Source organism: Macaca nemestrina, chromosome X (assembly GCF_043159975.1).
Source record: "Macaca nemestrina isolate mMacNem1 chromosome X, mMacNem.hap1, whole genome shotgun sequence".
Classification (NCBI taxonomy): domain Eukaryota; kingdom Metazoa; phylum Chordata; class Mammalia; order Primates; family Cercopithecidae; genus Macaca; species Macaca nemestrina.
Window position 1 is genome coordinate 149183584 of NC_092145.1, and position 871097 is coordinate 150054680.

The 871097-nt window shown below is 38.9% G+C and overlaps 3 protein-coding genes, 3 long non-coding RNA genes and 1 pseudogene across 13 annotated transcripts; 3 read left to right on the forward strand and 4 right to left on the reverse strand.

Moving 5' to 3' along the window:
• The first annotated feature begins 306 nt into the window (after window positions 1–306).
• Window positions 307–542821, forward strand: LOC105478119 (Rho GTPase activating protein 6). 7 transcript variants are annotated; one of them, XM_011735126.3, is made up of 13 exons: window positions 307–1410; window positions 420098–420257; window positions 479442–479513; window positions 488846–489102; window positions 491395–491590; window positions 495745–495800; window positions 498326–498476; window positions 499525–499673; window positions 508085–508264; window positions 520963–521060; window positions 536191–536459; window positions 538107–538187; window positions 540672–542821. In XM_011735126.3, the coding sequence occupies exons 1-13, from the start codon at window positions 823–825 to the stop codon at window positions 541346–541348; spliced, it is 2934 nt and encodes a 977-aa protein (XP_011733428.1). In that variant the 5' UTR covers window positions 307–822; the 3' UTR covers window positions 541349–542821. The 7 variants fall into 7 exon arrangements, 6 of the variants coding, with proteins under 6 accessions (XP_011733428.1, XP_070944789.1, XP_070944790.1 ...); XM_071088688.1 differs by lacking the exon at window positions 307–1410 and adding an exon at window positions 244023–248030 and having other exon boundaries at window positions 540672–542816; XM_071088689.1 differs by lacking the exon at window positions 307–1410 and adding an exon at window positions 314065–317654 and having other exon boundaries at window positions 540672–542815.
• LOC105478249 (aspartate aminotransferase, mitochondrial pseudogene) lies at window positions 328543–337814 on the forward strand (annotated as a pseudogene).
• On the reverse strand, window positions 370126–377530 carry LOC105478116 (amelogenin X-linked). Its single transcript, XM_024791609.2, has 6 exons — window positions 377444–377530; window positions 376036–376101; window positions 374062–374109; window positions 372614–372655; window positions 371918–372343; window positions 370126–370280 (listed from the first exon to the last, which is right to left on the reverse strand). Exons 2-6 carry the CDS (start codon window positions 376087–376089, stop codon window positions 370275–370277), a joined length of 576 nt encoding a protein of 191 aa, XP_024647377.1. The 5' UTR covers window positions 376090–376101; window positions 377444–377530; the 3' UTR covers window positions 370126–370274.
• Window positions 396786–405373, reverse strand: LOC112425990 (uncharacterized). The gene is made up of 5 exons (XR_011618240.1): window positions 405322–405373; window positions 402006–402141; window positions 401389–401508; window positions 400351–400443; window positions 396786–396869 (listed from the first exon to the last, which is right to left on the reverse strand). It is a non-coding gene; the product is annotated as an uncharacterized lncRNA (long non-coding RNA).
• Window positions 435727–454399, reverse strand: LOC105478118 (uncharacterized). The gene is made up of 4 exons (XR_985167.3): window positions 454324–454399; window positions 453554–453615; window positions 452015–452116; window positions 435727–435810 (listed from the first exon to the last, which is right to left on the reverse strand). It is a non-coding gene; the product is annotated as an uncharacterized lncRNA (long non-coding RNA).
• Window positions 542822–556834: 14013 nt separating the features above from the next.
• Window positions 556835–568569, reverse strand: LOC105478114 (holocytochrome c synthase). Of its 2 annotated transcripts, none has more exons than XM_011735117.2 (7): window positions 568418–568569; window positions 567733–567874; window positions 564931–565082; window positions 562481–562629; window positions 561287–561406; window positions 558930–559016; window positions 556835–558311 (listed from the first exon to the last, which is right to left on the reverse strand). In XM_011735117.2, exons 2-7 carry the CDS (start codon window positions 567830–567832, stop codon window positions 558113–558115), a joined length of 807 nt encoding a protein of 268 aa, XP_011733419.1. In that variant the 5' UTR covers window positions 567833–567874; window positions 568418–568569; the 3' UTR covers window positions 556835–558112. The 2 variants fall into 2 exon arrangements, with proteins under 2 accessions (XP_011733419.1, XP_011733417.1); XM_011735115.2 differs by having other exon boundaries at window positions 568360–568555.
• Window positions 568570–568691: 122 nt separating this feature from the next.
• On the forward strand, window positions 568692–577021 carry LOC139360857 (uncharacterized). Its single transcript, XR_011618406.1, has 3 exons — window positions 568692–568753; window positions 573230–573319; window positions 576960–577021. It is a non-coding gene; the product is annotated as an uncharacterized lncRNA (long non-coding RNA).
• The last annotated feature ends 294076 nt before the right edge of the window (window positions 577022–871097 follow it).

Genomic DNA, 871097 nt, shown 5'->3' on the forward strand with positions numbered 1-871097 from the left:
GGCCTTTGGGCTCTCTCCTGAGCTCCCTCCTCCACGGAGAGCGCTGAGCGCAGCCGGGAATTATCTCCCACCGTGGGCACGAAGCCTTTGGAGGTCCCGGGCGCAGCACGCTCGGTGTCCCCACACCGCAGCAAGACAGAGACCCCGCGAGAACCTTGAGCTTTGAAACCACCCTTGAGCCTCTCCAGTCGGAAGAGTGGGAGCAGCTGCCCAGCTGAGGCCAGGCGCGCAACCTCGGGCGCCGGAGCAGGAGAGAGTGCAGGAGGCGCAGCACAGGCGCCCGACTCAGGAGCAGGAGGAAGTTCTAGCGGCGCCGGGAGCGCGGTGGACGCGCCCTGGGCTCACGCCTAGGCGGCCTCCTCCCTGGCCCTCAGGACTGTCCTCGGGCCGCAAGGAGGAGCTTGCTGGAGTTTTAGAAGCCATCCAGAGCCAGCGAGCAGGAGCGCTGCGTCTCCTGCCTCAGCTGGGAAGGGGGAGTGGCGCTGGCAGGCTGGAACTGGGAACCCAGCGAGCGCCTGACCTTCCTCCTCCTCTTCCTGACCCTCTTCGCGTCTTAGGCTCCGGAGGAAGGTTCTAGCGGCTGCAGGAGGTCCCCAGACCCATTTTCCTAGAAGGCTGGTGATGGATCTGCTGCTCCTGCCGCCGACGGGGCACTTGGAGCGCACCGGCGGCGCGTGAGCTGGGCTTTGCTCTCCACCGTCCTGGGCAAACCCGGGCCAGCCCCGCCTGGCACCTTTGCCCGAGTCCCTTTCCGTCCCGACCCAAAGCCACCAGCGTCCAGGGAGGGAAGAGGAGGTGGTCCTCAGGTGCAGCCCCGCCGAGATGTCGGCGCAGAGCCTGCTCCACAGCGTCTTCTCTTGTTCCTCGCCCGCTTCAAGTAGTGCGGCCTCGGCCAAGGGCTTCTCCAAGAGGAAACTGCGCCAGACCCGCAGCCTGGACCCGGCCTTGATCGGCGGCTGCGGGAGTGGCGAGGCGGGCGCGGAGGGCAGTGCGCGGGGAGCCACGGCGGGCCGCCTCTACACCCCATCACTCCCATCCGAGGGTCTCGGCTCTCGCTTGGCGTCCTCTCCCCGGGGTCCGCCCCCTAGGGCCACCCGGCTACCGCCTCCTGGACCGCTTTGCTCATCCTTCTCCACACCCAGCACCCCTCAGGAGAAGTCACCATCCGGCAGCTTTCACTTTGACTATGAGGTTCCCCTGGGTCGCGGCGGCCTCAAGAAGAGCATGGCCTGGGACCTGCCTTCTGTCCTGGTCGGGCCAACCAGTAGCCGAAGCGCTTCGAGTATCCTCTGTTCCTCCGGGGGAGGCCCCAATGGCATCTTCACTTCTCCTAGGAGGTGGCTCCAGCAGAGGAAGTTCCAGTCCCCACCCGACAGTCACGGGCACCCCTACGTCGTGTGGAAATCTGAGGTAGGGACCAGCGCTGCGTGTCCCACGGCCCAAGGCGGAGTCCCCCCCAGGCAGTTCCAGGGGACCGCCTTTAATTCCATTACATTTACAGAGCGAGGCACTCACTAAAGGGTTTCCGTGGTGTGGGTTTTCCTCTTCTGCTTGCTAAATGGTGCCTGGAAATGGGACGTCCATAGTGGCCACCCGCGTGTGTGTCTTGCAGGACTTGTTGGCTCTACTTTGGAGCAGTCATGGGAGCTGGAGAAAGAGATGGTGTTTTGGTTTTCTGTTTGTGCTGCAGGCAATTTCAAAGGGTCACCTTATCCCTTCACCCAATGTTAATATTTTTCCCAACTCAAATGATCTGTTGCTAAGCTGTTTGTAACGATTGGATGAAATATATTTTGAAATATGTCTGCCATCTTGTTCTATAGATAATTCAGAAACATTATTTTGGAAGGCGTCATTGACTGTATGAGTGTGTGTGTGTTTACGTGGCAAGGGGGAAAAGCATTATCTAGCTTTCACCTTTTCTTTCCCTAAAGGGGCAATTTCAGAAATCTATGGTACTGAGTATTAGTTTAACCTAGGAGAAGAAGAAAATCTCTGTGTAGGGGTGTGAGAGATCATGGAAATATGCTGATGCCTAAATTCCATTTAGAACAATTAGTAGTTTAGTGAAGAATCAACAATACATAGGGGACTCAGAGGGAGCTATCTGATACCCTTAAAATGTTTGCTGTCCAGTTAAGAAGAATAGTGAGTTGACCTATTGGGAAACTGTCACTGATGGGCACTTGGAAAATAACACACTTTCAAAGAATACATAGTAATTGTTTTAAAAATGAACAGCCCCTATCCCCTTCAGTCCACAAACTCTATAGGATTGCCTTGGATCTATTTCCATAAGGGAAGGGAGATTCCATCAGTTATAATTTAATATTTTAAAGTACAGTTAGCATTACAGAAATGAAATGAAATACCATGTAATTGCTGGAGATGTAGGCTAAATACACAACCAAGAAAAACTGTTTGAAAATAGCATCTGAGATCATACTCAGCTGTGTTAATGTGAGATAAGTGTTAGACTTTGGCTTTAATAGACTGACTTAGAAAAATAAGCATCATTTATCAGAATTATTATCATCACGTATTATTAATGTTGTGTCAAAGTAACTGAGGCTGTTAGGTGTTGGGGGTATAAATTTCAAAAAACAAATATTGCTAAGTCTTCTGCCCATTTTCTTGAGAAAGATAGGCAGTAGAAAGGAAAGTCGAGGCAGAGGGCAAGATGTTACCTCCAAACTAGGGAACTCAAGATTAGAAAGCATCAAAATTTGAAATGTTGAATTTCTCTTGGTCTTTAAGAGGGGCTGGATTCTCATTGTATTTCAGGAGCACACATTATCAGATTAATCTGTACGAGTTGAGAGAAAGAAAAACAAAAGCAAGCCAGCATTTTTGGATTAGCTAGCCACTAACATTCGTGCTTAAAACTAATTGCATCATTAAGAACGTTTCTGCTTTTCTTAGCAACCATATACATACTTGGAATATAGTATACAGATGCTGCTCATTACTGTTATAACCAAAAGGCATTTGGCTGTAGATGATTTCGCTTGTTGCAAATTATCTTCTTATGTATTAGCATCTCATAATCAATGGACAAGGATCTGAACTGCAGCGATACTGGGTGGCTTCTATTCCACACAGTGGGCAGTCTGCACAAAACTCATCTACCATGATTTTCACCTTTTCGTGGTGATTAAAACTAAGGATGTAGCCATGTAGCAAAAGGCCAACATTTTCTCATAGAATATATATGTGTGTATGTGTGTGTGTGTGTGTGTTTCGGAAATTCCTTTATGCTTGAGGCGGACATGGAGTGATTAGATAGAACTCTAGCATGTAGATCCAACCCTGGTTTTGTTTAATAAAGGCCAAGATGTCCTAACATAACCCCTGGATCTCTAATTTAATGGATTACCTTTCAAAGGTTTAACGCCCTGGAACCCTCTCAAAAAACAAGAAAATACATCCTATTGGGCACTGCCTGTCCTTTTCACTTGCAGGCAGGCTGGGTCTTTGGTTCTTAAAGGAGAATCTTTACTAATGACATCAAAACGTCAGCCAATGAGCATCTTGCAAGGCTGCTTAGAGGCCCTGGAATAACTGGTTCATATAGATTTGGTTCTTGAATTTTTCTGGTTGCTCTGGCTCAGGGTTTCTCAGCCTTGGCACTATTGACATTTGAAGCTGAATGATTCTTTGCTACAGAGCTGTCCTGGGTATTGCAGGGTATTTAGCAGCATCCCTGTCCTCTTCCCACTAGATATGAGTAGCGTTCCTCCAGACCAGTGTGACAACAATGTTTCTAGACACTGCTGAATATCCTCTAGGGATCAAAATCACCCTAGTTGAGAACTGCTGCATTAGTGAGGTTGAACATAGTACCCCATGCTGGCCATCAAGAGCGTGCCCACAGAAGTGTTTACAGCTGGCCTAAAGTTTGCTTGGGGCCTTTGTTTGATTCCAAAACCACGAGGATCCCTCTGGAGTCATGTACCCCTTACAGTTTGTTCAAATTTTCTATTTCTCTTCCATTGAATCCATATGAAATCCTAAGAATTCACCTTCAGGTTTAGCCATTGATGGATCTCATCCATTTCCACTTTGTTCTTTCAAGATATTGTCTGCTTTTAACCTAAATTGTCCATACAACAGCCCCTGCTCCCAAGACTCTCACAAATGCCTGCAGCTTTGTTACTTGTGCTCATTCAAAGCTTACAAATGACCATTTTATGGCCTAAACCTGGGAAGTGTTAGGCAAAGTCAGCTACGATCTCGTTAGTATTTCCTCACTATGTGTTTCAGGATTGCTTTAACAAAATCCGATTCCTGGACATGCTGGGTAGATCATCTATTGAATAGAAACATGGAAGAGACAAAGGGTAAATGGTACGTGGTAACACAGTTGGAACATGTTTCTCAACTTGTGTTTTTAGCAGCCAAGCTCTGCCCCGACTCTGATCACAGGAAAAGCAATAAACTCTCATTTCAATCCTGAGCTTCTCCTAATTCTTGCAGATCAGAGCTGGGATTATGTCCATAGTTTGCCAACTTTTGCCAACTTTTGCAACCCATAATTAAAATGATTTCTATATGTCACTGGCATCCATACTTTTCCTCACTCATGGCGCAAGCATTTCTTGAGCATAAGCATTTCTGTAGGTACTAGGAATGCAGAGAGGCTAAAGAGCTCACAGTCTAATGAGGGGATAGGTGAGTTAACTGATAGGTACAGTACAAGAGATCAGTACAATGAGGGAACAGAGAGGGGAGGGTGTGCTTTGGGGGGCCGTGGAAGACTTCACTCTGCAGAGAACATTTAAACTTGATCTTCAAAGATGACTGCCATTTCTAAGGAGAAGAAGGAAAGTGATGCCTTGATGAGGCAGAAAAGAGTGGACAGGCAAAGGCACAGAGGTGTTGGTGATGCTACAGCTCCCAACAAAGAAGACTTAGAGGGCCCTAAGTGCAATAATTTGTTTGGAGGAGCAGGTTAGGGCACCTGCAGTTTGATATATGTAGCAACCACATGGCTTTTCATGTAATAAAAGCCTGACCTAACAAAGTCAGAAATCAGTCCTGTTGAAATACTTTTTTGAGATAGTCTTGACCTGTCGCCCAGGCTAGAGTTCAGTGGCACAATCTCGGCTCAATGCAACCTCCCATGTTCAAGCGATTCTCCTGCCTCAGCCTCCCCAGGAGCTGGGACTACAGGCATGTACCAGTAGAGAATTGGTTTCACCATGTTGGCCAGGCTGGTCTTGAACTCCTGGCCTCCATCCATCTGCCCGCCTCACCCTCCCAAAGTGCTAGGATTATAGGCATGAGCCACCATACCCAGCCTCTATTGGGAGGGTAATTATGGGTATGGATAAAAATGAGAGACTGGTCAAAGCATATTACTCTCCAAGGAGCCCCTGGGCATCACAACTGCAGAGAGTGAAGGCATATCGAGTGTTGCCCAAGTGAAGTTTGGTGTGCCTGGAGCAGAGGATGTATCTTGCTGTGTGCAGGATAATAGTGTTCAACAGGTAGGATAGTGGTAATTACGAAGCGTCTCACTGTGCTCATCTCAGGAGTTTGAACTCTATATTGTGTAGAGCAGTGATTCTTAACCTGGAGGTGACTTTGTCCCCAGGGGACATTTGGCAATGTCTGAAGACATTTTAGGATGTCACAGCTGGAAGTGGTGGTGTATTAATTGCCTATCACTGCTGTGATGACCACAAACTTAGTGGCTTAAAGCAACACAGGTTTGTTGTCTTACAGTTCTGGACCTCAGAAATCCCAACAGGTTTCACTCGGCTAACTTCAAGGTGTTGGCCTGACTGTATTCCTTCTGAAGGCTCTAGGATCTGTTGTGGTTTCTTTTCCAGTGGCCCCCTTCCTTCATTTTCAAAGCTAGCCAAGTCACATCTCATCGACTCTTCTTGTGTGGTCATTTCTCGCTCACTGTTTTCAGGACTCTTGTGATTACATTGGGCTCACCTGGATAATCCAGGCTACTCTCATTATTTTAAGGTCAGCTGATTAGTGACCTTTATTCCACCTGAAACCTTAATTCCCCTTTGCTATGATGTATTCACATGTTTTGGGGATTGGGGCGTGGGCATTTTGGTGGTATATTATTCTGCCTTCCACAGGGGAGTTCCTACTGGCATCTAGTAGGAGGCCAGGGGTGCTTTTAAATACCCTACAGTGCACAGCCCCACAAGGAATAATCATCTGGCAGTCAATGTTAGGAGTGTCTAGACTGAGAAACCCTGCTGTAGAGAGTGGGAGAAATTGGTGATTTTTAAGCATGAGGGCGTAACATGATCAGATGTGTTTTAGAGGTAAACTGGTGTCTGGGGGAGCATGGGTTAGAAGCATGAAACAAGTGGAGGACAGATCCTCAGAGGAGGTGGGCATGGGGAAGTCATGCCAAGCATCCTATAAACAATTGGGAGCTGGCATATAAACGTAATACTTTTATATTTCCCACTTCTCCATTTTAGCAAATTTTTTCTTGCACTGTTGAACTCCTTGAAAGCAGAACTCTTACTTACCTTTGAATTCTTAAAATCTGGCCCCTGTACTCTGGGGGTTTTAGAGAGATCATCATAAAGACCAGTGGTTCTCAACCAGGAGAAAGTTTGCACCACAGTGTAAATTTGGCAATGCCTGGCAGCATTTTTTATTGCCAGAACTGGGGCAGCAGTGTGCTACTGGCATCTAGTGGGTATAGGCCAAGGGTACTGGTAAACATCCCACAACACACACAACAGCCCCCACACACAAATACTTATCATGCATAAAATGTCAATAGTGCTGAGGTTGAGACGCTCTGTATACAAGAAACTGAATTCTAGGTTTTGCTTTTCAGTACCATTTTCTCTCATGCTTGTGGCTTTACTCTGTCATTTTCTTCTTCTTACCTAGTATATGTCAACCAAGGCTTTGAAATTCAAGACAAATGACTTTCAATAGGTATTGAGCATATGAAAAAAATATGGGATGTCTAAATATATCTACAGGGAAGAAGTGAATGGTAAATATATAATGATGGAAACTGGAATTAAATTTTAAAATGCAGCAGAGAGAAATATTGTATTTAAAAGTAGAGGCTCACTCATGTCACCAAAGAGAAAGTAATTAGAATAAGACAGCTTCAAAAAGAAATTGACAAAAAGTGTTTTACAAGGATTTGTGTCTGAAATCAGTATAATACCTTAAGGTTTTTTAAGTTAGGAAAAAGAGTTATTCAACTTTTATACATACACACTCTCAGGCTATCTCTCTGCTACAATTCCTTCTGAAGGCAATTTTTAATTTTAATGGAGAATACTGTGAAGATAGCTTCTCAGATGACTTAGAATTGAGTTTTCACCAACATTTTGAGATTTGAGGGTTGGAAAGAGCAAAGTTTAGACTCAGAAAGAACCTTGGGTAGCATCTAGCTCCAAACTGCTTACTTTACAGTTGAAGAGAGGGACTGTAAAGCTTAAGCCACTCAAACTCAGGCAAAGAGCCAAGGGTAGAACCACCCTGAAATCCTTCTTGACTCTCTATATAAACTGCCAAGCTTCTGGAAAAAGTAAGCGACCCCGACTACTTTTATTCTCTGAGCACCTTAAACATTGGCAATCACTTTTTATCCAGATTACTTACTGAAACCATTATCTCAAAGTTCTCTAAGTTCCAAGAATCTTCTTAGACCCCTTTGGCTAGACTTCTGAGCAAAACTGAGAGCACCATCTCCTCTCCCTGCTCCTCCTATCCCCATCACACACAGAGAATCTTAGTTTCCTCCTTACCTTTCTTCCTACTCCTCTGTCTCTGGGATTGTCTTTGATCAACCCTACAGTTCTGTGTTTTTCCTTCAGGTCATTGTCCCTTGATTGTCTCATTCACTTTTGTGACCTCAACCATCATCCCTCTGGGGGAGACTCCTCACTCGGTGCCTAGCTGGAATCTTGTAGTTGAGCTCCCAATATATATTTTCTGATTTCTTCCTAGATATCTGCTCATGGATGTCCAATGGACTCAAATTCTACATGTCTGAAACAGAACAAGTCAGCTCCCATTTCCTCTGAACATGTTTCATTTTATGTATTCCTTATTTTGGTTGGTATCGCTGTTCTTCCGCTTGCCTAGGTTTACCAGGTCAGAATGCCTTTACTCCTCTCCCTTTTTTTGTTTCCTCCTTTACTTCCATAAGTTTTCAAATCCTGTAGTGTGTGCTTCCCATTTGCTCCATTCTAGAAGGGATTTGAAGTGGAATGTGTCTGAGTTCTTACATCTCTCTCCAGCTGTTCATTCACAATGTTACTGCCTAGCTTGGGTCCTCATTTGCTGTGACCCTCTTCTTGGTCACCCTGCCTTCAGTTTCTCCCTGTTGGCATATTGGCCTTATCCTCAAAAGACACAATTGTAATCATGTCAACCCCTGATTGAAAACCTTTGATGGGTCTCAGAGTGTACAGAATAAAATCCAAACTACTTAGCTAGTCATTTCAATGCCTTTTACAACATCATCTCAGCCTGCCTTCTCCCAGGAACTCTAGTCCAGCAAAGCCAAGCTGGTCACTCACACAGATAGTCATCAAATATTTATAGCATGCCAGCTATGCAATGGACACTAGGAATGTATGTGGAGCAAATAGGTATGACTCTGCAAGGTGCTCCCAGTTTATGAAAGCAATAACTTCAAATCACTCTCTACAGTTTTTCAGAGTGTTACGGCATTTTGATGAGAGGACTGTGGTAGACAGAACAATGTCCCCCAAAGATGTTCATGTCCTAATCTCTAGAACCTGTGAATATGCCACTTTACATGGCAAAAGAGGATTTTGCAGATTCGAGATTATCATGGATTGTCTGGGTGGGGCCAGTGTAATCACAAGGATCCTTATAAGAGGGAGGAAGGTCAGAGTCAGATAAGGAGATGTGAGGATGAAAGTAGGCAGAGAGAGAGAAAGAGGGAGAGAGGAAGAGAGGGAGGGGTAGGGTGATGAGAGAGATTTTGAAGATGCTACACTTCTGGCTTTGAAGATGGAGGAAGCAGCCACAGCCCTTGGCTGTAGCAGCCCCCAGAAGCTGGAAAATGCAAAGAAATGCATTCTTAGAACCTTCAGGAAGAAAATAGCTCTACTGACATCTGGATCCTAGCTCAGTGAGACTTCTGACCTTGAGGACTGTAAGAGAATATGTCTGTTGTTTTATGCTACAAAATTTGTGGTAATTTCGAGCAGTGATAGGAAACTGATACAAGGACTAAACAGGTCTGGGATGTCTCAACTGAAATCACTGGATGAGGAGGCATTTGCCAAACGAAAAGAAAGGGCACAGTGCTCCTGCGAGAAGGAATGGCCTGTACTGAAAAGGGAATGTAGCATGCTTCAAGAATTTAGAGAAATCCAACTAGAATGGATTATGGGAGGGGGAAGATGGTGAAGAATAAGTCTCGCTGGACTTTGGCCTTAATGATATAGATTTTACCATTTAATGTAAAGATTCCCCACATAGATTTTGTTTCCTTCCTTCTCACTTTACTTTTGATAACTTGGTCCCATATCTACCTGAGAAGGCTCCATTTGTACTTTATGGCTCAGTCAGGTGCCTCCAAATAAATGAGCTTGACTCTAGTACATGTCATGACGTTCCAGATTTGCAGAAACAGAAGCTCATGTTTTCATAGTGAGATTCACATTCTTCCAATATGGTGCTTGAATAAGAGAAAGTGTGTTTCATATCAAAATCTAGTCAACGACTGAGTGAGTCTGCATGCAGATAGCAGTTCTCCCAGATTCCCAGAGGTATGCCTTTGGGGCGTGACATCTTGTTCTAAAATTTACTGCATCCTCTCTGAGCTATTACTTAGATAAAGAGAGTGAGACTGTGATTGCAACTATGTTATGACATGGCAGAAAAACCCTTGGAATGTAATGTGAAAAAATGAAATTAGTTGTGTTATCTGGTAAAGAACGATATTTTCACTAGCTATTAGGGAAACGTGAATCAAAACCACAATGAGATATCATTTATACCCTCTAAGATGACCATAATAAAAGATAGATAATAACAAGTGTTGACAAGATGTGGAAAAATCGGAACTCTCATACACTGCTGGTGAGAATGTAACATGACGCAGCAGCTTTGGAAAACAGTTTGGCAATTCCTCAAAAAGTAAAACAGTTACTTCAGAGCTCAGCAATTCTACTTCTGGGTATATACCTAAGAGAAATGAAGATGTATGTCCACATCAAAACATGTATATGAATGTTATAGCAGCATTATTCATAATAGCCAAATGGTAGAAACAATTAAATATTCATCAATGGGTAGATAAATGGTTAAACAAAATGTGATTAATGAAAAATTACTCAACAATAAAAAGGAATGAAGTACTGATGAATGTTATGCCTTGGATGAATTTTGAAAACATTATGCTAAATGAAAGAAGCTAGTCACAAAGGTCCACATATTGTATAATTCTATTTATATGAAATGTCTAGAGTAGGCAAATCCATAGAGACAAAAAGATTACTCATTGTCAGAGGCTGGTAGGGAGGGATGTGGAGTGACACCTAATGGGTAAAGGCTTCTTAGGGTAATGAAAATGTTCTGGAATTAGATACAGGTGATGGTTGCACAATCTTGTGAATTATATGGTCTGTGAATTTTACCTAAAAAATGATATTTATAACTTTCAGAAAATATATTGTTGCCACATCTTTTTTCAATAAAACATAAATATAAATGTAGAAGAGCAGTTATATAGTCAGTGGAAGCTTCATGTATTCAACATGAAACGAGGGAGGTAGTAACGACTTTGGGAGATTCAATGGAGGAGTCAGCAGCCAGCCGTGGGATTTTCTGAGATTGGTTACTGTGGAAATTCTATGTCCTGATTATTACACTTTGAAAGCAAGCACAGAGAAGCTATTAAAAGATTGCTTTTTCATAAAAGGCAGAGATTTTAAAAACTACTTACAATCTTGAAAAATTGCCTGACCTTATCTCACCTGAATTATTAAAAAGCCAAAGATTTTCAGGAGCCATTAGAAGTAACAGCAATTCTAGAAACCACCTGTTGAATGATACGCTGATGGATCCAAGAGGAGAATGCTGAGCCTAAGATGCTGTCCACATCTTTGGAGAAATTGGAAGTGAATTGAATTATGTGGCTTGATGGACCAAGAAAATAACATGTTTTCATTTCTCTAGAAGTGGACAGCTCATGGAAACAGGTGAATTAATACCACCTATAGGAGCTGAGGTGTCAATAAGCATTGGATCAATTCTCAGCTTATATTACTGATAACTTCATCTCTCAGGGGTTTGAGAAACAATTGGGAAGCTGGTACTTTGAGGCCCAGATGTAGATGGAGTAGGGGAAAGAGAAGCCTTTGGCAACAATAGCCATGCTGCCTCAGCATTTAATATAACAAGGGCTTTGCTATAGCTAGTAATTTTGTCCAGGGAAATCCTTGACTGGGCCACCAGACTTTCTGAGCAAAGTATAATTCTGATCAAATTGGAACCTCCAGGTGATTTCTTGCTCACTTATTTCAGTCAAATAATTATTGATGGGTGATGATGATATGATGATGATAGACAAAATAATTTTGTATTTGTAGAATGCACACCAGTTTAGTGTTCTTTTTTTTTTTTTTTTTTTTTTTTTTTTTTTTTTTTTTTTTTTTTTTGAGACGGAGTCTCGCTCTGCCGCCCAGGCTGGAGTGCAGTGGCCGGATCTCAGCTCACTGCAAGCTCCACCTCCCGGGTTCCCGCCATTCTCCTGCCTCAGCCTCCCGAGTAGCTGGGACTACAGGCGCCCGCCACCGCGGCCGGCTAGTTTTTTTTTGTATTTTTTTAGTAGAGACGGGGTTTCACCGTGTTAGCCAGGATGGTCTCGATCTCCCGACCTCGTGATCCGCCCGTCTCGGCCTCCCAAAGTGCTGGGATTACAGGCTTGAGCCACCGCGCCCGGCCTAGTGTTCTTAGAACAACTCTGTGGGGTGATAGTATCAACCTTCATTTTATGGATGAGGACACTGAGACTCAGATTCAGAGGTAGGCAGATTTAGCTGCAGAGAAAATGAAGTGAATCGGTTCAGCTAGACTCTGAACCACACTGCCTAAGTTTAAATCCCAGCTCTGTTCTGTGACATTAAACAAATTATTAAGCCCCTTTTGTGCCTCGGTTTCTTCATCTATTAAATGGGGATGATGAAAGTGCCTACCTCAAAGAGTTTTCGTGAGGATTTCATGTCATAATTACCTGGAAAGTGCCCAGCACATAGGAAGTACTAAAAGATGCATAGGAGTGCAAGGCTAAATAACATTAGAGATGTGGTCACACAACTAGGAAGCAACAGAGGTAGGACTTAAGCTAAAGAATTAATTTAGTCGAAAATACTTATTGTGCACCTACTATGTGCCAGAAACTTTGGTCTTTCCACCATGGCAGCCAAAGAGGGCGTAAGTGATCAACAACTCAGTGAGTAAGCCCAGCTGCATCAGACAACAGCAGAAGGCAAGTGGAACTTTATTCTGCAAGCTGTTAAATAAGGTATAGTTTTCATGGTAGGCATTGGAGTGACAGCCCAGGCGTTTTGGCCTAGTGACTTGGAACACAGGAATGTGTCAGACTTGTATTGTGGATTTGGCGTAACCCAAGACATGCCAACAGGCCAAGGGGCTGCCTTCATTCAAGTACATGGTAACTTCATTGCATGTAGACACTATTTTAGTAGAATATTTAGAATGTTAGAAACGGTAAAGTTCCCAGTCGAGTCCTGTTCTTTAACTGCCAAATGGCAGTGTGCTTCTCATTTCAAGCCAGGTGTGTTTTTATTTCCGCGTACTACGGTAATTACCTGAGACCAAGTTGACTGCTTTTCAAGGCCCATCTCATCAACATATTTCCAGGGTAAAAAGGCAGCAGCACTAAGTTAAGACAATCCTATCTACAATCAGATTCTCTTTTTGCTCAAAATCTAAACGTAACCTCCATTAGCATTTCTAGACTGATTTTAGCATTCTATGAGCAAACAGAATATTAGGAAGAAAAAATCCTTGAAGGTCTTCTATTCCAAACATCCATGTCATGCTTAAATCCCATCCACGACACCCCTAGTCTATGCCTAGCTATCACCCACAAACAGAGACCTTCATGGTTCTGCTTTTAGATTATAATGGACATAGAAATTCTCCATGGAACTGTGTTCACAACCAGTCTCCCTGAAACTTTCATCATGTTACAGACAAATTCTGCCTCTCTGGTTTTACAGAAAATCACCGATACTGCATTATTATTGTTGCTCAGGAAGTACGGGTTGACTTTCTTTCTGAGAATCAACACAAAAGTTTGGGTCATATTTTCTTTCTGGCAGATAAGAATTGTGAATATATCCAACTACAACTGGAAAATATTTTAAACTAAAGTTAAACTATTGCCCCCAAAGACATTTTGCAAACCACTTATAGAAACTAGGTTTAGGCAGGGAATCCTTTCCCCATTGCTTGTTTTTGTTGGGTTGGTTGAAGGATTCCCTATTCAGTAAATAGTGCTGGGATAACTGGCTAGCCATATGCAGAAGATTGCAACTGGACCCTTTCCTTTCGCCATATACAAAAATTAACTCAAGATGGATTAAAGACTTAAATGTAAAACCAAAAACTATAAAAACTTTGGAGGACAACTGAGGCAATACCATTCAGGACATAGGCATGGGCAAATATTTCATGACAAATACAAAACCAATGGCAACAAAAGCAAAAATTGACAAATAGGATCTAATTAAGCTAATGAGCTTCTGTACAGCAAAAGAAACTATCAACAGAGTAAACAGCCTATAGAATAGGAGAAAATTTTTGCTTTCTATGCATCTGACAAAGGTCTAATATCCAGCATCTATAAGGAACCTAAACACATTTACAAGATAAAAAACCAATGCTGTTAAAAAGTGGGCAAAGGATATGAACAGACACTTTTCAAAAGAAGGCATAAATGCGGCCAACAATCCTATGAAACAAAGCTCAACATCACTGATGATTAGAGAAACGCAAATCAAAACCACAATGAGATACCATCTCATACTAGTCAGAATGGCTACTATTAAAAAAAAAAACAAAACAAAACCAGATGCTGGCGAGGTTGTGGAGAAAAAGGAATGCTTATACACTGCTGGTGGGAGTGAAAATTAGTTTAACCACTGTGGAAGACAGTGGGGTGATTCAAAAACCTAAAGACAGAACTACCACTCAACCCCAGCAATCCCATTACTGGGTATATACCCAAATGAATATGTCTTTCTATTATAAAGATACATGCACATGCCTGTTCATTGCAGCACCATTCACAATAGCAAAGACATGCAATCAACCTAAACGACTGTCAATGATAGACTGGATTAAGAAAATCTGGTACATATACACCATGGAATACTATGCAGCCGTAAAAGAGAATGAGATAATGTCCTTTGCAGGAACATGGATAGAGCTGGAGACCATTATCCTTAGCAAACTAACGCAGGAACAGAAAACCAAATACCACCATGTTCTCATAAGTGGGAGCTAAATGATGGGAACTCATGGACACAAAGAAGGGAACAACAAACACTGGGGCCTACCAGAGGTCAGCGGATGGGAGGTGGGAGGGGATCGGGAAAAATAACTAGTAATGAGTACTAGGATTAATACCTGGGTGATTATTAATCTGTATAGCTAAACCCCCATGATACAAGTTTACCTATGTAACAAACTTGTACATGTACCCCTAAACCTAAAATAAAAGTTAAGAAACCTAGCATTAGTACTCACGGTCTCTAGATTCCTGCTGCTGATGCAAAGAGTCAGGTTTCTTCATTTCATGATTTATAAGAGAGCTCAAAGACAAGTACAGCTTTTATATCATATCAGAGTGTTACTCTAGGTATTTCAGCAAGTCCTCAAGGAGGGGTGTTGAATCTGGCTTCTAATATTTTAATATATTGTCAATAAATTATATTGTCAATGCATCAAAATACTGAGAAAGTAAACATGAAAAGTGATATGAAGATTATCCACAGGCTTGAAGGTCACAAAGTGTGATATGAATCCCACACCAGCTCCAGACACTCCAAGGCATGAGCTCAGCAAATATATTGTTGTTCTGCTGCAATGGCAATATTTTAATCTTCTAATTTATGATTGAATTGTAAATATATTACTTTTTCTCATGTAGCTGAAAGTGTATGGTGAAAGATAGGTATAGTGTTATGGAAGTGATCAAATATTTAGGTTTTTGTTCAGGGTTCTTTGGCTGAAATTAGTTATTCAGAGTTACAAGTTTAAAAAATGTGAAATAGTTCATTTTCTTTGAGATATTCTGTTTTGGTACTCCCTGGGGAGAGCCAGATGCAGGAGAGTCAGTGGATCTTGATTGTCTAGTTTGCCTTTCCTCATCAAGAAATAGCCTTTTTTACAGAAAATGTTTAAAATCCTGCTGTGTGTTTTACTCTCCTTATGAGGTTATCATTTCTAATTTATATAAAGATATGGTAGATGTTGCTTATATAAACGTTCATTGACTGAATCTACCCAATCTAAAAATAATTTTTTAAAAAAAGTTCATTGAATAAGAAAGTTGAATGGTTGGGCCAGGTGCAGTGACTCACACCTATAATCCCCTCGAAAGCAGGCTGAGGCAGGAAGATCACTTGAGGCTAGAAGTTTGAGACCAGCCTGGGCAACATAGATAGACTCCATATCTATGAAGGAATTTAAAAAATTAACCAGGTTTGGTGATAGGTGCTTATAGTCCCAGCTACTTGGGAGGCTGAGGCAAGAGGATTGCTTAGGCCCCGGAGTTCAAGGTTGCAGTGAACCATGTCATGCCATTGCACTCCAGCCTGGGCAACAGAGTGAGACTCTGTCTTAGAAAAAAAAAAAAAGGTTGAATGGTCAAGAAGAAAATTAACAATATATTTGCAAAGATTCCTTCCAATTAATTAATTAAATGTTTCTATGCACTATTTTTACAATGCAGAAAGTTGATTTTTTCTTTTTAAAAAGACTTCTTACAGAGTTTTAGATCACAATCTGTTGGTATAATTTCTCTCTCTGTCTATATGTACATACATATAACTTTTAACTGCTTTATAATAAAAAATGAAAGGTTGGTTATTACCATATATAATTGGAGCAATGTGGATACATTATTTTTATGAAAATACAAGTTTTAAAAACTTTGTGAAGAAAAGATAAGAGTGGAAAAAGCTCTTAGTCTGAGTTTTCCCAAAGGCAGGACCGGGGTGAAAGCAGTTTATTTGGGAGGTAATCTCAGGAAGGAGTAGTGAAGAAAAGGGAATAATGAAATGGGGAAGGAGGGGAAGTAAAGTTGTATCATGGAAGTTTTAACTGGAAAAAGGGATGATTCAAGTTCCACCAGGACTGCTGGAAAGTGTGTAGACTGTCTCTCAAGATGATCTACCCATGTTTTAGTTCTCTATTGCTGCATAACAAACCACCCCCAAACTTAGTGGCATGATTCTGTGGATCAGAAATTAGATCACAGCTCAGCTGGGTAGTTCTTTGGCTCTGCATGGCATTGGCTGGGCTCGCTCACTTGGCTGCTTCCAGCTGGTGTCTGGGATGCCTGGAAAGTTCAAGGTATCTTCATTTACAAGTGTGGTGCCTCAGTGATCCTCCCTGTGGTCCTTGTCTCTCCAACTGACTAGTTTGGGCTTCTTCACTGCATGTTGGTCTCATGGTATTTGATCAGAGTGAGTCACAGGGCCAGCCCAGATTCTAGGGCAAGGGAAAAAGAGTCTACCCCTTGATGGAAGAAGTGACAAAGAATTTGTTGTCTTCTTTAATCTGCCACGAGCTAAAGGATGGGAAGCTGGAGAATGTCTCTGTTGGTTTCCGTCTTCTATTTTTTAAGATTGTTTCTGGGGTTTTAACTACCTCGTGCTTCTTACATATGATGAGGTGTGCACTAGAGATGAATCACTAGGAGCACACAACGTCAGTCCAAGCTTGCACAGAACTGCCCAGCACAGTTGTAGCAGAACTCAAAAACTTTAGCACAGGCTCCTGGGAAGTAGCATTTAGAATCAGTCACCCACAATCTTAGCTACTCAAAAACATAACTGAAGGACAATATGATCTTAAGCCTAGGATCAAATCTCAGTACCTCTGTTTATTAGGTGTGAATTTCAGTTTTCTCAATTGTTTAATTTAAGGGGAATATAACAGTATGTACTTTGTAGGAGATTGTGAAATGAATTGGCTGAGGGTACACATGCTATAAGAGGTCATGTAGAAGTGTTTATTGTTTATTACTTTAATTCGTTCTCAAATGTTGTCATAGGAAGGTGTACATCAATTTTACAGTCCTTCGGGGGGGAAGAGGAAAGGCAACAATACTACGGTAAATGTAAGCAGCAATTGTAAGATGCAATTTTAGGTTTTTTAAACTGTAGGGAAAATACGTAGTAGTTGAAGAATTATGATACAGTGTAGTTTATCCTCTACATTCATGGAAACTAAGAAACAAACTTTGGCAACAGGTTTATTACTGGGGTAATCTTGGTAATATTTTTAACTAATACTTTAAAAAAACTTATAATTGATACATAACAGTTGTGCATATTTATGGGGTACAGTGTGATATTTCAATGCATGTATACATTGTAGAATGATCAAATCAGGGTAATTACTGTGTCTACCACTGTAGACATTTATTATTTGTGGAGATAACGTTCTATACCTTCTAGCTATCTTAAAGTGTACACTTTAATGTTATTAGCTATAGTTACCTTACTGTACAATAGAACATCAGAACTTATTTTTCCTGTCTAACTGTAACTTTTGAAATACTTTTAACTGAAATATAGAACTTACTTGGATTTTTATCAGTTTTTCCACTAATGTCCTTTTCCTGCTCCAGGACCTGACTGATGCAGAATCTCACATTACATCAGGCTGGCAAGGGTTCTTATTCTCCTTTATTTATTTATTTTTTAAATCTGTCTTTATTTATTTTTCATGAGCTTGCTAGTTTTGAAAAGTATTGGTCAGGTATTTTGTAGAATGTCCCTCAATTTCAGTTTGTCTGATTTTGCATGATTAGAATGGGATACTGGGAAGAATACGCAAAACATCATTTGAACACCAAGTGTCACTGTTTATCTATATTAGTAAAATACAATGTTTCTATTATTGGTGATGCTTTTCACCCAATTAGCCCACATTCTCCTGTCCTGTCTGCCTGGTAGCATGGCCATATGCTTGTTGATAAGATGCAATACTGAAGGCTGTGCTGAGGGACTGAAGAAAGCCACCTTTTAACAAGTGACCTCATTAGCAACTAACTGACTTCATTGGCCCTTCAGCTGGATTCTCTTTTTCTGTAATTTGGATTTGCCTGCCCTTTTTTTTCCATTACATGGGAAGCTCTCTGGCAGGCTATTGCTTTGTCTGTCCTTATTGCCGCCCTGGGGCATCAATAGCATGTCTTTGGGTGCTGCATTTGTTAATGTGGGAGGCTGGGAGAAATCCAAGATGAAAATACTCCTTGTCATTCCCCTCTCAGAAGGGGGAGGAAGAGCTAAGCTTTGAGTACATATTCATTTACATCAGCAGCATTCTTCTGTGCTCATTGGTTGCTTACATCTCTCTTATTAACAGTGCTAGAATAAACACACAATTCTACCAAAATATTAGCAGTGTGTGCTGTTTTCCTTCACTTGCCAGGGTTGTTTTATAATAAATACCATTGGAAAAAAATACCACTGGCAAGCATCCTCAGCAATTACGTTAACGTCTCTAGAGAACAAAGTATGGTATTGGAAGGTGCTTTGCAAAGAGGAGCAGAATGTGTCTGGTTTATACTGCATTCCTTGAATGTACTGATCTTGTTACCTATGAGTTTGATTTTTAAATAAATATTTCTCTTGATTGACAAAAATTGATTCCATTATTTTGTACAATATTCACTAATTAAATTTATTTTGGAAGACAAATATAACAAAGATTCTTTTAAAATGAAGTGACACTAAAACAGATGTTCATAATGTGCTTTCGTGGTAGGAATTTGTAGATTAAATCAGATATTCATGTTTGTCAAAATGTTTTAGTCAAATGGAAGAAATGAGTTTTCTCAGCAATTTTGTTTGTTTGGCTTATGTCATGTCTTAGTTTATTTCAACTATAATTTCTATCCTTTAGAGGTAAAAATTGTTATTTCTCTTCCCAGTTGAACCCTAGTTCCATATTTCTATTTGCAAACAAAATGTTTCTACTTGTTGACTCTACCATCACTTCAAACTCTAAATGTTTAAAATAATTACCAACCCTTTCCCCCAACGAAGGAAAAGTAAATACATGAATATACAAACCACAACCAATTCTTTCTCTAAACCTTCCTGTTTTCTTCTGTGATAACGATTTTTGTAACCTTGGAATCTTGAACACATTTCTTATTGTTCCTCAGCATTTATATTGTGTATTCAAATGACCCCCCCAAGACTTGTCTCTTTTTCTAGGCAATGTTCCTATTTAGCCTTTTCTCCCTGTTTCGCCGGGCACGGCCCTTGTCTCTCATGCTGGGTGATATGGTTTGGCTCTGTGTCTCCATTTACATCTCATCTTGATTTGTAATCCCCACGTGTCAAGGGAGGGAGAGACCTGTAATCCCCATGTATCCAGCGAGAGAGGTGATTGGATCATGGGGGTGATTTCCCCCATGCTGCTGTCATGTTAATGAGTGAGTTTTCAAGAGACCTGATGGTTTTATAAGTGTGTGGAAGTTCCTCCTTCGCTTTTCTCTTTCCTGCCACCATGTGAAGAAGGTCCTTGCTTCCCTTTGCCTTCCACCATGATTGTTAGTTTCCTGAGGCCTCCCCAGCCATGTGGAACTGTGAGTCAAACCTCTTTCCTTTAAAAATTAACCAGTCTCGGGTATTTTTTTATAGCAGTGTGAAAACGGTCTAATACACTGAACCTTCTAACTACTGTCCTGGGTGATGGGTTAACCTTGTTTTAATCCATGCTTTCCTCTTCCTTATGCATTAATAATATAATTTAATAATAATTAACATCATCATTTAATTTCCTGTTATGAAGTCCCTGTTACAATCAAGACAAAATATCATCTGTCATACAGACCCTTCCTACAGTCATCAGCCCCTTGCCCATCCTTTTCCAGTAGAAGACCTACTGGAACAAAGAAGTCTTCTTTATTCCTACTCCTCTCCTCCTCTTTCCTAATTCCAAGCTGCTTCTTTGCACTCTTCAACAACCTTATTCAAATTTCGCAGTCATCTCTTTGGCTCTAAAAGCCAATGAGGGAGAGCACCCAAGTATTTTATTTGAAAAGTTTAGAGACAAATAAAATAAGTATGTTTGTCTAATTTCTGAGACAATGACTTAAAACAGTTTTCCATGTAAACTATGATAGCATCTTCGGGGTTGGGCAATCATGAATTGCTGAGAACCTTGGTAGCCACTTCATATTGTTGAATTATAGTTTCTCTTTTTTAGAAATGAAGTAACATTTCCCCCAGAAACTACTGTGGATGAGATGTCTGGAGTATTGAGTAGTCCATATTAATATAAGGGATAGCAAAAAAAAAATGTTTTTTTTTCTTTTGGAGTATAATTCTATGGATTTTAATACATGCATAAATTTGTGTAGCCACTGCCCCAATCAGAATACAGAACAGTTTCAGTGTCCCCAAAAAGCTATCTTGAATGATTGCTTTATCATTTCTAACCTGCCCCTACTGGCGAACACTGATCTGTTCTCCATCACTATAGTCTTGTCTGTTTAAGAATTTCATAGAAATGGAATTGTACAGCATTTAACCTTTTGAGACTGGATTCTTTTGCTCAGTATAATGTCTTTGTGATTCATCCAGCTTGTTGCATTATCAATAGTTTGTTCTTTTTTATTCTTTTTTATTGCTGAGTAGTAAGTTCCATGATATGGATGTCCAAGTTTGTTTTTCCATTCACCTGTCAAAGTAAATTTGGCTTGTTTCCAGTTTGAGGGCAATTAGTATGGCTATAAATGTTTATTTACAAGTTTTCATGTTGATATGAGTTTCAGTTTCTCTAGAGTAAATTCCAGAAGTAGGATTGCTGTTTCATATAGTGAGTGTATGGTTAACTTTATGAGAAACTATCAAACTATTTTTCAGGGTAGTTGTACCATTTTCATTCCCATCAACAATATATGAGAGTTTCAGTTGTTCTGCATCCTTACCAGCACTTGGTATTGTTAGTAGTTTCTATTTTTTCACTTTAATAGGTGGTATCTTTAATGAGTGGTATTTTGTCATGGTTCTGCTTGATTTCCCTAACAGTTGATGATGCTGACCATATTTTAATGTACTGATAGGCCATCCTTATATCCTCTTTGGTGAAGGGTCTGTTCAAGACCTTTGCCCATTTTTAAAAATCAGGTAGATTTAATTTTTGTAAGAAAATTCTTCCTAGATTTTTCTAGGTAACAGCATAATGAAGGCATCCATTTTCTAGCAAGGGTGGCTAGAAGCAGAAGTTTCTAGCTTTTACAGGCAGCAGTGGCAGCAAAGTTGAGTTTCTGATGAGAGTGGCATCCATCTGGTGACAGTGTGGTTGTAGTAAAGTTTAGGTTTGGGAGGAAACATAAATTATAGCATATGGAGCTTGAAGAGGGCCAAATTCAGTTAAATTGCCAGGTCAGCTCCATTATGTGTTTTTGAAAATTTTTCTGGTAAGCTTGGTCCTGGGCCCCTCCGTGATCCCATTAGCTGCCCAATATCCTCACAACTCCATTTTTCATTAGGTGGAGTTAACTTCTAAGAACCTAAAGTACAACATTGAATTACCTACTGCACCAGTTATCTATGGCCATGATAAAGTTGTATAACAGACAACCACAACACTTGGTTTCCTGCAACAATGAATAATTAATTTTGCACATGGGTCTGTAGTTTTGTGTAGTCTGGTTGATGTGGAAAGAGTGTGGTGGATCTCTATTGGGTTTGCTCATGCATATGCGGTCAGCTATCATGTTGTTGGGGATAATTCATGCTGATCCCTATGGTCTCATTCTCCAGCAGGCTAGCTCAGATTTATACTCATGGTGGAAGCAGAGTTGTAAGAGAGGAAGAAGATGCTCCAAGCCTCTTGAGGCATAGGCTGAAAACTATGAACTATCACTTCTGCTATCTTCTATTGGTCAGGCTACAAGGCCAGCCCAAATTCAAGGCATGGGGACATAGACTCCATCTATTAATGGAAATTTCTTTCACAATGTAAGGGGTTGATTCTGTAATCAATCTCCTTTATGTGTAAATGGTTTGGAATTTTGAAATGAGTGTAGTATAAAAAGAGAACCCAGAAAAATACATCAAAATATTATAATATCTCTGAATGAATTTAAATCCTCTTTTGCATTTTTGTACTTTGTTTTTCTACAATAAATAGATATTGCTTGGTGTAAGTTAAACAATAGTTGTAAAAAATTTATAAAGTGTGTTGGAAACAAAGAAGGAGGGAGTGATTAATTCTGTCTGTGAGAAAGGTGTTAACATTTCTTCCCAAATTGCAAGAATTGTAAATAGTAGTCCTTCAGGGAGTAAACTTGTCCAGAATTATTTTTGGCATAAAATGTTAAATACACTATTTGTAGATGGGAACCTCTGGCTTTTACCAAACCTTTGGAGGTTTTAGACTTATTTTTTACAATAGCTGTGTGCTAAGAAGAATGACTGTAGAAGGGGAGACAAGGCTCTGGTGTTATCCCCTTAAATTTGGAAGACTGGAATCATGCAGGGGAAAGGGCTCTATAGTATGGACTTTTGTGTGTGTTTGATGTTGAGTAGACAGCTTGGTGGTGGATCTATGGATGGGGCAATGGCTATAGAAAACAGCTTTTCTTCCTCAGTGCCTTCTGACAAATCTCAAATGAGTTCTTCACAAAAACAAAAGCAGGGAAATGCTACAGGAGAACCCATATTAAGTAGATTTCAGTTATAGACATTATTTCCTTTATTTTTTTTTAAAAAACATCTTTATTGAGATTTAATTCACCTAACATATAGTTCACCCATTTAATTTTAGAACATTTTTATCACCCCCAGGAAGAAACCTTGTGCCCATTAAGCAGTCACTCTCCACTGTTTCTTGCCCCCAGTTTCCGTCTAATCTACTTTCTATCTCTGTGGATCTGCCAGTTGTGGATATTTCATATAAATGGAATTATACAATATGTGACCTTTTGTGCCTAATTTATTTTACTTAGCAAGATGTTTTCAAGATTCATCCATGTTCATGTTATAGTATGTATCAGAACTTCATTCCTTTGTATGACTGAATTATATTCCATTGTGTGGATAGACCACATCTTGTTGATCCATTCATGAGTTGATGGATAGTTAGGTTTTTTCCACTTTTTGGTTATTATGAATAATACTGCCGTGAACGTTCTTGTGCAATTCTTTGTGTAGATACATGTTTTCAGTTCTCTTGGGTATATATGTAGCATTGGAATTTCTGAGTACAGTGAGGCTTAAACAAATGTATTGCTTAGGTGTGTTTGGCAAATATGATAGTTGATTTTGCTGGGAATGTTTTTTTTTTTTGGCCTAAACACCGTGTGAATATAGGACATGTTATGAGTAATCATTCTAGGAGAGTTCCTCAAAAGTAGATCTATAGATACGTTTAAGTGATGGCACCCAAGTTGGAATAGGTCCCCAGCATCTGTAGCTAAGTATTTTTGAAGTGATTGTGCAAATTCTGTGGCTTGTTTCCAAGTTGTACTACATCTATTAAAAATTAAATCTTATAGTAAATATTAAATATATGATGTATTACATATACTTGGTATCAACATGCATTCGAAGGTGAATTGAAAAAGAGAAAATGGATCTGTACCTATGGACTGCGAAAAAGTAAAAGAAAGGGTAAAATTGGTCTGTCAAGCAATGTAGAAAAACTCTGGATGTTTGTTATTTTTTAAAATGGTATTTTTTTTTTCCACGGGGAGAAGACACATGATGAGAAAAGAAGAGAAAGCAAGTAATGATGAGATGATTGATAATTAAATGCAGCTGAGCGGAAACAACGTGGCCATGCTTAGAATTTGCTTTAGTACTTTCTATGCTTCCTTCCTGGGAGGCTGTTAAAACTCTTCAGCATAAGAGCATTTAAACAAAGAGAATATTGCCTTTTTTCCTTCTACTGCATCTATTCAAACATGTAGAATGTATGCCTTGGTGAAATGCTCCAAAAATAGCTTGTGAAAATATTTATAATGCATGTACCAGAATTTTTCATATAATTTAAATACATGCTTTTAAAATTTGTATTCCTCTCTGAAATTTTGCAGTATCTATATGACCAAATTTATTGCATCATCTGCTAACTTGACCAAGCTGTTAATGTGTGATGTGACCTTCCTCAGGTTGAAAGTGATGGTTTAGCATATCACAAGGAAAAGGTTATCCTTAAATGTTAAGACTTTGAGATAGTTGCCACAGTTGTCAATATGCCAAGTCCCAGGCTACTTGCTGCTCATACTGAAGGACAAGATAAATGTCTTTGGAAAACATTTTCTCCCATTTGGGCCATCTTTTTGGAACCAGAAATTGCTCCGCTTCTATGCAAGGGAATAGATTTTTACTCTCTCCATTCCCTGTATCATTTTGGCAAGTCTTGTTACTGTTAATTCAGGGGGACTGCCAATTTGAAGGATGTGGTGAATGTCAAAGTAAGAGGCCATATTTGCCCCATGTTTCTCCTGAGGCAGAATGTAATTTTTATGTTGTGATCCTTTGTGAAACCAGATAACTAAGGACCACTGGTTCCAAAGACAAGTCTTCTCCCTATATTTTTCCCATTTACTAGTCCAGAAAAAAAATGGGTTGATCAATCTCTCTGCCAGCAAGTATTTGTTAAACACCCATGCCCCGTCACTTACACAGGCTTGTGGTGTAAAACTGCCTTAACCTTCATACAGCTTACCGTTCTAGGTAGGTAGGACACAGGGAAATTTACAGAATAACACATCAGTATTAAACTGGGATAAAACTATATGAGGATGCCTGCCAATTCCACATATATTTAGATAAGGGAGAATTTGGGATGATTGAGAGTGAACAAAGAAGACCTCACAGATGGGGGTACTTTGAGCTGCCTCTGGAGGTAGACAGAACAGAACGTCAATATATGAAGTGGACACCCTTCTGGGTGTTTGAGGTTGGGGAAGAAACAAACAATGCCTCCAGGAGAGAAGCAGCCTAAACAGCAACTCCAAGGAAGATGGGTGTGAAATTCACTGTGAGTGTGAAATTACGACAGGAGTCCCAGTTATAGGATAAAGCAGCAAAACCAGAAAGCAAGTGTTTAGACATTTGAGCAAACCTCTTATTTTCTTATCTGTGTTTGCCCCATCACATAATTTACAATAGAAAGTTATTTAAGGCGAGGCAGCACTGTTCTTCGTCAGACTTGCATTTATATTTTCAATTTTGAAAACACTATGACTTTTGGAAGCAAAGAAACAGAGTTAGGCTGAACACCCAACTCCAGTGTAGAATTTTTCTTCAACTCACTGAACAAATGAGTATTTTGGGGTTTTTGTAATGCTCGGATGGGAAGCAAAATGCAGACAAAAACCTAGAAAACAATGCAGATGCCAAGTTGATGTGTTCTTGAGCAATGGACATGGAATCAACAAATAGCCTGATGAGACAGCAGTGAGGGTGAAGTAGGGAGTGGAATATTCATGTCTGCTTTCCCAGGGCACTGCTCTTACATCTCCTTTACATTTTATTAGATTTTAAACTAAGGAATCAGAAGCTGATAAAAAAAATTACTATAAGAGAACACAGTGAATAAAGGAGTGGCGAGAGGATTCGTTCCTCTATTAACATCAGCAGTCATCTAAACATGTACTTTTTTTCTGGCACAAAATCATAGCTGTAGCATGACCTTCTTGCTTACTAAAGATCACTTAAAATTTTTAATAAAAAATGGCTTAAAGTTAAAAGGAGGCTTTTGAAATATTAAGTATGGCTCTGATCTACTTTTAAAAATCCAATGGTTAAGACCAGGGGCACGGGGGTTAGAAGTTAGTGGGGGATCAGGAGGGGATTGGTGATTATCTTTCTCTCTCTCCCTCTCTCTTTCTCCATGTCTCTGTCTCTTTCAATCTCTCTTTTTCTTTCAGTCTCTCTCAATCCCCCATCTCTCTCTTAATTTATCTCTCTTTCTTTTTCTCTCACAGATATACACTCTAAATTATATAACAAAAATGAAGTCCCATGATAATTTGTTGCTAAACCACAGTGCAGCTGTCTAATCAAGAAGGTATGTTTTTTTTTGTGGCACATATGCACCATGGAATACTCTGCAGCCATAAACAAGGATGAGTTCATGTCCTTTGCAGGGACATGGATGCAGCTGGAAACCATCATTCTCAGCAAACTATCACAAGGACAGAAAACCAAACACTGCATGTTCTCACTCATAGGTGGGAATTGAACAATGAGATCACTTGGACACAGGGCAGGGAACATCACACATCGGGGCCTGTTGGAGGGTGGGAGGCTGGGGAAGGGGGATAGCATTAGGAGAAATACCTAATGCAAATGATGAGTTGATGGGTGCAGCACACCAACATGGCACATGTATACCTATGTAAGAAACCTGCACATTGTGCACATGTACCCTAGAACTTAAAGTACAATAAAAAAAAGAAAAGGCATAATTGTAAAATAATTTATACTCTTTTCATAATCTGCCCCAATGTCCCTTTTTTCAGACTTATTTTTTCCCTTGTTTCAGACTTATGTTTTTTCTCCCTTCCATTCCTACTGTCTTGTCACTTTCTTACCCTTTCACATTCCTTAGACTCTGGATTTCCATTCCTGATTTTTGGCAGTCAGAAATCCCTTCAAATGAGAGTGTCAATCCATGCTTCCTGTAGTCTCCAATTTTCAGATTAGCTAAATTATAAACTTTCTGATTTACAAGTGTGGCGTTCCTCCGCAGCCTAATGTTTATCTAAAAATGGTGTTCATTATCCATTAGGTCTTATTCACTCTAATTTATAAATTTAGTAGTTTGACCACTTTTAGTAGTGAATACACTTATTTAAAAATCCTTTTTATTTTTAATTTTTGTGGATACATAGTAGGTATATATATTTGTGGGGTACATAAGATGTTTTGACATGACTTTGTATTTAATAGTCTTGGGCTATATATAATTTTTCTTTTATCTGCTAGAAATTACTATCTTCTTCCTTTGGGTTGGGGATTAAAACTTGCGTTTAATATTGAGGGGTGGTAATAATTTGGCCCTGTTCTCTCTGTATGCTTGTTGACTCCTTAGGATTATTTTTGCAACTGAAAACAAGTAGAGATTTTAATAGGGGGTATAGAATGAATTTTAGATGACAGTAATCACTAAAAGTATCTCAACAGTTCAAATTCGTTGTGTATCATGTGAACAACTCATCTAAATACCTGAAGTTTGGTTATTTGCACATAGAACCTGAACACTATTTCAAGCTTCAGGTTTTAATGTGTACTGACTTGTAAACAACTTTCAAAAATTTAAGGCAGGCAAATTCACCTCAGGCCACTGAATTTTCATTGCTTCTGTGTATATTTTTCAGTGTTACTCTTATTCTTTTTTGAATTTGTCATTTTCTTCAGTCCAACTGAAAATGTTAGTCAGAATTTATTTTACATTAGAGTATATATTCCTAGATGCTAGATACCTGAGAACAACCTTTTCTATCCACTTTTGTTTCTTCTGGTGATACCTATTTACATTTTGCTTTCAAAAGGTGTCCAACCACTGGATGCCACGCTTGTGTTATTAGCTATCTCTATCTGCCTAAGCCTCTGGTTTGCTTCCTCATGGGAATTAAAAATAAGATTTCTCTTGATTTCATTGAAAAATTGTCATTCTTTCAGCTTTGACCATATTGTTTTGATAAAAACAACTGTTTTGTATTATTGAACATCTTTCTCATTTTTCTTTCTCCATAAGGAGAAATTCATCACTATTTATTACCTGAGCATTTGTAAAACCAATTTCAGAGAATTTCAAAAGAGTCATTTTAATTTAAGTCACCTAGTTACTGGTAATTAAGAAGACTTAAAAATGCCAAAAAAAAATCAACATTACAGCTAACAAATTCAGAGTACAGGATAAAATCAATTAGTGAAAAATCCAATTAGGTTTGGGAAGAAGCTGAACAGAATTTTATTTAGGCCCAGTAAAATATCTTTGAGCTTTTCACATGGACCCATTTGAGTTCATTAGTTAAAGCTTATTAAGCATTTAAATAAAAATAATTACTGGCCTGGGCAACATAGGGAGACCCCATCGCTACAAAAAATAAAAAATTCAGCTGGGCATGGTGGTGCACACCTGCAGTCCCAAACCTTTAGGAGCCCGGGAGACAGAGTGAGACTCTGTCTCACATAAAAAAAAAAAATATTGCCAAGCACATAGCTTAAACCACTCGATCCGTAAGTAAATATACACATAGCAGAATGCTTTTCAGTGAACATTTATCAAGTGCTCCTTATTTGTTTTACTAATATTAACTTATTTGATCCTCACAACTCTGAGTCAGGCACCACTATAAATGCTATTTTACAGAAAATAGGCAAAAAGCAACTTACTGAGAGCAGCACAGCTAGCACACGGCTGGAAGCTGGAGATAGGCATGCCCTTGACTGATATGTAATAGACACCCCCATTTCAAACAAAAAGCCACATCCACTCACTAAATTCCAAAGGAGGCATCAATTCCTTCATTATAGATCAGAAAAATGAAAATGCATCCTGTCTAGTGAATGGTTCAAGGTTGTGCAGCTTGTCAATACTGTGATTTAGAACTCAAATGCTAGTCTGTCCAGCCGCCTTCCAATTCCACATTTCCTATGAGGAATAAGCACACAAAGCAGGTGCTCTGTAAATATAGGTTGGTTGAACTCCAACAGGCTACATGCAATATGAGAGGGTGATGGAATGTCAGTGAATTGGGAACAGTGGGTATAGTGGGGTGATGCTAAGAATGACCCATCATGGCAGGTCACAGGAGGTCTCCCAGTGGCTCAGCCCTTGCGAAGAAGGTATAGAGAAGTAATGGGGGAGGTAGAGAGAAACAAAAGGCAAGTTTAAGGAGATGCTACTCATAGGCAAGTTTATGACTGTTTCTGCACAGGCATTCATGGCACTGGGACAGGGAGGGTGTATTGCCACACAACCAATACTATAAGGGAAAAGATAAAACAAAAACCAAGGCATGTTTTTCCAGGTAGCCATAGCTGGCACCAGCAGCATTTAGACAATTGCATATGTTTTAGGTTGTGTTCTCCACAAAGCAGACAGAGTCAAGGGTTTGAGTGCTAGTGATTTATAAGGAAGAGCTTTAGAAAGAAGCCACAATAGTAGTGGAATAGGAAGGGGAAGAAGCCAAGCAAGGGTGTAGTTTTGGGTGGAGTCCCAGGGTCAGCCTAGATCCCACGGGGTGCTTGGGAGGGTAAATTATACCTCAGAGTTGGTTCCACCATGAGTCAAAGGCTCTGGGCATTGATACTCACACACCAGTCAATGGCTCAGTGTCTCAGGCACTTCTGGCATGCGTGAGCTGGCTTGAGCACCAAGGGGACAGGTGCCAGTCACTAGCAGCAAAGCCCACAAAAGCCAAGGGATGGGCAAACAAAGTTAGTAAAAGAGATCTTAGAAGATGTGGTGGCTACCAGCAGTGCCCATTACAGCATGTTTTAAACTACATATGGCAGTGCGTCCACTTAAATACATGTATTTGTGAGAACTGGAAATGTCTAATTTGGCAGTTCTAATTTCCTCAGTTCCTGCTGGGTCTTAATGTACCAGACAGAAGTAGAAATTATATTAAGTTCTTTACACTGTAACCATTCATGCAGAATCTGTGGGAGTTAGGTCAATTAAAACTGCAATTTGCTAAAGGAAAATAAAGAATAGAACAAATAATTCCAGGTCTCTAACTTAGAGGGTTAGTGTTCAAATCAAATTGGAGCTTTGCAAATGTTAATAGTTAAGCTATGGTTAGGGTATTTCAATTCTCTACCCATAAAGGTAGGTTTTAATAGTCACATAAATGGCAACCCCAAAGGCTTTCTACCAGCAGGATGGCAAGTCGTTATGTATTATTGGGAAATGAAGTATATTTAATACCTTTCCAATTGTCATCACTCTGAAACACACTTCAACAATTGATTAAGCTGAAACCAGCAGAAAATTATTTCCCCTTACTTTTGTTTTCTTTTTTTTTTTTTAATTTATTTATTATTATTATACTTTAAGTTGTAGGGTACATGTGCATAACGTGCAGGTTTGTTACATATGTATACTTGTGCCATGTTGCTGTGCTGCACCCATCAACTCGTCATTTACATCAGGTATAACTCCCAATGCAATCCCTCCCCCCTACCCCCTCCCCACGATAGGCTCCGGTGTGTGATGTTCCCCTTCCTGAGTCCGAGTGATCTCATTGTTCAGTTCCCACCTATGAGTGAGAACATGTGGTGTTTGGTTTTCTGTTCTTGTGATAGTTTGCTAAGAATGATGGATTCCAGCTGCATCCAAGTCCCTACAAAGGACTCAAACTCATCCTTTTTGATGGCTGCATAGTATTCCATGGTGTATATGTGCCACATTTTCTTAATCCAGTCTGTCACTGATGGACATTTGGGTTGATTCCAAGTCTTTGCTATTGTGAATAGTGCTGCAGTAAACATACGTGTGCATGTGTCTTTATAGCAGCATAATTTATAATCCTTTGGGTATATACCCAGTAATGGGATGGCTGGGTCATATGGTACATCTAGTTCTAGATCCTTGAGGAATCGCCATACTGTTTTCCATAATGGTTGAACTAGTTTACAATCCCACCAACAGTGTAAAAGTGTTCCTATTTCTCCACATCCTCTCCAGCACCTGTTGTTTCCTTTTTAATGATTGCCATTCTAACTGGTGTGAGATGGTATCTCATTGTGGTTTTGATTTGCATTTCTCTGATGGCCAGTGATGATGAGCATTTTTTCATGTGTCTGTTGGCTGTATGAATGTCTTCTTTTGAGAAATGTCTGTTCATATCCTTTGCCCACTTTTTGATGGGGTTGTTTGTTTTTTTCTTGTAAATTTGTTTGAGTTCTTTGTAGGTTCTGGATATTAGCCCTTTGTCAGATGAGTAGATTGCAACAATTTTCTCCCATTCTGTAGGTTGCCTGTTCACTCTGATGGTAGTTTCTTTTGCTGTGCAGAAGCTCTTTAGTTTAATGAGATCCCATTTGTCAATTTTGGCTTTTGCTGCCGTTGCTTTTGCTATTTTAGACATGAAGTCTTTGCCCATGCCTATGTCCTGAATGGTACTACCTAGGTTTTCCTCTAGGATTTTTATGGTATTAGGTCTAACATTTAAGTCTCTAATCCATCTTGAATTAATTTTCATATAAGGAGTAAGGAAAGGATCCAGTTTCAGCTTTCAACTTATGGCTAGCCAATTTTCCCAGCACCATTTATTAAATAGGGAATCCTTTCCCCATTTCTTGTTTCTCTCAGGTTTGTCAAAGATCAGATGGCTGTAGATGTGTGGTATTATTTCTGAGGCCTCTGTTCTGTTCCATTGGTCTATATCTCTGTTTTGGTACCAGTACCATGCTGTTTTGGTTACTGTAGCCTTGTAGTATAGTTTGAAGTCAGGTAGCGTGATGCCTCCAGCTTTGTTCTTTTGACTTAGGATTGTCTTGGAGATGCGGGCTCTTTTGTGGTTCCATATGAACTTTAAAGCAGTTTTTTCCAATTCTGTGAAGAAACTCAATGGTAGCTTGATGGGGATGGCATTGAATCTATAAATTACCTTGGGCAGTATGGCCATTTTCACGATATTGATTCTTCCTATCCGTGAGCATGGTATGTTCTTTCATTTGTTTGTGTCCTCTTTTATTTCACTGAGCAGTGGTTTGTAGTTCTCCTTGAAGAGGTCCTTTACATCCCTTGTAAGTTGGATTCCTAGGTATTTGATTCTCTTTGAAGCAATTGTGAATGGAAGTTCATTCCTGATTTGGCTCTCTGTTTGTCTGTTACTGGTGTATAAGAATGCTTGTGATTTTTGCACATTAATTTTGTATCCTGAGACTTTGCTGAAGTTGCTTATCAGCTTAAGGAGATTTTGGGCTGAGACAATGGGGTTTTCTAAATATACAATCATGTCATCTGCAAACAGGGACAATTTGACTTCTTCTTTTCCTAACTGAATACCCTTGATTTCTTTCTCTTGCCTGATTGCCCTAGCCAGAACTTCCACCACTATGTTGAATAGGAGTGGTGAGAGAGGGCATCCCTGTCTTGTGCCAGTTTTCAAAGGGAATTTTTCCAGTTTTTGCCCATTCAGTATGATATTGGCTGTGGGTTTGTCATAAATAGCTCTTATGATTTTGAGGTACGTTCCATCAATACCGAATTTATTGAGCGTTTCTAGCATGAAGGGCTGTTGAATTTTGTCAAAAGCCTTTTCTGCATCAATTGAGATAATCATGTGGTTCTTGTCTTTGGTTCTGTTTATATGCTGGATTATGTTTATTGATTTGCGAATGTTGAACCAGCCTTGCATCCCAGGGATGAAGCCCACTTGATCATGGTGGATAAGCTTTTTGATGTGTTGCTGAATCCGGTTTGCCAGTATTTTATTGAGGATTTTTGCATCGATGTTCATCAGGGATATTGGTCTAAAATTCTCTTTTTTTGTTGTGTCTCTGCCAGGCTTTGGTATCAGGATGATGTTGGCCTCATAAAATGAGTTAGGGAGGATTCCCTCTTTTTCTATTGATTGGAATAGTTTCAGAAGGAATGGTACCAACTCCTCCTTGTACCTCTGGTAGAATTCAGCTGTGAATCCATCTGGTCCTGGACTTTTTTTGGTTGGTAGGCTATTAATTGTTGCCTCAATTTCAGAGCCTGCTATTGGTCTATTCAGGGATTCAACTTCTTCCTGGTTTAGTCTTGGAAGAGTGTAAGTGTCCAGGAAATTATTCATTTCTTCTAGATTTTCCAGTTTATTTGCGTAGAGGTGTTTATAGTATTCTCTGATGGTAGTTTGTATTTCTGTGGGGTCGGTGGTGATATCCCCTTTATCATTTTTAATTGCGTCGATTTGATTCTTCTCTCTTTTCTTCTTTATTAGTCTGGCTAGTGGGCTGTCAATTTTGTTGATCATTTCAAAAAACCAACTCCTGGATTCATTGATTTTTTGGAGGGTTTTTTGTGTCTCTATCTCCTTCAGTTCTGCTCTGATCTTAGTTATTTCTTGCCTTCTGCTAGCTTTCGAATGTGTTTGCTCTTGCTTCTCTAGTTCTTTTAATTGCGATGTTAGAGTGTCAATTTTAGATCTTTCCTGCTTTCTCTTGTGGGCATTTAGTGCTATAAATTTCCCTCTACACACTGCTTTAAATGTGTCCCAGAGATTCTGGTATGTTGTATCTTTGTTCTCATTGGTTTCAAAGAACATCTTTATTTCTGCCTTCATTTCGTTATGTACCCAGTAGTCATTCAGGAGCAGGTTGTTCAGTTTCCATGTAGTTGAGCGGTTTTGATTGAGTTTCTTAGTCCTGAGTTCTAGTTTGATTGCACTGTGGTCTGAGAGACAGTTTGTTATAATTTCTGTTCTTGTACATTTGCTGAGGAGTGCTTTACTTCCAATTACGTGGTCAATTTTGGAGTAAGTACGATGTGGTGCTGAGAAGAATGTATATTCTGTTGATTTGGGGTGGAGACTTCTATAGATGTCTATTAGGTCTGCTTGCTGCAGAGATGAGTTCAATTCCTGGATATCCTTGTTAACTTTCTGTCTCGTTGATCTGTCTAATGTTGACAGTGGAGTGTTGAAGTCTCCCATTATTATTGTATGGGAGTCTAAGTCTCTTTGTAAGTCTCTAAGGACTTGCTTGATGAATCTGGGTGCTCCTGTATTGGGTGCATATATATTTAGGATAGTTAGCTCTTCCTGTTGAATTGATCCCTTTACCATTATGTAATGGCCTTCTTTGTCTCTTTTGATCTTTGATGGTTTAAAGTCTGTTTTATCAGAGACTAGTATTGCAACCCCCGCTTTTTTTTGTTCTCCATTTGCTTGGTAAATCTTCCTCCATCCCTTTATTTTGAGCCTATGTATGTCTCTGCGTGTGAGATGGGTCTCCTGAATACAGCAGACTGATGGGTCTTGACTCTTTATCCAGTTTGCCAGTCTGTGTCTTTTAATTGGAGCATTTAGTCCATTTACATTTAAGGTTAATATTGTCATGTGTGAACTTGATCCTGCCATTATGATATTAACTGGTTATTTTGCTCGTTAGTTGATGCAGTTTCTTCCTAGCCTAAATGGTCTTTACATTTTGGCATGTTTTTGCAATGGCTGGTACCGGTTGTTCCTTTCCATGTTTAGTGCTTCCTTCAGGGTCTCTTGTAAGGCAGGCCTAGTGGTGACAAAATCTCTAAGCATTTGCTTATCTGTAAAGGATTTTATTTCTCCTTCACTTATGAAACTTAGTTTGGCTGGATATGAAATTCTGGGTTGAAAATTCTTTTCTTTAAGAATGTTGAATATTGGCCCCCACTCTCTTCTGGCTTGGAGAGTTTCTGCCGAGAGATCTGCTGTTAGTCTGATGGGCTTCCCTTTGTGGGTAACCGGACCTTTCTCTCTGGCTGCCCTTAAGATTTTTTCCTTCATTTCAACTTTGGTGAATCTGGCAATTATGTGTCTTGGAGTTGCTCTTCTCGTGGAGTATCTTTGTGGCGTTCTCTGTATTTCCTGGATTTGAACGTTGGCCTGCCCTACTAGGTTGGGGAAGTTCTCCTGGATGATATCCTGAAGAGTGTTTTCCAACTTGGTTCCATTTTCCCCCTCACTTTCAGGCACCCCAATCAGACGTAGATTTGGTCTTTTTACATAATCCCATACTTCTTGCAGGCTTTGTTCATTTCTTTTTCTTCTTTTTTCTTTTGGTTTCTCTTCTCGCTTCATTTCATTCATTTGATCCTCAATCGCAGATACTCTTTCTTCCAGTTGATCGAGTCGGTTACTGAAGCTTGTGCATTTGTCACGTATTTCTCGTGTCATGGTTTTCATCTCTTTCATTTCGTTTAGGACCTTCTCTGCATTAATTACTCTAGCCATCAATTCTTCCACTTTTTTTTCAAGATTTTTAGTTTCTTTGCACTGGGTACGTAATTCCTCCTTTAGCTCTGAGAAATTTGATGGACTGAAGCCTTCTTCTCTCATCTCGTCAAAGTCATTCTCCGTCCAGCTTTGATCCGTTGCTGGCGATGAGCTGCGCTCCTTTGCCGGGGGAGATGCGCTCTTATTTTTTGAATTTCCAGCTTTTCTGCCCTGCTTTTTCCCCATCTTTGTGGTTTTATCTGCCTCTGGTCTTTGATGATGGTGATGTACTGATGGGGTTTTGGTGTAGGTGTCCTTCCTGTTTGATAGTTTTCCTTCTAACAGTCAGGACCCTCAGCTGTAGGTCTGTTGGAGATTGCTTGAGGTCCACTCCAGACCCTGTTTGCCTGGGTATCAGCAGCAGAGGCTGCAGAAGATAGAATATTTCTGAACAGCGAGTGTAGCTGTCTGATTCTTGCTTTGGAAGCTTCCTCTCAGGGGTGTACTCCACCCTGTGAGGTGTGGGGTGTCAGACTGCCCCTAGTGGGGGATGTCTCCCAGTTAGGCTACTCAGGGGTCAGGGACCCACTTGAGCAGGGAGTCTGTCCCTTCTCAGATCTCAACCTCCATGTTGGGAGATCCACTGCTCTCTTCAAAGCTGTCAGACAGAGTCGTTTGCGTCTGCAGAGGTGTCTGCTGCGTTTGTTTAGTTTACTGTGCCCTGTCCCCAGAGGTGGAGTCTACAGAGACAGGCAGGTTTCCTTGAGCTGCTGTGAGCTCCACCCAGTTCGAGCTTCCCAGCAGCTTTGTTTACCTACTTAAGCCTCAGCAATGGCGGGCGCCCCTCCCCCAGCCTCGCTGCTGCCTTGCCGGTAGATCACAGACTGCTGTGCTAGCAATGAGGGAGGCTCCGTGGGTGTGGGACCCTCCCGGCCAGGTGTGGGATATGATCTCCTGGTGTGCCTGTTTGCTTAAAGCGCAGTATTGGGGTGGGAGTTACCCGATTTTCCAGGTGTTGTGTGTCTCAGTTCCCCTGGCTAGGAAAAGGGACTCCCTTCCCCCTTGCTCTTCCCAGGTGAGGCAATGCCTTGCCCTGCTTCAGCTCTCGCTGGTCGGGCTGCAGCAGCTGACCAGCACCGATCGTCCGGCACTCCCCAGTGAGATGAACCCAGTACCTCAGTTGAAAATGCAGAAATCACCGGTCTTCTGTGTTGCTCGCGCTGGGAGTTGGAGACTGGAGCTGCTCCTATTCGGCCATCTTGCTCCGCCCCCCTTGTTTTCTTAATCTAATGTCTTTGCTAGAAAATGTAGATATTGGCTAATCTGTGTCTGGCAGCAAATACCTGCATGTTTTAAGTATTCACAAATTTCACTAATAGAGTAGCTTGACAATAGTTCTTCATTTCTAGGTAAAATATAAAATGTATTTCTTAACTGTTATTGTCAGATTAGAACATTTACATCATATTTAAGGCAAATATTCCTGAGTCATTAAAGCACTCTAGCCGGGTATTTAAAAACCACATGATGTAGACCAAGGGTCAGTAAACTATGGCCCATGGGCCCAATTCAGCCTTTCATACATGCATTTTTGTACATCCTGTGAGCAAAGAATGGTTTTTATGTTTTTTAACGGTGGAAAAAATCAAAACAATATTTTATGACATGAAAATGACATGAAATTCAAATTTCAAGGTCCAAATAAAGCTTTATTGGAACATAGCTACACCCATTTATTTACATATTGTCTGTGGCCGATTTGGTGCTTTTATAGCAGATTTGAGTAGGTGTGACAGAGACTGGGTGGCTCTCAAAGCCTAAAATAATTTTTATTTGATCCTTTACAGAAAATGTTTGCTGCTCCCTGCCCTAGACTTCTGTGCCTCCCTTTGCCCATAGTTTGTGATCTCTTAAAATAACATTAGAACACTTGGAACTTGGAGAATCATGCTATGGAGACACTGGAAATGAAGTTCATTTAACTTTTTTTTTTTTTTTTTTTTGAGATGGAGTTTTGCTCTTGTTGCTCAGGCTGGAGTGCAATGGCATGATCTTGGCTCACTGTAACCTCCGCTCCCCGGGTTCAAGCGATTCTCCTGCCTCAGCCTCCCAAGTAACTGAAATTACAGGCACCTGCCACCACACCTGGCTAATTTTTTGTATTTTTAGTAAAGATGAGGTTTCACCATGTTGGGCAGGCTGGTCTTGAACTCCAGACCTCAGGTGATCCACCCACCTCGGCCTCCCAAAGTGCTTGGATTACAGGCTTGAGCCACTGCACCCAGCGCATTTTACCTTTTTGAGGGAAGAGTTGATTATCTTGATGAGCATTTTACTTAAAGACATATGGCTACAACACAGACATTGCACAATATCTTTTATCTATGCATATTTGAAGTGACTGTAGATTTCCAGGGGCCTGAATTATCTGATCTATTATCTCTGTTCTGTTTACATGAGTGACATGTCCTTTGGCATAGAGACAATCATCAACTCTCTTGAATTTACCTTGTCCCAGCATTTTAAAAAAACAGTGCCTAGCTAGGCAGCCCAGCAGCCGCTTTCATTGTTATTCCATTCCATCCTCTCAATAACCCTACAAATAAATTTTATTTTTCAATTTTAGAGATGAGGAAATGGGACAAAAAAGGTGATGCTATTCACATCAACATTGCATACCTAATCAAAGGTCGCTTCAGGATCCACACTTTGATTCATCTAACTTCAAAGCTTTGCTCAGAGTATTGTCTTATTGCTAGTCAAAGGAAGAATGTCATTAACATTGGTCAGAAATCTTCTCCTAAATCATTGATTATTCTCTACCCCAACTCATTCTCCACCTGTCCAGGTAACTATATGCATTCATCTGCTTTTCTATCTGTCCATGCATCCATCCATCCTTTCATTCGTCATTAACTCAAACGTGAAATGTTTATTGAGTACATGCCAGCCGTTTTGCTAACTGCACTAGGCAGTAGACATACATTTGTGAACAGAAGAGACATGGTCCCTGCCCTCATAGTGTCTTTTTTACTTGGCAGAGCTGCACGGAGGATGGATTTTATTTGTCCACAGATTTGTAGGGCCCAGGCATCTATATCATAAGTGGAGTTTGATGTCTATATGTTTCATAATCTGCCCTTTTGGATATCATTTGACTTGGAACTCTTGGATGTCTTGCTTTTACAAGTAGTCTAAATAGTGTATTGGAGAGGTTATAATCAGATTTTTTAACTGAAGCGTGAAAAATATATGACATTGCATCTTTTCTTTTTAAGTGAATATAATGTTTTACATAAACATTTCCCTCAGAGATACCACATGCCAAATTCTACTAACAACTCTGTATCTATCTATCTATCATGTATATATATTTGGTAATACATTTTTGTTGATACTATCCCAAAAGCTTTCCACCCATTGCTTGTCACTGAGAGAACAGAAACTGGCAGGAGGTAATTAATAGACTTGACTGGTAGGGTGAACACACACACACACACACACACACACACACACACACTAGTTGGGGGAGCTTTGATTCTTTTCAAAGGTCTTTGCTGGTGAGACTTGAAAGTGCCATATGCCTGCTGGGAGAAGTTTTGTTTTGGTAATAGTTACTGGTTAGGCTTTGGAAATTTTTCTTTTGGAAATCTGGCCGGTTCTCAAAAATTGCCTTTAAGAATTGTATTTTGTAAGTTAAGAGCAGAAGCTATTATTAGCTGTGTGTTTGTGGTTGAAACATGAGGTCAGGTTTGGCAGGGAACTCTTAAGGGTGTGTGAATGCGAGCCTCAGCCCAGCCATCTTGTGGCCACTCAGTGCCTTGGGGAGCGGCTTATTCCTGAGTACAGAAGCAATGCCTTTGTCTTACAATTCGTGGGAGTATGTGCTTTAATAATGGAATGCTTCCTTTGGGATTTAGGAGTGACTTGTAGTAAATTTTTATTAAGGATTCAATGTCCTATTGAGAATATATATATGAATATATACAATTATATTCATAATTGCTTTTTTAGATCAGGGATCATTTTTTTTTATTTATCATTTTATTCCATGTTCCAAGTACAGTGCTTGGCATACATTATAAATATCAATATTTGTTGAATGAATGAATGCATAAATGAGTGAGTGAAAAATGACCACAAAGAGCACATGTAGAAAGATTAAGGACATATGTTAAATTGAAGAATAGAAGTTGGTAGTCAGAGAACATTTGTAGGTCAAGCACTTCCAAGTGATGGCAGATATTTAAGATGGGGTGACCACACTCATGAATTGCAACATTGGAATAAATACAGAATTCTCTGGACCTGAGAAAACTGTGGAACTGTGAGGTAATAGTATGCTCTGATGTTGAAGCCACTAAAGGTAATGGCAGAAGAAGGTGGTGGAGATGGAGGAAAGTTGGCAGGTTCCCTCCTTTCCTAGCTGTCTCTTGTAATGAACTAAATACTTTTGTATAGATGTATAAAGGTAGAAGATCTGCAAGCCTTGAGTTCTAGCTCGTGTATACACACACACATAAACACACACACACACGTATCTGAAGCTTGGAGATGATCATGTGACAGTAATAATAATTAAACACTTACTGTAAGCAGATGACCAAAATAGCTGGGTTTGGATGTTATGGAATGATTAGTACACATAATTATTTTCTGCTAATAACAAGACAGGAAGTATTTATACCCAACTGAAATATTTAAACAGGGAGAAAACAATTCTGGTTTTGCCAAACGTTTATTATATCCATTTTGCGGAAAAGACTCCATACTAGGGAAGAGGAGTTGATCTGTTCATTGCTTACTTGCTTTCATGTAGCAGATTTTTAGCGACACTTAGATGGTGAGCTCTGGAGGAAATGGCTATCATTATTCTAGTTCACAGCAGTACCTAAAATTGTGAATGGTTAGAATCTCTTCATGCTCTGGTGACCCAACTAGCTGTAGAGTATCACAGAAAGAAACATTGTCTTGCTACCATTTGCATGTATTCAAAATATCAGAGAATATAGCTGTTTTAAAAGAAAGCTTTGTAAAAAGAAACTAGTAAGCTTTCTAAGAAGTCCTTTAAATCCTCAACATTACACAATAATACAATTCCCTCTTTACGGATTCACTTATACCTTTACTGAATCAGAAGATGATGTTGGGGGAAAAGTTGCTTTTCAAATGTAACCATAATAGAATTTTCCCTGTAGCTTTCAAATAATTGTCTGTGAAATCACTTTGTGATGTTTATTTCAGAAGCCATGACAGCACAATCATAAATATTTTCCCCTATGTCAACCATTTTAGATGATAGACAGATCTATCTAGTACATTTTGTTTTCTTCTAAAATCTCAAATACTACCCAAGTCAGCTCTTTTTAAAGCTGTGGCCTAATAAACAATTGGATATTGAATTGCTTTATTGCAAATAAAATGCCTCATCTTTGTTTCAACTTTTTCTCAAATTACCAGTGACATTCAGTACACTTTTATATTACATTGTTAATGAAAGTTTACCTGTGGGTCTAAAAATAGAGACAAAAGGCAGTGAATTGACTGGAAAACTAACCATTAGGGATATTAATTTTTTGGAAACAGTAGTTTTATTCTGAATAGTGTACACTACCTGCAGGCTTGAAGGTTGCATATACCACAGTGTCTGAACTCCATAGTGGAAATGATGTCTACAATAGCAATCATCACTTAATGAGAAATTACTACTTATTACACCAGGTACTGAGTGAGTTAGATTAGTAATTGCATTTTATCTCTCATTAATCTCATGTAAATAATGTTAATTCTCCACTTTACAGATGAGGAAACTGACGACTAGTGATTAGATAAGATGCTCAAAATCACACAACAAGGGCAAAGCCAAGACTTGAAGCCAGATGTGTGTTCCTAATCACTTTGACCTAATTACTGGGAGAAGCATAATAATAAAGACAATTTATTGTGACCTGTATATTATGTATTAATGACTAACAGCATTTTTGCATGTTCAGAAAAATCTGTGTAAGTGCTATTATTTGATAGGTATTATTCTGCAACATATTTTCTTTACTCAGCATAGTTCTAATTATCCATTTTGTTATATAGTATTCCATTGTATGAGTATAATATCAATTATTTTATCTCTTTTCCTATTGAACAGTATTCTTCAAAATTTTCTTGGCTATTCTTCAACACCTCTTCATTTACATAAGTTTTATTGTATGCTTATCAAGTTCCTGATTAATCATGTTGGCATATTTTGTGGAATTGTTTTGCATTTGTATATTAATTTAGCAAAATTGGCATATATATGATATTGAGCCTTCTTGTCATGAAATGGTATATCTCTGCATTTACTAAAGTAATATTGTATGTTATTAGTAATATTTTAAAACTTTTTCAACATGCCCTGTATGAATTTTCTTGCATGTATTCCTAGGAACCTTAGGGTTATCATTGATTTTTTTTTTTTGTATGGTGTATTTACTTTCTAATTTGTTATTACTCTTATGTGACAAGGGTATTGATTGAGTGTTGATCTTGATTAAACAATCTTGCTGAATTCTCTAACTTGTTCTAATAGTTTTTCTATGAATTTCTGAGATTTTCTTTGGAATATCATATTTTTACCAGTATGGGCTGTTTTATCTCTTTCTTTCTAGTTCTTAGACATCTTAACTCCTTTATTTTTGTTTTGTTTTATTTACATTGATTGTGGCCTTCAGAAAAGTTTGGAGGGAAAGTGGTGATCTAACATCTTATCTTAGATTTTTAAAATAATGTCTATCAAGTTAAAAATTGGGAGTTCTTTAATTTTTGTGGAGCGTTTTAATAATAATGAATAATGAATTTTATGGATTTTTTGGTAAATACAATGAGATGCAGATAACAGGTTTTCATCTTTAAGTTACTAATGTGGTGTATTCATTTTTAGATTTTCTTTTCCATTGAACCATCCTTGCATTCCTGATGTACATTATATGATGCATTAAGAAATACCTGCTATATTTTCTTCCAGACTTTAACATCTATGTTCATTGTCAGGTAGATCTCATATTTTAATTTTTTATACAATCCTTATCAAATTAGTACGAAGAACATTTTAGCTTCTTTCAGAGAATTGGGTAATTTTTTTTCCCATTTTCTGAAATAGTTTGTAGAAATCATAAAACCCTCTGAGCCTGGATATCATTTTCAAGCAGACTTCAAATTGACAATTGAATTTCTCTGATGGTTATTTATTTGTTCTGGTTTTATGTTTTCTCTTGAGTAGTTTTTATAATTTATGTGTTTCTTGAAAATTATCCATTTTACCCAAGTTTCAAAATTTACTGTATTACATTCATATTATTCTGATTTAAGATTTTATTGTATTTTTATTTTTTAAATTCTTAATATTGTGTATATGTATATTTTATTTTGGCATATCTGACCTATAGGTTGCCATTTTACTAGTTTGTCAGTAAAAAACTAGCTTTTGGTTTTACGTATATTTGATTACATATTGTTTTGTATTTCATCAATTTCTGCTTTTCTCTTATTCTGTTTTTTCATGGTATTTAATTTTACTTATTTGTGAAAATGTGTTGAGAATGTATTACAGACCAGGCACAGTTTAGAGATTTGGCATACGCTTAGTACAAAATTTCAGTAGCTGTTAGAAACTTAATGACTCTTTTGTAATTTTTTTCATTTTTCATTTTCATGGATACGTCACAGTTGTATATATTTATGGAGTACATGTGATATTTTGTTACAAGCATAAAATGTGTAATGATCAAATTTGGGTAATTGGGATATCCATCACCTCAAACATTTATCATTTATTTGTGTTGGGAACATTTCAAATCTTCTCTCTTACCTATTTTGAAATTTATAACAAATTACTATTAACTATATTTGTCCTATTGTGCTACAGAATACCTGATCTTATTCTTTCTATCTATTTTTGTACTTATTAGCCGAGCCCTGTTCATTCCTCCCCACTACCCTTCCCAGCCTGTAGTAACCACCATTCTATTCACTATCTCCATGAGATACTGATACTTTTTAGCTCCCACATATGAGTGAGAATGTGAAGTATTTGTCTTTCTGTACTTGACTTACTTCACTAACATAATGTCCTCCAGTTATATCTGTATTGCTTCAAATGACAAGATTTCAATCATTTCTATGATTGAATGATATTCCATTACACACGCACACACGTAAACATATATACATATACACAGACACACACACACACACACTCTCCACATTTTCTTTATCTATCAGTCCATTGATGGATACGATATTATGACTACTGTGAATAGTGCTGTAAAAAACATGGGAATGCAGATATCTCTTTGACAGAATTGCTGAATCATATGGTGTTACAGTTCTATTTTTAGTTTTTTTGAGGAGCCTTCATATTGCTTTCCATAATGGCCATACTAATTTACATTAGCACCAACCAGTATACTAGCATTGCCCTTTCTCCACATTCCTACCAGCATTTGTTATTTTCTGTCTTTTGGATATAAGCCATTTTAATTCAGGTGATACGATATCATATTGTGGTTTTGATTTGCATTTCCCTAATGATTAGTGATGTTGAGTATTTTTTCATATACCTGTTGGCCAATTTTATGTATCCTTTTGAGAAATTCAGATCTTTTGCCCATTTAAAAATTGGATTATTATTATATTTGCTATTGAGTTGTTTGAGTTCCTTATATATTCAGGTTGTTAACTTCTTGTCAGATAAATAGTTGACAAATATTTTCTTCCATTCTGTATGTTTTCTCTCTACTTTCTTGATTGTCTCCTTTCCACTGCAGAAGCTTTTTAGCTTGATGTAATCTGATTTGTCAATTTTTGCTTTGGTTGCCTGTGTTTTTGAGGTCTTACTCAAGAAATCTTCGCCCAGACCAGTGTCCTGAAGCATTTGACCTGATGTTTTCTTCTAGTAGTTTCATACTTTCGGGTCATAGGTTTAAGTCTTTAATTCATTTTGATTTTATTTTTGCATATGATGAGAAATAGGGGTCTAGTTTCATTCTTCTGCATATGGATATTGAGTTTTCCTAGCACCATTTGTTGAAAAGACTGTCCTTTCCCCATTGCATGTTTTTGTGCCTTTGTGTAAAGTGAGTAGGCTATAAAGTGTGGGTTTATTTCAGGGCTCTCTATTTTGTTCCATTGGTCTATGTCTATTTTTATGCCAGTACCATGCTTTTTGTTTGCTATAGCTTTGCAGTATATTTTGATATCAAGTAGTGTGATGCCTCTAGATTTATACTTTTTGGTCAGGATTGCTTTGGCTATTCTGTTTTCTTTTGTGATTGCATACAAATTTTAGAATTTCCTATTTCTGTGAAGAATGTCAGTGGTATTTTGACAGGGATTGCATTGAATCTGTGAATTGCTTTGAGTAAGATGGACATTTTTACAATATTATTGCAATTTATTAACATAGGATATCTTTCCAACATTTTATGTCCTCTTCAATTTTTTAAGATCAGAGTTTCATGGTTTTTATTGCACAGATCTTTTACTTTCTTGGTTAAGTTTATTCCTAGGTATTTTTGGATAGCTATTATAAATAGCTTTCTTGATTTCTTTTTTGAGATTGTTTGCTGTTGGCATCTAGAAATGCTACTGATTTTTGTATGTGGATTTTGTATACTACAACTTTACTGAATCTGTTTATCAACGCTAACATTTTCCTGGCAGAGTCTTTAGGATTTTTTTAATAGTCTTTAGGTTTTTCTAAATACACGATTATATTGTCTGCAAACAAGGACAATTGGACTTATTCCTTTCCAATACAGATGTCCTTTATTTATTTTCCTCGTCTCATTGCTCTGGCTAGGACATCCAGCACTATGTCAAAGAAAAGTGCTGAAAGTGGGCATCCTTCTTTTTCCAGATCTCATCTTTTGCAATTTTATCAGCAAACAGTAAAGGTAACATAGAACATGGTTCTTTGACTTATAAATATTAACATTTTACTTAGGTTGTTGATAATTACATTTTTGTTCCATGGTCTTTATTAAATATATACTACTAAAAACTTGGCATAGAGCCATTGGAAAAATACAAAATGTTTTCTTGGAAACAGCAACATTTCTAATCCATATACATATTTCCAGGTAAATATTTTATACTTGTGACTACTAGATCATTTATGCTAAATAGTACAGCTTAAAGATACCATAATGATAACCTTTTAGATTAACCAACATCTTTGATCTAGGATCAAGGAAATTTGATTTCTCTCAATCCCTTATTTTTCATATTGAACAGTTGAAGTAATCAGTCATTTTTGTGACACAGCAGCATCCAGGTTACAATAGTTCTCCTGTTTTTTATGGTTCTAGACACTTCTCCTACCTATCTTCCCCCAACCCTCTGGTTTGATAACTATTTCTCTGAAGAGTCTTTCTGTTTCTTTGGTACATTTTTTTCCATGTATAATTGATTTATTCTGGTCATTTAAAATTCCTATTAAATTTTCTAAATGCTTTTCCTTGCCCAAATTTATTTTTCATCTCGTTACTTGAAAGTATAATTTTCTCTCATAGTGAAATTAAAAGCAATATATTAAAGTGGGAAGTATGAGGTAAAATATTAAAACAACCAAACTCAAGGGCATTTGGCATTTCTGAGAGTGAAGCAGCTTAAATACCACAGCATTGTCACTTGTTTTTCATTGATGAGAAACACAAAATTGTTTCCTTTGTCCCATGCCTTTCCCTTGAATTCACTTATCTTTTTGCTGAAATGAATCCTTTCATAGTTCTTTTAATGAGTGCCTGTGGTTGTTAAACAGTCTTAATGTTTTATATTTTGTAATATCATCATTTTATCTTCAACATTGCATGATGGTTTCTCTGGGAGTAAAATTTTATATTGGCAGTTATTTTTCCTCATCACTTTAAAAGGCATTGCTTCAGGTTCTTCTACCATTTGTTGTGATGATCAGAAATCTTCTGTATATGTGATAGTAACTTCTTTACAGATCAAACTATCTTTTGTCTCTGCTAAATTTTAAGATTGATATTTTGAAGTTTGACTAAAATGTGTCTAGGTGTAGGACTTACTTATATTTATGTTTCTGAATACTCATAGGGTACTTTCAACTGAGGATTCTCATTTTTTTCTGATTCTGGAAAACTCTTGGATATTAATGTTCAAATACAATTCTTCATTTAAAAAAATCTCTAAGCATAGGTTCTGAATTTTAAGTAGGCCTTTGAAGCTAGAGGCTCTCAAACCATCTGCCCTGATTCTTAAATGCTCCTTTACTAGTTTTGATTACTTTTTCTCTTTTTGCTAGCTTCTGGGTAAATTTTTTGGTATCAAAATCTAATTCACTAAAACACTTTCCAACTGCCTCAAATCTAAAGCTTATCCTATCCTTTGAATTTTTCATTTTAAAACACTAATTTTTAAAAAATATTAGTTTATTTTTATATTCACCTGTTCTTATCTCCTTTCTGCCTGATTTTGTGTCATAATTTGTTTGATTTTTATACATGTGATTTCATCTATCTTCCTGAATAATTTAAACATCTTTGTTTTGAAGTCTTTGTCAAGCTATTTTATAAAATTAATTTCACCACAGTAAACTCATTCTGGATATTGATATGTTGGCTGTTTTCTTCAGTGTTACATTTATTCACATGTTTTGGAATTTTGATTCACAGGCTAATTTTGAGTGAATTTTTTGTTTGTGTTTTTCTGTCTCTTGCTCTCTGTTCATGTATGTTCATTCCCTCTCACTCAGTTTCTCTCTCTGTATGAGCTTCTTTTTGTGGCTGGTATTTTTCAGTTGATGTCCACCAGGGCTCCCAGGAAAAAACCACATTTTAGGTGATGGTTTGGAGCTCCTGCCCTGTAGTAAAATAATGCAAAGCCAGTCTCCAGGCCAGTAGCAGCTTGTTTCAGATCTTTGTCTAGACAGAGGCTGTGTTGATGTCTCTTAAATCTGTAGGTTTTTAGCTTCATATAAACCAGGTTTTCTCAGTAGGGTACTGTTGACATTTTGGACCAGATGATTCTTTGTTGTGTAGAGCTGTCCTTTGCATTGTAGAATGTTTAGCAACATCCCTAGCCTCTACTCACTAAACGCAAGTAGTGCCAACTTCCCTCCAGTTATGACAACCAAAAATGTCTCCAGACATTGGCCAAATGTCCTCTGGGGAACAAAGTCACCGACTCCCCCTTGATAACCAATGGTAAAACCTCTAAACCCTGGAGTCAATTGGCAATGTCTGATTTTATCTTCCTTTATCAAGGAAAGGGTGCCAAATCCAGTCCAGCTTTAAGCCTAAAGCCTGGCTTCAGCCTTTCATAGTAAGTAGAGGACTTTTCATCTCCCATTGGAAAGAAATTTCTCTGTCTCACTGCCTGATTTGGGGCTCAGCACCCATCAGGCTGTGGCTTCAATCACACTCACTATTACTGGTCCCTGAGGATGTATATCTTAATTTATATTCTGGCATTTTCTTTTCAGTATTCTTTTGTTATATTTCACTTATCACAACTGCATGTTTCAGGCAGTGGGGACACCATATAGCATGAACTTAAAATTCTTTCTTAACCAGAAGTCATAGAAGAAAGTTTTTCAAAAAATGTTTGTGTTTTTTTAATTGCACGTCTTGATAGTTCAACATTTTAGATGCCTTATTACCTTACTGCCCTGACTTGATTATGCTTTTGCTGCTGCTTTGTGATTACCAAAAGTCTCCATAAACCTGCTTTATTTGTAGTCAAATTCTATATTTGGAGTATTGATCAGACTAATAAAAATTAGATACTTTTGAATGATTTCTACAGACATCTCTATGACTTTGTGTATGACCTCATCAGAATTGAGCACAGGCATTGCATTTGGGAAAGTAAGACAATTAGGAGGTTGTCCTACAAAGTCAGAGCAAAGGAAGACTGTAGTTAGTTATAACACAGAGGGACAGTGAAGACTGTGAGGGAGAGGAGGGCAGCAGGAGGCTTAGACCTTGCTGGAAAATCCTCAGGAATGAAGTGAAATGTAGCCAAGTTGGAACCTACCCCAGCCCTTTCCCTCCATGTTGAAGTTAGTTAAATCAATTCCAGTGCCTATTTATAGTTAAGCCTTGGTTTTGATTAATGATGTTGGAGAGAGATAGGAAAGTGGGGAGGAGGACTGTTAGGAGGAAGGGAGGAGGCAAAGCTGCTGAGACTGATATGCTCATCTGTTGTTTGAATCCTACTCTTTGTCACACACAGATTTCTGGCCAAATATGATAAAAAATTATTTTTATTAGAGGGCAGTAATCCATGTCAACATTTTCACTGTATGCCAAGTGAAGAAATCAAATACCTAAACACTGAATTAACCATATGATAAATCATGGTTCCCTTTTTCATTGAGTCATCCAGCATGCATCGTCATGGACACAACCTAAGATTTAAATGTCTTTAGAAGTTATGCTTTTATACGTTAACAAAAATGAAATTATTAAAACAAACCCGCATTAATGGTTAAGCATAGATTGCTTTTGAGCTGCTAAGAGCTTTACAGACACACAACTGGTCCAACATTTAATATTGTCTGGAGAAAAACAAGATTTGAGAGTCCTAAGGACTTGCTTAAAGGTGCACAATATCTTGGTTGCAGAGCAGGGACTAGATCCCTTGTCTTCCCTCTAATCCAAAGATCTTGTTACTTCTGCCCAAAAGATAATCAATTTTAATTTTGGTAGCTAGCCATAAATACTTTTCTGGTTGACTTATTCTCTGCTTTTAACGTTGGAAATAGATTAAAGTTTATAGTTCTCATAAATTAGCTTCAGTTACTAAGGAGATTAGTGTATTATTAATCCCTCCTATTTTTTAAAAAAAACTTTTACTAAAACCCACTTTCCTTGAAAAGTGATATTTTCTAAAGATTTAACTCTCCAGTTATGCACTCAAACACAGAGGATTGTGAATAGGGATTGTCTGCATTAAAAAAGAAACCTTTTCTTTCCTGGTAATCATGAATTTAAATATTATAGACAGGTAGAGGGACACACAGTGACTATGCTCCTACTTCCACTTAGGTGGTTATGTAGAATGTCTTTTCCTTGATATATGTAATTGTTGTTTACTCACAGTAATTTTATTTTATGTCAGAATCGCAACAGCATGGGTTGTGTGATGACTACCCATTTGTTTATCTACAGGAAAATGGTACTGTGTATGAAGCAAGTTCATTATATAGGACAACTGAATTTTTATTTCAAAATTTTATCTTATTTTTCTCTTTAGTGATTTCTCTTTGTGACCCCATGCATATTGTGCAGATTAATTAATCATGCATAAGCTCGGTACAATCTACAATGATTCACTGGGTAAAGTAGTTTTAGGAAATGCATTGTATTATAAATGTGGAGATGGGATAGACACCTAGAATATATCAGCTATCAGTGAATGTCCTTAATCATAGTCATATAGATTTCTGCTTACTAAAATGGAGTCATATATTTTGGTAGGATCCTTCACTTTGAAGGAAAGCTGATGTGCGATGTAATCTATCTGTGTATGTGTATAAAGCTGTATTAATTTCCTGTTGCTGCTGTTAGAAATTACTACAAACTTAGTGGCTTAGAAAAGCACAAATTTATTATCTTACAGTTCTGGAAGTTAGATGTCTGAAATGGATTTCACTGGGCTAAAGCTAAGGTGTTTGCAGTACTTTGTTTATTCTGGAGGGTCTAGGGAAGAAGTTGTTCCACTGTCTATTCCAGCTTCTATTTTAAAATCTGCCTGCATTCCTTAGTTTGTGGCCCCTTCCTCCATTTTCAAAGCCAGCAGTATACCTTCTTCTATTTTCTCTCTGACAATGCTTCTGTTACCACATTTCCTTCTTGCTCTCCTGCCTTCCTCTTTCCCTTATAAAGACTCTTGTGATTATTGTGAAGCCCTAAGGAGTTAAAAGAAAATTGGAAAATGGGCTTACCTGGCAGGAACAGAAATAGGTAAGGGGTGCAAATGTTTTGAGAAACGGAGTCAACCACAGAAGGCTCACTGGCACCCATAGCATCCTGTTACAAGCACTCAGCTCATGGCCCACCTGCATTCAAGCATTCTGTCTGCAAGCATTCAGCTCAAGCAGCATGACCTTATAAAACTCCCCTTCCAGCTCCTGACTGCAGATAGCAGACAGCCTTCTTTCTGCTGTCTTGCAATGTATCTCCCCTTTTCCTCTAAATAAATCTGCCTTTCTAAACTCATTACTATCTTGGTAAATTCCTTTACCACCCATGCACTGGCTTCAGATAGTCATTAACCATGACAATTATATTGAGCCTACCTAGATAATCCAGGATTATCCCTCATCTCAAGGTCCTTAACTTAATCACATTTTCAGAGTCCCTTTTGCCATGTAAAGTAACACAATCAAAAGTTCAGTGGAAATCTTTGGCAGGAGGTTATTTTGCCTATCACAAAGGTATATGAAATTGGGAGACTATTTTGAAATAGCCTGTACTCGTGCAACTTTGCATGATGAATATGACACATATTATTTATGTATTTTCTATAGCAGCAATCTCTATAGGACCAATGGTCAATGTAAGCTACAAATGCAAGCCACATCTGGAAATTCAAATTTTCTAGTAGCCATATTTAAAACATAGGTGAAATTCATGTTAATTATATATTTTATTCAGTAGATCCAGAATATTATATCAACATGTAGTCAATATAAAAATATCAATGAGATATTGATATGCTTTATTTTATAATGTCTTCAAAACCTGGAATGTATTTTAAACCTACAGCATATCTCCATATGGATTAGACACATTTCATGTGCTCAATAGCTGCATGTGGCTCATGGGTCTTACTTTGGGAAGCACAACTCTGTAGCCAAGGTTTTTATAGCTCCACACCCATTTAAGAGTTATATTGTCTACTCAAAGAAATGTGATATGATGGCTAAGACATTGAATAAGACCAGGGTTTCTCAACACTGACAGTACTGACATTCTAGATCAGGTAGTTTTCGGTTGTGGGAAGCTGTCCTTTGTATTGTGGGATGTTTAGCAATATCTCTGGCCTCTACCACTAGATTCTAGGAGCAAACCTCCAGTTGTGACAACCAAAAAAGTCTCCAAATATTGCCAAATGTCCCCTGGGTGGCAAAATTGTGCCTAGCTGAGAACTACTAGGCTAAACATAGAAAGTGTGTTAGTCTGTTTTGTGTTGCTATGAAGGAATGCCTGAGACTTGGTAGTTTATTAAGAAAAGAGGTTGGCTGGGCGTAGTGACTCACACCTGTAATCCTAGCACTTTGCGAGGCTGAGGTAGGCAGATCACTTGAGGTCAGGAGTTCGAAACTAGCCTGGCCAACATGACGAAAACCCGTCTGTACTAAAAATACAAAAAAATTAGCTGGGCATGGTGGTAGGTACCTGCAATCCCAGCTACTTGGGAGGCTGAGGCAGAAGAATTGCTTGAACTGGGAGGTAGAGGTTGCAATGAGCTGAGATCATGCCATTGCACTTCAGCCTGGGCAACAGAACAAGACTCCATCTCAAGAAAAAAAGAAAAATAAAAGAGGTTTATTTGGCTCATGGTTCTGCAGGCTGTGCAAGAAGCATGGCACTCGCATCTGCTTGGTTACTGGCAAGGGCTTTTGTGCTGTGCCAAAACATTTTGGAGAGGGTCAAACGGGGAATCAGTCACTTGGGAAGGGGGACCAAACCCGGGGTGTACTAGTTATAACAACCCATTCTTGCCAGAACTAATCCATTCCCTTGAAAACTAATCTGCTGTCACTAGAGTGAAACAGCACCAAGCCATTCATGAGGAATCTGCCCCCATGTCCCAAGCACCTCTCCCTAGGCTTCGCCTCCAACACTGCTTCACTGTGGGCCAAATTTCAACATGAGATTTGGCGGGGATGAATAAACTATCCAAGCCATAGCAAAAGGGTTGGGTTTGAATTCTGTTCTCCATACATTACTGTGACCTTGAAAGAGGAACCACTTTAAATTGTTAACATAGTTTCGTCCTCTTTAAAATGCGAAAAGTATTATCTAGGCTGCTTGAGCCTCAAAAGAGACAGTGTAGATAAAACAGCTCTGTAAACTGTAGATACTCTGTAAGATAAACTCAGCATTGTTTTTATTTATTTATGTTCAGCACTTGAATGTAAATACAGCTATTTCAGTACTGATGTATTTTCTCATAATATTTAACTTATTTTTAATGCCCTATTTATAACAATTGGACTACAGTGTAGACAAGATGTTTTATTTTCCTGTCTGCGGGTGCTCATGGGAGTACAGAAATAAGTAGAAATGGATCTTTTCAATGGGTTGATCAAATTTGAAATAACTGGGAGTTGTTCTGTGGCCTTCTCAGCTCTCACAGGGTACACCTGCCTAAGGAAGTTGCAGAGATATTCTGTAAATTACTTTGACCCAACAATTATTGAACACCCATTCCTGTTAGGAATAGTGCTGGGTCCTGGGAGTAGAAAAAAGAATGAGACAAGGTTCTATCCCTCAGAGTGCTTGCAAGACTAGTAGGAGAAAAGGCATAGACATTAATGGAAAGTATTTGGATGGAAGTGGTACTTGGAAAAGAGTCAGGAGAATGCAAAGAGGAGGTTGCAAAACAATGTTTACGGGAAGGTCAGAGAAAGGCCTGAGAAAGATACAGAATGAAAAAGTGCGTGGACTGGTTTGACATTTTGGGAAATGGAGCATAGCATGAAGGAAAGAGAGAGAAAAGGAGAACATATGAACCCACCTCCCTAAGAAAGGTGGGTCCCCTTTTGCAAAGGCCAATTCTTGGGAGAAGGAGTAAGCTAGGAGTTCTTAGCAACTGGGAATGGGTCCACCAGCAGTAAGAGTCTGTGGCAGCACCACAGCATCCACTACAGGCTCTAACGTGTCTCTACCTTTTTTTTTTTTTTTTTTTTCATTATTGCCCCCCCAAGGAAGCTTTTTAAAACATTTTTTCTCAATGTTCCCAGCCCCCACCCATGAAATTTAAATAGCACAGATATCCTATTTATCTACTTGTGTCATGTATTTCTGTGCTTTATACATAAAAATAATATGCTTTTTTCACCTCTCCCGATAATTGATTTTCACCCCCTTGGTGGTGATATTGCCTAGTTGAGAATACATGTGCTACACTTGTCACTCATGAGTTGTGTTCTTGGCTTTGGTTCCCTTGACTCAAAAAGGTTTTAATAATCATTCTGTGTTTCAGGGTGATATGGTTTAGCTCTGTGTCTACACTGAAATCTCATGTTGAATTGTTAATTTCCAATGTTGGAGGAGGGGCCTGGTGGAAAGCGATTGGATCGTTGGGGTGGATTTCCCCCTTGCTGTTCTCGTGATAGTGAGTGAGTTCTCATGAGATCTGGTTGTTTGAAAGTGTGTAGCAGTTCCCCCCTTGGTTCTCTTTCTCCTGCTCTAGCCATGTAGGACGTGCCTCTTCCTCTTCACCTTCCTCCATGATTGTAAGTTTCCTGAGGCCTCCCCAGCCTTGCTCCCTGTACAGCCTGTGGAACTGTGAGCTAATTAAACCTCTTTTCTCTATAAATTACCCAGTCTCAGGTAGTTCTTTATAGCAACGTGAGAATGGACTAATACAAAGGGGCTACACTAAAACAATCTCTTTCTCAACATTTGGAGGAGAAAGCTGAAGAAAGAGTTTCTGAGAGGTATGGGGGTATGATCCTGCTTGTGTGCCACATGTCTGCCCAGAAGGCCCTTGAGGATAGAGTTGGGGTGGAGGTGGCTAGGTGGGCCATGGAAAAAGTCCTATTTACTGAATTTGCCATATAGAGAAGTGGGTGGTGCCCGCACAGGGACCATATGTGCCAGTGGTCTGGGAGCCCTGGATGTGGTGCCATGATGGTCTGCAGACCAAAACCCTTCCTGGTTCCTGCCAAGGGTTCTTGGCCTCATCTGGGGTTATTAGGCAAAGGCCCAGCTAAAAGTAATGTAGAAACTTGTTTTCTGTTTTGCTGTTTTTCTTGGTACATGTAACTCTTCCAGGAACCTGTGGACAGGGTACAGAGGGTAAATACAGTCAGGATTTAGCCCAAAGCTATCAAACAGCACCAACCATTGACTCTTCCTAAGAGTGTGATTCCATTTTCTCTTTTTCAAAGAATGACAGCCTGGTCACTAACTACATTGCCAGAAGAATGATGGGATTGATGCTCAAAAGAGTTATATTTGAATTATAGACAGGGAATGCCAAGGAAGAAATGCTGTGAGAAACCTCCACATTTGTCCTTTATCATTTACTCTTTAAAAAGCTCTGTCAGAGCTTCCCAGAACCTTCTATATTAGATAGGGCTCTGGTCGATAGTGATCTAAGCTGATTGAACTAGCTAAAGGACATTTTGTGAAAGTGTGTAGGAATGTCTGTGGGTCTCAAAAGCAGGGATGGAGCCAGATCTCAGAAAAGGCTGAAACCTAAAGTTAGAATTATATATGCATTATTCCAGAATCTCTGATTGCTATGTATTTGCTTTATTCATCTTTCTCTGTTCACTGTCCTCAGATTCTCAGTTTCCATGGTGGCCAAAAGGTAGCCTATCTTCAGAGGTTATACCAAATGAGCCCTGCTCCTCACAGAGCCTGCTAACAGTTCTTCAGCCTTGCAGTCTCAATTCCCAGATGCAAGAGTGTGATCAACCCTGCTTGGGTCAGGTTAATGCTTGAGTTTGGTCACACATAATGGAACAAATATGGTTGCTGTAGGCCAACCTTTGGAATAGGGATGCAGTGAGTAGATTAGTAGATGGAAGGTCCCAGAGAAAATAATATTGTATTGTTGGCTTCTGAAGCTATCTGCTACAGGCAGTGATCACTGATTTTTTCAGCCAGAATAAACCATTCAATTTCAATAAATTATGGGCATTTTAGAGAATGGAAACTTTAGTGTTTAAACAATGTTCTTTCCTTTTTCTAAGTTTACAGCTAGTAGGCTCAGTTGGTTGGTATGTAAACAAGGAGTGATAAGAGAGAATGTAGAAGGACTAGCTGGATCATAGTGCCACTTACTGAAAGAACACTGAAGAACACTGAAAGAACACTGGAGTTGCATCACTATGGATGCTGAGTTATTGTAGACCTCTCCTCTATGACAAGTGTTATTTCTTCCCATCTTAGCCAGTTCAGGCTGCCATATAACAAATGTCTTTGACTAGGTGGCTTATAAACAATAGAAATTTATTTATTATGGTTCTGGAGGCTGGAAGTCCAAGATCAGGGTGTCAGCATGGTTAGGATCTGGTGAGGGTCTACTTCCTGGTTCATAGATGGACAACTGTCTTCTTGCTGTGCCTTCACATGGCAGAAGGGGCAAATGAACTATCTAGGGCCTTCCAAAGGCTCCACCTCAAAATAGCACCACATCGGGGACTGGGTTTTAACATGTGAATTTAAGGGGTACACAAACATTCCATTTATAGTATCTCCCATCCCAAGTAACAGCTGTTTAGATCAGAAGTGGATACCTGACCCAAATGACAACCTGGTTTTTCTCTTCTGAAATTTAGAATTGAGATTGGAAGACCTTAGTCAGTTTGGACATCTACAATGTACCAGAAGCTAGCAGTTGGGTGTACAGTATTTAACAAGAGAGAAGTTGTTGCTCACATAAAACATGCATTTCAGCTTTATATTCAGCTATGTGCAGGCAAACAGACACGTGGAATTATGATGATTTTCACTTCCTCCTGAAGTCAACTGTACATGTGGCCCTTCCAGGTCTGTGAGATTGAGATCACATTATCAGTGGTCACACTAGGAAGATTAAGCTAATTTGAGGTGAATTTTTATTACTTACAACCAAGAATGTATGTGTATCTCTGTATATGAAATGTTTTTGATAATTTATTTGGTTGGTTGATTAGTCTCCATGTTTTTCAAAAGAGGGTAAGTTCTTTGAGGCCTTTATTTTTTTCTTGTACTTTTCTGTCCACAGGGTGTACCACCCACTATGCTTGGCATATTATAGTCACTCAGTTGTCACTGCGTGTCGTCTGGTGCCCCTGAGCACTCAGTGATATGAAGTGAGAGAAAGAATGGTTATAACTTGGGGGAACTCCAAGGAAACTTGATGGAGTGAGTAGCCTTGAAGGATGAAAAACTTCTAAGTGGAAGTGGAAGGGCAAGAAGCGAGAAGGGCTATTGTAAAGAGGGGATTTACTGCTTGTTGGTTTAAATTGAAAAAATTCATTGTGCACTTCCTTTGGAACGTTTTTTAAGAGGATTTTTTCTCAGCTGCGGAGTGAATATTAGACAGGGACATATAAATTATTAAATCTTCACTAGATCCCAACTAGTGATTCATTCCTTGGAAAGATAAGCTTTAGCAACTACATCTTTTGCCCTAATGGGAGTAATCCTATTTGTTCCTCGTCATGCACTAAGTCAAGGGGAAAGAATGCTGGATAACTTTTTCTCATTGTTGTGTTCAGAAATGTAGTTACACTCCGTTTTAACAAGCACATTATGCCCTAGCTTCTTGCGGGTTTTCTTAAAGGTGTGTTTCATTCCCTACAAGGTCTTCTATTTTCTTGTAAAGTGTCTTTTATTATGGGTTCTTAGTAATTATTCCCTTCAATAGTTAGAAAAGTTATCTTTTAGAGCCCTAGCTGTAGAGCTCTTTCCTCTTTATGCTAAGATGGATTATATGAAAACAATCTGATTAAAACTAATGCATATTTAGAATTAAAACACAAAAAGTTGCACACAAATGTTTATAGTAGCAATACCCATACTAGTCAAATAATAGAAACAACTCAAGTGTCTGTTGACTCGTGAATGGATTAATAAAATATGGTACATCCATAAAATGCAATATAATATGGCAATAAAAATGAAGTACTGGTATATACTACAACATAGATGAACTTTGAAAACATTATACTAAGTGAAAGAAGCCAGACACAAAAGACCACATATTCTATGGTCCCATTTATATGAAATGTCTAGGACAGGCAAATCCATAAAGATAGAAAGTAGGTTATTGGTTGTCAGGGCCTGGGGAGAGGTTGGAGGAGGGGATGGGGCATGACTGCTAATGAACATAGATGGGATTTCTTTGTGTGGCGAAGAAATATTCTAAAATTAAGTGTGACTATGGTGGCACAACCCCGTGAATATACTAAAAACCTCGGAATTTTATCATATGTATCATATGTGAATTATATCATATGTAAATTACACCTTCATAAATCTGTTTACAAAATAAAAGACATTTCTGTGTGTGTATGTATGTTTGTTTCTGTGTGCATATATTTACATATATTTATGATGCTTCAGATTTTGGCAACTGCAGCGAGCATCATTACCATGGGCACTTCCTCCATATGACCACTGGAGGAATTTAGAGTGCATATAACAATCCAGGGCTCTGCCATTGGCTGTGTGAATTTGGATGGGTCATTTCATCTTTCTCAACCTCAGTTCCTCACCTGAAAAATGGGGATAAGAAGCCACCTTTGCACACTCCCTGTAAGAATTAAATGAAATGGTATATGTGAGGTGGGGTGACTCACTCATTAGGCACAGCAGGCACAGTACCTGGGGCTTATAGTACTTCAGGGGCCCATGAGAATGTTTTAACTTCTTTGAAACACAGAAGAAAGAAAGATGTCCTTTTAGGTCCAATAAAAAGTTTTAATGTATAATACTAATTTATTTGTCTTTACACCAATGTGGTCAAATAACATATTTTGTAATTTTTTTTTTCTGGAGGAAGAGACCCATGAAACAAAGTACCTCAGGCCCATGGAAGGCATCATGGGCAGTTGAACGTGGGAGCTCAATGACACAGGCTGGGTTTATCTTATTGCTCTGCAAATTCAACAAAAACCTCCTCTAAAATCATACCAACAATTTAGCAACAGTGCAAGCAAAAATCATACCAGCAATTTAGCAACAGTGCAAGCAGTCTGTGTTGAGCAGCTCACCTGCACACACCTGGAGGCATACACCTAGAGGAGAGGAGGAACACTGGGTTGGCCAGCCTGGGTTACTGGCAGTTTCTTCCGTTTAGTAGTGCCCAGCCTCCTCTTCTAGGGCATCTTTGCCACCATTGCTCCCATTTGTTGCATCCCTGTTATGGACCAGACACTTCATATTCCTTATCTCCGATCCTCACAATCTCCTGTAAAGGTGAGTAGTGTCCTGAATGTAGCAGATGCTGTTGATGCCCTTTCCACTTTTCTTCTGCCTGATATTCCCTGCAGCTTTACAGTGTGCAGTTTTTGGTATGCTGATAGGTTGCCACTGCAAGGTCCTGCCATTGTCTTCTTTGCCATAGCTGCCTCTCCTCCTCCTTTTCCTTCTTAAAGTCTGCCTGAGGGCTTCCTCTGGCATCCCAGGAGCTTGCTTCATTGTATATAGAGGCAACCTGAAAGTGTCAAGGGGGGTTGACACCTCAGAGAACAGTCAAGTAATAGTGGATAGAAGTAAGTAGAAAAATGCCATAGCCCCCTCCCATCTAGTGAGTGATTCTAAGCTGTGTTCCTTGTGGTTTCTCAGAGAGTGCTTGACAAGATTGAGCCCCACCTGTCCATAGCAGGAACCTGCTCATCTACGTACTTTTAAACTTTTTTTCTTCTTTTCACATTTCACTTCCTCCCTTGGGCCTCTTGAGATCACTTCCTACATAAACTCCCTGCATCCCCATACTTCTCCAGGGTCTTCTCTTGGTGGAACCCAAATTTAAGATAATGAGTTTGTAAATGTAAAAACTAAGGCTAGGGAGAAGTTGGGGAACTTGTCCCAGGACCACTGCCCCTAAGCAATGGAGTCAGGTTTGCAACCTACATCTATCTAGTCGCAGGGCATTCTGTCGTTCAACCATTGCAGTAACTACTATTGCAAGCCAGGAGTTGCTTTTTTAATTATGATGGAATCTGCCATTCCTGGTGCCCCATAGGTGGTTAGCCATGCCTTAGGTGGGTGTATTAGTCCGTTTTCACACTGCTGATAAAGACATATCCAAGAATGGGAAGAAAAATAGGTTTAATTGGACTTACATTTCTACATAGCTGGGGAGGCCTCAGAATCATGGCGGGAAATGAAAGGCACTTCCTACACGGCAGCAGCAAGAGAAAATGAGGAAGATGCAAAAGCAGAACCCCCTGATAAAACCATCAGATCTCGTGAGACTTATTCGCTACCACGAGAACAGTATGGGGGAAACCACCTCCATGATTCAGATTATCTCCCATGGGTTCCCTCCCACAACACGTGGGAATTATGGGAGTACAATTCAAGATGAGATTTGGGTGGGGGCACAGAGCCAAACCATATCAATGGGCAGAGACCACACAGCTGAAGGGACACAGAGTCATGATGTCTCATAGCCAGACTTGTCCAGCTTCAAAGTCTGGGTTTCTTCTCCAAAAGCCTCATGCTTCATGGTGGTTATGATGATAACATTGATGATGGTGACAGATTTGGTTGTCAAAGTTTACTAGGCACCAATTTTGAGCCTGGGAATGTGCAGTGTACCATAACCATGTCCTCAGATTTAATAATCCAATTTTGCAGAAAAAAATTTTTATATTTTGAACACTAAAATGTACCAGAATCACCATTTTCTCACTGATACTATTGTTCTGTTACTTAAATTTATTTGTACTTGAAGGAAAAGTATCATTTCAGTCACTGTGCTCATACAATCCTGCCATGTTTGCCAGGTTACCTTAGGGTTACTTACTCTAGAGTTGTAGCTGTGAATTATCACTTTGTAAAACTGAAATATATTTATGCAATGGTGGTAAATGGGAGATTAATGAAAACCAGGCTTTATCTATTTTTGTCAAGTAAGGACAAAACCTTCTTAAATAATAATCTGCTGTATCCACAAGATATAATTGCATACAGATTGCAGACTTAATTCTTAAATCAGTGTTTTTGAAGAATATACCCAAAGAAGAACCAAATGTGATTATTTCCCTTTACTTTTCATTGAAGACTATAGTATCAGATGTGTTGTTAGGCTTTTGCACTGGTTCACTCAAAACTTGAAAGAAGCCAGAGGATGATAAGTTATTTGTTGCCCCAGCTTTTTGGCTACAATCAAACATAAATTTAAGTAGACTGTAAAGTCACTGTTACAAGCTATACTTTTATAAATGGCCTAACTTAACAGTAACCAAGCCAACAATAAATTGATCACATTCCTTCATGGCTATTTTAAAAATACATATTTACAAAGGAAGATGGAGATTTTAGACGCTGAACATAACCTCAGATTCTCAGTTACTTTGCCTATAATTCTGTTAGCTTCATGAATTTTTCTTCTGAGTAACTCAAACATCATCTAACCCATCTCTGAACACTAAATAATGGTGGAAATACCTTCTCAGCTTGCTTTTTATTAGGGAAAGAAGTATGGAATCAACTATTGTGCTGTAATCATCACCAGGGATCTGTCCTTTTATATCCATTCTTTTCTGGATCTGGCCTTTTCGGGGTACTTCAGAAACAAAATCCTGCCTCTAGAGAAGCTCCATCATTTGTACATTGTCACTGTTCAACATCTCTTTGGACCTCTGTTGATATCATTGCTTGAGATGACAGACTATGATAAGAGAAACAAGGTTTTCTATAAGGCAGCATTGACTGCAGGAAGAGGTGAGAATTGTAAGTTGTCATAATGCAAAGGGCAAAAAGTATAGTCTGCCAGGAATATGTTCATACAGATTATTATATACACTTACTGTCTGTAACAGCTAAGCATTCAAAGATTACAATGAAGATGTTTCCAATATTTTTTAATGGGAACTATGAATTAGTTCATGAGTTGGCAACTGTAAGAACAAAATCCTACTTCATCAAATTAATACTGACTGAGGCAGAAGGATTTGAGCATCTTATGAGAAATTCAAAGAATGAAACAAATAAGAAACAGACTGGAGAGAATGAAGTATTGAATGAAGTGGTTTTGCAACGTGGAATTTGTAATCACTACATTTTGAGCAACATTTATGTTTTGCTAAGTGGTCTTCCTAATGTATTTAAGCTGTTAAATTACTCCTCATATATAGGTTTCATTCGAAAGTGAAAGTGGTACCTAAATTAAACAATGACTAAACTTTCTATTGGGTCCAGATGAAGTTTTAAGATTTTAAAGAGTAAAACTGAGCCTCAAGAGACATAAAAGTAATTTGAGAAATGGTATCCTCACACTAATAAGATGCTCCCACTGTACTTTCCCCTATGTGTTCCCTGGACTATGTCTAAGGGAGATCCTGGTCATTGATTTCATTTTCACTCTAATGATGTGACCTCATCAGGATCTATTCATTCACTCTCACAGGCTTCATTGATCCTGTTTGCTGCAAGGATTGCTAAGACCCTTGGATCTGCATGGACAAACCTTGCCTTCAGAGAGATCATAAAGCATGTACATGCTATCAATAAGTGGAAACTACAACAAGAGTGCCTTCTTGGGGTTCTCAGAAGTGAATAACATAGCAAAGAGTTTAATAAAAATGCAAGACAACCTTTGGAGAACCATTACAAAGAATTCTAAGTGTAGCAGCTCTATCCTGGCAAATGTTTATTAATTCCCTCAGTTCATTTGTATAACTTCGATAAAGCTAAGCCACTTCCTATACAGTCCAAGTGGGTGTCACATTCAAATCAACACAAATTCAATAAACTAAATCTTTGTTGCTATCTTCTTTATGATGAAATTAAATTGCGTAACACAGAGAAAATCATCCTGAAAATCTTCAACAATCTAAACTCCCAAATCCAAATCCTATTCATCACAGAGAACTGCCTTTGCATAATTTCTGTCCTTCCTGCTCTCCTCTTCCCACCCTTCCTTTTCCATTCCCCACTCAGCTTCCTCTCTCACAGCACTCCATGCCCCACAACTTAATTTCTGGATCTATTCTTTTCTTCCTGATATGGGGTTGCTCTTGGCTCTCATATAGCTCATACTGTCTTCTCTGGGCTTTTTTTCAGTTCATGTTTCTACCCATTACCCAGATCATACAAATAAAGGCCAGACCCTGTACTCTCAATAAAAAAAAAAGACTCCATCTTTTTTGGGGGCTGATGGGAGGCTGTGAATATTCAATTGTCATTATTAGGATTTTCCTCTGTCACATCAGCTTCATGGAGTATTTCTGGGAGAAATAGTCTTATATTTCTCAGCCCTCCTGGGATATCTAGATTAGAGGAAAATCTCTTTAAATTCAAAATTACAATGAGACATTTAAAAGAAAGTGTCAGGCACCCAAATGCCTGCCTACTTGCCTTCCTCACATGGCAGTAGAGTCTGAACAGTGTCCTTATTATTTGGGGGACTATCTGGAGAACTCTTGTATAAGTAACACAGACTAGTTAGCTGCCATGCCCACCGCCACTCCCCCTGTTCTTCTCCTGCCCCATCTCCGAAGCCACTTGGTGAAGCTTCACCCAAACACCTGCCCTATAGCAGAATACCAGTGTATCTATCACCAGGCACTCCAAAATTCCCAATCCTCTGTATGCCAGCTTGCTGCTGGCTTCCATGTAGAAGTGAGGAAGAGTGGACACCTCCCCAGCTCTTAGGCTTTGTCATTTTGACCTGAAGCTTGGGTACTGAGTCTCCCATGGAAATCTGAGAGCCTTAACCAGAGAACTCAAACCCAAACTTAGGGACCAAATGGAGAACATTGAGTCCATTCTCCCCCTGTCCCTTGTGCACAACCACCAACTCTCATCTCCTCCCTCTGTTACCTAGCATGGCTTCCCAAACAGATCAGTAGATACCAACTGTAGTGGATGCTGTGAGGCTCCATCCAGGCCTCTCTTCAGGGACAGCTCATTCAATCCTGGCTTCTGGGAATGGTGTGTACTGAAGGCTCACAGCTGTCCCCTGACCAGAGTTGTCCTTGGCCCCAGGGAACTGGCTGTCCAAAGATTACTCTTCTTCTGAAAGGGCAATCCATTGCCATTGACTGGCTGATTTAGGGATATGAAGGTCTAGCTTCCTTGACTCTGAAGGGTCACCACAGCTCCAGAGCTCCTTGTTGGGTCAGCTGAGGCCTCCTCTGCAATTGTATTGCAAGCCAACTCTTCTTTCTGCCTGATTCTTCCTTGCTCACTGCCTCATAGGTTTAGAGGATTTTCTAATAAACCTTCTGCATGCAACTCCCTGGCTCAGTCTTTTTCTAGAGAACCTAATCTAAGACCCCACAAATACTTTTATTTGGAGAGGGTGGGGACTTGGGAGAGGCCCCAGATAGGCTAGGTTTGAGCCCAGTTACACAATAAATAGCAGCTATTTATGCATGAAGTATGTAGATTTCATGTGGACACTGAGAATTTCTAGATGTCTGCAGAATTCAGCCTCCAAATTCACTCATGAAACTTGAGCCACTTTGTGACTTATATGGCAGTTTCCCACTGTTGATAAACTCAGTGACTAAATCACTTATGTCTATCTTCTACACAAAACTATTCATCAAAATGTGTTTAGGGCACTTGATCTGGGCCCTTTTTGGGTCATAATGATGGGATTCTTGTACAGTGTGATAACTTGGTTGTGTTTTTAGTGCTTCATTCTCTCTAAGGCAGTATGATTTTCCAGTGCACTAGAGTGGGTTGAGTATATTTTTGCACCAATAATTGGTGTTGGGGACCATATGACTTGCTTTAGCCAATGGAATGCTAGTAGCTATGATGCAAGTGGAGGTTTTACATATGCTTCCTTGGTTAGGCTTGTCCTTTGGTCTCCCAGTATTGCTGTGATTAGAGCATGCTCCAGGTACTTACTACTCTTTCATCCTGGGCTTCATGAAACAGATGAGCCTGAGCCAAACCAAGCTGACTGCAGTCTGAAACAGAGACACTGAATAGGATTGGATGAGACTTGTTACTGTTGGACACAGAACAGTAACTCATCAGTTTGGTTTAACATTTTTGATAGTTTCACCCATAAGATATTGTGAATTTTTCATTTCCATTTTGATGTATTATACTCTTTTATCTTGTTAAATCAGAGACATTATGCATACAGACCATAAAAGTGCACCTTTAAGAAATTGTGTTCTTTATATGTAAACCTAGGTCTTCTCTATACACAATCCTGTTTTCTTCTTTAAGTATAAATTGCATTATTTTTCTTGATAAATTGTATTCTAACATATAATCTCATCCCTCTTTCCTCACTATATGGATAAAGCAAAAGCTTCCTGTTAGTAAATCACAAGTAATATCTAATATCAGAGTCACAGAAACCACAGACCCTTTGATGTCTCAAAACTGATGTATTTAAAGCATCCCCCTCTACACATACATATACACAAATGAGGTCTGTAAACATTGCACATACATACCTACCCATGCATTTGTAAGTCAAAGCAGCAATTGACTGAGGGTAAAACACTTTCTACAGCATTATTTTGCACTTTGTTTTATGTGAAAAGCAAAACAGTTTTCACTTTGAAGCTCTGTTAATTTTTTAAAAAATTATAAAAACAGGACTGAAATGCTCACATCTGTAGATCCCCTTCATCAGGGTAGCATTTGCTATTTCCCAGGATATAAATTACACTCTCAGTGGATTAAGTGGCCTGAAAACCAAGTTAGGAATTTCACAATTTTTGCTCAGGGCTTAAATGCTGCTTGAGAGCCACTACCAGTGGGATGGAATGAGCAACCTTAGTGCTAGTTTCCAGGGCAGAAATTCCACTCTGCTTTTCAGAGCGAAGATCGTGTTCATGGCCCTTTCTGGAGCACATAACCTCAATCAGTGCCATGCTGATGAAAATGTGTATCACAATCTCTGTGACTTAAGAATAATCATAAAGTCAGGTGGGCCAGTTTAGTGGTTTTCAGTCTTTCGGGATTTTCTACTGTCCTGTCACTCAGACACATCTGGTGTTTTGGGCAAAGCATGAGTCCATAAGCACTCAAATGAGTTGAGCTCACCTCCTCAGTGGGGATCCTACTGCTAATGCTTGCATGTAAGTGCCCTGATTTCCAGTGTCCTCCAGTGTCAATTAGGGATAATGGTAATTGACCACATAGAGGTTTAGTAAAGAACTTCAGCATGGGTCTGGCAGATAAGCACACCAGAGGTTGTGGACAGTTGGCAGTGCCACATTAGCACCCCTTTCCTCGACTGGACAATACCCACCGTGTGAATTGGGATGGGAAGCATATCCCTACCTCCTTCTGCAAGAGGTTGAGGGGGGAAAATAATCCCTCTCCCATGCCCCGGTGGGCAGAGCAAGGGCTCATAACATAGACTCAACCAATCAGTTATTTGTTCCTGAACTTGTAGCCTGGAGGTAAGTGGCAGGGTAGTGTGGCCACTGGGTCCCATGACAGTGGCACTGCACAGGCACTGAGAAAGTGTCAGGTATCCACTAGAGACACCTATGTAGCCTCCCTAGATTCCTGTGCATTTTCCAAGCCTGAATCTTGAGAAAATGCTAATATTCTTCCAATATATTGCAATGTAACCCTTTGCTTTTTAAGTTAGATTTAAATTTCTGTTACTTGCAACCAAGAATCCTAGCAGATACCCAGACAAATGTTTTGTTTGATAAACTTTAAAGCATTTTACTGATGGGAGGTGTTGCTTTTTTTATTAAGATATGTCATGATCTAAAGAACAAATTATATATATTTATGAAGCATCAAAATAAGACTTAAAAAAGTATCAGTTACATTTTACTATCTAGTGGTAGAGAATATTTGTGCTGTCTACAGTTACAATATAAATATCCCTAGTTCTTTTCTCATCCTTAACTCTTGAACTCACTTCATTTTTGCTAAGCAACCCCCTCTCACCTCCATACACACAGCACCACTCTGACTAGTAAAACTGCACTGTAATTCTAGGTTCTTTCAGGCTTTGTCTCACTTTTTTTTGTACTTGCCATTTATTCTTAGCTTCTTTTAAGTGTTTTCTTTGCCGTGGTCGTCCTTCAGATGTTGGAGTCGCTCAGAGTTCTGTTCTTAATGTCCATGCTCTCCCTGGGCATCTTCTCAGGCGCTGTGGTTACTGCCAACATGGTTGTGCTATAAGCTTCAAGAAGGAAAGGACTTCTTAATTCATATTCACCACTTCATGTCTCTAGAAATTGACATATTGGCCGGCACATAGTAGACATTTTAAAAAAATCTCTGTTGAATCAGTTTTATCTTATATTGGGTGCTATGAAATATTTGTCTTCAGCACAGACTGCTTCTAGGTTCCTTACCAGTAATGTCCATAGCATGCTTTTATTTCAATACCCCATAGGCCTCAAACTAAACATGTTAAAAACTAACTCGTGATGCTCACTCTGAGGCATAAATAATGGTCTGTCCCTCTGTGTCCCTGGTACCATGAATGGTGCAGCCATCTGGTGTCTGGAGGCAGACATCTGAGAATCTCCTCCTTTCTGTGATTCTTTACCCTCCCACCATTCACCACATCCTCTTGATTCCATCCCCTCTCTCCAGCTCTACCTCCTCTCCCTGCCACCAGGCAGGCGCCACTGCTCTTTTGGATAAGTTCACCAGCCTCCCACCTAATAGGCCTCCCTTCATGATGGCTCCCTTCCCATACACTGCTGCTGTCCCTCTCCCACACCCCTCTCCCAAGCCCTACTAGCTCCTACTAGTCCTTAGGACTTATCCCAATCAGTCACTTGGAACTGCTTGCTGGTACCCTCTTTCCTGGTTTGTGCTTCTTTGTGCTTAACATTCACTGTTCCCGTATGGTCTGACTGTTGACTTCCATCTACCAGCCCATGCCACTCTATGGACATGCCTCTGTGGATGCTGCAGCCTTTCTAGCCTCTGCACGGCACAGGCTGGAAGTGCCAAGCAGTCACATCTGCCGGGATCAACCCTTAGCATATGTCCAGTGTGTTTCCTTAGCTTTGCTATAAAATCTCTGAGACATGTTCCACCCAGGCTCGCAAAGGTCCCCAGCAGAACTGAACCCCAGTGGCCCACAGTGGGAAGCTGTGCTACTGGCTTTCTTCCCTTGCCAATCTCACTTCACACTCCCCTACTGGTGTTTCCTGGGAACATCAGCAAAATAAACTCCATACACTCACATGCTTGCCCACTGGGCTCAATCCTGCCAGAACACTTTGGGAGATAGTATGGAACACCTCTCAGAGTTATCCCAACTGGGGACCAGGGAGGTTGATGTATTTGCCCACCAACACTTCATTTGTCATTGGTAAGGGCTTCTTCCAAGGACATTAACTTTCTGGTATTTCCATTTAGCCCTGAACAGGAGGTCTTGCTCCTTCAGTCAGAAGAAAAGCCCTCAGGCAGAGATTTACAGGTGTTCCCAGTAGGCAGGCTTCAGCAAGCAGAGGTAGAGGTCAAGGGTGGGGCATCAATAATATCTGTTTCACAAGTTTAAATTTTATAAAAGACTTTGTTATTCTGCTGCAATGCTGAGATTTTCCCTATTAGTTTCTGGGCTTGGAGCTTATGAAATAGAACGCAAGAGTGTTTCTTCCCCCACATTCAACACTGAAAGCATCTGGTCCTTGACAGTCTGGTTAATCTGGTGTGTTACCATCCAGATATACTCTGGGATTCTTGTATAGTCAAAATTACAACTGTACTTCTGGATACTGTTTTACTTTGGCTTACTTTGGATTCCCAGGAATTCATGTATGGGCAGCATGCTGCGCCTGTATTCTGGTCAAATGGCTTTTGAGAGTGGTGCATGGTATCTTGGCTATCACTGCAGAGCCAGCCACCTATGAGAGTTTCCAGAAAAAAGAGCTTCCCTAGAACATAGGGTATTATATCACTGAAAGCCCAGACTTATTACAAATTGACATCTCTGTTCCGTTTACTCTCTGCATTCTTTATTTTGCACAAGTAGAAACATTTGTTTTGAAACCACACATTTCATTGTACTGCTGTGTTTCCTTTTTGTGTATGTTCTTAAGGTATACAACTTTATGATTTGATATACATATGCATTGTGAAATAATCACTACAGTCAAGTTTATGATCATATCCGCACCTCACATAGTTACCGGTTTGAGTGTGTATGGTAAGAACACTTAGGATCTATCCCCTTAGCAAATTTCAAGTATACACTATTGTTACCTGTAGTCACCATGCTATCCGCCAGAGCCCCAGAATTTATTAATCTGGCATAACTGAAACTTGTACTTCTTGAGCAACATCTCTCCATTCCCCTGTTACTGCAGCCCCTGAAAACTACCATTCTACTATCTGCCTCTATGAGTTCAACTATTTTAGATTCCACATATAAGTGATATTATGTAGTGTTTGTCTTATTTCATTTACCATAATGTCCAAAAACACATGGAGATTCTTCAAAGATTTGAAAATAGATTTTTGAGTATTGTTACTGTAAAGAAATTATAAGTGTTTAAAATGATGGATATAAAACTACCCCAATTTGATCATTATACTATGTATACATGCACTAAAACATCACATTGTGCCTCATAAATATGTACAATTATTATGGAGCAATTACAAATTTAAAAAATAAAAAATAGAACTATCATGTGACCCAGAGATTCCACTTCTAGATATTTACCCAAAGGAATTAAAATCAGGATCTCAGAGAGATACCTGCACTCCCGTGTTCCTTGCAGTATTATTCACAATAGCCAAGACATAGAAACAACCTTAATTCCCACAGATAGATGAAGGGATCAAGAAGATGAGGTACACACACACGGTTTATTACTCAGCCTGAAAATAAATAGCTTTCTTTTTCTTTTCTTTTCTTTTCTTTTTTTTTTTTTTTTTTTTTTTTTTTGAGACAAGGTCTCGCTCTGTTGCCCAGGCTGGAGTACAGTGTCATGATCACGACTTACTGCAACCTTGACCCCCCAGGCTCAAGCAGTTCTCCCATCTCAGCCTCCCAAGTATCTGGAAACACATCCATGCCCCACTATGCTGGGCTAATTTAAAAATGTTTCTGTAGAGATGGGGGTCTTACCATGTTACCCAGACTGGTCTCAAACTCCTGTGTTCAAGCAATCCTCCCACCTCAGCCTCCCAGAGTGCTGGGATTACAGATGTGAACCACCATGCCTGGCCATGGCTGTGTTTCTTAAATGGAAACTATGGATTTAGAATATAAAAATGTGGTACATATACATCGTGGAATACTGTGCAGCCATAAAAAGAATGAAGTCATGTCCTTTGCAGCAACATGGATGGAGCTAGAGGCCATAATTCTAAGTGAATTAACACAGGAACAGAAAACTAAACACTGCATGTTTTCACTTAGAAGTTGAAGCTAAATATTGAGCACATATGGATATAAACGTGGAAAGAATAGACACTGTGGACTACTAGAGTGGGGAGGAAAGGAGGGGGTATGGATTGAAAAACTACCTGTTGGGTACTTTGCTCACTGCCTGGGCACAATATACCCACATAGCAAGCCTGCTGTATGTACCACCATATCTAAAATAAAAGTTGAAATTAAAAAAAATAATAATAAAAGTATGTATCTGTTTTAAAGAAAGTGGCACTGTAAGCTGGTGTTCTTTGTAGGTTTTTGTCAACTTAAGGGTCAGTGTATAAAACAGCTGAATTTATCATCTCCCCATCCCCTCTCATCCTCTTCCAGAGTTTCCATCCCTGTGAAGGACACCAGGTCCACTGATTGCTGAAGCCAGGTACTTGAATGTCAGTTTTTACCCTTCTGTCGTCCTGTGTCCCCACCCTACATCCAATCAGTTATCAAGTGGTATGTCTTCCATTTTCTAAACATCTCTCCAGTTTCCCTCTCTCCAGTGTGCCATGTGAGATCACACCACGACCTGTGACAGTCATAGGACTGGACTCTCTGCCTCCAATTTGACCCACCAACAATGCACTCTCTCCTTTTGTTATTTGAGTGATTTTTTGAAAATAAATATCTAACATCTACTTCCCTGCAAAAATGTTTTGATGGTTCCGCATTGCTCTTAGAATCAAGTCTAAACTCTGAATTCACTTCTCTACTTTTTCATCCTTAGCCCCAACTCTATGCTCTCCTCAATTTTTTTTTGCAAACAAAACACACTTCTTGAATATGCCTCATGGTCCCTCACTTGTAAGTCCTTACTCACGCTCTTCTCTCTGCCTGGAACATTATTGCTTAGTCTTGATTGCTTGTGTTTCTCAAAAGCCAAGTTCAAGCCCTGACCTGCTGTCAGTTTCTGAGTAAAAATGTTGATTTTGGCTTTGCTTTTTATGTTAACAGTGATAAACTCTATAATTCCTTACAGCTTACAGAATGATATTTGCTTCTCCCATGGGGATTCAAAGTAATTTTTAATGCAACATATTTGACAAGGAAAAAAGGGCAGATTCAATACTCGACTATCACTACCAACAAAAAAAGGCGGTAGAACAGATGCTAATCAGCTATATTAAATTGGCCATAAACTTCACTCCTACTGAAATATTTCTCAGTGGTCACAGATAAGATGTAGACTTAGTTAACAAGGATTTTCCTAGCTGTGCTGTATTTTTTTTTAAAGCTATTAACATTTTTGGCTTTGAACTTTCCTTTTTCTCTTTAGGTTGCCAGGAATTGGCAGACCATTTTGTCTAATTATAACAGTACTTGGACCTTATGATAAATTCACAGAAAACCACTATTTTGGAAATGGATGCTTAAAAATGCAGCAACAAAAATGCATGCAATTGAAATTAATCACAAATATTTCTGAGTAAATGTTATGCTTAAAGCCCTGTGTTAAGCCTGTGAAAAACACAGATAAGCTTATAATTTAAATCAAAGGGTATGGGGTGACCAACTGTCCCAGTTTGCCTGGGACTCAGTGGGGGAAGGAGTCCTGAGAAATTGAATTTTCAATGAGAAAAAACAAAAGGTCCCAAGAAAACTGGTACGAGTTGATCACCCTAGCTACATATCAAAATAATAGCATGAGTTGTTTTATGAAAAGTGCCACACATTAGTTTTAACAAAAAATAATTTATTACATGCTTGGATCAGGTGGGCAAAGAAGAGATATCAAGACACTCACAAGCCAGGAAAATAGCTATGATCAAAGACAATGTGCTTTGAAACCTTTGAGTATCAAAGATAAGTGTGAGTCATGAGACGAGAGAATTTAGAAGAGGCCAAATTTGAACACCTTTCAAATTCCAAGCCTGGGGGCCAAACCTTGTTCTCTAAGGACTTGGGTGCTAATTTTGGAGAATTTGGGGCAAGTTGGACCAAAAATTACAATATTATAAAAGCAATTTTTATGGGGGAGTAGTCTAAGTTCTTTTTTATTTTTAACATACTTTAAGTTCTGGGGTACATGTACAGAACGTGCAGTTTTGTTACATAGGTATACATGTGCCATGGTGGTTTGCTGCACCTATCAACCCGTCACCTACATTAGGTATTTCTCCTAATGTTATCCCTCCCCTACTTCCCCATACACCGACAGGCCTTGGTGTGTAATGTTCCCCTCCCTATGTCCATGTGTTCTCATTGTTCAACTCACACTTATGAGTGAGAATATGCGATGTTTGGTTTTCTGTTATTGTGATAGTTTGCTGAGAATGACGGTTTCCAGCTTCATCCATGTCCCTGCAAAGGACATGAGCTCATCCTTTTTTATGGCTGCATAGTATTCCATGGGGTATATGTGCCACATTTTCTTTATCCAGTCTATTATTGATGGACATTTGGGTTGGTTTCAAGTCTTTGCTATTGTGAATAGTGCCACAATAAACATATGTGTGCATGTGTCTTTATAGTAGAATGATTTATAATCCTTTGGGTATATACCCTGTAATGGGATTGTTGGGTCAAATGGTATTTCTAGTTCTAGATCCTTGAGGAATTGCCACACTGTCTTCCACAATGGTTGAACTAATTTACATTCCCACCAACAGTGTAAAAGTGTCCCTATTCCTCCACATCCTTTCCAGCATCTGTTGTTTCCTGACTTTTTAATGATCGCCATTCTAACTGGTGTGAGATGGTATATCATTGTGGTTTTGATTTGCATTTCTCTAATGACCATCGATGATGAGCATTTTTTCATGTCTGTTGGCTGCATAAATGTCTTCTTTTGAGAAGTGTCTGTTCATATCCTTTGCTCACTTTTTGATGTTTTGTTTTTCCCTTATAAAATTGTTTAAGTTCTTTGTAGATCCTGGATATTAGCCCTTTGTCAGATGGATAGATTGGAAAAGTTTTCTCCCATTCTCTAGGTTGCCTGTTCACTCTGATGATATTTTCTTTTGCCATGCAGATGCTCTTTAGTTTAATTAGATCCCATTTGTCAATTTTGGCTTTTGTTGCCATTGCTTTTCGTGTTTTTAGACATGAAGTCTTTGCCCATGCCTATGTCCTGATGGTATTGCCCAGGTTTTCTTCTAGGATTTCTATGGTCCTAGGTCTTACGTTTAAGTATTCGATCTATCTTGAGTTGTTTTTTGTATAAGGTGTAAGGAAGGGGTCCAGTTTCAGTTTTCGGCATATGGCTAGCCAGTTTTCCCAACACCATTTATTAAACAGGGAATCTTTTTTTTTTTTTTTTGATCCTTCTCTTTTTTTTGAGACAGAGTCTCACCCTGTCACCCAGGCTGGAGTGCAATGGCACGATCTTGACTCACTGCAACCTCTGCCTCTCGTGTTCAAGTGATTCTCCTGTCTCAGCCTCCCGAGTAGCTGGGATTACAGGCGTACGCCACCACGCCCGGCTAATTTTTTGTACCTTTAGTAGAGATGGGGTTTTACCATGTTGGCCAGGCTGGTCTCAAACTCCTGACCTCGTGATCTGCCCGCTTTGGCCTCCCAAAGTGTTGGGATTACAGGCGTGAGCCACTGCGCCCAACTGATCATTCATTTTTAAGAGAATGAAGAAATCTCCAGAAAGTTGTGTTTAACAAGAAGACTGCATCATCTCAGGCTTTGTTTTCTATTGTGTAAACAAGAGCAAGTGTTCAGAACCTTGTGCTTCTTAAACAACTAGCAACATGACAAGCAATATTGAAAATTACAAGTGTGCCTTATTTTATATAAAACTGCTTTGCGAAATACAGATTTTTATGTATGAAGCAATTAGAACAGTATCCCCAACCTTTTTGGCACCAGGAATTGGTTTCATGGAAGACAATTTTTTCATAGGTGGTGTGTGGTGGGGTGATTTCAAGATGAAACTGTTCCTCAAATCATCAGGCATTAGATTCTCATAAGAGTATGAAACTTAGATCCCTTGAGTGTGCAGTTCAGAATAGAGTCCATGGTCCTATGAGAATCTAATGCCACTGATCTGACAGAGGGCAGAGCTCAGGTGGTAATGTTCACTCACGCAATGCTCACCTCCTGCTGTTGAGGCCTGGTTCCTAACAGGCCATGTACCAGTACCGGTCTGTGGTGGGGGAGTTGACGACCCCTGAATTAGGTTATTTATTGCATGAGGAAGGTATTTTTCTTTTCTAAATTCTATAGCATTTTAAAATCGTGTTAAATATATTTAAAATAGTATTTAATATATAATGTAAGCATTGATTTACTTAGCTGTGACTTCTCTGCTGAACTGAGACCTGTAGGATCAATAGCAGAGTGATGAAAAATTGGAGGAATTGTATTCCAGGTAAGGGAAATACATACAAAGGCCTTGAGGCAAAGGGAGCATGCCAAATTTTAGAAAGTAAAGGAAGCTCTGGGTGACTAAGAGCATAGAGAGTAGGGTGGGGCTGAGAGAAATAAAGCTGAAGGGGGAATGGGACTGGGATATCATGAAGGGCATGTCAAATTAGTTAAGGACTTCCAATTTCCTCACTATTTACAGGGGGCTTTGAAGGGTTTTAAACAGGGAACCGTATGTCAAGGCCAGAGCCAACTTCATCAGCATGTGAATGAACGCCCATTGTTTAGAGAGGCCCCATGCTTGATTTAATGCTGTTTCCACCATTTTGGAATTTTAAATTTTTTGACCAAGTGGCTCTGCATTTTTATTTTGCGCTGGGCCCTGCCAGTTACCTAGCTGACCCTGGCCAAGGCTCTAGGTCATTGGGTATAGTGAATTAATACCTTCTGAGAGGACCATGTTTTTCTCCTCACTGTTTTTTTTTTCTTTTCTTTTAAATCGACCTTATTTTTAGAGCAGTTTTCAGTTCACAGCAAAAATTGAGATGAAGGTACAGAGTTCCCATACATCCCCTGTCCACCCACTGCAACAGCTTTTCCCACTATCCAGAGGTTTGCACCAAAGTGATACCTTTGTTACAATTGGTAAACCTACATTGACATATCTTTATCACCCAAAGTCTATAGTTCACGTTAGGGTTCACTCTTGGTGTTGTACATTCTGTGAATTTGGAGAAATGTATAACACATGTATCCACCATTATAGTATCATACAGAATAGTTTCATTACCCTAAAAATCCTCTATACTCCACCTGCTCATCCTCCGTAAAGTCTGGCAACCAATGATCTTTTACTGTCATTATAGTTTGGTCTTTTCCAGAATGTTATAGAACTAGAATCATACGGTATGTAGTCTACTTGGATAGGCTTCTTTTCACTGCTTTTTCCCCTGCTAGTTTCAGATAATTCTGCCAGCCACTCTATGAGAGCCAAAGGTCACATTTCCACTTCTCTTGGAATAATCACGAGAATAGGAGGTTTTGCAGGAGCAATTGACTTTAGAGGATTAGAGGACAAATAAACACTGAAGTGTTATTCTTCAGGATTTTTGTATTTCTAGAATAGTTCAAAGTACATACAGAGTTGACCGATCTTTTCAACTGACTGGTCATTTGTTGCAAATTCCAAAGAAATAAACTGTTTAGGAAACAACTAACTGATGAGATACATTCAATATCCTTTCTTTGATTCCAGACACTAAAGTTATTTTGCATGTCCAAATTTTGTACTCAGAGACATTACTTCTGGGGTCTGTCTAGAATTAAAGGTGCAAATATGCTCTAATAGAATGCTGCCAGGTAGTGAGGGTCATCTTCTGGCAAGAAATTCACCAGAGGCTCTTCAGACCTTGCTTTTCCCAAATGCAGCCCCCACCACCAACAGTTTCCTCTGAGCTAACAAACAACTCCTTGTCTTCTGTGACATTTTGGATTTTAATTCTCATTTCTTCAAAGAAAAGGTCAAGCACATCTTCTCTTTTGGGCTTTTCTAAAATTTTATATACTGTCTCAGAAGTAGTGTTCAACCTTTATTATTATGTACATGTGGATTATATCACTAGTATATACTAAATATATTAGAGATATAACCACTAATACTATAATACCATATAATGATATAGTACTATATTTTTGTATATATTATATACCAGGAATATACTTTTATCCCTATTTTGTCTTCTCCTGCTTATATAATGAAAACATGCTTGTTGAAGATGCTGCCAGAGCTTCATCTGTATTCTCATGCCTCCTTGTACCATTTATCGTGCACATCAGTTCCTGGGTACTTTCACTCCCAATAGCCAAGTACTTGTATCTCTTTCTTGGAGGATCAACCTTAGGCTGTGGCACACAAAGAACCACAAGTTTCTGTGAATTTACCATTCCAGGCAGGGGTGGAGGTAGGGGTGTCAGCCAATGGCTGATTGGTGTTGTGTGTTTTATGTTTGTATGGGTGGTATTATAAATACTCCAGCTTCCTGAGCAGATGACTTTGAGTGGGACCCACACTGTCTCATCAACTTCCCCTTCCCCCATCTTCCTCCTCTGCAGGATGGAGCCATAGTTAACCCTCTCAGGCTCTTTGTCTGATGTCACATGTTTACTCACCATTCTTACCTACTTAGTCTCCCTTTCTCATGCTCCTGTTTTTTCCTGGGACTACTTCTTATGAATCACTTTTACACAGTTCTTCATCTCAGGACTACTTTTGGGGAACGTAGTGTAAGAATTTGTTGAGGTAGAAAAGTTGCAAATCATTGTGAAGTGTAAAAAAAGAACAGGAAATGAATCATACTATTTCCCTACCCTCCAAGAAACCTGCTGTCAGTCTTTTTCTATGAATTTTTAGAAACTTTATTGAGATATACTTTGCATATTATTTATTCTTTCAAGTATACATTTCAATGATATATGTAGTAAATTTGCTAATGATTCATTTTCATCATCCCAAGAAGACCCATCATGCCCATGTAAATGACATTAATCTTCACTTTCCTCCACCCCAGCCCCTGGCAACTGCCAATACACTTTATGCCTCTATGGATTTGCCCATTATGGTCAATTTGTATAAATGGTATCATAAAATATGTGATCTTTTGTATGTGCCTTAATTTAGCACCCGTGTTGTAGTATGTATCAGTTCTTCATTTCTTTTTATGGCTAGTATTTCATTGTATGGATTGAGCACCTTTTGCTTGTCTGTTCATTCCTTGATGTACATTTGGGTTGTTTCTACTTTTTGGAATATTATTAATAATTGATTAATAGAGGCTTTTAATTAATAATTATATAATTAATAAATAATTACATAATTTAATTAAATAATTAAAAATTAAAAGCTTTTAAACATATTTTACATTTAAGGCTGTTGTTAAAAAGTAATCCTGTATTCTATTGTTTGTCTGTAATTCTATTATCAGTATCTGTATGTGGGATAACAATATACATTTACTGGGCTGGAATTTTTTTTTTTTTGAGACGAGTCTCACTCTGTCACCCAGAATGCAGTGCAGTGGTGCAATCTCGGCTCACTGCAACCTCCACCTTCCTGGTTCAAGTGATTCTCCTGCCTCAGCCTCCCGAGCAGCTGGGACTACAGACGCATGCCACCACGCCTGGCTAATTTTTGTATTTTTGGTAAAGACGAGGTTTCACCATCTTGGCTAGGATTACAGGGGTGAGCAACTGAGCCTGGCCCCCTCAATCTTTTAAATCAAATGATTCTTCTTTTCTTTTCTTTTCTTCTCTTTTCTTTCCTTTCCTTTCCTTTCTTTCTCTCCTTTCTCTCTTTTCTCTCCTTTCTCTCCTTCCTTCCTTCCTTCCCTCCTTCCTTCCCTCCTTCCCTCCTTCCCTCCTTCCCTCCTTCCTTCCTTCCCTCCTTCCCTCCCTCTTTCCTTCCCTTCCTTCCTTTGTTTTTTTGTTTTTGTTTTTGTTTTTTTTTTTTTTTTTGAGATGGAGTCTCACTCTGTCACCCAGGCTGGAGTGCATTGGTGCGATCTCAGCTCACTGCAACCTCTGCCTCCTGGGTTCAAGTGATTCTTATGTCTCAGTCTTCCAAGTGGCTGGGACTACAGGCGTGCGCCACCATGCCTGGCTAATTTTTGTGTTTTTAGTAGAGATGGGGTTTCACCTTGTTCGCCAGGCTGGTCTTGAATACTAACCTCAAGTGATTCAGCCACCTTGGTCTTCCAAAGTGCTGGGATTACAGGTGTGAGCCACTGCGCTCAGCTGATTCCATTTTCTTTAAGTTATTTGTATTCATTCATTTATTATTTTTTGTTTAATAATTCAACAATTTTTAAAAGTATTATGCCAGGCATTGTGTTTGATACTGGAAATACATGGTTATGTTTTTGAAACCAAATTTCAAGGCATGATTTGACAACTGCATATGTATTATTGGAGATGATAAAACAGAGCTTTGGAAATCAAGATTGGCGAGAAATGATTTAGATTAAAAAGGGAGATATAAAGAATTATAGTAATTAACCTCTGGGACACTACCTTTGTAGAGTTATGATCTAAATCTTTCTCAAATCTGAATGGATTTTAAAAATCTCCACATACACGCCATTGCTGTGTATTTTTAAGATATCAGATTCCGATTCAGGACCATAGAAATCTCAGAACACAGAGAGTCAGTATAAGCTGTGTTTTCCCTTATTCTCCCACTCTTCACCCTGCCCTTCTCATAATCACTTCTGTCTCAAGTTTTCTGTTTCTTCAACTATAGGGCTGGTACTTAAAGGCATGCCTCATTAGTCTTAACTGTTTCTTTCTCATCAAAGGCTGTATAGTTGCCTTGTAGATTCCAATGGGAGCGTGAGTGAGTTTGTCTCATTGCTGAACTTCAGGGTTCTCATAAGCTAGCGATAAGGTAACAGTTCACACAGATGAAGGGGGACTGGGGAAGTGTGGGTAGAAGTTTTTGCAATGAGGTAAATTTTCTTCTGCAAGGCTCGTAATGAGACATCACCACATGAGTGGGCTGGTCTGGATTTTGTCACTCTCCTGTATCAGCCTTTCCCCTCCAAACCAGCCTATCAGGCTCCCTATTAGATAATTTTGTTTGGACTCAGCATTTCAGCAGATAGTAACTAAACACCTTCTTTCCTTCACTCAGAAAAGTGCCCTGTTTTTATAGAAAACAAGAAGAGCTTGCTGAAATCCTTCTCAGAGGCAAGTTCTCCAAGCGAGTATATTTTTCTCAGGCTTTTTATAGTTTAATCTACTTACAAACATCCAGAAGCATAGTATGTCTCTTTCCATGCAGTCTTCTGCTTGATATCCATGCATGAGAAACTGCAAAAAAAAAAAAAAAAAAAAAAAAAAAAAAAAAAAAAGGTTATATTTGAGTTATACAAGTTCTTCATTATTTAAAAGTGTAGTAGAACAAGCCAGTATAAATTCCAGCACAGGTTGGTGCGGTGGCTCATGCCTGTAATCCCAGCACTTTGGGAGGCCGAGGCGGGAGGATTACTTGAGGTCAGGAGTTACAGACCAGCCTGGCCAAGATGGTGAAACCCCATCTCCACTAAAAACACAAAAATTAGCCGGGCGTGGTGGCATGCGCCTGTAGTCCCAGCTACTCAGGAGGCTGAGGCAGGAGAACCACTTGAACCCAGAAGGCAGAGGTTGCAGTGAGCCGAGATCACACCACTGCACTCCAGCCCGGGTGACAGAGCAAGACTCATCTCAAAAACAAAAACAAAAAATTCCAGCGGAGGAGACAAATGTATCTTGTTATCCCACATACAGATACTGACAATAGAATTACAGACAAACAACAGAATACAGGATTACTTTTTAACAATACCGTTTTTGGAGATATAATCCACATAGCATAAAATTCACCCTTTTAAAGCATGCAATTCAGGGGATTTGAGTATATTCACGAGGTTGTGCAACTATCGTCATTATCTAATTTTAGAATATTTTCATTATCTCAAAAAGAAATCCTGTGTCCTTTAGCAGCCACCCCTCATTCCATTCTCCTCAGCCCTAAGAAACCAAAAATCTACTTTTTATCTCTATGGATTGGTCTGTTCTGGACATTTCATAGAAATGCAGTCATACAATATGTGGTCTTTTGTGACTGACTTCTTTCATTTAAAATGGTGTTTTCAAGATTTATTCATGTTGTAGCATGTATCAGTAGTTAATTTCCTTTTGTTGCTGAATAATTTATTGTATGGATAGATCACATTTTGTTTATTCATTTATCAGGTGATCGATAGTTGGGTTGTTTCTACCTTTGTGAATAATGCTGCTATGAACATTTATGTATAAGTTTTTGGGTAGGCAGATGTTTTCAGTTATCTTGGGTATATATCTAGGAATGGAATTGCTGGATCATGCAGTAATATTATGCTTCTAAGCTTTGGAGGAATTGGCAAACCATTTTGCAAAGCCGCCACACCCTCCTAAACTGACAGCAATCATGGGAGGTGATGATTATCTACATTTGTAGACCAGAAAGTGGTGGCCCAGAGAGCTTAAAAAAGTTGCCAAAGTCAATAATATAAACCTATATTACTTTTCAAAATGTTGGATCACCCCTGAAATGAAGCCCTCTCAGATTTCTTTAAGAATGTCCAGTGACAGAGATGGAAGCCAGGAGCTTGGGACCTGAGTAATGGATGTGTCTGCCTCAAACTCTGAACATCTCAAGGGCAATTCCATAAATGGCAAACATATCTGTAAAAAGCATATTTCTCTTTTTAACAGAAAATGTTAATTCTTATTAAAATGAACACATATCACTGTGTTCAGGGAGAAAGCAGAGGGGTTAAATATATAGAAAACATCATGCCACTGAAACCATCATACTCTAAGAATTTATTCTATTGTAAAGTTAACTCTTCTCCCTTTGCTTTCTTTATGTGAAGGTGAAGAATCCTATGGCCCATAGATTTTTACAGTGTTCTCCATCTTGCAGCACATTAAGGAGTTAATTCCTTTCAGGAAATCCATTTCTGCTGAAAGGCTCACTTTTCCAGACCCTGAACAGCATATGTGACCTGCAGTGGTTATTCCTAGCAAACTTCTTCCCAGGGCTGACCCAATGGGAGCAGCATAGCTCAGTCTTTTCGTGAAGAGAGAAAAACATCTCAGATTCTTTTCCTGTTTTAAATTATTGGGAACTGATGGCTCAGAACTATACCAGTTACCCTTATAACTAACTGCGTGATCATCTTCCATCCTTCTATACCAGTCTCGCTAGTCTTTCTTGCTGGCTGTAGTTCTTGGAACTCTTTAATCAGTCTTGACTTAGGGTCTTCTTTCAGATTGCTCTCTATGTCTGTGATTATCTCCCAAATTCTTATATAGAAAGAATCTTTTTCTTCCTTGGCATGCAATGGATTCCTCATATGTATTACCAAACACATTGCTTTAAAATTTATATAGATACCTAAAAATAGTAACAGCCATCTATGACAAACTCACAGCTGACTTCATACTAAATGGGCAAAAGTTGAAAGCATTCCTCTTGAAAACCAGCACAAGACAAGGATGCCCTCTCTCACCACTCCTATTCAACATAGTATTGCAAGTCCTAGCCAGAGCAATCAGTCAAGAGAAAGAAATAAAGGGGATCCAAATATAGAGAGAGGAAGTCCAACTATCCCTGTTTGTAGACAGCATGATCCTATATCTGGAAAACCCCATAGTCCCAGCCCCAAAGCTCCTTACTCTGATAAACAATGTCAGCAAAGTCTCAGGATACAAAATCAACACATAAAAATCACTAGCATTCCTATACACCAACAACAGTCAAGTCAAGAACCAAGTCAGTAACGAACTCCCATTCACAATTGCCACAAAAAGAATAAAATACATAGGAATACAGTGAACTAGGGAGGTGAAAGATCTCTGCAAGAAGAACTGTAAACCATTGATCCAATAAATCAGAGATGATACAAACAAATGTAAAAACATTCTATGCTCATGAGTAAGAAGAATCAATATCGTGAAAATGGCCATACTACCCAAGCAATTTATAGAGTCAGTGCTATTCCTATCAAACTACCAATGACATTCTTCACAGACCAGAAAAAAACTGTTTTAACATTCATATGGAGCCAAAAAAAAAAGCCTGAATAGCCGAGAAAATCCTAAGCAAAAAGAACAAAACTGGAGGCATCACATTAACCAACTTCAAACTATACTATGGGGCTACAGTAACTAAAACAGCATGGTACTGGTACAAAAACAGACACATAGACCAATGGGACAGAATAGAAAGCCCAGAAATAAGACTGCACACCTACAACCATCTGATCTTTGACAAACCTGACAAAAACAAGCAATGGGGAAAGGACTCCCTATTCAATAAATGGTGGTGGGATAACTGGCTAGCCATATGCAGAAGATTGAAACTGTACCCCTTCCTATCACCATATACAAAAATCAACTCAAGATGAATGGAAGACATAGATGTAAAACTTAAAACTGTAAAAGTCCTGGAAGACAACCTAGGCAATACCATTCTGGACGTAGGAATGGGCAAATATTTCATGACAAAGACACCAAAAGCAATCACAACAAAAGCAAAAATTGACAAATGGGATCTAATTAAACTAAAGAGCTTCTGCACAGCAAAAGAAGCTATCAACAGAGTAAACAGACAACCTGCAGAATGGGTGACATGGTTTGGATCTGTGACCCTGCCCAAATCTCATGTTGAGTTTTAATCCCCAGTGTTGGATGTGGCGCCTGCTGGGAGGTGATTGGATCATGGGGGCAGTTTCTCATGGTTTACCATGACCTCCCTTGGAGCTGTCATCATAATAGTGAGTTCTCACACAATCTGGATGTATAAAAGTGTGTAGTATCTTCTTCCCACTTCCTCTTGCTCTCGACATATAGGCTCTGACAATATAGGCAGAAGGCTTTCCCCTTCATCTTCTGCCATGATTATAGGTTCCCTGAGGCCTCCTCAGCCATGCTTCCTGTACAGTCTGTGGAAGTGTGAGCCAATTAAGCCTGTTTTCTTCATAAATTACCCAGTCTCAGGTATTTCTTTATAGAAATATGGGAATGGACTAATACAATGGGAAAAAATATTTGCAAACTATACATTTGACAAAGGTCTAATATCCAACATCTATAAGGAACTTAAATTTCCAAGAAAAAGAACAAAACACCATTAAAAAGTGGACAAAGGACATGAACAGAAACCTTTCAAAAGAAGACATACATGTGGTCAACAAGCATATGAAGAAAAAGCTCAACATCACTGATCTTTAGAGAAATGCAAATCAAAACCACAATTAGATACCATCTCACACCAGTTAGAATGGCTATTACTAAAATGTCAAAAAATAACAAGCACTGTCGAGGTTGTAGAGAAAAAGAAACACTTATACGCTGCTGGTGGGAATGTACATTAGTTCAACCACTGCAGAAAACATGGCACTTCCTCAAAGACATAAAAACAGAACTACCATTTGATGTAGCAATCCCAGTACTGGATGTATACCCAAAGGAATATAAATCGTTTTATTATAAAGACACATAGAAGCATAAGTTCATTGCAGCACTATGCACAATAGCAAAGATGTGGAATCAACCTAAATGACCATAAATTATAGACTGGATAAAGAAAATGTGATACATATACACCATGGAATACTATGTGGCCATAAAAGAGAAGGAGATCTTTGCAGGAACGTGGATGGAGCTGGAGGCCATTATCCTTAGCAAACTAATGCAGGAGCAGAAAACCAAATACCATGTGTTCTCACTTACAAATGGAAGCTAAATGATGAGAACACATGGACACATAGAGGGGAACAACAGGCACTGGAGCCTTTCTGAGGGTGGAGGGTGGAGCATGGAGGGTGGGGCTTGTTGTACAACAAGCCTCCATAACACTAATTTCCCTATGTAATGAACTTGCACATGTATCCTTAACTTAAAAATTAAAAAAGAAAATGTTTGTTGAGTTTTATGCTGTTACACATCTGCAGTTATTATAGTCATAACACTTTAGAGCTGCACAGACTCAAACGATCAGCACTGCCAAATAGTTTTGACAGCAAAATTATCTGAATAGATAAGAGACTCAGGTGGGATTTTGCTCAATAAATGGGTTGTTTATATTCTTTGAAATAGTATGGCAATTCATAATACTCCAACACATGACTGCCTGTGGGCAGACCCTCCTGTTCAAGGTACTGTGTGGGGTATCACAGAATGCTGTCCAGGAAGATATCATTGGGGCCTTCTACTCTTGAAGGGGTTGATAAACACTTGAGAGCATGAGGATAAATACCAAAGGGATTAGGTGTGCTTTGGGCTCTGAAGCTGGCCACATCAGAAAAATATCACTTACTTGGCAAATTGGATCTGAGTAATCAAAGAGAATAATTCAGTATCTCTCCCCCATAGACTTTTAGTGGCTGATGTTAGTTTTCATCTGATGATAATTATTGATCACAGTAATCCTCACAACTAATAGTTTTTTCACTTCTGTAACTGTCTTATATAGATCTGGTACATTTCTTGTTAATTTTATTCTTTAGTAGTTTACAGATTTATTTTTTGTTTGTTTCTTGGTTGTGTTTGCTTATCTGGGTGAAATATATTTTTCCTCTATGTTCTCAATTTGGTTATTTATGACTCATAGGAAATCGATTAACTTGTAAGTTGGTCTTGTATCTAGTGACATTATTGCTTTCATATTAGTTCCAATAAACTTTAAATTGACAAGTTGGATTTGTAGACAGAAAGTCATTTATTTGTTAATAATAACACTTTGGCATAGTCCTTTTCCATATTTAAGGCTCTTAAAAAATCTTTTCGCCGGGCGCGGTGGCTCAAGCCTGTAATCCCAGCACTTTGGGAGGCCGAGACGGGCGGATCACAAGGTCAGGAGATCGAGACCATCCTGTCGAACCCGGTGAAACCCCGTCTCTACTAAAAAATACAAAAAACTAGCCGGGCGAGGTGGCGGGCGCCTGTAGTCCCAGCTACTCGGGAGGCTGAGGCAGGAGAATGGCGTGAACCCGGGAGGCGGAGCTTGCAGTGAGCTGAGATCCGGCCACTGCACTCCAGCCTGGGTGACAGAGCAAGACCCCATCTCAAAAAAAAAAAAAAAAAAAAAAAAAAATCTTCTTTTCTTACATATTGCTGAAGACTTCTGGTACAATATCAAATTTAGGCATCTTTGCCTTGCTCCTGAGTTTAATGAGACCACTTTTTAACTTAAGCAAGATAAATCAGTTTCTTTCCATCTTGACTTATTGATAGTTATATTTTTATTTCAACCTGGAAAGCCTGTGAAATTTTGTAAAATATATCTTAGCATTACTTGAGATGATCATGTTTTTTTCCTCCATCTTTAATATAAATACATAGAGAATTCCATTAATAGTTTTCCTAAAGTTGAACCTTCTTGAATTCCTGGGATAAAGCCTGGTTGATCATGATTTATTGTTGTGGAGTTCTTTATTTGCTTAGCTTTGTAATCATTCTCCATTAAGAAACACTTATTGGCTAAGTAAACCAAAATATCTAATGAACCATGAAGTTTGAAATTATAGCAAGGAATACAAATAGACTAGTTGGCTATGCTGTTCCCTTTTAAAAATAATTTCATTCCATGCTGACATGAGCAATAGGATTTGATCGTAACAGAGAGATGACTTCTTGGCTGTGTGGGCCATATTTTTCCTGATAAAATATCTAGTGTGTAATACCGAACAGCCCTTATGGCTTATTTTGTGTGTTTAAACAATCTAGTCCAGTTCTCCTAAGTGACAACAAGCATCACTTATTGTCAAAACTCTTTTCTGAGCCTGCAGAAATTACTACAACTGTGGGATGTACTTGATTTCAATGTACTACATTAATGTTTGCCCAGTAATTTCTAGTTGCAGAGGCTATAGCTTGTTCTTCCACCAGTCATCCTGGAGAGCAGTTAGTAAGGTGTAGCAGTTGAGAGTGTGAACTAGCTGGTTTCACTTCACAGCTCTGCCATTAACTGGCTGTGAAAACCTTAAATTCCTCAGTTTTATTATTTTAAAAATGGGATTATTTAAGGTACCTTTGAGCTATTGTGAATATTTAATGAGTAAATATAAAGACTTAAAATGTACTCAGTGCATAGTAAGTGTTACATATGTGCTAGCTATGATTTATTTTTTGTTTCAATGTAATTTTTTCCTTTTTTTAATTTAAAATTTTTCTAGCTTTATTGAGGTATAATTCACAAATATTGCATATGTATATATATTGTATAAAATGTGATGTTTTGACACATGTATACACTCTGAAATGATTATTACAATCAAACTAATTATCATGTCTATTACTTCACAGTTATATTTAATATTAATATTTAAGATTATTCTCTTAGCAATTTTCAAGTATACAATACATTATTAACTACAAGCTGTGACTTTAAATAATCAAATTAGAATGATCAATTTGCCAGGAGTTTTTGTTACAGATAATGAGAGTCCTATGATCACACATGAAAAATTTGCTTTTTTTTCCTTATATGTAACCCATGGAAACATACCCCTTGTGGAATTTGACTAGTCCTTTACTCATTCAAGGAATTTCTGAAAATAGGCAGATTTGTTTGACTAATGTTTTTCCAATAAAAAAAAAAGGGCTGGCTGTTTTTCTCACAATATTTTACATTTTGAAAAATTCAAATAGATGAAATTGAAGCTGATTATGAGAATCTGTCTACTGATACAAGGGCAAATCATTAAACATTGGCCAACCATAGTAAATAGCAATGGAAGGGTGTTTTACACCTCTCATTGCTCTAGAGGAGGCTCTTCTATCACCTCTGTGTTGACCAGTTCACAGTTAGCAAAAGTATCTTGTAGGGGGACTCCAAAGACAGCGAGATTGTGTGCAGCTTCTGCTCCCAGAGTCCCTGGGTCAAATCTGAGCTTTGCTACTGGTCATCAGCCAGTTGACCTTGGGTGTGTTTCTAGTGCTCCAGTTTCCTCGTTTGTAAAATGGTGATAATAATAATAATTATCTCGCAGGACTGTGGGGAGAATTACAAGAGAAAACACCTGTGTAGGACCAACATAGGACCCTGCACATACGAAGTGCTCAGTAAGTAATGTGTCATTTAGTACAAAGCATTTGTTATTTGGAAGTTTATTTTTGTTGTTCTAAGGTGTAAGTCATCATATCTCCGGCTAGGCAGTATGCCATACATGAAAGTTTGGGAGAGTGGGGTTCATTTAAAAAAAAAATTCAGTGTTTTTAGTGTAGTCACCGATATGTGCAACCATCACCACAGTCAATTTTAGAACATTCTGATGACCCCCAAAAGGAATCTCATACCCAATAACTCTCATTTCCCTTTTTCCCTGTCCACCTAGCTGGCCCTAAGCAACCACTAATCTACTTTCTGTCTCTATAGATGTGCCTATTCTGGACGTTTCACACAAATTAAATTGTACTATGTTTAGTCTTTTGTGACTGGCTTCTTTCATGTAGCTTAAAGTTTTCAAGGTTTATCCATGTTGTAGCAAGTACCAGTACTTCATTTCTTTGCGTGGCAGGGTATGGATAGACCACACTTTGTTTATCCATGTATTAATTGATGGACATTTGAGTTGTTTCTACCTTTTGGCTATAGGGAATAATGCTGCAGTGAACACTCATGTACACATTTTTGTATGGATGTATGTTTTTATTTTTCTTAAGTATATGTCTAAAAGTGGAATCGTTAGGTTATATTCCATTTGAGGAACTATCAGATTGTTTTCCAAAGCTGCTGCACCATTTTACATCCCTACCAGCAGTGTATGTTTGAAGGTTCCAATTTCTCCACACTTTCACCAATACTTCTTATTATGCTTTTGTTTATAGCCATCCTAGTAGCTATGAAGTGATATTTCATTGTGATTTTAATTTGCATATCCCTGATAACTAGTGATGTAGACCATCTTTTTATGTGTTTACTGGCCATTTGTACATCTTCTTTGGGAAAATATCTATTCAAATCTATTGCCCATTTTTTAATTGGGTTGTATTTTCAATTATTAAGTTGTAACACTGGTAATTTTTATTGAGCTATTAATCGCTGTTCACACTTGACCTTGCACACAAATCCCTGGGGACTTGGTTAAAATGCAGACTCTGCTTCACTTAGGTCCCTTTTTAAGATGCTTCATGATTGGCTTTTTATGTATTACTCAGAAAAGCCATTTGAAGAGAGAAACACAAAACCTACATTTTATTTATTCTTTCCTATATTCACTTCCACAAATGGAAGTATTAGAGAAATGAAAAATATAATATATTCTATTTTAAAGAGAGCTAACATTATATTAGTGTCTGAAAATAAAGATATAGTTAGAATAATTTAACTTTTTTCTTGAATACTTGTATTATAATTTAAAGCATTTAGAAGCAGTATTTGCCAAGTGACTAGATTTACTTTCCTTTTTTAAAATAGTTTTGTCTACAGATGTAGCTGTAAGTTTGGACTTTCTAGTACTTATTTATTATCTTTTGCCTTTAAAAAACAGTTTGAGGCACAGTCTCCTTCTAATGAAAGATTATTCATCATCCTCTTTGGTCATGCTTCGTTGGGAGGCACTTGCATTGATGTAGGACAGGAAGAAAGGGGAGTGACCCTGGCTGAACCAGCCAGATTTGTAGAATTAGTGGCCAACACGTGTCTCATAGATTTATGTGCCTACAGTCTTGGCAGCATCCCAATATAAAGGTATATTATTTCCAGGGACTTAATTCCCCTCACAATGTGAAGGAGCAATGAAAAGCACAAATTTGGAAAAGAAACTGCAAATGAAAAAATCAATGTAATGAAATCAATTGTGAACACTAGAGTTTGTTCAAATTAGTTTTTTGTTTGTTTAGTTTTGGTAGCTATCCTTATAGATACCTCACCTACCCTATAGGACATATGATTTCACTTTCAAGGGGATTTTCTGGCCTTTAATGAGTCATAGCAGTAGTTAAGACTGGTTGCAGGGGCTGGTGGTATAATTTGGAGGCGCTTCCTGTTCTGTTGTGACATTAAAATGGAAAATATGAGCCCAGAAAATGATTTCTCTAGGGATGCACATACATGGTTATAGCTCATTATGGACCTGTCAACATCTTCTCCTCTGCCCTTCCTTGGGGGAGATTTTGTCTCCTGACGCAGTTTTGAATGAGAGTTTAACAAGTACTGAGTCTCGTACCTTTTACAGTAAAATATTTGCCCAGATGAAGTCATCTCCTTCGGAATTTGAAATTTCCCTCTAAAAATATGGCTAAACCCAAAAGCTATAAAGAATCATAATAATTCATTTAGAGATACCTTTTTGGCAACTGGAACCACTAGAAATTTTCTGGAGTATAGATTTCGGTAAGTTAGGCAGGCTAAAGAGCTCTGCCTCCAGATAAGTGGCCCTTAGGGAATTTTCCATATCTGAAGGTAAGAAGGACTATGGGAAATCGGTTTATTGATAGAGTTAGTTAATCAAGATGTTATTTCTGGCACGTTTTAATAATTAACATTTATTATACACACATTGATAAAGTTAGAAAATATCTACTCTGAAATAATGGGACTGTAATTTTTAAAATTTAACTTAAATAATAAAGTTATAATTTGTAACATTATGCTACAGTAATACTATAGTATCACCATGCAGATAACACTATGAGGCTGATTTGTTATCTTCTCTTTACTTCTTAGCTCAGAAGGCAAGTAGAGATGTTTCATAATCTGTCGTTAAAATCATTTTCTTTTCCTCACTGGGCCCATGATTGTCCAAATGTTTCTCTAAAGAAAGTCCCCTTGAATAAAAGTGGCTTTTTAAAATTATTATTATTATACTTTAAGTTCTAGGGTACATGTACACAACGTACAGGTTTGTTACATATGTATGCATGTGCCATGTTGGTTTGCTGCACCCATTAATTTGTCGTTTGCATTAGGTATTTTTCCTAATGCTATCCCTCCCCCTTCCCCCCACCCCACGACAGGCCCTGGTTTGTGATGTTTCCTGCCCTGTGTCCAAGTGTTCTTATTGTTCAATTCCCATCTATGAGTGAGAACATGCATTGTTTGGTTTTCTGCCCTTGTGACAGTTTGCTCAGAATTATGGTTTCCAGCTTCATCCATGTCCCTACAAAGGACATGAACTCGTCCTTTTTTATGGCTGCATAGTGTTCCATGGTGTATATGTGCCACAGTTTCTCAATCCAGTCTATCATTGATGGACATTTGGGTTGGTTCCAAGTCTTTCCTATTGTGAATAGTGCTGCAATAAACATACGTGTGCATATGTCTTTATAGCAGCATGATTTATAATCCTTTGGGTATATACCCAGTAATGGGATCACCGGATTAAATACTATTTCTAGTTCTAGATCCTTGAGGACTTGCCACACTGTCTTCCACAATGGTTGAACTGGTTTATACTCCCACCAACAGTGTAAAAGTGTTCCTATTTCTCTACATCCTCTCCAGCACCTGTTGTTTCCTGACTTTTTAATGATTGCCATTCTAACTGGTGTGAGATGGTATCTCATTGTGGTTTTGATTTGCATTTCCCTGATGGCGAGTGATGATGAGCATTTTTTCATGTGTCTGTTGGCTGAATAAAAGTCTTCTTTTGAAAAGTGTCTGTTCATATCCTTTGCCCAAAAAGTGGCTTTTTTTTTTTTTTTAACATGACAGCAAAAGAGATCCTCCATGTGCAGAGTGGAAGTGATAACCCTTCATTGGTGAGATAATATCCCATTATTTAGATGGGGGAATCTTCACATTGTTATACATGGAACTTAGAGTATAGAGGGTGGGGGATGCCTATGCCTGGCTGCAGGGGCCCTGGGACCTCATCTCTTCTGAATGCAGCAGTGCTGCCTTTACATCTTTTCCACTCTAGACCTCCATTTTAAGCCACTGCATAAAGAGTATAAAAATACCTTCTTTTCTTTCCTTTCTTCCCCCTTCCTTCCTTTTCTTCCTTCCTTTTTTCCTTCAAAATTTAAGTAGTACACTCATGCATACTGGAGAGTATGCTAGGTATGAGGATAGAAGTGGTCCCTCAAAACGATGACTATGATGTGGCCCCTGAGACAGTCATAGGCTGGGGACCAGAAAGGAGGCAATATAGGTATAGGCAGAAAGATTATGAGTTTCATTTTGGCTGTGTTGAGTTTTAAGAACTGGGAGCATGTGTCCAGCTACTGGTACAGTGCCTAACACATAGTAGCCTGAGACACTGAAGGGAAGCCACCATCAGTGCTCTTCTTTGGTCATCAGACCTTGGGTAATCCTCCTCCCCCCCACCCACCACCACCACCATTCTGGGCCTCTAGTTGCTCTTCTGAAAAAAGATGTCATTGGATTAGATGACCTAGAAGTTTCTTCCTTCACAAGAAGCTGTTGGTACCCTCTATATATTTCCTAGACATACACCCGATGGCAAGTACCTGGTTAAAACACCTGCAGCTCTCTTTCTAGTACTCTCTTTCTGGTCATGGGAACATACTCTGCCATGACAGGACAGGTTTCAGAAGTGACCGAGAGTTAATGATCCTAGGGGCAGCCCTCAACTGGTGATGGATGAGGAGTTAGTGGGTTATTCTAGGTTAACTCTTTCAGGGTAACTCTGAAGCATATCCACTCTGTTTCGCAGAGTCTCCCTGCAGGGCTGAGTCCCAGTTTCCCTCGATGATAACTGTATTGTTAACTCATGTTTTATTGACTTCTTTCCCTTTCCTACCTCACTTCCTCTCACTCCCCTACCACTGTTTCCTGGTGTTACCTCCTGTGGTCAGCAGAATAAATACCCTGAGAGATGTTCACATCCTAATCCTGGGACTTGTGAATCTGCTCTCTTAGATGGCCAAAGAGACTTTGCAGATGCAGATTAAATTAAGGATCCTGAGATGGGGAGATTGCCCTAGGTTATTTGGGTGTGCCCACTGTAATCACAAGGGCTCTCATAGGTGAAGGAGGGAGGCAAGGGAGTCAGATTCAGAGAAGGAAGTGTGATGACAACCATAGAGTTAGAGAGAAATTGGAAGATGGTACACTGCTGGCTTTGAAGAAGGAGGAAGGTGCCACAAGCCCAGAATTGCAGGTGGCTTCTAGAAGCTGGACAATGACAAAAAAAGGAGGGCGGAGGGATCCTCCCCAAGAGTCTCCAGAAGGAATGCACTCTGCCAACATCTTGGTTTGAGCCCAGTGAGATCCATTTTGGACTTCTGACCTCCAGAACTGAAAGAAAATAGATGTTTGTTCATTTAAACCACTAAATTTGCAGTAATTTGTTACAGCAGTGACACGAAATTAATACCCCTCCTAAATAAACGATTTGTTCAGGAATTGTTGCTTCAGCATCTGCTTCTGGGAGAACCCAAATTAAGACACTTCCCAATCTGATATTGTATGCTTATTTTTACCTTAGTTAAAATATCAGTGTTTTTCAGTTGTTCAATAACAATTAGTTATTGTGCCCTTTTATATGCTTGATGTTTCTGTAATGCAAGTCACAAAGATGAAATTAACTCAGGCCTTCCCTGCATGGAGCTTACATTCTAACAGTGGAAATAGAAAATGCCACAAAAATGTAGCATGTGTCTTGTACTATTGAGCACTTTTTTCTTTACTAGTCAAATAACTGTAAGTATTTATAATGCATCTAATGTGAACCTTGAGCAAAGCATCAAGTATATAAATATATGCCATACACAATGGTGTATAAAATAATATAGTCACTGCCAACAAGAAAACACATTCTCAAATCTAATTTTTAATAAAGTGACAATAAAAGAGGCCAATCTTATTTTGTCAGTAGAAGAAAAGGAAGAAGGACAAGGAGTTCTCAGTGTAAACAATGTAGGGATCCCATTTTAGGGAAACTGAAACACTGATTTCACCTTCTAGATTCCCATAAAAAGCATGGAAAGTTTATTTTGTTCCCAAGGAAATTCACTGTTGTTTAGCTTCTGAACCATCAGCACATTAAACAACGATAATTTACTGCAGCATTTTAGCTGTGAAATATACGGAAAGAAAGTTGAAGTCAGATTCGCAAGATATGAGTTCGAATCCTGAATCTGTCACTTCACAAAATCATGAGCTCTCAGGCAGTAATTTAACTGTTCTGAACTGCATCTGTTAAATAACAACAGTTATGGGTGGAGGTCAGCACACGCTAATGTCCCAAGGTCTTTCTCTGTTTTATATGGTTGGGCATGTAGTAGAGTAAGCTTTTTTAACACTTTAACCTGAAATTCTGGAATCCTTGTTGCTTTCATTTCTGCTTTCAAAATGGCCAAATTCTCTCCCATCTCTCCCCCACCCACTTTCCTTTTAATCCCTTGTCAGACACAGTCAAGAGTAGCCAACATATGCTAACATTTTAATTCTAAAGGTGCTGGCTTTGAAGGCATGTGGTCGCCCTTCCAGGTTATCACAGGTAAAAGTTGTAGCAAGTTTTTTTTTTTTTTTTTTTTTTTTTTTTTCTGTCACCTGTCTTTCTAACCTCTGGTATCTAGTTCCTCTTTGTCTGTACCTGAAGACTAAGCCAGTTCTAAATTCATTATTAGGTCTTGGTTATGTCAGTACCTCACTTTAAGGTTCAAATATCTCAAGTAGGGTAGTCCTGTTGCTGCATCAAAAATCTAATTGCTGGAAAAAACAAACTGAACATTTTTGCTACTTTACACAAATTTAGTTTTTGTTTGCGTTGGAATTAGGCATTTGGAGGGCAGGCTTCCACGTGGGCATTCAAGGCTTCTTCTGTCTTGCGGCACCCCCATGTTCAATCTGTGTGCTCCATGGAATGGCATGAGAAAATGGCAGATCCCATGAGCCTGACATCACTCCTGCCTTTGACCAGAACTCTGGTCATTCCATTGACCATTACTTGATCACGTGGCTCCATCCTAGCTACAAGGGAGGTGAGGAAATGTGAACACTGGCTTAGCACAATCCCTTAGTCATCAGCAAGCCATCTCCGTCCTCTTGTGCTTACTTCAAAATGTTGCTATGTGGGTGAAAAATGCAAAATTGATCTGAGAGTTCCTTTTAGAGTAAAACATATGGTACAGATGAGAGGATGAGAGGGATTGTTTTTTTCAAAGAAACCTCATTACCCATTATGATTTGGTTATCCTGATAGTGCAAATAGTTCAGCACCTAATAGGTTAATCAATTTAATGGACTTGAGCCCTAATCAACAGGTGTTAACATTGGTTTTTGGGAAAATGCCTGTTTCCTTGCTGGCTGTTGACAGCAGGTCTATCTCAGCTTTGAGAGGCTGTCAGCATTTCTTGTCTCATGGTACCTCAGTCTTGAAAGCCAGCAGTGGTATGTCAGATTCTTGTTATGCTTCCAATCTCTTTGATTTCTTCCTTTTTAATTTTTTATTTTTGAGACAGGGCCTCTGTCTCCTAGGCTGGAGTACAGTGATGCAATCATGGCTCACTGCAGCCTCAACCTCAGAGGCTCAAGTGATCCTCCCATCTAAGCCTCCAGAGTAGCTGGGACCACAGGCACGCAGCACTATACTCAGCTAATTATTATTATTATTATTATTATTATTATTATTTTTAATATACAAGGTCTCCCTAAGTTTCCCAAGCTGGTCTTAAGCTCTGGGGTCAAACTATCCTCCTGTGTTGGCCTTCTAAAATGCTGAGGTTACAAGTTTACACCTGAAAAGCCACCATGCCCAACCTTTGACTTCTTCCTTTTAAAGGGCTAATGTGATTAGAGCAGGCCCACCCAGATAATCTCCACATGTGAGGGTAAGTGATTTGGGACCTTAGTTACATTTTCAAAATCCCTTCGTAGCAGTACCTAGATTAGTATTTAATTTAGTAACCATGGGATGGGAATCTTGGGAGGCTATCCTTAGAATTCTACCTACTATAGTTAAGTGAGTTGCCTGAATTCATATGACTAGAGAGTAGTGAGTGAAGCAAGGATTTAAACCCCAGCCTATCTGGCATCAGAGTCTGTGCCTTTTCTACCTATCAGGTGACCCCTCTATGAAAATCAGTGGTGGACAATCCCAAAAGAATTTTCTAGAAGGAAAGCCCAACCCTAATTCTTAACCTAGAGGAATGTCTTAGTTCATTTGTGCTGCTATAGCAAAATACCACAGACTGAGTAATTTATAAAGAACAGAATTTTATTTCTCACTGTTCTAGAGGCTGGGAAGTCCAAGATCAAGACCCCAGCCGTGTAATTTTCTGGTGAGGGCTGCTGTCTGCATAAAAATGATGCTGTCTGCATCCTCCAGAGGGGAAGAATGCTATGTCCTCACATGGCGGAAGGGACAGGAGGGCAAAAGGGGGCCTAAGCTGGTTACCTCTGGCCCTTTTACAAGGCACAAATACACTTAATTAGAGCTGAGCCCTCATGATTTAACCATTTCTCCAAAAGGCCCCTACCTCCCAATACCACCACAATAGGGATTAACTTTCATCATAATTTTTGGAGGGGACAAAAATATTCAAATGTTAGTAAGATATATAACTCAAATAATAGTTACATTTAAAATTGTAGATTTAGTGTTTAAAAATTAGGCACCAAAGTAATACTGGATCTTTTAAAATGCCACCACCAAAGAGATAGTATGATGGTGGGCTATGTAGACAGATCTGGATAAAGTCTAAGGACCACCACTTACTTGCCCTGATTCCCCATGCTTCAGCTTCTGTACCATAAGTGGGGGATAATAATAATGGTATCTTCTGGTTGTGTTGAGAGATTGAAATTGTAACACTTATCATAGTTCTTAGGACACTGTAAGCACTCAATAATTTCTAACCACCACCATTACTATCATTATCATCATCATCATCATCATCATCTTATTATTGTTATCACCAACCTTCAGCCTAGATGGTTGATACCTATTAAACATATTATCAAATATTTATAATTTCGTATCAATAGCATATAAAATAAATCATGTTCATTCTTCAAATGAACAGAAAAACTATCATCCCATGATCTCATTTTTAACTTGCATTTGCTTCTGAAATCTCAGCTGTAGATTAGTAAGTGTAATACTTAGTAATTTTTTGATCTGATGTTTTCTCTGCCTTTCCTGTAATTTAGAGTTTGTAAACTTGATTCTAATTCTGTCAATGACTTCAATAGATATAAATTTAATGTCATAGCTCATGAGACTTAGTGTCACTTTCAAAACCATCCTCTCAACCTGCCCTTCTCCTTATGCCTCTTGATCCAAGACCCATTATTCTAAGGTTTCTAACATGTTTCTTTTTACTTATGCTCCTGACTTGAGCTTGCTGTAAACAAGAAATTTATTTTTAGATCTTTTTGCTCTGCATTTTACTCAGAGCCTTTCTCTTTTTGCATTTTCACAACATTCCTAGGCTTCTGCTCAGCCAACATTTTAAATATGACAAAAATAAATGCCATGGAGGGAAGACTCTGTGGCAGCAACAGAAATGCCTGTTGAGTCCTCTGTGGAATGAAGCCTAGACCCCTGGGTGGTTTAAGCAGAAATTTGAGCGAAGAAATGTGAAGGACAGAGGTGTCAAAAGGAATATTCAAGAGTGTTTATAAACAGTATATGCTACAGAAGGTGCAGGGCTACTGAGACCTCAGTTAGGATGGGGGGTGTGGTTAGGAGAGGCCACTGTGGTGTAGACATCCACCCATCCCAATTTCCATAGAAGTCAGCGATGGAAATGCACAGTGGTCCAATAATGTTCCCATTGGTGCTAGAGTCAGAGCTTTGGTTTTTATCACCTTACATGGATTTTACACATTATTAAGACATAAGCTAGAGGAGAGGAATTTCTTATTAACAAAACCTGAAATCCTGCTAGCACTGATACCTTCCCCCAACACCTGCACTAACCACCCATGACATCCTCTACAGATTAGTGTGCCTCCTTTGATTTACATGTTAACCTTTTAGCATCCATACGATTCTCCTTATTTAAAACAGGGCTTCTCAACTGTGACACCATTGACATTTGGGGCCAGACAATTCTTTGTGGTGGGGGCTGTCCTGTGCATTGTGGGATATTTAGTGGCATCTCTGACTTCTACCCACTAGATGTCAGAAACCCCTCCCCAAGTTGCTACAACCAGAAATGTCTCTAGACACTGCCACATGCCTCCTAGGGGTCACGATTGTCTGCACTTAAGAACGACTAGTGTAGAACCCCCTCTTTCTTCTGCTCTACTTGTCCTTCCTTGTTTTCCTTTATAACTCTGCTCAAAGCTCACCTGTACAAAACAATTCATTAATTAATCCCACCTAGCTCTGAGCTTTTTCTTTTTTTTCTTTTTTTTCTTTTTTTATTTTTTATTATTATTATACTTTAAGTTCTAGGGTACATGTGCATAATGTGCAGGTTTGTTACATATGTATACTTGTGCCATGTTGCTGTGCTGCACCCATCAACTCATCAGCACCCATCAACTCATCATTTACATCAGGTATAACTCCCAATGCAATCCCTCCCCCCTCCCCCCTCCCCATGATAGGCCCCGGTGTGTGATGTTCCCCTTCCCGAGTCCAAGTGATCTCATTGTTCAATTCCCACCTATGAGTGAGAACATGCGGTGTTTGGTTTTCTGTTCTTGTGATAGTTTGCTAAGAATGATGGTTTCCAGCTGCATCCATGTCCCTACAAAGGACACAAACTCATCCTTTTTTATGGCTGCATAGTATTCCATGGTGTATATGTGCCACATTTTCTTAATCCAGTCTGTCACTGATGGACATTTGGGTTGATTCCAAGTCTTTGCTCTGAGCTTTTTCATCACTAAGTACCTTCTGTCCTGCTGGGCCTAGACATAGATTTTACCAATTATGTTTTTGACATAGCCTCCATTTGTAATAAATCAGTTTTTGTTACTCCTGTATGAAAGAAAAGAACAAGTTAATGACTTCATTTTAAAACATATCTCTGAAGTTCCTGCTAGCATATTCTGCATAAAATGGCCTCAGTAAAACTTTGATTTTGTGAGCAGAACTACAATTTTTTTTTTTTTTTGAGACAATGTCTCACTCTGTCACCTAGGCTGGAGTGCAGTGGCACAATCTCAGCTCACTGCAACCTCTACCCTTAGTGTTCAAGAGAGTCTCGTGTCTTGGCCTCCCGAGTAGCTGGGATACAGGTACTCGCCATCACAGCCGGCTAATTTTTGTATTTTTACTACAGACGGGGTTTTGCCATGTTGGCCAGGCTGGTTTCGAACTCCTGACCTCAAGTGATTTGCCCGCTGCTGGGATTACAGGCATGAGCCACTGCGCTTGGCCAGAACTACAATTTTCTATTACTACCAGTTGCATTGCTTGATTTTTATTTATTTAGCAATTTTGTCATTACTGAATTGCTTCAGGATTGAAGAGAATGAATCTTTAGAATCTCTATTGAAATAAGGAATTAAAGAATTGTGATTTCTTTTATTCTGCTGAGAACTTCCAATATACTCATTTGGTGATGAATACATTTTTAAAGTGAATATTCCCAACATACTTTGGACCACTGTAGCTTTCAGCTATATGGCATGTACCTGGATATGCTGACGCCACACTATTTTTTATTGTAGATTCAGCAGTTATTTTGTGTGCAGTTGATAGAATTTTTTTTCCCACGTCCTCCCTGGGACTTAAATTTGTAATACTCTCAGTGTTTTCTCATGTCCCCTTAGCATTTACTCTATGCATGGAAGGCTGCTTATTGGGAACACCTAAAACTCTGCCACCTGAGGGTGTTTTTTTCCTAACAATGAGAATTGGCTGGGTGTTAATGGCCATGAAAGCAATTCTCCCAGCATGGTGACTCATGACACCTGTAATCCCAGCACTTTGGGAGGCTGAGGCAGAATTGCTTGGACCCAGGAGCTTGAGACCAGCCTGGGCAACATGGCTAGACCCTTTCTCTACAATAACAATAATAACAACACAACAACAACAACAACAATAATAATCTGGGTGTGGTGGTATATGCCTGTAGCCCTAGCTACTCAGGAGGCTGAGAAGGGAGGATCACTTGAGTCCAGGAATTCAAGGCTACAGTGAGTCATGATTGCAGCACTGCACTCCAGACTCCAGCCTGGGCCACAGAGCAAGACCCTGTCAAAAAAAGAGAAAGAGAAGAAAACAAGCAGCTGGATGAATGGGGATTTGGCAAATAGCTGCCCCAGCTTCCTAGTCTCCCAGTTAGGACAACTGTGAGGCATATTCTTTTTTTTTTTTTTTTTTTGAGGCGGAGTCTTGCTCTGTCTCCCAGGCTGGAGTGCAGTGGCGCAATCTCAGCTCACTGCAAGCTTCACCTCCTAGGTTCATACCATTCTCCTGCCTCAGCCTCCCAAGTAGCTGGGACTACAGGCGCCCGCCACCACGCCCGGCTAATTTTTTTTTTTTTTTTTTTTGTATTTTTAGTAGAGACGGGGTCTCTGAGGCATATTCTATACTGTCTCTCAGTATTACCTAGTAGGATTGATCAAATTGCTCACAGAAGTAACTTGTGTGATAACACACCTCTGTTGGTTTCTTTCCCTTCTCTGTCTCACCTTCCAAATAAACTACTTACAGTCAACTCCTTGTTTCTGACTCTACTTGTGGGAGAACCCAAACCAAGAATCCATGTTATAAACATGATGATTCAACATGTTTAGAGAAATCTTGAACTAATTCACAAAGGCTTGTTCATGAAATGCTGTTGATCAGTGTTGTCACCAAATGTTCTAAGGTCTACATTCTGGGTGGGCCAGACTGCATCAGGGATTGCTGTGCACTGTTGTGTATGTCTGCAATGATGTGGGTATTGTTATTTTTATTGGGTTTGTTGTGAGTAGAGCTTTTGGAAATTATGTTTTCCCACAAGTTCCACAAATGTTTTCACATTTTAGAAATTGTTTGAGCATGCTCTAAGCCATAACTTTGAAAGTTAAGCAGTTTGGCTGGTGATATTATTTTTAAAGAAACAAAAGTCTTGTTTTGTTTTCATTTTTGGCTTTTGTTATGCTTTGCAATCCTTTTTTGCTCTCATGGCCTTAACTTACTTTGTCTTGTACATGGTTTTGCATAATACTCATGGAGATATTTCATAGACATTTTTGTATGGATATGATTGCAATAAATTTTTTACTGGTAATACTTCACATTCTAAAGCTCTTATATGTATATTTCATTTAATTCTCACAAACCCCCTAAACAATAGGATTATAATCTCAATTTAATGATAAAGAAAACCAAGTTCCAGAAGAGTTTAAGTGAATTTCTGTTCAGCACTTTTGTTTTGTCATGAATTAACATAAACATTTTATTCATGTGATCAGCAATTCTGCAAAGGCAACAGAGTGAGAATGTAATCTCCAAGGGAAGCAGAGTGTGTATTAGCAAGGATGTAGGGTAGGGGAACTTGGGGATGAATGGATACAGACCTCAGCAATCGTCCTAAGTCTGGTCTTCTTTTAGATTTGTTAATTCGCCACATTCTCATGTAATGGAAAGAGTAAACATTCTCTATATGCTAACATTCTTTTACAAAATGAACACCAGTGAACCAGACATGAAAGCAGCATTTTCCCAGTGCTTTCTCACCTTCCAGGAAACCTCCTTCACTATTGCTGTCAGCCTCTGGTGGATTATCAGCGCCAGGAACACTATAGTCCATATTTTCTGCATCACCAACCAGGACACCACGAGTACCATGTGTTGGTTTACACAGAGTCTTTATCATACTTGCGCTAAATTCGTATCTGGGATGAAGAGGAAGTGCATCACTATCTCAAATGTGAACACTGAATTTTGAAGTCAGCTCTAAAGCTAATAGATGCTGTTTCTTCCAGGAGCTAGAATATTGCCTTTGATAGCCAGCTCTGAATAGGTCCCCCCTTGACAATTGCCATCCCTTATATTGGACTCAGTCTGATTTCTTGAACCTTTGCTTGTTATCTGCTGTTGGTACCTGAGCTGCTTCTATGGAGGCCAGTTAACCCCCTTTGGCCCTTCCACCAACAGTGCACCTGAGTTATGACTGAGCCATTCTGTGCTGGCACGGATTCAGTTGGGAAAACAGAAAACCTATAGATATTTCAAGAATAAAGATTTATTACAGGAGTGAGAGGCTTACTAAAGAATTGAAAAGGACTTCAACTAGCATTCAAGAAATTAGGACGATAATAACAGCAGGCAAACACTATTGATGGTCTCAGATACATACTGTACCTGGAAGCATCTAGCAACACCTCCCATTGGCCATTGGCCCAGGCCTATTCATCTGCCTGCCATCACCATATTGAACTTTGGCTTCTCTTAGGCCTGTGAATGTATCTCATTTGTGTGACCTCACCCTGAACTGTATGGCAAGGAGTCTGGAAAATGTAATTCCCAAGCTTCTAGCTGCTGGGATCCAGAGAATAACATAAAGGAAAGAATATAGTTCTGAGTAGCCTACTGATAGTTCAGGCCATATTGTGTTTCTGGGGATTTTCTGAAACTGATCTGTGAGCCTGGGGTGCCCAAAGAAGAGGATGTTGTTCCTCCAAAACTGAAAGTGCTGAGAAAAACATTTCTGATCTGGGGCAGGGTAATAGAATCAGGGAGAAATAGCAACTGGAGATGTGATGACCCTCAAAATTAAGATTCAGTGATAGTTGTTGATGTGAAATAGGAAAAGACTGGTACCTATGCTTCACACAGAGCTACCAGGAAAATTGGGCAACTCCCTAACCATATCCTTACTCTACATAGTAGAATAGTACTCTGAGATTTCCCTGCTTTCTGGTAAAATATGTTGTGCACTTTAATCAGCTGGCTGAGTGTCTTCTCTACTCCTGTATGCCAAGGTCAGAGTCTTTGGATAAGTTTTCTCCTTCAGAGACAAACCTTGGAAAAAGTCTCCAGGAGGCAATGAAATTTGTCCAGGAGGTTATCCTTGCACAGGTGCTCCATCCAACCAGTCCTGTAGGACATGAGACCTGGCCAGGAGTGTTAGAACAACTTTTGGGGTTGTTTTTAGTGGCATATTCTACTTGTCATCGGATTCATAACATTTGCTTCCAGAAACCCATGCTTTTGGCCTAGATACAAGACTTAAAGGCTGAGGAATCCATGAAATTGACCTAATGCTGTATAAAAATGTTACTACATGTTAGAAGTCATAAAGTCTGGTTTATTCCTCATAGAATGCTAGCAGTCAGTTTTCTTTTCATCATGATGTGAAATAGTCTTTGCATATTCATTATTAGGTTTTATAAAGAAATTTTACTGTATTTAGGTGAATTATTATTAAATATCAAATAATGATATTTTTTTTCCTCTCAAGAATATATTATAAAACCAGAACTCTGTAAAAAAAAAAAATGTTCTCTTGGATAAGTCAAATAAAAAGTACTATACCCGAGCACTTATGGGCCCTTAATTTAACCAAACTGAGATACTAACTTCAAATTTCCTTAATACTTTATTAATACTTTCAATCATTTTTTAAGGAAATGTGTATGGAAGTTGTAATCAATAGTGTTCTGAAAGTTTTAAAAAATTCTAGTTGAAAAATACTTCACAGATACTATACCTAATATTGAAATTTTGTTTCTTTTATAATGATTAACATGCAAAGAGAAAGGCATAATACCCTCCAGTTAATTCATTGGAAGTTGAATTATTTAACCTGTATATATTGGAAATCTCCCTAGTTGCACTGAATGCTGATTTATCTATTCTTGCTATCTATCATTTTATTGTCTTTCATTGGAATAAAGGCACTTTTTAGAGCTTATGTGAATTTTTTTGTTGACAATGATAAGCTAACAAGTCAACAAAATGTTTTATAAATGAGTAGTTTTAGAGGCTGCCTCTCTTTGTGACCTTTAACACGCGATGCTTTAGAGCTCTGGACTCAAAAATGCAACAAGTCAAAACTAAGAATACTCGGAGACATGTTACTGAAAATAAGGCCTGCAAGAAATTATTTTAAGTTAACCAACAGTAACTTATCAAAGAGTATTATGTTTCACATTGCAGGAGAAACTAAGAATACCAGTATTTGTTCCAGAATTTAACTTCACTTCGATTTTAAATATAAACATAAGTGTGAATTTCTGCCAGTTCCTTCTAGACTTAGGTTGTGATGTGAAATTAGGAACTTGATTGTAGCTGCAATAAAGTTCTTAATTGTTATGAATGATGAATGTTTGCAAAGTTTCCAATCTTTGCAGAGATGTCCTATTCTGGCTCACAGGAGTATCTTTCTAATTAGTAGGTGGATATGTACTCACATGCATGTGCACACATGTGAGGGAGAAATACTTTTCTCAGTTAATGTGCCTCTGATTATATACATCTTGTGAGATTTCATACAGTTGAAAATTAGCTAGAAAGGACAATAATACTGAGTTTTCTTCATAACACATTTCCATAATGCCTGCTCCATTACTTTTGTTACTTATATATTTGAACTTCTTTATTGTTATTAAATTGGATTATCTTATGATTTTTTAATAAGTGGGTATTCCAACTCTTGGCTCACAAAATTACAGTTGGTAAATAATTTCTTCAAGGATTTTAATATTGATAAATTACTTATTTCAAATGAATTCACTTAATATCATTTTTATTTTCTTATGAATTTTCTAATAAAAACATATTTTTCCTTTCTTCCTCTCTTTTTTTAACTCAATGTCTTTTTAAAAAATGACATTAATATGTGGTTATAATTATGCATTTTTCCAGGTGCTCAATAGCCCTTATGTCTCTTTTAAAAATAACTTGTATTTATTGTGGGTTTTCTCCCCAAAGCAGAAGTTAGTCCAATACACATGGCATAGAAATTTCACAATTAGGCAATTAAACTAAAAATATAACAGCTGACATGTGGTCAGAGTAATAAAGTTCCAAAATTAGAAGGTGAATCAAATTAACATAAAGGCATTATTAACTTTTTCTAGGAGGCGTGAGTTTGCAAAAATCTTGGGTAATTTGATTTGCTTATTCTCAAAATAGCCAGTGAACCTTGAGTGACATTGCATTTCAAAGGTGGGAGCCAGAGGGAAGGTCACTGTTAGTGCTGGAGTGGCAAAGAGGAGATTTAACTTTGAAATCATCTAGGGTAATGCCTGCTACTCTATTTTGAGATTTTTAGCTAGATGGTATGAATTTTTTTTTTTTTTTGGTGGGAATCAGAAAGTTAAATAATTCCTGAATTTGGAACTTAAGGTGGTTTTTAAAACTTCTCCTTGTTTTATAGTTTTCTCTGTTGTTTATGTCTTCCTAACATTCAAATAATAAAGTTATTTTCATTTTTGAAAGAAACAAATCCAAATAATAATCTCATTGTGTGAGATTGTTGACTCTAAGCGTTGTGTTTCCTTAATATACCAATTACATGCTAATAGACTTTTTAAAAATTCTATACAGGAACATTTTAAGATTGTCTGAATGAATGAGCATGCCATTTCCATTACAAGCTGCTAGATTGCAGTTTCACAGACCACTGATGTGGATCTGAGGGCAGTTCCCCAAATTAATATGGTAGATCCACTGTTTTGAAAGACAGTTTTCATTTTTTATAACTTCTGGCATGTTCTTAAAAAGAATTAACACACACACCTTTTAAGTAGTTCCCCCAGTGTGGCAGCTATTCATTTTGTTGTCATCCTTGGTATTCAGGTCTGGCCTAGTCCCTTCATAACGTATTACCCCTGTTGCTTTTGCTTTCTTGCCCTTCCTATGAGCTCCTGCTCTCTTTTCTGGTGCTTAGGTGGGGCAGCACTTTTCTTGTTGCTTATAGATAGAGTCAGCCCTGCCTCTGGCCCCTCCCAAAGGACATGCTGTATCACCTGCCCCAGCAGCTTCAGTGGTAGGCCCACAGTGCTTCCATTTTGTGATTGTTGCCACTAGCCTCCATCTGAATTTGTTTCACTGCCTTAGCCATGTGTGGACATCCAGATGTTGCATCCTTGGTGTTCATGTGGAACAACCAATGCTTCCTGATACCAAGGAAGCCAGGACTTTCTGCAGCTTCCCTTCTTTGACATGAAAAAAGGAGGTGGATAGGGAAACTTGAAATCACTAGTCCATTTTTGTCCAGAGCTGGTAGAAAATTTGGGTTTTCCAGATATAACTTTATTTCCTTTGGGGTCATAGCCAAACTTGATTTTCTTTAATGCATCAATTTTCAAAACGTGTTATTTTTATATACTTATTAATGTTGAATAGTTCGTGTATACATATGGATAAAAAATTTGAATGGTCTTAAACAATATGCGCTTTTATTAAAGGTCTCATTCTCATCTCTAGTCCTGAGTCTACCATTTTACTTACCCAGAGACAAGTGATACCAATGTCTTGCATACATTTCCATTCTTCCTGTGTTATTGTATGCATTTATAAGCATGCACATTTCTGAATCTATCTCTATGTATACCACTTTTGTACAAATTATACTACACAATTTTTACACAATTTCCTGTACTTAACATACCTTGGAGATAGTTTTATATCTCTGGGTGTACATATGCTTCCTTTGTTTTAGCTTTTATTTTTAAGGGTTTTATAGTATTCCATTATATGGAGGTTAATTATAAAATAGTGATCCCTTAATTTGTTTAACCTGTACTCTACTGATGGATATTTCTGTTGCCTAGGATCTTTGCTTTGGATCAAGGGCTGGCAAACATCTGTAAAGGATAAATAGTAAATATTTTAGACTTTGCAGGCCATGTGGTCTCTGTTGAAACTGCTTCACTCTGTATTACCAGAACAGCCATAGACTATACGTGGCTAAGTTCCAATTAAACTTTGTTTATAAAAACAGGCTGTAGTCCAGGTGTGGCCCCCGCCCTAGATGTTCAGTTTTGAGAGACTGTCATAGCACCTAGCACTGTGACTGGCCTGCAGAAAGTGTTTAACAAATAGCTGTTATTTGAGTGATGAGTAATTTGTCTGGAAATTTGTCATTAGAATAAGGAGAATGCTAAACAGTAAAAGATTTGAAAAATACACTTGTATCAAAAAAGAGGTATGGAAAATAGAAAATGCATGACTTTAAGAGCATTTGACTTCCTTGCATTTCAAAAAATTGTTTAAGATGACGTTTTGACCTCTTTTCAAAGTGTAGTAAACAGGAATAAGAAAATGATATAATGGAGGAAGGATTATCTACCTCTTTGTAGCACAACTACCCTTTGAAATTTTGCTTCCTGCCCCATGGGCCATCAGTATGACTAGTAAACTCAGATTCACCCACAAAACAGGGTATGGTAACATAGCTCATGGTTATTAAAGTCATTTGGTTTTGCATGATGAGTGGATTTTCTTGAAAATGCATGTCATCCTTATGATACCCACATACAAATGTCCTACATAGGCTTTTCCCTCCTTCTGGGATTCTAGAGAACACATGAAAGTACTTCCCTTTTCATTAAACACTAAAGTTGATGCTTTTAAATTCTTTGACGTTCGATATTAAGAATGAGTAAACTAAGGCCTGCAGGGCAAATTCAACCTGCTGCTTATTTTTGGAAATAAAGTTTTATGGGAGCACAGTCATATGCATTTGTTTACACATTACCTATGGCTTCCTTCATGTTACAACAGACAACTTGAGTAACTGAAATAGAGAATGTAGAACTCATGATAATGAACATTTACTGACTCTTTATGGAAGAAAAAGCTTGCTAACCTGTCTTTTTGATTGCACTATTTTTCCCCCAACTTTGAGAATTGGGTGCTCTTTTCTCTGAAGTTGTAGGGGATCTATTATTATTTTTTTAGGATGGAGAACTTGCAATCAGCATGTTTCTTGTCTTTTAAAGAACAGGCATGGTTGTTTGGTTGATTTATCATTTTAATATAGTGAATTCTTACTTTTTTATTATTTTTTTTTGAGATGGAGTCTCGTTCTGTCGCTCAGGCTGGAGTGCAGTGGCACGATCTTGGCTCACTGCAAGCTCTGCCTCCCATGTTCACGCCATTCTCCTGCCTCAGCCTCCTGAGTAGCTGGGACTACAGGCGCCTGCCACCACACCTGGCTAATTTTTTGTATTTTTAGTAGTGATGGGGTTTCACCGTGTTAGCCAGAATGGTCTTGATCTCCTGACCTCGTGATCTGCCCACCTTGGCCTCCTAAAGTGCTGGGATTACAGGCGTGAGCCACTGCGTCTGGCCCTCCTGCTTTGTTGAGCAGACAGTTATTAAACTGTCTCTTAAATAGTTATTAAACCTCTTATGTTCACGCCTGGGAATACAAAGGCAAATTATATTGATTTCCTGTTTGGGAAAAAACTTGGGGGCCAATAGTTGACATAGATACATAAATCAGTGATTGTAAGGGTAACAGAGGTGTAAAGGAACTGTTATGGGAGGAGGAGCCCTCCATGTTATCCCAGAGGACAACAAAGGCTTGCTAGTGCAGAAAGGTGACATTTTGAAGGATAACAAGGAATTGGACAAACAAGGAAGAAGAACACATTCCAGGCAGGCAGAAAGTACACTAAGCATGTACAAAGATGCTGGATCTTAAACAGCTTTAAACAGCTTGAAGTAGTGGAAGAAGCAGTGACAGAAAAAGAAACGGGCCTCATCATGAAAGCCCAAGTGCATAGATGATGTAAGAGGTGAAAGTAGCATTACTTCTCCCTTCCATATCACCACCAGCCACCAGGGGGCCATCACCTAGCGATTGCTGGAACATGAAGGACTCTGATGTTCTGGAGGAGCTGTTGCCATCTCTGTTCCCTTTAAAGGAAGGGCTAATGCAGATCTGTCACTATAGCTGAAAAATAGCTGTGGACAGGGTAGACAAGTGCACAAGCAGAAGCGGAACAAAAGTTCCCAATAAATTCTCAAAGCAGTTAACTGTAGTAGAGGGAATTTACGTGACTTAGCCATAGAATTCTCCACAAGGGGAGCTGCTTTATGCCACTGCGGAAAATTTCTCCTTTGTTTGTTTTTTTATTTTTTTTTTAAAGACGGAATCTTGCTCTCGTCGCCCAGGCTGGAGTGCAATGGCATGATCTCGGCTCACTGCAACCTCTGCCTCCCAGGTTCAAGCAATTCTCCTGCCTCAGCCTCTCAAGTAGCTGGGATTACAGGCCCCACCACCACTCCCAGCTAATTTTTGTATTTTTAGTAGAGATGGGGTTTCACCATATTGGCCAGGCTGGTCTCGAACTCCTGACCTCGTGATCCACCCACCAGGGCCTACCAAAGTGCTGGGATTACAGGGGTGAGCCACCGCACCTGACAAAATTTCTCCTTTTTAAACTGTAGCTACAGCTCTTTATCTTAGTGCAACTAAAGTTGATAAAGTCATCATGATCCTCTGCAGCCTAGTTCAAGTTAAAACCAAGAGAGAAGAAAACAAAAGCAAATTAAGCCCATTCCTTTGCCAAGAAGTGTTACTTGATTTTTATTTGCATCCTGAATGTTCCTTGGAAAAGAACATGACGTTTGGCAATGTCTAAATGCCTGTTGACAATCCTCCGACATCATTTTCTGTTTCCATTGCCTCACTCAGCACGAGGGCTCTCATAAGTTTTCCAGTCAACGATGAAGCCCAGATGTTATGGATAAGCCACAGACTTTGGGGGGAAAGTAAGCAAACACCAATAATAAATAATGCCTTGAGGACATACTACGGCTCTCCTCTAAGTATCACGATGGTCAGGCTTCATCGTTTCCCAAGCAGATTGCTTGGATTTTAATTTTGGCAGCAAAAAACACGGAGCATATGGGGTTGTAAATGGTAGCTCTGTCCCAATAATTCCAGATGATAGGCCCATTCCAGCTTGCTTTAACTTAGAGATTTGAGCATGCATTGTGGTAGGTCTACTCACCTTATCTGTCTAGAATGATTCACAGAGGCCACTCCCGGGCTGAGTTATTTCTCATACATACATATAATTGGAGGCCACATTAGCCTGCAGTATAACTTTGGAATTAAGATTTGCTCAAAACCGAGGCTGAGTTTGATTAATAGGTTGTAAGTTAGAAACTTCCTTTCTTGTGTTCTGATCCCAAATTCCCACTTTATATTGTGGCACTTATAAAATTTTCCTAGCTAGGATGACTCGATGGTACCTAATGGAAGAATGGTTTATGGATGAAGTTCTTTGTGCTTACAGGGTTTTTTCCTGATAACTAACACTGGGATGAATTGCAAGGCCCATCTTTGCAAAAGGCAGTTTCTTTTCTTATTTTTAGAGGATTATTCCTGAAATGATTTTGTTCATGTTTTGGCTCATGTAATATCTCTATTCGTTTTTTTCATGGAATTTTTTCTTTTGGTCTTTTTTTCATAATTTTTTTTTTTTTTGCCTTTCAGAAAACAAAAATAAAACAAAACAAAAAAACCCCAGAAACAAATGGTTAAAATTCAAGGGATTGTTGTAGCTCTGAGGGTAATACTTGCAGCCTGTTGGTGTCATTTTTACCCGTACAAGCTCTTAGTATTTTATTTCTGTTGCAGCATTGCGGTTGCTATCTTTCTCATCATGAGTAATCTAGCATTCATGCCACATTCTATTCATAGCTGTCATACTGTCTCTGACAGGGTGTTTTCAAAACTTTGATCTGCTTCCAGAAAAGACTTTTACATTGGTGATAGGATTTATGGGGAAACTTTCAACTGAATAACAGGTATTACCTTATTGGAAAGAGCAAAGCATCACACCTGAATATCTCCTTTTTCTTCTTCCTCTCCTCTTCTTCCTCTTCATTTTTATATTATCGAAGCTCAATTTTTAGTAACTTTATGTTTCCTTTTTATTACAGTATCTTTGTACTCTTCAATAGCAGTGTCCAAGGGGTAGAAATTTGATTGTTGTTTTGGGGGTAGAAGCAGGAAAAAACTACATATTTCAATGAAGGTTTATCTGACTCTGAGCAAGTTATTGGGGTACAGACATGGATAAGACATAGTCTCTGTCCTTGGAAATTTCAGAACCTAGTAGGGAGACAGTTACATAAACAGAAAATTTTAATATAACATAGGAAGGAATGAACAGGATATTCTAGAAATATCAAAGGCTCTGAAAGTAGGTGATTTCTATTTTTAAAGAAGTAGTTGAGGTTCTGAAATTAAATTCCTGAAAATAAGGGCCACCCTAGAACCATACCATAACAAAATTAGCTACAGTTAGTTATGCTAATAGTAACCTCTTTCCTGTCCTGAGGAACTCCTTTTCTTTAGTCCACAAAGAGCCTCACCTTCATGGGAGATCCAAAACAAGAAACTGTAAGTCTGGTTTTGACTACTGGTCTTTTAAAGAAACTTTGTAATCCACAAAGAATGGGTCCATTGCAGGAAGTTGTCCAACTGGATGTTAACTAGTCAGATAGCAGCCTTGCTGTGGTATGGCATAAGTTGGCCAATTCACACTGGCACATAGCCTGGCCTCTTGGGTCTTCCTTGTAACTCAAATCACTTTGCAAGCCCTGGTAGCTTCACAAAAGTCAGATGTATCCTTAACTCTCACCCAATGCACTCATCTATCCTGGAAAGAAAAAGGTGTTGGATCTTGGCCCACTACTCAGGAAAGTGTATTGACCACCGGTTGTATAGTTAAGTAACAGCATTTTGAGGAGGATGATAATGATAGTGATGATGGTGATGATGATGATAATGGCATTGATGGTGCTGCTGGTGCTGGTGTGCTTAATGATAAGGATATATGATGATAATAATAGCGTAGGAACTATACCTTATTCTTTTATACCTAGTATTTGGTGCAGAGTAGGAATTTCAGAAAGTTTGTTGTGGATGGAGTGAGCAGTTAGAGTTTCCCACTTAAAACCTGATGCAGAGCATGCCATCCCACTTATTCAGCACCCTCCAGTGGACTTCCATTTCATCAGCATCACCCTGTATTATTTCTTTTGTTGACCTATGTATTCTGGCTCTCCTCTGATGTTACTCTGGCCTCATTTCTTATCACTCCCCAGAGACTGGTTTCTTTGTTTTTCTTCAAACACATGCACATTCCCATCTGGAGGTCTCTGCATATACTCTTCCCTCTGCCTGGAATGCTTTCCCCCAAATATCAATGTGGCTCATTTTTTGTTGTTGTCGTTTTTGAGACGGAGTGTGCTCTGTTGCCCAGGCTGGAGTGCAGTGGCATGATCTTGGCTCACTGCAACCTCTGCCTCCCAGGTTCAAGTGATTCTCCCACCTCAGCCTCCTCAGTAACTGGGGGCCCACCACCACTCCTGGCTAATTGTTTTGTATTTTTAGTAGAATAGGGGTTTCACCATGTTGGCCGGCTAGTCTCAAACTCCTGAATTTAAGTGATCTTCCCACCTTGGCCTCCCAAAGTGCTGGGATTACAGGTGTGAGCCATGATGCCTGGCCCCAATGTGGCTCACTTTTTAGTTTTCTCAGTTCTCTCCTTAAATGTCCCCTTCTCAGAGAGGTCTCCCCCTGACCACTGTGCACCCCTCTCTCCCTCCCATGTCCCTTTATCCAGCTTTATTTTTCTTTGCAATATTTACATATTAAATATTATTTGTGTATTTGTGGCCTATCTCTGCTCACTCCATCTCGACTGAACCTAAGCTACATGAGGACTAACTCCTTTGTTTTCGTCATAGGCATTTCCCCAGAACCTAGAACAATGCATGGCATATAGGCATACCTTTGTAAATATTGTTGAATTAATTTGAAATGAGTTAATGAATTGCTTATACCACCAGAAGACACATTTCATGAACTGGCATATATTTCAAGTATCTTTCTAGGTTTGTCTTTCTTTTTTTTTTTTTTTGAGACGGAGTCTCGCTCTGTCGCCCAGGCTGAAGTGCAGTGGCCGGATCTCAGCTCACTGCGAGCTCCGCCTCCCGGTTTTACGCCATTCTCCTGTCTCAGCCTCCGGAGTAGCTGGGACTACAGGCGCCCGCCACCTCTCCCGCCTAGGTTTTTGTATTTTTTAGTAGAGACGGGGTTTCACCGTGTTAGCCAGGGTTTGTCTTTCTTATCACCCTCTTGGTTGTATGAGCCCCTTCAGAACAGAGATCCTATCAGATGTGTTTTGTTGTCCCAAATGGAGCCCAGCACAAACCCATTCACACAGTAGTTGTTCAGTAAATGCTTATTCATTGGTAGATTGTCTCAAAGGTGCCCACTTAGGAGTATTGCTTTTCTTTTTTGCTCTGCTTCCCCACATTTTTCAGTCGCCTTGTTTTCCTTCCTGTGTTTTGACACGTTATCAAACTGTATTTTTTCACTGTAGACATCTATGGGAGGGAGAGATTATACAAAAGTATTTATATTTCCACTCTCAAATACATGTGGTGGATTCAGGTTTAATTTTATATTCATACCACTGCACCAAAGACCAACTACCAAGAAAGCTGTAAAAGCCAGAGAATATGTTTTCTATTCTTGATGAAATACAGGTTCTGTAGGATAAACCAAATTTCTAACTTCAAAAGATTTAATAGGATGATTTTTTTTTAATTGACACATAGTATTTGTTCATATTTAGGAGGTATATGTGATATTTTGTTACATGCATAGAGTGAGCAATGATTTAGTCAAGGTATTTAGGGTATCCATCACCTCAAGCATTTATGATCTCTCTGTGTTGGGAACATTTCAAATCTTCTAGCAATTTGGAAATATACAATACATTGTGGTTAACTATGGTCACCGTACTCTGCTATCGAACCTTAGAACTTATTCTTTCTATCTAACTGTATGTTTGCACACATTAATCAACCTCTCTTCATCTCACCCCCAACCCCACCCTTCCTAGGCTCTGGTTACTATTATTCTACTCTCTACCTCCATAAAATACACTTTCTAAGCTCCCACATGTGAGTGAGAACATGTGGTATTTCTCTTTCTGTGTGCGACATATTTCACTTAACACAGTGACTTCCAGTTCTATCTATGTTTCTGCAAATGATGGGATTTTCATTTTTTTTTTATGGTGGAATGGTATTCCATTGTGTATATTACATACAGCACATTTTCTCTATCCATTCATTGAACAAGGTGATTCTTAAAAGCAACTTCTAGCTGATTACATTTAGGCAATTACATTTAAACATTTGCCGTGGCTTTTAGCATTTTAGTAGCTTTTGAATATAGTACATTCTGCCTACTCAATGCCCTTGAAATGTCTTTCTGAAGTAGTTAAAATTTAAGTTGGTATTCACACTGGACTCTGTATCACTGCCTCTCTTACCCAAAGGAGTTTGGCTAGTTACTTGCTAGTTGAAACCAGCTTGGTATAAGCTGACATATTTTTCAAGAAATAGTTGTGCAATACATGTTGATATTCTTTGTTCTTCCTTTCCTTATTCATCCATTTGGCTCCTTTCTTCTTTCCCTGACTCTGTTCCCTCACCCTTGACTTTTTGGAAGCCATTATCTGCTTTAGTAAACTTAATGGTGAATTGCCTCAAGAGTAAAAATGCTCTGCTTTTCAAATTAGAAAGGACTATTTCCTTTGGGTATATCCCCAGTAGTGGGATGGCTGGGTCAAATGGTATTTCTAGTTCTAGATCCTTCAGGAATTGCCACACTGTTTTCCACAATGGTTGAACTAGTTTACAGTCCCACCAACAGTGTAAAAGTGTTCCTATTTCTCCACATCCTCTCCAGCACCTGTTGTTTCCTGATTTTTTAATGATTGCCATTCTAACTGGTGTGAGATGGTATCTCATTGTGGTTTTGATTTGCATTTCTCTGATGGAGAGTGATGATGAGCATTTTTTCATGTGTCTGTTGACTGTATGAATGTCTTCTTTTGAGAAGTGTCTGTTTATATCCTTTGCCCACTTTTTGATGGGGTTGTTTGCTTTTTTCTTGTAAATTTGATTGAGTTCTTTATAGGTTCTGGATATTAGCCCTTTGTCAGATGAGTAGATTGCAAAAATGTTCTCCCATTCTGTAGGTTGCCTGTTCACTCTGATGGTAGCTGGTAGTTTCTTTTGCTGTGCAGAAGCTCTTTAGTTTAATTAGATCCCATTTGTCAATTTTGGCTTTTGTTGCCATTGCTTTTGGTGTTTTAGACATGAAGTCCTTGTCCATGCCTATGTCCTGAATGGTATTACCTAGGTTTTCTTCTAGGGTTTTTATGGTTTTAGGCCTAACATTTAAGTCTCTAATCCATCTTGAATTAATTTTCGCATAAGGAGTAAGGAAAGGATCCAGTTTCAGCTTTCTACTTATGGCTAGCCAATTTTCCCAGCACCATTTATTAAATAGGGAATCCTTTCCCCATTTCTTGTTTTTGTCAGATTTGTCAAAGATCAGATGGCTGTAGATGTGTGGTATTATTTCTGAGGCCTCTGTTCTGTTCCATTGGTCTATATCTCTGTTTTGGTACCAGTATCATGCTGTTTTGGTTACTGTAGCCTTGTAGTATAGTTTAACACACACGTATGTTTATTGTGGCACTATTCACATTAGCAAAGACTTGGAATCAACCCAAATGTCCATCAGTGACAGACTGGATTAAGAAAATGTGGCACATATACACCATGGAATACTATGCAGCCATAAAAAAAGGATGAGTTCGTGTCCTTTGTAGGGACATGGATGCAGCTGGAAACCATCATTCTCAGCAAACTATCGCAAGAACAGAAAACCAAACACCGCATGTTCTCACTCATAGGTGGGAATTGAGCAATGAGATCACTTGGACACAGGAAGGGGATCATCACACACTGGGTCCTGTTGTAGGGGGAGAAGGGATAGCATTAGGAGATATACCTAATGTAAATGATGAGTTAATGGGTGCAGCACACCAACATGGCACATGTATACATATGTAACAAACTGCATGTTGTGCACATGTCCCATAGAACTTAAAGTATTAAAAAAAAAAAAAAGATTATGCGACCCTCTGCCTCTGTGCATTTGGCTAAAAATATATATTTATCCGTATGGGTTGAATATATGTTATTTCTTAGGTAAGAAAAATAAAACATAAAATCTTTGACATATGAAAAAAAAGAAGAAAAAAAAAAAGAAAGGACTATTTCCTGTATTCTTGGGGATCTCATTCTGTCATAGCTCTTCTTTAAAAAGTTCTGGCCAGGTGCAAGCACTCATGCCTGTAATCCCAGCACTTTGGAAGGCCGAGGCAGGCAGATTGCTTGAGTCCAGAAGTTTGAGACAAGCGTGGGCAACATGGTGAGATCTCCTCTCTACAAAAAATACAAAAATTAGCTGGGCATGGTGGTGCATGCCTGCAGTCCCGGCTGCTCAGGAGGCTGAGGTAAGAGGATTGCTTGAGCCCAGGAGGTTGAGGCTACAGTGAGACATGATTGCACCACTGCATTCCAGTCTGGTGATAGAGTGACACCCTGTCTCAAAAAAAAAAAAAAAAAAAAGTTCCAAGCAATGATTTTGTTTATTTGTTCAAGATTGAATTTTCTACCTATTTAAGCCTGATTTATCACAAATAAAGCACTTTCTCACAAAATATATTCTCAATTAATTGTTGTTTTCATTAGTAGCACTGTCCTAATTTTATAACAGATAAACTTCCCCGGTCTTATTTTTAATGTCTTGACATATGTATACATTTTGGAATGACTAAATCAAGCTAATTAACATATGCATTACCTCACATACTTATCTTTCTTTGTGGTAAGAACACTTAATATCTACTCTCTTAGCTATTTTCAAGTATACAATACATTGTTATTAACTGTGGTCACCATGTTGTACCATAGAGCTCTTGAACTTACTCCTGCTAACTGAAATTTTGTATCCTTTGACCAACATCTTCCAATCCTCCCTCTCCATCCCCAGCCCCTATCAACCACCATTCTACTCTCTGCTTCTATGAGTTCGCCTTTTTTAGATTTCACATATAAATTGATATCATGTGGCATTTCTCTTTCTGTGCCTGGTTTGTTTCACTAACCATAATGAATTCCAGGTTCATCTGCATTGTTGCAAATGGTAGGATTTCTTTCTTTTTTAAGGCTGAGCAGTATGCCATTGTTTATATATAGCATATTTTTTTTATCAGTTCATCCACTGATGGAACTTTAGGTTGATTCCATATCTTAGCTCTTGTGAATACTACCACAGTGAACATGGGAGTGCAGATATTTCTTTGACATACTGATTTCATTTCCTTTGGATATATACTCAGTAGTGGGATTGCTGGATTATATGGTAGTTCTGTTTCTAATTTATTGAGGAACTCTCATACTGTTTTCCATATTGGCTGTTCAAAGTTACATTCTCACCAACAATGTACAAGGGTTCCTTTGTCTCCACATCCTCTCCAGCACTTCTTATGTTTCATATTTTTGATAACCATTCTAACAGGTATGAGGTGATATCTCATTGTAGTTTTGATTTGCATTTCTCTGATGATTAGTTATATTGAGTATATTTTTCATATATTGAAAAAATATTGGCCATTTGATGTCTTCTTTTGAGAAATGCCAATTCAGGTATTTTGCCCATGTTTTAAATGGGTTATTTTCTTACTGTTGAGTTGTTTTAGTTGCTTATACCTTTTCCAGGTTTTAATTTCATCTATGCTATCTTCTCTTACAGCTCATTGTATTAGTTTGCTAAGGCTGCTGTAATGAAGTGGCGCAAATGGAGTGGCTTAAACAACAGAAATGTATTGATCCACAGTTCTGGAGGTTAGAAGTCTTACATCAAGGTGTCAGCAAGGTTGGTTCCTTCTGAAGGCTGTGAGGGAGAATCTATTCTAAGTCTCTCTCCTAGTTTTAATGGTTTGCCGGCAATCTTTGGCATCATTTAGCTTGTAGATGCATCACCCTAATCTCTACCTTCATCTTCACATGGCATTCTTTCTATGTGCATATCTCTCTGTCTGTCCAAACTTCCCTATTTCACAAGGACAACCAGACATATTGGATTAGGACCCACTCTAATGACATCATTTTAGCTTGATTACTTCTGTTTATTCCCTATCTCCACATAAGGTCACATTTTGAAGTAGTAGGAGTAAAAACTCCAACATATCTTTCTTTGGAGACACAATTCATCCCATAACACTCATCTTCTGAAATGTGAAACTCCAGAGTTAGTGAAACCAACAAAAGTATTCATTGCAGCATTATTAACATGGGTTAATATTGGACTCTCTGGTTTATCAAATGTTTAACTTTGACTCTTTAGATATAGTAAAACTTTAACTGAGTAGGATGAGAGGTTCTAACAGATGGAATTTTCTAATTTGCTGGCAGTTAGCCTGTAGATGACTATGCAAGATGTCAGCTCTGGTTCCTTCAGTAGAATATACGTAATAGAAATTTTGATGATTAACAATCCTTCTGCCGGGCACGGTGGCACAAGCCTGTAATCCCAGCACTTTGGGAGGCCGAGACGGGTGGATCACGAGGTCAGGAGATCGAGACCATCCTGGCTAACACGGTGAAACCCCGTCTCTACTAAGAAATACAAAAAACTAGCCGGGCAAGGTGGTGGGTGCCTGTATCCCAGCTACTTGGGAGGCTGAGGCCAGAGAATGGCGTGAACCCGGGAGGCGGAGCTTGCAGTGAGATCCGACCACTGCACTTCAGCCTGGGCGACAGAGCGAGACTCCGTCTCAAAAAAAAAAAAAAATCCTTCTATTTAGTATTCATCCTGACTTTGGACTCTTCATTTCATTTCATAAGCCTGCCTGCCCATTATGGCAAAGTCAAGACACTGTGATGTTGTCCATGACATTTATCTTGGTCCCAAGTCATCCTTGTGTTGTCTATGACTTTTATCTCAGTCCTTTCTTCCTTGTTCTAACCCCTCCTCTAGCTCCTAAATCTTGCTTCTCTCCCCTACTTTTGTACATTTGTATTTGTTCTCTCAATTTTTTTTGCTCAATGCCACCTAAAGAATTTATCTTAGATATGCTCTACTGGCTGTCCCTGATTGAAATCAAATTGTTGGATGGGCCATCCTAACTAGTCCTTTTGACATCAGTCACCACTGCCAATGAGTCCACTCACCAGCACAGACTAGGCCCCCTTAGTTTCTCCACAAAGTGGAGAATTTGACAAGATAATATACTGTCCTCTCATGATATGTATTGTGTGATGCCCTCTTAAGAGACTTTCCAAGTGGCTAGTCTCTACCTCATCTTACTACATTAACATGCAGTTATTCCAATGATCTTCCTAATGTGTAATTCTGAAAAGCAATTTGCATTCAAAATCCTAGGCCCCTCCATCTATTGCCCATTCAATGAATGCATTCTTCAGACTGACATCTTACCTTCACATACCTACCTACTAGAGCTCCAAACAAGTAGTTCTCAGTCTTGGTCGCACATTGAATCATCTCAGGAGATTTAGAAACTAAAGATGCATGGGCCACACCCAAGATAATCTGATTTAATTGGTCTGGAGTGTGGTCTATGCATCAGGATTTTTAAAAGTTCCAATATTCAGTCAGGGTTGAGAACTACTTATTTAGAGCAACATGTCTCCAATCTTAATGTGTGCAGTAATTGTCTTGATGAAATACAGATTCTCATTCAGCAGGTCTGGGGCCAGCCACGGTTCTGTATTTTTAATAACCAGTGATGTTTTTGGTCCACACTTTGTATAACAGGGTGATGAATGGAGGTCTGTCAGGTCCAGGACCACATTTTTCTCATCTTTCTGTCTCCAAAGTATAGTGTAGAAGCTCTTAGCAAATGTTTGAAATCAAATTAAATTACAACCTTTCCCCAACTTTCCAACCTTTTTTTCTGCATATTGAAGGCCATATAAGCTTAGGCTTATCTCTTTTTGAAGCCTATCCCTAGCCACAACCAGATGGCTAATGTTTTTTACTCATTCATTCAACCAACATTTTCTAAGTGCCCTTTATGGCCTGTTACCAAGCATTCTATAGATAATAAAATGTAATTTCCGCCTCAAGTTTGCATGCCCAAACAGGACATCCTCTAGGTGTGTGCTTCACAGATTACCAGTGCTACACAACCAGGTGTTTTGTTGTAATATGCTTTACCTTTATAAAATACAAAGCTCAACACTTGGGTGTCTCTGCAATGTCAAGTTGCTATAAATGTTTCTAAACAGTGCTCTCAAATTCTCTCCTCGTGAAATAGCAGTAAGCAATTTTCAGATCACATTGGTTCATGGACCACACTTTGAGTACTGCTGTTTCAAGGCCTTTCCAGACAAAGTGGAGTCTGTAGACTAGCAGCATCACAGCATCCTTGAAAGCTTCTGAGAAATGCAGAAGCTTGGAGCTCATCACAGGCCTACTGAATCAGAATCTGCATTTCTATGTGATTTGTGTGCGCATTACAGACTGAGAAGCACAGCTCCAGGGCAGTGGCTCTCAACCTTGGCTGCATATTAGATTCACCCCTGGGGCTTCTAAAAATTCTGCTTCCCTTCTTTTGAGAATTGTCTATACAGATCCTATTTGTTTTTGTTGCTATTGAGTTGAGTTCTTTTTATATCCTGGATGTTAGTCCTTCATTGGATGAATAGTTTTCAAGTATTTTATCCCATTCTACATAGTGTCTTTTCACTCTGTTGATTGTTTCCTTTGCTGTGAAGAAGCTTTTTAGTTTAATATAGTTCCCTTAGCCTATTTTTGTTTTTGTTGTCTCTGTTTTTGACGTCTTAGTCATACAAATTTTATGGAATTACTTAAGTCTAATAGAATTAGCTGAAAGTAGTTTCCAAATGTGCATCTCTACCCCTTGTTTTGCAACCTTCTGAAAACCAGACAATACTCTGATGGAATTTGGGAAAGAAGATATATAAGGTTAGGCCTAATGTCTTAATGTCCTGAAGACCTTCCCTGTGTTTTCTTCTAGTAGTTTTATGGTTTTGGATCTTATGTTTAACTATTCAATGCATTTTGAGTTTATTTTTGTGTATAGTGATGAATAGGGGTCTAGTTTTATTCTTCTACATATGTAGTACATATACACAATAAAATACTTTTCAGCCAGCCAGGCATGGTGGCTCATGTCTGTAATCCTAGCACTTTGGGAGGCCGAGGCGGGTGGATCACCTGAGGTCAGAAGTTTGAGACCAGCCTGGTTAACATCGTGAAACCCCGTCTTCACTAAAAATATAAAAACTAGCTGGGTGTGGTGGTGCATGCCTGTAATCCCAGCTACTTGGGAGGCTGAGACAGGAGAATCACTTGAATCTGGGAGGCAGAGGTTGCAGTGGGCCGAGATCACGTCACTGCACTACAGCCTAGAGTGAGACTCTATCTCAAAAAAAAAAAAAAAAAAAAAAAAGAAAAAAAGAAAAAAAAGAAAAAGAAAAGAAATACTTTTCAGCCATAAGAAAGTGAAATTCTGTCTTTCTTGGCAATATGGATGAGCCTGGTGGGCATTATGTTAAGCAAGATAAGTCAGGCACAGCAAGGTAAATACTGGATGTTCTCACTCAGATGTGGCAGCTAAAAAAAATTTGAGCCAAAGGAAGTGAAGAGTAGAATTGTGGGTATTAGAGGTAGAGAAGGTCAGAAGGGAGGGGAGGATGGGGAGAGATTGGTTAATGAATACAAACTTACATCTAGGTAGGAGGAATTAGTTCTGGTGTTCTGTAGCACTGTAGGGTGAATATGGTTGACTATAACTTATTGTATATATCAGAAAACTAGGAGAGAGGGTTTTGAATGCTCACAACACAAATGATAAATGTTTGAGGCAATAGATATGCTAATTACCTTGATTTGATCATTATACATTGTATATATTATAAAAATATTCTGTATCCCATAAATATGTAGAATTATTACATGTCAACTAAACATAAAAGGAAAAATAATTCTGCTGCACAAGATATGTCCCAATGAATTAAACTAAAAATCTCTGGGGGTGGCCCCCAGTCATCAATATTTTTTTTTACAGCTTCCCAGGTGACTCTAGCATGCAGCCCAGAGTGGGAACCAGCACTAAGCTAGCCCAGTGTCCATAAAGTCCCAGAAAGTGGCCAGCCATTGCTCTAACCTTCAAATCAGCTCGGGTTCTCAGATGCTCATTTATTACTCCATTCCCTTCACTTAGGAAACTCAGGACCACAGCTAAGGTATTCCTTTGTGGGTATTTAAAGAGGACTGCTTAGATCAGTGGTTCCTCACCTTTTGTTGCACAGCAGTTCCTGAAAATGAATGGGTGCATCTTTAAAGTGCAATTGCAGGGCCTTTGTCTTTTTTATTGAGGTGGAGCAATTATTGTGACCCTGTTCTGTTCAGTAAGACATAAAGAAAATATGCTGGGTGACTTTCTCCCTGATAAAAAGAGGAACACAGAAATAGAAATATTATTAGAAACAGAATTAGAAATAGATAGAGATCCACTCTCATAACTGCTCAACTGGACTTTTTAGTGTCTCAATTTCTACTCGTGTAAGCTCAGATTTCTCAGTGGGCCAACTGGCAAATCCCAGAGGAGGGACTAGAGAACAGACCTCATTTGGAAATACTCTACTATCTTATTTCAAATGTGGGCCACGGACCAGCAACATCAGCACCATCTAGGAGATCATTAGAAATGCAGAATCTCAGGCCTCAACCAGATCTGTGACATCAACAATGTGCCCAAGTGATTGCTATGCACATTCAAATTTAAGAAGTGGTGGTCTGTAAGAGGCAGAATATTTCTTTTCTCAAACTACTTTTCAATTCCTCTGTTTTCCTTCTGCTGTCATGGAAGATGAGCTTGCCACAAAGGAAGCTATGAAGAATCGAGCACATTCTTCCCTTGGAAATTCAAACACCTATTTCCATACTGCAGTGGAAGTGTTGTGACATATTCTATTGGAAAACCACTACCTACATGCCATCATATGGAGCCATAAACTATTTTTAGGTTTTCTGGACAGGCCAAAGATTCTGCTGCCCAAATGACTCCAAAGAACGTGAAGCTGATGTGTCTCAGATTTTCTTGTAACTCTTGCATTTCTAAAAATATCTTGGGTGTTTGATGTTGAGTTCAGCCCTGTTTTACTAACAAACGAAACCTTTGTATTTACTGTGTCTCATTTGCTGGGTTATTTTCTCCCTTTTTATTTCCAATGACAAGTCATGTTTCCTGATACTGATTTATCAGAGAAGTAGAACGAGAAATTGATTCAATATGCATAATATTTTATTGAATGACCATCTCCATCTAAAATTTTTCTTGGAGTTTGAAGTGGGGAGGAACGTTGGATGTAGACCTGGAAAAGAGAAGGTGTGGTGGAAGTTCAAGTTTCCTCATTTTTGTTAGAGGAGTTTGAAACCTGCCAGCAAGTGTTTAACAAATAAGAAAGCAGCCACTTGAGATAGTCTATTGAGATAGAAAGAGTGATTGCAAAATCCAAACAGCAACACATGGTCCTTCAAAGAAAAAAATGACATGGGCAGGAATTACTTAAGTCTAATAGAATTAGCTGAAAGTAGTTTCCAAATGTGCATCTTTACCCCTTGCTTTACAACCTTCTGAAAACCAGACAACACTCTGATAGAATTTGGGAAAGAAGATATGTGAGTTTAGAGTTAATATTTTCCTAGTCTTTATTATTATATTTTATAGGAATTTCATAATATAGATGTTAAAGATTCTTACTACCATAATTAAATTCTGCCCAGTATGATGATCAAAAGAAAGACATTTGTGTAACAGCTAGCAGTCATTTATTGCAAAGCCAATAAGTGCCAGGCATTAGGGCTATAGATATAAATAATGTCTCAGCATAAAAGGTAAATATATATTTATGTGCCAAGTATATATATCTATATATATTTCTCTCTCTCTCTCTCTCTCTATATATATATATATATGTGTGTGTGTGTGTTTTATATATATTTTTCGGGAGTTCACAGAAAACAATGAAATAATCCTTAAATCATAGTTCATTTCTTAATTTTCCCAGTAGGAGAAGGCTCACTTTTCATGTTTTTCTTTATTATTTTGAAGGCAGGACTTCAAAAAGGAATAAAAACAGAAGGTCAATTGCAGGGCAAATCACAGCGCTCCATTCTTGCATATCCAGATGGGCGTCACCCTCGTTTACCTTCCTAAGTTGGAAGTCTTTACATCCTTTCACAAAAACATGATCCATAATTATTTTGTTCCAGTTCACTTTTTTAAACTGGTAGAAAGCATGCTGTTAATGTGATAGTAAGAACTTACTCTGTGAATAATAAAATTATTAACATTTCAAGCCTGCATTTTGGGGAGTTACCTTGAGCCCACATTGTGCCACTCTTAAACACATCAGCTCATGCAGTCTTTGGGGCAGCTCCCTGAACTAACTCTCTTATTGTCATTGTAGAGATGTTGAGGTTAAGGTTTAGGGTATACTTTTCTCCAAATCTTGGCTATAAATAAAGGATAGAGCGAGGATGTCTGCCTGACTTCTATGCTTAAGCTTCTAAATGTTGCCTTGCACACTGTCTGTTTTGTGATCTGAGAGTCGTAGTTTATCTGCTATTTTGAAGCACAAATTAGTTTTTTTAAGAAAACCTGATAGCTTTATCTGAGATGATTAGCTCCTACTATGCAAAACTTTGAAGGGAATAAACCATGCAGCTACCTGAATGTATTTTAGATTTCAAGGTTATTGAAAGTACTAGAGATGTACTTCAATCTAATGTTTGCAAATAAGAAGCACAATATCTCCTTGAAGTCAAGGTTTTTGAAAGGCGTTATTACTTGGTGAATTAAACATTGGTTTGCCAAATAGGTTTTTTCTTATTCTGGAGAATTATGTAATAGAATCGTGGGTCTTTTGTACTTGCCAAGAATCACTTCTTGTCCCATGTAGAACACTCCTGACTCCCTGCCCCCCATCATTGTATAGCTGAAAAAATCAGAGAAGGAAAGGCATATGCCCCAGGTCACACAACTTGCTGGTGTCTGAAATGAGTGAAACCTGAGAGGTTGTCTAGTCCACTCTGCAGTGGATCTCCAGCTGAATGTTAAGCATAATTATGAACTATCTACATATTTTTTGTAGGGAGTTTCAGAGTGATGAGATCATTTCTTCAAAGGTTTTATTTGTTTGAGATAATGTTTTAATTTCTGCCAAATAGCATTGGCCCTATTGGAAGACTTGCATTATGTAAGTCTAGCATAAAATATTCATCATATCCTTCATTTGCTAAAATGTTTGATCTTCTTACCACTGCATCAAAACAGGCTGGGTTCTGAAAGGCTGATGGAGAATCAATTTATTCACAAGAAAGAAATCACACGATTCAAGTGACCCAAGATATCAGTGTGAAATTAAATTCCACCAGAGAACTGATGATACTGAGATTGACCCTTGCTTGAAACAAATAAACAAGATGAACCATGAAGTGAACCTCATTCCAAACATGGCATTAACAAACATAAATGAAGACCTAAAAAGTGACTTGTTTTGGGTGCCAGTTTTTTCAACCTCAGAACTGAAGTGGTTGTGAAGCCAATTTCAAAATGACAAGCATAACCCAAATTTTAGGGTTTATTGGAAATTTGATTATGTTCTTAAGGTCACTCCGATTTTTGGCATGGTTTAAACATTTGCCTCTCTGCCCTACATATGATAAATCTGTGGCTTTTGGCTAAAGTCTGGCCTGTGGAACTTTACCCATATGTGGATCTCAAGCTTTCAAACATATTGCATTCTTTTAAATAAACATTGGGCCACTAGGCATCTGCTGTTAATGTAGATCTTGTAGCCATGCATTATTTTTTATCATTTCATTTATTGTTTCTCTTCATCTCTTACTCAGCATTATCCATTACATGGACAACACACCTTTCACATGTTCTGTGTTTCGCTTTGCGTGCGTCATGATTATCCCAAGTGCCTAAAACAATTGACCAGCTCTAGATACAAGAAAGGGGCTGTAGGGAGCCTTAAGAGTGAAGGTACCTTGTAAATAATCAAAAATTGAATTACACTTGATATGGCTTTAGCATTAAGTCAATTTCCTTGTGCACTTGTGCTTACAAAATTGGGTAATCAATCTATAACAAGTATCTGTTCTTAATGCATTGCTCTGTTCCTCAGAAAATCTTGACTTTAACAAAATATTTCAAAAATTGAGCAAATTAACAAAATAAGCACTAGAATATAAAACTCCTTCTGTCCCTCTTTCTACACACACATACATACACATTTGCAATTGTTTACAAGGTTTCTGGGCTATGCACATAGCTTGCTGTTTAGGAATATAGGCTTTAGATTCAGACAGTCTCAGGTCCAAACTCAGCTTTGTCTAGTGGCAGTGTCACTTGTTGCCACTGGCAGGTTCCCATCCTCATGAAAGCAACCAAGAGGGGAGGATAATACTTACCTTTTGGAGTTTTTATGGTCTCAGCTAATTTCAGCAAAATACCTTTGCATTGTCTAAACTGGGGTCTCTGAACTTCAGCACTATTGATATTAGGAACTGGATAATTCTTTGTGGTGGTGGCTGTTGCATGCATTGAAGATGTTTAGCAGCACCCATGGCCTCCAACCGCTAGATGCCGGTAGCATGCTCCTCACCTCTGAATTGTGACAACTAAAAATGTCCCACGACATTGCCGAATGTCCCCTGTGGGGCAAAATTGCCCCTGGTTGAGAACTACTGTTCTAAAATTATACAAAATAACCTCCTTTTGCTAAAGCAAAATAACCATTAGACATTCTAAGACTCAGAAGAGAAGGAAACTTGAATCAAGCCACTAAGGACATTTGAACTGAGAGGTTACATAGAACAGAAGCTGTAAGGAGACCCCAAGGGTCCCCCATCTATATTTCCTGCTCTCCTAAAGTTCCATTAGTATCTACAGTAAATCAACATTTTTTTGTAAAATCCCCTGGCTCCATTTCTCAAATCATTGCTTCATCTCTCATTTGTGAAAGCTATTGTTTTTGATTACTCTCAAATATGATATTTTTTTTCCTTCCCAAAGGAGACCCTTCCCACTCTGCATCCTAAAGTATCTGTGTGTTGACTCATGGTCAGTAAGGTGGTTGCTATGTAGACTAATGTGCGCTAGCTGATCTTTTGGTTTGCTCTCCTGGCCTATTTGTCAAGCTTGGAGGGTTTTCTAACTTTGCAACTTGGACTCACAGACTCCTAGCCTCAAAGAAATATTTTCACACTAGCCTTAAGTTCACATCCAAGATGTGACAGATTGTATGTTCTTGGGGTGAAAGTGAGAGGGAAGGGGAATAAATAAACCCATTTTTGGAAGTACAGTCAGCACTTAGGCCCTTCCATCATGCCTTTCTGAAGGCATTGCCCCAAACTCAGACTTGAAGTTGAGCAGACTGCTTGAATTAGGGGTTTGGGGCAGGGGCATGGGCATGATCTACCCATAAACCATAGATGGTTTCTTTCATCCTTGCATTCTCCCTCTTCTGACTCTATTGACCACTCCTTCTCCCCACCAATTCTCTCTTTTGATTTTCTCGGCACAGAAAATCTTTTTTATTTCTTTTTATTGAGATGGTGTCTCGCTTTATCGCCCAGGCTGGAGTGCAGTGGCACAATCTCGGCTCACTGCCAACCTCTGCCGCCTGAGTTCAAGCGATTCTCCTGCCTCAGCCTCCTGAGTAGCTGTTATTACAGGTGCCTGCCACCACACCTGGCTAATTGTTTTGTATTTTTAGTAGAGATGGGGTTTCGCCATGTTGGCCAGGCTGTTTTTGAACTCCTGACCTCAGGTAATCTGCCTGCCTCAGCTGGCCTCCCAAAGTGCTGGGATTACAGGCGTGAGCCACTGCACCCAGCCAGAAATCTTAAGATTTAATTGTCTTCCAGTGAATGAGCTGAGAGAAATAGGATTCATTTAAGCAGAGTTGTCTTCTCCCTTTGGGAGTGAGAAAAAAAAAAAGTACAGATTTGCCTAACCATTATTTACAGCTCTAGAAAACCAAATGCACAGTCTAAATCTAAGCAAGGAAAAACACAAACACAACCTTAGAAGATAGAAATCATTCACAAAAAGCTCTGCGTTTGTATTCCAGTATGTGATGTCATATGCTTTCAGTCCAGTTCTACTGACATTTTGAAAACCAAACACTTATACAGTGTTTGCAGTGATTTTAAAAATATTAACCAATGTTATCCTCGTATCAATCCTATGTAGTTGGTATTATTACTATTATTATTATTATCCCCATTTCACAGATAAAGAAAGTGAGGCATAGAGAGGTTAAGTTGCCTAAGGTATGCAGCTAGTAGTGGTGGCTCTAGGATTTCAAATTTATTGAGCAATTAGTAGATGTGCTAAGTCATGGGCAACAAAGACAAATAAAAAGCCAGCAGTTTTGTGGGGAAGACCTCTGAATGGTTAATCCTGTGATGGAGTGGTGAGTGTTACGTTAACTGCTGGATTAATTAAGCCTTTTTAATTTCTGTATTTCTGATCATTTGATATCCAGAGCCTTGCTGATCCTGAAGGGACTGCTCCTCCCCTGGGAGAGCTAGCTAATTCCTAGGGATAGTAAACAACTCACTTGGAATTATACCTTTCCTATGTGGACCAACCAATCCAGAGCCCATACCCCAACCACCTCATTTATTGGGCTCTCACAGGGCTCTGAAACTCTGGGCCACTATTTCCTTGCCCTAATCACCCCAGGCCAGGTACCACACACTAGAGATGGCCTCTACACCCCAGAGTCCAGTTAAATTATTCAAGCTAGCCAATCCTAAGCCTGCTAGCCCTGCCTCACCCATTCCTTTCCACACAAACCACAATAAAGGCTCTTGCCCATGTTTTCTCCTTGCTCCCTCTTTCTCCTGACCAGCCCTGGTGCTTCCCCATGTGGCCCTATGTGATGTGACATGCCTCTCCTCTTGGGAACTGTGAATAACAAGCTGTTTTTTCAAAGGCAATTGTCTACTGATCTGTTAGCCTCACTATACCTGAATAATAACAAAACTTACATTTAGAAACATTTGCATGCCTGTGGAGCCCCATGCAGGCACTCAGGAGACAAGTACAGCTGGACGCTGTTTTCAAGCTGCTCATAGCTGTGCTGCGCTGTGCCACAAAATGCAATTCTTCTGCCGTGGTTGGTGCACAACAGCTGTTTGGCTCCCCACTGTCCTGGTTTATGCAAGTGTAACAGATGACTTCCACGCTGTTCTTAAATTACAGCCCAGAGAAATCAGTTAGTTTAAATAGTCTCACTTATGGACTACTTCCAGCACCCTATGATTGCTTTGTCCCTTCTTTATTTGAAGGTTCACCATGCTCTTCTTTACGGAAGTATACTGTGTTCTTCTATAGAATTTTCTGTGTATTCTCTCAAGCCTTCTTGGTGCCACTAAGCCATCTTCAACAATGAAAGCCACTGGTGGCTGCTGGGTAGGATTTGGTTACTTTTGGAGATCCCAAAGAGGGATCTAAGACTCTCTCAAGCTGGGGGGACATCCAAATGACTAGCTATTTGGCCAAGGAAATACAGTTATCTGTCATATGGGTAATTTTGCTTGTGGAACTCTGCTCTCTACCCCAAAGGTGACCATTTGCTATGATTATTGAAAAGAGGATTTTAGAACTGGGTGAACAAATGAAATTTGAGGTCTCTTATAGCATAGGACCCCTTCCTCCTCCTATTAGCTGCTCTGTAAAGTTGAAGTATTACTCCTCATGGTAACTTTTCATATTTAAACCTTTTCAGTATTGCACTTGCACTTGTTGAGTTGTTGTGGGTTTTTTTTGTTTTCGTTTTTGTTTTTGTTTTTTTGAGACAGAGTTTTGCTCTGTCATCCAGGCTAGAGTGCAGTGGCACCATCTCGGCTCACTGCAACCTCCACCTTCCGAGTTCAAACGATTCTCCTGCCTCAGACTCCTGAGTAGCTGGGATTACAGGTGCCTGCCACCATGCCCAGCTAATTTTTGTATTTTTAGTAGAGATGGGGTTTCACCATATTGGCCAGGCTGATCTTGAACTCCTGACCTCATGATGCACCCACCTCAGCCTCCCAAAGTGCTGGGATTACAGGCGTGAGCCACCGTACCCAGCCCGAGGTTTTTGTTTTTGTTTTTGTTTTTTCATTTTTTGTCTCTAGATAACCAATGAGATTAAGGGCTTATTAATCTCCTCTGGCTAGTTATCTCCATTAAGCTTACTGATTCTCATTCTAAACAGGTTCAAAAGCGCTGTTTACAGACTTAACTAAAGGCTAAGTGGCTGGTGATTTGGAGGTCTGTATTTCTTTGCCAGAGTGAGGATAAAGTCACATTCCTTTTTCTATCCCCAGCCCCTCCTAAAACAGTGGAAGGCCATGGTTAGGCACTCCACTAACATTTATTGAATGTGGGTATTTTCTGATGTTGGATCGCTTAGGCTAGTTCAGAAGTGGGAGCTGTGGTCTGGGTCTCTGAAACATCTCCTGAGAGGGTGAGAAAAAGCTGTTTACTCTCGAGTGTCTGAATTTATGCCCACGTGGATGGTTAGGGGGTCTGTCATTTGTTCAGCAGGGTAGGCAACTCTGCAGAATGCTATGGAAATTACCTTTCTTGGAATTCATGGAACAATTTTAAGTTGAAATCATAGTAATTAAACAAAGCTGTTATGGGGATGGTGCCAAGAAAGTTCAGTCATATTCCGAAGTCCTCTAAATTTGCATGCGAAGGGTGATGTGTTAATTGTCTCAGTGGCTCATTTCTCAGACAGTTGAATGATAAATTGATAGACCTGTAGCAGTGGTTCTCAACCAAGAAAGATTTTGCATTGTCTGGAGATATTTTTTATTGTCACAACTTGGGGAATGTTACTAACACCTAGTGGGTAGAGGCCAGGGATGCTGCTAAACATTTTAAAAGGCACACAGTGGGCCAGGTGCAGTGGCTCATGCCTGTAATCACATAACTTTGGGAGGCCAAGGCGGGTGGATTGCTTGAGGCCAGGAGTTCCAGACCAGCCTGGCCAATATGGAGAAACCCTATCTCTACTAAAAAATACAAAAAAAAAATTAGCCACGCATGGTGGCAGACACCTGTGATCCCAGCTACTTGGGTGGCTGAGACATGAAAATCCCTTGAACCCAGGAGACGGAGGTTGCAGTGAATTGAGATTACGCCACTGCAGCTGCACTCCAGCCTGGGTGACAGAAAAAGACTGTCTCAAAAAAAAAAAAAAAAAAAACACCCAGTGCTCCCCACAATAAAATGTTTTCTGGCCCCAAATGTCAATAGTGCCAAGGCTGAGAAATCTTGATCTTTATTAATCTAACATCTGGATTAGTTTCAATTAATCTGTGCTGAAAAAACAAGTGTTCAGAATATTAAATGGAGAAAATGATTATTTAAAAATGAAGTACCTTAATATTTTTAAAATTAGAAGCATTTAGATATTCAGTATTTGGTTATTATTGTACACATTCTAGGAGTTAATTCTTTATCAAATTGAGAAAAAATTATAAAAATATTGAGTTCTTCCTGAAATCTGCATAAAGAAAAGAGCCATTCTGGGTCTTCTCTGTGGGTAATTGAATTTTGGGGGTACAGCTTGTGTTAGTTACTCTTCTCCTAAAGATACATTTTATTGACAGGTGCTCAGATATAAACGGGTAGGAAAAGCAAAGAAAATATAATTCAAGATCTTAAAGTCCCTTTTTATTACCAGATTTCACTGGATGTGGGCACATGAAACATGAGACCATGATCTTCTGATAGTTTCAGATGTCTCAGATTAGAAGATGAAAATGGCTGATTGTTTTTCTCAAATGATCTCTAAGATCAATGAGCCAGTCCAATGTACATATTCAATATTTTAAAAGATCAAAAGTTGCTGTTATCATGATATAGTTGATTTTTGTCTTGTTTGTATACTTTGGGCCATAGAAAAGCTATAAGAGACAACTCTCTGTATCTTTTAGAAATGAGCATATATTTACAAGGTGAAAAGCCCTTTTATGTCACAAAGGATACTAGAATGTTTATCAATTTCTGGGCCTTTAAAGTGATGTCTTTAGTCCTGCAGTTTTCAAAGTATGGTCTGAGGAACTATTTGGGTTTTTTTATTCCCAGGAGTTCCTTGAGGTCAAAACTATTTTAATAATAATATGAAGATATTATTTGTGTTTTTTAATTCTCATTCTCTCAAGAGTGTGCAGTAAGAGTTTTTCAGAGACCACATCATGTGCGATGAATATCATGCTGATAGCTAATAGAATGTGTTCTTGTGTTTTAAAACTTTCTCAGTTTTAATTCCTAATTCAATAAATAGCAATAGATAAAACTCACATAAACACAAGCTTTTGGAGCTTCCAATAATTTACAAGCATAATGGGGTCCTGAGACCAGAAAGTTATGAGAACTACTGCTTTAGTGATTGACAGAGAAAATGAATCAAGTTGAACAAAAGTTCAGGACTTGGAATATTTCAAATACCATGGCTAATAACATAAGCCAGCATCATCTTTTATTGCTTTGTAGATATCAGAGATGCAAAAAACCCTTGGATTCTGTGCCAGAGCTTAAAAGAACTAGAAGCAATTGTTTCTGAGTTCTTGTTTCAAATCCAGTGTCTAATTTGGAGTTTTGTAATCTCTGCACCACTGACATTTTGGGCAGGGTAATTCTTTGTTGAAAGGAGCTGTCCTGTGCATTGTAGAATGTTTAGCAAAAACCTTGGTCTCTGCCCACTTGATAACAGTAGGAACCTCAGTTGTGACAACTAAAAATGTCTCAAGACATTGCCACATTTTCCCTGGCTGGCAAATCACCCAGTTGAGAACCACTATCTCTTAAGGCAAATTATCTGTTATTGCAACAGGACATTTCTGCTTCCCTCTCATTGTTTAGAATTTATTCACTTAACCATTCCTAATTGTAAACAGGCTGGGTTATCTAATATTTGTTGTAGATGGGTATATGCCAGCTAAAATTGGATGTTGTATTACTGTGACAGAAGAAGAGAACAAGTATTGGGGGACAGCTCCCAGTTTTCATCGTGTGTGGAAAGAGAATCTATGCTTGAAATATTTGTGATGGTGATAGCATATTCTATCAACTCTAGGAAAACAAGTCACTGGATTTTACTGAAGTATTTAGGTATAAAAAATTGAAGGCCTTTCCGTGAAAAAGTTCTAATTGGTAATTTCATTTTATTCAAACTCCTATTATGTTATTATTTGAGAGAGTTCAAGCATACCTTTTATCCTTGGTAAATATTACACAGTAAAAAATTCAAATATCAGAGACAATACAAAAATAATTGTACAGGCTCTTTGCTTTCTTTAGTTACGTTTTTGTCCAGAAATATGTTTTTTGTGCATATTTTCATACCACAAGTTAAATTATTTTTCAACTTTCATTAAGGTTTTATCATCTCTCTTGATGGTGATTATTCACAAAGAAACAAAATATTTATCTATTAAACAAAGTGTGATTTGCGTGAGGTTCTCCCAGAAGTAGCACCTGAGTCAAGGATTCACATTCAAGGAGTTTATTTGGGGAATAAAAGTAGAGGAGTGGACATTTGAGACAGAGAAGGAAGGAATCCAATAACGGGTGTGCTATTGAGCACATTTCCACTTTAGGAGATGGGCTGAAATCCCATTAGGGAACCCTATAAGCCAGTATAGAACATAACTCAGAGTTATCCCACCCAATGGACAAGGACACTGAAGTATTTATCCTCCAACTCTCATATGCTGTTGGCTCAGGGCTACATCCAGGGGCATTAGCTCCCTGGCACTTCTGGCTTTCCTTTTGTTCCCTCATCAAGAGAAAGCTCATAGGCAGAGAGCTGCTTATGTGTGAAGCTGGATGTCATGGAATGTCCTGAAGCAGCAAGTGCTGAGAGGACATGACGGTACCGACAGCATCTATTCCACCCTCTACACTGGTTGGTTGGCTTGGCTCACTCACCAGCCTCTGCCCCACCAGCCTTGCTCTATGTTATGTTGTGGGCTTACTGAGGTCAGATAGGCAAAGGAAAATGGGTTGAAGCAGGACCTCAAAAGGATGCTGACAAAAATCCTTGCATGATGAATAAACGGTGAATGAACTTCATCAACTTGATGGTCAGGAAAACATAAACATTAACAAAAATATGAAGTTAGTTTTCAGGAGCCATAGCAATACAGTTTTAAATTCCAACCCGAAGGATATCTGCAGAGCAACAATGGGAAATGGAACTTTTTGCTGTTGTTTGCCTTGAACATATCACAGATTCCTCTTCTCTAGGATGTTAATTAGGGCCATCTTTGGATCGTACTTACTGTCAGATGTAAGCCAGACCACTGTTAATGAGAGACTGGAATGCAGCCCCAGAATCAGTGTTTGCTTCAACCCAGATGGGCATGGGGATGAGAGATGCTGGGTGGTTGTAGAATATGGGGAAACAATATGGTGACTTAAAGAAGGGCAGAGGCCCTTAAAACTTCCTTTTATAGTACATCAAAGCTGTTGATCATTGAGGAGAAAAAGCTTAAGGTGGGCTACTGGGACCTGCTGCTTTCAGCAAGAAGGCTCATTATTTTGAGGATAAATAAAACAAATAGCCTCATGTAAGGACCAACCACTCTTCAGCAGATGTCGGTTGAGTCCATATGGCTTGCAGAACATCACATTAAAGTTTGCTGACTCATTCCATACAAGATTCAAGCAATTTTCCCAAGGAGACAATATGGCTGTCTCCATATAAATGGGAATAATTCTAGAAGGTAAATGTTAGTCAGCACAGAGAAGGATTTGATGAAGAGATAGAGACTTCTATGGGCAATGGGGGTAGACATATCACAGATATATGGGAAGCAGGGTGGCAAAATGCAAGTGTGTTTTAAGTCAACAAAGGTAGCAGTGGCCATGGTGGAGGAACTGGAGAGAGGGGCCACTTGTTGATAATTTATTCCTACCAGCCCTTATTGCAATAAAAAGGAAGTATGTAATACCATATGTGGTTAAAAATATGAAACTAATAAGATAAAGGAGGATGACGGTGAAATAGGGGGGAAGAAAATAAGATGATGTCAGTATATAAAAATGCACGCTATGAGATACTGTCTCTGCACTGTTCAGTATAGTAGCCCTTAACCCCATGGAGCTGTTGAGCCCTTGTAAAGTGCTGAGTCCACATTGAGATGTGCTGTTAGGGTTAGGTATGCACACTGAATTTCAAAGACTAATATGAAAAAATGTAAACTATATCATTGATAATTTTTATGTAGGTTACATGTTAAAATTATACCTTGGCTATACTGGGTTAAATAGAATATAGTTTAAAATTAGTTTCACCCGTTTCTTTTCCCTTTTTAAATGTTGCTACTAGAAAGTTATAAATTACATAGTGGCTCTCATTTGTGGTTCACATTATATTTCTGTTGGACAGGGCTGTTTGCTACCATGTCCTGTACCAGTGGTTCTCAAAGTGGGATGATTTTTGCCCCCGAGAAGACAGTTGATAGTGTCTGAAAGCATTTTTGGTTGCCACTGCTGGAGGGGAGGGATGCTTCTAGAAGCCTTCTAGAGGCCCTCTAGTAGAGGCCAGGGATGCTGTCAAACATTCAGTGATGTGCAGGAAAGCCTCCGCCATAAAGTTTTATCCAAATGTCAATATTTCCAAGGCTGAGAAACCGCACTTTACACCACAGATATAGGGTACTGAGAGCCCAATATGGAGGTACAGTATCAACCTAAGTGTGAGGGTGTAAGCATCTTCTCTAGAGTGTAGACAGTGGAACCCATAATAACACCCTTCACTGCTCAACTGCATGTCAACAGGCAGTACAGCAAGCACCTGATATTGATGTTATTTTATTTAATTCCCATGAGAGCACTATTGAGGTGGGCAGCATCTCCATTTTGAATCTAAGTCAGCTGATTTCAGCTTATGGGCTTTATCATCCACAGAGATAAGAACTGTAACTGCTTCAAGTTCAAGTCTCTTGAGTCCATTTATTTCTTCCCATTGTAGGGACCCGCTACCCTAGATAAGGCCACCTAACTAGTCTCTAGTCTTGACCACTTCAGTCCTCCAGTTCTTTCTCCATGTCACAGTGTTCTTTCCAAAAATCCAAAACCTTTTGATATTTCTATAATTACTCTCAGGATGTAGCCTGCATTCTTTATCACAGTCTAGAAACTATTATTTGGATTCAACACATTGTTGTCAAGGATGCACAATGTATTTTGGACTAAATATGGTAAGAATCACAAAATGACTGCAAGATGATGCACGTTAATGGCTGTCACTAATAGAAATGCATCTTGAAGACAGGATTGGTGACTTTTCTCTCTGTAAACAAAGACTTTTAGGGCAGTATTTTGCTTATGTGGGACCCGTGACCATTTAGGTAAAACGTGTTTATGCAATTTAAATGATTATCAAACAAACAGTTAAGTGTATTGAAATGAGAAGATTTTAATTTGGAAATTTGATAGGAAGATACATGTTGTTTGTTTTACTTTAAATCTACAAATAATCAATTCTTTGGAGGGAGAGATTCTGATTTGTATCTTTTTCTGTGTCTCCAGCAATAACGAGTATACAGTAGGTTTTGATAGTTCCACCTTAATTAAGTTACAAACTTTGTGATGATCCTGAAATGTATATTTTGAATAAGGGATCTTAAGTGCCACCTAGTGGCAATGAGGGGACATATTACACATTGCATTACAAAATGTATTAATTTTGAAAGTATAAAGGATCTTAAGTGCCACCTAGTGGGAGTAAAGGATTATATTACACAATATACTACAAAGTAGAGCCATTTTGAAAATGTAAAAGGTCTTAAGTGCCACCTAGTGGAAATGAGGGGATATATTACACTTATTTTAAAATATGTTACTGAAAAGTTGTCCCCTTCTCAGTGGTAGCCCCAGTATGACTTAAATGCTATGAATACAAAGCACAAAAATAGTATCTCCTTAAAATCATGCATTCTCATCTTCTTTATTCAGTTTACCTGTCGCACTGCCCTCTGGACATCTAAATTTTTAATAAAAAATTTTTTGTATTAGTTGAAACAGATAAATCCTCAAATCTGAGTGAAATTTTAAAACTGAAAGTTTATTTCTCTCTTATGTAAGAGTCCAATGAGGATATTTGGTGCACAGCCTTCCTTGTAGTGATTTGGGGATCCATGCTCCTCCCATCTTGTAGTTCAGTGAGACTTTAGGGCAGGGATCAGCAAACTGTTTCTGTTAATGGCCAGATGGCAAATATTTTAGGCTTTGTGGACTTTCTGGTCTGTGTCAAAACTACTCAGCTTTGCCTTTGTAGCATGAAAGCAGCTGTACACAATATGTAAATGAACGAATGTGGCTGTATTCCAATAAAACTTTATCTTTGGATGCTGAGATTGGAATTTCATATGTTTTTCATGAAATAGTCTTCTTTTATATTTTTCTTCAACCTTAGAAATGTAAAATACATGATTAGCCCACAGGCAGTGCAAAACCAGTTTGTTAACACTTGCCCTAAGGCTTCGGAATCCTTACTTGCAGGGGAGAAAGGATCTTGCATGGGAAGTTTTTTTCTAGGCCAGCCTGGAATCAGTCAAGCACCATCCCATTGGCCAGAACTCAGTCACATGATCACAGACAGGCTGGAGAAGGAATAGGTTTTGGTGAATACATAGCAGTGTACCCACAATCTCTAACACAGTCCACCCTGTTACTTTAAAAATATTATTTTGTTATTCATTCATTTATTCTTTATCAGTTGATGCCATTTCTTAGCCAAGTTCCCTTGGTATTTATCATTATACACACATGTTCCTGAACATATCCACTTTAAGACCTTGTCTTTAAACTCAATACATACATATAAAGGGATTATGATGAACATAAGAAATGGCATCAATTAATAATGAATGAATGGAATTGTATTTTTAAAGAAATACCGTGAACTATATGAGAGATTGTGGCTACACTGCTGTGTGTTCAACAAATCTTTCTCTAACCTCCACCCACATGGTTAAAAACAAAGGAGCCTTCAAACCCCGGCTCAGTGTAGCACCAATGCCTTGATGGCATCTTTGGAGCAGAGCTCCTCAAATGAGAATGTGCATGCCATTGTCTGATAAATATTACCAGCACAATGGGGCCTGCGCTTCAGAATTTTTAATATTGATTATGCTGATGTTGCTGGACTGTGGAACACACTTTGAGTTGTAAGAGTAAGTGTACTGAGCTAATAAGAGAAACCATGTTTCTTCATCTCTGTAATCACCAATAGTTTTGACTGTAATACCTGGGAACCCAGGCAGCTGTGTGGATTTTGGGGAAAATGAGGATATAAAAGGAATGTGAACTGAAGCTCAAAGCTTGGGATAGCTATGGATTATAATAAATTTTAAAGCAACAACTTGCAAACAAATGGGTATTATGTATCTAATGCAGTTCAGGTTTTAAAAATAAATCTTACAGAAAAAAAGGAACCCCTTGTCATTAATCTAGGTTGACAAACATGAATGAAAAGTGTATCTAGGAAAGAAAGGAAACAGAGAGATGGGGAAGAGGGGTAAGGTGGTTGGGTGGGTGGAGGAATGTCTTAGATTGACTAGAGAAATGGGTTTGCTTCATGTGATTTTTTCATATTGCCAGTAGAGGGCAGCCAGTCCCCACTCTAAAAACAATGTAAATTTTTATATTTGCATCTACCATTTTCAGAAAGTATTGTGGTATGCAGTGATTTTTTTAAAAAAACTTACTTCTGCTGTCCATTCTATTAACCATAATTGTAAGCTCAATGTATTTGAAGGGCATTAAACTAAGAGTCGAACATCTGAATTTGGAAGGTCCTTTTTCCTAGATCTTAGCAATTCTGTGTCTGCAGGCAAGTTGATGAACATCCTAGATTTCTTTATCTGTAAATTAGATGCAGTAAGACTAGATCTGCCTCCTGAAAGGATGGCAGATAATTAATGCCATCCTTTGTGAAAGCCCTGTATGAATACATTAATTAATTCATCTAGCCATTCACTTGTTGTCACACATTTAAGCATTAATGTGTTGCCGTGCTGGATGTCGAAATACAAAATGACCATCACACAGATTCTGCCTTCAAACAACCCATTGCTAACTGAAGAAAAATAGGATGATTCTGCTATAATTGAACTGCAAAGTGACAGTCTAATAAGGCTTGGTATGAGCACCCTCTACTGACAACCCTGACCTGCTGTCCTTTTCTCCCAGTACTTGGCACTTCACTTATTCCATTCCAATTACACAGGCCTCCCCCAGCTGTTCCTCAGACTCAACAAGTTCTCTATGTTTTGGGGAATTTGAATTTCAGTTTCTTGCCTAAAGTGTTTTTCCCTTAGTTATCCACATGGCTCATGCTCAAGGATTTTTAAAAAAAGATCTCTGCTCCCTTGTATAATTCTTACAGAGGCCACTCAGCGTACATTATCTAAAATAGCACCTCAGCTACTCTCTATTTCACCCTCTCTCAATCTGAAAATTAAGACGTCATTCCCTAAGGCATCCATTGTATGCAATGAATTAACTTCTCTCTCGTATGTATCAAGAATGGTAATAGCTGTGCATCATCCTTGGGAAAATTGAGAATGTAGTCTGTCAAAGCACTTTTGGTGTTCTGTGGTTTAGATGAAGATAACAAGTTGAGTCCATGTTTTACTTTGCTTCATAACAATTTTCACTTACCAAACGCAATATTATGAATATATTTAATTTGTTTTTCTCTCCTTTCTCTCCATTAGAACACAAATTCTAGAAGGTAGGAACCACGGTTTGTTCAATGTTGTATCTCAAGCACCTACCCTACCATGTGCCATTTCCAGCTTGGCATATTATAGGGTAGGCAATATGCTTTTGTTGGATGGATGAGTGTGTGAATGATGAATGAATGAATGAATGTTGAGAATGCACTCGAGGTAACTCTTGATCTGGGTCTTGTAAGATCAGCAGAATTTTCCTTGGTAGATGGGGATGGGAAAGGTATTCAGACACAGTATGGTTTAATGCCACGGTCATGTAAACTTGAGAGTGCCATATCCAGGTAAGGCAGTGGCTTTCTGAAGTGGCAAATCCATACCTATTGTAGCTTTTCTGATTTTTATCCTTCTTTGGAGAGTATCATATACTGCATATACATTGTATTATCCACAATACATTTTTGACAGAAATAAGTTGTATTCCTGAGCAGACACCTCCACTTGTTGATGGCCTGTGTACTAAGGAAAATACAGATTTTAACATTAGCCTAAATACCACATAATTAGAAGTTCAATCTACTGGGGAAAATATTATTAAATTTTCATACTCCATATATTACTTTGACTTATCAGAGTTATTCTTATTAATAAAAGAACAAGATATCAATTTACTCACTGATTAAAATAATCATATTCCATTTCAAGAGCCTATATTTTCGATAGTGAAATGCATGTTTAATGATCATTAGATCCATGCTACTCAAAGTATGGTCCCCGGACCAGTGCCAGTTCTTAGATAGTCCTTGCAGGTCTATAAGGATATAAGCAAATCAAGCGAGAGTAATTTTATATCTATTGAATCTAATTTTTAAAATTGGGTTTGTGTTTCGTGTGCTTCCCTCCACCCCTTTTTAGTGATTTATTTCATTTTTATTACATTTTACAAAAGTATCATTATGCAATGGATTGGAAGCAAGCAAACCTTGTCTTTCAATACAGGTCATTTGAGAAACACTGCTCTAGAGCATGATTTGTACATTGCCTTTAGTTCCACAAAGCCTGAACTATAGGGAACACTGAGAATTTACCTTGGAATCGAACTGACCTCAAACCAGGTTACAGTGCCTGTTAATAGTGCTGATAACTGGCATTTATCAAGCACTTACTATGTTCCAGACATTACGCTAAAGACTCGAGAGATTTCCCTTGCAACAAGGGACTGAGAAAAGTAAAAGTAGATAGGGTGAGAGGGAGATTGTGTGTGTGACATCAGAAGCACACACAGATGTTTCTGGCTCTATCCAACTTCTTTCAGGGATAGAAAGTCTAGAATGACAACCACTCCACTGATAGTTACACTGATTTGAACATTGATTTTCTTTTATTTCTGGGTTGGTTTTAGTAATGTTTTGGTAATATAAACCATTAAGCTTACACATGGGTACAGGAAAGGCTGAGTTTCAGGTTGTTTGTTTATGCATGCATGGATGCCTTGGAGATCTGGTAGAGAACCCAAAAGCTTAATAGCGGCCTTTGCTTAAGGAAACCTGGCCTACTTGAACCAGGGGCAAAGCTGTTAGTGTCCAGAATCTGGGCCCTGTTGCATAAAGATCTTGTTGTAATGGGTTCAATTCTAGGAGAGCTGGGGAAATATGTTTTTTAGAAGCCTTGAAATTCACAGCCTCATTGTCCATTGCGGTCTTTTCAAAGCATTCAAAGAGTCTGCGTTGATAACAGTCTATGGATTAAAAGAACAGGCAACCTTTGCTATAGTTTCCTGCATTTGGAAACCCTGTGGACCCTGCTAGGCAACCTTTTGGTGAAAGGCAGGCAGTGAAATGCAAGAATTGGTAGAATCTACAGAGCATCTGGGCTAAATCAGAAGTGTGCCAGAATAACAGGGGAATATATAATATATGCCCTTGATAAGCTGGACTTCACTAGCAGGGCTTCATCTCCCTCTGTGCTGAAAGGATAGCAAATATTTTATCTAAACGTGCCACAGAAAGGCACCATAGGTACTGTCTATTGGTAGAATAAATAGTTCAATCAATAGCTCAGTGTAGTTTAAGTTGAATTTAATAAGACTTTGGAAGCAGATGGACTAAAAGAAACACACAGAATTTGGGGCCCTTGTTCTGTAGCGATTGCTCATAAAGGAATTTGAATCTTTAGACTAGGTTTCCTAAAAGGAATCCAGCCATACTTATTGAAATTAATGGAATTTATAAAAACTGAACTGAAATTTGTATTCACAAGTTCTTAAGCCTTTTGACCACCTCTGTGGTTAGGCATATTCAGCTAATGTAACTCATTGTCAGATTTAGCAAATCACTCAGTTACATTTGAATTTCAGAAAAACAAATATTTTTAAAGTACATTCCATGTGATATTTGGTATTTATAAGTAGATCCTGTGCAATGCTTTGAAAAGACCACAATGCACAATAAGGTTGAAAATTCCAAGGTTTCTAAAATCATATTTTCCCCAACCCATCTAGAACCATGCAATATTTGGGACATATTTATACTAAAAATATTCATTTATTATCTGAAAGTCAAATTTAACTGAGTGACCTGTGTTCTGTCTGGCAATCCTAATCTAGTGTCATTGATGTGGGAACAGTGTCAAGATGTGGGAACAGATAAAAAAGATGCAGCAGACAATTGGTTAATCATTTTTTCTTTTCTTTTCTTTTTATTTTTTGAGATGGAATCTCACTCTGTTGCCCAGGCTGGCGTGCAGTGGCATGATCTTGGCTCACTGCAACCTCCGCCTCCTGGGTTCAAGTGATTCTGCTGCCTCAGCCTTCCGAGTTGCTGGTACTATAAGCATGTGCCACCACGCCTGGCTAATTTTTGTATTTTTAGTAGAGACAAGGTTTCGCCATGTTGCCCAGGCTGGTCTCCAACTCCTGACCTCAAGTGATCCACCCACCTCAGGCTCCCAAAGTGTTGGGATTACAAGTGTGAGCCACCATGCCTGGCAACAATTGGTTAATTCATAGTTGAAATCTTTATACATATATATATCTCACTTAAATTTTACAACACTCATAGAAGAAGGACATATTAAAAAGCTTGTTTTACAGATGTGGAAACTCAGGCTTGGAGAAGTTAAGTCATTTGTCTAGGGTCAAACAGCTACTTGAGTCAAAGAGGTAAGATTCAAGATCAAGTTTAACTTTGGAGCCTAGACTCTTAAACACGTCAGTGTAGTCTTAAGTGACATTTATTAATACTTTGGAAGCAGATGGACTAAAAGACACACACACACACACACACACACACTCCTCATATTAGCAAAGCATCATTAGGACTAATTCTCCTTTAGTGTTTTCCAACCATTTTATCAAAGTTTTCAGACTTTTAAATTATGGACACCTCTCCTCCATTTTAACCTCTCATGGTTAGAATTACTAAGCATGGTAATTTTAGTTGTCTAATAAAATATAATGACAGAAATTAGCAAATTAATTTGTCCATCAAAATGTATTCATATGTAATTTTCACAATACAAGTAGCATCTAACAGCATATGAAAGACAGTAAAAGATATCTTCAGATAAATTATTTATTCTTATTCTAGAAATGATGTTGAGTGTGCAAATAGATTGGAGGATTCCCTTATATAACTTGAGGCTCTCCCACTCCCACCTCAAAGCAGTCATGTCCCACAAGTTGGGAATCTATATATTAGAGAAATTAAATCTTAGAGATAGACCCAAGATGAATGAGCTTCCTTTCCCTGAAGGTAGAAATAAACCCAAAGGAAAACAGACTACTGAAGCTGGGGAGAAATGCAAGGTGCAGGGGAGTGGTGGGTCAGTGATTTAATTCTCAACCACAGTAGATGATTCTGGTGCCCTGCCCACTTCAACCTGAAGGCTTTATACTACAAACATTGGCAACTTTTGACTTGATGACTTTCTCTGCCACCTCTCCCTACTCATGTTCAGCTGACAGTAGGAGAGCAGGGAAGTCTGGAAGTGGTTACACCTATAAAGCAACTCTTAACCAACTTCCTTGCCTTTTGAGTGGGATGACTCAGAGTGAAACTTTACCCAGTCTCCCAGAGGCCCCCAGAAGGACTAAGTCCCAGGTGCCCACGGTAGTCACCAGCTCATTAATGCATTTGAATTGGTCACCTTCCCTTCCTTGTTTCACTTTCATCGTTTTCCAGAGCTTCCTGGGATCTCTTCCCAATTAAACTGCTTGCATGCAAATTCTCATCTCACCCTCTGCTTCTGGGAGAGCTCAATATTAAGAAATGGATTAAGGAATTTTATATTTTTGAACCCTGACATTGGTATCAATACCAGAAAAGATTATATCTCAGTTACTTTTCTGATCCTCAGTGCCTTGAGAATTAGTCCAGCCTTTTGAAAATAAGCAGGTTGGTGAGCCTGGTTAATATCAGTTCTCAACAGAGGAGCCCATGTAGTTACTAACAACATGAGTAAATAGAGCCTGACGTAAATTAATTATGCTTACGTAGATTTTTTTGCTCTGTAAATTTTGGTCACTATAAATAAAGAATTGATAGGTTTTTGTATACAGTACATGCTGAATAACTGCTGTCCTTCAGTGCTTCCCTCCTAGCATCTTTATTTGGGCATTTTCTTTGAACTGAACTATAAAATATAAATTAGATCATTTTATTGAATGAGAAAGTTGTACAATGATAAAGCAGAACAATGTATTCAATCAGTCTTATGCAAGGCACTATGAGGTAGTAAAAGCAGAATTTAAATGGGAGTTGGGAGCCTCATTTCTGTATGGCATGTAACACCTCTGGGTCTTATTTTCCTTATGAATTGAATGAGCTCTAACAATCCATTCACCAACAAGTGTCTGTGATCTTTTGCACCAGTAAAAGTCCCAGTGTCAACTGCAGAGTTGAAAAGGATTGTAGATTATGGGCAGACTTCAACATCTCAAGATTTCCTGCTCAACCACCCCTGGAAAGAGATCATGCATGCAGTATTGTGAATACCTCTGAAGATGAGTAAGATGAGTATATGGTTAGATAGGCTCTTCAGGGGACACTTGACAATGTCTGGAGACATTTTTTGTTGCCAACAACCAGAGTCAGGAAAGATGCTAGTGGCATTAGTAGGTAGGGATGCCTCTAAACATCTTATAATGCACGGGTCCCCAATCCTCTGGTCATGGACCAGTACTGGTACATGGCCTGTTTAGGAATCAGGCTGTACAGCAGGAAATGAGCGGTGGACATGTTAGTGAAACTTCATCTGTATTTACAGCAGCTCCCCGTCACTTGCATTACCGCCTGAGTTCTGCCTCTTGTCAAATCAGCAGCAGCATTAGATTCTCATAGGAGTATGAATCCTATTGTGAACTGTGCATGCAAGGGAGCTAGGTGGCACATGCCTTATGAGGCTCTCATACCTGATGATCTGTCACTGTCTCCCATCATCCCCAGATGGGACCATCTACAAGGTCAGGGCTCCTACTGATTCTGCATTATGGTGAGTCGTATAATTATTTTATTATATATTGCAATGGAATAATAGAAATAAGGTACACAATAAATGTAATGTGCTTGAATCATCCAGAAACCATCCCCCTCCCCTCCAGTCCTTGGAAAAAATTGTCTTCTATGAAACAGGTCCCTGGTGCCAAGAAGGTTGGGGACCACTGCTATAGTGCACAGGACGGTCCCCCAACGACCAAGAATTATCCAGTCCCAAATGTCATTGGTGCTAAGGTTAGGATAAGGCAACAAATAGACCAAAACATCCGATGGTTGAAAACAATAGAAATTTAATTTTTGCATCCATAACAATCTAGGGTAGTTCAAGCTAGACCAGGGTGGGGTTGTGGGGGTGGGCAGGGGAGTGGGCAGGTAGACACAGCTCTGCTCTATGAGAAGGTATCAACTGATGGCATGATTGTCACTATCAGTATATTGTTTCCACAGCTACACCAGGTTCCCTTCATTTCAGTCAGTTGAAATAGGGAAATGGTGTGGAGGAACATGTATAGGAGGTTTATATGGGTAAAATCTGCCAATAACACGCACGTCTTCCTCTCATGTTCCATTGACTAGAAATCAGTCAATGCAAGGCAGGCTAGGAAATACAGTATGGACTAATCCATTACTCAGAAAGAGGAGGAAAGAATATTTTGTCAACTAGTTAGCAATCTCTGCCCTAATGTGCAATTACATCACTTTTTTATTATAATAATAAGAACGATAGTAACTTCAGTTTTTGATTACCTGTATTTTATGAATTTGTATATATTTTGCACATGTTAACTCACTTAATTTTCCCAGTAGCCTAATAGGCTACATTCTGTTGTTAGCTCCATTTTACATTTTAGGAAACCAAGGCATGAATGGTTAAATAATTTTTCTAAAATACACAATAAGTGTCAGAGCCTGCTTATAAACCCAGACTGTCTGATGCTAAAACCTAAGTTCTACCCACCATTCCTGTTTTCTCCTTGAGTACCGTGGTTGTTATTTCTTCTATTGAACCCAGATCTGCCTTTCCACACCCTCCCCCCAACACTTGCTGGTTCTACTTTTGTTACTGGGGAGAAACAGGACAATCTTACTTAGACTTTTCAATATAGACAACTAGAGGCATGGGTGGAAATCAAGGTAATGGACATGGGGGCTGGAAAGAAACAGACAGATGTAAGAGATGCAGACTCCATAGGAGAATTCAATGGCCTAGAATTTTTTTCTAAGGTAACTGGAATTCTCTAACAAAGAAAATTGATTCTCTAACTGTTAAAGAAAATTGGGTCAGGCACAATCGCTCGTGCCTGTAATTCTAGCACTTTGGGAGGCCAAGCCAGGAAAATTGCTTGAAGCCAGGAGCTTGAGACCAGCCTGGGCAACATAGCAAGACCCCATCTCCATGAAAAACAATTGAAAATAATAGCCAAGTGTGGTGGTGTGCACTTGTAGTCACAGCTACTCGGGAGGTTGAGGCAGGAAGATCATGTAAGCCCAGGAATTCAAGGCTGCAGTGAGCTATAATCATACCACTGCACTCCAGCCTGGGTGATAGACCAAGACCCTGTCAAGGAAAAGAAAAGAAAATTGAAGACAGGAGGACAAACTGATTTTGGTTGTGGATAAGTGAATGGGTAAGGAAGATACTGATAATTTCAGGTTTTAAAATGTTAGGTTAAGGTATTTGGGGCTGGGATATTTGCATGATTATTTTATTTTGTTTATAATTTTTAAAAATTTTTATTTTAAGTTCCGGGGTACATGTGCAGTATGTGCAGGTTTGTTACATAGGTAAATGTGTGCCATGGTGGTTTGCTGCACCTATCAACCCATCATCTAGATATGAAGCCCAGGATGCATTAATTATTTATCCTGAGGCTCCGTCTCCCCCAACCCCACCCCTGACAGGCCCTAGTGTGTGTTGTTCCCCTCCCTGTGTCCATGTGTTCTCATTGTTCAGCTCCTACTTATAAGTGAGAACATACAGTATTTGGTTTTCTGTTTCTGCGTTAGTTTGCTGAGGATAATGACTTCCAGCTCCAGTTCCATCCATGTCCCTGCAAAGGACATGATCCATTTATCACAAACCTACAGCCAATATCATACTGCTTGAAGATTTTAAACCAAACTCATAGGATTAAAGTACAGGAGAGAGATGAGAGCTAGAGATAACCATTTTAACATTATCTTGATAGACATGACAGTTGAACCTATGGAAGTGGAAAGGATTCATGATAGAGAACAGTGTGCATGAGAAAATAAGATTAAAAGCAGAAATTGGTAATGCCAATTGTTTTATTGGCCCTGATTCCTCACCTACCATTGCATCCATACCCTTGTAGAATTTGAAGTTCTATGCACAAAAGGGGGAGAGTATATAATACCCTGCCCCCTGATGTTTAGTTCTTTGACTTGCTCTGGCCAATAGATAAGGCAGTAGTGACAGTTTGTCAGTTCCTAGCCTAAGCTTAAGATGTTTTGCATCTGTCTGTCTGTTATCGTGAGCCTATGCCAATAAGGACATGCCTGGGCTAACCAGCTTGTCTTAGGTAAAGGATGAATGACATGTGAAGCAGAGCCCAGCCTACATTAGCCAACCTCAGCCTACCTAGACACTCATGAGCTACATCAATGCCTCTTGTCTTATTGTTATGGGCCTCTGAGATTTCATTATTCTTGTGATTATTATTGTTATGCAACATGGATTTTGAGTTCTGGAGAGAGGCCTGCAGATAGACGTAGAAGATTATTTTCCAAGAAATGGTAGCGGAAGCTGTGAAAGCAAATAGGGGCCTTGATGGAGAATACAACCTGAGAATGCCTACATTTACAGTTCTGGAGGAAGTGTGAAGAAGATGACAGAGAAAGAGGCTGGAGTCTAGAAGGAGAAGACAAGGATAGCATAGCCTTGGGACTTGGAAAATCTCTGCACAATCATATATTTACCATTTACTAGCAATGTGACCTTGAGCAAAATACGTTTTAAAAACACACAAAATACGTTTCAAGAGAAAAATCAATAAAAGTGAAACATTAAACTCCCAAGGCCTCAGTTTTTTCGTCTGCAAAATGGAGGAATGAGGAACTATGTTGAGTGTTGCTACAACGAATAAGTAAACTTATCAGGGTATGTGTTAAATCTAATAGAATGCTCAGTAAATGTTAGCTATTTTCTAAGAAACTCAATAGTTATTATAGCTAAAATATTGCATACATACTTGGCGAGATATTGAAAATATCTTTTTAGGAGAAAAAGGATGCATCTCAGAAAAATAAAATGAAACCAAAGGCTGGGGAGAGGGAGGAATTGGGAGTTGTTGTTTAATGGGAATAGAGTTTCAGTTTAGGAAGATGAAAAAGTTCTGGAGATAGACGATGATGATGGTTGCACAACAATGTGAAAGTACTTAATGCTACTGAACTGTACACTTAAAAATGGTTAAAATGGCAAATTTTATATTATGTATATGTTACCACAAGAAAATAAATAAAAGAGAAAGAAAACATTTGAAAGGAAACTTACAAAATATAACTTGACAAAAATACTTAGTAGACTAACTTTTTGACTGACAAGTATTAGATCAGAGATATAGCAAGTGCTCAATAGCGGTTTTTGTAAATAAAAACATGGTTGCAGAGAGAGTTCCCCCAGAAACAAGGTTAGGAATAGTCATGTTAGATTGATAGGAGACCTTGATGGCCTATGTCTACTCATAGACAATTAACTTTAATAGGAAAATTGTTGATTTTCATTGGAGATTTCACGTTTGGGGGTGAAACACCCCTCGGGGGTGGTCTGGCAATGCAAAGGTTCATGGGGGCTTTTGACTCCATTTCAGTAATTTAGTCTTCATTTTTTGTTTTAGAAATACCAATAACATTTCATAAATCATGTGAGGTTTTGAGATAAAGCTCAACTAAATTTTAGAGAATGTTTTGTGCAAATTGTTTTCTGCTTCTGAAAAGGACAGATTTCTTTCATTACTAATTTGTATGAATCATTTTGTAATAAACAAGATGATTTTGTGCCCACGACAATGACACATCTAGTTCTTTTAATAAAAAATATGTTTTAGAAGAAAAATAAATAAAAGTGAAACATTAAGGAGGCAGATGTCCAAAAACATATTTTAAATGGTATGAATTTCCATGGCAAGTGCAGAAATTTGTCCAAGATTTTTGAGGGAAAGATTTGGTTGTTAAAAAACGGGGAGGTAGTTATGTGCTCCAGTAAGTATATAATGTATAGCTGCTACTCAAACTGATAATTTTGATGAAACCAAAATAATGTTCCCTAACGTGACACTGTGATTGACACAGAGCCTAGGGAATGATTCCATCAGGACGCAACTTTTCCTTCTTGATAAATGTATTAGGAAAATGTTTAGGAATGATTTTACAAACTTATGTGTACCTTAGTGACTTACATACTGACATTTTACTTTCCAAGAAAGTTCTTCCTTCTGCATGAAACACATATCCTGTTTTTAAGGAAATTATACTAGGACTGGGAAAAGTCAACAGAGAGCAATGTAAGACAATCTATCTTGGATGGCATGGCTACCAACATTCTACTTCACGTCCATGACAGACATTACTAATTGATCGCAACATACTGTTGCTGAGCCTGTATACAACGTCACTTTTTCAATGTTGTGCTCCAAGCAGCCATTGTCAGTTATGGTTTTTCTGTGAGATGGAACCCATTGTTCATCCCGTATTAGACAATATGGCTATGAGAATTTACGGATAGGAGAAACCAGTGAGGATGGAATTGAAAGCCTCATGGGAATGGATAGTAGGATCAAACACACAGAAGTAGAAATGTGTGAATGAGTGTGTGTGTGTGTGTGCAATGTATAGACAAAGGTGAAGAGGGCAATATTAGGGAGATTCAGTTGATTTGTTGTACAGTAATTATCAAGAACCTTGGAAAGTAAAAGTGGGTCAAATCAAGAAGATATTGAAAATCACATAGAGGACTTTAGATTTCCAATTATAGAAATAGAGAATTGTTTGATAACTAGACGAGTGAAACCTGTGCATACCAAATAGATGAGAAATGGGATATAGTAGGCATAAGAGGCCATTGGGTCTCAAGTGGAGGCAATTTGTCTTCCCAGGGGACATTTGGCAACATCTGAAGAGATTTTGGTTGTCATAGCTGGCAGGGTCGGGGGCCAGGGGGGCTGGTGGCATGCGGTTCTACTGATGCCATGGCCAGGAATACTGCTGAACATCCTATGTTCAGGATAGGATATCCTGATAGGATATTCCCCCACGACAATGAATTATCCAGGCCAAAATATCATTAGTGCTAAATCGAGCAATTCTGCTATAGGCTAATTGCTGTAATCTCTAACCCCAAATCTCAGTGATTTAATGCAACAAAATCCATCTTGCTCACGAAAAGACCAAAGCAAGTATTTTAGGTGAGGTAGAAATTCTGGGAGTTCTCCTTCAAGAAGTCATTCAGGAATTCAGGCACTTTCCATTATGTAAAACCACTATTTTTTTTCTTTTTTCTTTTTCTTTTCTTTTTTTTTTTTTTTTTTTTTGAGACAGGGTTTCACTCCTGTCACCCAGGCTAGAGTACAATGGCACAATCTTAGCTCACTGCAACCTCCACTTCCTGGGCTCAAGCGATTCTCCTGCTTCAGCCTCCCGAGCAGCTGGGACTATAGGCATGTGCCACCACGCCTGGCTAATTTTTGTATTTTTAGTAGAGATGGGGTTTTGCCATGTTGCCCAGGCTGGTCTTGAACTCCTGAGCTCAAGTGATCCGCCCTTCTTGGCCTCCCAAAATGCTGGGATTATGGGCATAAGCCATGATGCCTGGCCTAAGCCACTGTCTTTAATATGTAGTACCAAGGTAGACATGGAAGGGGAAGGAGAGTGTGTTCCTAGAGAAGTCATCCTTGCTCTTACCTGCCTTGGACCAGAAGTGACCTATCAATCCACTCACATTCCTTTGGAAAGAATTTGTCACATGGTTCCACCTAGATGCAAGGTACCTAGGAAATGTGGTTTATTTCTGTGCCCAAGGAGAAAAAGAACTGGGTCTCATACGTTTCAGTTTCTCCCACACTGGGAGAGACTGGACAAAGAACTCAGCTAGAAAACCATTACAGATTCAGTGCCAAGTTGTAAGCACCTGGGCAAGTGGTGGCATGAGGACAGAGGGCTTAGCAAGAGACTCCATTTAACCGGTAAAACAGTGCAAGTGTCCAAAGTAAGTCAACAATGGCAAGTCTGGGATGTTATGTCTTCTCACTAAACTATAATCTCTGTAAACGTGGTTTTGAGTCTTACTGCTCTTTGAAGTCTCAACTTGCTTGGGCACAGGTTTATGGCCCACAGTCCATGCAAGAAAGTATGGATATATAGAAAAAAAGTAGGAAATAACAAAATCTTGTGGGTTTTTTTGTTGGTGGTGGTTCGTTTTTGCTGGGGGTTCCTGGAGGAGAGAATGATTACTTAAGATTTTGAACATGATGAGTTTTCAGTAATGGTAGACTATTCTAAGAGCTGGGCCCTAAGCCATTAGATAAGAGGGCAGCATTGCAGATGTAGTTTTGGAGGCAATCATCAGTTGAGTGGATTTCACTGCTATATCCCCGGAGTCCATTTCAGAGCCTGACACAGGATATATAGTTAATAACATTTTGTTAAATCCATAGATCAACAGGTATTTGACTAACATATATAAGGAAAAGGATACTTTTCCCTTTCATTAAAATGAAAATAAACCTGATGCTTATATATCTTTGTTTCAGTTAGCTATTGATGTGTAACAAACCCTCCCAAACCTCAGAGGCTTCAAACAATAGACATTGATTATTTGCCATGTATTTATGAATCAGCCAGATGATCTTTCTGGTCTTGGCTGGGCTTTCTTATGCATGTGTAATCAGCTGTAGGTCATGGAGAAGGCTCTGCTGATCTTGGGTACCTCTTTCATATGTTTGGAAGTCAGTAGGTCTAGGGTGGTCATGCCTGAGAAAACTGGGTTCTTTTCCATATCGTTTCTAATCTTCCATCAGATTCTCCTGGTTTTTCTTATGGTGTGGCAAGGATCTGTGAGAGAAAGTGGAAACACTCAAGATCTCTTAAGGTCTAGGCTCAAAACTGAGGTGCCATCTCTTATGCCACCATCTGTTAACTAAAGCAACACACGAGGCCTGCTCAGATTCATAGGTGTAGAAATAGACCCAACTCTTGATGAGAGTAGGTGCAAAGTCATATTTCAAAGGTGGTATATATGGAGACACTATTAATAGGCTCCGTCAGTAAGATAAACTCACCACAGTCTGGGAGGAGGTTGCTACATAGTATGGAAAGAGAGAACACTAAGCTTGATTTATTCACTTCTGAGCATCCTGATCTCCATGGTAATTAATGAGATTTCTAGAATAATTTCCAGGTTGTGTTTTTATTACTCTTGATCAGTGAAGAATTTGAAAGGCCTAAGGTTTACCCTGCATTTTAAAAGTAAATAGCCATCACACAAAACTAATTTCCTTATAGGTTAAATCCTGACTCAACTTGCCCCAAATGTATCCTACCCATTTTCATGTCATGGCACATAAAGAAAACACGTGGTGACTCACGCCTATAATCTCAGCACTTTGGGAGGCCGAGGCGGATGGATCACGAGGTCAGGAGATCAAGACCATCCTGGCTAACACAGTGAAACCCCGTCTCTACTAAAAATACAAAAACATTAGCCGGGCGTGATGGCGGGTACCTGTAGTCCCAGCTACTCTGGAGGCTGAGGCAGGAGAATGGTGTGAACCTGGGAGGCGGAGCTTGCAGTGAGCCAAGATCCAGCTACTGCACTCCAGCCTGGGTGACAGAGCACGACTCCATCTCAAAAAAAAAAAAAAATTTCATAATTTTTTGATTTTTGTGGCACACTAGAGTAAAAGGACAAGGCTGCTTGTGATTGGCGGGGGCGAGGGGTGGGGCAGGTAGTCTTAGAGGTTCTGGCTTCCCCAGGTCTGGTTCACCTGGCTGGTTCAAGGGATAAGTTGATTACCACCTCCACACACCTGTAACCCACCAGCCGAGTAAGCCGGGTAGGATGTTCTGCATGGACCAAGATATCAATGGGTCCAGGAAATCCTATGACTTAGTTGCAGGATCAGGCAAAGAAGCCAGGTCTCTAGACCTTCAGTCCCATGCCTTTATGGAAATATGTTGTCTTCAGAGATACGTCTTTAATCAGCACATGTTTCTCAGTTATCTTCTGTTAGCCTTGAAATGTGCAAGACACCTGAGGGGAATGTATACACTGTACAAGGCATGGCCACTGTCCTCCCAGGGGTTCGGAAAGAAACTCTCGTACACCCATTTTGATTTCCTCTCTGGGTGCAGTATCAATCAGTATCAAGTCTAATGCAAGGTAAGCATTTCTTCTGGAGTTGCCAGCATTGCAAAAATGTCTCCTTCCTCTATTTTAATCACTGTATTTGGATGCAAAATAATCCATCATAGCATGGGAAATATAATCAATTTACTCAAGAATCCCTCGCAATATGATACAATAGGAGGTTTGTATAACCTATTCAGGAACCAGTAGATTCTCTGATTCTTCTACATTTGTGTTATTTTAATTATGCTCATTTCCTGTAATACAATTACTAATAATTATTTACCGCTCTATTGTGGGGGAAAATCACTTACATATTGCTGCATAGTAAACCACTTCAAAACTTGGTGGCTTCAAGGAGAATCAAAAAGCTCTTTCTGGAAAGAACTAGATAGTAAATATTTTCAGGTTTGCAGGTCATATGTTCTTTGTCCTGACTACTCAACTCTACTATTGTAGGGCTAAAGCAGCCATAAGCAATACATAAATAAGAATGGCTGTGTTTTAATAAAACTTTATGTATAGATACTGTGATTTGAATTTCATAAAATTTTTTAGATGCCACAAAATCATCTTCTGGTGTGTTTTCTACCCTTTAAAAATGTAAGATCCACGAATGGTTTGCTGATAGAAGCTTGATTTGGCTCGAAGGCCTTAATTTTCCATCTCCTGGCTTAAACCGGCCATCATTATCACTGAGTAGTCTTCAGATTGGTTGGGAGTATACAATGCAAGCTTGGGCCATGTGACTCTGATTCAGGTTCTAGATCCACGTGACCTTGGATTCTTACTGAAATGGGAATAACTTTTATCCTTGTGTATTCATTCTGGGACCCAGGCTGGGTTGCAGCAGCTTTTTTCATGGCTATGACATGGAAAAGAGTACAAGCTCAACCATCCAAGTACATCTGTGGCCTCAAGCTGGCTACCATGTCATTGGCCATTCCATACTATTGCATGGCCAAATCCAAAATCAGCAGGCAGGGAAATATCCTCTTTAGTGATAGCAACTACATAGGGTATGAATTCAGGGAGCCATGAAGAATTGGGGCCACTAGAGCCGCCTATCACACTCACCTTCCCCTTTCTTTATTGAAAAATATAATGATCTTATTTTTCCTCCAACTTTCTTCTAGACAGAAAAGAAGGGCATATGTAATCTATTTTAGATTCTTTCTGGAGGGAATAACTTCCTATGAGTACCTCTCTTAGTCATCTGCAGGAAAATGCTGTTTATAATTTTGCCCTGATCTGATATCTATCATACAGGAAAGTACCCATTACGTATCTTTGGATATTCCACAGCTTGATCTGATACACCAAAGGTCAACTGAGTGTTTTCCTTGAGAGAATTTTGAACCACCAACTGCTATCTGTGAATATTCTTTGGCATCTAAAGGTATCCCTGTTACCCTAGAGGTCCTCTCATTCTGAACACAGGGAGGTGAGAGGAGTTATTCCTGGAAGTGGAGCCTATGAAACCACTGGACCTTTTCCTGACAATGGCTATACCCACATTACTGAGCGAGGACTGTTTAACGTAGCTTTTCTTGCCTTTAGCCACATTCCTTCCCCTCACCATTTGTTGATGCAACTTTTAACATAGGACAAAGCATCTTATGTTTTTCTAACCTTCACTTTCTGGATTTTCTTTTTCTAATAACCTTCTGGATTTTAGACTTATGATTTCAAATTCCTGAATAGAACATTTCTCAAAACAAAAACCACTTTTTAAAAATATGTACCCTGAATTTAAAAAGTAATAAATTAGTGAACAGAATGTAGCAAAATATCAGGGAGGACTGAGAATGTGAAGGTCCACCTGATAGGCTAGGAGGGTCACTTAGTTTGGCAGAGCCTCAGTGTTTGCATGTGAAAAGAAAAGTCACTCCCAACTTGGATATAATTTGATTCTGAGGTTCCATAAAATGCATATCATCAGAATTCTGTATAGAATTTGAGATACAACTTAAAGAAGACATCTCTATCCTCTGTATATAGGCTGTATATTGGGACCAAAACATTATTTTTCATCTCCCTAGCTATCCCCCTTCTTTTCTACTTCCATCCTTTCCTGGACCTAGGTACAGAAATCTCAAATTTTATTTCATTTAGCTGAATAATATTAGTCGTGGAGATGCTCTTAAATATATGATGAATGGCAAATAAACAATTTGGGGGACTTTCCCCAGTATGATGAACTCTGTTAACTGTCATTGTAGGAATGAGATATTTTGATCAAAAGATCTTCCCATGGGATTATGATCAACACTGTAAGTAGATCAATCACTTGTTTGCAGAGGTTTAGAATCAATAGCATAACTTAGCACCCAAACTCAGATGGGTGTAACTTGAAGTTTTCCTTAATGATTCCAATATCAAGGTTGTGACTATGTTGATGAGGGATGGTAAATAAAGAAACCTAAATGATAAAATGCCAATACCGTATAGATTGCATGTGTGATGTGGGGTGTGTGTGTGTGTGTGTGTGTGTGTAATAATATGAGTTGGCTAAGGCATGAGGCACATTTTGGGATTTCATCAGCATTTGAAGTAGTGAAGAGGCAAGGAAGCTGAGATTCTAAAGGGGTCAGGGCTGAGGAAATGATGGCCGAAGAGATATCTTAGACTCCAGAGACTATGCCAAGCATAGGAGGCATACAGTGGAAGACTGGAGAGGTGAGCATATTGCAGAAGGACTCCAGTCCCTGGGTAGGTTCAAAGGCAGCTAGAGTCAGTCCTTGGGAGCAATGAAATTGTCAGGCTAGCAATACCCCAGCCAAGTTGACTGGCATGCGGCTTAGAAGGAAATGGAGAGACGGACTTAGTGGCATGGAGTTAGGAGTTGGGGTTACAGTCGGGGTCAGGGAAAGCCTGCATCTCTGAAGCTACAGCCATTTCTTTTCTCCCTAGGGTTGCCAGGTAAAATACAGGATGCTCAGCTGAATTTGAATTTCAGATAAATAATGAATAATATTGCCAATATGAATCTGTCCCAAGTGTAGCATGGGACATACTTACGTTAAAACTTAGCCAGGTGATGTGGCTCACTCCTATAATCCCAGCTACTTGGGAGGCTGAGGTGGGAGGATCACTTGAGCCCAGGAGTTCAAGGCTGCAGTGAGCTATGATCGCACCACTGTATCATAGCAACAGAGCAAGAATCCGACTCTTAAAAAAATACTTGTTTTTTATGTAAAATTCTAATTTAGCTGGATGTCCTGTACCTTATTTACTAAATCTGGCAACCATACCTACCCACATCCATGCTAGGTGAACACCCCGTACTTTTCTCTCCTTGTACCTTTCCATTATTTGGGTGATTTCTTCATTTAACAATTGTCTCCCTCTTGAGAAACCAAGCTCCATGAGGGTGTTTTGACTTTCAACAAATTTTGTGCAAAAACATAGGTGGGGCTCAGGAAATGTGTTAAATGAGTGCATACTACTTTATTAGCAGTGGGACTACTTTACAAGTACTACTAGAAGTCTCTCTGAGGCTGCTGGTCAAAGTTCTACTCTATAATAAGGGCTTTAGGATTTTTTCAGTAGAGGCAGCTGCAAGGAGCTGGGGGCAAAGTGGCCCAGACAGGAATGACAGTCCCCTAACTTTATCATTCTCATATTTAAATACAGGTGTCTGCCTGGGAGCACGATTGCCTCTGTTGAAACCCATGGCCCTAGATGGAAAATCAGATGACTTGCCCTGTCGTTAATTGGTACAATGGCTTTAGGAAGGTCCCTTAACCTTTGTAAGCCTTAGTTTCTCTCTACAAAATAGAAGTGGATCTCCTGACTCATGGGTACTCATAGGGATTGAGAACTCATGACGTGAAAGTGTGTATTGGAAAAATTATGGTGTTTTTTTTAAAAAAGATACAAATGTACATTTTATTCCACAGAAACAGTAGAGACCCCTGAGATAAATTTCCCTGTCACCTGAGCAAATATCCCTTGTTTTAAAGACGTGGAGACTGAGATGTGGAATCTTTCTTATTCAAGCACACCCTCAGTCACTGTTTAAAAGCTGTGCTGCCATGTCCATCCCAAGTGCCACTGGAAGGTCACATCCTGGAGATTGTAGGGAAAGGAGTCCCCCTGCAAAGAGCTGATAACTACCCTTATTTCTGAAGGGTCACAGAGTCACAAACCTCTAGATATTAGGAATTACTCTCCCCTTTAGAATGAGGCTTTTATGACTCAACTTTCTCTACTGAATAATCAGTAGGGATTCAAGAGTATATTAATAGATCAGGCTCAATTAAACAAACATTTTTGGAGTTCTACAAGGCTCTGTGCTTAGGGAAAACAGTAGCGAAAACAAAGATGATTAAGACACTGTGTACTATGAAAAAATGCTCACCATCACTGGTCATTAGAGAAATGCAAATCAAAACCACAATGAGATACCATCTCACGCCAGTTAGAAGGGCGATCATTAAAAACTCAGGAAACAACAGATGCTGGAGAGGATGTGGAGAAATAGGGACACTTTTACACTGTTGGTGGGAGCATAAATTAGTTCAACTATTGTGGAAGACAGTGTGGCGATTCCTCAAGGATCTAGAACTAGAAATACTATTTGACCCAGCAATCCTATTACTGGGTATATACCCAAAGGATTATAAATCATTCTGCTATAAAGACACATGCACACGTATGTTTATTGCGGCACTATTCACAATAGCAAAGACTTGGAACCAACCCAAATGCCCATCAATGATAGACTGAATAAAGGAAATGTGGCACATATACCCCATGGAATACTATGCAGCCATGAAAAAGGATGAGTTCATGTCCTTTGCAGGGACATGGATGAAGCTGGAATCCATCATTCTCAGCAAACTATCGCAAGAACAGAAAACCAAACACCACATGTTCTCACTCATGAGTGGGAGTTGAACAGTGAGAACACATGAACATAGGGAGGGGAACATCACATACCAGGGCCTCTCAGGGGGTGGGAGGCTAGGGGAGGCATAACATTAGGTGAAATACCTAATATAGGTGATGGGTTGTTGGGTGCAGCAAACCACCGTGGTACATGTATACCTATGTAACAAAACTGCACGTTGTGCACATGTACCCTAGAACTTAAAGTATATATAAAAAAGGACAATATGTACTAGATTAGGAGGAAAAAGCCCCTACTCAGATAATGCTAATCAAAGAGCAAGGAAAGGCTGAAGAGAAGAAGCAAATGCTTCTGACTGAGAGTTGGGGAGAATCATGGGAGACTTCAGAGAGGAGGGTCTTGTAGGTTGCATAGAATTGATGTAATCCCTGTTCAAGCTCTTCTGTGTTCTTTTTTTTAACCTTTATTTTAGGTTCAGGGTACATGTGCAGGTTTGCTATATAGGTAAACTTGTGTCATAGCAGTTTGTTATACAGATTATTCCATCACCCAGGTAATAAGCATAATACCTGCTAGTTATTTTTTTCTGCTCCTGTACCCTCCATCCTCAAGTAGGCCCCAATGTCTGTTCTCTTCTTTGTCTCCATGAGTTCTCATCATTTGGCTGTCACTTATAAGTGAAAACATGTGGTATTTGGTTTTCTGTTCCTGCATTAGTTTGCTAAGGAAAATGGCCTCCAGCTTCATCCATGTCCCGGCAAAGGACACGACCTTGTTCTTTTTGTGTCTGCATAGTATTCCATGGTGTATATGTACCACACTTTCTTTATCCAGTATGTCATGGATGGGCATTTAGGTTGATTCCATGTCTTTATTGTTGTGACTAGTGCTGCAGTGAACATTCACGTGCATGTGTCTTTATGGTAGAATGATTTATATTCCTCTGGGTATATACCCAGTAATGGGATTGCTGGGTTGAATGTTGGTTGTGTTTTTAGCTCTTGGAGGAATTGCCACACTGCTGTCCACAATGGTTGAACTAATTTGCACTCCTGCCAATAGTGTATAAGCATTCCTTTTTCTCCACAACCTCACCAGCATCTTGTTATTTTTTGACTTTTTAATAGTAGCCATTCTGACTGATGTGAGATGGTATCTCATTGTGGTTTTGATTTGCAATTCTCTAATGATCAGTGATATTGAAGCTCTTCTGTGTTGTAACACTCAATAATAGTATGAAACCTCAAGTTCACGAATATGTGCCATTTATATGTTTGACTAACCCAAGTATAAAACAAGGGGAGCACAACCTGCCTAGGCTGCCACAGAGAGCCAAACGGGAGCTCATAGGTGAAAGGATAATGCACTACACTGGTGGGAGGTGGGTCTTATTTACTGGCTTGTCACCTGCCTAGTTTGGAGTCTGTTGCTCCTTCCCTCATTATGTTGGTCTTTACAGGGAAAATTTCAGGGAAGCTCCCAAGTTTGTTCAAGAAAAGCCACCCAGACTTCTCAGTCATTTTTTTACTTTGAAAAAAACAAATCCAATCTTCTTCCAGATGTTATCATTTACCAGGGCTAGGGAGGAGAAGTACAAAAAGGAACACATGCTAACTTTTGGGTTTACTCTTCCCATTAAAACTTCTCCAATGTGGCATTGAAATGTCTGTCTAGCATTGTTGGTGGCTGTTAACCATTTTTTTTCATTTTATCCCCATGTGTTTACCTCCAGGAAAGGCATGAAACCACCATTGTCCATTCCCTGACTTTAACTGTGTGTCTCTTCAGTCTCAGTCTTCTGGCTCAGTAAGCCAGTGGGTGTGTATGTGTTTTCCTCATTCAGCTAAAGACCTGCTTATTTGCACTTAATGTGGGTAAAGAGATAGTTGGGGTTTTAATCAATAATTTTCATCGCATCCTCTTTAATAGCTTCTTGGTGAGCAAGTTTAGATATGAGGGCTTAAAAGGGTTCTACAATATTTATTTTTATAGTTAAGACACTGATTCTTAACGAGGGGTAATTTTATCCACCAGAGGACATTTGGCAAGATCTGAAGACATTTTTGACTGTCACAACCGGGGAGTGGTGGTGGTGACACTGCTGGCACCTGGTGGGAGGAGGTCAGGGATATTGCTAAACATGTTACAATGTGCAGCACAGTCTGACAACAAAAAATTGTCTAGTCTAGAATGTCAATAGTACAGAGGTAGAAAAACCTTAATTTAAGATATGTACTCTACCTGCTTTCCAAGGAAGCTTAACAAATTAAACATTATAACAAAAAGTAATTACAAATAAAAATAGAACTGAAACAGAATAGAAGGAGCAGAAGCAAGGATTTCACTGGAGTACTGAAATGACTTAATCATTAGGGTTGAACATTTGATTGAGTTCTGTATTTCCTAACAAATGAGTAAAAAAGAAACAGTTTTTGGGTCGCCCCCCCAAAAAAAATTGATACATAAATTCATCATCCAAGACCACTTTTTTTTCCTGCCATTGATTTTAAAGAGAAATGTATCTTGTAGGGCATTATATGTGGGATATTAAGGAAATAGACAATTTTTTAACCATGGCTTTGCAAAAGACACAGATGCGTGTATGCGTGTGTTTGTGTGTGTGTGTCTGTATATGTGTGTGTGTGTGTGCAAATGGATATTTCTGGTCTAAAGTCTCTACTAAAACAGTAGCAGAGGGTATAACATTAGGTTTTGTGAGATGAAATGCATTTCTTTGAGTTGCAGAACTAATACATTCTGGGTATTGTCTTTGCTTGTGATCAAATGAATAAGGAGTCATGTCTCTGAAGATCCAAGAGGGAGAGAAAGAACATTTCCATCGAACTTTGGGAATCTCTCCCTGGATTATCAAATGACTGCAATGAGTCTTTGGCAAGGGCTAAAGAGTAATCAGTTCACAGTAGCATTTTCCAGTGATCATCCAAAGTGCTTGAAATCATTTGATAGTGTTTTTTCTTAGTCTGCTTTGGATCAGTCTATTTGTTAGGCTTTGGGGACAAAAAGATTATTAAAATGTAGTCCCTGTTTTCAGGTAGCAGGAGTCTAACCCTGGCAAGAACATATATAAATAATCATGAATTAATACACACAGTAGAGGAATGTGCAGTGTGCCATGGGAACCCAATGGAGGAAGCGAAATTTCACTGAGGAAACAGGATTTGAACTGTGTGAGCTGTTGAAGTCTTCACAAGTTTTATTTGTAAATATGGCTGATCCTTGAACAATGAGGGGTTAGGGGTTCCTACCCTCTGTGCAATAGAAAATCTGCATATGGCTGGGAGCAGTTGCTCACACCTGTAATCCCAGCACTTTGGGAGGCAGAGGTGGGTGGATCGCTTGAGGTCAGGAGTTCAAGACCAGCCTGGCCAATATGGTGAAACACTGTCTCTACTAAAAATACAAAAATTAGCCAGACTTGGTGGTGCATGTCTGTAATCCCAGCTACTTGGGAGGCTGAGGCAAGAGAATTGCTTGCAACCGGGAGGTGGAGTTTGCAGTGAGTCAAGATTGCATCACTGCACTCCAGCCTGGGTGACAGAGCAAGACTCCATCTGAAAAGAAAAGAAAACCTGCATATAACTTCTGACTCCCCAAAAACTTAACTACTAGTAGCCTACTGTTGACCAGAGGCCTTACAGATAACATAAACGGTTGATTAACATGAATTTTGTATATTATATGAATTATACCCTGTATTCTTCCAATAAAGTAAGCTAGAGAAAAGAAAATGTTATTAAGAAAATTATAAGACAAAATACATTTAGTATTCATTAAGTAGAAGCAGATCATCATAAAGGTTATCATCCTCATGTCTTCCTGTTGAGTGGGCTGAGGAAAAGGAGGTCAAGGAGGGCTTGGTCTTGCTGTCTCAGAGGTGGCAGAGGCAGGAGAAAATCAGCATATAAATTGACTTGCATATTTCAAATGCACGTTGTTAGAGTCAAGTGTATTTTATTTATTGATGTATGAAATGGATGCAGAAAAGTATGCAAATCATAATACACACCTCACTTTGTTTTCACAAAGTGGACTCACCCATGTGACTACCATCAGATCAAGAAATAGAGCATCATGAGAAATAGAACTCCAGAAACTTCTCAGGCCTCCTTTTCCAGGCATGATCTGCCCCTGTCTGCCAAAGGTAACCATTATCCCAACTTGTAACTCCATAGGTTAGTTTTGTATTTTATACAAATGTAATCACATGTTATATATTATTTTGTGTCTGGCTTTAACATTTTTGTGACGTTTATCTAGGTTGTCACATGTAGTTGTAATTAATGTACTTTTCATTGCCATGTAGTATTGCATTGTATAAATATACAACAATTTATTCTGTTGATGAACATATGAGTTATTTCCAGGTTTTGGCTGTTGCAAGTCATGCATTGTTGTACACGTTTTTAAATAAACACACTTGTGTATTGCATGTGTCTATACCCGTAAATGAAATTGCTGAGGCTTCATTTGTATATAAGCACACACACATGTGCACACATACACAGTTGATCTTTCAACAACACAAGTTTGAACTGTGTGGGTCCACTTATATGTAGATTTTCTTCTGCCTCTGCCACCCTAGAGACAGCAAAACCCTTCCCTCCTCTTCCTGCTCCTTCTCTACCTACTCAACATGAAGATGATGAGGATGAAGAACTTTATGACTATCCACTCCTACTTAATGAATAGTAAATATATTTTCTCTTCCTTATGATTTTCTTAACAATATTACTTTTTTCTAGCCTACTTTATTGTAAGAATACAGTATATAATACATGATATACAAAATAAGTGTTAATCAACTGTTTATGCTATTGATAAGGCTTCTGGTCAACAGCAGGCCATTAAAAGTAAAGTTTTGGGGGAGTCCAAAAGTTATACACAGATTTTGGACTGCATGGGAGTTTGACACCCCTACTCCTCTCATGTTGTTCAAATGTCAATTGTAATTTAGTTTTAGTTTTCCAACCTGCTTGTACAAATTTACATTCTAACCAACAATGTATTAGAGCAGTAACTGGCAAACTATGGCTAGAAGACCTGTTTTGTTTTGTAAGATCACAGCTCACTGTAGCCTCAAACTCCTGGGCTCAAGTGATCTTCCCACCTCAGCCTCCCAAGTGGCTAGGACTACTGGTGTGCACTATCACACCCAGGTAATTCTGTAACTTTTTGTAGAGTCGGGATCTTGCTATGAGAGAAGGGTGGTCTCAATTTCCTGGACTGAAGCAATCCTCCGTTCTCAGCTTCCCAGAGTGCTGGGATTACAGGCGTGAGTCACTGTGCCAGCTTGTAAGCAAAATTTTATTGGAACACAATCTCAGTTTTTTTTTTTTTTAATATATTGTCTATGTCAGTTTTCCTGTGGCAAGGGCAGAGTTGAGTAGTTGTGAAAGCAACTGTGTGGCCCACAAAGCCAAACATATTTACTATCTGACCCTTTACAGAACCAATTTGCCAACCTCTATATTAGAGTTTTGAGGGTTTCAAAACCTTGCCAACAACCACGCTGTTGACTGTTTCATGCCAGCTCTTCTAGTTTGTGTTCTGGTGGGTGTTTCATGAATCATGTTATGGCATTAATGTCCATGATCTTATTGAAATCTTCATATACATTATAAATAGAGCTTACAAGAAAGAGTTGTCATTATGGTTAAATGCTGAGCTCAACTTGAGATTCTATAACCTTCCCTCCCAAAAGACTTGATTTATTTTGTATGATTTTTCTAAATGGTATACTAGTAATTTCATTTTGAAAAAAAAAAAGGTTTCTCTTTGCTTTTTTTTTTTTTTTTTTTCCCCCACAGAGTCTGGCTCTGTTGCCTGGGTTGGAGTGCAGTGGTGCCATCTTGGCTCACTGCAACATTCACCTCCCAGGTTCAAGCAATTCTCCTGCCTCAGCCTTCTGAGTAGCTGGGATTACAGGCATGCATCACCATGCCTCGGTAATTTTTGTATTTTTAGTGGAGACAGGGTTTCACCATGTTGGCCAGACTGGTCTTGAACTCCTGACCTCAAGTGATCCTCCCACCTCGGCCTCACAAAATGCTGGGATTATAGGCATGAGCCACCATGCCCGGCCTTCTCTTTGCTTCTGAAACTTAAGTTGTGGGACTTAATGAAAAGTTATTAAAATGTACTTTGGAAAAGGGTATTTTATTCTCAGTGGAGTACAGCATAGTAGGCAAGTCAGTAAGGAGAGGGAACCCCCATGAATGAAGCAGGTAGATGACCAAGTGACTTGGGAAGTACCTTCCAAAGAAAGGAAGGGTCCATGAATATTTATTGATAGAATAAAATCAAGAAAAAGTGGTTCAGGTGGCTCAATACCCTTTCAAGTACTTTCATTTTATAAAATCACAGAAAAGTTTCTACATGTGACTAAACAATTTTCTCCCTTCTTCAGATATCCTCCTATTCTAAAGACTCTGTTAGAAAATAGTATTACTCTTTCAGTAAGAAAATTAAGCAAATATTTTAAAAAACCCATAAGACCTAGGTATCTGAATCAGTCTTTGAGAAGAAAGCTGATGTGCACACTCATTAAACTGCAGAATATGGCTCAGTAGGTCTTTCTGCCTCAAGATTGTTTCCAGCTGAAGTCACACTTGGCAAATCTGGATGCCTCAGAATGTAAAGATGGCCCTTGTCCAGGGGCAGACCTCCATGCCACTTCTTCCTCTTCCCATTTGCATCCAGCAGTGCCTGGGAGAGGCAGGATCAGAGTCCCTTCAGGCAGTAAGGATGAAATAGATGAAAAATGAGAACATTAACACTGGGAATCAGAGGTCAGGGAACCTAGAGCCCAAGATAGCAAAAAGATGTGAGAAAACAGTCATTATATAAACACCTAAAAGTCAGAGAAACCTTTGCTCTTTGGAGAGGAATTACTGCAAGAAAACTATTCAGAGGATCTTTAAGTCTTGGAGGCCCCAGAGGGGCATGGAGAGGGAGAATGAGGAGACACCATTTTGTTTAAGAAAGCAAAGGAGTGGAGACTACTATTTTGAAGATAAACAAATTAATAGAAAAAAAGTCCTATGGTGTGTTTAGAAAGGGAGAGAAAACTGCTTGCCTGAAGTCGAGAAAACATTTTCATAAATGTAAACTTCACAAATATCTTCACATCAAGCATATGACTGACTAAAGATGAATGACTCCCAATTCCGCAATAAACATTAGGGTGCATCTACACACAAAAGTCAGCTTGACTGAATGTATTAGAAGGAGAAAAGGTCAAGTCAATGAAACAACCAGTTCTTACAGTGCCAAGTACCTGATTTGCCTGCGTGTTTTAGTTTTCACTTGTTTTGGCATTCTTAGACATAGCCAGAAAATATTACAACAGAAATATCTCATTCCAGGATGTTATTTTAGTTACTGGGACAGGGAAGGGGAGAAGTGCTTTTCTAGATATAACTTAGTTGATAGGTACCCTGGTTCTTAAAATCTGTAATGGAAGTTACCAGAGACCCTGACCAAATACAGCATAGCATGTTCATGCCAAAATGCCTCCTCATAAATATGTACAATTATTATATGTCAAATAAGCAAAAGAAAAAAATGAAATAAAATGCTTCCAGATACTGCTCTTTTACCAAATGGTTTCAAAACCTGGACAGGATTATTGAGGTCACCTCTTCTACCTATGTATAATTGTTTTATTTCTTTATTATTATTATTATTATTATACTTTAAGTTCTAGGGTACATGTGCATAACGTGCAGGTTTGTTACATATGTATACTTGTGCCATGTTGCTGTGCTGTACCCATCAACTCGTTAGCACCCAACAACTCGTCATTTACATCAGGTATAACTCCCAATGCAATCCCTCCCCCCTCCTCCTTCCCCATGATAGGCCCCGGTGTGTGATGTCCCCCTTCCCGAGTCCAAGTGATCTCATTGTTCAGTTCCCACCTATGAGTGAGAACATGCGGTGTTTAGTTTTCTGTTCTTGTGATAGTTTGCTAAGAATGATGGTTTCCAGCTGCATCCATGTCCCTACAAAGGACACAAACTCATCCTTTTTGATGGCTGCATAGTATTCCATGGTGTATATGTGCCACATTTTCTAATTTTATTTCAACAACAACAAAAAAGTATTTGAGAATTGGGACATTATTTTGTCTTTTTAAAAATTTCCCCTAGCCCACAGATGCTTCGATATAATCAAACTTTGGTTTACTTTTTACTATTTACTCCGTGAGGTAAATGTTACCCCACTTTGATTAAAATGAGACCAAAGTTCAGGGAGCTGAAATAAGTAGCCTAAAATCTTATGGTAGGGAGTGCACAGACAGGTTTTCCTACGCTGACACCCCCACTGGACTGAGCACATAGTGGGTCCTTTATCAATGTCTTTTGAAGGAGTGACTGATTCAATGTACAGATAGTGAGAGTGGAATGAGGTGGAGCTGAGTTTGTGATATAGATCTCCTTCTTTAGTCGTCTGGCAACAGGCATAGATAAATTTTTGGAGTTAACGAAAGTGAAAGAAAATGAGGATGTGTCTGAAGTTCTCATTCATTGCATGTAAACATGAAAGCCTATAAATTGTACCACCTCTATGGAGAGCAATATAGTGGTGTCTATTAAAGTGGAAGATTCCAGGCTCTTGAATCATCAGCTTCACTTCCAAATACATACTCTAGGGAAATTCTTATATACATGCATGAGACTGTTCATTGCAACATTATTTGTGATGGGAAAAAATCGGAAAGAACATACCCTTATGAGAATAGATAAATTAATTATGGGATAATAGTTCAGTAAAAGTAAGTGAAATGGGCCAATATGTGTCAACATGGATAAATCTCAAATTTTGACAAAATATAATTTATATATTGAAATTCAGTCAAATTCAAGGTTACAGCAACAATAATGATATGCTGTCTTATATTCTAGTATCCTTTTCTGATTGCAAGATAAAGAGGTTGCAGCCAATTGTGCACAACTTTGGGGATAATTCCCTCATGGAAGAATGTCATGCCTGTGAGCATCATTGTTTTGTGTGTTAAAGTGAAAACAAAAAAGAAGGTTGAGAACCATTACTCTAGAGTTTTGTTGTTCAAGTAGTGATCAATTAGGAAGAAAAATTTTCTTGAACTCTGTCTTAGCTCAGGCTGCTATAACAAAATACCACAGACTGGGTGGCTTAAACAATGGGAATTTATTTCTCACAGTTCTGGAGACTGGGAAATTAAAGATCAAGGTGCTGACAGATTCAGTTCCTGGTGAGGCCTCTTTACCTGGATTGCAAATGGTCACTTTCTCATTGTGTCCTCACATGGCAGAGAGAGAGACAGAGAAAGAGGGGTGGGGAGGGCTGGCACACTCTGGTCTATCTTTCTCTTCTTATAAGTGTACTAATCCCATCATGGGGTCCCACCTTCACGACCTCATCTGGACCTAATTACCTTCCAAAGACCTTGCCTTCACATCCCATCACATTGGGGGTTAGGGCTTCAACATACGAATTTTTGGGTGATATATGCAGTCCATAACTGATTCCCAGTGTTGACTTACTCTAATTTTACTGATATAGAGCTATAGTTATTTATGTAAGACTATGAATAAACTTCTTATGTTCAGAAATCTTATCTATATAATCCAACTAAGTTATTAGTATCACACAAACATGGCTGGATGTATTACATTAGAAATTTATGTTTCTGACGATCTTACTTAAAATACAGGCTTTGTAGCATTCAGTAAATTCACTTTGATGGCCCTCAGGAAACCACAAAATTAAGTCCTCCTCCTCCAGAGCAGTTGAAGCCAAAGCAGAAGAAAGAAGATCTGGTGATCACTAAACCAATAAAAGATGTATCCATAGCAGAGAAAATAAACAGAATTTCAAATATGGGCCCCAAAAGAAAGTCACCAAAATAGTCACCACAACTTGCAGGGCTGATGTGTGATACAGCTTCCTACTAAGCAGCTCTTTGGTGCTACAAAATAAGAGGCAGGAGGATTTATATATTTTATGGATAATGATTTTCTGGGATGTTCCTCTACTGCATTGAAACCACCTACTGCTAATCTATTAATCAAAACAAATATTTTATATGTAACAATCAGTAAGTTTCACAGTAGCAATATTAATTTAATTTGACAGATGATTTGGCTTTGTTAAAATCCAGCAATGGATGTATGGTTAAAAAAAATGAATACTTGGGTCCAACTCTATGCTTTTATTTCAATAACACAAATGTAGAAAATGTCTGTTTGCATAAGGATGCTTTAAAATGTTACAAATAAGCACAATAATTCTTTTTTTGTAGTTAAAAATAATCAGAATACATTTAACTGAAATATATCACTCTCAAATGTCAACTGTAATGAGGAACACTTGATAATTTTGTGAATACCCCTCATTTATTTGAATATAAAGATAACACATAGCTTTTTAAAGAATCTTATAATAGCAGATATATAAGATAATAAATTTGGTAATAAGCAGTAGCTCATTTTTGTGCTAATAAAATATTACAAGCACAAAAAGATAGGATAGACACAAGAAATCTCCCTGTGTATCAGCTAGGCTACTTTTGGCTGCACTAACAGAGTACATGATTGAAAGTTGCTTAAATAGTAAGAACTTTTATCTCACATAACCATTGCATTAGTTATTACTGTGTAACAAATTATCACTAACTTAGTGGCTTAAGATAATGCATATTTATTATCTCACAGTTTCTGTGGGTCAGTTTAGCTGATTTCTTTGCTTCAGGAGTTATATGAGGCTGCAGTTAAGGTGGCAGCCTGAGCTGGGGTCTTATCTGAAGGCTCAACTGGTGAAGGAAGGCCCTATTTACCTGCTCACTCTGGTTGTTTGCAGAATCTCCTTGAAGGTTGTTTGACCAATGGCCTCACCTTCTCATTGGCAGTTGATTGGAGGCCACCCTCCTCCACTCCTTGCCTCATGGGTCTCTCAAACATGGCAGCTTACTTTATGAATGCATGCAAGTCAAGAAGGCAACAGCAGAATCAGCTATCAAGACAAAAGTTACAATTCTGGCAGTGACGTCCCATCACCCTTGCCATATTCTATTTGTTAGAAGGTGCTGTGGAGTCTATTTGTTACAGTACCTTTGCGATATTTGGGTAGACCAGCTCACACTCAAAGGGAAGAGATTGGGTAAGGGAATAAATACCAGGAAGGGAAAGAGGGGAATCCTTAGGACCACCCTTAGAGTCAGCATGCCACAGACATAAACTTGGAGCATGGTTCCAGGATTAGCTCAGGGACTCAGTGACTACAATTACCTAGATACGGTTCATCTCTCTTCCCTGGCTCAGAGATGTCTCTCTCCATGTAGATAGGCCAAATTACAATATGCCAAACTACAATTCTATTATATACAAGAAATAAAGAACAAATTTTGGTGGATAGCAACCTAATCATCTACTTCATACTTTCTCTCTTAACATAAATAGGACTACAGTATACAATCACATTTCCTTACCTTCAACATTGTCCATGTTAGGACATATAAATATTCCTTTTTCCACAACTATATTAACTATATTATTCTTGACTCTTATGAGGCTCCCCCATCAGGTTTATCAAGTTGGTCTTTTGAGTGCTTCTGTCTGTTTAGCTCTTCATTAAATGCTCAGTATATATACGACTTGGTCAGTAGATAGCAGTGCTTTTTGAATGGCTCACTAGGGTTTTCTTTTTAAGCCATTCTTTTCTAGTATAGAAATTTGCATTCTGATATAGAATGTTTGGTTTCTAATTATTTAAAACCATATATTAAAGAATTGTTGATTTGTTCTGTTTATTATTGCACTGTTAAATAACAAGGGACATTAAAATGATACACTGCAAATTGCATTCTGTTTTCCAAGTCTAGAGACAAACTTGAATTCCCCCAAAGTCTGTTCTGGCTTGCTTTTACACTGTTGACATTCCTCAGAAGAGGCAAGAATAGGCAAAGAATTATGTATGCCCATTTCAATTCCAACCTCTTGACTGCTTCATTCTCACCCCTCACTATTCGCATTAGGCATTACAATTCCAACATTACATATTCTTTTTGAAAAATGGTTTTTATCTGATGTTTCAATGGTGGTATACTATGATTGGGTCTTATTGTCCACAGTGAAGTCAAATTCGTGTTTAAGTAAAATGATTCTAGCATGGTTTCCTTCCACCTCCCACCCATTATTTGAAAAGTGACAAGAAAATGTATAAAACTGGTAATAATTGAGGCATTTCTAGGCTTGGGCCTTCCAAAGACTGTGAATAGCCATAAACTGGTAAATAGAAGGAGACCTGGAAACCAGTTGCATTCTGAAATCACAGCACCATCTGGGACACCATTTTCCTAATTGTATTAGTTTTCTATTGCTGCATAACAAATTGCCACAAACTTAGAGGCTTCCCATACACATTTATTATCTCGCAGTTTCCATAGGTCAGGAGTCCAGGCACAGCTTAACTGGGTCCTCTGCTCAGGGTCCCACAAGGCTGCAATCAATGTGTCACCTGAGCTGCATTTCTCTCTGGGGCTTCAGTTCAACTTCCAACTCATGTGGTTGTTAGCAGAATTCATTTCTTTGTGGTTGTAAAATCAAGGTCCCTGTTTTCTTGCTGACTGTTGGCTGGGGGCTACTCTCAGCTTTTGGAGTCCACCCTCATTCCTTGCCTCATGTCCCTTTCCCAGACCTCTCAACATGGCAGCTCACTTCCTCAAAGTCAGCAAGGGAGAGTCTCTTAGCCCAGCTTGCTAAGATGGAGTCTTATATAATGGAATATAATTATGGGAGTGGTATCATATCACTTTTGCTATATTCAGTTGGTACAAAGTAAGTCACAGGTTCTGCCCACACTCAAGGGGAAGGGATTGTACAAGGGTGTGATTCACTGGAGGGGGGTCACCCTAGGATATGTCTGCCACGCGTATTTCTGGTTTAACTCACTACCTTGTTTCCATTTCACCTTCAGTGCCCTTCTGATGCCTGTCTGGTGCCTGGTTTCAAATTCCTACCTGTCTGGTCCTCACATTCTCATGGCTCTCACATACTTCCTGATTACCTTTTACCTTACATTTCCAACACCTTCACAGAATGCATCCTGCTACCTGTCTCTATGGCCGCCTTTTCTCTATGGTCGAGTACCAATTCCTTGGCTCTGCTAGCCCTCTCATTTTAGTGTTCAAGCGCAGGATGGGTAAATGAAACTGATGCTGTTATGTTGAATACCTCCTCCTCCTCCTGGCTTTTGTACTCATCTCAGTGGTGTGATCATTCTTCAAGTCACCCTAAGTCAAAACCATACAGTTATTCATATCTTGGACTTCTCTAAACCAGGGGTTGGCAAATTATGGCCTGTGAGCCAAATTTGATCCACATGCCTGTTATTGTAAATAAAGTTTTATTGGTGCAAAGCCATACCTATATGTTTAAGTATGGTTTATGCCTGCTTTTGCACTACAATGGCAGAGTTGAGTTGTTGCTACAGAAACTGGCCTAAAAGCTGAAAATATTTAATATCTGGCTTTTTGCAGAAAGCATTTGCCAACCTGTGCTCTAAACTAAAGAAGACAAAGATTGTTTCTTTTGCATTTAAAATTCCAATAGTGTTCTTTCCTTACCTTCTCTTCCTTCTGCCATCATTCACCTTGGTTAGCGCTTTTGTTATCATACACCTGAATTGACTCAGCCATCTCCTAATTGGACCTCAGCAGCTATTCAGAGCTTCTGTTCTTTGAAGCCCTTGGTTCATTGCTGTTGTTTGAGCATCTGAAGATCTTCCTTGTCTAGTTCTAAATTATTTCTCTTTATTTTTCTATGCTTTTAACAGAAACTCACCTTCCCTGGGTGGGCTGAGAGCAAACACTGGCTCAAAGACTTTACCCAGTTTTGCATGTATGATTCATTAGGAACTTCTCATAAACTATCTGGATTTAATAGTTATGTCTTACCCTACATAAGCCCTAGATCCCCTATAGATTATTATAAAATCATTGCACACAAGAATTATGTCATACATGTTACATCTGATAAAATGCTTAACGTTGGGTTGAGCTGGACAGACAGGTATAGAAGGTATAGACCAGCGGTCCCCAACCTTTTTGGCACCAGGAACCTGTTTTGTGGAAGACAATTTTCCCACAGACCAGGGTTGTGGGGGGGATGGTTTCAGGATGGAACTGTTCCACCTCAGATCATCAGGCACTAGTTAGATTCTCATAAGGAGTGTGCAGCCTAGATCCCTCGCATACACAGTTAACAATAGGGTTTGCACTCCTTTGAGAATATCATGCAGCCGCTGATCTGACAGGAGGTAGAGCTCAGTTGGTGATGCTCATGGGTCTGCTGCTCACCTCCTGCTGTGTGGCCCGGTTCCTAACCGTAACAGTACCAGGCCATGGACTGGTACTGGTCCACAGCCAGGGGTTGGGTACCCTTGGTATAGACTGTTGATAGGTCTCTGTGACAAGCTGCTTTACTATTTAAAAATGAAATAGAGCTTTGTTTCATTTTATGTCATTTTTAATGGCAGTGATTAAAGATACTTTAAATAAATTTAAACTTACAAAAAGGTTGAAGTAATGGTATAAGGAACTTTTTCTCTAAATCATTTGAGAGTAAGTTTCCAACATGATGCCCTATCCCTCCTAATAATTTATTTTGTAATTCCTACAAAAAAATAACCAAAATACTACCATCAAAATCAGTAAATGAGCATGGTACCTGATAGCCATTTAGTCCCCATGCTCTAACAAGTTTAACTAATTGTCTAAGTAATCTCCTTTGTATCAAAAAGATCTAGTCCAGGATCATGAGTTGTACTTGGTTGTCATATCTCTTTACTCTCTTTATATTTAGAACAGTTCTTCAGCATTTTTTGACTTGCATGACCTTGGCTTTTTGAAGAGTACTGGAGAGCTGCTTTATAGAACGTAAAATTGTATTTGATGATTCATTATAATTAACTTCAAGTTATATGTTTTTGATATGAATATCACATTTGAGGAGGTATAAATATCCTATTCATCATCAAACTTTCACTTACTAGTTTTAGTGGTGTTTCTTGGCTAAATTAATTATTACTGTGATAGTTGACATTTGATGATTTTCGATTTCCATCACTCCTATAATTATTATTTGGCATTCCATTACAGGGAAAATAATTCTTCTCTTCCTATTTTTTCATTTATATCACCATAGATTCATTGATTCCTATGCTATTCGGTGGATTATAATCCATTACTTTCATTTATTTTGATGCTCAAAGGGTCCCACATTTAGCAGTGGGGTAAGGTTGCCTGATAAGATGTAGAACACCCAGTTAAATATGCATCTCAGATAAACAATAATTGTTTTAGTAAAATATGTCCAAAATATTGCATATACATGTTTAATATTGCATGGACATACTTAAATTATTGGTTGTTTAACTGAAATTCAAGTTTAAGTGGGCATCTTCTATTTTTATTTGCTGAATCTAAAGCCCTGCAGTGGGAGGCCCTTCATTCTGTGTTCTTTCGATATGTCCCCATCATTCTTTGAATACTTCTTTGATTTCTGGCCCAACAAAATGCTGTAGCCTCACCTGGTACCTTTCTTGCTCCAGCTCTCAAGTAAGCCACTTCCCCAAAGAAACCTGGGTCTGTTTATTCTAAAATGGTATTTAGAAACCAAGATCTGTACACAGAGTATACTCATTACTATAGAATGTCACAACTCTTAAGACATTCTCAGTGGAGAGATCCAGGGCAATGCATGTATTAATCTATTTACAAATATACATATATTTACATATATCTACATATGCATTTACTTCTATATCACTATGTATTGAAAAATCATGACTTCACACCAATGCTTCTATTTCCAATCTAGTACCACATGAACATTGCTCATTTTCCTTTTCTACTTCTTTAACAGTGAGAAATTTGGTCCTCCCACGCTCCATACAACCATAATTGATCAATTACCCCCATGTGTACCCAATCTCCCATTGCCACCACCAGCCTCCACACCCCCACACGGATGCTTTGCTCACCTTTCTTGGGCTCTGACACCACACCCTGTGCTTCCTCTCACTGCCTCAGTCTCCAAAATCCCATGCCAAGCCACTGCCAGTACCACTTCCCCCAATGTGACACATGGGCACCTTATTCACGTGATTCAGGTTTCACCATCCCATGCCAGGGCAGCATCATCATTCCCCTATGTGGATGCCCTCCTCATGCCACTTGGGCTTGACCCCCAGCAACAGACCACCTTGAGCGAATGCCCTCCTCATCATACTTGATACATTGTGCTGGGTCACCACTCCTGTCCCACCTGATGCAGATACCTGTCCTGCAAGGCCTGACATCATGGGTCTTGGATTAATTGTTCAGGAAAGGAAGGAGGGAAAGGAGGAAGATATTTCTCACCATGTAACAGTATAACTTATTTATTATTTTTTATAATTGATTTATGTTTTCATTCTCTGTTTTTCCCTCAACCTGGCTCATTCACTGGCAGATTACCTTATTACCAGAACAATGCTTACTTTATCATAAGCACTCAAAGATTACCCATTGAATGAAAAAGTGAGTTAATTAATGAACAAATGAATATGTAGAGAGCTAAAGTTTCTACACATCCAAAAAATAAGTTTTAATTCTCCTAAAAATTTCTTTTCTCTTGGCCCGTGAACTTACTTAACATCTGATGTAGGATTCACCCATGGTAACCCAATGATTGTTTGGGGTTTCCTACCTGACCTAGCATGACATCTGGGCAAGTTTATTTTCAGGTCACTATAACCCAGACTTTTCTTGCAAGAGTATGGTCAAAACATCATTTTTCCTTATTAGGAGGTGGCTTGTGTGTTTGTGCTGGGCTCACATTTCATGCCTCCCAGGCTTCTCCTGCTCTCATCCCCTGTGCAGACTTAATCATATGCCTACCAGTGATTTCTGTATACTGAGATCAAAATCAGCTTCTGTTTCTTATGCTATCAAATAAAATATCTGCTCAGTAAAACTGCTTCTACATATAAAAGAAAGAATCAGGGACCAGCTCTTCAATTGTTGTGAATGAGTTGGAGAGAAAAGGCAGTAAGGCACCCACCCATAGGTCCCCAGAGGTCAGGAAGCAATGGTCAGTGTTTTCCTCCTCTCACCAGCTAGCTAAATTCTTGTGGGAAAAATCCCTTCCTCACGAACCTGCAAATTGAAGAGATGTAGCAACTGGGCTCACTGATCCCACCCACTCCCATCCTGCCCCAAGTCATCACAGGGAGAATGAGCAGTGTGTGTATGAATGGGTATGGCATATACAATTATATTTTCATTTAGCATTTATTAGAGCTGATTCAAAAAATCACATGAAACTATTATAAATTGCTGAACAGTTTAAAAGTTTATTTTACTTATGTGTGTGGAAGAGAGACAGAAGTAGATGGGAACTTTAAAAATAATGTTTATTGCATGACTAAGAACTTGGGGACTGAGAAGGGAGACTAACATTATGTAAGCTCAGAATATTTTTGGAAGTTAAATGGCATTTCCTACAATTTTACTTCCAATGCTGATCAACTCTCTGAAAACACCTTGTGCCTTGCATACCTTTTGGAAGCTTACTTCCCCCTCCCTCTTCTCTTCTAATACTCTTTCCTTGATAAATCCTCATTCATCCTGGAAGACTAGGCATTAAAAATATTTTCTCTATGAAACTTGCAGTGGCTCTCAAGTGAGTTCATTAGAACAGTGGTCATGCATTAAAACTACGTATTTACACTTTGTCTCCACCATTGGCTGTAAACTTCTAGACAGGGGAATGTTACATTTCATTTTGTTTTCTTTTACTTATGTTAAGGATCTCAAATATACATAAGTGGGTAATTACACTGGCTAGCTCATGACACCTGAGTGATGTGTTATGTTATGTTTTGTTTTTTTCCATTCTCAGTGAATGTCTTCAGTGGCATTTAGCACAAGAGTGGCTAAGAGTGGGGCTAAGGACTTAGGCACACCTGGTCTGAATCCCTGCTCACCCACTTAACTGTGTGACTTGGGGCAACTTATATAACTTTTTGAGCTTCTGTTTTCTCAAATATAAAGTAAGAAAAATAAAAGCCCCTATTTAATAGTTTTTCTTTTTTATTTTTGAGTGTTAAATGTAATATTGCAAACTAAATGCTAAACGTGATTTCTATGACAGGAAGCAGCCAGTAAATTTTAGCTTTTTAATTTTTTAATGGAGTGGGGCGCAACAGATACTTGATGAATGATACATCCATGAAGCTTTTTGGAATCCCAATTATGTATTCAATTAGTTTTATTTCTTTCCTTTTTCTGTTTTATTTTTATTTTATTTATTTATTTATTTTTTTCTTTTCCAACTTTTATTTTAGGTTCAGGAGGTACACGTGCAGGTTTGTTACCTGGGAAAATTGTGTGTCACAGTTGTTTTGTATACAGATTATTTCATCATCCAAGTAGAGAGCATAGTATCCAATAGGTAGTTTTTTGACCCTCACCCTCCTCCCACCCTCCACCCTCTACCCTCAAGTAGTCCCTGGTGTCTATTGTTCCCTTCTTTGTGTTCATGGGTACTCAATGTTTAGCTCTCACTTAAAGAGAGAACATGCTATATTTTTCTGTTCTTGCATTAATTTGCTTAGCAATATGGCCTCCAGCTGCATCCATGTTGCAGCAAAGAACATGATTTCATTCTTCTCTATGGCTGTGCAGTACTCCATGGTATACATGTACCACACTTTTCCCATCCAGTTCACTGTTGATAGGCACCTAGGTTGATTCCATGTCTTTGCCATTATGAACAGTGTGGCAATGAACATTCTACCTTATGGTAGAATGATTTATATTCCTTTGGGTATATACTCAGTAATGGGATTGCTGGGTCAAATAATTAAAACTTCTGTTTTAAGTTCTTCAAGAAATCTCCAAACTGCTCTCCATGGTGACTGAACCAATTCACATTCCCATCAGCAGTGCACAACTGCTTCCCTCTCTCTGCAATCTCACCAGTATCAGTTATATTTTGACATTTTTTTTGCTTCAAGACATGTTCAATTTTTTCATTTTTTAATAATTGCCATTCTGACTGGTGTGAGATGGTATCACACTGCAGTTTTGATTGGCATTTCTCCAATAATTAATGATGTTGAGCATCCCTTCATATGCTTGCTGGACAATTGTATGTCTTCTTTTGAGAAGTATCTCTTCATGTCCTTTGTCTACTTTTTAATGGGGTTGCTTGTTTTTTGCTTGTTAATTTGCTGAAGTTCTTTATATATTCTGAATATTAGACCTTTGTTGGATGCATAGCTTGCAAACATTTTTTCCATTCTGTGGGTTGTTTACTCTGTTGAGTTTCTTTTGCTGTGTAGAAGCGGGCCTTGGCAAAGATTTCATGACAAAGACTCCAGAAGCAATTGCAACAAAAGCAAAAATTGACAAATGGGATCTAATTTCTGTTTTATTTTCTTCCTCTTCTTTTCCTTTTCTTCTTCTTCTCTTCTTCCTCCTCCTCCTCTGCCTCCTTCTTCTTTTTTCTTCTTTTTTTCCCTTTTTTCTCTTCCTTCCCCTCTGCTCTTATTTTTCTTCCTCTTCATCTTCCTCCTCATCCTCCTCTTCCTCTTCTTTTTCTTCCTCTTCTTCATGCTCATCTTCCTTCTCTTTTTCTTCTTCCTCCTCCTATTCTCCTTCCTCTTCTTCCTCCTCCTCCTCCTTTTTTCCTCCTTCTCCTTCTACTTCTTCTTCTCTAAAATTCTTCTCTCTCTCCTTTCTTTCCCCTTTCCCCTCCCCTGCCCTCCTCTCTTTTTTGGACATCTCTGAGCACAGCTGCTGCACATACCAGGGCAAAGCTGCATCAGATGCCAAAGTCTTTTCAAGGGAAGCCAGTTTTCAAGCTCGGGTACACTGACTTTTAGGATACAACCCAAATACTATTGAATAACAAAACATTAAGCTTCTTTGCAGATAAGCCTGGAATACCTTATTCTCTAGGTTTTAAAATTTAAGAGAAGTGGAACCAGGCACTTTACAATTTGAAATGTTATATCAAATTATTCTCATAGCAGCCCTGCATAACAGGAATTATTATTCCCACTTTACAGATAAGAGAGTTGAAGACGGTGTCACTATAAGAATTAACAATATTATAGGAACAGTCTCTCGGCTCTGTCTCCCTCCCTGCTGGCTTTAATTTCTTCTACTACATATGTCTTTCTCCCTATAGTCATAAAAGATAATCACAATCCAACAGAGACATCCATCCCTACAGCTCATGATCCCAAAGGAAGTGAGACTATTTCTATTACAGCATCCAATTTATTAACCAGTTTCATGGGAGGGCTATGATTGCCCTTCATCTCAGGATATTTTCATTGGTAAGCAGAAGAGTAATTAGCAGTGGCTTAAGTGAAAAGAAAAGAAAAAAACATTTGATTATCTCACAGAGCTAGAGGTTTGGAGGTAGGGGGCTCATGGGTTGAGTCAGTGACTCAGTGATAGCGGGAGCTGAGCAGTGTCTTGTGACCCTCTTGAGTTCATGCTCATGGTTGCAGATGCTTGTTGCAGCTGCAAGCATCACTTCTTCACCTCAGCACCATAGGGAGGAAGAAAGGATAGAAAAGAGGTCATTCCTCTGATAACACTCTTATTTTGAGGGGTAGAAGATCTCTAAAATCCCCAGTGGACTTCTCTTTATATCCCATTGGCCAGAAGTGGGGCACATGTCCACTCCAAGACCAATTATTGGCAAGAAACGATGGGGTTAACATGAGTGGTTTAGAGAAATCATGGCTTGGCCTCTGAGGCTAAGTGAAGGGACAGTTTTTCCTGAAATCAAAGGTTCCTGCCTCTTGAACACATTGCAGGTTCTGTGTGCATGGCAGGAGAGGGTGTGTGTACAGATGGTTGTTGGTAAGGCAGTGGTCAATATCTGCTGTAGCCCATTTTGGGTCATATGTCTATCACATGTCTATCCTTCAGATCTGCTGAGGACAGCATGATGAGTTCTGCCTTCGACTGTGTTCCCCTGGTGCAGTCTCTAAGACTAGGACTAACAGCAAAAGGATTGGTGAGGAAATACTCTTGGGAAAAAATGGTAGAGGAAGCGGGATGAAGAAGGGAGGGAGGCTCCACAGGGTTCAAGGTCTCATAAAATTCACCCCCCCCCCAGAGGATAACTTAAGTGCAACTCCACAGAGAAGTACTGGGGACAGTGTAGACCCCACTCAGTGCTGTGTTCCCCATCAGGATTACACCACCAACACTGTGGGGAGGGGATATAAATTTCCGGGCACTCCTGGTTCTTCACATGTGCAGGCAAAGGAGATCCTGGAAGTCTGTGTGTGGTTCTCTAACCAGGAGACACACGGCTGGCTGTTTGGAGTAAGAGCCCATTAGAACCACTAAGCATAACACTGGGGACATGGAGGGGATATGAGCTGAGCCCCAAGGACATTTGCCACAGGGTCCATGAGAGTCAAGACCCGCATCAACTCTGCACCCCAGAGCTACAGTGTCGGTGGGCATTGCTTGATGGTTGCCAAGTGAACCAGGACAATATGAGCACAAGGAAGGTGGCCCCCTATGGAAAGAAAAATGCTGAGAGGTCAACATCTCAGGACACCCACTCATCTGCCCTCTGCACATTCCCCAAACTCATTAGAGTGCCTCCAGGAGAGGTCTTACATGAGAACGGGAATGTTGGCTGCCCAGGTACTGTGTGGAATCTGCTGGATTCTCTTTATCTCCAGCTGCTGGGAGTATACCAGCTGTCAGTAATGACTTCTAGTGCCATTCCTCTTTTCCCCCATTTAGGCTCCTCTTACTTTTTAGCTGAGAGTAGAGTTTCTCCACCCCAAGTACTATTGACATTTGAGGCTGGATTATTCCTCATTGTGGGGGACTGTCCTGTGCACTGTAGAATATTTAGTAGCATCTCTGGCCCCTCTCTACTTCAAGCCAATTCCACCAGCATTCCCCCACCACAGTTGTGACAGATATCCTCCAGACCTTGTTAAAACCACTCCTGGTGGAGAACCACTGGCTTAGAACACTGGGCTCCTGCAACTGTGGCTTCCAGGTTTCACCTGCTAAATTGGGGAAAATGCCCTCTAAGCTGTGGAACTCTATGAACTTCATGGGAGTTTGTCAGAGTTAGTGTGACTTATGCTTAGTGAGTTAATTTGTCACTTGTCTCTTGTTTCCTCTGTGCTAAGGGGGTAAAGAATACTGGACCTGTATTCAGAATTTCCTCTCCCTTCTCGCATTTACCTGCCATTAGTGAGCTGAGACTTTCTTTCCTTAGAATTAGGATTGCCAGATTAAGCCAATAAAAATACAGGGCATCCAGTTAAATTGGAATCTCAGAAAACAAATCGCATTTTAGTATAAGTATATCCTGTGCAATATTTGGAATATACTTATACTACAAAAGTATGTGTTCTTTATCCAAAACCAGGTTTAACTGGGTGTCTTGTAGTTTATTTGGCTACTGTACTTGGCATGCATTCTTTCTCTAAGGACTCCACTAGGAAATGCCTGCCATTACTGTATTCTGGTTCACTCATCATATCCTTCGATCACGGAGTCACCACTCTGCCTGTTGATTAGCTTGTACTTCACTCACCGTGGCACCACAACTTGGGCTGTTTTGATCTCAGCACTTTCAGCATTGTTGCTACTTTCCATAATGCCCTGTCCCTTCTTTCAACCTTTGTGTCTTTCTGCAAATTCATTATATGGAGTTGGATTAAGGCCTGCAGCAATTATGTGTGGGTGTGCCTGCATGTGAAAAAAAAATTACTCTTAGCTTCCCTAAGAGAAGCTCATGGGATTCGAATCATTGAGTAATACAACCACAGAGGATCCTGGGGAAGGAATTCTCCAGCATTCCACAGTAGCCCCTATTCTGAAAGCCTCCAGTTAGTATCACCATGAAAATATTAGAGGGAGAGGAAAAAACATCCTCTGTAAATAATAGCACTCCAGGGGAGATCCTAGTAGTTTGCATTTTTAAGACAAGCTGCAGTTAACCTTTCATATATTGTACATATTTTAGGATGATTTTTTCTAAAAGACTTTTATTATTAATGCTATCATTGCCTAAAAGATCAGCTGATTCATGAGTTATTTGAATAAAACAAAGTAAAAAATAAGGGAAATAAATGTTGCTTGTCATCTTCCTTACATTCATTGTGGCAGAGAAGGCAGTGATGAGCTCTTGCTAGATAAGAGAACTACAGCAGAGGTGCAGGATGCAGCATCATGGGAACCAGAATTCATGTGAGAGACTCGATAACTCTGGTGACTGTTTATTTAGTGACCCAGGGGAAATTTGGCTTGAGTTATACTGTGTGTATTGTTGAGTTCTTTTTGTGTGTATTGGTTATTTCAACTAAAAAATATTGGGGGAGAAAAAGCAGCTAATATGCTAAAACTGTAATGATTACTTTTCATTTTAGAAAAATGGCTTTACTGAAATATAATTCACTTATACAATTCACGCATTTGAACCGCACAATTAAATGGCTTTTAGTATGTTTACAGAGGTGTACCACCATAACCACAATCAATTAGAGCATTTTTATCACATCACAAAGAAACTCCACACCCATTAGCCAGCCATCACTCCCTATTTCTCCCACTCCATACCCACTCATCCTCAGCCCCTGGCAACCACTAATCTACTTGATGTCTCTGTGGATTTGCCTATTCTGCGTATATCATATAAATGGAATTATACAGTATGTGATATTTTTTGATTTCTGGCTTTTTTCATTTAGCATAATGTTTTTAAGGCTCATCCATGTTGTAGCATATATCTACACTTTATTGTTTTTGTTGCCGAATAACATATCATTGTATATACAACATTTTACATTCATCAATTGAAAGTCATTTGTGTTTTCAGTTTTGGGCTATTATGAATACTGCTGCTATGAACATTCACACACAAGTTTTTGTGTGGATAGGCAAGGACGGGCAGGGAAACAAACTAGAGAAAGAACAAACTGCAGAAATCCAAGTGAGAACAGTTAAGAGCTCAGCTGTAGTACGTTTCCCTTTCCTTTCCTTCATTATTACCCTGACTTAATCCTTGCCCAGCCTTCCTTTCGTTTTCACAGTATTCTGCTCCCACCGTAGCGTGTGTATTTCAAGGTAAGACTTTTTGTGGAGTCAAATTGAAGGGGAATCACCTGGTCAGATTTGCAAATATAAAGGCACAGTGGTATATAGATTCTCCCTCCACGGTATACCCCCGACCCCCAGTGAATTTAAGAACCAAATAAAATATATAGATTGGTTCTTGATTAAGAGCAGCGGGACCAAGGTTCACTTTTAGTCTCAAGGTCCACGAGAGATGAGCTTTTGTAGCATCATCTGGGACTGGCAACATCATTGGCAGGACCCAGTACAAAATAAAACATGAGGCTCCTTTTGAAAAAAATTATTAGAATTTCAAGATGGTAAGAGATGAGCCTTAAACCAAGTGCAGAGCCCTTCTGAGTATGGGGCTGTGTGCACAGGTTGTGAACCCATGAAGCCAGCCCTGAGAAGAGTTCTAAGTTTGAAAATATCTAGATTCTATCTGCCGTAGAGTACTAGCCTATAATCAGAATGTCACATTTGCAGATATTTCCTAAGCAGCTGAATGTACACCATGACCTATTGATCAGAGGGATGCTACCCTCCAGAAATGAGTATGTTACCAGGTGCCTCCAACATTAAATCTCTTTGGAGCTATGTTCTGATGAGCTGAACCAGGATGTTGCCATTGCTGGTTGTACAGTCATACCGCTTCACATTTCATGATAGCAACAATAAAACACCATGAAAGATGTGTTGCTTCTTGTGCAGCAGGCACTGTTTGTCTTATGACCTGTGAGAAACCTTCCAAGACACAGCCCTTCAAACTCAGGACCCTGTAAGTCAGATTAACTGTGACCACAGACTACATGAGTTGTTATGAGTAACTCTGGGAGAAAGCTGCCTTTCGTTAAAGTGGGGACCGAGTGGATTCAAATGCATTTTAGGACATCTGTCATGGCCAGATTGCCATTTCAATAGCCCCATTGCCTGCCTGGAGGTTTTGCATGCATGAGTATTTCTGCTAGGAAACAGAAAATGTTTGGATTCTCAATTCAGAATTCCTTCTGTGAGTTCAAAGAGTTTGGGCTTACACTGCTCAGCAGTCTCCTGGTTTTGTTTCTTTGTGCTCTCATGAAACTAGAGCTCTGTGTCACTTTGCTCTAGGAAGAATTTTATTGTTAGTGAAGAATATTCTTGATAGTTAGCATCTGTGAAATCTCTATGAAAATGAGAAATTAAGTACAAATGAACACAGGCTCTTATGAATTCTCAACCCCCCAATCTTTCTGGCTTCAAATTTTATTTTTATGTTTTTTTCATGTTTTGTAAGGTACAATTTATATATAGTAAAATGCAGCAATATTAAAGTATACATCTTGAAGAAATTTGAGAAATGCACATGGCTATTACCCAGATTAAGACATAAAACATCTCCATCATCCCAGGAAGTTTCCTTATGCCTCTTCCAGTTACTTCCCCTGCTCAGAGGCATCCGAATTTCTATCCACATAGATTAGTGCTGCCTGTTTTTGAAATCCGTATGAATGAAATAATACTGTATGAGTTAATGTGTCTTTCACTGTACACAATGCTTTTGAGACTAAGTTGTTGTGGGCATCATTAGTTTGTTCCTTTATTGCCAGGTAGTTTTCCATTGTATGAACACACCACAATTTGTTTACTCTCCTGTTGATAGATATTTGGGGAGTTTCAGCCTTTGGCTACTACAAATAAAGCTTCTGTGAACATTATTTTGCAAGCCTTTTTGGGGACATACATACTAATTTCTCTTGGATATAAAGCTAGGAGTGGAATTGCTGGGTCATCGAGAAGCTGTTTATTTAACCTTAACTGCCAAAGAAGTTTTCCATAATGTACAGGAATTCTAATTATTTCATATCTTTGCCAACACTTGGTCTTGCAGTGTTTATAATTTTAGTCATACTGAAGGGTATGCAATTATATCTTTTTTTTAAAAAAAATCACTTTTATTGAAGTATGATTAGCATACAATAAAATATGCCATCTTAAGTGTGTAGGTTGATTAAGTTTGGCAGGTATATATATCCATGCAACCACCACATCAAGATATCAAATATTTCCATCACCATAAAAGAACCTCTTCATGCCCCTTCCCAGTCAGTGCCTGGTACCAGGCAACCACTGATCTATTTTCTGACCCTACAGATTGGTTTTGTTTGTCTAGAATTTCTTAGCATTGGAATTATATTGTATGTGTATTTTCTAGTCTAGCTTCTTTATCTCAACATATTTTTGAGATTCATGCATGTCCTTGTGTATTTCAGTAGTTTATTTCTTTTTATTGTTGACTCATATTCCATTGTACAGACATATCACAATATGTTTACTTGTTCATCTGTGGATGAATATTTGAGTTGTTTTCTGTTTTGTGCTATTATGAAAACAGCTGCAATAAGCATCTGTGGACAGTTCTTTTGGGGACATATATTTTCCTTTCTCTTGAGTAAATACCTAGAAGTAAAATGGCCAGGATATATGGTAAGCGTATGTTTAACTTTATAAGAAATTACCCTATAGTTCTCTAAAGGGTTGTCACATTTTATGCTTCCATCAGCAAGGCATAAGAGTTCCAATTGTTCCATATTCTTGCCAATATTTGTCATTCATGTGGTAATCATACAGTATATTTTTAAATTCTAGCATGTTTAGTGGTATCTCATGTTTTAATTCACATTTTCTTGACGAATAGTGCTGATAAATATGATATCTTATGTGCTTATCAGCCATTTATTATCTTATTTTGTTAAGTTTCCAAATCTTTTACCAGCTTGAAAAATCATATCTTTTTTTATCATATTTAAAGTTCTCATAACTGAAAAATTGTCAATTTTTGAGTTGTAAGATCTCTATACACTCTGGAAACAAATCATTTATCTGATACAAGTATCGTGGATATTTTTTCCTAGTCTATGTCTTGCCTTTTCACTTTTTAATGATATCTTTCAAAGAGCATGAATTTTAAATTTTGATGGAGTCCAATTTTTAATATTTTCATCTGTTCTTGTTGGGTTTTTCTTGTATCTTAAGAAATCTTTGTATACCACAAGATTGCAGAGGTTTTCTTCTGTATTATCTTGAAAACATTTTATAGTTTTAGTAATTACATTTAGGTCTATGATTCATTTTGAATTCATTTTTATGTATGGTGTGAGGTAGAGGGACAATTTAATTTTTTAAGAAAACATTGCTACGCCATCATTTTTTGAAATTCTCTCCTTTCCCCATTAAATTACTTTTGACACCTTTGTTGAAATCAGTGACTGTATTATGAGTCTGTGTTGTGGATTCTCTGTTCTGTCCCATTGTTCTGTATGTCTTTATGCAAATATCACCCTGTCTTTCACTGTACACAATGTCTTGATTTTTGTAGCTTTATAGTAAATCTTGAAACCAGATACTATAAGTCCTATAATTTGGTTCTTCTTATTCAAAATGTGTTGGCTAATCTGGGTTCTTTGTATTTCAATACAATTTATAATGTTTTTCAATTTCTGCAAGAACTGATGATGGGATTTTGATTGAGATTACACTGAAATTATAGTTTGATTTATTTGTCTTTTTTCTTTACTCAGTAATATTTTAAAATTTTCAGTTCTTACATTGTTGTATATATTTGGCTAAATTTATTCCTGAGTGGTTTGCGTGCTTTGATTAAATTATAAGTTGTATTGTTTTTCTGGTTTCATCTTCCAATCCTTCATTGATTACAAATAGAAATTCAGTTGGTTTTGGATATAAACTTTGCATCCTGAGGCCATGCTCAATCTACTTATAGCTCTAGTGGCTTTTTAAAGTAGATTTATAGATTTTCTTCTTACATAATTAATACATGATTGTCTTTTCTGGGGAAAAAAACTTAGTGTTTCTCCTTTGTTTTCAATGTGTATGTCCTTCATATCTTTTGATTGCCTTGTAACACTGTCTCAGATATCTTATTCAGTCTCTCTCTGGCTTGAATATGCATCTCCTTTCTGAGCACCTTTTCATATTTATTGAACATTTGAGTATTTTGAGAATTTCCCATTCATGTCTTTTTTCCCATTCCTATTGTTTTGTTTATTTGCATTATTTATTTGTAGGAATTTTAAAAATCTCAATACTTAAGTCCTTTGTTAGACATGTGTTTTTAAAATTTTCTCCTAGTCTGTGGTGCTTTTTTTTTTTTTTTTTTACTTCAGCAATGGTGTATTTTCATGAGCAAGACTTGTTTTTTTTTTTTTTTTTAATTTGATGAAGTGTATCAAATTTTATATTCTAGGAAATGTTTTCCTACCTCAAAGTCGAAAAGATATTCTCCTGTGGTTTTTTTTGTTATCTAAAATATTTTGTGTGTGTGTGTGCACATGTGTATATTTATATTATTATACTTTAAATTCTAGGGTACATGTGCACAACGTGCAGGTTTGTTACATATGTATACATGTACCATGTTGGTGTGCTGCACCCATTAACTCGTCATTTACATTAGGTATATCTCCTAATGCTATCCCTCCCCCCTCCCCCCACCCCATGTCAGGCCCCAGTGTGTGATGTTCCACTTCATGTGTCCAAGTGTTCTCATTGTTCAATTCCCACCTATTAGTAAGAACATGTGGTGTTTGGTTTTCTGTTCTTGTGATAGTTTGCTGAGAATGATGGTTTCCAGCTGCATCCATGTCCCTACAAAGGACACGAACTCATCCTTTTTTATGGCTGCATAGTATTCCATGGTGTATATGTGCCACATTTTCTTAATCCAGTCTGTCACTGATGGACATTTGGGTTGATTCCAAGTCTTTGCTATTGTGAATAGTGCTGCAATAAACATATGTGTGCATGTGTCTTTAGAGCAGCATAATTTATAATCCTTTGGGTATCTCCCCAGTAATGGGATGGCTGGGTCAAATGGTATTTCTAGTTCTAGATCCTTGAGGAATCGCCACACTGTTTTCCACAGTGGTTGAACTAGTTTACAGTCCCACCAACAGTGTAAAAGTGTTCCTATTTCTCCACATCCTCTCCAGCACCTGTTGTTTCCTGACTTTTTAATGATTGTCATTCTAACTGGTGTGAGATGGTATCTCATTGTGGTTTTGATTTGCATTTCTCTGATGGCCAGTGATGATGAGCATTTTTTCATGTGTCTGTTGGCTGTATGAATGTCTTCTTTTGAGAAGTGTCTGTTCATATCCTTTGTCCACTTTTTGATGGGGTTGTTTTTTTCTTGTAAATTTGTTTAATTCTTTGAAGATTCTGGATATTAGCACTTTGTCAGATGAGTAGGTTGCAAAAATGTTCTCCAATTCTGTAGGTTGCCTGTTCACTCTGATGGTAGTTTCTTTTGCTGTGCAGAAGCTCAAGCTTTTAAGTTTTTAGATCAATGATTATTTTCTTGAAAGCTCTGTGTGTGTGTGTGTGTGTGTGTGTGTGTGTGTGTAGTTTCTTTAATATTACACTCAAATGCTTTTTACCATTTTAATGGGTAACTTTGGCAAAGAGAAAATTATATAATATATAATGCTGATAATTGGATTGAGAAAGAAATACTCAAGCTATGCTGCTGGAGGTACAAATGCATACAACTTTTTTTGGCATGGGTAGGGAAAAATTCAGTAATAAGAATCAAAAGCTGTAGGAACCAAAAGCCTTTAAGATGATAATTCCTGAAAGTCTGTAGGTTCACATCAAAACATTTATCCTACAGAAATAATCCTGGGTGTGTGCTAAAATTTAGTTTCAATGATGTGTTATCACAGTATTTTTTAAAAATAGGGCAAAGGAAGAATGGAAACAGTCTATAATAGTGGATTGACTAAATGATCATATAGCACTATTATGGAATGCTGTTAAACCACTGAAGATAATACTGTAGAATATTCAATGCCTGTCTTTGTCTGTTTTGTGTTGTGATAAAGGAATATATGATGCTATGTAATTTACAAAGAAAAGAGGTTTATTTAGTACATGGTTCTTCAGGCTATAAAAGTACTATGGTACCAGCATCTGCTTGACTTCTGGTAAGGGCTTCTGTGCTGTGTCAAAACATGGCAGAGAAGGTCAAAAAGGAAATGGGCACATGCAAAGAGGGACCAAACACGGGGGTATCCTGGATTTATAACAACTCATTTTTGGGAGACATAATTCATTCCCTTGAGAACTAATTCCATTTCACAAGAGCTAGAACTCACTACTACAAAAATGGCACCAAGTCATTCATGAGGGATCTGCCCCTATGACTCAAACATCTCCCACTAAGCCCCACCTCCCAACACCACCACACTGGGGATCAGATATCAACATGAGATTTAGTGAGGGCAAACAAACTGTATCCAAACCATAGCAATGCCATAGAATGCCACACTTTAAAATGAAAGGCAAATTATTATTGCCATTTGTTCACTGCTTTATGCTTTTAATTTGCCCTTTGATTGCGTATTTTTTTAAATTTATTTATTATTATTATACTTTAAGTTGTAGGGTACATGTGCATAACGTGCAGGTTTGTTACATATGTATACTTGTGCCATGTTGCTGTGCTGCACCCATCAACTCGTCATTTACATCAGGTATAACTCCCAATGCAATCCCTCCCCCCTCCCCCCTCCCCCCTCCCCCCTCCCCCCTCCCCCCTCCCCCCTCCCCCCTCCCCCCTCCCCCTTCCCCCTCCCCCCTCCCCCTTCCCCCCTCCCCCCTCCCCCCTCCCCCCTCCCCCCCCCTCCCCATGATAGGCCCCGGTGTGTGATGTTCCCCTTCCTCAGTCCGAGTGATCTCATTGTTCAGTTCCCACCTATGAGTGAGAACATGCGGTGTTTGGTTTTCTGTTCTTGTGATAGTTTGCTAAGAATGATGGATTCCAGCTGCATCCAAGTCCCTACAAAGGACTCAAACTCATCCTTTTTTATGGCTGCATAGTATTCCATGGTGTATATGTGCCACATTTTCTTAATCCAATCTGTCACTGATGGACATTTGGGTTGATTCCAAGTCTTTGCTATTGTGAATAGTGCTGCAATAAACATACGTGTGCATGTATCTTTATAGCAGCAAAATTTATAATCCTTTGGGTATATACCCAGTAATGGGATGGCTGGGTCATATGGTACATCTAGTTCTAGATCCTTGAGGAATCGCCATACTGTTTTCCATAATGGTTGAACTAGTTTACAATCCCACCAACAGTGTAAAAGTGTTCCTATTTCTCCACATCCTCTCCAGCACCTGTTGTTTCCTGACTTTTTAATGATTGCCATTCTAACTGGTGTGAGATGGTATCTCATTGTGGTTTTGATTTGCATTTCTCTGATGGCCAGTGATGATGAGCATTTTTTCATGTGTCTGTTGGCTGTATGAATGTCTTCTTTTGAGAAATGTCTGTTCATATCCTTTGCCCACTTTTTGATGGGGTTGTTTGTTTTTTTCTTGTAAATTTGTTTGAGTTCTTTGTAGGTTCTGGATATTAGTCCTTTGTCAGATGAGTAGATTGCAAAAATGTTCTCCCATTCTGTAGGTTGCCTGTTCACTCTAATGGTAGTTTCTTTTGCTGTGCAGAAGCTCTTTAGTTTAATGAGATCCCATTTGTCAATTTTGGCTTTTGCTGCCGTTGCTTTTGGTGTTTTAGACATGAAGTCTTTGCCCATGCCTATGTCCTGAATGGTACTACCTAGGTTTTCCTCTAGGATTTTTATGGTATTAGGTCTAACATTTAAGTCTCTAATCCATCTTGAATTAATTTTCGTATAAGGAGTAAGGAAAGGATCCAGTTTCAGCTTTCTACTTATGGCTAGCCAATTTTCCCAGCACCATTTATTAAATAGGGAATCCTTTCCCCATTTCTTGTTTCTCTCAGGTTTGTCAAAGATCAGATGGCTGTAGATGTGTGGTATTATTTCTGAGGACTCTGTTCTGTTCCATTGGTCTATATCTCTGTTTTGGTACCAGTACCATGCTGTTTTGGTTACTGTAGCCTTGTAGTATAGTTTGAAGTCAGGTAGCGTGATGCCTCCAGCTTTGTTCTTTTGACTTAGGATTGCCTTGGAGATGTGGGCTCTTTTTTGGTTCCATATGAACTTTAAAGCAGTTTTTTCCAATTCTGTGAAGAAACTCATTGGTAGCTTGATGGGGATGGCATTGAATCTATAAATTACCTTGGGCAGGATGGCCATTTTCACGATATTGATTCTTCCAATCCATGAGCATGGTATGTTCTTTCATTTGTTTGTGTCCTCTTTTATTTCACTGAGCAGTGGTTTGTAGTTCTCCTTGAAGAGGTCCTTTACATCCCTTGTAAGTTGGATTCCTAGGTATTTGATTCTCTTTGAAGCAATTGTGAATGGAAGTTCATTCCTGATTTGGCTCTCTGTTTGTCTGTTACTGGTGTATAAGGATGCTTGTGATTTTTGCACATTAATTTTGTATCCTGAGACTTTGCTGAAGTTGCTTATCAGCTTAAGGAGATTTTGGGCTGAGACAATGGGGTTTTCTAAATATACAATCATGTCATCTGCAAACAGGGACAATTTGACTTCTTCTTTTCCTAACTGAATACCCTTGATTTCTTTCTCTTGCCTAATTGCCCTAGCCAGAACTTCCAACACTATGTTGAATAGGAGTGGTGAGAGAGGGCATCCCTGTCTTGTGCCAGTTTTCAAAGGGAATTTTTCCAGTTTTTGCCCATTCAGTATGATATTGGCTGTGGGTTTGTCATAAATAGCTCTTATTATTTTGAGGTACGTTCCATCAATGCCGAATTTATTGAGCGTTTTTAGCATGAAGGGCTGTTGAATTTTGTCAAAAGCCTTTTCTGCATCAATTGAGATAATCATGTGGTTCTTGTCTTTGGTTCTGTTTATATGCTGGATTATGTTTATTGATTTGCGAATGTTGAACCAGCCTTGCATCCCAGGGATGAAGCCCACTTGATCATGGTGGATAAGCTTTTTGATGTGTTGCTGAATCCGGTTTGCCAGTATTTTATTGAGGATTTTTGCATCGATGTTCATCAGGGATATTGGTCTAAAATTCTCTTTTTTTGTTGTGTCTCTGCCAGGCTTTGGTATCAGGATGATGTTGGCCTCATAAAATGAGTTAGGGAGGATTCCCTCTTTTTCTATTGATTGGAATAGTTTCAGAAGGAATGGTACCAACTCCTCCTTGTACCTCTGGTAGAATTCAGCTGTGAATCCATCTGGTCCTGGACTTTTTTTGGTTGGTAGGCTATTAATTATTGCCTCAATTTCAGAGCCTGCTATTGGTCTATTCAGGGATTCAACTTCTTCCTGGTTTAGTCTTGGAAGAGTGTGAGTGTCCAGGAAATTATCCATTTCTTCTAGATTTTCCAGTTTATTTGCGTAGAGGTGTTTATAGTATTCTCTGATGGTAGTTTGTATTTCTGTGGGGTCGGTGGTGATATCCCCTTTATCATTTTTAATTGCGTCGATTTGATTCTTCTCTCTTTTCTTCTTTATTAGTCTGGCTAGTGGTCTGTCAATTTTGTTGATCTTTTCAAAAAACCAACTCCTGGATTCATTGATGTTTTGGAGAGTTTTTTGTGTCTCTATCTCCTTCAGTTCTGCTCTGATCTTAGTTATTTCTAGCCTTCTGCTAGCTTTCGAATGTGTTTGCTCTTGCTTCTCTAGTTCTTTTAATTGCGATGTTAGAGTGTCAATTTTAGATCTTTCCTGCTTTCTCTTGTGGGCATTTAGTGCTATAAATTTCCCTCTACACACTGCTTTAAATGTGTCCCAGAGATTCTGGTATGTTGTATCTTTGTTCTCATTGGTTTCAAAGAACATCTTTATTTCTGCCTTCATTTCGTTATGTACCCAGTAGTCATTCAGGAGCAGGTTGTTCAGTTTCCATGTAGTTGAGCGGTTTTGATTGAGTTTCTTAGTCCTGAGTTCTAGTTTGATTGCACTGTGGTCTGAGAGACAGTTTGTTATAATTTCTGTTCTTGTACATTTGCTGAGGAGTGCTTTACTTCCAATTACGTGGTCAATTTTGGAGTAAGTACGATGTGGTGCTGAGAAGAATGTATATTCTGTTGATTTGGGGTGGAGAGTTCTATAGATGTCTATTAGGTCTGCTTGCTGCAGAGATGAGTTCAATTCCTGGATATCCTTGTTAACTTTCTGTCTCGTTGATCTGTCTAATGTTGACAGTGGAGTGTTGAAGTCTCCCATTATTATTGTATGGGAGTCTAAGTCTCTTTGTAAGTCTCTAAGGACTTGTTTTATGAATCTGGGTGCTCCTGTATTGGGTGCATATATATTTAGGATAGTTAGCTCTTCCTGTTGAATTGATCCCTTTACCATTATGTAATGGCCTTCTTTGTCTCTTTTGATCTTTGATGGTTTAAAGTCTGTTTTATCAGAGACTAGTATTGCAACCCCCGCTTTATTTTGTTCTCCATTTGCTTGGTAAATCTTCCTCCATCCCTTTATTTTGAGCCTATGTATGTCTCTGCGTGTGAGATGGGTCTCCTGAATACAGCAGACTGATGGGTCTTGACTCTTTATCCAGTTTGCCAGTCTGTGTCTTTTAATTGGAGCATTTAGTCCATTTACATTTAAGGTTAAGATTGTTATGTGTGAACTTGATCCTGCCATTATGATATTAACTGGTTATTTTGCTCGTTAGTTGATGCAGTTTCTTCCTAGCCTCGATGGTCTTTACATTTTGGCATGTTTTTGCAATGGCTGGTACCGGTTGTTCCTTTCCATGTTTAGTGCTTCCTTCAGGGTCTCTTGTAAGGCAGGCCTAGTGGTGACAAAATCTCTAAGCATTTGCTTATCTGTAAAGGATTTTATTTCTCCTTCACTTATGAAACTTAGTTTGGCTGGATATGAAATTCTGGGTTGAAAATTCTTTTCTTTAAGAATGTTGAATATTGGCCCCCACTCTCTTCTGGCTTGTAGAGTTTCTGCTGAGAGATCTGCTGTTAGTCTGATGGGCTTCCCTTTGTGGGTAACCCGACCTTTCTCTCTGGCTGCCCTTAAGATTTTTTCCTTCATTTCAACTTTGGTGAATCTGGCAATTATGTGTCTTGGAGTTGCTCTTCTCGAGGAGTATCTTTGTGGCGTTCTCTGTATTTCCTGGATTTGAATGTTGGCCTGCCCTACTAGGTTGGGGAAGTTCTCCTGGATGATATCCTGAAGAGTGTTTTCCAACTTGGTTCCATTTTCCCCCTCACTTTCAGGCACCCCAATCAGACGTAGATTTGGTCTTTTTACATAATCCCATACTTCTTGCAGGCTTTGTTCATTTCTTTTTCTTCTTTTTTCTTTTGGTTTCTCTTCTCGCTTCATTTCATTCATTTGATCCTCAATCGCAGATACTCTTTCTTCCAGTTGATCGAGTCGGTTATTGAAGCTTGTGCATTTGTCACGTATTTCTCGTGTCATGGTTTTCATCTCTTTCATTTCGTTTAGGACCTTCTCTGCATTAATTACTCTAGCCATCAATTCTTCCACTTTATTTTCAAGATTTTTAGTTTCTTTGCACTGGGTACGTAATTCCTCCTTTAGCTCTGAGAAATTTGATGGACTGAAGCCTTCTTCTCTCATCTCGTCAAAGTCATTCTCCGTCCAGCTTTGATCCGTTGCTGGCGATGAGCTGCGCTCCTTTGCCGGGGGAGATGCGCTCTTATTTTTTGAATTTCCAGCTTTTCTGCCCTGCTTTTTCCCCATCTTTGTGGTTTTATCTGCCTCTGGTCTTTGATGATGGTGATGTACTGATGGGGTTTTGGTGTAGGTGTCCTTCCTGTTTGATAGTTTTCCTTCTAACAGTCAGGACCCTCAGCTGTAGGTCTGTTGGAGATTGCTTGAGGTCCACTCCAGACCCTGTTTGCCTGGGTATCAGCAGCAGAGGCTGCAGAAGATAGAATATTTCTGAACAGCGAGTGTACCTGTCTGATTCTTGCTTTGGAAGCTTCCTCTCAGGGGTGTACTCCTCCCTGTGAGGTGTGGGGTGTCAGACTGCCCCTAGTGGGGGATGTCTCCCAGTTAGGCTACTCAGGGGTCAGGGACCCACTTGAGCAGGGAGTCTGTCCCTTCTCAGATCTCAACCTCCGTGTTGGGAGATCCACTGCTCTCTTCAAAGCTGTCAGACAGAGTCGTTTGCGTCTGCAGAGGTGTCTGCTGCGTTTGTTTAGTTTACTGTGCCCTGTCCCCAGAGGTGGAGTCTACAGAGACAGGCAGGTTTCCTTGAGCTGCTGTGAGCTCCACCCAGTTCGAGCTTCCCAGCAGCTTTGTTTACCTACTTAAGCCTCAGCAATGGTGGGCGCCCCTCCCGCAGCCTCGCTGCTGCCTTGCCGGTAGATCACAGACTGCTGTGCTAGCAATGAGGGAGGCTCCGTGGGTGTGGGACCCTCCCGGCCAGGTGTGGGATATGATCTCCTGGTGTGCCTGTTTGCTTAAAGCGCAGTATTGGGATGGGAGTTACCCGATTTTCCAGGTGTTGTGTGTCTCAGTTCCCCTGGCTAGGAAAAGGGACTCCCTTCCCCCTTGCGCTTCCCAGGTGAGGCAATGCCTCGCCCTGCTTCAGCTCTCGCTGGTGGGGCTGCAGCAGCTGACCAGCACTGATCGTCCGGCACTCCCCAGTGAGATGAACCCAGTACCTCAGTTGAAAATGCAGAAATCACCGGTCTTCTGTGTCGCTCGCGCTGGGAGTTGGAGACTGGAGCTGCTCCTATTCGGCCATCTTGCTTGATTGCGTATTTTTATTCTTCTGTATGACTAAGAAAAAAAGCTTTTTGTCCCCTGCCCAAGAGTTGAAAGCATGCCAGAGAAGTGCCACCATCCAAAACATTTCTCTTGCTGTCTAGCATTCTATCTTCTGAGTTACAATGCCTTGGTCCACTTATAATTTGGTGAGATTTATACATCCATTTAAATTTTCGTTAGGTGAATATGGAGGTGGATATAAACAAGAAGCATTGATTAGATCTAGAAAAGGTGGTATGTGGAACCAAAGGAGCACCAATAGACAAGTCTAGAGACAGACTTGGGGATGAAACTGTTGTGTACTCCCTGGAATGTTGTTGACTCAGGTGTGGTGTGGTGTGAGGGTGACACCTTTAGAAGACTGTCCAGGTCTCTTTGGAGTAGTGTGTGCTTGTCAAGTTAACAGCTTGTGGGAAAGGGTAATCTGAACATGCAAAGGCTCAATCAACCTTTACTGAGGCTTCCTCAGCCATGGAACTCAGGCTTCAGAGCCCAGAGGATGCATATTGAGTTTCACTTTGCAAAGAACCCAGCATTAGAGCCTGGACCCCAGGAGCTTGGGTCTAGTGGAACAGTTGAGCAGCCAAAAGGAGTGTTGAGAAAGCAGCTTTCACAGGGCATATGTGTACAATATCAACTGAATTCAGAAGGTCAAGCTGCTGGAGTTCTTCATCTGATTAACCTTCATCATTCAAATATTCTGTGCTACAGCTTTTCAACAGGAAATTCACATGTACTTAAAATGTACTTTTTTTTGGCCCTAACTGTCTAAATGTGCATTGTGTTAGTTTCCTAGGGCTGCCAAAACAAATGACTACAAACTGGGTGGTTTAAAACAAGGGAAATGTATTCTCTGTCAGTTCTGGAGGCCAGAAGTCCAAAATCAAAGTGTCAGCAGGGCCATGCTCCCTCTGAAGGTGCTAGGGGAGATTCCTTCCTTGCCTCTTCCTAGTTTCCAGTGGCTCCTGGCAGTCCTTGATGCTCCTTAGCATGCAGTTACATGACTCCAGTCTCTGCCTCCACTGTCACATGGACTTCTTTCCTGTGTGTTCTTGTGTCTGTATGTGTCCCCTCCTCTTTTTGTAAGGACATCCTTACAAATTTAGTGCCCACCAGAATCCAATGTGACCATCTTAACTAATCACATCTGCAAATATCCCATTTCTAAATAAGGTCACATGCACAGGTAACAGGGGGTTAGGACTTGACCATATCTTTTTGGGGGACAGAATTCAACCCATGGTTTCAGTGACTGTTTATCCCTTTTGGGGTTACCATGTTGTACTGTACATTCCTCTTTCTTGCATTTTTGACCCCTGTATGTACCATGTCTTTTGTTCATAAGATGACTCTGAGAAAACACCTAGGCTCTTCTCTGGAATTCATGATGAAGATCATTCTTGGGTTTCTATATTCATAGAAACAGAATGTTCAGCTTTAGCTCCCAAGAGACTTGAAGTGCTGGCAATGTTTGGAGGGAAACCGGATGTGAGAAAATGGTAGGGAGGCTAAGGGAAGATGAGGTTTCTGGCCATGGAGCTGACTAGGGCAGTGGTCAGGGGTGACCTATTAGAAGATGAGGGTACAGAATGGGGCCAAGAATTAGAGATTGAGGCCAAACAGGTATACAGCAAATCTGGCCTAGTTGGAGGCAGGGGTGGATTTCCAGCAGAATATAGACAATGGGACCCATCTTGGCAGACACCTAAAGGGGAAGGGGAACCTGTTGTCCATGTCCAGTCTATTAGCAAGGCCTCTTAGCTCCACATCACCATATGACAGATCTGTTCAGTGACTTCCATTTCCTTCACTGAAACCCTATTTCTGCTCCCACCATCTTTCTCCTAGACTACCAATTTCCCCTTCTATTCTGGCTACCTCAAATTGTTCTCCAAAGAGCAACTGAATCGTCTTTTCAAGCGTAAACGCTAAGTTGCTGTATGATCTGGCCCCTGCTCACTCATTTTGTGTCATCACACCTCAGTCACTCTGTTTTTTTTATGTTCCTTTTACCCACCAAGCTCCTTACCACCTCAGGAACTTTTCACTCACTGTTCCCACTGCCTAGAACTCTCTGCCCTCATATATAAATGCCTGATTTTTGGCCTTCTCCCCTTGAAACAACCTTCTGTGACCTTCTACTCTAAAGTGGTGCCTCTCCATCTCTATCCATCATCCAATTTTATTTTCTTCATATTACTTACCACTATGTGAAATTATTGAATTCATTTATTTCAGTGGTTCTTAACATGGAGTGATTTTGTCTCCCCGGGGCAAATTTGGCAATCTGGAGATTTTTTTTTAATTTATTTATTATTATTATTATACTTTAAGTTCTAGGGTACATGTGCATAACGTGCAGGTTTGTTACATATGTATACTTGTGCCATGTTGCTGTGCTGCACCCATCAACTCGTCATTTACATCAGGTATAACTCCCAATGCTATCCCTCCCCCCTCCCCCCTCCCCATGATAGGCCCCGGTGTGTGATGTCCCCCTTCCTGAGTCCAAGTGATCTCATTGTTCAGTTCCCACCTATGAGTGAGAACATGCGGTGTTTGGTTTTCTGTTCTTGTGATAGTTTGCTAAGAATGATGGTTTCCAGCTGCATCCATGTCCCTACAAAGGACATGAACTCATCCTTTTTTATGGCTGCATAGTATTCCATGGTGTATATGTGCCACATTTTCTTAATCCAATCTGTCACTGATGGACATTTGGGTTGATTCCAAGTCTTTGCTATTGTGAATAGTGCCACAATAAACATACGTGTGCATGTGTCTTTATAGCAGCATGATTTATAATCCTTTGGGTATATACCCAGTAATGGGATGGCTGGGTCATATGGTACATCTAGTTCTAGATCCTTGAGGAATCGCCATACTGTTTTCCATAATGGTTGAACTAGTTTACAATCCCACCAACAGTGTAAAAGTGTTCCTATTTCTCCACATCCTCTCCAGCACCTGTTGTTTCCTGACTTTTTAATGATTGCCATTCTAACTGGTGTGAGATGGTATCTCATTGTGGTTTTGATTTGCATTTCTCTGATGGCCAGTGATGATGAGACTTCATGTCTAAAACACCAAAAGCAATGGCAGCAAAAGCCAAAATTGACAAATGGGATCTAATTAAACTAAAAAGCTTCTGTACAGCAAAAGAAACTACCATCAGAGTGAACAGGCAACCTACAGAATGGGAGACAATTTTTGCAATTTACTCATCTGACAAAGGGCTAATATCCAGAACCTACAAAGAACTCAAACAAATTTACAAGAAAAAAACAAACAACCCCATCAAAAAGTGGGCAAAGAATATGAACAGACATTTCTCAAAAGAAGACATTCATACAGCCAACAGACACATGAGATGTTTTTGTTCTTACAACTGGGGTGGAGGGTGCTACTGGCATCTAGTGGGTGGAGACCAGGGATGCTGCTAACATCCTACAGTGCACAGAACCACCCTCACAACAGGGAATCATTCTTCCCCCAGTGTCCATAGTGCCAAGGTGGAGAAACCTATTTATTTGTTGCTTTTGTATTCTCTAATCTGTGCTTAATCCTTTTTGAATGTATATCCCAAGAAAGCAGGGAAGCAAACTGGTATGTGTCTTGTTTGTTGCTCATTCTCTCCCCCAGAACAATGCCCTGGTCAGAGTTGGTGATCAAAAAATAATTGATGGATGAATGAATGAGTTAATGACTGAATGAATGGCCTCAAGTCCTGAATCTGTCCTTTCCTAGCTTTTTGAGCCTGGGGACATGTTTTTAAATGAATTAAGCCATTGTTGACCTGGTTCAGCCTCAGTTTGAGGTAGGCCCTGTATCCCTGGGTCTCAGGATTAGACTATTACATTGTCCTTCCCCCCAGGATGATTCCCTGCATCCCCCAGGGGTACAGAGATTTTTTTATTATCTTTTTCAGATTACAGAAAGAATTTTAAAAATGTATTACTTTAGACAAGTCTGGTATTTTTATGAAATTAATTATTTCCATCCAGCAATAGGATATGATTCATTTACTTGGGTCTTCTTTAGTAACATTTAGCAAATTTTATAATTTATTCGCACACAAACACATACACGTATAGTTAATGCACATTTCTGAATAAAGGGATTTTCATTTTTCCTATTGTTGTGGTCCAAAAGTAGACTATTGAGTTTTAAACATATTTTTGCTATATTTAAACAATTCTAATTAAATCCTTTATTGGTTATAAAAATAATAGTAATATATTCCCAAGTTTACAATTTCCATTTTTAATTTTCTTTGATCAAGTGATTTTTTAAGAAGAATGTTGTTGTTTCTTTTTTATTTTTAACTTTCAAGTGTGAGAGGCTTTTGTTATTGTTGTTTGATTATTTTACAATTGTCCCTTTATAATTACTACCTTCTTTTTAAATTGAAGATGAGTTGGTCTTTATATTTTAGAATAATTTTAGATTTACAGAAAAGTTGCAAAGATTGTCAGATAATCCCTGTATACCCTGTATCCAGTTTCCATTACTTCTAATGTTATCATTTTACTTTACTGTTCTCTCATCCTCTTTTTTATGCTTGTGGTGGGCCAAACCTTTCAGAGACTAAGCTACTAAGAGATATATTTTAAATTTAATATGAATAGAGAAACCTATATATGCAAACAAGAAGGAAAGTTGTCTAGGAAGGAGGTAGAAGTAAAGCCACATTGCTGTTTCCAGGATTGCAAGGCCCAGCGCAAAATGAGAATGCAGAGCCCCTTGTTCAAGAAATATTAAGAATGTCAAGATGGCAGCAGCAGAGCATTTAACTCAGCACAGAGTCCTTTGTACTGCGAAGCCCTGAGCCACTGCCTGGTTTCATGCCTGTGAAGCTACCCTTGCTGTTCCTACAGTTGAAATAAATATTTCAGCTTCTTCCATGATACAAATACCTCAGTAAGTTAAGGGAAAGTGTCCTGCACGACCAAGCTAAATCTACTCATATTTGAGTTTTTCTAGAACACTCAAAGTCACAAGATTTGCAGCTCGCCTGCCTTCTAAATCTAAGTTCAAAAGGCTTTGAGTTGAGGACAATAGTATTAGCTATCCTGAAATGGCAGTGAAGCTAATTCTAAAATAACATCCACATTAGCTCACACAGGCTGATATTTTCTTTGCTGAAGATCAGGCAAATGGAGTGTTTGTTTTGAGTGCCTTCCAATAATACTTACAAGTAGCCAAGAATGCTTGTGCTCTTGGAAACTGTACCTATGCCCAGAGGCTCTTGGTGAACATATTTTTTTAACCAGGTTTACTCATTTAACTTGTCCAAATGGGGCACTTTCACAAGGGAACCCATCAGTCAGTCATTTCTGATGAAATACCAAAAGGACCTGTGAGGAAATGAAACATGAGAGGTCTTGGTAAACTGATATTTTGAAAGTATCTGGGAAATACATTGCTGGAAATTAGTTTAGCTTCATCATTTATTTATCAATGTTCAACAGCATTATATCTTGAAATCTGAGGGTACAATGTCCACTTACAGTATTTGGTTAACTGTGCTAGCCAGATAGCAACATAGTTACAACTTACAACATATACACCACATGTGCTACATAATTCCAGTTAGGCCCATCTTCCCTTCTGTGTCCCTTCTGCACCCATGTTCTATTCATCATGGTGTAAAAAAGGTATCCTGGATCTGAGGCTGCTTCCTCCTGTTTATACAACATAGCACTGACTCCACTATGGAACCGAATCCCGTTAGATAGAACAGATGTACCCACCTGTCTCTCCTGCCTCTTTTGACTCACAAGTGTGCCCCTCTAATTTCTGGGAATTAACTCCCACTGAGAGCAAATGGACAGGTGACCTATGAGAATGACATTGGCATAGGCTTTTCTTCTGCTATTATTCCCTTCTTTGTATGTAGGCATTGTGTGCAATTAGTATGAAAATCTAATACTTTACATCCTCCCACCCTTGGACCTTGGACCTTAGTTCCTGGGGTGCAAAGAGGTAATTGTCACTTATAATTTTGGGCTGTACTTTAGTGGATTAGAGTTGTTAGAAGTCTCCAAGAGATTTCAAGTAAAAGAATCCTCAGGAGACTATGTCAGCATTCTGTGGGCATATATGCATGCACACATCTATGTAGGTATGCATACATTTGAGTATAGTATGGTACTTTTATTTTTAAAAAATCAAATTTGTTTAAAACAGTACAGAATAAGTCAGTTCAAAGAGCAAAATAGAAAAGCAACTAATTAAGTTTCTAGAATTAGAAATAGAATTGCCTTAAAGATTGCTTTGAATCATTTACTTTTAATAACATCATCACATTTGTTTTCTAAGAAAGGCCTAATTTATGTGCAGATTATCTTCCTAGAATGCTGACATAGTTTCTTAAAAAGCATTATCATATTCTAAAAGACGTAATTTTCATTGTGTCTTAGCCAGGTCAGGCTGCTCTAACAAATACCATAGACTGGGTGGTTTGAACAGTAAACATCTATTTCTCACAGTTCTGGAGGCTGGGAAATCCAAGATCAGGGTGCTGGCAGATTCCGTGTCTAGTGAGGACCTTCTTCCTGATTTGCAGATGCCTGCTTTCACTCATGTCATCATGATCATCTCTCTCATGTTTCTTCTACATTAGTGTCTTTATAAGACATGAATTCCTTCAGTGAAGGCTTCACCCTCATACCTTATTACCTCCCAAAGGTTCCACCTTCAAATATTGTCACATTACATATTAGGCCTTCAATATATCCACTTTGAAGGGATACAAACTTTCATTGCGTAGTACCTTGATATAACTATATTTTTGTGGCTTTCCCTTTTTGTCATTTAGAAATTACCACTTAGAATCAATTCTATGTTTGGGATTTTATTGGGAGAAATTTTCTCAAACTGCAAAGCAAAAAACAGATTAGAAAATGTTTTCTAGAAGTCATTTCAGATATTTTAAGTACTTCTACTACTAAACAGATACCACTTGACTAATATTTTTGCCAACAATGTCCATCTCAGATAAATGTTCTTTACATTTTAAAAATATTTCTTTTCATTAACTATTGAGAAGATTCAAAATAAAATTTGTGGTTAAGAAAAGAAGGAAGTGATGGCTAGAACACTAGAAGGTAGCAGGATTTGAGGTACAGAGGTGGAAGAGAAAAAGCCAATGAAAGAGAGAAGGCAGAAGACTTTAGAAAGATTACTGCGAAATGAAGGGGCAGGGGCTGAGCTGCATTCAGCATAATTTCTTCAAATGTGTCCTTAAGATTACTGATTCAGCTATGCTTAATCTACCTTTGAAACTGTTCACTGAGTTTCATTTTTGTTTCTATTTATTATTATACATAATTTCTTCAAATGTATCCTCCAGGTTACTGATTCAGCTATGCTTAATCTACCTTTGAAATTGTTCATTGAGTTTCATCTTTGTTTCCATTTATTATTATACATAATTTCTTCAAATGTATCTTCCAGGTTACTGATTCAGCTATGCTTAATCTACCTTTGAAACTGTTCATTGAGTTTCATCTTTGTTTCCATTTATTATTATACTGAAACATATATACACAAAAGTATACAAATTATAAATGTACAGCTTCATGAATTTGCACCAAGTAATAACAGTCATATAACTAGCACCCTGATCAAGAAATAGAACATCATTGGAATCCTACAAACCTCCCTTGTGCCCAATCATGATCTTCAACCCAACATCTCTGAAGGTTACTAATATTCTGACCTCTACCACCATCAATTAGCTTTGGCTATCTATCTGTCTGTCTGTCTGTCTGTCTGTGTATTTATTTATTTTTTTATTTGAGATAGAGTCTTGCTCTGTTGTCCAGGCTGGAGTGCAGTGGCACAATCTCAGCATACTGCAACCTCTGCCTCTCGGGCTCAAGCGATTCTCCTGCCTCAGCCTCCCGAGTAGCTGGGACTACAGGTGCATGCCACCAAGTCTGGCTAATTTTTGTATTTTTAATAGAGATGGGGTTTTGCCATGTTGGCCAAGCCGGTCTCAAATTCCTGGGTTCAAGTGATTCACCCATCTTGGCCTCCCAAATTGCTTGGATTACAGGCATGAGCCACTGTGTCTCACCAGTTTTGGCCATTTTTGTATTTTATATAAATGGAAATCTACAGTGTACCCTTTTATGTCTGATTCTTTGCTTATCGTTATATTTGTGAGTTTCAATCTCAGTGTTGCATTCATCTGTAGTCCATTGCTCCTTGTTGCTTTGTGGCATTTCATTCTGTGTATATACCACAGTATATCCATTGTACTGTGATTTGTGTTGAGTTGTTTTCACCTGCAAAGTTTGAGGTAGGAAATTTTCCTGCCTTTGATTGGAGAGAGGACTGTTCTCCCTTATCATTGAGATACATCCTTTTTAGAGACCCAAAGTGTTTTTTTGTTTTGTTTTTGTTTTGAGACAGGGTCTTGCTCTGTTGCCCACGCTGGAGTGCAGTGAGCCATGATTGTGGTGAGTACCACCACATCCAGCTAATTTTTAAATATTTTGTAGAAATGGGGTCTCCCTATGTTGCCCAGGCTGGCCTCGAACTCCTGGGCTCAAGCAATCCTGCTGCCTAGGCTTCCCAAAGTGTTGGGGTTAGACACATGAGCCACCATGCCTGGCAGAGTCCCAGCTTTATGGGAAGGACTGTCCCATTCAACATGTTACCATGGGCAAACCTAGAATTTGCATTTTGTCCCCTGAATCTTGTTAGGTCAGGAAAACAAAATTCAGATTCACCAGGTTCAACAAATGATTTCAAGACAAACACTGGCTGTAGGGCTGCAACGTTCTTTCTGATTATTTTGAGACATAACTCTTTCTTACTTTTTTGTCCACTCATGCATATTTTAAATAGAGCTTTAAAATACGTTATCCAACATCCCTAGTTGTTTTCTGTGGAAGGCTAGTGTGGGTATTCATTCTACCTTACTGCAAGAAACATATATAGACATGTACTTTTAAAATGCCCCTTGTGTTTGGGTGTGGTGGCTCATGCCTGTAATATCAGAACTGTGGGAGGTTGTGGCAGGAGGATCGCTTGAGGCCAGGGGTTCAAGATCAGTGTGGGCAACATAGAGAGACCTCGTCTCTACAAGAAACAAAAAATTAGCCTGGCGTAGTGGTATGTGCCCATAGTCCCAGCTACTCAGGAGGCTGAGGTGGGAGGACAGCTTGAGTCCAGGAGTTTGAGGTTACAATGAGCTATAATTGTGCCACTGCACTCCAGCCTGGATGACAGAACAAGACTTTGTCTCTATAGAGAGAAACAAAAAGGTCCCTGAATTTGTGAAACCAATGTGTCTATTATAAAATTTAAAACAAGTAAAGTATGATAATTGTTTTTTTCATATTCTTTCTCAACCTATATAAGGATACCAAAGAGGTTATAATTTTTTACTGAAGTTTTCCTCTTCTGGTTTTGTTGGTGGAGAGTAAATAGTTTATTTCAAAGACTTAGACTTGTGTCATTTTAATATTTCCCTCACAAATCATTTTGAGTGATTCATGCATAAAATATTTTTTAGGAGCTCCTTTTTACATTGTTTTGCGGTAAGCCTTTATGGGTTTCCAGAGATGATAGTACAGGAGCCAGGAGTGAAAGGAAATGTGTACTATACAAAGAGAAATATGATCATTGACGTTCAAGAGGCCCAGAAAAAGTGCTCTGGAAGTTCAAGGGAGAAGCTTACTTCCTTTTGAGTGGATCAGGAAAGTCTCTGTGTAGGAAGAGACATCTGAACTGGGCCTTGGAAGATGGGCAGGGTTAACTATTCTCGTGGAGGAGGAGGAGGAGGCGGAGGAGGAGGAGACATACTCGTCGCATGAGTTCAGGTAGGAAAATATAGTTGAGTTTGTCTGGAAGGACGCATTCATAGATTTAGAACTGTGCTATCCAACATGGTAGCCACTGACTACCATGTGGCTCTTGAGCACCTGACATATGGGTCATGTGACTGATGAATTCATTTTAATTTAATATAATTGCAACGAAGTGAAATTTAAACTTTTTAAAAAGTGATGCTGTGTTCAGTTTTTGGAAAAGTTTTAAGTACATTTGGAATAACTTGGGTATGTGAATCTATTCTTTCTATCATATATTTTATGAAGTCTAATTCCAGATCAAGTATTTCTAATGAAAATCCACTGTCCACATTGAGATGTGCTGTAACAATGTAAAATATCCTATTAATAATTATTTATTTACATCAATTCCATGTTGAAATACTATTTGGGATATTTGGGTTAAATGAGATATGTAGTTAAAAATCAGTTTCACCTACTTATTTTTACATTTTTTATCTGACTACTGAAACATTTTAAACTGCATGTATGTCTTGCATGACATTTCTATTGGACAATGCTACTCTACAGAGAAAGTTGAAGCATAAAATGAGAGTGTCTTGGGAACTTTAGCACGTTACTTATCTTCTCTGAGCCTGTTTCCTTATCTCCTATGGTTTTTGCTTCATACAAGTATTGAGAGGGCAAAATTTAGAGTTGCACGCAAAGCCCATGTTAACACAGTAACAACTGGGTCAATAATTGGGTATCATTATTCTTTTATTTAAAGGGATAAAAAGGTAGACAAGTAAGTTCTGTAGAAAAGGGAAGGGACAGTGAAAATATCTGATTTATAAAGTATGTAATGGCATGGGCAGTTATAAGGATCACAGACCTGATGATCAATGAGTAATGAGTGATGCCTGGCGACTTGGCAAACAAGATTAAGAAAGCTGAAAGATAACAGGTGAGCCGTGAGGGATGAAGGTGGTGCGGTCAGAAGATTGTTCTACACTTGGAAGCCAGTTCTGACTTTGCTGTAGATAGATGGGGAAGCTAGCTCACTTACTCTGTCTCTTTGTAGCATTTGAAGGATGACATGGCCAGACCAGATGGCCACCCAGATTACTTTAGGGCCAGGTATTTAACTTGATGGAAGAAATGGAAGACAAATTTTTCATAAATATTGGCGTTTCTCCATACATGAAGCTCATTATAGTTAAAGAAACAGAAGCATTTTATCTAAAGGTAGGTCTAAGGAACTTGTGATGATGTATTGAAGAAAATGAGCAATGAAAACAAAGAGGAATAAAGTCTTGAAAGAAGAGAGATTGGCATATTCTTTAGCTTTGCAGTTGAACTTGCTTGGCAATTACTGGAGATAAGGAAAAGAAGAAGGTTTTGGCCAAGGTTTGTTAATCTTTATAAACAGGCAGGAACATCCTGTGCCTTTTCCCCTCTGATTACAGTTTATGAATATTTGTTTGAGTGTTAGAATACTTTTTTCTTTGCCTTTTGATACATCCTTGTGTGTACTCCTTGTTTATCTGTGACTTAGTTTCAGTTTTCATGTCTATGTGCTTCAGAAAGTCAGAAGAATTAATCACATGAGCTTAAAATGCTGATCAAGAAAAGCTCAGCAAGATACATTGTATTGAATGCAGTGATTTCTTTTAAAATAAAATAGTAAATAATTTCTGCTTACCTGGAGGTAAGGCAATAGCTCTGTATAGATTCCTCTTTTGGAGAAACTTCCACTGTGGTTTATATTCAGCCACAAAGAGGTCATGCTTCTTGTATTATATCTCAAGGTGGAATTCATTTTGCATTTAAACAATGTGTAGATGAGGATGAGGTTTAGCTGCATCTATCCAAAAACTCAAAATAACCATAGCTGAAAAAGATAGGAAGTTATTATTTTCTGATTTTCATGAGACTAGAATAGTGACTTCACATTTACTTGGGACCCAGGTTTCTTCAAGCTCCCTCCTCCATCTTCCTAGCACATGTCTTTCTTCTGAAGGGCATTTCATGATTTAAGATCGCTGTTGCTATGGCAGCCAACTATGAAGCAGTTGACTTATAATTGAAGGCCATGTTGTATTTAAAGAATGTATGACTTCGAATACTAAATGCAGTTCATAGTTTAGCTTAGTCAGGTGCTGTCTGTGGGAAGCATGCAAAGACAGACACCGACTGAACAGTCAGTTGTGATGACTTTAAAGGAATCATATTTTCTAAGTTATGTGCATACCCAGGGGGACATACTCATGAGTGGAATGTAGCATGTAATCAAATATTTGAATTACAGGCTGGGTTCAGTGGCTCACACCTGTAATTCCAGCACTTTGAGAGGCCAATGCAAGGGGACTGCTTGAGTCCAGGAGTTCATGACACCAGCCTGGGTAAGATAATGAGACCCCATCTCTACAAAAAATCAAAAAATAAACCAGGTATAGTGGTTAGTGTCTGTAGCCCCAGCTACTTGGAAGGCTGAGGCAGGAGGATCACTTGAGCCCAGGAGTTTGAGGCTACAGTGAGCCATGATCGTGCCACTGCACTCCAGCCTTGGCGACAGAGTGAGACCCTGTATCAACAAACAAACAAAAGAACAACAGTAACAACAGCAACACAGTAGTTGAATTATGTTTTTTTCACAGGCATTCTCCCATTTTTCCCTCCATCCTCCTTCTCCACACGCCCCACCCATGCCTTTTCCAAAACACCCATAGTTGAATTCAAGGTAGGTATATTTGCATGTTATGTAACTTCACTGTATAGTGAGGTCTCCCTACTCCTCCAACACCACCTTCCACTCTGCTCAGGCGATCTGTGGATCCTGCAGTTCTGTACTGGACGCAGAAAGAGAGAAATCCACCAATGCTAATGGGAGACACGTAAAAGGAATCATAAAGTAAAAAGATGGATACCTAGATTTCTGGCTGGGACAGACTGCATTTCTTAGCCATGGGGCAGACTGCAAGAGGAGAGATACAAGAATACTCTCAAGTACTTTCAGGGTCTCGCCACTACCGTTTAAAAGCTGTTTCAATCAGCCATGCAGTTAGTAGAAATGCCTGTGACAGTCTAGCAAAGCGCTGGCAGAGGTCCAGTTTTTGCTGACACAGTGTCTTTTTAGCTTTCGTGGTGTCACCATAGGTATTTGAGTTTAAAAGTTGGGAGCAAATGCATCATACAGTGCTTACCACACAACATTACAAATTTGAATCCCATGCAGGTAAAGCCTTTATATTAGATTTGAGGGATGAAATGGCTGCTTTCTAAGATTTAGGGAATCAGAATGTCATCCCAAATCTCATTATAAAAATCAAATTAATCGATTTGGAATGAATTGTCAAACACAGCACGATGGTAATGTTTTCTTTCTTGATTGAGTCATTAAACTACAAAATCGCTGCTATGTTTCTATTCTGTTATTCCTTAACCACAGCTGAAATAAATTTGGAAAGTGTTTTCAGTTGGGATGGAGGAAACACAAGGATGCCATTACTACACTGTACAAACAATGCAAAGGTCGCTTTCCCACATCATCCCAAGGCTTGCTGTTAATCTGGGACAAACACAGTTAGATATTTTTGATGGAGAGGGCATTGTTGTGGGTGGAGGAGAGATGAGGCAGTTCCCTTTGACCCAGCTGTGACTCAGTTCAGGTCACAACTTGTGGCCTTAAATCTCAAAGAGAATTAGATGTGTATGATTTTACAAGTTGGACTTTCATTTATTGAACCTATTTCTAAAGCACAAGAAGGAAATGTGCAGCCTACCACGCATTAAAAGGCCAGTAGACACTCTTACTATCTGTATCCCCTGGTTCCTTTTGTGTCTCATAAATAAAATATTTCTACAAAAATATGGAAAATATCATCACTCTAAATTAGGAAAGCAGCCTTGCTTTAATTTCTTCTTTGCAAGTTGGCAGCTGGGTAAAAGAAAATATTTTGACTTCCAGAGATGCTATTGTCCCTCCTCAAGCCTCCCTCCTAGCCCTGGGCTGCAGGCAGTCTGCAGGGTGTTCTTTCTGGCCAGTCACTGGTCAGATCTGATATGTGTCTTCTTGGGAGAGGCTCCTGTTTCTCAGCCAGCGGAGGCTGCAGTGGGGAAGATTTGCTGCCTGCAGGAAGTCTAAAGTCCAGTCACATCTTTCAGCTCCATCCTTAGCCTACAAGATAGGAATGTGGTTTCCTTGATAATGTTCTGCTGAACTGTCTTGTACACAAGATAATTTGTTTGCTTCATCATCCCTGAACTATGTTTCCAAAGCTTCGTTGTGATGGTTAAGAAGCAGTCTGTACCTTGGAGAGGCCTGGGGAATGAAATTCAGAGAGACAAGTATGTCAACCCCACCACCTCATTCATGTATTCATTCAGTAAACAAAGTGTCTGCGGTTCTACTGAGTGTCCAGCAAGTGTGTTAGGCACTTGGGGGATAGGGGGGATAGAAGTGACAAACACAGATAACTCCCACTTTTGTGTGGCTATGAGTCTAAGAGGTGACCCAGACAGCACTTTCTGTCTCTCTCACTCTTTTGCCTTTGCTCACTCTGTGTGATCTTGCCCCTCCCTATTTCTCCAACGATTTCTTCTATAACTCTTGTCCTTAGTCATCATACAGCTGTCACACTGAGCTTCTTACTCTTTCATGAACATGTCAGTCATTCCTTCCCCACAGCCTGTATACTGGCTCTTCTCTGTATATTAAAAGATTTCCACAGGGTGGGCTCCTTCTTTTTGTTTGTCTCTTCCCAACCAGCTTGAGTTAGGTGAGATCACTTGACTGGTTTTGCAGCATGGACTGTGAATGGAAGTAGCACGTATTACTTTCTGGCCAAGAAAGTAAATGACCCTCCAGCTCTGTCTAAGCAATCTGTTAAGATAGTGGCATCTCAGTTTGGAGGACCCTCACTCAGCTGGAGTCCATTAGTAACTACAAGAAGTAGAGCCCCCTAAAACCCACAGCATCACTGAAAAATATGTTTCCATTGCATTAAGCCAGTGAGGCTCCGTGGTTAATTTGTTACCCCAGCATAACCTTACCTGACTAATAAATAAGCTCATTTGAGTGGAGTAGAAACCATTATTATTCTCATTTTACAAATGAGGAAATGACACACAGAAGTAATAATCTACCCATAGTCACACAGCTAGTAAACAGTAGAACTGGGATTTGAACCCAGATAGTCTAGCTCCTAGGACTGTGGTAAACTGCACAACAATGCGGGAGGTGGCACTTAGATATAATTAGGTCCAACCAAGGGAAGTATGGTGGAAAATTCCAGCCTGGGGAAGCTACTCTGGAGTGGTACACACAGCAGGATCTCAATAAATGTTAAATGAATGAGTGGATCTTTTTAAGGAGCAGTATATTCAATTTTTGTGGCTGCATAACAAAGTACCACCTAGTGGCTTAAAATAGCACACATCCGTTATCTCACAATTTCTGTGGGTCAGGAGGCCAGGAACACCTAACTGGATCCTGCACTCAGGATCATACAGGGTCATATGACCCTAAGTGGAGGTATCAGCCAGAGCTGCTGTCTCGTCTTCAGCTCAGGATCCTCTTCCAAGCTCATATTGATGGCAAAATCTAGCTCCTTGCCATTGCAGAAATAAGATACCTTCTTCTTGCCAGCTGTCAGCCAGGGGTTGCACTGTGCTCTTAGAGGCCCCTTGAAGTTCCTTGCCATGTGACCATCTCACAAGCCCTCTCACAACCTGGCAACTTACTTCTCAAAGGCCAGCAGGAGCATCTCTCTCCCGTAGGCTACTATGGAGTCTTACACAATGTAATATAATCATAGGAGCAACATCCCATCACCTTTGCCATATAAGGTAACCTAATCAAGGGGCAGACTGTTCCATTATATTCCCAGGTCCTTCCTACACTCACATGAGAAGGGATTATACCAGGAATATATACCAGGGGATGGGAATCTTGCAGGCCATCTTGGAATTCTGCCTGTCAAAAACAGTGAACAAGGATAAACTGTAACACTTTTTTTTAACACTAATTTGTTGGCTACTCACTATTAAATGTACAACCTAGTGCTGAAGTCTGTGAATGGTCACATATTAAATAGACCATATAAGTCACACCTCAAGGAAAAATAAGGGAGTTAAGACAAAATCACACTTGGCCCATTAATTAGAATCTTGAGTAATTAAAGACAGATGTTCTGTAGGGTAATTAGGGTGAATGAAACTGGTGATTTCAGTATATGCAAGCTAATCTTTCCGGAACCCCTTTTCAAAGTTCATTTTATTGAGCAATAGTTTATGTTTAATAAACTGCATCCATTTTGAGTGTACAAATGGATGAATTTTGATAATTGTTGTGAAATGACCACCACAAAACAATAGCAAAACATTTCCATCACCCCAAAAATATATCTGATGCCCCTTCATAGTCCAGACACTTCTCTGCAACCCCAACTCCCACCAGGTAGCCTTTCCAGCACTGCTTTAACTGTCCTTTTAATTAAATAAAGTCATTATGGTATAGTGTTTTGGCACTCAATACTTGAGTCAGAATGTGCTGTTTGGATCTTCCCTTCCCTACTTTCTTGCTGTGTGACCTTAAGCAATTTACTAATTTCTGTCTGCTTCAGTTTTATCTCAAAAGTGGGATAGTGCTTCTCTCAAAGATAGTCATATCTCAAGGAATTCCTATGAGAATTGATTTAGTTGATAGATGAGAAATCTAAGTAGTTCTTGGCACATCATGAGCACTAAATAAACTTTTACCATGTTTTTTATTGTTATTGTCAATATTGTTCAGTTCAATTAAAAAGCTACTATAAAGATGGCTAGTAGAAGTTAATGTTCATTAAAATATATTTATGTCTTTTCCTGGAGCACTCTTCCCCCAGATGTAAGTACTCCAACTCCCTCCTCTTCTTTGAATATTTTCTCTAATCTCAAACTCTGATTGAAGCCTACCCTGACCACATCATCTAATACTGCAAGCTTCCTCACCCCACCCCATCCCACTCCCTCTTTCCTGATGTTTCCCTACCCTGCTGTACTTTTTACTTCTCCTTAGAATTTATCACCATTAACATCCTAAATAATTTACTTGTATATTATATTTACTTTTTATTGTGTATCTCTCCTTGTTAGAATGTAAGCTCCATGAGGACAGAAATCTCTGCCCGTTTTGTTTGCTGATGTACCCCGGGATCTTAGAACAATGCCTAGCACATGAGCAGCACTCAGGAAATACATGCTAAATGGAAGAAATTGGAACCTGTGGCATAAGCTTTATTTATATTATCACATATAACTCTTACAACAGAACCATGAGATGTAGATATTATCACTACCTTTGGATAAATGAAGAAAATAAATCTTAGAGAGATGTAGTAGCTTGTCAGAAGATACACAGTTTAGTTGGTGCTACTCCAACACATACTCTTTTTGGCTGTAGTATACCATATGCAGAAGCTTGGAGGAACCCTAGGGTGGATGTGATGAGTCAGGCATTGTTGCCCAGCTCTAGTAACCCACAAGCAATTTGTATGTTTATATGCAGTGGATTTTAGATCCACTGGCTTATGCCAAGCCAATTCCTTATTCCTGCCCTGCTGCTTTTCAAAGTACTGGAGTGGCAAGAGGCTGAGGCATATTTTTGAAGAATGAGTTCATTCCCTGGCCCACAGCCTTACTAAAGGCTTCAGTAAATCTATTGAATCTATTGCAGGAGGTTCAGCTGCATCAAGTTTAGGATTATCTTGCTTTAATACAGCTAAGACTACAGAATAATGAAGATTTGGACCATCATGTAACTCTGAATCAGGGATCATCTTAATACAGGAAAGATCTTTAAAGTATGACTTCCTTCCATTTTTTAGGCCATGTCTACACATCACAAAGTAAAGATGTCAGTTATGGACACTAACTGATATGGGTTTATTTCTTTGCTCTATCTGTCTTGTTACGGATTTTTCAAAACTAGACCCTGGGACCAGGAATTGAGTTCAGGTAGTTTATTCAGGAGGTAATTGCAGGAACACAGTGAGAAAGTAAGGAGGTAAGACATGGAAAGGAGGAAAGCTAGTAGAAGCTATGTTAAGGAGTTGGTTACTACTGTGGGAAAGTGGGGCTCAATGCGGCTGAGGGCCTGTGTAGATCACAATTTAGAAATGTCCCAGTGATAGGTGATGATGCAAGGGTATATATGCCATCATCTGTAACCTTTTCTGGGCCCTTACCACCCCTGCACTTCCAGCCTGCCCAGTGCAGGTGACCTAGTAGACTCCCATTGCCAGAGATTGCCCTGAAGAAGTTTGAATTTAGGGGTGCTGTCTGCAGCTGATCTCTGTTGAAAGACAGTTCTCCATGTGTCGCTGGCATTTCTACCATCTTGTGAACAGAGGAACTCACACTTTTGGAATATCTTTTCAAAAATATTTGTTTAGTGAACAGTCTCAAGAGAGATAGAGGTCATGTCTCCCTCTAGAGAGAAGGGCAAGTTTGTTTTCTGTCCCTAAGGAAGAGAATGTCTTCCTTAGGGACAAAGGTTAGGCAAACTTACCACCCATCACAAAAGATTTAGGTTCTCTAAGCTCAGGGATGATGTCTTGTAATGCAGTCTATAATGTGAGCAGGTGTCACCTGACTCCCTTAAGTCACCTTGTAGGGACTGGGGCTTGGAGGGACTGGAGCAAATGGTGATGCTCTGGCTATTACTATTGCTGTGAATAATATATTGTCCTTGGTCCTGGACTCAGGTGTCTCATGTCTTCTAACAGCATCCATGAAACTGGCAGAATGACTCATTCACTTGAAAGTAGAGTAAAATTTCAGACCTATCACAGTTTTTGGGGACCTCCATGGTGGATCTAGGGGATATGGACAGGGTTCCAGCTGTGACTACCAAATGCTATGCTTCTCTCTATTGATAGCAGTATTAACAGGGTAGTACAAAATCTCTATTATGTCCAGCATGTTTGATTGAGCCTCAGACCTAAGCACTGTGTTCATCTGAGTAGACCAAACCCCTTTTAAGGATAAAAATATTAGGGGCAAAACCTATGAGTGTGTAAAAATATATTGCCTATTGAATTCTCACTGTATATTTCACTTTTTCAAGGCAAGACACATTTTCTATTTTGTAATATTTGGAATAGAATAGATTCACTGATTAGTGAACATTGTAATTATTCTTTTTTGAATTAATTATGTTGAAAACATTAGAAAATTGCTAGGATTGTCTTTTGTAATGGAGGTTTTATGTTGTTTCCATTTTCGAGGAGTTCTGTCATGTACTGTGATATACAGAGAAGAGTTGTCTTCTGCTGGGCCCAAGGAGGCATCAGTGGGCTTGCCCCACCCCCACCCCTTGCCACTGGTTAGGTTGGGTAATTGAAGTTCTTTATTCTATGAGGCCAGGTCTGTCATATATCAAAATTTCACCAATATAATCTGGATCTGTAGCTAAATTCTGTTCCATTTCAAAGTTTTCTTTGTCTATTCTTCCACCCTTGTCACATTCTCTTAATGACATTGAGCAGGGCAGGTCTCTCTACCTGTTTTTTATTTTCCTCAAAGAAAGTCTGGGATACTTTGACACTTTCCTTAGCAACTTCAATGGAAAATAATTAGTTTGGATTTTGATTGAAATTGTAAAAAAATCTGTTAAAAATTGGGAAGAATTAACATCATTATTGATATTTTGTCTTCATATTCATGAACACATTATTTCTCTCGATTTACCTTAATGGCTTACAATAGTTAAAATGTGTAATTTTCTACATAAAATATTGCATATTTTGATTATTGTATATTATATATTTGCAATTATACATGGCACAGTTTTTAATATTACAGTTTACAACTGCTGGCTGAAAGTTTATAGAAATGCACTTTGCTTTTGTATATTGAAATTATTGCAGTCACCTTACTGAACTCTCTTGTTAATTCTCATAATTTATCTGTGGAGTCTCTTGAGTTATCCATGCAGGAAGTTATGTCATCTGCAGATTATAACAACAGGATAGAAATTTTCAAACATTTTCACATATATTATGACATCTGATTTTCCCAGAGCAAGTATTATCTCCATTTTTAGAAGTGAGAAAATAGATCAAAAGATTTTAAGTGACCTGCCATAGGTACCAGGTACCAAGTGACTGAAGTAGAAGAATCTAGTCTCTTGTCCTCTTATTTCAGTCCAACACTGTGCCTCCTAAAATCACTCACCTTGAAAAGGAGATGAAAACTGCAATTGGAGAGAAGCCACAGATAGTGGGGGTAGATGGAAAAGAGGAAAATAATTTCAGTTACCATATGAACATCAAAATATCATAAATTGGCTAAGTCTTGACTTATTGACCATAGGGACTTACAGACTCCTTTTTATTTTTTCCCATTTGCAAGGTTTAGTATTATTGGTATATCTATAAAAGTAAATATTTCAGTTTTGTCCCAATGCTACTGAAGTAATGAAGTCCTTGGCTGCAGTTATACAACTGTGGCAAGATCCAGCTACCGCAGTTTTAATGGTTGCCTCATAAGTGGTAGGAACTAGTATCAGTAACTATTCTGCCTCTCATAATGCTTTGTAGAATGACAAAGATGTCACCAAAGAGTCTAACCATGTTTATGTCATCCTAACCATTATTGCAGATAGAAGATCACAATTTCTTCTTTTGTCTTCACTCTGTAAAATCTGCAAAAGTGCTTTAGAGTTTGGATTCAGTAAGAGTATATCCCATTTCTTCCTGTGGTTATTTTCAAAAGAGGCCTGGAAAGCAAATAGAGGAATTTCCATTTAGTAAATATAGGAATTTCTTCCACTGCCTTGGAGATTATGTTTTCTCTCCAATGTCAAGTAGATATATTGGAATCTACCCATTGGATAATAAGGAAATAGAGTCCAGGAAAACTCCTGAGCGATTAAGTGTTGGTTTCCATGTTTATAATAAAAATCTGGCATCTCCCCAAGTTGTGCTTGAAAAAAATATGTTTTGTTGTAAAGCCAAACAGCTCCTATTCCCAGGTAGTTCAATATTGGTTCATAGTCTGCAGTGATTCCAATTATGAAACCAAACTGGACTGAGGTGTATATACTGAATAACAAATATTTTACGCCATACATGTCCTGTCACATGAGATCCGTCTCATCCCAAATGCTATCTGAAATACCCAGTACACACCAAGAACCTCTTAAGTTCCCTTGTTGAACCATTTGTTTCATATGGAAGTGGAAATTATAGATTTTCAAGCAGGACTTCTGGTTGTCACTCACATGAGGCAGAGCTAGACTGGTTGTCCAATCAGTAAATGAAATGATATAAACCGAATCAACTCCAAGACCTGAAAACCATACTCCTTGATTCTTGCCAGTACAACCCCATATGGAAACTTACTATACAAAATACTCCAATGAATTCAAGTGCCAGATTGTTGGAAACCTTCCTTAAGAAAAAAGAAATCTCTTTTATTCAGGTAATTATTTTCTTTAACAAAGATACCCTCAGTTTTATTTAAGGGGCTTAAAATTAGGTGTCCTTTCTCTTTTTCTTTACTCTGAATGCTTCAAGGAAAGTATTTTAGAGCTTATATTTTAGAGTGTGATTTTATAGAAAAGGAGCTTCATCATTTAAGGTTCCATGCAAACCCACTAATGTTTGCAATGATCCTTTAAGAAACAGCTTTTGGCCGGGCGCTGTGGCTCACACCTGTAATCCCAGCACTTCGGGAGGCCGAGGCGGGCAGATCACGAGGTCAGGAGATCGAAACCATCTCTGCTAACATGGTGAAACCCCGTCTCTACTAAAAATACAACAACAACAAAAAAAATTAGCTGGGCATGGTGGCAGGCGCCTGTAGTCCCAGCTACTTGGGAAGCTCAGGCAGGAGAATGGCATGAACCTGGGAGGTGGAGCTTGCAGTGAGCCAAAATCACACCACTGCACTCCAGCCTGGGCAACAGAGTGAGACTCCATCTCAAAAACAAAACAAAACAAAACAAAAAACCCAGCTTTTTTTGGTTTCTGGGACAGCATGAGACAAAGGCAAGGAAAGAAGATGAGAAAACAGCTGAAGTGCAAAACCACAAGAGATTTCTCAGGAAGAGACATTATTAATGCATCTTAAAATGTAATCATTACCAAGACCGAGAGTTGACATGTATGCTCTGCACGCTACTTTGCTTACTCCTCTTTTGGAAATACTAAACAAAACAAAACAAAAGCAAGTGGATAGGCTTTTTTATGAGCCTTGCTGAGCGACAGTATACCTTCAGAGGGCTGGGGATATATCATGTAACTCATGTGTGGCTTAGTTTTAGAAGAGTCAAGAGAATACTATTGGTACAACCAGAAGTAATTTTAAAACAAGTCATTTACTTGAACTTCTTGGAAACAACTAAATATTTAGTAGCCAGAAATACTGCTTACAGTGTCTTCTTTCCTCTCCCATCCACCATCCTTAAACACTATAACCAGATTTGTACCTCTTTCAAGTGCTCAAAAATCTCAAGAACAAGTTTTGTGAGGGTCCCCCTTGGAGGCCAGGGCGGGTACATACTGAAGCTGGACAAGCCAGAAGATCTTTAACTTTCTGGAGAAGGGAGTATCTAGGAACATTCTTAATAATTAAATATATATATATATATATATATATATATATATATATATATATATATCTCCAATTCCACATAAAACTGTAGAAAATAAATGTAATAAATTCCAAATGAAATTTTAGCTTCACCACTTCTAACTCCTGAGTTGACAAAGTATAGCTAATTATTTCTGGGTTTTCCAAATCCACACTAGTGTTTCCTTATTTTGAATAGGGGCTTTTAATAAATGCCCATGTAAGGATGCCTCTAAGTCAATCTTTCAGCATATACTAGTGAGGAGTAGATTTGGAAAACTTGACTTTCCACAACTTTGCAAGGCTGAAAAAAATTGTAGAATTCATTTAGCTTCTGTTTGGCTTCCCTTTATTATTCATCTTAATAACTAAGTGAGCTTTCTGCCCTTGGACAAAGCCCAGGGGACCAGTCACAGAGAGAGATTCTTATGTGCAAATGCCTGCCTCTATGAAAAAATCTCCGTAGAGTAAAATTCATTAGCTGTCATGGTATGTGAGCAGAATATTGAAGTTTTGAAGGTTGAAAAATTCAATTATTTGCTTGTTGAGAAGCATGCAATTCTTCAGAGGTATCATTCTGAATGGAAGTTTTTGTAAAAAGAACCCTAAGCATAGCATCAGTCAGAAGAGCCAGATTTCTCACTTTTGTATGATCTTAGGAAATGCAACCACTCAGTGTGTTTCTGGATATTCCTCTGATTAGGTTCTGTGGATAAAACTGTTATATGGACTGTAAAACATTATAGAAATATAAAACATAGTCTGGTATGGTGGCTCATGCCTGTAATCCTAGCACTTTGGGAGGCTGAGGCAGGCGGATCACCTGAGGTCAGGAGTTTGAGACCAGTCTGGCCAACATGGTGAAACCCCATCTCTACTAAAAATACAAAAAGTAGCTGGGCGTGATGGCGCATGCCTGTAATTTTCAGCTACTCAGGAGACTGAGGCAGGAGAATTGCTTGAACCTGGGAGGCAGAGCTTGTGGTGAGTCGAGATTGTGCCACTGCACTCCAGCCTGGGTGACAGAGCGAGACTCAGTCTCAAAAAAATAAAAAAAAATTATTATTTTAATTTGTCATGTACCTAGTCCATAACAGACATCTAATAGATATTCCTTGAATGAATGAATGAATGAATGAATGAATGAATGAATGAACAATGTGGTTACTCTGAACCCATTGATGGAATATTTAAGATTTCAGATTGCATCCATACTAATCTTATATCTCCTGCCGGAAGTCTGGGGTCAGGGGTTGATACATAACTGTGGTTTTTCTTGTTTTCCTAATTTTTGCATGAGTTTCTTTTGTTATCTGTTGATTTTCACCTTAAGTGTCAAACATAAAGAGTCATTTCAATTCAACAGATATTTATTAAACCCTTATTAAATACCAGGAAAGACATCATCTCTACCTTCAAGGAGTTTCCAGTCTAGCAGTAATTTCAAACATGTAAAGGAGTGGCACTACAGTGGGGCAGATTGTTACCAAGGTGCTATGCATCATGGAGAAAGGGCATGGTCTTAGCCTGGGGAGCAGGGGAGTGACACCTGTGCAGAGTGCAGAAAGTACTATAGACAGAGTGAGCAGCAAAAGCAAAGCTGAAAGTATAGATGAATGGGGTTGTGAGTCTCCAGAATGTTGTTCTTCAGAACTTTTACTTGTATTGCTAGATTTGCCTTCATATAAAACCGTCTTTCAGCTTGAGGAACCACGTTTGAATATTTATTATCAGTTGTTACTGAGGTTTTATTTCTTGAACTGTAATGCTTGAGTGGACTAATTGTTCTGTGAAAGCAATTAGAAAATCAAGTCAGATGGCACCAGAAAGCTGTACTGTGAACTCAAGGGGTACAGAAAATGTACTCTGGCTTTGTTGCTGTGGTAACAAGTGGTTCTCCTGCTTTTTAGTTCCATTATAGGCCACGGTGATAACATTTTCTCTTTGGGTAATTATGAAAAATAAAGAAAGAAATAAAAGCCACATCTTGGTGTTTGCCCCTGCATCTAACAGCTGCATTTCATTCCTGCAACTGTTAAGGGTATTGGAATGAACTCTTGTAAGGGGCAGCTATTGCGATAACTCTTCCCTGAGGACCAATATGACATTGGCTTTACGAACACTTTCAATGTGTGCAGGTTACAGGGAGGCTAAGCATCCCTGGGCAAACTATGCTGCACAGCCACATCCATGAGTGGGAATGTTGGGGTCTCTCACCTGCACTCATATTAACAGCCCTCTTGGTAATTCTCCAGCAAGATGCCATCCTTTAGGCCAGTGGTTTGCAACGGAGGTCGGTGGGGAAATGGGGGAGGATTTTGCCACCCAGGGGACATTTGATGATGCCTGGAGACATTTTGGTTGTCACAACAGTGGAGGGAGGTGTGCAAATGACATTTAGTGGATGGAGGCCCAGGGTACTGCTAAATGTCCTTCAATGCACAAGACAGCTAGCACCACATGAAGTTATCTGCCCACAACTGTTCATAGTGCTGAAGATTAGAAACCCTGCTTTGGACCATGATTTTCATCTTTTGGAATGGCTGGCATTCAGGAAATACTAACAGAACCAGTGTATGAATCTGATGCTGTAAAATGGATTTCTTCAGGGTGAGTTTTCTGTGACTTCTTAGAGGATGTCAGAGATGTTTGGCGTTGGAAGAACATGCATTACAAAGGGCGGGCTCACCAGACCCTTGCAATGAAGGGCTCATCTCACACTAGCGTGACTCAGAAGCCCGGCAGGCTCAGGTGCTCAGTTCCAGAAAAACATTTCTCTTCTCCTCATACTGTATTACTTGTTTAGAATTTCACGTAGGTAGCTGAGCACGTTGAAATGACACGTTTGTTGTATTTAGTTTGAACACCATATGTTGACAGGGCTGCAAGCCCAACAAGCTGTTTTCTTACAGGATTTCAGCTATCACCCTTTCATCAACCTGGGATCAAACACACAATAGATAGCAAAAGAACACACACACACACACACACACACACACACACACACACGCACTCTTATTCTACAAAGGGGATTTCAAGTATACATCACTTATGCTCTATGCAAATATCAACTACCTGTCAGCTTATTTTTCTGGAAAGCTCTCCCTTAAAGGAGCAAGAACAAACTGCCTTGTCGTTGGTATCCAGGAGCTGTTCTGGTGACAACTGTGAGTGTACATAGCTGTGGAATGTGCCCACTCATCAGCCATTTCTGTCAGGGTGAATACCTCACCTGTCACAGGGAAATGATATCACACCTGTTTAAGTGTCTTAGAGTGTTCCCCAGCAGCACTGTGGAGCTTCACAACCTGACATTTTTCTTCCTAGCCAAGATATTTCTGACATGTCAGTCCACGTGTGTTTACTCCCAGTTTTGCCTAAGGCACTATGATTGCTGATGCCAGTCAGGTACAAATCATCCAGGAATCCTCCCAAATCCCTGGACCTTGACACATCCATCTAGTAAGGCTTTGTTAGCATATCTCCAACAGTGTGCCCGCCCCTGTGCTGAAGGATGCAGATCTAAAAATCAAGTTGTGGCTCATGCTTTCAGGGGAACTTGGTAAGGGAAAGGAGGCACAGCTAGAAAATAAATGATGACTTTTAATCCAAGAGGAGGCATGTACAGGGGCAGGGTAGCCCAAAGAGGTAGGGGTGTATTGGCCTGTGGGTGTCAGAGGAGGCTCCACTAGTGGAGGTGTGACTTTAGAGCTCAGACCTAGAAGCCTAGTGAGAATGTGCCCAGGCAGGAGAGAAAATCTGGGATGCATGCCTGGGAGCACAAATAAACATGAGGTCTTCCAGGGACTCCCAAACAACACACAATGGCTGCCTGGATGTCAGACTTCTGTTGCTAATCAGATGTAATTGATTGAACTGGCACTAGAAAGACGGTTTTGGCAGTGGAGAGTAAGATATATGGATTGGGGTTTGGGAAGGTGGGGATGGTAGGCCAAAGCCAGGGAGACCAGTGAATAAACCATTGGTGGTGAGGACACAAAGGAAATGAAAAGTATAGATTCAAGAGAGAATTCTGACATGGGGCCCACTGGCCTTGGTGGCTTGTTGGGTTAGCGGCCAAAGGTGGGTGTCTCAGCTGGCAGTGACAAAGGAAGGCTAGTGAAGAATATGCTTCTCATAGCTTTCACAACATCTTGTTCCCAGCTGCCCCAGATAAGTATAGAAACCAGGTCAACAAAACTTAGTCCCAGTCTCCCGCACCAAACTATATTGCTGCATATAAAACCCTGGAGGCATCACTGGCCCCTGGCTTAGAAAATTGGATGAAGGTGAGGCATTTCAATGAAACATACTTTATGGTAGGACAGAAGTGTGTATAATGTTTGGTATTTCACATGATAAATTTGAGATGCCTGTGGAATGTACATGCAGGGAATGTCCAGGGAGCTTTTTGGTAGGAACTCAGAGAAAGAGCTAAGATGAACACACTCATTTGGGAGGAATCAAAGTCTAGGCCAGTGGTTCCCAGCCCTGAGTGCATCATCTGTGGGACCTTTTAGAATCCCGATGTCCAGGCCCACCCCCAGAACAATTATATCAGAACTCTACAGCAGCGTATTTTAAGGGATGGAGGAATAGTTCTGAGAAATCATGCTGGTTCTCTGCAAGAGAAAAGGTAACTTTAAGTGGTGCCAGTTCATGCAGGGACTTGAGAAAAGAAGTGGAGTGAGTACAGGCTAAAAGCTGCAAGTCCTGGAAGAGGAAGGAATGCAATGGACTGGTGGCCAACCAGTGCTCTGAACCCCATCTGGGATAAGAATTGTGGATCTGTGTCCAGTGTGCATATTTGTGCAACTTTTGGCCCCAGTGTATTTACCATCCAACTTGAGGAAGGGAGATATGGTGGTATGGTCTGAGACAATGGAAGGGCAAGAAGGGTTTCTGCAGCTGCCTTTGGAATCCAGGCTGGATAAGGAAGGCACAAAAGTCAAGAGGGGCTGATGATCCAGAAGAAAATCAAGGAGGAAGGATTGGAGGCTGTGCTCAAAGACTGGAATATTTGAGGTTAAGATTTCCAAGTGGTACAATTATAGTGGATGCATGACAGAGAGTGGCTGAATATGCTTGGAAGTGAAAGCTGTTCCAATTGAGGTGGAAGCATAAGTGTGGAGAAATATTTGTTTAGTCTTCTTGTACTCCTTTGTTCTAGAAGTCTGCCTTGGTTATTCCCAATTTCCTTAACAAAGGCTGTCCAATGGTGACTGTATGTTTTAGCACAGCTGTCTTCTATAGAGTGGGTTATTATTATATCTGTTATTTTTAAAAACCCACCCTTGCATCAATAAATATACATGTCAGCCAAATTCTTTATATTAATTGACAATTATTTATGAAAATTGCAATGCCTTAAGTGAAAATTTTGTGGAATCAGCATCCCTTAGAAACACCTTTCTTGCTAGAACCATGTGTTCTTGCTTTGTGACTGTTTGCATGTTTTATTGCTAAGTCTGTAGATAACATTCTTTCTTGAAGATTATTAATTATGTATACAAGTACCCCTGTGTAAAAGTATTCACTTGGAAGAGACCCAGGAATCTAAGGCAGGGGCCAGCAAACTGTTTCTGTAAAAAGCCAGAGAGTAAATATTTTCAGCTTTGCAGGCTAGACAATCTCTGCCACAACTACTCAACTCTGCTTTTGTAATCTTAAAGCAAACAGACAATACATGAATGAGTTGTGGCTGTGTTCCAATAAAACTTTATTTACAAAAATAGGCAGTGGGTCGGATTTGGTCTGAGAGCTGTAGTTTGTTGACCCCTGATCTAAGATAATAAAAGACTCTAGTGGATTATGTAATTTTGTGGGAAGGTTTCCAAGTTCATATTTTAATTTATTTGACTTTTCAATTTTGGCTTTAAAAAACCCATTTAAATCATAGTTTGTTACAGTGCTATAGAAATGAAGTAACTTGTAAATGATGACACATGGAAGGTTCTAAGTACAGATGGGTTTGTGGAAAACTAATAGGTCATGATATTCTGATGTAGACAGTCATCAGGCTTGTCATCTTAATTTACTCCCTTGAAGACTCAAGTACCTCCTCCCTCATCTTGGAGAAAGTGCGTGTCTGACACTACAGTGTCATTTCCTTCAACCTTGTAATCCATAGGCACATGTGAAACAGTGTAATTCAATGTTGACTAGACCAATGATGGTATTTTAAACTATTTCCTTATGGAAATTCAGTGTCTTCTGGGAAAACTCACATTAGATTGCAAATCTGTTCCTAGCATTTAGAGACTCCTCATTAATAAGCACCTTTTTTTATAGTAAAATATGGCCTGGCCAAAAAAAAATATCTGACAAGATGTGAGACTCAATGTTGTTCTTATGATTTAGAAGATAGACTGAAGTGAGATATATTTCCCTACAAATAAAATAGATATTCCTTAAAACGTCAATCAGAGTTATGTGGTTTCATTGTCTTTGTAAAGTATTTAGATATTTACAACTAAGGCCTATTAAATACGTACTATTAAGGTTGCCACCCTCTGAGGTGGTTTGATGTTTCAGTCAGGGTCCAGAGGTTTTTAAATTTTTTTTTCATCAGTCATTCTTTGGAATTAAATGTGTGTACGTTGGTAGGACAGAAAAGGAACGGAATGTCAGTTTTCTGCCAACAACTCTTCTGGCTGCAAGAGAATTTCTCATTTTTTTTTCTTTTCAGTGTGAGTCACATGGAGAATTTATCTGAGTAGGGCATCAAAAGAAGGAGTGAAAAGCAATTAAGGAGAAAAAACACAGCTCCTTACATCCATGTTGGTCCGTATTGGAAAATGAATGCTGAGTATTATGGCTGGTTTTCAATTTCTTTTCTTGCTAAAGCCTAATTATTGAATTTTTCACTTGGAACATGCCCAGATAAGATGGAACTTATTCAGGCTCCATTCTGAAAAAAAGATACCAGAAGTCATGATCTGCTTTTCTCACTCTGGACATGGAAATTCTCATCACAGTGGTCAGCTGAGGTGATTTCAAGGAATAATACCTGAAGGGATCCTTTAATTCAGGTTGTAGAACAAAAGCCCAAACAAATCATTAACAATAATTAACCTCTCAGATGTAATAAATTACTTTTAAATAAGTTAGTTTATTGAGAGATGTAATTTGAACATATATAATAACAACAGTCTGACACTAACTTCTGTACCCTCTGCTTGAAGCAACTGATGAACCCTGACTGTGGTATGATGGGAAGTTAACTTTACTCAACCTGTGAGACTGGATCTTTCTTCTGAACCATCCACAGGGCATAAGGCTCATTCTGATGTGCTTTGGAATGCACAAGGCCCATCCTATCTATTGCTCTAGGCTCTGCTGGCTTTAATTCAGAGTTTCTCAACCTCAACACTGTTGATATTTGGGCCACATGTGGGAGGCCATCCTGTGCACTGTAGGATGTTTAACTGCATCCTTGGCATCTACCCACTAGATGCCAGTAGTGCCCAGCCCCTGACCCTCGTCAGGACAACCAAAATGTCCCCACACATTGCCCAATGTCCTCTGGGAGACAGAATCACCCTGGTTGAAACCACTGCCCTAATAAGATACTGCAAATTTCCAGGTTTGATATCATTTAACTGATATTCTAAAAAGCATTGGCTACATCTGCATGCTGCTGCCCTAGGCTTCTCTCTGAATATTTGATCTCAACTTTGCATTGAGTCTTGGAGGGAAGGGGCAATGTGTGTAGGATGTCCACACATCTAGGTTTGCCTAGGATAATCCAGTTTTTATCTGTCATCTGGATGTAATTATTAAGTGGCACCACTTTGAAAAGTGACACAGTAAGAGTGAAAATTATCTGGCCCCCATGTGGTTTTGGAAAATGGGGAACAGTTTTAAGAGTTCTTATAGTGTCAGAAAACTTTTACTCTGCAGCAGTTTTTGATGCCTTCCTGTACTATTTTAAGAGCCTGGAAATTCAACTATTTCATGCCCATATGGACCACATACTCAAGTCTTCAACCTTAACTCTTAACAGCTTCAGTTTTTGTCCAAGTAGGCAAAGAGAGCTCAGACAACAAGGAAGAGAACAGTGCTTTTAAAAGAATGTTCTTCTCAATAAAAATAAATTCTGAAGTTCTAAGTAGGGAGTTACTGCTGAGTTTATAATGGATTTCATATTTGCTTTTACAATCACAGTATTGCTGGGCTCAGGCTTCCTGCTTGGAAAAGTGCTTTGCAATGCTTCAGACAGAAGAGAACGATTTTAGAACAGGCTTGGCTATGAGACAAGAGAGTTGAAGAAACCAGAGGTGGTTTGAAAGCGGTCATTCCTTTGGTGTTAAAGATAGGGGAAAAAAGATTGTTCCCCCTTATTAAATCCTGTCACATGTAGACGAGAGTGCTTGTTAAAGCCTCGAGTGGACATTTGCATTGTATGGTTCTCTGGTGTGTACCTTTGCTAAAATAAGTATGCAAATGTCTCCAGGTAGTAATATGCCCTCGACCCTGTAATCAGAATCGGTCTCTCACCTGGAAATGTGAAGACACAATGTTTGGCTAGTAATGGAGGTAAGATAATCATGTGGGACCACACCATTCAAAAGGTTGTCTCATGCTCACAAGATGAATGCTGTATTTCCAGCCATCATGCCCATGTATCCTCAAAAGGACATCCTTGCTGGGACAGCTTCCCAAAATTACTGAAGCCCTCCACCTAACACTTATTCTCCAAAATCGATAGTTTTTCAGCCAGGTGTTTTTATCACCTCCTTCAGTATTATCTTACCAATAAATGGCAGGAGAATGGATATTGGGTAGACAATTAGCAAGCTCTGGTATATAGCCCAACTTTTGCTAGTGTTTAAAAGTCAAAACCACACAGATCTTCTAAACCAGTGGTCAACATTCACTGTCTGTGGACTAAATTGAGCCCACTGACTGTTTTGGTAAATAAAGTTTTATTGGGACACAACCACACCCCTTCATTTACATATGGTCTGTGACTGCTTTTGTGCTGTCAAACAGAGTAGTTGTGACACAGACTATATATATGGCCTCCAAAGTCTAAAATGTGGTCTCTCTGGCCCTTTACAGGAAAATGTTGCCAACTCCTATTCTAAACAGATAACTCAATGAAAAAATGGGCAGAAGACATGAACAGACACTTTACAAAGAGGATATCCAAAGACCAATATGCACATGAACAGATGTTCCAACTCATTAGTCACCAGGAATTTTTTTTTTCCGAGACAGAGTCTCACTCTGTCACCCAGGCTGGAGTGCAGTGCCACAATCTCGGCTCACTGTAAGCTCCACCTCCCAGGTTCATGCCATTCTCCTACCTCAGCCTCCCGAGTAGCTGGGACTACAGGTGCCTGCCACCATGCCTGGCTAATTTTTTGTATTTTTAGCAGAGACGGGGTTTCACCATGTTAGCCAGGATGGTCTCCATCTCCTGACCTCGTGATCCACCCACCTCAGCCTCCCAAAGTGCTGGGATTACAGGCATGAGTCACCGCGCCCAGCAGGAAATGTTAATTTAAACCACAGTGGGATGGCACTGCTTTCCCTTCAGAATGACTATAATCAAGAAAGAAAGAAAGAACTGGCAGTATCAAGTGTTGCATTAATATGGGACAATTGGAACTCTCATACATTGCTGGTGGCACTGTAGGTTGGTATAAAGACTTTGAGAAGCTATTGGGCAGTGTCTACTAAAGTAAAACAAATGTCCCCCTCTGGGATGGAGCAGTTCCACTCTCAGGTATATGCCCAACAGAAATGCCTACGTATATTCACCAAAAGGGATGGACCAGAATGTTTACGTTGGCACTATTTATTAATAATCCAAAGTTGGTAACAACCCAAATGTCTATCAACAATAGAAAAGGGAAAAATGTGTTTTATTCATACAATGGAATACTTTTCAGTGATGAAAAGGAGCCTCACTACCTGCTACAACATATAATATTGACAAAAGAAGCCAGACAAGACTGACTCTGTTGCCTTAAAGTTCAGAAACAGGCAAACAGATCAATGGTGTTTGAAGTCAGAATATACGGTTCCTTTTAGGGATAGAGATCGGGAGAGGAATCGTTGTGATTTAGGTGGTCATTATACAGGGGGTTCGCTTTGGCAAAATGCATTGAGTTGTGCACTTATGAGTTCAGAATTTTTCTGCTTATATATTGTATTTCAATAAAGAGTTTCAAAAACAAAAAATAAAAGAATACACATCTCTTTAATGATAGAAATGTATCAGCCTTGCTCTCAGCCAGTTTTCTATTGAAAATGATGCCTATAACACGTCCCTCATGAAACAACCACATGAACCTACATAATAGCCCTGGCCCTTTGGATTCTAGTCTTATTCACAAATGGAATAAATTTTCTGTCTTCAGATTTTTGCATTTGACTACATCTACCCTGACAGTGTGACTGACTAGGTGGTCTCAGCTCCACATACCCCACGGCAAGAATAAAAAGGTTGTATCTAAACTGCAATGGATTAACCCACTGAGCAGACCGCATGCCCCTGTGCTTTCTTGCCAAAAGAGAGAGCAAAGACTGCAAGGAAGCTGAATGTGGAATTTATGGACCCTAAGAAGGCAATTTGGAAGGATTTTTTCCCCCATTTATGTTTAGTCTTAACTTGGTGAAATTGTAAAGGGGTGCTGGAGACTGGGGGAGCTGTTGGTATGCAAAGTGTTGTCTGCCTCAGTTGTGCTCCTGAGTTTTGACTGGCTGCCCAGTGTTATGTGGGAAGCTAAATAAAATGTGTATACTTCTAAAAAAAAAATCAATTTTAGATTTTACAAAAGGAGTCAAATATTATTACTCCCAAGGGAAGAATTGAGGCAGTTGTTGTTGTTTTTATTTTTAGAAGAGGGTCAGAAGAAACAGCCAGGTCTTTTAAAAAAATCACCCAAATTTTTGGCTGACATATTCAGTTAAATTTGTCCCCTCTCATTGATGCCGGTGGGGAGTTATAAAGGACAGAAAAATATCAAATGCTAAAAATGAATAGAAGGGATGTAGTAATCCAAGAATTAGGGTAATTGATGGCAATTTTTTAAAGACACTGCTATAAATGAAATTTAAATAACTGTAACTAAAGCTAGATATTCAATCCAATAGTTATAGTATATACATAAGATGTACTAGTTATTGTTTCATAATTATCCAAAATCTTTCATTTAAAAATATCATTTTGTTTCTTAGACTATGTGTATATGTTACATATATGTGTGTATGTATATTTCAAATACATATGTGTAGAAATTCATGAGTTTTCTTTTTAAGTTACCATCCTCCAAAGGGAAAAAACAAAAAACAAACAAAAAAACCTGGCAAGTGATGAGAAGGAATTGGAGCTGTGTATAAGAATCTTAGAAGAGTTAGGTGATCTTGATGCAGCCTCCCAGGTCTGGTGTAGCACCTAAAAAGATCATTTTTTAAAAAGAAATCCAAATATTAGTTTAGGAGAAAACACAGAAAATTTCATGACTCTCATTTTTGTGAAAATTGAAATCTGACAGTAGAAGGCAAAGTGGCATGGCCCCTGTGCTTGGGTTACTGCTGCTTCCCAAGGGGCTCCTTAGGGAGATAACTTCCCTGTTCCTTCTCTTTTTTACTTGGCAGTCCCGGGAGGACAGTTGAGTTGGGGGACTAGGGGCGTTGGAACAAGGGTGTCCTTGCTAAGCTCCTGTGGTTGGCTGCTAATTGGACTTCTCACTTTGTGAACCAAAACATTTAGAGAGTCTTGTCTTAGGAAAAGCAAATTATTCTGCCCCGTGATGGCGCTTCAGTTTGGAAACATCAAGGAGCTAGTCTCACTGATAACAGAGTTGATCAGGGGAGAGTATGCAAAGACAAGACCCAATTATCAAAGCACAGCCATTTCAAAGGGTTTTGAATAGATTGCACTTGTTTTGGTGAGAAACCAAATTAGAGAGTTCTGCCTCCTAAACTCTACATAGACTAATGTGTTGTTGGGAAGCACCCCTGCTATGGGAGCTGCATTTACCCCTTGGTCATACTGAATTCCTTCATAGGAGGGCCTTTGATATATTTATTCTATAACCAAAAATGGCAGCCCTGAGATTGGACAGCATCCCTTTGATTTCCTGTGGACTGTCCTTTTCTGGAGGTACGGTTTATTCTTTCCTAAGCATCAGAATTATGATTCTGAAAAGTTTTGCTTTTGAAATACTACATCACAGTGTCCTAATGAGAACGGTGAGCCATGTGCAACATTCAACACTTGGGTATGGCAGTCAAGTCTGGGCCCAATGAATGATTATGTTATATAACTCACCAGGTTCCTCCAGGCAGCAGTCATTGCCATTGTAATTGATTCCTGATGAGACTGTTTCTTGATTTGCTGGTGCTGTAACCACTGATGCTGATTGTTCTCATCTCCTGAAATTGTATTTAGTAACAGCATTCAACAAATATTACTCAAGTGGTTATTGTATATGGGACCAGGCTCTGGGGGTAAAAAATGAGTATGACAGCCTTGTCTTTGAGGAGACAAGTGTTTCAGGAGGAAACAGACAAGATGAGCATCATAACAGAGGTATGAACAGGAAGCTAGCAGAGCTCCTATTGGAGGGTGGTGAGGTGAATCAGGGAATGTCCCTCCAGGAAATTCAGAGAGGCTAATGGGAGTTACACAGGCAAAGGAGAAATGGAAGGGAGGTGACAGAGGAAGAAGAGCATTATAGGTGGAGGGAAGTTTCTCCTTGAAAACAAAGGAATCACATTCCATGTATGACCTAGAATTTCAGTGGGCATCTCCTCTGGCAAGAAGTTGAGTAGAAGGATGGCTGCATTTTGGAATTTTCAAAGTGTGGAGAGGATGCTATGTGCACTGTAGTAAGTGCAAAACAATGGGTCGGATTTTTAAAAATTTCAGGTACACACATATTTATCTATATAGTGTGACGTGACATAGAAGTCACAGACTGTTGAAAAGTTTATGCCATAAAAATAAATAGCAATTTGAGTTCAATTCCTGTGAGTGGCCTAGGGTTTTTAAGACAAGACAGAATAATAAGATGTCAAGGGCCAAATACAGACATGGATGTTTTAGAATCCTTTGCTTTTCTGTTCTCAGAGCACATGGCATTTGGTATAATTGAATCCAGGGCAGATGGGTGCAAGCCCCATTCAATTTTGAGGGGAAACCAGTTAACAAGCATGTGTCCAAATATGGGATTAAACTTGCAAGGCAAGCAAGTTGCTTCCAATAACACTTAGAAAACACTAATTAGTGAGAGGGAAATACTTCATCAAATGGTTTGAGAATAGTAAAGACAAATGCAACAAGGAAACATTGTTTTTAGTTACAATTTATATTGTTCTATAAGAAATGGGGCTGCAGGTGCTTTCCTCAGACAAAATCCTAAATACATTTACCTAAGGTTTCTAGAAATAATACAAATGTGTCTTTAAAAACTCAGATACGATAGAGGAGCAAGATGGCCGAATAGGAACAGCTCCAGTCTCCAACTCCCAGCGCGAGCGACACAGAAGACCGGTGATTTCTGCATTTTCAACTGAGGTACTGGGTTCATCTCACTGGGGAGTGCCGGACGATCCGTGCTGGTCAGCTGCTGCAGCCCGACCAGCGAGAGCTGAAGCAGGGCGAGGCATCTCCTCACCTGGGAAGCGCAAGGGGGAAGGGAATCCCTTTTCCTAGCCAGGGGAACTGAGACACACAACACCTGGAAAACTGGGTAACTCCCACCCCAAAACTGCGCTTTAAGCAAACAGGCACACCAGGAGATCATATCCCACACCTGGCCGGGAGGGTCCCACACCCACGGAGCCTCCCTCATTGCTAGCACAGCAGTCTGTGATCTACCAGCAAGGCAGCAGCAAGGCTGGGGGAGGGGCGCCCGCCATTGCTGAGGCTTAAGTAGGTAAACAAAGCTGCTGGGAAGCTCGAACTGGGTGGAGCTCACAGCAGCTCAAGGAAACCTGCCTGTCTCTGTAGACTCCACCTCTGGGGACAGGGCAATAACAAACACAGCCAAAACCTCTGCAGACACAAACGACTCTGTCTAACAGCTTTGAAGAGAGCAGTGGATCTCCCAACACGGAGGTTGAGATCTGAGAAGGGACAGACTCCCTGCTCAAGTGGGTCCCTGACCCCTGAGTAGCCTAACTGGGAGACATCCCCCACTAGGGGCAGTCTGACACCCCACACCTCACAGGGTGGAGTACACCCCTGAGAGGAAGCTTCCAAAGCAAGAATCAGACAGGTACACTCGCTGTTCGGAAATATTCTATCTTCTGCAGCCTCTGCTGCTGATACCAAGGCAAACAGGGTCTGGAGTGGACCTCAAGCAATCTCCAACAGACCTACAGCTGAGGGTCCTGACTGTTAGAAGGAAAACTATCAAACAGGAAGGACACCTACACCAAAACCCCATCAGTACATCACCATCATCAAAGACCAGAGGCAGATAAAACCACAAAGATGGGGAAAAAGCAGGGCAGAAAAGCTGGAAATTCAAAAAATAAGAGCGCATCTCCCCCGGCAAAGGAGCGCAGCTCATCGCCAGCAACGGATCAAAGCTGGACGGAGAATGACTTTGACGAGATGAGAGAAGAAGGCTTCAGTCCATCGAATTTCTCAGAGCTAAAGGAGGAATTACGTACCCAGCACAAAGAAACTAAAAATCTTGAAAAAAAAGTGGAAGAATTGATGGCTAGAGTAATTAATGCAGAGAAGGTCCTAAACGAAATGAAAGAGATGAAACCATGACACGAGAAATACGTGACAAATGCACAAGCTTCAGTAACCGACTCGATCAACTGGAAGAAAGAGTATCTGCGATTGAGGATCAAATGAATGAAATGAAGCGAGAAGAGAAACCAAAAGAAAAAAGAAGAAAAAGAAATGAACAAAGCCTGCAAGAAGTATGGGATTATGTAAAAAGACCAAATCTACGTCTGATTGGGGTGCCTGAAAGTGAGGGGGAAAATGGAACCAAGTTGGAAAACACTCTTCAGGATATCATCCAGGAGAACTTCCCCAACCTAGTGGGGCAGGCCAACATTCAAATCCAGGAAATACAGAGAACGCCACAAAGATACTCCTCGAGAAGAGCAACTCCAAGACACATAATTGCCAGATTCACCAAAGTTGAAATGAAGGAAAAAATCTTAAGGGCAGCCAGAGAGAAAGGTCGGGTTACCCACAAAGGGAAGCCCATCAGACTAACAGCAGATCTCTCGGCAGAAACTCTCCAAGCCAGAAGAGAGTGGGGGCCAATATTCAACATTCTTAAAGAAAAGAATTTTCAACCCAGAATTTCATATCCAGCCAAACTAAGTTTCATAAGTGAAGGAGAAATAAAATCCTTTACAGATAAGCAAATGCTTAGAGATTTTGTCACCACTAGGCCTGCCTTACAAGAGACCCTGAAGGAAGCACTAAACATGGAAAGGAACAACCGGTACCAGCCATTGCAAAAACATGCCAAAATGTAAAGACCATCGAGGCTAGGAAGAAACTGCATCAACTAACGAGCAAAATAACCAGTTAATATCATAATGGCAGGATCAAGTTCACACATAACAATCTTAACCTTAAATGTAAATGGACTAAATGCTCCAATTAAAAGACACAGACTGGCAAACTGGATAAAGAGTCAAGACCCATCAGTCTTCTGTATTCAGGAGACCCATCTCACACGCAGAGACATACATAGGCTCAAAATAAAGGGATGGAGGAAGATTTACCAAGCAAATGGAGAACAAAAAAAAGCGGGGGTTGCAATACTAGTCTCTGATAAAACAGACTTTAAACCATCAAAGATCAAAAGAGACAAAGAAGGCCATTACATAATGGTAAAGAGATCAATTCAACAGGAAGAGCTAACTATCCTAAATATATATGCACCCAATACAGGAGCACCCAGATTCATAAAGCAAGTCCTTAGAGACTTACAAAGAGACTTAGACTCCCATACAATAATAATGGGAGACTTCAACACTCCACTGTCAACATTAGACAGATCAACGAGACAGAAAGTTAACAAGGATATCCAGGAATTGAACTCATCTCTGCAGCAAGCAGACCTAATAGACATCTATAGAACTCTCCACCCCAAATCAACCGAATATACATTCTTCTCAGCACCACATCGTACTTACTCCAAAATTGACCACGTAATTGGAAGTAAAGCACTCCTCAGCAAATGTACAAGAACAGAAATTATAACAAACTGTCTCTCAGACCACAGTGCAATCAAACTAGAACTCAGGACTAAGAAACTCAATCAAAACCGCTCAACTACATGGAAACTGAACAACCTGCTCCTGAATGACTACTGGGTACATAACGAAATGAAGGCAGAAATAAAGATGTTCTTTGAAACCAATGAGAACAAAGATACAACATACCAGAATCTCTGGGACACATTTTAAAGCAGTGTGTAGAGGGAAATTTATAGCACTAAATGCCCACAAGAGAAAGCAGGAAAGATCTAAAATTGACACTCTAACATCGCAATTAAAAGAACTAGAGAAGCAAGAGCAAACACATTCGAAAGCTAGCAGAAGGCAAGAAATAACTAAGATCAGAGCAGAACTGAAGGAGATAGAGACACAAAAAACTCTCCAAAAAATCAATGAATCCAGGAGTTGGTTTTTTGAAAAGATCAACAAAATTGACAGACCACTAGCCAGACTAATAAAGAAGAAAAGAGAGAAGAATCAAATCGACGCAATTAAAAATGATAAAGGGGATATCACCACCGACCCCACAGAAATACAAACTACCATCAGAGAATACTATAAACACCTCTACGCAAATAAACTGGAAAATCTAGAAGAAATGGATAATTTCCTGGACACTTACACTCTTCCAAGACTAAACCAGGAAGAAGTTGAATCCCTGAATAGACCAATAGCAGGCTCTGAAATTGAGGCAATAATTAATAGCCTACCAACCAAAAAAAGTCCAGGACCAGATGGATTCACAGCTGAATTCTACCAGAGGTACAAGGAGGAGTTGGTACCATTCCTTCTGAAACTATTCCAATCAATAGAAAAAGAGGGAATCCTCCCTAACTCATTTTATGAGGCCAACATCATCCTGATACCAAAGCCTGGCAGAGACACAACAAAAAAAGAGAATTTTAGACCAATATCCCTGATGAACATTGATGCAAAAATCCTCAATAAAATACTGGCAAACCGGATTCAGCAACACATCAAAAAGCTTATCCACCATGATCAAGTGGGCTTCATCCCTGGGATGCAAGACTGGTTCAACATTCGCAAATCAATAAACATAGTCCAGCATATAAACAGAACCAAAGACAAGAACCACATAATTATCTCAATAGATGCAGAAAAGGCTTTTGAGAAAATTCAACAGCCCTTCATGCTAAAAACGCTCAATAAATTCGGTATTGATGGAACGTACCTCAAAATAATAAGAGCTATTTATGACAAACCCACAGCCAATATCATACTGAATGGGCAAAAACTGGAAAAATTCCCTTTGAAAACTGGCACAAGACAGGGATGCCCTCTCTCACCACTCCTATTCAACATAGTGTTGGAAGTTCTGGCTAGGGCAATTAGGCAAGAGAAAGAAATCAAGGGGATTCAGTTAGGAAAAGAAGAAGTCAAACTGTCCCTGTTTGCAGATGACATGATTGTATATTTAGAAAACCCCATTGTCTCAGCCCAAAATCTCCTTAAGCTGATAAGCAACTTCAGCAAAGTCTCAGGATACAAAATTAATGTGCAAAAATCACAAGCATTCTTATACACCAGTAACAGACAAACAGAGAGCCAAATCAGGAATGAACTTCCATTCACAATTGCTTCAAAGAGAATCAAATACCTAGGAATCCAACTTACAAGGGATGTAAAGGACCTCTTCAAGGAGAACTACAAACCACTGCTCAGTGAAATAAAAGAGGACACAAACAAATGGAAGAACATACCATGCTCATGGATAGGAAGAATCAATATCGTGAAAATGGCCATACTGCCCAAGGCAATTTATAGATTCAATGCCATCCCCATCAAGCTACCAATGAGTTTCTTCACAGAATTGGAAAAAACTGCTTTAAAGTTCATATGGAACCACAAAAGAGCCCGCATCTCCAAGACAATCCTAAGTCAAAAGAACAAAGCTGGAGGCATCACGCTACCTGACTTCAAACTATACTACAAGGCTACAGTAACCAAAACAGCATGGTACTGGTACCAAAACAGAGATATAGACCAATGGAACAGAACAGAGTCCTCAGAAATAATACCACACATCTACAGCCATCTGATCTTTGACAAACCTGAGAGAAACAAGAAATGGGGAAAGGATTCCCTATTTAATAAATGGTGCTGGGAAAATTGGCTAGCCATAAGTAGAAAGCTGAAACTGGATCCTTTCCTTACTCCTTATACGAAAATTAATTCAAGATGGATTAGAGACTTAAATGTTAGACCTAATACCATAAAAATCCTAGAGGAAAACCTAGGTAGTACCATTCAGGACATAGGCATGGGCAAAGACTTCATGTCTAAAACACCAAAAGCAACGGCAGCAGAAGCCAAAATTGACAAATGGGATCTCATTGAACTAAAGAGCTTCTGCACAGCAAAAGAAACTACCATCAGAGTGAACAGGCAACCTACAGAATGGGAGAAAATTTTTGCAATCTACTCATCTGACAAAGGGCTAATATCCAGAACCTACAGAGAACTCAAACAAATTTACAAGAAAAAAACAAACAACCCCATCAAAAAGTGGGCAAAGGATATGAACAGACATTTCTCAAAAGAAGACATTCATACAGCCAACAGACATATGAAAAAATGCTCATCATCACTGGCCATCAGAGACATGCAAATCAAAACCACAATGAGATACCATCTCACACCAGTTAGAATGGCGATCATTAAAAAGTCAGGAAACAACAGGTGCTGGAGAGGATGTGGAGAAATAGGAACACTTTTACACTGTTGGTGGGATTGTAAACTAGTTCAACCATTATGGAAAACAGTATGGCGATTCCTCAAGGATCTAGAACTAGAAGTACCATATGACCCAGCCATCCCATTACTGGGTATATACCCAAAGGATTATAAATTATGCTGCTATAAAGACACATGCACTCGTATGTTTATTGCAGCACTATTCACAATAGCAAAGACTTGGAATCAACCCAAATGTCCATCAGTGACAGATTGGATTAAGAAAATGTGGCACATATACACCATGGAATACTATGCAGCCATCAAAAAGGATGAGTTTGTGTCCTTTGTAGGGACATGGATGCAGCTGGAAACCATCATTCTTAGCAATCTATCACAAGAACAGAAAACCAAACACCGCATGTTCTCACTCATAGGTGGGAACTGAACAATGAGATCACTTGGACTCAGGAAGGGGAACATCACACACAGGGGCCTGTCATGGGGAGGGGGGAGGGGGGAGGGATTGCATTGGGAGTTATACCTGATGTAAATGACGAGTTGATGGGTGCAGCACACCAAGATGGCACAAGTATACATATGTAACAAACCTGCACGTTATGCACATGTACCCTACAACTTAAAGTATAATAATAATAAATAAATTTTAAAAATAAATAAATAAATAAATAAAGTGTATAAGCCAAAAAAAAAAAAAAAAAAAAAAAAAAACTCAGATACATGAAGCAGTAGAATCCAATTTGGAAGTCCTCTTGACCTAAGCAGTCTGGTTTCTCTTTGGTAAGTTGCCTGTTTCCGTACTATAAATGAAACAAAATAATTGCTATGTTAGTAGAGATGAATATGTGGAAGATGATTTTTTCTTTTGGGCTTATAAAACTCCAGGAGGGAAAAGATGAAAGCCAAAAGTAGAAAAAAATTCAAAGGAAACAAATTGCAATTTTAGTTTTCTAAATCAGGGGTCGGTGAACATTTTCTGTAAAAGGCCGGATATTTTAGGTTTAGTGAATATGCGGTTGGTCTCTGGCAACTGCTCACCTTTGCTGGTGTAGTGAGAAAGCAGTCATAGACAAGTAAACGAATGGGTGTAACTATGTTCCAAGAAGACTTTATTTGTGGATAATGAAATTTGTATTTCATGTAATTTTCATATCATAAAATGTTATTTTAATTTTTCCAACCATTCAAAAATGTAAAAAAAATTTTACCCACCCTGTGCTAGATCTGAGACATTTATCTCCCCACAAGTTTGTTCTGTTAGAAACTTCTTGGTTGAAAAGCAACACGCTTTCCCTTTAAAGTTTTCATAAATTTATTAAATGATGATGTTTCCCCCCACTGGTGTTTTCCTACTTTTTGTAGAATGCTCTGTGCTCTCGTAACACTTTCTAACATCTGTTGTCATCATGCATTTATTAAGCACTCACCATGAACTGAAATGCTGGGGACAGACGTCAGAGGAAAAGAAAATATTAGCAATAGAAAGTGGTACAGAAGCTCCTCTATTTATGGAATTTCAACTCGTGCACTTTCAGAGATACAAACAAAAGCATACCCTGGAGCAAAGCCCTCTGGCTCTCTCTTCACCACCAAAATATGCGTCAAGAGGTTCTGGGAGCTTTTAGTTTCTGCCCTTTTTAAAAAGAATTTCTCATTTTTCAGTCTATGGAATATTTGCTGTCTTTCTGCTAGGTGTTGAGGAATTTTGCCAGGAACCCCATCGTATGTGATAACCTCAGAGGATTTGAAAGAAGAAAGTGCTGGTAAGAAGTAGTAGAAATAAAGGCAAGATAGAAACAGTTTTTTTTTTTTTAATTGAAATAGGGCAGAAAAACTGTTGTAAGCCCTTTGGCAGGAAGAATGATTTTGAGGACAAAGATCCCATCATACAACCTGAGAGAAGCTCTGTACTTGTGTAATAATAGCAAACATTGATACAGAGCTTCTATGTGCCTGGCTGTGTTTTAAGCGATTACACGATCATATGAGTGTCCTTTTTCACTAATTTAATCACCACAAAAAAAGTGTTAATCAGCTAATGAGCTCGAGAAATGACTGATGAAACAGTGAAACTTGAATGTGGCTCTGGAATTAGCATCATAGTCCTATTTGTGTTAATTTAAGAGAAGGAAATAAATCTGGTAAGTGTACCCAGTCATGGATGGTTCCATGGGTTTGCAGCTTTTGGCATCTGCCCAACCTTAAAGTAAGAGGCAGAACAGCAATGCTATTTTGGGGTGATATTACGGATGCTAAAGCTGTTGAGGAATTCCCTGTGTTGCTTGTGGGCAGATTACCCATTTCAGAAGATTTTCAGTGTATGAAATGAAACAGGTCGAATGTAGGCAAAGATGTCAGCCAACGCATTTATCAGTAAGGAGGAGAATGAAAAGATCGACTCATACCTCACCCAGGTTGAAATCTTGAGGTTGCAAGCTTCTACCCTGTTCAAGACCTCTGGACATAGGAACAAAGTCATAAATAGCCTTTAGAGCTTAACATGTATTCAACCAAAAAGCATAGTGGACTCTGTCTGTGCTCTGCCCGGAATATCTCAGATCTTTTACCAGTTCTGTGTGCCTGTCCCATTCACCAGCTTCTGTGTAGTTTTGCTTCTAATGACCAACATCTGTGAACACTCTGTGGGGTTCTGGAGCAGTTGCCCTATATTCACAAAGAGCAGGATGTGCCTGGGAGTTTACATCACCCTGGAGGTGTCCCACAGCCCATGACTGACTGATGTGTGTGAAAATATTGAAGTCCAAATTCTTTGGCGAAGGCGGGACAAAGTTTAGATGTAATTAATACCCCAGACCTTCCCTCAGGACCAGACTGAGACAACTAGGACTTTGCTAGAAATCACACGCTTACTTGGTTTTATTCCCTTCCCTACCCTGTTATGCTCACCCCTTACCCGTTTCTCCTGGGAACAGGTTCTTAATAAATCAATTGCACATCAGTCCTTATCTTAGTATCTGCTTCTGGGGAACTCTACCTAAAGCAAGAAGCATATATATTATTAAGACAGAGAAACATTGCAAGGCTTTACCTTAATTAGCAATGAAATATTGGATGAAATAATGGACTGAATGAATTGATAGAAGCTTTGCACTACTCATGTTGTAGTTAGGGAAACAGGAAAATGATAAAACATTGAAATAATGACTATTACATTTTAGAGTTTGAAGGTCGTATAGTGAGACTGCCCACATAGTGCAGCCTTTCTGGCTGATGGTAATGTAGGTTCAGCTTATATATGGTCAGGGAAGAAGATACTACCACCTCCTGGGACAGTTGCCTTCCTTCCTCCTTCCCTCCCTTTCTTCGTTCCTTATTTCCTTCCTTCTACTTTATGGAGATAAAATTCACATGCCATACAATTCATTCATTTAAAGTGAACAATTCCTTGGTCTTTAATATATTCAAAGTTGGGCAACCACTATTAACATCAATTTCAGAACATTTTCATCACCCTGTAAAGAAAAACTGTACCCTTTAGCTATCACCCCCTCAACTCCTCAACCCCCAAGCTCTGCAGTCCTAGGCAATCCCACATCTACTCTGTGGATTTGCTTATTCTTGACATTTTGTATAAATGAAATAATATAATATTTGGTCCTTTGTGACTGGCTTCTTTCAATTAGCTTACAATTTTCGAAGTTCATCCATGTTGTATCAGTATTTCATTCCTTTTAATGGCCAAGTAATCTTTCATTGTATGGATCGATCATATTTTGTTTATTCATTCATCAGTTGGTGGGAATTTGGTTTGTTTCTACCTTTTGGCCGTTATGAATAATTCTACCATGAACATGTGTGTACAAGTTTTTGTGGACCTATGTTTTCATTTCTCTTGGCTATATACTAGAAGTAGAATTGCTAGGTCAGATACAGAAAGTTCTTTCTATATTCAGACAAACTCTGAGTCTCCTTAACTTCCACACTTGGTACTTATCCAGCTTTCTGAAGAAATATGGACAAGATTTTCTTATGCATGACATCCCCTCAAATTATTCATCATCTTTATGTACTCCTTCAACTTTCAAAGACTGAGTATCTTCTGTTCTTTCAATCATTCCACTGCAAAAATGGGACTTACAGAAATGCAAACTGATAGCTTTGAGGTTGTTACATTATCTGTTATAATGTAAAAAACAGCTTTCTTTTGTTCCAAATCTCAGACTTTCCCATCAACAACAGGGAACAAGTGGCTAAGTTATTTTGCCAAGATAAGAGAAAACAAATTATTTTCTGGGTAAGAAGGCTTTTTGATAGACTCTGCATGGATTTTCCCTTTGGAAATCAAGAGGACTAATGATTTGTGTAGTTTATATATACATTTGTAATTTCTTGACATGTTAATGTGAGAAAAAATTCTGTGCTTCTGAAAAATAAAATTTGATGGAAATCAGTTATCTTAAGAGCTTTAAAAGAAGTCACGTGTAGCATTCTTTTTATTCTTAGTCATGAAGACAATGGGGAGAAAACTTGACAAAACCACAGGAAAATGTAGCAAGTTACTTAGCAGGCTCTGGGTTGTGCTGAACTGGGCCGAATGTTATGGTCATTTCTTCTTCTGTAGCTGTGAATGGGTCTGATCCTTGCTTGTTAGTCATATACTTAGGAATATTTTCCACCTTCTTTTAACATTAAATCCAGAGCTCAGGATGGCTTCTGACATTGTCTCATGCTATCAGCATGACGTTGGACAAGTCACCTGGTCTTTCTGAGTTTCAGTTTCTGCATCGTACTATCACTGCATCAGTGGCTTTCAAACTGTGTTGCACGGGATAACAACCAAAGAATCTTACTAAAAATGTCAATGGTGTGGTGCTACAAGGGATTATGCAAGTAGGCTCTGGAGAGGTCCTCACAATCTATTTTTTTTTAATTTCAAGGCTAAATTTTATTATTTAGAATATCTTTTTTAATTATTATACTTTAAGTTCTAGGGTACATGTGCACAATGTGCAGCCTTGTTACATATGTATACTTGTGCCATGTTGGTGTGCTGCACCCATCAACTCATCAGCATCCATCAACTCGTCATTTACATCAGGTATAACTCCCAATGCCATCCCTCCCCCTACCCCCTCCCCATAATAGGCCCCGGTGTGTGATGTTCCCCTTCCCGAGTCCAAGTGATCTCATTGTTCAGTTCCCACCTATGAGTGAGAACATGCGGTGTTTGGTTTTCTGTTCTTGCAATCATTTGCTGAGAATGATGGTTTCCAGCTGCATCCATGTCCCTACAAAGGACACAAACTCATCCTTTTTGATGGCTGCATAGTATTCCATGGTGTATATGTGCCACATTTTCTTAATCCAGTCTGTCACTGATGGACATTTGGGTTGATTCCAAGTCTTTGCTATTGTGAATAGTGCCACAATGAACATACGTGTGCATGTGTCTTCATAGCAGCATGATTTATAATCCTTTGGGTATATACCCAGTACCCACCCAAGTGATGCTGATGCCCATTTTCCTGAAGACCATACCTTCAAAAACACTGACTAGGCATTTCCTTCTGGTCCCTCTTCCTCGTGTTCTGTATTCCACCGAAAGGGAGAAGAAATATTATTATCTTTCCAGGTAATATCTTTTCATCTGTGCTGTGTGCAAGGACACAAAGGAAGACAACTAAAGTTGAAATAATGAAAAAAGTCCCAGTCTGATGCTTAGATTATGATTTATTAGAATTATTTTGACTGTAACAATTTTAACCAAAAATAGGGTTTCTTAACCTTGGAACTATTGACATTTGGGAACAGATCATTCTTTGCCTTGTGTGTGGGAGGCTATCCTGTGCATTGTAGGAAGTTGAGCAGCATATCTGGCCTCCACCTACTAGATACCAGTAGCAGCTCCCCCTCCCTCCAAGTTACAGCAACCAGATATGCCTCCAGATATTGTCAAATGTGCCCTAAGGGACAAATTTGCCCCTGGCTGAGAACCACCTTCATAAGGCATGGTCCCCAAAGAAAAGAATCAAGAAATTAGGCTTGGAGCAGTTTTCTTCGGTTGGTTCTTACTGCACAGCAAGGCAAAGAAGGCCCTGCTAAACTGTTGGTGCTTGACCTTTATGTACCAAGCATTCCTGGGGGATCTGGAACTCCCTGGCTCATCCTCTCTATTTGCTGGATTAATGAGATACAGACAGTTTAAGTGACTTGGCAGGAAAAGGACATTCTGTTTTATTCTCCTCATTTTATTACACTCCTGACAACAAATTCTTAACATTTGCCTTATATGTTCTGCTCCCTATCATTATCACAAGATAGATTAGTAGGTGAGGGGGGTAGGGAAACCAATATATGTGAAATTGCTTTGAAACCTGCAGACACCAGAGTAATGCCAGGTGTCATCATTCATCCTACTCCTGAGCCTCTGAAGCCAGGAGTTTCTTGAGGTTATAAAAGTGGTTTTTTGGGGGGTGACTAGTCAAGTACTCCAAAGAACTCCAGAGTGGTCAGTTTTGATCACACAAATGGCCAATTTTTATCCAGTCTGTTAGCCTTTTAACAGCACACCATGTTGCGTGGAGACCCACTTGTGTATGAGTCTTCAACGATGGGTGGAGACCCAGGGCTCAGTTCTACTCTTCTGCTCTGGAGAACTTTCTCTTTGTTTTCTTGGGTGGTGCAAGACCTACTTCACTGAAAGAAAATGTGTTGTTAGTGTGAGAGGCACTGCTAAGTGGAAATTATTGAAGGATGAATTCCTTATGTCTGTGAAAGGTTTCTCCACCTTGGCACTCTAGACATTTGGGACCAGAACATTCTTTGTTGTGAAGGCTGTCCTGTGCAGCGCAGGATGTTTAGCAGCATCTCTGGTCTCCACCCACTGGATGCAAGTGACACCCTTTCCCTGCAGTTGTGGCAGCCAAAGATAGCTTCAGATATTGCCAAGTTTCTTCTCAGTGGCAAAATTTCCCCTGTTGAGAATCACTGGCCTAGGAGGTGTGGATGTGACACCAGCAATCTAATGAATGGGTCTGACTTGTCAAAAAGAATCTCTACCTTGAAACATACTGGAATGGCCTGCAAAGAGATTGGGGTCAACTACCATTTACATCGCAACTCCACCATTTATTAGATGTGCAAAACAAGTTAATTACCCTCATAAATAAAATTAAGATAATCATACTTTCCTTCCGGGTTGTTTTGCGGATCCAGATGTTTGCAAAGCATCTAGTTGAGCCTGTGACGTAGGTGCTTAATGAATAGTGGAATTGTTACCATTTCAAACAACAATTCTAGCACCTGCAGTGTTGGCGTTGTCATGGGAATTCTGCAGGGTTTAGACAACTGAAACACTGTGCAACTGTGCAGAAGAAAGGAGATTATGATCAGAGGAATGAAGGCAATAGACTAACATTTGATTATGGATATAAATGAAAAATCATTTCTTAATTCCCAGACGGTTATTTGGAAAGTCATAGCTGGAGAAATTGCGGCCTCTCCTTTTTGCCTAATGACCCTTTAATTGAACATATAAGAAATGTCTCTTTTTAGGTACTTTTTAAGGATACCCTCTCTGGTTGTGTGGCATAGAGTAGAAATTCTTCAGTGAAAATATCAAAATGGCAAAAACAAGATAAGCCAATAATACCAAATAGAACCTACTGTAATGGTCATTCTTTTTTCCTCACCCTTCCTTGCTTGTTTTCTTTCCCTGAATTCTCAGATTATCATATTCTTGACTCCAGTTGATGCATGTCTTTATGATATTCTTCGTACTAGGGTTTGAAGCCAAAGACAATGGTACTATGCTGTGCCAGGATGTTCTCCTCTCTCTTCTCCATCTCTCCTATGTGACCACAGCTCCAGGCACCATTTTTGGAAACACCAGGAATTCTTCCTTCACTGCTCTTCAGCCCAGCTGTCTTCAGGCTGGGGGTTGTCTCCCTAAGCTTACCTGGAAAAAAGAATGAGGACCTTCATTCTTCCTTATAATTTCTTCTATCTCTACATCCCTGGAAGGGTTAACAGGGTGGGAAGAAATTATGGCTGTAGAGCAAAATGATAATTCCTGAAATGGCATATATGTTTACAGTTGTCAGGCTGAGATTTTACCCCCAGTTTGCTGAAATTCTGCCTAATGAGATATCCTCCCTCAAAAGCACATTCGGTGTATTCATTGCTCCTGTCTGTGAGTATGGGTGAAGTCAGCCTTGTCATTGCCAATGCCAGGGCCCTAGCAGGGCTGGTAGGTTCTTCACTTACAGGAGACACATGATTTCAGATGAGGAGGGCCTTAAGCTGCTACTCCAACTCTCCTTTCTGATCCTGGACTTTGATTTCCTTAATTTCATCTCTGTAGCTCTATGAAAAAACTTTAAAAAGAGACAACTCTAAACTGTGTTCAGTCTTCATATAAACTGTGTTCAGTCTGTTTATACAATAGTGTAAATAAAGATTCTAATTAATACAGTTTGGAAAACTGTTAGGCATTGTCTAGTAAAGTTGAAGATATGCATGCCTATGACCCAGCAGTTATATTCCTGGGTTTGTACCCTATAAAAATGCATGCACATATGCACAAGGAGATATGTATAATGATGTTTAAGCAGTGTGGTTTTCAGTAGTCCAAGATTGAAAGGGACATAAATGTCCATCAACAGTTACAAAGATAAATAGTAATAAACACATATAATGAGTACTAGACAGCAATGGGAATGAACAAACAACAGCTACATACAGCAACATGAATGAGCCTTAGAAACAGAATGTTGAGCAAAAGAAGTCAGCTACAATAAAAGCATACTTACGAATCTGTTTATATAAAGTTAGGAAACAGGCAACACTAAGCTCTAATATTTATGGATGCCTGACTTCCTAAAAAGCAGTGGATTTCAACCAGGAGTGATTATGCCTTTCCCCACTCCCTGGGGGACATCTGCAATGTCTAGAGTCATCTTTGGTTACCACAATTGGTGTAGGGGGAATAATACTGGCATATAGTGGGTAGAGGCTGGGGGTGATGCGAAACATTCTGCAATGTCAGGCTCTACCACAAAGAATGATTGGTTCCCAAATGTCAAGAGTGTTGGAGTTGAGAAACCCTGCTGGAAAAAGGAAGTGAAGAAGTGAAGTCATGACAGTGTCTACCACTGGGATGGGGGAGGGAAGTACAGCCAAGGGACATGGGGGTCTAGGGTACTAGCAATATTCTAATTTTTGACCTCAGTGAAGGTTAGACAGGTGAATGTTTTGTAACAATTCATTAAGCTGCACATTATATGCTATGATTTTTCCATTTCAAAATGTTAAAAATACTCTAGGGCTCTAGAGGCTAGATTAGCAGGGCAATAGGATGGCATAGTGTGGGCACTGGGTTTGGGGGAGGGGTTACCCATCTAAGAGGATCTCATAGTAACTCTGTTAATAATGGTGGGGCTGGGCCTCCAAGAAGGGCCTGTCCTGCCATCTGAAGTGATTTTTAATACTCAGATGGGCCCTCAGCTCTTCCTACACTATGAAGTTGAATTTGCTTTCACAGATTTGGGTAAAGTTTTTCTGAAAAAAGTAATCCCCTTGCATTGGCATTAACTGTGGAAAATTTTAACTCAGCCTATAGGCAGGCAGAATAAATGCAAACAAGGATTTTAATTTAAATGCTCTGGCAGAAAGGGCAGCATTCAGTTCTGGAAATGCTGTAACGTTTAGGGACAGGAAGACGTGGAAATTCCACAGTTAGCAGGGCACATTTTCTCTTAAAGGTGATGCTAGTAGAGTAACTCATACAGATTATTTTTAAGTCCTCTCTGGGGTGAATTATAAATATCTGATAAATTTATTTTTTAAAAAAAGAAAAAAAAACTAAACAAAGAATAACATTAGCCTAGCAGGCTCTTAACCAACAAATTGGATGAACTTCGGCCTCCTCTGAAGTGAGGTTTTATGTGCTTCTTGCTCCTTTTTCTCTCCCTCCATTACCCCCAAAGGATCAAACATGCATTCTGAAACCACATGCCATGTCAATATACAGTTTAGTTGACTTAGAACAATACCTGTGCATAGTATACACTTAGAAATATTTATAAAGTGTGGAATGATAGACAATGGACACTCAGAAGGACAGTGGGAGTGGATGATGGTAAATTACTTAATGGGCAAAATGTACATTCTTCTGGTGATGGATACCCTAAAAGCTCTGACTTCATTACTACACAATCTATCCATGTAATGAAATTATACTGCTACCCCATACATTTATACAAATAAAAATGTTAAATGTAAAATATTATTTGTTGAATCATGACCAAGTGAACAAATAACATGGGAAGGATACTTGGAAGTACAGGTATGCAAATAAGAAATTTTGATTAGAGTAGTGTTTTAAATATACCCTGAAATATATTTAAATGAAATAATAATGTGTGAAATTCAAATTGTTTAAGATTGAACAGACTTCTTAGAGTTCTGCATGATCTTCTACATCCCTTCTGGAGCTTTGAGCCTTAAACAATTGGACTAAGAATTGAAGGAGGTGGATGATTCATTCCAAGGTGATTTAAGAGTCTTGCAGCATGAACTGATCATTTCTTTAAGTGCTTTGCCCAATCTCACAAAACTCTTCAAACACAGAGAAAAAACAACCCTATTGCACTTGAACATTTTACTCCAACTTAGCTATGACACTTTAGCAATAAATAATGCTAGAAGGCAGAAGTCATTCCTAAAATGTAAGTACACAGTGTGGGGATGATGGAGTATTTTTGGCTTACAAGAATGTCATTTAGTGACTTACTACATTTTTCAAAGAAAGAATACAAACCAAATCTAGGATGACCCAGTTTTAAGAGGTGACTTACTCAGGGGTAATGATCAAAAGGCTATGGTTAAGGTTTTAAAGACCCAGGGATTCACCTTGTGTTGTTTAAATAGATTAATAATTAAATAGTGTTTGTAGGGAAAGGGATTTTTAGCTTCAGGGGCTTAAAGGCAAGTGTGACAGAAGAAAAAGTTCTAAGGCTGGAGTGTTCATCTTTCTGAATAGACCACAGTGAAGTGAAAGTCCCTAAACTGGGGCTTATCTAGGCCATTGAATTACATCTGTATACACATGCCCCCATCAGGCTGCCCTGGCTGCAGTTCTCTGAAAGATGCCAGATGGTGAAGCTCAAGCTGGTTCTCTGTCTTATTCTAAGGGTCTTTGATGACTTTCCTCTAAAGGTTGCTTTTAGCAGCAGAACAGAGTGAAAGTAGAGGGAACTTCAGTGTGTCATTTTTCCAGCTCTGCCTGGACATGTCGCAGAGCAGGGAAGGCCTCCAAGATGAATGGGCATGCTCATTTCTCTCACAAAGCAGAAGAAAGGAGACTTGGGTAGGTCAGACCGCGGGAGAACGAGAGACTTGGGCAAATAGTGCGGGAGAACGAGAGACTTGGGCAAATAGTTCAATTGACTTTCTCATAAGACAGGCAACACTGGAAGTTCCTGGGTTTGGCAAGGGATTGATTTTAAATTTATTTTTATTTTTTATGTTTGCAGTATAAAATACACATAGTGAAGGGTGTAAATTATACTAGTCTGAACTGTACTGCTCAGTGAAAGTTTACATATGGGTGTACTCCAGTAGCTGCCATACAGATCAAGATATAGATCATTTCCAGCACCCTAGAAGGTTCCCTTGTACCACCTTCCTAGTCAATACCACCTTCCCCCTTTGGTAACCACTATTATGACACCTATCACCATGGATTCCATTTGCCTATTGTACTTAAATATTTGAATTTCAGTTGCAGAATAAATAAGTGAAATCTTACAGTATGTACACTTGTGTCTGGTTTCTTTTTCCCAACATAATGTTTGTGAGATTAATTCATTTGTTCTGTGCATCAGTAGCATTTTCCTTTTTATTGCTGAGTAGTATTCCATCATGTGCACAGACTATAGTTGGTTTGTCATGCACCAGTTGGTGTACATTGGGATCGCTTTTATTTGGGGCAATTATGCCTCAAGACAGTATGAACATTCTTGTATATGATGAGATTATTGTACTCTATATATCTAGGGGTGGAATTTGCTGGATCAGAGGATAGGCCTATGATTGAGTTTAGCAGATATAACCATACAGTTTTCCAAGTGGATAAACCATCATGGGACTATCTAATGGTAGATTCCTCAGGTCACTTGCACCTCTGGCTTCACATTCCCACTGCTAATTACAATTATGCTGCGAATTGTTTTAAAATGTTACATGGTTCATTCAACTAAATTGTAAGGGCTGAAATTCAGGGGCCACATCCAACTTTCCTCCCTCCTCCTCTTACACAGAGCAAGTGGAGAGTCATTCAGCTGGTTCAGTACAGTGGGACCCTGACAAATTGGCACAAGCTACCCCCAAACACATCTTCCACTTCGTAGCCACCCCTCTGGGGCTTGCATTGATTGATTTCATGAATCTGGAGTCTCTACTCTGGCCCCAGGCCTGGCTTTTGTCTGGGTTCAACTTGTGGGAGGCTGGACGTAAATTACAGAATGACAAGGCTGTGGAGGGAACTCTGTGATCTTCTCCAAGGTGTTTTAAAGTACAGGTTTCCATGAGGCAATTTCAGAGCAGAGACCAGTTTTAAGGGTTATTATGAACCTACAGGATGTGTCCTGCAAGCCCCTCCTGGAACTCGGTTAGCCCTAGGTGACCAGCATCCCTCACAGCCTTGTCCCCTCAGCAGTTCCCCTGGGTAGCATGACTTGGTTCCTGTCAGTCCTGCCCTCTCCAAGGGTCCCCGCATTTGAGACTGTAACAGAAGAAGGCTTTCTAGAAAGGGAAACTCTGCCCTCCCAGGAGAAGGCTCTGAATCTCCTTCCACTGTCAGGCCCACACCTCCTTCAAAGTTAGTGAAAGTCTCTCTTTCTTGGAAACCCAAGTTCTCCCTCTCACTGGCATTGAAGGGTTTGGCAGTCCCCGCCTCAGCAGCCGGGGTCCCACGGGTCCGGGGAGGGTAGGGTAGCAGGAGGCAGGCGTGCCGGCCGGCCTGACACCTGTCGTGGGCGCGTTCGGCCTCCGCAACCCCCCAACAGCTGTCAGCGGTGGCTGCCGCAGGGACCAGCCAGGAGCGGAAGGAATTAAACGCCCGCCCATCGCATCAGACTCGGCCGCTCCCTCCTCCTCCTCCTCTTCCCCCTCCCACTTTGCGCCGCCTTCTCCAGGTCCCCACCGGCTCTGCGGCGGGACGCTGTGTCAGGGGCGCTTCGCATAGCACTCGGCACGCACGGAGCAGGGCTCTCGCCCCGGGGCTGCCCCGGGATGGCAGTGAAGTACGGGGAACTCAGAGAGACACCGTGACCCCAGGCTGAGCCCAAGGCGTGCCACTCCTCCCGGAGGCAACATGGGGCACCCGGTGTACCGCGGCGAGAAGCCCCAGCTGCACTACGCGGTGAGTGTCCTGACGCATGCAGAAGACACAGGGGGCGCCACTGGGCCGCCCCAGGTGGGGACTGCGAGGGGCGATGGTAGTCGGGGCTCCCCGCAGGTCCACGCAGGTCCACAGCTGAGGGGGTGGCGGGTGGTCGGGTACGTCACCCCGAAGTGCCACCTGCTCACTCAGTGGCGCTTCCTGAAATCTTTTAGAAGGTACGGGGAGCCCCAACCCTGGATTCAGTGTTTCTTTGCCCCAACGCTGTGGTCACTGCATCCGGGACCGGGGCTGGACTCTGCCACCGCCCCGCTGACAAAGGCTGACAAATGGGGTTCCTGGGGTTAGGCCTAGGTCGCTCATTCAGCCTTCAGTGAGATACGTTGAAAGGACGAGAATAAGACTGGACAGGAGGCAGGGCTGCTTCATGATCTCAGTGTGTGGCGAGTGGACTTGCAAAAGAAATGCTGCCGGGAGCATTGGGGTGCAGCCGTTTCACTCCTTGGAAAGGGAGTGCATTTCCCTCTTATTTTGTGACGGGACAGAATGTTGCACATTATCATTAATGTTGCACGCTAATACAAGAAAATACCAGGGGCTGTTCTGTCATACCTTCTCCCTCCCTTATGGTGTCTTCTGTTCTCCCTGTTGATACAAAGATTTACTGGGGACCTACTGTGTGCCAGGGACTGCGCTAGGTGCTGCAGGTACTGCAGGAAATACAACAGAGAGAAAACTCATGGGATTTGCCTTCTTTGAAGGAGTCAAGATTTCAAGGTTAACGACCGACAAATCCAGATACTAGATTGAGTATATTTTTGAGAGAGAGAAAAGAAAGGAAAGAAGGCAAAAAGGAAAGTTGTTTCCGAGGAATGACTACTACTTCTAAAAATTTGAAATGCCCCCTCCAGGAAGGGGGCAGAGAGAAGGTTTACCTTACTCCAGTCTTCAGACATTGATTTTCCACTTGTGAGATGTGTCGTTTTGAGATGAGACACTGCAGTTGTTCTGTCATCTGCTAATTTACTGAGTTTTCCTTGAATTGATTTGCACTGTTGAGACTGGACGTTCTGACTGCCAACTTTAAAAATTGGAGAGAAGCAGGCAGAAAGTTGACAAGAATCATTAATATTTATAATAAGGCAAAGACAGTTAACTGTCTGGAATTTGTGTCTTCCAAAATCCAGTCCCCAACATAAAAAAAAAAGAAAATGTTTTGTTTTTTTTTTTTTTGAAAAAAGGAGTCAAGGTGGACAGGGGTGGTGGACTTGGGCATCCTGGAGCTGCTCCAGTTGGTTCCTGGTGTCACCTGGGGGCTCCTGGATTAATTGCAGGGTCATTGGGCAAGTTGCATACCTCGTACACTTCACTTTCCTCCACTGGAAAAATGAAGGCCTGAATTAGGAAATTGTTAAGATACCTTCCCAGGCAAACGTTCCAGGAACCTGTGATAGCTCTTTCTTTGGTTTTTCTATAGTTACTTGCCTTGAAACACCAAATGAGATACTTGTAAGTTACTAATGCTCGTTCTTATGTCTTGGAGACACTAGTGGCTCAGTGGTGATTTGCCTTTTAAAGTGGTTTAAAGGATAACCACTTTTCAACAGAGGTTGCTTTGCACTGAAAGAGGTAGAGTCTGTGCTCATTGTGCCCATTCAACATCTCCACCCCACTACCTTTTCCAGATTTTGAACTGTGTGTTGGTACCCTTTGATTCATGATCTGAGGTCTTTTCCATTTACAAGAGTAGGGGTGGGGGAGGAAAGGTGAGAATGGGCTCCTTAAATTTAAAACAATCTATTCATTCAATGAATGGTTATTGCCTCAATTATGTAAATGTATTACAAAAATATTTTAAAATTATGATTTTAATTCAGCTGTCTCATTTTTCTAAAATCATAAACTGAAGAGTCACGCCGATGCTAATGTCCCCTTTGGGGCTCTGAAGACTGCTGATGAATTAGCCCTTTATTCCAGTGCAGATTATCATGTATGTATATTCTGATTTAAGACTATAAAAAGGAAGATTCCAGAGGGAATTTATTGGGATTCCAGGTTGGAATAAGTCACCCGGGCTCTCTGAAGTTTCCTATGCATACTTTAGGATGATAAAGCAGCAGCTCTGAATCAGTCACGTGTCCAGAGAATGTTCTTTATTAAGTGTGACCCATTGTTTTTCATATTAGTATAACCCTTGGTGGTATAATATCTATTCTAACGCTGCACTTTTGTTTACTTCCCTCATTTGGGTTTTGATAATTCCAGAGCTTGTTTTGCCTTTTAGCACAAATATTCCACTTACTTTGCTCAACATGGTTTTGTCCCACTGTGCATTTTCCTGTGATCTTGGGTTTTTTGGGGTCTGTCTTCCTTGACATGAATGACCCTCCATGTGTCCCTAATACCTCCTGCCTCCTCTGAAATATAATTCAGGGATAAGTATCTAATGGTCCCTTCAGTGCTTTTTAATTTGTCCAAGGTGAGACTGCATATAAGAGGTCAGTGGCTCACATTTGATTCATTCAATAAACATTTGTTGAATGCCTATCGTATTCCAGGTATTTGGTCAATTTTCCAAAGAGACAATTAGATAGTGAAAATGTTAGGAGTTGCTACGGATATCTCACTCATCTTTTTAAATGGTCATAATGGTCACAGAAAGCAAAATGTAATTAACTAGACAAGAACATCCTCCATTTATATAATCAGACATTTTCAAAGTATAGTACAGCTGTCTTCTTGCTTTATCATCACACACAGAAAAAATGTGTGTTAGCAGCTAATGTTGTCCTCAAAAAATTTCCTCCCACAGTTTTCCCACATTCAGGTTATGGTGACTCCGTCCTTCCAGCTGGGTGTTGTCCTTGATGCCTTTTGGTGACTGAATCAGATTTACATTTTCAGAAGCCTGCCATGATCCCAGCATGGAGTCAGGATGAGGAGGAGCTAGAGTGCATCCTGGTATTTGGGCCTGGGAGAGATTCGAGAAGATGACTGATGCTAGGGTGGCAGTTGGGCAGGAGGTTGAGAGCAGTTGGTGTATTGGAGAGATGCTTAGAACATAGAACCCATCAGACTTAGTTTGGATGGGATAAAGAAGTGATAGAGTATGAAGGATGAGGATGACATGAATGAATCAATGACTTTCTGGCAGCACTTCTAGAGAAGCTCTAGAAGTTTATATAATAATCAAATAATCATAATAATATTTCCCTCATTATTGTCTTATACAGATTGCAAAATATCTGAACACAGTCTAGGTCAATTTCAGTCTCGAATCCAATTGCTGCCTTATGCAGGTTTTCTATTTCCTGATTGAAGAAATCTAAGCTCAGAGCAGTAGAATTCAAGGTAGCACATGTGTCGCTGCTGACAGAACTGAAAGCTTTAACCAGGTGCCCTGATCCTGTAGTGCTTTTCTGAGTCATTTAGACAATCAGGATAGTCAAACCTAATCATCCCTCTGCAATCCACTTTGCCACAGTAATAAACCAACAACCAAATGTTGGACCTTCAGTGACTTCATGTGACTATCTATATTGTCAAATTGCCATGGCCAAATAGCTCTTTAATTTGACTAGTGTAGACAAAAACTAAAAATTTAAGTATCCATTAAGTTCAATGCCATATCTTTATGTCTTTCTGAAAGACATTAAAAAAAATCTGGATTAAAAGCTTGGCCTGGTGACTTACTGGGGACCTTAGAAGGCTCAAGCTTTTCTCTCCTGGTGCCCCAACCTGTCTTAACCCTCAAGTGGGGCAGAGAGAAGCAAATCAATGTCCATTATACAGTCACCATCAGGAATCCCTGGACTGACATCATTCACTTCTCTCTCACTGGCAGGTTGAAAACTTGCTGGGAGTAGTACTATGTGTGTCTTGTCCCTGCTGTCACCTGGGCACCTAGCAGAGTGCTGAAAGCATAGTAGGTGCTCAGTAGATATGTGTTGAATGACTTCATGAATCTAGTAGTTGAGAGCTAGTTTTTGAGGTCCTAAGCTGCTCATTCTCCTCCCTTGTACTGGTCTAGTCTGAGCTCCTCTGCTGCTGATGTCACTTCCTGTTTGGTGCGGGTCACCACACCATCTGTGCTTTTGACCGCAGCCTTGTAATCAGATGCTGACTGTGCCCTTGCTCCAGTTAACCCCTTCCTAAGGAACTCACCAGAAGTGCCAAGCTGCTTACCCTGACAGAGAACCTGTTTTCACATAGAATGGTTAAGGTCTTATTATGAAAGTTTCCAAGTTTGTTTTCTGTGAACATTCAATTTTCAAAGACTTTGAAGTCATTAAGTTTGCTTAATAATTGAGTGGTATTGAATACTCTAGTAATTCTGAAGATGCCCAGAACTGGGCGCCGTTGCAGGCCTGTGCTGATATGAATCAGTTATCATCCATCAGTGCTAACAGTGTAGACATCTTAGGAAACTCAGCAGAACTTATACTGACCTGTGGCATGGCCCAGAACTTACTTTTATAAAACCATTTTTATATCACTCTGCTTGTCATTTGTCTCCTCATAAAAGCAAAATTTTTTCAACTTACAAATAAGTGAGAGATTATTTAATCCTCTGAATTAACACCTCTACTAATCGTAGATACCTTTTCTACTCCCACCCCCAACCCAGCATGCTTACTTTTCTACTGCATGCAGACATTTTCCTGGATGAGGCCTCTTTGGTGTAGAAGCCCCATCATCTTAGGAAGCTACATCTCCCCTCCTTCAAACCACTCATGAAGTACCACTACTAATTGATAAAGAATCATATTCCTGTTGGATGTTGCACAGCAGACATATCTGCCAATCATTTGAAAACAAGTACCACTCTTTGCCTGGTCCTTTCTGGTGATGAACTTTTATTATTTACTTTTCCTGTTCCCACACTGTGATAACCCTGGACCATACACACTTGACTCTCAACTTGGTTGTGAAGTTATTGTCCAGTCATACAAAGTCTTCACTGGGTTCTTGATTCCTCACTTCCCTGTCACCTGTTTCATTCTCAGACTTTCCCATCTCAGTGAATGGTTGGCTATCCCTATGGCCAGTGCAATCTTTTTAAAAGTAGTGAAATAGTGACATTTCAGTGCTTAAGCTCTTTGGTTGGTTTCTATTCCACTTAGAATAACAGCTTCATCCATGACCTTGACCTTCCAAGTGCTCCTTACATGATCTTCCCTGCCTCATACCACACCCCACTCCACAAGCTTATCATTGCCTGGCTACATCTGTGCCCTTTCTGTTCCTCAGATGTGACCAATTCTTTTCTGCCCCAAGCCTTTGTACTTGCTGTCCCTTCTGCCTGGAATGTCCTCTGTGTGGTAGACTATTTTTTACATCCTTCAAATTGCAGGAAAATGTCACCTTTCCTGACTGCTTTCTCTGAAGTGTTTTCTGAGCCCACTCAGTTACCCTGGATCACACTAGCCACCTCCCTCATTGTTCACATCACCACTTGGTATTATGTTATATATTCATTGTTTGTCTGTCTCCTCTGACTAGTGTGTAAGTTTATTCAGGGCAAAGACCCAATGATCCTTTCCCACTGTCTTTCCACTGCCTAGAGCAGGTCCTGGCACAGGGTAGGCACACAATAAATATTTATGAGAACATGAATCTGGCTGTCTGTGTATTTTTCCGTAGGTTATGCTAGGAGTTTCCAAACTTAACCCTTTATTAGTTGATGTCTGAGGTCTGAGGGAGAGACAAGACTAAAAATTAGCTTTAGGGTTTCACTGAATTCTTACTAAATGAGAATCTCTAAGGACCAGACTTGGAATCAATCCTTTGAAAAAGCTTTGGGGGTGGTTCCAATATCAGGTGTGTTTGGCAAACACTGATTAATTTACACGGTGAACCACTTACTACTCAAGTAGTCAAGCAGCCCCTATAAAATGTAGGATCAGCAGCAAAGTAGATTCAGAAAGTGCAATACAATACTTTACCTCAGCTGACTCTGAGATAATCTAGTACAAGTTTTCAGAGAGGTCCTTTGTTTTACCACCTAGTGTTCATTTCAGCCAAACTCTCTAATGATACAAAAGGTATAGAAATACTTCCTCTATGTAATGTCGTCTGGCAATATGTCCCTCAGTATCCATATTCTAGGTAAAATCGACCAGTGGTTCTGAACCAGAGGGACCTTGGGCAATGTCTGGAGGCATTTTTGGTTATCATAACTGGCAGGGATTGCCACTGGCATATATTAAGTAGAGACCCGACATGTTCCTGAACATCCTACAAAGCACAATACAACCCAACAAGGAGTTGTCCAGCCTCAAATGTCAATAGTGCTGAGATAGAGAAACCCTGACTTAATTGCATCTCAGTAGACATCAAAATCTTAAATGTTTTTGAGAACAATTTTGTATGGCACTTTCTAAAATACATTATTCGTAGTTTCTTGGGTTTTGAGAGATAGAGGTGAGAAAATATGAGTGAGCTTCTCTGGCTGTGAGTCACGGCTATGAACAGTGTGTTTCATACTGTGTGGGGATTACTCTGGAGAGGGTGTTGGTGGTCCTTCCAGAAGCCTCAGCATCTTGGGCTTTTTGTTTCTTCACTCCTCAATGCCGATGCCCTTCCTAATCTTGGGTTAAAAAATGTTTACTGTCTTCTCTCTCATGTCAGACATTAGCTAACTTCTTCCTTTATGACCTTCTAACAGTCTTGCCTAATTTGCCACCTCTATTCTGATTTAGCCAGAATACCCGTTTAACAAATGTGTTAGTCGTGGGCCTAAAATTAGAAGTTATAATCTCCAAATGGGGATGTGTGGAGTGCTCAGCAGCCTTAGTGTGTGGATGTGGGATCTGCATCTGTATGAAAGTGAGAAACTAGAGTGCCTGCTTCTGTCCCTACTCCTTGAGGATAATGAGGTGGACTGGCCTGCTCTGGGGGAAAGGGAAGAGGTGCTGAAAGAAAAGCCAAAGGAAAGAGGGAGGGAAACTGCGACTCCCAGTGTTTTTCTCTCAATCCCATCAGGGTTCAAAATCTCCGGAGCAGCCCAGGGTGGCAGGTGGGTTTGTGGCCTACCTATTCTCCTTCAATTGAATTGCAGAGCCCTTTCTTAACTCCTGCCCATGTCACTGAATGTCCATTAGCATGGTCTGTTTTAGATTGTGAGTTACGAGTTGATGGGGAGGGTGGGGATAGATTTAAAGGTCTTGGGTGCTTGCCAAATTTTGGACTGAGACCACTGTTTACAAACACAGTTAATTAATCTAATATCTTTTAATGTACATTCTGTTCTCAAGTTTTCTCATTCTAACCTTATTTTCAAAAGACCAATTTTTCTGATTTATTTTATTCTTAAATATACCCTGAATACTTAAAAACTTAAAGGTAGAGCCAGTGATGCAACAAGGACTCCCACCAGTCATTATGTGGTACGGCTTTCACTATCTTTGTGGTGACTACTTGGATGTGAATATGGGATACTTTTCAATACAAGAAACATATACAAAATATAAGCCAAATTTTTTTTTCATTCAAATACAGTTACTGAGGACTCTTCCACTTCCAATTTCCTTGAAAGATGCCATGACCCTTTCAAATGAAAACCTGTCAGGCTTTTTCTCCTCTTCTTTTTGGATACTTGTCATTTTCTTAGAACTTTTCTAACATGAAAAATCTTATAGTAAAATTTGAGTGTTTGGGATGTCAGCTAAATTAGATTTCTGAAATAACAATTTTAGAAGAATTTGGAGTTGTGGCTTTAGGGAAAAGTTGCCATGGCAACAGCAACAGAAGTAGTTTAGATGAATAAACTTTTAACATATTTTTGAATGACCCCTTTCTACAGTTGACCAAAATATCTGGCAAAGAAATGTATAAGCCAGTCCAAGTGCAATACAGAGGCTAAAAGCATCTCACCAGCTTGTGGAGCACGTGGGCTCCATATTTGCCAAGCATCTCTGTGCCAGGTGTGTGCCTCTCCACATAGGCACAATTCCCTGGACATTGCTCTAGGTTCCTAGCTTGATGATGCCATATTAATTAGACGCACAGAGGCATAATAGTTTAGCAAGGGTATGGAACATTGAATTTGCTAGAATAATTTGAAAATGGTAACATAACACATAGTATTATTTCTGTGGGTATCTATGCACATGACTTTCAACAGTTCCATTCATGTTAAGATGCCATTTTGATGGTCTGAGCAAAATGTAAAGCATGGTCTTAACTTTTATCTCAAAAGTTAAGGCATCCTCCCACATTAGCTACTGATTCACAGTCAAGAGCTTTGTGTTGATCAGGATCCAAACAGGAAACAGATAAATCACTCAAAAGGCTTAATTTGAGGAATGAACTATGCCAGTGTGTTGACAGGTTTAAGGGAACCAACGGTGAGTGGTGGAGCGCCCAGCAATTAGCAACACTGAGAAGCTGTTACCAGGGAGGGACCAGTGTTACCAGAGCCCACTGACTTGCAGCCTTGGCTGGAAGGGACGCTGGCAATGTGCCCAGAGAAGACTCCAGCAAGGGCAAAATATGGAGAAGCAGGGATAGACTGAAACAGTAAATACTCTGACTTCTTGGTCTCCCTATTCTCCATCTCCTTCTGGGCCCAAACCCAGCCAACCCAGTAAGACCAGCACAGAGAAGGGCAGAACATTTTATTTCCTGTTTTTGTTGAGGGCTGGGGGGATTGGTGTTGACAAACACAAAATATCATTGCAAGCATTTTCAGTCTTGTTTGGGGTTTGCTTACATTTATGAAAGATCTTAAATTCCTGAGTATAATAGAAGACTCCCAAATTGCTTCAAATGTCTCTTTCTTCCACACTGTAGATTATTTTAACTACCACATTTAAGGTATTCAGGTGCCATGCCAGCTCTATCCATACGTGGTGTGCTTGCTTTTAAGGATTTTTATATCACAAACCTATTGAGGCATTTAGTAGAGTGTGATATATTCTACATATATTTTGTCATTAATCTAATATTGGAAAGTTCATTAAAGTGCCCTGGTCTAAATGTATTAGTATTTATTAATATAATTCAAAATATGTAAATGTATTAATATAGACTACAATTAGATTTTTTTTCCCTCTAAGCCCATTAGGATAGTCTAATGTAATTTACTTGCCAAACAAAGAAAAAGGAAGATTTGGTTTGGCTCTTTTTCTGGTTGATGGGTAAAGGGTTTTAACCCTTAAAGTTGCACATCAACTCAAAGGGTCTAACCTGTGCTTGACTGAAAGGCAATTTTCATTTATCTCTGCTGGTCAAGGAATTGTTGCAGCTAAGCATTGCAGTTTAACCACCCTGTACCCCAGTAAATTTCAGCAGAGAGAAAACTCTCATTTCAACCTTGACTGCAGAAAGTACCTCTTATTCTTAAGTACCTCTTATTAAGAAAGTACCTCTTATTCTTAAGGACTCAGAAGACCTCCTTGAGTCTTCTGTGTACCCACTTTCATAAATATCCATCCTACTTGTTTGGAGACCATATTCACAACAGAACCAGAAAATCCAAAGGGGCAGAGACCAGAACCAGGGACTATATTGTGTGTGACTCAATGCTTGGCCATTTATAGCATGTGCCTGATGTTTAGTATGTACTTGAGTGTCAATGAAATTAATCAGTGATTTAAAGCTCTCAGAAATATTTAGTCTGACTTAGAATAATAATAATAATAGCCAATATTTATTGAATACTTTCTATGAGTCCTGCTTATTCTACATATACTATCTCACTTAATCCTTAAAATAACCCTGTGAGATATGTCCTATTATCCTCATTTAAAAGATGAGGAAACCAAAGCATTGACCTTATGTCTGTTTCAGGCCCACACAGCTAGTATATAGTGGGGCTGGGATTTAAATCCTTGTCTCTTAATTTGACTGCCAAGTCTCATGCTTGAACCACTGTGCAATGGGTGATTGTTGACATGCCATTGGCTTAAGATGATACCTTTGAGGTAATACTTTTTAAAGCCTTTCATTTTGTAATAATTGAAGACTTCTAAGAACTTGCAAAAATAGTACTGAGAGGTCCCATATACCCTTATCCAGCTTCCCTCAATGGTAACATCTTATATAAATAAACATAGTGCAATATCAAAACCAGGAAGCTGACACTGGGACAATCCTATTAACTAGACTACAGACCCCATTCACATTTCACCAGGTTTTTACATGCGTTCTTTTATGTATGTAAGTATGCATGTGGTTCTGTGCAATTTTATTACCTGTACAGACTGGCATATCCACCACCACATTCAAGATACACAGCTGGTCCATCACCACAAAAGCACTCCCCCATGCTACCCCTTTGTATTCACACCCACCCTACTCCTGCCCTCATCCTGAATCTGGGCTACCACTGAACTGTCTCCATAAGATGACACATTTTAAATTCTTCCTCCTGTTCTTCCCGCATAGTAGAAACATTCCTGTCTCCATGGATTATTTACACCCAAAGCGTCCATAAACGTAACAGAAGAAAGTAAGGTGAATTGATAGTGAGATCAGAGAGGATTTTGGTGTGTCCTTGTTGTCAGCAATATATATATATATATATCCCCATATAAAGAACATCCTGTTTGTTATTTTTAGTTGAGGGTTGTGGTAATTTTATAATTCCAACTCCTGTGTTTTCACTAGCAAACTGCTTTTGATTGAAACATGGCAGAGTTTATCTCCTGTGTAAATGTGGCACACTCCCTCTTTGCATGGCTGTTCTAATGGCACATCCATTTCTGGACCAACAACCATGTGATTGAACTTGCAGCAGCCTGGAAAAGGTACATGAGAGCTGGCACTCTGCCCTTGCCAGGATTTTCCAAAAGTATTTATGAACAAGCATAAACATCTGTAAAGGATCAAAGGCTCATATAGTGGGTCTAAGAGGAACCTTGGTTTGAGAATGGGGCCTTCCGTGATATTTCTGTGCTGCTGCAGGTTGGGGAGGGCACGTTTTTATTTAAGGTATCATTAGAAAGGAATGAAATATAGAACTCCTAGCATGCATACATATATACACATAGACATACAAAATCGTGCTTTATCTTATAGCTGTGTTGTCTAAAATGTAGAAGTGTGTTTGTATCAGTTAGCTATCACCACACTAATGCTGTGTAACAAACTACTCTGACATTCAGTGGCATAAAAAAACCATCACGGATCCTAGTGGATCTGTGGGTCAGCTAGGGTTGGCTTACATAGACAGAGCGCAGCTGTTTAACCACAGGTCAAAGTGTCATGGCTCTTCTGTCAATTCTGTCCCATGTGTATCTATTCTGGGACCCAGGCTGGCAGCATCTACCCAAAGAAGTTCAGCAACGACAAAGGCACAAGATAGCAAGTGGGATCAACTGAAGACTCTTGAGACATAGGCAGGAATTTGACACGCTGTTTTCTCCACCCACCTGCCATTGGCCACAGCAAGTCACATGTCAAAGCCTAACTTCAGTGTGTGTGGAAATGCACTCCTTCCATGATGGGGCTGTGGTAAGGATGTGAAGCAATGAGGGATGAAGAGATGGGGGAATTGATTCACTTTACCTTGGTGTTTAATCAATTTCTCCTGAGAATACCAATATTTTTAAGAAAGTACAAATCTATCCTGATTTTCTTTTTCTATTTCGTCAGTGAGTTCTTTCTGTCATGGATGTCAATATCTATGTCATCATGACCCAATTAAATGACAAAAGCAGGATTTTGAGGTTCTGTCACTGATATCAGTTCCCATAAATCCACAGTGATTGGATATAGACTGAGTAGATATTAAGGGAATATAGAAATAGACTGAATGATAGTAACTTAAACACAATTGTGACAGTCGTCCCTGTTTCCTTGTGTGTAGCAGCTCTGGTTCCTCAAACTATCAAAAAGAAACCATTCAGAATCACCTCCCTGGAGACTTTTAAAAATTTATTTTTAAATTGACAATTAAAAATTAAATATATTTATGATGTACAATATGATGTTTTGAAATATGTATGCATTGTGGAATGGCTAAATTGAGATAATCAACGTATGCATTACTTCACATACTTATTTTTTGTGGTGAGAACACTTAAAATCTATTGTCTTAGCAGTTTTGAAGTATATAATACGTTGTTATTAACTATAGTCACCATGTTGAACAAGGAATATTAACTTACTCCTCCTGTCTAAAATTTTGTATCCTTGACCAACATCTCCATGGAGATTTTTAATATGCTTCTTTTTACTAGTGTCACTTTAAAATGATTTCTGAATTTAGCTACTATTTCAAAGCCTAGAAGAAATTAAGGATGAGGTGATTTACGAATGAAAGAAAAATATATTAATCCTTTAGGCCAAACACACCAGAGACAACGTTTGGCAATTAGATTGTTAATTTGATCAATTTTGACATGTAAATGGATAAACTACATTAAAAGCAATGCACTTAATGTACACACACAAAATCTTGTCTCTTTGAAGTTTGAACACCTTCACCATATCTTCCCCTATTATATCAACTTGATTGAACAGTTGCCAAGTCCTGTTTTGTTTTGATATTTCCAGTTTTCTCTGTACATGATCATATCTAGTAGACTGTCTGCCATATTACGGTAGCTCAGTTCTTAAATCTGGTCAACAAACTATGGCCCACAGGCCAAATCCAGATCACTGCCTGCGTTTGCATCTCCTATTAACTAAGAATCAGTTTTACATTTTTAGATGGTTGAAAAAAATACCAAAAGAACAATATTTTATGCTTTGTGAACATTTTATGAAATACAGATTTTAGTGTTCATAAATAAAGTTTTATTGGAACACAGCCATGTACATTTGTTGACATATTGTCTTTGGCTGCTTTCACACTACAATAGCAGAGTTCAGTGGTTGGTTACAATGAAATGCACGGCTTGTAAAGCCTAAAATGTTTACTGTCTGGTCCTTTACAGAAAAAGTTTGCCTGTCTCTAGTCTAATGCTGTGTCTCAAATTACCACAGACACTGTAGATAGGTCTACTGTTACATCAGTATGAAAGCAAAAGAAAGGGACATACATTGTTGGTATGGAGGGGAATGGTAGGCATACTTCAGATAAGGGTAAAATATCAGTGAACATTCATTGATTCACCAGTATATATGCAGAACTGGGTATGTGTGTAGCACTAAGGGAAACATTTTTTTAAAAGGATAGTCTCCAATTTTTACTCTAAGGCTTCCTCTTGAATAAGAAGATGCATCTGCAAGTATAGTGTTTGAAAACTATTTGCCTTGTCCAATCTCTACATCACTGGAAAATGTTTTAAAAATTTTATGTTAAAAATAGTATCTGTTTCATGGTTTATTTTGCAATTATTCTAGGCAAAATAATTTTCATAAACATTGCCATTCTTACCAGTGCAAAAGGGAGACTTAAACTCAGAAAAGTATCATTTACTCATGGGTTTAAAATGCTAGTTCTTCTTGTGGATGTATCTGAGATTTTTACATTGCTATATCCAGAACTCCCTCAGAGGCAAGAATATAAAGGGTCTCCAGGAGCTGACTCTAAAAAGACCAGTCTCCGGTTCTTTAAACTCTGTGTAGCTTGCTGAGTACTCAGCCACGAGAGCTGGGGGTGAGCCATCTCTGGGTCCTGCCAATGCAGCCAGTGTTGTGCCAACGGATGTAACCCTGTCTTACACTTTGTGATGTTTCTTTTGGCTGACTCTTCCACATTCTTGTGACCCTTTGAATGAAGACGTCTTAACAGCTTTAGCTCTACACCATGGCCTCCCGCTATCATTTCCTGCAGGTCTTGTCTTAGAGCCCAGCAGCTTCCTGAGTAAATGTCACCTTGGTGTCTTCTAAGAGAGTCTCACCAAAGCTCAAAAATCCATGGCTCCCACCAGATTGAAAGCATAATGTCTATGAGTCTTTGTCTCACTGGACTGTGCAGGAGGATGAACCTGGAATTCTTTTTGGTTTTGAAACAAGGGGTAGGTTGGGGCACAGAACAGAGAACCAGGAAAATGTCGCTGAGGGTGGAGATCAAATGACCCCAGAGGAGGAAATTCCAATTGAAAATAGAAGCTGGGTCAGCACCCTTGTGAGAGCCACAGCATCCTAGACTTGGAAACTGACAACCTGTGGCCTGTGAAGGCTGCTATCAGAAGTCCATGGACTGGCCTGAAAAGAGTGTTGTGTTTTATGGCAAACCCAAATTGAAACAGGATTTGTCTAGCTTCACAGATGTGTTATGCTGGAGAGTTATGTGGAAATAACTCAATGTCATATATTTGTCATATTGACCAATGGTTATTTCTTTAGTAGAAAAAGACAATTTGGGAACAATATTTTCTTGAGAACTATGATATACGTATACATAATGGTGGTAACTTGTAAGTTACCATGGTAAGAATTCTCTCCATTGGTGGTTAAGGAGAAAAAGGTTATTTTGTTGCAGCTGTATAATATCCCTTCATTAATTAAATGAAAAGGTCTCAATGATTATTCCTTAAAATGACAGATCTATAATTAACTTGGAAATGCCCACAATATTATCATGTTGCTATGAAAAGTGGCGGTTTTTAAACTAGTCTAACATAATTCTGGATTATCTTTAAAGAGAATTTAATGTCTAGAAAAGTTTCCGTAGCTCTAAAAAGCTGCAGAATAGGATGTCATTTTGGGAAGTTTCCCTTGCTTAATTCAGCTTATGATCCAAATTTGAAGAAGACCAGGAGTTTTGTCTGTAAATAAAATGAACAATATGTGCTCTAAAGTGTTTTGGATTTTTGTTTTTGGTGGGAGGCTGGTTAGTCGTGGAGCAGGGTAGAATTGGTAGCTTTTGGCTTTAATCAGAAAAATATCGCATGGTGTTAAAGTGTTGTCTATTAATTGGTTATTATAAATTTTAAAATAGTATATTATGGTAGAGAAACTTCTCATTTGGGGGACTGTTTTTCATAGCATTTGTGGCAACTTTTATTTATTACTTAAAAATTATAAGCATCACAAACACTGAAATTCTGGTGTAGAGATAGGATTTTCTTAAAGGAGAGATATATTTTTGCTATATCTTTTCTATCTGTGTGTGAAAGTATAGTGCCTTCCAGAAATCCATAGAAACAGAAAATAGATTAGTGGTTTCCTGGGGCTGTGGTTGGGAAAGGAGAGTGACTGTCAGTGAGCCCCAGGGATGTTATTGAAGTGACAAAAATGTTCTAAAATTGGATTGTGGAGATGATTATCCAACTCAGTAAATTTACAGGTGAAGTTTATAGAATGTAAATTACATCTCAATGAAGTTGTTTTAGAGTATGAGTTAATAAGATAATTAAAAAGTACTTACTTACAAATGAAGGATTAAAATCAATATTATACAATCAAACTTGAAATATGTTAGTAATGGTATATGTTTTTTCCTTTCTAGGCCACCTGTTAGAAAGCTCAAAATGTAATAAATGAGGAGAAACACCTTTTTATTTTTTGCTAGTTGTTCAGGATTCAGCGATCTGACCAAGCACCCATTTGTAGTTAAGACATAAACATCCCACTGAACTAGACACCAGACTTATAAGAAACTCGACTTTCTAAATTCAAAAGCAAAAACACATCTGAGCAGCCACCAGGACTGTCCATATAATTTGATAAAAATGTTGCAAAACTGAATTAATAGTTATGGTTACACAATTTGGTACATTTACTAAAATATCATTGAATTGTACACATAAAATTGGTAAATTTTATTCTGTATCAATTATACTAAAATAAAGCTATCTTCCTATAAATATATATTCATTTGTTTATATATTTATGTTTATTATATATGCATATATAAATATATATAACATGTAAACATATAAACATATGTTTATTTCATATATATTTGTATGTGTGAGATATATATATATATATATATATATATATATATATATATTTAAATAATGTCTACCGGTGACACAGGCCCAATATCTATATTCCACATAATGAAGTCACAGCAACAGGGCCATAATCTTATCTTCCTCATCTTATTTTGGGATATTTTGGCCTTAACCATGTGACACTGAAATTTGTTTGGGACTGTTGAAAGCATTCCCTTTGTTTAAAGAGGCTCTACTAAAAACAACTTTTCACCCATTTTTTTGTTTCTCTCTCTCTCTCTTTTTTTTTTTCTAACACAGTGGTAACACCCTATTCCCACTTTAACTTCTTTTCCTTCCTTCTTTTTTGAAAATTTTCTGACTTGTATTTATCATTCTCTTGCTCATCAGGGTCATCCAGATGGTTCTGTTCCTGTGGTTCTGTTCCTGTGGATTTTTAGTCTCATAGCAATCAGTAAGACTGTCTTGTGAGAGCCAGAAATGTGTTCATTAACTTGAGAGGCCTTCCTGCTAAGTGGTCAAACATGGTCACACAAAGTTATGTAGGGACATCTTGCTCTGTAAACTCAAGGTATAGCATCATTTGTTTAAAGCCTCTATTGAGATATAATTCACATATGATACAATTCACCCATTTAAAGTGTACAATTCAGTGGGTTTTAGTATATTCAAGAGTTGTACAACCATCACCACTAGCTAATTTTAGAATATTTTTGTTTCCCCAAAAGAAACTCCATGCCACTAGCAGTCGCTCTCTTTTTATCTCCTCCACCAATGCTGCTCTGAGCCCCTGACTACCATTAATTTGCTTTTTGTCTCTGGATTTGCCTGTTCTTGAGATTTTACATAAATGGAATCATACAATATGCGGTCCTTTGTGACTGTCTCCTTTCACTGAGCATATTGTCGAGGTTCACCCATGTTGTAGCATGTATTAATACTTCATTCCATCACCATATAATATTTCATTGTATGGAAACATCATACTTTGCTTATTCATTCATCAAGTGATGGACATTTGTGGTGTTTTCAGTTTTTCTGCTTTTATGAATAGTGCTGCTATGGACTTTTGTGTATATGTTTTGTGTGGATGTATGCTTTCACTTCTCGTGGGTAGGAGTAGAATTGCTGGGTCATTATGGGAACTCTATGTTTAACTATTTGAGGAGCTGCCAGAGTGTTTTCCAAAGTGATTGCATCATTTTACATTCCCACAATGATATTTGAGGGTTCCAGTTTCTCCACATCCTTGCCAGTACTTGTTGTTATTAGTAGTAGTAGTAATATTTAGAGACAGCATCTTGCTATGTTGCCCAGACTGGTCTTGTACTCCTGGGTTTGTGGAATCCTCTAACCTCAATCTTTTGAGCAGCTTGGGAGTATGGGCATGTGCCACCACATCCAGCTTTGTCTATTTGATAATAGCCATCCTAGTCAGTGTGAAGTGTTTTATTTTAGTTATAATTTTTATTTGTATAACAAACAAGAGGCACATTAGATGGTGATTATTTGCTTCACAACACTATTTTTTGTAGTCTTCCTTTTAAAATCACAAAACCACGTATGAATTTAAAACCAGATCCTTTTCTTTAAAAATAGTCCACTGCAGTCTGCCCATATTCCAGCAGTATCCGTTATAAAAGTAAAGTGTACACAAAAGGCTCTTTCCACCTCTCCTTGCTTGAGAATCTGTGTCTTCCGAGTATGGATGTCCTGCTCTACCTTCACAGTGTCACCTTGGAGGAAGTGGCAGGGGGTCATCCACTTCAACCATTTTCCAGCCCTGGCACTTGGCAGCAAGACTTGGAGAGGCCAGAGGGCATGTGGCCACAGGCCCTTGCTTGTGCTCCTGAGTGAACACTTGACATAGATATACAGTGAATCATGGGGTACAAGCCAGAGACAACCCCCTACCCCCTTCCCTGCAGGCTGTGGATCTACCTGTCTGTGGCCCTAGTTATTATATCTATTATGCTTTAAAAGTGAAGACTAGGCCAAGACCTACAGGCTGATGATTATTAGGTGGATTAACATAGAGAAAACACTCTAGAAAAGAAGGAATCGTTTGTGCAAACTTATTCCTCAGCAAAGATGCTGAGGAACAAAGTGGCATAGCAAGTTCAAGCAAATGAGTGAAGAAGGTAGCAGACTGAGTGAAGGAGTAAGGGGAACAGTAGCAGAACAGAGCTTTAGAGAGATGGATGGGGTGGTCAAGAAAAATGGCAGGGACTTACAGGCCACAGAGTAAGGATATTGGAGCAAGGGGAAGTTATAGAAACAGTTAAGCAGTGTGAGGGTTGGAGGGTGTGTGTGTGTGTGTGTGTGTGTGTGTGTGTGATGATCAATTTCCTCAATTAGAAAAAAAAAAGACATGATAAAATTGTGTTATAGCCTTTTGGACACTCAGAATAGGAGATCCTTTATTGCCAGGATACCCATAGCATTGCCACCCTCAGAGATCTTGTGAACTCTGGTAGGAAGAATTCATGGATGACTACTTTGTGGTCCTACTACCTTTAAATCTGCTTCTGTCTGTTCCAAGCACCCACTGAACAGCAATTTCTACAACTCTCACTTTGGGCAGCAGCGTCCATACTGGGAAAACTCCTCCATCATGCCTCCTCATAGACCCCTATTGATTGGGTAACTGCTGCATCAGTCACCTCCTCTCCCTGGGCCTATTATAGCTATGGCTAAGGGTGCTTCTGTTGTACCTGGATAGAGTTTTATGCTTATAAGCTGCTTGTGGCTACTAACCAGAGCAAGAGGAAACTGTGGACATGGAAGGAACTTTGTTGCCCTTCTCGGTTACAGACCAGCAAACCACCACTGAGAGCAACAACTTTTTAAGAAACCCTGGCAGACTTGTGGCAAGGATAACCAATATTGTAGTTCGCTCGTGAAGCTTATACAATGCTTACCACACTGTATGTATTGAGAATCTGGTTGCGATTTTTGTTATAAACTGTTCCATTCCGCTTCCCCCCCACCCCCATACACATGTTCACTTCGGTGAACTCTGCTTGACAGACTAACCAGTCTAAGGTCTCAATCTGTGACCCAGGAGCCAGTGATAACACCTTTGACCAATGGACAGAAGACTTATAGTTCTATTTTTGTTTGGGGTTTTTTAAAGTTATGGTGTTGAAGTCATTTGTTGTCTTTAATTATTAATTTTGCTGCTTCCTTCAGCATTTTGTTGAATAGCGTTTCATCATGCTTTGGTTAAGTGATTTATAGTTAGCTCACAAATTCCAGGCTCAAGATTAAAAAGCTACTCATAAATTCCTTAGAGCATTCATTGTGCCAGCAGAAAGAAAAAAAATACTGGTCTATAGGATATCATTCCTGTATCTGATTCCTACACTATGCCATTGAATACCATCCCACACCTCCTCCCCATTCAACTCCGAGTGACCAATGAACACATGAAACATACATACAGTTATCCAATAAGAACATGAAAACATGCTCAAAATCTTTAGCATTCAGGGATATGGAAATCAAAACCACAAGGAATACTACTTTACACCAGGATAGTAATGATTAAAAAAAATACAAAGAATAAGTGTTGGTGAGGACGTAGAGAAATTAGAACCCTCATAAACTACTGCTGGGAATGTAAAATGCTGCAGCCAGTCAGTTCCTCAAAAAGTTAAGCATAGAGTTACCATATGACTCAGCAATTCCACTCCTAGTTACCTACCCAAGAGAAATGAAATGTGTGTACACAAAAAACTTATACATGAATGCACATGCATTATTCATAAGAGCAAAAAAGTGGAAAGAACCCAAGAATCCATCCTAACTGATTAACAGATAAACAAAATATGGTCAACCATACAAGAGAATATTATTCAATAAGAAAAAGAATGAAGTACTGACACACGGATGAACCTTGAAAACATGGTGCTAAGTCTCTCTTGAGCTGGACACAAGAGATCACATATTCTGTGATTCCACTTACATGAAATATCCAGAATAGGCAAATCCATGGAGATGGAATGTATATTGGTGGTTCCCTAGGGCTGGGGATGGGATAAAATGTAGAGTGACTGATAATGGGTATGGGGTTTCTTTTTGAGGTGATAAAAATATTCTAAAATTGGTTGTAGTGATGGTTGCACAACTCTGTGAGTATACTGAAAACCATTGAATCAAACACTTTAAATGTGTGAGTTGTAAAGTGTGTGAATTATATCTCAATAATGTAGTTATAAAAAATGAACCAAGAAAGCCAAGCAATGCTAGACATGCATGGTCTATTCCACTGTAAGGTAATAGTCTGTCTAGGCACATTTACTTATTTTAAAAAACTCCCCAGTTATCTTTTTAGATGTTTCTTTGTTATATATGCACTTAACGGTCTTCTCAGTTTACTTGCAGTTTGTAGGTGACAGTTTATTTTATGTCGTGGGAAACTGAAACAGAATATGCCAGGACTGTTTATGTGAACACAGTCTGGCCTTTCACTGGACACTGGGATACAGTATATTTCAATATCCCCTACTCACACATCCCACACACATTAATCAGGGCCAACATGCTGGGAGCAACCACGACTGCCAACCACAGGATACTAGGATGCTTTTTACATGGACGTTTGTGGGTAAATGTACCATAGTTTTAACTTAAATGTTGCATTAAAAAGACTGAGGATTGACTTGCATAGATTGGAAGACTACTTCATTATTAATGATTCTTGTGCTTGCCTTTGGAATCTCTTGCTTGGCTGGGTTATGTAGAATTGGATTTTAAGGCTTTGATGCAAGGAAGACCTTGATCCTGGGCTGCTTGCTACTCGGATAAGTTCTTAAGCCAAAAGTTGAGATGATTTGCAATGGTAGGAGTACAAGACAGATTAGCAATGGGAGATGCAAAGAGTGGAGAGGCTCATCAGAGAGATGAGGAAGACAGCTTTGCCTCTGACCCAGGTGTGAATCAGTTAAGTGGTGGAAGTTAAAATGAAGAGGAGATGCCAAAAAGCAAGAAGTATCAGTAAGGCATAGACTGGTGAACTTGGATATCTGTAACATATTTGCATTCATAAATGCAACGTTTTCTCTCTTGCCTTGTGCAGACCTGGCCTTTCTCCATCTATATGTCTTTTTGAAACATTACAGGATATTCAACATTAGCACCTAATTATGAGCCCGTTTCAATGTTAGAGCCTGTTTTATCTCTGCTTTAACATGGTTTAAGTATGTCTGCAAAGGAAGAAAGTTTAGTTACATTGTTAACCATCCTTTTTCATGTCTCAAAGAGTAAAAGATTTGTTTATCTAACAGATTTTGCCAAGACGGCAGTGAATGAAATTTCAATTTTGAAGTATATTTGAAGTTAACATTTTGAGATAGAGAGTCAAGCTCAGTCAAGCAACACTTTCCTATGGAAGCGCCTTCCTTTGAGCTCAACATAAATCATGCCTTAAAGTAACTTTCAGCCTGATTTGTGCTGTGCAATAGAAGTGAAATCCAAGCCACATGTGCAATTTTAAATTTTATAATAGCCACATTTAGATAAGTTTAAAAAGAAACAGTAATATGTTTTATTTAACCTAATACATCTGAAATATTATTTTAATATGGAAACAATAGAAAAGTTACTAATGAGATATATACATTTTTTATGCCAAGTCTTTGAAATACTATGTTTATTTCATACTTACAGCACATTTTAATTCTGACTAGCCACATTTCCAGTACTCATTGGTCACTTGGGGCTAGTGGCTGTCGTATTTGACACCAGGACTTTAGAGAACTGAATGAGCAACCAAAAGATGACTGATTTGACTCAGTTTCCTACTGGGGAAGTTTTCACATCAACTGTCTCTAACTCTCCCCCATACCTACACCCAGCCCTGAGCACCCCAAGATTGCTGAACTTTTCTCACACTGAAATAATCAGGATGTCTTATCTTCACAGGTGGGGAGGATACAGAGCCATGTTTTCACATTTCGTAGTAAAATTCAGCTGCTGTTCTCTGCCTGTGTTCTTCTCAGCTTTGAATTTCAACCCCTTGGCTTTCCCATACGGAGCAGTCAATACAAACTATTGTTTTCCATGACACCTGTTCCTTTCTAAGAAGATGAAGGCAGTAAGCAGATTTGTGCTTAGTACAAGGTGTTCAAGTGAAATTACCTATTTATTTTGGTGATCACTCTCCCAATTGCTAGGGTGTATCTTCATCTGGAGTTATATAAATAGGATTTGCCCAACTCCTAAATAGAGTGTGTGATAATGGAGGTAACCTAGGCATCCTCCTACGCGCTGCCATAACTGATGCTCAATTATTCCCCAGAACACCTAATGCTTTATGTAACAGAGCTCTGAGAGAATAGGGGAGTGGCAGGCAAAAATGAAATAGATATTTCAAACATCACTCCTATGTGAAACCTTTAGATTTGTCATTTAGGTGGAAGGCTCTTTTTTCCTTCCACTTAGAGGGTTTGTTAAATTGCAAACATGCCTTGGTGTTGCCAGAGCAGTGTCTTGTAGCTGATACTCACAGAGAGCCAGTGACTTGTAGACTTCTCTGCACAAGCATAGTTGTGGATAAAGCCATTCTAGAAGGGAGGTGACCCCTGTACAATAAAACCTGGGTTGTTGCAATGTGAAATAGAGCAGAACAATCTTCTATTTTGTTAATTAATCTGCTATATAAAGTCTTGTTTAAATTAGGCATGGGCTCAAAGTCTGACTCACAGTCTTTTATGTTTTGAAAATGTTCAAAGAAGATGGAACCAAAATGGGTGAAAAAACTTGACACATATTTGAATTGTGCTCATTTGTTCATATTTGTAATTCTTTAAAACGAGACAGACAAACTTAAGACACTTACTTACAGCATACTTTTGTGGCTAAGAGCTTGGGAATCAGATCCTAAATCTCAACACAATGTCGTACTTTGGGTTTATGTTTGGAATCAGGCGTGGTTTCAAATCCCAACTCTCATATCTACTAATTGGATGCCTTCCAGCAAGTTCTTTGTGAGCCTTAGTATTATCATATCATAATTAAGTCAGCAGACCTATCTTTCAGAGATGGAGTCAGAATTAAGCAGAATGATATACATAAAGTTGTTGGACTGTGATGGGACAAAGCCTGACTAAATAATAACACCACTGAATTTTAAAGTTTAACATGTTATCAGATCTCTTTCAATTATGTATATGTATATATGTATGTAATGAAAACGTATAATGCACTAGTCTTTTTACTGAATTATTCTTAAGCAGGAAATATATACAATCATATGGTTTTATTTAAGTCAACAAACATTTGCTGAGGTTCAGCAATGTCAAATAACTTACTGTTGGGTGATGAAGGGTATATTTTTGTTCAAGTTGTAAGTATCCTAATATCCTGTACATATGAATGGCTGTTAGGTCGCAGCTTCCCTCCTGTAGCTCTTCACATGTAATGCCTCTAGCCCTGTGACTCTCAGTTGGGGACAATTTTGCCCTCCCCAACCCCAGCTCCCCCACCAAGGGACATTTAGCAATGTCTGGAGACATTTTTACATACTTGCTTGCCACATCTTGGGGAGGGGTGCTACTGGCATATAAGCAAGTAGAGGTCACAAATGCTGCTCAATATCCTACAAGGCACAGAACAGCCCCTGCAACAAAGAATTATCCAGTCCCAAATGTCTATAGGGCCTACGTTAAGAAACATGCTCTTGATATTATGTATTTTTCTAGAGTTCATTATGTCTTTCATCATTTGTGGCTTTGGCCATGCTATGAGGACATCTAAATAAAATTTGTCCAGTCGTGAGTTGGTTGGACATAAAGCTGTGACTATTTGAAGTCAAGGTGATACTTACCTAATAGCATTGTCAGAGGGAATTTGTTCATTGGGCGGGAGGCTGGATTAGCTGCTTTTGGGTGCTCTTCCAATCCCGAGAATCCCGTGCTTTTCCTCTTTTGTACCACAGAGCTATATTTCAGCAAGAATCTCTCCCAAGCTTTGTGTTCACCATGATCAGCTTCTTCTCAGATCCTGCCATCAGGGCCAAGCAGAGTATTTTTGGAATGTGGATGGATGTACTGAGAATGTTATTCTTAAATAGCAATTCTGCTATGCAACACCATGATACAGTCTCCTGAATGGATCTGATTCCAAGTGGAGGCTTGACCTCTAATATTTAATAGTAAACTATAGAAACCTTATCAAGGTAAACAGCACTAGGAGTTTTCAATTCTATTTACATGAGTAGACGTTAACATTCATGTCCTTCTTGAAACTCAGACCCTCAAATATTGGGAAAGTCAAATACAATACGGCACAGTCACAGGATGAGTACCATACAGTGATGGTTCATGCTAGGTTAATGTCAAACATTAGGAATATAATGCTGAAATATTTCTGGATGAAAGATAGGATATCTCGGATTTCTTTCAATGTAATTGAGTGGGACAGAAATCTAAAAGTTGGTATTTTAAAGAGAAATTGGTAAGCCACAGCTGTGAAAATGGAGGCTTAGGTGGTTTGTATATTGGCTGCCTTGAACTGTAAATTCCACCTGAAGCAGAAGTAAACGACAGTGCTTTTAGCGGGTGGCGGGCGGGGGGCACGTTCATTGACAATATTATTACAAGGTATGTTGGTTCTTTTTTTCATGACTGGAACAATGACCAGCTTCACTTTGTCACCTTCTTTCTCTCCTATGAAAAGCCTTCCCTCCTTAAACCTAAATCCAATGCATCCCTGAAGACCTAGCTCAATTATCCCCTCTTCCTGGAAGTCTCTAAGGTCCTCTAAATTTTGTTATTATTTCTCCACTGAACTCCTGCAGTGGTGCGTCTTTTGCATGCTTTAAGAAATTGAGGTCTAGTTCACGTGCCATAAAATTCCCCTTTTTTAAAGTGTACAATTTAGTAGTTTTTAGCATATTCACAGAATTGTGCATTTATCACCACATGTTCTGGAACATTCAGATCACCTCATAAAGAATTGCTGCATCCACTAGCAGCCAACCACCCCTCCATTTCCCTTTAACACCTCTGGCAACTACTAATTACTTTCTGTCCCCATAGATTTGCCTTTTCTGGATATTTCATAAAAATAGAATCATAAAATATATGCTCTTTTGTAACTGTCTCCTTTCACTTAGCATAATGTTTTCAAGGCTCATCTATGTTGTTCATGTATCAGGACTTCATTTTGTGGCTGAATAATCTTTCATTGTATGGATATACCACATTTTGTTTATTCATTCATCAGCTGATGGACATTTGGGTTATTTCCACTTTAGCTATTATGAATAATGCTATGAACATTCATGTGCAAGTTTTTGTGTGTACATGTGTTTTTGTTTCTCTTGAAATGAAATATAGCTAGGAGTGGAATTGCTGGGTCACATAGTAACTCTATGTTTAAACTTTTGAAGAGCTGCCAGGCAGTTTTCCAAAGTGACTGCTCCATTTTACATTCCCACCAGTGATGTAACAGTGATGATTAAAAGCAATGGGAAAAACTGCAATTACTTTTGCACCAACCTTAATACAGGGATTCAGAGTTCTCCATATCCTCTTTGGCATTTTACTCTGCACAAGTCTGTTGATGTCACTATTTGTCCTCAGGATTGATTATCCCACATCCCAAATTAGTCTCACCTCCCAAATTAGACTGTAAGCTACTTAGGACAATGATCCATTTATTTGGCTTTTATTTAAGCCAGTGTTTTTTTGATTGCTTGTGTGGCAGGAACTAGTAAGTGCTAAGGCTTTGATTAAGGAGCTCTATTTTGTGGGGGAGGCACATACAATCACATTGGCCTGTTTTGGGGTGATGGGTGCAGTAATAACAGCCTATTCAAGGTATAGCCTTTGCTTCATATAGTTTCCCTCCCACAATGTCATACTTACAAACACCACTCAAGTCTGCTATTTAATACATTCTATTAGAGAAAGAACAGATCTCTGTGTGTGTCCTCTTTTTAGTCCAAATGTAGAAGCTCTGATTTTTCTGTTGGGCTTTTATGTTTAAATGTGCTTAAAGAATTCAATGCCAGCAATATTTCTAGCAGTAACTTTGGATGTACCATGTAAGTTATTTTGAAACAGTGAATCATCATTAATGTTAATCTGTTGACTTGTATGTATAAAAGCTGCTTGATACTCTAGGCTAAGGAGAGACAAAGCACCTTCAAAAATGTAATTCCTCTGGATTCAGAAAAAATTATTCATATGCTGTTTTCACCTACAGTTAATCTGGTTTTATGTTTGTCTTTCTGCAACTCTCAGTCAATGTTTTGGGGAAATTAGCACATTTAGAATTCCTAAATGACATCAAGGATAAAAGGAATCAAACTGCAAACTGTAGAAAAGAATGCATTGTTATACTATATATAAAGGTATAATTATATAAGACTATAATTAAAATATATTGTGCTTAACAATAGTATCAAATTGTTTTCATCTGAGTTCTTAATTACCTAATATAAATATGTCTATGCCAGCCATGCCAAAGCAGGTACCTAAAGGAATTTCTATCTAGGAAAAAACGTATTGATCACCTGATGCATTTAAGGGATGAGAATGGTACTTTCATTCCAGTTTATAAGTCATGTCAATTTTAACAATGACTTAAAAATTCTTTTGTGATTTGTTTAAACTCTGAAAAGAGGCTTGTTTATGTTAAAGAAAAATCAAACTGAGAATGAGTTTTGTGCTCATATTATATACAGATGAGTAAAATTCTTACTGCCTCTGCAAACATTAGAAAACAATAAGATACTCCTACGGTTTCATTTTTTTTTTAAAGCAGTTACACAGTCCTTACTATTTAACAGGCACTCGTTTAGAATCTTTACAAATACTTCTTGAATCTTCATAACAACCCTAGGAAATATATACAGTTATTATCCCCGTTTTACAGATAAGGAACCTGAGAGTTTCAGTAACTTGTGTAAGGTCGCCAAGTAGTGTAAGCCCATGAGATTTGACACCTGTTCCAAAGTAGAGTAGGCCTGCCCCAGAGTAAAGAGTGCCTGTTCTAGTCTTTATCTCAAAGAAAGTGGTGATTTAATTAGTTAATAGCAATGTGGGGAATCTGTTTGTCTGACATCATGCCAGGTTTCAGAGGCAACTTGGATGCAGGTTTTGTTTTTGTTTTTACTTTTGCTTTGAGACAGGGTCTCGCTCTGTTGCCCAGGCTGGAGTGCAGTGGTGTGACCTTGGCTCACTGCAGCTTCGAGCTCCCTGGGCTCAGTTGATCCTCCCACCTCAGCCTCCTAAGTGCCTAGAACTACATTTGTGTGCCACTACACCCAGCTAATTTTTTTTTGTTTGTATTTTTTGTAGAGATGGGGTCTCGCTATGTTGCCTGGGTTGGTCCGCCCACTTCAGCCTCCCAAAGTTCTAGGAAAACAGGCGTGAGTCACCAGTTCAGCTTGCAGGATTTTTTCATACAGCTTAGGAGAGCAATGAAATTAATTGTGAGAGATAAAATATACATTGTCACCTACCTGTTTGATGGTCTATATAATGGATTATGCCATATATTATACATTATAGATCATATATATGATATTACATTTTCATATTACGTGTAGTCATACTGTCTTTGCTATACATCCACATTTTATATATGCATATATTATACACACATATAAATGTATGTGTGTAGCCCCTTGCAGGCTACCCTTTCCCATGTGCTTCCATGGCTTGGGTAATAATTCTTCTTAGACTTTCAGGAAGTACAGCGCTACTAATATTCTTGGAGGTTATTATTCTTTCTTCTTGGTGAAGAGGATATTGAAAGATCAATAATTTCCATCTATCTCCAGATAGTGAGGATGCCTTCTAGAAGAGAGATTCGAAGACTCTGACATGTCCACAGCTTTGTGGCCTGATTCTGACCTTTCTGCTTTGGGGGTAACTTCCATCAAAAGGAGTTTCTTGTCGCAGTTCTTATAGGCAGGGGCATCTCACAGCAGTTGCTAGTAATGATACTATCTACTCCCAAGAATGAGAAACCTATACTCATCTACTTGGCTTCCCAAAGATGGATCCCATTTAGGGTGTGTGTGCACGTGTGTGTGTATGTTTTAATGAACCAAAATAATGAGTGTTACCAAATCTCTAGGCGACCATGCCTAGAGGATCTCTAATTAAGTAGGACGTTCTAAGCATTCATACTAGAAAATTATAAAGGCAAAAAAGACACTAGATTAAAACTGATAATGTCCATATAGGTTCTGAGTTTTTTTTTAAAAAAAGTCCGAGCTTATGTTAAACAGAGGTAATGAAGATAATCGTTGTATAGGCTTCCCTAATGTAAGTCAGTGTCTCTCATCTTGGCATTCATTCCAGAACTTTTTTTAAACAGACTTGTATGTGCAAAGTGCAAAGTACTTGCCTTCCAAGTACTGTCAGAAATGGACTGGTACCTAACAAAAATATCAAAATTATGAGTCCTAGAACAGTGCTTGGATGTAATAAACACTCTGTAAATACTTTTGGAAAAAATATATTGATCAACTATGGTTTTATTAGATAATTTTTAAAAAGATAACTTTAACCCCTGCCCTCTGGAGGAGAGAGTGGCTACAGTAAGAGGGGGCAGTCATCCCCAGACCTCTCTTTGATGCTTCTGGGTGTAAGAAGGGCAATTGAGGCCGGGCGAGGTGGCTCACGCCTGTAATCCCAGCACTTTGGGAGGCCGAGGCGGGCGGATCACAAGGTCAGGAGATCGAGACCACGGTGAAACCCTGTCTCTACTAAAAATACAAAAAATTAGCCGGGCGCGGTTGTGGGCGCCTGTAGTCCCAGCTACTCGGGAGGCTGAGGCAGGAGAATGGCGTGAACCTGGGAGGCGGAGCTTGCAGTGAGCTGAGATCGCACCACTGCACTCCAGCCTGGGCGACAGAGCGAGACTCCGTCTCAAAAAAAAAAAAAAAAAAAAAAAGAAGGGCAATTGAAAAGGGATTTAGGAAACGCCAGGCATGCTGGGTGAGTAATATGGCTGCCACCTAAGAGACCATCAGAGAAGTTGTCTTCTGTGATATCATGCCCTGAGCCAGAATGTGGTTGAATTCTTGACTCTGAAGAAATTTTAAAGTGTTCCTGAGGTTGAGAGAGGTCTTTTGAATTAGGGAATCTCAAGATAGCCTATGGCAATTTGAAATCTTTAATTTTAACATCACACTTACTCTCCTTTCTATTGGAAGCAACTAAAACTGATAGTGAAGACTTACGCTTTTGCTGTAAAGAGTAAGAGTTGCATATCTGCAGTATGATAGTACTCTTAGAGAGTGATTCATAGGTTAAACCATTGGAACAGAAAAGAAAATATTTTTACTTGGCCATACTCTCTTTTTTAAAAACAAATATTACTATTTTTTTAAAAGCCATATCACTGGCATAGTTTTCAGTTGTTTTTACAATTGGTTGCTCTTTAGGCATACAATCTTTAACTGTGAAATTATTCAGAGATAATTATTTTTGGAAGGAAAATGATAAGGGAAATAGTTATGTAGTCAATTTTTGATTATCCAAGATTATTTTGCCATTGGAATTAGTATCTTATTTTAGCAAATAGCGACAGTCACCTTCTCTCTTTGCTGACCCTTGGAACAAAATGTTTTATAAGGGAACAGAACTGAATTTTACTTCTCCTTTGCCCCGGGCCTGTCTTATATTTTCACTGCTGGTAGCACCTAATGTTTTCCTCATTTCAGCAGTATGCTGGAGCTGGTTTGCATTGGCTGGAGAACCAATTGTGTGCATCTCTTCCTAACTGTATGTCCTGTGTCCTCACCTTGGTACCTGGAATCTGCCACAATGAGTATTTATATTATGGAAGTCGACAAATGCTGCAAATCAGAGCTTTCCCCCAGAGAACCAGTTGTTAAATGTTTTATCAGCACACTCCTACCCCATTGAATCCTTCCTTTTATTTTTTTGATGAATATTTTCTAAAATGTATTAGATGTTGCTGTCTTTGCAAACAGGGTGTAATAGAAAAAGTTACTATTTCCTGGTCCCATTATTATAATTCATATTGCTGGGTTAGCTTCTTAGTGTTTCTTCACTTTTCCCTTCAGAAGAGGCTTCTTACTTCTGAAATCTTCCACTCAGTTCTTACATGTTGATTTTGATTGTCCTTAATCCATCAAATGAGATAACCAAGTCCATAAATGTGCATATAGAATAAAATGAGAGTTAGAGGACTTTTATTACAGAATAAAGCTCTTGAATAAAATGCATGGCCTTAGTCCAGAATTTTTGTGGCAACTAGTTTGATTGTCAAGGCCAGCTTTATGAGTATCCTACCTGTGTGGTCACACAGGGCCCATGCTCAAAAGGACAACATGACTAATGCTCTGTTGTCATCATTTTAAAATTATGAATCTTCTGAGCAAGAGATCCTGCATTTTCATTTTGATCAGGGCCCCATAAATTATGTAGCCAATCCTGATAGCTGTTCAGATGCCTTTTTTGCTTCTGATTTTAGAAAGCTGAATTTCTTAGAAGTCTGGTGTGTAGATCAGTGGGCTGTTTCTATATTAACCACAGATGGATCCTTGGTCAGATCACTGTGAATACTAAATAAGCAGTAACAAAAAATGATGTTTATTTTCATTCATTATATTGTGATTTTTCTAAATGGGTGTCCTACGAAGGAAAATGATACATTATAATGTTACTCATTGATTTTGAATGTATAAGATTGATTTCAATCCTTCACTTGCAAGTGAGTAATTTCTGGTTCTCTTATTGAGGTATACTTTTTTATTATTATTATTATACTTTAAGTTCTAGGGCACATGTGCACAACGTGCAGATTTGTTACATATGTGTACATGTGCCGTGTTGGTGTGCTGCACCCATTAACTCGTCATTTACATTAGGTATATCTCCTAATGCTATCCTCCCCCACCCCTCCCCACAATAGGACCCGGTGTGTGATGTTCCCCTTCCCAAGTCCAAGTGATCTCATTGTTCAGTTCCCACCTATGAGTGAGAACATGTAGTATTTGGTTTTCTGTTCTTGTGATAGTTTGCTGAGAATGATGGTTTCCAACTGCATCCGTGTCCCTACAAAGGACACAAACTCATCCTTTTTGATGGCTGCATAGTATTCCATGGTGTATATGTGCCACATTTTCTTAATCCAATCTGTCACTGATGGACATTTGGGTTGATTCCAAGTCTTTGCTATTGTGAATAGTGCCGCAATAAACACACGTGTGCATGTGTCTTTATAGCAGCATGATTTATAATCCTTTGGGTATATACCCAGTAATGGGATGGCTGGGTCATATGGTACTTCTAGTTCTAGATCCTTGAGGAATCGCCATACTGTTTTCCATAATGGTTGAACTAGTTTACAATCCCACCAACAGTGTAAAAGTGTTCCTATTTCTCCACATCCTCTCCAGCACCTGTTGTTTCCTGACTTTTTAATGATTGCCATTGTAACTGGTGTGAGATGGTATCTCATTGTGGTTTTGATTTGCATTTCTCTGATGGCCGGTGATGATGAGCATTTTTTCATGTGTCTGTTGGCTGTATGAATGTCTTCTTTTGAGAAATGTCTGTTCATATCCTTTCCCCACTTTTTGATGGGGTTGTTTGCTTTTTTCTTGTAAATTTGTTTGAGTTCTTTGAAGGTTCTGGATATTAGCCCTTTGTCAGATGAGTAGATTGCAAAAATTTTCTCCCATTCTGTAGGTTGCCTGTTCACTCTGATGGTAGTTTCTTTTGCTGTGCAGAAGCTCTTTAGTTTAATGAGATCCCATTTGTCAATTTTGGCTTTTGCTGCCGTTGCTTTTGGTGTTTTAGACATGAAGTCTTTGCCCATGCCTATGTCCTGAATGGTACTACCTAGGTTTTCCTCTAGGATTTTTATGGTATTAGGTCTAACATTTAAGTCTCTAATCCATCTTGAATTAATTTTCGTATAAGGAGTAAGGAAAGGATCCAGTTTCAGCTTTCTACTTATGGCTAGCCAATTTTCCCAGCACCATTTATTAAATAGGGAATCCTTTCCCCATTTCTTGTTTCTCTCAGGTTTGTCAAAGATCAGATGGCTGTAGATGTGTGGTATTATTTCTGAGGCCTCTGTTCTGTTCCATTGGTCTATATCTCTGTTTTGGTACCAGTACCATGCTGTTTTGGTTACTGTAGCCTTGTAGTATAGTTTGAAGTCAGGTAGCGTGATGCCTCCAGCTTTGTTCTTTTGACTTAGGATTGTCTTGGAGATGCGGGCTCTTTTTTGGTTCCATATGAACTTTAAAGCAGTTTTTTCAATTCTGTGAAGAAACTCATTGGTAGCTTAATGGGGATGGCATTGAATCTATAAATTACCTTGGGCAGTATGGCCATTTTCACGATATTGATTCTTCCAATCCATGAGCATGGTATGTTCTTCCATTTGTTTGTGTCCTCTTTTATTTCACTGAGCAGTGGTTTGTAGTTCTCCTTGAAGAGGTCCTTTACATCCCTTGTAAGTTGGATTCCTAGGTATTTGATTCTCTTTGAAGCAATTGTGAATGGAAGTTCATTCATGATTTGGCTCTCTGTCTGTTACTGGTGTATAAGAATGCTTGTGATTTTTGCACATTAATTTTGTATCCTGAGACTTTGCTGAAGTTGCTTATCAGCTTAAGGAGATTTTGGGCTGAGACAATGGGGTTTTCTAAATATACAATCATGTCATCTGCAAACAGGGACAATTTGACTTCTTCTTTTCCTAACTGAATACCCTTGATTTCTTTCTCTTGCCTGATTGCCCTAGCCAGAACTTCCACCACTATGTTGAATAGGAGTGGTGAGAGAGGGCATCCCTGTCTTGTGCCAGTTTTCAAAGGGAATTTTTCCAGTTTTTGCCCATTCAGTATGGGGGTGTACCTCAGTGGTCGTTGGTTCTTAAGAGTGTGTTGAAAAATAAAGAAGTCAGCTAGGAGAAGTTGAAAGTCCTTAGACTTTAAATTCAGATGCCTGCCTTCGATTCTTCCTTCTGTGATTTTGTGCTCTTTGGCATCTCAAAAAGTCAGTTTTCCTACCTTGAGAGTGGGGAAAATCCCCACCCTATGAGTTTTTCATAGGCATCAAATGAATCAATATGAGATTAACCTATAAATGTAAAGACTCCTCCAAAATGCTAGCCAGTGTGAGTTTTTAATAAGATCATTCATTATTTTTCTTCCTTTTAGGATTTCTCTCTCCCAAGACCAATAGTACTGACCAATATTCAGGCTTCATTCATGTTTCAATAGGACATGGGAATGGTTGTGGGTTTCTTTCAGCTCACTGGTCATTTATTGTTATTGATTAATTAACTCGTGATAAACAGCTGGTGAAAAACCCAGGATAAGAAAATGAGAGTGATGGGGTGGGGTTGGGAGTGGTACCTAGGAGGAGGCCGGAATGATCAATAGGAAACAGCCATGCAGAACTCTGCTGAAAGAGCCGTCCAGAAAAGGGAACAGCAAAAGCTAAGGCTGGGGCAAGTTACCTGTATTAATATAAGATAACATCAAATGGGCTGTACTTCCAGAGGAGTAACAGAGCTTGTTTTGGTCTCCATTGGAATTTCTTCTCATTAGAAAATCCGACCCTTTTTTCTTGCAAAAGGTAAGCCAAAGATATGTGAACTGCATGACAGTGATTTAGGATGGAGCAATTCCTTATTTGAGGAATGCTTCTTTTTCTATTTTACTTCTGTGCCCACATAGCACCCAACTTAAAACTAGGAGCTTAGTCATAGACGGTTCTCAATGCTGGCTGCACATTAGAATCAAACAGGAAGCTTTTGACACCTCACTGTTCCAAGTGTGTTCCTTGGAACAGCACTGTTGACATTGCAAAATGCAGAATCTCAGACACACCTCAGACCCACTCAATTAGAATCTGCATTTTACAAAGATCCCTAGGCAATCTACATGAATGTTAAAGTTTGAGATGTGCTATACAATACTGTGCCAAGGATCAAGCTTCACTCCTAGAGCTTCTGATTTATTAGGTCTGGGAAGAAGCCTGCCTTGGCATCATTTTAAAAAAGAAAAAGCTTGTAATCTCCAACTGATGAGAACATACAGCCAAACTTGAAGACCACTGACTTGATTGTTCTCACTCACAGGCCCTCAATCACTGATGACTATCAAGCACGTGGAAATGGGATTCATCAATTATTTAAATTGCTTGCTTGAGAGTACCAGTCACGTTTTAATGTTTTCTGCCTTTTAATGAATAATCTTAATAATTTCTTTCTCTAGAGTAGACTTCTAGTTCCCATTAGAACTAGACTAGTGGTTAACATTACTGTTATCACAGATCAGAGACTGGGATGCAAGATAAGTTTTCCTTGTCTTTCTAAACCAGGTAAGACTCTTCCTCCAGCTCTAACCACACTGACTTTCTCATATTTGGGGGTGATGTTATTTCTCACTGTATTTGCATTGCAATTCTGAAGAACATCTTCCTATCCCACCTTTGTTTTGATTTCCATGAAGTGAGTAAATTTACCAAGTGGTTTGGAAGAAATTAGTATAATTGTATAGCTTGAAAAGCCTTTTTTTCCCCTACAAATGTATTATTTAGGACATATAAAAAGTAGTAAACACAGATATTTTAAGCATAATTTATTACATATTGATGATAACGCATGCTCAGAAGTCTTTATTTAGAGGACTCTCAATTTGTCTGAGTGTAAACTCAACTCCAACAATCAAAATGCTTTGAAATTTGGTTTTTGCTTTGGCAACTTAACTTGGTTGGCCAATGCTTTAATTCTCCAGTCGTTGATCTATCATCGTGGTAAACCCACAAGATAATTTTATTAGTGCTTTGATTTTCTGTAAGAGACTTTTTTGTTTTTCTTTACCTCAGCATATAATTGGTGCATGTTGAAACTTATTTTATTTGTGTTTTGGTTGAAAGGCAGTTATTAGTAGAGAGTATCAATATATAGTTATTATAGAGAGTATTAGTTATTATTTGCAGAAATGTTAACCTTACTATCTAGAGCAGGATCTCTCTGCCTCAGCACATTGATATTTTGGACTGGATAATTCTTTAAGGGATTTCTCGTGCATTGTAGGTTGTTTAGCAGTGTCCCTGGTTGATCCCCAGTAGATTCCAATAACAAGCTGCCAATCATGACAATAAAAAATGTCTGAAATATTGCCAAATGTCCCCTGAGGGGGCAAAACTGCCCCCAGTTGAGAACCACTGATCAATAGAGATGAAAACAGAAAAAGAATTTGTAGATATTTTGTGACCTAAATAAGACATTCTTATCTCCGTGTTGCTAGCTTTTATTTTGTGGCTGAGTGAATTGTTATCAGTGTGAAGACCAATGGTACATTGGATTTCTATTTAAAGATGGTTCCAAATATGTAAAATAATTGATAGCTTACAAGCCACCCAAACGTATTTCCTCACTTCCTTTTCTGAGTTTAGTTGAGAAAATTTTCTTCCTTTCTTCCTTCTGAATTTTAAAGCTCCTTAAGTCAAGTGAAAAATCTAGTCATTTACCTGCCAAGTTCAAATAAGGAAATGACTTTGGCTGCAATTATTGGAGTGCTTCAGGTGCAAGTGGCTGTTTGGGCCTGATAATTTGGAGATACGGGACCTCACATTTATTGTCTCTGTACGCAAAGCAGTGGGTCTTAGCCCTAGCTGCAAATTGAGATCACCTGGGAGCTTTAGACACTTCATACCCAATCCCCAAGCCCCAGCGATTCCAGCTCAATGGTCGAGGGTGGTGCATAGGTGTTTTGTAGAGCTCCCCAGGTAATTCTAGAGTGCAGTCAGGGTTGACACCCACTGATGTAGGTAGATGGGGCTTTGCTGCCTTTCTCCTTCACTGATCACTTTCCCACATTTCTCTGTAGCCTGCTTTCTTCCTGTCTGCAACATCCTGGTCAAACTCTTCTGCCTATCCCTTGTTATTATTTTTAACCAAATGATTTTTTTCCAGGTGTTTTTCCTTTGTGCAGACCTGGACTTGCATGGAAACTGCTGGATCAACCTTCTTAATCCATGACCTTCTTTCAACTGCTGCCTTCCTTTCAACTGCTGCCTTTATTTCAACTGTTAACCTCATTCCACCTTAAAAAAATATATTGTTTTTAAGTGGGTATTTCTTCCTTTGCCAGCAAATCATTATACGCAGTTCCTGTCTGTGTTTACCACCACCATTTCCCTCTATTTCTTTTTCCTTACTGCTATTTATAGTTTAATTTTCTTTCTTTTCTTTGTGCTCTTTTTTATTCATGTTTCCATCCTTAGATGACATGCTCACATTTTGTAAATTAAGTGTGTTTCAAGATGCTGGGAAAGTAAGTTTTCTATACTTTATAACTTTAGACCTGTGTATTTGGTTTGTGTCTTATTTAAAAATGTATGTTCTTATGGCCCTGTTTGCCCCACCTAAGCGTTTAAATGTGACACCTCATGTCTGCTGGGCTCCCAGGTTCCTATTATGGCTGGTGGATCCGGGCCAAGCAAACCATCCTAGGCCTCAGGCATCTCGTCACGTCTAGATTCACCTCTCCCCTTCCCACAAGATAGGCTCACCTGCCTTCCAGCCCTGTAGTTGCTGGCCTCTCCCTGATCTCCGTGGTTTCTAGCAACCTTTGGTCTTCTAAGTAATATTGCAAATATCTTTATCCTTGGCTTGCTTGAGAGCATTTCTGCTAAGCCCCACCAGCAACTTTCATCTTATTTCCTCAGATAGTTCTTCCAAAATAAATCATAAATTGCCCCATTGCTAAAACTTATGTCACATTCTTTCAATTCTAGTATCTGAGTCACTGCAAAAAGGCATCTCAGGTTCATTCCAGAGATTTGGCAGGGGAGCTTCCCACAACTCAGCAAAGCGTTGGGTCCTTTTGGGCCTTTTCGTTGAGACTTAAGGCTAGATTTGCTGTGTCTGCTCTGTCCTTTCTCTTGTTCTAATTTTCCAGGAATTGTCCTTGCTGTCTTCTGGTGTTCTCTGAGACCATGCTTCCACAGCTGTTCCAGAAACATCACACCACTTGTGTTTTTTAAAGCCTTAGCTTTTGCTTGTGGGTTCACTTGTACAAGAATATTAACATTGACTCTCACTTTGTGTAATACTAGTATATCAAGTTAGTCTTTTAAAAACACCTTTTCTAAGCCTTTAAGCCCAATTTATACATCTCATTTTTTAAATTTATCATTTTTGCATTAATGTTTAAAAACAAAACAAAACACCTTTCTTTTGATCCCTTAAATACTAGCTAGTGAGACTTTCAAATCTGACACTTAAATTTTTACTGAGCATCTAAATATTCCTTACAAAATTTAACCTTCTAGATTTCCTCAAATACTTAAACAGAGATTACAAACTTAAATCATTAAATCCCAAGTATTTTAGTTAAAATCATAAGTTCAATGTGTCAGATTCTCCAAAACAATTCGAATACCTCAAAGAACAAATAGAACTTGCATATCCTAACATGTTGATTCCAGAAGTTATTTTTATACTCAACTCAATTGTATTCATACCAAAGTTTGATTAATTTCTTCATTTGCCCCATGTATTTTATCAATATTACTACTAGTACCTGATTACTATTAATACTAGTAGAAGCATTATCATTAGTATTCATAATAGTGTTAATGGTAGAACTATCATCATTATTAGTACCAGCACCAACACTATTAGCAAAGAATTAACCTTGGTCTTAGAATTATATTACTATTAGTATAGTTCTCAGAGTTGCAAGGTTACTGACCCAAATAAGGAAAACAGAAATGATGGATACAGTTATTGGTTGAGAATGTGACTTCAAATTTGTAAATTCAGGATTTTCAGTCAGAGATTTTAGACCAAGACACCAAGAACTAGGGTTTGCCATTCTGATTCCTCAACCTCACTGGGCCTTTATTGTGCTATAGTCATTTATATAGTAGTAAGAATTTCTAAGCTTCAACCTTTTCTTGCAGTCTGGTGAATCATGGTCATTTATACTTAATTTTCTTACAGTGTTTTCTTATGTATTTTTTTATTGAAAATTTCTGTGACAACTTTTTATTGCTAGATTGGAGAGGGTGACCAGTCATCCTTGTTTGTCCAGGACTGAAGGGTTTGCTGGGACATGGGACTTTTCAGTGCTAAAACCAGGAAAGTGTCCAGGATGACTGGTTATCCTAGATTCTAGGCCAGTGGTTCTCCACTGCTACTAGAATGGTCTGGGGAACTTTTCAAACATACCAGGACCCAAACCCCACCTCCAGAGATTCTGATTTAATTTGTCTGGGGATAGTGCCCAGTCATTGTTATTTTTTAAATTTTCTCAAGTGATTTTCATGTGTAGACAAAGTTGAGAACCATCATTCTGCATTCTCTACCCAATTTGAAACACCCTATGCAACATTTTATTGTCTACTTTGACCTCCTGGAACTTAGCAAAACTTGAATTTGACAAGCATGTGTTTGGGTTCATCAATGTGAAGTATTTCCAGTAAATATTCCTGGGGGAAGTCATGCACATCTTTCTTGAGCAGATTATGTTATTTGTTGTTTTTGAGTATATGTGTTCTCATGACTTTTCACAGAGTTTTTTGTTGTTGATTAAATTGTTATACTTTCATTAGTGACAACTGCATTAAGCCGGTCCATTTGTCCAGTTAGCACCACCCTTGAAAGTATTCAAGCTTCTTGGTAACAGCAAAGTGTTCCAGACTCATCCTGGTTTTTCCTGCCACAAGACATGGAATCAACTACTTTTCAAGGATCCCTGTGTCTTTCACTTTTTAGGTGAAAGTTTTAGAGACCAAAATCTTGGCTACCTGGGGGCACATCATGTTGTTTTACAAGAGCATTGGTAGTAGGTAGATCTTGGATCCATGATCTTATCTGAAATTGAAATTCTTAATTCTCTCACATGGTTTTTATGCATCCCCATTATCCATCGTATAGATACTTTTTTATCCTTATTCTTTTTTTCTATAAACCAATATGGTGTTCTTTGTGGTTTTTTCAAGCATTAAAATTCTGTCACTCTTTTATTTACTCTCCTTTCAAATTTCAACTGAGAAAGGAAAACTGTGTGTATGGACTTCATTTCTTTTCTAGTTTATTCTGAGAGGCAAGGGGAAACACCCTGTTGTCTTTTCCAGATGCAAACTCTATTTCCTTTTATAGTTTGATAATTTCTTCGTTCTCCAGTACTCATATTTTCTGAAGAGTCATCACTCCTTAGCTTATTTCTTCATAAGTTATAGCCAACTGAGTTTTATACATAAAGTGGAAAGTGGGTTTTCCTCTGAAATGACAGGAAGTAGCTATTTTGTTCCTTTTAAAAAGAGGTAGAAATGTATGAGCAGACCACCCTCTCAGTCCTCATATGGGTTAATAATTTGTATCTGAGACTACAGATTTAGGGTATGGGGTAGAAATTGAATCAGGACAGTACAGCCAAATGGCAGAGATCACAGGCCAAGGCTCAAAAATAAAACTCACATAAATGTTATTTTAGTGAGTTTTGCCCTCATCCTGGGTTGCTTTGTAGGAAAAGTGATGGGAGAGAGAAGGGGACATATCTTAAGAGACATCCCTTTTGCAGTGTTTTTTGACTTGATCTTAGACCTAACTCTTAATTTTAGAATTCACTCTTAGAAGATATTAGGCAAACTCTTACTATCAAAGGATTTCCCTCATTTGGGATCCTGAGTTTCGTCAAGTTACTTCAGATTAGCAATAAAATCCCCTTGAGAGTTTCCAGATTTTTCTCCACAAGGAACCATGAAGCATGCTGTTTATTTGTGGAACTCCCAGTCCTGGTTCTTCAGGACTCCTTCATTTGCTGATCTAAAGATAGCAAAAAAAGGCTCTTAAAAATACACGCCTTATTGATTTTGGAATGTTCTGGTAAATGCCAATCTCATTGATGTCATTTATGTAGGGAAGGCTTTGGCTTAAGCTCCAAAGTGATTTTAGCCAAGAGGAAATAATGTATCTAATAAATAATGTGGAGTTTGTATATTCACCCACCAAATCATAATTATCATCACTAAAAATATGACTAGAGATGCCACATCCACTTTTCCATTGAGGTAAATTTCTAACAGACAAAGCCAAGTGAAACTTGATGTCAGTATAAGCTGCTTTGACCTGATTGTTTCTGACTTTCATTACAGGTGAATTTTCATTTGTAATTTTGTCATTGTCTTTGGTTTCCTCATTTCTTTGATTTGTTTGGGCAAAAACTCAGTGAATCTGTAGTCATTTAGGAGACAGTTTAATCAATACATGTACCCATGTTTCAGACTCAGACATGCAAGTGATGTTTATTCTGGGTATTTTTGGGGGAGCTACACCTTTTGTTTATTCCAAGATGACAAAGCTGCATTATTATTATTATTATTATTATTATTATTAAATGCCAGCTTTTATTATCAATCAAAATTGTTCATATGTTAAGAAGGCATTTTTTGTTATTTCTTTAAATTAATTCGAGCTTCAGATAGGAAGGCTATAATCACTGGAGCTAATAAAGTGTTTTTGTTCTTGACAAAAATAAAACTTGCTGTTGCAACTGGCTCAACGATAGAAGGAATTTTATTAGAAGTATAATTAATGCAGGGCTTTCAAGAAGTCACACTGCTAACTTAGGGCCCATGGTTTTAGGCAGAAATATGAACACAATTGCCACTTTGCAAGAACTCACCAAGATCCATGAAAACAATTGAGTCTAAAAAATGACATCATTACTTCATTTTAAATCATAAAAATATTCTTGGCCAGGTGTGGTGGCTCACGCCTGTAATCCCAGCATTTTGGGAGGCCAAGGTGGGTGGACCACGAGGTCAGGAAATCCAGACCATCCTGGCTAACACAGTGAAACCCTGTCTCTACTAAAAACACAAAAAATTAGCCGGGCATGGTGGCGGGTGCCTGTAGTCCCAGCTACTCAGGAGGCTGAGGCAGGAGAATGGCGTGAACCCAGCGGATGGAGCTTGCAGTGAGCCGAGATCGCACCACTGCACTCCAGCCTGGGCAGCAGAGCGAGACTCCATCTCAACAACAACAACAAAAATTCTCTAACTATGAAAATGCTTCTAAACTCTGGTGATTTTCTAGACGGGAGTTGAAATGAAGGCCTACATTCACTTAGACTGTATCACAATTCCCCATTATTACAAGCTTGAGTTTTCCGGTTTGTTTGTTTGTTTTAATTTAGATTTGTAAACAATATGTCGAAAAAATAATTTACTTATTTGTTATACTATACCTTGCCTACTTGCAAAATGCTTATAGTATCCGACAGGCCTTACTTAGAAAGTAACAACCAGAAACAAATGTTTCTTGGAATAACAAACTCCACCTCTTCTCTACATCCTGCATTTTTCCCTGTATATTCTGTGATTTGATACAGTGTTTTTGTGAGTGTGAGAGTATATGTGTAGTGTCATTCTTTCTACTAAATATATAAATCTAGATAGCAAAAATAGTTTTTTTGCTACAATAGGCAGTGAAACTATTGTAAACCATTTTTCTTTTGTTAAATTCATGAAATCTGAAACTTTTCACTTTTTTTCACTATAGTGAAACTTTTCACTGTATTTTTTTCACTTTTTAAAAAGGTTTTAAATTATGAAATATTTACAGATTCACAGGAAGTTACATGGAAATATGCATTATTATTTTATATATAACATGCACTCTAAATAAGTTGCAAAGATAGACAAAATTATAAAGAGTGGATTGTAATAAGAAAAATTTCTGAGTACATAGCAGGATCCATATGTGTATTCTTGCCTTATTTTCTTGGGACATCAATGAAAATAGGCCAATAGTTTATCATATGAAGAGCTAGCCTTCACAAATACAGCTCTGTAGAATCGTATCTGAGCATAAAAACACTCTTTATTTAATTATTATTAATATAACATTTAATTACCAATCACCTTTATATCTATCTATTTACTTATTTATTTTTTCCTGTGGTGGGGGGTTCAAAGGTTTCTGGCAGTGATCAGGATGCCCAAACTTCCTCTAACTTTAAAATTTTAATAAGTAAATGAAGAAAGCTCCATGTTTTCCTCTTAAAGTTAGGGTAAGGTTTTAATTAGCTACTAATATAAGTTGCTTAGCCAAGGATCTATCTTATGGTGGTAGGTGTTCATTATGTTTAGCTAAAATTTCCATCACCATTATCATCTTAATCATCATTACTGCCATCACTACCACAACGAACATTACAGTCAGTCACCACCACTGTCATCACAATTGTCATCATCTTTTAATTGTCATCATCTTGAGGAAGCTAAAGGGAGCCAAATGTACATTTATATCTTATGTAACATTAATTTTACTTGTCTTATTCCTAATGCCTCATCTTAAATGTAAAGAAAGCAAGAAGACCCAGAGATAGTTAACTTTGTCGTCTCTTGACTCCCAGGATCAAAAATAGTTGTTGCTGCAGTGTTTGGAATAAAAAAGCTTAAAAGACCTTGTATACAAAAGTGGTTCATACAGCCTTCTCTCGTGAATTCATGCCAGCAGATATTTTTATCCTGGTAGGAAGTAACTAAAAGCTTTGTTCAACCCTGGTCTGCCAGCCTCTGTAACGCACATCTGACAAATGTGTGACTGTGTGAGAAAGTTTGGTTCTCCCCCTGGTGGCGAAAGGAAAAACTAACACTAGTGCTCCTTATGGGAGGGTATTGATAGGATATGAGATATGTAAATACAGCTTTACCCTTTTCACCAGTTTTGCCTGAGATTTTTATCTCAGCCCCCTTGGTTACTTTTGTTCTTTGGACAACAACTGGTTTTTATCTTCTATGGTCGTTGGGATGAAAGGGATTTGACAAACTGACAAAGCATTTTGCTTCGGAAACAACTTGAAAAACAAATCTATGTTTCAAATCAAGATTATTTCAGGGTCATAAAAATATGCTTAGTGTATTAGCCATGAAACTAGATTTTAAGCTTCATGATCATAGAGATAGATGTTGGGTTTATTTTATTGTTATTGCCTCTGAACTGAGAAAAGACTGGAATTCTAAATATAATGCACACACTTGAACTTAGTAGATGGAAACTTACCCTTCTAGGTAGGTAACCCTACTTACCTTCCAAATAGAGTTTGGATGATATTGCTTCATAGAAAGATTTTTTGATACAATACTCAGGAACCCCTATGGACTGCTGCTTTGGGGTCAGGCCCCGTGCCACTCAATTAAATACATCCTTACTTAACCTGTCCCTACAACAACTCTATGAGGGAGGCATACTCATACCGATGCTTTAGCCATGTGGACACTGCTCCCCTGAACCACATGGGTAGTCAAATGATTAGGGCAGATTTCAGCTCAGGTCTCTTTTATTCAGAACCCATCATTTAAGCCAGTAGTTCTCAATGGGGGTGATTTGACTCCCAGAGGACACTTGGCAATGTCTGGAAACATTTTTGGTTGTCATACCTGGAGAGATGCTACTAGTCAGTAGAGGCCAAGGATGCCCCTCAACATCCTGTAATGCACAGTGCAGCCCCCACAACAGAGAATTACTTGGTCCAGATGCCAATAGGGCCAAGGCTGAGAAACTGTACTCCAAACCAGTGCTACTCAAAATGTATTCCACAGAACAGCAGCATCTGCAACAAGTGGGAGCTTGTTAGAAACGCAGAATCACGAGCCCTGTCCCAGACCCAGTGAACTGGAAACTCCATGGTTGGAGCTCAGGAATGTGTGCTTCTACAAGCCCCCAGGTTCTTCTTGCACACTCAAGGGAGAGAAACTCTGCTGTAAAACACCAGATCATTCTGTGTCTATTGAGCTGGACACAATCGTATGGTTTCCTCACCACTTTCAGTGTTTCGTTGTCGCATAGAAGTATCTCCTCAGGCATCTAAAAGGGGAAAGTCTGGCATACGCTAGGAACAAATGTGACTCATGGGGAAATCAGTGCAATTACAAATCCAGGAACCACACCCAACTGAAAATCTAGGAAGGTTCTTTTTCTCTTATTTTCTCTACTTAAGAAGGGAAGTCTCAGAGACTTAGTCTAGGTTCAAAATATGTCAACATATGCACAGGTTTGATTTGGGGTTTGATTATCTAAAATTAAACCTTAAACTGAATTAGATAAAACCCACTTTGGAGAGCCACAGAATTCTAAATTGCAAATTACATTGAGTTTCATATTTACTGGCCCAAATAAGTAATCTTCTCTATTTGTGCATTTTTCTAATCACAAATTGTCTACTGAGAACCAGTGAAATATTATTTTTATATGGGTTTCTCTTCAATAATTGCTCATCACTTGGTATTTTAGGTGATTTTTGTGGGGCATACGTTCTAGGCAAGGATGCATTGTAAAGGATAAAAATGTCAGACAAAACATCTGTGTTTAGGTAGTTTGTACTTCACTGTCCTCCATCCCATCTCACAGATTCCTACTGCTTGCCTATAACTAAGAGTAGAATTTAAGGCTGACACAGGAAACCAGATAACCAAGTTCATTAACTACCTTAATCAACTCTAGCCAAAGGGTGATCTCAGAGCTCCCCTATCTCAAGAAGAAAGTTCATGAGAAAGCTTTGGGGTTACTTCCAGGTTAAAGGTTATGTTCTGGATAGTTCAAGCCCTAAACAACAGACACATGAATAAGTGGAACCATTTCTATCATACATTTTCAGGGACTGAAGATACAAATATTGCTATTTATTGCTAAAGGATTTTGTTTGTTAAACCTGATGATACTTTTTTAAAAATATGAGCTCACAGTATTCCAGCTCTTCAAAACCTAATTTGTTTGTAGATCCCTCATTGTCATCTTTGAAAGGTTCCAGTAGACTTCAGTTTCTGGAATACTTTCTTATGCCAAATACAACAGTGACCAAGAAATCCATCTGAAGGATTTGGATTGTGTGGTAGCATGTATGGACCCAGTGTTCCACTCATCCCTGTATACATGCTCTTTAGGTAACATGGCAGTGCCCTCTGACTCTGGAGTCAGCCTTTTGACTGACTTTGGCCAATAGGGACATGGAGAAGTGATGGCATACCTGTTGTGATCCTAGACCTCAAGAGGCCTTGCTTGTTCACACTTGCCCACTTGTGCTTCTGCCATGGCCATGAGAAAGACATGTCTGAGCTGGATTGGTGGAGAGGAATGAGAGACACGTGGAATAGAGCTGCATAGCTAAGCAACTCCACCCAAGCCAAGCCTAGAGCACAGCCCCTGCAGATACATGAGCTAGTCCATTCAGGATCAACCACTCTCCAGTTTCCGAGTAGGTTATTACACAGCAGTAGCTGACTGATACACATGAGTAGAGAAGAAAAGAATTTTCCAAGTAAAGGTAATAGTATTGATGAAACCGTGAAGAGAAGGGTCTATCAACATGTTGGATGATGAGAAAGTTGGCTTGAGTAAAGTAGAACATGCTTATTGAGAAAGAATCAAAAATAAAACTGGATAGAAAGTGCTGACTCAAATTATAGAGGAGTTTAAAAGCCAGCCAAAAGAATCATAGTATTATGTGAAAGTGCCATAGAAATAATCTGGTGCCAGGTCTTCAACTGAGACAAAGTGAGTTCATGGCCAAACAATAATGGTACCCAAGCCTTAAGTGTTTGTAGCTGATGCAATAGGAAGAGATAATGGAATGATGGAACAGGGATTTTAAGAAGGTAAATACAACCATGAGTTAGAAGGAATGGTTTGGCTGTCCCTAGACATATTACCTGTGAGACTTTTGTAGTGTTATGGAACTGGGATCATGAAGCTCTGAAGCAGAGGATGGTCTTGGGGAATGGAAAGGGTAGTTATGGAAGAATTTTGGAGAAAGAAAAAATATTCTGGTTGTCTATAGATGAAACCCATGTTTCTCTCCTGGTCACACCTGATATTTAATGAGTGAGTTTTTATTAAAAGTAACCATGTCCATGAAGGATCTTATTGGGATGAAGAAAGTGTTCTAAAACTGGTTTATGGTGATGGTAGCACCACTTGGTAAGTTTTCTAAAAGTCATTGAATTGCATGCTTGAAATTGTTGAATTTTATGATATATAAAATATATATCAATAAAGCTGTTAAACAAAGAAACAATGAAAATTCCCACCAGTCATGTTCCATAGTCCCTGGAGGGGGCTGTTTTCATTTGAATACCCAAACTCATCCTGTCAAGTACAGGTAGCATCCTCCTCTTCTTTCTCAGATGACACTATACGCAGCAAACCATTGGGGTGCCCACATGTGCCACACAGTCTAGAGCCATTACTGTGTCCATGCCAGTGGTACTCCATGTAGATGCCGGGAAGAGCCCTTCTTCCCCATCCTGGCCCAGACTGTCAGCAGGTAACAATGACGTGCTGCTTGTATCCATCATGAAAACAGTCCCTTTCATCTTGACCAGAAACGCTCTTTTCCTAGATCTGATATGTATGTCCTGCATTTGGACCCATGGATCAATTCCTTGGCTCCTCTTCTCAATGCTCCCTTCCAGTTGCCATCCTTCTTACTTTTTCTGTCTTGGACCTATCTGTCTCACTGTTATAAGCCCTCAGCCTCATTTGAATGTTGGCAACGAATGAATGGTAGCAAATGCTACTACTAAAAACCTCACAAGGGGGACTAATCAAAGGTGACATTGAAATAAGTCTTCTGGATTTTAAGCAGAATATGGGGCAAATGAGGAAATTGATATAATCTTTTAAAAAATTTAATAACATTATTGAGCTCTGATTCACATACCATACAATTAACTGATTTAAAGTGTGCAATTCAATGGCTTTTAGTACATTCCTCTAGTTGTGCATCCATTACCACAATCAATTTTAAAACATTTCATCACTCCAAAGGAAACTCCATACCCATTAGCAGTCACACCCTATTTTCCCCATCACCCATCAGCCCTTGCAAACACTAATCTGCTTTCTGCCTCTATAGATTTGCCTATGCTAGGCATTTCATAGGAATGAAATCATACAAGATGTGGTCCTTTGTGACTGGCTTCTTTCGTTTAGCATCACGTTTCTGTGTTCTTGATTCAATTAAATTAACACAAAACTTTGGGATCCATTTTGTGCCAAGCACTATGCTGGGCACTAGTTGGAAAAAGAGCTTACCTTTCTGGGAAAGTAGAACAACAAGGAAACAATGAATCCCATTCCATTTAACAGAGGGATAGATCATTTGGAGTGTGCAAGTTGAAGCATGAGGTATGGGACTCACACTGGAAGAATTTTGCTCTTCAGGCCATCAAAGTGCCAGAGTATTGAACCAGGCAAATTATTTTAATTGTGCTCTTGAGTTTATTAGATGTGAATGTCTTGCTGGCAATCATGGTTTTACTATGGAAGCAAACTGAGGTCTTGGAGAGCTCATTCTGTCCTTAATTCTAACATTTAGTACCAAGACCTTGGACATGGTACCTCTCTGGGCCCCCCTTGTCTCATCAGCAGGGGTAGAATTGATGGTCTTTGCTTATATTCCACAGGTCTTAGAAGGATCAGACCAGACAATGTATGGGAAAGGGCTTTGTATGCTGTAAAATGACACCCAAGCATGATTTTATCAATTGTGCTGCACAAAATAAGCATTCTGCTGTAATAATTTGTGATCTCATATGTATTAGTCTTCTATTGATGCAATAATAAATTACCACAAATTTAGTGTCTTAAAATACTACAAATGTATTTATCTTCTAGTTATGTAGATTAGAATTCTGACAGAGATCTCACTAGACTAAAATCAGGGTGTCAGCAGGGTTCCTTCGGGAGGCTCCAGGGGCAGATCCTCACCTTTTCAGCCTCTGTTAATAGAAGCTGCCCTCATTCATTGGCTTTTGGGCCCTTCTTCCATCTTGAAAGTCAACAATGTTGCATCTCCCTGTGCCTTTGTTCTTTTCTTCCATTTCCCTTTGACAGACTCCAATTTGGGAGAGTCTCACTTTTAAAGACTCATGGGATTAGATTGGTTTTACCTGGATAATCCAGGATAATTTCTCCTTCTCAAGGTCTGTACACTTAATCATATCTGCAATGCTCCTATTACCATGTCAGTCAAAATATTCACAGGTTCCAGGGATTGGTGTGTGGACATCTTTGGGAGACCATCTTTCTGCCAATAGACGAGTTTCTGTTATTTCTCTCCTTGTCGCATCTCACTATGTTTGTATTTGCACATGATCATCTTGTTATTTTCTCTCTTCTGTATTTACAGCCTTCTTTGGTTTTCTCTTTTCATGCTATATCACTGTTTATCCTTTTTTACCATCTCTTTTTCCCTTGCTACACATTTCTTTTTTCCCTTATTGTTACTATCCTTTACTCCTTAGTATTTTCTTTGTATTTCTTATTCATTTGGCTATTTATGGATATTTTGAACTTGCTTTATCTTCCTGGCTTTTTCTCTCTAATTTAATTTTCTTATCACTTTCCTTTGAGCCCTCTTGGTCTCTATTTTTACACCACATTGACTCAATTTCTTTTTCTGTCCTTCTTAGCTTCCTCTTCTAACGCTTGCTCTCATGCAGAATTCTTATCTTCATGTACACACATTGTTTAACTTTTGTGGCTTCTTCAGCTCTGACTGTGCGGTTTATATCTTGACAAATGGGAGGCGGGAAAGCAGACATAGCAGGGAGAAGCCATTGGTACTGAGAATCACAACCCAGATCTACATAAAAATGCCCCATGTTCTGCAGCCAAACTTGAGCCTTTTGGAGCTCCTGCTAAAATCTCTAAGGAAATATCAAAGACAAAAGGTACATCATTACTGATTACACATGTGTAAATATATAGGTATGTTTAATAAGAAAGGTCAGAATAGAATTTGGAGTGATCTAAATTACCTAGGATAGATGAAGTTCTTTTTGGTGTAATTTTTTTTACAATTACAGCAACAACAACAACAAGCCTTTCAAATATAAACGTTTCATGTCATTGCTTTTTCAACTTATATTTATTTTGTATGATTCTAATAAAGTGAGCATTTGATCAGTTGCAGAACTTTCCTGTATGGACATTGCAGAGAATGATGTTGCTGATAATGAAATGGCATAATATGTGTATAACTCAGGCTCTTAGTCTTTTTAAACCCCAGAACAAATCTGTTCAGAATAAGATCTGAGTTACACATTTGCTCTCTAGAGGAATGTATACAAACAAAATTTTGCATCTGCTTTCTGGAGGTTTCACTCATAAATTCATTCTAAAGTATTTACTAAGCATATATAAAGTGAACAAAACTGAGATGCTGTTCTAGGCATTAGGAATACATCAGTGAATAAAATATAATACTTTCTTTTGAAGAGATGCTGTAGAATAGGGAGACTGACAAGCCAATAAGTATATAATATGCCAGGTGGTGATACAGAAGATAAGGGGATAGAATGATGGAGGGGAGTCAGTAGTATGGTTAGGGAAGCTTTCTCAAAAGGTGACAATCAGAGATATGACATAAAGGAGACCTGATGTTTAAAGGATGAGTCAACCATTGTTAACAGCTTGCTATCACTTAGGTTCCTGTGTGGGAAGTCAATTTAGATAGTCAGACAAAGAAAGCCCTTTTTGTCTGTTAATGTGAAGGACAGGTTTTAGTTTAATTCCTTATGCATAGCAGTGAGTAACAAGAAATTAGCACATTCCAGGGACAACATACTCTTTCAGATTTATTTGATTTTCCAATTTGACTAAGCAAACATATGATTATTCATTGAAATAGTGGCTCCAGAGGTGGTATTAGATTGCCTACTTCTGGGGAATTAAGAGAAGAAATGGTTGCAGATAAATTTTAAAAGGCTAACACTTTAAATTTTATAGCACCTAGATATACAGCATTGTCCAATAGGAAATTTCGTGATGCTGGAAATATTTAATATCTGCCCTGTCCCAATGAATAGTCTTCCTCAGAGGTTTTCTTTATAGCCTCCACGTCTCTTGTTTGAGATGTCCCAAGGACGACAAACACTGAATCTCCACCCTAGAGCCTACCTGAGAGGGAGTGACTACTCAAAGCCTCTTTAAGAGCAAAATTGTGGCTCCTAAGTACCTGGCCAAGTCAACTACAGTCCTCCAGGATCTTGTTTTGAATTTTAAAGCTGTTCTCTCTTAGGCCCACTCCATATTACTACCACGGAGAGGGTAGCTAGGCCATAGTGCTTCTGTGAAGGAGGAAGAGCCCCTTCAAACTCCAGTCCTTTACCTCAACAGGCTTGTGGTTGTATCTTCAGATAATTTCCATGGGAGATTGGTCTTGATTATTTTATTTTATGTTATAGAGTCAAAAGGCTGATAATTGCTTGGTCTCAATTAATAATAAGATATTGCTTCCTCATTGAAATATTAATCAGAATGGTAGGTGGCTGTTACCTCTGTAGAGTACCAATCAACTTAATCTCATTTGGATAAATTTTGAAAATGCAGTAAAGAAATGTGGCTACAAACACCGTGTTTTATTTTTCAGCACCTAGAATCCCACTCCAAAGGAAATAAGTTTATCTCACTAACCTTACCAAACAAATCAAATTTACCCACTAACTCCACCTATGCCCACCCTGCCTAGGAGTTCACACTTGTTCAATCATTCCATTCCATTGCAGCCCAAGTGAAAAAGGCTGGTTGAATTTGAGATGTGACCTTTGCTTAAATTTCATCCCCAAAGTGTGTCCTTCAGAATGTCACATTCTTTTGCTAAATAGCCCTTTCAAAGTGAAGACAGAATTATTTCATGTTATTTATATGCTTGAAATGCAAACCTTCTATTTTTCAAATCCACAAAACCAGTAATTTAATTTTCAATAGTTAGGAAGTACTTCGGTCACATTTTTTAGCCACCATGCTTCAGGGATAAATATTGCTATCATTTGCTTTTTTCTGTCTCTCTCTTTGTTTTAAACAGTGTCTTTATTATGAACTTGAGAGGGCTGGTGATGATTTTGTTTTGTTTTGATTTATTTTCCCCAAAGTAGAGAAAACAAGATCTCCTGTTTCACGTTTTACTTTTGATTTTATTTGCCAAGCAGGAATTTGTTGGTCTGTTGTCTCACCTACTAACATCTGTGTATCCTGGGATTGCAGATTGGGAATCACAAGCTCTTTAAAAGGCTGACACAGATGGGCAGAGATTTAGCATCCTAATTTTAAAAGTGTACATATATATATATGTGTGTGTGTGTGAAAAAATTAGAAAATATTCATATTTAAAAATTCAGAATTATTAGAATCTTTAGTTTCATGTTTAGGGATTTGTATGAATAATTTTTATTTCAATATTTACATATGACAAGCATTCTATAAGCATTTCAAATTTTTTGTACCTGATAAGAAAGAAAAGAATAAAGCAATATTAATTGTGGTTGGCTTTTGAATTTCCAAAGTCTTTCCTTAACCTTTCAGCATAAGTAGAATTGTAAATCATTGTCCCAATGAAGTTAACAATAGTTTCTTTCTTTCTTTTTTTTTCTTTTTTTTTCTTTTTTTTTTTTTTTTTTTTTTTTGAGATGGAGTCTCACTCTGTCACCCAGGCTGGAGTGCAGTGGCACGATTTCGGCTCACTGCAAGCTTTGCCTCATGGGTTCAGGTCATTCTCCTGCCTCAGCCTCCTGAGTAGCTGGGACTACAGGCACGTGCCACCATGCCCGGCTAATTTTTTTGTATTTTAAGTAGAGGCGGTGTTTCACCATGTTAGCCATGGTCTCCTTCTACTGACCTTGTGATCCTCCCTCCTCGGCCTCCCAAAGTGCTGGGATTACAGGCATGAGCCACCGCGCCCGGCCAACAATACTTTCTTAACTATTCTGTACAATGTACGTAGAATGAGGAATATGAGATCAATATCATAAAGTGAATGTGATTTTTAAAAAATCTATTCTTTATTAATATTCACTTGGTATATAATCACTGACTCATTAGTCAAAAAGTATCTGTAGTGAGAAAAATGTTTAGTTTTAAGTACTGGTTTCACATGGGAAAAAGTTAATATATAAACATATAGTCAGTATATACTTTATTTACTAAGGAAACATAATTTTGCTGAATTTTCCATCTGATTATAATGACACATCTAGATATTTTAATAATAAAGCTACAGCAAATACTTGAGGGTCTTTGAAAGGAGAAAGGAGGTTCTATATTTCAAAAGTAGCTTGGATATAAGTTGCAAAATTATTTCTGCAGATGGGCTTGTTTCCCCTTTTGTTTTATCAACTTTAGATATTTATGTCTTAAAATTAACTAATGCAGGATACAGAAATAACCCTCTTCTCCATTTAAATATATATTTTTTCATTTGGGCTCTAGATTCTCAAATGATTACACATATACATTGTTAAAAGCATATAATGAGATACATTAAATCTAGATTAAAATGATAATATACTTTTACAGAGACATTTCCTGTAGTACTTACAGCAGAGTCTTGGATCAACTCATCTATTCCAAATTATTATGTAGATACTTAGGATATGAGCATGAGCTCAAGTACTAGTATTTACTTTATGATATACTGGCAGAAATCAGAGCTATTGAATATGTTTACTTCTTATCTTTTTCATTAAGATTCCAATATATAAAACTAGGCATTATCTTTCTCATAAATAATATTTGATTATTTTGTTAGTGATTAACCATATACCAAAGGGATATTTGCATAGAAATTTTTATTCCAGACCTCTTCATGGTAGCTTTTAATTACCTATATTAAGGATTATAGTAATTTAAAATTATTAAAGATATCTATGAATTCTTCAAACTAAATCACTGAAATGTCAATGCAAGCTTAATGGTTTTGTTGTTGTTGTTTTTGGTAAAGTAGCATGGTCTTTTAGTAAGACCAGATAGTAAATATTTTAGGCTTTGCTGACCATAAGATCTCTGTCACAACTCTGCCATTTGAGTACAAAAACAGTCATAGACAATACACAAATGAATGTGCATGACTGGTTCCAATAAAACTTTATTTACAATAACAGGTGATGGGCTGGATTTGGTCCATGGATTATAGTTGGCTGACCCTTGCTTAGAGGATAAATAGCTGTGTGCTTGTAGAACAAATCTGGTGAGAGAAACACTTAAGGGACCATGTTAATTTTAATGTTGTACATATCCTGGCTGCTGTTCTCTAGGAAACAGCCATCCCTCCAGTCCGATAATGAAAATATGCTGGTGATTTCTCTTCCTTTCTACATAGAAATCTTCTTAAGGGATTTTGAGACTTATCCATCAAGTAAGATAAGTAAGATCTGTCAGTGCTCAGTGCAACACTGGTGGAAAATATAAATTAGTTATTTCTACTATCTCTATAAGTAGGCCTTCCAGTCATTGTGATAGTTGGGCCAATCTTTGTTAAGAACATATTTTTTGTTTTGTTTTGTTTTGTTTTGGTAGGCATACTTTGAAAATGGCCTGCCATGTAAGCATCAAGAATAGTTAACACAAGATGGAATCATGATTGACCTGTAGAGTGTGATGGGCCTCAGGAAGCATGCTCTGGTAGTTCTGTGAGTTCTCATTAGGGAGAGACATTTGATTATGTTCTTCATGACATAGGTACTATGGTCTAAGCATGTGTACAATGAATAAGTCAATGAATTAATCAATGGAAAAGTATAGTCTATAGTGAGCTTTGAATTGTAGGAGGTGAACCTATAGCACATTGTCATTTCAAACTCAACATCCAGTTTTAAAATGACTAAGTAGAGATTTTCTAGTAAGAAAATTATCCAAGTTTCTGATATCACTTTTCTTCTTTCATTGGTGACTCTACCCAGCGAGAAAGAACGTGGGTCCTACATTAGGACTGACATCAGAGGAAAGAGAAATGTTTATAACCAGAAAGGAACTTAAAGATGAGGAAGAGAATAACAATTTTGATGACTGCAACAATGATGTTGATGCTATAGGTTTAAATAGTAAGTTGTTATTTACAAAATGCTATTTCACTCCTATCACTTTCCATGAGTTAAAACGAAGGTTTAGATTATGTAACTTTTGAAAGGCTAAAATAAAGTAAGTGAAACTGGAATACTTGGAATTCTGCTACCTGATACCCAATTAGGAAAAGGAGGAGACAAAGTTTAAAACAAGATCTAGGTTGATAAGTTGATCTGTTCAACTTTTCTATTTTTCTAATATTCATTCTTTCTTCTGCTGGTAATTCTGGGTTTTAGAAGAGTATATGCAATTGAATTGCTTCTGACTGCTGCTATTGACGCATGCTAACTAAAGGAGGCAGCCTCAGCCCAGGGAATTTAATCCAGTCAAGTGATAATTAAGTATCTATGAATTGGCATTAATTACCAACTTTTGGCCTCTCCTGTGGATCTGTCCAAACCTTGATTGTAATTCCTGCATGTACTGACAACTTGATAATTTAGCATATCCTGGTGTCCATTTTTAAGGCACTGTCTAGCTCTGCTCATTACCCTCTGATATTTATCTAAACAAGTACCTTCTGATGTTAAGCTTTGAGTAAAATGGGAGAAATCGCAGGGAAGAACTGGACAGAGAGAACGGGGGAGGAATTCAAACTACACTCTGACTATGATGATGACAATTTCAGCTACCACCATTTTTGAACATTTACAGTGAGGGAAAATAGTACTGTTTTATATTTATTATTTCATTTAATCTTCACATCATTCCTCTGAGATAATTGTTATTGTTTGTATCTCATATGTGAGAAAACTGAGCTTTAGAGAGATCAATACTTTGTGTAAGGTCACAAAGGTATAAGTGATGAGGGCAAGGTTTGACCTCAGTTCTGTGGCTTCTAACGAGGATGTTGTTGAGCAGTAAGCAATGTTATGTCATAATAGCTGGGCTCTAAGTCATGGCTAACTAGGAAAACTTGGAGACTCTTGTTACTCAAAGTGCTGTCTTCAGCCCAACAGTATCAGTAGCCCCATTCCAGACCTGCTGAATAGGATCTACATTTTCACAGAAGCCCCCAGTGATACATTAAAGCACACTAAAATTTGAAAAGCATGGCCCTAGACTTTTCCTAGACAACCCCTGCCCAGTAGTCTGAAGGTTCATAGAGACACTTCATCATCAGGAAGGGGAGTAGGCAAAAAAACAAACAGAAACTACCACAATGTCCTGTAAAAAGAAAGCTTTCTCCAGCTTCTGAAATGCACATGTGGAATTTTACAGAGGGGCTCAAGGGACCCAGGAGAATAGTGGTTAGAAGGTCATTCAAATTGGGATACTTTTGAAAGGGAAAAGATCACTAGGAATAATTACCCTGGCACATTAGGCATGCACTAGAACTGCACTAAGCAAACTGGGTCATATGGGCACCTAAGTCTTATTTGGTGAGAATCTACCAAAATATCAGGATTCTTTAAACTGTAAAACATGAAACTAGAGAGACAGGAAATTTAAAGTCTATGAATTTAAATGGGTGACAATTAGTTATTGATTAAATTATTTTATTCCACAAATATTTATCAAGCTCTTTCCTTCTTTGTCAGGTACTTTATAAGCTACAGAGATATGAGATGAACAAGACACAACAGAACTTAACAGGACTAGGTAATACCCTTTAAGCTTGACAACAGCAATATTAGGAAACATAAAATTAGAGTTAACTTCATGGAAGTCATAAATTGCAAGCATCCTGGTTCTATTTCTATCCTGTATTTTAAGAAGTGATATAGTCTAATATTTGAATTCATGAAAGATGAATCCAAATGTGATAATTAAGGCAGGTTGGGAAGTTAGAATTGGAGGAGGGATAAGAATCCTATTTTAGATGATAGCTAAAACCTTACCCTCCCTAATATGTCACCTGGATCTTCTGACAGATATGGAACCCTGGGCCAAATGGGCCTTGATGAAAATTAGAACACATGTAAGCTTTGGAGTTTATCATCTTTTGTGTGTTTTAGAAAAGAGTATTTATCCTAAGGCTTTGTTCACCCTGAGCTGTATCTTGTAAATGAAAAGTACAATGTGTGCATCTTCCATGCTGAAAAATAAACAGCAACCTTACCCTTTTGTAAACAGTAATGCAATATGCTCAAGCAAGATTTACAGATGCATCCGTTTAGATAAGCAACAAGAATCCTTATTAACAATTAGTCCTCATGCAAGACCCATGGCAATCTATGCTACATAGGAAAACTATTTTACTATCACCATGCTTTCTCCAGTGCCTAGGACAGAGTCTAGTGCACAGCATAGATCAGTCAAAACTTGTGGGTTTAGTAAATGAGTCAGATGCCATTTCAGGGATGCTGAAAGAGGAGAACAGTGTAGTCCTTCCTGCTTTAATTCTTTTTGCAGAGTGCAGAATTGGTTGAAGGCAGTTCACGTAGATAGTCCCAGGTCAGTGCAGGAAACCAGGAAGGAGAGGGCAAGAATTGACCTTGTTACTTTGCCAACTGACTCTTCTATTCTGGTTTTGCTTCCTTCATCTGGAGAAGCAGATGTGCCTGCCTGATAGGGCGGAAGCCTGGAAACCCCACAATCTGGAGGTAACATCCTGGTCTCTCAAACTTCCTGGGTGATTCATTAGCCAGCCACAAGTACAAGATCTGTCACTTCCAGAAACTCAGCCCCATCAGTGTTCTTGTGATATGAGCATAAGATCCAGAACAAATAGCAATAATTGGGAAATTTTAAATGACCATACTATTTATACATAATACTTGGTGAGGTTAAAACAACCTCACTTAAAACTTTAAATATTCCTTTGTTATAGCTAGTTCTACATGAAAGTACTGGGTCAATTTGTCCTTGTAGTCAAAGATTCATCATAAAATGGGCAGCACAGACCCCATTTCCTCCCATCTCAGAGGCAAAGGCATCTGCCATCCTGTCCAAATCCCATGCAGTTCTGCTTCATCAGGGTCACTCCAAATAGCATCATCTTAACTCTCCCCCAGCCTCAACTTCTACACACTCAGTCATCTTGTCTTGTCAAAACCCTTCCTTGAGCAAACCTCTTCTGAAAGCCATCTCTCTTTTGCAACTAAATCTCTCATAAGAATAGTTTACACTCAAAGCTAGTTCACATGCTCATCTATCTACTCCTGAACTCTCTGTTATCTGGCTTCTACCCCATCACTCCTTTGAGTCTTCTGTTTTCAGGGTTATAGGCAACTTTACTGTGAATTCAGGAGAGTGAGTCCTTATTGCATGTTACCTCTGGAACCTCTGAATCCAGCTTTTTTTTTTTTCCTGACCACCTCTTTTCTTCCCTTTTCCATAACTCTGTTATTTCTCCTTCTACTTCTGGAAGTAATATGTCTTGCTCTCCTTTGAAGGCATGTTATCCCTCATCTGCTGCTTAAACATACTTCCATCTTAGGCCTCTTCTTCTCTCACTGTAGACACATTTCTTCCACCCTTTTATCAATTCTGTGGCTTAGGCTACCACTTTGTCTTACGTTCTTCCATGTTGCAAGGAACAAAGACACACTTGGTTATTTCAGGTAGCAGAAATCCATTGTAAAGTTACACAGGAAAGAACTTAAAAGGAGAAAAACATCTTAGCCCTTGTGAAAACTGAACACCACCCCATGCAAGACTCAAAGGAAACTCATCCCTGTGCAAAGTATGACTCTAGTAACGTTTGACGTTTACCAGGCTGTAGACTTGACTTCTCTACCTAGCTAACTAGCTTTCTTTCTTTCTCCCCACCTCCCTCATTTACCCACATCGCTCTAGTCTACTCTCAAATACCTTTCCTTGACTTTTCTTCTCTTTCCCTCATGGTTTCTGCTCCTTTGTGTCATCTGATGTCTCTTAGTTTCTGCTGTCTCTTTATCTACCCATAATTTCTTGATAGATACAATTTATTCTATAACTTAAAACATTGCAATAATTTTTATATTTGCTTTCCTTCTGCTTTCAATGCCTTCTGGAACTAGGTGGAATATAAATGTATGTATGTATAAACAAATGAATGAAATATTGAATCAGATCTATTAACTTTGTATCCTCACTGGCTGCCCATGATGTCATAGTTGCCAGTTATTGAGTAACTACTATATAACTGCCATTATGCCACTTACATATTTTTTCAACCTTCCCACATTCTTAAGAAGAGATGGTTTTATGGACTGAATGTTTGTGTCCCACCAAAATTCCTATGTTGAAGGCTAGCCCTATAGCCAATGTGATGCTATTTGCAGGTAGGGCCTTTGGGGAGTGACTAGGTTTAGCTGAGTTCATGAGAGTGGGGCTCCCATGATGGGATTAGTGCAATTATTCCAAGAAGAGGAAGGGACCAGACCTTGCTCTTTCCCTGCCATGTGAGAACACAGTGAGAAGGTGGCTGTCTGCAAGCTAAGAAGAGATCCCTCGTCAGAACTGAACTTTGCTGGCACCATGATCTCAGATGTCCAGCCTCCAGAACTGTGAAAAGTAAATGTCTGTAGTTTACACCAGCCAGTCTATGATATTTTGTTTTGGCAGCCAAGGCTGACTAAAACCAGTGGTATTCCTCTCCCATTTTTAATATATAAAAAACTATGGCTCTCACAGATTAAATTATTTGCCTTAGATCACAATGCAAGTGGTAAGGCCAGGAATTGGAACCCCAATACCGGAAATATTTTATGGTTTTCTGCATTCATTTTAAAAAACAATAAGCCAAAAGATAAATGAACAATTATTTTTTAATGAATGTGAATATGACATATTTAATGAATTTTATCTTTTTGTTCTGCTTTTCTGTTTTGGTCTATATGACTATAACACAATCATTGTAGGCATATACATTACTTAATATTGCTAAGGCATTAATCAAGATATATTTTGATAATAGTGATTAAAACGAGAATTGATTGATCTTCTATGTCTCTAGAATTTTTTAGCTTGTGAAAATACAAACCAAGAGGGAGAAATGACTGTCTTTAAATTTGTAAGGCCTATTGGATAGGGCGAATGAATTTGAAGACGTTTGGCTGTAAGTAACAGAAGACTCCCCCTCCATTGGAAATAAACAGTAATGAAATTGCCATCTAAGATGACAAGAAGTCCAGCATGGCCTAGGATCTGGGTACTGTACAGAATGTCAGGATGTTGGGTCCTTCTCTCCGCAGGCTCTGTCCTGCTCTGTGTATTGTTGGCTTTGCTCTCAGGCTGGTACCAAGATGGCTGCATCAGTTTCAGACATCACATTGAGATGTGACATCGATCAGAGGGAGAAGTACAGTTTATCTCTTTCTGTTTCTATTTCATGGCAGGAGACTTTCCCAGAAGCTTCATATTTCATAGGCGGGAATTGGGCCACATGCTGTGAAAATGACTACTAGTTGCCTCCCCTTCTCCTTGCATTTCCCCCGCCTTCCTTTCACTACCTCCTGTATAGCTAACTGTCATCATGTGACTGAGTCCCCCGCAGTAAGGGCTTCCTGTTGGCTGAAGTTGTCCAGAGCTCCTAGCAGCAGTGCTGGACCTGAGATAGCACAGCAAAATGGCAGAAAAGTAAGCTAGTTGGGAGCCTCATCCCGGATGCATCTATCTACTCCTGAACAGGGTGCCCCCTGTTGCCTAACACCTGTCTTCTTTTCCCCAATAGATAAATATAATTCCCCAGGGAATTATATTTGCATCTTATTTAAAACTACTGTTATTTTTATTTCTTGCTCTTTTTTGTGGTTATGCAACCAAACTTAATCTGATATGCATTTCCCTTCTTAAAACATTCCCGGCAAATGGAATAGTATAACCACAATGGACTAAAAATAATGAGGATCTATCTTTGCAGTCTGGATGGGTCATCTACCCTTGGTCACGTAGGGGAAGGTTGAATAGCCAAATAACATTAGACCTCTCTTTGGAAGGGGGAGGGAAGGGGAAATCACTGTTGGGTAGGCAACTAACTGAGGCTGCTAATCAAGTTAATTAACTTTTCCAAGGTCACATAGCAAATTATTGGTGGAAAAGTAATTTCTTTTTTAAAAAAAAACATTTTTAGTTTCAAAGGTACACATGCAGGTTTGTTATATAGGTAAATTGCACGTTGTGGGGGTGTGGTGTAGTGATTATTTCATCAACCATGTAGTAAACATAGTACTCAATAGGTAGTTTTTTGATCCTCACTCTCCTCCCACCCTCCACCCTCAAGTAGGCCCTGGTATCTGTTGTTCCCTTCTTTGTATCCATGTGTACTAAATGTTTAACCCCCACTTATAAGTGAGAACGTGCAGTATATGGTTTTCTGTTCCTACGTTACTTCACTCATGATAATGGCCTCTAGTTCCATCCATGTTGCTGCAAAAAATGTGATCTTGTTCCTTTTTATGGCTGCATAGTATTCCATGGAATATATGTACCACATTTTCTTTATCCAGTCTACCGTTGATGTGCATGTAGGTTGATTCCATGTCTTTGGAATATTATGGATAGTGCTACGATAAACATACATGTGCATGTGTCTTTATGATAGAACAATTTATATTCCTTTGAGTATATACCCAATAATGGGATTGTTGGGCTGAATGGTAGTTCTGTTTTAAATGCTTTGAGAAATTGCCAATCTGCTTTTTACAGTGGCTGAACTAATTTACATTCAGAAAAGTAATTTCGACTTAGGTTGTCTAAAAACAAGTTCAGTGGACTTCTTTTTATAAGCTAAGCTTAGTCAATGATTTGTCATCGATATTATAACATAAATTCATACACAGCTGGGAGATGACACCTAGCTGTTAAACATTTATTACTTCATCAATTGCCTCTTACTAAGATATAGATGTGAGCAGTTACCTCTACATTGGTGAGAATCATATGCATACAGGTCAATGTTATACTCATATGGAAAGAAGCAGACAGCACAGACCACCTCGAAGTTATATATTTGGCCATGGGTAATAAGGTTGGAAAAATCTGCTTTGCTAATAATGTTGTTGGCCTGAGCTAAATATTGAGATAGCATCCCGTTATTCAGTATGTGAACCAGGCAGTGGGGAGACAGGCAAACTGGGATTGTTTTGTGTGGTGGAACAAAGGTGATCCAAATGTGTGTTTGTGTGCTTTTTAGAGTTTGAGGCCAATTTAAAATACAGTCTGCATTGCACCATGCACGTGGGTTTCTTTGTCAACACCATCTGGGTGCTGACTCTAAAAGTTTCACTTCCCTTAGCATACTATGGCTCCATTAGGAGATGGGGCACAGCACTTTGATTTCAAAGGTGGTTGGTCACATTAGCTATTTGTGGAACTTAGTAACCAGCAGAAATGATGCTGTTGGAAAATCCTCTACCTCAACTTTAATTCATATGGTTTTATTTTCTTTCTTCAGCTTTTGAGGGGCTTTCAAATTGAAGTATCAGAAGGAAACAGTGCTTTTTATATACGCATGTGTGTAGTTTTTTTCTTAGTCAACTGAAAAGATAGAAAAAACATTCTGTGTTTGTGGACAGTATTCATGTAAAATTCAAAGGCAAATTTTATCTATGTGACTGGTAAACAAATTACTAATGGCTGTTAATCCCAGTGAATTTTACAAAATGATTTGACTGGTGCTGAAGGAGGCAGGAGAACGACAGCAAATCTGAACTCTATAAAATCCCTGAAGGAGTATCTTCTTAGAAGACAAGGGAGGAAATAACCTTTTTTCAAATGGGAAGCAAATCACAATATAGAATTACAGTGTTTAATAATGCTTGTGCAAAAATGATTAGGAATTTTGAATACATTGGAATATGGTGATAGGAGGTTTGGTACTGATACACATTTTTAGCAAGCCTTTTTTTAATAGGCTAAATAAGATTTAGAAGTTGTATTGGCAATACATATGAGCAAGACTGTTTGGTTACCTTTAATCTTCCTTTAAGTGCCATTTACAGAATTAATTTGTTTATTAAACATAGTGTCCTCTTATTATCTAACAAAGTTTCTTATCCTGAAAATCTGAATAATTATGTGTTCCTATATATAAAAATATTTACATGAAAAAACTTGTTTGTTTTTGGTGTCACTAATTTAGATTGGTCCCTTTGTCTCATGTAAGATGGGTTTGGCATTACCAGATTTTACAGTGAGCAGAAAATGCTTCTGTATAGATTGATACCATCAGCTCTCAGAGGACTTGGCATTCATACAAGGAAGAAATGATTTGTAATACCTAGTACCTGAGATTTTTGCTTTATAAGGAGATGCCATAACAGATAATAATATAACAAAGTGTTATTAATGAATGGGGAATTTACCCATTTTCTAAATTCTTCTAAATCAAGCTGAATTTATTTTTAAGGAGATAAGTGCTTAGGATTTAACTTTCTTTGGGACTTTGCATTAAAATGTTTCTAGACATGGATGGAGGACCTTTATGATGATAAAATGGAACAAAATATAACAAAACAAATTTTCTGTTATAAAAAGGCAGGAAACCACCAAATCATAAAAGAATTTACAGAAGAATTGAGACCACTCATAGCTACCTGAGGAAAACAGTTAAGATATAGTTAAGGCCGGGTGCGGTGGCTCACACCTGTAATCCCAGCATTTTGGGAGGCTGAGACGGACGGATTACCTGAGGTCGGGAGTTCGAGACCGGCCTGACCAACATGGAGAAACCCCATCTCTACTAAAAAAAAAAAAAAAAAAAAAAAAAAAAAAATTAGCCAAGTGTGGTGGCGCATGCCTGTAATCCCAGCTACTCAAGAGGCTGAGGCAGGAGAATCACTTGAACCCAGGAGGTGGAGGTAACGGTGAGCTGAGATCATGCCATTGCACTCCAGCCTGGGCAACAAGAGCAAAACTCTGTCTCAAAAAAAAAAAAGATATAGTTAAAACATAGAAGTACCATGTGACCCTATGACCCAGAAACTCCACTCTTGGTTATCTACCTAAGAGAAATGAACATATATGTCTACATGGAAATATGTACATGAATGTTCAGAGCAGTGTTATTTATAATAGCTAAGAAGTGAAAACAATCCAAATGTTCATGAACAAATAAACATATGTGATATATCAATATAAAATAATATATTTAGCCACAAAAGGGATAATTCCTGTGACAACACATGCAAACGTTGAAAATGTTATGCTAAGTAAAGAATCCAGACCCAAAAGGCTACATATTGTATGATTGGATATATATGAAATGTCCAGAACAGGCAAATCCATAGAGGCAGAAAGTGGATTCATGGTTGCTAGGGGCTGAGGGAGAGGGATGTGAGGAGTAACTGTTAATGGGTATGGATTTCTTTTTAGGGTGACGGAAATGCTCCAAAGTTGATTGTGATAATGGTTGCATGACTCTGAATGTACTAAAACTCACTGTACTGTACACTTTAAAGTGGTAAATTTTATAGTATGTGAATTATATCTCAATTTTAAAGAAAGATACAATTTAGACTCAAATTCGAGAAAAAGCAGACCTGGCTACTATTTCTAGCTTTTCTATCCACAGAACAGTTATTTATTAAGTAAATCGCTATATCCCTAGTGTACTGCTGTTCATGACTTGTGGGATACCCAAGATAATTTCTGGGTTTTAAAAGGGTTTTAAAAGACTTATTAGCACGAGGGAGATGTCATCTGTCACACAGGCAGAATCTTTGCAGCTGGCCAGAGAGACCCCATATCCAAAAAGTAATGCAGCTTTGGGGGAAGAAAGGAGAAAAAAGTACTATATCTGTTTGAATACAATGGATAGAATTAGGAGTCTGATTAACTGACCCAAACACATAAAATTTGGAAAACAATAAAGACATGAGCCAAATAATAAGAGTGTAAGATGTGAGTTTCCCTAACCCCATCCCTCATCTAACTTAGAAAGAGAAAACATTTTCCATCAACTGAGTGGGAAAAAAGCCAGGAATCTCCATGGATCAGGACCCCGTGGATTTCTTCCATCCTTATTGCTTTGGAAGTGATAAAGTCCAATGATGAGCCAGTGTCTATAAAGAATTATGCTTTGCGTATAAGCCTGTCATTTTGAAATTATAAAAGGTAAATAAAGGAAAATGACTTCCCAATTCAATGCAGTTTGGGGTTGGTCCATAAGGACAATACTATTGTAATTAAAATCTAAAATGAAATACAGACAACAGGATCAAAAGCCATAGCATTTTAAATTGATCTGAACTATCACTTACTGGCAGGTAATACAGCGGTTATGAAATTCCTCAGCAAGAAAAGGTTACAATGGATTAATGAGAGATACAGGCTCAGGTAGTATTATGTGGGTAGCCAACATAGCAACAAGGAGGTAAAGAGGATATTTGAAAATGCACTCCCTCCATCAATTATGCTCTACAATAATATTCTAATCTTACTTTAACACTGTAGCATCATTTTCCTTATTTCCGGGTCCAGGCAATATGGATATTTTGTGTTAATTATGAAATAAATTCTCAATTTGCTTTAGTATAATTTAATACATAAATGGATGTAATTCTTCTAGAAAGTTTTGTTAGATATTAAGGTACATATATCAAAACATAATGTATGCTATATATTTTATATCATATCAAAATATATTACATCACTATAGTGTCGAAGCACAATCTAACAATATTTATTAATGTCCCATCAGACATTAAAAAGTATATTTTAAAAAGACAAATTTTAAAAACTAACAGTGATCAAGAGATTTAAGAAAAAACCCACAGTAACATATTACTGTGATATTTTTCTCAAAAAAGCAGCAAAAATGTTTATATCACCTTGATGTCAAAATACTTCCACTTAGGTTGGGGTCATATATCCTAGTGAAAGTAGTCAAGCAAATAGTCACCTTGCCAAACTAGTTTCTTTTTGTTTTTGTTTTGTTTGTGTGTTTGTTATTTTACTTTAAGTTCTGGGATACAAGTGCAGAACGTGCAGGTTTATTACATAGGTATACATGTGCCATGGTGGTTTGCTGCATCTACCAACCTGTCATCTAGGTTTTAAGCCCCAAGTGCATTAGGTATTTGTTCTAATGCTCTCCCTTCCCTTGCCCCCCACCCCCAAACAGGCCCCAGTGCGTGATGTTCTCCTCCCTGTGTCCATGTGTTCTCGTTGTTCAACTCCCACTTAGGAGTGAGAATGTGTGGTATGCCAAACTAGTTTCTATTGTTGACTACTCATTCCTCATTCTTTAACCTGAACTCCCTGGAGCAAAAGTAGAAAGTTAATCAAGCTACTGCCTAGTGCCTAAGGTGTCATGAGGACTGTGAGAAAGAATAAAACCATTCCAGCATTGGGAGGGAATGGACTAGGCCATAGGGCACTGGGACAGCTGTCTTTTACTCAGTTGTCATTAGAATAGGACTAGCATTGAATAAAATTCTAAAGTTTGGTTTGAACCTTTATTAGTTAATTAGTATTAATTCATTTATCATGGGAACTATGCTACCTGCTACACTCTTCAGCCACCCAAAACCAGCCGTAAACTGCTCTTTCCCCATTTCCAGCCATCCCCTTCTCCTCTAATGAAGCCCTCCCTCTTCCTTATATCGCTCATTGACACTTTACACAGGAGAACTGAATTACAGTTGTGGTACCCTAACGGTCATATGTTTGGCCACTCACCCAAAACAGGATTCCTTTTCACCACATTCAGAATGGATAATCAGATGGTTATCTGCATGAACCTTTAAGTATTAAGAATCCCCTTCCCCTTAAAGTCACTTATCCTTGGGTTAATGTTTTCTTTAGATAGAGTCTCCTTGAAGGAGGCCCAGGCCTACTTCCTGAAATTCTCATTCTGTCATTTGAAATCTGCTCTCTTGAAAGATAGGCCAGATCTACTACTTCAGCATTCAAATATTTTAGGTCAGCATTTCTATTACCGCACAGCCGTTGCAACTTCAGACTAAATATCAGTTTCTTTCATGGATTTCGAAGGTTTGTGAAATGACCAAGTTTTCACCATCTTCCCCTCCCTAGCCTCACTACCCTCTTCAGAACTTGTTGGATGCCTCAATGTCTTTCAAAGGTGTGACCTCCAGACCAGAGTTTAGTGCTCCACGTGTGCTCTGGCTTGGGTGGAATCCATTGCGTGGTCACTTTTCTCTTTTCTTGAGTTGGATTCCAGAGTTTTTTTCATGCAGCCCAAGTTTCCATTGCCTGGTGTAATGCTTTTGTCAGACTTGCAGTTCATTTGAGCTTATTGGATAATTGTTGGCTCATTAAAAATCCTACCTCTTGTTTTTCACAGAATTAAACTCAAGTTGCTTCTCTCTTTCTAATTAATTGTTAAAATTTAAATGCAAATTTCTAATTTCTTGAATTTTTAAAGTATCATCCTAACCTTTTGATCTAATAAAATTATATATAAATTACAATTGTATTTTAAAACCCCAATTCTCTCTTCTCTCTTTTTTTTTTTTTTTTTTTTTTTTTTTTTTTTTGAGACGGAGTCTCGCTCTGTCACCCAGGCTGGAGTGCAGTGGCCGGATCTCAGCTCACTGCAAGCTCCGCCTCCTGGGTTCACGCCATTCTCCTGCCTCAGCCTCCCGAGTAGCTGGGACTACAGGCGCCTGCCACCTCGTCCTCTCTTCTCTTATATTATGCATTCTTCCTAGCTTAGTTGTCTAGTAAAAATTTGAAAATCATAGTCCATGCTTTTATGTAAGTTGCTGATGAAGATGTTAAACAAGATGGGACCAGGTACCTGCAATGGTAGATTTGCCTACTTTATTAATTAGTACCTGATATGCATAGTTCTTCAGTCCATCTGTATGTACAGCTATATTTGCTACATTTTACTGTCTGATCCACAAAGTTTCCAGAAAAGTTTGTCCAGCACGCTGCTGAAATCAGTAATTTATCTAAATCTTTTGGAGTCAGGTTCCATGGTAATGGAAGAAAAGTGGATATATGGTTTGTGGGGAAAATATGTGGAGACTGATGAACTCTCAGGGGATCCTTCTACATAGAAGAACTATGTATTATTGTGTTTACCTTTCAGTTTATTCTATCATAGATGGCACTCCTGTCCTAACTAAAATTTTATAATTAGTAGTCCTCATTTTACAATAAATGATGACAATGATGGTGGTGATGATAGTGGTGGTGGTGATCATGGTTATAATGATGGTGATGAACATATATATATATATATCTTTCCATGTGCCAGGTACTACAGAAGTGCTTTATACTTTTTATCTCATGTAATCATTGCAACAAACTTGTAGGCTAGGTGTTGCTCACTGACCCTAACCAGTTTAGATGTTCACAACTGTTAGGTTCTCTTTGGTAAATAATGGAAACACTGAAGAAGTGACAAGTGGTAAAAGTTAACTGCCGTACTACCACATCACTACCAGATTGTATGAAAGAGCAAATTCTTCTACGTAGATAACCATTTAATAGCCAGCAGGCACCAAAAATCCAGCCTGTTTTGGTAGCTTGGAGATAATCAATTTATCTGTCTTTTCAGGCTTTCTAAGCATTTCTTTGCATGAAAAATTTGCCTGATGCAGTCACAAATGATTGTTGGCTCATTAAAAATCCTAGGCAGTGACTTTTCTAGAATATGGCTTCACCCACTCTGTGGGTACACCCTTTCCAATGATGAGGTCAAGGAAAACGATCAGAAAGTACAGAGAGGAGGCAGAACAATTAGGGAAGAGAGAACTAAAATAAAAGTGAGAGATCAGACAAAAATTCATTTGGGCTACTTGCCACATTTCCAATTTCAAACTCCTTATCCTAAACCGGGTTTGTTTAACTATCAAGAAATAGGTGTGGCCCTTGGGACAAGTTGGCTCAGATTGACATACTACCATGCATACACACACACACACCCACACACACACATAGTGTAAGCAATACTGTTGCTTGAGACAGGTTGTTTCTGATTAAATAAGGACACCCTAGCAAATATCTCAACACTAAAGACTTCTAAGTACTGGCCAAGTTCAGTAAATTTCCTAAAAGGAAGAAGTTTAGTTCTCAGGGTGACTTGAAATTAGAACTCTTTTTTTTTTTTTTTTTTGCTGTTTTTATTTTAAAATGCTTTTGTCTTGGAGAGAGCACTATGTGGAATTAATATCCCCTTCTGTCTCCACAGCACCACACTAGTCAGCCTAACTTAGAGAGGGAAATTCTGTGTTGCCTTTTTTCCAAATACCCGTTAAAGAACTTTTGCTGGGGCTTACCTCTGTGGGTTGATCAAACTGAAAATTTTCCAAGGATCTGAGGCTTCTCTGGAGGGTAGATTGGCGTTAAGATTTCTTCAATAGTGCAAAGGATGATGTTTTTCACAACCAACACAGACGTGCATGCTTACAGTTTACCTTCAGTCTGGAAACATGTTAATGAGGCATGGATTTCTAATTGGCTACCCACAGATGGATATGGTACTAAGTATGCTTGAACTGAATAATATAATTTGAAGGCATTTCCACAGGTCAGTTGGCATCTATTGTATAAAAAATGAAAGATTATATATATGTGCATATGCATATATATATGTAGTATATATACCTATACATAGTATATATACATCAATCTGGGTGAACATAGTATATAGGTATAATATATAGTCTACATATGTGTATGCATCCATATATTATATGCCAACTAAAATATCATTATCAGGCATTTAAGAAACCTACCTAAATCTGCTCTTACCTCATTTCAGATTCCCCATGGGTACTGGAATATTTTATCCTTGGGGATGATTAAGTAAGAAAGATATAACACCAAAGCTGACTTATCACTAGTGACTCAGTACTGGAGAATTGAGAATTATTCAGATGTGCCAAAATCTCTCTTCTGACGCCCTACATGGAGGACAAGTCACTACACTGAAGTTGGCCCTTGTCTGTTCCCTTGTCCTTTGGTTAAGAACTTTGATCAACTGACTTAAGGCCTCAGATTTGGGAGACCCTTTGCTTTTTCATGCCCTAATTTGGTCTCCAGGGGTTTCTGTGCTGTCTTTAAGTAGATAAGGGAGACCCTACTTCTTACTGATAAATAAACTACAGATATACCAAAGGTACCTGCTTCAACATGACCATTGCCTTATTTGGACCGTTAACAGTGTGTACTTAAGGCTCCCAGGCAGTGAATATCCTTCATCTCCTAGCAGATTACAATCTGCTACTATAATAGCTCCCCATCTCTGTTGCATTGTTAGCTGTCCTTGTGTGTGTGTTGTGTGTGTAAACTATTTGATCTTGTATTTCATCAATTTGTACCAAACTAACTCTTTGCTATTGATGAGAACAGTATCCTTTCTACACATAAGTTCCACTTATTCAAGAGGACTATTATGTGATAATGTCTCTCAGTTGATTAGAACATAATGTTACAGAGGTATGATTTATTTTATAGTCATTTTATTAATGACAACTGTAAAATATACCCATTACTTGCCATGGAACAGATCACGTGCTGAGTGTTGGACTTGCCTTATGTTTCTCTGTGCAAGAGTTGACTCTAATGATCACTCAAGTATTTCCAGAAGGGAAAGGTGAGAAGTGATTGGTCAATGCCTAAGGCTCTCACAACTTGTGGTCTGCAACCCTGTTTGACAGTGAGCTGTTTGGGCCTCGGTAGGAATTTTCCCACAGAAAGGATGTTCTCACTGGCAGGCTCCCAGGACCGCCCACAAATCCATTTAACCATAACAGAGCTGACAGCACTGTCAGGGCTGGAGTTGACTTCCAAGTGGGAAGTCAGCCTAGTATTAATAGCACAGTTCCAGCTGCACTGTGGGTCCAGCAGACTTCTGATGGACCGGCCTGGGAACCAAGGCACTCTTTGTAACATTTATGGGAAATGGAGTCCTCGTTGAGAATGGTGGAAAGACAGTACTGTGGCGGCACAAGGCCCATGGCTTCTCACTTCCCCTTTCTACTCTAATCACTTCCAGCGCCACTATCCAGCAGGACGAGACCAAGGGGAATCCTAGAGGAATCCTTCTCTAGCCTTCAAGTCTGGGGAGAGCCTACCCTGTTCCTGGCCTGGCTCACTTAGGTCGACTGTTCTCATGTACAGGATCTTTGTAAGTTGGTTGTTTCTAGGGCACCTGTATTTAGTTATATGATATGAATGTTTATTTTAATGTAGTAGCTCTGGATCCAGGCACAAATATATTAGAATGTAAGGTTCATTTTTATTTTTAAAAGATTTTACTTCATTTTGACTAATTTCAGTTCTGATTATGATCTCCTGCTTCTTTACCAGTTTAAAGCCATCATTTTTATGCAAATAAAATGAGTGTGCATGATTGTAGTAAAACATTCCATTTTGTGGTTATAGGAGGAAATGGGAGAAGTGGGTGGTGCATTGTGTGTGTGTGTGTGTGTGTGTGTGTGTAATTTGAATATGACCTAAAGGAGGGGGGTGTTTGTTGCACCAAGACATACTTCAAGGAATTAAAAATTGTGTTGTACTAAAGGGAGGTCTTTTTCACTAATAACTTAGAAGTATTGCAGACCATTTAGTGTTTTTTGTTGGCCAGAAGTATTATAATTAACAGACTTTTTCCCCCCTGGGAGCTCTTTGAATGCATAATTTCTTTAAAAAGATTTTTAAAGACTGACCGACAACCTGAAAATTATTTTCTGCTAATCCCAAGCAAATGTCTCTGTAATATAAATACTGCTTTAAAGTTATCTTATGGGGTACATATGACCCAAAGGGAAAATAACTTGTTTATTAAGTTGATTTTCTTTCTTTTTTCATGATTCACAAATTGTCAAATTCATCCTATTTGGGACAGTAGAAATATGGAAACATGTAAATGAATAACATTTTTAAAGTGTAAATCAACTAAAATGTATATGAAGCCCTGCTGGATTCTTAGGCAGTCTCTTGATATTTCTAAGTCACACTTCTCTCTTCTAGGATTCTATTTTGGAACATAGTCATAAACACAAAAGGAAGATTTCAGCACCAAATTATATTCATCTTTAAAATATTGGGGTCCTTCAGCCCTTCTAAACACTGGAAAACTCTCGAGTTTGGTTTGCCAAGACATGGGAAACTTTTTTTCCAGAATATTTTTAAGGGAAAATTATATTTTAGGGTTATGAATGTAGAATGATAACACAGATAATTTACCATATTTAATAAACCTCTATAGCTAAGTCTAGGTTCTCTTTGAAAGATCTTTTTTTTTTTTCACCCAGCCCCATAGTTACATATTTGAGGGAGTGAAACTGAGCATACAGGATTTTTGGAGTGGCAGGTCCATTTGAAATCCTTCTCATCCAATGTGTTCGTTTTGTAGAAAAGGGAACTGGAGCCCAGAGGGATTCAGTGACTTGAGCGAGGCTACTGTTGGTAATGGCAATAGTAGGAGAGGCCATCATTTACTGAAGGTCTTCTTTTTCTGGATTTCCTTACATTTTATTTTACCCTCACAACCACCTTGTAAAGCAGGGGGCCATATTCCAGTTTTACAAGTGAGAAATCTGAAGTTTGGGAAGTCCTCTAGCTGTTCAAAGTCAACAGGTACTAAGAGGCAGAGCAAGAATCCACTGATTGTGGATGCCTGATGGCTTCTGCCTCAGGGTGTTTTCCATTATACCAGACATTTCCCAGGTCTAAGTAGAAATACAAGAAGCATTCCTTCTTTATACATGTTTACTTCTAATATATCAAGAACATCTCTATCTAAGCAATCACCCTGATACTCAATCTTTTGGATAGTAGTCTGGGGTATTGGGTCTCCTTACCTTAGTTTTTCTGACAAAAAGTAATCTCCCTCCTACTGGATTTCATAATACTCCAAAATTTGTCTTCAGTGGATACCTCAACATATCCTTTGAAATGTCTATTTTATTTAGATCTGAAGAAGAGTATACTTTTTTTTGCTGTCATTCGGTGATTCATTCATGTATCTATTCACTAAGTATGTTTTGAATGCCTACTATGTGCAGATGCTATTCTAGGCTTTGGAGATACAGTTCTGGACAAAATAGACACAAACCCCTGCCCTGATGGTACTTTCTTTCTAGAGGGTCAAAGGATGGCCAATACATACACAGCAAACAATAAGGTAAGTGAGATGGTGATAGATACACTAGAAACAAAAAACAGAGAAGTTTGTTTAATGAGTGGAATGAGACACCAGGAAGATGGGATAGGAGTTACTTAAAAATAAACTTCACTGAGAGGGGAAATTGGGGAGTGCTTCTTATCACATTGTCAATGTAGCAAAAATTGCCAGTGTCTATTTTTTCAGCAAATTCCTTTCCAAAAATGTAAGTCTTCAATTCCCCACCAATAGTAAAATGCTTATCCTAACTCTGTCTCTATCCTTATGATATCCTCCCATCCACCCTTTATAGAACCCATTGTTATCACTATTATACAAAAAAAAAAAAAAACAGGAATAACAGAAGCTCTCTACAGATCTAAGGACAATACAATTTGAGAGTAAGAGAAGCTTAGTGCCTGGCCAATTTTTCCCAAACATCTAATTTATACGGGAGGATCCTGAATTTCAGAAATAGTGAAATTTTGGGAGGCTGGGGCAGGACAGTTGCTTGAGCCCAGGAGTTCGAGACCAGCCTGGGCAACATAGTGAGACCCTATCTCTTAAAAAAAAAAAAAACTTTTTTAAATTAGCGGGGTGTGGTGCCCACCTGTAGTCCTAGCAATTTGGGAGGCTGAGGCAGGAGAATTGCTTAAGCCCAGGAGGTCGAGGCTGTAGTGAACCAAGATCACATTGCTGCACTCCAGCCTGGGTAACAGAGCGAGACCGTGTCTCAAACAAAACAAAACAAAACAAAACAGAAAAATAAATGTTCGAATGACTAAATGATGACCTCAGATCATATGGCAAGGTGATTATTATTTTATTTCCAGTAAATGATGTGCTGAGTTCCCATGGTGAGCCATGTGATTGAGCTGGATCCAGGGGCCTCAGCACTGACTTCAGAGGAGATGGTCTCTGGCCTGGACACAGAGAAGGAACTGATACAGACAAAGACTTCTGATCGCAACCCAGTGCTCCTTCCCCTATCCCATAATGGGGACTCTTTTCTGTTTTCCAGAGTCTCAGAAGGGTGAGAATGGGGTTCTCAGTTACATTTGTACTTCCTGCTCTGTACTTCAAGTGTCATAGGTTAAATGAGACTACTTGAGCTGACCTATGAACCAAAACCACTGTATCATTATTTCTATGGGAAAATGCATGTGGACTTTGAAATATCCAGCTATCTTAATAGACTTTCAGAATTGAGAAGTGTCTGTGTTGGAAAATATAAGCAAAGATCATTTAGCGTTCAGTGAGGCAAACTCTGGCTGCCCAGCCTCTAAGACATTGACTATCTCCTAGAGAAAACACAATCCTCTGTAGCCCTGAAGGGAGCATCAGATGAGATACAAATAAGTAGTAACAGTGTCTTCCAAATTGTGTGGGGAAAGTTTTCTTCTCTTCACTATGAAGACAAACTGATGGTCACAAATAGTCACTATTTTTTCCACAAAGTGGCAATTTGTGAGTGTGTATACCAGCCATTCTGTAGTTTGTCATAGTTCTCTAGGGGTATGGGGATCTATCACGGGATTGCAGCTCATTTAATCTGTATTTACTACTTTATCTATGGGCTGGACTCATGTTTCTATTAATGGTAGTAGCCAGCACAGTGTCCCAAATGCATGTTGAATGGCGTGGAGTGGAAGGACATGTTCTCTTAGCTGTTCTGTATGCTAGCAAGTGTCGTTTTCCCATCTGCCTTCCATAATGGGAATGCCATGGACATTTTGGTTCCTGTTCTACATTCCTATCATCACCTGATTGATTGGAATATATTGCTATATAATAAGGACTTCGAACATATATAAGCATTCTGAGGAAACATGAGGTTAGATTGAACTGCAGTGGATGCTCTATCACAGTTCAAGGGCAAGATGATTACAGTTGCCTTGACAACCATAGCTCTGCACTCTCTGTTTTATTACATACTCTTTTCCTATTTGGGAATTCTTTTGAGGAGAAACAAAAGAAAGAATGTCAGTAAAGTCTCATTTTCAATTTATGAGGCTTCTGGAAATGATAGAGTCTTTTGAAGCTACAAAAATGTCTCCATTTCTTAAATTTCCCCCAAACATTGGAAAGTCCAGGCATATGAAATGAACTAAAAATAAGCTTTTACTTATGTCAAAACACAAATATCATCTTTACTCCCTATAGAGGTAATTATTTTTTAAAGACTGAAAGAAAAGATTGTTTTTCTATTTCTCTCTAGCATAGAACTATGACTTCTATTTTTCTATAAAAAGGGAAATATTTTTGCCTATGAATTTTCATTAGTATTTTTACCTGTATTACAGTTATTCAACTGCAAGTAGGTATATAAATAAAATAGTCTTACTCTAGGAAATGGCTAGGTTGAGAAACTATCAAACAGTAATATTTTAACAATGTGTTAATTTATTAATTACCAACACATCCTCTTTTAGGTTTCCTTTGTAGACCACACTAGTTTTTTTTTTTTTTTTAAGAGAAAAGGTGACAATATTTGGGTCTTTATAATTATTTTTTCTGTATTAAAGCAAAAATGTATAAATGTATACTACTGCATGACTATAAAAGTCATTGAGAAATATTATATTTTATTTTGTCCACTCACTTGTTATTAAGTCTGTCTCTCTCTGTCTCTCTCTGTTTCTCTCTCTCTCTCTCTCTCTCTCTCTCTCTCTCCCCCCCCCTCTCTTTCTCTCTTTCTCTCTTTCTGAGACAGGGTCTCACTGTGTCACCCAAGCTACAGTGCAGTGGCATGATCTCAGCTCACTGCAACCTCCACCTCCTGGGTTCAAGTGATCCTCCCATCTCAGCCTCCCCAATAGCTTACACTATGGGCACCCACCACCGTGCCTGGGTAATTTTTGTAGAGACAGGGTTTTGCTGTGTTGCCCAGGCTGGTCTCGAACTCCTGGGCTCCAGCCATCCTCCCCTCTCGGCCTCCCAAAGTGCTGGGATTACAGTGGCTCTATGGAACAAATTTATGTTAATACTCTAGGATGGGAGTTAGGGAACTTTTCTGTAATAAGACAGATGGTAAGTATTTCAGGCTTTTGAGGCTATACAGATTTTGTTACAACTACTCAACTCTGATGTTGTAGCTGAAAGAAGTCATAGATAATATGCAAACGAATGGACTGGGCTGTGTTAAATTAATACAGCATTTACAGAAACAGACAGTGGACTGGATTTGTCCCAGGGGCTGTAGTTTGCCAACTCCTACTCTAGGAGAAAAATTGTTTTGCTTACTTATCTGTCCACAGTCTACAGGGGAGTGTAGTGCTTCAGGCAAATTGTTTCTTTTATAATATATGCCTAAACTGAGCATGATGGTGCACGCCTATAATCCCAGCTACTTGAGAGGCTGAGGTGGAAGGATCACTTGTGCCCCAGGAGTTTGCATCCATCCTGGGCAGCATAGAAAAACCCTCATCTCTTTAAAAAAAAAAAAAAAAATGTGCCTAAAAGGCCATCTTTTCACTCTGCCTTTTGTGTAAAATGTCCCCATTGCTACCATATTGGTTCTATTAGCGAGAAAGGCAGGGGTTACACACTTTTGCAACTCATTAAGGAGGGTAGAAGCAGATATTGATAATAATTTCCTTGTTTTAAAAGCTGTTAGAACATATGAAAAAAAAATCAACTACTAAGATTTCCTTACACCCTAGCTGAACTGCTCAGTTAGAACTGCTCTTGAATATCAAAGGCTAATGTGCCCTCCCTGCATAAGCTGGCAATATAAACTGAGGTAGACACTGTCAGATGTAACCTCTTGGCCCCCAGCTGGCCTCCCCATCCCCATGGGGTCTCCATAGTCACCTGGCATCAACAAAAACGTGCTTTTTTCTTTATTTTCCTTTGAAGTATTCACTGGTGCTTTGTTCAAACTGATTTTAACATCCTCTTCAAGTTTTAGTCAGATACTTGGAAGAAAAATACAGAAAAACGAAAACAAATATCTATGTATTTGTTACTCAGATTTAGTAACTGTTAACACTTATTATTATTTGCTTTGGATATTTTTATCTTTTTTAAAATAAAGAATCCCTTTGATTGACACAATTGTAACCCAAGATTTTTCCCCATTCTTTCTAAAGAAGCTATTGTCAGAGGAATCTGAATTCTTTTCCACTTATCAAAATTGGTTATTGAGACGCAAAAGAATAGAAAGAATATTGATTTTATAGTATATATTCAGAGCATCACTGGTGCATAGTACGAATGATTTTATCCAATTTGTATGGTTTTCTGCCCATCGAAGACTGAATAATATCATGAATCTACTCCCAAGAGAGACTTAGAGAATGCATCACATCTCTTTCCTATTGGGAATGGGGTATGAATCTAAGAGACAGTAAATATAAACTATCCTAATTCATAATAGAGAGCTGGATACATTTTTCAATTTCAATGACAACTTTGAAAAGTACATTATTTTTCTCTGCTGCCTTTAACATACTTATTGCCTTGTGGTGTAAATGCTTTCATAAATGCTCTCTCGCCTGATCTTGTGTGATAGTTAGAATAGATGGTATTACAGCTCTCTCCCAGGTAAGGGTATGGATGCACTGGGATGTCTGTACAGTGTTTGGCAGTCTTGGCTGGACCTTTGTACCACCTACTGAGCTTTGAAAATGTACTGGTTCAATCCAACCAGTCTGAGCATCAGTATTCTTTTTTTTTTTTTTTTTTTTTTTTTTTGAGATGGAGTTTCCCTCTTGTTGCCCAGTGGTGCAATTTCGGCTCACTGCAATCACCGCCTTCCAGGTTCAAGTGGTTCTCCTGCATCAGCCTCCCGAGAAGCTGGGATTACAGGCACCTGCCACCACCATGCCTGGCTAATTTTTGTATTTTCCTAGTAGAGATGGCGTTTCACCATGTTGGTCAGGCTGGTCTTGAACTCCTGACCTGAGGTGATCTACCCACCTCGGCCTCCCAAAGTGTTGTGATTACAGGCGTGAGCCACCGCGCCTGGCTGGGCATCAGTATTCTTAATTGATTCTACTGTACTGCTGAGGTTGAGAACTCCAGTGGACCAGTGGTTCTCAACTAGGGACTGTTTGCCCCTGCAAGGGGATATCTGACAATGAGACTTTTTTATTATCACAAATGAGAAGGGGCATCCCCTGGCATCTAGTGGGTAGAGACCAGGAATGCTGCCAAATATCCTATAGCACCCCTCCAACATAGAATTATCTGGCCTCAAAGGTCAATAATGCTTATGTTGAGTAACCCTGATTTAAGCTAGACTAAAGTCCCTCTGACTCTAAGCCATATTGTTTCCTCAGTCTCAAGTTGCTAGATTATTCAAATTAGTCATCTTGTTATTATTGCTGCTAATAAAATATATTTTAAGTAGGTTGTTCTTCAAAACCACAATGTTTACAATGACTTTTTAGTTTATCAGGAACCAAGTGATCTTGTGTCATAACCATACTGGGATAAGCAAAAATCCTTATATTAAACATTTTCAATTACTTTTATCAGAATACAAAACAAGCAAGCAAACACAAAAACAACACACCATCAAAATGAAGAAAAGAGCTATTTCTCAACATAAATTGTTCTGTATGTATTATCCCAAATGAGCAATGTGTATTGTATAAAGCAGTGGATTTCAAACTTGAGAGTACATTGAAGTCACCTAGAGGGCTTGTTAAAATACTAATTGCTGGCCTTATCTCCACAGTTCTTGGTCAGTAGGTCCGGAGTGGGGTTCAAACAGTTGCATTTCGAATAAGTTTCCAGCTAAGATTGACATTTCTCGCCTAGGGACTATACTTTGACAATCAATAATGTAAATAATTTCTCTATATTAGCATTTCAAATGAATATTAACCCTGGGGACCATCTATTAAAGCCTCAAGTTAATACTCCTAAAAAATTAAAAAATAATTTTATCATAACATACAAATAACTTAAAATATGATTCATCAAGAAGTACAGAGGGCTTCCTAGTTCTACAGTTACAATCAAGACAACCCTATAGAATCAAACCTTTTGCTCCCAGTTCTAAGAGCAGCAAGAGCGAGCAACAGCAAGCTTTGCTTAAGAACAAGCCTAGTAGTCTTAAGAATGCACAGCTCTCTACCTGATCGGAAATGAAGGGATGCCAGTTTGCTGAGTATTTTTGAACACATCTGGTCAGTGAGAAAGTTGGTATTTTCTGTTTCCTGATGTGTATCCTTCAAATTATACGTAAGTGCTTAAGTGAAAAAAATGACTTGATCCAAATTTCCTTAGCTTTGGATACATTAACATATGCTCATGGAAGGGTGGATGGGATATCTAAAATTTTATTGAAGTGTATTGCCTGTCTATAAAATAATAAAACCTTAATTCCTTAAGTAATTAAAATATTTGGCAGAGGTGGCTAAATAATGTTAGATTCAAGTATGGAATCTGAAACCCATTTCAGGTATTTCAAGAACAAGTCAATGATTCATCCAGTCTATCAGCCAAAGACACTTGACAGACAGCAGTGACATGGCATTTTGTAAAAGGCATTTCCATAGTACTAGTGCTCTCATTTTGTTGTCATTCAGTAGAAAGAAGTGTATACATTTGTGAAGAAATGCATGAGGGTAATAAAAATGTTTACAAATCCACATTTTCTCAATTTAGGTGGACTTTTTTATTATTATTATACTTTAAGTTCCAGGGTACATGTGCACAACGTGCAGGTTACCTAGGTATACATGTGCCATGTTGATGTGCTGCACCCATTAACTCGTCATTTACATTAGTTATATCTCCTAATGCTATCCCTCCCCCCTACCCACTTCCCACAATAGGACCCGGTGTGTGATGTTCCCCTTCCTGTGTCCAAGTAACCTCATTGTTCAATTCCCACCTATGAGTGAGAACATGTGGTGTTTGGTTTTCTGTTCTTGCAATAGTTTGCTGAGAATGATGGTTTCCAGCTGCATCCATGTCCCTACAAAGGACACGAACTCATCCTTTTTTATGGCTGCATAGTATTCCATGGTGTATATGTGCCACATTTTCTTAATCCAGTCTGTCACTGATGGACATTTGGGTTGATTCCAAGTCTTTGCTATTGTGAATAGTGCCGCAATAAACATACGTGTGCATGTGTCTTTATAGCAGCATGATTTATAATCCTTTGGGTATATACCCAGTAATGGGATGGCTGGGTCAAATGGTATTTCTAGTTCTAGATCCTTGAGGAATCGCCACACTGTTTTCCACAATGGTTGAACTAGTTTACAGTCCCACCAACAGTGTAAAAGTGTTCTATTTCTCACATCCTCTCCAGCACCTGTTGTTTCCTGACTTTTTAATGATTGCCATTCTAACTGGTATCAGATGTTATCTCATTGTGGTTTTGATTTGCATTTCTCTGATGGTGAGTGATGATGAGCATTTTTTCATGTGTCTGTTGGCTATATGAATGTCTTCTTTTGAGAAGTGTCTGTTCATATTCTTAAACTAGTCTAAAGTTAGATGTTACAGTATATTTTGTAGGCATAAAAATCCAAACCCCAAAGTGGCAGAATTCAAGAGTACCCATCCCTTATTTTCTACAGGAGTTCATCTGAATCCCTTGATAGTAAAGATTTTCTTTCTTTCTAGAACCTGACATAATTCCTAGTACATACCAAGTGATACTTACACTTTCATTGAATTTACTTAAATAGCTATATGAGAGGTCCGTGTATTTCTATATTTCATGAATTTCAAATTATATGTTTCAGTCCCATTTAAAGTTAGGATCTTTATAAAGAAAATCCTGAAGAGGATCCAGACTATAGTGTCCAATGTACAAATTTTTAATTGTGAGCTAGAGATTGAGAATAAAGGAAAGTTACTGGAAAATTTTCCAAGAACTAAGCCTTTCTGTTGTGTTGGTATTGATGATATATGTGTCAGTCAGCAATAAGACTACCAAAGGTAAACTAAATAATCCCGTACCATAAAATGTCTTATAAAATTTAAGCTGCTAAGAAAATCTAAGGATTACAAAATGTACCTATTCGCATAGTTCTGCTGTTGTGTGTTTAAGAGCAAACTGAGAGGTTGCTATGGCATTACTTATGCGTGCATGGCAACAGAGTGAACTTAGTGATTCAGCTTGATAAAAGAGGAAATTAGCTCACCATTTCCCTTTCCCCAAATCAGAGTCAGATATCCAAATATTTCGTTTTGAAACGGTATATCCATCAACACGTTCTAACGGATGAAAGTCAGTAGTGGGGGTGGGGGTGGGGGAAGGTTGTAAGATGAAATTCATATGTCATGTGCTTACTTTAGAGAATGCAACTTGTGTCTAAACAATCTATACATATTTCTGCATCCTTCTTTCCCCCTGATAGGATGGGGTTTCTCAGTGGCATCTGTTGGGCGAATATACAATGATGAGTAACACTTTGACAAAAGACAGCAATTTATCAGCCCATATAACTTTGTTCTAATGAAAGTAGATCATCCTAGAATTTGAGAAACATTGTTCAGCTGTGAAACTGTAATTCCCTGTGTGTAACAGCCCTCCAGGCAAGGAGTAGATTTTGCCAGCATAATATGTGAAGTTTAGTCATTATCAACTGCACAAAGCAGAGGTCAGCTGTGGGCGTACATGTGGGAGGCACTATTATGAAATCAACCCACAGCCACTGACCTGCTGGGGTGATCCAATACAAACAGAGCCAAATGTCATGAATAAATGCTGACATTTTATTACATGATTAGTTTAAATATTATTTTACTACTGTGTTTTTTCTTGTATTGTTTATCTTTCACACCTTTATTTTGTTTCTGGTTTCCTTTCTTTAAATTGATAAATGAAAAATAGGGAAGTATGGTTTGAGTCAGTACTTTGACCATGAACACAGGAAGTTAACTGAACCCACCACCACCACCAAAAAAAAAAAAAAAGAAAAAAAAAAAGAAAAAAAACCACTCCAAACCTGTGAATCTTGGAATCTTAGATTTGTTCTGGGTTGACGTGGGTTTTGGAATCATAATTTTATTAGTTTATTTTTTAATTTACATAGAGTAAAACTGACCTTCTGCAGGGTATGGTTCTATCAGTTTTGACAAATACATAAAATTGTGTAGCCAACACCACAATTGTGATACAGAAGAATTCTATATATACCACCCCCCGCCGCCACCAAATCTCATTCTGCCTTTTTATAGTCAACCCCTCTTTTCACCCTCAGGCTCTGGTAACCACTGACCTGTTGGAACTGTATTAATCTGTTTTTCTCCACTGTATCCATTCATGCAACAACCATTTGTTGATAATCTATGCTGAGCTCCATTTTAGGTGCTAGGGATGAAATGATGAACAAGACTGACATAGAAGTTTCCATCTAGAAACAAGATAATAAACAGTAGTAAATCAGTAATTCCAAGTTGTGGCAAATGCTGTGTAAAGAACAGAAATATTTCTGTGATAACAGATATCCGAAGGCGAAATCTTTTTTTTTTTTTTTTTTTTTTTTTTTGAGACAGAGTCTTGCTCTGTCGCCCAGGCTGGAGTGCAGTGACGTGATCTCGGCTCACTGCAAGCTCCGCCTCCCGGGTTCACACCATTCTCCTGCCTCAGCCTCCCAAGTAGCTGGGTCTACAGGCGCCCGCCACCGCGCCCGGCTAATATTTTGTATTTTTAGTAGAGACGGGGTTTCACCGTGTTAGCCAGGATGGTCTCAATCTCCTGACCTTGTGATCCACCTGCCTCGGCCTCCCAAAGTGGTGGGATTACAGGTGTGAGCTACCACGCCCAGCCAGCGAAATCTTTTTTATTTTATTTTATATTTGTTTATTTATTTATTGAGATGGAGTCTGGCTCTGTCCCCCAGGCTGGAGTGCAGTGGCGCGATCTCGGCTCACTGCAAGCTCCACCTCCTGGCTTCACGCCATTCTCCTGCCGCAGCCTCCTGAGTAGCTGGGACTACAGGCGCCCACCACCGTGCCCAGCTAATTTTTTTGTATTTTCAGTAGAGACAAGGTTTTACCGCATTAGTCAGGATAGTCTCGATCTCCTGACCTCCTGATCCATTTGCCTCGGCCTCCCAAAGTGCTGGGATTACAGGCATGAGCCACCGCGCCCGGCTGAAATCTATTTTAGATACCGTTGAGAAGGTTGCTCTGAGAAGGCAGCATGTAATTTGAGGACTGGAACAGGTGTGTGAGGTGGGTGAGGGGTGGGGACACATGGGGTAATCATTCCAGGCGGAGGGCACAGTATGTACAAAAGACAGTTGGGAGTCTAGTGAGTGAAGGGAGCAATGGCATGAGGTGCTGTGGATAGATAGGCAGAGCCTCACTAAGGTGTGTGTACTTCATTGCATTGCAGTGAGAAGCCATTGAATTAGGATGGGGCTTTAATGGGAATGGTTTGGTTGATGTTTTGAGCTCTGTGTAGAAAATCTGTGGTAGACGAGTAAGAATGGATACAGAGGACCACTTGATTTGCAAGCCAACAGTTGAGTGTTAATGGAAGATTGGGCTTGGCAGCAGCTGTGGAGATGGAGAAGGGATGGATTTGAAATATATTTTAGAAGTATAAGCAACAGGACTAAGTGTTTAATTAGATATGGGTAAGGGGCTGGTGAAGGAAAAGGGGAAATCAAATGTGACTCTCAAGATCGTGCTTGAGCAACTGGGTGGGCGATGCTATTTACTAACATGAGTAAAATATTGAGAGAGAAATAAGTTTGTATTGGAAAATTTAAAAGCTGGGGTTTTGGACAGGCTGAAATAGAGAAACCCATCAGACATCCATTTGGAAATGTGACGCCCGTAGATGGGCGTGTAGAATTCAGAGGAAAACTCGTAGCTGGAGAGAGAAATTTGTGTCATCATTTAACTTTTAATTATTCATTATATCATAAATATATAATTTAAATATATTTATTGTTAATACATTTTTACATATTAACATTAATATAAAATCTGTATTATTAACAGTTTATTCACTGATATTTATTGAGGGCCCACTGTGAGGGAGACTTACTGAGGGAATGGAGGTATGATGGTGAGTGCAAGCCTATATGATCTGAGGCAGGCTGGCAGTAGTCACATAGATATGTGTAAAATTTAAGGGACCTCAGTACCACAAAGGAGAGGGTTCCATGAAAGGGCACGAGAGGAAGATTCGACTAAATCTGGGTGGAGGTGAGGGTCAGGAAAGGCTTCCCTGCACGTTAAAGAAAGAGGAAGTGGGAGAGGATATCAGATTAAGGAAAGAACATGGATAAAAGTTGGTGTGGTAGAAGACCAGAGATTTTGGTTCTCAGATGCACTGTGATTCCAATTTAGAAGTCCAGAAGGGCATCCCAGGAGCATCTCAAGCACTTCAGGCAATTCACATTCCTTCAGCAAATATTCGTTGAGCACCTGGTGTGTGCCTGAGATTCTTTCAGGTGTTGGGAATTCAGTAATTAATGTACAAAGGTTCTTTCCCTCGTGAAGCTTGTTTCTTTCTGGTGGGGCTGATTCAGGAGGTTCACAAATTCCAGGCACATCTTCAGAAGGATTGACTAAGAGATGTTGGCCTGGAACAGAGCCATGAAGAGTGCCAGCATTTAGAGCTCTAAAGGAGCAGAAGCAGCAGCAAAGAACCTAGAGCAAGTGGCTAGTGAAGGAAAAAGAGAGAAAAGGGGTGCTTATAGCAAAAGCTAGGGGAGAAAACTGATTCCAGATGGCAAAGCTAATGAATGGCCAGCTAGGTTTAGTGGTGCTGAGGGGTCAGGTAGAATAAAAACAGAACAGTCCCCCTTCAGCTTTACAACATGGCAGCATTGAGAACTTTTACCGAACCAGTTTTATCTGAATAGTGGAAGTAGAAAACAGATTGAATTGCTTTAAGGAGTGTCTGGGAAGTGAAAACTGACAAAGTGAGAAGATATTGGCAATTGAGAAGTGAAAAATTGCTGGTGACTTTGGAGAAATTTGCCTTCAGTTCGGGACTTCATTATTGTCCTGCAGCAAAGAGTCTTCTGTTAGTGGTAAAATTATTTAACTTATTTTTGCCCAACTTGTCTATCTAAAAGGAAGAAAGTAGTAATACATTAAAAGATTGAGATTGCTGAGGATGAAATGGGGTAGTATATGCATGCAGTGGATGCTCACTAAAAATAAGGGCTTGCATTTATAGTGTTTTAAGTTTGCCAGTCTCACTCTACCTGACATAAAATTTTCAGTAATTATCTTATTAAATGCCAAGTAAAATTGGAATTATCATTAACTGATACTCAAGGGAGGAAATAGGGTAAGTTAAGCAAATTGCCCTAATAACGCTGCTCATAAGCCATGGCCCTCGGATAATTTAAATCCATATTTGCTGTGGTTTGGACATGGTTTGTTTGTCCCCATCAAATCTCATGTTGACATTTGATGGTTAGCATGGTGATATTGGAGGTGGGGCCTAGTAGGAGATGTCTGGGTTATAGGTATGGATTCCCTCATAAATAGCTTCGTGCCATTCTCATGAGACTAGATTGGTTCTCAGGGGAATTGATTAGTTCCTGCAAGAGTGGGTTGCTAGAAAGCCAGGACACCTCTTTGCACGTGTCTCCTTCCTCTTTGACCTTCTCAAACATATTTTAATGGAGTACAAAAGCCCTTGAGGAAATCCAAGCAGATTCCAGTGCCATCTATCTTGTAAAGCCAGCAGAACTTTGAACCAAAATAAACCTCTGTTGTTTATTAACTACCCAGCATTTATAGCAACACAAAATGGACTAAGACAACATCTGTTGACTTGGTTCTGTGCTGTGTTTGCTCCACTTGGTGTTGTAATTTTATTCCCCTATAAGAATTGTATCTGTTTAAATGGAGACTGAGTGTTCATCTACTTTGTATCCCCATACTACCATTGCATTTAGCCCAGTGCCTGGCACAAAGTTTTCAGTTGTGAGTGGCACCGATATGAAATTTCTCAGCCCTTGGCCCAATCTTCTTGGGCTGCTCTCGTTTTTGAAGCTCCAGTTTATATTCAGGAGAAATGCTTTGGACTTCAGACCCCCAAACTAATTCATGTACACATATCATCAGTGGAGAAAGTGGGACAGAGTAAAGGGTAGAGATAGCTCTTGAACAATACAGTAGAAATGGTATGATGTTAGCAGAAAATTAATATGTGCACATCTTGTGCTGAGAAATAAATATCTAACATTATAAGGAAGCAAATAAAACTGATCATTGCTAGGTGACATATTATATATATAGTATATAATGTAAAAATGCATATATAGTGTATGTTGTATATAATATAATTGAATATTGTATGTTATATACAATGTACATCTATATATCTGTAGATATCTACTTTTGTGTATTATTTTCCTCCAAAATGAAATAATTTTGCCATCAGAGAGTACCAAGTAGAAATATTCCCAGGAGGGTCTGAGATTGGGATGCAGTCTCAGAACCCATTAAAGAGCCTGGGGACAGGTGGACTGTAGGAGTCCTGTGGAGAGCTTAAAAGCTGTCTCTTACCTCTTGAAAGAAAGGACTGTGAGGGGTGAAGTAAACTGACTCGGTGTACATCTCCCTGGGATATTACTTACTGACTTTTAGGTATTACCTAGGACACGTATGTATGAAATGTTCCAGAATCATGCTTGGCTACATTATTTCCCTGTACTGGCAAAAGTGACCTGCAGAAGTTGTACATCCTGGGTCCTTGCTAGAACCCAGATGAATGTTGCTTGGGAATTGGAGAGGGAAAAAGGAAACAGAGCACTCCCAAATTCTTTCCCAAATCTCTTGGATTGAAACATCTTAAATTGCCATTTTTATATGTCCAAGATGGTCAAATAGTAACCATTTCACGCAGCTCAACCAAAAAGTATGATCCAGCTACTACACAGATGTGGACATTGGAAGGCCTTCTTGTTGGTTTAAAGCCTGGCCAATTGGTAGACGTCTGGGGCTGTATATTAAGGCACCTTGATTTTGTGAGCCAGAGCAAAGGCATTCTTGTTCCTGTCTCTATTTGAATAGTATCTTTGGTGAGAGAGTGCCAGCATCATCTATTTGTTACCCTTCATGCTCAGTGACTATGTGAAAAGAAAGGAAAAGACCTTTAAAGCTGGGGTGATTGTCTAGACAGTCCTAAAATAGCTGCTCCAGGTGCAAAGGAAGCCATAAAATGCAGACAAAGCATGAGGCTCCTTTGGCAAAAATACAGTGTGTTTGAACTCTCATAGGCTCCCTGTAAATTATGAAGTAGAAAATGCCCAGGAGACTAGATTCCAATAATTATGATCATTAGTTATTTTAAATTACCACCACTTTACACAGAGGCATTCTCTGTGTGCTAAATTATATTAAAATATTTTAAAATAATTATTTGAATAATTCAAAGCTGAAATACTCCAGGCTGAACTGTTTAGCAGGCTGAAACACCTGTGCAAGCTTTAATTCAAAATATGCAGAGAATTGACTTCATTTTACACTCCACTGTGGAGGTCTTATAATACAAAACAAGAACAAAACCTTCAGCAGGAGCCCATGCCCCCTGGGTCTGCGCCCTCTTGCCCTCTACTTTGTCCTGTGTCTACCCACTGCACTCTCAAGGTCCACCATGGCCCTACCCTGCTCCACTCCAGCCGTGTCCTCTAGGGGGTCGCTGCCACCTTTTACCTAGGCCTCCCCACCATGACCTCTGCCAGAGCCAGCTCCTTGTGGGCCCATGTGGAAATGAGACCTCCAGATCCCATCCTGGGAGTCACCAAAGCCTTTAAGAGGGACATCAATAGCAAAAAGATGAATCTGGGAGTTGGTGCCTACCGGGATGATAAGAGACCCAGTTAGATTACAGTAAAAAATTTAGACAATAGCAAAGACTTGGAACCAACCCAGATGCCCATCAATAATAGACTGGATAAAGAAAATGTGGCACATATACACCATGGAATACTATGCAGCCATAAAAAAGGGTGAGTTCATGTCCTTTGCAGGGACATGGATGAAGCTGGAAACCATCATTCTCAGCAAACCATCACAAGAACAGAAAACCAAGCATCGCATGTTCTCACTCATATGTGGGAGTTGAAAAATGAGAACACATGGACATAGGGAGGGGAACATCACACACCAGGGCCTGTTGGGGGGCAAGGGGCTAGGGGAGCGATAACATTAGAAGAAATACCTAATGTAGGTGATGGGTTGATGGGTACGGCAAACCACCATGGCATGTGTATACCTATGTAACAAAACTGCACATTCTGCACGTGTACCCCAGAACTCAAAATATAATTAAAAATATTTAGACAAGGAATACCTGCCCATTGGGGGACAAGCTGAATTTTGCAAGGCATCTACAGAACTAGCCTTGGGTGAGAAGAGCAAAGTGTTGAAAAGTGGCCAGTCTGTCACTGTGCGAATCATTTCTGGAACTAGGGCCTTAAGGGGTGGAGCCAGTTTTATGCAAAGATTTAAAAAATTTTTGAAGACAGAGATGTCTTTCTGCCCAAACCACCCTGGGGAAATCACACACCAATCTTCAGGGCAGCTGGCATGCAACTACAAGATTATTAATACTATGACCCCAAGACTTGCAGTTTTGACTTCACGGGAGCTATGGAGGACATTTCAAAAATACCAGAGCAAAGTGCTCTTCTCCTGCATGCCTGGGACCCTCATGCAAAGCAGCGGAAGGAAATAATAATAGTGGCAAAGGAAAAGAATCTGTGCATTCTTTGATATGGTCTACCAAGGTTTTGCCAGTGGTGATAGTAACAAGGATACCTGGGCTCTGTGCAACTTCATTGAACGGAGCATTAATGTTTGTCTCTGTCAATCATATGCCAAGAACATGGGCTTTATATGGTCAGCATATGGGAGCCTTCACTGTGATCTGCAAAGACAGTGAATGAAACCAAAAGAGTGGAGTCAGTTGAAGATCCTGATCCGTCCCATGTATTCCAACCCTTCTCTCAATGGGGCCTGTATTGCCTCTACCATTCTGAACAGCCTGGGTTTGTGAAAACAATGGTTGCAAGAAGTGAAAATCATGGCCAACTGCATTATTAGCATGCAGACTTCAGCTGATCTCCAACTGCAGTAAGGAGAGTTCCTCGCACATCTGACAACACATGACTGACTAAATTGGCATGCTTTGTTTCACAAGGCTAAAGCCTGAACAGGTGGAAAAGCTAACCAAGGAGTTTTCCATCTATATGACAAAGGATGGCTGCATCCCTGTGGCAGGGAGCACCTCCAGTAACATGGATAATCTTGCCTATGCCATTCACCAGGTCACCAAGTAATGTCTCTGGTGTGAGAAAACAGATACAACTTTTCTGTCTTCAGCTGCTGCTACCATGAGCTTCACATGGAGGATAAGTAAGGGAGGGTAGATGGTGGTGAGTAGATCTTTTTTTTTTTTTTCAATCACAGTGCATAATACTGAGTGATTGAATGCATTTCTTAGAAAAGAACATGTAGCGACACTGGGCAGAGGCATCTGTGGCTGGTATCTGGAACTTTGTGACTCTAAACCAAACTCTCCCCTATCTTTTTATCTCCAACTTTTCCAAAAGGGTTTACATGTGTGAAAAACTCATAGCACCAACAAACCTGTCAATTATGCCACTGCAATATTTCAGAAGCTTTAACTGAAGCATCTTATGGTGTCAGGGGTTCTTCATGAGAAATAGCACACATTAGAGACTTTGAGAGAAGACCTAGTTCTGTCATTAACAGTCAGCCTCAAGTTTGTCCTCCCATGATGGAGCAACCTTATCAACAGACCATATTGCAGAAATTGTGTTTTATGAAAACTAATGAGTCTGCTGCCACTACAGCAAGGACAATAAAAGGTGCTTTTTCCTGTCTTATTTAAGAAAAAGAGAAGGCTATCTCCTACTTTTTCATGCTGTTCTTTTCCTTATGCACAAAGATTTTTAACTAACCTAGATTTTCATCCCATTCTACTGCTGGATTGACCATCTACCCTGTATTAGTCCATTTTCATGCTGCTAATAAAGATGTACTGGAGACTGGGTAATTTATAAAGGAAAGAGGTTTAATTGACTCACAGTTCAGCATGGTGGTGGAGGCCTCAGGAAACTTACAATCGTGATGGAAGGGGAAGTAAACAAGTCCTTCTTCACATGGCAGCAGCAAGGAGAATTGCTGAGCAAAAGGGACAAAAGCCCCTTATAAAACCATCAAATCTCGTGAGAACTCACTGTCACGAGAACAGCATGAGGGTAACCATCCCTGTGACTCAATTACCTCCCACTGGGTCCCTTCCATGACATGTGGGGATTATGGGAACTACAATTCAAGCTGAGATTTGGGTGGGAACACAGCCAAAGTATATCAAGCCCCATCCTACGTGGATTTATTTAAGAATAAAGAACATAATTTTCTACTGATGCCATAGCCTTACTTTTCTCAATGGAGAAGGTAACTGTGCTTTATCTGAGCATCCTCTTCAATGAATGTGTAATTGTCTCCTGCTGGATGTTGCCTCTGCCCAGTTGGACATCCTCTTTTCATTGAATATGGAAAGCAGATTAGTGGTTGCTAGATTTAAGAAGACGATGAGTTGAGAGGAAGGTGCAAATAGCTGTAAAGGGGTACCATGAGGAATCCTTGTGGCAATGAAACTGTTCTGTGTCCTGACTATTGTGGTTGTCACACAAAGATACATATGTGATAAAATTGCATATAACTAAATACACACACATACACACATTCACACATAAATGAGAACATGTAAAACTTGTGAATTCTAAATAAGATAGTTGAATCAATGTCAGTTTCCTGGCTGTGACATTGTACTATAGTCATGAAAGATGTTACAACTGGGGAAAGCTGGGAGAAGAGTATAGGAGATGGCTCTATATTATTTCTTACAGATGAATGTGAATCTACAATTATCTCAAAATAAAAAAGTTTAGTCTAGCCGGGCGCGGTGGCTCAAGCCTGTAATCCCAGCACTTTGGGAGGCCGAGACGGGCAGATCACGAGGTCAGGAGATCAAGACCATCCTGGCTAACACGGTGAAACCCCATCTCTACTAAAAAATACAAAAAACTAGCTGGGTGAGGTGGCAGGTGCCTGTAGTCCCAGCTACACGGGAGGCTGAGGCAGGAGAATGGCGTAAACCTGGGAGGCGGAGCTTGCAATGAGCTGAGATCCGGCCACTGCACTCCAGCCCGGGTGATAGAGCCAGACTCCATCTCAAAAAAAAAAATAAAAGTTTAGTCTAAAATGCATTTCTCAACATGAACTTGAGTCAAACCATCTTGAAAGAGAGGCACTTTGATGTATCCACTTCACAAAGCATAGGGATGAAGATCTCTGGTATTACCAGCAAGCCAAACCACATGACTTTCTGCTGTCTGTACACTGTGGCCCTGCAGTGTGAATAAGGGAATGTATGTGCCCTCTAGAACATTTTCGTTTGCTTTGTGTTTGTTTGCATCAAGAAAAAAGTTGCAAATGAGTCAGAATATATGTGTACATCTCTAAGATTCATCAGCACCCAAAATACCAGAGCGAGTCAGACATCATAGGGAAGCCCTGAGCAGAATGCACAAAAAGGGATTGAATAATTTGATTATTCAGAGAAAGTATATTTCTGGGGGATGGATCTAAAAGGAGCTTGTTCATGAAAATGGTGGGAAAAATATAGCGGCAAGAGGGTCACTAGGTGGAAGTAATATGTCTAGTTTTTGTGAGAACCACACTTGATCTAAACCTTTAAAATCTAATCAAAGAAGGAAAATGAATAGATTAGTGTGAGAAGGTAAACATATCATTTGAAAATAGTCTTGGACTTGGGTACTTTGCTCTCATTGATTTAGCAATATGCCCCATTTTGTTAGTTGTTTATATATAGCTTCACAGTTTTAAAGTAAACATGGCCAGTTATGGCTATGATTTCTCTGTAATCAGTTATATTTGCCCAGGAAAGTCTAATCAACAAACAGTTATCAGTTATCTTACCCATGACAACATTGTGAGATGTTGTGAGATGCCAAGAATAGACCACAAGAACCTCTTTGTGATAGTCTCAGACCTCCAAAACCAATAAAGAAGAATAACACACAGTAAATCAGCAACAGATCTATAGCATTTGAATTCACACAGAGAATTTGGTTAGTGGGCCTGATTAAATGCCTTCACTTTGCAGCTCACAGAGCCTTGTGTTTATTCTGCCTATCTTAAGCATGGTTTTACTCATTTAGTGCGAGCAGTTGGCTCATGTGTTTTACCTATTTCATTTACTAACTGTAAGGGAGTCAAGAAGAAACTTCCCATTTGCGCCCTAAAGGGTCACTGAAAATACACTAGCATGAGGCAGATTGATTAATAGAAGAAAAGGCATACACATTTATTTAACTTGTATACACAGGGAGCTTTGGAATGAATACCTAACATACAGGGAAAAATGGACAATTGTCCATTTTTATGCTTAGGTTCAACAACATGTGGACAGCCATGTAGAAATGTGATTGGACAGAAAGGGTCTGATTTAAATGCTAATGGACTGAGTGGGGGAAACCCAGCAAGACCTGTCTGTCTAGATTCTTCTTGGCCTCTCTGAGAAGCATTTCTTCATTCTTGGTGTGAGGGAGGACCCTGTCTAGAACAGGAGTCTTAGGATCTATAGTCAAACAAGGTAGGTCAGATCATTTCTTCATGGCCAGTTTTTACATAGAACTTTTTAGGTTTTATGACTGACTTTTGGGAAAAGGGGTTCTGATTTTTATGACCTATCTTGGGGGAAAGGGATTCTAGTTTCTATGGCTAGCATCAGGGCAAAATGGGACTGAGAGACAGGAGGAGGGGAGAAGGTCAGAGAGAAACTTTTGCTTCTGAAGATGCTCAGCAGCAGTCTTCCTTTTGAGATACTGTTTTCTGAGCCCCAACAAAATTATTTTAACGTGCTGAACATGTGCCAGGCACTATTCTAACAGCCATGAGAATAGAGAGGAAAGGAAGAGAGGCATCCTGCAGCTTTCTAGTTGGGTGCCGAGATGATGACACCATTCACTGAGTGACTCCAAGTGATTTGCCAAATCTATTCTCTTCATTTTGACTCTGCCACCTTCTTACTGGGGGTCTATGAGCAAGTTTCTCCACCCTTCTATTAAATATCTGTGAAATGGGAGCAATGGTGGTGTCGTGATGATTAGATGAGTAAGCACATCTAGAGCATAGAGCTCTATGCCTGGCACAAAGGAAGCCCTCAGTTAATATTTGTGGGATGTGTAAAAGATTGTGTTTATCTGGTTTTCAAGACCATCTTCTTTAGAGATGCCAAGGAGATAGTTGCTATGCTTTCTGGAGTTGTGAGACCCACATGCATCTCGTTAACCCTTGAGAAATCTAACGGGCTCTCAGAATTTTTAAAATTATATATTAATATAATTGTATTTATTTGGTAAAAAGTGATGTTATGAATTTTGAATACAATGTGGAATGATTAAATCGGGCTGATTAACATATCCATCCCAAATATTTAATCTTTTTTGTGATTAGAACATTTGAAATTTACTCTCTGTAATTATGAAATGTATGGTACTCAGTTATTAGCTATATTCGACATGCTGTGCAGTAGATCTCAAAAAAAATCAAATGTTTTCCTCCTTTCTGAGGCTTTGCATCCTTTGACCCCATTGCTGACATCCCCCAGCCTCACCAGCTTGGTGTAGCACCTTGAGATGTGCTTATAACAGTAACTGGCATGTAGTCAGTGCTAAAAAATTGTTAGCTTTTGCTGTTGTGCATGTGGTTGTTGTTGTTATTGTAAAATGGTGGCTGGAATCTGCTTGTTAATATGCAGTCAGGTTTCAAATAAGGATGTTCCTGTCAATAATGGACCTCATAGACAACAGTGGTCTCATAAGATTATAATACCATATTGTTACTGTACCTTTCTATGTTTAGATGTGTTTAGATACATGAATACTAGTGTGTTACACTTACCTACAGTATTTAGTATAGTAACATGCCGTACAGGTCTGTATTACAGGAGCAATAGGCTGTACCATCTAGCCTAGGTGTGTAGTAGGTTTGTGTAAGTACATGCTGTGATGTTCACTTCATGGTCCACTAGGTCACTGGTAAGCCTTTCTGTACCTTTTTGTGTATAACTTTTTGTATATCTGCCACACTGAATGATAATGCTTAGGTGTTTGCATAAATACACTCTGTGATGTTCACAATGAAATCACCTAATGACACTTTTCTCAGGATATATCCTCATCATTAAGTGACACGTGATTGTACTTTAACAGAGATACAATTCTTGAACAACTTGTTAGAAGGAGATGGGAGAAATAACAGAAATAAGGGTAGCGTCTTGAATTTTTCAATTATTAAACTAATCAATTCATTTAAACAGCGGTCATTAATTACTTAAAGTCAGGCAGGTGAGGGAAAGAATGGCTTGACATTTTCTGATTTATCACTCTTACGTGTTGCCCCTGGCTAAACAAACTGTGGCTGCTGCTGCAGCTAAGTATGTCAAACTGTTGAATACCCAAGCCAGGCTTTTGAAACATTGAAAAATGCCTACTCCCATGTTGATCCATAAAATCTTTACCATCTTAGAGAGAGCTGATGAATCACCTCTCTAGCACCAGGTTCAGGAACTTCCTATAATGATCTCATAATGCTGGTGCCAACATTGCCCAGGTTCAGTAGCCTTCATGAAATTTATTATTAAAATTTAAGATTTGTTCTTGTGTAGGTGTAATGGGATTAGTCGAATTGCAGAGATGATAGGGCTGCTATTTAGAGAAAAAGCTCCTTTCTAACACTTGCCTCTTCTAATGAGTCACCATAATACCTCTGTAATTATTACATTGATTGTCTTTTGCAGAATTAGATTTTTTTGTAACTCTGGAAGGTTTTGATTATAACATCCAGTTATTTTGTCTGAAGAGTGATATAGCCACATGAGTTAATAGTCTTTGGATTGAATGTATTGAAAATTAAGTTGAAATTAGAATTTTTGTACAGCAAGGCTTCAGGTGCCCTTTAGCAACTTTGGGACATGAAGATATCTCTACACTTAGAAATAAGTTTTACTGAAAAGTTTTTGGTGGTGAAAAAATAAAATACCTCAAACAAGCTGCAGAAACAAAGATTTTCCCAGAAATTCTCAACAACTATGAGGATAGACTAGAAGTTCTGCAAGGGAAGACACTTGTACATCATTAATCCTTGACAGAATTAGTAGGAATCCTTTGGATTTTAGCCAGTGTGGCAGAGTACCCTGAGACGTGGCAGAAGAGAGTGGTGGTGGTCAGGCACTGAATTCAGTTAACTGCTACTGGTTTCTAAGAACTCATCATGCATTCACATAGAAGCTTTGTCAACTTCACAAAAATCGTAGTAGAGTGAGATTTTTATCCCCATTTTAAAAGTGAGCCATATAGGTAACTTGCTCCCAAATTACTCAATAAATGCTGCATCTGAATTAGAATCTATCTGAGGCTGGCTTTCCCATCTGGTCTTCAACATGACTCCATTAGTGCTCCCCACCCTCTCCAGCCCTACACTGGTCCACTTGTCACTGGTATACCTTCCTATACCATAACTGTATCTCCCACACAGAATAATAATGCTCAGATGTTTGGAGATGAATGTACAAAGTTCAGAAATGACTTTAGACAACATTTTATCTTCCTTCACAATGAAATGAGAAAAATTAACACCAATCTAATACCAAAACAAAATAATTTACCAAAAAAGTGATTTTCTTGTGACATGAAGGATTCAATATGAACTATCACTGAATATTGTTTGAAAGGGTTCCATATAAATGCATGTCAGAGAAGCAGGCCAGATGCTCACTAAATCAGCAATGTCTGTGTTAATGCTTTGGCCTGTAAAGTACCTGTAACGTACCTTTAAAACCCTGTAAAGTATCTTGTAATGGAGTAGAATAATCAAAGACTTGGGATAACTTCTGTGGTCACCAAGCCTGTTGTAAATGAATAACCAGGCCTTTTGTTTTGATAAACCCAATCTACATTCCTCTGTAGCACACGATTACACTCAAAAGCAGGTTATGTTTGCCCCCAAATTCCCAGGTACCATTGTGAAGCCAGACTCAGACCTGACTTTTTCATATCCTTTCACCTGAGCCCCTACATCCCTGGCACCAATAGAGGGCATGGTAATAGTCACTAAATGAACCCACAATATCTGTGTTTAAGAGGAGTGATGTTTTTTGGCTTATTGCTGGTATTCAAATACCTCTTTACTCACCTATCTTTGACAACATCCCTCTGGATTATGGTACTCACTTAGTATGCCCTTCCCATAGGTGTTCAACATTCCAAAATTATTTGATAGTTTGCAAAACATCCAGCAACATCAAATATTTTCCAATCTTTAAAGGGCTAAATTTAGTTTGGCCTTAGAACAAAACAATCTGATTAAAGTAATGCATACTAAAAAGTGAATGACTAATATGTTTTGTTTTGTATTATTTGAAATTTTAGAGAAACTTTTTTCCCCCTTACAAGTCTTTAAAATGAAATGTATGAGCAAGATTTTCTTTTCTTTCTTAGCAGGAATGAATGTCATATGTCCTTTTCTTACCTCAGCTCCTCTTTACTACCCCATTCAGAAACTTGACACCTTTCTCCTGAAGTGTTGATGACATGTAATGTAAAGAATATCTTGGGCACTTAGGAAAATTAAACACACAAGAAACTTTTTTTTCCTTCCTAGCATGAAGTTTTCTATTTTTCTTTCCTTTGGGTGGGGCAAAACATTAGTAACTTATACAGTGCTACTCCCTAATGTAAAATTATAAAGTAGTTTGTATTTGGGGATGTAGGTTTTGTTTTTTTTGTTGTTGTTTTTTTTGTTTTTTTTTTTTTTTAGAATTAATGTGTACTTATCATGTAATCAGTGGATGATTGGGTCAAGTCTATGACATGATTTAACTAAGTGATCTACCATGGCATTATTTAATGAAATAATTTTAAAAATGCGTTTATTTTACTGTAAGCCATTGAAGACAAATTTTACTCAAAGTTTAACAAGTTAGTTCATGATGAGGCATTTGCAGCTGTAAACAATCATATTACTGCGCCATCATTTAGTTTTATGGAAAATGAAAACGTTTACTTAAGACTGTTAAAAATTTGGTTTTTAATAGTGCTTCCTAAGCAATACAGGCTACCACTTACTTTTCACATGGAGGGAAAAAGAGTTACTCAGATTCACTCAAGCTTTAGCTGTATTGATTTCTGTGATGGGTTTTTCTTAGCATGTCAAGTAATTCCTGTTTTATAGTGAAGGCATTACTTTGAGTCAATATCAAAGTGCATGTTCCTCTCAACCTTCTATTGTGTTTCCTGCCTTGTGAGGTGCCAACAATAGCAAGAAGGGGTAATTTAAATTCCACTTTCCATAGAAAAAAAAAAAATCCCAGCTGGGTGCAGTGGCTCATGCCTGTAATCCCAGCACTTTGGGAGGCCGAGGCGGGCGGATCACCTGAGATCAGGAGTTCAAGACCAGCCTGATCAACATGGAGAAACCCTGTCTCTACAAAATTAGCTGGGCGTGGTGGTACATGCCTGTAATCCCAGCTACTCGTGAGGCTGAGGCAGGAGAATCGGTTGAACCCAGGAGGTGGAGGGTGAGCCGAGATCATGCCATTGCACTCCAGCCTGGGCAACAAAAGCGAAACTCTATCTCAAAAAAAAAAAAAAGAAAAAGAAAAAGAAAAATCCCTTTGGTAAACCATTATATACTCTCTAAACAAGGATTCTCTTCACACCATTTTGAATTGTGTGCTTCTTGCCTTGTTGCACAGATTAAACTGGGAAACAATTTTATCTGTAGCAGGGTTTCTAAACCTCAGCTCTATTGACATTTGGGGGCAGATCATTCTTTTTTGTGAGGGGCTGTCCTGTGCATTGCAGGATGTTGAGCAGGATGCCTGGTTTCTAGCTACTAGATGTCAGTAGCACCTTCCCCTCAGTTGAGACAATGAAAAATGTCTCCAGACATCCCTAAATGCCCTATTGGGTGTGAAGTCATCCTCAGTTGAGAGCTACTAATCTAACAAATTAGCATATTTCTAACAAAATAGTGTAACTATTTTTAAAAATAAGTTTGGTCTAGGATGTTTTTCTCTTTCAAATGAGGTATATTTTAGATTATTATCACTTCAATAACAAATAATAATTACAGAAGCCAAAATACAGGTTTCAGATGTTACCTGTGTAGGAATGTGAATAACAGTGACAACATTTTCTGAAAGAATAATTTGTATGTAGAGACTAACAAAGCTGTTTTTTCTCATTTGTGCATTTAATTATGATACAATGATATGATTATATTTAGCAATAAATGAATAATCTTCATTAGAAAATTATACAAAGAAATGAACAATTCAGAAAAAATAATAGTTTTCATATTTTGTCCTGTATTATTGAAGTAAGCACATTGTACCCACTTGATATGCTTATTAGTTATTCTTAAAAGTTTCCCACATTTCTTGGTAAATTTGAGTGATTCCTGTATTGTCAGTGAAGACATTATAATTTTATTAGTGATTGAAAAGCATTTTGATCTCTAGATTTATTATCATTAAACAATGCAGTCACACACTTTAAACAGACTTAGTAGAAAAATTTTTTTATTTTTCTTATTTGGAACTTTTATCAGACTAAAGCATTTAAAGTGAAACCAACCACTACTTTGTGCTGCATATATGAGAGCACTTCAAAATGTTCATGGAAAAAATGAAATTAAAAGATAAAAAATAATAAATAGAAACTTTATTTCTCAGCATCAAGCTCAAGACACTTTTGTAAGCAATGATACCAGCTATTTTAGTCCATCTCTAAAGAACTAAGGGTCCTGGGAATTTTACCATGTCATTGCAGTCTTTTTTACTTTATTAACTGAAGACAAATGGGTGCCCTTTAGATTTTTTTTTTTTTTTTTTTTAAGATTAGGAAGCAAAAAGAAGTCAGAAGGAGCTAAATCAGCACTGGAAGGTGAATGCTTAATAATTTCCCACAGAGATTCTCACAAAATTGTCCTTGTTTGATAAGAGGAATGAGCCAGGAGCATTATTGTTGTCATTTTTCTGCTAAAGCTTTGGCTAACTTTCTCAAAATACTCTTTTAGTAAACAGATATTAATTGAGTTTTGGCTCTCTAAAAAGTCAACAAACAAAATGCCTTGAGCATCCTAAAACACTGTTGCCATGACCTCCGCTCTTGACCAGTCTGCTTTTACTTTGACTGGACTACTTCCACCTCTTGGTAGCCACTGCTTTGATTGTGCTTTGTCTTCAGGATAGTACTGGGAAAGCCATGTTTCATCTCCTGTTACAATTCTTTGAAGAAATGCTTCAGGATCTTGGTCCTACTTGTGAAAAATTTCCTTCAGAAGCTCTACTCTTGTCTGCAGCTGATCTAAGTACAATGGTTTTGGTAACTTTAGGGTGGAAAGTTTGCTCGACTTTAATTTTTCAGTCAGAATTGTGGAAGCTGAACCACTTGAGATGTCTATGGTGTTGGCTACTGTTTCCGCTGTTAATCATTGGTCCTCTTCAATCAGGGCATGAACAAGATGAATTTTTTTTCCTCACAAATTGATATGGATGGCCTACTGCTGTGGGTTTCATCTTCAACATCATCTCATCCCTTCTTCTTCCTTTTTTTTTTCTTTTTTTTGAAATGGAGTTTTTCACTCTTGTCACCAGACTGGAGGGCAGTGGTGCGATCTCGGCTCATCGCAACCTCCACCTCCCGGGTTCAAGCAATTCTCCCGCCTCAGCCTCCTGAGTAGCTGGGATTACAGGTGCCCACCACCAAGCGCAGCTAATTTTTGTATTTTCCGTAGAGATAGGGTTTCACCATGTTGGCCAGGCTGGTCTCAAACCTTTGACCTCAGGTGATGTGCCCACCTCAGCATCCCAAAGTGCTGGGATTACAGGCATGAGCCACCACACCTAGCCCTCATCCCTTCTTAAAATGAGTTTTTCATTTGCAAACTGTTGATATCTTTGGGGCACTGTCCTCATAAACTTTTAATAAAGCATCAGTGATTTCACCATTCTTCCACCCAATCTTCACCATAAATTTGATGTTTGTTCTTGCTTCAGTTTTAGCAGAATTCATGTTTCCCTGACAGGGGCTCTTTACAAAATGATGTCTTATCTTTCTTAGTGCCTCAAATTAGATCCTGTTCAGACAGGTTATAACAAGTTAGTAAGAATTTATTTTGGTGCAATATACGTTTGAAATTTTTGCATAGTTCTTTCATAATGCGTATTTTCTATGAACTTTTTGAAGTCCCCTCATACTTTCTCTTTGTTAATTTTACTAGCATGTTTGACTAAGATAAGTTTTAAGGTCAAAAGTATGACTTATATGGTTTTTATAATTAAGTATTTCTGTAATATTCCATATTATTGCCAGTTCTCTCCAGGGATAAGTTTTTCCAGCTCATTCCTGAATAATTGTTACAAACGATTCATATTCATCTAAGGTATTTCTGATAACTAATATCAAAACCTTCAGAATTTCAGGGTATACTATGCTTAGCAATATTACTTGGAGCTTCTCTTCAAACAGCAGAAACAGATTGTTTTCCTTTATCCAAAATATAAGTTACATCATGTGAAGCACTGATAACATTTTGGGTTAAGCCCCAAATCACAACTTCTGGGTGAGAATCCTTGAAATTTTAATATAATCAGCAGAAGCATTCTAGTAGAGTTTTAAAAATTTATACCTAAGAAACGGTCACTCCAGATTTGTCAATCTATTGTGCTTAAATACGAAAAAAAAAATGTATACATACAACACTCAGGCAAAATTCACAGAATGAGTTCTGTATGAATATAACATTGTGAACAGTTTTATCCTATTTACCACATCAATTGATCAAATAAGTTTATGTGAATGTATGCTATCTTGGGAGGCCAAGGCTGGTGGATCACCTGAGGTCAGAAATTCAAAAATAGCCTGGCCAACATGGTGAAACCCCGTCTCTACTAAAAATACAAAAAATTAGCCAGGCATGCTGGTGCATGCCTGTAATCCCAGCTACTTAGGAGGCTGAGGCAGGAGAATTGGTTGAACCTGGGAGGCGGAGGGTGCAGTGAGCTGAGATCATGCCATTGTACTCCAGCCTGGACAACAAGAGTGAAACTCTGTCTCAAAAAAAAAAAAAAAAGAAAAAGAAAAGAAAAGAAAACTATGCTATCAGTGTTTTTTTTTTCACTGGGGGAATTTTGCACCTCCCCCCAGGGCACATTTGCCAGTGTCCAGAGACTTTTGTGGTTATATTTGAGAGGGGTGATTTACTACTGGCAAGGATGCTGCTAAACATCCCGCAGTATAGAGGACAGCAACACCCATCACAAAAATGAATGATCTTAGCCCAAATAGCAAGAATGCCGAGATTGAGAAACTCTGTACTGTAGAGATGATCAATAAAATGTTTTCCTTATTCTCCAGTGATTTTCTTGGGATGTTCTTCAGATCTGGGACATTTTGCAAGTGTTAACTTGCATCACTATTTCTGTGGGTATGCCAGCAGTCTTACATATGTCACGTCATGGCAGAAAGAAAAGATAATCTCTTAATTGGCACTTTATCTCATTTTTCAGAGCATCACTTTAACTGCAATTTCTTCACAAAGATTTCTCACCAGGAAACTGGCAGCTCAAATATTTATGGTCAGTTTATTTTTTATTTTTAATTTGTTTTAATTTTTGATTTTTCATGTTTGTGGGTACATAGTAGGTGTATATTAATGCTGAGAGTGCGCCATTCCTGTGGAAAATGTTTTTGAATTTTTGATGCAGACTTGTTTTGAGTATCTGCTTTGTGCTTTATTTGTACTTTTTAGAATCTTTTCTTTTTGAATAATATGAAAATTGCTATAATGGCTGTGGCTAACCTATGCATTTTTGATGTGATGGACATTTACAACTTCTTTTAAAACAGGCTTATTTTTAATAGGATAACATTGAATTTGAAAATGTGTATGTATATATGTGTGGCTATTGAAATTCTGGGAGCTAAGATCTGAGAGCCTGCAAATTTAGATGTATAATTTTATTCAATCGTTCATTTTATTGAGAAGTTACTTGTGAGTAGCATTTATTGCACTATTTTTATATCCAAAATATTACTGTTTTTAGAAAAGATACTTATTTTGAAAAATGTTCACTTTTCCTGCTTTTTATACTAACTTTTACATCAAAATACCATTTTGCAAATAAATTTGTGCCCAACTGAACAAATTTTTAAACAAATTAGAACTGAAGGCCAAATTGTTACATTAGAAAACACTTAGGGCCGGGCGCGGTGGCTCAAGCCTGTAATCCCAGCACTTTGGGAGGCCGAGACGGGCGGATCACGAGGTCAGGAGATCGAGACCATCCTGGCTAACACGGTGAAACCCCGTCTCTACTAAAAAATACAAAAAAAAAAAAAAACTAGCCGGGTGAGGTGGCGGGCGCCTGTAGTCCCAGCTACTCGGGAGGCTGAGGCAGGAGAATGGCGTAAACCCGGGAGGCGGAGCTTGCAGTGAGCCGAGATCGGCCACTGCACTCCAGCCTGGGCGACAGAGCGAGACTCCGTCTCAAAAAAAAAAAAAAGAAAACACTTAGAAATGGTCAACATTTCTCCTATTTTTTTTCTTCCAGTAAATTTCCTTCATGGCACAATTTACAAAAAGTAATAAATATTGAGCATGTATTTAACATTAAAAACACCACCTACATGCATATACAGTTATGGATCTTAAAATGCAGACTTTTGTATTGTAGTAGTCTATGAGTTGTCTCTTGCAAAATATTTTTCTTTGTAGTAACAGCTTTATTTCAATGTTGGCTGACCATATCTTCTATTCAGTGACTATTTGCTGAAGTATTTGCAACTAGGGGCATTTTGAATGTTTAATGAGAACAAGGAGACCTTATATATAATTGGAATTATTCCATAAAGTCTGAGCATGTGTATGCATATATGTATATATAGGTGTATGTGTGTATATATACATATATGTGTGTGCATTTATATAGATATATATGTGTGTATATTATACACCTGTGTGTGTGTGTGTGTGTGTGTGTGTGTGTGTGTGTGTGTATAAAGAGATATTTTCTTTGAACTGAGCAAAACACACATCTTCCTTTTCTTTGTTAGGGCACAAGTTTTTTTCCTATTCCTTTAACTATTCTGTTCTGATACCATAAAAGCCATTCACAATAGGTTTTAGGTGGCTGTAATTTATAATCATTTCAGTAGTGAAATTCATCATCCCTGGGATTATTCCCTCTCTTGTCTCATGTTAATTCCCGGCTCCAGATTGTCTTTGCTGTGACCTCATCTGTAAAGATTTGCTTCCCTTTTCAATATCTGCCTTTTGCTTTCTGGAGATATAACCTTTGTTTCTCAAGATCTGAATGCATGGAATATGAAGCTTTCCCCAACTCCACCAGCACAAGTGACCTCTCTTTCTCTCAACCCTGCAGCTGTTTATCCATTAAAATTACCAATTAAATTTCCTTTTATACATGTCTTGTCTCCCAGTAATTGGTAACCGCTGAGGTCTGAGAAAGCATAGCCCATATTCTTTAACTTGACCCTGAGGAGATGCAGGTCTAGCTTTTGTTTAGGTTAGGGTTGGCATCTGAGGAACTGTGTTCCTATTTCATGCTGCAGTCATGAGGTAACAGAACCCTTAAATCAAAAGCTGTCAACCTAACATGAAGAGGCATCCACAGAGTTGTCTCTGAGAAGCTTTATTCTTTGACTCACATCTCCAATATGAGTAATGTGGTTGAAACCTAGCAAAGTCAAAATTTACTTGAAGTGATATGATGGATCCGGTGCTGTAGATGGTGATTGTAGACCTGAAAAAAAGAAGTTACGAGAATAACATCTGCTTTTCTGTGTGATATTTTCCCCCCAGCTGTTTAGAGAATTATAAATTGCTCTGTCAAGTGTTTGTTTACAAAAGCCTGGCCAATTTCAAAATGAAGCTGCCTTTGAGTTGTCCCTGTTTCATCTCACTGTTTGGAAAATAAATCTGAATCATTAAGATGTAAATACATCAAGTTAAATCCAAAGACAGGGAAAACCAAGTAAAAGCAAGAAATGTACCACAATTTAACTATTCCCCTGGGAGGAAAAATATACATGGTAATAATTTTTGTATCTTTTATTATTAAATTAAGGGGAGAGAAATTTGAAATCAGCATAATGTCTATTTTGCGTAGTATTTAATACTATGATATATATTGACAATTGATAATGAATCAAAGTATGTGAGGGTAACTGTATGTTCACTAAATTAGAGTTTGGTAATGAGATAGAAAGAGAGAATGAGAGGGGTATAGGTGTAAGCAGCAGTTCTCAAAGTGTAATCCTGGAACCAGCAGCAGCTGCATCACCCTGAAACATTAGAAATGCGAATTATCAGGCCCTGTTGAAGACCTACTGAATCAGAAACTCTGGGGATGGGGCCTAGTAACAAGCCCTTGTGTTTTAACAAGCTCTCTAAGGGATTCTGATGCGTACTCCAGTTTAAGAACCACTTCTATGTAGATGGATGGATGATTGGATGGCTGGCAAGATATGTGGGTACAATGACACATACATACATAAATACAAGTATAGATATGGGTAAAAATACAGATATGAATACAAATACAGATATGAATATAGATATTTTGAGATATAGATAGATAGATGGATATAGGTAGATATAGAAATGTGGAGTTACCATCACAGGACTTTTGTAGAGGAGCAAATTATTTCCTTTTACTTATTATATGATTGAATAAAAGCTATTCTTTTCTCTAGGCAATGGCTCTATCACTTATAAACTGAGAAAATCTACTTGTGGTCCATTTGTTGAACCATTTTCCATTAGGTTCACTTAAAGTGTTTGCTCCATCAAGTCTGCCACCTGGATGGTTTCCTTCACTGCAAAACTGGTTTGCTCTTCCCTCCCCTCTGTCTTCTTAGTGGCTGCTGTCTGCCCTGGTTCTATCCATTGGTAGATCTGATTGCTTTGGTGATTGGATCAACAGTTGAATCCTCACAGGATTTTAAGGCCAACAATTTCCTACATCTTGGTCCATTTTTCAGAATTTCTTCATTTGTGTTTTATCCTTCCATTTTTGTTTCTAAGCATATATAATTTATTTAGATTGGTGCAGAAGTAATTGTGGTTTTGCCATGTAAAGACAAAAACCATAATTACTTTTGCACCAACCTAATAATTTCAGCCAACTATTCATATGCAGCACTGTTTGCAATGGGGATGAAAAAGTAACAGCTAAATATCTGATAAAATGGGATGTTTTAAATATAGTAGATTGCAAAATAATATCATACTTTTTGAGAAGAAAATTTCAATATGCAAAAAAGTGGGATAATATTCATTAAGATAATATCCATTAAGTTAATATTCTTAATGAATATTATCCCCAATGATTGTGGGATTATGGTTGTTTTAATTTTATTCATTTTGCTTATTTTTATATTTCTGATTATATTAGTTATAAGCTCAAATTGCTGTTATAAGCAAAGATAATGCAGATTTATATATATAAAAGTAAAATAAATTGATTGTATTTTTTATCTTCTTCCTTTCCCCACTATACCATGAATTTAAAGGCCAACAATTATGCCAGCTATATCTTTTCATCATTTTTCACATTAAAAGCAATATTGCTGGATAGTAGAATTAAATGACAACTCTGCTTTTGGAAATGACAGGAAGTCTGCTGTAAATAGATAATTGATGTAGATGTTAAAACCAAATAGAATTTCCATTTATGGAGAAGGGAATATTTAAGGGTATGTGACTATAAGAAAATACTTCCTTTTGCTTTTAACACAAGATGTAATATGACTTGTCATGCTCAGGATTTGTATTGAAGTGGATAATGGCACTTTCCCTAATATTTGGAGGCAGAGGACTTGATCCTCTTTTGAAGGCCTTCCTTTGAAGATAAACATAGACATTGGTTTTAGCTTAATTCTTCTTCCCTAAAATTACTTCCTGCTCTAAAATTCTGTAATTCCATAACAAGAGTGTATAAGCAATAATTATAAAATAGGAAAATGAGCCATTCTACTTGCCATCCTTCATGTAAAGCTGCACTATGGAATCCTGATCTAAGGTGGGGCTGGGGTCATTTCTCCAAGCAGTATGATGCCCTGGAAGAAAGCAATGTACAGTGGCCTGTGATGCTAGACCTTGGATCACTTTGATGCCCTTGGCTTGTAATAAAAGCAAAATCCATTTAAACTAGCTTAAATAGGAATTTTAGAGGCTTATGTCACCAAAATCAATAAGTATGTTGGGTTTCATCCAGTGACATGATCTTTTTCCTGCAGTGCTCTTCATTTTATGTCTCTCTAAGTGTCACCTCTAGGCTGATAGCAAGAGAACCTATGGCAGTTTGGGGAAAAATATGACAATGTCTAAGCTAGTGTTTCTCAACTATGGGTGACCACCCCAGGGGACATCTGGCAAAGTCTGGAAACATTTTTGGTTGCCACAAGTGGAGAGGTGCTACCGGCATCAAGTGAGTAAAAGCCAGGGATCCTTCTAAACATCCTCAGTTTGCAGGACAGCTCCACAAGAGAGAATGATCCAACCCAAAATGTCAATAGTGCTGGGTAACTCTGGCATAGAAGAAGAAAGGTTTCCTTTGCCTATAACTCTCACTTACATTCTAGGAAACATTTCCAAAGGCTTCCAGCCACATTTCCCTCACATGCTGCTGCCTACAGTATAGAAGGCTTTAGGCCTGGGTTCTGAGATCAATCATGGGCAGGGAACAGTGTTACCAAGATCAGCTCACTGAGCCCCCAAATGCACGTGGAATGTCCATGCTATACACTATCTACCAGAACAATAAATGCCCATCATATAATAGTACTATTTTGTTATTAGCAAGAGAGGGGAATTCAGGCATCATTACTATTCAGCCCTAAAAAAAGAAGGAATTCCTGTTATTTGCAACAACATGGATGAATCTGGAGGACATTGTGTTAAATGAAATAAGCCAGGCACAGAAAGCAAAGACAAATACTGCACTTTCTCACTTACATGTGGAATCTAAAAAAGTTGAACTCATAGGTGCAGAGACTAAAATGGTGCTTTCCAGAACGTGGGGGTGGGGCTGGGGGTTGGAGAGATGTTGGTCAAAGGATACAAAATTTTACTTAGACAAAAGAAATAAGTTCAAGAGATCTATTGTACAACAGGGTTACTATAATTAATAGCAATGTATTTTATTTTGAAAATCACTAACAGTAGATTTTAAGTATTCTCACCACAAAAAGTGATAGCTATGTAGGTAATGCATGTGTTAATTAGTTCAATGACGTCATTTCACAATTGGATATGTATGTCAGGACATCATCTTGTACACAATAAATATGTACAATTTCTGTTTGTTAATTTTTTAAAAATCCTGTGAACTGCTGAAGAATAAACATACTCTCCATAGCAATTTAAATCCTTTCTGTGGGATTTGGGGAAGTGTTTCTTCACCTGTATTTTTTTCTGGGTTATCTGCATTAATATCTTTCTAGAAAAGGGTATGACTGGAAGTGGCTTATTGACAATCTGGATTTTCCCAAGAGAAATTACCTTCAACCAGGAGAGATGACTACTTTAAAGAAGGGCTTTGCAGAACCTGTGTCTTTACTGAGTCATTCGCAATCCAAGTGAGAGATGATGTTAGCTTGGACCAAGATGGAACCATTGAAATTATGAGAAGAGAGGTCAGATTCTGACATATTTTGAAGGCATAGCCAACAAGAATTACTAACAGATTGACTATGGATTATGAAATGGACCCATTGGTGATACAGAGTAGAAGTTTTGGTCTGATCTACTGGAAAAATTGAGTTGCTATTGACTTAAATGGGGAATACTATAGAGAAGAATATTGAGAAGAAGTTGAAGAACTCAGGGAATTCAAGAAAAAAATGTCCTAGTTGGAGATGTAAAGTAGGTAACTATCAGTGCATAGATGTCATTCAAAGATATAAGGTTGTTAAAATCACCAAAGAGGAATTGCAGATGAAAAATAAAGGAGATCCAAGAACAGAGCCATGGTGAATTCCAACATTATGTTACATTCAGAGAGGTGATAGACACTCAAGAGAGTGTGGCATCCACAAAGCTTAGTGTCACATTTGTTAATTGACGTCAAAAACATGGCTGGTTGTTTTGTTTTTGTTTTTAACTTAAACTCTTTCAAATTCTGGAACTTGGGTTTCTTTCCCTAAAAGAGAAAAAAACAGCCTTCTTTGTCTTTTGAGTAAGCCAGGAAGCCTCTTCCTGCCGTCAATTATTAATTTTCTTAACGTTATCCACTTGTCATCTAAAACAGGGGTTCCCGACTCCCAGGCCGCAGACCAGTACCAGTCCATGGCCTATTAAAAATGGGACCGCATAGCAGGAGGTGAGCAGCGAGTGAGTGAGCATTACTGCCGGTGCTCCGCCGCCCGCCAGATCAGTGGTGGCATTCATTAGAGTCTCATAAGCGCACGAACCCTATTGTGAACTGTGCAGGTGAGGGATCTAGGTTGCAAGCTCTTTATGAGAATATAACTAATGCCTGATTATCTGAAGTGGAACAGTTTCATGCGGAAACCATCCCTGCTGCACTGTCTGTGGAAAAATTGTCTTCCACAAAACCGGTCCCTGGTGCCAAAAAAGGTTGGGGTCAGCTAATCTAATTTTTTTTTTTTTTTAATTTTTAAATTTTTTTTTTTTTTTTTTTTTTTTTTTTTTTTGAGACGGAGTCTCACTCTGTCACCCAGGCTGGAGTGCAGTGGCTGGATCTCAGCTCACTGCAAGCTCCGCCTCCCGGGTTCAAGTGATTCTCCTGCCTCAGCCTCCCTAGTAGCTGGGACAACAGGCGCCCACCACCTCGCCCGGCTAGTTTTTTGTATTTTTTAGTAGAGACGGGGTTTCACTGTGTTAGCCAGGATGGTCTCGATCTCCTGTCCTCGTGATCCGCGCTTCTCGGCCTCCCAAAGTGCTGGGATTACAGGCTTGAGCCACCACGCCTGGCCTCAGCTAATCTAAAACATAGCCAAGCTATGGGCTAAGGAACTTACCTTGCTTTTTTTTCCATCTGGGCAAATGGTTCATCCTGCCCCTCCAGGGTGAGAAATGCCTGTCCCTTCTCTCAATCTGTACATGCAGGCTAACAAAATATATTTTTCAGAGATGATTTATTTCACCAGAACGATTATTGATAATTTGCATTTATGGACACTTGGTGATCTTATCAATATTTTTATGTTTTCTGTTTTTTAACTTTTAAGTTCAGGGGTACAAGTGAAGGTTTGTTACATAGGTAAACCTGTATCATGCGGTTTTGTTCTACAGATTATTTCCTTACCCGGGTATTAATCCTAGTACCCATTAGTTATTTTTCCTGATCCTGTCCCTCCTCCCACCCTCTACCTTCTGAGAGGTCCCCAGTGTGTGTTGTTCCCCTCCATGTGTCCATGTTTTCTCATCATTTAGCTCCCACTTATAAGTGAGAACACTCAGTATTTAGTTTTTTCTGTTCCTGTTAGTTTGCTAAGGATATATATCATGGAATACCATGCAGCCATAAAAAAGAATGAGATCATATATTTTGTGGGGACATGGATGGAGGTGGAGGCCATTATCCTTAGCAAAATGTTTTCCCTTTTTGTGGGACATTATCTTGAATTTCTCAGAATTCAACCACAAGTTTAAAGAGTGAACACTGGATATCTATTGTAAATTTTTCTAAAATAACATACACCTAGCTATGAGAAAAATAGTTTTCAAATTTTATTTTGCATAAGAGTTTCTTGGAAAGTTTCTTAAAATGCACATTTCTTGACCTCAGAAGTTCTGTTGTGATCAATTTGGGACTGGACTCCAGCTGGTCCATTTCATCCATCCCACACCATTATCTGATTACAGGGCAGAGGATCCACAAGCCATTCAGGAGCTCATACAGATTTCTGCAAGCTGAAAAGGAAATTATTGACTTCCAAAGTAATGATGTAAATACTTACCTATATATATAAAAACATAGCAACTACCAATTTCATTGTCAATTAGTATTTTTTAACAATCTCATCACATGTAAAAACAATTTGTAATGTACATTTTGTTCTCTTAATAAGTATTCCTGAACACGCACAATAATTACTTTAAAAATCACAGCCAAATGAGAATCCAATGAATTACTTATTGCCAAATCATGTCAAAATCAAAATTGTAAAAATTCTTGATAATATAAGGAGATGAACCTCAAAAGTAAGTGCTTAAAATAGCTCAGAGTTCCCGGAACTCTACTTTTGACAAAAAGCAACCCCAGGTGACTCTATATTTGATCTTTTGCCCACACTTTGAGAATCTAAGGTCTATGTGGGGATGCTTCATATCACCAAAGCATACTTGTCTTCCTTCAGTCATTTATCAAAATTCTCAGCACCTAAATCTAGCATCTTAGCATGATGCTATATTATAAAAATACAGTGATAAACAATCTTTCTAATTGTGAAGCCTCTAGCCCAGTAAGAGAGGCAGCCAATAGACAAATGCACAAACAAGTAAAATCAATTATAGGTTGAGATAAGTGCTAAGAAGAAAATCAACAGTGTGTTGAGATCAAGAAGCCAGGAAACATTAACATCAGATTGGGGAAGTCAAGGAAGACTTTTTGAGCAGATGATATTTAAGCAGAAACCCGAAAAAGGAGGAGCCAACCCTGTGACTGACGCCTTAGGAAAGCAGTTCAAGCACAGGAAACAGCACAGGCAGAAACCCCTAATCAGGACCCAGCTTTCCTTGTCCATGAGTGTTTGAAGAACAGGAGGAAAGAGAGGAGGCATGAAAGGTGAGGCTAAGGAAGTTGGTCCAGATCCTTTGACATAAGCAGGTTCTATGTGGATGGATTTTATTCTAAGTGCAATGGAAGCCCATTGATGATCTTTGCTTGCCTGTTTGTTATTTTTTAAAGGTTGGATATGGTGTGGTACTTTGTGTAGCAGTTGAACACATAACTCTGGAGCCAGACTGCCCAGGCAGGAATTCTGGCTTTGCCTCTTAGAGGCAGAGTAAAGTTGAGCATGTTCCAATGTCTCTTTACTCAGTTCTTCATTGTAAAATGGAAGTAATAACAGTACCTACCTCATAAGGTTGTTTAGCAGATTTAATAAATATGTGATATGCTCTATATATGTCTCAAAATGAATAATTGTCTTTAAGAAGATTACTGTTATTTCCCCCATGAACAAATTGAGTAAGGACAAGAGCAGATGGCTAGGTTGTCTAGAAGGCTGCTAAATTTGTTTGGGAGAAATATGATGGGGGCTGGAATTGGAGTGATGAAAGTGAAGATGGAGAGGAAGGGTCAGATTCCTGATTTATTTTGGATGCAGAGTTGACAGAAGTTGGTAATAGATTAAAAGTAGAACATGCGGTGAAGAGAAGAATAAAGAAAATGACTTAGTTCCTAGCTCAACTAATTGGGTGGATAAAAATAATAATAATAATCATAATCATCATCATCCACAATAACGTTGATTAAGCGCGTGCTGCATACCAGGCAGGCTTTGTGATAAATGCTTTGTAAACACCTCTAAAGATGTGGGAGGGTAGGATACCAAAACATTTACCAGAAGAGAAAGTCAAGAGTTCATTAGTGGATAAGGGAAGTTTGAGATGACCCTGAGACACCAGGTAGAAGGGTCAAGAAGTCAGCTGGATAATTGGGTCCATAAAACACAAAGATGATTGATTTGGAGATAATATTTGAGAGTTCTGAACATTGCAATGGGATTTACCACCATGTCTTTTTTGTATAATGGCTTGGGCTGTTACAATAATGTTTTTATCTTTTTGGGTCTAATTCTTTTTAGTTCAAGACCTGCTTTGTAAAAACCTTAGTGTTAATTGAATTTTCAGTCAGTTCTCCGTAGTGTAAAATAAAGTATTGCATTAACATTTCTGACTCTTGAAACAACTCTACCGAACTAAACTACTTAATCTGAAGTTTGTGTTGTGTTGTGTGTGAAACATTTCCTCATCAAAATTCAAAGAAACTTTAGTTCAAGTTATGGCCTGAAATCAACAGAATTATATTAATTCATATGGATATAGAAAATCATTTATTTACAGTATTTAAATTGACATTTAAACAGTTTTTCCAATCCCACACAGTTAGTGGCATAAGGTCTTGAGAAAGCATGAAACATTTTTTTATCAGCCTCATATTTCGTTGAGCTTGCCAAACACAGTTCATTTTCCATAGAAATTTGCAAACCTGAGTAGTGGCCAAATTTTCGGAGTCGCTGAATGTAAGCCAATGAATAAAATTGTTAAACCCTTTGATTTCCCCCCACTTTTTTCCCTTAAAAAGTAACATAGCATGGCATGTGCCTGAGTTTTATTTTTTGACATCTATTACCCACAACACTCGAGTGTGTTTCAGAATCAGCCTGTATGGACATTTCAGTACAAAATGAACACAGCTGGCCCTTTGGGGAACATTCATTTGCAGCTTTGTTATCCTTAGACAGGAAGCCTTCTCCTCCACACTTCCATCGACATTTTTCAGAAGGCAATGGCATCAACCTTTAAAAATGGATACTTTCAAGGGTTTAAAGGTTCAGATTTTTAAGACAAACCCAGAATAAGCAAAAGTTACATATTGGCCAAAAATGTGACTCCAGAAACTGTGTGTTGTAGCAAATCTTTCTTTTGAGACTTTTGTCCTGTTAGCAGAATGCACTGATCGAACTAAACCTTGAGCATGACACAGGATAGAACTAGTTATTATTAAGAAAATAACGTTCAAGGGCATTTGTCCATTGTACCCAGGAATAGTTTGGAAAGATGAAGGATATGGAAACAAGCAAAAAAGAAGAAATAAAATTAATAATTAAAATGTCAGTAACTCTAATGTATTTCTCTTAGTGGATGATAAAATTACATAAGAATGTCAACCTTTTCTTTAACCCAATGACCACAGTGGCAGTCTCTTCATTGGACTGCTTCCTTCATTGACATCACCTTCTAATTTCATTTTTACTTATAATAGTGAAAATGCACAATGGCCCCTAGAGGCAATACCCTAATTTTTTTGTTTAAGTGCTCAAAAAAGTATATCCTTTCCCTGCAAAAAAGGCAGAGGGTCACAATTTATTACTGAATTTCAGTTATGAAAAACCCACTGAAGTGTGAGAGTCCATTGTGCTTCAGTTGCATTTAATCTCTTTGGAGATGCCAACTACCTGATACATAAGAGCAACTGTAAGTTCCAAAAAAACTCTCACAGATAGGAACCATAGACATGGAGAGAAGGGAGCCACTACTCAGAAATGAAGGAGTCGAGGAGGAGTGGGGCTGAACCATGAAGCCAGAACAGAATTTTTGTCAGTGGCCTAGAAGCAAAGCTGAGAAGAAGGGTTTGAATGTGCTGAGGACCAGTGGTTGTAGCTCCACACTGAGATGGAAGCCTCCTCTCACTGTAGCTTCTGCCAAACCACACAGGTAAATTTGCAGGAGTAATGGTGACCTCCGAAGAGCCTGGTGTAATTGGGGAATGATTGTTGCAAGGGAATAAGAGCCAGTATTTCATTTGGTCTTTTGTGTCTGGCATTTTTCACTCAGTATAATGTCCCCCAGGTTCATCCATGTTGTAGTATTTATCAGTACTTCATTCTTTTTTGTGGCTGAATAATATTCTATTGTAGGGATATGACACGTTTTGTTTATTCCTTCATCTGTTGATGGATTATTTGGGTTGTTTTGACTGTTTGACTATTATGAATAATGCTGTTATGAACATTCATATGCAAGTTTTTGTGTAGACTTACATGTTTTTCATGTCCGTATTTCTTGAGTATATAACTAAAAGTTGAATTGCTGAGTATAATGGCAAATGTATGTTTAACATTTGGAGAAACATTCTCACCAGCAGTATGTAAGGGCTCCACATCTTTACCAACACTTTTTTTTAAAGCTATCCTAGTGGGCATGATGTGATAGCTCACTGTGATTTTTTTGTTTTGTTTTGTTTTGTTTTTTTGGGTTTTTTTGGGTTTGTTTGTTTGTTTGTTTGTTTTGAGATAGGGTCTCACTCTGTCACTTGGGTTGGAATGCAGCGGCACAATCACAGCTCATTTCAGCCTTGACCTTCCTGGGCTCAGGTGATCTTCCCACTTCAGCCTCCCAAGTAGCAGGAACTACGGGCATGCACCACCACACCAGGCTATTTTTTTCTTTTTTTGTATTTTGTGTACAGACAAGGTTTTGCCATGTTGCACAGGTTGATCTTGAACTCCTGAGCTCAAGTGATCTGCCCGTCTTGGCCTCTCAAAATGCTGGGATTACCGGCATGAGCCTCACTGTGATTTTGATTTGCATTTCCCCGATGGCTAATGATATCAAGCATCTTTTCATATGCTTATCAGCCATTTGTATATTTTCTTCCGAGAAGTATTTATTCAGATTTTTTTTCTTATTTTCAATTAGGTTGTCTTTTTATTATTGAATTGTAAGAGTTCTTCAGATTCTGGATACAAGTCTCTCATCAGATATGTGAGTGAGCATTTTATTCAAATGATTTGTTCCTCCAGCATTCATACTGCATTTCTACAATCTACAATAAATGTCTATCTCATTTATCTCAACTTTTTAACTTTTACACTTTTCTTCCTAGTGGGTGCTTGGGGGCTCTCAGCCTTCTGTGCCTAGGGAGGACTTTCAGAACTAAGAGCTCCCCAGGGTGTCTGACTCAGAGGATCACAGTGACCCAAGGCTCTCTCCCTCCGAGAGCCTCTAGTTGTGCATTCCAGACAGGAAGGCTGCCCAGCCAGCTCCTCTAGCGCTTTGAGCAGTGTCCCTCCCTGCCTCCTGTCTCCTTCTCTGTTCCCACACTGCACAGGGGCTCTGCGTTGGGAGCATGGGGGCTCGCTACTGCCTAGAGCTGCTGCTATTGCTGAGGTGTAAGAACCCTGGAGAGGTAAGAAGATAGGGTGTGTGTATTTCAGGCTCCGTGTTTCATGCCTACTGCTCGAAGCAAGATAGGACCCCAGCCAGGAAGAAATGAAAGATTCCATGGAGTAATAATCCCAGAGCAGCATCTGGAAAAGGTGAACATAGGCAGGAAAGGAGAGAAGCAATAGCATTGAAGGGATTTGCTCAGTGTGTCCTGGCACTTGAGTCTCTTTTAACATCAAAGCTCAGGTGGTTCAAATGAGAGTCAGACTATCTCTGCCTGTTGCCTTAAGAGTAAATTCAGAGTCTTCAAACCAGGCTTATTGGAATATTACATACCCTTGCCAAGACATTTACATTTTTATTGAAAGTTCAGAGCAAATCGTAGTAGGGACCCACCATTTTTTCTGCACCATTCCTTTTGGCTATTTTCTCAGTATTTGAAAACCAATGGAATTTGACTTTAACATGCACATTGGCTTATAATGTTACTGTTGCATAGGTCTTAGTGATCTTCCAGTCCAGTGTTTTTGTGCTAGAGGTAAGGAAACTGAAGTTCAGAGTGAATCAGGCATTGCCAGGGTCACCAGACTAATCCAGGACAGAACCGAGCCAAAACATCATTGCTATGGAGCCTCTCTTTGGGTCTCAATCGTTGGGTACTATATAATGACTGATGATTGGGGACAAGGGCATAGGTTGCCCTTTTCCTTAGTATGATGAAGGATCAGGATTCTATAACATTGATAAGTGATTAGGGTATTAATATGGAACCACAAAATGTGGTTCAACTCTGTCCTGTGGCCGCTCCATACAGCAAAGACAGATGGCTGGTTCAGAAAACTGGTTTTGTTGTTTGCATACAACAAAGGTAGCATCTGGTGCAAGTTTTATTTTTTTTAATGATTCCAGTGTCTTGTTTTTAATGATTTAATAGAAAGAACCTTAAAACTTATCTTTTCAGAATATTAATTTAGAATGTTACCAAAGTGTTCACAGAGTCTAATTAAATACTCGGTGGTTTCATATAGCTACAAGTAAAAGCTGCTTTGAATCCTTCCTAAACTCATATTGGTTTATTTGGTGAATTGTGTTTTAACATCAAGAAAGTAAGATCGTTGACTTTTCTGCAGAATGGTGATCTATTACCTTAAACAATGTGGTCAGACCACATCAATTCACTTGCAGATTTCTTCCTCTCTCTATCATGTGCACATGCCACCATAGGTATAAACTAATTTAAATATATATGAATTATTTAGTTTGTTAAATCCAAGTTGCTTTTGAAGAAAATTTGCTGCTCTTAGATTATGATTATTTACAGTTTGTTGAGTGATTTCGTTTTGTAGGCATAGACTTTTTATTGTGATTCTGATTATTTATAGTAATAGCAATTATCAAATAAACTAATGTGGTGATTACAGATTTTTGGATATCTATTACTATTTATTGGGAACATTTTTTTCACTACCAGAATGGGCGAAAAAAGCCACAAAAGCAGTAAATCCCATTGCTTTCCAAGTGTCATTGTAAATCCTGCTGATAAAAACTGCACATTTTAGCAATGTTTAATAAGCACTTTAAAAATTGACAACTGTCTTAAACAGATTTTGAAGTTGCTCCATTGTACCTATTTCCAGATTAAGAAAAATCATTTGTGGAAACCAAGTTGATCCTAAGTTCCTAGTCACGGGGAGAAGATGGGATTTTGTAAACCTGCAGAGCCTGAATTTGTTATTGCATGCAGCTGTGCAAATTTGCAAACATTTCCTTCCCTAGTCAGGACCCTATGGAAGGAGCCAGTTTGGACTACTGCCTTGATAGCTAACATTTGTAGAGGCTGCAATGCAGGAAGCTACTGGGATATTTGAACTTTGTCATCTATTTTAATCTGGGCATTAGATGCCAGGTAGAGAGAGTATGCAAGTCAATTACTTCTATTTCAATGTCGTGGTAGGGATATATCAGTAGCTTTATTATTCTGGTCATTCTCAGTGAATTTCAGAATGCTGCTTAAAATGGGCTTTCTGTATGTGTTGAGCGTGTGTTCAGTGGGATGTCTGAGAAGGAAGATAGAGGAGGGCTAAGGCCTGGGTCTCCTAAAACACATGATTATTTTATTGACCTAATCAGTGAGAGAAAGACAAAGCCTTCTGGTTTCTACAAGCACTGTACTTGCATTTATTTGTTTTCATTCCATCCTTTGGAACTAGAGAAGGCATGAGGACTATCCATGAGCAGGTTCACACTCAAAGCTGGGATAGATGGTCTTACCCTGGTTGCTATGGCAATGTTGTCCTAGCATAGGGGATACTTGCCCATGTTTGTTGCTGTCTCCTCTCTATCTTTGGCAGTTTAGCACAAGAGGCAACCCCCTCATGCAACTACAAAGCATTTATTGAGTTAGGGATTCTTCATTTTGAGTTACAGTTTGCTCTCTAGTATATTTTTGGGAGGACAAATGGGCAGGAAAAATTAAGTCACAGAAGGAGACAAGCTTCATCACTCTAATGGAGTTGAATTTACATTTGCCATTAAAAATAGCTATAGGTTATTTAATTAGAATCCTAGAGGCAGATAACGAATTAGTTTATCTTTCAAATGGTACTCATAAAAGATGGGGCAGTGTGTGTGTGTGTGTATGTGTGTGTGTGTGTTTAAAAGAGCCTAATTTCTTGTTAAAATTTAAAGTTCAAACAACCCCTTATTTGTAAATTGGTGATAGAGACAATTCTATAATGTTGTGATAATTAAATGAGCTAATACATGTCATGTGCTTAGAATAGTGCCTGAAATATAATGAGCCCAGTAAATGTTCAGCATTATTATTATCATTACTTTTATATTACAGCATCCTGGGTGTTTAATGCTAATGATGGCTCATTGAGCAGATATTAAACATACTAACCGATTTCCAAGTATTTTTCTAAATCTGCCTCAAGGAGCTCGCCAGCTAGTGGGGAGACAAAAAGTAGAAAGAAGCAGTTGTTTGAAAGAGAGGCATGGTCAACATATCCTGGGAAACCTCTGAGCCTGTGCACTCCAGCCCTGTGGACCAGCAAGAGAGGTTTCTAGAAGAGGTGGCATTGAGATGATGGTCATTGATGGCTGCTCCCAGATGTGTGGATATGGGAGCAAGGAGACAGGGGAACCTCACTTCCAGGAGTGCCAGCCAACGTAGAGCAGTGAGAGAAGATTTCTGTAAGAGGTGGCATTGAGGTGACGGTCACTGATGGCTGCTCCCGGATGTTTGGGATACAGCAGCAAGGAGGCAGGGAGATCCTCACTTCAGAAGTGCCTTGAGTTGGTTATTTGGACAGATAGGGTGTTCGATGGCCTGGGTCTGTCAGATATTCTCAGCTGCCCAAGGTCGGTGCTTAATTATCTCCTCTCTTTACAATACACTGCTTTATAATCTCCATGGCTGTAGGGGTTTTATTCCATAACAATTTTGTAGCAAAAACTTCTTAATCGAATCATTCTTTTGGAAAGTGGTGGTTCTGAAAATCATGAGAATTAAGGCATCTTAAATTACTGCCCACTTTATAGATGGAACCACTAATTTCTCATTATTCTGCCAGATCCAAGCAAATCTCAGAACAGAATTTGTCCCAGACTAATTGAATAACCTTGAATTCAGTAGTTATACTCATGGCTAAATTGATTATTTTTCTCCTCTTTATCACTCAGACACAATCACTTTTAGAGGTTCTTCAGACTGATTTACAATTAACTCCTTAGCACATCTTTGGAAGGTCAAATAAGCAGGAAAAATTAACTCACAGGAGACAAGCTTCTTTGTAACCTCCCAAGAAACAAATAACAAACTCACTTCTAAGTAAGTTCTGAAGAAGCAAATAACTATTCTAACGTCTGTCGGATGGTTTTTAAAAAATATGTTTTAATTTACTTTTTATTTTATAGATATAGAGGGTAGACATACTTTCTTACGTGGATATATTGTATAGTGGTGAAATCTGGACTTTTAACAGGATAGTTTTGATTTAGAGACATTAGCTGACTTAATCACCGGACAACACTTTCTTTATTTTGCAAATTCTCCTTAACACCCCTACCACTCCCCGAGCTGTTTTGATTTGTTTAGCTCCCTGTTGTGACTCCAGACATTGCCAAAGGTCCCCTAGGAGACACAACTATACCTGGTTAAGAACCACTCATCTAGAGGAAAGCGGTTTGGTAAAGGCCGGGTGCAGTGACTCACGCCTGTGATCCCAGCACTTTGGGTGGCTGAGGCGGGCGGATCACGAGGTCAGGAGATCAAGACAATCCTGGCCAACATGGTGAAACCCTGTCTCTACTAAAATACAAAAAATTAGCCGGGCATGCTGGTGCCCGGCTGTAGTCCCAGCTACTCAGGAGGCTGAGGCAGGGGAATCGCTTGAACCCGGGAGGCAGTGATTGCAGTGAGCCGAGATTGCGCCACTGCACTCCAGCCTGGCGACAGAGCGAGACTCTGTCTCAAAAAAAAAAAAAAAGAAAGAAAGAAAGAAAGAAAAATCCTTATAAAATGGAATTAGCTGAACTGTGCCAATGCCAGAGTGACAAGGGAAGGGTCTGAGTTGGGAGTCACTGTACACAAAGGCTCAGCCCTAGAAAGAAGGTAAAAGGAAGACATGCAGAGAGAGGTGGTCTCAAGTTCTAGCCTCCATCTAGCGGAGTGCCTCTATGATACTTGCCTGGTGTTGCTCTCCTGTTACCCTCAGAGTGGTGAATTGAGGATGAAGGCTTGTCTTGGAGGCAGCAAAGAACAGTGTCTGGGGATATCAGGTAGGAGAAGGCAAAGATCATTGAAGGGTCGGGTCGCAATCAGATCAGGTGGCTACATTGTCAGAGTGATGCACTGATAAATGACAGACATGGGCCGGGCACGGTGGCTCACACCTGTAATCCTAGCACTTTGGGAGGCTGAGGTGGGCAGATCACTTGAGGTCAGGAGTTCAAGACCAATCTGGCCAACATGGTGAAAACCCGTTTCTACTAAAAATACAAAAATTAGCTGGGTGTGGTTGCTCACTCTTGTAATCCCAGTTACTTGGGAGGCTGAGGCTAGAGGATCGCTTGAACCCAGGAGGTGGAAGTTGCAGTGAGCCAAGATCATACCACTGCTCTCCAGCCTGGGTGACAGAGCTAGACTCTGTCTCAAAAAAAAAAAAAAAAAAAAAGACAAACATGATGTACTTCAGTGCCTGTGGCATCAAAAACTTCTATGTCATATCTAAATTTTGTATCACTCCTGCTTCCAACTGGGTAGTGTTCTCTTTGGGAGTCTACAGAGGCAGGACAAAGTTCTCTTTCTCATCATAAGAATTGTAGCCAACATTTATTGAGCTTAGGACTCATTAACATGAAAAGACTCAGAGCATGATATTAGTACATTTTATAGACGGGTGTACTTAGCCATAGAGAGGCCAAAAAAATTGTCCAAGTTTCCACAGCAGATAGGCAGTGGTCATGACTGTGAATCAAATGGTTTGGTTATGGAGGCTGCACCCCCTACCACCACACTGGAAAGCCATCTTTGTGCTTCTGTAGACACTAAACTGACACCCCCAGAGCCTGCATGTTCCATGGCCAAATACGAAGCATGGAAAATTATTTGGAGAGGCAAACAAAATTTGGCTGTTCGAAGGAATTGAGATTTTAGTATTGTTCATTTTTTAAATTAAAAGTAAAGTGAATTCTGGGTGCTATGGTGTTTTTTGTTGACCATAGGACAATGATATTTGCAAATGGGATTTATTGATTTAGATTTTGTGATAGAGGATTCAAGTGTGATTTATTGAGGTAAATGTTTTGAACCCAAATGATCGCTCCTTTCTTCTCTCTTCAACTCCTCACGACTCCCAGCCCAATCTTATTCCTCCATAATTATTTATCATCTGGAAGAGTCAGGTGTTTCAAATGAGGCCAGCATGGACTTTTCCCAACAGGGATGTATTTTTTAATATCTAAATGTCAGCCTATGGCCCTTGCTGATAAGGCTCCAGATCAAATAGGGGCAAAAGGAATTGAAAGCCAAATCGCAAAAATAAGTAAAAACTCCAGCTAACAAGAATTTCACAACAGACATAAGCTGATGACTATTTTATTAAAGCAATGTGGAGTACTACTAAATGCTACTGTGTTCTGGAAATGTAGGAAATTGGTTGAAGTCATTTTTCTCTTGTTAGTCTCATGTTAAGCTGTTCATAGCAGGATCTCTTGGGTTATTTTTTCTCAATTAATACAGTTGTCTACTAATTTATTTTCTTTTTAAAAGTCTTGGCCTTAAACTCAATTTTGGTAGTTTCAGCTATTGTTTACTACCAAAGGAAGAACTTCAGATTTAGAGAAAAGTCTGTATTTTTATTTTGTGTGGAATTGAGAAAGGAGGTGGTAAACTTGACATTGCTTGCAAATGAAATGCACAGCTTGATCATTTTTTTCTTGATATAATTTTTGTTTTGGAAGAACTGTAGTATGTCTTGGTGGTGATAATGAATACCACAACCACATAATCATTCTCTAAATGATTGTAATGGAAAGAAGTTTTATTTAAAATTTCAAGTTACTCAAATGGCACATGTCTCCACATGTGTCTTTTTACTACAGGTAAACCCAGAAGGCATGCGTGATTATGGGTATGTGAGTGTGTGTAACATGAATGTGTGCCTGCCTCTATGTTATGTTGCACTATTAGTTTGAACCACAAAATAGAAAAGAATGTAAATATCTTCTGAAGTCTGGATACACCTGAACTCTGGATTTATCTGTTCTAAATGAAAACTAGAGGGGAAACCATTTTAGTATGTGAAGTTTGGCCTGAGGAAAATAATGGCACATCTACAGTTCTTAGAAAATTCTCATACAAGATCAGGATTACTGGCATGCTTGGGGAACAACTTGCTGTGGGTAGTTGAGATTTTCAGTTTCAACCAGCAAATCTGTTTTGTTTCATCTTTTGTTTAAAATATTTGAATTAATAAGAATTATTTTTCAACTTCAAGAAGTAGTACATAGAGCAATGCTGTCTGATAAAACTGAGTGGTGATGGAAATATTCTGTATCTCTGTTGTCCAGTATGGTAGCCATTAGCCTCATGTGACTACTTAGCACTTAAAATGTGTCTACTATGACTAAGGAATTGAATTTTAAGTTTTATTTAATTTTAATTTATTTACATTTAAATAGCCACATAGGACAGGGCTACCATATTTGACAGTGCAAGTATAGAGTATAATTACCAGTTAATGCATGTCTCTGGTTTGAAACATTCCACTGTATTATCACACTGCATATCTGAATTTTGATTTGGAAACTGTGGCTGAATGCTGGGATAGATTCCAGCTCTGCCAACAGGAAAGGAGTGGTGAGGAAAGCTATTGGACAGCTAGCCAAGGATATTTGCCATGTTTGCCAGAGTATTTTGACTGTACTTCTGTCATAGTATTAATACCATTTGGACTTTTTAATCGTTATTTGTGGGCTTATTTTATCCGTTTGGTAGATTCTAGATTCCTTAAGGATGGGGCCTTACTATTTTCACCAGCACATGGAATAGTGCCTTGCCCTAGAGTGTGCTTAATAAATATTGACTCAATTGATTAGAAGTGGTCCATGCCAATTGATTAAGCTTTTCTACCTTTAAAAAATTGAATCTAAATTCTTTAAAATCAAGTTATTTGTTTGAATATTGACACCCTCCCAGTAAAGTTATGTTTATTCATTCCAGAAAATGATTAAGTGGCCTTAATCATAAAGGTACTGGAATAAAGTTACCATGGGTTTGTGTAATATAAACCCTGCAAAGACTGTTTACAATTCTGTGTGGGTGTAAGAAGAAAAAAGGATTCAAATATAAATATGAGTGGGAAAGAAAACTTGTTTTGAGTCCATTTTATGCATTTGTTAACATTTTGAAGACTATGCAGTACAATTTATCATCTTAAAGTTATGAGGTGAAAGAAATTACTTGTATTTAAAATCACTGCAATTCTCTATTTGAAGCTCCATTGATAACATTTTTTGGGGAAAACAAATTACTTGAATAACTTTAAATTCAGTACATTATTATGCATATCACATAATTTCATTTAAAAATCTTTTTCCATAGAGTGAGATCAAAAGACCAGATTTCGATTGCCAATGTGGTGTGAAGTATAAAGCCAGTGTTCCATGTCCTAATTTGTTTCATAATATAAACATTCTTCAAAAGTTTATATTTTTTAATGTAAAGAATTTTTCATATAAACTTCCCTTCATTTGGTTCAGGTTTTAGTTATTGTACATGTTCATAAATTTTCATTTTATCAACTGTTTTAACTGATGTTTAAACTTCATTTTTTAAAAAAGATTTGAGATAGTATAATTTAAATTTTCTCTAAAAATAAATATATTCCTTATTTGCTTGCCAAATGGTGAATTTGTATGACTAAATGAGCAGTTCCTACCTTATTCAAGAATACTCATTCATAATATATCGTCTCAAATGATAGGAAAATTTAAGTTTCATTCAACACAAAGACATGAATGATTTTTAATGCATTTTATTGTCTGCTAATGGTACTTTTTTAGTTACAGAATTTGCTAAGTAAAGTGATTATAAGCAAAAATCATTGTGTTCTTGTGTCATTCCTGAAAGCAACTGAAGTATTCATTCCCCTCTCATATTCTGATCTTTTAATCCTGAAAAAAATAGCAAAAGAACAGTTAAAATAATTTACAAATGTTCCTAGTGGGTACCATTTACTATAACATGTCTGGCTTCAGTTTTGTCAAAACAATGTACAACCATTTAAGCTGAACTCTATAATTTCCAAAGTTTCTTTGTTATTTCGTTGTCATTAGATATTAGGTGTCCATGAGGACTGCTTCCACCTTCAGGACACTTAAAGCCTATTATTTTATAATAAAATAACAATTGCTACCTTTTCGGGGAGTACTTCTTGCATGCCAGGCTCCAAGCTTATCATGCTATTTTGTTTTCCATAAAATTAACTCTAAGAAGCTATCAATGTTTATACTCAAATTTTACACAAAAAGAAACTGAGTTTTAAAGAGTTCAAACTGTCTTCCCAAAGTCACCTTTCCATAAATAGCTTTGTCAAGATGTGAGCACATTATAAACTTCATGGTGTTAATTATTAATAAAGAGATAAATAAATGCATTTTCTATGTACAGAGAAAACATGTGCCTTAGACTAAAATAGTCAATGATAGGCGCCAGATTACTTGGGATTCAATCAATTTTCAAAAAATTCTGCCCCATATTTTCCATAAACATGCTCACAATTATGAAGCCATTTATGACATATATTATGATTTTTTAAATTCAGAAACTACGATATTTATAATTGGATAGAGGCTTGAAAATAATCTGATTTTGTCATTTTCCCCCATTTAAAAGAAAATAAAACACCCATACATTTGAAGTGACTTTCACAATACTGCCTTCTCTTTGAGGGCAAAGCCACAACTGGAACCTATGTGTCCTAGCTTCTTATCCTGGTCATTTCCACCTCACTTCTCTCTTCTTCTCAGTGGCAAATCATCAATAACATGTATAAATTGGAATTACAGTTGGATACATATACATGATAGGATCACATAATCTCGTATACATAGAAGTAAGACTTTATGGAGGTAGATTAAGGTTGTTTTGTTGACTATTCCCATTCATTTGTAAGAGCTACCTGTAATGGAAGATTTCGTGCTAAATTGCAGTAACTTCTTGCTAAAAGCTTAATCATCTGTAGAATCCCAGTACAGAAAAGGAATCTAACAGTATGTTTAGTTTAGCCGCCTCCAAGTTAGATTGAAAACTACTGGAAATGGGGAATCTTCCTGTAGGTTTTTGAAGAGATTTCCTGTCTACCTTTTGTAACCTGTTCAGATATTTGCACTCTCAAAATTACCTGCTCCCTCTTTTCTTAAACCTTCAGTGCAACTCTAGCCTATTCTTGCTAGTCAAACCTTGAAATATAAGGAAAACTGATATTCCCTTATACTGTTGCCTTTAACATTCATGGGGTTTAGTAATATATATTTCTATTAATGGGTTTTGGTAATATATATTCTGGTAGAAATTCAGTAATAGTAAAATTGAAACCTACCATAAAAACTGTGGTCTTAATTACCAAGCCATTTAGATGAATTTGTTTTTAATATAAAGGTATAGCATATTGCTTGGACTAATAGAATTATAGACTTGTAACTACTACAACTCTAGACCCTTGGTTGTCAGAGACCTTAGAACTCTGGGACCTATTTTGCTGCACCATTTTAACAGGATTTGCATTGTAGTGGCTTCAAAATATACTCACCACTTCCTCCCGCTTGGTCTTGTCCGTTGATGGCCAAGCTTCCAGAGTCAGATCAGGAAGCATGGGAGGCAGGGGCTGCATGGGGAACATCGGAGGCAGAGGTGGCTGTGGCGGCAGGGGCTGCATGGGGTGCACAGGTGGCTGGGGCTGCATGGGCTGGTGAGGCTGTGGCTGAACAGGCTGGGGCTGGTAGGGCTGCTGGGCGGGCGGAGGGAGGTTTGGCTGGTGGTGTTGGGTTGGAGTCATGGAGTGTTGGCCAGGAACGGGCATCATTGGTTGCTGGGGGAGCACGGGCTGCTGAGCTGGCACCACTGGGATGTGGTGATGAGGCTGCAGGGTGTGAGTCGGGGGGTGCTGTTGGGACAGCACGGGGATGATTTGGTGGTGCAGCCATCCACCCATGGGCTCGTAACCATAGGAAGGGTACTGGTGAGAAACAGAGAGGCAGGTTTACCATTGGCTCAGGTGACTCCAACCAGAGAAGCAGCAGTGTTTTCTTTGCCATTATGGCTATAGGAGTATTTTATTCATTTTTCCTTTGCAAAAATTTGTAACTGTGTACACAGATATGATTTTTTACAAACTAAATTTCCCATTAATGTCTGTATGTGGAGTAGACATGATATTTCACTTAATATGGGAATTTTAATGCATGCCTAATATTTTCAGGGAATAAAGAACAAAATATCTACATACCGGTGGCCTTATGCTCTGGTACCACTTCAAAGGGGTAAGCACCTTAAGAGAAAAAGATATTAGAACCCATTTGATTTAATTTACTTTCATCCAATATAGAAACTCACTGATGCAGTATGAAATATAGACTCACTAATGCAGTCCTGTCAACATTGATAGCCTGAGAATGTGAGTTCTACAAAAGAAAGAAGAAGGTAAACATTTTTCGGGTGCTTCCTGTGTGTCAGGCATTGTGTTTACATCCATCACACACATTCTTCATCTTTTCTCATATGCTAGGAGGCAAGTATTATTACTCTCACTTTTTAGATAAGATCATGGGGAATTAAAGAGGTTCATTAACTTGACTGAGATGACAAAAGGAGTAAATCTGTTTAATTCCGTAATTCCTGCTTTTCATTGTAAGAGCAAAACAAACACAAAATTATGACATAATAATATGACATGATGTTAATTTCATTTTTTTCTTTGATGTCACAATGGGAAAAAGAGAGGTGCAAACACTGTCCCTCATCCTGGAAACACAGATTTACTCATCAGATGTGTCAATCTTTTAGGCTTAACAGAAAATCTTGCCTCAAATTCTTATTAACATTTGTCTTCAGCTTTTATAAGTAAATAAACTCACCGATTGTTACCTGAACCTGTGAGAAAAGTAAGAATTTTATTCCTTTCTGAACAGTATATATACTTGGTTAGACTTAGGTTTGAGGATTCTTCATACAGTAATATGACATTTAATTGATACAAAAAAATTAGTAAACTTGCTCATATTATACTTGACAAAGTACTTTTCATATTCATTAAGTATATTATTCTCCAAACAATATTTTGATATATGGTTATTATAATTATTTCCTTTCTCCACATGAGGAAACCAGGGTTCCAGAAAGAGGAAATGATTTGCCCAAAGTCACACAGTTAGTAAGAGGTTGAGGAGAACCTCAAACCCAATGTCCAAAACTCATGCATTCCATTGTTCTGCAGAGTCTCTCCTATACCACTTAGTCACTAATATTTCAGCAGAGCCAAATGAGAGACACACATAGAGTGTGACTATCTTAGAATCAGGAGTTTTTGAGCTGGAAAGAGTCTTAAATAACATCTTACCTAATCCTTACATTTTACTAGCTGGGATAGAACCAAGCTGGTCAGAGTTGACTTTTTGCCCTATCATGGAGCCTCCCTGAGTGGTGGTTCATGATGGGTAAGCTTACGGCCATATTTAGGAGGAGAGACTGAGTCAGAGTGGCCAGGCAGGAGGCTGCTGGGACGACACAGGCTTGAGGCCAACCATCAGAGCTTAAACTGGGAAGCTGGTGGTAGGAACTGTAAAATCAGGACCACTTGAGAAACATCTGGGATAAAGAATCAACACACTATTCTTTACAGAGCCCAGGGCATTGTTAACGCAAACAATGGTCAAAATTAGTAAAGAGAAAAATTACCTCATAGCTGAAGTTGATATAACCAGGGTGCCCAGGATGAGGTGGTAGCTTTTATAGGGAGGAGAGGAGGAGAATAGAAAGAGAGAGGAAAGGAGAGAGTGAAGGAAGAGAAGAGAGAGGAAGAGATTAAGTCAGTATGCAATTGTTCACATTAAAGGAGACTGAAGCTACTTTTAAAAATCTATATAGTACAGAATATACTTGAGGTCTGTTTTTAGTTTGAACAAATGTGCTGTGTAGAAGAGGAGACCTCTTATTTTAAAGAGGTCCAAAACAGCTATATGACTGTTCCTGGGGTTATAGTCTTATGGTTGGAGACCTGGAAGCAGAAACCAGCACACATTTATTCTCCAGTGATCTTTGGACAACATCCCACCCCCACGCCCAGTGTTTTCGATGAATCCTACCCTATCCTGCCCAACAGTTTACTTGCTGATAAAACTCATCCCATATTGGGGAGAGAAGTGTGCTTCTTTTACACAATAAAGAAATATCAACAAGGAGAGAATTGTCTCACAAATGTTCCCTTGTAGATCAGGAGTTGGTCAAGTACTTTACGTTCAAAGGGATTTCTCATAATTGACATGCAAAGTAAACAACACATCCATACAACAAAAGAAGCCACAAAAGAAACCACAAGGTGGGAATTATTGATAAATGCCAGAACAAGATGGGTGGAGCAAAGTGGAAACATTATAAATCGCATGGAAAATGAAAGAGTTCATTTATGATGTTTAAGCCAATCTTTTTTTATTATTCTGCCAATGGTTTTATGGCAGAAAAATTTTAAAGTTAAAAATAAAAGGCCACCTGAATGATGATCTGAATCAGGACTGTCTATCCTCTCAAAACTGGGGGCCAAGTGTCTGGTGCCTGTATTGTGGAACTCTGGTTGTTCCTGGGGTCCAGGGAGGAGAGACAGTCATGCAGAAAATCTCCCTCAGACATTGGCCTCATTTAGGATTGGCTCTATTATATTCTTTAAAAATGCTCACATTTCATAGGAAGGTTTATTCACTCTCATCTGGATGTGAATGGTTTTAGTCAGGTTGTATGCCCTCTTGATCAATACCAGCTTAGAGAGTGGGAAAAGGGCTGAATTTGTAAGGCAGGGACCCCTGAAGAAACTAGGAATCGCTACAATTCAGGATTTCAGGAAGTCAGAGCACAGAATCTTGGTTTTCTGGGTGAGAGAGGAAGAGAGGAGGCAGGCGTGCAAGCTTGCTGGCTTCTGGTTGTATCAACTGCTCTTTATTCCACCAAAAAGCAGATGCAGCCTGCTTGGCATGCATGTGATCTAAGTTCTCTGTCCTTATGCACCTGTGTCCAGACAGAGTGGGTCTAATGTCCTGATCTTTAATACATTTGAATATAAAATATATCACTATGTATTGGGTGTAGGCAGGATCCCAGGCAACCACAAAAAAAGCCATGTACTTATCAGATGTACCCAAAGAGGTGGGGCCTCTGAGAACAGGAAGATGGCTCAAAAAGTGGATTCCTAGCACAAAAGTCTTACCCCTTGAGGGGTAACAGCAGCAATATATGGAGGGCAGGAAGAGATTTGGAAACTTGAGAGGAATTGGGTTTTAGACAAAACTGGCATCTCTGTAATATTTGTCCAAAGCTGGTTAAGCACTTTCTGTGGCTTTCAAGGGTCTCTTCCAAAAGCTTCCTCCATCTAGATGGGTGGTGATATTTACAAGCTAACAGTTCCAACAGAATCTCCTGGGGTGCTTATAAAAATGCGGAGTCCTGGGCCCCAGCCCAGCTGTACCATATCAGAATTTTTGGTAGAGGCATTTGAGAATCTGTCTTTTTAAAACAAGCTCCTGAAGTGTTTCTTCAACCTGGAGACGTATGAAGACATCTGATCTCATACTGTTTTAAACCCTAATTTCACCAACTGTGGGCAGATTTTTATTTTCAAGCTTGTGAAATTGGACAGACTTATGCAAGGGGTGTTTTACTCACAGGCATGGCAAAAGCTGCTCCCAGGAGGCAGGCAAATAAAATCCAGGTCCCCATTTCTTGATGGTTCTGAAATGTAAATCAACATCCACTTTTCTTATCTCTTCTGAAACATGTATGTAATGAATGCTCCATAAAACACACGTAATCTACATTAGTCTATTGCTAGTAAGAAGGATGGAGCCATTCTTTGTGAATTTACTTCAGTCATATGTGATTTCCAGCTCTCAGCCTGTTTCATTGTTTGTAGAGTCACAATAGTGACAAAGATGCATTTAATTTAGGTTGAGGGCTGAACAAGTTACAGGGACATGAATGATCTATCCTCATATGACTTTGCATGCCATTTTCCTATGCCCATACAGCCCATAGTCATAGAAGCTAAATGATATTTATAATTAATGATTAACAGAATAAAGTTGGCTCTAAAGGTTGGGAAGATCATCAAAGTGCACAGTATTTTATAATTTTAGAACAAGGAGGCACAGAAATGTCTCCTGCACAGTCTACCTGGGTACTGCTACTGTTAAAAGCAAGGACTAATCATTTGAGAAAATATGTTAATTTTCCAAGATAGTAGATTTTAGTTCCAGAAGTTCCTGTCTATAGAACTTCAGGCAAGACCCTCCAGTAACATCTCTGAGCTCCAGATTGTGGAGCAAAAGATGTGGCTGAACTAACAGGAGAGGATAGTACTAATTTTATGTGATTTTTCAATGAATTTTGAATACTTTCTGCCTCAGAGGTTTCATTTACTTTCAATGGAATCTTCGTTTTGTTTGATGTTTCTCTGTAATTGTTCTATAAATAAGACCCTTGGGACATTAATCAAAACAGGTCATTCTAAAATGTGCACATTGATTTGTGGCACAAATTATTGACTAACTTGGAAAACTGTCAGAAGAAAGACCTTAAATTTTGTATAGGAAGTGAATATTACATGTAATTATGCTGCCTATGAAAAGTACACTGATTTTCTAACTCCTAAATTTGTTGTTGTTTTTTCTTTGTCTGGGTTAATGAGAAAAATCACTTCATTGATGGTTCTATTTTATGTAATTAAATAAAAAGCTTTTCAAAGTAGTAGATCACAGCCTGTGAAAGTATTATTTTTACTTTAAGTGATAATTAACTAAAATAAATATTTTACTGTGAAATGTGGCCCAAGAAAGAGCTTTGGAATTAAACAAGCACTTTGTTGCATTATAAAGTAAAAAAAAAAAAAAAAAAAAAAAAAAAAAAAAAAATTTCGGTAATCAAAGTCTAATTTAATTATGGGCCAACTAAAAAGTAACTATTGATGGCATATAGTATTAGAAATGTAGAATACATTTGTATCTTTTAAAAGAAATTCAGAGAAAGAAATAAGCACAATAAAAAGGATATCAAATTATAAATAAAATCCACATACCTTTGAATGTATTCAGTGCAAGTTTCTGTTTGAAACTCAGGGATGCTTGATCCTTTAGATTTCTTCCAACTATGAGCTCAATTTATATCATTCATGGCATCTATAACAACCAATCCGGTTTCTAAAGGAAAAATGTGTTGAGTATAACTAAAAATCCCTGTATCATGATTTTTTAGAAGCTATGATCAGACATAAGGCTGTATGTTGTGATTAGTGCATATGGAATCTTTCATTACGGGCAATAATAGGTTTAACAGGCAAAGAGTTTCATCAGGCTATTTTGAAGTCAGCAAATTAGTTGACTGCACATGTTGATATATTCAGATTTATTTTTAAGAAGCTCCTCTGCCGTCGTCTTTTCCTCGGTTCTAGCAAACAACATTGTTCTTTACAAAAATCAAGCTAGGTGATTGAGATTCTCTAGTGTAATCTGGATATCCTCCAGGATTTTTGCAGCCCTTTCGGATCAGGAGAAATTGATTCAAATTCCCATTTGGGTAAAAACCCAAAGCTCTCTCTAGTATCTCTCTGAGGAATTACAATTTTGGGATCACCACTGCTCTACTTTCTGCTTCCATTGAAGGTATTTTTCTCTGTTCCCTGTGGCTGCTCCTTTATCACCACTCTGGTGTCCACCAAAACAGGGGACAAAGCCCCTTCTCGTCCCCATCCTGAAACCGATCTACCATAAAAACAATCAGGAACTTAAGGTTCTTGCAGTAGCAAAACTTTTACTGATGATCTATACTACAAGGCAAGGAGTGCACACCAGACAGCACATTTAAAAATAAATTTTGTTTTTTACAAACAAACTCGTGTCACAGGGGATGTTGTCCTTTCCCTCCCATCTCACGGAGCAACTTGGCCTCTCAGTATGGCCTCCCTTCTTTGCTCACATCCTTCTGGCCCAATCCCACTTTCTCATACAGGCAAATCCAAATTCCTCTCTATTTTCCAGAGCCTCTTAACTGTCTGGCTGGCTACTTTGTTTCCATGTTCTCAGCAGCCTCTCCTTTCCCTAAGCAATAACCAAAGCTATTCACTTTCTAAAAGAAACTCTGATCATATACCTATTAAATTCATGTGTGGTTTACCCCTCTACCTTGGTATAACACATGGGTTTTTTTCTTTTATTCTGGAATTTGATTAGATTGATCTAATTGAGCAAATTTGTAATTAGTGACAGGAGCTAACTGACGAGTCGTCCATCAATATTAGATCAACAAAGGAGGTACTGAATATCTACCCAGATACAGTTGATGCTATACCTGGATCTCTTTGAATACTCAAGTAATATTTATAAAGTTTGTACATATACATATATGTTTATATGTATATATACAAATTACTTAGCCTGTCTGAGCCTCAATTTCCTGATATGTAGAATGGGAATAATAACAGAACCTAGCTCAGGGAATTAGTGTGAAAAGTAGATGACCGACATCTCTGGGGAAATGGAAGACTATTTATTACTCTCCCCAACCCTGTCAGCTGGCATACAGTAAATGTTAAAAGAATGCTAATAAACAAGATTCCAAGATGATCTTTGGGGATAAATCAGTAGGGATGAACATTGCAAAGAAAGGTAAGACCTTCCAATCAGGGAGAGAGAGATTGCAAAGAAGGAAGTGGAAGATTGTAACAGGTAAAATGTATACATGAAAAGAAACATAGAATATGATTCTAAAAGCCACATGTCCTCAGGATTTGCATTTATTTATGAATATATTTATTGGTGAATTTTTTATCAGAGACAAGAAGGATTCCCTTTGAAAGAAGTCAGAAAATGGACCTTAGGAGGATTGGCAGGGGTGTACAGCAAGGTGGTAAGGGAGAGGAAGGAAAATGTGGGTCACATTATGTTCACTTTCAATCTTTTTCCCCCATTTTATATAATTACATATACTGGAGTGCCTGAAAGGACTCAGGATATTTTTTTTCTACAAAGTTGTGGGTAATCTCTACTAATGAAGGCAATGATGAATTACTAGTGGCCTTGTAGTTTTAGAAAGATTGATCTTAACACTTTTTCTCACCTTTTAAGAATGAAAGGATGATATATTTGGCCATAATGATCAACAGGATGCTTCCTTAATGTGGCGTTAATTCCTCTGGACCACTGAATAGTGAGTTACCGCTAATTCCCCATGGACAGTTGAACAAGCTTTGATGGCCGATTCCATAGAAATAATTGATTTTCCCCTACTGCATATCCTGAGTCATAGCACAGTAAAATAATGGATCTGTGTTTGAAATCTCTTCTACTAATTTAGGCCCCACTTACACAGCTTAAAAATTGCTGAATGTTTTTGAGGAAAATGAAATTTCAATTGAAATATTTTTCCTATAAGTAATTATTTTATTTATGAATAAATTGACTGCATAAAATAGTTCTTCTGCTCATTTTTTGTAGTAGGTATTCTTTTTCTTGACTCACAGCCCAGTACATTTTGCTGTTCTCACAATGCTTATGCTAGCAACTTCCCCGCTTCTAATTTGCTGCTTCTAATTTATAGTATGCTAGAAAGTCATATGCCCAAGCTTGTTAAAGTATGGATGAACTGAAAGTGAAGGAACACTCTTAAGTGGGGCTGGCCTGGGAGGGCCTCACCTGTGAGAAAACCAAATGAATTTCGGTTTTGTGACACTTATTTTTGACTGCTGGGAGGGTGTTTGTTTTGTTTTGGAGTTCTTCTCCACTGGCTTACTGCCTGGGTTTCAACAGCACTTGGGGTATGAGGGTGGTCTTTGGATAAGTCAGGTATTATGAGTTTGAAAAGCCTTTCCTATCATCTATAAGAGTTCAACTCTTGAGTCTTCTTTTAAAGCATCCCCAGGGTTGTCCAATATTCTAGAATAATTTCAACAGTGAGTCTTCTTAAGTAGCTGGAGCCAAAGTTGGCTTTTAAATATTTTCTCTGTAGATGTTTACTTATAAGAAAACATCATTCTCTAGGATATTTGTTTTTTTTTTGCTGGGGTAGAGTTGGAGTTGTATGATCTTCAGATCTTAGGCAAAAAAACCACTGATGAATCCCAATATACATTGTAACTTTGACTCCATTGCAACCCTTAGAAATCACGTATTGTGTCTTATACTTTCTTGGGCGCTCCTTGGTACCTAGAAAAAGCTCTTATACAAAGTAGGTGCTAGATAAATGTGTTGATTAATTAATGAAAATGTAGAAAAGTGTTCCATGACATTGTAAATATAGAAAATGTGGATTCTGAAAGAAATCCTACAGTGATTTAGATGGATCTTTTTAATAGCTAAGATGGATAATTCAGCATCGCTGTCAACTGCTCCTGTGGATTTTTGTGCAAATGACCTCTGATAAGTACCTGAAAAGGGAGACGCTGTAAAAGTGCTAGGATCTATCATCCTAACATTCTCATTACATTTGGCTCTGACCCTCTTAGTTCAAATTATAATATACTCCAAGCAAATACACTATGATAGATAAATTTGTGGGGTTTTTTTCTTTTTTCTTTTCTTTTCTTTCTTTTTGTGTCTATCCAAATCCTTCACATCTCAGCTCACTGCAGTCTCTGCCTCCCGGGTTCAAGTGATTCTCCTGCCTCAGCCTCCTGAGTAGCTGGCATTACAGGCACATGCCACCATGCCCAGCTACTTTTTATATTTATATTTTTAGTAGAGACAGGGTTTCACCATGTTGGCCAGGATGGTCTCGATCTCCTGACCTCATGATCTGCCTGCCTCGGCCTCCCAAAGTGCTGGGATTACAGGCATGAGCCACTGCGCTTGGCCTATGAAGTAACATTTAAAACAAAATGTCTACCAATAGTGGGGCTGGTTCAAATTGATTATGGCACAAATAGCATTCAAGATGAGGATGACACTCTGTATTTGTCAACATAAAAAGATGTTGGTGACACATTGTTAAGTGGAAAAATAGGTTTTTTAAAGTCCCCTTCTCTAATTTTTTTCTCCCTCCCTCCCTGCTCTCCCTTTTCTCCATTTGGGGAGCTATTCATCAAAAGACTAACAGTAGTTATCTAGGGACTCCTTGAAAATCTCTGGGTAGCCAAGGTTTAAATTTATTTCTTTTAAATAATCTGTGAATGCAACAAATGCAGGGGAAATATAAGAAGTTTGGAGTATGATATTTCTCATTCGTATTCAGCAAGAGAGATGAGTAAGTGATAGTGCTACTTGCATAGGCTCTGGGTATATCCAATGTTCATTCTTAGGGGAAAAAAGGTTGAACGTAAAATCCAAGACAAAAAAAAAAACACATGATTTTTTAAAGTGAGAGAGCCCTTTTAAATCATGAGTAGGAAATATTTTAATAATATAAACATTCACAGTAAGAGTTCATACAACTTGTAATTTGAAAATTCCATAGGTATTTGCTAAATATCAGGTGGAACAATTTTCAACAAGGGAAATTATATGCAGTTGAAAAGTGTGTTGTTTGGATTATAATTAACTGGTAACTGTCAGGAGTGAAAATGGTACATCTGTGTTAAAAGAGGTAGGACAGTAATGTAAAAACAAGCATTTTTATTCCTGTTTATTGGGTAAAATACACCAAAGTAAATTCAACTTTCCTGCTGAGGTTCAGTGGAGACATACACAGATTAGTAGTTTTTAAAAATATTGTTCAATCATAAAATGGAATGAAGCACTGATCCATACAACAACATGGATGAACCTTGAAAACATTACATTCAGTGAAGGAAGCCAGTCATAAAATACCATATACTGTATGATTCTATAGGAAATGCCAAGAATAGGCAAAATCCATAGAAACAGAAAGTAGATTCATGGTTGCCAGGGGTTGAGGGAAGCGGGAAATGGGGAGTTACTGCTAATGAGCACCAGGTTTCTTTTTGTGATGATAGAAATGTTCTGGAGTTAGATAGTGGTGGTGATTGCACAATCTTGTCAATGTACTAAAAGTCACTCAATTGTACACTTTAAAGTGGTGACTCTTATGGTATGTGAACTATATCTTAATTTTTTAAAAGATACATATTAACAAATATATATGGTATGGTATCAGCCCTCAAAACATTTACAGCCTTTATACATTATGTAAAATATAGATACATAAAAGGCTAAACATAGTGTAATGGTACAGAACAATAGTGTAAGGGTTGCCCCATGATGATAAAGTTGATGATGACAACTATGATGAAGATGAAACTAACCTTTATTGCCAGCCATGGTTCTAAGCATTTTACATGTTTAAATGTTTATTGGTCACCTCCCGCATGCCGGGTATATTCTAGGTTTATGTTTTACATCAGTGATTAAAACACACAAAGACTCCTACTCACAGTCTCACAGAAAGCAACTATGAACAACGGATATAATAAGTACAGCAGAAGAAGAGAAAGCCTATGGAAAAGGAGTAAGTAGAGCAGCTAAGAAGGATTAGAAGTACTGAGTTGCACATTTCAATAGGGTGGTCAGTTTTAAACAATTTCTTGAAGAAGATGAGGTGTTCACCTGAGCATCTCTGGGATCAGCACAAAGGCACCAGCATGGAAATGGCCCAGTGTGTTAGCTAGCTGGCAGGAACCCAGTACTGCTGGTGTGGTGCAAGGTGGAGGGCATAAGAGGAGCTGAAGGCCAAAAGGTGACATCTTCTTATGCTTCCATGATCTTAGCAATTAAATGTAGAATTCCTTGCCTAAAATAATTCTATTGTTCATTGTGTGCCAGGGGCTTCAGGGTTTGGAGATGTGAAGGATTTGGATAGACACAGAGGCCATTTCCTCATAGGGTTGAGTCATTGGAAGTAAGAGAAATGGGAATGGGCAGAGCATGCTTGGTGTGCAGAAAAAGACCAGCTAGGAGGCAGCAGAGGTTTTAGGTAGAAAAATGGCAATGGCAGATGGCTGTTGGGAACAGAGAGACCCTGAATGTTGGACAGGGAAATCCACTTGTGTCCCCTCTGCAGTGGCAAAGCACTGAGCATTTGTATCCACTGTCCTTGCTTGCTAGGGTTTCTACAAGAAAGTTCATCTGGAAGCTCAGACTTGTGTCAAGAATGAGAAAGTAGAAACACAAAGCAATCAGATGACTTGGCTGTCTTCACATCACATTGAAAGCCAGAGCAGATGCAAGACCCCTGGGCTTTGGCCCTGGCTCAGACACTATTCACCCACTTGCTCACAGATGAATGAGGCATATCTCAGGGCCCCAGATAAAACGATAACATTATGAGAACAACTGGAAATAGATAAGTTCGTAAAAATAAAGACCATAATGTTTTTTCTGTGAAATATAAGGTTGCATTCAAAAACTGTTACCAGAGAATATTCTCCAGAGAAACCTACAGCTATTCAAAACTGCTCTACAATATAAGCTTTTGTTTAGTAAGAAATAAAAGCTAGTTAATGAAAGGTCTATAAAAAATGATTTAATAACTTTATTAATACATAATTCACATACTATAAAGTTCACGTGTTGAAAGGGTACACTTGAGTGGGTTTTAGTATATATATATTTTTATTATACTTTAAGTTCTAGGGTACATGTGCACAACGTGCAGGTTTGTTACATGTGTATACTTGAGCCATGTTGGTGTGCTGCACCCATCAACTCGTCAGCACCCATCAACTCGTCCAAGTTTGCCACCATCACCATAGTCTAGTTCTAGAGCATTTTCATCACTTGAAAAGAAATCCCATACCCAGTAACAGTCAATTCCCATTCCCCTCCCCTTAGCCCTAGACAACTACCAATCTATTTCCTGTCTCTATGGATTTGCTTGTTTGGGACATTTCATAGAAATAGAGTCATACAACATATGGTTGGAAAATGGGTCTCTGAGAACCTCTACATAAAGGTTTCTCAGTGTTAGCACTCTTGGCATTTGGGGCCAGATAATTCTTTGCTGCGGGATGTTTAGCAGCATCCCTGGCCTCCACCTTCTAGGTGTTAGCAGCAGCCACCCTCTCTCTTAAGTTGTGACTAACCAAAAGTGTCTCCAGACATCACATATGTTTGGTGGGGAATGAGGGGGCAAATTCGCCCCCAGTTGAAACCCACAGATTGGCAGTTACCTAAGAACTGAGCCGGGTGTAGGATTGTATAAAGTGAGGTGGGTGCCTGGACCCAGGGTGCTGTTGTGGAAAGACAACTATTTCAGGGTCTGTGAAGGTTCAAACTTTGTACCCTGAGTTCCAAAACTCTGTGATTCGTTTTAGAAAATAGGAAAGAGATGACTAGGGGCAAGAGGCACAACTGTTACTTAGATGAAGTTATTGTTCAAACAATAGCTGGTGGGGAAAAACACTTATTTTTTCGGTCACTAAAAAAGATAGAGGGTGATGATGGGTGCACCAAAATCTCACAAATCACCACTAAAGAACTTACTCATGTAACCAAATATCACCTGTTCCCCAAAAACCTATGGAAATAAAAAGAAATTTTAAAAGATAGAAATTATTTTTTAAAATTAAATAGTATATGCCAGTGGTCTTTATCTTCCTTATAAAGGACTGGAATAATGGTGTCAATAATTCAAAAAGTGTCTAAATTTGGATTTGGGCTGTTTTATGTTACAACAGTAAGAATTAATGGTTCTCAAAGAGTCTTACTTAAGTCAGCTTTAACATTACTCTGCAGACTATAAACACCCCTTGAACAGCAAAAGGAAGCATGAAATTTGATTTATACCGTAGGTAACAAAAACAAGTGGACAATCACAGTATGATAATTCCCTACTAATCTAACTTAGTCTCAGGAATGGAGGAAAAAGAGGCAGCACATGGACTTTAGAAATATGTAAATTTCAGAAAGTATAAGTGTGACCTCTTTTCTTTTCAGAATTGTGTAAGTAAAGGAAGCTCTCATCCTCCCTGGTAAATCCATTTGTAAATAAATGGGCTAAAGAAATCATGACTATGATCCTTTCTAGTTCTTAGGATCTGTCCTGCTCAGAGTGGGAATCACAAAGTGATTGCGGTAGTAACTGGTATCTTTGTTTTTCTCAGTTTAAAGGAAGCGTTCTCTCAAACTACCTTAGACTGTGCAGCCTTGACCCTCTAGGACTTGATGCCCTGTGTATGGCATTGCTATCAGATGCAAATTAGTAAAGCCAGATTGTGTTTACAAGTAGGTTGCCATTATATAGTGGCTTCTCTGTAAGTACAAAATGTATATTTCCTTTTTATTTATCGTGGACTGTACCAATTACAGAATGTAGCTCTTGTTTTTATCAGGGATATTACTGAGGCCCTTAAACTCAAGCTGACTTACATTTATTTTAAAATACATGTTTCAAAGATGTTTTCAAAATTTAAATGTGCATATTTTTAAGATTCTCCCCTTTACCTGTTCTCCCACCCTGGTATTTAGGATGGGGAATAGACAGAACATCTGAGGGAGTTTGGGTCTCACAGATCGGCTGTAAAATTGAGTAAGAGCAAAATGTTTGGAAAAAAAACAATCTGTGTCGTTGTTCATCTGGAAAGATATGTTCCCCACTCAGTAGCTTACAGAAGGCCCAACATGATATGGATCAGCTTGAATTCATTATCTGACCAAACAGCAACTCAGGAATCTTATGTCCTGTCCAAGGTGTGCTGTGGAACTCAATGATCTCTTTCCAGATCTATTATATCTTCGTAAAAACATTCATGAGAATCAGATAAACTAGTGGGCCTCAACCAGGAATGATTGTGCCCTTCAGGGTACGTTTTATAATATTTGGAAGCATTTTTGGTTGTCACAATTGGAGGATACGGATGTTCCTGGCATCTAGTGGGTAGAGGCCAGAGATGCTGTTAAGTATTCTACAATGCACGGGAAAGCCCCCCAAATAAAGAATTATCCAACCCCAAATGTCAGTAGCATTGAAGTTGGGAAATCTTGCTCAAGCAAATTTCCAGTGCCTCAGGTTGTCTTATAAGATGTGGAGCATGTCAATACCCACAGTTGCCAGTTGTGCCATATAGAATGCTGCAAGGAGAAAATACGGATACACATGAAAATGTGTTTTTGGGTTTTGGGGAAATACATCTATAGATCTGATGCTTTGGTGTTCCAAAGATGTGGCTATTTTTGCCCACAAGCGTTGCCCGAAACCCCAGGGCTATGTGGTGCCTTTTTCACAGAGCAAGTATATAAAGTACAGACTGTTAAACAGATCACTCACTTGCTATAAAATGTCAGTTAATAATGAGGTCCATCATGGATTTTAGTTGAATAATAAGTGCCACTTCTTTCCTCTTACATGTTTATTAGTGTCATCTAATGCAGTGGCTCTCAAAATGTGGTGAGTGGACCAGCAGCATTGGTATCACCTGGGAACTTATTAGAAATGCACGTTGTGAGCCCCCTCCCACACCTACTGAATCCAAAACTCTTGGGGTAGGGCCCAGCAGTCTGTGTTATTTTAACAAGCTTCCCCATGATTCTGATGAACTTTAATGCTTAAATCGGAGAACCTTTGGGGACCACCAGCACCTGGGAGCTTGCTAGAAATCACATGACTAGGCCAGGACCTTGTTGAAAGGCAGATTCTCATTTAATAGGCCTGAGAAAGGGATCAAGATTTGGGACTACAGATATGATAGCTTGGGTAAAAGCTACAAAATTTCTCCTTTTTGAGCCTTCTATTTCCCTCTTCAAAAATTGGGAAGACATTGTGTTGGTTTCCTGTTGCTTCTATAATAAATAACCACAAACTTAGTAGCTTAAAACAACACAAATTTATTATCTTACAGTTCCAGAGGTCAGAAGTCTGAAATGGGTCTCACTGGGTTCAAATCATGGTACCTGGTGACTGTAGGGGAGAATCATTTTTCTTGACTTTTCCATTTTCTAGAAGCCACTCACATTTCTTGGCTCATGGTTCCTTCCTCCATCTTCAAAGTCAGAAATGGCCTGGTGAGTCTTTCTCACATCACATCACTCTGACACTGACCCTTCTGCCTCCCTGTTCCACATTTAAGTTGCTCCTATGATTATATTAGTCCCATATACATAATTCAGGACAATCTCTTTATTTTAACAGCATATGATTAGCAACATTAATCCCATCTGCAACTTTAATTCCTCTTTGCCAGGTAGCATAACATATTCACATATTCTTGAGATTTGGATGTGGACATATTTTGGGGGGCATTATTCTGCCTCCTACACAAATAATTTTATTCTCCAGCAAAATTTGTGTCATAGAGAAAAATCTTGGAAGGAATACAGTCAGGACCAATCTCCTACCAATTCAGAAATCTTCCTGCAAAATCCTCCAAACATGGCTATCTGATACTAGCTTCTCAGCTAGACTGTGAGCTGTATGCTAAAGAAGACCCTATCTTATAGTTATTCTTCATCTCCTCAGTGCCTAGAAGAGAATTTAGCTCATAATAGATACTTAGAAAACATTATTTGTTTGGTACACTGCTTTCAGGCATATAGAGCTTAATATGACTATATAGACTGTGGAATCTTGACTTTGTGAAACTGAGGGACTGATGCTGAATCTCTGTCAAGCCTTGTTAGCCTCCTATGTAAAATGGGGATATTACATTCTGTATAGGATTGTCATTGAAATCAAATGAAATGTCGTAAATAGAGAACATGGAGATAATAGATATAATTTACATGAAACATCTGAAACCATAACACAGTAGAATACTACCTTGTGATCATTTACTAATAAAACTGCACAAGATAAGGAGAGGTGGTATTGAGTCTCTTTACAAAATGCTTCTTGAAGTGTCACCTCTGGCTTCATTTATAATATAAATTTAGAAGTAGTGTTTCTCAACATAGACTATGTTTTTGAACCATTCATGTAGCTTTTAAATAATATTTTTGCCTGGGTTCCATTCTACCTAGTTTCTGATTTACTTGGTCTAAGCAATAGCTCCAACTCTTACTATGTTTTTGAATCACCTGAGGGAGCTTTTATAAATATTGATGGCCAGTTGCCACCTCCAGAAATTCTGTTTCGATCAAATATAACATGTAGCCATGGTTGAGATCCATTGAACACAACTTATTCTACCTTATGAATTGTTACATCTGTCAGACCTTTATTGTATATGAGAAGTTGTAGTTTTATCAACTTTGCCTGAATCAGTGGATTTTTTTCTAATTTCCATTCAGTGTCATGGGTGGAATTAAGAACACTCAACACAATGACATTTGCAATTATATAGGTGGTATCACATCCCCAGAGTTTTAGCAGGATGGCAGAACCACAGTGAGCACTCAGAAAATGTTTGCTAATGATGGGCCAAAGAAAGTGTCTTTTATGGTCTCTTGATTTATTTAGGAGTATTGCATTGCAATTGAATCTCTCACAGAGTCCACTTGAGGCTGCTAACATGTTGATTTAATGAATGGGTGCATTTCATGAACCACCCATCTGAGTGGATTACTTTGGGTGTAGCTGTTTTGATTTTTCCTTCCACTGAGTATATGGTTTTGTTAATTTAATCAAACAAATTCAGTTGTTTTACCATTTTGTAGACGCATTCTTTGTGTGGCCAAGAATCTTGTTTGTGGTGGCCACACCACAACTAGATTTGAATGTAGAGCAACCCAGCAAAGAAGTGCTAATTTGAAACCATTGTTAAGATTGCCAGCAACAAACCAAAGTGACCTCCATCAATGGGTTCAGATAGCAACCCTGAAGGCAAGACACTGCGTTTATTCTATTGTTCTTTCCTTCATCTATCAAAAACCCTAATCTTCATGGATGATGAAATAATAACAATCTCAAACTTAAGATATATTTTGTTCATCTTAATTTTCTAAATGTCCTTTTTTCCCTCAGTACAAACATAATACGTATTTGTAAATAAATTCCAACACTATAAAAATTCATTAGGCAGAGTGTCAAAGTCCTACAAATCCCATCCTCAAGTGATAGCCACTAATAGCCATTTAACCTCGGATCTCCCTGTTAAATTATAATAAAGATTTATGTCCGTAATTTATGTTCTGCGACTTCTTTGTTTAACTTTACATATAGTGGATATTTTTCCAAATTTATTCAGAGAGAGCTACTCCACGTTTTCTTCATGACTGCCCAGAATTCCATTGAATAGGTATCCCATAGTTTAGCCAGTTGCCCGCTGATGGACACTTAGGTTTTTTATGTTTAAGTATATATGTATATAACTAATATAAAATTAATTATATATAAGTATTTATATATTTTTGGTAGATTATAATACACATGTAGAGAAGTGCACATAAGTTTACAACTTAATGAATTTCTGCAAAGTGAACACACCTGTGCCAGATGAAGACCCATCCCTGTCCACCACCTCAGAGGGATCCTCTGGACTCCCTTCCAGTCACTTCTCCCCAGAGGTAACCCCTATTCTGTATTTTTGTAGCACATACTGGTTTTATCTAGTTTTATAGATTACATTAGTGGTATCCTACAGCATGTTAGTTTTTGTGTCAGACTTCTTTCGCTCAACATGATGTCTCTGGGATTCATCTGTATTGTTGTAGGTGTTTGGAGTTTGTTTTATCATTCCCGTTACTGCATAGTTTTCCATTATGTGATATACCACAATTTATTCAGTCTACTTTCATGAACATTTGGATAATTTACAGTTTGGGGCTGTTTTGAATAATGCTGCTATGAACATTCCAACACACATATTTTGGTGAACATATGCTCACATTTCCATTATTTTTATTGGTGACTGGGTTTTTTTTTTTGCTATCAGAAATTATGCTGAAGTGAATGTCTTTGCGAATGTATCTTGCACATTTTGCAAGTATTTCTATAAAGTAGATATTAGAATTGCTGGGTCAAATGGTATTCACAATTACATTTTGAGTAGGTATGGCAGAACTGCTATGAAAAAAAAAATTGACTCTTTTTTTTTTTTTTTTTTTTTTTTTGAGACAGGGTCTTGCTCTGTCACCCAGACTGGAGTGCAGTGGTACAATCATGTCTGACTGCAGCCTCGAAATCCTGGGTTCAAGCGATCCTCCCATCTCAGCTCCCAAAGTGCTGGGATTCCAGATGTGAGCCACCATGCCTGGCCTAAATATTTTGACTTTTAGGCTAGGTCTGGACCTCAAGTAACCTATTGTGGATACATCCCTTTGCTAGTACCATTATCTGTGACACAGACACTGTTATTGTGTCTTCTTGACTACAAGGCAAGACTAACAAAAACCAGAATCTTCTGGCTCTTTTCAGTCACGCTCTGGTGAGCTAGTGCCTCTTTCATGTATCCACTGAGGGACAAAAAGATAAAATGACCTAGTGTCCCAGGATGCCAGCTTAAACTTTTGAGTAAATTGATGCTATGATAATATACAGCAAATGGACTCTGTGGCTCTAAGTACCATCCACTCCAGATTGAGATAACCTCCTTTCCCAGGTAGAGAAAGAAGATTCTAACCTGGAGGTGAGAGTCACTTGCATGTCTTACCAAAAAATGTCCTATTCAGAATGCCCTGACATTAGGAGACATTAGATTAGAGCAGTGTTTCCTAACCTTGAAACTATTGACATTTAGGGTGGGATCATTCTTTGCTGTGGGGGCCGTTCTGTGCACTGTAGGATGTTGAGAAGCATCCCTGGACTCCACCCATCACAACCAGCACTTTCCTCCTCAATTGTGACAACCAAAAATGTCTCCAGGCAATGCCAAATGTCCCTTGAGGGGCAGAATCACCCCAGTAGAGGACTATTGAGCTAGTGCTTATAGAAGACCCCAGCTCTAAATCATATTATGTTCAGATGCTGGCTCAGCCACTTTTTATGTGACCTAGGACAAAGTACCTAAGTTCTCTGCCTCATTTGGCTCATCTGTAAAATACAGATATTAATAGTAATATTTACCTGAATTGGTTGTTGTTGAGATTAAATGAGATTCTTAATGTGATGCACTTGGCATAGTCTTTAGCAAAAAATAAGTGTTCAAAGTTGTTAGGTTTATTAGTCATAATCTTTATTGTTATTATAAAAAATTGAGGGGTGGAAAAAAGGGTTCTGTTGTGTATCCTGGAAAAAGGATGAGGATAATGCATATCTGAAAAACATCAAAGGACAAGGGGCTCATAGCTCTTGGAACAGGCAGTGGGAAATGGAAATGTGGAGAAAACATTAAGTGCTATGAAGGAAGAAAATGGCATTTAGTTGTCTCTTTCTGTTCCTTCTCAAATTAACATTTGGAAACTAGAATTTGTGGAAAATAGACTTTGGCAGCACAATTAGGCATTTTTAGAAACAGGATAAATCACTGTGGGGAAATATTTTATTGTATTACTCTTGTTAATATGAAGTTAGTAAACTTTCAATAGTGTGTTGAATGCTTGTATTTTAAATAATAAAATATATTCAATGCTAAAGCAGCTGTATTATTTTTGATATTATTGAGTAGAAAAATTTGTCTGTTAGGAGCTTTGTTGGGTTGATTTTTACCTGATACCCTCTTCTCCCACCAAAGATCTAACTTTCATAAATTCTGGCAATAGAAAAACAAGTCATCATATTAAGCTAGGTCTGGACCTTAAGAAACACACTGTGGCTGCATCCCTTTGTTATTGCCATTATCTGTGATGCAGATAAAGCAAGACAGAGTGGCATCCTGGATGGGACTCCAGATGGAGAGTATGAGGCCAGAGTTATGTCTTTGTGTTGCCAAGCTGCACCTTGGCTTGTCACTTCTTCCCATTGTGCCTCAGGTTCTAAGCAGATGGAATTAGAACCATCTGCTTAGATGTCCCAACTATATTCTGGGAAATTCGAGTGATATGGAGAGATGTTCTGAAAATTTAAAAAATAAAAAATAAAAGGAGGTGAGATTATAGCAAGTGTATTTAGGAGATACTCTGAGTTATAATTTCCCCTCTGCAGGACTTCTCTATTATTCTTAGTTATTGTTTATTGTGACTACTTAAGGTGACGCTACCATGCACAACTTTTTCAAATATATTTGATTATGGAACAGCCTGGCAAATCCTGCATTAAATAATTTATGTGTCCCTTGCAGGCATAAAAATATTCTGATTTCTTTTGAATTAGTCTGTTATCATGGCTGTGACAAATTACCATAAATTTAGTGCCGTAAAACAATACACATTTATTATCTTAAAGTGCTGTAGGTTAGAAATCTGACACAGGTTGCACTGGACGAAAATCAAGGTGTTGACAGAGCTGCATTTCTTCTGGAGACTCTAAAACTACCCACACTCCTTAGCTCATGCTCCCCTTCCTCCAGCTTCAAGGCCAGCAATGTTACATCTCTTAGATCATTCCTCTATAGTCACATCTCCCTCAAATTCTGAATTCTGCTGAAAAGGGTTGTCCTAATTTAAGGGCCTGTGTGGTTACATTGGGCTCACCTGGGTAATCTAGACTTCTGTCCCCCTCTCAAGGTTATTAACTTAATCACATGGGCAAAGTCCCTTTTGCCATGTAAGGTAACACATTTCCAGGTTCCAGAAATCGGGGTGTGGAAACCTGAGGGGTGAGGGACATTATTCTGCACTACCTATCCTAGTAGCTTCTTCCATTTCTCAACCCTGGAGGGTGTGGGGTCGTGTTCTGTAGAGCCAGGAAGAAGTTCAGCATTTGTTCATCTGCTTTTGACCCTAGCAACTCATGAAATGTGCAATGACTATCCTGTAAGAGGTATTAAGTTCTTCTGGCTTTTCCTCACCCAGTAAGCAATAAAATCAGAGAGGACAAGAGTAATTAAAGCAAGCCTATTGAATTATTTTGTGTAGCATTTTCTTTTTAGCTTCTCTTCTGATATAGGCAAGAATATCTCCCTGAAAGGAACTAGAGTCTGAGCTGTACTTTAACATGTAAAATTGTCATGCTGGATATCAATAATTAGTCTTTAGAGTTAAAATATAAACATAAATGATTAAATTGGTTAAGCTACTCTTTGTGGTATAGCCATTATAGGGCTCATTTAAAAAAAAAAAAAAAGAACACTAGAAACCTCTAAATTTTTCAAGCCACTCATATTCATCAGACTGTAAAAAGCAAAAGAAACTGAAGGATTATGTTCCTTATCACAGCTTGGCAAAAGCTCTGATGGCTGATCTGTATGAAGTGGAAACATTGCATGAGTTTTCTTGTAATTGTTGATATCTCATGTGAATGGAATGAAGTGGAAAACAGGTTTTGCACTAAAATAAATGTTTGAATCTTGCTATTTGTCTACGTTTTCTGTTTTTGTTTTTGGCTACATAGTTACCATATGATCCAGCAATTCTACTTCTAGGTATATACCCAAGATCAGTGAAAACCTATGTTCACACAAAGTGTGTACGAATATTCACAGCAGCTTTATTCATAGCAGTCAAAATGTGGAAACAACCCAAATGCCCATCAACTGAAGAATGGACATGAAAAATTTAGTATATCTATACAGTGAATATTATCCTGCCATAAAAATGAAGTAATGACACATGCTACAACATGGATGAACTCCAAAAACATGCTAAGTGAAAGAAACCAGACACAAAAAGCCCAAATATTATATGATTCTACTTTTATATTAAATATCAAAAACATGTAAAACCATAGAGACAGAAAGTAGATTAGTGGTTCCCAGGGGCTGGGGTGAGAGGTGAATGGGGAGTGACTGGGTATGGGCTTTCCTTTTGGGGTGATAAAAATGTTTTGGAATCAGTGATGATGGTTATACATATCTACGAATATACTAAATAGAAACACAGAATTGCACACTTTAAAATGGTAACTTTTATGGTATGTGACTTTTATGTCCAAGCTCTTCTATTATTTTACCATAATTTATTTTTGGAAACATAAGTTTCAATATGTTTCATTGCTCAGAGGAAGCATGATTTTCTATACATCAGAGCAAAAGTATTTACCCAGGTCTGTGAAACACTGTGTAATTTATCATTTTAAAAGCCGTATATTGAGGAGAAAACATTTTTGAAAAATAAATCTGAAAAGTGGCAACTAGAAAATCAGATGTGAACCAGTAAGTGCAGATGGCTTGTTTTCGCCTCATACCTGCATTTGGTGTCATTCTTCATGTTGGTTTCTCCCTTTTCAATTTTCCCTTTTACATGTTTGTCTCTTAATACTAAAAATCAGGAGGCAAGATTTTTTTTTTTTTTCATTTTTACTGGAAGTGATTTTAGCTACTTTAAAATAAATGTCCTAAATATAAATATTCCCTGCTGGTCTTGTTTCCATGCTAATAGACAGAAATGATTTTCTGTATAGACAGAATTGCTACTCTCCCTCAAATTTTCTTTCAACCAGCAAATATACAAAAGCACAAAAGGTTAGTGCTGTTTCTATTCTTCCAGAACATACAGTCTAGCCAGGGAGAAAAGGCACAAATATAGATAATCAAATAGCTTTCCAATGTTTAAATAAGAGTCAAGAAAATAGCTGAGATGGGGCAGGGTAGCAGGGAGATGAGTATGATGATTACGTAGGAGGGACGTATCTGCGACGTTAGAGTTTTCTGGAAAAATAGCTGACATTTAAACATTCCCACCCCTCCTCTTTCCTCCCTCAATGAGACATCACAAGTGATTGTCTAGACATCTCAAGTGTCTAGGTCATTTGGAAACTTGAAAGAAGCAGATTTGCCTTCTTTTACAAACACAAGGTGAATTTCCTTAGGTCATGTTTCAGTGTTCCTTATAGGTCCATAGTAAACTTGTTTGTGTTTTAGATGGTATGCTTTTCTTGTTAATGTGATGGTTAATTTGTAATGTCCCTGTAGGGGGACAACAGGGCTTCTCAGAGGAGGTGATGCTCAGTAAGCATTACAGGGTGAGTAGGAAGGCATGGAGAAAGCATTTGGGCTGAGAGCACCCCTCACCCTCACCATGAAGTCCTTTGGGCTCTTCCATGTGGCTGAAATTAAGGGATGTGAAGTAAGTGAGGCTTGGTGAAGCCCAAGAGCTAAGCAGTGACCAGATCTTGAGCGATCTTGTGTTTTCACCTCAGAGTTGAGAATTTCATCTGGAAAGCTAGGAGCCTCGGTGATGGTTTTCAGAAGGGAAGGGACAAGATGAGTTTTGCTTTGTAGGGAGAAAGAGCCTACGAGAGTGTGGAAGTGCTGGTGGACATTCCTCAGAGAGGAAGTGTTAAAGGAAAGGACAGTTTTTAATGAGGTGGGATTCACAGAAACTGGTGACTTTCTGAGTGTCAGTAGGAGAGACATAGGAAGTAATGTTAAAAATGATTTTGCTTCAGTTTTCCTGGGTCATTGCAGGGAACCCATACTGATGTATTTGAACCACAGAATCATTGCCCCTAATTTTATTGTGTCTATTTTCATATAATTGGTTTACTTAAAGCAAGATGCATTTGCATATATACCCTTTACCCACTGTGTATTATCACATACCTATTATAAATATTTGTCTACATAAGATGTAAATATGTTACATATATAATTCATCATATAATAAATATATAATAGTCAAGAGATACATATATTACTTTAAATACATTAAATATAATAGATGTAGAGATAGTTAAATCTATTTAATATGGAGATAAATGTATAACGTTTGTAGTTTTTAATTACAAGTTTCTCAGGCTGGCCGTAGTGGATTTGATAGGCATCACTCTAGTGTGAATATCTTTTCTTTCAAGAATACTTGGAGGCCGGGCGCGGTGGCTCACGCCTGTAATCCCAGCACTTTGGGAGGCCGAGGCGGGCGGATCACAAGGTCAGGAGATCGAGTCCACGGTGAAACCCCGTCTCTACTAAAAATACAAAAAATTAGCCGGGCGAGGTTGTGGGCGCCTGTAGTCCCAGCTACTCGGGAGGCTGAGGCAGGAGAATGGCGTGAACCCGGGAGGCGGAGCTTGCAGTGAGCCGAGATCGCGCCACTGCACTCCAGCCTGGGCGACAGAGCGAGACTCCGTCTCAAAAAAAAAAAAAAAAAAAAAAAGAATACTTGGAAGAAATGCTGATACCTAAGAAGTAGCTCATACCAAATACTAAAATCCATGGTATTGATTTCACTTTTTTTCCCTGAGATTTTTCTCATTATGTGCATAAAAGAAAATAAGATATTGAGTGATCTCTGTGGACCCATCTGCTCATACATACAGAGATGTCACAATGATAGTTTTAAAAACATGTGGTTCCTGGACACAGGAAGGGGAGCAACACACACTGGGGCCTATCAGGTGGTGGGGTTGAGGGAGGGAGAGCATCAGGATAAATAGCTAATACATGCTGGACTTAATACCTAGGTGATGGGTTGATAGGTGCAGCAAACCACCATGGCACATGTTTACCTATGTAACAAACCTGCACATCCTGCATATGTACCCTGGAACTTAAAATTAATTTAAAAAAGAAACAGAAAAAAACATGTAGTTCCTTTGCTGTTTGAAATAGTGAAATGCTCCACCATGAACTGTGAACATTGTTGTCCCCTATGTCATATGTCTGGTGATTTGTTTTCAGTGGGTCCAGATCTGGGGTCAGCAAACTTTTTCTGTAAAGAATTAGATAGGAAACATTTTAGGTGTTGTGGATCATACTGTCTCTGTTGCAACTACTCAACTTTGCTGTTGTATCGGAAAAGCAGCCACAGACAATAGGTAAATGAGTGGGTGTGGTTGTTTTCCAATGAAATTTGATTACAATAATAGGCCTCAGGCTGTCCTTTGCTGACCCTGCTTTAAGTCAACAGTTGCCACCTCAAGATCAAGGCATGCATGCCTCAGTCAATGTGTTAGAAGTAATTTATTACCTATAATAATTAAGTTACAAACTTTAGAATCTTTATAAGAAAACTATATGAGAGAGAATTAGAGGTGAGCCTAGAACCACCTCATACAGTTATTTTGATGAATTTTCTTGAGTAGGAGAGCAAGGTGCAGAAAAGTAGCATAGGATAGTGGTTAAGACCACAAACTCAGGACTAAGGTCCCTGAGTTTGAATTTCAGCCATGCCACTTTTAATATGTTTCCTTGGACAAGTTACTTCACTGCCCTGTGCTTTGATTTCTTCATCTATAAAATGGGTATATTAATAAACTTCACATTTTCAGATTGTTTAATGATTAAAACCATGAGTACACAATAAGGGACTGGAATAATAATGGGTACACATTATATGCACAAGAGATGTTAGTCATTCTCCACATATCTAAATCTTTTGGATTTAGATCCAGGACATAGCTCTCAGCTTATTTTATCTGTGCTGTGAGTCACTGATGAATAATCTTTACTGTGCACCACTAATTAATAGTTGTGGTGACTACAAATTTTTATGTTGCTAATGGGTTGTAATTTTGTAGTTTCTTACATTAAAAAAAAATCTACCCATAAATGGATACTTAACAAGAAAGAAGCAGCAAAACTCAGTGTAGAAAATGTGAACATGCACGAACCAGTAATGCCCATGAGTGAAAATGACATGGGAGCATGTTGTTAGGGTACAACAGTTAAAATTACCAAAAGGTCAACAAAGCGATTATGTACTTGAACATTGGACATCATGTTCTTTATGTTCATATCACTGAATTCTGGAATTCTGAGCCTGCCTTTTTTTTTTTTTAACAAATGAAATAAAATGTAGCTATGTTTATAGCATGCCTTTTCTTGTCCATCCTATTAATATTAACTGGTGGCATGGAAGTAAAGAAAAATGAAGACTCACTAAAATAAAAATGTTCAATATTTTTTCAAAATCAGATTACCATGTAATTGATTTTTTGGTAACTGTTTTCAAAATGGTCTTTATATTGCTATATTAATTTATCAAATACTTGGAATGTGATTTTAGGGATTTCATGACTTTCTCCTTCAAAAGTTGGCCCTGCTATTTGCTTTATTTACCAAAAACATGGTGAGGTGTGGGGAGGGGTGTAGGGGGAAAGCAGTCAAAACCTGGGTCTAGGAGTGCATGTGACACGTTCATTTATCTTAAGTGTTAGATGCATAGCTGTCTCCTCCCTACAGGACTATTTTATCTCACTTTACAGAGCAGGTAATTGAGGCTTGAAAGGGTTGGATACTCACATGGCTAGTTATATGCTGAACTTGAATTCAAACACAGGCAGCCTGAAGGAGAGTCCTCCCTGTAACCACTGTGCTATAACACTGCATCCCATTTGAACAAAACAGTGGCAAAATGAACAGCTAAGATGAAAGCTGCTTAACTGTGCTACTGTTTAAAATATTCCCCATCACATCTATGGCAGAGCTTGTGGAAAGTGACATCTGAATCAAGCCTGTGCGCGTGAAAAACAATTTTAAATTATGGATGTATGTGCTTGGAGACTTAATTTCTTAATTGGTAGCATTGTTAAGTTTTCTTTCCACTGCTAGTGGAAGAGAAAGGAAAAAAGTGAATCTGAGCTTTGAGATGAGGGCACAGTATGCTCTTGGTGTGGGAGAAATCTGGCAAAATCAGTCAATGAAGGAACATATGGAGAGTTCAGTCATCACATGAGTATGTGGAAGGGTACAAGAAGTGAGGAGTGGAGGCAGGAGGGAGGGAAGCAAAGGTACATGACAAATTCTTAGTGGAATTTGTAGAAAAGTTATGGATCCTAGAAAAAGTTCAAGGAATTTGTCTTCCCTGATAGTTTCATTAAGCCCTGGTCATTGCAATGGTTCTCAACCTGGACTGCACCTTAGAATTTTGGGGAAAGCTTTATAAATATATCATTGCCTGAGCCCCAACCCCAGACAGTCTAATTAACTTGATCTATACCAATACAGTAGCCACTATCCACCTGTGGTAATTTAAATTTGAATCAATTAACATTAAATACAATCACCAATTCAACATTCAGTTTCTCTGGCCGTATCTCTAGTGCTCATTAGCCACGGGTGGCTAGTGGCCACCTTAGCAGTTAGTACTGTTAACAAAAATGTCCATTATTATAGAAAATGCTATTGGACTGTGCTGTTCTTGGGGAGAGGGACATGGTCATACAAATTTTTGAAAACTACAGCAAGTAATTCTAATGTGCAATGAGCTTAGAGAACTGTTGATCCTTAGAGAATACATTTATTCTAAAATGTACCACCACTTATGTCTGAGGTAATTTTGCTTTGGAAGATGATTCTGAAAATATCATTAATGCTAGACTTTTTCTGCAGCCTAGAAATGTAGCTGCATGTATTTTTATTTAAAGCAGCTTGCTTGCTCATTTACTCTACAAGGTTTAGATGAGTTAACTACCAGACTGCAACTAAAAATGCATAACTTGCTTTGCCCCACTTAGAATGAAGTGGTACAACAGTTCGTGCTGATTTTGAATTACTTATTAAAAGAGTTTAATAAGATAAATTATCTTATAGGAAAACTGAGAGGCTCATTGTCCACAGCTCACATTTTAGGCAACAGATTAGGAGCAACTGATTCTATATATTTGATGATATCCAAAATTAATTTATTAACTTAATATGTTTATGAAGTCTCATGCAATTTTGAGGAAATTATTTTCCTTTCTCATTAGAGAAGAACCCCACTGAGAAGAGACTTTTGCAAAGTGCCAAAGTGCAATTGATGAAACACAATGTCACCAAATATAGCATTGAAATGAGAAAGTGGAAAGGAATTCACTTTGGCATTTTTTATTTTGCCTAGCTTGTTTGACCTAAGAGTTTTCAAACTCCTAAATATGATATTCATCTATCCTTAAGGCTTGTTTTATATCCTGCTGATTTGTAAATATCTGACTTGGGATTGGGTTCTTCAGTTTGAGGTGACAGTACTTCAGCATCCCTGTATCTTTTAGGTAATCTTGCTCTGAAATCCATTCCATGTTTAATGAGCAGTGAATATACCCATAACAGAATAAATAACCTGCCCTACAAAGAGTTCACATGACATCTCACCTATAATGAGTGCCCTCTTATCTGAGTTTCCTTCTTATTGCAAGAAATCTGAAGCATCCAACCTTGTAACTCAGTGTTCCTCACTACATGAGTAGAAAGAGCAGCTACAAAATACGTACCATTCTCTGCAGTGTGCTAGAACAAGCGATATCCAGATTTCTCCATGAGAATCAAGATAAAATGCTTTTCTCTAGGTCAACCCTCCTGGGCACCTAAAATGAGATGCAAATTTCACACTCTGTACTCAAAGGTATTTCTCCAGCTATAATCTTGGGCTTAATTTTCTGGGGATTCATATTTATTGGAAAAAGAGAGGAAATCTGATAAAGAAAGAATTCCTAGCGTCATCTTGTTTTATTGCTGCCTAGACTCACTTCTTACCAGTTCATTCCACACGTGGGGCCTCCCTTTACCAGTTACATTGTAGACTCAATGTTTGCTTCCTCTCTTTATCCCCTTCCTATCAGTTCTGCACCATTCGGCCTCATTCATCTTTCCTAAAACACCTCTTTCATGGTGTTACACCCCTACCCAAAACTGAGAGTGGCTAGTTCTACTTGTAAAGGATGTGGCATACAGGAGGTTTTCTAACATGGCTGTTCCTTTTTCTTTAAATGAAATACCTGTCCCTCTCCTTACTCCTGGAGGTCATTGCCCCATCTGTTGGCTTTCTTTTCTCTGTTTCATCCTGGTGCCCTGTGTCTATTTCTGCATATTTCTGTGTCTCAATTCCACAGGGCTTTGAGCCCTGAGCTGTCCTCCATGTTTTTACCAGAATTCTCCCAGTTGCAGAGAGGCCTTCCAGTCTCTGTTGGATGCTCTGTGTCATACTTACTTTGTATGTAGGTCTTCCAAGGGAGTGAATAAAGAAAACGTTGCTGGCATGCTGTGATATTGCCTACAAGTTAAAATTATTGCATTTGAAAACAGACTGCCTGGGTTTGAGTGCCAACTCCTTACTTCCCAGTTGTGTGACTTCTAGCAAGCTCTTTACGCTCCCTTTGTTTCAATTTTCTTGTCTGCAAAATGGGGATAATTCTAGTACCTGCTTCCTAGAGGATAGCGAGTATTCATGGAGACAATAAGCACTCAGTAAATTTTAGTTATTCTTTATTGTGGTTTTGACTGTTTCAGATTCATGGTCTTAAATAGCTTACCAGTTGCTAGATTTGCTTTGATGGTAGAGTTTAGATCTGAAGGATCCAAAACATTCTCTCCATGCAAATAGGTCACAGTAGCATCAGAAGGACGCTAGCAATTAGATGAAGGTCAGGGTGCTAGGAATGGGAAAAGGATGGACAGCCACAGTTAAGGAAGCGCAAATGGCAGCAATGAGAGAATATACTTTGGCTTATCACCTAGCCCCTGGAAGTTCTGAGCAATACAAGTATAGAGTCTGATGGTTAAACTGATGGCACCACATTTTTCACTGAGCACTGTAAGGCAGCAGATGAACTAAAATGTCCCTCACAATTTGCATTTTTATATACAGTCTTAAAAAAAATATTAAGACCTTACATGTGAACTCTATGCTACACACTCAAAAAAGGTTACCAGGACCAATGGAAGGTTTATCAGTAATGAATGTAATCTAAATGAAATTTCACTGTGCCATTAGATTCAGTCATGATTCTGACAGATAAATGATTATTTCTAACCATTGGCTATATATTATTGAAAATCTGAAGGATGTCATTAGAAATATATTTGTCTTACATTAAAGACTTTCTACATGCTCAGCAAAACAATGTATAAAGAGCAATTTTTACTTTACCATCCAGTTGATCAACTACTCTCTTTCCAAGTGAGAATGTAGGAAGGGAAGAAATGAGTCGTGATGTCATTCAGTGGGAAGTATAGGAGGAGTTTCAAGCTCAAGGGCTCCAGATCAGGCTGCTTAGATTTATTATCTGTATTCATATGGGAAATTCAGGAAAGTGAGGTCAGCTGCTACATCAGATACATCCCCAAATCTCACAACATAAGTCTATTTGTCATTCATACTGTTAGATTGGCCACAATTGGTGGGACAGCTGTGCTCCAAGCAATGATTCTGAACCTGGGCTGCTGCTTCCTTTCATTCAGCTGGAGGTAGGGTGGGCTGGATTTAGGTTGAGACATTGGGGCAACTAAACCTTTCACACTAGCTATGTCACCTCTCCACATGGTCTTTTCAACATAGTGGCTACACCTATGACGTGGGGGCTCAAGGGTCCTATGAATGCAAAAGCAGAAGTTTCCATGCCTTCTTATGTCTCAGGCCCAGAATGGGCTTGGCATCCCCTTCTGCCACATCCAGTTGGTTAAAGTAAATCATAGAGCCAGGCAGGCTTGAAGGGCAGGGGACTACACTAGGCAAAGAACACTGAAAAATGTGATCCACTCCTGGGACTGCCACACATGGCTATGCAGGTTGCCTGGATGCTGTCTCCAGGTTTGTATGGACTGAGGCTAGAAATGAAGCTTGTCACTTCCTCTGACATTCCATTAGCTAGACTCCAGTCATATGACCACTATTAACTGCAAGAGAGGCTGGGAAATGTACACTAGCTGAATGTCCATGAAAAGGGGGCTATGGCCTTCATGAACAGTCAGTGTTTTCCTCTCTGTGTGCCATCCATTTCTGTGCCTCCATCACTTCCTCTATAAAATGAAATTGTTAGAGGCAGTGAATGCATGGCACACATAAAGTGCTTAGCACCTAATACATGCTCGGTAAACTTCTACTGTTATTATTCACTATTATGTAGTGGCTATTTGATTTTATTCCATCTAAGTAAATGCACACGGCAATGAATACCAGGCTAAGGAATTTGGACTTTGTCCTGGAGCTAATGAGGATACATCAAAGGGTTTTAGGCAAAAGAGTGCTATAATCAGAAATGTGTTCACTCAAAAAGTTTGACAGTGATTCTATGATATTTTTGCCTTAAATGTGCAAAATATCACCAGTGATATAAACAGAAATAATCCAGAATAAGAGCCAAGAAGAAGGTAGAATTAATGCTTAATGGCATAGATTCTGAGGCTGTAAATTGTTTCTTGGTATGCTTAGCTATGGAGGGTTAAATGGGAAAAAATGACTATTGTGCTCTCAGCTATTTTTGTGATTAGCAAAACTCTTCCACAGCTTGAACCTTTTAATTGCTTCCTGATATTTATTTCCAAGGCTCTTTCGGTGGCTATTTGGTCTCTTACTGGTTTTACTTAAAGAGTTTTTATTTAAATCTTAAAAAGGATTCCTTATCTTTATGTTTTGTTTTCCTGATTTGAATGCATTTTCCAAAGAATAACAAATATACACACCTTCTCCATTATTTCTGCATTTCCTCTCAAGGCCTACCTTGCTTCCACTCTTAAAACAGACTAGGAATTTCACAAGATGTTGTCTCTCGAGATTATTTGAGATTATTCACTTAAATAGTCACCTTCTTATGAAACATTTATTGACCTGACAGTGTATGTCTCCATCAAATAATTGATTTAACAGACCACTATAGTCTTAGATAATTATTCTTATTTCATCACTGTCCCTTCCTTATTAGATACTTATAACATGGCTCCTATTAGTACTGACTCTGAACTGTGGCTTTGTCTTCCAGTTAATTTGTAAGCTCATAGTGGTTGGGATGACAACCGCATTACTTATGAGCTGTGAATCTTTGGGCAAGTTACTTAACTCCTCTGAGCTTCTGTTTCCTCATCTGTAATATGAGCATAATAATGTAGCCTACTGCTAAGAATTATTTTGAGGGTTAGATAAGTCAGTACCCATAAAATGCCTAAAACAATGCCTGACACTTAGTAAGTGCTCAGTCAGAACTACATGTTGCTGTCATCTATTCATAAACTAAAGGCTCATTTGCCTAATAATAAAAAATGAAGTATATATTAATTTCATGTGAAATAATATATTAAGATGTTAGATATCTTTAAATGAGGATGTAACTTCCATTGATGAGTATCCAGTATGAGCCATATTGACTGTCTACTGGAATAATGTGTATTTTCAACCTCAGAGTTTTTGGGGTAGTGGTGGTGGAGGTATGTGCAGTAACAGGTAGATTTTACTCTGAATCTCTGTTTAAGTTTAATCATTCTAGTAAATAAAACCACCTGGAATATTTTACTGCTTTAAAATTCCTTCCGCAGCAGCAGCAGCAGAGGCTATGTGTGGCTTACATGATTAGCTTCACAGAATCCTGGTAAAAGCATACCAAGTCCTTAATTTTGAATCAGTAAGATCTTCCATGAAATCATTTCCTGGTTTGTCAATTATAATCACAATGATTCTTTTGTTGGAATTCACTTGAGACCCATGAGAGAACTATAACTTCCTATTGACTGGGAAACAAATATGTCTTTTCGAGTTGTATTTGGTTCAGTGCCATGTGGAATACATGGAGATCAAGGTAATTCACGATTGGAATTAATCTTCCCTTTTCCCTGTGCTCTTCATGGATGCCACCCCCAACCCCCACCCTAAGCTGAACCCTCTTAGATATGGCCATGTGGGCATATTCACTCTGACCTCCACACCCTCGGTTCAGGAAATGAATAACTTCTCAAGGACTGCTGTCCCACAAAGAGGATAAAATACAGAGCATGTGTTATGCTTCGGTGTAAAAGAGAATGAAAACTTTTTCTTTTTAATGTGTGTGGCTAGTGTTAGAAAAATGGAGTCAGTAGTTTTAAAACATAATTTAAGAACTGATAATTTGTCCTAAACAAAGAATGCATCCTATGTGCTTTATCTTGCTCTCAGGGGTTTCACTAGTGGCTTCCAACATTCTTTGGTTGATTCCTAATAAGGACAGTTTGCACAGTTACAATTCAATTACCATTTGTAGATCCCTGTGGAAAAGAGGATTTTTTTAGAGCAATCCTTTTCTAACTCGAGTATATTTCTTCAAAATGGTCTTATTAAAATAAGAAACAGGAAATCCAGTTTCAATTTCTCATTCTTTTTGTCCCTTCCCTCCCCTCTTTCCTCCTCCCCAACTCTCTCTCTCTCTCTCACACACACACACACACACACACACACACACACACACACACACACAAACGCACTCACTCATTTGTGCACTTACTCAGGGACACAGCCTGTCTTCGTTCTGAAAGGACAGGAACTTCTCAATGATCCGATGAAAAGACTGCATATTTTTGGTCCCAAGATTCACAGTAGCGGAGGTCTTTGGCAACAAAAGGTATCGTGGGAGTCACAGCTATGCCAGCTAGGCCATTTCTCAGACATTCGATATGATCTGCCATTTCAGGATGCATTTTTTACCAAAAAAATAATTTTTTAAAAACAGACTCAACTTCCTACTCCAAGCTTAGTTCAGTTAGATTAGGGAGGACAGCAAAGACGCAGCTGATTATAATTTATGGGTAAGCAATACAAATATCTACATTTACACTTCTTTTTCAGAAAACAATTGTAATAAAATTTTGTGATTCTTTCACATCCATCTTGTGATTTAGGAAGAAAACTGGATTGATCAGTGTCTGAGATGTGTGACAGCTAAAAACTGTCTGTGTCGATATGGATTTATGAGAACCTTATTTTTAGATTAATGATGTTGTGGCAGCTTGAAATGAGCAAACTCAAGCAGAAAGGATTGTGTTGTGATTAACAGAACAGCATAATTGGGCTGATTTCTGTAAAAGATTCTGGCACAGGCTATTTTGAAGTCTGAAAGGGTGGTTTTCTTTCCCTCTTAGCTTCTGGAATATGGGTGCAACATTTTAGTTGCTGTGGCTGTGATAAATATGGGTTTGGGGGAACAGTTTGGATATTATATAAGGCTAATAATAAATCTGATGTGCTTGTACTGTCTTTTACAAAAGAGGAAACTTTAAGCCTCTGAATTTTTAAACACTGTCTGGCTTTCATTATTATAAGGGTATGTCTCATAATGAAAGGGCTTGGTGGTGGAAAGAGGGGAACATGACCCTGATGTCCCAGATCCCATTATGCCACTGCAGCTGCTTTGCTCATTTGTAAAGTTAGAGGTTTGAATTGATTTATCATGAAATGTTATGAAATACATATAGTGGTTATGAGTCTAAATTCCAGAACCTAAAGCCTGGCTTCAAATCCTAACTCTGCCACTTAATTGGTGTGTGCTCTTGGCAAGTTGCTTAAGTTCTGTGCCTCAGTTTCTTCATCTGAAATATGGGAATAATGATGGTAACATAGTCCTTAGGTTGTTGTAAGAATTAAATGAGATAATATAAATAAAAGGCCTAGAACAGTAACTAGCAGAGAGTGGACCATCTATAAATGTGAGCAGCATCTTCAAGGTCTAAGCTATCTCTGGAGGTCGTTCTAATTTCGGTGAACTAAATTTAATTAGAGAAAGACAAGTAGAACCATTAGCTGCTGGCCCTGTCATTGAGAAGTTTCTAATTCATGCCAGTGTTTCCACTTTCTGCAACCCTGAGATTTGTGCAGGCTGTCTTACCTTCCTCCCATCCAAAACTCAAGAGAGCTTAGAACTAAGTTAAATTGATGGCCAATTAGAAAAGTCCACAATTCAACTGGGACTACACAGAAATGAAATTGACCTTTTGCTCTGACGTTTTTGCCCTTGAGGATTTCCAGTATGTCCCCTCTATGCTAACCATTGGAAAGGTTCTTTCCACTGGAAACAAGATGTAAGTGACATTTGTTTTTTTAGATGGTGTTAGCCCAGCCCTGGGTTTGACAATGTTCACTTCTACTTCTTTAGTTTATCAGTAACCCAGGTGAACAGGTCATTTGCAGATAACCACTTCTATTTCATGCTAGCATTTGCATATTTTTAAATATGCTAAATCATTGTTATGTTGTGTGATTTTTTTTTTTTTTTTTACAGGCTCTCTGGGATGTTTCTCAGAGACAAAATCTTAGGAGAGGAGGAAAATGGTGATGGCAAAAGGCAGATCCTAATCATAGATGTGCCTTTACTTTTAGTCCAGTCCAGGGGTCAGCAAGCTTTTTCCATAAAGGGCCAGATGGTTAATGGCCCTTTGCGGAAGGGCAGCTTCGTGGACTGTGCATTCTCTGTTGCAACAACTCAACTCTGCAATTGTGACCTGTAGGCTGCCATAGACAGTAACAATGAATGAGTGTGGCTGTAGTTTTCATAAATCAATAAAACTTGATTTATGAAAACAATAAGTAGGCAGTCCTTGGCTCCTGGGCTAGTCAGCTTGTATCAGCAAAATCCCTATCATCATCCCCGTTTCATAGATGAGGAAATTGGGGCATGGGGAGTGTAAGTAGCTTGCTAAAAAGCCACATGGCTGGCTAGTAAGTGGTAAAACTGGGACTCAAACTCAGGCAGCCCAGCTTGCCACCCCTTGCTTTTAGCCACCATGCTATGCTATACCTATGTCAACCAGTCTCTGCCTGGGCTACTGGGCTTCCGAAACCCGCCTGGCTCATTCCCTCACCTCCTTAAGGGTTGGTGCAAAAATCATGTTCTCTGTAAGGCTTTCCTGGTAGCTCATGCAGCACTCCTATTCCCCTCACCCTGCGCTACCTCCTTCTCTACCTCTTATCACCTTGTAAAACTTGCTGTGTAATTCAGCACACATTTCTTAAGAGTTTTTGGTGTCTCTAAAACTTCCAAGTTAAGATGCTGTGCTAGGTCCTTCTTGTATCACCATAAAAATACCTGAGACTGGGTAATTTATAAAGAAAGGAAAAGAGGTTTAATTGGTTCACAGTTCTGCAGGCTGTACAGGAAGCATGGTGGTGTCATCTGCTCAGCTTCTAGTAATGGCCTCAGGTAACTTTTACTCAGGATGGAAGGCAACAGGGAGGCAGCCTGTCACATGGTAAGAGCAGAAGCAAGAGAGAGAGGGAAGAAGTGCCATGCTCTTTTAAACAACCATATCTCACATGAACTCGGAGCAAGAATTCACTATTGCAAGGACAGCACCAAGACATTCATGAGGGATCCACCCTCATGACCCAAACACCTCCCACCAGGCCCCACCTCCAACATTAGTGATTATATTTCAACATGAGATTTGGAGGGGACAAACATCCTAACCACATCAGATGGGGATGCAGATTTAGAGTGGTGATGATTAATATTAATTATAACTTAAATTTCCATTTATTCAGGTCTTGTGGGAGATTATAAGCCTTCCACAAGAAATTCATTTGTATTGTCTGATATTATCCCTACAAACTGAGTGTTAAGTCTTGTTTTTTCTCCATCTTATTAATGAGAAAACCGATGATCAGAGATTTTCTGAATCTTACCAAAGAGCTGCCTTCTATTTGAATCCAAGTCTTCACCACCATACCAGTGAGACTCAACCTTTATTATGCAAAAAGTAAGACTCATCTGGGGATGCTGCTTTATAATGGAGGTGCTTGGGACCTATTCCTTGTGACTCTAATTCTCTAAATCTACCTTACAGCCCAAGGAGCCTACATGTTTAACAATGATCATGTGCCCAGGTGTTTCTGATGCCTTGGGTCCACAAACGACATTTTGAACAGCCCTGCCTCACCCCTTGTTTGGCCTTGGGGAGTTTACAGTTGGATGAGATTAAAGAGATGCTGCAATTAGAGACTAGCCCCAAGGATGTAAGAAAACAATGTGGTGTAGAACAAAACCAAAATTATTTCAATCAATTTTATTTCATGGGAAAATCAAGTCTGTTTGTAAAAATGCAACTTAGCTCAAAAGAATGACTTTCTGAATAAAGCATAGATATTGTATTGCTTGGGTTTTAGTTTGTCTTTTGCTTCTTTTTTTTCTAAACATAGAGACATATACTTCTGGTGGGAAGGAAATCTCTTTAGTTAACACTTTTGGTGGGTTGTTCTCCAGTTAATCAAGACTCTATTGTTTTCAAACTTTTTTTGGTTTGCTTCTTTTAATTAGGTTTGTAGCATTTGTGCCTCTTAAAACTAGCTTAAAATAAGCCCTATGATTTTGTTTATGTGTACAATATGTAGAAAAATACATATAAAATACACATAGTAATGCATGATATATATGAATATATAGTGCATATTTTTATGATAAAATATATAAATAATTGTTAATATTTCCCAGCACCATCATTTTATGGAGATGCTATGTAATTTGGGCTTAACAGCAGACTTATTTATGCTAAACCAAGGTTTCTCAACCTCTGCACTATAGACATTTTGATCCAGATAGTTCTTGATTTTGGGCAGTAGTCCTGTGCATTACAAGGTGCTTAGCAGCATCCCTAGCCTCTGTCTTCTAGCTGCCACTATCAAACGCTGCCCCAGTTATAACAAGCAAAAATGTCTCCAGACATTGCTAAATGCTCACTGGGGGCAATATTACCCCACCAAGGACCATTATCCTATATCGTTTTGTCATATTGCTGCCCTTTATTAATGCTGTCACATAGTACCCTAGAATAGAAAGATATTTTTACAACTGCCAAGGTCTTTAGTCTATCCAGAGACATTGGGTGAATTTCAATTTCATCTACATTTATAAAATCTAAACAAATTTGAAATCATGTACCCCATAAATATATAAACCTACTATGAACCACAGAAATTTAAAAAGTAAAAATAAGGAAACAAAAAATACGGAGATTGTCTTGGTCAACTGGGTCTGCGATAATAAAATAACCTCAGATCTCTCTTTTGGTTAACAATTCCAAATATACCAAAGAAGTTTAAAAATCCAAGAAGTTAAGAACCATGGGCTGCAATATATAATGAACTAAAGTAAACTTGAAGCATCGCACTTCACTTTTTATTATGCTAAGTGTAGTCATTTGTAAACAGTTTGAAAAAAACATATATATATATATATTTTTAAATTTATTTATTATTATTATACTTTAAGTTGTAGGGTACATGTGCATAACGTGCAGGTTTGTTACATATGTATACTTGTGCCATGTTGGTGTGCTGCACCCATCAACTCGTCATTTACATCAGGTATAACTCCCAATGCAATCCCTCCCCCCTCCCCCCTCCCCATGATAGGCCCCGGTGTGTGATGTTCCCCTTCCTGAGTCCAAGTGATCTCATTGTTCAGTTCCCACCTATGAGTGAGAACATGCGGTGTTTGGTTTTCTGTTCTTGTGATAGTTTGCTAAGAATGATGGTTTCCAGCTGCATCCATGTCCCTACAAAGGACACAAACTCATCCTTCTTTATGGCTGCATAGTATTCCATGGTGTATATGTGCCACATTTTCTTAATCCAATCTGTCACTGATAGACATTTGGGTTGATTCCAAGTCTTTGCTATTGTGAATAGTGCTGCAATAAACATACGTGTGCATGTGTCTTTATAGCAGCATAATTTATAATCCTTTGGGTATATACCCAGTAATGGGATGGCTGGGTCATATGGTACATCAAGTTCTAGATCCTTGAGGAATCGCCATACTGTTTTCCATAATGGTTGAACTAGTTTACAATCCCACCAACAGTGTAAAAGTGTTCCTATTTCTCCACATCCTCTCCAGCACCTGTTGTTTCCTGACTTTTTAATGATCGCCATTCTAACTGGTGTGAGATGGTATCTCATTGTGGTTTTGATTTGCATTTCTCTGATGGCCAGTGATGATGAGCATTTTTGCATGTGTCTGTTGGCTGTATGAATGTCTTCTTTTGAGAAATGTCTGTTCATATCCTTTGCCCACTTTTTGATGGGGTTGTTTGTTTTTTTCTTGTAAATTTGTTTGAGTTCTTTGTAGGTTCTGGATATTAGCCCTTTGTCAGATGAGTAGATTGCAAAAATTTTCTCCCATTCTGTAGGTTGCCTGTTCACTGATGGTAGTTTCTTTTGCTGTGCAGAAGCTCTTTAGTTTAATGAGATCCCATTTGTCAATTTTGGCTTTTGCTGCCGTTGCTTTTGGTGTTTTAGACATGAAGTCTTTGCCCATGCCTATGTCCTGAATGGTACTACCTAGGTTTTCCTCTAGGATTTTTATGGTATTAGGTCTAACATTTAAGTCTCTGATCCATATTGAATTAATTTTTGTATAAGGAGTAAGGAAAGGATCCAGTTTCAGCTTTCTACTTATGGCTAGCCAATTTTCCCAGCACCATTTATTAAATAGGGAATCCTTTCCCCATTTCTTGTTTCTCTCAGGTTTGTCAAAGATCAGATGGCTGTAGATGTGTGGTATTTATTCTGAGGACTCTGTTCTGTTCCATTGGTCTATATCTCTGTTTTGGTACCAGTACCATGTTGTTTTGGTTACTGTAGCCTTGTAGTATAGTTTGAAGTCAGGTAGCGTGATGCCTCCAGCTTTGTTCTTTTGACTTAGGATTGCCTTGGAGATGCGGGCTCTTTTTTGGTTCCATATGAACTTTAAAGCAGTTTTTTCCAATTCTGTGAAGAAACTCATTGGTAGCTTGATGGGGATGGCATTGAATCTATAAATTACCTTGGGCAGTATGGCCATTTTCATGATATTGATTCTTCCTATCCATGAGCATGGTATGTTCTTCCATTTGTTTGTGTCCTCTTTTATTTCACTGAGCAGTGGTTTGTAGTTCTCCTTGAAGAGGTCCTTTACATCCCTTGTAAGTTGGATTCCTAGGTATTTGATTCTCTTTGAAGCAATTGTGAATGGAAGTTCATTCCTGATTTGGCTCTCTGTTTGTCTGTTACTGGTGTATAAGAATGCTTGTGATTTTTGCACATTAATTTTGTATCCTGAGACTTTGCTGAAGTTGCTTATCAGCTTAAGGAGATTTTGGGCTGAGACAATGGGGTTTTCTAAATATACAATCATGTCATCTGCAAAGAGGGACAATTTGACTTCTTCTTTTCCTAACTGAATACCCTTGATTTCTTTCTCTTGCCTAATTGCCCTAGCCAGAACTTCCAACACTATGTTGAATAGGAGTGGTGAGAGAGGGCATCCCTGTCTTGTGCCAGTTTTCAAAGGGAATTTTTCCAGTTTTTGCCCATTCAGTATGATATTGGCTGTGGGTTTGTCATAAATAGCTCTTATTATTTTGAGGTACGTTCCATCAATGCCGAATTTATTGAGCGTTTTTAGCATGAAGGGCTGTTGAATTTTGTCAAAAGCCTTTTCTGCATCTATTGAGATAATCATGTGGTTCTTGTCTTTGGTTCTGTTTATATGCTGGATTATGTTTATTGATTTGCGAATGTTGAACCAGCCTTGCATCCCAGGGATGAAGCCCACTTGATCATGGTGGATAAGCTTTTTGATGTGTTGCTGAATCCGGTTTGCCAGTATTTTATTGAGGATTTTTGCATCGATGTTCATCAGAGATATTGGTCTAAAATTCTCTTTTTTTGTTGTGTCTCTGCCAGGCTTTGGTATCAGGATGATGTTGGCCTCATAAAATGAGTTAGGGAGGATTCCCTCTTTTTCTATTGATTGGAATAGTTTCAGAAGGAATGGTACCAACTCCTCCTTGTACCTCTGGTAGAATTCAGCTGTGAATCCATCTGGTCCTGGACTTTTTTTGGTTGGTAGGCTCTTAATTATTGCCTCAATTTCAGAGCCTGCTATTGGTCTATTCGGGGATTCAACTTCTTCCTGGTGTAGTCTTGGAAGAGTGTAAGTGTCCAGGAAATTATCCATTTCTTCTAGATTTTCCAGTTTATTTGCGTAGAGGTGTTTATAGTATTCTCTGATGGTAGTTTGTATTTCTGTGGGGTCGGTGGTGATATCCCCTTTATCATTTTTAATTGCGTCGATTTGATTCTTCTCTCTTTTCTTCTTTTTTAGTCTTGCTAGTGGTCTGTCAATTTTGTTGATCTTTTCAAAAAACCAACTCCTGGATTCATTGATTTTTTGGAGGGTTTTTTGTGTCTCTATCTCCTTCAGTTCTGCTCTGATCTTAGTTATTTCTTGCCTTCTGCTAGCTTTCGAATGTGTTTGCTCTTGCTTCTCTAGTTCTTTTAATTGCGATGTTAGAGTGTCAATTTTAGATCTTTCCTGCTTTCTCTTGTGGGCATTTAGTGCTATAAATTTCCCTCTACACACTGCTTTAAATGTGTCCCAGAGATTCTGGTATGTTGTATCTTTGTTCTCATTGGTTTCAAAGAACATCTTTATTTCTGCCTTCATTTCGTTATGTACCCAGTAGTCATTCAGGAGCAGGTTTTTCAGTTTCCATGTAGTTGAGCAGTTTTGATTGAGTTTCTTAGACCTGAGTTCTAGTTTGATTGCACTGTGGTCTGAGAGACAGTTTGTTATAATTTCTGTTCTTGTACATTTGCTGAGGAGTGCTTTACTTCCAATTACGTGGTCGATTTTGGAGTAAGTACGATGTGGTGCTGAGAAGAATGTATATTCTGTTGATTTGGGGTGGAGAGTTCTATAGATGTCTATTAGGTCTGCTTGCTGCAGAGATGAGTTCAATTCCTGGATATCCTTGTTAACTTTCTGTCTCATTGATCTGTCTAATGTTGACAGTGGAGTGTTGAAGTCTCCCATTATTATTGTATGGGAGTCTAAGTCTCTTTGTAAGTCTCTAAGGACTTGCTTTATGAATCTGGGTGCTCCTGTATTGGGTGCATATATATTTAGGATAGTTAGCTCTTCCTGTTGAATTGATCCCTTTACCATTATGTAATGGCCTTCTTTGTCTCTTTTGATCTTTGATGGTTTAAAGTCTGTTTTATCAGAGACTAGTATTGCAACCCCCGCTTTTTTTTGTTCTCCATTTGCTTGGTAAATCTTCCTCCATCCCTTTATTTTGAGCCTATGTATGTCTCTGCGTGTGAGATGGGTCTCCTGAATACAGCAGACTGATGAGTCTTGACTCTTTATCCAGTTTGCCAGTCTATGTCTTTTAATTGGAGCATTTAGTCCATTTACATTTAAGGTTAAGATTGTTATGTGTGAACTTGATCCTGCCATTATGATATTAACTGGTTATTTTGCTCGTTAGTTGATGCAGTTTCTTCCTAGCCTCGATGGTCTTTACATTTTGGCATGTTTTTGCAATGGCTGGTACCGGTTGTTCCTTTCCATGTTTAGTGCTTCCTTCAGGGTCTCTTGTAAGGCAGGCCTAGTGGTGACAAAATCTCTAAGCATTTGCTTATCTGTAAAGGATTTTATTTCTCCTTCACTTATGAAACTTAGTTTGGCTGGATATGAAATTCTGGGTTGAAAATTCTTTTCTTTAAGAATGTTGAATATTAGCCCCCACTCTCTTCTGGCTTGGAGAGTTTCTGCCGAGAGATCTGCTGTTAGTCTGATGGGCTTCCCTTTGTGGGTAACCCGACCTTTCTCTCTGGCTGCCCTTAAGATTTTTTCCTTCATTTCAACTTTGGTGAATCTGGCAATTATGTGTCTTGGAGTTGCTCTTCTCGAGGAGTATCTTTGTGGCGTTCTCTGTATTTCCTGGATTTGAATGTTGGCCTGCCCTACTAGGTTGGGGAAGTTCTCCTGGATGATATCCTGAAGAGTGTTTTCCAACTTGGTTCCATTTTCCCCCTCACTTTCAGGCACCCCAATCAGACGTAGATTTGGTCTTTTTACATAATCCCATACTTCTTGCAGGCTTTGTTCATTTCTTTTTCTTCTTTTTTCTTTTGGTTTCTCTTCTCGCTTCATTTCATTCATTTGATCCTCAATCGCTGATACTCTTTCTTCCAGTTGATCGAGTCGGTTACTGAAGCTTGTGCATTTGTCACGTATTTCTCGTGTCATGGTTTTCATCTCTTTCATTTCGTTTATGACCTTCTCTGCATTAATTACTCTAGCCATCAATTCTTCCACTTTATTTTCAAGATTTTTAGTTTCTTTGCGCTGGGTACGTAATTCCTCCTTTAGCTCTGAGAAATTTGATGGACTGAAGCCTTCTTCTCTCATCTCGTCAAAGTCATTCTCCGTCCAGCTTTGATCCGTTGCTGGCGATGAGCTGCGCTCCTTTGCCGGGGGAGATGCGCTCTTATTTTTTGAATTTCCAGCTTTTCTGCCCTGCTTTTTCCCCATCTTTGTGGTTTTATCTGCCTCTGGTCTTTGATGATGGTGATGTACTGATGGGGTTTTGGTGTAGGTGTCCTTCCTGTTTGATAGTTTTCCTTCTAACAGTCAGGACCCTCAGCTGTAGGTCTGTTGGAGATTGCTTGAGGTCCACTCCAGACCCTGTTTGCCTGGGTATCAGCAGCAGAGGCTGCAGAAGATAGAATATTGCTGAACAGCGAGTGTACCTGTCTGATTCTTGCTTTGGAAGCTTCCTCTCAGGGGTGTACTCCACCCTGTGAGGTGTGGGGTGTCAGACTGCCCCTAGTGGGGGATGTCTCCCAGTTAGGCTACTCAGGGGTCAGGGACCCACTTGAGCAGGGAGTCTGTCCCTTCTCAGATCTCAACCTCCGTGTTGGGAGATCCACTGCTCTCTTCAAAGCTGTCAGACAGAGTCGTTTGCATCTGCAGAGGTTTGGGCTGCGTTTGTTATTGCCCTGTCCCCAGAGGTGGAGTCTACAGAGACAGGCAGGTTTCCTTGAGCTGCTGTGAGCTCCACCCACTTCGAGCTTCCCAGCAGCTTTGTTTACCTACTTAAGCCTCAGCAATGGCGGGCGCCCCTCCCCCAGCCTCGCTGCTGCCTTGCCGGTAGATCACAGACTGCTGTGCTAGCAATGAGGGAGGCTCCGTGGGTTTGGGACCCTCCCGGCCCGGTGTGGGATATGATCTCCTGGTGTGCCTGTTTGCTTAAAGCGCAGTATTGGGGTGGGAGTTACCCGATTTTCCAGGTGTTGTGTGTCTCAGTTCCTCTGGCTAGGAAAAGGGACTCCCTTCCCCCTTGTGCTTCCCAGGTGAGGCGATGCCTTGCCCTGCTTCAGCTCTCGCTGGTCGGGCTGCAGCAGCTGACCAGCACCGATCATCCGGCACTCCCCAGTGAGATGAACCCAGTACCTCAGTTGAAAATGCAGAAATCACCGGTCTTCTGTGTCGCTCGCGCTGGGAGTTGGAGACTGGAGCTGTTCCTATTCGGCCATCTTGCTCCGCCCTCGAAAAAAACATATATTATTTGATTGTGTTGGAACCGTTTTAATTGAGAGAAGAAAATCAAGGCTCAAGAAAAATATAAATTGGCCAGGTTCTGTTTTGCCAGACTTAGTAATGTTTTAATTCTATTTTTTCAAAAGAAAATACCATTTTCACCATGTCCAAAACTGGGTGGTCTTCCTTCTCCCCCTGCAAACCTAATTCCCTCTGCCATTCCCCATGTTGGTGATTAGTGTTACTATCTGCCCAGTTGCTGAAACTAGAAACTCAAGAGTCATGCTAGATTACTCCTTCTCTTCCCCTCACTGCATCCAGTTTATTCTCCAGCATCTATGTGGTTCTAAGTGTCTCCCATGTCTGTTCAAATTGGAATCAGCATCCTACTTAGCACAGAGTCTTTTCTCATCCCCACATCTTTGACTTGCTCTCCCCTTTAATTCCTTAGGAAACTTGTTTCCAGTCATCTTCCCTATAATTCAAATCTTCTCATGTTCCTCTCTAGCTCAAAGTTCCTGAATGACTAGCCATCACCTATGGAGGAAAATCTAATCTAGTTTGCATTGCCAACAGAGACAGCCCTACAGAATCTGGCCCTGACTTCTGCTTGGCTTCACCTCTTGCCATTTTCCTCCTTCCAGCCTTGTAATTCCCTGAACAAGCCTGTTTTCTCAAACTCATTTGCCTTGGCTCCTGCTGCTAAAGTTGCATTGCTACTGGGCGAACCCTGCTCCCTCTTACTCAACTTTCAAGCCTCCGTTGAAACACTACCTTCTCTATAAAGCTTTCCTTGATCCTCCAGATAGATAACAAAGCCTTCTCTCCTAGGCATTCATTGCATTTAGTACTTATTTCTAGTATCACAATCTCTGTGTTTTATGGATTGCTTGTGTTCTTCCTACCTGAAGGTTAACTCTGAGGACAAGGATTGTGTTGTCATCTTAATAGTCCCAAGCCTACCACAGAGCTTAGCATCTCATCTGTGCTTATTAAATATTGTTTGAATTAATTAACCAGGAGGACTTAGTAAATAAGAACAAAATGTCCCTTCTAGGAATTAGTTGATTTCAGTCATAAGCTATAGTTCACAGGCTGGGAAACTCTAGCCCGCCAGCCAAAACCAGCCTGCTGTTTTTGTAAATAAAGTTTTATTGGAATATGGCCACACTCACTAATTTATAAATTATATGTGGCTGCTTTCATGCCACCAAGCGAGAGTTGAGTAGTTGTAACAGAGATCACATGGCTCACAAAGCCTGATATATTTTCTATGTGATCTTTACAGAAAAAGATTGTCAAACCCCTGCTACAGATAATTAAGCCCATTGGAGGTCACATCTTTAAACGCTTTTAAAGAATTGGTATGTAATTCTGCTTTGACACTTCAAATAGCAATCAGCTCCCTTAGGTACCTAAGCTTCGTATCTAAAATTTATAAACTCATCTGGGGACTTTCTATCTGGGAGAAAATAATAATAAAAAAAATTCCCCAATAGTGTTCCTTGTGCTCTAAGCTTAGAGTGTGAGTGAGGGTTACACCCAAGGCCTGAGTCCCCAACCGTAATATCTACATGTCCTATTTATTCTTAGACTGGTTATACCAAAAGAAAAAAAAAGAAAAAAGAAAGAAAAAATTCAAAATACACTAGCCCCAGAAGAATTTTCTTCTGTTCACTGAATGTGACTGCAGCCTCCTCACTTTGACTAGATTTGCTCACTCACTCCTCTCCCCACATGCCCTCCTGCATCACCCTCCCTGAGCTCCTCCTGGGTTCCTGCTAGTCTTCATCATTATCCACTGGATGTAATTCATACATGTCAAGGCAAAGAAACTAAAAGCCATAACTTCTTTTAGCACTTGCTCAAATTTTACCTTCTCAGTGATGTCTTTCCTGACTGCTGTCTCTAAAACTGCAAATTCCTTTCTTTTACTTCCCCTTTGCCTTTTTCTTCTCCCTAAGTTATCATTATTTAACACACCATTCTTTTTACTTACCCCGTTCATTTGCTGCCCCTACCAGAGTATAATGTACTCATATATTAAATGAATGAATGAAATCCCAGATAAATGGAAAATATCAAGGAATTAACATAGTGCCATTGACTTTTGGAATGAATACACTAGGCAGGAATTTGCTACCAGTGTGAAACAAAGTGCTATGGCACTTTGTTGCTGGGACCAGTCTTTCTGTCTCCCTTCTTTAAGGTGAGTGACTTCTTTTTTTTTTTTTTTTTTAAGACAGAGTTTTGCTCTTGTTGCCCAGGCTGGAATGCAGTGGTGCAGTCTTGGCTCACTGCAACCTCTGCCTCCCAGGTTGAAGCAATTCTCCTGCCTCGGCCTCCCAAGTAGCTGGGACTACAGGCATGCACCACCATGCCCGGTTAATTTTGTATTTTTAGTAGAGACTGGGTTTTGCCATGTTGGCCAGGCTGGTCTCAAACTCCTGACCTCAAGTGATCCACCCACCTCAGCCTCCCAAAGTGCTGGGATTACAGGCATGAGCCACCGCGCCCAGGCGAGTGACTTCTTTAAGATGGTGAAGTCTTATGGGATTCTGTAAGTGTTCCATTTATTGCAATGAGTCCCTGCGTGTGCCAGCACCTCTCCTTCCCCAATAGAACTTTTCTTTTCTTGATCATTGAGCAACAGCAGCTGCCTCTTCAAATCTGTTGCAGCATGACTTATATATGAGATTCACAGGAAGTCTTCTTTAGTAAGGAGACACTGGGCTTCAGAGGATTGTAAAGTACTTTTTCTTTGGGCATGACTTTCCCACTGTCTGCACTGAGGGTGGAGCCATTCACCCTCAGTAGGCTGCAAGGGTGTGCATGTGTACACATGAGTACACTTTTAAGATTGTGGGAATCTTTGACTCTTTGATGTGGAGTATTTTAGCATCAAATGTCTCTATAAATACTAAACATCTTCCTATTGATCATATCTCTAAGCTTATTGTGTTCAAAATAACTCGAGAGTATATAAATAGAACCTCAATGGTTACAATATTAGCATAGAGTTTAAAGCCCTACATTCTTAGCTTGAGTCCTCATTCCAAATCTTGTAAGTTTTATGATTTGGGGAGAATTACTTAACCTCCTCAAGCCTCATTTTCATCATCTATATTATATTACTATATGTATAGATACTATATGTCACTATACTATTCATGTAATATACCATAAGTATAAACTTTACTATCTATTATAATATATTGTCATATACTAGATTATATTATTAAATTTTATATGAGATAGGTAAAAAAATGTTAACCACTTCATAAGGTTGTTGGAGGGATTAACTAAAAAGCCCTTGACAATAGTTAACAGCAATACATAATCTCAAATAGCTAGAAGGAGGATATTGAATGTTAGCAACCAAAGAATAAATGTTTGAGATTAGTTACTAATTATTAGAAATACATATCTAATAACCATATGTATAGAAATATCACCATGTGCCACATGAATATGTACCATTTTTATTTGCCAATTTTTAAAAATGCCCGTGGTGCAGTCACTGGCACACAGCAGGCTCTCAATACACACTCATCCCCCTATATCTGATGTGCATGATGGCAATTAGCAGCAGCACAGTATTTCACAAAAGTTAAAAGTTCCCGTGTGTTCCCATAAAAAGGAAGAAGTAGGACCCTCACAGTATCTTTCTACATATTTTCCTTAGGCCTATATGCATAATAAGATGAGATCATGTGACCCAGCAGATACTTGAGATTTTGACATTTGCAATTAACTGAGAAAATCCACAGTGAAATAAAAGAGGATTTGACTTTGGGAATTGAGACCCAATTTTGGAACACAAAGGTGGTTTGCTTGACTTTATTACTAAGAGAGGATGAGATTTGTGAGAGGTAGGTGAACTCTGTAACTCTTGATTTTTTTTTTCTTTGGCCTACAGGGTGATTTCACCTGGAACAGCATGTCAGGCCGCAGTGTACGGCTGAGGTCAGTCCCCATCCAGAGTCTCTCAGAGCTGGAGAGGGCCCGGCTGCAGGAAGTGGCTTTTTATCAGTTGCAACAGGACTGTGACCTGAGCTGCCAGATCACCATTCCCAAAGGTAAGGCCTCGTCTGCCTTTCTGCCAGGGAACACTGCAAGTCAAATATTGGCTCTGCCAAAGCCATGAGCTGTGAACTCTTCTCACACCTAATATTCACACAGGAAGGAAACTACAGCTTCTTGGTTGTTGGCTGGCATTAGTGTCCATTTGAAGGACATGTTCAAGAGGGACAATTTGCATGTCAGCTAATATGTTTATTTAAAGGGAAGGTCAACTTGGAGCATTACAAAGGAAAGCTGTATGTATATCAACAGTCTATATGGATTCAGAACAACCAATTAAAAATAATTTTCAGAAAGGTCATCTTAAAGGGTCAGAAGAAAAGCTGTGAATACCTCAGTCTGGTTTTAAAATAACTCATTTGAAAAGAATGCCATAACACTCGGTTAAACTTGTCATTTGACCCTATGCCAACTTGGAATCAGGGATTTTACCGACGTTAACTCCTTTTTAGCCAGTTTTTCAGCTGGTGTGTTCTATGTTGCACTGGAGCCAGTGCACACCTGATTGGCTGATGTTTGTTTTTTAAACAGATCCTGATTCCACTAAAGATGAGACACATGTACTTGAATTCCTTGAATTCATAAAACTTTGTCTCTGTATGTTTACTATTGTCTATAAAGGCACTTTTTTTTTGGGGGGGGGGATGGAGTCTCACTCTGTTGCCAGGCTGGAGTGCAGTGGCACGACCTCGGCTCACTGCAACCTCCACCTCCTGGGTTCAAGTGATTCTCCTACCTCAGCCTCCCGAGCAGCTGGAATTACAGGGGTGCACACCACCACGCCCAGCTAATTTTTGTATTTTTAGTAGAGATGGGTTTTCACTCATGTTGGCCAGGATAGTCTCAATCCCTTGACCTTGTGATCCACCTGCCTCAGCCTCCCAAAGTGCTGTGTTGGGATTACAGGCATGAGCCACTGCGCCTGGCCTATAAAGGCCCTTTTTAATTTGTATTAGTTTGTAGCAGACAGCTACTTTGAGACAGAATGAAAAACTATGATATTATACACATAGAGTAAATCTGCTATGAAGAACAACATTGGGCAGTGTGCCCGAAACTTAAAGGACAGCAGAAGAGGGATAGGAAGCTTCTAGAAGCTAGAATATTTCCACAGAGGATTTTGGTATCTGCAAAACTTCTCTTATACTTTGTTTTCTTTTGGAGGAGGTTGAGGGGATGCTTCATGAACATTTATTCATAAATAGTTCATATATATGTATATACACACACACAACATATGTGCATATATACGTATACACATATACACACAAATATGTGGTTCTCAAGCAGGATTGATTTTGCCCCCCATGCCCTGGGGACACCTGGCAATGTCTGGATTTATTTTTGGTTGTCGCAGCTTAGGGGATGGATGCTCCTAGCATCTAGTGGGAAAAGCCTGAGGATGCTGCCCAACACCCTATAATAAATAGGACAGCCCCCTGCAACAAAAATTATCAGGCCCCATGTGCTGAAGTTGACCTACCTTGCTGTACACACATATGTTCACATTCTGTCACCCACAGTGCCAGTGGTGGAGGTCTCTTGGCTCAGCTGTGGCTAACAGAAAGAACGCTGGCTTGGAGGTATAAAGACTAGGACTTGTGAACTCATCCTGTCACTCCTCATATATGTGAACTTGGGCAACTTGCCTCTGCAGTAGGAGGCTCAGTTCTTTGACCAGAAAGAGTAGCACAAAAATGCTGACAGAGTTTTTCTTTGGATAGTGAGTCTTAGGGCCATGTTTTTTCTTGAAGCAGGAACCTGAGACTCCATTGGAGGTCATGACAGAGTTCAGGAGAGAGAGATAGGCAAGGCCAATGGGCTGACAAGACATGCATATTTTACTGGCATATGCCTTGCACCTTTGGCTTTCTTGTCACACTTTGTTCACTAGCACAACCACAGCATGTTCTTTCCAAGAGGAAATCCCCACCCTGTTTTATTTTTTCATGCTAATCTCACACATAGAGACCCTCAGCTCAAATAAGAAGAAAATCACTTAGGCAATTGTGAAAAATGAATACTAGTGACTGTCAGGCCATGTCGCTCTTCTCCTTAAGAAAGGCCCTCCTGCCTTACCTGGTATTGGTTTGGTTGTAGGGTGGAGATGAGGCCTGTTCTCCCTCCAACTTAACTCACAAAGTGACCCATGCGGGGCCCGGGCCAAGAGTTTTGTCTCCCTTTAATGAGCACAGACATTCTTTTCATTCCTCAGGGGAAAAAATGGCAATATTGTTAGCAAACTTAATTTGTAGTGAAGGGAATGATGACTTTGAAAATTTTTTGAAACTTGGATTGAATGCGCATCAGATAAGATATCAGGGAACAGATGTTCTCTGTGGCTTTGTTTTTAAATCCAGTTGATTTTTCTCTTTGTTCCTGCTTTTTAGAGAGTCCACTAAACAAATAACCTTTACCAAAAACAGTTTTATAAAACTTGTCTACTAGAAGCTTTGTCTCCATTGATTATTTCTGAGGCTGTGTGGTTATCCGCACATCCAGGGAAAGATTTGTGCTATCGAAATGTTTGAAGATATTCCTAGGCCACAGCAGTCATTTTCATATTTTCTATCAAAATAGGAACTAATGATTTACAAATAATTTTCTCACTTATAGATGAGAAGGAAATTGTGTGGCTGGTGCAAGAAACAGACATCATCTGAGGGTTTCTGAAGCTACTGAATTAGGTATATGAATATAGACATCAAATATTTACTGAGATCCTTGGAATGTGTGGCTGGTGGCAAGCTCTATGACAGTAGCTTTGGTCTAAATTTGGCCACTTGGTCCCCATGCAAATCTTCTAATGGAGGTTCTAAACAGGATCAGATTCACTGTGTGAATAACTTTCACAGGAAGATAAATACTGTAGCCAGGACCTAATGCCTAAAGAAATGATGTCAAGCCTAATAGGATATAATAAAAATCATGATACAATGAAAATGGACACATAGTCAAGCTCACATTTCTGTTCTCTGTCACATTAGGATGATCACAGGGATTTATTTGTGGTTATCTATTTGCAGAACCCTCTCCTGTGAGTCTGGTGCTTCCAGGGTTCAAATGAATGCTATTATAACATAATCATCAGCTGCCAGAATTTACCATAGAGAGGAAAGAAATGAGGATGGGGAAGTTGGGAAATTACTGGGTGATTTCCTAGAGTGGACCACAGGGGTGGGATCCAGAGTACAAGTGGAGGGTTTGACCTTCTTTTACACTATAATGATAGATGGACATTAGTTATATGGACACTGATGCAAGTGAGTTAGAAGATGGTGGGAGTGCACGTGGGATTTTACTCCAGATTGCTTCTCAGCATCCAACAAAATAGGAAGCAATTTAATCCACTAGGAGTGAGGATGGAGAAGAGGTCCTGGAGGTTTGAGGAAAGAGGAGAGGAGTGGAAGACAGGGCAGCTAACGAGCCAGCAATGTCACAGGATTGCAGGACAGGCCAAAAGGTCCATTTGAGGTTAGTAACTGGGAATTTTAAATGAAAAATAAACATCCTGGTAGCTAAACACTGTTAAGCTAAATACATCATTTTGGACTTTTAATTCCCCAGCCTTAGTTAATCCAAATATCCTCTTTTGAGTTAGGATTTTTCTAGTTCAATTCAATGAAGGTGAAGAGAGACATGGCAGTTGAGAATATATCTGTAGTAGGCAAAATAATGGACCCCCAAAGATGGCCACATCCTCATCCCTGGAACTTGTGAAGATGACACCTCACAGGCCAAAAGAAACTTTGCCAATGTGATGAGTTAAGGTCCTTGAGATAAGGAGATTATCCTGGATTGTCTAGGCGGGCTCAAACTAATCACATGGGTACTTTAAAGTGCAGAAACTCTCCCAACTGTAATCAGGGAGAGATGTGACTATGGAAGTATGGTCAGAGAGATGCAATGTTGCCAGCTTCAAAGATGGAGAAAGGGGCCATAAGCCAAGGAATGCAGATGTCCTCTAAAAGCTAGAAAAGTCAAAGGGACAAATTCTTCCCAAGGGGCCTCCAGAAAGGAACAAAGCTCTGCTGACACCTTAATCTTAGCCCAGCAAGACCCATTTCAGACTTCTGGCCTCCAGAACTATAAGATGATAAATTTGAGTTGTTTAAGACACTAAGTCTCTGGTCATTAGTTATAACAGCACTAGGATGCTAATACAGTATCCAAGGGAATGATTCTAATCCCACAACACAGAGCCTAAATTGGATAACAAAGGAAATTAGGAAGAAATACGATAATATAAAGATGTCAATTATGTCATTAATTATCTATAAGCTGAATGTGATTACAAAATAAAGTACCAACAGAATTTTTCTTTTTGATAATTTTACTAAATTAATCTAAACATCTGGTAAAATAATTAAGTGAAGGTAGTCAGGGGAAATCTGATAAAGAGATAAAATGGAGATTAACCCTGTCCATTTATTCAAATGTGTCACAAAACTGAAGAATTAAAAATGAACCAAAATATATATGAAAATTTATTACATGATAAATAAGGTATTTTTTGTAAAGGGAAAAAGATAGGTTATTATTGTATTTGAGATAGTGAGACAATCATCATTAAGAAAATAAATTGATATGGAAGAAAGATTTGAAGATTAAAAAATGAAACTATAAATGATGCACCAAAAGAAAACATAGGTGGATATGTATTTTTTTACACTAGGGAAGGCCTACCCAGAAAACATAAAGAGAGGAACAAGTTTCACTACATTTGAAAAAACAAAATCATCTCTGACAGATAAGCAAATAAATAAACTTTATAGCACATTTGACAAACTAAAGGCTTACTTCTCTACTACATAAAACTTAATTACAAATTAATATAAAAAGAAAATCTAAAATATAGACAAATTACAGGTGGCTCACAGAAAAATACAAGTGGTATAAATAGATTTGAAAAGATGCTCACCCTCACATTCATTAAATAAATGCAAGCTAAAAACCAAGGAGATTTTTTTTCTCTCAGAATGGCATGGCTCCAAAAGTTGGATGATACACTTTATGGGGAAACAAACACTCTCATACACTGTTGGTAGAGGTATAAATTGTTGCAACAAGGTGCAAGGCAATTTGGCAACATTTATCTAAATTGTATTTATGTATTTATTATTTCCATGGTTTTTTTAGGAAAAGGTGGTATTTGGTTACACGAGTAAGTTCTTTAGTGGTGATTTGTGAGATTTTGGTGCATCCATCACCCAAGCAGTATACACTGAACACAATTTATAGTTTTTTATCCCTCACCCCCTTCCCACCCTTTCCCCCTGAGTCCCCAAAGTTTATTGTGTCATTCTTATGCCTTTGCATCCTCATAGTTTAGCTCCCACCTACTAGTGAGAACATAAAATGTGTGGTTTTCGGCCGGGCGCGGTGGCTCACGCCTGTAATCCCAGCACTTTGGGAGACGAGGCGGGTGGATCACGAGGTCAGGAGATCGAGACCATCCTGGCTAACACGGTGAAACCCCGTCTCTACTAAAAATGCAAAAAGTTAGCCGGGTGTGGCGGTGGCGGCGGGCGCCTGTAGTCCCAGCTACTTGGGAGGCTGAGGCAGGAGAATGGCGTGAACCCGGGAGGCGGAGCTTGCAGTGAGCCGAGATCGCGCCACTGCACTCCAGCCTGGGGGACTGAGCGAGACTCCGTCTCAAAAAAAAAAAAAAGGTGTGGTTTTCCATTCCATTCCTGAGTTACTTCACTTAGAGTAGTAGTGTCCAATCCCATCCAGGTCATTGTTAATGCCATTAATTCATTCCTTTTTATGGCTGAGTAGTATTCCATTTTATATATATATATATATATATATATATATATATATAGAGAGAGAGAGAGAGAGAGAGAGAGAGAGAGAGAGAGAGAGAGAGAGAGAGTTTCTTTATCCACTCATTGATTGATGGGCATTTGGGTTGGTTCCACATTTTTGCAATTGCAAATTGTGCGACTATAAACGTATGTGCAAGTATCTTTTCCATACAATGACTTCTTTTCCTCTGGGTAGATGCCCATTAGTGAGATCGCTGGGTCAAATGGAAGTTCTACTTTTAGTTCTTTAAGGACTCTCCACACTGTTTTCCATAGCAGCTTTACTAGTTTACATTCCCACCAGCAGTGTAGAAGTGTTCCCTGTTCACCACATCCACACCAACAGCTATTATTTTTTGATTTTTTGATTATGGTCATTCTTGCAGGAGTAAGGTGGTATCACATTGTTGTTTTGATTTGCATTTCCCTGATCATTAGTGATGTTGAGCATTTTTTATATGTTTGTTGTCCATTTGTATATCTTCTTTTGAGAATTGTCTATTCATGTCCTTAGCCCACTTTTTGATGGGATTGTTTGGTTTTTTTCTTGCTAATTCATTTGAGTTTGTTGTAGATTCTGGATATTAGTACTTTGTCAAATGTATAGATTGTGAAGATTTTCTTCCACTCTGTGGGTTGTCTGTTTATTCTACTGACTTTTCCTTTTGCTGTGCAAAAGCTCTTTGGTTTAATTAAGTCCCAGCTATTTATCTTTGTTTTTATTGCATTTGCTTTTGGGTTCTTGCATTTTTCTAAATGTTAAATGACCCAATAATTCTAAGAAGGCATCTCACAGATACATACTTGCATTTATTGGGTTAGGCTAACCACTCAGTGCCTTAACACTATAAAAGTATTTTTCTTACTGAAGCACTATCTAATGCAGGTTGGCAATGGGGTGAGAAGGGCAAACTCTCTTCCAGGCTGTTATTCAGGGACCCAGGCTTCTTGCATCTTGTGGCTCCTCCCTTCTCTATATCCATTTAGCCTGGAGATGTACACACTGAATAACTAAGATAAAATAGCTAATGAGCTTAATTTGTTACCCCTTCTAAACTTAACATGGTTCAAAAAGAGACTTCTGAAAATGCTTTTGAGAATCTGGAGAAATCTTTAGTGGTTGAAATCAGGAACCAATGATTTTCCCTGCAAGCCCAAGATTACTCCATGGAGGCAAGCATGGACTATCTGATTATTCAAATGACTGCTCTTGGCATAGGCTCTTGGATCAGACTATCTAGTTTGTAAATGGCCAACTCTTAGACATAGAGCCAGGAAACAAATGTAAAAAATAGTCAAGAAATTAAGCAAAACCTAGTGGTCTACACAAACTTCTCACTTATTCAAAACACATCAGAAAAGCACTTTTTATATACCAAGTAGTATATTAGGTCCAATTAATATTATTTTGGTAACATTTTAATACAGATGGTCAAAATCAGGGATTAGCAACTGAACCACAGCCAAACCCAGCTTACCATCTGTTTTTGTAAATAAAGTCTTACTGAAACACAACCACGCTCGTTCATTTACGTATCATCTATGCCTGTTTTCACTCAATGTCAGAGTTGAGTAGTTGTGACATTGTCTCAGAAGTTTACTCTCTGTCCCTTTACAGAAAAAATTTGCTGATGCCTGATCTATGGTAAAATGAAAGAAAGTAGTAACTTATTCCTGCCACAATCACTATAGCACGTTAGGCAATATGGCTTAACCTTATTATATTGTAAACAAATATTTACAGTTGAATGGTTCTATAAGAGAGAAATGCATATTTGTGTTTTATTTAGAGTTGGTTTTTTTTTTTTCTTGTATCAGTTCATTTCTGGTATCACAATTGAGAAAGGCTTTGTTTATGCATTTTGAAAATAGTATCATGGAATGAGGAATAGCTGATGGTTTAAGAAAATATGGACAATAGTATCATAAAAGAGTGCCCCAATGCCTCAAAATTGCTCAATTATATGACTTTCTTATAAAGTGATCCCTCACCATTATCCTTTAGGGAATGTCAAATCCAAGTACACAAATCAATGAAATAAGGAAAATTATATTCATGCTCGACCAACACTGCAGCTGTCTTCAGTTTGTGATTTAAGTGTTGATTTAGAAAATAAAAGTAACCTGGTGGGCAAGGAAATTGAGATTGAGTGTTTATATAACAACCCTCAACAGAAAAATGTAACTGTCCTATTTCTGTTATTCTTTTCGGCAATGCCCAGTTGAAGAGGTGATGTGCTAGAACTGTCTGCCAAAGCCTTTTGTGTAAGTGAAAATAAGGTTGAAACCTGGTGCAGAAGCCACAAAATCCACTGTAGGTAGAAATGCCAATGGGAAGCAAACACCACCAAATAGGGATGATCACGGAATAATGAAACCGCTGTGCTTAGAGGCCCTCAATAAAGGTCTCTATTGTGTGAACTGTGGAGCTGATTGTACCTTCTGTGTGTCCACAATCACTTTTTCTGTGATCTTCACACAAAGGATGGTGATTGGGGTAGGGCTACATCTTATTGGTCTTTGATCTGGAACACCAGCTGTACTGCCTAATACACCAGTGGCCCTCAGCAAATCTTTGAGATGTGAATGGATGCATGCAGGCATATTATCTATTAATAAGCTTTTAAATTAAGCTCCTTCTCTCACTCTTCCCTATATCTCTAAAGAGCATCAATCACCTTTCTCCCACTGTCCCCAGTGTCTCCAGTAATGATTTTAAAACAACCTCAACACTTCCTTACTGCTTCACTTCATGCTCAGTTTCCAGCTTTCATTGATGGTCTCATAGGGTTGATGTGAGATTTAAATGAAATAATAACCATAATGAGCTTAAATCACTTCCTGACATCCTATATACTCTCCATAAAACTTATGCATCACCATTATCATCATCATCGTTGTCATTTTTGCCATCACCATATCACTTTGTCCTGTATCTCCCCTCAACCCTATGTCACTACATCATTATGCTTGATTTTAATTATAGTCATAGACCTCCTACCTACTTTCCTCAATTCAGGACTTCTCCTCTATTCTGTCTACCACACATAAAATCCCCAGAGTGAATCTTCAACCACAGTGGCTACTCCTTTGTTGGAAAAACAAAAAAACAAACAAAAGTCCAAGTCTCCCTATTGTCTACTGATCTCACTATCAAAGCCATTTTATATGAGATATTATTTCATAAAAGGAAGAAATCCATTTAGTTTGCAGCCTGTTCTCAGGATGCACCACAGACTTTTATTTGTTTATTTGTCTTAGAACAGCAGGTTGCAGATTTTTTGTCCACAACCTATCTGCAGTGAGAAGTACATTTTACATCTCAGCCCAGGAAATGCATGAAGCCAAACAGTGTATCTTTATCAGAGATACATTTGGGTATTCTTTATAATATTCTCTCCTGTCCTCTTCTGTCTGATTCTCTTTCATTTTCAAGATATGTTTTCATGATCCACTAAATTTTCTTGATCTATTGATAGGTTATAACCCACTATTCAGTAACACATCTTGGAAGGTACATGGAATAGAGAACAGGGAATCACAAAGGAAACAACAGAAATATCAGTATGGAAAAATTAGTTGTTCTTTGCTGTGGCTCTCAGGGCCTTGATAAGGTGGATGGGAACTTCTTTTTCCATAGGGCCATGGTGATGAACCTAAGGCTAGAGCCATACCTGAGTATCTTATGCCTTCTCTCTCTAGAGCCAAACTGAGGGAGTGACACCCTGAGGGCTTCCTACACTGCCTCACAGCTCTTTCTTCATAATACCAAGGGATATACAACCTGAAGGAGATATATATGTGAGGTTTTAAGTTCTAGCTGTGATAGAGGATTCAACACTATGTCAAAAGGAGTTCCTATCATCAAGTAGTTCCTAGTCAATAGACAGAGTAAACACAAATACATCAATTATATTAAAAGATAGAACAGTGGATATGATCTGTCCAAGGTGACTTTGGTGATCCTTATAGATAGAAGCTACCTCATCCACCCACTCGGGTAAAAAACAAGAATGACAAAGACATTTTCTTACAGGTTATTTTGTAATTTTCTTCTTGGATGCTCTTCTTAGCCCCCCAGGGTTTTTACCATGTAAAGTTCTCAAGTGTCTGCTGCCACTATATGGTCCTATGTTGGTGCCAAGCAGGTGTGGGATTCTTTAAGCCATGTGCTTTGTACCATGGTATTCACAAATGACTTCCTTTATGTTCTCAGACAATATCATTTTCTATCCAAGGTCTTGTCTCAACTGGTCACATTTACATATATTTATATGTCTTGTTGGAGCAGCAACTACTATTGCACAAGACTTTGGCATCTTGACCAAAACTTCTGTCATTGCAGTTTCTGAAATATTCTGGCACCTTTCAAAGATTTCAAGACTGTGCTATATTCTCTGTTGGGATCATGGCCCAAAGTAAACTTGATAATTATGAAGAATGTCCCATCCTTCAAATATGAACAATTTTTGCCTTTTTTCTTGGTTTCCCCGTGGGCAAAATAAAAGCAAATATGTATACATTGAAATTAAATACTGAGTGTATTTTTTAACCAATCAGCCTTTTTAGGTTATTTGGAATCAAGCCCTCAAGATTATTTAAAAATTCAACTAATGGGTGTTACTAGAGCTTTACATATGGAAAGCTCTGGAAGAGTAGTTTAACAGGTTTTCACTTAAGATAGATGTGGGCAAACTAAGCCCATGGGCCAAAGCCAGTCCATTGCCTGTTTTTATATTTTTATTAAAACCCAGCCATGTCCATTTCTTTCTGTATTGCCTGTGACTGCTTTAGTGCTACAGTGGCAGAGTTGAGTAGTTTTGACAGAGACTTTATGGCCCACAGGATCAAAAGTATTTATTCTCTGGATCTTTACAGAAAAAAGCTTGCCAACCCCTAATTTGAGATTAACATTATAGTAATTCATTGTTATTATTTATGCAGTTGATCAACTATACTATTCCTGTTCATTTCAATTTCTTCATTATTTTAATTTCATGATGTAGTAATTATGTGCTTTTTAATGATCAGACCTTTGTTATTCTTAGATGTTTTTGTGGTTATATTACAGTCATGCATTGCTTAATGACAGATTCATACTGAGAAATGCATCATTAGATGATTTCAATATTGTGCAAAACACACAAACCTAGATGGCATAGCCTACTACACACCTAGGCGATATGGTAGAGCCTACTGCTCCTAGGCTATAAACCTGTGCAGCATGTTCCTGTACTGAATACTGTAGGCAATTGGAATGCAATGGTAGGTATCTGTATATCTAAACATAGAAAAGGCATAGTAGAAATATTGCATAAAAGATAAAAAATAGTATAGCTGTATGAAGCACTTCCATTATAATCTTGTTGGACCACTGTCTCATATGTGGCCTGTTGACCAAAGCATTGTTATGTGGCGCATGACTGCATATGTGACCAAATATTTTTTCAAGGTGAGATGAGTTCCTTTGGTGGCACTAAGCAAAAAATAAAAGTCAATATTTTTATGACTGGTTTAAACAACTGATGCCACCATGCAGTCTATAGGCACTTAAGTTATGCATTAAATGGGTGACTTTAATAAGTCAATCTTCAGTACAATTTATTACTTTTACTATTACTCTCTTGTTTGATGACTGAGAAGTTACCAATATTCCTTTCTCATGTCCTAGAATTGCAACACTTGCCAGTGCCCAAATCAATACTGGGAAGTAGAAATAAATCACTGGGATTGGCTTGAACTAAGGTTCGTTTCCCGAGGTTGGGGTGATAACTCATCCCAGGATGAGTTGCATGGAGGGTGAGCAACTGACAAAATGGAGCAAGAAAGAATTGCAGCAGGTAGGTGGAAGGGAGCAGGATAGAGATGGATTTAGATTAAAAACCACTGATATACGGAAGAATATTGTCATCTTCTGCCATTGCAAACAAGTGATGCTTTGGTGTCTAGCACAATGCCTTATACATGCCTACAGCACAATAAATATTTGAGAAATTAAATGAGACACATTAAAAATTCAATCATAGCACATTTATTTATATAGTGTTTCCATATAGAATTGTTTTGAATGGCTCAAAGGATAATCAAAAGCATGGAATGGAAAAGAAAAGGATAGGTAGTATAATAGTTTTATTTAATTGCATCATCTTTTCAGCTACTGAATCAGAGACAGCTGTTTTCATGGGAGCAACTGGCAGGAAATTTTAGGCATTTCCAAGACTTTAACAAGTAATGATAAGACTCCCAAAATTTGGGTTTTAATTTTCTTGAGTTAACCACCTAGGGTATTTATTTGGGATAAATGATTTTTGTATTTTTGTTCTCCTACCTACTTCCTTTCCTTTACACTCCAGGAATGAAATGTAGCTTAAAGAAATGACTTGGCAAAAGCCATTTTCCCTGCCCTGATATTTGGAAACTTCTGTCTCTACAAAGACAGTGCCTACCTAGACTAAGCTAAAAGTATTGTTTTCCATTTAAGCACTGTTCAATGAGAGATACAAATTCAGGAGCCTGGAAGGACATACTGGCTCCTAGATTATGAAAAGTCAGCAGCAGAGCTGCCCCTTTGGGACATGTGCATATAGCTTTGAAAAAAATATTTTTTAAAAAATCATATAACTGTGGAAAAATAACAGCAAGTAAAAGATCCTTCTAGGGCATAATTTGATCATTAGCAGTTATTACGGTAAGCAGTGATTACAAAGAACACCTAGTTAAGGAAAAACCATAGTTGAGCCTTTAAAGCTATGGCATCTAAAGCATGAGATCAGCTTCCCTACCTCACGTTTTTATAGAACAAGGAGACATGTTCAACAAATCAAATATCTTAAAGATTTTTCTGTAATAGAAAACCACTTGCTCTGAGGTTCAAGGATTTTTTTTTCTCCTCTTGAAGATGATATAGAAAAATTTTAGAACTAATCACCCTGCCAGAATAATTTACACAAAACAGAACAGGTTTCTTCTTAGTGTTTAACTGAAAGCATGGTGACCTCCAAGAGCTGACTTTCTTTACAGCAGTGAGACTCACAGAATGTTCTTATTTTCTGACCACAGCTTTGATAATTTCACCACCACTTCAACATGTAAACTGTGGGGATTAGTACATTTCACAAGTACTTTGGGGAGCCTCCGCCCTAAGGAGAGGCATCTCTATTGCTTAAGAATACCATAAAACATTTTCTTCCCCAGGGAAACATAGACACTTTGGAAAGAGATTTTGGAAATCCTAGCCCACAAAGTACTAGCAGGAAAAAGAACGTGTTTAATTCACTGGGACTTATACCAAAAAAAGTGACCCAATCACCCTGTTCCTACCTGCCTTCGTCTATTTCAATTCAAGTTAATGGAAGAACTGTTAAGTATAAGTTAATAAGCAAAAACTTTGATAACATGAGTTTGGTTAAATAGCCAACATTCTAGGGTATGAAAGATTTCTTGAAGATGACACACACAAACACACACACACACACACACACACACACACACACACACGTATCCAACGTTGCCTGAATGATGGGACCAGTTTGGGCATGAATACGTTTTCTATTATTTTCCATATAGATTGTTTTCTTCTACAATTATTATTTTCCCCTCTCTTGAACCTTGGTTCCCACTTAAAGAACTAGCAATCCACTCCTGAATTTGCAATTTTCTCATCTTTTTCACCAATAGAATGCTTACTTGTTAAAGGGTTGGATTATAAGGAACCAAACATTAAAAGGGATAGGGTAATCAGGAAGGAAGGATGTCCTAAACTAAGCTGGTGGAAACCCCCACCAAAATTCAAAGACCCCAGAGAGGGATAACTTCATCCTTTAAGATTGAACTCAAATATTAGCCTTTGCAAGCAGAACTGGAAGCAGTCTTCTCTCTTCTGTCCTAGCACCTAGTAAATGTCTTCTCCTCACTGAAGCATTTCTTCATATTGCTTTTTTGTTGTTGTTGTTACCCTGGCTGGAGTGCAGTGACACTTACTCTGTCGCTCAGGCTGGAGTGCAGTGACACGATCACAGCTCACTGCAGCCTCAACCTCCCAAGGCTCAGGTGATCCTCCTGCCTCAGCCCCCCATTCCACCCCACCCAGTAGTGGGACTACAGGCACATGCCACCATGCCCAGCAAATTTTTGTATTTTTAGTAGAGACAGGATTTCACCATGTTATCCAGGATGGTCTCAAACTTCTTAGCTCAAGGGATCCACCTGCCTTGGTGTCCCAAACTGCTGGGATTACAGATATGAGCCACCATGCCTGGCCTCATTTTGCTTTAATTAGGTTTCCACATGTCTATTTCTAGCACTGAATTTTGAATTTTTCAAAGGCAGAGATAGCATTCATTCATCTGGGTTCATAGCACCTAGCTCAGGATCTCACCTATTGATCAATCAGTGGGTAGATGGATGGATGGATAGATCAGCATATGGAAGATGACATTTAAACAGGGAACTATTATATTGTAAATAATATTCTCAAGCCAAGAATAGTCATCATGTTCTATGGTACAACATCCCTGGGCAGAGAATACTTGCTTAAGAATAGAGAAGAGATCCCTGTTTTGGCTCCCTTCCTAAATCTCTGGGATTCATCCCAGGTTAACTCTTAAACCAGAGCATTGCATTGGTCCCACTGTTTTCCCTTTCCTGGTCCCACTGGTTTCCTTTTCCTAGATTACTATTCCCCTTTCCTATCAGAGCTGCTGTCCCTTCAATTTCTTGGGATAGACTTTGAATATAAAGCAGGCAACTCAAAGTAGAAGGAGCAATTTTTAATTTATTCCACTCGGGGTGGCAGTGGCAGTAAGTGGATCCTATGTCCAGCCTGAGTTGTCCTCAGATAACACTTGTCTTCCTATGTAAACTTACTGGGCCAATTTAACTTACATTGCTGGGATTAATCATTAGAAAGCACCAAACATGGAATACAGGCACAATGAATGGCTCCCAAGTGCCCAGGAGTCATTAATAATATTGTTACTTCTTTAACAAACCTCCTGTTCCAAACTGGAAATAAAATATCTGGTTCAGTCTTTCTCTTGATTTTTTGGGAGGTCTGTGGCTTGAAAGCCACAAAAAAAGCCTTCAAAGTGAGAAATAATGAGATGAAATAATGAATTTTAGTTTTAATAAAGGATAAAATATGGTATTAGTAAACCTTTTTACAAGATGTCCACAGATTGTATAACTCACTTAATTCACATTCATATGTACATATATATGTAAAGAGATGTTTTATTTTAAAAACAATATTTTGTTTTACAGAATAGGCATTGGAGCTTAAAAATAAAAAGATTTCTGTACTAATCAAATAATCAGTGTTCATGAATGCAAATGAAAAATACTGTCTGGATAACTTAAGCAGAAAAAGGATTTAGAGAACCTAAGATTTAGAATCTTACAACAACCTAATAAGCCACCTATAAAAAAAAAATTACCAGCCCCATAAAAACAAATCTGGTCCATCTTAGCTGCCCACTCCCTTTCTAGCAAACATGCTCCACCAGAATGGCAAACATAATAGATGTTTCATGTCAGCTTAGGCACATGTTTTCTTTCAGATCCAGGAGATGCAAATAGGAGATTATTTCACTAGTTTCAGCTTGGCTTGTGAGTTACCTCCCTTCTTGTCACTAAATTGAGCTTTCAATTCTGTGGAGCACTTCAGTGAGCAGTGCAGGCCTCCATTTTCTTACAGGCTTGATAAATGAGTTTCCAGCCTTTGCTTGAATACATCTGGTGCCTGGGAGAAAGGACTTTTTTTAAATTTTGGAATAATTTTAGAATTACAGACAGTTATGAAGATAGTATAGAATTCCCTTATGCCCCTTACCCAATTTGCCCTGTTAACATAATAACATAACATCAGTGCTATTATGGTAATATAAATAACATAAATGTATTACCCTGGTACATTTATCACAGCTAAGAAACCAACATTGGTGCATTGCTATCAACAAAACTATAGACTTCACTCAGATTTCACCAGTTTCCCCACTAATGTTATTTGTCTCTTCCAGAATCCTATTCAGGATACCACATTGCATTTAACTGAGCATCTTTTCTTTTCTTTTTCTTTTTCAAATAACAAACATTTATCCTGTAAAACAGCTTCTGTGAATAGCTTAGCTTGGGTGTTCTGGTTCAGGGGCTCCTGTGAAGTTGCAGCCAAGCACAAATGGGGCTGCAGTCATCTTAGGGCTTGACTGGGGCTGGAGGAGCAGTTCCCAGGCTCACTAGTATAGCTTTTGGCTAGAGACTTACCCCTTAGCCTTTTGCATAGGGCTGCTCCTGACCTGGTTTCTCACAAAGTGGAGGGATGCAAGACAGAATACAACCAAATGGAAGCCACAGTGAATGATGCTTTTTTTTTTTTTTTTTTTTTTTTTTTTGAAGCAGCTCATTCCACTGGTTCCATTTGCTGGCTAGACTGTCTTCCTAGGATATCTTCCTGAATTTTCATTCAGGCCCATGGAGGGCTGGTCAGTAAGTCTCTTCATCCACCATGTTTAATCCTCTAAATAAAAGGAAAGAACCACAGTGTCTCCTGAGTCTTTCCTGAATGCTGAACATCCCTTCATATAACCGTTGACCATCAGAGGCTGTTCCATACCTGATCCTGCCCCACCCAAGGAGAAAAAAAACAGTTCATACAAAGAAATACAAGGTTATTTCCTTAAGAAACTTGGCTTATTCCCCCATCTGTAGTCTTAGAAATTTGGTAGAAAGGTAATTATATGCAGACTCCCATTTCTTTGTAAATTAAAGAAAATTGTTATTGTGCCCCAAAGTCAATGTGATACATAAAGGCTTCATAATTTGTAAACACTCTTACATTGCTCTGTTTAAAACAGAAACTGAGATAAAGTATAAATTGAGCATTGTGACAAGTGGGATATGTGCATGTTTTGTTCACATTTACATGGTTTGGGTTCATAGCTGCTCTCTAAGTTGAGTTATACATAGACCAGTGGTTCTCAACTGGAGTAAGTTTAGTCCCTGGAGGACATTTGGTGGTGTCCAGAGACATCATTTGTGGTCACAACAGGGGTGGGGTGCTCTGGCATCTAGTAGATAAAGGCCAGGGAATGCTGCTAAACATCTTACAAAGTACAGGACTATTCTCTACTGAAAAGTTATCTGCCCCCAAATGTCAGTAGTGCTAAGGCTGAGAAATCCTGGCACAGATTATATGCGGTTTATAAAGGACCACTTCCCACTCTGCCACCCTAGTGTATCTTTTTTTTTTTTTTTTTTTTTTGAGACAGAGTCTTGCTCTGTCGCCCAGGCTGGAGTGCAGTGGCATGATCTTGACTCACTGCAAGCTCCGCCTCCCAGATTCACACCATTCTCCTGCCTCAGCCTCCCAAGTAGCTGGGACTACAGGCACCTGCCACCATGCCCAGCTAATTTTTTGTATTTTTAGTAGAGACGGGGTTTCGCTGTGTTAGTCAGGATGGTCTCGATCTCCTGACCTCGTGATCTGCCCGCCTCAGCCTGCCAAAGTGCTGGGATTACAGGTGTGAGCCACTGCGCCGGGCCCCAAGTATATCTTTTTAAATCATTTTCCCCTTACTTTTTCATTGAGCTCTCCTCATTGCCTGTGAATTTCATTGGTTTGCTTTCTCCAAGAGTCTATTATTTTTCTGGTCAAAGTACATAATAAGGCAGCTATGGCTAATGAAACAGAAGATGGTGCCAAAAAGTATTCCTTCAGTCTTTTCTCAGCAGGATTTTTTTCAAAGCTTTGGATAAACTAGGACCTTCCTTTTAGGCTAAGGTGGGGTCACAAATTCTGAGGCATGCCAGGTAATGTAAGTGGGTACAGTGGTCCAGGGTTAGGTGCCTATGCTGCCTTGGGGCACATGTGAGGAATGTGGGACCCAGTGCTGCCAGCTCTTCCACCTTCCTCAAGAGGCTGGAACTCTAGATATGTATGTGAACTTTCCAAGATTTTGCATTAGGACTCAACTTTTTATAAAACTTTGCGTGGGCTAAATACCACCTGAATAGTAGGGGACTGGATATGGCCATTTTGCACCCATGAGGCTAGAAATTTGCCTGTGTGTGTAGCAACACCAGAGGAGGGCTTTGTCTCCAGCAGACATTTAGAGATTCTTTTCCACCATCATTTCATATTTCAGTGCATGTGATTTCCTTTCCTTTCCAGTAATGTAATCTTTATTGGGCTCTGCAAGTGAAGAAATTTAAAAGGGCTTAAATGTTGATGCCATATCCCATGTTCAGGTGCACCTGTGAATTGAGGCTGTTTACACTCATTCCCCATGATTGCCTGGATAAGAAACAAGCCTTAGTGCTTCTTGCCCATCACCCAGACTTCTGAGAGGGCAGAGTCTAAATGCATTGCACAAATGGATGTCCATTGTTTTACAAAACCTCCTGGATAGGAGAGCCCTGAACCATCTTTCATGTTGCAGAGGCAAAGTGACCTTAAAGAAGGACTTCCAGCTTCTCCTCATAGGTATCTGGGTTCTGCTCTTAGCCACACCTCTCAAGACAGAACTGTGCTTATTGGAAAGAACTTGAATTTGGCATTGAACGTCAGCCCTGCCACCTACCAGTTCTGTGATTTTGAGAGAATTTGCGTTAATTCTTAGATTTTCAATTCTCTCACTTGTAAAACAAATAAATCAAAATCCCAATGGATTGTGTGTTGACATATATTAAGTATATGATATAAATATTTCATATCATTAAAAAAGTACTTCTTCCAGTCCTGGTACATATTTAGAGCTTGGAAATTGTTAGTTTCTCATTCCCCTCCCTCTCTAACTCTATGTTACCTTGGGCATGCCAGTCCATGTATCTGGCTCTTACTGTCACATCCCTGAAACAGGCACCACATTTCCTCCACTATAGCATGGGTAGAGATTAGAGCATGATATGGTTTGGCTGTGTCCCTACCCAAATCTCATCTTGAATTGTAGTTATGGGAACATAATCCCCATGTGTGGTGGGAGGGAACCAGTGGGAGGGACCCAGTGGGAGGTAATTGAATCATGGAGACAGTTACCCCCATGCCGTTTTCATAACAGTGAGTTCTCACACGAGCTGATGGTCTTATAATGGGCTTCCCCCACTTCACTCTGCACTTCTCCTTGCTGCTGCCATGTGATGAATGACATGTTTGCTTCCCTTTCCACCATGATTGTAAGTTTCCTGAGGCCTCCCCAGCCCTGCGAAGCTGTGAGTCAATTAAACCTCTTTCATTTATAAATTACCCAGTCTCAGTTATGTCCTTATAGCAGGGTAAGAATGGACTAATACAGTAAATTGGTACCAGGAGAGTTGGGCGCTGCTATAAGGATACCCGAAAATGTGGAAGCAACTTTGGAGCTGGGTAATAGGCAAAGGTTGGAACCATTTGGAGGGCTCAGCAGAAGACAGGAAAATGTGGGAAAGTTTGGAACTTCCTAGAGACAGAGGGCTCAGAAGACAGGATGATGTGGATAAGTTTGAAACTTCCTAGAGACTTGTTGAATGGCTTTGACCAAAATACTGATAATGATATGGACAATGAAGTCCAGGCTAAGGTGGCCTTAGATGGAGATGAAGAATTTGTTGGGAACTGAAATAAAGTTGACCCTTGCTGTGCTTTAGCAAACAGACTGGTAGCATTTTGCCCCTGCCCTAGAGATCTGTAGGACTTTGAACTTGAGAAAGATGATTTAGGGTATCTGGGGAAGAAGTTTCTAAGCAGCAAAGCCTTCAAAAGGAAGCAAAGCATAAAAGTTCGGAAAATTTGCAGCTTGATGATGCAATAGAAAAGAAAAACCCATTTTCTGGGGAGAAATTCAAGCTGGCTGCAGAAGTTTGCATCAGTAACAAGGAGCCAAATGCTAACCACCAAGACAATGGGGAAAATGTCTCCAGGGCATGTTAGAGACCTTCACAGCAGCCCCTTCCATCACAGGCCCAAAGGCCTAGGAGGGAAAAATGGTTTCCTGGGCCTGGCACAGGGCCCCCCTGCTCTATGCGGCCTCAGGACATGGTACCCTGAGTTCCAGCTGATTCTAGCACACTAGAATAACTATAGTTATCATGTATTTCAAAATACCTAGACGAGATTTGCAATGTCCTCAACAGAAAAAATTGATAAAAGCTTGAGGTAATGAATATCCCAACTACCCTGATTTGATCTTTATATATTCATGTATCAAAATATCACATTTACCCCATACATATTTACAACTATTATATATCAATAAAAGTCATGAAGATATTGATAACTAACATTGGTAGCTAACATTTATTCAACATGTACCATATGTCTAACCTTCTATCATTGTTTCCTCTGACACTCACAGTAACCCTCTGACACAGATACCATCATCACTGTTTTACAAATAAATAAGAAGAATTATTTCAATGTGCTTTGGGTGAGTAGCACTGAGAGAGCCCTAATTCACCTGGATAAGAATGCGAGGTGCTGCCTGGCTCAATTTTACATCTCAGAGCTTTTGTACTGTGAGTGCAATAAATCAGGTGTGTGCACAGAAATCAGGGCAGAGTTAAGCTCCTCCTAAGGAGTGAGTCAAGTATTTTGTGATTTGACTGGATCACCTTAATTTAGATATCTTCACAAAGATATAAGCCTATCACTCCAAGATGAAATTTTAACATCAGGGAAATGAGATGGTCCTTTCCCTCCAGTATCAGGAGAACTCCTCTCCAAGAGGCAGAGAGGCAAGAGACTCTGTTTCTCCTTGGTTTTAGTTGCTGAAATAAAGGACTTGCCACTGGTGTGTGGGCAAACTTTCTTGGGTGCTGTCTTTGTGTATGACCTCTGAATTTTGTTCAGTACATCATTGCTCTAAGGATATATTTAGTGCTTTGTGACTGGACATTTCAACATTCAGCTGGTGAGTGAGACAATATTAGGAGATATGATGCTCTTGATACCAGCCATTCTTCAAAGGTGGGTGTTTATTATGGAATAAAATAAAATATGTGCTTCAGTCTAGAATTTAAAAGCACTAACTGCAATTTTTCAAGCATATGTATGTAAATAAAAGTTACCTGTCTTACCATTTTCAGGAGAAAAGTGAATCTTTACATTTGTTTTAGTGCTACTTGTTTCTGATATCCTAACCTAAAATTTCAGGGTCACAAAAAAGTATAAATTAAATGTTATCTTAATGAAAAATAAAACAGGGGCTATAGCACAGGTGACGTGAGGAAAATAATCACACACACACAAAAGGAACCAAGAGTGAACCCTGAAGTAACTTGGGGTGATAATGATGTATCAATGTAAGTTCATGGGTTATAAGAAAGGCACCATTCTGGTGGGGGATATGGATAGTGGGGAGTGCTATGGTGGGAGAACAGGTGGTAAATGAGAAATCGCTAGACCTTCAGATCAATTTGTTGTGAACTAAAAACAATTCTAAAAAACAAAGTTATATATATGTGTGTGCGTGCATATATTCACATATACATATATGCATATATATGCATATTAGCTATATACATACATGTATATGCATATACATACATACACACACACATATATACACATATATACACACATTTATGTACACACACACACACCCCTAATAACTTTTAAGGGCAAAAACTTTCTTCCCTTCAGAATAGCTGCCAGAGTGACTTCAAGTACACAGTTACTCATTTGAGGTAATAAGGGGTGACATAAATAGCAACTGTTGGCTGGGTGCGGTGGCTCACGCCTGTAATCCCAGCACTTTGGGAGGCCGAGGCAGGCAGATCACGAGGTCAAGAGATCGAGACCATCCTGGCCAACATGCTGAAACCCCATCTCTACTAAAAATACAAAAATTAGCTGGGTGTGGTGGCATGTGCCTGTAGTCCCAGCTCGGGAGGCTGAGGCAGGACAATCGCTTGAACCCGGGAGACGGAGGTTGCAGTGAGCCGAGATCGTGCCACTGCACTCCAGCCTGGTGACAGAGTGAGACTCCATCTCAAAAAAATAAAAATAAAAATAAATAAATCAGCTGTTCCATCACTAAGTACATTGTGGTGTCTTTCATATCCTTCCACTATAGAATAAATAGTCAGATAGCCCAGTATGTATAACAGAACTCTCACATGGACCTCTGCAGTGCTTATTTTGCCTCTGTAACTACTGAAAGAAATCTCAAATAAGGATCTTCTTAGAAACTTGAAGTAGTACTTAGACTTACACATCAACACATGCTTTGGGTAAAAGGAAAATCCTTTATGAAAATGCAAGCTTTAGAAATTAAATGCTCCCCATAAGGATTCACTTATTCCTGTATAAGTGACTGCAGGCAGAATCTGAATGAACTTTTTTTTCCTTTAACTTGGAAAACCTTGAAAAAATAAGAGTGGTATATAGGGGCCAATTAAAATGAAAAGAACCAGGGAAAATGAGAGTAAGTCGCTCCTCTCCTCTCAATGAGGGTATTGTGTTTTTGAACAATTCATGAATGGAATTTCAGAAACTCAGCAAAAGAATACATTTAACTGACTTACTCCAAATATATTCTGAATTTCATATTTACTAAAGTGTTTCCAAATGAACATTTTGTATGTTATGTACAAAAACTGCACATTACAAAAGGAAAGGTAGGAGAATTCATCACTTAAGTTTTTAGATGCATATATATACTTAAACTTCCGCATACTCCACAAATGCTAAACTTGAAAACCAAAGCACTCTACATAATTTACCTTGCCATAGATGTGAAATAATTGTAAGCATGCATAAATTTTAATATAATACTTTGAATCAATGCCAAGGGGAGGTATCATTGAATGGTGGACCAAAACAAACTACATGGCATTTTGATGTCTTTGGAAATATGGCATACCCACAAACCAGTGGCTCGGCAATGCTATTAATATATCTTGCTCAGTTGTCTTAATCATTTATAGAAGGTTAATTTTTTTTCAAGAACACAGATGTTAAGGTACTTTTAATAATTTTGAAAGGCCATAGAGTATATATATTTTTTGAAGTCATACTTTCATTGGAATTGTCTCTTTAACCTAATGAGTAAAATAAAATAAGTTTTGTCTTCTTTTGTTAGAGAAAAATGTACTTTTCCATGCCCATGCTTTCTACATTTTTGGAACTGATACAGATCCACAGAGGCCAAACCTAAAACTAAATTATCTTTAATGTTAAAATTTAATTGACCATGTATATAACTGTGCAATTGCTGCTTTCTCACAGAACTGTCTAGGGTTCATTCAAGAGATCATAGTAACAAGGCCTGGCATTTAATAAACAGACTAATGATAGAGGAGATAATTAATTCTTGTATAAATTAGTATAACTAAATACTGTCATGTGGTTTAGTGTAGCTCAAGTTATGCTTGTATAATATAACATAGGTTCAAGTTCTTTAGTCAGCCATCAGAATAACAGAGGTTAAAGAGACCTCTGAATAAGTGCCAACTCTTGCTGCAGTTGTCTCAAAAAAAGAAATTTAAGTAATTGCAATACACATTTCTACAAATAAAATATTCCCATGCTTATATCAATTCTGAGTTTTTAAGATTAAATATCCACTACTTACAGTCTCTGACACAATTTTATTTTGGAACATGGTGATGTATTTTTTAAGTTGACTTTCTTCACCAAAAAGAGGGCTTTCATTATACTCTAAGTCCTCAATACTCTAAAACAAAAAGTCTAGTTCACTGACAAACCATCACTTTACATCTGGGTAAATTAAATATCAAAAGGAAACAGCTTTTAATATTCAAAGGATGCTGGTTATTTATTTCAAATTTTAAAACTGTAATCAATACATGGAGCTCCAAATACTCACTTAAAATTTTAATTCCAGATTTCAGTGAAATATTATTATAGCAGGTCCAACAGTCATGTAGTTTGCTTGAAGAAAATGGTTTGATGAACATGTTACAGACAAGATGGACCAAAGACAGAAAAAGACTGTCAGTCTTATATCATGAAATACTGTATTTTTTCACCAGGTAGTGACCATTTGTTATCACTAATGGTCCACATAACATGGATTTCATGGAAGGGACAAAATGGTCTGTGATATGACCTCATCAAGTTAAAGAAAACATAACTACGTTTGAAACATATACTATTCCCTCAACAAATAGTTCGGCAGTTCCTATTCCCTAAAATGTTGTATGTTAATGCTGAGGAAGATGTAAAAAATGAACACGCAATCTCTTCCATATTCCTGTGACATGAGCAAATGCACGAATAAAAAAACAAAGTAATACAAAACTTGTGTTACTGCTATGGAAGAGCAACTCACTCGGACATGTAGCTAAATATGGAGACTGATGTTGACTTAGTTGGCACAAGATTTCAATCGGTCAAAAAAAAAAAAAAAAAGAGATTTTAAAAGCATTTGGAAGGAAGAGCGTGAGCAAAGCATGGGAGTGACGGTGAGTTCCTTCAGGGAAGGCTGTCAATCTGGAGAGTTGGGAGGAAAGACAGAGGGTGGCAAAACAAGCCTAACAGGGGGTCATGTAAAGGGGAGAGTCTCTGAATATCTAAGAACTGAGACATGGGCACCACTGACAGGCTGGGAAGAGGGAAGGGCTGGGGAGGGTTTTAGGAAGATAGTATTGCTAATCAATGAAGGATGGCTCAGAAGGGAAGAGAGAACTCAGAAAAGGGTTTAATAGTACAAGCAAGGAAGAATGAGGTCTTGAACTAGGGCAGCCTCAGTGAGAATTTAAAGAAATTAAAGGACCATTACAGAGGTAAAACTTGCCTCACAATAACTGCATGGATAGGATAATGGACTCAGAAGAGTCCAAGATGATACCAAAGTATCATGTAGCATTAACACTGACAGGATAACTTTTCTAGTTTAATGTTCATATCAATTAATAAATGGTTTCTGAGGACCATTATAGCAACATGTTCTCTTCTCGTGACTTCTATATAAATAACTGTTTGTGTACAGATCATCAAGTTGCTTGAAAAATTTATTTTCAAACTCTTTTCCCAGTATATTTAACGCATCTCAGTTAGTGTAAAGGAGTGACATACGAATATGTCTCTTCACAAGGTTATTAAAAAGAATACCTCCCACAAGAAAATTACATTGTTTCCTAAATAATATACATCTACATTAAGAAGAGGTCATTGTCCAATAACGATTAGCTAATGTGCTATATGACAGCAGATAATTCACAGTTCACAATGTGTTAATAATCTGCTGGCTTTCCCATTCTGTTATACATCTGAACCATCTCTTATGATTACAAATTTCATGTAAAACCATTACTAGTCACTAATAATTTTGAAAGTGAATATGCCATAAAACACTCCTACATTCCAGCAGGAAATAAAAGAGATACTCAGTAGTTAACACTTGCCTACTTCCTATTTAACTAAAACTGTTTAAACAAGACAAGTGAAAAAGACATCCAGAAAGGATTTATGGATTTCCTGCCTTCCACTAAAGATCTGTTGCTGATCTCCTAAAAACTGAATATGAAATCTTCATTAATGTGTTCATAAAGTATCAATTTAATACACAAGATTTATATTTCTAGGTAAAATTTCCAATTTGCCTTTTTCTGTTCTAAATAACTCCCAAAAAACTATACATGAATCCTAAAAATACATTTACCAATTATGTAAAATCTGGAACAATATATTCAAAGTGAAAATGGTAGGTAATTTAAAATGTATAACCAAAAGGTCTTTCCATACATTCAGAAACAAGCAGAATGTCTTCTATTTTGTTCACGAGTTGTATTTTATAAGAATGTATTGGGGAGCAAGATGGCCGAATAGGAACAGCTCCAGTCTCCAACTCCCAGCGCGAGCGACACAGAAGACCGGTGATTTCTGCATTTTAAACTGAGGTACTGGGTTCATCTCACTGGGGAGTGCTGGACGATCGGTGCTGGTCAGCTGCTGCAGCCCGACCAGCGAGAGCTGAAGCAGGGCGAGGCATCACCTCACCTGGGAAGCACAAGGGGGAAGGGAATCCCTTTTCCTAGCCAGGGGAACTGAGACACACAACACCTGGAAAATCGGGTAACTCCCACCCCAATACTGCGCTTTAAGCAAACAGGCACACCAGGAGATCATATCCCACACCTGGCTGGGAGGGTCCCACACCCACGGAGCCTCCCTCATTGCTAGCACAGCAGTCTGCGATATCGCGGCAAGGCAGCTACGAGGCTGGGGGAGGGGCGCCCGCCATTGCTGAGGCTTAAGTAGGTAAACAAAGCTGCTGGGAAGCTCGAACTGGGTGGAGCTCACAGCAGCTCAAGGAAACCTGCCTGTCTCTGTAGACTCCACCTCTGGGGACAGGGCACAGTAAAAATAACAAACACAGCAGAAACCTATGCAGACGCAAACGACTCTGTCTGACAGCTTTGAAGAGAGCAGTGGATCTCCCAACATGGAGGTTGAGATCTGAGAAGGGACAAACTCCCTGCTCAAGTGGGTCCCTGACCCCTGAGTAGCCTAACTGGGAGACATCCCCCACTAGGGGCAGTCTGACACCCCACACCTCACAGGGTGGAGTACACCCCTGAGAGGAAGCTTCCAAAGCAAGAATCAGACAGGTACACTCGCTGTTCAGAAATATTCTATCTTCTGCAGCCTCTGCTGCTAATACCCAGGCAAACAGGGTCTGGAGTGGACCTCAAGCAATCTCCAACAGACCTACAGCTGAGGGTCCTGACTGTTAGAAGGAAAACTATCAAACAGGAAGGACACCTACACCAAAACCCCATCAGTACATCACCATCATCAAAGACCAGAGGCAGATAAAACCACAAAGATGGGGAAAAAGCAGGGCAGAAAAGCTGGAAATTCAAAAAATAAGAGCGCATCTCCCCCGGCAAAGGAGCGCAGCTCATCGCCAGCAACGGATCAAAGCTGGACGGAGAATGACTTTGACGAGATGAGAGAAGAAGGCTTTAGTCCATCAAACTTCTCAGAGCTAAAGGAGGAATTATGTACCCAGCGCAAAGAAACTAAAAATCTTGAAAAAAAAGTGGAAGAATTGATGACTAGAGTAATTAATGCAGAGAAGGTCCTAAACGAAATGAAAGAGATGAAAACCATGACACGAGAAATACGTGACAAATGCACAAGCTTCAGTAACCGACTCGATCAACTGGAAGAAAGAGTATCAGCGATTGAGGATCAAATGAATGAAATGAAGCGAGAAGAGAAACCAAAAGAAAAAAGAAGAAAAAGAAATGAACAAAGCCTGCAAGAAGTATGGGATTATGTAAAAAGACCAAATCTACGTCTGATTGGGGTGCCTGAAAGTGAGGGGGAAAATGGAACCAAGTTGGAAAACACTCTTCAGGATATCATCCAGGAGAACTTCCCCAACCTAGTAGGGCAGGCCAACATTCAAATCCAGGAAATACAGAGAACGCCACAAAGATACTCCTCAAGAAGAGCAACTCCAAGACACATAATTGCCAGATTCACCGAAGTTGAAATGAAGGAAAAAATCTTAAGGGCAGCCAGAGAGAAAGGTCGGGTTACCCACAAAGGGAAGCCCATCAGACTAACAGCAGATCTCTCGGCAGAAATTCTCCAAGCCAGAAGAGAGTGGGGGCCAATATTCAACATTCTTAAAGAAAAGAATTTTCAACCCAGAATTTCATATCCAGCCAAACTAAGTTTCATAAGTGAAGGAGAAATAAAATCCTTTACAGATAAGCAAATGCTTAGAGATTTTGTCACCACTAGGCCTGCCTTACAAGAGACCCTGAAGGAAGCACTAAACATGGAAAGGAACAACCGGTACCAGCCATTGCAAAAACATGCCAAAATGTAAAGACCATCGAGGCTAGGAAGAAACTGCATCAACTAACGAGCAAAATAACCAGTTAATATCATAATGGCAGGATCAAGTTCACACATAACAATCTTAACCTTAAATGTAAATGGACTAAATGCTCCAATTAAAAGACATAGACTGGCAAACTGGATAAAGAGTCAAGACCCATCAGTCTGCTGTATTCAGGAGACCCATCTCACACGCAGAGACATACATAGGCTCAAAATAAAGGGATGGAGGAAGATTTACCAAGCAAATGGAGAACAAAAGAAAGCAGGGGTTGCAATACTAGTCTCTGATAAAACAGACTTTAAACCATCAAAGATCAAAAGACACAAAGAAGGCCATTACATAATGGTAAAGGGATCAATTCAACAGGAAGAGCTAACTATCCTAAATATATATGCACCCAATACAGGAGCACCCAGATTCATAAAGCAAGTCCTTAGAGACTTACAAAGAGACTTAGACTCCCATACAATAATAATGGGAGACTTCAACACTCCACTGTCAACATTAGACAGATCAACGAGACAGAAAGTTAACAAGGATATCCAGGAATTGAACTCATCTCTGCAGCAAGCAGACCTAATAGACATCTATAGAACTCTCCACCCCAAATCAACAGAATATACATTCTTCTCAGCACCATATCATACTTACTCCAAAATTGACCACGTAATTGGAAGTAAAGCACTCCTCAGCAAATGTACAAGAACAGAAATTATAACAAACTGTCTCTCAGACCACAGTGCAATCAAACTAGAACTCAGGACTAAGAAACTCAATCAAAACCGCTCAACTACATGGAAACTGAACAACCTGCTCCTGAATGACTACTGGGTACATAACGAAATGAAGGCAGAAATAAAGATGTTCTTTGAAACCAATGAGAACAAAGATACAACATACCAGAATCTCTGGGACACATTTAAAGCAGTGTGTAGAGGGAAATTTATAGCACTAAATGCCCACAAGAGAAAGCAGGAAAGATCTAAAATTGACACTCTAACATCGCAATTAAAAGAACTAGAGAAGCAAGAGCAAACACATTCGAAAGCTAGCAGAAGGCAAGAAATAACTAAGATCAGAGCAGAACTGAAGGAGATAGAGACACAAAAAACCCTCCAAAACATCAATGAATCCAGGAGTTGGTTTTTTGAAAAGATCAACAAAATTGACAGACCACTAGCAAGACTAATAAAGAAGAAAAGAGAGAAGAATCAAATTGACGCAATTAAAAATGATAAAGGGGATATCACCACCGACCCCACGGAAATACAAACTACCATCAGAGAATACTATAAACACCTCTACGCAAATAAACTGGAAAATCTAGAAGAAATGGATAATTTCCTGGACACTTACACTCTTCCAAGACTAAACCAGGAAGAAGTTGAATCCCCGAATAGACCAATAGCAGGCTCTGAAATTGAGGCAATAATTAAGAGCCTACCAACCAAAAAAAGTCCAGGACCAGATGGATTCACAGCTGAATTCTACCAGAGGTACAAGGAGGAGTTGGTACCATTCCTTCTGAAACTATTCCAATCAATAGAAAAAGAGGGAATCCTCCCTAACTCATTTTATGAGGCCAACATCATCCTGATACCAAAGCCTGGCAGAGACACAACAAAAAAAGAGAATTTTAGACCAATATCCCTGATGAACATCGATGCAAAAATCCTCAATAAAATACTGGCAAACCGGATTCAGCAACACATCAAAAAGCTTATCCACCATGATCAAGTGGGCTTCATCCCTGGGATGCAAGGCTGGTTCAACATTCGCAAATCAATAAACATAATCCAGCATATAAACAGAACCAAAGACAAGAACCACATGATTATCTCAATAGATGCAGAAAAGGCTTTTGACAAAATTCAATAGCCCTTCATGCTAAAAACGCTCAATAAATTCGGTATTGATGGAACGTACCTCAAAATAATAAGAGCTATTTATGACAGACCCACAGCCAATATCATACTGAATGGGCAAAAACTGGAAAAATTCCCTTTGAAAACTGGCACAAGACAGGGATGCCCTCTCTCACCACTCCTATTCAACATAGTGGTGGAAGTTCTGGCTAGGGCAATCAGGCAAGAGAAAGAAATCAAGGGTATTCAGTTAGGAAAAGAAGAAGTCAAATTGTCCCTGTTTGCAGATGACATGATTGTATATTTAGAAAACCCCATTGTCTCAGCCCAAAATCTCCTTAAGCTGATAAGCAACTTCAGCAAAGTCTCAGGATACAAAATTAATGTGCAAAAATCACAAGCATCCTTATACACCAGTAACAGACAAACAGAGAGCCAAATCAGGAATGAACTTCCATTCACAATTGCTTCAAAGAGAATCAAATACCTAGGAATCCAACTTACAAGGGATGTAAAGGACCTCTTCAAGGAGAACTACAAACCACTGCTCAGTGAAATAAAAGAGGACACAAACAAATGGAAGAACATACCATGCTCATGAATAGGAAGAATCAATATCGTGAAAATGGCCATACTGCCCAAGGTAATTTATAGATTCAATGCCATCCCCATCAAGCTACCAATGAGTTTCTTCACAGAATTGGAAAAAACTGCTTTAAAGTTCATATGGAACCAAAAAAGAGCCCGCATCTCCAAGACAATCCTAAGTCAAAAGAACAAAGCTGGAGGCATCACGCTACCTGACTTCAAACTATACTACAAGGCTACAGTAACCAAAACAGCATGGTACTGGTACCAAAACAGAGATATAGACCAATGGAACAGAACAGAGTCCTCAGAAATAATACCACACATCTACAGCCATCTGATCTTTGACAAACCTGAGAGAAACAAGAAATGGGGAAAGGATTCCCTATTTAATAAATGGTGCTGGGAAAATTGGCTAGCCATAAGTAGAAAGCTGAAACTGGATCCTTTCCTTACTCCTTATACGAAAATTAATTCAAGATGGATTAGAGACTTAAATGTTAGACCTAATACCATAAAAATCCTAGAGGAAAACCTAGGTAGTACCATTCAGGACATAGGCATGGGCAAAGACTTCATGTCTAAAACACCAAAAGCAACGGCAGCAAAAGCCAGAATTGACAAATGGGATCTCATTAAACTAAAGAGCTTCTGCACAGCAAAAGAAACTACCATCAGAGTGAACAGGCAACCTACAGAATGGGAGAAAATTTTTGCAATCTACTCATCTGACAAAGGGCTAATATCCAGAACCTACAAAGAACTCAAACAAATTTACAAGAAAAAAACAAACAACCCCATCAAAAAGTGGGCAAAGGATATGAACAGACATTTCTCAAAAGAAGACATTCATACAGCCAACAGACACATGCAAAAATGCTCATCATCACTGGCCATCAGAGAAATGCAAATCAAAACCACAATGAGATACCATCTCACACCAGTTAGAATGGCGATCATTAAAAAGTCAGGAAACAACAGGTGCTGGAGAGGATGTGGAGAAATAGGAACACTTTTACACTGTTGGTGGGATTGTAAACTAGTTCAACCATTATGGAAAACAGTATGGCGATTCCTCAAGGATCTAGAACTAGATGTACCATATGACCCAGCCATCCCATTACTGGGGATATACCCAAAGGATTATAAATTGTGCTGCTATAAAGACACATGCACACATATGTTTATTGCAGCACTATTCACAATAGCAAAGACTTGGAATCAACCCAAATGTCCATCAGTGACAGATTGGATTAAGAAAATGTGGCACATATACACCATGGAATACTATGCAGCCATAAAATAGGATGAGTTTGTGTCCTTTGTAGGGACATGGATGCAGCTGGAAACCATCATTCTTAGCAAACTATCACAAGAACAGAAAACCAAACACTGCATGTTCTCACTCATAGGTGGGAACTGAACAATGAGATCACTTGGACTCGGGAAGGGGGACATCACACACCGGGGCCTATCATGGGGAGGGGGGAGGGATTGCATTGGGAGTTATACCTGATGTAAATGACGAGTTGATGGGTGCTGACGAGTTGATGGGTGCAGCACACCAACATGGCACAAGTATACATATGTAACAAACCTGCACGTTATGCACTTGTACCCTAGAACTTAAAGTATAATAATAATAAATAAATTAAAAAAAAAAAAAGAATGTATTGTGATACCAAATAGAACAGACCTTTGTGAATTGCTCACATGGCGGCTCAATCTCTTTCAGTTCCTTTCCCATCTTGTTGTCACCTCTTTTGTTGCTCTTGAAATATTCTCCAGAAGCACAAAACTAAAAAGTAATTAAAATTGGGTAAATTTTAATACTTAAAAAACATAATTCTGTATTAACTTTAAATAGATACTCTTTAAATCAATACTTCTGAACACTTTCTTTTAGACAACATTTATGACCAATTTTAAACAATTGTGTTCAACACTCATATGCTAAAACAACATAATCTTTTTCATCAGTCATGGGGTAAAGAATATTCCTTCCTATACATATTCAACATGTATGTCCTAATTCTTGATTTCAAATAAAGAGTGTTTGTTGACCCTTCTTATAATTTGTTGACCACAGATAGGTAAGATCTATAGAGGAATTCACTAAGAAATATTCTTTTGTTACTAAGATTTTAAACACTTGGACATTTCAGTATGCACATAGATGAACCTTCCAATAATGATGGCCTTTCTGCACCTTGACCTAATCTCTAACAACAGTGTTCTCCTCTCCTCTACGTGGCACACACAGTCATCCCCTAGATTTTGTCATTCCCAGTGACTGCAACATCTCCCGTAATATTAATAATAGCAATAATAGCAACGATAAAGAGCAACCATGGGTGAGATCGCATCCTAAAAAATTTAAATAAACCCATTACGTAAGAACCCTTTCGTCCTTCAAACAACTCTGAGGTAGGTACTCTTACCATGTCTCCTTTCGTAGATAAGGCAACTGAGGCACAGAGATAAATAATTTGCCCATGTTTCTGAGCTAGCGATGGTCAAACTGGAGTTGGATCCCAAGCAGTGTGGCTGCAGAGTCCCAGGCCCTGATCACTCCAGTCAGCTATTTCTCCATCTTCCCAACATACACAGCCACTACCTCCCTGTCACTGTAGGTCACTCACTTCAGTACTACAGCTCAGGAATCTGTAGGGACCCAACACCCAATGTATGGAGCACTTTTCACTGCCCAATACCCCACCCCCATGTGCTCAGGTAACTCAGTCCCAGCTGAAATTCCACAGCCAGTCATCATAACCCCCGCCCTCATATATATATATATATATATGTGTGTGTGTGTGTGTGTGTGTGTGTGTGTGTATATATATATATATATATATATATATATATATATATATATATATGCCCTGCCCAACCAACTCTCCCTCTATCAGTGTGCTCGGCTACACCCCAACCCAGGAATTCCAGCACGAAAGTTGCTCTTGCACAAATATGCCATCTGGGCTGACTTTAACTTCTTAATCCCTATGATGCTGACCTCAGTTGGACCCCTAATGCTGCATGGCAATTATATTCCCCTAGTCCATGAGTCCACTAACAGGCCCCCCTCTCTGGGCTCATGCTGTCCTCCTCCTTTGCTGGATTTCTGCATGAACTATTACTACCTGAGACATTGTTACAATAGGTTAATCATAAAGCTAAGCTGGATACCAACAATTAGTTCTTCTCTTCCTTTCTTCTTCATCTTTCTGCTCACCTGTGATGTATTCTTCAAGGACATTCAGCAACTTCAGAGAACATCCATAACTATGTTTCTGCCTGTAACACATAATACGTAACACGGTCATATGTCATAGAGAGATGAAAAATTAACCCTATTCAAACCAAAACTGACTTGACATAATTTATACTATAAAGTAGCAATGGAATAATAGCAGCTGAAATCTTCTTTTTGGGAAAAGGTGAAATGAGTTACTCTCATTCTGAAAGGGTTCCTTCCTAACTGACTAGTAGAGCAGCTCTCTTACATTGTTTACATGCTGAAGACAAAGGAGGGTTTACAGCACTATAAATTTCCCAGAAACAATCATTTTCTCTAACAGCAGTTTACTTTTCATTTCCTCAAACTAAATAACATATGGGTTCTCATAAGTAGGTTCAAGAATATCATAGCCATTCATACCGTAAGATTTCCCAAAAGAAATACTTCACTAAACTATTTCTCCACTTTGGCACAATGATGATTTTCTAAAAGGGATAGTGAAAACAATTTAATTAAAATAGATAACTTATTTACAACATAAGGTTGTCCCTTTCTACATAACTTAATATTTTTAAGGATCTACAGACTAAAAGTTGAAGACATTTATCTTACATGCAGCTGCCGTATTTCTAGAAATTGATAAAAATTAATTTTACAGGAAGACTATTTTTATCTGGAAGGCAAAAAGAGGTCATCTTCATTGACTTTCTAGGTAATATACCTCAATTCTGTTAAACTTAGGTTATAAAACAAAAGAAACTTACCTGCTTAGGGAACAGTCAAGTAAAACATGTTGTTCACTGCAGACGCCAATATGTACAGGATAGTTTTTGAAATTCTGCACTAACGAATACAAAGAAATGATAGAAATATCATTATTCAAAAAAGCCAACAATCATACATTTTTAGTTGTATTGTTCTCAAAATGTGTTTAATTTTGTTCTTTGTTTCGTTGCAAGCTTTTGCAACCCTTTCAATCCTTTTTCTCTTTGCAGCAAGACCCTTTTTAATTTCAGCTAGATAGTAAATGAAAATACATTAAAAGTTAATGTTGAAAAGTAGCTTATTTGCATATATTGAAAACAATATGGGACATGATGGTTCAGCAATATCAGAAGGATATTTAAAATGTAAAATGGAAAGATCATTTCAAAAAAGTAAGATTTACTCACTTATTTTCTGTAAAACCTTTCAGGTATTAATAATAGTTTTCCAATTCCAATTGGCATAACAGCAAATCAGTTAATTGACAGATGATGAAAAAAAGCAAATAGTTAAAACAGTTTATATTTTTTAAATGTGCAGAAAGGGTAACAAACAGACTTTAATTTCTACATTTATAAAATGTCCTACAATTCAAAGGACATGTTTCCATGAAATACTGTCACAACTCATTAAGTAAAGCACATAAAAATAAGACCATCAAAAGGGTAGACATAGCTTAATACACAATAAGGAAAGTATTTTTAAGCAATCTAGTGATTGACGCTATTAACTGTATTTTAATAAAAGAAGCAACGTCCATGGGTATAAAAATTTAGGTTTAAGTAGATAAAGAAATACATTTAAAAACACGTTTGAAGTATTTTCTGGGAGCTTTTTATATGACATTTTTATCCATAGTGCTGTGTTTCAGAAGACTGTCATACTGCAAGGAATGCTTTCCTAAACATAGTTTCACATCAGAGATCTACCATCAATTGCTAAGAATAGTTTTCAGCAGTCATAAAAGATCTGCACCATAATTCAAATATTTCTTACACACAGTATCCATCTATAGTGGTCGATGTATCAGGCAGCTCACAAAACAAGCACTTTGTCACCACCAAGCAGAGCAAAGCTTTCCAAATATACTGCTTGTATGAATCATCGCTATAGAAGAGCTGAAAACTGAATTGAGCTTTTTAAAAATGAGTATTGTCTTCATGGTCTCTACAGAAATTTTCTCAAACTTTTTTGAAAAAATGGTCCTATAACAGTACAACTAATATTTCACATGGCAGTATAAAATTTATGGGGTTTTGGATCCAATTAATTAGATGTTTCTCACTGGGTAGGAAAGTTGTCTTTTCTTTTCTACTACACAGTTTATTACTGGAATAATAATAGAAAATAATCATTTTAGAGAATTCAATTTTTTTTCTGGTACTTTAAAGAAAACAAAATCAGAAAGCGGTGACAATAGAATAGCTAAATTAGAAACATGAAAAACTCACATTAAAAACTCTGAGTACATACGGACAGGAAGAAGGGAACAACAGACAACTGGGCCTACTTCAGGGTGGAGGGTAGGAGGAGGGTAAGGATCGAAAACCACTCATCTGGTATTATGCTATAACCTAAGTAACAAAATAATCTGTATACCAAACCCCCGTGACATGCAATTTATCTTTATAATAAACCTGCACATGTACCCCCAAACCTAAAATAAAAGCTAAAAAAACTGATATATGACTTAATGTGTGTACACTAAAAGGAACGAATAGAGCTGTTTCTCCTCCAGTGTCCTCTAATATCCCCCCAAACAATTAAATTTCCACGTGTATGAAAGAAAAGCCATCCCTCTCGCTTCCCATTAGAAGAATTCTCACATTCCACATCAACATCGAAAAGGTAAGTAAGAAAAATTTATCAAACAGATTATGTTAAATGCTATATATGAGAAGAAGGCATTTAAGACAGTCTTGTCCACTACTTCGTACAGCCTACTGTAACAGTTGTATGATTGAAAACAATTTTCATAAACTACAAATAGCTCCTAAAACATACCTGCAATATCTTCTAGCTTCTGGATTTCAACCCTGTAAAAAAAAAAAAAAAAAAAAGTTACATCAGGGAAATTTATAGCACTAAATGCACACAGGAGAAAGCGGGAAAGATCTAAAATCAATACTCTAACATCACAATGAAAAGAACTAGAGAAGCAAGAGCAAACAAATTCAAAAGCTAGCAGAAAACAAGAAATAACTAAGATCAGAGCAGAACTGAAGTTGATAGAGACATGAAAAACTCTTCAAAAAATCAATGAATCCAGGAGTTGTTTTTTTGAAAAGATTAACAAAATAGATAGACTGCTAGCCAGACTATTAAAGAAGAAAAGAGACAAGAATCAAATAGACACAATAAAAAATGATAAAGGGGATATCACCACTGATCTCACAGAAATACAAACTACTATCAGAATACTATAAACACCTCCATGCAAATAAACTAGAAAATCTGGAAGAAATTGATAAATTCCTGGACACATACACCCTCCCAAGACTAAACTAGGAAGAAGTTGAATTCCTGAATAGACGACAAATAATAAGTTCTGAAATTGAGGCAGTAATAGCCTACCAACCAAAAAAATCCCAGGATCAGACGGATTCACAGCTGAATTCTACCAGAGGTACAAAGAGGAGCTGGTACCATTCCTTCTGAAACTATTCCAAACAGAAAAAGAGGGACTCCTCCCTAACTCATTTTATGAATCCAGCATGATCCTGATACCAAAACCTGGCAGAGACACAAGAAAAAAAGAAAATTTCAGGCAAATATCCCTGATGAACATTAATGTGAAAATCATCAGTAAAATACTGGCAAACCTAATCCAGTAGCATATCAAAAAGCTTATCCACCACTATCAAGTCGGCTTCATCCCTGGGATGCAAGGCTGGTTCAACATATACAAATCAATAAATGTAATCCATCACATAAACAGAACCAATGACAAAAACCACATGATTATCTCAATAGATGCAGAAAAAGGCCTTTGATAAAATTCAACATCCCTTCATGCTAAAAACTCTAAATAAACTAGATATTGATGGAACATATCTCAAAATAATAAGAGCTATTTATGAGAAACCCACAGCTAATATCATCCTGAATGGGCAAAAGCTGGAAGCATTCCCTTTGAAAACCAGCACAAGACAAGGATGCCCTCTCTTACTACTCCTATTCAACATAGTATTGGAAGTTCTGGCCAGGGCAATCAGGCAAGAGAAAGAAATAAAGAGTATTCAAATAGGAAGAGAGGAAGTCAAATTGTCTCTGTTTGCAGATGACATGATTGAATATTTAGAAAACCCCATCATCTCAGCCCAAAATATCCTTAAGCTGATAAGCAACTTCAGCAAAGTCTCAGGATACAAAATAAATGTGCAGAAATTGCAAGCATTCTTATACACCAGTAATAGACAGCCAAATCATGAGTGAACTCCCATTCACAATTGCTACAAAGGGAATAAAATACCAAGGAATACAACTTACAAGGGGTGCAAAGGACCTCTTCAAGGAGAACTACAAACCACTGGTCAAAGAAGGAAGAGAGGACACAAACAAATGGAAAAACATTCCATGCTCATGGTTAGGAAGAATCAATATCGTGAAAATGGCCATACTGCCCAAAGTAATTTATAGATTCAATGCTATCCCCATCAAGCTACCATTAACTTTCTTCACAGAATTAGAAAAAACTACTTTGAATTTCATATGGAACAAAAAAAGAGCCTGTATAGCCAAGACAATCCTAAGCAAAAAGAAAAAAGCTGGAGGCATCACGCTACGTGACTTCAAACTATATTACAAGGCTACAGTAACCAAAACAGCATGGTACTAGTACCAAAATACATATATAGACCAATAGAACAGAACAGAGGCCTCAGAAATACTGCCACACATGTACAACCATCTGATCTTTGACAAACCTGATAAAAACAAGCAATGGGGAAAGGATTCCCTATTTAATAAATGGTATTGGGAAAACTGGCTAGCCATATGCCAAAAACTGAAACTGGATCCCTTCCTTACACCTTACACAAAAATTAACTCAAGATTAATGAAACACTTAAATGTAAGGCCTAAAACCATAAAAACCCTAGAAGAAAACCTAGACAATACCATTCAGGACATTGGAATGGGCAAAGACTTCATGACTAAAACACTGAAAGCAATGGCAACAAAAGCCAAAATAGACAAATGGGATCTAATTAAACTAAAGAGCTTCTGCACAGCAAAAGAAACTATCATCAGAGTGAACAGGCAACCCACAGAATGGGAGAAAATTTTTGCAATCTATCCATCTGACAAAGGGCTAATATCTAGAATCTACAAGGAACTTAAACAAATTTACATGAAAAATAACAACCCCATCAAAAAGTGGGTGAAGGATATGAACAGACACTTCTCAAAAGAAGAAATTTATGCAGCCAGCGAACATATGAAAAAAAGCTTGTCATCACTGGTCATTAGAGAAATGCAAATCAAAACCACAATGAGATACCACTTCATGCCAGTTAGAACACTGATCATTAAAAAGTCAGGAAACAACAGATGCTGGGGAGGATGTTGAGAAATAGGAATGCTTTTACACTGTTGGTGGAAGTGTAAATTAGTTCAACCAATGTGGAAGACAGTGTGGTGATTCTGCAAGGATCTAGAATCAGAAATACCATTTGACCCAGCAGTCTCATTACTGGATATATACCCAGAGGATTGTAAATCATTCTACTATAAAAACACATGCATACATATGTTTATTGCAGCACTATTCACAATAGCAAAGACTTGGAACCAACCCAAATGCTCATCAATGATAGACTGGATAAAGAAAATGTGGCACATATACATCATGGAATACTGTTGCAGCCATAAAAAAGGATGAGTTCATGTCCTTTGCAGTGACATGGATGCAGCTGGAAACCATCATTCTCAGCAAACTCATACAGGAACAGAAAACACAAACACTGCATGTTCTCACTCATAAGTAGGAGTTGAACAACGAGAACACATGGACACAGGGAGGGGGAACGTCACACACTGGAGTCTGTCGGGGGTGGAGAGCTAGAAGAGGGATAGCATTAGGAGAAATACCTAATGTAGATGATGGGTTGATGGGTGCAGGAAACCACCATGACACGTGTATACCTATGTAACAAACCTGCACGTTCTGCACATGTATCCCTATAATAAAAAAGAAGAAAAATGTTACATCAGAATTTTAACATAATGCTACACAAAATGCCATGTTTAAGAAGAAATGTCTTATGTTAAATGTTCTGCATAGAACAGTGATTATATGATCCAAAGCTGACTTCTCTGTCTCCCAGATTCAAGCAATTCTCATGCCTCAGCCTCCTGAATAGTTGGGATTGCAGGCAAATGCCGCCACGCCTGGCTAACATTTGTATTTTTGGTGAGACGGGGTTTCACCATATTCTCCAGGCTGGTCTCGAACTCCTGACCTCAAGTGATTCACCCACCTCGGCCTCCCAAAGTGCTAGGATTACAGGCGTGAGCCACCATGCTTGGCTCCAAAGCTGATTTTTCTTAGAAGACATTATCTGACAGGCAAAACTGACTTTACGCCTTCTCTTCCGCATCAATTTCAGCAAAATGGTCTCTTTCCTGCTGCTCATCAATTGCTGAAGTCTTTCCTGCATTAAAACAAAAAAGACACACTTTTTTTTTTTTTTTTTTTTTTTTTTTTTTTTTTTTTTTTGAGGAAGACGCGGTTGTGGATTTTTTTTTGTGGAGAAATGTACTATTTGGGGACTCTTTTGGCTCTCTGCCCATTAAAGCTTTAAAGCGGCGCTATTCATGGGATCATTGGGACCCTGACCATTTTACAGAGGCATTTTTGCAAGGCCTTTGGGGTTCAAGTCCCGGTAAACAAGGCACTATATGTCAGATCCCTTGGACGTCAGGACCGCACCCATGAAGAAGAGCTGCTCTAAGAGTATCTGTAAACCCTGGTATAAGGAAGAACCTCCCATGGGAAACCTAAGGTTTGAGCCTGCTTTGAAAAGCTTGGGCATCTTAGCGCGTGCAAGGTGAACCCCAAAGCAACAAAGGGGCCGGGGGTCTCGAGCTGCCTGTGTGCCCCCCATGCAGAGAGCAGATAGACCGTCCCGTTGAGCGTGCACCTTCTTCCTGGTCCCCTGGACTGTTTTTACCTCCATGCTCCATTTCCTGGGTGGCCGTAACCTGAGCCTCCACTGGGTGAGGCCTTCGCAGGCCTCTTGATGAGCTTCCTGCCCACGGGCTCCGTGGCTGGCTGTCCTCAGATGTTAGAGGTGACTCCTGAATCTTGTGAGTGCAAAGATACGTAAGGAAACGGGGTGTGTAAAAGGAGAGCCATCGGGATCGCGGGTTCAAGAAGGGTGGGGGGCCGGGCGCGGTGGCTCAAGCCTGTAATCCCAGCACTTTGGGAGGCCTAGACGGGCGGATCACGAGGTCAGGATATTGAGACCATCCTGGCTAACACGGTGAAACCCCGTCTCTACTAAAAAATACAAAAAAAACTAGCCAGGCGAGGTGGTGAGCGCCTGTAGTCCCAGCTACACGGGAGGCTGAGGCAGGAGAATGGCGTAAACCTGGGAGGGGGAGCTTGCAGTGAGCTGAAATCCGGCCTCTGCACTCCAGCCTGGGCGACAGAAAACAAAACAAAACAAAAAAAGGGTGGGGCTGGCCTGCCCCGAGTCTCCTGTGGGAGCAGAAGGGATCACGGAGAAGATGCCAGCATCCTCTCCTGTTCTGGCCCGTACAGCCCGTCATTGGGGCTGGCTGCAGAGCTCGCAGCTACAGCGCACACCTGAACTCCACGGCCTCTGGGGGATCCTCGTGGAGCCATTGGGACAGAGCTCAGCCCTGCCCCTGGGTCCCCCAGCAACCCCGTGTGGCTGGAAGGGCTGTGGGGTAACAGAGGAACTCCCAAGCCATCTCAATGGGAGTAACCGGTTGTGCACCTGTTTCGGACAATCAAGGGTGGGCACTGCTACCCGTCTGCCTGGACGCCCAAGGGACCTCTGGTGACCCCCAAGTGTCCTGCTGGGCAGCCAGGCAGGAGGGACCCACACCGACTCCCCAACCCCTGCACATATGCACAGGCCCCAGGGCTGCTCCCTGGCCCTGGGAACCACCTGGGCAACTCCAGCTGTCGGCCCTGGCCCACCCCAGCCTGCCCTCAGGGCCTCGCCCTGACTCAGGCCCCAGACAACGACGCTAGGGCCATTTCCTCACGTGCTTCACACGTTCATCCCTAAAGGGCCTCATGCCCGCCTTCTCCGCCTCCCCACCGTGGGCTCAACACCTGAGGGACCCCCCACGTTGCTTGCTCAGAGGACCTGCAGACGCTGGCACCACAAGGCTCCTCTGAGGGCCTGGGTCCTCGGTTCTCTTGAGAGCACCCAGCCTGCCTGCCCGCACTCCTCGCTGATTGTTCGACTCAGTGCACTTGTGGGTGGTGGGCCGTTGGGGCCACGCCCCCTGCAGGCATGCCCTCCCGCTAAGGGACAGCCCATGGTAGCTGTGGACTCAGGGAGAGGGTGGCGCTGAGGACCCTGTCCCCATGATATTCCAGCTCCTCATCCTGGCAAAGGAAGCAAGGACCCGGGAGTGGGGAGTGCCAGGGGACCCTGCCCTAAGGAATGGAGGCCAAGTGAACGGGGCCTAGGACCTTGCCCCCAGGCTCGTTCCAGCCACCCCTGCCCCTTTGGGTGCAATGGCCATCACCCTGCCGGTGGGGCCCAGGCTCCCTCCCATGCCCTGTGTGCTTCCAACATGCCCAGCTGCATCCTTTTTATCATTGAATTGTGCTTTTATGTTTTATCTAAGAAAATTGAAGTTGCCTTTGGAGGGGAAAAAAATATATATGTATATGCACACACACGTGTGTGTGTGTGTGTGTACTTAAGCAAAGGTTTTCCTTTTATATTTATAGATTAAATTGCAGAGGTAATTCTACTCTGGCATAAAATGGGCATATTTAAGCCTTTGGGTACTTTAGTTAGAGAATATTCCTAAGGCAAGAATTAAGATGTATTCATGCATCATTTCTCTTTATAATTCTGTTGTCAAGTATTATAGAAATGTTTATCAGTTTCATTTTTATCACCAGGAATGATTTTAACCAAAAGCTTTCAAAAACCCTTTAATTTTGACCCAGCAAAATCAAACATTTATTTATTTATATAAGTTTAAGGGTGCCGAGGGCAATTTTGGTACATGGATCTATTGTGTAGTGGTGAAGTCTGGGCTTTTAGTGTTCCCATCACCTGAATAATGTACATTGTATCCTTTAAGTAATTTCTCAACACTCTCCCACCCTTCTGAGTTTCCAGTGTCTATCTTTCCACTCTCTATGTTCCTGTATAACACATTGCTCCGTTCTCTTATAAGTGAGAACATGCAATATTTGTCTGTGTTTTACTTGTTTCACTTAAAATAATGGTCTATAGTTCCATTCGTGGTGCTGCAAAAGACACGATTTCATTCTTTTTCATAGCTGAATACTATTCCATTTCACATATAAACCACATTTTCTTTATCCAATTATCCATTGTTGGGCACCTGAGTGTTGATTCCATATCTTTGCTATTGCTGTGATAAACATATGAGTTCTGGTGTCTTTTTGATGTAATGATGTCTTTTCCTTTGGGTAGATACCCAGTGGTGGGATTGGTGGGTTGAACAGAGTGACATATGCTGGGGAAAAACATTTAGTCTATAGCAGAGAGTCAACAATTTTCTTAGATAAAACATAAAAGCACAATCCATTGATAAAAAGGATGCAGCTGGGTGTGTTGGGAGCACAGAGGGAATGGGAGGGAGCCTGGGCCCCACCCACAGGGTGATGGCCATTGCACCCAAAGGGGCAGGGGTGGCTGGAATGAGCCCAGGGTTGAGGTCCTAAGCCCCATCCACTTGGCCTCATTCCTCAGGACAGGATTCCCAGCATTCCCCATTCCCAGTTCCTTGCTTCCTTTGCCAGGATGAGGAGCTGGAGTATCGTGGGGACAGAGGCCTCAAAGAGCCACCCTCGCTCCCTGGGTCCACAGATTCCTTGAGTGGTCCCTTAGAGGTAGGGCATACCTGCAGGGGGCGTGACCCCACACAGCCCCGCCACCTGCATGTGCACTGAGCTGACCAATCAGCGAGGAGCACGGGCAGGCGGGCTGGCTGATCTTGCAAGAACCCAGGACTCAGGCCCTCAGAGGAGCCTCGTGGTGTTGGCATCTACAGGTCCTATATATATTTTTAAATTTTTATTATATAGGTTTTTTTTCTCAAAGTATGTAATTTTGTGGCTGAATTTAATTTTACCTTTGTGCATAGAAATCTATAGACAATTGTAATGCAGGGACACTTTATTAGCATGACCTAACCTTTGAAATCTTGTCTAGGTGAGTCATGAATTTAGTTCATTATCAGTCAGTTCTCTCCTAGTTGGGAAACGATGCAGACACACATGGGACTCAATTAGACTGGGTCAGTGTGATATTTCCAGGGTCTCTAGTGATGTGTGAGACACACGGGGAGACTGAGATCTGAGTTTATGATCTTCAGTGTCAATAGGAGAGAAGAAAAGGACTTCTGAATAACATAGCTATCCATTGCCTCACAAAATCTCTGAAAGCAGTGCTCTAGGAGTTACAGTGATGGCATCAGGAGCTGCAGTTTTGGGGGCAATTGAGAAGGAACTCCTTTCTCTGTATAGGCTCCAGAGTTCCTGAAACTTCTCCCCAATTAGAAACATACAAAATTATTACCCCTACTTACCAGTGCCATATGACCTGGGACTACTCAGAGTAAAGGGCTAATTAAAGAAAACATGTCTAGAAAGAAACCAAAGAACGTTACCCTCAAAAGGCAACTTCAGGAATCCAACTATAACATTTTTGGGTAGATTAATATATAATACATATATATTATGGATTCTAATAATATAGTAAAACTGATGAGGTTTAGAACAAATTAGGAGACACATTCTGGGTCAGATGCCAACTGCCTCTGCAAGTTTGGGCAAGGTAATTAACTACCTGGAATTTCTGCTAAATTGAGGTTGGCAGGGGCACTGAGTTGATTAATTTGATCTTGAAAGCGCCATGAGGTCATGGACTATCTTCTTATCTTTATTAGGGAGCTGTTTCTTATATTTATAAGACTCCTTTACTAAGTTAAAGGTGTTTTCCTTCCTCTACCATACACAATTTTTAAAAACTGTTCTCAGCCGGGCGAGGTGACTCACACCTATAATCCCAGCACTTTGGGAGGCCAAGGTGGGTGCATGGGTCCAGGAGTTCGAGATCAGCCTGGCCAATATGGTGAAACCTGATCTCCAATAAAAATACAAAAATTAGCCGGATGTGGTGGTGGGCGCGTGTAGTCCCAGCTACTCATGAGGCTGGAGCAGAAGAATAGCTTGAACCCAGGAGGCAGAGGTTGCAGTGAGCCAAGATTGCACCACTGCACTCCAGCCTGGGCAACAGAGTGAGACTCTGTCTCAAAACAACAGCAACAACAAAACTGTTCTCATAGGCCAGGCGCAGTGGCTCATGCCTGTAATCCCAGCACTTTGGGAGGCCGGGGAGGGTGGATCACAAGGTCAGGAGATTGAGACCATCCTGGCTAACACGGTGAAACCCTGTCTCTACTAAAAATACAAAAAGTTAGCCAGGTGTGGTGGCAGGCACCTGTAGTCCCAGCTACTCGGGAGGCTGGGGTAGGAGAATGGCATGAACTCGGGAGGCAGAGCTTGCAGTGAGCCGAGATCGTACCACTGCACTCCAGCCTGGGTGACAGAGGAAACTCCATCTCAAAAAAAAAAAAAAAAAAAAAAAAAAAAAATCTGTTCTCATAATTTCTCTCTATTTCTGTTTTGTATTTGAGTGAATGACACTTAATTCATCCAGATTTTTTAAAGAGCATTGCTGAACTCTCATAAGATGAGGCTGGTTGTATCATTTATAAATGATAGAGCTCTGAATAATAAATGACATCTATTCAAATAATAGACTTTTAACATTTTCAAACTTGGCTTTTCAGTAGATATCGAGGCTCTCAATCTCATTCCATTTGTGAGTCTTCAAAATACGTTTAATCAAATGTGTAACTTAATAGTTCTATTGATGGAAATATACTTTTTCTTTATATATGTTTTGTTTTTCATAAAAATAGTAGCAAAAGATACACACCAAAATCAATTTTCTAGATTAATGTTGGAATCTCCTGGTTTCACTTTTGAAAAACCACTACTAGTCTAAAATGCATTATTACATTGTTTGTAATGATATTTAAAAGCTGGAGGAACATAAACTCCACAATAACTGTTTCATTTTTAAATTTGACCCATCTTCGGTTTGTGGAACTTGTCTAAAATTGCACAGCTGTTTTTATTTATAGTCTAACTAGGGAATTTCACTTGTGAAAGATGCTATGACAAAAGAAATGTCCCTGTGTCCATTGCATTCTGTGGCATGGTTCACTTATAAGCCAACAAAATGTCAAGAAATACCATTCAAATCCTTTCAGCTACAACAAGGCTGAATTATCATTCTTTTCATGTTCTTGCTTTTTGAGGGACTATTATAGCAGAAGTTCACATGCAAAACAATTGCATTAATTTATGTACCATGCTCACTATTTTTAACTTAGAAAAAATGTCAGACTCCTCTTTGGACCTCAATACTGACAACTTTCATCAGTAATAAAAGGCTGTACTGTTGTTCTGTACTACCTTTACTCAGCAGGAATAACAGTCTGTACTGATGGATGTACTACAGTGATGCAAGGACTCCAGTAAACTGGCAGGCAGTGAAGAGTGTTAGGAGTATCACGAAAGTGGTGATGGATTTGCAGAGAATAGAGCCACCCATTCATCTGCCTGCCTCTGCTTAATGTATGTTGCTCAAATGCCTCTATCAAAATACTGCCCCAAATACAAAGCTATACTATTGGACTGCCCTTCCTTTATAACTTTGAGGGATGGTCATTGCCACTTACTTATTGCCAAGCTCTCTTACAAAGTACATATTCAATTTATTTCCCTGCATGCAACTGTATGATGTATAGTTGTTTCCAAGAAATGATGACTAAAAGGTACTAAGTGAGAGATTCTTGTCGTTTTTTCTTCAAAAAAAGTCAACTGGTTTCCTGCTCATTCTTTCCACTTAAGTTGGCCATAGAAATCCCAGTGGTGACCCTCAGGTTGTCAAAGGCCTTTCTTCTTGTTGCTGTAAGGTTGGCCTGCTGATAGTAACAGATACCCCACCCACAGTTATTTCAGGATCAAGTAGATCCATTGGCCATGGAGTGATGGTCTTTTCAAGTAAGGCTATTTTGAGAGGTAATAAAATATTCATACACTGTATTTTTCTTTTGTACTTGCTTGTTTTAAAATACAGTTCTGTACATAAATATTTTTGACAAGATGAGCAATAGATCTATTTTTCACATTATAAAACAAAATTATTATAAAGATAAGTCAAAAATGACTAAGTAAAACATTCTATTTGGTTATTAATTTTCATTGGACTTTCAAAACATTTTTCCGCATAACATATTCATATATTTTGAATTCAGAAATGTGATCAGATGTTTCATGTAAGTGGCCGGGCACAGTGGCTCACACCTGTAATCCCAGCCCTTTGAGAGGCTGAGACAGGCAGATCATTTGAGGCCAGGAGTTTGAAACCAGCCTGGCCAACATGGCGAAACCCCATCTCTCCCAAAAACGCAGAAAAAATTAGCCAGGAATGGTGGCACACACCTGTGATCCCAGCTACTCGGGTGGCTGAGGCACAAGAATCACTTGAACCCAGGAGGCAGAGGTTGCAGTGAGCCAAGATCATGCCACTGCACTTCAGCCTGGTCAACAGAGTGAGACTCTGTCTCAAATAAAATATGTAAGTATAACATGTAAGATTAAACATAATCTTATGTGATTATCTGAGTTATTTCTTTTTTCTTTACTTTTATTCTACATGGGTATTACTTCTTTTAAAGAGTTGTGTGTTCATAATAAAGGCTCCCTTTTCTACATAGTTGGTCTTCCCTTCTTCCCTTAACATTTAAAAAAAAACATTCTACGAAATCTACACAATCAACATTCTTCCTTTTAAGTTACATTATTAATTTCTCCCCAACAGAATTAGTTTTTCAGGAGCTGGGAAATTGAACCAAATGATATTTAATTCTCCCAGCAGTGAGGTGAGGAAGCATGCACAGAGCATTGCTGCCCAGGGAGCTCCCCCAACCCTGGCATCCAGTGTAGTTTTGGGGCATGTAGACATGGCAGACTGTCTGCATGACTGAACTTAGTTGCCAGCCCCTCCAGAGGTCAAGACTGATACAGGTGGCCCAAAGCTCCTACTATACGTCACATTGTTAGCATTAACTATCTAGCATAACTCAAAGCTTCAGGTAAACAAATACATTATTATCAGGCGGGATATTCCAAGGGCTTAGAGGTTATCTCCTGGAAGGTTGTCAAAGAGCGGACATTTCTTTGGAAAGTACAGGGTTTGGACAACACAGATCTGCTGAGCTAACCTACTACTGCACTCTCATTCAGTTCTTTTTCTGAATTCTCTCTCTCTCTCTTCCTAAAATGTGGAGATCCTTATGGATGGATGGGAAAATCTGGGAAACACAGCACTCATTGTAAACACACCACTCCTAGAATTCGGCTCCTCTTCAACAACCCAGGCTTTTGATCTGGGTCAAAGTCACTATGCCAGGATGACTTTTTTCCTTAGAATAAATTCCTCCCAGGTGGTTCCTCCTCCCCATCTAGGTAACAAGACTCCTGGATGACCCATGGCATCCACGGAGCACATCAGAGTCTGAATCACAGCTTATTTTCTGGATTGCCCTTGGACTCAACGAATTATTCCACATCTCCCAAATTCTAGATATCCTGATATTGCAATATTTTTTATCCCTGTTTCTTAATGAAAGAGTAAATGGAGGTAGAGGTGTTTCTCAACAACCTGCAACAACACATTTTTCTTTCAATTATTCAGTACTTAATTGGAAATCAAAGCCCTTTTCTAATGTATTGATAACATTGGCAATTGATGACTATTGTGTAGTTGTACTTAATCTACACCATGCTCATTCCTAACATGGGCTATGGAAGCAGCAGAGCGGCAGGTGACAACATATGCACTTCTCTCCCCCTCTGCCCAAAGCTCGTGGTAACTGTCAAATGAGCAGAGGACAGGGGAAACAATAGGAATATTTTAAAACTGTGGTTTTCAGGATGGGAATGTATTAATATCATACAACCTAATTGTTTCCTTACTTTGCCTATATTGTTGTATATTGCCCAAGCTTCAGAGCTGTCAGAGCAAACCTCAAAGATGAGGAACCAGCCAAGAGGTAAAAAGCCAAGCAAAACAAAAACAGCCCGTTTCTCAGTGACTAGGATTTTTAGTACAATTACATTTCCTTGTGATCTAAATAGCCAGATGCAATGACCCATAGATAGAGCCAGTGTAGAAAATATTTCAACCTAACATAATAATGTCTAAAGGGGTTAGTAATTTTTCTACTCAATTTGTTTCAGCCATTCTATTGGAATTCCTATTAATTGGAATTAATGGTAAATATACGGAATGTCATATAGTGAAACAAACAACCTATTTAGAGCACACCAAGTTTCATGGACAACAAGTAAGAAATCACTTTTTAAAAATCAACAACAACCAGGCCAGGTGTGGTGACTCACACCTCTAATCCTAACACTTTGGAGGCTGAGGTGGGAGGATTACTTGAGGCCAGGAGTTCAAGACCAACCTGGCTAACATCGTGAGACCCCCATATCTAAAAAAAAAAAAAAAAGAAAAAAGAAAGAAAGAAAAGAAGAATAAAATGAATAACAACGAGTGCAGTAAGATCAAAGAACACTAGCTACCATCTACCCTTGGTTTAATACTCTTAAATCCTTGAGAAGGCTGACATACATGGAGTCTCTCCGGGAAGACGTTTGAGGCAGAAAACCAGAATAGGGGCAGGAAATGTGTCATTTCATCATCTGAAATGGGAACTTTATTAACTCGCCTGAGTATAAAGTCAAGAAAGAAGGTATTTTTCAGGACTGTTTAATTAAATGTCATTCTGTTTATCAAAACAGAGAAATCTGGCAGGCATTTCTAACCATATGGGATTTTTGGAAATATATGAACAACATGTGATTACGTGTTTAGCTGAATATTATTTAAAATGTATGCAAAATCCTGAAAGGGCTTTTGAACTAGGTTCCTAAAATCATCCTCTGGTACATTCTATTTGTAATGCTGCTGTGTGCATAAAATTATTCCAATAGAAATAAAGCAAAGCCTCAATAAAACCAGCCCCTTTTAATGAGCTGCTTCTTGTAATTATAAATATCCATAATCATTTATTTTGACTGTAAGTAATATAACAAGGCAAAATCTATAATTTTCTAAAGTAATATAATCTATATAAAAACAAAGGTGTTTCATACTACTTATGGAAGATAAATGTATCCTGCAAGCTGAATGTTGGCAGATCAGCTTTTGCTCTTCTAAATCATCTAAATATCATCAGTGCCTTTGATTACAGCTTCATGCCTAGTGCTTTAAAAATCAAAGTTTGCTTTTAAGGAATGTAATTTAAAAACTGCTGATCATCTAAGTCTTGGGAGGTCAAGGACACTCTTATTTCCTTTATAGTTACAAGTTTAATTTGATGTTTTCCAAAATAGACTTGGGTATAAATTCCACATCAATATGCTCAGCAGAGCCCCATGCAGAATATTTCTGAGTGGGATTTACTGAATATAAGATTATTTTTATGACTGGGACATTACAGATACAATCATTAATGAATAAAAATTAAAATAAATTTAAACAACTTTCTCTAGCATCAAGTTGAAACTCAAGTCTCAATAGAGCAAGTTTCAGGAACAGGTGGGATTTCAGGTAACATGGAGAACAGCAGCTCAGATCCGATTCTTAAAGGGGGATTCCCCCTTGACATGAGGCCAGCAACTCACTCTGCCTGCAGAACATGCAACATATTTCCATGCCAGGGAGAGAAGGATGTGACGTCATTCATTCACTCATTCAGTCATTCCCTTATTCATCTATCTAATAGCTGTCAAGACTCCTAGTATGTGTTGGGCATTGTACTACATGCTAAGTATATAGAATCTCTTTTCTAAACTCAAAAAGTTGTACATAGGTGGTAGTAGTGGTCAGGGTAAAATACACTTGTGAAAGGAAGAAATTATAGTGACAAGTCCTATAATAGATGGCAAGTGATGGAGGATCCATAAGGAAGAAGGACAAATTATTTATAGTATAGATAGGGAAGACTTTACAACAGGAGAAGTTATCTGAGATTAGTTTGGAAGGATAAGAACAAAAAGGTACTCCAGTAGAAAATTGGGACAAAAAAATAGAAAAATGGGGCATTTTAGTCTGGGAGTCATAAAAGGTGGGGTATACTTGGAAAGAATAAACTTTTTGTAGAACTATAAGAGATTTCAGGGTCTGTGTGAGTTATAGTTTCAGGAGATAAAGTCGAAGATATTTGGGTACAATATCTTGAGGTATATTATAAGCCAAGAGAGAATATAGGTTTTATTTTTGCAGGTCAGTGGTTCTCAATCGGGGGCAACTTTGTGCTCCCTCCCTGGGATACTTGGCAAGGTCTATATTTTTCTGTTACAACTGGGGAGGGGGGAAGGCTACTGGCATCTGGTGGATGGAGACCAGGGATCCACTAAGCATCCTACACTGTATAGGACAGTCCCGATGGCAAAGACTCTGCCCCAAATGTTGACAGTGCTAGAGTGAAAAACTTTGCTCTAGATAATGGAGAGTAACTGAAAGATTTTACATATGGGAGAGAAGTAAAGAGGTAGTTTCTAGGAAAGTGATGCAACACTTTCTAGGAGGTTTGCTACATCACAATGGTCATCAAAATGCTGGGTGTCAATAAGGGAAACAATATTCGCCTGCAGGGAGAAAGATCAACTAACTTCTTTAGCATCTACTTTGTGCTGGACAGTCAATGTGTTATACTAATCTCCCCATGATGTTGGCAACTGCTACTTTCTGCAGCAATGGGGACTATCAGATGAAACAGGATGAGACTAGAGGCTGGAAGACCATATAGATCAGTGTTTACTCTCACATGGAAACAGTGGAGGTCTGGACTGTAGCAGTGTCCATGGAGATGGAGATGTCAGAGCAAAGAGGAAGGTCAAATCAAAAGGAGTTCTTTACCAATTACATGTGAGAAGGGTTTAGCCACCAAATGGAAGGTTTACAGAATGACTTCGAGGTGGCTGGTTCGGAAGAGTGGGTAGCTGGAGAGACTGTAAAAGGAAGTCTCAGAGGGCAGGTATAGGGCTACCCACAGTTGTGACCTTTGAGGTGCCCATGGGAGGTTCAGATGTAGATGCCTGGTAAACAAAGGGAAAAATAAGTCTCCAGTTGTAAAGAGACCTCAAACAGAGATGTGTTTAAGAGTTTGCAACATCACGATGGTCATCAAAACACTGGGTGTCATTAAGAGAAACAATATTTGCCTGCAGGGAGAAAGATCAACTAATTTATTGAGCATCTATTCTGTGCTGGACAGTTAATATGTTATCATCTCAGTCTCTCCATGATATTGCAAGGAGACTGAATGCAGACAGGCCCAGAAAGGCGCTCAAAGTCAGGCAGCCAGTCAGAGGCAGAGCCAAGCTTGGAGCAGTGTCTCATCAAAACTGATCCCCATCCATTCATTCTTTCAATATTATTTATAATGTGAATTGCTGCATGGAGAGAAGAAGCCACAGAACAGGTTGAGAAAGAAGACCCTGAGACAGGAAAAGAAAAAGTGAAGAATGATGTCATCAAGTCCAAAGGAAGGAAGAACTTCAAGTAATAGTTTCAGTTATCAATTGTAAAAAGACTCAGAGTCAGACCAGAGGATGTTTCTGCCATAAATTGCTATCCAAATGATATCAAGTCTTGCACACACACACAGAGTTTATATCAGAGTTAGAATGTGTACACTGCATTAGACATCATCAGGGACTTGCTGTAGTGCAAGGAGCAAAAAACAGACAATAATTTGATGAAAAGTACTTAGAGTTTGAAGAAGTAGAGCCAGGAAGAACAGAAGGAAGGTAGGGTGGTAGCTAAAGGGAAGATATTTTACAGATGAAGATTCAGACTTGAGCGTAGATGTAGGCTGAAGGACTTGAGTGGAAACACCAAAGTTTGAGTATGTAGGAGTGAGGGTCTAAATGAGAGAATGAAGGAGTTGGCCTTGGAGTGGAGAAGGGTCCACTGTTCCTCTAAAATAGTGGTCTTCAATCTTGTTGGGCCTGTAGACTCTCTTGAGAACCTCGTGAAAGTTTTAGATGTCGCCCCAGAAAAACAACGTAACCATTCTGAAAACTGGGTATGATCTTAGGGAGTTCTTGCTAAAATCTCCTAAGCTTAAAATTTAACAGGCTCTCTTTGAGAGTGAAGAGGTGCTGTTAATGTCATTATAGAGGACAACAGGCTGCATCTAAGCTTCAAGCAATCCCAGACTGGTGAATTAGAAGTGGCTGGAGAATGTGATGAGCTGAATTTCCTCTGTGCTGGCATTGATTATTGAGGCGTGACTGAATCACAGTAAGAGTTCCTCTGAAAAGAGCAGTTTGAGTTTGTTAGGAAAATGGTGCTCTGGAAATTGATTTCTTTCAAACAATTCAACCCTGTAAAATCCTTGCAATATCCTTGTGTAAATCCAGGGTTATGTGGATGAGCTCTGAAAGCCATTGAAGTGGAAATTCCTATTTTAGAAACGGCATCAGAAATGTTTCTGGAAATGTTTACACCTAGAATAGCAATTTGGTATATCCTGGGGGAAGTATCCAGAGTGAGGAAATCAACAGGAGCCCAAAGTTTTGCTTTCTATTTATTGAGTAAAAATGTACTGATTGCTAGCCACATGACAAGACCTGTTCCAAGTGCTTTATGAATGAATTCATTAAATCCTCATCACAAGCCTATAGGTAGCTACTGTTATTATCCTCCATTTTACAGAGAGGGCAATGGAGGCATAGTGAGATAGCAGGGTTGATCTTGGTTTGGGTCAGGGAGTAGATTTGGAAAAAGGCTGTCTGTTTCCAGAGTCTGACCTCCTACTTTTACTCTATATTGAGAAAGTTTACATATCATAATATGTTCACACATTCACTCAGTCAAGTCTTTTTTTTTTTTTTTTTTTTTTTTTGATACAGAGTCTTGCTCTGTCACCCAGGCTGGAGTGCAGTGGAACAATCTTGGCTCACTGCAACCTCCGCTTCCTGTGATTCTCCTGCCTCAGCCTCCTGAGTAGCTGGAATTAAAGGCACCCACCATCACACCCAGCAAATTTTTGTATTTTTAGTAAAGACAGGGTTTCACCGCGTAGGCCAGGCTGGTCTCAAACTCCTGACCTCAAATGACCTGCCCACCTGGGCCTCCCAAAGTGTGGGATTACAGGCGTGCATGCCCAGCCAATTCTTCTTATAAGCTTTCAAATATCATATTTGTTTAAGCACCTGTATTCTTTAGTGTTGTAAAGGTAACTATCCATCCTCTGACAGGGACTGTAGATGGAGGGAAATGCATCCAGGAATCTAATTTATCACACCAGGGTCCTATAGATAGATTTAGGGTTATGGGAACAGTACCTCATCACCGGTTATAGATTTTGAGAGCCTTCAATGAGCCACCTCTGAAGCCTTTTTAAAGATGGTTGGACATGCTTAGGCAGAGGGTCCCTGATTTGTGTGCTAAAGTTCCTTCAAATGAAGGAGTTTCAAGTGAACAGAAATTCTCAGGTGTTAAATGCTGCTACAACTCCAGAAAGACTGCCAACTCCTCCCAGATGACCAGAAACTTGGTCAACTTCTCTGCTAACTGACCTCTAAACAACTTTACCCATAATAGCTAAGAATACCAGCCAATACTTGCTGAGTATTTCCTGTGGACCAGGCTATACACACACACACACACACACACACACACACATCCAGTTTGCACAGTGGTACAGTAGTGGAGGGTCATAAAAATAAGCATGCAAGTTGAAACCACCTGATATGGTTCAGCTATATCCCCACCCAAATCTCATCTTGTATTGTAGCTCCCATAATTCCCATGTGTGGTGAGGGGGACCCAGTGGGAGTTAATTGAATTATGGGGGCAGTTACCTCCAAGCTGCTATTCTCGTGATAGTGAGTTCTCACAAGATCTGATGGTTTTATAAGGGGCTTTTCCCCCACTTCACTCTGCACTTCTCCTTGCTGCTGCCATGTGAAGAAGGTAGCATTTGCTTCCCCTTCCGCCATGATTATAAGTTTCCTGAGGCCTCCCCAGCCATGTGGAACTGTGAGTCATTTGAACTTCTTTCTTTTATAAATTACCGAGTCTCTGGTATGTTCTTATAGCAGCATGAGGACAGAGTAATACAGAGGACCTGCTTTGATACTGCATAGTCCTGTGAGCAAGTTCTGAATTTATCATCTCACACCTCCTGCCCATGTACGAGTTACTTACTCTGTCCTAATCTGTCTCCTTATCTGTAAAATGGAAAGAATAATATTGGCTTCATAGAATTGCTATGAGGATGTAATAAGATTTTGGATACTAAGCACTTAGCTTATAGTACTTACTCAATAAACACTGACTATTTATTACTACTGTGTGCTGTATCACAGGGAAGTTGTGGTGGTCAGATGAGATCATTGGCATTCAGATATTTAGAAAAGTTAAACACTTAAGAACTTTCTTCCAAAGGACTTTGTTGCTGAGTTTTCAGGCCCATTCCATGAATGTAACTAACTCTCATATTAGTGCACTTCTGCAAAAATGATGAGGTCTTTTGTTATTGTTTTTATTGAGGAATAACATATATAGTAATGTACATAAATATGAGTGTGCACAGCTCGATAGGTTTTTAATATGTGAATGACATGTTACTACCAACCAGATCAAGATATAGAACATGCTCAGCACCCCGGAAGATTCCCTTATACCCTCTTTCAGGTAATATTTATTCCCCAAAGGTAACCCTTACTCTTCCTTCTGTCACCTAAACAAATCTTTCCTTGGACAATATTTTTATTATTATCTCTAGAATTAATTGTAATATGGAAAATACCAGTTTATAAGCCTCATTCTCTGAATATGATCACTTTAAAATTAGGAGATATGTACTTCATTGCTTAGACCCAACCCAAAAGCTCCATCTGACTTCCTGGCTTTGGACAGTGCTGACATGTCCTCAGGGCATGCCCTGCACTGGGCTATTCACTTGGAAGGAGACAAAAGCCTAGGAAGCCTAGTTTCACCCTCAGAGAGCTAGTCTAACTAGAGAAAGAAGCCTTAAAATGGAACACCATCCCTAACAGCAAATGAATCCATAAAAAGCATGTCTCAGGGAGCAATCTCATGTTTTCTTGTTTTCGACCCTCCTGAAGACACTGTTTGGTATTGGTATTTCCCAAGAGGATGCCCAGATTAACCACCTTCCACACAGTTGGGTCCTTTGCTTTGGGGTCACTAGGACGGGGAAAGCTTGCTGCCTTGCCATCTGCTATTGTGTCACAGGTGTCTGTGAGGTCTCTCAGGTAGGACATGGTTTCCTCTGGACACATTAATGAGGACTTCCACAATTCCTAGTGAAAAGAGGGCAAAAGGTGGCCAATCCCTATGTGCTTGTTCCAAGATGTATTTTATCAGGGCATGCTACCCAAGTTCTTCCTGCAGGTCACTTGTCTGTAAGACAGTGCACACACTGGGAGCAGTTAGCAAGCACGCAGTCATCACCATATGCACCATGAAAACACTTATGTGCAGTATTGGTAGTTGTGGAGCTTGCATTTCTTTAAAAGACAGAATGGCATTTAATCACAGTTATTGCCATCCAAGGAGCTGGTGGAACATAAACTGTTCTGTATGATTGCAAGCACATAAGCCTCTTGAGCTTTCTCACAAAGTTTTCTGTGCTTTATGAGAACAAAAGATGAGACATTTTATTCTTCAAAAATGGGGGACTCCAAGGCAAACCACAGATTAATCACAAAGGAGAAGAGGAATAAGCAGTTTCACCGTGCATCTCTGGTCATTTTGCTGAGGATTTTAAAAGAGAAAATGGTGTGCTAACGCAATGCTTCATTTCACACTATTGCATGTCATCCATCATTTTGTATAGTTACCTATTCATAACATTCACCTCTATCTAATTAAGTGAAAAATTTTTGTTGTAAGTAATTAAGTATTTTTCAATAGGCCAGCATTCTCAAAGATCATACTTTGCCTATAAGGGGACTTCAAGGTGTTGTCTGGAGTTTTGGAGTTTAAGGTATATATTATCCTTGTGGGATTATGTAAACTCTCATATTTGTGGGAATATAAATGAGAAAAACTATTTTGAAAAGTTTGATTTTACCAAATAAAGTCTGAAATTGCATATACATAGATCCAGCAATGCAACTTTTACATATACCCTGGAGTGGTGGTTCCAGACTTCAATGTGAACCAGACTTTAATGTGCACCATAATCCCTTAGAAGGTGTGTTCAAACACACATTGCTGAGTGACACCCCAGAGTTCCAGATTTAGCATATCTGGAGTGGGACCATAGACAGTTTGTACCTCTAGCAGGTTCCCAGGTGATACTGATGCTGCTGGTCCCAGAACTACACTTTAAGAACCACTGTCTCAGGGAGACTTGTATACGTACATGCTTGTAAGAAGACATGAGCAAAATTTTTCAAAAACATTGTTCCTAATAACCCCAAGTTAGAAACAACTCAAATGCCATCAACAGTTCAATGAGGAAATGAACTGTGGTATATTCATACCAAAAACCCCTACTATATAGCAATCAAGAGGAATGATCTACAGCTACCTGCCTCAACAGGATGAATCTCATTAAGTGTTGGTGAACAAAATAAACAAGGCAAGAAACAGTATCCATAATGTGATTCCATCTGTTTGCATCCCAAAACAGGAAAAACAAAATCATATTCTTTATAAATGCATGAATAGATGGTAAAACTATGAATAAAATCTGATAAGTCATCATTGCAAAAGTCACACTAGTAATTATCTGGGGCTAGGAAGAGGGAAGAATACAGGTGGTTTCTCAGGTACTAGCAATAGTCTACATCTTAACTTGGCTTAACTTGGCTATTAGATATGTTGGAGTTGGACTTATGGTTATTATTTAGACAGAACATTTATATTTATACACATCTACATAGAATACATCTCATAAGTTTTTAAAAAGTTCTTAAGATCATTCTATCTTTTAAAAATAATGTCCTCTATCTGGTATGTATTCTGACTCTTTGACAGCTTGTTTGAATTTTACGATCTTCCCATTTGTTATGAAAAATTAAATCTCAAGCTTTAATAGATGGTTTAATTATTCTGCTGGGTCAACTATTTAAATGAAAGAATTTTTGTTACTGTCAAATACATTTGAGATATGGACTAGCTATGAACAAAGTGTTACAGAGTAAAAGACCTGTAAGGTCTAATTGGAGAACAGATTAGATCTTGTACAGTTAGTATGTTTACGATCTGTGTAATAAGTCAGGCAGGCCCTAGTAGATCATCTTTTAGATGATGTTCATATCTATGAACATATACATAATGGAAGAGATTGATGGCTGTTGCCATCAAATACATTACAACTGATTTAGATAATTTCCCCTATAAAAATTACGTGACTACAAGAATGAAGATTCTTATGAACTATTTTCTTTTGGTGACAGGAGAGTCATTTTTGAAATCTTTGAAAAGAAGGAAGGACTGAATGTGCCTGTTGATTATATTGTGATGTTCTTTTGCCTCCAAAAAATGAGAAGTTAGGGACATCTGCAACTCTGGGAGGATACCAGGAACGCTCATTTCTGTTTCATAATGCTTACTCTGTTTTATCCTGATATTATAGTCTTGCTTTTAAATGTATTGGACTGAATCTCTTTCTTTACATTTTTAGTGTGTCCTGTACAAACAATTCTTAATCATTTTTTTCACCATACGTTTCCTTGCGGCATGGTCTGCATGTCCCCTATTTGATGACAGTGTGGATTCTGAATTTGCACCTCCCACATGCTAAATTGACAGCTGCATAACCTCAAAATGCATTCTGGCAATGATGAATGCCAATATTTTATGATGACAGCCCAGGAATTTGATTGCAGCTGCCCAGTGATATGAGTGGTATCTTTATTATTTGGTGAGTTAAACAGACACATTAAGTACATTTGTTGCAAATACTAGACTGTAAAAGAATGTATTTCTTACTTATTATAGTGAACAATGAGAAACAACCAAAATGTTCATCAATGGAGGAATGGTTAACTCAATTACAATATAGCTATAACATGGAACTCCCCACAAAGAAAGTAGCCTGACCTGTGTCAGGCTCCCTTTGAAGAGCTTTATATGTGTTGTTTCATTTCATTCTCACAACAACCTTGTGAAATTCCCATTTTATTCTGGATATTAGCCCTTTGTCAGATGAGTAGATTGCAAAAATGTTCTCCCATTCTGTAGGTTGTCTGTTCCCTCTGATGGTAGTTTCTTTTGCTGTGCAGAAGCGCTACCTGACTTCAAACTATCCTACAAGGCTACAGTAACCAAAACAGCATGGTACTGTTCTATGGACTTCCAAATCCATTTTCTTATCCAGTTGTACTCTCCTAGCTCATGAATGTCAAAGCTATATATGCTGTTAATTCTCTTCTCATGGAGATTTGGTTCAAGATGAACATTAAGTTATGTAACCACAGAGAAGAGGAAGAGGCTTAGATAATAGTAAAATTACACCTATCTAAATGTCAAAGCTAAATTACTTCCAAAGGAGGTACGTTTCCTATACATCCCATGACTGAAAGGAAATTCAAGAATATATACCAAAATTCTGGTGATATGTGCTATCCAAGTCAGGATTTTCATGTATTCTCAGAGCTGTTACTTGTTTAAAATGTCAAATTATCAGTGAAGCAAGAGAAAAGCCATACTTTTGCTCAAATGTAATTATTGATACTATAAAATATCACTTCTATGTTTATCTTTATAACTTCTCCTTTTAATATTTATAGATGGACAAAAGAGAAAGAAATCTTTAAGAAAGAAACTGGATTCACTAGGAAAGGAGAAAAACAAAGACAAAGGTAAAAGATAAAGTAACTAATGTAAATGCATCTTCCATGGAGCATAATGGTTAAATTTGGTGGGGTTATTGAATTGCGTAGGTATACATGGTTCAACTCTGTTATGAAAACTGGATTTCTACAATGAAATGTCATTAAGGGCTGTTTTGGTCTACTCTTCTTTGTTTGAGCAACCCTGTACTGAACTGATGAATTCAGCTGGTTTGAGGAGAGTGTGACCTCAGCCAAGTTTATGGTTCCAATTATTATTTTGACCAATCAGCTATACATAAAGAGGATCTGGGTTGAGAAGCCATGGACAGCATCTCTAACGCTAACCAGCTGTCTGGCAAATCCAGACAGGCAGGGTTAGTTGAATGAGAGTTTGAATACACCTACCATGATTACTGGAAAGAAACAGTCTCATCCTCATGGGTTACTGAAGATAGGCCATTCTCAGCATTTTTTTTTCCGCCCAGTTGAAAAATATTTATTTGTAACCAATGTGAATGCTTATGTTTTACTTTGTTACATTGCCTCAGCCAAGACAGGTTAAAGCAAATGCCCTTAATATTTTGGGGGTCACAGAGCCCTTTAAGAAGCATTGACAATGATGATGCTTTATCAAAGGCCTGAAACTCATCCAATGCCCACCCTGCCACCCCCTAAATTTAAAATTCCCAGATTAGATATTCACTTAAGTATTTTCCTTTTTAAAAATCCAGGAACCTTAGGGAATTGTCAGTGACTATTAGTCTTTTTTGTTTTCTTTCTTTTTTTTTTTTCTTGAGGTGGAGTCTTGCTTTGTCACCCAGGCTGGAGTACAGTAACACGATCTCGGCTCACTGCAACCTCCACCTCCTGGGTTCACACCATTCTCCTGCCTCAGCCTCCTAAGTAGCTGGGACTACAGGCGCCTGCCACCACACCTGGCTAGTTTTTTTGGGGGGGATTGTTTTTTTGTTTGTTTTTGTATTTTTACTAAAGACAGGGTTTCACCGTGTTAGCCAGAATAGTCTCGAGCTCCTGACCTCGTGATCTGCCCACCTCGGCCTCCCAAAGTGCTGGGATTACAGGCTTGAGCCACCGCGCCCAGCCTAGTATTTTTTTTAAACTCTTGTTTTAGGTTCAGGGGTACACGTGTATGTTTGTTAAATAGGTAAATTTTGTGTTGCAAGGGTTTGTTGTACAGATTATTTCATCACCCAGCTAATCACCATTGTACCCAACAGGTGGTTTTTCAATTCTCACTTTCCTCCCACCCTCCACCCTCAAGTAGGCCCCAGTGTGTCTTGTTCCCTTCTTTGTGTCCATATCAACATGTTTAGGTCCCACTTGTAAGTGCATTCTCAGCATTTTTTTTGTACAACAAAATTTGTTTTTTAAAATATATATAAATGAAATATAATGTTGAACATGAGAGGGCGATTCTTTTTTGTTATACTTTAAGTTCTAGGGTACATGTGCATAACGTACAGGTTACATATGTATACATGTGCCATGTTGGTGTGCTGCACCCATTAACTCATCGTTTACATTAGGTGTATCTCCTAATGCTATCCCTCCCCCCTGCCCCCTCCCCACAATAGGACCTGGTGTGTGATGTTCCCCTTCCTGTGTCCAAGTGATCTCATTGTTCAATTCCCACCTATGAGTGAGAACATGCGGTATTTGGTTTTCTGTTCTTGTGATAGTTTGCTGAGAAAGATGGTTTCCAGCTGCATCCATGTCCCTACAAAGGACATGAACTCATCCTTTTTTATGGCTGCATAGAATTCCATGGTGTATATGTGTCACATTTTCTTAATCCAGTCTGTCACTGATGGACATTTGGGTTGATTCCAAGTCTTTGCTATTGTGAATAGTGCCACAATAAACATATGTGTGAATGTGTCTTTATAGCAGCATGCCTTATAATCCTTTGGGTATATCCCCAGTAATGGGATGGCTGGGTCAAATGGTATTTCTAGTTCTAGATCCTTGAGGAATCGCCACACTGTTTTCCACAATGGTTGAACTAGTTTACAGTCCCACCAACAGTGTAAAACTGTTCCTATTTCTCCACATCCTCTCCAGCACCTGTTGTTTCCTGATTTTTTAATGATTGCCATTCTAACTGGTGTGAGATGGTATCTCATTGTGGTTTTGATTTGCATTTCTCTGATGGCGAGTGATGATGAGCATTTTTTCATGTGTCTGTTGACTATATGAATGTCTTCTTTTGAGAAGTGTCTGTTCATATTCTTTACCCACTTTTTGATGGGGTTGTTTTTTTCTTGTAAATTTGATTGAGTTCTTTATAGGTTCTGGATATTAGCCCTTTGTCAGATGAGTAGATTGCAAAAATGTTCTCCCATTCTGTAGGTTGTCTGTTCCCTCTGATGGTAATTTCTTTTGCTGTGCAGAAGCACTACCTGACTTCAAACTATCCTACAAGGCTACAGTAACCAAAACAGCATGGTACTGGTACCAAAACAGAGATATAGACCAATGGAACAGAACAGAGCCCTCAGAAAGAGTACCACACATCTACAGCCATCTGATCTTTGACAAACCTGACAAAAACAAGAAATGGGGAAAGATTCCCTATTTAATAAATGGTGCTGGGAAAATTGGCTAGCCATAAGTAGAAAGCTGAAACTGGATCCTTTCCTTACTCCCTATACGAAAATTAATTCAAGATGGATTAGAGACTTAAATGTTAGACCTAAAACCATAAAAACCCTAGAAGAAAACCTAGGTAATACTATTCAGGACATAGGCATGGGCAAGGACTTCATGTCTAAAACACCAAAAGCAGCGGCAACAAAAGCCAAAATTGACAAATGCATTCTCAGCATTTTTATGTTAGATCACAGTATACTACTCATCTTTTGCTTCGTATGTTTTGGGAATTGTTTACTCTCATCATACTGTTTTGTGTCCCCTTGTGTGTCTATTTAGGGAACTAAAACTTTAGCCACTCTCTCAGAGGTATTTATGGTCATTTAAAACTGATATTCTTTGAGCCCACATAATGGACACTTGAGCCCCATTGATGCAGTCCAATTTTTTGTGCCTTTTTTTTTTTCAAGACAGAGTCTTGCTCTGTCACCCAGGCTGGAGTGCATTGGCACAATCTCGGCTCACTGCAACCTCCACCTCCTGGGTTCAAGCAATTCTCCTGCCTCAGCCTCCCAAGTAGCTGGGATTACAGGCACACACCACCATGCCCAGCTAATTCACCGTGCTGGCCAGGCTGGTCTTGAACTCTTGACCTCATGATCCGCCTGCCTCAGCCTCCCAAAGTGCTGGGATTATAGGCGTGAGCCACCGCACTTTTTGCTGCTTATTTTTATGGTCTGTTATGAAGTGGTTGCTAAATGGTACCATGTATGCATTTATTTTCATTTTATGTGACACAGTCAATGAGTCTTGAATGAGAACAGCCATACACATCTCATCTTGGAGTCCTTTTATATAATGATATAATTTCTGCCTTAAAAGTAATGGAAGGCGATGACACCAAGGGTATTAAAAAGTGCATTGGGATCAGTATTGGACAAGAGCTATTCCATACCATTGATCTCAGTCTCTACACCTATATCTTGAACAGTCATGACATTTGGTTCTTTAGACTAAAAACAGTGAAGAATTCTAAAGAATGGAAAACCATTATTTTACTTCCTTTGGAGTGAGGTTTCTCAACCTTGCTACTATTGTCATTTTAGACTGGATAATTATCTGGAGTAGGGGCTATCCTGTGGATTGTGAGATGTTTAGCAGCATCCCTGGCCTCTATTCATTAGATGCCAGTAACACCACCCCCAACCCAAATATCTTCAGACATTTCAAATGTTTACCTCAAATTGGAAAAAAGAAGGTGAAAGTGTCAGTGATCCCCACCCCTGACTACACAATAGAATCACTTGTGGACCTTTAAAAAGTCCAAGACCCCCACCCCAGGGAGTCTGAGTTGATTGTTCTGCAGGGATACCTCAGGCATGGGTGTTTTTAAGAGCATCTAATGTGCAACTTCTAGGATGAGAACTCTGATCCATATTAACTAGGATACTCACCAGGGCACGTTCTGTCACAGCAGATTCTACTGCTGGAATAATGAAGGCTAAGGGTGGTCCAGCTACCTATTATAGTCTGATAAATTGTGTTATATTTAATTGTTGATATGTTTGTGCCCTTATTTTTGTAATGACCTAAATATTAATAGCCAGCATTGCTCTTTTAAACTAGAGTTTTTGCTCATTCTGTTCCTGCAGTAGAGCACTTTTACGTCTCCAGATTAGAGCAATTTTCCATGTGTATAGAGCATATTAAAGGGATCACTGAGGTTGGTATTAGTAATGTATTCTCTTTTAAACTTGGTTTATTCTAGGGTGATGATATTGATATTGGGATTTAAATACATCTAATCTGGACTTTAGGTGATTTTTCAGAAAGTATCCATTTGGCTAGACTAAGCAGAGTGAGCATATTTGCAGGAGGTTCCTCAAAAGAATGATGAGATGTTCCCTCAACAGAAGGAGATGTATGTTTGCTTACATATATTATATATTCAAAGCAGCAGGAAGCAAGAATTTGAATTAAAATGGAAGGAAGGGCCAGGGAAGTAATCGAACAATACATACTGGGCCATTATAGATTTTTTAAACTAAATCATATTTACATAGGCTTAGTGAAAACTGAAATGTTCTATACTGCCTCAAAGGTAGCTAAGTGGGAAGAGGAAGGCAGGTCCTGGTGGTTCCAAAGAAAAGACGTATTACCCACCCAACTAAGGGGGAAATATCAGGCTTCGTGCCAAAAAAAAAAAAAAATTAAGTAGCTTTAATGTTTAAAAACAAAGTAACCTAGGCCTAAGTGAAGGTTAATTACATGGCATCTTTTCAGAACTTAAAGCCCTGTCCATGTCAACACTGGGAGTCACTGCATGGATGTCCTGGGAACCAGGGTGTGAGGATGGGGGGGGGGGGGTGCCAATCTGGCACAGATGTAATCTATTCACATAATTTCCTTCCAGTTGGATATTAGCATTTGGGTTTGTAACAGCTGCACATGTGAAAAATGGTCATTTGAAACCAAGAGTAAAAGAAGGAAAACAGGAAACTAAATGATCTCCTGAGTTAGGTAATCTAAAAATAAACAGAAGCAGCCTTTTAGAATCGAATTGCTCTCCCAATAGTGATTCATAAATGGTTGATATGCTACCATATTAATTGATTTCATCAGAATGAATCATGTCCTGTATGTTATTTAATTGCCTTGATATATAGCGGATCATGTGACACTCCTATGTTCCCCATGCCACTTAAGCAGTGCCCATGTGACTTTTGATTTACATATGGAAACTAATTCAAGATTGACACTAATCAGAAAACATATTTTCATACAGAATAATTCCAAGTCCTTAATTTCTCTTAGTTATATTTCTTGACAACCAAAAGAGTTTTTAAAATTTTCAGAACTTCTGAAAATTTCTTTCTGTGTCAAAAGTAATTTTAAAATTAAGTAATTTTAAAAATAGCTACTTTGTTTTATTAATGGGCTTCCTAAACTGAGCACATGGGGAATAGGTTTTACTATGATGTAACTCTGGGAGATTGTACCCCCAACAACCCTTGCCAGGATATTTTCGGATTATGCCATATATGTATCCACATACATATGTGTATCTGGAAAGAGTTCAGTTCTGGCACCGTTCTTTATGGTGAAATCATATTGTATCATGTTTTATTTTCCTCACTGTCTAGGTATGTCACTGTATGTGAGCTGTGAAGTAACACTAGGTACAAATAGCTCATACAACTTTTAATTTTGCTCCATATTAAATAGCAGAACAGTCAAGTTATCAGATATCACTATGCAGAAATTATCAAAGAACATATATTGAATGTTGTCATTGAGTGGTAGTACTTCTAGGATAAGAAGAGAGGAAAGAACCAGGGAGTGTGTGGTTTCTGAGAAGGTTAGGAAGGGGCCAGCTCACACAGTACTGGGCCACAGCATGACTTTTGATTTGAAAGTTCAGGAGAAAGATAATGGTACCTTAGACTAGGGTGGGAGTGATGGTGGAAGTGGAGAGAAGTGAATGGAAAAAAGAGATAATGTGAAAGTGACATGATAAAGATTTGATGATGGAGTGAAAATGGGATGTAAGAAGGAATGAAGTATCAAGGATGACTCTCAGATTTCTGGTTCTCCCACATGAAGAACAGGCAAACTTTTGGAAATCTGAGTAAGACCTTGTAAGGGAAGACGAAGAGTAAGAAATGCCTTTGGGACATCCAGATAAGAAGGTGGAAGAAGTGGTTAGTGCTCAAAGAAGGGGTCTGAGCTAGAGGTAGCAATAAGGTGTGAAATGTGTATGGATGGAAGTTTAAGTTATGGGTATCATGCTGTTAATTACATAGAGAGACAAGAGTGATGAGGAGGGTTAAGATTGAGCTCTGAGGACCTTCCACATTGAAAACCCAGGTAGAAGATGATAAGCCAGAAGAAGGGGCAAGAATGTAGCCAGAGAGGTAGAGAAAAACCCAGTTAGTATATCCAAGATGCAAAGGACAGGGAGCATTTCAGGAAATGGCAATCAGGGTTAAAGGATGACAAAAGGGCAAATGAAACAGAGCTGTCAAAAACACTGAATTTAATGACCCTGAAGACAGCAATGACTTAGAGGGAGCTGCTTTAGAATCTAATGGAGGTATCAGCTAGACAGGATGAAGTGAAGAAAGAGTGGTAGGTGAGAAAGTTATAGGCCAGAAAGTAAAGGGAACACTTTAGAGAATTTTAACTGTGGCAAAAGGAGAGGGGGTAAACCATGGAGAAAAGAAAAGAGTGGGTCGAGGGTTATTTATTTTTTTTAAGAAGTAGCTGCTTGAATATATGTAGTAAAAAAATAGTAGAAAAAAAGAGGTTGAAGATACAGGCACAAGAAGATGTAATTTATAGCAGGGGTGGCCCACCAGCTGTCTTTGTAAATAAAGCTTTACTAGAACACAGCCATGCCCATTTATTTACTTACTGTCTGTGGCTGCTTTCCTGCTAGACTGGCAGGTTGAGTAGCTACCACAAAGACTGTGCAGCCTGCCAACAGGGTGGAGGCTGGAGTGAGGCAAATTGAGCACCTAGGCCACAGAATTGAAGGAAATGCTCAGTCTGCATGCTGACTCTGCGCTTGCCCCATGCTGAGTGCGAGCACCCTATCATTTTGCATCCTAGCCATTCTAAGCCCCAGCCATATCCACAAAGCCTAAAATATTTGCTATCTCGCCCTTTACAGAAAATAATTGCTGAACCCTATTTATACTCGAAGAGTATTGGATAAATTTTTTGAGCTCTTGAGTGCAGTATACCATTATCCATGGTTTAAACTTATCCATAGTTGAATGACAGGTGGGAGAGCATGGGAACCAGGGAGAGGCAGAAAGGCTGGCAGGATGCCAAGTCACACCTACATATCATGCAAAGGGAGGTGGTGTAGGGCACAGGTACAGCAGGTGTGAAGAGTTGGAGCCTTTGCATCTGCTGGGTGCTCTTCTCCTGAAACAAGGCAGAATTATTTGCTGGTGGGGAGGATCTGCACCAGAGGTAAAAGAAGTCTCTAAACTAGTCTGGTTGGTTTTCCTTAGATGGAAAAAATGACTGGGAAAGGGCTCAGTAGTCCCCATCTTATAGTAAATCCCTGCCATGCATATGCCCACCTGAGCAGATGTGTCACTTGCTACATTTATCAATGTTCTTTTCACTCTTATTATGCCCTCTGTTATTTCATGTAGTTGTCAGCCTCACCATCCACGTTTCCAGACTTTTCCAACCTTTTAAAAGTAATATTTGATCATTTCTACAGACAAAATTATATCTATGTGTGTGTGTGTGTGTGTGTGTGTGCGCGCGCGCACACACACACACGTGCATCTCCTCAGGGTACATAACAGAAGGTTTTGCTAGTAGTAGACACAGCCTATTATCAATAGTGAGAATTATACCTCACTACACTGTCTAAATTGATCACTCAAAGGAGAAGTACCTAATTATTTTTTATTACCATGTATCACCTAGCTTTTTGCTAAAGAATGGCAAGCATCCTCTGAAAATCCCGAAATACTAAAGTTTTGATTTTTTACTTCAAAACAAATTGCATGCTTTTATAGAACCAGAGGTGCAGGCTTTTCAAGTAACATTTCTGCTTTTAATGTAGACTTGGTCATTAGCCCAGTGGTGTTCGAAATGTTGCCATGGATCAAGGAGGAAAACTTTTTAAAGTATCTTTCTACCTAATTTAATGTTAGCTTTTTCTTTCAAAAGAACAACCAACCTTAGAATTATTTTCCCTTGATCATTTTAGTTTCATTCATAGGGCTTCTAAAAACAATGGAGAGGTTAGATTCCAACTTACTGCTGCTAGGAGACCTAATTTGTAGTCTAAAAAGAATAATACATCTGATTACATTATTAGTGCCTTTCAGCATGAATCTAACATATTGCCAATAAAACTCCTGGCCCTAAGGGTCCAAGGTATGTGTATACAAACAGATTTATGACAGAAATTCAGAAAGGAAATCTATGTATGTCTCCAAATAAAGCCATCAATTTCTGCACTATGCCCCTTTCCCCAAATTCTCCTTACTAAAGGATTTAACAAATTGTTTCCTGGGCCTCCCACAAGATATTTAGTGGCTGAGTCCACTCTGCATGTGGCCAGTAGAATGGCTTGAGTGTAGATCACGAGAGTGACAGCCCCAACCTAGCTGGCTGGAAATAGAATGTGGGGATAAGGAACACAACGAAAACAGAGCAGACTCCTTCCCAAGCAGTTCCCAAGCTGCTCCTCTGCCTGTCAGGTTATTCTTGCTGGGAACCTCAAAGTGTATTCAGTTGACTAAATTTCAGCCTCAGCTTCATGCATCTCTCTATTATAACACCTAATAGTCAGTCTGTTACCATGATTTGCATTTCTGATTATTCACTTCTTCACCCCAACCCATACTCTGAACACCTCAGGAGAAAGGATTGTATCTTTTATAAGCTTTGTGCTTCCCATTGCCTAGCTTGTTGTGGCACGTAGTGCACAATCAATAAATGCCTGTTGAATGAATGTATAGACTAGAGACATGGAGAAAAACTAGAGACCTAGATGTCTAAGATGTGTGTTTATAAATACTAGTTTTCTTTATTGAAATGGAAACTTGGGCCATTCTGATTAACACGAATGTCACCTTTTTATTTTGATCGATGAGTCAATTCTTCAGAAAACATTCCTTTGAACATGTCTGTCCTTACTTAGGTCTGAAACATAAATGAGAGTGTTCACTGGTCCAGTCAGTCTCTGAAAGTGAATGTCTGTTTTTTGATTCCAGAATTCATCCCGCAGGCATTTGGAATGCCCTTATCCCAAGTCATTGCGAATGACAGGGCCTATAAACTCAAGCAGGACTTGCAGAGGGATGAGCAGAAAGATGCATCTGACTTTGTGGCTTCCCTCCTCCCATTTGGAAATAAAAGACAAAACAAAGAACTCTCAAGCAGTAACTCATCTCTCAGCTCAACCTCAGAAACACCAAATGAGTCAACGTCCCCAAACACCCCGGAACCAGCTCCTCGGGCTAGGAGGAGGGTAAGGTGGCCAATATTTGCTCTGACACCAGTGCTAGGAAAACTGAAGATGTACAGTTATTCTTTGACTTTTTGTTCATGTGAAAACTGGATATGTAGTTGGTGTTCAGGTGTCTGTCAACAAACTCCATTAATGAAGAATGTGCACTGGGCATGTGGCACCTTGCATAGCCTCAGACCTTGTCCTGACTCCTCTTGAAGCTGTTGGTGTCCCTCCTTTGTCACATCTGTGCTGCATGCTCTCTTAAACATTCGACAATATCACCATTGATTCTGGTCTCTTGTAATCTGTCAGTCTTGCCATACTTGCCCACTAGACTGTGAGGCTTGAGGGCAAGGCCCGGTGTTTTAGCTATTAATACTTTCTTCATCACCAGTCTGAGAACATGTCTGGCCAAATGAATTGGTGGTGGGTCTTCCTAAACAATGAGCTTTTTCCTTATCAATGGAGCATTTCTTTTTCTCAAACAGAACCATAGAATCCTCTATATATCCTCTTTCAAATACTCTAACAATATGGTACCAGTTGTTAAGTACTATGTTCTAGGTACTGTGCTATTATTTGAATTGTTCAGGCAAACTGGTTGGTGATTGGCTGAGTCAGTTCATAAGCATCTCTAAAGCTTCCAGGACACTGGAAGATCTTCTCTCCCTTTTTAAAAACAAATCTGCATTTTATTTTTATCTTTTATTTTTTGACTCAGGGTCTTGCTCTGTTGCCCGGACTGGAGTGCAGTGGCATGATCACTGCTCACTGCAGCTTCAATCTCCTGGGCTCAAGCGATCCTTCTGCCTCAGCCTCCCCAGTAGCTGGGACTACAGATGCACACCACCACGCCTAGCTATTATTATTATTTAGTAGAGATGTAGTCTCACTGTGTTGCCCAGACTGGTCTTGAACTTTCGAACTCAAGTGATCCAAAGTGCTGGGTTTACAGGCATGAGCCACCACACCTGACCTTCTCTCCCTTTTTTCACTGTCACGTGGAGACCCAAAATTTTTGCCACCTCCAGCTGTTGAAGACTGCCCTAGTTAAAACTCCAGACACTTCCCACTTAAAACCCACATTTTTCAATCAGCTCCTAACATTCAGGGCTTGTCCGAGGTAGAGAGAGACCTGATCCATTGCTGTTTTTGCAGTATTGACTATGTTTAAAAATGAAGAAATTACAAAATTATGGAATGCCTGAATTTGCATGATGGAATTATTCTTCTAATTCTGTCATTGTGTCTCAGACTGTGTATTGTCATACAACAATAACACTAAAACTCTAAATTTTAGCTTTCTGGGAATGTAGGGCTCAGGCAATTGTTCTCCCAAATGCCCTCCTCTGTCCAGGCCTGGCTAGCCAACTGCTTTCTCAGTGCTTCATCAAGTATGGGTGTGGCAAATACAATTGGTTCCCTGCTCCCTTTCCCTGACCCTTTACCATTCCTAGCATGCCAGCTCACCTTCCATCTGCCAACACCTTATTTCTTTGCTGAGGGCTTTCTCTGATGCCAGAGGCACCCAGCCCATCCAAATGGCAGGCTGTAAGTACTTAGGAGATAATATTATCTCTCTGCCCCCACCAGAGGCTGCCCTTAAGAAGTGATTCCTGAGGCTTGGTGTATAAATACCCCAGCTCTCTCACTTGATAGGGATAGCTCTAAGGTGCATGATCTACAGCTGTCTCCTAGAGCTCCCCAGAAAGATTGAACTCCAGTTGCCCACAATGATAATAGACTTGATAATGCTCCCTTCGTCAGCTGCCTTTCCTTCCTTGTCTCATTTCCCCCCTCCCCTGTAGGTGTTTCCCAGGACCACCTCTCTAATAAAGCACTTTGTGCTGTTTCTCAGGAAAACTAAGCTCAGGCTGTTTTATGGAATCATTATATTTTAAAAATCTACTTCCTAGAACCATAGTTGAGTTTTTTATTTACAAAACTTCTCTGACTACCTCATTCATTGAGTATGTAATTTTTTTCTTGTTTCAAGAAATGAAGTGGTTGGGCCAAAATACTTTAATTATATGTTTCCCATCGCTTGTTCTTCCATTTGGAAAATTTTGTCTATTGTTGAAATTGTAACTGCCATTATTAGCTTGAGGAAACCTTGTAGAGGTTTTCTAACTTTTTCAAAAGGCATATTTTTTCTTTCAATATACAAACAGAACAATTAAAGAAATCAAGCAATATTATTTCAAGTGTGATAAAGAGTCATGAGCAAAAGTATGTATTGGTTAGCATCTGGGGGCAGCTGGTTTTTTTGGCTATCTGTACTTTATGTTCACAGCTCTGTGTCACTTGCAGGGTGCCATGTCAGTGGATTCTATCACGGATCTTGATGACAATCAGTCTCGACTACTAGAAGCTTTACAACTTTCCTTGCCTGCTGAGGCTCAAAGTAAAAAAGAAAAAGCCAGAGATAAGAAACTCAGTCTGAATCCTATTTACAGACAGGTCCCTAGGCTGGTGGACAGCTGCTGTCAGCATCTAGAAAAACATGGTAAGTAGACTTGTCTGTCTAAAGTACTAAGGACTTTCATTTATTCAAGCATCATTCATTGAAGTACCCAATGTCAATTCTGTGTTCATCTGATCAAGCTCTGAACTGAAATTTCCTGTGTGAAAGTATACAGATGTGAGTGTTTGCTTAAGAGATTGTGGGGCTAAACAAGATTGGAGGAGGGGGTGAATCAACTTGATGATATTCAGACTGCTTCGCTCCCAGTAGTCCTCAAAAGTGACTTTGGAGGCCAAGCAATTTAGTGAAGGATCAGGTTGGTTGGGCTGGGTTTGTCACTAGAACCTCTTTCAAACAGACCAGAGCCACTTTTATTGTTTATACATAAAAGTAGCCCAGGAGGTTACTCACAAGGGTTCCTTTAAAAAGTAAGAGTTCAACTTAAGTGATGATTCCGCAGTTTTTTTTAATAGAAAATACATCATTTTTGATAACAGGTTTATATATTGCCATTTGCATTTTTGTGGAAGCTGTCCACTTAAAATTTCTCCAAGTCACCTTTTGCAACTCAATTCCAGTTACTAAGTTGACTTAAGAATGATATACAGTTCTTTAAAAATTTTTCTGAAATTTAGACTTCTGGCTTATTAAACTGCCATTTTCATAAACTAAATTTGTTTGCTGTAGTGTTAGCATGTGTGTTATGTATGTGGGAAAAGTTTAATTTTTTACTATAAAAATAATATGCTCATTGTAATAAAGTAAATGTGAAAGCAAAGAAAATTCTGAGGCTACCATATAGACATAACTACTATTAACATTCTCATCTGTTTCCTTCTAATAAAAATGGAACTTTATTTAAAATTTGTTAAGGATATATCTCAATTTCTTAATTCATTATAAAGGAAATCACAGGATAACATATGGATGACCTAATAAATTTGTTTATACAAAATTTTAAGTGTAGGTTCTTTTATGTTTTTTTACCTTATCTTTCACATGCCTGTGTATTACCTATGTACCTTGAACGTACGTCTCTTTCTCTACACACAAACACACACACACCGTCATGCACCACATAATGACATTTCCCTCAGTGATGGACTGCATAGGCAATGGGGAGTGCATAAGGTTATAATACTGTATTTTTACTGTACCTTTTCTATATTTAGATACACAAATACCGAAGATTTTGTTACAGTTGCCTATAGTATTCAGCACAGTCACATGCTATACAGGTTAGTAGTGTAGGAGCAGTAGGCTCTACCATATAGCCTAGGTGTATAGTAGGCTATACATCTAGGATTGTGTATGTACACTCTATGATGTTTGCACAATAATGAAATTGCCTAATTTATTGCTTCTATCACTTTGGGAGCTTGAAAACAGGATAATCACACTATTTAAAATAAAATACAGAATTATATTTCTTCATCTGCAAAATGAACATAAGTACCCACCTCAAAAGTTGTGCAATGATTCAATTAATTAATGTGCATACAGTACTTAGAATAGTGCCTGGCATATATTATTATATAGAGAGAAATAGACTCTGAATGAACCAAATGAATCTTCTATGTATGAAATAGAAAACTTTAATAGCAGGTCGCAGTAATTTTAATTTTGGCTGCATGTATTTTTTTATTTTCACATGGTTTCTGAATAATTGAAATTTCTACAGCAGCATGATATCACATAAGGACATTTTCTACACAGGTGGGACTATTCTCTTTCTACCAAGAGATAGAAAACAGAACTAAAAGAAATTGAGATGTTTACTTTGTTTCTGGATGTAAAGAAATAATGTTACAAAGATTTAAGGCTGGGCACTGTGGCTCAAGCCTGTAATCCCAACACTTTGGGAGGCCAAGGCAAGAAGATCACTTGAGCCTGGGAGTTTGAGACCAGCCAGGGTAATATAGCAAGACCCCAATTCTGTATCTAAAAAATACAATTCTTTCTGATTTAATTATATATTGTACTAGTCATAAATTTTTCAGTGGCAAGAGAAAGGAACCCAGATAAAACTAGATTAAGCAAAGTGACCTCCCCCAAATAACAACAACAATCTTTATATACTGGGAGACTGATCTAGATTTAGGCACAGCTGGATCCAGGATTCAAATGATGTCATGAGTGTCCTCTGCTGGCTTTACTCTCAGACCAGCTCTCTTCATGTGGCTTCAAATGGCTGTTAGCAGCTCCAATATCCCATCACTCTCATAATTGATTGTCCCAAATGAAGATAAAATGAGCCACCAGTGAAAGAATATACACGATGCTCATCAATGGCAATGATTAATGACCGGCATAGAAAAAGGAGAACCATTCAGACATATTTCATGCTCCCAAAGGAAGTACACAATACTTTTTGTGAAGTATTCTTGCCCTATAAAATCACACTGCAATCAGAGTAATCTCTGGCTCTAGCTATCTCTTTACAGAAAATAAAGGGGAGAGAAGAACATACAAATGACACCATGGAGTGTCCAAATCCAAACAATATGAAGATCTACAGTAGGAAATAGCTGAGTTTTCTTCACCAAACCAATTATAAGGAAAAGGGAAACAGAGGGAGGAAACACAGATTAAGAGACTAAAAGGCACATCGACTGTATCAGTGTGTGACCCTTATGTGGATGTTGACTGGCAATGTAATGCATTAAGGAACTATTGTTGACATTTATAGTATATTATAGTGAAATTACTTGTGTTTTTAAGAGACCTAATTTTTTAGAACTGAGTTTCTCAACCTCAGCACTGACACTGTATTTTTCACATCTAGGACATGATCCTAGTAAAAGCAATCAGAAATGTGAACAAAAACATGTGCATAGAGTTGTTCACAATAGGGTCATTTATAATAGCAAAATAAGCATGTATATTTTGGGGACCTGTGCACCATTCAGAGGGGAATATGGAGTAAATTATGGCCCATTCATACAATAGAATATTTTGCATCTTTTTTATATTTCCATAGATTTTGGGGGAACAGGTGGTATTTGGTTACACGAGTAAGTTCTTTAGTGGTGGTTTGTGAGATTTTGGTGCACCCACCACCTGAGCAATATACACTATACCAAACTGGTAGTCTTTTATCCCTTTTAAGTGACATTTCCAAGGAATTGTTACTAGCATGAGTGAAAATTCATGTGACATGATAGTGAGGGAAGGGAGTAACATTCTGTCAATAGATATTTTATATATATATATATATATATATATATATATATATATATATATATGCAGCGTTATCTCAACTATGTAAAAATACCTACATTCATGTAGAAAAGGCTGGATTTTAAAAAATGAAAGATTAGCTAGGCATGGTGACTCACACCTGTAATCTCAGCAATTTGGGATGTCGAGGCAGGTGGATCACTTCAGCCCAGGAGTTGAGCTTGAGCCTGGGCAACATGGCAAAACTCTGTCTCTCCAAAAAATACAAAAATTAGTCAGGCATGGAGGCATGGAGGCATGTGCTGGTAGTACCAGCTACTCTGGACACCAAGGTGGGAGAATCACTGGAGCCCAGGAGGTCAAGGCTGCAGTGAGCCATAATCACGCCACTGTATTCCAGCCTGGACAACAAAGTGAGACCCTCTCTCAAAAAAAAAAGAAGGAAGGAAGGAAGGAAGGAAGGAAGGAAGGAAGGAAGGAAGGAAGGAAGGGAGGAAGGGAGGGAGGGAGGGAGGGAGGAAGGGAGGAGAAAAAGAAAAGTAAGAGTGATTATTTCTACATCAGGTATTTCTAAAAGTATATTATTTTTACATTTTTCTGCATTTTCCAGATTTTCTTTAAGAAGCACACTTTAATTATGATCAGACAAACGAGAAATATCTTTTAGAAATTGGTAAAGAGCTAGAATCCCTATAAAATGTGTGTTTAGGTAATAATTCTGAATAATGAAAAAAAGCTCATTTTCTCTGATAAGGAGAAGATTAGAAATATAAAATATCACATGAAAAATATTTGATCAGAAACATTTAACGTAAAATTCTGGTGCGTAAAGGGCTGACCTTTAAGTATCTGGAAAATAGAAATAGTGTGAGATGAAAGAAGTGTTACTGTATGCTGTCAAGTTACTATTGCTCTGCATGTTATGGCACTGTGCTGGCATTCTGCTCTCTATTTTGATTTACTCCAGAGTCTCAAGTCATAAAACAAGACTGTTGATTTTGTTTGCTTATTTGCAGGCCTCCAGACAGTGGGGATATTCCGAGTTGGAAGCTCAAAAAAGAGAGTGAGACAAGTAAGTGAAAAGTAAAGATTATATTTTGTTTCACATGACTTTCAGTTGAATTACCTTTTGCAAAGTTCAAGTTTATACAAATTCCATTTGATCTTTTTTTTTTTTTTTACCCTCCAAGTTATTATAATATAATTGAATTCCAGGAGGTAAAAGGCAACAACTCAGAAATGTTGTTACAGTTAGGATCAAACACTTGAAAGCAAAACGTCTGGATGTATCTGTGCCATGTGCAGCCAAACAAAACTAATTTATAAACATCTTATTGAAAATTGCAAAAGCAGGAAATTCAGAGTGACCAATCAATAAATGATAAAAAATTGCATGTAGCACCCATTTTTACTAAAATGTGATATGAAAAATGCCATTAACATTCCCTTCACATAAGATGCTATTTTTATAGCTTTACTTTATCAAAAATAAATAATTCTTATGAAGTTTCCATAGAACCATTGACCCCCAGTTTGCTTTTCACATAGGGACTGTGCTCCTTTGTTTCCTTCAGCCCTGTGCAACATTCCTGCAACTGAAGTTTGATATTAGACCTTCAACAATAGGTTCCTATGATGAGGCAGGTATTTGTGTTCGTGATGGCTTCATAAAAGGCAAACCATCCTTTGGGAAAAGAGTTCATTTGTTGGTGAAGGAAAATTAAAGCATTATTTTCTTCCTGTTGTTTTCAATGGAAGGAAATAAGGAACTCAGCAACTCAAAAATGAATTCAAATGAAAACAAATTTTAGTTGGAAGAAGCTGAAGAAATGATATTTGTTCATATTATTGAAAGTAATTGAAATAAATACTTCATCTATCTTTTTTTGTCAAGACAAAAAAGGCTTTCAATGGAAATATGTTTTCTGATTGGTTGGTTGGTTTTTATTCTTAATAGTCACACAAGAAACAACATTAAATGGATCAACATTTAATGTTTCATAACAGAACTTGCAGGAAGATAGTATGGTAATATTTCATAGGCCTCTCACCTGTGCAGGATTGCAGAATATTTTTACAAATATTATCTCATTGAATCTGCCAACCGCTGTGACAGTAGCCTCTTTGACCCACTTCTGTCAAGGCTTAGAGAGATTAAGAAACATAATTCAAGATTACACAATTTAACCAGTCACCATTAACTTCATAGGCCAAGCTCTTTGCATGTTCCATTCTTTCTGCCTGCATGTATGGTCGGAAAAGAAGCATGGTGTGTTTGAATGATCACAAGTTGGAGGAGTGCCAGTGGAAGCCTTCTTTGTTTTGGCTGCCTGACACACGCTGATGGCGTGTTGTCTGGAATCAATGAGTAGTTCAGGACAGTGATGGGTATTCATTCTCATCAGGTGGACAGGTAGCGAGTGCCAGAAATTACTCATCAGTTATATCTGGATCCATTAAAGGGGAAACCTTTGCATGGAGTTGTATTTAAGGATTACCCAATAAAAATATAATCAGTGTTTACTTAGAAGTAGATTTCAAGTATGAAATATGCCCTAACTCACTCATCATTTTACTTTATTATATAACCCCTTATGCACCCTGCACTTTTTCCTTAGATCACTAACCACAATGTTAAGAGTGAATTATTTGTGGGATTACCTGCTTATCACCTTGTTTCTCTAGATGGACTTTGCCTCTTTATTCACTAGTGTATTTTGTGGGCTTGTAACAGGGTCTGACACAGGAAATGTGTAGTAATCTTTGTTGAATTAATGGATGGATGAAAGATTGAAAAACAAATAAACTCTTAGAGAAGTTTGTTGCATAGTGTAGGTTTATGAACTTACATAATTATTTCTACAGCAGAGAACAATGCATAAGAAAAGTTGAGATGCTACAGATAAAAGTAGGGTGTGGAGTTATTACTCTCTTGCCACTGTGTTTTCTTGCTGCTGTAAGTGATAATAGACCTAATATAATGATTAAGGCAGGAAATCCTTCTGGTAATTGTTAATAAGACTACTTTGACAAATCTAAGACAGCTTTTATTTAGTTATTGTCATCTTTTAAGTCTTAGTCATAAATCTCTTATCAGGGCTCTTAATTTCATTTGTGCAGGAAAAAAAAATCTCTTTGCTTTCTTGCTGAGTGATTCAGTAAAATATCAACATTCAAACATGGCAGAATTGGTGACACACAGAAACGCTGTGTAATAGATTAATTCCTCCCTCCCACATTTATAGTTGACCTAAATTGTCTTCCACCTCTTAGGTGTTCCTCCTAACCTGGTTGTCATTACTAAGCCATTCTGCATACATCATTAACAATAAATCCACAGATAGTTTTATTTAGTGCTTATATATATATACATATATACACATATATGCACATATATACACATATACACATATATATATATTCGTAACTGGACTGTGTAAACTCAGCAGATCAAGGTGAGGATGTTGTTTGCTTCTCCTTCTTGGGGTCTGTGCAGACTTAACTCCAGATACTACATGTCACAGCACTTCTTTTGCTGGGCACTGCACATTGAGGTATGGTGTTACGTGACTGCCACTCAAACCGTTGTTTTTCCAGTTACGTGAGGAATTTGACCGTGGGATTGATGTCTCTCTGGAGGAGGAGCACAGTGTTCATGATGTGGCAGCCTTGCTCAAAGAGTTCCTGAGGGACATGCCGGACCCCCTTCTCACCAGGGAGCTGTACACAGCTTTCATCAACACTCTCTGTGCGTAATACAGTCATATGTGGGAAAGTGGCCCTGGAATACTAAGATGTCCAACTCATTCATCATAACTTTATGCATATCTTTCCTGATAATTTTTTGTCCTTATTTATCAATCTCTAAAGAGTGAGCTATTTGGGGGAATTTCTCAGATTTACCCTGGGAATAATTAGCAAGAAGAAAGTTGCAGTAAAACAAATGGAAATAACCAAGAAGAATTTGAGATACTTTCAAATGACCCAAGAAAAGTAGAAAGTGCTATGAGTTAGTGCTTAGAGTACCAACAAGAGTTCACATTGAGTCTGTGCCTAAAAATGAGCTTGTGTTTCTAGTGCGAAGAAGGAGGCAACTATGGGAACCCAGAGTGAGAAAGGAGGAAAGCAACATTCCAGGGGAAGCAAGATGTCATAGCCCAGTGCCAGGGTTTTCAACATAGCTGCTTCTGGGCTGTAGCTACAGATCCTATGAAGAAGAAAAAAAAGGAGGAGGTAGAGGAGAGATAGGCCAAACCTGGGTCAGCCTCCATACATTTCTTCCTCCAATGCTACAATTCCAATAGGATCACAACAGAGAGAGAATACATTGTCTTTGCTGTATCATGGTTATTGCCAACAAAATATCTGTCTCTTGTGAATTGCTCAACAGAAAAGAGCCTTAAATTCATTATAAACAAATTTCAGAATGTTCACCAATTTTCAGCCATTGTTAATAAATATTTACCAAAAATGGAAGACTGGAATCCTTAAACTAGGTGATGAGTAATGCCAGGGAAGGGGAGAGAAGAAAGTAAGGGAAATTGAGTTACCTTTTATTTTAACCTGGATTACAGTTATTTTTCTAGATATTACACTTCTCCAGGTCTAATTTGGCTTTATATATTTCATAGAATCTTACTGGTAAATTGCTAAAGCAATGGGCAAATGAGTGAAGGCATGAAATGGGACTTGCCTTGATAATCCCTTTCTTAAGACAATTGAGAGGAGGCCTTTCCTCTGTGCCTGAATGGTATGGGCTCCCCTTTTATTTGAGTACCTCTTTTTGCCTTGCTTAGTATTGGAGCCAGAGGAACAGCTGGGCACCTTGCAGCTCCTCATATACCTTCTACCTCCCTGCAATTGTGACACCCTCCACCGCCTCCTACAGTTCCTCTCCATCGTTGCCAGGCATGCCGATGACAACATCAGCAAAGACGGGCAAGAGGTAAGACGCCTTTGCTGCCATAGACACTGTGACTCTTCCTCTCCCCTATTTTAAAAGGGCATACCACCAAAATGGCCAAACATTTTGCCTGGAGGTAATGACATCTCCCCTTCTCCAACCTAGCTGTCTCTGTAGGAAGAGACTAATGCAGGGCCTTCTCTGGAGGGACAGTTCCTAAGAGTGCATGGGCCATGAGTCTCCTTATAAGTTTCGAGTATACTTCCAAATGAGGCTGTCATTTTCCATGATGAGGCTTTACTCAAGACTGGACTTCCATTTGTAAAGAAGAAAAACAATGCACTACAGAAGTGCTTGCAACCATGTAAAAGTAGAATGATGGGGGTGGGAGGAGATTGTTATCCTTGTAATTGATTTACCTGCTGCTATAACTTGAAGCCCAAATATGATGTCACCTCTTTATTTTTCCAGTTTGTCCCGGGAGCTCCCATCTGTACTAAGAGAAAGAAGTCTAGTATCTCCCTTTTGAGGGATCCTTTCCTTTCTTAAACCTTCCCCCAAAAACAGGGACTTGCTCAATGCAAGGGACGGTCAGTTCTGCTTCCAAACCAGGTGTGGAGGAAACTAGGTCTCATCTGCTGACCATTGCCATTGTGTCTTGATGTCACATGGTATCAACTGCTCAAAGCAGGTTGTACATAGTCCCACAGACTCTTTAGAAATGTTCTTGTTGGATCTGATCCCCAGTCAGGCCCCAGTGTGCCCCGCCACCAAATCAAAGATCTTGGGTTCTGGTTCTCTTTGGTTACACTCATATTTCAAGATTTTTTTGTTGTTGTTTCACCCTCGGAGAAATGAGATGCTGGCTTCAATTTTAAGTTGCTTACTAATAGCCAACCTATTTAATCTTCACCTTAACAAGAGACACCCCCTTCCCTCTTTGATACCACGCAGTTATACCTCTCCCTGACCTCGGATGCCTCAGGAGATTTTAGACTCTTTAATAAGCTAACATGCACTGTAAATTAACAAGGGGCCAGAGGCATTCCAAACTTACTTAACCACAGGAACTTTTTTGTAAATCCTTGTAAAACAAAGCTCAGCTGCACTGTGGCTTCAATTCTGTGTTTGTCAAATTTCTTTCCCAAAGAACATGGTTATAACGAGAACACTTGGACACAGGAGGGGGAACATCACACACCGGGGCCTGTCGTGGGGTGGGGGGAGGGGAGAGGGATAACATTAGGAGATATACCTAATGTAAATGATGAGTTAATGGGTGCAGCACACCAACATGGCACATGTATACATATGTAACAAACCTGCACATTGTGCACATGTACCCTAGAACTTAAAGTATAATAAAAAATAACTAAATAAATAAATAACGTGGTTATATATAATTTTTTCACTCTAATCCAGAAAGGCAATTCTGCATTTCTTCTTGTCCCCCTCCTTATGGGTGTGAGAATGGAACTCTCCTGACTTAGCCATTTATCTCTATAGAAGTTATAATTAGTGAAGCCCCAGATGGCTTCAGGTTTCATAATATGGCACTGACACCTTATTTCAGCATACACAGCTCTTTGATGGGCATACTATAATTCTCATAATTGTTAAGTAGTTTTATTACTCATTTGGATGCCAGCCTTTATCAACTACAGTTATAACAGAAGCTGTAAGCATTATCTGCCTAATTGCTTGGGGAAAGCAGAGCTCTGTGTTTAAAGGTACTTCAGTCACTTCTCTGACATTTCTTAAGTACTATGTGAGAAGGAGAAAATTGGGTCTCAGGTAATTAAGAAGGCATTGAAGAAAGCAAAATGTCCAATTGAACTCATTATTGCCCTTTTAGAATCATTTTCAGACATTCTTTCCATTCAAATGCTGAACAAATCTCCCTTGCCTATGCCAAAAAGAAGAAAATATTCTTGGATAGGTGTAAATGAAACAGTATGCTGGAATATTAGCTACAATTTATGTCTCTCCTTCCATGAGCTGGCTTTGTGCTAGGGAATACACACACACACACACACATACATACAAATCCTCTTAACAGGCAAGAGAGAGATCACTGTCTCCATGTTACAGAAGTGAAAACTTAGGGCCGGGGGGCTAAGTAACTTACGTAGCAACCCACAGAGAGCTTCCACTTAAGGTTGTACAAGTGGCATATTAGTGCATTTCACAACTCTAGGGGAGGTGCCATGGACTCCATAGTCACTGTAGATTTGCATAGTTATTAGGACCATATCCCAGTGGATGATAGAAAAAGATCTTGAAGAAGGGCAATGTCATTATACTGGTTAATGGGTCTGGTTGGTCCCCTTACTAGCAAAGTCCAAGCTGTGTATAGAACCTGAGACAACTAAGAGAAAAGAAAAAGTCTTACTAGCAAAGTCCAAGCTGTGTATAGAACCTGAGCCAGTCTAACAGAATAGGAATTATAAGAAAAAAAAACTGTACTGGGGTCTAGGTCAGGGTTTCTCAGCCTCTGCACAATTGATATTTGGAGCTAGGAATTCTTTGTCATGGGGCTGTCCTGTGCATTGTAGGATGTTTAGCAGCATCCCCGGCCTCTACCCAGTAGATGCCAGTAGTAGTACATATCCTCTCCCACCAAGTTGTGACAACCAAAAATATCTCCAAACATTTCCAAGTCTTCCCTCAGGGGAAGGGTTCAAAATCACCCCTGGTTGAGAGTGCTTGATAGCTCTTTAATTCACTGACCATGTGTTGTCGGGAAAATCTATTAACTTTCCTATACCTGGGTCTCCTCATCTGAACTTGAGGAATGAAAATTCTTCAACCAGACTTGAAGAGTGGTTGAGAGACCTAGTTTACTGTAAGGAATATGAAATTATCCTGGTGATGGTGAAGTTGTAGAAGGAAGCCAGGGTTTACAAGGGTTTCTAGACACTCTTGACCTAAACATTGCATCAAAATGAAAGACTAATAGCCAAAGATTCAAGCAGCAGGATAAATATAAGGAAAGCATTGCTTCCGTGAAATCGTTAGCAGTGACAGGAGAGCAGGCAGCTCTCACAGCCATTGTGAACTATAGTAAAGGCTACGGAGCAGTGAAGTACTGAGGGAGACAGTGGGAAATTGGGCCATGTTCATAAGTGCTGAATGCCTCTGTGCAGGGCAGGCGGTTGATTCTTTTAAGTTGTGAATCCTTGGAAGGATTCAACTAATGGGTGATATAATCCATGTTGTAGATTGGCTAGAGACAAGGGGAGAGTGAGTTAGGAGGCTTTTGTATCAATAGTAATATGGACAACAGTAATTCCTGTTATAAACGTTTCCATGTAAGAACGGCCTTGATGGGGGGGCCAGGCGCGGTGGCTCACACCTGTAATCCCAGCACTCTGGGAGGCCGAGGTGGGCGGATCACGAGGTCAGGAGATCGAGACCATCCTGGCTAACACGGTGAAACCCCCATCTCTACTAAAAAAAATAAAAAAAAAAATTAGCTGGGCGTGGTGGTGGGCGCCTCTAGTCCCAGCTACTCAGGAGGCTGAGGCAGGAGAATGGTGTGAACCCGGGAGGCGGAACTTGCAGTGAGCCGAGATCATGCCACTGCATTCCAGCCTGAGCAACAGAGCGAGACTCCATCTCAAAAATAAATAAATAAATATAAAAGAATGGCCTTGGGATTTGAACCATGCATGTCCTGAGCATCTACCCTAAGTTCCTTTAAACCAGTGACTATTGCTCAGAGATTTTCTAATGACTGGCCTCAGGATACAATGGCATCTAAGAGGTGGAGGAGGTGAGGACACAAGGTAAATATAGAATTAGGGAATGCACTGCAGAGTCATTGCAGACATTCAGAGAAGTGATGAGCATGGGCCAGAAAAGTTAGGAATGGCTTCAAGGAGGTTGAATTTAAGATGCATATCAAAGGGTGCGTAGGGATTGAGTACATGGGCCACATAAGCACAGCATTGGGATGGGAGTTAGCCAAACCTCTTCTGTTAGAAGTCATGGGTAGAGGGAGAGGATCAAGAGAAGAGTTATTATTTTTTAGTCGATTTGGCATGAGCAGGTAGAGAATATTGAATGGGCAGACTGGAGTAAAGCTAAATATCAAACTGTAAAATATGGTCAAAACCCAACATTTTTCAACTTCTTCTCTTACCTATTTTTTAGTGTGTATCATCTATTTGTTAGGGTGTTGTTTGGGGGGATTGCAACATAGATGAAACCTGAAGCAGATTGTCAAGAAGCTTGAAAGCTCACACAGGTTCTGCCAGAACCTTTCTGCATAACTTGTCTTTGTGAAAGAGAGGAAGAGGAAGGAAAACAGAGTTGGGATGGGGGATGGTCTTAGCTTCCTCATCTACAAAATGAACATAATATTTCCTCTTTGATATGTGCTTAAAATTCAATGCATCATTCACTGGTGAGGTCTTAAAGATGTCTAAAAGAAGGGCATGAGAAAAATTGTTGACCAGTCAATCAGTGCTTTTTTGGGAAAAAATAGCAGTATTTTATTGAATTGTGGTGTTTTGCTATCTTGTGTTTGTTTTGTTTTCTTCTATTTTGTTTAGTTTGCTATTTGCTTTGCTCCTTAGGGAAAAGAGAAATTCCCAAGTGTAAGAAACATTGCATTTCTTCAAGAAAGAATATAGCAGGAACAAAATTGAAACCTTCTGAGCAGTGGTTTTTCAGAGTTCAAGAACCCCCTGGCACTGCATGGAAAATGTGGTGTTGAATATGCAGTTGTTTGGTGAGAGTCCATAGCTGGCATTGAGTTCTCAAAGGGTCTATGAGGCAAAAAAGAAGTTACAAATACCATTGTAGGGCCATGATTACTGATCTTTGAGGAGGTACATGCCTCTAGGAAATGGTAGGTTGGCTTTGAAACTTAGCAAGACCTGTGTCTCCCCTCACCCTCATCCAGCCCTGTTTTAAAGCTCGTTTTCCCATTTCACCATGCCATGGCTGGGTCTGCCAAGCAACAGGAAACGGGAAGAGATGTAGCAATGGGATGAAGAGGGCAGGGCTGCCTAGAGTGGGGCCACCAGCTTTGCTTCTTGCTATACCATCTCCTGGCTCTGAGCTTTGGGCATCACTTCCCTTGTCTATAAAATAGGGACAACAGCAGCAGCTGCTTCTTAAGCTTATAATGAGAAAGAATTGCAATGGCCAGTGGAAAGCCCCTAGCCTGGTACCTGTACATACTAGACTTTTAACAGATATGAGCTATTCATATGAAGTTTAGAAATAACCTAGGATGTTCATTTAGTGAAGATAAAAGTTTTCTTGAATTGCTAGCTAATTAAAAAATGAAGTAATGGCCTGGCTCGAGGGTACATTGTATTACCTAGATACAACCATATAGTATATATAAAAATATATGCTGAAACACATGGAGAAAAGGTGGATGTTGCCTGGGAGCAAGTCTCCTTTCCATGTTACAAAACAATAAAACACAATAAACCCCAAAAGTGTTAAACCCCAAGCAGCTTGGTCTGCAGCTGGAATCTGTGTGCAGTTTTACAGATGGGTTGTATTCCATTCCCAGAATAGCAACAGGAGAAGGAAAGAGCGGAAACAGAGCTCTAGATTGTTCTTGTATGAAACATTCTTTTAAAAGAAAACAAAATCTTCCATTTGTTAATGTTTTTTTAAAAAATGAGAAAACCCTAATATGACTTTAAAGGGGTAAGGGGAAACACTCCAAATACTTCTGAGTTCTAAAGGGAGGAATCTGAAAATGACATGTATTTGATTTTCACCTTAACCATGAATTTTCAGGAAAAGAAATGAAAAATAAAATGAAAACTTATCAATGAAATACAAAACTTATCAATGAAATAAAACAAAGAAAAATGATTGAACGATCCTACATAAAGGGTACTTTCTTTCAAATTGTGTTTATCACATGAAATAATATGCCTTGGTGGCCAATCATTCACCTAAAAACAGCCTTGCCTTCTAAAAATACTACAACTCGTGCACCATGCTGGGATTATAGGGCAGGGCAGCCACCAACTCGTGACTCCACAGGATGAGAGTGGGGCTCAGAGGGCTTTGTTTCAGCTGTTCATCAGGACTCCTGAATTCTATGCTGGGCACCCAGGTGCTTCTCAAAGGCTGTGTAGATCTTCCCAGGCAAAAGATCCCCACCAAGCAGACACAGTTCCCATACTGATCCTGACACTCAATTGATATTGGCAAGATAAATAAAAATTCATGCAGACCAGTGGTTCTCAACCAGGAGCAATTTTACCCCACAAGGGACATGCGACCATGTCTAGAGATAATTCTGGTTGTCACAACTGTAGGTTGAGGGTAGGGGTGGCTCCTGGCATCTAGTGGGCTGAGGCCAGGGGTGCTGTTCCACATCCTGTGATGCACAGGACAGCCCCCACAGCAAAGAATGATCTGGCCTTACATGTCACTAGTGCCAAGGTAGAGAAACCCTAGCCTAGAGAAACTTACTCAGACTCTCCCATTCACCTGAAAAAAGAGACAAGTAGAAAAAATTCCCAAACCTTTAAAAATGTTCATATTCCTTATTACAACAAGTCAACTTGTAGGAATTTACTCCTAAAAAGTGCTGACCCACGCTCACAAAATGTCTTTTCAAGGGTATTTTTTGTACCATTGCTTATAATAACAAAATTCAAGACGACATCAATGCCTATCAGTTGACTGTGGTTAAAACACATCATGGTTTATTCATGCAGTGGGATTCTAGGGGCCAATGAAGACTGAAGACAGGATATTTTCGTAGTGGAAAGATTATTGTAACACACTGTTAAGAGACAGTAAGCAAATTACAAAATAATATATGGATGTGATCCCAGTTTTAAAGAAGAAAATATCAGGTATACATGTATATATGTGCACAGGAAGGCATTGGAATGGCTGATTCTTGGCAGTGGTGAAATTATGGGCATTTTTTTTCCTTTTGCTTACCTGTACTTTCTAATTATTAATATATTGAATATGAGTAATTTTTTATACTTCAAGCTAAAACATAGTTCCCTTTCTTCACCCTGTACTCCCCTTTAGCTCCTCCTATATTTCTTCTTCCTCCTTCTCTGTGATATCTTTTGAAGAAAGTGTCTACATTCACTGTTTCCACTTCTGCAACTGTGGCTCATTCCTGCCACACCACTGACATGACTCTTAGCTGGGACATCAGAACCATCAGAGAGTCCATTCTGGAGGGAAGGGTCACATCTCGATGACCCTCTGCCACAGTTGATAACTCACTTGAAACACCCCTGTTATTTCTTCTTGGACAGAGGTTTCTTTTTTTTCTAACTTCTCAACCATTCTTGGCCTCCTTCATCAGCTGCTCCTTAAGGGTGCTGGAGTCTCCAGGAACCCCTTGTCAGCCCTTCATGTTCCTCACTTAACTGTCCTTCCATTTTTTCATTTGTTTAAACACAAGATCCTTACCCTCTGCATTATCCTCCTCACCCTTCACCCCCTCCATAACTCTGGAAGCTGCTCTTCATCCCTACTTCTTCCTTCCTAGTTCAGATACTAGCTGCTGTGGCCTAGACTGTTGTGGTATGTCCCAGGTAGTCCTACTTTCTTGCATCCCCCATCCCCTGTTCCATAGATTGCTCTTCCTGAAATGCAGATTCCATTTCCATTCTACTCTGTTCAGAATCCTCTTGCCCTTAGATCACAATTTGAATTCCTTTGTCTGACACACGAAGATCATCTCACCTGGCCCTTGCCTGTCTTTCCTGCAGAACTCCCTACCACACTGAGCTTCCTGGGGCTCCATGACATATTTTAGATGTTTCTGTCTTTGCATGTGTGGTGCTTTCTCCATTGTAAAGTTACCCCCTACCCAAGATCCTTTGCTTTTCAGCCTGGCAAACTCTTCTTCTTTTGAGAGTTTGTGCAAATGCTTCTGCCTCTGTGGTAGTGACCCTGGGGCCTTCGGAGTTGAGAGCTTTATACTTTGTACTTATTACCTGTAATTGATAGGCTTATTTCCTCCCTAGAATGAGAGCCCTTTAAAATAAGGACTGTGTTGTAATCATGGTTGGAAAAGTTTTAAAATAATTAAAATATATGAAAAATGCCCAGCCTCTGATAGGTGCTGAGTGGATGGATCAGTGGTGAGATTATGGATTGATGGATGGAGAAATGACTAGATGGATGGATGGGTGTCAATATTTCTTAAGTGCAAACAGGATAGAAATTTTATATAGTACCCATTTTACAATAAACGACTTAGAGTTGCAAATTTTTACTCTATATGCTATTGAGATGATCATTGAACTATAAGGTTCAATCCAAGATATGAAAGCAAAAGGAAAATCATGGTGCCCTCCATGGATTCTAATAGAGATGATGGTATCCTTGAAGGATAAAAAAAAAAAAGGATAGTAAAAGGTTTCCTTGATTACTGAATCACCCAGTATTTTGAAGGGCAAACATAACAACAGTCCTTGTGTTCTGTTCTCTCATAGGTCACTGGGAATAAAATGACATCTCTAAACTTAGCCACCATATTTGGACCCAACCTGCTGCACAAGCAGAAGTCATCAGACAAAGAATTCTCAGTCCAGAGTTCAGCCCGGGCTGAGGAGAGCACAGCCATCATCGCTGTGGTGCAAAAGATGATTGAAAATTATGAAGCCCTGTTCATGGTAGGTGGCCCTTCTGTGGCAAGACATCGTAGCAAACTGCCTATTGGTTGCCTCTGGAGGCAGGATGAAATTCTAATAGACCACCCTCTGGGGTGCAGTGCTGCTTACTGAATTCATTGGAAGTCAGGCAGTTTCAGCAGGAGTAGAAATTTGCACAACTATGATGTCATTTCGAGTTTGTGATTCCATGTTTAAACAAACATACCAAATTATAATTTTCATTTTGTTGTCCTCTAAACCATGGTCACATTTTGGAGTCATTTAATTATAAAGCAGTGTCCTTGCTCAAGATGTTAATAAAACCCTTCTTTATGGAATTCTGTGTCCCTCATGAATTCATGTATTCATAAGCATCCTCAGTGGTTTCACCTCCTCCAAGGTCAATCTTGACATTTTACCTCCTACACGAAGCTTCACCTGTCCTTCCTTTGTCATTCCCCTGCCACTTCTCTGTCTCCTGAACTCCATTACTGTCCTTACTGATGTTTATCTTACCCAACATTGTGTATAGTTGTTTATGACCATTTCCCCTAGTAGAGTATAAATGCATTTAAAACAAGGACTGCACCCTTGTTATCTCCTCTCCATATCCTCTGTACACTTTTGGAAAGCCCTCCATCTGGCAGGCACTCAATAAATATTTTTTTGATTTGTATTGAATTACCAGTTCCTGTTTTCCTTCATCAAACTGCATTGCTTGCTACAACTTCCCTTGAAACATTAAAACAAATGCCAACTCTCTTCTATTTCTGTTCACCACTAATATTGCATGTCAAAATTTACAGGAACCTTCTTCATGTTTTTTCTCCCATTTCTCTTGTCAATTTGCAAACGCTATAAAGTCTGCCTTTTCCACTAGAGCCTTTTGTGGCTCCTTCAACCAAGAATTCTAGTTACTTCTTTTAAATTTCTTTAGTAATTTGTCTACACTTATCAAGTGCTTTGCATTAGATTTATGTCCATGCTTGTCTTATACCAATTATTTTTTGTAAATTTGAGACCCAGTGGTTTAGAATATTTGCCCTCTGTGTCTTACCTACATGATTGTAACGAAGTAATTCAATACTCATTAAACATCAACTCTAGCTTTAGAAATGGGAAAAACAAAAAGATGATGTAATTCTCAGGGTGGTGACCAGAATCATTTGATATGTGAAAGTATTGTTAAAACTGTAGCAGTTTATGCAAGTGTTAATTAATAATTATATTAGTTGGGTAACACGTGCTGCCTCAAATCTCAGTACTTTAACACAGAAATAAATATCACCCTGACATAAAGTTTAATCAGGTGTTAGGTGGACAACCTTCCAGGTGGTGATTTAGGAATCCCAGCTCCTTGTATTTCGAGGCTCTGACATTTTTTAGGGTTTTACAGGCAACCCCAGAAAGGTCACCCATCTTGTCCACTCAAATTTCATTGGCCAGAACTTATGCACAAGCCACACTTAACTTCAAGGGAGGCTTGGAAATGCGTCCTGGTTGGATGCCCAGGAGGAAGAGCAAATGAAAAGTTCACTAAGGTAGAAGGACATCTCCTGTTTGTGTCTTTGAAGCATTGCCCCTGGGTTGCATATGCTAAGCTCTCAAAAAATGTTGAATTAATAATTGATTCTATATAAAATTTACACTTCAGCCTAAATCCTCATAACTACATATTTGGATGAATCAAATATCAGAACTTTTCAACATTTTCATCAAGTTTAAGTCACATATCATCTTGCCAAGTAGTCTTGGCATTACTTCATGTTCTCTGGATTATTTTTAACAAAATACTTCTCATCAAAGTTAATTCTATTATCTAAGTAAAATTCTCCTTTATATGAAACCACATATCATCGAGCATTTCTTTTCAACTCAGATACCAACAAAACTTTTCCTGGCTTCTTTGAAAATACAGCTGCTGCCATTTTAATTGTGTCATACCTTTTCTTTCCATTTCATGCCACCTGAATTACTAACAACAGTATAAAAACATCAGTATTCTACCTTTTCCAGCTTTTCCCAAATCTGATCTTTGTTTGCCATTCTCTGTAGGGATTGATGTCGACATTCTCTCATATTTTTGGTCTCCAGTTACAATCTTTACTTCTCATAGGGCCTTTCCTGGCCACCTTGTCTAAAATGCACCTCCACCCACCATCGCACACATACACACACACACACATCATCACTCCCTATTTCCTTTCCCTGCTTTTTCCCCTTAGCACTCACCACTGTTAACACTGGGTTTTACAAATTTCTCGTTTTATGTTCCCTGCTCCCTAGGAATGTAAACTACATGACAGGATGATTTTTTGGGTCCATTTCTATCTGTAGTACTTTCTTTACTGCATTACCCCTGTGCCTGGGACATGGTAGGAACACAATAAATATTGGTTGAATTAATGAATGACTCAATGGTTGTTCTGTGACATATGATTTCCATATTACCGAGCCTTACTCCTTTTACGTATGAAAAGATTTGGGCATGGAGAAATTAAGGATACCTTTCTTGGAGTAAGTTAACCATTAATATAATCATTCTTGATCTCTATAGAAGGATTATAGTAATCATATATTCAGAAAAATAACAGTGCAGTGGGAGGAAGAGGGACACAAATATCTCAAGCCTTGGTCTATGAAAAGAAACTGACTCTGGAACCAGAAAATTTACTATCGTCCTGTCCCTGTTATATATTGGCTACATGACCTCATCTTCCTCTGTTTCTATTTCTTTAGTTATCAAATACTAGATTTGAATGAATAATAGCTAAGATCCCTTCTGGTTCTAAAATCTGCATGGTTCTATGCCCTAGCACTGACTTCCCTTCCTTCCTTTTTTAAAGCACAGAAGAAAATTAATCTCATCACATTTTGGATTCTCTTGGCATATTGGCAGTTCAGAAACTAGTTGGCTACACCAAGGCTGGTGGTTGGTCAGCAAAGCTGATCTGCATGGGTGGACAAAAATGTAATCGTGTATATAGCTATTTTGTTTTGTTTTGTTTGGCTTTTTAAAGAAGTTTTCAGAATTATTATAATTCCAAAGAAGGATGAGCTAGTCAGGGCCTGATGGTTAAAAGTAGTTAGTTATTGTGCAGTTTCACAGTCCTTGGGTTTAGGAGCTTGGAAAGGGAGGTGTCACTTCTATTAGCATTAGAAAGGAAGACTTGTTAGGAAAGGTAGCTGTGAGCTTGTCCTGGAAGGCAGAACAGACCTGGAGGCAGTGATTCCATAAAGTAACTGGTGGAAGGGCTATAGAAGCTCACAGAGGCCTGGCAGGGACCCAAAATTTGTTCTGAGTGTTCTATCGTCCTTCATTTCCTGATGCTGAGACTGCCTCTTTCAAGTGGCCACTCTCTGAGTTAATGGAAAAGGGCAGAAAAGAACCTGGCTTCGTCCTGTAATACAGAAGAGGCACCTAGATGCAGAGGTTGACACACAATTTAAGAGTCTGGCTAGGACAGTCTTTTGCATTGGTTGTTTGCTTTTCAGGTACTGGTTTGGAAATTCTTGAGCTGGAAATAGATCATAATAGCAGATATCATGACCACAGGTATCAAAATACGAAGGCAGTAGATTATAATGGTGGTTCTCAAACTTGAGTGTGCAGCAGAGTTGCAAGGAAACTTAGACATTCAGATTCCTAGGATGCACTCCAGAGAGTCAGATTGAGCAGCACTGGGATGGGGTCCAGAAATCTGCACTTTCTAGTGAAGATCTCCACAGAGTTCTGGTAGTTTCCTAACCACACCTTTGGAAACCATATCTTGGGAAACACTGGTATGGTAGAAAGACCATGTGCATTGGAATATGAGCTACCAAAATTCAAATCCCTGCTCAGCCACTTATTTGGTATGTAATCTTGGGCCCCCCCAGTTAATTTCCCTAGCCAAAAGATGAAACAACATGACCTAATTTACAGGATTGTTATAAGAATTAGAAATGACATTTTAAGGCACCTAGAACAGAATTAACATACACTAGGCATTAAAAAAAAGATTTCTGCTATTATTATTACATTAAGGTGATAAGGTGCCTGCTCTATCAAAGCATATTTGGGTGTTTTCTTGGAAATCAAGCCCACTCTGCCCACTGTGTATAACGCTGTGACCTGATCCCACACATACATACTCCTAGGCCCTTACTCTGCTCTTCTTTTTATTCCATAGCATTTATTACCTTTTAACCCACTATATAATTTACTTATTTTTATGCTTATTGAAACCTAATAAAATACAAACCTGATAAAGGCAGAGATTTTTTTTTAATTAAAGTTCTAGGGTACATGTGCATAACGTGCAGGTTTGTTACATATGTATACTTGTGCCATGTTGGTGTGCTGCACCCATCAACTCGTCAGCACCCATCAACTCGTCATTTACATCAGGTGAGATTTTTGTTTGTTCTGTTCACTGACATTCACAACAGCTAGAAAGTACATAGCAGAAGATGGGTGCTCAGTAATTATTTGTTGAATAAATACTGCAATTCTGTATTACTAGAAAAAAAATGTATTTTTGATGTTTGGATTTTGTCCAGTGTCCATACTGCTTATATTCCCGTATCTTTAAGTCATGACCCTCCACTTCTGATATCAACACCTATTGAAAAACTGGCTAACATAAAATGATACTCTGTGGGAGCACTGGAAATCAAGGATAAGAATCATGAATATCTAGACAAAGTCATTGGTATTATCCTAACCAGAAAGTTCTCACTGGCTAAATCATTGATACATGAATTGTTCTGAGAGTTGTTGCTTCTGTAACTAATATTGGGAATTCCAGAGAAAACTCATCATTGCTCTTGGGATTAGTAAGAACTTCAGAGCAAATGGAGAAAACTGTCAGCTTCTTCTAAGGGCTGATATTAAACAATTCTTACTAGGGCTCCTTCTTAGGAGAAGGGCAAGAAAGAGAAGACACCACCCTTGTAAGCTGATGAAAAGTCCGGAGTGCAGTGGAGACGTGGGAAAGCCAGTGTGTTCCCACCCCACTGAGTTGTCAGCCTGAACTGGGGACCAGCTTAGTGCACGTGGGAAATTTCAAATGAGCACTACTGGGAGCAAGGGTCAGAGGCTGTGATGAGGATTCCAAGTCAGAAGCCAAACTTTGCTTTGTGTTCTCTTCATTCCCCGATGCAAATCGCATTTTCTTAAAGCCTCTTTGCACGCCAAGTCAAAGAGTCAAGCATTCATCCAGGCCATCAAGCAAGAAACCACCCCTCCCAGTATATCCACATAATTATATATGATTTCCATTTCCTTTTCTATATATCACAAATACCACTGTCTATGTGCCAGGGATGGGCTACCCATTACATACATCATTGGCTTGTTTAAATCTCACTACCATTTCAAGAGGAGTAAGCCAAGTTCATTTGCCCAAGTGACGCAGTGACTAAATTAATTATTTCTACAGCATGATGCCTCCTCACACAAAAGAAGAGGCACTTTGATGTGGTATCTCAGATATGGAGTCCATTTGTGGAGAAAGAATAAGAAAATATATTTCAGCCAATCTGAAAATGAGGAATGAAGACGTTTAACAGCAGTAATACTGCTGGACTAATAGCACCCCTGATGTTCAGGCCAGCAGATGGCTTCAAGAGCCAGCAAGTGTTCCTGCTATAGCCTGCTCACTTTGGCCCTGTCTGCAAAGACAGAACATGTGTACTGTTGGTGTCCCACAAAGGTGGAAGGAAGCAGAAGTAAATTATTCCTGAATCTTTTCCACTTCCTTTAACCTGTTGCCATGGAGCAAAGACTGCTGATTTCTTTCATCTTTGCTTGAATTATCCTCCAACATCATCCCAGGAGCCCTGGACTCTTCCACTGTATTTGTTCACTAATGTACCTAAATTGCCAAAACATGCTGCCTGGCATGTATCAAGCACTTGAGAAATATTTGCCAAATGTAATGCATCTTGACCCTCCTGTGCACCCAGATCCCCTTAAATTATTAAACCACCTGTCACCACAGAGCCACGCCAAAGGTTCTAAGCTGGGCCTGTCCTTGTTTGAGCTTTTGCTCCCATAAACAGCCAAAGTGATTTATTTTAGTGTGTTTGTTAACTACAAAATGCCATCATGATTTCCAGTGATATTTACTTTTGCTGGGTTTTAAATACTAAAGCATCTTTCTTGGTCAAGTGTAAAGTGGTGGATTGGTGTGGAACACCCAGTGACAAGCACAGTAGGGCTGGGTCCTGGGAATAGCTCTTCGAAAAGCCCTTAATGGTTTATTGTGGTGACTTAGTAAATGGAGAAAACTCATACCATTTTTCTCTCTCAGTGGTTTATGGAATAAACTACCTCATAGCAATCATACCCTAGGCAATAATTCAAGGTTTCATTTTTAATTTGATCGGGTAGATTTTAATTGTGACAGTTTTATTCTTTCATATGTGCAGTGTTTACATTTTTTTCTCTGAAGCTGGAGAGGCCAAAGTTCTTTTGATTTTTTTGGAATAGCATTATGCTTTGAAGGAACTCATTAAAATCTAAGGAGCTGAGTCTCCAGATAAACACGACCATAAATGGTACCCTTAGAAAATATCTAGAATTGTTACATGGTTGACTAAAGCCCAGTAGAGATTTTGATGTGAAACAATGAATTGTAAATGAAGAATCACTTTGAGCTGGGTTTTGTTTCTTCTTTTTAATATGCAGAATTGCTTGATTTTTTAAAAAATGTAATATGTCTTTCACTACCCTTCTCCTTAGTTCCCATTTTGCTATATACAAAAATTCCAGAAGCAGAAAATGAAAACATTGTTTAATTATTGAGCTATCTTTTTCAAAAAGTTTGGGAGTTTCTGTATTGATAAGAAAAATAGCTTAAGAACTTAGAAAAATTCTGATGATAATCAGTTGGGAAAGAAAATTTATTTTCCCACTCTAGAAATGAATAGCAAGAAGACTGTGCTGCAGCATGGTATTGGTACCACTGATAAGTAGATAGAAACATCTAGACAAGGGTAACATAACACATGCAGACCATAATCCTGGGTGATTTTAGATTATTATTTTTTTTAGCCATTTCAGCAACATTCACTGCACATCCATTGGGTAGAAATCACCACCCTAGCTTGTATTCTGAAAGAGCATAAAATTGAGCAAGTGACAGTGTGTAAGTGAATAAGTGGGTGAAGGTCATAGAAGTGCAGGTAAAAGCTTCCAGAGAGGAAAGAGTAGGAAGGCAAAGTTAGAGGAGGAAAATGAGACATCATTTAGGAAACATTTGACTGGCAAGGAGAACAATAGTCAACTGCAAATGGCTTTCGACATCAGCATCTATTATGTGACACAGTAAATATAGGGGGGCACAGTTTCAGCAGCTCGGTAGCACTTTGCTGTCTCTGCTCTGCCATCTTCAGCTGCAAAATGGCTACAGTTGATAACAGCATCTCTTCCAGCCATTATTGCATTAATTAATGAAGAGATGATGTTTCTTATCATGCACCCATTTTCAATAGGAAAGATAACCTTTTCCAGAAGCTCCTATATGCCCCCTTCAGGTACCAGCATGTGCATACATGATCTTGCCCTAGCTTTGAGGGAGGCTAGCTGACAGAAAACTACAAATTTCTGAGCTTGTTTCAGTTCTGGGTAAACAAATCAGATAATCTCTGCCTTCAGGAAACTTACCTTCTAATGATGTGAATGGTGGGAAGATTCAAGGTCTGGCAAAAGGAACTGGAAGGGGGAGGCTACACAGAGTCTGGCTTCAAGACCATTGCAGTTGAAGGGCCAAGAGGCCATAGGCTGTAACTCTAGAAATTCAGAGGGGGATTGGAAGCAGAGACATAGCAAGAGAAAATCCTATAACTGAGTTACCCAAAAGAAATGTTAAGTAAAAGAGAAGAGAGTGCTTCTTCTCTGAAAGCAAATGGATGACTGTTAATAAAAACTAATAATAATTGCAGAACAAATATTGTCCATCTCCATGTTCTCTGCTTTTATTTTTTCAAGTGTTTAACTTATTTCATCTATTTCTAATAAAACATTTTATTACTATATCTCTTTGCAATTGGTAATCTATTTTCAATTTTTTTTTTTTTTGGCGCTTTTGATTCCCATAACACCCCTATTAAGGAAAATGAATACGCATATGTTTTCAGATGTGGGAACAGAATCCTAAAGAAGGTGATTGATGTGTCTAAGTAATAATTATAAACAGCAGAGCCAAAACTGGATTTCAGGGGCTATTGCCTCAGTCAGATTTTTTTACAGCATCCTAATTCCTAAAAAGTTATGCTTAAGTCAGTGGTCTACCTAGATATTACTTTCTTACTTATTTCAAGCTTCTGTTTCCTATTAGTTTATTCACTTGACTTTTGTTTCTCTAGTAAGTACCTAAATTAATAGAGAAACAAATGTTCATCCAATTTAACTGAGCCAGTAGTTTGACATTTTTATTAAATGTTAGGAAATGAAATGTGCAGTTATAGTCAAAGATTAGAGGAATTATAGGAAAACAGTACTGGGTGCTGTGGTATGAACATTAAAAAAATCAGTTTCAGGCAACATTTCAAATTTCTTACCTCATTTTCCCACTGACCCCAATTTTCTGAATCATTCCTTTATTTTTTAAAATGTGGTTTAATCACATAAATTTTGAAGCTACCTTAAATCATTATGTAACAAAATGGATTATACATAAATTAACTAATGAATTATATACACTGTAGTTTTGCATAATACATAGGAAAATACTATTTGCCTTCCTGTAATACATGGATCTAAATTTTTAAACTATATCTTTTTTATGTATTTGTAAATAGTGTCTCCAAGCCAAAATGGTACCATGGGCCTTTTAAAAGGAAACTATAGATAGATTTATAACTGTGACCCTTCCTATTTGCATTTGTTACCAAGTAAGAGTCACGTATGCTACATAAAATAGGCCTCAATAATTATGATTGGTCGCCTAGTTGAATGAGGAAAACCTCTGAATTGCAGACTAGCTTAACAAAAATTTATGGAAAGTTATTTTTTAAGTAATGATACTTCTGAAACCTATTCTAATAATGCATCCAAGTTGATAATTTATCTTAGACATACTACATACTCTCAAAGAATTAATATTGTCATGGTTGCACCACTCTGAAGGGCCTCATACTCTAATTGTTTATTCTTTAATTAAATCCAAATGGGAATGGATTAGTGCTTGGAGCGAAATTTTTTATTACATGTCTAAGCCTAACAAATTTTAAATTAAACTAACTGGATGAAAATGCAAGTACTTTTCCTAATTTGTTTATGGAAGTATCTTCTAAAAAAGAGATTGGGACATATATTTTTGTCCTATATTATTTTTTGCTTTGCTGTTCATTAAAAAAAATATGAGTTCTCTTTCTTCTCATTTTCACCCTGTAGGTGTTACGTTTTAAAAAACTGTTATAATAGCACATGGCTGTTGGAAGATGATCTTTGAAAAAAAATACAGTAAAAATGATGTCTTCCTGTTTAATTTATACAGTAAGAGAATAATCTCACCCTTGACCTAAATATCCTGTCATTCCCCTTCTCCCCATTTTCATTCCCAGGCCACTGCAGCTGGTCACAAGGTTTTAAATATCATCTATATGTGTCTCTTAAATGTCTATGTTCAACCTAGACTTCTCCTATGAACTCTGAATCCTTATTGCCAACTATCTACAAGATATCTCCTTCATTTGGATGTCTCGCAGACCTCTAAACATTATCAAATCAAAACCACACTCCAAAACTTGACCCCCAACCTTCTCCTCCTGCAGCTTCTCCAAACCAGTCAACAGCAACTCCATCTTTCTAGTTGCCTAGGCCCCAAGCATTGAGGTCATCTTTTCTTCTCCCTCTCCTTCTCTCTCTCTCTCCATCCAATAAATTAATGCTATCACCTCTATCCTCACTATGTCCATGGTGGAAATATTTCTCATCACCTCACCGTCCTGGTTCAGGACCCATCATCTTATCTGGATAGATCAGCAGCCCCTCTCTGCTCTCCTTGCTTTATCTCTGGCTCCATGCATTCTACTCTCAACTCAGCAGCCAGAGTGATGCTGCTTCATGTTAGTCATCTGTTCAAAATCTCCAGTGGATCCCCACCCACTGCAAGTAAGAACAGAAGTCCTTATCATGACCCATAAGACTTCATGACATCTGGTCCTGGCCCCATGACTCCTTCCTACCACCTGCCTCCTTTCCTACTCTCTTCCAGCCTCACAGGCCTCCTCATCACTCTTGACCCAAGACCATTATCATTGGCTTTCTTTTCCTTCCTTCTACCTAGAATGATTTTCTCCAACTCCTTCATCAATTTCAGTTTTCTGCTAAAATGTCAGCTTCTCTGGGACTGACAATCCTATTTAAAACTGCATCTTCCCAAGCATTTCTCATTGCCCTTCTTTGCCTTGTGTTTCTCTGTGTTTTCCTTGTATGTGTGTTTAATGCCCGTCTTTCCACATTTGTTATCATCTTCGTGAAGACAAGAATTCTTGTCTGTTTGGTTCGTAACTGAATTCCCAGCATCCAGTACCTGGCACTCAGGAAGCATTCACTCAACATTTATGCAATGAATGAAAGGAAGGGAGGGAAAAGAAGACCTGATAGAGAAGCACAGTGGTGCTGAAGTAGAGCTTGTGTGGAACAACTGCTAGGGGAGAAGATGGGAAAGACAGATTGAGGAGAGCAAGCAAGTGGATGGCTTCAGCCACGGGAATAAAAAGAGTTTCCAGTAAGTGAGTGTCTTGACCACGGCATTCTGACAACCACGTAGAGAAGAAATGTGATGCACATGTTAAGGAAATAGCACACAAATTTGCAAGCTGTTGTATCAAAGGTTCATCAAGTATGTATTTTTCTTTGCAATGAAAAACTCAAACTAGCTGAAGTAATTTGAAGGCTCACATAGCTGAACAATCCACAAGCAAATATGGCTTCAGACATAGCTTGTCCCAGGACTCAGATGATATCAAGACATCCCTTTTATCTCTATTTCTTGGTATTGTTTGCTCAATTGTCAGCACAATCAGCAGGCCTCATATGGATACAGGTCCTGCATCCTCTCTTAGAAGTCTCAGGGGAAACCTCCAGGCTTTTCATTGCCTCTAATGGAGTCACATGCCCATTGCTCAGGCAACTATGATGATCTGGGAATGGAAGGCTCAATAGACTTAGACTAGGATACACACTTCACCCTCAAGCTAAGGGTTGGGTAGCAGTTGGTTTTCCAGAGGGAACGTGGTGTATAACTGTTATAAGAGGAGGGAAATGGAGACTTTTAATGATGAACAGATGACCACTACAAAGGGCTAATGAGGGCTTGAACTTGGGTCACTGCAGTTGAAATGAAAAAGGGAGAAAAGAAGTAACAGAGATGACGTCTAGTAGGCCTCCTGGCTCTGAATGGAGAGAGGATGCAGAGAAACTTTAGTACAATTCTGAGATCTTGAGCTTGTGTGATGAGAAGTTGGCAATGTCATTAATGAAGGTTCATGATGAAGTAGGAGGAACAGACTTGTAAGAGACAGAACGCCTTTCCTTGCTTTCTCATCCCTGTTTTTATTAATAAAATTATTTCCAGATTCTCAGAGCCCAAGAACCATAGAGTTCTGCAAGAGGCAAGACGCAAATTCTTCCGCCAACCACTTATTTTCAGAAGACTTGTCCCTGCAGTTTTAAAAAGTCTTCTCTCTGAGCTCACGTGTGAGAGAATCAGACTGAAATTTTATTTTCTCTCAATAGTTTGAGTTTCCTTTGGTTGAGCTGTCAGCTTCTATGGAATAAGAAACCACAAGTCAGAGCTGGGTTCAAGCATCTCTTATAGACCATTTCCACACAGATGACTTAGGGTTGTGAGGCCATCTTCTAATGTACTGTGGATGGATTAGACTTAGAAAAACATATGATGCTCATCTACAGAACTCTACTGGATGCCTAACAAATTACAAAGTGAGAAACTTTTCATCATTGATGGACCTGGTGCAAGAAAGGAGTAAAGGCAGGCACCGAATAACAAAGTGACATATGCAAATGTAGTAACCAGCAATTTTTTGAGTATTTACCATTGGCCAAGTACTGTTTTAAATTCTCAACATATAATAAGTCATTTAATCACCATAGCAATACTTTGTGGCGAGTACTATTGTTATCCCCGTTTTACACGTGAGGAAACTGAGATCTAGGAAGATCCTTGTTGATGTACCTTGTCAAGGTTCCCACAGCTAGTGACTGGTATGGCTAAGATTCAAACCTAAGCAGTCTGGCTCAAGGGCCTGCCTTCTTAATAAACTGATCATATATTCCAGAACTGCCCAATACAGTCATCATTTCTGCCTGCTGTCTTGGCATAATTATAAATGTGAACTCTAGAAAGTGTCCCCATTTGGGCAATAAATTATTGACACTATTTCTCTGAACCATGATATTTTCCTTATTCAAAACCAAGAAAATCTAGCCTGAGCAATAAAGGCATCCAAGTGGTTCAGTTGTATCTCCAGGCATATGAGGGGTGACATTTTGGATTGAATATGACTATTTGGTAATCATCCAGTTGGTCCTAAGAATTAAAGCAGCTGCATGGGTTGGCATAGCTTTGGTTTTAACCAGCATATCACTCTGCTCTCTTGCAACTTTTAAGGCTCTGTTTTATGCTACAGTAAAGTTGTCAATGACCATATTTTGCCTATTTCGGGAATGGTTTTATTTATGCCTCAACATTTGGCTCCTTCAGGTTCCCCCAGATCTCCAGAACGAAGTGCTGATCAGCCTGTTAGAGACTGATCCTGACGTCGTGGACTATTTACTCAGAAGAAAGGCTTCCCAGTCATCGTGAGTATTCCAGTGTTGCATCTTCTAAAGCCTCATTGGAGATTTCTATTTCCATTTCTGAGAAATTGGAAACGTTCACACAACTACATGCAGGGTGACCTGAAGTGGAATTTTGGCACGTTTTTGACGATTCTGATCAGTCCATCTAACCAGAAAATGCTTCAGTCCCATCAATCCACTTACCAAATTAGAAACCACATTACAAGATTTCTCTGTTTCATTTTCAGCTTTCTCTAGCCTCTCAGGGTCTTTTGACTTCATTTACAGGGAAAAAGCACTAAATTACTGGCAAGGGACTATAATGCATGTCAATGATTCTACTTCTAGAATGCTGATAAGCATGCGTAGGGGCCCTTAAGGCTGCGCCTGGATGCATCTTGCTTGTGCAGCTTTACCAGTGGGATTAACCCATTATCAAACCACAAGACAGACCTTAGCTGAGGCCTAGGTGCCCATTCGAAATTAGAGGTGTGCACCCTCTTAGCTCTCCCATTTTTTATACCTAGTATTATTTTGATAAAGATGCACATGGGTTTCTACATACACTTATGTTTGCAATTAGTAAAATGCAAGCCATGCTGCAGGCTATGGCTTGCTGCCATTTCTGCTCCCAAAGGAGGAGTGCAGAGTTTTTGCATTAGTCAGATTTTATGGTTACTTCCAATCTTTGCTGCAGAAGCAGAGGGTGTGGGGACGCTGAGCATTTGGCATACCAGTTAAGGGCATAATATAGCATCATTAACCAGGAGTAGTATTACTACTATGACACCAAACCATAAATTTGTGACAGGAAAAGTTGTTGCTATGCTCTTATAAAATTATCACTTTTGTTATACTTTTAATCTACTAAATTTCAGCAATTCTAAGACATGTTTCTCCCATGCCCTATCATCTCTGAAATTGAGACTAATCTTATAACCAACGACAAGCTCCTAACGTAATCCTGTACCTGTAATCCCAGCACTTTGGGAGGCCGAGGCGGGCAGATCACTGGGGGTCAGGAGTTTGAGACCAACCTGGCCAACATGGCTAAACCCCGTCTCTACTAAAACTACAAAAATTAGCCAGGCATGGTGACAGGCGCCTGTAATCCCAGCTACTCATGAGGCTGAGATGGGAGAATCGCTTGAACTCGGGAGGTGGAAGTTGCAGTGAGCCGAGATTGCACCACTGCACTCCAGCCTGGGCAACAGAGTGAGACTCCATATCATAATAAATAAATAAATAAATAAACAAATTAAAATAATGGCATGTCTTAATTGATGGTGTCTTATGAACAGTAACACATGTTAATGTATTCCTGTATATTGGTGTTGAACTTGATAAATTGATTTTCACTTATGATTATTTCAGATACTTAAAAAGTTACATTATTTAGAGAAATTTGGTGAAAAGGAATTCCATGTTGTTCAACCTCCTTGTTTCCCAGGTCATTACAATGATAGCACAACTAAATTCAGCTTCACTCCATTTCTAGCTTAGCAGGGAAGACCTTTTAATTGGATTATCCTTTCAGATGTACTTTAAAAAATCTATGTCTGGGCCATTCATTATCAGGCCAAATTCTGATTCAAATAGGACCAAATTCTGTTGAAAGTAATGCCTGAATTCAAGCCCCAAAAGCCATGAGTGAATAAAATTATATTCAAATTGTGTAGATGAGCTAGTATTTTATGATCTTGCTTTTCAGATCAGAGAATTAGGCTTACACCTAAATTTCTTGTAGATTTCTAACCCTCATCAAGGTATAAGTCTTAATTAACAAATGACTTTTCTTTTCAGCAGATCACGCACCACCATAATTTTAATAAACTCATTTATTTCCCTCCCTTGTACAGAAAACAGACATGGTGGCATTTCTATTTATAAGCCCCTCATTAAACTGCACTTATAATATGGTTAGTAGTATATGGGAAAGCTATAAACTACACACTTTTGAAGAAAACCACTGATTTTTGCCTCGCCAAATTTCTGCTTTTGTGTGGCATTATTAGATAGATAAATACTATACTTTAAAGAACAGTTGATAGAAGTTATTTTTACATGGTTTTCAAATACGCTCTCTGAATATAAATGCCATGGTAAAAAAGCGAACCTTTCTTTCTCTTCTATTAGGAAAAGGAAGAAGCACACATATTAAGCCCATCCCAAGCTGTACAATTGTCCAGCCCCTTCTGTTCCCTATCCGTAAGAGTAAGAAGTAGAATTGTAAGGTGTAGGTAAGCAGACCCTAGACCAAGATTTTAGGTGAGTGTCAGGGCTTCCAAGAAAAGAAGAGTGAGCCCATAGAAGCTCTGTGTATGTCAGAGACTAGCATTACCAGTGAACAGAAAACACTGGGGGAAGACTTACTTAGGAGAAGAAAATGTTTGGTTTTTGTTTGTGTTCCTCTAGGTACAGGACAAGGAACAGCCCAGAAGGCAGAGAATGATGTCATGAAGTAAAAATGCATACGTGAATGTTTACTTTTAGTGATCTTTTGAGGCTTGAGAGTGCTACCTCTCCAGCTGTAGTTGCTTTTTTTTTTTTTTTTTGAAATCGAGTCTTGCTCTGTCACCCAGGCTGGAGTACAGTGGCACAATCTCAGCTCACTGCAATCCCCACTTCCCGGGTTCAAACAATTCTCCTGCCTCAGCCTCCCAAGTAGCTGGCATTACAGGTGCATGCCACCACACCTGGCTATTTTTTGTATTTTTAGTAGAGACAGGGTTTCACTATGTTGGCCAGACTGGTCTCGAACTCCTGACCTTGTGATCCACCTGCCTCAGCCTCCCAAAGTAGGTGATCTTTTTGTGCTTTAAACTCACTCACTCATGCTTCCCAAACTTTACTATGCGTAGGTATCACCAGATCTTGTTAAAATGCTCTTTCTGAATCAGTGGGACTTGGGGAGGTAGTCTATGAACCCGAATTTCTAACAAGCTCCCAAGTGATGCTGATACTACTGGTCCATGATCCACACTTTGAGTTTTAAAAGCTTAAAATATCAAAGTGTATTCTTGCCTTTAGGAGCTTTCAGACTTGTTGGAGTAGGCCTCCAAGGGTAGAATGCAAAACAATAGGTGCTGGCCCACTGGCTCTCAGACTCACCAGCCCCTTAGAATCACCTGGGAGCTTGAAGAACAACTATGCCTGGGCCACCCCTCAGAGATTCTGGTTCATTTTTATGCGCTGCAATCTGGACATTGGGATTTTTTAAAGTCTCTTGCATGATTCTAATGAGCAACCAGGGTTAAGATCCTCTAGCTTAGATCCACCACATTGGATATCACAAATTTAGTATCACATAGGAGTTTGAGCTGGGTGATTTTTGATATTAAAAAGGCATCCTTGTGTTGACAAAGGAAGGGAACCAATGCTCCAGACCATGAATCCACTTGGAGTTTGGAGAAGGGAAAGAGGTGTGATTTGAAGTCTCAGAGATGGCTTTTGGGAAGAGGAAGGATTTGCAGTGAACTTTGAAGACTGTGGAGGATATAAACAGGCCTGGATATTTGGGAAGCTCGCACCAGGACCTGGACATAACAGTAAATATGTTGGCTAGCTGGGGGCACAATAAAGAGGCTGGCCAGCACTGAAGGTAGAAGCCCTTAAATGGCAGGCTGAGGGGTGGTGCTTAAGTCAAGAAGCAGTGACAATAGATTACTGTAAAGCTAAATTATAGTAAATTACAGTACTCTAAACTGCCAGATGGTGCTGACTGCATTGGCAAGTCAGTTATCCATCAGTAACACATGTTTGTGTAGTCAGTTATCTGTCAATAACACATGCTTGTGTAGTTTAATAGACTGGTTACCGTTTCAGATCCAGAGCCAGATTGCCTAAGTTTGAATTCCATTTCTATTGCTATTAGATATGTGGTCTATTAGTTAAGAGTTAATATCTGTTAATATATAGATAGATCTCTCTTTCTCTAGTTTCCTCATCTGTAAACTAGAGATAAAAAGTAGCACCAACTTAAATACAGAATTATGCTCTTAGAATATAGTCTGGCTTATAATAAACATCATCAATTTGTTCATTTACAACTACTTACCAAAGGCTTGGCCATCACTAGATTCTACTTTGGTTTTCAGGAGATAGCAACCTTCCAGGCAATATGACACAAGAGAGAACCCATTCACTTTAAGTTATAGCATTGTGTCTAAAAGCAAACACTATGTTTGCTTCTAACCCTTTGATTTTTTTTTTTTTCTCTGAAGCTTCTGTTCTCTGCCACCAGTTCACGTACCTAAATAAAGCTTTACATTCCTGTGAGGCCAAGTGGAAACTGCACAAGATTTTATTTGGAGAAAAGAAACAAGTTTTCAAAAGAGTGTAAAACCAAGAACAAGAAAATATTATAATTTCTGTTTTGAAAGAGCAAACGTTTAGTGATATTTGGGAACTTAATGTTTTGTTTTGATTTGGGTTTTTCACTTCTTTATGCAACATCGGTATTGGAGGAGTTAAAGGATAATTCCTTGTTTTTTGTCATGCTTGTCTGATTAAATGTTTGACTTCAACCAAAATGGGATGCCAGAGGGAGATTAGAAGAGATTTTTACGACTGAGAATGCAAGACCAGGAGTTTGTGACCAGCCTGGTCACCATAGCAAGACCCCAGCTCTACTAAAGAAAAATTTAAAAATTATCTGGGCATGGTGGCTCATTCCTGTACTCCCAGCTACTCGGGAGGATGAGGCGGGAGGATCACCTGAGCCCAGGGTTTTGTGGCTGCAGTGAGCCAAGATTATGCCACTGCTCTCCAACCTGGGCAACAGAGTAAGACCTTGTCTCTAGAAAAAAAGAAGAAGAAGAATATAGAATTTGATTTAAAAATATATATACTTGTCAGGTATATTTATTAGCATTATATATGCTCTTTTCTTCAAAGGTACTTAAAATAGTTCCCCTCCCCTTTGATTTAAGGATGTGAGGAAATAGGGAATGAGAATGGGAGGTTAATCAAACAGGACAGCATATGTTGAACGTGAGTATTTGCAACAGAACAAAGGAATCACAGTAGGACTGGGACTTAGTGACAGGCAAGTGAGACACTTGCCTAGACACAGAATTTAAGGGAATGCTGGAAAACTCAGTCACTAAAATTGATTATATTGCAATGTAATATTTTTTTTTTGACTTATAGATGTCATGAACTTTTATTTGGGATTCACAAACAAGGCAGCCTCCATTGTATAAAACAGAATGAGAGCCCTTCTGCAATGCAGTGGGTTTTGTGTAAGGTAGGAACAAATAACAGAACTAGAGAAAAATGAACTGAGGCCTGGTGGTGCATGTCTGTAGTCCCAGCTATGTGGGAGGCTGAGGCAAGAGGAACACTTAAAAATTTTTTTTAAATAAAAATAAAAATAAGAATAAGAAAGGATTGGTGAACATCAAGTTATTTAGACTGGAATCTCCTATTTTCAGGAAAAATAGACTCACTTTGAGATTTATCTGCCCCCTTAAAGTTTCAGTGTGATAATGTGGCATTTAGCATGAGTGACTTCATTTTGGTTTGGTCTGGTGTGTTGAAGCCTAGTGCAGAAGCTCAGTCCAAAGCAATACCATACCATAATTTTGGTTTAACAGAAACAATTAAGGTAGATTCCATTTTCAAACTAACAGTTGGAGTCTTTGTGTCTCTATTAATTCTCTTCTGCAGTGACAAAACTACACACAAATGCTCATACATGAAAATTAGAAACAGATACACGAAAATTTTTTAAGTGATTTTCTATGGGCAGGGGGGATTTGGGGTTGATCTTTCTTCTTCATAACTTCCTTAGGTAATGACATTTTTGCAATGAGTCTGCCTTAATTCCATCATTACAAATAGAATATCAATACATTTCGAAGTATTAAACATTTAAAACTATCATTATGGGACGAGGGTACATTTTTGTCACTAAAAGAAACCTAAATACTAGGCCTAGAATTAAAAAATATCAATGTGATGGAACCATGTAACATTGTGTTTTCTTGAATAGCCTTTAGCTGTGCCACTTCTACATAATTAGAAACATTTCACTATAAAGATACTTCCCTTAATTAACAGGGAAATGGCCTTTGCACATTTAATGAGAAAAGATACAGAAAACAGACCACATGATTTTGTGTATACATTAGATGTTCAATAAATGTGGCCTCTCCCCTTCTATTCTTTTCTGAAAAACCAATAAAATGGTCATATTACATACAATCCTTGCAAAAGGTTTTCTAAACTTCCATTTTTTAAAAATGGGCTGAATACATTTTGAGAACTGCCATGTACAACTATGAAGATCATAGGCATTTTTCCATTAATGACAAATTCTTATTATGTTTTGTTTTCCTGATACCTGGTATGCAGCTATTCACAAATATTTTATAAATGTAAATTTTATTATCAATATAATGTCTAATCCCATGGATGTTGTATGATTTTCTTAACCATTCTCATAATCTTGATCATTAGTTTTCTGCAAAACCATTCAAAGGTATAACACTCTAATTCCAGATCTAAAGCTCAAGTCTAAATAATTTGGGCAATGGAACCCTGGAAAAAATGGAAATTAACAAACATGTATATAGAGTTTCAGGGGGATTGTTGTGCCCTGTATGCCCATAAAAACAGACAATGGACCCGTTGACTAAGAACTCCTATTTTAGAACACTTAAATTCTGGCTCACTTCCTTCGTTTGCAAGGACACATCACAAAGAGTTCATATTCCTGTTGCTTTTGATCTAAAGAAGTCCAAAACGGAATGATCAAAAACGCCTTAAAATAGTGTTTCTGTTTCCCCCTCCAAGACTACAGGTGCATAATTTCATACACATAACCAGAAGTAAGTATGGTGGGTGGAATATCCAATCCTCTGTAATATTTTTTAAAAATCCAAGCTAATGCCAAAAATGTTTGATGAAGAAAATATCAAAATTTTAAAAAGACTAGCCATGCTTAGTCATAGAACCTGAAACAAAAGGTAAAATATGTGCTGCTGCATTAAATGGAAGCAACTCATAAGTCATATTTATTTTTTGAGACAGGGTCTCTCTCTGTCACCCAGGCTGGAGTGCAGTGGCACGACCATGGTTCATTGAAGCCTCAACCGCCTGGGTGCAAGCGATCTTCCTGCCTCAGCTCCCAAAGCAAGATTTTCAAAATCTGCTTTGTTTATCTTGGTTCCAACTGAGAGAATTGCTATGTTTGACAGTTTCTCTTGATCAAGTGACAATCTTAAATAAGTTTTAACTAAATTAACCTGAAATAAAATAAGGAAATTCTGTTTGGGCATAAATAAAACATTTAAATTTAACATAAATGTTATAGGTTCGAATGTATCTTCAATTTTTTCAACTGCTTTCATGTTCTGGTAAAAAAAAATTATACATAAAACCATGTATATAGACGTACACAGTTTTCTTTTGCCTGAGGCATCTCGGGCCCCTAAGTTCCACATAAGGGATGCTTTGTAGAACTAAGCATGATTAATGTGAAAATCCCCCATAAATCCGGAGCTCAGGAGAACTCAGCAGAGCTCAGATCATCGGTGACACAGTAACTAGTTTCAATAACAAGTCTTGTAATTTTTAAATATAGGCTTGAGGAAACATATAAAGATTTGCTCTTATTCTCGCAAACCTCAGGGGCTACACAGAAATAGAATATTAATTAAATAAGGCCAAATAAAGTATCTTCCCTTCTATACTCTGGAAACAAGATCAAAATAGAACAAATTTAACTGCGTTTGGAGAGAAGGCAGATATGGATGAACTAAACTCAGGTATATATATTTAAATTTCATTGTGGTTAATTCTGTTAGTGGCCTTCACAAAGTTTTTACTGAAAAAAATTAAATTAAAAAAATTTTTTAAATAGCAGAACTGGTGACTAGTGTATCAAGAGCATGGTTGAAGATCTGTACTAGTCTGAAAAAAAAATTTCAGTACTGAAAAATAATTGTATTGTTTAGCTAGATATTCATCCTATTGAATGACAAATCTGCTTTCTGGGGGAGCATTAGGCTTTCTTCTAATTTAAAGGTATCACATTTAACTTACCAAATAAATATCACATAGATCATTTCTTTTAATCTTTCAAAGCTCATCATTAAAAATATCTTCTTTCACAAATCCATGGAGTGTTATGTGACAGATTATAATTTTTGTTTTTCTTTTACTAGGATTTTTCAAATCAGAAAGGGTTTCAGGAAATTTTCAGACAAGAAATCTGACTTTACCAGTACAGTGTAACAGCAAAGAGTCCTATTGAGTGGTAGTAGCTGTTGGCCTCAATACCCTGGAAATTATGAAGCATTAACTGCCCCTGCCCCCCTCCCCCAACATACACACTCCATTCAAGAAAGCCTTTCCAGCCAGATAGTTGTAGAAAAAGCTTATGTGGAATAGAGAATTCCATGATGAAAAATTCCAAAATGTGTGCATATATGCCTTCTATGGAAAGGCATTCAAGATGGAGGGAGAATTTATCATATCACCCCTTCCTTCCTCACACCTTTACTGTGATTCACGGCTTCTTTATAAATTTGCAGAATGTTAATTTGAAGATGTTTTTATCAGGCCCTCTGTCAATAATGAAGACAACACTGTCTTATCTTCACCTGTCATAAGTGCTCCATATGCCAGAGATATTAGGAGGGAATTAATAAGGACTACAAATGGGGGGACAAATTTCACCAAAGCCTTATGCCCAGGGTGTTAACTTCATCATCCAGTGGGGAGTTTAGAGCCATGTCAGTTCTTCTTTGAAGTGGAGCGCCTTTATCCCTAGCAATCTGTGTAAGGGAGGCTTTGTAGAACTGATGGTGATTAATGTGCACATTCTTCATGATTCCAAAGCTGCTCCAGCAATGGATTCCTTTCTCAGTTCCATTGATACAATCCAAGATGGATGATACAATGCTTTCAGTTCCAACAGACTGGAACTTATCAGTCAAATAATTAAGCCAAGGATGAAGCCAACACACATTTGAAATCTCCACAGTTCTTGCTGGGGCAGCTCAGCAAGGTGCTGGGCAGGCCCCATCCGGTGATTGAACCGGAGTTTTCCATTTGTCCCCAGAACAAGTTCTGTGCTTCCGGCTGCAGTGCAGGCCTGCCCACAGTACCCTGCCAGCATGTTTACGCCCTGACCTGGAGGGACCAGCTAAGGGTGAGAATGTGACTCGCTCTCCATGCCCATCCTTGCTTGTCTGGTTAGCTGAGATTGGCCATGCATGCTGTAGATGGTCCTGGGGTTTGGGGATCTAACGGGGAAACCCTCCGTGCATAGAGGCAAACCCATGTAGACTGGTGACCTGTCCACCCAACCTCAATCCATGATGCTCTGAGACTGGAAAGAGAAGCCACCAGGCACTTTTGGATGCCAACTCATGTCAACTGGCAACCCATCCACCCAACATTCTGAACCTCAATCTATCAAATGTCACATCATTATGAGTCAGCTCTGGGGGCTTCTTGAGTGGGCATTACCTTCCTACAAACCAGCTCCAATTGGCAGCACTCTAATTTCTGAACACTGGTGGAGAAATGAGTCCAGGAGGAGGAGTTTTAGTGATTTTCCACAGGACACTCAGTGTCAAATCTAGAAAACCATACCATCTTTTGGGTATGTCCGAAAAATGTGATAAGCAACCACAATGTCTTCTCTCAGATTTGACTCCAGGATAATCCAACACTAAGAAGATAGTTTTGAGTTCAGCATCCCAAATAAAGGCATTAAAATACTCATGTATCTATTTACATGAAATATTTACTCTGATCAGTGACTCTTATCAGGCACCCTGGTCCTGGCAGACAACCACTTCTCTGACAGTTGTAGCCTGGAAGGGGGTTTTTCTTTCTTTTCTCACTTTTATCTCTAGGTTTCAGGGCCAGAGAAATTTCCTTTCCTATATACTTTTACCATCCACATTTCCACTACACTACACCTGGATTTATTCACACCCTGTCTTCTTGCAGAATTTCTGGATTACAAGAATTTGTTTTTTGATTTGTGATTTTTATATGGAAAATCTTACAGAACTTTATAGATTTTACCTGATTTATACATTTGACAAGCTGCTTTTACAATAGCTTCCATAAACTTAGAAATGTTTCAGAAACTGGGATAGAATAGAAAGATTTAGAAGTAGAAAATGGAAAATGGACAGACACAGGAAGTATAGGTGTGTAATGAAGGTGTCCACAATGACTGGATGCCGAGCCCCCATTACAGGACAGATGTGCTCTGAAAGGCCCTCACAGTTCTGCTTCTAAGTCTCTGGAAATTTCTCCAGACTCCAGTCTCCACTCAGCAATCCTACTCTCTCCCTCTGTTCTGTGTCTTTACTTCCAACTGTATTGCCTAAGTGGGTGTATGTATATATGCATGTGTATATCGTTGCATGTATGTGTATATGTAATATGTCTCTGTGTATACGTGTACATGTCTGTCATATTTATGTGCATGTGTATATACATGTTTGTATGAATATGTATATGTGTGCATAGGTCTATGCATATATGTATGTGTGTGTTTATGTCTGAATATGTGTATGTATGTGCGTGTGTCTTATGTATATATGTGTGCTGGGTATGTATGTATATATGTGTATGTATATATGTGTATGTATATATGTATGTGTATGTATATATGTATATGTATATATGTGTATGTGTATGTATATGTGTTGATCCTGGATTTGCTTCTGACAGATACAAAACAATAGAATGACACTACTTTATTTTTTAATCTATGAACTGCCTATGTTGTTATGAGAGTCCTGAGGAGTGAATAAAACAGTTTTTTTCTTTTTAATCGGTGGGCTTTCATGTGAGAAGATAATTCTTGGTCATAGGTTCTTAGGCAAATTTGGCTGCCACTTCCTGACCTCTGCTAAGACAATAAAATGATAGGGAAATATTTTAAACATTTTAAAAGGCCATTAACTCTAAGTAAGAAAGAGCATTTTACTATTGATTTGTAATAATGTTGAACACTATTTACCAAATAAATTCTAGAAGGATCCCAACCCTAACTGCCTCTGCTGCTAGAGAGCATGGTATTCAGCATTCAGTCAGCTCCTTGTTTCTTTCAATCCCGGACTCAGGTCAGGAAAAAGAAGAGTTGTTAACAGTAGCTTAGTACAGTGCCTGCCACATAATTAACTCTGTATAAATATTAACTTTTACTCTCCTCACAGGCCAAGGGGATAGTTCACATAAGTATATTTCCCAAACTGCTTGCCATGTGTATTCAGGCTGTATCTCCTCCCATGGCTGGGATACACTGGGGGGTGGGGAAACTTTGAAAAGAAGACATCATCTCTCATTGGATGCCCCCTCTGTCTATGTCCCTGGCTGTGACCCCAGCCATCCCAAGGAGGTTCAGAGCCTGTGTCTACTGTGAGACACCTCATCTACCTCTACCTCCAGGGATTCGCTTCAGTTACCCCCCGCTGTTTCCTCCCTGATGGAGGGCCCAGCTGTGGTCACTTTGCCGGCTTGACTTAGGAGACTGAACCAGAAGAGCAGAGAACACTACACTGGTCCTTCCTACTCCCCCTTTCACTTCAACATGTTCTGATCCACAATGGGACTACACTACATTCAGTTGTCTGGATCCTGCTTAAGGCAGACAGACAAGGTTCAGGAATCAACTAAGATGGGGACACTCTTCCTCCTTCCCCTAACTGTGGCCTCAGTAACCCCAAGGTCAGGACCACCACATTCACTCCCAGGGCAGCCAATGCTGCAGTTTTGGCTACCATCTTTGGTTTCCCTCCTGATTTGGCTCTTAGCAGACCTTTAGCCCACTGTCACATCTACAGATTGAGAGAGGAAAATAAGGTTTGGTTATTAGAGCTTCCCTAACATCCCTGTGCATCAGAATCACCTGGAGGGCTTCTTTAAACAATTTGCTGGCCCCACCCTGAGTTTCCCTTTTAATAGTCAGAGCTGGCTTTCAGGGCTGTGACTCCACACTGAGAAGCAGCCCACCTTTGGTTTACTGAAAGCAGCCATCTTGAAATGCTTAATGCTTTTTAAACATGGGGGCCTCACATGTTCATTTTGCACCGGGCTCCACAAATGATGTAGCCAGTCCTCTCAGTAGGCCTAGAATGGAGCTGTAGAATTGGCATTGCCAAAAAGTTCCCAGGTGAGACAGATGCTGCTGCCCAGGGATTCACGCTTCACAACCACTCAATGAGATCTTGCAGACCTAAAGAATAGAGGAAAGGGACAAGGGACAATGGCCCTCTGCCTCCTCCTCTCTCACCTCTACTTCATCAGATCCAATCAGAGATGTTAAAACAAAGGAACAAATGCTGTGGCAACTTTAATTTTGCTGTTGTTATTATCGTCTTTGTTTTATTTTGTGTTGTTTTCACCAAACTAAACGCTCTCATGGGGCATACTGCCTTTTCACCAGCCCGCCACCCCCAACAACTAATGTAGGTATAATTTCCCCTACCTATACATCAGTCCAAAAATTTTTTGAAGCAGCTTGAAAAATATATAAAGTGAAACAATGTCATAGTAAGTAATTAATTAGAGATGCTGTAAGTAATTTGAAATGTTGGGGAAAGGAACACGATACAAAGAGTGATAAGATGAAGCTGGGATGCAAAACTCACAAAGGCATCCCCAAGCTTAAAAACACCAACTCAATTGGAGCCTTAATTCTCTGAGCCTCTTAGCAGTCATTGGAGACAGAAATACATTATTTATTACATGATTCATGGCTCCATAGGGTAAAAATAACCTACTCATCAGTAGAAACCCAAATGTCCCTAGTACCAAGACTTAAGGGACATTTCTTCCATTGAGTATCTTTATGCACATAACTCCTGGCTAAATCTTCAACTTATAACACTTGGTTGAATGTATTCTGTTCTATATGGGTTGTAACATGGATGAGCAAGACATGAGAGAATTATTGGGCTCTCTATGAGCTAAAATACGACCTTTCCAAAACTTTCCTCCCAATATGAGTGGGGCAAAACAAAACAAAACATTGGTTGCACTGATTTTGTTTTGGTTTAGCTAATGAATTGACTCTTTAAGTCATCTCGTACAGTAAGGCTTTATGTACTCACTGTTATTGATAGAAAAATATGACTTATATTCTTACTGAGTAGACATAAGACATTTTTATTAATGACTGGAAAAATGGCAGCTAAACAGGGAAAACAAATGAAAGTAATCCAGTAATAAGATTTCTAGCCCTAATCTAACACAGAACACTGATTCTGAGCTGACAGCCATGTTAGCTTCCAGTTCAACACATGCAATTTTTCTCATTTTCATAATAAACTTTAACCAGTGATAGCCCATGACAACAGATAAGTCTCTATTTGTTTTCTCAGCTAGAATAAGGAAGTTTTTTTTCCCCTTTAAATAGATAGGGTGGTTAAATAGCCGCCTTCTCACCACTTTCCAGCAGAAATAGTAAGTTCCTTTTATTTTTCCTTCAAACTCATTGGTGGCCTGAAGGTCTGGAAAATCATCCTCATAGCAGTCCTCTGGCTTCTTCCCATAAGATTATGTGATATGAGTTCAAAGAGGAGGCAAGGAAGGGGCTTCTTTATTCCATGTCAGTAGGAAATGTCCTCAGCAAAAGGGTTCAAGCCTGTGGTTGCCTCAGTTACAGCTGTGGCAGTATCACAGAAGCTCGGATGTTTTTCCCCTCGATATTAACCCCTGCTGAAAACCTCAGACGAAGCTAGATCCCTGTGAATGCACTTCCTCCAGTTTGCATGCACAAAACCATTTGGTTAGGAAAGTGTTGTTCAGGCATGTGTTGACCTTCTTTAAGAAATAAAAAGGATTTGTTTTGAAAAATTAAGCCAAAAGAGAGCAAAGACTAGTAAAGAGAAGTGAAGTAAGGGGGAAAAGATGTAGGTTCTGAAACTTTTAATCAACCTGTGATTGTTTCCCTTCAAGATGTTGTCAGGGCCAGTTTTGAGGAGGGTAGAAAATAAAGATGTTTCCAGGTAAGACTTCCCATGCTCTTTTCATGTTGCTCAAATTCTCATTTTTCTGTTCCACATACATTTTCACTCTTATTTCTGTTTCTGTGACAACTCATGAACACAGGACTATGATAGTGGTATACTAATTAGTACATCATATCAGTTTGTAAAAGCACTAGTGCCTTGTAGAATCATTTTAGATGTATTTGAACAAAATGGAGTCTAGTGACGGTCATATATTTATTGTTTTTGTCACCACTTTATTTATTTATTTATTTATTTTATTTTATTTTATTTTATTTATTTTTTTTTTTTTGAGACGGAGTCTTGCTCTGCCGCCCAGGCTGGAGTGCAGTGGCCGGATCTCAGCTCACTGCAAGCTCCGCCTCCCGGGTTCACGCCATTCTCCTGCCTCAGCTTCCCGAGTAGCTGGGACTACAGGCGCCCGCCACCTCGCCCGGCTAGTTTTTTTTTTTTTTTGTATATTTTAGTAGAGACGGGGTTTCACCATGTTAGCCAGGATGGTCTCCATCTCCTGACCTCGTGATCCGCCCGTCTCGGCCTCCCAAAGTGCTGGGATTACAGGCTTGAGCCACCGCGCCCGGCCTTGTCACCACTTTATATATGAAACACTTATTCCCACCGGTGGCATCATCATCTTTACCATATGAAGGATGGATTTATTTACACTAAGTATTTTTGGGGGAAGGAAAAGTTGTCCATAAAGCCATAATGAACTTCAAGCAAAGTGTCAATCATAGTTTTATCTGAATTATTTTTAATGCAGGATATTGAGGAAGGTGAAAGAGTTATCTACTAGTGTATCTTTACCTAATAGATAGTGAGCATCAGACTTTCACTTAAAAATGGAAGCAGGAATGAGTCCCTGAGGCACTTAGCGATGCCCATTGGCAAATGCAGGGCTCCTTGTCAGTTTCATTCTCACTTCTCCATCATTGCCTTTTCCTGTTATATCTGTTGGGTTTTACTGCCCTCTGCTGGTCATATCGTTGAAACCCTTTCACCTCATGGATGTAGATATCTTGGAACATTGCTCAAAATGGTCTTTTTGTTTCAGCCCTTGTCCATGCATACTCCTCCCGTCATTTGTATAACAGCCATATTGTTTAAATCTGGTCACTACTTGTTAACAAACTCACACACCTGTAATTGTCTCATTGTGCCAGAAGCCCTGACATGCTGCAGTCGGAAGTTTCCTTTTCCGTGGGAGGGAGGCATTCATCTACAGACTCCAACAAGGCCTCCAGCGGAGACATCTCCCCTTATGACAACAACTCCCCAGTGCTGTCTGAGCGCTCCCTGCTGGCTATGCAAGAGGACGCAGCCCCGGGGGGCTCAGAGAAGCTTTACAAAGTGCCAGGGCAGTTTATGCTGGTGGGCCACTTGTCGTCGTCAAAGTCAAGGGAAAGTTCTCCTGGACCAAGGCTTGGGAAAGGTAACTGGAGCCTAGCCAGCCGGCGCTGGCCAAAACAAGTGACCCTCCTCTTGTTGCATGTGGCATGGTGTGGGGGCTCTGCGGACCTTCTCTTCGTCTCTCCCTTATTTGATGTTTCTGTAATTCAACCTGCATTTACCGAGTACCTGCTGAACGCCTACACTAGGAAGAGGAAGGTGTGGCGAGCCCAGTCGTTGGCTGGGAGGGTCCCTGCAGGCCACGCTCCAATTCTCAGATATCTGGGAAATAAACACATGCCCAGAGGAGCCACTCCTATTCCCAGCTGATCCTTTTTCCCTCCAGCATACTAGGAACTTTATGTACACTGGATTTGGGTTGCATATTTGCTAGTCTGAGTCGCCACCCAATTACTGCTGTTACTTTTCTAAAGAAAACAAGCTGAACCTACTATGTATGAAGACAACCTTCCAGAACCAAATAGTGTTAGTATCCAATGACAAGAGAGCACTAGACTGGGAGTCACAAACCTGCTCTGCCACTTTCAACCTGCAGGATCTCCAGTGAGTGAGTGAGCTTCCCAGAGTCCCATTTCCTCCTGCTGTGAAAACTCAGAATGATAACAGTATTTAATTCATTGAGTTTAATGAACTAATCCATGTAAAGCCCTCAACGCAGCACTTCGAATGTAATACGCACTCGATAATACTTGCTGTGTAATCTTGTGTGCATTTCTTACCTGCTCCTTACGCTAGTTGCATCGTCTGTAAAATGATCTCCTGGGAACCTCCTAGGGATGAAGTGAGATAACGCATGTGAACTGCTGAACACGTGGAGGCACCCAGTAGACGTCTGCTGCTATAAATCGTAATTATAATCCCATCATGGGATTGTAGTGAGGATTAAATGAGATGGTGAAAAAGCCTAATGTAGTGCCTTACTCCATAAATATTGATGGATAAGCTAAGGGGATTTATGAGTGAATGCATGCATGAAGAAATCCAATGATACCAGTAGCAAAGTACAGAAACTCTATTGTTCCTCTAGTTCTGTGTTAATGTGGTTAGCGCCTATAAAGCTGTTGCCACCTATCACCCTTCTATTCATTTCCTATAACATGCAAACTTATTATTTTATGGTTCCAGAGGTGAGAAGTCTAAAATGGGTCCACAGGGCCTCTTTCCCTTCTGGATGTCCTAGGGCACAATCGTTTTCTTGCCTTTTCTAGCTTCTAGAAGCTGCTGCATTCCTTGGATCGAGGCCCCTTCCTCCATCTTTTAAGCCAACACACTAGCAGCATCTTCTCTCTTACCCCTCTCTTATAAGGACTCTTATAATGATATTGGCCCCATCCAGATAATCCAGGAAAATCTCCCCATCTTAAGAACCATAATTTAATCAAATCTGCAAAGTCCTTTTTGAAAATAACATCTTTGTAGATTTGTGGGATTATGACACAGATATCTTTGAGGGGCCCTTACTCTGTCTGCCACAAGCATGATATAAAAAGGGCCTTTTTGTAAATCCCAAGTAGAATGAACATGCTGAAAGGTGGATCTGAATTGTATTGTTTTGTATGCAACAGGATCTTGAATACAATACTTTGCACAGAAGAGATGTTATTAAAATGTTCATTGATTTTTAATTTTCCTTTTGTGTTATATACCTTTTTATACACTTTTTCCCTAGATCTGTCAGAGGAGCCTTTCAATATCTGGGGAACTTGGCATTCAACATTAAAAAGCGGATCCAAAGACCCAGGAATGACAGGTAAAGTATTAATTTTAAACTTTATTGCATTTACTTTTAAAATTATTTTCTAAAGTTTTCTTTACTATCATTATATTACATGCTTGTCAAACATTATTTGGGAAATGCTGAAAATGGGAGGGGATGAAACTATCCTTAGGCTTTCCACCCAAATATGCTAATCTTTGACTATATTTATTTTCCATTTCCTTTGCAAAGGTTTTTGTAGTTACAATCATTCTGCCTGTGCAACTTTGTATTATTTTCTAACTTCCATTTTCCAGTTATTCTCCATTATCCTTTTTAAGGGCAAGGAATATTCCACAGAGTACATATTCATATTTTACAAACCAATACTAAGTCATTTGAAAGTTTTTCTTATTGTTGTAATAAGTTACACTGTCAGAAGCCTCTTATGTAATTCATTTTTCAAATTTTTAATAGATTCACAAAATTTTGGAAAGCAAGTCAAAGGTTATAAATCCAAAACAGGGAAGTGGGTCAAATATAACAAGGCTTTCCAAGAATCTGGAGGTACAGTCACCACCTATTCTGTATAGGACCCACTACCTTGCATTCTGTAAACTGTGGATGGTAGGAGATTTTACACTGCTGTGTGCAAGTCTCATCAGTATTGCAAATTAGTGGCTTTTCATTTTTGCTAACTTGAAAAACAAAACTGCATTTATTAATTTGATTTGCATTCCTTTCTTACCAGTATTTTTCAGTGTTTCTGTTAATTTGCTGAACTTCCCCCCCATTGAATTGTTACTTTTATCATTTCCTATTTATGTATGCTAGTGTTTTTTAAATTGATTCTTATGAACTCTTTATATAATAAAGATGTTAACTCTTTTTCCATATTGTTTACCACTTGCATTTTCTTTTTTTACATCATTAATTTTATCACTGTCTCTTTTCTGTGAATTCTTTCATAAAATTAATCTTTAGTTCAGCATTGGATAGTCAGTCATCTATGCGTTTCTTTTTAATGTTATTTCATTGTTTCAACCTTAATTTTTTTAATCCATCTGGAATACGTGTTATATATGGTATAAAATGTGTAAATTATTTGTTTGGTTGTTTTATATTTATATTCCCCTTCTCATTGTTTTGTAATATCTCCCATCTTACATTTTAAAAGCATAGTACATTTTTAAATTTAATGCCATCTAGCGCCGATTCCTTTTCTAACTCTATCTCACTGTATCCTGTGAAGAGCCTTACTGCATTTTCCTTTTCCAGTGTCAGCTGTCACCTGTTTCAGCTATCATTTGTTTCTTTGTAAATACTCACATCTCCCAACTCCCCTGCCCCCAACATGGCCGTGTTCTTGTTTCTTGTCTGCTTTTTAAGAAGTGGGGGGCAGAGCAGATTCATAGGAAAATGGTAGTCTGGGTACACATGCCCCAAGGACTCCTCCTTTGCCTTGCAAAATGCACTGTTATTTCTTTCCTTTCAGTTTCCTAAAGAAAGTTGTATCCTTTGGGGAAAGCTACCTGCTATAACAACACCGAAATGGGGCAGTGGCTTAACCTATTACAACTGGATTTCTCCCTCACTGTCCCAGTACAGTGTGGATTGTGAGGGGTGAGGAGGGGTGGGAATGTGTGAGGGGAGGGAGTGCTGTCTTCCACATAGTTACTAAGGGGCCCAGCCTAGGCTCTACATATCCAGTGGCTCCACCATCCTCAGAGCCCCAGGAGTCTTCCAAGAGTTTCAGAACCTAGGGAGTCTTCATGCTGGGCTGGTAGTTAAGGGGAGGGGGAAAGCAAAGATCAGTAGGAAGGCATTTGTTTAGGGTTTTATTTATTTATTTATTTATTTATTTATTTATTTTATTTTATTTTTAGTTCAGGCCTAGAAATGGCTCACATCACATCTGTCCACACTTGTTGCCCAGACCTCATTTCTGTGGCCCTCCTAACTGCCAGAAAGGCTGGAAAATGCTATGTAGGAAGTAAAGGGGAACGACTGGGTGATCACCAAGTCAGCCTTTCCTGCATTGATGGTAGGAGAATATGCATAGTGGCTGGCCTCCCTTCTGGCATGGAATGGGGTACTTGAGATTCAAGTAACTTCACTGATGCAATAGAAACATGAAAACATTATAATTTGTATCTCTCCTGGATTACAGATTGCATTGAACAAGAAGGGAATGCTTCTTTCACCTTCTGGATTCTGAAAAGTTTTCCCAGCCATGTAGAGGGGCCCTTTCCTGAAACACAAATTGGTGGCAAAGCCAATTATTAATCTAGTCTGACATCTCAGCTAACCTGTCAGAGTCTAGGCATATGAATTGAGCCAATAATCAATTTATATTTTTTTGTTTTCCTGGGAGGGTTCTTTTCTTCAGGTAGCAGCAGCTAAGAGCATACTATGCCGTTGCAGTTTTAGAAGTCCGGGGGGACGTCTTAGAAATGGGAAGGAAATAACAGGATTTGAATCCCCAACAAGGATTCTACAAACTGACTGCCTTTATTGGGCTTTCTCTCTGACTTCCAGGTTCCTCTGGAGACATTTTTGAAAGCAGCTCCCTAAGAGCGGGGCCCTGCTCCCTTTCTCAAGGGAACCTCTCCCCGAATTGGCCTCGGTGGCAGGGGAGCCCCGCAGAGCTGTACAGCGACACGCAGGTGGCTCGGAGGACTCAGCCCGCAGCCCCCGCGACGGAGGGCAGGGCCCACCCTGCGGTGTCGCGTGCCTGCAGCACTCCCCACGTCCAGGTGGCAGGGAAAGCCGAGCGGCCCATGGCCAGATCGGAGCAGTACTTGACCCTGAGCGGCACCCACGACCTCAGCGAGAGTGAGCTGGATGTGGCCGGGCTGCAGAGCCGGGCCTCACCTCAGTGCCAAAGACCCCGTGGGAGCGGGAGGGATGACAAGCGGCCCCCACCTCCATACCCGGGCCCGGGGAAGCCCGCGGCGGCGGGGACGGTGGCGGCCCGGATCCAGGGGCCCCTGGAAGGCGTGGGGACAGCCACGGACCAGGGAGGCCAAGCAGCCGAGCGAGAGCAGCAGGTCACACAGAAAAAACTGAGTAGCGCCAACTCCCTGCCAGCAGGCGAGGAGGACAGTCCGCGCCTGGGAGACGCTGGCTGGCTCGACTGGCAGAGAGAGCGCTGGCAGATCTGGGAGCTCCTGTCTGCCGACAACCCCGATGCCCTGCCGGAGACGCTGGTCTGAGCCCGTGCCCAGCCAAGACCCCATGCCCAGCGCCCCACACCCTCCAGCCCAGGGGGGACCGTGGGTGGTGGCCACTGGCACATTTAGTGTTCTTCTTTCACGCTTCTCAAAAGCGACACAAGAGAAATCCAGTTCACCTACAGAGGTAGAGCACTCACGCCCCCGCCATTGAGAATAAGGTTCCATTGCGTAGCCAGCCTTAGGAAAAACAAACAGAACCCAAACCAGATGGCAATGTCCAATCTAAAAACGTCCCTTTTGGCTCTATAATATAAGATACAACTCTTGCTTTGGTATAGCCTAACCGTATTTATGTGTCTTCAGTTTTGACTATTGTATATTCTGTAACAGATTATGTATAATCATATATGATATATTCACAAAGAGAAAACAAAAGGAACAATTTTAAAAAAACACTTCACTTACATTAAGCAATGAGATATACTAAACAATGAGATTCTATAGAATGTTCTAGAATATGCACAAGCGGGTTTCTGTGCTTTTGCCATAGCTTTATAACTGGGGATAACCCTTACTTCAATACCTAACGAAAATACTAACAAGATGAAACAGAATATGAGAAGCTATATTTTTATATAGGAGTCAGATACAAAAAGAAAAATCACTGAATGGTTTTTGATATTGAATACGTTTTCAGGAAAATCCTAAATCTGACAGATTATGAAATATATTTTTAGAACTTGTTTAGAAAGGATTCAGTTAACCAAACAAGAAAAAGGCAGTGCCTCACAAAGAAATTAAGAAGTTGTCCGTCCCACATTACATCAAATTCAGTTTTATATAGGCCATATATAATATATATTTATAATGTATAATTTTTATGTATTTTTCAAAACTACAAACTGGAATCCAACTATAAAGTGTTTAAGAATCTACATAGAATATTCAAACTATAGAACATGTTTTTCCCTTTGCCCCATAATCAGTATTTGCCAAATTACATGCAATTCTTTAAAACCTAAATCACATTTGGTGGAAAGCCTACAGCTTTGTACTTACATTGTGCCAAAGGCTGAGGAAATGTTTTCTTTCGTAATTTTATATGTATTGTAAAATGTTCTACCGTACTTTAGTAGTTTGAAGTTTTTCAAGTGCATAACTATTTTTGACCAGCAGATGGCGATAAGCTTCAGTATTTTATGCAATTTTTTTTTTTCACTTCTGAAGGGAAAGTGTATCATAAAAAAAGATTTGTTTTTTCTTTTTATAAAACATGCTACTCTTAATTTTCATGTTGGTGATGAAATTTCCAGTGCTGTTTCTTAAGGTTCTATCTTGTGCCATGATGAATAAAAAGTTAAGCAAAGACTTTGTTTCCTGGCTTTAAATCTCTTGAATGAATTTGCATCACATTTCAGACATATATTTCACTATCCACAGATCCAAGTGTAATAAATCATGGCAATTCTGTGCATATACATATATAGCAAAAAAAATATGGTTTAAAAATATCAGACGGATTTGGGACATCAACTCAGTGACACCAAAGCATTTAGAAATGTATAATAATTTGTTGCAAGTAAAGGCTGATTTCCTCGATTGTTGAAGAGGTGGTTTTCTACAGGACTGAAACTCAGATTTCCTGAGTTTCCTGAACTGTGTTGGGCAGGTGTTACCCAACGCAATTCCTGTTAAGTTACACCTGCTCTATGGGCCTTAGATGCTTAATTTGCTTCAGGGCCGAAATAATAAAAGCTAGAAGTGGCATGTGATATTTCTTATTTGGGGAATGGTTTGAGATAGCTTCAGGCTCTGCCATCAGGTCCAGCACTTCCACTACTGGCTGGGACTCAGGGAGGATTTGCCTGCAGACCTCTGGTTCCTCCTGACTGCCCACACTCAGCCAAAAGTTGTCAACAAGATCCAGAGGAAATGCTGCTTGGTTGTGGATCACAGGTGGCTTTTCTGTGCCACCTACTCTCATCCTACTCCTGCTGATGCTACTTCCCTGGCTTTGAATTTGACCATGATCTGATCGGCTCTTTCCCTCCTTCCTAGATTGGATGGCCTGATAAATGGGAATCTCTTTCTACCACGTTCTTGCTAGAGTAGTCCTATTTTTTTAAAACATCCAGATCAAATGGCCCTGAAGTTGATGCCTATGTCAGAAAAGGTCACGAAAAGTATGTCCATCTGTTAATAGATCTAAAATAAGCAGTCCAGAAAACAGGACTCACAATATCTTTTACATATACCTCAATATTCACTCTCCCTCTCTTTGTACGTTTAAGCCTAGGGGCCGTATCTTTAGCTTAGTGAGTTTACAGCTTCTTTTTTTTTTTTTTTTTTTCTTTTTTCTTTTTTGAGATGGAGTCTTGCTCTGTCGCCCAGGCTGGAGTGTAGTGCTATGATCTGTGCTCAATGCAACCTCTGCCTCCTGGGTTCAAGCGATTCTCCTGCCTCAGCCTCCTGAGTAGCTGGGATTACAGGCGCACAACACCATGCCCGGCTAATTTTTGTATTTTTAGTAGAGATAGGGTTTCCTCATGTTGGCCAGGCTGGTCTCAAACTCCTGACCTGAGGTGATCCACCTGCCTCGGCCTCCCAAAGTGTTGGGATTACAGGCATGAGTCACCATGTCCGGCCTTGTTTCTTAAATGCCTTTATCATATTGAAAATAAGCAGTTTTTTAAAAATACATAAAACCCAAAGACCTGAGGGAAAATACCCTTTCTAATACCGTATAAATGATATAATACCTGACAAGAAAAAAATAAAAAACTCTTTCAAGCTGGCCAAAACCCCTTTAAAAGGCTGTTCAAGTCACTCATTCCCCATGAACAGAGAACTTCAACAAGCATGAAAAAAGCTTCAGTGTGTCACATATGTTTCTCCATCTATGAATACTCTGACATTGACATTGAAACAATATGAACCATTGTTTTTGTGTCTCTGGCAAAGGGGCCAGAATGGGGATGGCAGAAATAGCCAAATACGAATTTGTCTTGATCCATCTAAGTAGCTATTACCATATGTTTGTTGTGGGTTTTTATAGAAAAAAAAGAACCCTCTTATATCAATGGAGTTTGTGCAAATTGAGGAAATTTCTAAATAAACCCAGCTTGCTTCTTTTCTTATGCACATTTTAATACACATCTGCTTGGCAGAGAAACAGCATTGGGATTAAATATAAAGGGACGTCAGAACAAAGTCCAGGCCTGTGGGGTATGTCAGTCTGATAAGCAAACCGCGGGAGGTAGATTATACTGAACTGAGAAGAAAGGAAATGACTGAAGAAGAGTTACACAGAGGTTAAAACAGGACATCTCAACTGAGCAGAATTTTAAAACAGGACTAAATCAGTAGCAAATGTTCTTCAAGAAAAAAATAAAATACAAACCAAGGGAAAATTCCGACAAAAGTTGGAATTCTTCTTTGGCACAGTTAAGGTGACAGATGGTGTCATGGAGATGGCAAACGGCACACCGTGGTTTCTGGGGTACCCACCCCTGAACTGGTGTGACCCCCAATTCACCAAAGTGTATCCAGTGTCAGCTCCAACTGGAGGCCCCCAAGAGGTCGCAAAAGGACCAGAAGCATCTCTAAGTTCAATTCAACCAATATCTTTTCAGCTTAGGGTGACCAACTCATCGCAGATTCCCCAGGAATGGTCCTAGTTTAGGAAAAAAGAATGAATTCCCATGTCTGGGACACAGGCCATTCTATGACTTGGCAGGGTGGGGAAAGGTGGCATGGGGGATCCAGGACACTTGACCTTGGCATCTCTCAAGTAGGGTAGCCAAATAAGATACAGGACACCCAGTTCAATTTGAATGTCATGATAAACAACTGATCATGTATTAGTATCAGTATTCCCATGCAATACCTGAGACATAATTATGCTCAAAAAATTCTTTATCCCACATATTGCATGGGACATACATTAAAAAGGGATTCGTCGTTTATCTGACAATCAAGTTGAACCTAGCACCTATTTGCTAAATCTGGCAACCCTAATCTCCGACCTTAATACCCCACCCATTCCCCAATAACCTGCTTGACATTGTCGCTGAATGTCCCTGGATGCCTCAACCATCCTGAAGGACCAGTGAGCCATGTTCTCACCAGCCACCACTCCCATGTTTATGCAGAGCACTGCTTCCTGCTCCTCACTGGCAGCCTGGCCTGCGATCCCCCTGTTGTTGTCCTACTGTGCACGTGTTTACTGTTTGTCCACCCCACTCAGAGTGGGCCCTTCCATCTCTGGCCTCCCACCCCTCCTCCATACTGCCACAGTTTATAGTTCTGAAGTGCACATTGTGTCAGAGGCCCATCACCGCTGAAAAAACATTGATGTCCTCCTGCTCCCGGATATACAGAACAAAGTCCATACCCCACCATAACATCAACATACTCCGCGATCTGGTCTCATCAACCTCTGCCTCGTATCTCTCCCCAGCATGACACCCCATACTCTGGCCATGTACAGAAAACCTCATTCCCATGTGCACAGCACACTTTTGCATTTTTGTTCCAAGGGTATCAAATGCTCTTCCCTGCTTTTCCTGTTCAATTGGAAGCTATTTTCCTTGCAAAATCAGCTCAAACCTTCCCTTCCCACAAACATGATTCAACACAGCTTTTTCTGGCCCTTTGCCACGTGGCAGTGTGAGCAAGCATTGCTGTGCATTACAGTTGCTGTCTCATTCTTTAATCTGGAGGTTGTTTCCTCTCTGTCCCTGAGGGTGGGGACCATGTATTTCTTTTCTGTACCCTCAGGACTGGGGTACCTGACAAACAGTTGGCATTTGATAAAGTTTTGCTGAATGTATGCATGTAAATATGACCAAGCAGCTTATCATGTAGTAGAGGAAAAATACATGTCTGTCAACTTGTATTCATCCAATATTGGTAGATTCATCCAGTAATCCACCTGGCAAATGCAGAGATAGTGATATATTTTCCAAATAAAAATAGGTTTCTGAAGAAAGGAGGAGACAGTCTGAGGAGAAGCTGATAGCAAGCACAGAGACATGGTCTCTCAACCAGCACTCCCCTGCAGACATGTACCACCTCAGCTCTGTGCTGTATGGGACAGAGGAAGTGGGTGGCTTTCCATTCTTAAGATGAAAATTTGAATGGTAAATGACGTAAGTAAATGTATAGTTCTATGCTCCCTAGTAAGCATGCAATAGATGCAAATAGTGATCAAAAAGACAAGGATGTTTCAAGATATGGGCCTCAGCATCCAAGACAACAAAGTTTGATTCCTGGCTTTCCCATTTATCAGCTGGGTGACCTCAGGAAAGTTGCTTTAATCTGCCGACTCTCCATTTTCTCAGAATAGTTGGAGCAGAAAAACACCAAACTCCCAGGATTCTTCTGAGGGTTATATGAAACAATACCTAGAACAGCGCTAGCCACATAACAAATATTCAACAAATGGCAGTGTAATTCATGTCCTATGTGAGGCCATTTTAGAAACAAAAATTGGGAAGCTTGCTGTGAAATGCAGTAGTAATAACTAACATTTATTAACAACTTCTGCTCTAGTCTCAGTGTTTTATGCACTTTCACTCATTTAACCCCCTCATCTTCCAGAGGGCACAAATGACTCAAAGTGACATTAAATGAGTTGCCCAAAGCCATACATCTAGAAGGTGCAGAACCAGGATTTGGTCACAGGCCATCCAACTGTGCCACCTGCTGTTTGTATAATGCAGAGTCTATGAACAAAGCTCTGTTGTTACTTATTGGAGCCCCTGGGTATCTCTCATAAAGAAGAGGGCTCAGCTGGACCATCCCCTGGGGAGGGCTCCTGCCTCCGGGATGATCCACAGCTTCAGGGGAGCACTCAAGGGCTCTGGGTTCCCTGCCCATTTCCTACTGAAGTAAGGGAAATTAAAGCTAAAATTTAAAAAGGTCTAAAGAGGGTTTTATTTTTGAAAAGTTTTGGATAGCAAAACCACAGGGAAAAATGGGTTTGATTTCGTCATTGAACTCTCCTGGTTGAATTATACTTAAGAATATTCAATTTACATGTTTATTAATTTGACATCTTGCACTTAATTTTAGTTTAGCATTATCTTTACATTTTCCTTTGGTTCATACAGCTATAATAGCCATGCAATGTCTTTATTAGGTCAATTGGTAGGTTGATGGATTCATCCAATAACTTATCTAGTCAATATTTACCAGTGGCCTACAGGCTTCCAAGCCCATTAGAAAGACAGATAAGACAAGTCCAAATCTGCCTTCAAAGATATCTCAGCTAATAAAATGGTCACTCTTGTAAACTGTACTACAAGAAGGGCAGCAGATGCTGTCAAGTCCCACAAATCCAGCAAATGTGCCAGTGGCTGGTGTCTGGTAGGCAAACCATAAATTGTTGCATAAATTTATCAATAGATAAATCAATCCATCCATCCATCCATCCAACCAACCAACCATCCGTCCATCCATCCATCAATCTGTCTCTCCCAGGGTAAAAAGTCAGAGAAATGACCATAGCACAAAATGCTACTTGGATTTTGAAGTTAAACCCCAAACAAGAAAGTCAGTCTCTGGAAGTGGAGCAAACACCTTAGAAAGAACTTGGCAGAAATCAGGGATGGTGTGGTCACAATTAGGGCTGACTTCCTTTGCAGTCACAGAGGACCCCATGCTTGGAAGAGCCCAGCACTTATTTGAATGCTCTGTCAATGACTTCTTGGAATTTTCATACTTTTGAACAAGCGGCCCCATTTTCATTTTTCACTTGAACTTGCAAATGATGTAGGCAGATCTGGTCACATTCTTTGCTAGATAAACAGAAGGACCCAGTTTAAGAACAGGAAGCCCCTCATAGTACAGGTGAACCACCTGAGGTCCAAGGAGGTTAAAGGGCCTTTTGCCTGAGGCCATTTTACGAAGTTCCTAACTCCTCCACAGAGCTCTTTTCCATCTGAACATAATTCCAAAATGCAAAATAAGGTAAAACTGTACCTTGCTCCATCCCAGGGAGTATGAGCAATGTTTATGATATGCGAAATCCATTCCACTTATTTCCTTCCATACTTTTCTTCTTCCTGTGTTTCTATTTCTGCCATCATATTTTTTTGTATTTTTATCTCTGAGTCACTGTTTCTCTGGCATTATCTTTTAGTGTGTGCTTCTCTTACTGCTAGAGTCTGAATGTTGGTGTCCCCTCAAAATCCATATATTGAAACCTAACCCCCAGGGTGATGGTATTAGGACGTGGGAACTCTGAGAGGTGAAGAGGTCATGAGAGTAGAGCCCTCGTGAATGGGATTAATGCTCTTTAAAAGAGGCTCCAGTTCCTTCGCCCCTTCTGCCATGTGAGGACTCAGTGAAAAGGTGCCGTCTATGAACTAGGAAGCCCTCATCAGGCACCAAATCTGTCAGTGCTTTGACCTTGGACTTCCAGCCTCCAGAAATGTGAGAAACACATTTCTGTTGCTTATGAGCCATCCAGTTTATGGTGTTTTGTTATACCAGCCCTAACAGACTAAGCCATTCGCTTAGTTCCAAGATCAAATGTAATGCTGGCCAATGAATGAAAAGGAGAACAGAACCCTCAAATGTCCAGTAGGGGAAGGCCAAAGCTGTTTCTTGTTTCTGCACAGAGGAGATGACTTCATTTCCTTAGAAGGTAAATGAATTAGACAAGGGATTAGAAACAGTCTTTTTCCTGCAGGAAAGAAACATAGAGGGTCAGTGTTCAGTGCCTTCTTCTAGTCAAATCACTTTACTTGGTCAGACACCAAGGGTCTGGGCCCAGGATCTGCTTGGGAAAGTCAATCATGAAAGGAACACTGGGACAGATGAGCCACCTGGCTCTTTTTCATTCCTGATGCTTTGCAGGGGATCAGACCATTGTCTTGCCCTGCCCCTCTTCTCTTACCAAGAGACTTCCATCAGAGGCATGCATGAGCTGGTTATGCAGTCTGTGGAAGGGCCAGGATCACACTGAGCTTTGCAAAAGGGTGAAGCCTTCTGGGTTCACCCTTTTGCCAATACAGGGGCCAAACCACACTGGTTTGCAATGTCATGGCCCAGCAAAGTGTGCGAGTGAGCACAAGTGGAGCAATTCAGCAGTGACAGGCACCAGATAAATGAGCTGGCCTGACCCTGGATGAATTTCTTCACAGTCATTCTGAAAATGTGAGTGTTAAGGGTTGAATTGTGTTCCCCCCAAAGATGTGGAAGTCCTAGCCCCCAGTACTTGTGAATGTGATCTTGTTTGGAAATTGAGTCTTTGCAGATGATCAAGTTAAGATGAGGTCATTACGGTGGGCCCTAATCCAATATGGCTGGTGTCCTAAAAATCAAGGGGATGTTGGGGCACAGACACACACACACACACACACACACACACACACACAAACGGAAAACATCATATAAAGATTGGAGTTATGCTGCCCCATTCGAAAGAACTCCCAGAAGCTGGGAAACAGGCCTGGAACAGATCCTTCCCTAGAGTCTTCAGAGGGAACATGGCCCTGCTGACACCTTGATCTTGGACTTCTGTCCTCAAGAACTGTGAGAGAATAAATTTCTGTTGCTTATGCCACTACATATATGGCACTTTGTTATGGCAGCCACAGCAAACTAATGTGTTGAGCAAAGGTCAAGTAGCAGGAATCACCCAGAGCACCTCTCCTGCTCCAGTGAGTGCTACCAAGAAAGTGTTTTCCTTTTGAGACCACAATTATCATAGAAGCAGCACACACTATAAGTGGGACCTTCTGTTACCCAGTCTGGGAGGCTATTGTCTTCACCCCATTATCTTCCTGCCCCCACTATCATCACCTACAGAAGTCATGTGAAGAAATGAACTTTCACAGGAAAGCTTTTCTTTATTAAAGCAAAACAAAGATGTAATCAGGCAACATTCAGAAGTGAGGGGAGCAGAAGCTTTAAAGAAGAAATGGAAAATAAGCAAAATTGGGGAAGTGGTATTTACACTTAAGATTTGCTTTCGCATCTTCTGCACGGGAACTTTGACCTATGGCTATGTGACTATGAGGCAACTGGAAATGCATCACAAAGATGGGGGTGGGTGGAAGCTCAAAGGATTCAAAAGATGCCAGAGGAAAGTGAAGCTCAAATCGGTCCCCCTGGCCCAGCAGCATCAGCATCTCCTGGGAGCTCGTTAGCAGTGAGAATTCTCAGCCTGCCCCAGGCCTACAGGATCAGGAATTCTGGGTGGGGGCCCAGCCATCTGCGTTTTAACAAGCCCTCTAGGGGATTCTGATACACAGTACACAAAAGCTTGAAAAGCATTTTGCTGGGGAAAGGACAAAAGGGAGAGAGGTAGAAGGAGAAAGGCAGCAAGATCCAAAATGCTGTTCTAAGGCAATGCTTAGCCTGAACAATGTCAAATCATACTTAAAAAAAAAAATCCAGCTGAAACTAGAAATCATAAAATGATCACATGTTACATTTTACCTGAAAGCATAAATGTACATCATTTGCTAATCTTTCAACATAGAGCCAAGGCCTTTTGTATCTCTGGGTGCGGTACATCAGCAGTGCCACTTCATCCTTCTTACTGATGCACGGTGGATGAACCACATCCACCGTGCATCATCTCTTCCAGTTCCAGGGATTTTGTTTGTTTGTTTGCTTTTTTTAACAGCAAATTTAAGAAACAACTGCAAAGCAGTGAGCGAAGAATTATTCTGATTTTTATATTTTCCAAAACCCTTCCAGTTTCAAAGCAACATTTTTTGGGATTCTCCTTTAAACCCTTCCTCATCATTCATTAGTCTTTATATACTTGGCTTATGCATTTACATTGCATTGTCTGTTGTTTTGGTTAATTAAAATAATTATGTTACTGGCTCATGCTAAGCTGACTGCTCAACTAGGAAGAGCAGAGTGGGGACCTGCTAGCTGTAGGGATCAACCAGCACGTTTTTCTTCCTTTTTCATTTTTAAAAACAGCTATAATTACAAACCACACAATTCACTCATTTAAAGTATACAGTTCAATGGTTTCTAGTACAGTCACAGAGTTGTACAACCATCAATTTTAGAGCATTTTTTTATCACCCCCAAAAGAAACTCCCACGTCCATTAGCAGTCACTCCCCATTCCTCCTCCATCAGCCCTGACAACCACAAAACTGCTTTCTGCCCCTATAAATTTGCCTATTCTGAGGGTTTCAGATAAATTGAATCATATGAAAGGTGGCCTTTTGTTTCTGGCCTCTTTGAGCACAATGCTTTTAGGGTTCATCCATATTGTAGCATTTATCAGTACTTCATTTATTTTTATGGGTGAATAATATTCCATTGCATGGATATACCAAAATGTGTTTATCCATTTACTAACTGGTGAATGTTTGAATTGTCTCCAAGCCAACACATTTTATAGAAGGAAAGGAAAGCAATGGTTAACTTGGAATTCGCTTAAGTGTAGGTCTTTTAAGAGTGTGTCTACTGATGTCGTTTATGTAAAAATAAGTTTGAAATACGGTTTCATACCACATTGTTTTCCCTTAACTTAAAGATTCTCAACCTGAAACATGACACAATTCAGTCCATCCTAATACGAGGCCACATGAAACACATAAACATTTTGGTATGGAAGGAGTCTTTAAGATAATTTCAGGAAATTGAGACTTACAGACTTAAGGTGGCTTGTCCCAAATCTCCCAGCTTAATGCAGGGAATCGGTGTAGAAACAAAGCTCTCAAATCTTGTTTTATGCCGTTACGTTAGCCGCCACCTCCAGATTTAAAACCCTGGCCTAAGGAAAGGGCTCAGGCTGGACTTGGTGGCCTAAGCCTATAATCTCAGCACTTTGGGAAGCTGAGGCAGGCAGATCACTTGAGTTCAGGAGTTCAAGACCAGCCTTGGCAACATGGTGAAACGCTGTCTCTACAAAAAATACAAAAATTAGCTGGGTGTGGTGGCATGTGCCTGTGGTCCCAGCTAGTAAGGAGGCTGAGATGGGAGAATTACTTGAACCTGGGAGGTGGAGGCTACAGTGAGTCAAGATTGCACCACTGCACCCCAGACTGGGCACTACAGTGAGGCCCTGTCTCAGAAAAAAAATTTTTAAAAAGTTCAAATGACGGAAAAAGACCTTAATGAAATGATGACTAAGAATGAGATTTTAAATCAGCAGTGAAGGAATCCTCTTGTGGTCACTACATGTCCTCCTGATGATTTGTCTGAGCTAATCTAAGCATGAAGCACCCACAGGAACATAACTAAAATGGGAGGGGTGGTAGGACACAAGCCCAGTGCTAATTGGCCCAATTAGATTGAAGAGAAACCTTATTTCCCATGGTTGTGGTAGATGGCTGGGTCCCACCCCACCTCATATCTACTGACCATAAACAAGGATCTCAAAGCAACTAGGAAGCATTGATGGAATCAGCCCTACATGGATGAAGTTAAAATTGAACATGGAAGGAAAGGGAGTCGAGAGAAGCAGGATCAACCAAGTGTACACCCAACCTCTTCACTTCTGGCTGTGAGTTCAAGCAGGGATTCAGTTACTGGAAGCCAAAAGCATCCTGATAATATTCTATAGCAAACCATTGAAGGGGCATGGGAATTAGTCACATTGTTATCACAAATGTACAAGGAATAGCAAAGTGTTTAAATGATTCTGCACAGAGTTCCAAAATAGTAACTTCCAAAATAGTAATTTTTCATTGTTCTTTAGGACTTCACTCGACTATGATCATGAAGCCTTGTCTCACAATTCCTGTTACACCACTCAAGATGTATTATTTCTGTGCCCCTATCACATATGACCTTGGGTATGTAAAAGCATCAACTAAAAGCTAATTATAAATACAAGATAGCACGCACATGTACATGCCTCATTTTCCTAAACCAGTCTTAGGAACTATAATGTTTGCTCCAGCATCTGGTATGATTCCACAAAAACATTAGAATATCTGCCATGTGATATGTAAACCTCAGGTTGAATCATTTGCAGAAAGTGTTGTCAGCTTTTTCTTCCAAACTAGAGAGCGCACAAGCATGAAACAGACACTTTACCACTTATACCTATTGCATGAAATTTTACTGAAGGTACAGTGACAATCTCTACTGCAGCAGTAAATGTTTTTCTTTTAAGTTCAGGGGCACATGTGCACACTTGTTACATAGGTAAACTTGTGTCATGGGGCTTTGTTGTACAGATTATTTTGTCACCCAGGTATGAAGCCTAGTACCCATTAGCTGTTTTTCCTAAGCCTCCCCCTCCTCCCACCCTCCACCCTCCAATAGACCCCAGTGTGTGCTGTTCCCCTGTGTGTTATCATTTAGCTCCCACTTATAAATGAAAACATGTGACATTATTTGTCATGAGTGTAGCAAGGCATAATTCATATGCTTCATTTTAATATACTGTATACCCCAAAAATTATATCATTTTTAAAATGTTACCTTAAGTTACAAGGAATATACATGGCTTTTGAAATAATTTTTGATACCTTTTTCTTTGCACTAAACATAACCTTGTAATAAGTTTTGAATCTGGATATGTAATATATTTTCATGGAGGGGGATAACCTTGTGATCCAAAGGACATTACAATGAGCTATATTTTAGATTAAGAAGCACAAGTAACTTTGGGAGGCCGAGATGGGCAGATCACTTGAGGTCAGAAGTTCAAGACCAGCCTGAACAACATGGTGAAACCCCATCTCTACTAAAAATACAAAACAATTAGCTGGGTGTGGTGGTAGGCACCTGTAATCCCAGCTTCTCAGGAGGCTGAGGCATGAGAATCGCTTGAACCCAGGAAGTAGAGATTGCATTGAGCCAAGATCATGCCAGTGCACTCCAGCCTGGGCCTCTGTCTTAATATAATATTTATTTTTGTCAAGTGGGACTTGCATATCAAGTACCTAATTTGTTACCCTGATATTTTTTGAAAGATCAAAGGCTGTAGCCTGTTCTTTTTCCATTTGATGATTTTAAATAACATGAGCTTTCTTACAGCAAGCACCCAAACACCTGGTAATCCTTAAAATTGATCAAAATGAGGATTAGAGCCTGCTGTTACCCCTCTAAACTGATTCTCCTGGTGGCGGGGGAGGGGGGGAGGGGAATAAGGCCAGAGGATGAGAGACGTAGATTACATCTCAGCACTTTGATTTCTCTCCTTGCCGTTATTGATCATGGGGTGATAGCTAATATTTGCTGAACATTTCCACCCACAGGCTCTGTTGTCAGTGGTTTTAGGCATCACCTCAAAGTACCTGCAAAACAACTCTGGTAGGTCGGTTCTATTACTCTCGTTTCATAGCCGAGAAAGCTAAGGCCCAGAGACATTAAGAGCACACAGCAACTAAAGGGCAGAGCAAGGACTCTGCCTCCAGGACACACATTTGTAATCATCACACACACAGCCTCAAGCCTATGGTGACATAAATGACGGGTCATACAATTCTGACAGTCACTGCAAAGCTGAGACAGGAAATGTGCATTGCTTCACTTTCCCTAGGAAGCAATCTCTGGGAGAAGATACACCATAATGATGACTCAGTAAAGAAATTGATAACCATCTCTATATATTCAAAAATACTTACGTGAACTCGCACGCTGGGTATTCCGACAATGTGGTCCTTAAATTGGAGTTCTAGCATTTACCACCATTTCATTTATAGACTGTCCATAAGATTGTGAGTTCCCTACAAGTAGGGGTATTAGTCTGTTCTCATGCTGCTAATAAGGACATGACCAAGACTGGGTAATTTATAAAGGAAAGAGGCTTAATGGACTCACCGTTCCACATGGCTGGGGAGGCCTCACAATCATGGCGGCAGGCGAAGGAAGAGCAAAGGGATGTCTCACGTGGCAGCAGGCAAAAGAACCTGTGCAGGGGAACTCCCATTTAAAGAACCATCAGATCTCCTGAGCCTTATTCACTACCAGGAGAACAGCATACGGGAAACTGCTCCCATGATTCAATTATCTCCACCTTGCCCTGCCCTTGACACGTGGGGATTATTACAATTCAAGATGAGATCTGGGTGGGGACACAGCCAAACCATATCAGGGTTATACCTTTTGCAATTTTGTATTCTTTATATGATGCACAAACGGGACATAAACATTTTGTTAGCCAGTGAACTCATAGGAATACTAAATGTTAATATGCAATCCATTTGTAGCCCCAGCTTGTCTGCCAATACTTAGCCTGATGTTCAGTAATTTGTTCTGATTCTGAATAGTGCTATTTACACAGACACAAGACTTAGTTTAAAACTCCAGAGAATATCCTAAATGAGTTTCAAGCTGTACACAAAAATTCCTATCAGTATTGACCCCTGGACCCAATCAAGCATAATCTAGACACAAAACAGCTCTGACAATCCAGGAAGCCATGGTTTTTTTCTGGAAGTGATAAAATGATGTATAAAACTGTTGATCTTGTCATCAAGTTTGCTTGAGTTTAAAGCTTGTTTATCTTAAATAATACCATAGTCCTATAAAACAGGTGAATCCTGCCTTTGGCATAATTTGTTTCCAGTTACAGTGTTTTGTTTTTCATAAGAATGCCTTATCCCACACTCATTCAATAGCACTTAAGACCCCCCCAAAAATGCCAACAGTAATTATTTTCCTCTACAGTTTAAAAATATGTGATTAGGGCCGGGTGTGGTGGCTCACGCCTGTAATCCCAGCACTTTGGGAGGCCAAGGTGTGTGGATCACGAGGTCAGGCATTCAAGACCAGCCTGACCAACATGGTGAAGCTCCGTCTCTACTAAAAATACAAAAATTAGCCAGGCGTGGTGGCGTGCACCTGTAATCCCGGCTACTCGGGAAGCTGAGGCAGGAGAATCGCTTGAACTCGGGAGGTGGAGCTTGCAGTGAGCTGAGATTGTGCCACTGATCTTTAGTCCGGGCGACAGAGCGAGACTCCATCTCAAAAAAAAAAAAGTGATTAGCAGATGAAAAAGTGGCCGCTTGGAGTACGGAGACTGCAGCATTGCTTTATTATTATTATACTTTAAGTTCTGGGGTACATATGCAGAATGTGCAGTTTTATTACATAGGTATACATGTGCCATGGTGGTTTGCTGCAGCCATCAATCCATCATCTATATTAGGTATTTCTCCTCATGCTATCCCTCCCCTAGCACCGCCCCCCAGCCCCTGACATGCCCCAATGTATGATGTTCCCCTCCCTGTGTCCATGTATTCTCACTGTTCAACCCCCACTTATGAGTGAGAACATGCGGTGTTTGGTTATCTGTTCTTGTGTTAGTTTGCTGAGAATGATGGTTTCCAGCTTCATCCATGTCCCTGCAAACGACATGAACTCATCCTTTTTATGGCTGCATAGTATTCTATGGTGTATATGTGCCGCATTTTCTTTATCCAGCCTATCATTGATGGGCATTTGGGTTGGTTCCAAGTCTTTGCTATTGTGAACAGTGCTGCAATAAACGTGTGTGCTGGATTATAAATCACTCTATTATAAAGCATTGGTTTTATAAAGATATGTCTGAACAAACAATCGTTAAGTGTAAAATTACTCCAAAAAATTTTCAAAACCTGTGAACTAATCAGCTTTATTTTCAAATATACAAGTATTTTGAAATGCAGAGTTTATGGCTGTTGTATTTCTTAAACTCCACACAAAACTGACAAATCCATACCAAATTAATCACCCACAGACTGCCAATTTCATCCACTAATTTAACACTACAGCATTCAGGATAAATTAAAGGATTTAATAGTATAGGCAGTTAAAAAAAAAACAAAAACCAGCAGTCATTTGTAACATACTGCTATAATTAGAACAACCAGTTTATGGATTACTGGTACAAAAAGTTTCAATGGCAAACTTAGAGCTTCCTTAAAACAAACAAAATCTAGACTGAGTTGAAGCATTCTCCATCTGGGAAAAAAAGGCTCATCTTGTGAATTTTAACACTCAGCCAAATATAAAATCATGTTTTAGAGGGGACCATCACTGATAGTAGGACTTAAGCCAGGCTTTCAAGGTTTGGATTAGGCCAACTGATTCGGGGAAAGGTGGAGGCTGCCAGCAAAGGAAGCAATGAGATTCGAAGTTGGGATAAGTTGTCAAATACCAGGAACAATGAGGAGACCTGTTTGTTGGGAGCAGAGTTACATATTAGAATAACAGGATTTAAAGGGAACATTTTTTAAAAGGTATGTTCCAAAGGAAGGTATAGTTGAAAGTACTCTATTCAGTCTAAGAAATTCATATAAATCAGATTTGGAGAGAATTTAGCTGAGTACCTTTACAGTGTACAACTTTGCATTTTGTTAAAGGTCACAATCATACCATGGGGCTTTAGAAATAATGGTAACTTTTTTTAAAAAAAGGTATAATCACCTCTTATTTATAATGAACAGTTTTAGTTAAAATATTTGGCCAGATGAAAGCTCTTGAGCACCACCACGGACTCTCAGGCTTCACATCTCTCGAGTATTCCTGAGAAAACAGTAAGAAAAAAAGCAACTTTCATCACTTTTTAAGAGCTCTTTTTCAGAGGTTGTTCAGGCTTTTCGAGATGAAATACACAGGCAATACTGCGGGTAAAGGAAAAACTGAGGGACTGCTTCCCACTTAAGCTAAGTAGGAAGAAAACAAAATGATCTGCTATAAACTGCACGGTACAATGCAACTCAAAAGTGAACAGTGCATAGTATCCTTCACTAAGTGAAGGAAAAAGTGTGATTACCCACTTGAAGTTCCCATTACATCATGAGTGCAATTCAATTTGGGGAAAATAGTTTAATGTATCTCTCAGAAAAAAAATAGTTTATATTTTTCCATCTCAAACAGTGCTTTACGAGGTCCAACGCCACCAAGCGACTTTCATTCTGTCCCATACTGCCGAAAGCGAATCTAAGGCAGGACGGACGTCCAGGATGGTGAACTGGTAGTCCTTGTTGACTTCACCACCATCATAATAATCAATCACATATCTAACTTCTGTCCCGCAACGGTTTATGATCCAATCATGCCTATCAAAAGGCAACTCATACCTGGAATAAAAACATGCCACTGAGTGTTAAAATGCTTGCACTGCATTTAGTCCCAGTTTAAGCTATGTGAAAGCTCAAGAAGCACATGCAAACACCTGCTCCCAAACACCTAACTGGGGAAGTCAGACTCAAAGCATCACATAGTGAACAGTACTAAGGGAAGATGGCACTGAAGAACTGTGGTAAGTCCAGATCACATGGCAGCTCATCTGCCTACAAAGGAATTAAGGTCAGTAGGGAAGAGACCTAAGCCAGGGAGGTCAGCTGAGATACTGCAGAAATGCAGGTGTGAGCAATGAATCTCAAGTATGCTAGAAAAGAAAGGGAGGATGGCTAAGTGCATAAACCCAAAGACATAGATCATGGGAAGAGTAAGAGGGCAGATCCAAAACATGGACGATAACTCCATTCAACCCTATGATAAATAGAAAGCAATCTTCTACACCCTAATAAATCTGCCCATTAATGGACAAACCTCAGGGAGAGAAAGAAATCTACAGCTGAATATGGATTAGGTTTTGCAAGATGGCACTGCAATTCTTAGACTGGTTTTGGTGTGAAGAGAAAGTTGACTCGGATCTGAAGATGGTGAAACAACACTTCTACGCTGACACTCACCCCATCCAGGAACGAATTCGTGCCCTTGGTGAATACTCTTTTGCTTTCCCTCCGAACCGGATCAATGATGGACCACAAGGACACTCTCTAGAATTCCCCAAATAAGAAAAGTCTGTTAAAATACTTTCTTTTCTTTGACAAAGATAATGTTCTAATTTTTCAGTAATATACTTTTTTTCCTGTATACATTTCACATAATATAACATTTACAGAGAAAGGTAAGTTCCAAAACAACTCAAACAACAAGTGCCTATTTGTTAAAAATGTTTCTCTTTCCTTCTGGACTGGGTGCGTTCCATCGCCTCCCCTTCCTTCTGGATATCTATACTGCACTTTGCAGGAGTCAGGACACATGACCTTTCCATTTCATGGAGGAGGAAAGGCACATTAAAAAAACAAAGAAACAAAACAGCCTCAAGTATTGTGCATCATGCTTCTTTCTCTTTGGCACATAGCAGCTGGGGTTTTTCAGACAAACAAGAAAATTCTATTCTTTCATTTCAAACCAATGAACAGCCTTTATGAAGAAAAGAAAATGATGGATTAATCCCTAGAAATGGATTGTAATTAATATTGGACCAGCTCCTTAAAAACTACACATAAGATGAGGTGTAGCAGAGTCCTAGCTGGCAAATGCACTCCCTCTACCCACAGACCCCTGCTGAGGACTCTCTAGGTGCCAGCCCTCTGTGGGCACCAGGGTATAGCAGTGCCAACAAGACCCTCGGAGCCCTGTCCTCGTGGAGTTCACAGCCCACCTACAGGCTAGACAGACAGCTGTTTCCAAGACAGAGGGAGTGGTGGCCAAATCAGGAGGCCACCTATATTGTTAGCTGCTCCCATGGATAACAAGATAGGTGTCTAAGTAAGTGGGAGGGAGAAAAATTTCCAAGGTATAAAGGACTTCTACTGGAGGACTTATGAGTTACTTTTCTTCTCCTTTTAGGAACTACTCCTTAACATCTCTTCTCAAGAGGGTCACAGGCAAAAAGGTAAACTCAATCTAGGCAAAACTTTCTTCTGCAGACCATAGCATGAGTTTTTAAAAGGTCTACTTAATTTTGACAGAAGATAACTGGAGAAGGAATTGAAACTGACAAACTGAAATTCCCTTTTCTCTCTTCTCTTTGCTCCATAATCATACAAGTAATTAGCAGGTGGTCTTAATTAGAACACACTTTCAAAGTAGGTCACTGTAAACACTTGTGGCTCCTCTCAGGCCAGAGGTTACTGAGGGCAACATGGTCGCAGTTGTTCCCCTCTCACATGAACCCACCCCAGGCCTGAGGCTCAGTCAGTGACAGCCAGGGAGTGCAACCAATGAACTTCAGAGTGCAAATATTAAAAACAAACAAAACACCTTAAAAATCATTAAGTGGACTTTGGCCAAGAAATTAATCACATTGTGCAATGAATTTAAAACCACTGTTTATGACATAACCTGGCTCAAACCAGCAGAATATGCAATGCTCTAGATACACCCAGCCTAGGCACCACCCGAAACGGACTAAGTCAGACACCCTGGGGGTGGGGCCCAGCATGCTAGGTTTTAACAAACCTTCCCCATGATCCTGATGCACGCTCCAGTGTGACAACCACTACTATCAACAGACTGAAGCCCTGTCTCCTTTAACACACACAGCTGCATTTACCTATTCTCCCTGAGAAAAAGGGCTCTGAGTTAAGACATCTCTTTGTGTTTAGTCCTAATGGGGATTAAATAAATGCTATTGAGGGAACAAAAATGTCTTTCCCACCTCCCTTGGGGCAGATGGCATTTTAGCATCTCCCTTCCCACATGCTCTGCTTTTGAAGGGCTGTGATGCTCCTTCTGCTGAGAGGCACGGTCTCTGTCCCTTCCCCTTGAATCTGGGCAGGCTCCTGATGCTTTCTGGAACTCTAGCTATTGCAACCTAGCCACCATGATAGGAGGAAGCCAAAGCAGCCATATTCAGGGGCCATGTGGAGGTGTTCTGGCCAAAAGCCAGTACCACTTGCCAGAGGAGTAAACGAGCAGGCCTTCAGAAGACTCTAGCCCATGGCTCGGAAGCCATCCTGACCACTGAGTCTTCGCAGCTGAGGCCCCAGATATCAAGGAACAGAGACAAGCCATCCTTGCCCTGTCCTTGGCGTATTCCAGACCCACTGAATCCACAAGTCTAATAAAATGGTTGCTATTTTTCAACTAAGAAGGGGGTGGCCTGTCATGCAACAATTGTCACTGAGCCATGCCTGCTACATAAAATGTTTTATTAGAATAACAAATGATTTGAATAAAATGTTAAAACTCTAGAAAGCTGATATGAAATAAGAAAGATGCTTGAAAGATTTGTTTTTAAGATCTCAAACATACTTACGCAGCATGAAGGGCTTCCCACTTCAAAATCTCCTTCCAAGCCTGCTCGTTATTCTGATTGTGAATTCTAATGATATTATACATATCCTTCTGACTGATATCCTCATCTTTCCACTTCCACCTAGGAAAGAACATATGGTAAAATTTGACAAATGTTCCTAATAATGCCATAAAGTTAATCCACATATTTTCATAAGATGATTTATTCAACATTCCCCTTTGAGAAAGAACTAAGAATGCTCACTTTCTCTGAATTTAACAGATCTAAGGCTCATTTTCAAGATTTACCCATGATCATGGAGCAGCACTATAAATCCAAAGCTACTACAGAAGCATTGAAAACAAATATAAAAGGTTCATCTTAGTCTCATTTTACTGAGTCACAGTAAACCAGACTTACAGAATCATCTATTTTTACGGTGACATTTGTTCAGATAGTACCACTGATCAATGATCCCCTAACTTTTTCTAAACATTTTATCTAAAAGTGTTTTCAGTTTTTTAAAAAAACCTATTGATGGTTAATTTTAATGTGTCAACCTGACTATGCCACAGGATGCCCAGACATTTGGCAAACACGCTGACTGTGTCTGTGAGGGTGTTTTTGAATGTGAGTAACATTCTAATCAGTAGGCTAAGTAAAGCAGACTGCCCTCCCTACTCCGTATGGGTGGGTCACATCCAATCAGTTGCAGACCTGAATGACAAAAAAGCTGACCCTTCCATGAGTAAGAGGGAAGGTCTTCTGCATGACTGCTTGAGTTGGGACATTGGGCTTTTCCTGCCTTTGGACTTAAACTGAAACATCAGTTCTTCTTGCATCTTGAGACTGCTGACTTTCAGACTAGAAGTGTGCCATTGGCTCTCCTGGGTCTCCCGCTTGCTGACTGCAGATCTTGGGACTTCTCAGCTTTACATAATTGTGTAAGTCAATTCCCTACAATACATATCTTCCTGCCCTCCTTGTCTCCTGCCCCTCTACACATATCCTATTGGTTCTGTTTCTCTTGAGAACCCTGATGTAATACACTGGCCTTGCACTTACAATCTGACAGGTGTGAAAAACCAGGTGATTATAAACTGATTAATACATTAAAATGTACTATATTGTTTTGAAGGTAAAAAATCTCTTCAGCACACAACTCTTGGATATTCTGACAACCAAATTTTTATTTTAAATAATATGTTCACTCACCCTTTCTTTAACATTGCATTCCAGAACATCTGCTCGGAAGGGTAAACCCACTTTTTCTCTGAATCTGCTCTGGGAATGGATGACTCTTCTCTGACAGTAGATAATACAAATGGCTGATCTGGAGCTGGTGTTTGATTGGGTGGTGGCATCTAAATAAAATAAACAGATTTTCTTTTATAGGATATAAAGTAAAAGGCAATATAATTAACCACTTCCTGGAAAGCAATACATCACACAGAAAGCACAGATTACTTATTAAATCAGTGACATCAAAATTTCAGACTTCTCAGATAATTTGATTGTTTTGAAGAGTCAGATTACTGAGGTTGTGTTTCTTCACTGATTAAGTTCTCAAATATGGTAAACAATGTGGTTAAATTTTTGGCCTCTTTCTCCTTTGAACAAATTTAGAAGTAATGTCACCAAGGAATAAGTAGAAACTAATGCCATGATCTTCAGGCATTTCTAAAAACTTTATGACAGGCTTTTCAAAAATGACTACTCACTCTCTGGAGAAAAGTCTCATAGCACACATGTACAGCACTGCTTTTTTTAAAAAATATTCTCAGATTTTTTAGGTTTCTGCTTATGCTTCATCCCTTAGGCAAAATATACTACAGATGAGTCTTTGCATCTCAACACTGCCAGGTCAGAAGGTGGGAAGAATCCCTTCTCCCAGACATGTGGGTCACCAATACTGTTATGCTAGCACTTAGCCTTAGCCAGGGTCTCTCATCCGTGGCACTACTGATATTTGGAGCTGGACAATTTTTAGTTATGGCGGTCTAAGTACTGTAGGATGTTTAGCAGGATATTTGCCTGAGGGGCAAAATCACTCAAGGTTGGGAATGACTGGCCTTGAACTTTCTGTGTTAGAAGTATAAAGGATTTCCTAGTAAACATTAATTAAAAGTCTCCATCACAACAAGGCCCTCAGTTAGAATACCGACAGCAGGAAGGGCCATGTGTGGTAGGCACTGCAGAGTGTTCTACCTGCATTATGTTAAACACACTTAAACACAGTGTGTTTAAGAACATGGGTCTGAGGTGGATAAGGATTCAGGTTTTGGCTCTGCCACTTCCTAGCTGGTGATGTGGGGTGAATGACTCCTTCACTCTCAGTATCTTCAGTCTGAAATGGGGACACTAAGAATACTGGCCACACAGAGTTGTTATGAGGATTAAAGGGGAGAATGTAGGGTGCTTAGCTTAAATGCTACAGAAGTGACCAAAAGAGGCTGGTCTGAGTACAGTTTACAACTAATTGATCACAACCAGTTACAGATTTCTTTGTTCCTTCTCCTCTCCCACTGCTTCAGTTGGCTAGCCTTGAATGAAAAAATTTTTAAAAAGGGACCAAAAGAAAAGTTAGCTGCTATTCATATTCTCACTACATATCATGATCCCATGGGGTAAGTGTCTAGGTCTGTAAGATTCCAAAAGGCCCATGTTCTGAACCACTCACCTATTAGAGATCATCTAGGCCAGTGGTCTGCCAGGGGCTTCGGATAATGTTGTCTGTCACTGCTTTCATGCTACAGAGAAAGCAGCAGCAGCAGAACTGAGTAGTATGACAGAGACCCTATGGCCCATAGAACCAAACATATTTACTACCTGGCCCTTTATAGAAGCAGTTTGCCAAAGACCTCTGGTGCAAATATTTGAAGGCCTATGTGCAAGATAATCTTGGTGCATTGTCCAAAACTTTATTTTCAAAAACAGGCAGTGGGCCATAGTTTGTTGATTCCTGAGATGGACGCTGCTATTGTATCTCCCACGCCCTTTCTTTTCCAGGCTAAATATTTCTAGTTTCTTTACATGCTGCCTGGTTTGCTAAAATTTCTACTCCTGATAATCCCATGGCCCTCTAAAGTATATGCCTGAGCCTCCTGTTAAAACATGATTGCAAACTTTAGACCACAATCTCCGATGCTGTCCATCACAAAATGTAGTGATGTCACATCTACCTTGCCCTCACTTCTCAATGGCATTAAATTTGCTGGCAGTCACACAACAGTGAACCACCCTAATGACTCGTGCAGGCTGGCACCCTATTGTACCTGAAGAAGTTCCCCAATCATGTAATGTGTCTACAAAGTTTCCCTAGACCAAAGATACCTTAATTAACTCTAGCTATGGTTCTTATAGAATTTCCCATCTACCACCTACCTAGTAACTCTCCCAGAAGAAAATATTCATTTGGTATGGCTTATTCCCAGTACAACTATGCTGGCTGCTCATAATCACTGGTTTTTTTTTTTTTTTTCCCCAGGCACTCCCTGAAACTACACTTACTAACACATCTAGATTTTCACTATAGATGGAATATCTAACTTCCCTGTTTTCAAAGGACAGAAGAATTCATCCTAGCCATCTGCAACTTGTCTTAGGAGTCTGTACAAGCAACTCTGCATAAAAAGCTCCAGAAAGAAAACATGAGTGTGGATTACCAGATTTGAAGGATCTAGGTTCTCCTTTTTCTCAGCAGCAGTGCCCCTAATGGGACACTCCACGTACTCATAGGCGCGTTCCTGGTGGGCAGGCACAGAGTATGTTTTCTTCTCACAGTTTGGGCCAGATGGCTCCGTACTCACTGGACACTCTGAAATAATCAAGTATAAAAATGGTGTCACCATGAAGGCAGGACATCTAGCTCTCTCAATTGAAGCACTAAAGTGCTGAATTTCTGACCAATGATTACCACCACAGGAAAAGTCAGGTTTCTTCCATTTAAATCTCCCAAAAAGTGAACTAGCTAACATTCCAAAATCCTAAAGATGAGAAGGTTCTACAAATTTACATTTCCTTTGAAAGAAAAATGAGTACCCATACTCTAATTGTATCACACCCCCCAGCAAAAATAAGCCAAAAAACCTTGGCAGTTGCAAGAGCACGTGTTATCCATGCCATGGTTTAAGTAACCTGGCTGAAGGAGCAGCTGGGGAGCTGTTAGAGGAACCTAAGTGGGGACCAGCCACATTTCACAGGGTCTCCTTGACTTTTCATTCACTTGTTCCAGAGAAGTCCAGCCCCAAACAGGACACAGTTGCAATCCAGGCTTTCATTACTGATGCATTATCTCAGGTACAAGGAATGGGAGAAGAAAATGAACAGAGGAGACATCACAAAGGCTACTGCAAAAAAATCTGAATGCCACTCTGCTTTGTCCCAAGACTGAAACAAGGCATAGGAAAACCACGTGGCCTAGGGCCTATTCCCATCAGTCAACGGCAAGAGTTTAACAGGAAAAGGCAGACAATAAAGAAAACATTCTACAACCCATACAGGATCAAGATGCCCATTACAAGGGAAGGTCTGAGCCTAATGAGATGAGCAATAGCAAGGGTTATGCCCAAAGACCCAGGATGCTGATCCCAATTAGTGGGAGACTGGGAAACTGATTCAGAGAATGAGCAGGCACTTGGAGAGCTGTGACACAGAAGACAGCTGCTCATGTAATAGAATCTTGGCCTCAGGCAGCAGCAATAACTACAACAATACACATGAAAAAGATGAGTTTGTTTTCACTTCCTTCCCTGCACTTCTCCTCCCAAGCCCTCATTTCCTGGTGCCCTGTGCCACTGCCCACTTTAGGGGTGAAGACTTGCTATGCCTTTCTTCTCTACCACTGAAAGCACCAATCCTTTTCAAGTCATAGATCCCAGCTGGGTGTTAGAAAGAAAATAACATTTCAATTTTTCACATCATATAACCAGTAGCCCCTATGATCTCCTATAGACACCCACATTCTTTATTAATGTAATAAGTCTGGCAGCTCTCAAAGATATACAGCAAATGAAATAAAACCAAAGAAAGAGTTCTAGGATCTCGCTGAGGACACTCAGAACAGCAGCACACCTGCTTTGGCTGATCTGTCTCAATTCTTCCTGCACAAAGAAACCCCAGAAGAACACTGTCTGTCCTTGTCCAAGGTCACGGAACTTTTGCTGGCTTTGCCACTTACTATGTGACTTGGAGCATCAGTTACTCCAAGTCTTAGTTTCCTTGACTATAAAATAGGGAAAAAAACCGACCACACAGCTTATGAAGATAAGAATGTAAGCTCCATCAGGCAAAGCTCCATTTTGTATAATGTTATTCTCTCGTGCAGAAACAAACAAAACCCAGCAGTGCTTGGTACAGAATGGGCAGTGACCTCTCAGAATAGGCTGGCTGACTGAAGAAATGAATAACATCACAAGCATTAGTACTCAGTAAGCACACCATGTTGCTTCCGCCCTTCACGACTTACTGATTCAAGCCACACTTTAATACAAACAATCTAAAGTAGACCTGCATCAATTAATAATGAAAGACAGCTTTTCCATTTTCATTTTCTTATCTAAAGAATGGACAGCAAGCCCATTAGGTGATGGTTTACTTTTATATATAAGAATACTGAAATGGCTATGGGAGCAAAGGTTATTTATTAAGACAGCTAGATCCAGACCAAGGTTTCTCAACCTTGGCCCTCTTGATATTTGGGGCCAGCTGATTCTTTGTTGGGGGGCTGTTCTGTACATAGTATGATGTTTAGGAGCACTCCTGCCCTCTATTCACTTTCCTCTCACTTGTGACAACCAAAAATGCCTCCAGATATTGGCAAATGTCCCCTGTGGGAAGGGGCGATTGCCCCCCTCCAGTTAAGAACCACTGATGTAGGCACAAGTAAACTTTGGGAAGTTGGGGCTGGTTTAGAGTACTCACTATGTTCTCATGTACTATCTCAATCATCATGACAGGCTTGTGAAATATTATTATACACTCATCTTACAGATGACAGACTGCGGCTTACAGAGTTAACTTGTCTAGACTCACAAACCTCAATAAGATGCAAAATAAGGACCAGACCCAGGGTGCCTGACTCCCATGCCTACCAGCCTCAGCAGCATACTACACTGCCTCTTCCTTTAGAGCCTTTCAAGAATTTTTTTAAGACAGTCTCACTCTGTCACCCAGGCTGGAGTGCAGTGTCACAATCTTGGCTCACTGCAACCTCGGCCTCCCAGGCGATCCTGCCCACCTCAACCTCCCGAGTCGCTGGTACCAGGGGCACCCACCACTACGTCTGGCTACTGTTTGTATTTTTTTGTAGAGGCAGGTTTTTGCAATGTTGCCCAGGCTGATCTCGAACTTCTGAGCTCAAGCAATCCACCCACCACGGCCTCCCAAAGTGCTGTCACAGGCGTGAACCACCGCACCCGGCCGTGAATTATCTTTTGTTTTCATTTTCTAGACAAACGGCCCATTACCTTTCATTTTCCCTTCATGCATCGGACATCCTGAAGGTGGGGATGCTGAAGTGTTTGAGGCCTGAACTGCAACAGCAGGAGCAGATGGAGACAAACCCATGGCTGGAAACAGTGTTGACTCCAAACAATTTTAAATTTCCACCTGCCAAAACAAACAGACAGATTAATGTCTCTGGACTCTTCTAATCTGGTCAACTCTTGTTCCTCCCTCCTCTTTGTCATCCCATGGGCATCTACCAGGCAGGGTACTAACTTCGAGGGACAGCTTTAATATATCGCCCCCTTAGGGAAATACTGTGAAACCCAGGCCAACCTCTGGGGGCACGTATCTAAGGCAGTGAGGATTTTGGGACTGAGGTGAGGCAGTCGCTGAGAAACCACGCCACAGCCAGGAGGTACAGGCCTGAGGCGGGCGTGGGGCGAGGGTTTCCTAGGAGTGGTGACCCGGGTGGAGGAAGAAGGGAGGCCCACTGAGCCCAGACTTGACCCCTGACCCCAGAGCCTTAGCGAGGGGCTGGGGGTCCGGGAAGGGTGCGGCGCATGAATAGGAATTCGAAGAAACGAAGTGACACCAGAGGTCGAGGAGGTGCCAAGTGTCTTCCCCACACCGTCCCGGCGCTTGCCCACCTGCTCCAGCCCGCGGTCCCCAGACCAAACCGGCCGCGGCCAGCCTGCCCTTCTGCACCTGAGCCCTCCCCTGGGCTGCTCCGAGAGGCCGGTACCGCCTTCAGTAGCCAACCCGAACCCACAGCAGCAGTGACTTCCCGCCGCCGCCGCCTTCCTCTCACTGGGTCACCGCTGTGGCCACGGTCACCGCCGGCGTTCTCACGCACCCCTACTTCCTTTTCAGAAGGCGGGACTTCCGGGCACGCGGGAGGCGTGCTGAAGAGTAGTATTTTCCGTCAATCACGGAGAGCAGCTTCCGTCCCCTCCTCGCCTCGGCCTGTAGCTGCTGCGGGGGCCGCTCTCTGGCCCCGCCCCTCCAGGCCGGGAGCCTTTTTCAAAATGCCAGCAGTAGCAGGTAAGGCTGTCTGGTCCAGAGACTTCCCTAGAGTGAAGAGCTCTACTATGTATGCTTTATGCGGCAGAGGGAGTGCTTTGGAGTTTTTAAATTTCTGGTTTTTTAAATGTTATCCCATCAGGTTTTTTTTTTTTTTTTTTTTTTTTTTGAGACGGAGTCTCGCTCTGTCGCCCAGGCTGGAGTGCAGTGGCGCGATCTCGGCTCACTGCAAGCTCCGCCTCCCGGGTTCACGCCATTCTCCTGCCTCAGCCTCCCGAGGAGCTGGGACTACAGGCGCCCACCACCGTGCCCAGCTAATTTTTTTGTATTTTTAGTAGAGACGAGGTTTCACCGTGGTCTCGATCTCCTGACCTTGTGATCCGCCCGCCTCGGCCTCCCAAAGTGCTGGGATTACAGGCGTGAGCCACCGCGCCCGGCCATCCCATCAGTTTTAATTGTAGCAATGATTCAAGAAACGTTAGTAGATGCCCATAACTTCGGTGGTGGAGATCCAAAAGTGAACAAGACAGTGTTCTGGCTGCTAAGTTCTTCTTAACTGGGTGTGTGATTTTGAATGTCTGTATTTTCATTTACCTCCAACAAAAATGTAGCATTTTCTACCGTCAGGAATGTAGGCAACAAATCCTAGTACTATTAGCTATATGTGGCACTAATAAACATCACAGATAAATTATGTCACATATGGTTGTTGTACCTGTCTCAAAATATCATCCATCCACTACTTTGAAATTAAGGTAATTTGATCTTGTTACTTAAAGTGTTAATAAAGAAACATGTATCTTTCTATATAGCTATAGTGGCTCTGTGAAATATGTCCAGATGCCCCCTGGTGCAGGAAGTGTTGGGGGCTCACAGCTTTCAGCTGAGTCTCCAGGAATTGTCCTCTGCCTAAGAGAATTTCCTCACACAAAATCACATTCCCTCCTTGGGGACGGTCTGCATCCTATGAGGGTCTCTGCAAGGGCACGTAAGTCCAGACCCCTAGCCCCAGGGGGGGCAACTCAGAAGGGCCATCCCAGCATCAGAACTGCCTACAGGATAGCCCAGAAGGACCATCCCAGCATCAGAACTGCCTACAGAATAGCCCAAGGATTCCATTTCAACTACATTGACTACATCACAGCTCAACTTCTCTCTACCCACAATTCTTTTGTCCCTCCCACAATTCCCTTTCACTCCCACAATTCTGTTTTGTTACCCACAATTCTGTCTCCCACAATTCTCAGTTCCTTCCACAATCTTCTGTCTCTCCCACAATTCCTTATTTCTCCCACAATCCCAAGTCACTTCCAAAATTCTATTCCTTCCCACAATTCATTTTTCTGTCCCACAATTCCTTGTCTTGCTCACAATTCTCTTGTTTCTCCCACAATTCCCCATGTTTCCCACAATTCACTTTTCTGTCCCACAAATCCCTGTCTTGCCCATAATTCTATTGTTTTTCCTACAATTTGCTGGGTTTCTCAGAAATCCTTTATTCTTTCCTTCAAATTCTTGTATCTCTCAAAATTCTATTTCCCACAGTTTTGTTTCTCCCACAGTTCTGTCTTTTCCATCACTCCCTATGACTCTGTTTCTCACAATTCTTTTCTCTCAAAATTATTCATTTCCACAATGTTCTGTTCACTCACAATACTCTGTTCTTATTCCCCAGTCTCTCCCGTAATTCCCCATTATCTCTCATAATTCTGTTCTCTCACAATATTCTTTTTCATGATTTCCTTTCTCTCACAATTTTCCCTTCATTCTCATAATTATTCCTTCTCTCCCACAACACCGTATTCTCTCCCATGGTTTCCTGTATCTCCCATAACTCTCTGTTCTCTGCCCCAATTTTCTGTCTCTCCCTGAGTTTTCTGTTCTCCCACAATTCCCTGTGTCTCCCATAATTCCATGTTTCTTCCCACAATTTTTGGTTTCCTCTCATAATTCTCTGTTCTCTCCCACAATTCCTTATCTCAACCATAATTCTGTATTCTATGCTACAATTTCCTGTCTTTCCTATAATTCCCCATCTCCCCCACAATTCTTTGTTCTTTCACAGAATTCCCCACTCTTACAATTCTCCATTCTCTCAAAATTCTCCATGATTGTTCACAATTCCCCAGTCTCTCCCCTAATTCCCATTCTCTCATAATTCTGTTTTCTCACAATATTCTCATTCACAATTTTCTATCCCACAAGTGTCCCTTTTCTCCCACAATTTTGTGTCTCTTCCACAATTTTTTGTTCTCTCCCACAATCCTGTGTCTCTCCCACAATTCTTTGTCCTGTCCTCTCCACAAATCTATGTCTCTCCCACAATTCTGCTCTCTCCCACAATTCTGTGTTATATGCTACAATTTCCTGTCTTTCTCATAATTCCACATCTTTCTCATAATTCTTTCTTCTCTCTGATAATTCCTCACTTTCACTCACAGTCCTCCATTCTCTTAAAATACTCCATCCTCATTTGCAATTCTGTAGTCTCTCCCCTAACTCCTTAGTCTCCCTTGTAATTCTGTTCTCCCACAATACTCTGTGCTCTTACACAATTTCATGTTTCACCCACAATAATCTCTTCTCTTTCATAATTCTCCCTTCTCTCCCACAATTCCCTGTGTGTCCACAATTTTGTGTCACTCCCACAATTCTCTGTTTTTCTTACAATTCCTGATGTCTTCCCCCATTCTTTATTCTCTCCCACAATTCCATGTCTCACCTATGAGTCTCTGTTCTTTCCCATAATTTCTTGTCTTTCCCCTAATTCCTAATATCTCCTACAATTCTTTGCTCTCTCTCACAATTCTCCATTCTTGCACTTCTCCCTTATTACACAATATTCTGTTCTCGTTCGCAGCTCCCTAGTCTCTCTCCCAATTCCGCATCATCTCTCACAATTCTCTGTTCTCTCATGATACTTTATTCTTTCCCACAATTCTCCCTTCTCCCACAATTACCTATCTTTCCTATCATTTTCTGTTCTCTACCACAATTCTCAGTTCTCTTTCACAATTTCTCAGAAGACCCAAGCCTGGTTCTATAACTTCAGTGTTTCAGGGCCCAAGTGGAGGAGCATGGCCCAGATGAGCGGTGTGTGATTAGGAGGAAGGGGTACGGTGTGAGAGTTTGTGATTATAATGAGAGCAGGTGTCAGGAAAGGTGTGACTAAGGGGGAGCATAAAGACCAATTCTTTGTTTTTTTCTACAATGCCTGAGTTCTTCCACTTAATTCCATATTACAGCACTTGATAAAAGATTTGCAACTACGTATTTGAATGTGTAATTCTCTTACCTATGTATGGATTTTCTGAAGTTAAAAAATAGATCTTATTTGGCTTTATATCCCCTATATCAGCACAACTCAAAATGTGTCCTGCCAGTGGGGACCAGTTCACACACTGTTACCATTTTAATATAAGATGAGGAGCTTTCACCACAAGGCAAGGCAAAGCATTGCTTGTTTCATCCAGAAAGTCTTACTATGAAAAATGTCTCATCTCAGATAAAATTGTGCTTAGTGGCATAGCAGATTTATATTATAGTACAAGATTCTTAATTCAGCATTGGCCAATACATAGCAGTTCCTGGACTGGCGCTTAAGTAGCACTGCCCTATCATTACAGTGTAGTTTCCGTTGTATAATTGAGTGCTCACTGAAGCAGTCAGAAGCAGACACTGAAGGGATCACAGAGTCAATGAATCTTGAACAACATCACTCATTCAACAATATTTGTGGAGCACCTATGATGTGTCAGGTACTGTGGGAAGTGCTGAGAATTTAAAAGTGCTAGGCAGACTCCTTGCTCTCAGGGAATTTACATTCTAGTAAATGAATAGATCAGACAACAAACAATCCAGCACAAACAGATAAATAAATAATTTCAGATCCTGATAAAAGCCACCAATTAAATGACACAGGTAGTGTGACAAAGACTGAGGAATGGGGGTCTACCCACCCCTGTGGGTAGATGATCTGTGGAGCAGAAAGTTTGTATTCCTCGGGAGATTGTTAGAAATGCAGAATTTCAAGTCCCACCCCAGAACCACCGAGTCAAAGTCTGTCTTGTAACATGATCCCCAGATGATCAGTGTGCACGATACAGATTGAGAGCTCAGGATACCTTCTCAGATATAGTTGTCAACAAAGACCTCTCTAAGAAGGGTGACATTTTAGCTGAGACCTGAATGTTGAGAAGGACCCAGCCATGTAAAGATCAATGCAAAGAGTGGTCCAGACAATGAGAATTCCATGGTAAAATGTTCTGAGATCAGAAGGAACAGGGAAAGACCAGTGTGGCCCACACAGAATGAGTTGGGGGCAGAATAGTAGGAGGTGATGTTGGGGCTGGATCATGCCATAGGCCATGAGGAGGAAGTTACATTTTCTTTTAATTGAAATGTGAAGCCATGGAAGGGTTTTTAAAAAGAAGAATTATTTGATCTGACAATAGAGATAGCTTGTTTTTCTCAACTTTGCTCTTCACCACTCTCTAGTTACGCCTGGAGACCTTCACTTGGTTCTATGCCAGCACTGCCCATGAACTTCACAGACTGTGATCTTTGCTAAGGCCTAAATGAATGAAGGTAAGTTCCTAAGATATAGCTAGGAGACCCCCACCCCCCTTATAGGTCTGTGTTCCATGGAGTCTGCCAGGATTCATCACGTGTACTCAGAGGGACCATGTCTACATCAAAGGCCGGGGTTGCCTCTTACTCTTGGAAATAAACACTACTTTTCCTTAAAGGGATTTATTGCCAGTAAAATTAGAGATGGCCAGAGGTTATCATTCTGTTTATTATTCTCACAACCATTGTAATAACTTTAGAGGATATATTATTACTAATTGGTAAGTCCCAAGCTTTTTTGTGTTTTGATGAGAGTCGAGGGTTTCTTCACATAGACCTCTAAAAATTGAATTAATTGGCTGGGCGCGGTGGCTCACGCCTGTAATCCCAGCACTTTGGGAGGGCAAGACGGGCAGATCACGAGGTCAGGAGTTCAAGACCAGCCTGGCCACCATAGTGAAACCCCATCTCTACTAAAAATACAACAATTAGCTGGGTGTGGTGGCATGCACCTGTAGCCCCAGCTACTTGGGAGGCTGAGGCGGGAGCATTGCTTGAACTCGGGAGGTGGAGGTTGCAGTGAGCCGAGACCATGCCATTGCAATCCAGCTTGGGTAACAGAGTGAGACTCTGTCTCAAAAAAAAAAAATTGAATTAATTCGCTGATTGTGGATGACTACCTTATATGACGAATCACTCCCAATTTCTTATAGGAACCCTGGTTTCATGTCTCCATGTGTATACAGAGCATTGCTTTTTGAGAAAGTTTCTCTAATTTATAGCTGTACTTATTTAAGACTGGTCTTTCCTTGATACCTGCCAAGGTGGTCCGAGTGGACCTGCAATGGGGTCAATTCAGAAAACTTAAGACTATTATTTGATGAATGCCAGCAGGGAGATTGCCCAGCCTCTTCTCATGCTGGGGAATTCAGCAGGTATGAGATTTGACAGGAGACAGGGCCCTGATTCCCTCTATGGCAGTGCTTCTCAACTGGGGCTGATTTTGCTGTCCCTATCCTGGGGGTATTTGACAATATCTGGAGACATTTTCAGTTGTCATACTGAGGGTAGTGGTTGCTACTGAAATCAAGTGGATAGAAGTCTGGCATTCTGCTAAGCATCCTACAATGCAAAGGCCAACTCTAGCAACAAAGACTTATCTGGCCCCAAATGTCAATAATATTAAAGTGAAGAGACCCTATTCTTGGAAAACCAAAGGCCAGAAACTTCCTCTCCTTGATACCTGGCAGCTAGAGCATGAGCTTCTACTTTCTCAGCTTGCTCAATATATGTATATATACACAAATGCAAACATACTGGCATGTAGTGTGCATTATGTAACTACACTGGGACTATAACTCATTGTCCCTTCTTTCTACCCCGAACCAATACACACAATCATTCAGAAGCAGAAGTGGGGGTGGGGACTCGCTATTTTCAAGTGGTGAGAACAATTATTATTATTGGAGTTATTAAGATTAAGTTGCTGATCCAGTTGTTGCCACAAGTGGGCCTTTATGAGTCACTAGATTTAACATGGTGTGCCGAAAAAGATGGGAATAGCACTGGTAAGAGTGGCTGAAGTGAACATTGCTCTGGGGAGGAGCTCTGGAGAGCCATGTGAGTCACCACCCACATAGGCAGGAGACATCAGTATAGTCTTGCCTAGAGGAGTGAGGAATTTCATGTTTTCTTCCCTATCAAAATAATCAGTAGTGGATTTGGTTACTAATGGTAGAGAGAAATGGACAAACCATAGGGTTATGTTAATGAAATTTCCAGTGGGTATTGGATTTGCCCTCCAATTTTTAAAGCATAAACTGTAACCAAAGACCTTCTGACATACTTATTCTTTTAAAAAGGAGAAGCATGGTAGATTACAGTTGTCTGAAATTACCACCTTACTGCATAAAGAGAAAGCTAAGGTGAAGCAAATAAGAGCGGAGTAAAACAATGGCTGCTAATTTTGAGAAATATTTAGTGTTGGGGCAAGATGAGTTCAGTTTAGACACATTGCACTTGAGATGATAATGGTTATCTAGGCAGTGAAATCCAAGAAGCAGTTCAGAATACAGAATTAGAACTCAAGAGAGAGCTGGTTGCAGATAAGAAAAAGTAAGTTATCAGATTTGCTTGGATGTTAAGCCATAAAAATGGATGGTAAAATCCTTCAAGGCTTTGGTTTTCTTTGCTCTCATTCCAAATTTACCAAAGAACTTCGCGACTTTAGTTTGGCTTTCCTATTAGGAAGAGAATGCTTCACTAGCCAACCTAAATTCCTTCCTCCTTGACAGTTTTATTTTTTATTCTAAGCATTGTGAATTAACAAATGGGAGAAAATAGGAGTAATAGAAGGAAAATCAATAAGGCAAGGCATGAGTGGCTTTAGAGGAAGGAAGGGAAAGCTCTCTGAGTGGTTTGGACTCATTGTAAAGTGGGATTGAAAGATTAAACCCACAAAAGACAAGCTGACAAACCATTCTCTACCACCACAACATGAAATGCAGTTTTCAAAGAAATGTGCTTTGGGGGACCCCATTTTTAAAACACAAATAGTAGCATACTTTACATAGGGATTTAACTGTTATTCTTCACCTAAAATATCTTGGAGGTTTTCCATATCCATCTTTCTTTTTATTTAACAGATTCAAAAATTAAAATACAATTTTTCATATCAGTACATACAGTGTTCCATTTTGTTTTTATTTAGGACATGTACACTATTCCATCATATAGATTAATACAATTTATGTAACTGGTACCTTACTAATGAACTAAATTTATGTTATTTCCAATACTTTCCTATTACAACAATACTACAGTGAGTAATGTTGTGCTTACATCATTTCTCACACTGTGTGAGCATATCTGTGTAATACCTAGAATTAAAATGACTGTGTCAAAGGGAATGTGCTTTTAAAACTTTGATAGTCACTTCTAAATGACCCAGGATAGGTGGTTGCACCACTTGTACCTTCCCTCAGGAGTGGATGAGAGTGCCTGTTTTTCCACACCTTCATCAACACAGTGTATTGCTTTTTTAAAAAATTGATTTGTAGACATTCTTTATAAGGAAATTAACCTTCTACACTATGAGGTTGGAATATTTTTTTAAATTATCTCTTTTTTTTGTTTTTGCTTCTGCTAAGTTTTGCTTTGAGTAGTTTTTATGGATCTTAAATTTATAATCTATGATTTCTGGATGTTGTGGCATAATTAAAAACATTTTCTTTAAGTCCTAAATTCTCCCAAGTTTCTTCAATTAAAAAAATTATACTTTTTCCTTTAAACCATTTATATATTTGAAACTTATCCTGGTGAAAGGAATAAGGTATAGCTGTGCTATGGTATTAATATGACTTGTTTGTCCCCATCAAAGCTAAGTTTGAAATTTAATCCCCAGTGTGGCAGTGCTGGGAGCTGGGGCCTAATGGAAGGTGTCTGGGTCATGGGGCAAATCCTTCATGAATGACTTGGTGACTTTCTTATGGTAGTGGGTTCTTACTCTCGTGAGACTGGATTAATTCTAAGGGGAATGGATTAGTTCCAGAAAGAGCAGAATTGTTACAAAGTGAGGATCCCCCTCATGTTTACTTTCTCTTCACATGTACCTGGTTTGCCTTTGACCTTCTCTGCTTTGTCTGATTCAACATGAAAGCCCTCACCAGAAGCTGAGAAGATGCTGGTTCCATGCTTCTTGAACAGCCTGTAGAACTGTAAGCCAAGCAAACCTCTTTTCTTTATAAACTACCCAGCCTCAGGTATTTTGCTGTAGTAACACAAAATGGACTAAAGACAAGCTCCAATGACTAAATCCATTTTATGCTCTGCTATGTTTTGGATTCTCTTGTCTTTAGTCTTAATGTTTGTGTGTTTATTTTGGATTTCCCAGGGATTATTTCATATAATCTCAACTAATAATGATTTTACTTCCTCCCGTCCAACTTTAATGCCTCTAATTTCTTTTCTTTTCTTTTGAGACGAAGTCTCGCTCTTGTTGCCCAGGCTGGAGTGTAATGGCACAATCTCGGCTCACTGCAACCTCCACCTCCCAAGTTCAAGTGATCCTCCTATCTCAGCCTCCCAAGTAGGTGGGATTACAGGTGCCTGCCACCACGCCCAGCTGATTTTTGTTTTTTGTTTTTGTTTTTGTTTTTTAGTAGAGATGGTGTTTCACCATGTTGGCCAGGCTGGTCTTGAACTCCTGACCTCAGGCAATCCACCCACCTTGGCCTCTCAAAGTGCTGGGATTACAGGTGTGAGCCCCTGCGCCCAGCCTAATACCTCTAATTTCTTTCTCCTGCATGGGCTAAGACTTTCCAGCAAAATGTTAAATAAAAGTGGCAGTAGACATTCCTAATTTTTGTGAAAAGATGTCTAGTGTTTATCCATTAAGCATTTTGTGAACTTTTAGATTGGCATAAAGTTTTTTTGTCATGTTTAGGAAGTATCCATATATCTCTATTTTGTTATGAGTGTTTTATAAAATCAGCAAGTAATTTAGTGAATGGGTTTTCATAGAAGATGATAAAGGGGTAGAGTTTCCCCTCTAGGTCAATGTAAACTGAGCCAGCACAAGCAGAGAGAGGAGTCCAGAGGCGGAAGTGACCATGGGAGCCTAAGTCCATGAGGAGTAACATATAACTCAGAGAAACTTGATATTCCATGGACCATGGACTGGGAGATTCAAGTGAATAAGACCTTGGGGTCCAGGAGATAGGGAGGCCAGGCCTAACTGACAAAGGCTTATACTTTAAGGGTGAATTTATTAAACAAATATTATACAAAATATTATACAAAGTACAATGAGCTGATAATAAAACATTCTGTGTTCTTAAATGTATATATGTGTGCTTGTGTGTACTAATACTGAGGCCCTTAAACCACTAAGATTTAGGATTATTAAACAGAAGAGATTAGGTAAAGTTTGCCTTCCAAAGCCAAGGGAAGAGGGGTGGCCAGGGAAGGAGAATGTTCTGGCTAGAAAGGAGACAAATTCTGAGTAAAGGAAGCTGAAGGACAAACACTTCCACTCAGGATTTAGCATTGGCAGGACTGTTTGGTGTGTAGGAATTTAGAGCTAAGTTAGTATTACTTAAAGGACTACAAACCTGGCCTTAAATTTAAAAGGGGTTTGGGGCTGGAGCACGGCAGGTGGTGAACCAAAGGAATTTACTATGATCTGAAAAATAAGCTTAAGTACTACCTCCATTGTGGGCAGGGAGGCAAGAACCTTCCCTTTTTTGAGTTGAAGATAAGCTTCTTCAGTCTGAACTTTCCTAAATTCCACTTCTTCCTTTTCTATAAAACAAGATGAAGTACTTTATACTATCCATCAAAAATCATTGACTGTATGTTGCATGAATTTATGCTTATTATGCTAGAAAAGTGTTCCTTGGCTATTTCATATGTATATAAGCTTTCTCCCTCAACACAGTTTCTGCTTTTTATTTTTGGAATCTCACATAGTCTGTATCTTGTTTTTCGGAGTAGATACTATCACTGTGGCTGGCTGAGTTCTCATTTCTATGCAACCAAGGCTAACTGGCTCTCTAGATTACCTTGATGCCACCCACTGAGAGTCCTTTCTGGATTTAGTGATTTGGTGCTGCTTATTTCCACCATCTCTCAGGATGGAGTCTCAGAATAGAGACCAGGTTGAAAAATCAGTCTTTCACTTAAAACCATGAAAGCAGGTACTACATCTTATCCATCTACGACCCGGTGACCCAGAAGCCATTAATTTGACATTACCAACATGCCTCCACACAAATACTTCATAACCTTCAATGTGAGAATTAAACAAACAAACAAACAAAAACTTAAACAACTTTGGAGAGGAGAACGATAACCTAAATTTTAAGCATAAGAAAATCCCTAACATAAAGATCCAAATAATTGCCACTGGGGGGCGATGGAAGTTCGTGAACTGCTCTGCTAATCCCTGAGGCAACTGAGCACTTCAGCTGGTTTATTTATTCAAAGCTGGAATTTGGACGTGTGAACCATCAAGCTTAGGGAAATTCCTGGATGAGGAACACAGTCCTGGGAGAAACCTACCAAAGATGGAATTAGCACCTTGGCGAACCGCCTTCAGCGCAAAGAACTTTCTTTGCTTGTGTGTCTTAAGAATTTACTTCGGTTCCCTTCTGTCTGAAGCAGAGGAAGCCAAGTTAAACTGTGAATAAGCACGACAACAAAAGAGTTCTTATTTATCACTACCTGCAAATACATGGAAGTGCACAGTTTAAACAGCATTCAGACATCTCACAGCCACTTGGATCACAGTTTTGGTTGGTGTGGGTAGGCCTCAGTTTTCTGAGGAAAGGAGGGAGGTTATAGAGTTTATCTTAGGAAATTCTGAGTCATAGGTAACACTTTAAGTGACAGTTAAGGAATCTAGTGAGAGGGAGTTTGGACAGGTTTAGAAAAGCACACTATGGAAAACAAAGGAGAAAAAGTATCTTCACTGCAAGAGTAATATTGCAGCCACTTGGTGGCGTGTTGTGGGCTTTATTTCTCCTTCCAGATTCCCTCGGTTGTAGGATAGGGGTCCTGGCACCAGACGTTGGCCAGCCCAGTCATCAAGCAATATCAATGTTAGGGGGTTAGGGGTCCTGTTGCTACTTCTACTTGGTCTTTTTTTCCTTCCCAAGATTGCCAATAAAGTGTCATCAGCAGCCGGGTGTGGTGGCTCATGCCTGCAATCCCAGCACTTTGGGAAGCTGAGGTGGGCAGATCACCTGAGGTCAGGAGTTCAAGATCACCGTGGGCAAAATGATGAAACTCCATCTCTACTTAAAAAAAAAAAAAAAAAAAAATTAGCCAGGCCTGGTGGCATGCACCTGTAATCCCAGCTACTCGGGAGGCTGGGGTAGGAGAATCGCTTGAACTCAGGAGGTGGAGGTTGCAGTGAGCTGAGATCGCACCACTGTACTCCAGCCTGGGCGACAGAGTGAGACTCCATATCAAAAGAAAAAAAAAAACGTGTCATCAACACAATAATTTGTCCTGCTTTCACTCCAGGAAGGGCCAAAGAGGGCAAAGAGTTATGGAACTTAAAAAGCAAGTCTAGAATGCACTTTTGTGCATAAGACATAAATATATCCATGAAATCATGTTGCATCCCCTGTGTAATAGGCTCTCCATTTCAAAAGCCCTCCAACTTGGCATAGGGATAACCTAAGGGCTCTAAGATTGCAGCTAGGATAAGGACCCATGGATCCCAGTGCTCAGTGCCCTATGTCCTCTGGAAGTTGCTGACACATGTTTCTGAGGGACACTCAGAAAACCTGGAAGCATATTATATTAGTGAGGACATTTTGGATTTTGAGTGATAAGTCCAGCTTGAGTCAGCTTAAGCAGGAAAAGAAATTTTGGGATCACACTCTTAGGAAGTCCAGGAGTGGGTAAAGCCTCAGGAAGGGCTGGATTCAGGCACTCTGCCTCCATCTCTTGGCCTGATGCCACTTAGTGTGAAGGCCTCTCTCCTAACTTCTTTAACTTTTGGGGGAATTTGCTCTGACTGGGTCACATTCTTTCCCCTGGCTCAATTACTGTGTCTGGGGAGGTGAGGCAATATGATTGACTGGGTCTGGTGTGTTGTGATTGACAGCCCACCTGGGACCACCTGAAATGGGGGAGAGGATGTTCCTCAGAGGAAATGATGCCGAACAGACAAAAGCAGCAGGAATCTCCAGGCAAATCATTTGTCTGTATGGACAGGAAGATCAACAAGCTGGAAACAGGAAGTGATCCATTAGCCAATAGTAAAATTAATCCCAATTGCTGCTTTGCTTCCTTATATTCTAACATAGGCGTAATGAAAAAGCTCTGGATTCTTGTGTAAATAATTTGGGAAATGCCTCTACTAACTCAAAGAGGATCTTGGAGCTGTTTTCTATTGACAAATGCCCATAAAGAGGAACCCAAGTTGTAATCACATTCTTCTTTTATTCCTACAATAAGGAAAGCACCAGGAGTTCAATATTGAATGCTGAAATGAAAAGGAAACATTCTGTTTAATAATGAAAAGGACCAACAGTTGCATTTGGGGCTAAAAGTCCCAAAATTATCCCTAGAAACCGCTTAAGGTCTACATATTATTTGCAAGACTCCCTAATGCAAATGATCTGCTTTCTATGTAAATCTTAGTCATATAAAACACATGCCCCAGCATAAAACATGAACTAAAACAAAATAAAATTTCAAGAAACAAGGGCCAAAAATAGCTATAGTCAACTGCTGATAAGGTGTGAATGGAAACGGTGGGACATTCTGGTCTGAATGACAATTATCCTTGATCTTCGAGGCTGAGAGGATTGTAGGAAGCCATTGTACAGATGGGCTGACTTACGTAGGCCACAGTCTGGCAGCCATATCCACACACCATTCTGAGCCTAGAAGAGCCCTGGGCCCAGAGGTGAGGTGCCCTGGAAAGGGCACCCTTTGGAGTCATGGAGCTACAACTCTGGGCTCTCTGACTGTCAGCTATGTGATGTGGATATCACGTCATCTCTCAGAGCCTCCACTGCTTCATTTGTGAAGTGACAGGAACACTGACTTTACGGCATTATCTCATGGAGAAAATGAACACTCATATATTGATCTAACTCAGGAGTCAGAACATTTATTCTGTGAAGGGCCAGAGTAAATATTTTGGACTTTGTAGACCACAGACTCCATGGCAATTACTGAACTCTACATGAAAGCAGCCACAGACAATGTGTAAATGAATGGATGTGGCTGTGCTCCAGTGAAAGTTTATTTACACTCTGAAGGTGGCCCTCAACTTTGGTCCAAAGGCCATAGTTTGCTGACCCCTGGTTTAATGGTTAGTTCCTCCCTGTTCAATAAGTGTTAGCTCCTCCTTGCTCATCCTGTTAACCCTTCTGCCCGTTGTCAGAGAACATTCTGGTGATAGGCTGGATTGTGTCCCCTCAAATTCATATGTTGAAAAGCCTTACCCTTAATGTGACTGTATTGGAGATAGGGCCTTTAAAGAGGTAATTAAGGTCAAATCAGGTCATTAAGAGTGGGGCCCTAATCCGATAGGACTGGTGAGGACTGGTGTCCTTATAAGAAGAATAGACACCAGGGCTTGTAACTCGCTCTCTCCACACACAAAGGACCATGGAGAGTACAGTGATTTGAGGAAAGAGGGCTCACCAGAAACCAACCCTACTTGCACCTTGATCTTGTACTTTCAGCCTCCAGAACTGTGAGAAAATACATGTCTGTTTTTTAAACCACTGTGTGGGATTTTGTTATGGCAGCCCCAGCTGAATAATATAACCCCCCGTGAATTAGCTGGGTAAATGATGATGCCACCTTAAATTCCTTCCTTCTTTTTTTAAAAACATCTATTTATAAAAATAGTCTTTTTGTATGAAAATTTTATATCTCTTTTATATAAAGCTTTATATTTTATATCTATTTTTATAGTGGAGGTAAAAACATCTGCCCTGCTTATGTAACAAAACTTTTGTGAGGCTTAAATTGAGTAGAAAACACGAGGTGTGATATAGCACAAGTAATTACCAAGACATTTCTGTTTCAGCCATGTCATCCATATTTGCAAATGTAAGCTAGAACGTAAGAGAGCAAATCTGGACCCAAATGTTGAAGTCTTTTCTTTCCCTAAAGTAAATTACTTGGTCAGTGGAGTGGTGATGGTATTTGTTTGCTTTTCTTTGTTTGAAAGGTGGGGAGCTACAAGGAAGCTAGGAGAAGAAAACATGTATAAAAAGGATTATAGCTCCAGTCCGGAGTGTTTGCCTCTGCCCTTTGATGGCCAATGGAATTGTTTCATTCAGTGTAGTAAATTCAGATAAAATTTGCATGCTATGTTAGGTGCTGTGCTGGGTATGGTGGATACAGAAGTGACAAAGACACACAAAGTCTCTGCCTCCAAGGAACTTATATTCTAGGGCAGAGGTAGGAGAGGTTGGGCTCAAAGTAGAGAACAGATGAATAAATAAAATAAGTACAGAATTTGAATAATGCCAGCAAGAAAGTCAATGAGAAGTAACATGGTTGGGGGTCTTCATGCCCATTCATTTTGCCTTTTGTCCTCTTCTCCCAACTCTGATGTCCAAGGGTTTCAAGCTCATAGTTCCTCCTAAAGATGTTGAATCAAGATGATGTTCTTCTTGTTAGCATCATTTCTAATGTACAGTTCACAAAAATAGTAACAACAGTTGTTAACTGTGTACTTCTGGCCTGGGCACTACTATGCTAGGCACTTTTTTGGGGGTAGTAAGCTTTTAAATTCAGAATAGTTTTAGATTTATAGAAAAGTCTCAAAGATATACAGAGAGTTTCCATTTACCCTACCCCCATTTTGTTCTTTTATTAACATCTTACATTAGTATGGTACATTTGTCACAAGCAATAAACCAATTTTGATACAATAATATTAACCAACACCCAAGATTTATTCATATTTCCTTAGTTTTTACCTAATATACATTTTCTGGTTCAGGATCTCATCTAGGATGCCACATTACATTTGATTATCATGTCTCTTTGGGCTCTTCTTGGCTGTGACAATTTCTCAGACTTTCCCTCTTTTGGATGACCTTGACAGCTTTGAAGTGTGCTGGTCAGGTATGTAGTAGAATGTCACTCAGCTGGAATTCATCTGATGTAATGCATTATTTCTCATTCTCATCCTTAACCTTCAGTGTAAGTATAAATTATTCATCTTTTATAGATGAAAACACTGAGGTAAAAAGAGGTTAAGGAACTTCCTGAAAGTTACACAGCTAGCAAATGGCAGAAGCTGTGATTCAAACTCAGCGTTGACATGACTTCTAGCCACATACTTACTTTGCTTCCCTGGTCCCAATCTGCTAAGTTTCTGACAATGGAATTGTTCCCATCAAGGCTATCAGGGCGATCTCTTTATAATTCTTTCATACACTTTAAAACAATTTGATGACATGCTTAATTGGATTAGAACAATTTCCACAATCAGTTGTTTGCTGAACTGGTTATTTGTATAACTTCATTGGTTGTGTTCCTAGGACAGTTGGTTAATCCAAAAAGAGCATCACTAAAAAAGTATTTGAGAGCCTGTGTTTCTAAAAGTAGTTCTCAAACTGTGCTCAGAAGTATCACTTGGACTGCTTGTAGTAATGCACTTCCCTGGGTTAGGGTGATCCACTGCCCCTCTTTGCCCAGGACTGAGCAATTCCCAGGAAAGTCCCAAGCAAATCAGGACACTTGGTCACCCTACCCCAGAACTCCTGTGACTCACTAAGGCCCAGCAATCTGCTTTTGAACAAACTATCCAGGAGACTATTCTAAATGCACAGAAGTCTGAGATCCACTACATTAAATATAGAAATGAACTGCTGAAATAACTGGTGACAAGTTTCTGAAGATACTGAAAAACATTGATTTTCTTTTTTTTTTTTTCTTAAAAATTTATTTATTATTATTATACTTTAAGTTGTAGGGTACATGTGCATAACGTGCAGGTTTGTTACATATGTATACTTGTGCCATGTTGGTGTGCTGCACCCATCAACTCATCATTTACATCAGGTATAACTCCCAATGCAATCCCTCCCCCCTCCCCCCTCCCCATGATAGGCCCCTGTGTGTGATGTTCCCCTTCCTGAGTCCAAGTGATCTCATTGTTCAGTTCGCACCTATGAGTGAGAACATGCGGTGTTTGGTTTTCTGTTCTTGTGATAGTTTGCTAAGAATGATGGTTTCCAGCTGCATCCATGTCCCTACAAAGGACGCAAACTCATCCTTTTTGATGGCTGCATAGTATTCCATGGTGTATATGTGCCACATTTTCTTAATCCAATCTGTCACTGATGGACATTTGGGTTGATTCCAAGTCTTTGCTATTGTGAATAGTGCTGCAATAAACATACGTGTGCATGTGTCTTTATAGCAGCATAATTTATAATCCTTTGGGTTTATACCCAGTAATGGGATGGCTGGGTCATATGGTACATCTAGCTCTAGATCCTTGAGGAATCGCCATACTGTTTTCCATAATGGTTGAACTAGTTTACAATCCCACCAACAGTGTAAAAGTGTTCCTATTTCTCCACATCCTCTCCAGCACCTGTTGTTTCCTGACTTTTTAATGATCGCCATTCTAACTGGTGTGAGATGGTATCTCATTGTGGTTTTGATTTGCATTTCTCTGATGGCCAGTGATGATGAGCATTTTTTCATGTGTCTGTTGGCTGTATGAATGTCTTCTTTTGAGAAATGTCTGTTCATATCCTTTGCCCACTTTTTGATGGGGTTGTTTGTTTTTTTCTTGTACATTTGTTTGAGTTCTTTGTAGGTTCTGGATATTAGCCCTTTGTCAGATGAGTAGATTGCAAAAATTTTCTCCCATTCTGTAGGTTGCCTGTTCACTCTGATGGTAGTTTCTTTTGCTGTGCAGAAGCTCTTTAGTTTAATGAGATCCCATTTGTCAATTCTGGCTTTTGCTGCCGTTGCTTTTGGTGTTTTAGACATGAAGTCTTTGCCCATGCCTATGTCCTGAATGGTACTACCTAGGTTTTCCTCTAGGATTTTTATGGTATTAGGTCTAACATTTAAGTCTCTAATCCATCTTGAATTAATTTTCGTATAAGGAGTAAGGAAAGGATCCAGTTTCAGCTTTCTACTTATGGCTAGCCAATTTTCCCAGCACCATTTATTAAATAGGGAATCCTTTCCCCATTTCTTGTTTCTCTCAGGTTTGTCAAAGATCAGATGGCTGTAGATGTGTGGTATTATTTCTGAGGCCTCTGTTCTGTTCCATTGGTCTATATCTCTGTTTTGGTACCAGTACCATGCTGTTTTGGTTACTGTAGCCTTGTAGTATAGTTTGAAGTCAGGTAGCGTGATGCCTCCAGCTTTGTTCTTTTGCCTTAGGATTGTCTTGGAGATGCGGGCTCTTTTTTGGTTCCATATGAACTTTAAAGCAGTTTTTTCCAATTCTGTGAAGAAACTCATTGGTAGCTTGATGGGGATGGCATTGAATCTATAAATTACCTTGGGCAGTATGGCCATTTTCACGATATTGATTCTTCCTATCCATGAGCATGGTATGTTCTTCCATTTGTTTGTGTCCTCTTTGATTTCACTGAGCAGTGGTTTGTAGTTCTCCTTGAAGAGGTCCTTTACATCCGTTGTAAGTTGGATTCCTAGGTATTTGATTCTCTTTGAAGCAATTGTGAATGGAAGTTCATTCCTGATTTGGCTCTCTGTTTGTCTGTTACTGGTGTATAAGAATGCTTGTGATTTTTGCACATTAATTTTGTATCCTAAGACTTTGCTGAAGTTGCTTATCAGCTTAAGGAGATTTTGGCCTGAGACAATGGGGTTTTCTAAATATACAATCATGTCATCTGCAAACAGGGACAGTTTGACTTCTTCTTTTCCTAACTGAATACCCTTGATTCTTTCTCTTGCCTAATTGCCCTAGCCAGAACTTCCAACACTATGTTGAATAGGAGTGGTGAGACAGGGCATCCCTCTCTTGTGCCAGTTTTCAAAGGGAATTTTTCCAGTTTTTGCCCATTCAGTATGATATTGGCTGTGGGTCTGTCATAAATAGCTGTTATTATTTTGAGGTACGTTCCATCAATACCGAATTTATTGAGCATTTTTAGCATGAAGGGCTGTTGAATTTTGTCAAAAGCCTTTTCTGCATCTATTGAGATAATCATGTGGTTCTTGTCTTTGGTTCTGTTTATATGCTGGATTATGTTTATTGATTTGCGAATGTTGAACCAGCCTTGCATCCCAGGGATGAAGCCCACTTGATCATGGTGGATAAGCTTTTTGATGTGTTGCTGAATCCGGTTTGCCAGTATTTTATTGAGGATTTTTGCATCGATGTTCATCAGGGATATTGGTCTAAAATTCTCTTTTTTTGTTGTGTCTCTGCCAGGCTTTGGTATCAGGATGATGTTGGCCTCATAAAATGAGTTAGGGAGGATTCCCTCTTTTTCTATTGATTGGAATAGTTTCGGAAGGAATGGTACCAACTCCTCCTTGTACCTCTGGTAGAATTCAGCTGTGAATCCATCTGGTCCTGGACTTTTTTTGGTTGGTAGGCTCTTAATTATTGCCTCAATTTCAGAGCCTGCTATTGGTCTATTCAGGGATTCAACTTCTTCCTGGTTTAGTCTTGGAAGAGTGTAAGTGTCCAGGAAATTATCCATTTCTTCTAGATTTTCCAGTTTATTTGCGTAGAGGTGTTTATAGTATTCTCTGATGGTAGTTTGTATTTCTGTGGGGTCGGTGGTGATATCCCCTTTATCATTTTTAATTGCGTCGATTTGATTCTTCTCTCTTTTCTTCTTTATTAGTCTTGCTAGTGGTCTGTCAATTTTGTTGATCTTTTCAAAAAACCAACTCCTGGATTCATTGATTTTTTTGGAGGGTTTTTTGTGTCTCTATCTCCTTCAGTTCTGCTCTGATCTTAGTTATTTCTAGCCTTCTGCTAGCTTTCGAATGTGTTTGCTCTTGCTTCTCTAGTTCTTTTAATTGTGATGTTAGAGTGTCAATTTTAGATCTTTCCTGCTTTCTCTTGTGGGCATTTAGTGCTATAAATTTCCCTCTACACACTGCTTTAAATGTGTCCCAGAGATTCTGGTATGTTGTATCTTTGTTCTCATTGGTTTCAAAGAACATCTTTATTTCTGCCTTCATTTCGTTATGTACCCAGTAGTCATTCAGGAGCAGGTTGTTCAGTTTCCATGTAGTTGAGCAGTTTTGATTGAGTTTCTTAGTCCTGAGTTCTAGTTTGATTGCACTGTGGTCTGAGAGACAGTTTGTTATAATTTCTGTTCTTGTACATTTGCTGAGGAGTGCTTTACTTCCAATTACGTGGTCGATTTTGGAGTAAGTACGATGTGGTGCTGAGAAGTATGTATATTCTGTTGATTTGGGGTGGAGAGTTCTATAGATGTCTATTAGGTCTGCTTGCTGCAGAGATGAGTTCAATTCCTGGATATCCTTGTTAACTTTCTGCCTCGTTGATCTGTCTAATGTTGACAGTGGAGTGTTGAAGTCTCCCATTATTATTGTATGGGAGTCTAAGTCTCTTTGTAAGTCTCTAAGGACTTGCTTTATGAATCTGGGTGCTCCTGTATTGGGTGCATATATATTTAGGATAGTTAGCTCTTCCTGTTGAATTGATCCCTTTACCATTATGTAATGGCCTTCTTTGTCTCTTTTGATCTTTGATGGTTTAAAGTCTGTTTTATCAGAGACTAGTATTGCAACCCCCGCTTTTTTTTGTTCTCCATTTGGTTGGTAAATCTTCCTCCATCCCTTTATTTTGAGCCTATGTATGTCTCTGCGTGTGAGATGGGTCTCCTGAATACAGCAGACTGATGGGTCTTGACTCTTTATCCAGTTTGCCAGTCTGTGTCTTTTAATTGGAGCATTTAGTCCATTTACATTTAAGGTTAATATTGTTATGTGTGAACTTGATCCTGCCATTATGATATTAACTGGTTATTTTGCTCGTTAGTTGATGCAGTTTCTTCCTAGCCTCGATGGTCTTTACATTTTGGCATGTTTTTGCAATGGCTGGTACCAGTTGTTCCTTTCCATGTTTAGTGCTTCCTTCAGGGTCTCTTGTAAGGCAGGCCTTGTGGTGACAAAATCTCTAAGCATTTGCTTGTCTGTAAAGGATTTTATTTCTCCTTCACTTATGAAACTTAGTTTGGCTGGATATGAAATTCTGGGTTGAAAATTCTTTAAGAATGTTGAATATTGGCCCCCACTCTCTTCTGGCTTGGAGAGTTTCTGCCAAGAGATCTGCTGTTAGTCTGATGGGCTTCCCTTTGTGGGTAACCCGACCTTTCTCTCTGGCTGCCCTTAAGATTTTTTCCTTCATTTCAACTTTGGTGAATCTGACAATTATGTGTCTTGGAGTTGCTCTTCTCGAGGAGTATCTTTGTGGCGTTCTCTGTATTTCCTGGATTTGAATGTTGGCCTGCCCTACTAGGTTGGGGAAGTATGAAATTCTGGGTTGAAAATTCTTTAAGAATATTGAATATTGGCCCCCACTCTCTTCTGGCTTGGAGAGTTTCTGCCAAGAGATGTGCTGTTAGTCTGATGGGCTTCCCTTTGTGGGTAACCCGACCTTTCTCTCTGGCTGCCCTTAAGATTTTTTCCTTCATTTCAACTTTGGTGAATCTGACAATTATGTGTCTTGGAGTTGCTCTTCTCGAGGAGTATCTTTGTGGCGTTCTCTGTATTTCCTGGATTTGAATGTTGGCCTGCCCTACTAGGTTGGGGAAGTTCTCCTGGATGATATCCTGAAGAGTGTTTTCCAACTTGGTTCCATTTTCCCCCTCACTTTCAGGCACCCCAATCAGACATAGATTTGGTCTTTTTACATAATCCCATACTTCTTGCAGGCTTTGTTCATTTCTTTTTCTTCTTTTTTCTTTTGGTTTCTCTTCTCGCTTCATTTCATTCATTTGATCCTCAATCGCAGATACTCTTTCTTCCAGTTGATCGAGTCGGTTACTGAAGCTTGTGCATTTGTCACGTATTTCTCGTGTCATGGTTTTCATCTCTTTCATTTCGTTTATGACCTTCTCTGCATTAATTACTCTAGCCATCAATTCTTCCACTTTATTTTCAAGATTTTTAGTTTCTTTGCACTGGGTACGTAATTCCTCCTTTAGCTCTGAGAAATTTGATGGACTGAAGCCTTCTTCTCTCATCTCATCAAAGTCATTCTCCGTCCAGCTTTGATCCGTTGCTGGCGATGAGCTGCGCTCCTTTGCCGGGGGAGATGCGCTCTTATTTTTTGAATTTCCAGCTTTTCTGCCCTGCTTTTTCCCCATCTTTGTGGTTTTATCTGCTTCTGGTCTTTGATGATGGTGATGTACTGATGGGGTTTTGGTGTAGGTGTCCTTCCTGTTTGATAGTTTTCCTTCTAACAGTCAGGACCCTCAGCTGTAGGTCTGTTGGAGATTGCTTGAGGTCCACTCCAGACCCTGTTTGCCTGGGTATCAGCAGCAGAGGCTGCAGAAGATAGAATATTTCTGAACAGCGAGTGTACCTGTCTGATTCTTGCTTTGGAAGCTTCCTCTCAGGGGTGTACTCCACCCTGTGAGGTGTAGGGTGTCAGACTGCCCCTAGTGGGGGATGTCTCCCAGTTAGGCTACTCAGGGGTCAGGGACCCACTTGAGCAGGGAGTCTGTCCCTTCTCAGATCTCAACCTCCGTGTTGGGAGATCCACTGCTCTCTTCAAAGCTGTCAGACAGAGTCGTTTGCGTCTGCAGAGGTTTCGGCTGTGTTTGTTATTGCCCTGTCCCCAGAGGTGGAGTCTATAGAGACAGGCAGGTTTCCTTGAGCTGCTGAGAGCTCCACCCACTTCGAGCTTCCCAGCAGCTTTGTTTACCTACTTAAGCCTCAGCAATGGCGGGCGCCCCTCCCCCAGCCTTGCTGCTGCCTTGCCGGTAGATCACAGAGTGCTGTGCTAGCAATGAGGGAGGCTCCGTGGGTGTGGGACCCTCCTGGCCAGGTGTGGGATATGATCTCCTGGTGTGCCTGTTTGCTTAAAGCGCAGTATTGGGGTGGGAGTTACCCGATTTTCCAGGTGTTGTGTGTCTCAGTTCCCCTGGCTAGGAAAAGGGATTCCCTTCCCCCTTGCTCTTCCCAGGTGAGGCAATGCCTCGCCCTGCTTCAGCTCTCGCTGGTCGGGCTGCAGCAGCTGACCAGCACTGATCGTCCGGCACTCCCCAGTGAGATGAACCCAGTACCTCAGTTGAAAATGCAGAAATCACCAGTCTTCTGTGTCGCTCGCGCTGGGAGTTGGAGACTGGAGCTGTTCCTATTCGGCCATCTTGCTCCGCCCCCAAAACATTGATTTTCATCTGGTTGGGTTTATTTAACTCTGCCTGAAGTTGAAGGAGAATAATATCACCCAAACTTCCAGCCTTTTGATCTTTACTTAAGAAATGGTACTACTTTCCCAGCTCTATATTTTAGTTGAAGAATGATGGGAGTTCCCAAAAGATATAAAGACTTTATGAGGCCATTATTTATCAGTCAGAATTAATGAATGTATTATTAATCCAGGGTGGTGGTTCTCAAACTTTGGAAGCTCAATGGAATCACCAGGGAGAGTTTAAAAATCCCAATGCGCAGTTCAACCCCAGACCAATTTTACCAGAATATCTGGGAGTGGGAGCCAGGCACCAGTAATTTTACACTTGAGAACTATGGATCAAAAGAAATGCTGTCCAGTAGAAATAGAATGTGAGCTGCAGTTTCCTAGTAGTCACATTTGAAAAGTAAAAGAGAAGCACATGAATTTTAAGAACATATTTAATGTAACCCAACGTATCTGAAATTTTATCATTTTAACCTGTAATCATAAAATTTTCAATGACATATTTTATGTAAATGTTTTTATACTCAGTCTTTGAAATCTGGTGTGTGTTTTATGCTTACAGCACTTCTCAGTTTGGATGCTGTATTTTCACCAGAAATACTTATCTGCATTTAGATTCATGTACCCAAGTTGTTCCAAACATATTGAAAAGTATTCCAATAACTGCATTGAGTATGAGTTTTTAAATTTTAATTAATTAAATTTTTAAAATGCAATCTCTCAGTCTCAATAAGTACATTTCAATAGCTGAATAGATACATGTGGGTAGTAACTTTGGTAATGGACAGCACATATCCAGGGCAGCACTTCTCAGACTTTAATTTGGGCACATAAATTAGGCAATCTGGTAAAAACTTAGGTTCTGTTCTGAGAGGTGTGGGTGGAGCATGAGGTTCCTCATTTCTAGCTACTTGCCAGGTGATACTGTTGCTGCTGAGCCAGGGATGACATTTTGAGTAGCAAGAATCTGGGAGTAATGTTGAATGATGGCTATTTCCACTCTAATTTCTCCACTTGCTCAGTGCTAATCTCTTGTTCCAAAGGCTCAACACGAAAACAATAAGCCTTTCCTTTTTGGTTAGGAAATGTGTGTGTGAATATATATACATATATTACGCATATGTATAAATGCATGCGCATATACACAACTATGTGTGTATCTATGTACATGTATGTCTGAACTTGTCTGGAAGCATAAGCTAGCTCTACAAATGTAAAGAGCACTTCAGTACCACACATATTATGTGTCTTCATTTTATTTTAAATTCAGTGCACACTTCTTTGGTTCACTGGAACTGAACAACAGCTGCATGTTTAACCTTGATGTAAATCTCTATATTCATTTATTTGCTTTTTAAAATGAATTAAGTAGGTTCCTGCTTTGTATTTCAATGTTTGAAGGTATTTAAAAAATAGTTGATGACCCAAGCTCTGGTTTTGTGTACAGTGCAGAGTAAATTCCACTTTCATTTGTATGTGGAAATTTTGAGCTCCAGTACTTGTATTTCTTTCTATAGATGCTTTTTCATTGTTCTTTAGACATCAGTATGGAGAAGAATTGCTTCTGGAGTGCTGTTTCAATGTTTATTCAATTATTCAGTTGATTCAATTCAATTGGTTCTGAGCCAAAGCTGATTTAACTCCTGGGCCAGTATCTAAAAAATAAGCAAACCCCCAAAACCTAAAATTGACTGAGTTCTTTTTGAGGATTTATAATCTGAGAAAGTTATTTGAGCATAAACAGGAACCAAAATCATAGTGAAATTGGAGAAATTTCATGCATCCCTCTTATTTTTGACTTTCTTTTAGGGGACAATTTTTTTGGAGGGAAGCCACCACTGTATTTAGCAGTTGTTGAAATCACACGAAGATGTGAAGGATATAGCTATTCAAAACTTTTGGAAAGGCCAGGTGCGGAGGCTCACACCTATAATCCCAGCAATCTGGGAGGCCGAGACGGGCAGATCACCTGAGGTGAGGAGTTCAAGACCAGCCTGGCCAACGTGGTGAAACCCCGTCTCTACTAAAAATACAAAAATTAGCTGGGTGTGGTGACAGGTGCCTGTAATCCCAGCTACTCGGGAGGTTGAGCCTGAGAGGTGGAGGTTGCAGTAAGCCGAGATAGCGCCACTGCACTCCAGCCTGGGCGACTGAACAGCACTCTGTCTAAAAAAAAAAAAAAAACTTTCGGAAAAAAATCAGGGGATAACCCATTAAAATTAAAGGAAATAAAATGAAAGCTAGCAGTTGGGTATATCAAGGCAGGACTTTAAAGGAAAAATATTAATTTTTACTTTGATCAATTTTTAGCTATTTTATCTATGATCAGTCACGTGAAGTGGGAAAATTATATTTCTTTTTCTTTATGAGACAGAATATTTATTCTGTTTATGATTATGTATCCCAATAAATATAAGTCCCAGCATCATCCATGAAAATGGCTACTGATTCAAAGCTTGATTCTTTGGGCTAGACACTGGAAGACTCAAAAGTCCCAAAGGAAATAAATGTTCTCTTTGTTTTATTTATTTTGTTTTATCCTCATGGGTATCTAGGTGAAGTTTGGCATATAATATATTTTTTATTTCCTGTGGACCAAAGTTCATTTAATAATAGATAATAACCATAGTTAACATTCATTGCTTAAAATGTGTCAGGGCCTTCTTAATTACTTTATATTATTTTTATTTAATTATCATAACCTTATGCTATAAGTACAGTTAAAGTATAATTTTTAACAAGTTAAAAACATGAATGTTGTATAAATATGGAATGAAAACATGCCGAACAGTCATTTAACTAGTTAATGATTGGAACCATTACAAGATTAAACTAATTCCAAGAGCATTTTGAGGAATCTGGTATTTATAGACATTTTGAGGGAAAAAAAAGTGTTAAATAAGATTTTGAGGCTACATTTAAAACTGGTTAATATCCTTCAAAGAAATAAAACCACAGTATTTGATATTATCTTTTCTATTGGATAGATATTTATGAATTAACATAACTTCAGATCATCTAAATTCTAATCAAATAGAAAATAGAAAGTCAAACACAGGTATATTCCCCAGATAATAAAGTAACTTTTAGCACCAGTCAGGGCTCTGGTAAAATTTTGAAAGGTCATGTCACACCCTTTTAACCTTATTCAACTTTTAGATAATTTTTCTTAATAAAATTATAATTCTCTACATTTTACCAATGAGGAAATTGATGCTCAGAGATATTAAATAACATGATAAGGGAATCACAGTAAGGGCAGAGCAAAAGTGAAACCCAGGTCCTTCTGATACTTTAACCCACCATCTTATACCAGTTGAAAGCCATTTTTATCTGTCCTACAAAATTCTTTGTGTCTGTGTGTGTGCATATTCAACATTGCTTAAAATAAATTGAATCAGTATTTGAGACTGAAAAACCTTTATTATATGAAAATTTTTATTATGATGGTATCAGTTGCAATGAGATTTATCCTATCAAGGATTTTGTTCTGTTTTGTTTACATGTACATACATGCTTACAATAGTGGAATGATGCATTCTTTGCAAGCAAACCACACCCGAACTAATGGTGGATAAAAGACTAAGAGTTACAGGCAACCTACAGAATGGGAGAAAATTTTTGCAATCTACTCATCTGACAAAGGGCTAATATCCAGAACCTACAAAGAACTCAAACAAATGTACAAGAAAAAAACAAACAACCCCATCAAAAAGTGGGCAAAGGATATGAACAGACATTTCTCAAAAGAAGACATTCATACAGCCAACAGACACATGCAAAAATGCTCATCATCACTGGCCATCAGAGAAATGCAAATCAAAACCACAATGAGATACCATCTCACACCAGTTAGAATGGCGATCATTAAAAAGTCAGGAAACAACAGGTGCTGGAGAGGATGTGGAGAAATAGGAACACTTTTACACTGTTGGTGGGAGTGTAAACTAGTTCAACCATTATGGAAAACAGTATGGCGATTCCTCAAGGATCTAGGACTAGATGTACCATATGACCCAGCCATCCCATTACTGGGTATATACCCAAAGGATTATAAATTATGCTGCTATAAAGACACATGCACACGTATGTTTATTGCAGCACTATTCACAATAGCAAAGACTTGGAATCAACCCAAATGTCCATCAGTGACAGATTGGATTAAGAAAATGTGGCACATATACACCATGGAATACTATGCAGCCATCAAAAAGGATGAGTTTGCGTCCTTTGTAGGGACATGGATGCAGCTGGAAACCATCATTCTTAGCAAACTATCACAAGAACAGAAAACCAAACACCACATGTTCTCACTCATAGGTGGGAACTGAACAATGAGATCACTTGGACTCAGGAAGGGGAACATCACACACAGGGGCCTATCATGGGGAGGGGGGAGGGGGGAGGGGGGAGGGATTGCATTGGGAGTTATACCTGATGTAAATGATGAGTTGATGGGTGCAGCACACCAACATGGCACAAGTATACATATGTAACAAACCTGCACGTTATGCACATGTACCCTACAACTTAAAGTACAATAATAATAAATAAATTTTTAAAAAAAAAGATAAAAAAAAAAAAGACTAAGAGTTAGAAGTTATGCCAAAGATAGACTATAACAAGATATGATCTTGGGCTAAAAATGAAGGAGGGATACAGACTTTGACAGCAATGATCTGAAGAGCCTTGATGGAAGAAAACTGAGAAGGAAAAAACTACAAACACTGAAATGTAATTAGCTCTCACCTTTTCAATTTGAAGCTCTTCATAGTGAACTCAGTCTGTGTTCTAAATAAACAGACACCAAAAAAATCATGTGAGAGCTAGAATGTTGACTCTGGGAATTCTGAATATTGAGCTAATTTATGGTATTCCAATTATTTGATAAATGTCTAAAATGTTTCAATACTTAGGCTATCTATGATTTATTTGTATTTGATATTAGCTTTATGATGATATTGTTTATAAATAAGCATGGATTTTGTGTGAGTTATTACAAGAAAACTTTACTCTTCTGATTAATTAAGGTAAGAACCACCTAACTTGGTGAAACTTCTGACTAATCAACATTTGAAATGTGTTTGTTGGCCTAGTTTTCTAAAATAGGAAGTATAATAAAGTAGGTTAAAACAATGTTTTATAGTGAAGGTCCCCAAGAGATTGACCTAATTTATTTATTGTTTAAAACAAAACAAACAGAATAAAACAAAAAATGATGGACTTGTACTTCAGACTAGTATAGAATAACAAGGTCCAGATTTATCCTCTTACCTGAAATAACAACAACAACAAAAAATACACAAAATATATGAAATAGTGATTTTCAAGACACTGATGTCAGCTAATGAAGGACAGTGGTCCTTGAGAGATGATAAATAAATGATGTGAACTCTATGATTTCCTAAGCTTACTGCCTTGAGAGAATTTCCAGACCACTATGCTGGGGAAGGGGGTGGGTGGAGCTTAATGAACTCCATGATACAAGGAGGTGGAACTGAGAGTCCAGGGAGAACAAGAAGGCTAGAATTCACAGAAAAGAGTACCAGGGAGGAGAGAGCTGCCCAGAGATAGGACTCTGGATACCTGCAGAATATCCATCACAGTGCTAACAATGTATGCAAGTGAGGATGTTACCCAGAACCAGAGAAAGAATGATCTGAAAGGATTACGGGGAATGATATGAAGCACTCACACTGGCATGGGAATAGTGCCTAAGAAAGCAGGGTATTGGTACCAAAACAGAGCTATGGACCAATGGAACAGAACAGAGCCCTCAGAAATAATGCCACACATCTACAGCCATCTGATCTTTGACAAACCTGACAAAAACAAGAAATGGGGAAAGATTCCCTATTTAATAAATGGTGCTGGGAAAATTGGATAGCCATAAGTAGAAAGCTGAAACTAGATCCTTTCCTTACTCCTTATATGAAAATTAATTCAAGATGGATTAGAGACTTAAATGTTAGACCTAAAACCATAAAAACCCTAGAAGAAAACGTAGGTAATACCATTCAGGACATAGGCATGGGCAAGGACTTCATGTCTAAAACACCAAAAGCAACGGCAACAAAAGCCAAAATTGACAAATGGGATCTAATTAACTAAAGAGCTTCTGCACAGCAAAAGAAACTACCATCAGAGTGAACAGGCAACCTATAGAACGGCAGAAAATTTTTGCAATCTACTTATCTGACAAAGGGCTAATATCCAGAACGTACAAATAACTCAAACAAATTTACAAGAAAAAAACAAACAACCCCATCAAAAAATGGGCAAAGGATATGAACAGACACTTCTCAAAAGAAGACATTCATACAGCCAACAAACACATGAAAAAATGCTCATCATCACTCGCCATCAGAGAAATGTAAATCAAAACCACAATGAGATACCATCTCACACCAGTTAGAATGGCAATCATTAAAAAATAAGGAAACAACAGGTGCTGGAGAGGATGTGGAGAAATAGGAACAGTTTTACACTGTTGGTGGGACTGTAAACTAGTTCAACCATTGTGGAAAACAGTGTGACGATTCCTTAAGGATCTAGAACTAGAAATACCATTTGACCCAGTCATCCCATTACTGGGGAGATACCCAAAGGATTATAAATCATGCTACTATTAAGACACATGCACACGTATGTTTATTGCGGCACTATTCACAATAGCAAAGACTTGGAATCAAACCAAATGTCCATCAGTGACAGACTGGATTAAGAAAATGTGGCACATATACACCATGGAATACTATGCAGCCATAAAAAAAGATGAGTTCGTGTCCTTTGTAGGGACATGGATGCAGCTGGAAACCATCATTCTCAGCAAACTATCGCAGGAACAGAAAACCAAATACCACATGTTCTCACTCGTAGGTGGGAATTGAACAATGAGATCACTTGGACTCAGGAAGGGGAACATCACACACCTGGTCCTATTGTGGGGAGTGGGGAGGGGGGAGGAATAGCATTAGGAGATATACCTAATGTAAATGACGAGTTAATGGGTGCAGCACACCAACATGGTACATGTATACATATGTAACAAACCTGCACGTTGTGCACATGTACCCTAGAACTTAAAGTATAATAATAATAAAAAAAAGAAAACCTCTTTTTTTATCACAGATGTGAAATAATTATTTTTTATTTATTTTTTTAAATTATTTTTTATTATTATACTTTAAGTTCTAGGGTACATGTACACACAAAAAAATAAAAATAAATAAAAATAAAAAAGAAAACCTCATAATTCATGAAGCATTAGATGGTAAACTCAGAAGGATCTTGCCTCAGTAATGGAAGAATAATTAGTTCTAAACACAGCTCTTGCTCCACCTAACAAATCTTAAGAGCAAGACCCAAATGGATCAAAAAGTTAGGTAGAGACATGGAAGATATAGAAAAGACCCAATTCAAACTCCTAGAGACCAAAAGCGCAGTGTTGGAGACAAAGTAGACCACATGGGAATAGTGACAGAGTAGATATTCTAGAAGAAAAGGTTAGTGAATGTGAAGATATGGCAATAAAAGCTATCCAAAATAAAACATACAGAAAAATTGTTTAAATGAACAGCACATCAGTGATCTGTGTGATAACTTCATACAACCTAAGATATATGTGCAATTGGATTCCCTGAAGGGGGAAGAGGGATTATAGGAAAAAATTTCAATATGATTGCCAAAAATATAAAACTATAAACTCATATATCTAAGTAGGTCAGTAAACCTGAAGCATAAAAAACAAGAAAATGACACTAAGACACATCATAATCAAATTTAAACCTGTGATGAAGAAAAAGTCATAAAAGCATACAGAGAAATAAAGACACTAAAGATACATTGCATACAGAAGAACAAAGATAAAGATGACAGCAAATTTCTCACTGGAAACAATGCAATCAAGAAGACAGTGGATTTGCATCTTCAAAATACTGGGGGTGGGTGGACAAAACAAACAAGCAAACAAATAAAAAACCTGTTGACCTAGAATTCTATACCCAATGAGGCTATTTTTCAAAAATAAAGGTGAAAGACTTTTAGACATCAAGGTCTGAAAGAATTTACCACCAGCAGCCCCACACTATGAGAAAACTTAAAAAAAATCAGGCAGAAGGAAACTGATATCAAATGGAATTATATCTACACAAAGGGAAAGAATGAATTCAAAATAGTCACTATATGTGATAAATATACAAGAGTTTTTTCTTACTATTAAATTTCATTAAAAGATAATTGAATGCTTAAATAAAAATAATAACCCTGGAAACCATCACTCTCAGCAAATTAACACAGGAACAGAAAGCCAAACACCACATGTTCTCATTCATAAGTGGGAGTTGAACAATGAGAACATATGGGCACAGGGAGGGGAACGTCACACACCGGGGCCTGTCAGTTAGTATTTAGGGCAAGGGGAGGGATAGCATTAGGAGAAATACCTAATTTAGATGACGGGTTGATAGGTGCAGCAAACCATCATGGCACATGTATACCTATGTAACAAACGTGCACATTCTGCACATGTATCCCAGAACGTAAAGTATGATTAAAAAAAAATAATCCTGTCATATACATATTATAACATAGGTAGAAATAAATGTATGGTAACAGTAGCACAAAGATTGGGAGGGGGAGAAATGGAAATATACTATTGGAAGCTTCTTATACTATATAAGAAATGGTGTAATAATCACCATTTTACCCACTTTTTAATGGGGTTGTTTGTTTTTCTTTTGAAAATTTAAGTTCCTTATAGATGTTGGATATTAGACCTTGGATAGCTGCATAGTTTGTAAATATTTTCTCCCACTCCGTAGGGTGTTTCATTACTCTGTTGTTAGTTTATTTTGCTGTACAGAAGCTCTTAAGTTTAATTAGATCCCACTTGTCATTTTTTGCTTTTGTTGTGATTGCTTTTGGTGTCTTTGTTATGAAATCTTTGCCTGTTCTTATGTCCAGGATAGTACTGCCTAGATTATTTTCCAGAGGTTTTAAAGTTTTGGGTTTTACATTTAAGTCTTTAATCCATCTTGAGTTGATTTTTGTATGTGGTGTAAGGAAGGGGTCCAGCTTCAATCTTCTGCATATGGCTAGTCAGTTATCCCAGCACCATTTATTGAATAGAGTCTTTTCCCCGTTGCTTGTTTTTGTCATCTTTGTCAAAGATCAGATGGTAGTAGGTGTGTGGCCTTATTTCTGGGCTCTCTATTCTGTTTCATTGGTCTATGTGCTTGTTTTCGTACCAGTACCATGCTGTTTTGGTTACTGTAGCCCTGTAGTATAGTTTGAAGTCAGGTAACATGATGCCTCCAGCTTTCTTCTTTTTGCTTATAATTGCCTTGGCTATTCGGGCTCTTTTTCAGTTCCATATGAATTTTAAAATAGTTTTTTCTAGTTTTGTGAAGAATGTCATTGGTAACTTGACAAGAATAGCATTGACTCTGTAAACTGCTTTGGGCAGTATAGCCATTTTAATGACATTGATTGTTCCTATCCATGAGCATGGGATGTTTTTCCATTTGTTTATGTCATCTCTGATTTCTTTGAGCAGAGTTTTATAATTCACATTGTAGACATCTTTCACCTCCCTGGTTAGCTGTATTCTTAGGTATTTTATTCTTTCTGTGATACTTTTCTAAAGAAGACATACATGCAGCCAACATTCATATGAAAAAAAGCTCAGTGTTACTGATCATTAGAGAAATGCAATCAAAACCACAATAAGATACCATCTTACACTAGTCAGAATGGCTATTATTAAAAAGTGAAAACATAACGGAGGCTGGTGAGGTTGCAGAGAACAAGGAACACTTATAAACCGTTGGTGGGAATGTAAATTAGTTCAACCATTGTGGAAAGTAGCATGGTGATTTCTCAAGGAGCTAAAAGCAGAATTACCATTCAACATAGCAATCCCATTGCTGGGTATATACCCAGTGGAATATGAACCATTCTACCATAAAGACACATGCATGTTAATGTTCATTGCAGCACTATTCACAATAATGAAGACATGAAATCAACATAAATGCCAACCAATGGCAGATTGGAAAAAGAAAATGTGGTACATATACCCATGGAATACTATGCAGCCATAAAAAATGAGATCATGTCTTTTGCAGGAACATGTATGGAACTGGAGGCTACTATCCTTAGCAAACTAATGCAGGAACAGAAAACCAAATTCCATATGTTCTCACTTATAAGTGGTAGCTAAATGAAGAAAACTTATGAGCACAAAGAAAGAAACATCAAATACTGAGGCCTACTTGAGGGTGAAGAGTGGAAGAGGGAGAGGAGCAGAAAAGATAACTATTGGGTACTGAGCTTAATATCTGGGTGATGAAATAATATGTACAACAAACGCCATGACATGAGTTTACTTATGTAACAAACCTTCACATGTACCCCTGAACCTAAAATAAAAGTTTCTAAAAAAAAAAAAAGCAAACACTTGAAGTTACACTGTGATAAGTTAAACATATACACTATGAAACCTAAATCAGTGACCAAAATAACAAAACAAAGGATTTTAATGAGTATATTCACAGAGGAGATAAAATAGAACCACGATAAATAATTAATCGAAAAGTTGGCAAAGGAAGAGGAAAAAGAGAACAAAGAACAGATGGGACAAATAAAAACCAAAGAGCAAGATGATATGCTTAAGCCTAATCATATTAATAATCACTTTCAATATAAATGGCATAAACCTTCCAATTTAAATGCAGAGATTGTCAGATTGGATAGAAAAGCAAGATTCAACTACATGCTGCCTAATGATCTAACTTTAAATATAAAGATGCAAAGAGGTAAAAGTAGATGGATGGAAAGACACAAGACTAATCAAAAGAAAGCTGGAGTGGCTATATTAATATCAAATATTGTAGATTTCATAGCAGAGTATTACCAAGGAGTAATAAGCTCATTTGTGGTAGGCAGAATACTAAGACAGCCTCCAAGATTCCCTCTCCTGGTGTACCCAATGCAATAGGTAATCCTTTATTGGATCTTGGATGATTTTTTTTTATTATTATTATACTTTAAGTTCTAGGGTACATGTGCACAATGTGCAGGTTTGTTACATATGTATACATGTACCATGTTGGTGTGCTGCACCCATTAACTCGTCATTTACATTAGGTATATCTCCTAATGCTATTCCTCCCCCCTCCCCACTCCCCACAATAGGACCAGGTGTGTGATGTTCCCCTTCCTGAGTCCAAGTGATCTCATTGTTCAATTCCCACCTATGAGTGAGAACATGTGGTATTTGGTTTTCTGTTCCTGCGATAGTTTGCTGAGAATGATGGTTTCCAGCTGCATCCATGTCCCTACAAAGGACACGAACTCATCCTTTTTTATGGCTGCATAGTATTCCATGGTGTATATGTGCCACATTTTCTTAATCCAGTCTGTCACTGATGGACATTTGGTTTGATTCCAAGTCTTTGCTATTGTGAATAGTGCCGCGATAAATATACGTGTGCATGTGTCTTTATAGCGGCAAGCCTTATAATCCTTTGGGTATATCCCCAGTAATGGGATGACTGGGTCAAATGGTATTTCTAGTTCTAGATCCTTGAGGAATCGCCACACTGTTTTCCACAATGGTTGAACTAGTTTACAGTCCCACCAACAGTGTAAAACTGTTCCTATTTCTCCACATCCTCTCCAGCACCTGTTGTTTCCTTATTTTTTAATGATTGCCATTGTAACTGGTGTGAGATGGTATCTCATTGTGGTTTTGATTTGCATTTCTCTGATGGCGAGTGATGATGAGCATTTTTTCATGTGTTTGTTGGCTGTATGAATGTCTTCTTTTGAGAAGTGTCTGTTCATATCCTTTGCCCACTTTTTGATGGGGTTGTTTTTTTCTTGTAAATTTGATGGAGTTCTTTATAGGTTCTGGATATTAGCCCTTTGTCAGATGAGTAGATTGCAAAAATTTTCTCCCATTCTGTAGGTTGCCTGTTCACTCTGATGGTAGTTTCTTTTGCTGTGCAGAAGCTCTTTAGTGTAATTAGATCCCATTTGTTAATTTTGGCTTTTGTTGCCGTTGCTTTTGGTGTTTTAGACATGAAGTCCTTGCCCATGCCTATGTCCTGAATGGTATTACCTACGTTTTCTTCTAGGGTTTTTATGGTTTTAGGTCTAACATTTAAGTCTCTAATCCATCTTGAATTCATTTTCGTGTAAAGAGTAAGGAAAGGATCCAGTTTCAGCTTTCTACTTATGGCTATCCAATTTTCCCAGCATCATTTATTAAATAGGGAATCTTCCCCATTTCTTGTTTTTGTCAGGTTTGTCAAAGATCAGATGGCTGTAGATGTGTGGCATTATTTCTGAGGGCTCTGTTCTGTTCCACTGGTCTATATCTCTGTTTTGGTACCAGTACCATGCTGTTTTGGTTACTGTAGCCTTGTAGTATAGTTTGAAGTCAGGTAGCGTGATGCCTCCAGCTTTGTTCTTTTGGCTTAGGATTGTCTTGGCAATGCGGGGTCTTTTTTGGTTCCATGTGAACTTCAAAGCTGATTTTTCCAATTCTGTGAAGAAAGTCATTGGTAGCTTAATAGGGATAGCATTGAATCTATAAATTACCTTGGGCAGTATAGCTATTTTCACAATATTGATTCTTCCTCTCCATGAGCATGGTATGTTCTTCCATTTGTTTGTGTTCTCTTTTATTTCACTGAGCAGTGGTTTGTAGTTCTCCTCGAACATGTCCTTTACATCCCTTGTAAGTTGGATTCATAGATACCTTATTCTCTTTGAAGCTATTGTGAATGGGAGTTCATTCATGATTTGGCTCTCTGTTTGTCTGTTACTGGTGTATAAGAATGCTTGTGATTTTTGCACATTAATTTTGTATCCTGAGACTTTGCTGAAGTTTCTTATCAGCTTAAGGAGATTTTGGGCTGAGACAATGGGGTTTTCTAAATATACAATCATTTCTTTCTCTTGTCTGATTACCCTAGCCAGAACTTCCAACACTATGTTGAATAGGAGTGGTGAGAGAGGGCATCCCTGTCTTGTGCCAGTTTTCAAAGGGAATGCTTCCAGTTTTTGCCCATTCAGTATGATATTGGCTGTGGGTTTGTCATCAATAGCTCTTATTATTTTGAGATACGTTCCATCAATAGCAAATTTATTGAGAGTTTTTAGCATGAAGGGCTGTTGAATTTTGTCAAAAGCCTTTTCTGCATCTATTGAGATAATCATGTGGTTTTTGTCTTTGGTTCTGTTTATATGCTGGATTACATTTATTGATTGGCATATGTTGAACCAGCCTTGCATCCCAAGGATGAAGCCCACTTGATCATGGTGGATAAGCTTTTTGATATGCTGCTGGATTCAGTTTGCTAGTATTTTATTGAGGATTTTTGCATGGATGTTCATCAGGGATATTGGTCTAAAATTCTCTTTTTTTTTATTGTATCTCTGTCAGACTTTGGTATCAGGATGATGTTGGCCCCGTAAAATGAGTTAGGGAGGATTCCCTCTTTTTCTATTGATTGGAATAGTTTCAGAAGGAATGGTACCAACTCCCTCTTGTACCTCTGGTAGAATTCGGCTGTGAATCCATCTGGTCCTGGACTTTTTTTGGTTGGTAGGCTCTTAATTATTGCCTCAATTTCAGAGCCTGCTATTGGTCTATTCAGGGATTCAACTTCTTCCTGGTTTAGTCTTGGGAGAGTGTAAGTGTCCAGGAAATTATCCATTTCTTCTAGGTTTTCTAGTTTATTTACATAGAGGTGTTTATAGTATTCTCTGATGGTAGTTTGTATTTCTGTGGGGTCGGTGGTGATATCCCCTTTATCTTTTTTTATTGCATCTGTTTGATTCTTCTCTCTTTTCTTCTTCATTAATCTTGCTCATGGTCTATCAATTTTGTTGATCTTTTCAAAAAACCAGCTCCTGGATTCATTGATTTTTCAGAAGGTTTTTTGTGTCTCTATCTCCTTCAGTTCTGCTCTGATCTTAGTTATTTCATGCCTTCTGCTAGCTTTTGAATGTGTTTACTCTTGCTTCTCTAGTTGTTTTAATTGTGATGTTAGAGTGTCAATTTTAGATCTTCCCTGCTTTCTCTTGTGGGCATTTAGTGCTATAAATTTCCCTCTACACACTCCCTTAAATGTGTCCCAGAGATTCTGGTATGTTGTATCCTTGTTTTCATTGGCTTCAAAGAACATCTTTATTTCTGCCTTCATTTCGTTATGTACCCAGTAGTCATTCAGGAGCAGGTTGTTCAGTTTCCATGTAGTTGAGCGGTTTTGATTGAGTTTCTTAGTCCTGAGTTCTAGTTCGATTGCACTGTGGTCTGAGAGACAGTTTGTTATAATTTCTGTTATTTTACATATGCTGAGGAGTGCTTTACTTCCAACTATGTGGTCAATTTTGGAATAAGTGTGATGTGGTGCTGAGAAGAATGTATATTCTGTTGATTTGGGGTAGAGAGTTCTGTAGATGTCTATTAAGTCCGCTTGGTGCAGAGTTGAGTTCAATTCCTGGATATCCTTGTTAACTTTCTGTCTCGTTGATCTGTCTAATGTTGACAGTGGGGTGTTAAAGTCTCCCATTATTATCGTATGGGAGTCTAAGTCTCTTTGTAAGTCTCTAAGGACTTGCTTTATGAATCTTGGTGCTCCTGTATTGGGTGCATGTATATTTAGGATAGTTAGCTCTTCCTGATGAATTGATCCCTTTAGCATTATATAATGGCCTTCTTTGTCTCTTTTGATCTTTGATGGTTTAAAATCTGTTTTATCAGAGACTAGGTTTGCGACCCCTGCTTTTTATTGTTTTCCATTTGCTTGGTAGATCTTCCTCCATACCTTTATTTTGAGCCTATGTGTGTCTCTGCATGTGAGATGGGTCTCCTGAATACAGCAAACTGATGAGTCTTGACTATCCAATTTGCCAGTCTGTGTCTTTTAATTGGAGCATTTAGTCCATTTACATTTAAGGTTAATATTGTTATGTGTGAACTTGATCCTGTCATTATGATATTATCTGGTTATTTTGCTTGCTAGTTGATGCAGTTTCTTCCTAGCATCAATGGACTTTACATTTTGACATGTTTTTGCAATGGCTGGTACCAGTTGTTCCTTTCCATGTTTAGTGCTTCCTTCAGGATCTCTTGTAGGGCAGGCCCAGTGGTGACAAAATCTCTAAGCATTTGCTTGTCTGTAAAGGATTTTATTTCTCCTTCACTTATGAAACTTAGTTTGGCTGGATATGAAATTCTGGCTTAAAAATTCTTCTCTTTCAGAATGTTGAATATTGGCCCCCACTCTCTTCTGGCTTGTAGAGTTTCTGCCAAGAGATCTGCTGTTAGTCTGATGGGCTTCGCTTTGTGGGTAACCTGACCTTTCTCTCTGGCTGCCCTTAACATTTTTTCCTTCATTTCAACTTTGGTGAATCTGACAATTATGTGTCTTGGAGTTGCTCTTCTCGAGGAGTATCTTTGTGGCGTTCTCTGTATTTCCTGAATTTGAATGTTGGCCTGCCTTACTAGGTTGGGGAAGTTCTCCTGGATGATATCCTGCAGAGTGTTTTCCAACTTGATTCCATTTTCCCCATCACTTTCAGGCACACCATTCAGACGTAGATTTGGTCTTTTCACATAATGCAATATTTCTTGAAGGCTTTGTTCATTTCTTTTTACTCTTTTTTCTCTACAGTTCTCTTCTCACTTCATTTCATTCATTTGATCTTCAGTCACTGATACTCTTTCTTCCAGATGATCGAGTTGGTTACTGAAGCTTGTGCATTTGTCACATAGTTCTCATGTTATGGTTTTCATCTCTATCCTTTCTTTTACGGACTTCTCTACATTGGTTATTCTAGTTAGCCATTTGTCAAATCTTTTTTAAGGTTTTTAGTTTGTTTGCACTGGTTATGTAGTTCCTCCTTTAGCTCTGAGAAGTTTGATTGACTGAAGCCCTCTTCTCTCAACTCACCAAAGTCATTCTCCGTCCAGCTTTGTTCCATTGCTGGCGATGAGCTGCATTCCTTTGGAGGGGGAGATGCCTCTGAGTTTCTGAATTTCCAGCTTTTCTGCACTGCTTTTTCCCCATCTTTGTGGTTTTATCTGCCTTTGGTCTTTGATGATGGTGATGTACTGATGGGGTTTTGGTGTGGGTGTCCTTTCTGTTTGTTAGTTTTCCTTCTAACAATCAGGACCCTCAGTTGTAGGTCTGCTGGAGTTTGCTTGAGGTCCACTCCAGACCCTGTTTGCCTGAGTATCAGCAGCGGAGGCTGCAGAAGAGAGAATATTGCTGAACAGTGAGTGTTGCTGTCTGATTCTTGCTCTGGAAGCTTCGTCTCAGGGGTGTACCCTGCCATGTGAGGTGTGAGGTGTGAGGTGTAGGTCTGCACCTAGTGGGGGATGTCTCCCCGTTAAGCTACTCAGGGGCCAAGGACCCACTTGAGCAGGCAGTCTGTCCATTCTCAGATCTCATTCTCCGTGCTGGGATATCCACTGCTTTCTTCAAACCTGTCAGAGGGGGGCATTTACCTCTGCCGAGGTTTCTGCTGCTTTTTGTTTAGCTATGACCTGTCCCTATAGGAGGAGTCTACAGAGGCAGGTGGGCCTCCTTGAGCTGTGGTGGGCTCCACCCAATTCGAGCTTCCTGGCAGCTTTGTTTACCCCCTTAAGCCTCAGCAATGGTGGGCACCCCTCCCCCAGCCTCGCTGCCATCTTGCAGTTAGATCTCAGACTGCTGTGCTAGCAGTGAGGGAGGCTCCATGGGCGTGGGACCCTCTGGGCCAGGTGTGGGATATAATCTCCTGGTGTGCCATTTGCTAAGACCCTTGGTAAAGCTCAGTATTAGGATGGGAGTTACCCAATTTTCCAGGTGTTGTGTGACTCAATTTCCTTTGGCTAGGAAAAGGAATTCCCTTCCCCCTTGTGCTTCCCAGGTGAGGCGATGCCTCTCCCTGCTTCAGCTCTCACTGGTCGGGCTGCACCTATTGACCAGCGCCAACTGTCCAACATGACCCAGTGAGATGAACCCAGTACCTCAGTTGAAAATGCAGAAATCACCTGTCTTCTGTGTCACTCACGCTGGGAGCTGGAGGCTGGAGCTGTTCCTATTTGGCTGTCTTGGGCGCCCCCCCTCTTGGATGATTTTTTGAAAACAATCATGAAGTACATGATTCAGTGAATATGAAGAGTAAATGTGGATTGTATATTCAATAATGTGATTTTAAGTAACATTTAAATGTTTAACATTTAAATAACATCAGATTCTTAAAATAACATTAAGTAATGTTATTTTATCAATATTAAATTTCTCAGTGTGGTATTGGTGTTGTGGTTTAGTAGGATAAAAAGATAATGTCTTGTTCATAAGAGATGTATGCTGAAGAATTTAGGGATGAAGTACTGTGAGATCAGCTTCATCTTACGCTCAAATAGTTGAGAGAGAGGGAGAGAGGGAGAACAAAGCAAATGTGACAAAATATGAGTAATTGGTGAATTTAGGTATATGGTTGTTTATTTTGCTATTATTGAAAATTTTCTGAAAAATGAGAAACTTAAAATGTCAAGAGAAAAACGGCATATGTCTTTTTTGAAATTGAAACTGACATCTTGAGGAGAAGGAAATAATTTGCTAATTGATTAAAGGGAAGTGTTTAAAGCCTTATTTAACTGCTCAAATGTTCAAATAGGACTGCAGACAGATTGGAGAAAGGCAGAGGAGTTTTTTGTTTGTTTGTTTTGTTTTGTGGTTTTTTTTTTGTTTTTTTGTTTTTCTTTAAGCAAGGAGGGTGAACCTTGGTGGGCCAATGCATTTTCTCCATCTTTTTACTTCATGGTAATTTCCTGTTTGCTCAGAAACACACATCAACCTTGCCTTGAGGTTGACTCTGGCTTTACGACTCTTTGCTTAAGAATCTTAGTCTTAGAATCTGGGCCTGGTGCTGTGGCTCACGCCTGTAATCCCAGCACTTTGGGAGGCTGAGGTGGGTGGATCACCTCAGGTCAGGAGCTCAAGACCAGCCTGTCCAAAACATGGTGAAACCCCATCTCTACTAAAAAATACAAAAAATTAGCCGGGCATAGTGGCGCACGCCTATAGTCCCAGCTACTCAGGAGGCTGAGGCAGGAGAATTGCTTGAACCTGGGAGGTGGAGGTTGTCGTGAACCAAGATCTCGCCACTGCACTCTAGCCTGGGTGACAAGAGTGAAAACCCGTCTCAAACAAAACAAAACAAAGCAAAAACAAAAACAAACAAAATGACAACAACAACAAAACCTTAGTCTTAGAATCTGACAATCAGTCCTAAAATCTTGACTATTTCTCCTAGCAAACCCCAAAGCTGACTAATTTTTGTTTAATATCCCAAGGAACTTTTTACAACCAGTTTCCTGGGCCCATTCCTAGAAATTCAGGTTCAGTGTGTCTGGGTTGGGGACCTAGAAATCTGTATTTTTTCTAAAGCTTTCCCAGGGATACAGCATAGCTCCCTTCCATTGAGTTAGAATTTCCAGGAGAGGCACTTGAGAAGCTGTATTTTTAACAAGTGTCATTGACGCTTCTTATCATTAAGAGAGTTAGAGGAACACTGACCTCTAAAAAGTCCTCACGCAAATAAGAATTCTGGTGCCTTATTCTGACATTCCAAAGATCTTGATACTCAATATCCCCAGATCTTTATTGCACTGAGGTTAAGAGAAGAGTGTGTGTGTGTGTGTGTGTGTGTGTGTGTGTGTGATGGGGAGAGAATTTGGAAATGGGCATTCTAGCTTGGGTATTTGGGGACTTTTATTGACTAAGCTTATTCAGATGATACTAACATTTTGACCATTTTTTTAAATGAAGAATCTCATTATCTCTTGCCCATTAAGTCTATCATTAAGGGAAAAGTTTTCTGTTTGGGTTTCTTAGGAATGAGGGAGGGATTGCACTGAACCATCACACAAACTATCCTTGCCCTTGACCACTAGCACACATTGAGAACTGGCTGGCCAGGAGGAGTTAGACTTTGAAGTCCTGAAATAGGTTTTTCTTGGTACAAAGCAAAATGTGTTCATGCAGAATCTAAATCCATGAACTCCAGCCTGTAATCAACTCCACTATCCAGTTTAGATCAAAGAGAGTTAATACATGCCTTTTAGGTGTAATTGGAATGAAGATATTCTCTGTAAAATCTATTGGATTTCACAGTGAGTGGGAGAGACAGAGTTAGATTTTATACCACTCAAGTGGACCAGGGACCAAATTTAAAAGGTTAAAAAATGAGGGTCACAGGTAGAGGAGTGTATATGAGAACACAGACACATGGGTGGATCTGTTCCCCTCCTGGGAACTTCCGACTGTAGGCTGTTTGCCTCCTTTGAGCCAGGAAACTGCCCAGAAGTGGTTGACTTGAGCAGGAGAGGCATTGGGCTCTCTTAGGTGCCCCTGCAGTTAGGAAGACCTGAACTGGACTATCACACATCACCTGGTGATGACTGGAGAATTGCAAACCCCAACTTGGCCTTCAGGATGGACAATGACCTCATTTGACTGTTCTGGGTGTCTAAGATCCTTATGAGTGGTAGAAAAATAAAGTTGTAGATGCTAACAAGGGCCATGTGATCAGTTGTAGAAATGCGGATGGTAATAGGTATATTTTCTTCCTTTTTTGATATGAATATATCTGAACATATTAATGAAATTTGTCCTCCATTCCTCTGTCTGTCATCGAATATAAGGGCTGAGTTAAGCCCATATTTCAATATTTAAATTGCAGGATAAAGAGCTGTTGTGACTGAACTAGAAGACAAATAAAGATCAACCAGTTATGGATAAAATAACAAATAGGACTTTGTGGCTCCACTTTGGGGGAAAGTGTGAGTGGATTTTGGATGTATGAAGAATAGTTGCATCAAGTAGGACAGAAGCATTATGTGGTTTACTTTATTTGGAAGTTTAAAATGGGTAAAAAGGGTGTGTATGGCTGCTGCATTGACAAAGGGGCAAACCGCAGTGGATTATCCATTGCCAAGTAGGCATCACTACCATCGTCTTCTAAGAGTGCTTCTGCATTGCAGGAGAGAAGTAGAGTGCTATATATTTTCTATCCCCTTCCCTGTACATTCTTGAGTTAGTTTGCCAGAGAGAGTAACATAATCTATTTTTTGGGGAGTTGAATGATAAACAAAAGCTATTATGTTTGGGCTGGTTGCAGCTACATGGTAGGCAGGCAGGAGACTTAGAGTGGCTTTGCAGGGAGTGCTTGAGAACAGGATACTCTGCTGGTGCAAACTGAAACAGTTAGTGAGCGATTTCTCAGATATTCTTGCAAGTGGGAGCAGTTTTCTGTCAAGCTTCTGCTAACCACCCACTTTGGTGTGCCAGGCTAAAATATTCAGTGTCTGATGCTCTGATCGCTAGTCAAAAGTTTCTTGACCCTAATACCCCAGGTATTCCAGTATCTGTGTGACTAATACTTGTAGTAATTTCTTTATTCCTGGAATGCTTAAAATGATTTTCTTTTTTTTTTTTTTTTTACTGAATTCAAGCTTATGCAGATAATTTGATAAAAGACATGCACATCTAAAAGATGCATTTAAGGAGAATTCTATTGGAAGACAAACACCGTAAGATCTATACAAGAAGTAAAGGTACTGCTAAGCACATTTTAAAATACAAGGAACTTAAAAACACTATAATTTTCAACTTGACCTTGAGATCTACGTCTTTTCTTAGGCTTCGATCTGTTTTGGAGAGCCATCTACATAATATTCCAGGGGTCAGCAAACTATGGCCTGTGAAGCAAATCCAGCTTGCCCACTTGCTTTTATGAACAAAAATTTATTGGGACACAACTTTGCCCATTTATTTGCATGTTGTCCATGGATGCATTCACTACAATGGCAAAGTTGAGTGATTGTGACAGAGACCAAATGGTACACAAAGCCAAAAATATTTACTATATGGCCCTTTACAGAAAATGTCTGCTGACACCTGTATTATCCGAATTCTCACCTCCTTCAAAAATTGAGTCTTCTTCTGTCTTCATCAACTTGGCTCGCTTGGTGGGATTAGACTAAATAAAATTACTAATCTTTTGGCAAAGAGGTTTTGGATGCCTGAAAGAACCTTTTAACAGGCTCAGAGCACTCACACTTCCAATCTGGACAACAATGTGCCATTCTTAGGTAGCTGAGTTCCTCCATAATCATCTGATTACCTTTGCAGTGTTTCCCTTCCTGCATTGCCTAAGGTTGATATGTATATTGTTGTTGCCTTGTATGGCTCCCAGCAGTCCAATCAATTTAGGACTTTTCTGAAGAGTAGTTCTGCTCTCTAATTGGACTTGTGCATGTTACAAATGCAGAGAGGATTACTCATTTCTGTTGTAATCATTAAATAATAAAAAGAAAGGTTTAGATGTAAAAGTGAAGCATTTTTCATCTTAAATTCAATGTTTTGGAAGTAGTTAAAAAGCAATTTAATAGTTTACTGGAAATATAGAGAAATGATTATTAAAATGTTTTATGAGCAATACCCTTTAGTGAATCTAGTCGAATTTTTATTTTTTATTAATAAAATTAATAAAAAAGAAACTCTCTGGAAAAGTATAATTTAGAACACATAGCAGCCACATTATGACATTCAGAAGGGATTCTTGAACTTTCAGTTATGATGCTGCTTCTGCTATAATTCAGTGAGCCTGCAAATATAGTATATAAGATAATCCATTAATAAATATTATCCATCCATGTGCACATGTCATTAGTTAAGTCCAACCCATGTTTATTTAATCCATTTTTAAATGCATGCATGCATTGTATATTTATTATCTATCTATCTATCTACTTATCTATGCAGTTCCTACTATGGGCCAGGCCCCGCTTTGATTCCTGCACTTATGAGGACAGGATGAAAATAAGGAGAGAAAGGAAATTTCTAGAATCCCTTCTTTTGCTCAGCTATAGAGAAGTAGTATTTGTGGCTCTCACTCAAACTTGAGTGTGGCTCAGTCCGGTACCCTCCTCCACACTTACCTCTGGCTCATGTCCTCTTGCTGCACAGAGTAACTGAAAAAACACGTAGAAGAATCATTTGAAAAGGATTTTTGTTTGTGTGAAGAGTCAACTCTAAAGTTTGTATTGGACCAAAGTTAATATGGAGCAGAGGAAGCTGCTTGTACTTCTCCTTCCAACTCCATAGTCTGATATTTATTCTTCTTGACAGGAAGATAGACTGCCAACTTTGTTTTTAATTATTTGAATAAAATCACATACATCATTCTCCCTTTTCTCGTGCTTTCCTCTGAAATCCCATCTTCTGTGTAACTGATGCTGATGAAATTGCCGGTTTTGGCATTAGTGCTTCTGTCAGCCAAGTGAGATTGACTGAGTTAATCTCCACACCCTGAAATGAAGCCAGGAATATTGAGCCCCACTTCCCTCTCTCTCTCCCCTAGCTCTCTACCTCCCCTCAACTCTTTACCTGCCACCCTCCAGACATACTGTATGTCTCTGTGGCATCTAACCTGGCACCTGAATAAACATTTTCAAGTATTAATTTTAATTCCCTACCTTCCCACATCCCCCCTTTTCTTTTGTTTTCTTTCTTTCTTTCCTTTTTTCTTCTCTTTCTCTCTTTCTTTTCTTTCTTTCTTTATTTTTTTCTTTTATACAAAATAGTTGAATCCTCTTTTTTGTATTCTAGTGTAAACATGGAACAAATGTGTAACTCATCATAATGGACATCTGTTACATGAATAGTGGCGAGCCCATATCTCCCAGATTAATCACTGTTTCTATTCATTTGGAATTAGCAACCTGTGACTTCAAGTAACTCCCTGATGAGATAGAACACACATTCTTTTCACAGATGCATAGAAATAGGAATAAATCTACAATTTGGCAAATGCGCCAGATGCAGAAAACAGTGCATGCTTATAATAAGAAAATATAATAACTGTCTTGGACTAATATGTGGTTACTCTGACAAAGAGGAATTTATATAGTCGAAACTTCTTGAAAACAGCCTCACCTGCTTAAGTGTTTTCTAAACTCTGGCCCCAGGGGCCTGCAGTTTCCTGACAAAGTTTTCTCATGTTATTTGTTCTCCTTGGAGACTTGAAATTCCTCATCACTTAGAAGCAAGATAGAAATTTGGAGGCTATGAAGCGTAACAGAATTATCGTCTGTAGGAGCCAGGGTCTTACTGGCTACCCTTCCTTGTTGAGACATGTTTTCAGAAAGAGTATGTTTCAGTGTGCTAGGACTGTGTATCCAAGACATCTATCATATATGGACCATTGAGTGAGTCAGCATAAGCTAATGATTCACAGTTGTGTCTCATTGCACATTTAGAGAGAATATTTTACTCATACAGAATAAGGAGTGTCCAGCATAAAAGGTTTGCTGAACTTATTTATGCTATAAAATAATGCCAGCTTTTGTAATGAAGTCATTTGTTCATTCAGCAATCATCTAGTGTTCTGATCCTGGCACTATTCTCATTTGGGATATAAAGATTTATATATTTTCCTTAAAAATGAATAGTCTAACAAGGGAAAAAGATTTGCCTATGCGTGAGGACAATAATGCATATGAGATCCTTTCTCATAAGTACCTGCACAATGAAATGGTCAATCTTTCTTCATTGAGCTGGAAGCAGTGAAAAGAAATACAGAAATGACTTCAGGGTGAAGGTGGTATTTCAGCAGAGTTTTGAAGGAGGGCGATTTACTGGGACCTTGGATGTAGGGTGGGACAGAATGGGAATGCGACTATCTTCCTTAGATTACATCCTGTTTCTATTCTGCTTCTAAAGACAATCTTAGAGTGTATAAGATGTAAGTAGGAAAATTATACAGTGAGGTCCAGGTTTGAGAGAAAGAGGTAACAGCTTAGGCCACATGAAATGATTATAATCTGATGGTAGGAGAAACATCGAATAGTTCACCTGTGGTTTCTTACGCTTGACTATGCTGAGTATAGACAAGTTGTAAGAAACCTTTGACCAAAAAATCATCAAAAATTGTATTTCCATAAAGTTCAACCTAACAGGTATAACATGCATGTACATGGCACAAAATCCCAGAAGACAAAAAGAAGTGAAAATTATGTCTCAATCCCATCCCTCTCCCTGAGCCACCCATTTTCCTAGTTAGAGACATCTGCTAGAGTTCTTGCCACATTCAAAAATTTCCATAATTCTTGCCATATTCAAAAATTTCCATAATGTAACATGTTAAATGGGGGGACTTGTCTAGGGTCAGTTTTGACTGGGGAATGAAGACAATGAACATCACACTCCAAGAGACCACCAGGACAATAATTCTAAGTAGACTATGGAAAACCTGAATAGAAGACGCAATGACCTGACAGATAAAAGGGTCAAGGGGACAGAGGAAAGAGGTGTTTGGTAGAGGGATTTCCTTGGGAGAAGTAGCACTGAGAGTCCCATTTCTTACTCCCAAGAATGGAGGCAAGGAGACTCCTACCTCTAGCCCCAACTCTAGTGAGGGGAACATCTGCGTAACCTACACTGAGATGTGAGGTCTGTGCCTTGAAACTGGAGCGCCCAGAGTGCTGGTGCCTGACTCATCTGAGGAACCCTGAGTGGCCTATGGTAAAGGGGAGGGGACTCCATTTGGAAGGAAACTGCCTTCCCTCCAAAATTGCATGGATTCCAGAGACCAGCTGTGGAGCTCGTGATGGGAATATTGGCCCAGGGTTGTTTTAACAGGAATCTTATAGCAAGGTGTTACAAGTTGGTTTCTCTAGTAAGTACACAATGAGAAGGAGTTTAGTGTGCACATGTCCAACACTTTAGTGTGCAAATGACCCTTGGGGTCAACACCTGGGAAAAGGAGAGGAAGAAAGCGAGATTTGCAGAGAGGAAAGCTGAGCTTCAGTGCAGGCCCAGAGTCAGCTTTGGCCATTTCCATGGAGAGTTCTGGAGTAAAATGGCCTATCCTAATGGTCGCACTTGGGCCAAATGACAGGAATTTTATACCTTTGCTTTGACCAGTGGCCATTGGGTATAGGCCACCCTGGGAAGGATGTGACCTTGGCTATGGCAGCCCTCTGCTGCCAAGTTGCTGCCAGCTGACAGCTGTCTGCCTGCAGCACTCTCAGCAAACAAGGCTTTCCTTAAAAAGGGATCAAGATGACACATCGGAATGTCCATCACCCGAGACAAGGGGACCTCAGCATTAGGAGGCAATTGTGTACAATGCTGGGATAGATGCTAAGAGGGGACTGGGAACGGTGAGTCAGACAAAAGGTCATGTCATATTACAGGTGTTGTGGTCAGGGTGGCCCAAAGGGACCCTGTGAAAGCTTGGGTACCTGCCTCAAGAAGGCAGCCATCCTAGAGAGTACAAATCCATCTCACAACAGTGTGAGTTAGAAGTTTTTAAACTGCTTGTATAAACGATGGCACATTCATGTTGAGTAATTTTGAAAAGACTTTAGTAAAGGATCTAGTTACAAAGGTGTGAAAACCTCAAGTGTAGGTATACTACCAGTAAGCTAGTGAGTGGACACTGTTGACATCCCATGCCAGAAAGGTGGAGGGGAGAGATCAGCTTCCAGGACCCAGACACAAAGAGAGCTGAGTCAAGAGGGCTACCTGGCCAGGCTGTAACCTTCAGCTGACAGAACCTGATCAAGATCACTTTGCAGCTACAACACTGTGTGAATTCCTACTTCAAACTGAATATCTTCACTTTCTCTGATACTATCCTGGGACTCCCCATTGGAAGGCTCATTCACAAAGTCCATTTAGGTCAGCCCCCAGGGGCACAGAGCCAGACCTACAAGAGAGGAGTGTGCAAATCCTCTCTCCCCCTACTGGATCCTGAGAGAGAGAGAGAGAGAGAGAGAGAGAGAGAGAGAGAGAGAGAGAGAGAGAGAGACCCACTGCTTGTCCTTCCCAAGCAGCAAGCAACTGGACACTGGACAGTAGCCTATGATGGCTGGGGAAAGGTGTGGAGAATGTTTTCAGATGATGGCTGAGACCAACTTGCATGTCTACACTCTATACCACCCTGAGGTCACAATACATCAGTGCAACTTCTTAGTTTTCAAGATGAGACACAAAATAAATTGCAGTTCGTGGGCCTAATTGAATCATAGAGTGAGTGGGGGGAGGTGGAGGAGTAACCTGTCCCTTGGTGTTTGCTCTGGAAAGGCGAGGGGTATCATGTTTGGTTCCTCTCTTTACCCTACCTCCCCCCAGTATCAAGGCTGATCTTTTCATCTCAGGTCACATGCTTGGCCACAGCTTTCCTTTCACTGAAATTTCTGAATCTGGATGAAAGGAATCCCTGGAATTTTAACCCTGGGCCTTAATTGAAGAAATTAATCCTGCAATATTTGAGTCTTGGGAGAAAAAGACACCCTAGTGTTGAAGTTTCTGTGGTTTATTTTGTTGCTAGAAATGGATGCTTGATTCTCCATTGAGGATCAGGGCTCCTTAGTTGTGGGGAATAGAGACAACCACAGTAACTCTTTTAGTTATGCCAAAGAGAAGTCATAACTCTAAGCCATCTGCATAATCATTCTTCATTGTAGGTCAGAGATGTACACTCACAGGAGGCATACCTGAGGCTGGTAATCAAGGATAAACTTTTGTTGCCTCTCTTTAGGTCCCAGGAGAGTGTGGGTATGGGAGAGGCAACGGTCAAAAGCCTTTCCAGGAAGAGTAGGTGGGGGTGGGGAAGGTGGGCTCAATTCTGCAATGTAGTGGGCACTGGGAGCTACACTATTTCATATCCAGTTTTACATTTTCTCTTCTGCATAACAGTTCTCTCCTTTTAGCCTCCTGTGGTCAGTGAAGTCTTATTAAACCCTGTAGCCTGGTCTTAGTGGTGCTTTCTGGAATCAAAGGAGTGGTCAATGTTTCTGTAGGAGACAAAGTTGTGAGAACAGTTATTGCAGCCTGCTGGGAAAGCTTGTGAGACATTAAGGTGCTAAATTCCAGGGCTGGCTGTAGCCTTAAGGGCACGAGTGAATGAACTTAAGGAATAGTCAACAACTATCTTTAGGAATCTCCATGTCAAAGATACCTGGGCAGGGAAATATACTGTGACATGGGATGGGAATTTGACCACTTCTCTTGGGATATTAAAGGGAAGTGCCACAATGAAGCAGGAGCACTTGGGACATCTGGATATTAATTCCAAGGAGGGACCTTAGTGGTTTCTCTAAAAGGTCATCTTATCCAGCTGCTGCTTGGATATTTGTAATCATCCTTTTGTCTTGTTGAATGGGACTATTTACTAGAAAATTCTTCCAGTGAAAGATAAATTTGGGTTCTTGACCTGCCTCCTCCTAGCTACATCTTTCTACTCTCCTCCATTCTGCACTTTTCTCTTCAGTTAAACATTGCTCTAGAAGCATGGTGTATGGTAGAAACACTGATTTGGAGTCACAAAAACTCATATTCAACATTGACTCTACTTACAGGCTGCATTTCCTTGGAAAAATTACTGAATTTCCCCCAGCTTGAATTTCTATAGTTATTATAAAATAAGGACACTTAACTGCAGTTACTCTTTTTGATGCTCATGTTTTCATCATAGATTAGTAGGAGCCTCTTTAAGCTGGTTCTAGTTTCCTTCTGAAATTATCCAATTTATCTTTGAAATCTTCTTTGATTTCTGGCACTACATGGTGTTACAGGCTCATCTTGTATCTTCTCTTCCACTACACCAGACTTTGAGTTGACTATCTCTCCAAGGAACACTAGTACCTTTCAGTGGGGAAATGAAATTAGAGGCCAAAATCTAGGGACTTGGGCACTTATTTCTACCAGAATGCTGTTGCTCCTAGGTCATTTTAGTTGACAGAGCCAGAAAATACATATTTTTAAACTTGTGAGCTCATATTAACATTTCCAACTCAAGTGAACAGTACTGGTTTTTTTTTCTTCTTTTGTTTTATAATCATAACTTTGTTCTCTTATATGGAAAATCTTTTTACATAAAACTATTAACATGATTACTTCTTGTCTCTATATTTAAAAATGAAGACAATATTTCAAAGTAACAATGTAAGTATTACCACAAAAAATAAAACAATGGGATGAATGCTAACAAGAACAACAGCAAACTACTAATTGAAAACTACCAAGCTCACACAGTTGTAATGAGGAGTAAATGACCTCCTGTGTCAATTTCCCAGAACCTAAGACACAGTCAGTACTCAATATGTTAGTCTTCTACTCCTCCCATTCCCAACTCTGTCTCAATCAAATCTTTCCTTAGTGGTCCTTTCACTATTGGATAAAGCCTAAACACTACCTGGCATTTTAGCCTTCTCCAAAGATACTCCTATCTGCTTTCCCTCATCCCAAACTGCTCCCTGTGCTCTTGTTCAAATGTCTTCAGTCCTTTCGGAATGCTGTATACACTTTTGCTTTTGAGTTTGGCTTGTAGTGTTCTATTTACCTCCTTTCTTCTCTCCCTTCCAAATGCATCATCTATTCCTTTCCTTTTGAATTGGAATGACTGCTTTAACAGACATTAAATTCATATATATGTGTGTGTGTGCGCGTGCACGTGTGTATGTGTGTGTATATACACATGCTATATATATTTGGATCTCTTTCTGGATTTTCTATTCTGTTATACTGATCTCTTTGTCTTTTGTCATGTTAATGCCACACTCTTTCATTATAGTAACTTTATAATATGTTTTAAAACATTATTAAGCAAATCTTCATTATTACATTTTAAAATTTTCTTGCAATTTTCATGAAACTTTACAATCAGTTTTGATCTGATTCAACCTCCCAACCCTCTATCAAGAAAAAAAAAAGTCCCACATTCCAAATAACTTTGCTTGGACTTTTATGGAAATAGTATTAAACCAGTGGCTTGGCTTTTTTGTGACCTTAAGTCTTCCCAGAAAGGAATTCTTCCTGTAGAAAATCTTGTTTTAATTTTTTTAATATAATTTTATGGTTTTCTTCATGTAGGTTCTGTACCTGCTTTTAAAAATGTATTTTGAAGCATTTTGTAGTTTTTCTTGCTATTATATTTTTCTTTCAATTTCCACTTTAATTGGTGTTTTAAAAACTACTGTTATTTAAAATAATAAAACTATTATTTTATAATATTTTTACATTTACAGAAAGGTTACAAAGATGGTACAGAGAGAGTTTCCATATACTCTGCACCCAGTTTCCCCTAATATTGACATCTGACATTAGCATGGTATTATTTTCAAAAGTAACAAATCAATATTGAAACATTAAAACTAAAACCCATTGTTTATTATGTTTCTTTAATCTTTACCTAATGTCCTTTTGATGACCCAAGATCTCATCCAAGATACCCCATTGTATTTAGTTATCATGTCTCTTTGGCCTCCTCTTGGCTGTGATGGTTTTTCAGACTTCTCTTATTTTTGATGACCTTGACAGGTATTTTCTAGAATTTCCCTCTATTCGGATTCATCTGGATGTTTCTCGTAATTAGCTGGGGCTGTGGGTTATTGGGAGAAAGACCACGGAATTGACATACCCTTCTCATCACGTTATATCAGTGGCACATACTACCAATGTGACTTTGCAGTGTGGATATTCAGCTTGATCACCTGGCTGAGTAGTGTTTGTCAGGTTTCTCCACTGCTAAGTTATTCTGTCTTTTGGCCCTTTCCATACTACTTTCTTTGGAAGGAAGTCACTAAGCATAGATCATATTTAAGGAGCGGGAAATTATCTTCTACCCCCCAGGGACAGAAGATCTACGTGAATTATTTGGAAATCTTCTGCATGTAAGATTTGTCTGTTCTCCCATGTATTTATTTATTCAATTATTTATTTATATCAGTATGGACTCATGGATATTTATTTTATACTTTTGGTTATAATCCAATACTGTTTGGATTTTATTCAGTTATTTATTCATAACAGTTTGGACTCATGGATATTTATTTTGTACTCCATTGTACAAAATAACATTGTACTCCAATGCTACTTTATTTATTTTGTTGCTCAAATTGTCCTAGCTGTGGCCATTTGGAGCTTCTTGACTTGGCTCCTGTGTCCCTTTGGCATAGTCTCATGATTGTGATTGTTTGTTTGTTTGGCACTTCTTTACTTCTAGCACTACAAGATGTGCCAGGCTCATTTTGTGTGTTTCCTGCACCAGCTTTAGGCTTAGCCATCTCTCCAAAACTCCCTGGTTTCTTTTATTTGAGAATGACATTAGAAATGAAGATCTGGGTGCTAAATTGGATTTTTACTAGTAGGCGCTTTCATCTGGCAGAGCTAGGAAATATATGTTTGCAAAGTAAGCCATGTATATGCACATATCTGTAAATATTTCTATATGTGAACATTTGTATCCACATTAAGCCAAACATAAATAGCTATTGATTTTTGGCAGTATCTATTAATTTTAAAATGGACATATACTTTACCCAATACTCCTAATTTGGAGACATTTCTACAGAAATAAAATTACAAATAGCTGTATATATAGAGCAAGGGATGTTTATTGTAGCATTGTTTGTGGAAGAAATTACTAGAAATTATTGTTCATGGAAGTTTATTACTAGAAATAGCCAAAGTGCCTATAAAACTGTGAACATTTTAATAAATTATTGTATATTCATACTGCAAAGCATTAGGTAACCATTAAAATATAATCATTTTATGTATTAATCAGAAATATATCAAAGATTTTTTGGTAAATGATAGAAGCAAACTGTGGAGTAATAGAGTCCTATTTTTTTTAAAGTTTTTAAAAAGTTTTTGTTTTTTTTTTAAATGTAGGTACATGGTACAATGTGCCCGAGAAGATGTAGAGAGAGGTAGAAAAATGTATGCCAGACTGTTAACAAAATTGTGGGATTTGGAAGGACTCAGAATATTATTTTAAAATCTATATACCTTAATATTATATGCTTCCTATGATGATCACACTTTACCTTATTTTATGTTCTTAAGATCTAATAAGATCATTTCAATCATACACAAGAAAATATGGAGGCATGGATTTGGACTTACGTAGAAAAGGTGCTTGAATATTATTCCACTTTAATTTGCATACCATAAGCTCTATATGTTGTTACAAATTATCTTCTGGGGCTATCATTTGGGTAAACATACAAGATAGAACAGAACTTCATTATTAGAATCATGAAAATCGCAATGGCATTTGAGAACCTTGTTTCAAATATGTGTTACTGTCTGCTTAAAAGGTACCACATTGTAGTCTGGTGATAGTTAATATTTCAATCACATAAAAATGTTTATTTATAAATATATTTATATCTCCCTATTCAATAAAAAGAAATATACTTTTTTTTCAGATTCTTAAGTTGGTGAACAAGTCCTCCTCTTTTATTCCCAGGTCTGATCTAAGGACTCCTTGTTTTCACTTTTCTCCCCTGTGAAATACCAGAAAGAGAGATGAGGTAGCTAATTCAGCATTTATGAGTTGGAGACACAATTTCACCACATTAGGCAGTGCAACTGAAATATTCCCAGCACCTCTCCTGGACACCAGCAGGGCTGCTGGACAGTGGTGGCAGGAGTGTGCTGATTTATTCTCAGGTTAAACACAACTGCTTCTCCTCCTCTCTTTCTCAATATTGCCCTGTGATAAATTACGAGATCTTCTCAGAAGTAAAGAGGAAAACAGGCACAAGGATGACGAGGAGACTGTGTTCGATTTCTTGTAGGAAATATTTTTCAGGTCCAATATAAGTATTTTATTGAAAACTTAAAGTTTGTTTATACTTTCAATTTTTATTAATTTTATTAAGTAGTAAATGCTATATTTCTAAAAATACTAATAAGCACTTAATTAGGATATTATAAAGTAAACCTCCAATAGTTTACATGTAGATAACTAATATTAGTGATTTAGGATAAGGGGGTGGTTATAGTTCTAGAATATTTTTTAAAGCTCTTGCAGGTAATATTTTAGAGAAAAATCTTTAATCTGATATAGCTTGTTCTATTCATCCTCAATGAACATTTAGTTGGTAGTTTCACATAGTCCCCTTTATGATGGTATTGCCAACTCCTTTCAGTTGGAGATAGCATAGCACAGTGAAAATTGCATGCAGTGCAAACTGTGGTGGTATCAGTTCTGGGTTTGAATCTAGCCTCAGTTAAGTTTTTCAATACCTCAGAAACTTGTGTTTTTCTCTCTGAAATGAAGATGAAAACACTGCCTTGAGGATTAAATTAGGTAATACACAAAGAAGCTAGAGTGCCTATTTCACAAATGATACTCATTGATGTACATATGCAACAATTTCATAGCTCTCTGCTTGTAAATAGTGAGCCAATGAATAGAAGCAGTAACCTATCTGCTTAAATGAGGAGAAAATGAGGTGATGATGCAGGATAGGTGAGCCCCCAAATTGGGGCTTAGCCTAGGAGGGTTCTTGGCTATGTCCAGGAAAGAATTCAAGGGTGAACCAGTTGTGTTAGACAGTAACTTTTATTGAAGCTGTAACGTACAGCAGCAGCAGAGGTACTGCTTCTTGCAGAGCAGGGCCATCCCATAGGCAGTGTGCCCAGAGTAGCACCTTGGAGGCAGTTCTGTAGTCATATTTATACCCACTTTTAATTATATGCAAAATTAGGGGCAGATTATGCAGAAATTTCTAGAAAGGGGGTGGTAACTTCCAGGTCATTGGGTTATTGCCATGGAAAGGGGTAGTAACAACTGGGTGTTGACATGGCAATGGTAAGCTGATGTGGTACACTGTGGGCGTGTCTTGTGGAAAGCTGCTTCCACTCGTCCCTGTTTTAGCTAGTCCTCAATTTCATCTGGGGTCTGAGAGCCCCACCTCCGGAGTCAAGTCCCACCTCCTACCTCAATTCAGAGCTGTGCAAAGGAAATTAAGACTGTGACTTTGAATTAAAATGGATGTTAGGTAAAGAATCCAACTCCCTGAAACACATTTAATTATTATAGCCTAATATTACAAGGGAAAATGTCAGTATTTAAATGAGCCCTCAAATGTATCATAGAACTGCCTTGTAGGATGAATCATTTATGACTATGGTTCATATTTTATTTTACCAAACCAGAATAGGTTTTCCTCCAGAAGTTTCAGAGCAAATATATCCTTCTCAACATTAATCACATTGTCTCCAATTAAACTTTGATTATTGCCAATTCACAGGAAATTTGGTTTGAAGAAAGCCTTTATAATTTGGGGATATCATTCATTGGAATGCCACAGAAGTAGAACACAGATTAAAGAAACACTTTCCAAACCAATGTCTGGATTTTGTTTGGAATTATTCTCAAAACCCCAATTCTGAAGCTTAACTGGGAATATCAAATGACTTTCCATGTCAGTTATCCCTCCTATCCCCTACTTGTCCCTCCTTTCTGCTGAATAATTTTTCCCTCTAACTATGGCATTATTCATTCAACTGAGCTACCATGAAAGTAAAGCATACTGAAAACCCACGCAATGTCAGAAGTGGAAAATTAGCTAATATTTTCAATTGTGTTATAAAAAGATATGGACTATACATTGTAGTCCATTCATGTTGCTTCCTTTTGGAAGATCTTACCTAGCACTGACACATGAAGCCAGCTGTGCCTGCCCAGAGTTGGAAATGTTACAGATTTCAAGAGGCAGTTCCTTGTGCTTATATTTGGAAGGCAAGCTCCTTTGTGTGGTGTCCCACCCCACCCTGTTATTGGTATGAAGCTATATATTTCAAAATGTCTTGCTTATGAATACCAGGCAGAAAAAGCACCCATGCAAGCATTTAAAGAGATGGAAAAAGGACTAAACTGGATGAAGAAAAGCATAAATGAATTTTGGAAACTCTGTTTGTTTTTCAATGAGATCCCCTGCTTCCTTTTTCCTCCTGCTTCTTTTAGTCCTTGTGGAGCTATTTCAGAGCCAAAAAAAAAAAAAAAAAAAAAAAAAGAAAAAAGAGAAAGGAAAGAAAAAAAGAAAGAAATTCATGGGAAAAATAATGTTTCAACTTTCATAATGTTGCAGTATTCCTTCTGTTTGCATTTTTCTTTTCATGTGAACAAATAATTCGTTTTTATTGTATTTTACCGAATTTCCTTTTGAATTTACATTTCTGAAACTTGGCCATTGTGGAAACACTTATAAAAGCAATCTAACCTATTATTAACTATCAGATTTTGCCTATTGGAGTCACTAGCGTCTGCCAATTTGCTTCTCTCTCCCTACTCCATACACACAAATCCATTCTCTCTTTCTTGCCTGTTCTGAAGACTGTTGCATTTCTGCGATTTTTATAACACTCAATTATTTGGGGCTGTCTTACAACTTTGTTGTTCACCACTCATATTTAAGTCCTTAAGGAAATTCTACAATAAATAATACTTTTAAGGCTACAGCTTAACTCTTTGCAAATTTATTTTATTTTTTGCTTCATTCTATCATATCATGACCAAGATTACAAGCCAGTCTGCCAGTTGCTATATGTGTAATTTCTGAAAAGAAGAAACTGTTAGATTCAAAGTATAATTGTTTTTGTTTTCAATAATTCATTCAATGCAAAAATTATCTATCTAGTTTTGTGAATCCTTAATTATTTTGTTCTATCTATATTTATGTTGTCTGTTGCTAAACTTATGTGAAGACAGAAATGTCAAACTAAAGGAAAATAAAAATCAAGGAGATGTTCTCTTCTTCCCTTCCTTCCTTTCCTTGCCCCTTCTTCTTTTTTTCCACTGAGGCCTTGTCAATCTCTTTACTATAAAGGACAAGTGACATCAGGAGAATAATGATTAGTTGCCTTTGTAAAAAAGGAGGAGACTCCTGGTATCTTCTAAAAGAGATGATGACTTTTGGAAAGGGAGCACCCACTCTCCAGGTCACTATAAATGCTTAAAATATGAGAATTATTTTTGCCTTAGAATTTTGGATCATTTCATTTTCTGTTTGGTAGCAGAATAAAATAATCACTTTTACTGTTCATCTTCTCATCCTTGTGGACTCTCTTCTTTATCCCCTTCAGTTTGTCACTTAATTCTTTTTCGCACATTAACCAAAGGAGAAATGTATCTGAAAAAACTATGGTTGGGCTAGACCTGTAACAAGCAGCTAAATGAACTTATGAAATCATGTTTATCCAAGCTATTACCAGCTTCTGCTAACACACACACCCACACACACACACGCACACACACACACACACACACACGTACATGACTAGAATAAGATTTGGTTGATTTTCTGCTAATATCAGGGGTTTAAATAAAATTTTTAGAACCTAAACAGATTTCAAGATGTATCTTTTTCCTTCCTAACTGTACACTATTATGCCTAAAAAATAGGATCTAGAATTATTTAAGTTTCTAGTGCCAGCCAATTCAAAATAGATTAAAAAGTAGAATGTATTGTGTTTTGTAACTAAAAGTGAAAAGAATTAGTGCAGACTTCAGGCATGGTATGATCCAGGGAGTCAAATGATGTGGTAAGGAGATATACATATGTGTCTTTCTGTTTGTCTGTATATCTATCTATCCATTTAATCTTTTTTCCTTTTTAAATTTTCAGTAATCTTGTGCCTTTTAAAATGTTTTATTGTGATAAAAAATATATATATAAAACATGAAATGCTATTTTAATAATTTTAAGTGTATAATCCAATGGCATTAATTACATTAGCAATGTTATGAAACCATCATGACTATTTGTTTTCAAATCTTTTCCATCATATGAAATAGAAACTTCATACCCATTAAGCATTAACTTCCCAATTCCCCCCTCCCCAAGCCACTGGTAACCTCTAATGTACTTTCTGTCATTATGCATTTGCTTATTCTAGGTATTTCATATAAGTGGAATTATACAATATTTGTCCTTTTGAGTATGGCTTATTTCACTTAGCATAATGTTTTTAAGGTTCATCCATGTTGAAGCATGAATCAGTACTTTATTTATTTTTGTGGTGGAATAATATTTCATTATATGTCTATACCACGTTTTGTTTATTCATCCATTGGTAGATAGATATTTGGGTTGTTTCCATATTTTGGCACTGTGAATAATGCTGAAATGGACATTGGTGTACAAATAACTGTTTGAGTTTCTGTTTTCAATTCAATTGGACATGTACCAAGGGGTAGAATTTCTATAATCTTGATTCTTTTTTCCTCTCCATGGCTTCATCCGTAGGTGAGCAAAAACAACTTGGTCCTCACTCCTAAAGTTCTTTAAAGAAGGGAGATATTTTCTCTCCCATTGTACATATTAACCCCAAAAGAGAAAGTCTGGTTGGCCATGTTCTGATGCCAACCCTCGGATCAATCACTGTACCTAGAAAGAAGCTCCTTCATAGCTTCATGACTAATAACCCCACTGTGTGGGAAAGCAGTTCTCTACTCAAAAGAGACACTCTGTTTCTATGCTGGGGGTGCAGAGGAGAGGAAGAGACACTTGGTGCAGTGTCATCCCAGGTGTGGGTAGAAAACTCACCTTGGTTGTTTACCAGGGACCCTTGGGTGAATGGAATAATTTAAGAATGATATAGTTAGAGTTTTGACAAGAATTAGGGAAAACAGAAACTTTCAGTGCTGCCAGTTGGAATACCAATTGCTATCACCTCTCTGGAGAGCATTTTGATAATATCTAGCACAGTCGAAAATGTGCAGATGTTCTGACCAAGCAGTTCTGTCCTTAATATAGTCCCAAGAAAACCTCTTCCCCTAGTGCCTAGGAAACATGGACAATACTGTTCATTGCAGAACTGTTTGTAATGGTGAAAAATGGAAAGCAGCTGAAGGTTTCATTAGCTCATTAAAAGATAAACTGTAGTATAATCATAGAATGGAATGTTATGCCATCATTAAAAATAACCTAGATTTGTATGTATCAAAGAAAATAGACTCAAAAGTATAACACTGAATGAAAAAAATCAACTTCCAGTATCATAAATACTATTTGAAATAGCATTTATGTAGATACTAGAAAACATACAAGACTATATTATGTATTGTTTTGGCATATATTATGGAATTAAGATGTAAATGAAAGAAAATTAAAAACCCGTGTATTGGAAGAGTACCCAACAAGTTAAATAATGAAAAGGCAAATGGGGCACAAAAAAATCAAGGGTTTTTAAAAATTATACTGCTCTTTTTTATTTTAAAAATAGCTAAGTTTTATTGAATAGGTGTGAGCAGTTGCTGATTTTGGCTGGTTGATGCTGTATTATTTTCTTTTCTTCACTGTGCTATATTTTTCAAGCTTTTCACAATTAAAAGAAGTAGCACACAGTTGGAGTTCAAACAGAAATTCAATTTTTTCTTTAATATTAAAATTTTGAGATATGAAATAGGTAGACAGTTTATCCTAAGCAAATTAATGCAGGAGCAGAAAACTAAATATCACATGTTCTCACTTATAAGTGGGAGTTGAACATGGGGTATCCATGGACATAGAGATGGCAGCAATACAAACTGGGAATTACTAGAGAGGGGAGGGAGGGAATGGGGAAAGGGTTGAAAAACTAACTACTGGGTACTGTATTAATCCATTCTGGCACTGCTATGAAGAAATACCCCAGACTGGGTAATTTACACAGGAAAGAGTTTAATTGACTCACAGTTCTGAATGGCTGGGGAAGCCTTAGGAAACTTACAATCATGGTGGAAGGTACCTCTTCACAGGGCGGCAGGAGAGAGAATAAGTGCAAGCAGGGGAAATGCCAGGCACCTATAAAACCATCAGATGTTGTGAGACTCACTAATTATCATGAGAAAAGCATAGGGAAACCACCCCCATGATTCAGTTAACTCTAGCTGGTCTTGCCCTTGACACATGGAGATTATGGGGACTACAATTCAAGGTGAGATTTGGGTGGGGATGAAGAACCAAACCATATCAGGTACTAGGCTTAGTATCTGGGGTGACAGAATCATTTGTACCCTGAGCCTCAGCATCACGCAATATACCCAGGTAAAAAACCTGCACATGTATTCCCTGAGTCTTAAATAAAACTCAAAAAAAAACAAACAAACAAAAAAAAAACAAGGGCAGGCAGGTAAGTTTGTATGGAGAGAGAGACAGAGAGAGAGAGAGAGAGAACGAACATTGTGTTTTTTTAACTTGGTATGTTTTTCATGTAATCCTGTAAACAAGCTCTTGCCAAAATCTCCCTGCCATGCTATGCTACTTCACGCCATTTTATATCATTTATGTGTTAGAATGCAGTTTGTCCTTAATCTTCCCTGTGCCAGAGTATTTCCCCTAACTAAGAAAATGCCCAGTGTGTTTCCCATTAACCTCAAAATTCCTACCAGGGTTCAGCCTTACAACCCTGAAATGCCTCCTATCATTTCAGCAAACAATGAGACTGCTCCCTGAACATTAAAAGCTGGCAAAAGTAAACTATCCAAATCAGTATTCCTATGAGAAGAAAGTCCTGGGAGGAGGTAAAGATGGATTTCAGAAATCCTATTCATACCAAGAGGAAAAAATGATTAAATAATTGTGCGTGAGGCAGTTGGTGACAGCCTTGTCTCTTTTGGTTTTGCAAAAACGATAACAGAAAGATTTGCAACATCTTGCATGATTCTGAAGTGGTTAAAATTTTATAATAGAAACTTAAAGGCAAGAAACAGAATTGCAGAAAGAGCATTGCTTGCTGAGCACTGACATCATTGAGTGGGAATGAATGAGTATTGTCTTACACAATGGAATGCATTCTATCTCTCCTCTGAGAGGGAATTTGGCTTGGTATGCAAATTAAAATATTGTTTTGAAAAATCTGTTGCATCGAATTACAGAAAGAATTTTTTTGCTAATCCACTTCTTTGGTCCATTGTTGGCAAAGCAATTGACAGCAGGCTCGTCTAGCCAGTTTGTCTGGGGCTCCACTCTTGGATTTTGTGACGGAGCCCAATCAAGGAGAACTGTCCTTTGGCAAAGAAGCAAAAGAGCCCTAAAATCTTGGGGTCTCTGCTTAAATGTTTTTTTCAGGCATAAAAGGAGGAAGGGTAATTTGTTTGAAATACTTATAAACCCTTAAAGGCATTTAGAATTTGAGTATTTGTTATTTTGTTCTCCCTTTGTTGGGAAGTTAGCAGGTGAGCGACTGCGTAGCTGGCTTGTGTTGGTAGGTGGCCTTCCTCTTCTCCTTTCAAACTTACCTGAAGGGGCCTATCCCCAAATAAAGTCTTTCAGTCTGAAGTTCTGCAGCCAGGAAATAATTTGAAACTATTCAGAAATGCCATACATTTCACAGCTCTGCTCCCCAGTGTCCTTGGCTGGGGTTGGCCCTGAGTTCGCTGATGGGGATTCAGAGAACAACTGATGCCAACATTCATGCCCATGGCTCATGCCTCACTACGGGGCAGTGGCTTTGTGAAGAGTTGTCCTGAACAACATCATTAGCATCACCTGGGAGCTTGTTAGAAATGCAGATTCTCAGAGTCCACCCTAGACCTACTGGGGGTGGGGCCCAGGAATCTGTGATTTAACAGGTTCACCAGGTGTTGGGGTCTACACTCAAGTTTGAGAACCACTGCTCCAGGATCATCTTTCTGTTTGGGTGTAGAGAATCCCAATTCTGATCTCCTTTAATCTTCCCCCTCCCGTTGTAATAATTGCTCCTTGTTGAAATAATGTTAGAATTATTGATGAAGGAGGTGGAAGGAGAAAACTGGCATTCATCAAACAGCTAGTATAAGCCAAGTGCTTTACATATGCAATTTCAGTTAGTGTTTCAAGCAATTATGAGAATAGGTCATTTGGCCCAATTTACAGATGAACAAACTGAATCTTTAATTACTTATTGTAGCAAATTTGATTGTTTGGGTGTTCAATGGTGATTTCTTTTTTTTCTTCTTTTGTTAAGAGAGGAATCCAGATTTACTGCAGGTATCACATAGTTCTGTGATCAGGAAAGAGGGCCCAGCCCCAGGGTATGGAATATGATTGGGTTTAAGTCAAACATGGTATTCCTTCTCTTTTCCAGTGATTGATTTGAACGTGGCCATGTGACCTGGTTCTGGCCAACTAAATGTAAGGGGAAATTTGTGGATGCTGTTGGGAAAATGTATTCTCTCTGATGAAGTAAAGACTTGCATAAATAAAAATCCTTATTCCTTCTTACATTGGACTGCTGTCTTGTGAAGATGCAGTATTTGTTTGAAACTGCAGCAGCCACCTTTCAACTACGAAGAAGAAGTCAAGGGAGAGTGGTTGAGATTGCCCTGCCTAGCACTGTTCTGTTTCTCGATTTTTGGTTGTGTGAGTTAACAAATCTCTGTTGTTTAAGTCATATTTTGTTAGGCGTCCCATTATTTTCTACTAAAAGCGTACATTCTGAGGGTACACATGTTTACCAGGCACCATAATAAAGATGAGAATCCAAGTTTGACTGATGGTAAACATCATCCGAGTTTGTTCTCTGTCATACCTATCTGCCTGCCCGCCTTTTCTTCCAATAAAAATACATTTTGCAGGGATATATGGATAATCTCTGTATCTTCCTCTTAATTTTGCTGTGAACCTAGAACTACTCAAAAATAAGTCTTTAAAAAATTATAGTTACTTTTCAGTGACCCCCCTCCACCACTAGATAATTAAATAAATAAACTTTGTCTACAATCAGCCTACAGAATTTAAACTCCTAGAAAAATGACTAGCAATGATATGAATTTGAAAACATTGTATTAAGTGCAGTTTATTCTAGGCTAGATTGTCCCAAGGAATGTTTTATCAGTGCTTTTTAGGTAGCCTGATATATTTCAGGTGTACATATGATAAGTATATTGTTCTGGTAAAAGTCCAAATATTACATAAAACTTTCCGTGACTCACTCAATTCCACTTTTCTCTCCAGAAGTAATCATCCATCTCCTGTTAATAACATGTTTTACTAGTTATTTTCTGTGCATGTATATATTTATATGCTCAGATCAAGATATTTTTTTTTTAAAATAGCATTTTTGCATATATTGCACTATGATTTTTTAACTTTACAACATGTCTTGCATGTTTTTTCACATCTATTAAGTGTACTTTTATATTATTTTCTTTTTTTCTATATAAATTATTTTCCTTTCTTTTCTTTTCTATATAATTATTTTCTTATTATATTCAGCCTAGTGCTCTATCATAGCTGCATACCAAAGTTTTATTTAATTATCCCTTTGGCTAAAGCAATACTTGGCACATACTAGACATTTGATAAACATTTGTTAAATGAATTTGTCTTCGAAATTACTTAGGGTGTTTGCAGTTTTTCCTTGTTTTAAACAATATTTCTATGTAAATTTTAGAGTTCATTTGCCAATTTGCTCAAAATAAATCCTATTTGGACTTTCACTGGACTTCTATTGGCAAGGATTGACATTTTATAATATTAAGCTTTTCCATGCTTTTTTTGCATGTGTATTTCTTCAGGATAGATATTTTGGAGAGAAAATGCTGACTCAAATGGTATGTGAATTATAAAGATTTAATAGTTATTACCGAAATTATTTTTAATAAGTCTTCTCCCATTTATTGTACTATCAATAGTATATGATGGTAGCAATAATGGTGATAATGACAGAGATGATGGTAATGATACTATATTGCAAAAGAACCCAGTGCTTTTCTATAATAATTTATCTCTGCTTATCCTGAGATATCTGATGACTTTCAGATTTTATTACTGTTCATTTTGAGTGTGGAGAAAAGTTCTGATTCTTTAGCTAAATCCATGTTAGGAAAATTTGCCTTGCCTGAGAACATGCATTTTATGATCACCACCAACATATTGGACTAATCCCAGTCAAATGTTGAGTAGTGCCTTGAACCACTATCGTAAAATGCCCTAGGATGGCAAAGGAAGACTTCTAGAAGGGATGACAAGTAGTGAAAATAAAATAAATAGTTGACTATTGGTTCATGTTTATGTAACTGTCTTGCTGAGTACTTGGTATCCCAGCTGAGCACCTTGAAGTCCCTATTTCCTAATAAATCTCCAGATCTCTGTGAATGGATGGATCCCTGTACCTTAATGGAAGCACTTACCTGGCTGCCTTCACTTAGAATTTATTTTTACATTTTGAGCAGGCTATGTAAAGTTTGCAACTCCTAATCATCATACCATGACTAGTCCATCTTGTTAAATTAGCAAAAGTATGAACAATTTGAAGAGTTCTTCTTTTGCCATCATTTATATGCCTATGAGTTTTAGTTGTTTGTGTATTTGCATGCCTGAGGATTAATGCCACTGACCCAATTAACAATAAACCTGATCAATTGAAATAACTCATGTGTATATCACACCACATTAAGCACTGATATTTCCTGTTTTAAATATAAAGTTTCATTCTAAATGATAAATTAAATCCTTAAGAAAATGGTTGGGGGATTTATGAATATTCTGAATTGCTTAGATTCAATGATTCAAGTACATTTTTAAAAAATACAGTCTGGAACTCTTGCATTTTTGCAACATTTTTGTCATCTTAAATATTTATTTAAAGATTTAAGACTTTCAAAATATGTCCCTATGGGATATCAGATATAATACTGTCACTGTAATCTTACCATCTCTTGTAATGCTATTGCCCAAACGTCACTTTGGGGCAAAATCTGTTTTCCTTTATGTTTGCCTGAGGAGCAACGTTGCACCCAGCAGAACCACCAGGAAAAGAAGCCCTTTTCCCCGACCTGATTATTGAAGCAGGCTCTGGCCCATCCCAGAGAGGGACTCCCTGACCTACATTCCTCCTTCCCTGGCTATCCTACTGAAGCAGGAGCTGAAGTGTCGGTGAGGCTCCTGCATGTGGCCCACTGCTCTGGTCTTAGATGATTCTGAAAGATCTGCTACCTGTCCTGCAGGAGCTGCTGGTCAATGAAAATCCTCCAGATTGATGATGGGAACGCATTGGGGGAGATGAATTGATTTTGAGTGAATACACAAAAACTAGAATGCCTGTCCAAATGTTTATTTTGAAACCCAAAAGCTATCCTCTGTCCACTGCTGGAACCCTCACTTGCACGTTTGAACCTGAAGCTGTCGAATATCAAAGCCTGAATTGCAAATCTACACATGGAGAGAGGCAATTTCTAGAAACAGAGAACATAACCATAGAGAAAAGAATACTTGGTCCTCACAACTCAAAATGTGACCCATGGAACAGCATTGCCCCATTACCTGTGAGCTTGTTAGAAATGCACAACCTTGGGCTCCACTCCAGACCTACTGAATCAGGATCTTAATTTTAACAAGATTCCTTGGTGATTTGTATGCACATTAAAGTGTGAGAAGTGCTATTTTAGGCAGTGTTAAGACTAAGAGGTGCTCCTTTTCTCACTTACAGTCACCTATATTCAGTTTGGAGTACTTCAAAGGACTCTCACAGGAAAATGTCTGCACAGACTTGTATAGAGAACTTGAGATCAGAAGTGGCAATAATGAAACAGTCCAGCAGTTAATGGTAGAGCTCTCACCAGCCATACAATCGATAAGCTCTGCATGATTAGAGTGGGAATCCCCAGTGAATTAAAGGCTGACCCTAAACAATTATAGGCTGACACTGAGAGATTATAGCAGTGACACATCAGCAGGTTTTGGGTGAATCAACATGAGATAACACTGGCTAGAGACAGATAAAAGGAAAAGATCACTCATCAAGTATGGGATTGTGCCCTTTTTATAGCAAGCCCTGTCTTGTCTGTAGCTATCCATTAAATACTATGAATAAGAAAAGTAGTATGATTTTAAAAATATTGACCTTGGGTGGCTTGCAGGACCTGGCTTTTAACTCTTGTATCATGGACTGAATTTGGAGCTGACTCATTCTCAATATTCTGAAATAACAATATTTGACCATGTACAGTTAAAAACTGAGGTATAATTATGCTGCAATAAATTGCACAAAACTTTGTTTCCGTTAAGTTTTGAGAACTGTATGTACTAACCATCCGAAACCAAATAACATTTCTACCACGCCAGAAGTGTCTCTTGGCCCCTTTCGGGTCACTTCAATTACTGTTTTAATTTCTATCATCATATATTATTTTGGTGGTTCTAGAGCTTCATATAAATGGATTCATACATATGTACTCTTCTGTTTGACTTCTTTCACTCAGCATAATGTTTCTGAGAAACATCCATCTTTGGGGGTGTATGAGTAACTTATATTTTTTATTGCTGAATAGTATTCAATTGTATGAACATAGTTTTATCCACTTACACATCGGTGAGCATGTAGGTAATCTCCAGTTGTGAGCTATTATGCATGACTATTTTGATATTAGTAAATAAGTCTTTTCATGAACATGCATTTTCATTCAGCTACAGTAATTGCCTAGGAGTGGAATTGCTGGGCCTTAGGGCAGATAGATGTATGTTTAACTATTAGAAATTGCCAAACACTTCTTCAGATTGGTTGTACTATTTCATACTCTGACTAGAATTTTAACGTTTTTAATTAGTGGGTTTTTAAAATTATTTTTTTAGAGAAGGATCTCACTCTGTTGCCCTGGAACTGCAGCCTTGAACTCCTAGGCTCAAGAGTTCCTCCTGCCTCAGCCTCCCAAAGTGCTAGGATTATAGGCATGAGCCACTGTGCCCAGCCTACACTGTAAATAGAAATGCACAAGAGTTCTAGTTGCTTCCTATTCTCACCAATATTTGATGTTGTCTGTTTTACATTTTGGTTTAATTTGCATTTATCTGGTAACTAAAGATATTGGCCACTATTTTGTGTACTTACTTGTCTTTCATACAATCTTCTTTTGTGAGGTATCTCTTTGAGTAACTCTTTTGCCCATTTTTATTGGGTTGTCTTTCTGTTGTTGACTTGTGGGAGTATCACAGATAGGTTTCTCTCAACTTACCCATGCATTGAGTACCTCAGAGCCCAGAGTGCCTCAGATGTGCTTTCTGGAGTTTTCAGTTCTGTTTTTGGACGTGGCTGCCTTGCACTTAGGAAAGGCCTCATTCATCTCACAGGTATATCTTTTTTCTACCTATCCCAGCTTGATATAGTTTGGATGTTGTCCCCAATCAAATCACATGTTGAATTGTAATCTCCAATGTTGGAGATGGGGCCTGGTGGGAGGTGATTGGATCATGGGGGCGGATTGCTCATGAATGATTTATCACCATCCTCTTGGTACTGTCCTCACAATAGTGAGTGACTTCTTGTGAGATCTGGTTGTTTACAAGTGTGTGGCATCTCTCTCATCACACTTTTGCTTCTACTCTGGCCATGTGATGTGCCTGCTCCCCCTTTGCCTTCTGCCATGATTGTAAACTTCCTGAGACCACCCCGGAAGCAGATGCCATTATGTTTCCTGTATAGCCTGCAGAACCATGAGCCAATTAAACCCCTTTTTCTTACAAATTATTCAGTCTCAGGTATTTCTTTATAGCAATGCAAAAACAGTCCAACACACAGCCTTTGGCACAAAACTCTGAGCATTTGGTGACAACCTGTGGGAATGATTTGATGGGTCAGGGCAGACCCTGTGGCTGAGCGCCTTAGCATTCTCATCTGTCACACCAGACCACATATGACCATTAAACTTTCATTAAAATTTTGCCTAGTTTCTCCTTGTTCTCTTCCAGGGTGGATTTCTTCTCCACCCATCATTTTGTTCAGATTGAGAACAATTAGGGCCGTCTTCTCACCTATGAGAGGCTCACTGTTTTCTGGAACCATGTTCATTTATGTTTCTTTGCCTCCTCCACTCTCTGGTGAATTTTATAAAATTTTGATTTTGTAGCTTATCAGGCTTGTTTTGGTGGTTAGGGTGAGAATGATGCTCTCTTGTGACTTTCTACATTCTAGCCAGAAGTGGAAGTCCTGCACATTTTTACCCTTCCATTACCAGTTCATTCCTTCTTGAAATGTGCCAGAAATGTTGTCTACTGAAGCCTGGAGAAAGACATTGCTTTAAAGATAACAAGCCAAGATGTTCACAATGACCCAGTGTAGAAACCCTGGAGTTATCAGAAGAACCAACCACATTGTACATTTATGCTGATAATTTAATGTTTAAATTAGCAACCAGTAAACCATGATAGCTGTTGACCCTGAGCACATTACTAAACATCACTGTGACTTAGTTTCCTTGTTTATAAAACAAGAATCAAAAGGGTACTTACATCATGGGATTGCTGGATGATTAAATGAGTTAATATATATAAAGTGCTTAAAAGTATACTTGGTACATAGCAAATGCCTGATAAATGTAACGTTAGCTGTCATTATTAATATATTGCTACAAATGACTGTTGTTCCAGGAGGAGAAGTTTTTCTAAGAAGAATTTATTTCTTCTCAGTCAATCCCTCTTATGTCCTAATTAAACATTAAGTTAAAGCTTTCTTTGGGTTTTGATGAGAGTTAACAGATCTAAGCAACCAATACTGTGGTCTATTTCAGTTCCATGAACAAAAGGTTGGAAAATTTTGGCTTAAAAATTGGTGCCTGTGGTAGTGTCAGAGGCGTTCAAACCAGAGTGGCTCCATCTTGAATAGGTGCTGGGTAAAATAAGGCTGAGACCCACTGGGCTGCATTCTCAGGACCTTAGGCATTCTTAGTCACAGGACGAGTTAGGAGGTTGGCAGGACTGGTGTCACTGGATACAGGTCACAAAGACCCTGCTGATAAAACAGGATACAGTAAAGAAGCCAGCCAAAACCCACCAAAACCAAGATGGCAATGAAAGTGGCCTCTGGTCGTCCTCACTGCTCATTATATGTTAATTATATTGCATTAACATGCTACAAGACACTCCTACCAGCACCATGACAGTTCACAAATGCCATAGCAATGCTTGGAAGTTACCTTACATAGTCTAAAAAGGCGAGGAACTCTTGGTTCCAGGAATTCCTCAACCCTTTCCTGGAAACCGCATGAATAATCCACCCCTTGTTTAGCATACAATCAAGAAAAAAACATAAAAATAGCCAACCAGCAACCCTCAGGGCTGCTCTGCCTAAGAAGTAAGCGTTCTTTTGTTTCTTTATTTCTCTGATAAACTTGCTTTCACTTCACTCTATGGATTCACCCCAATGCTTTCTTGCACAAGATCCAAGAACCCTCTCTTGGGGTCTAGATCAGGATGCCTTTCTGGTAACAGTAGAAGTTAATATCATTCAGCAATATCTTTGGTTCCCCTGTCTTTGGGTGGGATCTTTTGTGCCTACTGATATGAAGCATGCTTATGTGATGCATTGGCCAATTAATTGTGACTGGAAATGTATCACTTCTGGGCAAGTCTTTAAGAACTGATTTGCAATGCAATATGCTTCTGGGCAGGTCTTTAAGAACTGCTTTGCAATACAATATGCTTTCTTCCTCATGTTATGTGACCAGTGAAGTTCCAAAAAGAGGAGCCTCTAAGTGAGGGTGATTTGGAGCAGAGTCACAGCTGGCTCATGGTGGGCCCATAGAATAAGCCAAACATAAACCTTTGCTTTAAACTGCAGAAGAGTTTGGAGCTGTTGGTCACAGAAGCATCCCCAAGCCTCTCTTGATTGATAAAGTACCTTCACAGGATAGAGGCCAGACTGTTTGTTCTGCTCTGTCTGGGCAGGGTTGAGTCTGGTGGATACACTAGTCAGGCAGAGAACTCCTGGAGACCAGAGTTTTAGTGGAGGTGTAGCCAGATTCATGGGTACCAGAGTGAATTCAAACCACATCTAAGTTAAGGTGCCAAAAATCCAAGTGTCCAAATCTGCCAAAAGTGTAGGTGTGGGACTGGAAGCAGAAGACAGAAAGTGGAGACCAAATGTTTGAAGCTGAGTAAAGGCAGGGATGGAACAGGAACCGAGGAACAAAACTTAGAACTAGATAAGAAGTTCTCTCTATGACATTTCATTGAGTAGTAAAGGGAGAGCCAAAGGGCTGTGTTATTGGGACAGCTGTTTGTTGTATGGTGGGCCGCTTGACTGAAAGGTCAAGTCACAAGGTCAAGTTCACCACATCTCAGGGCGATTTCTGCTTTTATGAACCAGTCTTCACACCAGCAAGATTCCTTGGTAGCTCAAGGTTTGAAGAACAGCTACACAAAAAAATTCACTCTATTATGGATGATGATGATCTCCCAACCCAGGTTTAAAGGTCCATCACTTTCAAATTAACAATCACTCTCACTCTGCTCCGGGGAATTGCTTCTGAAACATCAAAACACCTATTTTGGCTCCCTTTTATGGTACCTTGTCATTTAAATCATACAAAATATTACCAATACAGAGCTGTCCATGTGTGTTTTTAATAGGGTCAGCGATGTTAACGCAGCAGCAGTGTAAGCAGAGCATTTTAAGAAATTCTTCCAGTCCTTTTGCAATACAGCTTAACAGACATGTATTGACATAACTAACTTGTTCAACATGTCTTTCTGTAAGTTATAAGTGAGGAGAAAGTAAAGCTTCCCATTAAACTAACAGATGAGATTTTTGTATTAGGGATAATGTACTAATATGATACACACTAATAGGATATATATTCCAAAGTGCTGTTACATCATTTAATGCAAAGTTACCTCCTACTGGAAACTAAAGATTATTTTACAGAAAATATAAATAATGTTAAGATTCTGGGCACTCAGTAACAACTTGGGATGTGAAATAACTTGACTTGTGCCACTGGCCATGTACAATATCTTTTTGTTGAAGATGACTGTCAGAATTCTATGGAAAATGTATTGTCAGGGCTGTAGAAGGGACTATTCTTGCTATGATTCACTAGGGAACAATCTTTCTAAATGATTATTTTTGTTCTTAGTTGTCCTCTAAATAAACTAGAAAGGTAGAACGTGTTCACCTAAGTCTGTTTCCATTTGTGGCCATGAGGTTGTTTAATATTATTATTTGTCAGTTAAGTTGTCTGATTTTTTTGACAATTGACTTATTACGGTGATGATACACATTGACATACACTAGCATATCCACCCATATAGAGTAGATGTTTAACAAATGTTTGTTGAAAATGATTCTATAAATATATCTATAAAGTTTGAAATCTACATTGTCAGAAAGCTGAGGAAAACTCTTCTGCGAGAAAAAAAACAGCAAATCTTAGACATTTCCATCGTTTGTAATATATATATGTTATATATACACACACACACATATATGTTATATATATACACAATACATATATAAATATAAGAAATATCTTGAAATAAATATTATCAAATAATCTTTAGGTATTTAGATGGAGATTTGTATGAGGAAGGTATATTCAAAGAGAAAAGCTGCCTTCACTTAATTTATTGCCTATTTGCTAAAGGTATTTACTCAGTAGATCAGGAGTAAAACTTTAAACTCAAATGTCTGGAGCAATTTAAATATATGTGAATGTGTATGTTTAAATTGAAGAAGAATGTTGACAGAAATAAATCATTTTTAGAGAGAATTCCCAGGACCTGGTCCCTTTTAAGAAAGCTCTCCTGGTCCTTGTGCAAATACATAGTTCTTTAAAGTACTAACCCACATACTTCATGGGTTTATGTCTGTATGCCTCTGTTTATTTTTGGAATAAAAATCCTTGCTTATAAAAAAGGTAGTTAAGCATGGTACAACATAGCTGTGATCCCTTTGGCCTGACTTAAGAGTTTGTACTTAAGGAATATAAACTAAAGTCAGAGATAATTCAATTAGCATTTTGAACACACAAAGGCATGCTTGCTTCCTAGCAGTCCCATTAAATTATAACAGTAATTACACCACTTGCACACATCCTTCAAAATTTCATGAAGTGCAATACTAAGCTCTACTTTGAGATATTTGTCTGTCTCTGGGGAATCAACTGAAATAGGAATCTGCAAGTCAAATAACTTAACTGCTTGTCCAACTTCACACAACAAAAATTGCCACTTTCGCTTCTAGGACACATATCCAGTATTCCCTGTTTTCTTCCCACTCCTACTAATCCATCAGTAAACTTTGTGGATGTTAACTCTGAAGTGACTCTTGAATCTGTCCACTTCTTCCCATTTTCCTTGCCACTGCCCTGGTGTAGGGTGCCACCTTCCCTTGCCCATACTCATGGCAGTGGTCTTCTACCTGTTCTCCCTGTCTTGACATTGACTCCCCCCATCTCTCCTCCCCTCTGCACAGAGCTATCCTTTCAATAAAATGAAATCTCAACAATAATACCCTGAGTCTCAGCTTCATCACCTTAATCACTTCCCAGGTCACCCCTGATTCATCTCCTTTACTCTGCACTACCGAAGCCCCTATAATTATTCTGCTGTAGTAAGTACCACATTTTATTGTGCTTCCTCGCATAGTGGTCTGTTTCAGTAGATCATAAGTTCTGAGAAGGTCGGGACCATGCTTGTCTTGTTTACCCCAGAATTCTTGGATTCAAGCCTAGGGTATACTCTCAAATTACGAAGGAATTTATCACAACTCTTCAATATCAGAGCAATTCCTGAGCCAAGGCACATACCAGTGCTCTCTAACATATTAAAATACTATTTTTTTCTCGTGTTGGAGCCTTTGTGGCTCTAAAGGAAAATTCCCTAAGGCAGTGTGTCCCAACGGGCTTTATTTTACTAGTGAGAATAGTGAAATCATATAAATTTCTCCTTGAACTAAAGGTGCCAACTTAAATTCCTTCTCTCAACTTTGACTAAAATGCTAGTAATTAGGTTTCAAAATATTTTTATTTTATGCATCCTTTATGATATATGAAAATGACATGACATATAATGATGGTGATATAATAACAAACAAACTGTGATATAAAAATCTGCACATGTGTGGAATGGGGTGTGGCCTAAGTTCCTTTAAGTATTAATAGGTTAGATGACTTTTTTGTATTTTTCTTGTTTCTTTCTCTAATGCCTTATTTACAGACTTTTACCCATAATTGAAGACTCTAGTTCAGTTTAGGCTAGAGAAGTGAGATACATGAAGAAAATTACATGTGTCTTTCTGTGTGATTTGTATGTATATATGTGTGATGATTGATTAATGACTATTATTAGCTATACAAATAAAACAAATGGGAGTTCATGGAACAGAAGTTTATTCACAGCTCTATTGTGAAATAAAAGGTCATTGTCAGTTCAAATGAAATCTCATCTTTATTGTATATGTGCTGTCAAAGTGAGCACTCATCTTTATTGTAAATGTTAAAAGTGAGTAGTCTTGAATCGATTTGGTTCCTATTATGAAAATAGTAGAAATAAATATAATTCTTGTAAAAGTCAAAACATTCATTTTAATTATGGCCAATGATAGATTTGGCATAAAACCCCATATAAGAAATATAAACCTAAACATGTATGTACAGAAAAAATTGTAGGTGAAATGTAAGTGTAGGGTTTGTTTTCAAAATAATTGTGGTGTGGGGAAGGAAGGGAACAGTGGACAGGGCCATGGAGGAAATAGGAAGGGCCCTGAGATGATAGTTGTTGAAACTGAGTGATAAGTATATGGTGAGTTATTATATATCATCATGACTTCTGTATATGTTTGAAAATTTCCATAATATAAAGTTTTTATAAGGAAATAAAGAAAACCCATATGTAGAAGTAGGAACACCCTGAAGCTGATGAAGCTTAAGCCTGAGGATCCACTACTGGATGAGTTCCTTCCAGAATGCTGAGAGGAGCCCTGGGGACGTCTTCATATTTTTTTTCTGTAAAACTTGAAAAAGTGAGATAATTTAACCACAGTTGGCTAAGACTGTTGTCCCTTCCCCTTTCAAAAGCCCCTCCATCACACTTCCCTTCAAAATGAGAGATGTTTGAGCAGCTGTAGACTTTTGGGGGATCTAACTAAGGGAAAGTTAAGTTGGGGATATAAGATAACTTTCAATTATCTTTACTCATAGGTGAAAGATACAGATTTAAAATTCCCAGCAGAAACATGCACTTTGACACCCGCACAATTCGTTGGTGGAATATGCTTATTGATTACCAGTCCCTTCTATGTATGTTATGACTAGTTGCTCTGGTATAGGAAAGGCTTCCAGGAATACTGTCCACTGTGCTGAGCCACCCTGTGTTGTGACTCAAAGCACAAGACCAGAGATTGTACTGTGACATGAGTGTGCCCCATGTTACTTGTCAGCAAAGTATGCAAATAGTGGAAGAAAAGCAAGATTTGAAATGTATGTAGCCAGAAGCCTATCTATGGACAATCTTTCTAATCATCAGATGTGTAAAATTGTATGCATTGGATTTGGTTCTCACTGATACCTACTTAAACTCAAAGTCATCTTCAGTCAGAAATATAGTTGATGATGCTGCAGTTATAAATGCATCATATTTATTTGCATTTTTATATAAATCAAGAGAAATATAATTTATCAAAATGTTTTATTTACAGGTCATAAATGTATACTACCAGAAATATAAACTTAAGTTTATATGTATAGCTGCTTGAATATCCATTCATTTGTCTTAGCCTATCTAGTGTATTTTTTTTGCCCTGAGGCAGTGTAGGATTCCAAATAAAAAGACACATAAAAGAGGAAGCAGAGCAAGATGGCTGAATAGAAGCCTCCACTGATTGTCCTCCCTGTAGGAACACAAAATTGAACAACTATTCACACAAAAAAATGCACCTTCATGAGAACCAAAAATCAGGTGAGTGATCACAGTACCTAGTTTTAACTTCAAATCACTGAAAGAGGCACTGAAAAGGGTAGGAGAGATAGTCTTGAATTGCTAGCACCACTCCTCCTGCATCCCTCAGCAGCAACTGCGTGGTATGGAAAGAGAATCTGGACACTTGGGGGAGGAAGAACACAGTGATCATGGGACTTTGCATTGGAATTCTGTGCTGCCCTACCACAGTGGCTCATGGATTGAGCATTTAGACCAGCCCTAGCCAGAAGGGAACTACCCATCCCAGCAGTTGGGACCTTAGTTGTGGCAAGCCTCACCATTGAAGGCTAAAGTGCTCTGGGGTTTTAAATAAACTTGAAAGGCAGTCTAGGTCACAGGAAGTCAATTCCTGGGCAAGCCCTGGTGGTGTGCTGGGCTCAGAGCCAGTGGCCTTGGAGGGGGACACATGGCTTAGTGAGACACCAGTTGGGGTGGCCAAGGGAGTGCTTGCACCACCTCATCCCCAAACCCAGGCAGTGCAGCTTGCAAATCTGGAAGACATTCCTTCCTTCTACTTGAAGAGAGGAGAGGGAAGAGTACAGAGGACTTTATCTTGCAAGTTGGATACCAGCTCAGCCACAGTAGGATAGGGCACCAGGCAGAGTCCTGAAGCCCTCATTCCAGGACCTAACTTCAAGACAACACTTCCAGATACACCCTGTGCCTTGAAGAGAAGGACCCGGTCCAGGCAGGATTAATCACCTGCTGACTAAAGAGCCATTGGGCCTCAAATAATCATCAGCAGTACCCAGGCAGTACTTGTCATCAGCTTTGGGTGGGACTCAGAGAAGTACTGGCTTTAGATGTAACCAGGCACATTACCAGCTCAGTTGACTATGGAGAGGGACTCCTTCTTTTTGAGAAAAGGAGAGAGAATAGTAAAGGAGACTTTGTTTTGCAGCCTAGGTACAAGCTTGGACACAGTGGGAGCTCTTGGAGTCACCAATTCCAGGCCTTGGCTTTTGGATGGCATTTCTAGATCTGTCCTGGGCCAGAGGTGAGCCCACTGCCCTGAAGGGAGAGTTCCAGGTCTAGCAGCATTCACCACAAACTGACTGAAGGGCTCTTGGACCTTGAATGAACATTGGCAGTAGTCAGGCAATATTTGCCACAGGCCTGGGGCAGTGGCAGCCACAGGGAGAGATTGGGAAGAGTGGGAAAAGCAGTGCAAACCAAGCCCAAAATTAGTAGAAGAAAAGGAAATAATAAAGAGCAGAGCAGGGATAACTGAAATTGAAATGAAGTAACAATGCAAAAGATCAACAGAAAAAAAAAGTTGGTTTTTTGTAAAGATAAACAAAACTGACAAACCTTTAGCCAGACTAAGAAAAAAATGGATAATACCCAAAGAAATACAATCAGAGATGAAAAAGGAGACATTACAATTTATCCCACAGAAATTTAAAGGATCATTAGAGGTTGCTATGAGCAAGTATATGTAAATAAATTGAAAAACCTAGGAGAACTGGATAAATTCCTAGACACATACAACCTAGCAACATTGAACCATGAAAAAATCTAAAACTTGAAAAGGCCAATAATGGGTAATGAGAACTCAGAGAGGGTGGAGCAAGATGGCAGAATCGTAGTCTACATGGTTTGTACCCCACCAGAAACATCAAATTTTAACAACTATCTGCACACAGAAAAGAACCATTGCAAGAACCAAAAAATCAAGTGGGCAATCACAGTACCTGGTTTTAACTTCATATCATTGAAAGAGGCATTGAAGAGGGTCAGAGAGACAGTCTTGGATCACCAATGCCACCACTCTCCCATCTTCTGCCAGTGGCTGTGCAGTGCAGAGAGTCTGTGCACTTGGGGGAGGGAGAGCACAGTGACTGGGGCACTTTACGTTGAACTCAGTGCTGCCTTGTCATAGCAGAGAGCAAAGCCATGTTGGGCTCAGTCATTGCCTGTGCATGGAGAGAGCATTTGGACTAGACCTAGCCAGAGGGGAATTTCCCATTCCATTGGTCTGAACTCGAGTTTCTCGGCAAGTCTTGCCACATCAGACCAAAGTGCTCTGGGGTCCTAGGTAAACTTGATAGCAGTCTAGGGCACAAGGCTTGCAATTCCTAGGCAACTCTTAGTGCTGGGCTGGGCTCAGAGCTGGAGGACTAGGGTGGCACATGACCTAGGGAGATACCAGCTGGGGTAGCTAAAGGATTGCTTATACCACTTTTCCTCAAACCCCAGGCAGTGAAGCTTGCAGCAATGAAAGTGTTCCCTTCCTTTTGCTTAAGGGGAGGAGAGTGAAGAGTAAAGAGAACTTTGTCTTACATCTTAGATACTGGTTCAACCACAGTAGGATAGGGCACTGGGCAGAGTCATGAGGACCCCATTCCAGGCCCTGGTACACAGACAACATTTCTAGACACACTTGGGGCCAAAAGTGAACAAGCTGCCTTGAAGGGAAGGACAAAGTGCTGGCAGGATTTCTTACCTGTTAACTAAAGAGTCTTGAGCCATGAATAACCCAAAGCTATGATCAGGCCTTGGGCACTACTGTTGGCCTTGGGCACTGTAATGTGCTGACTGTAGGTGTGACCCAGCACGTTCCCAGCTGTGGTGGCTACAGGAAAAGACTCCAAGTAAAGGGGACTTTGTTTTGTACCTTAGGTACCAGCTTGGCCACCTTGCAGTAGAGCAACAAGCAGGCTCTTGGGGTCCCTGAGTCCAGGCCTTAGCTCTTGGACAGTATTACTGGAACTGCCCTGGGAAGGATGAAGAAACAAGATCCCATTTTCTGTTGCCTATAAGAAACACACTTCACCTATAAAGATACACATAGACTGAAAATAAAGGGTTGGAAAAAGATATTCCATGCTAGTGAAAACCAAAAAAGAGCAGGAGGAGCTATACTTATATTGGACAATATAGATTTCAAGAAAAAACTATAAAAAGAGACAAAGAAGGTCCTCATATAATGATAAAGGGGTCAATCTAGCAACAACATATAATGATTGTAAATATATGTGCACCCAACCGTGGAGCACCCAGATATATAAAGCAAATATTATTAGAACTAAAGACAGAGATAGAACCCAATAAAAGAGCCGGAAACGTCAACACCCCATTTTCAGCATTGGACTTATCATCCAGACAGAAACTAAACAAAGAAATACCAGACTTAATCTATACTATAGACCAAGTAGGCCTAACAGATATTTACAGAACTTTTCATCCAAAGGCTGCAGAATAAACATTCTTTTCCTTGGCACATGGATCATTCTCAAGGATAAACCATGGTAGGTCACAAAACAAGTCTTAAAACATTCAACTAAACTGAAGTAATATCAAGCATCTTCTCTGACCTCAATGGAATAAAACTGGAAATCAACAAAAAGAGGAATTTTGGAAACTATACAAACACATGGGAATGAAACAATGTGCTCCTGAATGAGTAGTGGGTCAATGAAGCAATTAAGAAGAAAATTGAAAAGATTTTTGAAACAAATGATAATGGAAAGACAACATGGCAAAACCTATGGTATATGACAAAAACAGTAGTAAGAGGGAAATTTATAGCTATAAATGCCTACATCAAAAAAGAAGAAAAACTTCAAATAAATAACCTAGTAATGCATTTTAAAGAACTAAAAAAGCAAACACAAACCAGATCCCAAATTAGTACAAGAAAAGGAATAATAAAAATCAGAACAGAAAGAAATGAATTCAAAATGAAGAAAACAATATAAAAGAACGACAAAATACAAAGTTGATTTTTGAAAGGATAAACAAAATTGACAGACTTTTAGCCAGACTAGGGAACAAAAAAGGGGAGAAAATCCAAATAAAATCTGAGATGAAAAAAGAAATATTACAACTGATACCACAGAAATTCAAAAGATCATTAGTGGCTGCTATGAGCAACTATATGCCAATAAATTGGAAAATCTAGAAGAAATGGGTAAGTTCCTAGACACATACAAACTACCACAGTGGAACCATGATGAAATAAAAAACCTGAACAGATCAATAATAAGTAACTATATTGAAGCCATAACAAAATGTCTCCCAGTAAAGGAAAGTCCAAGACTCAGTAGCTTCACTGCTAAATTCCACCAAACATTTAAAGAACTAATACCAACCCTACACAAAATATTTCAAAAAACAGAGGAGGAATATGTCCAAACTTATTATATCAGACCAATATTACTCTGATACTAAAGTCAGACAAAGATCCATCAAAAAGAGAAAACTACAGGCCAATATCTCTGATGAATATTGATGCAAAAATCCTCAACAAAATACTAGCAAATCAAATTCAACCATACCTTAAAAAGATCATTCATCATGACTAGGTGGTATTTACCCCAGGGATGCAAGGATGGCTCAACATATTCAAATCGATCACTGTGATACATCGTATCAACAGAATGAAGGACAACAACCATATGACCATTTCAATTGATGCTGAAAAAAAATTTGATAAAATTCAATATCCCTTCATGACCCTCAAAAAACTAAGTATAGAATGAACATACCTTAACATAATAACATAATAATAATAAAGCCCATAGCTAGTATCATACTTAATGGAGAAACACTAAAATTCTTTCATCTAAGATCTGGAACATGACAAGGATACCCAGTTCACTGCTGTTATTCAACATAATACTGGAAGTTCTCGCTAGGGCAATCAGAGAAGAGAAAGAAATAAAGGGCATCAAAATTGGAAAGGAAAAAGTCAAATTATCATTGTTTGCTGATAATATGATCTTATATTTGGAAAAACCTAAAGACTTGACCAAAAATTATTAGAACTGATAAATTCATTAAAGCTGCAGAATACAAGATCAACATACAAAAATCAATAGCATTTCTAAATGCCAACAGTGAACAATCTGCAAAAGAAATTAAAAAGTAATCCCATTTACAATAGTCACTAATAATGTAAAATACTTAGGAATTAACTTAACCAAAGAAGTGAAAGATATCTACAATGAAAACTATAAAATACTCATGAAATAAATTGAAGAGGACACAAAGTAATTGAAAGATACTCCATGTTCATGGATTAGAAGAATCAATATTGTTAAAATGTCCATATTATCCAAAGCAATCTACAGATTCAATGCAATCTCTATCAAAATACCAACAACATTCTTCACAGAAATAGGAAAAACAATCCTAAAATTTATATGGAATCACAAAGACCCAGAATAGCCAAAGCTATCCTGAGCAAAAAGAACAAAACTGGAGGAATCACGTTACCTGACTTCAAATTATACTACAGAGCTACAGTAACCAAAACAGCATGGTACTGGCATAAAAACAGACACACAGGCCAATTGAACAGATTAGAGAACACAGAAGCAAATACATACACCTACAGTGCACTCATTTTTGAAAAAGGTGCTAAGAATATGCCTTGGAGAAAGGACAGTCTCTTCAATAAATGGTGCTGGGAAAACTGGATATCCATATGCAAGAGAATGAAACTTGATTCCTATCTTTCATCGTATACAAAAATCAAATCAAATTGGATTAAAGATTTAAATCTAAGATTTCAAACTATGAAACTACTACAAGAAAATGTTGGGGATCATCCTGCATGTAGAATTCTCAAAAGAAAAAAGCAACTGAATGAAAATAAAAAAGAAAACACTGGGGAAACTCACCAGAACATTGGTCTGGCTAAAAATTTCTTGAGTAATACACCACAAGCACAAGAAACCAAAGCAAAAATGGACAAATGAGATCACATCAAGTCAAAAACCTTCTGCACAGCAAAGGAAACAACTGATAAATTGAAGAGACAACCCACAGAATGGGAGAAAATATTTGCAAACTATCCATCTAACAAGGGATTAATAACCAGAATATATAAGGAGCTCACACAACTCTATAGGAAAAAATATAATAATCCAATTAAAAATGGTCAAAATATTTAAAGAGCCATTTCTCAAAAGATGACATACAAATGGCAAACAGGTATATGAAAAGGTGCTCAGCATCATTGATCATCACAAAAATGCAAATCAAAGCTACAACGAGATATTTTCTCATTCTATTTAAAATGGTTTTTATCCAAAAGTAAGGCAATAACAAATGCTGGTGAGAATGTGGAGAAAGGGGAACCCTCATACACTGTTGGTGAGAATGTAAATTAGTACAACCACTATGGAGAACAGTTTGTAGGTTCCTCAGAAAACTAAAAATAGAGCTACCATATGATCCAGCAATCCCACTACTGGGTATGTACCCCAAAGAAGGGAAATCAGTATATCAAAGAGATATCTATGCTCGCATGTTTATTGCAGCACTGTTTACATTAGCTAAGATTTGGAAGCAACCTAAATGTCCATCAACAGTTGAGTAAATAAAGAAAATGTGGCACATGTACACAATGGACTACTATTCAGCTATGAAAATGAATGAGATCCTGTCATCTGCAACAACGTGGATGGAATTGAAGGTCATATGTTAAGTGAAATAAGCCAGGCACAGAAAGACAAATTCATGCTCTCACTTATTTATGAAAGCTGGAAATTAAAACAATTGAATTCATGAAGATAGAGAGTAGAATGATGGTTACCAGAGGCTAGGAAAGGTAGTGGGTGGGTGGAGGGGCAAGTGGGGAAATATTAATAGGTATAAAAATATGGTTGGATAGAAGGAATAAGATCTAGTATTTGATAACACAACAGGGTGACTATAATAAACAATAATATATTGTACATTTTAAAATAACTAAAATAGTATAATTGGACTGTTTGTAACACAAAGAAAGGATAAATGCTTGAGGTGATGCACATTCCATTTACCCAGATGTAATTATTACACATTGTATGCCTATATCAAAATGACTCATATACTCCATAAATATATACACCTACTATATATGCAAAAAAAATTAAAAATTAAAAATTGGAGGCATAAAACTGCCTCCAATGCAGCAAAATGATGAGAAACACACACACACACACACACACACACACACACGAACACACAGTGGACTGAGCCATTGAGTGTAGGAGGTGCTCAGATATTAGTGAGTAGCTGACAGTGTTGCTGTTTAGCAAATTCTCCTATGAACAGAAAGATTTTTGGAAACCTCCTTCCAGAGTGACTTAAAATATGCAATGTGCTCCTTGAGAATAAAATTTAAAATATAATAAAATTAGTTGCATTTATAGGTTTGAAACCAGTTTTCTACTACTTCAAATTTGAGTCCTTTGTGAAGATACTTTCAAGTATAACAATATAAATTGTTTTTTTTTAAATAGAGTCCCTCCAGAGAATTGAAGCATAGCTAAATCCTTCCACAGAAAAGAATAATTGCTTAAAAGAGAAAAGCAAGTCATCCTGTTTCACTTGGTTATTTTCTTTTCCAAATATGGACTATAGACATCTAGAAAGCATGGTAATAGTGAGTTAATATACATCATGCTTTGTTTATTTTGGCCTTTAAAATAATACACTTCTTAAATTTCTAGTTTGTATAATTTCTATATTTATCCAACCAACCTTATATCTTTTCCTATTTTTGACTTTTCAGGGAAAATCTTGGTTTATTTTCCTCAAGTTTTCCTATTCTCTTTTCAGGCATTGTTTATTAATTTTGCTAAGAACCTGTTTACTCAGAGCATGACGGTAGGATATTTTGTTTTTGAAACAAAATGTAAGCACATTAACACACAAGCAATGGTGTGTGTAATATGTATGGGTGAATATAATTACATGATCCATTTATATCTTCCGTAGCTAAATATAGGATGCCAGTTGTTTGTTGGTTTGTAAGTGATTATGCTTTTGATTACATTATCTCCACTTGCTATGCCTATAATGGCAAAGAAGTCTTTTTTTTTTCCTGAATATTCTAGGATACTGTTGTACAGGGCTACTCTAATACAGTTTCTAAAACATTCAGAAATTTTCTGACAAACCTAGTCCTTATGGCTGCATTCAGATGTAGCTAAAGTCAATGTATTAAGGGAAGCATTACAATCCAGGTGACATGAAAATCTCTCTGGCATAGCCCAAGCATGGCTGACATAGTGTAGAGAAAGGCTCTATTGCATTCAGCCATTCAGGGGCTCAGGCTCCATTCATGTTATGGCTCCATGCCCTGAGACCTTAGGATTCAACTGGATTAACTACAAAAAAATGGTAGAAAAAGTAAAAAGGAGCATGAAGAATTGTGTATGGGGGGTTGGGGGCAGGGAGGCGGTAAGGGAACAGGCCTAGAAGTGGCAGGCATCACTTCTACCCACATTATGTGGGCCAGAATTCAGTCATATGGCCTAGTTGCATCACAGAGAAGGCTGGGGAATCTATAACATTGGGGACATATTTTATTCTCCTAGGAGGACAAAAAAAAAATGGGATTTTGTGAGTTCATAGCATTGTCTCTGATACCATATAGTTCACTGTGGTATGGCACCATAAAGGTCCCTCATGTTCCCCAAGTAGTCTCTAATGGCAAGCTGATTCTTTGATCAAGGTTGAATGACAACCTTAATTCCTGTTAGGTGAGAATAAAGTATCATCAGTCAGTTAGCCCCCATGATGAAGGCTTTCAGAGAAGGTCTTGTTAAAGGGTAGGTGGGGAAAATTCCTAGGGATATGAGGGGTCAGTGGGGAGTGGAAGTGAGATACTGTAGAGTAAGCGAAAAGGTTGACCAGTTACTCCTTACCTACTTACAATGGCCTGAACTGCTGAGTGTGCAAGAGAGACAGTTTTAAAAGCTGCCAGACCACAAGCTTTCTAACTGCCATCAGCATAGGTTGTTTTTCCCATCCTGTGGCCTTAGGCTGGGTTCTCTAGGAAATAGACTCTAAGATGGAAATTTGCATGCAAGTAATTTATTGGAAAGTGCTCAATGGACGGAAGGATGAGACAGAGGGAGGAGTTGAAATGGTAATGGGTCAGGAAGCTTTAGCACTAGGATGGCTCTTCAAAGTTGTCCTGCCTTGAGGCAAGGGGACCAGGCTTTTGGATCCCTCTCTATTTGACAGTCACTGGATCTGAACTCCTCCCAGGGAGGGAGTGTGATCTAGGGTAATGGATGACATCTGGGCTTCTGCCACTGCTTTTCTGTACGCCCCCCTTCTTGGAATACTATATGAGAAGTACAAAAGAGGACCCCATGAACATGCTTTCAGATGCCATGGTTCTATGTGGCAAAATTATTCTGCAAAGACAAGCTTTGCTCATGCTCTACTTTCCAGCCTCATCTCACCACCCTGGAATGGCTTCCCCACGTTTCCTAGCTTATACGAAGCATCCTCATCCTTTCAAGTATATTTCAATTTTCACTTTAATGAGGCACTCTCGCTTCCCTTCATTCTAAGGGAACTCACACTCACCAGAAATCTTTTATAGTAATTATTGTCTGAATTATACATCTGTTACTCATTAAGCACTGCTTTATAGTGCTAGCTATCTTTTCTGGTGTGTACCTTCACCCAAAAATGTAAGTACTTGAAGGAAAAGGTTATGTTTTATATTATGTGAATTATCATCAGTGTTTGGTACAGTGCAAGTCTTATTTCATTAGTTTGACAAGTATTCATTGAGCACCTGTTACGTTTGAGGCACCATGATGGATGCTGGGGAGACTAAGGTAAGAGTTCTCACACTCAAGAAGATTATTCTTGTGTGAGAGAGGGATGGACAATTTTATGGCAAATGATCTGAATAGAGGTTTCAGATGATAAAGAAGGATCGAAACTGCCTGATGCACAGGGTTGGGTCAAGGATCGGGGTGAGGATATGGGTCAAGAGAGGTATCAAAAAGATCAGTCACCATTAATATGGTGATATAAAAAAACTCTGAAGCTTCAGATGATTAGGGTAGAAAGTCAGGAAGCAGGAACTGACAGACCTAAAAATTTATGGAAATAGGCACTAATTTATGGAACTCTGAGTTCAGCCCAGGGTTTCTCAACCTTGGCACTATTGACATTTTGGACTTTAAATTTCTTTGTCATGGGAGGCTGTCTGCTTTGTAGGATGTTTAGCAGCATACCTGGGCTCCACCCACTAGATGTTGGTAGCTTTCCCAAGATGTGACAATTAAACATATACCTGATATTATGAAATGTCACCTGGGGCCTCAAAACACCCCCAGCTGAGAACCACTAGGCCGGACACTTGTGCAAAAAGCAACACTGGCCATGATAGCAACTTCTCTATGAGCAGGGGACATTCCTTTCATGAGGTGAAAAGTTAGGAGTGTGTTCAATGCTAATGGAAGGAAGTTCAAATGCTGACACTCTTTGTTGGGAATAATACACTTGTGATGGGTGTTTTACTATCTACTCTTGATGGTCTGTCTACCTAACAAAATATCCCTGCAGTTGAGATCTGGTATATGGATCCTATTTTCCCTAAAGTTAATAGCTCCACTTTTTCAAGTGCTTCTGATAAGGTACATGGTCATAGAATAAAAAGATCAGAGTTAATAATCATTTGTTTATTATTTTTTGGAAACTTTTACTAGCAGGGAAGTATGAGGATTTCTAGAAATCACCAGGGTACGGTGAAAGTTGCCAATAAAAATGTAAAATAATACAGATGTTATTATGAAGCAGAAACATGTTATGTTTCAAGTAAATCAGTATCCTTAACAATTAGCAAGAGAACTTGAGTTTTGAAAAAAGAACAATAGTATCATAATTTTATTATCTTTTTCCTACACATCTGGAATTTTAAAAACTTTTTGAATTAAAAAAACTTTAGATTATTTAGGTCACTCTTGAGTTTAATAGTAGTTTTGAAAATATATGGAAAATTTCCGGCTCAAATATCTTCTCCTTTTACAGACTCTTCTTATTTAAAAGAACTTATCTATGAGTTATTGCCTGATATATATAGTGAAAATCCAGAGAGAGACTAGAAACTTTAAAATTACTCATTATTTTTTCTGCTATAACTATAAAATTTGAAAACTAGAGACAAATATAAAAAATGTAATTTATCATATTTTGATGTAATTGTTGACCTTTTCTCTTGCTTATTTTTTAGTGGCTTTTAAACTTTAATGTACATAAGAATCACAGGGATAACTTGTTTTAAAAGGATGTCCCAGGGCACTACAAAAGAAGAGTACAGGATGAAACCTAGCAAACAGCATTTTAACAGTTACCCCAGATGATTCTGATTCAGAAGGTCCATAAAAACCACCTGAAAAAACGGATTTACGTTCTTATGTTGCCATCATATCATTACCATCCATTGACTGATTAGGGGAGGGAAGAAACTTTTCCCTTGTCTGTTTTTAAAAGAGCCCTGCTATTTGTAAATATCATTCTTTCTACAACAATTAGCTTCTATTTAAGACACAACATTCATTTTAGTCTTTCAGTACGCTTTTGGGTGACTTTCCTTGGATAGGTAATCATTCAGTGTTTTTTGCCTTTTATCATCTGGAACAGATACATGAATGATCCATTTAAGAATTAATAATCTCCTCTGGGCTCCCAGTATATTTGGCCTGTATTTCTCTTGGGATGTGTTAGCTCCAGGCATGACGTAATGTTGACACAGAGCGTCTGTGGAAGGATCAGATGAATGGCACAGACCAAGATAATTTTGGTGGGCAGAATCTGTAGTAATTAGCACCTCTTAAGGTAAGAGAGTGAATGACAAGCCAACGTCCCAGGTGATTCCAAGTTTTTGAACCTGGGCAACTTAAGTGAGAGGAGCTGTGTTGGGGAATTTGGGAGCACAGGTCAGTGAATATAAGAAGAGTGGCAGTGATATGGTTTGGATTTGTATTCTTGCTCAAATCGCATGTCGAATTGGAGGAGGGGCCTCGTGGGAGGTAACTGGATCATGAGAAAGTTTCCCCCATTGTTATTCTTATGATAGTGACTGAGTTCTCACGAGATATGATGATTTAAAAATGTGTGGCACTTCCCCCTTTGCTCTCTCCTGCCTCCATGTGAAGAAGGTTCTTGCTTCCCTTGTCTTCTCTTATGATTGTAAGTTTCCTGAGGCCTCCCCAGAAGCAGAAGCCTGTACAGCCCACAGAACCGTGAGTCAATTAAACCTTTTTTCTTTATAAATTACCCAGTCTTAGGTAGTTCTTTATAACAGTATGAGAACCAACTGATACAGGCAGGATGCAAAGTTTCAGGAGCCAGTGGGACATCTGTTAGAGATGTGTATAAGAAGTTTAGAAATTTCAACCACGCTTCAGAAGTTTATCAAGGTTTGAAATAGAAAAGTAGCAGCCAAAGGCGTAAATGTACTAACTAAAAGCTGGTAAATATTAATAAAAGAGAGCCCAAAACTAAGCTGTGAGATGTGCCCTCATTTAGAAACCTGAAGAGGTGAAAAGAAGGGAATAAAACAAGTAAGAAAGGGACAAAAAAGGAAGTGGGAACTTCCAGTAAAAACTTGTCCTGGAATCAAGGGAATGCTTCTGAAGGAAGACGTGTCTTAGCAGAGGCAAGCCCCGCTAAATTGAGAGAGGAAAAGTATTGAAACAGCTTTTGAGTTTGGTGGCCAAGGTTTCACTGGTGACCTTTGACAAAACCTCAGTTACTTGAGTAGACTTAAATGAAGTGAAAAGTCATGAGCTTGAGGGAGAACTTAAAACTCAAAATTGCAGTAAGAACTTGATTCTTCCAGGTCCACTTGTCATCAGGTTCCTTGTTTTTGTTGTGGATTTATGCCTGCAGGATAAATTTTCCCCTGCAGTCTTCCCTTGGTGACCTCTTCAATGTAATCAGTTCAATATTTCTGCTATACCTCCATTACTCTCATCTGAGGCTCTGAATTAGGTGGAGTTAATTGGTTCAATTGGAGATTCACACCCATGGCAACTTGTCATCTCCTAACCTCTTGATGGAGTATACCAGGGAATGAAAGATGACTTGAACTAATCTGACCCTTTCATTTCACATCCACAGCACAATTACTCTCCCTTTTACTCGCCTAACACTATCTCAAATACTAAAATGACCCAATCCAGCTTATTAGATCTCCAAATAACTTAATATAATAACATAATACAAAATTTAGACATTTGGAAAAGGCACATGGTAGGGTCCGTATGTACCTGCTCCCATTTTTTTCTATGGTTCAAAGCGTAGTTTTAAGAAACCAGTTAACTTTCTTCAATGAGGCCTATTTGCCAGCTTCTCTACTGGGAATTATTTATAGTATGGCAATAAGGTCATTAACTTCTACTTGGTTCTGAAAAGCTAAAAACCTTTGAGGTTGCAAACTTGAATTTTTGCCCTGATATCTCTGACTCCATTGACAATACTATTTTCCACCATACCATGGTACCTTGACAGATTATCTTTCTCTTCAAATTTTCTTTTGTAAGAATGGCTAATTGACACGTTTTCTTTCTGCTGCCTCCTGTGGTATATAAATACAATTAAGCAATAAAACCAAGGAAACGCAATATCAAATTGATTATATATAATCCAAATATCTAGGAATAAAACATTTAGCCTTATACCTTTTCATACTCCATGTGCAGCTAAGAACGAGTCCTAGTTTCCTAAAGCACCTCTTGATGAGCTTAAAAAAATGGACCTTAATGAGTCTATTTTCCATACCACATCTCTAATGTTTATAAATATTTCATATAAAGTCAATTCATGAAGTTAAACTTCTGAAACCAAATTATGAGATCTGACAGACCCCATCTATTTAAGGCAAAAGTTGAAAATGTCTAATTCAAAGGCATCATAAATTATTTATATGTAAATTTAAAAATTTAAAGTTTCATTTTGGCTTTTTTCATTTTCAGAGAAGGAAAGGGTCGTGTTAGATCTGATAACAAGTAAGTACAGTTATATATCAACATATTCCAGATATTCAGGTGTGAAATACCCCCATAAAGCATCCTTGTGGAGCAGTGCATCTTATTTCTGAATTTGAGTGCTCTGAGGCATTGGGCTAGTGTGAGGTTGAGGATGTCAAGTCTAAAAAAGATGTGGGTTTGGTTCTGGACCATGGTTGTGGCCAGAGGAATGTAGTCTGGCTGCAGGGTCTGAGTGTTAGACACTAGAAGGACAGACTTTGTGGTGGTAGATCATGAGTCCCTTAGAGAAGGACCCCAGGCAGTAGTTATGGGATTATGGGAAATGACACCCACCACTCAGGGACAAAGTTAGCAAGAGTTGTCAATGGCTAGGACAATACCAACCATGTGTGGATCACAGAAGAGCTCCAGGCAGTCCCAGTGGAGAATTCAAAGGATCAGGATGATTGCCACAATGGGTAATCTGATGCTGGTTGTTTTGCTTAGGATTGCTTTGGCTATTCAGGTTTTTTTTTTTTTTTTTTTGGTTCCATATGAATTTTAGAAAGGTTTTTTTCTACTTCTGTGAAAAATGACATTGCTTGCTTCGTAGGAATAGTGTTGAATCTATAGTATGCTTTGGGAATTGTAATGACCAACAACTGAGTAGCACCTTTGGTAGGACTTGGTGGTACCACTTGATACTCTATGGCCACTTTGTCTCAGAAATTTGGTAGCATAGAGCCTACAGTAACTCCAGCTACAAAGGTCTGAGAAGCTGACGACCTCCAGACTTTTGGTCTTTGATCCTACAGTTCAATGATTTTGTATATTTTATTTTTGTTCTTCTCGACATGCTGATTTAATTTTATGTAGTTTATTTTTATGTATGGGTGATTAAGTCTCTTAAAAGTCAACCAAACACAGACTCTGGAGCCAGATCACCTGGGTTCAGCTGCGGGCCCTTGGACAAGTTACTTGACCTCTCTGTGGTTTAGCTTTGTCATCTGTAGACTGGGGCCAATATCCCTACATTATTAGTTATGAGGATTTAATGAGTTAATACTTGCTTTACATAGAGTAAGAGTTTTCTATTAAATTGTTAAAAACTAAAAATAAAATTTTATGTAGGTTAGTAGGTCCATTTGTATCCGTTTCACATGGGGGCATTGTTTAAAATGCAGATTCTGGAGTGTCACCACAGATTTAAATTATTAAGGGTAGCCCTAGGAATCTATATTTCTAACAAATCTCTCAGGAAATGCCATTTGTCAAAGTAAGATCTGGGAATTAAATGAGCCATGTTTCTTGTTCACAATATATTTAAAGTTATTAGCAAATTATTTTCTGACTCATTTCTTAAGAAAAATCCTTAGTAGATTGTACAAAGCTTGCTTACTTAGTTTAAATGTTATTTGGAACAAGAAAGAATATAACTAAATCAAGCTTTCTCTAAACTCTTCTTCATGCAAGATTTGCTCTTATATCTTCCTCTACCAACTCCAGATGCAAATATATCACCTATGAATTTTAGAAACTAGCCATTTGTTGGGCATGTCTTTTACTAAGACTAACCTGGAATTTGTTTTGAATTACCAAGTATTTGTAACACAATATAAAGGAAATGCAGTTCTGTGTGTCAGAAATCCCCAACTCCTAAAGGAAAAGTTCACTGTGATAGGCAATTGCTAACCGTTCACGAGCACATTTTTAAAAAGTATAGCAATGATTGAAAACCAAACAATAGAGCCTCCATAAAGATTTATCCAAATGTAGTTGCCAAGACAAATAACGTGGCATTTTAACAGTAACATGGTTTGTCCCTCATTAAACAAAACAAAACAAAAACAAAACCGTGATCTTGTTTTCTATACATGAGTTCAATAGAGAGGTAATGTGCAAATGATTTATTTGAAATGAAAAAAGAAAATAATTTTCTACTCCTATCACTGTAAATATTTATGGGCTGCCCATTTTTAGGCACAGAAGATGTCTCTTTAGTAGATTATTTGCCAGTAGAAAAGGATTTACACTGAGACATTCTATTTGGCAGGGTGTGAAGGTTGTCTGGTTATCCTTGTTTGCAGTATCATTTGTTTTCAAGGTGATTGACTCGATGTAGGGACCTAATCCATGACCTTGAAGCAAAGCAGAGTTAATTGACGTAGCAAAGGATTCATTAGCATTTGTCTCTCAACCATGAAACCAGATGGGCAGGGTAGCCTAATTGAGAAATTAACTGTATATTTTCTTGCCTATGGGCTTTTAATGCACAAAAACAAAGGAAACATTTTTTCTTCCTCTTCTTTTTTTCCAACTTTTATTTTAGTTTCATGGGGTACATGTACAGGTTTGTTACCTGGGTATACTGCATAATGCTGAGGTTGGAGTACAAATGATCCCGTCACCCAGGTAGCCAGCATAGTACCCAATAGTTAGTTTTTCAACCCTTGATCCCTCCCTTCCTCACCTAGTAGTCCCCGGTTTCTATTGTTACCATCTTTACGTTCATGAGTACCCAACGTTTAGCTCCCACTGATAAGTGAGAACATGCAGTATATGGTTTTCTGTTCCTGCATTAATTCGCTTAAGATAATGGCCTCAGCTTCACCCACATTGCTGCAAAAGACATACTTTTGTTGTTTTTATGGCTGTGTAGTATTCTGTGACATCTATGTGTTGGGGAAACCAGCCCCACAGCACCCAGCGGGTACCCCGAGTCCAGCGGAGACAAAGGAGTTAGAAAGAGACAGAATAAGAGTTTAAAAGGCAGGTCCAGGGGAGCATCGGAGGCTTGCTCATGCTCCGGAGCTCTCAGGCTCCACCTAATTTATTGGTTTACAAGCTCTTTGTTCTTAGGGCAGAGGGGAGGGGGAGGAAGGAATGAGGAAAAGGATTAATCAGTGAAGGAGAACTCGTGAGTCATTCGATGAGATGTATAGCAGTGGCAGTTTCTGTGACTTTCCTTGAGCAAAGGCGTGTGTCTAAACTACTTAAGATCTTTAACTTACCAGGACTGAAATGGGTGGGAGCGGGTTTCAGGAGTAGCCAAGATGTGTGATTATATTCCACTGCTTCAAGGGACTGTTACCTCCCTGAGCAACCTGTGGAATGTTCAGCGGTTATGCTCTGGGGGCATAAAGACATGAAGGCAATAAGGAGACTTTTCTCCTCAGAGGCCGCCCATGGCTTCCCATGTGTGTCTCACACAGGGGAGACTGAGACTCAACTGGTACCCCAGAAACTCTTTCCCACAATATGTACCACATTCTCTTTATCCGGTAAACCATTGATGGACACCCAGATTGATTCCATGTCTTTGATGTTGTGAATAGTACTGTGATAAGCATGCGAGTGCAAGTGTATTTTTGGTAGAACAATTTATCTTCTTTTGGATATATGTCCAATAATGGGATTCCTGGGTTGAAAGGCATTTCTTTCATAAGTTATTTGAGAAATCTCCAAACTGCTTTCCACAGTGGCTGAGCTAATTTACATTCCCATCAACAGTCTATAAGTGTTCCCTTTTCTCTGCAGCCTTGCCAGCATTGGCTGTTTTTTTGACCTTTTAGTAATAGCCATTGTGACTTGTGTGAGATGGTATCTCATTGTGGTTTTGACTTGCATTTTTCTAATGATCAGTGATATGCAGGCTTTCTTTATATGTATGTTGGCAGCTGGTATGTCTTCTTTAGATAAGTGTTTGTTCATGTATTTTACCAATTTTTGATGGGTTATTTGCTTTTTGCATGTTCAATTGTTCAAATTCCTTATAGATTCTGGATATTAGACTTTTGTCAGATGCATAGTTTGCAAATATTTTCTCCCATTCTGTACGTTGTCTGTTTACTCTGTTGATAGTTTATCTTCATGAACTGAAGCTCTTTAGTTTAGTTAGGTCCCACTTGTCAATTCTTGTTTTTGCTGTAATTGCTTTTGAGGACCTAGTCATAAATCCTTTCACAATGCCCATGTCCAGAATGGTGTTTCCTAGGTTTTCTTCTAGGATTCTTATAGTTTGAGGTCTTATATTTAAATCTTTAACCCATCTTGAGTTAGTTTTTGTATATGGTGAAAAGTACAGATCCAGTTTCATTCATCTGCTCGTGACTAGCCAGCTCTCCCAGCACTATTTATTGAGTAGGGAGTCCTTTTCCCATTCCTTATTTTTCTTGACTTTGTCAAAGATTGGATGGCTCTAGGTGTGTTATAACTGGATTCACTATTCTGTTCCATTAGTCTGTGTCCATTTTTGTACAGTACTATGCTGTTTGGACTACTGTAGCCTTATAGTACAGTTTGAAGTCGTGTAATCTGATGCTGGTTGTTTTGCTTAGGATTGCTTTGGCTATTCAGGTTTTTTTTTTTTTTTTTTTGGTTCCATATGAATTTTAGAAAGGTTTTTTTCTACTTCTGTGAAAAATGACATTGCTTGCTTCGTAGGAATAGTGTTGAATCTATAGTATGCTTTGGGCAGTATGGCCATTTAAGTGATATTGATTCTTCCAATCCATGAGCATGAAATGTTTTTCCATTTGTTTCTGTCATCTATTATTTCTTTTAGCAGTGTTTTGTAGTTCTCCTTGTAGAGATCTTTCACTTCCTTGGTTAGATGTATTCCTAGGTATTTTATTTCTGTATGGCTATTGTAAATAAGATTGCATTCTTGATCTGGCTTTGAGCTTGAACATTATTGGTATACAGAAATGCTACTGACTTTTGTACATTAATTTTATATCTTGAAGCTTTACTGAAGTTGTTTCAGTTCCAGGAGCCTTTCGACAGAGTCATTTGAGTTTTCTAGGTATCGAATCATATCATCTGTGAAGAGAGATACCTTGCTTCTTTTCCTGTTTAGATGCCTTTTATTTCTTTCTCTTGCCTAATTGCTCTGCATAGCATTTTCAGTACTATGTTGAATAGATGTGGTGAGAATGGGCATTCTTGTCTTGCTCCAAGGGGAATGCTTCCATTTCTGTCCATTCAGTATGATGTTAGCTGTGGGTTTGTCATAGATAGCTCTTATTATTTTTACTTATGTTGCTTCTATGCCTAGTTTCTTGAAGACTTTTATCATGAAGGTGTGTTGGATTTTATAAAAAGCTTTTACCACATCTATTGAGATGATCATGTGGTTTTTGTTTTTAATTCTGTTATGTGGTGACTCACATTTATTAATTTGCATATGTTGAACCAACCTCACATCCCAGGGATTTAGCCTACTTGATCATGGTGAATTAACTTTTTCATGCACTGTTGGATTCAGTTTGCTAGTATTTTGTTGAGGATTTTTGCACCTATGTTCATCAGGGATATTGGCCTATTGTTTTCTTTTTGTTGTTGTTGTGTCCTTGCCAGGTTTTGGTATCAGTGTGATGCTGCCTTTGTAGAATGAGTTAGTGAACGATAACTATTTTTGGAATAGTTTCAGTAGAATCAGTACCAGCTCTTCTTTGTACATCTGATAGAATTCAGCTGTGAATCCATCCGGTCTGGGGCTTTTTTTGTTAATATGCTTATTTATTTATTTATTTATTTATTTATTTTTTGAGATGGAGCCTCTGTCGCCCAGGCTGGAGTGCAGTGGCTGGATCTCAGCTCACTGCAAGCTCCGCCTCCCGGGTTTTACGCCATTCTCCTGCCTCAGCCTCCCGAGTAGCTGGGACTACAGGCACCCGCCACCACACCCAGCTAGTTTTTTTGTATTTCTTTTAGTAGAGACGGGGTTTCACCGTGTTAGCCAGGATGGTCTCGATCTCCTGACCTCGTGATCCGCCCTTCTCAGCCTCCCAAAGTGCTGGGATTACAGGCTTGAGCCACCGCGCCCAGCCTAATATGCTTTTTTATTATTGATTCAATATTGGAACTTGATATAGATATATTCAGGGTTTCACTTTCTTCCTGATTCAAATTTGGGATGTTGGAGTTTTCCAGGAATTTATCAATTTCCTCTAGCTTTTGTAGTTTGCGTGCATAGAAGTCTTCATAATAGTCTCCGAGGATCTTTTGTATTTCTGTGGGGTCAATTGTAATGTTACCTTTGTGATTTCTGATGTGCTTATTTGGATTTTCTTTTTTTCTTTGTCAATCATCTAGCTAGCAGTCTATCAATCTTGCTTATCCTTTCAAAAAACAAACTTTTGGTTTCATTGATTCTTTCTATAAATTTTTTCTCAATTTTTTTCAGTTTCTTCCTCTTCTTTTTAACACAGTGAGCCAGATGTGGCAGATAATATTTTCTAAAAATGGCTGCAGCAATCTATCCAGTCCTACATGTTCCTTTGTTTTCCTTTGAACCTGAGTGGAACCTGAGTGAACCTATGAGATAGAATGGTCAGCAAATAGAATGGAGTGGAAGTGATGCTGCATGACTTCCAAGGCTAGGTCGTATAAAGCAATATGGCTCTACCTGGCTCTCCCTCTTTGGCATGCTCACCCTTGAGACCCAGGCACCATGCTATAAGTAAGCCTCAACCACATGAGGAGACAATGTGTGCTCTAATAGCACTAGCTGAGACCCCCAGCTGGCAGCCAGCATTAGCCACCAGAAATGTTAGTGAACTAGCCTCTAGATGATTTTATATCCTAGTCCTCAGCCTCTGAGCAGCCCCAAATTGCAAATTATTGAGCAAAAAAAAACATATCATTGCTTATGAAAAGTTTGGGCGTGATTTGTTAATCAAGATGAGATAACTATAACACCAGGGCTTCCTCTTCTGGAGGTGTGGATAGTTTTTTGCTTCAAGGACAGATAAGAGAGGCCCTTATTTCCAAACAGGGTGAACAAGATCAAGACTCAGAGGGTTCAAGCAGTGAGGTGGCAGTCTAGTCCACAAGGAATAGGATTTCTAATCCCAGTAGATAAGGGTAGGGAGTTGTGAGAGCAGTAGAGATGTTGCCCTCCTCTCAATCTGGCTTTGGGGAAGAGGCAGGATCTCTGATAAGGCTGGCAACCAAATACTAAGCTCAGTGTCCTTGGAAACTGCAGTTAAGGCTGTCATGATCCGCTGGGGGAGGAGGATGTGTACATGCACATGTGCATATGCATGTGCATGTGTGTGTACTGGAGGGATTGAGTCAGAAAAGCCAGCTGCCTTCAGGAGGACCACAAGAGCCAGAGCAAAGAGAAATGGCATAGTTACAACCACATGCTGAAAGACACTCTTGGAGTTTTTGTCATACCCTGGGACTCTTGTCAGACCCTAGGAAGGAGACCAGATCCTCAAACTTTATTCTGATGTTATATGTATATATTGAAAAATTGTTAGTCATTTGTTCTAATATCATTTATCAGCTGATTAGTTACCTGGTTAATTCTTTTCTTACTAATTTGAAATATTGTGTGATCATACACAAATGTCTTTGGTCTGCTGTGTTTTTGTTCCATTAATCTGTCTGTAGTCACCAATATGATTCCATTTTACTGACTATATATTTAAAATACATTTTGTTATTCCTTCAGGCAGGCTTTCAAATCAAATCATCTGGTGATGTTCCTTTCAAAAAACTCATTGGGGCTTTGATGAGTATTGTCTTGCATATGAATAGTTAAAAATGGTAGATTGAACATACACTTAGCTCCTCTCCCTCCCAGAATCCCACTAAATGAGAATAAAGGAATGTTTACAGAAGATATAAATACATGAGAACAAAGTATGAGACAGGAGACAACAGTGACACAATTTTGGAAGTTGGTGGACAGATGGTAGAGGTTAAATGATTTAACAGACATGAGAAAGCTGAATCCTAATCTGGAAGTTGGAAAAGGGGAGAAATAACCTAATGTACATTGCAGACTCCTACAAAGAAGCAGGATTTGGCAGGTGGAATAATCAGTTGAAAGACTGTTTAAAAATTTGGTCCCTCATATCTCCATTCCAAATTTATACATCTGAACAAATATCCATCCTGCATTCTGGCAGGAGACTTGAAGTTTATTCTCTAAGGATGATAAGCAGATGATCTTTGAATTAGGCAATACAAGGTACAACTAAAACAGAGATACCAAACGGAAAACATGGGGACTAAGATAAACCTTATGTATAGGACCTAAGTTCTCTAGCCACCTTCCCTCATATAGCTCAGTAATGTTGGGAGCCAGATACATATGTTCTTCTTAAATTCTAGAAATTTTATATTGAATTATTTTATTACTGATTTCCTTCTGTTTTTCTCTATCCTCTATTCATAGAATTTCAACTATTCTAAAACATTCTCCCCCTTCTATGGAGGGGGTCAAAGGCATCTTCTTTGAGAAACCTATCTCCCAAGAGAAATAAGCACATGACATTCAAATCAAAAGTTTTCCAAATATTATCCTAGAGAGAAAAGCACCATTGAGAAGCACTCCCCCTGCCATGAGCTCCCAGCCTTCTTTTTAGCGCTTGCCTCACTCTTAAATATGAACCGACAGCCAAAGACTGCCAGGCATTTATGGAAAAAAAACCCACCTCCCTTTAAATGCCAGTACAAATATAACGAATAATAACTAGTATTAATATCCTTAGAGAATATTAATCTATGAAGAAGTAGATACTATAAAGCAAATATCCAGTGAACATGAAACCTTAGAAATAAACAATATGATCACACAAACTATTGGAAGATACCCTGGGCACAGTGGCTCATACCTGTAATCCCAGCACTTTGGGAGGCTGAGGCAGGTAGATCACTGAGGTCAGGAGTTCGAGACCAGCCTGGCCAACATGGTGAAATCCCATCTCTACTAAAAATATAAAAATTAGCTGGGAGTACGGCGTGTGCCTGTAATCCCAACTACTTGGGAGGCTGAGGCACGATAATCACTTGAACCCAGGAGGCAGAGGTTTCAGTGAGCTGAGATGATGCCACGTGCACTCCAGTCTGGGCAACAGAGCAAGACTCCATCTCAAAAAAAAATTAAAAATTAAAAAATATATATTGGAAGATAAAATCAAGAGAATCTCCCCGAAAGACTAGAAGAAAGAGAAGAAAATAGATAATATTTTTAAAATAGAGACTTATCTAGAATGTTCTAGAATAATTGAAGTTCTGACCAGGCACAGTGGCTCACGCCTGTAATCCCAGCACTTTGGGAGGCCAAGGCGGGTGGATCATGAGGTCAGGAGATCTAGACCATCCTGGCTAACATGGTGAAACCCCATCTCTACTAAAAATACAAAAAAATTAGCTGGGTGTGGTGGCAGGTGCCTGTAGTCCCAGCTACTTGGGAGGCTGAGGCAGGAGAATGGCGTGAACCCAGGAGGTGGAGGTTGCAGTGAGCCGCGATAGTGCCACTGCACTCCAGCCTGGGTGACAGAGCAAGACTCTGTCAAAATAATAATAATAATAATAATAATAATAATTGGAATTCTATGAATAGAGGATACTGAAAATAGATAAAAGGAAATCACTAATAAAATAATTCAAAATAAAATTTCCAGAATCTATGAAGAACATGAATGTCCTGATTGAAAGGGATGTCACTGAGCACCCAGAACAATGGATAAAGTAGACCAAATCCAAGGCACATTATCGAGGAATTTCACAAAACTGGGGACGGATAATGGACAATATAAAGTCTCAGGGAGAAAAAAAAAAAACAGGTTTCATACAAAGTATCAAGTATAAGATGACATCAGACTTATCAATAACAATAGTGGAAGCTAGAAGGCAATGAAGCAACAACATACTAAAAATTCTGAGGAAAAATAACTTCAAGAACTCCATTTCAGTGTCTAGAAAACAAAACTTCTCATGTAGTCCCTTTTCAGGAAGCTGTTTGAAGATGTGCTTCTAGAAATTTATGAAATGAACCAAGAAAAAAGAAAAAAAAAAAGACACAAAGTCCAGGAAACAGGGAATTCAATTCGAGAGAGAGGCTGAGAGAATCTCTGTGATGATAATGAATGGAGAGTTCTGGGTGGCTTCCAGTTATTAGGTATAATGGTAAGCAGAATTCTACAATGACCCCCAAGATTTCCACCCCTTGATATATGTGCCCTGTAGAATCCCCTCACATGAGTGTGTGCAGAATCTGTGAATATGTTATATGGTGAAGATGAAGAGGTTTTCAGATGTTATTAAAGTCCCTAATCAGTTGACTTTTAGTTAATCAATAGGGAGATTATCCTGGGTGAAGTCTTACCTAACTAGATGAGCCTTTTAAAAATGGTCTAGAAATCATACAGGGAAGGCATCAAAGAGATTTGAAACATCAGAGATTCTCTCCTGCTCACCTTAAAGAAGCAGACAGCCATTTATGTGGCAAAGACCGCATGTCAGGGAATGGTGGGTGGTCTATAGAAGCCAACGGCCTCAGTCCCATATCTACAAGGAACTGAATCCTGCCAAGAGTGACGTGAGCTTGGAAGAGGACCCTGAGCCTCTGATGAGAATTTAGCCCTAACCAATACCTTGTTTTCAGTCCAGTGAGATCCTGAACAGGGAACTCAGCTATGCTGTGCCTGGACTCCTAACCCATGGAAAGTCTGAAATAATAAATGTGTGCTATTTTAATCCACCAAGTTTGTGGCAGCAAATAATTAATGCAGGTGTAGATGGCAAACAATTCAAACTGAAGAAGCTCAGACTCTAGAGGGATTTATCCAGAGAGATAAAATTGTCCTAATGTCCTGAGAGATACATACAACTTGAGGATAATTGGGAAATGTATTAGTAGTAAGTACACACAAAGCTAAGCAATCAAACACCAGATCATTGCTAACTTTAAGAAAAACAGAATGCTGCATAGAAAAATAGTCATAGTATATAAGGCAACTTAGTTATAAATAGGATTTACAGAGTCAGTATGATGTAAAACCCAAATGATGGTCTAAGCAAAATCACATGATAAATACAGTGGAAGGATGAAGATGAGAAATATATGTAGGAGTACGAGTGGGGTGAGATTTTGCAAAAGCAAAATCTTCATCTTTCATACTAGGAGTGATAGACAATGGCTAGAACAAAATATTCAGAAATTGCAGTATATGTCTATCATGGTGCCTCTAGGAAGGGAAACATTTGAGTGGACGAAGCAGGTAACTTTTGTTTTTTATTGAAACCTTGTGAAAGTACTTGACTCTTTAAAATATGTGAATGTGTAACTTGGACAAAAATGAAAATAAATTTAAAGCAAAGAATTGAAAGTTCAATAGATAAAAGACACATAATATTAGTTCTTGAGATGATGTTTTCATTTAATTGTATTTTCAAATACCTCCCACTTATTGGCTGTTTGTAAGTGAACAAGATTATAAACTGTAAAATTCAATTCACTTATTCCATGCATGAACAAATGCCACAAAAAAATAAGAATTTCCTTTTCCCAATCACAAACATTTCCCTTACAAAATGACCTTCAGGAAGTAACCTGACCAAATAAACAAGAGCTTCCATTTCTCAATTTTTAGCACAACATGGGGTGAAGGGATTATTTCTGTTTTCCCTTTTGTTCCTTAGAGTAACACTAAAATATTTGTAATATGTTGACACCCCCTGATGAAAGATCAAACATTTCAGTGTTTGTTTCTTCAACAATCAACTTCTCATTTGGAATAGCTGGAATCTAAATTCATTTTTCTCACACTTTTCACTCTCCAGATGCTGGAATTGAGCTAGATCATGAAGAAGATATATTGTGGTTGTTTTCATACTTTCTATTGAGTATTATTCACCAGTGTACATCAGCAGGGTGTACCTTTTACTATTATTTGCACTTACTATGTGAGTTCCTAAACCCTGTTAAGCAGCTATCTCCGTTTCAGTAAAATGGAGATCGTAATAACATCTCCAATATGGGATTTTTGAGTAGCTTACATGAGATAAATAAGCAAAGGGCTTAGCACAATGTAAGAAGTCAATAAGCATTAGCTGCTGATATAATTGCTATTCAGAAAAAAGAACTGTCATTAGTAATAAACATTAATATTCATGTTAATAAATTTAAGAATAAAATTCTAACTTTAACCAAGTAGAAGTTTTGATGCTGGGCAAGATGGCTGAATGGGAACAGCTCTGGTCTGCAGCTCCCCGAGAGATCAGCACAGAAGGCGGGTGATTTCTGCATTTCCCACAGAGGTACCTGGCTCATCTCATTGCGACTGGTTAGACAGTGGGTGCAGCCCATGGAAGGTGAGCAGAAGCAGAGTGGGGCATCACCTCACCTGGGAAGTGCAAGGTGTTGGGGAACTCCCTCCCCTAACCAATGGAAGCTGTGAGGGACTGTGCTGTGAGGGACGGTGCATTACGACCCAGATACTACACTTTTCCTACCATCTTTGCAACCCGCAGACCAGGAGATTCCCTCAGGTGCCTACACGACCAGGGCCCTGGGTTTTAAGCACAAAACTGGGCAACCATTTGGGCAGACACCAAGCTAGCTGCAGGAGTTATTTTTCATACCCCAGTGGCACCTGGAATGCCAGCGAGAGAGAACCATTCACTCCCCTGGAAAGGGGGCTGAAGCCAGGGATCCAAGTGGTCTAGCTCAATGGATCCCACCCCTATGGAGCCCAGCAAGCTAAGATCCACTAGCTTGAAATTCTCACTGCCAGCACAGCAGTCTGAAGTTGACCTGGGACACTCAAACTTGGTGGGGAGAGGGGCGTCCACCATTACTGAAGCTTGAGTAGGTAGTTTTCCCCTCACAGTGTAAACAAAGCCACCAAGAAGTTCAAACTTGGCAGAGCCCACTGCAGATCAGCAAAGCCACTATAGTCAGACTGCCTCTGTAGGTTCCTCCTCTCTGGTCAGGGCATCTCTGAAAGAAAGGTAGCAGCCCCAGTCAGGGGCTTATAGATAAAACTCTTGTCTCCCTGGGACAGAGCACCTGGGGGAAGGGGCAGCTGTGGGTGCAGTTTCAGCAGACTTAAACATTCCTGCCTGCTGGCTCTGAAGAGAGCAGTGGATCTCCCAGCACAGCGCTCAAGCTCTGCTAAGAGACAGGCTGCCTCCTCAAGTGGGTCCCTGACCCCCTTGCCTCCTAACTGGGAGACACCTCCCAGCAGGGGTCAACCTCATAAAGGAGAGCTCCAGCTGGCATCTGGCGGGTGTCCTTCTGGGACGAAGCTTCCAGAGGAAGGAACAGACAGCAATCTTTGCTGTTCTGCAGCCTCTGCTGGTGATACCGAGGCAAACAGTGTCTGGAGTGGACCTCCAGCAAACTCCAACAGACCTGCAGCAGAGGGGCCTGACTGTTAGAAGGAAGATGAACAAACAGAAAGGAATAGCATCAACCTCAACAAAAAGGATGTGCACACAGAAACCCCATCCAAAGGTCACCAACATCAAAGACCAAAGGTAGATAAATCCTTGAAGATGAGGAAAATCCAGCACAAAAAGGCTGAAAATTCCAAAAACCAGAATGCCTCTTCTCCTCCAAAGGATCACAACTCCTCACCAGCAAGGGAACAAAACTGAATGGAGAATGAGTTTGACAAATTGACAGACGTAGGCTTCAGAAGGTGCATAATAACAAACTCCTCCGAGCCAAAGGAGCATGTTCTAGCCCAATGCGAGGAAGATAAGAACCTTGAGAAAAGGTTAGAGGAATTGCTAACTAGAATAACCAGTTTAGAGAAGAACATAAATGACCTGATGGAGCTGGAAAAAACAGCACAAGAACTTTGTGAAGCATACACAAGTATCAATAGCCAAATTGATCAAGTGGAAGAAAGGATATCAGAGATTGAAGATCTACTTAATGAAATAAAGCATGAAGACAAGATTAGAGAAAAAAGAATGAAAAGGAAAAATGGAAAAATAAAGCCTCCAAGAAATATGGGACTGTGTGAAAAGATCAAACCTATGTTTGATTGGTGTACCTGAAATTGATGGGGAGAATGGAACCAAGTTGGAAAACACTCTTCAGGATATTATCCAGGAGAACTTCCTCAACCTAGCAAGACAGGCTAACATTCTAATTCAGGAAATACAGAGAACACCACAAAGATACTCCTTGAGAAGAGCAACCCCAAGACATATAATTGTTAGATTCACCAAGGTTGAAATGAAGGAAAAAATGTTAAGGGCAGCCAGAGAGAAAGGTCAGGTTACCCACAAAGTGAAGCCCATCAGACTAAGAGTGGATCTCTTGGCAAATGCCTACAAGCCAGAAGAGAGTGGGGGCCAATATTCAATATTCTTAAAGAAAAGAATTTTCAACCCAGAATTTCATATCCAGCCAAACTAACCTTCATAAGCAACGCAGAAATCTTTTCCAGACAAGCAAATGCTGAGAGATTTTGTCACCACCATGCCTGCCTTAGAAAAGTTCCTGAAGGAGGTACTAAATATAGAAAGGAAAAATTAGTACTAGCCACTGCAAAAACATACCAAATTATTATAAAGACTGTTGACACTATGAAGAAGCTGCATCAACTAATGGGCAAAATAACCAGCTAGCATCATAATGACAGGATCAAATTCACACATAAAAATATTAACCTTAAATGTAAATGGGCTAAATGCCCCAATTAAAAGACACAGACTGGCAAATTGGATAAAGAGTCAAGACCCACCAGTGTGCTGTATTCAGGAGACCTGTCTCACATGCAAAGACACACATAGGCTCAAAATAAAGGGATGGAAATAAAGGTTCAAAATAAAGCAAATGGAAAGCAAAAAAAAGCAGGGGTTGCAATCCTAGTCTCTGATAAAGCAGACTTTAAACCAACAAAGATCAAAAAAGACAAAGAAAGGTATTACATAATGGTAAAGGGATCAATGCAACAAGAAGAGCTAACTATCCTAAATATATATGCACCCAATGGAGGAGCACCCAGATTCATAAAGCAAGTTCGCAGAGACCTATAAAGAGACTTATACTCCCACACAATAATAGTGGGAGACTTTTTTTTTTTTTTTTTTTTTTTTTTTTTTTTTTTTTTTTTTTTTGAGACGGAGTCTCGCTCTGTCTCCCAGGCTGGAGTGCAGTGGCCGGATCTCAGCTCACTGCAAGCTCCGCCTCCCGGGTTCCCGCCATTCTCCTGCCTCAGCCTCCCGAGTAGCTGGGACTACAGGCGCCCGCCACCTCGCCTGGCTAGTTTTTTGTATTTTTTTAGTAGAGACGGGGTTTCACCGTGTTAGCCAGGATGGTCTCGATCTCCCGACCTCGTGATCCGCCCGTCTCGGCCTCCCAAAGTGCTCGGATTACAGGCTTGAGCCACCGCGCCCGGCCAATAGTGGGAGACTTTAACACCCCATTGTCAATATTAGATCAACAAGACAGAAAATTAACAAGGATATTTAGGACTTGAACTCAGCTCTGCCGAAGCGGGCCTAATAGATATCTACAGAACTCTCCACCCCAAATCAACAGAATATACATTCTTCTTAGCACCACATCGCACTTATTCTTAAATTGACCACATAATTGGAAGTAAAACACTCCTCAGCAAATGCAAAAGAATGGAAATCATAACAGTCTCTCAGACCACAGTGCAATCAAACTAGAACTCAGCATTAAGAAACTCACTCAAAACCACACAACTACATGGAAACTGAACAACCTGCTCCTGAATGACTACTGGGTAAATAATGAAATTAAGGCAGAAATAAATTCTTTGAAACCAATGAGAACAAATACACAATGTACCAGAATCTCTGGGACACAGCTAAAGCAGTGTTTAGAGGGAAATTTATAGCATTAAATGCCCACAAGAGAAAGCAGGAAAGATCTAAAATCAACATGCTAACAGCACAATTAAAAGCACTAGAGAAGCAAGACCAAACAAATTCAAAAGCCAGCAGAAGAAAAGAAATAACTAAGATCAGAGCAGAATTGAAGTTAATAGAGACACAAAAAACCCTTCAAAAAAAGTCAATGAATCCCAGAGCTGTTTTTTTTGTAAAGATTAATAAAATAGACCACTAGCCAGACTAATAAAGAAGATAGAGAAGAATCAAATAGACACAATAAAACATGATAAAGGGGATATCACCACTGATCCCACAGAAGTACAAACTACTATCCGAGAATACTATAAACACCTCCATGCAAATAAACTAGAAAATCTAGAAGAAATGGATAAATTCCTGGACACATACACCCTCGCAAGACTAAACCAGGAGGAAGCCAAATCCCTGAATAGAACAATAACAAGTTCTGAAATTGAGGCAGTAATTAATAGCCTACCAACCCCCCCAAAAATCCCAGGACCAGACAGATTCACAGCTGAATTCTAAGAGGTACAAAGAGGAGCTGGTTCCATTCCTTGTGAAACTATTCCAAACAATAGAAAAAGAGGGACTCCTCCTTAACTCATTTTATGAGGCCAGCATCATCCTCATACCAAAACCTGGAAGAGACACAACAAAAAAGGAAAATTTCAGGCTAATATCCCTGATGAACATCGATGTGAAAATCCTCAATAAAATACTGGCAAACCGAATCCAACAGGACATCAAAAAGCTTATCCACCACGATCAAGTTGGCTTCATCCCTGGGATACAAGGCTGCTTCAACATACACAAATCAATAAACATAATCCATTACATAAACAGAACCCATGACAAAAACCACGTGATTATCTCAATAGATGCAGAAAAGGCCTTCAATGAAATTCAACACCCCTTCATGCTAAAAACTCTCAATAAACCAGGTATTGATGGAACATATCTCAAAATAATATCTATTTATGACAAACACACAGTCTATATCATACTGAATGGGCAAAACTGGAAGCATTCCCTTTAAAAAGTGGCACAAGACAAGGATGCCCTTTCTCACCACTCCTGTTCAACACAATATTGGAAGTTCTGGCCAGGGCAATCAGGCAAGAGAAAGAAATAGAGTGTTCAAATAGGAAGAGAAGAAGTCAATTTGTCTCACTTTGTAGAATACATGATTATATATTTAGAAAACTTCATCATCTCAGCCCAAAATCTCCTTAAGCTGATAAGCAACTTCAGCAAAGTCTCAGGATACAAAATCAATGTGCAAAAATCACAGGCATTCCTATACACCAATAATAGACAAACAGCCAAATTATGATTTAACTCCCATTCACAATTGCTACAAAGGGAGTGAAATACCAAGGAATACAACTTACAAGGAATGTGAAGGACCTCCTCAAGGAGAACTACAAACTACTGCTCAAGGAAATAAGAGAGGACACAAACAAATGGAAAAACATTCCATGCTTATGGATAGGAAGGATCAATATTGTGAAAATGGCCATACTTCCCAAAGATTCAGTGCTATCCCCATCAAGCTACCATTGACTTTCTTCACAGAATTAGAAAAAAACTGCTTTAAATTTCATATGGAACCAAAAAAGAGCCCATATAGCCAAGACAATCCTAAGCAAAAAGAACGAAGCTGGAGGCATCACGCTACCTGACTTCAAACTATACTACAAGGCTACAGTAACCCAAACAGCATGGTACTGGTACCAAAACGGATATATAGACCAATGAAACAGAACAGAGGCCTCATAAGTAATGCCACATATCTACAACCATCTGATCTTTGACAAACCTGACAAAAACAAGCAATGGAAAGAGGCTTCCCTATGTAATAAATGGTGTTTGGAAAACTGGGTAGCCATATGCAGAAAACTAAAACTGGACCCCTTCCTTACACCTTATACAAAAATTAACTCAAGTTGGAATAAAGACTTAAACATAAGACCTAACACCATAAAAACCCTAGAAGAAAACCTAGGCAATACCATTCAGGACATAGGCATGGGGAAAGACTTCATGACTAAAACACCAAAAGCAATGGCTAACAAAAGCCAAAATTGATAAATGGGATCTAATTAAACTAAAGAGCATCTGCAAAGCAAAGGAAGTTTTCATCAGAGTGAACAGGCAGCCTACAGAATGGGAGAAAATTTTTGCAACCTATCCATCTGACAAAGGGCCAATATCTAGAATCTACAAATAACTTAAACAAATTTCAAGAAAAAAATAAAGGACCACATCAAAAAGTGGGCAAATGATATGAACAGACACTTCTTAAAAGAAGACATTTATGCAGACAACAAATATACGAAGAAAAGCTCATCATCCCTGGTCATTAGAGAAATGCAAATCAAAACCACAATGAGATACCATCTCGTGCCAGTTAGCATGGTGATCATTAAAACGTCAGGAAGCAACAGATGCTAGAGAGGATGTGGAGAAATAGGAACACTTTTACACTGTTGGTGGGAGTGTAAATTAGTTCAACCATTGTGGAAGAGAGCGTGGTGATTCCTCAAGGATTTAGAACCAGAAATATACCCTTTGACCCAGCAATCTCATTACTGGGCATATACCCAAAGGATTATAAATCATTCTACTATAAAGTCACATGTACACATATGTTTATTGTGGCACTATTCACAATAGCAAAGACTTGGAACCACCCAAATACTCATCAGTGATACACTGGATAAAGAAAATGTGGCACACATACACCATGTAATACTATGCAGCCATAAAAAAGGATGAGTTCATGTCCTTTGCAGGGACATAGAAGAAGCTGGAAACCATCATTCTCAGCAAACTAACACAGGAACAGAAAACCGAACACCACATGGTCTCACTCATAAGTGGGAGTTGAACAATGAGAACACATTGACACAGGGAGGGGAATATCACACACTGGGGCCTGTTGGTGGTTGGGGGCCTAGGGGAGGGGTAGCATTAGCAGAAATACCTAATGTAGTTGACGGGTTGATGGCTGCAGCAAACCACCATGATATGTTTATACCTATGTAACAAACCTGCACATTCTGCACATGTATCCCAGAACTTAAAGTATATATATATAAAAGATACTAAAAATGAAAGCTATTTACCACTTTTAAAAAAATAAATTTTACAATTCTGTATATGGAATTTTCTCACCTTGCTTAAGAAATAAATGGCTAATTAATTAATTTCTACCCTTTTTATGAAACTAAATGAAACTTATAGTAATCTGCATAGTCTTTTCTATGCATTTGAATCTGCAATTCAGAAAATGTTTTAATGACGGGTAGTTGCATCCATACACCTACATAAAATTAAAAATACACTATTTTTCACACTTAGAATTTCACAATAATTTTGTTGGAAATCTGCAAGTTCTTTGGAAAGTTGGTAGGAAAATTGTGTTTAAATAGTCACTGACTTTTAATTCTCAGAAAATACAAATGAATTCTTCTGACCTTATCTAGGTAACCACATTACTACATGTGACTATTATTTGCACATATAGAGCGAGAAGGCATACTAAAGAGTTATCCTTGTGTAAACTTAGTTCTTCAAGCATTAAGACTTTGGCTGGGAAAGAAAATGAGAAAGAATGAGAGTTCCTCAGTTCAGATTCTTTCTTCACTCGCCTTTAACCATTTATCGTTTGCTCAAAAAAAATTTTTAAAAGCACAGATGCCTATGCTTTCACATTTCCAAATGACAAACTTAAAACTTCACTTTAGCAGTATGCTCATTATTGCTCAGGAAAAATTCTCAATGCAATGTAAAGAATGAAAGCCTATAAAGACATATTAATCTTTTGCTTTGATTGGTTTTGTTCCATTGCAGTCCTATAAAGATACATGAATAAAGAAAATTGGGGTTAGGAACTGCTAAACTGAAGATTTCTCTAGAATGCTTTCTTCTCTTGCAAACTCGTGGGAATTAAATGCAAAAACTCTGTTATCACAATATTTCTGTGCAAAGACCGAACTTTAGAAAAGTTGTCAGGAAATTCCAAAACTTCTACACCCTAATTACATGGGTGTTGTGGCCTGAATGTAATTTTTCTATTCCTCTTTTCCTTGTTAAATTTATACCTTCAGTACAGTTCTGTTCATGTGGTAAAAACTGTGTCATAATTTGCCCAGGGTATGCAATGTGACCAAGTTCTCACTGTTCTAAAGATCCTTAACTAGGCATTTCCTGACTTTTGATTTTTCACCCTTTAAACAATTTTGCATTAATGCACACCATACAGGATATTAGCTTGAGAGAAAAGGAAGAAATTTAGGATAAGGATATTTGTAAACATGTGGCACCCACAGAGAACAGTTCTATAAGACCAGGTTTGCTGTTTGAATAAATATGCTTTTTAGGGCAGTCAGCTTATTCTTCTAAGCATGAGAGGAAGAGAAAGACAAATCTTTATTTTGCATTTTTTATAAAAGCGATGCTAGGTTCACCTCATTTATTATTCAGCTACAAAATGGAAACTTGGCCTTTGTTCACTCACAACTCTAATTTTTCAAAAAATCATGCACAGATTTGAAGAACTCTCTCTTCTGTGTGGTTAACATGAAACCTTAAGTTTTTAGAACTTGGAAAACAGTTTTAACAAGGAAGGAGAACAATTTCAATCAGGTAAGAAAACAGTTTAATTTGGAGATTCAAGCCCTTAAATAATGGGGATCTAGAGTAGGATTAGAAATCAAGAGAGATCAGGCCGGGCGCGGTGGCTCAAGCCTGTAAATCCCAGCACTTTGGGAGGCCGAGACGGGCGGATCACTAGGTCAGGAGATCGAGACCATCCTGGCTAACACGGTGAAACCCCGTCTCTACTAAAAAATACAAAAAACTAGCCGGGCGAGGTGGCGGGCGCCTGTAGTCCCAGCTACTCAGGAGGCTGAGACAGGAGAATGGCCCGAACCCGGGAGGCGGAGCTTGCAGTGAGCTGAGATCCGGCCACTGCACTCCAGCCTGGGCGACAGAGCGAGACTCCGTCTCAAAAAAAAAAAAAAAAAAAAAAAAAAAAAAAAAAAAGAAATCAAGAGAGATCGAGATCTCCACAGACCATAGTTAAAATGAAACTAGTTCCAGTGTGGTGCAAATTGAAATTGATATTAATAGTTAATATTGTAGTGGATTTCAGGAATAAACTTCCTGTACAAGTGTAGAAAACTATGATTGATATTTAATATAATGAAGTTTGCCCTGTTTCTTAACTGAGTTCTGGTCTACCACCATCCCCCCTACTCTTCCTGTCCTCTCCCCATCTCTCCCTCCCTCTCCCCATCTCTCTCTTTCCACTCACATACTTCTGTCTCTCTCCCCCCACCCTCTCTCTCCTGTTTTCCAAGTGGAACAGAGTTGGCTAGAGATGATGGTCTTAGCTGTATGCCCCTTCCACCCTCTTTCTCTTGTTGCCTAATTCCTCCTACCTCAGAACCCTGACTCTGTGGATTCACATTCTTTTGGCACTTGGTGCCAACTTGCCTTCTGCCACTTGGCCATCCAGCTACTACGTGCTGTCTGATGGGGCAGCTGGCAAAAGGAGGGGCCATCACTCCCTTGATTCACAGATATGATCATTTAATCAATTGTTCAACAATCATTTATTGCATATCACCATGTGCCTGGCGCTTGGATTGGAGTCCCTGGGAGGAATAATGTTTTTCCAACTTACCTTGACTCTTCTTCTGCAACTCCTCAAGGTCCCACTCCACAGCCTTATGTGGTTAGTAGGCTCTCACTTTCTTTGGTGATCCTGGACTCCCAATTTTGTTCTCCTAGATTTAGGAAACTGTCAGACATTTTGCTCAACTTCTCAGCTTCTTCGTTCCCTCATTTGGGCTTGACAAATGTCTCTAAAGGAGAAGGAACATCCAAATGGCAGGCTTACCTCTCTGCAGTTCTGTCTGCTCCTAGTTCCTTGAAGTTAAAGTTGTTTAATCCCTTGTTAGTAGTTCAATGCCTTAAAGCAGCTGTTTTTAAACAACTTTTCCAGCTTTTCTCAACAAGTTGGTTTAAACAACTTGTCAAATTTGTCCCTCATTGGAGAGGTGGTTCCAATGATCTAGTCTTCCCGCACCTTTTAAGATTCATTTCCACATCTTAGCTTCCTGAGATCATATCTCTCATACCCCTTTCTTTTAGGCAGAATTCATCATGTCATTCTCTGTGTCAGCAAACTCCTGAGTGCATGCCTGTATTAAAGAGTGTATTCATGTTATAAAACTTATTTAAACATTTGTTTCTCATCTTAGACAGTTCATGTGTAAAGGACACTAATTATATATAACATATATTTGTACCCCTAGTGCCTAATGTTGGTGCATATAGTAGATCTTCAATAGTGTTTATTGATGGAATAGATGGCATTTCATATAAATGTTATTGTTAGTTAGATTCAGTGTCTCAAATCAAAATCATGAGCTTTCTTCCCGCCACAAGAAGATAAAAGAAGAAAAGGAGAATGAAACTTGTGTATCTCACATAGGATGCTTCAGATAGGGAAATTAGAAAACCATGTATCGTCTTTGGTTTTGTCAAAGGAAGAGTGGGGAAATTAGAAAAGATAAGTACAGTAATCCTCGAGGTTAGAAAGGTAAAAAGAAAGAGAAGAAATCTTTAAATCTTTATGCACAATTTTTTTGGGATGGTTTTCCGAGATGTTAGCCTATTTACATTGTTCAACCTCTGCATGTGTGTCATTATCTCCCAAAGGAGAATCACATGATACCCAGATACCCTTTAATCCTCATGCCTGGTGGAATGGGCGTTCAAAAGGAATGGAATTCTGACAATTGTTTTCAGAGATATCCACCTCACTATTTAGGTTTCCTGGGTGGATATTTGATTGATAAATTGTGTAGAAATATTTAAAAGTACAGAAAAATAATAAAAAGTGCACTTTTGGCACAAGAGGTGGATGGGAAATAATAAAGGAAATGGCACTTTTTCCTCACAGTGAAAATTCATTTATAAATAAGAAAAATTGTCCTATTTACAACACATTAATTACTGCAAATGGTATAAGAAGAAGGAATTTATGTGAAATTGCAGTTTTGCCTTTTCATTCTTGTCCTATTCTCAGCCTTTTTTTCTCCATATCTTCCCCTATAAAATAAAATAGTCACATGGACAATTTCCTTCTGTTGTTTAAGGATGTCTCAATTCTCAGAATAGCAACAGTATGCTATGATAATGTTTCTAATTTCAAATTTTGCAGTTAAAAAATACAAAATCTGTCACTCATGATCAATAATGCACGGAAATCATTGAGTGACAGTCTCTAAAATCGCCATTAAAATAATGTGAGCAAGAGGTTCCACCATGATCTATTTATTCAGCACAATTTTACTGTTGAAAGAAAGTCGAGGGAACCTGTAAGCATTAAGCACCTTAACACACTGATGTTGTATTCTCCCCAGTAAGCATTAGAGGTGGTGATCTTACCCTCAGAGAGCCAAGGAAGCAAGGGTTCTGAGAAATGTAGTGCCTTGTCCAAACCAAGGAAGTGGAAAAAGAGAATCCAAACACAGACTTCGATTCTCTTGCTTCCAGAATCTCTGCTGTTTCCCCTTGACCACACCATTTTCAGTCTTCAGGCAGGATGGATCATGGCTCTGACATCTAAAAAAATGACTCCTCCAATGTAATGCAAAATAAAATAATGCCAAACCCTAAAAGAAGTACAAAAACATACCACATTGTCTCACCTTTTTCCCCATGGTAACTACTTTATTTATTTATTTATAAGTGTCAATAACCAATTTTTTTCAAAGAGTCCTCTCCTTCCTTCCTCTTCCCCCTCTCCCACCCGCTTGGTAGTGTCTTAAGCACATAGCTTGTTTTTCATTTGTGTAATCTGTTACTAGTCAGGGTGGGAAAACTTTTGCTCTGTGGAGCAGAGTTTCTTAAGTAAGGTTTACGGGCAACTAAGGAGTCAATAGAGGGACGAAAGATATCAATGAGAGCTCTGAAATAATGTGCAAAATGTTGTGTATATAGGTAGTTTTCTGGGGTGTACAGTAGAGCTTTTGTTGTTGTCCTCAATAGATGAAAAACGATTGATATAAAAAGTTGATGCTGCTGGGAATTCCTAAAAGCAGGAGAAGAGACTGAAGAACAAATAAAGAGCAAGGTTTTCATATTGCTTTCATAAAACAAACGCTAGAAATTTTACACATTCACTTCTAAATTAATGACAAGGATTATAAAATGCTATTTAATAAATACCAAAAATCAAGATAATTCTTGCTAACTTATCCTTACATAACTTTTCATCTCTCCTTGGCATTGTTCTAAGCATTTTATGTATATTATTTAATCCTCACAAGAACCCAATGAAGTTAGTATTATCATGGTTTCCACTTTATTTAAGGTGCAAGATATTTCATAAATAAAAATCTCAGTTCTATATTACGATAATAGATAATGGAGAGAGATAGAAGAACAGAAGAGAGGGAAAGAGAAAAAGGAAGAAAAATAGAGCAAGAAAGGATGCAGATGAAAGGGTGAGGAAGAGAAATCTAGTGCTGAACTGTTGTAGGAAAACAGAAGTAACAACTATGTATAGGCTAGGGCAACCATAGCTGTAAAAACACAATTCTGCTATTTGCCAAAACCACAAGCATTAACAGATTAATTATTTTAGAAGAAAAAAATATATAAGTGATTAGATTAAAAACATGTATAAACACTGTAAGAATTTATTAGGAGAAGTATTTGAATTTCAGCCTAATATTGAGAAGCACAGACATTTCTGAAATGTTCTCTTTTCTTCATCTGATGGAAAATCCTTAGTCACACAGTGTAGAAACAGGCTGAGAAAATAGTCATTTCATTGAATAAACATCCATCTTCCACATGGTCTTTTGGACTTTAGTTAATGGTCCCTCATAGCTCACCTTGTATATTGGTGAAATTAAGCCAAGAACTGTATCAAGACTACGGATGAATGCCTGTCCATCCTTCCTCACTTGCCAAGTCTACCATGAAATTAAACTAAGCTGTCATAATTGGAAAGTAGATTATATTGTAACTGAAATGCTCTCGGTATGTTTAAACTAGCCCTGTATAGTACCTGTGATGATAAATATACTATTGTAGGAATTTGAACTAGATTCTTTCTTCTCTTTAATGAAAAACTCATGAATACAGTAAGTGCATTTAGGATAGGGAAGTTCGTATGGTTTTCCTTTCATATTAAAGAAGTTTTGTTACTTAAGAGAGAATGAATGATCTTGGATCAGTGTCAAGTTTCTCATTTTCTTTGTTTTCGTCTTTAAAAATGTGGGGAGAAGAGCGGATTTGAATATAAAAATTGACTTTGTTTTTTCCTTTATTTTCAGTGATCAAGGTGGATCTGAGATGCACATTTTTCAAGCAAGTGTTTTCTAATATGTTTGGTATTTGTTGTGTTATGCCTCTCCTATACCACCCCTCATCCCTCACATACATTGTCTACTCTACAAGACTGCAGAGCCATGGAATTAGGGCCACAACTTAGGGAACAGGGGCAGGGAGGGACGATGCAGGCTCTATGTGAATTGTTCTTCTCACAGAACTAATGGATTTACAATTTAGACTAACTGGCTATCAAAGATGGACGTTAAATAGCTTGAATTGGCTCTGAATGACCAAATTTTCTTTCGAAAAGTTAAGCATGTATATTTCAAAGATAAAAAGGGAACTTGCTTATTCATTGTTCTCTTTATGTTCACTTATAAAAATACATACTCCCTACTTGCCCATTTCTTTTCATTGGACATAGACTGTTGTCACAGTCAGCTCATGAAGCTGTCAGCAGATCCATAGAGACCGCTTTAAAGTAAAGGCAATATAACATCAATGCAAATCCCATGATTATTAACAAAACAAATAGAATTCATTTAAAATGACTTTTATAGTTGAGATCTCCTCTCAGAACTCTTCCCTACTATTGTTTCCATTTCAAAGTCACATCTTTGTTAATGACATCATAGGATCCTGAATTCAAATTGCTTATGTTTTGTTAAGCTTTGGGAACACTCATGCTAGAGTTTCAGCTTTGCTAGGGCATATTAGAAAACCACATACTATTTGAAAGGGTTTTAATATTGGTTAAACACTTTGTGTATTAAAATGCTATATTATTGCAGCAGAGTTTAAAATCTTCCCTTGAATTGGGGATATTGAGTAAAAGAATTCAGCTAAAGGTATATCGCTAAAATATTTGCAGATGAAGAGCATTTGAATTATGACTCCAATTTTTACTCATTTTCCCAAAAAGAACATTTATTAAGTGCTTACCATCTGCCAGGCATTGGCTATATGTTAAATAAGGAGAAGAGAATAATGTAAAGAAAGATCAGGCATACCCATGATGCTCAAGGATTTTTTGGAATTTTTAAGTGAGGGAAACGCAAATGCATAATTCCAGTACTGCATGCTGAGGGCCACGGTAGGGGTATGCCTCATGAGATTGAGAGCCAATTGCCTGAAGGAATCTGTTGATTAGTTTTGGAAGGGACATATAAATCTGGTCATCAAAGAGGGAGGATGTTGTGGATAGTTGCCAGATTCTCTAGCTGCCTAGACCCTTTAAACACTCTTATAATGGTTGGGAAACTTCTTGCATCCCCAATATAGAAGGCAAAAACCTTTCTTCACCAGACTTACTTGGAGCTAAACACTTGCCCATTACCTAGATTTCAGCAGTCAGAGGGGTAAACAAGAGACATTGATATAGAGGTGAGCAATGGAAGTGGTAGGTGTGTGGGTTTTGCCTTCTGGAGACAGAAGTAGAGCTTTAGTGTGAGCAATGTAGGGGTGAGGAAATCTGTGATGTTGAGTCGCAAAGAGGAGGCTAGGGTATTTGGGTATTGTTCTTGGCATCTGAGTATACAAAAGTCCCTGACTCTTCTGGAAACTTTGTAAGCTTCTTCATACCAGTCAGTATGTTTTGTGAACTACCAGTATCCTATAATAAATGTCCTTTTGCTAGAATGGGTATAGTTTGGACTTGAGGACCTCGACTGATAGAAATATGTAGGTATTTATGGTTTGGCCAAGGCAGAAAGAAGAGGGTGTGCAAAGAAAAGAAGAAATTAAGGAAGCAGACTAAGTTTAGAGTGTGATAGGGATGGTTTTGACGTGACCACTGGTAGTGAGGTAGGGAGTAATATAAGGAGATTGAGAAAAGTTAATATCAGATCTGGGGGCAAACTAGGATATAGTTCTAAATTATCTAGACTTTATTCCATAAGCAATGGGGAAACTTTGGACAGTTTTAATTGAAAGACTGACAGACATTTTGATGTCTCTATTTTCAAGCAAGAACCCTGGTGGTATTGGGAGGAGGCATGAATGAAGAGTTGCTCATGGTGGGAGTACCAGTTTGGAAGCTGATACCATAGTCCATGTGAAAAATAATGAGTCCCTAATGAGATGGTCACAGTGAAGATGTGGCTGTGAGGGGAGCACTGGCAGGTGTATCTGTGAGATCTCTAGAGAGGACAATCAGTAGGACTTTATGACATTGAAAGTTATGGGGCTGGGCCCAGTGGCTCACACCTGTAATCCTAACACTTTGGGAGGCCAAAGCGGGTGGATTGCCTGAGCTCAGGAGTTTGAGAACACCCTCGGCAACATTGCAAAACCCCATCTCTACTAAAAATACAAAAATTAGCTGGGTGTAGTTGTACATGCCTGTAATCCCAGCTACTCGGGAGGCCAAGGCATGAGAATTACTTGAACCTGGGAGACAGAGGTTGCAAAGAGTAGAGATCATGCCACTGCACTCCAACCTGGGTGATAGAGCAAGACTGTCTCCAAAAACAAACAAAGTAATGGGTCATGAGGAAGGAAAATAGGGATAACTCAAGTTTTCTAATTTACATTATTAGGTGAATAGTAATGAAAGTCATTGAGATGGGAATTATAGTGGGAAAGGCAAGTCCTGAAGTGAATGTGAGAGGATAACTTAATTTTAGGCATCAAATTTTAAGCACTTGAAGGAAATAGTTGGGAATACACAACTGGAATTTTATAGAGCAGTCAATGTTGTAGATAAAAATTCAAGACCATTAGTAATTAAGTGGTAGTTGGAGTCATGGGCATGCATATAATAAACAAGGGAGGGTATATAGGGAAAAAAGGAGCAGAGATCTGGATAGGGGCTGGGGAGGTGTAATTTTAAGGGGACAGAAAGAAACCAGTATAAAAGACAGAAAACTGGGAAAGGAACATCAAAGATGTAGAAAGAAAACTAGAAGTGACACTCAAGCAGCCTTGAGTCTTCTACTGTTGGAAATTAATGTCTTATTTTACTTCATCTTAACATGAAGGTCCTGCTATTACCTTTAAAAATATTTTCCTTTCACTGGAATATTCCACATAGCATACATCAGAATGTTAACTATGTTCAGTGGGTACTGCCACTAATTCATCTTGCAACCCCTATGTTCAAGGTTTTAGAAGAGGGTAAAATGTACATAAAATAAGTACAATAGAGTAAGCATTAAGTACATGGGTTAGGTTTTCTGTAGAAAGTGAACAGTCTTCATTTCCTTTACAGATTTCTAAGTGATAAAACCCCCAAATAATTCCTTGTGGTAAATCACTGCAGACAGCGTGAAAAATTTCCTTAGGTAATTATTACCCTCAAGGATTTCTGGTAAGGCAACCAAGTGAGCATAATACTGACAGTCCAGACACCTTAGTTTGAGTTTTCAACAGGTGATCCACATAACAACATTCAAATTTATATGTTCACATGAATGGAAACATTTGGCACATGTACAGAAACCTTTCTTTTCAGAAGTTAACAATTATGATTTCTAACTAGGAAATTTTATTCGCAATCCTTCAATAACTTTCAGCATTGACAATAACTTAAAAAACTAGAGTTGGCTTAGTCCCTACTTCTAGATATTTAGTTCTTGAGTTCATCAATTCCTCATCTGTGATTTTTGAATATTGGATTCCCCAGATTCTTCTACAGACACACAACAATTCTGCATCTTGTGAAAGATTCCTCCAGGAGCAAGAATTATTCTCAGTTCCTTTAATGTGCTATTACCATTTTGTCCCATCCTACCTGGAATCATCTCTACACTCTTCCCTGCCCACTTCTAGATCCAAAGGGAAAGAGCCCCACACTTTAATTGCTGGTATAAGAATTCACCATCAATATCAAATCCCATGCCTTTTCATCTTATATTTACCTGGCATTTTTCATAGTGACATATCCAATGAATTGCAAACAGAAATATCCTGGATCACAAATACGTTTATAATGGTAACTAACAACATTCATGTAATTTTTTTAGCAGCCTTCAGTACAAACTTAGGAATGGTGAAAGCGAATGACTACTATGGGTTGGAGGTTGACAGAAGTGGGCATAATGGACAAATTGAAGGTTTTCAGGAGAGCCAGTGAAATAACTAACCCCAGAGTCCAAACTGGGGAGGGAAATTTATGAATTTATTTATTCTTTTAGCTGATTATTGTATGCTTGTTCCACCAGGGCCAGATTACTCTTATGTCCCCAGGTTTTTGCTGTTTAAAGGAAAGATTTAAGAAAGGAAAGATTTAAGAAAGGAAATGATAATATATTTCACAGATGAGGAAACAGAGGTTCAGAGAAGCTAAGTAACTAACATGTGTAAGAACTAGTAAGTGTTGAACTACAAAGTCAGACCTGGTCTGTCTGCCTCAAAGGTTCATGCTCTTTTCGTGACACCATGCTAGGATCCTTGAATCCTTCACAAACTCATGTTGCCCTTAACACTTCCCTCTGTTATCAAGGGGTCATGCAACTCTGAGAGCAGGTCAGGTGCCTCAATATAAAGGTCCAGGTGCCATGGACCCCGACACAGTCAGAACCTGTGTCTCTACATCTAGGAAGATATACCCATCAGACCAAGGTTTGCTGTCCTCCAAGCATTATCCCCTGATGTAGGAATGTAGTCAGGAAGTTTGACAGCTTTCACGTCTGTCTCCTTGAGTGCTCTGCCCTCCCAGATTCCCTCTCCCTAAGACAGTCTTCAATATCTGGTCTCTGATACTCCAGTTTGGTTTTGAAATGCTTTTGGCTTCTCTGGCCATGCTATGTTCCAGGGAAGAGTTGTTTTTTGGGTTTTTTTTTTCATGCCTTAAGTTCTGTTTTGGTCAAAGCAACACCTTCATTCCCAATTTATATTACAGTGGAGGTTTTCCACTGAATAAGGAAGAAAAACATCAATTATAGTAGAAACCAGTGGGAGAGGTAAGGGGACCTAGGGGGATGACAGGAGGGAAGAAGGAAGAGAAGATGAGGAATGAAGACAGGGACCAAAAAAGGAAAAGTTGTTAAAAGCCTGGCACACACACACACACACACACACACAAAATGGAGGAGGTAATTATGGCTGAAAGGCTGTGGGGAGAGGTCATTAGGAAGTCTTTACGATTAAAAAAATAATGTATCCAATTCTGGGGAGGTGACAAGGTCATTAAGCATTGCTGGAAGCAGTGTAAATTAGTATGCCTTTTTTGACAAGAATCTAGAGTTTGGCAAGAGCCGTAAAAATGTTTATACCCTTTGGCTCAATATTGTACTTCTGGAAATATATCCTAAAAATACTTCTGAATTTTGAAGCCTAAAGAAAAAAAAAGTTTGTGCACAAATTTTTTTTTCTCAGTAACACTTATATAACTAATTGGTGACAACCAATGTGGCTATCAATAGACAAGTGGTTAAATAGTTTTGACCATTCAGTAATTCCTATTACTTGATTGAATATTAGGTAGCCATTGAAAATTATTATTTTCCAAGACCATGTAATGTAGCAAGTGCTTACAATAAATTGTTATAAAAACAAGCTACAAAAAAACTATATGATCCAAATTATGTTTACAAATGAAGAAATAAGTGTCTGTGAGAAATGGTGTTGGAAAACACACCAATGTATTAATAGGGATTGTGTTTTAGTAGTGAGACTACAGGGTTGGTATTTTTTTAACAAAGCATTTCTTAAAATTAAGATATTATTTACACACAATAAAATTCACCCATTTTTAGTGTGCAATGTGATACATTGTGATATTATGTACAATTGGTTACCACCACTTCAATCAAGAAGTTCCGTGTGAGGGATGAAAAATTACCTATTGGGTACAATGTACACTCTTCAGGTGAAGGGTGTACAGTAAAAGCCCAGACTTCACCATTGCGCAATTTATCCATGTAACCAAAAAGCACTTGTACTACTAAAACTATTGAATTTTTTTTAAGAAGTTCTCTTATGGCCTTTCACGGTGAATCCCCTCTTCTCACCCCTGACCTGAGACAACTGCTACTGATCTTTTTTCTGTCGTGAAAGTTTTTCCTTTTCTAGAATGGCACATACATGGTTTCATATGGTATATGAGACTATTGTTTTTAGCGTTAATCTACTTTAAAATGTTTCTTCAATGAGTACATTAAAAAATAATTTGAACCTAAAACATAGAGTTCAACTGTTTCTTTTTCCACTAAATGCAAAGTGGGAAAGAAATAAAGAGCTTTGATTACTTAAGAGAAGAAGATATTTCAAGCAGACCTGAGTTATCAGGGAGCTCAGAAAATCTCCCTGCTTAGAGGCTATAAATAGTATGGTGTAATACTGATCCTCATTCAAAGCTCTGATAGAGTAGTAAGATAACTTTTCAAAGTTTGTTTCTAACCCGATAAGAGGATAATAGAAGAGAGAGATAAGAAAAGATGTTTGTCAGCAGAAAACTATAAAGGGGGGATACTTTTTCATTGCTTTATATTCTGAACATATGCTATTATAAATTTACCATTCTGGAACATTCTCTTTAAAGAATGCAAAGCTTGTCTGACCACCCAGCTATATTTCTGTTTTTCATTTTTAATGTCTGCACATTAGTCATTTATTTTAAGCCATATAATTGTAAGACAAAAGATGCTAGGTTAAGTATAAGTATAACCACCCACGAACATAAAGCCATTTTCAGTAAAATTACAGTCTGAGTTACTATATGTAGTCATGTGATTATCTGCATAAACACCTATGCATTTGGGGTCAGTATGAAATAACAAAGTTAAATATTGAGTGAAAAATGCTATACACACATTATGTTTTTATGTGTGTACACATCAATATATATGCAGTTGAGAATGTTAACTAAAAGTGTTCTTTCATTCTTTCCTTATTTTACAAAAGAAAAAATTTTGAATGTTTTGCTTCCCAATAACTCCCCAATACCTTATTTAATGTTTTTTAATTGTGGTAAAATATGTGTAACAAAATTTACTATTTTAATCATTTTAAGTGTACAGTGTAGTCGCATTAAATACATTCACATCATTGTGCAACCACCATCCCCATCTATTTACAGAACTTTTCTCATCTGGCAAAACTGAAACTCTGTACCCATTAAACACAACTTGTCCTTCTTTCCTCCCAGCAAGGTTTTGGCAGCCACCATTCCACTTTCTATCTTTATGATTTTGAATACCATAAGTACCTCATATGAGTGAAATCATATGGTATTTGTCTTTTTTTTTATTATATGGCAGAACATTTCTATGAGTATTTCCTCCTGGCGACATAGGGAAGTTGATCCTATAATGATACAAAGATGCTGTGGGCTGCTTTCCTCATGTATCTTTATGCTCCTTGACAGGAATATCTCTATCTGTATTTTTCGCTGGAATATAGTTAACTATTAATGGTACACTGTGTTGTAGCCATGTAATATAACAGAGTAGTCCTTAACCTGACTGAAGGACTCTGTTGTGTTGGGTACTTGACAGGAATTTTTAATCTGGAAACTTCTTAAATTTTAGGAAATTTATTTTTGTATTATTTCTTATATACTTTTCTCCCTACACTATTCTCTGCTCTCTTTCTGAAATTCCTAATAATTTGGATTTTAGACCTCTTAAACTTATTTTCTAATGTTTTTCTCTTCCTCTCTAGTTTTCCCAATTGTTTGTTTTAATTTTTGGTAAAGATTGTCAACTTCTAATCCTCCTTCTAAATTTCTCCTCCTTCTCCTAAATTTTAATTACTGTTATCATGATTTTAATTTCTATGATCTGATTTTTCTTTCTTTCTTTTTAAAAATAAAACCCTGTTCTACTTTCCCAAATGCCATATCTTTTTTATCTTTTGGATGATATTATAGTTTTTTGAAGTATCTTCTCACTGATTTACTTCTATTTTCTTCAATTCCTCTTTGGTATTCACCTATCATTGACATTAGAGGCTTTCTCGAAGGTCTGGGGATCCTTTGCTTCCAGCATGTTAAAAAAAGAGCTAATTGATAGATCTGGATTCCTGTGTGGGTGTTGGGAAGGAGGGCCTTATAGAGTGTGGACTTTAATGTAGGATCACTGGGATGAGTTATCTGGGTAAGGTGGGGGGTACAAATCTCAGTAGCTTTGAGCCTTTTCTTTGAGCTGAGTTTCCCAGAGAGAAGTTTTCCATCTCTTCCTGGGGTGTTTAATGCTGGCTTCTCAGTGGGATCTCACTCATCAGGCAGTAGATTTTTACTTTATTGTTCTGACTATAGTACAGCACCCTTTTCTCTGACCAGCCACAAGTCCAGGGTGCCTTTGATTCATCACTGCCAGCGAATAGGCCTGCAGACCTTTACTGAAATGGGAGTAGTTTCCAGATTATTTGAGTTAGGGAAGAGATACATGTCCCTAACTGCTTTTTAAAATGCAGCTAATTGTACTATTTTCAACTTTACCTGTAACCCAATTTTAAAGGTAACCAGTGGTTCTAATTCCTGAGTGATTCTGGAGTTTTATGGTATGAATCGTCCTGCTTTGGGTTTTCTCTTATTACCATTGTAAATTTCATCTCTATTTCTGCTTCCAAACTGTGGTGGCTGTGGCTTTTTTCCCCCTACTTCTTTATGTTTGTGAGTTTTGGCCTTTTTATATCCCTGTAATTTTAATAGTGTTTGGGGAAGGTATAGAGGTGAACATGTGTGTATCTAGGCTGATGTGTGTGATTGGAAACTCGATGTGTGATTTTTAGATCCCTACTGTATTTTTATTATTATTTAAATATGATTTTTTCGCTGTATGTTACTGAATTGTGATTAGAAAATATGGGCTGTATGATATTAGTTCTTTGGTGTTGAGATTTTCTTCGTGAACTATTACATGGTCATTACAGTAAATGTTCCATGAATATTTGAAAATAAGCTCAATTGTCTTAGATGGGTGCAGAAATTTTCTGTTTCAATTAGTTACGGTTTGTTAATTGTGTTGTCAAAGTCTTCTATTTCCTTGCTATATACTTGATTTCTGAGAGAGTCATCTTCCTTTCTATTACTATGAGTATCATTTTCACAATTTCTCCTAGTAGTACTTTCCATTTTTTGCTTTATATATTTTGAGGCTACTCTGTTGAATGCACACACATTTGGGATCTTTACATATTCCTGGCGAATTTTTCATTTACTACTTTATGAAGATCCTCTATACCTTGAAATCTCTTTTGCTGTCAAGTCTATTCTAGCTAATGTGTACTAGTGTTCTTTCAGAATGTTTCTGTTAAATCATTTTTTATTCTTTCACTTCCGCCCTTTTGTTGAAAGATACAATTGACACACAATGAAGTACACACATTTAAACTGTATAATTAGATAACTTTTGACATACATATACACCTGTGAAATTATCATTAAAATCAACATAATGAATATACTCATCACCTCCAAAAGTTACCTTGTGTTTTTCAACCCCTCCCTCTAGCCCCTCTCTGTCTCCTATCCCCAAGCAACCACTGACATGCTTTCTGTCATTATAGACTAGTTTGTAATTTCTAGAATTTTATATAAATTGAATTATACAATGTGTACTCTCTTTTATTCTGGCTTCTTTCAGGATAATTATTTTGGGTTCACCTATATGGTTGCTTATACAAGTAGTTAATTCCTTTTTATTGCTGAATAGTATTCCATTGTATGGATATGCCACAATTTGTTTATCCACCCACTAATGGACATTTTGGCTAATTCCAGTTTTGGACTATTAAAAACTGGGTTGAAAATTTATGTATAAGTCTTTGTTATGGATATATACTTTCTTTTCTCTTGGAATGGCTGGAGTGTATGGGAGGTGTATAATTAACTTTTAAAGGACCTGCCAAATTGTTTCTCAAAGTGGTTGTGCGATTTTGTACTCCCACCAGCAGTCTATGAGAGTTCTAGCTTCTCTGCATTCTCACCACCAACACCTGGTATGGTTAATTTTTAAAATTTAGTTAATTTAATAGGTGTGTAGTTGTGTCCCATTGTAATTTTAATTTGCACTTCCTTAATGACTAGTGATGTCGAGCATCTTTTTATGGGGTTTTTTGCTATCCGTATATTTTACTTTTGAAGTGTCTTTTCAAATCTTTTGTACACAAATGCTCATTTAATATCCACTTGAAATAATAACATTTTTCTCCTTTGACATATTCAAGTGCTTAATCAAAGTAATAAAATTTCTAATACTAAATCTGAGGTAAATTTTATGTTTCCAAGGTGTGTCATTTTTCAATGTACAGCAGATAGTTTGATGGGTTTTTTTTTTTTTTTTTTTTGAGACATTGTCTCACTCTGTTGCCTAGGCTGGAGTGCAGTGGCGTGATCTCTGCTCACTGTAACCTCCGCCTCCTGGGCTCAGGTGATTCTTTTGCCTCAGCCTCCCAAGTAGCTGGGATTATAGGCACCCGCCACCATGCCCGACTAATTTTTGTATTTTTAGTAGAGATGGAGTTTCACCATGTTGGCCAGGCTGGTCTTGAACTCTGGACCTCAGGTAATCCACCCGCCTTGGCCTCCCAAACTGCTGGAATTACAGACATGAGCCACCACACCCGGCCTCCATGACTGTTTTTTATATTCCCTTTCTCATTTCCACATTTTGGTGTTTGATATTTCTCAGTTTTGTTTTCTAAAACTAAACTGAGGGTTTTTCTGTATTTTTTTTAGTCTTTCAATTTCTCAGGTATTTGGTTTTGAAATTATTACTTTGTTCTATTTTCTAATTCATTAATTTTGCCTTTTACCTTTATTATTTCCTCTCTTGACTTTTCTTGTAATCTTGTTCTCTTCTTAGTAAGTGAGTTAGCTCATTTATTTCCACTGTTTTATTGATTAATTTCAATAAAATGTTATGAAGTTACCTTTCGGTATAATTTTGCCACAACCTGTTTATCTTGATATGTTGTAATTATCTTTAGTTGTAGAGCTTATTTACATTATATACGTGCACAAATTTAGATTAATGCTTCTAAAATTTCCAGTTAGTTGTTTTTGTTGGTGTATATTTGCCTAAAATTTTGTTATAAATTTCTAAGTCAGTACATTGTAGCTGGTGAAATGTCTACTTTGGGGAAATCTAAAAATAGGCTATTTGTGGGTGACAATTTGTAAACATCCCTGAATGTGAATACACATTCCTTGAGGCAAAGTTCTATATGTAACTATTAATTAATTTTAGCAATTAAATTATTCAATTTCTCTATATTGTATTTTGTTTTGGCCTATTGAATATTTCAGAATTGTTTTACAATAAAACACTGAAATATGCTTCTCTTAAACTGTTTAATTATAGCAACATTACTTCATATGTATTTCTACAGAGACCTAGACATATACTGTTCATTATGGTAAGCACCACATGTGACATTTTACATTTAAATTAATTAAAATTAAATAAAATTTTAAATTCAGTTTATATGTTATTCTAGTTGAATTTCCAGTGCTGAAAAACCCCGTGTGCCTAGTAGCTACCATTTTGGACTGAACAAGTATAGAACATTTCCATTGTCATAGAAAGTTCTATTGGACAGCATTGCTTGACTATTATATTTTATTGTGGATTATATCTTTGATTAGTGTAGTGTTGCTATATTTTTTATTTATTGCAATCTGCATTTAATGATTTCTATTTTTTCTTACAATTTCCTGATACGTATTTGCCATCCTTTTATTTTTAATACTTCTGAACATTTTGTTCTATATATTATCTCTTCTAAATAATATATAATTCTATTGCTAAAATATTTTTAGATGAGTTTAACAAATATGTTTATTTTCATACTAATATATTTTATCTTCTGATGTCTTCATTTATGTTTTTTTTAAACAGCTTCCTACTATTCTTACTGGTTTTCATCTTTTGATCCACGTGTAGAATATTGGTTTAAGACCATAAGCTCAAGCATATGCCTACTTGGGCATGGGTCCCATTTCAATATTTCAAGAATCAGAAGCTCTTAAATTCTTTGTGCCTAAATATTCTCATTTTTAAAACTTGAAAAATAGGGATAAAAATAGTACCCATTGGGTAAGGTTATTGAGAGGGCTATAGGAACAAATGTTTTCAGAGTGATATCTTAGTAGTCAGTGCTCATAACTACTACTAGTTATTTTGGGGGCTGCTTTTTCTTTAGAAGCACTGAATGTATTTTATATTATGATTTTACTGTTACATTACAGAATATGCACAACCTGTATATCTCTAATTATCAGTGTCACAAAATTAATAAAACTATTTGAATCCCATCTAAATTGAGGTCATTAGCTTCTTTTTCATTCCTCCCTCTTGTAGGCACATCTTATGATTTTTGTTGGAATTATTTGTCGCTGTAGATCCATATTGTTTAATATTTAATACTATTTTAACTCGTTTAGCTTTGCATGCAAGAATGATTATTTTTGCATTCTGTAATATAATCATAAGTATTTGGTTCACCACTAGACCTTTTCAACCTTTCTTATACTCTTTTTTCTTTACATATTTATATGTTTTAGCCAAGTGGTATCACATTGTGCAATTTTTAAAAATATTTATTTATTTATTTATTTTTGAGACTGAGTCTCGCTCTGTTGCCCAAGCTGGAGTGCAGTGGCGGGATCTCAGCTCACTGCAACCTCTGCCTCCTGGGTGCAAGCAATTCTTATGCCCTGAGTAGCTGGGACTATAGGTGTGCATCACCACACCTGGCTCATTTTTGTATTTTTAGTAGAGTGGATTCACCATGTTGTCTAGGCTGGTCTTGAACTCCTGGTCTCAAGTGATCTGCCTACCTTGGCCTCCCAAAAACACTGCGAATTTTGAATCTGCTTTTATTTCCTTAAGAATCTTTGAGAGACAGAAAAATTTATCCCAGGAGCAAAAAGTAATTAAAGTTCACTTGATATGCCAAAAAATGTGAAATATAGCCATCCAATTTCCTCTATTTATTCACATTGTTTGGACCATATAGTTCTCTATGTTTGGGTGGTATCCATTTGGCCATTTCATTATGGGTGTGTCACTCTCTATATGTTTTGCTTGGAAGCTGAAATGGATCTCTTCCCTCTGTATCATCATCGATGATTTCAATTACTATTTGTACTTAGATGACTCCAAAGTCTGCATGTCCATTTCTGGACTCATTCTCTCTCTTTAGTCCAATAACTCCTGATTTTAAAAGCTCTTTCTGCATGCCTGTTATTCATAAGATGTACATTTATTAATCTGTAAATAATGGTGTTAGATGAAATGATCTCAAAGGTTTATTCCAGGAATAAAAGTCTATGATCTATAGCTGCTATTCCTGTATTATTCCACCAGCAGTGCTCTTTAAAATTCTTTTAAACTCCTCCTCCTGAATTTGTTCTTTTTCCACTATTGGTGCGAAGCTGACCATTATTTCTCTAATGAATTGAACTGTCTTTTAACTGAAGCACAGAGCCTTTATAAAACATCCGTGATCTTTGATTCTGTGAAACCCACTCTGTTACACTTAGTGGCTCCAGAATCCAAAGGGAACATAGTCACCACCTGTGTTCTCAACATTGGACTGCTCCCGAACTCCCTTTTTCTTACTCATCACACATGCTCTCAACTCTTCAAGATAGGTGATAACTAACCTTTAGGTGCCACTCAAAAAGCAGGATCATAAGGGCCGGTACCAGTGGGATAATGAATTGGCTCAGGGGACAGTAGCCATCCCTCCATTTCTGTTTTCTTTGCCTTTGAAAGATTTTCAGTAATATCTGACCACCCATCATTGCCTCATCTCTTTCTTGGAGAGCTCAAGCTATACCCTTCACCTCAGGAGTGTCAGCACAGTTTCAGTACAATAGATATGGCACATGCCACACTACTGAGAGCACCAAGAGAGAAAAGCAAACCTCTCTGGGACTGAGGGAGTCACCTCAACTGAATGATGATTACCTACCTGTGTACTATAAGCTCCAGAGGTGGCTTCTGATTCCAGTTTACTTGGCTAATCAGAACATGTTGCTCTCTCTCTCTCTCTCTCTCTTTCTCTCTCTCTCTCATTCATTTTCATATCTAATCCCTACCAGAAAAAAAAAATTAGGCCTGTCCTTAAATTACTATTGTGCTAATATTACCACTGTTACTACTGTTACCATAACTATGAGACTGTTGCTGCTGATACTATTACCTTAGTGCTGATACTTCTGCTACTGCTATTACTATGGCTAGGGATGCTATGACTATCATAGCCACAGTTGTCATTCTGGTAGCTTTTACTCTATGACATGAAATCAACAAAACACTTTCCATACATTATTTCATTTAATCTTTATATCAGCTCTTTTGGATAATATTAGTTAGCCCTACTTGAGAGAGGATAAAATCAAGTCTTAGGGAGGTTAAGTAAATTTCCCAGTGTGACAGAGATTGTAGTTAGTATAGCTATGGTATTTGAACCTAGATCGGTTTGGCCTCAAAGTCCACATTCTTAACCGTTACAGGGCCCCAAGGTGGAAAATTCCTCATGAGCTGATAGCATCTCCTTCCAAAGTACTGGCAAATGTTGCTAATAGATTTCAACTCTCTTCCTACCTAAGCCCAGATACAACCTCAGAATCCTTTTCCAGTTAGAGGCTGGACAGTCACTAGAGAAAATCCATCAGATCTGGCATGTTGAGCTAAAGCCTGTTTGTGAGCCCTGTACTCCATGACATAAAATGGCATTCCCCCTCTGCTTTCCATTCTTTAGCTCTCCTGTGGCATTGAGATGACAAAGGACTGAAGCCAAAGCCCATTCACTTGGGAAATGCAATAATGTGGAACCATAGGCAGAAGTTGAGGCTGTTGCCACTATATACTCCTGACCCTTTTCTTGAGTAACACATATTGATGACTTCTCCATATACTAGAACATCAAGCATTGATTGTGAGGACAAGAGTAACTCAAACATTTTGTATATATTGTCTCTTAATAGTTTTAGAGCATAGGTTCTAATAGTTTTAGCTCTGTCCTTCTCTGTACCATTGACCACACAATCTCTCCTCACCAGACTCCGTTCTTATTATTTGGAGAATGGGATTTACAGTACTTAGAACTTTCTATGACTGGAAAGCTTTCAAATAATGAAACGTGCATGTATGAGTGTCACCAGGAAGTTCAAGATAATTATAATTGATGCAGTGAAGCAAAGTCAGACTGAAAATGCATATCCATACGCTTGCACCTTTAGATATATGTTCATTTATTCTTAGTGGTGGTAAAAAATGTGTCAATTCAAGGAGAGGAGGAGATTTCTTCCTGTTATTATGAAGCAGTGCCAAAAAGAAAAGATCAATTATTCTCAAGACACATTTAGTTGAGCCTTCCTCCCACATCCGAAATACTTATGTGAGTTACACATCTGTACAATGCAGCAATTGTTTCATCTTTCCCAAACTAATAGAGATGCTAGAAACATCTGGTAGTTGATAGTTAATTTGTTTTCTTTTTTTTTTTTTCATTGCACCTTTTCATAGGAAGCATGGAATGCAATTCAATATATCCCCTGAGAGGGTCTTGCGTTTATGACAGGTGTGTATTTCTTAATGAATCGTTGTTTGACACCGTTGCTTCTCTTAAGTCCAGCTGGAAGTACATTCATCTGGCAAAAAGGAGAGGGGAGGAAAAGTGAAATTTGAAAGAAAGTTGGAGTGTCAGGTGGTTGTTGTATAAAATATCCAATTCACTCCAGTAATATTTATTCTGCTTATTTTGTGCAATTTCCTGCAACTGACTTTTACAACTCTGTCACTATGATGACTTTTTCTGTTTTGAGTTATTGAGCTGCATACTATTAATTTATCTGAGACTAAAATGATATTTCTTTTCTGTATAGAACTAGGAATTGATTCAGCATACGGCTTGGCGTGTGGGACAAACACCTTCATCCCAGCATCCAAGCCCCAACTGAGGTTCAGAAAGAGCAGAAAGATATAAGATTAGTTATTATATCCTCAATTTTCTGTCTCCTTCTTAGTATAACTCTTTGATCTCAAAAAACTTATTTTTAGCTTGTTGTGACCTCACTGAGATTATCTCTGTCCTTCCTAGCAGTTGTGATTAGCTAAAGTTATTTTTAATGAAAACATTTCAGGGCTTGAAGTGGGAGGGTGAGGATGCTGCATTGTTGGTGAAGGGCCCAGTATTTGGAATTCTTCCCTTGATATGACATAATGAATCTTAATTGCCCTGCCCTTGGGCCGTGGCATAGCTACTCTGGCTGGCTAAGCCTAAAGGACTGATGTTGCTTAGGGAGAGGTTCGGAGCTGGCCCAAAGAGATGCCATTAGCAAGCAGAAGTGAATGTAGAGTCACCTTAATGACCAGGACCATGGCATCTACCTGCTGCCTCAGTGACTTCCTCATGTGAAGACTTGGTTTGCTGGAGAGCTATAGAATATGTATTCTAAAAGACTCAGTGCTTAATGATGTTTATATCACCATCGCTTATCTCAAACTTCTCAGACTCCTAGGATCTGTTGGCAATCTAGCCTTTTAGTTGGCTTAAAGTACTCTTTCTACACACACACACACACACACACACACACACACACACTGAATGAAGAACTCTGCTATTAATAGAAGCATTTCACTGGTCTTTTTTTAACATTCAGTGTTAGGCAAAATATGATACTTGCCTACTGGTTTAGTGATTTCCTCACTTGATTCCAGTGAGAATGGCTTGGAATATGGGCTATTTCTAATTTGTTCATCAAAATACAAATAAAAATGCATTCAAAATTTTAGAGTACAATACAACAGAACCCAACCCTTTTTATCCATTTCTCTCAAGAGTCTTCTAGTAATATGTTGGCAATAATATTCACACTAGACTCATGAGGTCACTGAAGCAATGAGAAATTCCATAATTTGACCAAGGCCAATGCTAATGAACAAAGCGGCTGTGCCTCTTCATTAAATTACCCGGTTAGTCCTGTTCGTATAATTTCACTTAGCATGATAAATTATTTTGATTTCCTCTAAGCATCTATTGTAAAGTGGCAAAGCTAATCCAAGTAAGTAATTGGATTCACACAGGATGAGGACATGGTGGGGTGGCCTCTTGAGTGCTGGTGACCTCAGTGCCCAGGCATCTCCATTCCCTCAAAGTCCTCTCTTACTGATAAGGTCAGGAAGAATCTTGTTCTGTTCATGCTCTTCTACTGGCTGGCATACTCTCAGTTATCATTGCTGTCACTTACTGACTATACAGAAATGTGTTTCCATGGGATAACCACTTGGCAATGGCTTTGATAATTAGTATTTGTGCTGCCGTCAGTCCATCTCTTTTTGTCTGTCTTTACGGGTGGTCTCCTGATAGTGTCATGAATGCCATGAATGTAAGGAATGTGTAAGAGTCTGGGACTCCGATTTCAAGGCAATTTTACCTGAACTCCCCTCCCCTTCCTTTATGACAGGAGTAAAGAGAACTTTAGTAATTAGGTTAAACTCTTTAGGAACATTTCTTGTTAGAAGTTGTGTGTCAACACTGAAAAAGTCACTCTGGAAAGGTATTCTCATTCATCTTGGCGACCCAGTCTAAGTTTTCTTTGTCTTAGAAACCAGTGCAACAGATTTTTGAATTACCTAATAGTAAGTGTTATATTTCTCCCATAGCAGGAGAGAGATTTCTTTTCCCAAGTATGGTCTTCTATTCTCTTTTCTTTAAGTCTCAAGAGTGGTATTTAATCTTTGAGAACATTATACTTTGCATATGGTAAAGATTGTTAAAACCGTTGGGGAAATTTACCAGGAAATTGGCGTATTTTTTTCCTTCTTCCTTTTCTGCATAGAATTAACAATGATTCTAACACTGTGCTTTCTGTGGTCTAAGACTCATGGTAACAGTATGAGCTTTAAGGATTTCACCAAAACCTGTACAGACCTGCTTTGCCCATATCTACTTGGCCTTATGGTTGGCAATGGGGCTCCATGTGATAGAGATGTATCAGAGTCACCCAGACAATTTGTTAAGATTCAGATTGCTGACTTCCACCCACAGAGTTTCTGTTTCATTGTGTCTGGAGTGAGCCATAAAAATATGCCTATCTAACAAGTGTATAGGTGATACTGATGCTGCTGGTTCTGGGACCACAGTTTTCGAGAACTCCCAGAGATGGGAGTAAGAGTAACAATTGCCCCATGACCAACATCTGAAGCTGCTATTCTTTGTGCTAGGGTAACCATAAACCTCTGAATTTAGTACGTTGAAAGTGTTGGAACAACCTATGCTACTACTGGGAAGCTTCTGAGTCTATCACATCCTGTTAGGATGCTTGAAAAATGGACAATAATATATTTGCAAAATATGACTCTAGCTTCTTAAGAGATATCCAAGCACCATTATTTTTGTTGCTTTTTCTTCCAAATCCTTGTCTTGGAACTGTTGGGTTGTGAGAAAAATGACTACAAATGCCATCAGGAATGGAAGGTCTTAGCATGATAGTCAGTTTAACTCTTGAAGAATAATTCGTTTTTTTCCATGTCACATGGCTTAAAAGTTAGTTAAACCAGGACAAGCCTCGATGTGTCTGAATTGAGCTAATGAGTAGCTGAATAGTTTACCCATAAGTGCAGAGTAATCCTCATGACCATATGGTATAATATGGAAAGTAATCAACAGTTTCAAAAACTGACATCACCCAGACTATTGTTTTCATTTGACTTAACTGATAATTCCTGTGTGCCTTAAAGGGAAAACTAGACTAATTAGTAGAGGAGGAAGAAACCACCTGGCAAAGAGGCACAACTCTAATTACATATGCAAGCCCAGCCACAATTTTCAGTTGCAGTGTGTGAGATGGGTGAGAAAATAGGACAGTAAGAAGCTAGTGCTGGGCAAAGATTAGAGGTAGAGCCCTCCGCCAAGGGACTTAATGACAAGTTCTAACAATGTCACAAATGCTTTGTGAAAGGAACAACCAAATTGTAATAGACCAACTCTTATAAATGAAGTGAATAATTGTGTCTTCCTCTTCTAAATAACCTCTTAAAAGAGGTTATTTAACATACACATATCACTCCTGACAACTTAGTGATGAATCAGTAGCCTCTAAATGAAAATACTGGCCGGGCACGGTGGCTCACGCCTGTAATCTCAGCACTTTGGGAGGCCGAGCCAGGCAGATCACTTGAGGTCAGGAGTTCGAAACCAGCCTGGCCAACATGGTAAAACCCTCTCTCACTAAAAATACAGAAGTTAACTGAGTATGGTGGTATGCACCTGTAGTCCCAGCTACTTTGGAGGCCAAGGCAGGATAATTGCTTGAACCCAGGAGGCAGAGGTTGCAGTGAGCCAAGATGGTACCACTGTGCTCCAGCCTGGGCAATAGAGTGAGACTCTGTCTCTAAATAAATACATAAATAAATGCAAAAATTAATTGCAGATATAAATTAGTTTCTGTTATGCAGTGAAAGGAAACGGTACAGAATTATAAGGTGGAAATAATAGGCTAACAAATTACTTATAGATGGAGAAACGTAATTTATGATCTCTCAGCTCAGCATCTGTGTTACACAACTCCAGGGGGCACCATTAAAAGAGGCTGGGTGATTGGAACACTTTGGAATTATCTAATAGGATTTTCCCTGTTGAGAAAAAACTGAGGAACAATTATACAGGCTTTGGGCTCTAGATGCCTCCTATACCATGAGGTAGTTTGTTATGCTGTTCTCCAGAAGGCACCTAAAAAGGAAAGCCTAGCAAACATTTAACTGGGGAGTCTAGTGATCATCTTCTCCAGGCATTTCCCATCTCTGCTTCTTGGCTGCTTTTGTTTCCCAGTTCTGTCACCCTTACTGCATTAACTGGTGTCTTCACCTGCCTTCTGTCTTCTCCCTTGCTACCACTGCCTACACCAAAGTCAGAGAATTTGGAGAATCTCAAGCAATTATAGTCTGGCCTCTAAGTGACCTCAGCTCTTTTGGGCTCCCCTACCCAAAGGAACTTTGCCATTTCAGTTTTTGCCAATTTCCTCAGGCTAGGCTGGCGTGTACTCTGTATCTTACAAAAGCAATTCCCTCTCAGTCCCTGCCCATGAATATAGAGCTAAACATAATATAAGTCCAACTTGACATATATGAGTATTGAGAACTTATTATGGTAGTCATTTTTCTAATCTCCAGAATGCATTAATTCATTTTACCGGTATGACAACCCTATAATGTAGTTGCCATAACTATCCCTATTTTTACAGATGAGTGAGCTTGACACCACGCCATTAAGTAGCATACAAAGTTTCCCCAGATAGTAGGGTAGAGCTAGGATTTGAACCCAGGCAGTCCAGCTTCACAGTCTGTGCTGTTAAACATCTGTGAGTGCTGAGAATCTTACCTCCCAGGGAGTAAATTCTTCCTCCTGTAGGGGTATATGCCACCTCCCTCAAATGCTGCCCCTTTTCGCAATAAGATCCAGTTGGTCTCATCTTTCTATTCCCTTTTAGTATCAGAGGATCATTTTTGGCCTTTCAAAACATGACTGCCAAAGACGAAGTCCTCTGGAAGACTGGGGGATGGGACCAAGGTGGGGGGATCATGCAAATCACACTTCTCGTGTTCTTTATCTTGATTTCTTTCCCTGAGAAAATGATCAAGATATTTCCATATCGATAATAACAGAACTTCCCTCACCACCACTCCCACTGTTAACACCAAGAGTCCACTCTTTTAAAGTAAAATGGTCCTAATTAATCTGAATTTGCTAAGTAAATTGGGAGGAGGGGTATTTATTAATAAGACGACTCCATTCCATTTGAGTTGCTAAGTACAATTAAAGTAGAAATTAGTTTTCACACGCTCAAAACATATACAACTTTATAATAATATATTTGTGCCTATATAGCACTTTATTTTTATAAAAATGTGCAGGGATAAGAAATCAGAATTCAAGAATTAACTTTCTTAAGTAGGAGACAAGTGAATTTGGCTAACTTTGACAAACGAAGTGGCATACTAGATACAGAAAAATTCTTTTAAAAAATGAGAATACCTCGGTGATGAAATCTCTATAACAAACCCCCATGACACAAGTTTACCTGTGTAACAAACCTGCACATGTACTCCTGAACTTAAAAGTTAAAAAAAGATGTATTGGTCTCCATGTAAATTTTAAGATTGTTCATGTCTTCATCTAACAAATTTTTATTGAGTTTCTACTGTGTGCTTGGTAGTGGAGACGCAGCCCTGAATGAGAGAGAGAGAGGTTTTCTGTCCATGGGTATTTAAAGTCTAGTGGGTAAGACAAACAGTGAAAAAAATAATTATGATAACATTTGATGTGAATTGATGGTGGGTGGAGGATGTCTGATGGAAGCCTTGAGTAGGGGATCTAACCAAGGTAGAAGAGAAAGCATTCTGGAAAATTTGACATTTATGCAGAGACTTGAAGAATGTGGAGGGCCAGCCTGGGGATGAGTGAAGGACAAGCATTCCAAGTAGAAGCAATAGCATATGTGAAAAATCAGAGGTGAGAAAGAATCTAATATATTCATGTAACTGAAACATCATCTAGAACAGATTTCATTTTGCTGATGAGGACATTGAAACCTAAAATGGTGAGGAAAACTGCTGGGTATAGAATGCAGGTCATCTGATTTCAAGAGCTGCCCTCCTGCCATTACCTCCATGGCCTTCCAGAGACCAGGCAGATCTTGGGGCAGGATTGTTGCTTGCTCATACGGCACCTTTGCATGAGTTAGAAATATAATGTATTTCTATATTGTTATAAACGTTTTGGGCTGGGTGCAGTAGCTCACGCCTGTAATCCCAGCACTTAGGGAGGCCGGGGCAGGCGGATCATGAGGTCAAGAGATCAAGACCATCCTGGCCAACATGGTGAAACCCCGTTTCTACTAAAAATACAAAAATTAGCTGGACGTTGTGGCGTGCATCTGTTGTCCCAGCTACTCAGGAGGCTGAGGCAGGAGAATCGCTTGGACCTGGGGGGCAGACGTTGCAGTGAGCCAAGATCACACCACTGCACTCTAGCCTGGTGACAGAGCGAGACTCCATCTCAAAAACGAAACAAATGAACAAACAAAAAATATATAAACATTTTGTTAGAAAAAGTCTGTCAGAATTATGTCAATAAATACACAGATCTACAGTGTCAGCCATCTTAATAGTGCTCCGTTAGATGTACAACATGCGTAAACATGTTGGCTGTTGAGAATTCAGGCCAATCAAACCAAATTAGTAATCTTTTAATCATCTGTTGGGTAAGAATCTATAGCCATCTCACTCCCATGGCTTTTTAATGGTTCCTGGTGAGTTGTCCAGAGTAGAACCATTGACCTTGACCTCCTTTCAGGTGTTTGTGTTCTCTTGGCTCCTGATTTATGACCCATTGCCTGCCGTGACCTTCAACATTCCTGTCTGTTCTCCTGCCTGCTTGCCTCCTGGATTCTAATTTATTAGTTTCCATGATCAGGTTTCTTTTCTTAATCTGAAATAAGTAGAACCATCAAATTATAAAATTTGACATTTAATTAAAAATTTTGCCTCTTTATTGGGTTTCTCTCCCTCTCCTATTTAGTCTTATTTTTGTTGTTGTTGTTGTTTTATTCTTCTTGTTAGCGGTAATCCTTGGAGCCTTGTTTGGGAAGGTAATTGGAGTCTCTTCTATGAAGAGCAAGCTGGAAAAAAGAATGGAAGCTGGACTTGGCTTAGAAGAGATTTTCTCAAGTGTGTTACACACTAGGAAATACTAGTTTTACATGATGTACATAGATGTGCAACAAAGAGGGAAGATTCATAAGTTAAATAATCTTGGGCAACTGTGGGATGAAAAAGGGCAACCACTTTTCTGCACTGCGGAGACTTCAGAGTCTTTATATGCTAATGTGTTTGTGAGTATGCAACTGTATGCAGCATTTGTAAGATTTAGTTGATCATATAAATAATGAGGTTCTTATGCTCCATGGAATACTCTTGCCACCTAAGCTAAATGCTTTAACCAGGTCATAGAGAGCCTTTGCTCAAAAGAGGGAGATAGTAGTAGCCCATTTGTTGGCACCCAAGGAGACATCGCAAAGGGAGAGTTCATTCTGGGTAGGCTGTCCATATTTCAGGCAGTGTTTAGTGGCAAAGCAGGGAGGGGCCAGGAAAGGCCAGAGTAGAAGCCTGCCCAGGGAAAAAGAAGTAATGAAGTCTGATGATCACAGCCTCTCTTAGCTGTGTAGGGCAGGGCTCCAACTGCACTGAGAAATTTGAGTGCTCATCTGGAAATGGGCCGAGAGATCTTGGTTGGGTATAGGTATGGTGTCCCTAGTAAATACCTCAAGGTCATGGTCAAAAACCCTGACTTCAGTATCAGATATATTTTTTTCTGTTTCACATCCCAGTTTGAGGGGCCATTTTGAAACACGTTACACATTGTTTCACACAAATGGTTATACACACACACACACACACACACACACACACACACACACACACAGAGTTCTGATACTTTTTAACTTGGCACTCTATCTGTAAAATCATTCTATATAGAGCTGCCTCATTTAAAAAATAACTACACAGAATTCTATTGTATAGGTGTGCTATAATTTACTTACTAGTCCCATATCAGTGGTCATGTATGTGGTTTGCTGTATTGAAATGATGCAACAAATATTGAACACATTACTTCACACATGAGAATATTTCTGCAGGATAAATAGTTTAGGAATGGAATATCTGACTCAAAAATAATCATTTTAAATTTTGATAGATATTTCCAAGTTACCCTCCATAGAGATTGAAGCAATTTATGCACACTCCCGTTATGTATGAGAGTTCATTCTTCATTTTAGTTGTGTTTTTGTTTGACCTACACAGTGCTGTTAAAAACCTGAATTTTCAAAAATGAGAGCGTATTCATTTTCTAGAACTACCATACCAAAATGACACAGACTGGGTAGCTCAAACAACAGAAATTTATTTTCTCACAGTTCTGGGGGCCAGAGGTGTGAAATGAAGGTGTCGGCAGGGTTGGTTTCTTCTGAGTCCTCTGTCTTTGGCTTGCAGATGGCCACTTACTCGCTGTGTCCTCACATGGTCTTTTGTCTGTATGCATGCATCCTTGGTGTGTCTCTTTGTGTCCCAAAGATTCTCTTATAAGGACACTGGTCAGATTGGAATAGAGCCCTCCCTATCAACCTCATTTTACCTTAATTACCTCTTTAAAGGCCCTATCTCCAAATACAGTCACATTCTAAGATACTGGGTTTAGGACTTCAACATATGAATTTGGGGGAGACATAATTCAGACTATAACAAGGATATTTAAATAAAAAGTTCAGAAATTTTTGTTTTCATGAAAAGCTTGACATTGGCCCCACAAACCCATGGGAATCAATGAGCTGGAGTGAGCACTGATGCCATACTTTAGGTGCCATTTATCTTTATGTATATATAAATGCATGTGTGTGTATTCACACATATACACATATAAATTATTCATATATAAGAGAATTAAGAGGGAAGTGTGATACAGATGCATATATATATATATATGAAAATTAAGAGGAGAGTGAAACATTTCTTCCCCACAGTGAAGAGGGAAGTATTGCAGACATATTAGATACAGTGCTCAAACAGCTTTTTGCCCAGTACCCCGACATGTAGGAAGCACTCAATAAAAATACACATATAATGTTTAGAGTCAGGATTAATTGGGCTAGGGCTAGAATCAACTCACCTCTTGGGAGCCTTTAGTACCTACAAATGAATGGATTTGGGGACTTGGGGCTAACATTCAATACATGTTTTTAAATCAAATATGTAAAATCTAATTTTACAAATGATTCTTAATCTCTAAAATCTTTTAGTTAAGCATGCATATATTTAAAATTGTTTAATTTTACAATCTTGATTTAAGATTAACATCCTGTCCATAAAAAGACATAAAGAACCAGCAAAAGAGCTTCAGATATGAATAATGGAATGTAAGAGTTTCAATGCAAATGCCTTAGGTCTAATTTTTTGCATTCCTCTAAAACATCACAGAGAGCCAGGAATTTTTTCCCTCAGATCTTTATTTACACTGTATAGATTCCAAGGGTCAGGCAGTGATGGTCAAGGTGAGCAAGGGACCCTGGGCTCTCGTTTGTCTCACAGCACGCCATAAGGCAAGTCGAGCAGCCTTAGCTTTACTTTTCCTTACCCTAAGCAGAAAGATTTGGACTCAATGTATTAATTTTAGTGGGGAAGTGAGGATACAGCAACTTAGAAGCATCAATTGAGAATCAGCTAAGTTATAAGAGCAGTAATTTCCCTCCCCCTACCCATAACACCATCATGTGCTATAGTGGATCTGGCCTGTCAAAGGTTTGTGGGCTCAAGTTGAGGCTCTGCAGTATTTGCATGGCTACAGGGACACAGTGAACATCTTATTGTTACTGCTGAAACCTGGTGTTAGGATTTTTAGCAACAGGAAAGCAGACCCACTGGGTGTTCTGAGAGAATAATGGTTTACTCTTATACTATAACTCGTGCCATAACTGTTCGAGTAAGAAAAGAATGCGAAGTGGCAACCTCCAAAAGTGTTTCTCTGGCTGCTCTGGCCTCCACTGCTCAAGTTGTCCCTCCATAATCTTGGGGATATCCAGAGAATGTGCCCACTGTACTCTATGTGTTCTCCCCATGCTGCGGGAATGCACACCACCTGATATAGTTTGGTTCTGTGTTCCCACTCAAATCTCATGTTGAATTGTAATTCCCGATGTTGGAAGAGGGGCCTGGTGGAAGGTAATTGGATCACGGAGGTGGTTTCTAATGGTTTAGCACCATCCCCCCAATGCTGTCTCATGTTAGAGTTCTCATGAGATTTGGTTGTTTGAAAATGTGTAGCATCTCCCCTTTTACTCTCTCTCTTTCCTGCTGCCATGTGAAGACGTGCTTGCTTTCCCTTTGCCCTTTCACCATGATTTTAAGTTTCCTGAGGCCTCCCCAGCTGTGCCTCCTGTACAGCCTATGGAACTGTGAGTCAATTAAATCTCTTTTCTTCATAAATTACCTAGCCTCAGAAGTTCTTTATAGCAGTGTGAAAACGGACTAGTACACCACCTCTTTCTTCCCCTCCTCTGAGTCTCTGTGGGGAGGAATTTGATTGCTTAAAAAGAGCATTGCTGCTACAGTTGCAACCAATGCATTCTGTCAAGGTGAATAGAGGTGGATAGAGGCCACCATATCACCAACTTGGTTGTCAGAATAAAGTGGGCAGCCCTCATAAGCAAAGTCTCCACTAATGCCAGCTTCTCCTTCATAGTTATAAATCTAATAATATTTGTGCTTTCAGTAGCCCTTAGAAATTTTGCAGAAACAATTTTGGTTCTTACTAGGTATTTTTTAATGTTTCCTTGTCCAGAGATTGAGGGTGAATTCGTGATGAGGCTTATGCTGTGCTTAGAATGACCCCTTTCTTTCAAAGTTTGCTGTTGTCCTTGAAACACTCTTTTCCCGTTGATTTTTTATTCTTCCAGGGTAAGTTATTTTCTATGAGGCTCTTTAGTCTCTTATGTGCATAGATTCCTGGTGAGATCACCCTACTGTATTTTCATGAGTCACAAGGTGAAAAAAGTTACACCTCAAGCCTTTGCCTGAGTCTGTGATCACTGATGGATGGGAAATTTCCGTTCTTAGAAGGAGGTGGGGTAGAAAGAAAAAATTACAAAGGGAAAGAAGATCAAGGAGCTCTGAAAATGTCAGGCTGTGGGGAAAAGATCCAACCATCCACTTCCTTGCTATATCTCTGTAATGTTCATTCCAGAGGTTACCTAGAGCAAGAAAAGGGAAGAGAAGTGCTCTTTGTGAAGTGCCTGTTACTTGCCAATCACTGGTGAGAAGTTCTTCATGTTCAATAATATCTTCTTTAGTCTTAGCAAATTCCTATGGAGCAATGTTAGGATCCCAGTCTTACAGATGAAAAAATGAAGACTGGGAAACATCAAGTAATTGCTGGAATCTTGATTCTGACTTTGAAACTTCTGACGTTTCAGCAACACAATTCTGACTTCTCATTTGTTCATCCACTTGAGTTAAAGTCCTTCTGAAGCCCAGAGATGTCCCATGTCTGACTCTGTCTAACTATGTCCCTCTTAGCCATGTAATCTGGCTGCTCCTGCATCACCAAGCTGACCTTTAGGGTTGGCTTCTTTTAGGCCAGGGTTTCTCAGCCACAGTACTAGTGACATTTGGTGCCACATAATTCTTGGTTGTGGCGGCTGCCCTGTTCATTTTAGGACGTTAACAGCATCCCTGGCCTCTATTCACTAGAAGCCAGTAGCATCCTCCCTTACCCTGAGTTGTGACAACTGGAAATATCTCCAGACATTGTTCAAGGTTGCCCAGGGGTCAGAAATGCCCCTGGCTGAAAACCATGGATTAAGGGATTCCAGTCCTAAGGCATCTCCTCTTAAGAAGGCTCCACTTGTCTGGTCATCTCCATGAATACTTCCTCATTACTTTCTATAGCCACATTCAACTGACCAGCACCTAACTTTTTTCAGAGAGGATGCAGAGACCCATGTACAAAGTGAGCTGAGTTGAGCAGCCACCTGGGTTCTAGACAGAGTCTGGGTGAAAATGGTGGCTCTGAGGAGTCTGGGCAGGACTGGCTGATGCCCCAGTACTCTTTTTCCTGCTTCCTTCAGAGTGGGAAAGATGGTTAGAGTGGGAAGTATCTGAGGCCCTGTCCATACCTGCAACTCTCTAATTCCCATCCTCGATAGATTTTAACTTTCTGTCTCAGGTTGCTGTATCTCCTCTTCTCCTCTGCTCTGGTTTCCTGTCTCCCTCATCTTTTCTGTTCTTTCCACTCCTTCCTTGGAGAGTTTGGGCATCCCAAGCAAAAGGAGAGACTCATTGGGATGAGATGAATTGTCTTTATCAAAGGAAGCATTACACTCTTTATGTCGGCTTCACTCTCTCCCAGTGACACCAAGTCTCTTAGCTCAGCAAATTACTGAGGAACACTTTGCCAACTGTGATTAGATGCATCACGGCACACATGGACATACATGTGTTTAACACAAACACAGATAAAGATACTTTTGCTCTAACTGAAATGGTATATTTTTGTTCCTCTACTCTGTTGTCTTATCTAGACACCTCTTAATATGGGACAGCTTCAAAAGTCACCTTATCTTTGATCAGGTCCTCACCAAACTCTGCAGATAGCACCCCTGTGTCCGCTTGGCTGTCTTTAAAGAACGCTAGAGAAGAATGACCCAGTCATGATGACTGGGCTTGGTAGAGGACAGATGGAAGGGCATTTGAATGCTCGTTGGTTGGCCCAAAGAAAATAGATGGCCATGTTTTATGGAACAGGCACGAAACAGTTGGTGCTTCTTGCCATCTCTTCCTCCAAGAGAACTCCTGGTTTGCTGGTTTGGAATAGTCGTGATCTCAGGTGCATTTGCATTGTTATCACTGGTAGTTTCATTTTTTTTTTTTATTTTTTAACTAAAAGTGCAATTACTTAAACAATGATGGTCAAATGCGTGTGTTATGATCACAGGTTTACATGCGTGATATGCATGATACATAACTGCTAGGAAAGAATGGAACATATGCAGATAGGTAACCATGTTAGTGATGAATTAAAGGGCTATTCCCTTGTTATGTTGTGTTATAACAACTTGTGTTAAATATTGACATTACCGGGTTCATTTTAGTGTGACTTGGTGTTGCTTTAGCATAAATAGGTTTAATTTGGGCATTGGAAATGTATAAAACCTTTACCATTTTAAAAACTTTGCCATATTAATGGTGATTTTGTTTTTTGCTTATGAAAATTTACATTAGGAAGGGTTTTTTCAGAAGGCAGTGACTCTCAAAAGGTAGGAAGAAGACTGTGTATGGTGTATGTGTGTGTGTGTGTGTGTGTGTGTGTGTTCAGATTTAGAAATAGACATGGATTTTTAAAAACTTAAAAATATATATGTTTATGTAAAACATAGTATATATTTTGAAATTAATGAATGTGGATACATTTTTGTATTTGAAATCTAGAAGGCATACACTCAGTGAAAAATGTTTTATACTTCGAAAATATTAACTTAGCGGTAAGATAATGATGATTTTATAAAACAAAAGTTTATCCACAAAGAATTCATGTCCTAGATGAGGGGGATTAAAGACGGGATAGCTAATGGGTACAAAAATACAGTTACATAGAAGGAATAAGATCTAATGTTCAATAGCACAATATGGTGCTGATAGTTAACAATAACTTACTGTATATTTCAAAATAACTAAAAGAGTGGAATTGGATATTCCTAGCACAAATTCTTGAGATGATGGCTATCCCAATTACTCTGATCTGATCATTATATATTACAGGCTTGTATAAAAACTATTACATGTATAGTTATATATATAACAATTTATGGGGTACAGGTACCCCATAAATATGTACAACTATTATGTATCCATAATTTTTTAAAAGTAAATAAAAAAGAATTCATGTTATAAATAGTATTTTAGTTTCTGATTTTATGCTATATTTTTAGTCCTTGTTCTAACTTGTAATTTTGCAACAGGTTATGACTCCCCAATGAATTCACTTGGAATGGCTGTTTTTCTATAGTAGGAAACACAATGTCCTTAATATCAGATTATCATTATTTTACCTAAATTTATTCTTTCTTTGCAACTAATTATTTCAATCCAGTGACTCTGGGGACATTCTAAACGTAGCCGGTATACCTTGTTTCCCTTGCAAGAGACCTATTTTCTATCTTTTTGCTTTTTGTTTTTGACAAACGTAGTTTTAAATGCATGCAAAAACTGGCAGCCCCTCCTTTTCAAATGGCATTGCTGTTTTGTGGTTATTGTCTTGTGTTGCCTTAAAGTTTCTAAACATGGTAGAAATAAAGCATTGTTGTCCCATGTGAGCCTAAGAACACCAACTTTGATGAGATAATGCCAACCCCCTTTCCCCCAATGTCAAGTGTCAGCTCGATGAAACAATTTCATGGGATTTGACTTAGTGAAAATTTCAGGGACTGTCACACTGGGCCTCTGGGATTCTCATCACACAGTAAGTCTAGTTGACTGAAGCATGAAGAGGAAAGATATTGCCAAATGTGTCGCAACCACTGATGTAATTTGCAGTTCACATCTTTTCAGTGAAATAACATAGAGCATATGTGGCTAGCCAAAACTTATTTTAAGTCACAACTGGAAAAGTAAATGAAAGAGAAGAGAGAACCTCATAAATTAATTGAGTGGCACTTTAGAAGCGGGTACAACCAGGCTCTTGAAAGCATACATCTCAACCCTGGAAGTCTGCATTCCAGCTCTCAATCCTTGCAGGACAGCTTTATTGGCTTTGAGGTTTATGATTTATGACTTGCCATTTATGGGGTCTTCATAAAATTTCAGTGGAGAATATTCTGACCAATGCCATGATTAAAGGACAGAGGTTTAAACAAGTTGACCAAGGTCAAAAAGGGAGTTGATTCTGAAGTTGGCATTAGATGTCTGGCCTAGTTTCCATCTTCTCAGTCAGAATTAGCATGAGTGGCCATAAGATCCAGTTTTCTCAGCAAAGTCCAGGTTAAACAGTCCCAATATAAATATTGATCATGCCCCTTTCACTCAGAAAGTCTCCCAGTTTCATGAAAAATTCTATATTCACCTTACTGTCAGGTGTTCTGTGTCTTCATCTGCATTAATATATTTTCTTGATTAATTATTTAAAAGGTTTATCTATATTCCCTTTGTGTAAAATAAATGGGAGAAGATCATTGTGTCCTTCAAGTCTTTATAACAATATAAAAAATTCAATTTGATGATTAATATTTTCCATTTTTAGTATTATAATTTTATTCTTAGTTATATACCCAAGATAAACAAGTGCATATATCCACACAAAGACTAGTACATCCCATTTTCTTTGCATTTTTATTCATAATAGTCCGTATAGACACATACATATACACAGGCACAAATATCCATCAACAGGAGTCTGTGTTTTATTTAGATGGAGGAATACTACATAGCAACAAAAAAGAACAAACCATTGACACACAAAACTGAATGAATGAACCTTAGAAACATTGAGTTTCTAAGGAAAAAAGGCACAAAGAGTACATATTGTACAATTTAATTTATGGGATAAAAAAACAGACAAAGCTAATCTCTCATTGGTAGAAATCACAATATTGCTTGCCCTGGGAGGTAAGGGTGGGTATTAACTAGATGGAAATAGGGGAAGCTTTCTATAATGAAAAAGTTATATGTCTTCATCTGGGAAGCAGTTGCATGAATATATACATATGCAAAAATTTATAGAGCTTTACAGTTCAGATTTGAACAAATTATTATATGTAAATTATATCTCAAGCTATGAAATGCCAGAGAAGAAATTATGTAAGAACCACATCTATTAGATATTTCTGTTAAATTTCTACAGCATGTTTATAACCACATCTATTCGATATTTCTATTAAATTTCTACAGCATGTTTATTACTGACATATTCAGAGATGTAACACAGGCTATGAATAAAATAATACCATAGCTCATTTTCATTAAGAATGGGTATTTATGCTAGGTGACGGGTTGATAGGTGCAGCAAACCACCATGGCACACATTTACCTATGTAACAAACCTGCACATCCTGCACATGTACCCCAGAACTTAAAATAAAAATAAAAATTGAAGAAAGAATGGGTGTTTATCATTGTATAGTATTAGCTTGCTCCATTGTATAGTATTACTTGCAAAGTAAATTCCAATTTACTTTGATGTATCTTGACTCAAAATAGCAAGAACAAATTGATTCTCATGGCTCTACTTGTCTTACCTCTTCCTTCCCTTTCTTCACCATCTTTGAGTCCTGACTAACTCTTATCAAAGTTCTGTGGTTTTGGGTGAAAATGCTGAGCAAATGAAATTCAGTCCGAGACAGGGCCGTGTTGGAAGGTTTGATTGCCAGGTCCTGGAGACCTGAGAGTTTTATGCTGAGTGCAGGCATTAAGAGGTCAGAGCTGAGGATACCAGACATTCTTCTCTCATTCCTTCCTCTTCTCTAAACTCCTGGCTAGGGAAGGGAGATGAAGAGGGAGAGAATTTGAGGTTGGAAGTGTACCAATTGGCACTTTCTGAAATTTGCTGCAGAATAATATTATAATTACAAACAGGCAGGCTCTGTTTTCATGGCAACAAAAACTTACTTTAAGGCAAAAGTATGGTGGGAGTGAGGAAAGGCATATGGTTGATTAAAACAACTTTCCTTTTTTTCACCAAAACATTTAATTGGCTTTAGAGCCAAGGAAGGTTCATAGTCAAAGGTGCCAGTAAGTTCCTTTGTATCCCACTTTTCATCTCTGCTTCGCTCCTATTTTGTATCAAGGTTTATATAATTGCTAAAGAGTTTAGACCAATGATCCGCAATTTGAGGTGATTTTGTACCCCCACCCCAGGAGACTTCTGGCAATTTCTGGAGACATTTTTGGTTGTCACAATTTAGGGATGGGGTGCTACTGGCATCTAGTGGGTAGAAGTCAGGGATGCTGCTAAGCACCCTGCAAGGCACAGGTTGATAGTCACCAACAAAAATTATCTGGTCCTAAAAGTCAGTAGTGGTAAGGTTGAGAAACCCTGGTTTAGACTAAATCCCATGTCTAGGACTAAGAGGGAGGGCAGAATGTGTTAGGATATAGAATCCTGTCATAGAACTAATATCTTAGGAATCTTTTCATTTCACAATTCTGTTAGATGTGAATATATCTATATCCAAGGGCTGGGATGGACCCAACCCTCACAGCATTTATCAGTGACTTTGTGGGACATTAAGACAAGTAGAGCCACAAGAATCAATTTGTTTTTGCTATTTTGATTCAAGATACATCAAAGCAAACTGGAATGTGATTATAATGGAGCAAGTTAATACTATATAATGATAAAATATAATCTTCTTGAGGAAAGGGACAAAGATAATGAAAAGATCATTGGATAAGTCATCAGAAAACCAGGGTCGTAGGCCTGAACTGTCATAAATCTGTTATTTTATGACACTGGATGCTTGGGTACTGTTTCTCAGCCTGACTTTCCTCATTTATGAAATGAAAGGCTGACGTAGATTACTTTTCCTTAGATCTCTTTTAACACAAATATTCAACAATTTGATGGGAACCAACATACTCTTCACCAAAAAAAATAACATCAAGATGTGTCTTTCTAAATTGTCAGTTAAACTGTTTGGAAAAATGTGTTCCAGGTAAAGAAAAATAACCGTGCAGAGCTGTTTAACATTTGTTCCTAATGTTAACTTTTAAACTCTGCTAAGAAAAATAATTCTGTTCAGAAATTTGATCTGTCTGCCTTCCTTTAGTATTGCTTTTGGCTCTTCCAGAACTTCAGAAATGTCAATTTGTTATTCATGTTGGCCTTTGCTAATCTTTCCAAAGAATGTGAAAATGCCCACAGTCTTTTATATTAGGAAATAACTGAGATTAAAACAGATTAAATCTAAGCTTCTTTCTTTGGCTCTGTTCTGATGTAATGAGTGTTATCGCAGCATTTACAAAGGCAATGGGGTTTTTCACACTAAACTATAATTTCTTTGTATGAGCGTTCAGTAGGGCCATTGATACACATAGGCCTGGTAACTTTTCACAACTTAAATGCCAAGATCCTGGGGTGCCACTCTGAAGTGTTGGACAAGGTGGTAGATGGGGAGGAGTTAGAGAGACATAAGTGTGTGTCATGCCAAAGTCATGAAAGGGGAAGAGGGGGATGGACAGACTGAGGGTTGTGGACTTCTGAACCAGTGGGGGAACGTGGCAGGGTAGCCAGCTCATGTGCTAATGAATTGGAAATCAAATTGTATATGTGAGTATCTTCTAGGTAACATCTACTCTCATCACCAAGAATAATATAATGTTCTCCTTTTCATGCAAGATGCTATAGGACTCACATCAGAAGGAGGGTGTCTTTATTTTCCAGTAGTTACAAAGAATATGATGTTCTGTCCACAGCCCTTCATATAAACTGACTTAAGATGAGACCCTGTGACACAGGGCAAAGCTAAACAACTCACAGGGGCTGAAATGCATATGGCACTGGGCTTCAGTTCTACCCCTAAAATAGTATGGTAGAGGCTTTAAAGAGAATGAATGCATTATACTTTTTATTATTATTATTATTATACTTTAAGTTCTAGGGTATATGTGCACAACGTGCAGGTTTGTTACATATGTATATATGTGCCATGTTGGTGTGCTGCACCCGTTAACTCGTCATTTACATTAGGTATATCTCCTAATGCTATTCCTCCCCCCTCCCCACTCCCCACAATAGGACCCGGTGTGTGATGTTCCCCTTCCCGAGTCCAAGTGATCTCATTGTTCAATTCCTACCTATGAGTGAGAACATGCGGTGTTTGGTTTTCTGTTCTTGCAATAGTTTGCTGAGAATGATGGTTTCCAGCTGCATCCATGTCCCTACAAAGGACACGAACTCATCCTTTTTCATGGCGGGATAGTACTCCATGGTGTATATGTGCCACATTTTCTTAACCCAGACTGTCACTGATGGACATTTGGGTTGATTCCAAGTCTTTACTATTGTGAATAGTGCAGCAATAAACATACGTCTGCATGTGTCTTAATAGTAGCATGATTTATAATCCTTTGGGTATCTCCCCAGTAATGGGATGGCTGGGTCAAATGGTATTTCTAGTTCTAGATCCTTGAGGAATCGCCACACTGTTTTCCACAATGGTTGAACTAGTTTACAGTCCCACCAACAGTGTAAAAGTGTTCGTATTTCTCCACATCCTCTCCAGCACCTGTTGTTTCCTTATTTTTTAATGATTGCCATTCTAACTGGTGTGAGATGGTATCACATTGTGGTTTTGATTTGCATTTCTCTGATGGCGAGTGATGATGAGCATTTTTTCATGTGTCCGTTGGCTGTATGAATGTCTTCTTTTGAGAAGTGTCTGTTCATATCCTTTGTCCACTTTTTGATGGGGTTGTTTGTTTTTTCTTGTAAATTTGCTTGAGTTCTTTGTAGGTTCTGGATATTAGCCCTTTGTCAGATGAGTAGATTGCAAAAATGTTCTCCCATTCTGTAGGTTGCCTGTTCACTCTGATGGTAGTTTCTTTTGCTGTGCAGAAGCTCTTTAGTTAATTAGATCCCATTTGTCAATTTTGGCTTTTGTTGCCGTTCCCTTGGTGTTTTAGACATGAAGTCCTTGCCCATGCCAATGTCCTGAATTGTATTACCTAGGTTTTCTTCTAGGGTTTTTATGGTTTTAGGTCTAACATTTAAGTCTCTAATCCATCTTGAATTAATTTTCGTATAAGGAGTAAGGAAAGGATCCAGTTTTAGCTTTCTACTTATGGCTAGCCAATTTTCCCAGCACCATTTATTAAATAGGGAATCCTTTCCCCATTTCTTGTTTTTGTCAGGTTTGTCAAAGATCAGATAGCTGTAGATGTGTGGTGTTATTTCTGAAGGCTCTGTTCTGTTCCATTGGTCTATATCTCTGCTTTGGTACCAGTACCATGCTGTTTTGGTTACTGTAGCCTTGTAGTGTAGTTTGAAGTCAGGTAGCATGATGCCTCCAGCTTTGTTCTTTTGGCTTAGGATTGTCTTAGCAATGCGGGCTCTTTTTTGGTTCCATGTGAACTTTAAAGCAGTTTTTTCCAATTCTGTGAAGAAAGTCATTGGTAGCTTAATGGGGATGGCATTGAATCTATAAATTACCTTGGGCAGTATGGCCATTTTCACAATATTGATTCTTCCTATCCATGAGCATGGTATGTTCTTCCATTTGTTTGTGTCCTCTTTTATTTTGCTGAGCAGTGGTTTGTAGTTCTCCTTGAAGAGGTCCTTTACATCCCTTGTAAGTTGGATTCATAGATACCTTATTCTCTTTGAAGTTATTGTGAATGGGAGTTAATTCATGATTTGACTCTCTGTTTGTCTGTTACTGGTGTATAAGAATGCTTGTGATTTTTGCACATTGATTTTGTATCCTGAGACTTTGCTGAAGTTTCTTATCAGCTTAAGGAGATTTTGGGCTGAGATGATGGGGTTTTCTAAATATGCAATCATGTCATCTGCAAAGAGGGATAATTTGACTTCCTCTTTTCCTAATTGAATACCCTTGATTTCTTTCTCTTGCCTGATTGCCCTAGCCAGAACTTCCACCACTATGTTGAATAGGAGTGGTGAGAGAGGGCATCCCTGTCTTGTGCCAGTTTTCGAAGGGAATACTTCCAGTTTTTGCCCATTCAGTATGATATTGGCTGTGGGTTTGTCATCCATAGCTCTTATTATTTTGAGATATGTTCCATCAATACCGAATTTATTGAGCGTTTTTAGCATGAAGGGCTGTTGAATTTTCTCAAAGGCCTTTTCTGCATCTATTGAAGTAATCATGTGGTTTTTGTCTTTGGTTCCGTTTACATGCTGAATTACGTTTATTGATTGGTGTATGTTGAACCAGGCTTGCATCCCAGGGATGAAGCCCACTTGATCATGGTGGATAAGCTTTTTGATGTGCTGCTGGATTTGGTTTGCCAGTATTTTATTGAGGATTTTTGCATCGATGTTCATCAGGAATATTGGTCTAAAATTCTCTTTTTTTGTTGTCTCTGCCAGGCTTTGGTGTCAGGATGATGTTGGCCTCATAAAATGAGTTAGGGAGAATTCCCTCTTTTTCTATTGATTGGAATAGTTTCAGAAGGAATGGTACCAGCTCCTCCTTGTGCCTCTGGTAGAATTTGGCTGTGAATCTGTCTGGTCCTGAACTTTTTTTGTTTGGTAGGCTATTAATTATTGCCTCAATTTCAGAGCCTGCTATTGGTCTATTCAGGGATTCAACTTCTTCCTGGTTTAGTCTTGGGAGAGTGTAAGTGTCCAGGAAATTATCCATTTCTTCTAGGTTTTCTGGTTTATTTGCGTAAAGGTGTATACTATTCTCTGATGGTAGTTTGTATTTCTGTGGGGTCGGTGGTGATATCCCCTTAATCATTTTTTATTGTGTCTATTTGATTCTTCTCTCTTTTCTTCTTTATTAGTCTTGCTAGCGGTCTATCGATTTTCTTGATCTTTTCAAAAAACCAGCTCCTGGATTCATTGAGTTTTTGGAGGGTTTTTTTGTGTCTCTATCTCTTTCAGTTCTGCTCTGATCTTAGTTATTTTTGCCTTCTGCTAGCTTTTGAATGTGTTTGCTCTTGCTTCTCTAGTTCTTTTAATTGTGATGTTAGGGTATCAATTTTAGATCTTTCCTGCTTTCTCTTGTGGGCATTTAGTGCTATAAATTTCCCTCTACACACTGCTTTAAATGTGTCTCCGAGATTCTGGTATGTTGTATCTTTGTTCTCATTGGTTTCAAAGAACATCTTTATTTCTGTCTTCATTTCGTTATGTACCCAATAGTCATTCAGGAGCAGGTTGTTCAGTTTCCATGTAGTTGAGTGGTTTTGATTGAGTTTCTTAGTCCTGAGTTCTAGTTTGATTGCACTGTGGTCTGAGAGACAGTTTGTTATAATTTCTGTTATTTTACATATGCTGAGGAGTGCTTTACTTCCAACTATATGGTCACTTTTGGAATAAGTGTGATGTGGTGCTGAGAAGAATGTACATTCTGTTGATTTGGGGTAGAGAGTTCTGTAGATGTCTATTAGGTCCGCTTGGTGCAGAGTTGAGTTCAATTCCTGGATATCCTCGTTAACTTTCTGTCTCGTTGATCTGTCTAATGTTGACAGTGGGGTGTTAAAGTCTCCCATTATTGTATGGGAGTCTAAGTCTCTTTGTAAGTCTCTAAGGACTTGCTTTATGAATCTGGGTGCTCCTGTATTGGGTGCATATATATTTAGGATAGTTAGCTCTTCCTGATGAATTGATCCCTTTAGCATTATATAATGGCCTTCTTTGTCTCTTTTGATCTTTGATGGTTTAAAGTCTGTTTTATCAGAGACTAGGTTTGCAACCCCTGCTTTTTTTTTTTGTTTTCCATTTGCTTGGTAGATCTTCCTCCATCCCTTTATTTTGAGCCTATGTGTGTCTCTGCATGTGAGATGTGTCTCCTGAATATAGCAAACTGATGGGTCTTGACTCTATCCAATTTGCCAGTCTGTGTCTTTTAATTGGAGCATTTAGTCCATTTACATTTAAGGTTAATATTGTTATGTGTGAACTTGATCCTGTCATTATGATATTATCTGGTTATTTTGCTCGCTAGTTGATGCAGTTTCTTCCTAGCATCAATGGACTTTACATTTTGACATGTTTTTTGCAATGGCTGGTACCTGTTTTTCCTTTCCATGTTTAGTGCTTCCTTCAGGATCTCTTGTAGTGCAGGCCCGGTGGTGACAACATCTCTAAGCATTTGCTTGTCTGTAAAGGATTTTATTTCTCCTTCACTTATGAAACTTAGTATGGCTGGATATGATATTCTGGGCTGAAAATTCTTTTCTTTAAGAATGTTGAATATTGGCCCCCACTCTCTTCTGGCTCATAGAGTTTCTGCCAAGAGATCTGCTGTTAGTCTGATGGGCTTCGCTTTGTGGGTAACCCGACCTTTCTCTCTGGCTGCCCTTAACATTTTTTCCTTCGTTTCAACTTTGGTGAATCTGACAATTAGGTGTCTTGGAGTTGCTCTTCTCAAGGAGTATCTTTGTGGTGTTCTCTGTATTTCCTGAATTTGAATGTTGGCCTCCCTCACTAGGTTGGGGAAGTTCTCCTGGATGATATCCTGCGGAGTGTTTTCAAACTTGGTTCCATTTTCCCCGTCACTTTCAGGCACCCCAATCAGACGTAGATTTGGTCTTTTCACATAATCCCATATTTCTTGAAGGCTTTGTTCATTTCTTTTTACTCTTTTTTCTCTACACTTCTCACTTCATTTCATTCGTTTGATATTCAATCGCTGATACTCTTTCTTCCAGTTGATCGAGTCGGTTACTGAAGCTTGTGCATTTTTCATGTCGTTCTCATGTCATGGTTTTCATCTCTATCAGTTCTTTTGTGGCTTTCTCTGCATTGATTATTCTAGTTATCCATTCATCCATTCTGTTTTCAAGGTTTTTAGTTTCTTTGCGCTGGGTACGTAGTTCCTCCTTTAGCTCTGAGAAGTTTGATCGACTATAGCCTTCTTCTCTCAACTTGTCAAAGTCATTCTCTGTCCAGCTTTGTTCCGTTGCTGGTGATGAGCTGCATTCCTTTGGAGGGGGAGATGCGCTCTGATTTTTTGAATTTCCAGCTTTTCTGCACTGCTTTTTCCCCATCTTTGTGGTTTTATCTGCCTTTGGTGTTTGATGATGGTGACGTACTGATGGGATTTTGGTGTGGGTGTCCTTTCTGTTTGTTAGTTTTCCTTCTAACAGTCAGGACCCTCAGCTCAGCTGTAGGTCTGTTGGAGTTTGCTTGAGGTCCACTGCAGACCCTGTTTGCTGGGGTATCAGCAGCGGAGGCTGCAGAAGATAGAATATTGCTGAACAGCAAGTGTTGCTGAGAGATCCACTGCTCTCTTCAAAGCTATCAGACGGGGCATTTACCTCTGCCGAGGTTTCTGCTGCTTTTTATTTAGCTATGCCCTGTCCCCAGAGGAGGAGTCTACAGAGGCAGGCCCGCCTCCTTGAGCTGCGGTAGGCTCCAACCAATTCGAGCTTCCTGGTGGCTTTGTTTACTCACTTAAGCCTCAGCAATGGCGGGCACCCCTCCCCCAGCCTCGCTGCCCTCCTTGCAGTTAGATCTCAGACTGCTGTGCTAGCAATGAGGGCAGCTCTGTGGGCGTGGAACCCTCTGGGCCAGGTGTGGGATATAATCTCCTGGTGTGCCATTTGCTAAGACCCTTGGTAAAGCACAGTATTAGGGTGGGAGTTACCCGCTTTTCCGGGTGTTGTGTGTCTCAGTTTCCCTTGGGTAGGAAAAGGAATTCCCTTCCACTTTGAGCTTCCCAGGTGAGGCGATGCCTCACCCTGCTTCAGCTCTCACTGGTCACGCTGCACTGGCTGACCAGCACCGACTGTTCGACACGCCCAGTGAGATTAACCTGGTACCTCAGTTGAAAATGCAGAAATCACCCATCTTCTGTGTCGCTCACGCTGGGAGGTGGAGGCTGGAGCTGTTCCTATTTGGCCATCTTGGCCACCCCCCCATGAATGCATTATACTTGTTAGTTATTACTCAGCTACATTCCCTCCAACCCAAAGCTAAAAGAAAGCTAGAACTAAATTTTCTTAAGGGTCCGAGAAAAGCTTTCTGTTTTTAAGAGACTGGATAAGAAGAATCCCTCCCAGAAATCTGAAGTCTATTATTGTTTCCTGTAGTTGCACTTGCCCAAAGGAAGTTCTCGTTTGATTGACTCTGTCTGCTGCTCCATAGTGACTTTCCAGCTCTTTCCAGCTCTCAGGCCTGATCCAAGAAGCCACTGAGCATGCCCATCAAGAGCTATGTGGGACCATGGGGGCGGGCCTGGGTTTTATGTGAAGCAATGGCTTTTCAAGCCTGGTGTGACAGTTCGCAGTCCAGCATGGCAACCAGCAGCCCAGCATGAAGGAGGCAGACAGTTGAATAGATTATTTTTATGCTTTACTTAAAGAAATAGTTTTGATGTCAAATCCATTTAGGTTTCAAATGGGAAAATCAGAGTTAACCTCTCTATACTATTCAGAAAAATCAGCTGAAAAATACAAAAACCAAATTGGTTTCCAAACTGGTTGTCATCATGCCAGAGAGCAGTATAAGGAATGCTCTCCTCTTTGCATTCCCTTCATCCCAGTTGACTAATTGTTCAGATCCAATTAACTTTCAATTGTTGGATGTTGCATAAACTGGAGTTTACAACTAGGTATAAGAAGAACAAGGAGGGAAGAGTATCTTCTTTGTATTGAATTATGTCTCAGTTTTCACAAGATAGTTCATATCTCCCTTTAAATGTCATATGTGATATATGCCTCTTTAAATGTTGAGATTGCTTGAAATTGTGAAAAAAATTAAAATTATTGAAATGCTAATTATTTTGGAGGATAATTTTTAGCACAATGATATTTTTTATCCTGCCTGGTGGTGGTTTTGTCAGCATAACCACATTCTCCATTTTTTTCTGTCTTAAAAAGGCAATAAAACAACAAAAATAAACAAATTAAAAAAAAAAAAAACAAGCATCTGTTCCTATTCCTTCAAGCCTTGAACTCTTCCCCAAAATTCACTGTTCACTTAAAGCTTATATTTCGGAGGTCACCCATAATATCCTAGTATGAAAGTCATGGTGTTTCCTTAGTGCTCATTCAACACTCCTGCTCCATAGCATTCAACCTTGCTGAGCAGGTCTTCCTCAGAATCGTCTCCCCCTTATTTTTGTGACACTCTGTTATCCTTGTCTTCCTATTTCTCTGATCACTTGGTTTTTGCCTCTACTTTTTGGTCCCTCTTTCTGTTACTTTAATATAGTTTAATATAGATAATATAGTTTAATATAGACATTGGTCAAACCTCTTTCTTTCCTGATCCCTCTCCCTGTCTCACAACAATCCTGTACTAACATGGCTTTCATTAATTGTCCTAAATGGAGAACCCCATATCTTTATTCATTACTGACCCACCTCTCCAGATCCACCTAAACCAGAATTTTTCAAACTTGGCACTATTGTCATTTGGAAGCTGGACAATTATCTGTAGAGGGGGCTGTCCTGTGCATTGTATGAAGTTCAGCAGCACCCCTGGCCTCTACCCACTAGATTGACTAGCACACCCCCAGTTGTGACAGTCAAAAACATCTCCAGTCATTGCCAAATGTGCCCTAGGAGGCAAAATCTCCCCGGGTTGAGAACTACTGAAATAAATATTGATCAGCAGTGGGTAGCAAGAGGTGCTTAGAAGGTCTTAGAAGAGGAGAGATGATGTTAAAAATAAGTAGATTTTACCCAACAACTAGATTAATTTGTAGGGTTTTTTTCAATATTAATTAATTTAACTTTTCCAAAAAATTAGGTAGGAAAAATATTTCTGCTTTTTCTCATAGAATGTAGTCAATTTTGAAATGTTTTTGTTTTCACACAAAGTAGTTAGCTATATAGAGCTAAATCATTATAAGAGAAATGGTGTTCTTAGAACTTTCATCTTAATTCTGTATTAAAGACCACTTATTTGACCCTTTTCCCCATGTAATAACATTAAACTCTTTTAGAAAAGCTCTGGAACATACCCAATACCAAAAGGAAAAACTGTATGGTTAAGGGTTAGATAAAGTGCAGAGTTAACCTTTAGACATTTCACCTAGATAAGGCAAACATCCTCCTTTAAGCCAAGTGTCTGTCTCTTTAGAGTCTATCGATTTAATTTTTATCAGTTTTAACCAACTTCTTAAGAATGAAAGAAACCATGTTTATATCCTGGAATTTCAGTATTAAGGGAAGGCTCTAGATTTAGGAGACAGAGAACATTGGGATAATAAGCCTGCCATTCAAGTTTTACTAGAAAGATTTGCTTCCCTGGGGATTTTTGTCAAAATTACAATTTTCAGACTAAAATTATTAAGCGTAGGTACGCAAAGCAAAATTTAAAAACTACCATGGCCTTTTGACTGGATAAGTTATGTCACTGAGAAACTAGCCTTACTTTCAATTATCTTAGCATGGTCTGTTTGGTTTTCCACTAGCTTTCAATCTTTATTTATAATAAGAAGAAAAATGATACAGCTAGGTATGTATTAGTTTCCTATTGCTGCTGCAACATATTACCACAAATGTAGCAACTTAAAACAACACAAAATCCCACTGCCCTGTAAGTCAGAAGTGGAGTTGGCTTGGCTGGTTTCTCTGCTCAGGGGCTCACAAGGCTGAAATCAATGTGTCAGCCAACTAGGCACTCCTCGGGAGACTGAGAAAAATCCACTTCCAAGTTCTTTGGAGTTGTTGGCCAATTCAATTCCATGCGGTTGTAGGCTTGAGGTCCCTGTTTCCTTGCTGGCTGTCAGTCAGACCACTCTGCTTCCAGCAGCTGCCTACATTCTTTCTCTTGCTTTCCCCCGGCCCCTGCAGACAGTGGTGGGTTGAGCCCCTCTTATCCTTAGAATCTCTTCAGTTTCCCCTTCCCTCACTGCTATAAACTGAATATTTGTATACCTCCAAAATTCATATATTTAAACGTAATAACAATGTGATGGTATTTGAAGGTGGAGACTTTGAGAGGTGATTAGGTCATGAGGGCAGAGCCTCATGAATGGTATTGGTGCCCTTATAAAAGAGACCCCGGGGAGCTTCCTCGCCCCTTCCACCATATGAGGACAGAACGAGAAGGCTCTATGAACCAGTAAGCAGGCCTTCACCAGACATCAATCAGCCAGTGCCTTGATCTTAGACTTCCTAACCTTCAGAATTGTAAGAAATAAATTTCTATTATTTATGAATTACCCAGTCTAAGGTATTTGGTTTTAGCAGCCCAAACAGACTAAAATATCTTTCTATAGGTTCTTTATATGTATATAAAATATATCCTAGTTTACTTCTTTCTTTTACAAAAAGAATATGAAATTCTATTTATATCAAAAGTACAGAATAGGTAAATCCATACAGACAGAAAGTAGTGGTTGCCTAAGACTGAGGGTGGAGTGTTGTAAGGAGTAACTGCTAAAAAGTATGGGGTTTACTTTTAGAGGGATAAAAATGTTCTCAAATTAGACAGTGGTGATAGTTGCACAACATCATGAATGTACCAAAAACTACTGAACTATATAGTTTAAAAGGGCAAGTTGTGTGATATATGATGTATCTTAAGAAAAAGAAATCTAGGTCTAATCCTTCCTTTTTCTGTGACATGGGCAAATGATCTGTTGAAACTGGTTGAACCCCAAATGTCTCTCTTCTGAAAATGAAGGAGGGGCTCCTAGCAGGAATGCTGGAAGGGTGAAAGTTGATGATGTTTGTGAAGCCCCTGCACATGGTCTGCCCTCTATAAATTGGGATGTGCTGACTCTTGCTCACTCCCCAAATCCTAGAGAGGGGCCCCATGAGGATGCTAAAGGACTGGTTGGTACCTGCAGGGGAATGAGGAGCACCAAGGAAAAGAGGCAGGGACTGCCCAGGGTGATTAGAGTCTAACCACCCTTTCCTGATTGGGCTCTTTTTTCATGAGCTTGTTCTGGTCTTGGGAAAGCCACCTTGGAGTAAAATCAGGAATAGCTGTTGGGAAAAATAACATGTTTATCAAAGGTCAAGTGTATAAAACCTTCTGAAACAATACCATGGCTAAAATGATGTGTTTTCCTTTTCCTTAAATTTTGGCATCTCTTTTCTTTTTAGCCACTTGATTGCCAAGCCCCATGGAAGACAGATAATTTACAAGAAACTCATAGAGACTCAAAATGTAAAGTTCTCTGAAAGAAAATGAGGTGTAGTTCTTAGGTTAAGGGAAATGATTAACTTGATTGATCTGTGAAGGTTTTTCTCAGTGTGGAGGAAAATAGGTAATGTGCATTGCCAAGTGATTTGCAAGACATTGATCGACTTAGTAAACATTTGTTGAATATCTACTTTGTTTAAAGCATTGTGTTGGGCATTCTTGGGGGAAAAATTAGATATAGTTCTTAAACAGAAGGAAGAAAAGAAATCCATGTTTTTGGAAAGGCTGTGACTCATTTAAGCTCCATAACATTGAGGATGATGAGAATTACAATATTATTATATGTAATTTTTGGTATTAATGGGATTGAACTTATGAAATAATACATAGGGAGTGATAAAGGTTCAAATCCAGGTTGATTTAGCTCAAACATGTACTTTCTTCTCAGTACTCCATATTGCTTTTCTTATTTAAATGTCTTCATAATTTCTTTAAGATATTTTCATAAATTGGGATTTAAAATGTATTCTGGTACTATCGTTGAAATGGTTTATATATTTCATATATATGTAAATTCACAGATTGAAAATACAAATTTTGAGAAGGTTAGTATATGTAATATACTTTTTAAATATAGGTCTGTGTGCTTTACATACGCATGCAATTAATTTAAGCAAAAAGAAAATAGCTATATGAAAAAAATCTATATCTTTTTCAAAAGGATTATATTTCTCCAAGAGCTTGGTTCTTTATTTATTTGGCTAGAATAATGTTAGACATTTTAAAATAAGCAATATTTTTCCCCCAAAATGTTGACATCTTTAACATCGACATAATGTCAGTTATTATGTATTTATATACACACACACATATATATACACAACTGTTCCCTTTTATGCTTCTTTCTCTTCATCCATGGGCTTCAATTGCCAACAAAAATTTTTGGAACTATTACATGACATTTTTGAAGCCTATAACAAGCATATATCAGTGTCAGCAGTAGAAAGCACATAATTCTGTTTTCACAGTGGGAAGCCACATGGTAAAGGTTATACACTGATGAAAATATTATTTTGTAACAAATTTATGGGGACAGAGATGGAGAGATTCTTACCTGAAGGCAAATCTAGCTGTTTCGGTTAAGAGTCCAATGCCCATGATGATGAAGTTCATGAAAAATGTCCATTTCAATGAGCTGTTTTGAATATTTAATTCAATAAATATTTAGTGAGTGTCTATTACACAAAGGGCACAGTTCTTTAGGTATCATGGGAAGAGTGACCCTAATTTCCAAAACAAAACAAAACAAAACAAAACAAATGGATCATTTTATATTTATGGAGACAATGGTATAGAATATTTGCAATCCACTTGATCTTAGATAATTCCTATTAATGTCATTGTGTCTATTATTTTTCCTGTGTGTCTCCAAAAGGCAAAACAATAGAATGCTCTCTTCAACTTGAGAAAGTCTCTATATTTAAAGCAAGAAAATATGGTAAGAGGAAACAAGCTGTGGATCTAGCTTTGGGGACCTTGAGAAACAACTTGAGAATGATTTTTATCTTGGATGGTTTAGGTAGTGCTTCCCTGAACCTGGGAGTGGAGCTCCCAGTGCGTTAGACTCCTGATGCACTTCAGTGATTGAAGCTAATAGATGGTGTGAGACCCAGGAAGATGCAGAATGGCATGGGATCTAGGGGATATGGAGAGGACATACATAGAACTGAGAAGGAAAAGGGGCACTGAATTTGAGACAAGAGGGAAGAAAAGAGGCAGTTAAAAGCAGAAGGAGGTGTATGTGATATTTTGATACATGTATACAATGTGTAATGATCAAATCAGGGTAATGGGAATATCTATACCTCAAACATTTATCTTTTCTTTGTGTTGGGGACATTCCAATCTTCTTTTCTAACTATTTTGTGTACATCTATCAAAATATGTGTACCCTAAAAATATGTACAACTACTATATATCAATTAAAAAGAAAAAATAAATTATATATTTAAAAACAGTTCTAAAAAAAAGTTGAAAGGTTGTAGATTATCTCAATTTTGTCAGAGAAGGTGGGTTCATTCAAGACTGAAATGGGTGGAAGTGGATTTGGTAACCCAGAGAGAGTAGAAATATTTTCAGCATCTGCTACTGAGCCACTGGTGAGAAATCTTCAAGGAAAAAGAAAATTTATATAACTCAGCAATTCATAAATGATCCTAATTAACTAGTTTAAGGTCTGCTCTAACATCACTCAAAAACGGATGTGTAGGAATGAAAAGTTCCATAATTGTAATAGAAGTCAGTTGAGAATTGGCAAGAAGAAGTCTAGGGTGAAGGGAAAAACAAATTATTGACCATTGGCTCTTTCAGAACTGAATCAAGAGGCCACTCAGCTATGGTTGTATATTAGTTTCCTATGGCTGCTGTAACAAAGTACCACCTACTTGATGGCTTATACAGCACTTACTATCTTAGAGTTCTGGAGGCCAGAAATCCAAAATGAGTTTCACTGGGTTGAAATCAAGGTGTCAGTGCTAGGTCTTCCCTACTTCCCCAGGGTGAATCTTTCTTGCCTTTCCCAGCTTCTAAAGGCTGCTGACTTTCTTTGGTTCATAGCTGCGTACTCCAGTCTTTGCTTCCATCCTCATATCACCTTGTGTGACTTTAATCCTCCTGCCTCCCTCTTATAAGAATCCTTGTGATTACTTTGGGCTCCTGGAAAATCACCTCATCTCAAGATCCTAAACTTAATAACATCTGTAAATCCCTTTTCCATGTAAGGTAACATATTCACAGGTTCTAGGGATTAAGATGTGGAAACCTTTGGGAGGGTCATTATTCATTGGACCACAGTTGGCAATCCACTAGAAAAGTAGGAAGGGATCCAGGAAGTGGATGCTATCATGAGGAAGGAGAAGCAGGAATCAGGATTTGAAAGCATAGGAAGTTCAGGAGGTTGTGGTCTATTAGAGGAATCTCACAGTTTTGGCTTCTGAAATGACCATATCATTTTGAAATTTCAAAATGTGTGAGACTTAGTCATATGAAATGGTCAAGTATATTGCAATGCTTCCTTAGAGGGGAAGTACCAAAGAGATGAGTTCTTAGTGCACTGAAGGACAAGAATCTGTGAACTGTGGTGTCAGAAGGGGCATCAGTATGGTTGTCAGTGCCTTGGAGGATGATGTCTTTGGAAAGAAAGACAGCAGTGGATGCCTAGTGTCTTAAAAGACCTGGCAATGTGTCTCAGAATGGAACAACAATAAATGGCAAAGGAGAGATGTGTAAGTATATGACAAAAGTCTTAAAACCTGGGAACAGAGCCAGGCTCAGTGCTCATGCCTATAATCCCATTACTTTGGGAGGCCAAGACAGGAGAATCTGTTGAGCCCAGGAGTTTGAGACCAACCTGGGAAATATAGTGAGACCCCATCTCTACAAAAAAATTACAAAATTAACTGGGCATGTTGGTATGCACCTGTGGTCCCGGTTACTCAGGAAGCTAAGATGGAAGGATCACTTGAGCCTGGGAGGTCAAAGCTGCAGTGACCCATGGTCACACCACTGTGTTCCAGTTTGGGTGACAGAGCAAGACCCTGTCTCAACAAAACAAAACAACCCCCACCCCCGCAAACTAGGAACATTATAGCATGTTGATGTTGGGGCAGAAACCTAAAAGCTACAGAAGAAAGTAGGGAATATTCCATCTCCTCCTAGTCATTCTACTCCCATCCCCAAGTCATGGGAAGTATGAGAAGGAGCAATCAAACTTCCTTTGGAAAGGCTGGGAAGGGAGGTAGAGCCTTGAGGATAAGGCAAGGGGCAGAGACATTAGAGAATATGAAGGCATATGGACATGTTATCAGTAGACTATGGGCTGCAAAATAGTAGGAGTAGAGTTACCTTCTTGAGAACAGGCCTGGGATAGTTCTGAAATGTGAGAAGGAGAGTTTTCTGGAGTTCAGAGTGGGAAGACATTTGTAATTACAGCAGTGAATGCTGATACCTGAGACAGTGCTCTTTCTTCCTAGTGGGAGAAGAAGAAAGTCAGTGCATTCTTTTGCCAGATATTTTATGTCACAAAGATGCCTCTGAATAAAAATTACCTATGTGTAGCCTCTTGGCACTTACAAAGCTTCTTCACAAACTAGCATATCTTTGAATCCTCCACTTGTGTAGGTATTTATATCATTGTTTTATAGATGAGCCCAGTAGGCTCAGAGGCATCACAGGACCAGCCACAGGTCACATGGCTAATAAATGACAGAATTGAGGCCAATCCCAAATTTCCTAATTCAAGTCCAGTTTTTTGTTTTTTCTCCCTGCCCCCTGCATTTAGAAAGAAGAGTAGTCTGAAAAATACTAGCACAGTTGAAGAGAGTGTGGAAAAATAAGAGAAGTTTATTAAACCACCAGATAATTTAAAAATTGGTGTTTAACAGGAAAAGGGAGGGGGTGGTTAAGATAATTTTTCAAACTTAGAAGTTAATATGAAAATGGTACCACGAAACCTTGGAGGAAAAATTTATTGCCTTGTAAACCACCATTGTATTGACTTGTTCATATTGTGGTGAATCCTGAAAGTGTTGACCTACAAATTTTCCATGTGGTGTGGACACTGCAATTTTGGCTTCTGAAATGACCATATCATTTTGAAATTTCAAGTGACAGAAAGAACAAACTCCTAAGCAAAACAAAGCTGAAGTTATCCTAACAAGTTCCTGAATGGGTAAAAGTACAGAGTGATTGAGTAGCATATGTGTATTGGGGACCAGGTGGGTGGTGTGTTCCTCAGGGCTATTTATTTTTATTTCCAACTTTGATTTTAAGTTCAGGGGTACATGTACAGGATGTGCAGGTTTGTTACATAGGTAGCTACGTGCCATGGTGGTTTGCTGCACAGATCATTCCATCACCCAGGTGTTAAGCCAGCATCCAACAGCTATCCTTTCTGATGCTCTTCCTCCTCCCACCCTTCAACAAGCCCTAGTTTGTGTTGTTCCTCTCTGCCCCCGCACTGTGTGTCCATGTGTTCTCATCATTCAGCTACCACTTATAAGTGAGAACACATGGTATTTGGTTTTCTGTTCCTGTGTTAGTTTGCTAAGGATAATGGCCTCCAGGTCCATCCATGTCCCTACAAAGGACATGATCTCATTACTTTTTATGGCTGCATTGTACTCCATTGTGTATATGTAACAATTTTTTTTTTAATCCAGTCGATCATTGGTGGGCATTTAGGTTGATTGCATGTCTTTGCTATTGTAAGTAGTGCTGCAATGGACATATGCATGCATGTATCTTTATAACAGAATGATTTATATTCCTTTGAGTATATACCCAGTAATGGGATTGCTGGGTTGAATGATATTTCTGCCTCTAGGTCTTTCAGGAATTGCCACACTGTCTTCCAAAATGGTTGAACTAATTTACACTCCCATCAACAGTATAAAAGCATTCCTTTTTCTCCACAACCCCCCAGCATCTGTTGTTCTTGACTTTTAAGTAATAGCTATTCTGACTGGTGTGAGATGGTATCTCATTGTGGTTTTGATTTGCATTTCTCTAATGATCTGCGATATTGAGCTTTTTTCATGATTGTTGACTGCATATATGTCTTCTTTTGAGAAGTGTCTGTTCGTGTCCTTTGCCCACTTTTTAATGGGCTTGTCTGTTTTTTTCTTGTTAATTTGTTTCAGTTCCATATAGATGCTGGACATTGGACCTTTGTCAGATGGATAGTTTGCAAAAATCTTCTCCTATTGTGTAGGTTGTCTGTTTACTCTGTTGATAGTTTCTTTTTCTGTGCAGAAGCTCTTTAGTTTAATTATATTCCATTTGTCAATTTTTGCTTTTGTTTCAATTGCTTTTGTTGTCTTTGTCATGAGATCTTTGCCTGTGCCTATGTCCTGAATGGTATTGCCTAGATTTTCCTCTAGGTTTTTTATAGTTGTGGGTTTTACATTTAAGTCTTTAATCCATCTTCAGTTGATTTTTGTATATGGTGTAAGGAAGGGGTCCAGTTTTAATTTTACGCATGTGGCTAGCCAGTTCTCCCAGTACCATTTATTAAATAGGGAATCCTTTCCCCATTACTTGTTTTGGTCAGGTTTGTCAAAGATCAGATGGTTGTAGATATGCAGTCTTATTTCTGGGTTCTCTATTCTGTTCCATTGGTCTATGTATCTGTTCTTATACCAGTGCCACACTGTTTTGGTTACTGTAGCCCTGTAATATAGTTTGAAGTCAGGTAGCATGATTCCTCTAGCTTTGCTCTTTTTGCTTAGGATTGCTTGAATATTTGGGCTCTCTTTTTTGTTCCATATGAATTTTAAAATAGTTTTTTCTAATTTTGTGAAGAAGGTCAGTGTCAGTTTTATGGGAATAGTATAGAATCTATAAATTGCTTTGGACAGTATGTACATTTTCACAATATTGATTCTTCCTATCCATAAACATGGAATGTTTTTCCATTTGTTTGTGTCATCTCTGATTTCTTTGAGCAGTGGTTTGTAGTTCTCCTTGAATAGGTCCTTCACTTCCCTTGTTAGCTATAGTCCCAGGTATTTTATTCTTTTTGTGGCAATTGTGAATGGGAGTTCATTTGTGATTTGGTTCTCAGATTGCCTGTTAGTGTATAAGAATGCTAGCAATTTTTGCACATAGATTTTGTATTTTGCGAATTTGCTGAATTTGCTTATCAGCTTAAGAAGCTTTTGGGCTGAGACGATGGGGTTTTATAGGTATAGGATTGTGTCATCTGCAAACAAAGATAGTTTGACTTTCTCTCATCCTATTTGAATATGATTTATTTCTTTCTCTTGCATGATTGTCCTGGCCAGGACTTCAAATACTATGTTGAATAGGAATGGTGAGAGTGAGCAACCTTGTCTTGTGCCAGTTTTTAAGGGGAATGATTCCAGTTTTTGCCCATTCAGTATGATACTGGTTGTGGGTTTGTCATATATGGCTCTTATTACTTTGAGGTATGTTCCTTCAATACCTAGTTTATTGAGAATTTTTAACATGAGGGGATGTTGAATTTTATCAAAGGCCTTTTTCTGCATCTATTGTGATAATCATGTGGTTTTTGTCTTCATTTATGTGATGAATCACATTTATTGATTTACATATGTTGAACCAGCCTTGCATTCCAGGGATGAAGCCTACTTTATTGTGGTGAATAAGCTTTTTGATGTGCTGCTGGACTTGGTTTGTCAGCATTTTGTGCAGGATTTTTCTATCAATGTTTATCAAGGACATTGGCCTGAAGTTTTCTTTTTTTGTTGTATCTATGCCAGGTTTTGGCCTCATAGAATGAGTTAGGGAGCAGTCCCTCCTTTTCAATTTTTTTTTTTTTTTTTTTTTGGAATGGTTTCAGTAGGAATGGTACCAGCTCTTCTTTGTATCTCTAGTAGAATTCAGCTGTGAATCTATTTGGTGGTGGCCTTTTTTTTTTTTTTTTTTTTTTTTTTTTTTTTTGGTTAGTAGGCTATTTATTACTGCCTCAATTTCAGAACTCGTTATTGGTCTATTCAGGGATTCAATTTCTTCCTAGTTCCATCTTGAGAAAGAAAGTGTGTGTGTCCAGGAATTTATCCATTCCTTCCTTGTAAATTTTCTAATTTATGTGCACAGAGGTGTTTATAGTATTCTCTGATGGGGGTTTGTATTTCGGTGGGGTCAGAAATCAGTGATTTCTGATTGTGTTTATTTGAATCTTTTCTCTTTTCTTCTGTATTAGTCTAGCTAGTGGTCTATCTATTTTATTAATTTTTTTCAAAAAACAAGCTCCTGGATTCATTGATTTTTTGGAAGCGTTTTTCATGTCTCTATCTCCTTCACTTCAGCTCTGATTTTGGTGATTTCTTGTCTTCTGCTAGCTTTGGGGTTTGTTTGCTGGTTCTCTAATTCTTTTCGTTGTGATGTTAGGTTGCTAACTTGAGATCTTTCTAGCTTTTTGATGTGGATATTTAGTGCTATAAATTTCCCTCTCAACACTGTGTTAGCTGTGTCCCAGAGATTCTGGTATATTGTATCTTTTTTCTCGTTAGTTTCAAAGAACTTCTTGATTTTTGCCTTAATTTCATTATTTACCCAAAAGTCATTCAGGAACAGGTTGTTCAATTTCCATATACTTGTGTGATTTTGAGTTAATTTCTTAATCTTGAGTTCTAATTTGATTGTGTTGTGATCTAAGAGACTGTTTGTTATGATTTCAGTTCTTTTGCATTTGCTGAGGAGCGTTTTACTTCCGACTGTGTGATCAATTTTAGAGTAAGTGCTGTGTGGTGATGAGAAGAATGTATATTCTGTTGTTTTGGGGTGGAGAGTTCTGTAGATATTTATCAGGTCCACTTGATACTGAGCTGAGTTCAGGTCCTGAATATCTTTGTTCATTTTTTGCCTTGATGATCTGTCTAATACTGTGGGATGTTAAAGTCTCCCACTATTATTTTGTGGGAGTCTAAGTCTCTTTGAAAATCTTTAAGAACTTGTTTTATGAATCTGGGTGCTCCTATATTGGGTGCATACATATTTAGGATAGTTAGCTCTTCTTGTTGAATTGAACGCTTTATCATTATGTAATACCCTTCTTTGTCTTTTTTGATCTTTGTTGGTTTAAAGTCTGTTTTGTCAGAATCTAGGATTGCAACCCCTGCTTTTTTCTTTTTTCCATTTGCTTGGTGAGTTTTCCTCTATCCCCTTATTTTGAGCCTATGTGTATCTTTGCATGTGAGATGGGTCTCTTGAAGACAGCATACTGATGGATCTTGGTTCTTTATCCAGCTTGCCATTCTATGTCTTTTAATTGGGGCATTTAGTCCATTTACATTTAAGGTTAGTATCATTATGTGTGAATTTGGCCCTGTCATCATGATGCTAGCTGATTATTTTGCAGACTTGTTTATGTGGTTGCTTCATAGTGTCACTGGTCTGTGTACTTCAGTGTGTTTTTGTAGTGGCTGGTGAAGGTTTTTCCTTTTCATATGTAATGCTTCCTTCAGGATCTCTTGTAAGGCAGGTCTGGTGGTAACAGATTCCCTCAGCATTTTCTTGTCTGGAAAGGATCTTATTTCTCCTTCACTTATGAAGCTTAGTTTGGCCAGATATGAAATTCTGGGTTGGAAATTCTTTCCTTTAAGAATGTTGAATATTGGCCCCCAATCTCTTCTGGCCAGTAGGGTTTCCACTGAGAGTTTTGCTGTAAGTCTGTTAGGCTTCCCTTTGTAGGTGACCTGGCCTTTCTCTCTGACTGCCCTTAACATTTTTTCTTCCATTTTGACATTGGAAAATCTGATGATTATGTGTCTTGATCTTCTCGTGGAGTATCTTACTGGGGTTCTCTGCATTTCCTGACTTTGAATGTTGGCCTGTTTTGCTAGGTTGGGGAAATTCTCCTAGATGATATCCTGAAGTATGTCTTCCAAATTGGTTCCATTTTCCCTGTCTCTTTCAGGTACCCCAATCAGTCATAGATTTGGTCTCTTTACATAATCCCATATTTCTCAGAGGTTTTGTTCATCCCTTTTTCTTATTTTTTTCTCTATTCTTTTTTGCCTGTCTTATTTCAGAAAGACAGTCTTCAAGCTCTGAGATTCTTTCCTCTGCTTGCTCTATTCTGCTATTAATACTTGTGATTACATTGTGAAGTTCTTGTAGTGTGTTTTTCAGCTCTATCATGTTGGTTATGCTCCTCTCTAAACTGACTATTTGACTGTCAGCTCCTGCACTGTTTTATCATGATTCTTAGCTTCTTTGCATTGGCTTACAGCATGCTCCTTTAGGTCAGTGAAGTTTGATTTATCCACATTCTGAAGCCTACTTCTGTCATTTCAGCCATCTCAGCTTCAGCCCAGTTCTGAGCCCTTGCTGGAGAGGTGTGGTCATTTGGAGGAAAAGGGGCACCCTGGCTTTTTGAATTTTCAGTGTTTTGGAGTTGATTCTTCCTCATCTTTGTGGGCTTATCTACCTTCTATCTTTGAGGTTGCTGACCTTTGGATGGGGTTTTTATGGTTTGTTGCTGTTGTTTTTCTGCTTGTTTGATTTTCTTTTAACAGTCTGGCCACTCTTCCATAGGGCTGCTGTGGTTTGCTGGGGGTCCACTCCAGACCCTAGTCACCTTGGTGTTTCCCGTACTTGGAAGTATCACCAGTGAAGTCTGCAAAACAGCAAACATGGCAGCCTGCCCCTTCCTCTGGAAGCTCCATCCCAGGGGTACTGACCTGTTGCCAGCCCAAATGTACTTGTAGGAGGTGACTGGAGACCCCTGTTGGGAGGTCTCACCCAGTCAAGACGAATGGGATCAGGGACCCACTTGAAGCAGTCTGGCTGCTTTTTTGGTAGAGCAGCTGTGCTGTGTTGGGGATCCCTTCAGCACCTGATCAGTTTTGGCTCTCCAAGGCCCACAGGCTGGACGAGCTGAGACGCTCAAACAGCTGAGGTGGCAGCCTACCCTACTGCTTGGGCATTCAGTCCCAGGGTGAAGTGAGAACTCTGTCTGCTTTAGAACATGGGCAGGGATGGCCAGACACCCTGGCTGGGAGGACCCACCTAAGAGGAGGAGTGGACCAGGGTCCAGCTGAAAGAAGCAGTCTGGCTGTGCTTAACAAAACAGCCATGTCGTGCTGGGGAACTGCCTCTGCCTCTGTCAGCTTAGACTCTCCAAAGCCCACAGGCTGGAATGGCTGAGTCTATCAAACAGCAGAGATGGTGGTCTGCCCCTCCCACTGCCCTCCCTGATGAGGGAACTGTCCCATCTCAGGCAGACTTCATGCTGTTGCCAGTGGCAGGCTGGAATTCCAAGCCAGTGGGTCTTACCTTAGAGGTGCAGTGGAAGTGGAGTCTGCGAACTGATGCTGCTTAGCTTCCTGGATTCAGTCCCCTTCCTAGGGATATGTATGGACCTCTTGACTTGCCTGAGTTGCAGACATGTTTGTTGGGGATCCTGGGCCCAGAATATGTAAAGTTCCTGGGTCTCTGTGCGTTCCTGAGCAGTTGCCCTGCTGAGACTCCATACAGCTCTGTGTGTTGGACCCAAGGCCTTAGTGGCAGGGGATCATGAGGGGATCTCCTGATCCATGGGTTGCAAACATCTGTGGGAGAAGTGGCGGTTACCCAGGGTTGCACAATCACTCACTGCTTCCCTTGGCTGGGGGTAGGGGTTCCCTTGGCTCCATGTCAATCCTGGGAGGGCCGTCCCCCTATCCTGCTTTTCTTCATTCTCTGTGGGTAGTTGTTTCCCTGATCACTCCCAATGAGAGTGTACCTGGATATTTCAGTTGAAGGTGCTATATTCACTCACCCCTTTCATTCTTCTCCATGAGTGCCTCACTCCATAGCTGCTTCTAAGAGGCCATTTTTGGCCCTCTCCCTAAGGCTATTTAATTAGGAAACCGGAAATCACTATTCTCACCAAATTAATGTGCCCTGGTTACAAAGTCTTGAGGATAATCGAGTCTGTTCTTGGGTCAACTGAAAAGAAAACTCAGATAGACAAAATGGAAATGTAACACTCTCCCTTTCTAGAATTTAAACTTAGAAATTGTGAATACTGAGTATATGCATAATTTATTTTAGCCAGATCTGGAGAGACTATCAGCTAAAAGTATAAACATTTTTCTAATGTTTTTATTCCCAGTTTCTGGTAAAGACATAGAAAGAGAAGTGAGGTAAAGAAGAGCTAAAAGAAAAGAAGATTTTACATGAAAGTGAATTTTTTGGTAATTATGAAGAAAATTAAACAACATCAGAGATTAGGGGAAAAAAATTCCTTCAGGTGACATTTTTTGGCCTTTCAACAAAATGTTTTACCTCAACCCAATTATTCTGCTGATGTTTATGTGAAGTACTGTGGAGGAATTTCAGATTTTGTTTCTGCCAGTAATTTAATTATATGTTATAAGAGTTAGTTTATTTTAGCTCAACTAGTGATGAATACTTTCAGCTTTGGAATAAATCAGAGTTAAAAGATTGTGGAATGGGGGGATTACTTGGTTAGAACATTTTCAACTTTTTCCTGTGTCAGACTTAGAACATGTACCTCCAAAGGAGACCAAATGCAGTAAGCACCTGTAGTGGATTTTAAGCATGAAGAAAAATAACTCTGTGTTGCTGGAGGAAATTAGGAACCCTGTGGAATGGTTGCAAATCATATTCATGTTGTATTTTCATGTTCAGACAGAAATTCTGCTTGACAAACAACCAGAGATTATTACAAAACACTTTAAACCTGCAATTCTTAGTGAATGCATGGATATTCTCTTTAATGGAAAAATAATGCACCAATTGCCAAGAGAGTGGCTTCTAGAAATACATTTTCCAATTGCTAAAGGGATGAAATGGCATATATCATAGAAGACAAGTGCTAGGAGGGAGGGAGGCATATCATGCTACACATTCCAAAAGGAATGTGGAACTATTACATGGGGAATAACTTTTCAGGCTTGGAAATAAGAAGACTACATAAAACATTGTCAGACACTCAAACCAATCTGAATGATAATGCTATTCTCCAACAGAAAGAAAGAGAGAAAGAGAGAAAGGGAGGAAGGGAGGAAGGGAGGAAGGAAAGGAAGGAAAGGAAGGAAAAAAAGAGAAAAGAAAAGAAGAGAAAAAAGAAAAGAAGAGCTTCCCCAGTTCAGTGGGTAACTGCAATGAACCCAAAAGAACTGATGCAAACTGATTGGTTCTCTTTTAGGTTTCCAAATACAGATTACAATGTCGAATAGCCTACAGTCTTGCAAACTGATCTTTTCTGCATTCTTCCTTATCTTCCCCTTGACATCATCATCTTAGCTCAACAAATACTGCAATTTGGCGATCTGAGCTATTCTCTTTCCTCCAATGATATAGCTGTGGTCAGAAAAGCCCAGGTACTAAGGGCTCCTTTTCCATGCGCTATTTGTGGGAGCTTTGGCATTGTACGTAAACCACTTCAGTCTCAATTTCTTTTTTCTGAAAAGGCAGAAAACATTGACTTTGCAGATTTGTCATGAGCAGAAAATGAGGTAAAGGAACATAAACTGCCAACCATAGAGGCTAGCATATTTGATCAGTAATATCTGCTAATATTAAAATTGCAAACGCTGTCAAGAAAAACTTAATCTCCTTTCTGCTCTTTTTTATGCTTGCTCTCCTTTAACATTTATGTTGAGGTTATTCCCAACACACTTATCTGCCAGTTCCTCAATCTCGAGAACTTTCTGGGCCTCCATTTTCACCTCACCCTTGATACTTGTCCCTGCCACCACCATTAGTAATCAAAGCTTTCCAAACTTCAAGATCTCCAGTTCGGAAAGACTATTTCCCTTCTTCCACCTCTCCCATATACTACATATATTAACTTGCTTAATCCTCACAATGACACGCAAGGCACTGTTGCTATTGCTGTTTTAGAAAGAAAGAAACTGAGGCACAGGAAGACGATGTGATTTGTCCAAGGTCATACAGCCCGGAAGTCACAGAGACAGAATTCCAAATCAGGTTAAATGGTGGCAGAGGCTGGGATCTTAACCATGGCATCATACTTCCTCTGCTGGAGCAAGGCACTCTTGCGACATATTCTCCGTTGTTTAATGTGAATCACAGACCTGTGGTTCCCAATCTATCCCCATTGCAGGTCTCTTTCTGTCCTGACTGTCTCATTTAGTACCTTAATCTGGGCTCCACAGCCTCTTCCAAGGCCTGAGAACCTCCAAGCACATTAGTTCTTCTGTGTGGTTGCTCCCTGTCTAGTCTCTTGCCCCTTACTTTGCTCTCCTTCCCATCTGCCTTACCCCCTCAGTGATCTCTCTAAATGTGGCATCACTGACCTCCACATTTGTGTTATCCATACCCCACTGCTCCTCAAATCCAACAGAACCCCGCCTAACTCCCAAAAGAAGCCAAGCCATCCTCCACATTTTTTTTTTTATTATTATTATTATACTTTAAGTTCTAGAGTACATGTGCATAACGTGCAGGTTTGTTACATATGTATACTTGTGCCGTGTTGCTGTGCTGCACCCATCAACTCGTCAGCACCCAACTACTCGTCATTCACATCAGGTATAACTCCCAATGCAATCCCTCCCCCCTCCCCCCTCCCCATAATAGGCCCCGGTGTGTGATGTCCCCCTTCCCGAGTCCAAGTGATCTCATTGTTCAGTTCCCACCTATGAGTGAGAACATGCGGTGTTTGGTTTTCTGTTCTTGTGATAGTTTGCTAAGAATGATGGTTTCCAGCTGCATCCATGTCCCTACAAAGGACACAAACTCATCCTTTTTTATGGCTGCATAGTATTCCATGGTGTATATGTGCCACATTTTCTTAATCCAGTCTGTCACTGATGGACATTTGGGTTGATTCCAAGTCTTTGCTATGGTGAATAGTGCCGCAATGAACATACGTGTGCATGTGTCTTTATAGCAGCATGATTTATAATCCTTTGGGTATATACCCAGTAATGGGATGGCTGGGTCATATGGTACATCTAGTTGTAGATCCTTGAGGAATCGCCATACCGTTTTCCATAATGGTTGAACTAGTTTACAATCCCACCAACAGTGTAAAAGTGTTCCTATTTCTCCACATCCTCTCCAGCACCTGTTGTTTCCTGACTTTTTAATGATTGCCATTCTAACTGGTGTGAGATGGTATCTCATTGTGGTTTTGATTTGCATTTCTCTGATGGCCAGTGATGATGAGCATTTTTTCATGTGTCTGTTGGCTGTATGAATGTCTTCTTTTGAGAAATGTCTGTTCATATCCTTTGCCCACTTTTTGATGGGGTTGTTTGTTTTTTTCTTGTAAATTTGTTTGAGTTCTTTGTAGGTTCTGGATATTAGCCCTTTGTCAGATGAGTAGATTGCAAAAATTTTCTCCCATTCTGTTGGTTGCCTGTTCACTCTGATGGTAGTTTCTTTTGCTGTGCAGAAGCTTTTTAGTTTAATGAGATCCCATTTGTCAATTTTGGCTTTTGCTGCCATTGCTTTTGGTGTTTTAGACATGAAGTCTTTGCCCATGCCTATGTCCTGAATGGTACTACCTAGGTTTTCCTCTAGGGTTTTTATGGTATTAGGTCTAACATTTAAGTCTCTAATCCATCTTGAATTAATTTTCGTATAAGGAGTAAGGAAAGGATCCAGTTTCAGCTTTCTACTTATGGCTAGCCAATTTTCCCAGCACCATTTATTAAATAGGGAATCCTTTCCCCATTTCTTGTTTCTCTCAGGTTTGTCAAAGATCAGATGGCTGTAGATGTGTGGTATTATTTCTGAGGCCTCTGTTCTGTTCCATTGGTCTATATCTCTGTTTTGGTACCAGTACCATGCTGTTTTGGTTACTGTAGCCTTGTAGTATAGTTTGAAGTCAGGTAGTGTGATGCCTCCAGCTTTGTTCTTTTGACTTAGGATTGTCTTGGCAATGCGGGCTCTTTTTTGGTTCCATATGAACTTTAAAGTAGTTCTTTCCAATTCTGTGAAGAAACTCATTGGTAGCTTGATGGGGATGGCATTGAATCTATAAATAACCTTGGGCAGTATGGCCATTTTCACGATATTGATTCTTCCTATCCATGAGCATGGTATGTTCTTCCACTTGTTTGTGTCCTCTTTAATTTCACTGAGCAGTGGTTTGTAGTTCTCCTTGAAGAGGTCCTTTACATCCCTTGTAAGTTGGATTCCTAGGTATTTGATTCTCTTTGAAGCAATTGTGAATGGAAGTTCATTCCTGATTTGGCTCTCTGTTTGTCTGTTACTGGTGTATAAGAATGCTTGTGATTTTTGCACATTAATTTTGTATCCTGAGACTTTGCTGAAGTTGCTTATCAGCTTAAGGAGATTTTGGGCTGAGATGATGGGGTTTTCTAAATATACAATCATGTCATCTGCAAAGAGGGACAATTTGACTTCTTCTTTTCTTAACCGAATACCCTTGATTTCTTTCTCTTGCCTGATTGCCCTAGCCAGAACTTCCACCACTATGTTGAATAGGAGTGGTGAGAGAGGGCATCCCTGTCTTGTGCCAGTTTTCAAAGGGAATTTTTCCAGTTTTTGCCCATTCAGTATGATATTGGCTGTGGGTTTGTCATAAATAGCTCTTATGATTTTGAGGTACGTTCCATCAATACTGAATTTATTGAGCGTTTTTAGCATGAAGGGCTGTTGAATTTTGTTAAAAGCCTTTTCTGCATCTATTGAGATAATCATGTGGTTCTTGTCTTTGGTTCTGTTTATATGCTGGATTATGTTTATTGATTTGCGAATGAAAATCTAGAAGAAATGGATAATTTCCTGGACACTTACACTCTTCCAAGACTAAACCAGGAAGAAGTTGAATCCCTGAATAGACCAATAGCAGGCTCTGAAATTGAGGCAATAATTAATAGCCTACCAACCAAAAAAAAGTCCAGGACCAGATGGATTCACAGCTGAATTCTACCAGAGGTATAAGGAGGAGCTGGTACCATTCCTTCTGAAACTATTCCAATCAATAGAAAAAGAGGGAATCCTCCCTAACTCATTTTTTGAGGCCAACATCATCCTGATACCAAAGCCTGGCAGAGACACAACAAAAAAAGAGAATTTTAGACCAATATCCCTGATGAACATCGATGCAAAAATCCTCAATAAAATACTGGCAAACCGGATTCAGCAGCACATCAAAAAGCTTATCCACCATGATCAAGTGGGCTTCATCCCTGGGATGCAAGGCTGCATCCTCCACATTTTTAAAAGTCACCTACTTTAAAGCCTTAACCATCTTTGCTTCCAGTATTGAATGTGTTTCCAACCGAATAGTGCTCTCATTTTCTCCTCACCTCTGCCCCAAGCCTGTCCATTCTGTTGCTATCACCTGAGATCCAATTACCTCTCCATTTCCTCATTTTCCAGGCCTCCTGGTGATTCTCCTCCACAGCAGTACCCCTGCCCACATTTGTTCTCTTCGCTCCTCACCCATTAATCTTCTAGAGCCAACTGTACTCAGACACGCAGATTTTCCCAGCTCCTCTCCTTCAGGAGAGACAGAATGTTGTGCTTAGGAACCATGCAGGGTATGATAGGACCTGGAATCAATTCACAGAGGTGGGCACTCAGTTCTGCTCCAGAGACAAGTGCGCCTCATGGCTTCAGAAAGAGCTCAAGAGTCAGAAATGACTCTCTCAGTGAACTATAAGCAATAGAAAGAAAAATGAATCTCCATACACATACTATTTATATAACTAGAGGTTTACTTTTTCAGATATGTATTTTAATGGTAATCTGAAAACCAATATTTAGAATAGATGAGAGAGAAAGTCATGCATAGAGTGGGATCAGATAAAATTATTTTGGTAGCATGTGCTCAAAAACAAGTTTGTAGATATCCTATTTAAACTGGCACATGAGTGTTTTTGTATTAACATAAAATATTTTGTATTTAACATAAAACGTCAAGTAGAAATCCTTCTGGATCAAATGTGGAGTGATTCAGGAAAGCTCCAATGTATATATACAATGAATATGCTAATTTCATGACATACTAGAATATGCAAATATAATTCTTTAATGTCAGAGACAGAAAGTGGATTCAGTGATTAACTTCTCTTTGTCCTTAGGACTTGGTTCAAGGGTCCACTTTCCTTGGATGTATTTCCTTATCCTGCCCTCTAGCCCCAGACTGAATTACTTAGGCACTGTTCCCCTGGATTCCTACTTTTTAGAGCCAGATGCATCTCTTTTTGTGGTACAGATCATAGTATATCATCACCTTTGATTTTCTTGTCTGCATTACCATCTAGACTGTACTATCCAATATGGAAACCACTAGGTACATGTGACTATTTATATTAAAATTAAATTTAGTTAAACATTCTGTTCCTAAGTTGCAATAGCGACATTTTAAGTAGTCTTTAGCCACAGGTGACTAGGGCTACTGTACTGCACAGTACAGATATAGAACATTTCCATCATTGCAGAAAGGTTTACTGTACAGGACTCTGATAGCCTCTGATTCCCTTAAAGGATTGATTTTTGCCCTTTTTATTTCTATATTCTGTACACTTAGCACAAAATAGGAGCTCAATAAATATTTACGGGAAGAATGAGTACAGGAAGTTCAAATGCTGAGCTAAGAGAAATAATTTATAACCTATATCATTTTAAAGCCATAAATTTAAGTTTTTCTCATTTATTTGGTTGCTCTGGTGAACATTTGATTGTACTTCGAAACGATGAATTAAAACCAAAATTTTGAGTTGTGTACAAGATTGGCAAATATGCATGCATTCAAGTGGTCTGAACTCCAAAGACATTGCTTTCCCTAAGGATTAATGGTATTAATCCTGGGTATATTGCCATCCAGCTGCGAGATTTGTCTGTAGAAATTTGTTAATAAAGAACATGTCTCTTCCAAAATCTTCAAAATGCCAGACTACTTGCATTCCTTGTGAAGCCTCAGGTTACCAAATGTAGCAAATATGCTACTCCATGCTGTACTTTGGCTTCAGGAGCATGCTTTTGGAACCAAGACATTCTCAATCAAATTGACTTGAACCAGAAGGAGAGGTATTAACTCACATAAAGAAATATCCATAGATGGAGCATGTTCAGGGTGGTTGATTCCATGACATAATGAGGTCAACAAGGATCCAAGTTCTTGATACCACTTGCCCCATGGCCACCTTTATTACCAGATTAACTTTAGGCAAGATGATGGATCTTGGCATCGCCTACAGAGACAATGCTTTCCAAAGAAAGAAGAGAGACAGTCTCTCCTGTTGCCCTCTCAAAAGATTTAGGAAACCTGTCCCAGAAGCCCTATGTGACTTCCTCTCATCTCTCATTGGCCAGAATAAGATAACATACCCGTTTTCTATCCAATCACAAGTGAGAAGATGTACATTATTTCTACATCAATCAGGTCCACAAGTAGAGCTGAGCATAGGTTCAGACTCCCTCACATGAAACACATGATGGCCTAGGAGCAAGAAATCTCTGAATGATATAGGGATCCCTTAGCAAGCAAGGAAGGAAATGGATGTTGTACAGTCAACCAATAATTCCTGCTCATAGGAATTAGTATCCCAATCTTTTAGAATATGTGACATAGAAATCTTCTAAACCTCAGTGGAAAGATAGGTAGCTTGATGACCACCCTAAGATATTTTAAAAAGTCAGTAAATTCACGAATATCAGTATAAATCAATTTTATCATGTCCATTAAATCCTGAAGTCACACTTTGACTAACATGTCTCTCATATTCAATGAAAAATAATGAATTATGGTATTTAGATTCATATTTAAGCCACCAAGCCTAGGAGGATGGAGTAAACAAACCCACACCACGTTTCTCATATATCTGACTTAAAATATATATAATCTTTGCACTCTCTTCATCTTGTTTCAAATTCTGGGATGCTGGAAGACTATTCAGACTCTAGGCTCAGTTGGTGTAACATTGGGCATGGCCATCAGAATCTCTTTGGGGAGCTTCTTCATATACCTTCTTTACCCCTCTTTCAATCCCCTTTTAAATATGTTCCTTCTCCTCTCTGATTGTGAGAGTAAATTTTAGTAAAATGTATATCTCTTCCTAAGACTTCAGTTTTTTCCAATATTTTACATGAAGTGTAAAAGAGCACATCTTAAAATAATAAAAGTCTGTAGGTGGTGGAATCAGTATCAAGCAATTACCATGTGCCAACCGTGGTGCCAGGCCATTTCATCCTCATTTAATCCACATAGAAATTCCCTGTGGGGAATCTCATATCTGGGTTATTAATGAAGGCACTCAGACACAGAGGGTTTGAAGGAACTGCTTCTGCTAATGAGTGGCAGAGCTGGGACTGAAAACCATGGCTCTCTCTGTCTAAAGGCAGCCCTCTTCCCCTTAAATGATTGATATGTTATTCTGGAGCAATGTTTTAAGCTTGTTGAGAATAAAGCACAGCATGTCCAAGACAGAGAGAGAGCTGGTAGTGGGACCACAGCAGGCCAGTGGGCAGAACAGCAGGATCCTGGCCTTAATTTTGTTATTGATGAATGATGAGGTCTTTAACATCTCCAGACATCTCTTTCCATAGAAATCTTCTACTAGATCAGGGGTTGGTAAACCATGGCCCTTGGGCCAAATCTGGCCCATTGCCTGCTTTTGTAAATAAAATTTTATTGGAACACAACCATGCCCATTTGTTTATATACTGTCTAAGGCTGCTTTTACCATGGAACAGCACAGTTGAGTAGTTGTGGCAGAGACCAAATGGTCAGCAAAGACTAAAATATTTACTATCTGGCCCTTTGCAGAAAACATGTGCCAACCCTTGTACTAGATCAGTGATTCTCAACTTTGGTGGTACCTTGGAATATTTAAATATTGCCGATGTCTGAGTCCCACTCCCAAAAATTTTTATTTAATTGGTCTGGGTGAAGCCCAAGGATAGCTACATTTAAAAAAAAAAAGTACTTCAGGTATATCTCATGTCGAGCCAGAAATTTCCCAAGTGTGTTCTTTGAGTCCATGAAGATGTAGATGTTCAGAGAAAAGTTCTATCTTAAGTAGTAATAAGCCCAATGACTTAAGCTAGAATTTTACTCAGATCTACATGGCTCCAAAGCTTAGGCCCTATACCCAATTACTTACTAGCCAACCCAGTTCACGTCTCTGAACTTCTGTCCTTTCATCTACAAAACAGGGATAGTAAAATTTTTCTTGCCTGCCTCAATGATCACATTGGAATGGAGCATCCAAATGTAACTTTAAAACTGTGAAGTGCTAAATAAATGTAAATATATTCTTGGAAACATTTTCTAGAATCACTGGAAGATTTTTAAAAGAAGAGATATTATCAGCTTAAGGAGATTTTGGGCTGAGACAAAAATGCTCATCATCACTGGCCATCAGAGAAATGCAAATCAAAACCACAATGAGATACCATCTCACACCAGTTAGAATGGCGATCATTAAAAAGTCAGGAAACAACAGGTGCTGGAGAGGATGTGGAGAAATAGGAACACTTTTACACTGTTGGTGGGATTGTAAACTAGTTCAACCATTATGGAAAACAGTATGGCGATTCCTCAAGGATCTAGAACTAGATGTACCATATGACCCAGCCATCCCATTACTGGGTATATACCCAAAGGATTATAAATTATGCTGCTATAAAGACACATGCACACGTATGTTTATTGCAGCACTATTCACAATAGCAAAGACTTGGAATCAACCCAAATGTCCATCAGTGACAGATTGGATTAAGAAAATGTGGCACATATACACCATGGAATACTATGCAGCCATAAAAAAGGATGAGTTTGTCCTTTGTAGGGACATGGATGCAGCTGGAAACCATCATTCTTAGCAAACTATCACAAGAACAGAAAACCAAACACCGCATGTTCTCACTCATAGGTGGGAACTGAACAATGAGATCACTTGGACTCAGGAGGGGGAACATCACACACCGGGGCCTATCATGGGGAGGGGGGAGGGGAGAGGGATTGCATTGGGAGTTATACCTGATGTAAATGACGAGTTGATGGGTGCAGCACAGCAACACGGCACAAGTATACATATGTAACAAACCTGCACGTTATGCACATGTACCCTACAACTTAAAGTATAATAATAATAAATAAATTTAAAAAAAAAAAAAGGAGAAGGAAAGCCAAAAAAAAAAAAGAAGAGATATTAGTATTTTTTTCTAAACTCTGGTAGGAAAATTTGGATACAATATGTATTTTCCAAATATCATTCTATTTTATGTTTTCAAATCCTCAGATAAAATGAACAGCACATAACTCTTTCTGCAGCTTGTGCAGCATTCTTACATAAATGCTTTCACGTGTCCCCTGTAGTTTTTCTTTATTCCACCCTGTTTCATAGCCTGCAGCCTTTTTAATCTTGCTGCAACTGTTCACCTCCCAAGCTGCCTTTCTGGTTGCATGCTTCTGAATGCACTCCAGCGACTAGGAAAGCTTTCCAATGTTTTTTTTTCCATTTTCTCCTTAATGAAGTGCCTGGACCTGCCTACATTTTTCCAGGTATGATCTCATCAGCATATTCTAGAGAGAGGATCATCTTTTCACAATCATAGAGTGAAGCTTGGGAGTGTGGCCTAAACCAGGATATGGACATTGGCATTGCTGCTATTTGGTTTTTCTTTTGTTATTCTTATTATTGTTTCATTTTTTATACATATGAATTTTCGCTCCAGTGTTCTGGATTCTTTTTAACATTGATTTTTTTTTCTGTTTATTTGTTTTTACTTTTAACAGCAACTCTGATTTTCCTGATACTAACTATGATCTACATGCTATATTAGCATTTGGTAAACTGTGGCCTAAGGACCAAATCCAATGGCTGCTTATTTTTTTAAATAAAGTTTTATTGATACAGGCACACCCATTTGTTTATGTATTATGTATTGCTGCTTTTGTGCTACAAGCACAGAGTTGAGTAATTGAGACAGAGACCATATGGCTCACAAAGCCTAAAATATTTATTTAGTGGTCCTTTACAGAAAAAAAATTGCTAACCCCTGTATTAGGTGAATTCACTGATATAGACATTAACCAGATAGTTTGGGAAAGGAAATAACTATGATATATTTGTATTTCTCTTTCATTTTATATATTTTAATAATAAAATACATTTATAATATATCTTTCATTAATGATTTCTTCATCACCACCACATGTCATGCACAACTCGGGGGGGATAGAGAAGGGAGTAAGATATTCAAATTGATTCTGTTGTGGGTTTACATGCTAGTGATGACGTAGACAAACAAGCAAATGGAGACAGGCATCAAGATCACTTCAGATGCTAAGTGTGGTGAAGAAAATAAGACCCAGTAATGTGATAAAATGTGATATTCAGACTGGTTTTGTGGTCATCAGGAAAGCACCTCTCGAGAATTTAACATTTGCATTATTTCTGAATGCATGAAAGAGCAAACCATGTGAAAATCTAGGGAAGAGCTTTTGAGACAGAGGGAAGAGCAAGTGCTAAGACCCAGAGGAGTAAATAAGCCTGGTGTGTTCCAGAAATAGAGAGATGACCACAGTGCTTAAAGTAGAATTGAGAGAAAGAAAGGGAGTTGGAAGCTGAGGCAGTGTTCAGATCTTGTAGGGTCATGTGGGTTAGAGCAGGGGTCCCCAGTCCCTGGACCATGGACCAGTACTGGTTCCTGGCCTGTTAGGAACCTGGCCACACAGCAGGAGGTGAATGGTGGGCGGGTGAGTGAGGGAAGCTTCATCTCTATTTACAGCCATTCCCCATCGCTTGCATTAGCGCCTGAGCTCTGCCTCCTGTCAGATCAGCGGCTGGATCAGATTCTCATAGGAGTGTGAACCCTGTTGTGAACTCTGCATGCGAAGGATCTGAGTTTCATGCTCCTTATGAGAATCTAATGCCTGATGATCTGTCACTGTCTCCCATCACCCCCAGCTGGGACCATTTAGTTGCAGAAAAACAAGCTCAGGGTGCCCACTGATTCTGCATTCTGGTGAGTTGTATAATTATTTCATTATGTATTATAATGTTATAATAATAGAAATAAAGAGCACAATAAATGTAATGCGCAAGAATCATACCCCCTCCCTGGTCCATGGAAAAATAGTCTTCCATGGAACTGGTCCCTGGTGCCAAAAAGGTTGGGGACCTCTGGGTTAGGCATAGGAGTCTGAGTCTGGACTTATGCTAAATGTGATGGAAAGTCTTGGGAGGATGGTGGGTATGTGACAGACCTGCTCTGATGTCTGTTTGTGAGAGATCACTCTAGCTGTTCTCTGAAGAATGGATTACCAGGGTCAGGAGAAAAGGCAGCCATCCCAGTTATTAGCTATAAACACAATACTGCCTTTGATTACAGAGGAAACTTAGTAAAACTTAATGGAGCCAACACTTCCACTTGGAAAGGAAGATCCAGTTTAGCAAACTGAGAGGTAAAGATGAGGAAACTACCGTCTAATCTCCAACTGAGGAGGTTAGCCAAGGAGAACATTCATATATGTTGTCTATTCTGCTAATGATATCTCAGTTATTCGTCATTTTTCTCTTTTTTCCCTTGCCAGCAAGAAGCTCAGAGTTAAACTTGTTTAGTGCCATCAAATATGCCGGTGTACATTTTCTTTCTACTTCATTCCATGACCTCACTTCCCTATTTTTTTTTTTTTTTTGGAATTTATATACTAACTTGTAAGCCATATCAAATCCTACTTTGAAAGAACTAGCCAACCCATAAAATAATGATGGAATCTGTAATTTATAAAGTCTACTGAAAGTTTTTTTCCCTTTGCTCCAATGGTAGCATATTGGTTTATGCTGGCTGTGGAAACACCTCTTCATAAGAGTTTGTTATATAAATGATGAACTGACAGTTACAGTTAGCACCAAGTTCTCAAACAATTGTCCCCGATTGTTCAAGGATGCCATGGACACTTCTCACTCCCACTGAACTCAGAGTATTTTGTAAAATTAACTCACTCTCATATATGAATATAAATATAAACATAAACAAGAAGGTCTAATTAGTTTGTTAGTGGAAAAGAGCTCTGGCTGTGACAGATTTCCTTACTATTGTTACTACCCTGAGCTACATAATTAATTAAGAGAAGAATTCAGGGGGAAATAGAATGTTTAAACAACATTTTCGTTCATTGGTTCATGGAATGCTGGGCTCATGTAAGGGATACCTCTTTCTCAAAAGAAGCGCCATTCTATTTGAAGTGCAGTTAGCTGTTAGATACTAAATGCAAGGCTGAAATGCTGAATTTCTTTCTGATAAATTTACAGTCTCAGGCTACACTAGAGAGGCAGTAGAATAAACAGCCTCAGAAAAATGAGATCTGCAGTCAGATTTGCTGGACTGGACATAGCAGCACTATTCACTCATATATGTGATATAACAAAGACAACAGCTGCTTGCACAAGATTGCACTCTTAAGACAGAATTTATTTCTTCTCACTCCCGTTATTTTCAGGTCCCAGAATGGCATGGTAGCAATGCTGAAAGGTTATTTGTTGAATCAGCGAATGAATGAATGATTCTCTAAGGCTGGGGAATGTGTCCCTAGATAACTATGATTTAGGCTAGGATTTGTTGAATTCCCTAAGAGAGTTTTAAACAACAACCTAAGGTAACAGACAAGGCCTCATGGGGCAGTAGATAGGGGAGGGGAATGGCATACTAACTGGGACTTGGAGGGTGGGCAGGATTTGGCAAATTGGAGATACTGGAAAGAGTCATCCTATGCTGGGAGTAAAGAATGGACAAATGCAGGGTCTGCACCCCACATGTGGTTCTACTTGGTCAGACCTACAAACCCCAACAATCAGGAAATAACAGAATTCTTTCATGGCCATATATTGCTTTTCACATGCCCATAGGAATTTTTAAAATTGCATAATTTTTCACAGTATAAATTAACTAATTTCAAGTAGAATTATTTAACTTTATATAAATATTTATTTTAATATTTTGATGGTTAATAACTTTTAAAATTATATATAAAGACAAATTTTGTCTGTTCCCACTTAATACGTTCTTGTTTAGCAGTCATTAACAACTTACTTGAAAAATACCTAAGGTCTATGGGGAAAAAAGAGGTGATTTGTTGACACATAAATTAATAGTGGTGGGACACTGAGCTGATTGTTTACTGTTCACCATGACCTCATCTGCACACAGAGGCCATACTGCCTAGTCCATAGAACTGTCATATGCGTAAAATAATATATTAGAAGACATTTTAGCAGTTATAAGTTGCCATACAAATACAATACTGGATGGGGAGTTTGGAAACATCTCTCTACCAGTTTGAAGCCTACTGCATAGTCTAAATAAAAGAGAAAGAAGGCTGAACTAGTAGTAGTAATTTGGAGATGATCCAATGGGCATGAACATCATTTCAGAAGCAGTATGAACCCAATTCAGTGGTTAATTAAATGAGCAAAGTTCACAGGAGGAGGAGGATATGAAAATGGCTAAAATCTTGAACCTACATGATTAGCCAAGTGATGATATTAGCACACATACTCACATATAAATACACTCTCATACACACAGATATATGCATGTGTGTATATGTGTATGTGTGTGTGTGTTTTTTAGAAGGTGGGAATGGAAATTAGATTCCAGAGAATGTCCTTCATCTGATTTCATGCATCAAGAAAAATCTGTTTCTTTGGTGCTTTTGCCAAAGGGTTATGGTTGGACTTGATACATCCAGGGAAATGGCCACCATCCCTCCAGTGCCTTTTGAATGCTTGCACAAGATAGAGGGTGTGATTGAGATTGAGTTTCCTAGTAGTGAGTGTAATTCAACTCTGAACCAAGGTAACAAGGAAGATTTGAAGACTCTTTTACTGGGGTTTGTAAAGATAGGGGAGCTGTCATTCATCTAATAGATGCAGCTTTCAGACTGATGACAAATAGCAGACTAGGTGCCCTCTCTGGTTTACGTATCTACAGATTCCCATGATCATATGTGAAAAGGTGATTGGAATCGTAGAGAAGATAGAAAGATAAAAACTGAGCTGAATGACCAAATCTGGTGATCACTGCTTCAATGAGTTATTCTGCAAATATTTATGGAGTGCATGTGTGTGCCAGACCCTGTACCTAGTCGAGCCCAGGGCAACATCAAGGAACAACCTGACTACCATTTTTAAGGTAATCATTGTGTAGTGGAGGATGAAAGGATTGCTACTATTTGTAATTCATAAAAAATGCAGTTAAAATTCTGTCTACTTTCTGCATTGCCGCTTGTGTAGTTCATTATCCCTGAAATCATTGCTGTCACTCCTAGATGTGTGACAATGTGACTGTGTCACAGGGAACTCTATTATCAGACTGAAACTGGCCACCACTTGTGTGGTGGGCCCTGATATGTGCCAATAGCTCTGCTTATTTAAAAATAGCTTCCCCTGCAGCCTGCCTGTACTACTTGAGACTCACGCCACTGGGATATAGTATTAGATCTTGAAAGGTTCCTTTGCACCATTAACATTAGCAGTATTTCCCAAAAAGAGTTCTATGGTCTATTTTTTCTATAAGACTCTCAGGGGGAAAATAGGAAAATATTTAAACATTTTTTAAAAATCTGTACTTTTCTATCCCATCTAATATATTTAAAATGAACAATAACATGGAAACTCCTGGGCATAAAAGGTTTTGAGAAGTTCTGACTTCCTATGCTTTTAACCACGGAACCCATCTTTTCATGGGACTCTTGCTAACAGCTGCTAAAACACACATCTTTGGGAAATGCTGGTTCATCAGACTGGGTGGCATCAGTGAGAGCAGAGAGTTGAGCCTCAAGGGAATGGAATACAAGACAAGCAAATTTAGATGGAGGAGGAGGAGGAGAAGATTCTGGACCATGTGTTCTCTCACCAGCTGTCTGCCTGCAGTGTTGGCCTTGTTCATGCTACAAGAAATGGAGCAAAATCTCACTTGCAGTCGCCTTGTTGCTCAAGGAATTTTTAAGAGACAAGGGTGAAGGATTCCAACTGCAAACATATATACATGTGGGTGTAAGAAACATAAACAGAAGAGAGCACTTATGGGTAACAGAAGTGCCAGCTGGGACTTTAGAGCTGGGTGGTTTGTGTTTGCAAAGATTTTTTTTTTTTTTTTTTTAGTCGAGAGTAGTTCTTAGAGTACATAATCCATATGGTGTGTTTAAAATAGACCACATAGTCCGAAAATGGAGCTCCTGAGAAATTCGCAGATAACAATCTCAACTGCTATTTTCATATGTTAAAGCTGAAATCATCTCGTAAAGATAATTCAGGATGAAATATTTTCATTTCCATTTGAATGCAGAATTATTTAGTTTTCATTGCAAAAAGCTCCAGCCAGAGCCTCCTAATAAAGTCACATGCCTGACTCCAGGCATTTTTGAAGTGTCTGTTACAATACTGTGGTATGTAGCTTGTAGGAAAAGATAAAAAGAGAAGATACGCAAAGAGAGTAAAAGATCTGGAATCAAATGTTTTAATAATTAATTCTGCTAGGGAACAGGGAGTGGCAACCTGTAGAGTTGTAACTGTGGAGAGTGCTTGAGTACTTGGCTTTATGATAAAAATCCCAAATAACTTTCAGTTTTATTATTTGCTTAACAACAGTAATTCATTGCTGAAAACCATGAAATAAAAAAGTTCACTAATTAGATTAAATGGATACTAAATAGATAAATACATAAGTAGATTTTGTACCTATAAATATAAATGTTGTGAAGATCTGTTGAGTCATTTTGTTCTGACTCGTTTTCTTTCCCAACTTCCCAATCTTTAGGAGCTCATGGTTGCATTATATTCAGAATACACTTACAAATAGTTATAGTGCTGAAAAAAATATATACTTTGGGAGCAATATTAAGGTGTGTCTCAAAAATGTGGAAATGGCACATGTGGCCAACAGCCATCAACCAGTTTATCCTTCTTGCTTAGCTTAAAAACCAAGCAAAATCCTTTGAGTTCATTCAAGCATGGTAGACATAAAACTTGTTTCATATTACTGTATTCTCTTACTAAAAATTGTTGTGTCAAGTAAATTGGTGAAGATATCTTTGTCTAAATTAATAATGTTGACATATCACTTCTTTTAGTTTATTTAGTGTGTTTTGGGGTGAAAAAATTGATATCTGGGAAGAAAGTATTGTTCTAAAAGTGGTAGAATTCCTCAAAAGTCATTATGAGAAAAAAAATCATTAACTGTACCGTATTATATATTAAGTATTATGTATCACACATTGCACTTATAAAGCCTGAATTACATAACACTTTTCAGCTCACTTCAGAGAAGAGAGCATTGTGCTATGTGCCTAGTGGAAGATTTTCATTTCAGACAAAAGGATGGGAATAAGTAACTTGCTCAGGGACTTATACCAAGTTTATAGACTCACAATAAATTAGCCAACACAACTTTATGCAGCAGTTATGGAAAGTTTGATTTCAAATAAGTTAAGCAAAGAAAAATTAGCTTGTTGGAATAATCACAGAATATTTTAACAGAAGAGGAGCTCTTGTCCAGGATTGGCCAATAACCAGCTCTGTGGCCTTGGAAAAGTCTCATATTCTCTGGGATCCTCTCCTTCCTCATTTGTAATAAAAAGGAGTGGTTGCACTAGATCTTCATTAAAGTCCATTAAGTATCCACATTCTGGGAAGCTAATGTTTTACTTAACCTCTTAAAGTAGAGAACACAATAGATGTGAGATTTTTAATTTAATATGGCCTCAGTGGTTACAGGGTTATACCTATACCTATACCTATGTTTATACATGTAATAGGGAGAGATTGATTTGAATGTTTTGAAATAAAAGCATTCTAAGTCATCTCACACCATGTTCATTTATAGAAATTGTGGGACCCTATTAGACCCAAAAAAGATTTGAATGCTATATCAGGTTGATAAATGTAGGCACTAACAAACCATCCAGAAACTTGTATTTCAAACACATCCTGAACTGGAGTCAAGACATCACCAGATATTTCCCACACACACTATAGGCAGTGTACTATGCTTCATGCTTCTCTATTCATCTCCAGGTTATCTGTTTGGTACCAGATCAGTGTTTCAGGAAATTAGTTGTTACTGAGTTTTTCTCATAGTAGTTCCAAAAGTCAGTTTAGTGTTATATGGGTTACTTTAAACATGACATATGTTAATTTAAATAACATTATCCGAGATGAAAATGTAAAAGCTATGACTTCAATGAAAGGCATCAAAAGTCTGAAAACCAGAAGTCTACTTATAAAATGTAAATCTTTTAAAATTAGACTTATCTCCCATGGTCCCATGGAGAAATGGGTGTTGTAACTTCAAAGCTAATTTTCTAAAACTTGACACTTGTGATATTTTGGGCCAGGTAGTTCTTTGTGATGGGAGACTGCCCTCTGCACTGTAGGATGTTTAGAACCATTCCTGGCCTCTACTCACTAGATGCCACTAGCAATCCTCCATCACCATGCAACAACCAAAAATGTGTCCAGCTATTGCCAAATGTGCTCTGGGAGACAAAATAGCCCCAAGATGAAAATCACTGCCTTATGGAAAGATAAGTTGGCGATTATATTATATCACAATTTTGTTTTCTTGAAAATAATAGTGGTGTAATTATACATTTGACAAGAAAAAAAAATAGTTTGCGGCTACTTGAACCCTGATTTAAGTTTTTGGTGTTGCTATGCTGACCTTTGTTTGTGAGTAGGTTCAGTAGAGTTAATTTACTGTCCTTTTAAATACTTAGGCAACATGGAGCTAATTCACATATATGGAATAGAAGCTGGACAGGGTGTTAGAAGTTAGTCCATATATTAAAATGGATGGAGGAAGATTACTATCAAAATTGCACAAAGAAGGATTTGTTCCTTTCCCTTGGAGCAGACCTAAGGAACTTAATTTATGTCGATTTTTTTTTCCTTAAGGATTGGAAACAAGGAAAATAAAGCCAGAAAACAAGCACATTTGAGAGTGAATAAATTAAAGTCATTTCTTCCATATTTATTTCATCTGAGAGTATTCTCGCCAGCTGATAATGGATACATTTCAACTTCTCCTGGAAGGTCATAATGCTTTTGCCTAAGAAATCTTTTATAATCAGAAGCAGGCTAGCAGTTTGTGAAAACATCCAAGAAGACAGAGTCCTGAGGAGTTGATATTGGCGTGTGTGTGTGTGTGTGTGTGTGTGTGTGTGTGTGTGTGTCTTTTTGTGTTTTATAACCCAACCTTGGCAGAAGCAGAGAAACCAGTCAAGGGACCATTGTGATAATCCAGAAAAGAGTAACAGTAGTGTGGACATGGGTGGTCCAAGTGGAGGTGATGAGAGCAGGTGATAGGATTTGCTGATGGATCAAATATGAATACAGGACGAATCAAGGGTGTCTCTAAGTACTTTGGCCAAAGCATACAGATGGATGGAGTTGTCGTTAACTGAGATGGGGAAGACTGGGAGAAGCAGGATTGGTAGTAAATGGTAGGTGGGAGAATATAAAAAGTATCATTTTAGACATGTTGCATTTGACATGCTTATTAAACACCCAACAATGGATGCTGAGCAGGCAGTTAAATATAAGAGTATATTTAACTGGGAGAGAGGTCTGAGCTGGAGATATACAGCATTCAGATATCACATAAAATCATGCAATGGGAGTAGATCCACTGAAGAGTGATATGGAAAGGAAAACAGAGAGAAGAGGTGGGAGGACTAAGCCCCAGAGCATGCTGATATTAACAAGTCAAGGGCAAAAATAGCACAAAATTAAACAACCCAAATGTCTATCAACAGAAGAAATAAATTATGGTCTATCTATACAGTAGAATAGTCTTCATTCATAAAGGAATGAAGTACTGACACATAGGACAACATGGATGTACCTTGCAAACCTTGTGCTAAGTGAAAGAAGCCAGACACAAGACATGATTCTATTGATATGAATAACCAGAATAATAAAATCCATAGAAACAGAAAGCAGATGAGTGGTTACCAGGGGTTGGGTGGAGGGGAGAATGTTGAGTGACCTTTTTATGGATACAGGATCTCCTCTTGGAGTAATAACAATGTTTTGGAACTAGATAGAGGTGGATGGCTGGACAACATTGTGGATGTACTAAATGCCATATAATTGTTCACTTTAAAATGGTTTCTTTTGTGTTATGTGAATTTCACCTTAATTTGAAAAAAAAGGGAACAAGAAAGGAAGAGGAGAAGGGACCAGTGAAGCAGGCTTAGGAGAAACAGAGGGGCAGAACGAAAACCAAGATGGTTTTCCTGTGCCTATCCTGACAGTCAAGAATAGGAAATGTTTCTTCTTTTTCTTTCTTTCCTTTTTGTTTGTTTGTTTGTTTTAGACAGAGTCTTGCTCTGTCACTCAAGCTGGAGTGCAGTGGTGTGATCTCAGCTCAGTGCAGTCTTGTCCTCCCAGGCTCAAGCAATTCTCATACCTCAGTCTCCTAAGTAGCTGGGATTACAGGCACGTGCCACCATGCCTGGCTAATTTTTGTGTATTTAGTAGAGACAGGGCTTCATCATGTTGGCCAGACTGGTCTCGAACTCCTGGCCTCAAGTGATCCTCCTGCATCGACCTCCCAAAGTGCTGGAATCCTAGGTGCGAGCCACCATGCCCAGCCTAGGAAGTGTTTCGGGGACAGTGATGAGCTTTGTAAAATGCTGCCCATGAGCCACGCCTGATGTGGACTGAGAACTAATGTTAGATGTAGTAATGTTGAAGTAACGAGTGATCCTTCATTAAAACAGCTTTGGTGACTGCAATGGCTTGAAAAGAGAAGGTTCACAAGACTGGGAGGCAGGAAAGTGGAAAGAGGAAATAGAAACAACACTTGGAAGGAGTCTCCTTGTAAAAGGAAGTTGAGAAATGTGTCACTATCTGGAGAAAAATTGGGAGATGGGAGAAATGGCTGCATGTTTTGAAGATGATTTTAAAGCTTTGACTTATTCCTTCCCTACCCTATAATTACTCAAAAGTTGCTTGCAGGGCTTACTATTGGAGAGTGAATACACTTCCAAATCAATCAATCACCCTAGCCTACAGTTATCATTAAGGAAGCAACACATTCAGTGAGCACAGTTATAGAAGTGCAAGATGACTAAGTGACATTTGTGTTCTTAAAGGGTACACAGCAGACATATGTACACATACTCTATTTATGGGCCCTGACTAAAATGGGTGGAAACAGAGTATTTTAATTGTGTGTCATGACAAGTTTTTTGGCATCATACCAGATTTGTACAGATTTGTTGATAATAGAAAATACTGCTGCCTGCAAATAATAACTTAGAATAGATTAATATTTGTGCTGCAGAATGAAGTTGTAGACAGTGTTTTACTATGATTTTATTGGCCTGTTTAAGGACCCACCAAGGAAGAGCATAGCAATGAGCTAGTACAGGAAGCCAGCTTGCACTGATGCACAAGCCTGATTACAGCATGGTCCTAAAATTAGAGAGTAGAGGACTGGAAAGAAAATGAAATTAGCTGAAAAACAGAGCTGATTTGTTTTATGTTTGGGAAGTTTTCATGTAAATGAGTTTTATAGTGACATAAACAAATTGAAGTAGCATAAAATGCATGGGAAAAGAGAAATTGGCTTCAGGGAGTCCAGATAATTTTTCAAAAGTTTTGTTATAAATGACAGGAAATAAAGGATGGACTAACTTGAGAGGGACAGGAATAAATATGTTTTTATTTTAAGATAGAAGACTTAGTAGGATATTTGTAAAGGTGAGATTTAAAAGTTTAACCCATTCCTATTTCTGCTCATAATTTTTCAAAAATTACTATTAATTAGTGGCTGCACTAACAAGTCAATATCCATTATCCTCACTTAATAGCACCATATTAGGGAAACAACCTTCACCCTATCATTTCCCCTTCATATGAAAGGTTAAAATAATTGGCATTTATTTCCCAAAAGAGTAAATAAGAACATAGCTTTAAAATCTGCATTTCACAGATTGTAAGCTTTTTCACAATTCCTCAAATAAGAAGGGGCATACTGCTGTGTTCATTGGCTGGGATGATGGCTGGGAAAAGGGATAACCAATATGGTGGTGCCTGATGGATTCACTGGATGACCAATTAGTTTCAGAGGTTCGTATAACAGCAAACTGCATGGACGTGTTGATGAGTATGTAGGCCCAGCATGTCAGGGATGTCCTGAATCCACTCCTGTCTCTCTAAGAGGAAACACACAAAGAGTGGGATGCATGGGGAGGCGACACGCCAAACATCTGTGTTTAATTTTTCAATAGCAATGACCACCCAGGGGGCAGCGGCTTCTTCCCAGGGAAACTCGATTACACCAGCATGAGGTGCCTTCACTTCCTGGAGGAAAAATTATACCTTTGGTCAAGCAGAAAAATCTGCTTTGGAAAGAGTTTCCTAAAGTGTTGTCTCTGCTTCGGTTTAGAAAGGAACTTTGGAAAGATTTTTAAGAAAAAAATGTTCTGAGCCCAGTAGTTTCTGCTCTCCTGTCACTGGCAAGTTTTGAAAGAGGTAGGGGAGGTGAGTAGGGGCGTGGCAGTTCACATTGGGGCAAGTCAGTCAGTCGGGAGCTGATGGGTCATGTGTTTTGTGCCCAGTCTGCCAAAGTCATTAAGGCCAGAGTGTGTGAATTGGGTATGTTCTTGGAAGAATTTGTAACTATCTTCCTTTAGTTCTTCTCTTGGTCAGCCAGAGAGCTTTTTGAGGCTGGCTTCCAGGTGCTACTATGTACTGACAACATCCTTGAATATTCCAAGAGAAGTCTTGATGTATTTTGTGGGCTCTTGTGTTTGTGTTTTTAGAGACAAGGTCTTGCTCTATCACCCAGGCTGGAGTGCGGTGGTGTGATCATAGCTCACTGCAGCCTCCAACTCCTGGATTTAAGTGATCCTCCTACCTCAGCCTCTCAAGTAGCCAGGACTACAGATATGCACCACCACATCTGGCTATTTTTTTTATTTTTTGTAGAAGTGGGGGTCTCTATATTGCCCAGGCTGGCCTTGAACTCCTGGGCTCGAGCAATCCTCCCACCTCTGCCTCCCAAAGTGTTGGGATTACAGGTGCCTGGACCCTGAAGGATTTTGATAGAGACCCAAGTCATGTTCATGGTGCCTCCAGGTGGCATTTGCCAGCCCTGTAAGCTTGTCCTGCCTTTGCTCCATTTCACTCTTCATATCAAGTTGCATCCCCTTTCGATTGGTATCAAATATCTCCAACTTTCTCCCATTTGCGTGATAACCTATTCTTTACTAATCTTTGCTCACTTATTCATTTTAAGATTAATTTTTGTTAGGTTCAATGCTCAGTCTAAATTTTCTTTCCATAATATTGAACGAATTTTTTAAATGGAATGTTTCCTGTTCTTACAGCATTCTCTCTTGTTAGACCTTGAGCACCCAGAAGGCAGGGCCCATGTCTTATTATTCCATTTGCATCTTAGTCAAATGGCAGCCTGCCCACTGCCCTGCCCACACCATTGCCTTAAGGATAGAATTCAAGGGCCTTGTCTGTTTGATCCTCAAGTCTACTACCATCCCTGCCATATAGTAGCATTCCATGAATATGTGCTGAATGAATGAATGAACGAGTGAATGAATGAATGGAATGAACTAGCAAAGTCAGTCATGATCTCATGCATGCTCTGCATACCTGCCTGGTAGAATTAAACTGTGTACTCTGGCTCCAGGCTGCCTGGGTTTGCATCCTAGATTTATACTTTACTGGGCACTCTGACCTCTCTCTGCCTTAGTTTCCTCATCTCTAAATAATAGTACCTATCTCCCAGGAGTTGTGAGGATTAAGCAGGAAGAACTATGAGTGGCATGTAGTAAGACTATATATGGATTAGCCATTTTATATCTCTTCACTCCATGTCCCACAGTCTGTGCTCAGTTCATATCTACTTTCACAGATGATGCTTTGGGGATGCCCTCCCACCTCCTGGTATGCAGTTGTCACTGTTTACTCATCATGGCCCACAACCTCCAAAATAAAATATTCCTTGGCCTCCACAGTCTGTGCAAGCTTCCTCAATCATGAGTTTGAGCAGCACCACATACTGTACCTCTATTGGAATGCCTATATTATTTTTTAACTGGCTGTTGTCTGTTCTTCCCACAAAAATGTGAGCTCCTGTGGGGCGGGGACACTCTTTTATCTGTAGATCCTCAGTGGGGGGCGTGCACAAAAAAAATGGACCTCCCAAAACGTTGGACATTGAGGAGCTCCTGGACCACAATGACATTTTTGGGGTAAGAATCTATATCCCCGTGTTTGACTGTTTTTGAGGCATTAAATGGATAAAACACTAAAGCAGTTTTTCTCTAGGAGTAACTAGAAGATTTGAAGAATTGAAAGCTGAAAGATAATATGTGAATTACTAGGATGCAAAAGAATGTGAAAGCTAGCCAGGAACTTATCAAATTCCAAATGCAGTAAATTAAATAAAACCAGAGGCTACTGAGAGAGATGGTTTTGAAACTGATATGGTTTGGTCAGTGGAAGGAGATGGCAGCTGAGGCTGCACTGTGCTGTTAAACTTTTAGCAAGCTTTTCAACCTTCAAAAGTCCTCCCAGACTCAGGATGATATAATTGTGTATGGTACATTATCAGAACCCTCATTCTCAGACCAGAAAAGAATCATTAAATATATCCATCGTGGGGACAGGGAAAATATATCTTGTGCTCTAGGGTCAGGTTCCCAACAGAGGTTTGGAAGACAGAACATCTGAAATTTTCCGATATCAGTACTTATTTTCTTAATGCCTTTAGCCAGATTTCAAAGTCTTTGGTTCATTTCTCACCAGAGTGTTTCATTTTGGTTTTGGTCGTATAGAGCACTATGTTTGGTGATTATTTTTTCAGTAATTAAGATGAATAGAGTTAAAGTTGTTTATTAGAAGAGAGTCAATATCACAGATTTTTGTTAAAGTTGTTTATTAGAATAGAGTCAATATCACACATCAGTTATAACTGAGAACTCTGGAGTTGGATGCCTGCAGTTTGAATTCCAGCTCCACTGCTTGAGGACCTTGGGTAAGGGGTTCAAACTCTCCAAGCTTTAGCATTTTCATCTATAAAATGGGGATCATGACAATCACTGTCTCAGAGGGTTATCGCAAGGTTCATAGACAATAACGTTATCTCAGAAGTTAGGAAAAGTAATGGGCCCTTACCTTCATGGATGCACACTAGGCACCAAGGGGCCTGCCGGCCTACCATAGCCTCACCATGCTTCAAAGGCAAATCTAATGCTCAAAGACATATGCATCTTTACTCTGTTAAAATATCATGTGGCCAAGAAAGGGGAAACACCTTCCCAGAGTGGTTTAGCCTGTTATTTCTCTTTATCAACAGTAGGGAGACTGACCTCAGCTGAAAGGTCCATAGATCTGGAATGCATAAAGTGGAATGCTATGATTCTCCACCTTGGCTTCCCAGTAGGATCCACCCAGGGCTTTGAACAAACACCAGTGTCTAAGCCCCACCTTAGACCAATTAAATCAGAATCTTTTGCACAGGGGACACCTGGGCTTCAGGGTATTTTCAAAGGTCTCCAAGTGCTTAGAATGTGCAACAAAGATTGAGGGAGGTTGTTATAACTGCTTGATGTGGTGACACAGACATATTTTGGTTCAAAACTAGGTCTCTCGGAAGTTCTCCAAAAAGTTAAACATAGAGTTACCATATGACCCAGCAATTCAACTCTTAAGGTATATAGCCAAGGGAAAGGAAAACATATATCAATACAAAAACTTGTACATGAATGTTCATAACAGCATTATTCATAAGAGCCAAAATGGTGGAAACAACCCAAATGTTTATCAATTGATAAACAGATAATTAAAACCACTTTTAATTATGGAATATTATTAAGGCATAAACAGGAATGAAGTAGGGATTCATGCTACAACGTAGATAAACCTTGAAAATGTTTATGTTAAGTGAAATAAGCCAGATAACAAAAAACATGTATGACTCCATTTATATGAAATGTCTAAAATAGGCAAGTCCATGGAAACAGAAGGTAAATAAGTGGTTGCCAGGAGCCAAGGAAAGGGAAGAATGAGGAGTGACTGCTAAAGGGTATGGGATTTCTTTTAGGGATGATATAAATGTTCTGGAATTCGATAGGGGTGATGGTTGCATGTTATGAATATACTAAAAACCACTGAACTGTATACTTTGAAAGGGTGAATTCTCTAATATCTGAATTGTATCTTTAAGAAAAGACTAGCTCTAGTCCTTACTTTTTCTGTGACATGGGCATATGAATTATTGAAACTGGTTCAACGCCAAATATCTCTCTTCTGAAAATGGAAGAGATGCTCCCAGCAGGGATGTTGGAAGGGTGAAAGTTGATATCTGTGAAGCCCCTGCACATGGTCGGCCCTCTGTACATGGGAATGTGCTGCCCCCTTCAGTTGCTCCCCAAATCCTAGAGAGAGGCCCCCATGAGGACACTAAGGGACTGGTACCTGGGGGAATAAGGGGCACCAAGGAGAAGTGGTAGGAACTGCCCAGTTAGGCTTACCTGATTGGACTCTTCTCATGAGCTGGTTCTGGTCTCAAGAAAGCCTTGTCAGATGTTATGAACCAAATGTTTTTGGCCTCCACCCCAGGTTCTCATGTTGAAGCCCTACAACCCAACAGGATGGTATTTGAGATGGCGTCCTTGGGAGATAATTAGGGTTAGGTGAGGTCATGACAGTAGGGCCCTCGTGGTGAAATCAGTGATGTTATAAGAAAGGACCTCGGAGAGATACCAGGAACCCTACTGGCCAGTGCCTTGATGTTGAACTCCCCAACCTCTAGAGCTGTGAGAAATAAATTTATGTTGTTTAAGCCACTTAGTCCATGGTATTTTGTTATGGCAGCCTGAGCAGACTAAGACACTTGAGTAAAATTGGGAATAGCTCTTTAGAGAGATGATATGTTAATCAGAGGTCAAGTAGATGAAAATTTCTGCAGCAATAGCATGGCTATAGTGGTGTTTTTCTTTTTAGTTGTAATATCACTTTTATTTTTAGCCATGTTGTTGCCAAGCCCTATAGAGGACAAATATTTAAACTGTATTGATCTTTTCCAAAGTTGGGAAAATTCGCAATTGAAATTTGCATGGTGTAATTATTTTCCTTATTCTGAAGAAGCAGTTAAATTAGGCTCACAGCACTGAGATTAAAATTTAGGTTGGCTAAGGGGATTGAGTTCTGATCGGATAAAAGTGAAAACAGCAGTCTCATTTTAGTCATCATCCTTTCTCTAATTAATCCTGGAGAATTCCCAAGCTTTATCTCACGGTATTTCTAGTCTTCAAGACTTAGAATCAGATATTGGAATTCTTGGAAATTTCACAAATTATTCTAAGTCATATGTTATTTTTTAAATACTTCCACCATTCTTCGTATCTTATTATTATGGACATTAAAATGATTTAATAAATAAGGAATTTTCAGTTTACTATTTTTTTTACCAAGAATTATGTTTTATAACAAATATTCAAACACTGAAAAATGCTGACAAATATTATTGGGTAATATACAAATAACCTCACATTCAGATCTCCTAATAAAATTAACATCACGTCTCAGAGTCACATGTGGAAACTGCCAGTTAAAGGACTTATTTTGCTTCAAAAACTTTTTTTTTTGGAACAGCAATAATATGATTTGTATAAAGTATGTTATGCATATAAACTTATTAATATTTACCTTATCTGCAACAAACACACACATATAACATGGCAACAGCTGCAAGAAAGGCTGACTAATTAGCTCATGACCACTGTTCTGTACTCCTGTCATGGTTCTGGAAATGCCAACCTTGATCTTTGACTCCATGTCAGAGTTTCCTGCTCTTTTGACTTGTCAGTGGCTTCCATCAAACCAGTTATGTCTTTATGTTGATTGTTCAGTTTTAACTTTTTGAGGAGAATCAAAACATTTTTTCTTATTTCCTCAATGTTTCAATGATTTTTTTCTTGGAATTCAGGTTTTAGAAGTCCATATAAATTTCTGGAGAAATGCCAGGAAGGAATTCACACTTGAAAATGCTACTCATGATAAGGCCTGACCTGGCTGACTGTTGACTCTAGCCAGATAAAGCAGGCTAGGAGAGACTGGGACCTGAAGGTAAAACAGTATGTTTGTAGAGTGAGACTAGCACCTTGGGGTACAGACCCAGCTTTGGGTGCTGGAAGAAAGTCCAAACTGACAAGTTGTGAAGGTCATGAGCATGCACCTGGCACACCTGTGACTACAGGGGATGTAATTGACTGAAACTCCATCTAGTACACTCTGGAATCTATCAGTGGGTATGTGCCAAGGTCCCTTTCCCACAGGCTGTTCTCTACCAATGGCTAAATGTGATTGGGGTTGAGGGCGTTCTAAGGCAGGTCCTTTCCTGAGAGACGCAGTACCTCTTTGATGGATGACTTTGGCTAAGATACTCTTGGTGGCTTTCCCAAACCTTCCTAAGATGGAAGGACAGTCTAGGAGCTTCCATCTTTTCCTCCTCTCTCCTTCACTGGAAGTCAATTTGCATCACAAACTGAATGCTCTCCTGGCCTACTCCATTCCCCTCCTAGTTCCTTTCATGTAGGCATGTCCCCTAATGAAATACTTGCACACTTCATCTTGTCTTGACATCTGCTTCTTGGAGAATATGAACTAATACATAGATAGATCACGGTATCCAGCCACTGTGGCTACAGAAAACAGGGGCTAGAATATCCCAGTGGAGTGTCTGACAACTGGAAGGAGCATGTTGGCAAACAATCCCAGTAGCAGGCAGGCAAAAGATTTCAGGAAGGTTCTTCCCTGAGTCTAGAAACTAGCACAAGATTGAACCTTCAGTCATGAAGAAAGACTTTTTGTAGAAATAGAATGGCTCAGCCGCAGGAGAAAATGGAGCTATTGAGGGCCCTGAAGCGTGGGATAAACATTCATATGGCCTGGAAAACAGGGCCACTGATATGGTTTGGCTTTATGCCCCCGCCCAAATCTCATCTCGAACTGAAATCCCCACATGTTGAGGGAGGGACCTGGTGGGAGGCAATTGGATCATGGGGGCAGTTTCCCCCATGATGTTCTCATGATAGTGAATGAGTTCTCATGCGATCTGATGGTTTAAAGGTGTACTACTTCCTCTCTATATCTCGTACCACCATGTAAAACGTGCCTTGCTTCCCCATCCATCATGATTGTAAGTTTCCTGAGGCCTCCCAGCCATGTGAACTATGGTCGATTTAACCTGCTTTTCTTTATAAATGACCCAGTCTCAGGTATTTCTCTATAGCAGTGTGAAAACAGCCACCCACTGAAGTCACCCTGGCACAGTCACTTTACTTTAATCTCATGCTAGTTTCTAGACCCAACCTTTATCTTTGTTGGGGGTAATATAAGGAATTCTGGTTTAATGCCCAGAATATCCTCTTATGCCCTCCTGTCTGCCATTTTGGCTCTGATCTTGCCCCTGGTTCATATAACTGGAGTTCTTCTTTGTTCCCAGGACAGCCACCTCAATTTGTAGCGTACTGGCTCATCTCTTGAGTTCAATCTGAATCTCAGTAAATCAGAATCAGCTCAGCCTCCTTAGGGCTATACCATCTTCATCCCTTCTAGTTTTCCTACAATGGTGGAGGGCTGTATTTTCTTGCTCCCCACCAGCTCGGGCAAGAACCTTCCTGAAATCTCTTGTCTGCCTGCTAATGGGATTGTTTGCCAATATGTTCCTTCCAGTTGTTAGACACTCCACTGGGATATTCTAGCCCCTGTTTTCTGTAGCCACAGTGACTGAATACTGTGATCAACCTGAGTATTCCTAGGAGCTGGGCTGGCCTATAAGAACATAGACCTCAGGACCAGAGAGATGCCAAAAGACTGAAAATGATGAGTGGTTTGAACTGCATTTTACAATTGGAAGTATGCCATTTTAAAATTATCTAGGTGACAGTCTGGCCTTAACATATTTTGGCTGATGGATATAGAGAAATATTTATAGAACTAGTCATTCTTTTCAAAAAATTCACTGGATAGCTATGCACAAAGCAAATATAGAAAGATGCTCAATTATAAAGATATTTATATCAATGTTGTAACATATCGATTATTTGTACCTGAAAAGTACATTTGTTTTTTTGAAAGCCTCAAGAAACCATGAAAACTTAAGTGTTGAAATAGCCCAGTGTAGTCCAAGATTATCAGAATTTAAAGTAATGAGAGTATACAGTAAATGTAAAGCTCTTCAATGGGCAAGTTTATTCATTTATTTGAGTATTTTTATAAGTAAAACCAAAGATTTTTGCATATTTCTCCCAAGAAATATGGGGTATTGGCAGCATTAAATCCAAATTTGTTCTCCAAAGAAATCTAGAGCCCAATATTTCTATAACTTACCCCACTGTCATCATGGATGACCAAATTTGGCATAGCTATTCTGGAAACAGAGCTTGTGAGAAATTAAAGCAGTGCAAAAGCCAGGAGAAAATTGGAAGTAAAATCTCCTAAATACAAGCTGAAAATATCAGCCAAATTATGAAAGCCCACATTTTTAGGTCACTCATCCTCCCTGCTGCTGGCAACATTGTCACTAATAAGAGAAAGGAGTGGTGTAATTGAAAGGTCAATGAGCATTTTTGCAATCAGAGTTCTTAAAAATATTTAAGCTGAGTGAAATAACTTGAGAACTTTCCCCACTGTCATTGCAAACTTATCAGTGGAGATACAAAGATATTTTATGAGCTTTGAGAAAAGTCACTCCCCTGGTGTCAAGGGGGAAGTTAATCTTGTTAATGGGTTACTGGCTGGTAGTCTCTATGGTCTTCACCATATGAGGTTAAAAAAAAAAAAAAAACTGCATGCCATCATCATGTTCTGGCTTCAACATAAAGCTGCCCTTGGAACTGCAGATATATGTGGGTTATGGTGAGCACTCTCAGTGTCTCAATGATATTACCAAATGTTATGCCCAAACCGATGGCCTAATGTTGCATTCTGGAAGGCAAGCCTGATTTACTGCCATGTCTGAAACTTTTATTGGAACAGGATACTGTGTTTTCTTTCCAATGACTGCACAAGAACTATATGCTCTCTCAGAGGTGTCTTAGCCCAAGATACCTATAAAGCTACTTTCAAGTGTTTATAAGATTGGAATCAAAACATAAGATCATGGATCTTTGGCTGCAAATATCATTATTTAAATGTCATTTTTCTGTCATATTACAATATCAGGAAACCACTCTTTATGTGTTCACTAACAACACAATTGAAATCAGAAAAACCAGGCTCAAAATCTTCCCAGCTTACATGTCTGTTGGTTTCACTTAATTGAAAGGTTGGAAAAAGGAAAAAAGAATCCCAAGTCCTTATCTTATGCTGATTTATCTTGTTAGATGATAGCTTTATTATTTTCTATCAATATTTATTGGACACCTGCCACATACAAAGATAGCATAAAGGACATCGGAAACAAAGACATACTCTGTTCTTAATGAGCTCCCACAGTTGAGTGGGGAGTAAAGTACCCCATTTACTTTGGAGCAAAACATAAGATTAGAGACAAGTGTCACCAAGCAGGTGCAAAGTACACCTGTCCATGTGACTGCCTAGAGATAACATCTTCTCCAACATGACCCATGGCTTGACTCTGCCATGAGCACTAATACAGCAAGCACATTTGGCTCCAATAAAACTGGCATCAGGAAGTAGCTGATGACTCAGCACATCACACATCATTTAGTTCTTTTCATGCATAATAGTCTTTCTGGAATGTTCCCTCCTCGGCATCCCCTCCCCCCTCCACTCCAATCATATTACTCATTTGGCTTATCTAATTCCTGTTTATTTCTAATATTTCAAAACAATGTCAATTGCTTTAGGAATCTCCCCTTACCCATCCCAAAGGGGCTCCCTTCTCTGTGCTCCATGTCACCCTATAATTCTTATATTGTAGTACCTAACATGCTTTCATCATGAATACTTCCTTAATTCTTTGACCCTCCTAATGTCATATTAACCCCATGAGGACAGAGACTTCATTACTTTAGCTCACCAGGATCTAGCACGGAGCCTGACATATGACCAGCACCCAATAAACACTTAATTACATGAACAAATAACCCATGATAATTATATAGAAATCTTACTGTTATGTCTGTCATGAGCAGTTGAGCAGGTTGTACGCTGTACAACTCCAGGGAACACTATTCACATCAAAGACTTTATGAATGACTTTTCCTGTAGTTATGCAATGTACAACTAGTATGGTCTTATATGATGATCTTGCCTCTTATCTGCTGTGTATTGCACCCCAATTTTCCTTTGCTGATTTATTTGAAAGACAGAATTTTAGTGTGTAATAAAAGCCAGAAATTGCATTTTAGCCTGCATGTCCAATGAAACTCGATTAAAAATTCCTTAGAAAACTGCTTATGACTTACAAATCTAACATTTGCATGGCCATTCACAAGGATTAAAGTCTTGAAATATGGTACAGCAGGAAATTGTTTGTCATTAGAGAAGGCATTCTGGTGGTGGTGAGGAAATATGTTAAAATGAAGGAAATTAGGACAACCTTGAGTGAGCCAATATTCTTGTTCTTTATCTGCTTTATCTAGTTAAGAAACGGCAAACCCCTTCATCTCCAATCTTGGAGGAGGAGGAGGAGCAGGAAGGGGAGGAGAAGGAGGAGAGGAGAAATAAAAGGAAGGAGGAAGGAAGTATTTGCAATATCTTAGAATAGATGGACAAGAAAGAAACCAAGGATGAGGATGAAAAAGTTAAAATTTAAATACTTATGTGCTTTTTAGGCTACAATGGGATTGAAGTCAACCACAAACTTAGTATTGATTTTTCTGGTTTCGCACAGCCACAGGAGAGGTGTCCATCACACTGGCCCAAGTCAATCAGCCATCAATGTGAAAGCCATTACTGCCAAGGAATAGGCTAGGAGATATCTATGGACAATATGTGGTCAGAAAGGTACTCATTTCTCACCTGATAAATGCAGCATCTTTGTACATAATTTTACCAGCTACTCTCAGTTTTATGTATTGTATCCTAAGGAATGCTTCCCTGTATTCCAAAAGTGTTCTATTTGTCTATAAAGAGGATGTTCTTCCCTTAAGGATTGCTGCTCTACCTATACTAATTAATAGCTTGATAAGTATCACAAATGACTCGTCTGTCCCCAAAGGATTGTCTATATTGTCTTCTGGTTTGGCTTAAGTCCCTTGAGTAATTCTGGTGACTTCAGGACTTGGTTTCCCTTTTATTCCTTTCAGATCTCACTAATGCCTGAGTTCATTTTCCTACTCAAGGATTTAAATTGTTCTTTCGACATTTGAAGATTCAAACATGAATCATAATCAGCCATTTTGACCATAGTCACTAGTTAAGTTGCTGAAGTGGTTTGATCAACAGCACACAAATATCTGTGCCAAAGCCAGTTTATAAATCCTTTTTCTCTTGACCTCCACACCAATGCCCATTCCCTTGTACTGTCCTGCCTCCTTAAACCCACCAGCCATCTTACAGATGTCTGTATCCATAAAGAAGGTACATGCTTGATGCTGGAAGCTTCTCTCAGAGCCAACAAATACACCTGTCTGGGGATGATGCTGAAACATCTGTATTTTTAACAAAGCAATTATATGCACAGCAAGACTAAAGACGCACACCTTATTTTATACCCCTCCCAATGTACCTATTTTTCTTATCTTGTATTATAATTATGTCCTAGTCTTACATGCTCTGTCAAATATGTCCCTGGAAAACAGGGACTATATTATATGTATCTTTACTCTTCAGGTGGTGCTCAGGGTAGTATCTTGCCCAGAGCAGGCATCCAAGTTAACATTTGGTGTGTTGAATTGTGTTGAATATATGCTTGAGAGATGTGTAGACAAACAAACCAGACCACGTGTGCACTGAATTTCAGGGAAAATTCTGATTCATCAACTAAGCAAAATTACTTGCATCCCTGGACATTAACCTTTTAGTTTTCCATATTCTGTGGATTTAGATACCCCTGGAAGGACAGGGAAAAGTACAAGTTTGATCTTAAAGTAAGTTCTATAGGAGCACTTTCCAATCCAACTTTCTATGATGATGGGAGTGTTCTAATCTGTGCTGTTTAATATGGTAGCGACATGTGGCTATAGAACAATTGAAATGTGTCTTGTGTAATGGAGAAACTGAATTTTTAATTTTATGTAATTTTAACTGATTTTAATGTAAATAGCCTCATATGACTAGCAGCTTCCTTCATGGACAGAGCAATTGTAAAGAATAAGTAGACAGCCGTTAGCATGTAAGATGGTTGGCATTTTTATTCTTCTCTTTTTTTTTTCCTTCTCTACGTAGTGTCTGGTATTTTTCATTTGTTTATTATTTGTTTTTTGTTAACCCTAATTGACAAGTTTTTACTCTTTTTTTCTTTCTTTGTGCTCTTCTTGTTTTTGTTTTTGTTTTTACTGTTGTTGTTTTACTACATTTAAAAATGTATTTTCCTTCCTATGTCTTAGGTCTTTCCCATTGGTCCTATTGGTGATCCTCATGGATAAAATATAATCTAACCCAGGATACAAGACTTCCTGTCTCCCTGAACTTGAAAGGGATTTAAGAATATACAACTTCCTCAGGTGAAGGAATCAGTAAATACCCACTGAAGGTTCTGGATGATTTCTACATGGCTCTTCACTGTCCTTATCCAACAGGAGGCTTTGATCTTAAGTCCCATATGGAATGGTCATACATTTTAAATGTCACTTCCTCTCCCCTTGGCCAAACCTGAGGCTTAACACCTTTGCTAATTCAACTCTCCCACAAAGTAAATTGTCATGCCAAGATAGGTACAGAGATCAACCCATCTGATTAAAAATCCAGCCATAAAGTTTAAAATGTCAGACTGTTAAAATGCAGAACTAAATGAAGCAAGTAATCCAGTGATTTCCTAGCGAGGCATGCCAGATGCACACACCTGGAGACCGTTTGTAGATATTGACAGTAGTGCTCATTTGTAATCCTTTCCAGCTGAGTCCTCTTGTAATAGACTGTGTTGGACAGTCTTTAGTTTGGATGGTTAACTTGAATGACATCAAGGAGAAGGAGAACATACAGATCTCAACTTTCAGGGATGTTTAATAGACGCACCATCTCCTCTAAAATATGACTTAAGCTCTTTGCAGGGAGGGGCATTTCAAATATTATGGCAGTGGTTCTCAACTTGAGCATGCCCCAGAGGGCTTATTAAACACAGATGCTGGGCCCCTCTTCCAGAGTTTCTGAGTTGGGAGTGAGGTAGGGTGGGTTTCCCTGCTGATAATTTGCATTTCTAACAAGCTCCCAGGTGATGCTGCTGGTCCTGAGACAACACTTTGAGAAACACTCTTTTAAGAGATATATACTTACTATATATAGCCAACATAAATCCTGAATTTTCCAGGATAGTTCCTATATCTTTTCATTTTATTATTTACAGTAAAGCTTATTTTTTAAAATCTGTGGCTTGATTGATGTACATTTATCAGACGTTTTATGTAAATACACAAATTAATTCATTTGACAGTAATTTCCCACTGTATGCCAGACACTATACTAACTTCTGGAGATGCAGGCAAGAGCCAGACAGACCATCTCTTACTGAGATTGTAATAGTGGGTATGGGCAAGGAGTACACCACAAAGTGAACAAGTAAATATAGTAGTGATAAGGTGCTAGGAGAGATTGAGCACAGGGAGTACCTGGAACTTGGGTGCTTGAAGGTCTTCCTGAAGGAGGCGAAATTTGAGATCTAGTGAATAGTAAGTTGGGTGAACATAAGAGAAAACAGAGGAGGTGGGAGAGTGGAGAGAGAACAACAATGTGGAGGACGGGGGAGGAACTACATGTTGGTGCTCTGCCAGAAGTGAAGGGTTCTCCCTGTGGGTGAAGCATAGAATTTGAAGAAGAGAATGTTACATGACTAGGAGGGATAAGCAGGCTCAGGACCACACTGAGCCTTATGAGCAGTGGTAAGGAATTTGGATTCATTCTCATAGCCTCAAAACAAGCTTTCTGTTTGCCATATCCTTCATCACATTTTTCACTGTGGAAAATATGGTCTACCCTAGAAAATAAGAAAAGATACATGTAGGTCAAATAAGCACAGCCAATGCTACAATCAAAATGTAGCTTTATTTCTTATCTGCTACATTCCTGATAAAACTTTTATTTGAAAGGGTTGAATGCACCCTTCCCCAAGATGAAAAAATTTCTGTTCTTTCTCAGGTAACATGTAGTTTTTATGGTTATAGACAGTTGCAAATAGTCTCAGCTCTCAAGTCATTGTCTAATCCAAGATATAGATGAAAACAGAAAGCTTGATTTAAAGGCAGCACTTTATCCCTTTCCCAGACTTGAATCCTCCAGTGAAGAAATGGGCATCAACTTGGGTTTCTCCTCTTCCCCAACCCCCTAGCATGTTGGGCAGACCACTCAAGAGTTTGGGCATAAGGAGGAGTGGGAAAGGGAAGGGAAAGGGAATGGAGTTGGTCCCTTCTGAGTTGCCTTCATTTTCTTTATGCTTGGCAGATGTATAAAGCTGGTCCTTTGTCATGTGAGCCTTTTTTGAGGGCCTCTTGGAGGATCTCTGCTTGAACTCTCTGATTTTGACCCCCTTGAGCTAGGTAGGTGCTCCTCTCTTCTGCTTAGTCACTTGTGTCACCTCCTTCCACCACCCTGTGTAGCAGATACTCATAGTATCTTTTACTATGTGCTCTTACCTAACTGATCTCTCTGCATCTTGGATGGACATTCCATGCATACTGCCAACATGTCATATCTCAGTCTTGGTATATCATTGCTTTGTTGCTCAGGACTTTCCTCAAAGCAGAGAGAGACCCTTTAGGCCTTGAACAGCCACTCCCATGAAGTATGACGGGGATGTTGATGCCCCAAGAGTAACCAATGAGAAGCAATGAGAGTCAATAGATAAATGACTTCACTTCCATTTAGTTTGATGTAACAATTCTGAGATCTATTCTACTAGTTCCCCAGATGGCACTAATTGAGCTTGAGCCCCTGTTGCCCACACTATTTACCAACTTAATAACTCACTATTTTGTGGCTTTTTCTCTTTTCCCTGTCTCACTGTCCTCAGTCACTCACTTCTGTTTCTGGGTGTGACTTTCCAAATCAACTCCAGAGTGAGATACCCTGGCAATCCAGGTTATCTCTCATTTCTTGTTGCTGGGGTCCTTCTACCCTATAAAAAAGCCAATTAGCTAGAACCTCAAACCATGCCCCACTTACTATTTCTCCTGTGTTGCCCACATCTTGGCTAAAGGAATTACTGACACCACTTGACCTATAGAACTCTGGGAATGTGGAAGATCCCAATCAACCAATCTTGCTCTGCCTCCATAACCCAGCCTTAGTTTTCATATCAGGCAATTATTTCTTCCCAGTCCTTGTAATAAGGCTAGAAGTCTTATTCCATGCATACGTTAAACTAGAGAGACTTGGGACTAGGGGTAATACCTGGCACATGTTAAGGTGAAGGTAAGGGTGAAGTGAAAGTATACATAGAAAATGATGGGAACCCCACTCTCCACTCCCACCCAATCTCCTGTCCCTGTATTGTTCTCAGAAAATCAGAGCCAAGTGGAGAATTCATGACTCATAATTGGAGCTCATCCAGTGAAGAAGCCAATGGCCCATGCAACTGTTTTACAGGAAGCTCACTAGTTGCTCCCTGACCCACATGGAGCTTTCAGTCAGACTTCTAGTACTTCAATCTAAAGAAGTATTGCAGCCCTGTATCATTAAGACATTGTGAAATAGCTTCCAATACACATACAAAAAGGAAATTAATGATATAAAAATCAGGAAATAGTTTAAAGCTATAATTATTATCCTCAGGGATAAGACTATTGAGTTAATCGAACATGAACTATATACTATAAAATATACCATAAAAGAAGAATCAAAGAAAATATTCTTGGAAACTAAAAAAATATGATAGCCCTCTCCCTCTCCATCCCCCCTCCAAAGTTTTTCAATAAGATAGTTGAAAGAAGTTATCAAATCAAACTCACCAAAAGTGGGGAAAAAAGGCCAAAGAGATGGATAGGATGTGAGAAAATGTAAGAAATTAGAAGATTAATCTAGGAAGTTGAATATCTCACTGATCAACACTGCAGAAATCTGGGAACAGAGAAAGCAGTTGGTAGGATGTTTCAAAAAATATATCAGTCAGGGAACACTGACTGCTATAACAAACCTTTAAACATCGGTGGCTTCACAAAGTACTTTTCTCACTCACATAACAGATGAATGCCCATGGTTATTGGCTACTAAGCTGCTTGTCTCCTTATGATGACTAAGGGACCCATGATCCTTCTACCTTGTGGCTCTACCATCCTAGCACCTTGACATTTGCTGCATCCATCTGGCAAATAGGAAGAAAGAGAGTAGTGTAAGCCACCTACCTCTACAATGCCTTAGCCCAGATGTCACTTCTCCTGTTATTGGTGAGAACTTATCATCTGGCCTACCTGGATGTAAGGAGAACAGGGGTTGGGGGTGGACTCTGGAAGGAGAAAAACTAAATTCCAATGAGAAGTTTAGTTGTTCTGCCACCTAATTCAAAAGGGATTTCCAGAACTCAAGTACCTGAGTCTCAAGATTGAAAAGACCTCCTGAGAGCATAATTCAAAGAATTTAGAAAACCCACATGATGGTATACAATTGTGAAACTGCAGAATACAGATGATTAGGAGAATATCATAAAATATTCCAGAGATAAAAATCAGGTCCCATATGAAAGATCAGGAATAAAAACAGTATTTGACTTACCAACTCTAGTAGCTAGAAGAAAATAGATCAATGACTTCCAAAAATTCTAGGTGAAAATAATTTTCAACTTAGAATGCTATATCAGCCAACCTACTCATTGAGAGTGAAAGTAAAACAAATATTTTTTTAAAAGGTATCTCTCATGTATCTTTTCTTAGGAAGTCTCTATAGCATAAGCCACACCACAGTAAATCCAGAAAGAAGTAGTGAGGTCCTTAGAAAGGAGATCTGACATAGGAAAGAGGAAAAGGGAATCCCCAGATTGATGGCAAAGAGAAGTTCCCAGAAGACAACTGTCAGAAGTCCAAGAAAGTAATTGGCCTTAATGGACATGAAGATGGAGAGTCAGAAAGGAGGAAAGGAGGAAAGTCAGAAAGGAGAAAAAGGTAACTGATAAATGAACTGAGATATTTGACTGCATGGAAATCTCTATTACCCATAATAAGATATGGGAAGAATTAGCCATAGATAAAAAAATAACTAAGCCCAGGAAAATGAGACAGTTATGAGCACTAGGGGAATAGAAGGTTAGAAGAAAATTTAGTGATAGTACACATTTGGCTTATATTCACCCAATAATACTGAATAACAATTTAACACAAAGTTACTTGGATGATGGGTTGATATGAAGGGGGATGTAAGAAAACTACGTAATTATATGTCCAAATTGCTAAGAAATACATGATATTAACGAAAAACTGGTTCTTTAATGAAGTTAACCTAATCTGAGCTTTTTGCAGCTTGTTATCTTATATAAACTACTCCCCACAAGTGTCTCCAAAGGTGTTTAAGTAAAATTTAGACTTTCCATTAAGATAGCCCAGCAAGTTCATGTTTTGGTGCACAGTTTCTGCTCCCAACACATAGGAATGAGATATCAAAAATATTTTAAAAGCTTGTAATAGGCCAGGCACGGTGGCTCACGCCTGTAATCCCAACACTTTGGGAGGCAGAGGAGGGTGGATCATGAGGTCAAGAGATCGAGACCATCCTGGCCAACATATTGCTGTGGTCAAAAGAAAGAATAACAGAAACGTGAAACCCAGCAGCCTCTCACAACCTGAGCCTAACAGAAGACAGTTGGGCTTCAAAGTAAGCGAGACTAACATGCCCTCTGGTTCTCCATGTCCACTTCGGATGCACTGGGCCAAACTCATTGCTTAAAGCTAGGGCTGAAGTGGGGCTTCCTCTTTCCCCACCAGTGAAAACAGACTGAAAAATCTGCTTCCACTCACTGAGTTCATAGTTACCTACAGGCCAAACCAGTGGAAGAACTCAAAGATAGCTGATCCACTAGGAACTTAGCTAGGTCACCAAATGCCTTGGGGTTCAGATCTGTGATAACTGTAGCTCACTGAGAAAAAGGAAGGACCTTGAATTACATTTTAAACCTGGTTCTAGAATTGAAGTCTAGTGTCTTGAGAAAGAAATCATGAAATGACTAGAAAAAGACAATGGATCACTGAAAGAGAGAGAGAGAGAGAAATAAAGCAAAACCTCTTTCTCAAAATGTGCTTGAAAACCAAAATGCAAAATCAGGCAAAGAAATCTAATATGAGGAACATAGCCAAAAATATTGATAATTAAATCATTATTTAAGTTCTTCCTACTTAAAAACTAATTTATGGAGGAGTCTGACAAATACTTTAAAATACATAGGCTTTGCTTCTAGGAAGATGGAGTAGATATGCTTTTTCCTATTTTTCCAGCTAAGTACCACAAAAAATCCTGAACATTAAACACAAAACAAATATAACAAGCCTCTGAAAGGTGGAGAAAAGAAGGTAGACCAGCTAGGGACCTTAGGACCTGAGGTTTTCTTTTTGCATCATATATTCCAGACTGCATACCTGGAAATGCCAATAGGTACAGACAAAAAAAAAAAAAAAAAAAAAACCTGAGAAAAGCCAGATCTCTCTAGCCAAAAAACAGGAAAAGGGCAACTGGCAATATGAAGAACGTTTAGACACTAACCACTCTACTCTAGTCAAACTCCACAAAAAAAAAGAAAAGAAAAGAAAAGAAAAAGAACAAATTACAGCTGCACCTCTACCCCAGCCAGCAAAGGCAGAGTGCAGAGCTTAGACTTCCATTCTGGCCAGGCTGTAATGAGATGCCCCAAACCACCACTTTGACTGTGTTGGAGTGGCATCAGAGAAGTGGGGCACCAAGAATGGAGGAAATGACTGTTATTATAGCTGAAAAATACCTAAATTGGAGAAGACATGAGTCTTCAATTTAAAAGAATGCTCCAAGTACCAAGGAGGATAAATGGAAATAAATCCACACCTAGACACTTGAAATGAAACTACAGAATATTAAGGGTAACATACAAAAAGGGTAACATACAAAATATCTTAAGAGCTGCCAGAGAGAAAAGACAGAGAACTGAATCCTGTTGGTTATATTCCCAGTGTATTTCTTTGTAATTGGAAATGAATGCCAGAATATAATGGATTAATAACCTCAAAATGTTGACAATAAATGCCAACACTGGATTTTATACCCAGTTAACTATCATTCTAAAGCAAAAGCAAAGACAAGACATTTTCAGTTACTCAAAGCCAGAGACACTCACTAAAGTTACAAGGAGTGAGGGGCTTCTGAATGAAGAAATGGAAACCCAGAAGAAAATGTGGGGTACAAGAAGCAATTGGGAGCCTAAAATTAATAAAATATGTAAATAAACATAAATAACTCTGATAAAAAAGTTTTTTTGAAAGAGATAAGAGTAAAATTATAGACATGAATAACAAGAGAATGGGAAGTTTCTATGGCTATTTAAAGCATTATAGCTCTTGCTATGTCCTGGAGGAGGGTGGGACTACCAAATAACCTTAAAGCTGTTAGATAAATTTAAACTTGCTGTGTATGCTAACATGTATGAATAACCACTAAAGTAATAAAAATGCAAGCCTTATCTTATTAAAAGAAGAATAGTTTAAAAAGTTATTCATCCCACAGATGTTAGAAAGCGAAAATAAAAATAGTAGCAAATCAAAAGATAATAAAGAAAAAGGAAAAAGACAGCATAAATAATTTTATCACGTCAGTAAAAATATACACAAAAAGATTAATAAAACCATTAAACATGGAGATTATCAGATTGGATTAAAAATTAAATGTACCCGTATGCTGCCCACAAGAGAAACACATGAAACAAAGTGCCACGAGCTATTTTTAAATAGTTTGAGAGAGCAAAAAATATATATCCAGAGAAAGGCCAATTACCAAAACAAAACAGGTATATAAAGTAGAGAAGAATTTAAGAAAAATATATTTAAATAGAAAGAAAAGAGATACTAAAAGATTGGGTAAGAAAAAAGTAATGATCTTATAAGGTTATTAAAAGGTTTTGGTATTGGTAAAATGTGTTTGACTAGGAGATGATTGCATCAAGAATCTTTAGGATTTCTGTATATTTCAAGTATTTCATTAACGAAAGAATTTTAAAAAGAAAAAGGATCAATATCCAGATTAAGAGGCACTATTTATTTAAAAAGAGATAGTGTAGTCACTAATTAACAAAGGATGAAGAGCATGCTTTTGTCTGTTTTACAATTTCCAGATTATCACAAAACAAGGTGATTAGGCTGGATAGTAATAATGCAGTCAGGTTTATTAAGCTGTTAGTTTCCATTTTTAGTGTCTACAGATAAATACAAGTCTTCTAGAAGAAAAAAAATCAATTTTCTAATTTTCTCTGAAAAAAAATTAGAATGTGTAAATATTAGAACATGGAAAGATATTTAAAAGGCTACTTACTATGTAATTGATGAGGAAATAAATGCTTATATTGTACCAATATTGAAGATTTTTATATAGATATAATTAGTTTGACCTGGGGATTGGATATATCAAGAGTCACGTTTTCAAGAGTAAGCTACAGAAAAGGTATGACAGCAAATTGACACCATGGGTATGGATGATTGTATTAGTGATACTTTTATTTTTTAAGAATGCTGATACTCATTCTTAAGTATTATCATACATATGCTCACTTTCCCAATCTACAGTTGTAAGAACGTCTTGAAAATAACCAAGGAGAGTTGTTCTTGTTATTTGTCACAAAACTTTTATAACTTGTCATTTTCATATCCAAAGATTCACACATTATTAGGCCTTACACATTAATTTTGTGTAGGTTTGATTGCTGTACAAAACTCCTGTCAGCATTAATACAGCCTTAAATGCAGATATTATCAATCCAAATGTCCCACTGAGAAAAGGATGGTCAAGTAAATTGAGGTAATGTCACTCGGTGGAATAAGCAACCTAATTTATTTTTTATTTTTTATTATTATTATTATTATTATACTTTAAGTTCTAGGGTACATGTGCACAAAGTGCAGGTTTGTTACATATGTATACATGTGTCATGTTGGTGTGCTGCACCCATTAACTCGTCATTTACATTAGGTATATCTCCTAATGCTATCCCTTCCCCCTACCCCTTCCCCACAATAGCGGCCGGTGTGTGATGTTCACCTTCCTGTGTCCAAGTGATCTCATTGTTCATTTCCCACCTATCAATGAGAACATGCGGTATTTGGTTTTCTGTTCTTGCGATAGTTTCCTGAGAATGATGGTTTCCAGCTGCATCCATGTCCCTACAACAGCTTTTGTTGCCGTTGCTTTTGGTGTTTTAGACATGAAGTCCTTGCCCATGCCTATGTCCTAAATGGTATTACCTAGGTTTTCTTCTAGGGTTTTTATGGTTTTAGCTCTAAAAGTTAAGTTTCTAAGCCATCTTGAATTAATTTTCATATAAGGAGTAAGGAAAGGATCCGGTTTCAGCTTCCTACTTATGGCTAGCCAATTTTCCCAGCACCATTTATTAAATAGGGAATCCTTTCCCCATTTCTTGTTTTTGTCAGGTTTGTCAAAGATCAGATGGCTATAGATGTGTGGTATTATTTCTGAGGGCTCTGTTCTGTTCCACTGGTCTATATCTCTGTTTTTGTACCAGTACCATGCTGTTTTGGTTACTGTAGCCTTGTAGTATAGTTTGAAGTCAGGTAGCGTGATGCTTCCAACTTTGTTCTTTTGGCTTAGGATTGTCTTAGCAATGTGGGGTCTTTTTTGGTTCCATATGAACTTTAAAGCAGTTTTTTGCAATTCTGTGAAGAAAGTCATTGGTAGTTTAATGGAGATGGCATTGAATCTATAAATAACCTTGGGCAGTATGGCCATTTTCACGATATTGATTCTTCTTATCCATGAGCATGGAATGTTCTTCCATTTGTTTGTGTCCTCTTTTATTTCCCTGAGCAGTGGTTTGTAGTTCTCCTTGAAGAGGCCCTTTACATCCCTTGTAAGTTGAATTCCTAGGTATTTTATTCTCTTTGAAGCTATTGTGAATCAGAGTTCATACATGATTTGGCTCTCTGTCTATTACTGGTGTATAAGAATGCTTGTGATTTTTGCACATTGATTTTCTATCCTTAGACTTTGCTGAAGTTGCTTATCAGCTTAAGGAGATTTTGGGCTGAGACAATGCGGTTTTTTAAATATACAATCATGTCATCTGCAAACAGGGACAATTTGACTTCCTCTTTTCCTAATTGAATACCCTTTATATCTTTCTCTTGCCTGATTGCCCTAGCCAGAACTTCCACCACTATGTTGAATAGGAGTGGTGAGAGAGGGCATCCCTGTCTTGTGCCAGTTTTCAAAGGGAATACTTCCAGTTTTTGCCCATTCAGTATGATATTGGCTGTGGGTTTGTCATAAATAGCTCTTATTATTTTGAGATACATTCCATCAATGCCAAATTTATTGAGAGTTTTTAGCATGAAGAGCTGTTGAATTTTCTCAAAGGCTTTTCCTGCATCTATTGAAGTAATCATGTGATTTTTGTCTTTGGTTCTGTTTACATGCTGAATTACGTTTATTGATTGGTGTATGTTGAACCAGTCTTGCATCCCAGGGATGAAGCCCACTTGATCATGGTGGGTAAGCTTTTTGATGTGCTGCTGGATTCAGTTTGCCAGTATTTTATTGAGGATTTTTGCATCGATGTTCATCAGGGATATTGGTCTAAAATTCTCTTTTTTTGTTGTGTCTCTGTCAGACTTTGGTATCAGGATGATGTTGGCCTCGTAAAATGAGTTAGGGAGGATTCCCTCTTTTTCTATTGATTGGAATAGTTTCAGAAGGAATGGTAACAGCTCCTCCTTGTACCTCTGGTAGAATTCGGCTATGAATCCATCTGGTCCTGGACTCTTTTTGTTTGGTAGGCTATTAATTATTGCCTCAATTTCAGAGCCTGCTATTGGTCTATTCAGGGATTCAACTTCTTCCTGGTTTAGTCTTGGGAGAGTGTAATTGTCCAGGAAATTATCCATTTATTCTAGGTTTTCTAGTTTATTTGCGTAGAGGTGTTTATAGTATTCTCTGATGGTAGTTTGTATTTCTGTGGGGTCGGTGGTGATATCCCCTTTATCATTTTTTATTGGTCTATTTGATTCTTCTCTCTTTTCTTCTTTATTATTCTTGCTAGCGGTCTATCAAGTTTGTTGATCTTTTCAAAAAACCAGCTCCTGGATTCATTGATTTTTTGGAGGGTTTTTTTGTGTCTCTATCTCCTTCGGTTCTGCTCTGATCTTAGTTATTTCTTGCCTTCTGCTAGCTCTTGAATGTGTTTGCTCTTGCTTCTCTAGTTCTTTTAATTGTGATGTTAGGCTATCGATTTTAGATCATTCCTGCTTTCTCTTGTGGGCATTTAGTGCTATAAATTTCCCTCTACACACTGCTTTAAATGTGTCCCAGAGATTCTGGTATGTTGTATCTTTGTTCTCATTGGTTTCAAAGAACATCTTTATTTCTGCCTTCATTTCGTTATGTACCCAGTAGTCATTCAGGAGCAGGTTGTTCAGTTTCCATGTAGTTGAGTGGTTTTGATTGAGTTTCTTAATCCTGAGTTCTAGTTTGATTGCACTGTGATCTGAGAGACAGTTTTTTATAATTTCTGTTCTTTTACATATGCTGAGGAGTGCTTTACTTCCAACTATATGGTCAATTTTGGAATAAGTGCAATGTGGTGCTGAGAAGAATGTACATTCTGTTGATTTGGGGTAGAGAGTTCTGTAGATGTCTATTAGGTCCGCTTGGTGCAGAGTTGAGTTCAATTCCTGGATATCCTCGTTAACTTTCTGTCTCGTTGATCTGTCTAATGTTGACAGTGGGGTGTTAAAGTCTCCCATTATTATTGTATGGGAGTCTAAGTCTCTTTGTAAGTCTGTGAGGACTTGCTTTATGAATCTTGGTGCTCCTGTATTGGGTGCATATATATTTAGGATAGTTAGCTCTTCCTGATGAATTGATCCCTTTACTGTTATGTAATAGCCTTCTTTGTCTCTTTTGATCTTTGATGGTTTAAAGTCTGTTTTATCAGAGACTAGGATTGCAACCCCTGCCTTTTTTTTGTTTTCCATTTGCTTGGTAGATCTTCCTCCATGCCTTTATTTTGAGCCTATGTGTGTCTCTGCATGTGAGATGGGTCTCCTGAATACAGCAAACTGATGGGTCTTGACTCTATCCAATTTGCCAGTCTATGTCTTTTAATTGGACCATTTCGTCCATTTACATTTAAGGTTAATATTGTTATGTGTGAACTTGATCCTGTCATTATGATATTAGCTGGTTATTTTGCTCGCTAGTTGATGCAGTTTCTTCCTAGCATCAATGGACTTTACATTTTGACATGTTTTTGCACTGGCTACTAGCTGTTGTTCCTTTCAATGTTTAGTGCTTCCTTCAGGAGCTCTTGTAGGGCAGGCGTGGTGGTGACAAAATCTCTAAGCATTTGCTTGTCTGTAAAGGATTTTATTTCTCCTTCACTTATGAAACTTAGTTTGGCTGGATATGAAATACTGGGTTGAAAATTCTTTTCTTTAAGAATGTTGAATATTGGCCCCCACTCTCTTCTGGCTTGTAGAGTTTCTGCCAAGAGATCTGCTGTTAGTCTGATGGGCTTCCCTTTATGTATAACCCGACCTTTCTCTCTGGCTGCCCTTAACATTTTTTCCTTCATTTCAACTTTGGTGAATCTGACAATTATGTGTCTTGGAGTTGCTCTTCTCGAGGATTATCTTTGTGGCGTTCTCTGTATTTCCTGAATTTGAATGTTAGCCTGCCTTACTAGGTTGGGGAAGTTCTCCTGGATGATATCCTGCAGAGTGTTTTCCAACTTGGTTCCATTTTCCCCATCACTTTCAGGCACACCAATCAGACGTAGATTTGGTCTTTTCACATAATCCCATATTTCTGGAGGCTTTGTTCATTTCTTTTTACTCTTTTTTCTCTACACTTCTCTTCTCACTTCATTTCATTCATTTGATCTTCAATCGCTGATACTCTTTCTTCCAGTTGATTGAGTCGGTTACTGATGCTTGTGCATTTTTCATGTAATTTTCGTGTCATGGTTTTCATTTCTATCAGTTCTTTTATGGCTTTCTCTGCATTGATTATTCTAGTTACCCATTCATTCATTCTTTTTTCAAGGTTTTAGTTTCTTTGCGCTGGTTACATAGTTCCTCCTTTAGCTCTGAGAAGTTTGATTAACTGAAGCCTTCTTCTCTCGACTCGTCAAAGTCATTCTCCGTCCAGCTTTGTTCTGTTCTGGCGATGAGCTGCGTTACTTTGGAGGGGGAGATGCACTCTGATTTTTTGAATTTCCAGCTTTTCTGCACTGCTTTTTCCCCATCTTTTTGGTTTTATCTGCCTTTCGTGTTTGATGATGGTGACGTACTGATGGGGTTTTGGTGTGGGTGTCCTTTCTGTTTGTTAGTTTTCCTTCTAACAATCAGGACCCTCAGCTGTAGGTCTGTTGGAGTTTGCTGGAGGTCCACTCCAGACCCTGTTTGCCTGGATATCAGCAGCAGAGCCTGCAGAACATAGAATATTGCTGAACAATGAGTGTTGCTGTCTGATTCTCACTCTGGAAGCTTCGTCTCAGGGGTGTACCCCACCGTGTGAGGTGTGAGGTGTGAGGTGTCAGTCTGCACCTAGTGGGGGATGTCTCCTAGTTAGGCTACTCAGGGGTCAGGGACCCACTTGAGCAGGCAGTCTGTCCGTTCTCAGATCTCAACCTCAGTGCTGGGAGATCCACTGCTCTCTTCAAAGCTGTCAGACAGGGGCATTTACCTCTGCCGAGGTTTCTGCTGCTTTTTGTTTAGCTATGACCTGTCCCCAGAGGAGGAGTCTACAGAGGCAGGCAGGCCTCCTTGAGCTGTGGTGGGCTCCACCCAATTCGAGCTTCCTGGTGGCTTTGTTTACCTACTTAAGCCTCTGCAATGGCAGGCACCCCTCCCGCAGCCTCACTGCCACCTTTCAGTTAGATCTCAGACTGCTGTGCTAGCAATGAGGGAGGCTCCGTGGGCATGGGACCCTCTGGGCCAGGTGTGGGATATAATCATCTGATGTGCCGTTTGCTAAGACCCTTTGTAAAGCTCAGTATTAGGATGGGAGTTACCTGATTTTCCAGGTGTTGTGTGTCTCAATTTCCTTTGGCTAGGAAAAGGAATTCCCTTCCCCCTTGCACTTCCCAGGTGAGGTGATGCCTCGCCCTGCTTCAGCCCTCGCTGGTCGGGCTGTACCCGAGGACCAGCGCCAACTGTCTGACACGACACACCCCATTGAGATGAACCCAGTACCTCAGTTGAAAATGCAGAAATCACCCACCTTCTGTGTCGCTCATGCTGGGAGCTGGAGGCTAGAGCTGTTCCTATTTGGCCATCTTGGGTGTGCCCCAGCAATCTAATTATTACAAAGCAGAATTAGTGAACATGAAATCATATTGATTGGATAATGTGGCATGAAAGACATTCAGAGCAGAATTCTATGCACACTCTGACACTATGGAAAATACAACACATATTAAAAGAGAATAAATCAAGAGCTACTGCAATTGGACAGTAAAATTATAAATGATTTTCTCATCTTTTCCAAAAATATTACTTCTATAATTAAATTATTTTGTATAAATCCAATATGAGTGTGGCTTAAATTTTTGAATAAGAGTAGAAAAAGACAATAACTTCAAGAAGCTGAAAAATATATCAAAGAAAGGAGAATGAGCACAGCATTACAAAGGATGTTCACAATCGCCCATTTGGTGGTAAAAAGAGGGAGGGAATTTAGGCCAAGAAACAAATCAAATACCAATGCCCAGAAAAAATGCAACACTTGACAGTTAAGCACTTCAGATTTTTTTATTAGCTCTTAGCAAATAAAGTAAGATTAAAGGAAAGCATCGGAGACAGCCAAGAAATCTTCACTCCTCACCCTCCTCTTAGTCTTGGCGGTAAGGACAAAATAACTAAATAAAGACCATATGTTTTCTTACTTTACCTGGCCAGCAGGCTTTAGGGTTTTGAAGGAAAATAAAATAAGGATACCTTCCCAGAATATTCAGGTACACAGTTGAGTTTGGGAGACTGAACTTTGCATTCACTGGAAGTAGCCACTTAAGGCAACCAAGAGTAGACAGTGCTGAAACAGAATCATGCACAGCTTGATTTTTCACGGGGTGTAAGAATTCTACTCATGACTGCCTGCAGCCCTGGCTTTGCCTTTTTCTCTCTTCAAAGAATGCTATAGATACCCACCATTTACCTAACCAAATCTCCATTCTGCCTCTGAAGTTGATTTCAGATGTAGAGGAGACTGAGACCAGCAGGTATATTTCCTAAATTTGAAATGGGAGTGGAATCAGAATAGGATTTTCTAGGTAACATCCCTGACCAAGGGTTGTATTTAGTAACGGATTCCTCAAAAACTCTGATCTGCTTTTTTGGGTTTTTTAAACATCTAGGTTAAATATAAATGAAAAATAAGTGCTTTGTCAGGAATGCTATGTAGAACCTATTAACTTTCCGTGTGCCACCTTTCCCCAGCCCCAGGGTGGAGAGGGAGGTTCATCCCACTGACATTCACTGTCTAGCCTGCACAGGGCATGGTGAGATGGCTCATTCATCTGTTTCCAGTCCTGAGTCTCAGCTTCCTGAACTTTTCCTTTCGAGCTGGTATCCAAGAGCAGACCATGTCATTCAACTGGAATGAATAATCACATCACTTTTATTACTTAACATGAAGTCCAACCAGAGTCCAGAGGGGAAGCAACACAGTAGCAGCCGGTTAAAAGTAACTTTTAATATTGTTCTATTTAATGACATCAAATCCAAGTTGCTGTTCAAGACTTTGTCAAGGTGGAGCCAACCAGATGATGTACTGCTCCACCCCCAATTACTGTTCTCCTCTTTAGCACATTAATTTCTCTATAATGTTATTGAAATAAGGCAGAGGTCTTAGTTCCTGGGCAATCAGGAGTGCATAATGTGCAGAGCAGTTGTGGCATCGTTTACAATATCTAGTCAATTTCCCATGATTCTCTTGATTCCTTGATTGCTTATGTTTAAAGAATGCAAACCATGTCACAGCTTTGCCTGTTTTTTTCTCCCTGTATTGTCTTTCTCTTACCCAAAAGTTTGGCTGGCCTATACAGTGTCCATTGCATTTAACGGGTTAACTTTTGTAGCTGATCTGGAGTCTTTCCCCCTCATCCTACACAACAGAGGCCTCTTCTTTTTGAGATGGAGTCTCGTTCTGTCGCCCAGGCTGGAGTGCAGTAGCACAATCTGGGCTCACTGCATCCTTCACCTCCTGCGTTCAAGTGATTTTCCTGCCTCAGCCTTTTGAGTAGCTGAGATTACAGGCACACATAAACATGCCTGGCTAATTTTTATTTTTTGTATTTTTTTAGTACAGACAGGGTTTCACCATGTTGGCCAGGCTGGTCTCGAACTCCTGACCTCAAGTGATCCACCCTCCTTGGCCTCCCAAAGTGCTGGGATTACAAGCATGAGCCACCATGACCGACCACAACAGAGGCCTCTTGATCATTTTCACTAAACAATATTTTTTAATAAAGATTGGCATTATTTATTTAATTCTGGACTAAAGCTTGCAATTATAAGGACCCTTAAATATATTATTTGCCTCCAGCTCATTACCACAGATTTAGGAATGGCATTAGAATTTCTTCTAAAACTGCTAACCTTCTTGGTTTCAACAAGAACTTTTTAGTTACAACTGATAATTATCGGATTTCAATAAGCAAGATTGCTATGATCTAGAATGGGGTTGATTACCTTTGGCAATTCTGATCACATCCAAGAAAATCCAAAGCAAAAGTGCCAGCCAAATTTGCCTGTCAGATAGTTTAGCATTTCAAAGATCTTTGCTGAGAAAGCAACTAGAGCCAAAGAAAACTCAACAACCCTTATACTGTAAATTCATCATTGCTAAGTTTTTTTAGCTGGGAACCACAGACCCCATGGTCTATGGAAATATTCTTTTGAGTCTGCAAGTTCTTCTATGAAATTTTAAAATTTATTTGTTTTCATGTCAGTGACAATCTAAAAATAATATAAACTTATTCTTGATCACAAGGATGATAATATAACCAAGAATTTCTTATTCCAAATCCCTGAAAAAAGATGTATTTCAGAATTCACAGTTTTTCAAATTTTAAGAATATTATATGCTACATATACAGTGTGTCACCCACATTAAAGACTAGGGCAGCCCCAAGAAATAAATCACATGAATATTTCTGTAGTGAAATATATGAATATTCACTAAGTGTGATGAATATTGAATTTAAATAGACCATATTCTGGGCCATAAAATAAACCTCAGCAAACTGAAAAGAATTGAAAATATGCACAAATACTAGTAAATCAAATTCAACAGCACATCAAAAAGATTATATACCATGATCAAGTGAGATTTTTCTCTGGGATGCAAGGAGAGTTTGACATGTAAATCAATAAATGTGATATACCACATTTACAAAATGAAATATAAAAATCATATGAGCATCTCAACAGAGGCAGAAAAAACATTTGACAAAATTCAACATTTTTTCATAATAAAAGCTCTCAACAAATTGGATATAGATGTATACCTCAACATAATAAAGGCCATATATAACAAGCCCACCTCTAACATTATACTCAATAGTGGGAAGCTGAATTATTTTTCTCTAAGATCAGGAACAAGACAAGGATGCCCACTCTCACCACTTCTATTCAACATACTACTAGAAGTCCTAGACAGAGCAATTAAGCAAGAAAAAGAAATAAAAGACACCCCAATCAGAAAAAGTAAGACTTTCTCTGTTTGAAGATGACACAATCTTATGTCAAGAGAACCCTAAAGACTCCACCAGAAAAACTGTTAGAACTAATAAATGAATTCAATAAAGTTGCAGAATACAAAATCAACATATGAAAAATTAGTTGCATTTTTATTCATTAACAATGAATTATCTAAAAAAGAAAGAAAACAATCCTATTTATAACAGCATCAGAAACAATAAAATACTTAGGAATAATTTTAACCAAAGAGATGAAAGATCTGTAAACTGAAAACTATAACACACTGATGAAAGAAACTGAAGGCACACAAAAAATGGAAAGATATCCTGTGCTCATAGATCAGAAGAATTAGTATTGTTAAAATATCCATGCTGCCCAAAGTGATCTTTAGACTCATTGCAACCTCTAAAAACATTCCATTGGCATTTTTCACAGAAATAGAAAAAAAAAATTCTAAAATTCCTATGGAACCACAAAAGACCCAGAATAGCCAAGGCAATCTTGAGAATGTAGAAGAAAGCAGGAGGCATCACACTTCCTAATTCAAACTATATTACAAATCTTTAGTAATCAAAACAGTATGGTACTGGCATGAAAACAGACACATAGACCACTGGAAAGGAACAGAGAGGCCAGAAATAAGCCCACATATATATGGTCAACTAATATTTGACAAGAGTGCCAAGAATACACAGTGGGAAAAGGATAGTCTTTCTAATAAATGGTGGTGGGAAACTAAATAGTCACATGCAAAAGAACAAAATTGGGTTCCTATCTTTCACCATTCATAAAAATTATTTACTTCAATGTAAAACCTGAAACCATAAAATTCCTAGAAAACAAAACAGGGGAAAGCTCCCTAACATTTATTTTAGCAATTAGTTTTTGGATATGACACCAAAAGCACAACCAACAACAGCAAAAATAAACAAGTGGGACTACATCAAACGAAGCAAAGGCAACAATCAACAAAATTAAAAGGCAGTTTACAGAATGGAAGAAAATATTTGCCATGTATCTGACAAAAAGTTAACATACAAAATATATAAGGAAAAAACCAAATGACTGTTCTAATCCTTTTGATATTTAAAGATATGAATAAATACTCCTAAAATTGTCAAATTAATGTCATCCTTTAAAATCTCCCCTGATTTGTTGTAGCAGCAAACCTAATCTCCATAGACAATACAAATATAATAACTAAAAACAGTTTGTGAAAAGATAGAGATGCCCAGTGGGAGACTTAAATGGAGAAACATGTCACTTGAATTGTTAAGAGGATATTATGGAAATGAAAATGTATTAAAGGTGACCAAATCACTTAATTCTTCAGACATGTTCCCTTTAGGTAGAGCTGGGAGTGTTGAATGGAAGAAGTTACTCATTCTGTTTTCATAGTAGCTGTGCTTCAGCAGATGAAGAGAGATATATTATTACAGCAAGATCTTCATATTCTACCACTTTCTAAAGTGAACTCCTCTTATGGATAACAAAGGGTAGTATTTTCTAATGAAGCTCGTTTGTTAAAAGTAGAGAAAAGTGAAAAGTGTTTTAGGAAAAGCTTGAACAAGATCAGAGATCTCAGTTGTGAAAGGATGATCTTGACAATGATTTTTTATACATATATATGTATATATATACACACACATATATATGTATATGTATATATGCATAAAAGGCTCAGAGGGCAATGAGCTGCTAATCAGAAATCTCTTGGCATTCCCCATGGAGGCTTTCTAAATGATTAGGAGCAATGTTTAAAAGCCCAGTATTGGCAAAGACCAAGATATAAACCAATTTCTGTGAAAGAGAATTTACAATATAGAACTTGGCTGGATTGCTTTAAAATGTGGCCATGTTATGCCTTTTTTTTAATATTTAATTTTTAAATATTTTCCATTTGAAAACAAAGACCCTTCTTTAGCCCCATTTCCCCCTCCAACTTTCAGGACTATATCTCTGTCCCTTTTATACTCACTGTCTCCACTTCACCCTCTCCCAGTCTCTCCTGCACCCATTCTAATCAGGCTTTTGTCCCCGTCATTCCACTGAATTGTCTCTTGTCAGGTTATGAATAACCTCAGTGTTTTCAAATCCACTGGTTAATTGTCTGCCCATAATTGATCTGACAGCACCATTCAATACAGTTGATCACTTATTCCTTGAAACACCCTCCTGGTTTGGCTTCTAGAATATGACAATTTCCTGGTTCTCATTCCTGTCACTACATTATTCTTTTCAGTCTCCTTACTGGACATCCAAGTGTTGGGATGCCTAAGAGCTCATCCCACTAAATATTCTTCTCTCCCCACATATCAAACACCCTAACTGTAAAATCCATCTATATGCCAGTGGCTTCTTGAGGCATATAGGGAGCAAGTTGACTTATTAACACTCGTTCCAAACCGTTCTAGCTCGCCTTCCAATATTACAGAAACTGCAAAGCTAAAACTGTAGGTTTTTCTTATAGCTAGAGTGGAGACATGTGACATCAAATGTACAGGTACAAGATTTGGGCACAATTGTGACTAGGAGAGATAATAGGATTATCTAGCATGAAGGCTAAGACACCTGCTTTGTCTGAGGCAAATTGAGTACATCTCCAATTTCCAGTCCCTAAAGTCATAGTGGATAGTAGCAACAGTGGTGTTTTTACCAGAACTTTCCTATGGTGTGGCTGGATGTGTACCCTGGCTGTATTGTTTCTGACCAAATAATATCAGGTCTTGTTCCATCCTACCCAGAGATTGTTGGAACTACGTAACATCCCCTTTTGATTTAAACTGGCTAGAATGGACTGTTGTCTGCAATTAAGAATCCTGTGCAATACCACTGTCAACTTTATATTTGCAGCCAAACATGTAACTTTAGATTCACGTTTCTAAGATTTATATTTATAGAGTGCTACTTGGGATCTACACTTAGATAGCTAGCAAGTTCTCAAGGTTAACATGTTCAAAAATGAATTTTTGATATCTTCCCAAACTGGCTACTCTCCCTAAATTCCTCAGCTCAGTAGTTCATGCCAGAAAACTTGGAGTCATTCTTGAGTCATCTCTTATACTAAATTTATCTACAGATTCTATTATTGTGGTCTTCACAGTGTATCCCCAATCTGACCACTTTCCAGTCTCTACCCCTGACACCTGAGTCTAATGCAGTTGACTCCTACTGTTACCCCGCTTTTACCCTGGCCCCACCACAGTCTGTTCTCTTCACAATGGTAGAGATATCTTGTAAACAGGCACTGTTGACATTTTGGCCCAGAAAATTCTTTGCTGTGTGCGTTGGTGGTGGGAATGGGCAGTGGTAAGGGAAAGGGGTTGTCCTTTGCATTGTAGGACATTTAACAACATCGCTAATCTCTGCTTACTGGAGACCAGGAGCACTTCTCCTCAGCTGTGACAACCAAAATGTCCCCAGACATTCATTCCCCAATGTACCCTGGGGACAAAAATTATCCCTGGTTGAGAACCACTGCTGGAAACTCTGAATCAGATTGTGTCATTGTCTACTCAAAACATTCTCAATTTCTTCCCATCACATTTGGGGAGAAAACCCTGATGTCCTTTCCATGGTCTACAAAGCCCTTAATAAACTGGCTCTTACTCCCTTTTGACTTCCTCTCCTTCCCCTGTCACTCATTCTGCTCCAGCCACCTGGCCTCACTGATGTTTACCTAAGGGGCCAAGCACTCCTCCTTTTCAGGACCATTGCACCTGCTGTTTCCTTTGCTCAGAATAGTCTTCTCTAGTACACTGCATAGCCTGCTTCCTGCTTTCCTTCTAGTCTCCTCACATGTCACTTCACTGATCAAAAATAACACCTCAATCACCTTCAATCCTATTATAGTGCCATAGTTGTCTTCATTGGACTTACTACCACATGATTTATTACATATTCATTTCTTTATATGTTTATTATCTGTCTCCCCTATTAGAGTGTAAACTCCAAGAGGAAAAGAACAAGGACTTTATTTTATAAACCCCTTTATTCTCAGTGGCCAGAAAAGTGGTCTGACATATATGAGACACTCAATATTCATTTACTTTAAAATTAGTGCTTGAGATGATTCTGCACATTATATAACTACTTGAAGATTACTAATAAGGAGGATATCATTTATATAATTGGCATTTCTAAAAATACTACAATTTAAGGAAAGCTTCACTTGTCAGCCACTTTTTTCACATTGAGGAAAGAGAAATGTGGTGAGGTGAACTGAGTGGTGAATAATGCCATGTGAGGCTTCACTTACATCATCTGGGGAGCCCAGATTTATTGATTCTGATTTCAGGCCTCTTGTATTCATATTGCATTGCTTTTTACAGCATTGTTTACATGTGATATTGTTAAAAAAGTGAATCATCCTACCTCCTGTTTGGTTGCTCTTAGTGTACAGCTAGACTTAATGTAAGAATAGAAAATTCATAAGAATATTACTTTCAAATGAGGAAAGTTACATGAAGAATGATGGCCTCGGTATATCAGGATATCTTTTATTCATCTCAATACCTGTATTTGTATTTAATGGAGAAACCACATTTTCATATCTACACATACTGAACTTGAGTCCTTTGACTCAATTTCTCTGTAATGATCATTTCCTCTTCCAAAATCTTATTTATTTTTTCTTTGAAATGGCTCTCCTTTTTGATCCTTTGTTCCCCATTGATATTGCTGCTATTCTGCTACTGTACTTTACTGATCCATAGGAGGAATATAAAATCATTTTATTATCTTTTTGGCTTCATGCTGTCCCCTCTCCAAATCTTCCCAGCACCGTGACATGTGGATATTACTAAGTAATCAGCCATGTCATTCCCATACTAAAAGAAATTGTCTCCAAACTCTTTAGTTTGGCTGCCAAGATGCTCCAAAATAATCAACTGAACCATTCATCCAGGCAGCCAGCCAAATCCACCTTACGGAGGGTGCTAATCATTAAAAATAAGAAAATGATGAACTGTACACAATGTCTATAAACTGGGCAGTAGATAATCAATGGCACAAATCTAATACCCTGGAAGAGTTCAAAAGAGAATGGAATCACCCTGTTTGAGTGCCCACTGAGGCTACACAGGTGCTCTGGTTTGGGGATTCAGGGTCAAATAGGCAGGTCATGAGCCAGTGCAAGGTGTGAGTTTCCAAATGGGTCCTGTCCTACACTGACCTGATTCTTGACTCTTGCCAGGGAGATGTTAAGAATGAGGTTAGATTGTGAGCTTCCTAGGCTAACTCATAAGCTTTGTGAAAACAAGCCATGTGCAAGGATCATATCCAATAGTCCCTCATGTCTAGCACCACCCCTTACACAGAAGCCAACTGTGGAACGTATTAATTAATAAATAATTCAAAAGACTGAGGATGAATACCTGTCTTGCTGTTTATAAAACTCGTTCTCAACAGGGGGCAGTTTTGCTCCCCATGGGGTACTTGGCAATGTTTGAAGACATTTGTGGTTGTCATGACTTGCAAGGGGGTTTCTACTGGAACAGTGGGTAGAGGTCAGGGATGCTGGTAAGCATTCTACAATGCACAAGATAGTCCCCACCTCCAACAAAGAATTGCCTAACCCTAAATGTTCATAGTAGCAAGTCACCTGATTATAAAAGATTGCTTGAAGTATCTTTGTTTCTCTCATCTGGCATTAAAAACAACAAATCTAATAGGTGGAAGGAAGCGATTACTTTGCCAACATGTATGATCTAAGGAATTTGGCAAGTAACATGATAATCTGATTGGCTTTGGCATATAAGTGCATTATGCTGATGAAATACCTGGCATTTTCCTTCCATTGGTAAAGGTCTAAAAAGACATTCTAAATATCAAGAGAAGAATTTGGCAGAAACCAAATGTAACCATGAAATAAATCCCCTAGGCCAGGCGTGGTGGCTCACGCCTGTAATCCCAGCACTTTGGGAGGCCGAGGTGGGCGGATCACAAGGTCAGGAGATCGAGACCATGGTGAAACCCCGTCTCTACTAAAAATAGAAAAAATTAGCCGGGCGCAGGGGCGGGCGCCTGTAGTCCCAGCTACTCGGGAGGCTGAGGCAGGAGAATGGCGTGAACCCGGGAGGCGGAGCTTGCAGTGAGCCGAGATTGCGCCACTGCACTCCAGCCTGGGCGACAGAGCGAGACTCCGTCTCAAAAAAAAAAAAAAAAAAAAAAAAAGAAAGAAATCCCCTGGAAGAAACCTACCATGAGCACAGAGAACTAAGTAGAAACTTAGATCTTCAGGTTCTAATGGTAACTAATTGAATCCATAAGAGGCTGGTTGTATATGCATCTCAAGTCCCCTAGTGCTTAAAATACTGTCTTCTAGAGTTGCCTTGAAAGTGAAACTACAGAATTATTTGACATTGGAAGCAATATAGTGGTCTAATTTTATGAAATAGAACATAAATACAAATGTTTACTTTTTAGCTACCATGAAAGGCGAATGTGTGGACTGCCAAATTGCACTATGGTTCAATGAGAGAGATGAATATTCTCCATAATACAAACCCATTGTTGCCTTCATGAAGGGGACATTCCCCATGATGACTCAGTGTTCCTAAGTACTCTGACAATTGATGGAATACATTCCAGTGTAATACATAGTCCTTTCAAGCCTCCCTTGGGTTTTCCAAGTTTTCTTTATGTCAACTTTGCCCCCGGAAATAAAACGCACATACCTTGGCTCAGGTCACTCCATAAAGGCAAAACAAAACAAAACAAAAAAACAAACCAAAAACCCTTTTTGGAAAGGTTCCTCCTGGATCCCAAAAGCAAGGGTTGTAGAGTGAATTGGATTCAAAACCAATGCATTTTTCAGACACAAATTTAAAAGTGTACCTTTGTTCCTGCCACATAAAAGAAAAGAAAAGCTTTGTTTAATGGTTAACAATTTTTGGCAGCTACTATCTTTTAAACCACTCCAGGGCCAAGATGACTATCTGGAGAGGCAAATTACAGATCATTTATACAGGAGATTATGCCATGTTGACCTGTTCTGAAGTTTGATTTTAAACAGTGATTATATTCTTATTGTGCAGGTTACATTTACTTGAACCTTCTTATCTGTACTAAACGGTAATAGAGCAAGCAAATACATTTGTGCAAATGTTGAAAAAGAGCTCAAGGCTGTAGGAATCCATATAGGTTTGGATTGAAGAAAAAGGCTTGTTCCAATCTGGAATCTAAACTGAACCATATACTTAAAAAAATCAGAACAGAAATCACCGAGATGCTGATCTTCAAATCTAAATATTAATTACTTTTATATAACTCGGCTGTGAACTAAACCGCAGTTTAAAAAGATAAAAGCAACAATGGAACAAATTCAAAATAAAGTCTTTTCTATTTACTAACTAAAGTGAAAGAAAGAAAAAATTATTTTAAACAAAATAAAACCAAAATTGTATTTGGATGAAACCTCTGGGACAACACACACATACATACACACACACACACACACACACACACACACACCTCTTGATAGTGTTTTATCAATTCCATAGTTGTGCTAGGGGCCCACTATGAACAAACCTTATTTGTAACAATGCCAGGTGAGAGAAGTGAGCCCTTCTGTCTGTTGGCCAAATAAAGAATCCCTTCCAATTCCCCTACCACCGCATTTGTCCTCTCCCCGCTACCCTGGGCTGGTAATGCCAACCCATATATTCACTGCCAACAGAATCAATTGACTGTACTGTCCATTAGTGGCAGGCATCTTTTAACTGTTTTGATCTGTGAGTTAAATGATATGCCAATTCAATGTTCTTAATATTTGCCTTATAATTCCCAATTGCTGTTATATAACAAAAATATAATTTGAATAGATAAACTATAGCTCAGTAAAATCTGAACTGACTTCAAACTATTTCTGAAAATTGAGTGGAACCACAATCATTTGAAAAAAAGTAGGACCTTGGATTTTATAGCTTCCCCTTCATGTCATAAGCAAATTAAATGTAAACAAAGCAATTTTTTAAAGGACATGCTTGAGGCAATTGAGGATATTTGAAAATAGACTGATTATTAGCGGATATTAAAGAATCATTGCTAATTTTGTTATACATGATTACCTTTGCTTTATTTTTGAAGTTCCTCAAGGAATTCATATTGAAATATTAACTAATGAAATAAAGTATGAAATTTGCTTTAAAGGACTCCAGAAACAAACAAAATTGATGGTGGTGACTGATGAAAAGAAATGGCAAATACTGACAATCATTGAAGCTAGGTGATCAGTTCACACAGATTTATTATACTCTTCTGTCTGATTCTGCACAAGTTTTTTTTTTTAATGCTAGGAAACCAAAAAGAAACAATAACAAAAAAACAGGTTACCTGCTAGATTTTAAAAAACAAGTTTAAAAAAATACAGTTGAGGATAATTTAGGGCATCAAAACTTAAAGGGACGCAATGAGATATCACTACACAGAATGGCTAAAACTAAAAGAAACAAACCAGAAAGGCTGGCAGTATTAAATGTTAACAAGTATGCAAAACAACTGGAACTCTCATATATTGCTGATGAGAAGCCAAAACACTGGGATCTGTTTGAAGAGAGCTTAGCAGTCTCTTATAAAGTTAAACACAGAATTGTCATACAATGCTACAGTCCTACTCCTAGGTAATAACCCAAGAGAAATTAAAATATATATTCGCACAAAAACCGGTATGTGAATGTTTATAGTGACTTTATTTATAATTGCCAAAAGCTAGAAACTACCCAAACATCGATTGGTGTGAAACTACCCAAACATACAATTGGTGAGTGAATGAACAAACAGTGGCATTTCCATTCAGTGGGATAGTATTCAACAATAAAAGGAATAGACTACAGATACATGAAACAACATGGATGAATCTGAAATTCATTATGCTTTGTGAAAAAAGCCAGACTCAATATTCCACTTATTTGACATTCTGAAAAGGCAAAATTATAGAGACAGAAAAGTGGTCAGTGGTTGTCTTTGGGTGGAAAGAAGAGCTAACTACACAGAGTCAGCATGAGTGAAATTTTTGGGAGTGAAGGAATTGCTGTGCCTTGATTGCCCTGGTGGTTACACAAGCTTATGTGTTTGTCAAAATTCAGAACAATACACAAAAAGGGGTTAATTTCCCTGTATGTAAATGATACCCCAACAGAATTTTTAAAAACTTAACTGGGAAATTTTTTATATGCTCCAATAAAAACTGTTGCAATTGATTCAAACTATATGGTTCTTATGTAGCATATTATAATACTTTTTTCTTCTCTTATATCTCCTTCCCTCCCTCCCTCCTTACTTCCCTCCTTTCCTTTCATTTTTCCATCCCCTTCCTTTTTCCTTTCCCCTTTCCTTTTCCCTTCCTTTTTCCTCCCCCTTCCTTTTTTATTTTCCTTCCCTTCTCACTCGCTTTCTCCCTTCTCCCTTCCCTTTCCCCTTCCTCCTTCCCTTCCCTTTTCCCTTTTTGAAAATAGTGGGACTAAAGGATTAAGTACATGAAATGTTATGCCTATATTGCAGTGGGAAAGGCTGTGTGACAACGTAGTATTCTTCTTGGACTCACCTCTTAGCCTTAACTTAGAGCGGGGATCCCCACACCCCAGGCGGCAGACCGGTACAGGGCCACACAGCAGGAGGTGAGTGGCAGGCTTACCTCCTGAGTTCAGCCTACTGTCAGATACGCGGCATTAGATTCTTAGAGGAGCGCAAACGCTATTGTGAATTGAGGATGCGAGGGATCTAAGTTGCGCACCCCTTATGAGACTCTAATGCCTGGTGATCTGAGGTGGAACAGTTTCATCCTGAAACCTATCCCCAAATCCAAGGGAAAAAATTGTCTTCCAGCAAACCGGTTCTTCTTGCCAAAAAGGTTGGGGACCGCTGCCGAAGAGGGATCACCACTTCCTAGGTGTCTCAAGGCTGGCTGCACATTAAACCCACCTGGTGACTAAAATAATCAAATGAAATACTGATGCCCAACCTCCAACTCCTAAGAGATTCTGCTTTAATTGGTCTGTTCTGGGGTGGGACACAGGGATCATATTTCTTAAAAGCACTCTAGGTAAAATCTAATGTGCAACTAGGGTTGGGGATCTTACATTAATTCACTTAAGATATTTTCCTATGTTAATTCACTTAGGATAATGGCCTCCAGCTGCATCCATGTTGCTGCAAAGGGCATGATTTCATTCTTTTTTATGGCTGCATAGTATTTTATGGTATATACGAACCACATTTTTTTTATCCAGTCCACCACTGATGGGCACTTAGGTTGCTGATTCCATGTCTTTGCTATTGTGAATAGTGCCAAAGTGAACATAAAAGTATATGTGTCTTTTTGGTAGAATGATTTATTTTCCTTTGAGTATATACCCAGTAATGGGATTGCTGGGTCAAATGGTAGCTCTGTGTTGAGTTCTTTTAGAAGTCTCCAAACTGCTTTCCATGGTGGCTGAACTAATTTACATTCCCACCAACAGTGTATAAATGTCCCTTTTCTCTACAGGCTTGCCAGTGTCTGTTGATTTTTCACTTTTCACTCATAGCCATTCTGACTGGTGTGAGATAGTATCTCATTGTGGTTTTGATTTGCATTTCTCTGTTGATGAGTGATGTGGAGCATTTTTTCATGTTCGTTGGATGCTTGTATGTCTTCTTTTCAGAAGTGTCTGTTCGTGTCTTTTGCCCATTTTTTGATAGGGTTATTTATTTTTTCCTCTTTCAATTGTTTGAGTTCCTTATAGGTTCTGGATATTAGACCTTTGTCACATGCACAGCTTGCAAATATTTTCTCCCATTTTGTAGGTTGTCTGTTTATGCTGTTGATAGTTTCTTTTGCTGTGCAGCTCTTCAGTTTAATTAGGTCCCACTTGGCAATTTTTGTTTTTGTTGCAACTGGTTTGTGAGAACTTAGTTATAAATTCATTCCCAAGGTCCATGTCCAGAATGGTATTTTCCAGGGTTCTTATAGTTTCAGGTCTTATATTTAAGTTTTTAATCCATCTTGAGCTAATTTTTGTATATGGTGAAAAGTGGTGGTCCAGTTTCATTCATCTGCTTATGGCTAGCCAGCTATCCCAGCACCATTTATTGAATAAGGAGTCCTTTCACCTGGGGATCTTGTTAAAATGAGATTCTGATTCAATAAGTTTGGAGTTGGGCTTAAGACTCTCCATTTCTAACAAGCTTCCAGGAGATGCAGTGCTAGAGATTCTCAGGAATCAACTTTGAGTTGCAAAGACTAAACCAGTGTTCCCTGAACTTGGCTAATGATTAGAATCACTTGGGAGGCTTGTTTAAATATAGAGATTTTCACCCTACTTCCCTGGAAATTCAAATTTAGTATGCCTGGTTTGGGGCCCATGAATATGTCCTGTAGCAAAGGACATAGTGACTTATCTTCAGAATAATTAGGGAATATTAGAATCCTGATTTATGGATTTATAATAAGCCATTTGCTGTCTTTGGCACTGTGTTAGCTGCCTTTTTCACCCTTACTTTTCTTTTTTCTAAGTTGATCCTATCAAAGGAAGATGTTCACACAAAAACTTGTCCACAAACATTCATATTAACATTATTTATAATAGCCAAAAAATATAAACAATGCAGATGTCCATCAACAAAAGAATGATTAAAATGTAGTCCATCCACCCAATGACATATTTTTCAACTATAAAGAGGGAAGAAGTACTGATTCCTGCTACAACATAGATGAAACTCAAATCATTATGCTAAGTAAAAGAAGGCCATCACAAAAGACTATGTATTATATAATTACATTGATATGAAATGTCCAGAATAGACAAATCCATAGAGACCAAGAGCAGATGTGTGGTTCCCAGGTACTAGGGGAAGGAGGGAAAAGCTAGTGACAGCTTAGAGGGTACAGAGTTTCTAATTCAGGTGATGAAAATTGAATTAGATAGTTGTGACAATTGCACAACTCTGTAAGTATACTAAAAGCCACTGAATCATTCACTTGAAAATGGCAAATTTTATGGTGCATGAATTATATCTTAATTTAAGTAAAAAGACTGAAGTTTCACCGACTAAAAAAAGGAACACTCTTTTGATTCACATATTCTATAGACCAAGTACCAGGTTTTTGTCTTCAAGGTAGCTTGTATATGCAGTTGATCTCAGCCTTATGTGTTGATATTATTGTTCTAATTGTTGGGGTTCTGAATATTTGCTCTCACTTATATGAATTGCCTTTAGAATAACAATCATTTGCCATTTTTTATGAAGATACAAAATTATTGATCTTTTATGTTATGAGTAGGGATCAATGTTAATGAACTTTGTATCCTGATGCCTGGCATGTAGCAAGGATTTTATATTCATTAATGTTTACTGAATGAAACATTCTTTTAGATGAAAGCAAGTTCTGTTTAGTTTGAAGAGACTGTGAAACTTCCTTTCCTGAGTTATTCACTTCGTTTATTAATTTTTTTTTACCTGTATATTCCTCCACTTTGGACTAAAAAGCCTACATTAGAACTTTTAAACCTTAAAACTATTTCCGAGTTGCATGCAACTCTGTGAATTCCTTCCAGCTAAATATTCCATCACTCTTTTGTTCATTAAAAGAAATGTATTCCAGCAGCTCAACTTTGTAAACAACTTTGCAATAAAAAAACAAGTGTTCACATACAATGAATGAAAACAATTTTAGACAGGAAATAAGCTTCAGGTTCCAAACTCAGTGCCTATGTTCCAACTAGGAATGTGATTAGGAAAATATTGGATTGGGGATTGGGAAGTCTTTTCTCTAAATAATTAACTGAAGACTTTTCTGTTCCTTCAAAGTTGAAAGGAATAATGGATTTCAAAAGCCTTCCTTTTCTGTGGTCAAGAAAGGATTCTTATATTAGGTATTTATATTAAAAATTTTTTTAATCTAGTTATTATCCTTTATTTTGTGGAATGAGAAAAGATTTTTAAACTACTACTGTCCATTGAATACTTTCTCAGGCAGCTGATGGGGAGTGGAAATAATAAATCTGGACTAAGAAACCCTGAGTTCTCATCTCAGTTATTTTGCTTTCCTATGATGTTACCTTGGAACTTTAGCAAATTAGGATAATATTGCCTAACTGGAAAAGTCATTGTGAAGTTTAATTGATAATAAGTAGAGGAAACACACTGTGTAGGGTCTAATAACCCCAGATGTAATCAATCAAACTAAAATGTTTATTGAGCTCCTATATTATGTACAAACTACCATACTAGTGTTGATGACATCCTGAAGGATAAATGCTTAATGTCCTTACCCTCACAGAGATTATAATCTAGTGAGAGAAAATAGACAACTTCATAGGCAATTGAAACAGTACTTTTATTCTTCCTGGTCTTCATTTATCTATATGAGTGAGTTCAGTGAGGTTTTGTATGGTCATTTTCAAGGACACTACAAGTAAACAGGAACATTTAAAAATAAATATTGTCATGATTGGGCAACCAAAGAGTTCTGACTAATAAAACCATAAGTGATACTCTGAATATTCCATGGGAAAGTAAGTGAAAAACTGGAACATCTTAAAAGGCTCTGAGGGCTAAGTATTCCACCAAGTAGGAATTATCCCCCAGGTGGGGAAACAGCACTCATTGAGGATCAACACTGCAATCCTGCCTTATTGTAGAGGTAGGTTTCCCTTGCAACTTTTTAGCATGTTAATTTCATCAGCGTTTCCTGTTTTATGGAAATGTTAGATTGTAACTCAACGAGTTTCATAATGAGTTTCACAAGTTCTAAAACCATTGAGGAAGTATGTCAGCATTTTTCAGATTTTCTTTTATTTTACAAAGAAAAATCTGGAAATACACTTTCCTCTCACAGTCAAGGAATTAGAGTGGGAAGTTTTGATCTAGATGAAAGTAGTACTGCTGGTCTGACTCAATTTTTTATTAACTCAAACCTTTGAAGCATGAGGTTGACTAATGTGTTTCTGAAGCTCCTTTGTCTCTGTTCTCATGGATGTCTAGGTACTTACTTGGTTCCTCTGCATTTCAGGATTTTATGAAATTTCTCAATGTACATATGGATAATGTTATTCAAATCCACAGCCCAGGAAATGATTGTAGCTATGATATTTCCTTTAAAGTCTTAGAACACTTCAATAATACCACATTTACTTGAAAATGCACATATTTTACTAATCAGAGAATACACTGTTCAAATAATTTACTCAAATATTGAGGTGATCTTTCAAAGTGAATGCCTCCCATGAAGACTTCTAATTTTTACACCAAGAAAAGCCCCAGAATATCTTGAGGTCAACAAAAAGAAACTGAAATAGGAGTCATTGCATGTGCTGAAAACCTTTCTCAGCTCATGACTTGCAGATTTGTAAAAATACCGCAATTTGAAATATTCCTGATTCACATTGTTGCTTACGTGAGACAACTGAATATTTCTGTATCCCAAGACCAATATGATGGTAAATCTACCCATTTTCTGTTGGAAATTCCAGGTTTTTAAATCAAAACCTCAGAATGGAGTCCTCAAATTGCTTAGTGGTGAATATTTTTCAGTGGACCCATATCTTACAACCACATCTGCTGAACCATAAGGTTTGTAAAGCTGTGGTCATTCTACAAAACTGTCCCATGGCCTACTTAATTTATACCCAAAGGAAAGCATGAATATAACAATTGGAATTTCTATAGCCCTAAAACCCAAATGATTCTATAGTCTGTCTACTGGTTTGGGGGTATGAAACTATTATTTTTTTCACAAGGTAAAAGCAAATTGCTGAAAAAAATTCTTAGATGAAAAATAATTTGCATAATATTTCAATTCCAAATGTTACAAAATAGTAGATTGTGACATGGATCCTGTATGTCTTATACCAATATTCAGTCTAGTAAAATTTAAAATGTGAAAACATCTTTTTGATATTTTACTGAAATTTATTCCTGTACTTCACATTAAATCTGTAAAGTATGACATGTGTTTGAAATTAAATTTCCAGGGAACTAATAGAACATTATGGAAACTGAAAATATTGAAAGGTAATTTTTCTTTTTATTCATCTCCCAGGTGAATGGTCATGCATTTTGTCTATCTGGCATTATATTTGTGTCCATTTAAGTTCCAAGGCTGTCAAAATTGTAAAATATCATAAAATTAAGTTAACAAAGAATTCTAAAGTGTTTTTATGCTACTTGAGAATAAATATGCAGAAATATTTTCACAGAGATTCCAGTTATAGGGAAAGGATTTCAAAGATTCAAGAAAAACCCAGAGGGTGCAAGGAAAATAGAATTGATATCTCACTCCCAAAAGGATTCGTTTAACATTTTCTATATATTTTAACCCTCCTAAAGTGAAATGATTTGAAGTTCTCCCCTGGTTCATCCTCCTCTATTTAGTCACTATTATGCTTTAAAAGCTTATATTTCAAAGGTATAATGTTTAAGGAGAACATTAAACAAAACACCACGCCAGAGATGAATCAAAGGATGGAGAAAATCTTAGCATTTCCTTTATTTCAACTTACTGAAATAATTCAAGGCAAGAACTTGGTTCAAATTACTCGTGTAATAAAATTTCAAGTTAAGAGGTCATTTAATAATAACAGTGACTTATATTCAATTTTGGTTCAAAAAAATCTCAAGAAACTTCAACATAATGTACTTCTAAACTCTAATTACCAAATAAAAGTGTGTAATGTATCTAATTTGGGGAAATGTATTATAAATAACTAACTTGGTTAATTTCCAAAGTAATGCTTACCCCTCTATCTAGATAAAAACAATAACTAAAGTAACACAAAGATTCTCTCATTAGCAAGAATTTGTAAAATTGTTATGCCTCATTTTAAGTGACCATAGTCATTTTTTAGTTCTCTGCCCCTTGGGAAGTTTTTAAGTCAAGACAGGCCTGATCAAGAGTTAAATTATATAGTGCTCAAATTGCACTCTGGCTACTACTGCAAGTCAAATTTTGCCATGGCCGTTCCTTTACATAATGTATATTGTCGTGTTCATGTGATAGCAGCAGAGTTGAGTTGTTGAACAGAGACCATACAGCCTATAAAGCCTAAAATATTTTCTTGCTGGCCATTCACAGAGAACAGTTCTGATGATACCAGCTAATCTTTTTGTTTTCTGGGTCTATTACATTTGTCTGGATTCCCTGCTGTCATACAAAGTCCTCTGTGTTCAGTCTTAAGCCCCATGAAATTTTGGCCTATTTTCCTTATGGAATTTTGTCACTGGCCCTGCCACCTTTTGCTTGGATTCTTTTGATATTGGCTGGCGTTATAACCAAGCATCAATTGCCACTCACCTGTTCAGCCTTTTCTGCCTTTATACTCTCTGAACCTCAGAAATACTTTTGTTCCTGGCTAGTGCTTCATCTTCTTCAGATGGACACCACCAGGAACAACCCCCTTCTCATATCATCTCCACCCTGCTCCACCCTAAACCTGGAGTTTAGGTTTAAACTCCAGAACTTTTCATGTCCTGTGAATGGTTTTTTGTTGTTGTTGATTTTTTTTTCTTTGAGACAGAGTCTCACTCTGTCACCCAGGCTGGAGTGCAGTGCACGATCTTGCCTCAGTGCAACCTCCGCCTCCTGGGTTCGAGCGATTCTCCTGCCTCAGCCTCCTGAGTAGCTGGGATTGCAGCTGTACGCTACCATGCCTGGCTAATTTTGTTTTTAGTAGAGACAGAGTTTCACCATGTTGGACACGCTGGTCTCGAAATTCTGACCTAAAGTGATCCACCTGCCTCGGCCTCCCAAAGTGCTGGGATTACAGGCGTGAGCAACTGTGCCCAGCCCTGTGCATGTTTTGCTTGTCTTCAGAGTAGAATACTATCAGTGGGTGGTGGTCTAGTATCATATTCTGAAGATCCAGTCAACTATGCATGCTGTTCTACCAGTCTACCTCAAATTATATACCCTGTTTCTATCCTTTCAATACTTTGTCTTAAATGGAGGAGAAGCAACAACTGTACCTTACAAAGAATTCCAATGAATAAAAGTAAAAAGAATGGTGGAAATAAAAAAAATAGAACTTCTAAATTGAGTAGTTCAAAAATAGAATTAGTAAACTATAGTGGCAATTGTCTCAGGAAAAATCCACCAATGAATGTTAAAATGAGTGGGTGATAGTCTAGGCAATAACAGGATATTTGTTTAGATAGTATCTTTCCCAACATATTTAATAATTACAAAGAGAAAATGTAAGTTTATTGTAGAGAATTCTGGCAGACACCAGCTTAGCTAGGTGATCTAGTAGTATTATTTCCCCAAATGTGAAACCTCAGTCTAAATCATGAGAAAACATTAGACAAACCCAAACTGAATGACATTCTACAAAAGAAGTAACCAGTACTCTTCAAAAGTGTCAAAGTCCTGAAAGACAAGGAAAGAAAGAGAAACTCACAGAATAGAGGAGACTAAGGAAATGTGATAAGTTAATGCAATGTGGAATCCTCAATGGATGCCTGCAACAACAACAAAAAAAGACATGTCTTGATTTAAAAACCTCTCAAGGAACAGGATTTCTTTTTCATCAGTGTGAAAACTGAGGAAATATGAATAAGTCCTGTACTCTGGTTAATAGTATTAAGCTAAAGTCAATTTCTTAGTTTTAATAAAAATTTGATGGTTATATAAGATGTGAAGGATAGGGAAAGCTAGGTGAAGGATATATGAGAACTCTCTGTACTATCTTTGAAACTCTTCTGTAAGTCTAAAATTTATCTCCCAGGAAAGATTAACTGTTAACAAGAAATTGCATCTTAAGGGGATGAGGGATAAGAGACAATAAACTGAGTTCAGTGTGTACTGCTCGGTGATGGGTGCACCAAAATCTCACAAATCACCACTAAAGAACTTACTCATGTAACGAAATACCACCTGTTTCCCCCAAAACCTATGGAGATATAAAAAATTTTTTTACAAATGAAATTACGTCTTGATTATTCAGAGGTGTCTTGTTGTAGGAATCATGTTAACAAAATTAGTTCCAGAAGTTCTCTTTTAATTCTTTCTCACTTCCTTCTGCCATTTGTGCTAATTCTTCAAATAAGAGTTTCTCCGGGCTGACAGTATGATTAGCTAGTTTTGTAATTGTCTTGAGATTGCCTCTTCTTTCTAGCATGAGGTGTCCAGAGTCTAATAGCTGATGATGAGTCTCCTCCTTTACAGCAGGGCTCACACATTTCCCACTCAGAAGGCCATGTCTCCCTGTGGAGAGTTTGTTCTATATATATTCAGGCTCATGGTTGGGGGGACAAAACAGAAATGAAAATATATTGGGAAAACATATCACTAGTCAGAAAACTGCCTGGTAATGTTTGGGGAGGTATCTCATGTCCTGAAGAAAACCTATGGAGGTATTTTCCACTGTAGAAAATACTGGAAGGTAAAGTGGAATGATCACATCTTCTCAAGAAGAGCCTATTGGTCAGACCACACTGGGAAATTTTGGACGAATTCCCTGCTCTCAACGCAGCCTATTTTCAGAGGAAAGTATTTATTTTCAGGTGTTACTTTTGACATTCCTTCCTTACTCATTCAGTATGTATTTGGGCTCCTCCCATTTAGGGTGCCATGCTGGTCAGTACCTCATGACCAGTATTAAGTGGTCCAATGAAAGAAACCTGGGACTTCAAATTGGAGAAGCTGGTTTCCAGTTTCATCCCTAGCTGTCAGTATGTCTCTGGGGTATGGTATAGAGCTGTGGCTCCCCTCAAAAACTGACTCTGAATTTCTTAGACATTTAAAAATACAGATACCCATTCCACTTTTGGAGATTCTGATGCAGTGGGTTTTGTTTAGAATTCTAGTATTTGGGAAAAAAATAAAACATGTAATATGAAACCAAGTTTGAATTTCCAAAAGATGCTTGATCGTAAGCCTCACTAGGAGAGCATTTCAAAACACATGGCCTCCCAACTGGAGACTCTGCAGGGCTGGTGGAACTCAAGAATCATGATTTTTCCCAAGTTCCATTGGTGATTATTATGATCCTAAAGTTTGGGAAACACTAATCAAGAAACTAAATTGTAATGCAGGCTTAAATGACTATGGAAAGCACAATACAAATAAAGGTTGTGTTTTCTTGCAGTATCCACTGATGAGGTGTTCAGCATAATGCACATCCAGAATAAGTGATGCCCTTGAATGAAACCAGTACTACATTCATCTTTTTAAGAATTTGATATTTCTCAGCTTATAGGTGCAGGAGGAACCTACACAGGGAGTAGTGCAAGTGAAAGAAAACACCATTCCATCCAGTGAAATCATCAGAATCAGCCCTGGGGATCAGGATACTGATGTTTTGTAGCTATCATTGCTTTATATGCAGACCACCTAAGTGGAAAAGTGACTGTGTTCTAATGAGATGGTGACTCCCGCTTTCCAGGATAAAATCAGTAGATTTCAGGTCGTCCCTTGAACATAGAATGTCCCAAAGTGCCTACCACAGAGCATTACTGCTGTATGAGGGTCATAGTTCTGTGAGAGAGGTAATTCCATGAAAAAGGAATTGTGTGGACAAGTAACCTGTTGGAACACAGCATTTCATTTTATATTCATCTCTTGGAGATCCACAGCACATATTAGCATTTTTATGACTGATAAGTCCTGCATGCCTGATTAGCATTGTTTAATTCAGCATTTTCAAATTAACTTTAATATGGTATTTTTAAAAATAGGAACATCTGAAGAATATGCTTCTTGGAGATATCGTGAGGAACATTATTCTGAGGTGCTAATATTGTGCTGGGCTCCAGAAGGACTATTTATGGAATTTAATACTAATGACAAGGAACAGGTGTTTACTTTGTTCTAAGAAGATGAATTTTTAAAACTGACTACACTAGGAAAAAACATTTTTTAAAATAACTGATGAAAATAACCACATAGGAAAAAAGACAAGAAAACAATTTTGTTTTATAGGTCACCAATTATATTGTGGGACTTAGGAAATCAAACAAACAATAGAGTCCTAATTTGTAAATCAAACAACAGGTATTTAATAAATACTGTTTTTACTCTTTGCCCTGTTGCTGTGCATACTACAAAGACATATGGGGCACAGAGCTTATGATAAATTTATGATATTAATAGTGAATATCTATTGAGTCCATAATATGTGCTAGGATTCAGTCCAGTGTTTTACATGTATTAGCTCACTATACCTACAACAGCCATATATGGTAAGTACTGCCATTATGCCCATTTTGTCTGAGATCTGGTCCAGGACCTTTTCTAAGTTACACTGATAGTTGGTAGTGAAGCTGCTAAGGCCAGAAGGTTTCACTCCAGAAACTCCAAGCTTGACCATTATGCTACATAGCTATCAAGCTACATGCGTGGGTCTTCGCTAACTAGGCATGTGGTAGAGAAGATTACCAGGCTTGGGAACTCATTAAAAAATGTATCGCTTGCTGCAGCTTTACTTTAAAAATCTCAGCTTTGCTCAACTTCAAATATGTGTGTGTACGCATACATATGTGGCATGTGTTCTTTGGTTTAATCAACCAATATACATCCACAGTATCCCATACATTTGCTTGCACATTCCTGTCTCTTCAAAGAAGTTTCTATTCCTTGTTTTTGTAGGAGCTCTTTGTATTTATTAAAAAAAAAAAAAAAAAAAAACAGCTTGGCTGACTTCATTTTTATGATCCCACTTCAATGGCAGGCCGCATGTGAAATTTCAGTCTTGTTTGGGCTCTGCACATGGACAGATTTCATAGTCTGTCATTATTTCCCAGTGACATGGAATTAAAGGCCTTTCCTTGTGTTTGTTGGCAACTTTTGGTTCCTTGGTCATATTGGGGTACTATAAGCATGAAGCAACCCTGCTGGGTTACCAGAAATTTTAGTTTAGCATGCCAGATATTATTTCAGGCAAAACCTATTTGTTCATTTTCCTTTGGTTGACTTTGGTCTTTGGACTTCTATCTTTGGTTATTTATTTGTGCTTCTGTTGTTTTAGAATGCAAGTTTCCCTGTTCTATAGTATCCTTTCAAACTATTAAGTCGACCATGAAGACGACAAAACATACCTTATTGCACTATCTTTTCTTGTGTCGCCTTATCCCCACAGTTTCTTGGTCGGGGGCTAGGGTAAGACTTGCTACTGACTGGGTGCCAAGCTGTTCACCATATCATGTCTGTTAACTGTACACACGGTGAGAGCTCATGTGCAGGGTGAGGGGCATCCTTGGATAAGCCCTTTCCCTTCCAAATCCCTTCTAGAATGACTTTGCCATTTCCTGTCCCGCTGATCGCACCCTTGGAGGGGATTTGAAGTCTGGAGTGTCTTTGATGTTTTCTTCTGGCCATGCCAAAGCCTCTCCAGGGGACAACAGCCTCTCTCAAGCCCATGCAAAAGGGTTTTTAACTCAGAAGTGTCTGCCAAGTGGCTGCGTTTCATCCCTCTCTGTTTGATGTCCATCTAGCATGGTGCCTTGTAGGCCTCACCCAGTGCCTGGCATGTGGTGAGACCTTATTACCATTGGCTTACTATGGAAACTTGTGTAGAAAATATTTCTGGAACTCTCCCTCCTCCGATGGCAAGTTTATTCCCTTATTCCCATTTCATCTCTTTCCCTCTCCCCTCTACTGTGTAGACATTTGCCAGATGTGATCAAACTTCAGTAAAATTGAAACGAAGCAAAACAAACAAATAAGTAAACCCAGGATGTAATAAGAACTGCTTCCTTTAAGTGGCAGACTGCAGAGCTGGAATACATTTGAGTGTCACTTAGTGAGAAGCTATGGTTTCAAGGCTTCATATCTTCCGACAAGGCTTTGGACTCATTCAATAAGCCCAGCTTACATATATTCTGTTCTTGTTCTTTCTGAGGTTTGAGAAAGGTATTTATGGCGAAGCTGATCCAAAAATGAGGTGTTAACAAATTGGACAATCCCTTTCATCACCTTTTGACACATACATGGATATCTACTGACAACTTCCACCACATTTTTTAATTTTATGCTTACTAGTTGGTTTCTAAATGAAATATTTTCTTTTTAACATGGTGAAACTAGTGAAACAAAACACAAGGGGTGCACCTTTGAAGGATGATCTGTCAGGGCCGGGTGCAGTGGCTCACACCTGTAATTCCAGCACTTTGGGAGGCCAGGTCAGATCACGAGGTCAGAAGTTCAAGACCAGCCTGGCCAACATGGTGAAACCCCGCCTCTACTAAAAATACAAAAATTAGCAGGGAAGGGTGGCATGTGCCTGTAATCCCAGCTACTCGGGAGGCTGAAGCAGGAGAACCGCTCCTGGGAGACAGAGGTTGCAGTGGGCAGAGATCATAGCACTGCACTCCAGCCTGAGCAACAGAGTAAGACTCTGTCTCAAAAAAAAAAAAAAAAAAAAAAAAAAAGGATGCTCTGTCAGATTTAGAGTTTGATAAGGCACTGATGTCATTCAAAAAATACATACATATACTTCAATTCATAGACTTTTAGAACTAAAAGGACACCAGAATTTTCCAGTGTAACTCTACCATTATACAAAGAGGTATACTGAGACGTGGAGAGGTTATGGGACTTGAGTCCATGGCCATTCATTGAGCCATTTTCCCTCTTGAGAATTTCTTTGAGCATTCTCTTCTCTTTCTTACTGACTGATAGTCTGCTGTGTTTTGGCTCATCTTGGTTAATATCTCAAATGAATGACTTGCCAATTGTAGATTAAGACTAGCCTAGCCTTGGCAGACTCTAGTCCTGGGAGTATTTCCCAAGGGGCAAGTCAGGCTGTACAGTCATAGGATTAGCAGCATCATAATGCTTCAAGTGATAATAAATAATGCAATGAGAGGAGGATAAGGGCAGAAATGTTACTTCTGTTTGATCTTTGTTAACTGTGGAATGGAGAGGGGCTTAGACACAGATAATTCAGAACCTAAACATAATATTTTTTGCATGTGACTTAAGAATGCTCCCTTTGCAATGAAATTTGAATGTGAGGCTTTTAGACTTCCAAGCAGTCTCACTTTAAACACCACTGGCATTTAAACACTGGACTGAAGCACTGGGCAAGTTGTCCAGAATACTTCTGAAATCCTCCTTCCAAATTTCATTCGCTGAAAATGGGCAGTATCCCATGCTCTACTGCTTTTTGTAGCCCAAACTATTCTGGTTGAAGAATGTTTTTTCACGATGCATCCTACCTTCCAAGTACCAGAGAGACAAGCATCATTAGAAGTATCAGCCTAGCATCACTGCCATTCTGTGCTTCCTCCTTCCAGGAGTCATAGGTCAGAAAGTTTAGGAAAAGGAATATTCAACACAGAGATTGTGGTCGCTGGTAATGTACTTCTTTCATAATTATGGCCAAGTGTGCTTTCAGAAGGAAATACATACATACACAAAAAAGGCAGAAAAATAAACATATAAATTTATAAAATGGTCACATATATGTCTGCATTCATTTATTTATTTAAAACACAACCAACTTCCTGAGTGGAAGAAGCATTTGTCTATGGTAAAAATCATAGAAAATAAGAAAGAGTTAAGGAAACCATTGAACCAAATGTTCAACAAACAAAAAGTGTTGCCCTAAACACACAATTTTTCAAATTCTTTATAAGTATTTATGGAAATGTTGTAAGGTGTCTTTAATTGTTTTACATATACTGGTGTCTAAGAAATAAATGTAAGAAATTATATTTACAAACAAAGGATTTACTATTTTAAAAACAAACTCTGCATTGGGCACACAGGTAGCATTAAACATAAATGTTGAAAGAATGCACATTGAGTTAAAATTATGTTGACCATAAGAAATAGATAAATGCTTCATCTTCATGTAATGCCAGAACCAAATATATAAAATTATTACCACAATACCATTGGTTTAACCCAATTTGATGTTCTTTTCTTTCTTATGGCTTCATAGAATGAAGAAATACTTCCTGGTTGGATAGAGTTATGGAAATTATGTCCCTTTTTCATCTGTAAACATGAGACTTGTGGTTCTTTATCCTTAATAATGCACAATAGGGTTTGAAAAAATGTCATTTTTTTAACCCTGGCTTGACAGTTTTAGGAAGATAAATGATAGGCTTCTTGAGCTGTGGCAGATGATATCCCAATGGCTTAGATGTTAACAAGAATCTAGGGGGCACAGCAAATATTGAGTGCAGAATGGATACCATAGAAATGATACATGGCTGGGAATGTGAAAGACATGACAAGAAGTTGGAGCCTGTGGAAAGACAGTTCATGAGAAATTCCAAGATTAGGGGGTGAGCAAAGTATTTTAAGGCAGAGATGCTAAAGATTCAGTTTCATATCATTTGGTGTATAACAGGGTGAATGCTATCCTGTGCCTCCAGCCTTCAATGAAAAACTGCTATACATAGAACTTTGTGTCATTGGTACTTTGAGTGGTGTCTAGCACAGGTCAATAAGAAAAATCTATGTGTCAAATTGGCTCCTGTAAGAAGCACATATGCAGATGGAGAAAGTGTCAGTGAAAGATAAGCAGGAGGAGTCAGGGAGAGTCATTAATCCATGATGCAACTCTGACACCTGTGAGGGGAAAGAAGGAAGGAAGGAAGATTGGGACAGAAAACTAACCTGCAGTGCAGCTCCAAGAACATCTTGTCCTGGCTAATGGGGAGCCCCTGAACATAGCTTTCACATTAGAGGAATCCACATCAGACAGGGGTCTGTCTCTAGTCCTCTGCTGTGCTCAGTCATTGGCTGGGAGTGACGTCAGGGCATAAATGCCACAGGGGAGCTGTACGCACAAGAGCTGGTGGCTGTCTGCTAACCATACTCCTGGCAGCAAGTTCTCATAAAGGGAGATCTGAGTGGCATAAGCCTATGGTCACCAAAAGACAATAAACTCAGTAAGGTAAGGTGATCGAGACAACAGTCTAATTCATCAGAAGCAGAAATTTGAGTCAGAAACAAGTAGAAGAAACCCAAGCCCCACCTACCTCCATGAATCCATGGAGGACCTCCACTGTATTGGGATGGAGATACCAACCAACTTAATGACAATCAAAAGGGAAAGCATGGCTCAGCTGACATCTGAGTTATACCCTGGCTCATCTTATAGAATGAAAAGGAGAAAGTTAGGCCAAGCCCCTCTTGTCTTTCGTCTGTGCATATTGTCTAGCAGTGTAATCAACTCAAAAGTAGATGGAAAAGTTCTCAACCAGAATGCTTTCCTCAACCAATGTTCTGGTCGAGAACTTGTTCACAATGGCCAGTTGTGAACAAGAGATAAGAGAGGTGTCTAGTCATTTTAAAAGCACTTAATATTTTATCTGTGAGCATAAATATCTTCTTTTCAGAGTTCTTTGCTTTACACAAAATGCATTTCAATATGGTCCCCAATTCTGGACATAGCTGAATGTAGGCAACAGTGGCAGATTCAAGTATAGCTTTTTTGGGACTTGCCACTAGAATATTAGCTGCTGGTGACTTTTTCACGTAAAATGGGCATCCTATTATCTTAGAGAACTCAATGCTTATGATAATAAAAGAAGCTACTTTCTAAATTGCCTTCTTAACATAATATTGCATTTTAACCATATATAAACATCTCTTTCCCTTATGGCAAACCACTAAGTTGATGTTCATTTTAGACTTGACACTTATCTTATGGAGAGTTGGTTTTCTTTAATTGAATTTTAGAAAATGTTTTGTTTATATCAACATCCTGACTATTCTGGAGAAATCAAACTACAAAAGGCCTTCACTATAGCCTTTTAAAACATTTAAGATTTTATTGTGGTTTCAGGACTTTTTCCTCCATCTAGACACTGTGAATATTTCCAGGGATGATCTCGGTTCTGGGCACTTGAAGGACAGTCACGTGTTCCAATATCAAACCCAGATGGGTGCAATTTGTAACACCCATGACAGGTTTCCCTGCTGTATGCTAACCAACTCATTGTGGTTTGCCCAGGAAAATCCTGGGCACTGAAAGTCTCACATCTTGGGAACCTCCCCAATCCCAAGCAAATGGAATGGTTGGTCACCCCACCATGCTCTCACCCTCAAACAAAATGGCAGAGTGGCTATTCTTGACAGGCAAATTACATTCCCCTTTATTTTCAAAGGTAGTAAAAGTGTAAGACCCTTTAAACTTCTTGAATTGCTGTCATATTATTTCAAACATTTAAGAGTCACATTGATATAGGGTGTCTAGTGGATTTACCAGAGTTACTGATTTGACAGAATATATTCTTCTTAAATTTAAATATTGAACAAACTGAAATAATACTTATTTTCCAGAAGCAGTGAAGGGATGGAAACAATTGTGTTCTCAACAATCTACATATATATATTTTGTTCTCTCTCTTAAATTTGCTTTTATTCAGCTTCTCACTCCTCAGAGCTACTCTATATGAATAAATCAAATTAACAGTAAGCTCAACTATGCATGCAACTCTTACTTTAACTTCAGTTGTGCATATGCACACATGTATATAGTACATATATACATGTATACAATATATGTATACCTATATTTCTATATTTCCTGGCACATCTTGAAAATCAGTAAATCATAAAGGAGAAAAATGCAAAAGCGGTGGTTTATTCCTCAAAGCAAATTCAGTACAACTGAATTACTATTTCAGTTCACAATGTGAAAAAGCCAATTGGAAATGTTCCAGATATGGAAGATGTAAAAATGCCAACTTTATTAAAATGTAAGCCAATGCAAAATTACAGTCTAAAATGGAAATAGGATTGAGAAAAATGCTGATTTTTGTTTGGCATGTACTGTAAAATTCTAATTTCATGTAGGTTAAAAAAATGAAATTCCCACCCTTATATAGCCATCAAGGGAGAGATAAGCCCACAGTAAGCAGACTGTCCATAGTTCTTAGATTTTTGTGTTAATAATAATTTAAATTTTTGATAACATTTTAAGTTCAATTGATAATGGCATTGAAAGATTTCATAAACTAAAACAAATTGTTTTAGTAGAGACCACCAAAAGGGAGACAAAATTTGATCTTGGGAGACCAACTTGGACCTACCATGTATCTGTATGTACACTATAGAGGGAGTCATAGAGGAGCCACATTTTTAGAAAAGATTGGAAATATGAATACAGTCTTTCCAAAAACTGAAGAAAGCCAGTGTTTTTAGTGCTTTAGGTATGATTTCTCTAGAAGGATGATCCACATATCTGTTTATAACCTATAGATGAAGCCGTAGGGGAGCCACAATTTCACAAAGAAAAAATGAAGAAAATGTCTTCTCTGTGACTTCAGGTATGATTTCCCTTAGGAAGATGATCTAAATACTGTGCACACCAATTAACTGAGAAGGCATATAATCAGTAAGGCATAAAGTACTTTGATAAATAGAAAGATCGTGGGGTTTGGAGTCAGGTGGACCTGGGTTCAAATCCCAGCATAACTTACTAGCTGGATAAACTTGGGAAAACTAATTAAGCACTCTGGACAGCACTGTTCTCATCCACAAAATGAGGGTGATAATACCTACCTAATGGTGTTGTCTGGATAATAATTACAGGTAACATTTCTTGGGTGCTTAGTGTGTACTAGAAGAGTCGCTGTGCTAAGTGCACTGCATGATCTTGTTCAATCATCACAATCACCTGATGACATGGGAACTCATGTTTATCCCATTTAATAGAAAAAAATAATTGAAGTTTATTGAGGGCAGTTAGCTCCCCCAGGGTCATCTAACACAGGGTGTAGAGGAGCTGGGACTTGAGTCCAGAACAATCTGATTGCACTGGCCTTTCCTCTTAATACATATTTACAAAATAATAAGCATAGCACTTTGCAAATAATTGCTAATACTCTAATTATATCATCTGTCTTAGGCTTTTCCACTACGTGGTTCCTAGAGAGTATTGCTACCTGGGAGGATATCCAGGGCATGCTTTCCTTCCCATGCTCAACTCAGTACCACATATACCTCATTTCATTTTATAAGAATCTATCAATCAAACAGCAGATAATTTCCAACAGCTTTTGCACTCACATCTACTACCCAAGCAAGTTCCTCAGACACTGGAAAGCCTAGAGTCTTGTGTCTTTGTATGCTATTCCAACCATCTAAAAAAATGTCAGATAAAAGTATTTTTAATATCTATCCCTTAGTCTACCATCCAAAGAAAAACCCTTTACTCTTTTGCTCTTTGCCATTTAAAACTGTTCTTTAACTGCAACAAAATTTTTCTTAAAAATCATAAAATAAATATTTCAAAAGATGAGATTTTTTTAAACATAATTTTATAGTTAAAACAGATTTCCAAGCAAGACACAAACTCTAAAAGACATAAAAGAAAACAACTTGAATCCTAATAATGAGGTAAATAGCATAATTGTAAATTATAACAGTGGAACCTCATATTTGCATGCTCATTATATGGAGAAAATATGTTTGGAGTCCACCTGACTCCAAACCCCACGATCTTTCTATTTATCAAAGTACTTTATGCCTTACTGATTATATGCCTTCTCAGTTAATTGGTGTGCACAGAAAATAATGTATGTATTAACTCATTTTATCCTCAAAGGAACCCTAGGAAGGATTTCCCACCATATTAATGATAGATAACTGAGTGTAGAAAAGTCCCTGAATCAGAACTGGTAAAGAGCAAAAACAACATTTGAATATAGGACATCTCATTTTAAAGCATGTTATATAAAAACTAAAAATTTCTGATTAGCAAAAAACCTACCTACACAAAGTTGAGAGACAAATGAAAAATGACAGATGAAGAACTGAGTTTATTGAGATATAAAGATTTTTACGAATCATTATCTGAAAGATGTATACAGGCATATAACAGAAAAGACAATGAATAGCTTTTAAGCAAATGAAGTTCCAAATTCAGTCATAATTAAGTAAATGTATATTAAAAGAACAAAACACTAAAGATGAAAACCATGCAATAGAGGTACCAGCTGTTGACTCCCTTTTGTATTCTTTAATGAATGATAAACACACACAAAAATGTTAGTCCGATATTCTGCAAGTAAGAGAGTACCTGGGGCACAATGACTTAAATAAGTTCAGGTTTACTTTTCTCACCTAATTAGAAGTTTAAAGGTATGTGGCTTCTGTTTTGGTGGCTCAGTGCTTCCATTATCTGTTGTGGTTCTCTTGACCTTTCCCTCTCACTGTGGCAAGATGCATACCACAGCACCAGAAACCATGTCTGCATTCAAGTCAGTAAGGAGCAAGGAGGGAGAGAGGAAGTAGTGCTGACACATCTCTTCCTGTATTATGTAAATAAAAGCTTACCTAGATAGGTCCCAGCAGACTTTGGTTTATACCCTACTGGCTGGAACTGTGATATAATCCAACACTCATAGATGCAGTGGAGACTGAGAATGTGTTAGCTTAATGCAGAGAGGCAAGAAAGAAAGGGGGTGGGAACAGACGTTGGTTTAAACAACCAACAACGTTGCATCTGATACACATTTGGAGCACAATATTTATCAAAATCTACATCCCTACTGACCATATCATGTATTGGAAAAGATTTAGAGCAACTGGAACTCTCGTATACAGCTGTGAGTATAAAATGGCATGATCACTTTGTAAAACCATTTGGCCGTTTATTACAAAGTTAAACACACACCCAGAAATTACATGCCTGGGTGTTTTCCTAAGAGAAATGTACACCTGTGGCCCTGAAAGATATTTTCAAGAATATTTGTAATAGCCCACAACAAGGAAGAATTCAAATGTCTATCAAAGATGAATGGATTAACAAATTGTGGTATATTCATACAATGGAATACTACTCAGCAATAAAAAATAAACTATTAATAACAAAACAACATGAATGAATTTCAAAACTCTCCTGAGAAACAGAAACCAGGCACAAAAGTGCGCACACTGTATGATCCCATTTGTAAAATTCTAGAACAAGCAAAAAACTATGTTGATAAAAAGCCAGTAAGTAGTTGCCTAGAGCTAGGGTTTGGGGAGGGATTTTCTGCAAACAGTTGTGAGGGAACGTCTGTGGTGATGAAATTTGTGTTAACCATGTTTGTACCGTCTGTAAATTTGATACTTTAACATCTGCCCTGCATGCATATGCTGAACACACCTTGCTCTGGACAACCCAGTGAAATACCTAAGTCACTTTAAATACAAACCAACCAATCCAGAGTCTACATTCCCTTCTCTAACAACCAAAGGTCATTTCTCCTCCCTTGTGCTTCCTCCAGAAACCATGATAAAGCCTTAGACCCACAGTTCCTCTTTCTCTTGCCCACTGGCTTCATTACCTTACCCTCAGTGATTCCCCAGGTGACTCCCCGGTAGTGAGAAGTGTACTCCCTCTCTTGAAAACTGTGAGTATCATAAACTGTCTTTTGAATGGCAGTCATTTCCTGCTCTGTCAGCCTTTACCATACCTAAGTAATAATAAAGCCTATTAAAACACAAATATTCTATATCTGAATTGTGTTGAGGGTAACATGGACATACACAAACTGCACACTTAAAGAGGATGCATTTGATTGTATATAAAGTTTATTCAAAGTAAACAAAAATATACATACCTTTTATTTCAGCACTTGATTGCTAAGACTTTATTTTTATCTTATTTTTATTTATTTATTTTTTGAGATGGAGTCATGCTCTGTTGCCAAGGCTGGAGTGCAGTGGCATGATCTCAGCTTACTGCAACCTCCACCTCCCAGGTTCAAGCTATCCTCCTGCCTCAACCTCCCTAGTAGCTGCAACTACAGGCATGCACCACACTACACCCAGTACATTTTTTTTTTTTTAATATTTTGAGTAGGGACAGGGTTTCACCATGTTGGCCAGATTGGTCTCAAACTCCTGACCTCGAGTGATCCACCCACCTCAGCCTTCCAAAGTGCTGGGATTACAGGCATGAGCCACCGTGCCCGGCCTATTCTTTAGGTATACTTGCACATGTATACAAAGGTAGAGCAAGATCTTCATGGCATTGTCTGCAATAGCCTCAGACTGAAAAAAAGCATAAATGTCTGTCATCTGGGGATTGTTTGTTAATGTAGCATAACTGTGCTATCAAAATGGGTATCGTGCATGCTATAATTTTGAGCCAGACCCACCTACAGCTTTCCAGCTTGGCCATCTGCACCATAAGCCAGGTCCCAAATGTACAATGAAATATTATTTAGCCATTAAAAAGAATGGATAAATCTATATAGACAAAAGAGGAGCAATGACCAAGATAACATTGTTAAGTTAAAAAAATCAAGGTTAAGTAAGCAAGGTCAAAAATACTGTGCACATTCTCTCCAATTTATGTTGATATATATGGGAAGGGTAGGTTTTAAACATTGTACGTATCACATATTATACTTGTATATGCATATAATGTGTAATAGTAGTAAGGATTGCTTCTGGGAGGACTGGAACCTGAATGCCTGGAGTGGAAATGAAATGTGGTTATCCCTGCATATCCTTTATAAGCTTAGTTATTATCTTAGTCCATTTTCTGTTGCTTATAACAAAATATCTGAAATTCAGTAATTTATTTTTTAAAAAAGGAATTTATTTCTACAGTTATGGAGGTTGAGAAGTCCCAGGTTGGGTAGCCACATCTGGTGAAGGCCTTCTTGCTGGTGGGGACTCTACAGAGTCCCAAGGCATACTTCAAGAGGACACATTTGATTGTTTATAAAGTCACATGGCAAGGTGACTGAGCATGCTAGCTCAGGCCTCTCTTCCTCTTCTTATAAAGCCACCAGTCCCATTCCCACAAAAACCTATTAATCACTTAACCCTTTAATCCATTAATTCATGAATGAATTAATCCATTCATGAGTGCAGAGCCCTTGTAATCCAATCATCTCTTAAAAGCCCCACCTATCAACACTGCCATGTTGGGAGTTAAGTTTCAACATAAGTTTTGAGAGGGGCAAATTTTCTAACTATAGCAATTATTATTGTAACATTGCATAAACATATTACTATTTTAATAAAAAGTGGCCATTGCTTTATAAACAAAATAATAAAATGTTAAAAATTAAAGCATTTAGAATTTGCAGAAACACAATGTTTTGTTACCCTCTCAGGTTGATATAAGAATTATCCTCTTCTTACTGGATTAGCTGCTATTCTTAAATCAGTAAATAAGTGTAACAAGTCCATGTTTCACTACCTACTGCTGGGGCCAAATATCTCAATGGAGAATGAGCATCCAAACGGCTTTAGCATGCAACAAATGTCAGAAAATAGAAAACAGATTCCACCATCTTCCAAAGGTCTATAGTTCTCCAGACCACTCCGTTGAATGGAGTGCCTCTTTCTTTTTTCTTTTTTTTTTTTTTTTTTAATTATACTTTAAGTTCTAGGATACATGTGCACAACATGCAGGTTTGATATATAGCTATACAAGTGCCATGTTGGTTTGCTGCACCCATCAACTCATCGTTTACATTAGGTATTTCTCCTAATGCTATCCCCCCCCCAGCCCCCACCTCCCCACAGCCCCTGGTGTGTGATGTTCCCTGCCCTGTGTCCAAGTGATCTCATTGTTCAATTCCCACCTATGAGTGAGAACATGCAGTGTTTGGTTTTCTGTCCTTGTGATAGTTTGCTGAGAATGATGGTTTCCAGCTTCATCCATGTCCCTGCAAAGAACATGAACTCATCCTTTTTTATGGCTACATAGTATTCCGTGGTGTATATGTGCCACATTTTCTTAATCCATTCTATCATTGATGGATATTTGGGTTGGTTCCAAGTCTTTGCTATTGTGAATAGTGCCACAATAAACATACGTGTGCATGTGTCTTAATAGTAGCATGATTTATAATCCTTTGGGTGTATACCCAGTAATGGGATAGCTGGGTCAAATGGTAATTCTAGTTCTAGATCCGTGAGGAATTGCCACACTGTCTTCCACAATGGTTGAACTAATTTACACTCCCACCAACAGTGTAAAAGCTTTCTTATTTCTCCACATCCTCTCCAGCATCTGTTGTTTCCTGACTTTTTAATGATTACCATTCTAACTGGCATGAGATGGTATCTCGTTGTGGTTTTGATTTGCATTTCTCTGATGACCAGTGATGATGAGCATGTTTTCATGTGTCTGTTGGCTGCATAGAAGTCTTCTTTTGAGAAGTGTCTGTTCATATAATTTGCCCACTTTTTGATGGGGTTGTTTGTTTTTTTCTTGTAAATTTGTTTGAGTTCTTTGTAGATTCTGGATATTAGCCCTTTGTCAGATGGGTAAATTGCAAAAATATTCTCCCATTCTGTTGGTTGCCTGTTCACTCTGATGGTAGTTTCTTTTGCCGTGCAGAAGCTCTTTAGATTAATTAAATCCCATTTATCAATTTTGGCTTTTGTTGCCATTGCTTTTGGTGTTTTAGTCATGAAGTCCTTGCCCATGCCTATGTCCTGAATGGTGTTGCCTAGGTTTTCTTCTAGGGTTTTTATGGTTTTAGGTCTAACATTTAAGTCTCTAATCCATCTTGAATTAATTTTTGTATAAGGTGTAAGGAAGGGATCCAGTTTCAGCTTTCTACTTATGGCTAGCCAGTTTTCCCAGCACCATTTATTAAATAGGGAATCCTTTCCCCATTTCTTGTTTTTGTCAGGTTTGTCAAAGATCAGATGGTTGTAGATGTGTAGTGTTATTTCTGAGGGCTCTGTTCTGTTCCATTGGTCTATATCTCTGTTTTGGTACCAGTACCATGCTGTTTTGGTTACTGTAGCCTTGTAGTGTAGTTTGAAGTCAGGTAGCATGATGCCTCCAGCTTCGTTCTTTTTGCTTAGGATTGTTTTGGAAATGTGGGCTCTTTTTTTGGTTCCATATGAACTTTAAAGTAGTTTTTTTTTCCGAATTCTGTGAAGAAAGTCATTGGTAACTTGATGGGGATGGCATTGAATCTATAAATTACTTTGGGCAGTATGGCCATTTTCATGATATTGATTCTCCCTATCCATGAGCATGGAATATTCTTACATTTGTGTCCTCTTTTATTTCCTTGAGCAATGGTTTGTTGTTCTCCTTGAGGAGGTCCTTCACACCCCTTGTAAGTTGGATTCCTAGGTATTTTATTCTCTTTGTAGAAACTGTGAACGGGAGTTCACTCCTGATTTGGCTCTCTGTTTGTCTGTTATTGGTGTATAGGAATGTTTGTGATTTTTGCACATTGATTTTATATCCTGAGACTTTGCTGAAGTTGCTTATCAGCTTAAGGAGATTTTGGGCAGAGACGATGGGGTCTTCTTAATATACAATCATGTCATCTGCAAACAGGGACAATTTGACTTCCTCTTTTCCTAATTGAATACCCTTTATTTCTTTCTCTTGCCTGATTACCCTGCACTGAACTTCCAACACTATGTTGAATAGGAGTGGTGAGAGAGGGCATCCATGTCTTGTACCAGTTTTCAAAGGGAATGCTTCCAGTTTTTGCCCATTCAGTATGATATTTGCTGTGGGTTTGTCATAAACAGCTCTTATTATTTTGAGATACATTCCATGAAAACTTAGTTTATTGAGAGTTTTTAGCATGAAAAGTTGTTGAATTTTGTGAAAGGACTTTTCTGCATCTATTGAGATAATAATGTGGTTTTGGTCGTTGGTTCTGTTTATGTGATGAATTACATTTATTGATTTGCATATGTTGAACCAGCCTTGCATCCCAGGGATGAAACCAACTTGATCGTGGTGGATAAGCTTTTTGATGTGCTGCTGGATTCGGTTTGCCAGTATTTTATTGAGGATTTTTGCATCGATGTTCACAGGGATATTGGTCTAAAATTATCTTTTTTTGTTGTGTCTCTGCCAGGCTTTGGTGTCAAGATGATGCTGGCCTCATAAAATGAGTTAGGGAGGATTCCCTCTTTTTCTATTGATTGGAATGGTTTCAGAAGGAATGGTACCAGCTCCTCCTTGTACCTCTGGTAGAATTCAGCTCTGAATTCTTCTGGTCCTGGACTTTTTTTGGTTGGTAGGCTATTAATTTTTGCCTCAATTTCAGAGCCTGCTATTGGTCTATTTAGAGATTCAACTTCTTCCTGGTTTAGTCTTGAGAGGGTGTATGTGTCCAGGAATGTATCCATTTCTTCTAGATTTTCTAGTTTATTTGCATAGAGGTGTTTATAATATTCTCCGATGGTAGTTTGTATTTCTGTGGGATCAGTGATGATATCCCCTTATCATTTTTTATTGCATCTATTTGATTCTTCTCTATTTTCTTCTTTATTAGTCTTGCTAGTGGGCTATCAATTTTGTTGATCTTTTCAAAAAACCAGCTCCTAGATTTATTGATTTTTTGAAAGGTTTTTTTGTGTCTCTATCAACTTCAGTTCTTCTCTGATCTTAGTTATTTGTTGCCTTCTGCTAGCTTTTGAATGTGTTTGCTCTTGCTTCTCTAGTTCTTTAAATTGTGATGTTAGGGTGTCACTTTTAGATCTTTCCAGCTTTCTCTTGTGGGCATTTAGTGCTATAAATTTCCCTCTACACACTGCTTTAAATGTGTCTCAGAGATTCTGGTACATTGTGTCTTTGTTATCACTGGTTTCAAATAACTTCTTTATTCTGCCTTCATTTCGTTAATTACCCAGTAGTCATTCAGGAGCAAGTTGTTCAGTTTCCATCTAATTGTGTGGTTTTGAGTGAGTTTCTTAATCCTGAGTTCTAATTTGATTGTACTGTGGTCTGAGAGACAGTTTGTTGTGATTTCTGTTCTTTTACATTTGCTGAGGAGTGCTTTACTTCCAATTATGTGATCAATTTTACAATAAGTGTGATGTGGTGCTGAGAAGAATGTATATTGTATTGATTTGGTGTGGAGAGTTCTGTAGATGTCTATTAGGTCTGCTGGTTGCAGAGCTGAGTTCAGGTCCTGGATATCCTTGTTAACCTTCTGTCTCATTGATCTGTCTAATATTGACAGTGGGGTGTTAAAGTCTCCCATTATTATTGTGTGGGAGTCTAAGTCTCTTTGTAGGTCTCTACGGACTTGCTTTATGAATCTGGGTGCTCCTGTATTGGGTGCATATATATTTAGGATAGTTAGCTCTTCTTATCGAATTGATTCCTTTACCGTTATGTAATGTCCTTCTTTGTCTCTTTTGATCTTTGTTGGTTTAAAGTCTGTTTTATCAGAGACTAGGATTGCAACCCCTGCTTTTTTTGCTTTCCATTTGCTTGGTAGATCTTCTTCCACCCCTTTGTTTTGAGCCTATGTACGTCTTTGCACGTGAGATGGGTCTGCTGAATATAGCACACTGATGGTCTTGACTCTTTATCCAATTTGCCAGTCTGTGTCTTTTAATTGGGGCATTTAGCCAATTTACATTTAAGGTTAATATTGTTATGTGTGAATTTGATCCTGTCATTATGATGTTTGCTGGTTTTTTTGCCCGTTAATTGATGCAGTTTCTTCCTTGCATCGATGGTCTTTACAATTTGACCTGTTTTTGCAGTGGCTGGTACCAGTTGTTTCTTTCCATGTTTAGTGCTTCCTTCAGGAACTCTTGTAAGGCAGGGCTGGTGGTGACAAAATCTCTCAGCATTTGCTTGTCTATAAAGGATTTTATTTGTCCTTCACTTATGAAGCTTAGTTTGGCTGGATATGAAATTCTGAGTTGAAAATTCTTTTCTTTAAGAACGTTGAATATTGGCCCCCACTCTCTTCTGGCTTATAGGGTTTCTGCCAAGAGATCTGCTGTTAGTCTGATGGGCTTCCCTTTGTGGGTAGCTTGACCTTTCTCTCTGGTTGCCCTTAACACTTTTCCCTTCATTTCAACTTTCGTGAATCTGACAATTATGTGTCTTGGGGTTACTCTTCTCGAGGAGTATCTTTTTGGTGTTCTTTGTATTTCCTGAATTTGAATGTTGACCTGCCTTGCTATGTTGGGGAAGTTCTCCTGGATAATATCCTGAAGAGTGTTTTCCAACTTGGTTCCATTGTCCCCATCACTTTCAGGTACACCAATCAAATGTAGATTTGGTCTTTTCACATAGTCCCATATTTCTTGGAGCCTTTATTCGTTTCTTTTTACTCTGTTTTCTCTAACCTTGTCTTCTCACTTTATTTCATTAATTTGATCTTCAATCACTGATAGCCTTTCTTCCACCTGATGGAATCAGCTACTGAAGCTTGTGCATGCATCACGAAGTTCTTGTGCCATGGTTTTCAGCTCCATCCAGTCATTTAAGGTCTTCTCTACACTGTTTATTCTAGTTAGCCATTCATCTAATCTTTTTCCAAAGTTTTTAGCTTCCTTGCAATGGGTTCAAACATCCTCCTTTAGCTCAGAGCAGTTTGTTATTACCAACCTTCTGAAGCCTACTTCTGTCACCTGGTCAAAGTCATTCTGTGTCCAGCTTTGTTCCATTGCTGGTGAGTAGCTGTGATCCTTTGCAGGAGCAGAGGTGCTCTGATTTTTACATTTTCAGCTTATCTGCTCTGGTTTCTCCCCATCTTTGTGGTTTTATCTACCTTTGGTCTTTGATGTTGGTGACCTACAGATGGGATTTTGGTGTAAATGACCTTTTTGTTGATGTTGATGCTATTCCTTTATGTTTGTTAGTTTTCCTTCTAACAGTCAGGTCCCTCAGCTGCAGGTCTGTTCGAGTTTGCTGGAGTTCTACTGCAGACCCTGTTTGCCTGGGTATCACCAGTGGAGGCTGCAGAACAGCAAATATTGCAGAACAGAAAATATTGCTGCCTGATCCTTCCTCTGGAAGCTTTGTCTCAGAGGGGCAGCTGCCTATATGAGGTGTCTGTCGGCCCCTCCTGGAAGGTGTCTCCCAGTTAGGCTACACGGGGTTTAGGGACCCACTTAAGGAGGCAGTCTGTTTGTTCTCAGAGCTCAAAAACCATGCTGGGAGAACCACTGCTCTCTTCAGAGCTGTCAGACAGGGACGTTTAAGTCTGCAGAAGTTGTCTGCTGCCTTTTGTTCAGCTATGCCCTGCCCACAGAGGTGGAGTCTAGAGGCAGTAGGCCCTGTTGAGCTGTGGTGGGCTCCGCCCAGTTTGAGCTTCCCAGCCACTTTGTTTACCTACTCAAGCCTCAGCAATGGCAGACACCCCTCCCCTACCCAGGCTGCCATCTCACAGATTGATCTCAGGCTGCTGCACTAGCAGTGAGCAAGGCTCCGTGGGTGTGGGAGCCACCGAGCCAGGCACAGGAGAGAATCACCTTGTCTGCCAGTTGCTAAGACCTTGAGAAAAGCACAGTATTTGGGCGGGAGTGTCCCATTTTTCTAGGTAGTCTGTCACAGCTTCCCTTGGCTAGGTAAAGGAAATCCCCCAATCCCTTGAGCTTTCCGGGTGAGGCAATGCCCACCCTGCTTCACCTCGCCCTCCATGGGCTGCACCCACTGTCCAACCAGTCCCAATGAGATGAACCAGGTACTTCAGTTGGAAATGCAGAAATCAGTGGCCTTCTGCATCGGTCACACAGGGAGCTGCAGACTGGAGCTGTTCCTATTTGGCCATCTTGGGAAGTTCTGGAGTGCCTTTTTTCACTCCAGAACTTTATGCAAAATACACAAAACTTTCCCTAATATCCTCTTAGTTATACCCAACCCCCCAATCACACATTATCATAGCCATGTTGGGAAATATCACTCTTGTCTTTGTTTTACAGAGTAGCAAAAGGAAACCCAAGATGATAGTGGTTTGCTCAAGTTATAAAGAGGCATAGGAACTCTGAGTATGTATATGTTCTTATAAGTTAAATTTTAGCTAGTTGAGTCTATGTCAAATAAACCTCTTTTGAGAGAGATATAAAGAAAATGATAGTAATATTTGGTTTGCTAATAGCTTTATATATTAATGTGAGACTCAGAGAGAAAAAAAAATATGAGGCTTTTGCCTCCCTTCACTAAGCATCAAATAAGCACAAAGATGCTGATGAATGTGACGTATGTGATCAAAATGATGCATGTAGTCAAACCAGAGGACCATAGTTGAGCCAAGCTTAAAATCATGAGTCAGGTTAGTGCAGGTTAAGCTGCATTAACAATCAACACCAAAATCTTAGTCACATAACACAGTGAAGTTTATTTTTGTATTATGCCTCATAAATAGCAGATGCCCATGAAGGATGTTATTTTATGTTATCCTGCCTCTGGGACCTGGGTTAATAGAAATAACAACATATGGAACATCACTGGCCATAACATCAGTGGGAAGAGTGCTGTAAGGTCTCACAATAGCGATAAAGTTTCCCAATTGGGAAATGATGCAAGTTACTTCTGCCCACAGCCTATTGGCCATTACTAGTCACATCCCTCTGTCTAATGGCAAGGGGATTGGTTAAGTATATGTCCTCCCATAGTTCCAGGAAAGAAGAAGTCCAGATATGGGTAAACAGGTGTAGCCCCTACCACCAAAATGAAAGCAAAGGCAGTGAAGAAGAATGGTGAGCTGGGATGCTATGGCATGGCAGCCCATCTGATCTATTCACCTGGAGTCATCTCTAGGATCTCCTAAAGGTTTGTGTCTTGGGCTAAGTTTTTGGCTAAGAGAGCAATCCTTACAAGAACTTTGGTATTCCTAGAACACTCAGACTAGACCCATAGGTTACATAGAGCTCTATTCCTTTTCTCATACTCTGCCAAACTTCTACAAGAAGGAAATGCATGGGAAATAAACGTGTGTAGGGGAACCAGAACCAATGATATGTATTGTGTATATCAGTTAGACTGAAAGCTTAGAGATCCTAGAGGGAGTGTAGACAGCAGTAAGGTTAAAGATGCTACACCATGGCCTTGATTTCATTATGATCATTAGGGGATCCAGAGAGACTACTTAGGGCAGATCCACAAGAAAACATTGACCAAGTGTAGATGTGTACTCCAAATGCAAGATGATGCCATTTCCAAGAGTGACAAGTTTAAAATAATGTGAAAGCCATAGTTTAGAACTATTATAGTGGTTGACTACAGAAGTATAAATATGATATTCATAAGTAAAATTGCCAAGAAATATTATTTGTTACCTATGACCACAAGCTGCTATCCCAAAAGGACCACGTGAATGAAGGTAAAGAGGATTTTTTGCTTTTAGATAACTGAATGAAGACAGATATGTGCTTAGTATATGTACAGGCTATTGAAGAAGTCCATTTCTCTTGTACCAGAGTTACTGCCAAAGACCCCAAGGTCAAACTGAATGGCAGTGAAAGGAAAGACTTCCAAAAACTCTCTCCTTTATAGGAGAAATGAGAACACTAGCAAAACATCTTCAGAATCAACTTTTTTCAGAACTATGGAAATTAACCAAAAAACTTGCAGAAATCCAGAAAGCATTTATTCAAAAAAAAAATGACTGCATCTCAGTAAGAAAAGCAAGACTTGTGGCATCTTAATTTGTACTATTTCTATCCTTGCCTCCCAGGTTTGTGGTAGCCTTGAAAACCAACAGTCCATAATCGTGGTGAAAATCAGCAGCTTAGCAGCCACTGGAAGGGAAAGATCAGAGTTAGATCTCCCTCAGAGCTTCATGCCCATAGAACTGTCTACTTGACCTATCTGATGGTTCCCTGGAAGACCCCATTCATGAGACTGTCTTTATTTGACCTGACTCAGGGCTCACACTGTGCAAACAGCATTTTCCCTGGAGTGTTTGTCTAAAACAATTAGAGATGATTGTTAAACATCTCAGCTAACTCAGGCAGTAGATAACAGTTAGGGCAAATAATAGGCTAACCAAAAAAACTTAAAAGAAAAAGCTAAAGAATGAGATATACATAGAGAGATTTGAAAGACTCTGACACACTTCTGAGAATCTGGACAGCTACACACATGTGTAAGGCTGTGTGCATGCCCAAGGCTGTGCACATGCTCAAAAAAGACATAAGAAGGCACCAAGTTCTCACCTCTGTCTAACCTTGGGGATCTGTGCAGGCAGGAAGTAAAGGCTAAGGCCAAGTTGTAAGCTGCTTTGCTGAGTGTTGAAGGTATGACCCAACATGCACAAAATGCCCCTCAGCAAAGACTGGAAGACTTATTAATTCCAGACATTAAAAAAATCTGTCTAGTTATTAGCTGACCACTAAACTGAGCAAAGATTTTAGTGTTCATGCATGACAAAGAATACAGACTGTACATAATTAGTTCAGGAAAGTCACTAAATGAACAATAAAACAACAAGTAGCAATAACAACAAATCTTAGAGAAGAGAAAGAATCTGATTTCCAGAGTTGCCATGTTATATTATTTCAAACATCTAGTTTTCAACAAAAAATTATGGACACATTAAGAAATAATAAAGTGTGGCCCATACACTGTGGTGGGGTGGGGGTGGTAAGCAGTCAACAGAAACTGTCTGTACTTGAGGAAGCCCAGATTTGAGCCTCACTAGACAATTACTTTGAATCAGTGATTTTGAATATATTCAAGGAATTAAAAGAAATCATGTGTAAAGAACCAAAATCTCACTAAATAGAGAACATTTAATGAAGGGATGGGAATTAATGAAAAAAAGTCAAATAGGTATTCTGAGGTTGAAAAGTACAATAACCAAAATAAAAACTTACCAGCAGGACTCAACAGCACATTTGAGCAGATAAAGATACCTGGGTGAAAATAACAGGTGTCTTGTATTCCCACACTCTGTTCACAAACTCTGCAGAACTTGATTAGAGTTGGGAGGTCCCAAACAACTGCAATCTCCTCACCAACTTCCTCAGCCTTTACAAGCAGAAGTCTGGAAATGCACTGGAGAATCATCAGAGAACACCTACATTTTAAGTCAAGTGATGAGAAAGGTTCAGTAATGGAGGGTGGAATGTTATTCCATAGTTAGCTATTTGCTTACATAACAGATTTGCTGGTTTCTTCTCTGGATGTAGGGGCAAGACAATCACTGGAGAGGGAGATGGCAGAGACCAATGAGCATACATTCTGGATGTGTCCAGGATGTTTGGGTTTCCCATGAGTCCAATGGACATAAAGAAAGGTACTTGGGTTTGGGCTGTTGCCCCACCCATGATGGCTGCCTACTGGGTGAGGGGTCCCTGACAGCAAGAGGTTGTGTGGTCCACCACTAAAGACAGTCTTTGAAGTTGAATCAAACTGAAGCGCATCTTTCACATTTGAGAACTGTGTAGTGGAAAGACCCATCCCAAGGGACTTCTGGAAAAATACTTCCGTGAACTGTAGGACAGAGCAGGCATTTTATTTATGTATGCACAGGGCCTCCGGGGAAGAGCAATAGTCAACAGAGAGTTGACTACAAAGGTACCTATTTTATCAGAGTTGTCTGCCCCCAGGCACCTCCAACCCTGTTCCCTCTCCCTAAGCCCTGACACCAAATAAAAAGAAAGAACCTAGAAGAGAACAATGTGAAAGAAGTGGAAAAAGCTCTCTCCCTATCTAAAACCCCTCAAGCCAAGGCCTAGCACTGGAGCCCAGAGGAGGAGTTCCTACTAAGCTGAATATGGGACCGAAGTTTTATAATGGACTGAGATGATCAATTTCAAATAGAAAATAAGCAATCAATAGAAGGATCTGCCTGGGATATCTTTGGGGAAGAAACTGGCAGCCAGACAGAAAATGTTTGAAGGCAGAGGTTTAGAGAAAAAATACTCTTGTCATGTTCTATAAACAGGTTCCACATAGATATCATGGAAAATATTATAGTGAGTACACAGTCCAAACAACTGTTTGTGTTACTGTTTTGTATGTTAAACATACATCCACTGTGTAACCATGAGAAATGTTGAGTTCTCTTTCCTATGCCTCGGATCACTCATCCAGAAAAATGAACTGGTTTTACCAAATATTCCCTAAGAAGTAACTCAGTAACTCTTTGCTCTTTCTTCAACACAGTTTGCAATCATTGTATATCAATAAGTAATTCAAGTAATCCAATTCTTACAAGTACCCTGTGAGTACGTAGGGGAGATATTCTTGGTGCCTTTTAAGATTAGGAGGATAAGGAGGCTTACAGAGATAAAGTGACTTGCCCAAGTTGCACCAGCTGGTGAATGGCAGGGTGAGGACCATGAATCAAGCCTCCTAACTCAACAGCATCTCCTCTTCCTAGTAAACTACACTATTTCATGCTTAGTTAAATTCGTGTGTATGCCATCCAAAATATTTTCCAAAATGGCATTTTTATCTCTTAGTATTTTGTGTATTGTGAGGGGATTATACTTGTGAGCAAAAAAAGAACATTCTGCAAAGATTTCCTAAGTGCTGGAACAGGTCCCTGGTCGTGATAGAGGGGACAGTGCTGCATGTTTTTCCTGTCTGAAGAGCCTGAAGATGTGCAGCTAGACTAGCCAAAAAAAAGTCAATGAGCTTCCGGAACATGAGACACCTGCAAAAGTTATCTAAGAAGTTTCCTCCAGTTGGGCTAACATCAGAAGGAAGTGAGTTGGTCGATGACCTAACAGCAAGATCAAGAAGAGAAATGCCGTAATCTTTCTTGAATTTACCTTCATAAAAAACAGCCCCTCCAGTGATTTCTAGGTTTAAATTTTGTCCAAATAGATGGTGTTGGAGAATGACAGACCTCCAGGCTTTTCATGTGACAATATTTGTATAAAAGCATTTGGAATCATGTTTATTATGCTGAAAATGACATACTGGGGGAAAGTGCATGTTTCTTTGGATTTTAGATCTACAAGCATCTACCATTATGTGAGACCAGCTCTTATTTACACAAAGGATTGCTTTCCAACCTTCTGTCCACTCAGAATTCTTGAAGCACTCCATTACATTATTTTATCATGTGGTCATGTGTTTTGGGTTACCCTCATCATAAACTGCAGCTGCATGAAAGAACTGTGTACCCATCTACTTTAAACTTAATAAAATCTTCCACATGTAAAATAAATTAAACCATCCTATTGTGGTACATGTTTATTGTAATGATAAGAGGTGGGTGGGGGTCTTGAGTTTCTGTGTTTTTAGTTTAGGACAGCAGGCTTTGGGAAATTCCTGGGAAGTTGTCCTCTCCAAAGAAAAATTTACTAGGACCTTGATATGGAAAGATTGAAATGATTAAGTGGGTCTCTGGAGAGAAGAAAGAAGAGACCAAACTGATCATGAGGCTTCATCCCCACCCTTTCCTTCCCACTGCTGATGAAATCTGCCAGGTGCCTCTCTGCACTAACTGCCTCACCCAGATAGGGGCTAGCTTGTCACTTATCCCCGAGTTGCTCAGAACTGGAAATGTTTTTATTAAAATAGATTTGGAGCTCATAGATTCCCTGAACCTTCCATCCAGAATCTACCTTTAGGGCATTTGGTAAAAATAAGAAAGGGATAGAAAAGATTTTCCAGGGAACAAATAATCAGGTCCAAATATACAGTTTTCTTGGATCATTCAAGCCACTTTCATAAGTTTCATGTACCTGATATGGACCATCAGGTAGTATTTGATTAGTAATTTAAGTGGTTTCCAACCTGTCTTCTTTCCCACAGTATGGGAAAGATGGTTTTCTATGAAAGCCTATTCCTTCAACCTCTGCCAACATGCATGCACACACACACACACACACACACACACACGCACACACCATTACCAACACCAACACCAACACCAACACAGATAAATGCCTGAAGCAGCGACTTCCTTAGAACACTCCCATAAATTTATCTGTCTCCTCAGAAAGATAGGACACCATTATCTGAGCACAGATATATTTGCCTATACAAAATACTTTTATTAAAATTCTTTATATGGCATTACACTTCAAAGAATGGCATGGTATAGATGTAGATGAACAATGGGAATGAAATGAACCAAATCTCTGAAAATGCTGATGACTGGCTGAGACTTCAGTAACTCTACCCTGCTTGTGTTTCTGGGATGAGTTAGTCTGTGTTCTTAGAAGTGGATGTGTGTGCCTAGCTGAAGAGGGGACAAAGGGAGCAGAAAGAGTGAACAGGAGAAAAATCCTTTCATAGGACAGTTATTACTTTGATAAATGTGAGATATAGGACATGGAAACCTTCAGACACCTTTGCAGCTCCCTTTTCTCCTGGGAAAGAGAAAAGCATCCCAATCTAGTCACCAGGAAATCCTTAAATATTACCAGTTGCTATTTACCACAGACAATTGATAACATGAAAGCATCTGAAAATTTGCTGCATTGAATGCCTATACTTAAGGACAAACAAAATTGAAAATTATTTCATCAATACCACTTAGAGTAAAATAGACACACATACTTTAAAATACATTTAACTCTTAATTATAAATATATTCATAGTCAGCATTCTAGATTTTCTTGGCTACAGACCAAAGAAAGTTAACAACCACTTTTATATAAAATAGTTTATCCATGTTAAAATAGGACAAATATCAAAACACCTCAAAGGTGATGAAATCACAAGGAGCCCAAGGGAAGACTGGTTGGTGTCACTTTGGTGTATGTTTGTGCCTGCGTGTAGGCACACATACACACACGCTCATACAAAATTTGCTGATGATGGGACCTGTATAGACTCATGGAACTCTATTTCTGGGGGATAAATATGCAGAGAAATCTTGACCCTCACCATATATATGAACTAAAGACACAGAAATTACAGCATTGCCTTAGGGATTAGCACAGATGCCTTGAAGCTTCTAGTTGGAATTAGAATGTACCTTCCAAAGCACCAGGAAATTGCCACTTCACCTAGATTCTGTTGGATTATGTGATTCTTGGCACCTTAATTATGCTGAAAACTTCATACCATCTTTGAAAATCAGTTTCAGAATTCAGAGATGGGTTGCCCTATATATAGTTGCTGAGAGTCTTTGACAAGGGCCGTAGCTATCAAATAGTTTAGAGCAACGATTGAAAAGTATATTTGATTATGCATGTGTAGAAGTAACAATAAATGCACATGTATTCTAAATATATATATATATATATTTACAAATTACATACATGAACCAGAAACCGATACATGTTGTGTCTTATAAAACATACATAATGGAATAAAGATGACATAAATAGATAATATTTTGAAACGTGATGCTCACCATGATAGCATCATCCTGTGGGAAGGCACAATTCCCTCTTAGGGTACAGTTTGTATAGAATGGAAGTAATTGCTAATACATGCTGTATATTAATTTCTTGATAATACTAAATATTTGTGACTGAGTTATCTTTGACTCTGAATAAAGAGTTATAATGTGGCTGATGATGGCCTACTTGGAGTAGGAAAAGAGTTGCTTCTGACATTTTCTTATCACTGAATTAAGATTGCAATAGTAGTACTTCCTCAACCTGTGGCTTCCTTGTAGAAAACTTTCAAAGCCATTGGTCCATTATGTGAGGGTTATTCAAGTTAAAATTAGATAATATAACAGTGCAATACATTGCAATACTCCAGAGTAGGGGTGACTATCTGATACATGGGCCACATATAGGGTTTCAATGTAAAAATGTAAATATTAGTGATGGGGTTCAGGGCACACTACCCCAAAATATGGCACCTTGAAATTTGGAAAAACAGCAGAAACAGGGAGGACACTCTCATCTTCCCTTCACAGTTCTCCCGTGAAGCAAGTTGTAAGACCCTAGTGTGAGAGGTTTCCTCCCTGTAGGAAAGGAACTATACCTGAAGGAAAGGAACATCCTTTTATCTGAAGACACAGGGATGCAGAGAAAAATCTGAACAAACAAGTCTTGCTAAATTCCCCCCAGTTTATTACCATTAGATCATATCCTTTCGTCCTCCAATCATATTTCTCCGTGACTGTCCATTCTTTATCAATCTTAAGTATACAAATATGCAAGTTTACCTATTCTGAACCTTCATTTCTGAAGGCCCCTGTGTTAAATAAAACTTATATTCAATAAATTTCTATGTTTTTTTTTCTTGTTAATAATCTAATTTTTGTTATAGAAAACTGGCCACGAACCTAGTGATGGAAATTTTTTCCTTCCCTATGTTAGCAAAGTTTAATTTCTTTCTTGTTTTCTAAATAAAAATAAATACAAACAGACGTTCTCATCTTTTTTCCCGAAACTCCAATAGATTCTTTTGCTTGCCTTTGGTAGTGCACATACTCCATTTTGGAGATCAGGGATTTGGGTTTTTAAGGACTTACAGGATGTGCTGTTTATCATCAAATGACAGCTCAAATGTCCCCTCCCCAGAGACATTTTCCCTTACAGTAGCCTCCCCTCTGGCACAGACACAACCTAGCATATCACTATCACCATAACATTTCCCATTCTCTGGATTTACATTGTTTGTACATTGGCTCACCTTCCTACTGGTGTATTATTTCTCTCTCATTCGCCATTAGAATGTAAGTACCACAAAAGCAGGTGCCTTATCTGTCTGCGTCACCCCTGTTCCTTGACCTGGCAGGTAGTTATCTTTTTGATTACTGTACGTTTTGTTGGCTGGCCATTTACTTCATTGTCTTCAGTACAGTGGCATGGCGATGACACTGTATGGTGCTAAGAAGTACAACCTGGCCGTCTTCAAACTTTGCAATTGTCTTCTCAGTTGCTGAAATGAAGAATCATACATCATAGTTGGCTTGTGAATTAGGGGGAGAATTCCTAGCTTCCACCACAGAAACCAAAAATTTTTCTAGTTCCTATCTTGTAAAGAGCCAAACCCAAAGCTACTTAAGTAAAAAATATACATAGGCTAAAAAATGTGTTTCCTCTTTATTAATTTTGAAGATGAGATGATATGAACTATGAAATTATTTCATAGAGCTTTCCAAATCACAAAATGACATCTGAAACCTAAACAATTATAATCATTACTACTGAAATATTCCTTTTTCTTAACTTAGGGAAAATAATATGTATTACAAAATGGTATGCAATGAATAGAAGACTATTTTTGAGCACATTCTCTACTTCAGTAATTTTACCTGTATTAGCCATTTTAAATTCAAAAAATTTAAGTCCTTTAAAGTGTTTGTGTTTATTTCCATTTAAAGACATCAAGGTAACAGAATGTTTCTCAGTTTTTTATGGCCTCAGGAGAAAACTGAAAACACCCATAGAATGCTTTTTAGTTTTTAGTTTTTATTTCCATCATTTTTAATTATTTATAACAGCAAAGATAAAGGTTTTTAAATTTTTAAATAATTATTTAATAGGTGTGGTAGGTAAAATAATGGCCCCAAAGATTGGAGTAGGCCCAAATAAAGGCCTCCCATCCTGATCTCTGGAGCTTATGATTATGTTACTTTACATGGCAAAAAGGAATTTGAAGATGTGATTTAGTTAAGGATTTTGAGGTGGGGAAATTATCCTGGATTATCCAGGTGGGCACAGTATAATTAAAAGCGTCCTTGTAAGTGAAAGAGGGAGACAAGATAGTCAGAGGCAGCAGTATGAGGATGGAAGCAGTGTCAAAGTGATGCAGTGTGAGAAAGACTCAACCAGCATTGCTGGCTTTGAAGATGGAGGAAGGGGCCATGAGTCAAGGAATGTGGGCAGCCCCAAGCAGCTGGAAGAACTGAGGAAACTGATTATTCCCTAGTACTTCCTGAAAGTGCACAGCCCTGCTGACATATTGATTTTAGCCCAGTGACATCCATTTGAACTTGTGACCTCCATAGTTATAAAATAATAAATTTGCTTTGTTTAAGCCACTAAATTTGTGGTAACTTCTTACAACAGCTATAGGACACAAATATAACCATAATTTTAGAATATGTACTTTAAAAAAACCATCAATTCCTCAGTATAGCCTGTCACATTTAGCTCCAGACAAATTTTAATGGCTACAAAGTAATCTAGTTAGAACTCTTGAAATCTGAGCTTTACTAATCAAAGAATCATTTTAAATTATGCAAACTGGATAATAATGCCAAGGCCTTGTGTGTGCTGTTTATAACTCCAAGTTCATATGCAAGAAGACCACCTATTTGACACAAAGCAATAGTTATATCATAAAATACCTGAAGGGTCAGTTCAAGCCTCCTGTCTCTTAGAAACTAAGCAAATAGGATCAGGCTCTGTAAGGAGTGTGTGCTTGATAAACGTCAACAGACTAACACAAGAGACATAGATATCCAGGAGGTGGTCTTTGAACCTATATGTCTTTCCTGGTTTCAGAGTCTGATGCTCGGCTGTCTGAAACCTATTCCTGTAATGAAAATTATGGGCTCACATATCCAGCATTGTTTCTCAAATAGAACTAGAAATAATAGCCTAAGAAATATACCATCAGCTGGAACTGGAAAGAATTGTGATACTTGAAGAGACTTAGCACTTGGTGGACTATGATTTTCTATCAATCAAGTCAAGCACTGCTACCAAGTCTTCACTACAGAGTGCACCGGAAAGAATGATCCAACAGTAAAATGCTTTATGAACTATCCATATGGAAACCATTGGCAATAACACATCCTGGCATATGGCAAGTGACGTATATACACATAAAAATAAGAACTGTAAACATTGCAAGCTATTTAATAGTGAAATCATATTCTACCCCACCACTATCTCTCCAACAAAACACACAAAGAGTTCCCCCACTCTCTGCCACCTGAAACCCCTAGCAGGAATGGCTATGCTCAGTCATTGTTATTATTCAGGGTCTCAAAACAAAGCAGATGGCACACTCAAATGAGTTTACATGGAGAGAGAATAGTGAACTTTTTACAGATGGTTGGGCAGGGCTAAAGACTGATGAGGAATGGTAGAACACCATGGGATTAGCAATAACGGGAAGCTGCAGCTGCCACTCCTAGATCTGAGTGGGCAAGAGAAGGGAATGTCTGTAATGGCACCAGAAAGAGCTAGAGCTCTGGAAGTGGGATGTCTTAACAGGAGCCATAGCTATAGCAGAATGCAGTCACTGGCAGAACCACAGCAGGGAGGAAGTGGAAAGGAAATTACCATGACCTCTTCCTCAACCCACTCATCTATCTCTTGCCAGAGCTTCCTCTTGGCCAAACCCAACCTAACTATTTACCACAGCTGGTATGTAGTCTAGATGATACATTTCATGTAGGTCTCTCTGAGAGAGACAATTGGGCAAAGGTGGGTGGGAATGAATGGAACACAGAGACTATCTAATACAGTTTTTCTCAATTTAGCAAATATTTTAATGAGCATTTATTGTGAGCCATGCTCTCTGTTAGATGCTGAAGATGGAAGTACTCTGGTTTGCCTTACAAAACTCAGAGACTACCAGGAGAAGACGGATAAGTAAACTGGCAATAACAATATGACACAACACAACAAGAACAGAGTATTATGGAAACACTGAAAGGAGCTAGCCCATACTTAAGAGGTCAGTGAAGGTTTCTAGAAGAAAGTTAAATCTAAGCCAAAAAAAAATGAAGAATTCATTGGCCATCACTAACTTTTATTGAGGACTGTTTAAAATGCTTTGCACATTGTAACACATTTCATCCTTCCAAGGATCCTATGAGTCAAGATCTGTTATTAATCCTCGATTTAAAGATGGGGAATTTGACATACAGAGACATGACTTGCCCAAAGTCATATGGCTTTTCATTGGTGAATTCAGGTGTCTAACTCCAGAACTGCCCTTTTAACCACTACCCTAAAGGGAAGGAGATTTCTAGATAGAGGGAACAGCCCAAGATAAGGCCTTAAAGGAGCACAGTCTGTACCGAAAACTAGAATTTAGTCTGATTGATACAGAGAAGATTGAGGAGCCAGGTGAAGTGGAGGAATAAGATTAGAGGCTGCAGAATGAAAACAGATCATACAAGGCCCCACAAACAGTGTTGCAAAGTTTTGATTTTAACTCGAGGACAATGGGAAGCCCCCGGAGCATTTTTAACCAGGCAAAATGACATGTGAATTTTCAGTTTCAAAAGATCATTTTACAATGTGTAATGAAAAAATCAGGACAGTCACATGCATCAAAATATCACTCTGTACCCCCATACATATGTATAATTATTATGTGGCCATTACAATAATTTTTTAAAAAGAAGTATGAAAGATCATACCTTAGGAATAAAGACATTTCAACAAGAAAAAAAGACCATTCTAGCCATAGTAAGGAGAAGGTCTTGAAGTGGGCCCAGATGTGAGACAAGTAGAAGAGTTCAGAGACTGTGACACATAAATCTACATGACCCAGCAATTCTGATCCTAAAGTGAAACATAGAAAAGATTTGTATGTGTGTGTTCACACCAACATTAGTCATAATAGCCAAAAAATGAAAACGACCCCAAATGTCTATCAGTGGGTAAATTGATAAATAAAATGTGGTCCATCCATACAATGGAGTATTATTCAGGCATAAAGAGGAATGAAGTACTGATTCATGCTGTAACATGGATGAACCTTGAAAACATTATGTTACGTGAAAAAAAGCCAGTCACAAAAGGTCACATATTATATGATTCCATTTATATGAAATATCCGAAAAGGCAAATCTAGAGAGACAGAAAGTAGATTAGTGACTGCCTGCAGCCTGAGGAAGGGAGGAATGGAGATTCACTGTAAATGGACATGAGAAATCTCTTTGAAGGTGTGCAAATGTTCTAAAACTGGATTAAGGTGATGGTTGTACAAGTCAGTGAATTTACTAAAAATCATTGAAATGTACACATAGAGGGGGTAAACTTTATGGTATGTAAATCACACCCCAACAACCTTTACCAAAACAAAAACAAGACAAAAACAAAAAGGCTGTTGCAGTACTGTAGGGAAGACAGGATGGTAGCTTGAACCAAAGAAAGGGCAATAGAGATGAAAAGTAAAGAAGTGATTGAAACTGGTAATGCCACTTGTGTTTGTAATAATCACTAAAATATTTCCCACCTTGACCAAGAGGCTTTGAGAAAAGGACTGTGGTTCTTTGCCATTCTGGTGTTGGATGTTTGTTTTGTTGGAAGACAGATTTCTGGCTTTGGAAGAGAGTTTATTCCAGCAGGCAATGACTTCAGATTGAGCAGTGGCACTCTGCTGATGATAATGCATAGAATTCTTGCATAAATATTTTCTGGCATCAGAAAGGAGGCTTTGAGAATTAGCTCAATATTTTGTACTAAACTTTAAGAAGGCGCTAAGAACAAGTGTAGCGTGATATTTATGTCAAATATGACTGTCTTCATATTTGTCAATCAATTTTCCAAAACAAGAATAAGAATATCTGGGTTCTTGAGTTAATATGCTTTTCCACATCAAGTACAGTGATATTTGGTATCCCTTGAGGAATGTCTGGGTTGCAAGGTTCCCCTAAGGTAGCTTTAGAGCCAAGAAAATGTCAATGATCTTTCTGCTTTCCCCTCGAGTCACAATAAAATCCAGGCTCTGATTAGTTGTTTGGGCGACACCTAGTCTTGTTTTGATGGAGTTTGGTAAAACAAGTAAGAAGATCCATTTTTCCCAGGCCCGTGAAATGCATGCAGTGGTAAGAAAATTGGGTTAGACTGTGTTTCCCCTGCCAGGACATAGAGTTCTCCATGTAGTTTGATATCCCCTAAGGGATGGTCCAACCTTTCAGCATATGGTTAGTTAATGTATCTTATGCTAGGTTATCAGTGGGGCAGCTGAAAGGTCAGAAGCCGCAAGAGGAACACGAGAAGTCTGAGCTTGGAGTCCTGAATTGTAGGGTGACTTTTAAGAATTTGGGACGGGGGTGAGACACGTCTAGGGAACAGTAAAAAGGGGAACACTCTTAAGGTATTTTTCTTCCCTGCTCTATTTTGGCAGCTTTTCTCTTTGTCTGCCTGTGTCAGAATTATCTGCCTTTCTGATATAAAATTTACTCTGTGTACTTACATTTCTGCCACCTGGTAGGCAGATGTAGTGGAGTTCTGTCCCTAAGAAATGTTCTCAGTACATCACCAATTTTAAACTGAGACCTGGGACAATTGATTTAAAGCGAGATATTTCTTCTGGTTAAAATATCGTGAGCCAACAATCGAAGCTAAGAATTTTGTATAGAGAGGAACAAATATTTGCCAGCACTCTAATATAGTTTAGCTATGAGGCTTAATAACACAGGTAAGTTGGGGCGGCAAGAAAGAAACTTTTGCATCAACTGCTGATCAACACATCCTCTCAGTCGTGTCGCATGATATTCCTGTACTCTTCAGAGTCATCCATGGAGCACCTGAGAAAATTCCTTATTTTTGAAAGTTGTTTTAAGTTCTACTTTCAATATTTTGTATTGAAAACAGTCATATTCTGTTGCCCTTTAAATAAAGAAAACTGAGAGATGACATATTAAATTTAATAGAGCCTCATTTTCTTTCTTATCCTTTTTTTTATTATTATTATACTTTAAGTTCTAGGGTACATGTGCATAACGTGCAGGTTTGTTACATATGTATACTTGTGTCATGTTGCTGTGCTGCACCCATCAACTCGTCATTTACATCAGGTATAACTCCCAATGCAATCCCTCCCCCCTCCCCCCTCCCCATGATAGGCCCTGGTGTGTGATGTTCCCCTTCCCGAGTCCAAGTGATCTCATTGTTCAATTCCCACCTATGAGTGAGAACATGCGGTGTTTGGTTTTCTGTTCTTGTGATAGTTTGCTAAGAATGATGGTTTCCAGCTGCATCCATGTCCCTACAAAGGACACAAACTCATCCTTTTTTATGGCTGAATAGTATTCCATGGTATATATGTGCCACATTTTCTTAATCCAGTCTGTCACTGATGGACATTTGGGTTGATTCCAAGTCTTTGCTATTGTGAATAGTGCCGCAATAAACATACGTGTGCATGTGTCTTTATACCAGCATGATTTATAATCTTTTGGGTATATACCCAGTAATGGGATGGCTGGGTCATATGGTACATCTAGTCCTAGATCCTTGAGGAATCGCCATACCGTTTTCCATAATGCTTGAACTAGTTTACACTCCCACCAACAGTGTAAAAGTGTTCCTATTTCTCCACATCCTCTCCAGCACCTGTTGTTTCCTGACTTTTTAATGATCGCCATTCTAACTGGTGTGAGATGGTATCTCATTGTGGTTTTGATTTGCATTTCTCTGATGGCCAGTGATGATGAGCATTTTTTCATGTGTCTGTTGGCTGTATGAATGTCTTCTTTTGAGAAATGTCTGTTCATATCCTTTGCCCACTTTTTGATGGGGTTGTTTGTTTTTTTCTTGTAAATTTGTTTGAGTTCTTTGTAGGTTCTGGATATTAGCCCTTTGTCAGACGAGTAGATTGCAAAAATTTTCTCCCATTCTGTAGGTTGCCTGTTCACTCTGATGGTAGTTTCTTTTGCTGTGCAGAAGCTCTTTAGTTTAATGAGATCCCATTTGTCAATTTTGGCTTTTGCTGCCGTCGCTTTTGGTGTTTTAGACATGAAGTCTTTGCCCATGCCTATGTCCTGAATGGTACTACCTAGGTTTTCTTCTAGGGTTTTTATGGTATTAGGTCTAACATTTAAGTCTCTAATCCATCTTGAATTAATTTTCGTATAAGGAGTAAGGAAAGGATCCAGTTTCAGCTTTCTACTTATGGCTAGCCAATTTTCCCAGCACCATTTATTAAATAGGGAATCCTTTCCCCATTTCTTGTTTTTGTCAGATTTGTCAAAGATCAGATGGCTGTAGATGTGTGGTATTATTTCTGAGGCCTCTGTTCTGTTCCATTGGTCTATATCTCTGTTTTGGTACCAGTACCATGCTGTTTTGGTTACTGTAGCCTTGTAGTATAGTTTGAAGTCAGGTAGCGTGATGCCTCCAGCTTTGTTCTTTTGACTTAGGATTGTCTTGGAGATGCGGGCCCTTTTTTGGTTCCATATGAACTTTAAAGCAGTTTTTTCCAATTCTGTGAAGAAACTCATTGGTAGCTTGATGGGGATGGCATTGAATCTATAAATAACTTGGGTAGTATGGCCATTTTCATGATATTGATTCTTCCTATCCATGAGCATGGAATGTTCTTCCATTTGTTTGTGTCCTCTTTTGTTTCACTGAGCAGTGGTTTGTAGTTCTCCTTGAAGAGGTCCTTTACATCCCTTGTAAGTTGGATTCCTAGGTATTTTATTCTCTTTGAAGCAATTGTGAATGGAAGTTCATTTATGATTTGGCTCTCTGTTTGTCTGTTACTGGTGTATAAGAATGCTTGTGATGTTTGCACATTAATTTTGTATCCTGAGACTTTGCTGAAGTTGCTTATCAGCTTAAGGAGATTTTGGGCTGAGACAATGGGGTTTTCTAAATATACAATCATGTCATCTGCAAACAGGGACAATTTGACTTCTTCTTTCCCAACTGAATACCCTTGATTTCTTTCTCTTGCCTAATTGCCCTAGCCAGAACTTCCAACACTATGTTGAATAGGAGTGGTGAGAGAGGGCATCCCTGTCTTGTGCCAGTTTTCAAAGGGAATTTTTCCAGTTTTTGCCCATTCAGTATGATATTGGCTGTGGGTTTGTCATAAATAGCTCTTATGATTTTGAGGTACGTTCCATCAATGCCGAATTTATTGAGCGTTTTCAGCATGAAGGGCTGTTGAATTTTGTCAAAAGCCTTTTCTGCATCTATTGAGATAGTCATGTGGTTCTTGTCTTTGGTTCTGTTTATATGCTGGATTATGTTTATTGATTTGCAAATGTTGAACCAGCCTTGCATCCCAGGGATGAAGCCCACTTGATCATGGTGGATAAGCTTTTTGATGTGTTGCTGAATCCGGTTTGCCAGTATTTTATTGAGGATTTTTGCATCGATGTTCATCAGGGATATTGGTCTAAAATTCTCTTTTTTTGTTGTGTCTCTGCCAGGCTTTGGTATCAGGATGATGTTTGCCTCATAAAATGAGTTAGGGAGGATTCCCTCTTTTTCTATTGATTGGAATAGTTTCAGAAGGAATGGTACCAGCTCCTCCTTGTACCTCTGGTAGAATTCAGCTGTGAATCCATCTGGTCCTGGACTTTTTTTGGTTGGTAGGCTATTAATTATTGCCTCAATTTCAGAGCCTGCTATTGGTCTATTCAGGGATTCAACTTCTTCCTGGTTTAGTCTTGGAAGAGTGTAAGTGTCCAGAAAATTATCCATTTCTTCTAGATTTTCTAGTTTATTTGCGTAGAGGTGTTTATAGTATTCTCTGATGGTAGTTTGTATTTCTGTGGGGTCGGTGGTGATATCCCCTTTATCATTTTTTATTGCGTCTATTTGATTCTTCTCTCTTTTCTTCTTTATTAGTCTTGCTAATGGTCTGTCAATTTTGTTGATCTTTTCAAAAAACCAACTCCTGGATTCATTGATTTTTTGGAGGGTTTTTTGTGTCTCTATCTCCTTCAGTTCTGCTCTGATCTTAGTTATTTGTTGCCTTCTGCTAGCTTTCGAATGTGTTTGCTCTTGCTTCTCTAGTTCTTTTAATTGTGATGTTAGAGTGTCAATTTTAGATCTTTCCAGCTTTCTCTTGTGGGCATTTAGTGCTATAAATTTCCCTCTACACACTGCTTTAAATGTGTCCCAGAGATTCTGGTATGTTGTATCTTTGTTCTCATTGGCTTCAAAGAACATCTTTATTTCTGTCTTCATTTCGTTATGTACCCAGTAGTCATTCAGGAGCAGGTTGTTCAGTTTCCATGTAGTTGAGCGGTTTTGATTGAGTTACTTAGTCCTGAATTCTAGTTTGATTGCACTGTGGTCTGAGAGACAGTTTGTTATAATTTCTGCTCTTGTACATTTGCTGAGGAGTGCTTTACTTCCAATTATGTGGTCAATTTTGGAAAAAGTGCGATGTGGTGCTGAGAAGAATGTATATTCTGTTGATTTGGGGTGGAGAGTTCTGTAGATGTCTATTAGGTCTGCTGGTTGCAGAGCTGAGTTCAGGTCCTGGATATCCTTGTTAACTTTCTGTCTCGTTGATCTGTCTAATGTTGACAGTGGAGTGTTGAAGTCTCCCATTATTATTGTATGGGAGTCTAAGTCTCTTTGTAAGTCTCTAAGGACTTGCTTTATGAATCTGGGTGCTCCTGTATTGGGTGCAAATATATTTAGGATAGTTAGCTCTTCCTGCTGAATTGATCCTTTTACCATTATGTAATGGCCTTCTTTGTCTCTTTTGATCTTTGATGGTTTAAAATCTGTTTTATCAGAGACTAGTATTGCAACCCCTGCTTTTTTTTGTTCTCCATTTGCTTGGTAAATCTTCCTCCATCCCTTTTTTGAGCCTATGTATGTCTCTGCATGTGAAATGGGTCTCCTGAATACAGCAGACTGATGGGTCTTGACTCTTTATCCAGTTTGCCAGTCTGTGTCTTTTAATTGGAGCATTTAGTCCATTTACATTTAAGGTTAATATTGTTATGTGTGAACTTGATACTGCCATTATGATATTAACTGATTATTTTGCTCGTTAGTTGATGCAGTTTCTTCCTAGCCTAAATGGTCTTTACATTCTGGCATGGTTTTGCAATGGCTGGTACCGGTTGTTCCTTTCCATGTTTAGTGCTTCCTTCAGGGTCTCTTGTAAGGCAGGCCTAGTGGTGACAAAATCTCTAAGCATTTGCTTATCTGTAAAGAATTTTATTTCTCCTTCACTTATGAAACTTAGTTTGGCTGGATATGAAATTCTGGGTTGAAAATTCTTTTCTTTAAGAATGTTGAATATTGGCCCCCACTCTCTTCTGGCTTGGAGAGTTTCTGCCGAGAGATCTGCTGTTAGTCTGATGGGCTTCCCTTTGTGGGTAACCCGACCTTTCTCTCTGGCTGCCCTTAACATTTTTTCCTTCATTTCAACTTTGGTGAATCTGGCAATTATGTGTCTTGGAGTTGCTCTTCTCGAGGAGTATCTTTGTGGCGTTCTCTGTATTTCCTGGATTTGAATGTTGGCCTGCCCTACTAGGTTGGGGAAGTTCTCCTGGATGATATCCTGAAGAGTGTTTTCCAACTTGGTTCCATTTTCCCCCTCACTTTCAGGCACCCCAATCAGACGTAGATTTGGTCTTTTTACATAATCCCATACTTCTTGCAGGCTTTGTTCATTTCTTTTTCTTCTTTTTTCTTTTGGTTTCTCTTCTCGCTTCATTTCGTTCATTTGATCCTCAATCGCTGATACTCTTTCTTCCAGTTGATTGAGTCGGTTACTGAAGCTTGTGCATTTGTCACGTATTTCTCGTGTCATGGTTTTCATCTCTTTCATTTCGTTTAGGACCTTCTCTGCATTAATTACTCTAGCCATCAATTCTTCCACCTTTTTTTCAAGATTTTTAGTTTCTTTGCGCTGGGTACGTAATTCCTCCTTTAGCTCTGAGACGTTCGATGGACTGAAGCCTTCTTCTCTCATCTCGTCAAAGTCATTCTCCGTCAAGCTTTGATCCGTTGCTGGCGATGAGCTGCACTCCTTTGCCGGGGGAGATGCGCTCTTATTTTTTGAGTTTCCAGCTTTTCTGCCCTGCTTTTTCCCCATCTTTATGGTTTTATCTGCCTCTGGTCTTTGATGATGATGGTGACGTACTGATTGGGTTTTGGTGTAGGTGTCCTTCCTGTTTGATAGTTTTCCTTCTAACAGTCAGGACCCTCAGCTGCAGGTCTGTTGGAGATTGCTTGAGGTCCACTCCAGACCCTGTTTGCCTGGGTGTCAGCAGCAGAGGCTGCAGAAGATAGAATATTGCTGAACAGCGAGTGTACCTGTCTGATTCTTGCTTTGGAGGCTTCCTCTCAGGGGTGTACTCCACCCTGTGAGGTGTGGGGTGTCAGACTGCCCCTAGTGGGGGATGTCTCCCAGTTAGGCTACTCACGGATCAGGAACCCACTTGAGCAGGCAGTCTGTCCCTTCTCAGATCTCAGCCTCCGTGTTGGGAGATCCACTGCTCTCTTCAAAGCTGTCAGACAGAGTCGTTTGTGTCTGCAGAGGTTTCTGCTGCTTTTGTGGTTGTTTACTGTGCCCTGTCCCCAGAGGTGGAGTCTACAGAGACAGGCAGGTTTCCTTGAGCTGCTGTGAGCTCCACCCAGTTCGAGCTTCCCAGCGGCTTTGTTTACCTACTTAAGCCTCAGCAATGGCGGGTGCCCCTCCCCCAGCCTCGCTGCTGCCTTGCCGCGAGATCGCAGACTGCTGTGCTAGCAATGAGGGAGGCTCCGTGGGCGTGGGACCCTCCCGGCCAGGTGTGGGATATAATCTCCTGGTGTGCCTGTTTGCTTAAAGCGCAGTATTGGGGTGGGAGTTACCCGATTTTCTAGGTGTTGTGTGTCTCAGTTCCCCTGGCTAGGAAAAGGGATTCCCTTTCTCCTGAAGCAGGCGATGCCTCACCCTGCTTCAGCTCTCGCTGGCCAGGCTGCAGCAGCCGACCAGCACCGATTGTCTGGCACTTCCTAGTGAGATGAACCCAGTACCTCAGTTGAAAATGCAGAAATCACCAGTCTTCTGTGTCGCTCGCGCTGGGAGTTGGAGACTGGAGCTGTTCCTATTCGGCCATCTTGCTCCGCCCCTCCTTCTTTCTTATCCTTTTAATTCCTTATAAGTCTTCAAATTGCATTGTTTTCTTTGACAATAACAAGACATATTTTTAGCCCAGGCACTTGGGAATCAAATGAGCAAACTGAATTCCGTACCTCCTGATGGAGCACTGAGTTGAATGCAAACTAAAATTGGATTACTGGATTGTTATTAAGAGAAAAGAATTAAGAGGCAGATGGGAGCCAACCCAGATTTCTCATGCTGGGTTTGAAGACCTTGCAGCTTGAAATAACATATCTTGGTTCCAAATAAACCTATTAGGAAATTACCAAGAGTAGATAAGCATAAAATGTTATGTCCAGAGGACTTTGTCGACAACAACATTTGAAAATTTGGACACAGGAACTTACAGAAACTTGAATCACAGTGAGGAAGCACTTGAGAGTGACTTGGAGAACTCTTCTGTTTGTATAGAGGCATAGTTACTTATATTCCTTTGTTTAAATGATGACTGCCCATTTACTACATAATGCATTTACTTTATGGAATTTCAGACATGATTTAACTAACAGGGAGCATCAGTGAAAATATATTTTTGGTAGCAAATTCAGGAGTTGACTCTATTTGTTTCAAAGGATAAGAGAGGTTCTTCATTTTAACTCTGGGCTGAAACACTAACCTTTAGTGTTTGTAATTAACTGCTTTTCTTAAACAGTAGGGTGTTTGTGGAAGCCTAATTTTTCCTGAGGAAAAATGATTGATTCCTATAGTAATGAAAATAAAAGGTAAATATTGCTGCAAATTTTATGGAGATCTTAATGAAATATTATTAAAACTTCATCTAAGTGTAGACAAAAGAGATTGTTTACTTGAGAAATTCTGTTGAAAAAGAAGATACATGTAAACATGTATGCTCGTCCGATTTTTTTTAATAGCTGTCAGATATCAGCAAAGTGAAATGCATGAAGTTTAATATCTGTTCCTGTCTAAATAATTTTAAAAGTAGCCTATATAAGAGCACATTCTTTTTGAAGTAGATCTGCTAGATCCCAAGAGAGTTTAGTGAGAATTGAACTTTAAACTTTAGTTATTCTGATGGAGGAAAATAGTTCTAGCCACATGGCCAGAATTTAAACTGGATGGAGAAATTGGACAAGGTCATTGGTTAGTTTCAGGATACCTTCTAAAGAAGAGGCCCAGGGCCAACTAAGAGTCAAAAGGAAAGTCAACTTCCTGAATCTCACCGAGATAAAAGTTGAAAGCTGCAACGGAGTCCAGATCGTGGGTTACAGCTCCCTGCTGAAGGCCCTGATCTCTCAAATGTGCTCCTGCATTTTCTACACTAGTGGTTCTACACTAGGGACACGTGGCAATGAATGGAGACATTTTCAGTTGTCACAATTAAGGCAGAGACTACTGGCATCTGGTGGATAGAGTCCAGGGATGCTGCTCAGCAAAGAATGATCCTGCTCCAAATGTCAATAATGCCAAGGTTGAGAAATCCTGTTACATAGCCAAGAACATGAGGGGCTTGTGATATGGAATCAGTATAACGAAATTCTAGAAATGTAACCAAAGTGTTGTTTAGAAAATTAAAAGTCAAATCAAGACCTCATTATTTACCCCCTAAACTGGGAAATATGCAACCATGACCCATACAGAATTTAATTCATAGTATCAACCAAACTGCCAAGATGTTTATCATCAGTTAACTGATGTGACATTGTGTAACTTAACAATCACCTCATATGTGTGGAAAATGGTGTTGTGTAATTTATCTTGTTTTAGTTTTACTCTAGAAAATCCATGGTATATACTTCATTGCCTTAATTACCATACAGGTTTAATAATGTGCATTCTCATATCAGTAATTCATTCATTTGTTCATTCATTCATTCAGTAAATAAGTTATTAGTTGAATACCAGCTAAGAAAATTTTCTGCCCAAGTCCTATTTTTACCAAACTTTTTATAGCTGGTTTAGGAGATGATATTCCAAAGCTATATATATAAATATATATATATATATATATATATATATATAAATACACACACACACATATATGTGCATGCCAAGTTAAAGATATTTTTAAACTATATAAAAAACCTTAAGAACTGTACTTTAAAATATTATTGTACATATTGCATAAATCCCACAGACTCTGAATTTGTTATATGAGATGGCATGAATTTTTTTTAAAAGCAGGATTTCAAATACAGCATTATAATGAATTCAGGAAATAATTATTAATATTATTTTATAAACCACAGCACAACCTCATCTTATATAGTCTGTTGGCTTTTTCTATTGGCATGATGTGGAAAGTGTGTATTTCTAGCCCTTTGCAAAACATTTCAAATATGTACTGTACTGAATTTTTTTAGAAGCTACCCTGAAAGAATTTAACATCTAGAACTTCGAGCAGGCCAACTTTCATAGATTTGTGAAGCCAGAATGGGTTTCCACCTCTGTCACTGGCTTTGTGTCCTTGGCCAAGTCAATATATCTCCTTGAAAACTCTGTTCCTTACACACACACACACACATGCACACAAATACATGGTTTAAACCCTATTCAATGCATACACATATACATACATACATGGTTTACATTCTATTAAATGCACATACACATGTATGTGTAAACATTGTTTACAGTCTATTATATGCATACAGCACATGCATAAATATATATGGTTTAAATTCTCAACTCTCAAGCACTTGTGGTTTAAAGTCTATTCATTATACATACATATGTATACATGGTTTAAATACTATTCAATGCACATGTATATTTCTATATGTTTTAAAATCTATTCATTATACACACACACACACACAACTTAATAGTATTGCCTTTGGAATTAAACTTGCCTCCTAATCCCAGTTCTCCCCACATATTAGCTGTGTGGAAGCTTACTACTCTGAGATTCAATATAATCCGGATACTGTACCCCAGACATTTAAATAAAAGTACATAAAACATGATGTATGATGAGTACAGGGCCTCACACATATTAAATGACATTTTTTCCCCTTTTAAAAATGAAAGTCTTGGGGTTTTGCAAAAGACAGGCTGGTACCTTAACGGCACAGGTTAGTGTATTAATGTAGAAATAAGACAATGTCTGAGTAATCCCCGAACTCTCAAGTGGAAGCCAGCGTTCCACTACAGGGTGTCTAAATAGCGTAACCAACCTATGCTTGGACCAGGCTGGCATCAGGATGAAGACTCTCTAGTCTAGTGGGATGGGGCACAGGTGGTCATTATTTCAATTTAGATTGGTGGGAGTATGGCAATTCAGGGCAAGCCGTCCCCTTAGAATCAGTGTCTGAGTGAGAATAGTGGGCCTGGCCTGTCATACAGACTCACTGAGAAAGAGCTCAATTTCCACAGATAGAGAATTGACATCTAGAATGATCCATACTAATGTATAGTTTAGAGAAAAAGAACACAAAGGGAATATGCACATCAACATCACCCCTATGAACTATACTACTACATGTCCCTCTACACCAAGCATGTGACTTCCATTCTGCAGAAGACGACAATACAACTGTTACTTAGGGTAATGTCAGCTGCTGTAATGAATAGTGACATCACAGCACAATTGTTCATTTCTTGCTCACATTTTACTCTTGTGCAGTTGGCCAATAAGAGTGGAGGGGAAGTCCACATAGTTGCCTGGGGCCCCAGGCTCCTTCAGTCCAGAGACTCCTTTAGTCCTGTGCCATCACAAGGGCCTCAGAGGCCTTTTCTGTGTTCTCAAACATCCAGCTAAGGATGAGTGAAGAGAGAGTTTCAGGGACCATGAGGGAGGCTTCAGCAGCCAGGCCACTTGCCACAAGCTGACTCCATTCCCTGGCCTCACTTAACTGCAAGGGGCTGGGAAATGTTTAGTGTTGTGCCCAGGAGGGCTTGGCAAGTACATGCCAATGTTTCTGCAAGAATAACATTTCAATATCTGAGGAAAATGTGATGGAGCTTGAAATAGGATAGTATTTAAAATCAGCTGTGTAAATTGTGAAATGGATTCTCTTTATATTGTGATAGGACAGAATTTACATTTTTTGAGAAGAAACTAAAAATAATCAGAACTCATGAATTCCACAGAGACCCACTCTTACCATGCCAATTTACCCCCCCCCCTTTCCTACCCACTTTTCCCACAAAGTGGCTCCCCTGAGATGTTGAGGTCAACTTGGGGATAGGGAGCAATTGACTAGAGGCAGAGAGGGGCCTGAAAGTAGTGATAATGGCTATCTCCAAGTTCCAGACACTATGCTAACTTACAGCATTTGTTATGAAAAGGACACAACAGAGACATCACCAGAGCCCACAGTCTTGAATTGTTTCACATCCATTTCCTGTCAAAAACCCAGCTGAAATGGTTGATTCCTTCTATTAATTATTATCCTAAGTTAGTACTTCACAACTTGGTCATACACAAAAATCATCTGGGATGCTGTTAGGTCAATTAGAAGCAACCTAACAGCATCCCAGATAATGATTCCCATTGATCTCCTCCTCCTAGTATTCTCGCCATTGTGTAATCCCTTCCTCTGAATGTGAATAGGATCTGTGACTTGCTTCTAACCAATAGAATATAGCAAAGGTAATGGCATACACTTCCCTGATTACATTACTAAGATTGTAAGCCCTATCTTGCTAGTAGACTCTCTCTTGCTGGCTTTGATAAGGCAAGCTACCATGTTGGAGAGACTCATCTGATAAGGAACTAAAGACAGTCTCCAACCACTAACCAGCCAGGAACCTAGGCCCTCAGTCAAAAAGCCTTTAAATAAGAGGGGTAAAAGACAACAAATATGGTGCAGTATATACTGCTCAGTTGATGGGTGCACCAAAGTTTCACAAATCAACACTTAAGAACTTACTCATGTAACCAAATACCACCTGTACCCCAATAACCTATGGAAAAATAAAAAAATAAAGAGAGGAAAAAAGCCCTTAAATAACTGAATTCTACCAACAACATGAATGAGCTTAGTAGGAGATCCTTCCCCAGCTAAACCTTCAGATGAGACTCTAGCCCCAACTGGCTACTTAACTGTAGCCTTATAAGATCCTGAAGCAGAGGAACCAGCTAAGGTTTGCCTAGATTTCTGACCCACAGAAACTGAAATAATAAATGTATGTGTTTCAAGCTATTACATTTGTGGTAATTTGTATGTAGAAATGATAGATATTACACCTGCTTGTTAAAAATCCACATTCCTGGGTCCTAGCCACAGAGTCTGTTTAGCAGGACTGGAGAAGGACTTGGGGATCTGAATTGTTCACCATCTCTTCAGATAATTCTCATGTACCTGGTTTCTTACATCTAGACAGCCTTGCCAGAACATTACATAAATCAGCCATATTATTTTTAGTCCCAACAGAAGTGATCTAAGTTATATTTTAGTGATTTTTTCCTTAGTCTATTATAAAACAGATCTATATTTGTTTTCTCTTGCTGCTATAACAAAGTATCACAAATCTAGTGGCTTAAAACAACATAAATTTATTGTCTGATAATTCTGGAGGTCAGAATTCTGAAAATGGTTCTCACTAGGCTAAAATCAAGGTTTCAGCAGGGCTGATTCTTTCTGGAGGCTCTAGGGAAGAATCTGTTTCCTTGCCTTTCTCAGCTTTTAGAGGCTGCCCACCTTGCCTGGCTCATGGTCCCCTTCCAGCAATCATCTGCTTCTATCATCATGTCTCCTTCTCTGACCCTCCTGCCTATTTCTTTCCTATGCAAAGACTCTTGTGATTACATTGGGCCCACCATGATAATTTAAGATCATCTTTCCATCTCAAGATCCTCAACTTGATAATATTTGCAAGTCCCTTTTGTCATGTGAGGAAACATTCCCACAGATCTGGTGATTAGGACATCTTTGGGGGAGGGGGAAAGCATTCTTCTGCCTACCACATGACCCATTGAATAAAATACCTTTATTTTTAAATTTTGTCTCACTATATTACCCAACTTGGACTTGAAGCGCTGGGTTCAATGATCCTTCCACCTCAGCCTCCCGAGTAGCTAGAACTACAGACGTGGACCATCATGCTTGGCTAAAATATCTATCTCTTGGTGCTAGTAAAATGGTTTCCTCTTTCTTTGTATCATGCAAACTATGTAATTAGTCTCGTTTTTCTTCCTGCCTTGGCTCCCATGGCTCCTGCAGCTAATCATTGTTTTAAGTTCTAATGACTCTGCTGTACTTGCTTTCTAAGCAACTGCTTCTCTCCTCGTTTATTATGTTGTTTTTACTCTTTTATCCTTATTTTAGTGATTCTGTTTAGTTTGTGTCACTTATTATAAATTGATTTTGAAACATAACTGGAATATACAAATCCCCACATTTAGGCTTAACCCCTAAGTCCCTGATTCCTAATCTCTTACTTTCCAAGGCTGCTTGTCAATGAAACATTTTCTCCACTTGGTACCTGGACTTCCTTTCTTCTATATTTCACTCTACCTCTCCTTCTCTGTACTTCTCACAACCATCCCTAGCCCTACAAGCCATTCAGTCATTCACCAATCTAGTTGTCAATTTCCCTCAAGGGACTGTGGGTGAGGAGTTCACCTTCCACCCATTGGGTAGATTCTGCTAAGGTGTCTTATGCTGTGATGGAGAAACTGGTCTCTGAACCCTTGGTCAGCCTGCCCATGGAAGAAAGATCTTCTGAACTGATTTCAAATACACTGGGCTCATTAAAGTACTTAAACAAATTGCCCTAGAAACTCCCATAGTAGCCACACAGTTCAGGGAGACAAACAATATTATCCATATGTTAAAAGAAAAATACTGAGTGAGTCAAAGAACACAGAGAGAGAGCTATAGATTATATTTCTCTGAGAAAATTATCTTAGTTTTGGGGTTTTAGATGACTTAGATGGATGAATCCCAATCCTGGCTTTCCATTTCATCAGTACACCCCAATTATTGTTAGAAGTGGTTTGACAAAATAATTTTGTTAGCCTAATTAAAATATATATTTCAGATACCACATTTTGGAATGGTCAGAGGAGCAGAGAATGTAGTGCAAAGTTAAGAAACATGATGATTAAAGTGCCTGTCAACATTTTTTTCAGTTAAGCATATATGTGTAGTTTAACAAATTTTTATAAAATGAATAACTGTATTGGCACTCTCTCCTTACACCCAAATATTATCTGTGCCCAAAAACCACCTCACATGCCCTTCAGCAAAGATTTGCATGAGCCCCTTATCTGTCATCTTTTTTCATCAAATTCTAAAAACATCTGAGTTGGATTCTTCTTATGTCATTTATCATCTGTATTACATATATACACTTGTACACCACACATACATATATATAATTGAATGTTAGTAGTACAAGCAGGCATATAAATGTAGTACATTTGTAGCATTAGTTATCTGTGTGTAATTATTTTCTTCCTTCCCCTTCAGGCTCTGAGATGTGTAAAGGCACAGTGAAGTCCTGAATCATCCTTTGATCTTCCACAAGACTCAGTATCACTGATTAACTACAATTTGAATATAGTTCATCACTGAAGGAATGAGTGAGTGAATGAGAAAGTCAGCAAATGAGGCCATGGAGGTCACTTAAACCAGGGATCAGGTTTATAGAGGTCATGCAACACAAGATGGAATAGTCAAGCAAACCAAGTTTAGGGAGTTAGATAAAATTTCATAAGGCAAGGTCAACAAAGGCAGCTCTGACAAACTGTTCATTCCTGACTTTAGGCTGATGCTGGTCTCCACTCTGTCTGCCTCTTGAGAGTAGGTGACCTGGGAGCCCTTAAATAATTGCTAGTGTTAAAAGAGAGTTCAATATTTTCAAGTATACCCAGCTCCTGTTTGAAGAGATACAGGGTAGAAGAATTACTTGGAAGGGGTAGGGCACACACTGCTACCTCCATTGCTATAATGTTTTACTCTTGTCAACAGACTTCCACATATATGCTCTTGAGTCAAGCACAGGAAGAAATAAATTTTGCTACTGAATTTGAAGCAATTGGCTATGGAAGCCAGTCTCCAGGGGTATTAAAACAAATGCCTAACAAAAGTTTATTATAAGGCGCTTGCTCTAACTGAACTCATTTCATCCTCAGAAAAAGCCTAAGAAGTAAAAATTAATATGCTTCCCTTTTTACAAGATGATGGAATCAAAGAGCCTTAACAAGTTTTAATGGCCTGCCCAGGGTCATTTGTCAACTTCTGAGTCTAATGTCTATGTTCTACTCATGACACAGCAGTTGTGGTATAGAGGGGTCTGATATATCATGAAAATATAAACCCACAGATTTTGATTCTAAGAAACTGACCCAAGTTGTGCTCATTATGGTTTTGCTTAAAATTAAAGTTTAAATTGAAATGATATCACTTATGTGTTCTTAAAAACCTGCCATGATTTACTTTAGATGATAGTGATTGAGGACCTACTGTGTGCAAGCCACTGGGATGAACATTTTATATATAGTTTTTTATTTCATCCCCATAGTTATCCTAGAGACAGGCATGATTCCCTTCTTCCTACAAGCGAAGAAACTAAGGCTCAGAAGCATTGAGTGACTTGCTCCAAATCATAAAATGAGTGGTGGAGAGAAAATTTAAAGACAGATTATCTGGTTCTGGAATCTACACTTTTACCAACTGCTCTCAATGGCCTCTCCTTAGTATTTGTGCCTTCATTCAACAAAATGCTTTGAAAACTTCCAGTGTACCGAGTACTCTTTTAGGTGCTCAAGATATAAATATAAAAATGTGAGTCATCTTTTGAATATGTTATTCTTCAACATTTTTGGACTTAGCTATTTTAGTAAGTTCTATACTTGTAGGAAGTTTAAAACTTCCAGTCACATCATTAAGATGCAAAAGTACATTATTTCTCTATAACTAAACTCAGTTGAAGCCACTGTTTCCACTTAGCGTAAGAATTCTTTGTGAATTCAATGAAAAAGGTCACTTCTGGTTCGAAGTGTGGTTTATTTAGAGCTTAAATCCAGCCAACTTGAGAATTTCTCTTCTACTGACCTCTGTAGTTATCCTAGGAAGGGTGGTCTGAGTGTGGGGAGGAAGTGAGGGAAGGCTATTTCATTGGCAAAGCATGGGTAGAGGTGGAGTAGACAACACACTTGATCTTCATCCCTGCTAATTTGTTTCCCACCCAGGCCCTGCAATTCAGCCTCATCCTTTCACTGGCCCCAGACTGAAATGTCCCACTCATAGCAGCCTCTGGGATGGGACCCTTTGTCTAGAGTAACACTACACACACCTCTTAGCAGGTTCCCAGCTCTCAAGTTCCAACCACTCTATCCACACCACTTATTGTGACACATGAACACCTCTAATTACCTTCTCATCAAGGAGTAGCCAAGGAAAACTTGGAGCCAGCCAGCTAAGACCTTTTCTTCATTTCTGCTCTGCTCTGGCTGCACCGTATAGGGGCAGGGCATCCCACAAAGCTATCTCTTCCCAGTCTTCCAGTTGGGACATAGAGCACAACTCTCTTTGCTTTCAGAAACCAAATCTTGTTGGTCCATTTTTTTAAATTCCTAAATCAGCTGGGGTTCTGACCGTTGATATTTAAAGAAACACTTTTTAAATTCAAGAAAATCCCATTTCTCCCTCAAAAAGTCCTAGTTCTTATATACCAAACAAGCTTTAGTTTTGGGATTATTATGATCTGCTATGGATTCACTAACTTAATTCAGTGAAACAATTAAATGTTGTCTGTTAATTTATGACATATTCTAAGCAGTATCCGAAAGCAGTGTTCACAGAAAAAGTTGGTTGCCACCAAGGATAATAGGTAGAAAACATATTCTCCCCTAGAGAATATGTATTTATTACATATTATTATAGTTTATTATTATGTTATACATACTACCATAGGTAATGAATGCTACCAGCATCTAGTGGGTAGTAGTGAGAGTCCAGGGATGCTGCTTAGCATCCTATAGTACACAGGGCAGCCCCCACCTCCTCACGCACACACACACACAACAAAGAATTATCTAAAGTGTCAGTAGTGCTGAGGTTGGGAAAATTTGAGATAGTTAAATGATAAATATACATGGATAGGTGATAGATACATAGATGCATAAAAATAAAGCTAGATATGGTCTAAGTCTCAAACACAGTGATAGGCAGAAAATAACCAGGGCATCCCTCATTGACAGCTTAACTTAACCTAAAGTCATTATGTGTCTTCAAAACTCAGAATTTCAGCCCTGTTTTCAGCCTATGTGCAAACCCAATTCTTTATTAGGAAGAATGAAGTTTGGCTTCTCCCAGGATTTATTGCCTTTCTAGCCAGCCTGCTTTTTTTTTTGTGGGGGCGGGGGGTGGCGTAAAACCACAAAAACATGCATTTCTAGGTGAAGTTAATTTTCTGGACAGAATACATAGTTCCTAGCACTGATAACAAATTCAGCAGGCTTAATCAGATTCAGATTTGGTATGCTGTTTTAGTGGAAAAGGAAAACAAATCTAAGAGGGCACTTTTGACCTTTGGCTCTTATTAAAGAGTTTATGTAATTTGCCACATTAAAGTTTAAATACAAGCTCATGAGAACTTCACATTTAAGATATGAAACTAATTCAAGAGGAAATATGCATCCCCCTGAGGTGTCTTCCAGATCTATCTCCCTACTCTCCCAGTTCCAACCCAACAACCATTATCAAAATCTCAATCAGTTTCTAAATAGAGATTTCTTTCCTGTAATATAGTATGTGGATTCTCTGATAAATATCAATAAAAGATTTTGAGACCTGGGTATAAGTATCCCATCCATGAAGTACATATTTGGACTGACTTAGGGCACACACTAATCAAATATCTTTGATTGGCTGTTAGTACCTCACACTTAACCTTGTCTAGACTATCCTGATATGTAGTTAATAGTGTTTCAAGTCAGTTTTTCGAAAACACCATAGAAAATGTAAGTGAGTACACACTGTCTGCAGAAATGCCTAGCATATGTTAATTTCAGTTAACTGTGGGGTTCAATGATCAGGAAATCTTCTGTGAAATACTGGGACTCCTTTCAAGAGGAGACCTTCTGAAGATTTTATATGTACAACTGTGAAAACTTAAACTAAACCTTACAGATTTTTTTTTTTTTTTTGGAGTTAAGTAAAATAGACTAACCTTTTACTCTTTTTTTTTTTTGAAGGAAATCATTTATTTTATTCCTTTTCTTTTCTTTTTTTTTTTTATTATACTTCAAGTTCTAGGGTACATGTGCACAACGTGCAGGTTTGTTACATATGTATACTTGTGCCATGTTGCTGTGCTGCACCCATCAACTCGTCAGCACCCATCAACTCGTCATTTACATCAGGTATAACTCCCAGTGCCATCCCTCCCCCCTCCCCCTTCCCCATAATAGGCCCCGGTGTGTGATGTTCCCCTTCCAGAGTCCAAGTGATCTCATTGTTCAATTCCCACCTATGAGTGAGAACATGCGGTGTTTGGTTTCCTGTTCTTGCGATAGTTTGCTGAGAATGATGGTTTCCAGCTTCATCCATGTCCCTACAAAGGACACAAACTCATCCTTTTTTATGGCTGCATAGTATTCCATGGTGTATATGTGCCACATTTTCTTAATCCAGTCTGTCACTGATGGACATTTGGGTTGATTCCAAGTCTTTTTATTGCGGCACTATTCACAATAACCTTCAGATTTTTAAAACAATTTTTTAATTTGTTTCCCATTATATCTGTTCCAAAGTAGACCAAAAACTAGATTGATTTCTAAACAGAAGTGTCTATTAGGAAGAAATCAAGGCCAATTCTAAATGTATCCTTCTGGCATTGGGACACTAGACAGTATGGGTTTCTCAAATAACAACTCCATAGCACATGACAGCTTTCTGTGTCAAAAGTTTGGTGGTCAGTCTTTGCCAAGGCTCCTGAAAAACTTGCTAACTCAAAGCTATTCATTTACACATGTGCAAACCCTTCCGAATCACATAGAAAAAAATACCTAACATTTAAAAATATAAAAAGGCAGAAAAGTTTCTATACTCTAGTGTATGTTTCCAACGTATATCAAGTTTCTGATTTCTTTTAAAGAATCATCCTTTTCTCTGATTTCTATAGCCTGAGAGAATAGCAGTCACATAACAAGGCCATTGAGCTCTAACACCTTCCTGGAAACCTCCAGTCTATTTCTGCACCTGTCTGTTTCTCTTTGCAGGTCCCTGTCTCTGTGCCTCTGTCCTTGCTTTCAATGTATCTTTTCTCCATCTTATTTTTCTTTATCTTGCCACAAGGTAAAACTAACGTGGTATACTGTTTGGTTGTTCTTGTGGGATTTTTTTAAATAACCTTTTAATTTTTGAATAATTTTAGGTTAATGAAAAAGTTACAAAGAGAATACAGAGAGATCCTGCATACCTTCAATTGACTACCCTTAGCTTACATTATGTGGTACATTGGTCACATTAAGATAGAACTTCAATTCATTACATTAAAAACTCCAGACTTTATTTGGATTTCTCCAGTTTTTTCCACAAATGCCCTCTCTTTCTCTTTCCTTCTTTCTTTCTTTCTTTCTTTTTCTCTCTCTTTCTTTCTCTTTCTTTCTTTCTTTCTTTCTTTCTTTCTTTCTTTCTTTCTTTCTTTCTTTCTTTCTTTCTTTCTTTCTTTCTTTCTTTCTTTTTCTTTCTTCTTTTTTTATTTCGTGTGTATGACACAAAATCTCACTTTTGTCTCCCAGGCTGGAGTGCAGTAGCACAATCACAGCTTACTGCAGCCTCTACCTCCTGGGCTCAAGGCATTGTCCCACCTCAGCCTCTCCAGTAGCTGGGACTACAGGCACGTGCCACAAGGCTTAGCTAATTTTTGTATTTTTTGTAGCGATGAAGTGCTGGGATTATAGACATGAGCCACCATGCCCAGCATGCAAATGTTCTTTTAATGTTCCAAGATTTCATCAAAGGTACCACGTTGCATTTAGTTATCATGTCTCCTTAGGCTCCCCCTGAGATGTGACAGTTTCTTTGTCTTTTCATTTTCAAGACTTTGACAGTTTTGAGGAGGAATAGTCAGGTATTTTGTAGAATTTCCCTCCGATGCAGGTTAATCTGTTGTTTTCACATGATTAAACTGAGGGTATAGGTTTGAGAGAAAAAAAACTGGTGGCGAAGGGCCCTTCTCATCACATCTAACAAGGGTATATGCTACCAACATCACTTATCACTGGTGATGTGTTCTTGTTTTTTAGTATCACTAAATGCCATTGTTTTTAATTTTAAAATGAGGCCAGGTGCGGTGGTTCACGCTGTAATCCTAGCACTTTGGGAAGGCAGGGCAGGCAGATCACTTGAGCTCAGGAGTTCAAGACCAACCTGGGCAACATGGCAAAACCCCGTTTCTACAAAAAGGTACAAAAATTAGCAGGGAGTATTAGCACACATCTGTATCCCCAGCTACTAAAGAGACTGAGGTGGGATGATTGCTTGAGTCTAGGAGGTCAAGGCTGCAGTAAGCCGTGATTGTACCACTGCACTCATACCAGTGTGGGTAACAGAGTTGGAGTTTGTCTCAAAAAAAAGAGAAAGTGGAATGTTTTCTATGTTTCACTAAAACATAAATTTGAAACTCTTCCAACCTTTAAGTAAGTTGCTTTTATCTACTCTAATATATGAATGTGTCTCTGACACATAGAATTTACCCAGTATTATTTGTTGAATGAATATCTCTATATCTGTCTCCGTCCTCATCTATACCATGGATCAAGCAGAGTCCATGAGTGGGAAACAGAAATTGTAGGCTGCCTAGGTGATAAACCATTTGAGAGTCCAACCACTGTTATCAATTTGGGCTTTAAAAAGTTCATTGAAAATAACTTTGGAAAACTGCAATATATTTTCATCTTCCTAAAAGACCATTCTAAGTTTTCATTTGGTTTTGATATTCAAATCTGATGTTTTAAACAGTTCTAATGAAGTGAGAAGTAAGCATGTAAGAGGTAATAAATACAGACCTTGGGAAATGGGGTGGTGCTTTGGAATTATTATTGGAAAATTGCTCATTTTCATTGCTCTTTGAAGATTTTTTGACCACGTGGTTATGTGCCATCTCATTAAATAAGAAACGCTCAATAACATCATCTTAGGCCATTTGGCCTAGCCAAATGGAAAGAGGCAGCCATTCAGGAGATTTGTTTTATTTTCTCTGTATCTTGATGAGTTTTCATGCTTTACCCAAAGCAGTGAGTTTTACATTGCTGACAGACACAATTCAAAGATGTAAAGTAAAGTGAACTGTTTAAAAATTCAACTTGCTTTATTTTGCAGAATGTGCATTCACTCAAAGCTAAGTGTAAAAGGCCAAAATAATTGCTAGCCTATGCCGATGGCACTGGCGGCTTTGAGAATGTTGTGAAGGTAAGTCAGCCTTTCTTGTGCCGCTCATACAGAAAATGTATTGGCCGCTGCAGAGAGATGAGGGAATCAAGGCTGACCTGAAGGGATAAGAATTTCTTTTACTTCCTATTTCTTCTACATTATTGTTAATTATTTTAAAATATGTGGGCATTTTGCTAGTAATTAAAGGCCAAAAATCCCTTTTTGGGGATTTTGCCTTTTTTTGTGGAGAAAGAGGGAAAATCTGTAATGCTAGTCTTTTGTTTTGAGAACTAACATTCTTCCCTAAAAAGGTACAAAATACCTTCTCTCCAAGGCTGACAATGGGTCCAGAATACAGATAATAGGTCTGTGAGGGAAATATGAACAATTTCTTGCCTTAGCTTCTCTTTCGGTTCAAAAAGATATTAAGAAAACCGTGACATGAAGAGCTTTTGCAAGGAATCAAACACCTAAAAATCACCGTAAAATAGAATTTCAAAAATAAACTCCTCAGGACAATTCAGATACTAAAGCAAATTTGGTGTTTGGGTTCTTGCACACTGAATTGCAAAGGAAAGGTTTCTTAAGATAAGCATTTGTGTTTCGAATTTCCCCCACTTGGCTCTTTATGATAACAGCTTTCGTAAATAGCATAGCAGTTGAAACATTTATTATTGGAACAGAAATGCAATTACATGCAGATGTTGTCCTGTGATTCATTGCTTTGTGCTACATACATTTTCAAGCTGGAGAAAGAACAAGCAGGTCATCAAGTAAATGCTGTAGGCTGAGCTCCACTTATTCTCCTGACTTGAGTTATCTAATCTCTTTTGTGAGTGTTGCCACAATCTAGGCCTCTGTGGCCCTCCTTGGCAGCCTGTTTCATTGTGAAATTACTCCAACTACCATCAAAAATTTCTTTTCATCCAACACAAATGTTCTTTACTTAAACCAAACCTGGTTCTTCCTCCAACATTCCTGATCCAAGGCGTATAAAATGACTGCCACATTTGTTTTGTTTTTCAAGTTTGTCATTGTTTTCTACTTTTCATCTAGGTGAAATTTGGCTGTTTGGTTTTGTTTTTCTTTGGCAATGAATGAACTCTGTTAGTGCCAGATAGTGATAAGAGCTATGAAGGAAGTAAAATGGGTAAAGTGATGTGGAAGTACTGCAGGTGGGATGGATGGCAAGGTCAGCAATGTCAGTCATGGTTGTCATGGGCAGCCTCCTACCACAGAAGACGTTTGCATAAACTCTGAGGACTGAGGCACTAGCAGTGAAGATGGCAGGTATATTTGTTTTCTATGGCTGCTGTAAAAAATTGTCACAAATTTGGTGGCCTAAAACAGGCCCAATTTATTTTCTTCTGTTTTGGGGGTCAGAAGTACAACACAAGCCTAACTGAGCTAAAATCAAACTGTTAGCAGGGCTATGTTTTTTCTGGAGGTTCCAGGAGAGATTCTGATCCCTTTCGTTTACCAGTTTCTAAAGGTGGTCCACATTCCTTAGATCATGGCCCCTTCTTCTATCTTCAAAGCCAGCAATGGCTGCTGGAGTCTTTCTCATATCACATCACTATGAAACTGATTCTTCTGCCTGTCCCCCTTCTACATTGTAACAACCTTGTGATGACATTGGGTCCCCACAGATAATCCGGTATAATCTTCTTATGAAGTCAGTTTATTAGCAACCTTAATTCCATCTACAACCTTAATTTACCATTGCCATGTAACATTACATATTCACAGGGTCCAGGGATTAGAATATGGACACCTTTGCGAGGTAATGATTCTACCTGCCACACCAGGGAGAGTGTTTCAGGCAGTGGGAAGGACATGTGCAAAGGTCCTGATGTCTGAACAAAATGGGTATGTTGGAGAAAGAGAAGGAAGGTGGTGGCTAGACACAGTGATATAAGATTAGTTTGGAGGCCGGGCGCGGTGGCTCAAGCCTGTAATCCCAGCACTTTGGGAGGCCGAGACGGGCGGATCACGAGGTCAGGAGATCGAGACCATCCTGGCTGACACGGTGAAACCCCGTCTCTACTTTAAAAATACAAAAAACTAGCGGGCGAGGTGGCGGCGCCTGTAGTCCCAGCTACTCGGGAGGCTGAGGCAGGAGAATGGCGTGAACCCGGGAGGCGGAGCTTGCAGTGAGCTGAGATCCGGCCACTGCACTCCAGCCTGGGCGGCAGAGCGAGACTCCGTCTCAAAAAAAAAAAAAAAAAAAAAAGTTTAGTTTGGAGGGGCTGACAGAGGTCAGATTATGGGGAGCTCTCTGGGCAATGGTAAGAAAACTAGATTACGTTCTAATTGTAGGAGGATACCACTCAAGGTTTTAAGCAAAGAAGTAGCATGATCCAATAAATATTTATTTATTTTTATTTTAATAGGTTTTTCGGGAACAGGTAGTGTTTGGTTACATGACTAAGTTCTTTAGTGCTGATTTCTGAGATTGTGGTGCACCCATCACCCAAGAAGTGTACGCTGTACTCAATGTGTGCTCTTTTATCCCTCACTTTTCTCCCACCCTTCCCCACCGAGTCCCCAGAGTACATTGTATCATTCTTATGCCTTTGTCACCCTATAGCTTAGCTCCCACTTATGAGTGAGAACATAACGATGTCTGGCTTTCCATTCCTGAGTTACTTCACTTAGAATAATAGTCTCCAACTCCATCCAGGTTGCTGTGAACGCCATTATTTCTTTCCTTTTTATGGCTGAATAGTATTCCATGGTGTGTGTGTGTGTGTGCGTGTGTGTGTGTGTGTGTCACATGATAAATAGTTTTTAAAGGTGACTTTGGCAGTTCTATGAAGAATAGACTGTAGCAAGGCAAAAGCAGAAGTAGGGAAGACAATTAAAAAAGCTATTGTAACAATCTAGTTCATAAGTTCTCACTCAGAGTCAGTTTTGACCACTAGGGGACATTGGGCAATGTCCGAAGATAACTTTTGGTTGTCTTGACTTTGGGTGGGGGTGCAATTGGATTGTCATCTAGTGAGTAGAGACCAGGGATGCTGCTAAACACACTGCAATGCACAGGACGGCAACCCCCACAACAGAGAATGATCCATTCCAACACAGTTGAGGTTAAGAAACTTGTCTAGGCAGGAGCCGATGCTATCTTGGACTAGGATGGGGTGGAGGTGATGATAAGAAGTGGTCAGAATCAAGAATTCAGGAGCATTTGGACCAACTCACTCATAACTATGATTCAGCTTTCTGACCTTTATCTAAGGAGGGAGATTCTATGGATTGGCTGCAAACCAGATTGGATTGGAGAATGTAAGGCTATGGGAACACCTGGGGAAGGGAAGGAGAAATGGCATATAGAGTGCTGGGCTTTCCTTGAGGCAATCCAAAAGACACACCACAGGACTTCCATGTACGGGCTATGGTATTGTGTTTGTTATTCCATTCATCCTCACTTTTTTAACGAATACCTCCAGGCATTGCATTCCTATGTGCTTCTTCTTCCCAGCTCCTATGTACTTTGGGTTTATCATGATCTAGGACTGTGAACGCCAGGAACCTGGGTCCTATTTTCTTCTCCATCACCACTAGCTTGGTGACATTACAGAATTGACCTAACCTTTCCTCGTTTTCATTTTTACCTATGTCTAATGAAGGCAACATTTGCTTTATTGACCTCGGCTAGTATTGTGACTTTTCTTCCCTTTAATTTCATTATTGTAATTATTCTCTAGGTTCTATTATATTTTTTTCATCATTAATATATTTTCCAAAAAGACAATATAGTTGAGAAATATTTGAAAAATTGAGATGGTAAATTATATTTCAGATGTATTTCCATGACATTTTCAAGAAGTACATATTCCAATTCTTTTGGAATATTTAATAAGGAGACTGGTGTATTAACATTTTTTGTTAATTTAATTTAATTTCATTCACTACTTTATTCACTAGCACCTGTGTGGAAACAATATTAAAGGAATCTGAGCAATAGGAAAATGACCAAAATAAGGCCTTTCCTGCCTTCTAGGCAGTTTCAGTCAGTTTGAGTCCCTTACCATTCTGAGACACTTTGTATAATGTAGAGAGCAGGGGTCTGCAAAGGATGGCCCAGGTCAGCTGTCTAGTTTGATAAAGTTTTATTGGAATACAGCCATGCCCATTCATGTATGCATTGTTTATGGGTGCTTTGGATCACAACAGCAGAGTTGAGTAGCTGCAACAAAGACATAATGATTGGCAAAGTTGAAAATATTTGCTCTCTGGCCCTTTGCAGAAAAAGTTTGCTGACCCCTGATCTAGAGCACTTAGTCTTTAGGAAAATTCTCTTTTCACTTCTGAATGTGCTCTGATTTCTTATTTCTTAAAATGTGGATCCCCAATGAAGCAGTATTCTGAGAAGCACCTATTTTCCAGTGCATCCAAGATTAAGACCACCATATTTTAAAATATATCCCAACAGCCTTTATAAGTAAAAGTGCTAAACTGCCAGCCTATATTCAACTTGCAGGCTGTTACCTCAATATAGTTATTTTCTTCTAACATATATTTTCTATACCTTTAATTCCAACCCTCTATTTATCTCTGTTGAACATAAGCTCCTTTCTTAATGTCATTTTAATCCTATTCTTCAAGGTCATTTTGAATTATAATAGAATTCTCTGAGGTGTCAGTTATCCAATTTGGCACCGTCTGCAAATTAAATCAACTTGTCTTTTATTTCATCACCCAAGTCACTAATAGAAAGGGTCAATTAAGCAGGCAGACTCAATACTCCTTATGGCATAATGACTGGCATTTTAAGTTCAGAAATGACTGATTAGATCCAATTTCCCTAAGAGCAGAGACCTAAAGGTGGACTCAAAGATTATCAGTGGTTCTGGTGGAATCTTGAAGGAAATAGTAATATTTAGAAAGGATGTCCTGGACAGCCCACTTTGGGCTAGACTTTGCAGAACCTTGCTCTCTCTTGACATTATAAGTGTCCCAGAAGATTAAGGTACTCAAATTGACTGTAAGGCCCTTTTATAGTGCTTTCCACACAGGTGCTAGTGGATAAATTGGTGAAATAAAATTAACTTAGCCAAAATGTTACTCATCTTCAGCTGGCTGATTTGTCATAGTTGTCAGGTAATCATTTTTCATGTATCTTGATTCTCCTCTCTTTCTTTGAAGTTAAGCAGAGCCAGAGGACTCGCTTTGGCCAACAAGAGGCTAGTGGATGTTTAAGGGTCACTTATGGGGTAAAGTTTTGAAAATACAGCACATAATTCACAAAATCCCTGTTTCCTGTATCAGCAACAGTGAAAGTACATGTTAAAAAGAACCTTCAGCAGCCTGGGTTCCTGAGTGGCTATGGATAGGTGCGCCCTCCCTGTTGGCCTATGTAAACATGTGGCATGAGCGACAGATTCACTTTTGTTTTAAGCCACTGAGATTTGGAGCTTGCTTGTTACCAGAGCATATCCTTATTTATTCTGACTGACACAGCTACTGGACATTGAAACATTTTTTCTAGAAAGCATTTTTATTAAAGCCAGGGATCATTCTTTATCTCCGTGTATCTTTTTCTATGTCTATCTTTCACAGAACCTCATTCATAGTATGTACCAATTAAATGTTTCTTGCACAGAAGTGAGTTAACAATGGATTGGCTATCTGATAACTGATTACAATATTTAGGAAATTTTTCTTATGCTTTTCTGTCACTTCTTTATGTGCAGAATTAATAATAAAAATCACTCCATTGTCCATCCAGCTTCCTGAGCATCTTCAAGATGCTTTCAAGTTGCATGTAATTGTCCTCCTCAGTTGTTAGATAAAAGGACATTGTCTTGATAGGGCTGATGCATCAAGTTTTCCCCAGTATTTATCTGATTTGGCTCAGCCCAGGTCTACCCAGTCTAATCATGGTAAGGTCCACCTCAGATTAGTAAGAGTAACTTGCACTAACTACAGTGAAAGCTGTTGCTTGGACAACATTCATTTATTAATATTGCTATATTTATATGGAACTTCAGCTAGACATTCTTGTGTTGTGAGAAATTTAGGGAAACATTCGATTTTCACATCCCATAATATAGATATACACAGTCTTTTCTGTAAGACTGTAAGCTCCCTGAGGGTGGGGAACATGCCAAGCTTGTTTATGGCTTTACTCCTAGATGTGGCAGAATGACTGGACCATAAGCAACGTCAACAGATATATGAAGAATGATTGAAAAGAAATCTCCTTAGGTACTTTCAGTAATCTAATATGTTGAGCCATTTTCACTTCCACTTTGGAGGTGAAGCTCAGAAACATGTATCCAAGGTCACACATCCAAGAGATGGAACTGAAATTGAAATATCTTTGGACTCTGAGGCATCTGCTCTTTTTTGGCTACTGTGGTACACTCAGGGTGTATAGAAATAGTGAGCTTTCTGGAGTCTGATGGAGTGAGCTTTAAATTGCAGCTTAACTACTCATTAGTTACATATCATTAGGAATTTCTGAACTCTATCCCCTGATGTTTTCTTTAAACCACAATGATATTTTCTCCCCTTCAAATAAGTCTTGTATTTTATTTAGTTTCCCATAAGTGCTATTTTTTGGCATGGTGTAATTATTTAGCTGTAAGTACTCTTTCACTAGGGTTCTCTATGGTTAGGTTGAATTCATGTTGCTTCAGTGATCCAGACTTTCCCAAACCATTTCTTGAGGCCTCTAAAATGCATTTAGCAGAGGATTGTATTTCCTCTTTGAAATATGCTATTTTGAGATCCAAATTTCATTTTGACCTTCCAATTCAACAATTATAGCCTATGATATTTTGTGTTTAAAGCCTAAATGATTTGCTTAGAATTGTAAGAACAGGCCAGGCACAGTGGCTCATGCCTCTAATCCCAGCACTTTGGTAGGCCGAGGCAGGAGGATCACCTGAGGTCAGGAGTTTGAGACCAGCCTGGCCAACACGGTGAAACCCCATCTCTAGTAAAAATACAAAAAGTAGCTGGGCGTTGTGGTAGGTGCCTGTAATAACAGCTACTAGGGAGGCTGAGGCAGGAGAATTGCTTGACCCCAGGAGGCAGAGGTTGCTGTGAGCCGAGATCGTGCCACTGCACACCAGCCTGAATGACAGAGCAAGACTCCATCTCAAAAAAAAAAAAAAAAAAAAGAAAAAGAAAAAGAATTCTAAGAACAAATTTGGAGACCAGCTTAAGGCATTTAGAGGTTTAGCCTGCCCTGGGAAAAAAAAAATGCATTCTTTGTCTTGCAACAACATGTTAATAAAGTCTAAAGTTTCTACATAAACAGAACTTGCTTCAGTGGGAATTATGAGGACACAAAGGGTGCAGATCATAAATGGACTATATTAGTGAAAGCCATTTACCTAGCATGGTACAGAGTTTCATTTAAGATTAATGAAAACCCAGTAAGTAGAAAACACTG

Excerpts from the sequence above, each read along its gene's own strand:
- LOC105478119 (XM_011735126.3), top strand. The coding sequence starts at position 823 with ATGTCGGCGCAGAGCCTGCTCCACAGCGTCTTCTCTTGTTCCTCGCCC. Across the intron at positions 1,411-420,097 it reads ACGTCGTGTGGAAATCTGAG|GGTGATTTCACCTGGAACAG; the intron begins GTAGGGACCAGC and ends TTTGGCCTACAG. Across the intron at positions 538,188-540,671 it reads CAAAGACCCAGGAATGACAG|GTTCCTCTGGAGACATTTTT; the intron begins GTAAAGTATTAA and ends TCTGACTTCCAG.
- LOC105478116 (XM_024791609.2), bottom strand. The coding sequence starts at position 376,089 with ATGGGGACCTGGATTTTATTTGCCTGCCTCCTGGGAGCAGCTTTTGCC. Across the intron at positions 372,656-374,061 it reads ATATCAACTTCAGCTATGAG|GTGCTTACCCCTTTGAAGTG; the intron begins GTAATTTTTCTC and ends TTTTCTCTTAAG. Across the intron at positions 372,344-372,613 it reads ACCAGAGCATAAGGCCACCG|TACCCTTCCTATGGTTACGA; the intron begins GTATGTAGATAT and ends GTTTCTCACCAG.
- LOC105478114 (XM_011735117.2), bottom strand. The coding sequence starts at position 567,832 with ATGGGTTTGTCTCCATCTGCTCCTGCTGTTGCAGTTCAGGCCTCAAAC. Across the intron at positions 562,630-564,930 it reads ACCTAGATCCTTCAAATCTG|ATGCCACCACCCAATCAAAC; the intron begins GTAATCCACACT and ends TATTTTATTTAG. Across the intron at positions 558,312-558,929 it reads CGAATTCGTTCCTGGATGGG|GTATGAGTTGCCTTTTGATA; the intron begins GTGAGTGTCAGC and ends TTTTTATTCCAG.